Below are 1,134,496 nucleotides of genomic sequence, written 5' to 3' on the forward strand. Positions count from 1 at the left end.
CACTCTGAGTCTGCTCACTTTAAGTAACAGTTTAGATAGAAAACACTTTGCTATGAGTTAACTAAAATTTACAAATGATTTCAATCTACTTTAGAAGTAGAAAGTACATAGCTTAAACATACATACACTAAATTCTGAATGCATTAGAACATTTTTTTTCAAATTGTCCTTTTTTTCCCCCAAATCTCTGCTCTGGTTGACCATGTTTTCCTTCATGATCTTTAAATTTGAAGTTGTTAGGCTACAAAAGTTAAAGGTATTTTCTGTGGTTAATTTTGTTCCAAATTTTACCAATAATGTTCAAAACTTAGAATAACGTTAGAGACAACTATCCTCTGCCTCACTACAAGAGCTTTGAAATGATTTACAGGATTAAACAGGTCAGTGTTTTCTGTTTTACATGAGAAATCACAAAGGATTTAGAATTTCAGTAAGTGTCACAAGCTCATTATTTCCAGTGTTTGATCCAAACTCTATATATCAGGACAACCTGAGCTTTTGCAATGCTCCAGGGACAAAATCAGAAGTAATGTATCGTGAAATGGAAATTTGTTTGCATGATGTTTCAAGGTAGATATAAGAAATCTTTACCAAGCGTTAGTGTTGTAAAGTCCCAGAGATACAAGTTGCAATACATTCATGTTGCTTACACAGGAGCACAGTTTTATGCTCACCAGACAAAGGTTTACTATTATTTATTTCTGAGTAGAATAATGAAAAACTGTAGTGTAATTTATAGGAATATATTTTCAATATTTTTTTAAAATAAACATATTTATAATTCTTTCAATAAGGAAATACAGTTCATCACCTTTTTGAGCACAATAAGCAAAATTTGGTTCTATCGTTTTTTAAGATAAAATATATCGTTTCATCTGAAACAATGTATCGATTTTCTTTAAAATATATACAAGTTATATACAAATACAAAACTACACTACAAATCTTTTAATTGCGGTAAAAAAACATATAAATATTTTGCAGTAATAAACCCACACAGGTGTCCTGCTTCTAAAAGGACTGCAACAAAATCAAATTTAGTTTTTCAGATTCCTCAGGCTGAGGTAATGCCCACTTCTTCTTTACACATTGAACATCTATCTGTCCGGAGTCCTTGGCCAGCACAACTCCTAACAATCCATTTGTTTTTTCTGGTTCTCCAAGCAGAGCCATAGTTACAACTCTGAAATTAAAAGAAGGGAGGAGGGGAAGTGGGTTGAGACAAAATGAATAGAAAATGATCATTTCAAACGTGTTTTTAGCGAGTTACTTATTGTTAAATGATTCTTTCTTTTCTGCTTATCATCACAGTGTAATACTTTTCCCTTTCAAGTCCCAGCATTTAGCTTTTAACAAGTCACAACCATTTAATGTTTTAATAAGAGGAAGTTCTGCCCCTGTTCACAGATTCCATCATCGATTTCTTATCATGATTTAAAGTTATTTCAAGCTTGTAAAAATGAACTGGATACTTTTTATTGTATTTCCTAAACTGTACAGTATAACAACTTAAAAAAATGTATTACTTTCTCTCAAAACTAGCAGCACTTCGTTACAGCTTGGAAAACTACAAGGAAAATTTTTAGTTAGAAGGATCGTCACCAAGACTAACTTAACCCTAGGGAAGACAGATGCTCCTAGCAGGGCACCCAGCAGGGAGAAAGGAAAATCCTCAACTCAGAAAGGTTAAATTAAACTTCAATTCTGAGTCAATCTACAGGATACCCAGTTTTCTACACTGACTACAGGAACAGCATTGTGTGACTGCCCTGGTATTAGTTTTGGTGAATATATGCTAGCCAAAAATGTTGTTTACTTTGTGACAATAAACACGATATATTTATTTATATTGGTAAACATATGGTAACGTAGGCATTTTAAAATATTCTCCAACGTATCTTGCATATTTATGGGGTTGATCTTGATTCAGAAAAGTTATCTTTGAGTTTAAGCAGTCCAGTGATTTTAGTGGGAACAAAATTTTTCTCTGCATATAAACAGCAAGTCATCCACATATAGACATCCATCCATCCCGCTGATAACACCGTTTCTGAATTTGATTTATACTAACAGTATTTCTGTCAGATTATATAAATAATACATAAATATAATCTGAAATTACACTTGCTGTGTTGTCTCTTTCAAGCAGTTTAAAAAATACAGTTAGAAAAGCAAATTCTAAATAAGATTTTATGTTAAGCAAAAAAATCCTCACCCTAAATGCTAACCAAAATGTAGATGACAATATTATTAATATTTTGTTAAAAATACAGTAATGTAATGTTCTTACTTCTCTGATGGAATAGTTTGCTTTGCCACAGGCAACAGATCATTTTCCAGGAGATCCCAAATGTAAATATTAGACGATGCATCCAGGACAAAAAACACTGCAGGTCTTGTTAAAGCCCACTGCAGAGCAATAATTGGTTGGCCATTTGTGCTGTCATTCCACTCCATGAGGGGATACTCTGATGTCATTTGATGTAATCTAATGCTTCCATCTGAACAGCCAACCTGTATCATCGGCAAAAACAAAATCTTAGCTGGGAGGAAAACAAATTAAGCAGGATAGAAACTACAAATCAATTCTTGAAAACACCAGGCAGATAAATATAGTTAACTGACTTAAATGATACATATCTACCACATTTTACTGCAAAGATTATCCAGATTTTACCTTTTAATATGACCTTGAGTTCAAAATCATTAAGTCCCACTGAGTATACAGAGTAATTTAATACACTGATCTTGGGAAGAAGCCCCAAATTTCCCTTAAAAAAACAAACAAACAACAAAAAAAAAACTTCTCAAACTATCAACTTCACTAATACTGTGATCACCACAACACAACAGTAGTCTGACCTGGGGTGAGGTCAGAGCCTAGAGGCTAATTCAGAAGGCTACTTAATTAACACATGTAATCTGTAAAACCAAGAACAACTTTCAGTAGGACAGACTGTACTTAACAGTATGATGATATTAAACTGATTCATAGTGAACAGCTAGATCCAACGACAGGCAGATATCACTGCTTCCAGATATTCTGTTAAAACCTTTTGTCTTACCTAGTATAACGTTTGCAAGTTTGCTGCAATCTAGGTACAAAAGAAACTACTTCATGAAAACATAAAAGAACTTTTTCATATTACCCTGGGCCATCAACACATAAGGAGGACTTTCTAGGGTTTTCAAATTACAATGACTTTTAAAGATGACTCTGCAAATTGTACTTAGATTCAAAAGGATTCTGCAAATACAAACTTGTAGAAGTCAGTATCACTCTAAATAAATGCATTTGGGAAAAAGGAAAGAACTTCCACAGTGGTAAGTGAAAGTTCTGACTCGGCACATGGTGACACAAAATACATACACAGTAGCCAAACACATTCATTTTATACCTTAGGCAATCCCAATGTAAACCATAGCATATTTAGACATAATACATTATTTAAGAGAGAATCAAGTACAAGTTATATGCAGGTCTAGGTATTTAGGAAATCCTACCAGAGCTAGAGGCAATTTATATTGAATAAACTTTGAAAAGGCAGATAATTAAAGTATTGTGTGTCAGTTTGAACTGCAGGGGCCAGATTTGAAGATAACTGTCCACATGTAGGATGCATATGCTGCCAGGCATACCCCAAGAGCTTGTCAGCAGGCTAGCTGCAAAGCCATGAAGTGGAGAGGAAAGTATGACATGGAATACCCACAGCTGCTCCACAGAGTTTTCTTTCACAGATATCTTGTCTCCAAAATAATTACGTCACTAAGAGATATGTGATAACAGTGAGAAACAGCTGAAGTTTCACTCACAGCAGAAGACCTACTAGCCATGCTGAATTTCAGTAAATCAGAGTAAGTTACCAAGTTAATGGCTGCAGCGAGACTGACATTTGTTTCTATGACCCAGATCCTCCATCTTTCACATATCCAAAGTCACATCAGGACATCATATGTTTGTTACCCTTCATTTCAGGTTGGAATTAGTGAGGTAAATCAACGATCACATCTAGTTAAATACATCAAATTGGAAAACTTCCCTCCATAGGTAATTAAAAATGAAACTTGCATTAAATTATTTTCATACCAAAAAAAGTGACTTTCCAAAAGGGAAGAAATCAATTGCATTGACACGTGTTGATCTTATTCCACTCTCCTGCGGTCTGAATAGCTTTGGAAGAACTTTTAAATCATGTCTTGTACCATGGCCTATCAGACCCTACAAAAAAACACAAGGAAAAAGAATTAAAGCAAAAACAAACAAACAAAAAACTACATTATCAATATTAGAAGTTCATAATTCAAAACTTAAAACTTAAATATTTCATAGAGCAGCTACCTTAAAATGTCCTTAACAGCTAATAAAAGACTGTAGTAATATTCTCAAATTACAAATTTTACATACAGTCTTCTGGTAAAAACCCAAGTAAATGGGTCTCTATTCAAAAAAAAAAATAAAAAGATGAATTGTAGCACATTACTCACAATGTTTGTTCCAACAATGAAATGATTAGGATCAGAAGACAGAAATTTAATAGTCAGTGTTTGGGGTGTTCTCAGGCGCACGTCTTTTGGGAAAAGGCTATGAAAAACATACAGGTAAAAGAAGACAAAAATGTACAGGAATTTTCTCCTAAAGACATGCAAGTACATTACAGAAACTCTTGATCTAAGATTTTTATGAATAGCTCTAGGAAAAGTGTGCACTAAAAAAAAACAAAACATGAAAATATCGTTAAATAGATCAGATAACAGTAATTTAGCAAAATATAGGAAAAATTAGCTTTATGAGATACACATGTATCACATGTGTAAAATAAAAATTAGCTTCATGAGATACACAAGCCCAAAGGTTTGTTTTCTTACCTGCTAGTCAATTCCATAGTAGAACTATGTACTAACTTCACTTTCCCTCCAGGAATTAAACCTAAAATTATATAAAATAATTATTTAAACTGATTCAAGAACTTTACATTAAGAAAGTGCTATCAGCAAATTAAAACCTAAGCTAATAAATGTAAGGATACTTCATAGTAAATTTGTTTCTTGCAGAAATAGCTTTTGGTACTTAAGAATCCTAAATCATTTGAACTCTTTATTTCAGAATTCAAATCTAAAGACTTGAAATCTTTGACAGAAATCAAAGAAAGAGGACAGATAAAGTGAAATATGTGAACTCAATTATGTGTTTCAGTTCTACGGTATGCACATAAGATCATGCAATATCACTATATAAAACCTAACTCTATCAATGGTGAAAATGCGCATTTAATGTCACTTGGATCCTTACCATGAACTACGGTAATAAGAAATGGAACTAATGATTCCAAAAAGCTATTCCATACTACTTGTTAGTAGAGAATAGTGTAATGATTAAAATTATTCAGACCAAAGAACTTCTTGCAGATGAAAAGAAAATGAGTGCTGGCAGAAGCAAACTTGATAATCATCAGCACAGCCTAGCTTTAAAATACACCTCTCCACAGACATACATATCCAAATCTGGCAACTCAACATAGGCAGACAAGGCACAGGAGACTAAAAACTATAAAACTGATCAATATTTCTAGTTTGTTAGCATTGCTTCATTGTTTATATTTGCATTCAAAAATGGATCAGGATTTTATTGACAGCCTTTTCCAGCTAAGTAAGTCTAAGTTTGTTCCAAGAACAAAAAAGAACAAAAGTTATTCAGATGACTCAACAAGGACTGAGTGGACTTGCTTCTTACCATTTTTACAGAATCTTTTTTCTCACAATGAATTAAGTATCTTAATCAAAAGAGGATTTCCAGGATAATTATCAAAATGGAGATGCAGGCAACAACAAAAACATTATAAGAAATTTGGTTAAAACTAAAGAAAGGAGTACCAAGAAAGACATAAAATCTTATACTCCTTGGGAAAAAAAAAAAAAAAAGCTGTTGAGGACACAGGTATCTGCTTTGATGTTCTAAGAAGTGTGGTTGTCCGTGGTAGCAATTGCCAGTGCAGAATTAGCAGATGAGATTCAGATCGCAGTGAAGATAAGGCTCGGGATACCTAACCTACAACCCAAAATAGGAGATATATGTCCTATTCAGGATGGATCTTTTTCCCTCAACAATTTTTCCCTCTTCTAGACCGTTTGATGTCACCACTGATTCTTCTTCCTCCTTAGGAACTTCACCATCTCAAAACCCATGCACTTTATCCTACCTCTACTATACAGTACTTACCTAAATCAGTTTGTGAACCAGACAAATCCACTTTCTTTAATTCTACAACTACCTGAAAAGTCAATATTCAACATTAATAAAAAATAAGTATTTACCAGACTTTAAAGTTTTTTAATTATCTGTAATAACGTATGACATGCCCATCTAAACATTCCTTTAGAGTTAAGTCTAACGTTACAATGATTACAGGTAGATTATCCTCTGTCAATGTCTGCAATGCTAAAAACACCTGCATGTGCCTGCTGGAAATTCCCTACTGGAAGGCAGAAAATGGGAAGTCACTTCCTACACTTAATTGCTCGCTGGCATCATGTTGATTTGATTGGCAACCAAAAAAAAAAAACAGCGTAAATCCCCCAAGTAAGGAATTTAACACATTTCCTGTGTTTCTTACAACCTTTCCATGAACTCCAAAGGAAAGTCCATTTGGCTCAAACCCACTGCTACTGAAGTTACTTAGAGCTTTAAGGGACTTAACTAATGCTACAGAAGGGAAATACTTTTATCCCCTTATTATTCACATAGCTATTCAGTTCCTCAAGCAAGATAATTCATATGTGAACAACAGGTTCAGGGGTACCTGGGCCAAAGCTGCATCAGAAAAACAGAAGACTGAAAACATCTGATAGAAAGAAGAGCTGTCAGGACAGTATTTAAGAGCAACAGACCTGGTGTTTACCTGCCTCTCATATTTTAGGCAGGGTTATCTTATCCACAGATTTCCACATTTTGCCTCTTGAACATTTATTTAATATAATTACAAATATGACTTCTCACATACATTCAGTACAGTCTCTGAAACCACTGTGATTCAAATAAAACAAAGTAGATGGGTGAAAGAGGACCATAGTCCGTTATTCAATTATTAGAAATATTTGAACATATTCCTGTGAAGCTGAACTACCGTTTGCATGTTTTCATGAATTCATGCACCTGTTAACAGTTTCACCTAAAGATAACATCCTGGCATTAGGGAGTCAGGTCAAAGATTTTGAAGAGAATTCCAATAGCATGGCTAGTTTTGCTGTACTTTTCAGGGCGGAAATTCTAATCAGAAATCCAAGATTTGTGTTGCTGTATTTCAAGAAGTATTTTATTATTCCAACATGTAACACTCTGTTTTTTCCTACATATATTACTCACCCACATATTGAGGATTCCATTTTCATCCATTGAAGCTATCTGAAATGGAGGGCCTGACATTTCTATGGAAGGAACAGTAACAATTCATATTCATATATTGACCTTCATCCTGAATGTCAAAGGATTTTAAACATTTTCTAGATTAATATATTCTCTTAGCTACATAAAGCACCCTAATTCTACCAAATGAGAAAAAGGCATGAAACTAGTGTATTCAATTTCACCTACGGGAAAGGCAGATGATCTCTGTCCACATCTTTTAAAGTGTCTAGATTTTGCATGGACTTTGGAACAGAACCTAAACTGTTAATAGATGAAATCTAGTAAAACCTGCAATGTGTAGAACATTTCTTTGGACAATTATGGTTTTCAAAATGAAAATCTGTAATGGCATTAATGACCTCTCCTCTAGCACGCTGCCTAAGAATTTGGAGGCATGAGTATTAAAGTTTCTTTGCAAAGGTTGGTCATAAGAAAATTTAGGCAAAAGACACAGGAAGATGTCAGTCACACATTTTCAGTGCTGTCAGATACACATAAATTGCTGCACTGATATAGATAGGGATTTCTGGACATTACAGGAGGACTAGGAGCTTTCTAAAGGCAGTTTTTGGGTGGTAACTTGTTTTATCATGGAAGAAGAAAATATCTTAAAAAGAGACATTTTAACAGACAAGAACACTCATCGGATATGAAACTGCACTGAATGAACATTACATGAAAATGAGAACAGCAAGTAAATGTGAATGTTATTTGTAATTGATACTACATAGAACTTAGAAGCCAGAATGCAATTATAAACTGGAATTTGGCTATGACATATTTGTTTTAGTGGGTACCTAAAGACCAAGATTGAGACTGATCTCTCGCACAGCAGTTTACATACCCTCCTGATAAGAGAAGCTTGAGAGCCCATATTTCTGATCAGTGCAGAGAGAGGTTGAGACAGGTTCCACTGCTACTATAGGAGAGGTGTGGTTTACTGAGTTTAGAACACCATCTGTAATTAAGAATAATTAAAAGTAAACACTATACTATTTTCATCAAAAACAACAAAACCTTACTCACTTACTAGCTTATAGGAGAATGATGATTACAAAGCTATGTGCAAATAATGAACTTCATGAGTTTGTTTGTAAAAGTCTCAGGTACATATTGCAAACTCTTTCCTAAATTAATAAACCACTACTAGACAAATCAATGTTTCACCTTCTGTTTCTACTTTTTATTTTCCAAATTACTGCTGCATCATTTATGCCACTGTACAATGCATTTCATTAAAATTTGCCATTTCAGAGCTAGCATGAAGACAGCTATGTTAATTTCATGCTCCACCAGTAACAGAGGAAGAAATAAATCACTGCTTAATAAACAGGAAAGACAAAATTGAAGGAAAATGGCTTTTATAAAGTGTTGTTTAACAGACAGTAGTTATCCTGAAACAAACATTTCACCATGAAAAAGTATGCATTTACCCTTGAATAACATTTTAAAATAAATGTGTATTTAGAGCTATTTCAATATGTGTTCTTTGTCAGATACTCCTGATTTCTGGATTTGCACACTGAAGTTAATCTCATTTAAGACTAAAGGCATAACACTTCTTAAGAAAACAGCATTAAAATCTGCTTGCTCACTTAAGCAACTACATGAAATTGTAAACATGTATATGACAACTAGCCTGCTGTGCAACACAAGACCAAATGTCTTCAATCTACTAAAAGAAATTTAATGTCCGTCAACAACCAGCTAATGTTTGCTTTAACATGGCTACTACAATTAAATATGCTTGTGAACAAGTTTTGGGCATGTATGTGTTTGTGTCCCATGTGTATTCTTTTGTCTCCTGCACCAAAGAAAAGGAAAATTAAATAGAGGGTCTCATTTTGCAATAATAACATTATAAAAAGAAAAAAAAAAAGAAAGAAAAAGAGAGAAAAAACACACCTTTATTGTTATGTGTTATTCTTCATTCCAGGGCACAAGTAAAATGGCACCAATTTACAAATGAGACTGAGATGGATCAAGGGTCAAACTGCTGGAATGTACATCTCATTCCCAGTCTCTCAACATACAACTACGTATATTGAAAACTTCATTAAGATTAATGACTTGCTCCTCTATTTAAATTTGAACTGAAAAGCAATGATAATAGGCATAAAGACCCATTTATTTCCAACAGATTCATAAACTCTGAGGATCTCATACACCAATTCAAATGCAGAGTTAAGTATTTAGGATTGGGTCTAGTATGTCAGTCTGTACTGACTGTCTGACTGTCAGTATGTCAGTCACATGCTGTAAATAAAGTTCTGTAGCTTTTGAATTTGCCACCTATGGATTATAAAGAAAAAGTTTAGAAAAGATTTTGGATCATAGACCAAGGGACCAGAGGTGTAGAAAAAGAGAAATACAATGACAAGAAAATGTCAACGGATGAAAGGTCACCCACAAACACTTCTTGAAAATAAAACTTTTTGAAAATAAAAAATTTGAAAAATAAACTTTCTTCTGGCTTCCCAATATGTAAGTAACGCTAACTTAGGTTGTATCTAAATAATGGAACAAATGACTACCACATTATTTTTTCTTCCTGTGGTGGTATATTAGGAACCTTGAAGGAGCATGCCATGACTCTCAATTGGCACCAATGTTAGAGATTTTACTCATATGACAAGTCAGATGACAGAAAAGCATATGGCAAGGTTTTGGCCCAACGTGAGATTAATACCAGAGAGCTACTGGGCCACAAAGTTTAGTCACAGCTTCAGAATCCCTTCAACAGAAGACTGAAAGTAACGGACTTTTGGCTATAGAAGTTAGAATTCAACGTAGTCCATTCCATAAGTTACCTCTGACACTCAGCCTTCATGCACTACTTGTTTGCAATTACATGATTCCCCAAAATTACTCATATATCCTAAACAAATACTAGGTTATACATTGCTGCAATAATTGATAAATTGCCAATAAACAAGCATAAACCTGATTCAACATTTAGATTATCTACATTGAATTCAGAAGTGATAAAGTTACACAGGGGTAATTTTCAGAAATGCATAAGGGTGAGATTCAAAGCAAAGATTGAGATAACAGTATCTACGTACAAATCAGCTGTAGAAGATCTGTAAGTGAACTAAATCTAATCTATACAATCTATCCAGTTAACCATGCACAGATATCTAAATTAGGATGAGATGAATAGCTTTCTAGATCCTATGGAGTAGCATTGCACTGATTTTAACAGAAGTTATGCATGTATATGCTTTACATATCTCACATGAAGAAACATCAACATCAAGGTGACAATTTGCACAGATTGTGACCTTTAAGTGGTGTTTGAAAAAACTGTGTGCTTGTCTTACATTACTTTGATTTTTTTTAAATCAAAATTAATACGTAGGTTTAAATGTAGATAAAAAAAGAAACATATTAAGGCAGATAACGATGAAAATTGGTTAATCTAGTGGTTTCAGATAAGTTAGTAGATGAGTATTCCATTTTAACATTACAGCAATCCTTAGGTTCTATATCTGGTTCATCTCCCAATTCTCATTGCTTGATGCATAGTTTAACTGGCTTACATTTCTTTACAGCTATTATTGATTAGTATCTTTTACTAGACTAAATATCATCTCTGAACTGTCTAAACTAGATTACTGAGAATCAGTGTTAGTAGAATTTGTAGTGGAATTGTTTCACTGCCCACAAAGTGACTAATCAGAATACATTCAGTATCAGAATGATACTAACCAGTGGAAAAAGTCGGAAGTCTAAATGTCCAGTCAGTTTCACCGAATGTCATACGAGGGTGCATTCTTGAGTCTTCTCGAAGATCCCACACCAACAACGAACCATCTGTTGTTCCAGCAAAAACTAAGGTTGTTTTACTGGGACTAAAGCAGCAACATAACACCTGTTGAGTAGGAAAAATATACATAGTTGATATTATGAAATAGACTAATGTTTGATAAGCTTGAAATATGTTCTTACTAGGCATGCAAAACCAGAAGAAACAGATTACAGATGTTTGCTGCAGAAGGATGATTTACTTAAAAGAGTAGCAAGAAGTTCCGACAACATCTGATCAACGAAATGGAGTCAACATTAAAACAACAACAACAACAAAAGACTCTCTCTAAATTCTATTGTTAGAGAATAAAATGGAATGAGGTTAGTACTCTGCACACTAGGCTCAGATGTGTTTTTAGAAGATGACATATCTTGCAGCAAGACAAATACATATCCATGTATATATACATACATACACACACACATAATAAAGTCATTTACTCAATGGGTGACTATACAATGTTTTTAAAACATACCTCTGAGTCACACATTAAAACTTTCTGAGGACTGGATGGCTGCCAGACATTCCAAACACATATGATGCTCTTTCTTTCCAGTAAAGCAACACCTGCTTTTTCAGGTAATCCATGAACTGAAAGTAGTGCCTGCCTCTGAACGTTAGACACATATAGGCAGGATATTTTCCGGTCTAAACCATTGAAAAAAAAATCAAGAAAGCAAAGAAACAAATAAAAAGTAAATTAACTGCAGATGAAAAAGCATAATTAGCTGCTATAGCAACAACCAAAGAACCTAAGACATAATTATGTCTTATGAATAATTATGAATTCTGTTAACAGTAGATTGCTTTTGAAGCTATACAAGAAAAGAGGAAGGACTGGAGAATGAATCCAACAAAATTAGAAGTAAAGTAGAAAGCAAAAGGGAATAGATTCAGGAAGTTAATAGTATGATTATTCTGGGCATAAGCAAGCCAATAAAGGAGTCTGATCTGATATTAGTATATACACAGAAAATTAAGCTAAGTCTCCAACAGGAAACAGCACAGGCCAGGCTTCTGGTTCATCTCACGTGTTCATGTTAGGATATGTATGTTTTTGTATTACAATAGGTCTTCCTCACACAATTACAGATATTTTTCATTTCTCTTTTCATCTGAACTGTCACTGTTTATATGGGGAAGATACAGCTGCAGTTCAAATATATCAGGCTATATTATCCCCATTCAATGACTTTGCTTTATTTGTAACTTTGGCCCTACTTTCAGCCTAAGAAACCTAGGTGAAATGACACTTTGTGGGATGGCTTTTCAGCAACCGGGGCAAGAAAATATATGCAGGACACCCTGATATCATGCTAATGACTGGCTATACTTCTGGTTCCACAGCAGCTACGATGCTCTGATGTAACCCATTTGAAACCATTCTGTACCGAGTTACAGCAAGATTAGAACAATTAAAACAAAAGTGAGCTTTACATCATCTATATCCTGATATGTGCTGTTTGCAGTTCAGTTATGACAAAGAGCATGGTACTTAGTCTAAGGAAGAGTTCACACTATATACTAAAAGGTGTATAATAAAGTTCCCTTACCATGGAGGAATGGCTGGTTAGTATTTAACTGGAAACAGCTATCACTAATAGACAGACTGGTTTGTCGAGATCTTAGTTTCCACCTGGGCTGTGTTGCAACTTGATCTTCCTCTAGCAAAACAGCAATCACCTTTCAAACATAATTACATTTACAGAAGTAAAAGGGTCGTCTTATCTTTCAGCTTTGCTATTTCTAGCTTTCAAAAGTATGTGGATGAATTTAATAAACCTTTATCAACTTTTTTATTAATTTTATACTTTTGCAAATACAGCTTAACACAGACGTAAAAGATGCATAGCTCTGGTTCCATGCCTTTGAAGAGAGATGAATCTCACTGATAATGAGTATTATTTAAGTAATTTATTTAAATTAGTCATAACAAGTACTGTGAGTGATCTACCACATGGTATAGTATACTTGCACACAACTCACAAAAGATAGCAAGTACATAAGTGTACCTGGCCAGCAGACCGGAGGAAATTTGCTAATCTTTGTGAATCAATTTTAGGTGTTAGAGCTGCATTGGCTGACATCTCCTGGCTTTTTATGGGACCTATGAAAAAACCACAACAACAAAAAACAAACTTCAAGCTTGATTCAAAATGGAATCAATTAAGAAAACCATGAAAAAAATGTAATTCTTAAACAAGAGGAGAGCGGCAGGAATCAACCTCTCCTCAGCAATTACAGTACTGAATAACAAGTTCTGTTGGGGAATCATACCCACTGCCAATAGAAACAGCAATCCAGGAGGAAGAAACTATTTCTGCCACTTATTCCCCACCCTCTCCATCAGGGGATTCAGAGTGCCAACTGCAAGTTGCTACAACGCAGCCTGCCACGATACAAATTCTGACATTAGGAGGATTCAAAAGAGAAAGCTTATGTGCATACATCCCTAATTGACTAAGATTAAATCATTCTTTACCTCCAGATACAAGGGCACTTTCTCCTGGATGCTGTGTCCACTTCTCCAATGTCTCAACTTCCTCAGTCTGAACATCTCTCTCAAGATTGTCCTCATTACACTGAACATATGCCTAAAGTATAAAGACAAAGTGATATGGGTAAAGACAAAGTGATATAGGTAACATGGTGAAGAATGACAGCACGTAATTGAACAGAATTTAAATATTCATTTTAAAATTGATGTGCTCAACCTTTTCTATTTGTAAATTCAGACCTAAGCATCCTGACACAGACAGTGTAACCATTCTGTGAATGCACATTTAACCGCATTTTGCACAAGAGTACTAGCCCTACTGAAAAAATACACAACTTCTCCCATTACACGTAAAGACAAAACCTAGGATACCTGGGACAGTGAGCCACAAAACATACAGAAAGTTCTTTATAAAATGGGGAAGGAAAACAAGAAATTCCTTTTCTAACACAGAAAGGAAATGGTGTATCTGGCCAAAAAAACTTTGATATTATTGCTTTATTGAAATGATTTCACATGAAACATAACTATTTATTAATAAACTACCCTATTAGCGTTAGTAGCTTTGTTTTGCAAAGAAAACTGTTTTCCAAAACAATAAAAAGCACTTATAGGATTTAAATATTACTATTATGTTACTCACCTGTTTAGTGTTCATTTTACCATAATTTCTAATATACATGTCATACTCATTTACAGGAGGCAAATCCAATAATGAAAAAGTAACCGAGAAGTCCAGATCAATTAGTGGCAGAAGTTCTGCAATCCGTTTTCTTTAGAAAGCATTACAAGAAAGAAACACAAAAATAGTTAAGACCAAGTATGTTTTATTCCACAGGAAAAACAACTTGATTTTGTACAGTATTGCCTATTTAAAAATCCATTGATCTATCTGAAATCCTATTGTTCCACTTGTATGGATGTGTGGATAATGAAAAAACAATCAATCTCTGTCATTATGTTATGTTATTATTTTTAATTCTCCTTCACACCATTCATACACTTCATACACTACTTTTTCACAACCACTGTGGGAACAGATTGCTGAGATATAACTCAGACTCATGCAAGTTGCTTCCTAGTTACAAATCTTAACGACACATTCAGACAAATTCGTACATTAAAGGAATTAGCCTTATAATTATAGTTACGAGTACAGAGTGCCACAGTTCATTTAAGGGATCTTTTCAGTCTATTAATTGGCAGCAATGTATTAGCATGGTATTAAACTCCACAAACCCTTCACAAGCTGTTGTTAGCATGTACACAAAGTTATATACATAGTTACCTATATAGGTTCTATACAGTGGTGCTGTATACATTTGTGTGAAAGGCGTTTGAATCAGACTACGATGGATAGATTCACTCTACTGAACTTCAGTTGTCTGAAGTTATTTATCTGAACTGCTTGCCCCTATTCCCTCTATAATCAGGAGAGAGTGACAAATATTTCAGAAGGCAATTTTTCGAGAGAGCTCTTCCTGAATTTCCTAATCTTTCTCCACTACGGAGAGAGAAAGCCTAGGCAATGGACTCGTATAAAATCTGGACATATAAATTTAAGCAAGATGAGCTAGCCTAGACAATAACATTTCCCTTATGTGAAGATTAGCCACTGATGAGCAGCCAAAAAGCAATGGAATCTAGTATTAACAATAAAACTGAATGTTCTTGGTTTTATGCATCCAAGTGATTTAACTGAAAATCAGAGAGACATACAGAGCTTCATATAAATCAGGAACTCCTGGCAAGTTCCAGAAGAAACAGGCATCAATTTGTTTCTTTTATGTCTTAGAAGTCTCCAATCTAGATCAATTTTAAATCAGTAATAACATGTTTTTACACCAACTGGTGTTATCCCTAAAAGGGAATATGCTATTTTGGCAACAGCACGTACTGTATAGCATGTCGAATATTTCAAGAAATTATAGTTCTGCAGAGTCCTGAGAACAGCTAAAAGGCTTGCTCTTTAGGACTGCAAGTTGGTATCTAATTAAGTGACTGATGAAACATACAGAGAAACGACAATGCTGGTAACTCACTCTGTAATAAAATGCTACACAAACTGATATACAGATAAATTTCCATTGTAAAATGACATATAGCAAAGCCTACTAACTAATTACTTTTAGGTTGCAAAATTATATTTTGACTCTAAAACCCACAAGTTTGGAAACTTCATGTATTTCAAATATGAAAAAAATGGCATCTCACATATTGAGGTGACATTTTATATGGATTATTTAAAACACACTTACTTTTGCTTACTAGCCACACTTCTGCTACTTTGTCGCTGATTTGCCTTTTCAAAATCCATGAATATTCCACAAAACGAGTTTCTGGCAGGAGGATATTGCCCTTCTGTGATATTATAAAATGTTGTTAGTGTTATAATTCACACTTTACACTGCACTAAAATGTAAAGCAGCAAGTACAAAAAGCGACAGATTTATTACCACAAAGCTACCAAAAAATTTACTTTGCACATTACACAACCTCTAGCACACTATCAGTACAGTAAGCTTTTTAACTTTAGTGATGAGACAGTCTTTTTCCCTTATTTTGGTCCTTTATCAGCCAATCAAGATGACTGACCATTGTAATTTTCATTTTTAGAAGACTTTGATGCAGAAAGTGACTCTTCCTTTCTTCTGTCATTAGCAGGTCCCTTGTTACCTTGTATACAGTAAAATGCCCTATGACCAATTTAAAAATCGTATCAAATTCACACACACTACACCAGGTACATACTACAACTCTAAATATGAAGTCATCTCTACAGCTACCAGAGAACCTCATCAACAGAAACATAACCGATGCCCTTGGATGAATAAGCAAAACATTGAAAACTGTTGTTATAAAAGCAGCAGTTAACAGAGTAAGTAAAGTATCTGATGTCATCTTGATTTTACTCTCTTTCCTGGCTAGGCGGTAGCCAATTGACCTTAGTATCTAAATTCCAGCTAGGATTGATGATGTTTCACTACCTTTGAGGAAGATTGCTTTTACTAGGTAGTATTTTTAAAGTGCTCTAACCTTCAAAAAATTATTACTAAAATGATCAATAAACATTTTCACTAAAACAAATCAAAACTTTGTCAAAAAAAATTGTTGTGTAATTTACAATAGAGCAGTAAGGGCTATAGCTCAGAATTTATATTCTCTCTATATATTCTAATATATTATTTATTAAAATTCCATACTGTTTATTAGATCTAGAGTTTCAACTCTGTTATTGATTCCATATTCTTTATTAGAAAAATAATAAGAATAGCATAAATCTTCCGCAAGAAGAAATCCATATTGCAATATAATGTTTCTGACTTGCAATGACAACTTAACTGAATATGTATTAATGCTGTAAAGACTTAGAGAAACTCCATGCTATATTCTTCTGTGACTGTGTTAGTTCTGCTTTACTGCATGATAACTGGAGTACAAACCTGTCTAAGATTCTTTTGCACAATGATTCTGTACTGCCATTCACATGAGTAGACAGTGCAAAGGGGAACAATTCATTAAATAAGCAAATGGGATTAACGAATTGCATCCTTTGCAATTCGTTAAATAAGCAGATGGGCACTCAGAGGTATCAGATCAACTGAATGTAAAACTGCATCCACAGTCACTTTTCAGAGAAAAACCCTGCATCTTAGAAGTGACATAGAACTACACATTTAAGTAGTAGATGTATTTTTCTCACTTTCACAACCAGAGCAGTGGCTTCAACCTTGCTTAAAAGAAGGCCAATTAACATCACTAGAAGACCCAAACTGCCTGGCACTCCTCCAGTTTTCAAAATCTAAATTCTCTCGTTCTCCTTTTACCCAAAATAAGACATATGAAATGTTAGTCTGTAAATTTTTATACTTCACATTTTAAACGATTAGTAATGCCTCTGAATCATTCTTTAGCAATGTGAAAAGTTACAGCACTTACCCACAAACCCAAGTGACTCATCCAAAGGACCAGATTTCTGCCTTTAAGCAGACTTCCAGAAGAACTGGCGTGTTTACTCATAAGTTGTATGTGTTACTCATACATTTAGTAAAAAAAAAAGACTGGTGCCTAGTCACATACCCATGATTGGTTCCTCTTTTTCATTTTTGATTTTCTTTGGCAGTGAAATAGAAATTCTATCATTTTCTGCATTAATTGCTCTTTGAATTTCTTCAATTTCTGATGTTTTGGAAAAAGGAATCTCTCCTAGTTTTTCTTTTGCATCTCCTTCTTCACCACTTTTGCCTTCATCATCATCATCAAAATCATCTTCGTAATCCTTTAGAAGTAATAGTACTAATAAACATGGGTTGCAGATATTGTATTCTTCAGGATCTTTTTAACAAATTATGAAATGCGCTAGCAGTAAAACAAAAGTATCATACAGACGGCTACAAATCCTCTGACCAAAAGGCACTTAAAAATAACCATTTGATATAAAAACAATGACGTGTTGATTGCGTAGCAATTTTAACTGAGAGAAGAAAATACCCCAGTGTTGTCCTTCAGTGCCCAAGTGCCCAAAATAGACTTTTTTTTTTTAATATCCTAAAGTAGGAACTATATGTTCAGGTGAGTTATGTGTTCTTTAAAGAAAGAACATAATGATCAGCAGCATAAATGACTCATAGACATAGAAAGTTGTTTATTTGCTAGTTTAAATTCAAGCTGCCCTTCAATGGCACCCTCAAATTTACCTAACTTCCATTCTACCCGTTTGCAAGTGCATGCTTAGACACATGCTTTAATAATTCTTTGGAGCACAGCTAAAACAATCCCTCTCATGCTGAAGTAATCATCTAACAAATGATATGAAGAAGCCTAAAAGTGCTTTCTTCTCTCCACTGAATGCAAAGGGAATGCAATTAACGTCTCAATGGCAGACACCACACATAACCGAAGTGGAGATGAATTCTACCTTGGCTGAACAAAGAGGACAATGTTGTTGGTTCAGCTAGCAATGAAAGCCCACTCAGCAAACTCTTCTATCTTAACTTTAAAGTAAACAAAAGAGAGCTAAAAATGGGAATCCAATTAAACAAATTAGTGAAGGGATTGCCATGCATCAATACCTTTTCCAAAGTATTTTTTCAATGAAAAGTAATGAGGCCTTTTCTCTCTCATTAAATTGATAATTTGATGCCATTATTTAAAATATTCAGCATTTTTCACAGTAAACTATTTAAATAATTGAAATCCAGGAAGATAGAAAAAGAATTTTATGAAGACTTCAACAAAAGAGAAAGTTAGTTCCCAACCTTCAATGAAATCTAAGTATATAGCAGAGAGTTTCAACATAACAGTGTATTTACATATTATTTAGACAAGTTAAGGTCACTGTTACCCAGAAAGTATAAGTAAAAACCATGTAACAACCTACAGTTTTCATTTCTATTAATAAAATTAACCGTTATTTTGATACCTGAGAATTATTTCAAAAAGGACAATTGTATGTTTTACTTACTTCAAAATCATCTTCATAATTTTCTGAAAAGTTATCAAACCCTGTGTCTGAATTATAGATGTGTGGATCTTTAATTTCCTAAACAAAAGTAATAAATGAAACCGTTATATAATCTTATCAAGAATTAGTTTTTTAATCTGCTAAATCTTAGCATAAAGATAGACTAATAGTTGTTCTATTCAAGTATTTCTACATTTTCACAAAAATATGCAACAAATTCAGTTTAGAAATACAAAGAAAGGTGTATCAGTGATTATTACTGATGTAAAATAACAATTTAAGATGACAAAGGAGAACTCAGCTCTACATTGGGAGGAACACCTGATTTTCCCACCTGTAATTTTACCAGAAAAGACACAAAAACTGATGTGTTGCCTATAAATTCAATAGTATACAGTAGCTTTCATGATGGTGTAACAGCAAAATAAGACTGTTGAATTTTTTAGGGGATTACACCAAAATATCTCTATACCTAAATAATACTGAGGGACCCTATCTGATAATAAAAGAGTGCAGATGTTGGAACCAGGAAAACAGATACATGGATGCAATGAGAAAATAAGTTTTATACATAAATAAATTTGTTAACATTGAATTTTCTACTATATTTTCTTGTGGTAAGATTTATGGCATCCCTGAAATAACTTCAAAGAAGCTGTCTTTCACTAACTTATTGATTAAAATAACATCAAGTAATTACCCTAGCATGATCAAAAAATAAAGAGCTTAAACAATACACACCAATATATCAAATTCTTACTCAGCCTTTTCCTTCAATAGTCTCTTCCAAGTAATAAATTAAATTATCTACATGCAAGGGATTTCAACAGACTTCAAAACAGAAAGGTTTTGAAAGCTTTTATGAAAATTTTCCAGCAGCACCTATTATTTCCTACTTCATTTATAATCCAAGGATAGCAGTTAGTTGTCAAACACCGAGTTAGGCACACATTTGATACTTTCACGACTGTTCAAGAGCTTTCTGTCTCAGATAATATGCTTCAGTCTAAAAACCCATTATCTTTCCACTCCCTGCCAGGACCACAAATTGGAAACTCATGAAATTCATTGTGGGTATTTCAGCAATTTGACTAGCTCAACACCTGCAATCCCATCCTATCAACTGCAACTACAGCATGATCAGTAGCCATTTCACAGAATGTAGTGCCTTCCTCTCCTAAGTAGCAAAGACATTATGCAAGTGTAAGCAGCTTACACGGATACCTTGTTTTTCAGAGTCTAATATCAGACTCCTAGGACTACAGTACTTCATACAGTCATTCTGGCTGCCACTTTGAGTCATTTCCCAGATCAGTCTTGGGATCAAGAATAGATTGTATTAGTCAGGTTGGCCATCTGGGCAAAACTGGCCAAAATTGGGCAAGATTTCCGCAATTTGTTTTGCCTATAAGGTTGCAGGTACCCAGCAGTAACTAGATCATATGGAAATGTTTTTTTTCCTTATTCCTTTTAGTGAAAATAAATGTAGTAACGCACATATAAATATACTCTTTGTTACACTAACATGTCTGAATCTTTGTATACAGAACTTTCATTTTTATTAATGTGTACGTTTATAACATTGCACAGATGCACATGTAGTTTTTAAACAGCAAAAACCTCCAGCTGTCAGTAGTTGTCAAAATGCTACTGTCCTCCTAAGAGCCTCTTAAGTTCTCATAGGAAATCAGAATCACCCTACCACAGCTAGGTTCCTACTTTAAAAGGCCTCTGGAAAATATATTGTCAACAGAAAGCAAGATGAGGAAGACAAGCTGGATTACCTGAATGACTCTGGCATTTGCAGTAACAAATATATGACGAAATTAAACAGCATAAAGTGCAAACCCATAGAATTTGACAATTATTCCTTTTGAGTTAGCTCCTAAGTAAGGATCTCATCCTCCTAGTTTGCCTCCCATTGTCAGTGAAGAAAGAGAAGTTAATGGAAAAGAAATCCAAACTGCTTTTTTTCCCCACAAATTACAGAGGCAATTTAGGTTCTCACCAGCCAACTCATGCCTAAAGATGAGATGCCTCAGCAGTTGGAAGCAATAGAGGAAGAGAACAGTTTGAATGTATTAGTCACCACAGGGATAAGAGCCGAGCCATACAAATTAAGTCAAAGAATACATCGGAAGGCTTCTTTTAGGAAGTAGTACATGTAAGTATTTATGTCACGTACGGTATCATGCGAAGCACTGATGAAAAGTCAGAGTTCAAGTCTGGCCACCCATATTCAAGAAAAATCAATGCAAACTGAAATAAAGAGATACTAGGATGATGAGAGGAATGAAGAATTTGGCTTGTAAAGGTCAGCAAAATTAAGTCAGAGAAAGAAAAAACTTGCTTCGTATAAACTTGTTAGGGGAAGAAAACCCAAAAAAAGTATTTGAACTAAATGCTAACCCTAAGGCAATAATAATAGAAATGTATTGGAAATTAGAAGAAAAGAATAACAGATAACAGAGGTCTTAGAACAGCCTTGAAACAGACATATTCATGGCATGAAAACTAATAGTATGTTTTTGAAAGAGATACAGCTGAAGGATATATGAAAGATAAATATCTGCCCATAGCACAAGAATACAGAAAAGCATGTCTTCAGTCGGTACTAACACATTTTCTCAGATCAGGACCACAATCCTACAATATTCCAAAAGAGAATTTAGATTTTTGAGGATGGTTACAAACAGTTCAAAATATAGAATTTTTTTTTTTTTTTTTTTATGATAAAGTTAGGTTGTATCTGCACTGACTGGTCCAAATTAACCCAAATCTAACAGCTTGCATTCTACACTTGCCGAAAACCTATGTTAAGTAATGATTTTTAAAAACTGTCCATTTATAAAAATACTTTCCTCTCTCTTATGGCAACTGTTTTAAGTAACATATACAAATTACATTGCTAACTGCATTTTATTTGGCTTGCACTACATTTTATCTGCCTATGTCAGCTGTTTATAAAAAGAAATGATATAAGTATGTGTACATCTTTTATATTACTTATGTGTAAACTTTTCCCACCTACTGAGAATTACTTTTCATGTGTAGAAGATACTGAAATAAAGTTGAGTAGATGTCTACTTTTAATGCTTGGCAAATTTATACAGAATAAGTCTATTTTCTAATGCTGTATCCAAAAAGAGAGAGTAATAAATATCTGAAGATCAATCAACATACATAAACATTATTTTATCTTGGAATAGCATTGTATTGAAATTCTTATTGTAACTGTCATTAATCGCAAGAAAATCACAACATTCTAAGATCCAAAACTAAATAGTTTTACCTCTTGTCTTGTGTCCCTTCTCTCTTTTTCACTGATTTTTCCTTTATCTTTTGCAGTCCTATTGAAAAAGAGAATGACAATTTCATTTGTTAACTCAGAAGAAAGCACTGGGGTTATTTTGTTTGTTTGCTTTAAGAAAAAATTGCTCTTTCTTCCTGAAAATGAAAAAAATGAAACTTTCCAAAAAAAAAATTTCTACAAATACTTTTATAGATCTGTTTACGATATAAAATGATAATGAAAAAGCAAGTGATTAATTAGCCGAGAATTGAAAAAAAACTTGTTCAACACCTATAATTGCATCAATACAAAAGAAAAATTAAAGAGAAAAAAATATGAAACCTACACATCTTTGAGTTTTATTAATAGCTGCAGCCAACTGTAGATCAAGATCAGATTGGTGTAATGTGCTCTAAAGCTGTAAATCGGACTGACATTCAAACCTGGTGTTTCATTGAGGGGTTTTATTTATGAGGACAATGCAATCAGGGCCAGAGAGGAGGAGTAAATCAGCAACCACATCTGCCCTGTAGTGATTTGTTTGATTATTTCAGAAGCTGAGTATCAGACTTCAAGAAGGGAACGTTCTGAGTTCTTAAGAAGTGAGTGAGTGTTCATATATACTGGTGGTTGGACAGATGATTGTACTGATGAACATGAAAAGGCAACAACAAAAATTTGCTTGACACTGAACTGGGATTTAGGGACATTCCTATATGCTATAATGCTTTCCTTGCCATTCAGAAATAGCTAACTCCTTTTTACCAGCTATGCACAACCAATGTCTACCCCGCAACACCCCATCAGCAACAGCTGCAAAATCCAACCTTCTGTAGTCTGCGCTGCTTGACACAGCTGAGTACTGCTGCTAGGAACCATCCGAACATACAGGGCTTATTTTGGTTTTCTTTTTACAGGAATACACTTCCACAATGATAAACTGACTAATACGGAAGTGATTTGTCCCATTCTTAAGAAACTGTTATTATACTTAGCCAACAGCAGTAGGGACTTCAGTGTCTCTGTCGGTGTCCCTAGACACCAGCATGGCAGTCTTCTTTTGAGCTAGGAAGCTAAACTAGGATTCAGGAATGAGAATTGTGACATGACATCCACAGAGAGTTATACTCCAGAAAGCTGTATAGGAATTTCACAAGGCTGAAACATTAAAGAATGCAAAGAGAACTAGAATGTATAGAAAACTTCTAAAAGAGATTTTCCATTTGCTAATAAAAAAATTTGGAAATATTACCCTGAAATTTTACTCTTCCTAATCAGGACAACCTCGACCTTTCCCTTTTACAACAACAGTAGTACTGTAGATATCATCCAGTGGAGCAGCTAAGTAGAGATATTCAAATTGAAATAAACAGTTTAAGAAGGTTCTACATAGGTTGTCATGAACCATACGTTTGTCCACATGACTGCATAGTGAATTTCAGGTGGTAGAGCACAGCATTTCTATCTCCCAAACTAAGTGCCTACATCAACATACCTGTAGTTTGCAAGGACTGCAAAATGTCTAATATTACCCTGGTGTAGAAAAAGAATTAAATGGAATAAAAATATACACATTTTTAAATAAATCATCTTGGAGGAAAAGCCCTAGATATTATGAGAACAAGAGCTCATGCTTAATGTTTCGGTTGTGACTGTATCTTAGTAGATGCCATATAATATACATTTATTTTAAATCTCTGAACTTACCTTACATGCTGATGGCTCATTTTTTCTTCTTGTTGATTCTCCTCTTCTTTTTTGTAGTCACTGTTCTGTAAAAGAAGTCACACATTCACAATTTTTATAGGATATCTTCGTGTCACTATATTAGTAACAATGGCTAAAGAATGCTCTGGGCCCACTGTAAACTGCTTGTCTACACGTGAATTGTTAGCCCAGTTATTGGTCCTGTTTTGCCACAGGCCAAATTTCCTAAGCATTTTCCTAAATAATCCCCAGATATGGCTGAAAAACTGGTAGGGAAAAGGGCTATCCTCCTCCATAGGCATCTGAATGTGGCTATACTGCTTCAAAGAATGGTATTTTAACAGTAGAGACTGCAAAAATTCACATCTGTTGGATCCAAGGACAAAGAATAGTCTCATGCACTTCTAATTCCCAGTATACGACTTGCCTCTTAAACTCTATATTATGATGGCTTTGTCTGTGTTTGGAAATGCACTAAATAGGTGATTCAAGATAAAGTTGCTTTTATCAAAAAAGGAACTTTGAAAGAGAAACATCAGCATAGGCGACTATTATTTGTAACAGCTACTTTAGTAAATTTCCAAGGAAGTCAATCCCCAAGCAAGCTGCTGATAGACTTTTGAATTCTGGTGCAGAAAGTCAGTTACAGGAACTATTTGTGGTGGGTCCCTACATTGAAGATGCCTAGTATTTTCACTAGAACATGTTTCTGACCTTTTCTTTGAGAAGCATGTACATACTCACTCTTTAATAAGTAGAAGAAACTACCCTAGACTACCTGAGTGGTTCTTCGTGCCATAAAACTCATCTCAGATTTTAAGAGTTAAAAATTGCTACAGATTTCTTCTCTCATTCTAGTACAATGAGAACTTACAGAAAACAGTAACATTTCCAAGTTTCTGATTAAATCTCTATGATACATCATCATGCTCTGTATTTATATATAAAACATATTTAATGGCTTCAGAAGTAGAGACAACATAAAGGGATCTATACTCATATGCCTAATTGTGAGTTAGATGTACACGCTCCCTTTATAAGAAACATCAAAATAGCCTCTAAAAAAATCCTGATTTTTTTCAGGCATTCACTACACTTTAATGGACCTTTAGCCTAATCTCTACTTCACAGTGTTAATGAAAATTTTCAAAGTCATAGCAATCAAGAATTTTATGAAAAAAGAAATTTCTAACATACACAAGTTTCCCATTTAGATTTCATGGGTAGAATCGGCTCTGGTTTAGGACACTTAAATGCATATGTAGTATGTTAATCTACAACCTTAGCCTCAAAGTTCAGAAAATGTTGACATATGATCCTAGTATTTTCATTAAAAACAACATATCAACAATTAGAGTGATAAGTTAATGAATTTAAATGTTAAAAACTAACCCTAAGATCATGCTTCTTTCTTTCATTTTCTCCACTTTTTACTCTTTTATTAGCTTCTGTTGGATGTCGTCTGTCTCCATGGGAAGATGCCTCTTTATATCCCTTTGACTTGTGCTTTTCTTCCTCTTCCTTGTCATAAGGTTTATGACTTCTCTCTTTTGAAAGTCTCTCTTTTCCTGGCCTAAAAGAATGTTCTTGTTTTTCCCTGTATCTCCTCTTTTCTTCTTTATCCAGCTCTTGATATTTCTGTAACTTGTGTCCCCGTTCACTTTCTTCAACTTCGATTGCTAAAAATTTGTCTATGCTCTTTTTGGTATTGTTATCCTGCAATGAAAAAATAACATTTAAGAGTTAGAAAGTTCTACAAAACTGTTTTATTTTACAAATCCATCATTTTAATGGTCAAAAATAGACAGATTTGTTAAGTACCAAATCTCTTTCTTCCAGCGTGGATCTTCCAGCCAAATTTTTTATCAAATATGATGGCGAAGCAACTGACAAATTATCACATAACTTGAGATTCTGAATAGTTCTTCAGAAACATTGCGTACTTGGCTACAGAAACGTCTTTGGGTTAGGTAATCTTTACACAATAATTTAATTCTTTATTTACTAGGTGATCTATTGTAAAATAGGATGCCTACTTACCAATATGCTTGAAATAAAGGCATATATAGCAGACAGAAAAAAAATGATGAAGCTGTACAAAAATAAAGCTGTTTGCTATCCAAATTTCATTTTACTTTAAAAAAAAAAAAAGTGAAGTATTTCCTTAAAACAGAATGGTTCTGATATATTTTGTTATGTATTTCGTACGCCTGTGAGAACCTTACTATACATGGCACTCTTGAATTTCTAGAGAGCGGGGTCTGATTTCTTCATTATTTTGCAATTTTATCTTATTTCATTACAAAACACTTCATTCCTTTCTCTTTCTTTACCTTCTTTCCTGTATGTCTTCTTTCTCGCTCTTCATCTCTTGTTTTCTCCTCTTCTGAAAAATATATGTAAAAATTGATGAGCAGACTTTATTATACTCAAACTCTGTACGTAATTAACTCTAGACTAGAAGAAAGCATTTCAAGGATATTGATTTCTAAAACATAATAGCTTTCTATAATAACAGATCGTTCATTTGAAATTCTCCCTCCAAAGCTGGTTATTCCTGTTTCCTTCCTGATGAACCCGTCTGTTCTCAATTGTCTTTTGTAATGGTAAGAGAAATGACACATGCTACTAACTCCGGCAATAACCCTACAACTTCGGGATTCAAACTGATCACTCAGTACAGAGTGCCAGGGCAGGACTTCTTTCCAAGTCAACTGACCAACAAAAGCAATTAAATCTCTTCAGAGGAAAGGAAACCAGCATCAAAATTCAAAAAAGCACCAAAATAAAACTAAGTTATGACAGGATTCTGTAAAGATTTATATTTCAGTAGTTACTCCAACCTGCCTGTGTTCATCCTCTCTGTATGGCTGCACAGTACTTCTACCTAAATATCAAATATTTCAAAGTAAAAGAGCAACACAAAGTAACATACCCAAACGATGTCGGCTTTTTTCTCTTTTTCTATAATGTTCTTTCTCTCTTCCTTCAGATGGTTTCAGATTATTTTGCAGGTCTGTTTGCTTTATCTCATGTCTTTTATGCTTTTTATCACGTTCTCTATCACTCTCCCTGTCTTTATCTTTCGGTACACTGTATCTTTCCTTATCCAAACTCTGCTCTCGAAGCTTAACTTGGTGTCTCTCTCTGTCACGTTCTCTGTGATGTTCTTTTCCCCTTTCTCTCTCTCTCATTTTATCTCTGTCTCTTTCAACAGATTTAAATCTCTCTCTCTCTCTTGTTCTTTCCTTGCTCTTTCCTCTGTCTTTGCGTTCATCTTTATGAGTGCCTGCGTCATGAACAGCCTTCTCTTTCCGCAGTTTCTTTTCTCTGTGCTTTTTGTCTTCATTCTGACCCTCTGGTTGTGATGCCTGGAGCACAAATAATAATAGTAATATATTAATTAATTTAGCAATCTATTTAGATATAGTATATACACGTGAAAAAAAAATCAATTTCAGGATTGCTAACTGAATTTAATTTCCCTAGCTGTATTAAAATGCTGATATATCTCTAGGCTTACTTTGTATGTAAAATAGCTAACACCATGCATGTATTTATTGTAAAGAGAACTAGTTAAGTGAGATTCATAAGCTGCGTTTTCAATGTATGTGGAAAGAATTTGGTAGAACAAACAGTGTAGAACTGCGCATCCTGTTTAGAGTTAGGTCAAAAAATTATCAGAGCATCTTAAAGCTGTTAGCTCACGTAGACAGAAAATGTGCCATCTTGTAAAATACGTAACAGAATCAAAGAGCAATGATAGATAACTGGGGCATCCCGTAACTGCCTTTAGAATAGAAGATTTGCTTTTACTTGAAGAGAAAGCAAAATACAGCATATAAAAGTTGTGAAAGAAAATTTTTGGCCTAGATCCCATGATGATGCTACTATTCCTATCTTTATTTTTATTTTTAACATTATAACAGATTATATTTGAACCTTCTTGAATCAAGTATCAAAACTCCCACTAGTTTCACTACATCCACGATTTTAGCTATTTATTTAATGCAGAACAAACAGAACTTTCTTTGATTGCAGTCAATGAGTACACTGAATTAAACTTTATCCATCTGTTTCACAGAAATGAAAGCCCAACCACACTACTTCTGTTGGAACCAAAACATTTTGTCTCAAATTTGTTTGCTTTAGCCTATGTGGAAGTAGAGGAAATGTTACTGAGTATCTAAAAAGTACAAAGTACTTATACTGTAGCACTGGCATTGAAGCAATGGGGAGCTTTGAAATGTAATTGGCAGAAAGCTACGTGGACAAGATGAACAAGTAGGATACCTTTTATCAAAGAATTAATGAGGATCTGCACAAGACACAGAAAGAAATACACATATTGGAAAATACCTCTTAAAAAAATACAGCACAAGATGAATATAAATGGTGTTACTAACTGGAGACTGAATACACATTTGGCCAAATGCCTTTGGAGAAAGTAATTAACCAGCTTAAAAGCACATGACAAACATAATAGATAATGACAGCAATTACAATATATAATACGCATGTAGGAAACTGAGTAAGTATATATAAAGTAGAGCTGTAACTTGGATTTGGGCAGTAGGCAAATCAGATCCCATTGTTTTATGTGGCCACTCTTTCTGAGAAGAAATGTCTCCTCATTTCCAACCTGAACCTCCCCTGGCACAACTTGAGGCCATTCCCTCTAGTCCTATCACTGGTTACCTGTGAGAAGAGGCCGACCCCCAGCTCCCCACAGCTTTCTTTCAGGTAGCTGTAGAGAGCAATGAGGTCTCCCCTGAGCCTCCTCTTCCCCAGACTAAACAACCCCAGTTCCCTCAGCCGCTCCTCACAGGACTTGTGCTCCAGGCCCTTCACCAGCTTCGTAGCCCTTCTCTGGACACGCTCCAGGGCTTTGATGTCCTTGTAGTGAGGGACCCAAAGCTGAACACAGCACTTGAGGTGCGGCCTCACCAGACAGTGCAGAGTACAGGGGGACGATCACCTCCCTGGTCCTGCTGGCCACACTGTTCCTGATACCAGCCAGGATGCCGTTGGCCTTCTTGGCCTCCTGGGCACACTGCTGGGTCATGTTCAGGCGAGCATCAATCAGCACCCCGAGATCCTTTTCCTCTGCACAGCTCTCCAGCCACTCTGCCCCAAGCCTGTAGCGCTTCATGGGGTTGTTGTGGCCAAAGTGCAGGACGTGGCACTTAGCCATGTTGAACCTCAGCCCATTGGCCTCTGCCCACCAGCCCAACCCATCCAGGTCCCTCTGCGGGGCCTACCCTCCAGCAGATCGACACTTCCCCCCACCTTGGTGTCATCTGCAAACTTACTGAGGGTGCACTCAATTCCCTCATCCAAATCATCAATAAAGATATTAAAGAGGATGGACAAGGCATAGCGTCTAGTGGAACAAGCAGTCAATCTTCTCTGTTTAGACTGTCAATAAATGACAGTTGCACCAGGGGAGGTTTAGGTTGGAAATGAGGAGACATTTCTTCTCAGAAAGAGCAGTCAGGCACTGGGATGGGTTGCCCAGGGAGGTGGTGGCACTACTGTCCCTGGGGGTGTTCAAGGAAAGGTTGGGCGTGGTGCTTAGGGGCATGGTTTAGTGGGTGACATTGGTAGTAGGGTGATGGTTAGACCAGATGGTCTTGGAGGTCTTTTCCAGCCTTAATGATTCTGTGATTTCTGTAAGGTAACTTAGTATCAAAAATAATAAAAATAAAATAAAATTACCCTAAGATGTTTCTGAAGTTCTTCTGATTTCCAAGTATCTTCTTTGGTTCTTCTCTAGAACAGAAAAGACGGCAAAAGGCAGTAATAAATTTGCAGTAAGAAATCATTTAACAAAGAATATTTTTTCAAAGGAAAGGATCAAGCTATGTATGGCAAGTAGTACAGTATCCTATATAAAATCCCAAACATATAATACATGATTGTTAATTTTTTTTAAGAGAAAATTTAGGTACATATTAGAAAACAAAGTAAGAACATTAATGATGCTAATAGCCTAAAAAGAGCATAGTCAATAGGTATTAGATAATGTAGTTTGAGATTTATTTTAAAACAGACAAAAAAAAATGTAGCCAACATTTAGACTTGATTTTCCAGTGCCCAAAAAAGTACATCTGCCACTTTTCTGAGGTCAACAGTTTTCATCTCACCACCACCACCAGAATATGATGCCTTTTATATATGATGATTTCCCACTTCATTCTCTGCTATTGCAGGAGACTAACAAATAGAGAGGGACCCTTTTTAAAGCTTGATGAAATGTAATACCTTTGAGAGCACCGTCCCTCCATCAATGAGTACAAAAGTGTCAGAGGAATTGCTGTACACACAGAAATAAATGTTTAGGACAAACTTTAAAAGGATTTATCTAAGTTGCTCACCTGTCTACTAATTTAAAAGTCCTATACACTCATTTAAATCCAAATTAAGATTAGTTATTTAAGCCACACTCGGGTTTAACTCAATTCATGCACCTGACAACACAGGGTCAAAAGATCTGTCAAAAGATATTAAGTGCCACAATTTACTGAACTCAAGAAGTTCTGTGAAACAATTTGACTTTTAAGCATCTGTCCCCTAAACTAAAGGTCAAGTTTGTTGCCTTATGAAGTCCGCAAACTAAGTATCCTTGCTACCTCAGACAATTATTTAAGATACCAAGAGGGGGCTCTTCACTCATAACCTAGAAAGACTGGAGTTTTTCAGAACTTAATCTTAAATTCTGTTTAAAATGTTATTCTTAATGTTGTTAAGAATTTTATGATTCTCTTTAACTGTGATTCTAAAGAAAAAGAAACAAAAGCAGTATGATATATTTCTGCAGTCTTAAAGCCAGAGAAAAGTACTTTATTATTTACATGTAAATATTTCTCTCTCTCATTTCCAGTATCAGTTACCTATCTGAGAGCTCAAACAGCATGAGTGAGAGCCTTGATTTGACAGAAACAATAGAAGGAGGCTTTCTCAAACACTGTAGCTGTACAAATGCCTCTGGATCTTTGACAGCCTTAAAACATGCCAGCACACCTGAATAAAATTAGATCAAAGTTTAGCATTCCATCACAATTCACTCATCCATCTCTTTTCAATAAAGAGGTTTGTGATGCACTACAGGTAGGGAAACGGTGTCAAAATGAAAGCTTTTAGAGTGTATCTAATGTAATGAAGTATCACAAACCTTGCCACACTTTTTTTCACAGTACTTTGTTCTCTATATTCACTAATTAATTGTAAAATCCAGATTGAAAAAAATAGTAATAATAAGTGTTTTTCCTAAAATATTTTTTCTAAAACTTATAGTACGATTTATATATATATATATATTTTTTTTTTTACAAATTTTGGCAAAAAAAATCATTTTTCCAAAAAAGTGATATGATACCATTGCTTTTCCAAGTGAAGATGTAACATAACTGCACACTGATACGTTGCAGTATGTTTTTTGTTCCTTTATTTTGGAGCTCTAAGAACTTTTCATAACACAACAGCACCACGCAAAAGTTATGTGGGTCCCTAAAGCACTATAAGCCTCAGCCGTTACAGAAGTAGCAGCTATCCAAGACTTTTCATTTATGATCTGAATCAGGAACAGCTTTGGGTGTTTTCATCAACGACCAGGTCCCTTCAGCAGGGAGGTCTGCAGCTGATGCAGCCACACCAACGAGAAGAGTTACTCCTCTAGCGGAATAATCCTTATTCCTCTAGGGGATATAAGGAATAAGGGCTTCCTCATGCTACGTGGGTGAGGGTTTCATCGTTGCAGTGACAAAATCGTGAGACTTGAGCCCCAGGGCAGCAGCAGAAGCGCTGGGGCCGCCAGCTGGCTGCGCCCCTTCACGCCCAGGGCCGAGCCTGGCAAGGAGCGGCCTCGACCAGCAGCGGAGGAGCCCGGCTGCCGGCCCCGCCTCCTCCCCTCCGGCTGCGGGCCCTCCTGAGGGGCACGGGGGCGAGGCGGGCCGGCCCCACCGCGGTCCCCTCACGCCTCTCCCGCAGCCCCGCCCGCCGCTGGCCGGCCCCTCACCTTATCGCCCTCCATGGTCGGGGGCGGCGGGGAGCCGCCACCGGGAGGGCACGAAACGGCGGCGGGAGGGCGTCCGGGCTCGCCTAGCGACCGGCGGCGGTGGGCCGGGCGGGGAGAAAGCGGGGAGCCCGCCCCGGAGCGGGCGGTGCTGCGGCCGCACGGCGTGAAGGGAAGGGGAGGGCGGCGTGAAATGGCGGGCGGCTGCGCTCCCCTGCCTCCGGCGTCGGCGTGAGGAGAAACGGCGGCGCCTCAGCAACACGTGTAAAGAGCTGCAAATGTAAAATAATAATAATCTCATAAATAGCATCGGAGCTATTTTCTGCAGCAGGGAGCAAGGGACGGCCTGCGGGGAAGGCGGGCGCTGCTTGCACGGCGAATATTTGCACCCTGCTAACGTGCTGCGCGATTTAACAGGCTGACTGAGAACTCCCCTGGGCGCTTGAAGTTCGTTTTTTTGTGTTTTTTTTTCTTTTTATTGGGGAAAAAATAAAATTGTAACTACATGAAAGGGGGGAATGAGTTTACTGAAGTATTTGTTATTAACATTTGTAGAAAGCTGATTATCGAGGGGGGGCAAAAGGCGTTTGAGAAAGGCATGTGAGACACAATCCTGAAGTTCAACAGTTGTTGTCATTAGACTTCAGAGATAAAATTTAACCCTGAGTTCTCGGCCTTAAATAGTCAGTTGGCAAATATATACAAATACGTACATCCTTGATGCAGATTTCTCCTATCCATGTTTCCTTGCTTTGTAACATAAATTAAAAAGGCTGTAAAAGTTGTATCTCTGTCTGGAATATGAGTTATTTTCCTTTATCATGTATCACTAAAGCAAATAAAGCAATTAGGATAAAAACAATGATATTTAAAAAGAAAAAACATTATGGCTTTTAAGAGCTATATTGCACTAAGCATCTATGAATGCTAAACTATTTATAAACATATGAATAATTTAGCTATCTTTGGTAGAGCAATAATAATCCATAAGCATTTTTATATCATCTTCCCTGAAAAAGTAGAAATGCGTGTACAAACCATCCTGGATTAATTCCAAGAGCTTTTTAGCCAAGGTGGTGAGGTGTTATAAATACATGGAACTATGCATCTGCTTAGTAAAGGATATTCTGCACATGTGATGTCCTCCATACAGAAGCTGAAGGACAAAAACTACCTTTAAGTACTCTAATTCAACTTGTTTTTAATAACAATACAGTAAGCACATATTACTAAAACCAGTAAATGCGACAGCAATACCAAAGACTGGACAGAACAAAATATCTTTTTTTTTTTTTTTCAAATTCTGGATGTACTATCTACTTCTTTAGAGTGTGCATATGTATTAGTTACCAAAAACAAACAAAAAACCAAAACATTTCAGCTGCCAGTAGCTTTTTATTCCCCCTAGTAGAGTACACTAGTCAAGCAGCTTTATGACGAGAAAAATCACAGATGTGGGAAGGCACCACTAGAGGGATTGTACAGAATTTTGCAAAGCTTAAAGCCAGTGATCAAACAAGCTTAACTGCTGCATGAGAGCACAAGTTGGAGGAACACCTGTGGAATAACAGAGCTAAAATTTGTGCATGTCGTTGTTTTTCTACCATCTATCAAAATAAATGACAGTTTATCACCAATCTAGTGAGGAAAAAAAGAAAAAGAAAAAAAATGTCAGTAGTTCTACTGTTTTTTCTAAAAATGGATGTTAGAGTCATGCGGACACATGAAAAAAAAAAAGAAAAAAAAAAGACATGCATTTCTTCTATCACTATACAGCATAAAAAGAAGCCCTACCTTCTCTTGGAAATAAAAGTGTGTTGTAAGCTAGGCTTTTGGTAGCCCTGAGAATTTTAATAAGATTTTAGGTAGTACACGATTTTGTATTTTGTCACTTGTTTTTCACCTGCACTGCTATCTGAAAAACATGAATACACAATAACAGCTTTTTATACTTTATAGTAATGTGCTATTATTTCTCTTTGGATATTCTTCTAATCCTATGATGCAATATTGCTTTTTTCTCCATTTGTGTGTAGAGTGACATACCACAGAATTACAACAAAAAAAAATACCAAAAATATGTACTCTCACAGCAACAATGTGGCAACCCTACATCATGTTTAAAAATTATCATTAAAAACAACAAAAAATATAGGTTTTGTATGAAGGAAGAGACTTACCAAGATCTAGGTTTTGCAGTTCCCCCCCCCCCCCCCCCCCCCTTTTCTGCTGAATTCTGAATTTCTGGTGAATTCTGGTGAATTATAAAATTCACCAATTTCTGCTGAAGATGAGAAGAAAACTCAAATACTATTATCAGTGTAGGTGCACAAGTGACCTCTCACAAAGTGTTCAAAATGCTTTTGGTAGTCATTCCTCCAGACCCATAAACAGAAACAGCAAAAATGCGGATCTCTGAAGTGACCTATGTGCCTCTAGTTTTGAACCATAACTTGTAAGAGTACTGTTAGGGGGAAAACAACAACAACAACCACAAACAAACAAAAACCAGATGATGATCAAGGTGAAAACTGAAGAACATATTATAGTGGAAAGTATATATGTCTTCAGCAACAGTAAATATTTGAGCATCTTATCATGGGACTGCTATTTATGCATTCAGTGAAAATGAAGGCAGATTGGGTTATACCAGAGATCAGAGATACATGGGTTTGTTCCAAACAACAGAAGCTCTATATACTGATGGTAGAGTCTTCTAACTCTTTTTCTGCTACATATTAGATAATTTGAAGCAGGTAGAAAATATTTATGCTATATGCTAGATGATCTGAAGCAGGTTGAGACAGCAGGACAAAATCAAACCCAGAAGTACACTTAAAATATGTTTTCTATTAATAATGCCTTTTTTTTTTAGCTAAAAACTCCTATCTGTGTAAACATTCTCATATTTCTATTCATAGTTAAAGATTTCTATTCAGTAGTTAAAAATCTGTAGAGAAAAGTTACATATTGAAACAAAGGTGCTGACTAAAATAAGGTCAAATCAAATAAGTATCAAATACTGGTTTTCAGGAAGATTAACTGTTAATCTGGAAGCAACAATTAAAATTGTTTCCCAAACATATTTTCTTGAAGTTGGGGGAAACCTAGATTGTTCTTTTTCATCATATAAACTAAAATTAGCCAATTTTTCTCATCCTCCCCCCCCCAAAAAAAATATATAAATAAGATCTTTTTAGTAAGCTATTTGAAAATATATTACTATATATAAAATATAAAATATATTATTATATATGTTAAAAAATATTATTGGTACTTACTGGATAAAAGGCATCATAGCAAACTATTGTAATCCCAGGGTTTACTCCAATGGAAGCTAATGAGTTTTAAACAAATAAAAAAAGAATCCTATGAAAAGGGGGAACAAACAAAAATAACTAAGAATTTATATAAAGGAATATTGTAATAAAAAAGTATTAATTAAAATTCCAAGGAGGCAACGGGCCTACAAAGCAGGATAAGAAAAGAATAAATATTATCTGAGATAAATGTAATCAGCTCTGTAGCTGATATAATTCACTATAGGATACTTAAGGAAAAGCCAGAGTGATCTCTGTGGTATAAGTACCTTCAAGTGTTCTTGACATGTTCAAGAAGACAGCTATTGTAAGTATCAAAAAATAGGAGGATCAGGAAATAAGTGAATTAGCTTAACAAACCCAAGTTTCTGGAGCAAATTATTCAGCAATTTGCCAACACCAAAAAAAGATAAGAGTAAACAAATAACTTCTGTTTATCAGGAACATTGTATCAAGTGCTCTAAGAGAGTGACTTTAACTTAACCCTCAAGCAGCAGAGTTTGTATCTTAACAAGGCTCTTTTGTCTCTATTATAATAATGGTATGCTAATTTCATACCACCCAGTTTCTTCACCAAAATACCATGTGAGGCCAAGTTGGTTATCTACAGAAGTTCTAAGAAGTCAGCTGTAACCTCTTTATCAGAACTTTCTCTTGATGTTACAGATAAATGCTTTCAATTAAATATTACAAGATCTCGCTTTTGTTTTCCTATTTGATTGGCGCTGTATCACTCACCTTTAGTTCTAATTAATCAGACTTCTGTATCGACTAATTCATCATTCTGGCCAGGCTCAATGCTAGGTTGTCAGGCCTACAATTATGTGTTCGTCATGCCAAATGCTACTACAAGATTCATTTTTTTTATACTGTGCTTCTCTGAGGTATTATTGGCTGTACGGGGTACTCTGCCAGTTCTATAACCAGCTCATTTGCAGAACGCACAGAGACATAAAGGACAGCAGAATAAAATGTTGCATATGGTAAAGTGTTAGTTGGCATAACATCATGTTAATTCAATCACTTTTTTTTTTCTCCTGTTTTGAATTTCAATTTTGTTTTTTGATACAGTAATATTCTGGTTCTGATACTGTGAAGCTAAACAGGGAAGTAAAATGGAGCAATGGAGTCCAAGACCTATAACGAAGGACTTGAAAAAATGAGAAAATCATGACAGTATTTTCAGTAATTGAAGGAGCTGTCAAAGAATACAGCCACTTGTACTAGGTGTTACTCAACCTTAGGACTGAAGAATTCACAAGAAAGTTTATATAAGCAAACCAAGTATTTAGGAATATAGTAAATGCAAACAGACGGACAACACAAAACCACACAGACAAACAACCCCCCACCACATTTACTGTAGTTTGATATTATTGGTATCCAAATGGGTCACAGTCCCACTTGCTATCCCCAGTTTAAAAATTAAAAAAAAAAAAAAAAAAAAAAGCTTTTGTAGAGTATTATGCTGCCTTGCAGTTTCCCAACCATCTGGGAGGAGTGTTGCCAGCAGGTCAAGGGAGGTGATCTTCCCCCTCTACTCAGCCCTGGTGATGCCACACCTGGAGTACTGTGTCCAGTTCTGGGCTCCCCAGTAAAAGAGGGGCATAGGACTACTGGAGCGAGTCCAGAGGAGGGCTACAAAGATGATCAGAGGACTGGAGCACCTGTCATACAAGAACAGTCTGAGAGAGCTGGGCCTGTTTAGCCTGGAAAAGAGAAGACTGAGGGAAGACCTCATTGATGTATAAAAATATCTGAGGGAAGGGTGTCAAGAGGTTGGAGCCAGTCTCTTTTCAGTTGTACCCATGACAAACTGAAGCACAGGAGGTTCCAGCTCAATATGAGGGGGCACTTCTTTACTATGAGGGTGACAGAGCACTGGAACAGGTTGCCCAGAGAGGCTGTAGAGTCTCCTTCTCTGGAGATACTAAAAACCCGCCTGGATGCCATCCTGTGCAATGTGCTCTAGGTGATCCTGCTCGGCAGGGGGGTTGGACTAGATGATCTTCAGAGGTCCCTTCCAACCTCAGCCACTCTGTGATTCTGTGAATGTATGGCCATTTAGTTTTCTTTGAGTCATCCGTTGTGTCTGAGTGCAGGCATCGAGGGAATTTGGAAAGATGACGTAAGAAGAACACAAGTTCCAGTTTTGCTGTGCAATGCTAGTCAAACAGCTTTTTCTTTTGTACTATTTCCTTTCTGACTTTCCATTTCTCTGGATAATTGAGATGAGGTTGTTTTCATTTCTTAAGGATGTGAAGTTAATAGAGCTTCCCTTTTTGTCATTTGTATGTTTTTCATAACTTTTTAGCCTATGGGCTAAATTTGCTCACCCCTGCCTGCAAATGCTAGTCTCAGAGCCCTGAAACTTTTGTGAAAGTTGGCTGAAGAGAGGAGAAAGAGCCCTGACTGCCCCGCTGAGTGGAAGGTTGGGCACTTATATCCAGATGAATAACACTCCTCATAAATGCTGAGATTAATCAGCAAGGGTGTACCAGCAAACTGATAAGCAAGGACAAGCAATAGCTGCTCCTCCCAAAATTGGTGGGGTTATATTATTGACAAGATAAAGGAATGGTAGGAGGAAGACATGTGAAGAAAGCGTATCTATAAAGGGACATGGGATGCAAACCTGTAGAAAATCAGGATTTATTAGTTCTGCAGATCAGGACTTGTGTAATCCCAAGAGTCTGGATTGTGGGTGCCACCCCAGGTACTCCTATATATTAACAAGATGACAAAGGAGACAGCTTTATCTGAGGATGTGAGAGCAAAACTTCAGGCAGCACCTGTTGTAACCCAGGCGTGGAGTGACCAACCCCTGGCTCCTCTAAGCTGTGTATCAGTCCATCTTTTAATAACATCCCTCAACAGCAAACAGAAAAACGCGAAGCTTTCCATAGAAGGGCGTAACAGGTGGAAACCTTTCAACCACACGCGTGGCTACAGAGACTGGGGAGAAGCCGCGGCGTGCCTGTGAGGAGGCACGAAGCAGCACCGAGGTGCCCGCCATCGCGTGCCTCCTCACAGAGCTCCTCCACCGAGCGGGGAGAGCTCGGTCGGGAAGCGACGAGGGGGTCCCCTCACGGCTCGACTCTTCCTCGGGCAGGCCCCGAGCGGCGGGGAGGGAGCCCCGGGGCCGCCCGGGATTGCGGGAGGCGGCGGCGGCAGGAGGGAAGGGGGCGGCCGGCGCCTCCCCGCGGCTGGGGCCGGGCCGGGCCGAGCCGAACGCGGAAGCGGGCGGCGGCTGGTGTCGGTGCGCGGCCAGCGGGGCCGGGCGCAGGATGCGAGGAGGAGGAGGAGAAGGAGGAGCAGCGGGAGGAGCGGCAGCAGTCGGAGGAACCGCCGCTGCGGCAGCATGAGCGGGGCCGCGGCGAAGCAGCCCCCCGGAGCGGGGTCCGCGGACAAGGCGGCGGCGGCGGCCGCCGGGGACTCGGTGCCGGAGCCGCCGCCGCCGTCGCTGCTGAGCGTGGACGTGACGGGTTTGGTGTCGCAGTTCGCCAGGAGCTTCGTGCTCATCTTCCCCGTCTACGTGCTGGGCTACCTGGGGCTGAGCTTCAGCTGGGTGCTCATCGCCCTGTGCGGGCTCTTCTGGATCCGCAGGCACCGCGGCGGCAAAACCTCCCGCCTGGGCCGGGCTCTCGCCTTCCTGGAGGACGAGGAGGAGGCGGTGCGGCTCAGCGTCTCCTCGGCGGATCTGCCCGCCTGGGTGAGTGCCCAACAACGCCCTTCGGCGCTTCCGAGGGAGCAGCCGAGCCCCGCGGCCGGCCTCGGGCCCGGCACCTCCGTGGTGGCGGCCGCCTCCTCGTCCCCGGGCCGCGGGGCACGGGCCCGCTGCAGGCCCGTAGCTGGAAGGGAGAAGGCGAGGAGCTGCCGGCCTTGGGGTGCCCGGCCCCGCTCCGCCAGCCTCCCTCGGGACCCGGGACCGTCCCTCGGCCGCGGTGGCCTGGCCCCGCCGCCGCCTCCCGGCCCGTTAGCGCCTGAGGCGGCCGCCCTGCCGTGCCCTGACCGCCGCCGCGGACCGGGCTTCCCTCGCAGAAATAAACTTTACCTCAGGCTTTGGGTTACCTTTTTATTATTTTGTATCTTTTTTTCCTCCATCGGATGGCAGCGACTCCCGCGTTTGGGACGTCGCGAGGTCTCTGCGATATCTTGTGACTGGGGAAAAAGGTTTTTTTCTTGAAAAGTTGAGAGCAGAGGCTGACAAAATCAGCTTCTTAACGGTTTTAAATAAAGTGTTACTTAATAGGGAATGACAGAAAAATGAGGTGGTATTCTTGGCTGCTTTCAGGGCTGTGAGGGGAGGGCTAAGGTGAGGGCGCTCAGGTGGCTGTACTCAAGCATCGCCGTGGTTGGCTTTAAAAGGTTTTCTTCGAAAGTGGAACATTCCTTTGAAAGTTTGGGGCTTTCTGATAAATATTTACAGCTACCATTTTCAGCCGAAGCTCAGCTTCAGAGCTGACTACTAGCTCTTTGTAATTTTTACCTGTGGTGTTAAATTTCTTTAAACACAGCTAACAGCCAGCCACCCAGCAGCGCTCATCAAGGCCTCGGGTGTCCTGTTCTGCTAGGGTAATCCGCTGTGAGGAGCTTGATGCTATCTTGGTCTCCACATCAGAAGTCTTGGGGATTTCTGCTGAATCTTTCCATGTGATTTTGTTGCTGCCTGTTCTCTGCTGCTCAGTGATAGCCACCCACGTCTCTGCAGGGTGCTCTGTGCAGTGGCTAGGCACCTGGCAGGCTTGCAATGTTCAGTATCCAAGTTGTGGTCTCCTTGTCATCAAACTGTACCTGATGTTACCTGTTCCCAGCTCTAACAAGGAAGTTATGCGAGTTTCAGACATCCAGAGTGAATATAGGGTATAGGTGTGAAATTGGAGGCTTCTTACTTCTGTTTTCTTGTGTCTTTTACCCTAGTTCTTTTTACAAGATCGTGGTAAACACGGGAACTGTGTATAAAAGAGATGAGGTGGTTTTACTGCTTGAAGCTGAGATGTAAGTCTTAAATAAACTGGCCAATAGCTCTTACGTTAGCTCTATGATTGCTTTTTTTTTTCCCTGTTACCATGCAGTCATATAATGGAAATGTTCTGATTTGACGCATTTAAAATAAATTAATTGAACCTGGGTTTGTTGTGGAGGGTTGTGTAAGTAACTATGTGCCAGTAACTAGGCAGTGGATACTCAAGCTTAGTGCTGTGTGTAAACTCTAAATCATGATTAGTTACCTTTGATAAAATGGCAATTAATTCTTGCATGCAGTTGGCCAAATACCTAAAAATTGAGAAAGGGGCCTCTGGACTTTAGTGTACACTGTGGGTAGAAATTCATAGAGAGAAATGAGTGCTGGCTGCAAGCACCTGCATATCATAGTGCTGTCAGAAAGCAATTTATCAGTATGCAGTGTTTCCCTGAAGGTGTGACCGTCTGATACATCAGTTGGCAGTTGTATTGTAAATCACTCTTTTCTTTTTCTTTTTCTTCCTCTCTTTAATCATATTGTTAAATCTTAAAGGTCTCGTTTCTTTTCCTTCTGCTAACTGTATGCTATATTCTGGAAGTATGCATCCAAATAAACATAGCTTCCAGATTGAATGCAGCCTGGAAAACAGAAGTCTGTTGAGGACTGAGGGCCAATCAAAAGTGGTCTTTGTCTGCTCTCATAGTCATTAAGCTTCTAATGACTCTTTTTGCTATCTGTGTAACTTGTCTTGGACAATGGCTATTCTCTTTCCTTCTGTTTTCTATATGTTATCCTAGAGAATCACAAATTTCAATCATATTTTGAGTAAGAGACAGTGGACAGTATATGGAGCCTGATATCTCTTACTATTGATTGATTACTGTTCCAGTTTATCTCTCTCAATGTGAACTCCAAACTAATGTGTGCTCTTTTGGTTTCTGATCATGGAAATAAAGTTAAAATGCAGCATTGTCTTACCCAAGTAAGTTAAAATATAGGGCATTTTCTATTCTTCAGGGACTAAAACTGAGATGCAGTAAGCTGTTTTTCAATTAGCATTACCTAACATCCTAAACACTTATTTGCTTCGTGGTATCTTTTTTTTTTTTTTTTTTTACTATTCTTATTAGAAAAGAATTTCAGGTGAGCAGCATTGTATGTGAAGTGTGATTTTTATTATTTTTTCTTTTTATTTTTTACTCTTACCTGCATTACGATTGATTACTGCATAAGCCATTTATCTGAGGTATGCAGTAATACTTCACTGACTTACTTATTTTTAAGAAAGTGGTTATTGCAGGAGTAGTGTGTTAAGATTTGTCCTGTGACTATGCTTAGTTATGATTTGCAAGTAATACTATTGTGCTATCACACTACCGTTAGTAATGTTAATTATTAGTTTCCTAAAAAGATTTAATTTTTCCGTAACCAGATGGTTATATGATAAGAACGTTCTGTTCTGTGAAAGGAATGAATTCAACATGAATATTAAGTCATTTAAAATGTAAATACTCTGTTATTTAAAATATTATGCTTAAAGATCACACGCTAGAACATAAACTCTTCAGGAAGCAATTTTTCTTCTCTGTTCCTTGCGCTTTGTATTACTAATTCAAGTGGATGGGATCAAGAAATATTTTGTTCGCTGTCGTAATAAGATCTGTACTCATAGGCCTGCTAACATGTAGTTATAGCTCTGCTGCGTGTTTGGGAGCTGTCACTGGTTATGTGGGGTGGGAGGGAGGGGAGTTGGGCGCTTTTCCAAGTCATTTGAATTAGGCAGCAGAATTTACAATGCAAAATGACTGGAGATCAAAATGGTCTTTAAATAAAGTCAGTGTTTCCCCTGTCTTAGCAGCGTTTCATACGCTATATGTATTTTATACTGGAATAAATGTAATTAAGATGCAAACATATATAAGGAAAGCAGCAATTAAGAATCCTTACTTTGAATAGAGAAGGTAGGAAACCAGGACTGAAATTTTAAAGGCAAGGCATCATGTTGCTTTAGATGATGAAATTCCATCACTGTTTTAAAAATAGAAGTGGTGTAACCAATTTACTTCATTCTTTCTCAGAACAACCAAAAAGTTATCTAGTTTTTCCGTTTTAGGGGATTTGGGATTGTTTTATGTTACTTTCATGATGTATTTACAGTTACTGTTCAGCATTGTTTTGGATAAGTGAAATTTACTCCTCTTTTCTTCAAAGTATAGATAAAGGCCATGCTGACTTTTTTTCCCCTGGATTAATTGTAAATTTGGCCTGGTACCAGGGCCTGTATCTGTGCAGTCTGTCAGCAGTCAGCAGGAGACCAAAATAGGAACAAATCTTAGCGGTTTTAGATAATTGATTCTGAAAACATGTTTGGACAAATTTTTTTGTTTCTCTTTCCAAGTATTATATTATAATGAAACTAAAGTAGTATACATCTTTGAAGTAAAAGTAGTGTCATATTAATATATTAATTACAAATTTGTGATAGTATTTTGTGTCCTATAGACTTGAGTTTCTGCTGTAGTTTGGAGTGATTTTTATGGTGGTATTAATTGTTTTTCTCACCTACCTTAAGGTACGGGAAAAAGCCTGCCCAAACTGAGATAAACGTGTGACTAGTCACCTGTTCAAGTAAGCCGACTTAGAGTGGTAAAAAAATTTGCTAGGTACTCCTCTTGGGAAGTGGTATGAAATTCTTGTGCTCAGGTAGTATTTTGAATTGCTGTATCATTGCTGTACCTGTAGGGAAGATACTTGTGTGTACCATTTTTGGTAGATGCTGATGTACAGCTCCAGTAATCCATGAATTATCAACCCAGGATTAGATGAGTGTTTTTTCGCAGTGGTTCAGCAAAGTATGGCTTCTGTGGTAATTGCATACTTGTTAGCTGAGTGTTGGATTGAATGTTGAACAAACCCCTAGTGTTTAAAGGATCACAGACTGTTCTGGGTAAAAGTAGTCTTTGGAACATGTGTGAGAAAGGAAATTGTGATTTGTAACTATGAAATGATTTGTATTTAGTCATGTATATCCTTTTTTTTTTTTTTCAAACCCTTCTATGAGCTTCTTGTAAAATACTGTAGTTACGTGGTTAGGGGAATGAAGATTTCAGTATTTACTGATATTAGGAAGGCAGACCCAGTATGTTCGTGGAAGAAGATCAGTTAAGCAGGTCTAAGTGCAGAGTCATATCCTGTACTGAGTTGCATCTGCAGAGTACAGAGGATCGAGGTGGTGGTGCTCTTACTTGTATTTGATATGACAGCTTCTGGATGCTGTAAAATCAAACCTGTGAACTGGATCTTAGATTCAGGACAGGAAGCTCCAAAGACTCCGTACTGATGGCTATTGAATATGTACTCGGTAAACCTGATAAAGCAAAAGGACTTCTGCAATGCTAATTTGTTTTTTAATTCCCACAGAACAAAAAGAGCTTTCTCTCAACTTACAACTTCAGCTAACGCTGTTAGCTATGTGAATTATAGGTGAGTTTTTATGCAGCGTACTAAAACATAAAAAGGGGGATATGAGCCATTGTTACACATCCTCCTCATCCTTTCTCCAAATGTTAGTTGAGAATGTTAGATTCAATATAAAAATGACTTCCATGTATGTCTCCTTAATGCTAAGCTGCATCTAATCAGTTTAGATGGTGAGTGCTGCAGATGGCCATATCCTGTGGGCTGCCAGCCTGCATCTGGAAAGTATGAAACAGCGTGAGTGAGGATGGAGTAATAACTTGTGAGTACTGAACAACTGAAGTCCACATCCTTCTGCCTGATGCATTTTTTTCAAAACTGCCTTCTGTTCTAGATGCCTGATGGTGTATGTATACACACACATGTACTGGGTGGTTTAGTGGTTGTGGGTTTTTTATTTTTTTGGAAGAAGTTTAATTTGGTTCAGTATTACTTCTTGTACCTCAGAAGGTGACCTGGGTGGCTTTCTAAGAGTACGCCATAGGTAAGAATGATGGGTTCTAGGAATGGAGAACCAGGTGGAAAAAAATTAACTTTTATGTTTGACATTGATAATATCTTCTGTTTCTCAAATAAAGTTTTCAGATTTACTGTATTAAAACTATGCTGAGCTGACTTCTGTCTCATACTGCTTTCTGTCATGTAGTAATGGGGTAAGCATCACTGTATGATTCATACAGAAAGATCCTTTTTCAGAGTGTTTATGGTAGAAAACCGTGTGATGAGCTGATGTTTATCAACATGATATCAAATTACTGTAGAAAAATATTGACCTGAAAATATTAGTATGCTTTTGAACTGTTTTTAGGTACAACAGACATTCTAGCTATCTGTGTATAATGGATTTTTTTTTTCAATATAACAAACTGATGCTAACCAACAGTTATCAGTGACTTTTGTGATGTGCTGTTTGTCTGAGTAACTGAAGTTTTGTGCCTTTTTATTATGTTTAAATTTTACTTTCACTTTGGTCTGCCAGTGTTGTTTCCATGCCAGAATAGTCTTTGAATACAGGGGTGGGGCCACCTTGAGCCATATTTGAATAGGTAGGAGTCATAAAGATCTTGTCAGTAAAGACTGAAGCTTTGTGGAGGGGGGGAAGGAAGGCTAGAGTAACAGTCATCCTTTTCTGCCTCTTCCACGAGCTGCTTCTGGCTTTAGAGAAGGATTTACTGCTTCTTGAGACTGTTGGCACATCACAGAGTGTAGTTGGATATGCATTCTAAATTATATTTTTATTTTTATCTTTTTGCATGTGAGAGCCTGCTGGAAAATAGGGAGATGAATCAAGGTTATCATCAAAACATTTTCGTAGTAGTTTACAGTAATGACAGCCTGCTGTAGAAATTTTAAGCATTCAAAACAATTCTTTGGTGTCCCGTTCTTGTATTTTAAAATGAAAGAACAGGTAGCATTTTGTTTCTAGTAAGATAAAAATCTTTGTCTTAAATAATTTGATTTATATTGCAGTTTATTTTTCCTTTTATCCAGCTGTCACTAATTATAGCATAGAAAAAGTTTTCTAATTGCAGACATTGCCTCGAGTGTAACTTTTTGGAGCTTTGCAGCAATTTCTTGCTGACCATATGCCTGAATATGAGCTATGGGTTTACGGAAGCTGTTTTCAAAATGTGTTTTGAAATGAGGTTTTAAAAGAATGCAGTTTTTTTTAAATATCCCCTGTAGCATCTGAAAGAAGGTTTGGTAGAGCTTTATAGTGTATCAGTGTATCATAGTGTATAGTGTATCAGATTCTGAAAGCAATGGTTAATGATTATAAAGTGACCTATGTCACTGATTTGTTGTGTTTCAGCATGTAAATACAAAGGAATCAATAAAAAAAAAAGAGTATGGTCCTTCTGGAAGCATTGCATAAACAAGAGATTTTTGCATTAGGCACTGATAATGTAGGTAGAGAGTTGTTCCGAACATTTTCAGCCCATGAAGTCTCATCTTTCTCTTTGTTTTCCTTATTCTCAGACAATATAAATTAAATCTGATACTGTTCTTTCCTATGGAAGGTGGGAATGTTCACCCCAGCAGCCAAACTTAAATCCTTGTCTTTGGATGATGTGTGTGAGCACTTAACGAAACAAAATACGAGGTACTCAAGTGTGAGTAAGAACAGTGGGAAAGAGTATTTTGGTAAGAAAGGGGTGTGTCTTAGTTTGAAACAACTGTTTGAATTAAGTAGGTTATGAAACTGAACTGCTTAGGTCTAACATTTTATCATTTGTATAACTTTTGGATTGTATGGCACTTCGATATTTCTGATTAAGATTTCTATCAGGTGAATAAGGGAAGTATTCTTTAAAGTAACGAAAGAAGATGTTAGATGGGGAAGAATCAAATAAAGAACTTGCTAAAAGTGGCCACCTGTGCAATGGTTGAAGCTGGTTGCCAGCGTGGTGTGTTTGACAGTGTATGTGGTTCTCCAGGATGGCTTGAACTCACCCAGGACCCTTTTCAGTCCCCTCTGCCATACACTAAATGCTTTTCTTATTTTGCAGCAAAAAAGAGGATCTAGACAGCAGTTGCTTTTCTTACACAGTCTTAATACTTTTTCTGCGGAAGCTTTGACATCTCACTGGATGGGAGAAAAGTTCTGTTGGGGCGAGCAGGGAAGGATGACAGTGTAACCGAAGATGTATGTGACGTTTTGTTTTGGAAAATAAGGATCTAATTTAATTTTTTCTTTCTGGCACTTCCCAACTTTTCTGTGTTCTGATTCCATGAATGTCATTCCTTTTACTATGCTTTTCATGTAAATTTTGTGACTAAAATGACCATCAAATCACAAAATGGATCATTGTCATGCCTGGTTAGTGGGGCTGTTCAAACTTGCCACGTGAGCTAATGGAGTAATTGGTAGAACTAATAGATTCCTTCTCCGTTGACTTCAATTAGTCCAGATTAAACTTGCATTGTATGGAAGTTTCATTACAAAGGTGAGGTTCAAGAATCAGAATCATAGAATCACAGAATATTTTGGGTTGGAAGGGACCTGACAGATCACCCGGTTCCAACTCCCTGCCATGGGCAGGGACACCTCCCACCAGGTCAGGTTGCCCAAAGCCCACTGTGTCCTTTACTGTTTTTGAGGGCTTGTGTTCAGCATGTATGTCTTGTTAAATCCATTCCATTTGCCTCATCTCAAGATACTTTGCGTTGATCTTTCTCTTGTTCCCTAACATAGTTCCGTATTTCTCGGAAGCTCACAGTTCAGGTGAGCTGTGTTCTGTCTCTTCTTGAGTCCCCCTGGGGTGTTGTTTTAGGAGGGGAGATGCTCCTCAGACTTTCTGCAGAGCCATTTGATCCCCATGCCCAGCCCAACTCTAGTTTTTATTCCCACATAGCTTCTACCAAGCTCCATGTAGCAGTCTTTGTTGGACTTGCAGAGCTCTTGTTTTCTTTGCAGTTTAAATGGTGCAGCCTTTTGACCGTTCTGTTCCATTTTTGTGCTTCCTGTGATGTTCTTAAAAGAAGAAAGTGAGAATGTTCAAGCTTCTTCCTATTGAAGTTTTATATACATTCTTATGAGTAAGGAACCAGTTTTATTTGGAAAACTTTTATTTGTAAGTGAAGTCCTGCTTTCCTCTGTGTTTCAATAAGCTTACTGCAGAGAGAATCAGGGAGACCAGTAGTTAAAAAGAACGAATCTGGAGTTTCCAAACAAAGTAAAAGTGCACTCCTGCCAAAACAGCTGTCCTGCACCCAGGTGCAAAATTTCTCCCTGCCTTCCTGTGCCAGCATTAGCGTTTACCTGGCCAGTTAATCACAGGCTTTGTCAGGCTGGATGGGGCTTTGAGCAACCTGGGCTGGTGGGAGGTGCCCCTGCCCATGGCAGGGGGGTGGAACTGGATGGACTTTAAGGTCCCTTCCAACCCAGACCATCCACTGATTCTATGGCCAGTTCCTCTAGTTAGCTTACTGTGCAGCCACACGCGTGCTGGTGCCTACAGAAAGGAGGCTGGGGAAGCCAGTTTTGATATGAAATGAAGCGGTGCCTTTTGTGAGAGGACCCTCTTAGCAGGGAGTGGCAAGAAACGCTGCTGAGATACTTTTGATGGGAAGCACAGTGTGAACCTGAGCAGTTTATAATGCCGAGCTGCACATCCAGCTTCTCTGATAACATTGAAACAGGCCTGTTAACATACCTAATTATCAAACATATAAACCCTAAGTACTTTGAGCCAACTTCAAAGCCAGCCCCGTTTTTAGTGGGTGGTTGGATCAGATGAGCTCCAGAGGTCCTTTCCAACATGTTGTTCTCTGATTGTTTTTGTTTTAAGCTATCGTTTAATTAGCTTTCAGTCTCCAGCTGCGGCTTACAACTAGTAAGAAACCTTTTCTGCATAAAAAGCCAGTATTTACTTAACTATTAAGTGTACCAGCAACAAAAGTAGATGATGGCTATCTTTAGAGAGAGGTTCTGTGGGAGGTAGTGAGACTTCTGAAGTCATTCAGATGCCTGTCAGCTAAATAGCTAGTATTAAGGCTCTGTGCAGCAAATTGCTAAAACACAGCATTTTTCCGATGGAACTCCAGTTATATAAATAACCTTTCGGAGAGGAGCGTTCCTGCGTGAGTCACTGCACCAAGTTTTGTCTGCTACACCCTGACGTGACTACAGGACTCTCGACAGCACTTGGGAACCTGAACCAGGGCTAACGGTTTTCAGCCGAAGCAGCCCAGGATTCTGCCTCAGGAAGTTGTTACTAGAAATACGAAACTAGATTTACTTGGCTGAAAATAGCCATCACATGATGGACAGGCATTACATTGTCATTTGGCTGTCCTTATCGTATAGCAGCCTGGGTCAAGTTTACATTAGGTCAAAAGCAGGCTCTTTCCCCTGAGAGAGTTGTGATTGTGAGTTTAATTGCCCACCTTTTTACGTCTGTTTTAATGAAGACTTGAACTGAGAGAGTCTAGTTCAGGCTCTCGCCCTGTTGTTTTCATAACCTTTGTTTGCATTCCTTCCGATAGATACTGGCTCATGTGAATTATCCAAAGCGACTGAAATAGTTTCTTTGGGGAAGGTTTGGAAGATTAGCACCAAATACGAAATTCAAAATGTATTCCCAACCTGTTGTCTGTCGGTATCCCATCACTGTCTGTTTTAAAGGGCAGGTGGGAGGAAAGCAGGTGGATCTGCGTGGAAGCACAGTGTCTCCCTGCTTCATTTTTAAAAGTAACCGCGGGATATGCCGATGTGTGAAGGTGATCATAAATCCTGAAGTGTTCTGGTTTGAATTAACCCTGCAGTATTACCATCCACACTTCTGTTCTTAAAAGTTGTGCGTGTTCAGTTTGAAATAGCTTACTGGGGAAAAAAATGATCGTGGGAAGGAAGAAAATGCAGGTAGAGCTTAGCAGCTGAGGAAGCTCTTAGTTTGGTGTTTATGCACTATTACTTCTTCTTTGTAATACATGGTTCTTCAAGCCTTATTTCAGCTCCCCATACCTTGATATAAAACAGTATGTGTGCTTTCTCGGATGCCGTTCTTCACACAGCACACTCCGTAGGCTGCTAAGCTTTGAAATCCAACAGTGAGTAAGTTTACAACTTCACATCCAAAATCTTGACAAGAACTCGTGCGGCATTCCTCTGCAGGGAAGAGTTTTACGAGACAGGCTCTGAGGTGTTTGTGCAGCCTTACAGAGCGAGCCCTCGGGGCTTGTTGGTAGTTAGCATGTTTCACCCGTTTGCGTGTTTCCAAGCAGAGTGCCATTACTGCAGCGAATATATATTTCATTTGCAGAAATACCTTTCAATTTCTTTCCTTTCCCTCCACCCAGCCTATTGATTGATCAGGTTAGTTGTTGAACTAGGATGCTAACTGCTTTTGTATGCATGGCTAGGAAGTTGTCTTAGCCTAGTAATCAGGTTTATGGTGCTGACTAACTATATATATTTTAAACTACTGTGTTCCTCACCCAATTACTTTCCTCCTAAAATACTTGGAACTGGAAAGAGAACGCTTTTCCACCCACCCACCCTCTGCCAGTTAAATGTCAAATAGCAGCCAGGAAATAAGGGAATTTTTCCGTGCGGTAGGGAGGGGGGGAATCTGGGTGCTGGCTTTTGAGTTGTATGTGGTACAGGAATATCTGATAGCGATAAATTAGACAGTTGATTAGGTGTGACTGATAAATTAGATTAAAATGTAGTTGTTTCTCTGTCTCTATTTGCTCATGGTAGTCTTCATTTCGGTTTATCTTTTAGGGAAAATATTTGAGCTTTGGAATGTGTCTTTTTCCCCCTCCTCTTTGTAGGGTGTGTTAGGTATGAGCACCGTGGTGATGCGAATGTGCTTCAATTGTCCGTGCTCCTTTGATAACATCGTTTTTCTTACTTCTGTCTTGTTCATTTAAGTCTTTATTGTGATAATTAGCTCTCTGCTAGATTTGTCTGTGTATAAAGCATTTTAAAGAGCTGTGCATAGTAAGTGTTTGTGTTATTTTTGGTCTTACATAGACGTATGGTAATTGAAAACTTCTGCCAACAGTTGTGTTTTTCCAGTTCCTTTGTGTTAGGTTGAACTTGTCTGCGATTTTTTTCCAGTACTTGCCCTACCTTTTACGAGTTCTCTGAAGTGTATTTGTGAATAACAAAATGTTACCAAGCTGTTCACTTGGTTACTTTGATGTGCTGAAAACCTCCCTAATGAATTATTTTTCCTTTCTAGTTCGTTAGAGCAATCCATAGAACCATGGATTTGTTTTGGAAAATAGTGTTTTGTTTGTTTGCTTGTTTACAAATCACTTTCTCGTATAAGAATAAAAACCTTAATTAACAACCTTAATTTTACTGTATGAGATATGAAAAACTACAAAAACGTTACTTTAAAGCAGGGATTCAGGAATTCCCTTCCGGCACACGCGTGTTGTTTTTAGTGTACCTGCTTCCTATGTACTGAGCTTTCTGGTTTTCTGGCGCTGCTGGGAGGGAAGTCTGCTGTTCTAGTAACACCACAACAATGCTTCTGACAAAGCTGTCACTGGAAGTGGAGATACCTGAAAGTAGGTATCTTTTTTTATTTCCCACTTCTTCCTAGGGCTCTTTATGTTAAGTCTGGGGAGAGCCTGCACAGCATCGTTCTGGATGTTATGCAGAACTGGGGAGGGATTGTAGTGGGCAGTGAGTGCACATAGGACCTGCTGGAAAATTTTTAAAGATATTCAAGCATTTACCCGGGAAATGGGTAATAGGAAACCTATTATGGCATAGCAGGGAGCAGCGTGTGTTTGTTCTTGCTCAAGACATCCAGTCTTTCACCTTCATTTCAAGTGAGTCTGGTATTTGGGATGTAGAATACTTGGCAGTTTTTTTCTTCCGGTGAGAAGTGGAGACGTTTCTGCTTGAAGTGAAGCTCTCCTGAAGGGATGGAAATGATGGTAGCTTTTCCTTGAAGTTGCTTTAAAGCACTTAACCTTGACTGTAATAACATTGATTCACATCTGTATCCTCACAGTGCAAACAAGAAAACTGTAGAACATCATTTCAACTTTGACTCTTTGAAAAGCAATAGAAATATATCCACTTGCCAGAGAGAGATTATTCCTTATTCCTAAAATTAATGGGTTTTAAGCTCTTGACAAATCACTTTGGAATTTCTTCTCTGAAGTTCTCATTCTTGATTCCAATGGAGCACATGAGCTCCTAGATTAGATGTAACCCATGAGAAGTTGTAAGGTTGCTTGCTTCTTTGCTTGAGGCTTGCATTGCTTGGGGCAATGATTTTCCTTTTTTGTCAGTCTGTCGTTTTGTGGGTTTTGCTGTTCCAGTCTCTTCCAACAGTCAAAGTGATGAGCTCCAGCTCCACTTTCTGCTGCTGTGATTGTTTGCATTCCTGTCTGTCCTACTATAGTGAATGCAACATCTAAGTAAGACACTTATGCTGCAATGTCCCACTGAGTAAGAGAAAGGGAAAAAATCTCTGATTTGGGGTAGCTCATATTAGTTAATGACATAGGATTTGACATGTCACTATTTTAACAGAAAGTGACTATATTCAGCTTCTGAGGACAAAAAAGAACATTGAGGCATTGAAATACGTATCTCAAAGACAGTGTTAATTTTTTTCACTGTACTTTACAAGTCACTTGATTGAGGACTTCTACATAGGCAAACAAATCTTAACTATGTAGTTAAGAGGAAAAAAAAATTCAACTTAGTTGAAACAAAAATTATCTGTAGGTGAATGTTAAGCTGGCTGACTATTTATGTCCGAACAATTTTTCAAATACATTGACCAGAGTCTGGGCTGTATTGGATGCAACAAATCATACCTAGCAACTGGAATGGTGCATTTTGATTGAGCATCCCTTCTAGAGTGAAAAGAAATAAAATATTTGTCTTTTTTTTTGGCTACTTGGAAAAGTCTATCAAATTCTTCAAGATAACTTTTTCAAGCTGAAATGGTATAGCTGCAAATTAACTACTATTTATGCAGATATCTGAAAGTGACTGTGGTATTTTACTCAGGGGGTTTGATGCTGTTTTAACTGTCATCGCTGCATTCTAAATTCAAGTGATATCTTGTGCAAGAAAGCTATTACATGCGATTAAGGGCTGGATACAGCCCATAGACTGCTGAAAATATCTATTAATCATACGGGGCTGGGATTCAGGCCTCAAACAACACAATCAGCAGTAAAAGCTGTAAAAAAAATCAATTGCCAATTAGTACAAATAATGACATTTGCTATTGCAGACTGAAATGTAGGTTCATCCTGCTGAATTTGGGCACCTCATTCGAGAGGTGCAAGCCTTTTTCTGCCATCTGTCTTCAGTCAGTGGGAAGGAGTGAGCTGAATTTTTTGCACGAGGTCCCTTTTCTCTGTATAATAAGAATCTCTGTATAATAAGAATGTAGAGTAATGAGGTCAAAACTCCATTGCTGCTTTTTACCTGCCTAAAATTAACAAAGAATGCTGTGGGCCACGGCTGCTGGATTTTAATTAATGTATAAAGTAAATATTCTACAATAGGACTTAAAAAAAAAAAAAAAAAAGATTAGCATGGTACAGCAGCCTCTATTGTAAACCTGCTGAGACTTTAGGAGATAAGAGTGGCTGGGCTGCAGATACCACTCCCTGCACGTGCACAAACATAACCTCTATCAAGAAAAGTCCAGATTAAGGAATGTGCTGCTTAGGGGCAATCCAATTAAGTGCCATAGTTATTCAGTCACTGTTGTGTGCACAATTCTGTGAAGCTAGATTTTAGGGAACTGATGGACTCCATGGATGATTCTTGTCAGTTCAGACTGTTGCCTTCAACTGATGTAAACTTATTCCCACTCATAAAACTGATATTCACTTTGGTTTTAGGCATAAGACGTTTGGTTTCCATTCAGAACTAGAATTTGCTTAACCGAAATTTAGACATAAATCGGTATTCATTGGAGATTTTCTTTATGATCAATGCAGGCATCTCCAGAGGACTCAATCTGCCCCTGGGGGAAGTGTTTCAAGGTGCCAGGTGTGTATCTGCAGAGGTCCTTCTTTTCTCTGTTAATGATAAAGCAGGTGCAGGTTGACTAGATTACTGTTGGACGTGTAAAAGATGGAAATCTTAAATTAGCGCAGAACAAATCATCCTAATGATCACCAATATTTGAATCTTTAAAATTGGAAACCTTTGAAATTGCTGTGAAGCCGTATGTAGGAGAAAGGTTGCTGAGAGGTAAAAGGAGTCTTCCTGGTGTGGAGCTGCAACTGGGATCTAGTGGGCATGATCTGATTACCCCATTGGAGCCGCACAACGTGCAAACATCCAAGGTGGGACCACAGATAGAGATCAAAATGCAGAAATGGAGAGCTTAAGTGTCAGTTAGAAGTGACTCATTCCTTAAAAATCCCATTGTGTGCTTCATGTTATGATTCAATTGCAGGCGGCGTGCTTACAAAGTGACTTACTGCTGCTGTCACCAAGTAAAGCAGTAGTAGTTTATGTTGACCGTTTTTACTGCCACATTGCAAAGTGGAATATAGACTGTTTAAAGTGGTAGAGTTTAGGATAAAGAATATTCAAGAGATCCCAAATGCTTGGGTTATCTGCAGCATTGATGATAATCAGCAATATGAGGGAAGAGGTAACAGCCCTGTGCTGTGTTCAGATAAGGAAAAATGTGTCCAACTTCCCTCCACTCTGTTGCTCCCTCTCCCTCCTGTCTGAACACCCAACAATTCCAGCAGTCTAAAGCTGGAACATCCCCTCTCTGTGTCCAAGACAGTACTAAAACGTAGTCACTTCCCTGCTTGCTACTCAGGGTTTGTTTGGAGGGCAGGAACTGCCTTTACACCAGGGCTGGTTACCTGGTGTTTACCCACAGCTGTAAGCACTTGCTGCGCAGGAGCCATGGCTGTGTGTACAGAAACAACTTTCTATGGTTCATGTCACTGCTCATGCTTGATTGGGCTTGGTACCTGGAAGTAAACCAGTGTTGTTCTTGAAAATCTTGGCTATATACTCAAGAGGGCAGTTATTTCACAAAGTTCCACTGAAGGGCTGGTTCTGTAACTGCTTCAGTAAATCTACAGCATATTCTCTCCAAAAATCGACGTCTCCCTCTCTAAATACATGCAAATAAAATAAGCATCGTGAATTTATATTAAAACTAGAGAAATGAAAATGAAGTATCCTTCAAGAAATATATTGCTAAACGTTAAACTTCCTGAACCAGGAGGAGGCAGATTCTTTAGTTTTTGGTTTTTGTATTTCTTTTGTTTTTTAGTATTGCTTTAAAAATAGCCAGGCTTAGAAAGAACACTTGTATTATTATTTTGTGTTTTTTTTAGAGTTTTGTGATTACTTTCTTCCCCTGTTTTTATGATGGAGGAATTCATAACAGAGGCTGAAGAATGTTTTGTCAGAGCGTGTTGCAAGACAACTGTTTTGAAAGATGGCATCGCTGCTGGTTTGCAGCCATGAGAGAGAGCATCTGTGTCCACGGGAAGCTGGAATCTCAGGGGATGTTATCTGGAACCAGGGCCTGCAGGAATTTAGTACGGTGAAGCATTGCCAGCTGACAGCTGGGCTTTTTACTTTATTTAGTCATTTGTATTTTTGTGTTTTCTACCGATACCTTAAAAGATGTCGTCATCTTGAAATCTACTTGTGAATTAAAAACAAACAAAAAAAAAATCAGATGTTGATTTTTAAACTTCAAATTTCCTACCCATAGCAATATTTTATTCTCCTTGGTTTTGTTGACTTGTAAAGACTTGCAGGGAAGGTCAAGTGACTGGAGAGCTGCCGCTGCGTACGCAAGTCAAACGATCAACAGGACGTTCAAATATCTAGGAGGGTTTTAACTATAATATTGCAACACGCAGCAGTGTCTTGGAGAAAAGGTACTGCGTGCCCGTCGGTATCCATGGACTAGAAGAGCTTGGTCAGTCTTTCGGTAAGTGACAGACTGAAAGCAAGGTTTGCCCTCCTGCTTACTGTGTGTGGTCTAGAACAGCATCTCTTAGAAGGCTTAAATCCTGTTTATTTCAAATTTAACTTTTTCAATGAAAATTGAGTTAATCGGTGTCAAAGTTAACAAATTTAAGTCTCAGTGCTGGCTTTCAGTCTGGTTTTGTCAGGTTTTAATTTAATATTTGTCATAGACACAGTCTCCATGCTCCATGGCCAAGCTGCCCGTGCCTTGTTCCTACCTGCAGAAGGATTCTTCCTGCAGTAGTTCTTGCAGTGTGCAATTTGTGGGATTCCTAGAATTTGTACGAGTTTGGCGGCTTACTTCCTTTGGGCCAAGATTTTACGTATTTTCCTAAGGCCACAATAATGAAATTTAGTTGCATTTAGATCTGAAAACCCTACTGCTTCTGAGCTTCCCACAATATCTTTCTGTTGGAGGCTGTGTGACTGACAATGGGTCTTGTGGCAGATTTGCAACTTGGTGGGTGTAAATGTGCAGATGCCACATGAACCAGTTCAGTGTGCAAAACCGGCATGCTGCTTTTCAACAGTGGACGTGTTTTTCAGTGGTTTCTCTTCCTTCTGTGGGTCTGACTTAAGCATGCTCGCCGTACTTGCTATAAAATGCCTTCTTGACTAAGAAGTGTTAAGCTCAGTCATGGGACAGTTCGGCCAGGTGAAAGGCTATTGAAACGGACCCATGATTTGGATGAAGACAGGAATTGTGACCTGTAGGCACAGACTGAAAACATGCTCATAAAACCTCCCCAGTATATAATGAAAATAACTTGTTCTACTTCAAAACCAAAGGATATTCCTGCAGAAGTTCGGTGGGGTTTTTAACTGTGTTGAACATTATCTTCTGTCATTTGATGACATTTTTTTGTTGTTTTTTCCCCTCCAAAGCATCTTTTGTTGACAACACCTAGAGCCAAAACAGTAAGGCTGGTGTACGAGGATAACAGTTAATTTATTTGGGTGGCAGGCTGGGTTTTGGCTCCACTGGGCAGCTCACACATATGAAGTCACACACCTGAGCTTAGAAATTGGTCTGGCTGAGCATGCTTCAGTCTTTCCTTAGCAACCCGAGCTACCCAAACCACACCAAGGCTGTTGTTCCTCCTCTGTGCTGAGCAATGGCAGCAAACTCCGTGGTGTTGGGGTGGGGTTTATAACCAGAAATAGCACAGTGATGCCTGCGATTGCACTGAGTTGGAACTCAATGGTCAGAGCGTCTTCCAGTTGCGTATTTCATTGGTTTCCTGTTTTCAGCGTGGTCCTGCCACGAAGGTTACTCAGCCTCTGCAGAATCTGGGTATATTCAGGGAGGGATCACATCACAGTGCTGCTTTTGTGCTTTGCCCTTGAACATCAGTTGTGGTTCCTGGGTGAGCTGGGCCTTTGATCTCACCTAGCACAGGAGTCCTTATGTTAAGTGGTGCCAGGGAAGTGTGGGATGTGTTTTGGGTATCTTTTTCTAAGAAATAACAGCGTGTTGTGCTGAAATACAGTCTGCTGGGGCGGAGGGACGGGGACACAACACAAAATGCTCTTAGGGAGAACTGATGTTAGAAACCGTAGTGCATCTGCTTTTAGGTAATCTGATATGAAAACTATTGAGCTTTCTATAAGAAATATGCAAATAACACTTCCTGTCTGTGTCTGTGACTTTCTAAAGAACTTTGCTTGGACTTCCGAATGTTTTAGAACCTGTTTGGGCAAGCTTTTTGCCCTTTCTGGATCAAATGGTAGTGTTACCAGTGAGCGTGTTGTGACTGATTTGTGGAGTGGGTGGTGGACTTAAAGCAACGAAGAAAAGAAATGAATGCGGACAGCAAAGAGCCCGCTAGGTTTCAGAGGGCTCTGGTGGGTGGCTGATGAAGTGCTTGAACCCAAGAACACGAAAGATACACGTGTAAGCTGGCAATGCCATGGCTGGTGCTGTCAAGTTATCTCAGGTTTTCCTCCCCACCAATTTTTATCGCTATGTTAACTGAGACCCAAATAATGTGTTCATGTTGTTATAATGTTCTGCTTTCTGTCACTTCCTTAGCATAGCTTTAGAGTTTCGGAGAGAGTTTATCACAGAGTATTTGCAGGTTCAACAAAGCTGCCACACATCGTCTGTCCGTAAGCCTTACACTTTATGGATGTTATGTAGTAAATTTGTAGTGGCGCAGGTAGAAATGATACAGGAGGATTTCAAAATGTCCATTATACTTTGAATGACTTATGTTAAAAAAAATGCTTTAATACGAAGAATAAACTGGCTAGATGTACTGGATGAAGTTCAGTATGTAGGATGTTGCACACTTTTGCTTCTCTTATGAGTCAGTCAAAACATGTGTGCATATATACTTTTCTCAGTTTAAAAACTGAATAATGAGCATATTCTACAGACTTGTTTGACTTCTCAGGATGCAGGTTAACCCAGCTTTTGAATTTGCATGCTCTGATAGTCTGTTTTAGCTTCAATACTACACAAAAATGGAAGTTCTTCCTTTAGCTCGTTTGTTTGTTGCAAACACAGGTTTGCAGTTTGCTCATCCCCAAACCAGTAACGTTGAAGTGGTCGATATTTGTCTGAGTTCACTTAGATTTGTGCCGAATGTGTTGTGAATTATAGGTTTGGTTTTTTTAAAGGTTTCATTGCAAGATGTGCACATTGAGTCAAGAAGATAATTGTACTTTTCAGTAATTAGCTGCTGGTAAGCCAGTTAAATAACAGGAAAGGAAATTGAATTTCCCTGCTAAGGAGAGCACTGAGTCTTGCAGAAGATGGTCAGTAGTTCTTGAACACTTTTATCTTTTCTGAAAATTGATGTCCATATTAATCTGCACAGAAGGGCTCCGTGGTCTCATTAGAGATCAGCTGTATAATTTACCAAGTGTTAACGGGGTAAGTTCTCCCTTGTGAAGGAACCTTAAGTGTAATGAGTCAGAACTCCTGACTGCAGGGGTTAGTTAGGAAAGTGGGTGGTGTGTCAGTGAAGTAAGACAAAATTTTCACTGCTTTAGTCTAGTAAGAGTGGTTGGCAATTTGGTGCAGAGCCCAGCGCTTCTTTTCGTAGCTATAGGCAATTCAAAGGATATTAAGTTGTGCTGCCACACTGGTTGTATAAGTCAGTTTGAAAACTAACATTTAGCAATCCAGAGAGGAAATTTTTTCTTCTGTTGATCATCAAGGCAGCGAAACGCTCTGGTATGCAGCAGGGTCCTTGGGAACATGTCTGGATTCCCAAGGGAATTGAAAAGGCATTTGTCATGTAGGCTTAGAAGTACAAAAGATGTTTCTAAAATGTGACAAATTGAAAAGAAGGTGTTAATACCTTTATAAAACTTACAAAGCCTGAAAGCTAAAATTTCAAGGTAATTAAACTTGCTAGGGAAAGGAAGAAGAGGAGTGAAATGACATCTGAGTTTAACAGGATAAAGTAGGCAACATGTCAAGATGTAGTACTGTGCAGCGCTTCAGGTAGCGAAATTCAGCGAGAGCTGTTACAGCTGCTGTTCATGCTACACCTTTCACAGCCTCACCGTTTAAAACCTGGGTTTCTGCTGCCAGCAGTGATTGCAAAGCTTGTGGGAATCCAGAGACATGCGAACGGGGGCTGTCATGAAATGCCCTGCCCTGTAACTACTGCTTACACCAGATGTCTGTAAGCTGGTGTGACAACAAGGCTTGGAGTGTAAATCCAGTTCTTGGTTGTTTTGTTCGTGTGCAGTGTTGTGCTGTTCAGTTCTTTACTTAACTCTGCTTGTCCTGGACTGTCATTGGACATTGGCATTTAAAATATAACTTAGTGCAGTGAATGCTCCATGCAGGTGAGATGGGCAAAGGGCACTGAGCTTCTGACCACTTAAGTAGTGAAGGTCACAGCACTGCTGCAAATGTGGCTAGGAAGTGCTCAAAATGGCAAACCCAAGAGCTGGTGTCGCCTCCCGTTATTAAGAAGTGCTCGACATCACTTCTGTTCCAACTGGCAGTTTCCAGGAACGGTAAATCTTTTGTTTCAACCACTAGATGATGGATGCCTCGAACTGTTTTTGTTATGAATTTTCCACTCCCCCTAAACTTGGGGATTGATTTCAGTGAGTCCTTGTTCTTGATGGCTTCTGACTAACGGGTGTACACTGAGCCCATGTAATGGGAGGGTTGGCTCTTGGCAGGTCTGCAGGCAGCGGCCAGGTGTCAGGGGGGTGAACACAGGGGGCTGTTAGGTCTCTGTGCATACTGCACCTAACCAGGCTTCTAGTCCATGCTTTGCTGCTGTATCCAGTGATTTCCTAAGTGCTTTTAAATTGAAATCCCTTTACATGAAGTATAATGGAATTTTTGTTATTATATTAGATTTTTAAAATGAAAATAAAAAGCCTAGCCATCTAACTATGAGAAGCATAACTTAATTTTCCCAGTCTGTTTTCATGCTGATGGTTTTGTTGGTTTGGCTGGTTTTTGGCCTTCCTGGCCCAGTCCAAACAGATCACTGCAAACTTAGGATCCTTTTCCAGCTGAAAGTAGAACAGAAATTTGGATACAGAGATAGTGAAAAACGTTACAAGATCCTCTTAAACTACAGTGGGAATGAAGCAGTTAGTTAGTCGACTTCGTCTCAATATTGAAGCCTGAGTTCTGGTAAGTGGTACTATGTGCTGGCACTTGAAGATGCTTCTGAAATGAGGCTGCACTAGATCAGTCAGTGCTGGAGGACTGACGGCTTAAAGCTTTCTATTTATAAAGAGGTGCACTGCAGCTGGGGATGGAACGGGCGGAGGGAAGCTGCGTGGTTCCTCTGGCAGCAGCAGTCTGCCTTGTAGGTAGGGTGGATTTTGCACGTGGATATGACAGAAACCCATGCCAATATATTTCCAGATGTTTGAAAGGAAATTGTGTAACCAAGAGTGGCACCGCAAGGATATAGTATTTGGTTTGTGTGTTCTGGAAGCTACTGATGCTGAGTTTTCAGGCTGAACGGCGTTCCTCTACTTGGGCTTGCAAAGGCTGAGTGTCAGGCTAGAAGTAGGATTTCCCAGTTTCCTTGCTAGCAGACTACTGTTCTGTCATTTTTCCAGAGCAGCTGCTTAGAATGCTTATCCCGGAGGATTTTATTATGGCAAGCTGCTGCTGAATAGGAGGGCTCTGGGTAACTTTGTCTTGCAGCACGCTCGCTCCATCTCTCTTTGTACTCGAACGCAAAAATAGCAGCACTTAAGCAAATTTTATTTAGTTTTCGTGCTGGTGAGTCAAATTGATGAAAAGTAATGTAGTTCTCAACAAGCCTCGCTGCCAGTATGAGTGAAGCATATGTAATAGATGCTGAAGTGAGAGGTATGCGTGGTGAAAATTGAACTTGGGCTTTGTGCTGCCTCAGCATCCTTCAGTTCTGAATTGCAAGACCGGCTTCTGGACGACCATATCAGTCATATCAGGGCACTGGAGCTTTTCTTTGCAAACACCAGCATCATTTTGAGTTTTCAAAAGCAGCGTTTGTCATTGCAGCTAGGTGGAATATCCAGATAGCAAAGAACTGCAGGATTGTCAGCTTTCTAAATGTAATTCCCAGTGCCTTCTGCAATGAGAGGGGCTGGGCTGGGGAAACAGGATGGCTTTCTCAATTAGTCTGATGTTCATAATTGGTATTTTTTTTTAATATTGAAACAAACTGGAATCCTTGTATTACTTAAATGAGAAAATGGTGGACATTTATAATCACTGAGGAAAAACGGATATACAGTCTTCATGCATTTAAAAACATTATATATTTTCAATTTAATTTAATGTTTTAATTCTAGCACAGCAGAAGGTTTGGGTGTGTGACCCCTCTCTATAGTTTGGGCCTTAGTGAAATTCAGCAGTTTGTGTTTAGGCAGCAGTGACTCTCCTAACTGTGCTGCAGCCTCTTGCAGCATTTTAGGAAGACTTGTTTTATGCTAGCATAGCCTGACTTCACAAAAAAACAGCCTATACACTGCTAATCATTTTCTTTGTCTTACAGATATAATACACAGAAATACATGTCGGGAAGTTTCCGTTAGGAGCTATCAGGATATTTATCCCATCTCTGTGAGCTACTGTTCATATCAATTTTAAACGGGTCAACATATTGGACAATTTTAAATGGGTCAACATTAGGACTTTCTTTAGACATTAAGAAGAAGAGGAGAGGAGCAGAGGTGACAGAAGGCTGCAATGCAATACAACTTTCTTACACCATTTACGGAGTTTCAGTTCCAATACTTGAGGGATATCACTGTTGTTATAGTAGCTTTCCTGTGTTACTATTTAAATCCAAAGGTGTTGAAAATCTGTTTCAGCCTTTCTACTAGAGCCAACCTTTTTTGTGTGTAATCGCCACCTTGTTGAAAGAATTACTTCTTCACCTTGGTGCTCCCTCTGACTGGGAGGCAGACAGCCTGTGGGACAGGGAAGAACACGGCAGACATCGCGCTGGAAAGGTTGTGCTGAGCAGAGCTCTGTAGCTTGTCGTGGCAGCTCCTAGGACTTGCTGAACTGATAGCAGCAGCTCACATGGGATGACGATGTTTGTGCCGGTAGGACATCGTAGGAACATTTGATGTGATACCAAGTATGTGTGTCTAATACCGCTCTCATCTCATAGGTGCAGAGCTGACTCAAAGGGCATGTAATTCTTTTTTTTAAAGGTTTATTTTGTTTTCCGACGTGTTGTCCAAGCATTTCAATGGCTCACATTCCAGTTTATAAATAAATACAATCCTTAACCTTGCTTGGCATTGTGACCGCTTCTTCCATTTAGATAAGTTTCCATTTTTCTAATATTTCCACTTTACTTTCAGGTTTTATAGTGCTCAGAGAGCCCTAGCAATTGATCCTAGGGCCCTTCCCCCACTCCTTTACATTTTCAGATGTTTGAGTTTTGGTTAAAGGCAATTACTGCCAAAACCTGTGCTGCTTATTTTAGGTAGGTTTTAGTTCTAGGACATGGTTAGTCTTGCTGATTTACATAGGCCTTCGTAATTACAGTTTTGAGGAGTACCCTGTGGCTGTAATAGTGTATATGACAAAACTGATTTCCTATATTCAGCCTGCTTCTGGATCTCCCAGATGTTTCTGTTAAAAGCCTTTCCATATGCAACACACGCCCAACGGTTCTCAATAAAGTTGTTTCAAGGGTCCTTGCCTAATTCCCGTACTGACAGCTTACAGCATTTATAATACTGAATATGAATTTTGCTGTGCAAAGGCTAGTAATTTTGATATATTTAAGACTGCAAACACAGAATCCATGCCAAAGCATGCTAAACAGAAACAAACTGTGATTGCCAGAAAGTAATGGAAACAGCGGTTGTTTGTTAATTTAGTCAGCAAGTGCCTGTGGTTAATTGCAGTGCTTTGAAGAACCCTAATTATTAACTGTTTCAGCTTCTTTCAGGAATACTGAATCCAGCAGTTCTGCAACAGTGGATGTTTAGTGTTGTTTTTTTTCCTTGTAATTCAGATGATAAGGGAGCTGCAGCATTTCTGGGGTTGAAAAAGTTAGGAAAATTGCCAGAATGACAGTGGAGGTGAATTACTGGGAAGAGAAGATGGAGGTGGACAGTGTAACAGGAGACAGACTTGGCTGCTCTGCTTTCCCTTCCAGCTCACCCTCATTTTACTTTAAAATGACTCATTTTACTTAAAATTACTTTAATTCTCATTGGAGAAGAGTGGATGTCCCCAGCCTGGGTTTGAGGAGCAGCATTTTCATGTTGTGTGGAGCAGCAGAAGACTCGGAGCGTATTCCTCTGTGCAAAGGAAGATTCCTCTGCTGCTGCTCCTCGTTTCTTGAGAGAGGGAATTGCTGGCTGGGATATGCTGTCTGTTAGGCCACAGCTCTGTTCAGCTCTCTCTCGCCTAAAATGTTTTAGGTCTGCCTGCCTTGCTGAGTGGGACACATTAAAAAGGTGCTAAAATGAGCTTGAATGCTGCTATATTATACTTTTAATTCTCTCGATGCTGGGATTCCTTTTCTTGAATCTTCTACCAAATTTCTCCAGTCAATTTGACTTAAAAGTGCAATGACTTCAGACAAATTAATCTGACAGTTATAATTCAAAGATTCACGTAATTTTAGTATTTTTTCCATGCCATTTAGCTTTAGGCTAAGTTTAAATAACTGCTGCTGGTGTGCTTTCGGAAGGTGATTTAAAGCAGCTAGGTTGCACTTTTGTTCTGAGGATCCCGTAGGATGCTCTCCCTCCACTGATGATGCATGAAGAGAATATGGAGACTAGTTGGGATACCTTTTAGGTTTTGATGTTTAATCTGGACAGATGTGCTTTTGATACAGAAGGATTTTTTTTTTCAGTTTAGCATTCCAAAGTAAGCAGAAGGTATCTAATTTGAGAGACATTTGTGAAATAACTGGAAAGCTGTAGTATGTAGAACACGTAGTTATAACTATATCAAGGTTCTTGGTTATATCGTGTGACCAGATAATAAAACTGGAAGTGACTAGTCAAGTGTCTTTCGGATCTTCAGCTGGATGGAGCAACAAGTAATTAAGTGCAATACAAATGGAAGGAACCAGATATAAACTAAGTCACGTGGCCTCAGACAGGAATTTTTTAAACGTAGCTAATACAACACGTTATTTTTACTGGAGTCTAAATTTTTGCCTGTAATCCTTGAGGGAAATAGAAGAAAAAAAAAGCTACATTGTAGGGTAGCTTTTTTTTAAAAAAACAGTTTTGAATTGCTTTTATTGCTCTCTTTTCTACATTGTTGTAATATGCTGTTCATGAAAAAATGATTGGTTTGTAGCAAGAAAGTTTTTTCATTTAATTTTATGGAATGTTCTCATCAATAGCAGAAGTTTCCTACTTGCAGTGTAGGTACCTTTTGCGTTGTGTCAGTCACCCTAAGGACCTCTGTACCATACTGTATTTATATCGCAATCACTAAATACAAGTTAAATATAAGGGTTGGCTGATAGACAGCTTGGAGAATGGCAATGTCTGACTACCTAGCCAATGATTTTAAAAAGGAAAATGTTTTAGGGCGAGAGGACCAGTGGATAACAACTACTACTGTGTATATACGTAATATTTATTTTATAGTTGATTATTGATACTTGTGACTTACGCTGAGAGCAGTTCACGATTCTTTCCAGAAGAATGCTGGAACCTAATGGTATCTGACTTTCTTGTCAATGCTTGCCTTTAGTGACATCTATGTGGATATGTAGATATTATGTAGGTACTCTCTTGCACAGTACTAAGAATTAAATCTAAGGCATCAATATTATTCTTTGCACTTTACAACTCACAGTTTGTTACCCTTTAACATGTGCAACTGCAGGTGTAAACTGGGTTTATATAGTCCTAACCTAAGCAGTAGGAGCACAATGGGTGTGACACGCTAAAGGACAAGTAAATATTAATATGTCAAAAATTAAGAGTCGAGCCTTGTTAAGGTGTAACAAAGCCTGTAATGTAGATAAAAAAAATTCCAAAATAATAATTTTGTGTAAGTGGCCTCTTGGTTCTTTCCGAGCCTGTTATTTTCTGTAATTCAGGACAGAAAGCAAAGGGTGCTTGGTGGGTGCAAGAGGGAGATGCTGCTGCCTCTGTCAGTGCATTCAGGTGCATTGAGTGTCAGCTGTGTGCCTAGCATCCTTTGTGTGGCTTATGCTTTAACGAATTTATACCTTAAATCTGGGCAGCAAATCAGAATGAATTACATGTGGTGGTCCAACATCATGCTTCAGAGATGAGTAATTACTGCGAATTAGCACATTTTCTGTCTGCAGATTCAGCAGGCAAATGTTTTAGGAAAAAGACCAAAATGTTGCTTATTAGCACTAGGTCTGGCATAGTGCTGGTTCTTTTCCTTCCTTTGACTTTTTGGCCACTGGAAGCAACTTGAGAATCCTGGGAGATAAAAAATTGGGCATAAGCTTCATTCAGCTGTAATTTCATGTACATATGGTAACCAAGTCGTTGAAAATGTGAAAATGTAAAGTACTTTTCTAAGAAAGCAAAAAACACCCTCTAAATACAGACTTCTGACATCCTACTCACCATAATTTTCTAGGAAATTAATTCTAAATAAAAACTATGATAATATGGGTCTGAAACCACTCAATTTTTAATAATTAATTATTTTTGTCATTACTAAGTGATAGAATTTCTTATAAAAATAAATCCTGCTGAGGATTGTTGCAGTCAGAAGCAGATGCTGTTGATCATTCTTGTGCCACTTGTAGTGGGTTTGGTAGATCTGTGATACACTTGTAAAAAGTTGTTTAGAAAAATAACTGACAATATTGATTCAGGGTCTAGTCCTCCAGCGGAGCTAAAATGTGTGTGGTTAGTAGAAATTAAGGAGTGCTGTGAAGATAACTTGAGCATACTCAAGAATATGGTGATGCTCATCATTAATGCAAGAATTCAATAAAAATCTAACACAAATCATTAAGGGGGCTTGCTTTCAAATTCTGGTCGTTTAAAATACAGTTTTAGAAGTGTATATCTAATTCGCTGTTCTCATTTGAGATGTATATATAATAAAAATAACCAGTAGGCATTGCTGTTAAAACCAGTAGTACAGTCTGTTATGCTATGAAGAGATTAAGAGTTTGCAGATCAGCTGAGACATTGCTTCACAAAAGTTGGTAGATGTAGGTCACAGTTTTTTCATGTGTTCAGGGGCATTTTGTGCTTCAGAAGTGTGATCTGCATCCTGTCGTTGAAGCTGTTCACAGCTTAAAAAAAAAAAAAGCATAGGTCTGCTTCAGCTGAACTACTTCAATTTTTTACCTGTCTTTTGTATGTGGAGTATGTAAGGCTACTAACCATGCTTTCCTTCTGTGTCTGGAAAGCTGCAGCTATTTTTCCAGCTTTTAATTGGCATTTTCCTGTTGTATCGGGTACTTTCATCTACTAATATATCATCATATATATCATCATTCTCTTGTTTCTTGCTGACTTCTGCAGTTGCTTAAAAAAATAAGTTGTTGAAAATGTGTTTTGAAGGGCTATTGATGGAACTTAAATCCATATACCTGAGCTTCAGCTTCACTGAATAAATATTTCTGGTCATAATTTATTGATATTGCAAAAGATCTGGAACAAATGAAAGAAGTGCAGGCAAAATTCTTGCAGTCATGTATGTCATGTTAGAAACCCTTGAAACATGAGAGGTAAATTTTGTTGACATCTTGCACTAGCTGTGTCAGCTATGCTTATTTTTTTTTTTTAATTTGTAGTGTTAAAGCAATACTTTATTCCAGATGTCACTATTAAATACATTCTTGGACTTGCACTTCTGTAGTTTAGATATGAGTTCATATTTTATTTCATTGAATTCTAGTATTTTTGTCAAGAATGCTCAGTACGTAACGTGTTGTTTGCTTGTATATATTACTCATATGGAGATCACTAAGCTTTTCTGTATTATAAATGATTAACTAAAACATTTTTTATATTTGTATTAATTTTTCTTTTTTTTTTTTTTAGGTCCATTTTCCAGATACAGAGAGAGCAGAATGGCTCAACAAGGTAAGGGTAGTAATTAGCATTACTTAAAAAAACAACAACAACAAAAAACATAGTGGAGGAGATGGGAGGATTTGAGTTTAAAAAAAAAAAAAACACAACATGGAAGAATCGAAGAACAGGATGGTTTTTAACTTTTTATGCTCTTTGTGCATTTGAAGTTTGTAGTTGGTGATCCAGTCAGCCACAAGAAAGAATCATGATAGATTACGTCTATTTTCATGATGTTGAGATTACGTATGATTTTTGGACAATGACTTTAGATGACATTAAAATAATGACGGCTATAATTGCGTGGAAGTCATACCAGCTGTAAACACAGTTTTTTATATTCTCTTTGTCTGGGATGCTTTCCAGTTACTGTAGAATCCTGACCTACAATCTAAAAATAAACCAATTTTGCAGTTTTGATTTGTAACTGTAATAATAGAAGGTACAGATCTATGTACCTTGGGTATTTTAAAATATTTTTCATTCAAAGAGCAAAGAAGAACAAGTAAATTAGAAAATAGCAAATAATGCAAATAGACTTAACCCTCATCACCCTTCTCTCTAGTGTTCAGCATGTGCAGACTGCATTGAATTAATGTGATAAAAGACGAAATTTCTCAATATTACTTTCTTTCCTCCTCCTGTGGTTGATTTGTGCAGGTGTGTAAAATACACAATAATTGAGATGAGAAGTCCAGAAAGCTTTCTTGTCTGTTAAGTGTATGTAAATGTATGTAAAAAGTTACCACTTCTTATGTCTGTAATGAACCGTCTAGAGATCTGGTATGTTCAAAACTTTATACATTTCTTAACATATGCCTTTAAAATTATTTTTGATCATGTTGGAAGTTGTATTCAATGTAGTTTTTTCTTTTTTCTTTTTTTTATTTCTTAGACTGTAAAGCAGATGTGGCCTTTTATCTGCCAATTTATTGAGAAGCTCTTCCGGGAGACCATAGAACCAGCAGTAAGAGGAGCAAACAACCACCTCAGCACCTTTAGTTTTACAAAGATTGATATTGGTCATCAGGTCAGTTTCTGCTGAAGTTTTTTAAGAGGTTCTACTTAATGTACCATGTTCATGTATCTTGTTTAAATCTACAAAAAAACACTTCTCAAGGACACTGGGTGGTAAGCCTGATTCTGGTTTCTGTTGTAATGTTAAAATAAAAATGTGTTAGGCTTTTTTTAACACTGTTCAGGTTTTGGGGTTCTTTTCCTTGCTGTCTCTCCTGTAGAAATCTGCTGGAGGACAGGTGGGAAGACTCAATGTAAAGTAATTCCTAGTCATGTGGAGTACATAACAACGTGATTTTAATACTGTTCATGTAATGCTTTACATTAAGCGAGCAGGAAACACTATCCTTTTCTTATCAGATGATCCAAGTGCAGTTACCTTGTCTTTTAACAAATTCGTTTTTCAGCATGTGATGTATGGAGTCCAGTCACAAGGCTGCTGGCTCAGCTTTTCCCAGGGCTGCATAGAACAATTTCAGGGAACAGATAGGTGTGTTCACCTGCTGTTCGTTCCCATGAAAGAAAGGGTCATGGTGTATAACTCTCACATGCCTGCAGAAGAGCCTGTTTGACCAGTCCAAGCTAAGAATAAGTTAACGTTATTTGCAATAGGTTGGGCACTACTTATTCTTACCTGCGTGGACCAAAATTTTACTTTCTGAGATTATTTAAAAAAAAAAAAAGGCGCACAAAGTACTTTACATGCTATCTTTTTGTGGAGATTATGGACTATTTTCCATCCGTTCTGACCAGATTCCCCTAAGGAGTAGTTGTTTTAGTTGCACGGGGAGGTGACAAATTGCATTGTCTGAGAGTGTCAGATGTGCTCCAGTATAGAGAAATAAGATGTGTATTGACTTGGGGGGAGGGGAGGAGCATAGAAACTTGATATTAAATCTTTGGTAAATCTTGAAATCTAGCGGTCTAAACCTAGTCTAATTGCCAGAAGGGTTGTGATTGAGCGGATGCTTTTGATTGTTTTGAGCTGAACTAATAGAATTGCTTCTTTAATAATGCTTAATGCCTTTTAATAATGCTTGTAGTAAATGTCTAACTTGTTTACCTTTGGACATGAATATTTGTATATTCACCTTTATTTCTAATTTAAGAGTTTGATATGATGTATACAGCAGAAGCGTCCAACTTTGATTTGCTTCGTTGTTTCAGCCGCTGAGGATAAATGGTGTAAAAGTGTACACTGAAAATGTGGACAAAAGGCAGATCATTTTGGATCTTCAAATCAGGTAGCCTTTATTTTCATATTACAGCTGTGTCCATGCTTTAGAATATGTGCCTTGTTTGATTGGACAGTTATGCTGGGGTGAGAGGAAAATAATTGCTTTGGTGCACAAATATAGTTACCTCTAATTGATTGCATATGAATGGAGGAAGGAACTGCATGCTGTAAATAGAATTAATCTGAGGGAAGTAGTGTATCAACTCAGTGTGTGACTGCATCACTAAACTAACATTGTTTAATTAAAAACAAAACAAAACAAAACTTTCCAGAGCTAAAGCATGATCTTTTTTTTTTTTTAAATGCATTAAAACTTTGTCATCGGGTTTAGTCTAATCTAAAATTTCAGTTATAAGATGTTTAGGTATTTTTGTCTTTCCTCAGTTACTTAGATTCTTTATAAACACACTATCAGATAAACAGAATGATAGTAACTTGTGCTCATACCACCAACTGAAGTAAATCTATGTATTATATAATGCTCAGCAGCTTCAGGTTTCTTTGCCCTTTCCTCGTGACCCCTTTTATATAGGTTTATAAATAGATCTAGCCAATGCTTGCCAAAGTCTTTCTCAACACTGTATCTGCAGTTACAGAGTTTTTTCAGAGCATGCTCAGTGAATCCAGTAGCATTTGTGTATTTAGTAGTCATAGAAAAATCGTACAGTGACTACTTTTGCCTTTTTGTAGCACGTGGAAAGGCCAGGTTTGTCAGTCACTGATGATCCATCCAACAGAAGCCTTCTGCGTTTCTTGCTGCTTCCCTGGCAGTAACCAGCAGGACAATTGGGCCTCTCAGCCCGTTTTCCAAAATCAGTTCTGAACTTTGAACTTGGTTATTCTTAATTTTGAAATATTTATCTAAATCCCAACTATGTTGAAGATTCTAGGCTTCTTTATCTAAGATGGGCCTCAGAGTGTTAAGAGAAGATCTAAAGTGGCTGCTGCATACTTTCCTGGGTTTTAGAGTTGGGAGGCTGACGACCTCAGCAAGCAAGGGCCAATGTCTTTATTGAGTTGAATCACTTTGTATCTGTAGGAAGAAGAGAGCTATCCACATCAGGGCTAGGTGGTGTTGGACAAAATACAAGCAGGACTTTTTCTAGAGAGTCTTTCACTGGATGGATGCTGCTAGTACTAAAAGAGAAAATCTCTTCAGTTTCCTCTTTGCTAAATATTTGTAAAAATGAAATTTCAGGATCACATTTGCAAAGGAGCACTTTGCTCTTATCTTACTAACGTTCAAAATGTGTCAAAGCTCATGTTAAAATTTAAAAGTCTAGTTTCTGGTGACAACGATGTGTAAGGGGAAAAATCTTAACTACTTGAACAAAGATAAATTCTGAATAAATTGTTAATAAAATAGAATAAATAGAAATTTTACATTTGCTTACCTACATGAATGTAGTAAACACTTGGGGGAAGATAAAGGTTTCAAATCAATAAAAAATAAGATAAACTCTGTCCAATTAAATGTAAATAGTAGTAGAGAAGGCCAAAAACAATTGAGAGATTGAGGAAATTCTTAGTAATAGCATACAGGTGAGTTTTGTCACCTTCTTGTAGCACAAAAACTAGAGGTACCGAAAGAAAGTTTTAGGCTGCAGATTTAAACACACAATTATTATTTTTTTTCAATGACATTCTTGAATGGAGAAATTTGCTACCGTTGCATTGGCAGAAGACAAAAGTAAAAATGGGTTCAGTAGACTTTCTAAAAATAATGAAGATAGTCCAAAACACAGAATCACAGATCACTGTAATCTGGGAAACAGTCTTAGTGCTATTCTTAGTTGTCAGATTTTTTTTTTTTTTTTCCCTCTGGATATCTCCTGTTGACTACATTGACCACATAAAGTAGGCTTTGCTTCTGGTCTGATTGAGTACAGCTGTTCGTGTATTCATACACTACTGTCCTCATTAAATAGTAATCTATCTTTGTGATCTGTGCAGGGGTCACAAATATTTCTCAGATATTATGATCTGAATGTATAGAATTTGCTTACTAAATGAGTCTTCAACTTGCATGCTATGTTACAGTGGAATATTCTGTACTACGTTGACTGTTGATGGACCCAGCCAAGTATCTTAGCAGATAAAATCATATTTAACTTTATTACAGGGTTGAAAGTTGTTGACTTTGTATCCTCAACTGCAGTTTATTATTCTTTTACTTCAGTTAGTAGCCATGTTATTGTGGATTTTTCAAAGGAACATACTAATACCCAGTCTTCATTATACAAATAACTTGAGTTCACCTTTCTGCTCTCTCTAATGTGTTGTTACATAATTATATATAAATTGTTTAAAATGGTGAATTAAAAATTATAAACCTATTTTTAAACTGTACAGTCACACTACATTCTTTCTGTCATGATGTGGTCTATCAGTTCCCCAAACTCTGGACACTTAGAATAGTCTGAAATAAATTCCAATGTTGCACGTTACAAGAATTTTTTGGAACTATTGTTTATTTCTGTTTAAAGGCTTGATAAGATTGCATTTGTTTGAATTCACATAGACAGCATCATCTCACATGGAGTGCAGGAGACTGCAGATGCTTTTGAATAAAAGATGTCATGAATGCAGTAACTCTTCCCTTCATTTTCCTTTGATTGCACCTTGTGGCTATTGGTTGTCGGGGGAAAGGGGCAGGGGTCCTACCCTCCTGCTTATGCTGTGAGAGTAATTTGTTTTATCTTGAGTTGATCTTTAAGCCATGAAGAGAGCAACTCCATTTTCTTCATTATTTCCCAGACGTTTCCATAATGAGATTTCACCAGACTCCTAAAAACGTCTGAACGGTTTTTCACTGTACAAGTTAGGTCTTCTGGAAAATAAGAAGCCTTTTGAGAATTCAAAATTAATACAGTTCTGCAACTAGCATACCTTACATGACAATCCTGTATTGGTAGCCCCTTCTTGCTAATGGTTGATATTCCTGTGCACCATAGAAAGGAAGAGATTTCAAACTTGAAAATGTAGTTCAGTAGAGCTATTCAGCATATGAAGTCCCACCAGCATTAATTTGTAACCTCTGCAAATACTATTTTTTAAAAAAAAGTTTCCACGGTTAAGTTATAAAGCTAACCAATTCAGATTTCAGGACTGAAGTGTATCAGTTCTAGGATTTCTCAAGCAATTGATCTTGATGCAGCTTTTAATAATATGACACTGTTTTCCATGCTTTTGTTTATAGCTGTTTGGGCTTCTAAGGATAAGCTTGGAAGAACAGTAAACTACCTACCTGTTTTTATTAGCAGATATCAGATTAAAAAACATAATAATAAAAATCTATCCAATTACTACTCGAACAAATTGAGGAATAGTAGTGCTAGAAGATTGAATTAAAGCTCAAAAGGGAATAGGAAGTCTTGCAGTTGCTCCAAGAGACAAAAGTTTAACTTGCAGAAGCCTTGCTTCTACTGCAGGATCTGGAACAAGGTGCCCTGTAGAGGAAAAATCTCTTTTCAACAGTGTCTGCCCTTGCTTAAGCTGCTTTATCTCCTCTCTTAGTTCCTTATTTCATTTTCTTTAATTAGGCAGTCTATTCAGGAAGCTTTTCAGATTTCATTTATCCTTTCCTTATAACCCATATCTTCATAGGTAGCCTTCTTCTCCAGCCAGTAGGTATGACTCCTAGTTTGTTCTTATTGTCTCTCTGTAGAATCATTGACAATACTAATTTCCTTGTGAAATGCCACGAGCTATCATCCTAAATTCCTTGTTAAATCTCAGAACTAGTTTTGTTTTTAGACCCAATATGGCTCACTGTGGTGGTTTTACCTGGCTGGGCAGCTGAACTCTACCACAACCTTTCTCTCACTCCCCTTCCTTAAAGGGAAAGGGGGAGAAAATATTATTAAAAATGGGGTCAAGGGGTGAGATAAGGACAGGGAGATCACTCAGCAATTATTGTCACAGGGAAAACAGACTCATGTAGGGAAATTAATATAATGTATTGCCTGTAACTAGCAGACTAGAACAGTGAGAACCAAAAGAAAACCAGAAACACCTATCCCCATCCACCTTGTTCACCTTCCTCTCCCCTGGCTGGTGGCCCAGGGGTTGCGGTCAGTCCCTGAGGCTTCATCCCTGCTGCTCCCTCACGGTCCCTCTCTGCCCCTGCTCCACGCAGGGTCCCTCCCACGGGATGCCGTCCTTCCCCAACTGAGCCTGCGGGGGCTGCCCACAGGCAGCAGCTCTCCAAGACCTGCTCCCACACGGCTCCGTACCACGGGGTCCGTCCCCCAGGAGCAAACTGCTCCAGCACGGGTCCCCCACGGGCGGCAGCTCCCCCCAGACCCCCTGCTCCTGCGGGGGCTCCTCTCCACGGGCTGCAGCTCCGGCCCGGGGCCTGCTCCTGCGGGGGCTCTCCATGGGCCGCAGCCTCCTCCAGGCCACATCCACCTGCTCCACCGGGGGCTCCTCCACGGGCTGCAGCGTGGAGATCTGCTCCGTGTGGGACCCGTGGGCTGCAGGGGGACAGCCTGCTCCACCAGGGGCCTCTCCACAGGCCGCAGGGGAACTTGTGCTGCGTGCCTGGAGCACCTCCTGCCCTCCTGCTGCACTCACCTTGGGGGCTGGGTCTCACTCCTCTCTCCCAGCTGCTGTGGTACAGTTTTTTTTTCCCTTTCTTCAATCTGCTCTCACAGAGCTGCAAACAGTTTTGCTTACTGGCTCAGCTCTAGCCTAGCCACTGACAGGTCCCTTTGGAGCCGACTGGAGCTGGCTCTGATCTAATGTTGGGCAGCTGCTGGGCCCTACTCACAGAGGCCACCCCTGCAGCCCCATGCTACCAAACCCGTGCCATGTAAACCCAATACACTCACAGCATGTGCAGTTCTGGAGAAGATTCGCTCTTCTAGGAGAAGATTCACTCAGCTCTCTGCTGATACACGTTTGACCTGTATGGAGCTTCAGGGAATGCAGCAGCTAAAATCTGAGTCTGTGTTCTGTGCAGTTAATTTTTCAGCCTTATCACATGGGCAAAATAGATGGGGATTTTATGATCTTCTACAAATCTCTCTGATATATAGGCCAGCATGTACACAGTCTTAATCCTCTGACCCAGTAAGTGGTGCCCCCCAAAATGGGATGCAAAAACTCTTCAAGGGAAAATTTTCATTGTTTTCTTGTTTCCTTCCCTCTCCTTTCAGAAAGGGCTTGATTCTGTTTTGGCTTAAACCTTGCTCGGTGAATTCATCCAGCTCAGCATGCCCAGCTTATTGAATTTCTAAATATGACTGTTATAGCAAGTCTTTGAATAATTCAGACAACTTTTGATTTGTAGCAAAATAACAACCTCTGTATAGTGCTTCTCATGATTACACTGCATGAAAGTGGGTTTAGGAGCACATAGTGTCAATGAGCCTTTTATAATAGCTTTCCTAAAATGGAATATGAATTGTGCGTCTGTTATTTCCCCAAAATAAGGCTACACCTGTGTTTTGTCATGTGCATCCTTCTGGAGATGATAGCATACTTCTTTGTGTTAATTACTGAGTGTTTTGATGATAGCGGTGATGTTTTGAGGGGCATTTTTTTTTTTTTTTACTGTCTTTATGTTTTAATGTTTACACGTATTTTTTGTGTAGACAGATGCAAAGTATTGCTATATGCAGAGTAAAACTAACACTTGCAGTTTAGTCTATAAAAATGAAATGTTCTCCACGTTTTTTGTTTCTTTTTTTTTTTTAGTTTCGTTGGAAACTGTGAAATTGACTTGGAGATCAAGAGATACTTCTGCAGAGCTGGCGTGAAAAGTATACAGGTGAAGTTCAATATTTTTCTTTTTTATTTTGATAGCCAGTCATCACTGAATTGTCGTTTGCTGATGAAATCATTTACACATTGCCAAATTACACCACTAATTGTGTAATTTTGTTGCTTAATTTTTTTTTTCATGATTGCATAATATTGATATTATGTAAACTTCAGTAACATGACTTAGCTGAAAGGGTACATTCAGATATAGAGCTGTTTTAAATCAGTACCATTTTCTGCTGGAGAAGATAGACATAATTTCACATGAAGCCAGTGCAAGTGTACGTGTGAGATATAGGTTCATGAGGGGGGTTTGTGTACCTTAAAACTCTTTTTTATTTAATATCTCAGTGTTAGATGTGATTATTAGTTTTAGGTATGGGCGCTCCTACCTTTTGATAATGTTTCACAAGTTTCCTCAAATTTCTGGTGACAGATCTCTCTAACATGGAGGAAAAAAAAGTATGATTTTTTTTGTCTTGAGATACCTATAAGCATGTACCTACTTTTCTTCTAACACGTATGGATTCTACTGTTTTGTTTGGTACCATATTTGTTTATGTTGAACTATATAATTAATCTACTTCATACTTTTAGCAAAATTACTACTGACATGACATAGTATCATGTAGATGAATGAAACGATCTGTAAGTCCAACTCTTTAGTGCCTGTGTAAATTTTTTTTTTATTTGGATGACATGATGATACAAATACATATATACACAGATAGATAGATATCAAGAATTCTTCCATACTCAGGAACTTCATGAATTGGGAGTGTGAGCATTGCCAGTGAAAAGATTTTGTTTAAAGCTCAAACTAAAGTAAATTCTATTGCCTTTTTTTTCCTCCCATCCTCTAGATCCATGGTACTATGAGAGTTATCCTGGAACCACTAATTGGAGACATGCCCCTAATTGGAGCACTATCACTTTTTTTCCTTAGGAAACCTGTAAGTACTATTATCTCTGTTTCTAGTCTTTTTAGATTGTTGATGATAATAGTCAGTAAACGATGAAGAATTAAGCAGCAAAAGGAAACAACTTGGGAAATCACTATTATTTGGTTGAACTTAGTTTCTCAGAAAAATAGTGCAACACATTTTATGAATGCTAGAAGAAAAGGTGAATAATAATTACTTTGAAATTATGAAACGTGTTGTGTCAGAGCTGTCAAATTTTCCTTACAAGCCTTATGATTAAGAGGAGAGCAATGGATACTGTCTAGGTGATTTGTAAGAAAGCTTTTGATGCTGTTTCCCCTGGCAGTCTGCTAGAGAGCATGGTCTGTGTTAAAATTCCACAAGATTTGTGCAGTTGTTTGGAAAACTGTGGCAGTACTACTCACCCCAAATTAAAGTCAGAGTGGATGTATTGAGATTACCTACTCTGCTGATTAAAGTTTTTATGTTAGATAGCAGGTAAGTGATTTCCATTACATTTACCAGAGACCCAAGTATGAGAACAGGTGAAGCACAGAGATAGAATTGGCATCCAAGTCAATCATGACAGTAGCAGAATTTGGAGGGGGAGAATATGTCACATAATTCAGTTGGAAGAAGTGCTGGGCCAAAGTGCCTGTTGGAGCAGGAATAATAGCCAAAGCTGCGCCAGCGGTGTCTTGCTGGTATGAAGATGGCATAGCTAGACCAGGATGTGTAAACAAGAGGAGAGCCTGCAAGACATGTTCTGTTTCAGGTATGGCATTTCAACAAAGATATTAACCAACTGGAGAGTATCCAAAGTAGGGAGGTGAGAATTAAGTTGATTGTCAAGGACAGACCAAAAGAACGGGAATTATTTAGTTTAGAGAAGACTGAGGAGAACATATTCTTAAAAAATGTGAAGGGCTGTTATAATAAAGCAGCACACAATGCTTTCTGCATATCCATGGCAGATAGGATAACAAATAATTGCAGCAAGAAAGATTCAGAATGGACAAGTGGAATGAGAGAAAGTCTGAGTGGCTAGTGAGGGACTGCAGTAGGCTGCCTAGAGATATTTTGAATCTCTGATGTCTTTTAAGAACAGACTGGATATGCATCCATTAGGACTGACATAAGTATAGCTCTTAACCCTTCACAAGGTTCTGACAAGGATGTCCTCCTTCAGCCTTTTGGCAGTACTTTGCCTGATGCAGCCCAGAATACTGTTAGCTTTCTTTGTTGCAAGGGCATGTTGTTCAACTCTGTGTCCACCAGGAACCACAGGTCCTTTTCTGTCAGGCTGCTTTTACCTGGGTGGTCCCCAGCACGGTGCATAGGGCTGTTCTTCCCCAGGTTCAGAACTTTGTACTTTTCCTTGTTGAACTTCATGAGACTCCTGTCAGCCTATTTCTCCAGCCCATCGAGGACCCTCTGGGTAGTAGCACAACACTCTGGTGTGTCCGCCATCCTCCCCAGTTTTGTGCCATCTGCAAAACTTGCTGAGGATATGCCCTGCCCCATCGTCCAGATTGCTAATGACGATGTTAAACAGGACTAGACCCAGAATTGACCCCTCAGGTACATTGCTAGTTACTGGCCTCTGATTAGACTTTGAGTCACTGATCGCCACCCTCCAGACCTGGCTGTTCAGCCAGTTTTTATCCCACCTCGCTGTCTCCTCATACATCAACAGCTTGTCTATGAGGATGTTATGAGAGACAGTGTCAAAGGCCTTACAGAAGCCAAGATGGGCAATATCCACTGCTCTCTCCTCATCCATCCGGTTGGTCTGTTCATTGTAGAAGCTTATCAGGTTGGTCAAGCGTGACTTCCCCTCGGTGAATCCATGCTGACTGCTGATGATTTTCTTCTCTTTCACGTGCCTGGAAATGGCTTCTAGGTCTACCTGCTCCAGCCATACAACAACCTCGTTTCAGAAAAATGTAAAGGAGTGTATAATGCACATTGCACGTTTGCTGGGAGAAAATCCTTTGATATTGCATATATGTGTGTGTAAGGCAGTTTCAGTGATTTGAACTTTGATACTCCTTTTAATAGGTACCAGTAAGAGGGGTTAACAGCAAATAGGAACATAATGGAAATTCTTATTATATACAGACTTCTTTAAAGAAAATAATTGTTTCCATCTATGATTCAGAAGTATACATTCCATTGGAAGCTTTTGTGTCTCAGATATGTTCTAATTACACTGTAAAAGTCATGTCAACATTTAACAATTTCAGACTATGCCAGGTCATACGTTGCAAGTATATGGGTTTAGGCACTTTGAAACAGTCTCTGATCATCTTGGTTTTCTCATCAGTCTGCAACTCTGGAAAGTTGATTCAGTTTTCAAGGTGTCAAGGGATGTGTGTGTATTCTTTACTTGAATAGCATCAGAAAGCATGCTATTAGAGTCTTCAGTGAAATCCCATTCTTTTAACAATTATTTTGAGCAGATGTCCTATGGTAAATTTTTGCTGACTCAGTGGAAAGATGGGCTTCTGAGAGTGTTCATGTATGGTATAACGAGACCTTCTAGTGCTGGTTGCTTCTTTCATGTGGCTTGTTTCATCTCTGTAGCGAAACCATGTTTGCTTGGGTAGGGGGAATATAGACTTAAGTCTCAGTAAAACATGTACAATAGGAAATGGTTTGCAGATAATTTAGTGAGCTCTTTCGCAGAAGTGAAGTACTTCATGCCAAACTGATAAAAACATCATTGCTCTTATTTGGAGAGAATTGGGCACCAAATTTCAATTTCCACACATTTCTTTGAAGTGGGTCTAAACATTAGGGAGACGTCTGCTTAGTTTTGTCTCATTTTTATCCTCTGACATGAGTAGTATGGGTTTAGGGCATCTGTTAATGTTCATGTTTACATTGGCAAACTAAGCAGGGCCATGACAAGGATTTGAACGCTGCATTACAACAGTCTGCACTTTGTAATCCTTAGCATTTTATTCCCCTGCTCTTATTTTGCTGCTCCTTGCTTTTATTTTGCTGTTTAGTGCTCTCCCAAACAACTTCCAGACTCAGTACAGCGCACAGTTTGTTACAGGGACTTGCAGATAGGCAAGTTAAATGCAAACAGTCTTTTCTGGGGGAGCAGGGAGAAGAGTTTAGCTGTGTGGACACAGGCTTTATTTCTTATCTATGGGGTTAAGAATGGTCCATGACCTGTTCTTAATGTTGTCGATGTGGCTTGTGTCATCTCTCTGTTCTGTTTTGACTTCACCGAGACGGAAGCCAGCGTGCGCTCCTCCTGCAGACAGAAGCCTTTCTCCTGGCACACTCCGTGCCTGAGCCATGACAATATTATTACGTATTATGTCTGGACTACTTCCTTAGGGTATGCCCTGCAGCTATTGCTTCTTTCTTGCTTTCTAGGGGAGAGGTAGGAAAACTCGCGTAGTAGCATAGCCCTACTGGACAGGGAGGAAGAGATCGGCAACAGGTGTGCTTGTTGTCCCAGGCGGTTCCTAATATTTCCTCTGTTTCCCACTCTCAGCATCATCGTCCAATAGCTTTTGTCCTAACCTTTCATTCCTGCTACTTTCAGGACCTCTCCAGTTGCATTTTTAGCTGCAGTAAATGTTTCCATCCCTCATCCATTCTAAGGTCTACACAATTGCTAAGTGCTCATCTCAATCAACCTGCAACTAAGCCAGTAAACCGAAAATATAGCAAATGAAACACCTCTCATTTGTCGTCAGTAGCTTGCTGAACAAGTGACTTTAGGAAAAACTTTGTTAGAAGTAATTTTGTCTTTAGTCCTATCCCCATCCCACCTTAACAGGGGTCTGGTTGACTTAGTGGTACAAAAAAGGATGGGAAATAGACTAAACTATTAAAATTAAAAAGCACCTCACCCGCATCACTCCCCCCCTCCAAAAAAAAAAGTTACAAAATTATTGAAGTATTTTTCACCCTACTTCCATTTAAAAACTAAGCTTGGTGGTCAAGTTCCAAGCAAACCGAAAGTACAGAAAATGCATCTGGAAGCATGTTATTCCATAGTTTTAGGTTATACACAGCTCTTTAGTTTTTTTCCCAAGCAGACTTCTTTCCCCACTCCAGTGTACTTTCTTGGTATTTGTTTTTCTGACTTCTGTAGAAAAATGTAAAATAGTGCTTATTATAGCAGTACCCAAATTCTGTCACCTTACTAGAGAGCAAGTGGCTGCAGCCAAGAAAAGCTTTTCTTCAGTTTTCCTGTTAGGAGAGATGAGGAATTAGTTGGCAGCTAGCCGGAGATTTTGTTCTCATATTTTCCAGTCCAAAGTAACTGGCAACAATTCCACTTGCTCTGTATCATCTGTTTGCTGGCCTTAATGACTATATAAGGCAACACTGCCTAAATTAATAGTTCTGAACATGCTTGTTTAATGAGTTTGCCAGTCTCATATTTCCAAATAATTCACGGGGCTTTTGATGCTGCAAGAGTTATTTATTACTTTGCATAAACTTTTAAAATACTGTATTTTGCTCTTGTTTTTGCAAAGGTACTAAAAGTTTCATCAGCTTATAAAGCATTCCCAAATTTGTAAGACATCTCAAGAGAGAGAAATATGTGCATTCCTAATGTTTTGAAGTTTTCTTTTAAATCTGTGAGCTTCAGTGCTAGAGAAGTTAGCGCTGTGTAAATGGCTAAGGTCTTTCACAAGGTCTTTTTCATGGCTTCTCATTATGTTAGTACAATGTATACTTACCATATGTTCTGTTTCTCAAAGTGTAGTTATCGTTCAGCTTCAGAACAAATTATCACATAGTTAATTAATCTGAATTTTTTGTTCATTTATAGAAAAGTATATGGTTTTTACAGCTGTACTGTGAATTGGTAATTTTCAAAAGCTTGTTCAGTGACACACTTAATATTGAAAACCAGTCCAGAACCAGTCCTTTTCTCTTTAAAAAAAAAAAAAAAAACAAACCCACCTTCTAGCCACACCCCACCCTCTCCCTCCCCCAAAAAACCACTATGACCAACAACAACAAAAAAAAAAAGCACAGCAAATCATAATACTATTGTTCTAAATAAAGGATGGAAAGTAAGATGCCTTCCAGGAAAAGTGGGCAATTATTCCAAAGCACTTATTTTTATATTCACACTTTGCCCTTCACTTGCTGAATCAAGCTGTGCTCTACACTCTTTACAGATTCATTCTGTCCTTTAGTTGTGCTTTATTTAATATTGTTTTAGTTTCATTTATTATTGGCTGTCTTTGGAAAATTCAGTGCTGGATGTGAGTTTCAAAATCATCAGTAAAGATGAAAATTAGACTCTAAAGGAATCCTTGCATCAAAAATTACTCTCTAGTGAAATGCCTGGAGAAAAAAAATGAAGTGGTTATGTGGAATACAGAAGAATATTGTTTGGTTTGCTCTCAGTTGATCAAAAAACAAAAAAGCCTTCAGAATGTATAGGACTACGGATATCTTTGCTTTTTAACCTCTTTTAAAGGGCCTTGTGGAACACCTGGATAAATTCTGGAGTGTAGGTACTGCTACAATATATATATATGTTTTTTAATTACTCATGTTACTCTTGATTATAAAGTGAAAATCATTTGCTCTGTTACATTGAATGCTTATAATTTGCTATAACATTTTTTTTTTAATTTGAAAGGCTGTGGGATGGTTTCAGGACTGTTTTAAATAAACAAATGTTGCTGCTTCCACAATACCTTAGTCTCCTCTCCCTATGCCCTCCTTCCTTTCCGTGTTAGTGTCTTCCTTTTACCAGTGTTGAAACTTCTGATCCTGAAGGAAGCTGGCTCAGGGAGGTAAGCACGCAGAATATTAAGCACAGCAAGAAGTGACTAGTTTCTTTTCTGTGTCTTTTAGCATCTTGAGCTGGCTCACTAAGGAGTCAGTGTGCCCATACTGTGTGAGGGTATGAGCAGAAATGCAGGAGTGGTAGAAGGATAGAAAACCGTACAAAGGAGAGGCAATCAGCTTGAACTGTAACTTCAAGTAGATGACACTAAGAAGAATAGCAAGGTGTATAGGATTCTCGTGGGACCAACCATGAAGCTTCTTTTGGTTACTTTCATTCAAACTTACCTGCCGTCTTCCCCCCACTATACACCTTATCTGTGTAGTTATTCTCTTGCTTAAATCTTCAGGCAGTTGCAACTGAAAAACTACTGCTGGTAAACACGGTTCCTGTGCAAAGATACACATCTGTTTCTTAGAACAATGATGAAAACCAGTGTAATTTCCACTTCGTGACATTGTACGATCTAGCCATGCTTGAGAGACTGGGTTTATCATCTGTTTACTGTCTGCTGAGGAAATGCACTGGGGAATGTCATTTATTAAATTATTACAGTAATATTGCAGTTTTGCAGTATAGAAGTTGTGGGCTGTGTTCTGTTACAGCAGACAAATTTTACTGTATTCCTGCATGACCATTCGCAAATAATAGAAGAGGGCATGTTACTTCCCTTCTTATAATAAATTTCTGAGAAAAAATACAACTTAGCACTGGAGCTGTATCACTGGCAGGGCTGAAATTTGCTCTGTGGAAATCTTCCTCTTCCATAACTTGACTGGCAGGAAGTTTTCCATCAGCATTTTAAAATACTTTGTGGCTTTTCTTCTGAGAATTAGTAGTGCTTTTGGCAGCCAATAAAGCCACAACTCTGGCAGTGTTTAGAGGCTTCCTTTTGTACTGCAATGAGCTATTGCAATGGCACTGTATATTCTATATTCCAGTACGTTTGTTTCAATTTGTAAAGGCTGTTGGTCTTCACTTTGTTTTAGGAGGATTGTTCTATTACCATTTGTTTAAACGTCTATGAACATCAGAACTATTCTTGTCTGTTACTTACACACCCTGGCACTTGTTCTGTGTTGCATACAACTAATTTAGGGATTTATCAAACTTACTAATGTAGTAGCAGATTGGTGTAGGGCTTTATGTTTTTTTACTGTGACATCTGCATGTGTTTTTTTAAACATAATTTAAATTTGCATTGTTTTGCTTTATCAACCCTAAGGTATGCACCGTGCACATTAGATGCCCCTGAACTCCTTCACAGTCTCCTGAAATAGCAAAAGTAGCAAATTCTTTTGTTCCGTTTTTTCCAGTTCTTTTTACTGTCACTTTTCCAGATGATTAATAAGCATTACGTGTAACCAACTCATCCCATCTCTCACATATAGAGAATATCTGGGAACTTTCCATTTCTGTTTTCTGAAAGCTGTCTCTGGAATAGGCTTTGGAAGCTTTCCACTTTTCGTGGTGCTTCTGCCCCTGTGTGTTACGCAGGTGAATTCCCAAACTAGTCGGTTTGAGGGCTTCTTGCCCCCACACCAAGGATGCTTTAAAGACTCAAATACTGCAGATAGATGTCAGGAAGGAAAACAAAGGAAAATTCAGTAAATATTTGGAACTCATAGCTTATGATGGGATTTCTACTCTGTTATATGGTATATGACATGGTTATGCATGATGTCCAGTTTTGGTTGAATGTTTGATTAATAAATTCTAAAATTATATAACCAATTGATCAGACCTTAAGTCAGTCAGGGTTTTAAGGTGCACCAAAAACAGTTCTAACCATTGAGTTTTCTTAAAACACAAAATAGGTGGGGTACTTTTCAAATAGATCCCAGCTTTAATATTGAGTCAGTCAACTAGTAAAGTTTAAAAACTTGCTAGGAGCATTTTTCCATCTGGGGTCCTTGCCACCTTGCAAGAAGGGAGGAGAAGCTGTCAGAACACTGCCCTGTCCCCGCAGCATCTCACTCCCTCCTCAGGCCTCCCACCACTCCCTGTGCATCTCTGCTGAGCAGGGAGAGATGTCGTTTCTGACTACTGACAAGGTGCTGCCTCGATTGGACATCCAGGGCCCAGTATGGAGCACCTGGCAGCCTTTCTTTGCTTTGTCTCCTCTGCCCTCCTGGGCAGCTGCACTCTAAAATCATCACATAAATAGTCCTTCATTTGTGGTACGAAAATTTGGTTGGACCAAATCAGCATTTAAATGTAGACATGTTTTGTTAATGAAATACCAGTTGCAATAAAAAAGTCACCTAACCCTATGAGTACACGTACATCTAATCAGTTTGTTGGACAGACGTTGGACAATCACTGGTTCCCTACATAAGGATTTTATGTCCCTTTTCTTTTCCTCCAGCTTGTGTAATAAAACATTTACATGAATAAGAGGGATTTGTGTCTTGGTACGAGTGTACTTTCAGGTGTGTTGCATTAGTCTTCAGTATAGTCTAGATAAGACAAATTTCTGGGATTTCATGGAAGAAACATTTTTTCCCCACTGCTGTGAGCTGAGGAAGAATTGAAAGAAGTTTGAGTAACATGACAAATGTGCTCACTAATTGGAAACCTGAATGGCTGTCTGAAATCCTGCCCTAGGCCGGTTTGCTGTCTGGTAGCAGTCTGTCTGTTTGCAACGCATCTCACCTCTCTGTCGCAGCGAGTTATGGAAAGACACCACACTGTTTCTGGCTCCTGGCAGAGTTTCACCCGGTGACAAACTCTGCACGCAGTCTTTCCAGTGCCCTGCTCATTCTGCTGCAGCGAACCAGCTGGCATCCCTTGAATTTAGCTAAACCAAGAGAATTATGCGTTGCTTAAAGTACTGACAGAGAAGGAAATTATATTGCTCAGCTACTTTGGACACTTACAGGCCAGACGTTTTTCTGTTTAAGTATGGATTTTTCTGTATACAGTACTTCATAAGACGATTGATAACTAGCAGTCTTCCTTGCTCCCTTTTCTTCCACAGGGCACTTTAGGTTAGTGACGATCCTTTAACTTGCTACTAGAACCACAAGTTTTAAGGGTTCTTCTTCCTCTCCCACGAGTTACGGGATGGTACTGCTCAAAATGTAGAATGAAAAGCCTTGCTTGGCTGTGACTGGAAGGCCTTCATCATGCATACCAAGCACTGCAGTAAATTTGACTACTTCTTTCTCCACTGGGTATTTCTGTTGTCAGTGCTCATCTGTGTAGTACTGCAGATAACAGCTTCTTTGCTTGAATTTTGTGTTGCTTTTTGGAAAGCTCTTCTTTTTGTACATTACAAAATGTGTATCTTATGCTGGAGCCTGATTATGTTTGGAAGGCAAAAGTGTAAACCAAGGTTTTGAGAGGAATTAACATGAAGGAAAATCAAACAAACAAAATGCATCTGTCACTAATAGCTGTAGATTAAGACCAGAGAGCTTGTTTTACTACAGTGATGTCAGGTGTATTTCCAATTACTGCTGGTCTCTTCAGGTAGAACTGGAAAGGAAGCACAGCATTGGGAAATGTAGCAAGTCTTGTCCACAAGTGGAATTTACCTTCAAAGCCCAAATAGTTAAAGCTTGATTTATGCCAGGAGTTTGAAGGCTTATATCCCTTCCAAAACATTTCATGGCTTAAGATTTATTTGCAAAGCTCTTCTATTAATCCTATAAAGTGCTTAACCTTAGTAATGTTTTTGACTTTCTTAGCCCCAGCTTTGAGTGGAAAATGAATTGTCTTCAACATTTTGGAAACTGACCTGATTTTTGCTTTTTGTAGTTGTTCCTGTACAATGAAAGGATGAATAGAAGTTTCTGATTAACACTTACTGCTATTCTTCTCTAAATGCCCACTATTATTAGCAATAGTTTTTCAGTTTCTTTATGTGTTTAAATTTCACATGCTTCATGGCTTAATGGCAGCTAAGAACTAATGACATTGAACTGGTAGCAGTGCTTTTGAGAAGAGGTGTGTAATAATCAAACTATTGATAATGAGGTTGTACCGTAGGAATGATTATGTTTTATATGCTATGATGCAACCTTACAGAATGCTTTTTAGTCATACTAATTGAAAATCTTTCCATTCTCAGTGATATCTGTTAGGTTCTTTATTTTGTTCCGAGCAGTGGCTGTTAATACAGAGAGCACTGTTATACACGTTTCAGCCTAATGTAGGAGATGTTTCTCACTGCTGAATTTCAGCATGCATTATGTTGCTCAATTCAGTTAAGCTTCTTTAGGTGACAGTGAGGAGTTTTGCCTTGTTAACTGCTGTATGCAAATGCCAAATGAAGCATGAAAAAAATGAAAAGGAAATGCAAGGAATTTCTATTTATTCTGAAAATATCAGTATGTAAAGCTGTTAAATGTGTGATGCAGGTACAAGCATTTAAGAATAAAGGACTACTTTATGGTGTGTATTTTCCTTCTACTTTGCTTATGAATAATTAAAAAAAACAAAAGGAATGAATCTTGTAACAAAATGGATTCCTTGTCTTAAAACAGTATAACATCGTTTCTTCCAGAGTCTTGCTACACTGCATAAATCTTCTAAGTGAGACATAATGTAATGTTAAATAATTAAGGAGTAGCCATCTAACGTTAATTGTTTATACTGTGGAGATGAGCAAATAGATGATAACTGATTACCCTGTGTTAAGAGGTATTCCAACCTATAAGTAAAGACACTTGTAATTAAAATTTCTAGTGTCCAAAAATTATTTTATCACAGAACTTTTTTTGGAAAGCTACCTATTACCATCTGCTCATGCAATTTGGTCAGTAGTTTGTATTATGTTCAGACAATATCTTTCCTCATAATGTTATTTCATTTACCTCTACTGGTGTGTGCGTCTGCAAGCATGAACTTGGAAGTTCAGGTTTATATTAGATAATATCTGATATTATGTTTTTGCTTTGTCCTGCAAGATAATTACCATACACAGAAACAAGTAAATAAGTGAGAGGATGTCTTTGGAGCATACTAGTTATAAAGACAAAAATAACTTAATTATGAAATGTAATTACCACCAGGCAAATAAAATTTCTCAAATTCAATTTCTCCAATGGTGTATTTCTCTAGTGATGTAACAGCTAAAAAATAAGTGATACTGGCAAATAATGCATTTTTTTAATTTACTTTTTAGCACAATATCTTTTTGATGAAACTTGCAAAATGTGGCTTTAGAAATTTCTTAAAAATGGACCTAAGCTTTTATAGTAGCATTGATTCTGCAGTATCTTATTAGAAAGCTCCTGTTATTTCTAAAGCTACAGAACTCAAAGGAAGAATGTTACTCATAGTAGAGCAGTGTCTAACATTTCTGTTCTCTATACTGCTTCTATTTTACTGTGGATACTTTGGGAAAGTGTTTTTGGGGTTTGAAGCAGAACGATAAAAATGTGTTGTTTTTTTAATTGCTATCTCACTTTCATAATTTTTGTATCTGTTGAGATATTGAATATAGCTCCTGGGCAAAAATCACTATAGGAAATGGATGGGTAAAGGAAATACTTCATAATTGGGAAGGGAAAAAGGGAGGACAGAAAGGCCCATTTTGTTTCTCGTACCCCATAATTAAATACATACATCTGGCAGAAATTTCTTGTTTACTGCATTTTAACCCACACAATATAAAATTATGTGAAGAAAGAAAATGAATTGAATAGAACTTAATAATGAAATTTTGCTGTCATTTTGAGAGCTGTTCCCTTCTGTCTGATTATGTAATGACAGAATGAAAAATGGATTTGACATTCATTCTTTTGCAGTCTGGGAAACTTGAAGGGTTTAGAAAAATTGCATTTAACGGAAGCAGATAGATAAACTGCAATGATCTGGATAAACTTGTAGTTATTTAGTTCTAAGTGCCTTGGTTTCTAAATGTTAAACTAAGTCTCATTTTAGTTGATGGAGGAAGAGTAAAAGCTTCTTTGGATCATTCCCCAGAGGTTAAGGTAGATGTCTATATTAGAGAAGTCCTCTTTCTGTCTCTCTCTTGACTACACAGAGATGCGAGAGTGTAATATGGTAAAAGGAGGTTAAAACAAATTTGTAGGAATTTTCTGAATGGCTACCAGTAGAGCAAGTGCTAAATATTAAGCATGTGTTGGAACCTGTGGGTTTATTCACCCTTCTCAATGGCATAGTTTGGAAGGCACTAATCTTATAGCCTGGATGTTACCAGATGCATTTTTTCTCTTGTAGTAGATTTGTGGAATCACAGAATGTTTGAAGTTGGAAGGGACCTCTGGAGATCACCCTCTCCAACCCTCCTGCTTAAGCAAAGCCACCTAGAGCTGGTTGCCCAGGACCATGTCGAGATGGCTTTTGAAGCTGCCAAGGATGGAGACTTAACAACCTCTCTGGGCAACACTGTGCCAGTGCTCTCGTCAGCCAGTAAAAAAGTGCTTCCTGATGCTTAGAGGGAACCTCTTGTATTCCAGTTTGTGCCCATTGCCTCTTGTCCTGTCACTGGGCACCAATGGAAAGAACCTGGCTCTGTCCTCTCTGCACCCTTAAGGTGTTTATAGATAACGATAGCTGCCTCTACACTGAACAGTCCCAGCTGTCTCAGCTTTTCCTCATCTGAGTGGTGTTCCAGCTCCTTATCATCTTCATGGCCCTCTGTTGGACTCTTTCCATCATGTTCATAGAATCATAGAATCCTAGAATGGTTTGGGTTGGAAGGGACCTTTAAAACCATCTAATTCCAACCCCCCTACCATGGGTAGGGACACCTTCCACCAGACCAGTTTGCCCCATCCATCCTGGCCTTGAACACCTCCAGGGATGGGGCATCCACAGCTTCTCTGGGCAGCCTGTGCCAGTGCCTCACCACCCTCTGAGTGAAGAATTTCCTCCTAAGCTCTAGTCTAAATCTACTCTTCTTTAGCTTAAAACTGTTACTCCTTGTCTGTCCTATCAGTACACCCCCTGACAAAGAGTCCCTCCCCAACTTCCTTGTAGGCCTGTAGGCCCCCTTTAGGTATTGGAAGGCTGCTGTAAGGTCTCCCTGGAGCCTTCTACAGCCTGAATAACCCCAGCTCCCTCAGCCTGTCTTAGCAGGAGAGGTGCTCCAGCCCCTTGATCATCCTTGTGGCTGTCCTCTGGACTCACCTCACCAGATCCATGTCATTCATGTGCTGTGGCCCCAGAGCTGAATGCAGCACTCCCAATGGGGTCTCTTGAGAGCAGAGCAGAGGGGGACAATCCCCTCCCTCACCCTGCTGACCACGCTGCTTTTGATACAGCCCAGGACACGGTTGGCTCTTGGGGCTGCAGGCGCTCATTGCCAGCTCATGTTGAGCTTCTTATCCACCAACACCCCTAGGTCTTTCTCCTCAGGGCTGCTGTCAATCCATTCCCCACCCAGCCTGTATTTCTGTTTGGGATTACCCCAGTCCAGGTGTGAGACCTTGCACTTGGCCTTGTTGAATCTCCTGAGGTTCACACAGGCCCTCTTCTCAAGCTAGACAAGTTCCCTCTGGAAAATGCCTCTCACGTACTGGGGAACCCAGAACTGGGCACAGTGCTTGAGGTGTGGTGTGACCAGTGCTGAATAGAAGGCAGGGATCACCACCCTTGACCTGCTGGCAATACGTCATGTAATGTGGCCCAGGATAGCATTAGTCTTCGTTGCGGCAACGGCACATTGCTGGCTCATGTAGGTTCCTGCAGTACATCCCATGATATGTATTGTCTTTTACTGTGGAATATTCAGGCATTAAATCTTAATACTTTTCCATTAAAGAAAGGATAATGATTATGAGCAAATGTATTTTTTTTCTACCAAATTATCTGTTACAGGTAGGCTAAGTGCTTCATAGATAACATTGTTGAAATATTTGGCCACTATTACAAAAGTACATTAAGTAACAGTGCACCTTATGTAAGTAAGCGTATTATGTGTTATCTTTAGTCTAAGTATTCATAAACTATTAATAGATCTTTTATGAGAATGGTATGTGCTAGTTTTTAAGTAGAAGAAGAATGTAGGGAGATTCTTTTTGCTAGTTTGTAGAAAGATGCAGCATAGTTTCTTGCAGAAATCTTTGTTTCAGCATTTAACTGAACCACCATGATTACTTTCTCAGCTGAGGAATATCAAAATACTTTTAAATGTTTTTTTCACGCAACCTTTCATAGTTCTTCTGGGTTACCGAGATTTGGAAGCATGGTGTTAGTTGAATGGGTTTGGCTTTGTTGCATATATTCAATTAAATTCTATGTAATTAATATAAAGCTTTTAGTGAGAAAGAAAAGCAGCAAGCTTGGTTCTATTAGTTTTCTTATCTAGAGTGAGAAGATTATAGGACTGAAAAGGATATTAGAATTTAGTCAATGCCAAAAGCACTGTAACAGAGCAAGTCCCTTTACAGCATTTTTATGTCTAACATTTAGTAAAGATCTTCACTGAAGGAAGTGTACATGATGTAGAAATGAATTATCCCTAATAATTATTTTCTGAGAACTTTTCTCACTTCAGTATCTAGTCATACTGATACTTTTCTATACTGCACTAATGATAGAATGGATTTGTCTTTTTGTCATTGATAACAGCCTCCTTTGTGATTGCAAACTGTTGTCAGGTCCTTGTTCAGCCTTCTTAATCCCAGTCCTTCATTCTTTCTGTTGGTCATGTCTTCTAGATCTCTCTATGCTTCTTTCGATGCAGCCCAGGATATGGCTGGCTTTCTGGGCTGCAGGCACACATTGCTGGCTCATGTTCAGTTTCTTGTCCACCGGTACCCCAAATCCTTCTCCACGGGGTTGTTCTCAGTCCACTTACCACCTAGCCTGTATTCATGTTGGTAACTGCTCATCTATACCAGATCTGTGGTGAATACGCTCTGAGACAGAACCACGTTTCATCATTTGATGTTTGTAGGTAGTAGTTACTACATACTTATGTATGTTGGAGTGTGCATGTGTATAATTATTTACATTGAAGAACAAGGATTGATTAGAGGATGGTGGGTTGTTTTCCTTATCCTGTTTTAAAAATTATCACAAATTATTTGGAATGGAAGAGGTTTTGGTTTGCTGTTTAAAAAATTCTTCGAAACTGGTTATTAGCCTTCCACTGATAAGAATCTTTAGTTATCAGATTCATTTCCTCAGTGCTGTGAATTCTAAGTTGCTTTTCTGTTTCTTTTTCTTTTCTTTTTTTTTTTTTCTTCTCCTTCCTCTGTAATTCACAGCTTTTAGAAATTAACTGGACTGGACTGACCAATCTTCTGGATGTTCCAGGGCTAAAGTGAGTATATGTAAATCAGTATTTGATACTTCATTCCCCAAATCCCCAGCCCCCATAAAACCATAATAAAACCAAGCTAAATCATTTTAGGTTAAATGTCTCTGATCAGTTATTCTTTAATTTAGAATTAAGCAAAATTGCTCAATAGGGAAAAGGTAATGATTATGTCTGTAAGTAAATGTATGTCAAAAGTATATCTAGCAGATCTTGCTAAAAATATTTTGAAAAGATAATTTTTAATCTGCTTTTTTTAGTGTTCTCAGCCTTTGCAGATTTCCAGATTCTTGTGAATTTCCTATGTGCCATCTCCTAGGACAGCAAAAAGACAAAGAGCCTTATTTTTCAGGCTAGAGTGTTCGTAATATCTTGGCTTATGGCTTTGTATGCCAATAAATCTCTAGTTGCTTGTGTAAAGATAGTAAGAAATACCTTAAGAGTGTAATAAAGTTAAATAAACTTTATAATCTTTTTGTGTGCTTAAAGATTTCAATTTATTATGTGAGGATCAAATGGGGTAGCAAAAACATTGACCATATATAGTTGGAGAAAATGCTTGGCTTATTCAGAGCTTTTCAAAATACTAAATGGTAAAACCACAAAGAAAAAAGCAGAAGTAGAGGGGAAAACCATTTTTTTTTTTAATTATTTTTTATCATTGTAGTGCTGAAAAGATAAGATCCATGAATATCTAAATAATCATCAAAGTTGTAATAGTTACTCAGGGGCTTTTTAATATTGAGGCAGTGGCTAAAGGGATAATAAATGGATCTGATACACACTTGGGTTTTGCAACTAGCCCTTTTATTCGATCCCAGACTCTCAGGAGTTAGCAGATTCCAGATTTATTTTTATTGCCTCAAACCAAGAGATGGAATTTAGGTATGAAATTAATCCTTCAGTGCTCAGTTGCATGACTGAAGTGGTTTCTGCTTTGCTTAGACATGTGAGGCCGTTGCATGGAATCCCAGTTGAGCAGCTTGAAATTAGAACTTGTATGAAGTAGGTTAATGGCTGCAAGAATTGCTTGTTTCAAGCCTGCTTAACACTGCCTCTGAGGAAAGGGGTTTTCTTGACAAGTGAGAAAATGGCTTCCAAAATACAGCTCCTGAGTAATAATTTGCAATTTTGAGGTAACACTAATAAATTTACATTTAGTACTTAAGCTTACAAGGCTCTTGAGATTCATACCATGTCTGACAGGAAACACGAAAACCTCAAATGTAAACAAAGTCTCATTAAGTGTCTCAAGTTTACGGTTTCCACAGCAACTAAGCTTGGCCACATATGTGTATAATAGGGCTGTCTAGATGTGGTATGGTTCCTATAGTAACTGTAACTGGGGTGACTCATGCTCTGCCTTGCCAGTAGATTTCTTCAGTGCTGTATTTGTTTTTCTTATCTGTATGGATAGGTTGTATATTTTGGTATGACAGCTTGACATACTGTTGTTATAAACAGTGATGAACACGAGATGGCTGCTGCCACAGGTACCTTTCACGTCCTGTGGCTGCTGGCTACACATTACTTACTTGTACTTTGTAAACGTCTCCTACCAAATGAGTTTCTGCCTCTGCTGCTGGAAGCTTCCGGCTGTTAACAACTTCCATTGTTCTTTCTATACAACTCCATGAGAAAAAGGACACAAATATAATTCATATTCCATCATTAGTATAGCTCACAGAGGAGTGGCATTCAGATATCTGTATGAGGAGGATCCAGGTTGTGTGAATACTCAAGTCACATCAGGAGGGGATGTGGAGGACAGGAAGATGAATTCTGTTATGGCTAGTTGAGATATAGTAAAAAATACTCTGTGCAGTCAGATCTGTGCCATTTCTGCACTATGAGTAGAAGACAATACAGGAAGAAAATACACAGCTGCCTTTTCTGCCCCTAAAAGTTAGAGAGCACTAACTAGAGAGTAATATAACTGAGTAGGTAACTGCTTGTTATTTTTCTGCAATGAAACTGAGTGTTTTGAAGACACTGTAATGAACTGCCTCAAGCATTTCACTTCTCTCATTTTCATGAACTGAAAAAATAATTGTACTGAGAACCAGCGACTGAAACAGCTTAAGACTGCATAATTAACCAAGAACTTTTACATCAACATAAGGATTTAAATAGATACCACTGTCTCTATTGCTCGACCAGTTATTTGCCTCTCTTTTCCATAGGTCACACTTCTTAGTTTAAGTAATGAAATAATAAAAAAATGTTATTTTTACCTTGTATTTATAAAGAATAATTTTCAGCTGAGAGTATCCCACTTGGCTAATATTTGGTTAGATAAGTTTTAAACACCTGGAAGGTGTCATGTTATTTAAAATTCACTTAATTCCTAATTTACAAGCTTCAGTGTTCTTTTCCAGGATGTTCCGTGTTTTTAAAGAGTGAGTATCTACTACCTCGCATGAGTCCCATTTCTCTCTGTAAAATTCTGTGAAATTCCATGAATACCAGTTCATTTTTCATATTCATTTCTCTGATGTTTTAGCAAAATTCAAGTGTTCATGTTGGGACAACACTGTGAGACTGACCTTCAGAATCCCAGAGTGGGAGTTTGGTCCTAGCAGAAATGATTGTGAATCTTCCAAGTGGCTGGGTTGTGTTGTGCTTCAGGCTGTTTTTGTCTTATTTAGGGAGGCCTTCAGTAGCTCCTTTTGAACATGAATTAATCTTTGATCCTTTTGCTAGGCTGGGATAGGTACATTTATGTCTGTAGTTTATTTCGTAATGTATGTAATCATAACTATTTACAAGAGCACAATAACTTTTCTTTCAAGGTAGCTTTGGTACCATTGCCTGCCTGTTGTTCTCTGACCTGGGTCACGTAGAATGATTAATAGAAAAAACTGTCTTCGGGCATGCACTTTACTGAACGTAAAGGCAGAGCTTTCTCTTCTTATTGGGTAGGCAAACTGACAAAAGCAGGAACAAAATTTCTGATGTTTGATAGCTATCTGTTGGAGACTTGTCATCAGACTTGTATTTTGAAAAGTATGCTTGTTGCTAGTGTAGCTACCATCACCTCAGCTTTTTCTTTTTTTTGTCTTCTCTCGATGTTAAGGTTGTTTGAGATGTTTATCTTAAATTTTTGAGTCAACCCTAACAAAATAATGAGAGCTGTCTTCTCGGCTCGTGTCAGAGAATGTTTGGCATTCAAAAGTTGAAAACTAGACGTTTAGCAAAACTGAATTGAGGAAGTTTGAAAAGCGACATGTGTTACAATGATAACTAAAGGAAGCTATTTATTTTCAAAAACATGATTATCTTGTGGTAGTTGTTATTTTAAGAAGTACTGAAACTAGATATCTGTAGGGTTTAGCATTCCTGTTGAATGAAAATCTTTGTAAATATGACTGGATAAACTCTGCAAGAAGGGAAGGGGAACGAAGACTCCTATTTAGAACAGATACAAATTAACTCACAGGAGTTGAGAGGAAACTTTGCCTATGAGTAATGTATTAACATCATCCACTAACGCTTCTTTCAGAGAATAAACACGTATGGATAGCCCAGTACGTTGATCTTGATGCAACCTTTAGTTCCCTCTGTTCCTATTGTATTGGATGCCATTAAAAAGCTAGCTATGTTCTATCATGTGTCGTAGTTTAACTGGATTTACAGTAGATGTTTTTAAGAAAATTGGTGCCACAGATCTAATAGGTATAGTGACCAGTCTGTAAATGATTTTTATGGCAACTCTTGCCCCCCCCCCCCAAAAAACAAACAAACAAACAAACAAACAAAACAGCTTTTTATGCAACCTAAAGATTTGTAAGCAAATAAATGAAGTAGTACTGTTATAGCCAATTCATTGAATGTAGGGGGACTGTCTGTAGGAGTTGGCCAATTGAGATACTGTCTCTTCTAAAAGACCTTGATGCAACTGCCAGTACCAGTAGCATTGTTTTTTTTCCACAGTCAGCAGTAATGTTACATTTTGAGGTCAATAGGAAGTTTTCTTCCCTTCTGGCTGTACTTTTTTTGTACTTTTTTTGGAGTAATATTCCTAGCACATTTAGTCCTGTTACAGTTTAGCACTCAGAGCTAAGATGGTAAGTATTTGAGGTTAACTGGTAATACTCCACCCATTACAGTTCAGTCTGTAATCACAGGCTCCAGTTGTTGTCACACCATTATGCCTTTACTTTGCTATGTTTTATTTGAACACTGAAACCTCTCATTACGGGCAAAAATTGCTCAGGAATCTAGTTTTCATCCTTTTGTAGAAATTTTATGTAGCACATCTCAACTTTTGTTTAGCTGGTGACCAACCATCTAACACAGATAAATTTTAACTTAGGAGTTTGAACTGTTTCACTGCTGCAGAAATTTCAGGAAAGTATTTTAGTGAGAGTGGTGTCATGCAGACAGCTCCCTTACGTGTTTACCCTTATAAACTAGAAACCAGGCTGCTGTGTATGGTTTAAGGGAAAAGTGCAGCTTGACAGGCAGTAATCCTTAGTTGTCCTAGCCCGTCCTCATGGGTACGTTTGTGGTGAAGAAGGGCCACCAAGGGGAGGCAGGCTCTACAGGTTGCAAGTCTCTGACATGAAAGAAATATAAAATGGGCCAGATTGTATTTAATGTGCTAATTCTGTTACGCATCTCTACCATAACAGGTTTGTTTATTGCTAACTGGTAAATTTTCTCCCAAAATGAAAATGTAACATATATTATTTATAACATAATATACATTTATAATATATACTGTATAAATATGCTAGCTGCTTCAGTCAGAACTACTCTCAACTGCAGATTCAGTTATAGAAAAACTTCACAAGGTGATTACTTACAAGTGCTTAATCTGAAAAAATGCATGCAGTAATCAAACATATTATCTGCATCTTAATTTCATAAAGACTGTAAAAGGAGAATCTTAAAGGAAGTGTACTTAGGTGGAGAAACCATTTATCCCTGGAACATCTTCACCAGCTTTAGCAGGAGCACACTTGCAGTTCAAAATACCTCAAGTATTTTTCATCATTTTCTCTCTAAGCATTTTTAGATACTGTTAACCTCTCCCTGGATCCTCATCTTCACTGGTTTGTTCCACCGTATTGTCTTCTGCCAGTGCAGGCAGTGCAGCTAACCAGGGGTGCTTTTCTGACAGCATACTGATCTGTTCTCAGTTCAGACCCAAACCGGGTGAACCCTTAGCTTAGGAAATGTTTTCTGCGTTAGGAGGTTGGGTTATTTAGTGATTCATTACCCGTGTGTTTGTACCGCCACTCCCTTTTTACCAGCACAAAACCTGTTTTACTTCCCTAGGCTATATTTTACTCTTCCACAGAGCATGCTTTATTTGTGTTTCTGTTTAAATGACAGTCCTTCTAGCTCAAGAGTACAACTTGCTTCATAACAATACAACAGCAGTTAGCCAAACTTGCAGGGACAGTTAAGTCATTCCTGCAATATAAAAGTAGGTTAACAGTTAACATCTGCTTGGTTATATGCAATGCAGGCAAGAAGACTTATGCAATAGCCCTTTACCCTGGGTGGTTTTGAAAAGGCGAGGGGGAACTTTGGAGAACTTTCATATTCCTGTCCTTGGTTTGTGTTATTCACATATCAGCTGCTTCCACCTGGTGGCCATTTTGGCTAGAATCCTTTATTTTTTAAAAAAAAAAAAAAAGTTTTTAAAGAACAGATTTGGCTTTTGCACCCCTCAAAAAGGGGTGTCCATTTGATTGTCCATCCAAATGATTGTTCATTTAGGTTGTTAAGCAGCAAAAGATGTAAATGGTAGCTGTTAACAGACTGCTATCCTATGAGGATGTAGAGATTTGTTTTCTGTTCTACACTGATTTCCCTCAAGACATGTTTATCTTATTCTAAAAGTGGCAATAAATGCTCTTACTTAGTTTCCAGATGTGGCTGGAAAAACTGCATTAATACTTAAACTTATTTCAGTGTATATTTTATGTTAAAAAAACGGATCTCAAGTGTTGATATGATTTTCTATAAAGTTTCACTCTTGAGCTGCCTCAGTCTGTGTGACATAGCATGTTTAATTCCCAAGAAGTAACTGAGTATTGTTTTCTCTAACAGTGGCTTATCAGATACAATAATATTGGATATAATATCCAACTACCTGGTCCTTCCAAATAGAATTACTGTTCCCCTTGTCAGTGAAGTGCAGATTGCTCAGTTGCGATTTCCTATACCAAAAGTAAGTATATTTCTGTTAATAGTAATAATTTGGCATTTAATGATGTTGTTGTGTACATATGTATGAATTTCTAAATATAGTTATTGCAATAGTATAGGTTATGATGAATCTGTTCACTTTAAATGACCCCATTTATAAATAATTTTATGGAGTTTGATAATAACACTGAGAAGGACTTTTTTTTGTTTTGTTATAATCTTCCACATATTACCTATAAAGCATAGTACAACTGTGTGGATTAAAAATTATTGTAACTTGTAATTGTATTGTAATACTGTAAAATTATGTAACATGTTTTATATTATTACAGCAAAATATTCTTTACTTGAAAGTTGTTACTACTTAGTGCTACTCTGTTCCAGTAGCATGGCATTTCTTGATATAACTGGTATGTTTCTGATTACTGATGATAATTTCTTTTTTCTTTAAGAATCTTTCTGAGTCTTAGGTGTGCTGTGATATCTCTTGATCCACAGGGTGTCCAAACCAAGTTTCATGTTAAGGAAACTGCAGTGGAACTTATAAAGAATATATTGCATGAACTGTGATGGCATGGAAACTTTGAGATTACTATATAAACTCATCCTTTCTTTTTTTCAGGGTGTTCTAAGGATACACTTTATTGAAGCTCAGGACCTGGAGGGTAAAGATACTTACCTAAAAGGGATCGTCAAAGGAAAGTCAGATCCTTATGGAATCATCCGTGTAGGCAACCAGATTTTCCAAAGCAAGGTCATCAAAGAAAATCTCAATCCAAAATGGAATGAAGTTTATGAGGTATAACCAATAAAAATGTGTTTTGCATTTTGTAATGTGGTCTTCTAAAATTTCTTTTACTAAAGAAAATACTCAAGAAATAATTTTCTTGAGGAACTTTTTGATGTTTCCCTCCAGAAGTCCAAAGTTCTGTAACAAACAGCTATTCTCCATTGATGTATATATACTTTGTCTAGACTTAGCAACAGTAATTCTGAAAAGCACTCTAGTCTCTTAATACCAACATGAACAGAAAAAAAAATCTGAAAAGCTCTAATCACAGAACCACAGAATTGAAGGGGTTGGAAGGGACCTCGAAAGATCATGCTTGCTCAACTCATAAAATCACATATTTTTAAAGCTTTTGCCTGTTGATATGTGTTAATACACAAAGACACTGCTGTTTCACTGTTTTATTGTTACTGTGCCATTTGACAAAGCCAGTTAGTTTTACCATTGACAATGCTGTCTTACTGTACTTCCAGGCCTTAGTATATGAACATCCAGGACAGGAGCTAGAGATTGAGCTCTTTGATGAAGATCCAGACAAAGATGACTTCCTTGGAAGGTAAACGTTATGGAGAAAATGTGTGTAGATAGTGAAAGGAGATTAAGTATTTTGATGTAACTTTTTTTTTTTTCATTTTGTATTTTATTGCGCTTGTATTTCTGCTGTGTTACTGCATTTATAAATTACTTATCTTTTCAAATTTTGGTAGTAAGTAGTTTCCTAATTCCTTGGATACTACATGTATGGAAACAAATTTGTATTAAAATGTGCTTGTGTGTATATATACACATATGTATGTTTTCATAGTCATGAAAAAAATAAGGTAAGTGTTGTGGATTCCCAGAAAAGGGTGCTTTAATTTTTTTTTGAGTTGAACCATACCTGCTTTAATATTCTTAAGCTAGCATTAAATCTTAAAGATATATCAACTTCATCTGAAAAAATAATTATAATTGTGTATCTTCTTCATTAGAGTATTTTTTTAATTGGTTAGCTCAGTTTATTTTCCTCTACGAGGTGATCTCAGCAGTTTGATTAAAGAAAAAATATTGCTATAATGCTTTCGCAAATATTACTCACTCTTAGATTCCATAGGCCTACCCTTAGTGTTTACCCATAAACATTTCAGGGTTTTAGTCAGCTTCTTTCAACAGTAATTTGTCACCTTTATTTCTTGCAGAGTTTTGGAGCTTCCCATTGTTGCTTTCCATACAGAGTAGAACTCCCTTATCTTTCCAGCTCCTTCTCTCTTAACAGGAGCAACAGTACCTACTTCTCTTCTCATTTAAATAAAGAAGTAGGTAGTACTAAGGCTTCTTTTCTTTGCACTTCCCTAATCTTACATTGAAGTGGTGGGGGGGAAGAGTGGCAACTTGATCGTAATATGTATACCAGTACTAGTAAAACAAAAGGCAAGACAAATGTTCATACACCAGCATGCATTTGTCTGCCCTATTTAATTTTTAGCAGATTCCCTGGTACACTTTTGGCTTGTGCAAACTAGCGCTCTGTCAGACAATTCTAAAGCATGAATTTGGTCATAACATATGTCCAGGGGCTAATTCCAGTGGGTAGTTCGGATGTGGTCATGGTTTTGAGAACTTGTGTATGAGCCATATTTTGCCAGTTGCACCCATAGCTACAAAATGGGCTCTAGTACAGGCATATTTTCTATCATCCTGCATTCCATCCTGGCTCAGACATTTCATTCCCTACTTTTTTCTCTCTTAAGGGCTAAAAGAATAGTACTGTTTTGTTCTTTTGCTGTCAGTGGAAATCTGGAATCAGCAAGCACAGGGTGGGGTTTGAGCTCTGAGTTAGACTTTTTGCTTCTTGTCTAAAACACTTTTTTGTTTGTTGTTGTTGTTTGTTTTGTTTTCTTTTTTCCTAGTTTGATGATAGATTTAATTGAAGTTGAAAAGGAACGACTTCTAGATGAGGTAAGTGTTGGGTAAATTCTGGTTTAAAAAGCAAAACAAAACAAAAAGGAAACAAAAAATGCAACAAAACATGTTGTACATTTAGTTGTTCTCATATTTTTTCCTGAAGATAGTTCCTGAATAACCTTAATGCTAGAGAAATAGATTCCTTGATGAACAAAGCAGTGGTTTGAAGGATAGCTGAACTGTTGAATGATGCCATTCTTCTGCTGCTGTTGGGTTTTAAGCTTACTAGTATGTGAATGCAAAAAATGGTGTCATGTATTTGATAAGGGATTTTTCTTCCATGAGAATAGTTATTTGTCTGCATTTAACTACTTTTAGACTTTAATAAAACTAATGTAGAAGAAAATGGAAGTTTTATCCTACATATAACAGCAATTTTATTAGTGATGTTATGTATTAGTTTTTGATGTATTAGTGTGTATTTTTAGAACAGCTTTAAAGAACTCAGAGAATTCTCTTGATGTTTTAAAAATGCTTTTATAGGATAACATAGAGGTTTGCATGCGTGGTTTTGTATGACAGAACTGAATAGTAATACATTGTCATAAAATTTAGTGTGATACAGGACATTTTAAACAACAAATTAGATCTTTTTAGTTTATGCAGATTCCAGCTGTAATAGATTTCTAGTGTGTCTTAGCATTTCCTAAATTTCCTGAAGAGCCAATTGCAGTTATGTATTTCTCTGGTGTCAGATTATTTCACATTACTTTGCTTAACTTTTAGTGGTTTACTTTGGATGAAGTGTCCAAAGGAAAATTGCATTTAAAACTGGAGTGGCTCACATTGATGCCAACGGCAGAAAACCTAGACAAGGTATTGAAGGAACACGTTACTTTTCTCCTAATATTTTTTTCCTTTTCCTTTTTTTTTTTTTTGTGCACACATTTAAATATGTAAGTGATTTAATTCTTTAGCTGTAGTGAATTTGGATAAATCTGTAACTTTATTCCAAGCTGTCTGTCTTTAGAAATCTCAAATGAGTCATGCCTATCAGTGTACTTCTGTGGAATGGGATTTTTAAAATGCTTTTTCCTTCTTTATCTTTTCTCTTAATGTTATGGTTCGAGAATATCAGCCAACATTTCATTAGACTTGGAGATAAAACTGAGCATGATATATAGTCTATCCAATTAAAAAAAACAAAAACAAACAAAAAAAAAACTAGGAAGTGGGGTGGAATTCATGGAAATACCTACATCTCTATGGAGACTTAAAAAGCTACTGCTTGTATTTTATAGTGTGTATATGTGAATGTTTGGGTTTGGGAAGATATTTTTAAAATACTTTTCAGGAAAGGGACAGAAATAATGTCGTATTTAATTTGCATAAAGGCTCACAGTATGGTTTTCATTTAGGTGCTAACTAGCATTAGAGCTGATAAAGACCAAGCCAATGATGGACTTTCTTCGGCATTGCTTATTCTCTATTTGGACTCAGCAAGAAACCTGCCTGTAAGTTATATTCTCCTGGATGCCCTTTTCTTATAGGTATCTCTTGCTTACTTCCAGCATGTCTTGCTTGGTAGTATGGCACACTGCTTCACTAACACACCTTAAGCCATGTGTTCTATTCTTTCTCTTTTTTCAAAACGTGTAATGTAAGGTCCATATTTCTAGTAGTACGGTAATATATTTATATAATTAATAAAACATTACCCTTTAATCAGTGTGATTTTTTCTTTAAAGAATGCTCCTTTCCTGGACTTGAAAGGCTGCATGTTTTTATTATGCAGTGTTTTCCATAAATAGTATGGGATCAGCATGGGGAATTATAAGAACTAACTGGGAAAAGGCCTACTTCCTTGAATTCAGGTAAACTTGCTTGCTTTGGTTTAGGATATCTGTGGTAGATTTGAAGGAAATGAAGTCCTCAACATGAAATTTATGCTGTGCGGTTGATGTTACAGTGGCAGAATATTTGTATGAGATTTCTGTCAGGTTGGCGTTTGGAGTAATGTTTATTTGCCTGTGTAAAACGCACATAAAACATGTTTCTGTCGTTATATGGATTATACTATGGCAGTGTGAAGTAGTTTGTCTGTGGTGAGCACAAACTGTATTGTAGTTTATTTCAGGTTAGCAGTGTTCTGTTCATGGTTGGAAATTATGGCAGTAATAAAGTAAACCCCACCATAAATAGATATGGGAAGCACTGAATTTTTCCATTTTTCAGCATCGCTATTAGGTGAGAAATTCTGGGAGTGATGGCTAAAATACTAATCAAAGATCTAAATTTTCAAGCCTCAGATATTTTTTAATGTGTTTTGCAAATTTGTCCACTCACCTTAAATTTCAGTTAAAATAAAATACTGCATCAAAGTGTAACAAATGAAATCGCGGTAGCCTAAAGGATTTACATCACTGACTAGTGATTTCATTTAGCAAATAGTCTGTTCTAGCATGTATAGAGCAGTGCTTGAAAGCAGTATTATGGGTGATTTTAAAAGCTAAAGGGATGTACCTCATTCGGAATCGTCCTGCATTATCTTCTTAGAATCACTTTTTTGAATTTGGGGGAACTCTGTAAATTAGTAGAGAGAGTAAAATTACTCTGTATTAGAGTAAACATAAATAGAATAGAATTATGGCATGCTTAACATTAGTTTCAGAATACTGCAACACACAAAAATGTCTGTCTGCCTTCTGTTTTGTGTGCTAGATTAAATTGAACCCATGTCTTTATTTTTTTGTTAAAAATTACTACAAATGAAAAAAAATACTTAAAAATTTACTTTTTGTTAAAAAATTACTTAAATGAAACTCTAAAAGTTTAAAATACACTGAAGCCTCTTCATTAAAAAGGAATAATTTATAGTTCTCTCATCCACAATCTCATAACAATCCCCTAATTTTTTCCTTACCATCCTGCTTCTCTGTTTTAGAATAGTTTCTCTAGGAAATACGTAGAGGCTTTGTCGTAAGTTTTAATTTGTTCCCTTCCTATTTTAAATATTCTTTAGTGTTGTCTCCCTCCCTTACAGAGGTTAAGCTGCAAGCTTTGTGTTTTACCTACTTTTGGAGACAGTTTTTTTGTTACCGTGTTTTAGTCAGTACTTCTGATCGGTAGATCTCTAAACTCTAGGGCATGGAAAGCGGAAGGAAGTTCCTTGCCCAAAGCTGACTAGTTAGCTACAGAATCCCAAATTTCTTATTGCTGTGTCTGATGCTTTGTTTACAGTATAGCATTGTGTGGGTAATGTCAGGGAATGAGGATGGTCATAGCGTGGAACCTTTATTCCTTTGTTTTTATTGTTCTGCCAGCCCATAAGTGTAGTTGCTACAAATAACTCAGTATTTAATTGCAAGTCATTCTCTGTCCAGTAATGCGCTAGAATATGCTAGAAACTAGCATTGAATACTTGAAAATTCCATTTACAAGTTTACAACAATAATAAATACAATACTGTTTTAAATTCAAATTGTCCAGAAACAGATACAAAAAGGTATTAAAATTGGGTTGGAGGGAAAATATGGGAGGACAGTTTCTTGTGGCAAGACTTCTATAGATTCTGGATTTCTATAGATTCTGTAATGACAATAATTATATCTTGTAAGGGAATTCCTATACAAAATACAGCAAATTATAGTGAATACAGCTCTTTTTATGTCCATTTGATTGTGATATGGAACAACAGTTATAAGACTAAACATGAAAGTCTGCTAGCTTCTCATGATGTGTTCATATTCATTGATAGGGTTGCTGTAGTGTAATAGTAAAATTAATTGCTCTTTTGGATTGCTTATATTTATGAGGAACAAAAGGTTAAACGACAATGAAGTCTCACTTAAAATTATGCTACTTATTAATAGTTTTGAAAACTTGTCCACAGCTTTTATGTTGAAACTGAAATATTTTCTGGATGAATAAGAACTTTTTATTGCCTTCAATATGGATTTTTTTTTTAAAGTTATTGCTGATCACTGGTACATTTTAGATTTAGCATCAGACTTACTTTGCATGAGTTGCAGTGGATAACCAAATCAGGCGTTCTTTTGCACAAATTCATTGTAGTTGTGAGATTGTGAGCACTAGGATGATTTATCAGAAATATGTTTTATGTGAAACAGAAATGGTTTAGAAGTCAGGTCTCTAAACTTTCTTAGTTGGAACTGCCATATAAATCTGAACTACCAAGAATAAACCAGGAAAGTTGTGCTAATATATTTCAATAATTAATAAAAAAGCAAAAAAAATCAAGTTTCTGTGCTACAGAAAGTTTAACTGTTAAAACTATTCATAATGACAAATATTTTTGTTATCTGCTGTTTTCTCTGGAATCCTTTGACTGTCTTCTTTAACTTTCTTGTGTAGTAAAGCTGCTTATGCATTCATTCTGCCACAATCCCATCACTCTGCTTTCTCCTTCCATTTCCATCTTCCTAAGAGTATCTACGAGGGAAACTTTGGGTGTGGATACTTAAAAGAGAGGAGAGCATCGGGACTAGTCTTTTGTGAAAACACTACCTCACTCTATAGAGCACTATTTGTGAGTTCTCTGGTGTTATTTGTATTGTACCTTTTATCTGCCAGAGTGTGGATTAGTGCTACTAAAGCCACTCACTCTAGTGGATTGAGAGCATGCAATTTGTTTTGCTGCATGGTTTCAACAAGTGTGCATTGTTTTTTTGTGCTATTTTTCTTGCATTTTAAAGGCTATTTAAATTTCATTGATCAGCATATCATTGGGTAAGTAATTAACCTTTCATGATAAAAACCCAAGATAAGTTTGTTGTAAAAGCTCTTACATTTAGCTTAAATTGGTGATTCATTGAGAAATAAAATGCATACCATACTAGCACGCTGTGTGCTGGCAATTGTTGGCTTTTATTGCAAAGGAAAGAAAATGTAATAAATACTACAACCAACATCCCGGAATCTTTAATGGTGATGCACTCAACATTTCTAAGAACTTGCAACCTTTCCACACAGGTTCAAGTACTGAGCTAAAAATGGGTGTGATTCTTTGTGCATCCCAAACTATAAATTCCCTTGTAAATTCTGTTTCACTCCATGATGCTCCTTGTTTTGCAAATTCCCAAGCTCCTTTTTTTTCTTTTTTCTTTTTTTTTCTCCAAATTAGTCTGTAGTCAGGAAAATTCAGGCTAGAAAGAATAAAAAGTTAATATTTTTGCTTTAATTTAGTGATAGGAGATCATTGCAAACTAATGAGTCTCTGAATACTTACACCTAAGTCTGTAAACACAACCTTGGTATCCCCAGAAAGAATGGCAGTCTGTTCCTAATAAGAACTCTCTTGCCAGGGAGGTAGTTATGCCACTGTAGATTGTGCAGATTTAATTTGTAGCTGGCTGCTTTTGATTCGTATCATAAACCTTGATTTAAAAACACTCTTCCTTCTTTTCCCTCCAATAAACCAACAAAACAATCCTTTTCCTGGTCCTTTCAGTTGGTTTCTGTGTAGGAATTCATTTTCCAGTATCAAAAAATCTTTGCATCTACTAACCAAGTTGTATAAAATTTAATGAGCAAGATACACAGTTCATAATCATAGATACTTATATTTTTGGAGAAACATGTAATTTATAGGTATCACAAGGATTCAAACCATATATTCTGTGGTTCAGTTATCTTGGTGCTAAAACTGATAAGTAGTTGCTGTTTTAATTATAAAAACTATAGAGATATCGTTTTTAAAAAAAGTTTGATTAAAGCGTAGCCTTGATGTTTTTGTTAGAGTCATTGCATTAGAACATTGCATCTAGATATAACAGTACTTAAAGAGATACAGGACAAAACTTTCCAAATCCATGAAGCTATTTGCAAGTCAGAGTGGAACTGTTTTAAGATAGCCATGTTTGGGTTTCCTTCGACAGCACTGTCAGCTGGCTTGTTCTGCAGTTGCTGTTGGGTACCAGTCTTGCAGCAACCAAAGGGGCAAGATTTATGGCTGGAAGCTAGGAGAGAGGAGAGGAGAGGACTGTGATAGCCCAGAGATAACAGCTTCAGCAGTTGTAGAACTGCCCATTGTGTTCAGGAGATCTTTAAATGTCTTATGCAGACATTCACACCTCTAAGTTCAGGTATCTAAGTGACATGTCTGAGTTATTTTTGGTGTTTGTGGATGTGTTTGGTGGCTGTTAAAAAGGGATTTCACTTTATTTGGGGGAGAGGAACAAACAAAGCCCTGAATGCTCAGATTCTTTCTAATTGTTTTTATTGACTGCTGGAAACCTGGATTCATGGCACCTAATTCAGACATTTACCCATCTAAATCTGATTTATCTGAAGTTAAGGATTATGAACTATGCTCTTACTATAATTTCTAGAAGTACATAATACTAATTTTATGATATGTTGTCATATATATATATTTTGTATTTAGTGTATGTATATAACACTTAAATTATCTGTATTTTAAATCAGCTCTTCCAGATCAGTCACTGTCTTCTGGTCATCAGCTGAGAGATTTAGAAACTTCTAAAGCACCATCTGAACCCCAAGAAAAAATTAGTGAGTTAACATAAGTAATGAGTTGTACTCTACAGCGTATCAAATTAGCATTTGGCTTAATAATAAAACAGCTTGTTAGGTGCCATATAATTTATGGCCTTGCTATATTAGGATTTACTGCAAAAGTCATTAGCCATTAGAGAATACTAACCTGAAGTTGGATTTATTTCATTGTGTCAGATGTCAGCATAGTTCTTGGATAACCGTCCCCTTTTCATGTAACTCAGAGATGCTCAGAACCATAGCAAGACAACTTTGTAATCCAAGGCAAGACCTTTTCTTGGCTTTTTTTTATTGAATAGTCCCATTTCTTCTCCTAGTCTCCTCCCTCCCAGCCTTTCAGCCACCTTCCTCATGGACCTGCAGCTCTTTCCCTTGAAACCTGAAGTCTGGCTTAAACATATTTGCCCCAGCTGGTATCCCTGTTGGCCTTCCTTGCTATGATTCCAGAGGAATTGAGACTTGTGCAATAGCCAGGAATCATTGGTTGCCTACCTTTATAATTGATGACAGAGGTTTGTTTTGGGCTTTTAAAATTCCTTGAAACAATAACATAGGGGAAAAACTGTGTATTGAATTTGCAGGTAAAAATGCAAGGGAAGGATGGCCAGTAAGTTTGAGGGGCAGTTTATGTATCAAAATGATACTGATGAACTGCACATATGATCTGAAATTAGGTGCTTTTCAGAAGAGGACATGTACTGCTCTCATATTAATATGGGATAAGAAAAGCTGTCTGACAGGAGTAGATCTGTAGTCATGCTGTATCATGCTGTTACAAAACAAATACCATCTTGACTATAGAAAGGAGTGTAGCCTGTAAGATGTGTGGACTAATCCTTCTGTTCTGCTTGGACATTAGTAAGGCCCTTATTTTGGACACAGCTGTCTAGGATGGAGACCAGTTAAAATGAATCTGGAGGGCAGCAGTGATGATAATGAGAAAGCTAGAAAATGTGACTAGCAGAGAAAGAATAACTAGGATGCGTTTAGCTTTAGGAGATAAAAAATGAAGATGGAAAGGACACAAGGCTGCTGCAAACAAAGTTTTTCATGTTTGTCAGAGAACAAAAAGCAGTACTTAAATTCCAGCAAGGAATATACCAGTTGAGCTTTAAAAAGCCTTTGAATGATAAGGAGAATTAAACATTTTGATCAGTGTATCTGGGGATATTGTGCAGTCTCTATGTTTGAAGGTCTTAAGTCCAATAATCTTAGACCCTAACATATCTAAACAAGTACTTTTGGAAGACTGCTTAATTTTATTTTACAAAAAAAAATACATATTTTTTAAAAAGCCAAACTTCTGCCTCCCCCCCAGTTTCATTATATTGTATGTTCCTTCTGAAACAGAAATGTCAAAACTGAACGCTAGGAATCTTGTCACACAGACTGGCCAATATATGGATGTGACATCCCCAAAGAAAATGTAAAAAAAAAAAAAAAAAAAAGTATTTCTGCATGAAGCTTAAAATCTTTTTTCAAATTTTAGTCAATTCTAAGTTTGTATTTCATGAAACCGTTTCTTTTGGCAGAGCATTAATTATCTTGTTTTCTGTTCATCATCCAGCATGTTTACAAAAGCCACTATGCAATAATTTTTTTTTTTTGCCATATATTACAGCTTTTAAAGCACAATTCTCCCTTTAAATAGAAATATATGCTTGTAAAAAAGCCAGGCATAAGTATACTGCTTTGAAATAGGTTTTATGTCAAAAATATATTTGCTGAAATTACCTCTTATGCATTGAATGCCATCAAAATTTTTCCGTAATATTTTTGTAATTTACATGTATCACTTCAAGAACAATCTATTGTTAGTAAAATAAAATGCAAAACTTTGTTTAGTTAATGGAAAATAGTCAGGTGTTTTGTCCTGCTAAATCAGTTCAAACTCCTCCTGTTAGTTTATTTGTATGCCTTCAACTAAGTGAAATATATTTAATTCTAGTTAGCTTGCAGTCTTTATGTCATTCATCTGGTTAAGAGTCTCAAACAACTAAAATTTTTATAATGATCTATGTCTTGTCAATACTTTGAGCATAGTAATTTCTCCCACAAAAGGGCTCCTTCACATAACCATTTGATTTACCAGAGAACCTTCAACGTTGTGAAAATATATGTAGCCAGATATTAAAAAGGTTCATTTGGAAGGCAATGCTTAGGACAGCAAGCTCTCAATACAACCTGTTTTATGAAGTTTCTTTTATTATTATAAAAGAGCTGATAAGGGAAATGTAAGTGTATTGAAAGGGTGTACCTTAGTTTAAAAGCAGAATACAAACATTCAGAGAGGATATGGGGGAAAAAAAGCTTTGTCCATTTTTATTTCTTTATTTTTGTTTGTTTTTTTAGTGATCCCATCATTGTTTTGTTTGAAAGGTTTTTTTTTGTCCTATGTTTTCATGTAATAATTAATTAACCTAATGAAATTGCTTCATTGCATGACTTTACTAACCCTTCCTGTGTTCATTCTCTCCTGACTTAAAAGCATAATCCATTAGAATTTAACCCTGATGGCTTGAAGAAGGCTGCTGTTCAGAAAGCCCTAAAGGTAAAACTAATATAGTTGTCCATTTAAGGTCACAATAGTAATCAGAAGTGCACGAATGCCTGCAACACTTTCCTTGCAACAGTGAATGGAATTTCTTTTGCCAGATCTATATTTAGTATGATTCAGTTTTATTTACCATCTGATTTCAAGAAATGGTCAAGATGTTAGTAAAATTCTATGGTCTGTGGTAATCTGAATTTTAAATCAGTCAAGTGGAGCATAGGCTGCTTTAGAAGACTAAAATAAATTAATCCTGAGAACTAGCTTGAAGTAGTATTTAAAGAACAAAGCCGACATGAAAGCTAAGACATCTTTTACATACTGAGTGATACTTTACTGCTCAACTCTGAATGACTAGCCAACAAAATCAATGTGTTACGTATTTTTGAATTAATCATTTTTCTGCTAGATGTTTTTGGAAGGTTTTACATCTTTTATGTGAATGCTGAATAAATTCAGTCCAGCCTTTTGATACGGAAGACTTCATGTTGAGTGGCAAACTTGGAAGGCATGAACCAAGTTCTCAGGTGGAGGAACTTGGACAACAGGCAGGCTCTAATAGACTGAATATCCTGTCAACAGCAAATTTGTCAGTGGCAGATGTTAGAGGTGTGTTCCTATCTATTTAGCATGAATTAATATTATTTATATTTATGTATGAGAATAAGCAACAGGGTCTTTTTGCAAACTAATGGAGTTTCTTCATTTTATGAAAAAAGGGAGCTTTAGACACCTTTTTATGGGTGAAGAAAAAATGAAACAAATTTCTCTTACCATTTTTCCCACCATCAGCTGGAATGTAATCTGACTTTCTTTCTATTCCTTAGACCTTGTAGTCTGTTGTCTTTGATTAAGGCTATATACCTTTTATTAGAAATCACAAAAGAAAGGCGGCATTCATCCAAGAAAGGAGTGATTTCTACCAGCTTTTTTTCTAAAGGAAAGTATTTTTAATAAGCAGTGTGTCACGTTAAAATCAACCAATATTAGTGGAAGTTGCTGTCAAAAATGTAAGTTCAGATCCAAAATTACCTTAAAATACACTCATTCTTAATTTAAAAAAAATAAATTATTTGAATTGTTTGTGACCTTACATGCATAAAGTAGATTTTAACTAACTTTCTGTTTACAGTTTCCCACAGGTAGAACTCAAAGTATATTAACTATGCATACTGTATTGTCTAGGCCTCTTAAACTGCATTAACACCTACTTGAGATGATTAACTTTCATGTCTAACTTTTCCTTCTGACAAATTTTTAGTTAATTTAAAATTTTTGAAGAAACATGTAATTGGGAATGTTCCTTTGTGTATGTAATTTGATTCTAAACTGATGTTTATTTTCACAGTTTGATGTAATGCTATACAGCTGGTGAGCAAGGCTCAGATATGGCAGATGGTTGATTCTCTAGTAAAGAGTATTTGGTAAACTGTAGAAATATACATCAGGTACATTATAGTGAATCTTCCTTCTCCCCAGACTGAAAGTGGGGAATATCAATGTTCTGATATTACATCCAGCTTAATAATAATACTGCCATGTAAATAAAGTGAACTTTCTGAGTTTGGGTTTTTTCCATATCTTCCATCTGTATGCCATACTCATTTTGCAATTTTAACTATGCTTTGTGGGCTTTGGGGGTTGTTGTAATGCTCATTAAAGTATTTGCACCTTTTCAGTTTCATCCAAAGAAAACAGAAAGGAGTCTAAAATTCCAGTTTATTTCTAACGTTTTGTTTTAGTTTACTTAGGGAAGTTGGACACCTTCATATTAATGTGTTCACCAGGCTAGTAATCTGTTCACCAGTCACTAGCCAGTATGCCATTCCAGTCTGTTGAATAAAATGCTGAGAATAATAGATTGTCATACAGTAGAATGCAAATGAATCGTATTTTTAAGATGCAGACATGTAAGTTTCAGAGGAGACATTTAGGAAAACAGTTTAGTCTGAAGACAAAGTTTTTGCTTTTTCTTTACCAGTCAGGAAAGAAAATAAACAGCAATCCCAACCCACTTGTTTTGCTGTCAGTTGGACACAAGGCACAGGAAAGTAAGGTAAGTTCCTGCTCTCTGTACCTGTCTCTGTCTACAGACATTTGGTGGCTCTTTGTGATTGGTATTGGCTATCAAGCCATTGAGCACATGCACTGCTCTAAAAGTTATCACCAGAACTGAAATTTTCAACAAGGAGCCAAAGATCGAATGGGTACTTAATTCAAGCTGTCTGTGAGTAGAGACCAGATTTATAACTATTTGTAGACGTCCTCTCACAGTGGGTTCTGATCTGCAGCTGGGATTCTTGCCACAGTCGTTGTGTAAGTAACAATGTGAGCAAAACACGGGCTTCAAAACACTGGTCAGGATTTGAAAATGCATAGACAGAAATGTTTAGGTTGGAGGGGACCAAGAAGATCATCTGATTCAACCTTCAGTTTAAAGTGTAGGACTGTAGATTAGCCTAAGTGCTGTGTAACTGTCATGAGTATTTCCCCAGAGGAAATTCCACCACTTCTATGGGCAACCTATTTCAATGTTTTATTGTTTTCATGGTGAAGAATTTTTTCATGTACATGAAAAATATGAATTTTCCATGAAGCAGCTGGTGGCTGTTGTCTCTTGTCCTGCTGCTATGTATCCTTGTCAATGCGTACCTCCACCTGGTCTATAACTACTTTTTAGATATTGGATTAGATCCCCCTTCCACTGCCTTGTCTCTAAGTTGAACAAACTGAATGCCTTCAACCCTTTTTTATATGTCAAGTTCTCCATCATCCTGGTGGTCCTCCAGTTGACTCTCTCCAACTTCTTTATGCTTCTTGAATGGGGAAAGTCAACATACTGCAACTGGACACAGTATGCCAGGTCTGGCCTATCAAGTGCTGAGTGGACCGATGCTCATCTTTTGATCTCTTGATTATACTCTTACTGACTTAGTCTAGGACATAGTTTGCCTGCACTACTTGCAAGAGTGCACTGCTGACTTAGCTCCTTTGCCCTCTAAGGTAGACACCCATGGAGTACCTCTGAACAGATCCCAGAGCAAGTTGAATCTGGTTTTCTAAAGTCCAAGAATTTTATTCTGTTATTTTTCATCCTCATGCATCTTAGGATCGTATCACTATCACTGATAGTCACATACGCAAACCAGTCTTACTCATATGTAAGTAGTAGGTACGGAAGAGCTCCACTCCTAGTCAACACCCCAAATGACTGAGAACAACCCTAAGACAACAGCGTGTTGTATCCTAAAACAAACTCGTAATTGCTTAAGCAGCACTGTGCTGCTTTACTAGGAAATGGAGAGCTTCAACTGCTCTAAGGTAAGAACTTGGTTTGGCAGACCCGAGAGAGCTTTGTCAGAAGAAGACCTCATCCATCTCTTTACCTCATCCATCTCTTTTTCCTAATTGTGTGGTGTGTAGCCTGTGATGAGGCCAATGTTGATGGTGATCCCTCTGATACTGATGCAAGGCATTCAGCACACTTGTCTTGTTCATAACTAACCTCCATGTATTCAAGCTGCTCTTTAAAATAAAATGACAAAGGAACAGTGAAGTGATACCTAGAAAGGTAGATAACACACAGTATGGGTGGTTTTCTTTTTTGCATTGAGTTAGTTCAGCCCTTACAGAGAAGTATGACAGGAGAGGGAATGTGCCAGTCTAAATACCTTACGTTTGTTCATAGACTGATAGGAAGTAACAGTTCTTCAGCAGGAGTTGTACTCTATGTAAAGCAACTCATCTGTGTGCATGCAAAACACATTTTATTACGTTTCTTATGTATAATTTGATATGTGATATTACATACACCTTGAGTGGATCCCACCTGGTCTTTAGTTGTGTTAGGTTTTAAACAAATTTTGCAAAGACAAAATGAAAAATGTACTCAACTCTTAAAAAGAGCTTTATTAGAAACATACATAGAACAAACGTATTTTACAATTTGTCTGCTTCCTGTTCTTCCTGTTCTCTGACTTTAGATTCGATACAAGACCAATGAACCAGTATGGGAGGAAAACTTCACTTTCTTTGTACACAACCCCAAAAGACAAGATCTTGAAGTTGAGGTACATTGTCCCATTCTTTAGATACCTTTCTTTTTTAAGACATTTCAGTAGCAATATTTAGATGTTATAGGCTGTTATGACATCTATTATATTGTGAACACCATTACAGTTATGCTTAAATTGGTTTTTAATACTAGGCTATGAAATGTTATTTGCATTTACTATTAAAAAATATAACCAGTCTTTCAGTAGAACATTATGCTTGATGATTGCCACATTTAAATAAATAAAATACAAGGAAGAGAAGTACATTTTGATGTCTGTTTGGAATCTTTGGTCTTCTCAATTGCTAGCAGTAATACAGTTATGTATGGTTGATTTTGTTACCTTTCTCATGCTGAGGAAGTCTTTGCTTTATCCAAATACTGTATCCCCCTTACACTACTGAAATGTTACTCATGTAGTTGTAAATGAGGGCTGTCCTAGTTACTATTCCCCTAACAGTTGTGGGAACTCATTTTTGCACAGACCATTTGGAAACCACAGATATTTTGATCAGGGATCAACTAGATATATATTCTAGATGTAGATGCAGTTGGTTAGTTTTATGTCTTGCTGTAGAAGATAGGGATGAAGAAAATAGGTGTGGAGTATATTTGCTATTTTCTTCTTTGGTGTAAAGTAGTTTTAGGATCAGGGAAACTTGGTTGAAGAACTATGTTCCGTGTGCTTTTGTGCTTTTCTTTTTAAATAAAACTGTCATTTCCTTTTCTTTCTGTGAATTTTTACAAAGTAGATGATACAACATTGTTTATCTTATGTGTTCCTTCAGGTGAGGGATGAACAGCACCAGTGTTCTCTGGGGAACCTCAAACTGCCTCTAAGTCAGTTGCTGGAGAGTGAAGATTTAACTATGCATCAGCGGTTCCACCTGAGCAACTCTGGTCCAAACAGCACTATAAACATGAAGATTGCACTCAGGGTACTCTTAAAACTTTTCACATTGTAAACATATGAAAGCATATTTAAAACTATCATGACTTCTGGTCTTTTATCTTTATGAAGAAGATGGTATGTTTCCTTGAGTGTGTGTCACAATTCCTGGTGTCCTTAGGCCAGCAGCACTACCAAGTACACACAAAGATATTCTCTATTTTAAATACATTCTATTTCAAAACCAGAAATTCTTGGAACAAAACAGTAATCTGCTTTAATTAAGACTGAGGTTCCCCTTGTTTTTAGGCTTGGAAACTGTATGGAATCTGAATTCCTGCTAGTCTCTTACGACTTGATCTTACAGATCTTACAGTCACTGTAAGATCACTGAAATTAACTTTATCTTACAGAAATGGAACTGAGGTCATCATGGTCAAAAAAAAATAAAGTTTATGCAGAAAAGAAGTACCTTCACAGTACTAGAAAAGTTCAGACCAACTTTCAAGTACATTGGAGACTTCATGAAAAAGCTTGCATGCTTGAAAGTTGGTTTTTGTTTTCCTCCAGGTAAATTATTTGGCATAATAAGTAAGGGCACCTCTTTGGAAGTACTGGAACACTTCTGTTACCTTATGTTACTTGTTCTTTTCTAAAGCACTTTATGTAATGTATTTGTAACATGAAACTATTTCCTATTGTAAATGAATGTAACCAAAATTTTTGGTCCTGGTTTACTGTCTTAATTTAACAACTTGTCACTAAGTACTTCTTGTAGAAACAAATTTATTCCTCTTTTTTGTAGTATAGTAATATTGTATGTATTTTAACTGTATCTAGGTCCTTTCTCTTGAAAAGCAAGCAAGATCTCCAGATCATCAACACTCAGCCCAAGTAAAAAGGCCGTCTGTTTCCAAAGATGCAAGAAAATCATCTTTTAAGCCTCAGGTTCCTGTCTCGCCACCACTTGATTCAAACAAACCTGTTCCAGCCTCCCCAGTGACTGACAGTGATAAAAAGACAGAGGTAGCTGAAAAAAGTCAGCCTCCCAATGCCAGTCCTCAGTGGCCAACAGATCTCAGCCGAAGTTCTTCGAGTCTTCATGCCTCTAACTTCAATTATTCTCCCAGCCACCTCTCAGTCAAGGAACCAACTCCTAGCATAGCCTCAGACATATCTCTGCCCATTGCTACACAGGAACTACGGCAAAGACTGCGACAACTTGAAAAGTATGATGTTAATTACTTGTTTTGCAATACATCTAAGTTGCTTTATAAGAAAATGTTATGCAGCCAAAGAAATCGCTCAGTTTGCATTTCAGTAATATTTTTTCCTGTTGCAGATTGAGCCTGGAATTAGAAAATCAGCCTTTGAACTTTCTGCTTCCTCTTGGTACCTCAGTTAGACAGATTTTGCAATTAGAAGTTACTACACCATTGTTGTGATCTGCAAGATAAAGTCCACCTTGTTCTCATTACTGCACTGACTATGTAGTGCTGAAAAGAGTGGAATGGTGAGAAGGAAGAATATGTGTTGGTGGAATATTAGTCACACTCACACCAGTAGTTGCACCACTGAATCATATTAGCATTAAGCCAATTTAAGCTGAATATAGGTGGTCTTCTTCGTAAATTACACAGAGGGATAGTTGACTGTAAAGAATGCTAAGTGGCTGGTCAGTTATTATTCAATTACTGAGGACTGCTGCAACCATGATTTCTTAAATTCTCTATTTTTTTTTCTCTTACCTCAAAGGGCAGCTATACTTACCAGTAAAGGTAGCAGAGCAGCTATTCTACTCTGAATAGGAGAATGGAAGCCATTAGATCCCTATTCAAGTTGGAAGCTTCTCTGTGAATCTAAGTAGATTCATAGAGAAAGACATATGTATATATTTAATTTTTATATTAGTTTGTGAGCAAGGGATTGAACCAATTCCTCATTTTCTGTGTCAGAGTTCATAGAATCAGTAGAGTAATATAGTTTGGAAGAAACCTCTGGAGGAAAGTCAGCCCTCTGCTCAAAGCAAATCTTGCTTCAGTTAGATCAGTTTTCTTGGGCCTTGTCCAGACAAGTTTTTTGCATACGTCCAAGCATGGAGTTTCTACAAACTTTCTCAGCAGTTTCGATGCTTAACCATGCCACTGCAAAAACATTTTTCCTTATTTCCAGTTGGAATTTTTCTAGCCGTAACTTGACCTCTCACTGTGCATGTGTAAGAGGAGTATGACTCAGTCTTTTCTATGATGTTTAAGTAATGAAAGACCATGTTTGCATATGCTGTTGACCATCTCTTCAATCTGTACAAACCCAACTGCTTCTGTGCTCCAGTTCCCCATTTATCTTTAGGGTCCTTTGTTGGTTTGTCTTCAGTTTGTCAGTCTCTCTTTTATCCCGAAAGTGGGGTTAGACTTTATTAATTATGATAAATGTTGAAATACTACTCATTATTTAATCCACAAATTTCATACTTCATTATTTGGTAAGAGTGGTAAAGCTATGGCTAAGGAGGTTCTTTATTGCAAGCCCCATGTATCTAGGTACTCTGACCTTTATTTTTCTTATTTTTTTATTAAGAGAATACTGAACTGAAATATTTCATTCTAGCCTGGTTGTCAATGGCCTAGACTATGGGAAACTGATAAAGATATACTCACATGCTAACTTTTGTTTCCTCTCTTCTTTCACATTGGTGCAGTGACAGTTGAAATAGATAATACAATATTTCTGGAAATACTGTTCTGAAATACTTAATGTATTTCAGTTGGATCTTACTGAAAACACGCTTTTTAAAAACATACAATATTCTGCTCTTTCACCACAGTGGAACAACCCTGGGGCAATCTCCATTAGGACAGATACAGCTAACAATTCGTCATAGTTCACAAAGAAACAAACTGATTGTGGTAGTGCATTCCTGCAGGTGAGCATAAGACACCAAATTTTATTTTTAGTTCTGTGCGTATTTCTTGGTATATGACTTTGTCGTATCTTGACTTACCCTCTTAAGTTGTTCGATTGTGTGGACGGTCTTAATTACTTTTAAAATGACATGCTGACTGTAATTACTTGTAAATATGAAATCATACAGAGCTAGACTTACAACAGAATCAGTTAAAACTGAAGATTTTGCTGTGTTTTTTTTCTTTGCCTATATCAGATTTTAGATGGAAACGGTATGTAGATTTCTATCAGAAGTGTCTAAAATCTTTATCTAAGAGCCTGACTTTTTCGTGGAATGACAAAAACGCATGATTTTTGGAAAGCCACATGTAAGCATTGAATTGGAATTCAAGAAACCTTAAGTTTCCAGCTCTGCTGTCTACTTACCATTTATCTGATCTTGTACAAGTTACTGCTTAGCATTTTTTAGATTTTTTTCCACTTTTCTATGTATTAGAATGTAGCCAATATGTAGCCATACTTTGTGCAGGATATCCCACAGCTTATCTATGTAAGGATTCTAAAATACAATTGTCATAAAGATGCAGATGGTTCTCAAACAGGTGTAACATTTCTAGAAATATTTTTCAACAAGTTTGGTACTTCGTGCATGGGAAACATCAAAGATATGTATGTGGTGATGAAATGAACTTTATTTAAATATAGAGTGCTAAATTAAGGGATAGTAGCGTGGACACGTACTTAGCAATGTCTCATTTATTTTCTAAAGTGTTTTTCCTTGTTTTTCACTGGTCACAGAAATCTAATAGCGTTTTCTGAAGAAGGATCCGATCCATATGTTCGAATGTATTTATTGCCTGATAAGAGAAGATCAGGAAGAAGAAAAACACACGTATCAAAGAAGACATTAAACCCGGTGTTTGATCAAATGTATGTTCTAAACTGTCTGTAGTGGTTCTATATTATGTAATTATAAAGCTGCCAAACCAAGATTTCTCAGCTTACCTGAACCACCAGACTCGGTCATACCTTTCTCTTCCTGTATAATAGCTCTTTCCATCCTCCTCTTCCCTGTTTTCACTATAACCCTTCTTACACTGTTACCAGCCATTCCTCTCTTCTGCCTTATCCCATGTTACACTGTGTTTGCGTAAGTAGCTAAGAAGTGGCATGCGCTCTTTGGGCAGCTGGTTGGAACATGAGTGCCTTTTAGTTGGCTAGTGTGGCTAACTTGGCTTTCCTGACAAGAGGCATGAAGATGTAGATTCTGACTGGCCAGTTTTCTGGCTTGCCTCCTCTGTAGGACTGGCTAGCCAGTGTCTGTACATGATCAGATTGCTCAATCAATCTATGTCATGGTACTTCTCAGCATCCAGGGAGTCAGGAAATTTCCATGTGGATTAAATCCTGGCCGACAGGTTGGAACTAATGCAAGCTTGTGCAGTATTTCATTGCATACAGATCCTTATCTTTGTACTCAGCTTTTGATGATGGTTTCACTCAGATGCATACCTCTTCCTCCCTCACCCATCACTTCTTAATAACAAAGAGCATTCTCTGTAGATGGGAAATTAGTTTGGGGGAAAAAAACACGTCAGTATATTCTGTCCAAGGAAATCTGTAAATTGTTAGTTATAGGCTCTGGTAGATACACCTGGTAGTGCAGCTCGCTCCTGTTTATCCCAGGATTTGTTCTTCTGTGCCTTTCAAAGTAAAAGGTATTGAAAAGCAGTAAAGCTGCTTAAGAACTGTAGTGAAAAACAGATGTAGATTGTGGTGCAATCCTGCCCTTACTTTCTGTAAGTTTTGGATCTAGCAAACAACACGCATTCTTTCTTAAAAGTTGATAGTTTCCTTGGTGTGAAAATGAGCTCTGGTTCTAGAGGAATGAAGATCATGACTGATCAGTCTTTCCCTTCTGGAGAATAGTGGTGCTGAGCTGTCAAGATAGTAGGATTCCTCACTCTCCTCTGTAGTCAGTGATTGGCCTTTTCTTTGTTTTGTTTGTTTGTTGTTTTTAGCAATGGGACAGAAGTCTCAAACGTTTGATGTTGATTTGGTGTTAATATTGATCAAAGTATAGGAGAAAAATTTTAGACAAAAATTTGGGATTTTTTCTCTCATCATTTATCTCAAGGCTTTTTGGGGGGGATTTGTTCAGGGAGGGGCATAATTCGGTTTAGATTTGAATTGTTGTTTAGCTGTAGGAACTGAACGTGCACTTCAGGTACAAAATTCTCTCTAAAGCATCACTTTTTCTGTCAGATTTGATTTCAGTGTTTCCCTCCCTGAAGTACAGAGAAGAACACTAGATGTAGCAGTGAAGAACAGTGGTGGTTTCTTGTCCAAAGATAAAGGGCTGCTTGGCAAAGTAAGTTGAAAATAAGCAAATTCCTTTTGTACTGTATGTTGTTACATAAAGATTAAAATTCTCTTGTGATATGAGCTTGTTAGTGTTGACTGACATAACTGATTCAGGTAGGAAGCTTTTAAAAATTATAGATGGCTTAGATGTCAGGCTTCAGTAAAGGAAGGAATGAATTGCAAAGGATGAGAGGACATATATCAGACTGTGAGGTAGTAATCTCTTCTAGAGAATGGTAAGTTCTGAGACTGGCAGTAAAAAAAAATAAAAAAAATAACCCTGCATGTTTGATTTATTAATTATACAGTCAGAGAAACTAAATAACAGCCAGTAGAAAACTACTGATATCTCAGGAGATGGTCTGGCAAAATTGCTGGTCTTGAACACAGGTGGCTCAGACATCTTATCTGCAGCAGCAGTGAGAGGCTAGCTTTTGCATTATATCAAACCTAAAAGACAAGAAAAATTACATAGAGAACACAACAAATTTATGCTTAGTAATTAAAATTCCAGAAAAACCATGAAAAAAGAACTACTGGAGGCATTCCTAATGCCAGAAACAGCTACTGTGTTTATACCTTCACTGTTCTACAGGCACTCATTAAATCACTCTGTTTCCTACACATACGAACAGTATGTTCTTACACCTGTGTAGATTGCCATATTCAAACTCTGTAAAGAGGATGAGAGAGATCAGAATTATGGTCAGTTTATGGTGAATGGTGTTCTTAATTTTCCTGTTGACAAGGATGTCTGTTAGCATAAATACTTCATCTGACTGCCGTATCCTTTGTTCAGAAGTTATGCCTGTGAGGTGCTCTGGGACCAGTTTAAGGGTACAGATTTTTAGGCTAAAAATTTGAAACTTTACTACAAGGCTACAGGTGGAAGATAGTTATGATGGCATCATTGTAAAATATGTTGTTTATTAATGGCATTACTTATCCTGTAGTTGACAAGATTGTCAAATTTAGTCTTTAAAAGACACAGAATGAAAGACAGAATGCATTAATCACTAATGTCAACTTTCCAGTTATTGATACCTCTGGCATCTGAAGAACTTGCTAAAGGCTGGACCCAGTGGTAAGTATATTTCCTTTATTAATAATAATATTGCATACTAATAACTGGTATGTTAATAGTGTTAATAATACATGCTAAATGTAAAAACGTTTTCCTTTGTTCTCTTTGTTTTCAGGTATGACTTAACAGAAGATGGTACAAGACCACATGGTGCAAGCTAGGCCCATGGATACCGGGAGTTCCTGACACATACCTTTGCCAACCTTTATATATTTTTAAAGCATTGTTCTCACAGATGTACCAATATTATTTTTATAGCTTTACCAATTTAGTTGTTAGACACATCCCCAATAATTTTATAACACTTGGTCATTTTATGTAGACATACAGTTTCTCATTGTTAAATTTTGTATTTTAATTTGCTCAAAAATTTTACATGTTACTGTCATGTGCAATCATACAGTAAAGTAACCTTTTGTGTTTAAGTTCATCTTTATGGTGGTTATACCTATTAGAAAGTGAAAAGATGTTTCCTGCCTTGTTTTATATCTCACCAAGCTATACTGTACCATGTAAATATATACTATTTTTTTATAATTCTTTCATGCTGGTTTGAATTAAGAACAAAATTAGATAAAGGATATAGATATTTTCTTCTAAATGCATGTTAATTTCTTCAAATGAATCTCTTTTGTCTTTGCAGCACAATGGTCTTAATGTTAATCATTTTGTGATATTCTTCAAAAACAAACTGCAGAAAAATGTTTTTACTTTATTGTGCTTCTGGCCCAGTGTGGCAACTTTAAAATGTACAAAACATTAACATTTTAGTATTTATATATAAATGTATTATTGGAAAATCATGCTATAGAATATTATAAACAGAAATGAGAATTCTATAAATATTGTATAAAGAGAGGTCCATGAATCATGATTTATAAATTTGAGTTTTCATTTAATGGAGTAAACATTACAAGCAGTACAGTTTGTTATACAGGTTCACTTGGGTTTTGTTATTTATTCCTGTACTCTGCAGTACTAAACACGTGACCCTTTGAAGGCATGAGGACATGGATTTTACTGTATTATAAACAAATCTCTATTTAGAACTGTCCTGTCTGCCTTGTTTCACTGATAAGGTATACAAATCAGCTTGCAATGTAAGTTCATACAGTAGGCATACGTACAAAACATATGTTCTTTTTATTATAGAATACTGTGCTAAATAGTTTATTATTCTATACCTTCTGTAATACTACAATGGAACACCAATATGTAAGAAAGTGTGAAACTGAGTTGAAAGTGACTGTCTTTACAGTTGCCTCATTGCTACTTAGTGCGTTTGGTGCATGAAGAAAATGCACGTCAGTGGTCCACACAGCTTTCTTGAGAAATAATGGCATTCTACTGAAGCATTGCCATAGTCTGCTGCAAGATCAGTAGTGATACTCAAACTGATAAAAGTAGACAGTTGCAAGTTGAAGGGAGAGTATCAGCCTCAGCAGCTGAGCTCACAGCTCTAGTTTTATGAACTATGGGGTGTTTTTGTATCCTGAACTGATTTTTCTTTTGCTGGTAAGTTTTCTCAGACTGTTATTTAAAAAAAAAAAAAATGTGCATTATGAATCCAAGAGAACAGTTGAGCTCTTTCAGAGCCAACAGCCTCATTCTTGGATAAGTATGCAATTAGACAGAAGAAGTACATTATTTAGCTAAGATTCTAGAATGATCTCTCAGCCAAGAAAGAATTTTAAAGTATAACAATAAACTCCTGAAATTAGCTTTATTGTAAAATTACTGACGGAACCTTAATTCTAGATGTAGAATATGCCTACATTACTAGATGTACCAAAGTGCCTACCATAGATGTAGCTTTTTGTCTTTTTCAAGTTTAAGAATTGACTTATTTTAGTTTGTCAAAATTCAGTTTAACATGAACATTTCTCACACAGATGTGACACACACATACACCTCTATACAGTGATGGCCTTCTTATTGCCACATTTTGTATGAGACAATTTTTGCAAACAAACCTACATTGTAGATTTTGCTGCTGTTACTTTCTGAGGGACTGGGCAATAGAGGGAGGTTCTTTGTAAGAAACGTTTCTATTTGAAGGCTTCACTTTATATTGGATTGTATGAGTGTCTGTATGCATATACACTCATCTGCTCATACAAAATATATATTATGAAATATGGATTTTCTTTGCTAGATCTCTGTTAAAATGCTGGAAATGAAAAAACAGAATTATTGTTAATGCAATGGAAATTGAAAAAGCAAAAGGTGTTGTAAGAAAGAGGTGTGCATGCAGTAGTTCAGCACAATTGTCTTTTGCCTTGGTTCAGCCAGAGGTGGAAGAACTTTTGCACTACATCTTAGCCAGTGACTCAGCAGTGTTTGATCCCTAGCATACCGATAAGCAGTAAGACCGATACAGTGCTTCAAGTCTTAAGTGAGGTCTGGGGACAGATGTTGGAAGTCTGCACTTGAACAAAAAGAGCGCATATTTTGTCTTCTGAAGTCTCCAGGGGAAAAGATGCTGTGTTTGGGTAAACACATGATGATAGCACAAAGTGAGGAACTGAATAAATTGTATAGGACAGGTTTTCAAATAGCTCAGGACCCCACATTAAGGATAGGTTCTTAAGAAAAGTGCAGTTCCTATTTAGGAATCTGAAGTGATTGTAATTCCAATGCAAATTCCATAATTCTGATTGGCAGGTATCAGTCATGGATGCCACACTATTTAGAAATGTTCTGAGTGAATCTGGATTAGAATAAGAATGCCTGTTGTTGGTAGTGGAAGCAAACCTCTGTATTGTAGTTACCAGGTTCTGAGTGTTCTGTTTGTATGGAAGTAGCGAGGACAAACACCACTTCTCCTCTGGGCAAGAATTGCACTTCATTATCAAGTCAATGTATTCAGTATCAACTGATAGCTTTTAATGTAGTTCTTGTTTATCCTGTGCCTTAAAATATGAACATATGAAGATGTTTAAGAAATGGCTAAAATGAGCTTTGTTGCTTGTATGTATCAACCACAGTCTCTAGTATTGAAACTGTTTTTAGGATTACTCTGCTTCACTGACATGAAAACCAGCTCTCTTTTACCGCAGTGATCCAACCCAAACTCAAATCAGCATGCATATCACTCAAGTTTGGGTTAAAAGAATTTTAGTTTTGTCTTGAATCCTTTATCAGAGCTGCAGCTAATGGTGAGAGTTGAAATGAGAACAAAGGGTAATCAATTTTGTACAGATTGCCTTTTTTGCTCATGTAATTCTACATTATGATGCATGTATTCAATAAATGGTTCATATGGAAGTCAGTGTGTTGCTTCCCTCTACACACACACACTTTTCGTCTCTTTTGCATTTCCTGTCCTAATTTGTAATCTAAGAAATTTTTATGCTGTTAAAAAAGACAGATGTTCCAAATATTGCAACCTAGGTGGCCTTGCTACGAGGTGTCCAGGCAGATTTGGGGGTTTTATGTGAGAGAAAGTGGAGTGAGAAGTACAGGATGAATCCCTGAACTGGGGAATTCCATGCTTGTTGGTTTGGAACAGGTTCACACATAAATTGAACAAAGAGCGTATTAAATCTTTTTTTTTTTCTCTCTCGTAAAATAATCAATTGAACAAATTATCATTATTCTAGTACTTAGTAATTGTCATGAAATATGTTTTCAAATGCACCTGGAACCTAAATAATTATAATACCTCTTCCCTTAAACAACTGAAACGTGTCTGAATTCCTAATAATCAGTTTTCATCCTCCATAGATAAAAGCTGCAGATGTTCATAACCTGGGCACTATTGTATTTTGAAGGGACCCCACAAGATATACATTATTGGTGCTAACTACAGAATTACAAGGTTTGTGTTGTTGAGGGTTTTTTGGGGGGAGGTATGTTCCTCTTTAGCAGAATAAATGGCTTCTGCTGATCAATGGGAGGACAAATTGAGACCCAAATCAAACCTTCCCTTCAGACGGTAACTGGATCTGCACTTGCAAAGAGTGCTGCCTGTGTCTTCACGAGAACTTGTCAGAGTGTACAACAGTCCAGGTGGACTTGGTTACTGATTTGGTGGGCTCAGCCAAACCTAGACTTTTTCTTAATATCGGTTGCAATGTGTAAACCGTTTTGGACCATCGTTTAGTTTCCATCTTAGAGCGTATTTGTCAATAATGTTACCAATACAGTTATTTCAGCTAAGAGCTGAAAAAAAAAGTTGTTTCCTATGTGGTTTCTGCTTTAATTATTTTAATTATATTATTTTCCACCAGACAAACTCTGAATGTTGGATGCTACCTTGGACATTTGGTAGAAAGAACCAAAACTTCAGATGGTCCCCAGACCTATTTGTGGCTGTAGCTGGCTGCTGGAGGATTTGAGCTATTTAATGACAAATATTGTTTTTATGCACCTTAACAAAGTGTCTAACTTTATCACTGTGTGCTCTTCTGCTAATTTCTAAGGCTTATTGTCAGGCTCTCATCAATATTCTTTGCCATCTTCTGAAATACATTATTTGAAAATTGCAAAGCAGCTGAAGTAAGAAATCCACTTGTATTTCTGTAAGTGCTATGCCGTGAGCTTAGCTGCCAGATTAGATGACAGCTCTGGGAGCAAAGTTCTCTCATCTGTATTCATGTGATAGAGGTGATGCTCTCTGTTCCCACCATCTGCAGGGAATACTGCTTGCCAGTCACCTACAGTGGGATCCAATTTGAGCAGACTGCTGCATATCTGTTACCTCAGATGCAACTGAAGTGAAGCCAACCTGTCTCCTTTTGTTCCTGTGAGCCCTCAGTAGCCGTACACTTCACTGCAAAGGAGTTAAGGGCTAACAGGGACCATTCTTCCCTTTAACTTCCACACAGAAACAGGTATGAGGACACAAAGCCAGTCAAGATTCCATCCTTACACCGGGGTTGTACGTGCCCACATCCCAGGGGACCACAGCTGGGGTGGCTCTTGGTGTGGGGCAGTGGGACCATGGGACCTGTTCCTGACAGAACCCAATAACCCAACTGTCCCCACCGATGGCTGCGCAGCACTCTGCCTGAGAAGTAACGTACAGAAGAAAGTCACGAAGTCCCAGCATCCTGGCTGTCCTGTGACTTCATTTACCAGTGTGCAGTGAGAATCTGTCATGTGACTGTGGGGATCAACTTGTGGTTTTTTGATTTTGTTTTGTTTAATGGAATTGTTGTAAGCAGAAGTTTGAACTAGATGACCTGTGGAGGTCCCTTCCAACATGAATTATTCTGTGACTCTCGAGTATATTTTTTCATGTTAAAATAAGGTAAGTAAATGCATTTTTGGTCCTATGCAGCAGGTCTTCATGGGCATTTTGCTGCCTGACCCCAAGCTCTCAGAGGTGGGCTTGTAGCAACACTGGCTGAGCACAAAAACAGGGGAAAGCTGCAATATTTGATAAGTGAGTATGCAAAAATCTAGTAATTAAAAACATTATGCATAGAATTTGAGTTGTAACGTAGATAATGCTAGCAAAATGACAATTGTCTGTAGGTACTGAATGAAAATCATTGATTTTAGTGGTTAGCTGGGGAGAGATCCCTAAAATAAATAAATAAATAAATAAATAAAGTGCTCACATTTAATGGTCATTGCTTCCAATGCTGAATTTCAGATTTTTTTTTTTTTTTTTACGTGGATTTGCAAGCTAATGTGTTATTCGACAAACATTCAGAGACTGGTAACTGGAGCTTCATGCAGATTAATAGTTTAATAAATACTCTGCAAGTCAGTTCCATGCTGCCTTCAGCATGGGAGAAATACTTTCACCAATACTTTCACCAGTACTTCAGGTTATTTTGTGTGCTTTTCAGTTGCTATCTAGAAGTTTAGTTCAAGTTACCAGGTTTCAGTGTTTTCAACTTAGAATCGATAAGGCCCTTTACCTGGTTTGGCATGAATCGAGCTATTCTCTAAGCTAAAGTAAGCGTGATAACCACTGAACAGGTCCTCTGTTGTGACTTTCAGTTCAGAGCTTAGTTGGATAAATGTGACAGACTCTGACAGCAGCATCCAAATGAAGAACTGTTTTTTTTTAAGGCATGTCACTCATACAGGTGATGAAAAATGAAATGAAATGGAAATGAGTTCTTGGAAATGGTGTGACTCATAGAATGGTATTTGTGGCAATGCTAAATCTTCGTGTTTCATCAGGTAAATCATTAATATGCAGGTAAAGTGAGTTGGAATTGAAGCCTTAAGATACTAAGATGAGATTTCTGAAACGGTTGTAAATCTTGGAGTCTTATGTAACTTTGCTCTACATCGTAGCTTTCATTGTATTTAACATGCTCTTTCTAGTTCAGATTATTGGGAATGAAAATAATACTTACTTTTTAACATTGAATTTGCTTATAAAGCATTTTAGTTTTGCTTGTCTTTCACAATGAGACACTAAAATTTTGGGATTTATGCACGTTAGTGCTTTTTTTTTTTTTTTCTCCTGAAGACACCTTTATATTCCACTAGATGGTAGTGCAGATCCTATTCTGAAGTCTGCTGCCTGTTCACTTTGTTTCTTGAACAGCAATTAAGTGGTGTGGTTCCTAGGTGTCTTTGGGAGTGGAGCCTGAAGTCAACGCTGAAAAGCAGTGAAAAACGGGCATACTCCACAATGTGCTCTGCTCTCCTTCTTTACTCTGAGGCACAAAACTGAGCTTCGTAATGGGGTTAATAATATGGGGATTCGTTTTGCCAAAATGTTCGTATAAAGACATCTGCTCATCAGGCACTTGGAAATAAAAACTACTGGTCCATGATTTGAGAAAGCATGAAACTTCTCGAAGATTAAGGTTCTACATTCTCCAAAAATTTGGTATACATCTGTGTCAGCAACTCACACAGGCGTTTCATGCCCTGCAAATTTATCTGCCCTGTAAAATTAAGGTCTTGTGATGCTAGATCTGTTTGTTACATAGACCAGGAATAATTGACACGTATGTCTAAATGAGTGACTTTGTGAGCACTTCCAAGAGCCTGATTCCAAACATAACCCCAGATGATATTGCACGGAGCAAGTATTACACTCCCTTAATTCCCTCTTTATTTGTTTGTATATTATGTTTATTTGTTTCCCTCTTTATTGTTTGTATATTCCCTCTTTATTCCCTCTTTTATTTCATGGGCTAGGTTGCTAGAAGGCAAGAGTGCTTGTGAGAGCTGGGCTACATTTAAACAGCACTTCTTCCAAGCTCAGGATCGGTGCATCCCTAAGAGTAGGAAATCGGGGAAGGGGGGCAGGAAACCTGCGGGGATGAGCAAGGAGCTCATTGATAAGATCAAAAGGAAGAGGAAGGTCTATGAAACGTGGAAAAAGGGCCTGTCCTCTTGGGAGGAGTATAGAAGTGTTGTCAGGGCCTGCAGGGATGCAACAAGGAAGGCTAAAGCCCACCTAGAGATGAGGATTGCAAAAGAGATAAAAGATAATAAGAAGGGTTTTTTTAAGTATGTAGACAGTAAAAGGAAGACTAGGGATAATGTGGGTCCCTTACTGAACGAGAGGGGTGTCCTGGTAACGGGAGACGCTGAGAAGGCGGAGATACTGAATGCTTTCTTTGCTTCAGTCTTTGCTTCAAGGACTCCCCCCTGGGACTCCTCAACCCTGGTGGGAGGAGAAAGGGGCTGGGAAATGGAGGGCTCCCCGCTGGTTGACGAGAGAGTGGTTCAGGAGCGTCTGAGTGGGCTCAACGCACTCAAATCCGTGGGTCCTGATGGGATGCATCCACGTGTGCTAAGGGAGCTGGCAGAGGTGATCGCCAAACCGCGCTCTATTGTCTTTGAAAGGTCCTGGAGAACAGGAGAGATGCCTGAAGACTGGAGGATAGCCAATGTCACTCCGGTCTTCAAGAAGGGCAAGAAGGAGGATCTGGGAAACTACAGGCCAGTCAGTCTCACCTCTGTCCCTGGAAAGGTGTTGGAACAGCTTGTTCTGGATGCCATCTCCAAGCAACTGGAAGAGAAGAATGTTATGAGGAGTAGTCAGCATGGATTCACCAAGGGGAAGTCATGCTCGACCAACCTCTTTGCCTTCTATGATGGCACCACCAGCTGGGTAGATGGGGGGAGAGCAGTGGGTGTCATCTACCTTGACCTTAGCAAGGCTTTCAATACTGTCTCTCATGACATCCTGATAGCAAAGCTGAGAAAGTGTGGGATAGAGGAGTGCACAGTAAGGTGGGTTGAGAACTGGCTGACTGGCTGAGCTCAGAGGGTGGTGATCGGTGGCGCAGAGTCCAGCTGGAGACCTGTGACTAGCGGTGTTCCCCAGGGGTCGGTGCTGGGTCTGCTCTTGTTCAACATCTTCATCGACGACCTTGATGAGGGAATAGTGTCTGCCCTCAGCAAGTACGCCGATGACACAAAGCTGGGAGGAGTGGCCGACACCAGAAGGCTGTGCTGCCATTCAGCAAGACCTGGACCTGCTGGAGAGATGGGCAGGAAGAAACCAAATGAGGTTTAATAAGAGCAAGTGTAGAGTCCTGCACCTGGTAAGGGACAACCGGACATATCGGTACAGGCTGGGGGACGACCTGCTGGAGAGGAGCTCTGAGGAGAAGGACCTGGGGGTCCTGGTGGACGACAGGTTGGCCGTGAGCCAGCAGTGGGTCCTGATGGCCGAGAAGGCCAATGGGATCCTGGCATGCATTAAAAGGAGCGTGGCCTGCAGGTCAAGGGAGGTGATCCTCCCCCTCTACTCTGCCCTGGTCAGGCCTCACCTGGAGCACTGTGTCCAGTTCTGGGCTCCCTGGTACAAAAAAGACAGGGATCTCCTGGAAAGAGTCCAGCAGAGGGCCACAAAGATGATACGGGGCCTGGAGCATCTTCCTTATGAAGAAAGGCTGAGAGACCTGGGTCTGTTCAGCCCAGAGAAAAGAAGACTGAGAGGGGATTTATCAATGTGTATATATACCTAAGGTGTGGGAGACAGAGGGATTTGGCTAACCTCTTTTTAGTGGTTTGTGGGGACAGGACAAGGGGCAATGGCCACAAGATAGAGCACAGGAAGTTCTGCGCCAGCATGCGAAAGAACAACTTCATGGTGAGGGTGACGGAGCACTGGGACAGGCTGCCCAGGGAGGTTGTGGAGTCTCCTTCTCTGGAGATATTCAAGGCCCATCTGGACGCCCACCTGGGCAACCTGCTCTAAGGAACCTGCTTTGGCAGGGGGGTTGGACCCAATGATCTCTGGAGGTCCCTTCCAACCCCTACAACTCTGTGATTCTGTGATTGTGTTTGTGAATGAAAGAAACTGGGCATGCAGTCTGCAAGAAAAAAGTACAATGGGCTTTGGTTAGGTTCCTGATCTGGATCAGGAATACGGGGAACGCTCATGTCTCAGCCTTGACAAGGCCAACATTGATGTGAGAGACAAATTATGTTCTCCAACTAATGTAGTTTGCCACATACATATGTACACACACATATATGCACATATATATATAAAAGCAAATATAAACAAATCATGTCCATTCTGATATACAATGTATTCATGCTGTATACTAGACAGATGGAACAGAGAGAATCTCCTATCTCTGATGCCTCTCTACACAGTATTATTGTACTTCTGAAACAATTCTTCTCTTCACCCATAAAGCCTAAAATAGCTGAAAGGAGATGGAACCCTTAGAAGAGCTGTAGGTTTCTTATAATTCAGAATGTTGCATTTAATAGGGTTAAAGTAGTCTAGACATGGCAGATGTGACTGGAGTGTTTTACATTTGAAACAAGTGACTAAGTGTACTCATCGATACATAATATTCTGAAGATGCTCGGGATGTTATGCTGTAAAATGCTGTAGTTATGACTACTAATACTTCTTTTGTTTACAGCAGGATGGATTTATCCATGCAAATACTGACATGATGGTTTCTTTTTGTGGGCATTTAATAGCATTTCAGAAATCTCTTTTAATTTTGATGGTACTAATATTTAACGGAGTAAAATTATCGTGATTTATAACACTGCCTTTCATGAAAGGGGACTAAAAGTCAGAACATAATAATAACTGTTTTATAATAACGCATCTTAATAAAGCAAAATAAATAAAGTTGCACTGTTTTCACACCTGAAACTCATCTTGGTGTGAACATAGAAGGCACCCAGCAGTACCGGTAAGGTCCCACAGGGTGGCACTTCAGTACTTGAAGAGCGTCGAGAGCTACTCCAGGGAGTGGCTTTTTAGAAAAGCTTTTGCATTCCCTGGGCGCATTTTTTTTTCCTTATTTTTGTTCCAGTTAACAAGTACTTTTTTTTTTTTTCATCTGTAGTGAATGTTTTTTTTTATTTATTTTTTCTACTTAATCTCTTAAACTCCCAAAGTGTTCCATGTTAATATTAATAATTTAAGGAAAATAAGCAGTTTCATGGTCTAATCATGCCACCGTTGAAAACTGACAGTTGCCCCCAAATAAGGGCTAGGATGATTGGCAGTATTACCTTCAGGCAAGGGGAGATCTGGAGAAGTGGAATAGTGTGAAACTTCATCTCTCTCCCTTGCTGTTCAGATTATTTATCAAAGTATGTGAAGATCAAAAAAAAAAAAAAAAGGAAATGAATGCATGTAAATTATTAACAGCGTGCCTCAGAGGATAAGCAGATTCATGGATACTGTATTAACTATAACAAATTATACATTCAAATGGAAAGAAATAGGAGTAAATTGTAAAAGGTTACTAGATAATGTGTACAATAATCTCATCAGAAATTATTATCTAGAAAATAACGTTGTAAATAGGAAAAAAAAAAAATGCCAAGAAAGCATCTGACACTCAGGGCATTGCTTGTTTGTTTATTTTTACAAGTATTTATAGTGTTGACTCATACAGGTTAAAATGGAATATTTGATACAGTCCAACCTATGATATTCTTGTGAGAGACATTTGTAATTGAGATCTCTCATACAGGCTACCAACAAGAATAAAGACTAGTTTATGAAGTGGTAGCACAAAAGCAAATCTTTATTTGCTGTTGCTCAGCAACCATGTGTGGAAGGCCCATTTTTCATTTTTGCCTTAACTTGACTTGACAGGAAAATGATAATAAATACGAGATTATTATCAAAGGGTATAGATTATTTTGAACAGATGAACAGACATGTCAAAAAGAGACATGTAATTTGGTACTCGTGAACGGGGGAACATTAGAGAAACTGAAAATAGGGTTATAGCTTCATTACTAGCTTGCAGTTCATGCACGATTCTTGCAGGAAAAAAAAACCTACAAAACCCTATTCTGCCTCTCTTAGTTTCTCTACCTGGTTCTTTAAAATGAATCATACAGTGTTATTCAGTCTGTTGTTATCTATGTCAACTTTTAGTTTCAATACTATAAAAAAAATCCTTCTGTGGTTGCTATGCAACACAAATTATAAGCTAAAATATGTTTTAGTTCATTTGCTAAATGGATATGTGCCTGACTAAATAAACAGTAGCCAGGTGACTAACGTAGCATCTAATTAAAGGACTAATCAAGGTATTAATAAAATATTCAGACCACACAAGAAACATGATAAACAAATCCATCAGTTTGGATCTAAAATGTCAAAGATTCTTAATATATGCAAAAAGAGTAGACATTAGCACAATGTAGAAATGTCAGTTTTCATACTTTTCTATTTGCTTTTGCTATTCTCCAACTGTGATAATTGCTCATGCAACTTATTTCAAGCAAACCGCTTCACAAGCTTCTTGCAGTTAGCTGAATCTTAAGAAACAAAGTCAGGTCTTTGGAATCTGAAACAAACCTAATCCTTGACCCTTCTTTATAGCAGAGCAGCAAAATGCTTCCTTCTTTTAGTATTCTGTCCCTGGGAGGCAATGTTTTCACAGGGTGGGGATTAAGGTTGGGCAGGGATCTGTCTCTCCAGGGACCTTTCTCTGTGGCTGCCAGGAGGTTGGTTGATGTTGGTAATTTGCTGGATTGCCTCTTCCACACTTCAAAGGAGACAGGCCTTTGTACAGATGTGAAATGATGTGAAGAGGTATGTGCTTCTTCGGATTCAGGTAAAGACGAAGAGTGGCACAGAACTTCCTGTGTACAGAAGACAGGTTATTTTTGTTGCTCAAGAAAATGAGTTTCTTGACTTCTAACTCCTTCTGCCTTATTGTTCCTTGGGTACACGATCATCTTGGTTACCACTTGTAAGTAATGTAACCCATTCTCCAACTCCTAGAGCAATTTCTATCTGGCAAATATTTGTGTTAAAATCAAGTTATTCCAAAAGTTTCTCATATTAGTCATCTGTTAAATTTTTTGACCAATACAAAAATAGCATTAACTATGGGATAAGCCTATAATAAACTATTTTTTCATCCCATAGTCTTCAAACTATGTAAAAACGAACATATAGTTTACTTTAAAAATGTAACAGGAAAAGTCTGTAATTCAAATATATATGGCATAAAACGTTCCAGTCTTAATTTTGAATATAAACTAATACTGTGAGAGAGAGTAATATCAAAGAAAATTCCATGTTAAAAAATAAATATTAGCAGAATACATAAATACTACTTTTAAAAAGGGAATTTGTACATATAATATGAAATGGAATCAGAATTAGATCACATTTTAAAAAACATTGCAATCCAGGAAAGTCCAGTGAGATGTAAGAATTTATATGGAAATTGTTGGGGTTTTGTTTGTGAAGAAAAGCAGCATATGCTGTACTACTATCAGACAGAAAGTAAACAATTTCAGTCAAGCATCTCCTCTGAACAGCTAACAACACTGAAAAATATTGAGAAGTGTTATGCTACTGCAAATGCGAAACTGAAAGACAGAAGTTAAGCCCTTAACAAGACTTATTGACTCTTCTTGGTTTGTAGAGGAACTCAAACAAATGGAACAGGGAATTTTACAAAATTTGAAACCTGCTTATGTTTAATTCAAGAAATTGAGTCCAACTATTTCTGCTCGCTACAAAATAGGTTTGAGAAGAAACAGAAAGCAGCTATTTCCTGATTTAAAAAAAAAAAAAAAGTTATCAAAGTGTAAATATCATCTAGTCTACACAGTTTCCTGTGGCAAGCAGCTTGGTTAGATCTTCATCACTTTGGATGAAGAGTATGTAATGCGTGTATTGTTCACCGTGACTGAGATTAAATGTGTAGCTGTCAACACAAGCAACAGGAACGTTCTTGGGGGAAAAAGTCACCAAAGGAATCAGCTGGATGTTGCAGGCTTTGTGTGTTGACAGAAATTTTTTTGCAATTACACTATGTCTGTGTTACCAGAGATCTGTGGAAGAAGACATGCTGTTTCTTAGGCATGGTTCTTATTTAGGCTGCATTTTATATTTAGGCTGTTTCTTATACATGAACTTAACATGTCCTGTCCCTCTCTGAAGTCATCAAGACTTAAGAGCTACAGGAAGACAGCAGTGGAATCACAGATTGGCTCAGGTTGGAAGGGACCTTAAGGATCATCTAGTTTCAACCCCCTGCCACGGGCAGGGATGCCACCCATTAAATGCTCAGGGACCATCCAACCTGGTCTTGAACACCTCCGGGGATGGGGCATCCACAGCTTCTCTGGGCAACCTGTTCCTCACCACCCTCTGAGTGAAGAATTTCCTCCTAACCTCTGATCTAAATCTCCCCTCTTTTAGTTTAAATCTGTTCCCCCTTGTCCTGTCATTGTCTGATTGACCAAAAAGTTGTTCTCCATCTTTTTTATAACCCCCCTTTAGGTATTGAAAGGCTGCAATGAGGTCACCCCAGACCCTTCTCGAGGCTGAACATCCCCAGCTTTCTCAGCCTGTCTTTACAGAAGAGGTGCTCAAGCCCCTTGATCAACTTTATGGCCCTCCTCTGGACCCACTCTAACAGCCCCACATCCTTCTTGTGCTGGGGGCCCCAGACCTGGACGCAGGACTCTAAGTGGGGCCTCACAAGGGCAGAGCAGAGGGGGACAATCCCCTCCCTCCCCTGCTGGCCAACCCTCTTCTGATGCAGCCCAGGATGCAGTTGGCCTTCTGGGCTACAAGTGTGCACTGCTGGCTCATGTTGAGATTTTTGTCCACCAGAACCCCCAAGTCCTTCTCTGCAGGGCTGCTCACAATGAGTTCTCCCAGTCTGTACTCATGTCTGGGATTGCCCCTACCCAGGTGCAGCACCTTGCACTTGGACTCGTTGAACCTCATTAGGTTCACATGGGCACACTTTTCTGGCTTGTCCAGGTCCCTTTGGATGCCATCCCTTCCTTCTATTGTATCAACTGCACCACTCAGCCTGGTGTCATCTGCAAACTTGCTGAAGGTGCACTCGATCTATGTCATTGATAAAGATACTAAACAGCACCAGTCCCAGGACTAGTGAGCATTTATTGTAAGGTGAAAACAGTAGAGCACCATTTCTGTGTAGCCAAGTTCAACACGGAGCAGATCAGCCTACACTAGGCTGTCCAGCCACGTCCATTAGCAGGACTGTGTAACCTAGCACATCTCCTCCGCCCCTGCTCCCACCGTGACCCCAGCCCCACTGCCACGTTCCTCAGCCTCCTGCACCCCACACCCCCCAAAACCCCACCCAGGCACGAGAAAGAAAGCGAACACGCCATGTTTCGTTTGTCTTTTTGCTTTAATCTCCTGGATTTCACACACACAACCCCGCACCAGGGCGGGAGAACCAAACCCCGCTTCTACAAAGCGGACCCGCTGCCCGCCATAGCAGCTGGCCCGTCGGCCCAGCACCGTGCCCGCCCTGAGGTGACGGGGGGGGGGGAGGAAGGAGCGCGGCTCTCGCGAGACGTGAGCTCGGCGCCGCCCGCCCGCGCCCAACGGCCGCCGCGGGACGATTCGAACCCGGCAGCGGAGCGCGCGCGGCGGGGCCCGAACCGGCGTCACCTCAGCGTGTGTGGGGCCGTGCCCGGAGCCCCCCGTCCCCCCGTCCCCTGCCGCTCCGGCCCCCCGACCTGCCCTGCGTGGGACAGCGGTGCCGGTAAGGGGGGAGCGGGGCACTCACCCGGCCGGCAGGAGAGGGGGGGAGCGCGGGCGGGATGGAGGGAGCGCTGCGGTGAGGAGGTTAAGCTCCTGGTGCCGGCCCGTCTCCCGGGGTCGTCGCTTGACAGGGGGAAAGGGGAGAAAGTTGTGGTGTTTTGGGGCCCCTCAGAGCTTTTCAGGCGGTGAATGTTGCCGGCTGGAAGGACGGCCAGGTAGATGCCCTGTTCAGCAAGGCTCGCGCTGGGAACGCCGTCCTTGTTAAAAAGTGGAAGTATCAACCAAAACAGTCTTCTAAGTCTGCTTTTCACACTTTCTTAATTAATAAAAAGTGAGTTAATACGTACAAGTAGGGCAGCCTAGTACAGTTACAAATCTAAATGTTGATTCCGGTAACTGCAGTAAGCTGTGGGGACATGTTTTTTTCATAACCACGTAGATAAAGCTGTATATAAATATATGCTTATATACTATTCACTGAGACCATAAATGATTATGTTTTGAGACACAGTGCTTTTCTCTAACTTCATATATGTTTCTCTTTCTTTTTTTTTTTTCTTATAAAACAAGGTGAAAGAAGACCACAATGAAACGTGAAGCATTTTTGCAAGTTGTGTCTAAAGAGTCGATTGAAGACTTCTTGCGTTTTACTCAGATTCCTGTAAGTAAGCCACGGTACACATACATGACTAATGAGATCTAAGGTCTGCTGTCAGTGCTCAGATTTTTGTGGCATAGCGGCAGAAACTGTTTTTCTGGTATCTGCAAATGTGCGAGAATAATTGTCATAGGAAAGAACTTCCTATGGCACTTAATGGAACATATAAAGGTGTGGAACCTGAAATTTCGCTGTGTCACAGCCCAGCTGATATTCCTAACAGTTGCTTGTTCCATGTGCAGTTTGCATTTTTAAGATAATGATTTATACTATAGTAATACTAAAAAAAAAAAAGTTAATCTGTGAAAGTGTCATTGTCTTGCTGTGTAAGGAATATGAGCTCATACACAAACACAGCAGAGGTATGCTTCACCAGCGCTTAATCATTCATTTGATAACTTAAGTTGTATAAACGTTCTTGAGTCCATGTGTAATTGTACTTGGTACTTCTTTCTACCACTGAACATCTTAGAGATGTGAGCAATTGCTGGCTCTAAGTTCAGTGTGGAGAGAAGCGTGAGGAAGAAAAAGCAAATACACTGGAATTTACGAATTAAAAGTTCAGTGTCGCTTCTTGTATATGCTGTTTCCTTAAGAAAATTGCATTGTGGTGTTTGCTGCTATGTTTCGATCTGCTGTTAAGACATAAGCTATTTCTCCTAATCATCTTTTGCTAGCCGTAGTGAATGGTATTGTCAGGTTAGTTTCTTGAGCTTTCTCTGTAGCAGCCTCTCTATTCTTATATTATAAACCACATATTACAAAGAGGGGATCTTCAGGTTAGTTCTGCTTTGCTATATCGAAAGCTAGAGGTGTGGGATGTTTTTAAGAATTAGTTTTTTTTCATGCCTTCAAGGACCTTGTCAGATAATGTCTCTAACTTTTTTTTTAAGTGGGGAATCTTTTTCTTATTCTGTTTCTCTTGTCCTCATTTTCCCAGCATCAGCACCTATCTACCTACCTTTTATCATCTTAATTTAGATGTTTAAAAAGATCTGTGTGTTATTTTATTGATAAGACTATTCAGTTTCAACTGACGTCACTTGATTTGGGTTTTTGCTAATCTAATCGGTATTTTCTTAATGTTACCTGTATCAAGATAGAGTAAGTTGATAAGCTGACTTCTGTGTCCACAGAGATGCAAATGAATATACTAATGTAGCCTAGATAATAAATCTCTCGTTTCTACAGTAGAGGTCATGTACCATGTAATAAGCCTAGGCTTGTATGTCTCCCAAACGTCACTGAACCTCTTTTTCTAACTAATTTGCTGATTTTTCATTTGCACTCTTGTGTGTAATTATAGATGACAGCATTATTAACAGATTGCCATTGTTTGAAATCTCCTTCCCATTTTTTCCAAATCTAAACACTTTAATAAGAAACTGTTCCATTTAGGATAACACACAGTACTTTCAAGATTTTGTTTTTATTGACTTTGGTCATCTTGTTTCTGTCATCTTCATCTCACCCACTGATCTATCTTAATGTATCTTCATCTTTTTAGTTTTAAAATTTTGTTTTATCATCGTAATGTTTTTCATCACCAATGCATAAGCGTTATCTTGCAAGAGATTTCAGCTGTGTGTCTTTATTGCTTATGAAACTTAATGCCTTTACCAAAGGAGAGCCTACCTTTTATTATTTTACAGAAGTAACTAGTTGGCTTATCCATTCACCACAACTTACTAGTCTGTATCCTTTTTGTTTCTAGACTACAGTTCCACTCCCATCAGCCTAACTCTTGCCAATATTTCTGGAAACTGTGTATCAGCAGCTGTAATGAGTATATTGGTTAAAATTGTCTTATGATTTCATAGCGTAAGGAAATTTGACTTTCCAGATTACTTTCTGATTGTTAAAGAGATTTGAGTTACACTGTTCGTTTTCCTTCCAAACCTTTTTTGACGAAGGGTGTGTGTTTAACCACATCTTATCTTAGGATGAGGACCCTCACTTTAGGATCTTCCTTAAATAATTCTTGACTGATTTTCTGGAGGAGGCTGTGGTAGTGTATTCTGTCCTTTAGAAGTGTATGTGTATGGCATGAAGGGGAAAGACTAGTTAGAGCCTCACTGCTTTCCATAGTTTTCATGTTATAATTATCCTCTGCTTTTTCTACCTATTTAGTGCTATAGCCTCAGAATTTACTTTTTAAATTTTTTTTTAATGTTCTGTTCTTAGTGTTGCTACTACTTTAAATGTCTCTCATTTCTCCCCTCCTGCTTTAACTTTCCATTTCCATCTTCCCATTGCTTTGTTTCATTCGAAGCTTTTAAAATTCCAGGGTTTTGATACTTTTCCTTTGTGATTTGCTTTGAACTTTTCACACTTCTTTGTTTTTAGAAGATTGCTATTCTATATTATGGTGCTATTTATCAAAGTCGTTATCAGGCGCTGTTAAATTTCTCCACTAAGTCCTGTTCCAATTCAAGAAAGCACAGTATTTCTAAGAGAGGAGAGCATGAATCAGATATGACTAGCGTACAATGGCATCCTTTTCCCTCAAAGGTTTTGTAATAATTCTATCATATCATCCCAGAGAAAGATCAGAAAGCTCTAGTCTTATTATGGATCTGTTCTTTTTGTTCAAAACGCTACAATCTTAATATCCTGTCTTCTGGGTTTGTTTGAAGTGAAGGGCTGAAGAACTCCCTGTGCAGCCTTTGGTTTATTGTATTTGTTTCCAACTGTAGAATAGAATAGAAATTCTGCTATAAATATGTAAAAGGATCTTTCTTCTCATGGCCTTCTGGGAACCTTCTAACACTTACTGCTGCTTCTTTCATTATTTCCTATTTTTCTTTTTACCTTCAACATTTTTCTTTTTGAATCTTGTTTTTTAATGCATCTGCAAACTAAAAATATTTTTATTACTGGATCATGGACGTTTTGCCTCTTTTCTCCAAAGCATTCTTAATCCTATAAACCTTCACTTCAGTATTGCAAATTACATTTCAGAAATTACTAGTACTTCCTTTTGGCTGTGTCTGTTTATTTTTCTAGTCTGTTTTTCCTTCTTTCCTTTTCTTTGTGTGTTCCCTTTCCTAGCAGGCTGCCCACCCTTTCTTCATGGTTACAGGCTCTTTGCATCTCTAAGGTAAATTTTTCTAGTAAGTTTCTTCAAAATCATCCAGACCAGTCTCCTAGTAAAACGGATATTCCATGTAATTCATCCTTTAAGTAATTAAATGGGTCAAAGATGGTAACATTAGGAGATTGTGCTACCTTTCTTCTTGGAACTCTAGTTTCATTCACGTGTGACCATTTGAGGAGGATTGCCTATACATAGCGTTACAACTGAAAATGTGTTTGAAGATGCTGGCAGAAATTATACATATGATGGGGGGGGGGCTCTGTCCAAAGAGTCCTGTGTCTCAGCAAAAATCCCTTCCCTCCTCCGACTGGATCCACAAGGCTAAAGAAGAGGGTTTGATATGGTGACCACTGACTCAACTGACCAAATTCCAAACTGGTCTCTTATTAAGACTGGTCATGGCTTTCCGGTCAGAAGAGCTTAAGAGCCCAGGAAGCCTGGGGTTGATGTGCTCAGGAGTTACTTTTGATAGAGGGCCTTTAAAATAGTGCAGTATACACAGCGCTGCTTTATGCGGTTTGTGCTCCAACATCTGTAGTGCCGTCCTCCTGACTCTTACGTTTCAAGTCCTTGCATGAGGTTTTCCTTTCAGCAGCTGTCATCGGTCTATATTTAAGATAGCAGAGATATGATCAGTGAATGTAATTTTGTGTGGTTGTTAGCTTCTTAGCTAAGGATATGGAATTGTCTTCATTAGGAAAGAAGTGCTTGGAACACGAGAGACAGAATTTGATGTTGCAGAGAGATGATTTATGTTTAGTAATGTTGCTATGAAGAGCTAAAGACTGAAGTCTTTAGAAAGCCACCCTTGTATCATGATAAACTTAAGCAGCAGGAATTTCATGTGCTATTTTTAAAGAAATAAATCTTATGGAAGGCTTTTTGTCTCTGTAACTGCAAAGGAATGGAAAGTAATCCTTTATGTCAAGAAAGGTGTTAATTTTAGGAAATGAAATAATGAAAAATAAGCCTCAAAACTGATGTGGAGTTGTAATATCTTCTGACTGCTTCACAGAAAAATACATTTGATCCTTTTGACTTGAATGAACTACTTCAAGAATTGCCAAGAAAACAAAAAGAAATACTATGGGAGAAGCTGACACACCTGTTGAAGGAGACCTTGGTGGAGAAACCTGTGGAAACATGGCAGATGATTGAAGATGATGAAAATAATGATTGCATGGACGTTGACGTAGTTCCAGAAATGGTAACAATACTGTAAAATAGCAATATGATAGCTATTTCATATTCACTTGGGAAATAAAATGGAATATTTTCATAGCATCTCTAAACATGGAAGGGTTATCAAACAAGGTCGGTTTCAGACGTCTTCCTGCCACGTTCATAACTGACCTTTTAATTACCGTGCTTGGATTAAACTGAAGTTATGATTGGACTACACTATAGAAGATTATATCTGCTGATGATTTTGATTATCAAAGATGGGACTTGGTTTGGGCAAAACTTCAGTGGTTGTTTTGTATGTTTTATTTCAGTAAACAAACGCTGATCTCTGATGTGCCTTAAATATCTGGCGTATACTATAAAAAATCACTACCTGTTTTAGTATGTCAATTTATTGAATTAAGACTGTGAAATCTAGATTTCAGTGCTCCTCCCCCAGATTATATTTGGTTTATACAGAATTATCCTAACTCTGACCCTCGTTTACTGCTTCTGCACTGCAGTTCATGAACTCTCTAGAATACTGGAGGGAAAGGTTTATTTAATTTTAGAGGGAAAAAAAAGTTCAGAGTGGAAATCACCTGGGAGACCTAGAGGCTTGTAGGAAATCATCATATGTGCAGGGACTTCACATACAAGTAGACACATTTACCTGGATCTAAAGTCACTGGTCAAATCAGTCAGGAGATCTTGCATTTACACAAGACCCTTTCTAGCTCTGGAATGGGTGTCTGTCTGAGTTGTTTTGTTGCAGATGAAGTTTTTTTTTTTTTTAATGGAGGAGTGGATACATGTGTACAATCAGCAAGTTATCTCCTAGCTGGACCTGACAGTTTTTTCTCGATTTTTTTTTTGTAAAGGATGTACTTTAAAAACTATGCTTTCGCCTCTTCTTGATAGACTTTAGGTGCCAGTATACTCTTTGTTCAAAACAGAAACTTAATAGCAATTCAGCTTTGCTCTCTGTTGCTAAGGTTGATTTCTTGTCATAATTTTCTTCTGAATATAAATAAACTGCAGAATTGTTTCCTCGACATTGCTTTCTTTCAGAAACAAACTGTAGCTGTGATCCAAGGAGTGACAGCTGTCGTTACTGCTTCCATACCCGCAGTGGATGAAACTGTAAACTACAAAGTTCTTCTAGAATGTGCTTTCATATTGAATGGTGCGTACTTGTCTGTTATACCGTACATCGTTATAATGGCTTTTAGCAGATGGGTGTACTAGGCTTTTTGTTTGACCCGAGTGGTCTTTGGAAAAAAAAAATTCAAGGACAAAGTTGCTACTGATGTAAGTTCTAATTTATGAAACAAACTTAAGGGAGCATTAAAAATCAGTTACACAACCTAAAACTTGGAACTTAAATAGTTTTCTTTCCCCCCCATCTGTTCACCCAACTTTACTTATTCTGTGGCTTATAGCATTTTGAAGGCAAAACGAGATTCCACTGTTACTGATCCAAAAACTTGGCCAAAACCTTAAAATTAACCAAGCCGCCTAAATACCTACAGTAAGAATAAGCCGTTAAGATGTGTAACTGTGACAACAGCTGGTATATATTGTGAGGTATGCTTAGCGTACTAAGAGACTAGCGTTTTAAATGAATAATATCATTCATTGCAATAAATAATTACTTTATTCCTGTTGTAGGTATTCTTCCTGCGTTACCTGAATCTGAAAAAAGCCTACAGGGCGCCATCCAACGTATGTGTGAAATGTGGTGGGAGAAAGAACTGGAAGGGAAGGAGCAGCTAGGGAAAACTGTATTTATTATATTGCTAAGAAAAAGCCTGAATAAAGCTGCTACGGTATGTGAAGCTATATTGAACTTTAAATTATTAGTGAATATTCCAAGAAAGATCCTCTCCAAAATACATTTTTTTTCAAGTTAATTTGTTTTCCATGTCTTAGTGCTTCTCAGTTAATGAAACCTGTGATACCATATTTGTCACAAATTGTCTTTTTGGGGTTGCTTGCATAAACCACATACTAAAATGTTACCTTCCCTGGAATGAACTTTAAAGATTTTTTGGCATCAGTTTCTCAAGAGAACAGTTTGTTTTACAACCATTTTTTTTCTTCACTAATTTGTAAAGTCCAGTGACAAGGGTTTGAGTAGCAATTGGCTCTTTTTTAATTCAGGTTTTAAGTGGTACCCTCCGTGACTCATAAGAGACTTCTTAAATGGGAAGCTTCATTTTCTGTTACTCTTCATCTCTCTACAAATATTTTTTTCTAGCTTATTTCTCAATTGACAGACTGATTTTTTTTTTCCCCATGTATTAGTTACTTAGAGCAATGTGACATATCTTTTGCACTAACCCAATAAATATCTCTGTTACTTGTTCCTTCCTTTTATTTTTCCATGTTAACTGCTTTCATTGTTTAAAGATTTAGAAGTGGAATGATGCAGTTTGCATGAAATACCAGCTTTCTGTACTCGAGCATGTCTTCAGTTGCTGAAAGTCAGTATTACTGCAGTTACACATTTTTGAAATCTTTTCCCAATGATAGCAGTGAAAGTAAATTAATGTTCATAGTTTTGCAATCTGGAAACCTTCTGTCTTTAACAGTGCATTTTAAATTCTTTAAATAATTCTTCACGTTAAAGGTATACCTACGCCACTGTAATGTGGGCTTTTTTTCTCTGTCAGGGTGCAGATGTAATTCGTCTCTGGAATCTACATCAGACACTGTTGTGCTTTGATTATGATTCAGAGGACAGTAATGAAGTCAAGGACTTGTTGCTTCAGTGTTTTATGAGTGTAAGACACATTAAAAAAGAAGAGGTAAGCAAAATTTTATCCTGCTCTGCTTTTCTTCTGTCAGTGGTCTTTGGTTACTTTTAACAGTTTTGCATTAAGCCTTTTGACTGATAAGTTCTGACATAAAGTCAACGATGCTGGGGCTGTTATCAGACTTTTTGCTATTTTTTCTGTCTCCAAATAGGAATGCTCTGGTTTTTGATTTTGGGGTGGTTTATTTTGTTTTTCAAAAGTTTAATGCAGGAGGGAGGTGAAATAACATTTGCTCCTCCTAATTTTTCTTCTGATTATTCCTAAGTAAGTAATGTTGCTGAGCATTAATGACAGATTTACTGAGTTTGAGGTTGGACGGCACCCCTGGAGATCATCTTGTCTAACACTCCTGCTCAAAGCAGTCAGCTCGAGCAGGTTGCTTAGGGTCATATCCAGTTGCATTTCTGAACATCTGCAAGGATGGAGACCTTATAGTCTCTCTGGCAACATGTTACAATATTTGATCACCCTTACAGTTAAACAAACAAAAACCTATTTAAAATAATTTCCTGTATTTCATCTTGTGCCTTTTGCATCTTGCCCTGTCACTGAATACCACTGAGAGGAACACAGTCTGGTGTACCAGCTGCTCCTTCCAGTTTTGAATTACCTGCAAAATTGCTGAGCATGTACTTCTGTGTCACTAATGAACACGTTAAACAGTGTTAGTCCAGTATCACAGAATGGCTTGGGTTGGAAGGGACCTTAAAGATGATCTAATTCCACCCCCGTGCCACGGGCAGGGACACCTCCCACCAGACCAGGTTGCTCAAAGTCCATCCAGCCTGGCCTTGAACACCTCCAGGGAAGGGGCATCCACAGCTTCTCTGGGCAACCTGTGCCTGCACCTCACCAGCTTCTGAGTAAAGAGTTTCTTCTTTATATCTAATCTAAACCTACTCTCTTTGTCGACCGCACCACGCAACTTGGTGTCATCAGCAAACTTGCTGAGGGTGTGCTCAGCGCCCCTGTCCCTGTCACCAACAAAGATGTTAAACAGCGCCAGTCCCAATACTGACCCCTGAGGAATACCACTCGTTACTGATCTCCACCTGGACTTTGAGCTGTTGACCACAACTTTTTGAGTGTGACCATCCGGCCAATTGAGGCTCTGGGGTACACCACTAGTGGCTTGTTGCCCACTGGACTTCTTGTTCTGAGCTAATGTTCAAACATGTGCAGGGGAATGCATGTGTCATCTTCTGAAAATGCTACTGCAAGACAGGTTTGTTTGTTTGTTTCTGTCCTCGTCTTCCATTTGGAAAATATCTAGCAGCCTTAGTGCTGTGGTTAAGTGTTGCCACATTCAGGGAAGTTTTTTTTTTTATCATCTCAGGAAGCTTTTCCAGTCAGTGCTGTATTTTGCCATCACTTATTTCACCTTTGCAATTTCTTCAGTGATCTGTCTAATGGGAGTCTTATTTTAGTAGGAAATGAATTCTTACTCCTCTATTTATCTGGCAGGTCACTTTCCATGCTTGAGGAAACCACTTCCTAGCCCAAAATACAAGGGGAACCAAAACCTATCCTGGAAGACTCTGAGATAGAGTTCAGTTAAATTGTGTCTACAACCAATTTAGGTATCTATGTGGGAGCCAAATCACTTCAAGTCCTGGGAAGGATTTAATTGCTTAAGCATAAGTAAATGACCAATGCTACATTAAATGACCTAAGTTCTTTCAGACATCCATGTGGGACTGGCACATAAAATACAGGGTCTGTTGTAGATCTCTGCTTTCTGGAAAACCCCCTGAATGTTTAAAATTGTTTTGTGTTTAGGCGGCGGCAAAGTGCCCCAGTCAATGGAGTCAACAGAACATTTCATCTTCATAAAGCAGTTACTTGACAACCGATCACCTGAATCACTCTCCAGGCAATTAATATTCTGGAGACTTAAACATCCAAATTTAGATGTCTCAGTTTGTCAACCACAACTCAATTACAATATGTGAACTGCCCGTACAGTTTCGGAACGGTGACTGTCTGGGATTTCTCTAGCTCTGCAGACAGGTGATTTAGTGTCTTGCAATTCAAAGTATCAAAACCATTGTCATGTTGCTGTGAAACTACTGTGCTTCAGTTGCAAATCCTTCTGTTTGGGGGTCTTGCATCCTGAGTACGGTTTCAGTGCCACCCAGCTCATGCATATTCTCTAGTCTCCCTGTCTGGGTCATTTTGCTAATGATAGGTTTCTTGTAGCAACATGTCTAACACACCCTCAGCATCTCTGCTGTACCTTTGTCTTAACTTCTGTGTCTAAAATGCTAATAGTCGTAGCTAATATCAGCATGATGTCTGAATCGCCTATCAGGTCTTATATTCTCTTAAAGATTTATTGCTTGCAGGCTTGTTCTACAGTTCATAACAAAAGTATTCCTCGTTCTTTCTGGAGTGTGCATCCAGGGTATAACTCCATCACAGCTTAATGAGATGTAATTCCAGTTGCAATGATCCTGTGTTACCATGGGCTAGCATTCCTGTTTTCCCCTCTGCAGCATGAATGCTCATGCAGCTATGTGATGAGTTCATTCAAAGAGGTAGCTGATCAGTTTTCTTCCTAGGGAGATTGTCAGCTAGATAAATTGCTTTGAGTGGTTTATCGTATGCAAGGATGAAGAGAATGGGAGGGTCAGGAATATGGTATCCTGACTTTTAGACCAGACTAGACTGATACAGAATTGCACATTTATGCTTCATTGCAAGATCAGGGAGTTCAGTTTTTCTGCCTTCCATGACTGTGCTATTCAACACGAAGTAATATTTCTCACAGGCTTATTATAAGACTGCATTACTGGAGTGAGCCTCTGAATTTATCTGTGTGGAATTTATGAAGCCATTCTTGTTCAGGTGGGGTTTCCAATCAGCTGGAGAGCCCTGCAGAGCATCTATTACTGTGTTTTAGAGGTAGGCCTGTTCTCTCGTCTTCCTTGCTAACCTTGTGTGTGTAAATGCAAGTGCCAAAGTCACAAAGTATTATGGCCGCAAGCACAGCAGTATGAGGTGCTCTGCACCGTGTTGATGGGCTAACCCCAAAGATGGCAAGCTCACAGTCTTACTCACCTATCACCCTTTTACCTCTCAGGATACCGAGGATGCTGATGGCGATAATCAATTCAGGTCCATTGATCACAAGCGGCAGGTTTGATTAGAGTCATTCACTATTGTTCTCATGATCAGGGTCAGTCTGTTGAGATCACAGGAAAAAGGAATTGGACAGAGCTGAATACAAATTTCTGTTGGATGCTTTCGTCACTTCAGGGGGTTCAAAGCTACTTTGTGCCTTTTCTTTATCTTTCTGCCAAGATTGCAGAAGATGAGAAGAGTTTGAGTATGGCCTAACCTTTGCCTTGTTGAGGTAGGAGCAGTAGGTCAAGACTCCCTTAACTTTTCAGTTTGACAAGGATGTTGATGGGAGTGTACCACTGGGACTCCAATAAATGTATTAGACCACCAAAGTTGGAGATGAGTGGCTTTTTTTTTATTTTTATCCGGTGTTTTTCTTTCTTGGTAGAAGCATCTCTTGTTTGACAACAGAAAGGATTCTATCAGACTTGTTGACAAGAATCATGACGTTGTATTTAGCCTTTTAGGTCTTCATTTTAATGATCTTCTGCATGACTTCTTGACCTGCAGGCATTTAAGCCATCATTTCCACTAAAGAAGTTTCTGCCTGTATTCTTCCTTCCCTCTGTCCCTACTCGATAATGTTGTAGGTGCCTGGCGTTATCAGCCTTGTTTGAGCCTCTGTTTTCTCATGGGTCTTGACATACCTGTTGGTTATGCTCTGAATGGAAGAGTCTTTGAACTTTATTATTGCGTCTTATGAGTTTTCCTGCTTTATTTTGTCTAGAAAAGTACAAAGGACCTCTGCAATTGTCTGACTTGCTCTTATATATGATCAGACTTCTCAGAGTCTCAGAAGCTGGATACTTTCATTCTAGGATGACACAGAGCTTGGTTGCCTATACAGATATCATATGAGGTTCTAGTTCCATTGGCAGCTCTTGCTGAGTCCAGAAGAGCAAGGGTTTATTTCTACTCTCCACTGCCTTCCACTTCCTTTTCTTGCAAAAAGTTTTCTTGCTTATGAAAGTTGTCATTATGACTTCTAAGTTGCTAAAAGGAAAGAAAACCTAATTCAGAAAAAAACTTTTCTTCTGCTTTTATGAATTAAAGCATCACCAGGAGGCTGGTAATATTACCTTCTATGAGACAATATGAAAGGAATTGTCCTTGCTAATCACAGCACTTATTTTCCTCAGTGGCCCAGCTGTTCTGTGCTTTTGTTCAAAATTATTTCTGTATCTAATGCTGGAAGAGTTGTCATGTTATCTTATCTGTACCTTCGCCAGCATTACAGTGTCAGCCCAAAATGATGCTGCACTTGACAGAGCTCTGATGACTCTTGATGTGAGGTTCATGAGCTGCACAGTCCCTTATCATTATAGAATACTACCTGAAGTCAGTCTAGAACAGAGAACAGACTGGACATTGGAAAAGAAGACAGGCAGATACACAATCCACATAGGTATTTGTTTCACATTTCTCTTCAGTGGAGTAACAGCAATACTTGAACTAGGTTTAAAAATTAAGAATTGTTACTGTTGAAGTGGCTCTTAAACTCGGTGTTCCTCTAGGGTCTGACTTCCATTTTATATTCGTTTGTTTACTTTTATGTTTTTCCTCCCTTTTCCTTTACCAACAGGGAAGAAGATTCTTGAGCTTTTTGTTCAGCTGGAATGTCAACTTCATTAAAATGATACATGGAACTGTTAAAAACCAATTACAGTTTTTTCCAAGGTATGCATCACAGTTACAGTTCTTAATGATCTTTAGGAGCTTGGCTAAAATTTTGTTTGTCTCAAGCTGAAAAACCTAGTATGTTGATTAAAAAATATATCAGCATCCAGAGACCTTCAAATCTGCTGAATATAAGTACCATATTGTTTCAACAACTCCATTTAATTGTTGCTTTGTACATGCCTGTATATACAATTATAGGTGTAGTAAAGTGCTTTTTTAGCATTAGCTAAAGCAAATGATTTTTACTTAAAATGCGCTGCATTACTTGCAAAGTTGGTGTTAGAGAACTGCAGGTCTGTTCCTGCTTCTGCAAGGTGTTGTTATTTTTCCTGTTAACAACCTCTGGTTTAGTATGGTAAGATTCTAACAAGAGACAGTCTAAATAAGAAATAACTTGTAGGATCATAGCCTGAGAACTTGATTGATGGGTGAAAAGCATGGATTTTTTTCCTTTTGATTATTCAGAGAAATGTTATGTAGGTTATTCTTTGTATTAAAATTAGAGGCTTTCTAATGCTTTCAGTTAAAATAATTTGTGTATGCATTTGTAAACAAGTTAAGGCATTCATTAAGAGATTAAAATATCTGTGCTAAGTTTTGACTTTCCTACTGTAAGAGATTTCTTTTTTTAAGTGCTTGGGTTCATTAATTGACAATTAACTTTGTTTTTCTGTAATTATCAGTGTAGACTTTCAAGATATTTACTTCCTCTAAAACTAATGTTGATTCACGGAACTGAGAATAATAATGGTACTAAGCAAAAACTTCATGCTATTATTTTTATGAGTTGTACATAGGATGCTTTTTTGATAGTGTTTCCCATATGTTAATACAGATCGTTAATGGAATACATTTCAGAAGTTTACTTCAGAGCATGGAAGAAGGTGTCAGGAGAAGCTTTAGAGGTATTACTTTGCTTGAAATTTTGTTTGGATAACTCTGCATTTTAACATGGGGAGATTATATGAATTTTCAACCTAGGAAAGGTTCCTAAGCAAGCCTCAAGGAATCCTTTCCGTAAGGAAATGGCCTCTTCAGCATTGCCAAGGAATAAGGAAGTCATGCTGTGAATGTTTAGCCACTGTGATTGGCTTGGTTGTACTTAAGCACCTTTAATTCTGCTGCTGAAATTTTTTATACAATTATGCACGTTCATTTATTTTTTTTTTGTAAACACAGTAGTTAGCTGAGATACTGAAACACTTACTCAGTATGTGCTGGGCTACATATTTGATAGCTTAAATATTTACCAAGTTTTTGTAGATTTCCGTGGGAATGATCAAAAGTGTAATTACAGCATCACAGCAAAGCCCCAGTCAAATTTCCACTCCAGTGCTTATAATTGTTTTCTAGTGTGTTAACAGTAGCATGTATGTGTTTTTACTGTAGATACTTGAACATAATTGTATTCAGGATTTCATGCATCATGGAATTCATCTTCCCAGAAGCTCTTCTGTTCATTCTAAAGTTAGAGAGGTAAGATCCTATAAAGCATGACATGAACTAGTAGCATCAAACTCAGATCATAAGCATACAGTAGAAATTTTCCATTTCCAGCTGAAATACTGTTCTGGGTCTGGCTGGGATGGAAATAATTTTATTCATAGCAGCCCATATGGTGCTGTGGTTTGGTGTTTGTTGACTAAAACAGTGTTTTAGCTGTTGCTGAGCAGTGCTTGCGTGGTGTCCCGGCTATCATTTTCCTCAGTGCTGCCTCCCTAGCAAGTAGGCTCAGGGTGAGCAAGAAGTTGGAAGGGGACACAGCTGACCCAAACAGACCAAATGGATATTACATTCCCTGTAGTGCCATGCTCAACAATAAAAAATGAGGGAAAGGGGATTTTGAGAAGGCAGCCATTGCTTGGAGACTGGTAGGGCATTGGTCTGGTAGTGGAAAGTGAGCGATTGCATTTGCATCACTTTTTTTCTTTTTTAAACCTCTCTTTCATTCCCTTATTAAACTGTCTTTATCTTGACCCACCAGTTTTCTTGCTTCTGTTCTTTTCCTCATTCCACCAGGAGGGGAGTGAGTGAGCAGTTGTGTAGCGCTTAGCTGGAGACTGGTGTCAACCCACCATAAATACTTATCTGAAAAGTAGTATATTCTGAAAGACAGATCATTAGAACAAATTTTAAGAGGAATTTGCACCAGCAAATTAATGATCAGCACTAAGAGGAGTTTGGCACCAGATTTCCTTGCCAAAGTTGAATAAGAAGCTTTTTAAGACAAGGCACTCATATCTGATCTATACCTTCTCACTTCCCGTGCTTTCCCCCAAATATGTAGAAGCTAGAGTGCATAGTATGTGCAGTAAACAGCTTGATATACCAGTATATTTATCCTGTCTCATATCTAGTGGGTTCCCTTGTCCCCTAACCCAATGTATTTCAAGTAAATAGAGCAAACTAGTATAAGCATCCTATGTTTTATCAGTACAAGACATGTTCAGCCATTAAGGCATAGAAGTGTAGGTGTTAACTAACGTATCTGTTACCAGTGCTTGGTAGCACTGTGTCAAGAAAAAATAAGGGTCTGTGTGCCAGTTTTTTTCCCCCTACTGTTGGTTAGAGTTATCTGCCACTAGTGATGTTGTATAAAAAGGCAGAAAAGGACTAAGTACGTGGTCCAGCAAGTGTAACCAGTTTTGGTTGCCCCCAAGGAAATGAAATGCCTAATAATTTGAGAGCAACAACTGTTTTAAACTGTTTTACAGACTGTAGAAGGAAGGTCTCTCATTCACAGGAAGCTGTGGCTATCCCTTCCGTGAATTTGACTCGTTGATGCTCGTTTCAATATTATTTACAGAACTAGCTTTTTTTTTTTTTTTAACTTAATTCACGTTTTTATTATTAGCCAGTACTTGGAATACGGTGCTCAGAATTACTGTGGTTTTTTTTTGCTTTTGACCTAAAACATTACAGCAACAAGCAAAAAGAGAGACTATCTTATATGTATATGTAACATTATATATGTTATATATATAAATAACAGAGATTATTATAAATATATATATATATATATATATAAAACAACACAGAATGAGTACCCATTCAGCAACTTCATAGTCTGTTGGTGAGTAGGAGCTCAGTGAGTATTTTTCAGGAACTTAAGCCAGAATGCCTACTTTTATAAAAGGTTATCGATGTTCAGTGGTAATGCCAAATCCACATATGAGAAGGGGAAAGTCCTGTTCCCCTACTGTATATTCTGTTTATTCATGGCTGCACAGCTCTGCACAGAATTGCTTCTGTTGCAATGTTGATGCATTGAAAATAGTTTTTCATTTTCTAATATAAGTTTCAGATTTTTCCAAGAATATGAAAATAAAGTTATTTCAACAGCTATATTAAGAATGTACGGTATTAAACATACAGATTTTACAAAGTTCAAGTTTAGAATTTTGATGGAGTAGGATTTTGACAGGGCATTTCATTTTATTGAAAATCAGAGAAGCTTATGATCTTGAAAGAGGACAGTGTAAATAAATCTCTTGAATTGTGGGGGTGGGCAGGAGTCTTGGAATAAATTTGTAATGCTGCCCATTCTTTTTCAGTATGCAAGAATTTAATTTAAAATGATCCTTTAGAGTACAGTAGTTCCTGTAACAAATAAAAGTGCAAACAAAAAAACAGTTCACTTGAGCAATGTTTAGGCTACTTTATTGAAAGAACAGTAGATTTACAAAAAAAGAAGGGGGAAGGCAACAGGTAGAACCCTCCATCATGAATTCAAATTTCTGATTATATCTGTTTGTCAAATATCTGACACTCACTGTTCTCCTAATGAAATCTATTGCAACACAGTAGTGATTTGCCATTAATTCTGGCAAGATTAGATTAGACTTTCTTGAATACAAATAATAGTCACATAGCCTCTTATAAATAACATCATGTCTTAATTTAAATTCATCTGAAAGCCAGGAAAAAGTATTCTTCCACTATAGCATTGTTTCCGTAGATCTGATTCACAGACTTCCCAGTCTAGCTGTAGTTGGGATTACCTGAATTATTCAAGGTTGACACTGGAGGGGCCTTCTTTTCAAAACGCCCAGTGTATGCATATCATACAAACATACCAAGCTACATGATGTCCTTTCTCTTATTCTGCCCTGGTCTTCTACTTAACTTCTTTGCCTGCATAGTTCAGGTATAGTAGAGGCTTTAGGTGACTAAGCACTGTTCCAACTCACAAGGGGTGGTGCTTCTTGATTTTCATCAGTGTAATCATATGTATTACATCTGTAGATTTCTGTTTGGATAATTCTATTTAACAAATAGCATTCCTTTGTTCTTATCAGAGAAATGGGTTCATTTGTTTGTAGTTGATATTTACATTGTTGCAAAGTATTTCTGCCAATTAGTTTAAACAAATGACAAGTTTTTTACTTAAAAAAAAAAAAAGGCTCCTGCAAAGTTGACTCTCTAGCTATGCTTGTCATTCTTATGTGTAGATCTTTATATAAGTTTATTGAATATAATGAATAAATAATGGTGTTTACTAGATCTATTTTTTTATTATTTTTGTGTCTCTTTAATAAAATATAGTGTCAGTTGATGTGTCTAGTTATATCATGTCCCTTAGCATGGAAAACTCATTGGTCTTAAGTAAAGGATGAGGCAACTCCACCCCTGCACACTCCCATTCTTGAACGTATATAGCAGCGTATGAAATATTTGTGGTCTTTTTGTTTTTGTCAGATGCTGAGTTATTTTCATAAACAAAGTAAAGTTCGTCAAGGAGTTGAAGAAATGCTCTATCGATTGTACCAACCTATCCTTTGGAGAGCACTGAGGGTAATTATCCTTTTCAGAATATAAGGCTATCTTTCTCCAGCTATTAAATTTTGGATCCCTCCCATGTCTTGTTTTTAATAATATACGTGTGTGTATATATATAAAATACATGCATATATATTCATAATTTTCATATTACTAATGGATCCATCACTAGAACAAAGTTTTTTTAGTTTGCTTCTGTCATTTTTTGTTATTTTTTTCCTGTTGTGTTCTACATTGACAGCTTCTGTATAGGGAGCAAAGAACTTTTAGCTGAGAAGATAACAGACATATCAAGTAGGTCATAGAGAATTTGCTTTAATATAGCAAAATAGTCCAACTATTGTGAACATAGACTTCAAAAAGGTACAGGGAGGATATTCAAAAATTGAATACAGCAATTATATGAATCATGTAATGATTCAGTACAAGGAAGGATTGTGCATTCCAGATGATTCAATACCTTATTTGTGATAGGTGAAAGGAAATATGTGACTGAACATCAAAATTTGGGTGTTGATTTTTGGTTAGGCCACTGTCTTGCTTTTGTATAGTTAATTTTGCTCATAGTACTGCTGAAGTATTTACCATTTTTAGAGAACCATTGCTGTGACTCAGAAACACCAGTACTTTAAGATACAGAACTTAGCCTGGAAGCTTATAGTTGTTCCTAGTAGTGTGGATTCCTCTCCCAAGCTTGAAATGTCAGTTTAATTTTAGATAACCAGTTTGATGCTCCTATTTTAGCCAGTGTACAAACCCCTAATTTAATATAGTGAGGAACAAATCTTGTTCTGGAACACTGGTTATATAAAAGAAAGAACTCATAAAGGGGCCTCTTTACCCCTCCTTCCTTGCAGAAAGGAAAACTACTTCAGTTATAACAATAAGTATTCATGATGAAACTACTTGTATTCCTCTCTAAGTCTTTAAACTGAGAATGGATGTTTGTAATACATAGTTCTGTTTTCCCTAATTGTTTGTTTTGCAGATACTTAGCACAAGCTTGCTTTGTGGCTTTTATTTACACGCATTTATAGGCCTTTATGCAACCTTAAGTTTTTATGATATAAACCCTTATGTAACTTTATCTGTATTCACATGTTTATTATGAAAAGTAATCCTTACGTGCAAAGATAGCAGAAACAGTTGTGCAGTGGTTGATTATTCTTTAACCAAAAAGTGTATGTTTATTGTGAGATAAGTAGTGATTAAGCTATTTCGTAGCAAACTCAAAAAGTCAAGAACCATTCGTCTAGGAACTCAAGCTGTTCAAGAAAGTGATTTCTTTAAAGGGGTGTTTTTAAATTTTTTTTTTATATCATCATACACTTTAACTTTGACTGGTGAAAAATAGTGTTTTAAATAATGGGAAGTGAATTTTAGGACTTGTAAGATCCGATGAAACTTACAAGAAAGCTCTGAAAATAAACTGAACAAAAAAATTAAAATACTGCTTAAAAAGATTGTCAGTTCCTCAAAGTAGTACGAGCATAGAGGCAAAGAAACATTTTTTTAAAAAATCATTTGAATAACTGAAGGCTCCTCTTAAGTGGAAGAGTCACTGTGAAATAAAATAGTCCTAGGTTCTACCCAGGCATCTACTCTATTAAACTGAAGGCATTTATTCTATTAAAAACTTAAATATGCAAAGACATTAGGGATAAATTCCAATTAATTGAAGGAAGGAATTTAAAATGTGGGTACCCAGTTCAGAATTAAAATGAGCTTAATGGAATTCAGTGTGATGTAGTTTATCAAAATTGACTTTTTGGAATGGCCATGGTAGACAATATCTAGGATGCTGTACAAAAAGAGGGTTTAAGTTAATTTTCGTATGAAATATTAGTGTAGAAGAGCTATTTCACCCTTAATTCACATACTAACTTGTTCCTTAACAGAAATCCTCAATATAGACAAACTTGTAATTGAAAGATTTTCTGCATCTTTGTAGGACTTTATTAAGATTTATAATCTTTCCACTTTTAGCCTGTTTATATTATCCATGATAAAATCAAGTAAAGCACAAGTCCTTAACTAAAGAATGTATAGATGGGCTTTACTTACTTGGACGGTATTAAATTTAGAATTGCTATTAATTTTGTTGGCCTTCAAAAATTTTGTTGGCTTTTTTCTTTTTTTTTTTCTACCTGGTGATGAGACAACTCCCTCTCCACCCCCAATGAGGATCAATTCAGAAGGGAAATACAAAATAAATTGTAAATAAAGTAATTGTGATTTCCTGGTTTTACTTGGCATTAGTTTCTTTAGTTCTAAATATTACATGGTTATACACTTTTTTTTCTTATCCCTGCTTTTTGTCCGAATAATTCTTATGACAAGGGAAGAAGAAAATAGAATGGTTTTAGCAGGATGTTCCCTGAACTATCTCTTATCTTGTTCCAAAGATTAAGCCTACTTTGCTTGTTTCATTAGATTCTCTCTATGTATGCTTTATTTTTTTTTAATTGGACCCAAAATCTGAACAGAATTTTTCCTTCTCTCTTCCTTCCAAGAGAAGTGAGCACAGGCTTTTATCAAAGACTACTGTCTTTGATAAATAAAATATTCTCTGGTGGTTATATTTCAGGTTTCTTCCTGAGATGCATTAGGTTTCATCTTTTCTTCATTTCCTTGACTGCTCTGTGTTTACTATCATTTATGAGTCCACAGAGCCAATTATTTTTCACTGGTTGTCTAAACATACACTTATTTCATTTTTCTTTACATTTGGGGCTCTACAGCCAGCAAAATGTGTAGTGTAACGCCCTGAAAATGATTACAAATGATAAAATGTCTGAGAGTTATGAGGCTTGCTTTAGAATTTTGATGAGCTGACTGCAACTCAAAAAACACTACTTACTACTACTAGTAGTCCTACTACTTACGTGCACAGATGCAGAACTGAGTATGTTTATGTTGGATAAGTTATCCTCCAGGCTTGCTGGTACTTAGTTTCTAAATGCTGTTTTCTTGAAGAAATAGGCTTGAGCTTTTCAATTAAATTTCCTTTCTCTGTGTAAGCTTAATAGTAAAAGCTGTGCTTGAATTCAAGATTCCTGTATTCCGAAGAGCAGCTTTAAGCCCAAGTATGTATGTCAGGTGACCAAGAGAAATCCCAACTGCTTTTAATTTATTCAGCATTACAGAAAGCAGAAGGGCTCAGACTGTGACTCTTCAGGATCATTAAAGTTGATAATGCTTTGAGAGCTTATTGTACTACTAGCTTGGGATTTACTGAATGGGTAGAAATGTAAAGTGTAAAAAAAAAAATCCTGTTACTATAACTTCTTCCATATATTCAAAAGCTAATCTATCCCACCTACTCCATTAGAAATACGAGATTGCTAGAAGTGTTTAGAGAGCAGTATTTCGCAAGGGTATGCTTTTCAATACTAGGTCTGTACTTACCGAAAATATACTTTTTCCTTCATTCTAACAGGCTAGAAACTCAGAAGTTCGATCAAATGCAGCATTTTTGTTTATTGATGCTTTTCCTGTCCGTGATCCTAGTTTTAACGTTGAAGAGATGGACAACGAAATTCAGAAACAATTTGAAGAACTTTTTGTAAGTTTTAATGAAGCTGAAATGCTGAAAACTAACTAAAAATAACATTGGTATAATTAAAACACATGGAATTTTAGGATAGTATTCATAGGAAATACTGGAATGCAGAAAAAAAAGAAAAATAGGCTAATATTTCAACTGTCTGTAATATGTTGACAACAGACAACATTGATCCATTTTGACTCTGAAGAGGAAATATTTGGCATTATTTATTAGCCTGTGAATGAAGAATGCTCTTGAAAGACTAGATGCATGAGCAATGATCTTGATCCTTACTTAACCTAGGATTGGTGGAGAGAGCTTTATGTTTAATTAGTAAAGATTCAATGGAAGTTTAGTACTGTATTGCTAGCTATTTCTGAAATGAAGTACAACAGAAAAAAAACAAATCTGTCATACAGCAGTGGATTTGCAATAATGCATGTACTCACATTGTTCTTGTGTTTGTTATAGAATCTCTTAGAAGATCCTTATCCAGTTGTCCGTTCTACAGGGATACTTGGAGTTAGTCAGATAACATCCAAATATTGGGAGATGATTCCTCCAACAATTCTTGCTGATCTTTTAAAAAAACTAATTGTAGAGCTGGCATGTGATGTAACATCTGCTGATGTTCGATGCTCTGTTTTTAAAGTAAGTCTTTTTTCTAAATTTAAAATCGTGATTGTCATTTCTACATTTCACCTGAAGCAAAAGTTTCTAGGATAAGCCACTTTTAGGCGAGGATGCTACTTATTCTGCAAAATGACAGATGCAATAAAGTTCCTAGTACAAGCAAATTCTGCGCACACTTTGTAAGTCACATAATAAGAACGAACAAAATGTCTTCCAAAATGATGTCTGTCTGGCTTTGTGAATCCCAGTCACTTTGCATTTCTAGTCTGATATTCTTTGTACTTTGTTTGTACCTGGTAACTTAGTTGTTTTAGCTATTAGAAGTTATGCTTAGTATGCAGGCAGGTTCTGGTACGTTTCTGCGTCACTAGTTTTAACGTATCCCTAGAGAAATTCCCTAAGTTATATTTCCACTTAAAATTTTGTGCATGTGTCAATTAATTTTTAATTTGGAGCTATTTTTGTGTTAATCCACACTTGTTCCACTACAGTGGAGGTCCATACTGAATAAACAGAAAGTGCTGAGTCAAAAGGAGCTCAGCAAATAGAGACTAATTATTAATCTGAAATCAACAGAGTTTAGGGAGCTATTATTGCTGCCACAGAAAGTATTTGACATTGTGTCCTTAGAAGGCAAGACTATGGCCTCAGCATAGATCTAAAGCTGCTTCATCTGAAATGAGTTCATTGAACATGGTTCACTGGAAATTTGAAGTAACTTTTGCGAAAGAATGCTACAGGAAAAATATGCATGCACAGAATCTGCCCCTATTTAATTTAACCTTAGAAGTGTCATGGTCCAGTTCAACAATTTTTAGTTACATCTTTTTTGCAAATCTACTCCTTAAAATTTGTATTTAGCATAATGTTATTTTCTTGCAGTGCCTACCGATAACTTTGGACAACAAACTAAGTCACCCATTACTGGAGCAGCTCTTGCCAGCAGTTAAACACAGCCTTCATGACAATTCAGAAAAAGTGCGAGTGGCTTTTGTTGATATGCTGCTGAAAATTAAAGCTACTAAGGCGGCTAAGGTAGGATAAGTGATGCTTCATAGGTAGCAGACAGGAAATAAAATCAAAGTATTTATTTTAAGAATAATTGTACCTTTGAGACTACTGCAGTTAGCACTGAAAGAAAAAAATACATATTTAATGTAGTAACACTCTTAATTTCAGATTTTCCCTTCCTTATGTCATTAAGCATGTAACTGATAGTTTATTTCTAAGACTTGTGGATTCTGTTGCTGTTAATCTCTTTTAAAGCATCCATTTTAAAGATTTTGATCCAAATGTAGGTAGTAGTATGGAAGTACTTCTTATTAATGATTTTGTGAATTCTACTGAAATTATGGTGTCCATGAAGAATCCTTTAAAAATGATATATAGTTTGTTTGTTTGTTTGTTTGTTTTTTAAATTGTGACTGCTCCTGTCGAGCTTGCAAGCTTTCCACAGTTGTTCCTCAAGGATGAGGTAACCATAGGCAATAATGCTGTGTCTGGATATTGCTGTGGCAGAGATTTTGTAGACATGGTGGAAAAGTTGGCTTCTTGATTGAGCCAAGTACACTCTTGTTCTCTTCTCTCCAACATTTTTTTTTTTTTTAACTTGTTCTGGATTATTATTATTTGCAGTAGGTCCAGCAGACTTCTCTATACTTTTTACTCAGTGGTTGTTGGTATCACAATTCCACGTACCGTTTTCTCAGTGTGTTTCTGTCTTCCCTGCCCTCTCGTGGCCATGCCACGGTAGGACAGTCAGAACAGCCACAGCTGCTTAGCTCAAGTCAGGACTCTTTCACCTTCTAAAATGCTTAATGCCTTTACTGAATTGCTTTCTTACTTTTTATTTACCTATTTTTATAATTTTTATTTGCCCTTTGTGGGCAGGTACTCCAGCATTTTGTTATCTTTCACAGAGATTTTAAACAACGTTGTGTTCTGCCATGGACTCTTATAATACAGGGTGATACTCTCTGCTGTTAATGGTTTACTAATTTCAATTTTCTATTTTATTTTAATCGTGGTTTCGTCTCTTGCTGAGCCTAGTTATTAGGAAGTGCCTCTCTTGTTCTATGCAAATGCATGATGTAGTCATGTGTATGAATCCGCTGTTCGTGAGAGAATTAACCTTTGAATAAATGCTCCGTCTGTCAGAATTTTAAGGCTTCAATGCTCCAGAAACACATCCCTCCATAACACGAGAATTACCTACTTGCCAAATGTGTGCATTCCAGCTTTGATCACAGGACCTCAGAGACATAATACTAAGACTAGACCACCTCAGTAGCTTCCAAATTCCCCCAAATAGGCTCAGAACACAGGATAAACGGGAGGCCATTTCAGAATTGAGGGCTTTCAGCTTTGTATACTAGCTTAGGTTTACAATGAGGATGTAAATGTACAGTGGCAGAAGTTATCTCTGTGACATTGAACCTCACAGATTGTGCCTGGGAGTTAACTGGTAGGGGAAATGTCACTTGATTCATAGAATCAGCAGAAACAACTGATCACAGTACTGTAGTTCTGAAAGTTTTTTGAAATTTTAAGTATGATTTCTATAATGTTATTATTTATTCTCAAAGTACTCAACAAGCATATGTTCCCTTAATCTGATTACATGTCATTTTTATAATTGTCTTATATGTTTTTAATTATCCCTTTCAACATCACTCTGTAACCTCACAGGCACTTGGCACTTGTGCTGAGTTTTAAGTCTGCAGACTTTGCTTTTATAATGGCAGTTTGCTGATCCAAGTATGATTTAAAGGACTGACATCTACAGTCATGATTTGATCCATTAGTATGAGTTATCTGATAGTAAAATCAGATTTTATTTTTATAATAAAATAATATTTTTTACCTGTATGATAAAATATAAACAAGCTTAATTTTTTAAAAGTTTTATTCAATCTCAACAATGCCCTAAATAATATTTTAATGTTGTTGCTTTGTGTGTAGTCTTTTAAAAACACGGAAAGCAAGGTTTGTGCCTCTGTTAAATGTATGAGAAATTCTTGTTATGTCTTGTTATCAGTTATCTGTCATTCAGTGTGAAAGTTCAAGCAAACAGTCTTTTTGGCTTTCCTTATTTTGAATATGCCATAAAATACAGAGGGAAAAAGATAATTTGCAACTGCAGGTGTAAAGTTCTTAGGGACTTTTTTAGCCGTTATTTGTTCTTTAGGCATATTGGAAAACTTCCATCCACTCTGCTTTGTTTTTGCATAGTAAAAGATTCGTATCTTCTTAAAAAAAAAGGGGGGGGGGATTAGGTTTATGTGTTAAAAAAATACAGTGTTTGTTTTGTCACTAACTTGCTATTTATTTAAAACCTGTAATGTACATCTCTCTTAAGTCCTGAGGTTACTTCAGTGTGTATTCCAAGCACTTTCTTTTTATGGTAATTCTGGTAGAAATGCCCATAGTTAGGAATCCCAAGGGAATTAGCTGCTGCAGCTATTTTTACTCAAGAGTAAAATAATATTTTTCACTGCCAAGAAATCCTAAATTGTGGTTTTAGGGAGGTTTTTTTGGTCGTCTTTTTTTTATCTGGAAGTGCACAGCATAACTAATTCAAGATATTTTCACAAAAGTGGCAAATGTGAGTAGTGTTACTGCTCGCATAACAAGTTGTTTGTTCTTTCTGAATTTCATAGCCTTCAATTACTGCTTTACAAATAAGCTAGAACTCTGCTAATGGTGGGATGCAATGAACATCTGGGATACATTTGGAAAGGGTCTTGCTTTATACAGGTTTCTAGGGAGCATGACAAACTTTTAAGTCCTTTGGTCCTACTTTGTTCCATGCTGAGAATACAAAACATGGCGTATTAATGACAAATAATTGTCTTTTGTGGTGATATCCTTTTAGAGTAAATAATTCCTTCCTATATGTGTGGAACTCAATTAGCTTTTCAGTTGTGTTGAGCTGGAATTGCCTGAACTAGAATTTTACTGGTCTGTCAAAGGTACCAGGAGGTTTAGAGGAGCATCAGAACGATAAAGTAGCATTGTTAAAGCACTACACAACTTGAAGTACATCCTGGTATTTTGGTAAAAATGCTCATGCTTTTCTGGTAAATGCTATTCATATTTATTGAGACTTTTGATGTGGCCAACAGTAAATGTGATTTTTTTTTTCCTTTTTCCAGTTACTTTAATGTCTTTTCTCATTTTTTAAAGTTTTGGAAAATCTGTCCTATGGAGCATCTTCTGGCTCGCCTTGAAGTTGATTCACGGCCTGTGTCGCGACGCATAGTGAATCTCTTATTCAACTCTTTCTTCCCCGTTAACCAGCCTGAGGATGTGTGGTGTGAGCGCTGTGTTACTTTAATCCAGATGAATTCGGCAGCAGCTAGAAAGTTCTATCAATATGCTTATGAATATACTGCCCCCACCAATATAGGTAAGGCACAAGCCATTGTAAGTCTTTGGAAATACCAAAATCACACAATGTAATTGCTTTTTAAATTTTCTCTCTCACACTGGTGCATTGTTGGTAGATCTTTTCGGGTTTAGTATATTAGCTTGTGGGTCTTCTTGTTTTTGACACCAGCAATAAACTCTGATGACAACTGTCATAGCCTTTTCCAACAGTAATTTTTTTTGTTTTTGCTCTTCAGTGCTGTATTATACTCATAGCCAATATTGTTATTTGGTGTCTCTTTCCATTTCTCCTTCAACATACTGTAAAATTGTCTAAATCAATATTTATTTATCATGCAAAAATAGTGAAGTAAAATAGCTGGTTTCTGGAGGGATCTCTATGTGGAAGCTTCTATAGGAAGTGAGAAATATTTGTCTGATAATCTGGTAGTCTAAGGCTTTCAGCGACAAATATATGTACTGTAGAGAGTAAAGCTGCAGTTTATAAAAGTGTTATTGAACCAAGTGAGATTGGGGAAAAAAAATGTTTCAGATGAATTTTGATGCTATAAAAACAAAGTAGTCAGCATGGAGTGACTTGGGTAAAATGAAGAAGCCATTGCCCCTTGACTGATCATATTACCATAGTAAGGTACTTTTGAAATACTGTGTTAGGGTATTTCAGCTAGTCGTGCTTTCACCAGGGTGAGCATAACCCTTTCACTTAGATCTAAAGATGAGATCTGCATTAAGCAGTGCAATTGTTCGGCTACTGCGTCTTTTATAAGTAACTGGAATGTACATTGGAAGAAATGTGGTATTAGATGTCGTTCATTAAATTAATAGCTCTGCCAGATGAATGTAGGAGTTGTAGGAGCTTTCCCTGATCCTGATTTGACTTTTTTTTGAGTAGACATTTTTAACAATGAAATTGAAGAACCTCGTGATAATGTTGCCATTTCTTCATATTTGGCTATATAAAACATTTGTCCATTTTTCCATTTTCATTTACCAGGAAATTTGATATCTTTTTCCAGCTATTCCTGGTTCTGTTGTCTGCTTTTCAGAATCTAGCATTGTACTTAGAAGCATTTACTTACAACTTTCTTAAGAAATAGTAAAGGCCTCATTTATTCTACTTATACTTAAATGTAGCTAAACTGATGCTAACAATTCGGCGCTGCTTAAATGCCTGCATCCAGAAAGCAACGAAAGAGAGTCTTCATGATGATGATGATGAAGATGAAGAAACTGAGAAGGAGAACATAAGTGTAAGAAAGTCCATTTTATGATAAGTTCTGGTATCTTTTCTCTGTGGTGCTTAATTTCAGATACAGGCAGTTAATGATGTGACAGAAATCTGAAGGAAAGCAATTGAACATCTGTGGAATTAGAAGGGGAAAACCACTATCATGGCGTTTTCATGCCCCGCAAAAAGAGAAACTTGGTGACGTATGTAGAATAAGATAGAAGGAATGTGGAGCATACTTGAATATTTCTCTAATTCCACTATTTAAAATAAGTTTGCTAGATTTTGCAATTAAATATTTTCACAAAAAAATAATGTAGTAAGATGAATGGAGTTAGAGGTTATGAATGAATCACGGAGTTGATATTTTGTAATAAATGCCGCACCTTTGTGAAATGAATACAAGGATTTTCAATGGTTTTGAAACGTTATTTTAACAAATTTGTATTTTAGTATATAATAGGTAACATCATCTAAGTGTTTTTATTTCAGGTGTTGAATGATGTGTTATCAATAAATGATGTGGCCTGCATGGCCAGTTTATTGGAGATCACAGTGATTCTCTGGAGAAGTATTCGCAAAGCACTAGATCACAATGAAGATGCCAAAGATTATGCCATCAGAAAATTTGCTTCTGTACTTCCTGAGTATTTAAAAGTATTTAAGGTAAGTCTCCTTGATAGATTTAATTGTTCTTGTGTTATTCTTCAGGTTGGGATATTTTGACATTGGCCAATATCATCTTCTGCACCCTGTAGTGCATTTGGAAGCCTTGTCAAGTGGAAGTCTTTTTTTTTTTTTTTGCCTATGGCTTTTGCAGCGAAGTATACTGAGTAATGCTGGTTGTTATACTTAAAAACATTCAGTTTTAGATAATAGGGGAGTGGAATGCAGTTCATTTCTACGTAATATTCTGCAGTACAGATAGACCAAATATCTTTCTACCCTGAAAGCATTTGGAAGTTGTCAAAGACGTTACTAATCTTTTTTGGTGGAGGATGTAATATCCCTCTTGATAGGTTCTGATGAGCAGACAAGATATCCAGCTTTAGCAAGTGACCTCTTGACTTTGATGTTCTTACAGTGAGTAAGCAGCTTGGGTCCAAAAAGACTCATCGTCAGAGGCTTATTTTCTAAAAGACTACAGATTGAAGTGAAATGTCTCTCCTGAAAAGCTAGATATATTTTTTAACATATTATTTTTAAAAATCATCTTTAAAAGGTTTCAGCTCTTGAAATGTCTAAATAGGTAATAATTTCATTTGATAATATTCATAAAGCTTGGACAACAGATATATTATTTTTTAAAAGTTTCTCACATAGATTGGCTTTTATGTAATGTAATTGAGACTATGTAGTGGTCTATACTTTGTATTATGATGTGCTGTAACAACCTGTAGTGTATTTCTACATTACTATTACTATTTAAGCACCCTTTTTTTTTTTAAAAGCAGCCTTTAAAAAAATTCTGATTGGCACGAATACTTGTTTGAGGCACTAGTTACTTGAGAAGAGTTAGGTGGTGTCATAATTGTGAAATTAAATAACAGCTGCTTCTTGGAAAATGTAAGCTAGAGCTGTTATTTCTTTTGCAATGGAATATAATCTAATGGAGTCATAATTCTTGGTGGTTGTTTTAATAGTTTGTCGGAAAGCTAAATGATAAAATAGTTGGTAATTGACCTCCAACAATATGAATCAGAAGTTTCAGATTGTGAGCCATGTGTTGTTAGGATTTTTTTTTTTCCACTTCCATTTATAATGAAAAGAAGAAAATCTTCAGTTTGAGATAATTTAATCATAATGAGTACTCTCTTTATTTTTCCATGTGTGACAGTACACGTACATCATATCATACCCTTTTTTTTTTATTATAGGATGACCGTTGCATGACTCCATTGGTTATTCTGGCATCCTTTATGCCCCCTGCTGCTATTCCTACTTTCAGGTACTATCTTTACATCCAATATGTGATGACAAGAACTCTCTTGTTGACTGTTTTGTTAATTTTTCACAAGCTGACATGTGAAATGATTGTGTGGATAAATTAATCCACTAAATAAATCTGCAGAGTTAGTAAAATCTATGTGGTATGTCTTTGAGCTATTGTTGAATCTTTTTTTGGTATTATATTGGTTGATTATCTTTGAATTATTTCTGCACTAATGGATGTAAAGCTAACATCTTTTTCCTTTTTTTTTTCCCTTTCCTTCTTCTAAGCTGTGGTGTGATCTCCAAACTCAGAAATATTGACAGTGGAGCTGACCAAAGCAAATACTCTACCCTGATAGACTGCATGTGTCACTGGGGACAAGTGGGACATATAATGGAATTAGCCTGTGATTGGTTGTCAGACGTGCTAACCCCGAGAAAGGTGTGCATACATCAAGGAATTTTAAGAATACATAAATTCGCTGTGCATTTTTGTTTGTTTGTTTTGCTTCTTAAGAAAGAGCTTCTTCAATGCTATGTTTTCCTCCTTTGGAATTAGTTGTAAAGTAAAATACTAACGTTATTGTACCGGTTTTGTGCTTCATTCTCATTTAGAGCCTTAAAACATCTGAACGACGAGTACGTATCAATGTAACACAGGAATCAAAGCCAGAATTAGCTCTTGATTACATTGAATATTTACTGACTCATCCTGTTAATCGTGGTTGCCTACTCTCTGCACCTAAAAAGAAGCTGAGCCAGCTTTTCAAAATTTTGAGAGCTGCAAAGGTATTATCGTCCTTACCATAAAGAATGCTTATAAAAGGGTGCTTCATGTCATATCGTATATTGCCTTACTCAAGTTAGAGGTCTGCAAGAATAAATAAATAAGCTTCATTTTTACCACCTTCTGCTTTATAAAAAGGTTTTCCTTTTTATTTGTACTTCAGACAAATATTTGAAACTAGATGTATATTAGTTCAAAATTGTTTACCGGTGGCAGATTTTAACTGCCTTATCATTTTTAGGTGTCTCCAATTTTCAAGATCTAGTGTTGAACATTTTTAAGGGACCTGACTTTTGCAATGTATGGAGTAGTCTGAAAATCTGTTCTGATGTTGCAAAATGAAAGTAATTGAAATTATGCCTTTTCATTTTATTGTGTTTGTTTTTTTCTTATTTTTCTTATTTTAAAATATTTTGTTTAAAACTGTTGAGAAAAAGAGAAGAAACGTTTGAAAGGACTTTCTAGAAAATCTAATGTAAACTGTAATATTTCAGGAAGTTCTTGACTCAATTCTGAAAGCAACCAATACAAGTTCTGTTAGCTGCAATCAAGCAACTAGCTTAAGAGCCTTCAGCCTATGTTGCAGGTTGAGTATTCATCTTCAAAACAAGGTATGGTTATATCTTCTCAGAATAAGCTGGAGTTACAGCTGACAGGATAAGGAAATTCCAAAAGAATTGAACTTATACAAATGGTAAAATTCTATTGTGTTTTGTTTATTTTTTCCAGTTTTCTGAAGAAGGAAAAGATTACCTGTCAATTCTGAAGGAGGCAGGTGATTGGATAGAAAGTCAAGTTGTACCTTTTTTGCTAGCAACTGATCAAGAGGACGGCATTTCAAAACAGAGTAATGTTTCTCAATTAATTATCCAGGTTAGCGGTCTCTTACTGGATTGGCAACAGCTTGATTTATAAGTTGTATATGTGGCAATTTTATGTTTGCAAGCATAATACAGTGGAGTTTTTGGATCACAACAGAAGATGACTTAGAGGGTGGGGAAGGTGGTGTGATTGTGAGAGACAGGATTTAGATCGAATGATATTTGCTTGCTTGTTTCTTCCTTCCTAAATTTTGCATTTGCTGTCATGGGCAGGGACTGCGAATTTGTTGAGACTGTATTGTCTCATTCCAGCATGTCTCTTCATGTTGTGTGGGATTACCAAACCATTGTTACTCAGTTATTCTTGGTGCCAAGATTTTTCTTTTTCCTTTAGTACTGCTATCAGTGTTCCTTCAATTCCTAGGGACAAAGAAGGTGCTTTGGATCATCCCACAGGCTTATTGTCTCCTGAGAGTGTCCCGTATCCCTTATCTTCATTTACCCTTCACAGAAAGCATTTGATTAGATAATGCTTAAGCTAGTTTTGAATTGTCTTGTTATATTTCCCTGGTGTATCACTTAACCCAGTGTGGATTTTACCATTGAGCTATGGGTCTTTGCAGATTTTGATCAAGGGAAAGATTTGGACTAACTTTAATTGCAATCTGTGTCCTTGAATGACTCAACTAACCTAAACGTAGGCTGCTTAGAAATTCTCTGTGCTGTCTGCATTAGTATTCTAGTCTTAGTGTGTAACAGGTGTGTATCTATGCAGGAAAATGCTCTTTTACTATGCCCTTTTTAATTTTGCAATTCAAGATAGTTAGAGAGGTCATAATGTGCCTGGGTAAATGCTTCGTATCAGTGCCTCTGATCTAGAGCCTGAGTGAAAAAGACAGAGGATTTTACTGCCTTTTGAGAAACATTTTTCTTTGGAGGAAAGAGCAAAGTGTTTGGAACACTCTTTGGAACTCCTGCTTTTCAAAGGTTGAGAACATATCTGGTGCACCTACTCTGAATTACTTTCAAATTTATTTGGGAACATAGAATTGTGTTAAAAATGGAAACAAGAAACAAAGGGATGTATTCTTTAACTATAGCACTTGTCTGTTCTCGTACACTGAATTTGACCTTTTACATGTTACAGCTGGTGTCAAAGATGGAGATGATGCTACTTCTGTATTCCTATCCATACATAAGAGTGTCCCAGAACATAAAAATATATACCAGGATTTTTATACCTATATAATAACCTTGTGCAGTAGCGCATTTACCACTGGATCCCATCACTTGCATTTTTAAGTATATTTGTCCACTAAGTAGTATTTTTACCTTCAAGGAAGGGTAGACAGGTGCTTATTCTGCTGGACTGTGGAACTATGTACTCTGTTGAGGAAAAGCTGATGTCCTGTGAGGCAGGAATTCTTAATATATGTATTATTTTTTGTCTTCTGCAATGTGAAAGTGAAAATGGATAAACACCTACAAATTTATACATGTTAATCCAACATAACGTCTCAGAAAATTCTTAGTACTGTGAAGATTTTTTGAAGACTTACCCCAACCCATCCCTTATCTAACTTCAATATGTAAAAGATAATTAAACGATTCCTTTGATTTGATATTTTTACTACTTTTTACTGAACTGTTGCTTTAAATATGTATATATATTTTTTTTCTGATACATTTTTGCATCTATTTTGCAGGACTACCTGACAGTGTGTAAAGATCTAATAATGGTTGGCCTTGGAAATCTTAAATTTCAAGCATACCTTTTAGATATAGCACTTGCAGTTATACAAACAGGTACGATATTTTGTGCTAATGTCAACACCTCTACATGCTTAGATGACTTTTTTTATATTGACAGCACTGTTGCTATTTGGAGTCTGTTTCTCAAAACATGGTGTTTACAGATTATGCTAGCATCGATAATATGGTCAGAAGTAACAGCAGCTTTTCAGAAAACGGAATACAAGCAGAGAAGCAGTCCAGAGTCATGATATTGTTAATAACTAATGTTTCTTACTTGCTGTTACATTCCAGTTACTGTTATTTGAAATACAGATTATATACATATGCACATTATTGATATATATATAATGTTAAAAATAAAGGCCAGGCTGGATGGGGCTTTTGGTGTCCCACCTGGTCTGGTGGGACACGTCCCTGCCCATGGCAGGGGCGTTGGAATTAGATGATCTTTAATGTCCCTTCCAACCCAAACCATTCAGTGATTCTATGTGTATAACAAAATTTGTATCAGTGTGCCTTAGGAGACAACATTGTAACACTATTTAAATTTGGCTCACATTTGGAAAGTTATGTTGACAGTAAAGACAGAATTAAAGCTTAGCTCCTGAAGAAATCTACAATCTTTATGCTTCAAGAATTTTTGGAAGGGACACTGGATTTATACTTGAAATATTGATTGAACTGTGTGAAAATTTCAGCTAAAGGTGCTCAGAAACTAAATGTGTCGTCTAGGCTTGGAAACTATAGCTGTTTATGGTATGTAACAGTTTTCGTTCTGAGCTTGTACGTGGTATCTCATTACAATTTTCATATTGTGGATCTCTTTAGAGAGAGGTGGCTTTTGTACTCCAGTGTTACTCTGTGTTCTAAAAGAAATTACTGAAGCTTCTTTGACTCAAAACACTGAGACACATGAAGTGGAAAGTCTTCTCCATGCTGTACAGACTGTCTTCCAGAAAGTTTTAGAATGTGTCTCATGCAGACTCAAGAAACAGCCGGAAGAAGGGATTCAGGTATTATGCTTAAAATGTCTACCTACATGTAGACAAATTCATACTTTTTACTCAAATGTGAAGTGGTGTTACACTTAGTTACTTTGAGGTTATTGTCCCATTCAACATCTGAATACATTTTTTTCTAACATTATTCTTGGTTTCCTCATTTCCAGTGGATTTTTTTTTTAACTGTTGTTGGTCTTGTAGCAATGGAAAAACTAGTAAAATAAAGAACAAGGCATTCTGTTACAACTGATCTTGAACTACCCTAGTACTCATAGATTATTAACCTTATATGCAATGAAAATGATTTTTCTCAATCCGGAGCAAAGAATTCAATTATATATGTTATGATCTTGGAGGAGAGAAGAAATTATAGCTATTTTTTTATTTGTTTCAGCATACATCAGCTTCAATATATGGACCATGTCCCAGAGTTCTTCTGACTGTCCTATCTTCACAGAAACGTTAGCTTTTTATATTTTTTAAGAGACTAGATAGTAGTGAGACAGGTGGATAACTGGAAAATGCGATGATCTGCTCTCCAGGACTTCTGAAAAAAAGTTCTTTTTTGGTTCAACCATTGTTTTGTTCGTTTCTTCCAAACTGATGAGTAAACTTTCTACACGTTGCTGATTTCCTCTCTGATCCCTGGTGAATAAAATACCACAATAGCTTTCAAGGTGTGATCTGCACTTTGCAGAAAACAGTTTGCTGAAATATTTTAATTATACTCAAGCAATCTCAAACAGCAGTTTTTCTTCTGTTTTAGTTAATTCGCTCTATTCAAATGCCTCTTGGAGAATTCATATATGCAGTCCAGTACTGGCGTTCGTCTTGCCCAGAAGTTCACCAAGGTGTGCTCTCTACTCTCCTAGATGCAATAGTAGCAGAGATAAATTATGCGCTACAGAAGGTAAAGTTAATGCTGACTCTTTTTTACACTGACTCCTTCTTAAACTTAATGTTAGAATAATAGAGCTGCATTCAGAAAGTGTGATTTTTCTACTGCAGATGATGATTATGTGTGTTCTGGCATGGAACAAACAGGAAACTTTACCGTAGTCATGCTGTTCAGAACCTGATACCAAAAAGACCTAATACAGGGAATCAGAGAATTGCTGTCATCTAGGTTATATTTAGAAATGATGTATGCATACTTAAACTTGGAGACAAAAAAGATATTAATTTCTGTTTAGTGTGCTATGCCTTTACAAATAGTAACTAGTAATAAATATTTTCCTTGGTACAAATGCTGTTCATTTGTTTTAGTTTTAGCTGTTCTAATTTAAAATTGTTTTGTTAATTTGGACTGTACACATTTTTTGGTTTAAGGGTGTTCAAAGAATACATGTGAACATTAATTATTTAAGGATATGTCTTGGTTAGCATTATCACTGAAGTATAGATTTGCCAGGATATTTTCTGCACACATATACTTCTTAATTTACAGGTGTTGATGATTTTCATTTTTCAGGCTTCCACTGAAAGAGACTTAACTATACCAAAGACTGTTTCAGACCTTCCACCTCTTTCAAGCAGTTTAATGACCATAATTATGAAGACAGTTAATGTGGTCAGGTAAATGTTTCTCAATGAATTTGTCCAAGGTTGTTAATAATGTAGAATAGTTTATTTTTTGGGTAAAGTTTTAATTTCTAAATTCAAATAAATTTTGAGGAACTGGATGCTTATTAAGTTCATCTGCATGACTACAACCTCTTTCTCTTGACATAATGCTTGTAGATACTGACTGGGGGAGAGGGGATGTTTTGGTGTTTTGTGTGTTTTTTTGTTTGTTTGTTCTTGTTTTTTACTTCATAGAGTTATTTACGAGACTGTTCATATAATGGAGTTCTTTAATTTTACATCTTGGATTTCTCTTGTAAGATAAACGTTAGTCCCCTCAATATAGGAGTATTTAGAAGAGATAAAATATTTACCAAAAATAACATCAATCCTTTAACCCGAATGTCTGCAATAAGGTCACAAATGTACTAATGGCTGTATAAAAAAAAATAACAACATCCAAACCTGTTTAAAGTATCCAAGTCCTAAAAGCCCCCAAAAGTAGGGCTATCTGATATTTTTTAAGACTTAATTTTTTTTATTTGCTATATTTGTTGAATGTCTGCTAAAATTGTCACAACTGAATTTTATTATCCTTCCTTTGGTTAGTTTGTTCGTATTCAATTTTTATTTCAGTGACTGTACACATCAGAATATTTTGAATGATCAAGGGGCTAATGGGTATTCCTTAAAAGCCCTGTGATTCTCCATGACTTAGCACAACTATTCTTAACATCTTCACCTGACAGGCATAGAATATCTCCATATCTGCTGTCATGAGATTAAGATTTTTTTTCCCTTAATCCTAAAAAAAAAAAAAGGGGGGGGGGGACTCCAGAGAGTCTGGCAGTAGGTCTCCTATCTCCTAATACAAATTTTGCTCTTCTGAGAGGCAGCTGTCTGTTGAAGCATTCTGTTTCAGTGAAACACAATGACTTTACCCAGTTTTTCTCAAAAGAGGCACAGAAAGCCAACAAATTCCTCTCAAACTTTTTCTTCTAGTGATCAGATCTTGTCCATTCTTGAAGAAAACTTCTAGTTTGGACCAGCGCTTTGCTATCAGTATTTTGATAAGCATGTATCTATCTTCTGAAATTTATCTTCTTGGTGCAAAGAACATCTAAGTCAAGAGAATGATATATATCTGGTTCCGCTGGTCCTTCAGGACTGAGATCTGCTTTTTAGGCTTTTTTTTTTTTTTTAAATCTGTATTTATAGGTTGTAATGAAGGAGTCCAGTAGTAAATCATTCAAAATCTTGGAAATTATTACTTTTCTGTGCCAATGCAAAAGCCTTTGACATTACAGAATCTGATGCAAACTTGTAATTTGTGAACACACAATCATTTTGCACCATGTTCTGCAGTGTCTGTTATGTTTTCGGTTACTAATGAGTCAATCTCTTGTACTTTTAATTTCAGTTACTTTTAATTTTAATTTTTAATTTGAAACTTTTAATTTCAGTCCCCCTACCAGTGAAAATATTGTCACTTGGCAATATTTGACAATTAGGCGAATGTCCTTTTCTCTAGTAGGAAACCATGTAGGAACCAATTACTTATCTCCCTTATGTAAGTGTATTTGGAAATAGCTTCTTGTTCTGAAATATTTTCTCTCTGCTTGTAGGCTCTTGTGACTCCTGTGGTGGTGGTGGGGAGGCAGCTGTGCTGTCTCTGCAGTGAGTCTTATTACAGATTAATACTATTACAAAGTTCCTTCATGGAACGAAAGACTGTGCTTACTAAAGTAAACAATGTGGTAACAAAGTCAAAACTCTGGGCAGAATACTATCAGTCAGCAATTTAAGGGTGATATGAAATGGAATTGACACTTGGTCAGTTTATTCCACAAGGATACAATAAAGCTAATACAATACACGAGCAGCTTCATGAATACCGATTTCAGAGCTTAAAGTGGTGTCATCGTTTTCTGATCTTTGTAGAAGCTCAAACTTTGCTTCAAAGTTTTATTCACTGAATCATTAGTGGAGGTTGGTTCTTTTGTTAACGACATACTTCAGGGCTCTATTGTGCTGAAATACTAAAAGGAAGAGCCATTAAATTTGAAACTGTCTTGAAAATGTTCACCCTTGCATTTGACTAGAGAAACAGACCTCTATCTTGACTCCCTTCTTTCATTTTTCTTAATATATTCTCCCAAAATATTATTAAAGTTTCCTGGTAATACTATCATCTCTTGCTAAAAATGCGTATCTTAAGATGCTTTTTTGCATCTTAACATTTGATTGTATTGTTAGTATTTATCTCAGACTTCACAATGAAAAGTTGTTAGTGTGTCCATGCTTTTGATACCTAAAATGTAGTTGGAAAGTGTTTCAGGGCTATATTCAGCTATAAATGCTCTTCAGTGCTGCTTTTTGAATTGGAAACATTTCCATTTTGTTTTTATGACATACACATTTTAGACTAAAATATTAACTGAACTCCACGCTCTAATTAAGCTACAAATAGAAATAGATTTAAGGGTTTTGAGTTGTTACTAATAATACACTGGAGCCATATAAATATATTTTAAACTTCAGTAGAAATTGAAATTAGAAACTTCACTACAAATTGCATAAGTTAAATTCCAGTAAATCTAGTACCTTTTTCAGATTATCCTTCCTAAAGTACTCCACGAGCTCTTCATTTCTCATAAAAACTACTTATTCTGTGTACAAACTTTTTCTTCCCAAACAATTTACCATTCTGCTAACTCAAATATTCTCATAGTTTCAGAAGAAGCATATAATTTTCAGTCACCCAATAAATATCCTTTGTCCTGCATGGTATCTTTGAAACTATGGTGGCAGGGTAACGTAATCACAAGCTTGTTGTGTTCTGTTCTGTTTTGAAGGAAACATCATTTATAAAGTATATTTCCTTTATTATTTCCGTAGGTCATTCTTAAATGAATTAATGGAATGCATTCTCTCCAAAGAAATTGAAGAGATTTTTAGTCTTACAGCTATGGTCTGCATTGTGATTATAATTAAAGGTCAGTCGAACTGTTTTTGTACAATATTTTTTTTCTGCTATGCTACTTTTTAAAAGCCAAGTTCTTATAAAATTCAACAGGCACTTTTCCTCATCCTGTTAAGTTACCATTTTTCTAGAGAATTTAAGGACATATCACTTGTACATGATGTTGTTAAGCTTTGGACTTTCAATCTTTGCAGTGAATTTAAAAATACAACTATCTGCTAACTCATATGGTCCACCTCCATATTCTGGTTTGCTGAAAGACACAGTAATTAATCCAGAGCAGTGAAAATCTTATGTCATATCTAATCTTTAATTAAAGAATCTTTTGTGTTAAAAAGATAATCTATGAAAATACGCAAGTTTATTTTTTGATAAAGCATTATTTTTGTCCAACTTTTCAACATAATCATATTTCAAATAGGTAAGCACAGAGCTTCACTTCTAAAGGATATTGCACCTGTCATTCAAAGAAAGCTGATAACATACAAGGAAACTGCCACAGAAGAATCTGGCAATACAGAAAGGTAAATGTGCTATGGGAAATGAACACTAAACTCTCCTTTCTACAGTAAATGGCTGTATTCTATACTTAGGTAGTACAGTTGGAGCATTCTGAATGATTGCAAGGTTTAAAACAGTGGGTAAAAATCTTGAGATATTGAGCTCAGCACAGTATTAAATTTCCTGCCCATACATTTGCTGTGATTGTAATCTTTACATATTTTGGGGTGGATTTTTTTTTTTTTTTGCTTTTAATTTGAATGCATTATGACTTAATCCTGTTACACTGCAGTACTCAGAAATTCAGTTCTGTTTTCAGCAAGTGTAGGACAAACCAAGTATTTTCTTAAGTTTCTTACTATTAGAAGATTTTTCTCATGGATCTTGGTATTAGGTGTATCAATGAACATGTATGCAGATGTTAAAAATTTAAGTGAATATAACAGTGACTTTCAGAACTTTCCACAGTTGATTTTATTTTGGTCATTTTTAAGATTTCTGTTTCACGTGTGGTTGACTTTTAGATTTTTTTGGGATGAATTTTTTGGGCGGTTTCTTGAGCGTTATTGGCTAAATTGCATTTGCAAGCATTTATTGCAGACCTGACTAAGGCAGACAACTATGAATGACTTAGCCTCAAGTGTTTCAAAATTGCTCAAGTCTAAAATAAAATTTTAACATTTGATCTCTGCCTTGTTATTGAACTGCCTGTGGAAAGAGAAAACATGCAGAGTAGACATTAAGAAGCACAAACAGACTGTGACAAAAACAGACTACTGGAATTTAAATAACGTAACACGTTTTTAAGTACTTCAGAAACTAACTTGCAGTTCACTGTGTCCCCTGATTGGTAGGGTTAGTAACTAAGAAGGGTAGGCACGCTGTAGGAAGGATAACTGATTTCTTTACATAATGTTTTTTTCCATCTCTCCTACCCTTGAATAACAAAATAGGTAACTTATTTTGTGGCAAATAATTCTTCAAGATATTCAACAAGGTGATGTAGGGATAACTAGATAAAGAACCAAATTGGTTATGAACATTCATCCATACTGAAAGAAGCTATCAACGCACCAGATTGTTCTGAACATGAGGAGGTTGTTGAAATCAATCAATAAATAAGTAATTCTTTATTTTATTTAACCATTTCTTGCATGGCCCTTCAAACGCTTCCACACTTCCACATCACATTCTTCTGGTGGATCACTGGCCTGAGGCATGTGGCTTTGTGCAAGACAGAGACCTTCCTCAGCTCTGCTGTGACTGAATTTGTGTCCCTCATTTAAAGTCAATACTAAAGTTATGAGAAGCTACTGTATGAAAAAGCAGGTGATTTATCGAGGGGACCACGTAGGCCCTATTTCTTTCCTTTTATGATACTTTAAATCCTTAGAATTTGCACTTGAGTTCTGTCAAGAAGCTCAACAGCTACACTAACTTGTTCTGGCAGTGGTAGAACTTTTAAAGGGCTGTGCAGTAAATATACATTTAGATGTGATTCAGAAGTGCAGGAGATATAGCGGTAGCTTTTTTGCTAACAAAACGCTCATTTAAATCTATTATATCAGAGCCTAAGGGGTGTTATATAGCTCTTTAAATGACATATGTAATCTTAAGAAGTAGACCAGAAAGTTCTGTGATATGATCTACTTCAGTTATATGTGATTAAAATAACGAGATTTATTAAAAAATAAAAAAGTAAAAAAAAAAATAAAGAAAGATCAGCCCATTATTCCTTTTTCTGTCTGACCTAAGCAATCAGAACACAGAAATACTGCTATCCAGATTTTAAGAGTGGCCTCTGCAGAGGTCATTGTGCTCAGGTAACATAAAATTGATAAAAACAAAAATAAATAAGAAATCTAACCATGCAGTGACTATTTATCTACTAAAACTTCATCATAGTGACTCTGCTTCCTGGGTAGCTCATTTTAATTAGTTACTGAGCTGTGAACAAAGTTCCTTTGGTTGGGACCTAGCTTAGAAACAAAATCAAGCAAAAATAAACGATATTTTTTTCCATTGAGTCATTTAGTGCTGGGTTGCCAAGTGTTCTACCAGAATATTTTTAAAAATTATAATTATGATCTGGAAAAGAAAGGTGAGCAGCAGAGTATCATGATTCGGTTATGCAATTCTTTTAATCAAGACAGCGGCAGAGAATTTAAAGCAAATCTTAACATGATTAAATAAATAGGCACATTAAAATGAATAATTGCTACCACTTGAGTGCACTACTGCCTATAAATTCCGGTAAGAACACAGATAATTGCTTTGTGAATCTATATGAACATCTCTGCCCAGTGAACAGGGACAAATCATCCTACAAGTTGGGGCAGATGAAGAGCATAAGATACTACACAGTGCTTTAATTTTGTGATATATGAATGGCTACCTTTTATCATACAAAAACAAGAGAGAGTTGTAGATAAAGTTAAAAGCTTAGGAATATGAGCATGATGGTGGGAAGTATTTGTAACCAAAATCAGAATTACAGTATGATAACAAAAAACTCTGCAGAGCTGTGTGATCGTTTCTGATCTTGGGAGGATTATAGAATTCAAGAACTCCCATAAATATGTTGTGAAGTTGGTGGTTTTTGTTTTCCTCCCTTCTCTCCCCAAAAAGATAAAAAAAAAAAAAAAAAATGTAGGAAAAGGTTAAGAGGAAGTTCTTTAATGATTAGATTTTCCTTGATTAATTATTAGTGCATTTGTGTTAAAGTTGATTAATTATTGGGGCCTTTCTCAGATAGGTGTTCTGCTGGAACAGGCTGGGCTGCTAGTGTCTGAAGACACTTATTTTTAGTGCTCTAGTACCAGCCTGCTAATGTATAACTAAAAGGTGATTATATACAGTCTGAAATGTGCACTGTTGTTTGTAAACGATTTTATCATTGTCTTTTTCCACTCTACTTACCAAGCCCCTAAATGTTAATTATGGTGTGCAGCAAATTAGATGTCAGATAATTACTTTGACCATAATCTTAAAAGACGCGATGTTGCACTGATGCATGCTAAAACATATTACTGTGTTTTTAATTCATACTTCAAGGTATTACTGCTTCTTTCTTCTGAATACATTATCTCCTAACAACTCTGATGGATTATTTTTATTTAGTACCCAGGTATACCACGAAACAGTGATATTCTTTAATTTCCCAAGAGACTTGGCATTCTGTGCCAGCGTCTTAAATTTAACCTAGCAGTCATCTATTACATATTAGCAATGAAATAAATAAGTAAAACTCCTGTCCGGTGGAGTACATAAAATGCTGCCATTGAACAAGGAGTTGTTATACTAATTCAGAAGCAAAACTTTTCATTGTAATTTAGTCTTTCCTCTTCAGCTGAGCTAGCAGTTTAAGAAGGCCCTGTGGGTCTAAAATTGCTGTTCAGTGCACTTTAAAATTCTGGACAGCATATTGTATATTGAGAGAATTTCCTCAAGAGTAATGGCACGCACATTAATTTAGTTTATAAAATGCAAGTATTTATTTCTAGAAAAAAAAGGCCAATAAAGCTTCCAGTGCAGTGATTTGGAGGCTAGAGAAGTATTCCATGCTCTGTGAAACAAATGTGCTATAAAATAACACCTTTTTCTTGATATTCTGTATTTAATTAGCATCTTAGTATGTAGGCATTAGAATTTAAACTGAGCTAATGGATGTGCTGAAAGATATTTCTTTAATATTATCATTTAATAGCTTCCGGAACTCCTTATTGCACTCTCATTGTATCTATAAGTACCGACTCTTGCATTGTTTTGTGACATAACTTTGTGTATGACTTTTCTGCCTCCCATCAGCACGTTCACCGCAGTGGTACCTAGTAAAACTAACTTAAATTTGTTTGGGGAGGCTCACCGTTATCCTGAATCATAACTTATTGTCTGCAGCTTGACCAGTGTGGTGTTGACGGATGGACCAACTTTATAGAAGTATTTCTCTGTTAGCTGTAGATTGTAAAATAAATAAAAATAAATAAATTATACGAGGTATCATTGTGTATATCACCACAGTACTTAACTAATTATTAAAATGTGCCATAAAATTAGTACACTAGGTTATTTTGTCAGTTGAGATTGATTATGGCTTGAAGTCTGTTAGCATTATAAAGGAAGAGTATGTGATGGAACCAAGGCAGTCTGAATTCAGGAAGACCTGGCATCAAATACACTGTTAAGAAAATACAGTTTCTTGTTGTATTTATAGTCTTGGTGTCTCCTTGATGAATGCCCTAACTCAGCATGATTAATGTCTGACTTACCTTGCTTATTTCAGGCCATCAGTATAGGACTGTAATTAAAAAAAAAGAAAAAAAAAGAAAAAAAAAGAAAAAAGAAAGGATGAACAATATTTGAGAAATACAGGTGGCAGAATCTTTTACAAAGGTAACATGAAGAATATTATTTCATCGTTAACCACTATAAACTTTAAAATATTTTGGCAGAAGACCACAGTCTTTCTGTCTTTTGAGGATGTCTTAGAGCAGTATTAGAAGAAGTTGCATGAGAATGCACCTGCAAAGGCTAGGTGAGTGACAATTTCTGAGAGTGCAAGAAAATAAAAAGGGCCTTCCAAATGGGAATTTCAAAGCTGACCTTTGAGACCGTTTAGGGAGTAATGTGAAACAAAAGAGTAAGAAAGTGACTAAGATGGATGTATAAGCAGCTGAAGCATGTAGTTAATAAGGATAAGACAGAAAGCTCAGGCTTGGGAAAAAATTACTGAGTTGAGAAGAAAAATTATGAAGACTGAAGAATGAGGGTGAAAGGAAAAAAGTAGAAGACTGAAAAATAGCTTATTATAAACTAACAGTAAAGGATTGGACCAAGTTTTAAAAAAATGTAAAATACTGTGAATAAAAGTGAGTTGTGCTTTTAAATACACATGAAATACAGATGATTAAATATTTGAAAATGTGCTTGAATTCACATAGTAAATTAAAATGATTTTTTGTAGATTTCAGTATAGCTAGAGGTGGTCAGCAGAAAAATGGGTAAGTTGAAGAAAAACAACTGGTTTCAAAAGTAATTTAGTAATGGCATATATGGAATAACTTGTCAAGGAAACCTCTTAGATTTCTCTTAGAATTAAAAAATAAAACACTCTTAGAATCAAATAGCTGAGGATTGATCTTAGTATGAGCATGTCTAATCCTGTTTTGCATTCTTTTATGCAGTTTCAGAATCCTGTATGAATCATCTCTGAAAATTTTGGATGAACTTTTGAATCCTTGACCACATGGAAGCTTTTGTCATGAAAACTAAAGGAAGATGTACTGTGTTAAAAAGCATAATATTATCTTGTAAATTTATTAATAGTTTTATTTTCTGTTACTCTGTACATTTAAAGCAGACAAAATGTACAAAAGTGTGTATAGAAATCATGTAGTAGTAAAGATTCTCAAGACCTGTAAGGAGGTTGTTTTGTATCAAATTGTCATATATGGGGGGAAGTAAAAAAAAGAAAAAAAGCAGTATTTTTGTTTTTATAAAACAAATAATAATTGTATATTCTCATACTTTGAGGTAGCACGTAGCCTCAGACCTGGAGAAAATTATAGAGCCTATTCATGGACGTTATAGAAGTCATTCTGAGACACATGAAGGACAAAATAGTGATTGGGTATTGCCAGCATGAATTCACTAGGGGCAAATTCTTCCTGACCAACCTCATTCTCTTTCCTTTTGTGAACAGAGAGAGCAGAGGATGTCACCTTTCCTGTTCTTCGCAGGACTTTTTACCCAGGTTTATGTAGTATTTTTGTAGCCAGATTGGAGAGAGATGGGCTGTACGGATGAACTACAAGTAGGATGGAAAACTGCTTGGACAATCAGACTTGAAGAATAAGAGTGCTACAGTGTCATACTGATAATTAGCGGCATTCTTCAGGGCAGGTACTGTTGCCAGTACTGTTTAACGTCTTAATTAAATGCCTGGGCAATGGAATGAAATGCCGCCTCAGTTGGTTGGCGGATGACACCAGTGTGGGAGCAGTGGTTGATATTTTTGAGGGGAAGGGTTGTCTGATTCAGTGGAATCCTGATGAGCTGGACACAAGGAATGACAAATCTCAAAGTTCAACTCGGACACACACAAAGTCCTCCGCCTGAAGCAGACTAATTCTATATACCAGCATCAGCAAGTACAGAAGAGCAATCTTACTGCTGTTCTCTACATGAGGAGGATTAAGCAAAGACCACTCAGAGGTACACATCAAGAAAACATGAGGCAGTGGACACACACTGCAGCAAGAGAAATACTTCTTGGACATATGAAAGAAGAAAGGATGAAAGTGAACAGAAACTGAAAGTGGAACAGGAACGGGTTTACCAGAAAGACTGTGGAAGATCCATCCTTGGAGATGAGGAGAATTCGACTGACAAGGCCCTGACCAACGTGACAGAATTTTGAAGTTTGCCCTGCCTGATCTGGAGGTTGGACTATATTATCTTCTTAGCTATCCCAGTTTAAATAAGTTTCATTGCTGTACATTTGGCTATTTTTATAAATTAATACTGCAGGTAGGACAAACATGTAAGCCAGTTACCTAACTTTTTCATGTGAACAGATGCTCTCCTAAAGCTAGTCATACAATGCTGATTGCATGTTATTTTGCCTTAACTGAGGCATCTATAAATTAGATGTCTAAATTCATAATGCTTTTTTTAACCTATTTTAGAAGTATATCTAGTAGGTATCCCCAGAAAATGATTCAGCCAGAGACCATAAAGACAGTGTACAGGGACTAGCTTAGACTTGCATATCTAGCACTTAATTATCTTCAAAATGGGGCAGGATGCTTTGCATTTAGTATCTATATAAATGGCTCATTGAGATCTCCAATGTTGCAGAGTGGCACTGACACTGAAATTAGCAAATTTAGCTAAATTAAGACAGACTCTTTATTCTTGATTAGGATCTATGCATAGTGCTGTACCCCCATCTGTCAGGCACCTTTCTGTGGTAGGAGTCAGTAACTTTGTTAGTGCATAAAATTTCACTCCTAGACAGAATCTTATTTAGCTGAAATGATGATATTTTAAAATAATCAAATCCTTAATAAACAATTGTCAGGCTTTGCAACAGGCAAGTCAGTATGGATAGGTATGTGGCTATGTGAATTCCAGAAGATTTACTTTATCCACAATGGTAGCCTGAGCCAAAAAGTCTAATGCTGCCCCAGCAGGTAGCTGTAGATCTGCCAACTGTTTATCCATCAACATCTTTATAAAAACTGTGTTCTTTGGCCTTCAGTCTTCTACATCTGTTAACAGGCAGGTGTTCCAGTAATGACCTTTTAAATCTTCTGATGATACAAATTAGTTAATGAATATGTAAATCACCTTCCTTTTTTTCTGCTTTTCAATCTTTCATTATTTGCTCAGATTAGATTAGATTAGAAGAGAATCTAAGTTACTGCCTTTTTTCCCTCGGTCTATAGCGCTGCTTTTTCAGTTTCAATTTTTTATGGAATACCTGCTACAGACCCAATATCCCAGAGCCTGAAAGAAATAAAGGTAACTATCAACATCAGAAATAGGCTGATTTCTTCTGATGAACTTAAGGAGGAGATATTGTGAAGGAGGGTAAGAAAACTTAGAGGTGAACCTTTGTCCATATTCTATCGTGGCTGATGCTCAAGTGATTCTCAAGGGTGTTGAAATTGTTCTGTGGTGGCAGTGGAGCTGGTGTAGAGATCTCAGCCCGAGATCTGGTCCAGCTCTGTTATAATTCCTCTGATAGATGAAAAGCCGTGGGATTTCTGCAACACAATCAATGATGTTCTGTCTTTGAGTTCTGTGAGCCAAAGTCTGTCAAGTGCTTTCTCCTTGGGTCTTTGTGGTAAATCTCACAACAAGGTTTTACTTGGTGTTCTCACTGCAAACTAAGTCTTGCCAAAATGTTAAATCCTTATATTTATCTTTTTTTTTTTTCATTTCATATATAAATAAATAGTGTATTTCTTAAGCTGAATTATCTTTTGGAAACCTGTCAATCAGATTTGTTTTATCTTACTAATTAAAAGTGCCTTTGAAGTGCTGTTGGGGGAGAAGGATTGGTCTTTGCTTCTTGTTGTGGAACGACTGATAATCAGAGTAGATTTGGCTTGCTGTGCTATCCAACCCGTATGTCAGAGAAGTTCCCAGTTTTGGAACAGACCCACTGAGATCTGTTCAGCTTTCCCAAGTTGAACTTTAACTAGTAAAACTTTTTGAAATATGAACAAGATAACTCCTTTCTAAGACAACCTTTTAGCAATTTGCACTGGCAATCACTGTTAATGTATAACTGCCCGAAGAATAAATTTTCTAGTTGAAGTTGTACCTGTAAATGGCATGTCTGGAGCCCTCCCCTTCGTGCACATATATCCAGTTTAAATATTACTGAAGAAACCAATAGCTTTGAACTATTTCATTAATTGTGTCTGTTTTAACCTTATTCTTTTTTGTAAAGGGTCTGGTCCCTTTTTTGATGACAAGGTTCATTTGTTGGTTTCTGACTGGGAAACAAAGTCCAGTGGTCTTCCATCTATCCCAGCTTCAAATTGTGAGCTAAAGAAAATCCAGGAGAAGTCCTCACGCTTCTTCCTTAGCTGAGAAATGTCTTCAAGTTGGGATCCAACTACACAAACTTTGTGGCTTGCCAAGGAAAAGGAAAAAATTCTGCCTTGGCCTCTTGATGTTTACTCCAATGACAGCTGTACTTCACTGTGCATTCAGACTCACCTGTGCTGTTGCTACCACGTGCTACGTGATTTTAATTACGTTCTAATTGTAGCTTCAATTTACTTGGAAATCATTGGGATTTTTTTTACCAAGTTATGCTCTTCGGAATAGATGTGTCCTTAGTCCTCCTTTACCAGTGGGTCGTTTGTCCAGTTGCACATCGTGGTCCTAGAAAAGCTGCACAAATTACATCCATTAGCACTGAGGAAGCTTTAACGGTGGAAATTCACCTTCTGCTCTGTTAGTCAGCATTTTTTCAAAGCAGTATCACAGTGGTAGTTCTGCTACTTACTGCTTATGTCTGTAGGAAGTGGAAGCTGTTACTAACTTTTTTCTCCAGTATGATTTACAGAGGACCACTGTAGTCTGTTCTTTTTTTGGTACCTTTTCCCTCTTCTGTTCAATTAGTTTCTTCTTACTATTCCTTATAATAATCCTTGTCCTGGTTTTAATATTTTTTTTACATGCTGCAGTAACAGATGCTTTGCTGCAAAGCCTTACATTTTAAGTACGTATATTTTTGCTGGAAAGGTTCGTGAATCCTGTATGGCCACATGCCTACATCCAAGAACATATAGGACAGAGCCAGCCCAGCCTCCTTTTGGGTTCTTTGCCTATGTACTGCCATGTGCTTTTCTGCCTTTTGGGGCAATTATTAAACACCCAACTGTTTGTACTGTTCGTGTGAATAAAGAATATTGATTTGGCATTTTTTTCCCTTTGTTTCTTAATATAACAGTCTGTACTTACTAATTGCCTAAATTGGTACCTGAGTACCAGCTTAATATCAAGAAATGTCAGCTTCATGCGCTGACCTTTCGGCAATCTTGCCATGCTTATTTAAAGAGGCACGTATTAGCAACTTCATTTTCTCAGAATAGCAGCTGAAGTAAAAATGCAGCATCTGTAAGAGGGTACAAATCCAATTAGACCAATCTAAGAGAGTACTTTAAAAAAAAAAAAAAAAGGAAAAAAGAAGTGGCTGGTTCTAGTGCCAGGCTATTTAAGGCCAGCATGCCCCAAGTCACCCACTGACTGCTCCCTGGAGGGAAAAGCTCCTTTTGCTGCAGGGGCTCTTTTTGCTCCCCAAATGCCAAAAGCAGTGCCCTTTCTTACGCTGTTCTCTGAGATTGCATGCTTCTAGTACACAGTATACAGAAAACGATTTTGCTTGTGGTATTTCTTCACACCAAAAGAACTTCCAAGGGTTGTCGTTTGAATAAGTGACCATCCTTTGTAACAAAAATAGTTCCCTTTCTCTCTTCCTCTGTCCCCGGGTTCTTTTGGATGGACTGCTGCTCTTGACCTGCAGGATGGCTGTTTTCATGGGGCTGTTCATCACACAAAATTCTTCTTTTACAGGGAAAGCTGCTTCTATAAACTGCTTTTAGCCAGTCACCAGCCCTAGCAGTTGAATTTGGCCACGTACAAGAGCTATTAGAGGAACGTTCAGTTTGACAACCACAACAGCTGCATTCAGACATTTCAGTCCATCCACATGGGATCCTTGCAACAATATCCAAATTGAGGACAGTAGCAAGAATGTCTGAGACTTCAACTGTGTGGCAAACTATCCGTATTTGACCCAGTAATCTCATTTTTAAACAAAAAAAGTAAAAAAGTAACAACAAAAAACGGAAAGGTGGGGGTATTAACTTCTGGTGCTCACAGGTTTGGTTTGTTTGTTTGTTTACTTTTTCAGATGTCTGCTCTTGTCAGAATTTAGAAAGTTTACATTATGTTAAGACTGAAAAAGAAGAAACGTAAAACCAGTCAGTCCACAAGGAAATCAAGACCTGTTTGATGCAAGGAACTGAAAAAACTCATAGAAGGATCTGATTACAGCCCTCCCGGTTCCCTGATTTGATCTGCGCTGGCATAGACAGCAATGTTTGGCTCCCGAGCCATCCATCACAAATCAGCACGCCTTGGGGCAATTCTTACCTTCCCGGTTAAGATCACAGCCTTCAACTGCCCTGAGCGGCACGTTGAGAGCAGGGAACCCAGCTTACAGGATTTAATTTATCAGTGTATCACGATCCATTGATTGAATGCTTGAAAGCGAACTCGTTTCAACGGGATCAAATATTAGAAAGTGCTCTGCTCTACCTGATGGGGTTCTCCTATGCAATTAGCACAGCTGAACAGGTGTCATGCTTTTGGCTCCTGAAATGTGTTGAATTTGTGGAACTATATATGTATGGAAACAGTTTTATTTATTTTTTAACAGTGTTGAAGAGGAAGAGAATTCTTTCTTCACAAACCTACAGCAAAGACCGTCTTCTTCCCTTTACCTCTTACACTTCCTGTTGCAGTTCCAGTTTAGGATACCTCTTTTACTTCTAATTTTATTCAACTGCTAATGAAAATAGCAATTACAAGTTTATTTTTGTTTTAATATCCTTTCTAATCGTGTTTAACTCCTGCTAGTGGCATATTGCACCTCTGCCACCTTTTTGCTGTGATATTCCATTTTTCATCAGTAGTATAGGGGATTTTATGACAGAATTCTAAAATATCTGTTAGAAAACTCAAAGCGGGAACCTCTTTCATCTGCCTCATGAGTCACCTGGAGAAATTCCCCTGTCACGAAGGAAGTGGCATTCCCCTTTCCGCTCCTGGATTCTTTCCAGCACAGTGAGCCCAGGACAGGTCAGGACTCGAGGTGGTTGTTAGCGCAGTGCCCAGGGGCCCTCTGAGGGAAGAATTCACCCCAAAAATCCTACCTCTGAGCCTTCCCTGCCCCTCTGTATGGCTGCCGTTGCTCAGCCACCTTTCACCGGGTGGCCTCCGGGCACGGCGTCTCTGCTTCTCCCACTCCCCCCAGCCCTCGTTTTTTAATAAGCCATGAGCTGCCGACCCCTCCCATAAGTCTCTCACTGAATGTTAGGATGGCACAAGAAAACACAAAGTTTAAATATTATGATTTTTGCAATAGTGGCCTGCTTTTTCAAAGTTTATAGTGACTCCTTGTCTTTACTGCGAGCAACAGATCAGCGTTTATTAACATTGCATTAGAAAATAAATCTATATGATTCAACCGGCCCAGTCATACGCACTGGTAGCTCCATTATACGGAGCAGGAGAGTTCATGAGAAATGCTCAGCCTAGGAGGAAGATTCCCTTGAGAAGTCAAGTAAGTGTTTTTGTTTGGTCTGTGATGCTCCACCAGAACACTCTGAACCATAACAGAGACCAAAGGGAAGGCTTTTTAAAGCAGTGATTCAGAACAGGAAAAGAGCATCCTGTCTCTTCTATTATTCAACTTATAATAGTTTCACCAAAACCTATGAATATTCTTAACGTAATCTTGTGCTTGCAAAGACACAATGTAATTTCGGTGGAGTCCAAACAATGTTCCTTTATCCTGCTGCCATTACCATGAACTTTCCCTACATTTTTTTTTCTACTTTTTTTTTTTTTTCAGGTCACAGCAAATCCTCAGCAGCCTTCCTTTAAAAGAAACAGCTCATAGGCAATGGTCTTGTGCTTTCAGACACCAGAATGCCCTGAGCAAGAATTTCTAACATTTTTACACTGGAAACTATGCACTTTATTCATTTATTTATTTATGCTACTCAAAATAACCCATCTTAGTAAGAATTAAGCTATAAAACCAAATTTAAAATGAGCTGAGCTCAGTTCTTGCTCCATTCTGAGTTGCTATCAAACATACTCAATTCTAGATTTCCTCCCAGAATTTTTCTCATTAATAATCTATGTTTGTAGCCATACAACAGCTATAGCAAATATTTTGGTCTTTAGGTCACCACCAGGTTTTTCTTTGTGTCTATTACAGTACGCAGAGGAACGTTTTCCAGATAGGACACAGAGAGATGAGCTTAGCCCAATGAGTCTTCAGCAAAAAGCAGCCCAAGAGGGAGATGCTGAAGAAAGAAGTGGAGAGGAGCACAAGTGGCTGTTGTTTGCTGTCCCTCGCTTCCTCTCACCATCACAGCACGGGGCTGGAAAATGCAAGCACCACGCTGGGTGCTTTGTGAAACCGGATCCTGCTATCCAGTACCTGAAAGCACAGCGTGGAACTCTCCTACAACGGAAAAGTCGGGCACTCGAAAGCCAGGAAACACCAAAATGAAGATGTGCGTAGCTTTAACCTCACCTTTGAGTGAGTATATGTTGAAAGTCATTGCATTTTTAGCTACATTAAGACAAGCTACTTATTCTACACAAGCTTCCCTCCTCAGAGCTCATTCTGAGGATGATTCAAACCCCTTGCTGCTGACAACATGGTAAATGTGCAGGTCTTTCTCTCCCCTCATTGTTCAACACACAGCTCTACACCTAACCTGCTGCATGCCATCCGTACCAGCGCTGAGGACAAAGCTGTTAACTTCCACAGTGACGTTACTCTGGCACTTCGCACCGCATCCCCAGGATTTCACAATGATTCATATACTTGTCCAGCTCCCTGCAGGTTTTCTTGTTCATTTTACAATGTATATTGAGACTAAGTTATTTTTTTTCTGTGAAGTTTGGGAGCTCGGTATGAGATGTAACATTGTATAGCACTTTCTACCTCAAAGCACAGCTCTCACCTGTCTTCAGCAGCAGCTGAGCGCTAAGCACCCTCTGAATCAGGCCCCGGTCAGACAACGTGAGGTGCACGCAACCACAGATGCCCAGGGGGAGTACAGCAATTCCTTGGGGCACCAGACCCCCATGCCAATGATTCAGCCGCGCTTTTCTCCTCATGCACTCACTTTTCCCCTAACTATATGTCTATAATTTCAACTAATGTGGCAAAGACAGCCATCCTGTTTAGCGAACTACCCAAATTCACCAAAGCTGGAAGCTGGAGGAGTACCATGGCTAAAGAATATACGAACGAGTAGCTGAACAGGAGAGAAATTTATAGTTGTGGTTTATAGTTTATGGTTGTCCAAGATGTCCTGTTCTTCCGTACTCCGCTGATCTTCCTCTTGCTAAGGGTCCTGTACTGGTCATTAACTGAGGGAGGGTACGGGATGCACTCAAGGGGGAGGCACAGGTACAGACTCCAGAGACACTGTTGGCCAAAAGAAGCCTACGGGACATGGGTCCCCCATTTATCAAGTAAGTCATCTTGTCTTGCAACACAGGAATTAAGAGGTCTGAAAACAAAAATACTGTAAGAACAAGCCCTATGGATTACAGTACAGATACTGAACAAAACGACATTACACAGTCTGTATCTCTCCAGTTGTCGGAACCCTTTGGTTAATTTCCAAGTAATTTTTATTTTTCTTGCAGATGTTGACATCTTACAATAGGTTGCTATTTTCCTTCAGCTAAAATACCAATTGGTGCTATTCAGCTGATTTTTCAGCTACTGGAAACTTGTTTTTGCCCTTCAGAAATAGGATGCGTCTCTGTAAGAGTTACGCACATTTGGATTAATTTTGCCTAACACTGTCCAGTTATATGTGCACGTATCTTCATTCATAACATAAATCATTAAAAAAATCTAGCAGCTGCTAGAAAATGAGAGGCAGTCACATTTTCTCAAATTTGGAGGCTATTTCTGAATACATAGTTTGAACATATACCCTACTCAAGGACTATTTTTAGGTTGTGACTTCAACAGTCATATCTTTCTTACTTTTTTAATTTACATTTTTGATAATACACCGTTCTTAATCTACCTGGTGACTGATGAATCAGGAAAGCAAAACTTTAGGTAATCTTAACTATGCTAACAAAATCTCAGATCATTTCAAGATGAAAGTTCCTTATCCTTCCGTCCCTGCCCTGCTTTGAGAAGCATCTCAGTCCCATAGGCTTCTTTTATGACGTTTTTTACAAAGCTTTTAAATTTTATTTTATTATTATTATTATTTATAAAGTTCTCTCCTGTTCAGCTACCCATTCATGTATTTTTAGCCATGGTACTCCTCCAGCTTCCACCTGGATAGAGCTACGGGTCTATTCTTTCAGAATGACAAGGTGCATTAATCTCATTCATCCTTTAATTTAGTACCTGAGGAACAGATTTCTCAGGGGATTAGTTATAAGTAGTAAAATCCATTCACCAGATTTCATATCTTACTGATCACAGTGCAGAGGGGTAAAAACAGATTTTTTTAACTGTTTCTGACCTCCCTGTCATTAAGCATCTCAAAGCTCCTAATCCATTTAAAAATGTGGCTCCCTCTTGACATTTGAAATCTGTTTGGAGCAATGGCAACCAAATGTAACACACCTCGGGGTTTCAACCTGTTCTTCAAGGAACAAGAATCCGTTCACAGAGAAACGTCTAAAGTCTAATCATATAATCTGCATACACCGTCTTGATATGCTCAGATGGCAATTTTTTCAGATGTGCTAAGTGCTCTATGCACCCATGGAAATCATTAGGAATTCAGGTGGGTTTAACTGGAAATTTGTTTCCAGTGACTTCTGGACAGGCAAGCCACAGCGTTTAGCCTCTGTATTGATTTGAGCTGATGGTGGGCATTAGCAAGAGCCAAAGCCTTTCTGATTTAAGGAGTTCTGTCTGTGACCTGTGCTGGTGCTCACCGAGGCCGTCCCTCCCCCAGTGAAGCACAAGCTTCCCTTTCACGGCCTGACACTGGATACACAGATTTCAGAAGTGGCCTCAGAGTTTGGATCCATATTTTTGTAGCCCCACCTTGAGACACCGGAGAGCTGTTCTGCACAGGTTTGGAATACCCATACACTGCTGCTTGCAGGTGGCTTCATTCCACTTTTTCCTTCTTTCCTACCACATTTATATCAGACACAGCTGCAGCACCCCATTTGATGTAGATACTGCCAGAAGTGCTATTTGAACAAGTCAGCTAGAATTGTAAATGAAACTCAAATAAATTTGGGTTCAGTCCAGACCTACCTTTACAGAAACTGCTCTCCTGCATCCCTAGCAAACAACATTACGGAATTTTTTCAGACAGACCCAAAGTACCGTGCACACTGAAGTGGCTGGGCTGGTACCAAGAGTTCCTACAGTTTTAGAAATCAACTCAAAATGCACTAACCTAAGCAACCACTCACAAACAGAGATATTTAGGGCGTCAGTTAATGTAAGTCACATTTATAGTTTTCGGTTAATGTAAGTCACATCTCCTGCTATTCTTACAGGTAATTTTCTCTAGCTGCATTTCCTCTCTTGGGCCCTGAAGACTCCATTTTAGGCTCCTTTCCAGCTGCTCTTTCCAGCAGCACATAAAAACCATTATCATTCAGTTACAGCACAGGGAATAAAAGACCAGCTCACAGCTTCCCAGTCATAACTAAAATCAACCTACTTTTTTTTTTTTTTTTAATTCTGTCATACAGTTGCACAGTACCTTTTTTTCCTTCTGATTTTTCCTTCTGGCTCCGTACTGAACTCCTGTTTCTCAGTGATGCAGAAATACCTCAAGTAAAAATTCTAACGTGCTCCAGAGTAAAGCCATTTTCTAATACACTTTTAGAAGCAAAGAAAGCTTTAAAATAGCTGAAATCAACAGTACATTAAAACATTATTCCTAGATACAACTGAATTGCTGTGAAATTCATAAAATGAATCCCACCACACTCTTCTGTGAACAGAGGCTATTTTATCTAACTACATACAATATGCTGAAAGAGCATTCATTTAGTATTATTCATTGGGTGATACTATAGCAATTTTTTCTTTACTCTCTTTAAAAAAGGTTTCCATTCTTCCCAAACATGAGGGAAAATGTGGGTTGAGTTTATAATTATGTAACAAACACCTAGTCACCCTGTTCCAGACAGCACAGAGGTACCTTGGGGCCAAATGACCTGCAATAAGGTACAGCCTAAGTACAGAAACCACTGTGTACTCATCTGATGACAATATCTGACATCGTCCACACCCTGCAAATAATGGATTCAGTGAGAATTCATTTAAAAATCTCAAAGACTTTGCTAGTGTTATAGACATGAAATCAATTAATCTAACACTGAAAATCAGTAATCTCTATATTGGATGCTAAGATCCTTTCAAGTACTTTTAGTAATACTATGAAATATTCAATACCTGAGAAACAGAGACCACAATCACTGCTGGTAAGACCTGAGGCTGGAATTGCAGGATAAAGTTCTTTGTTCTTAACTGCTTTAAAATATTCAAAATAAATGCTATGTATTAAATATTAGCTTGCTTGAATCCAATGTTTTTAAAAATGTGTACATGAAACGATATGTGAGAAGTTTTCTCTTAAGGAAAGGGTTGAACACACACAGCTAGATAAACATGCAGAGACTTTTTCAACATCCCTGAGTAAAAGAAGCTACCTGTAAGTGCATGGTGCAACATTACTGGCAACGTTTTGGATACTTTCAGTCCAAAGAGCTATTACAGCCTCTACAGTACCGTTGCAATAAAATGAAAACACTATTCTTTTTTAAATCGTGTCTGTTTAAACAATCTTGTCTGTTTAAACAATCTTGTCTTTTTTTAATTTGAATAATTAAAATGTCAATTGCTATAATTTGAATGTATGACCAGTACCTCAGTCACTGTTCAAATACCGTCTTTGTCAGATTGTCCTGAACAGGGTCCAGAGCTCGTCAGCCTCCTAAAGCAGTTTATGGCTGTTCACACCCTTAATATGCGAAATGGCAATCGTACTATTCCTCTTGTATTCCTCATGGTCCTCCAAGTTGTGGTTCCATTGATGGTTTTTCTATTCTCATTTTTCACAGGCCTCTGAAAGAAGTTCTTAAGTCACAAAGAAGATGCAGGAGGATTACTGCAGCTCAACCAGCTCTCTGAGCCCTCAGACCAGTACAGAAGGTGCCACAGAATATGTATGCAGTGCCAAGCCTCTAAAGAACTCTATTTGGGTCCATACAGAAAATCTGCAATAAAATCTGTGCACAGACACCATTAAGATTCTTGTATGATAAAGGGTTAAGTAACTGTCTTTATAGAAGACGTTATTCAGCTAAATCATCTCACTGCACTTTTTTCTGACATTAATAGTATTTAACATTTTTCACGTAAAGTGAAATTTTTGTGAATATTTTACCTATGTCCTCAAGAGGCATAAAATATAAATAGTAAAATAGTCTAAATGCTGTCTTGTCTGGGCATGGATATAGCATAAGCCTCTCTATCTCCTTCTCTCCTCATTCCCCGCCAATACATCTTAAAGCTGTGCCAAGATATCTAGGTTACTGAATCTTAGATAAACTGCCTGATAGATATTGTTCCCTGTGGATTTTGGACCCATTAACAGGATAAATGATCTGCAATTAACCCACTCAGAGGCCTTGATGGGGCGGGGGGGGAAAGAGGTGAAGGGGTGGCAAGGGGAAGAAAAAATTAATAAGGTAATCTTAATGCTTTTTTTTTTTTTTTTTTTTTTTAAGGTTGTGTTTTTCTATGCAGGTAGAGTGTCTTTAGCATTGCTGGAACTGACCTTTTGTTCGGGCTCTTTATACTTGGATAAACTGACAAAGAGCTCTGTGATCCTGAGACATAGCATGCAGTTGTACCGTGCACAAATACACGTGTACTATTCCGATGATCCCGCAGGTGCACCTATGCTTGTGTATATTTAATTCCCAGTCGTAAATAAAAAACAGGTCTGCAAAAGTTCACAAACATGACCTCACTACCTGAGTACATGGAGAAATTCAGATGCTACCTTTGTGTTTTATATTCCTCATACTTAGCTTTTATTATTTTAATCCTGTTTAGTACATTTTACTCACACCACTTAATTGCTTATAAGCATGTAGAGAGGGTGCTCGGGCACTGGAACAGGCTCCCCAGGAAAGGGGTCACGGCACCAAGCTGTGGGAGTTAAGAAGCATTTGGACAATGTCTTCAGACACAGGGTCTGAGATCTGATTTTTTTTTTTTTGGGTGGTCCTTTGGGGACCCAGGAGTTGGACTCAGTGATCCTTGTGGGTCCCTTCCAACTCAGATATTCTATGAATCTATGTAACTATTATGTGTATTTTATCTTTGTGTATTTTTATGCCCAAATTATTCTCTGGCAGTGTTCTGCTTTAACTGAATCATATATTTATCTACATTTATTTACCACCATCCAGTTTTTCGTTCATGTAATCTTGGTACCTTTTCTTCTTACATTTCTAAAAACTCTATCATTAACTCAGCTTCTTCCATACTAAACTACTTCTGCTACCAACGTCCTTTCTATCCTGTTTGCTTTTAATAACAGTATTGAATGGCCCAGTGAAAGAGAGAGACGGAAAAAACAAGAGAGTGACCTTCTTAGTGTTAGGTCACCTCTTTGAATCAAACAGAGAAAACGTGAAGCTTTAAGATCTCATGCCGGGCAGGTGTCCTGGCTACCAGGCAATTTGCCATTCTGGGATCATTCTCAGAAAAAGCCCCTTCCTAGTGGAAGTTTGTTTAAACCACATATGTTTCTCATGGAAAGCCTTAGTCAGACAACACAGCATTTTCAACCAGCAAAGTGTTGAAAACCTTCTGTTCAGCTGTGGTTACCATGGATAAGGATGCAAATCTCTCATATGTAAAAAACCATATAGATTATCCAGCTCTCCTATCACTTTGCCTGCCACGTTTTTTACACCTGTAAGGGAATAATAAAGGCTCAGCTTCAGCAATTAAGGACATGATAAACTTTAATGTTATTCACTGTGCTGAAATTTTCAGAGCTGTAATTCCCAACGCCATCCTCCCGTATAGTCTCACATTCACCTCCAGACACATCGCCAATGCAGAGCTGATACTCTCACCTCTTAGTGACCATTCAGTATCTTTACTAGTTTAGAACCCCTTACCAAAACGATATAAATATGTCCTTACAGAAATAACTTACTAATGCACTCTTCTATTCTTTTTTCAAAACTGTCAAGTCCCAAAGTTTGTTAGAGCCCTGCAGCATCCCTGACTTCAAGAATGGAGTTTCATTTTTTTCTAGTCTTTCTAGTAATTTCCACAAATGACTTATACCCTTCAGGAGTTCTTTTCACACAGCTCTGAAATCCATGGAAAACACCAGAATAAAAACCACAATCAAAACAACCTCATAAGGCTGTTAGGCCTAAGCATGGATGCTTAATTTATTATACAGACTATTAAAAACCTTGGCACCGAGAAATGTCTTGAGAAAAAGATTGTGAACCAGCAAGTAACCTGCATGTGTCATAACATATTTACGCTGTAATTCTGTTATTCATCTAATTTACACACAGACTGAAGGCTTGCAGTTTTTACCCGTGTCATTAATCAAACTCATTTTATGTAATCCTACTGACTTCAATCTGTCTGTTCCCGGAGCTTTAAAACAGGTCTGTGTATCCTTCCTAGGTGCAGCCTACTATAAAACCATAAAATACAGCCAGGCAGGGAATACTTCAGACTTGCCAGTCCTGAGAACTGCTACTTGAGTTATTTCCAAATGCCCCATTCACCTACCGATTGACTCTTCACTCTTTTCTTGACACCTTACTCCCGCCTTTCCTAACCTTGTGTACTCAAGGATTTCTTCCTGGCTTTACTGAATGCTCTTTCTCTCTTGATTTTTCACATTGCTTCACATGCATTTGAACAAATATTATTATTTTGCTAATCCCCTGTACAAAGTGGCTATGAGAATTTTAATTTCCTTTTAAAATCTGCGTAGTATTTGACCATAAATTCACGGGGACTATGCAAATTGTTTGTTGCAGAGCTGCAAGGCCTTCCAATAATAATATCACTATTTTGTATTTTGACGAACAACTTGTTCTTTCGGTGTGCCTGCCATTTGCTCCTTTCTTACCTTCAGTTGTTTTGCAGTTCTCTGCTAATTCAAATGACCTTTTTCCTTGTTCCTACTACTAGCTTTTAAAGCCAGATGGTTTGCATAACCCATGAGAATATACTAATTTATGTTTCAGCGCTTTCATTTCTCATCTTGTCCTTTCCATATAATGCTTTTCCCCCCTTTTTTTGCCTCTACCCTTTCAGTGCTCAGATTTCTTTCTGAACCATTTAAATTGATTTCTTGGGGTAAAGAACATTTGGCTTAAAGGGACCTTTTGGGTTCATGAAACCACTCCCAGGCAAGACATAAGCAAGCATGTAATAGACCTCAAGGACAGAAATGCTTCAAAACACCACCCATCCCGTTTGCAAACCTTGGGCCAGCACCCAGCAACCAGTGTCCATATATTTTTTTGAAATTTCTGATTTCTGAACCAAATATTGCTCTTGTTTGCAGCCAAGATGCCAGCCTTAACCACTCAGCAAAGGAGGGGACTTTGCACTAAGCTCTAGAAACCATGAATCTTCCCTAGCGTAGAGGCTTACGCTTTTCCCTGAGTAAAACAGAATTACAGGAGTCTGCAACTGTTCATCCGGGCACCAGGAGCTGTAAGTGCCCCATTTGGGCCCTGCAGACCTCCACACAGCCCCATACCCAGAGCCTGGGGTAAGGCTCACCCCTGGGCCACCAGACTTGGCAGGTGCCAGCTGGTCCCAACGTGGTGGCAGGATGCTGTGTGTTGACCCTGGTCCAGCTGCCACTTTTGTCAGCAAGGAAGACGAGGTGGTGGGAAAGTGGCCGTGGGAAGCCCTTTAGCCATCTCATGCTTTTCCAGGATCAGTTTGTTCTGTGGGCTTCCTTAATTTAATTTTCTGGTCTATGGCAAAGTCACTTCACGTATTACAAATTTTAATCCTTTAAAGTACCTTTGAGTGTGTCTGTCATGACTCTGACTGAAGTCAGGGATGAAGTTTCTCAGGGAGTAGAGAACTGTTTACTTTAAGTATGAGGATGATTGGAAGAATCTGAACTTCCGCAGCAAAAGAGGAATTAAGCAGATAGATGTTGGGGTGACGGAGGGGGCTAGGACCCAGCCATCCCTCACAGCAGCACAGAGCTGGGTGTCCTGGCCAAACGTGGATCTCCTGCCAGCAAGCATGGCAGCTGCGCTATTTCAGCCTGTGGACTGCAAATTGCTGCGTTGAGGACTCAGTATATGACACTGAGAGTTTGTGAATGAAGAGGCAGTCAAACATAGAAAAATCATAGAATTAGTAAGGTTGGGAGAGACCTCCAAGACCACCTGGTCCAACCATCCCCCTACCACCAATGTCACCCACTAAACCATGTCCCTAAGCACCATGTCCAACCTTTCCTTGAACACCCCCAGTGACGGTGACTCCACCACCTCCCTGGGCAACCTGTCCCAATGCCTGACTGCTCTTTCTGAGAAGAAATGTCTCCTCATTTCCAACCTGAACCTCCTCTGGCACAACTTGAGGCCATTCCCTCTAATCCTTTCACTAGTTACCTGCGAGAAGAGGCCAACCCCCAGCTCCCCGCACCTTCCTTTCAGGTAATTGTAGAGAGCAATGAGGTCTCCCCTGAGCCTCCTCTTCTTCATACTAACTAACCCCAGATCCCTCAGTTCCAATGTGTTTGTGCCTGAGCCCGCTGCTCCCTCCCACAGCCAGACCCAGAGCTCCCAGTCCCAGAGTGAGCTGGGGATAGTGGTGAGTGGTGAGGATGAGGGGACCACAAGTGCCTCAGGTGCTGGAGGTGCTGGCCTGAGGCCTCACAAGGTCCTGCAGCACGGACTTTTCTGTGGAAAAACCCTATGGTAAATAAATGACTACTGAGGAGGCCACAAGGAGAATCCACCCACCTAGCGCATTTTCTAGGACAAAACTTTGACACTGGGTTTACACGCGTGAGGCATTCACACTGAATACATCCCCCTCCCCCCACACACACATCTCCAACGCCCTGTTCTCGGCCATCTCCGTGTGGGGGCTTCAAGCGGGAAGACTCCGGGGCCCCTAACCCGGGTCAGGCTCAGCCCCAAGCTCCGTCCCCGGTCCTCCCCGCGGGTCCGGGCGCCCCCGGGCAGGGAAGGAGGGAGCCGGGAGCGGGCAGCAGGCAGCGGGGAGGCGGCGCCGCCGAGCGGGAAGGGGCAGCCCCCGCCTCCGCCGGGCGGGCCGGGGCGGAGCGGAGCGGAGCCGGCTCGGCGGCGGTCGCTGTCCTGGGTGTTGAACCGGCTGCGGGAGAAGGCGAAAGGGAAAGCGGGCGGCATGGAGTGAGGGGGCCGGCGGCGGCGGGCAAGGGAGCGGGGGGGCGGCAGCCTGCGATGGGCCAGGCATGATGGGGGCGCTCGGCTCCGTCCTCCCTCTGCTGCTGCTGCTGCTGGCGGTGCTGCTGGTGGTGCTGCTGCAGGTCGTCGCCGCCGCCGCCCCGCGCAGCCAGCCGCCCTCCGCCGGCGAGGCGCGGATCGGTGAGTGGGGAGCGGGGCGGGGGGCGCGGGGGGCTGGCGGGCAGCGGGGCCGCGCCGTCCCCTCCTGCCCTCGGGAGCTGCCGGCCTCACACGGGCGGCCGCGCCCGTCCTCCGCTCACCTCGCGGCCACCGGCCCCTGCACCTCACCACCGGGCTCCCCGGCCCCCTCACGGCTCTCCCGCCCGTCCCAGGGGGCTGCCCCAGGGTGGGGGATGAGGCTCTTGGGGACGCCTCCGTGGAGCTGGGCTCCCCTCAGCGCTGCGAACTTCCACCGAGGCGAGCCCAAGGCCCCTGAAGTCGAGGTGGTGCAGTGGGGAGGCAGCCAGCCTCGAAGCGTTTGACCCTCGCCCCAGCTGAGGGGTTTCAGCCCTCATAATTGGAAAATGCAGGAGAGCCCCAGGCCACAGCCCCCCCCCGGCTTTTGGGGGTGACCACCCCTCAGTCGTTCTGCCGAAGGTGGGAATCAGCAGGGCTGAGGTGGTTAAGGCTGGTTCAGAGGTGTCTAAAAATACCCAGTCCAGCCCCACGAAGACCATTAAGCAGCCTCCTTCTGATGAGATGTGCCCAGACGAACCCCTTCCTCTTTTAGAGGACACCTTCTGGATTTAACATCTTGAGGAAAACTCCCCACCTGCTAAAATCCTCCTCATGAGCAAGGAGGGGTCCTGAAAACAAACTCTGTGCATCCAGGGTCGATGCTGTACTCCCCTGTGACCCTCCCAGGCAGTCAGTCCTCCCCTTGCACTGAGGCACTAGTAGCTGCTCACCAGAATTGTCTCCAACGATACGTGTTAATACAGTCAGTCTCACTTCACTTGTAGTATCTTCCCCAAACTCACCTTAAACCAAGAAGGTCGTAACTTGTTTTTTGTCCCAGTTTAAGAGCTAGAGTGGTTATGGAGATCAGAGAGTGAAAGCTAAACTAGCTGTCTCTAAGAAATCTTCAGAAGACAAAATATAAAATGACTTTCAGTAACAAAGCAAGCCTTTCGCAAAAGTATCCTCATGTATGCTCTGTTTATTAAGGAAGAAAAATCAGCTGACCTTTTTTTTTTATTTTTTTAAATGAGGCTTCAGTCAAGTGGCAATAAAAATGATCTATTAAATGCTTTCTCTAGTGAAGGTGGTGATGCGAGGTTTTAAGAAGAAACATTTTGGACTGGATATACCCCTCCCTTCCTTCTCTCTCTCCTGGTTGCTATAGATATAGACTGTTTCTCCTTTTCTTCTGGGGAGAAAGCTTGCATAAAAATACTGAAAGTAAGAGCTGCAATTTTTATGTTTAATAATAATGTGCTGGGTTCTGCATTGTACTTTCAAACTAGCTACATTTTGATTCACTCTCCCTAAACATGAACTGCCAATCAATCTGGGTCGCAAAATATTTTTCGGTGTGTTGTAGCTACAAAGCAATGTTTGTGTGTTTGTCACTTCCCTGTAGCTTCCCTGAGCTTCTGCCTCGGCAAGGATGCCTGCCAGCCTGTAAAGGCTGTCCTTGGTGGAAGGGAGTGGGGGCAGAGCAGGCTGTATTTACACAGTGAATCCGGTGGTCTAGGAGGTATGGTTCAGAGATCTGTCTGTAGCAGCGAAGCAAGTTCAACCTTTCTACTTCTGGCTGGGATGGGGAAATTGCTGATATCTTACAGCTCTGAAAGAGGGGGAAGGGTTTATTGCATTTGACAAGATGCAGGAAAATGTTTGCTTTGCTGAAACTGAAGCAGTTTTAGCTCTCTCTTCTTTTAGAGTTCCTTTCTTTCTTTTATCGAACAGTGTTACAAATCTTATTAATCTCGAGTTCAAACTATCTATTATGATAGATTCCGTACAATTTTAGTCTACATTTTTAGGCACAAACAGGAGATGCAAATGTAATTTTACAAGGTATCTGAGTCTGGGGATTATTTGTGGTTATAGGTGGAAGATACCCATTTCTTGGAAGATACCCAGTTACCCAGATACCCAGTTTCTTCTTGGACAGTCCCATTTTCTTTGACTGGAAATTGAACGCAGATGCATTATAAAACCTCTATAACACGTGCTGGAAACTGACTTAAAAGCCATGTAATTACAGAAACAGTTTTTATATTAATTTCTTTCTATTAAGTGTTTCAGAAAGTCCTCCTAAAAGCTGATTCTGAAGTAGAAGTTTATGACCTTTACTATTTTATGGGATGTTTTCATCTTATTTCATTCTTTTTGTCTTTTTTTTTCCTCAACTTTTCTCTGTGCTCCACAACACGGTAGTCATCTCCAAATGGTGATCTGTTTCTTTTGTCACATACTTACAAACTTGTTTAAGAAATTGGAAGTTTTAAGTCATAATTAAATAAAATAACGTATCTTTGCATTTGTGCTTCTACTGCCTGTATAATTCATGAGGCTTTGTAGATTGTTCCTGTGGGAAGGTATTTTTATAAGATGCAATTCTCAACAAGAGCACATATTGTCTTCTGCTTCTTCCATTTCTTGACATTTATAGTAGTTTTTAAAATGTGAACAAATAAGGAAAACTATGGCCCTTCTCTCTCTGTCTCTTGCCCAGGTTTAGCCTAGGAAAGATATTATCTTTCCACAACAAAAAATACACTGAGTACATTTTAGTGTTCATTAGTCTTTGGTGAAACAGCAGGATTGGGAATTTAATACTCTAAATTAATCTTTATTTGTTTATAAAACACAATCCATTTGAGATTGTGGAACTTTTTAAAAAGTGTTTTACAAAGTAATCTTCTATAAACAATCTATCCCAATTATGTTTGCTAAATTCTTCAGACTTGGGTTATTCTGCTCCTGTAATGATGGCTGTATAGATTTTTTTCTATAAGTAACTTTATTATTAGCAAATGATTACGCTGAGGAAGAAGTTAAACTTAAAATGTCTTCCAATAAACACTAGGCAGTTACTTTGGTAAAAAATGTGGCTCCACCGAATAAAGTATTTTCGTGCAAGTGTGGGCATGCTGCAGTGCCTTCGCATTGACCTCTACTGTGTAAAACAATGCGTATAACCTTCAGTGAATACGAGTATAATTTGGCAATAGAAATTAATCCTTTGTGCTGCTCATCATCCTGATTTTTTTTTTTTTTTAGTCTGAAGGTTCTTCTTAAATGAGTACTTTAACATGCTGCGGAAATTTCTAGAAGTAGTTGTTCCATACACCATGTAAGAAGTTCCTTCAAAGTTGTATTCAAATCATCGTTTGCAAATTTCTGCAAGTCGAATGCCTGTGATTTTAATTTTTAACCAACAAAAAGACAAGTTGGTCAAATTTCAGCTTATAAACATGTAAGATTCTTTTGAATCCGTAGCTGTGAGCGTTTCTTTTCATTAGCATTTAAATGTGGTTGACTTTACTCAAAGACTTTTATATAATGTTGCATGTAATTTATAGGACTTTCACAAAGTGTGGCGTGTATGTTTAACGGTGGAAAGAAATAACTTCAGCATAGGTTAGGAATTTCCTGTGATTGAAGTTGAACAGAAGTAAGAAATAAGAAGAACAGGGATTTCATTTACCATTGATAGAAAGAATTTCTTCAGTGTGGATTCTTACATTACAAGAGGATGAAGTAAATAGTAGGACAAATAACAAAATAGAAAACCCTTGGCTTTGAGTCAGTGCTTCAAATATGATGCAAAGGATGTCGTGAAAGAGAGCCTTTGCCTGTGGCTGTTTCATGGGGAGTGGCAAAAACATGGATCTTGGTTTAGTTCTTGTTGGGTGGATGTTACTATGACAAAATTAACGTAACTATTGTTCTCATTTCACATTGTCAACTATCTTGGAGAACCATGACAGAAACTAGACTTAAATTTTGCTTCCTGCAGCAAGTTTGAGCTGAGCTGAAGCTCACTGAAGTCAATATCAGCCTTCCCATTGACTTCCACAGCGTTTGCATCAAAATTCCAGTTGAGTCTTGCAGCCACTGGCTGAGAAAGTAGGGGAATTAGTTACCATCTGTTCAACAGATAGAATCACTTGACTTTGCCATGACAGTTAGAGTAATTTTGGACTTCTCATAGGCACGGAGTTATACTGATATCATATTGCTTTGATATAATTATTAATGATATGTAATTTATGATAATGATAGCAAACAAACATACCAAGACAATTTAACTAAGACAGTGCTATATACTCATAGTGTGAAGGATTCAATGTGTGAAGTTTCCCTTCATCAAAAGTATTTACTTGCTTTCTTGTATTCTAGAAATGTTTCTAAGTAAGCAGTCATGTCAAAAAGCAATACCAATGTCTAGCTTGATGTCAAGGTATGCGTACCTGCTAGTTCCATTGAAAAGGAGATAAGAATATGCATGGATGTTTTTGGCATCAGGTCATTACTGTTCTACACTATCCTTTTCAACTTGAAACATATTGTCCACACCTTCTTTTACTGTCATCTGACTTGTCTTGTATTTGCTGAGAGGTTCAAATAGACAGGAATTGAATTAATTCATTTATGGATAAAAGGAAGTCATCGATCGCAGGTTGTTCTGGAGGTTGTTCATAGGATGGGATTTCTAGAGAGGTTTTCTTCTTTTATCTGCTTACCCAATTGAGAGAAAACAGAGAGTTCTGGAAATACAAGCTCCTTTCTGCTTCACACCTGAGCGTACCTCAACATTTCTCTGTGTTGTTTGGTGAAGTAGAATAATATTTCTACTTGTCTTCTTTTTTCTGTTACCAAGGAAGAATACCAGTCCCCAAAACCTGATCATACTGCACCATCATCATGCCATGCCATCAGTCAGTCTGCCAAGAGGAAATGAGGTTACTCCTAGTTGTTAGATCCTGCAATACTCAGGCAGTTCTGCTAACAGCAAAGGGTACTTAATGTTGGCATGTTGATGATAAATAAGCAGTTGCCTGTGAACTTTGTCACGGTGAACAGCAATGTTTTTAAACATCAGTGTGGAGAGGCTGCCCTTAGTGAGAAAAGGGCAACTGCAGTCCCTGAAGGCAGTGGAGGCCACTGGTAAGTGGGGAGCTGAGGTTCATTGATCAGGTTTACATTGTCTGGAAAGAGAGCGTAAGAATATGAGCTCACATTTAGGTGATTACCATTGGTCATATATATTGAAATCCACAGGAAGGAAGCCAAAAAGTAGTATATATGCCAGCTTCCTCAAACCAATATATGTTTTGACCTCACTTTAAGCCTAAAATTTTGAAAAACCTCTGAAGCTACTCTTACAAGAACAGGATATTTAAGGTCTTGCTAAAATCCGTGTTAGTGTTTATAAGCAGATTTAGGAGTGCATCCAATGAAGACTGAAGGAAAGATCAACCTGGTCCTGGTGATAAAGCTGGCAAAAGATGGAAAGCATCCAAGAGGGAAAGTTCGCTGCTAATCTCCACTGAAGACAGGATGCTGAGCTGGATGTGTCTTTGGTCAGGCTCAGCATGGTCATTCTTGATAAATTTAGGAAGTTAAGTAATGTTGTTGCTGGTGAAATGGCTTTATGTTTGCAGATGAAGAATAAACAGGTGAAGATGCAGAAGAAGAAGAGACAAACAGCTTGTTTGCAGGGGAACAATCAGAACAGAGGCCAAGGAGTAGAGGCATTTGGGGAATGTGGATGTTTAAAAAGGGAAATGAGAAATGAGGTGTTAAAGTAAATGTATTGGAATTGGAGCTCATGAATGGAGATTAGTGTGTTGTATAGAATCTACAAATACATAAACTGATGACTCGATGGGGTTACTCATTCTCATAGAGGAGACAGTCAAATGCAGCAGCAAAATTGAGATGTTCAATGGGCCTGATGGAGGCATGAGAAAATGAGGCAAGGTGACAGGAAGGAAAAGCAGAAACATCAGTTCATTCATTTAGGCCAAAACCATGGCCACAGGGGAGTCGGGTAATGTGTGTAGACTATGTAAAGTTGTCTGGGGATAGCAAAAAAGGATGTATTTCTCCTAACATGAGAGCTGGGATTCATCTAACTAAACGTGATTATTGGAGCTAATCACTCTAGGTGCCTTTTAACCTAGATCTAGTTTATACATTTCAATTTTTCTTTCCCAAACGTACATAGCTAACACAGGTCAGATAAATATCTCCCAGAATGCAGCTATTCCTTTCCACTTGGTATTGTCTTGTGTAAGTTTCCCAGGACAGGGAGACTATCTCTCTGGCTATAAATATCTATGTGGTTGGTATTGCGTCGTAACAATGCAAAAATCAGATGCTTAGCTTACGCTTGGGGAAAGGCAAGCACATCTGGGGAGTCATTCACCTTCCCCCACTGAACAGAGCCTAATGACATAGCTTAAAGTGAAGGTAAGTTGGTTAAGGATCACCTCCTGTGTTACTTCAAAAACAGAGGCATGACTTTGAGACATGTAGGTCTCACCAGTAAGCTGGTTAGGAAGGTCCTGTGAATTGTCGGGCACGTTTGTCACGTAAGGGACTGAAATGAGTAATGCTGCTGAAGGACTTCACTAGTCCTGGAAAAACTTTTCCTTGAGACAGTCACCTCTGGTAATTGCAAACAGATAAAAGTGACCTCCGAATGAGATGGAAGAAATGAGCAGACTGGAGTGAGTGAGTAAAGGAAATAAAGCAGGTAAATAAGCAGGTAAATGGTCTGCGGGTAAGATGATAGACAAATGCTAGGGGAGTCTGGTGGTGGGAGAGCTGAAGGAAAGGACCGTGGGACTTTCTAGTTTTGGACAGTCAAGAGAGAGCATGAAGGGCACGGAGGCTAATGTGTCTGTAGGATTACTGAGTTTTCCTATGTGAGTTTTAGGGGCTTTGCTTTGAGGGGGGTTGGGAGGACTCTATTTTTATCTCAACAATTTCACAGTGTCAATAACACACTATAGCATTCCCAATAACAGTAGGGCGTTCAGAACAGCTGTGCTCATCAAAAACTTAGGGAACTGTTTTCTGAAAAGATTAGCGAGACTTAGCTTTATAGAATTTATTCCTTTTGAGAAGGAATTTTTGAGAAGTAAAGTAGCTTAGGAAATTACTGCATCCTATTTTTTTCTAGAGTTTCTTTCAGCGCAACATACTTGACAAGTACTAAACAGTCTGCTGATGCACAGCCTTTCTCAACTGATAGTTAGCACTTAACACTGCATACCTACTTTGCTTCAAACTAATAAGTTGATAAAACAAGCTATTTTAAGGTGTAAAAATCAGTAACTAGACGTTTTATGGGAAGTACAGCTGGTTGTAGTGGGTGTAAGGTCTTTTCTTTCAGTCGTAGCTTAACAGCATGCAATGATGGTTACATAAGCTTGAAATCAGAGCCAACAAGTACAAGGTAAAGCAGAAGGATGTACATGCCTCCCAAAATGTAATATGCTTCCAGATGCCCTCAGAGAAAATAATGCGAGTGAGACCGAGCACACATTACATAATGAACTTACAAAGTTCAACAAAAGGCAAGAACATCCACACACATAAAAAGCTTGTTTACCCTCCTCCCCATTCATCTTTGATCTCTCAGGCTTGCAGCTCAACACATTCTACAAAATACCTTACCAAAATCAATCTTCAGTGCTGAAAGACTGATAGATATTCGGGATTTCGGGCACATCAACATTTTCTGCTCTCATTATTCTGCAGGAGATAATTACCTGTCTGTCTCTTGCTGTCCTAAAAGGGCTAAAGATACTCTTCCTTATTAACATTCTGCTCTGCACCAAAGGGCTATCTTTCCCCTAAAACTTTCTAAAGGTGGTTAATACAATTCAGCTGAACTCAGAGCAGTTCTTTCTGACAATTGCTTTACTTGTAAGGCAAAGGTCTCATCCTCAGGCCCGATGATGAGTTTGTGTGTTAAGAAATGGTCTGTGTTTTTTCAACTATTACCAGGCAGCAGCTTTGCAATACAGAATGCTTGGCAGTAGCAACTGTTTATGGTATTCCCGCCAGGAAATGCTTGATCTTGCCTTTGGACAGGGTATTGTTTTTGCTGAAACAAACAAAAAATTAAAAAAAAATTAAAAAAAAGGAACCAAATCACAGCCTTGCTCACAAGTTATAGCAGGGCTGATGTTAGTGCTGGTATCCCTGAAATGCCAACAGGGAGATGTGTTTGGGGATAGAACTATGTCATGCTAATAGTGCCCCTGAATTCTCCACAGCATGAAACTCTGACTTGTGTTGTCCTTATAAAGAAAGGATAGTCTCATATTAACCTGAGCTCTCTGTCGGAAAGGATTTGGAAGTTAGATTTCATATTCTATTTACTCTTCAGATGTGAATTACAAACATGGTAGCAAAGATGATAATCTGTGATTAATGGAGATAAATCACCACCAAAGAATGTGAATGTTAATTCTATTTTTAAAGAATATGTACATCATGGTGTATTTATCTTGCAGAATGATTTGTTATAATTTTAATTTAGATTGTGGAATGCTTTATGTACTTTCTGTTTATATTTCAGCTTTATTTGATATCTAATGTGATAGATGTTAGGCTATCAAACATCTTCAGTGAGCTATTACTCGTATAATGCCCATTCCTTTTCTAGATTTGAGCACAGCTCAGTATTGCAGTATGGGGTTAATGCAATGCCTTGCTTACACTGGCAAAATATTGTGCCCAGCTTCTTCTGTGTCCTGCCCTCATGTCTTCTCAGCTAAGCACCGTTTCCCACTGTCACAGCACCTCCACATGGATTATAGCGACTGTTCCCATTTGTTGGAGGAGCAACCAGGCACTATCCTACTTCTTACTTATGTCCTAAAAGAAGAAAGAAAGGAGGAAGGAGGGGAAGCTGGGAATTAGGCATCTCTCATGGGTTTCTGGAAATAGACGAGTGTTAATGAAGACAAGATCCCAAAGTAAATACCAGGCAAATGAATGAAGGTGAACACATCTTGGAGTTGGTGACATGGCTGACAGCGATAAACCCCAACATTCTTCAGCAGAGTGTTTTCCTTTCAGATTTTTGATTTTGTTTGATCTATATTTAAGAAATGTCTTTTTATTTATTCATTTATTTATTTGTAACCCTTAAAATCTGGGGTCCAGTTCTTCAATGTTCCCTTTCCTTGGAACGAATGAAATTTCAGTATGAACTGAAATTGCAAAGATTTTAAAATACTCTTGTTAGCACTACCTATCTGAAGGTTTATTCTGGTTAACTAGGTCAGCTCATAGCTATGATTTACCAACATACATTACATTCAGGGGGTGATTTCCACGGGCAAATTGCAGCAATAAAAGTTGCTTATTCAAAATGAATGCAACAATAGTAAAAACAAACGTTGAAGGGAAGAACAAAGTTAACTATGATCTTCTGTGCTAGCTGTTATTTTCCATCTTCAGAGCTACAGAAAAATGAAACAATGTTCTTAGGAAGCAATTACACTTTTAGACAGGATAAAATTTATAATGCTATAATCAAACAGCATTTAAAAAGCAGAATGGGAAGGCTGTTTTAGTAGTCTGCGTGTTTGGTTTTATGCCACCCTACCAGACAAAGATCTACAGTTGAGGGCTTTTTTTTTTTCCCTGTCCATTTGCTTTTGTTTCTCTGAGTAACACCTGCTCTATAGAGTTGGTAATCTGAAAGTAAATAACTGGGAAGGGAGGAGGAAATGGACACAGCACACAGGCTTGAGAATAAACAGCTGTCAAATGGCTGACATTTTAGAAAGCAGAGCACAGCTTTTATGAAGGATCTGATCCAGCTTGAATGGAGGATCTGATCACACCCAGTTGTCAAATTTTCCTAATTAAATAATTACCTGAGAGGACTTTAGAACAATACTTTATCATCTTGAGGTTGTGGAACTGTTTTTCTAGTTCAGCAGATAGGGAAGAGCTCCGAAATTTTCAGCTCCCCCATGCCAGGCTGGCTGTGCAGGTGGCTACTAGGACCGTAGTCATGCTGCTTTCCCTGAGCTTGCAGATTAGGGAGGTTTATGTCATGCAATATGAGTTTTAGATATGGACAGAGAAACTAAATTAAATAGGAGTGTGTATAAACAGGCGGAGGGTCTCACTTAAGCCTCAGCACGGAGGTGCCAGAATGTGAAATGAGGTGTATGTGTGTTTGGCCACCTAACACTTGTTTAACAGGGTGGGCTTCTTTCCATTATCTTTCTTTTTACCCATCCTGTATTAGGGTAATGCTAACTGGCTTTCAGGTGAGGGTTCATCACAGCACAAGAAGACGCGGCTCCCAACAGAAGTGTAACATCCAGCCTTTCATGAAGAACCTCACCAGTTTTCCTGGAACTGTTCAGTGTTTGGTATAAATGAGAACTGTTGCAGGTTCAGTTCCTTCTGACGTTGCTGGTTTTAGTCCAGAGTTCCTGGATTTAAGGTGATTTAAGACATCAAATGTTTGAACAGGGCTTGCCTACAGCTGCTTTTATAGAATACGATTAGCTCTATTTAAGATAGAGTATTAGCAAATAAATATTTGAACATTGTCTTTCCAGCCAATTTTCCATCATCTCTTCCAGTCTGGAGGATAGCCTTCCTTCAGGGGCTCCCACATTTTCCAACAGGTGAAGAATCTATCTACCATGGTTTCTGTTGAGTGAAGACTCATTCTTACCCGTTTTTATTTATGTATTTTTTTCCCACCTTCCAGTCCCTTCAGCTCTTGTCAGCTGTGCTAACAGAACTCTGTTTGACCAGCTTCACCATTGCTGTGTTACCTTTGGAAAGTCCTTCCCGGTTTGTAAAAAAAAAAAAAAAGGAACCATTTGCTGTCTGCAAATGTGACACTTCCTGAATACACATTAGATAAAGTACATAACTTTCTTATTAAGTAGAGCTTCAGAAATTAATTGTACAAATGTGTATAAATTAAAGCAATGAATGCTGATAGAGACATGGTGGGAAACACAAAAACAGAAAAAAAGGGGAAGAGAAAATGTTAGGAATAAATAGCCTTTAAATGTGACAAAGTGGAAGTTGGCATAGTGTCATAATCTGTTCTGCTGGAGTCAGTACACAACATCTCTTCTTCCTAGTCTTTGAAAGTAAACAATCAGTAAACTAGCAGCTCTGTTGTAAAGCGATTAATTTCATTATGTACTTTCTCAACACTAGTTCATTCCACTGTATTTTACATGCTGTTTATGCATACCTATTTTTAGTCACATTTCATTTGTGAATAATGCATCAGGTATTCTGATGATAGTTTTTTCGTGTCATAAATCACTAGAGAGCTGTTTCTATAATAGTTTGTTACCTGAAAGCTATGATTAAGCCTGCCTGTTTAATTTTGGTTCTGATTGCCTATGCAAATAGTTAGGCATATGCTTAACTATAGGGAAGTGCTCTTGTCACTTAGGAAATGAGGCTGCTCCCTCCTTTTGCTTTCACCGTAGGTCACAAAGCAATTTTGATTATACCTCAAATTTGTATATAATCAGGACTTTTTTTTTCATTTGTATTTGAGAACTTTAACAACATCCACATTTCACACACTAGAAGAGTCTGTAATAACAAATTTCACACTGCTGTCACCCGTGTGCATCTTTAGGGTTACTTAAAGAATTTGTGGTATTTCCAAATACCATAATTAGAGCAGGGTTTTTAAACTGAGAATAGATATGAATTCCTGAAATTACTTTGAATCTGCTATTTGCAATGCCTTCTGCAATAACAATGCTTTGTCTGTCGTTTACTTTGTTCTTAATTGATATGGCACACCACTTTAGGATGAGTTAGAAGCTTTGGTTTTCATTCTCCTCTGATGGGTAGGTATCTGGTGACATCTGGGATGGGCTGTAAAAACCTACATTTGAGAAGATGCAAATTAACTGAACGTTTCTCTGAAAGAGGATTAGTGCCAAAAATCCACTAACTGATGCTTTACAACTGCAAGAAACATGAAGGAGTTTGTTTCTTCTCTTCCAAAGCTGATCACCAGTATACACATTGCCAACTCTCCCTCAAAAGAATAACTTTAACTGGACCTTAAAGATCAAGGAGAGAACACCAGGTATCTTGTAGTTAGAGAGCAAATAAATATAAATTCCTGTGATAATCTCCAGATGAATGAATTTTGTATTCACTCTGCAATTTCTCAGTTCATATATTATCTATGTGTAGTTATTCTCCATATGTGAGAAATTGGAAATAGCTTTTTATTCTTGGTCTCATCTCAGGAGGTGCAAAGTTAAATCTGCAAATACATCTTTTTGCAAATGTGAGCTTTTTTTTATGAAAATTGTATGTTTCTATAGAATTAAAAATTATTAGGAATTTTCCCTTTGAGGCAATTGAGAATTTTCTCCGCAGAAGAGAGACCGCTGGGTGGCTGTGGGGAAAGAAAGTAGGACAGAATGCAGCAAGTGAGAAGTCATTATGGAAATTGCTAAAAACTTCAGTCACCTTTTCCGCTGCATTCTTATCCATGCTGAATATAAACTTGATTCCTCCGAGGAGCTTCCCTGTGCTTTTAACTTGACCCAGAACTCTCTTAAGCCGGTGTTTAAGTTTGAAGACCTTGCTAGGAAGATGATACTGTAGCAACGAAAAAGTGATATTTTTTTAGAGTTGATAGAAAGCCTAAGTGTCCTTGCCTGAATCTTTTCCAGATTTCACAATAGGAATTTTGTCAATGTCACATGGTATTTGTGGGATGAATTATCAAAAAATAGTCAAGTAATGCAAAAAGGAAAGGGATGATTTCAGATAATAACTCTTGCTTAAAAGTCTTATCTACAGTAACATTTTGGCATTTTGACTAAAGGCAGAACAATCCTGAAGCAAGTAAATATTCTAGATGTGGCCATACACAAACTCTCCTCAAAAAAAAAACAACATTTAGTCCCAGAAACTGAATCAGAAATGATGCCAGAATTTGCTTATTAGCCCCTGAAACGCTAATATTTTACAAGAGATAAAATTAAGTCAGTTTTTACTAGTAACTGTTAACATAGTGCTAAGTATTTCTTGCCACTGTGGGCAGAAAATACACGAGGTTAAATGTTGTGTTTTCAGAACTGTTCCAGCCAGGAGTCTCTGTCTATATCAAAGTGCTCCCAGTGGCTTCCCATAGCCATGGGAAGGATATATATAACTTTGGCAGTATAAAAAAAAACCACATGCCTTTGTACTATGCTTTGGATTCCAGTACACATGAGGACATGTGAATGGAAAAGATATTACATTAAGACAGAAGACAGATTTCACATATTGAGCTGGATCTTTCTATTCACCTAAGCAATCCCATCACTTAAGCCTTCTGCTTGATGCAGAAGGAAGCAGTTTAAAACTCTGTAGCAGTTCTGTATAATAGCGTGTAAAAGCTATTGAAATGACTTTATGTGAACTTCTGAGTAAGCAAAATATAGGATTTGCATACACCCTTCAGCTAATTTCTTTGCTCTTAGAATTAGAAAGGAATAGGACAAGGATTTGTTTTATTTCCTGTTTTAAAGACTTTTTTTTTTTCCCAAAATCAGTTACCTTCTGTCTGATTTTGTAGCAATATTCCACTACTCTTCTACAAAGATGCATTCAATTTGTAAAATTATAGTTTCTGCTTCCTGCAATGCTTTAGTAATATGGAGATGTTGAGTGAACACCGGTGAGGTCCATCCCTGTTCAGTTTGTAAGAATTTGTCAGCTACTAGTCCAGGGTACTGGATTTTTCACATAGAAAAAAAATATATAATTAACAGCAGAATCTTTTTTTTCTTAATTCCATTAGCTTAATCTTTTTCCTCAACTTAGTGTGAAATAATAAAAATGAACCATCATGCATAAAATTTGTGTGCGAAGAAAGATTAAATGACAAGCAAACAGAGTTTAAAGAGAAAACAGCTCTGTAGTGCAGTGGAAATATGTAATAGCACAGTGGAGATATGTAATTGAATAAGGTAGAAATGAGGTGCAGTAGGTGTATATTTTACTGATTTACCATGATCTTACACCAGATTGGAGGATATTGTAACCTCGACTGAACCCGTTTTTCATTGCCTTGGTTTATTTTCACAGATGAACCGAGTCTGCAAAAATAGTCAGGTGTGGAAATAAGCAAGCAAAAGATGATAATATTAACAGAAAGTCAAGACAGCTTCCCGAAGATCCATTACTGTTTTGTAACCTCAAAGACAGTTTAAAAAAGCAGAACTTTTGAAGGCTTCTTTAAAGAATGAAGGTGTGAGATTTTTAACTAAACAAGAGCATCTTTGTTCTGTGTAATAGTGCTGTTAGTTATCTGAGTAGGCAATTTAAGACAGAACAATTCCTTGAATATTCTAGCTGTCAGAACAGGATTGTTCAGCTAAAACAAACCTGTAAATATATACTTATTGCTTTCTTTAGAATGAATATAATGCAACAGAATAAATACTTTTAAATCTTCACCCCAAATTACTAATATCAGAAAGTCTCTGTGTTTTTTCTCATCTTTGGCTGTTGTGTAGAGGTTATTTGAGCAATGACTATGAGTTTTTGCTTGAAGAGCAAGAGATTTCAAATTTCCCCGAGTGCAATGAGGCTATCACATACCGTAGTGCTGCCATTTTTAACTTTTTGAGCCATTAGATTTGTGTGATCCTTGGATTAAAAGTGCAGTGTAGGTACTGAAGTTGTGTTTTACAGGAGCAAACAGAACTAGGAAATAAATGTTATTTTGTGATGATTTTGACTCTCTCTCTCTCTGTTTGCTTTCACTCCTTAATTGCAGATGTGAGTGTTGCTTGGAGAGGTTTAAATTTTACATGTTCAACATGTGGAATTTTTTTTTCTTAATGGGACTTTCTCATGTCAACACTTTGGTTTGCTCCATATCAAGACAAAAATGTAAAATGAGGATGTTTTATTGGAATAAGACATTTAAAAATATTATTCTTGGAGAAAGCGAAGTACTGAAACATTAAAAAAATACATTTTTTAAGGTAACACTGAACCTTGCCAGCCTGAACCGCCAGGTTTGGCAGCCTGAGGGCAGAGAGAAAGTTTTGCTATTCCTGGTGCTAGAAGCTGTAGCAAGCTGTACCTGCAATTCCTCGTATGGTTGTGATGGGCAGGATGGAAATCGCTGAGCTACCGCTGTGCATCAGCCAGCCCCAGGCTTGACACGGGGCCAGGCTTCTGTGTTCAGCCCATCCATGGTGCACTGTCACACCTCAGGAGGGGGATTTCAAACACCTGAAATCGAAGTCTCACCAGTCATATCTGATTCAGATCACTGCAGTGTTAAATTAATCCACAAATCCCAAGTTAAATATTTTTATTTGATTAACTGAAAAAGTTTTTTTTTTTTTTCCAGTTTATGCAGTGAAAATTTTCACCAAAAGTATCTTGTATAACTTCAATTTTCTGGAAACCACATTGTTAATTGAAAGAGCTGGTGACAGTCTCCAAACAGCCTGTTTATATAAGGATCAGAATATTCAAAGAAGTTGGAAGGACTATTTTTTACAAAAACAAAACAATCTGATAATTTTGCTTGCCTAAGAGCAGAATGTGAGTGGAATTGTCTTAGGAAGTGATATTTCTAAGATATCACAACTCCTTCCTAAGCTATCAGCTGCCTGATCTATTTTTTAGGAGGAAAACAACCTAATGCCTTTTTTCCAGCTATATTCAAAGAATATGATTTCATTAAAATTGTGTTTTTGTATGGAATTTCAGAAGATCCAGCTTTTCTATGAAATGTGTAGATATTGCCTTGTATAGGGAATCAAAACAAAAATGGGTTCTGCTCAATGTTCTGCTTATTTACTAATAGACAGTCTGGAAATCATACTTATTGACAGACACGATGAGAAATAACAAATTTGTTTTCAGCTCCAGCAATTTAGTACTTTCTCAGATATTAGATTAGAAATTTAAACTTTTGTCAATTTTTTAAAAACTTCCTGTTGGTAAGAAACGCATCAGCCTTATTTTATTGAGAAAACTTCAGCAGGATGGTTGGTTATGGGTACGGGATTCATTTCAGGTAACGTCAGATGTCTGTAGTTGAGGCAGTCACTCTGTGGCCCACTTGTAGTCCTTGAAGAGAACAAGGCACTTAGAGGGCATAATTGATCTGACCTGTTTTACGTGTCTGCTTCAGGGTGAGGTGAATGCTACTCCAGAAACATTTGGCTAAAAACTCCCTAGCTTTCCATCACCTACTAAAGAAGCACAGGGTGAGTGGAGGCTGTATTAAAGACAAAGTGTAAACTCCCATCCAAACTTTCTAATATATCTCCATGATTTTTTTTAAACTTGAGACCCATATCTTGCCTTCAAAAGTGGGATGGTTTGCATCCTTCTTAATTCTATTATTATTAGCAGTGTCCTTGTTGCACCTAAAAATCATGTTACGTAAGAGATGAATGTATTCTCTTGCATAGTTTTAAAAATGTAGAGTTTTAAAAATGTAGAGAATGAGAGTAATAGGAACTCTGTAGACAGGTGGCATGATCTTCCCTCTCTTGAAGTACTTTACAGCAATGGAGTATATTAAAGTTTGGGATTAAGTAGTATTTTTGAAAAATCAATTCTTTTGAATTCTTTAAGCGATCTTTTTGATTTGTATATATATATATATATAATATGTATATATACATGTATATATATATATATAAAAATAAGCAATTAAAAAAATAGTTTCCCAAGAAAATTGTATTCATTAACTCTAAACTGAAAAGGTGCATGTGAATTCCAGCTTGTTTCTAATCTCAAAAAATCATATTGGCCATGAAAAAATGATCATGAAAATGTACCAGTGCAGACACGCTTCACTGAAAATACATTCCTTCCTTCTTGTTCTACTGTATAACAGACTTCATGATTTTTGATTATATTTGCTCCATGATGCATTGCTCATATTCAGTATGCTCTTTTATTTTCTCGGACTGATAACTTGTCTTCACAGAATCGCAGAATCACAGAATCGTCTAGGTTGGAAGAGACCTCCAAGATCATCTAATCCAACCTCTGACCTAACACTACAAGTCCTCCACTAAATCATATCACTAAGGGCTACATCTAAACGTCTTTTAAAGACCTCCAGGGATGGCGACTCAACCACCTCCCTGGGCAGTCCATTCCAATGCCTAACAACCCTTTCAGTAAAGAAGTTCTTCCTAACATCCAACCTAAACCTCCCCTGGCGTAACTTTAGCCCATTCCCCCTCATCCTGTCACCAGGCACGTGGGAGAATAGACCAACCCCCACCTCTCTACATCCTCCTTTAAGGTACCTATAGAGAGCGATGAGGTCTCCCCTTGTCTTGGCACTGTAAAAAGTGCAGGGAGACTTTTAAGGGATTTTTGTCTTACCTGTGTTCATTAGAAAACAAACCTTGTTTTCCATCCGATGTAGACTGCTTCAAATATAGAAATACTGCTATTTTTAAAAAAATTATTTAATGTAATATATAAAGCTTTTTGTTTTACATTGCCACTGAGTCTCAGGAATTTTAAAGACGTCTGGAAAGATGCACTTCCAGCCTGAAGGGGTTGACAGATTAGGTCAAAAATGTAATAAATGCAAAGATTTAGAAATTGCTTAAATGAATAGTGGTATAAAAATGGTTAACAACATGCTGTTTGCATAAATTTATTTTGAAGTCACGACAGTGAATGCTTTTCTGTAGTAAGAGGAGATTTTTTTTCAGCTCGTTGGAGAAAGGCGACTTGTTATTAAGTTGTGTGCTGGCAACACAACTGCACTAGGCCAGGTGGGCTGCAAAACTCTTTGTAGATAGGGGTAAGGACCGAGCATTGCTTACACACGGGCATCTTCTACGGTGGTCCATGACAGTCACGAAGGAGCGTGTTTTAAGCTAAGCATTAACATAGAAGAGAAGCCATGTCTTGTCGTAAAGAAGAAAGTCCAAATGTATTAGCTGCATGAAAGGAAACAGTGAACAGGGTGATAAGAGCAAAAATACCAGAAGTTGGAAGACTCAGGTTGGGTATTCAAGGAGGGGTTGAAAGGATAGGAGAGGAATATTAGGAAGCAGATAATGAAGAGCTTTGAATGTCAAGTGGTCATAGAACAGGATTTGATTTTTGTCTCCTGCTATGTGACATTAGGCAAATCATGAAGTTTCTTTATTTTTTAAGAGCAGAAAATGTGGATAATGCTTGCATACCAAGTAGAGGAGCTGTGGTGCCAACTCTGTTCTTGATGCAATGTAAATGAAATATTTATACTAATTTCAAAAATCCTTGAATGAACTTAGTAAATGAGTTAGATTTACAATTTCCTTGACCTTACGCTCTATTTTTCAGTAGACCAATTTACATATTATGCTATAATCAAGATTTCTGCAGAGCTTGACTTCCATATGTAAAGCTTTTTATTTATGGAAAGCAAGTTTCCACAAGGTGCATTTCTTTATAATCTGTAGTCATGTGGAATAGGTAATGAGAAAGACTGCATCTTTCTGGACTTCACAATCATAAGTTTTTTCTTGACATACATAGATATGAGATTATTACTAACTCGCAAATTTAGTGTCCCTATGCATTTCATTACATTAGAGAAACGTGCAAGATAGTATTGTCAGCTGATGGAAGCAACCCTTGCATCAGTTGATGTATTGATCTTTTTCCCAAATAAGAGCCAAACCTCAGTGTCTTGCCACTAAGATGAGCTTGTAGTGGCACATTTTGTAAAAGCAGAATAAAATATGGCAGAGAGAATGCATCATTCTAGTGGGAACTGCTAGTTTATGTAGACCATTCTTGTGACAAATGAGGAAGTTGTAATGATTCAGGTTTGCCAAAGACAGGAGAAAATCAACTGCTTTTTGATAAATTGCATAAAAGCAATAATTTACTTAAGGTTTCACTGTAGTGGGTTGAGCCCCGAATCTCCCGAATACAGCTTTGAAAGAGGAAAATATTCAAACAGTTCAGGAAAACAATGAATTCTACCAATGTCCTTCTTACCCGTTTCTCATGTGCCATTTTGCAGTGCTACTTGGTACCCTTTTCTAATTTATTTGGAACATATTCTTCCATAGTTGTATGAAATTCTAATCTGTACCACAGACAGAGCCCATAAATTGAAACTGCATGGGGAGTTTCAGCAAGAGACTGCAGTTCCTTTTGTTGAAGGCAGAAAATAGCAAAGAATTAAATCTGGTTGTGAGCAGTGTGTGAAGAATGGTTGTGAGCGAGGCCCCCGAGGATTTCACACAGCAGTGTCTCTAAGCACTGCTGTTTACTGTTTCCAGCTGGCTAACGTACAGCGTCTTGTGCTGGTAGATGATGATCAGACCTGGGTTTCATGCACTTTTTTGCCTCTCATCTGGATTACAGTGGGGTAATACACTTTGGTTTAAACTTACTGTTTCCTAATACAGAGCAGATAACACAGAACACGGTGTTGTATCAGAGCAGGTAACACAGAACATGGTGCTGTGTATATTCATCTACACAGTCAGGGGTAAGTATGTGCAGGTTGTTTTCTGCTCTGAACACTAGTCTCCTACAGTCCAAGCTCAAAGTCTGTATCCTTGTTTACCAGGCACTCACCAACCAGTTTCCTGATCCTCTAATAATCCAAGATATGTAATGGTTCCACCACAGATGTAGGATGAGGATCACTGATAAAAAACTCTGCTTCTCAAATACAAATCCTGTCTGTAGAGTGGAGAGAAACTTTGCGTAGTTTGAGACTTATGCAGGAAATGTGAAGGAAGACTGAGAACCGTCTGACAGCTGTCACATGCTCTCCTTACGTAGGTTGCACTCTTTTATTTTCTATCCATTAATACAGATACACAGCACAGTGTGCTCGTCATTTCTGAAAGACAAATAAGCAAAAATCCACCAAAACAAATACCTCAGGAAGTGAATGAGCAAGAGTTAGAGACATTTATGAAGAAAAAATGAGAGAGAAGCAGAGAGAAAACAATTTCCAGAAGTTATATGTTAGTCACATCACTTGACATGCACTGGAAAGCAATTGGACATGACAGCAAACCAGAACAGATAATGATATAGAGTTCTTCATAAAAACAGGATGGAGCTCATATCTGAAGATGATAATCACTCGAAAAAACTTACAATGTACTTTCTAAATGTAATATTTTATGCAAGATGAGTGCGAGATTTAGGGGAAACATATCTGAATGCATGAATATATGGGACTGTTGTTTGGCTTAGTAAATACAAACGAAAATGGTTATCCCTGGTTTTGTTTTGTTTTTCTCATCTATAATGAACAAGTTGCAATTAATATTCCTGGTATATTTATTACAATTATACTTACTAATGATCATGAACCAAAATGCATTTATAAGAGGCAGTGCAATAAAAATCCTCCCTATACTTGTGCAAAAAAGGCTTTTGAAACACAGAGGTTTGAGCTGAAGAGAGTTTGGAGGGTTTCCTTGTCTGCAGCTATGGAGTTCTGGTAAGAGGAGGAAGTTGTTAAATTTGTCAGGAAAAAGCCACAATGAGTTGTGGAAACTGAAGGTTGAAGCTAAAGAAATTCCTGCTAAAAGATGAGTATTTTTTAATCACTGGGGTGATAAACCATTGAACCGATTCAAATGGAGCATATGATGCAAGAGTTGTACTCAAACAGAAATTGTGGACTGATTGCGGAGAGCACCTGATGATACTTGATGACATTCTCTGGTGTTTTTGATGTGTTCACCATGGTCTTTTCTGACCTTGAAATCTCTAAATCACGCTTCTGTCTATCTCACGCATTAGGGAGCATTACATGTCACATATCACTGTGAAATGTATTCTGTATAGATTTTCCCCTTTCTGTATAGATTTTCCCCTCTTCGCTGTTCCTGTGCTGTTGGTACAATGTGAATGGTGGTACCTAATAATTCTTCCACAGCCAGGCGATTTCATGGCGGTTTTATGATTTAAGCAAAGCAATTTGTGCTTGTTCTAAATAATGGGTTCTAAGAAAATCTGGCCAACCTTACAAAAACAAAGGCAGGAATGCTGATCAGTTTCAGTCAAAGTCTTCTTTGGTTGCAAAGTGCTGTTTTGTTTTGATGTCTTCTGTAATGGGGTGATGTGTAGGAAGTTGGTACAGGTGAACTAGTTTGTATTCATAATTTTTGCATTGACTGCTTGCAGTTGTATAGCTAAATATTACTTTGTGTGCAAATTGCCAAAGAAAAGGATGGAGGTCCTCTTATTCTGCAATAGTGAGTGCTAACAAAAAGCATTTTTTAATTTTGTTCCCTTTGTGCTATTTTTAAATTGGTGTTTGAAGATTTGGTTCTGAAGCAGTCAAATCAATAGGAACTAGATAAATTCTGAAGGAATAAACCAGAAAGAATTCCTTAAATGAACACTCATCAGACTTCTTCCTAGTTCTTGCTTTTCACCTGGGCAAGCCGTGGAGAACAGTGAATTATTATAAGGACAGGTCTTGTCTGGAGGACAGTGCTTTTCATCTCCACTAGAACTTTATATGCCTTATTAAAATCTTTCTTTGATGCTCTGTCTTAAGCAACATGCAGCAGCCGCATGATGCACTGGAGTTTCAAGTAAGCAATATGTCACATCAGTCCAAACTGGTATGAGCTACATGTTGGAAAGACTGTGCTAAGATGAAAACATTTGGTAGTTTAATGTAGAAAAACAGAAACAATGAGGATTACCTTGTAGCGGTCTCTCACATGTCACTTGCAGTGCTCAGTCTAGGTTGCCACATTGTGGGATAGACAGTGAAATCCTCAACCTGTAAGGGTTTTCCATGTAGGTAGGTGTATATATATGCGTGTTACTGAAACCCCCTCCACGTTCTCATGCATTCATGCACTGGCTCAGTAGTGCTCGCAGCTACTCACTGTTCTCTTACACACCCTCTGTGTCACACACACATGCATGCTTATGTCTTCTTCAGTTTTCTGTTGAGATTCACCACCAGCATTACAAAGCATTACAGCCACCCCTGGATTCTTCTGCACTTGTCTATCGAGTTCCCTCTGCAGGGTTTGGGGTTGCATAATCCAAGTATCGCTGCCTGGTCTTACGGTAACTGGGATTGAAGTCACACAGAGAAAAATCGGACTTATCTGAATTTGAAATATCACAGTAATATCTTTTGACCCTAAAGCACTGAATGGATTTTGAGTTTTTTTTCAATAGGAGAGGGATCATTATTCTTTTTGGCCTGCTTTTTTTGCTGCAGTGCAGCTTTTTATGCCTTTTTCTGCAGCTTTCCCTGGTGCGTTGCTCACTGATGAAACCGAACGTATCCCGTGACATCCGATCAGTGCAGGATCAGGCCCCTCATCTTATGCTTAGAAAGGTCTCCTAGTGGCTCACTCTTGCTGTTTGAAGCCTCTTAGTCTCTTAGACTTGACATTGGCATTTCTAAGACTCTTAGAAATGACAGAGAAAATAACGGGTAGACAATGCAGTAATAATAACAACAATAGCCATGCCCTGAGAAATGTGAAAAGATGTCCCCTGCCCTTAGCTTGTTTGCATTAGAATGTTACGTGTAACAACAGCAACAATATATGTTTATTTATACATATATAAAGTATGCCTTTTAAGTCATTTTCTGTGAAAGTATCTGTGCTATCAAGACAAATGGGATACAAGTCATTAGGAGGAGTGGTCTAATTTACATGCAGCTCATGTCACGTTTTACAAGAATAGATTAAATGCTTTCCAGCAGCACTAAACTTTTCTTGTTGACAGCAGGAGCAATTGTGGTTCGCATAATAAAACTGGTTATATAAAATAGTTTAACCGTATCTTCCTTCCATTTTACAATGTGAGAGTTTGTGTAACTGAAAATGTCAATAAGGAGATAAATGACTGGCTTTCACAGTGAAAAAATCATAGTATAATTTTCTCGTGCCAAAAGACATAGCAGATATCTGTAAAAAAGTGAGATGAGAACAGCTATTTTTGGAGCAGCAGAGGTTTCTTTTAATCCGTATTCTTCGGCATTTTTTCCAGATATTAAAAACTTGTATTTTTTTTTCCAACTGTTGAAGTAATGAAACTACTGAAGACTTTCTATCCTTTCAAAATTATTAGGAGTTATCTGTGATAGTGAGGATGTACTTCAAAACGATGTGCTTACTTTCTAAAGAAAGGGATGTCTTTGTAGACAGAGAGTTTTAATGTATGGCCATCTTCAGCTTGTCTGAGCTCATGATGCGTAAGTGTCATGGCTGTTTTGCTAAATGACAAGAAATGTTGAAAGTGAGCCAGAAAATGTTTAGATAGTAAAAATAGGAAAGAAAGAATATATTCGATGATCATTAAAGAAGGCTGCTAGCTGATCTCTGTAAGTGCATGATAGAAGCCTTGGACAATGCGGCTGTGTGTCTGGACTTCTGATCAGTGTCGTCTCTTCAGGCAGTAAGGAACTGGGACGTGTGTGTGGCAGCCCAGGTAATCCAGTAGGTACCAACACAGCCTTAATCAGACCAGGGGGATGCTCAGCCTGCCCCAAATATGTTGTGTGACCAAGGGCCAGGAGGCACACTGGCACATTCCAGCGGAGTGGGGGCTTTTGTTTCTTCCATATAACTCCGCACTGTAAGTACCTGGGATAATAAGCGACACAAATGATAGCTAAAAAGGTTTGGAATTGTCACACACATTATGTACATAATCTACTTAAATTTGAGATACTGTTTTTAAACTGCTTTAATTGAACCATAATAAAAGGCAGTAGGGCTAGAGCAATGTAAATTATTAGTGAATGAGGCGTGATGAATTTATGTTGACCTGAAATTAAATTGGTTGATTTTGAAAGATTCTGTTAGGTTCATTTTTAAGAAAAAATACAAATATTTCATATGTAAAAAATAAAGAAAGCTGGAGATGAAGAGCTGGGGGTTTGGGTTGTCGAAGGCAATTGGCATACAGGTCTTTTCTCTTTTTCGTAAGGGTGTTTTTACCCAAATTCCTCACATAATCTTTGATAAGCCAGATTGCTAAAATGGAGCATAGCAGAAAGCACCAACCGCATTGTGCTTTCTCCATCAGGACTACAAGCAAAATTCAGCTCAAATTACTGAAGTAGAGTTGGATTTATGAAATCGAAGTTGCCTTGAAGTTGTACCTTTGGTGAATTAATGCCTCAGTGAACTCGTGATCTCATAACAACAAGCTTGTATTGTTTTATTTTGCCTTGTTTTTAATTTTAAATTCATAAGAAATCTGTGCTGTGTATGTGGATGATATTTGTGTCAGGCAGCGCCAAAATGAGATTCCAGGAGCACCGCTCGGAGTTCTACTCGGAGACGACAATCACATTTCATTCTGTCCAGGAGGGAGAATTACAAGCAGCTATCAGTACCGGAGGCAGATACATCCATTTGTCGTAGGAGTGGTAACTATTTTTAATTGCTGACAGTTAACAATTCCCTGGAAAGAAGAAACACCTATAACCAGTAATTACAGCCTCTTCTCACCCTGCACCCCTGGAGGATTCTAGCTCCCGCCAACAATTACGAAATCTGGCACTGCTGGACCACGCTGCATATTAGGTTAAACGTGAGTAGCTGTCAGGAAGGGGAGAGATCATGCCCAAGACAGACAACCAAAGTAGGGTTACCTTTCCAGAAAGTCTGAGAATTGCTGCTTTGCAGAATCCTAGAGGCACGGATTGGAATGAGCTGTCAAATCCAGTTTTTCACAGGCTATTGTTGAGTTTATAATAATGAGGTGAAGCCTACCTGCAAAACAGGGTGAAAAAAGAGAAGATTAAAAGAGACATTGAGCTCCACTGACTGAACTCAAGGGCTGCAAGAAAAAGGCTGAGTGAAGTTTTTATACACTTAGCTAAAAACTCTGTATCCAGCTATTATCCAGCTAATAGTAAGTGTTTGAGGTCGATTTTCTTCCTTTTTTTTTTTCTTTTTTTTTTTTTTTCCGTCTTTCCCCAGAGCCTTATAAGATAAAGGCAGAAACCCAATAATGAATTACTTGAGGTGGCCCTTACAGAACAAATTCCATCTTCTGTAGGTACAGTTCATTGATGGGCTGGTACTATGGACATATCAATTTGAGTGTGATGTCCAAGCTTGATGTTAAAATAGATTAGCTTTATAGTAAAGAGCAGGAAATTAATTGCATGAAAATAGCCTCAGCATTTTGCTTCCAGTAAGCATGGATGTTTCAGCTTCAGAGCAAATTTTTGGTACCGTTACAGATCTACACTCACGCTTAGTTGCAATGCAAATAGTGGTTCACCATGCCTGGAAAACAGATGTCAGTTTTCCAAGTGTAAACAGTGCAGAAAGAAATACAAATGAAGGAGGCACATGGATGTACAGTGCCTGGCTGGAGGAGTTATATCAGGTTGACTGGATCACGAACACAGACTGGAAGAATGTAATACGTGGCAGTCTGAATCAGTGATTTGGAAGAGATGGCAGATGTAGCCAGAGACACCTTGGTAGCTGAAGGACTGAACATAATGTTTCTGACCATCTGAAAGTGCTATCAGAAATGGTAACTACAAGCTATGTTTTCCTTCTGTTGCAGACAGTATGTACTTGTCTATTGTTCTACGTTGGATAAAATTGCAAGTGTCTATGTGCATTTTCTTCCTCTGCCTTCATCTTCCTACAGGAAACATACACTTAATTCAAACATTTCTGTCTGCTTGGAGTGAGGGACAGTGCTAAAATGCCGAAAGCCAGAAATAGCAGTTTATACTATCAGCTCTCTTTGTTTTGCTCAAGGAAGGACTTTATCAGATGGCTTTTGATACAGATTTAAGTGTTTTTTTTTTTTTTAAGAGAATAGAAAAAAATGCAAAATACAGTCTGTTGAGGTGTGAGACCTAATACAAAAGCAAAGTGAGACAGACGGTTTTGCATAGATTTTAGATTCTTACTTGACTGGCAAAAATCCCCCGAAAGTCTCCAGTGATTTAGTTCTAACTAGTTGACAGATGTTGAATGATCTCAGCAAGTGTCTTTGTTGCTGTTCCATAGTAAATATGTAGCAGACTGACTGTTTATAATCTCTGTAATAGGGGATTTGTCAGTCTTTCTTTATTACCTCTGAAATGGATTAGGAGAATAGTAAGATTGCACTGGTTCTTTTACAAACCTGAGAGAGTTAGATGCTCATTTTTACTGGGAATTTTCATGAATAAATATGTCTTCGGCGATTATGCTGAAAATAGGAAAACTACTGGCTGTGCTTCAGCCTTTTCTCTTTCTCCTCACCCTGCTAGATCACAGCACTCTCACAGTTTCCACTCTTTCTAGAATTACTGGGAATTACATTCATCCTTGGACAGAAAGTGCCAGCATCTTGGTAGAGCCAATTTACGATTTTAAGTCTGCTCTCAGTGAGGCAGTAGTAATGAAGGCACAGATCTGGCTGGCTGGATAGCAGAGGTCTATTGTTCCACAGATGTGTGTTTTTCTTTTATCTTTACATGTTTTTTTTCTTTTCATGCTTTTTTGGAAACGAGTTGAAAAGATCAACACGGACACACAATGTAACGCGATTCCAAACTGGAAACCCTTTCTAGCTTCCTTGCTGTAGAAGCACATTGTTGTTCAGCTGAAATAACTTCAACTAAGTCTAGTCAAATACAAAGCAGTGGCCTGAGAAAATGTACATTTTAAGAAATTGATTAGAAAGCATTACATAAGAACTGGGAAAAAATAAAAAATAACCCCCACAAAGAGCCATTAGGCATATCTGATCAGTTAGAAGGCAAACATGCTGTGTTTGACCTACACCGTAAACATGTAGGGTAACAATATACAACATGATAGACCAGCCTGGTTAAACCACAGTGAACTGTAAAAGGGATGCTCAAGATTCAAGTTTTTATTTGAAAGTGAACGAATGATCCTGTGGTTCTCCTATGGAATCCAAACCAGTTTGTCTTTCTTACCCACTACTGCTAATGGCAAAAAGTTTTGCAGGTTTGTTTTTGTGGTATGATGAGGAGCAGAAGGAGCAGAAGGCAGTCAAAATAATTTATTACAATGAGAATAGGGTGTTTCGCTCAGGAGATAGACAGCTCACAGTGAAACACAGAAGTGAAAGCAGTGTTAAGACCACCACAGGAGTAAGGTCGCCCTGATTCGCAGTCTCAGCTCTTCCAAAGTAGCAGCTAGAAGTTATTGCTGATGGATTGGTTCAGTGTTGTTTGGGAACATGGAAGATGGCTGAAAGCCAAAATGAAGCAGAAAGTAAAACTGTTTTATTTACTGAGGTATTAAGCGAACTTCAGCAACTGTTGTTAAAAGCTTTGGATGATATCCAAGGCTGAAGACAGGAGTGCTGTTGGCTCAGGAGAAAAAGGAAGCTTACTGGAAAATAGGAAGGTTAATGAAAAGACTACTTATCTTACACACCAGGTCCTGAGCAAAAGACTAGAACTTCAGATAGAAGTTCAGTGGCTTTTTACTGAGAGCTTCTTTTACTGACTTCTTTTGGAATAAGACAACATAGGACCAGGCCCATGTTTTCACACTTTACGTATTTAAATATGTAAATAGATGAGAACCTTTAACTGTGCTTGAATGGTTATATAAAAAATTTGAAATACATCTAAAAGGCGAATATGTCCTAGACATATCCTCAGTTTGATTGGCATTTTTGATTGACATTAAGATCACTGTGATTCTAATCAAGTTAGGGACCAAAACTCTTGTGAAAATGTTGGGAATCTCCTATCTTTTCTAGCAGCCTGGAATGCTGAGAGACTTTGAGGGAAAAGATAAGATTTATACCTTTATATGCCCTGAAGTTGCACAGGTCATTGAAATGATCTGTGCAAAATATTTGTGTGTGGATGCTGGATAGAAGGCAGCTCAGGAAAACAATCTTGTTGCTAGTTTTAAATGCTTCTCTAGCTGTTTCTGAAGTGCTTCTATACTGCAGGGAGGTCATATACCACTAGTTTAACTTATAGGTGGTTCATTAAAACTGGACTAGTTTAAAATTTCATTTGACTTTACCCAGTCACCACAAGAACACCTTTTATATTCTATTTAAATTACTTGTCATCCTCTCCAGTAAACAGACCTCTACAGAATTCCCTAGCTTACAGAGATTCAAAAACAATGAATACTACACAGTGAAACCTGAGATCTTAGCAAAGTAAATGTGTGTGAGGATTCTGCTAGTAAGAGCAGAGTAATGCCTGAACTACAAATCCCAAAGGAACTTTCATCATAGTCCTTTATTATTTCTGAGAACGTTTTTGCTTGCTTTCTAGATGTTGTCAGTATGTTGCTTTTATTGTATTACCTTTGTTTTTCTGTTCAGGATTTCCGTAATACTATCAGGTGCAGATTTACTTGAAGGCATCAAGGAGTCTGTACCCTCCTCTACTAAGTCAAGCCACTTCCATGTCACGTGGGGATACCCATGTGCTGCTAGGCAGCATCCTCGTTCAGATGGATTGCATTTGTTCCTGAAAGTGAAAGCGATATTGTTCCCATATGTTGCTCTATTTCCTTTAAAAGTTTAATCCGCACTAAAAGACTTCTTAGAAAAATTCTGTTTTATATCCATAGTTTTAAATTTGGATATTAGTTGTGATTTAAAGTATTCTTCATTTAAAAAATATTACAAGCTTAGCTGGCCACTTTCTGGTAACTTGCGTTATATAGCTATGTAGTATTATCAAGGTTGCTATAATCAATTTTAAGTAATGCAAGTTTTGTAAGGATTGGCCAAAAAATGAGGAGAGAGGGCAAGCTTAGAACGGCAACAGTACAACGAGGAGCATGTAGGTAGAGGGGCAACAGTATGATTGAAAAGAACATGATAAAACAAACCAATCAACCAAAGACTGCCATGATATTGGAAAACATATAGGAAAATCTATGAGTATTTAGGAAGATAAGAGAAATGTTGATGTATACTACCGCATCTCTTTTTTTTTTTTTTAACAGTAATTTTGTTGCTAACATATTTCCTTCAGCTGCATGCGATGACATTTATTCTTAGCTGGAGGGCATAGTCATTTATTTTTCTTTGACCGTACTGCTCCATAACAAGCTATCTCCTGAGTAAAATAAAAAATGCCCAATTCACTAAAAATTAGCAAGGTATTTAATATTAAAATATTTGTGGTAGTGAAGTAAGTGTCAAATTAAGTCTTTTATTTATTTATTTCTGCAGTAAGATCAGAAGTGCATTTTGACAGAAAATAAGGGTTAGCAGTAATTATCTGCTAATGATGAAAGTCTGTGCAAAACCTGCACCCAAATGGAGTCACAGAATCATCAATATATATGAAAGGTCTTCTGTAGCTTATTAAACAGAAAAAGAATAAAAACGCAATGAGATGCTGGTTCTCAAATATGCAGCAAAACATGATTAGTCTATGCTAATAAACCTAATGTCTGACCCAGTGTCTGACCCACAGTGACAGACCAGAGACAATTAAAACAGGGTTTATTAACTTCTGTAATTCACACAAACTGCCATTCACATTTTCAAAAGTAGCACAGATCGATCACTTCATTGTGGAAAAAATCCCATATCAAATCAAACTCTGAATAATTTATGACAGTGCCTATATTAAAAATATTCAAATATTTAAGTCCTCCAAAGGCCAGAGAAAAGTAATGAGTTTATATTTATCTTACTTCTTCAGTTTAGTCAAGGTCTTCAGTGTATATCCAAAGAATATTCAGTATCATTCTCTTTATTTTGCTGGTGTTAGCATGCGATGGTCTATCAAAATTACTTTCAGTTCCTTCTCTCCTTATTGTATTTTGGGAAAAAAATATTATTTCTCCTTGGAGTTGACAAAAAGGAGGAAACCCTTTGGTTGAGGATGTAAACACATCCCTATTTAATATGCAGAACCTGGTATAAAATGGAAATGTCAGAATGAAAATGAGGAAGAAGGGTAGAAGATGAAGATCCTGCGTTCTCTGTTACTTTTGCTCATCAATAAAACCTCTCATTTATCGCTAGGTTTATTCATTGCTTTGAAAAATAGATTAAGGCTTTCAGTTAACATCACCAAAGAATGTAATAATAATTCTGGTGTTAAAGATTAGATGTCTATAATTTCAAGACTGGCTTTTTTCTAAATTAGATCCCAACTGCCTTCAGAAAACTCAAGAAAACCTTAAACTTTTTGTGCCATGTGTCACCCAGTTGCTGAGTTTTTCTGGAATTCTGCTGCACTGCACACATATATTTAATATCTCTTTTATGATAATACATTTCATGAGCCAAAAAGTAATATACACTCCTTAAATCCATTATTCAAAACCTACATTTTTGTCACTGCAGTAGATTTGTGGTGAGTAATTCCAACATTTTGGAAAGTAGCCATCAGCTGAATGACTCACAGCAAAGGATTTTACACAAATGCAGATCATAACAGCATAAATTCTTTCATAAAAAGATTGAATCATTGACAGTAAATGTTCTCAATAAAGACATTTTCCAAGGGCACAATTAGTAGTTGGGTGTTTTTTTTTTTTCTTTTCCTCCAGCTTTTGTGCTGTGAAAGAAAGAACTTCTATTAAAAAATATAGTTACACACTTTCTAATTTAATCTCAGTTTTGAGTAGGTATTGTGCTTTCTCCATATTAAGCTTAGATGTGAAGAATAACGTCTTCTAGTACATGAAAGGATAGGATATGCTTTAGAGAATCCTTGAAGTTTCAGGTGAATAGAACAGTTAGATTCTTGATAATATTACACGGAAGTCCATTTTATTTGTAGTGTCTTTGATAAAAAAAAATTGATAAGAACTACAGAAGGGCATGGCAATGAAAGTTTTTGAAACAAAACAAATTGGTGGCTTCGGTCATTTGAAAGGGTGTTCCAAGGGAATAGGAGATGTTCAGGTAAAACTGTGATGGTGAAAATATGAAAAAAAAATAGAAAGCAAGAGTCAAAACCATGTTTCTAGAAGTGTTAAAAGACTGATCAGTAGGTAGAAAGATGATACAGTCCAGGTCTCCCAGTACAAATTGATGTTTGAACTATAAGGGTAGTGCAGGTGGATAGAAAGCGACTTGTAAGTAGTAGTAAAGAAAGGTAACAGCTGGGGAAGACTAGGATTTTCCTTGTTTATATTTCTGTTCAGTTATTTGTCTCTATGGAGTCAATAGAATTAAACTGAGAAGAAGCAGTAAAGATAATGGAGAAGTACTGGACAGGCACGTCTTCAAGAACAGAAACTGAAGGTTTGAAGAAGAAAGCCTTTTTAGAAAGGAATGTGAAAGAAAGCAATAGAAAGTGGTAAGGAGGAAATTATCAGACTCTTGGGAGATGCATATTAATAAAATAAAGAGATTATAATCCCCCAGTTTCCTGAAAGGTTGCTAAAATAGGAGAAAAAAATGATTTCACGATTACTAAATACAAACCTGCTTCTAGGATGAAAGGGAAGATTGCTACACGCCATCTAAATAAAGTAGTTAAGAACAATAATGAAAAAAGAGAGAGCTGTTTGGATGCGTTTGTCTCTCAGACGATAATAGCCAAGTGCTATTTCAGCAGAAGTAAATATCTGAATGGAAAATGGCTCAGAAGAAATCTGTGATGGAGCAGCAAAGGCAGGCTGCTCCCTGAGGGGAAGCCAGAAGCTGGGCACGGTAACTTGGCTGCCGGAGGAGGCCGTAGCCTCACCAAGGGCCCAGTCCCGCTGCACCTGAGCAAGGCAAGTGGGGAAGATCTGGTGACCCTGGCCAGGCCACCAAGCAACCCGTAGTGATGAGAAAGTCCTGAGGTCAGGCCAAGATATTAAGTCTGGAGGTCTGGGTCTGGATCAATAGGGTACCTGTCTAGGCATTGATATGGTAACAGCACAGCTGCAGTGCAGTTCAGGCTGGGCCCAAGGTCTCAATTTAACAGCAGCAGCTCCCAAAGGCAGAGTACGGAGCCCCCCGAGCCTTCCTCCAGGGATTTGGTTTCCATCAGCTCCTGTCGACAAGCTGGCCTCAAGCCGCCTTCCTGCAGTGCCCTGAGAGCATCACAGTAACCTGGTGGTTCGCATAAAGAAGAACTCACATGTAAAATACATAACTTGGGCATCCAGAAGAAGATTGGGTGAAGGTTAAATCAGAATAGAACTTTTTAAACTGTTTTGGATTTTCAAACATGTACTTTTTCAGACTATACCAAGGCAAGGATTTGGGTTATATTAAGGGCCAAAGACCTCTCCAAAGAGGCAGGTAGGATGCAGATGGTCTGGTTTGGAGGGCAGGGAGTTGGGAGTAGAGTGAGAGAAGTCAGCCAAATGGATGTGAGCCATGCTGTGCTAAACATTATTAGGGGCACAGAACTGTTGCTGGCCCATCTCATTTATTTTTAGAAGCAGCCTGGAAGAACAAGTAACAGCATCCCAGAGTTATTTGAAGTTATGTGTTTAAGGAACCCTAAGACAAGCTGTAAGTTTTGGTTGTGGTAAGGTAAGTAAGTATCTCCTTGACTAGAAACCAGCCATTCAAGCCATGCGTTTTGTCTGTAATTACACTCTGTCTGTATTGAGTAAGAGCTTCAGAATGTGAAAGCCTATAATGTGAATAAGATAAGGAGTTTCAAAAGAGTTAAAAGCCTAGTTCCTAGTGACTGGTAATGAGAGCTGAGAAGTCTAATCCTTTAGGTCTCAGAAAATCCTATCCAAAAATAAAAAGTGGATAAAGTGTGGGATTTATTGGCTCTGACTAAAAAAATGAATAGTAGCAGCAAGTCTTCAGACAAGCTGCAGACTAGAATAACAGAAGAGAAGTGATATGAATTTTCTAACAAGACTTGTCAGTTTTCCTGTCCTTATTAAGGAGAACAGAACATCTGCAAATGGGGCAGACATGATCTTGAAAAGAAGACCTGAATCAATCATTTCAGCAAAGAACAATCTGTACACATGATTTCGGTTTTGGCAAATCATCAAACAGCTATTAACTGGAAAGCTAAATGGGGTCAGCAATCAAAGCCTGGCTGGAAGATAATAAAATCATAAAAGTATTATAATATTCATTACTTAAATATAAATAGTCAAGGCATATTTGAATTACGTGTGGCAGGATTCAGCTACAGATTAAGACACCTGTGTTTAGATGTCTCAATTTAGGTATCCATACGTGAATTAGTTATCTAAGCTTCTCTTATAGTCAGTATAATCTGACAAGTCTGCAGAGCTTTTCAGTTGATCAAATATGGGTAATTACGTTAAAGGGAACTGAATAGTTATTGGCTTCTGTGTCTGCTGGTTACTTATTGCAGATACTTCATTCTTCAGGTACAATTTGCCTTTAGTCAGATTCATCACAAACTTCTGCAATGTTTAAATTTTAAACAAACCATTTACCATTATTTCCAAAATGCTTTGGTCACCCCATTGACTGTTTCTTCAAGTTCAAATTTGTTCCTTCACTGTAATATCTGTATCTAATTGAACACCCAGAAATGTATGTTACAGAGGAATAATACTTGGAATTGAATATCACCTGGGACTTCCATATCCTTCATCTATTTTTGGCTTCTATTTACTTTGGTGTAACCTTGGTCCTATTTTTAATCGGGGAACATTGCTACCTGCCAGTGAACCTGGTAAGAGCTGTTCTAGGTCACGCTCAGGATCCTTGCAGCCCCATACTCTCTCTTTGCCCGTTGTCTATAGTGTTTATCTAAAAGAGCACAAAAGAACAGGACAAGTATATAGTCACAGTTCTCTGGTGTGTGTTGCCAGCCTTCAGAAATTTTGAGCTCAAGGACTCCCAAATCAAAGGTCACATCACTATGTTTAGCTGCTTTTGACAGACTTCTGCTCCGTGAGTTCATCTCATTGGTTTTTGGACTCTTGTAAACTTGTGTCTGTCATAACATCCTTGGGCGCTGATTTCTAGTATTTTAAAATAATTTATTTGAAAAGTGTGCTCTTACTTTATTTGATGTCCTGTGATTATTGCATTAGAAGGTGCCATGTACTTAATACTTCCTATTTACTTTTTCATGCTACATATGAATTTGTAAGTCTTCTTTCATACCCACTCCCTCAGCTAGGGAACCAGCTGAACCCTTTTAGTGATTTTTCTGAATTTATTTATTCAGCCATAACTGCCTAAAGTGATGTTCTCATGGAGCCTTGTATTATAACTCTAAGATCTTGTTCCTTAGACATAATAGTGAGAAGGAGAAATGAGTTCCTGTTCATCTAACCTCTATGCTGGCAAGCACTGTTTACATCCTAAGTAAGTGTTGTTAGCCTAATCTGAGCTTGCACTGATGTCAAATACACTTCCTTCATAGGGAGCAGGTAAATAAAAGCAGTCATTCACAGTAATTGTGGTTTTACCTTTTGGACTTTGCTAAAATTGAGAAATATTTTATAATCATAGCTTTTCAAGGGGGAAGAAAATTAAGGTTAATCAAAGCTTTCTAAATCAATAAGAAACTGATTTGGTTCCCTGGCAAACTCTTGCATTCAAGCTTCTTTACTGTTATGTTCATAATATTAAAGTACCTCAGGTCAAAAATAAATAGTAACGTGCAGCAAAGGAACTACCTGAGTTTGGGGGGGTTGTTCTACTAAAAGTACAAAAAAATAAAAATAAAATAAAAATCTGAAATCATATCAGTACTCAGGCTGAAAACTGAATATCAACTTGTCTCAATAGAAGCAAGAAAACTGCAGTTTATTTGTCCTATAACAATATACACTCCGATAGGTATTTTACTATTAAAAATATTTATACAAATTGAGGATGTTATTCCATGGTTTAGTTTTGATTTTTTTTTCTTGCTTAACTTCTATATTAAAGCTCAACAAAAGAACAGTTGTTCATGACGTTGCATATAGGTACGCATTCTAACTAGAAAACCATAAATAGGATAGCCTTTGAAAAATTAAATTAGAAATTAATTAATTGCAATGATGCCGTTGCCTAAACTATTTAATACCTATTTCTAAATCTCCAAATTATGTTGAGAAGTGGAAAAATTAGGAAATAGTAAGTGTGTGGTATTTGAAGAGATTTATAGTAATTATAATAGCTTGGAATAGTCTAACACAGACAGATTGGTTGAGGTAAAAAGGATCCTATAATTTGTGAAGTGTTTGGATGGAAGTGAATGGTAATACGGTTCTGGTGAATTTTTGGTCATAAAAAAACTGGCTTTTTAAGTGCAAAGAAACAACATCAGTATGAAAGTTCTATTTTGCTTTGGAGATGATAATTTTCTTTTTTGCATGCTTATAATTGCTATTAATAATATCTGGTCAATAAAGTTAATTAAAATTTATTAACATTTTACATTTATATTACTTTTTAAATTATAGATAAAAAAACAAAAGAGTTTTAGAATGAAAATGTCAATAGTTTCCTGTTTGGATGGAATTGCCAGAATTTTTTACATCTCTTTGAACTATATGTTAAGCTTAATTCATCTTTTTTTTTTTCTTCTTCTTTTTTGCCTTAGTAGCTAATTTTGCACATAGCCTGGTGCAGAGCTGGCAGCTCTGAAAATGCAGGTTTTAGCTCTGATGATATATACCAGTTGCTTTTGAAGTGAGGTCAGCTGGGATTTTCTGCCTCTCACTTTGAGCCCTGGAACGAAGTTGGCTGGCTTCAGAGAGCGTCACTGGGGAAGGAGATGCCAGGTGCTGTCTGTCCTCCTCACCTGCCCCATCCCCAAAGCGTCAGCTGTCTGCCAGCTTACGTTTAACCATCGCAGGGCCTGAGTGACTGCTTTGGCCATCTTTCTGCATACAGTATATTGTGATAGAATTTGGCCAATGATATTTTTTTCCTCTGAGCTACTTTGCCGAGTAAATCTGCATCAAAGAGAAAACTACATTAAATATAAAGTACTATGAATTTTATATTTAGAGACTTTTTTTCGAAGTGGAGATGCATCACAGTGACAAGTAAGTGCAGCTAAGATGTAGCAGTGTGGAATACCAGATTATTTATTGGCAGGCAGAGCAGTGATTTACTTGTGAGAAAAAATTCTCCTCTGTTCTTCTGACAATCACCAATAAATTACTGTATCTTTTCCCTAACTGTGAATATTTACAAACAGGCCAGGAGAAAAAACTATTCTTCATTCTCCGTACATATTTTCTGTGTCTTATATTATGACTTATTAAAGGTATTATGACACTGTTATTTACTATCCCTTGGAATCCACAGCTTTAAGACTTCTCTCTCTGTCTTCTGTTTAGACATATAATAAGTGAAGTGACATGTTTCTGTCTCCCTTTAAATATGTCCTGTGGATGTGTTAAATTTAGTTGTTGAATTTAATGGAAGCCCCGAGATGAGTTAAAGTACTGACCTCCTGCAGCAAGCAGTTATCATTCATCTTGCAGGTTTGGGAATGTCACATTCACTTATTGAACTGCTCTTAAAGCAAACAGGTAACTGCTCTGGACTCTTCACTGATATAAATTAGAGCGGACGAAAGGTAATTATTTTGATCTATCCCCTAGATTTTTAGAGATTCTTCAATGTGTTAATATTTCTACTCTAACTTGATTACTCAGGTTTCTAGATTTGGAATAATGTTTAATTTTGCAAGAATCTATGTGAGTATTTTAAAATTTAATTTAGCATTTTAGTCAAATTTGAGGCCTAGGCTATAATTTGTGCTAATATTCCTTTTCATACTAAAGCTTGTTCTTCTTATTTTGGATTCTTTTGATGTTGCTGTAAATTTTCCACATCTGGCTGCTTTTGTTGTTGCTTGTACATCTTATAGTTTTTAAATTTTAAAAATTCCATTCAAATACATTTTTAAAGCATTATTTAATTTTCTGTGAAATAATTTTAATGATAGTTTCCAAATAAAAGTTGAGCTAGAGATAGCTGTGTTATCACGTGTTAGGAATTTAGAAATTTCATTCTAATAAGTACAAAAGTAGAAATGATGTAAGACTTTAAAAGATTTGAATAGTCAAAGCAATTCAGTATTGCAAAAATTGGAAAAATTATGAGATGCCTTCTGGAATCAGGATTTTTTTTTTTTTTTATGTCCTCTAGAAGATTTTTATCCCTCAAAAAGTCTTTAGTTGTGAAACTTGTGACAAGTTATGTTTGAGCCAGGGAACGTGCAGGAAGTCCTAGATAATTTTTTTTTTTTTTCAAGAAGCCAGATTTTTCCTCAGTTAATTGCAACAACAAAGTTAATATTACTTTACAGAGCATATGTACATTGACTTTGGTGTGAATGCTTATGTGCTTTATATATAGTAGCGAACTTGACAAAACTAAACAGAGTATTGAAAAAGCTTTACTGCCTCTGAAGAACTTTCTGGGATTGCTCATCCTCCTTGTGGATTGCCATTGTCATTCAGGGGTAGCGATGGCAGGTAGGCTTAGTCTAGACAAATATATCTGCTGCAAAAACAATGACCTTGATTCGGAAGTGGTAGTTCATTCAGCATTGCTTGCTAGCAATAATTAAGCATTAGAATAACGGAGCTTTCCATGGGAGCTAAGGTGAATTTGGGCAAGCAGCAGGAAGGCGTGGAGCTACGAGCAGAGAAAGGAAGTAGGCTGGAAGGAATACAAATGCTGAGCTGGGCTTCAGTTTAGGGTTGGCCACAACTGCGAGTGGAGGACTTGAAACAGTACTTCTGAATACTCTTTTAGTCTACAGAATACAGAAGGAAGTAGTTCTGGCAACAATGTAATAAATACTAACAGAGTAGTTCAACACACATTTTAAGCTAGCACTTAAGCTAGCAAGTTACCCTGCTGCCCTACAAGCTCTCCTGCTCGTCTGCCTTCTCCTGGGCTGGAAGTCATTTCCTTCAGCCCTCCCACTGCCCCTGTCCTCTGCTGGCTGGGAGAAGGGATCCCAGCGAGAACTAACTGGGGGTGAAAGAGGCAGGAATGAATAACCAGGGCTGTGGTCGTGCCGCCTTATGCTCATGGAGTTGTTATTTTCCAGAGCTTCTTTCCTTCCATCTCTCTCTGCAGATAATTATGTCCTCTCCTCCCTGAAGCAGAGCCACAGTAAAATCCTTGCTTATCATCAACCAGCTACTATATTCTGGTGTCATGGAAAGATTTGCTCCAGGACAGGTATTTTTTCTTAGCAAATGAAACTAGCTGCAGCTGGTAATGGGTTGCAAATGACTCAATTAACTTGTCAGATGTCAGAAGTTCAGGATGGTTGTCAGATGAAATTTCTACCAGCTATGAGGATTTTCTGCCAAGTGTGCTTTAAAAATCCTTAATGAAATATCCTGTTTGTCTAAACCTATCAGGATTATTTTTATTTTGCCCTCAGTTCCTTTTATCACTTTTTACTGCTTTATCCCAGTTAGGTTGCTGCAGTTACTCACAACTCCAGGGCTGTTTTCAGTTACTTGTCAGGTCAATAAGTCATCAGAATTTGCTAAAATACATTCATAAAGCTAAGACAAATACTCTTTTGAGTACAAGAATGCAGAATGAAGAGAACAATCTAGCAAGCAGCACCAGCAGTTTAGCAGAGGCTTATTTTCCTTTAGCCTAGTTCCTACACCTGGGGGAACTCAGCAACGTGCTACTTGACTTCAGAGGCAGGGATGCAGGAAATACAGCAACACAACCCTGGCATGAGAAAACTAAGAAACCCAGTGTTAAAACAGTCTCCTAGTGAGAAACAGCGAGTCAATGAACTTGGGTATCTTCTGAAAGCATTTTTGTTTTGAAAGTGGGGCTACATACTCCTGATGAATCATGCTGCATCTGTAGTATATCCACGTCCCGATGTGTCACTTCGATAGGGGATTCAAAGAGAATGACAAGTAAAAGCAAGGAGTAACAGTGTGATGGAATGTAAGTAACATTAGAGTGTCTCTTTTTTTTTTTTTTTTTTCCCAACATGCTATTTAAGAGGTCTGTGCTTTGATGTATAATACAAAAGGGCACTGGTGGAGTGAAATGTGAAGGATGGGTAGGCGTTAGTGATGTGCAAAATAGCAAGCTTGCTTTTAAACGCTTTGGCAAAGACCTAGCTGTGAAAAATAAGGCACTGTTGACAACTTGGAATCTCCCTAAGCGTGATGTCCCTTCTCCTTGAGTGGTCTTAATGTTAAAATAGTGATAGAGTTTTAGTTAGGAAAAATCTTATTAACTTGTATAAGGAAAAGCTCAAGGAATGCTTTCAACTTGAAAATGATGTTTCCATTTTTAAATAATAAAGGTATTTTTATTTACATGTATACCCATTTTAAATAAAAGAGGACAGCAAATGAAGAATATTTCATGCTATTTGCTGTTATTTTGTTTCATTCTTGTTGCAACATTTTGTGACAAACCAGGTTAATGTCTTTGTTGATGATCTTCACTTCCTGTCATTTGTCTTTCATGTTGCTTTTCCTTAAATTTTCATATTAGTTTATTACTTCAGATAGATTTTTTTTAAAGAAATACGTACAATCATGTGCTACTCTCCATTTTAAAAATAAAATTACTAAGCTGCTCTGCTACCTCAACTTGTGGAATAAATGTTTTTATGCAGTTAGAAATCTGATTAAACTTACAGCAGGAAATGCTTTGTTATGCTTTGATCTGAAAATGTTCTTTGCACTTTTATTGCCAAAATCAAATAACACAATGAACCACCCTGAGCAACAGCACACCGCCTTTGCAGAAATAACAGTCCTTGCAGAAGGAAAGCCTGAAATCTGCAAATATATGGGGAAAGAGTGGACTCCTGAAAATGAATTCTCAGATCAAGGTCAGCTTGATGCAGTGCCAGTCTCGCAATCTTCTTCTCCTTTTAGCAAAGGTATAGTCCTATGGGTTAGGTGGTAAAGACCTCTTCTACAGAGCAGACAGCTGCTGATGTGCAGGGTTTGTTGAAGTTGTATATAATTAGAATTGGTATTTTTCTTCCCATTAAAACAAAAAAGGAAAGAAAAAAATACGAAAAGATTGCTGCTTAGAGTTTTTCTGCATGTGCACACATAAACAAGATAACTTGAATTTATTAAATGTGTGAATTGCAAGGGGATTTGTTGTACTACATCTGTTACACGCCCACTCTGTGTGGGCGCTCAGAAGTAAAGTGCTTTAGCGCTTTTCTTTTGAGTTCAGCTTATCTGGTTAGCTAGCTTTTTCCACAGAATCACAGGATGACTGAGGTCGGAAGGGACCTCTGGAGGTCATCAGATCCAACCCCCTGCTCCAGCAGGGCCACCCTGAGCAAGGTCCCAGGCCCATGGCCAGGCGGGTTTTGAAGCTCCCCAAGGAGGAGACCCCAGAACCTGTCTGGGCAGCCTGGGCCAGGGCTCTGCCACCCACACAGTAAAGAAGTGCTGCCTGGTGCTCAGACAGAACCTCTCCTGGTTTAGTTTGTGCCCATTGCCTCTTGTCAGTTTACCAGGCACCACCATGAAGAGCCTGGCGCTATCTTTGCACCTTCCCTTCAGGTGTTTGTGCACATTAATAAGATCCCCGGAGTCTTCTCTTCCCCGGGCTGAACAGCCCCAGCTCTCTCAGCCTCTCCTCATAAGAGAGATGCTCCAGCCCCTTCACCACCTTCATGGCCCTTCGCTGGACTCTCTCCAGTGTTTCGATGTCTCTCTCGTACTGGGGAGCCCAGAACTGGACCCAGCACTCCAGCTGAGGCCTCACCAGGGCTGAGGAGAGGTGAGGGATCACCTCCCTCCACCTGCTGGCAGCACGCCTCAGCAGCCCAGGATACCATTGGCCCTCTTTTCAGCAAGGCTTTCTTCTTTGTGGCTGAGTCTTTGGCTCTAACATTTGGCACTTTAAGCTGGAAAACATCTGTTTTAAGTCTCTCCCTTTGCATGCATACACTATGAGGTTTTTTTTAGCATGTACTCAGAGATCGTTTTCCCACAGATCTCTCTCACAGTCAACCTCCATTCAGCAAATAAGTCTAGGTTTAAGGTTGCCTGGCCACACCTGCCATCCCTTAGTTTTCAGAAGTTTGATTTAATGAATACATAGAACTTAAATGTACACAAAAGCTAATGGATAATTAAGGTATATATTCTCAGAGGCATGCCTGGAAAAGGCTCACTGTTATTGGGAATTTTTAAATGTTACTTTAATGCTTATAATGATATGTTCTTCAAAAGGTTTCCTTTGCTCAAGTTCCACACCTCGTTCTTTTCTGGCTTTGGGATTAGCCATCTGGTCTTCAGTCAAGTGCTGACTTCAGCCAGGCTGTCGGAACAGTAGGAGAATATGCCATTCATGTCTGAATTGAAACAATTGCAAGATATTGCAAGGCATTGCTGATAGTTCAGTGCAATTTCCCTCACTGGCTAGCCCAGTTAGTAATTAGTAATTAGCAATATAAGTCAGAGGGGTGAGAGCGTAGGGCCCGTGATGACCCATGGGCTTCATTCTGAGAGGAAGCACCATTTCAGGTACTCCTGTTTATCCCCATAACCACAAATGTCTGAAGAGACTGTGCTTTTCCTCTACTGCAGAGCAGCCCATGGGATGAGCCTGAAGCATGTTTGTTGTTGTTGGGTCATAAAAACTGAGCTGTTGTTCATAAGGTCTTTATTATTTTAAGAAAATTGCCCCTGCCGCTGTCTGACCTGTATTTGTTTATAGAAATGTAGATGTTTTCTCTCTAGGGAGTGGATGGTGTTTGTTTGCAGAAGACCTTGGTATACAGTCTGCCATCATGTTTCTGTCCAAGAAATGTAAGTGTAGGAGTTGCATGTGATGGCTCTGGTTATTTTGAGCGGTGCCATGACAACTCTGGGGCTTGCTGGTAGACAAAATTTCCTCCCTAATCCAACCAGACTGTATAATGTATTTAGTCCATACCTACTCCGTTTCCTCTGTGCTCCATCTTTTTGGGAGTTAACCTTTGGCAATTTAAATATTTTGAATATTCTTCACTCTGAGTAAAGTGGGAACAGAAAATTCAGTTTAAGAATAGGGAGTCAGAGACTCAGAAAGCCTCTCAATCTCTTGGATGGCCTGTTATCTCTTTAAGCTGTCATCTTGACCCAATTTACCTATGGATAAAGACTGCTATACTCTAATGTTAGCACTGCATGCTAGCATGGTGCAGTGGCTGGGGTAATTTCTCAGGGTTCGGATACACAATCTAGCACCAAAGAAATTTTAAAATCATTCCCAGCAAAGTAAGATGCTGTAGTTAAATGACAGATGGCAAACATGCCCTCTGCATCCCAGTTCCTGGAGGAAAGGATGTATACAACCAGAGATATATTACCACCTGGCAATTTAAGAACTTAATAGGGTGGCTGGTGAATGTTTATTTAGGAAGTAAATATTTTAAATAGCCTTGGATTCATTAAGCATTTCTTTCTTTAGCAGTAGCAGAGATATTATCTCTTTATTTATTTATAGATTAATTTTTGCTGTTAGTGTGGAAAAGTAATTGAATCTATCATAGCTAACTTCTTGCACACTAGAAAACTATATGGATTAATTAAATCAGGGTAAGTTTTAAACATTTTGTTTACAAATAAATCAACAGTAGGAACTTTTTTTTTTCTTTCAGGTTGGTCTCCTTTCATGCTAAGATTACTAGAAAATGTACAGTGCAAATTCAGTTTAAATATAGAAGCCAACGATAATAACTGTCTGACTTGTGCTGAGTGTGTATTATTTATCATCCTCAGTGTTTTGTTTCTGCTATTCTTAGCATGTGGCTTTGTTTCATTCAAGCAGTATATTGTCTGGGAGGACTCTAGGAGCAAACCATACAAGGTTATGAAAACCTCTTTTAATTTTTATTTTAGAAATCAAACGGTGTATGTGAAATATTGATAAGTTTAAGGAACACCAAATACAAAATTGCTTGCATTTGGTTAGGTATTTCTGAAGAAAAGTATTACTAGAAATGTGAATTTAGGTAAAATATTCCATTTTTCTATTGTGTGTTTACCTCTGTAAAGGTGCAGATGCTGTGTGCCATGGAATGCAATCAGTGTGCCAGAAAGTCTGAACGTAATACATCTGTAGGATGGAGACTAGACCTTTGCTGAAGGCTTTTAACTGATATTGAACTGATTTTTTTTTTGTCTGTTTTGTTAGGGAGTAAAAGCAAATCCATTTTGTAAGCATTTCTTAAAAATCATAAATTGCTGTAGAACTTGGGCTTCTTAAATGTTGACAGATTCTTGGTTTCAAATTTCTGGGTGCTTATGCTTTCTTCCAAGACACTGAATATTACACTTGCTTTAATTTAGCGCTCCTCCAGACTCCATTTTTATTTGCTAATTCTGACTTTTGGACAATCTTTTCTACTTTGCCTTCTGATCACTTGGACACAATTGGTACAGGGAAGTTGACCATCACAAAATTTGTGTTCTGCTCTGCTTGTAAAGCAAGGTTCTCACATGGTCTGTTTTGTTTCCTCTGCTACAGCTGTCACCTTCAGTTTGCTCACACAGTATTTTCTGTTCCATTTCTTGTTTGTCAAGCGTCAGGAACCTGCTCTTGCTATCATAGTGCGGATCTGCGCTGCTGATTAATAGCACAAGCCGCTAAAAATAGGACTTCTAACAGGTCACATTTGCTAGTAGTAAATTGTTCTGCCTTTTATCCAGCGTTCTCAAATGTAATTTGGGTGATAAAATGACCTCTAATAATCACAAAATGAATGAAGCTTTATATTGTTTTCTTAAAGCCATCCTCTGAAAAATGAGAATTTCTTGTATACATAATGGAGAAGGCACCAACATATTAAGCAGCTTAAATGTTATGCGCTGTTATTTTTCTGCCATCAGTGAGGGAGGCTGTTGGGACTGTTGTGAAAGGCACCAGTTGCAAACATCTTCTTTAGTCCTTTTTCAAAGTTGGAGGCTTGCTTTCTTGTCTAATAAAATATAATGATTTGTTGTTTCATTTGCAATTCTGAATGCAGTTGAGCAAATGCATGTGTAAGACATACACGAGTCGTTTTGTTGCCTACCTGGGATTATACATTCTGATAATGATGTTTTTTCTAAATCTATATGTACAGTTTAATTATTCTTGCAGTGAAGTTTTACAGTTATGCTTGTCATTAACTGTCATGTGGAAAGCTGAATACAAACAACTGCAGGCAACTATCATACCCCCTGGCACTTTTCTAGAGTACTACTACACAGTTAGGTGCACTGAGCTGTTTTGTAGGGTAAATTTTGTTTCCAAAATGTGATAAGCCTGTACCAATTGTAAATATTATAATTATGTTTAGACCTAAACTGCCAGTATTGATTAATCCGCAGATGTATCAAAAAGATTCTACCTACATGAAATTTTTTGAGCAATGCAGAAGCAAATCGAGCACTGTTATAGTAGAACAGGTGACACAGTTTACACAGTGAGTATAAAAAGTTGCTGTTCTTGACCCTTTTTACCACATGTGGATACATTTCCAAAAGTTTCATCTTCAGGGCTTAAATTCTCAAAGTTTTGTTCTTCCCAAAGATTCATGTACTTAGGAAATCTGTGGCAAGTTTCAAATAGTTTAATTAGACGTATTTGCCCAGTGGAAAGAAAAAGTCAGAAATTTTACAGTAGCTGAAAGAGCTGTAAAACTCTAATATATGAACATTAGCATTTGTATTTTCCTTTGGATACACATTACTGCTTGGATAAATGAAATAAAATTCTTTTCTTAAAATACGCAGGTTGAAAATATTGCTCAGTGCATAAAAGAAGAACATTTCATTAGCATGAAAAATGCTGTTAGTTATATACAATCTGTGCATGTTTGCATAACTCTCCTTACAGGGACGCAAAATACCCTACCCTACCTAAATCTCCTTGGCATTTAGTTCCCAGAAGTCTACGCCTGACTTTGTTTAAAGTAAAAATTGCTACTTAGAGTAATGAAGTACATTAAAACCTTATTTCCAGTCTAGCCTCAATTCTAGTATTTGAATCTTTTACACCGTACAACTTATTTTAGGGCTGAAGAATAGGAAAATACTATTATCTTCACTTTACTGATGGTCCAATTGGACTGCAATGAACATGGTAATGTTTCTGGCCTGTAAAGCAGTCTGTCTTCTGATGGCTTAAAGTGTTCAAAATTAGTATGTGGGACAAGTAATGTACTGAGAAGGTAAGAGAAAAACAGGGAAACTTTTTGATCTAACAGTGTTGTATTAGATATTAGGAACCAGAAGTCTTAATGCACTGATATAGAAGAAAAAAACAAAACAAAACAAAAAAAACCACCAAAAAACAACAGTCATCGTCTCCTATATTTAAACATGATAATAATAACTTGACAAAGTGTCAGTCTAGAAACTTTTCCTTTTATACTGGACTATTTTATGCCATCTGTCTAGGCTGTAAGATCTTTAAGGCGAAAAGAGATGCACAAGTGGCACACAGACCACTGCTAGGACTGCTAATTGCTTACTTTTCACAACATCTGGCACACATGATTTAACACATTTTTTTTTTCTGCCTGCTAAAAGTAGATAATATCTGTTTACCTGCCTGTCACAAGGGCTTTGAAGAGTCTTATGGAAACCCAAGGAATAAACAAGACCTGAAGGAGAATTGGTGCTTCTCAAACAACACAGCCCAGGTACTGCTGCTAACTCGAAGTTTTTAAACCGTGCGTTGCCTCACACTGGAAAGATTTCCTGATACTTTCTCCCTGAACATCTGCCACTGGCCACTTTTGGAGCCAGGGTGCAGGTCTGGACACAGCTCCCCTGATGCAAATCAGGCCCTGATGTTCTGAAAATTTGCATGCTGCCGTGGGGAAGCATTAAGATTCAGGCTGGTGATTTTATTGTGCTATCAGTGCCACCTCAGTCGACCGAATGGCTGCTGTCATAAAAGGGGAAGCAAAACATTACATCTCCTGTAGCCTGGGTTTCCTTCTGCTGAGCCAAGGAGATATAAAAGAGCCCTTGGAGTATGGGAATTGAAAAGGTCTCTTCTGTAGATGGTCAGCAGTGCTGCCTTCTACCAAGTGGAAGAACAGAAACAAAATAGGAGCACAAAGCTCACTGTGCAGGAACAGCATACTTAAGTGAAGCTTGAACTGGGTCACATAGCAGGAATTTATTCTTTTTTCCTTTCTCATTATTTTTCCTGGCTTTGAATGATTTCCATTAAAAATGAAACCTCTTCAGTCAGTCATCATAAATTAGTCATCTGCTCATCTTTGAGGTATTGGCCCCAAGTGAACCAGCTTACTACAGTTAAATACAATTCAGAGCCTGCGTAGCCTTTCTTTGTGAACTGGGCAAATGAGCCTGAATGTGTTCGCTGTTTCTTTGTGCTTAGATTCCAGCTGCTGTAACTAGTTATGGAGGGCTCCTACGTTGCTCTTCTCCATATGGACTTGTACCTTCCTGCAGAAAATAACCTGCTGGTGCTGTTCCTTTCATCTTTTTGACTGCATGAAACATCCAGATTGCTTCTAGCCTTTTTTTATCTGCATGGAGCTGTAGAATCTATAGAGTTATCCCACAGCATTTTAGCATATGTTGAAAAACGAAATACTGTCAAACTCCTACAGTACTTGAAATAGACTTGAAATAGCCTTACATTTTTGCTCCTTCACACTTTTTCTGTCGGAATCATTCAGGGATTCAGATGCAGTGGGGTACAGAAATAGAGAATGAACCTCTCACTTGTCAGCTAAAAATTAACCTCTGAACTCAGGCAGCTTTGGATAACTAGAATCTCTCTTCATGCCCACTTTGTGTTACACAGTGTTAGAGCTGCTTGTTCGGTGCTGAACGCATAGTGCAATAAGTGATACCTAAGTTTGCAGGTATGAACGTAGCTTGATTTTTAGCAGCACAGATGATAGTCTAGAAATATGCCCTTTGTTATTCCATCGTACCTATCCACTGTGTCCAGAAATGAAATTTTATATCCTGATCAGTAATATAAATCTGGAGAGAAACATTCAGAGCCAGTTGTAACAAGTGGGAGTTTCCCAATCATTTTAAGGTGGCACGATTTCACCGTCTTCATGTGCAAATAGAACAACTTTAGAAATGGGAAAAAAACTGAATTTTAGTGCCTTATCATAAGCGTATGTGAAGGCTTGAGGAAGGTGGGTACTGTTCTGCTTGAATCTTGTAGTGTAATGATTTTATCTTTTTTCTTTACACACACAAACATACATATGTCTGTATGATGACAGCCTTTGGTTTATTACCCCACAGTTCTACCCTGATTAAATAGTGATGCAAGGAAGATTGAAGTATTCATTTCCTTTACCCTACTGTTTTTAAGTAAGCAGCCAGCATAAAGTAAGGTGGTGAAGCCCATTAACCAATTTCATCTCTAATGCTGACTGCAAAAGTACAGGATTCTACATTCCCATTGAGCTGAAAGGAGAAAAAGCTGAGCTGAAGCTTCTAAATCTTTGCCTTATGTCCACGGACAAACATTCCTAAGTTCACAGATGAACGTTTCTAGAATGAAAAATCTTTGTGCTTCCAGAGGTGTTGCTTTGTTAGCTTCCTGAACTGACTTTTAGATGGTGTTTAACACCATAAAAAATGGTGTTAAAAAATACATAACACATGCACACCAAATAAATAAATTTAAAAAAATCCCAAATATGTAGGCTAGAGACAGACCTGTGAGGAATATTCTGTATTTTTTCATTTCTGCAAAGATTATTTGAAAACATTCCTGGCTATGTTCAGTGGATGATTTTGGGCTGCAGCTGTCTTGCTGAATATTCATTATGAAATGAATGTATTTAAAAATAAACCCATTAGGTTTGTTTTAATCGCACAAACTTGTCTTTCACTATGTGCCAGTGACCTGGCATGGTGACTGAAACTCTTAGCCTTAGGTCTCCATGGAAAATCTTCATGTTTTATTCTTCATTTTCTAAGAATATTCAACAATATTTAGATAATATGAAATATTTTTAGGGACAGATGCTGAAAATACGCTCCATATTATTTAGCTGTTTACTACTTTCTGCTTTAAAAGCCAAAGTGGGCCTGCTTTTTCTTGTGCTAGCCCTACATCTTTACCATAATACTTCCAGGCAAAACTGTATGCTTTGCAGAGTGGAGTTATTTTGGATTAGTAAAGAGCTGCTTATAAATAACATAAGGCTTTCTGTGTGACTAAAGCAAAACAAAGGGAAGAAAAACCATATTTCTCCTTTGTTAAGTAGAAAGAAAGGTTAATTCGTTTTCTGTTTTTCCCAGTTTGGTTGAGGAATCTCTTCTGAAATGCAGCAAGGGCACTCCTCCAGCCTGCTTTAACTCTTATTCCTGTTCTGAACATCCAAGATCCTGACTTTGTCTGAAAAGTCAGTGGTTTGCCAGTGAACAGGAACAAGATTATTCCTTTGAGGACAGTGGCACTCTACTGGGGAAGTATGACCACCCGCAATGCCATAAGATGAGGCATGTAGAAGCAGGCAGGCCAAGGTGACAATGCCAACAGAGCTATTATCGACTGGAAACATTGAACAAACCTTAAAGCCTCATGAAAAAGGTAAATACGATGTACAGTGCCTCCTTTTTAGTTCTTCCTTCCTCTTGAGTCTTTGTATCACAAAATTTCATCCTCATTGTAGCATTCAAAGAATCGGAAAAAAAAATCCTACACATCTAACACACATATATTTAATATGCACATCTGTACATTTAAAATATAGATGTATTCCTGTAGTTTTCAAAGGCAGTCATTGATTCTGTTTTGTCAAAGTGGATGGCACTGGCTGAAAGTGGGAAAACTAACACATAGCAATTACTGAGATTAGCAGTCATGTTTGATCTGTAATTGCAACTGTGTGGTTAGTGCTTTTTATCTGCTGTGCCTCCTGCTGATACAGGTGGCTTGCAGTCAGGAGCTTCTCAAGTAAAGGCATAATGTACGTTATTATTCTTACAAGAAGGGAAGGTAGAAACGAAGCAGAAAATAACAAGAAACAAAAGCAGAGTAGTTTTAGTCTGCCTTCGTCATAAAGGAAGAAAACACATGGAGAAAATAGCTTCCATATTTTTAGGCATTTGTGAGTCACCTTAAATCTCTTAGAGTATTTTAGTAAAAATTATATAAAAACCTTCTACGAAGTAATGGACTAGTAAGTCACTCCTTTTGATTTATTTCCCTTCTTTTTAAAAAGAAAAAACTTCTTCAGCGTGTAGTCATTTTTCCATCTGGGAATGTAAATGTTGTGAAGTGAGCTATGTGGATTGGAAAAAGAAAGAAGCCTGGGATATGTTTCCTGAGGTTCTTTGTTAGCTTTCTGTAGTCATACGCTATGCTAGCATGAGCAACGAGAGTATTCACACAGCTGGAAAGGTAAGTAGCTGGGGGGAAGATCTGTGGCCTAAGCTTATTAGCCTGTCTGTAAGGTCCACATCAGTAAACTGTACAGGCTGTGATATCAGGCTGGCGATGGAGCTGTGGCAGAGAGGTGGTGAAGATCTCAGATGAGCTCAGATTAGTCAGAGAGCATTAACAAAGGAATCATGTCCCTAAAAATGGTTGTATCCATAGTGCAAACAAGTTTGGGACTTCTGGAGTGACAAAAGGCTCTAGCATCCAGTAGTTTCTTCTTTTTTTTTTTTTCCTATTTTATTCCCCCCAAAACTTATAATGTGCAAACACTTTCATACCTCTTTGTAAATAAAACATTACGACTAAAAACAAGAGTAAATGTGTAGTAGTTACATATTATATGTGTGCTCTACCTTTAACCCATAAATACATGAATTGGATGCCATTAAATCATCATACGTCAATGGGCAGCGCTGCCAAGGATGAGGAAAGCGAGGATTTTCTGGGAGTGAGGGGGCATGCAGGTACGTTCACGTATGGCCAGACAGGAGCTGCTCTCTGCCCGTCTGTCACAGCTGTGCCCTGTCCCCATGCCCTGTTTAACCTGGGAGGATGAAGAGCTGGGTTGCCCTGATGTAAGACTCCAGCAGACGTGGCCGCTCCAAGGGCTGTTGTTTTGTTTAACCTACGTGTCTTAACTTCACGTTTTTAGCTGTGTGAAATTGTTAAAACTGTGGTGATTACGCAGAAAGCAACACAAAGTATTTTTTGTTTTAGTTGCTTTGATACTCAATTAATAGCTAAAGGGAAGTTGAATTAATAGATAAAACCTCTTAGCAGTAAAAATCCTGATGCTACCCTGAACGAAATTTAAGCCAAGTCTGCCAAGGGCATGCTTTTCTACAGCAAAATCACAATACAGCTCATCTTCTGTGAACTCCATTTTATTCTTTTTCCATGCGCCCCTCAGTGAAACTGTTCCAGGAACTTGCACAAAAGCAGGAGAACTGTAGCTATGCTGGCTGTTGTTCTGGTCCTTGACCTGGTACTCTTCAGCTGTCTGCAGGAAACTGAAGCCAGTTTCTCCAAAAGGCTGGGACTTGATGTGAATGTGATAGCTAAGCTTTGTTCTCGGCAGAGCCAAACGAAGGGAAGAAGCAGCGTGTTTTGTCCTTGTACAGGCTAGCACATGATAACAGCCTGCTCTGCCATGCTTTGCATTTATTGACATAAATTCTATGAAACAATCCCACAGCTGACAACTTGCAGACATTTTCATTACAATTGCATGTTTGTTGAAAGAACACCTCAAATGAGGTGGAACTTAAAAAAAAAAAAAAAGTTATTTCTGCATTTGGGAATTTAAAAAAAAATCTTGTTCCTGTACTTCTGCTACATGATGTATGCTTTGTGGAACAGTGGATAAAGGTCACAAAGCTTTCCTTCCTTCATTCCTTTCTTCCTTCCCTCCCTTTCCCTCTCTCTCTCTCTCTCTCTCTTTTTTTTGAGTGTTATAATTAGGAATTTTTGTAAACACTACAGTGATGTACAGAGCACAGTACACATTGGTCTTTGCTGTCTGCAGAGTATTAAATTCAGAAACAGCACAAGATCATATTTGTAAGATATTCAACAAATAGAAAGTTTCCAAGTATGCTGTTAAAGACTCCGGTTTAGTGTTTTGGCTGAAGTTCAATTCCTGAAGGAAAAAAAGAATATTTTCTGAATAATACTGGTTCATTAAAATAATTTAAGAATTCTTAAGAAGGCTCACATATGAGGTGCCAGACTGACTCTAAACCTCACTGAATATCACGTCTCTCAGAATTATGCAAATGCCACTCAACTTACAGTCAACTGTGGACTGAAGACTCATGACTAGAACTTCATGAAATATTATCACTAAGAATTTTCAGAAAAAAATCCCAGTCTTGAATAAATGAAACTTTGGAATAGGTTTGCGAACTGTCCGTAGAATTATTGTGAAATACCTTCTGTTCTCAGCATGCCTGTGAGAACTGACAGAGCCCCTTTTGCCACGCTGCAGTCTGAAGGCAGCACGACTGTAAAGTCAGTGCAGCGTGCCATCAGGAGAGCTCAGGGCTGTTCTTAATCTCTGCTACTGGCTAATCTCTGCACTTCAGACTTTTTATCACTTTAGTCTCATTATGCTTTACACACATTTTTGCAAAGGTTATTTTCCTTCACTTCCTTTCTCAGACTGTTATTTTCCCATTTCCTCTTTTCTTGCACATTCCTCTTCCATAGCACAGTGAAGTGTGTGCCATCTCGTCTGTCAAACCATCATCTCTCTCCAGTGTTTTCTTTCAAATTTCTCATTTTTTCCCAAGTTTCTGAGTTTCCTCATCCATCTCCGTTCTCTGTATTTCCAAAAATAAAATTAAATGAAATAAAATAATCTGAAGTAAGTTTGGTAATCCCTCTCTGGAGATAATTTGCCCTGTTCTTTTTTGTTGCACAGACTTTGGGCTATCATTACCGGTGAGAGCTCAGATCCTGCAGGCACAGCCAGCTCTGGAGTTCAGAGCAGCTTCGTGGGGCAGTGGAGGAAGCTGGGAGGTAGTTTCCTGTTGGTAAATACTGCTACAAATATCCCTGTTCCCTTCTCTTTTCCACTATTTGCCTTCTGCCTGGTAACTCAAGAGAAGAAGGAACATTAATGATAACACAGGGAATGTGCACAGAGGAAGCTCTTATGATGGGAATAAAGATTGCTGCAAAAGTGCAAGAAGTACACGGTGTTTGGTATTTTATGCCGTACTGTCACGATGAGATGTGCAGAAGTTCAGTGAAGTAAGATTTTTGGGGGGATACGCTGCTTTTTGTATGGAATTTATCTTTAGCAAATATGCTTTGGAGACTTTGTGATTTCCTCAGCTTCAGTCTTCAGCTCAAGTTTAGGTGGGAATATGAAAGATATGCAAGACTAACATTCAGCTGTTCTCAGAAGTGAATTATGATCAAGTGGGTCATGGCCCTTGAGCACCAGTGAGCTGTATATAACATGCATTGTACAGTTGTTTTTTAATTGTAACCACATGCAATCATGATGATTGCCGTTCCTGATCTTTCAAAAGGAGTATGATAAAGGATGAACAGATAATTCACTCATGTATTTATGTATGCCGTATTTTCCCTTCCATTAAAATCAAACTTATAGATAAGTCAACCTTTGAGTATAAAGAAGTAATCCAGGCAGAGACTTGAAAACACTCTATCCCTTCATTAGAAGTATCTAATCAGTACATCAAGTCAACAAAGTATGACAGATAATGCTCCTGAAGCCGTACAGATGTGTGCAACTTGCCTCCTGAGGCATGGAGGTCTCCTTGGCTATCTGCTACCCAGCCCCTTCAGGGTAATAACGAGAATTCTTGTCCCAGAGATACTTTTCCTTCCCCTGCCATCCCCTTCCCTGGAAGGCTTCTCATGGAATAAAAATCAAAAGGTTATGTGCTCTAGAGTTCCCTGGCTGGCAAGGAGCCACTTCATATTTTCTGTTGAAATCCCAGCACTTTTTGAGAAGAGATGGAAGGCCTTGGCTTTACTTAAATCACCCTTAAAAAATACTCCTCAGGAGATGTTTGTTTGTGTTTTACCAAATGTTTCCTGCTACCTTTATGCAGCTGCTTATTTTTCTTTAAGGTTCAAAACGTTTCTGTGATGTGGAGAAGTACAATAAGAGTATACAAAGGTTATTATTTGTACTCTGATGATCAGTAGCACTCCAAACATGACCACGTCACCATTCTGTTAACCACTTACAAACAATTAATAAGCTTTAGTATTTAACTAGATAAGACTGGGTAAAATACAAGAGGGGAGTCGTGGTGAAATGATTTGCCCAGGGCAGCAGCAAAAAACAGGACCAAGACTGGGATTCCAGTCTGCTGGATCCTCCTCTGGCGACCTTGCTAGTAGGCCTGGCTTACAGGTAGCTCGATATCCCCTCTTCATGATATCTGGGGGACATGCAACATCAACTGTTTGTTAACATCTTTTTCTCATCTGTTCTGTCAAAGCTCTAAGCTTTTTCCTCCTGCTGCACAAGTTTCACACAAACACATTGGACGTTATTATGTACAGAGGGAAAAATAACAAAGAAAATAAACAACAACAAAAAAGAGAGAGGCATTTGGTCCCTGATTCACAAAGCTGCTCAAATGCATTAATTCTATCAGAATCAATACGTGTTAGATGCTAAGTTAATGAGAGTTGGGGACTATATTGTTATAATATAGTAATGACTTCTGGCTATGCTTAAAGTTGAAAGGCACCTACATAAACTCTTGAAAACATCCAGACTTCAGGGTTTTTCTTCCCATTTAAATGAATTTTCTCAAGGGCAGTGTTTTCTTGTTAAAAGGATTTTAATGGCTAGATAAACTTCAAAGTCTTCTAATTTATTTTATTCATTTATTTTTATTATTTTTTTTCCCCTAGAGAGAGAAAAACTGTGTTTTGTTTACTTTTTAGGAAGGAACCAGAGTATGAATTCTGGTGCTACTCAGCATACGTCAGATTTTTCAAGTTTCAGAATTATCTCTGATTTTCTTGTCTTCCTCCACGAATTGCTTTAATCAAATTGCTTTAAGCCTTTTTCTTAACTACTTCTCTGATATATGTCGTTATGGTGCCTGCCTCTCAACAGCTAGCCTAGAGAAAAAGACTTCTCACTGGTATTACAGTGGCAGAGCTACTTCACAGAGACACCAGCAGAATGTATGCTGGGACAGCTGCTTCTAATGCCAGCCTCATATACATCGGGGTGGTTCAGGAGTAATTAGTGCACAATTAGTGGTCAAAATCAGGACCATTCACTTGCAGGGCCAGATTTTCTTTGAAATTGGTGTAATCTCACAAAAAGTAAGTAGAAGTGAATCATTTTACCCTGTAATGAATTTAAACTACTGTCTGGAATGAGTTTTGAATCAATACAGGAGAGATTGTTATGCTATGTTATCAGCATAACAAAATTGTCCCAAGTCTGCCCTTTAACGTCAATCCCAGACAAGAATGCGGAGTGATGCCCAGATTCACAGTGCCATGCAAGGCCACCAGGACTTGAACAAAGCCACATGGTGCTGCACATTGATTATATGTCAAGGGATAATTTGTATTGATTGGAACAGCTTAGTTCTTAGAAACTTTGCAGAAATTTCTAGTACACAAACATTTATGAGATTCTTGCATTTTTCTATGGAAAAGGAAGAGTTTTAGGCATCTTCACTGAGTACTCAATCTTGGTGGGCTACCAGTATCCCTGTATGATTTATTTCCCATAACTGTCTCCTGATAGATAGTGCTGTAGCTTCATTCACAATTGAAATTCCCAGGGTAAACTATAGATAAATCTTGGTGCCACAGTCCATTGAATTTTACCTAATATTATTCTTTTTTTCCTTTGAGAACTTTAAGAGACTATGACTTTCTTCACTGACTTTCATTATTCTTCTCCAGCACATGAATATTTAATACGAATTACCCTGGGCTGTTTAAACTCTTTATTAAAGAAATTACCAAATGTATATAGCAGTGCCTCTTTCATGAGATGAACGTGGGTGTTTTCATCACTGTAAATAAACATTGTGATTCAAAATTGCATGATAAAGTTATGAGGCTGTTTTTTCAAACACTCCCAATAATACCAATTTAGAACGTTTTCAATATCTAGGAGACTTCAATATGGGTATGCAGAAATAAACAGATTTAGAGCCCTGCCTGGTTCTTGTGTCCCTGTTTGGAGCTCACCTGTAAAGTTTGACTCCCAAACCCAGTTGTGCTGTTTTCTCTATTTTGGAATTCTTTCCTGCAGTAAATGACTGTGGACTGTCCCCTTGCTCTTCGGGCTCAACTGAGTTATGAGATGCATTTCTTTTCTTCCCAAGTTGTTTTTACCACATCTGCATGATAATTTACCATGGTATAATTAGCTGTGCAACAAGGGTGGAACAAAAAGGTGAGTGATTTTCTAAGCAGGAAGAGAAAGGGAAAAAGAAAAAAATTACGTGTGACAGATATTGGTCGTACTGCTGCTGTCCACACAGGCATCATCAGCTAAAAGATGCTGTACTGTTTGCTAATTAGAACAGAAAAGCCAATCATTCCAGAGTGGTCCTCTGCAACAAATTGTTTCTACTTTTGAAGTCTGCTCAAGACAGCACTGGGAGAGGCGCATTAAACTTAAATATTGGGTAATTACTTTTGGAGGCGATATGACTGTATGAGAATTGTGAATTCTGGTTATCTTTTTTTTTTTTTTCCAAGCACCAAGCAGATACTCATTAAGATTCTCTGACACATAATGAAAACAAAATTTTGGTGCTTATTAGAGAAAAATGATAAACATACCTCTTTTCCTTCCTTTGATTATGTGAATACTGGAAGTTTTCCCAAAGCATGAGGAGCAACTTTAAAGAACTATTTAAAAAACAAAACAAAAACAAAAAAAAAAAACACAAAAAACTGTCGCTGAATGTGGAGGCTAATTAACTCCAGATGATAGGTCATAAGCTTCTTCCCCATGTAAGGGTCCTGGAAAATTTTATCTTAAGAACTATCTTCCAAAGCACATGACCCCCAGACAGACAGTTCCTAGTTCCTCTATCTAATAGTTCATTACTTCTTCAACCCAGCTCGTCTTAACCCAGAGAGTGGAAGAAGGCTAGAATTGAGTTATAATTAGGACTTAGAATTCATTCCATTCCGCTGTTTTGTAAAACAAGTATACAGGATGAGGCTGACAGTTACTGATGGGTAAAACAAGATTGACAGATATAATGATGGCAGGAGTTCTTTCACAGAATAAATATGACAGAGGCCACTGAACTGCAATGTTTGCTGGTCTACGTGCAATCATACCGAGGAAGGCTTTGCTGGGTAACATCATCCTCTGCTTTACGTAAGCCTCAGTTTTAAGTTTTCAATACCTTATGGCTATGAAAAATACTAGAAGGCCTTGCTGCACACAGATTTTAGGGGCAAGGATATCACGCAGGCACCAGCAGCTAAAAATTTCAGGCTGCTTTTAGATATATTTAAACAGCAACATGGAATTCTTCATTTAGATTCAATGATGTTCAGCCCTCAACTTCTCTGCTAAGTGCACAAAAAGCTTTTTGCTTGGGTCAGAGCTGTGATTTCAGTTGGTGATGGCAGTTTAGTGCCCAGTGAGGAAATTTCTTTTAGCAACTGGTAACAAGTAGAAAGTACTGAATCGCAGTTATTAAAGGACTGGTCTGGATTCTTTCTGAGATTTTGAATACAGCAGGTGAGCACTTCATTAAACATTTTCTAATTTTGAAAGAACAGATCATACACTGAGAGGTAGAGGTGCTAATTTCTTCCCAATATGGGCTAGCAGCATGATTTTTCATGGAGACAATGCAAGTTCTTTTAATATTTACTGTGAAAAACATGACACTAAATCATACATTGCCTGTATCAGCCCATGACATGCCATGTCCTTCTGAGCCCTGGGCAAAATGCAAATGCTATTCCAGAGCTTTTCTAGTGATGGCCTTTCCCTGTCTCCTCCCTTCATGAAGTGTTATTACTGATCACATCTTCAATTATTCTTAACAGTGACCTTTCCTCGGTGCTTTCCAGCAGAAAAGCACTACATCATTGCAATCACGGCATTAGTGATCAGATAAGTTAATAGTATTTTCAGCACAAAGCAATTCCCTTCTTTAGTGGTGGACAGGCTCAGGACTAATTACCTGCAAAAGAAAAGATGTAATTTTTTTTCCCTTCTAAACACAGAAAAGACACAATAGTCCCATTGCACGGTGAGAAATAGCATCATATATCACAGCATTTTTGTACTATTTTGCTTACATAGTGCATCAATCCGCACACGCTGAATAGCAGGTGATATAAAGGAGGCAATGAAGCACTAATATGACCTGTGATTGAGGCTTCAGGGGCAAGTCTTAGCTATAAGCTTAGTACTGACATTTTCCCTTTTTGAATGAGAACTCTTTATTCCGTGGTGAATTATTCTGGCTAGGATCATATTTCAATATACAGTGTACATGAAAAATGATTGAAAGAAGCAATAATTCAGAGTTAGGGAAGTGTTAACGCCATATGTTAACACTTATGGGAAATCTTTTCTTACTTTGGAAACTTTTCATATAAGAGACTACACTATCTTCCAGTTAACCACTGCAGGGATTTCATGTGTCATCTTTCTAATTGTTAATTTGGATTGCAGGAAGGCCTGGATTCTTTCACCAGGGATCAGTGCTTTGTTGTACTAGGCTTTGTACACATACACATGATTAAAAATAATAAAAATATCTCTACCCTCTAGAGTTTACAGTATTACGAAAAACATCAGGCACCTGTTACATTCAAAAAACATCAAAGATGGAGTAAGGGCAGAAGATCAAAACTCAGTACTTACCATGCTGTCACATATTTTTCTCATTTTCTCTCCTGGGAGAAAAGTTCATTTAGTATTCTGTGCTCCTTTAATATTATTTTGACCAAAAGGTAAACTGCTCTTTTAAGCAGTTGTTGATAAAATGTCAGAGGTTCTGACATCTTCATGAAATGTCTGTTTCAATGAGGACTGTTCTGGATATCCTGACAACACATGAAAAATAAAGGAGAATGCATCAAAACATATTCTGCTCCTGAGGAGCACTGAGCAGAGGGAGCAGGATGGAGCAAGTTCTGCCCCTCTCATCCGTTTCTTGGCCATTCTACTCAGCACATTCACCATCAGGGTGACAGATGAGGAATGCTTGAGTATGCTGGAAGAAGGGAAGTGCAGGGCACCTGAGTGAAGATCCAGTCATTCCCAGCAATTGAAACTGATGAAGAGGTGACAGGTGTGCTGTTTGTAGGGTGAGTGAAGAGAGGGGAAAGGGCAGGAAGGATAATGCCTGAGTACTCTGTGCCAGTGCTTGGGAGGGACAGAAAGAGTAGAACAAAGGTTTTTTTTGGAGAGTAGAAGAGAACAAGTAGGAGGCAGAAAATATACTTCTAGAAAAGAGAGTGGAAGAGTTAAAAGAGGGACAGGAAAAATAGGCAAAGAAAAATGGGATAAAAAGGAAAGTTGAAGAAATTGGGAACATCTACATTTATTATCAGAGTGAATGCCAAAATAAAGCTGAACAAAATGAGCAGTAGCTGATTTTCCACATGCAATTTTTGAGTAACAAATAATACATTATAACTATGGTGCCTATGTAACCACACAGAGTAGAGTTACCGTATACAGTAGAATAAGGAAAACAAGAGGAACCCGTGATCAGCTTAAAGTATATTCTTCCCTGCTATGCTTGCAATTTTGTGTAATTCTAGAGTTGTTAAGCATACGTGTGTAGAAGACAAATGAGGATGTGTTGGATAAATCACAGCTTCAGCAGGCTGGACAACATTTCTCTCACTTCTACCAGCGAGAAGAGCACGTCTCTCTCCGTCAGTCAACTTTTCTGTTCAATTTTCTGTAGAAAGTCATACTTGATACTTCCTTCCAATCAATTTGTTGCTCATTGTTGTTATACATTATCTTGTTTTTTGTTGGTTCAAAGTTATATAAGCACAATACTTATAAAATATAATTCTTAGGCCTTATTTCTTAATGCTGCTAAATGAAAATAAACACGAGCTCTATTTACAGCTGTTCACAGGTGGTGCTAATGAACCAGGGAGACCCCCCCCATCAGACATGCCCAGAGTTGATACAGCCAGGTGTTTCCTTTTTGGTTTCCATTACCAGTGCTTTGCAGAATTTACTCTTCAAGGTCTCCTTACCAGAAAGCAAGTAAACCTGAAAGAAGCAGATAAATGAGGAGTGAACTTTCATTTGAAATTATTAAAAAGATTAGAAAGATATTTTTTATTAAAGAAACCTCTATTGACTAAAATCTTGTGATGATATTAGACCGTTATGGTCTACAAATGTTAGGAGACATTAGGTGGTTATGTAGCCATTGAATGAAGATCACGAAAGGAAGAGACAGGAGAGTCCTAACAACGGTAAGGATTTTGGAGGTTTTTATTTTCCTAAATTGTGATTGACAAGTACGGGAGAAATTTAGCTTTTATTGTATATTGTTTGTTTTCTTATTTTGATGGTGTAAGATATCTTCTGATAAAGAGAGCCCAAGGCCTCTTTTTTGCTGTAGCTGGTAAAGCTGCTTACAAACTTTGAGCATTTTCATATGAGATGTGTTTAATGTAAAATCATCATAGGCTGGTTAATGGGAAAGGATAGAAAAATGAACGCAATACAATTATTTGATCAGTGGATTCAATAAAATAGTTTTCTCAATAAGTAAATTAATACAGCTTTTTTTCTAGAGCAAGCTCAGATGACTTCAGCTCATGCCTGACTATTACAATCTTCAGAGGTGTCTCCTGTAAATCCCAAAAAAACAACATGGTCTAATGGTTTAAACTCTTAAACAAGCCTAACTTGTCTTTGAATTGAGGAAAGCAGAACTGCTGTAAACCTGATAAAAAGAGGAGGGGAATAGTTTTGATAGTGTCTCATGATAAGAGTATCTTGACAAAGAAATTTAAACTTTTAGATCCTATGCTATAATATTTTGGGTTTGCAACAATGCTTTTTTTTTTTTTTCAATTATATTGTACTATTGATTGTCTGAAAAACTATTAGAGAAGGTGGAAGACTTTGATAAGCCCTATGAAATGTACTTTCTTGTCTAGTTAACAAAGACTATTCCGTGTAAGTGTAATATATAGCATAGCTACCCACCCTTATTTAGGCAGTCACAAAGCTTTAAAAAAAAAAATGAGAAAAGGTGTATATGTAAGTGGGTCTAACACAAATGGTCCTGCTACATGAAGCAGTCTAATAGTAAGCAACTGAGTTATGTCTCTAGAAATTAGTGGATGCATGACAAACCTTTGCAAACCTTTATGCTTAAGAATGTGTAAAGCACATATTTACCCAAGTATATGGGGTAAGTTCCTGCTTACCTGGAGTTTAAACAACTTCTGTATGTGTAAGGGAAAAGCTCTCCCTGTGTTATAAGTTGTGCAATGTAGGCTTGTGTGCCTTGGTTACATGGTGAGTTGATGATGAAGCTTACAATTGAACTTGTTTTTGTGGGTGCTGGTGCACCTATGTGCACTATGGCATTGTTCCAGCCACCTTTGTCACCACTGAGACATGGGATTTATCACTAGGGCCATATAAGTGTTAGTGAAAAGGTGAATTGTTAATGCAGGTCAAGTAACAAACCTGTGTTCTAGATTAAGCAAAGCAATAATAAACACAATGCTAAAATCAGTTCATTAGGTGACAAAATCTTGACTATCCCTGGATTTTGGTGTGTGCTAACTAATGCTAGAAAGATCTCTTCTTGAAAAGACACATGGGGCTAGCAGAATTGAGCTTGTAAAATAGTCTTGGTGCTGCAATGCCAAGTTCTTGTATTCACATTTTACTGCATAAATGACACATCTGAATCTACTGCTGTCTGCACTGAGTTCTTGGAAAACTTAATTTGGCATATTTAGGCATATAATCAAAGGAGTGCCTTTGTGTACCTTCAACTGGTTGAAGCTATACGGAGAATTTATTTAAGGGTTGCTGTATGAAGTAAATGTGTGAGGTGGGTTTTTTTTGGGGGGGGGGACAGGAGGGTGTTGAGGGGTATTGCATCAGGTTTATGTATTTTAGGAGAAGATCACTCGTAGAGGATTTGTTTTATAGAAAATGAAATTTAATTTTGATCCCCTGAGGCATGAACTGATTTAAGTGCCGACTGGAGACAATGCCTCTTCACTCTTCAGTGGTGACTTATTGCCATCATTACTATTAGTTGGTAGATGATATTTTAAATGAAATACGATGCTTCTTAATGTCACAGCAATAACAACAAAAGATAAATTAGTAGTTAAATTAGCACATTGACTGGGTGAAATATACATAATAATTAACACTAGTAATAACTTGAAATATAATATTTTCCAAGGAGTTTAGAGGTCCTTGTAGTCTATTTTAGGGTAATCGTAGATGGATATAGTTTTCTATGCGTTGACTTTATTAATTTGCTCTCCAAGGCATAAATTTTCAAGGCTAATGGCATCAAATGCCTAGTTGCAGTCAGCACCTGATAAGCAACTACTATCAAAAGAGGAACTAAAACATGGCAAAATCAGTTTTCTTTTGTGCTTTTCATGGAAATGTATTAGGTGATAATGCAAAGCGTATGTAGCAAAAGCAGAGTGCATTTGAGTCAGAGTTCTGTAGTCATGTAGCCTGGCTCTTTATGTCTTTGTATCTGAATGTAATCATGGTGTTCCTCTTTAATCTGAAAAGCAGAAAAATCCAGATTTTCAGTATACTGTGGGACAGCCTATCTCTAGCAGGTGGCTTTGGGCAGCAGGTGGCTGTGGCCCTCATTAGCAGCTTCCAGGTGTTTCGAAATCAGAAGGGGCTTGCATGAACCAGTCGCTGCTTTTACCTTGACTCCACTGGAAACACTTCTGGTTCAAACTCATCTGACACCCTTAGGATCTACAGCCCAGCCATGGTGGAGTGAGAAATCAACCACAAGACTCCTGTTCTTCCTTGGGCACAGGGCACCTCCTGTAGTGCTTTGGAGGAAAAGGCCATCTCAGGCTTCTGGTTTTAACTCCTTTGAGATCTAGTCAGAAAATCAAGGCAGACAGGTTTTGCTGGGGATTTTTTCCTAACCATAAGAACTTCTCTTTTAGAAGAAATGGCAACCTCAGATCTCTGAAAACAGAAATCTTGAAGTACACCTGTTGTTTATCTACTCTGTATTAGTACATAAAGTTTTTTTTCAAGATTTTAATTTTTGAAGTGATCATTACTGTGCTTTTAATTAGCGCTCCTTCTGTGCTGTGTAGCCTGTGCTGATGTGTTTTGGCCGCTGCCTGCCACTGTTCTTCTCTTAGGTTCTTTGAGTCAATACCCAGTCAAGGCATCCTTCTGCGCTGCTAGGTTGGCACCAAGGCTGCAATATCTTCAGGGGGTTTTCAGATGCTGTTTCAGGTCAAGCAGCTGCTACAGTAGACTTGTCTGGAACAAAACTATACATGTCTCCAAAATGTCACAAACTGGAATTTGTGGACTGTTTAGACACATGCCGTTCTGCTGTGCTCTGCTTGCAGAATCCTTTCTGAATCTGAAGCTTTCTCCACCTTTCACAAGCTGCCCAAGGAATACTCACAGTTTATCGGTGCATGGGTAAAAGGACAAGAGAGTGCTTTTATCAACGTGCATGTTGCAGGCTGTCATCTTTGTTAGGTTGCGTTTGTGGTCTTTGTGGGTAGGTGTGGGTGTAGATATAAGTGGTTCTGCCAGTGCACCAGCGTGACTTGAATTTGTGTAGATGCTTAGCTCAGACCTAGCGCTGTGCTAATAAATCCTGCTGAGAGACATAATTTATTAGTTCAGGCTTAATGATGTGCTAATACAGTTACCTGCTGAAAGGCTGTGCAGGCATACATAAGTCACTCCTCCTCCTGAACTTTTCTTTTAGCAGGGTTAAGACTTGTGTACTTCATAGACAGAGTCTTGAGCCTTTTGTTTTTTCTTGGTTAAATCAACCTACTTAATCAGTTTGACTCTGAATAGAGATCGTTGTACTCTGCTTCTGGGAAGAGAGGATGTGCTCTGGTGTTTAGGTGTGGTGAAGCAGTGTGGAACTGCTCAAGACCATTTGATTTCTATAACTGTGTTATTTATAAACTTAAGGTACTTCCCAGAGATGTTAAAAGGCTTAATTGTAGAAGTGTGTTCTCTAGGGCAGTGTCTGTATTCAAAATAAAGCCTCATTCCTTGGAGTTTATCCAGTCCTAGTTGTTTATCTTTGTGAGAAGACAAAGTAAAGAAACTAGTGGTTGGATTAATAGAGTGGATGCCCTTGCCAGTAGTGTGATACTTCACTTTGCTTCTGCTCTCGGTCCTTGTCCCTGTCCCCATGTGGAGTGACCAGAGCAGACAGCATCCTACCTGCCTTACTGCTCTCAGGAATACCAGCAGGAGCTCATTTCAGCTGCAGACAGAGGGGGTAATAACAAATGTCTCATTACCTGGCTTGGTGCTATCAGCCACAGGTGGACTGTGGCTGTCATCCATGAAGATGTGTCCAAGTGGATGAGCTGGGTTTGCCAACAGGGATGCAGTTTCTAGGGTGAGGGATGGGCTGGCATAGCAGGGAGCTGCAAAGGAGCCAGTTTGGAGACAAATTTCCTGCTTCAAATATGGGGGGAGACAATGCCAGGAACTGCACTGGTTTGTCAGCTGTCTGTGAAGTTATCATAGTCTTGTTATGGATGGCTTCATTTTTAAGCCTTTCTCCAAAGAGTAAGTGCTCTTGAGGATCTAGACATAGTGTATGGTTGCAGTTACTAAATCAAAGCCTGCAGCTTTTTAACCTATTTCAAGCATTTTATATCTATTTCCTAGTCTTGTCTCATTGCAGTGTAAATAGCTTGAGGAAACTCCTGATTTCTGGCAGTGTGTAGCAGCATTACTCTGCTGTTGTGTGTGTTGTGTTCAAAGTTGGGGAATGTAAAGTTCCTCAAATTACTAAATAAGAGGAGCACTGAGAAAACCTAATCCTCAGCAGAGGAATAATGGGAAGAAAAACAGCAAAGGTTATTCTGGATGTAACCAGTTAGAAAGTTGTACTGTCTAACCAGCTTTGTTACTGTGTTCTTAACTTTCTGTACTGCCCAATTTAGACTCCTAAGGGCAACCAAATGCCTGACACTTGCTGAGCATTTAATAGCCTGAGGGGACTTCAGTCTGTGCTAATTATCCACAGTTTGAAACCTGTATTAATTTTTACCTTTCTATTGTGTTTTTAGGTTGCCTGTTTGAAGATGACCTTTGCAAATCTTATGAAATCTGTGTAAATGGTAAGTCTTGAATGTTTTGTTTGCTGACTACTCTGTCCTCTGCAGTGTAATTGCTGTGTGGTCAATTTAATAAGCCAAATCTATATATGAATGGGGTGTAGGGGGGACATCAACACAGGACATGACTGTTCTGGTCAGCAGGTAGGGAAAATTTAATAGACTTAAAAAAAAAAAAAAAATCAACCTTGAACAACATCTCCTTTCATGAGAAATAGATAGTAATTAAATTAAACACACTGAAATATGCTAACGTTTAATTTGTCTTCATACAGGATGAAAATAACTTCAGGTTGTTCATCTTTTTAGAGGCTGATGTTGAGTAATTACCAGTCTCCTTTTATTCAAAAGGTTATTATTTATTATAATAAGAAAGAAGGTCTCAAAGAAAGACTACCATTGTTCTTGATTATACTGCTTCCTTTTTCTGTGATTTCACTTGAACTAGATTTGCAGAAGCAGATTTCTTCTGCTCTCTTTCAATTTCCTTTCAGTAAGTAAAAAACAAAAAGCCAACACAAACGTGTGAATGAGTCTAATGGAAGATTAGGAATGACTCTTTTGACAATACTCTAAAATCATTAATGTGCTATATGAAATCGTTTAAGTCTTGATGAAAAAACATGTTTAAAGAGATCTTTTGAAGCAATTACTGTCATAAAGTATGTAGATCTGTAATTATGGATTTTTAAAAATTATTAAATATAAAATTTCTGTTGGTGAGTGTCTGACATTAAGCAGATGTATTTATTTCCATCAAACACAGGAGCCAATAATGTGTCTACTTATAAATGAAATTTATTAAAATCCTAATTTAATGAATATCTAAGATGAATTTGATGTTAAACTCCTAGTATTGTTCATCGTCAGTTAAATACACACAAAGGAGGGAATGAAGGACAGAAATATTTTCTCCCAACTCCTCAACCATAAAATCATTAGACAGTTAGAAACAGTAGATTTATTAACATCTTCAAAGATAATTCTTGTGCAAAATTATAATTTGAGGTTGTTTCTATACCATGCTGAAACTCAGAGGATTTCTGTGCTTGACACAGAAAGGGTAGTGGCAGTTCTCTGCAGCGTTGTGTTTTGCTGATAGCAGTGATCTCGAGCACCTAGTTGAGGTCTTCCCAATGCAAGTATGGCTATTAGGGTCTTATTATAGGCAACAGCTATATCTGTCAGGCAGTATGTGATGGAGGATTTATGCAAGAGATGATGATAGTAAAAATACATATATATTTTTTTTGACAGCGGAAATCTTCAATAAAGATGTTCCTATGAAGGCCACTTAGTTTCTTGCTCTAAACCTGTTTTCTTAGTTATAAATATGGTTTCTAAAAACTCAGTGTGATTTTTTCATTAGAGTGCAAACTTTGATTGTGGAAATTGTCTCTGAATTCAGAGTGGACATCTTCTGTAGGTCCACTATTAGTTTGGTGTAACTGTAACTTAAAGAGAGGTCACTAATGAATAAGACAATCAATCAATGGTATGTTGTAATGTCTGAGCTTAATTAAAAAAAGGAAAATGTTCTGGGATTCTGTCACTGTGTTTATGGTTACAGCAAAATATTTGGTTCGTTCTTCCCTTCTCCTTCCCCAACTGGATGTGTGGTGTCCAGAGTAGATTTTAAATGCTGTCCTTGATGCAAATAAAAATATATCATTGTTGAGAAAATTAACAGAATATTTGGAAGATCATACTTTGGAGAACTAAAATACTTTCAGAACTTTTTATGTGTAAGATAAAACATGTTTGCTTCTGGATATTCCTTCCAATTTTTCCTGCCCAAACTCCTCCCGGTTCAAGTGAAATCCTAAAGTTCATCAGAAATCCTGATATATTGAAATGAGAATGCTTTGCTGACTTGAAAGCTCAGAAGCTTAAGATTGTGGAGGTCTCTATGCTTGGGAGCAGAGCTTGCTTTGTGTATTGCAAGGTCACAGAAAGGTTTGTCTCCTTCGTGGTTGCACAAGGGTATATTTCTGAAGTACTGTGCGAATGTGGGTAAGAAACAGGACCTACTTTTAGGTAACATCTTTAAAGGATCTGTGATCTGCAGGTCTGAGTCTGACTCCTGCAGGAAGGCTGGTAGTTTTGATCTTTCTCTTGGCCTCCAGCAAAGGTAGCTGAACTGAGTGCGCTTTCAAAAATGAAACTGGGTTTCCTTACTGAAAACATCAGTCACACTCTGTTGTTATCTCATACAATGTTATCAACTGGAGACCTCAAGTACTAGTCATGTGTCAGGCTTGTAAAAGAATAACCAAAACATCAGTAACTGAGCTGTTCCATGCTGTTATACAATTTCAAAAAAGTGATTTTTTTTTTTTTAAATTTGGAAAGCTTTTAATAAGTGAGATTTGTATGAATAAAAAAGGGGATGTTAAAAGAAGCTTATTTGACTGTCAAAAGCAATGTAATCCAGTTGTAAGATCTGGTATAAACAACAACTGTATCAGTTGCATCACTACATCTGTTTAGGTCATATGCCATTTTTGTAGGGCAAAGAACCTGCTGTAATAATGATTGACTTTTCTGCAATTTTCCCTTATCATATAAAGGTCTCTTGGCTTCAGTGATGGGTTCTCACTTATGTTTGTTTAATAGCTCCAGCAGTGTTCATGCAATATTAATTTATTTCCATAAACCTTTTATCAGTTTCCTGAGCTGCACTGACTCATCAAGTGGTTAAAAAGGAACATATTGTTTCATGTTTATTTTAATGGCATGATGATAAGCCAAGCAAAAAGACTGAGTTAGTTTTCCTGAATTTTTTTTTTGCCAAGCTAGAGCTTCTAGGGGTGAAATGGCTTAGGTGTCATTTATTTTATTTCTAGTAAATCATTACTTCTCATTTACAATGGGAGGCACTGATATTTTCACCTGTACGAAATGCTTGAAGGTTGAAAATGTGAGCCTAAAAAACTTGATATGAAAGGTGGATATGCTAATGAGCTGCAGACACTAATAGAAAATAATCTAGTGTCTGTAAGTTTGGAAATGCTTGCTCCCCAGTAAGTGCTGATAAGCTGCTACAGATGCCAATGACAGCAAGTAACAAAATGTCTTAATTAAACAAGATCTACAGAAGGGGAAAGAACAAGAGAGAAAGTGAGGGCAGGTGTAGCGACAGCTGTGGTTAAGGAGCATTATGGCACTCACATTCACACACTTCTCACTGCCTGTGTTAAAAGTTTAAGTAAATGAGCTAGCCCATGTGTTGCATGTGGCATTTTTTTTAACCATTATACCTAGAATGTGCTTGTATGGAAAGAAAAAGAAACATCAGGAAGGAATTTTTAGATGGTCTCTTGAAACAGAACTCCCTCATTTATCCTTGAACACTCCTTGTTCTTATATATATTAAATGTATATATTAACCCTAGTGCAGTTGGTGAAGCAGAAATATGTCATAGTCATGTTCCATTTTGCATTTTAAGTGACAAGTAAAGCAGTTCATGTAAAGTGTCAGCTTAAATAGCTTCCTAGCTGGAAGTCTTAAACAAACAGGCTGCTGAAAGCAGCACAGTGAAGACTAGTGCTTATCCTTTCTTATGAAACCACACTATTGAATTCTGGTAGTGCCACTGGGAAAGATGCCATGTGGTGTAGATAAAGGCGTTCATTTCAAAACAGCCATTCCTTATTGTCCTGGATCTTCCCTTTATTAAACTTTTGGAACTGTTCATTTAGAAGGATGGCATTTTCTCCTTTAGGCTTGCTCTCCAGATATTTTGCCTCAGAAAGAAGCTTTGTGCTGTGTTTTATCTGTGTGTGGATACCACAATATCTCTGCTTCTTATCAGCACAGCCTTTATAAATTGAGGTAGTTTTATTTATGAAAATGTTGCGGCTGCAAGTCTCCTTCCAGCACACAATCATAGCAGGGTTCATGCAGACAAGATCAGATTGTAGAAAACAGCTCTGTGAGGCCAACCAAGAAAGTTAATTAAATACAGTGGTTGGCGCAGTGTGCATCATTAAGTCAAGCCTCACTGACAGCCACTAAACCTCTCCTAGGAAGCCATGCTCTAATGTCTGCAGTAAAGCTTGAAGATGCCATGTCTCTGAAAGGCTTTATAAACAGTTATGCACAGCTGAATCAATATTGCTTTATGTATGCAAGCTGTACTTGTTAGGAAAGACTTAAGCTAGCGATGTGTGTCAAAGGCTTCCGAGCATGGCAGTACAAAGTCATGAGCCCTTCCAAGTTTGGATGGCTCCAAACAGTTCAGAATATTAATGGCCTTTCTTCCTAAACCATTGAGCTTCTTGAACATTTGGAATATGAGTGGTTGCATGTGCTGGTGATGAGCCATAAATGGTAAACATGTGCTACAGATGATAAGGGGGAAGAGTCAGGATCCCTGAAATGGCTTCTTGAACTTAATGTGTTCCGCTTTGGGGTTTTCCAGATCATTGCCTACTAGGACGGAATTACAGAGGGAGATGCACCTCAGCATTGTTTAGCTAACAGATGTCTCCAGCTACATCTGCATTTGCAAGGCACTGCTCTTACAAAAGCTATCAAAATTTTGTCAAATAACTCTACAAATCTGTGCCTAAGCTTTTCAGTAAGCAACAGTGCTTGTTATAACTAAATTCAGACTTCTGAGGAGTAATGCCAAGTGTTACCTCTACGTACTGCTGCTTTATTATGTATGGACAGAATGTCTGTGCTTTCCAAGGGTGCGAGCTCTTCACAAATAACATCTGAGGTAAATGGAAATATATGTATATTTGGAGTAAAAATCGGACTGATTAATTAAATACAAAGATTTGGTTTCAATGGTTCCTCTACACTGTTTTAAGGACACCATGGGATTTTTTTTGTCAGACACTTAGTTTTTGTTTTTTTTGTTTGTTTTTTTAAAATATGCTTTTAATAAGTATGTTGGAAGGATGTCAGAATCTGGTATGATACTCAAGGATAAAATTAAAAAATCTACCATTGTACCATGGTATTCTGAAAACTGAAAAACCCAAATCTTCAGGAATACTTACACAGTTCATTCAACTGAAATCAAGGGCGAATTAATACTTAAATATTCCTGAGAATGGTGCCTTAGTTGTTAATATAATTCACATTTCTTAGAGTTCAAATCTTTTGAAATAATTCTGTACTTGCAGCTGTGGAAATAAACACCAAGATCAAAATTTTCTCACTTTTTTCCCCATGCTTGTCCCTGTGACAGTCATGTAATAAGATAGATGAGGCCCTGAGCAACCTGATCTAGTGGGCGGCATCCCTGCCTATGGCATGGGGGTTGGAACTAGATGGTTTTTAAGGTCCCTTCCAACCCAAGCAATTCTGTGATGATTCTATGATGATGAAGAGCAAGGCCATGGCATGGACTTTGTTTGGGATGAAGACTTTTATTTCCCATCAGCCTAGGCACTCCCTCTCCCTTCATGTTAGCTCTCTCTTCCTCTTGTCTTATGAAGCTCTAAGGGCATCTGTATTAACGACGGTGTCAGAGCTACGCTGGGTTAATGACTGGAAGAGAAATTAAGTTTCAGCACCTAACGAGGAGCATGACTGGTGATAACCCAGCAGTCAGTGCCTGGAGGAGTTTGAGGCTTTCTCAGCTCTCCTCCACCCTGCCGTGCTGCTGCCTTGCAAATAAATTGTATCAGCTGAGTTCCTAAACTTGGAGTGTACGCAGCCCAGCTTTCACAAACAGGAACATTTTTAATGTTGCTGAAAATTTCTGAACTATCTGAGGTGAAATCGTGGGGCGGGGGGACAGAAATAACAATTTTACCATGAGGTTAAGAACGCCAGCGCAGGGATGACTTCTGCTACAGAGTACCTCTTTTTCTTCTCTTTAATGCTGAAGACAAGGTCCATCTATCTTCCAGTCAATCTGTTTGCCTTCTGTTTATCTCAGTGTGATGCTAAAATAGCTGCCTGTGTGATAGCGGGGTAGAAGTGTCAAGCACAACTGGCATTAAAACTGGAGTAGTGATGAAAGGTGAAGTTATGATCTTTTCCTTAGGAAAAGGAGCTTAGTATGATAATGCAGCTATGGTTGTCTGCGATCCCAGCTGTTGCTAAAGGCTCTGTTGTGGGTTTTTCTGAAGAATCTCGAGTTGGGGGTCCTGCAGGGCACAAAGCCATCATTCAGGCTTCCCTGATGGCCTGGTGTCCGGCAGCAAGAATGAGGTAAGTACGTACACCCATAAATCTGCCACGAGCCATCACAAATCCCTTAAATTCCTATGTCCTGTTAAGGCTTGGTGCTGCTGAGTATTGAGATAAAACTCTGTATAAATAGGCATTGTTTTTTTCTTTCAGCTCAGGAAAGGCCACTGGGGTGTTGTCATCTGGAAAGTTAGTGTTGTGACTTACACTAGTGTATTTTCTCTCTCCAAATATCAGTACTGAGCTTCACAGAACAAGGGCAAGCACTGCAAGTAAAATGGTTCAACCATTTTAAATGATTGTAGGGGATGGGGATGGAGTTTGGTGTTTAATTCACGGTGATTTGGTAAAAAGATTCTGCCTCGCCACCCATACAGGGTTTTTGAGGAGGGTGGGGAGGGCATAGATCACTCGAGAATAAATGTACTTACCTAATACCTCTTTCTTTTACCCATCTTTGTGTATTTGGAATGATAATTTGGATGGTTGTCCAAAGTTCTGGAATTCTTTGATTTGCTATTTCTTGAAAATATTTGGTATTTATTCACTGAATAATGTAGTTGATATGAAGTCTTCACTCTCACAAGATGTGTGTGTATTTTGTTACAACACACAAGAAACAAATCCTGTTTATTTGCTGCTTTTTGAAACTTTTTCTAGGATACATATAATCTATGGTAACTTATAAGGTAGTGGAACATACATTTTATTTTTTTTCATTAAATGGCTTTGAGATGCTGTTTGTACATGTATCTTTTATTAGTGTGTGGTAGACCCCTTCATTAACTCTTTTTGGTAAGCTGTGTAGCAGCTGGTGGCCCATTTACTGGAGATGTTCAGAGATGTTCTCTATTTCATTACTCTTTTTTTGTGTGTGCAATAAAATAATTGTAAATTGACATCTGGGAGACTACAGGAAAGTACAGCCAGTTTGATAAAGGCATTAGGGAGTCTCAATAAAATCTGTGCCTGATGAATCATGAAACACGAGAGCCTGAAAAGGACAGTGTGGTCTGTAGAGAAGAAGAGAACACCAAGGGATAATGTGCTGGCAATGAGGTGGAAAGAAAATGAATTCTGGTTTGGAGTGACACTGCAGCAGTGTGGCTCTGCTGAAAATCCATCATGCTTTCTCCCCTTCTGGTGTCAAGGGGGCATTTGGAACTGTTGTAGTTTACTTCTTGATTAAGGTGTTTGGATTGTGGCTCCTGAACAAAATAAAATAGGCATTTTTTTTCTTTGAACTGTTCACCTCTACTAAAACCCTGCATAAATATATTTATGTATAAAGAATAGTAATAAAAAGAAATTCAAAACAAAGTAGAGGTGGAGTTGGTGAGTTGGTAGTGATTGCTATGCAGTTACATTGCAATTATTAGGCGACTTCACATTTGAATGAGAGGGCTATTCTTTTTAATCCCAGGAAAAAAAAAAAAGTCTTCTAATTAGCATGTTGACTACTTAAAATGTATAATTACAAAAATGAAGTGCAAAACTTCAAATCTATTTGCTTATTTTGGTCGTCTTTGCCTAATCTCTGTTAGATGTGAATCTGTGGTCTTTCCCTTTATCCCTCTGAATGTCAATAAGTGAATACTGTCTCGATGCAATAGTGTTTAACTGGGTGAGTCAGACTAATTATTATCATTGATTATCAAGGTACTTGGATAATTAAGTGTCATTGACAAGAGTATCCAAACTAAGATGGACTAGAGAACATTGAACATGTTTTCTGCCTGAGAAAATATTTTTCATCATCATACTGCTTGTATCTTTTTGAAAACTTCTGTAAACCTGTCTAGTAGTACATATGTTTAAAATATGGGATAGTGAATCAGATAATATTTTCAAAAACATACCATTTTTGCAAGGCCATTAATGACTTATTGTTCACTCACTGTGTGTTGTTGTTGGGTGTGTAGGAGGCAAATCTGTAGACTTAAATGTCTCTTGAATAAGATTCTTTTGAATGTTTCTTGACAATTACAAGATTCTCCATGTTGAAGATGCCATAGCCATTATTCCTACTGCTGCGCCAAATAAATTTTTCTTCAGAAGTTCTGTCAAAAATCCTCGTTTCCTATCCAGACTGTGCATTGGCTGACTGCTGTTGCATTAATAATCACTTTTGGTTGCAGACTTCATAGCATTTGATAACCACTAATGGATTTTTGGCTCTTTGGTCTGAAGATAACTTGTATGTGAAAATACGTTCAATAATAAATAGCACTATGTCACATAATGAGCTATGGAGGAGGGGATTACTTTAATCTATAATAATCTAAATATGAGATGCAAGCTGATATGCATATGAAAAACAAATTTAATACATATGATAATCGCTTTCAATAAATGTGCTTGTCCTGAACAGATCAACTAAACAGATGCAAGATTCATTTTTATTTAAAAGAATGTAGGTTTGTCTTAAGTTGTGGGCCTATCACAGGAAGTCATTATTTTGAGTTCGATTGGGTCACAAGCAGATCATTCATCCAGAAAGAACTAGAAAATATATACCTTCTCTTTGTTGTAATGCTTAAAACTCTGTAATAAGTAAGTGGCAAGCTTTTATGGTATCTGTCCTCATTTAATAAATAGGAACATTCAGAAAGAGAACTAATTAGAGTACTGGTGATTAATAGGTAAAGACCTGTTAATGAAAAGTCTCACTCCATTGTAAGCCATTCAAAGACTTTACTTTAAACAGAATTTTCTTTAATGCCCTATAGCCACCATGGCAACAGCAACAGAAGTTGCTCTAGAGGTAGAAAGAATAATAAATATATTTTATGTTCCCAAACTATTTGTTGTATTGTAGTCCTTTACTTAAATAGCTTTGGCTGCTGCTGTGCATAAGTTGAGAAATACTTGGTTGCTTTAGCTGCTGCATCAGCACGTTCCTGTATTGGCTCTCAGGTAGGATCAACATGATTTAAGAAGGTTGGTAAAAGCAGTGGGTGTTAAGGGAGAGTTAGCACGGAATACAACGCTTAGCTGCAAAGAACTGCAGGTCATCGCCTACACTTTGGACTGTAAACACTTCAGAGGGAAGGTGTCTATCAAAATATTTTTTTTTAGTGTAATGCATCTAACACTTGTATAAATACCAAACTTGAAATATTTTTATAGTGAAATTAAAACTCTGAACCTAATCTATTTAATCTTAGTCCTTTAAAGACTTTTATTTAGCCCTCAAATGCATCATCTCACAGACTTGTTGAGAGATGATTAGACTGTACCATTACAGTTTTTTTCTGGAAGTAGCAGGATATGTATGATTGTGAGCAGTTGTGCGCACTACAATTTTCAATGGTAAGCATCTCTTTTTGTTAACTTTCGCTGTCTGTTACCTAGCTGTAATTGATTCTTTCTCTCTGAACTTTAGAATAGATGAGAGGTGAATTATCCATCCAAAAACTTTATTATGTGCTGATATGGGGCGGTGGTGGAATTGAGGGTGGAGTTGAAAACTGAGACCTTCAGATTTTTTCTGTCATCTAATCCTCTTTCTTAACTCTGTCTTGCTGCTGTATCTCTGATCCTCTGAAATTTGGATGAAAAAACTATTGGGGTACATTGACAGGTAGATAAATGGACATTTGGACAGCAGGCTTGCCAACAGTTTTGTATTTTGTTGGACGCTTAGAAATAATGAACTGCAATACACAATCACAGTGGAAGTAGCTTAAACGTCTTGCAGATTTGCAAAGTTAAATGAATTCACCTCCAAAAGAAGTTGATTTCTGCTTGTTTTGAATTTTAAATTTTCTCGCTTCAAGTAATAAGCTTAACTGTTTCTTATGTCTGTGATGACATTAGAGTTTGGAAAGCATTTGTTTTTTAATAGTCACCTAGTAGTCATATGATTTCCTCTCATCTTAGAATGTTCCCTTACCTTCACAGTTCCAGATGTAAAGATTTACTAGACTTATGCAATAAAGTTCCTATTTTTCTTTAATCAAAGCCTGCCTTCATTTTAATTAATTATTGCTCATGGCTAATGTTAGGTAACTTGTGGAGCAAACTGTTCTTTTACTGACATTAGCTATTTTGAAAGTTTCCTCTTGAATTTTGATTGTTTTTGTGTTTCATGGATGATTGTGTACTAAATATTTAATTCTTAGAGGAAGTAATCTCTTATTTGTTAACCCTTCCACTTTTTTTTTCCTATTTCAACAAATTCTATGAAAATTGTTTGGATAAAAGTGGTCAAGTAATGGGCAACTAATATAAGATAATATGATTCTGATAGACATTTAAAAAATATCAGTCCTCCTCTGTGTCCTGAATTCTTTTTTTTTCTTTTTCACTTCAGTTTCATTATGGCAAATTTAACTTTGGATGTCAAAGTTCCACTTAATGGTTTTATTAACATTTTTTGAAGTTGAGTCTAGCACTAAGGTTTCCTTTTCTATTAGTAAATCAGTCACTTGTCAGTACTGTCATCGCCTTTGCCTTGGAACCCCAACTGGTAATCTTTCTCCTCAGTTAGAGCTTACCCATACAAACACTCGACTCAGAAAGTTGTTATAACTGAAGAAATGAAAACCTCTGAAACATGTTTTGGTAGTAAAGAACGCCTGTTTCAGCACTGCGGTCACTGAAGGGTGGAGTGCTCAGTGGCCAAGTATTGATGGACCTGTCTAACATTGCACTACAAATTATAAATCCGTGCTCACTGAAAAGGTAATCAGCCAGTTAGGGCCCATTTCATGTCCCTAGATTTAATGCATTGTGAGTTAGAAGTCACTCCTTCTTGTTAGGCTTTATTTCAAATTATCTGAGAGAGATTTATAATAGCCCCCCAAAGTTTGTGTTCTTCCCTGCCCCGCCCCCCCCCCCCCCCCCCCAAGGTATTAGGTCATTGGGTAATGACGCTTGGCATGTCATTAAAAATTATCCTCTACAGACGATGCAAAAAAGATTTACAGGTTTCAATTTATAGTTTACCGTTGACGTGGTAATTGAAAATAAGTTATGACTGGAAGAGAGGTTAACATCATATTTTAGAATGCAAGGCGTCTGCAGCTTCAAACAATCTGTAGAAAGAATCTGAGAACCAAAAGAAAAAAAAATTTTTTTCTATCCCAGGACATGAATTGGCCAACATATTTTAACTAAGACTATAAGCTCTGGAGATGCCATACTTTCTCAGGGCTGCGATGGCTTGTGAAGTAATTCTAGTGGTTCCATCCCATGTTGCTTAAACAAGTATCCCATAAATGTAGATCAGCGTGCTCAAATAATACCTTATGATTTTTTTTCCAGTTATGTTTCATACACTTCTGGCTTTGTTCCATCATTCTTGCTTTTTTATTTTTTTGTTTATGGCTATTAGCTATTCCTGTGTAGTACTTGATGTTAGTTGTCCAAAAATTACAATTCTGTACCTGTTAGTCTGTTGAAGACCAGATCTTAGATCCTCCTGGATTTTCACTAATCAGGCAAGGTGGGAATTTGTTTATGTCAAGATTTTTATTTAAAAATTTATTTTAGTATTGATTTACAATATTGCATCACAGACCAAAGGAAATGGTAGTTCAGAGTTCCAGGGTAAAGTGTTTTTCGTCATACACTTCATCCGCATACAGTAGTACATGAGTAAATATTTCCCTTTTTAATTTGAAACTCTCTACATGAGATATAAACGGGAAATGGGCATTTGTTAATTAAGCTGCAGTAAGTGCAAATTTCAGTGCCATTACAAGCTGCCTTTTTAGAAACCATGACAATGACATTAAGAATTTGCTAAACAAAATCTGCTCCTGTATGTCATGCAGTTTACATCCTATTTACTATTAAAAAATTGTTGGCACAGACAGAAGACATTTTGTTAAAAACAGAATAAATAAACAGAATTTTCTTGGTCTGAAATCAGCTGCTTTCAGAAGTGTAGTTTTAGATGGAAAAAGAAGAGGAGTCATAAATTCTTTTTACTTTTTCATGCCTGTTTTTAATGAACTGGTGCTTGTAACATCAGGTGTTACAATTTCATGGAGCAGCAGCTCTTGTTATGTGAACATGCATCTTCATCAGAGAGCTACTTCCTAACCACATGAAAATACAGATCTGTTCATGAAGGAACACTCACAAGGAGCCATTTATAAAAGTCTCCTACAAAAGAATGGGGGATCTTGGTTTTGGGTCCCTGTCTGCCTCTCAGAGATGGAAACGTTAATTTTTGCTCCCCAGAAGAGTGACCTGGGGTAATCTCTGCCCGTGGTGTGGCAACTGGTCATCTTTCAGTAAATAACACGGTGAGGAAACATGCAGCCAGAAGAAGAGCAGGAGCTGTTTTGATCCTGTTGTATGGAGTCTGGGACACTTACTTGAATGGCAGTATGTATCCTACAGAAAAGGTGTTTGGATTAAAAAGTAAGAATAAAATAAAATCCAGAGACAATACCAAATCCCCGAAGGCTGAAAACTGCACGTTACTAATCAGCTATGAACAGCTTCTTGTTTTCAAGCTGATGTAAAACTTCCCATACTTAATCCATATCCTGTAGGCTGTTCGTTATGTTATTTCAGCTATGTGTTAGTTTTATACCAGGAATTCTTCTGCAGTCTTTCAACCCCAAGCTGACTTTTTTTTTTTCTTGCTGAAAAGACACACGTTACAGCTATCTAATAAATGACATAGTCTAAAACCACTCCATTAAGGGAGGAAAAAATGCAAACAATGTGAGAAATCTCATCTATCTCTTGTATAGAAAGATGATTATGATGATGTGTGAGGTTTTCTTGGTGGAAAATACAAATTAATGCAGGTCATTGATTTTAAAAACCACTATCCTTTGCTAGACAAGGAGATTTTGTAGGCAGTCTAACATATTCGCGGAGGAGCAGAGCCGTATGTCACTGCAGCAGGGTTGTCCTTTGGCTTGAATAAAGTGAGAATGTGAAAGATTTTATTGCTGGTCGTAATCAAGATGAAACAGAATCATCCACAATATCAGTGTGGGAGATGCTGCAGTTCAAGTGACAACAATTTTATGGGGGGAAAGATTGATTGATTTGTACTTGTTTACCGGCTGTACCCATGTGTGCGCTGGGTACAGGGCTGTACCCGTGCTCTGAAGGGGTGTCTGGGCGTTGGGAGCTGAACGGCACACTGAGAGGAGTCTTGGAAACGTCTTACACCATTGCACTTGAAGAAATGGTGAATAGTACTAATTAGCGGCCATTTTTATGGAAAGTGGAAGAGAATCAGAGCAGGGGTTTATCTACTCATGATTTCATGGTTTGCTTTTAATGTCTGTGCTAACCAAAGAAGTGGTCAACAAATGCAGCTGATTCTACAAGATCATTTAGATTGGATATTGTGATATATAAATGGGATATTGTGACCTGAACTACTCCTTGCAGCAGCTTTGGTGGGGGGGGACAGGGTCCCCCAAAGCCAGCAGCATGCTCTTCTTTCAGCTGGACTGCAGGAAACCATTCTGCAGGCCTCCTGGGCTCAGTGTTGTTCCTCCACATCTTGCCACTCTGTCCTCATGGTATCAGAGCAGAGTCTGACTGTGACCTGACACCTTTTCTCCTTGACGTAGCCTGAGATGTGCTGGAGTGTGAAGGGAATGCAATTATATGGTTCTAAACTAAAAGAGGGGAGATTTACATTAGAGGTTAGGAGGAAATTCTTCACTCAGAGGGTGGTGAGGCACTGGAAGAGGTTGCCCAGAGAAGTTGTGGATGCCCCAGCCCTGGAGGTGTTCAAGGCCAGGCTGGATGAGGTCTAGTGGGAGGTGTCCCTGCCCATGGCAGAGGGTTGGGACTAAATGGTCTTTAAGGTCCCTTCCAACCCAAGCCATTCTGTGATTCTTTTTTCAAATTGAGTATGGGAATACTGAAAGGATACTGCATGGGGAGATGCCTCAGGACTGCAGAATGAGGAGGGACCCAAATGAGTCTAAGAGAGGGAGAAGGAAGTGAGGGAAATCCCAAAGGTGGTAGCAGACTGTGGAAGGTGGGGGTTCACCTGACTGGGTAAAGAATTCATTTCTGTTGGCTCTTGGAATAGCTCGTATATCATCTTTTGCAGCAGCCAGTTGGGTCAAAAGCACAGAAATAGCTTAGCCTGCCAGGTACCTACACAGAAAACTTGGGCGTTGTTTCTATTGACACCCCTTATACTTCAACTTCCATCCCCCAAGCTGTGGCTAACCCAAATTAATATTCATCTCAAATTAATATTCATCTCAAATATTTGTTCTTTAGGTTCATAGGAGTCATCCACACGTCCTACAGTGCTATGTTTTCTAGCAGTCAGCTGTCTGAATATATTAGTAGTTCAGCAGTTTCTAAAAGTTTATGTATGACTAAGAGATGTGTAATGTTTTAGTAAAAGTACAATTCGCTAACAATTTAGAAGAGAAATCAGTAAAAGTTAATAGTTAATGAGACTAATGGAATTTACATGTTATTTCTAAATATATACCATTTGCTGTAGGCATTCTTTGCTTTCTATACTATTTTATATTTGAATCAATCTATAGTAGTTTAAAATATATAGAATATGACTTTATTTTTATATTTTCAAAGTAATACTTATTCTTAAAATGGGAAACTTGCCTTGGGGTGGGAGGTGGGGTGGGGAAAAGTGCAATCCTATTGGGAAAGAATAGAATTAGGGACATTCTCTGTAATTTATTCCATGAGTAACTATCTGCTTGCTTGCATCAAGGGTGCTTGTATAAGGAAGAGGCTAGAAGTCTTGATTTACTTGAGCAGTGAGTTAGCTTCAGTGCCAGAGCTCTCGAAGGTCATATCCAGGATGGAGAGACATAAGGGGATGAAAGTTTATTTTCCTGAATCTTTTTTTTTGATCTCTGATGATCTTAATCTCAGAGAATATCAAGCATGAAAAAATAGTAAACTAAATTCCGTTGGTCTAAAGTAAGAGTTTATGAAAGAATGTGTTAAAAAAGGCTGTAAGGTACAACACTTGCATGGACATCCTTTTTGGTCTGCAGGTGTCCCTTAATGGGATGATGTGTTTTTTTTATTTTAATAACCCTCGCCTGGTGTTTCTGAGTAGTTGATTTTGTCACCAGTGCCTGAATAAAGCAGGCATAGTGGGTTAAAATGCCTGCCTACTTCTGTTAATCACCGTGCCTGCTTAAGCAGGTTTAGTCTGTTGCCACCTTGCCCTAACCAGCAGTGGTTCAGCAGTAACTGGATGAATTAGCTAATCTCTAAATCCCATTAGTGTTTGTTTTGTTCTGTGCAGTTGCTGGGATGCTGAGGTGCTGGTGGTGCGGGGCTGTCAGCCGGACAGGCTCGCTTGACAGCCCCGTGATGTCGGGGCTGTGATAGAAGCTACTGCAAAGGGCAGCATGAGTGGAGCAATGGAATCGGTGATTCTGCAAAAAAATGTCATTACTTAAGCAGCAGCGTGCTCTGTCAGGGGTTGATGCCAATGTGATGTGTGGAGCTGTGGATGGATGCCATAATGGCAACTCTATCTATATTACAGGGTAATTCCTAATGAATAGATAAAGCCAGATGCCATGCTCTACTCCAGAACTATCTAATAGCCTTCTTCCTATTTCCATCATTATTTCAGTGGCAGACAATGTGAAGCTGGTAAGCAAGAACATTAGAGGTGAATTCAGTATGCTAAGTTTTAGTCTCTTAAATCCACCTGATTACTCTGAGGTGAGCCTGAGTAACAAAAACATGGCTTAGAAAGTAGCTTTTAGTAGTGGATTTCAAATACTTGATGTGTGTTCTTTTTGTGGTCCTGTGAGATAATTGAATTATCAGATACAGCAGCATTATGTATGACACAAAGGAAATCCAAAGAAATTGTCATGTCTGAGCTCAGTCTGGGGGAACTAGAAATACTAGTTAATTTGCCTTATATTCAACCATGTACACTTTCCTTCTGAAATTAGTTGTCAGAGAATGAAAGAGAATCATTGAAATCGGTGTGCAATAATACTATGGGGTGTGGAAGTCTAATGGATTCAGGACTGCTTTTGGAAACAGACAATAGAGGTGGCAAGGAAATTCATAGGTGCAGAAGATTCAGAGAATTTGATGGAGCTGGCAGATACCAAAGAGAAAAAAAGAAATATTAAGATTTATAGAAGTAATTCAGATGGCAAAGTTTTGCAATACTTACGCGAACACTTTGAACTTTGCAAATCTTTGCTGTTTAGAATGATTCATTGTCAGCTGCAAGTGGCAGCAGTGACTGATATTTTATCATTTATCATTACCATTTTATCATAGTAAGTGTTCTCTTAGTAAGACCACTGTTCTGTCAGGAAACTGTTTATTGGTTTTCTAATGTCTTATCAGTAAGATGTTGAAACGCAGTTCTTTTTTTTGTGACATGCCACCTGTCTTACAAAAACAGTTCACGTGTACCTACCTGTAAGCAACATAAACATGGTCAAATGTGATATGTAGTCTTAAACGAAATGTGTATTGAGATGCTGTCCTGCTATATGAAAGGAGTTTAAAATGATGTTTGTGTTTTGCATGTGTGTACATGTGACGTAACTTATATAAGTTTTGAAAACTCATATGCTGTTACCTTGAATGATAATAAAATATTGCCTCAGGCATGGCCTCAGCAGATGCAGCTTGTGCCAGTCAGTCTTTGTGCTGTTTTTGCCGGTATCTTCTTTCCCAATCATAAACCTCCTTTGAGACTCTTGGCTGTGCTCTCTGGCTTCCAGACACTCCCTCCCTACTATCTTTGGTGTCTTTATGAGCACAAGCAGACAGCCTGGCCATTTGGATGAATCTCTACCTTTTTCTCTTCCTTGCTCTGGTCAGAAGTATTGCTGATGTGCAAGTAGCACTTGTTGTTCTCTGAGCGATGTGGATGGATTGTCTGGGCTTGGTGTGTCGGGGCTGATGCCAAAAGGATAATGTGGGCTCACCTTTCTACCAAGACCCACTTGAGGGTTGTGTCCTGCATGGCTGGGGAAGCCTGGTGAGTGTTGGGATAGAGAGCTGGCAGGCTGCCTGTGAGGCTGTATTTGCTTTGCTTGTTTGTCAGACGCGATGGGCCTTCTGTGAAAAGAGGCTGCTGAAGCTGGTAGTGGAGCCCAGACTTTGTGGTCGTTAGGGATTTGCAGTGTTGCCAGAGATCTCTAGTGCCCTGATACTCTTCCTTTCCCTCAGTATGGAAAGGGCTGGCTGCTGAGCTAGGTGTTCCTTGTAGAAATGTCTTGTCCTTGGCATGTACCTCTGCTTTCATGCCAGGAATACCCTGGGTCCAGCTGAAGTAATCTTCTTGTTGGCATTGGGAAGACCTGGGTGTATTCCAGAACCAGTGTCTCCTCTGCCACTTAGAACTGCTGGCAGGGTGGCAGGAGGGAGGAAGATGTTCACCCAGGCTTTCAGCTCCTGGATTGAAAGGAGAGAAGGCGGAATAAGATTGATCTATTGCAATGCATTATGTCTTCTTCTTGGCCAGAGGCTTGTCAGTGTTGGCCAGACAGTTTGCATGTGACCTTTGTGCAAATGGAAAGTGGTGTGCCAGAGACCACGTTGTAAGCACGTCTCATATCCTAACCTCAACAATCTGTGAGCAAAGAGCTAAAATGATATTGGGATTTAAACCCAAATTAGAGTGTATCCTGTCCATCCCACAGTTCTCTACCCACTAAGGGTCTCCTCCAATGATCAGAAAATCCAGAAGCAGGAGCATGGTTGCCATCTTTCCTCCTACTCAGCAAAATAGCATCAGGGAAGGTTCTCATGAGACCCCACCTGGAGCCCTGCGTTCAGCTCTGCGGCCCCCAGCACCAGAAGGACAGGGATCTGTTGGAGTGGGTCCAGAGGAGAGCCATGAGGATCATCAGAGGGCTGGAGCATCTCTGTTATGAAGACATCCTGAGGGAGTTGGGGTTGTTCAGCCTGGAGAAGAGAAGGCTCTAGGGAGACCTTCCAGTGGCCTGACAATACCTAAAGGGGGCTGCAGGAGAGATGGGGAGGGACTCTTGGTCAGGGGGTGTGGTGCTAGGACCAGTGGGAATGGCTTTAAACTGGAAGAGGGTAGGTTTAGATTAGATGTTAGGAGGAAATTCTTCACTCAGAAGGTGGTGAGGCCCTGGCACATGTTGCCCAAAGAAGCTGCGTCTGCCCCATCCTTGGCAGGGCCCAAGGCCAGGCTGGATGGGGCTGGGGGCAGCCTGGGCTGGTGGGAGGGGTCCCTGCCCATGACAGGGGTTGGAATTAGACGGGCTTTAAAGTCCCTTCCAATCCAAACCATTTTACACTTCTCCTGACCCGGTAGAGGCCCAGGCTCAGAGCACACTTCTGGGTAAAATCTGACTGCCATGTAGGACAGGGTGCGTATTGGTTGTATAAGGTGGCTGGAAGCATGGATTTGGGCACTGGGGTTCCCCCATGCTGTGACTGTGCCGCTGGAGTGAGGCATCTTGCAACCATGGGTGATCCCTGCCAGGCTTTGTGAAATCCTCCTGTGACTGGGGGTGTGCCCACAGCACGAGGCCGATGCAGCCCTGTGGATATTTCCCCAGGCCCTTTCAGTTAAGAACAGAGCAGAAGTGCCATATATAAAAACAAGCTAAAACCCCCTTTAAATGACTTGCTGAATGTGATTTGGAGCGTAATTTGGACCAAAACTCTTAATTACTGATAGCGTCTGTGAATCATGATGTCACTTGGCCAGTTCTGATCCTTCTTCCCTTCTCCCATACACATACAGGTTTATTTTGCTGTGCTAATCACAGATGCGGAAATAAGGAAGGTTCCATTTTTAGACAGTCCAGGGGAATACAGCATTCACATCCAGGAGTATAGCTTGAACAGCCAAATTTTTTTTTAAAGGAGAAATTACAGCAGTGTGCGCTATCTGGAAAACGCACAATTAAAATGACTTATTCTGTAATAAACATGTATATAGCATAATAGTTATCTTGTGTGTGATGAGAGTATTGTCTGGGGAGTAGTTGCAGCGGCAGAACTACCCTGTTTGCTTTGCAGTTCTCTGCTGACCTGCTTATTAGGTGACATTCTCATTAAACAAGATGAATTTATATGCAAGGTGTTTAGGGGGAATATCGTTGTTGAGGGTCTGTCAGCACTTTTGTTTTAAATGTTTTATGAATATAGGCAAACTGTATTTTAAGCAAGTGCTCATCCTTAGTCAGTAATATGAACAACGTGGCGTGTTTTATTTGCAGTTTTATATGAGAAATTGTTACAGATAAAATCAGGAAAAACCCTAGAAGTGCTAGAATACATCAATTTTATCTATAATTAAAATATTTTACTTTTCAATTATGCATGACTTCAGTTTATAATATTTTCCTATGTAGTAGTAAGGGGAAATGAAATATTTCAGTACAATGCGATGTTTTGCATTATGACATAATGACTTGGTGTGTTTAATTTCAATTTTTTATTATAATACTACACTTGTTGAAAGGAAATCATTTTAGCAGTACTGTTGTATTGAAGAAATCTTTTAATGTGGAGAGAAAATTCTTAACTTCCTATGAAATTTAAATAGCTAAGTCAGTTCTCCCTCAGAATGAATTTCCCTCTCCTCCTGTTCCCTCTCTTAGTCCCTCCTTGAGTTCTCTGACCTTTTGTTTTCCTGCATTAATGCAGCTCTCTCTCTTGACTCCCCATCGGCCTCTTTCTCTTGTAACCTGTGGAGGCAGGCATCCTTTAGAAGCAAACACAAGAGCGGATCATACAGGAGCCACAGCTAGATATCCAAATACACCCTGTGAATGTCACCAAAGGGTGATGATAGGGCCAATCAGAAAGTAATATTAATAGTCTGGGACATTGTGGTAAATCTTAAAATTTTGCAAGGAAAGGGAATTTTAAAGCTTAAGTTTTATAAAACATTTTTTTTTTTTTCCCGATAGAATACCAGCCTGTCAGAAGGCTGTGGAGCTGAGCCCTTAAAGCCAGGATTGCTGTAGTATAACTGCAGTCCGTCTAGGCTTAAGTGTTATCATTCGGTGGTAGCTGGAGCAGTGGTAGGTTCTTGTATTACATGAGATGCTTGGTGGTTATGCATACAGTATAGCTAGGGAAGCCTGTCACTAAAATGCTTGCACACCTTAGGAAGCCTGTAGATGGTTTCATCGTAGTACTGATGTGTTATTTATCAGTAAGTCAACGTAAGTAGGTGTAAATTACTTTAATGTAACATTGTGCTGACCCTGCTTATATCATAGATGAGCAGATGGCATGGCAAACACTTTGTACATATGCCAGAGAAAGGCAGTGAGACCGAAAAGTAAACCTTAGGCTGAAAATCCTGGGTGTGATGAGCTCACTGCTACCATCTCTGGGCAAGCCGGCTGGAGAACAGCCCAGGTATTGTGACTGTGTGGTGCTTTTCCTTGGGGCTGGGGTGGGCATGGGAAATCCTGGAGAAGACACAGGCTTTCAGGCTCGCCAAAGGAGTTGGATTGCAAAGCTGATGTTGAGCCATGGCTGCTGTATACCGTGGAGAGGAGGATATTAATGACCTCCTCGTCACTGGGTTGCAAGTGCAACAGGAGGACTGGATTCCAGAGGGTTACAGGTTATTTCGGCTCTGCTCTCTTTTAGCACTCTTCCTTGTGTCTGCATTAAGTTGGATTTGGGAAAGCCAGGGAACGTGCTGCTGCATGGGGAAGGCTTGTTCATCTAGCTGCCATGTTGCAGCAACTGGCTGTTCAGGTTTCTGGGTAAGGATTCAAGCTGGTGCTTTTTGGTAGCAGTGTGCAGTACAAAATGTCAGAATGTAGTAGTTTGACGAGCAGTCACTTGCTACCAGAGCACAAATATAATACAGAAATAGGAAATTTAATTTGTAGTGACACATTTTGTAATGGAACAGGTTTCTGGAGTACCTCTGCATGGTTATAAAAAAAAAAAATAAATAAAATTGTTCAGGTATACGTCAGCATGAAGTTATAGCAGGTATGTGTTGTATAGTATAGTATGTGCCATAATCATCAGGGGCCCAATTCGATCACATACAGAACTGCAGGAGAATATTTCTGCGAAGGCTATGGGAGCTGTAATGACAGCTTATACATGCTCATTTGTGGCCGGGTCTAACTCCTATAGCTTACATACTATAGTGAAAACCCATAAGGAAATACTCTTAAATTCAGAGAAGTTTTGAGCATGAAATCAGTTTGCACCCTCTGCAGCCACAGACTGCGATGCCCAGTGGTGGACTTCAACTGCAGTCTGGATGTGAAAGTCTTCTATAGGGATAAGATAATCTTATCCATAGGAATAAGATGCTCTGTGCCATAACATAGAGGAACAAAGGACTGGTTTAAGGTGGTAACCTCTATAATTTTCATTCTTTTAGTGTTTGACTTTGCACGCAGAATTCTTAGGGGCAATGCTGTGTTTCTGCGAGATGCTTTGAAAAGCAACAGCAATCAAATTACCCTCTATATAATAAATGCTTTAATTTGAAGTGCTTGTTCTTTTGGCAAAATAACACTTTTGAACTACATGTAAATGCCTCCAAGGTGTTGTTTCTATCTTAGTTCCTGACTTGCTGCATAAATGTCCATGCCCCCAAGGGTTATAACTCAGTTAATCACCGAAGCACGTGGTTTCTGTTTGCTGGAAAGGGTGGGAAGAAGCACGCTGAGAAGCAAACACCTCTGTTTTGATTTATCAGAATTCCTTGGGCTGCAGCTGAAGACGCCTATTGGAACTGCAGTGCTTTCCATGCCATGACCCACGCATCAAATACAGATTCTAACACTGTGCTTGAAGTGCTTGTTTTTGTTTCCTTGCCTATGTTGCTAATACATTAATTAAAACAGATACACCTCAATGTGTAATAATTACTTAGTAAGACATCTTCTTTTGTGCCTTTTATCAATTCTCATGCAGGTATTTCCCTTTGAAGTCAAAGAATTTTCAATTGGGGAGACTATATTGTCAGTTAATCATTCAGCCAGCGACAGTTAACGCAGATGGTAAAATTAGATGTTGGTGAAAGTATTCATACTGTCACAGCTGCACAATACATGTAGAATTGGAGTTTTAAATACAATAATTTGATTAGTTCCTGTTACTGGTTCACAATAAAATAATAAAAAAAAGCAATACAATAGTTGTGGGAATATGCCTCTCATGTGTTGCGTGTTGTAGATTTGTACTACCCAATATCATCAGTTATGTAGTTTGAAAAACTTGTACTGAAATATCTTCCAGGTGGTTTCACATATGAAACAAAATGGATGCATACACACACAAATATGACATAGTCTGTGCTGCATTCAACAGACAGTAAGAGATGAGCGTAGATATATATTCACAGAATCAGAGAATGGTTGGGATTGGAAGGGACCTCTTGAGAACAACTTGTCCAAACCTGCTGCTCATGCAGGGCCACCTAGGAACGTGTCCAGGTGGCTTTTGAACATCTCCAAGGAGTTTCTTGCCCTCTCGGGGCAACCTGTGCCAGTGCTCAGTCACCTGCACAGTAAAGAACTGCTTCCTGGTGTTCAGATGGAGCCTCATTCCAGTTTGTGCCCATTGCCTCTTCTCCTGGCCCTGGCTGCCACTAAGGAGAGCCTGGCTCCATCCCCTCTGCACCCTCACTTCAGGTATTTATAGACTTTGATAAGATCTTTCCTAAGCCTCCTCTTGCCCAGGCTGAACAGTCCCAGCTCTCTCATCCTCTCCCCACAGGAGAGATGCTCCAGCCCCTGCATCAGCTTTGTGGCCTTTTGCTGGACTTTCTCCAGTGTGTCCATGCCTCACTTGTACTGGGGAGCCCAGAACTGGACACAATACTCCAGATGCAGTCTCACCAGGAAATCATTCATTAAATGATTTTCTTTAATTTTATCTCTTCTTCTTGGTACTCAGCTAGTGATATATAATTTCCTTTCTGTAACTTTAATGTCCTTGGTGCCTTAACAGCTGCTCTGATTTGGACCAAGTCTACAGTAGTAACTGTAAAAAAAAAAAAAAAAATTACTCTTCTGCAGTGGAGAGTGGCAATGTTTTTCTTCTCATTGATCTCCTACCATTTAGACCCTAATGAGACGTGTGGTACTAATGATTGTTGGATGCTTTTCTTAATTTTCAGAGGCTCATAGTTTGAAGCAAAAACACCTTATAAGAGAATGTGCTTTTTTTTTTTATTTTAAGATAAAAAGTGTATAATGTTTAGAAGTGGGTTTGACATGAGATTATTGCATTGTATATGAATGAGAAAACTGTAGAGTAGGAACGAGTTGCACTTTCACTGTGAATAATCTACCTTTGTGCAGTCTGGTAAATACCTTAACTGAAAAAGTCTATTGGACCAGTCCATCTGGGATCCATTTAGTTTAAGACGGAGAAAGACATTGTGCTAAGGATACAGCTACTTATATGACAAATGCAGATGTAATTTTTTTTTCCCTTTAAAGGGAAGTTAGAGTAATAATTTTCATAGAACCATATAAACAATTAATTCCCTGTCCATTTCATTTTTTAAGTGATATAATTTTGACCTGAGGAAATGATACACAGTGTATGTACGTGTAGGAAATTTCTCCTTTTTTGAAATAAGTTTTCAGCAAAGACTCAGATTAAGCAGTTTGCCAAAATTCTGGGAGTACTGGGAACACTAATTTCAGACTTTTCTTTAAATTTCACTCCCTATTTTCCTTTGCAAAATTAATGCCCTAAGTGAAGTTTGCAACATATGAAACATTATTTTAATTTGTTTTGTATAAGAATGAAGCTGACCATACAGGTCTTGAAATCAGAGTCTGTGCAGCTGCATAATGCTTGACCTAACTTGGTCTTCTCAGAGGTGAATTTTAGGGTGCAATTTGCTGTGGTTGAACCAACCACGTCTTGTCTCTTCTCCCTTCTCAACCACGAGTCCCTGCTGCTTTCCCTGTGTCAGATCTGGGGGTTTCTCTGGTTTCAGAGCCCTTGTTTCAGATCTGCTTGGGTATCAGGAAGTCTTCGTGGTGGGCTACTCCCTCCCAGACTGTTAGAGTGGGTGCTGGAGAAGACTGATGATGTTTCAGTTTGTCTGGCCCTCACTGAAGTGTCTCTGTGCCATAGTCTCTGCTTCTACAATTTTGCAACCTAATTTGCAATAATGAAGTTCAATAAATTTACCTGTCATGTGCATTGTGGTTCAGGTGTTGCCAGGGGAAAGGTGGACTTTTGAAGTGGTCTCTTTTCTCCCTTTAGAAACAAACTGGTGTACACAAATAGAAAGTCAAAATGGAATAATTCCATTTTATTCAGAGGTTGTAATTAAAAGAGACTCGAGCAATAAATCAATTGTCTACCCTCTTTTATTAAAGAGGTTTTGCACTGGGTTGCAGATTCTTCAGAGTAAATTAGTCTTTTTAGTGATAGCATTAAGGAATAATTAGCAGTGCTATTAAAAAAAAGTCTTTATTTTCTATAGCTAAAGATAAATTTTTCTAAATGAATTCATAAAATCAGTTTTACAAATGGAAGATATGTATAAAAATAGGCACTGTTATGAATAAGTTTTATTAAGAAATAGATTTTTTTTTTCTTTAGATTTGTGGTTAGGCACCCAAAAAGGAAGATATCAGAAATTCTTCAACTTATAAGGCCTCCCAGGACTAGAAAATGACTGTGCAATGTGTGCTAGCCATGTAATGGTTGCTGGACTTATGGCACTGCTTTGAAAGCTTCACAGGGCTTCCAATCTCCAAAAGCCCATCCTGATTTTAAAGATGTTATCCAAAGGTGTAATTAAATTGCATAACTGTGTTGGTGTGGTTGCCTCACTGTGAGGTATGCTGGGTAGGAGGTATGCAGCTATTTCGCAGAATACTTCAATTTTGCAATGAAAATTGCAAGTTTCAAGGGAAAGGGTTGCTTCCTGGTGGTGGAAGGAAGCACAGGTGCACAATATCATAATTAAATTTAGCAAGCTTTGCATATTGAATGACCAGGTGTGGGGAAAAAATGAACAAATATATAATCTCCATGTAGATACAAAATAATGTTATATGCATGTATATAAAAAGAAAGAAATTCTCATTAAGGTAAAAGCTTAAATTATAAAATCCTCTTTAATTTCTTGATTTGTCCTGCCTTTTCCAGTGAATTAGGCTCCCATATTGTGGCTTTTTTTCTTTCTGAACATAAAGCAAAAAGCTCAGTTTCATGAAGAACTCAAGAGGGCAGGAATGATGCTGAGCTAGAGCTTAGTTCTGCTTTACTGATAATAGAGCTGAGATTTAAAAACAAATCTACAAAATGTAATTGCAAAATCTTTAACCAAGCAGCATGCAGAACATCTGCAATGGAATTGGCACCTAAATTAAAGCTAAGCATTAGTTTAAGTTCTCAGGAAGCAAATTAGGAAGCTAACTAGTTCTGTAATTGCAAGAGGGATTGTAATGAACAGAAAGCTGGACATGGGAGGGCTTTTTCACGTTCTTTTCTTTTTTTTTTTTTATCAATAGTCAACAGTTGTAAATATGCTAACTTTCAAGAATGGTGTGTGTTTATGTAAATGAAGAATCAAAACATTTTGCACACTCATATGTTTTCACTATTCACACTGCAGCAAGGAGCTTCAGTCATGTAGTAGATGCAATCCAGGCAGAAAGAAATGGGCTTCCTTGTATGCTTTTAGTGGACACAGAAAACAGAAAGAGACAAAAAGGAGCTATGATGATGTGGAAAGTATAAACAAAACGAAACAGTAATAACATAATATCAGAAATATTGAATACATTGATGTGAATATACAACTATTATGTGGGTCTCTACAGCTTTCGCTGATTCTTTTAATGCTTCCTTAATATATTTATATTAAATTTTAATTAAATTAGCTTAAGTTAAAATACTAATTACATTATTTAAATGTATTAATAAAATTAAATATATTTTTCTAGTTGTGCTGAATGTGATTATCCATTCATGCTCTGCTTCCTTCCCAGATCACCTCTGAAGGGAAAAAAGCATCTGTAATGTCACCATTATTATTAAGGGAATAATAATTTCTTAAGAAATTAAAGGGCATGAATCTAGTATTACCATTGGAAAAAAATTTAGCCATGGTGTAGTTCATTAACAAATGGATAAGTACGTGCATTGTTTAAATAATAGCAGAAACAGAAGATTTTAAGTAAAGCTAGCAAAGCGAGTAGGAATATGGCTTGGTTTACTTAATCTTGATCTCAGTCAGAATTAATGCAGAGCTGGAGTAGGATACCCTTAAAAAAGGGTTTTAAAACATAATATGCTAAATGCTAGTTAATATAGCTATATGTGAAGAAGGTCTTTCATAACAACAAAGAAGTTAATCTTTGAAAGTAATTACATTTAGCTGATAAAGTTGAATTGCATGTGGAGGGTACTGAGTTTTGTAGAGACTTTGAGCTCTATAACACTTCGAACAAAAATTTAGTAGTAAACATGTTTATTGCACATTAACGGAATAAAAACTGGATTGTTGACCAACGTTAACCCTGACCAATGTTAGTCCTGGACTGGATTTTAAAGTAGGGTTCAGTTCTATTTGATTACAAATGATTGGAAAGAACTTATATAATTGCTTTCCTAAAAATAAATTATTGAAAATCCCATGAGGAGTGGGAGGAATGGTTTGTGACAAGGGCACGACTGCTTTTGTGCTTGCTAGCAAAAATAGTTCTGTTACATCCAAATGTAAACTTGCACTTCCAGAACAGAGGAAAAGGTGCCATGCAAAACAGGGAGGGACCGTCTCCCAAGCAGTAACTCAGTAGTGGATATGACTGAAAAACAACCTGACGTGGGTTTTCACTCTGTTATTATGGCAAAAGAAGGTTAATATAATTCCTGCTGTGAGAGCAAAGTGTAACTGGGGGCGTGTGTTTTTTCTCTTTTTCTATAACTTTCATCAAGTCTAATGATAAGGTCAGCATGAGAATACTGCATAAAACTGTCATGCCAGTGTACAAAATTATTGCCCAAAATTGAATGGGAAAATAAGAGAGGTACTGAAATGATTTTTAAGTTCGAGAAAATGTTAAGGCACACAGGGCTCAATTTGTTCAATTCTCAAAGATTATTGTGAGATTACATGACTACAATGTGATAGTATTTTAATGCTTGGCAAATACTGTGCACTAGGACCTCTTCAGACATGAAGACATTCTTAATTTAGTTGGTGGGCAAAATTAGACAGTGGGCATTAATGTTATTTGTCACTTGTCTTCAAATAAGTCTTTTTAAAATTACTTTTTTTTTAATATGCTTTTTTTAGTTGGATATGTTTTTCTGCAGCGTTGGATAGTTGTTATGAACAGAGGGTTGAAGTGGAAGACTGAGAGGTATGAAGAGTTCAATCAAATGCCCTGATGTGCTATCTTTTGGCCTCAACTCTAGTTATTCAACTTTTATAAAGCAATGGAACAGTTTGGATCACTTGGTAGATCAATGTATAGGACCACACAGAGCAATTCAGGGATGGAGGTTACTCTAAATGTACTAAGGGACACTTGGAATATAATTTGGGAACCAGAAAAATCATGCTTTGCACAGTTTTCTGGCCTGCAAACTACTGTGGGGATACAGCTTGTTATGATGACGGAGTTCCAGCAATTGCTAACATTTTTAACATGGCATTAAGCAGCTCCGACCAGCTCAGATCTAACCAACCTAGCTTCTAGGGTAGGGACTCTTATATTAATCAGAAGGTTGCTATTACTAGCAGTGCTGCACTTATTAATAATAACAGCAACAAAATTTTCATTAAAATGTCCCTCCCAAGCAGAGAAGGTTTGAGAGAGAGAATTTGATCCTGGATCACTTTCTAAATGAATCCTTAGTTCAGTGTTTGCTTTGTAGGGGACGTTTCTTTCATGGCCAAGAGTCTATTGCCTCACTTCTGGAGGCCTTCTAGTCAGGTTTCTTAATTAATCTTTTCTCATTTAATTTTGTCTCAGAATAATTTATTTCATTTTTTTTTAGACCTTTTACCATGTGTGTTTTATATGGTAACTATTCATTGTCTGGTCTATCCAATTGCACTTCTTTTTGAAAAGAAATTGGCCCTAAAGAGAAAGTTCTTCCAGAATACCTGTGTTATCAGCAAGGTGCAATCTGACATTCAAATGTGAAAAACATCTTTTCTACCAGTTAATGGTGGTGTCCCTATGCTTAATTCCACTGTAAAACTACTGACTGACTTGTTGGATTTTTTCCATTAGGTCCAATGGGTGAACTGTGCTCTTTTTTTCCCTTCGAGTACTGTACATGGACTTAAGTTTGTACTGCACGTTTGATGACAATTATGCCAATTTACTACTTAAATTAGTGATAGTTGAGGAGAGAGCGTGACACACAAAGAGAAGAAAGAGAACCTCTAAGTTGACGAGATCTGTCCCAGGCCTCACTCAAGTTGGAGCCTACCCAAAGCACTAAGAAAAGACCCAGTATATCTTTGGGATTGACTTGACTTCTTCGACCCAAAGGAGGATTGTGGTCAGTATCTTCACGTCAGTGTATGGAGTCCAAGGGATGAAGTCAGAGAAAGCTCTGCCTCAGAGAACTGCGGAGGGGGGTTCATCAGGCTTAGCCATCGATATGCCCAATTTGGGTGTCAGTCTCTGAGCTGGTTGCCCAAAGTTCCCCTTATACTTGAAAGTAAAATAGGCGTTTTTAGGTGGCAGCTAATTGGACACATTTTAGATCTTTGCTGTAGGTGAAGGTGAATCCTTGACTCCATCTCTACAAAAGGTGTGGATAAGATGTCTAGGTCAGCTCTGTATGTGAGACCTACTTTAACCACACAAATCCCATCCATGCTGTCTCAAACAATGGCCACTTTCTGGTACCAGCAGGCAAACCAAGAGAAGTGGCAGGGTACAAAGTAGCTAGTGCAGTCAGCGCTCCCCAGGATAACCATTATCCCCTTCCTTGGATTGTCTGAAAACGAAGTAAGTAGCTGTTGCCTTGCACCCTTCCATTCTTATCAAACTTCTACTGATGAAGGTCTTTAAAGAAAGTGTCAGCAGGAGCACCCACAAGTACAGCCTAGGATCTTATTAACTCCTTGGGGTGGCACGCTAATTACTGCACCGTGAAGACACGCTTTCCCTTTTTCTAATGACATTGTATAGGAAAGACAAGATTTACAGGGCTGGAAAAAGAGGACGAGGGAACAGAACTGTACCCTGGTGGATAAATTGTGATTGAGTCCTGTTCCCAAGATTATATCAAATTTTCACTGAATAGGTGCTTAAGGTACAATGTATTAACCTGTCTTGGGAGCAGAAGCTGGAATTGATAATTGTACTCTGCAACCTAATTGGACATTCGACTGGAAAGAGTCGTGCTTTTCCTTTTGTTCTCTTTCTGGCTTCATGCAGCTTTTCTATTCATTGGCATGGCTTCAACAAAAAGGAGAGGTGTCCCAGCCCCTCTCAAAGCCTAATAGATTGGGTCTCTCCTATGGCATAGCAGATACGGGACTGAGCCCTCTTCAGATTGAAGAACTTTTGATTTCTCACTGCCTGAGCAGAAGTGCTTCCCAGTAGGCTGTATATTTGTGTATTTGTATGTATCCACACATACCTGTAATTCCCTCAAATTTCCTACTAGCCAAGAGCTGCTTTTTAGAAAGATACCGAGTAGGGTATCTTCCATCTCACCTCACTTTGTGAGTATTTGGTCCAGTTGATGCTTTCAACACATGTAGTGGACTGGTCTCCTGGCTTGTTCCAAGATTGTTCCAGTTTGTTACCAAGATCAATAAGAGCGGGGATCATGTTTTTCAAACAGAAAAATACAGGGCTTTACTGGTATTTTTTGGATATTGGTTGGACTTTCATTTGTAGCCTGGCTCCTGGTGACTTAGTACTGAGGATTTATGCCAGCCTTCAGAAGCAGAGCTGCAATCACTTGTAGCCTTCAGGTCAATCAGGGAAACGCTTGTGCTGAGTCTACATAAGGATGTGTGTTGTGGTTTTGATTATTTGGTTTTTCATATTGGGGTATGCTGCAATCCTCAACCTGCCACGATACATAAAGTAAGTTTTGCATGATTTTTCCTAATGCATCCATGAGATGTGGATATTTAGTCTGAGCACTGCTGGTATGCAGCAAGTCACTGTTGTAGACTTCTGTAAGCATTCTGCAGTCTTTTGGAAGACTTATTTTCTTAAATCAGATTTAGACTGGGGCACATGATTTTGTAGCTATACCTAGAATATTGTAAATGGTGTTAGTCTGTGTAATATCGATTTCTGTGCTAATGAAAGTTTAGAGCAATTTAACAATTAAAATAGTCTCCATAAGGAGGAAGGGATCAGACTGTTTTTTATTCTCTTATTCCTGAGATTATTGATATCTTTTTGCAATACACTTTGCATTTTAACAGAAATACCATTGATTTTTTTTCCTGCTATGCTGTCATGCCTGACATGTAAATGCCAGTGCACCAAGCGATCATCTTTAATGAACTATGCATAGGTAGAAAATGGAATATATTTTTCCTTTTAGTAACAATACTCAATGCTTGTATGACATTTTCATTTGTCCCCATGTGACTGTTTTTGATCTGAGGTGGGTAAGTCAGAGGGCATCTGATGATGGAGGAAGGAGTCGTGTTCTATATACTATGCTAAAGTCATTTCTGAGCAAAGCAGTGTGTTATCTGGGGATTATGCAACAGGTTGATTTGATTATTGGTGAATGTACGTAGCTGATTCAGAAGGTTTCTCTTAGATTTAGTTTAAGGGCAGCAATTAAGACACCTAGTAGCACATATTTTTATGAATCATTGGGCTTTATCATCAGTGAATACACTGGCATCAGTATTATGGAAGTTGCAGCTATTTGTAGGTGGGTTTGTTGCAAAACTTGTGCAAATACAGAACTATTTTTTTGGAAAGCTATTTGATATTTCTGGCTAGCCCAAATCATTTTGTGTTTTGAAACTGGCTGGATTTAACCTTAAGTAGTGCAACAACTATTATCTGTAGAACTTGCTGTCATAACTCTCTGTAGCTATTTACTACAGCATTAACCAAAGCTTCTGTTTATTTTTCATGTATTTCTTCCCTCTACGGCACTCTCCCACCCTTTTTCAAAGCCTATAAAGTAGTATTCCTTGTACTGTTGCTGGGGTTCACAAAACGCTGCCTTATAAAACATTTCCCTTTGTTTTAGCAGCAGTAATTGATAGAAAGTCAGGCTCCATTATGCTCTGGGTTTATTGATTTAGATGAATGAGGTCTATTTCTTATTTTAAGGTGTGACTTCAGTTTGATTTTTCACAATACTTTGTGCATCAGTAATGCTCTTCCATCTGTTGCCTGAAAGCATCTGCGAAACTGTATTATGTGAAGGTTAAAATCATTGCTGGCCACTGTCCTAGAAGTCCAGCAAACATTCTCAGGTAAGTCCAAGCAGGAGAAAACTGAACTGTGCCTCTTGTTGTCTTCTACTGAGAATCTGCTTCTCTGCCACATAAACACAAAGATTTTCTTGCTTGTGAAATGGAGGAGTAAAGCAAAAATAACTCTCACAATGAGAAAAAACTTGTACTGAAACCATTCCATTAGTCAGAGCTTAATAAGCACTGTACTTGGATCTGTTCAGAAACCTGTGACAATTCCTGTTTTTTAAAAAAAAGTCACTTTCACTGTGTTTTTTAGGCATGGCATATCCTACTTTATTTGCTGTAGCTGATAGTACTTTGCTTGTAAACCACCTGAGGATGTGGCTGCTTTAAGCCACTGAACAAAACCCCACAGTCCTGCACTTGGAACTTGAGTGTAAGGCCAGGTGAAGCCACGAGAGCTGTAATCACACCAGGCTGAGACAGAGCCAGCTCCTGTAGCTCCGGGATTGCAGGTGACCACATCCCAGAGCCCCCTAGGGAGGCAGGATTAAGTAGTCCCAGGTTATGTTTACTCTTATGGGAGAGGAGGAAGGAAGCTCCACCGCAAGCAGTTTGGTGACAGTTGACATCCCAGCCAACATGAGAGCTGGGAGCTGGCTGTGGGACATCCCACAGCTGGGGCTGGCAAGCCCATGTGTATGGCTGGCAGTAACAGATGTGTATCTTTTTGAAGATGCTTTACATAAGAAACGAGGGGCATCCTTGCTTAATTTGCTAACCTGTAGAAGGGTATTGAAGTGTGTGCTCAGGAGCAGGTAACACAGATTTCTTTCGATATACCATGGGAATGTATCTCGGATCTTGAGCTATATTTCTATAGTAATTCAATTTGTGATCTTAAATTTTACATGAGCTTAATGTACTTACAAGTTAATAAAAAATGTATTGCAAAGTTATATTAAGTTACACTGGGGGCAGTTAAATTACAAGTTTAGTTCCTCTTGTTAAAAGTGATCAGAACACCTTTTCTGACAAAAACAAAAACCTACCACTAACAAAACAAAAACAGATTTACATCTAGGTTAATTACATTACAAAACTGTTTCTGTTTTTCTACTGAAAGATGTTCAATTCAAAATCAACTGAATGTCTAAAACTGGAATAGTTTAAAAAAAAGCCAGAAGTGGGATTTCAATTTATGATGCTGCTGTTGATTGATATGGTTGTGGTAGAAATACGATACACAGGAATATAACACTTCTGATGGAAAATCATGAAAGTGATTCAGTATGGCTTCTTAACATTTTTGAGCATTTTTATCCAGCCAGCTGAGAAAAATTAAGATCCATCAGGAAGTTAAACAAACAAACAACCACAACAAGAGAACAAAAAATGTTTAGGCCAACTGATATATTGTCACAGAAATGGGACATTTCTAGCAAAATTTAAACTTAGCATCATTTGAAGTCTTACAGTCACACTTGGCTAATCAGGTTTTTATCATAACTGTAACAGACCACTGCAATTTGGATGCTTTTTTCCACTGGGACGTGTTTCTCGTGCTCGGCACAGCCAGTGTTTCATGTGAGAGAGTCCCTTTCCTTGGGAATGGACACCATGGGCATTACTCAGTTATCAAATAACAGTAATTTGAACGTAGGTCTGTGTGTATGTCAGGTGTCTTTAAATTTCTGTTGGTGAAAAATTCTTTTATATATCGATGAACATTATGCACATATTCTATTGAATATTACATCTTGAGAATAAATGGTCGTAGATACTTCACAAGCAATATTTGATTGTTACTTCCCCGAGGAAAGGGCTGCTTGAACAGTTGAGTATGTGAAATATTATTAACAAAGATACAAATTATTTAGTAATTGCTATTGAAATTAATATCCTGGAAAGCATGCGTGTATGTTTTGTGATATTATCAACTTGTGAAATGTGCAGAGAATGCCTGATAAGATTACTGTTATTAATAAGACCATAAGTTAAATTGCATGGACAAACAAACAGAATTTCCAAAGGGGAACCATTTAAGTTGGTTCACCATCCGATACTTCAGCTACGTGACATCTTTGCTGATAGGTAGCTTTTACATATTGACATACATTTTTATTTCACTTTACCTGGAAATGTCAGAAGGAGAGTTCAGGGAAAACAGAACAGAGACTTTAATTAATATTGCTCACGGCGGGACGCAAGCATTGTTTCAGTTTGAAATTAGAGCAGTGCTCACTCAGGCGTGCACTGCTAATATGTTATAATTAAGAACTCATAGAGCAAAGAAAATTTAATGTACAGCATCTCTGATAATGATGCTGCACTTCATTCCTGAATTGCATTACAGCAGAGGGAATCAATGGGGCCTTGTGGTTCAGTTATCACTTCCTTTTGCTTCCAACTGCTGGACAGATGCACACGCCTGTGCAAAAATTATTTCTTCTATTTTATGGGTTGATTAGAAGTCATCAAAGGCCAGAAATTATAAAAGCTATAGAGAGATGATGTATATTCACAGCATCAAAAGCTGCTTTTGAAATTCTGTGTATATATTTGTATTTAATTTTTCGTGGTATTAGGAAATTTAGTGTGTTTCTAAAGCTTTTGTCATCTTGTATTCCCAGGTTTAATAATGGACTAAGACATTCCTCACAAAAGCCTTATGTAAAGAATCCTTTGTATTAAAATTTTGCAGGTGGACAACAGGAAGGAATATTGGCTGTAGGAATTGCTGATATGAGGAGGACTAGGCTAGTTTTACCACTTTTGCACTCCACTTGGTCTATTATGAGTCAAAACCAAAACCGTTGCTTCAAAGGTATATACAGAAAATTAGCTACTTTACAGAAATAATAATAAAAAATTACAGTTGAGAAAATAATGTAAGAGATGTTTCATGGAAGTCATGGCAATGACTTATAAAGTATGACAACTGAAACAACAAGAGGGGCCCATTTTGACTTTCTTGTCATGAGAAAGGTTATTTATATTTTTTATCTCATTTCTCTCTTTTTTTTTTTTTGGTTCAACATTTTAAAGATAGTAAGTAATGAGCTGGAACCATTTCTTCTCATTTAAAAAGATTGCCCCTAGAAATATGCTCCTGTTCTGTTTGTGTTATGGATCTGAGGATGGCATTGTTGCTATGAGGGTGGGAAAGTAAGGTTTGTATTTGCTTTGAATTATCAACTGAACATGTGAAATTGTTGCATCCAGATGGATGTATCTCCTTCTCCATCTACTTGTGAAAAGAGATCATCAGACCTTGTTTTGGTGATGATTCATTCCCAACTGATAGCTTTACATAATTATATGATTCTCTACCCAACATGAAACTCATATTTTGTGTAGTGGTACAAATTTCATTAAAATATTGTAATATAAACTTGTGGTTTTATTTCCACCCAAGGATTTCCAAGCATTTTACAAATTTAAATAAATTAGGACTTATAATGGTTTATCTTTTAAAGAAAATAGACATTCAGTAAGACACACAAGGCTGGAAAGAGTCTGTATCAACCATACAGACTGAATTTTGAAAATGTATTGCTTTCTGATACGTGCTTGTGAAGAACGCTTCACAGAAAACCTAAGTATTAGAAAAAAAAGTAGAAAACTAATGGGCAAAGTAAACTTTCAGTGAAGTGAGTTTATAGAACTTTTAATTCTAACAATCACTTTTACATATATACAAGAAGGTTAAATGGTTTGGCTGGCGTTAGAGACTATAAGGAGTAATAGATTCCTTCTCACAGTAGTGTAAAGCCTTAATCCTGTGAGTGGGACTATCAGAATATCAATGACTAGATTCTGCTAGCATGTCAGGCCTAAAAAGTATCAGTTGATAGCTCTGTTGAAATAATCAGAGAGATCCCAATTAAAGCCATGTCAAAGCAGGAAGAGGTTCTCACCATTGAGATTTCTCTAGACATTTTATATGATAGTGACATGCAGTGAAATGTGATTATGGGGAACTTTTCTGGAAATAATAAATGTGCATAAAGCTGTTTTCACTGCAAGATACCAAGTCCTCAGTTATTCTGAAAGAGTTGTTGCAGTGCAAACAGTCCAGGTATCTCTCCGCATTTACTGTTTCACTTCCATCCCCCCCTCCACAAAAGATGTGACATGATAAAGCTGCCTCTAAGAATATGAATTATATTAAAACTAGTATTTTGGGTGTGGCTGCCAAATCTTAAATGTAGCACAGCATTAAATGAAGAATGAAGTACTTTATTTGCTCAAATGCAACAAAAAGAGCTTGTACAATTCAGATCCCTGTTGTAGAAACTCAGTAGTCTCCTGCAGTTTCAATTGATCTGGTATTCAGTCCTGCTTTGATTTAGTTTCAATCCTGCCTTGTAAATGGAACAAATTATTTACTCTACCAATTCTGATTATCAATTTTTACCATGTTTATTTGTTTTATTGCCTGCATTGCCTGACATGACATGAGTCTCATAGGAGACTTTTTCTCTAAGGGTCTTGAGATAGTATAGTGCACCAGAGTTGCCTTTTGAAACTTCTTTGGTTGTACAAATACTTTTCTTTTTTTCTTTTTTTTTTGGTAAGTGAAGAAAATTCAGTAAGAAAATTCAAAACTGAACAACTTTAATGTCTGTCTTTTCACTGAAGACAAGGTTTGATTTTTGATTTATTAAAGTCACTCAAGTTTGAGGAAGCTTATCTATAATTGAGAACATTTCTGATGTGCCATCTTTGATAGCCATCTCTTATTCTAATAACATGTGATTGTGGTTCTTCAGGAATTTGATGCTAGCATCGGTGGAGCAGAAAGTTCAGACATTTTTGTTCTGCTGTTGAACTGGAATGTGAGCTTTTATTTGAACTCAATGGAGCCTTACAAACTGTATATATTATTTTCCAAAAACTCATGCTGTATAATGATATGCCAGTGCTGAATCATGTAGGTAACCCATTACAGTCCCCAGATTTCTCATCACAAAGTGTCATCCAAGCCACCTATTCCATATCTTGTACTGTACAGCTGATTATTTCTACCTAGGTATAGGTATAGCATCTCACATTTCTCCCTACTGAATCATGTCCTTTTTTTTTTTTAATGCCATTTTTGCAATTTGTCAAGATCATTTTGATTCCAATTTTGTTCTCTAGGGGCTTCAAAGAAGCTGCAGGTCTTGTATTGTGTGCACACAAATGTCACATCTAATAAGCATTCATTCCATTCCATCATCTGAATGATTAATGAAATTACTGAATGCTATTAGACCCAGGATAGACCCTTTGCAGAATCCTACTCGATGCATCCTTTTCTGATATCCTGTTTTGACAGTTATCCATTGATAAGTCTAAATAGGGTCTTCAAAATGTTTTTAGCCATTGTTAAGAGATTTCATCTAGACTTGAAATGAAAATAATGAAAATGTCATGTGGGACAGTACCAGAAGTCCCAGAAGTCCTGCTGAGGTTAACATAAGACATCTACTGACTTTTTTCCCCTCACACAAGTGTTTTTATCATGTCATGAAGAAAATCGACATGGTTTGTCTGTCTGTTCTTTAAAAATCCACATTGGCAAGACTTGTGTTACCTACCCTATCTTAGGTGTTTTTCATTGGCTCCAGGGTTTTTCTGGGACTTCAGTTTAGGCAGAGTAGTCCACATTTCCCAAATGCTTATATCTTCTCTCACTCCGATCTCAACTCTGAAGATAAGAATTCTGGTTTGCATTTTCCAGCCTTCTTGAACCACACATTTCTCTTGAGTTTTCTTATATAGCAAGGTACCAAGTGCTCTAAATATTCTTTAGTATGCTTTCTAAGAATGAGTTTCATCGGGACCGTGATTTGAAAGTGTAGAATTTGGTTAAATGCTCACTTACCTCATCCTTGCTTTCGTCTTCCATTTCCTCGCATATTGTGATTAATTGCCTGAAAATCGTTCTCTTTCTAATGAAAAATGATGCTGAAGTAATTTGAATATTTTCTCATGGTCATCTGTTCTCCTGAGTAACATGCAGTTGCTATTTTCAGTTATTTTTGTGGGGAATAAAAACATACAGATCCATGCATTGCCTAATTATTTTAAAACTACCTATTTTTTTATTTTTATTTTTTTTTGTACAATGCAGTTGCAAGGACTTTTATTTGTGAGCCAATTGCAGGATTTTATTACCTTTTCTTTCCTCCATATTTTCCATCTAAGTCCTGCAGAAAATTGAACAAATATCTTCAAAGTGTATGTGTGTCTTTTTCGTTACTTTTCTGTTATTATGTGAACCGTCATCTGATGGACCACAAGCCATCTACCGACCATAGATGAGTAAAACCATGAAGGATTAAATAACCTATTCTCTGACTGTTTTCACTATTCCTGTGTCCTCAGAAGATGTTCTTTTTACCTGTTCCTTTATGTTTGTATACTATACCTTCATCTTTCCAACTTCTGTCCCACTGTGCTCTTGGTATTTTTTTCATATGCTTACAAATTTGACTTCCAAAGTGATTTCTTTTGAAGAGTTTGCAATTTATCTGCTCATCAGATCTCTAGGCTCAGTGAATTTGCTCTTTCCAGAATCCAATTTCACTTCATTATTTTTTTTTCTTATGAAAACTTCATGACCTTTGCAATTTTGCCATCTTTTGCACCCCCAGTTCCTTTGAGGGGTCTTCAAAAGCCCTTCTGTTTTGCGAGAACAATCTGCTGTGCAGGTCTTTATCACTTTCACATGCTTTTATGTAAATAAATAGCACAGAGTGTCCTGCTGCATTCTGCTTCCAGCGAGCATTTGGTAGCTCTACTCTTCTACTTTACATTTAGTGTTCTCGTCTTTTTTCTTATGTAGTTGGTGAAAACATCAGAAACCTATAAACACTGTTCAGTAGCATACATAAATGTATAAGTTGATGCCTACAGAAATATGTATTTCTATACAAAGAGCAATCTGGAGTGAAAACGTTGCTGTTGATTTACTTTTGTAAAGGTTTTGCCAAAGTTTGGTTCGTACCTGCTTCCCAGTGCTAATGGTGTTACTTGGAGTCTGCATTTCATGATGTCTAGCCAAGCTTGATTGTTTATAATTAATATAAAACTTGATCTTTGTGAAGACTGCTCCAGCACCCACTCGGATCTGTGACACCATGTAAGTACCTCCATAGATCCAACATTAGAGTGGTCCTAAGATTATTCACTATTCTTGTGCTGTTTTGATTTTTCCACAGCCATTCTCTTACAGTTTCTTAGAAATATTTTATGTGACATGATCAGTATTTGTCACCTAAGATTCAGTCTTTTCAAAGATTTACTAGGGGAGAGACACTGCCTTCCTTTGTCCTTGGAAAACAGCTGACTCATCTGAACTGCTACTTCACCACTGGCTCAAAAAATATTTTTATTACAATGCCAAAATCTTAAGTGTAGAAACTCTGTAGCAGCACAATTCCTGTACGTGTGGGGATGGTACCACTGATGTACAGTTCCCAGTGCGGCTGCAGTTGGTACAAATCAACTTTTTCTAATTTTAAAACTTTTTTTTCTTTTTTTTTTTTTGTGTAAGAAGGTACATATTGTCACTTTGCCTTCCTGTGTGTTCTTTTGGTTTGAATTTTCATATAGTTTCTATACAGCTAAGTGAGATATAAACTCATCTTTGAAAATAAAAACTGAGATTCTCATTCTGAAATGTTACAGGGCCTTGCCTTTTTGAAAGCACCAAAATATTTGGGGACTTATGGTAAAAATTATAATTTACAAACAATTTCATAATATGGGGAAAATAACATAACAAATAATTGTTTTTCTTAAACTAGAACCACTAACTTGTCCAGGACGCATTATGCAGACAAATTTTGCTTCTGTCTCCAATAATCGCCCTGTGTTACTTCCTTGTTTCTGCCCCACCAGTTATAGCAGCGTCTCTTTATTTACACTGTGTGGACATTATCTGTTATTATTCTGTGGCAAAAATAATATAATTTCAGTTGTTGTCTAATGTACTGAAAATTTTTTAAGTCATTTGCGTTTCAAAAAGTATTAGTATAGGGGAAATTGGATAGTTAAATCTCTCTAAAGCTGCCATGAAGCCTCTAAGAACTGGAATATTGAATACCAGACAAAAATGATACTCTTGTAAATAAGATTCCTAGCTGTTTTTCAAAGCCATACCTTTCAGCTATATGATCAGTATTAGAAATAATAGAATATTTCTAAAAGTAGTGATCTTCAGGAAAGATTTGTTTCTCCAGAAATTACCTTCTACGTGCAGATTTTTTTTTCTATGCATCAGTGTGTATCCCAGCAAAGCTATCAGCATGGGCACATCAGCTGTGTGCCCATGTGGATTTTCATTAACATACAGAGGAGTTTAGCATTTACCAGACTGATGGGAAGCTTGGCCTTAAGTAATTTGCTCTTTTAGACACAGATTTTTGCCAGAAGGTCCAATGGCTTCATGCCAAACACAGCTTGGTGTTCTTACCCTATGCATTCTTCAGATGGCAAAGAGGAATTAAGTTCAGGAAGGTTTCAGGAAGTGATTAGACAGCTTCCCCCATTTGACTTCTTGCTGTGAGGGGATCAGCACCTTTCTGTACAGGTAAACGGGTTTATCTGTACCTGTCTTTAGGCCTATTTTGAAGTAGAGTGGGCAGAAGCTCCCTTTCTCCAGTACTGATGAGAGTTCTCCAGTTCTGATGAGAGCAAACGGGAGGTTCCACCTGGTATCTCTAGGTTTCTCCCAGGACCTCCAGCAAATGTTGCTGAGGATGCCAATGTCACTTCGTATTACTGCATTTCTTGTTTTTCTTCTCTAGGTGAAGGCAAGGACCTTAACTGTTCAGTTTTCTTCTTACTCTTCTAGTAAGATATAGAAGAGATAATTAGAAGAAGTGATGCAAATAAAGATGTTGAGGACAGAGGCTTTATTTCACTTCCATTGATACTGCTTACCTATGTTACTTCTGTTTGTTTAATCCCTGCGTATTAGCATTTGGATTTAGGTGTACATCCTCTGCATCAGCTGCTAGTTGCTCTCTTTGTATAGAATAAATGCATTTTTGCTGCAGCAAAGCCTCTTTTGGCCCCTTCATTTTATTTTCTCGCTGTTTTGAAGTTGAACATGTTTCTGAGGTACCAGATGGCCAGGTATTAAATGCATAAAGTGCATTATTTCCTCCTTCCTCCCTTGCAGCAGTCTGTTTCTGTTCAGCTCTGCAAACAGGAGTGGTTGAGATTAAAAAAAAAAAAAAAAAAGGCAGAAGCTGCAACTGATATAAAGCCCAATAAAATCAGGGGGCATCGAATATGTCTGAAAAGTGACCAACGTTTAGCAGTCTTAAACTGCTTAGAGTAGTGTTAAATAAACTTGTTGGCTGAAGAAACTTCATTTGCTGTGTGTTTCATGCTGAGTGCCGTAAGAGGGGAGTTTGAAGGAAGGGCTCTTCCTCGGATGTTAATAACATCTGCCATGGACACACTGGGGTCACACACTAGGATTCCTCAGTGCGAAAGTGGTAGGTTGTGTTAGTAGAAATAGTTTTCATCTGCCAATGAGCTGAGGTGATTTTTAGCACAAAAGTGAAGAGGTGCGTAGGGAGCTCATGTAGTTGACTCTGCCGTTGTGGACTTGAGGTGGTAATGCTACAGTAAGGTACTGTTGTTCTCCTGTGTTGATTTAAAAATCTTGTGAAATATGGGTAAGACCGCTAACTCTTCACTTTAACTCTTACTTAATATCCAGAATTAAGTCTTGTATAAATAGGGCATGTCTGAATGACAGGTCAGTATAGATAACATATGGATTTCTGGTGTTTCATAACACCAATTTCTCAAATAAGTAGTAGAGCATTTTTGTAGGCACTTTAATTGAGCTTGTTCCAGTAGACAGTGGAGGATAATTTTCCAGCCTTGCCAGCTGGTCTGTATATTCAGGCCCCTTTGCTTCACTGGGTTAAAGTTGTAGATTACTTTTCAGATCTTAAGATTTTGCAACTTACACAATATTCTATAGAGCCAAAAACTGTACCTTCAAGGTTTTTAAGATGTCTTCATCTTTCCTAAGAAAACACGGAGTACTATTTTCTAGGGTTTTGGATATCTGAATGTAATTGTTTGTCGCAGCTCCAGGTATGTTATTACTGTTTGCAAAATATTTTAGTTCATCTCACGGAAGTACTCCTGTAAAACATGGAGTTTTGTTTCCAGAGCTGTGGAGGCTGTAGTATGGAGGACTACCGAAATTACTTGTGACCTTGCCTGTCATTCATTAGTGAATGCAGCAGCAGCATTAATCAAAGTGTACTCATTGGAGAATTTTCATCTATAACATACTGCTCTCATAACTCTTCTGTGTTTTTCCTTGTGTCAGCAAGATCTGACGTTTTTAGAGCAGATGTGTAATTTCTGCAAATATGCGTAATTCACTTTACAGGGCATATATATCATATAGGAGGTGCTGTGATGTTCAGGCTTTAACATGTACAATGTTTTATGGTTCTTGTGGGCTCGACCTCAATTTATTTGTGTAACAATTTTTTTCAAATACTAGTGTGGAAGCTTCAGATAATACAAAGTATTCCTGTCTCCCATGCAAAGTTTGGCTGGTGATCTGTCCTAAAATACATTTTAATCCATGAGAATTAACCCATGGAAATGCTGCAGCACAGCACTTTGAATTAAAACCATGCATAAATTCTACTGACTTCAACAACATCAAAATTTCACCTGCTGTCTTTCTCACTCTAAAACCTGTCATGCTTGGCTGTGAGAACTCAAGCCTCATCGCCCTTCTGACGCCTGGTACAGACAATAATATGACCCGGTTGGTGGCTTATTGCTTCTCATCCTGTGTGCCTGTTCCATTACCTCTTCTCTGTACACTAAAGTATTGGACGTTTCGTTCTTACTCTTTGACAAAAGTAGGTCAAGAGGTAGGTACATCCCTATTGTCATCCACAGCTCACACTGATGGAAGGAAATCTGTTAACATCTCTCTGCTATCTTGTTATTCTCAGTCTTACCTCTTGCACTCTGTTCCTCTGACCCTGTTCTTTGCAAAGAAATGTCTGAAATTTATAATGTAGGGCTCTATTTAGGAGGAGAATTCAATTATTTGGGAATTTATCCAGGAAAATAGGTGTATTCGTTACTCTTCTAGTACTTCTTGTGAGGATAGCTGTGTGATAGAAAACGTGAATGGGAAGCCATCTGGTCCGTGTCGCTATCCTGAGGATGTGTCTGTGCAGATGGGAGCGACTGTTGTGGAAGCAGCGTACTTGTAACTGTCGCGCTGGGTTCCTCCTCTGTGTATCCTGCCCGTTCCTCGACTGCAAGCCTGGGGCACCCTGTGTGAAACAGGGCTGGCCACGTTATCTCTAAGTGGTCATGCTGCCACTTCAGTTCCTTTGAAACGTGAACAAACAGAAAATTACTGTGAAGTTGAGCTTATTGTTCTCGGTCCTGTATGTATGCACTGCATGTGTCTCGAATCATACATTGTGAAAAGGAGCATTAGGTTCAAATATTATTTTGTGCTGTCTCGTGTAGTCTCAGTCCTTCTTCTCCCACAAGAGGGAGACACAAAACATTAGAGTATTGAGGAAGGAAAGCATCTGGTACAAGAAGACCCTAATTAGCAAGTGACTTTACCATTCCTGAGGGAAAGAAACTCGCAGAACAAGTAAATATCAATAGTGTGGGAACATTTGGTATGACAGAATGTTTTCTTGTAAAAGAGAGAGAAAGAGACTGTGTAAATGTGATTATAGGTTTTGAAGGATGGCAAAATGTTTCTCAGCTAGATTCTGGCTGTGTTGATGTTAGCACATAATGTGGTACAATTGGAGCAGACCTACCAAGCAAAACACTCGATTTGCAAACCTGAAATCAAAGCCTGCACGGATTGCAGGAAGTGCTTTCCCCTGGAAGACCTCTAGTCTGGTCCCAGGTCTGGATGTGCTCGTTTGCATTGAAAGGATGAATGCGTGTGCTCTGGTATTGAAACCAAAGTGTGTTCAGTGAGGAGGATGCAGAGATTTGCTACAAAAACACATTACTCATGTGAAATAAAACACCACTGTAAATACACCCTCCTTCCATTTTTGTAAGCCTTCATGCCAAGGATTGTGTTTGATGTGCAAAATTTCATATGGAAACCCTGTCCAAACTCAGGTTTTGGCAGAAATGTGTTTTCTAGCATGAAATCAAAAGGAATAGTGTATTTCCCTAGAAAGAAAAGCAATGTAGCTGGAAGTGTTTTACCAACATCATTTTCCATTACCAAAATGCTTACCACTCTCTGAAAGATAGGAGTTAATGTAAGACTATTTTGTTGAAAAGGAGGACAGAAAAGATGAAGTCTATTTTTTTTTTTAAATGATGTTTACATAGGGACCAATGCTGACAGTCTCCCCTAAAACAGAACAATCCTATCCATCCATTCATCTACAGAGGTGCTCTCAAAACCAAGTTAGTATTGATGGTCACTGTTATGTTCCTCAGTTCATGTGTTTTTTTTTTTTTTTTTTTGTTGCTGATGTGGTTTTCAGCAGTTGTCCTCCTTCTCAGGAATATTGATTGGTTCCTGCAATCAGAGCCGCAGTGCTTTCTGAAATGTTATTCTTCAACTTTAGATTGTCTGTTTTTTCTTTCCTGTGTATTTGTACATGAACAGCCTCATTTAACTTTAACCTTTATCTTCCTTTGTGAACAGCATGTGCAGGCACTGCTCTAGATGGCACCAGAGATTCTCATGTATCATCCAGAGCCTTTTTGTTATTATTGTTTTTTATTTTTATTTAAACTTGTTTATGGGCACTCTGTCATTCTGAATAAAATCAGAACCAACCAAAAAAAAAACCAACCCTTTCCACTGCAATAAAATGTTGAATAAGAAAAAAAAGAGATGATGAGAATATTTATTTCCTCTTCATACTCCTTCCATTGCTGCCTGTGCTAATGACAAAGTTGTTTCATTACCAAATGGAAAGATAATAACAGAATATTATGGGAAAGACAAGTGTTTTGTCCTCCCTCCTTCAGTATTAAGTCTGCAAAAAAAAATGGTTAGCTCTGTATAGTTAACAAAAGCAGCAGAGTAGTAACAGCTCTACTGGAACAGGGAAGAAGCAAAAGTCAGAAACCACTTCAGTGAGATGATTCGAGATTACCTCACCCATTTTCCGGGTGCTGTGCAATGAAATTTATTCGGTCCAGTTTTACAGCAGTAATCCCGGAGAAGTCACAGAGAGGGTCTGGTGTTCTAGGAAAATAAAAGGTAATGTAGAGCTAACTTAAAGCAGGATGTGAGATGGGGAGGATATGTTTATCTTAAATTTATCTTATATAAGTTTATCTTAAATTTCTGGGAAAAGGTTGGAATATGTATACTTCACAACCTAATTTAATCCTGTGATGGCATAATAATCCACAGGGCTAAGCAAGCACAATAAACCTGACTAAATCTTAACTTCAGGGAGGTTTTTGACACTTGCTTTCTCACAAGCAAGTTGTACAAATATTGTCCAGGAGAAAGCCCTAACCCTGGTGCATGCCTCACTGATGGATTAAATCCCACTCCAGGATGGGACCTGGTACAGGTGGAGGCCTGGGGGCTGCAGCATCACTGGGATTTTAGCCTGTCCCCTGTGATTCTGGTGAACGCCTCCCTGGGAGGTGGTCACAGATCGGCTGGCTGCCTGTTCGGAGATGCTTATCTGGTAATTTGCAGTGTTTTCATAATGACTTGCATGATGCAGCTGAGAGCATGCTTATGAAATCTGCTGGTGATGTACAAGCCAGGAGGGCCTGTCAGCATATCCAATGACAGGCTTGAAATTCATAATGATTTAGGGAAAAAAATAAAAGGATAAATGGCCTGAAATAAATGCAGTGCAATCCTGTAAAGCATAAAGTGCTGCACTTTTCTGTAGTATAGCATGCATGGAGAAGGGACAGCTAGCTAAGAAGCAGAAAACACTGGGTTGTAATGCACATCGCAAGCTGTGCCTATTCAGTCCCATCATCGTATTACCAAATAATCAAGTGTCCTACTGGTATGTTTAAGCAGGAATGTTGTGTCAAACGTCTGGGATATAATCCTACTCCAGTCTGCACTGGTGAGGCTTATTCTGGAGAAAGGCCCAGTTCTGATGCTGGAAGGCATCCATTTGTCATGATGCAGAGATGATGTGAAGGAAGACTGATGAAAGGATTGGTGTTCTTTAGACTGAAAAAAAAAAAGTCTGGGAGGGGAGAAAATGTCTCCCTGTACCAAAAACAACTACAGAATGGGATATCAAGAGCAAACATGAGTTAAAATGTCCAGAACCTACAGATAAGAAGTACTGAAGTAGGTTCCTAGTGAGATGTAGTCTACAGGAGAGGTTTAGGGATTTTTGCTCCTGCTCAGGGGTGGGTGATGGGCTGTCTGATCTCACAAGGTCTGAACGCGCATCCTATTTTCCCTGTGATGCCAGCTTGCCTAGGTGGAGACCTCAGAGAATCAAGAGCCAGAGGAACTGTGTGGTACAGACAAAAAATGGAAGCAAAATATGTTCAGCTTCCCAGGACTTTAATCTTTGTGTAGAGAAAGACACAGGTGCAACCAAATGATAGGCAGTAACTGAAATGTGCCAGAATACAAGGGTGTGCTGTGCTCTACCATCTGTTATATTAGTTACGATTCTCATTGCAGCATCCTTCAGGCCTTGCTCTTGTAGAGGATTTTGCCTGCCTACACACTTGTCTTGTATGCCAGCCTCAAGCTTTAAATTGTCTTTAAACTTTGTGAGACATCAAAGTTTTTTGTCACTTTGCTTTTTTATTACAAATCATTTGAGGTATCATATGACTTGTGGGGAAGCATTTGGATGGTATAGAAACCTTACAGATAAAATGGTTATCATATGATGCGTATTGTTATTGAAGTGTCTCCGTTGTCTGTTCTTGAACTTACGTCCTAAGTAAGTAGTGTAAAACTAATTTTCCAGTCACAGACACTTTTATTCACTGGTGCCAATACAGGTCCTATTCATCTGGATGCTGCAGCTTTGAATATGGGATTAAATTTGCCTAATTTTAGCAATTTAGATGTTTAGATATTTAGTCTAAACAATCTAGGCTTTTTCTCTGGGCAATAGGTACACGGGTTTTTATGGGTAATGTTGAAGGAAAGGACATTGCGTCTGGAAGGAAGGGGAAGTGAAAGCTTTGATTACAAAAGGAATAGGAAACATGATTTATCTTTGATGTGGAAAGCATCTATTTTTTGTTAGCTAGCTGTTAGGTTAATATATTTTGGTGTAATGGCTTCTTAGCATATCTGCTTAAAAAGGTGAAGAACAGTAGAACTATTTTCAGATTATTTTGTTTGGATTTAGTCATGCATATATTTTAAAAGGTATTTTGACTTATTAAGACCTAATTAAATCATTATTATGACTGTGATGTGAATACAAATGTAATGGCATTGAATGGAACAGGCATTTTGTTGTGGGAGCATGTATGCAATCTGTGATAAAGTCATTGCTATACAAATAACTGGTTTGAAGGGGAAGGCAATGTCAAAAAATATCCTTTCAGGTTCTCTTTCCCCAGAGTTTCCTTGTGACATCTGTCATTATTTTTTTTTCTCTGCTATGTGAGAATCTGGAAGAATTTGTCTGGATTTTGTAGGTAGAAATTACATAAGATGAATCCCATCCATGAAGTTGTATGTCTATTTGCCTGCAAACAATTTGCATGTTATTTAAGGAGGAAAGTAAACTGCACTAGGTCTCTACTTTGCACGGTGCGTAGCATACTTAACACAGTCTCACGTAACCAGCAATGTCAGTGAAGCTTACTGAGGATTAATATGATCCGGTGTTTGTTACTGAAATCTGTCTTCTGGCTGCTCTCCTGTAAATCACAACATAGCCATGCACATAAAACATTTGGTCATTTATGGGAAGAAAGTTTCATTTCATTCATTTTTGCAAGGTAAAGATAAAACTAGTTCTTGGATGATCTTATATATTGTGCCCTTGTAAATTTTACTTACAAATCTTAGTTTTGGAATAGCAATCTGTCTTTTCATCTTTGGAAACAAAGCCTTTTGAGAAATCATGCAGGGAAATATGTTGAATATTTCCCACAAACTACTTTGAATATGCTTTTTTCCCTTAATGAAATACAAACCTAAGAAATACTTAAGGAGATGTAGTTCTTTTTTGGCTTCTATTCATGATTTCTGTGATTAATCCTTATGAAAAATGTGGTCAACCTTTTAAACACTTGCAGTTCAAACACGGTGTCATTATTAAAAGGTCTGTGAATACTGTTTGAAGTTCTTGGAAGCAATTTGGGACAAATTCCTATTCCCTTTTGGAGGCTGCCATCTTGTGTTCTGAAATCAAAATTTACATCACTGTTCTCTCACTGGCCACTGTAGTTATGAAAATGACTTTTAAATTGTGAACACAGTCTGGTATTTACCCAAATGTGCAGTCAGATAGAGTCATCCTCTTGTATTAAAACACTGTGCTCCTAATAATCTTTAAAAGATGCTTACTCGGAAACCCGCTGTTGGTCATTGAGAAGACAACTGTGATATGAAGAGCTTGGCAACCAACTGTTGGTTTTGACACTGAGAGATTATTTTCCTGCAGGTTTTATATATGATCACTTTATACGATATTTTTCTTGTAAAGTTCTTATTTGGAGATAATTTAAGTGTGAGGTATGGATGATTTGATATGAAAGTGCATTTTTGGGCTGCCTCTCCCAACCAAGTTCACAAAGGTTCTTCTGTTTTCTTCTGTTTTATAGTTCTAGATTTTCTTCTAGTTTTTGGCTAATTTTACCTTCTGCAGTATTTTCTTGTTGTCCAAAAAGGTGAATATATAAATAGTTGATGAGTAGATTACCAACTAAGGGTATTTCAAAGACTTGAGGGTTGAGGGGGAGCCATGAAAAGGCCCCCAGTGTAAGAATGCAGCAGACCTGTGCCTTTCAGCTGTAAAGGTGACGAGCAATCTTCTCTACTTTATAGCCTGAAGTGAGTTACATTCAGAACAAATCTAATGTGGGGAGAATGTTTAGCGTTTTAGGAATTTTGTGTCTCTTATACATAAAACTGAGAGCTGGAGCTGGACTTCTGAAAGTTGATGCAAATGGGAACTTTTTGCCTTTTTGCATACCTCAGGACTGACAGGTGTTGTACTTCTTTATAACATAGTATATTTTCCCAATCTCTTTATGGTGTGAGTTAAGCAGAACTTGCTAAAATATCTACTGTCTGTCTTTCTGAAATGAAATTCAGTGTTATTTGGAAATTCACTTCAAAGTGATAGTTTCTCCACCCGTCAAGATGTAAGTACCGCGAATTATTTTTTATTCGCGTACGAAGGAAAACGAATGTATATGTGATACACTTGACGAAGAGGTGCTGCAACTGCTCGTGGTTCATCCACGCTCATGATACAGTTATCATCTCCATCTGCTCTGGAGTATGACATACATACTCTTAATGACGTTTCGCTTGTTATGTAAAGCCTTCCATGTTTATTTTTAGCATGAATTTACAGTGGGCTGGACGTGAAAACATATTTAATATTATGGTATGTATTCTCAATCATCAAATAAATGCTTGAGAGAAATCAGTGGCAGGTAACAGAAAAGCAAGGCATTTCAACTGTAAAACCAAGTATTTCTTCACTGAAAGGGTTGTGAGGCATTGGACCAGGCTGCCCAGGGAAATGGTTGAGTCACCATCGCTGGAGGTCTTCCAAAGACGTGTAGATGTGGTGCGGTGCTAGGTTAACGGTGGGACTTGATGATCTTAGAGGTCTTTTCCAACCTAAGTGATTCTCTGATTCTATGTGAGATTGCTCAAATGCAAATGTAAAACATTCACTGAATTATGAAGAAAATACGACTGAAAAGCAGTTAGAAAATATACTGTTTCTAAACCTAATATATAGACTACACTTGCTTTTAGGGTAATCTGTGCAGTTGCTGAAGTTCACTAATGGAAACAAGGAGAAAAAGGTCACAGTGCCAATATGTGGATATCCATAATCCAGCAAAGCAAAACAGACTTTTTTTAAAATTTTATTTTTTTTTATCTTTTATTTTTTGAGAAAGATAAGTAAAATGCACTATCATTTATTTCCGAAACACTGAACAGGGACAGGCTGTATAATCTGGAGATGACTCTGTCATTGGAGGTCTGCAAGTTCCTTTGTGGCTGAAATCTCGGATGCATTTTTTTATCCACAAGCAGCAACTTTCAAGTATGGTTAGAGAAGAAAGCAAGGGCTCACCATGCTGAAAAATCGATAGCTTCTCAATGGTGCGTTGGGCTGTGTAAAATGAATAGACAGCTGTAGACACAAATGCAGAGCAGGTCAAAATCTGGCACTTTCCTGAACACCTTCAATACCGTTGTACGTGTTAAAGGTGCAAAGCTGTTATCATCAAAATACCAGCAACAACACAAAGTCCCCAGGCTTGCTGCTGTGCTGGCAGTCCTAGAAGATGAAGAAAATTGCAGCCATGTATCACTTCTAAAGACGATGCTAAAGGAGAAGCTGCTATGAGGTGCCATCTTCAGATGTCAGGGGAAGGGATGGATGACACTGTAATTAATTTAAGACTACTGTTGTGCTGCTTCAACTTGGTTAAGCTGGTGCCTTAATAAAGCAGAGAGCAGTGTGTGGTGCTTTCCAGGGAAGAAACAAGAGGAAACGGGTAGTAGTCTGGAAAAATAAAAGCTGCTCTCGAGGCTATTGGCTTCCATTAATTCCAGTTGGATAAACCCAGAAATCAGAAGATCCACAGGGAAAGAAGATTCTTACAGCTAGCAGAAAACATTTAGTGATGAGCCTGTTGCTAAAGGACTGGAAAGGTGTTACGTTATAAATCCTGTATGGAGGACTGGGCCAGGGACATGGTTAACATTTTTCTCAAATTTAGCAGTAAAGCAGAACATATGTTTCTTTGGATTAGCTAAAATATACAATTTGTTCAACTGACTAAATCCCTGTATCCTTATTTGTGTCCAAAACCTGGAAAAATCTTTTTTTTTTTGTTCTTACTATTCTGAAATTCTGAAGTTTTCTTTCCATGAGTATTTTTTTTTCACAGCTAAAGCAAAGAGGCCTTGCCAACAACGTCAGTTACTTTTTCATCTTTTTTTTTTTTCTTTCAGCAGGAAGGAGATACAGTAATTTTAATGTGGAAAGTCTTCATTTTCATAGGAAGAGAACAAGGGAAAAAGGTAGAAATTAAACCCAATTCAGGCTATTACTTGATGCAGCAAGAAAGAAAGGTGCATCTTAAATGGTGTTTCAACAGACACGCTAAAATTACCTAGCCTAATAAAAAGAGGAGGCTTCATATTTTCAGTGAGGATCAAAAGCATTGAAATGAAATCCTGTGATATTTCCATCCTGGGAGGAAAAATGTCTCTAAAATCTTTTGTGGATTCTGTGATCAAGACTTTCCTCAGCTTGATTGCTACACCAAACAGATTTAAATACAGTACAGTAAGCTTTAGTTAAAGGAGCAAAGTCTTGGTTGCTTTTTCTGAGCTTATAAAGTTCAGAAATTTCCCACAGATTTCCTTCCTAAATTTCCTACCCGTCGAACATCAGGTTGCTGTGGCAGGAAAGGAGAGCAGTGGGGAGGAACGGAGACATCGTCTGCAGCATCCTGGGGTCTCCCCGTGTCAGGGCTGTAGGCAGTACAAGTCACTGAGTCCAGGGTAAGCCATTTCTTGTCATTCCCTGGCTCCTGCTAATACTATGACTGCAGGAAGAAAATACACATGCAAGGCTGTTGGACCAAAGAAGTTGAGTGTCCATGTAGGCAAGCTCTTCTTTTGGGGTATGCTGTGCCTTAGTTCAGTTATTCATTAAGTGACAGTCTCCCAGTTACTCTGCGTCTCTCAGATGCTTGTTAGTGGTACTACACAGCTTGAAAAAGCAAAATAAAAATCTTTGGGGATGACTTCCTGCCAGAGGGCCTGACGTGCTCTGTGGTGCGAGTGTGCTGCCGGTTCGTTCTCTGTTTGTTCTGCTTGTCCTACGAGCTGTGCACAGACAACACATTCCTTGGACAGGAAGCCTGAAGGTTCGTCTGGCAGTGCTTTCCATCTGAGACTGCGTGCTCCGAGGCACATCACACGGAGCTTGTCATAAGCCTGGCACGAGGGGATGACCCACCTGCCGTGAACCGATTGTTTAAAAATTCAGCCGATGCTTATTTTTTCCAGCAAGGCATAAACTGCAACTATTTGTTGTAGCTGTTAGGAGATTATAACGTGGAAATGAGTAGCACTAAAAGGACTCAAATTTTTTTGTAGTGTTTATGGCTTCTCAGAGTGTTTTGTAAACTTCTTCATGTCCTTGGCACTTGTTCCGCAACTGCAACAGAGCGCAGGCAGCAGCAGAATTCATCTGGTTATGGCCTTTCCCTGGCATCTTGGGAATTTGTGAAGCCAGTGAAATTTTCAGGTGTTGTTTCTGCCATCCTGTGGCAGTCCTGATACACTGCAAAGGGCTGATCTTGGCAAGCTTTTCTGAAACGTGGACTGTACTGCGTGATGCTGGGGCTGTGATCAGTCGTGCCCTGATCCTTGTTCTGTTTGAATGGAGTTCTTGTTCCTCATCTGTATCCGTGTGCCACATGACTCAAAGGTATGACAGGAACAATTTGGATTTTCTTCCATATGTGCACTTGAGTATACCCTGCAGCAAGCTGCAATTGTTATTTGTTAGCAAACAATGAAGTTTATTTTTCTCGCAGGAAGCATAATACAGAGGGAGATTCTTTTGAATGCTGCTCTTCGGATAATTATATATTCTTGACATGTTTTTGAAATGAAAAGAAGCAATATCAACTAAGAATGTTCATTTAAAAAAAAAACAAAACACACAACTAGTTGTTAATACAGTAGAAGCAATTGATCTTTATTTTTACTTTAAAACGATATTTTTAATGGAATTCCTAGAAAGAAATTCTGTTTTTATATTCACGTATAAGTCAAGATTATTGTTATTACAGTGTTTTCATCTCTCTGGCATGGAATGGTTAGTTTCTGTATGTGATCTTCATGATAGCTAGATAAATTTTGAATTTTTACTGAAATTTAGTGAATAATGATAATAAACCTTAAATTAATCCTAAAACCTTATATTCTTAAAATCTCCATAGATTAAACCCAAAACATATATAATGAAAACATGACCTACAGATCAGTTTATTCCTCAGTTACTATTTTCTTAAATACATTTCCGTGAATTGAAATTGTACCAGTGGAAGAGCCTGGGGAGGGTGGGGAGGTACAAACAGAAGTAGATTGGGGAACTATCTGAATGCTCCCCCCCACCCTCCAATAATATTAATCTCCATCTTTAAAAACTAACTTATCTTCTAATTTTGCGGTTCTGCATGTCCTTTGGTGCATGCTCTACCTAGAAGTGTTCAGCTTTCTTGGGGTGAGAGGAGGCTGTGTGCTCTGGATGTTAAAACCAGATTTATGACATAAACTTGGAGAGTTCATTCCATATTCTTTGGAGCAGGGACTCTGTGACACGCGTGGCATGTGGATAGTACTCCAGGAGTTCATGTACTGCAAGTCTGTCTGGTTTTATGTGGGACAGCCTATTCATTCTGGTCTATTCAGCACAACCATTTCACTTTGTTCCAGACATGGTCTCCTGAATGGCTTTGGTTTTCTGAGTTTCTATATACAGCTGGGATTACGTCATTTCTAAATGGAAAATTTAGCTTGAAACATTTCTCCAGCCCATCAGAAAATTTAAGCTTTTCAGTCGTTACCCATCTTACTATTTCTCAGGTAGGCATGATGAAACTATATATAGAGAGAATATTTGAGTGAGGGCAAATTCTGGTTATGCAATAGTAGCAGTTAAACACAAAACAAAATTATGGCAAAATTCATTCCTTCATTCTATATTCCTTATATTAAGATATGTGTATTTTGACCTTTCTATCTAAACTGGGCATTTGAGTTCTTGTTTTCTAACACTCACTGCAAATTGAACTGAAACATTTAGGAACGTAATGGTCTTTGAGTTTGGGGCACCTGCTATATGTTTATACCTTAGGATAGTTACCCTGTTTGTTTGAACTAAGTCACAAATAACTTTATATTTGGTGCATACAAACAATACTTCTATTTTCAGAAAAAAATCTGGAAGATTGAGTTCTTTGTCTGCTTTATAAAACCTGTCTATACGCATGACCTTTTTATAGTTTAAATGTGTATCTGTGTGCACTGGGCTTTATGTAACGGTGTGTATTGTACAGCAGAGGGAGTATTTTGTCAGGAATCGAGAAGGCTATTTGTCACTGCATCACCGAGCGCTAAACACATCCCCAGCTTTAGCAAGATATACCATATCTGTTTATCAGAAACAATCAGGCATTAGCACATTAAACAGTATACAAGTGCAGAGGTTGGATGGGATAAGCTTTGAGTTACTAAAACGTTTCTTTTTGTCAGCTTGTACAGAATAGATAACGATATTTCTGAAAATGGAGTGGAAAATGGATATGCATGTTAAAGATGAAATGTTCAGTTGCTATCAGCATTTCTCTGTTCTACAGGCTGTTTTTTTTTTTTTTTTTTTTAAAGTGTCCTTTATGAATTACTTAGTTTTGAGCAAGATTTCCCCTCCTCCTCTTCCCTAAACCACTATTTCCTCTTGTCTAAGGTTTTATGCTCTTTATGCCCAGGTGTGTAAATCTGCAGTAGTCCAATACCTAGTGGGCTTCATAGCTTTTGCCTCTTGTTCTGGAGATAAAATGCAGTGTTTTGGGTGTTGGTATGGTGTCTGTGTGATGAGAGAATATGTGGGCTATGATCTGAATCTTCTTCCATTCATGGTAGCACACGAATATATATACATATATGATTTACAATGGACAGGTTGTGCAGCAGGAAGGAATAGGACCAAATAAATACAGAGATTCTTGTTACTTATTTTACTACCATATGGCCTAGGATTTCAGATTTTGGATTTGTACGTTTTGTATAAGGCAGGTATTAGGCAACCCCTTGCCAAGAAATCTCTGCTTATGCTATTACAGAAGAGGTGTTCATTTACAGCTTGGTAACCACAAAGGTAAATTGACTTTTAAATTGATGATGTCTTTCTGCCTTGTCCCTGTGCTCCCCTCATCAAAACTGATTGTTTAATTCTATTGGAATTACAAGGAACAAGCTGTCATTGAATCCCTCTTTCATTCTTTTTCTTTCTTTTTTTTTTCTTTCATTTTCATTAGAAACAATTATTTGTCCTTTCAAATCTTTACACTGCTAACAACTAGCCGTTACTTTTAGTAGTTAGAAAAACGAGAAGTGGTTACTATATGCTAATGGCTTAAAATGTTAGCGTCTATTTCTGTTGTTATTTCACATTTCCTGTTAGAGTTTGTTTTGAAAACTAGATTTATTATTACCTGGATCGCAACTAGACCTGGACAGAAACACTGTCCTGAATGGGAGGCTCTTGGCAATTCAGTCTCATTGCAGAAGCATGTCAGCAGCGCAGGGTTCAAACCCTAGCAGAGTGTGTTATGACTTCGTTCTTGTAGGCTGGGCTTCTTGGTAGAGATGTGAAGAAACAAGCTGCATTCAGTTCAGTGATGATGTTAAAGACCTCACCTTGCCATTTTGTTTTGAAGGCTGTTTTCATAAGAAGATAGCTGAATTAAAGGCACAAAGACAACTTCTCCGTTGAATAAACAGGAAGCTTCCTGTGACCTTCTTATGCAGTGCTCTTGGTAATTTTTGTCTTCTCCATCTGCAGAAGCCCTGCTTTATGTAAAAGCACTGTTTTCTTTTTATGTGGAATGTCAGACAGTTCCTCCTTCCCTATCTGGTGCAGATTACCCTGCTGCCTGCTTGAATCCACCCAGTGCAGGGGTCTGCAACTGCACCCAGACTTGGGACCTGGTGTGCTTCCAGGGCAGCTGGCTCTGGTCACAGCCCAGCTGCTGGTTCCAGCTTGGGCTCTGCAAGGTCACTCGTCAACACAGATGTGCTATTTCTTTTTGCATCTGAAACAACAAACTCTTCTAAGCCTTGAAACTTGTGGTAAGACATTGCAAGGTTTCTCTGTTAACTGTGCCCAATGCTTCAGCACAGAACGGGAACTCTGATTTACACTTTAATGCTTTTGAGACCTTCTTTGCCAACAGAATAAAAACCTTTGTTTTATACTAGCTCTGACTTAAAGCTTGTCTTTAAGAAAAACAGCAGTAGTCTTTAGCCTCTCTCTAGCCTCTACTTACCTTTTCTTTCTGAGAAACTACTGAGTGTGGCATGTGCCTGGTGAGATGCTCCAGTCCTGGGCAATTTGTTCCCTTCAGCCCAACTTTTCTCTGTAGCACAACTGTTGGTCTAGTGGTGGAATTTCTCATTTAAAAGACAATTTCAGTGCATAGGCATGTTAATCCTTCATTTTGATGTCGCTGACAGATGAAGCGAGACAGTACAGTGCATCATGCAGCTATCTCAGAATAATACTTCCATTTCTCACCATTTTGTTTACCATGTTGAATACAGTGTGGGGCAGAGATCCCTGAGCTACTGCTGAATAGTCTAGCTCCAGAACCCAGAAGCAGCAGAGAGATATCAGTCTGGTGCTGTACTGGGAATAATTAGCCTTGCTTGAGAGGCAGGCCTAATTAGCCCATGCACAATGTTGCCCTAACGATGTTATATTCTCTCTGAGACCTCAGCTAATATCCCTGCATGGTGCTGTATAAATGTGCTAGTTTGGCTAGCGCTGACCTGGCGTTCATTGCAAATGGGTAAATATACACTTCAAAGGGTAAATGGGCATCCAGAAAGAACTTTTCCTTTTTTTTTTTTTGGTTTGTTTTTTCTTGCTTGTTTATCATTTGCAAGGGTATGGCATGTATATTTGTAGGGTATCGCTCTGTAATCCTTGCCCACTTGGAGCATCCTATTGAAATCCATGGAGCCACTTGCATAAATTGGAACATAAGATTATAATTCACTCAGAAAAGAGCTATGTCATTCAAGAGCTTAGAGTTTTAGACTTATGAACATGTTACTTCTCATAGAAATACTTATAAAAATGACTGGTTTATAATCATGCAAATTACCAGATTTGTATCAACATGCCTCGGTGGCAGCAACAGACTTTACTTTTCATTGTTAATTCTGTCAAAATGTTAGACAGATGTGGTTTAGCCAATTAAGAAACTTCCATTACTTTTTCTTGTGCCAAGTTGAAGAGTATTGCTTATGACCTAGCCTCAGTGCAGTCTGTCTTTCATCATTGCTTTCAATTTTTAGTCCTGTGGAGTCCTCCTGTTCTCCATAACTTTCTGGCACAGGCTTGTGGAAAATTTGTCTGCTTAAGTGCCTATTGATTATGGGATTTAATCTTCCTTTCTTTTTCAGCAATGTCAAGGCTGATTCGGTTTTAGCTTTGAGTTGGTGATTTTTTTCCTCTGTTGCTAATACACGTCTAAAATATTTAAAGTAGAACATAAACACATGAAATGCAGTGTCCTGAAAGATGTGATGACCCAAGTAATCCCCAGATATTTACCTCGTGAATTTCTAAGGCTTTAATTGGGCAAAGTGAGACATTTGGTACTAGAACGCTGTTATGCCCCGAGGCTGAAAACTTCCCATGCAGCAAACAGCACAGGCATGGCACCAGCCTGCGTGCTGGGCACCTTCCAGGTGGTGGGTGCTCAGCTTCACACCAAGCCGTCCGGTGATTGCCGCTTGGATAATTGACTGTGAGAGCAGCACCAGCGAAATGATTTTGGATGGGTAAGGGGGAAGGTAATGCTTTTCCATACCTTTGTAGATCTCTGAATGCATTTAATGGACGTACTGTGAAAGTTGTGACTTCCACAGGTGTGCAGGTTGTGCTGAGCTGGTCACCTCGCCTCCTCTCACCAGTAAGGAACTGGTGGGAAACCAGTGGGAAACAGCAGTGGGCCCCGGGGCTTGGAGAACCACGTCTGTTTTTAAGGTCCTCGGGGCAGAATTGTATAAACTAAAGCTTTAGATAATACAACGGGAACACTCTGTGACTGTATGTTCCATGACTGAGATACAAATACAAATAGAAATATGCTGTGAGAATGGGCTTTAAAGAATATAGCACTGCAAATTAATGCTGAATGATGTGATCTCTTCGGTGATTTGTGTGTGAAAGTGTTTACTTACTATTAAGCTAACAGTAGGAAAAATTGATTCCATATTCTACATTGTAATTCTTGCTTTAACGTTGAAGGAATCTTATAAAATACCTATATGAAATGTTATAATCCTTTGTGTATAGATGCAATAGGAAGGTATGAGATACATTATCATATAATGGGCATAGGTGTGATCTTCAGGTTTCTCCTGTCACATTTATTGCATATTTTCAGTGTTGCTCTTCCAGTACTAATTTGTAAATTCTTACTGGTTTCACTGGGGATCACTGAAAGGAAGAAACATAGACTCTGAAGCACAAAAATATTGCTCCTGTTCAGTATCTTTCTCTGTTGTTATTCAACTGCATTTTTTTTTCTATATCCAAAGTTATTTTATGTCTTTTATCTCAAATACTTAAACCTTCTGAGATTTTCTTTTATTCTTTTCTTGGTCCATTTGATTATGTTTTATGTCTGTTTCCAATGATAATTTTCATCTGAAAAAAGCTATGATGTCTTAGTATGAAACATGATTTATTTTTTTTATTGTCGATGGTATCATTTGTGAATTCAGTCACACACTGAGTGCACCTTGCCAGAATATTAATTTCCTACAAACACAAGAGCAAATACTAGGATGTACTGTACATTTTGATCACGAGGTTAAGTGAACTCAGCTTACTACAGAACAGAATATTGCTCTGCAATTGTAATTTTAGTTCTTCTTGTTGATTATATGTTTAGATTTAGAAGCTTTTTGGGGAAAAAAGCTGGAGAAGCTATCAGAGAGTTTTCAGAGTTGGAGGAAAGAGGGGAATTGCGCAGTAATTTTCTTATATGGGAGCTAAGCATGGTAAATATTTCAATATTCACTTTTAAAGCAAATTAGATCAAACAAATCCCTCTACTTTTGATCTTTTTCAAAGGCTTCAGACATTTTTGTCATAACATTTTTGTCATTTCTGGTGTTGTTGATGCCTTGACTGTTAATAGAAACAAAACACAACCCCAAACAATTCTATTTCTAAGCAGGATACATAACTGAAAACTATGGCTCTACTGACACCTATGCTCTGAAACAAATATATTTACATTTTAAAGAAAAGCAACCTAATTTATCCACGGTATTACTGCAGTTTCACTACAAGGCTAATGTGGACTCTTATTCAATGTGTGCCCCAACATATTCATCATCTAGGTACTAATGCCTCTAAATTGGGCTTGAAGGCTTTTAGAAGTCAAAATTTAGTCTTGCTGGGGTGATACAGGCTGACTTCTGTGTGGTAGGTAAATGATGTAGGTTGCAGTATACAATATGTACTGAGTCTGCATATAACTGCATTACCTGAAAAGAAATGTCGTATTGCAAATTATTTTGATATGGAGTCAAGTGAAGGGTTGGATGCTGGTTTTCCACAAGAGCTCACTACGAATGGTAACTGGGAGTGTTGTACTGGTGAACTGGGAGAAGAAATTTACCCAGCAGAGCCTAGTGTAAAGAGCTGCCTTTACAAAAACAAGTTGCTGTTGGACTCTAGAAATCTGGGGTAGGTAAGTTCCAGGCAAAAAAAAAAAAGAAAAAAGTAGTAATAAATAGCAGATGACCTGATTGTGCTCATCCATAATTCTGCCACCAAGAAGCAGGCAGAGGCTCCTCATACAAACAGTCATAGGTCACTTCCCACATTCATAAGTTCTCATTTCAATGTAGTCATTGGGCAATAGTGGTCCTGCTCCAAAACTTCCAGGTTATCTGCGACTTTATTCTTCCACAGGTATTCTCTGTCAGGTCACTGTAGGGTATCCTTAGAATATGCTGTCCTATCCTCAGAGAGGAAATGAAGCTGTGCTATTGCCATGTGCTCCTTGTGTCCCCAGCCCTAGAGCAGCCTCCTCTTGAAGGGATACTTGTGCTACCATCATCTTATGGAAAAGATCATAATTCTTGGTGGAAAGCTAAAATCCAGCTCAGGGAAACACAGGCTACTGTGATTCTAGAGACTATTTCTAGGCCATTTTAAGGTGAAAGTTGTTAACTGAATTGGTGAAATAAAATTCTGAATGTAGCCAAGAGGATTAAAGGAGATTTCTAGTAGTACGCAGTATTTAATAGTTATGTAGTTGGTACCAGTAACCTCAGTATAATTCAAGGAAACCTTTGTGCATTGAACAGGTGGGTGTAGACCTGGAGTGCATATTAGTTGTCTCCAGCTGTGCTTTGTGGATACTTTCACCAGGTGAAGACTAAACTGGGTGACACTAAGCTTAGCCCTAGAATGAAGGCCCTACTTAAAAAATTGCATATGAGTTTGGTAATTGGAAAAGGGAGTCAACCTAGAATGTGCGATTCATGGAACTAAATTACGAAGCGTAACAATAAACTTTGAAACTCAACTAAACAGTTGTAGTTTGATTCCCCCTGCTTTCTCCTTTGTCTTTTCTCATTTTGCTTATGCTTTTTGTTTTTGGAGCAGGCTCAAAGAAAGCGTGTAAAATTCATGGCAGCACTGTTATAGAGTATTTCAGCCAGATGAAGGGAAGCAGATCCCCCAGACTTGCATCTTGCTAAACATTTTAAATTTCCTTTGTTCTGGACATGGTAATAAAACTGCAGAAAGCTAGAAAAAAAATACCAACAGTGTCTTTTGAATTTTGCCTTGCAGTTACCTGATGATTTTTGAACAGAGTTAATGATTTCTCCAATACATGTCATTTTTCTTTATTCATGGGAAACTTTTTTAAAAATAAGCAATAAATAGAGTAATTGTTTGGAGAATGCCTCTTCTTCATGACAGTCCATGTATGTTACAATTTATTTAATGATGAAATTCTAAATAGAAATCCTAATTCAGTCTTCCAAATGTTCTGTAGTTTTGGTATCTAGTCTTTAAGCTCAGCTAAAGAAATTGAAGGAAATTAACATAGATTCTATTCACAATACTTTTAGTATTACATGATCTTATTTTGAACTACAGGACTACTATTATAAATAATATATGTATTACAATGATATAAAAATAGATAATTTTATAAAGTATATAGCCAGAAGGGTGGTCTCATGGTGGGATGAAGGAATGTCTCATAATTCAGATCAAATTTGTGACCTGTCACATTACTTAATATCTTAAAAATTTAAGAAGTTCCACAGTCTGGTGTTCTCCATTTTTCAACCAGAGAATTAATTGAACTGACAAGGTATGAAGAAAGTACTATAAATCTTTTTCTAATGAACGTATACGTCTGAAGCTTAAACCAAAAGCTATACACAGTTTTAGTACAAGCTAGGTTTGTCTTAATCTTGGCAATGAAGTCACTAAGTATTCTCCTGCTGCCACTTTTTCAAGTTGATATTTTGAAAGTAGTATCTTTTATATGTATAGACCACAAGGACAACTATACCATGCCAATCATTTCACTCTATAGCGGGAGTACATATAAATCCAAGGCAGTAGAATAAAGCTTTTACAGAATTGTTGCCAAGTAGAATTCCAACAAGAATAAATTTGCTTTCTTCTACTAATGGCATTTTATGTATGCTCATAACAACTAATTTTTTATTTTTCTCTCAGAAAATAGTGGTCTTAGCATTTTTACTGATAAAATTTAGGCATGTTTTAAAATAAAGCATCCCAGGCTGACATGATCAGTGTTTTGTTCTTCTTTTCTGTGAATAGCAGATGTCATAAATTACTGGCTATACCCGGGTCAGTTATCGTCAGTTTGACTAGCACTATGTAGTTATCTGAAAACGTTTGCAGCTACTGAATGAAAACAGCTTATATTTTTATCGTATGGATTTTGAAGAAAATGGAGAAACATAACTGTATCAGTAGCGAGCTCTTGGCTTTGTATGGAATTAATTACTGTTTTTTAAATGTAATATATTGCATTTTTTTGCCAAAGTCCTCTTGATGCCAACAGTCAAAAAATTCCATTTACGATTTAAGAATTATGTTGTTTCACTGCTGATGCCTTCAAATCTACTCTAAGCTATATCCCTACTTGAATTTTAGTACTGAAATGGAAAATTTAATTTGTTCAAGAAAGAAAGTAGACATATTAGATTTTCCACCTGTGTCCTCAAAGTTTTTTATGGTATTATGTGAAATGAATAAAATTATGCTGAATGTAACATTTTTGGGGAGGATAGCGAAGTATGAAAAAAAAGGCAATGAAAAGCTGTTAAATATCCAGTAACACTACTTAAGTGCATGCTAAATTTTTGGTGAATTCTTTACCGTGGAATTCTATACCTTTTAAGCTGTATTTGATTTTAAAAAGTCAAGATTTTTCCTTAACATTTTATTAAGTGCCTATAAGAGGAATGAGTGATAACATCGTGATTTTCATCCTGAATCTTAATAGAGATTCAGAGAGTTTTGGGAGCTTATCCTGCGCTGTCCAGCCCACCTCTGTCTTACCTCTGTGGAAATCTTCTGCAAGTGAAAGACTGCATAGGGTTGTCCTCACCAGCTCCGAGCAGCTGAAGAAATGCAGACACTTTATCCCATATGCTTTGTGAAACCATTAATAGCTAAGAAGACCCCAACCTGAATATACTTTACAAAGAACAAATTAGAGAATAGTCAGAGAAGCAGGAGGATTAATTCAGGTGAACATACATAAGTGGGTTTGCAGAAAGAAGAGGTGGGGAAAATAATTTTTATATTTCCACACCAGTTTGCTATCAGTAAAGAAAAGTCAAAGGCAACCTGTAACTTCATGGGCCAGAAAAGTCATAGGCAAAATATAAAACTTATTCTCAGATCTTTCCTCTTCCAGATTTCTTTTCCTTTCACAACTTACAAGTTTTCAGGTTACTTAATCTATTTCTTCTGCCTTTTTCATGATTTCTGAGCTGGCTTTTCTCAAAGCAGTTGGGCCAGTGTTACGAGACTTCTTGTCTGGTATTGCTGCTTCTTGTTGGAAATGTTTCCTTTCTTTTGTGCATGTTAATCTCACAGTGCCTGTGCACGTTGTTTCTTACTCTTTTATTTCTTGTTCTATTTGTCTTCCCATTCCTTTTTCCTCACCCTCACTGGGAAAAACTAACTATAACAACCCTCTGTGCGCTTGTTTATTTTCTAGTTTATGAAATTACTTGCTCACTGGAAGTGGACAATTGCCCAACATTGTCTGTTGGAAAATGAAGATATTCATTCACTGACAATGAGTATGGTGAAGAGTATAGAGGAAAGAAGAGTCTCAGTAGCATTTGGACTCATTTCCATTGAGTTACAATACTGACACTTCTACCTACCAATAAGAGTGGTTGAAATTTAGGGGAATTGTTTTGATTGTCAGAGAGCTCTCCTAATTTACAGAGCTTAATTCTGATAATTAAGTTCAAACTCATTGAACAAAACAAACAAACAAAACAAAACAAAGAAAAAAAACAAACTAAAAAACAAATACGCAACTGAATACCCTGCTGCTTAAACTCTAAAATATAGAATTTTCAAAATTCTGCTTCATGCCCATATGCAATGTTATGAAAGTCGGTCACTTTTCTTCTGTGCTTTCTCCCTACTAATATAGCTTGGGCTGAACAGAACATTTTCCTTATGAAACTATTTAAAAAGCTAGTCTCTGTCAAAGTGATTTCGTATGCTGAGCTACTGTGACTGTTTGGTGTCAAGACCAAAACCCATAAGCATTTCAATACTTAGTATTGTTTGACTTTAACTCAGCTCCTGCATTCTCACTGAATGTGAACACCACTCTCCTGTGAATTTGGTTGGAGGGCTAGTTCTGTAACTTCTGGTTGTCAAGGTCTAAAATTTTCAGGAGAGGAAATTGCAATAAACAATGTAAAGTCAAATAGATGCCCTGGGTGCTTTGCTGTAATGAATATAGCGGAGAAACATAGTTAAATAGTTCTCAAATCCACTTTATGCACTGGTGACCTGCTTTTTTCCTCAGAGATGTTTACTTACTAAGCATACACCATGGTCTGAATCCGTTTATCTGCCAACATAAATAAAGCTGCAAAGCCCATTTAAATTAAAAGGTAATAGTAATGATATTTTTTGTTTCAAAACTGCAGAGTTTTAGAAATTGAATTTTTATATTGCTGACTTTCAAACCAGTTTAGTAATTTTATAATCTTATATTTAAAATATATACACATACATATATTGCTTTCAAATACGTTTATACTGTTGATGAAACCAAGGAATTTGCCCTTTTGAAAGATGATCAGGTGTGCAAATCGAGTTACCCAACACAAATGTTAGCAGATGTGTATGTTGATACCAGTTGGGCTTCAAGAAAATATCTTTCAGACAAATTTTCTGTTAATATTGGAGTTCTGGTTTTCACATGAAGACATTTAGCGTATTCCCATAGGTCATATTTGTCCTCTATGTCTATTCGTATAAATATAAATCGCTTCTTACCCTTTAGGATGATGTCACAAGTGATATTTATTATCTATTGTTCAGAAATGACTTATTTTGGGCATGAGTGGGATAGGGAACTGCCATTTGGTTTCATCACCTGGAAGAGGTTGTGGGTCAGTGGACCAGATTCACAAAAGCACTTACTCACGTAACAAGACCTGGACTTATGCAAGTCTGCATTTAAACAACTGTTTGAATGTGAGCATCTGAGAGGGTCTCTTTATGCTGAATGAATAGTACCTATTCCATATTTCTTTTTATTTCCATCAATTTGTGTATACAGTGCACTGTATCCACCCTGTATGCAGAATACATAATTATTAATTTATTCTTGAGTGTTTCAGTGTCAATCAGTACTGTACCATATAAATGTTTCAGAAAGATTAATGAGTTTGCTCAATGGGGAAAAATGATATTTCACCAATTGGGAAATTGGAAACCAGGGAGAGTAAGGCTGAAACTGTCAACACTGAGCATGTATAAACAGTGTTGTTTTTTTTTTTTACTCCCCGAGGCTTATAGGTACATTACATGTTAGTGGGTTTACACAAAACCAACTAATGGTATCTCTTGGAGTCAAGAATGATCATCTATTAAGTTCTAATCTCTCCCTAAAGTGTAGATATTTTTTGTGTGGGATGGGGGAAAGTATTTAACTGTGAAGATGCATATGGAACTGAACTGCCAAATCAGCTGCTTACAAGGCAGTCTCCCATGTAAGAGGCTGCCAATGGACCCAGAAGTACTGCTGAGGATGATATGGAACTGCACTGTCACCGCTGTGATGTGCCCCAGGGCATGTTCCCCAGCAGGTGCTGGACCAAATACCCTGGCATGTCACAGAGGAGCTCCAAATGGAGGCTGTGGCTGTCCAGGCCCAGGTTATAAGCAGTGCAGGGCAAATCCCAAACCCCACATTGCAGGGAAGGAGGGATGGCTAGACGCTGCACCTTAATGTGTGGAGGCTGGAGACTCCTAAGGTAAGGGTGGATGGGAAATCGTGATAGCCAGAAGAAGGAAGGCTCTGTATCTGCAGTGGTGCCCTTACAGAATAGATATAGGGCCATGGTTAACAGGTGAGGGGGAACCGGTTTCCTCTGGTGAGACATAATTGAACCTGAACCGCTCAGAAGCACCAATAAGAAATGAATCCCGTCTTGTTACTGCCAAGATCCTTAAAGTTGGTTGGATGTCTGTGGTGCTCAGACTCCTACACGAGCTGTGCACAAGGATGACAGTGTTTCTTCACGTGGTTTTGAAACCTCACCTTGCTTGCTTCTGCCTTGCTGGTGAGGACCATGCTATAGAGAAGAAAGCAAATGGAAAAGTTATGGTCAGAAATCATCATTGGACAGGTCACTTGACAGATCTGCTTTGTTCAGTGTCTCTGCTCACTCCGTCACTGAATACAACCTGAACATCTATATTATATCAGGATTTTGAAAGCAGACTTCTTTACTACTAAAGTCTTCTGTTTAAACTGTACACACTTTATGATGCAAAATATGTAACAGAATATTTAAAATGTATGTAGCTAAACTCTGACTGAGCTCCATAATTATGTTCAGGTCCTTCCTTCCTTCCTTCTTTTTTTTTTCCCCTGTTGAATGCCTTTTGAGCTATCCTTGAAGAATCAAGAGTTCATTTATCCATTTGCACTGAAGTAATTACGTCATCGTTCCTATCTTTCTTATCTTATTATTGATGCTTATTTGAGACGTTTTCAGGCAAAACAGCAGATTTGATGTCCTTTATCCTGAAAAATAAGCAATATTTTCTGCAAAGGTTGCACGTATTCGTAAGGTATACTAACACTGCAGGACCAAAGGGCATCCTCTTAGAAAGTCACCTGTGGCAAGTGAACGTTTTGTTTTTATTGCATATGCACACTATCTCCATTTTGTGAAGATTTTATTACACAAATCCAGGAAACATCAACTTGTTTGTTCTGTGTTGTCTTGTAGACTTGTGTTTTGCCTGTTCTTCTGACATCAGTGCCACTACAAGCATCCTTCCTCATTTATTTTGGTGTTGAATAAAATATCCTATGGCAGATCTATGCTTAATACATATTGTAACTAATGCATGACTCTAAAAGCTTTCTCATGGTGATATTCATTCTCACTGAGTTACTTTTGAGACTTAACAGTTATATGTTTAACTATAAATATTGCTGCAGTCTGGTTGAACTCAACCATTAAACTTTGGCTCATTTATCACATCTTCTGCCCTATGCCCAGCAAAAATAGATACAGTGATTATATAATCACCTATTGGTAACGTGTGTAGGGGAGTTAGCGTGACTTCCCTCGTAGCGGCGTGGCCTGGATAACCGCAGAGAGGAATGCGAGAATAAACTCTGTGTGAATAGAATATCCAAAACTGCCTGAGAGAACGTTTACCTCCAAAATGATTGCACTAAGGGAGAAATTAAAAAGAAAAAAGTTTGCTTAACAGGACTATCAACTGGATTGAATGGTATTCAGGGGATTACCTGGAGACATTCAGGAGCTAAAAACAAAAAATAAAAAATGACCAAAAAAAACCAACAAAAAAAATGAGATAGCTTGAAAAGAAGTATAATAGAGGCATGATAACTTGCAACAACGGGGAGAGAAAAACGAGAAGATAGAAGGAGTCAAAATGGACATCGCCACTGCTGTAGGTTGCCCCAGCAGCATCCCAGCCTGCAACCAGGAGGGACGGCACATCCCTGCTGAAGGCTGGGGTACCCAGCAGTGCTGGGACCCACCTCGGTGGCTTGTACCTGGATTTGTGAGGCCTTGTTCACTCCTGCAACTTGCTGGACTGAAGGAAGCAGGACAGGTAGGCAGAGCTGGAGGCCCCACATCTCCCAAAGGAGGTGCATGTGCCTGGAAGAGGGTTGTGTGCGTGCACATAACTGAACATCACTGTGGGGATTAGAGATTTTGGAGTTAGCAGTAAAGGGTGTTTAGAAAATTATAAGCATTTACTGTCATTTTGTAAGTGCCTCCTATTGTGGTTTGTCTGTTTTACTGATATTGATCCTGAATGTATAGTTCACTGATTGCCAGTTAATTACGTACCATTAATAAATCAATAAACCACTTCAATCTTGATTTCATTTGAGCCATGTGACTTTGCCATTTTTTTTTCCCCATGAAAACTTTGTATGTAAAATTGAGGAAAAGGAAGATTGAAAACTCCAGAAAACACATAGTGCATGCCTACTTTATTTAGCACCTCAATTGATGTCATGGTTATTGTTAGAATGGCAGCTTAGGAGATCCTGTTGTTTTGGTATGTGGCTCTGAGAGCTCCCTCAGTGTGGCTATTTTAATAAAAACCAATATAAAATAACTCTAATCTTTTATTCCAGTTAGAAGTTTTGATCTTTAATCAAAAGCATAATCTTTGGTAGCATTTTAGCATTTTTTGACTTGTGCTTCCACCAAATTTCCATTGAAACTTCTAGTGCCTCTTTGAATTGGAAAGCTTGGGAGCATGCCATTCAGATGGCCCTGTGTTCATAGGCACAATCACTTTCAGTGGCATCTCAGCCTGAGCCATCCTCTGGCAATCACTGTCTATGTTTTGTCTGAAAATGGCTGATTAAAAAAAAAAAAGGTAAAAAAATATATTGGTATTTCTAGTACCTTGTGATAGACATTACTTTTTTTTTTTTTTACAGATGAGTTAGAGTGTTCCACCCCCATTGTGTCTGTCTCTGTTTGTGCATCATATGTTAATAAAAATGAGAAGTGTGTTATCAGTCAAGGTTATATATAAAGGCCAAAGAACCAGGAAGGCATCCAAAATGTATTTATTCTCTGAGCATATATGCTGTTTTCAAATAGCCAGGGCCTGGAAGTTGAGAATTAATGGCCGATTTGAACTTTTACTGCTGTTAATGGCATTGTGTTTTGTGTTTCTGCTATGATACTCTTCATTCGTGCTATGAACTCTTTCTCCAGTGGGGCTCCAGTTCAGAGACCCCAGAACTGCATGGAAAACTGCTCCATTAAATTTGTCAGTTCTGGCTCTAAGTGAGCGTCTCGAAAATGAATTCTGCTCTAAGAGAAGTAAATGCTTTGAGATGTGTAGTTCATAAGGACTGTTTTTGCAGGTGAGCTAAGGAGGCATTGACACATGCATCTTTTGCTGTATCTGGCTAATAGCTTATAAAAGATGAGAAGTATATGGAATTCTAACATTCATTTCTAGCGATAAATTATGCCCACTAAATAATTTCAAGGAAGTGTTTCAACCTTAAGTAAAATTTCTAACAAAAAAATACCAGCATAATTTTTAGTTGATAAGAGGCTCGTGTTGCTCATCTGCAGGCTGTGACTTCCACCTAAACTAATGGATTAATTAGAGGCAAGGTCTAGAAGGAGAAACAGGTTTCAATACTTGTTAGAAGAATATATCCCCACCAAAATATATATATGCAGTCATGGGAATGGTTGTTGACACAGTTTTACAGAGCAAAACATTTAGAGCTAAAATATTATTTAGAGGTAAGCTGGAGCTGTACCAATACAGGTGCTGTCATTTTGCTTAACATTTGCGTCTTAGCCACTGGTAGCTATCTTTTTTTTTTTTTTTTTAAAAAAGAAGTGGCAGGTTATTTTGAAAATTGAGAACAATGCATGCAATTGAAATTTTTGTCAGCAGAATGTTTTTGCTACTGCAAACTTCCAGACTTGATTTAATAACAGTCTGCCCAGAAAGTCAGCATCGCTCTGGATGTTGGCTTGTACTGAGAAAAGGAAGTCTACCTTTTTAAATTTTATGACCATTAATAGGCTATTGCTTATACATTAATCTGTAATCAGGAGCACTTACAGGTTCTTTCCATTATCGGGTGTTTAGCAACCACAGTGGTGACCGCTGCATTCTTACATCCCACATCACAAATCCAGCACAACCTTTTACACTAATTGGCAGAAAGATCCAGAGCTTCACAGGTAATGGAAGCAGAACTGCCCTTCTGTGACACCGGGAATAAATTCAGGCTTGAGGCCAGCTGGCTGGATAGATGTACAAAGAGGAGTTTCTTTGGCTGCGTAGAAAACTGGAAGTTTGTAGCCAGATCTGTCCAGTAATTTCTGAAGCACTTAACAGAGCTGCAGCTTGTGCATCCTGCCATGCAGACGTGGATGATGGTTTCTGGGGAATGTATAGAGAACTGTGCATCAATAGGTGTGGTATTCATCTTGGCAGGAGCTATTAAAACTCAGCTGTCTGTATAAACTGTGGGCTCTTTCTATAAAGCTAATAAGTGGTTCTTGTGGCTCGCTATGGATGGCATCAGTACCTGGTTTTGGGCTTATGAAATGCATATATGTATTTCAATAGGTAACATTTCTCAGAGTTTAACAAACTATTAGAAAGAGCACTATGGAAGATTTGTATGCTGTGTACATATTTCTGAGACCTGAGTTCTGCCCTTGGGGAATTGACACTGCTACTGCTCAAAGGAGAAGCTATCAAGGGAAAAAATATTGAAAATCCGAACATGAGCAAATAAGAGATGTTTTATTTCCCCTTCCCCCTTTTCCATTTGCAAAAGATTGGAAAATAACTGATATTGCAACCGTAGTGGCAGAAGCCACTGAGAAGAAAAAAAGGATCTGAAAAAAAAAAAAAGGCAAATAATATTAGCGCTTTGCTTTATATTATATCTTCATCATAACCTGCTGGAATTACAGTTTCATCCTGGCTCTGACAATGGCAGGGTTGTTTTTTTCCCCCTAGATTAATGTTATTTTTCTTCCAGTTGTTGTTACAGGCTATAAATTGCATATGTTTGTAAATTTTCTGTAAGATACTGTCAGAGCAACTAGACATCTATTTTTATATCGCATGTAATTGCTGTTATTTTGAATTTCCTCAGCCTGTAGCCTGAGCAGATTCTAGATCCCATATATGAATATTTCTAATACTTAGAGATTCATTCTCACTATGTCCCTAGAAGATAGATGAAGACCATGCAAGGGAAGAATCATTTACAACATATCAAATTGGACGAGAACTTCCAATTTTCATGAGAATAATTCTCCCCAGTTCAAACATTATATCAAAAGGTCTCAGTCCTGCACTTTTGTCATTTGGTCAGTAGAGATTAGTTCCCATTCTGAATCTTTGTGTATTGAGAACTTGAATGTTTGTGTTATCAGATCCACAGATTGTTTTGATCATAGTTACTTGGTGCTTTGCAATATTAGTACATGGTCAACCTGTGTATTTCCCTGAGCAGGAGTGTTGCCAAAGGAGATGTACAATAAATGGATTTTGTGGCAGGACCTTGGCATTTCTTGTTGCACAGAGCAATATTTCTTATTGTCAGTCATAGTTTGCTTCTTGCTAGTTTGAAATTAGTCAGCCTCATCGAAGCCTTGATTCAGCAATCACCAGCATGAATCTGTGTGGCGCTTGGCTTTAAAGGACCTTTGTACAGATTCACAAGCTTATCAGGACAAACTGGTTAGGAGATTCCGGACATCAGAAATAAAGGTCAAATGTCTGATGTAGAAAGGAAATACCCAAGAAAAGAAACTGTGATTGGGGTAATTTTAAGCACATTTCTTATTAGTTACAGAAAAGAAAACTGTTTGCTGGCAGCCTTGTCAACTTCCATGCTAAGTAACCCTCCAGTGCTCTCTTCCCATTGCACCCTGTAGACTGAAACCTAGTGTGAACAAATAAATGGCAAGTCAGATGATATCTGGTTTAATCCAGGGCAGTAGAAATAGAGACATGACTTTTAATGCAGGGGCAGGCACAGCCCCTGGCCATAAAGCCTGTATCAACTCCTGCTGCTTCTTTTTTCCTCCTCCCTTATTTCCCATGAATATAGTCATGATGGAAATTGTGCCACAGCTACATCTGCACCTTGGTGATTTGTCCTCTTCTGGCTGCTACTGAGTAATTCCGGGGTGCAAGCAGAAAGCTCATCTCAAATGGCTGTTGCTGAAGTTACATGTTATGCCATGTGCTCAGAAAATGTGTGTTGCAAAATATGATTAGAGAATTTTTGTAGGCCTATTATTGGAAGTCTAATAGTCTTTAGGGACTATATTCTACACTCAAAGGCTCAGAATCATTAAAATCTTCAAAAGTGCCTCAAATCTGTGTTTAAAAATATTGCAACTTGAAGATCTGGTGTCTATCTTCTGTATAGGTCAGCATCTCTTCTTTTGGGTGGTGGGTATCTCCAGCATCCAGCTTAGCAGGTCCACCAAGAAGCTGATTTAAAAGCTTTTTATTTTTGCATGTAGACTACAGTTGCTGATGCTGGACTGATATTTCCAAAACTGCAGTCTTCTGAATGTTAGGTTTGCATTATGATAAATGTACACAGTATTTGTAGCTATTATATGCAATACATAATATATGTTTGTATAGACAGTATCATATCTTGTTAATACATACATAATATATTGTACGTGAACTTTGCTGCAGCAGGTGTATTGGGAAGGTTAAGCCTCCTCATAAAACTTACATGTACATATTTTGATTTTGAATATATCACAGTACTATAGAAAAGAGCATACAGGAATCCAGGATGCAATGAGTGTACGGAGCAAGGCAGTGTCCTTGGTAAAGTACAAAATTAGTTCTTGAGATTCCTGGAAGTGAACGACCCAGCCAGTATTTCTGAATGCCAGAACTACACAAGAATAACTACACAAGAAACACCCAGAAGGCCAGACATTAGAAAATCTCTTTTATCCAAGAAAGCAACCTTCAATTCTTATAAGTCTTAGCTCACCCATGTTAGTGTGAGCAGAAGCAGAGACAGAACTGGACCGCTGATGAAAAACAGATTTAAAGGACTCTAACAGGAGGCAAACAAAACACTTATCTTCCAGGGGGGGTGATGGATTTTGTTTTATTATTATTTCTTTTTCTGCTGTCCCTTTCCTTTGTAGGTATGGAAGTCATTCAGGAATAGGTCGTAGCTGAGGTGAGAGTGCGTTTATGTGCTGTCCTTTGCTGGGCTGTGCTCTGTCCTTGAGTTCCAGCCGCATTACCAGACCCTTCCTATCCAAGGACAGCCAAGTCCAAAGTCTCTGCAGCTCTGCTGATCAGCTTTGGCTCAGCAATGCTGTGCACGTAATGGATTTAGGGTCATCGGGAGCTCCTTATTAAACTAGACTACAGCAGCTGCATTGCTGTAAGTAGTTAGCTGGAGGAAAAAAGTTTTTATGAGCTCTTGCTTTAATATTTTCCTCTCTTGGTATGAGGTCCCAGTCCTCACCCTGGCTGTGCCTGTGTTTTCAAGTCCCAGACATTTTCAGCATTTTGGGCTCTAAATCTGAGGAGCACGCGGAGCAGCACATCCTGTGTATTCACATATGCGATGAAAATAGATTTTTAAGTTAATTAGCAGATGGCTTTTCAATTCCTCTCGAGTGCCTGATTTAGCAACTTTGTATTCGTGTGAGCGAACCTATTGACTGCAGTGGGAGGCTGCATGAAAGGCTGGGTGCTTACCAGCCCGCTGCCAGCAGCTGGCAGGGTTTAGAAGGGTATCTCCTCCAGTCCCTTCTGTGGATAGGAGAGTAAAAAGGTATCTGTATCCAAGAGGCAAGGCGCTAGAAATCTCTACACCTTCCTGAGCTCGGTGTTCCTGTCAGCCTATTATCTGCTGTTAAGAATGAGACTGCTGGCATTAGAGAAACACAAAAAAGCAGCATAACACTTGTGGGCTCTACCAGCGGTAGACCTGTGAATTAGGGCAGGATGTTGACTCCGGTTTCTTTTTCTTTTTCTTCTTCAGAAGCCTCAGGCCCCCTTTGGGAGTGCTGTCTATATGCTATTAAGCAGTAAAAGCATATGTTAATAGCATCTTACATTTTGATCCTCAGAGAGATTGACAAGTTCCATCTGGCGTACGCAGAAGTGCTGTAGTGTGGGAGAAACTGGAAATGGAAAGGCAAGGGAAAGGGGGAAGGGGATGGCTCCCTTAGACTCCTTGCATCCCAAGACCTGCCAGAGTGGCTGACTTCGTGGGCTCCAGCCTGAGAAGCATCTGCCTAAACTTGCAGAATCTCTCCTCTCCCTCAACATCACAGACACAATGCTGCCTGTGTCAGAGCTGGAGGCGAACTTAAATAGCTGTAGATACAGAGAGGAACAAAGTGAAGGAGTCTTTTGAAGCCCAGAAACCACTTTGAATAATTTAGGGATCTTCCTTATCATCTTACTGGTTTTGCTGGCAGTTTAGATGTACGGATTCAGTGGCTTAGTTTGTCAGAAGAAAGGCAGAGGTTGGGGGAGTGAAACATCTCACATTGGGTTTTGTCTGAACTTCACTGTGCACAGCCTTCTTCTCCCCCCTGTTAGCCTCTTTCTTCCCGTGTTGGAAATAACCAGCTTTTTCTGAAAATTTCATTTATTTATTTATTATAATTATAAAGAACATCTAACGGAAAGTTTTAATTTTTATTTATTTATTTATTTTCCCCATGAACATGTTTATTATAGTGGTGTTGAGCTCCCAGCAAGTTTATGCCTATAGATTTGCATTTTGCAATCTCATTCAAATGTCTTATTTCTTGCAAAAATACCTTTACTTAAAATTAGTAATCTGTCCTTTACCTATACAAAGTGAGAATGCTTTTGGAAAAAAAGGTGCACAGAGGCTTGAAATATTCATGAAGGTTTAAAAGTGACTACTGACTTTTGTTTACTATAGATTGTTTTGGCTTTCATGTAGAGGAGAATTGGCTTTTAAAAGAGAAACCCAAATCTCTTCGAATGCTTGGTTTTGGGAAGGAGGGGGAGAACCGACACTGTCTGATGATTTGTTTTCATGAGATGTCTGCATTAGCTCTGAAATTACAGAGCTGATTCGATGGCAAATTGCAAGAGGCTGCTCATTTGTGACTGACCCTGCCATCTAACAAGAAGATAGACCTTAGGCATAATTGGGTTGATGCTGATTTGATCGTGTACACACACACACACACACAAAAAAAAAGAAAAAGGAAAAAAAACCTTAAAATAAGTCTTAGATCTGCAGAAGCAAGGCAATGCTCCGTCCTTAAATTGCCCCTTTTGTTGGTTATCACAGGATTTTGCTACACTGGATGACTGCCTATTAGAAATCATATGCCTATTTCAATGGATTGAGAATAAAGTTATTTTTATTGCTTTTTTATGCAAGTACCTTTTTTTTATGTTTTTGTAGAAAGATATATTTGCCCAACATCCTACCCCAAGAAATACTGTGCATTTTACACTGTGTAATTTGGGTGGAAGCAAGAAATCTAGTGAGATTATACTTCCTAAAAGCTGGTCATGAGCACGGGTTTTAAATTGCCTTGGATTAAGAACAGGAAGAATACCAGATTTGGCTGAAGAAAGTGGGATGAGTCTTGACTAGTTTATGGAGAATTGTTATTATGGATTTGTTTCCATTTTCTTTGTAAATCCAAGAATACATGAGCCTGTGGACAGAGAGTTTGTCTGGAAAGAAGACACAGTGCTGCTTTCCCTGAGTGTCTGTGTGCGTCTTGGTAGACAAATCTGTATGTTCGATGCCACTGCACATATATGAAGCCGGCCAGCATAACCTCGGGTATCTGGAAGATGTCGGGGCAGGGCTGGTTTCATAAAGCAGGGAATGAGTGAGGGCTGGGAACCTGTGAGATGTGTTAATTCAGCACCTCTCCGAGCCGGTCTTCTCTGCTCCCCTGGGGTGCAGCCAGGCAATTACCCTGCCCCGCTCAGCCACTGGCTCCTGCTCGGACGCCCGTGCAGATGCAGAGGATTGCAATTTGCAGCTGCCTATACAGGTGAAAATTTTATCCAAACACCCTGCTGCTTAAGGACCTTGATTTTGTGCTTCCGAAAAGGTTCTTAATTATTTGGGAGGCTTACCACTTCTGCTAATAATGGGCTTGCTGAAAGACGTTTTGTGTGAGGTTGAGTATTTTGTTCAGGGATCTCATAAGAGATGTATACAAACAAAACATGCCCATAAATATAAACTGATATTTTAAACAGCTGTTCTGAGGCCATATTGCAATGAAGAAGTGTTTTTAGGCTTATTCTAACATCTTCAATGATGCTGCAAAGAGATTCCAACTATTTTTTAGCACGGTTGCAGCAAGTATTGCTGTGTTCATGACAGACTCCTCCCTTTGACAAGGGAGTAAATTTGCATGGCTGAGTTAAGCCCTCTGAAAATAAGGATTTACAATGAATAAAACACCAATGTACAGTACCCCTTTAATTACCATAGTTCTAAGACAGCATAGTTATAACATGTAATTAAATTTCATTGTATAAATGGAACATGGGCTGTAGTAGGCACATCTTTCATCTTTTGATGTATAATGACATTCAAAATATTCTCTAGTACTCAGCTGATAAACAACTTGAAGAGTCAGGGTCTACAGAGTTGCTTGTTTGATTTTAAATTTGTAAGATTGGCACGTGGTCCCTTTTGACGCTACTTCATTCTGATGTGATCCATTTATCTAATGTCATTAACAGTACAGGCTGAATGTACAATTAAGCTTGAAACTGTCACTGTCAGTGGCTGTTAAAAAGGGGTTGATAAAAATGAGAAGAGGAACCGCTGTTTTGTAATAAGCATCTGTGTTGCTTTTAAGTCAAGAAAAAAAATCAATGAATTTCAATATATGGCTGTCTTCATTGCCAATGTAATTCAATAAATATGTTAATTCACTGTTCTGAGCACTGAAGAGAGTTGAGAGCTTTTTGTGTCATTTATTTTTGTCAGTCCTGGTTTTCATGGTATTATTTTTTGTTTTAGTTAGACTTCCAGCTTAAGTCTAGTAATAAAAATTCTATTAGATTGAAATAGAGAGGAAATATTCTATATCTCAGATTTTTAACAAACTATGGCATTTTTTCTGTATTTTACTTTGTTATTTCTGAAATAATAAACCAGCAAAGAATGAACATACGCTTTTATCATTAAAAATTCTCTTGATGCAAGAACAGAAAAGGAACAATTTTAGGTTCAATAAAAGAATAGAGTTTTCAACCCCCATGCAAATTTCAGAGCAGGAACGTCTTCATGACTGTATTGCTAGTCTTTGCCATGAAACATGATAGATAGACTTCATATATTTTAATCCTATTTAGGAATTTGCATGTTGTGTTGCATGAATCAAATCTGAAACATTTCTTTAAAATCTCTTTGACATAATACCATTATTTGGTAGTGAATTATATAAACTGATATGAGAAACACCTGTATTAATATTTCTTTACAAGTGTTCTCTGATTTTGCAATAGCTACATTTGTTTTCTAAAGGAAGTATTAAAATATTGCCAAGTACAAGCATTTAGGAAAGTCATGCTAACTACTGTAATAACATTTGCTACTGTGGTTTCCAGCAAAACTAGTAGGTGTGAAGCTACTGGAAAGGAGATGCCTACTTATGAGTGTGCAGAACTGCAGGCTCCTGTGTGTCTTGCCATCACCTCAGGTGCTGTGTTTTGGAAAAGACTGAGAGGTGCTTGCTGAATGAATACAAAAGAGTGCCTGTGTCAGAGGCACTGAGTACTTTTGGGGGCATCTACTTATTAGACTTTTCGTTTAACGTGAAATCTGTCGAGAGACACCATTGTTATTGCCTCAGGCCTCTTCTGATACTTCTCCCTTAATGCTTTCCTGATTAATCTTCTAAATAAGAGCCAAGAAACTTAATCTAATTATCAGAATAGATATATATATAACTTTTTTTTTTTTTTGTCTAGTTAATGTCTTTGGCTGCTTGGACCACTTATTACCTAATGTATGTCTGGAAGTGGTTATTCTAAATGTGGCCTTGTAAATGGACAGTGGAAACACCAACAAACCTACAGTTCATAAAATTATCCTTTACCAGTTAATATTTAAGGTAATAATGTAGCAACAGATTTGACAGCTGAACTACTTTCATGCCAATGAAGGTTTTCAAAGGAGACAATCCTTTGTCTCTGTTAACACTTGGCCTCAATTTTTGTAAGATTGATGTTAACCAAGATGACTAATCATTAGCAGAAATGGAAATTACTGTAACTAAAGTAAAACCCATTTAAGGAACTTGATGCTGGAGCCTGTGGTGAACAGAATAACCTCCATCCCAGTTTTCTGGGGCACACAAAGCAGTAGGTCTGACGGCAAATATTGTAAATGCAGCAAGGGAGAGTGGAGAAAAGATCATTTTGCTTATGGTTAAGAAGGCAAGGAGTGTGAGGCAGGGAAATGAAAGCCTGTAAATCTGCTCTGTGTTGAATGGGAAGATGACAGTATAAATCTGGCCAAGATACATCATACCAGACTGACCTGAAAAGGTTTGCTTTGTTTTGTTCTGTTTCATTTTTGAAGGTGAACTAACTTTCTAGATGAAGGAAATGAAAGCAATGGCATCAAATGGACTTCAGTAAAGCTCTTAAGATTGTTCCAAATAAGAAACTTTTACTTAAATTTCAGAGTGTGCAGACTAAGAAAGGCATTGGAAAGTGCAAAAAATTGTTAGGATAGAACATGAAAATGGGTAGTATTGGTGAGAGAAGTACTTGGTCGGAGCTTGTTAAAAGAATTTCTGAAGAACTGATTTTGGAAAAGATCTCGCTTTATATTTTTAGTAGTTACTTTAGAAAAAAATACTAAGATAGTCCTAATGGAAGCTGGGATACTTTTTTGTTAAAAAGAGGTGAGGAATATTACACTGCAAAGAGCGTGTAGCTGTGAGAAGTAGAGTTACAGGGTCATGTGAATAGTACGAAGTGAAAGGCCATACAGTCGAGAACTAAAAGCTCAACTGTTGGAAAATTTTCAGTTGGAAATAGCAGAAGAGAAGGGCCTTGAATGTATTTGTAAACTGCAGGATGCAGTTGCCTTGATGCTATTCTGAAGAACCACAGACAATTTTAGTACGCATCTATCTATAGCATGGAGGCAGAGAGACACAAGTAGCAAGGGAAAGCCTCAAAAAGCCACCGCCTGCAATACTCATATGGACATTTCCTTTCAGCTGGGTTGAGGAAGGTTTAGTTGAAACTGGAAGTGCACACAGAAGGAAGGCTGGTAATAAGATTAGAGAATGAAGTCTCTATGAATCCTCTTCTCAGTGAGGATGCTAGAGGAGCGCATTTTATTTAGCCTTGCAGATTAAGCCAGATTAAACCTGACGTACACATGATACCTGATGATACAGCTGATCTCTCTGTTATCGATAAATACCAGGGAAAGAAATTGGCTATGTAAGTTAAAGGCCAGAATTAACATGAGAACGGATAGGTACTAATGATTCGTGGGTAAATTCAGATGCAGAGGATCTTTTCAAGCCTTTAGTCTCTGGAGCAGCCTTTCAAATAGGAACTTAGAAGGAAAAAATGAGAAATGTCTTGAAGATGAAGTTTGATATATTTTTATCAGACGTATTGTGATGTGCAACACACATTAGAGGAAGTTCCTTTCATTCTTCTCATCCTATCCTTGGCTTTAAACTCAGTTGCTCTTCTGTCCATTACACAAAATTGCACTTCTGTTAATGGTCTCAGATGCTCGTGAGATGCATAGGTGTTTCACAAGAAAAAAAAAAATCTTAAAAGAATCAATATCCACTGCTGTTTATGCTGCCTGCTTAAAAATACGTGGATATATGAGCTACAAACAGGACCAAGGCCCATTGTTTGTCCCTGCATCGGAATGATATGGGATGGTCCATCTCAGGTCAGCAGCCAGCAAAATACGCATTGTATTCAAGTGCCCTATGAAACGTTATAGCTCATGAGCTATGTGTGTGGTTATTGGGAAGAGTTTCAGCTGGGACAAAACCATGCCAAAGGCCATTCTGACTTTTAACAATACAGTGTTTAACAATACAGTTTCTAGTGCCCAGGGGCATACTGTAGCATGATTTCATTTACCTGTGCATACGTAGGCCTTGTGCTCTCCCTTGTAATTTGGCTTGATGTGCATATGAAATATAATTTTTATAACATTTTGTTATTTCTACTCTAAAACAATAGATCAAATATTGATATACTGTAGAATGAGATGAAAAAAATATGTATTTTAAAGTTTGTTAAGCTTCTGCTGATTAATGTTTTCTTAGAAACCATGGATTTCTGAAAAATTTTCCTTGCATGTGCTTTATTCCACTTTACTAAGAATAATAAATATACTGAACAGTAAGATTTTGTAACAGGTTGCTAATTTGATTTCTTTTTTTTTAATTTATATTCGGTAAAATACATAGGAAATTTAGAATCTGTGTGTGTAGATATCTGAGAATTTTTCTCATCCTGAATACAGGCTCAGAATGTATTAGGCTTATTTCTTATAAATAATACAGTTTTGAATTCTTTTTTTCTTTTTACCAGTTACATCAGGATTTATCTTCTGTGTATTCATTTTTAAATAAGCACCTTTGCCCTTCTTCCTTATAACCCCTATGTTTGACAGAAGCTGTTTGTAACCATTCATAAACCAACTTAAAGCTGTCCTTCAGATCCCTTCTTGAAATTCTCCTCTGTCAAGCATACAAAGTATGTTCAGGGAGCTGGACTGGTTTTAGTATTGGTTGTTATTCTGCCTGATATTGACAACCTCTTACTTGTGTACCCAAATCTGAATGACACAAATACTCATCTCTCAATCTCTTTGAGGGAGAGTTGCTTTATTTTTTATTTTATTTTATTTTATTTTATTTTAATAGGTATACATGCAATAATATATATATATAATATAAATAAATATATACATATATGGCTTTCTAGTTGTATGCTTTCATTTCAAATGTTTCCTGAACCATCGTTGAAGATGCTAGGTACTACTATGGTATCAATAATAACTCCTGCTGTAAAAGACATGTTGGAAAACTTGTGGAACTTATAGCCTGTGTTCCTTTCCTTTGGTGCTTGGTGCTATTTAATATATGCCAGCTACCTACGAGGACAGTACTGCATGCAAATGTTTGACTTTCCATATAGTATGATCTATCTGTGCCTTCTGCTTTGTTTTGATTTATTTCAATTCTGACTTTGTGCCATGTTATGACATTTGCCTCTTCCCTGAAATGGATGCACTGATGGCCATTATTAAGAGTTTCATGAAGCTCATATTTTTAGCTCTTATTTATTTTTTTTCTAAAAGAGATTATATATATTTTTTTTCCATTATTTGAAGGTGATCTGATTATTTGAAGGAATGTCCTTATGTTCTGTATTTCACATTCAATGTTAGTATTGAATGCTCAGACCATTGCATCCTATTAAATCAAGAATAAACACTTGATACGTAAGTATAGTGCATCCAACTGATTCAGCTGTAGCAGGTACTTCAATCTGAAGTGATTTAAAAATTAACTCTCAGAAATTGACTGTGATAGAAATCACAGAAAACCAGTTCTCTTTTTCTAAGAATAAAAATAAGACTTGAAAATGTATTTGAATACACTTAAATAACTATATTTAAGAACATCCAGCTTAATGCTAGGAAATTAACAGTCATTTTATTCATTTGGAGTAGAAATGCCTTCAACCTTTTAGGGAAAGCAAGAACAAATTACAGCCAAATTTTCATTTCACAAGTCATCTTCATCCAGGATAAGCCAGGGCCCCAAGGTCAATTCTTCAATTTGGTATCCTATTTCCATAATGTTATTCTGCAGTGTACTTTCATTATTACTGGAGCAGTGCTCGCTTTCCTATTAGTTTTATAAATGGCTATGTTAATGCCTTTTTGCAGACAAAACCACCTTTTGTTAATATCCCAGTGGATTTCTTAAGGATTAAAATATATTTTTAAGCAGTCATTGGTTCTATTTATATTTTTTCATTGATGATTAGCCCTTGTCACCTACCCAAAAGTGGCATTGTTCAGACAGATTGAAACAGTTTTTTAGAAGATCTGTTGAGTGATTGTATTGACTGAGGAAAAAAAAATAATTAGAAGTTGAAAATTTTAAGAATCTTTGTAAAATTTAGTAAGAGCCAAAGCTGTGCAACAGTAGGAAAAAAAAAAAAAAAGGCAGGATATTCTGGCCTGGGAGTAGTCTTTTGTTAAGGTAGACAAAACTGTTTTCTTTGTCTTTACTATGCTGTTAATGGTAAGAAGTTAGGCTCAACTGAGGTACAGTTATTACCTCTAAATTCTTGCAGTAGTGCCCTAGATAATTAGATATTTACTTCTGCAGTTGTAATGCATAGGTACAGTAGATAATTATCTAAGACAAAAATGGATGGAAGATGTCTGCAGTGTTCAGTAGCGTATATCCTTGCTAGTTAAAAGAATCACTTCTTTAGTGATGGCATTATTATGCCAAGTTTGGAGGAGCTATCCAAATGGCTATGTTTAATTTCTGAAATTAGACTGATAAATGATTGGTACCTGCTCCTGACCTGCTTGCAGCTGGAGCAAAACAAGTGTGTTTAGCACCATCAGGACAGAGTGGGCCTTTGCTTTTGTTCACCGTAGTTCTCTCTTGCTTCCATTTAATCAGGTCTGTCAAGGAATGGTTTTTTAAAACAGAGAAACCATTTTCAGTGACTTTTTTTATTTTTGGTACATCCTGACATATATGTAGGTCTGGAGCTGTATGGTTTAGCAATTTGTCATGGAGCTCAGGTATCTCTGACATACTGCCTTTGATGAATATACTTAGGTTGAAATTTTCAAACATGAATGTTTAAATATGAGTAGATCTGACAACTTAATAGCAATCTGCTGAGTACGGTTAGCTCTTGCATCAACAGAAACTTGGAGTAAGCAGTCACTCTTTAAAACAGGTATATGGGGGAGGAAGGGACATTTTTATTTGGAGAAGGGTGCAGAGGTCCTTGAATTGATGGATACTTGAACTAGTGGCCTGCACTGTACCGATGGAACCAGTCTAGATCCTAAACATATTTGCATGGTCTCATTAAAACATGCTTATTAATACATGTGAAGGAGAAAGGAGAGCTACTTTTTTTTTTCCTTTTTTCTTTTTTTTTTTTTTTTTCCCATTTAACAGTTTCTAGATGTCCTCTGCCTGTGTTTAGGTAACTCCAGTGCACCTGCTTTCTGGGCTTTCTCAAGAGAGTCTTGTTCCCAATGACGGTGCTGGCATGAGCAACTGCGGTTGGAGATATGTTTTCGGTTCACCTGACCTCAGTGTAGGCACTCTGCCAAATATGTTTAGAACAGAGTCTATCCAGAGTCAATGTAGAGAGGCACTTCTGGAGAGTGTAATTCATCCTACCTAAAATTAGAAGTATCTTCTAAATGTTCTCCCTTTCCTCTTGGAGAGTCTCTTCTTGTAGACTTTGTAGTGTTCTTCATTACTTCTAAAAATCTCCATAGGTCTTGTGACTTCCGGTGTATACATGCTGTCCATTAGTTAAGTTACTTTATATTAAAAACTGTCAAAGAAAGGAAAGCAATTTCATACGGTTCCCAAATTAATGACAGTCTGCTTGCACATTGGTTGCTTTCTATTGGCATCTGGGTCTTAGTACAGACTGCCATTCTTAATCATATTTTAATTTTCAAATAAATTGCTTTCATTATCCTTTCATTTACAATACCATGTGTGCATTACTGCTCATTAATGTTTGTCATCCACTTTGCTGAGGCTGGATTTTTAAATAGCCATGGTTGCAATGCAGTAATTAAAGATGATCCATGTTGGTTTTGTAGAAATTATTCTGAAGCCTTCTTACACACACACAAAAAAAAGGAAACCCAAACTCAGAATGTTGTTGAAAGCAATTCCTCAAATGTATGGGAGCAGCTTAGCAAAAGTGCTTTGACTGTAGGTAAAAGCAGGGCACTTCTAATTGTTCTACTAGAATACCTAAGCCTAATGATGGATCTGTATGGGAAATATATTCCTGTAATTATTGACAAGCCAGTTGTTTTTGAGCGTAAAGTCTTGTTTTGTATATAAAGGTAAAGTAAGTAAAGTAATATTTGTTCATATTTCTTCACAAAACTTTTCTTCCAACATCTGTTCAGTATTGTTGGCCGAACTGTGGATTTAATTAAGCCACTTTCTTTCCCCTTTCTTCCACTCCAGACACTAGAAACATGAAAGGACAGAAACAACATGACAGGGATTTTAAAATTACAGTTTTCAAACAGTATCCCCATGGAACAGAAGTCAATACAGTAACAGAAGACTTTGCTCTCATTTTGGCCTATCCATGTTCCCCAGATTGTACATCATAGGATGGAAATGCTTCCCATCTCGGTACTTGCAGTTAGTATTTGCTTCTCTATGACACAGTCTGTATGACTGATACAAAATATGTATCTCCATACTCGCGCCTATCTGGTATTTTTATTCCTTTGTTTCTTACGTGTACGTGCTCAGCTTTGAAAATCTGGCCCTTAGGAATCCTGATGTGAATGTTCGAAAGTAATGTCACTACTGCTATGGCACGGGAGTAAAGGAAAGTTGCACTTTACCAAGAGAGAAATTGAAATAGAATTTTTGAAATATGATATCCTTTATGAATGGCAAAAGAATTAGTTGTTAGAATTTTTGAAATATGATATCCTTTATGAATGGCAAAAGAATTAGTTGTTTTCTTGAACTAATATTTTAAGAAGCGCCTTCAGTGATGAACACAACCTAATGTAACAGGGCTTGGCCCCAAGATGTGGTGCAGTCTTATTGATGGGACTGGAAACTTTAGTCCTATGGTCACCTGCAGTGCTTGTGCATCACAGAAGGTGGTCATGGCTGAACAGGCCTCTCACTTATATCAGGCTGTATTTGCTTCTGAGATGAAAAGATGAAATACATTCTGCCTCTTTCAGTCTATGCTATCATTTCCTTTTAGTGGACCTTGTTACCTCTCCATGACTAAGATCCTACCATCCTGTCCCTGGCACAGAGCAAAAAGCAAAAGTCTTAAGAACCCAAATTACTGATGTTCATATTTTTATTTTTCCTACAAAATCGTTTAATTTATTTAATTATTTATTTTATTTTCAAAATTTCTTTTCTACAATTTCTACTTCATAGAAGTGTAGTGAAGGGAATATGTTTGGAAATATATATTTTTTGGTGTCATATTCAAGTTAAAATAATTCCATATTTTTTATTTATAATGATAAATTATTTGTAGTTATTTATTGTAATTTTTATTACAAAATTGATACATGGATATGAGTACTTAAAATGGACATGTCAGGTCTTTAGAAGCTTGACCCTTGGTCCTGTTTTTGTTTTCTTTTGGATTGTGTTGGGAGATTCAAATTAGTAGTAAGTTTATAAATTTACTTAATTGAGCAATAGAAGAAAACAACACTGCTCTTTTGAACCATCTCTTAATTAGCTTATTATTTTACTCAAGCAGTCTGAAATACATATAAGACCACCTAGTGTTTATTAGCCAAAAAATGAAGTTGACTGAAAACTGATAGTAGCACCTTCAGCTAAGGTTGAATTCACAGATTTTTTATAGTTTGTTCTTTCATTATGGCTATTCCGTTCATCAAAGCCTCGTGACTTTATTCATACCAAGACATGTATCTGTTCAATTTCATGATTACATTTTAGTTTAGCTGAATCACCTTCAGCATGTGCTCTCCGTTGGTTCTGGAGGAAACTTGTAGCAACTCCTAATTTACCTGTCCAGTCTCATATGTAGGGTTTGGTGGGCTGAATCAAATTTAAGGACATTTTTCCCTAAAGCTCTGGTCATTAAGTATGAAAAGAAACATTGCCTTTATTTATTTGTTGTTAGAAATAGTACTTTCTCTTATTTAAAATTTCCCTATTCTCATTAATCATGAAAAATGGAAGAATAGGAGTAGGTGAAGTTGGTAACATTGCCCCCAGTTGTCTATAAACAGATTGTCTAGATAAAACTGCAGCTTTACTAGTGAGAGTGTGGTGATTCTTGTATTATATCTTAGAAGTCCAATGTGTGAATTCAATGTGTGAAGTCCTTGTGAAATTACTTCATCAATCCTATTCTAAATCTAGAGAAAGCCAGTAGCCATATCACACTGTATCGTGATCATGTAGAACATTCCAATGAAAGCTCGATCAGTACTTGGAGGTCATATCTTTGTCATAAAGTTCAGCATCAAAGAAAGGTGTATTTATGTTTCTGTAGATCATATTCATCCTATGGGCTACATATTAGAGCAAAGTTTTAAAATTTCCCAAATACCTTATGCTCATTGGCTCAGCTGTAGCCAGTGGCAGGTCCCTTTTGGAGCTTGCTGGAACTGGCTCTGATCTGACATGAGGCACCCCTGCAGCCCCCTGCTACCAAAACCTTGTCCCAAACAGTATTATATGATATGTTCAGCATTTTGCAACTACTTTTTTCTGCTTTTCTAAAATTTTAGAAATGCACTACAGCCATAGATCACTGAGGCTGCATTAGAGACAATTGCTTAAGCGAATAGCTATCTTTGACCATGAAAATGTTCCCAGTGACATCTCAGATTTGCAATGAATTTAAACTTAGTCATGTGCTTAACAGTAGCTGAACGCATTGGAGTTTGTGGGAAGGAGAATGGGTTGCAAATTCACATACTTAAAAATATTTGCCTGAAATCCAAACCTCAACTTTGTACGAAAGACAGAGAATTCCATGAATGTAAAATTCATCGCAGGATATTCCTCCCATTTTCTGGGCTTATGTTAATATATGAAAGACAAAACTTGGAGGGGCCAGAGCTCTCTGCATATCGTGACTTTGGGATGATACAATGGCAAACAAATATATTTTCAAATTTATTTTATAATATCATTGCTTTGTGATACAGTGAATGCATTTAGGTACATTCTCTTACTTATTTACAACACTGCCTTTGGTGAGTAATAATAATATCCTGTACGTGTTGTTTAAATCATGCAAATACAACAACAGTTATAATTCATGATGATTCCAAATGGGCCCAGATTTAAGTTTTCATAAGCAGCTATTCAGTATGGTGTTTATACTAAAAATCAGAATCAGAAGAGATGCAATAAGGTTTTACTACTCCTGTGCATGAAGAATATGAATATTTGAACTGAAAATCAGAATGTGTGCAGGGATGAAGACAGGAGTGAGAAGTAGTAACACTGGTAAAGAAATGTGATATTGTCCGTTTTGCATAGATTGTCTTATTCTGGTCATGGTTATCATGGTTTGAGGAAGATCCCACCTACTGTGAGAAGACATCCCTCAACACATTGAAGCTGCTCGCAATAGCTTTAGAATAAGCAGTGAAGACTTGCTTTGCGGTAATGTAATAGGGATCTGTGCAACCCTGGTCTCTCTGTGTAAGAGGTATCAGTAATGTCAGGGAATTGCTGAGGACCTGCCAACACCATTAAAAAAAAATCTTGTTTATGTAGGTATATTTTTCTGTTTGTTTTGTGATATTAAAATAAGCAGAGCAGAAAATGATAAATGATTTTTTTTTTATTATTTTTTATTTTTTTTTTGGATTAACAGTCACTGTCCAGATAAGGTGAGGGCTAAAAGATTTCTCTTCTTCCTACCACATAATATGCCATTTTCATTTTGTGCTGCTCATAACCCTGAGTGTCACAGCTTTCTATTCTAGTCTGAATAGTCAATGAAACATTATGAAGCCGATAAGAAAAGCTGCTCCCCGTTCCTTGGCAACGGCTGTTAAGCAGAGCTGAGTGCTGTTGATTGAGGAGATTAGCTGCCAGAGATAAACCTCCTCTTTCTGCTGCCCTGCTGCTTATCTTTCCACCCATAACAAGTTGCACCGAATATGACAGCAGTCAGCGGCTGAGGCGGAATATGAACTTTGCAGCAAATGAAGTTTGTACAAAAGACTTAGGGTGCTGCCGTTAAAATCTGGAATTTATTAAAATGTGAGGGTTGTTTGCTGGGCTGCCCTTCCTTGGATTCGGGGTGAGCATTTTTATTTGAAAGGGTGATGCCCCAGATGTGACAGAAATGGGATGCTCTGTTCCTACCTTGTCTATTCATAAACACCGAAAATACGAACAAATATTTTAAACACTCTTCCACAGCTCCTGTTCTCAGTGACATGAAAGAAAGAACTGAAATATGCCATAAAACTACTGCAGGTGCTGAATATGCAGAAGTTGGATTAGAGGATTTTGGTTGATGCTTTTGAGAGAAAATGCTGTTGTAGATTAAACAAAGATGTCTGGGTACGTTGAAAATTGCTTATATTCATACATGGCATCTTTCTGGTTTTCGTACAGCATTTTGTTAACTGGAAAGTCAAGGCTAGGATATGGTGAGGAATAGAAGCTGGTAGGTTTTTTATCTTCTCAAGAATCTTATTTTTCCTCTATATTTTTAAAATGTCATTTAATCCCTTTGCTTTCATTAGTCAGTGTACAGTTCTGTTTACATGACGCTTGGAGAGGTCTCCAGTGAGGCCTGTATCATCACCCTCTAGTGGGTCCCTTGGCTGACCTTATTCTGGCCGGAATGGGAGGTAGGCTTGGCTGTGGTTGAATACCTGGAGGATGGAAAAACACGGGTAGAAGAGTGGAACTCCCAAGCAGTCTTTGTGCAGAGACCTGGGTGAATAGTCAATATGCATCATAAGTTCAGCAATATTCTTGAAATGTGTGTGACTAGTTTCTTATGTCCAGCAGAAACTTCAGAATACAATATTTTGGGCAGAGGCATCTTCCTTCATTTACGATTAAAATCCTTTTTGTGAGCTCTGTTGAAACAAGCTGAAAAAAGTGATGGTTTCTACCTAGAAGAGCACGCAGGTGAAGTCTTAGACGAGGCAAGAGGCAGAGTATTCTCTGCAGTTTTGTTGTCCCAAGCAAGAATCTGCTACTTGATAAGCAATATACTATGAGGGAGAAATTTAGATACAGTATGGCACTCATTAGTGATATACAGTTCCAGTGTTTTTTTTTTTTTTTTTTGCTGATCCTGTAGTCTGGGCTTCCAATTTTTTTGTTTTGCATCTTTGATGAACTGCTGCTTCCTCCTTCTGTAGCATAAATGCTTTGTACAAAACTACTCTTGTATATTCTGTCTTCTTTTAAGAAGTCTTTATACTGAATATACAATTCCTGCATTTAACCACTGAAATTCCAGGAAAATCTAAAGTTTAACTTGAAGCTTAAATTCTCCCCCTAAATTCCATTTTAATAATGGATTTTAGTTTTAAACACTATTTTTAAAAAGCACATTACTATTTATAAGTATCCTCAAAAGTTAGCAATTTCTTGTGAGTTGTATGTATTCTGTGAATAAAATAGGAAGCAATTTGGGGTCTTTGCATGCGCTGCAAAAGCAGAAAAATGTGTTTTTTCAGATGTGTTCTTACCATAATCCGAGACATTGCAAATCTTAGAAGAAGTTATGAGCAGCAATAAAGCTGAGGAGAATAAAATACTTCCCAGTCCTACTGCACATCTCCATTCCCATATCATTTCATCTGTCTGTGGCTTACTTAGAGATACAAAAGATCATCCTCTGTGCTGAAGGCAGACTTTTGCACTGGCAAAGGCTTTTCACTGTAGGGCTTCTTCCATCGCATAGATAATCTCTTTTGCTTCTCTCAATGTCCTTTCCAAAATTTATCACTCATTTTAAAACTTGGAGACCAGAACTCTGTATTCCCATACTGACCTCATCAATGCTGCATAGTGAATGACATCACCTCCTTATTCCAACTTATTGCTGTCATGTTCATCTGTCCACAAACCTTATGAATGTTTTTGTGCTGGAACTCTCTGACTGAACTCTGAGGTCTGAACCAAGCAAGGAGGACGGTGATTTTCTCATTCCTGTCACCTCTTGCTATTAGCAAAGCTGCTTCTGAAATAGCTTCTGGATGCAGCTTCCGATAGGTGGTCCTAGGTATGTAATATATTTAGCTGTTTTAAACATAGTTTGTTTGAAGACTGTCAGATTATTCATTCTGTCCAGTCAGTTCAGCAGAAGCAGTTAGCATTTCTCTGTCCAAGCTTGAGGTGAGGTTCCTGGCTGTCCCAGTACTTGTTTGTAGGCTTGCTTGGTGCTGTGGCTTCTATAGGCATGCTGATATTTCAAACTAAAGCAAGGTGTGGAGATTTCTGAGGTAGCTCCAAACAGTTTTAATCAGTCCACTGGGTGCATTCTGTGCAGTTACCCTACTTTTGAAGAGTTTCCCCTCCCCTTTGTAAAGGAATGCGTTTAGAATTTCTGCTGATGTGTTTAGGTGGGCATAACATAATTTTCCATAATTTTTGTAATACTTTGCAGCTAGGGAACAAGATGGAGATCTTTATTACTATAATTTCATGCATGTCTGAAGTCAATTACATTTAGGAACAAATTCAGTAGCTCAGATTACAAAAGTCATCTGCTGTCTCAATAAATATTGTTCTGCAAAGATCTAGGAAGCTTCAAGTTTGGTAAAGGTCAGAAAGGAAGTTTCACCTAACTAGTAGATGTTGTCGGTAATGAATATGAATGGAATGGTCAGTAGTCATGTTTTCATGAGAATACTGTCTCCTGCAACCCCATAATAACTAATTCTTCAAATACGAGCTCTTGGCACTTAGCTCTTGGACTCCAGTTAAAACTTCCACTACTTTGTTTTTAATACCAAATGAAAATTAATGCAGAAATCCATTCTGCTGAACATGTTTTCTTGCAGAGTTATTTTTGCCTTGGGAATACAGATGCAAGAGCAGCTCTAGTCTGATCACACATTGAAGACATTGCCAGCACCAAAGTGGTTCTTGGCACCAACCGAAAATGTAATGGGGATCCTTGAAGTGACTGAAGTACATCTCAGTGATACTTGGAAAATTAGTGCGCATAAATAAGCATTAGTATATTTGCATGTCATTGCTTCCATAAATAAATCCTTAGTCCCTGCAGTAACCTCTGTTCCTAATTGCATATTCAGTAATAAAAAGAATTGTTCCTGTTTCATCGTTCCCCACTGCGCTGGCTCAATAGTAAACAGTCCAAGCAAAGGGAGCCACATTGCTCTTCCAGGAAGCTGTTGAACAGCTTCAAAATACTTTCTCCCTGCTTGAAACTTGTTCTGATTCAGTTTTGTCTTTTCACTCCATTTCTCCAAAGAAAGTCATAAATAATTAATCAACCAGGTTGCATAGACTTCTAGTCTTTTTCCCATAAAGAATCACAGAATCAGAGAACGGTTTGGGTTGGAAGGGACCTTAAAGCCGATCCAGTTCCAACCCCCTGCCGTGGGCAGGGACCCCTCCCAGCAGCCCAGGCTGCCCCCAGCCCCATCCAGCCTGGCCTTGGGCACTGCCAGGGATGGGGCAGCCACAGCTCCTCTGGGCAGCCTGGGCAAGGGCCTCACCACCCTCAATCAGATAGCTTAATGTTTAAGGACCTATGTGGCTATCTCCTTTCTTTCCATTTTCTCTGTATCTATTCTGCAGTTTATCCATATTTTCACAGTAATGATCTGGTCAGAATTTAGTGCAGTATTCTCTCTGTACACTGGAAAAAGCTTTTTCTAGTTGGGGGGTGGTACATGGCTCAGATTTATCTCTAATGAGATAGCAATGTAAAGTAAAAACTTCCATGTTAATCCTGCAGTCCAGAGACTAAATATGCTAAAGAGATAGCTTTATTGTAAGTCTGCTAATACTAGACTTATACTTGAATTTAGTGTATCTTTCCAGTTGGAGAAGGATTTATATGTTTGAGTCTTTCCTCTCTTTTCTCTTTAGTACCATTACTGTCAAAAAAAAAAGAAGTTGCTATTCGGATAATTTGGATTGAAAGCTTTTTTTTTTTTTTTTCTTAAAAACATCATAGTTAATACTGAGCATGAAGTTTTGCTTAGAAATTCCTCTTAATATATTACAATTAGAGCTTGGGTATTTTCTCAAAGGTTGCCTCAAATATGGATTGGTCTCTGATGAAAAGTAGATGCAGAAGGATTTGTGGCTTGGAGGCTGCAGAGATCACCTGGATGTTGAAAATATCACAGAGCATGACAGTCAGAGCTTTGTCATGCTCTCTTATCCTAATCATGGGGACATAAACCACAGCTTTTATACCACATAGTTACCTAGACTGTGGAAAATTTGAGTTTGGATCTCTAAGAAATGCTAAGTTATTAACGCATTATTGCACTGGAACACTACCTCTAGCAGCAAAAAAAAAAATAAGACTTGCTCTCTTTTCACCTCTGCTTTTTCCTTTTCTTGAACTCCCTCCTGCCCTTTCCTGCCCAGGAATGGCCATTGTTGCTCTGGTTGGGAGGCCGATGGAGGACCCATTAAGACTGAGGTTTGCTTCTGTGCTGTGAATCACAGAAAGTAGACGTTGAAATCTGGACATCTCGTACTCTTGGCTGAATAATTTTTTTTTTTTTTTTGGGGGGGGGGAAGTAGGCAGCACTTATTTTCATAGCTAGACTGCTCTCTTCTTGCTTTGTTAAACTGTAGATAGCTTTGTCACAATCCTTTCCTTCCCTCTTTTTGCTGTACTCAACTGAGAGTAGGATTTTTTTTAGTTACTTTCTCTACCGTTTACACATTTTTGTTGTAACACAAAAAAATTCTCAAGGGAAAGTGTGCACTACATTTTGGGACCATGCAATCCACCACTTAAATTATAGGTTAGCACAGAAACACTTTGTGGAATGACATCTCCCTTCTGTTGAAGGTTACATCTTTTTCTGATGAAGGAAGAACAGAGTCCTCCAGAACTTGCTCTCCGAATTACTCCTGAAGACAAGGAGACTGCAGACCTCAGAGGAGCTTTCAGTTGTGCCTCAGGAGGATCTGGAGCTTTGCAAATCCCAGCCCTATCACAGCATTTGCACAAGAGTTAGCTAATACTGTTGTTATTGTGAAATTTTTATCATTTAATACGAGCACTTTCATAATCGCTAGCATGCCATCAAATTGTTTCCATAACCAGAAATATTCTGGATGTTCAGATTTGGGGTTTCTTGGTTGAAAACCAGCCATGCAGTTTTATCCCTAAACGTCTGTTTCCAAAGAGGTGAAGAAAGGTGTTAAATCTTGTTAGAGCTCTTTCACAGGAGTGTTAAGTGATCTGGCTTTCAGCAGAATTTATAAGTTACGTTTGACTTTCAGGCAGCAGTTTATGTAGTTGCTGATGAGGAATGTATTCACTGGACTACTGCTAATATCCACTACATGGTGTTTTTTTGTTGGATAATTTTTTTCTCAAGTTTAGAACTCCTAACTACTATTTTCCATTTCTTGTGGTGTCTCTATTAAATCTAAAACATAAATCTACAAAAATATACTTTGTGTTTTATTTACAATTGAGGATTTACTCTTATTATGTACTGTATTATGCCCTACACGCTAGCAAAAGCAGAATACCACCACCTATTCTTTTAAAAACAATATGCGAGCATTTTGCTTACTGTCTTAATAATGTGTTAATTCTAGAAATAATTAGCCATAAGTGTATTTTTAGGTATTGTATTCCTTAATTTTAACTAGCTGACCTAAAAACTTCCACACACCTATCAACCGTTAGAATAGGGAAGGCTGAGGGTGGCTGTAACTTCATAGCTGTTTAATCCAGATGAAGTCAAATGCATCTGAAAGCAATAAATTTAGCAGGTGAATAGCGATTGCTCCCGGACTGATCCCTGAGCACGAGACTGCCCACTAGATGCCACTCTTACTGCTCCGAAATGGAAATAACCAAGGACTACTGAGGCTGCGCGCAGATAAGCAAAATAAAATGGTAAAAAGGTTTTAAAAGTTTAACAGGGGGGAGATTGCCTCCTACGAAGGCAGCATTCTCCATGGAGCGCTGCAGATTTGCAATGCAGTTAACCATGCTTGCAGGCAGCAGCTTTGCTGAACTGCTGCAGTGAGACTTGTAAGCATTTGCTGTTTGAAAGCATTGAAGTAATATTTTCAAAACATTACATGAGAAATGACACTGTGGAAGCCACTGCTGCTCTTTGTGATCTCTACCTCGCTTGTGAAGAGAATTTTAAAGTAGAGATCTAACGTATGAACAATTATTTTTTTTTTTAATGGAATATTAAAAATATGTTGTTTGCTGAAGAGCTTATTTGTAAATGTTGAGTGTGGATTTGTGGGCTATGTCTTCTGAAATAAGCTTCCCAAAATGCAGCTTAGTGTGCTCTTCAAGGAATGGTATCTTTTTTTCTTTTTTGCAAAAGGATTTTAAAACAAACTCCTGACTGGACAGAAACAGCAGGGAGAGAAAAGTAAAATATTTCAACACTCTCCTTCATACTTCCTAGAACATTGAACGTCAGTAACCATGAAGTCCAGTGTCATGGAACTTTTGAGATGTAGATATTATGCTTCTCATTGGAATATGGTTTGTTCTTTCCAATCGGCAAATGGGGCTCTAACCTTGGGTTATAGGACACCAAGTATTGGCATTCTTATTAGTCCTGGACTACTCTTGGACCTTATAGCTCCGTAAACCCATAGCCAGGGGAAGGTGAGTGAAGTGAGAAGAAAGAATCCTTTTCTTCCAGAAGGTTTACTTGCTGAAGAGTGGTGCCCGCTGAAACTTGTGCAGAGATAGGGGAAGTCTTCCGATGATAACTTACATGAGCATAAATGAGACAGAGGTGGCAGCAGATGCAGTCTCATCTCCTGCTGGATCTGTGGGCTTTCTTGTTCACATTACAGTGCAGGAACAAAGCACAATGCCTACAATATGGGGCAAAACTTTTTAGACAAAGCTTTACTTCATAATTCTTCAACAATTGTCAGGTAATTAGGGTAAGGAAGCTGAAGCGTTAGTTGGCCTCTGTATGCAAATACTGTTGCTGTCTAGATTGCTTCTTCCTTCCCTGCTGCTACAGGAAACTTGGGCAGCAGCAAGACTGGATGCTCCAAATCAGCAGCTTGGAGGCTCCTCTGCAAAGGGCACTTGTCAGCACCATGCAAAAATTTCAGTGCATGTAGATCTAAATAATTAATTACTGCAGAACACAATCTTTTAATTTCCATCTATTAAGCTTTCATCTGCCTGCAGAGAAACTCCAGTGCCTCTACCAGTCCTCATAGCTTTGCTCAGCAGCAAAATTCATTCAACAAGTACTCAGCCTTTTTTTTTCTTTTCCTTTTTTTTTTTTTTTTTCCTGATGTTTAAAACTGGGCCAAATCTTGTATACATCTTTGGATTCTCAGATTAGTCATACACCAAGTATGGTTCCAGGATGGAATATGTTTCTGTAGCCACGGACAGCTTATTAGACTGTTTATTTTTTTTTGTTTGTTTTTCTTTTGTAGTAACCACTACAAATGAATGAATCAGCTGCCCACAAATAACCTTGCCTTCGAGGCAAAGCTGGTCACTCTAATTGTCTAAAGACTTTTGACCACCTGCTCAGCATGATGTCTGCTTACCTTACCAACTGAACACGTTGACATGATAAATTTCTAAAAGCTGTGTTTTAAACTATAGTTTTTTATGGCTTCCTTTTACATAATTCAGTACCTAGACGTCAGTCATGAATGTAGTGTGGTGCTTCCTTCCTTAGTAGGTAGCATAAATATTCACTAATTCATGTAAGTAATGTCCATGGTGTTGTCTCTAATAGAAGAGGTTCATTTGGTAGGTTCATTTGAGATATTCTTGGGCATCTGGGTTAGGTTAAATTTGTTTATTTTAATGTTAGCATCTAACTGTGTAATATGTCTTTGTGAAAATGCAAGCTTTTAAAAAGGAGCTCCTAAAAAATATGTTTGGATTATTTCTCAAATATTAAACAGAGTAACAAAGTAACTAAATACGTAAGGAAGTATATCACCATCTCCCTGGATATATTATTCCTGTGTTTTAGTCTCTTCTTTGGAAACAAATGTAGAAGATATGTAAAAGTCAACATTACAATGCTGCCAGCGCAGATGTTCCCAGATCTAAGTATAACTTACATGGTATTACTATGGAAATTTCAGATACTACTTTTTGCTAACTGTTAGCAAATGATAGCACTTTAATAGCAACCATATGTGTATATTGATTGGTTGTCTCAACCTTCCCTCATTCTGGGCATGTGTAAAGAGCAGATGTCTCTCGCATATTACTTTCTTTCTTGGAATACAATTTTAATCAAAGTTCAGTGCGAACACACTCTTAATGGCTGTAGGCCTACAGTGCTTTTCCTTGGATGGTGGTTATTAAAGCATCAGTCATGCTTTGAACTTCCTCCACCGTATGATATCTTCTGTAAAATCTGGAAGCTTTTCCAGTTTCCTTTTTTTTTTTGTTCTTTTTTTTTTTCTTAATGATAACTGGGCAGTTCACTGGGCTATGCTCATTGGAGGTGTTTTAATTTCCATTGAAACAGGCACACTGTGGGCTTCTGGGGTCCCATCCACTGCAGTGGCCCCGCACCGCCCTGCTCTGGAGGTGAGGGCTGCTAGTCTGGAAGGGTGCACCACGTAGTCACTCCCTGTAAAGACTGTAGTATTTTTAGATAGGTTGTGGCAGAGTAAGCTGGGTGGCCTTCTGTGTCCTGGGGTGCATCAAGCACAGCATGACTAGCCGGTCAAGGGAAGGGATTGTCTCACTCTGCTCGGTGCTGCTGTGGCTTCACTTCAAGTACTATGTGCAGTTTTGGGCACCACAGTATAAGAAGGACATAAAACTGTTAGGGAGCCTCCAGAGGAGGGCTGTGAAGATGGAGGAGGGTCTAGACGGGAAGATGTATGAGGAGCAGCTTTGTTCAGCCCAGAGCAGAGCAGGCCGAGGGGAGGCCTCATGGCGGCCTGCAGCTCCCTCACAAGGGGAGCAGAGGGGCAGGCGCTGAGCTCTGCTCTCTGGGGACAGCGACAGGACCCGAGGGGACGGCATGGAGCTGGGACAGGGGAGGGTCAGGCTGGGTGCTAGGGAAAGGTTCTGCACCCAGAGGTAGTTGGGCACTGGGACAGGCTGCCCAGGGCAGTGGTCACAGCACAGAGCCTGCTGGAGTTCAAGGAGCATTTGGACAGTGCTCTCAGATATAGGGGCTGAGTTTTGGTTGCCCTGTGTGGAGCAAGGAGTTAGACTTGATGATCCTTGAGGGTCCCCTCCAACCTGGGATATTCTGTGATTCTATTAAAACAAGCTTTGTGCTGTTGTGCTGGACCAAAGCCATTTATGACTTTGGGCCACATCTGCCAAATAGTGTTCTTCGAAAGAAAGAAGGGGGAACTTTTTTTTTTTTGGTAAAATGGCTGTCGCCTGCCTTTTTTTTTTTTTTTTTTCCTCTGCAATCTATGTAACTTTAAGGAGCTTTAATGGAGAGGTACCCTGAAAATTGAACGTTCAACCTCAAATTAATCATTTAGGCTTTAAATCTTGCCACAGAAACCTTGCAATCAAATAAAAATCAAACAGAACAATCTAGGAAGATTCCTGTTTATTTATTTTTATTTTTATTTTTACTGCACTGAACTATGAAATCCACTGTTTGCACAACTCCCGTCCAGCTGTAATCCACTGTATTCCCACTGTAAAGAACCTCCTATTTTACCAATGGTATTTACCAACTGCTCCATGGGGCATATTTCTCTTCCTCAACTCTCCTGGAACTGCGTTTAGCAAGAGCTGAGCATTATTTGGTGTGGCAGCTCTTCAAAGCTCGTTGTGCCCATATTTCAAGTACAAAAGCCAAAATAATTTGCAGTTTCTTCCTAAGAAGCCCTAGTGTGTTTGGGTTGCCCAGGCTCATATGATAATTTTTAATTTTAGAATTTAAATAGTTTTTGTTGTATTCAACAGCAGCAGGCTAAAGGTTTCTGAAAACTGGTTTTTGGCCTCTTTTAGATTTTGTGGATGAATTAGCTTTTGTATCCATTAAAATGTCTTTAAATGACACTAATATGAACATTTTTAGTCTATGTTTAAGAATGAATGCTTCTCTGGACTGAAAAATAAATTTGTAATTATGTTTATATTATTTTTTAAAAAATCAAATAATAAAAAAGTGTTTATTGTCCTAATTGTTTATATCCAGTAATGGTGGTATTTCAAAACAGCGCTGGCTATTTCAAATCCTGGTTCTTTAAGAACAATCCTGTCCTTAAAGGTTCTTTAAGAACAATCCTGTCCTTAAACACTGAAATGTTCTGTTCCTTTCTGAATCAAGACTTTATTTATTCCCATTATCCACCCACTTACGAGTGACTGATATTTATATACTTTGCTCATTTCCAACTGCAACAGGTTCTCAAGCCGAGGTGAATATTCCACCCATAATATTTTAATCTGCTGTTATGCTGCTTTATACATCATATGGCAGAAAAATAAACCAGATCTGTACATGTGGTTTCTAAACCTAGTTTCCCATTAAAAAAATAGACTGAGAAGTAAATTTTTAATTTGGATTAACTTAATTTAGCTGTTGTAACTGGCTGGAGGATTGGAAAGGTGAAGAAAGCAGAAGTTGGCTAATTTCAATGGGGTATTTGTATTTAACAGTGAAGGCTAATAATGCCTATTTTTTTTCTGCATCCTGGATTGGTTTATTTTCTTTTATGCCATTATTTGTGTTTAGTGAACAGCTGTGTCTGTAGTTTCCATTTGTAGTCTTTTAGCTCTGTGAAGTAGCAGAGAAAGTAATGGACATTTGCAAATTAATACTTACCGTTATTTTCTGCTAATCTGATGTAGCTCTCCTCTTTGAGCATAGATGTAATATCAGAGCAGAAGTAATTACTGTGTTAAAACTAGTACTGCAGCAGAATATTTTGCTAATTAAACCTGTTGCATTTAAATTGCTTCCTTTGGATCACTGTATGGAACTGAACTGTTTTGAACAATAAATGAACCCACTTTCTTTCTCAGAGGCCTAGGATTGCAGATGGTCAGATTGCATGTGAAGCACCTAGGCTCTGAATTAGTCTTTTGTGTGAAAGAGAGAAAGGTAATTTGAATGTTTGAACTCTCTGTTCCTCCTACACATACACAGGAAGCTTGTCTCAAAATGAACAATTCTCTAAATAAAGACTAATAAGAAGCTAAATTAATTAGAAGGTGTGATTTGAAAAGACATTGATGAGAAGAGTCTGTCATTTTAGACAAATGGAACGGAGCTAAATAAATTAGGCCACATTAATATCTCATTGTTCTGTGAGCAGCTTTCTTTTATTGCATTCATTAGAGGGTACTTCTTGAAATGAGCCTTTGCTAGCCATTATGGATTCAGTTCTCATTTACCAATGCCTAACACACAGCTCCTGCATTAAAAATGTTTCAGCAAATCCTCATAGTTTCTGCAAATTAATATTTATATTTCTGGATGCTGCGCTTTTCATCTGCAACATAGTAGGCTCTGAACACCAATTTTTTCCTACTGAATTGGCAGTAAAGAAGTCTTACATCAAAAGATTTGGGAGGCAGAAGTCTGAAATAACTTTATAAAATAAACTGCACTCATAACTTATACAGTAGACTCTTCCCCCAAATAATATTCTTTCCAGTATTTATTTATTTTGATAGAAAATACCCTGCCTCATGACTTCAGTAGTCCTTTGATAACTTTTTAAAGTGTCTTTTAAAAGGTCCCTTGAGTATATAATTAGGATACATTGGAAATGCGCATCTCATCACACATTTCTTACTCTCAGAAAATGAAATGTATGTTTTTCCTTTTCTTTTTCTCTCTCCTGCAGATGGAATATTTGGGAGATGTCAGCGAGTGCCAGTAATAGACATATACAAATACGACATTTCACCCCCTGTTCTTCAGCGCCTAAGGATCATCCTGGAGAAGCTCTCACACAGAGGTATAGTGAAAAACCAGGACTGAGAGTTAGTCGCACTGAGGGTTACAATTATTTTGTGCTCCCTCTGTGGGGTTGTCTTCAGAAGCTGTCAAGCGCAGTGTGTTCCAGGCCCGGTGGTGCAGACTTTATGAAAGTAAAAAGCCTTCTGACTCACTGAATCTGCAACGAGGGCTTGGCAAAGCAATTTCAGGAGAGGTGCTTCCTCCTTGCACAGTGCGTACCTGTGACTGACACTCTGTATACAATAAAATGTTGGCATCCATGAATGCCGGTGTCATATAAATAAATCAGCAGGAAGGAAAAAATAATTTGCTATGTATATTTGTGCACCACAGCATATTTCAGGGTGCATGTGTAGAAAACACAAAAGTTCTAGTTAGCTAGAAAAAGTTATTAACTTTCTGATGAATTCAGATGAGTCCAGCTTCTCTGATTTCACTACAAGCTGCATTTACTGTGTTCCTTTTAATTTTTGTCCACCTTTCTGAGGTTTATCTCTTTGCTCTTTCCAAAGATGAAAAGGATGTTCTAGCCTCTGAATGGCATTAACTTGAACTAACAAATGAAAACTTGGATAAAGTGAAAGATGATAAGGTCAACAAACATTTTAGGTACTAATACATGTGATATACCTCTGTTGGAGACAGCTGCAGAATCATGAAATCATTGTAATCTAAATTATTCCTAAAGCATTGTTGGAATGGTTAATTTTGCACTTGTATCATCTGTGTGGGTGTTTGTTCCTAAACAGATTCCAGTTACGATTGCATTTACAAACTAGTCATATTGTATTAATATACTATACTGCAAGTGTGATTACGAGAAAAAATGGATTTCTCAGAAGTTCATGACTATACTTGGGATTGGACTTCCAGGCTGGAAAACACTGGTCTAAGTGATTCAAAAATTTTCCAGGGATTTATTTCCTGTCCAGTGGCCCATCCAAATGAAGCAAACTCTTGATGAAACTTGATTGTAGTATCTCCTGGCTGATTAACAGTTATATGTGTATGGTACTTGAGGCATTTAGATATCTATTTGTCTAAAGGCTGACTTAAGCAAGCAAATTTATGAAAATACTATTTTGTCGGGGCAATATAGTATGGCTGGAAAATCTCTCTGAGTCTGAACATGGTGAAGAAGGGATTACAAACTTATCTCAGACAGCTAAACTGATGTCAGCACTCATTTATGTTGCCTGAATATTGTTGATGAATCACATGTAAAGCTTCCTCCACAGGGATGTCAGAGATGAGGAAAAACCTACAGGACCCCCACACCCTTCTTGAGGGCATATATAAGCCAATGGGATACCCCAGGCCATTTCAAATAATGCTCACCTGCCTCCATCTCCTTGCCTACCATAAGATTTTGGACAGTTCAACTGAACTGAGGTGGCCCCTGCTACTTTGTGCTTCTCTGATTAATAAAACCAGTTTAAGGAAATTTGGTGTTGAAATTTGGACTTGTCTCATATACATATATATATATATATTTTAATAGAAAGAGGATGACAACGAACACAGATTGAAACTGTGGTAGAGAATGAAAGCAGTTTTGCTTTTATCTTTCCTCATTCATGCCATTTAGAGGTGCATACACAAACACATATATGCTTTGAACTGATATAAAACTTTTTCAGGCTATTTTTGTGGCCTGTGGGTATCCTAATTATGAGAATCTTAAATATATCTGTAAAAGATAGTAGAATGTCCTTGTCCAAAGTGATTGACATGATAAAATCACATTTTTTTTTTAATTCACAGTATCCTTGGCAAATTCTGAAGTGTTTAGTAAGGGCAGAAATACGGAAGGAGCAGAATCAATACAGGCTATCACATTAATGGATTACTGACATCAGGTTGCTCAGGGAAGACTCTGCTGTTTGCTGGTACTATCAGATGTAATACATCTAGCCCTTAGGACATATATGCTGGCTGTGATGGTCACTTGCACAGTTAATGGTGTTCCCCTGCAAATAGTGTGCAAAACATCATGACCATTTCTGCAGTTTAGATGAGCAAGATGTCAAACCCATTTCAGTGTTTCAGCTAGCCTCCAGGAAGGGCTTCATTTTTTTTTCAAAAGTCTTATTTTCTTTATCAATGTAATACCCAGCTCTTCTTGTCCTTTCCGAAAGAGTGCTGCCTAGCGCCACTTAGTGATGCCCAGCTTCCCTGGAAGAGATAATAACAGCATCCGTTCTCTCCTTTTTGTGAAGAGTGGGACACATTTCTTTTGGAAGGCTATATTGTAGGTCCCAAGACAAGTAAAACTTTTAACAATGCCTGTATCAAACATTTTCTGGCTTTATTAGTCATATTTACAGTTAAGGACCAGATACTTTGGAGATGACTAAGTGGTTTTCTAGCTTTAAAATTTTATGTTTCTTTTTAATATGCCTTCCATTTTGTTTTGTTTGGTTTGTTGTTTCCTTCATAATGACTTCTTGCAACATTACTCTCTCTTTTTTCTTTTTCTTTTTTTTTTTTTCCTAGAAAAGGTTTGCTGGCATCTATTTCCATAGAGTTAAAAAAAAATCAATTGAAAATCTCATAGAATTTACATCCTCATATTTTCCTATTTGCACATCACTTCTAAATGTTTCCCATATTTGGATCAAAGTCCAAATAGAAGGTTGTGTGGCCAGGTGCTATAAACAAAAGACAACATGACAGGAATAGCAAATACTGTTTGTGATTCTGCCAGCTCAGAATGTTTACTACAATAAGGAACCATATGACAGAAATTTAGATGAGTGACACACTTGATGATAATCTCTTTAATAAAGGACTTTGACTAAGATTGAATTCAGGTTTCATAATGATATAGTTTTTATGTCTTCATTACACATTGAGTATATCTGTGTCTAAACTATCTACTAGTAGATTGATGATAGAAATTAATTCCTTGGAATATAATCCGTGGAATATTCCTGTGAAGGAATTGTCTGTTAGCATTCAAATATCCTTGTTCACAGCATTTTCATTCATACTGTCCTTGATTCTGTCAATTTTTTCAAAATACCCCTCAAGAATAAGAGTTTCTAAAGACACCATTTTTATAAATGTGAGTATCTGTATGGGAAAAGCCCTTCTCACAGTTGCTGAAACATCACGATTTTTGCAATCGGGGGTGCTATAGTTTATAATTTATGAGGAGCTGAAACATTTCTCATTGTCTGATAAGCAGAACAATCAAAAGAATGCTGTTTAGATAGGACTAAAACATTAGAAAAGGGAATCGAAAGAATTACCAGCACAGAGGTGTGATTGAGTAGTGCCTGAAGGAACTGGAAATGCTTATCCCTGTGGTTGGTCTTCTGCATCCTTCTTGTCCAATCTGGGAAATGATACTGCTTGGAATATGCCTGGATTGATAAATCATCCATATACTTTCCTGCTTGAGTTTAAATATGCAACATATCTTTTTACTGAAATGGATTAAATATGTTATAAAATGTTTTGTGTTCCTTTTGTCCCAACAATGCTACCATGAAGGCAAAGTGATCAAATTACTAAGATTCTTAGCAAGATTGTGGAAACATTTCATTTCATACTAATGGTTGATCTATAAGGCTAGAAGTAATGGAATGTGAGATAGGAGGTCTAATCATGGTACATTATAACTCAAGTGTCAGTGCATAAATAGTACTTGAAATCTCAGCAAAAGCAATAATAAAAGAGGATATTAGTTAGTATTGCTCAACTTGCTTATTCCAAGAGGGAATTACATTTGTTTCACAGAATGGTTTCTAACCAGTGATTCAGGAGACTAGCTAATAACATGGGACTAACTATGTGAAAGCGCAACTGCCGCAGCAATAGGCATTGCTAGAATAAGGAGTTCAGAGATGGAGCCTGGAAGACACACTTCCTTAAAGACATCAGAGCTCAGGGTCAGGTATTTGCTCAGGGGCATGAGAAGTGTCTATCTTAGGATTCTGCCTCTGGGAGTGGCCCCTGTGCCTGTTTAGGGGAAGAATGGAAGGCAAGTTCAAGCGTACAGAAGCATTTCACATGATAAACCCTCTGAGTACTATACGCTTGGTGGCGTTAGGTTCTTCTGAACCAGAAGTCTTATTTTTGTGTTGTTTGTGTGTCCTGTGGACACTGTTTCTAGCACAGTTCTACAGGACACTGTCTATTAGAAACAAAACATGTTACACTAAAAATCAGTCATTCAGCTTGTCTTCTGTTTTACTTAGATTTTAATTAAATTTAGAATCTATGATTCTAAATTACCAGAATCTATGATTCTAAATTACCAATGTTATGCCTTTACTGCAGGAGCCATGCAAGCATGACTATTTGAAAAAACAATCACATTAATGCTTTCGTTTTGCTTGTCTAAGCTGGAGCCATTACTAAATGTTCCCGACTATGCTTGTCACTACTTAACTTTTTTTGCTTTAACACCTTGTACACAACTTTACTTTCAAAGAAAGCAATTTCTTTTGCACCACTTGGAAGTGAGTCCTGCTTGAGGTATTTGACTATCAACAGTGCTAATACAAGAACCAAAAAGAGTAAGATACACTTTTAAATTCATTCATTGTCAGCAAGATACTCTTGAGAGGCTCTTGGGCTGTGGAAGTAGACAACAGATTTACAGAACATTTAAAAAAATACCACTTTTTTCCTCTTGTCGTCTTTGCAACCCAGGAAGCTCTTGATGGGGAGTAAAAAGTATTTGTGCTAAGTTTTTTAGACAGTTAAATGTAAGGTAATTAATATAACTTTGCTAGAAGTAATTTTATACTCTTATACCAAATTCATTTTGAAAACTGAAATGACGTATGATCAGTTAACTTGAAAATTGCAATGAATGTAGCTTGTCATATGAAGCTTGTGAATTACAAAATGGTTGCTAAATATTTCAGTCGGGACTATTTTTCAGGGAAAATTAGAAAAAAAGTATCATTTGTTACTGCAACAAAGGTGATGGACTTGAAAGTGAACTTTTTTATGTTCAGTTTTGAAACAAACTTAAAAGGTATAATGCAATTTTTGCACATATTTGCAAGGCAATTACCATGTCATTATGGAGGTATATAGAAAGCTGAATGAGGTAGGAGAAAGCAGGTTTTTCTTTAGATTCAAATATTGACGTAAAGGAATGCAAACTCTTCTGTTGGCCTTAGGGGAAAAGAAGAAGCTTTACTTGAATAGATCAGTGTGTTTACATGAAATTTTCTGGGCATCAGCTTGCTCCAGACATCAGTGTACTTAGCAAATTCTTTTCCTGTATGGTTGCTGAAACCAGGAATTGAAGCATAAACCCCCATGACATGCTACACTGGAGGAACGGTTCTGGGACTGGATGTACCTTCTCCTGGTATCACTGTCACACTGCCTTAACTTTTTGGCTCAGTGGACAATAACACTGAAAAAGTTGCGAAGAATTCCTGCCTTTAAGTGCTAAAGCACCACTGATATTTTTTAGGTCTTCAAAAGCGTAAGTAGAACTTCCAAAAATTTAGAATGAGTTTCTGCAAAAGCAGAAAGGTTTTTTTTTTTGATAAAGCAGCAAAAAGTAGACATTTTGAAAACCCTTTGTGAATGCCTGGTTTAGTTCATGTGTTTTGCGTAGCACAGAACTGAAAATGCAGACAACTTCCATTTGGTTTCCTGTATAGCTGCTCTGCTCACCTGACATAATCTGAAATGGCATTGACTTGCTCTTTACCATATAACACATTTGTGAAATACGTTATTCTCAGGAAATTGGTCTTTATGAAGAATGTGTTGGCATTACAGAAATTGATTATATGAGCAAAACAGATCCTATGTATTCCGGCAAAGATATTAGAAAGTACAGATGAAAACTTTGTATATACATAAATTTAATTTACAACATATACAACATTTACATATATATAAATTTAATATACAACGTTTTTTGATTTTGCATCGTTTGAATATTCCTCTTTGGAAGATATGTATGTCATATCTATAGCATTATATATTATTTTTTGTTTAAAATTATGATCAATCAGAGCTTTGACTTGTGTTTTTGATAAAATAATACATTAATATGTTTTATAGAAAGGAGAAAAGGTCTGCATGTCTCCTTTGTGTCATGTTTCTGTCAACCAGCAGTGGCAATTGCTGACTGGGATCAGAATGTATCAAATTCTTTGTGGCCCAGATAACTTTACAGCTCTTCTTCTGAAGGAAACATAGAAATTAGTGATAATATAATGCAAATATCAAAGACTGTCGATCAGTTCCTGTCTTGCCTCCTTTGTTTTGAAGATCTCTGCAGCACCTCTTGGATTTTCACCTCTGAATTAATGCTTGGTCTTTTCCATGAAGCTCTCTGTATTGCCTCTTATACAGTTTATTCTATTTCTGATCTTTGAAATTTGGAATCCATCTGTGTTTCCTCCTTCTGTGGAAGAAACTAAAGATGTCTTTTCTTGTTCCTGCCGGAATTCACTGGGCAAGCTCAACAGGCTTCTTTTGGATGGCCTTGTTCTCAACAGTGGACTGAACAACAGCTCAATAGCAGAAAGTCTTTGTATTCGGGTTATTCATTAACATGCTGCCCTGTTAATGATGTCACATGTGACTCTGAACTTCATTCTTACTCTCTTAGATCATTCTTTAAAAAAAATAATACCTTCCAGAGGACCTATGCATGCACTGGGCTTGAAGGTACATGATGTTTTAAAAACACCCTTAGAAACACAGTAATCAAATTGCAGTTCTTATCAGTTGTTCCCACACTTGGAATGTCAGCTAATACCAATTGAAGCATGAGATTACTTCTTTAGGTGCTTTATTCTCTAATAATACCACTTTTGGAAATTGTGAATAACAATCTAGCATATCCAAACTAATTATGTGATTTTGGACTGTTCATCTATAATTCTATACAGCACATTTACACATTCAATGTAAGACTGATTTTTATCATTGCACCACTACTGGTGATTTCTTCCTTGCTTTATATGTTTAATATTAAGGAATTTGTTTTCCTCATCTATTTCTAAATTCACAGCATTTCTTTTTTATCTACAGCTTTCATCCCTATCTACATGGCCTCACGTTCTTTTGTTATCAACTCTTAATGACACCCAGTGTTTGACATTTTTAGCTTTAAAATATGTTCTGAATTCTGAAACATTTAGGCTTACCTTTTCAAAATTGTTTTACTTTTTAAACTTACTCATACAAAACTTCAGTAGGTAGATCTTGTTCCCCGTGTTACACCATAGTATGATTTAAACTTTGGCTTGCTTTAGTCATCAGTACAAATTCCCACAAAAGATTTTTTTTCACTTTGCTATACAGAATGCATATATATATATATATATATACTTTTTTTCACTTCAGATATTTTTATTCGTTATCTTATGGCTTTTGCAGAATGCTTCTACCAAATGTAGCAGTTTCCTGCAAAGACTGGGTGATATTAAGTCTCCTTTTTTAATCTACTTCTGTTATCTTTCATGCCGATTCTTAGCACATACTTACTGTATTTCACACATTTCTCCTGTTTTGTTTTGCCTGTACATATGTGTATGGTCCTGGTTATACAGTGTAGCTCACAATAATGAAGTCATACTTTCTCTCCAACACTTGTCCATTGCTCAGTTTCTCTTTTGAAGCCTTGCACAGTCTTAAAATTGTGTAACAGACTTTCACCCCATTTTGAGTCTTTGATTCCTTTTGCTGTCTGCTGTCTGGTTTCTAATTAAGCATTGCACAGACCCGCATTACATGCTTAACTAAACTCTCTTCAGTCATTTAGGAATTCTTTGAATATTCTTCCTCTGGTTGACTTGCCATATTTCAAACATACAGTTATAAAACTACTTGGGTGCCCTGGTTTTGGTTTTGTTGTTGGGTATTTTATTTATTTATTTATTTATTTTTCATGCACTATTTTTCACATTCCTTTAGCATGGTTAGATAATAGATTTATTTTCCCTACAGGTTTCCTAACAATGATGAAACTCTTACTCACAATATGGGGGTGTTGACTCCTTAATGTTTTAGAAACTTACCTTTTGTTCCTTTTAGCTTCTATATCTCCACTTGCTTTGGTGAAGAAGTCAAATTCCTGCCTGAACAGCTGCTAACTGTTTGATCCTAGAAAGCTGTGTTGAGTCTTTAAATGCTCCTTCATATTCACTACTTTTTTATTTTGTTAAAAAAATTTCTGTCAGAGATGGAAGGACTCTCTGTCCATCTATCACTCCCTCTTCTAATATTTTTTCACCTGTTCCTAGCTTCAACATTATTGGACCAAACTTGAAGTTCTTATGTGTAATAAATACCATGAAATTATTTCCTTGAAAGTCTCTAACCAGATAGAGGAGCAAAAAGTGTCACTAGGGAAAAGTCAGCTGTTACCCATTTGTTTAGAAGCAGCTGGCTGTCACATACATATTTTACAGCCAATACATTTTTTGGGGGTATATTGTATTTCACCATCCCCGGCCTGTGTTTTACCCAGCTGACACACCAAAAAGGCCATATGGGACACATGGAGAGGAGCCACAAGCAGAGCAGAAAACTGTAGGGCGGCAAAGTCAGGCAGGGGACGGCACGTGGGAAACTGGAGTAAGGTAGAACTGAGCTGAGAGGATCATATCAGACTCATGAGTGGGAACCCATGGTGCTGACAAACCCTTTTTGTAATTTAAAAGCAGTTGACTAAAAAGGCTTTTGGGTGGAGGGAGAGGCCAGCTGACAACCAGCAAGCGATCTGAGTGTGTCCCGGGTCTGGCCCCTGAGAGAGTCACTTACCCTTGTAGACAGCATAACACTGCTTCATGTAATTGATGGTGCAAATAAAGTGTTAAAAATATAAAAAGATCTAAAAATGGTAAAGATATGTTAGTCTTTGCCAAGAATTCAATTCCATAATAATTCCATTTTACATAATCATGTTCCCCCCCCCCCCCCCTTTTTTTCCCCATGTTGTAAGTGCCTGATCAGTAACCCATTGGAATAACCTTGCTGTACTTGAATGTTAAGAAATGACCATGGTGAACAAAAGTCTGTTTAAGCAGGTGGATTAAATGAATAGGATGAAGGTCACCCACAGTGACAGATGGCACCTGTGCTTGTTTCTGTACAAACCCAATTGCACAACTTGAAACTGGCCCCACCTTTTTATGTCTTGACTACACAACTTTCTGAGTTTCTCTGAGTTTCCAGGTGGTTTGCAATTGCTGAGCTATTCCTCAGCTGAGACCAGTATAGATTTTGCAAAAGGTTTTTCTCCTCTGCCTTCAAGTAGCGGCTTCCATTTATTGCTGTATTTGCAAGGTGAGATCTTTTGACAGGGTATTTTTCACAGACTTTAAATTCCACATCAGTCCTTGTTGGGAGCTGCCAGTTTATGTCCTTCATGGTAAATGTCCAATACGCAGTATTACATATCTATGCATAGTGAAAAAGACCGTGTGAGAAATTACTAGGGTGTTTTACTGTATAATTTCCTCTAGTGTTATCCTTAGGTGAAATGTTTAACAACTGTAATTCAAATAATTAATGTTAAATAAAACACAAGTTAAATGTTAAAACACACACATCAGTGCTGGTTTGAGGGTCCTCTGGAGGTTGTCTAGTTCAGCCTCTGGCTAAAAGCAGGACAGCTAGCAACTACATCAGATGTCCTACTGAAGTCTTGAAAACCTCCAAGGATAGGGATTTAAAACCTCTTTGTGTGACCTTTTTGGCCAGTTCCAAACAGAAGAGGTCCTTCCCATATCCACTTTAAGTCTCCCAAACTTGTGACTTCTGCCCTTTGTTTTACTGTCAGCCAAAAGTAGGAAGAATTTGACATTGTTGTCTTTTTTAGCTACCCTCCATGATATGCCTCCTGGTACCTCCTCTGGTCTCTCTTCTAAAAAAGGCAACATTTTGAAGCTTTGGGCTTTTCCTTTTTAAAGAATAACACTTAGACACTTCACACAATACTTGATGTTCATCATTCATTAATTTCTATCCTGATACGCTTATTGTGTTTATCCTCGTTCCAGAAAAAACCCTACATATACTAACTTAAACGAGGTATCATCATGTACTTAAAATATTTGCTAAGGTCAATTCTATCTGACTAAAGCCAAGCACTCCCAATGGGAAAAGAAACAGAGATTAAAAAGTTCATTAAGTTTAAAATTGTTCACCTAAACACTTCATAAAATACATATGAATAATGAATACATTTTCAGAAGTAAGAAATGAATTGGAAACAATCTATAAATAGAAGAAGGGTTAAACTTACCATCTAATGAAATCCTAATGAATAAGTCAATCAGCCCCAAATAGGAAGGAAAATACATTATCATATGTTTTGAGTTTTATCTCTGTCATTACCCCCAGTCTTCAGTGGAAAATCTCTGCAAGAATGGGCACTGGCTTGTGTTTGCATCTATGTGGGAGAGATGGTGATAATGCATTCTTCCCTTTCCTTACATCAAAATGAACTTCGCTTGGACACTGCTTTCAGGCTTGAGCAGAGGGCAGAGATGTTCATAGAGTAATATATTGGTTTGAAATTTAGGAAAATGTTCATCAGAAGTGGAAAATGTTTAGTAGCAACTTATTAACCTGTGAGCTAATTCCACCAGTCAAATACAAATGGAATGTGGCCCTCAGTGTGCGTTTCTCACAATGGGAGATTTTTTATTTATTTATTTATTTAAAGCACAGAATAATATTAGAAAGGCTGGATACCAAATTCAATTCAGAAATGTGGAGAAAAAGCCTGAACCCATCTTAGTGGAACACAGCCTTTTCTCCCTTGTGGGCAATGCGAAACCTGTCTGCTTTTAAATTTTAATTAAAACTTAGATTAGTTATGATCATCTAATCTTTCCTTTGCACTGCAGTGTCTGATCACTATGTATAAGTATCCAAAGTTTAATCTACTTCTGGTCCTCCTAGATTTGACAGTCTAATTAAGTGCTCAACTTTAGCTCTTAGTATATAAGAAATCTCACTTCATGTTTCAGTAAGATTTTAGATAAAATTGGTCACTACCTATGCTGCTGAAATCTTTCAGAATAATTGGATTGTTTCATCTTCACTACTGCATTTGTCTGTTTTAGGAACCAACAGATTTCCTTCCTGCATTATGCTATAAAACTTATTTGAAGGCCAAATATTGATAGTAAAGCATTACTGACATGGTTCTGGTTGGACTTAAATACATACTTTCAGCATACAATTTAGTATGTAAAATATTATAAACATGCAAAGAGAGGTTCTGTAACTAGTAGCTTATTTTTAATAAAATCCACTCTAACAGCACCTGCAAGCATCTCTCCAGTATTTCTCACGCAAGGCCTTGCCCATCTCTCTGTTGGTCTGTTCTTCAGTTCTCTTGTGTTTGGGGCTTTGCCCTTCACCACATCCGATGTTCCTTGTGACGAATTCTTCTCCTTTGAACTTTGGGAAGAAATGTCATTAACATCTTATTGCTAGGCTGGCATTTTACAATCACAGAAAGCCCAGGCATGAGTCTGTCATCTCCCATTACACACATAGATCTATTTCCTTACGCCAGTTGCCTCAGTGAGTACAAAGGCAGGTGATCCAAGTTCTGGTAATGCCAGCATGTATTGTACAGATGGAGATGTTAAATCAATTGCTCTTAGCAGCTCTGTGGTTAGCAGGCTTACATTCACTCAACGGGAGTGCATCTCGGCAGTAAAAAAATTTTAAGGGGTTGGAAGTTTGCAGAACCATGACCCTTGCCTCCCTCACCTCCTTCTGGTCCCATCCATTCTCTGTGACAGCCAGTCCCCAGGCCGTGCTTCACCCGAAGCTTCTCCATCACTAGGCTGACTCGGCTGTTGCTGCACTGAAGGTGTGCGCTCGGCTTGTGGGGATGGCCTTCGTCTCACACAGCCATCATCTACGGTCTGCGTCTACTGGGGCTGTCCATAAACAGCACAGAAAAAAGGCGCTTTCAGGATGTGATTCATCTGTGTAATTTTAGATGACTGAAGGATGAAGTGAATCACATCCTAGATTTCACTGACCATATTGCTTATGTCTCTGTTGGCTAGGGAGTCCTCGGCTGATTACCTCTGCTGTTTTTTAGTTGCATGAATTTTGTCCTTTGTGTCTCACTGAATGTGATATTCAAGTTCTGCCATGTTTCAGGCCCTGTGGAGAGGTGTTTAGAGGAATTAAGTTGTACTTTAAGGATAAGCAGCTCTGGTGCAGCTTTAATGCAGTATTATACAGGCTGAACAGAACGTGAGAAACAATTTCAAATTCCCAGTGCCAGGGTCACTGAAAAAAATACAAAAAAACTTTGCTGTAGTTTGCCCTGGCCTGTACTCTTGCAACATTTTAATTATTTTGCTGAAATCCTCTGGGTACTCATCAGTTATCCGTGTAGCAGCATAAACTAATCAGTGCTCAAATTCTGACCTTTGTTGAATAGCAGGTGCTTAGGCCGTTTCTAATCCTGCTGTGCTATTTTGGCATAAACTTTTTTGTGCAACTCGTGCTAGAATACATCCTGGATTTATCTTGAACTTTAGTTTGACAGGTCATGGTGCAGAGCCTTTCCTGACAACTGATTCTATGAACTTTTCTCATTGGAAACAAGTTCAGTTCTTAGCTTTGAAAATATTTTATAGTCTTAATATTTCCTTTATATGTCACCAATTTTCTTTAAGCTAGGGATAAGATAAACCTGCTAATGTGTCTTTTATTTTCCAGTGACTCCACGTTACCTGGTATTATTTTCCATTATTTTCCTTAAAACAATGTTATAAATCATGCAGTAGGTTGAGATGATGAGTGGATTGACTTAAATTTTTCAGAACATTCAATGTCTCTTCTGAAAATAATAAAAAAAAAAAATAGACTATATAGTTTTCTCAAATGCTGTAGTAATGGATCAGTTGGAACAATCAAACTGCAATAAGAAGATTTTCCCTGTAACAAAGAAAGTAGGCCTGGAACTTCCTTATTTGAAAATGTTTCATTAATTTCAAAATACAGCACCAGTTTCTGTGTTTTTGTGTTAGTCACTCTTCACTTAAACTACTGAAAGCATCAATTTTTGTAATAAAACATTCCATTTTGGAGGCTTTCACCTCCCTGCTGTTTTACTGAGCAAGTTGCTGCTGAGGGTGGGTGTTGCTGAGAAGGAAATGGCATTGATTTTCTGCATTTTGTCATACAGGAGCATTTGGGGATGTTTCTATTTATTTTCCTTTTCCTTTTAAAAAAAGGTTCTATATAAAAAAAAAAAAGTGCTTTACGGTGTAATATCTTTTTATTTATTTTTGCTGATATTATTTTATCTACCTTTAAGATTCTTTTTTCAACTTGATTTCTCTTTTAAGTTTTCCACCTGCACTAATAATTTCACAAATATGTATCTGTATAAATGTCTGATTAGCTGACTGTATGTCTCTTGAAAAAGGTGAGTTAGTGAATTGCTGTTACAGATAACTCTAGATATGAAAGTCAGGCATAATGTCAGAAGCCAGCTGGAACCTTGTATAAGAGAGCCTTTCTAACCTTTTATAAGGGTTTCCAAAACATTCAACATCACCCTGTGTAGATGCTGCAACTTCAGTAGTGCAATAAAGAGTGAGCAGCAGGTGGAGCATGCATATTGATTTTAAAGACTTTTGCACTGCAGGACACTGAATCCCAGAAAGCTGGGTTTAAACAACATACGAGAACCCTGAGAGTAGCGCCACCAGTCCTGAGATGGAAGAAAATATCCTGAGGTTGTTATGCACCTTATAAATGGTAGTAAGACAGAATTTTCTTTATGGTGGTGCTTTCTGTATTGCTCAGTACTTTGAATAATGAATCTTATATTTTCAATGTGCTCATTCCAGTTCTGGAAGGTTCTTCAGGTATCTGTGTCTACTTGTGAAAGAAAAGTTGTTGATCAGGGGTTGAATGTATGGAGAATAATCAATGATCAGTCTCCTTACCTGCCCTGCTGTGACGCTGATTAATGGATTTAAGTTCAGTACTTCTAGGCTGAGCTCTCATGTTAAGTACAGTCCATTGTACAAGTGATGCTTACTTTCTTGAAGATTTGTGAAATACTTGCTACAACTCCTATAAATAAGAGATTTAAGGAACTTAAGATCAAAATAAAGTGGATCATTTGTCTCTGGACTGCAGAATTGCTTAGCTTGCTTTCCTCGAGTTGGGTAGGCAACAAGTCAGTCATTGCAGGCTGTGTGTATTTTTATAGGACACGGTGTTGGAAGGAAGCTAATTTTTATCAGTGGATTTATTGTAGTAGGACCAAGTACAGTAACATTGAATTCTGTGTATTCATTTCATCTGAGATGGTCTTATACATCACCATTTAAGGTTACATAGCTTTCTGTGCAAGTAATTGTTTTGTAACTCCTACATTTAGAATTGTGAAAATAACATTATCAACCCCAGTAATAATTTTCATTAACCTCTGTATCTATTTGCTTTGTTTACAAGTTAAAGATGAAGGGCCATTGAGACCTGGACTATTTGCTTCAGTTGTCACTGTTGCATCCAGTGTTTCTAATATTGAGCACTGTGAACTTGACCTGCAATGGGAGTATCCAAAGAGAGTCTCTGAGCTGCGCAAATTACTCATTTCTGTTTTGCTTCCTCACTTAACACAGAGGGGAAGCAGAACAGAGTCCAACATATTTTCGTGTATAGGCAAAGCAGGGTGAAAACTTTGTCCGAAGATACCTGGAAGACGCAAAAGTATTTAACTGCTGGAACGTGCAGTCCTGTCTTATAGCTGGATCTTATGGTTACATCCAAGCTTTGTCTGAAATAAGCTTTATTGTTATTACCCTGTGGCAGCAAACTGCTCTGTTGAATTTTTACTGTTGGTCCTGCTCTCTCCTTTAAGGCATTAGGTCTACTGACATATTTCTGCAGACTGAAAGAAAGAATCCAGAAGTGATCATTTGTTTTAATCATCTAGCAAGTCTGGATAGGCTTAAAAACCTATTGCTCTGGGCTGGTAAATGATAAAGAGGTGCAATATTAGCTCACTTCAATGATTCATCTAGCTGAATATCCTTTTCTGATAGTTACCAGTAGCAGATATTTGGGAAGGAGGGGAAGAGAGACAGTGAGTACAGAAGCTTTACAAAGCATACAAACTTTTCTCTTGTATGACTTTTGACATTCTGTGGCTTAAGGACTTCACAATTCTTGTATATTACTAAGGAAAACTATTTATGATACATAGAGGCAACTAAAATACTAATGCTAAAGCAAAAAAGTCATGACCTATGATGAAATAGGAGAAAAAATGAGCAATAATTGCAGCTAGTCAGAACAAATAGTGCTCCCTTAAATGTCCTATGTAGATCAGTGAGATTCATCCTCTCTCTCAAATTCAGTGTATAAATAATAGAAACATTTTTTGGAATATTGTCTTTCCCCAAGCAAAAAATCTTTATTATTCATAAGGACTTTTGAGTTCTCTGAAGAAAACCATATAGCATATCCTGGGATAGCTGTCCTGTTTTTCATTAAAGTAACTCCTACAGTACTTAATAGTTTCTTCTTTTATCCAGGACTTCCAAAGCCCTTTGTGAACAGAACACCTCTTGGCATTCCTCAAAACAACCTGAGTTATTCTGAAGTAGAGCCACAGTCAGAAAAAGTTCTGCATTTCCAAGGGCAAGCATTGCACTCGTGCCAGAGCCTGCGGAGAGCACACTGCTCCCCTGCCTGCTCCACCAGAGGACTCTTTCTCCTTGATTCTCATTACCGCAGAGTGGTGTAAATGAAGCCTGGGTGTAGTATTTTTATCCTAATGCTATTTAGCCTATCAGCAGTAAAGGTATTCCTTTATAAATGAAAATGACTGGTTTCTTGGAGTCCCATTTAGAAGTGAATATGCTTGCTAGTGATGCATTTCATAGGAGGCTTGTTTTCGATTTTCACAGGAACAGGCCATCGGGCCACTGTCACTTCCTCATTTTTCAGGGTATCACAGAGAGATTTCCATGGCGTCTTCTGTTTTCTTACTTTGGCCGTACCACCGCTGATTCTTATTATGAATTTTTCATACATCGTGTGTTTGTGCTTTTGATGGGAAAAGAAAACATCAGCACCTTCTGGTTTGGGCTGTGAAACAGATGGACAGATTTTGCTGAAAATGATGATGCTGTGGAAAAAGTACACAAAAGTTTAAAAGCAAAATGGAATCTGCCATGGATCCCTTTCAAAACTTATTTTGGCTTGAGATTAACTGTGATCCAGCTGTGGAAAGGAACCAGTTATATGCCCCTTAGTCTTCTGCAAGCTGAGCTCCTGGAAGCTGCATTCCATCTGCCTCAAAATCTGTGTGTTGGCTGATTTTTCACTAAGAAATGCCGCAGCCTCTGAAGATGGACAGCTTTGGGACTCAGAGTGACTGTGCCATATGATACATCATTTGACTGTTAGGCTGTTTCTTTATGGGCAGTATGCTTAGTAGATAATCTATTAGGTCCATTTGCCCTTTGATTTCTGATATTGCTCTTAATTAGTATGAATTCTGGCCCCATTGAGGCAATGTTGTATGCCACATCTCCCACTGCTGTCTCTGGGATCAAGTTTCATTTTTAAAGTTCTTTAGTGAATTTTCATTACTCAAACAGAAAACCCCAACAAACAAACGAACAAAAAACCACCTTTTTATTTTTCTCTCTCTCTTTTTTTTTTTTTTCTTTCTGTATGGAGTCAGTGTCAAGGCTGCTGCTTAGCGAGAATTTTGTTTGAAATTTAAGGTTCGCAGAAAAGCAGTGTTATGATCCTGCCAGAAAAAAAAGTGTCCCACTGTACTTTAGAAGCTGCCCCAGAGCAGTCTACCTGAATCTGGGGTTGCCGTGTCTTCCTTACCTGTATTCTGTTGCAGTCATTGCTATGGATTAGTATTTTGGACAAGATGTCTTTTTAAGTTCCTGTTGGGTTAGCCACTAACTCTGTAGAAGCTGGCTACATGCAGAGGTATGCAAACATAAATTTTAACAGGTGCTCTTCAGAAACTATGTTTATCAGTTTTTTGCCCTGTGAGTTCTTGAAGATGTTGAGCTCACTGGTGTCATACCAACTCTTCAAAGAGAATGTTGGAGGAAGTGACTTCAATTCACTAGACTGCTGTCCACAGGAGACCATAAACATCATAATGGAAGATGCCTGAGTATCTCTGGGCTCAGAAGGAGTGTTAAAACCATTCCCATGTTCTGATGGACCTCAAAAAATGTTCCAGCACCCCTAAAAACACTATGCCAGCATGCTGGACAAATAACTGGTTTGATTATTTTGTTTCTGTGTTCCTGCTGAAGAAGCAGGCATCCAAATGAGGCAGCATAAACATGAAACAGAGTGGTTGACTTAATGTTACAACTTGTGTAAAAATCATAACTGTCAAAGACTTAAAAGATTCATCATCTGCTGTATCATATACTGCCTGCCTCTGCGGCAGCATATCCAGAAAAGGCAGCAATCGGATAAAGGCAGTATTGAAGCTAGAATCTTTCCTTTGTGTCTCAGAAGGTTTACACTGGAGACTAATACATCACTGAGTCCATCTATGTTTCTCTGCCCTGCCAAAGTTTTAAAGCTTTATCCCATTTAACATTTATTTATTTATTTATCTATTTATTTATTTTTCTGTTACAGTGAAATCCAAGCACCTTTTAATTTTCAGTATTTCTGTTCTCACTCTGGCAGATGAAGAATTAACGTTATCCTAATTTAACAGGTGGGACAGGGGAGGACTAAAGGATCAGGTTCACAGAGATATGTAAATGTTTATATTTACATTGATTTCAGTGGCAAGTCTCCCACCTGTATAAGATGCTTAAATATGTTTTTTGGACATGGACCGTAGTGATTAGCTGAGATTATACAGGAAATCAGTAGTGGCACAGGGATCTAAACCCTTCAGTGTTCTTTGAGTTCATCTTTTTGTTTTGTGCTTGCTGGGATTATGTGAAGTCTAAGCCTTCCGTTCCCACCAAGCTGATTTTAACACAATGGGACAGAGGTGGGGAAAGCTGCTTTGACAGCTGTTTGCCTTGGGCATTATAAATGACTTTAAAAAGGCAGAAATGTCTTTAAAAAGGCATTTACAAGTGACATGGCACTTGCTGGGAGATGGGCACTGCTGTTGGATCAGAAGCTATAGGAGAGACAGAAGTAAAATCTCTCTGTATTGTTAAAAGGATCAATATCAGAAGAAGTGTGGGGTAGTAGGGGAAATGAAAACGCAGAGTAGGTAACTGTGATAGTTTCTGAATATTTATAGCCTCTTTTGTAATTTGACACAACTGAAAACAAAGGAGATGCAGCCTGTGTTCAGAATTAAACTCCAATTCTCCAGGTTAAAGGGTGAGATGACCTGTTTGTGCTATCTGCTTTTCAGGACAACATATGGTGTGGTTGATACAGGCTCTAAAGAGTGGTGCTCATACAGCTGTAATGATGGGTATGTGAATATGGTATCAGTTCTCTAGGGAAAGCTATAAATTCAACACAGGGGGATAAAATGAATGCAGTATCAATAAAAAGATATTGCTGCTATTTTTGTCACTTGTGCGCTGACACTCACAGTATTGGCAATAACATGCAGGTCAAAATATCTTCCAAAATGCGATGAAAAACAGTTACTCTGCTCTTCAGTTTCAGCAACTGGGGACACAGATCTGATTTTAAAATAAATAAATATGGTCTCTTGCTTCCACTTTGGTGTAAGGGCTGTTGCTACAGTAGCAAAGGTTACGGAAACTAATTCTGGAGAGGAATGTAAATATCAAAATGTAGGATAACAGGGTAATTATATTGATTGTTATAGTAAGGGCATTTTCTTTCCCTGCATGCAACAAAGTAGTCTTTTTCTGTGTTAAATATAAAAAGAAAGAATAAAGGAAAGGCTGTTTAAAAAAACAGTTTAGAAAAAAAGTGGAAAAATACTTAAAAATCTGCCTGCCTTCAAATATGTGGTCTCCGAGTTCAAGAAGGTAATAAATGATTTGATCTTACTGAATTAGGCTGAGGTTGGCTTGCTCCTAAGAACAGGATTTTTTTAGTCCCTTTGGTCATGAAGGATAAAATTAAGGATAATTGCTTATTCAGTATCTATATCTTTGTAGTACTTCCCTTTCTGTGGTGAACACAGTTGTGAAAAGTGAAGCAGTTACATGCAGGTTAGCCAGATCTCCCCCCCCCCCCCCCTTTTTTTTTTAAACTGTGAGCCCAAATTTAAATAAATAAATTCTGAAACATAGAATCGTGATTCATTTACCCACAATCTACAATATTATCATAGTGCTTAGATGCTCTTCTTATGGACTTTATTGGGGTTAATACAGTACAGAATACATACAGAGAGCTTCTGGAGAACCTGTAAGTTAAGAGACAGCCCATCAGCACTTGAAGACCACCGGCGCAGCTTAAGAAAGCTCTGAAACAATATTGGTCAGTATATAGGCAGTAATTTTGCTACAGCAAGAGCCCTGTGGAGTTGAGGAAAGGGTAATATGTCTTTGCACAAACAATTCACTCTATCAAGACTTGAACTTACAGCTTTAGGCAAGAATATTAGATACCTCAAGTCTGATACATACAAAGGGATTTTTTTTCCGGTTTGGTTGTTTCTGTACCTTCAAAATAATGGGTGAAATGAAATCAGGAGGTTATTCCTGTGTATTATGACATATTTTTCCTTCAGTTGAAAGTCTGGGAGAAAACTGAAAACCTAGCTGGGGATTTTAATAGTGAAAATTCAATACTGCAGCCTCATTACTGTTCTGTTATGGATTCTGTTCATTCGATATCTTGATATTAGCACTTATGACAGTAAAATTGTTTCACTTTATTAAACTAAGTGTCTAATAATATTTAGTTGTAGAAAATCAAAAGTGCATGCTAATGTCACTCTGTTGACAACCCTTCATCCTCGCAGCGGAGCTGCCTGTATTTATGCTACCGTTCAACAGGAGGTTCTCTAAATGTTTGAGGCTGAAGTGGCAGTGAAGACATTTCTTTCAGGTCACTGCTGCTTAATTAGGCAGTGTCGCTTTCAACACTTCTGCCCAATAGTTGTACTTTTAAAATAACAGGCTTTACCAGTCACTTGTGTATAAATATATATGATTTGCAGAACACGGTCTCCAGTCTGAGTATTCCTAAAAATTCATTATAGAGATATTCAGAATGATTTTAAAAGTCTCCTTTTGTAGTTAGAAAACTGGCACTATAAAGAACAGCTTTGGTTTGTCTAATTTCATAACATGCTTGTACATATTTTTAAAAATGAAGTTTATATGTTGCTAATTGGCTGAGGCTTGACTGACACACTAAAATATTTTTAACTGCAAAGCCTAGATCTAATCTAAATCTAATTTCATCTAGTCTAAAGAAGCTTGACTGATTAAAGGCATTTCATTTCATTGCCATGCAATAGATGTGATCTTAGTGCCACCTTTTTTTAGCTGGCTTTTCAAGGCCAGAAGTAGAACTGAAGCCTGTAGTCATGAAGAGAGACAGGGAGTTACGTTGTCTTCTAAAGAAAAAGCTTTAGTGTCTCATCCACAAATATCAAAGATAAAATATGAAGAGTAAGACAACTTAGTGCCCAGTCTTGTTTAAAATGTAACTTGAAACTAACTAAATGAAAGTTATTATCATCGTAAGGGTGAGCGTCAGGATAACATCTATCAGAAGAACAAATATTTGAGAGTGACGATGATAAAAATGCAAGTCTTTCTTCTCTGGACTAACCAGCTGAGCTTTACTGCAGGTGGTATGAAGTCACTTACTGTCATATGGTTTGGGCAATGTGAAAGAAGTTAAAGTTAACTTAATATCAGCTTGAGTGATGTGTACTTTGGAGGAAGAGGTAATATGATTTCTGTAATAGCTGATATTCTTGGGAAAAAAAAATGGTCAAGTTTCTGACCTGTCAGCCCTTTTCTAAAGTATAAAGGGCAGGCATTGAACAGGCATAGCAGCTGAACTGATGTACTCCTGGGTGGGGGCATGTTGTCAAGGCATTTAAAGAGTTATGCTTTGCCTTTTTCTGTGTCCTACTTGTTCTCTGGGTGAGAGATTTTAGCCTCTGATGTTGACAGTCTTTTACAAGTCACATAAAGCTTTCTAGGGGAGAAAGAATGGCTCTGTGTGTAAGTTTTTGGGAAAAAATAATCTGTACATGGAATAATGAAAATTGCAGATGGATCAGAGAAATGTACTGATCCAAGTAAATATGTGCATTTTGGTTGTCTAGGAAGGGGAAAAAATTCCTATTCCATATTGGTTTGTGTAAGTTAGTATCATATTGCTGTCTGTGCCAGAACAAGATATATGAAGAGATATTGGAGATTCTATGGCTCTGTAATTTGGACCCGTTTCCCTCCTGTGTTAACTAGCAGTGGAACTGTGCTGTGGGGTAGCTCTCTCCTGAATTTCAAAGGAAATTTATTTCTCCTGCCTGATGTGACTTTGTATATCTTTATATTTGCTCATACAAATGCCTAACTTTTGCTGTCCTACTAGGACCTCCACGATGTCACATATGACTCCCTCTCAATTATTTGCATGGCGTGATTTTGCTTTTTTAATCTCTTCCAAGGATGGGTACTGCCTGCCCATTGAATCAGTTCAGCTCAGTCCTTCCGTAATTTTTTTGTCCTTCAATAAGGTTTCGAATTTAACCAATTTGTCAGGAAGGCAAAATCTCAAATGTATTCAATGTCTGTGAGCTTTGTGGAAATTGGTGGCTGGATAATGGAGAGATTCCTAAATAAATACCTTTACTGTGGGAGAGGCTACAGGAGCTGTCAGTGATTTGGGTGATGTGTTTGGCTCGGTGATACACAGGTGTTTAAACCACCCACAAAAATCAGAGAGACACCTGGAAAAGAGCGAACATTTTAAAGTGGTGAGAGAAGTAAATAAAGGTGAGAAATAGAGATACTGGGATAGGAACTCTGCTGACATTGAGAAATAGAGATACTGGGATAGGAACTCTGCTGACATAAGGAGAATGGGGCAGAACTTCAGAAGGCAGCAGAGAAAACTGAAAGGTATTTCTGTGGAGGTGGGACGTGTCTGAAGGAATAAGTCTTTATTCTTACTTGAAAAATAACTTATTAAATATGCTGTTAAATGTATGATCATATTCTTGAATTCTGAGAGTTTGCTTCCCCTTTATAATTGGTACCCTTTTATAACATTTCCTTTTACTTCCCTTCTGTCCACCAAGCTAAGAAGAACCATTCCAATCTTCATCTCTAAACATGGATTCTATATTTTTTTAATCATTCTCACTGTCTGATTTTGAGCCATTTCTTCCTTTAAGATAAGCAGTACAAAATTGCTCAGAGTATTTTAGTGAGGGAAGGAATTCAGAAATTTTAATGTTTTAGTAATAGTAGCAGCCTTCCTGTGTTTCTCAGCATTTTTTCACTGTCCACAGTTGCACATGGAGAAGATTTTCATTTATTTTTCTGCCCTAGCAGAACAGAATTAAGTTGGTTCCCAGCAGCATATAGCCATAGATTATTCTGTCCCATGTATACAAATTTGCATTTTTCTGCAGTTAACTTTCTGTTTTCTCACATTCCCACACATTGTCAAGAACCTAATTCTTCACAGTGTTGTAGATTTTGCTTAATCTGAGGATATTTATTAGCCTGTGAATATGTTGGTACCACCTGTCACACCTCCTTCATACACCACTATTAAATAATCCAAGGATCCTAAGGGACCTTATATGTAAGCAAGAGCACTGAAACAGAATTGTTATTTATATCATTATAATTGCAGGAGGAAAAGAGAATTCTCCTTACTGGTATTTTTAGCTTAAATAGAAACATTTTGCATAACATGAGTGTTTACTGGTAGCAAGCAGAAAATGCATTGATGGAAATGTTTAAGATAAACAGTAGGGAGGAAATGCTTGCATGTGACTCAATGTAATTAGAGTATTTTTTTGGTTGATTCTCTCTTTTATTTGCTCTCTGAAAATCAAATTCAGGACTACATACAAGGAAATGGGTAGGTTGCAGGCATGTGGCAGTTATAACAGTGCTGGCAAGTGGTGGAGGACCATCTCCCTCTCCCCAAATTAGCCTTTTCTTGCATCTGCTAAAATTGTCCTGCACATTGGCAACCTCTTGGAAATGGGAATTGGTAGGAGCTTCCCGACCAGCAGAGATCCACTGTGCCAGCAGAAGAGCAGAATTTAACCCCTCTTCATATAGCTCCTTTCTTACCAAATGAAGATGTGCTTTGAGAAATAGAATACATTTGACACTGTATTTACCATTCATGTCTACTATGAACAGAATTATTTTATAGACAGACACATTGTTCTCTCACATATTAATTTTTTTAAATGCATTTCACTTCTGCTGACAAGCCATTAAAATTCAGCATTTAAATGTCACACTTTGGCATGTAATTTGCTGTCATGAAAACAACTATGGATTTATTTTCTGGTGAGATTCTTGTTAAGTATTGAGCAATATGTCAAAGCCAAAAAGTGTCATAATTTCTTAAAGGGGGGAAAAACAGAAATCCCCAAACAGTATGGATGTTAAAAATTACCTGCACCAGTAGGAAGAGATTCAACAGCATTGGGTTATATTTTCAATATGGAAAAGGCTATATATTTGTTTTTGTGGATTGCAGTTTTGATATAATTCAGACCTAATATATGTCGGACCGATAAAAATGTAAGAGTTAATTATTGAAGCTGAGTTCAGTCAGTTTTTGAATAGGAGACCACCAGTGCTAAACTGAAGATGCTGTACAAAGCAGTTGTTATGGTGTTGTTCCATTTAATCTTTTCTCTTCTTTCTGTATCTGCTTAAACATTAAACCAATAATGCAGCATGGCTGTAAAGAGAAGTGTAGATACCACTGAGGAATACAACGCCTTGATCCCCTCTGGATTTTAAAGATGATAGACACTTTTTGCAAGAAGAAGAATATAAATTTCAGTGACTGACACAAACTTAATTTGGACAATTTTCTTTCCTAAATTCCTCCCACACCCGTATAAAATCCATTATACTTATTTAATCGTTGTCCTCATCAGCTGTTCAGTTTTGCTTTATGCTATCAGACAGGCGCTGTATTCCAGCCCACATAGGGCAACATATTAATATCAGTTGGAAAAAAAAAAAGCTCTATTTTTCCAGTGCTTTCATGCTAAAAGTTGTTGGTAGCCATAATAAAAATTATTTTATTATTTGATTTGGCAATATTTTGAAAGTCCAGCTAACAGCTTATTTTTCATTCCCCCATTATCCTGTAGAAATTGCTTTATTCCCTTCATTTTCTTAACACTAAAATTTATATGAAATGAAACTAAGTAGCATATTTTTTATTTCAAAATATTTTCACTGCAAACTATTTTCCATGATGTGCAGTAACGCATTTATGCATTTAATAACAGAGTATGTGATTACTTTCTTAGATAAATGTTATATTATCTTTGGGGCTTCTGTAAACTTTCCCTCCCCAAGTGATTTCTCTCTCTCTCTCTTTTTTTTTTTTTTAATACCAGAAGCAGTAACAATATGCGTAGATTTAGTGTGACTACACAACAGATTTTCACATGGAAAGTACTTTGAAAGATTTTTACTAACATTTTCTTCCTGTCAGGTTACCCTTTCTTTCAAAGAGCCCTTTTAGAAATTCTGTTAAAATGTGTCTGGTGTCAAGAGCATCAGATACAGGCAGGGATGGGCAAGCGTTCAAAATGACCTGTCATTGTAAGAGGTGAATGGTAAAGAACATTATGCTACTTTGAAAAAAAAAATCTATCTGTGCTGAAAACTATAAGGGCTCCTGGACTGCCTGGAAAAGATTTGTACGTCTGGAAATTTTTTTAATATAATAATGAATTTTATTTTGGATATGGAGTTGTTATTTTTTTTTAGGAATAAAATTGACACAATGGCAATGGTTGCTAGAGGAAACTCCCAACCTGGATTTTGCTTTTAAAAGTTCTTCTGTACTCTGCTACAGAAATCAAATATTAAACAAAGAACAAAACCCTTCTCGTGTGTAAGGAAAGATGCCTGCGTTTTCCAGGCACGTCAGCTGTTGGTTGAGATGGGGCCCAGGGATTCGGCACCAAGGGCACTAACCTCGTTACTGCAGGCAAAGAGGTAATCATGTAGCTCTACAAAGTAGTTATAATTGCTACAGGAGTTAATGAACAAAGGCTCTTCCCAAGGCCTCATTGGCATCAGGTTGCTTTTACAACAAAATTGAGTTGCAATTCTAGCAAAGCTCATATGCTTCCAGAGCCAGGAATGGTGCTGGTTATATGGAGCCAGAGATAAATGAAAAAGAAAGTGTCATACTCTGCTGCTAACTAAGGAAGGGATGGGTGATTAACTGAAACTGAGAGCTGGAAGGCTCCTGGCCCCCTTTCTATCACACCTCAGGTCGAGGCAGGCTCAGCTGGAGCAGTGACTGGGAAGGTGAGAAGCAGACGGGCTGTATGAGATCTCCCTGTGACTGCAATGGGCAATGGGGCTATGATGTTTATGGGGTGAGTTCTGCGCTTACACTTACTCATGGTTATCCTGCTCAAAGCAGCTTAGGGTGCTGGCTTACACCTGGGGACTTGATGGAAAAGTGACCTGGATGATGGCCTCTATTTACAGTAGGTCAGAGATCAAACCATGCTTTCGCAAGTAGAAACAGCAGTGTAAGAAATAAAGTAATAGCATAAATAACAAATAAAATAACACAATTAGGTAAATAAAGTAAATGTCATTAAGAGTATTCTGATTTACTTTCCCTTTATTGTTGCTGCTACTGGAAAAAGGCATAGTTCGGATTTTTGTTCTATTTCTTTTCCCTTCTGGTTTTCCTCATTTTGGAAGAAGTGAGCTTAGTGTATGAATGAAAAAAATCCTGTGCCCTCTGATGATGCTTGCTCTAAACTGTAAATAACCTGTAAGCATAAACAGCACTCAGAACACTGAATCAAGTCTCTTTTCTTCTCTTACATCTGGTTCATGATTTTCCTTCACCATAATGCCCCAGAGATGAATACACAAATATTTTTATTAATAGGTCCCCAGGTTCAGCCTTTAGAATGCTCATCCACTTCCAGTGAGTGAAGCCAGGTAGAGATTGTAATGTTAAAATAATTAGTAAAAATTTCCAAGGTGTATTTGTCTTTGTTAGAGATGCAGATTATGCTTTTATGTCTTTGAATCCTGGTTAGCACTGAACAAGATAGCTTGGATAGCATTCAATATAACCGTGTCAGCACAGTGCTCTTCCTGGGTTAATTAGCCGTACTAAGCTGTACAGTGCTTTGTTTTGTACACATTATAGCTTTGTCAGTTCCAGCTAAGTAGCTCTTTATGTTCATCCATTTGCTGTGTAGATATACTCTTTATGGTCAGTTTTAGAATCTTACTCTTTTTACCATTACAAATACCCAAGCCTTATGTTAAGGTGGGTGTGTCAGATATTTCAGGTTTCAGCTTTGTGCTTACTCTATTTATTATATTTACTTAAGTTGTAGTTAATTTTAGTGATTTCATCACATTCATTATTACAAATAGAGTAGGTTGTGCATTATTGCTTAAGTAGATTTCTGGACAAGTCCTGTGTGGGTGGACCTCCTTCATTGAAATAGCTTACAAACTAGAAAGCTTCCCAAGTTTGATGCTTTTCTTCTTTCAGAAAGGAAAGATTTTGATTTTATAGATAACTTAGCACGTGAATCTTACCACTTGTGGTAACATTTAGTCTGTGTGCAGGGAACCTGCACAAGGCCAATATCTTCATATATTTATAATGCATAAGCATCATTTGTCTGGTCCTTCTCCCTGGGGGATTATCTTGTTTGGTGTGATAGTGAGTTTACATGTAAGAGCTTTCTTTTCCTTTTATTTGCTACAAGTTTTCTAGGCTTTAAGATTTGTGATCCAGTTACGTATGGACTGTCTAATTTACAAAAAAAATATGTCTATCAAAATTTCTGCCTTTACATCTGGTCTCAGTAGAGAAGCCAGAGCATGAACAGGCCCAAGACTAAATGATGAACGGTTGAATTCAATGTTCTCCAAATTAGTGAATCAATGCTTTTGTATTTTGGGTGAAGCACATAATCCTCCTCCTACATCTCTGGTTAGCAGATAATTCAAGGCTCCCCTACTTTGCCACCCCCATGTATTAATAAATAAGTACTGGCATTGAGCGCTTTCCCATGAATGCCCTTTAAATGGGAAATGAGTGATAAATTAGTTTTATATCACCCTGCGCACAAGGAGGATTTTCACCTAGTAGATTTGGGAGGAATTAAACTGTGAAGAAAAGATAAAGATTTTTTTTAATTTTTTTTAAAGAGTGATGAAAAAGAAGTTTTGCCACTCCTCTGTGTTCTTCTGCCCAGATCTCCGAGGAGTATAATGTTATTACTAGATAATTGGTCCAAGCCTTTGCACTGCCATAGTGGATCTGAAGTGCTCACCAGGGAGAGGCTGTGTTAGAGGCATAGCCCTTTTACTTTTCACAGAACGTTCTGCATCCCAAAACGCAACCTCTTTCTTCCCATTTACATGGCATAGACTGATAGTTAGTGCTTTCTGAATGCTGCAAATGAGCTTCTTGCTACACTAGCAGGTTCTAGGAGTCATAGATTATATTCCCAGGCCTAAAGCTGTTTACTACATCCATCATCAATACCATTAAATGGTAGTTCATCTAATCTGCCTTAAGGGACGCAAGTGAATTTTGTCAAGGTACTCTCAGACAAATGATTGTACAATATACAGCTATTTATAAATACATTTTAAGAAAAAAAAGTACTGTGTGAAAACCAATTGACTTCACAAGAAGTAACAAATGAACATCGCATTAGAGGCAAAACATTGCATTCATTCAACAGCTGTGCAAGTAATCTGGCAATGCCAATATGAATGTCAAGTTCAAATTTTACTTCTACAGCCACGTGTATCTAAATGCATGCATGATAGCATCTTTAACTGCATGAACACATAGAAAATTGCAGTATTTTACAGTCTTAATTCAAAAATAGACATCAATACTCATTTATTTCCTCTGCTGAGAAGTCATGGCCAATTCAGATGACTGGAATTGAGTAAGACCTTGGGTAACTCCAGCCAGAACAAAGAACGCCATCTTCCTTCAGAAGCAGCTTTTCATTTTGCAGCAGGGAGCCTCAATGCCTTGTACTGAATTATAGAAATCTGTGGCAGGAAAAAAGGCTCTCTTCTCCCATGGGCAGGGCAATAAAGTAAATATATCTAAACAAGTTCTTTGAAACATTCCACAGACTTTTCTGCAAGATCATACATTGTTAGATGAAAGAACTGCTCAGTGCCAGTTTTTTTCAAAGATTACTAGTAAGATCAAATCCAAAAACAAATCGCTTTCAATGCGAGATAGTGTGATGGACTATTTTATGGCTTACTTTCTGTTTTCAGACCTCAGTTTTTCAGCTTTAGTACTATTCCAAAGAGCTAAGTATACATATAAAAGGAAAGGTGGGATTTTGACTTTCACCTGAAATGCCAATTAAGGCACTAAAATCCCTTTTACAAAGGAAAATGAAAATAATTTTAGAGCCCCAAACCTAGAAAACATTATTCCAAAAGGAACTGAAGTCCTGTGAAATCGGATAGGGGAAAGGCCCAGAATAGAAATTATTATGTAATGGAAATGAATATGTGTGGTTCTGTTTCCTGCTGATTTTTTAAAAATTTATTTATATGTATATTTTTAGACAGTTTTTTGAGGGTTAGGCACATGGGAAGGAAAGGAAGAAATCCAGAGAAAGACAGTAAGAGTCTGACAGTGATTTAAGCTTCACTTTGGTCATTATTTAAAATTGAGTCTACTTTGAAAGTATTTTTCCTGAAATGGATTGTGCCACTGTCATATTGGAGTATCCTGTGCATTTGCATTGTCATTCACTGGAAAGGCTGTTACAATTCCATTAATATGTTTAGCTGCTTTCCTAAATTTTGAGCAATGTGGGCAAAATGAACCATAGTAACTTGGAATAAATGAATCAAGGAGTGTCATAATAGCAGTACTGAGACAGAACAAATTGCAGAACAACAGATGTAGAGTTAAACTGAAAAATAAAAGGAAAGGACAAAAAATAAATCAGTATTTCTCATCTGTAAGAAATTCTAACATTTGAAAGACAAGTTGTCTTGGGAGATATGGATTGATGTATGGAGGTAAATTTTGATAATTCCTAAACAAATTGTATATAACTAATTGTTTTAGAACTCCCAGAGGTTTGAGAAGCACTATCTACTTGAAGTTCTCAGAGTTTCAAGTCATGTGGATTGAAGAATTGCCAGGATTGCCTGGCTCTCTGCTGGCAGGTTGGAGCTCCCAGGGCTTTTTGTACAGCTTTTCTTTCTAGGCTAATGGGTAGGAAAGCAGATTTCTGTGAAATATTTTCCAGAATGTTTTCTAAACAGAGCCACTTCTTCTGAAAAGTTCTAAACTAATATAAGATTCAAATTATGCCTCCTTTTGAATCGTCACTGTTGTCTACTCAAAGCTAACAGCAGTACAACAAAGCCATAGGCTTTACTTTGGAAAAGATTTTTTTCTCAATATCTGAAATTGTCTCATTAGGCATCGTACAGGGCTAAAGCTGAAATATTCTCCAGTAGTGCTGAGGAGGTATAACCCCAGGTGTGTTATTCCTTCTTGATAGAAAATCACTGCTTCAAATGAGATGGAAAGAAGAGATTGTTGATTGTTGGAGTGGGGAGAGAAAGCATTTGTGTGAGGGAGCATTAAACTCTAAATTGCATTAATATTGGTTAAACTATTTTGTCTGGAAATTGTGCTAAACAGATAACGTCCTGTATGGCTTAGGGATGTCATTAGTATGGGCATTGATCACCTGGTGATTGCTCTTGTGATTTTCTGGTAAATTTGATGCAGCGCAATTAGATTTGCAGTGACCTGGGTGCGGGTCATGTCTCTGCCATTATTTGCATAGAGTTACTCTCACATGGCGGTATTTGACAACAGTTAAACTACTGCCGTGAACCACTATGATTGCTCTCTGCCTTTGATTAGCAGCAGGAAAGTCATCTTGTGACAACATTCAGATATCTGTCTGAAATACAGCATCTTATATTGGTATTTTTCACCAGTAAAAAGATTTCATAAACCCAATTGAAACAACACCAATTCCAAAGTAAATTTTTCATAATTTAAGGTATTGAAAATGAGAAAATGAAAAATCAACTGTCATTATTCAGTATGTAAAGTTTTCATGCAGCTACATGAATGAAAAATACGGTTGTGAATTTATTGTTTTTTGAAAGTCGAAAGAACAACCGGACTAAATAAGATTAAAATCCTACATTAATTTAGAATCATTCTTGCCAGTCTTATCTTTTTTTTTTTCTATTGAGATGACTAAGATAATGCTCGTAACTTTGCAAAGAGTAAAATGAAATAAACATACGAGCTGTTGAAGGAAGCTATATCTTCTTTTCTATCAGTGGTTTAGCTTCTACTATAAACTGTGTTATTTTTTACATGAAGTGAACCCCCCCACACACACTCCTCATGTTAAGCATTGTACAAACACATCATGAGAGATCGCTCCTCTACCATTGATTGAATTTAAGAAAGCAATATAACAAATAATGGCAAAAGTCATAACAGCGATGTTACGAAAGCCCCCAGATACTCAGTGGTGCTATCAGGCACACTGCCCAGGTCACTAACACCTGCTCAGTGCCCAGCAGTGTCCCTCCTGTTAGTCCTAGTTTGAGATCTCAATCAGCTGTGCCAGGGAAAAAAAAACACCACACCTGATGACAACCCTGGTTTTGTACTTCCTGCAAGGTGATGCTGCCAGCTAATAATAGGATGTTCTTTTGATTCCCTAAAGGATAATTGTCATGGAGTTCAAGTTGTCAAAACATATTATTAGGATTGTTGGAGGAAGAATGTAAAGCTTTGAATAATCATTAGGCGAAGCTGGCAAAGATAGATGCGTGAATGTACGTGGTTTAGTACAGAAGGTGAATGACAGTGAAGATGGGACCCTTGAGAATGACTGCTTGCTGGATAGCCCTTTGTAGGGATGCTGTGAGTCAACTTAACACGTGGCGAGCTCTGATCTTGTAACTTCTCTCAGCCATCACTGTGTGCTGTTGGCCACTTCAGGGAGCCAGGCAGGAATACTGTGACTGACGGAAATAAAGAAGGCACCACTCGGTTCAGTAAAAGCAGAAGGAAAAAGCTTCTTACCTGCAAATGGAAATTGGAGAAACACTGCTTTTGAATTGTTCAGTGGAAGGAATTAGGATTACAGTGGGCTGAATCACTGTGAGTTTTCCATTTACGTGGCTAAGGTGGCTTGCTTTGTACTGTCAATGTGCAGAAGATGTTGCTGAACCTGAGGCTAGCTAGCTGTTGTTTTGACAATTTGCCTTTTTGCAATCACTCTGGAATCAATGGACTTCTTCAAGTACCGCTACATGCTTGAGTTTCACTCAAACATTTGTAATTATTACAGCTCCTCTTCTGATTATCAGCAGTTTTCTTCTGTTGCCTGTTTCCTTTTTGAACGAACTTCTTTGTTGCCATTGAACCAATCAATACCATGGAGACTTAGAAAAAGAGAAGAGGAACTGAACATAATGCCAGTAATCAGAAGGGTTGTTGTATACAAAGAGGATGAAAAATAGGTCTTTCTCCATGATCCATCCGATAGAACCCTCCTTTGTGTTCCTCTGCTTTGATCTTACTGCGAAGTGGAGAGTTGGAGGGGAGAAGTTAGTGATGGGCATGCTGAGCTACCACACACTGTCCATTACCTCGGTGAAGGAAAAGAAAGCCAAAAAAGCTTTGACCCCAAACTGTAAGATACATTTTAAGACATACTGGGCTTTTCTGTTCTGTATTGTTGGGATCATTTCCTACTGAGGCAGATACAGCCAGAGAAAAGAACAAGTGTTTTCAAATATGTTACATGGCCTTTATTACAGCTTCTGTGCCTTGAGGTGACTGTTTGGAGGAAATTGTTGGTAAGTTGAGAAACTTTTACAGGTCTCTTGCTGGGATATGTAAGGTTCAGTTCCCCTGATCTCCCTGGTTCAAGGCAGCCAGGAAAACAATACAAAAAAATATAGGGTTATTCAAAGGCACAGAGGGGTGACAACTTCAGAAAAGTAATTGAAGCGAACAAGACTGTAGTCAGGATTTCATAGTGATATGTGCTTCTGGTATACAGCCTTCAGTGTGTGCAAACAAGGCAGTTACATAAAGGTCATTAAAATTTACTCTGCAGGATAAGCACTGTTTAGCAAGAGAAGATCTGAGCTGCTTAGCACAGAAAAGTCACTGACAATAAGGAAAATGGAGAAACAAAACAGGATCTAGAAGCTGTAACACTGAATCAGAGCAGGAGTGACTGCTCTTTTGAGCAGAGTCATGCCATGTGCAGAGAAGAAAGCAGGGTCTGAGGTCACACCTTGCAGATCTGTGGGAAGGAACCTGCAAGATGGGCTGAGGAGAAGACGATAAAACTTCCTGTGATGTGGGAACAGTGATAAGATTCTGGGCCTAAGGTGTCGGGGAGGAGAGGGAAGGTTGTTTCTTGGGAAATGCTCATTTAACTGGGATTCGAGTAAACTGTCAGGCCTGTGGTCACTCTTGAACCTCTTCCTATCAGCCTTAGACAGAACCGACATCCAACCAACCAAAGTAAAGGCAATCTGTACAGTAACAAAGTCAAGAATATAAATATTGGGGAGGGAGAGATAAGATATTTCAAACACTTTAACAATTACCCTGAAACTAGATTAGAGTGGAATCCAAAGAGAGATCTTTTATTCTCTGCGGAGTAGTATGAGTAATTCTTGTTTTCATTAAAAGTTATCTTTTTTTTTTAATGATGTTACATTTGCATTTTTTCCCTTAAAAGATAAGAGTTGATTAACAGTGCAGTGAGTTGTATTTCTGTCTTACAAAAGTTTGTTTTGGAAGTTTTGTGGAATTGCCTCTTCAAGCCACGTTTGACTGTTTCAAAGGCCAGGAGCTGTATTCAGGTTGAAAAACAGGGAGAAGAGTAAAGTGCTGAAGGTAATTTCATTTCCGGATGTTTATGCCAGCAGAGTATTTACGTCTTCCTTTGTCTATAGAGTAGTTCAGAGTAGCCTTAGATCCTAATTGTGGTCAGGTGATGACATTTCCCAAAGGACTGGGTGTTAGCTGAGTGCTGTCAGGGCATTTCCTACAGTGATTTTGCATCCTTTTTCCTTAACATGTGCTGTCTGGGAGGTTTCTGCCAACTGGAAGGAGTCAGAACCCAGAAGAGAATTTGTCAGAGAATCTTTGGTAGCTTTGCATCAGACTGGATGAACCATCCTGTTTGTTCTTTCGTCATCTTGCTAACCCACCATTAATTTACTCTCTAGAACATAAAAGCTAACACAAATTGGGAAATAAGAAGGAACCAAACAGTTTTGATCTTCAACTTGCTTCCTTTCAACCTTTTTGTCCCAATAGGTGCCATTTGAAGTTTGAGAACAGACTGGATAACCTTCCTTGCAGCATTAGCAAATATATCAGCAAGTTGTTGTGACATTATGTACTTTACTGTCCCTTCAGAAATTAAGTTCAAGTGAAACAAATGTTAGAAAAAGACATATGGCTTATGGGGACAGGTTTACCCTCTAGTGAAAAGTAAAGTTATTAAATGAGCAGTGTCTGCCAATTGCAGAAAAGTTGGCAGGGATATGTTGGCACTGTGTTTTTTTATTTATTATTTACAAGGCCTCTTGCAGGACTTCTGGATACAGCATTGAAAGTGGTAGGTAGTGTATGAATATGCAGAGTCAATGCCCAAATTATGTGTTGCGTTATGAGCAGGAAGAATATGATACTACAAAAACAATCTCAGAAGAATCAGTAGATGCAGGTAGGAAATATCTCACTAAAATAGGTTAGGAAACCCTTTTTTTAAAGATTAGAACTGCGTACAAGGAAAGAACTACTTGTCTAATCTTTTCTGAAGTCAAAGCACAGAGCATTCCTTATTTTTCACCACAGTGTTATTATATAAAGTTGGTTGATCAGCTAAAAAAAACCCAAGGCAATTGAGATTTTTTTTTTTCACAAGAACAGTTGTCCTAAAAATCCAGAATAATTAGGTTAATTTGGGAATGTTTTTATGGATCTTAGAACAGTAAAGAAATTCATCATGTTTGCAAAGTATGATCTAGCTGCTAGTGCAAAGTAATCCCAACATGCATGACAGCAGGCACTTCAGTATCAAATCCTGGCTTATTGTTACTAAGAGTGGGATGTAAATATTAATCCCAGGGAGCTCTTACTTACCAAGATACAGAAAGCTTTCAGACAAATGCACCTGAAGTAATGCTAAATCTGAATCTCAGAATATTCTAAGCCAACAGAACAAAAACAAAAAACATCTCCAAAAATTAAATGGTTCTATAGAAATATACTCTCTACTTTATTAAAGATATTTTATATATATATATATTTATTATAATAGTTCACTGAAACTACCTTGTCTCCTTCAAAAGCAATTTTCAAGCAGGCAATAGCCATAAGTAACAGCATGGGGAGGCAACTTAGCATAAGAAAGTGCAACTGGGATCACATGCAGAAACTGCCAAGGGTTCAGGTCTGTGAGGCTGCAGGGCACATTCAGTACCACTGAACAAGCAAAATCCCAGCCTGCAGTCACCTGCAGGGACAACCAGAATCACTTTCTTGGCATCAGGCGTGCACAGCTTAGGAGCTGAAGTGATTACTGAGATCTGCATATGGCCCTCATACTCTTTTTTTTTTTTTTTTTCCCAATCAGTTGCAAATACTAAACCCTGTAATTGTTTTCCTCATAATAATTTGAATTTATTTTAACCTCTGGAACACTATTCTCTCACATTTTTATATCTCACAAAATATTTATTTTATTTATGATGTTTCTATGCTGAAAAGTTTTTTTTGTTGTTGTTGTGTGTTTTTTTTTTTTAATGCTAGTGTTGAGCTGTGTAAAAATAATGTGATCATATGGTTCGTAGTTTACTTCTAACCGAGTTGGAAAGGGTTGCCTTTGTACAGGGGAAGCTTCAGCTCTTTTGCAAAGCTGGAGCCTTTACTTTCAGTGGAACGAAATGTATCAACATTGGAAGAAACCGAGTCCTATTTAAAGCTGAAAGCCTACTAGATGGGACAAAAACCCTGCATTTTTAAGGGGGAAGAAGGGGGGAGAAAGCCATTCATGAGAAGTATAAAATGTAATTTTGTTTTAAAGCTCACTAAAAGCTATATAGGTCATGAAGACAATCAGTCTTTTATTCTTTGAAATAATTCACATTACAGCCCTATGTATTACCACCCTTATCACAGAAAAGCCTTTAGATTTGTGTTGGCAGATAATTACAAATTGATTTCTGGACCCTCATTTTGACAATGGTTTTGAAAACCTTTTCTTTTTTTCCCTTTTTAAAAGCCTCTTATGATTTCTCCTGCATCATACTGAAGAAGTACTGTCATGATGAGCTGGCCAGGTGTACTAAACCATTTATACAAAAGAGCCATAGAGTACAAGACCCAAAATATTCTGGAAATGAACTGTGAAATGCTGTAGGTAACTGCAGTATACTGAATTTATGTCTATCTTCATCTTTCATATCATTCAAACTTGAAATAATTTTACAAATAGATGGTAATTTAACAAATGGGTAGTCTAAAATTTTACAACCTGCAGCTTGCTTCTTTCAGTGGCATACCAAATCCTGGTTTCCTTTCATTTTTTCAGCTTTTAACATTGTCAAAAAAGTCTTCAGGAGACAAAAGGCTTAACCCTTCATTGTTCATATTTACCTTCATGGGGTCAAGTCTGTCTCTGAAGATGGCGCTAAGTCATTGCCAAAGTTTGGAACTGAAAATTCTGTTCACAGTCTAAGGCCTGTCCTACAGGTAGTAGCCAAGTTTAGAATAATAATCCCTGCCTTTAGGAGTGTACAGTTTAAAACTCAGCATGTTGCAGCTGAAAAACCCATTTAGGTAAAGTTGATGAGTAGGAAGAGACGATGAGTAACAAAAATAACTGGATATCTTGGCATAGATTTGCTGTGTGCACAATCTGCAGTCAACTGGTGACAGCAATCGCGGTAATCACTGCTCACCACCTGCTTAACCAAGCTATTTTTAAAGTATAACTGAACGACAGCAGTAGTGTTTTGTTTTTTTAATTGTTTATTATTTCAGAGAATTAAATAACATTATCTCAGCATTTGGGATATATCTAAGGGATTCTCGGCACTAAGAATATTTTAGGCACGTAAGTACGTGTAGTAGCCTGTATGACATGCAGTATACACTGACATGGAGTAACTGGAGGCTAAATTGAAATTTTTGAGTATTACAGACTTTAATGATTTGTTTCTGAGTTGTTTTCCTTTATAACTGAGACTTTATGTATTATTAAAATATTTGCAGAACATCAAATATGATATAATTTTTCTTAGGGAAAAGAAAAATTTCTTTCTTTCAAGGAAAAAATAATCTGTCAGATATAGGGGAATTGTGGCCATTATCTTTAGCTAATAACCCACATGCATGCCTTTTAAAGTACATTTTTTTTCCTTCAACTCCCAGAAGGATGTAATTTGTAAACAGTATTAAGGAAAGCATATGAAGTGCCACTATCTTCAGTAATCTGTAACTCTCAGGGGAGGATGCATTTTGATCATGCTTTTTGTTGAGCTTGAACCTGAATCTGAATAGTGCAAAATTTACTTTTTTTCCTGTTCTTTTTTTTCTCTATGTATTTCTTCTAAGTAATTTCTTCCATTAACCATTTCACCTTTCTTTTGTATTCAACTTTCTTTTTCTCTAGCCTCCTTTAGATTAAGATATTCCAGTTTAAAACAAAACAAAAAATAATGAAATCTTTAAAATGGCCAATGGAATACATAAAATGGTATGAAATAATAACAAAAAAGACTAACTTTTTGTGTAATTAAAGTCGTTCAGGAAAACAGGATGTGAGCAGGTTGAGAGGCACTTTTCATTTCTCAGGGGCAGATCCTTAGCTGAAATTAATTATCAGAGTTCCATTTATTTCAATGGGCATTTAACAATTCACACAGCTTGGAATCTGCCTCCTCATTTCCTCCCTTTTTTTTTAAGAGTATCTCTCTCTCTCTCTCTCTTTTTTTTTTTTTTGTCCTTCTTTCTTTGCTGTGCCAGAATGTGTTTGTGTGCATGTTTATATATGTATGAATATATGAGTGCTATAGGCACTCTTTATTTTTTTCTAGACAAGACAGTTTAGTATTCTCCTGGAGAATCATCACTAATTTGTCTCTCTGAGGGTGTTGTCCCATTGCTGACATGAATTGTTTCTATAAACATGCCAGCCAAAGGCAGGAATTTATGCCTGCATTTAAAGTATTTAGAATGGGAGGAAAAAAATGAGAGAATGGTTGAGAATAGAGGAGAGAGCAGTTAGGAATGTGTTCTTCCCTTGAGCTCCAAATTGGATCAGAGAAGAGATGTCATAAGTGACATGGCTTTTTTTAATTAAGGAATATAACTTGAATAGGATTCCCATTTAATGAATTCAGGTTGTGTGTTCTGCTGTGGACACATATCAGTAGCAGAGGAATTGGATGAACCGCCTAATCCTGCTCAAGCCTCCCCGTCTCCCAGTCGGAGGGAAGCAAGCAGTGTAGCTCAGCTGTGCACAGCGATATTCTTTTGGACCAGTTTCTACGCTCTGGTGATGCAAATGCAAAGATTCATTTCTTCCCTGTAAAGCCAATGCTCAGACAATATTGCAGAACAAACCTTTCCTTACACAAAGGTTATTTTCTCTCTGGAGCATTCCCTTTTTTACCGAGAGGCATTGTAGACTAGAAATTCTCTGAGAGTTCATGACACCCTGAGAGCCTTCCTTTCAGAGACAACTGTATAATAATACCGCGTTGACAGAAAAATCGAGGAGAGGTGGCTTTCTCTGATAGAGAATTTGCCTTTAATTCTACCCTGAAGAGATTGCAATGGAGCACCAACCTTTGTTCTTACTGTAGTGCTTCGCGGCTGTACCAACCATTTGTTAAATGGGAAGTAATTGAGGTTGAAAAAGAATTGAATGAATAAAGCTTTTGGCAGGGAAGGGGAGGAGGCAAAGTATGGGTTAAAGGTTATTCCTTGCAGAAATTTCATAAAATGAGAGGTAATGCAGCTTTTGAGCTGGAATTGTTGGTGCCTCTGGAGGGGACTTGCAGAAGAAAAGGAGGAAAGCAGTTTGCAGGGGGAGACTGAACCTGCAGAAGCACAACGAGAATAATAAACTAGCATCAAATATTCAGCTGTGTGGCATCTTATTGATTATATTAGAAATTTCGCTCTGAGATTTGCAGCCTTGGCCATCTAACTGAGAGTAGAGAGCAAAGGAGGAGCGACTGAGGAGGAGCCAGGCATACAGGTGCCCTTTAGAAGCTTTCCTATTCATGAAATATTTTAGCGTGGCTGTCAGTTGTATTTGCTCCTTCCAGAGGAATGAATGTGCTGTGCATTTCAGTGCTTTCCTGGTTTCTGAGGTACAGGTAGTTTGAAAAATAATTAAAATTATTATTTTTTTTCTGTTTTGAACTTGTATCTGCTTTCAGACCCCCTCCTTCACATTAACGCGTTTTTTCCGTCTGCCTCCACAAACCTTCCCCAAAGGAAAAAAAGAAAAAAAAGGGGGGGGGGGGGGGATCTGTCAGGAAAGTTAATCTGGTCTTATTTGGGGCCTGAGGACTTGGGGTATAGGCAGAAAGATTTTTATATCCTTGACAGAGTCTGTGTTGACTAAAATACCAACATTATGGAAGCATTAATGTGCTTCCATCTAGCATGCTTTCTGTACTGCTTTGTAGCTATGTGATTTTTTTTGGTTAATTCTTGTTTTTGAGGTCCAAATCTGTATAAACATATACATTCTTTACTTTATTTCAGTATTATTTTGTGTTCTTCCAATGCACATTTATTGTGCAAAACACAAGGTTTAAGTATTATTGCCCCAAAGAAACAGATTTTTAAGGACCATTGTTTTTGCTACACGCTTATTATTTTCATATATGGCCTTTATGTTTCTACACAGTGAAGCCCATCATTTTCTATGCCTTTGGAAGTGGCTTTGAATATCTTTTCATAGATGAATACCATGCCTTATCTGGATAGAAGGATGCTTTCCACTCCCAAAATAATAATGAGATTTAAGTAAGATTGTTTTTAGTGAAATTCCATAGGGGTCGATGCTGGACCAGTTCTTGTCTACAGCCTTGTCAGTAAGGTGGAGATATACATGTACTGGCTGCCAGTGGGGAAAAAAACAAACACACACCTTCCAGATGATTTAAAGACTATTGGAATTGTGAAGAGTAATTAAGGCCTAACAAAAAATTTAGGATGCCTGCCAACATTGGCCATTCAAATAAAATGCATAAGGAGAGTGTGGGCTGGGGGTTGCAATGAGGTTATCCATATTGCTCAGAGATTGCGCTTCAAAACGGTCTTTGGGCCAGGGTGGACATGCAACTCCTCAGGGTTTTCTGTGAGAGCTCTTTGATGTACAAATTAGAATAGTGACTTATGGGGATGGAAGTGATTTATCTATCTATATTGCATTAGTCAGGCAGATACTGGAATATCGTGTTCAGTTTGGTGTCTGTGTTTGTTTAAATTATGTTGGCAAATTGAAGAAGGTACAGGAATGGGCCAAAAAAATAGTTTTGAGAGAATGTCTTACAGTGAGAAGCTTACAGCTCCATCTGTTCTGCTTTTTTCAAAGAAAGAGAGATGATTTGTTTACAGTGCAGAAGTGCCTTAATGTGTTGAAAATATTGGTTACCAGAAACCTCTATAATATAGCAGAGAAAGACAAGAATTGGCTGAGTAGGCTGGAAGCTGAATCCAGATGAATTCAAATGGGAAATTAGAAACAAATAAACAACAGAAGAAACAACCTTAATTATGCTTGATACTATATGAAAAATGAAAGTCTAGATACTAATTTCTTCCTTGAATAAGGCAGCCCTCTGCACAGTATTACTATTGCCAAGCTTGCTAAATAAATGGAGAAGAAAAGTTCAAAGGATTATTCTATGTTGTCAGAATATCATCACTGGTAAATTTTGAGAAGATCTAGATTCAAATTTTGAATTTTGCCATAATCAGTCATAACGTCAGACTAGTGGCCACTAGCACTGGTAAATACAATACTTCGTTGTTTCATACAAGCAGTATTATAGTAGCCAGAATGAACGGTTTACTTGATACTGTTGGAGCTTTGCTGTTGTCTTCAGCAGGAGATGGCCTTTTTATTTAACCACTTGGGACTGCTTGGGAAAAATTATATTGTCCAAGAAACATATATTGTCCAGGAATGGTGTCTGTGTTTGCCCAGAGAAGCTGTGGATGCCCCATCCCTGGAGATATTCAAGGCCAGGTTGGACAAGGCCCTGGGCAACCTGATGTAGTGGGCAGCATCCCTGCCCATGGCAGGGGGTTGGAACTGGATGGTCTTTAAGGTCCCTTCCAACCCAAGCCACTCTGTGATTCTTGCAATGAGGGTAGTGCTGCAGGTTGCATCCAGCACCGCGGTTTAATCAAGGTAAACAGGAAGTTAGAAATTCCTGTAATATCTGCAAGATACTGAGAGAAAAATTACCTTTTGCTTTTTTTAACTCCTTATTTTATTTTCTTTTTAATCTACAATGCAATCTATAATTTTTTTTTTTTTAACATTTTACACATGAATCCAGGCAGTTGGTTATGTTCCTTCTTGAAGATACCATAATTGCCTGTAATTGCTTCCTGCTACTTCTAGGAAGGCTGAATTCAGAGGAATTATTATTCAAAAAAAAAAGTTATGAATCATTTGTAGCTGAAATAACTTTTAAAATCAGGGTTAGTAGATAGTTATAAAACATGTTAATTCTGTAAGTAATGTGTTACAATTAGAAATCATCATTAATTAAACACATTTACAGAATGAGGTATTTCCTTTGTGGCATGTCTGGGTGTTCTCTTTACTTATATTTTTATTACTTGTAATTACAATTCATTACTTTCCATAAAAATGATCATTTTCAGGCATCCTAAGTTAAATGAATGATTCAATAATTAAAAACTAGTGAGTATTTGTTATCGTTGAGGGCGGCAAAAATGAATTGCACGTTCTTGAATTTGAAATGCCAGTTGTGTGGAGGAATCAGTCCCTCGGGAGCCTGTGAGCAGCACTGGCACACAAAAGGAAGGGGGGAGGTTGCAGGGTACAGATATTTACTTCTCCTGTATTTATGGCCTGGTAGTCAGGGAGGCTGAGCGTTTGAAGATGCAACTGAAGTGAATCGAGTTGAAGGTGCTTCCCCAAAATCAAATCTTCATATATGTTTGCAGTTGACTGGAGGGAAAGAAAAGTTCTCTGCCCATATTTCTCTGCTTTAAGAGACTCAGGCATGAGAGGGATCTGAGCAGTGTGAAGTTAAATGTGGGCTGCTCTTTCATACCTAGAGAGATCAGAGATTCCCTTTTTGACCGAGTGAAAAATGTCATGCATTTTTTTGGAGAGAAACCATCGGCTGTCCTGGTCCAGAGTCAGAGCTAGGGCCCCTGGACATGGGTCAAGCTTGGACCTCACCCTGCTTGGATGACTTCTGCTGCTCATACAAGAGGTACAGGTGTGTTAGCGTCCATGGGGTGGCCAGCACTATGTAAATGTAGGGTACTGAGTTTTTAGCAGCAGTATCACTTCAGCTAGTGATTTGAAGGGATTTGCCCTGCTGTTCCCGGCCATTTTTTTGATAATTTTAAGAGGTGGGTTAATTGGAGTGTATGTAGCACATGGGACAGTTTCACCAAATTCAGTGGAAACAGAATCAGTTCCAGCATAATTTCTGCAAATTCCTTTAGCTACTGCTTCTGTTTCTTCTCAAACCCTTGAACTGACCCAAAACATTCCAGATCAGATTCTTCATCATTGTGTTTCATGTAAAAATCAGCAATCATGTATCATATAGGCAATTGTGAAGATGTTTTAGCATGATGATACATGAGCTATTATTTTTTTGGTGATTTAAACACAGGTGCACACACACGTATTTAATCTCTGTCTTGCTTCTAAGTTCTGGAGCACATATTCTGGGTTTTTACTTTTATCTTCAAGAAAAGAGGAAAGCTGAGGCTTTTGGCAAGGGCTGTGAAGGTAGCAAAACTAATAATTGAGGGGCTCGAATATGAAAACTAGCCTTGTGTCTCCACCTTTGTCTGGAAGAGGAAGTAAGAAGATATTTATCATACATGGATACTGTCATCTGCTTTGTTGAAAAGAGAATAAATATCCTGCCTAAATTCTTAAAAAAAAAAAAAAAAAAAAGACTTCAGCTTTATCTGAAAAATAGACTTTATTCCTTTTTCAAATTAGTCATTGCTGCTATGCATGGCATCTCCTGCTTTTCAGTACATTAATTGAAACTGTAATAATTGATGCTGCCTTTACATATTTATTTCCTGTAGAAATAGTTTACACAGAGTCACAGATTCAGGAGATAAAAATAGCATTCTGGTCATGGGCTTCGCTCCTCGACTGGCTGCGATGATAAAAGTGATTTCCTGTTCAGCAGGCAGCCTGGGACTGCAGTCGTGCGTGCATGAAGCTGCTGATTTACAGGGGTGCTTAGCACCCTGAACTCCAGTTTAATTCAGTGGGAGCTTTAGCACCAATAAATTAAAGTCAAGTATGTGTTTGAACGTATTTTATGTACTGTGTGACAGGTTCTGATTACTTTCATTGTTGGATAAACTCAAGCCTGCTTTTCCCCCCCTTACTGAGTACTTTGTAGTGTTCCTTATGCTTACGTAAGGTATTAGAAAAAACAAACAAAACAATTAAAAATATTTCCCTTCCCCAAAGCTCCTGCCCTTATTCTATAGGTGCTTTAGCCTCTGTTCTAATGCAAACAGTAGCACAAGGTACAGAAAATTGTTGAAACAGGTTCAGCAGTGTTTATCAATGATGCATCAGGCTTAGCGAAGTGGCACAGGTTTACTGTATTGTGGCCGGGCTCAGAAATTGCTTAGAGACCTATGCCTATTTTCAAGACCACAGATTTTGGAGTCACAGAAAATTCTTGAGACATCAGTGTTTATGATAATTAGATTAAACAGTGTATGTGAGGCAATCAAGTGGTCATATGCTTGAGTGAACTCATATACAGAGGATATAATATCATTAACCACTGAAATACCCATGTCCCAGTAAGGAAAATACCGGGACAGTTAAGAAGCAGAATTTGCACATAAGAGGCTTCATTTTTATCCAGTACCGTATCATATTCTCTGTGTGTTGTACACAATAGTTAAGATTAATTTAAAAAAAAAAACAAAACAAAACAACACACAACAACCTTCTGAGGGCTGCCAATCAACCATTCCGAAGGTAGACAAATGTAATTCTGGCATTGCCTGTACTGCCTGAATTCAGCATCTTTGTGCTTTTGCATTACAGTGCAGTGTCTGATGACATGATCACATGCTATATTTTTCTCCATAATCCATGCATCGTTTAGTGCAGGAGGAGAACCTCTTCTTTGGATCACCTGGGATCTGAAATAGCTCCATTTGCAAGCTGATAGTTTAAATTCCTAGCAACCCAGACATGCCTATATAACCACTGAGCTTATCTAAGGTCTTCTTTCTCAGAAAATAAATTAACCATTCAATCCCAAGAGCTAACCATGAAAAAGAAGAAAAATCAAGTCATGCATGATTTTTTATTTAAAAGCATTGCAGTTATTTATTGTTTTTCTACAATTTGAAATCTCATTAATCTCTTATTATTTATTGACAGTATGGTATGAGCATGAGTGAATAGGATATTGTCATAAATACATTGCTGTCTATTTTGTTTCTTTTGAAAACTGCAGTTTTTATTTACTGTCATGAAAAAGAAACAATTTCATGTCCAACTTGGACTGCCGAATGGAATACAAGAGCACAACTGCCTCGCTGGGAACATGTTAAATCAAAGTGGAGTATATTCCTGAATCGAGATTTCTAATAGGAAATTTAAATTGTTTTGAAACCCTAGTTACTGTGGATGCTGGAGGGAAGGAATGTGTTACTGTATCTACTTCTGAGCTGTATTTTGAGAGAGTCTGCATGAGTCGTCAAAGGTGCCTGTGTGAGATGTGACCTTTTCAGTTCGTATTTATTATGTCTTCCCAAATACACACAGTAGCTGTACAGTGCCTGTCAACATTACGTTTGGTGAAACTGGTTCTCTGAAGGGACAAGTTCTCTTTCAATCCTTAAATACTCCCCTTCCAAAGCTGGTTCTGATAAAGGGGAAAAAAATGTGAAGAAAATTGTGAGAAGAGCAAGAAACTTAAACTTTTTCTCCTTTCTTTTCTAAAATCCTCCTATTATCCCATACATCTCCCTGTGATCTATTCTTTGTTATTTCACTTTGTTCTTCCGAGGGCTTTTGCTATTAGTGAAGTGCAATTATCCCATCTCCAATAACACACAGTGCCTTTATGCTATGTTGTACATACAATGTGTAGGGCACCACACTTTCCAGAAGTGGCTCAGCACCAGCACCTGGTTGTTGCTGCCAGTACTGATCATGGAAGAAGGCATCAAAACACTTTCAGCCTTTCCAACACTTCTACCTCCTCCTCCTGACCTCGAAGGCTCTAATTAACATCCCCTTCTTCCCCCTCAAGCTCTCACTGGGATTGGGTCTACAGCAGGGTGAACATAAGGGAGCAGGATTGGAGCCAATGACAAGAAACACTGAAATGTTTAGTAAACCCATTGAAAACAAGAAAATATTTTGTAGAATAGCCCTGTTACTGGACTAAGGAGGTCCTCTAAGTTGCTGGTCAGCAGTCCATTGCATTTCACCGTTGTTTGAAAACCCATGTGTCATACATGGGTTGGGTGAAGAATTGTCTCAAAACTGAGTTAAATAGTCTCTTCTAAACTAAGTGGGGCATTCCTGTGAATCTCTATGAACAATTCAAAAAAATAAAATTGTTAACTGTAAATATGGGATATGAGTAGTGAGTAGCTATGAATGGCTTGGTTTTGGTTGCAAACAGGAAGATTTTGGAAACTAGCTTTTAACAAATGGTGGTCAGTAGTGTGAAAGCTTAGTACGCTTACCCGAATGCCTGAAGGGAATCCTATTGGACTAGGTCTGGGCTGTGTCATTGCAACTTTTCAGATTTTTCAGTTACGTCAGGCTATCAAAATCTTCAGCAAGTGTGCAGTTGGTCTTAATAATAAGTCCTTCCTAAATCCCCGCTGAAAACATGGTTGCACTCACGTAGGCTGGATCTCATCTTGTCTAGCACAAGCTCATCTGTCTTACTGCTTTGCAGTGCTGCAGACAGGGGGAACAGCTCTGAGCACAAGTGGACTGTGATCCAGGCCTTTGGGCGATCCCATAATGTTTGCAATAAATCAAAATAAACTGGGCAGCTGCTCTGTTATGTCCTCCCATTGCCCTGTATGTCTTGTTTGAAATGGCAGAAAGTCTTCTATGGATTGAGTGTTTTGGTAGGGAAACAAAAACAGCTTTCAGACCCCTCAGGTAGCCAGTCTGTATGATGGGAAAGCAGCTGGCTGGGGCTTGTCGAAGGCTGGAGTAGCTACAGAAATGCTGAGGGAAGGAGGAAATATAGAGGAAGACAAATCCTTGATTTTGTGATTAGAGAGTGCAGCCTGTCCAGTGTGGTGCCAACAGGAGGGCCAGACCTACTTCTTTTAAAGTAACCCTTTCTGCTCTCCATGAACATCACAGGAGAATGGGGACAGTAATGTGCAGGCCAACATCGACAGCCCCATGACTTTCATCTTTTTATTTATCTTTTATTTATCCGTGAAAGAGTGACAATTGACCATCTGGGACATTCTTCATAGTCCTCATAGGGGTGGTTCAAATGGGATCTGCGTGCAGATAAGTAAGCATCATCATCTGCATGTTGAATGCTTCTGTGGGCCTCACTGGTCTTCACGTTGCAGGGGCTTCACACTATTGTGGCTATATGGGGTGGCAAAACCAGACTGCTCTTATTTTCTCATTTATGAATCAGCAGATAGCCCCATTTTCTCTCTTGTTGAGCAACTGGAAAAAATAAATAAGCTTGAAAGTAAACATTCCCGGACTTCTTTTTTGTGTTCTGACTTTCTGCAAAAATTTCTGCAGGTGTAACAGCTGTATAATGTATAAATCATTATAAACAAGGCTTGAAAGGAACTTCACTGTTTATACTATAGCTTCCCTGCCTTTTAGCAGTGATGAAAACTGAAAATACCAGTGCATCCTGAATTCAAAGGATAAAAAAAAAATAGATGAGAGATCATAAAGGGGTAACACGGTTCAGCTAGACTCAGCGTTTGGAATATTAAGCAGATTTGACCCATGCTGAGAAGAGTCTGAAGAGCAAATTCTTCTCAGCACCATCTCTTATGTCAGGACCCTGATTAACAAAGACATTTAAATAATGTCACTGCACTTCATACAATTTGAGCCTATTTTCTCTTTTGTATAGCTTGTGAATATAATTTTTTTTTTTACTTGCCATATTTGACCTCTGTCTCCCAATAGTGGCAGGGAATGATACTTTGAATTATTATGCTGAATATAAATGTAAGCTTCAAAAAGTAACAAAGCTTTTGTTCCTTTCCTGATGAAAGCACAATTTTGCAGTTGCTTTAAATATTACAGCTCTAAGTCTGCTGTTGCTACTTCTACTAAGGTTTTCTCAGTGAATTCATTAAAAATGTCTGTTTTCATAGCCTGGCTTGTACAAATAAGAAGCAGGGATTTGAAAGTTCAGGGTAGATCTTGCTGTGCTTAAGCTGCAGCATTGTTACATATGCTGAACCTGTTTTTATGTTACTGGTGGGTAATAATGCAAGCTGAACTCTGAATTCCCTCATTAGAGGTTTAAGTCTCTAAGGCTAAAACTGAGGCTAAGTTTTGATATTTGTTAAGAGAATCCTGGGTGAATTAATATTTTCCTGGGAGCACACAGAATTTTGAAAGAACAATTCTAGAAAGATAAAGGTAAGTAAAAGCCACATGTGTTTTCCAGGCATGTGAAAATAATTTCAAGGGTCACTGGCTTCACAGTTGGAATTAACTACAGGGTAACAGAAAGAGGAAGAGGAGAAGGTGCCTGCTCTTCCATTTTCTTGTGCGATGGGGAGAACAATGATGCTGGGAAAACGTTCCTAATGAAATGATGTTTCTGGAAATACTGCCTTTTTCTCTTCATCATGTGATTTTATTTTTTCTTTTTCTTTTTGGAAACCATCTTAATTAGATCTGTTTCTAGACAGAAAAGTTACAGAGGAGAAATGAATGGACTAAATCTCTCTGCTCATCACACTGAATTGAGGGATTCAGGGAACAAAAAATTTACCATGATTATAATTTCAGCTTTAAAGTGGTTTTCTTCCTTTTTGTTTTTGGAAAAATGGAGATAAAACCACTGTTCATTTGATTAGTATACCTGGAAATGGAAGTAATTTTAGTAAGAACCTGTTCTTTCCGTACTAAGTGTCTAAATCAGAGTTCACCAAAGTCTCTGTGCTATGTTTTGAGGTAGCCTGAGTTGTTGTGAGTGACTGCCAACTGTCCAGATGGAAACTGTAAATCAGGCAGCAGATGAATGTGGGATTGTCTCTGCAAAAAATAACATTTTTCAATTGTTTTGCAGATTAGGGACCTGTCATACTTCATCTCCATTATACAATCCTAAACATTTGTAGGGAGATACAGTGAGGAGAAGGAAGAATGAGATGACTAAACAGGAAATTGTATCTTATTTAGATTTCATTGAATTCCATACTATAAACAGGTCGCATTTCTTTCCTCAAGCCTTGTTCTAACCCTGATTAATTCATTGCACTTTGGGAACATTAAAAAGTCACCCAAATTATTCCAAATCATGGCCATCGGTTACAGTTGTATGGGATTAGAGCCACAAAGACTGAAAAGATAGTTACAGAGAATCATTTGTTGCTTCCAGCAGCTTCTCACTTCATTGTCAGAAAGCCAGAAGAATTGGCAAAAGGGCAGCTTTCCAGCACCTTCACACCTGGCTTTCAGCAAGTTTCAAACAAGAGGGCTGGAATCTTTCCTTCTATTAATTGAGATATCTTCAGGGTTGGTGTTTGAAGAGAGAGACTCTGCATTACAAGTTTGGAAGTGTTGTGTAATGTGTGATGCTTTTGCTGCTATTTAATGGCTGCCATGTAATCCATCTCTTCTGTAAAGCTCCAAAATATCCTGCTTTTGTTGCATTAAAATAACAATTTAACAAAGCGTACAGGAATTAGAGGAAAAAGAAGAGTGCATGCTTAAGCGTTTCTATAAGCTTTAGATATCAATGCATGTGGACATCAATTTAAATTATAAGAGAAGTGGCTTTGTTTTTTATTTATAATAAAAATATGCAGTAATGTAATAATCACATTTTCTAAATTCTCATAGAGCACAATAAACATCTTCCTACCAGCTACCACACACTGTCCCCAGGGATTTTACTAAATAGAGTAAAATTGCTGACTTAGGTTATTCATCTGACCTGTGTGTCTTTCAAATATAAGTATAAAGGATTAGAAGTAGATTTTTTTTTTTGGGGGGGGGGGTATTATTTTGTTTATTTATTTATTTTGGTGAATGTGCTTTGTTCAACAAGGGAATAAAAAGTAACAAAGTATCTCATAGTCCTTTTGTCTTCTGTTTTCCTGAATGTGTGCTTGAGCAGTCATTTTTTGCACACTGTCACAATCTAGGCTGTGTTTTCTTGTTTGCTTTTTAACTATTCCCATTTCAAAGCCAGTTTTCTATTCTAGGACAGTTAGTAGCCTGGCAGCTGTCAATAGGTGGAGACTAATTTATTTATTATTTTGACTGTGATGACTTTTTCTAACAATAAGCAGAAGATCATTATTTGAATCAATGTTTTTTTTCCATTTCACATTATATTTTATTAATGAATATCTCCCCAAGATTTCACCTACCATTAAAACATCATTTTTGTAGCAAGCTTTGCTGACTAATGTCTGTTTAATTAACATGTCCAGCAGCATTTGAGAGTAAAACAAGTGTAGGTTTTGCAAGAAAATGGCTGTTACAAAACCTGCTGGAAAATGAAGAAGCTGCAATGCTTTCCATGGAAAAACATTTCTCTAGGTTGTGCCATGTACCTAGGTGATAGGTACCTATTGAAAGGTACCTATTGATATACCTATTGATATTAGGTGCCTTTCAAGAGGTACCTAATGTGATCATAAAAACATGTCAAAAATAACTGCTTTTGGGTAGCACGTGGAAGACCACAGCAAAATATTTCAGTGCCAAAGGGAAATAAGCTAATGGCTCTTGTATGAAATGGCTATTTCATACAGATTATGCTGAAAAACTAGAATAATTTTCCTGTTTGGATTCATCTTAGTCATTTAGAGTAACTTTTCCTTTCTTTCTTCAACACCTCTTGTACATTGCATGCGTGTTTACACCACGTGTTTCTGAACAAGGATTTTAGAATTTGGACTGAGATCCAAACACACAAATTCTTCAAGGGCAAAGACTGCATCACTTGTCATCGATTCTGCCGAGCATTTAAGAAGAAGTGACATTTACTAGGGCTTGTTTTGAAGATTTATAAATGCGATATAGATTTGTCTAGAATAGCTGCTTCAATAAATGTTGTGCTGTAGCATGTAAGCATGGGCTTTACCACCAGCGGATTCACTAGCGGTTTGTCATCCAAGTAAAAATAAATATTCAATAAACAATTTATTAGGGATGTGAGTTCACTTCTGCTTCATTCCACTTGGAAGGACTTGACATCTGCTGCCTACATAGTGTTATTAAGGACACAAGGAAATGAAGACAAATTAAACATGGAATTGTCAAAACTATATTAGGGAAACTTTCCCTGGCTAACAAAACTAATGCAAAGAATAATAGGAGAAGGATGTATGCATGAGGATGTTTGAGTAGTAGCAAGGGACAACTGAATCATAATACTTCAATAGAAGTTATTCTTTCCTGAATCTAACTTTTGTTTTAACAAAAGTGCTTTGCAATGCTCCAGTGGCATTTGAAGAACTTACACTGTAAGGAAGTATAATTTACAACTATTAAGATGCTCATTTGCACTGCCACATTTGTGTAACTTGACTTTAATGCAAATGATGACAGGAGTAATAGAAACATTTCATATGGCTTCCCATTCCTATTAGCAACACAAGGCCAGTTAGTGTGGGGAGAGCTGGAAAGGGCCAAATTTGGCTTTGTCAGTGCAGTAGTTACGTGAGTTCCCTTCCATCCCCATCCTGCGAAGCTCCATGCCACCCAAGGCTGTGCAGTGGCTGAGTGGTGGACGTGCTGGGTCCATCTGGCTGAATGTCCCCAGTAGTGCTGGAGGAGAAGCTCCCGTGTCCATCCATTGCTCCATGGTGTAGAAGTGCCTTGGCAGTGGTGACATCTTCTGAGTGCTGCCTGCGCTGTAGCACTTCTGCTGGACCATCTGAGGGATGATCTTACATAGCCTCAGCTGTAAGGTGGGATCACAACAAATACAAAACATTGTGCGCACACATAAAGTATAGCAACTTTGCTGTCAACATGACAGCAGTTTTTAAATACAGAATGGGTGAGGAAAGAGAAACTTGATTGTTTTTGACTACATATCAATTCGGCATAAGAGTGTCTGTGCTGTAGTCTTTGAATTTTGACCAATTTTAATGTATGTTCAAATAAATAAGATGATCAAAAATTATCTTCTTGAGAAACACTGAATACATTTAGATCTATATGCATCTTTTACAAGTATAAAAGATTCAAGGGCATGCCCTTATACTGTGTATAGGAAAAAGAATCAAACCTGACAAACTGCTAAGTATAATGTAATGTGCAAAGGACAGTCTTATGTGGTTGCCAGGACAGAATTATTCTGTTTTTATGTTTGAACCTTTGGCATTTAGTTAAGAAATAATTGACAGAAGGAAATATTTTCTTTCCTATGTCATCTAACATTAGTGGAGTAAAATCTATAAATGTAGTTTATCATATATATAGAGAGAGAGAAGTCACTGGTGAGTAGGAATAGCATATTAACAATAGCTTGTTGAATTTGTGATGCCCCATGTTTATATCTTATTGGCTGTAGTAAGTAAAACAAATCAATCCCAGATTCCGGTTTACTCCTTGAAACAAGTAGTCATGAAGTGTAAAATAAAACAGTTGTTTCCCTAGGAAAAGAGAATATTCTTCTGTTTGCAGCTGCTAGCACAGTGTGAGGTGGTGAGAACGGAACACGAGTTGAAGGCTAGGTTTGTAGCAAGTAAATGAGTGAAACAGGACACTTTCAACTGTGTATTCACTCATTGCTCTTTCCTTTCCAACATTTGTTCCTTTGGGGGCAGTGATAGCAAACATTTTCTAGGCAGTTTTTCTGGGTTACAGATTTGGGGACCCAAACCACAAGCATTTTGGAATGAGAGAAGGGCAATTCTTTGTGTTTCCAGTCTTGTACTGGGAACAGCTAAGGAGGACTTCGTGGAGCTCTTGGACACCTTAACTCTCAAATACCTTTGCAGGGACATTTGTTCAGAATTTCATTACTAAGGAGCAGTTATCTGGTCAATGAAACACAGGTCTTATATTAAATAACAGTATGTTTTTAAAATATGTGCAATAGCTTGCTTTTTACTTTGCATCTTTTGTTGTGAATTAGCTTAAACTGCCATCACAGCAATCAGATTAATTGCTGCAGGTTTCATCTGTCATGACTGTTATAAACAGAGGGTAGCACTGCTGATAATTAAGGCTGCATTACATTTTCCAGTATTATTTATATGTGTTGGAGTAGTTTGTAGATGAATAGAATAATCAATATTCCCTTCTTATTACGTTTACACCTCTCTTAAGAAGAATTAATATGCAGGTTTTGTTTTCTTAACGTGGGAGAAAAATACATGTGACATTTAACCAGGATACCCTGAGGAAGTGGAAAACAAGGCACATGAATGTTCCACCACATCAAAAGTATGGTAATAGGTAGTACTCAATTATCTAGAAATATATCACTATTTCTTAATGCTAGCAGCCCCTGATCAGAAGACTTATCTTCTGTAACAATACTAAGTGAAAGATAAATATGAGCTACACCACCAATGTTTTTGAAATGCTTTAATGTTATTGCTGTTTCACTTCATTGTTTGCTCCAAAGGAGGTTTGCTGCTTTGTATGCCATTCAGAAGTGCTGATGGACAAATTTCTGGAATTAATGGTATTTTTGAAAATGCATTCACTTTCTTGATTGTAGTTGCTAGTCCTTAAATAGTGGAAACACACCGAAGTGAAGAAAAAAAGCAACTACCTGCTGCTCAGTTAATGACACATCGCCACAGCTCCTGGTGGACCCCATTTTTCACACCGCTTCTTGTTTACGCCAGTGCAGCTCTGTGGTACCTGAAAGAGCTCGCAACGTACAGTACAACGTTAACCCCTGAAATTGTGCTGTGGTATATTCGTTTTGCAGATAGAGAAGTGAGTCACAGAGTTGGTGTCACGTCAAAAGTTTAAGGGTGGATTGGGAAGAAGGCAAAGGCTGTCAGTCCCCTGATGTCCATGCTGTTGGTCTCTGGTGTGGGTACAAGCACCATGTGGCTCCCTGCTGCTCCAGGCTACGTCTCAAAGTTCAGTCCCTGCCCAGAGCAAGTTCCCTCTGGTTCTTATGGAGAGCAGTGCAGTTAATGATAGACCCTGGTGGTATAATAGTAGAGCTACTTCAGGATATCCAGGTTGAGCATAGAACACACAAAGGAAAACCTTAAAATCAATGGGGTAAAATGGCTCCCAAGAAAGTTAAGATTGTTATATTCCCTCTGTATGTTTCAAGTCAGGGTTATTTCATCATGGCATGTTTGAGGCATTTTTTTAATGTCAAAGTTTCCAGTAAATGCCATTTAAATTTAGATTTATATAGTTGTATAAGTTGTATATTAATATATACGATGGTTAGAAGAAAAAAATGATGAAGCTTTTTGTAGTGATGTATTGTGAACAGACATTAGCTAGAACTGTGTTCACAAAGATTGAAATTTTAGGGACTTTTAGTTCACATCTGATTGGTCTAGCTCTTCCACTGTAAATATTTTAGTTAATCCAAAAACTTATTCAAAAAATCACTTGGAGATTCGACAAAATTGCACTTATTAGTGGCATTGTGATAATATCAAATCACAGCTCATAAGCACTGCACATTTTAGGTATTCAGAGATCATCCCAAAAGGCAGGAAAGGAGCTAAAAGGAGCCAGAAATCAGAGTGCATGCATCTGACAGAGCACTGGTGTGAATCTGTGAATCAGCACTACATGAATTGTCCAAAAATGTTATTAAAGCTCAGTGAGGTATTAACTGTGGGAAACAAGGGAGAGAAAATGTACATCAGGTAGTAAACCATGTTGGTCAGAGCTTCTTATCCCAAACCTTTTTCATTGTTGGCTAAAGTAAGCTAAGTGATCTCATTTTTACCCATGGACATCAGCTAGATACATGGGCAGAGAATGCTCCTTAGCTGCCATGTGGTACAGTAATTTGTTAAAAGTAACTGGCTTGTAAATCAGAGGCCTAAGGTGCTCACGCCAAAAATGCCTAAATTAAAACATTTCTGACATCCAATGTGCAGTAAAGTGTATTGTATCCTCCGGTTCATTTGTTGGAAGGTCTAAACCCACAAAGCTTACGTGCACAAGAGAATAGAAAAGAAGATAATTCGAATAGTCTTCAGGCTGAAAATGCCACGTTGTCTTTCTGAGTTTCACAAACCCACATAGGGTTCATTTCTATACGTGGGGTGAATTCAAAATGAAACCTGAGGAACATTAATCAGCTTTTTTGGGGAGCAGTGTGACCTGCAGATTGCTTGTCTTTGCTTCAGGCAAGCCATCTTGGCTAACGCACTGTCCTGGAAACCCCCCGGCTTTCAGCCACCAAGGTCTTTGCAAGGTTCCTGAGGGAACCCTAACTTCCTCAACTGCCGTGTTTTTATTAATAACAATACCAACACTAACAATTATTGTTATTGCTGTTGTTATTGCTGTAGCAAGAGACTGTACAAATGCATGCAATATATGACCTCCTCCTGGAGGAATTTGGAGTCCAGGAGAAATGACTTAAAATTGAAAAATGGAGGATAAAGTTTCACACAAACTATATAGAGTTATGGAAGTTTCTTCTGCCTGTCATTTAAAATTATCAAAGATTTATCTTTTTCTCCTTTAATTTGCATTGGTCTTGATATAGGATAGTGTACAGTGAATAGGAGACTGAGGGCTCTTGCTAGAGAAAATGTTTCAAGTATGTCAGATTTTCCCGTTACACCCCATGAATATACTACAGAACCCTTTAGTCTGGTTCATACTAACATTCCCTCTATACTGTTGTACAAAGATATATACATTGGTCTTAAAGGCACATTAGAACCAAATGCCAAGATGCATTTGCAGCTGCAGATACTGCTGTAGTGCCCAATGTTGCACTCCCTTATATTGACTTCGCATGTGCAATTGCAAGCCCTCATCTGACAGCCAAAAATTGATTTTTCACAAACATCAGTGAGCGTTCAGCAGCTACATGAAATGGGGGTGAGAGCCACTATGTGGATCTGAAAGAACAGTTCTGCTCTGAGGCATTTAAAAATACATGAAGAACTGCAGATCTGAGATGAATTTGCTAATATATGTGTAACCTGTACAGCCACATAATTTTCTATACTTATTTAAGTGCCAGGACGCTTCTGACCAATTCTGCCTTGTTACAAGTGATGTTTTAATTCCCAGATTGAAGGCACTTCAAAAGTCCTTCCCCAGGAACTGTATTTTTCATGACAGTAAGGCTGTCATCCTACTGTTAGCATGAAATGAAATGGATAAAATGAAATGGGAAATAAGGCTGCTGATTTTATATGCATTGTTAACTACTATTTGGACAATATCTCCATTCTTTGCATTGTATGGTCTAGTATTACAACCAATTTCCACATATGAAAAAGATCTTGCATTATGAGATGGGTGAATGGAAGTTTAGAGTGGTGTAAGGCGTCTTGGAAAGGAATAATAATAAGAAAGAAAAAGGAAGGAGAAAGGAATAAAAAAAGCAAAACAGTATTTCAACAGAAAAAGGAAAGATAACTATTCTGTAATTTAATAGCAAACTGCAGAGGATGAATGTGGTAAAGGCAGCTGTTTCACAGTGTAGGACTAGAGTCAAGCTTTTGGGGGGTAAATCTGGAATACTCACGTGCTTTTTGATGTGCTTGTCAGCTAGCCCAGGTGGGTTCAAAGCTCACTGAAACAAGCAAAGCAGGCTCATGTTTATTTTAGTATCATGATTTTGGATGCATGTGAATGTTTCAAGGAGTTCATGGAAACTCCTTGAACTAACAGCATTGAGGAAATGTCGGCATAGTCCAGGGGCAGAAGGAAATGGTGGAATAGAAGATGCATCTTCACTCACCCTATATTAATTTGCTTATTTTTTGACAAGTATGTCACAGCCCGGCCATCACAGAGAGCCATTCAAGTTAAAGATATAGCTGACCATGAATTAATTCTAGGTTGAACATTAATATAAAATTGTAACCATGAAAGAAGTTCCCTTTTGCATATCTTCCTAAAATTCTTTTCTGTGAACAGAACCATCTGCTTTCAAAGTTGAGGGTCATCAGTTTGTGAAGAGGATTATATGACATAGTGGATAGCATGGGATTTATGTCAAGGATCGCAAAATCCTTTTCATGTATCCATTCTGTTCTAGTTTTTGGAAAGTAGTCTATTCTAGTTGGAAGTTAGATGACATATTTTACATTATCATATTATTCTTTTATTACTATCAGCTCTAGTGGCAGAAAAATCTTATGTAACACTTAGAAACTTTATCTTGTATAAACCAATTATTTGTAGCTGTCTACAAGAGATGAAATAAAGGTAAGGAAACATTGCATACTGAGTCCTGTGAGAGTATTTTATAATCTTCTTGGCAAATGAAGCACTCATTTGGCTTTTTCAAATAATAGAAATTCCAAAAAACTGAAGAGAAAAGCCTTCCCTCTACCTTCTGGGATAGTTACTTAGAGTAAATTAAAATCAGGGCTGTAAGAAGATCATGCTAGTAATTTAATTCTATGGAGATTATCACTTTTATGTATAATAAAGCAATATATGAAAATTTGAAACTGTAATCCTTAGGCAGCCCTTTCATCTGTTCTTTCAAGTGGAAGCTTTTTGCCTTGTGAGTGTGAGTGAACTGCTGCTGAATTCAGTGACTGAAATTCTTGCACATTATAGAGAAGCTCCCACTAGAAGCTCCAAAAGAGGGCAAAAAACTCACCAGTGCAAACCTGGTACTCAGCACTACTGCAAGGGAATGCAAGAGAAAAGGGAAGGAAACAACAACAACAAAAAATAGTTTATAGTGAAAGCTGGTAGTGACCTTTACTGCGCAGAAGTGGGTTCAACTTCTCTATTATTATTTTTGCCATTAACCTACTGTTGCAACTTGTATTGCAAAATTGCTTTCAGAAGTATTTCTATTTTTCATTTACTCTAACGACATACATCAAGATTTTATCTTTGGTCTGCATTCTTAATTAGAAAAAACTGTAATTGAAAGAATGAATTTTAATACACACACCAACCTCAGTATTAAAGCTGCAATTTTGTCTTAGCCCTGAAATGTGAACATTACTGGGCATGTCCTTGAGATCTGAAAATGGAGGTCTGGGATGAGAACAAGTGCAGATCCTCTAGAGGATGTGGAAAGACAGCCTGCAGAAAGCCACGTCTATACGTTGACCTGTCTGTTGTGAAAGCAGCGAAGAAAGCCAATCATTCCCAATTCTGCAGACATTCTGACAGCTCAAGTAGGCATTAACAATTTGCAACACATGGCATGGGGGGTGAAATTCTCTGAGCTCTACAACTGAGAGTTTCTTGGCTGAAATGAAGTAGCAGTTGAAGGTAGCTCAGAGAAAAACCTATTTTATCATATGCTGCACAAGGACAAAATGGATAATAAAACCAAAAAGTGGAAAAAATTAATGTCACAATTGAAAAATAATAATATGTTCTGGCTTCAAGTGTGAATACTTCTGAGGTTTTTTGGCCTTTTTATATGGGGATTTTCCTGACAAAGAAGGATCAGGTTTGAGTATATAGGTTTCTGCCAATATATAATAATCTCCTGTCACTTTGAATGGACTTGATATGTAAAAATCATTTTGTTGCCAAAATATTGATGCAGAACTAATCATTTTGGATTTGAAGTGGTACGAGAGCTGGAAGAGCCTCATCATGTTAGGCTGTCAGGCACAGGTCTCATTAAAAGTGCTCCCAGATCCCTGTGCAGCCTGAGCATCCTTACGCAGGTTGGCTGCTTGGGAGTACAAGCAGGAAGATTTGCACGGCCAAATCCTCAGGTGCTGAGAGCTGTTAGTGCTGCAAAGGAGTTAAACCAAATTCTACTGATGTACACCAGAATGCTTTTGCTAAGTTAAAAAACTGTCATTCTCTTGCCTAGGCATTGGAAGGAATGAAGATTTTTTGTATCAGTAATTTTGTTTGTATCAATAACTCTGAGTTAGATTAAGTTAAGAGGGAGAAGTAGCAGATGAGTGTTTTCAACAGTTGCTAATTAATTTGCAGGCACTAAAGATGTGGTCAGGTACATAAGGAGAGGCATCAAGTTGCTCTAAGATGAAAAACAGACTCAAAACCACAGGAAAGGATGCCGTTATGTAGAAAAATTCAACAGCCAAGAAAAGTAAAGACATGTTTGAATATTGATTATTTTTAGATATTTCTCTGTAATTGATATAGTGGCAAAGCCAGTGAAGCAAGGTAAAAATGAAATTATATGATACACGTGAAAAAAACTTTGACTTTACTTTTGGAGGCAGAAGCTACTATTATCTTTGCCAATGTGAATTTGTGAAAACTGTTTTCTTCACTATTTAACACTGCTTGCTTTCGATTTGATTTCAATTAATAAAATGATTATTAGACTCTCCGTTGACAAAGTGTTGAACATAATGGGGACCTAGACAATACTAATTTCATTATTATTTTTATACTTTTGGTAATTATAGTCATTGTGCAGTGGAAAGAAAAGATCCAGGAAGATCCCTGATGATAATATGGAAAGAGACCAGATCATATCTGGAGTAATTCCATTGGCTTTGATGTGCAGGTTGGGATTTATAAAAGTATTCATGTCTTGTATTTGCTGCCTCTACATGATCACAAATTTTTCACATACATTAAGGTTACAGAATTTCAATTTAGCAACCAAGAAAATAATTCGACTTTGGGCTCTGTCACCAAGAAGGGTTACTACTTGTGGGTAAGGTTTCTATCTATAGCTTTTTTTTTTTTCATGGGGACTCACAACCATCAGTGCTGTTGAGCTGAGAGCAATTTTGTACCTGCGTCATTTCAGTGGCCACCAGCCTCCTTCTCTTGCTCACGTCTCGGCATTGTCCGCTTGTGAGAACTCACCGGTAGGACGTGCAGGTGGGTAGCGATGCGGGGGTTCATAAGGCTGGGTGTCCCCCCGTACCACTCCCCGTTAGTGACGTGGAAGTAATGTGTGTACAAGAGCACCACTGTGATCCTGCTCAGCCAGTGGAGGCAAATTGTTATAATTGGGTGGTGAGCCGGGAGCTGGTGCTAGGTGTGATGCCAAAGACAAAGGGGACAGGAAATCACTGTATGGCGTCATGTGCTTCTTCTCAACCTTAATTTTGATTGCAGCTGTCAGCGTGGTATTAGAATTCTTGAATGTGCTATTCTATTGAGCTCAGTGTGTGGGAGAGATGTTTTTTTGTAACTGAAACAATGCTGGAAAATGATTGGCAGAAGGTTGGCTTTAGAAACATTGCAGTTCTGGAGATAGTTGCATAAGGAGCAGCAGTGCTCACCAATTGCAGAGGGGAGATTTCCTTGAACTAGATGATTTTGCATGCATTTTTCATCCACGTGTTGTTCTAAATCTTATCTGAGTTACAAGTGCTGGGAGATACAGTTGAGAAGGCACAATCCCTTAATTCTAGTTTCTTAAACTCTATAATAAATACTCTGTTTTTCTTTCCTCTGTTTGCTCTCTTTTAATGCCACAGTTATGTTCTTTTTCAGCTTTAAGTACTGTTTGCTTGTACTGGTTGGAAATGCATTTTGAGAAAATGTTAAAATTGTGCATCAGGAGAAAGAAAGTACACCCAAGTTAACAAAAGACACAGTTATGACTAGTGAGAATTGGGATTGCAATGCTTTGCTGTTCTTTTTTACCAAAAACATTATTTCATGGAGACATAAAGACCTACCTAACTATTGACGCCTCTGTCTGCTCCTGAATATATTGCTCAGGACTGAGAGAGATTAATTTCTTGTCTTTATGCAGATACTGCAGATGAACTCTTTCATGCTTTAATTTCAACAAAACTCTTGAGAGTGGCTCTGTGTGTTTTTCTTCAAACTTTTCAGTAATTACTGAATAATCTTTAGCATTTAATAGGGCTAGTATTGGCTTAGAGTTGCAAAGTGAAACTGTAGTGAATTCGGAAACAAAGAATAGTAGTTTTATAGCTATTCTAATTATATATGGAAGTTCTAATTATATATAAGAATTTCAGGTAAAGTACATATATATGTACTTTACCTGAACTTCTTTGTTGCACTTCTAAATCTGAATGTTATCACATTTCTTCTCCGGGATGAATTTTTAACATTAGTAGAAATGTGTAATGCTAGGCAACAGAGAAGTGAAGTGAAACATACATACATATAAATATATATATATCAACCTCCATGTAAAAATAATTTTAATAACACTACGCCAAAATAATCATAGGTGCGTGGTGACTCATTTTTGTGTATTCACATAAGAACTTGTTCTGAGCAGGCTTAGATTGAGATTTGTGAACTGATTTGAATCCATCTACTTACATGGCACATTTGAAAAGGTGAGATTTGCATTTGAAAAGGATGAATCAGATCTAAAAATATCTTGGAGATTCTTCCCCCTCCCAAGGGTCCGGAATCATCTACTGTAGCCATTAACATCTGACATGATTTCAGGTGAAGTGTTTCCTCAATAAACTTGAGTAATATTTTTATTTAAGAAAACAATAAAAAGGAACAAAAAGCAGGTGTCAAAGAACATTTCTGTTTGTTAAATCCCATGCATACCTACATTGGTTCTATCTTGTGTATTATTATTTTCATTACTGGAAAACAATGAAGTTTGTGTTGCAGTACATTTAAATCTTTCCAAAATCGGGACTTTTTTTTTTTCCCCTAAAACTTGTCTAAATCCCAGACAACTGCACAGTCTGAATACTTCTTTGGCCTGTTTAATGTTACACCCAACTTCATAGAATCATAGAATCATTAAGGTTGGAAAAGACCTTCACCGAGGCTGAAAATTTGATAAATTCTGAAGTTATTTTTACTTCTGCATGCTCACAACTTTCTCCTTTGGCAGAATGGACAAATTTCCTATTTAAGCTTCTTTTTTTAAATCCAGGCTTAAGTAAACAGAGAATGAACACCACCTTAATACCCTGGAAAAATCTGGAGAATATAACCCTTTTTTTTAATAGCCTGCTGGATAAAGCACTCATCCAAGAAGTGAAATGGCCAAGTTCTCGATTCTACTGAGACTGATGATGCTTTAGCTGCATCCTAAGAGAGTGCCTATACCAACACTTCTGTTGTTGACTGTGAATGGTGCTGAAGTTTATAGCATGTGCATGAAATAGTGACTGAGCCAGAAATTCCCCTTCTGAGGCTGGTTCTAACAACCAGATGCATCCCTTCCCATCTGCAGCTAGAGAGGATTTTTCTTTAGGCAGTTTCTTACAGGAAGATATTAGCAGGATCACCAAATCTGGAACTTTTATTAATATTCATTCAGGGTTTTTGTGGTGGTTTATTGCACGTGGCATAAAAGCATAAATTCTCTGCAATTATGTGATATTTAGTTATTAGATAATTACAGAGAATTGCATGGGCAAGTTCTATGAACTAAAGAGTTACTGCAACATCTAAAATCTACAAATCAGATAACAATTATGTTTGGAGTTATATCATTATTATAAGTATAATTACCATGAGATTGGCAGTGCATGTAATTAATAAGTAATCACTGGAATTTGCCTTCATAGTTGCACTTCCCCCTTGTTGTAAAGTTCTTTGTCACAACATTTAAGTATAAAGATAACATAAATTGACCCCCACATGGTTTAGATTAAAACACAAAGTACTTATTTCCTCTGCAATACCAGCTCCTTAATAGTGTAAAAGTGTAGTTTTATGGAGAGAGAGAAGAGAAGGGGCAATGTGGTGTAAATGGGGGAGAAGTGATGGAATCACCTGTGGGAAGCAACTATTAAATGAGTCCAGCATCCAGTTTTAAATCACTCTGTCTTTTAATAGCTAACTAGTGAGATAACTCTTCTCCATAGCTATTTCCAAAAAAAAATATATATTTTTAATTATTATTTTTTTATTATATATATATATATAAAAGTTTATTCGTAACTAGCTAAAATTCTGTTAGAAATCAGGTCTCTTTCAAAATCTCATCATGTCATCTATTGTTTTCCTTGCATTTTAGGAAAAGTTTGATTAATAAAATTTCTTACAGGAGAGAGGAACCTGTAGTTCACTGTTGGATTCACATTGAATAAAACTTTTTGTTTGGTTGTTTTTTTATATTGTTAATATAGGACATACTATTGCCAAACTTTAAAGTTACTAAGCAGTGTTTTGCTTCTTCGTTTATTTGTTTGTTTCTCTTTTTCATTATTTATCAGGTTTTACCTGGAAAGATGATTATACACAGCATGTTATTGGTCAGGAACTGTCAAACATTCACAAAATCCACAACAGACACCCTGATATATTTGTGTCTGAAGCATCTGACACAGGAAGGTAAGTCTTCAATGGTATTTCTGCTTGGTAGGTTTTGGGGAGCTTTTTCAAATGATGAGAAACGGATTGGTTCTGAAGCTGAATTAAATGCATCACTAAAACACTGTGTAGGTGACAAAAGGAAACCAGTTGTACAACAGCACTGGAAACATGGTTAGGAAAACAGCAGATAGAATGAATTAAAACCCCCAGTCCTGTTCTTATGATTATCTTATGATTATTAAAATCTTATGATTATTAAAAATGAGATTCTGGGCAACCATTAATATCTTCAAACTCTTATTCTTCCAATACACAGTTGTAACTGAAGGAAGATCCTTGCAGGATCTTATGGCAGAAAAGATTGGGACATTTCTGCCTGTACTTTACATTGTAGAAGCCATTTTTCTCGTGGCTTGATAGATACCAAGGGGCAGTTTAGCAGTTATTGAGGACAAGAAGACACAGCATCTGTAATTGTATAGAACAATATGGATGTTTTGCCTGTAAAGTCATCTTCCTACACAGACACATGTATAAATTTACTCTTTTACCTGTTATATTATGCCCCTACAGTCTTTAAGTGCAACCCAATCACACAGCCACCCAGAAGGAAATTTTAAAATGCATACAATTTTAGGAAATGTTAAAAATGGGGAATTTGGCTTTCTCCTACATGGTTTTATGAAAAACAATCTCAAAATCAGTGAAATTCATAGCAACTTCTTTTTGCTAGAAAACTTTCTTCATAGTGGAACAAAGCTCAAGATTCTAGCCTCAATGGCAATACATTGGTTGTTGGATCTTCGTATACTGAAAAGAAGATGAAAACATTTCTATGCTAGAATACTCTTTTTATGGAAAAAAAAAAAAAGCTCTGTAATTGAAAATGCCCAGCAGCTTCATCTGTGTTTACGTCAGTTTGTTTTGATTTAGTTTGTAGAATTTGACCCTGTATTTTGCATATATGCTGATTCTTTTAATGTAAAGGAAACAAAAGCATATCTTAAAGTTACAGTGCCATATACTTCAGGAGAGCAGTAAGGTATAAGTGTAACTTCTGAAAGAGACAGTAATCCATAATTTATCACAAAGCAGATAACAACACATGGTAGAATCCACAAATCTGTTCTCACTGCATAGAGGCACTAAATGCCATTATTGCGTGGATTACTCTCTATACATGGTATCAGAAATGATTTTGAATATCTTGGGGATTATTATTATTTTTTTATAATGGCTGTACCTATAACTTTTATTCATGAGACTAAGATAAAATAGGCCAGATTTCCACAAGCACAACAAAAAAATAAAATGTATAAGAAGATACAAAAAATAATTTAGGTTTGATACTGAGAACAGATGATCACTTTTAGGAGTTCCTGTTGAGATCAGGTTTGAACTGTTTTGCATTTTTAACTAGTACTATACTTTTAAAAAAACACATTTTGTGTATTGGCACTTTAGGAACATCAGACTTTCAAATGTGTTCCACTTATAGCTGTTCCCATTGTCGATAGATTTTCTGAAGTTACCAAGCTGTGCCTCTGAAAGCATTATCTTATGTGCCAACAGTTTAAAACATTAATTGATTTTTCTGGTTGTCCATTTGCAATGTATTCTGTAGGTCAGGGAACAGTAGGAACTTTTTTCGTGGCTTCTTATAGATTCTAATAAAAAGTGCTGTATGCTCAGCGTGCTCAATACACTTGCTAAAGTATTATCAGGCAATAATTAAATAATTAAAAAAGCAACTTAGTGTAGGTATCTCATTATCAAAGAAACATTATGGCAGGGAGACCTTTTATTAAGGATAAAGTGTGTAATAAGACAATATGAAGTCATATTAATGAGTCATTAATCCCCACAGAGTTAGTGAGAGCAAGAAAATAGACTCAGACACTTGAAAGGTAAATTGACTTAGGCTAAATTAGTGCGTATGAAATCTGATGGAACAGAAGACATGGATTTCATCTTAAAAAAAAAAAAAAAGAAAGAACGAAACTGGGAGCTTGATTTCAAGATGAAAGTTCTTTCTTTGGTGGCTAACTGGAGTGTACGTGGTATTTCCTGGGCCCTTATTAAATTTCAAAAAAAAAAAACCATTCTTGAAAGAGGATCCAAGATAAAGGGAAAAAAATCCATTCTGCACACAGGGAATAAATGTCAGTTGTGTTCATTGGTGCAATTAGGCAAAACCACAAACGTTTCCAGCAAGCTTCAATGTATAAAGTGGGGTATAGCATTATTTCTATAATAAAACCATCATTAAGTCAGTAATAAGATTCTCACAGTATTTAAAAGGGAGAAACTCTTTATTCTAAAAAGTGTGGTATCTATTAATAGAGAACATTCTAGAAAAGCATTATATCTGAGGTGCAGAGATTCAGATATTTCCATGTAAAAGCTTCCAGCGCGCTGTTTTTGGTAGCATAGTACAATTATTTCTATGGATAAATAAGTATGTACGTTATTGTCTTTATACACTGTAGTTCTTTGTATGCAAAGTCCTTTTTTCTGTATAAAATAAAACTGAAAATGCTTCCAAATAAGTGCACAACAAGAATTCAGATGACAGTCATTTCTTGTACTCACCAGGTGCTTTTACATAGTCCTCTTTCATCCATTTTCCACTATCACTTTGTCAAATTTAAAGGAAATATTTTAATTCAGTTACAATAATAGCTCATTTAATGCATTTTACTTTCCGTGTTAACAAGGTGAACAACAGTGATATATTGGTGAACTACAAAGATTTTAACAAATCTTTCAGAGCTATTTGAAGGATTTTATTAAAGTTGTCATCAATTAAATGTATGCTTTGTCAGTATTTTACATTTTAATTGTTATTTTTTCAGTTTATAGGATAAAATATTATATCTAATATGGAATTTAAACAAAATTTTGAGAGAAATTACTATCTCTGTAAGAAAAAATGAGAAATCATAGACCTCAGATTTTGCTTCTACCACCAGTGCAAGCGATTATACACTGTAAATAATGGCTTGAAAAGCTAACCTAAATACTATCTTTTATCTGTGCATTCAGTTCCCATTAGCTCCAGTGGAAATCCTCAGGGCAGAATTTGGTCTGGTATTTCTGTTTTTCCTTTCTTTTCAAAGTTAGTGAAGAAAGGCAAAGATAGATGTTGGAATTAGTTGATAAATGAAAGTTGAGTGCTTGAAACTGGGATGCCTTCTGTGATGAGAGCCTCTTTGGATTAGTTCATCTCTATTGAAGCAGAAAGCATACTGCCCGTCTCTTTCTAAAAGTGCAGAACAGTTTTAGCCTGGCTTTAAGTTGAAAAGGAGGTGGATAACGTTACGTGCACAGCCACCCTCCACAGAAGGGCAGAATTTAGAACTCTGAAATAAGAGAATAATATGAACAGCATGAGAAGGAAGCAAAGTTGTCAAGTTCTCTATAGTGTTCTGTGCAGTGAACTTTATTTTCTTAGAGTTTGTGTGCCCGTTGAGTAGCTGGTGGTTCTCCTGGAATTGCACATGATTGCTTTGGAGGCCCTCAGCATGGGAATGTAAGAAGAGCAGTCTGGGCTGTCCTTCCTTGCATTAAACTTAGGTATATTCTGGGCAGAGAAAGTGAGGCAGTAGTGTGTGATTGTTCACAGGCATTGGTTAAGTCCCATTTGTGTCAGTTGTTCTGTATGTGAGGAAAGAAGTCTGGACTGAGGAGATGGAAGGGTGTGGTGAAGCTTTCACAGCTTCCCTTCCCTGTGGGCTGCAAAGGCCGGGCCATGGCTCTACCCTGAGGTAGGCTGAGTTCTTAGCTTTCCCCTCCTGAGGAGACCAAGCTGCGCCAGCCAGGGCGGCAGGCCTGATCCAGGCCTCCTGCCCCACTGCCTTAGCTCCACGATGCATTTGTTTCCACATCCGAAGCCGTCAAGTTCCCTGCTAAAGCAGAAAAATGAAATTTTCCCCACTCACAAGCTGCCTCTTGGTGGGGGTGGATGCTTTTTTTCTGGTTCTTCAAAGTGAGCAACCCTGTGAGCACTATTGGTTGCGGTGCCACCACAGCAAATTAGATTATTAATTACATTTATCGCTATTAAATTAGTCAGGACACGCATTTGATACAGCTGTGAACATTGAAGGAAGTCTGCTACTTTGTGCATAAAGTAATATAATTAAACCCAAGATTTGGAAAATAAGATAAAGGTACTCTCTCGAGCTGTGCTCCCAAATGAGCACCATGACATGAGCTAGCGGAATAAAAGTTTGCTTACAGTAGTGTGGAGGTGTTGAAAGTGAAATGATCCCTTCTCTTCCCGAGCTGGAAAGCTCCTCCACCTGGAATTGTTCTTCACTGAAGTGTGTGGGCACATAGATAGGAAATGTGGCACCAAAAAGGTGACCCTTTTCTGCAACCCTCCATATGATGTGACACTCACAGGTAACGAAACAGACTGGGGACACTCCCTCTGCTGTCTTGCATGAGGAATGAAATAGCTGCTGGTGTTGACATTTGAATTATCATCATCATTGACATGTTGTTGAGATAGATGAGGAGAGATGGTAATAATTCAGATTCATTGCACACAACGTTCTGAATCCCATATAAAAGCTTCTACGCTGCTGTTGGTTAATCACCTTTTTAGCTTTTCTTTGTAAATGTCACTTAGACCTGTTTAAAATAGTCAAGAAACATTGCTATTTTGCGATTCCCAAGCACTTGAGAAGATCAGAAGAGATACTTTTCCCATCTCATTATTCCCTCATTAAGCTTTTTGCTGGAGCTGACTTGCTCAGTTATTTCACCATGTTCAGGAGTCTTACCATATTCTGTAAATTGCTGTGGGGCCCAAATGGTGTTGATTTTCATCATCATCCAGCAATTTTTTGAAGTCTCGGAGCCATCTTATATCTTTTCTGGGGTGTAATTTAATCATGCATAGTTTCTTTTTACAAATGTTTTCTTCTGAATATGACTTGGCCTCAAAGTAGGCATTTTATTTGATTTATTGTTGGATCATTAACTTTGATTCATGAAATAAATTGTTAACAGTGAATTATTTTTTTACGCTGTTTCTGCTGAAACATTGAATTCTCTGTACTTTTGTGGTTGATAAGCTTTTGAATGCCTTTTTTTGTTTTGTTTTGTTTTGTTAAGAACTGCCGAATAGAAGTAACTTCAGTGTTTTGCAGTGTAAAACAGTACCTTTTATGTCATGCACATTGTATGTTGTGCGGGCTGGTAATGTTCCTTCCTTTGCTTTTGCTGTACAGGATTTTGGAACAGAATGCAGATAATGAAAGAAATTCTGATCTGGAAAATGATGTGAACTTGGCCAAGTCACTTCAGCAATATCTTAAATATCTAAATATTCTCTCCCAGTCTGCAGCTACAAATTTATATCCAAGGAAGAAGAACGACAAAGCTTCTGTCAAGGTTGTATTTTTAATATAGTTCTTACTTTCTGTGATTTCTGGCTTTCTTTTCATGTGAACTTTCCTTATTTTTCAATTTTCCCTTCTGTCCCGACATCAGACATTGTTTCTTATTGCCTCCTCCAACTGATTATCATAACTGCACTAACCAAGTTCTCCTCAAATGAGTTGAGTCAGCTTCAACACTGTAAACCACAGATCTCTTCTAATCTGGAACATTTTACCTAAATTAGGGACTGATTCTATGTTAGGAAAGAGGGAGAGTGGGATAAAAGCTGTAGCATCTTCACTGGCTGATCTGAACCCCCCTGTTACAGCACCTGTAATGCTCCTCTCCAAAGAGCTGACAGAACTACTCTGTGAATTCTTGGTGTTTATGGTGCTTAGAGTACAAATAATAAAAATATTTGAACAGATTTTGACAATAGATCTGATGAGTTTTGCCTCAAAAATTCCTACTTATTGATCATGAAGGAAGCTTATCATGACCAATTAAGGTGTGGATTGTATACATAATAGATAAAGCTAGGAAGATAAATCACACCTAGTAAATCTTGGTATTGGCCATGTTTAAAAAAAAAAAAAAAGAAAAAAAATAGAATGCCTATTTGAGAACTAAAACGATGCTTTCCTTTCCTAGAGAAAATCTATCTGGTTCCAAATAGAGCTTGATAAATTTGTAAAATGATTAGATGATGTGGATGCATGACAGGCCCTCGTAGTCCTACATCTTTTGCTCAAAAAAGTATGTTTGTTCAAAATAAGCATTGGTTTAAAGAAATAAGCTGCTGTTATAGGGATTCTTTCAAAAAATTGGTATGTGCTGTTTGTATGAATACAGTTTAAATGCAACAACCTTATCTAAAAATGCACTTCAGATTTAGAAAAAAAAAAAAGAAAAAACAGGTGAAGAAAATATGTCCAAGCCAAACTGCTAGCTTTTTTTCCAAGAACTAACTCAGAAACATAGAACTTCTGCAGTGTTTCTGCATCAGCAACTCCCAACAGCAGTGTAAGTTGTATCAACGATTTAATCATGGCACATCTGAAGCGTTGTTCTGTCGAGAAGCTGCAAGTTTCCAGTTTCACTGGTTGGGATGTATAACTAAGCTACGATTCATAGCGTATGTCAATGGGTACTCAACTGGGGCAGAAGAAACCTGCAGGCAGTGGCAAGGCAGCTTTGGGGATGGATGGCTGACCACCTTTGTGGTGCTTTGCCTCAGCTCTTTACTCGTGGGCACTGACTGCAGTGAGGATGCCCTGCTTCGAATCGCTGGCTTTAAGAGAAGAGAAAACTTGCCCAAGAAGTATTTCAGTGGGTCTGGTGCTGTCATGCAAGTTCATAAATAATCCATATGGCTGAGACCTTCTGTGGGGAAGCCTGCTGTGATAACACCACCCACCAACCTTATCGAGTGTTGCCATGGAGATGGGTACTCTGAAGCCTGGGGGAGTGGGATAAAGACGAGGAAATCTGGAAATGAAGCACGTATAGAAGCAAACTGTACGCTTCTATTTACTAAGGAGCATTCTAAAGCAGCAGACATTGAGCCAGACATGTTACCTATAATTTAAATTTAAAAAAAGAAGAGAGAGAGAGACAAAGAGGGAGAGGAAAAATATCTTAAAAATCAGCAATAAATCATGAATTTTACATGATCCTGGAGATGTTTTCTTGTCCTTTGCAAATCAAATGTGACTGCTGTTCTTTAAAAAGAAACAAGAGGGACACTGTGTTTGTACCTTAATTCATTGGGTCATTAATGGAATAAGTTTAAACAAAATAGAAGACACAATGTGTGCTACTCCAGGAAGCAGAAAAAAAATGTAAAATTTAATGGCTAGAAAAGAGTATGAAGGAAAGTAACTGCAGGAGCTGTATTTGATATGGTCATAACACTTGAAGTCGTAAATGACTATCTTAAGCACGTTCAACAAAATCTTGATGTCTTGTTTTGTAGTTCACAGATGAACCTATGTTACACAGTTGTAGCAAGTTCTTATCTTTTTTAGCTTTCTTGCATTACTCTAATTAAAAACAAGGATAAGACAGAGGTACTTTACCCTACTTAGAATCGCAGCTTTTGGGCTGTTGCCCTTCTTATAAAATCATTTTCTTTCAAGTATATATTTACCTCTGTTACTTCAGCCTTGCTGTCGGGGAACAGGAGATGTAACGCTGCTCTGGTTGCTTTGATACCTTACCTTCTGTGAAGTATAGCTGAATCTTGCAGAAATTGAGTGCTTCTAGGCAGACTCCCTGAGTGGGTTCTGTTTTGTTCTGAAACTGTCATCAGAAGACTCTGGACAAGAGTAAAAGAAAGGAAGAGAAAAGACTAAGAGGGTTTAAAATAATCCAAAAGTTTTATTTAGTATCTTAACTTACATATTTTTAATCAGTCTTTATAAACTTTTGGTCTTTAGTTTTCCTACTGTGTTCCACATGCGTATTACCAGAATTAAAGTACAGAATTCACCATTTCCAAGCAGAGTACCCATACAGTTATGTACAAAGCTGTAAAATGAGCCAGAGCAAAACTTAAAACAGGAAACTCTCTTCATATTCCTGTTGTTCAAACAGCTGTCAGATAGAGGTTTGATACAACAGTGACAGAAATAACACTGTCAAGCTTAAATCATGTGGTGGAACAAAACCTGTAAGTTTGCCATTTATAGCAAGAGCTCCTTTGAGTGGATTTGGAAGCACTAACTTAGAATGTTTTTTCTCAGTATTTAGACAGTATCTACTGCAGGCTGTAATCTAGCCAGCTGATAATAACTCTGCCAGTGGATAAATAACAGTAAATTGGAAGATTTGGTGAGTTTGTTTCCTGAGGATTAGAGTTGTAAAGAACATTTCACTCCAGTTCAGCTGGAAAGAGTTGTTCAGAAAATGAGCACTTGGTGGCATTTGTTACTTAAGCATTAGCTAGTGGGAATTTGGGTTGTTGTTGTTTCTTTTTTTCTCTCCTTTTTTTTTTTTTCCCACTCCACTTAATGAAGGTTTTACCATTCACAAAACGCTGCATTATCAATCTTTGTGATTCCTTTCTGCTGAACCTGGACTTGGTATGAAAAATAGCATATAGCCAGGCACATGCACAGCATGAGAAAGCTTGGCTTCTCTTACCTACTGAGGCAAGAAATGCAAAGGCTTCAGGTGTGTGAATTCTCCTGCTCATCTCCCCTCCAGTTAGAGCAGACCTCTCTTCCATGGAAAACAAACAAATAAGCAAAATACACACAGACATACATACAGGCACTAACACACACAGACAAAACTGAAAAAAACAGTCCACGTTTATACATTTCTACTGAAACTGAGAAACAGTTTTGCTGGGCTGTAAGGGATAGCACACAGCTGATATCTCTAAAGCCATCCAGCTGTAAAACCAGAGCTCACTTGGGCTGCTGCTGCTGCTGGTAGCCCTGCTGCTGGGCTCTGCGTGAGCAGAACATAGCAGGGGGTGTGCGTGAAGCCTGGAGGAGAACTTAAGTAAAGGAGCTGGAAAAGGGAAAAAAGGGAAAAAAAAGTAGCCATGTCCACAGTGGACATTACAACAAAGCCGAAAGAGAGGCAACAAAAATGATCAGGATGGAAACAAATGCTGCTGTTGCCTACTTTTCAGCAAGCATTAGCCCAGGCAGTAGGCAGTGATCTCATATTATATATATTTTTTGAAAGTCCAAATGCCTGCAGTTGAATAATTGCATGTGATTTCAATTATGTTGCTTTCATCTGATTACGAATAATTTTTTAGTCATCATAGAAAGAGAAAAGATGTGAAATGTGATCCAAGTGTATTTAAAGGTCTCAAAACCAGAAAGAGAATAAAAATAACTCAGCTGGACTGGCTTCTTTTTTGTTGTTGTTTTTTGTTTGTTTGTTTGTTTTTCCCTTTTTTTCCTCGATCTACAGTTTGTACATATTCTCATGCTTTCTGATAGCCTGGCTTTTTAATTTTTTAATGCCTCAGGCTGATACAAGTGCACTGCTCTGGTGCCGTAGCACTGCACAGGCTCATTTCAGATGCAGCAGCCACGTCCACCACCTAAGGACTGTAGGACTAAGAGGGTTGTCTGCTACACTTCCCCTAATGCTGCATTTCTTGTTGCAGGGGTCTCTGTTTAATGGTTTAGGTTTTTAAGGATAGAAAAAACAAGTTACTGCTCTTGTTCCTTCAGTCTGACTTGGCCTCTGAGGCTTTCAGATGAGGGTCCCACCTGCAGTTAGGGTCTTCCTCAGGCTGGTGTGCTGCTTAGGCCCCAGGACGTAGTGTGGAGAGAAAATTGATTAACTTGGAGTCTTTGGGGAGTTTCATTCATTTTCTGGAGTTTCCTCTTTCTTTGTTTTTTAATTACATGCATTTATTTTCAAGGCATACTTTGTGTATAAATATTGTGTTTGCAGAAATTTCCGAGTCTCAGGTATTCTTCTAAGTTTTAAAGGACTGTTTGGAAAAAACAATCTTTATTTTCATCAAAGAAGGTCTTTGAAGAATCATGAAGGGCAAAATGAGAGGATAAAGAGACTGGTTAGTGGCAGTGAGCTATGGCTGGTTGTTAGATCAGCAGTTCAATGGTGCTGAAAGGAGAAAAGGCGCAAGTAAATACTCGAGGCAGTCAGCTTGCTGGAATCTTGAAGCTTATGAAGGTTAGGCAGGGCATTTGGTAAATCTTATATTTTGGTCCTTGGCACAAGGGGAAACTTTCGACTCTCCCCTTTCACATTCAGGGAAGCGTACTCATAGCTTTGCTGGGTTGAAAATCGATTGGAGCTTTGTAATTGATCTCCTGAAAGAACTAAGATGTGTAATAATTATTAAAAAGGATTATTATTTGTTTTAGAAAATCAGAGTGCACAAATGCTGCGAGATATACTCTGAACTTATCTGCAAACAGTGATTATGCTGATTAACTAGTCAGAAATTATGCAGTCATTGCTTATTTTAATCTGGAGCAGTAATTCAGAAAAGCAGGACCCTTATTTGTCTAACACTGATTAAAATACAGTGCTGAATGAAGATTGTCAGAAATTGATTTGATGGCTGACTGCTGAAAAGCAAAAAACCTTTCTGCAGTGTATACATTTAAATTCTGCTTGTATAAATAGTAAAATTAATATTTCATATACGTTGGATTCTGCAAGAAAAATGTAATTCACCCTGTGCATAAACAGTTTAGTAAAAATATCAGTAATAATTGATAGAGTACCTCCCTGAAGCTGCAGAATTGCCTGTCTATTGGCATATCTACACAACAGCCATTAGAGTAATATTTGAATGTCTCAAAACATTGATGTATTTATTTACTTAATGCCCTTACAAAGTAGGGAAGAACTAATATTCCTATTTCACACACAGATTAGATAGCTTTTCTGAGGTCATGCAGGAATATTTTGGTAGAGCGTAGCCTTAAAGTTAAGCCTCAAATCCCAGATGAGTACTTCATCTGTTGGATCATTTTCCTCTCCATGGCTCTTTTAAGTTAAATAGAAACATTAAGGTCCTCTAACAAACAAACAAAAAACCAAAACCCTAAAAGAACTGGAGAAGAATTCATTTAACCAAATACTAATGTTTGTGTAAGTGCAAGTCAGCCTAACTTCATTTTATGGTCAGTGAAGAGAAAAAGGAATTTCCAAGTTATGTATAACTTTGAATATATATATATATAATACACTATAATTATCTTGTATATTATAAATATACAAATATATAAATATATAAAATAAAACGTGGTAAATTCCACATCTACATGCATCTGTCAAGGATTTCATTTTTTTTTTTTTTCTGGAAGGACTGGTACCTGTACTTTCAAGGGTCTAACAGAATCATGGCTACAAAGCCTGGTAAAATTATATGAAAGCTGTTTGTGTCATAAATACAGACTTTAGAGATCTAATGTGACAAGTGACTTATTTTTTGAGCTTAATAATTTGGCAAGAGAAGATTCTAGTGCCAGTACCATGCCCTTTGAGTCACAGAGTTAACACCTGGCTTTACCTACAGTCTGTGGGTTTGTGTACAATGGGGTGACAGAATGTCCATGAAACACATAGAAATCCTAATCCCTTATCACACAGCTGTCTTATAAAGATTAATAGTTTGTTCAATGATTTGAAGGTGCAAGTGCAATAGAAATGGTATTATAAATGGTGTGTGTCAGGTCTGGGGGCTTATTTATAAAGCCAATTCATTACTTTCTAGTAACTAATGGGTGAAGCATTGATTGATAATTTTAAAATCTCAAATACTGACTGGACAATAAGATTTCCTTCTTTTTCAGACCCCTCCCCACCCTTTCAAAAATAACTTTTTATTTTGCCAAATGCCATGTGTTTAAAGTTTTTGCTTCTGTAATTTCTCCTGCAAGTCTGCTATTTGTTTTGCAAATATTACTTGGTGTACTTCAGTACACTGTGCTCAATAAATGGAAGATGGTGGAGCAAAGAAATTTTAAAGTGTATTCCATATTTATTTTTAGATCACAGTCATCAAATGGGAGAGTAGAGTCCACAAATATTTAAACCTTTTTTTATTTAACGTCTGTGTCAGTGTGTTTGTATATATATTTCAGGACAATGCAACAACCAATTTATGTTTTTTATGAGGCAGTTTTTATGAAGCAGTTGTCTAGAAAATGTTCGGTTGCTTGCAGTGGGGTTGTTATAGATATGGATCCTGCAGATCTCTATTCTGCATTTCTTTGGATAAAGGTAGTCTCTAGACTCATATGTTGAAGTTATAAATATGTTGAATTGGTGCTAACGTGCTCAACGTTTGGCAGATGAAGATCTTCATGTTTCTATGTAAATCATCTTTAGATAATGAGTTAGCTCAATATATCAGCATATGCCTAGAGAAAATGTGTTTAAACATCTTTCGCTGAAACCTTAAGTAACAGACTTATTGACATATGAGCAAACTGTTCTCATAGAAGGGAGGCTGATAAACCCTGGTATATCTATAGGCACTGATCACCACGCTGCACAATTTCTACCATCTAGGGGCTGTTTGTCACTTTATTGGTTCCTGTTCTAATGTTAGGGAACTCATGAATCTGGTAGCCTGCCTCTGAGGCTGGCACTCAAACCACCATGGCACACGGGCACACAGAATAGACAGCTCCTCACCCAGGAGAATAGTTAGAAGTTGAGTTTGTTGAGACGATAGGACAGACTGTCGTGGCATGGACGTGTGGGGCATGGTCAGACAAGTGCACCAGCCAGTATGCTTCCATGCTACTGGTCTGCCACTCCTTCCACAATTAAGGTAGTGCGTTAGAAACTTCATTGTATCCAATAGGATGCAGATTTGTCAGAAACAGAGACAACAACCAGCAGTTACTTATGAAGACTAAAGCCAACAAGTTCCTCAGCATCACAAGAAATGACAACTAATGATAAGAATTATTCATGCAGGAGAGTCTGCTGGAGAAAGCTGAAGGGTAGGCGTGCAGCTAAGAACATCCCAAAGGAGACCAAGAATGGCTGGGAACATTTGTGACTTAAAAGTGAATTTTTTAAATAGTTACTTATACATGAAAGAACGCAATGTAGTTATCCTATCTTTCCTCTTTTATTTTGGAGGTTGTTTTGTTTAAAAATGGTAGAATACACTGCTCACAATCAAGTCTCTGTCAACTGAAATTGCTGCAATGTAGATTATTGAACGCTGTACAGTCAGGCCCCAGACAATTCTGTTACACTGCGGTTTCACAACCAGAATTAGGAAGCAAAGTCATCACTTGTTTTGACCAAAGGAGATTCTGAGAAGCGCTTTTGCTTGATCAGGCTTTTGACACTGCAAACTACAGGATGTTAATTAACAGTCTTTGCCATCTTTACTTCTCTGACGTAGTCCTTAAATAGTTTCAAAGCTGTTGTAATTCTCAGGGAGAAAATACGAGATAGCTACAGAAAATTATTAGTGAAATAATAGGTCATATGAGATGACTGTAATGGCCCCTGTTGCCTTAAGCTTGTGAATCTGTCAGAAGACCATGGGCCTGGTACTGTACCATCGCTGCAGGAGGCACTGGTTGTTTGGCCTCTTTACTGGTATCCTGGTTATGTATTAATCTTCCTAGTTCTTTTTATTTCTCCCCCTCCCCCAGTGATTTCTTGCATGATATAATATCAATCTCTACTGTATGCAAAAAGGCCATTATCAGTTGGTAGAGAAGGCTTTTGTTCCACTATTTCTCAGAAAATTGAATTTTTTTCGTCAGGCTTACCTGTTATTTTCAGACAAACCTAACAACAAATTTGGTGCAGAGCGTGTAACATCATGTCTACAGCGCACAGAGGCTTGTAAAGCAGAGATTTCCCCTTCAGCTAGCTTGAAGCCTGCTAAGGTATCCTCCTGACAGTGCAGCACTGCCTGGGAACAGTGAAGAATTAAAGCTTTGTTAGTGTGGGGCTGTGCACGACTGGCTGCTTTAGCAGTGATGCTATAAGGACACAGCTGTACTGCTTACCCAGCTCCGTCCCAAGGACTTTTGCACTGTGATCCACTCCACAACACTGATACAGCCCTCATATTTTGTTGTTGGCTGAACTTCTCTCAAGGCAAAGGTAAATGGAGGTGTATGAACTCACAGCTCACACTTTGGTCTAGCAATCGGCTGGTTCTGCTGTGTTGTTGGTGAAATTGGGGTTCACATGAGTACCTGCAAGTTCCCATGTAGCAGGTTGAAATGAAGCAAGCGTGTGCGGTTTGCAAAGTACCTAGACTGCTTCTGACAGAAAAAGCTAAACTCCTTTCCCTCCACACAATGAGTTAAAGTATGAGATCATTTTATTTTTGGTAGCCCTTGGAAACTTTTATTTTAGCTCACAGTTGATGAGGGAAGGCCTGGTGCTAGTGTTTCTTGTGTTTTCTAATTTTAGGGAGCGTAATGTCACTATCTCACATAGACACAGTAAATAAAATAATGTAGGTGGAGTCACAGTCCAACAAATTTGGGTGGCAGCAAACATGAATTAATAACTGAAACAACAAACAACAAACAAACAACAACAACAACAAACAGAAAACAAAGAGAAAAGGCTAAATGAAATTGAGGGAGGGACATATTTTCCTTCTGCATTGCTAAATAATTTTTGTTAGCCTATTTCCCTATAACATTGAGCAAATGTATTCTCAAGAAATGAACTATTTTGTCATAAATTTAATTCCATTCCTTCTGCTCTTGGGCCAGACATTCAAATCTGTCTGCTCCTTGGTGGATAAATTGCATAAATATTTATCTATGCCTTGCGATGTATGTATCTCATCCTTCCCCTGTTTACTTTTTATTTTTTTTGTAAAACAAAAGTATAGTTTGTAGACTTCCAGAATGCATTTGCAAGGTGTAATTTAATGTGCCCTTCTGTGAACTTTCATACAGAAAATGTCGGTTACCTACATACCTAAACTATAGAAGACATTGCCCTAACAATTCTATGTTCAGAAGGGTTAGTGTGGGGTTTCTTTGATAATGTGTGAATTATTGAGATAACTTATTTGAAAGGTGGTGAACGAGAGGAAAGTCTTTTGCAGATGGAGAAATATTTTTTTTAAATGAGTGTTTTAGCAATTCAGAGTAATTTTTAAATATGTTATATCAATGACATGAGATAATTGAACAGTACCTTATCTGTTTAAAAATTTGTTCCTCATAATAATAGGGAATTATATACTAACCTTACTCAGTATAAACCAGTTTTATACTTAGTAGAGTATTTTTAGTAGTTCTGCAATCTCATAGTTCTACAATCTTGTAGTCTAGGGCTGCAGTTATCCGTTGCTGCATTTTTATATGTATCTTGCACATTTCTGTTGGCACGTACATTTTTGGTGCTGTTTTCTTTGAGATGGCAAGGAGCAAGGAAGGTGTTTGTTTTTTTTTTGTCATCCAAGTTGAGGATTGCCATACAGCTGTGAGAGACCCTTAATTAAGTCAGTCTAAGCTACATCGGATTGGCTGGTAACTGAGTGCACTGTGAAGACAGCTGAGCTGTCGATGCTAGGCTTTAATTAGAACTTCTAATATTTCATCCTTTGCTGCCCGAAGTGTGACCTGTCAAGCTGCCGAGAGGCTGCCCCTTCTTGACGGAGGTGCAGCTCTGAGCCCAGGACTGGCTCTTACTTATATGCAATTTGTATACAATCACTCGGTGTTGCATTTTCTTTCTAGATGCGCTTGTCTGCAAGAGCAGAAAATCATAGATCTGTTACTGTTAAAGGGTATTTAGACTTGTTAAATAGCTCATCAAAAGCCAGCCCAAATCACCTGACCCTAATCTTTCAAAAGTGGTTGAGAGTGTCTAGCAGTTATGCCCTCCCTAGGATTTGGTTTATTGTTAAATCTATAGATGCAAAAGAGGAGGCTGTATGTCAGAGAGATCCAAATTAGCGTATAATTACACGAGATGGATCAAACTGATTTAATGTCTTTCCCTGGCTGAATGGGGAGTATCCTCTCCCTCTGTCATGTTTCTCTCTTTCCCTGTTCTCCCTGCCCTTGTCCCCAAAAGGTCCTCCAAAAGAGGGCAAGGCAGGGAGCATGGAGGTAGGGAAGGGAGATGCGGTGCACATGTCTGCAGAGTGCTTGGTGTGTCTGGGTCTGCTTTGCATTGTCCTCTGCGCTTCCTCCTGGGCGGTGTCATTAAGAGTTAATTACCCCATGCAAAGACCCGTGGACACTGAGAGAGAAATACAGTTGACCAGTAGTTTTTCACGTCCACGATTTGCCATTAAGTATGTAGATAGCGTTCAACTTGTATTCTGACAACTGGCTCCCCCCTTGGTGTTGAGCAGAGCCATGCGTTGCCTGCAGCTGGGGCACTGAACCAGAGCCACAGTGCTGCTGTTTGATACAGGTCCCGGGGGACATCAAAATATTTCACACACGAGGCTGCTTGATCTCTAATGCTATATTCTTTGACACTGTCTTACTCTAGTCCAATTTCTTGGCATTAACAAAACATGCTATGCCACGTTAAAGCAGAAGTCAAAAGCCTTGTGTTGGTGGATCACAGGCCAAAGAAGCCAAATGCCTTTTTTTTTCCTTTTTTTTTTTTTTTTGGTAATAAAAGTTGCATGAGACATAAATCTACAAATTATGATACGGTATCATGGATTGAACCTCTTCAGTCACTTCTCAGGGGGAGGATAACCCTTGAGGGTGTTATAAAATCAACTGTCTGTTATCAGAAGAAATGCATTGTTCAGATGGAGAGAAAAATTACTGTCCATAAATAAAGAACTAGATAAAATATAAAAGTTTCTATTCATTTCTGGAATAGCTTCATGACCTTATATATTTTGCCTTTAAAAACTCTAATAGGAAATATATAAATGATGAATTTTCTATCTGAATTCTACTAATTTCTCTCATCTGGGGTGTGCAGTTTCTGCATTTCTGTGGATGTATTTTGCAGCTGTCTGTCCCAAACCATTCTGCTGTCAGTGCAGAGATCTGCTATAACTCACAGCACTGAGAGTTGAAATGATTACTATCTGAAGCTTCTCAAGTTGTAGTGTAGTTTGTATGACCATTTATACAAAAACAACAACAACAAAAACACGACAGAGATGGTAAAACTGGTTTGTTAAAAAGATAAAATCCTGCCTCCAGGTTGCGATCATTAAAAAAAAAAATGATTTTAGGATTAAATTATAGTATATGTAGTACTAATTATTATTATTATTATTATTTATTTTTTTTTAAGGTTTAAAGTAGTTAAGGGGCATTTAGAGTTAGTCCTCAAAACTAAATTTCTTCAACAAAAAGTGGTCCACGAAAACAATAGATGTTTAGATGCAATTTTGGATTTCCTGTTGGTGCATCTTTGAAAATCTGAAACTGAGAATAGAAAACTTTAGTGCCAGCCCACTCTTACCACTTTTTTTTTTTTTTTCAGCATGTATTCAAATTAAAATGTGGCTGTAGGATAATTGAACCATCTTACAAATTTTTGTTTAATTTGCTGAGTTGTTTTACTTAAATATAATCAAGGAGTTCAAAATCTATTTAATGGCTGCTTTTACGTTTCTTTATACTTTCAATGGACATCCTGATTACAAATTTAATTTAGTGAAAAACTGAACAATTTCATTTAAAATAGAACAAAGTATCTTTTATATACAACATTTTTTTTACATTTTCTCAGTGTTCTTTAAAACAAGTCATTTTCATTTTTGCTTGCTAGTTTTTGGCAAGTAATCTAAAAAAAAAGTTATTCTCAGAAGTCTAGTGAAATACAAAGGAAAATTGCTTTTACCGAATTGTCTTTGTCCAACAGAATACAAAAAGTGGATACATAGTTAACATCAAGTTTGAATATTATCTTTCTCTCTCTAATCTCTTTCTCTTACTTTTTAATAATCTAATAAATTGTTTTGCAAAGTTTTTACCAAAGTGATAATGCCTCTTTGCAAACTTAACGGTTTGAGTTGCAATCTATGTACACATTACAGATTCTAATTCTTGTTTTCCTAATTGGTAAAACACAAAGTGTTATGCCTGTGATTCCTGCATAACAATAACAGTTACGAAGCAATACTGACCCAGGCCTTTCTTTCTACCTTCTACTCTCTCCAGAGCTACATCTATAATGATCCTATTAGGTACTACATGATGCAAAAACCCAAAGAAAGAGAACCTCCTTTGGCCCACACATCAACATCCCATCAACAGTACGCTGAAAATCCCCGTGGGAGGACCTTCAACCAGCCTCAGCCAGACAAGTTCTCATCAGAGCCAGAATTGGGGCTTGACCAAAAAACTCTGATGGCTGCGCTGCATACGTACATCACTCAGAACTTGTCAGCACAAAGCAACGATAAAAGCTCTCACAGCAGGACTAAAGGGTCTCACATTTATGCTGATAGATTCTACTCTTCTCCAGTCAGCCCTTTTGATGGAACTTTTGCCAAAGGAAAAGCAGAAGATTTCAAAATGAAGAAACCGTTCCAGACAAAGCCTGCGTCTGGAGTGCTGGGGCCAACCTCTGAGAAGCTGAATCATAAATCTGCTTCCCAGGATGAACCAAAGGACCCTCTGAGTGTAGTGGATGGTAAAGTTGATATTTATCTATTTTAACTTACCTGACGTTTCCCTCATGTTCACTGAACATTTTTGAAACATATATATATAGTTATTCAGATACATCTCTTACTATTGACATATTTATATCTTTCTACCATAATACTGAGAATACTAATGTTCACCATCCTAACTACTCTTTTCCTGCAAACATCTACCCACATTCTTCAACCCACCTTCCATATGCATGCAGAAATACATGGCACTTGGTAAGCCGTAGCATTTATGTAACTCGTTATATTTTCAAAGCATTTTACAAACAACACATAATTATGGGTATATCTTTGCTGTCACATCTGTTCTTATGCATGCATCCCACACTATATAAAGGTAATATAGAAATGCCTAGTTTTGTTCAATTTCTCTGTGTCTAACTAGAAATTCAAGGACCATGGGTAAAATTCAAAGTTAGACACAGAAATTAACACTGACATAAATTTTGGCACAGAACATATAAAGGGGAGGAATCTCTCAGTTATGTGGCTGTGTGGAAAAGCAGTAATCCAAACAGGTGCATTTATAGCTAGATTTGGCTGGACAATCTATAATGACCAACCCATTTGCTGAATTTGCATCTTTTTTATTTTTTATTTTTTGCTAATGCTACTTAACTATGACAACATCCTGATTTCTTTTGTACGTGATAGTTTGACAGATATTTAAATGAACATGGAGTGTAACATCTCATAGGATGCCGTGAAGCATTTTAAGTGCTGCTTTGTAATGCAAGGTGGATTTTCATGTCATGGCTGGGGATCAAGAAGAGTTTAGAAAAAAACTCTCATTCACTTTATTGTTTCTCTAAACTAACCTAACTATTGATGTTATTCCAGTGGTCCAAAATGCCTGAAAAAATGAAAGAATTGATTCTCAGCCATTGCCAAGAAGTTACATCTGTTACACTGTAGTTAACACTATTCCAATAAATTTAGTGATATATAAGAGGGTTTTTTTGAGTCCCCTCAGTAGTTAATATCATCCATAAAGTTTAAGATTCTTTGATTTGTGGGTGTGGTTTTTTTGGTCATTTTTCTTTTATCTTTTCTTTCTTTTCATTCCTTTCTCTTCTGCCTTGTCTTCCCCTTCCCCTTCCCCTTTCCTTTCCCTTTCCATGTTTTTTTGTTTTTATTTTTATTTATTTTTATTTTTTAAATCAACAAAACCAAAACCAGAACACACAAAAACATCAAAGTTGCAGCAGAGGAAAGATAATGCTTGCAATCTAAAGGATGCTCAGAAGTGAAAGCATTCTTGGTATGGTGCCCAGAGATAATAGGTTTCAAAGAACGAACTATAATGTAAAATCAAATCCAGGTGGCACTGTAAGTCTCTTGCACAGGTTAGACAATTTTGTTGCTAGACTCAAAACAAACTAGGCACATGCTGGTTTCATTATCCTCCAGCTGTTCCACTTCACCTTTCCTGGTAGGAGCCAACTGGGAAAAAAATGCTTAACACTTAGAGGGAATAACATGTTTCACAATTCATTGGGTTGTGCTGCTTTGACTTCACATACATAATGTGCCCTGTAGGAACTTCTTCCGTTGCATTAGCTTTTAAATGTTGCATAGATATAAAATTATGATCATTTGAGTAGGAAATAATTTGGATTCCTTTGTATTTTTGAGCCACTTAATAGTCTCTTAAGGAAGTAGTGAGGACAGATAACGTTGTCTTCATGGTCTGAAGTGCTGTCTGTTGGAATGATGATGGTTTGGATTCAAATTTGCCAGGCTGACTTTAAGATCACTTTCTGCTTTTAGTCTTTCTCCAGTCCCTCTGGTGCTTCAGGATCTTTGTATATTTGTCAGTTGTTTCTCTCTTGCATTATCTAAACCACAGAACTGTTCAAAAACTGGAAAGTATGCAGGGCAGTCACATGAGCTCAGTTCTCTGCTGCATCTAATACAGGATTAGACAAAGTAAATTAACTGGCAGAACAATCCAGAAGGTACTGAGCAGATTAGCACTGAGAATCGTGGTGAAACAGTGGCAGGTAAATTAGCTAACAAGACACCCTGAGGAAGGAATACAAGAGAAGGAAATGTGGAGCTATTTTTTATCAGATTTGGAAACTATTACCTCTAGGAGTAGTGTGATATGTGTGGGTGCTGCCTTTGTAGTCACAGTGCAATAGGGGAATCATTAATCTGCTTTCTGCACCAGCAGTATTTAGAATTTCGCTCAGTTTTAAGGGATTTGTTCTAGTCTACTCATTTTCAGTGCATTAAATATTACAGAATATCTCTCTCTCCATCGCTTTGTTAAGGTCACAAAATTAGTAATTCAGATGTTTTATGGAGCACGAATATTTGTGTATGTTCTCTGTCTTGCAGATCTGTCTTGTCTGGGTGATTCCCAACTGCTGAGGACAGCTGATATGTGGCGTTATGATTGGTTAGAAAAGGACAGTCCACCATGTGGGACTGCTCATCCTGAGGAGGAAGGGATGCATTACGATTTCAGCAAAGTTACTGCCGCCACGCCACTTGTTGTTGAGCAAACTGGCTTTGGCAGTTGCATCAGTGGCGTATGGACCATAAGTGCTCTACAATAAAAAGCTGTTTTCCCTTGCTAAGCTGCTATTGTTACTTACTAGAGGGAATTCAACTGGTGAAACTGATATTAAAAATTATATCATTATGATATATGTGCTTTTAAGGTCATCACAGTTCCATAGTAACTACGAAACACAATGTGCCTCCTTCAATTCAGAAGCTGGAGCTAAAGCAGAAATCTGTATTGCAGTATAAGTCCTGTGAAACATGGCTGAGCATTGCTGATTCTTTTTCAAAGTGGTTTGAGGGAGAGTATAAAGGCTGTACACAGGCATACGTGTATTCAAGTACATGTGCTCTTTAACTGCTGTCCCATTGCAGTATCACACTGCTTTTTGACCTTTCTACAACAATATTTTCTGATTTTACGAAATTCATAATAATTCTTTTAAATTATCCAAAGGTGTTTTTAAATGGATGCATTTATATTTATTTGTGTATCAGCCTTGTCCAATCATTTGCAAATGATCTGCAAGAATAAACAAATGCCATAATAAGAATGGAAATGCCCATATTTAGCATGGACATATATTATCAGCATATCCATAATTTCATGAAGTTAGCAAGACTCTTTATGTAGACCTCCATTTCATCAGGCTGTTATAGGCATTGTGGTGACTCTTTATCCTATATACTGAACACATGATGCTACTCCCTCATATTTAGTACCTTTGGTTACTGCCTTCCTCCTTGGCATTTTTTCGTCCAACTTGTAGTTCAGCATGTGATGCCTAAGTTTTACTCACACCAGCAAAAATTCGCATTTAAGAGTTGTTCTTTTGACGAGCTGTGACCAGGTAGCATTGACCAGAGCAGGAACAGCAGCATCAGAGGAGCAGGAGGCTCATCTGTAACAGGTCTGTTTAATGAAATAGAAGGACCCGCAGCGAGCCTGATAGTAGTAACAGGAGTATGGCCTATGGCCATTCATTTTCTCGTGTGATTGCTCCCTGTTCTTCCATTTCCATTTTGTTTGAGGTTATTGAATATGAACCTGTGCAAGTGGGCTGGAGAGGTAAGACTTGGTGAAGGTAATAGATACAAAGAAAAGTAGATTTTGAAAAAATGAAATGGAATGGAAATGACAAGGCTATGTTGACTGTCTGTTGTTGAGTAGCTCAGTAGTTGGTCTTGCCAGCTGGTTGCAAAACAAATGAAACAAAAATCCATGTAGTCCCACCTTAAGAGAGCTATTTTGAATATATATTAACTGAACATAATTCTGTTTTAAGATTTGTCTTAAAATATTGATGTAATGGCCAGAACCTAGCTTAAATAAAACTTGACGGGCAAATGCAGGAGCAAATTATTTTTCTGAGGCTCAAAATTTTCTTTCTGTTTGGAAACCCCACATTGCTGATTTTTTAAATCAGAATTACAAGCTTCTTTAGACTTGAATCTCTTACAGAATTCCTGTACCTTGATCTGGCTTGTTTATCTTGAATGAATGAACATAGTTTATACAACTTTTACTCAATGACACAATTGCTTTCATTGTGTTCTATTTGCTCAAATTTGCTGGAAACGTCTCCCTATGTATTTTACTAAAAATTTTATAGTATTACTAAACACTGAAGTACTTCAAGTGTTTAAACACATGTAAATGTTTGTGAAACTTTTTCATAAATCTAATTTCAAGGTAAGATGTTTACTAATAGCTTGGAAGCCACAGAACCAGATTGACATTTTTCTCAATGTGTTATGGCTAGAAAACAGGGATTCTAATGCAAGGGGAAAGAAATGTAGTTTCTGTTCTGAAGCTGAACAAATCAAAAATGCTTGAAAAAGGTGAGGGACCCTAAAGCAGTCAGAATCATTCAACAGTTAGGAAATGCATCTGGCTTGTGGGAAACTCACGTTTGGAACTCTAATCAGCTGTTTTGGGTATGTTTGTGTATGAAGAAAATGACATTAATGAATGATGTGTTTCCTTAGAAGTCTCTCACTCTTGGCACACATTTTGCATGACCATACCACATTTTCAAAGGAGTTCAAAAATACAGAGGTAGATCCCTCATCTGCACTAAATATGGTCATTAACAATTCTAAATATTATTGCAGATGTTTGCAAAAACCTTCAAAATCTAATTCATAGATTTTTAACTGCTGTACATCATGGCTTATTCATATTAATGGATAAATGGATACAAGCTCTTGAAAAACATAGTCACTGAAATCATGGTGGTTTTCATTCTTTTGTAGATGCAGTGATGTCAGGTAATCAAACAGTATTCCAAGAATACTTTTTCCTACTGTGATGTGCCTTGCAATGTGTCTTTATACATTTAGTTGAAAAGTTTTAGTTTTGATTTTGAACCGACATGTATTCTGTCTTTTCTTTGCTGACTTTATTAGCTCTGCTTCAATAATTTAGGTTTTTCTGTCATGTTATTGGTCAATAGTTCTATAAAACATAAGAACACAAGTGATACCTAAGCAGAAACTTACTGCTTACTTCTGTAGTAATCTGGCAGTGCTGGTATACCCTACAGCTTAATTTCCTGCATTTCTGCTATGCACCCTTTCCTAATGACCATCTTCTAGACAGTCGGTGTGCTTCTTGAAAACGTTTCTTGAGTTCAGTTTGATCAGGTCTGGTGAAAACTTTTTTTTTGCAGTTTAGATCAATTTTATCTTGCAGATTATCTTTCTAAATTAAAGCATTTAGTCATTATGTATGTACTATATTTTGTTATATAGGGGGTGGATACAGTACAATAAAAAGTAGAAACGAAAATATTCAGCATTTGCTATTAGCTTCCACCAAATTTTAGTCCTAAACATCTTGGCCTGTAGAGTTTGACACAGATTGTGAGATTAAGTCTTTGACTCTCATTACTGAACACTTGTTTTCCTGTACAAAACAATCTACTATTTCAGTGGGGTATCATAATCTCCATTGGCTGTCACAGTCTGACACAGCTTTATTAACAGTCACACTTAGGTGTGTTTAAAACTAGATGATTCTATGATTCTAACACTGTGGGATCAAAACAAAACAAAAACAAACAAACAAACAAAACAGATGTGTCCAACATCTCAGCCTCTTTTTCCCAATGACAAATAATTAATCACAGATGTCCTGCTGCCTTTTCCTTGGAGCAGGAGAGCCTTTTGCTACTTCTTCTTTCCTAGTGCTATGAGAAGCAAAACCTTTTCTTTAACCCTTCTGATAATATTTTCCCCTTTATCAGGTTGGACTTTAGGAAAAAGTTCTTTGCTGTGAGGGCGGTCAGACACTGGAACAGCCTTCCTAGAGAGGTGGTTGATGCCCCAAGTTTGTCAGTGTTCAGGATGCATTTGGATAATGCCCGCAGTACTATGCTTTAACGTCTGGTTAACTTCGGTCAGGCAGTTGAGCCAGATGATCTTTGTAGGTCCCTTACAACTGAACTTTTGAAAAAAGACAGTCGTTGTTAAGGAGAAGATACCTTTCAGAAAAGAATGAAAGATACTGATACAAGCACATATGCTTCTTGTATGCAGCTAAATCTTGTGCTTATGTTGTTTTGTGATCCAGAAACACTAATTAAAGATGTATTGAAGGACCTAGAGAAACACCAGGTGAATGTGGAGAATCTCAGCTCAACGGAACTGGATGAGATTGCTGATACTATTGCCAATGCAATTCAGACTGCTGGCATTCAGGGAGAAACAGAAGAGAGTGCTGGAAAAAATGGAGAAGAAAAGATGGAAGCACAAATGAAGAAAGGAGATACTCAAGGAAGAACAGAAATCCATAATATATTAACGGAAAGCAATGTTAACATACCAGGTATTAATTCTAAGAATTAAGTGCAGCTAAAGATAGCTATCCTAATTTTCCTTTCGTTCATATTAGTGCTAGACTTTTTCTTAATTGTTTTTAAAGAAAACAGGAGGGAAAGTTTTTGTATTTTTCCCCAAAGGCTACAAAATGTTAGCTTTGTTGTTTTCTTTTTACAGCGTATACTTTATTTACCTAAAATACATCTGTTTGTGAACCCTTGGCCTTCAAGCTTCACAAACAAGATAAACCTACACACGCAATTATATTGAAAGACAAATTGCTTTATGCTGTGTGTTCTAATTTTCCATTCTTGAAAATGAGATGTTTAAGCAAAATGATAATGAAAAATGATTATATTCCAAGAATGTGTTTCAAAATATGTGGAAAAAAAATAATTGCATTTTACAGCTAATCATTCCTTGATATACTACAATTATTTTGCAGAAGAAAGTCTTAGACAGGTACAGATAGAAAACAACTTGTTCCTTTTCAAGCTTAGGAAACGAAAAGAATTATTATGGTTATTTGCTTCTGTCGGAACACATTTTCATGGTGATACAGATCCAGGAGCCACAGTATTTACCATCAATGAGCAGATTCCCCAATGGTCCTTAAGTTACCATTTATCCATTGTCTACTTTAGGAATGTTATGATATCTACGACACCTAAAAACATATGACATTAGTGACAGTGATTTTAAACTAGTCTTTTTTTCCAGTCAAAAGTAGGAGAATTATTACAGTGGTGATATATTTAAAGCCTTACTTGTGAGGTATACTCTGGGTATTTTAATTGCCAGTTCTGTTTGTAGATTAAAATGAGCAGTCTTGAGGGCTTGTCCTGACTCATGCTGGGAGAAATGAATAAGTCTTAGTTCATAAACTAAAGAGCCAGCATTATTTGAATGAGGTTAATGATGTGACTGCATATCATCACTGTAGTTAAACTGTAACATAGTTTTGGTAGAAAATAGGGCATAGAAATAGCTCTTTTTTTTTTCACCAAAATGTGTGTGAGGGGTGTATATGTTTCTTTTTTCTTTAATGTAAATGCCCATTCAGCCAGCTAAAATAATTCTTTTTCTTAGATATTGATAAACTGATATGAAGATCAGACACTTAATTAGCAAAATAACACCATTAGATTGGCTCTTGAAGTACCCCATCTATTGATCTTGCATTAATTGGCTATCGAAGTGGGGTTAGAATAACAATACTGAATTATACAGTGCTCTTTACTTTGCCCTTTCAGCTTTGATGTCTTAATGTTTAAATTGCATGAAAAGGCCACCACTACAAACAAAACAGCCTATAAGCAGTGTTTGTTTCACATATGATGTTTTCCCTTCATAACTATGTATTTGTGCTTTTCACATCTTACAGACAATGGAGTGCATGAAGCCAGTGCCAGAACTGATCAAGAGGTAGAGTACCAGTATTTTAAAACACAGGTATTCCATCTCAGAATATCAGGTCTATATACACTGAAGGTCAAAACCACACTTTTGAATCATAAGAATGGTTTTATGTCTTGTGCAGATATAATTCAGTATCACAGCATAAAGAGATTGTTGTTGATGCATTGAAATATTAGATGAACATTTATCTAAACCTTAACCAAGATGGGTGTTGCAGTTTTAAGACAAAATCAAGTCCTGTTTTGCCTTTCTTTCAGTTGTAAATACCCAGAGTTTATAAGAGATCCCAAAGTTCAGACAAGTTCAGACTTCTCCCATGGTTAGTAAATTTTGAGTATTGAGATGTTCTATTGAGAACACCCTACTTTCCCCTGTCATTTGGCCTCTGGTTCTGGGGAATGTAAGTGTCATTGCTCAGATAATATCTGGTTTTGAGAGGCAGATGAGTAAACATACTTGCTATGAAGGCACATGTATATGGCAGGGTTCAGAATTCCCTCCCCTTGCATGGCATCTATTATTCTTCAGTTTTTCACTTTATAATTAATTCTTCCAAATTGTTGAATATCAAAGATATTTACAAAGGTTACAAGGAAAAATCCTTGGCTCTGTGTGAGTGTTGCTCTGCAACAATTAAAGCGTTGGTGGGTTATCACCATTATTTTCATCAGAAGTCCAAAGCACAGCATCCTACAAACCTCTAAAAAGAAAATTAACTCTGTCCGAGCCAAAACCATGACAATCCCTCATGAGCTTTGAATCATACCCTATAGACTTAAGTCCTATATTCAGCCATTTTTAAGGTATATTTATCTTTCTTCTTCTGGGTTGCACAGAGCAGAAACATCTCAAAGAAACATTTTTAGAACCTGAAGTGAAGCCTTTCCTTTACTATATATTCCATCAAAAGCTAAAACTGCAATAGTCAAAATAGGTAAACCCTCGTCTGTTCACAGTAAAATCTCTTCAATAGCTGCCCATCTACCAAGCAAGGAAAACACACAGGTGGACAATTTGGCAGGAGATTTAACCACCCACATGAAATTCTTGCAGAGATGAAGTGCTGCATTCACAATTGATTTATAGAGGATCCTATGTGTAGATTTCTTAGTGACAGTTTGAACAGTGGATGTGGCAGAAAAGAATGTATTGTGACACAGAGCACAAAGTGCCCATAAGCCATCCTCTCATCCCAAATGTTTGGCTGCAACAAATTTTTGTGTAATTAAACTAGCTAATGAGTTGTTCCAGGCATGTGTTTTGACATTTACTCATTTGCTTATTGTTTAAGGTTATTAGACAGATTTTCTCAGGGATTATATTTGTAATTTAGTGGATCACTCACAAATAATTTCTCACAACAGTTTCTGGATATGAATAAGTGAAATATAATTTGCCACATAATTATATGTTTTCCTATATTTATATTTTTTATTATATTTGTGTTATGACTTCTGAGACCCAAAAGAGGTATGCATGTTTCCAGTTCCAACACTTAGGCAAATATTCATGGATATTTCTAGTATTTCTCCTTTTCATCAACCTATTTGATTACAAACTTCCACTCTTATCGACACTTAAACACACATGAAATGAAAATGAACACTATGAAAAATTTCATCAACATTTTCTTCTATGTGTTCAAGACAAAGAAAGGGCTATCAAGATTCTGTGATATTTGAAGAAGGAAATAACTACTAATAGAATTTCTTCACCTATTGAACAGTGGCATAATTTAATGTTCTTTTATTATTACTGAATAAATATTGTGTTAATGCATAGTCTTGCAGAATATAGAAATTAAGAAAATGACCATAAGACATCTGTAAGGATAGACTCTATCATATTAGTGTGAATTTGAAGGATTATATCCAGGTTTGGTTCGTTATAACGTGTTTAGTTTTACAAATAATAATATTCTTTTAATACAGGAGAACACTTCAAAACTAGCTAACTTATTGAAAGAGAATGCAGTACCTGAAAACATGCCTAAAGATGTAACACCTGAAGAATCTACCAAGTCAGAAACCAAGAAATCTGAAGACACTGACTCTTCCTCAGAAGAAATAAATGTGGGTGTGGAAAATGTAAAAAGCGAGACTTTCTCCAGGGAGCTGACAGCTGAAAACAGCACTGAATCTGACTCCAAAGACCCGAGTGAGACTCGCTACTGGATTAAGAATGCTTTGATGCAGGATGGAAACTCCTATGAACAGCCTCAGAAAAATGCAGGACAAGGTTTACAGCTTGAAGTGAAGTCTACCGAGGAGAAAGAATATGGCTATATTGTGACAGTGAAAGAGTAAGTATAGCAGCCAATTTGAATGGCATTTTTAGCTGGATAAAAGATAAAGTCATTGCACCTAATGAAATATGAATGCACAAGCAGAAAATGCCACAGGCTTGACTTTTAATACATCTGAAACTGTTTGCAACTGGTTCTGTACTTTGATGAAAATATAAGAAAACAGTTCTACTTTTTTACAGTTGCCTTTCTTCCAGTGAGGAAGATATTTAGTTTGTAGGTCTTTTGCTTAGACCTCACTCTATCTTCTCATGTTCCAGTGACCTTCCAATATGTCAGTACGTGTGCTTATGGTTAGGATGTGGGCTTTAAATATTTGACTTGAAAGTAGCCTAAATATCAAGGCCTGAGTCATTCTTTGAAAAAAAATGACACAATAATAAAGCACAATATTTTCTCTGTGGTTTCATTTTGATCTGAAAATAACACAAATAGGAATCCAAACATCACATATGCAGCTAGTTTAGAAAGAAAGACCTAATGATTTCAGGTCATGTCACTAATGAATTTGACATTTAACACCACACTTTCAAAAGGCATCTTTTTTTTCCCCTAGTGATACACAGTTTATTATAGGAGCATTTGAGAGTTTAGAACACTGTGAGCACTTTTACATCCTCATCCCCCTGTAAGAACAATGTTATATTTATTTGATTAGCCATCCTAAATCATCGTGTGTGAGAAATCACGAATTTCTAGGATGACTTTACAAATATTTTCCCAGCATTATTAAGAAACTGAAACGTTTGTAGCCTGGATAGATTCTTTTGGCTGACTAAAGCTGATTAATGGGATTGAAGGCAACAGGATTGTGGAAGATTCTTGTTTTGGCCACACTGTGTTGCTTTGAAATGCTTGTGGCTGGGTACCAGAGAGGGCAGCAGAGAGTACAGCTTCTTGTTTGCCTTTTCCCAGGGGCTACACTTCAGAAAGATGCGATTACAAAAAAAGGATGCCATTTTGGGGAAAGAGATTTTATGTAATGCATGGAGACAGACAGTACAGAGGAGAGTGAAAGCTGAGGCTCGGCAGCCTGCAAACATCAGACAGAGAGACAGAGATAGACAGAGGCTTCTCAAAAAAGTAGGGAACAAACACCTGCTCTCAGAGATAATGGAAGGAATATATTTCATAAGGACTCTGAGGTATCCCTGCAGAAAATAATTTATTTATCAGAATTTGAAATCCTGAAGGCAAGGGTTCAACTTGCGAGGACATAGAAGGAAGGAGAGTTATGTTAGCAGATGTTTGCATTGCTATCATATCTCATTCTGAGTTTTAGTTTTACCACTTTAGTGTGAAATTTAATTCAATTCCCCCTTTAAATAAACCCAGCTCTGGAAAGAATCTTTTGGGAATTTTAGAGTATGTGCTCTAAGGGAAGTCCCAAATGATTTGGTGTCCTCACACTTCTGTTAACTTTTCTGTGTGTCAATAGCCATTGTTAATCACTTAATCAACTGCTTTGGATTTAATTAACCAGTTTAAGCTGCTTTTGCAATTACCGTTTTCTGTTGTTTTCCTGTAATGTGTTCAGCCTCCTTGACTGGTTCCTGCTGGAACCCCTAACCCCTCTAATTATTCTTAAAAAACTCCTTCTGGAGAAAGCTAGATATTAATCATAGAATCATAGGTGATCCTGCTCAGCAGGTGGGTTGGACTAGATGATCTTCAGATGTCCCTTCCAACCTTGGGTATTCTGTGATTCTGTGAATCATAGAACGGCTTGGGTTAGAAGGGACCTTAAAGACCATCTAAATCCAACCCTCCTGTTATAGGCAGGGATGCCACCCACTCGATCAGGTTTACCAAGGCCTCATCCAGTCTGGCCTTGAACACCTACAGGAATGGGGCAGCCACAGCTTCTCTGGGCAACCTGTTCCAGTGCCTTACTACCCTTACAGTGAAGAATTCCCTCCTAATGTCTGATCTAAATCTATCCTCCTTTATTTTAAGACTGTCCCTCTTATCCTATTATTATCTACCCATACAAAGAGTCCTTCTCCATCTGTTTTATAAGACCCCTTTAATTATTGAAAGGCTGCTATGACGTTTCCGTGATATGACCCCTTTTAGGTCATATCTTGGTCCATCATGTAGGTTGCCAATGGGGCACTCCGGAGTCTCCTTCTGAGTTTTTGAGACCAGACTACCAGAAGTTGATGGGAGACCCTAGTTTAACCACATCTCTTGTGTCCTGCATATGAATGCTATGTGAAGCAGTAGAATCTCTTTTTTTTACCCCACCTCAGTGCTAATTTTCCCAAAGCCTTTACACTCACCTCAGTCTGGAAGTCAACTTTGTGTCCAATAGTATTCTGTTGACAACACCTCCTTTGACCATCCTGACTTACGTGGCTCATAAATAAGCTCTAAAAGCTTAGAGCCTTCACAACTCTCTGTAAGAGTGAAGCTCTGACTTCCAGTCTTCACAGCAGGCAGATTCTCCACTCGTCTTACCCGGTTTTCCTCCTAGCTAGCTGATTGTCTTCCCCCAGCTTGTATCTATTATTATTCAATTAAACTTGCTAAAGAGGTTCTTTTGTTCAAGGTTTCCTGGTCCTAGAGGACTCCAATACACAAATACAATTTAGTGTAGTTTTATTCATCTCCTTTACTAATTTTAATACAAGAAAGACAAAAAGACATTTCTTACATACTAGATTATTAGATTTTTTAGTAACTATCAGGCAAGATGCTTTTAGGTAAACATAGGGATGTGGTTAAAAATTCTCAGGTGCATTTTGTAATGTTAGATAAAGTTACTTCATATGTTTTGAACCCAAAAGTATATTTATCAAAACAATTTTTGTTTGTAATGTTAACCAGCTTGTTTCACAAAGCACATACGACCTGCATCCAGTTAAATTAACTGACAACTGCTCACTACATTCTTAGCACCGTGAGAACTACTAGATCTCATCTTCTCCAAAGTCACTGTAGAGAAAATGAAAATATATTTTCATGCTTTTTTCAGTTCCTAATCAAGAAAGTATAATTGTTAAGATGAACTAACGATTTTTTGTGTGTGTGTGTTTGTTTTTTTTTAACTGGGATGAAATCGCATTTCTACAGCAAACATTCTGTTGCAGGGTGCTTAGCCAGTGGCTTATAACTTTTCTGTGATTTGACTTTCCTCAGAGCTTCAGCTACCAACATACACTGTTTTGTTTTGTTTGGGGAGTGAGGTGGGAGGTTAAACTTACTTGTATTAAATAGGTTTCACTGAAATGTAAGAGTAAAATGAAAACCTCATACTTTTTCAAAAAAGATTTTTTTATATTCTGGAATTTTATGAGGATATATTTTTTTGAGGATAATGAAACCTGTTCAAGAGTTTCTACATGCTAAAAATGGACCTGTCCACCATGCAGGAACAGTGAAATATTTTCTGCAGTGGAAGATGGATCTATTACTTACTAATATTTCCCAGAACCATTTCTTTAGAACATAAAGTGGCCTTAGAGGGCAATTGGATCACTGTAGCTGAGAGTTTTAGTAAATAATTATTTTCACGAATGTTGCTGCAATTGTACTTTTTCTGGGGGAGAGAGGGTAGAGAAAGTGATAATGTATGTTAACTATTATTGCACAGAAGGGAAATGTTAATGTTCATTTAATGAACATTTCTTTAGTAAGTTTCCTGTATCAGTTTGTTTTTGTACTGAAAATCTTACTGGCTGTTTGCAGTAAATAAATAACAGTAGTAAATGGCTTTGCAATAAGTGTGTGCTACACATTTATAAACAACTGTACATCTATCCTCAGACAGTGAAGTAAAGGGACTGGACCTATTCCTAGTGAATTCTTTAATCTATGTCAGTCTGGAATAACTCCTGCTTGAGAGGTGATTGTAGTCTGTAAATACTCAGAAAATTGATTTCACAACTGATCTTTGATACTTTGTGTTTAGATCTTTACGCTTTTTTTTAAAGTGTTCTATTTTAAATATGAGGGAAAGCATAAGTTATATTTGTCTAACAGCCTGAGTTTTAGACAAATTCATATGTGAAGTATTTTTCTAGCAGTAATGAGCACATTTAAGATTATAGATTTAAAATTATGATTTGGGTGTGGTTTATTTCTTTTAGTTCAACCTTAACTTGTGCACATGAAATGAAATCCTGAAATATAACATCAGAGGTACTTATTTATTTTCCCGTAATAGTGTCTTTGTATGTTTCTTCTTCCTCCGTAAACCAATAGGTCATTGTTCCAATCCATCAATTTTATTGGCCATGATTTTTTGGAGCGGCGAAGCTTCTTTTTCATGACTGAAACAGTGGTCTTTTGGTGAGAAAGGAAGTAGTCCAGCATATTTGTACACTGGGGATAATAGCTTGAGTTCTTTTCACCTTGTGATCTAAAAATGGAACTGAAAAGATTATACTCGGTGGTATAGTTGACAGATGTCAGGGGTGATCCATTCACTATTAGATTCTCAGGCTTCCATGGCTTTGCAAGTGTGACCCAAGGAGATATTAAGACTGCTTCAGTGAACTCCTAAGATGCCCGCTTTTAATTGTGCCACAAAGCAAAGATAAACATTTCCATGTAATACTTGAAGAAAAGATTTGTGATAGTTTAAAGACTTGTCAAAATGGCAGTGTGATTGTCAGTGGCAAGAACAATAGGTCACTCCTGCTGTGTTTGTCTAGTGACCTTTCAGATGGTTGGAGCAGTGCAATCCATACCAATCCATAATATCCATCAACACTAAGCTTCGGAATGAATTGACAGTTTCAGTGTAGAAAATTGTCTAGCAAATCCTCCACCGTGCTGCTTCAGCACTTTATTATGCTGAGAAACCAATCAAATTGAGTGATTTACTTTGTTTAGTCTTTTCTCCTTCAGAAAATTGGTATTCTACCACTGTAGGATTTGTGTGAAAGAGGTGTGTTTCTTTCTCAGTGTAACTGCTTTGAACTGTTTCTACTAACTCTAACTCTGAAATTTTAAAGTAATCCTATAAAATACTGATATCTGTAGGATATTATTTTCACTTGCATGGTGCTTTGGCCACAATTATAAAATATCTGCATGTTAAAGTGGGAATATATAGTGGGAATAAATCAGAGAAATCTTGGCCCAAAGAACTCTTCCTGTTTTCCCAAATTCTAGTTCTTCATGTATGGAAAACTTTTTTTTTTTAGCTGGAAAAAAATGCCAGCACTTCCATTTTTCTGGCAAGATATGATCTAATCTGAGGGCCAGTATCCCATATTCAAAACATTTTAAACAGCGTTTAGGCTCCTGAGTCCCTCATGAGGCAATCCAAAGCCAGAACGTATAGTTCTTACCATCTCAAGAAAAACTAAACAGTAACTTCTGCTTGCTCAACAGTTTAAATAGTCAAGCTTGTGTGCAATTTGTTAAATATGAGATGGAATAGCTAGACTTAAATTCACTAAGGGAAATTCTAATTTGAGAGTAGAAAGCTCATCTGTTTTCACTGCTTAACAATCATAATCTTTTGGGCTTCAAAGCCAAGTCATACTTTTCTGAAGCCAAGATTGGACACCCAGTTCCTCCAGTGCAGAGGAAACTGTCCTATTTTGTGTTTTATCATAATATCATAGAATCATAGAATGGCTTGGGTTGGAAGGGACCTTAAAGACATCTAACTCCAACCCCCTTGCCATAGGCAGGGATGACACCCATTAAATTATAAATATAAATGCTTTAAGGCATGTACTGGAAGGCATGTTCTATGAGGATAGGCCGAAGACACTTGGTTTGTCTAGTTTGGAGAAAAGAAGGCTAAGAGGCAACCTCATTGCTCTCTACAACTTCCTGAGGAGGGGAAGTGGAGAGGAAGGTGCCGATTTCTTCTCCCTCATAACCAATGCTAAGATGCAAGGGCAAGTCACAAAGCTGTGCCAGGGGATTTTCGGAGTGGATGTTAGGAAAAAAAAATTACTGTGAGGGTGGTCCAACACTGGAACAGGCTTCCTAGAGAGGTGGTTGATGCCCCAAACCTGTCAGTGCTCAAGAAGCATTTGGATAATGCCCTCAGTAACAAGCTTTAACTTTTGGTTAGCCCTGAAGAGGTCAAGAAGTTAGGCTAGAGAATCTTTGAAGGACTCTTCTAACTGAACTATTCTAAATTCTAAGATTTTTCATCTAAATTCTAACGTTTTTGATGTAAGTTCAGGATTACAGACTGCTCATGTTGGCTTGTGAGCCAACTTCTAGCACAGTTGTATTAGTCAATTCCTAGATATTCCATGTTTTGTCATATGTTAACTCTCAATTCTGGGCTGTCTATGTAAAATTATATAGGTTGTAAATCTGTTCACAACATTGTAACTTGATTGGATCATACAATCATTTCTGTGCTTTTAATTTGAGGTAGCTGGAATTCTGTTCAGTTACTCTGAAAAAGCTGAAAATTGATCTACTGTTCATAGTATGAAACTGCTATGAAAGATGATTAGTCTGACCCATTTAATGTGCAAAGGGTTAGGTTAATTCTAAATGCTTTATACTATTTCTGCACCTTTACAAAGGTGCTAAATGATACTGCTTTGCATATAATGATTACTTTCCACAGGATGATGGTCAGGTTAGGACCCTGAAGCTGCATTGTACAGAACTCTTGGTTTATTCACCAAGTTTTCTGTTTTCCTAGGCAGGTCATTAAAGAATTGTATTTTATGGTCTTCATCATTTGTTATCTCAAACAGAGATATGTAGGGCATTTTAATTGCATTTAAAAATGAAATATGAAATAAAAATGAATCACAATATATACGGCAATGAAACAGGAATGATAGGTTTTATTCTTTGTTACTGGAAGGTCTTGATGTTTCTTAGAAGCTGAGTTTTTGTATTCCATGAGGCTTTTCAGGTCTCTTTAGAAAATAATAACAGAATGTTCTTGTCCTTTAATACAGATATACAAACAGAAACACTGATTTGACCTTCTCTGCATATCTCAATGTCTTCTTTGAAATTATTATTCCATATGCAAGTATACTTTATCAAGGGAAAAAGATTTGTGCACATTCTTCACTTCTACAACGAGTTTTAAAAACTACACGAAACTCTAAACATACATAACACAGAAAAGCTCTTGGTACTAAAGTCTGTTAAAATCAGCAACGGATAGCACTGCTCACAGGAAAGAAAAAAAGGAAAATTTTTTATCGCCTACTTTATCATTTTCACTAATAGACTCTGCCCTTGTGTAAACAAGTTCCGTAAGTGTCCATCTATGAATTTAAAGCCAAAAGTTTTGCTTCTGATAATGAAGTTTGACCCTCTACAAGTGGCATGATGATGTAAATGATACAAGTGGAAAATATTTGCCTATGGATTTATTGACAAGAAACAATTCTGTCATTTTCTCAGCATCATAACCAATAGATAAATGTTAATCTAGAATCTTCCTTGGTTAACTGTTCACATGTAACTATTCACAATCCCTAGTGGTTTTTAGACATATTTTTTTTTCAATTTTTTCTCTGTAATCCTCCAGTATTATTGTGATATTTAGTGGCAGAAATCACATCGCCCACATTGCCGCTTTAATGTAGTGTTTCACCTTAATTCTGATGATATATATTCCCACAGGAAAATTATATTTTATGCATTTGTGCACAAGAAAATAACAGAAAAACAGTAGTTATGTGTAACTGTGCCGTAGAGAGCAAAAAATAGAATCATAAAATCATAGAATGGTTTGGGTTGGAACGGACCTTAAGGATAATCTGATTTCACCCCACTCCCCCAGCTCCCCCTGCCATGGGCAAGGACCCCTCCCAGCAGCCCAGGCTGCCCCCAGCCCCATCCAGCCTGGCCTTGGGCACTGCCAGGGATGGGGCAGCCACAGCTCCTCTGGGCAGCCTGGGACAGGGCCTCACCGCCCTCTGAGTGAAGAATTTCCTCCTAACATCCAATCTAAATCTCTCCTTTTTTAGTTTAAAGCCACTCCCCCTTATCCTATCACCACAACCCCTGACAAAGAGTCCCTCCCCACCTTGCCTGTAGGCCCCTTTAGGCTCTGGCAGGCTGCTGCAAGGTCTCCTTTGAGCCTTCTCCTCTCCAGGCTGAACAACCCCAACCTGCTCAGCCTGTCTTCGTAAGAGGGGTGCTCCAGCCCTCTGATCATCCTCGTGGCCTCCTCTGGGCTCATTCTACTACATTCATGTCCTTCTAGTGCTGGGGGCCCCAGAGCTGAATGCAGCACTCCAGGTGGGGTCTTAAGAGAGCAGAGCAGAGAGGGAGCATCCCCTCCCTTGATCTGCTGGCCACACTTCCTTTTATAAAATCCAGGACAAAATGGGCTTGCTAGGCTGCAAGACCATATAGCCGCCTCATATACTTTTTATTTTTGTGCAGAGATAATATGATAGTCTGTTCTGTTTCCCTTAGTTTTTTTGCCTCCAAAATGTGAATCCTGGAATATGGTTCTCACCTGCTGAAGTAGATTGCTTTACAAGAGAAGAGTCCTTCCAGGGATCCATCTATCTCTCTTAGCTCTTCACCTCGCCAGATATTTTGCTCCACTTTCTATTGGGTCAAACTTTGTATTTTCACCTCTAGAGAAAGATCCAGAGCCAGATTTTGACTTGACGTAACTGGTGATGAACTGATCCATGACTCTGAGTAGTGGCACCAAGTCAGTCTGGTCCCTTAGGTTGATGAAATGCGATGGGTAAATTTCGGAGTGCAGCTGGAGTCCCCAGGAGTGCCACAATGACTAGCTCATGTTTGTATCTCTCTGCTTAGCTGAAAAGAGATAGCTGGAAGATGTTCCTAGTTCCACCCTTCTCTCTTTCCATGCCTTCTGTGCTGCATTAGCAACCCTTCTTTGTGTCTCATGCGCCTGCAGCCAGTGCAAGGATGCAACAAGCTCTCTGTGAGCAGGTTCAGGTCACTATCCTGTCTCCACACTACCAACCCTTAGGTGGTGAGGCTGCATGTTACATATCTCTGAGATAGGAATGGGGTGGTAAGCTGTGTTTTGTTTTTATCAACAGTGGTAGTCATTAAACCCCCGAGATGCTGCAGTGTCTCACAATACCATATGGTCAATACTTCTAGTGCATTACAGTGTTTTTCTGGTAATTACCATGTAGTTCATTATAAAAGAATGATGAATTTTAAGCTTTTAGAATGAGTGAGAAGGAGAAAGACAAAGACTGGGATTCCTGGGAATGCATCAAACTGAATTATAATGCAGTCTATTATCTACCACTACTTTTTCATCAGTGCTGTTCTGCCCAGATCTGGGAGGTTCAGCTATAAAAATGCAATAATTTAATTTTCATGCCTGATAAATTTTTGGAATTTCCTGACTCAGATAATGTGTATACAATGTAAACATCTGACCACTAAAAATTAGAATGAAGTCATTTATATCTCACTGTAAATCATTTTTATGACATGCAAACAAACAAAAAAACTTTTGAAGTAGGAGTTCAATGAAGACTAATTCAGAGCACCAAGAATAAATCAGAACAGAGAAAATAATTTAATTTACCTATTAAGTAGATATTTCCACTTGCACTTTTTTGAATAAGGTATGGCACAATCTAAGGACTGTGTGTATCTGCTGAAGAAATAACTTCGGAGTCAATTTCTTAATAGAATGGTGATTGATTTTAGAAAAAGTCCATTTAAAAAATTTTAAATAATTGGATCTGTTACAGAAATGTTTGTGTTTCTTTAATTTCATTATTTTAACATTATGCTGCTGGACATTCTTGGTCTTCTGTAATTTAAACCATCTGCATTGTGTTGGTCTGAGCTTTAAGTTGCCTTGAAGGAAGGGGTTTAAATTTCACTCATTTTTGTGATATTAAGAAAGGGAAGGTATGAAAAGTCAGAGGTGCATTAAAATGTGTATCACCAGTTGCCCTCAGTCTCATTTATTAATTACTTGTATGATGGAATAGTTTGATTTGAAAGAACAATTTTGTATTTTCAAGGCTTTTTTGTATCTGAGATTTAGGGCTTGTGACAAGTCAACTTCACCACTATTTCATGCATCCAGCTTAAAAAAAATCCATTAAGAAGTGCTTTGTTGGGGTCCAGACTCTGAAAGAAAGATATCATTATTATAGCAGAGATTATTGCCATTATTTCCATGTTTCTGCCAGTAACAAAGTGTCTGTATGAATTTGTCACTATTAACATAGCTGGGGGTAGTGCTTACTTGAAGCAATACAAGTACAAGCTGGCACAGGGTCACGCTTCAATTATAACTCTAGAGAGTTGATCCTTCTCGACTTCTCAATCACTCTTGTGTTTCCACGATGCCGTTATCTCTCTGACCTTCATAGCCTTACCACTGCCATCGATTTTTACCAGGTGTCATGTGTGTTACAAATTGGTCTGGACTTGAATCTGTCTATATTAGGGGTTTAAATTCACACTTATTGGTGGTGGGAAAAGAGGGGAAAATATGAAAAGTTGGAAATTGCTGATGTGCCAAAACAAAAGTAAGTTTAAAAGTGTTTAAAGGCTAATAAAGCCTCTGGGAAAACAAACAGAAAAAACAAACAAACTGCAGACTAATGCAATAAAACTGCAGTGTCCTTAAAATGATTATGATAACAGTGTCGTGATGTGAAGCAGCTCTCAAACAATCTGGTGACTAGCTCTGTGCTTAGAAGTTATTTGGTTACTTTCATGAATCTTGGATAAATGTGAACAATTTACAAAATTCATTATGATATAACTAAATTTAAGGCACAGACTGAGTTCAAACCAGATAAAATCCATTTAGTGCTGAAATACATTCCTTCTCTAAGTATTTACTGGGGATGAGTGCTTCAAGATGTGTGAAACTACACTGAAACATGGACAAAAGACACAAACTCAGACAGACGAGGCAGGCTGTTGTAACACCGTGGGCTTGATGAAGCACCAGTGCCCAGGACTTTCATTATAGATTGTCATGTGAGTTACTCTCAGGGGCATTGCCAGACAAGAGAAATAAATACAATTTTGGTGTCTAAATATCTTTTAAGCTTGGTGGGCTCAGGAAGAGTTTAATCGTAACACTATAAATTACTTTGATGTTAAAATGGTCCCAATAGTCCTTGCTGTACCACTTACTTCCTCTGTGACCTGAAATGAACCCCTCTAATATCTCAGTTTCTTCTCCTTTGTATGGGATCTGTCTTGGGGTGAGTGAGACTCCCTTTGTGTCTAGAAAATGAAAACTAAGAGTTGAAGAAGGCAGTTTATACTGGTTTTAGTTTATACTGGTTGTTGCAAACCCAATGAGAATGGGAGAGAGTCATCACCCCTGTGCTGCCATGTCTTCCTCTGACATGCCATGTCACCTAAGGGTGCATGAGCACTCTCTTCTTCCATGGAGCATGTGTAGCTGACACCATGCACCATTTACTCCCTCCTCTGGCAAACACGACGGCTTTCCTCTGGATCACAAAGCCTGTGTGGGTGGCTAGCAGCTAAATCAGCCAGTTTTTAAGTGTTCTCTGGAGTCAGAGAGTAGTTGTGGCATGAGGAAAAGAGTCATAAAGCCAGTTTCCTGGAGACAGGAGTGAATGGGAAGATGGGACTGAAGGTCTATTGAGGAACCTTGTTGAAACTGTGCCTGTTTATTGTGATGGTATAGCTCTTCCATAGTTCAGTTACTACTGAAATTTGCACGCAAAGAGAGGTTCACATCTTTCTATTTCATACTTCAGTAAGTGAATTTCCAATTATGTTGCATGTTAAAATATTTACTGGCCTTAGAGGAACAAAAGTGAAGAAAAAAGAGAAAAAATGAAAAATGAATAGAAAACGACGTGTCCTTAAAATAAAAGGTCTTCTAAGGTTTTCAGCTTCTCTGAGCTGGAGAAGTGCTGTGATCAGACTCTGAAACCACATCAGTGATAAGCCACTTTCACATCGTATGTCTTGGCTATTTATATCTGAAGACCTCTGTGCCTCAGCCTCCAGAAGACCATGCCAGGGACCCTCTCTTTTCCTCTGTGGCAGCACCAGGCCTGGGAGCCCCGTGGGAGCAAAGTGCCTTTTGATGGGATGCATCAGACTCTCCTGGCAGAAAAGCTGCTGCTGCAGCAAAACCGCAAGTTGTACCTGCCCTCCAAATCAACAGGAGATAAATGGGATGCTCTTCATACCGAGTTTAAGGAGTGTGACTCACAGAGCAAGGGCCAGGGTGTCACTGCAGATTAAGGACTGGTTATGAGATAGGAGAGAAAGATTCGTCATGAACTGCTGCTTCTCAGCATGTAAGAGGGATTAGTGGTACCCCATGGGCAAATTGTCTCTGTTAGGAAGAACTATGGAGGATTTAGAAAAATTCCAGATGGATTTAAATACATTGAGGGATTAAGGAGCACAATGGTAGATGAAATTCAGCTCGAATAAGTGTGACAGAATAATAGACATTAACAAAAATAGTCCTTTTGGGGAAAAAAAAAAAAAAGATATTCTTAAAACTCCTCGTAGTCTGTGCTCTGAGGCAGTGGAAAATTTTGAAGAGAAGATTTTCTGTGTTTAGATACATGAATCCATTGGCATTGTGGTACATGTTTCCAGACTTGAAAATTTAAGAGGAGGCATGCAAATCCTGAATTAAGTAGCCCATTTCTAAAACACAAACTTGTCCAATGTATCACTTTGGTCAAGAATTCAGCAAGAGATTTTAAAAAAGAGAAAGATTTTAGTAAGTAATGAGCACATACATAATCACAGTTATTTGTAGAATCCAGCAATAATCATACTTATTTTTAGAAGGAATACTTTTGGTGCAGGGTATAAGGCAAGAGGGACCAATTCCTGATCTCTCTCCAATCGTTTTCTAGGCTGCAGTGTAGTGGGTGTGCATGGCGACAGACTGCATGGCTGGGATTATCATCCCAGTCTGGAAACACGGGGTTTGTGCATTTCACAAGGTGCAAGTAGGGAAACGTTGTCACTGTTCTTGTGCCTCTGGAGTCAGATACTGGATCAGCTGGAATCTGTTTTTTTCTTGTGTAGCATTCTCATTTATTAGGTCAGGTGTCTCTTCTATTTCTGGGACAGGGTGTTTTGCTACTTTTTGAGTGAGTTCTGGAAAACTGCCAGACCACTGGCAATTTCATAGCAGGCCTCACACCTATAAGCTTTTCCTCGGGGAATTGAGGCCAATGTTGAATACTGTTACTGGACAACTACCTTAATGTCTTAATTCCTTGACTTTTAGCAGCATGAATGAAACAGTACTCAAGAGGAAAACAAATAAACAAACAAACAAAAAACCTAATGGTTTCTGTTTGTCACAGCATTATTTTTCCCAGGGTAGCTTGCTCCCTAGATAGTCCTTGCAAAGCTGTATCTAAAAAAACACTACTCTCACCCTTCTTCTTTAGAACTTTTCTAGCATTATCTCAGATTTCATTTTATTTCTTGGTTCTTATTTTTCTGTTTTTAGTACTGGATTAAGAAAATCAGGCAGTAGCATGTCCAAGGTGTTTTAAAATAATCTCCCATCTTGTGCTCCTTGCTACTGCTGAGAAGTGCCTCGAGGTCTGGGGTTAGTATGTACTGCTGGGGATGTGCTCCCTGCAGCAATTGATCCTGCCCCATCAATGTGGGTGGTTAAAAGGGCTGAAGCTACTGTCACTTTTCAAATAGCCCCCCTCTGCTGGAATTAAACTACTGCATTCATTAGAGAAAATAATAGTAAAACAAAGAGACAGTTCCTTGTGTATCTATAAGTTATTTTGAAGAAGCTCTGAAAGACATCCATACACTCAGAGTCTCATCCCTGTGACCAGAATGTACCCAACATACCTGCTGTTTCCCAGGGACTGAGGGAGGATGGCAGCTTGTGCTGGAGCTGGACAGGTTGCTCCTGCCAATTACCCATCACCATCAGCAGGGTGCTTGCTTGCAGCCTAATCAATGCTCTTGCTGCTGCCAAGTGGTTTTAGCAGCCGGAGCAAACTGGTCCTCAGCTTTATTCATTCTAAAGGTGGCCTCTTGAATATTGGACTCTCTAAAGCATTCCATATGATATTCCAGACTCATTTCTTAACTTTCCTTTTTTTTTTTTTTTTTTAAATTTACCTTGTACTAAGGAGACTCTGCTGCATATTAAGAAATTGATACCATTATAGAGCATTGCTCTGTCAATGAAGGGAAGCCTATTTGATATCAATGCATAGACAGCATTGAAAAATGACCAGGCAGAACTTTGTTAAGTAATTATTTTAAAATAAAGAATGTGTGTATCTTAAAATTCAGTTAAAAAAAATCAAAAAAAAATAATTATCTAAGATCAGAACAAAAACAAACAAAACAAAAAACAAACAAACAAAAAAAAACCTTCTACAAAGATGTTCCAGTGTGTTCCTGCTAAGTTGACAACTGCTTAAAAAAATCTTAGATACAAATGCTCTAATACAGAGGTATGCAGGACCAACAAAATTGTGTTTGTCAGCTCAAGTCTTCTCTTTTTCTAGAGAAAAGTACCACCACTAGAAGATGCTGACATTGGTAAACCCTCCTAGGCAATTGTCAGACAAGGTCTTTTGGTAGAATATTTTCTGCTTCACTGAGACATGCCAAAGCAGTTGGTTATTATGAGATCCACCATATCTAAAAGTCCTGTGCTGAAAGGCACCTTGTGTGAAGTGTATCCTGACTGCCTTCTGCTTATTACTGCAGGGTTAGAAAGTGAAGCAGGAGGTGGAAGAAATCTTACCAGACTTACTCTGAGCAGTTTTAACTCCTACATCATCAAGGGTGCTCTGGGTACCAGCCCTAAGAGAGAGCTCTGTCCATCATCCTCTTGATGGCATGGAGGTTAATCTGCAGGCATGGAAGTGACAGGGGAAGGTGGACAAAGTGCAATAGAGAACATAACTGTAACTCATATCACTCAGAAGGAAAAAAGCTGCTGTCCCAAACAGTTTTCAAGCATGTGTTTGTTTTGCATAAGTAAATATTAGAAAAGTTTTTGAAGTAAACATTGGACTAAATCAAAAATCTCTCCTCCCAAAAGTCCTAGGTGCTGTGTTCAGGTTCTGCTTTCCTCCAGCTGAGATGCAGATTCAACCTAACTGAACACAGGTGTAACCACAATTTTGAACCTTCTTCAGGGGAAATAGGTGGAGTGGAGCTGCCACTGTGCTTGACTTTGGATAGCAAAAGAGAGGCAGTGTGTGAGAGTGGCACTTACCTCCCTAGGAAATGCACTTTCTGATACTTCTTGGAGAGCTGTAGTTAAGCACTCAAGCAACTTTCAGTATGTAGTCATGCCTGGTAATTTTGGTGCAGTGCTCAGCACTCTTAAAAATGGGTGGACTTCATTGCTTATGTCCTGATTTAAACAAATTTTAGGTGGATTGAATCCTACCTTACTTAAGATTTCACTGGGGACTAGACTGACATTTGGGTTTAAGGAGTGCAATTCCCTATGTCAGGCCTATTTCTGTACTGTAGATTATTCTTCATTTTTGCAGAAAATGATTCAATTGAACTAATCTGACAGGGTTGACTGGATGTCCATTATAGTGCTGCATTACAATTGCTAAACAGAATATTGGAAGGGCACTAGGTACAGACTGGTAAAGACAATACATAATTTGAATGACGGCACTAAGGGAGAATTTTAGAGTCCAGTAAGTAGGTTTTCAAAGACACTTGGCAGTTGGGAGGAGGAAAAACAAATGAGAGCAACTGCTTGTGAGACTGACATAACCTCAGAGTAACTTTGAGCTACAAGTTGCTCTCCTTGCTGGGAGCAGGCTTGGCAAACGCTAGCAATCAAACCATCTGTATAACTGGATCAGATTTTTCGCAACCAAAATGGATCAATTTATGGGATTGTTTTGACAGGCATGTTGGGAAATACAGAACATATAGTTTTCATCATTGTTTGCTTCTGTTTTTCCTCTTGTTCCCTTTGACATTGCCCACTGGCTTTTATTAGAGTCTGAGCTCCATTTAACTCAGCATGCAGAGCTGGACATGCTGCCAGTGTCTGCTCCCTGCAGAACTCCTCCTGTTTCTTCATTTACATGTTACTTCCTTGTTCTTTAACCAGGAGGGGAAGCTTTGAGCCTTGAATGCATAAATCATTAGGTCCAGGTCAAAAATACACAATTCATTATTCAAAATGGTTGTTCTCACTCATCAGATTTCTAGTTTATCTTGGGAATTTATTGGAAATGTGGCATCCATCTGTAGCATTGTTTGGATAATTGTGGCATGAAGCTGACCAGGTCTTGAGATCAGCATCCAATATTCAGCCCTACTCTTTTTGGAATGGTCTAATCGGCCATTTGTGAGGCACATCTGGTCCGTAAAACTGTTGACTCCTACTCCATTTGCCCACAGCAGCCATTTAGCAAGGCTACCAATTCAGCAGCGAGAGAGAAGTTACCTTCCCCTGGATCCAGGTGCTCTAAATATGCTGTAAAATCAGTCAGATGTACTGTAAAGACAGTCAGATCCACTGTGCTGAAAAAGTTTAGAATATTTTTTTTGGTAGGAAAACGAGGGAAGTTTTTATTATAACTAAAAAATAATTTTCAGGTTACTTGGTCTTTGCTACTGTATCGTCTCCTTATTTGGTAGGGAGAAATATGTTTAACCTTTGGGGACTAATTGTCCCCAATAGTGCAACTCTTATTCTTGGATCCGGAAAGCACGCAAATCAAATGATAATAGTCTTTTATTTAACAATACTAGACATCTGACATAGAAAGTTGGTATCATTGCATTCATTTTACAGATGGCGAAATTGAGGGTCACAAGGATGTCTTGACCAGGGTCACCTGATAGGCCTTTTCCAGATGAAGACATTTTTTTCCTCATTCATCCTTTGTTCAACAGCAGATATTCTCACTAATGTATAAAGTGACTGAAGGCAATGGGATTGTTTACATGAGCAAAAAAATTGGCTAGCAAAATCCATATGTAGCAATGACTATGAAGGAAATCACTTAATATGATTGTCCTAGGTCGTGCCAAATTTCTGGAATGAGATTTTAGAAATGACTCCTCATCCCTGTATTTTTCTGGTAAATTGAGCAAATGAAAAGTGAAATATTTAATGGACAATAGCAGAGGAAGATTATAATCCAATGTTCTATTATTTGAATTACCTCTGTAAGTGGATTGTTCCTTAAAATATTTCTGTTTTCATCTCCTTCATTAGAAGGGATTTAGGCATTGGAAGATACGGAATATTATTTTCACCAGGCAATCTAATTTTCCTGTATTCAATGTCCAGTACGATTTGTGGACACATTTTAACAAACAATTAGATAAAGTTGGTCTCCCAAATCTTCTCTTGAGCATTTCAGTGGATTACTTAATTTTCAGAAGTGCTCAACAGTTCACATTGAGGTAAAGGGATATTTATTCCTGCACTTTCATTTAAGATCCATCCCTAAATAAAATAGCTATATAGCCTCGATCTGCTTTTCTTATTAGACAAAACTCCTGATGAAGTTAAAAGGATTCGACTGAATCATGAGTATCTTAGCACAGACAAGTAGCTGTGTATTGGGCTAGTTGTTTTTCACATGCTGAAAATGAATATGAGATTTTTCATAGCTATGTCATGATGTTAAATCATGACATCAGAATCTTGCAATGAGCTGAGGAGTCATTTCATCTGAAGACATGATGAAGTGCTACCATATAATGTTGGCTATGTTTAGCGGAAAGATAAGCCATATGCTCTAGCAGGTATAACTAGTTTAGTACAAGAGCTTTTTGCTGCAAAGTGAGATTAAACAAAAGCAGCAGTGAAATATTTTTCAGATGAGGCTGTTCCAGATTTTAAAACTTTGTATCTATATCAACCCCAAAGGAAATGTTTATACTTCATTCCCCCTTTATTTCTTCATTGTCATTAATCCGTCAAAGTATATTCTACAAATAATATGTGATAGAGATTGTCATCTGAGTGAAACAGAGTTCTGCTACTGGTTCAGTAGGATCTGAATTTGTCAGCTGAAAAATAGTATTTAGGCAAACACTTAAAGAGATGGCGTTGGAAGACAAAGCAGTAGAAGAAAGTTAGTTGTATGTGAGTTTTGTACACTTTCTGATTCTCCTTTTGTTTTCCAAGCTGTAGAGAACTGGAGCCAGAAAGCTGAAAAGACATATATATAAAACATACAAAAAACAAATATATATAAAGACATATATATATAAATGTAAAGATGTATGACATTTTGTCTTAGTTGCTGTTATTGTACTCAACTGAACACTGGCATAGGTTGCCCAGAGAGACTGTGGAGTCTCTTTCCTTGTAGATCTTCAAAAGCCTCGTGGACGTAATCCTGGGCAACCATCTCTAGGTGGCCCTGCTTGAGCAGGGGCTGGACCAGATGACCTCCAGAGGTCCTTTTCCAGACTCAGCCCTTCTGTGATTCTGTGATCTTAACACAGTTAACTTGAAAACCTAATATAAGCACTATCTTGAGATCTCTGCCAGCAACAGCCACATCATCATCCAACAGTTTATTATTTCTAAGGCCAAAATCTAGACTGGATGTGATCAGAAACTTCAAAGGCAATCCAAAAAAAAAAAAATTAAAAAAATGTAGTGGCAAAATCAAGGACTTTTAAAGACACAACAGGAGACATTATTTTTCTTTGACAAGAAAGGGTTAGACAGTCTCAAGAGAACTTGCAAAGCATAAATGGAACCTACAGGTAGGTCCTGCTACTTTTCTTTTTCTAGGGCCCTTGACCCTCCCTCGCTTTAAGGAACTGAAATCACAAGCTTAACAGTTCAAATAAAGTCATGGGAATCCTATCCCAATCTTTCTCCCAAGTCTTTGGTCTTGATAAAATAATTTTATCATCATGATTGAATCCAAAGAGTCTTTCTACTGTTACAATTTCTGTCTGTACTATTTGTTCCTTATCCAAACCACTTTTTTTTTTTTTTTGATCTTTGCTACTTGATTTATGTAACACTTTGCTTCTATTAATTCTGTAGTAGATGAACCCTTACGATCAATAGAGGAATCATATTCATGAAAAATGACACTGATATTTCTCAGTTTTTCTCGCCTTTGTAATACAGAAACTTCTTTCCATGTAGGGCTGAATCAAGCAAGCAGAAAACCAAGCACAGTACACGAAAGATCCCATCTAACAACTGCTCCATGTGTACTGTGTGCTTTCACCAGGGGGGTATGGGAGGACTGTGTGCTGGAGGACAGGTGATGTTTGCAAATTGTGTTCTGGTAACAGTCCTTGAATAAAGCTGGTCAGATGGGTGATGTGGATGTACAGAGCCGTCACAATGTAGGCTAGTCTTCTTTATGCTGTGCTGGTGGGAACGGTGTACTCGCTTGGCATAAGCCAATCTAGAAGCGATCACTGTACAAGCATACACTGTGTAACACTGAGCAAAATGCAACATGAATTAAAGCAGGAGGGAAATAAAGTGTGGATAATGATGTGGCATTTTTAGAGAAAGATTTTGAATATTCAGCTCATCTACAGCAAAAATATCAAAGAACTGTAATAAGCAGTAAAAGTATATGGCAGCATTTAGAAGTTGGAAAAATAATATTGGAAAGTACTCTGGCATGTTACTCATTCTTGATGTGAGTCCTCAAATGTGATAGTGTGATCAGTAATAGTACTGGTACCAAAGAGGATAATAGATAGCAGCATGCCTTTGTAAAATACACAGGTACCAGTTCTGAAGCTCTGCTGTGCTGTTATGAATGACGGGTTCTTAGCCTGACACACTCTATGTGAGCTTGTGAGCCTGTGTGCCTTAGTTTGCTATTGGATGAAAATTACTAAGACTGCTACTGGATGCCCAGGCTTGCAAAAGAATGGCTTTCCAGCACCATTTTCTTTCTCATTTTCTCTCCTGCATTCTTGCTGTGTTGTAGCATTCAAATGCTCTGATTGCATCCCACATTACTGTTACTACATCGGCTTGTAGCAGCATACCTTGTTTTTGAGGTTGGAGATAGCTTTTGCAGGGAAGGAGGGGGTAAGCGGGGAATGGGAGGTTGAGCTTTTACAAATAAGACTCCCTTGGTTAAAAATGACACCAATGTATGCAGCAGACTTTCCCTGCACCTCTGTGTATACTTGCTATTACAGTAAAAGCCCACTTGCTGACACCAATCATTTCTGTAAAATTTAAGCCAACATCTTTGGGAGAAAAGATTTAATTAACACATAAGCCCCTGAGTCACTATGACAATCTGCTTTCATAGTGATGGGAATAATCACATTTCTACCCACTGTCAGTCCTTGAAATATAGGGATTTTATGAATAATCTACAGTACATTTTTTTTCCTTACAGAAACAATCAGATTCTTTTGTTACTTTCAGACAAGAACATTTCTGTCTCAGACATCTAGAAAAACTCTAAATTTATCTGGTGCCTTGAGGGGCTACCTCTGCCTGTGTGACAGGAGGTCTCTTGAGCATTTTGGGTTAGTAACATGAAGGGAGGCTGAACAATTCCATCCTAACCAAGATCCATGAGACATCCCATTATTTAAATAGAGGTGCCCTTAGGGCAGTGTATGCAGAACCCAGTGCAAATAAATAAATAAATAAACAGTACTCATTGCAGACAATAAATAAATTTGTGGCCATGATTACAGTGCTATAAAATTGGATTCAAAAACTTTCAATGTGAAGCAGAAATAATAACCTAGGTACAGAGCTTTGAAAAATCTTTCCCCCCTTAGTCCAGTTGAAAAGATCATGTCTAACAGTACGTACTTTTTTGACAACTCCTTCTCCTACTTGTTATAAACCCTTGAAGGAAAAATACAGAACCTTGTTTCCCCTGGGTTAGCTTCATCTAAGTTGTTTCTGATTTAAAGTGGCATAAGTCAGATAAGTATCAGGCTTGTAAGGTTTAATTTTATGAGTGTTTGGGCTTGAGAATAATTCTATAATCATAATTTAGAGCATGTTGTATCTTTTTCTCACTAGAAACTGAGATATCATTTTCTTTTCTTTTTACTTTCTTAATACTTTTGTATTTGGCTTCACAGTACTGAACAACAGTTAAACAAGTTATGATCTGTCTATTAGGGACAACATTCATAACATTTGTAGAGTGGTAGCAACTCTAATAACCTGATTTTTTATAAATACGAATTTTGCATCTAGATAAGTGCTTTTTTAAATGATAGCAGTCCTCTTGTGTTATGCTTGATTGCAACCTGTTTTCTAAATTAAAAAATGTAAATGTGGCATTGACAAAGGTTAAAAAGATTTACAGTGGGTTCTGTCTGCAGTGCATACACACACCAAACCAAATCCTATGTATCTAATCAGTGTCCTCTGGACTGTGTGCCTTGCTCCATTGTTTACTCTCAAATCCATAATAATTTTGTATCCTTTCACTGGGCAAAGATTCATTTTAAAAACTAATGAATTTAAAAATATGCTTTTCCCTTGTCCATTTGATACTGAGCCGCAATTTGACTTTCATTGTTTGTTTCCCTCCTTGTCTCATCAATCCTTTTCTCTCTTTCTGTCCTTTTACTTTATTACATTTTTTATTGAGGACTGAGATGAACTGGTTGCTGCATCATGGGCCCATTACACTTCCTAACAATTCCATTTACACCTTATTGTTTGTCTTATTGCTGGAAAATTCAGGTGATTCATCATGCCTGAAGAAGCACCTGATCCCAATTCCCTTGATATCACGATCACTATGTGACAGGAATACAGTTAGTGGTGGCTTTCAGGCTCTAAGAGGCCAAGGTGATAACTCTTTTGGGACTTTTAGCCTCTCAAGTATTGATGAGTTCCATTTTCGTAACGGTCTGTTTTCTTGCTCCCTTTCAACAGCCCCCTGAGTGTGGAAAAGGGCTTGGAGTTAATAAAGGAAGTGGCAGATCTCCTGAAGCTGCAGATGAGTGCCTTCGATGATGTCAAGTATGTACATGGAATTTGGCCCTTTTTACTTATTGGATTTCTTATTATTTTTGAATGGTTTGTCTTACAAGGAAATAACTACTCTTTAATGTCGAAATTAATGACAGCATGTGAAAGAAAAAAAGAATATTGGGATGATTTTTGTAATGTCTCCTACATACAGTTAGGAACAAATTATTTATTAAACATTATAAAGACTGAAATAACCTTATGCTCCCACAGGGAAAAAACAGTCTATTCAAAGTGCTGTAAAAATATTACTATCTTATTTAACAGGATCTGGGTAAGGCAAGTATTGTAAAGGGTCATCATACCCAGTGTTGCTGAGGGGGAAACAACATGGGTTGTTCCCAACAGATGGAGAAGAACTTCAGTCCCTGGATTTCAATCTCGCATGTGGCACAACAGGTCATGACTCCTGGCCAGCTACTCATTTAACAAGTCACATGGAGTTCAGCTATGCTGAGAACCCGTTTTTCTTCGTATTATCTGTACTGATAAATGTTCTGCATGTTAATCACCTAAGCTACAAGCTTATGATTTACCATGTCTGGTAAAAAAAAATTAGATTGGGATTTTCTTCAAACACTTTGGTAGGGGCATTTACTTTGCAAAATTTTACTCCTTCCTTTGTAAAACGGAAAGTAAAAATAGTTTGATAGAGAAGAAACGGAAAAGAAGGGTCAGCTGTCGGTGGTTTGTTACAGCTTGCTAGAAAAGAAGTCATAACTTGGTTCACAGAAAATGACGAATTTTTGTGTAACATCCAGTTTCTGCCTATGTTTCAGAGTGTTTGGGGTTGCTTGCTTTTCCCCATGAGTCGTGTTGCTAAAGGGCATTGTCTTTCTCAGCCTTACTTGTGCTTTTGCTTAACCTTCATCTCCAGTGAATATAATTCATCATTTAATGCTATGTTTTAAGCAATAGTCTGAAGATGTTGCATCTTTGCAGGAAGAGTTTATTATTAATCAGGAAAAAAAAGATCTACCCCTTCTATATCTGAATATATGGTGGGAAATGGATTACTGGTGAGAGTCTTTTTAGAAATCTGACAAATACAAGGCATATAAAGTTTAGCTGTTTAGAAGGAAAATATTCACATATTTAGTTTTTTAGAGCTATTCTTTGCATTGCTGAATGACTTTTTACTTGTATTTTATGAAATGTACTTTTTATGAAAACTGAGTTTTGTAATTACAAAAAATGACAATATTTTATGGCTTTCCTTATAAAAAGAATTTGCAACCTTGAATTTGAATACTAGCAGATAAATCAATGTCTGCTGTACATTTAAAGGGATAATTCCATGGAACAAGTTCTCTGCTGGAATCAATGGGTTCTGCTTCATTAACTTCATTCATTTACAATACAAGAACACTTTCACCTACCTTTCTAATTGTTAGCATAAAGCCTTTTGGTTATTTTTTTATCATTTGATAAATCACAACAACATTGCAATTGGCAAGCTGTAGATTCATTCTCTAATGGAAAATATCCCTCCAGTGAAATAGCAAGCTATGAAAAACCTTTTTCTTTTCTTTAATATGTGACTTTAGGGAAGCTGCTTATTTTGCATCCATTAACATACAGTCATATGACAGTACCAAAATTACTGGTATAGTATGGTCAGTATTTTAAAATTGTGTTATGAATGGTGATAATTCCAAACAGGGCAGGAGTATTTTGTCTATCAGAACAACGCTTTCATCAGTTTTTATATCTCTGTAAAAGGTTATCCCAAATCCCAAGTTAGGGAAGAATTTGTCCAAAATAAATGGTATTTACTCAAGAAAATGAGGTGCTTTGACTCAGGTTAAATCCCTGAAGTGCTACAGAAATGTGGAGCTGGCCAGCAGATAGAGCAGAATTCAAAGTTTTAGAAAAAGGCTTCACCAAGAAAAGAATTAATGCTTTTTGGATTTGTTCTTTCATTATCACTATATATCCATTATTGGAAAACTGTATTTACTTGAAGGCTCTGGTTACCTTCTGAATGGCCTCATGAGGGAACCCCTCAGAAGGGTTTCAGGAAAGAGTTGATGTCATGGTTATTCCTTATCCATCTTTGATATATTGAAGGATGAGAATGAGACCTCTCAGGAAATATTTTATTAGCTTTCTTTTTCTCAGGGATTAATATAAAAAAAAAAAAAAAGTACCAATAAGCTCGAGATCAAAGATTTATAAAGGAAATGGGAAAATAAAAACTACTTTAGTTTGAACTCTGACCTGAGTATGAGCTTGGATTAAAATTCTCAACTCTCTTAGTCTTCCAGGAATTCTGAACAGGAAGAGACAATATAGGGCTGAAAATTTTAGACTATTGCAAAGATTTCAGATTAAAGTCATTTAAATGAGAACCAGAGAGTTAATTTCAGAGTACCAACAAAGCAATCATATTCAATAGTAATAGTGTAAGAACTGAGGACAGAGGACAAGTTATTTTAAAGTGTTAAGTTCTTTTAAAGTTCTTTATATTCTCAAATAAAATGTTCTTGTCCTTTTCTCTGAAAAAAAAAAAAAGTGATTTAAAAGATACTGCTTTGCAAATACATTACAGCATTTACTTAGTTTTGTCTGCAAATATCTTTCATTCTTCCTTATATATATATATTTTTTGTCTGTCTTGGAGTTTGGCTAAGTGAACAGTAGCTTTTGCCACGGGTTTTTACCGATTCCCGTGTTAGTTCTTGATTTTAGTTGATGCATGGTAGTAATCAGCTTATCTTATCTTCTCTTTCACAATCCTGCCAACTTTAACCGATGGCCTGCAATTCACAGCGTAGCCTCAGGCTTGGCTCCCAGAGTGTTCAGTCCACTTCTACAGTTGGTTTGTTGTCAAGTTTGCATTGACATAAACTTTGCTCACCCTGTGAAGCAGATGATTGGGAATAGATTTGGAGAATACATAATTAGAAATACTTCAACATTGAAGAAAAGATCCAACATGCTAGCTGTCACTTTTGGATACAGCCTGAATCTTTATGGAAGTAATAGTTATGCTTAATATGTTTTGTTAATGGTTATGTAGCTGTCAAATAAATTCCATTATTTCTTATTACATCATTAGAGACCATTAAAAGGATATTAGCATGCTGATGTAATTATGCAAGCAGACGTAAAATGACTATAGTTATGATTTTAAAATCTAATTATGGGTGTCCAATGCCTCTGGTGATTGATTGTTGGACTGGTATCATGGATTGAAGTCAGATGGGTGGTAGTGCTAGGAGAGTTTGTATTTATTTAAAAAATAATTTTACTACTGCAATCTGCAACATTGACCTTCTTCCTGTAATTACAGTTCTTCACACATTATAGAATAAACTTACAAACACAAGAGATTATCAACAGAAGTCCAAATATAATAAAACTACTGAAATCTGTTAGCTCAGCTGTGAAGGTAGAGGAAATCAGAATCTATAATCAAAGACACTGGGTTAGAACATACATGACTTTGGGTTCTCAGAGGAATACAAATCATTTTTATGCTCTTATGTAAAGTTTTCATACTTGGGATATTTACTGAGAACATTGCTAATGGAAGGGGTTCAGCTCAATTTAGCTGAATACCTTCACATAGAAAGCACATTGTTCTGATGTCATAGTATTTCAGACTGTATATCCTACCATTCTCAGCCTCCAGCTAAAAGTGAATTTTTCTGCTGAATATTTCATCCTTTGATGGATATTGCAGTAATACTGTTTTTTTTTTCTTCCTTATTATTTCTCCCTTTAGACTTATATGTTTTTCCCTATTGCCAGTGAAGATCTCTTACTGTCCGTGTCTCTATTTTCCAGTTTTGTTCTACTGCTTTGGCTTCCTCCACCTGTACATCTTAATGGACAGTACTCAAAGAACTGTCCTCCCAGGACAGGTGATAACTTGACAAAGAATGTGTGCCATAATTTTTCAACGGAAAACCTGTAGTAGAACACCCTGTATTCCTTCCATAAAAACATTAATGTTTATCTACTACCATTGTTTTGGAGCGTAACAGTAATTGTCTATATAAGCATATAATCTATATATGTAATTTTTGGGATGAACAGGATACTTATGCTAAATTTCAAGTGCTAACGTAAATAGATTTTGAAAGCTGATTCTAATTATCTAATATGAACTGGATTGCAAAGCCATAAAATTTAACCAATATATTCCTTATCATGTACAGTTTGCATGTGTGTCGTATATCCAAGGTGAAGTTAAGAAAACACATCACCAAGCTTTCAGTGTCTAAAGCTCAAACTCAGAATCCTTAAGTTGGTTGTTTGGCTTTCACCTGATTGTTTTCCCCATCCACACTGAGACTAGAGATGAACTCAGTGTTTTAGCTGAATAGTGTATTATATGAAAAATGAAAATTCAGGTTAACTGAAGCTACGTATGAAAAGTGTATGGAAGCTTCAGCTGGCAAACACCTTTCAAAATTTCTAGCAGCCACAGCAGTGTGGTTTGACATTTTGCAAGTAAAATGCTATAATTTTTCAATTCAAGGTAATGACTCATTTCAAAATTTAATTACGTTTGGGTTATAAGGCAAATGCAAAATAAACAAAAGCATTGATTTCGGACTGAACTCAAGTGATTGTGTTTTTGGGTTGGTTTGTTTTTCTTTTTAAATACAAGTCTTTCAATAATGACTAATTATGATATAGTCTTGAAATACTTGATTTTTTTTTTTTTTTTAGACCTCTGTCTTACTCCATATGAAGGAAATAAAATGCTCAGTTAATGAGCAGCTCTTCAATGTTCCATTTTATCCTCATTGTTCAATGTGTGGCTTCAGGCTTTATTTACTGCACATTATTCAAATCCTGCTCTGAGGTCAGAAAACCCATTTCTGCTTGTTGTTTTTTGTTCTGTTCTGTTTGTTTGTTTTGTTTGGTTTGGCTTCCTATAGTGCTTTTCACTAGGCTATCAAAACGTTTGACTAACATAAACTGATACATTTAGCTCACATGAGATATGGACCATACAGAGCTGGCATTTATGCATGAAAAGATTAATGTCATAGTATCTACTAATTCGAGGTGTCCAGTCTGATGGCTTTGAGTATAGCTTATACAGCCTCTTCTGTGAAGATCTTCACATGTTGAGACACAAGTCCTGTTGGCTTCAGTTACCATTCTAAGTGCTCAGCAGTCCCAGAAGTCAGCTGTCAATTTAGACAATGCTATCTGCTTCCATAAAAAAAAATATGCCTGAAATGACTTGGCTTCAAATGAACTGAGTCTGAATCTGAATCTGAGGCAGAACTGGATGGTACCAACAGAATTCAAGATAATGATAGACCTTTATGTCCTCATACCTGGTTTGCAAAATACTACCTGAGGTCTGCCAGCAATGACGCTGAGGCCCCTTGAAATATATATATATTTTTTTTTCTCTAGCACTTGATCACCATTCATTAGGAATATTATTGGAAAACAAAACAAAACAAAAAAAAAAACCACACCACTTTGAAGAGAAAAGCTGCATCTGTAGATACAAAATAAGTCAAGACTGATTTTTCCTTTTATACTGTGGCATGTCCTTAGCATCAGCTATGTTTTTAAGTAGTTCTATATAAACAGTAATCTAACAAAAGATTGAATTTGGGTGGTCATCATGAGAGCAGCTGTGAACACATTCTTGCTATACTTAAAATCTGTTTCCAAGTAGTGTGATTAGAGACACTTTCCACCTCCTCTTCGAAGAAAAGGTCTCACATAGCCAAACAGTACCTATCATTATCTTTGTTCATAGGAAGGGCTGGAACGGTTGGGCTGGAATAATACAATCTGAAAAGCCAGCGAACCATCCCTGTAAAAAGAACTTGGACTAAGGAAGGTGTTTGAAAATCAAACCAAGTGGTGAAAGTTTGGAAAAGCTTTAAATGTGTTCAAATCAGAAGTGTTGGGTAGGCACACTGATGAGTGGAGCTCCCAGCCTCACCTATTATGAACACATGCACGTGTCCTAATCGTGTTGTATAGGTTTTGTTCATTGTTTGTCATGTTTGTCATATTCTTCTAACACCTGAAAAACTCAATCAGCCAGTTAATCATATTCAGTCATCCAGAACCTAAACACTGGAACGGTACTTGGTATTTTCACTTCATCATGCTGATGGATTATGACATTTGGTATATGTACGCTCTAAATGTTTACATCTCATGAAATTGTTGGTAGCTTAAAAGGCAGGATAGTGTGATGGAGGCTTATTTAACCTGGTGAGCTGTAGTGGGACAGGCAGCACAGTGTCTTCTTAGGTTTCTTTCTCTTTTGGTTTCAGCCTGTAGCATGCAAACTTCACTCTGCTGTAGAAGCTTTCCGTGATTCATTTTTCCATGATTCAGTATGATTAATTTTTTCTTTATGTTGGACACCTGTGGGTGAATCTTCTTGCAAAGTTTTTTTTTTCTAGATTGGCAGATTTTGCCATCTATACCATTTAGATTTACTACAGAGAGGAATTTTCAAAATACTGTGCTTATAAAAAAAACATACAGTCCATCCTGTTCTCCTTATGGTGCTGTAGTATACAATAGCCTAGCAATAGGCTGAATTTTTATCTGCATTACATTGCATTTATTGTCCAGATATTAAGCAACATTTTTATTTCAGTTTGAACTCTACTATGCTTGGTTTCAATAAAAAAATACCTTTCAAAAAAATTGAAAAATATTTGTCATCTATTCCTTGATTTTAAATAGCAAACCAACAGACTAAGGCTATTTGGCATAATCTTGTTTAAAATGTTATAAAAGCATAACTCAGAAATAATGGTACCACTTTTATTCAAACTTGACTTCTTCTACAGATTTAATGAGTCTGGAAAACAAATTGTCTGAAAAATGTACTGCTGTAACTCATTGCATGCAGGCTTTTATAAGAAATTACATTGTGTTTTCTGGTACATATTGTCTTATTTGACAACTAATTTATAATATAAAGATGCATCAATTTTTAAAGAAATGAGGATAAGGAAACAAAAATAAGGTGGAAGTTTCAACTCTGCATTCCTTTACTTAAAAATGAGTGATTTCTCAGCCTTAGCAATATATCAGTCTTGTGGCTTTTTCCCCTGAGGTATAATATATTTTGTGTGCTTTTCTTTAATAAATGTGCATATAACCAAGATCATTTTGCCTTATCCACTGTAACTTTCCTGCTAGAAAAATATAAAAATATATTAAAATAACAAGAAGGATTTTGGCCTGCAGCATTTTATGAATTCTAGGTGACAAAATAGAAAGACCATAAAAATCTATAGAGACTCTTATAAACAAAAATATACTAAGTTTGGCTTTCCATTACAACATTTAATCTAATTAAATCAGAGGATTTGTACCTTTGTAATCAAAAGATACACAGTTATAGATACAGGTCCATGTACTCATGGGTCCCTACTCAAGAGCAGTTTTTTATGGATAAGTGAGCTTCTAAAGTTTATCAATTTTTAACCTCTTCTTTATCTGCTTTCTCTCTATATTACTTTCTGTACATCAAATCTTTTTTTTTTTTTTTAACAAAATTAAATTCCGTAATATGATATGCTAGGGCGGATGAACTGCTTTGTCTGAAGCAAGACACTGAATATGTGCCATTTCATTGAATTTATATAACATTTCACATATTAACACGTAATTATTTCCATTCTACAGATGGGTAAATTGAAACTCTAGACAGTTTTCTTGATTTTCCCCAAAATGGTACAGAACTTGGTGACAGATATGAGAATAGAAACATAGAACTGTGATTCTCACTCTTGAACTAAAACTTGCTTTACAAATAGCACAACTAATATTAGAAATGGAAAAAGATTATCATGTAGGGAAACTGGTTATATATATTTTTAAGAAAATATTCTTTGAAAGATTTGTATAAAAGAATAATCCATTAAAAGAAATATACAAAATGAAGAAGTATACAAATTATCTTTATGATTTTCTTGATCCTCTCTCCCTTGGCTTCTTGATCTCTTACCTACACACAAACACACTTTTTTCTCTCTCTGTTACCTGTATGGATGGGTAGATGGATGAAATAAATATTACAGACCTGCTGGCCATTCTGAACAGATAAATCATTCTTTTTCACATTTTCTGTTTAACACCTAGCCAGTAAATATTTCGTATCCAAACCCATGAGCTGTACCACAACTTACCTGAAAGATCTGACTTTTGTCGTGACTGAAAGATCACGATAAATTCCCCTTGAAGTGCCTCCTTTGTAAAGGAAGTAGGTTGATGCCAAATGTCTCTCTTTCACAGCTGGTGGAGGAATCCCAAGATCAAATCTTCTAAGTGGTCTTCTCAGAACTAAAGGAGAAGCCAACAGGTTCTTGAGAGGGCAAGCACTCTAGCTAAAAGTTTCAAAGCTTTTTGAATTGAGGCTGCAGCAAAGTTTGTTTTCTTTGGTCTTCAGTTGTGCTGTCTGATCCTCGTCAAAGAAATTTGTGTCCTGTCTGGCTCCTATTGAAGTTAAAAGGGTCTATTTCTTAAAAGGGTCTTATAAAAAGGATGGAGAAGGACTCTTTATGTGGGTAGATAATGACAGGACAAGGGGGAATGGTCTTAAACTAAAAGAGGATAGATTTAGATTAGACATTAGGAGGAAGTTTTTCACTGTAAGGGTAGTGAGGCACCAGCACAGGTTGCCCAGAGAAGCTGTGGATGCCCCATCCCTGGAGGTGTTCAAGGCCAGGCTGGATGGGGCCCTGGCCAACCTGATCTAGTGGGTGGCATCCTTGCCTATGGCAGGAGGGTCGGAGATAGATGACCTTTAAGGTCCCTTCTAACCCAAGCCATTTTATGATACTATGATTAAAAGTCACTTGTGCAAACTGCGGGCAGGGTGACTATCAGTACAGAAGACAGATTTTACATGTGAGTTCAACAGACACTGTTAACACAGGTGTGCTAAAGATAAGTAGGCCCAATGTCAGCAAAATACATTGAAAACCTAAGACTGCTGCATACTAGCCAGACCACCAAAAGGTATAAAGAAGAATGGAAGTATAAATAGAATACAATTATATATATATATTTTAATCACATAAATTTATTATTATTTAGCCTAATCAATGGAGGGTGAAAAAAAATCACTGTACATTCAAGCAGTATTTTGAGATCATTTTCCCACTCTCCAAGGGTCCAAACAGTCTTTTTCTTTAAAAAAAATATAGCACATGTATGTTTTGTTCCTTTAAATACTGTAATTAAGAACCTTATTTGCATTGCAGGCAAAGCTGGCAACTTTCATGTACTCAGCGTGGTGAAAGTGTCAAATTTCATGGTTTGTGACAGATTAATAGAAAAATCATTTTAAAACTCTGCAAATTATTCATAGATCTTGAGTAATCATCAGAGGTTGCATTTTGTGAAGAATAAAAATAGAAAAAACTGAGTATAGCTTCAATCTCTAAATTGAGCGTTGTCCATTTTTAAAATCATTTAAATTGTCAGCTTAGCAAAAAATCTTCACCTTAGATGAATTGAATTGTAAAATCTTTAAAATACCCCTTCATCATCTTTTGCATTGTAAATGCATCCGTATATTTAGAAAAAAAAATGTATATGCATCCGTATATTTAGAAAAAAAATGATTTGAAAAAATTGAAGTCAGGCAAAAATGTTAGGAGGTCTGCATGGAGGAGCAATGAGCTCCTAGACAAACTCAAACACAAGCAGGAAGCCTAAAGAGGGTGGAAGCAAGGAGAGTGTTGCGGTTTAACCCCGGCAGGCAGATGTGCACCACACAGCAGCTAGCTCACTCTCCCCAGGTGGGATGGGGGAGAGAATTGGAAAGGTGAAAGTGTGAGAACTCACGGGTTGAGATAAAGGCGTTTTACTAGGTAAAAGAAAAGCTGTGTGTTCAACCAAAGCAAAACAAGGAATGATCACCACTTCCCATCGGCAGGCAGGCATTCAGCCACCTCCAGGAAAGCAGGGCTCATCACACACAATGGTTTCTTGGGAAGACAAACATCATCACTCCAAATGTCCTCCCCCTTCCTCCTTTTTTCCCCCATCTTTTATTGCTGAGCATGATACCACATGGTATGGGACATCATCCCTTTGGCCAGTTTGGGTCAGCTGTCTTGGCTGTGTCCCCTCCCAATCTCTAGTGCACCTCCTTGCTGGCAGGGCAGCACGAGAAACTGATAAGTCCTTGGCTCTGTGTGAGCGCTGCTCTGCAAGAACTAAAAATATCAGTGAATTATCAGCACTGTTTTTATCAAAACTCCAAAACACAGCATGAGAACCAGTGAGATCAGTGCAGCAGAGTGACTTCATGGAGAATAATTTCAGGGGAAGAGAAGAAGAGGGCAGTACAAGGTGTCCAAATAATTACCTGATTTATGATAGCTGTATATGGAGCTTACAGAGGTAAATCTGAGCTGCAACCATCAAATCCAGCCCTAAGTTTTGTTTCCATGTAGTTACATTTGCAATATGTGATTGCTTGGAAACTGTCAATCTATCTAATCTTTCTAATCTATCTGCTGAATACACCACACCCAGCTGCATGGTGTAAACTATTCTACCGAAATGTAAATGATAATAGAAAATCATCCACTAATTGGTGAATTGGTAAGAACAGCAATTAGTATCTATCCTGTAGCAGAGATTTTGCTTTTTCTTCTACAGTACTTGGCCATTGTCAGGTGTTGGTACAACATAATCTTCTTTAACTTTCTCTCTCCATGCTAGCTGCAAGTTGAATACGAGAACATATTTCCATATTTCTGCAGACAATGTTGCAAATGCATACTTAGAATATGTAAGGGATATAAATATGAATAGTTAAGAAAATGTATTTGGGGCAGTAATGCAGCATGTTGTGGAACGCTGTGCAATTCTACACTTTAAGTTTGCATCTCCAAGAACTGGCAAGACACAAGAAGCTCAATTTGCTGTAATAGGAAAAAGATTTTTTTTAATTGTTCATTGTCTGTAATACATGTGCATAATATATACATGTAAGCAGAAATGTGAGGATAGATATGGCTGTATATTGACTTTTGATCCGTTCAGAAAGAAAATTAGGCAAATTTTTTAAAAGTAAAGGTATTAAAGATGTGTGGTTTTTTTTTTTTGTTATTGTTTTTTTAGTAATAAGTCTAGGTGATGATCAATATATGCTAGTCAACAGTTCAGGGAAGTTATTTTGTAGAATACATTCTTCACAGGTTTTAACAATACATTCTTCACAATACATTCTTCACAGGTTTCTGGAATGTTTGAGTTTTAGTCAGTACCTGCTTATATAATATAAATAGAATGTGAAGCAATGATCCACAAAATAAATGTTGGTCAAAAGTTCTGGTCAAAAATATTGGTGAGACCTGAATCAAGTGACTGATGGGTTTATAGCTACATTGAATAACATAAGAAGCCCAAAATAGCATGAGTACGCTTTTTAATCCGTCTATGTATTATATAAGGATGACCAGCTGCACTGTTCTGCCTTTGCCTTGCTCTGTAAATCATGTTATTCAAACATACTGTATTACGAAAGCGCCTCTGTTAATCATGAGCTTTTTTCTGTCAATCTGATTTGACATAAATATGTTTATAACCAATACATATAGTATGTAACCCATTTACACATGTGACCATTTTAAATTTTTCCAAAATTGAGAAGATGAAAAGGAGGTTTTAGTGCAATATAAACAATGGACATAAAACTTCAAATTCCTAAACACAGGAAGCACAGAAATGTGTACATATTGCAAGTCATTAGTTCAAGCCCACCAAACATTTCCTGAGACAATTACCTTAGCTGCTATAAAATTTACTTTGCACAATCCTCTGGAGCATTACTAATTGCTTTTCTTAACCCCCAGAGATTAAAGGATTTTGAAATGAACATATAGACAAGTGGTGACTCTAATTTCAAATCTAAGCTTTATTAAGGCAAGCTCTGTTTTACGAAATAGGGTCATTAAGAGAATGTTTAATGTTGGCAATATCCAATCCTGATCCCCTCATCTTCCTCCAATCTTGAGAAATAGCACTCTGCCTGTATTTTTTAAAAATCTGGTGCAATCTCAACTCATTTCCATCTGGCATCAGCTCTATGTCTCATCTTCAAGAATACACATAACCATGTTGGCACTTGTTTCTCAAATCCTTTTCCACTAGGGGGTATGATAGACTGTGACTGTATTTCACAGTAAACCTTCCGTATGATATTGTAGTACTAAAGTACACACACATGAGGGAGAAGAATGGGCATGCAAAGCGTGGTACATAATTTATGGAGATTCAAACCCTGTCATTCATAAATATAATTATAACCAAAGGCTTGAAAGTAATACGGACCTTGCCATATTGAACATGCTCCAGCTCTGTTTATTCAGATCATTCATTTCCTGACAGACAAAATAGAATAAGAACGTTGTTAGTCTGTAAAACAATTAAATAAAAGAAATACTTCTATTTTACACCAAGAATATTGTTTATTTCTGTACATGTTGTGCACCCTCCCACCTTCAGATGGGAAATATAAACCCAAGGGGAGGGAATATTATTAAATCAGCAATCAACCTTCAAATCATTTTGGTATAAACACTGTAATTATTTCATCTCTAGTAAACAGAATATAAGACAACAGCACATAAGGGTGACAATTTGCAATATGCTTTGAATGTCTTTGTTAAAAAAAAAAAAACTATTATGGCTGAAGGCGACATTATTGAAATTAAAAAAAAAAAAGCAGAAGTTGTGACAGCCAACAGAGGGGGTAATTAGTAAATTTCAAGTAATAAATTTAGCAGGTCATTGCAACAGACATTACGTTTTGCACAGGGAGAAGTCACCATTTATTGGCCTTGACAACAGAGTTGCTTACCTTTATTCAAAAATACATCATAAAAAGGTATTCTGAAAAAAAAATGGTAGGTGTGATTATAATAATATAGTCCAGATGCCTTCTAAACCCACAAACTTCTTTTATTTGGGTGGGTATCAGTTCATTTATGTCAGTGGAGTCAACTACACATTTACATAGGTGTAAATGTAGTAGCATATACTTTGTTGGGGAAAAAAATGTTAAACAAAAAATCTAATATAAAATATTGCCTTTCTAGATTAAAGGTGCTGCTACCTAACACTTTTAATCTCTTTTAGAGCAGAAGAAACACTACATTGCGTGTATTAGATTTAGTTTACATTTCAGGTGTGTTTTACATTTGCGGTTGCTTTCCTCAGCACGGCTGGCTGAGCACCGGCGTGATGTCGCCTGCCACCGAGCAGGGACACACCAGCCTTGATTTGTGGTCGTGGTTTGTTTGCAATTCATCTGGTCATAAACGCTAGTGTGCACTTCAGCAAGCCTCGGTATTTAGAGTGATGTAAAGACAATTGCCATTAATATTAGCTAGGCTGCGGAGGGTTTGACAGCTGCATGAGAAAGCGGTCTCGCCTAGCTAATGTAAAGTTCCTGGTTAGGAGGTACCAGGGGTGCATTTTGTACAGCTTTGAACCCTCTCTCAGGCTGGTTACCATCTTGTTAAAGAGTCTTTTTGAAAAAATATTTTTCAGTCAAATAATTACTGGTTTTGTTTAAATGTTCTCGTCCAACACATAATGAACAACGAGGAATTCCCCAGAGGGCATCTATTGTTATTGAAATGTTTATTTATTGAGTGCTTTTGCCAGAAGCCCCCCATGAGAAAAATCTCATTTTATGAGCTCCTCAAGCAGTCAGTTCCCAAAACATCTAGCAGAAATGTAATTTTGGCCAAACAATCTCAAGGTCTTTTGTTTGCTTTTAAATAATCATCAGAATACTAATATGCAAAAAGTTGTGACAGGAGGTGCTTTATTTTTTATATTTTGCAAATATTCTTAGTGAAGTTGGGCTTATGTTGTGCTCGAGTAATTCCTTATACTCAAACATTCAATGATTATAGTGGAGAAAAAACAGTATCCCTCTCAGGAATGTAAGAATAGGCATTTGGAATGATTCTGATTTCTTCTTTCCTGCAAAAAGGATGGTTATTAACTAATAACTTCCCTGTCCCATAAGGAATTTTCATCCCACCCTGTTTTTTCCTCTCTTTTCGTACGTTCTCTCATAAGCCATGAGGAGCATTGCCAGTGCCTGTGGCAGTGCTTACATGGGCACACCTCATCTGCACTGGGCCCTGGCTAACCCGGGTGGAGTTACTGGAGGATTGTAATGGTCCCTGGTGAGCTGCAGCATCAGGGCTTGCTTGTCCAAAATTACTGCTGGAGCTGGATATGTGAAAGGATCCAGTTTTAATCTGTATGATTTTAATGATCCTGCTAAGTGCATAGCTGCAGTGAGCTGCAGGGCACAGCTGAGGAATAAGTGAGGTCTGGACCAGAGACAGAAGCAAAAAACTCAGGCAATGGGAGGAGGGGAGGAAACTTTTTGGGTCTTTGCAGATAAAGCCAAAATGTAACTACATCGTGCTTGAAAGTTGGCATGAATTCCAGGCTCTTGACTATAATGGAATACATGGTGTAGATTTCACAGGTTCAGGTCTGGGGCCCTCAGCACTAGAAAGATGTGGACCTGTTTGAGTGGGTCCAGAAGAGCGCCATGAAGGTGATCAGAGGGCTGGAGCACCTCTCCTATGAAGACAGGCTGAGAGAGTTGGGGCTGTTTAGCCTGGAGAAGAGGACTCCAGGGAGACCTTATAGTGACCTTCCAGTACCTAAAGGGGGCTTATAAAAAAGATAGAGACTGTCTTTTTACATGGGCAGATAATGATAGGGCAGCGTGAATGGTTTTAAACTAAAAGAGAGGAGTTTTAGATTAGATGTTAAGGGGAAATTTTTCACTCAGAGAGTGCTGAGGCACTGGCACATGTTGCCCAGAGGAGCTGTGGCTGCCCCATCCCTGGCAGTGTTCAAGGCCAGGCTGGATGGGGCTTTGGGCAGCCTGGGCTGGTGGGACGGGTCCCTGCCCATGGCAGGGGGTCAGATTTAAGATGGTCTTTAAGGTCCCTTCCAACCCAAACCATTCTCTGATTTTGTGATTCTATGATGATTTGGAAGGAATATCTGAAGTTGTTTGTTTACACAGTCCTTGTCATGGGACAGCTGTGTACTGGGTTGTTGCCTGCTTTTATTTGAAGCAGATTGCTAATTACACTCTAAGTGTCTGAGCAGCCAGAGAGGAATCATCATTTCTCTTGGGCTGGGAATTCAGAAAGAAGGACAGTGCAAGACTGGTTATATTCAGTGCATAGTATCGTAAAACTCCCAGGTGTCTGGTGTGGTTGATTGTCTCTGTGTTAGTGATGGAATCAGGGAATGGCCTGAATTTTTGTAAAGAAGTTTATGTACCCTAAGTAAGATATACTTTGCAATTGTTGAGTATTATAGCTGAACATACTATTTAAATGATGCTGATAAATGCTTTATAATTACCTAACATTATTAAAATACATTTCTTGCACATTAATGACTTGACATCTGGAGTGTCCTTCAGCAATGGAATCTCTGCTTTATTTTTCTCCCACCCAGAAGAGTATTTAAAGAAAAGTAATTGATTAATGACAGTTCCTGTTAACTCTGGAAGGGAATGTGCACAGTACATGCTTTGCCAGTAAAAGATTCAAAGTATGTTCCTTAGTATTACTCTGAATCCCTTTGTGACCTCAAAGCAAAGTCTTACAATCAATAATAGTTTTCTTCTACCTAAAATGTAAAAAGTTTAAAGGTATTTCTGTCTAGGACATATGTGATGCAATTAAGTTCACTTCGTTAAGTGCTCTCAGTTGTATGAGTTCAAAATATGAATGCAGAATGGTAGTAAAAGAATAATTTAATACTTCATTTCAAGCCCTGCAGCAAAACTATTTTTCAACTTATTTTATGTAGCAATTTTTCAGATTTCATTCTCTCATAAGCCACAGCTATAGTAGGTCAAAGCATTTTACATGTATGGCTCCTGCCAACGTGCTTAACCACTGAAGCACATGAAGCAGGTATTATTCACAGTATAATTGTAATTCTTCACAGTATAAATGTAATAAAAACTTAGGTACTCACATGATACACAGTATGTAGTTTTCTTGTTTGTTCAGCCCTTGCACTCTGCTCCTCTGAATTTACATTATAATTTCTACTGTGGCTCATTAACTGGAAATGTTCTTTAAAATACTTTTACTATAGTTTTGTGTGTACATTTTTCTTATGATTGTCATATATATGTACTTAGCACAATATGACAACTGAAAGTTCTGTATTCTGCACATCAGATGTGCGTATAGGTTGGATATTATTGGGATGGGTGGAGAATGAATGCAACATTACATATATGGATTTATTTTTCTGCAAAAACACACAATGAACATTTTTTTTGAAACCCTGAATACCTTACTCTGACATTCTTCGTCTCGTTAATTAGTGCCGTGCTCTGTAAATGCCTCATAGGTTTTAAAGCCATAAAGGACCATCAGGCTACACCTAAAAAGTTCACCACAGGGTTCCATCACTTCTCTTTATAAGTTGTCCAAATAGATTATTATGTCTATTGTTAAAAGTTAAGTAATTTTTGCCATCTTTCAAAATCAGACATTTGGATCAGATACATCCAAAATCTTTTCCCCAAATATGTTCTTGTAGAGCATGATCATAAATATTCTGAGGCTCTTTATTGTCCCTCTGACTTAGATTCATAACAAGAGGACTAAGCTTGAGTGGATGTTAGGCAAATAAAATTTGAAGTTTTATGTAATCTTCTTGAGGTGTTGGATTCCAGTGATGTTCTATGGTGTTCTTGAGAGAATAACAATTTCTGTGCCTCCATTTTGCCATTTTCGTAATGGGAATAGTATTTACAGGAATGTTTTGAAGTTTAGTTAATGTCTCTGAAATTCTTTCAGACAGGCACAAGACAAGATACACACAAACTTCCACAAGAGGTATATAAATGTATGCAAATGTAGCTAATGAAGCAAAAGGAAGAGGGCTAAATGGTGCCTTAATAGTTTCTCCTTAAAAACCTATTTTGAAAAGGAATATTTTGCCATGTCTCTTGATTATGAGTCTTACATTTTTTAATAATCTCTTCTAGCGTGCTGGGACCAGCTGTGACCTTCAGAGTGCACTCAAACCTCCAAAACATTTCAACTGCAGATATTGCCAAAGCAGCAGGTAAGCTTATCCTCCATTCCCAAACTGGCATTCCACTCTTCAGTTTAGAGGACTGTAGACAGACAACATGGATGGAGACAGCACACTCTCCCAGGAAGATTGACGTTTAGGGAGGGAGACAGCTGAGGGGTGAGTGGCACATATGGGAAAACGAAGTGTAACGTCTCTGAGTCAATTAAAACTGCCTGAGACTTCATTGTTTGTAGAGGAAATGGATTAAATACAGACATGGAGACACAGCTTAGCATGGTGAAAAACTCTTCAGTGTTGTCATGACCTCAGAAAAACAGATTAGATATTTGCAAATGAGAATTTAATACCCTTGCTTTTCTGATACTTTGTTCCAGGAAACAAAAACGGTATTACATGTTAGCCTTAATTTCTGGATCAAAAGATGGTATAAACATACCTTTGTTGGTGTGCGGTTTAGGCAATTTCCATGACCCGTTAATCTTGAGAGTAAACATTGTATAGCTGGAGCTAAACTGCTTCTGAATAAATACCACTGTTCTATGTACTGCTCTTGGCTTCTTATCAACTTGGCTACTAACAGTATTATGGAGGAGCTGTTGACTGAAAGAAATCATTTCTGCAAAGTAACTGAATTGATAAATGATTTGCTTCCAAATTACCCAATTGATAGGTTTTAAAAATTATGAATAAACAAGTTGCAATGTTGCTTGCAAATAGGAATAAAAGAAGTTCATTTAAATAAACATTGGGAGCCCCTAACTGTCCATTAACAACTCCTTCTTCCTTACGGATGAATTCAGCTGTAGAAGGAACTGGGGCAGTTCCAATGCCAGAACCATTCTTTGTGGGGGAAAAAAAAAAAAAAAAAAGCGTACTATCAAAATTAGGAAATTACAATAAATTGTTGAATTATGGGACACCCAAATGTGTATGATTTATCTGGTAAAAATTAATATAGCAGTGTCCTACATTGTAAACCTGTTGAATCTCTCTGAAGAGATCAACAAACACGATGCAGCTGGTACAACCTGCCTGGGTTTCCAAAGACTTTTGACAAGGTCTTTCACTAAAAGTTTCTAAGGAAACTAATTAGAATACGGAAAAAGAAATACACGGATCAGTAACTGGTTAAGAGGGGAAAAAAAAATACAACAGAGAGTAAGAATAAATTATTAGTTTTCTCAAAAAAAAAAATAGATCTCTGCTGGGACTGTGTCATCCAACATACAAATGAGCTGAAAAAGAATGGTGAGCAGTGTGATGAGAAAGCCTGCTAAGAGTACTAAATTATTTACAGTATTAAAGGTGAAACTTGATCTTAGAAATGTATAAAAAAATACTAGACTGAGTGACTGGACTCAAAATGGCAGATGAGTTTCATTACAGATTAATGTAAAAAATTCATATGGAGAAAAAAATAAGCTTTAAATATGAAGTTGTGGGTCTGAATAGACCATTACTGCTCTGAAATAAGATCTTGGTGTAGTAATAGACTAATGAAAACAACAATTCAGTCATCATTATCAAACAAGGAGAGTGGTTGTTTGTTGTTTCTTCTTCTTTTTTTTTTTTTAAATTAGCCTTTTATCTAAATGAATAAATAAATAAATAAAATTAGATATACGCCCAGGAGTCAAACATTCTAAATTTAAAAAGTATCAATTTTCTCTTTTCAAACCAGTTAATAAAGTTGCAGTAGCCTGTCAATGTACTTGCTAATCAGTTCGTTTATTTTTAGCAAACATTTTCTTAACTTGCAGATATCTAAAGCCAAAAATAAAAATAGTAAAATGAGCAACAACAGTGCATACTTACATAAGATTTTTTTTTCAGGCTTTAGTTGCAATTATAAATGTTAAAAGTCAACAATGTCTTAAAGAAAATCATTCCAAAAACGTAATTTACCAAAGGAAACTGAAGCAGAATAAATTGGTGCATACTTCCAGGCATGGGTAAATGTATTACTCCATGGTGTCCTGCTATTAGGTAACAACATTCATCCAGGAAATCTGAAAGCAGATCTTGTTTATAGAAAATGAATAGACCTAACTGAGAGAAGAATTTCATCATTCAACACATCCTTAGAAACTCAAAGAACTTAGAAATTGAGCTAATCAGATGCCACAGTAATTATGAGAATGTGAATTATCCAGATTTCCAAATGAATCTATTTCTGCCTCTGTAATGTATGTCCATGTCTCATTATTATCTGTGGCAACAGGTTCTTTGCAGGAACTTGCTCTCATTATTTTTGTAGTATATATAGTTTTGTAACCAAAATGGATAATTTGCTCCTTTCTTTACATTATTTAAGTTTCCATGTAGGGAACTATATTTAAAGTTTTCCATCCTCCCCTGTGGAGTCTGACAAATGTGCAGAGTAGAGAAGGCATGGGACTCTGCAGCAGCTTTGCAAATAGATGTATGACTTAGAATATCTACTGAAAAAATAGATAGGGAAGTATAATAATAAAAATAGTTTACTGTATTGTCCTAGCGTTTGAGATCCATTCTTCTTGGTGTACACAACACCCACACTGAGGAGAGAAAAAGCTCTCTAAAATCCTTCAGCCATGTTCTTGCTGGTAAAACATTTTTTTCTAGTAATCCATAGTTCCTATTCTATGTAAATGTTTTGATTAATTTTCTTTTTGCATTTTCTGGGGCTACACAATTCTACAGGGAAACCTGACAACAGTATAATTTAAATTTTTGTACAGCCTGAGAAAGCAGGCTATACAAAATACCATTAACAATACCTTTATTTGCTCTTTCACTGCAGAGCAGAAATACTGCCAACGTTTTGCCTGCATTGCACACTTTGATGTTCATAATATAGAACATATCTTGCATGGTATAGCTGTCCTCTGGCCTATTTCTGTTTAATAAGTCAGGCTCAATGGTGCATCTCAACATTTTGATGAAATAAACCTTCTCTAGACATAGATGACCTGCTCTAGAAGTAATTACACTTGGCACATGACATCATTTAGACAAATGAGTATGGATTTAATTTCTCTTCAGTTTAAAGGTTAGGAGAAATCTAGCAGGGAACAACTATCAGTAAGATAACTCTATTTATCTAAAATTGCAATATAGTCACTACAGTAATAAGCAATGAATTTGAATTTGTACAACTTAATAGGTACTCCAGAATTACACAATTTATTCAAACACATGTAAAGTAACAATGGTAATTAGAAAATAAGAATCTTCTGAAGTTTCCAAATACAGAATTTTTGGCTAGGATGGCTACAACATATATACTGCTCACATGAAGAGGAGATGCAGGAGAGAAAATGAAATAAAAGCAATTGCTTATGTGTAGTTGCAGCCTTTAAAAAATAAGAATTGTGCTTGTATTTTATTTACTAATATATAAAAATGCAACAGTTTAGGTGTATTAAAAAAAAAGAGGACTGAAGAGCGAAACAATGTATTCATAACATAGGCATATTAGTAAGGGGGGACTAGTAACACAGTGGAAGGCAGTGCAAAACTAGATATTAGTGAATTAGCAGATCTTGTGTGCAGCTTCTTGTTTCTAAAAATGTGATATATATCATTATAGCAGTTCAAAAATCTTGATTTCATTGTTGTAAATAGGGGGTTTTGAACATATATTAGAATATCAAGATTTTTATTTTATTTATTATTTTTTTAAATTCCTTTAACTTTTAACTAGGCTATTGATTTATGTTTCTTTAATTTGCTCTTGTCTTGCTGGTGAAACACAGTTTTTCAAAAAGTGCATGGATTGATGGGACCATTAATCTTAAGGAGTGGGTTGCTGAATCATATAAACTTCTTGTCTAAAAATTTTTTATCTCCCAGCTTTCTAACTCTGCAAAAAAAATGCACTGGAGAATTAATTCCCCTTAGGGTGGGGGGAAGCAAAAATCATTATCATTAAAATTAAATTGTATAACAAGTTAATTTGAATAAAGATACTGAGATGCTGCCTGATAAGTATTAGAATGGATAATAACATGCATATAGAATTCCTTAGGAATTTTAAACAACTGCAGATGTTAAAAAAAAATAATTCAAATTCTGAAATATATGAATATGAAAATATTGATGAGGAACCTGCCTCATCAATATGATGAGCACACAACCACTGAAGAAACTCCAGTTTATTACTCCCATTTGTAAAGCACATTCAGCAGAATCACAGTTTTGTCACATCCAATATGAGCCCTGCTAAAAAGGGCTGAGACTCTGACATGAATGTATTTTCATTTCCTTATAAATTCGCTGGTACAAACATCCATTACAAATGTATTTAAAAGAATTAATTATAAAAGTACAAATGATTGGTTTAGATCAATGACGTATTTTAGCTGTTTGCAGCAATTGCAGCATAACCAAAAGATACATTTCAACTTTAGCAAATGTAAGTCTAAGATATTACAGATTATTTTATATGAATATTCTCTTGTATTCATTCTAGTCATGAAATGTAGTCCTCTTTGTATTGGTGGTGGTGGGGATTATCTTTTCAGTTTACTACATAATGTGAATAAACATAATGAACTTCATGGTCTTAAATTTAGCAAAATAAAGAACAGAGAGAAGAGAATTTACCCTACATCAGCGAATCAATTGACGAGGATCTGGTATACAGCTTAAATTGTTTAACTTTCATGTCTAGAAACACTCCAGAGGCTCACTCTGCTCTCTAGCCAATAAGCACTGACCATACCACTGTGGACAGAAAAATTATATATACCTTTATTTTATTATTCATTATTAACAACAACAACAACAAATTCTAGTAAGCTTTCAGGAAGGAAAAAGAGAGAGAACTCTCTTTAGATGTATTTTCAAATAATATAACATTGTATCTTCATATAATAACTCTACATACAATAAGTACGTGTAAAGAGTGCAGAAATGTAGAGGGAGAAATAGCGACAGCAGGTCAGTGAGGAATAAACCATCAACAAGAATAAGATTATGCAAAGTTTGTTGTAGGTATACATGTATTTAGTTAAAAGCATGTTTAGAATAATTGATATTACTAATTTATTTCTTCTAGTCATCAAATTCCAATGTCAAGGAATTTGAGCAAAACCTGGGGAATGTCAGTTAATACAAAGAGTTCATAATATTGTGACTTTCTCTCATTATTTTTGCTTGTGATTAAACACTGTTTGGCCTTTGTCTCTTATTAAACCATTTTTGGTTTAAAATGGTTAAACCATTTTTGGTTAATTGTTAGATGTTCTTTGCATAACATATTGCAATGGCAATATTTTTTCACCTTTTTTCATGGTGACCATCAATACAAGACATATGAATTTTTTATTGTCAGAAGCAGGAAACACATTTCTGTGCTAAAAGTCTTCCTCTTCTTGAAGAGGTCCTTCCTGAATTATTTTCTGGATTAAGACAATCCAGAAAATGTTGATTTTTAGCACAAGCTTTGCATATCTCATGAAAAATCTCAGAAAGATGAACTCTGTGGCTTTTGTCACAAAAATGTACATGCTAGCACACCGTCTTGGTTTCCTTTTTCTACCCTACAACAGTGAGCGTGATTATTTTGGAAATATTCATTGGCAAGTCGTTGTCAGACTCATAATTCAGCTGTGATGAAGTGAATGGAGCAAGATGAAAGTCTGCGGTTGAATCCCTTCCCTCTATCTAGATTTTTGTAGATCGTGCAATTAGATATCTTTTTCTCCGAGTTGGTAAGAAGTTGTTTGTCTATGAATAATTTGAAGTTGAAGTGAACTGACAGCTTCTGTGTCAGAAACTTTGAACACTGTAGCCAGAAGGCTGTGAGGTCCATCTGATTTCATTTGCTGTTGCCCTGGTTTAAGGAGGATAACGATCCTTTGGTCTTTAATGTGAAACGTAGAATTTTGACAGCTCTTTTTCTGTTTCTAGGTCTCTTAAGTCTTTTGGTGCAAGTCCTGATTTCTTCTACTCAAGCCTCCTTAGTTCAACTTGTCCTTTTTCACCTCTTGTCCCCTCTGTAGTGGATCAATTGCCTTTCACCTACTGTATTGTTAAATCTATCTGAAGTATTTTCCTCAAATCCTTCCAGTGCTGAACATAGGATGTCATTATATATTTGAAGTATTATTCAGAATCTGAACTGTCTCCTGCACTATCAAATATCTGATACAATTAACAATTTTTTAGGCGGCATTTCCTTCCCACCTTGTTCTTCTACTGAAAAACATTACAACTATGCCAGCCAATATCCTCTTTATCCTGGAATAACTTTTAGCAGTTGTGATGGGTGCTACCATTTGGTAAATGTGCCTCAGACCTTAACAGAGGAAATGTCTCTAGTTATGACTCTTCCCCAGTGACTTCCTTCTGACTGTGATATAGGCAGGCCTATAAAGACAGGTAAAAGTTGTGTCTTTGTTAAAGTAATTTATATCAGTTTAAAGGTTAATCATGATTACAAGGATGACTTTTTTTAAGAGCCCTCTGGTAATATAACTTAATGCATTGTACCGTAGAATTCATCTAACTCAGTTGCAGCTGCCTGAAAGTTAGACATTTATTCTAAACTAGTTGTGTGGATTGCTCTACATTCAAGGAAAAAAGATGTATTGTTTGGTGCATAGATGTTGATGATAGGACTGCCATATGTAAATACTGCAGATAAATCCAGGGTAATTGGTCGAAGTCCGGATTGTAGAATTTTTCAGGGTCTTTCTGTAGTCCCTGTATGGTAACATATTCAAAAATATTTTTTTTCTGTTTCTAGATCTCTTAAGTCTTCTAAAGCAAACCTTTTATTCTTCTGCTTAAGTCTCCTTCATTAACAATACCCTTGGGTAACATATTGAAAGCTCTTTAAGGAATCCAAATTAATTTAAGATTGGGAAAATTTACAAAGATTTTGATTTTGAGAAATATTGCCATCTATAATATTGTTAAACAAACGAATTCCTGCAGTCAGCTTGTTCACACCTACAGCTTGTAACATGAGATGAAACTGTCATGTTTAAGTGCAAAGTGGTTCTCTTTCAAGTTTGAGAAATCTCACAGTACATTTTTTACTATGGGAATGAAAAGTCTTCTTCCATATTAAACTTGCTACGTATTTCCTTTCACAGATATTTCAAACTGACCTGTAAATTTTAAAAGCACTGTTTTCAGCTGATATGAATCAACAAATAGATGCCCTGGAGCTCTTAGCACTGAGAATTGGTGATTGAAACATTTTTATTTTTTTTTGGTGTAGCAGCAGTAATTTGTGGTCCAACTGGGAAGACAGTATCAAAAAGTCCCTATACTAAAATATTTGAGAACTAAATTATAATTTACAGCAACGCAAGCAGAAATCCCCAAGTCCAAAACAACCTGCTTAATATCATATTTCGTCATATTATTTGGCAAAATTGCTGCTATTTTGTTTAACTTTTTTAGGATGAGCTACCATTTTTCCAGGAAAATAGAAATATATATACAATACGTCATAAACAAAACTAACACTTACAATTCCAGACATCTTTAAACATTATATTCCTTCAATAAAATGTTACGTATTTGCGTACACTTAAGAGACTATCTCTGTTCACAGCAGATCCCAAGCATATTTAAATAAATTATTTAGGAGTGATACAAGAAGAAGGAATCTGGTAAGGAAAAGACCTTTATCATTCTAGCTTTTCTGTAAAGAATAGGTAGGCTGATCTAGTATTTTTTTGCTAAATATGTACCTTGTTAAGTAAGGATAAACAAGGGAATTGAAGAAACTCTAAATCAGGTCAGATAGTATTGTAGCCTAGCCTTTATCTGGAAAAGAACGATCAGTAGATTTTCAACCACTAGTTAGGTTGGTTATAATTTTTCAAAACGTGGAAAAAAAGGTAAACCTAGTCATTTTAAACTATGCATGCAAATTAACAGTGGGCACTATGTGGAACAGAGGACAAAGTCATGGCAGCTACTTTAGTTGGTGCAAATAAGAAAATGTTCCTTATCTGATATAAATAAATATCCTACTTTTAATATATACAATTGGATGATTAGCAATCTTGTGATTGTAAGTGCTGGCTTTCCTATCAACAAAATAAAGACAAAATGGTTAGGCAGAGCAGTGCTACTTCAGGGATCTATGAAAAATAACTGTTATTTACAGCACAAGAAAAACAAACAAAAAAAAAAACCACCAAATCAGTTACACACAGAATAGAATCTTGCTTAGAATCAGACTGTCATCTGTTTTTGTTGGAAAAAAAGTAACAACATTGAAAAGCACTCCCCCAGAAGCACGGTGTTTTGGTAGCAGTGTGCAGGGGTGTCCGACCTGTATCTGTTTTCTTGGTAGAGCATGATTTATTTTTGGATGACATCTTGGGGAGGAGGCACAAATATGACCTGGGATGAAAGGGCAGGTGCAGGATTTTTGCCTGACAAATGCTTAGTTAGGAGGTCCAGAAGATTCATGTGTCATCTGTCTTGAAAGTAACCACTTGCATGACCTACTGCTGATAGCTCATGGGGGAATGTATCTGAGAGGGGAAATAATGAGCTCTTGACAGTGGGACAAGGAATTATTTGAGAGCTTTTGGAGAGTTTGCGAAGAGAAGTTTGTTGGGTGCACTCACAAGGGCACACCGGTCAGCAGAATGCAGTCCTTCATTTTAATACTGCCTTCATTTGGAGCAGTCTTTCTCCTGTGGATTGAAGGCAGCTCCAGCAGCTGCTGCTGCTGCCACCTAAGAGCCTGCAAAATTGTTAGATAGTGTCGTGACTACAAGGCAAGTGATCTGATGTTCATTAGATGTTTGTTTTCTGGACTTTCTGTAGTCAAATAAAGTTAGTTTCTTTGTTTTTTTCCTAAGATTTCTGAACCTCAGGTATCCATTCTGACATGTAAGATATGATAGAATCAGATTTATAGACTTTTGATCTTGATTTTATTTGGAGATGATGTTTCCTATTGTCTGACAAAAATTGTATGCAGGATTTAGAGATTATGTAATAATCTGCAAATACTTAATCTTTCTAGTATTATCTAGCCTTTAGGAAAACATGCTAAATCCCTTTGTTCTCTTTGGAAAATGTTTTCTATAAATTTGAATGTTCTAGATTAAGAGATTGTATAGCTTTATGTTGGCTAAAGTCAGAAGACATGCTAGATTTAATCTAGCAACAGATTTTCAAGAAGTATGTTTAAATTCTTTATGCCTCTATTTTCTTAATTCTAATTCTGAAACGTGTATAGGAAAAAGGCTTTTTTTATGAACAAAAAGACTATAACAATGATTTTTTAAAAGATAATTCAGAGAATTGTCAATATGTTCTTGTGTTGCATAATTATTGTCATTTGTTCCTGTGCTGGCTCTGCTGCTTTTCTGTATTTTTTCTCTGGTTGCATCAGTGTAACAAAATCAGGATGACAGCAATCATAAAATCATTTTGGTTGAAAGATCCATCTACTAGGTTATTTAGCCTATCCTTCAGAATTGCGATGGGATTGGCTGGCAGGAGATCATATAGCTAATATTTGATAGTCTATTAAATAAAATAAAAAAAAAAAAAAGAAAAGACAGATGAGAAAAAAAATGTGTGTGCCAAAATCCAGAGGGTGCCTCTTGGCAAAGTTTTATAGACATTTTAGATCAGTAACAAGAAAAGGTAGGTAGCTACACCCCATTACTCCTTCCTAAACAGCCAGGTAATTACTTTTGGCATTTTGACAAGTGTTTGCTGGAGTGAAGGTCAAAGCTGTCAGTGGAGAAGATCTATGCTAATCTGCTCAGCTGGAGAAGACTCAGGTAGCTAATGTTTTGTAATTAGAAGTTGTGGAAACCAGTTTTCACTGTAGTTAGGTACTGAGTAGAAGTGAACTAATAACACAGAGTAATTTCATTTATCATAGTTTAAAAAATTAGCTAAATTGGATGTCTAGGAGTAGGCAAACCACGTGAAATTGGAGAAATATGGGAAAATTGATATTGTGGTACAGATGAAATATATACTTATATGCATATTTATGTATGTATGGTGCTATATAGATGCGTATATATTTATATAGTATATATATACACATGTATGTGTATATTATATGTGTGTGTGTAGCTGGATATACATATAAACAGAGATGCGTAATGCTAACACTTTTGATTTAAATTGAAAAAAAAATGTTGGTCATAAAAGAAAGTCAAAGAAAACAAAAAGAAAAAATGTATTTGTAGAATTTGACTAGGCTGCAGAGTTTTGCTGAAAATTTCATATGCAAAAATTCAGTGCATGTGAAAAACTATTTTTCTTATGAGACATACCAATATCACTTAATGCAGCAATATACATGAACTCCTATAATGGATTTTAAACTGATAAAGTACGTTGGGGAAATATAAGAAAATAAGCACCTCCTCAAAACAAACAAACAAACAAAACAAAACAACAAAAATAAAGCAAACAAAAACAAATACATTAAAATAATTATTAAAATGATGATTTTTATAAAAAGTATAATTTTGTTAGAGTGTTGACTACCTCTTCAAGGCATTGTATTCCGGTTCTAATTGGGATTAAGTAAAAAAATAACTTTTTACCCCTTACTGTACTATTCTTTGTGCAACAATAAGTGTGCGTGTATGTGTGTGTGGGTATGACAGAAAGAGATAAATAGGGAGTTTTTCATAGGAGCTCAAGGTGTTCAGCTATGCTTCCAAAGCCCAGGTATGACCTCAAGCCTGCAGTGATTTCACACATACTTCATCCCCTCTAATTTTGCTTCTTTAAGTGAAATAGCTAATATGGTGACCTTGAAATTCTTAGCATGCATGGAGAAAAAATGCAAATCTTTAAAAAGTAATGTCTTTGGACAGACAGACGTACTGTTGGAATGCAGGTCATGATTGGATAACTTAATCATTGATCTAAACCTAGGAAGATAAAGGTGTAGTATGTTAGAGGCTGCAGTTGGACCTGGACAAGAACCTTGTAACAGATAAAAAGGACCATTTTTTTGCCAAGTTGTTTTTAACCTTGATCAGCTCTGCCAGACAAACTGTTGAACTGTCACCAACAAAGCCAAGTAACAGGGATGCAACACTCATGAAAATATTCCTGTACTACTTTTTGACTTTACATGTGATTCAAAGCATGTAGATAAAGAATAAAAATAAGAGCTAAAGCTTTACATATATGTCTGAAGAGCAGTAGATCCGTCTAAAACATAGACTTTAATTGAGAAAAAAAGATGCTTATTTCTTCTGGATTTCATGATAGGGCTTTTATAGGAGTCAGTTAAGTCTTTTTCAATTGTAAAATCATTGCAGGAAATCCAGAACATGACTGATTTTGGAAGGAGATCAGAGAATGCTTTTGCTTTTTTTTTTTCTTTTTTTTTTTCCTCTTGTCCTTCCTTCTCTGAATGGATTTGTGTATTATGTTACTCTTTGTGACATTTCTTTCCTTGGCATTTTTCCTCTTCAGAGGAATCACCACATATTCATTCTCTTCTTTCATTGCCATTTAACAACTTCAGGGTATATTCTCTGCCCATTGCAGCGATATAGCTGTGAAACTCACGTTAACATTAATGGGAAATGTGCAGCTCAAATCAACCACACTCAGTGTAGTTACTACCCTTGGCTGTAAAACGGATCGGCATGTTCAAACAAGAATTATTTCCACTTAAGAACTGAGAATTCGACTGGGTTATTGTATTATTTTATGTTAAATTAAAAGTATTTTAACATTTAATGCATTTCAAATTGGGAACTCTACCTGCTGTGAAACCTGTTATTTTATATTACAACATAATGTTTTCAAAGGTAGGTGACATTTTAGGCATTTCATTAACATGGCAGCTCCCAATACTCTGCCTTCTGTAAGCCTTAGGAAAATACATTAATGATTCCTATATGACAGCAAATTCATATTTTGTTATGTTACCTGGTAAAGAACATGTACGAATTCTAATGATTGTAATGGTTTTCTCAGTGTTCCTGTGATTCTGCTTTTCTTTTCTGGTCCCTTTTCCTCTCATATTCTATCCATTGCTCTTTTAGTGGTTTCTTGGTGTGTTGCTTGTAGGTAAAGACTAACAGAATTTAGGAACTCTCATTTGGTCCTTTAGATCTGTAATACTACAAGCAATCATAAGCATTAGAATTGACATATATTTATGTGTAAAAGCTTATGTATAAAAATGAATTATAACTTGTCCCGAAGAGTTTTAAACAAACTGAGTGGAGTATTGCCATACTGTTAAACAAACCTTTGCTTTAGAAAGAAGGCAATAGGTATGTAAGACTCCTCATTCCAAAAGATGTTTAGATCTCAGATTTCTCCATAAAGAAAATGAAAAAAATATTAGTGGAAAATATTAAGACAGAATGGTTGGTGACACAGACAGTCCAGGGCTTGCTTTCGCTAGTACACGTATACATTCAAGTCCAAATGCTGGTGCCCCTAGGTATGGCTTCTGTTTGGCCGTTAATATATATCTGGTAATGGGTATCAGCTTTTCACAGAATGTACTGCTACTGTTGCTGAGTATCCTCCCTACTTCCTCTTCTGTATAAACATATGCATTTTACATATGTACATTAAACTACTGTTAGTGGCTGTTATCACAAGAGGCAAATTTGAGTTTGTGTTAGAGATGTGCAAACTTCTGTTGTTGGTCAAACCCTAACCACACCCAGACAATTAAGTGGGAGAAGTTGTCTATGTTGATACTCAGACTTAGGTAGCACAGTTATACCTTTTATATTTATATATACTCTACACTCCTTGACACCTTATTTCATTAAAGAGATAATATGTGGAAAGTAACTTACATATACAGAACAAAAAAAAAAAAAAAGTGAAACCAGTTAGATCTGAATTTGCCTGGTATTTTTCTTTTGAACACTGTTGGAGATAAAACAGGCTAAAGGAACTAGATATGGCCATTCATACAGAAAACAACTCTAGCAACTCAATCAGTTTGCATTTTTAAGCGTAATATATCCTTCTCTGTATAATTCTCAACTTTTTTTTTTTTTTTTTCATGCCTGAACTTCATACAGCAAACAATACAAGGAATTCCATTAGATTGCCATTCTCCACTACTATTTTTAAAGAAACAGCTATTATATCTGGTAGAAATTCAAAAACGTTCATTGAAATTGAATGATCTTGAATTTGGTTACATATGTAACATTGAAAATACTTGGCCTTTTGTGCATTTTGTACTTTTAATGTTTCTTCTATTTATGGATCTAAAAGAGTTCTTGAATGTATTACAAAATACAAGGATAGGTTCTGCCCTTGCACTAAGAGTGATGGAAATCACAGGTCTCCTCTAGCATTACATTGAGCCTATGCTCTTGTATAGACTCAGTGTAAATTCAGCACAGTGTATATTGTGATGCTCTCTCAGGATCACTTCTCAGAGGATGGTATTTATTATGGTAAATCAAAATCTCTATGCTTTTTCTGAAATAGTTATTTTTAATTCTGAAAGATGTCCACATTGCTTAAACTATTGGAGTACAGAGTTTCTAACTTTAAATGTGGTAGCACACAGAGGTAGAACATGCCTGCTTAAAAAAATCTTACTTTTTATTTCCATGAAGGCTTAAACCAATAAAATTCCATATATCTCTAAAGCTGACAGTTATCTTTTATTTAGGATGATATCTGGGAAGATTAGATGGAGAAAAATTCACTTCAGTATTCTAGATTCCTGGTAAATCCTGAGTGAGAATTGCCAGATTTAGATATGACATTTATTGTGATTGTTAACTAAATTCTTATGACAGGATTTTGGTGTATAGAAATGAAAGAGTTTCTCTGCACTTGACATGTCATAAACCAATCAAACTTTGAGAAATATGCTTGGCTAGTTCATCTTTTATCCTAATCCTGGAATATTTCTTTTGAAAGCATCACAAGTAAAAACATGACATTCTAATTTCCCTTTTTATTAATGTTATTATTTTAGTTTATGAACATTCTTTGCTGCTTTCCAAGATCTGCTCCATTTTTAATTTTTTAGGGCATAATTTCCCACATTTTTAATAGAAGACATTTCTTTTTATCTGTAATTAAATCCGTAACTTGTTATTCTCAGAAGGTTATTATGGATTGTGACTTGACTGTTACAAAAAATTAATGACTTAAAGAGGCTCCTAATATCAATTTAGTGTAAGGATTTAATTTATTATTCATTAATTTTGTATTCATTGTAATAGCAGTAATCATTATGAACTCATTGGGTAGGTATGAGAATGTCATGCACGCTATATTTCCATAGGAATTCAGTTCGTTAGTCATCTCTAGCAAAACATAAAATGCCATTCATGCATTAATGCTGTCACTTGTTTCTCTTTATAATTCTGTGCCTGTATTTTACATAAAGATTTTAATATGTATAAGCTGTACTGGCGTTTAAAAGTTTCAATACATATATAAACTCTCTTGTCTCTCCTTATGGTAACAAAAATTTTACTGTTTAAAAACAGATATCTTTGCACAGCTTACAACAGCATGGAATCTAATTTCACATTTTATTTTAAAGAAAAAATTTCAAATATTATGGGTTTACAATGACAAAATGTGTCAATTTTTGAATTCATACAGTCCTGCTTTTCAAAAAACAAGTGTTCAGTTTGGCAATTACAAATTCTACTTTTTATTTCCAAACTAATTCATGTGTTCATCAGAAGATACGTAATTTCCCGTTTCAAATGCTTTTAATGAAATAGTACTTTGCTTGTATTTAATGATGTTTATATTTTATATTAAAAAGTGTCCAGAATGGAACTGCAATGTATTTTTCACATAAAACTCTCAGTTGCATCATCCTCAACTGTCCTATATTTCTGAGACTAGCATCACTTGACTGGTAAACAATTCTGCTTGTGTTAAAAATGAGTTGAGTGTATGCCTTAGGAAAAAAAAAAAAAAAAAGTTGTGTTTAACATCGTGTCAACTAATTACAGTGGCTGCCTTGCAGCTCTGCATTGAATTGGAGTTGTCCTTCTGTGCACGGACCCAATCAGTCATGGTCAGCATTGTGTCAGCTAACTCAATTCTTTGTAATCAAATTTAAACGTAAGAGTGGATTTCATCTTCTCTAACTCAGGTGTCTGTCTTTTAGGTACTTTAAGTGTAAGCTAGTCAACCTCAGCTCCCTTCACAATCAGTTGAATGTAATAAGTGCTTCCAGAGGGTAATTCATTTCATCCCATGAGAGGTGTCTGTTTCATCTGTATCTCCTATATCTCATCTATCTCATACATGTCTATTGCGCTTATGATTGGTGTCTAAGATAGGTCGAGTATATCATTCCCTTGAGGATCCTGTTATTCTCCATTAACTACAACGGGAGGCTTGCTTAAATTTAAGGCCAACCAAGATCTCCTAATGAAAGCAAATCCCTTAGATCTGTCTCAAGCACCTTTAGAGCACATTTCAGAATTAATATAGACAAAAATCTGTTGCTAAGGGATAGGCACCATTTTTATGGAGCAAGATATTTCTGCCTTCCTATGTGAAAAGAAGATGGGATGCAGTTTACAAAATAGTGCAGTCTGGAAGCAGTTTGGGCTCTGAGCAATATCCTGTGTGGCTGTCAAATGCTGCTTCTGAAAAGTGCTGGTTTCTCATGGCTTTGTGTTATCTCTGCCAGTCCCATGCCGATACCTGAGATGCTTGGGCCGTCTCAAAGGTCATGTGCCCTGTGTTTAGTCAACAGAATAGAAAAATGGGTGAAAAGGGTGTCATTTTGTTGATCATGGCATCTGCTTCACTTGTGCTTCTGTCTGTGCACATGAAGTAAGGTTTAGGATGAGTGTGAGGCAGTGAAAATGTTCTTCAATGTCTGTGTCGCCCTATTCATGATGACAAATTCTTTAGCATCTGAAAAGGTTTGTTCTAAGCCTGCTTGAGTCTTAGGAGATTTCCAGCCCTACATAGTTGAGCTATGGCTCTTTCAGTTAGAATGTTACTGAATTAGTATTGAAGTTTGTAATTGCAAATTCTCTGGAAGACCTTGACCTTTAAAGCCACCACCACTGGGACATATGTTTTGAATTTTAAACTTATCTTATTTATTTATGGAAGCCCATACTCTTAAATAAGGAGATGTGAGATACTTTCAATCCTCTTCAAATTAAAGAAAACAGTCTGAGGATAGAAATAACTAACATAAGTATGTAAGTGAAGATAAATGTTAGTGGCAAGGTAGGTCATAGTGTTCACCTGCATATATCTGCTTTTATGTTAGATCAGTACAGAATTATTTATTTTGGTTGGCTTTTTAATTCTGAGTATCCTGGGTGTTCAAAAGGAGTAGCAAGTCATTTTGTAATGGTTTCTTCTACTTCAGTGCACATCTGGCTTCTGCTGAGAACAAATTCCATCCACTTAAAAATAGTTAAGTAGTACACATTATTCCTTTCAAATTCTATGAAAAGCACAAACAAAACCTAAAATGTCCTTACAGAACTGCCTGTTGCAATTCTAGTGCTTCTATAGCAGTCATTGGCTCTACATTGACTCTACTCCAACAGAGCTGCCATTTTTTGGCTAGAGTTGGCAATATGTGATAAAAGTAAAGTCACCGGTTTGCACATCAATGAATGAGAACAGCAGGCATTTTTGAAAGATGTTTTCTGGTAGGTTGCAATTGATATTGAAATAGATTTCTTTTAAAGGCTAACTTGGTTCTAATATAAACTGATAAACTGTTACTTTTTTTTTTTCACTTTTTTTTTTCCCCTCTGTCTTCAAATCTGGAGCAACTCTTTGCATTGCTGTGGCCTGGATCATCTACAAGTGTTCTTTCAAATTCCATGGGTTTTATAAAATCTTCTAATATAAACAAGTAATGCAGTTTCCTACACCTAATGCACATATATAACTAAATCTCTGTCTCGTTTGTTGACAAGAGCAGCAGAACATCATTATTCCATTGAAATTCATTCATTCATTTCTTCCTTGGGAAGGGTGTATCCCTGTTCTGGTCATTTCTGCTAGACCAGCAAGTTTTAGCCTTGCCTTGTCTTTTGCTGAAACCATTACCTCACTGAAGTTTGGATTTGATAACAGAAGAAAAAAAGAAAAAAAAAAAGAAAGAAAAAAAAAAGAAAAAAATAGCATGATATTTGGGGGTTCTGCTTGGAAGAGGATGTTTCAGCATACATAATTCTATCAGCCATTAAATTCATGTTATTATCCTGCTTGAGCATGCAATGTTTTCTTCCTCTTATTTGTGCCACTTTCTACTCAAATAAGCTACTATGTTATTAAACAATCTTTTTATTATTCTGAGAGTAATTCAAATTTTACTTGAGTTATGAATAAAACCTTCATGAATTTCCATTTTGGTCATATTATCTTATTTAGCAGCTTAAAATGTCATTGCTCTTAAAAATAAGAAAAAAAACATATGCTCCTACATGACAGATGTCATTTTTATCACTTTCACTCACTGTGATTTTTGATTTTTCAGTATTTTCTTGTGATTTCTCTTAGCTTTAATAGGAATAATATTATGTGCATTGTTGGTTGAATTGTGATTTAATCATTTCCCTGTTGTAGACAAATATAATCTGAAAGTGACCATCTGCAAAATTTATACATTCTCTGAAAACTACAAGGTACAAATTTCATAGTACTGATTGTTAAGAGAAACAAATTACAGAGTTATTAACATTAAAAGATGTATTTCTCTAATGAAGCTTTTTTGTGGACATTCTCTTTTACATAGAGTAAGCTATGTCTTCATTGAAGATAAAGCTGAAATAATATATTTTTAAGCCACAGGATATGTAATTTCACACTGCTTTGAAGATAAATCCCCTCTGGAAAATCATATATATACTTCTTTTCACACAGCATACATACATATTCTTTTAGTCTGTATAATAGTGGATTTTTCTCTCAGTAATCCAAAGCAAAATCTTTTTTTTTTCTTTTTTTTTTCTCATGAAATGTAATTAAGGATATATTCCACCATTTTTACAATAGTTGATGACACAATCTAAAAGAAGATCAAATACTAACTTTCTTTCAAACAATTTTTGTGGGATAAATTATTTTCTCAGAAATTTCCAGGTTGGTGAATGCATCTTTAGTTTCTTGTGTGTGAACGGTCTCTGGAGCACAGTTTAGCTTATCAGTAGATGAAGAAAGTGCTTAGACATACCATTTTTTGTTATTTGTTTGATACAAACTGAATAAGTAGTGTTACTAAAAGGAACTACCAACCAAAATGGTAGTGATTTGAGCATGTTCTGTCTTTTAGTTTTCTGTCTCTTCTTTACATGGGCTTGATCCTGAAGTATCTTTTGGGAAGAAAGAAGGGGATGGGATTTTGAAGGGGTGTTTCAAATATTTGGCTTGCAAAGATACCTACTTAGAAGTGGATGTATACCTGTGTCCACATGTGACCTATATGTGTAAGCATTCATTATAGTGTCAGTGGGATTCATTTGCCACATGGAAACATCTGGGGCACCTTGAGGTGCTGTAGCTATCCAAGATACCTGCCAGGGGCTTCACCTTTGGGATGTTTGCATCTTTCTGGAGGCCAGGCAGGGTAACCAACAACACTTGAAAGAGAAGTAGACGTTTAGTTAGCTAAGTCCTACTCCAGATTTCTCATCAATCTGCAGTCAGTAAAGCAGAGAGCTATTCAGATGGACAAAAGTAGGTGTCTGATTCAGAGAGATCTGAATAGTCCTCATAACTCTATTAGCTTTGGCTTTTATTAACTACATCGGGAGCTTAGGCAGCCAGCTAGTATGTAGGCATATCTGCATAGGCACTTAGGTTTAGATGTCTTAATTCGAGGGCAAAGTTCCACTCATAGCTTCAACTGAGTTTAGTGTACTAGAGTTCTTAATGTTTTTACTTATTAAGCACTAAAAGAGTTGTCAATGCTTGTCGTGTGGAGCATGCCAAAATTTTCTATAGAAACCGTGTGAGACATCCTTCAGATTTCCAGTTAGTCATAAACAAAAGTTGGGGAAAGAAGATAATCTATTTTTATTAAAATAAGAGCTTGTCTGTTGCTTTCCATGAGTAATTAAAACATTGCTAGTTGCTTTGTGTTATTAGCGGTAACACACTAGTAACACAATGCAAGTGGTACGTGTTCATGAATGGATATGCTTCATTTTTAGGAGCAGAAAGAAATGAAAAGTTTCCTAAAGGTGATTTTTTTTTCTGCGATTGTCCAGTCACAATTCATTGTACTTTTATTGAGCATCTATACCTGGCTTCTAGGAAAGAGGAAAGATAAAATAAATGGGTAGGCAGTTGATTTGAATTCACTAAAATAACATTTTTCTGTAGCATTTGAAAATTCAACATCATTTATCACTGTCAGTATTATAACATCATCATTCCTTTGACAGAAATTAGAGCTATAACAATAAATTTCTGTTTTCAGTTTCTTTTAGAACATTCACAATTCAGGTTGCTATTAATATAGACTGAAGGTTATGATGTAGATTCAACCTTGTTAAAAACATTTCTTCACTTTTGGGATAAAAATTAAACTACATTTAATTCTGCCAATATTAAAACTGGCAAAGAAATATTCTAAATTACTGATTTTAGATACTGGAAAGTGCAGGAATCTGTTCTAAATTTTTGATATACCAAATGAAATAACAGAACCTATATCTGGATTTAATAACAACCATTGATGCATATCAGTTTTTTTAGATGAAATGGGATCAGGGCTTTTCATAATGTCAATAACAAGATGTCATTTAATTGTCCTGATATTTCTATTATTTCAACATGCTACATTTAATTTGAAATGCCCCTCAATCACATCTCTTAATTCATTCTCTTTCTTGAGTTATGTAATTCATCTTTCCATACTAGTGTGGAATCTTCCATAAAGAAGATTGAGGCACTACAATACGAATATGCATATACAATTAGATTCCTTCTCCCATAAGAGACATAGCATTGCTCTGCAGAAAATATCTCCATGCTGTGTATTTGTCTTCTCATTCCTTTTCTGGTTTGTGTGACATCAGAAGCAGATGATATAGGTCAAATTAATTCCATGTTCATTTACATGTGTGACATTATTAAAATCAAAGCTGTGAAGTGCTCTCTGGTTTTTCTGGCATGCTCAGTAATAGCCTAACCAAATTTCCACCGAAGTTATTGAAAAGAATTTTGACTTCACATGGGATGGTTTGCAGCTGTTTAACATATCTAGGCATTTACATTGTTTTTTGTCTTGTGCACTACAACTACTGACTGTTTTCCTGACATTCATTCCTTCTGGTCTGTACTAAAACACACAATGTAAATATGTATAATTGGACTTCCTGATTAATTTCTATAGATGAAAGTTCAGTCTCATCTCAGAAATGCTCTTGGCCATGATATAGGTACGGATTCACTGTTTTCCTCTGCCTTGGGAATCTGAAACTGTAGCCTCAGTCAACATGCTGGTAGAGTATTGGGAGGAGATTCTCAGCCTTTCCTCTAGAAGCTGTCCCACCTTGGATGGAGTAATTGAATGTTCACTAGCCTGGGGTTCATGAGAGCAAATAGAAGCAGTGCACTGTAGCCTGGTATGTAGGTGCTTCCCAGGAGTTTCATTACTCATTTCCAAGTCCTTTCTTCATTGCATATTTAATGTAAATTAGTGAACTATTCATTGGAGAAAGGACTGAAAGTAAGGTCTTCCTTTTGCTGCTTGAGAACTATAGTAATAACATCCATTTTGTGAATAGTCTTTTTTGACTGACCTCAATAATTTTTCCAATTTAGGGGGGATTAGTTTGATCTATCTGACAACGGTGTAATTTCTTCTCTGTTTCATAATGTGCTCTAGTATGAATGTGTATTTAGAGGTTTTGGTGTGAACCATATCATCCATGCTTCATAGGGGGTGCACTTCACTTGTTTGTTTTTCAGTTGCCAGGAAGGTCAAAAAGTAATGAATAAATGTCAAGAAAGATCACTTATGAGAAGTGGATGCTATGCATAATAAACATTAGCACATGTTTAACAAAAAATTTCCTCCAGTAGAAGTCATTCCCATATTAATTTAATCCTGCTGTCTAAGATAATACAATCTCTTTGAAACAGTCTCGATTCTTAGTGCATAGGGACCTTTTCTGGATCAGAGGCCAAATTTCCATTACCTGATGAGCTAATCTGACGTGACAGCCTCATATGCAGATGGGGAATCTCTTGTCAATAGTTTTCTTCAGAGACAAAGAGAGACAAATGTCTATATTCATTCTCTCACTTCATGCATGAGTAACATTACCTTTCAGTCTCCCTTTCACTCTATCTTTATTCAGGTAGTCATTGAGAATTTAAATATAAGCTTTTGTGCTTTTCAGTTAGCTTATGCATGCAAAGCTGTTTACAGAAGACTGGCATCCTTGTCTGTTTGTTTAAGTACAGTATGTATTTTGACATGTAAATTTACATGTGGCATATTTAATCAGTCACAATGATATGCTAATTGGATTCCTGTATGAACTGCATAAAAACAGCATTTGAAAAAAAAAATATGAAGGGAACTTATTACCAGCTGAGACACTTTCTAATCAGTATTATGCATCATGAAAAAACGCAAAGATAAAAGTGATCAATTTTCAGGACTTTTGTAACCAATAAAGAAAATATAAATGAAAAAAGAAAAAAAAGTCTTTCTACAAAGGAGCAGCCCGAAAGTTATAAAACAGCAAGTGAAAGCCATAAATTAGAATGCCAAAAATCTCTGAAATGCCTCTGCAGGTTTTGGATGTTGTTCACTGACATCATTTGTGTTCTGATAAGGTTATAGGTTGATCTTGTCTCCAAAAGAGCAATGACATTTAGACTTCAGCCCTGTCTGCCCTGGGGATTTGCTCAAGTATTTTTAATACATTTTTTAAAATATAGTTTTTATAGGCAAATCTCAAACTTTTTCATGTGCAATGGGTTTACTCTAAAGAGAAAACAAACTATGCTGGTATAAAGCCTCTACAATATATGTATAAGTATAAACCTACAACACTCTTGCATTCCTTTTCTGGTCATTTACCACTGATGCCTGAATTTTGCTGTTAAAGGCAGTTTTAAAGATGATACTCTCTATCTACTTTTTAAACATACTCTGGGATCTGTTCTTTTGTGGCCACTTCTGACTACCTCTTATTATTTTCTGTTCTATGGATGGCTATGCTTAATTGTCCGCTAATTTCTAAAATTTTACTTAGATTTCAAACACAAGAAAAAGACAACTACAAGTATAAATAAGGCCATAGGGTCTCTAAATCATTGGCTTTCCATTGAAGGGATGGGGAAAACTGGTGAAAACATGTGCCGATACAAGAGTAAATTTATTTATGTGTATGTTGTAATTGTTCATTGTGAAATTCTAACTTTCTTGTTGTTGCTTTATTTACTTTTTACCTGCACATGTTTTAGGGAAGGGGAAAAAAAAAAAAAAAAAAAAAAGCTACGTTTGAAACATAAAATAGGGAAGCAATTAGTTTAAATAGTTTAGATGAAATAGTTTTAAAGCTGCCTAGTTAAACTGATGTTTATTTCTTTGTAGACACTGTTATTTTGCTTACAGTAGCTGACTTTTTAGGTTTATTTTGGGGTAAGGCCAAATGAACTGAGAGGACAAGTGTGTGGTAGTCTCCTCACAATCTTCTGCGTATTAAACTCAATCAGTTTGAAACACACCTTTAATTTAACCAGTGCCATTTGTGTGACCCTGGTGAAGTCCCTTCGATCATTTTTTAAGTGGGAAAAATAACAGAAGGCCTAAGCCAGAAAGACAGGTTTCTGAGCTTTTATGAAGTTTGCAAAGAGCTGTGCAACTGTCAAAGGAGAAGTTCTAAAGAACAAATTGTGTAACACGTGGAGTGATGAAAAACACATCCCTGGTTGCACAGCTGCTGTATACCCAACAGTTATTGGCTTTTATTTTAGATTCCTCGCTGTCTGTGAACAGCAACAGTAAATAGTGAAATTTCTTTACTCAGAGTTGGCCGTATAGTGCTCCTGTGTATCATCCTGCTTAAGAGACACGAAAATACACACTTCCTCTGCATGCCACAGAGCATGGGGAAGATTTACAACTTAATCTTTGGTGGTGAAGATTCTGGATCTTCAGCATAGATGAAGGCAGAACATGTGTGCATTTTTTTTTCCCTTGAAATGGGAGGAGGCTTAAGGTATGGAAAATTGCATGTTGTGTGCATGTACAATGTATGGAAAATATATTTTACAACTTGGATCTTAGTGAGATTTTCAGAGTGGTAATATCACAAAATTGCTCGGGCTTCTGTGTATTCAACACATGAGCTTCAACTTCTGTGTATTTGTTGCCTACCTGCAATGTTATTAAAACCCGTGTGTGTGTATAATGCCATAGTTTTCTGAATTGTAAATAGTATTTTATGATGTTCCTGTCAGTGGATTGTGTCTAGATAAATGGCATTGATATGTAACATAACCTTTTAATTATGCTTGCTGTTCTTATTATTAAGTAAATCAATGAATATGTTATCCATAAATGTTCCTCTGTCTTGCCATTTTACCCTACTAAGAAAAAATGAAGCTTTGCAGTGTTCTGTTACCAAAGCTAATGATTCCCAATAGTTACATCTTCATGCAAGGTCATGGAGTACACATAGAATGCTTTGAATTGCAGGCTGCTCCAAAAATGCAGCACCAGTTCCTTTTCTTCTGCCTGTCCAAGGTCTAGACATGGCTTGCATTCAGACTCCTTGCACCTAGTCACCTAGTCTTAGCTCTCTGCAAGAACAATAGGGATAGAAGGAATCCCAAGATTCACCCTCAGTTGAAGTGCAAACTGAATACCTAACATTGACATGAGAAGTATATGACAAATTTGGAAGGAAGGCTGTGTTAGGGTACCAAATGTGCAAAGGACAGTATGGGTGTCTTGTTGAATTTGGTGGAGTTTCAATTTCAAGGCTTTTAATGTTGAAGCTGACAATCAGATTAGCATGACATGCAAAGCCATGTCAGCAAGTTTTGATTAATATTTCATGGTCGCACAGGAGAAAGAGAGTAAAAAAGAAAAAATAGATGCTATACACAAATAATAAAATATGTTGCGCAGTAGGGGAACTATGATGTTAGATTTACTGTGAATTAGTGGATACAGTGAGACTTGATGAGTGACCTTAGAAAGTCTTTGTCCTGTCTGGATGAATTTCCATAGATCATTTTGTTGACCCAATTAATGAATGGTTGATGGAACTGGGCAGGCAGGAAACCTGTGCGAAGTAGGAGCTTGTTCATGAACACTAGTGAAAGACTGAAAATGTTCCCGTCAGTGAACTGCTCTGTAACAGAAACCATGTTTTACTTAGTTTCAAATCCCAGCGAAGGCACAAAAATTCACTGTTCCCTCACTTAATTTTGAAGACAGAAAATGCATTAAGTGGGAAGAAATATGGTTAAAAATATACTAAGGAGTCAGTGAAAAATTCTATATATGTTCAAGTTATATGGAGATTATTTGAAGACATCATACTAGGAACTCAAACCAAACTCATACCATGTAGTAAAAAAAAAAAATGAGAAAGGCCAAAATTGAGCCAATACAGTAAAACAGAATGAGAATGGAAATTATGAGAAGATATGTCAAGAAACCAAAAGTACATTCAAATGAGAAAAATAGGAAGAATGGTAATGATAAGTTAAGTATAAAAACAGTAAAATAGACCAAAAAAATGGAAAATCAACTTTCAAAATTTATAAAACCTGATAATAAATCAATTTCAAATGAATCAGGTGCTGGAAGCCTTTCACAGAGTCCATAGGACTGAAGGTATTTAAGAATAGCCTAAAGAAAATGACACCATAAGTGGAAAAAAAAAAAAAGATGTTAACTTTATAAAGCTATGGTCACTATTCTAGCATTTAGCAAGATTTCTATGAAATATTTTTTCTTTATGGAGATGGTGTCTGAAATTGAATCTATGGAATAAATAGGCCAGATTCAGAAGGCTAGATGATACTTGTACAAAATAATTCAAAAAAATCTACAGACTGGAGTAGTTGAGGTACTAAGTGTGATGAGAAAGCCTCATCCTAACAGACCAGAAGATGGCAAATATAATACCAGTTTGTAGAAGAGACATCAGAGAAGATTCACAGGAACTACAAATTACTAAACACAATGTCTATATTGAATAAATTAGTATAAATTATTCCAAGTACAAGACTAGTGGACACATGGGTGTGTATGGTGTATTGGGGATGAGTCAGTTTTTGAAAAGGAAAGTCCTGCCTCCCAGCTTTGGGTTGTTGAATTCAATAATGAGCTTGTGGAGGAGGAAGATGCCATTGACGCGGTTCCCATGGAATTCCAAAGGGCTTTCGACAGTATCACTCACCAAAGAAACCAAGTTGCTCTGGGATAATAGAGAGCTCTTCACATGGACAAATAATCAGTAGAAAGAAAGGAAGCAGAGGGTAAGAATAAATGTTCCATTTTCACAATGCAGCGTTGTCACCAGCTGAATTCCACAGAGATTTGTCGTCTTCAGCAGACTCACAAATGGTCTGTAAAAGGGAGAGAATCATTTGCTGAGGATGTTGAAATATTCAGGATATTCAAGACTGTGTAATGTTTAAGAAGGACATATGAGTGACTGGACAATAAATTAGCAGATGAAATTCAATTTTTAAAAATGTTATGTGATACTTAGGGGTGAAAAAAACCTCAATCCTAGTGTTACATATACAGTGATGGACACTGAGCTCACTGTAAGTACTCAGGAGTGACATTTGAAGATATAATATACAGTTCTGTGAAAATGCCAGCTCAGTGCTCAACAGCAGCAGTGAAAGCAAATCAGGTGTTAGGGAAATGAAGAGAGGAAAAAAAGAGAAAACATTGTGTCATTTTAACATATCCACGTTGTGCCCACATAAGCGCATGGAGTTCTGCTCCTCTTCTCAGAAAGGTATATTATTATGGGCAAAGGTATAGAGAAGAGTGACAAGGAAGATCAAAGGTATGGAACATCTGGTGAACAGGGAATTATTAAATAGAATAGGAGCCTATTTAAAGCTATGTGACTGATAGAAAGATATGATAGAGTTCTATAAAATCATGACTGGCATGAAGAAGTTGTGTAGAATTTGAATATTTCTTTTCTTCCAAACAAGAACTAGGGGCCATCGGTTTTGTTATCGTTTGTATGACAAACAGTCCTTTAAACACTGCATACACAACATCCTCAGTGCTGACTATTGGGAAACAAGCTGACAACAAGCAAAAAAATGTGGGTTTTTATGTTGGTTTTTTTTTTTTTTTTCAAACAATGCCTAGTATCAAGCTGACAAAGTCCTTGCCAAAGTTTGTTGTGAATCTTAAACTTTATATGGATTAGAAAAATTGATGCTCAAATTACTGTAAGAATGGTCTATTGATGGGTAAAACAAACAAACAAAACAAACAAACAAAAAAACACTATCTCTGGCTCAGCTGCAGTTGATTGCAGCACTGTTCTGGACAATACATCTACAGGTCTCCCTTTATGCCCTTTTTGTCTAGGCTTCCCTAAATATTTAGGACTGTTTATCATTGGAGACAGGGTTTTAGTCTAAATGGAAATTCATTCCAACCCATTATGACTGCTTTAATATACTGCAAGGAGGGAAGGCAAGTTATTTGTGCCATCAACTGTGTCATCAAGTGACTTATGTATTCTGCCTTGTATTAGCTTTCTGCCACTTCTGTATTGCATTTTGGGCTCTGTATTTACATTTTTCAACTTGATAAACAAGATGTTCACATTTACAGCTTGGTATCATAATAACAATTTAGACTAATTACGAAATCTTTAAGTGCTCCTAACAGAATAATGCTATCTAGAATCCTGTTGGTCCAGATATATTTCTACTTGAATTTATCTGAAATCAATGAAGTAACAATGGTAATAAAGTCTGCTTTAGGACAACTTTTTTCCTCTATTGGTTTCAAAGACTAAGACATTATATAGATGTGGCTGGTAAAGCTATTTCAAATAGAAAAGCCACAAGGCAGTTATATACTTTCAAATCATCTGACAAGCACATGTGGCAAAAAGAGAGTATGTGCAGAGAACACATTGCAGAATAAACATCAATGAAAATTGGAGAGGAAAGAATTTTGAATCCTTTTGGTTTGTGCTGACAGATGGGGCAGAACATTTGCCTTAGGAGACTTAATACAAAAATAGACATTAAAATTATGCTTCTTTTCCTACTTAAGACAAATCATATGCTATCTTTTTTTCCAGGGAAAGTGTCATATGTTGAAGATAAAGTAGAAAAAAGCAGTATTTGGATATACTTTTGTTAATGTGTGTTTCCTGGGTGTGAAAATTTCATTTACCCTTCTTTAAAAGGATGATAAGGCTTCCTAGGTGTGAAAATTTCATTTACCCGTCTTTAAAAGGATGATAAGGATTCTTGAGTGCCCTAGCCCCCATCTCCTTAAATCAAAACTTCTTTTAGTGCATTTGAATTTTTTGGAGTAATTTGCCCCTCAGATAAGGTATTAAGAGAAAAGTGAGATGACAACTGAAATCAATTGGATACTAGTCAGAAGGTGTAACAGAAACAAAACTTTGAGGATTAATTGCTGCTATTTTATTTTAAAATGCTATTTTTATTTATAATAGATTTATAGAGTGTTTTTTTTTCCTGTTGCAGATTAGGTTTGTTAAGTATAACACGATCTAGTCTGCTGTAAAAGTCTCAAAATTCTTGTTTGATCCATATAGCAACTGTAAATGAAATAATACAGGTGAAAAACATGTTTCTAAGATCTTTCCCATTCAAAAAAACAAGCAAACAACAACAAAACCACCATAGAATGACCACCGAAGGCCCTTTCAGGCTGGAGACTGGTGGTTTGTCTGAAGTCGTTGCTAGAATACTCACTTCTTTTGGACTATGCTTCTCTCTTTCAGCAGTGGACGAAGAGATCACATCTCTCTTTGACACTAAGATTACAACTTACAAAAAGATTCTGTTCTTTGGCATTGACATAAGGGTGCAGAACACAGTTGCCACAGGCAGTGAAAAGGTTACCCTCAAGCTGCTGAAAAAAGCCACAAGAGGCTTCAAAGTAATGTGAAGTTACATGCTATTTTAACTTCCTGAAAGAAGTCACAAATATACAGAAAATCTTCCATAAAATCAGGAGTGCCAGAGCTCATGTCTTGGGACTTCTCCTAATGAAAACTGACTACCTCTTTGGACTCTAGAGATATGTGATTTGTGTTTGCATGAATCAGTGTACTAGCCATAATTATTAATAACATTTAGTATTCAAGCTTGAAGTGGATTATACATGGATGTAAGAGAGAGTTTAATTAAGTATAATAAATATTAATTTTGGGGAGAGAAGACAACAGTAAGCATTCTTGTATAGTAAATACTGTAAATCTGAGTTCAGGTTCTGTTTTTAGAAGTAGAATGTTTGGGTTTTATTAACTCCCAGATAAATGATTTTATTTTTGCTCATCTCAGATGAAATACATACAAAATACCCATTTCATGTTTTTGAGGCATGGACACTCAGAAAACATTGCTCTGGGAGAGAAAATAGGAACAAGGCATTGTCACATCACAGCCACATCCATACATGCAGCAGCAGCTTCTCCATGCTAACTATTGCAGAGGACCATGCCCAGGCTCCTTTATTTCACAGAATCACAGAATTGTACGGGTTGGAAGGGACCTCCAGAGATCATCGGGTCCAACCCCCCTGCCAAAGCAGGTTCACTAGAGCAGGTTGCCCAGGTAGGCATCCAGACAGGCCTTGAATATCTCCAGAGAAGGAGAATCAACAACCTCCCTGGGCAGCCTGTCCCAGTGCTCCGTCACCCTCACCGTGAAGAATTTTTTTCACATGTTGGTGCGGAACTTCCTGTGCTCCATTTTTTGACCATTGCCCCTTGTCCTGTCCCCACAAACCACTGAAAAGAGGTTGGCCAAATCCCACTGTCTCCCACACTTAAGATATTTGTAAACATTGATAAGATCCCCTCTCAGTCTTCTCTTCTCAAGGCTGAAGAAACCCATGTCTCTCAGCCTTTCCTCACAGGGGAGATGCTCCAGGCCCTGTATCATCTTTGTGGCCCTCCGCTGGACTCTTTCCAGGATATCCCTATCTTTTTTGTATTGGGGAGCCCAGAACTGGACACAGTAAGGTTCCTATTTTCTTATTTTAAAATTCTTATTTTCTCAGAATAAGGGCAAGCCAGGTCCTCCAGGTCTCATCCTGGGGCTTTCCATAAACAGAGGTGCCCTCTTTAACTTGTCCTTTATGGTTAATCCCATTTTGCATGGTTAATCTCATTTTTTATGTTCCTATCTATACACAGGTTATTGAGTTCTTGAGAAGCCCTTCCATGTCCCAGCCTTCAGACTACCTAATTTATATAACTAAATTAGGAGGACAGTCTTCTTTTGTAGACCTTGGACTATGGGAAGTTTCCCCAGAGGACAACTCAGAGCATCTAAATTAAGCTGCAACTCTGAATTGCCCTGTGTAGGAGGTTCTTTCTTTCCATTGGTTTATAGAAGTCTTTGGAAAATCAGACTCTTTATATAGGCACTGCAAGTTAGATGCCTAACATTAGTGAGATGCCCAGCGGTGGAATACAGGTTGGTGAGACAGTAACAGCAGTTGTTCTCTTCTTTTGGACCTGTTTTATGCTAATAGATATTCAAAATTGTTACCATCTGCTGGCTAATTTTATACAAGAAAATATGAGGTCTTACTGTTCTTTCCACATCCATCCAACCATTAGTCCAATCCTGGCACTGCCAACAAAGTTAAAGCACTTCACCTGCCAACAGGTCACTGTTTCCAGCCCATAACAATGGCTACAGGAACGTCTTGGCAGAGCAACACAGACTTTTGTGCTGCCCCTGCCTGGACTTCACCTCTTCTGCGGTATTTCATTCTTACGTCTTTGTAAAAGCAATCAATGAATATACTTGTAAAATTTTTTTTTTTCTTTCTTCTTTTTAACATAAAGCTACTCTGACTGCATTAAAGAAGTATTTCCCGAGCATTAAAACTGGAAGGCTGAACATTCCCAGCAGTATTGTGCTGTGGCTGGGAACCTGACTTTCCTTCCTTTCATTAAGGTTTAAATTAGAGGCAATGTGAGTCAGTTTATGTAAAAATGTTTTAATTAACAGGACCCAGTTGCAGCATCAGAAGTTCTAGTGGAAGTTAAAAAAAATATACCTAGGATTTAGTTCTCTACAAAATACAGCTATCTAAATTCCTCTAGTGTAATGCAAGCTAAGCCAGGAGTTGCTGCCTTGCTGCATTTTTTTTTTTTTTTTTTTTAAGTTATGCTGGGCCATGATAAAAGAATGCCAGGGTTTCGATTTGAAACCATGGCAACTAGAAGTGGTGATTTGCATGTTTGCATGACAAAGTGATGGTGTTATCTCTGGAGATAATGCACATAGGACACATAGTGGAACTGCTCTACCCAAATCTATAAAGTGGGCTGGAGGAAGAGGTGTAGGGAAATCAACTTTGTTGCTGAAGGGATCATGTATAAGAAATGAAGGCATTTTTTTCCCCTTGGGTGGATTGGAAGGTCAAGAAACCTGTAAGTGTGAATGAGTTCACCTTTTGATTCAATATATTCAAATACTGAACTCAACAACAGCTGCTAGGAACATCATCTGGAATAAAAAAAAACTCTTAAAACTTCCTTTTCCAGATCTCTGAATTCCTTGGTCCTCACACATGAAGAAGGTACTGCTAGACAATGTTGCCTACTGTTGACAAGACTTTCTGCTAAGTGATTGCCAGAGGAGACAAAATCAAATAATTGAATGTGAAGCTGAGATTTTTAGCTTCAGTTTTAAGAGCGTGTTTGAAACCAGCCTTGGCTCTAGTGTTGCTACCTCCTTAGTATTACTGAAACAGTACTAGGTGACTTCTTTGATTAATTTATGCAAAAATCTGGCATATATTTGGCACAACTGTCTACAGAGTAACTTTCAATAGATTAAATCAGCCTACCCAAATAGGAACCAGAAACTCTCACAGCAGCAGTGAATCTCTCTGCCATGAATTCTAAAGACGGATCGCAAGAGCAGGGTATGATTTTTTTTTTTTTCTCATTAATGGTGGTACAAACAGAAAAAGGTCCCTTGAAAGTTAAAGCTTAGCTACTGCAGAGTGTCCTCATGTATTATGAGTGAGAAACAAAGGAAACTGAGAAACTTCAAAGCTTCCTGTGGCATTCAGAGCTTTCCATCTTCAAAGCACCTCTCTCTTTTGTAGTTCTGCTCTGGGTTTAATTAATACATTTTAAATATTGTTACTGTAAACAGCGTCATCTTTGTGTTCTACCCAGTTCTGTTTCAGAGTAATTTAAATTATTTTATGAAGCTATCTGTCATCTTTATTTAGTGCCTCTTAACCTCTTTTCTTTTACAAATGAGTAGTCACCTCCAGTTGAGATTAAAACAACATTGGAAAGGGGTGTATGTGCATGTGAAGCAGTCCAGGAAAAAAAAAATGCTTTGCCTTCCTTTTATCTATGTTCTCTAAAGTAAAAATAGACATAACCCTCTCAGTTCATGTATTAGCAATATTTTAAGATTTTAAGATGGAAAAAGAGAGATTTAGAAGCTATAACGTATCTTTTTTTTTTGTTTTCCTTTGGAAAGCTAACTAAACAACTGCATGAGAAAAATATATAGATGTTAAATTATTCTTAGAGTCTCACTTTTTTATTCATGCTGTCATTAGATTTTTTTCAAATGTATTTTGGGGACTGGGGGTAGGGGAGAAATAAACGAGAGGTAGGCTAGAGAAAACAACATTTTGCATCTTATTAAGCCATTTTTGTCAGTAGAGACTTAAGAAGTATTACCTAATTAGAACACATATTTCCTCTTCTACAAAAAATTTTTAGTCTTTCTCTAAAATATTCATTGATGAGAAAAGGTAGAACTTAATATTGAAGAAATGTCATTTCACCAATTAGTCAAAATACCACCTTATAGTTAACATTACTTTTATATGAATCTGAAGGGGCCAATTTTTTTATAGAAATACCACAGAACTAGACATTTTAATATATATTTTTTTTCTGTATTATGTTCACTAACAATAAGAAGAAGAGGGATAAACAGCTGGTGATGTAACTTGAGAAAAAACATGAAAATACTGTCCAGCTTTGATAGGTTATTTGTATGCAGCTGTACTCTCATGGCCAGGGCTCAGTTTCTAGTCTGACTCCTGCCCCAGGACCACGACTGGGATGCTGTGCTGAAGGCAGAGAAGAAGTGTTTTTAAAGCCCATGTAGCAAGATTTCAACCTCTCTCAGCTTTCCAAAAACATGATCCTTCCTGTCCTCCGGGATGTAAAAGAACTTGAGTCAGAGGCCACAGTTGCTAATGAAAGCTTTCTGCCTGACATCCATAGCCCTCATCTCAGGCTTAACACACACGATGATTGCTGCTACCTTTAATTCCTTTTCAAGTCCTCTCTTCGAATCGTGACTCTCATGTCATGATTCAAATCATGACTCATCTCTTCCCTCTCCTATCTGAGTATCCACTGTTATGGCTTCATCTTGTCCCACCATAGGATGTTCCCCAGCGCCCGCTAAACAGGATCAAAGTTTAGTTGTGCTTTAAGTGTCAGTAGCAGTCCCTTTGCTGGTACAGGTTCACTGTTGTCTTTCTATTGCAATAATTTATACAATATCAATATGCGTAAAGTTATTTTTTTGATGTTTTGCAAAAAGAAGCAAACACATCTTCACTTTACGTTTATATGTGTGTGTAGATGGTGCATTTTGACTTTACATCAATGTTACTACAAAGAGTGGAAGAAACACGTACCAAAAATGCGATTTATAAATATGTAAATATCAATCATTGTTTACCAGACTTGTGTTAGACAATTAGTCCTACCTGTTCTTACAGTGTTTTAGGGAAAATATAAATGGATACTAGAAAACTCAACATATCTTTCTGTTACCAATGGAAAATAACACATGTATTCTTAGGTGGGCTAGCTTTGTGAATGTCATTTATTTTTCACCATTTGATTATTCTTTCTTTCTGGTTAGACAACATCTGTTTTGTATTCCTCTCTTACATTTCACTGCAAGTTTCATGCAGGACTTATTCTGTCCTTCCATTTTAATTCTTCTTATACTTCATTTTTAATTTTTTATTAAATTCTGTATTGCAATATCTGATTTTATTTTTCATTTCTCTTATTTAAAAATCTTCTTTCCTCTAAATCTTTTTCACCTCATTTCTATTTTTGCCTCATTTTCTGGTTCTGTAGCATATTTTTGCTGATGTTCTCTGATCCTTCCACTTTTGTAATCCATTTTTTCCTTAGCGTTCTTTCTACTTCCCTGTCTTTTTATGTCCCCTATCCCCAGTCATTCCTCTCTTTGGATCTTGTTCTTGTTGTTTTTTGCTGGCTGACTGTCATTCAAAATACTGCAGTAACATAACAAGAAGATCCCCTGAGACTTCATGAAAAATCCTGTGAAAGCAGCTGGTCTTGTGATGTTTTCAGCAGGAAAAGTGCACAGAAAAATCTAGCTGGACCCAGGCCCCAAATAATGATGCTGGTGAACTGCCGGTTTTGTTGTTTCTATAAGGTCTAAGAGTGGGAAGGGATATTCTTCCAGTCCTGACTTGCCCATCTCCCTAACTGTTATTTACAGCATGATGTTCAGGACTTTGGCTTGTTATCAGAAATGCTCTCCCAGTAAATTTTGCAAAAGACCTGATTTGGGGTATTTGTGTGTATGTGTGTGTTTTATTGTGTGTGGGGGTGTTATTTGGTATTTTTTCTTAGACAAAATGTGATTAAAATTCCATTTAAATAATAAAATATTGCTTCTTTCTAATTTTAAATGTCATTTTGAAATTTTGCTGGATATCAGTTCATTAATTTAGCTAAGGCCTTCAAGGGATTTATAAATTAGAAAATAGATAATAGAAAAGAAGCCACTGTAGCAATGTTTTTCACATGCAGTTCCACAACAAAATATATGCTTTCAGTCTATTTGCATGCTTCTATGTAAGGTTATAAATAATAACATTTCTAATAAAGATAGACTCCTAACTTAAAAGATACAAATTTAAATGTGCCCAGAAGGATTCCATGTTTATAAGGTATCATCAGCATTATAAAATGTAATGGCTGGTATTAATGGCTGTTGGAAACTTTTCTTTTTTGATTAAATTATGTTTCTCCTTATGCCATGCAAAATTGGAGTACTCTATCCACTCTTATTCTTATGATGGTTACAGGTAATTGTCAGTGTAAAAATCGCCTGTGGTTATAATTTATATTTTTGGTGGTATCACTATTGGGCTTCTTTTTTTTCTTAATGTTATACTAAATACATACATATATTTATATAACTTTGCATTATGGTATGAATTTATGTTATGCAGTTGGTGATGATGCTTTTGACAGTCATAGTTGATTTATTTTTGCTTGAAAAAAAATCTTACATGTCAGGTGAATCATAATCTAAATATTAAAGTTTACTGAATCCTTAGCTAATATTTTGGTTGAAAGATATAACAGGAGGCAGTTCATTTGTTTATTTTAAAACTACTCATCATTATTAGAGATTTTTATCTTTCACAGGCTAATATGCAAGATTCATCTGCTTGTGTGTGTTTGACTGGAAGTTGATGTTTCTGCACTACTAACTCAAATAAGTGTTTCCATGTGAATACATTTATTCACCAGTTTGTTATCAGAGATTGTGCAGTATTTCAGTCTGGTCTGCAAGTTCTTATTCAAGAAACAATCCTTTCAATAGTAATACTGTTATTTTAGACTTTTTCTAGACAAGTGGTTGGTAGATCAGGATCACATTGAACAGGTAAATATAAAAGTAGTGGCCATCTTTAGCTTTTGTCAATCATTCTAACATGGCCCTATAAAAATACATAAGTGTGCCAAGTGTTGCAAAATATGGTACTCTAAATATTAAGTGATATTCAAAATATCTTTCAGTGGCATCTAAGGGTCTCAGCTTTTTCTCATGTTAATTTCTGCTCACGTGAAGTCATAAAATATTGCATAAATTACTGTGATTTCATTTTCAGGTGCAAAATCTGGCCCAATAAAAATGTTATATGTATGAAGTAGGGCTGTATAGAGCAAGTATATTCATTTCAGTTAAGTTTTGACTCTTTGACTCTTTATCTCAGTAAAATACATGTTAGGAAAATTTGAAAATAGCAGTAAAAAAAAAATGAACTTTATTCCAAATAACTAATGCAAATATTATGATCCCTTGTGACCTTTCTATTCTTTCCTACCTTTATTAGCTGAATACATCTTCCTTGTGTGTTTTTTTTTTCTTTTGCCTCCCATTTTCTGTGAATTTTAGTATGTTTCAATCTTAGAGAAATTCCCAATTAGTTGTCTCAAATCAATCATCTGAGATTTCTAGGTGTTAGCATCAACGGAATTTAGATAGAGTTCTCCAGAGAACGTTTGTGAACCAAGCTGATAAGACTCTAGTTTTCTTTGTTTCTCACAATATGGTGAAACGCTTTTTCCAGGTATATTTTTCAAATAGAAACAAAAATAGATCATCACTAAAAGCCACTTTCTTGGTAGCCATAAGAACAAATAAGTCATATCGTCTGTATCTCTTTAGTTCTGAAGTAATTTGATGTACCTGTATTGAACGCGGTGATACCAATTCTATAATTTTATCTAAATAGGCACTAACTTCAGATGAAACTATGAAAGCTAAATAATGCATACACATCAGAAAGCACACTGTGCCCTTTCTATCTTCCCCAGCCCTCTGGTTTCTATCTAAATCAATATCTGTGTACTGCTGTGATGGCTCACAGCACGACGCGCATTTGGAATACTGAAACTGTTACATGCTTTAAAGCAACATAGGATCTTTTGGAAAGGTATTTTGTCCCTCAAAATGCTACTGCCAATGAAGCCCCATATAAATGGTCAATAACGACCAATTGCTTCCATTACAAAATTCAGTGAAATGGAAAAGTAACCCACACAACAGAAAATAAAATGAAGGGAAATTTTTGTTCTTGATTCATAGGAGGTTTTCTCATAGAATACAATATCCTTAGTTGGAAGAGACCCAGAAAGCTTAACTTTGGTAATATATACTTAAAAAAAAAATCTTTATTTGCATTTCTCTCTTGTCTTTATCTCTGTTACTATATGAATTTTTGAAAATGTACTGCCTTCCTTATAGACATAAATGAATTTGGCGTGCTGTGTGATTTTTGTCCTTGCTGGTTTTTTTTCCTTCTTTTTTTCCTTCTCTCTCTCTCTTTATTTACTTATTATTTTTTTGGTCTCTGTCTTTTTGTTAATGTAATGGAGAAATATTTGTATCCACAGCGGTAGTTTAATTTTGAGCTGTCATTAAAGTTATAGTTATAGGTCCATTCCTTTCCCCGTAGCAGTACTGGAAATAAGTGAGAATATTTGAATTATTATTTTGAGTACTAGGAATGAAAACAGTGAAATAAAATGTAATGACTGGTGACATGTCTTACAAGATCCTGCAACAGAAATATCAGCCAGTGTCTGAAATTCAGGGATTGATGAGGACTTCCTAACTGATATGTGGTTGTATTATTTCAGCCAGGGCTGAAAACGTATGGGAGACAAAACAAGCCTCTGGCAAAATATGATTGTTTTATCATATCACTGGGAAAGGAAATGCTTCCTGGGTAGCAGCTTTGTAAAAGGTGAAGTAGGTTTGTTTCCTCATTTTTAAGTCTTCCTGGGGTGGATTAACAGGGAGCTATTAAATCTCAGAGTATTTCTTAAATAATGACTCAACAGTTACAATATTTCTCTACTGTTAAAGGACATATTTTTTGCATATAACGTCAGCTTGTAGGTACAGGTGCAAACTTTGTGAACCAGAACAGCCTGTTTTCTGTGATGCAGATTTTGAATAACCTGTCCTGGCTTTTGAAAAGTAGCCTGTCCTGATGATATCTCAAAGAGAACAAAGAGTTTCATCTTTCAAATATGGCCACAGCTGATGTGCAGCCCCCTTGTACTGGGAACATCAGGTTTTCCTTTGCTCACATTCATTGCTGTAGAAAATTTAGAATTTAGAATAGTTCAGTTGGATGGGACCTACAAAGATGGCTGTGCTCCCCACTTCTGCCTGGGCTGGGACTCAGAGGAACATGTGGTGGTAACACATTTATCAGTAAGCTTTTCTTCCCAAATTTGGGGGTGCTCTAGGAAACATTAAACTTCATTCAATTTGTGTTTACACTGGGGCAGTGGAACTGTATTTTGGTCTTTACTGTAGTTTGAAAAAGAAACTGAAGTCTGTGAGTCCAAATGTAGAAATGTTGCCTTAATTTCTTTTTAAGATTTGTTCAAAAAGTAATGGTATTTTTCTGTCATACACAAAGGTCAATCAGTACAGTAAAAGTGCCATACATCTCTTTTGTTTTTAGTTTCAGAATCTCAGGACCATTATTAGAAAATACATTTGCAACTCTTGAGCAACCACTCTAGTAATCATGACTGTACAATGTGCTGTTACTTGAGAAGAAATCCTTAAAAAGAGTGAGAAAGATGAAAGAAAATGGTGCAAGGAAATTGTTTGTTCTTTAGGGTTTCTTTTTAGTTTTTAGTCTTTTTTTTTTCTACATCTGTTTTCAGTAGGCTGTTTAAACATTATATATTTCCATTCTTTCATTCCCATGAGATTAATAATCTTTCATTGATAGCTCTGAGGAGAATAGAATTTAAAAAGAAAATTGTTTTTATATTCAGCATAACAGATCGCTAACTGTGGTCATCCCAAATCTATACTGAGAATTCCCAGTACATACATCATACATATTTTGCACTTCTAAATCCATATGTTACATAAAACACGTGCAGATTCAGTAGCTCCAATTTTATTTAAGCAAGGTATTTTTACTGAATTTATTGCGAATTATATTGAAATATTTCAATACACCTTCTAAAATTAGGCCAAAGCATTTCTATTAACTTTCAGTACTAACACCTGAACATTTCCAACTTAACTATTGAGATTAGCTGTGGTCCCTCTTGCAAGGCCATGGGTTTTCTTGCCTTTGTTATCTTACCTGTTCGTTTCAGCCCAGTGAATCCATATGGTTGCACTGAATCCACACAACCAAATCACCAGCCTTGCCACCACTTGTGCTGGCAGACCCCTACAATGAGCCTCCAGTTGGACTTGGTGTGTCCTCTTCTGTCCAACAATGGTTTGCTGCTAGATCCCAGTGTTCACAGCGGTGTCTGAATTGCCTACATCTCTTCTCTCAATCATCCCATAACCGCAGGGCGACACTGCAGTTATGTATACAGCTTTATATACCTAGGATGGGAGATTAATGTTGCACTCTCCAAAAAATTTATGCCTTTCAGACTTTTGAAAATTGACATGGTCTTTATGTATTATGTGCATGTCAGTTTACTTTTGACTTGATAACCATACCACTTGGAGTAGTGAAAGGAATAATAGTAATAGAGGTCTAGGAACACAGATTAAGGGATGTTCTAGCATCACCTTTTTTTCATTTACTTTCAATCCACAAGTGAAAATGTTCTTTTTCCTATTATTTCTCAGAAAACTGAAGCTTTTCTATTCAGTAGGTGAATCTTCCAAACTCCACTTGTGGAAGCCTTGCAGGAATAAAACAGAATTTTATTTTCCTGTATTACCTCAAATCTGTACAGCAGATGATTTTGGAAATCTAATGAACACTTCACTGCTTTGTATTGTAAATTATACACTATTCAGACTTATCCTGGACTTTGATTGTTCCTCCTCTCTGTGGAGGTCTCAATGACCTGTAGAGAAAGAACAGTTCCTTTTCACTCTATTTTTACAGATACTAGTAGTACATACATATACACAATAACATGGGTCAGATTAAAAATCTAAATACTTCCTGGTTCAAAAAATATTTCTCAACATATACAGTCTTCAGGTATTCTTAACAATTTTATGTCCAGTAGGTTTTTACTGAAGCTACATAACTTATCAAATGAGTTACTCTGGTACATATTGTACCTAATCCTATAACTCAGAAAGCACAGATTTAACCCATGGAATTTGGGAGAAGCAGAGATAGCATGGAAATGGGATTCATCTTGGGCAAGAGCAAATTGTCTAGATATTTTACTTACTAGATTTATCATTAATATATTGTGCTATATTTTGTAATCTTAAGAAACTACAACCCCTACAGCCACTATAGTATCTGGTCTGAGTCAAGAGCAATTATATCAACTGTGTGTAGAAGTTTGTTCAAACTGTCTCAGTTAGTGGAAGGACAGGTATGATTCTACTGACTCATGCTGATGTGGTTCCATCTCTGTGATACTTGCATTTCAAATGCTTGTTGGCAAAATGACGGTGAGTTTTCTTTCCATATCATTTTCATCCAAATTTCAGTGATTTTATTGGCTGTGGCTTGCAGAATGCCACGTTCATATCTTCATTCATCTCTCTGTAGACAGTGCTTATTTTTAGTGCTGCAGTCGCCATGGTGCCTGGGAGGGAGAAAACATTTCTGTATAATAATAACTTGGAGAAGTTCCCTGTTAACATAGTAAAGATTGTCATCTGTGATATCACATCTTAAAAGTAGCAACACTGGGTAGAAAATAATAAAGAAGCAACAACCCAGATTTCCAGTATACTCAGAATGCATTTCTACTACCCGTTGTGTATAGATACATTATGCTGGGATTACAAACTCTGGAGCAGGATGAAGCATCTGGGTTCCAGCAATAGAAAACAATAATTTGATTTATCCATGTCCTAGATAGTATTCTAGTCACATCTTTCTCAGACTTCGTTAAAAGGATGGGGCAACTCTTCCTGAGCTAGATCACTTAAGGTGCATTATTTTCTGGTTTTGAATCCTTTCTTTGACACCTGTAAGAGCCGAGCTAACTGACATCAAGAACAAGGAGCAGTGTATTCCCAGACATGCATTCCCATCCATGCGCGTTCAAGGGTAATCAGCAGTGTCATGAAATCTTGACCAGTTATCATTTTAATGACTTTATATTTTTCTTCTTACCCTCTTCCTTCTTTCTTGTCTTTTTAGTATCAAACAAATTTCAAGGTAGGCATCATCCATCCTTCTGTGTGTTTGTTGGCCACAAGTATATTCTGAATGCAGTGGGATTTTTTTTTTATTTCTACATTATAAAGGGCTGGGTTTGTGTTGTTTTTAGGTTATATGCAAAACTGTATTTTCCTATTTGCAAAAGACAAACAACAACAACAAAGTGAAAAGCAACAGAAAACATCTCTGGGAAAAAAAAAAAAAAAAGAGAGAGAACTTTGAAAGATTGCAGTTTTAATCTTGGTGATCTTCTGGCCTAAAGTACTTCCTTGACTTTATTACCTGAGTATATGAGTGCTTCCCACCTGATCAATTAAGTGTTGGGAAATGTCCTGCAACTCACTTATTACAACCGCAAACCAATAGTTTGTAAAATTCACTTTATGTTCTAACTGTCCTGGTTGCTTTTTGTTGCCAAGTAATCCTATAGAAAAGGGGTGAGTTTCCTTATACGCAGATACTGGGTATGAAGTAATTTTTCATGAAATAATTTTAAAGTGAGATTCCTTTCTCAAAAATCAGATGATTTGTTGCTCATCTCTCTACAACTTCAGGGATACAAAGCAGATCATAATTTTGTCATTCATTGCAAAGCTATCCTTTCCTAATAGCCTCCACACTTCCAACAATTTCCAGCAATCTGATGGCTTGTTTGCAGAGATAATCAGTCAGATTTTTCAGTGCTTTATAATCCTTAGTAACAATTGTGTTTTGTTATCCATTGATCATTATCTTGATTACTTTAATTTTTCTCTTTCTCTTTTAGCCCAAGATCCAAGGTCTTCAAATTTATACACTGCAACAATAGAAATCAAAATGATTTCTGGCCACTTTTGAGTAGCTGCTAAGTTCTTGCAAAACAAATTTTACAAATCTGTATCTTTTAACATTAGGGACAATGGAAGTGAACAGACCTGCAGTAAATTCCTGATTAGAAGAAAACTCTGAACAGAATTCAAACCTTTAGCTATCAGAGGTGTATATGCCAGTGGTATTGGATGTCTTTAGTGTCCTATTAATCAACCCAGGAATATGAAAAGCTCAAGTAAATAAATACACAAAAGAACCAAGAGAAGCATGTCATTTAGAAGCAGTTCATTTCTGACATGACCCATCTGTCTCCCAAAGCACACAAAAACTAGTCCTTCCTAATAACCATTTTATCAAGTCTGACAGAGTTTCTCTTGCTGTCTTAATGCTGTACCGATCTGGGCTAAGCACATTCTGGCAGCAGTTGCGATTCAAATTTGTATTTTGTCTTTTGCTGGAAAATAGATGATTGATTGCCTGTGCAGTTCAGAAACACATGGGCCATTCATTCCTGGCTAGTTTTCTTCATGCACTTTCTACAATTGTCACTGTTTCCCTCAGTTCTTATTATAGAGCAAATCATTCCCTTGCCCCTCATCCTGCTGTGCATTCAAGGTTCCCAGCTGTCCTCATTTTCTCTATTCTTTTAGGAAAATCTCTTCAAGAATCTCCTCTTCAATGCCTTTTCCTAATTTTCTGTGGTTTTAGGATCTCTTGTAGTGCAAACCCACATGGGATATGGTCATTTGCATTATTCAACTCTATTATCTTGTTACTTTAAGCCATGCCACTTTCAATTGAAGTTGTCTAGTGTATTACTCCAGTTGTGGTTATTCTTTGCAGCATTTACTTTGATCCTCTTCTCTAAATGCAGCATTTGAAACCCCTCTCTGCCTGATGCTTTTCTTCTTTTACTAAGTGTCATGTATATGCGATTGCTGACCACAAAATACAGTAGCTTAACAAATATTTGTGCTCTCCAAATGTTTGTCGCGATGCGTGCATTGTCTTCTAAAACACAAAAGTACAGGCATAGGGACAATTTTTTGACAAACCAATTGATGACAGGAGATTTTGGATCTAATTCTATGTGACTGAGATAATTAGGGAAAGTGAGGTATGCAAATTATCTGCAGAACAGGCAAGATCTTACTACTTTTTCTCATGAAGTTTCAGCAAAGAAGAATTGGTTTAAGTTTCTTGATCGCTTTGGGACTCTGTGGTCTTTATCAGACCCGAAGACAACTAAAACTAATTACTCAAATATGCTTGGGCTCTGGTTTTGTTTTTCATCAGTTTAAGTTGTCACAGCAAACAATTAGCTACGTATCTGTAATGGACTTCATACATCCAAGTGGCTGAGATAGTGGTAGTGTTGGTGGCAGTGTGTGTGGTTTACTGGTAGAGTTAGGTGTAACAGATTGAGGTGTTCTTTCTGTCAAATTATTCAAGAGGTGCAATATCAGAAAAGAAATCTCATTGTTTTATCTAATGATTAAACTTTGATGTGTCACATACAGGAGAATAAGGTAGACAACAAATTTGCTTGGACATTTTCCATACCGAGAAATTTTTGAGGGAGAAATACAATTCAAGTAAAATTTCACTGTTTGTTTCTAAATACTGCTATACCATCAAAAACATTATTGAAGGATTTCATTTAACTGCTTTTTCAATATATTTCTTATGAATAGGTCCCCTAACTGAGGTGAGTTTTACCCTTGAAGATATCAGGTTTAACTTATGGGAAGGTCTAGTTAACAAATTCATTTGCCTGCCTTTCCTATACTGATTTATAATACTAGAAAAATAATAATATTTCATTATTTATTTTTTTTTTAAAAAAGATGCTATGTATTTGGACCAGTTAGACCTCTTCATTAGGCTCTCTTCAGGTATGCCTAAATCCTGTCATCAGCCTGGGGCTTTATATATTGGACCTGCTGTTTGTAAAGTGTCTAGTAAACTTCTCCATAAGTATACGTTATCTTATTTTCTGTAGGAGTTTTGATCCAAGCATCTTCCATCCTCATCCCCAATCTTCCTTAGAACTGATTCATCAAGGAAATTTCTTACTAATTGACATCTTTATCAGTCTCTTTTACCAGGAGGATTTTCATTTGATATTATACTTCTCTCTGTCTTGTAGCAAATGTGTATTTTCTTAAAAAAAAGAAAAAGTAACAGTTTGGCATTTATTAACAATAATTTGATTGCTTTCCCTTTTAGCTATATCTAATTTCCCTAGTTCCTTATGTCCCCCAAAATTCAGAAGGGTGTACTAAGGTCTGCGTTTTCCTTCGCTGTAAAAATTTATGGGCTATTTTAATACAGATTAGTGAAAGTGCAATACCAAAGCACTGTAGGTGGTAAAACCCAGTTATCATTTGTATGATTAGTTTCACCTTGTAGCCGTGTCTCTGAAAAATGCAATTAACAGTTTCATATTCAGCATAGCTGGCTTTTATTCCTGCTGCATGGTGTGCAACATTTGCATCATAAAAAAAACCCTAATTGGTAAACACAGCCTTGCCAGATTCTCTGCAATTCACCCAATTCTCGTAACGTTAATTGGCTCAGCTTCAACACACATTGGATGGGTTTTCAAAGACAGCCGCAGATTAGAGAGCTTGCAAGCACTTGTGTTTCACAGTACTGACTCCAAGGAGACTGAGGGAGGAAAAAAAAATATTTTAAATTAATGCTGAATGCAGGCGAGCTCTCTTGTCCAATGGTTGCCATGGAAACTGTTTTGTCTGCTAATCTGATAGCAGAGTGCATGTTTATTGGTACACATCTCTAATGACCTTCAGAGACTAAACTCAGCTGGAAAGTAGTATTCTACCACTGTGGTCAGAGACAGCAGCTAAGTGATTACATCCTAAACTCTATTATTGTAGCTTATGCTGTTGTGGTTTTCCTTCCTTCTTTGCTGTTGTTCCCTGCTATGCGTTGCCCCAAAAATGACAATTTGCAGTGCTTAGATGCATATCTTTGGTAACAGATACAGTGTGTCAGGTACAGTATGTAAAGTTTTTGTGGTCCTTAAACTGCAAATACTTGTATTGTTGAGCTGCAGGAATTTGTCACTATTTTGGCTGTAATAATGGGTTATTTGAATCTAAATCTGATTTAGAAAAAAAAAAAGAAAAGAAAGAAAGAAAATGAAAAATTAAAGAGAAATTGAATAAGATGTGTTATCCTGGAAAAATAGCGAGAAACCTGACTTTCCTCTTCTTGATGAACAAGCTCATTTAGACTCAGTCTTTTAAACCTGAAGAAGGTTGTTTCTGATACAATTAAAAAGATAATTCTCAAAATTCTTACATGCTTTTAAGTAAGAAAAAAATGTTGTAGCTGCTTTGCTGACAGTTTTGGATTTGGCAATAGTAATGCACAAATATTATTGGAACACTACAGAAGCATACAAAACCAAACTCTATCCCAATTAACCAAGCAATCTTTCTTTAAATCTGGGGGTGTATAACTGTTGACTCTGCCTTAATTACCAACATTGCATGCATGGATGCCACGATAGCCAATTAATATAGGAACTGTCAAACTCATACAGAGGATTGTGGGTTTGTTTTCAAATCCTACAGACCAAATGGCACCTCAGTGTTGGGCAGAATATTCGTGTTGACTTCCACCAGGTACAATTTTGGCCTTTATAAATTAATTGTTAACTAAGAAATATCCTTGGCTTTGAGGTATAGTCAAAGGGAAAAGCATCACCAAAGTGATGCATCTCCTGCCTTCAAGGTGCAAGGGCTGCACAGTGTGGAGTGGAAGGGAGAGGTGCAGGAGAGGGTCAGGCTTCTGCTTTGGACCATTACCACTTCCTGAGGTTTGCTGCTTTTTGCCTGGAAGAGAGAACTGGGAAAGCTGCTGCCATGCCTCTTGCCCTGCCCTGCAAGCAGTCCATGAGCAGGCACTTCTGAAAGAATCTCCCATGGGGGAGACAGAGGCTCTGAAGGTTGAGAGATCCAACAGAGAAACACCCGACAAAGGAAGACCGAATAAAGACTGGAAGCTGAGGAGCAGACCAGAAGATGAAAACAAGCAAGGAAAAGAAGCTGAACTCAGGAAAAAAAATAAATTACTCTGCAATAATTTAGAAATGACCTACCTTCCTATATCCACCTCCACCATTCGAGTGAGTGGGGATGGTGAAGATCATCGAGAAGAATGCAGGGAAGATCTTGAAACAGAGCAAGTATAGGACTATAAAAGGGGACAGCTTTTAATAGGGGAATTGTCTGAATTCTTTTGTCTACCGGGATGTTCAAACTTTTATTTCCTCACTTAAAAATCTTTGATTTGAAAGTTTTGATCCTTGCCATTAATAAGGAAATGAGATAATTAATATACAGGGGGCTATGTCCCTATTATAACGAGTTCCTTTGTTCTTTTATTATTATCACAGTGTAGGAGATATGTCAGAAATACCACAGATCTACAAGTCTGCCTGGTCTTCAAATCTTCAGCAAATCTTAGTGAATGGCACCAGTCTGTGTCTGTGGTCCTGCAGGCGCTCATCTCCTGCTGCACCTCTCCCACGGTGTTATGCCACCAGCTTTCCGGGGAAAGGGGACGAAACCTGTACTGAGATATCAGGTGTTTCCTTAGCTGAGCTGCAGACATGTTTACATCAGATCTTCAAACTGTGTTAGTGCAGAGAATTTATTTTAAACCTTTGCAGGAATGAGCTTTCAATCCCTCCTTGTCATTCCTTTCCAAGCCTCCCTTGACAAAATTTGGTCATTTGGTGCGGTATCAAATCACCTTGCATTCACAATGGATCATTTCTAGGCTTGACCCCCCTCCCCATTCCAAGCTTTGTTCTTTAAACTGAAACAAACTGGAGATTAATATAAACCCTTCTTTTATTTTCATCTGTATTAGCTGTTCTTTTCTTTTGAAAATACCAATCCCTGCATTTTATAAATTTGATTTAAATTGTTGGCTGCAGCTTCTTCAGCCTAACAGAGCGGTGTGATAACTTAGCAGTGGCTGCAATTCAAAGCTGTTTATTTGTGGAAGGGCTTCAGGAAGAGACCCTGCTATGTGTTATTGGAACAAAACAGGCATTTTCATGCAGGACTTTGATTCTTCTCTCAATGAGATAGAAAAATGCATAAAGTAAAGGCTAGACTGATTTATTTTTTTTTATCCTTTTGAAGTTCTGCTGACCTTCTTTACGAGAGTTGACTTATGTTCACAAAAACGAAAATCTCCTTCAAATCACTGTCAGGTGCTTCTCTTTCACCAATTAAGGCATTTATCTTCATATATATTTCAAAAAATAATGACAATGCCTTCTGTTCTCCTGTGTGAAGAGTATCTGAGACCCTCGGTTTATCTAGAAATTGATTTTTTTTATAGGAAGAAAGGCAGTTGCAGTTTTATTCTTTCCTTTCTATCATTATTCCTTGAATGCAGTGCTCCAGTCTAGTTCTGAAAAGTGCTTGAGAACCCTGATTTTTTTCCCCTAAATTACCAGCTTATTAATGATCAGCTTTGTATCTGGTCAAGGAGTACAGATAGGGCTACTTAGTAGGCTGTTCAAACCTAATTTCTACATCCTCTTTAAGGCACTAATCCCAATGCCAGTAAAGTCAATTGAAAATCTTCAGTGAGGGAGGACAAAGTTCTAAATTGTTCCATTTCTCTTAGTTATGGTTTTCTCTGAAAAAGCTCCTTTAAAAACAACAACAGCAACAAAACCCACAATCCATTGGCTGTTTTCTGCTTGAAAAGCATGGTTATAGGAAATGTATTATTTGCACTTTAAAAGAGATAAGGGAGCAGAAATGGAAAGCTGAATTTTGTCCCTCGAACTAGAAAAGGATTTATATGAATATCGCTGCTATTTACAGTTTTCTAACATGTATATTCTGTCTCAGTAAGACAATCTTTCGTTAGTATCTGACTCTAAAAGGTATGAATGTAGCATGTCTATATTGCTTTACATACTTAGACTAATGTTAATCAAACCAACAATAGTTTGACTTCTTTTTTTTTTTAATATATAAGGATTCTGGCATCAAAATACATTGAAAATTTATTGAAATTCCAACCTTACATTTTTATAGAAGGTAAATAAAATATATCAGAATGGAAACATAGTCTTTGGTCTGATACAAAATATTTTATTGAAGTTGCTTTTATAGAACATTCCAAACTTTTTAAGTTTCCATCCTAATTTAAAAAGAATATATATATTTCAAATTCACAAAATTCTTTTTTTTTCCTTGTTCACATCTGATATACTCACATAAAGAAACATTTCTGTGTAAGAATTTATGTCAAATTTGTTATTCTTGTGCATGTATATGTTGACATGTCCGTACAAACTGTTCCATTTTTTAAAGAATTCTATATTATTGTGGGAGGAAAAAAAAATCTGGACTGCCTGAATAATTTGTGCTTGATATGGCCTGTCATCTTAATGATATACGAAAAAATTGATCTATTTTTGTTTATGCTTGGTAGACTGATATCGTCATTGAAATTAAGTCATTCCATTTATTATTCACTTTGGTTATGATGATGGTAATTGTTTCTTGAAATATAATTAGAGCAACTTTTCTATACCTAACTTTCAACCCAGTTTATTTGTAGATGCAAACAATGTGTAAAAGGAGATTAGGTAATTTTTGCTATATTTTACACCTTTTTTTTTTTTTTCCAGCACATACGACACAAAATAATGTATCTTTTTTATTTTACCCATAGTGAGTGAAAAGGCATTATGACTGCTTTCTTACAGGAGTACTCAAGTAGTTTTTCATCCCTGGCTACCTTGATAACTTGTGGTGGTGAATCACTGTCGAGTCATTATCATCATCAGTTACAGAGTGCTTTACTGATTTTGTCCAGCTAATGCACGGGTTTTCTTCTGCCTTTCTGTCCAAGGGTGAGTTAGCCAATCATTACAACACCCTGAAAGCAGGTAAATAACACAGGTATCAACCTCGTAATTGTTCCAGAAAAAAAGAAAACTGATATGTCCCATAATAATTTGAGACAGATGCAGAAGTTAAACTGAAGGGAATCTTTTTGGAATGTGTCTGACCTTCAGTTTAGTTTTGTACTTATTCAATTTTATATTTTTTTTATAAATACCTTGCCAAATATAATAGCTTCTGAAGTAATAGGAAAATAAATAAATATTACACATTTCTTGGTTCCAATACTTAAAGGTACTATTTACTGATAAGGAGGGCTACATTTCCTAAATCGTCATTCTTCTGCATGTGGTTAACTTTAAACTATTGAAGTAATTAGCGCACTTCCACAGCTAAGTTTCCACAGAGACTTTGGAGGACCCTATTACTGAGGAAAAGGACAAATTATTTTATTTCACTTTTCTCCTTGTGTAAAACTGCTATGCTAAGTACCTTCTCCATTACTCTGTAACAGTTCATGTCAGACCGTGTCATGTTCTTCAGTTTGTGCTGATTCCTCTTTGCAGTACAAAGGAGTAGTTAAGGCTCTATCAGTGTAGAATACATTTTCCAACATTTAAACTATATTTTCAGGAATTGAATTGACCACTGTAGAGAATTTCAAAAGAAACTCATTTCCAAAACATGCCACCTACATTTTCCTGGCTTTACAAAAACTCTTAAGATAAAACAAAAATCTCTGTGTTTTCTTGACCTTTATCGAAACCAGGCAAAGCATTTGACATATATACTGAAATGAAAATTCAGATGAGACCTGAAATTCATTTGTTCTCAGTACACTTCATCTGTACATAACATCATGTGTGGTTTCAATACAAATTTTGCTTGAGAAGCAAATTCACTCTCAAGTCTTTGCCTATATAGACACACACACAAAAGAATAAGTGCAGCATGAGAAAATTGTCCTACCATTTAAAAATTCTATTTAAATATCCTTTTGTTAAACATGTCATTCTCTATAATAGAAAATGGATAAATTAGTGGTGCTTATTTCCAGTGCAACATGGCTAATTATGTTCCTTAATTCTGTAATCTCTATTTTTCAACATAATATGAACAAATGATCACATAAATCCTGCAACATCAGCCATTACATAGAAAACTTACATTGTTTTATGAGTTTTAGAATTTCTAAAATAGATTAACCCATCCTAAAACAGTCAAAGGGCTGCTTCATGAAAATACTTATATGTTCTCCATCATTAAAAACTTATTCTACCAAATGGCTCAATTCAACGATGTTACTGTTTGTGCAGTTATTTTCAAAGCTGATCCTCCATTCAAGCAAGAGAACTATTTTGAGTTTAAAGTATAAAATATTCCCATTAAAATTCATGCAATTTGCCTTATCTATACAGTCTGAACATTTGGCATTTTAAATAATATAGTAATGGCCACAGAAGACAAGATAGATGAAGAGTAATGCCAAAATGTCAAGATTATGCTGCTTATTCCACTCTGTCATTGACAGAACATATATGTAGGCAAGCTATTGCAAAGCTAAATGGCCACACAACTTGAGAATACAACAGAAGTATAAATATATGCAATAATTCAGAATCTATGCTGTGCATATTCTCACAGATTCTCACAGATTTCTCTAGGTTGGAAGAGACCTCAAGATCATCGAGTCCAACCTCCGACCTAACACTAAGTACTCCACTAAACCATATCCCTAAGCTCTACATCTAAACGTCTTTTAAAGACCTCCAGGGATGGTGACTCCACCACCTCCCTGGGCAGCCCGTTCCAATGCTTAATAACCCTTTCGGTAAAGAAGTACTTCCTAACATCCAACCTAAAACTCCCCTGTCGCAACTTTAGCCCATTCCCCCTCGTCCTGTCACCAGGCACGTGGGAGAATAGACCAACCCCCACCTCTCTACAGCCTCCTTTCAGGTAACTGTAGAGAGCGATGAGGTCTCCCCTGAGCCTCCTCTTCTCCAGGCTGAACAAGCCCAGCTCCCTCAGCCGCTCCTCGTAAGACTTGTTCTCCAGACCCCTCACAAGCTTGGTCGCCCTTCTCTGGACTCGCTCGAGCACGTCCATGTCCTTCCTGTAGCGAGGGGCCCAAAACTGAACACAGTACTCGAGGTGCGGCCTCACCAGAGCCGAGTACAGGGGCACAATCACTTCCCTCGACCTGCTGGCCACACTGCTTCTTATACAGGCCAGGATGCCGTTGGCCTTCTTGGCCACCTGAGCACACTGCTGGCTCATATTCAGCCGACTATCCACCAATACTCCCAGGTCCTTCTCGGCCAGGCAGCTTTCCAGCCACTCATCTCCCAGCCTGTAGCTCTGCTTGGGGTTGTTGCAGCCCAGGTGCAGGACCCGGCACTTGGCCTTGTTGAACTTCATGCAGTTGACCCCAGCCCATCGCTCCAGCCTATCCAGATCCTCCTGCAGAGCCTTCCTGCCCTCGAGCAGATCGACACACGCACTTAGCTTGGTGTCATCTGCAAACTTACTGAGGGTGCACTGGACGCCCTCATCCAGATCATCGATAAAGATATTAAAGAGGACCGGCCCCAGTACCGAGCCCTGGGGGACTCCACTAGTGACCGGCCTCCAACCAGATTTGACTCCATTCACCACAACTCTCTGGGCCCGGCCATCCAGCCAGTTTCTAACCCAGCGAAGCGTACGCCAGTCCAAGCCCCGAGCAGCCAGTTTCTTGAGGAGAATGTTGTGGGGAACGGTGTCAAAAGCCTTACTGAGGTCAAGGTAGACCACGTCCACAGCCTTTCCCTCATCCACCAAGCACGTCACTTGGTCATAGAAGGAGATCAGGTTCGTCAAGCAGGACCTGCCTTTCATAAACCCATGCTGACTGGGCCTGATCGCCTGCTTGCCCTGCAAGTGCCGCGTGATGACCCTCAAGATAATCTGTTCCATGAGCTTCCCCGGCACTGAGGTCAAACTGACAGGCCTATAGTTCCCCGGGTCTGCCCTCCGGCCCTTCTTATAGATAGGCGTCACATTGGCTAGCCGCCAGTCAACCGGGACCTCCCCCGATAGCCAGGACTGCCGATAAATGATGGAAAGCGGCTCAGCCAGCTCCTCCGCCAGTTCTCTCAGTACCCTTGGGTGGATCCCATCCGGCCCCATCGACTTGCGCACATCCAAATTCTGTTGACATATATATATACTATATATAGAAGCACAATTGGTCGCTTACTAATTTTGCATGGTTAAATTCTACCTTTTATTCACACTATTTCAGATAGCTCCTGAAGTGCACCTTACAGCTCCGAGATATCAACAGGGGCTTCTGCTGTCGATCTGACTTATTTGCAGGCCTTGATGTGTTCACTTTGAGACACTGGCAGGAACCAAATAACGACTTGAAGGCCATCCATCATTTATTTAGGAAAAAAGCATATCAGAGCAGAGAGACCTGTTTTTTAACCATCTAAGTTTTCTCCAACCTGGATGCAAAAATGAGCAGTGCCTTTAGACGTGCTTTGCAGAGTCCTGGTGCCTTTGTCCCTTTGCTAGCCTGCCAATCTAGACTGCCTTCAATTGGGTTTCTCCTTCTCTCATTTCAAAGTTCCTCTAATTGAAACCTTTTGATATTCAAGCTTGACAATGCAAGTTTACATCCTCCTTGGAGGCAGAGTGCAAAATCTCTCTATTGGCAATTTAGTGTGTAATGCTACAGTCTCTTCTTGCCATTACATTGTCACCTTCCAGTAGAGGCTGGGTCTATAAAACTCAATATACAGTAACTTCTTTCACTGATCTGGACAAGTACAGTTTTCAAAAAAATTGTTGCATCTAGCATGCATTATGGTATTAGATGTCAGCTCCACTGTCACAGATGTGTTTCTCAGTGACGTCTTATAGTACTCCAGCATTGTACTTTAAAAAGCCTTATTCGGTTTGTAAATATTTATTTAGTGATCAAAGTCTGAAAGTAGCTTTCCTTTCTGATTTTTGGGTTATTTTTTCTCTGTCTAAAGAAGGTTTCACAGTGAAATGCCACCTCTAATCTGATTTTCTGTGTCTACAATATATTTTATTAACCCTTTTTTATTTTCTTCAGTGATAGATTAGTAAATTCCAAAGTAGCTTAGAAACATTGCTTAGTGACCTTTTTGTTCTTTGCATTTTTTGAGGAGAAATCAACAAAAGACAACAATAGTAACCTTTCCATATTCATTACCATAAGCTGCACTGACCTTAAGAAACAGCCTTATGATTCCACACTTGTACACAGGGTAAGGCTGCTGTGCTGATTTCAAGAACTTGACAATTTTTCTGTTCTTAGGGCTGTGAGGGACAAAGAAATTAGAAGATATATTATAAAGTCTGTGTGTTCACGCAAGATGGAAAGGCAGATGAATCTCACAAACCTTGCATTGTAAAAGCAAACTTTTGTGGATATTTCCTCAAAAATAAACTTCTAAGTGTTACTAAATATAAAAGTTTAAAGGTGTCTTAGAAATCTGGTAAGAACAGGATCATTTTGATGATTATTTTTGATTTTACTTAAAAATAAGGTTGTTGTTGCTTGTATGCAATATTTGAGAGAATGAAAAAGAATGAAAAAAATGAAAAAATTTAAAAACTATATTTTCTTTCCTTTGTCAGAAAAAGAGGATAGGGGAGTTAGTGTTTAAAGGGCAAAGGAAAAATAGAAAGAATCCATAAGTTCAGCATTGATGAATCTACATTATTGGATTAAGCCTGGAGTTTCTGGAGTTTCTTGATATTTGATTTTGATATCTTAATTAGTGTTGTTGCTAAACTCTACATTGTTTTCTGGGAGATTTTCTGAAAGAAAAGAGGAGGAGAGAAAATAAAAAATACAACTAATATGTGTAACTTGTAGGCTTATCTGGTGAAATCAAAATATTTTCTAGTTCATAAAGAATTGTGTGATGATAAAATTATTGCATACTATATTGAGAAGACTGATGGTTTTAAGAATATATTAGTTACTGAAAACTTAATACGGAATTGTCAAAAAATAGTCAAACCTATATTATGTCAAAACTCTGAACTCCCTGTACTCTCTGTCCTGAATAACCTGAAAAATTACTATGTACCAGTTTTGCTGCCTACCTACAGACCATCCCTTTCTAAATTGTTAATGAATCTATTAAACAGCTAGGGACCTAGAAAGTAACTGTGAGATGCCCTGTCATTAACTTTTCACTATGATAAAAATGCACCATTTAATCTTATTCTTTGTTGTTTTTCTCTTCTGACCACTATTTAATTTTTACTTATTTTATTTTATTTTATTTTATTTATTTTATTTTTACTTTATTTTATTTTATTTTATTTTATTTTATTTTATTTTATTTTATTTTATTTTATTTTTGATCTGGGGCAGTTTTCTTCTTTACTTTATAACTCTTTACCTATACTTGTCTCTTATAAGGGACCTTAAAAATTATTTTGGCTATCTGAATAAAGTATGTCAGAAGGTTCTTTTTTTTCTCATTACTTTGTCAACATATCATAAAGTTTCTAAGACGTGCTTTTTTCAGCACAAAACCAAACTTAACATCTTGCTGGTTTTTTGTTTTATGCCACTATCACCAATTCCTCTGTAGTGAACACAACAGTTTGTGGAGCAGGGTTATATGAGGTGATTTTAAAATTTATTATACAATATCATGTTCAAATTTTCTTTGTGTGTGTGTGTGGGGGGGGTGGTGTCTTTTTGCTTCTGATCTAACTGACATACTAATTCTCCAACAGCTGTATTAGTGCAATGGTTGTAAGGGTATTACAAAATATGTCAAAAGAGTAGAAACCATGGGGGTGGGCTATTGAAGACAGCTTTACTAGAAAGTAAAACATAGAGCTATATTCTAGCAGACAAGACGTGGCGTTTCTTCATAGAAACGGTGCTGATTAACCCCTTTATTATCATCATCTTCCAAGTGTTTTGTTTTTTATTTGAACTGTCACTTACATCCACTGGTCAGTAATTGACTGGAGTGATTCTATAGCTCTGGATTGATTTTAAATATAGCTGTGGTGTGCTGCATGGATTAGAAGCAGCAGAGTGCATTTTATAAACATTTCAAATAACTTGAAGATGACCTTTTTCAGAAGCTTTGGATGCTTGCTATTTCTTCCAGAATGCCTGGCACCTCCATTTTGACAGTATTTCATCTTAACTGCTGGAAGGAGCACAAGTCTCCTCTTTCACTGAGGCAAAGGATCAGTTGACTTCTCAGGTGGACCTTTCCTTTGCTTCACTGCTACATTAACTTTTGGTAGTCTTGAGCAATATATATATATATATATATATATATATATATATATATAATCATTCTCCTCATTCTCATATCCTCCAAGTATCTTTTATTTGGCTTTCACTTCAAAATCATTTTAGGGTCTCAGATTTTCCTCTTTGTGGCTGTAGTTTATAGTTTCATTGTATCTCTACCAAACACTTTACTTCCAAATTTTAAATAATTTTCATCCAACTTAACTGACCTATTGGATCTTGCCATTAAAGATTTATTCTCATTTTATGCTTTCTCCATCAAGCCTTTTGATACCCTCCTAATTTTTTTTAAGCATCACTGGTACTTCCTAGGATTCCCATCTTTAATTTCTCAGACTTACAAGAAAGAATACACTCTCACTTGCTTTTTATGCCATTACAATGGGAGAAAAGGAAACAAAAATATGTGACAGAGAAGTAATTCCATTTTTACAAAATTATTTTCCATTAAGAACCAAAAGTATTTGATGTAGCAACAGCAGAAAAATAATGCTAACCCTTGGCTACTGTTTGATTGAGGAAGTCTTGTGTCCTTTATCAATTCCATTAAAATGCAAGCTCTCCTGCATACTAGAGCAATATAAACAGCCTCTGATCACCAGAAGGTATGATAATAGTGCCATCCCTTGAGGTGCAGGCCATCTGAGTTAACTCTAGTTAGTAACTAGTAGTCCCTCTGTAGTCAGTGCGTTGGAAGTACCTCCAAAGAACAATTCAGATATTCTGTTTTACAAGTCATATACTCTGGTTTAGACATTTATTTTAAACCCCACTTCTGGAGCTGTCTGCCTGCCTCCAGCAACTATAGACAGGGCATAAAAAACAGACACATAGGTGGCAAAATTGGGTGTAATCAGTCCTGCTGTTACTGGAATTTGGAGATTCAGTAAAACCTGCAACTCCCAATATCACCACAAGCCCCCTGAGCAGTTCTCTATGTCCCTGGCTTCTCTGGCAGAATGGAAGAGGGGCAGGATTTTCCCCTTAGATGTTTTGTGCTATATATCTAAAAAGGTCATGATGTTATATCTGCTTCTTAAATGTTTTTTGCTAGATATCTATAAAGGTCATGTTTCACCACAGCCTGAGGTGTCTGTCCTAAGCGGGGAACCGTGTTAGCCTGTTTCTATTCCCAATCTGTCATAAAATACATGCTAAAGCATGAGTTGTGTACTTAGTAATACAAATGTAAAGTCTGCCTTCCTGAAACTTAAACGCATCCAACTGTTTCCAAAACATTGAAAAATAGTCTACATTCATAAAGTACTGCTTTCACTGTCCTTAGTTTTCAAAGTCTTGTGATTATGTGATTTCTTTTCTTTACTTCTTATTCTTTCTTTCTTTTTCTTTCTTTCTTTCTCTTTTTCTTTTTCTTTCTTTCTTTCTTTCTTTCTTTCTTTCTTTCTTTCTTTTTCTTTCCTTCCTTCCTTCCTTCCTTCCTTCCTTCCTTCCTTCCTTCCTTCTTTTTTCTCTTTCTTTCTTTCTTTCTTTCTTTCTTTCTTTCTTTCTTTCTTTCTTTCTTTCTTTCTTCTTACTTTTTCTTTCTTTTGCTCACTCTTTCGCTGTTTCTTTCTCTCTTTCACTCTCTCTCTCTTTCTCTCTTTCTCTCTTTCTCTCTTTCTCTCTTTCTCTCTTTCTCTCTTTCAGGAAAAATGTCTTCAGTTATTGAGGCTACTTTCAACACTTGCAGTGTTTTGCATTTCACAGATGTTGAGACATCAGCTATACCAGGATTTTATCAAGATTCTGGGTCCAGAAAGGATAAAATCAAAATCTCTAGTTGGGGACAGGGTCTTATTTTCCCGTCCTTCACGGAAATATTTAATGAACCCATGTTAATGGCACTGTTAGAAAGGCATTGGTGAGGTCTCAAGCCTGCTTGCATTCCGAATCTTGAGAGGTTGCCCCATGAGGCATCTACAGGAAAAGTGAGAAAACTGCTATTTTCTTGTTATCATTGACAATCATGGAGGACATTATCTTTTGCAACACTGCATTTCTAATTTTCTTATTTGTTTGGGTTTATACACATGGCAGGAATGGGGATGGAACTATAATTTCTCAATTGTACAACCTAACTTCAACTTGAGAGGAAAAAAGCATTACAATTATCTCCTAGCAATAATTCTATCTGAGTTTACGGCATTGAGAATATACTTATAAAGCCAGATGAACTCTTACTTGCAAAGGGCCAGTTCTGTAGTTCACTAGCTGAATTTTATCACATGCAAGGAGGAGAAGCATCAAACTCTGAGCAAGTAATTGCAAACAGTAGATCTTCCCCTTGATTTGATAGTATGGATTGGATAATTTTCCAAATCACTAATTCCTCAGTACAGCGTACGGCACAGGTAGCTGCAGATAACTCAAGCCTGCAAGCAGTCACAAAGCTGACTTGTTCACGGCATTGCTGCCTCTGCATATGTTGGTATAAAATACACAACAATGCTCCTAAGGAGGAGAAAGAATGAGAAATGATAACATTAAATCAATAATCTTGATTTGACTCCTTTTATCTTTGTTCAGCTCAGTAGCACAAGAAAATGAAAGCAATGCTTTCTGTGAGAAATTTGGATAGCAGAGAGCGCTCAGCCACCATGAAAGTAATTTTGTATCTGGAGATGAGCTGTGAAAGCAGCTTTTCTGTTTATTTGAAGGATAGAGCAGAGGCCCAGTGTGGCCAGGAGTTGTTTGAAAACAGCCGAAAGGAGTAGCTGCACGTTTCTCTCTAAGTGTCTTAAATCTCTTTCAGATTAGGAAACCGATCTCATGAGGAGGCATTAAATATGGCACACATCTTCAACCTACTAAATGGTGGTAGCACTGCCATCATTAGCTATGAGTTTATTTTGGTAGCATGCAGAGATCAGATTGTATAATTACTGCACTGGCTCTTGCAATATGTTACTGGCTCAGACCTTGGCAGACTAGTAGCTGAGCAGACTGAGGAGGTTCAGCCCCAAATAGTCTGATTTTTCAGGATACACAAGCCATATGACACATGCACAAAAAAATGTTCTTAAAACTTTTTACAAATATTGGATGCAAAAGGAAAGATCTATTATTTATTTTTTTTGTCTCTCTCCCTTGCCATCGTGCCCTGCTCTCCTTGTTTATTTTAGACCCAGTACCTGAGTATTACCACCCCCAGAACAACCATATTTGTTAACAGAATTTGGAGCTCACAGTCCAGGCACGTAATTCGTATTATCTCTACAGTCATCATTAAATGGACGACAGCAGTTTATGGGCTAGATAGGGAAATATTTGCATGTGGATAAGGGCCGCCTGTTGTACTTTTTGACTACTACTTAAAATCTTCCTGCCACAATATGGTCATGTATTAGTCTAAAGGGAAGTGGAAAAGACCAAAGCAAAAACTCCTACCAGCTGAGACGATTTAACCTACCATCTGTTTCTGAACTGCCAACTAGCCGCTAGTTACTGAGAAAGCTGCCATCCAGTTAGCCTTACTGCACAGCATATTTCTGGTCTTCTGCTAATGGAGGCAGAATAGGAAGAAATGCATAGATTTTAACTTCTGTGCTTCCTTTCATTGAGATCTTGTAATCCCGCGTGCCCTTATGAAACTAAAATCACAGTTGCAGTCCTTCTGAGGTTTTCTTCTGGTGCTGTGTCTTGCAGATTTTCTACATTAAATGTGTTGTATTACTATGTCAAGCACATGGGAAGACTATACTTCCAAACCAGATTTGTTCTGAAGTCATAAGATTATTTCTTGTAGTATTAGCAATTTTTTAAAAACATTTCATTTCACAGCTTTTCTCTTATATTACTTTACTTTCCAGTTAATTTACTGGTTCTGAGAGCACTGCAGCTTGGATTTGATCTCACAGACAGTGCTAAATAAACATCGAAGTAGATGGTCTGCAAGTGGAAAGGGACCTAGTGTGTTGAAGGAAATGTTGCTAGTAATTCTGTAGGTGGCACTCTTTGCTCTGAATCAATCTAGCCCTTTGCACAGTGCTAGTTGTTTTCTATACAAGATACCAGTATAGGTATCTTTGTTTACATCCAATTTCAGTAGGCAGAGTTTATGCAAAAGGTACTCACAAAGTCAACTATATAGTCTCTACTTGCTGCCCTGAATTCTCATATAGCTGTGTGTTTCTAACTCTTAATGGCTGATGGTGGTGGTGGTGACATTCACTATTTCTTTTTGACAGTGGACACATTCACAGTTTTACTGACTGCAGAAACGGCTGGGTTAATTATTAACTGTTGTTACAATAATTAGCACAGCTCCGTGTTAAGTTCTGCTGTTTTGGCTCCCAGCAAGTTATACCCACAGCTGAAATAATCCCACTGATGTCAGTGAGGCAATGCAGAAAGGGAGGTTCAGCCTGGCAAGGAGTGAGGCTGGCTGACTCCGCTCCTGTGCTGGGAGGCTGTCAGCTCTGAGAAGTTAAATTTTGGATGGTTTTCACAGACTTGAGTGGTTTCCTGGGCTGAACATGGAGTGGATGTCTTTTCTCTCAACTGAGGATTGTCAGACCATACATGACCAAGTAACATCTGCATCATTCTTGATGTTTCAAAGAATAGACTTTAAAAGAACTTTTGTCTTTTCATCAACACCTTGCTTAGATTATAGGGGTAAGGAGGCTAGAGATGGCATTTGCTTTATAAAAAAATTATAGGTGAGTTGGGAATGAGACAATTTTCCCTACAGCTAACGGCTCAGTCCTCCTTGCAACACAAAACCCCCTTGTTTATGAAGTTCCCTGGGAGTGAATTCTGGCATTTCAGCCCACTTACTGTGTCTGAAATACAAGACCTTAACTATCTAGCCTTAGTTGAAGGGAATGCCTGAAAGGAGAAACCATGGGTGCATGCCTCCTTGAACTAGTAACAATATTATCAACTCACTGACATCAAGAGATGTGAGACACTGATGCCACCTCAAAGGCTTCCAGCTTGTTAGCCTTTCACACTCCTATTAGGATGCTCCTAGTCTAGCTCATTGGGTAAATTCAGTAATTGTCTTTAAAAGATTTATAGAAATCTAAAATGTGGCTGTCAGCAGAGTGTTAGAAGCTGCACGCTGGTTAGTAAAAGGAGCACAGGGAAAGTGAGCAAAGTGAAACCTTTACCTGCAGCCACAAAATTTTTAACTTCGACTCCCCACACACGCACCCCACACCCTGTTTTGGGCAGCTTTTAAAGTCTCTTGTTTTACATGCACGGTAATAATTATGTATACTTACTAATGCAAAAGAACTATCAGAACAACTATTTCAACAATAGATGCAACATAGATATTTAAATAAAGATATTTAAAGTTAGATTGTTTATTTCTAAAGAGAGAGATGGAAAAACATGGAAGGGCACGGTACTCTGGCCCAAATTATACCTTCATGGAATTTTATTGTGGATGGCCATATTGGGGATTGAAATATTCTTATCAAGGACCTCTCACTCCTGAGGTAATCAGATTAATAACAAAATAGAGAAAAAATATTTTATTATTATTATTATTAAGCATCCAAATGATTAACATTATAGACACTAAGAATGGAGATGTAGAGGATACTTGTACTGATCTAATTGGAAAAAATTCTCATTTTTAGAAGATTTTAGAAGGTATGAATTTCCTCTTTATGTTGATTGAGTAGTTTTCCTTCTTACGTTTTCTGCAGAGATTAAAATTAATGGGTCTTATTTATATTATATTCTCTAGTTTGCTGGCTTAAAAGTCTTCTGTAATTTGTACAAGCTTTTATTATATGCCATATATAATAAAAGCAGAGAGCTCAGATGAAAATTACCTAATTGATGTTCTCTTTCTTAAGTAAAGATATTAACAATACATAGAAAAGCTCTAAAGTAAAACACCTGTCATTTTGTAAGTTTTGCCTAATACTACCTATTGGACTGATTCAGCCAGTTTCTTCCACTCTTGTTCACATTATGTAGTATTTTGCTCCTTAAGAAGTCATATTGAAATAACTTCTTCTGGAACTATTCCTGGAAAGGTGGATTTTGGCCCCTGATATCAAGTCTCAGCTAACCAAGGTTGCAGGCAAGGAATACTGGCTATATAAGAACAATTATTTGATTGCTTATCATGAATCCACTTGTATAAGACAAATTCACCTTCTTAAATGACCTTGAATAACAACTACTGAATGTGGGCTCCTGAATACACTTAGATCATTGATTCTCCTCCTCCTCTCAAATATGTGTCCATTTTTTGCATGGCATGGTCTTGCCTTTAATGTAACAGGAGAGAGCTGGTTGTGCTCATGTTGCTGAGAAAATTCACAAGTATAATGCTCACTACCTCCACTGAGCACAGAGATCATTTTAGAAAATTCTTCCTAAGGTCCTGGAGTTCCTAGCCTATCTTCTAATCACAGGATTAAAGAACAAGATTAGAGTTAGACCAAATAAGAATTAATGCAAAAGATTTGGCTAGATATTGCCAGGTGGGCTGGGCTCCTGCAGGAAGAATTTCTAAATGGAGCATGGGTAACCTTGTTCTCATCCATCCCCAGACTCCTTTGTGCCAGGCTTTGGAGGTCAGGATGCTTTTCTTCCAGGTGATTTCTCCATATAGCCCATGAGGAGTCACTATCAGCCTTCACAGCCACATGAGTCACAGGCAACCATTTTTTTTTATTTTTATTTTTTTTTCCTCCAAGTGGCTCTGTTTTTCCCTCCTAAGAGCCCAATGGGAAGCCCAGCTGTGTGCCAGCCAAGACCCCTCTGTGGCATTTTGGCTTCACTGTTTGATCTGTGCTAAGCTGGTTAAAGGTAAAAGTCACTGCAAAACTTCCTGCAGTCATCTTCATGCTGAGTGTACCATGGCCAGGCAGAAAAACCGTTCCCTTGGGTCTGCAAGCTGATACTGGATGTTGCATAACCATCAGTCTTTGTCTCCTCAGTAAATCACAATGCAATTATAGAAGTATTTTGGGATGAGTTAAGAGGCAGAAGTTTTCTGGACTGTTTTGCCCTGGCCAAACAAGGAAAACCTGTAACACATGCAGTTTGTTTTCAGGAGTTTAAGAAACAGTTCATAACCAAAAGAAAGACCTATTAAATCTTGGCTGACAACACATACATCATTACTGTATTCCAGTCACTTTGCTCATCTGGAGAAAGACATCTGCTAGGACTTGTGCACTGTGAAAAACTGAGCTTATCAGGCATCAAAAATAGCATACAATTGGAAGGAGAACCAGAGTTGTGAAGTTGATAAGTTTTGTTTATCAAACTACCATGATATGTACAAAGATTTTTTTTTAACGTGGTTTTGCGTGCTGTGTAATATAACATGACTTTTCTGTATATGACAGCAGAAGGTTCAGCACTCAAACTTCTCACAGCATGACTCAACACCTCCTGACAACTCAGCAAATAACAACAGCAAAAAAATCTTTAATCAATTCCTTTACCCAGTAATCTCAATTGCAATCATATAGAATTGCCCATTAGTCTCAATTGGGATCACACAAAATCACTCCAAGTCTTTCATGACTTCATATCCAGCATCTTCCACCAGAAAAAAAAAAAAATTATATATATATATGTGCAGCTAATGAAAAGGTAAACTCCCTGTGTACACATTGACATAAATGTCAAATTTTAATGATTGCCCTCCTTGAACTTCAGACAACTTGTATATACTGTGGGATCCGGCATGAGAAACAGTAAATGTCATCAAGACGGTGCATGGGATGTAATATATTATAATAAAAGGCCAAATGACTTGAAAGTCAGGTTTTTGTGCATTTTTTATGAAAGAAAAATTGACCCATTTCTGTGAAAGATGTCGCTAAGTCATAGTATAATTTTTGTTCGAAAATTGAAGTCAGTGACCGAGACTTGTGTTCCTAGAGACAGCTAGACACTTTTGGAAACGCTTTTCCTAATTAAAAGATACTGGCTGATTCAACCAAAAATGCTTTCATCTTTCATCCTGTAGAAATTGGTACATGGCCATGAAAACTGATTTTTTTTTTCCCTCTTTCTCTCTGAGCTTTTGCAGACTTCAGCTGCAGTATGGAAACAGACTATATTTTTGGCTGAGCAGAGACCCTTCTGTTGAAAATAGCTTTGATGTCTAGGAAAGGATAGAAGATGAGTCTTTGCGTTTGACATTTTTCTTGAAATTAAATCAAAGAAAATCTTTATTTCACTGCTTCCAATTTTATATATATATACATATATATACACAACCATATGTATGCATTTAGCAATAAGGAACTAACAGACAAAGAGATCCTATTATTTTAACTTTTTCGTACCTTTATGATTAGCATTAATTCTCTCTTGTGAAGCACCTCACTGTATGAAAATACATTGTAATTCTTAGTGTAAGGCTAGCAGATAATTTAACGTTGCTTATTTTACATTACTAAAAAGATTCACAATTTCAAAATGAGAATTAAGCATTAATAAATCTAAATTCTGCATTGGATCACTCCCCAGGACATGACTAAATACATTAATTGGTGTTCCCTTTGTAGTAATATCAGTTACCCTCCTAAAATTGTATTTATTTTTTTTCTTAAAGTCAGCTGATCATTATAGCAGGATTAATTTAATTCATGTAAAAATGCGTAAGCAGTAACATTTTGGAACTTGAAGACCCCCCCTGTTTTGTTTCGCATATTGTGCAACACAAGCATTGATGGGTACAAGGGAAAAAGGAGGAGGGATCAAATGCAATATTAATACTTTCTGAATTCATTGTTGTGGAATTCACAGCAGAACACGGCAAATTGGCCATGAACATCGGAAAATTGTGTGTAGGATGCTCATTTTTGGAGTTTTCCCTTTGTTTTAGAATGTAATATATATGAAATTGCTGTGGAAGGAGAAGAAGAAAGAATGTGACATGGAACAGCAGGGAGCCTGTTTAAAAACACAGTTCAAGCCTCCCGCGGTGGTATGGTTTAGTTGTGCAGGGAGAGGAAGCAGTCCTACAGACTTTCCTTGTGAATCCAAGCAACAGAAAGGGCATGACAGAACCGCAGGCTTGATTTCAGTGCCAAGGGCTCGGCAGAAGCAAATCTCTTGGCTTGGCACCCGTCTCCTTGACAGGAGCAAATCGAGTTGTCCTGACTTCCCTGCGGGGCAGACAAGCTCCAGAACTGCACAGGCTGGTTGTGCAGCAGCAGCTGAGCATTTGGAGGAAATTAGGATGTAGAATCATACCACTGACTTCCCTTCATGCCACCAGCCCTTGTGGGGGGACGGAGCACCCAAAGGCCGGGTGCTAGCAGAGGGGAGGAGGAGACGGAGCTTTGTGGACCAAGAGAGCATGAAACCAAAGCACACAAACCAAGATCTCCTCAGGGATGTCTTGATGTGTGATGATCTTCTTCAGTCTCTTGCCCCATTCCCTAAACATAATTATTCTTCATCTGCCTCTCTTTGATTGTTATTTGCTGCTATTGGTAGCATATGGAGAACCGGCAGCATTTGTGGGACTGGACGCGCAGGCACACTGGAGATGGCTGTGCAGTGTATGCAATTCTCATAGGCATATACTGATACTCTGTATCATAGGCTCTACTAATGTGCAAGCCAAACTTCACACTAAATAATGGTAAACGATTTTGACAGGACTGGGAAAACAGATGTTGGTTTCAGAATCAACCCCTATGACTTGTTTCTTTATCATTTTGTATTGCTGATAACTTTGCTTTGGACTGAGTTCTTGTAGAAAGGAATGTTTGCAGAAGTAACAGAATTCTTCTCAATTTTTATTCATTAAAGTTTTCTGGTAATAATTGCCTGTCCATATTATCTGGAAGTAAATTAGCTACCATCAGGCTTGACAAAGTGCTGTGGATTATCTGTAGGTTCATTCTGTTCATGTTCCTGTTCAGGGCCAGTTCAGTTCAGATGGTCTATACAGATGGTACCGTTTACTTTTTTAAGAAACAGCTAACACAAAAGGAGAATGTTAAATAAATTCCAGAAATAAAAATCCCTGTGCACTTTTTTTTTTTCATGTAATACTATTCTGTCCATATTCAGTTTGATAGTCTCACGGTTCTTCTACCAAAATTAAAAACTTATGTTTGGAATGGCTTTATGTTCAAAACATTTCTTCCCCAAAATACAGGAAATATATGTAATCAAACACAGAAATATAGGCAGAGAATTTCAAAGATTCCTATGTTGAAGTGCAGTAGGTGTTTAGGAAGATACAGTTAGCACTCCACAGTAGTTAAGGAGTTTACGGGAGGAATTAGGTGTGCAGAATGCAATTAAACCAAATTGGTTCTGCAGAAATTCTGGGGCCAAAGTCTCCAGTATTAGCACAAGTTCCCCGGGGTCGGTCTCGACTAAACAGTCGGGAGCTCTCGCACTTCTATTGATGTACTCTTCATTAGTGTCTTCCTGAGGCATTGGCTTCAGGAACAGGTACCTGTAATTTTTGGTGAGTTTTCATGTTTTTCTTTAAGAAAACTTAAGTCCCACTTCAGCTCCTCCATAAATATCCAAAAAAATCTATTTTCAGTCTCTTTTATAGGGAAGTAAAATGCATACCTTGGTGTTAATTTCATAGCTCTAAAAGTTACTGTGCATTTAAGATAAATTGCGAATTAAATAATTCTGCAGTTATATTAAAGTTCCATAGTAGTAATTGCTATTTTTTCATAATATTTTACCACTTTAGTTGCAGGTAAATGTCTTGGACTAATGCATCTCAGTAAAGAATAGCCTTGTTTTCAAATAGTTTGTTTAAATATTAATGATGATAAGTACACAAAAGCTATTACAAAACATTGAATGAAAAATTCTTCCTTCAACTCCACTTGGTAGAAGCGAGCTTTTAAAAATATTTCAATACATATGCGCCATCCTCTATGCTAAGAATTGCTCCTTAATGTTCCTATGTAAACTTCACATGAAAGGGGAAATCTGCTGTCATTTTTCACTGAGTATCAGCTATAGTATTAAAAGATGTGAAGAGCTAAATTTTCTGATTGTCATGCAGGCTTAATTCATGCATGAAATGACTGTGCTTGCTCGTATTGTAGGAGTACATGCATAGTGAGATCCTCCTAATGCTGACTACACCCGCACTGTGATACACAGCCCTGCTGTTTGTATGCCAGTGGCCCCTCAGTGCTTCAACCGTGGTGGAGCAGAGTGGTGTAGGCACATGGGATAATGGTGGTCCTTCAGTTCAGGAGCTTCTGTGTCTAACTAGAAAAGAGAAACAAGAAGCAGGCAAAAACAAAACAAAAAAAATAAAAAATAAAACAAAATAAAGGCCTCGCTGTGCAGCTGGGAAGCAGAGTTATGTAGAGCCTGTTTCTAGACTTCAAAGTAGTACAGGTTGCTGCTCCCATCCACGTTTTTCATATTTGAGTCGTGGTTTGAATATGTGATAGCTCTTTGCTGCTCCAGTTTTGTGGGTTTCCTTCCCTTGCAAATGAATCAATCCTTTTGGATTGATGAACATCCATGGCTCATTTCATCAAATAAAATCAAATCTCCTTAGTGCAGTGTTTTCTTTTTACATGTATCTAAAATTATGCAATGACTTGTGTTAAGGAGCACTTGCACATCAGGACATTTTACATATCATGCCAGACATTTGTCAAATTGTACCACTATTCTAGGAAACATATCTTAAAATATTGCTTTAGTGCAAACAGAAATTAATTGCTTTCCTGAGATAGGTTGATGATTTCCTGTGTCTTTGAGTACCTCTGGCTGATTTCACAAGTCAAGAAGTTGCCTAAAGAAATGGTTCACATTGTGTCTTTCTTAAGAGTGATATCCATATGCTGGAATTGGATGTATTTTATATTTGCTCATTGCAAATACCACCTCATTCCTTGCTGACTGCAATGGACATTTCCCAAATGATCTTTCTCCTGCTCTTGATGAGATTGAAGTCAGAGGTAGGTGTGAGGGCCTTCAGCCTGCTTACCTGTGGGTTACCCCCCTTACACCAAGATTAAGTAGCTCTGGTTGAAAGCAATGGTGGCAGAAGCAGCAAGAGTTCCAGCTTTGCTGCTGCTATTTATTTTCATTGTGGTCATACGTGGTTGTCAGTGCTCTGCTGTGCTGTGCAGTGCATAAACTTGACAGAGCAATGGTTCTCTCAAGTTTTATGGAAATACTCTCTTTTATAAAACTAATTCAGTAAGGGGCTGTGGCTCTCCGTGCATTAAATAAATGCTACTCTTGGTCTCCAAAGTGTTCAGTGGTAGAAGACAATGTTTTTTCATGTTATTCTTACCTACTATATCTGTGATTGACCCATACAAAACCATTCAGCTCCATAAAGCTGTTCCTGCTGCATATTTACTAACATAAGAAATTAGACAGTTTTCTAGAGTTACTCTCTGCTTTTTCCTTTTCTCTTTTGCATTTTCCTAAAACCTTGTTGTGTCATGTATTTTGTAAGGTGTTTTATGAATCATCATCATCATCACCCCTCTTCTACTCTCGGAAGGTCCATAAGGAAGTATCTGGACAAAAAAAAAAAAAAAAAAAAAAAACTTTTTCTATATTCCTACAGCAATTGCCAAAACAGAAACATAATACTGGCTGTGCACTGTAGTCATTAAAATAATACAAAAAGTTAACAGAAAACAATGAAGGAAACAAGTAAAGTGAGTCTTTTTTGGTCTTATGAAAGAAAAAAGAAATGGTGTTAGAAAATTATGTCTTAATATATTAATACTCTGTCCAGCAATGTAAAACTGTTTTGTTATATAGCCAGACAAAAAATACTGGATGAAGGAAGCTTCCTGGTGGTTAGATCAAAAATAAAAAAAAATTATTTACCTGGATCTAACTTTGGCTGTTAAATAAATAGATTATTTAAATCCTTGAAGGAATTATACCTCTTCTCCATTCATTGCTTACAAGGTGATCAGCCAAATTAACAAAAATAGCAATGTACTTCTGTCTTCCTTATACTCAAACAGAAATGAAAGAGAAGACTCTTTAAAATGTCTATTTGTAATCAAAATATTACTGAATAGGTAGTTGGTTTAGGAATTAACCTGTTTTATATTTTGCTATCAGTTCCTTCCAGCTTGCTGGTGCTCTAAGATAGGAAGATGGTAGTCATCGTCTAGTTCTCTTATCATGTTTTGCTGTGCTTAAAATTGTGCATGCATGTGCATGTACATGAGAAGGAAGAGAAAGGCCATCTACTTTTAAATCTGGAATTGTATTTTTCTCCAGAGATGAATAAGATGCTAGGTGAGATACGTACCTGGCTGAAGGTTTTCAATTGAGTGCTAAACTATTTACCTCAGTTTGTTGTCCTACAACCTCAGTTCTGAAATGCTGTTTTGACTGAGGCATGAACATCAGATTACTTCATCAGTTTGAATACTCGTAGCAGAATACAGACAGGGTTGGTGTGATCCGAAATAAACATAAACTAATATATAGAGGGAAGTAACGCAGGGGTGATTCTTCACATAGTGTAAATAGCACAGCTCAAAGGACTTTGATGAGTCTGATGATTTCTGCTGGATGGAGTTCAGAATTAGCAACTTGTGCCACTGCTTGGTTCAAAGAACCAACTTACAATTTTTATTCTGCTCTGATATGGAAAGCTTAGAATGAAGATGTGAAAAATTAGGAATGTTTAATTTATTCAGCCTGTAGACTTAGGATTGGTAACTTTTATGAATAAATTTTTAAATATTTTTTCCTCTTCTGGCTAATCTTCTCTAGGCCAAATTTTGTAATTTATCAAGAGACCATAGTTTGAATCTCTTGTTTGCTTTTCCTTTCTTCTCATGCTCTAGGTAAAAGTTACTTTTATTTCCCATAGTGATTGAAATCATTTTCTTTGCTGTACTAACTTGGTTTTGTATTTCATAATTTTCATGCAAATCTAGTGAAAATACTTTGACAAAATATACACCTCATGAATGAAACTGCTTTAAGATTTAGAAAGCAGACATTTTCCTGAAACTTTGAAGTTACATATTTGCATTCTCATAGGTAATAAAATTTAAAATGTACCCGAAGGTGTATGTCCTCTCCCGACATAACACCTGAACTTAACATGCAAATGGAATGTTTTAGTTCATTATAGGAAATTGTTAATTTTAACTTGATTCCATTGTTTGCTTATATATGATCTGTATGGCCTCTGATATATTTTGGCAAAGTGAGAATCAGCTATAGGAGGTATCAGAAAATAGAAGGCTGCAAAGCATGGTAGAAAGTATAACAAGGCATTCAGCAGTAATCTTTCTCGTAACTTAATATGCAGGTTTTATAAGCAAAGTCATGACCCCGTCACAATATTCATTTCTTTCATGGCTTTCATATAACAGAAAAGTTAGTAACAAGATAGGACTTCCATGCATTGTGATTTTCTTATCATAACTCCAAGCTTTACTGAATTGCCAAAGTATCCTCGGTTACCTACTTCTTCCTCTTGAATCTTTTTCTATTAATAAGAAAGAGCAATTCTCCCTCGTTTATTTTTTCATCTGCACGAGTAAAAGTGGGAGGTCTCAGTGCAGGTACATTAATCGGACAGAAAATACTTTAGGTTTATGTGGTCACACTCCCTGTCCCAGATATGGCAAACATTATGGAAGAGTTGCCCAGCTCAGGCGTGCTGTGAAGTAAAAGATGAGCCCCATGGCAGATCGCAGCCTGCCTAGCCCATCTCATGGGCCAGCTCAGGTTTAACATCCTCTGAGCTCATGAAATAATGAGTGGATGTCTGATGGCAGTCTACGGTGTTTGGCTATCCATCCTTGCTCTACCTGAGGGAATGATGGAGAAAATGAGGTCCAGATACCAAGAGGGTATCTTTTCCCCATAGGATCCTCTAGTTTTCGTAGAGGAAGATGAGGCAGGCCTGTCCCTGAGGACAGGCTTAGATGCAACCTGTCAAGATGGCAAAGCCATGTCCATGCAAGAGGGTTTCTTTTCATTCCCAAGGCCAAGGGAACCTTCATCAGATTCTACCTCTTTCACACCTGTATGAAACATAGGTTTAGACTCCAACTCCATTTCCTCTTTGATCTAGTTTAGAAATGGGAGAAATCGTAGGTGCTTGGATTCTTCTCTTCTTCACAAAAATCCTACATTATTAATTTGATTGCTTCTTAGAAGCAGACAAGAACACTTGCCATCTGTGTGAATTGAAAAATCAAGCCCAGATGAAAACTACGTAACGTCAGAACCAAGGTTGCTTCTGCAAAAATTAATTTGGCCCCTTTGAGTGCAAACACCATGACAGTCTTTTAAAAATGAATACTGTTTTTTTCCACAGGACCCTGCTTTATGGGCAGTTAGCTTGTGTTTCTTTCCATCCTCTTCATGTAGTATGTGACCCCAGGGCTTTTCTGACCACACATCATTCAAAACCTGCAATGAATACAAAATTATTGCTTGCTTCATTGTTCTCACGGCTATCATACCTTAATACTTCACACAGAGTAATGGCATTACCTGCATAACTCCCTGTTCATTCATGGTTTTGTTATCCCGGTTTCACAGGTGATGGACAGATGCACTGACAGATGAAGAATAAAATAGTTGACAATGTACCAGCTAATTTCTAAATAATATTTCTTTTCATAATTGTAATCAATCTTTATGTGTATATAAGTATAGTTTTAATCTACATCAATTGCAGCTGTAAGTGTTCAATAGCTCAGCTCAATTGTCTTGTATAGAGGCCAGAAAATGAGGAACATCAAACTAATAGTCATCTATAGAAAATGTGATTTGTCCAACATCACATAGGAACTCTGTGGCAGATCCAGAAATGGAATTCAGGTCTTCAGTGGCAGCTGCCTTAACCATTAAATCTTATTTTCTCATTCTGTAGTCCCTTGCTGGTTCATTATATACCTTCCAGTTCCTGAAACAAATGAGGCAGAGAGAAATGAAAGCCTCATTCACTACATAAACCTGATTCATTCCCAGAATACCATTTCTCAGAATACTGTCCACAGTGCACACAAAAAGAGCCGCAGCTATGCCATGGAAAAATAGTCTGTGATCACATAATTGAAGATGGTTTCATAGTAGATATGTTGAAGAGGTCCAAATTGAGTTGCATAAGCAATTTTAATCTAGTATTTCCTACCTTTTGAATACTTGAATTTGAATGGCGTCCTTAGTAATTATTTCTGATACTTTGAAAAGAAATAGTGAAACAGAATTTCCCTTCTGTTGAACAATACTTTCCTTCAGCTTAGATAATCAGAATTTATATCTTCATTGTTATAGTGGAGATGACTAGCACCTGAGCTCTTAAAGTAAATGTTATTCATAGACGGCTACTTAACTTTTATAGGAATCAGTCACTAGAGTGAAAATGAAGTGCACATCTTTTTCAAAAAAAAAAATATCTCTGCCTTTGCATAGAAGTCTAGAAGGAACTTCAGTGTAGACAGGGACAACCTATCAGCTCTGTAGACTAGGTTACCTTTCTCTCCTTGTGTACCGTGTTTGTCCCTTCACTCTACACAAGTTCTGCCCCTTCTCCATTGACTTTTTGTCATCATAAAATTCAGAGCATAATATTTCTCTGTGACCAGGTATATTTGCTGATTAACAGGTTGCAGGAACTGATAAAGGGAAAAAAGGTGAAGGTGTGAGCTATCTAGATTCTACAAGTGATAACAATGTTTGGAGAATAAGAATAGCACGTAACTGAGCTGAAATGCTTTTACATTCTTGAGGACATCCAGAAAGCTGGAATGCAAAGGAGAGTGCCTGGAGTTGGGCAATCATGTGGGGTCCCACATTCTCCTTTCTGAAGGGCTTCAGGTTCTCTCTATCTCCCTCCATCAGAAATTCAGAGTTTCTCACTGGGTAGATGTCCCAGACTACATCAGTGTCCTTTGAAGATCAGCTCAGAGCAATGCCTCCATATGAAGCTGGCAGCAGCCCACCACCGAGCCCATACTCCCCATAGTGCAGAGCTTCCTGCCATGCTTAGACTCTTGGCTTATGGGGGTCACATGAAGATATAATGTCAATTTTTTATGTGTGGGATGAAGTATATTGGTGGGACAAATTTTTCTGAATTTCATGTTCTTAACCGACTCCTGGCTGTGTGATGAAGCATAACATTTTAGATCCAGATTTGTCTGCCATTTTCCATGGTGCTCTATGAACAGTTTTAATGCTGCAGTGCAGAGGCTAAAAGTCAATGAGTCAGGCTTGGGCACAGCTAAATCTATTACTTTCCTAAAGAATTCTGGCTTAGCTTTCTCACTTCGCTTGTTAGTATATTTTTCAGTTTCTGGTTTCTTGGTCAGGAGCCAAAATGTCCTCTCCTGTTACATGCTGCCTTAGGGAAAGGATAATCCCTGTGACTTTGGCAGGTGCCGATAACTTATGAAGGGAAGTAGCTTTTGCAAAGGAGAATTGTGACAGGGAATGTTGCTCTATAATTTATTCCTATCCCATTTGCCTATCATAATTCAGCTGTGCAGGACCAGCTCATTTGAAATAGCCTCTCGTTTGTTAGCTATTAGTGCATGTCAGATCGCAAAAGAAGCTATGGCTTGCTTGCATATTCTTTATTTTCCTTCAAAGTAACCCAGGTTTCTGTTCACCTACTGCAGCTGTGCCTCACATGAAAATAGGATTTCTTTTAAGTTTCCTGAGTTTCCTAGTAACTCTTAAGAACCTTATTGGCTTTTTTTTTTTTTTTATTAAGAAACGAATTATGCTCAAGAATTAAGATCACATTGGTTGTGATTTCTGCTATGACTTTTACATCTGTTTTGTTGGTTGAAATCCATCCCCATGAATTTCTAGAGAGGATTTTTTTTTATTTTTTTTAATTTTAAACTTCAGCTTAAAAAAAATATGTAATGTCAAGCATCTTTTTGGCCTTCATTCTGGCCTAATCAGATTTTTATTTTTTTTTTAATTTCTTTTTAGGATATGTGCTATGAAGTGTTTAGAAATTATGAGGAAAATTAACAGTTTGCATAGAAATTAGTTCTGTCCCCACCAAGATGTAAAAGGGATGTGAGAATAAGCCACTGGCACAACCCCCAGTGTTTGTGTCCACTAAAATTCTATTCTGAAGATGCTGTGAAAAAAAGTAGACGATGTTCTGCTGATTGTTCAGGAATAAAATTAACCTTATCTAGGAGTAGAGTTTATCAAACTGAGGTCCATAGATCTCTATTGATCTGTGGACAGATTGCAAAAAAAAAAAAAAAGAAAGCACACTTTTTCTCACAAGCAAGCAAATAAAAGTAAGAATAACTACAGATTCAAAGTTCAACCTAATTTTTTATATGTACGTAAATGAAAACTCCTGTGATGATTCTGTTCAGGGTGAAACAAGATTTTTTCTTTAGAAATTGTTTAAATCACTTCTAAAGATATTAAAATGCGTTTTAATTTCAAAGATTATGAACTACTAGCCTAGAGACAGCAGTTGGCCAGATAGGTCATGCAAGCATGTTATCATTAGATCTGTGTGAGCTCATGCAGCCGACAACAAAAGCTGTACAGTCAGCCTATTCCCTTGAGATCAGAATCTGGCCCTGAAAGGTCAACAACAGAAATTGCATTCATCAGCTCCAAAATAATGAGTCTTCCCCTGTTTTTATTATTCTACTTTTGTGTGGCTGGCACCCACGATAAAACCTTTCGGCCTTTATAGTAATGGTCACCTCAGAGCGTGGTTCTTGCACAAACTTTATGCTAGTTTACCATGTTATTATTTATAAAGCCTGTAATCCTTCCTGTTGGATTATTGCAGGTTCTAATCATTGGATCTCTTGAGGTTTGGTTAGTTTAGTCTGTCAGCATGTTCAAAACTGTGGGGAACACACTGTCGTGCAGAAGGTATATCGCTCAAGGCCAAATGCAAATGTTCTGGTTTGCGTACACTCCTGAAGGTTTTAATTGCTGGAGCAAGGCCTCGCATTTAATAAGCAAGTATTGGTAAGGCTCACATCTGGAATAGCTAGGTTTTTTGTTTCGTTTTGTTTTGTTTGAAAAAAAAAAAGTCTCTTTTTTTATTTTCAAACTGTGGACCAATTCCTTTGGTTCTTTGGAGCCAGATTTATATTTATTCGTTCCCCAAAGAAATCAAGGCTGTTCACTGCACATGCTGCACATCTTAAAAGATTTTATCAGATGTTTTATATACCATTAAAAAGCTGTGGGAAACATTTCTCATGGACTGTTTTTTGAAATAATTCAATATTCCTAATGAGGATGAGAATAAGAAACAGTTCAGCAAAATTAGTCATATGCTGGGCTGTCCAAGGCTGCATGCAAATCTGGGTTTGATGCCACCCCTACTTTTCTTGAGCTTGTGGTCTCAAGAGACGAGGATGGGAATGCTTATTATTCGTCATTGCAGAGAGAGAGTGAGCTGTTAGCTCAAGGTCATGTGGCTCAATCTGGGGCAGAGCAGGGAATGAGACTCCTGAGAGCTTCTGAATCCAGGTCCTCATTTTAACCGCCACAAATCCTTGATATGAAACCATGATTGTCTGATACATTTTGTCCTGCAATCAAAACAAAGGAATAATTGCTCATTTAGACATCATTTCCTACAATGAAGAAACAAGTGAAATCAAAGAGAAGACATGCAAAAATCCTTAATCCACATCTTGGATTTGAAGAACTCTTTATCCAAGCCATGATGAGTTACAAAAAATAATCAGAAAGCTAATGATAATTCTTATTTTTATTTGAGATGAAAAACTAGGAGTAAATTTTGTATGTCGCTTAGATGTGGTGTTCTGTTTATAGCCCTGGAAATTTCTTACCAATTAAAGGCTAGTCCAGAAGTGCACAGGGAAGCAAGACCTTCATTCTCAGCGTTCCATTAGGTTGTTAATTAGCCATAATGTTTATGACTTTCTAAAGCAAGTTGCTGAAACAGGCTTAAGGTAACATTCACGTTCTTTTGTGTTCTGGCAGTGTATAAATTGCCATTTACTGTAAGGTATAGTGTAAGGAAGAATGTAATGAATATACCATTTTGTACAAGAAAAAAAAAAAAAGGATTATAACATATGTATTTATTCTGATAAATATACGTGCCAAATTATTTTTTTCTGCTTACACTTGAGTGGGAAAGGACAGATTTCAGGTTAAATCTATGCAGGGACAGCTTCATCTTCTTGCTGATATTTATGAAATTGTTATTTCTTTTTGTCTCAGATAACTGCAAGTTGGACTATATCTTTTATTTCTCTTGTGGCTTCTCCATATTTCTTAAATTACCCCTTTTTATACTTAGAGAAACACATGTAAGGAGGAGGGGGAGTGTGTGATATTTTTTGTGAAGAGCAAAGCCATTCTTAGTCCTGATGGGTTACATTTTACATTTTTGAAAGTAAATTTATCTTGAAGAATAATGGAGTGAAATAGATTTTTTATTTGCACAGATATCTCACAAATTCTGATTTTTAAGCATTGTTAAAAATATCCCTTTTAGTTTTTTTGCAACGTAAGACTTAGAAAAAAACTTATAGAACAAGTTTTATTTAATAAATGAAGCGAGAGCTCCTAGAACAGCTAGGTAGCTATTTTTGGTGATGTTTAGTGAAAAGGTGACAGCACTGACCTTTAGAGTGTTTGTTGAGTACGAGCGAAATGCTTGAACCGTTCACTCTAGTGATGTAAAGCTGCCAAGAATATAACCTATGAGAGTAGGTGCAAGTGCAATAATAATTCTTTATAGACCTAGGGTTTTGTTCTAGCATTTTTAATACTGTGTGTGTTTATCCTTTCTTTTCATATCACATGTCTACTGATGGTGAAGTTCATGTGTGAGCTGCATTGTAGTATGCCAAAATAAAAGCCAGGCTGCATGGCAGAATACTAATCTGCAGCATGGAGTTAGGCTCATGCAATTTAAATTATGGCCAGAGGTAATAAAAATTCCTATTTCTAGTTTATAAGAGAACAACATGGACCCTAACAGCTGTAGAACAGTTCACAAGAGACAGTTTACCCACAGTTGCACTGAGGCTGGTTTATACTGTATGATGAGCCATCTCAGACTGGACTTCTTATTTTTAGATTGTACTATATTTTTGTTAGTGAAGTTAATAGCAGGACTGCCACTGATTTCAGATAGGACTAATAAATGTAGTAGGTACCAATCTGAAAATACACTGATAAAATATATACACCTTGAGAAAAAATTAGCCTATCAATATTATAGTTGAATGGAATGTAGATATTTTCATATTTTTCAGTACTGTTAACATTGGAACGAATTTTACTGAAAAGGAAAATTTCTAAAATATGAGAAGCTTAAGAAAAATTTTATTTAGATTTGACTGAAAATCAAATAGTGGCTTTCTGAAGGCAGTGATCAAAAATGTTGCCTTAGACTTCAGAAAGAGGAGGTTAACCATAAATACTTTTTTTTTTTTTTTTCAAGAAAACATGCAACTGGAACAGATGTCTGAATGGCAAAAAGAACTAAAATACTTTAAAGAGAAGATGAGGAAGCCAGGTTAAAAGAATTTGAGGCATGAAAGATGAAACTTTTAAAAGGGAGCTTTATATTTAAGTAATCAAGATGAAATTTTGTTGTTGTTGTTGTTTCCTGGTTGATCTCATGTGTTTTAAGCATTTCACAAAATTCTTCTAAGTTTCATCTTTCCTCTCCCAAATTGAGGTCAGTGTAAAAATTAATTATTTGCAGCAGCAAACCAGCTACAAAAGTCTGTAAAGAAAAGTCTTTCATCCTGTAGACTCCACAGATCTTTCACATAAAGATGTCCTTTGGCTGATATGCTCTCAGGTGAAAAAACAGTGTTAAAGTGCACAGTAACAACTATCCAGGCCAGAAATGGAAAGTAAATCCCCTTCCTTTTGCTTAGCAGTGAGAATTTTGGTAAGCAGAATGTAATTAGTGAAACTGGAATTTGGCCATAATGTTTGGGATAATGTCCAATACTTTTGCTCTTACTCTGGACACTGTTGCAAAAAGCATCTTGCTATCTTTGATAATGATAAATGGTGAGCACCTGGCTTTAAGGACCGTTTTTTTCGTTCAAGGTAAATCAGCTAAGGCTTAGCAACTGGTACTAAATCTCTTTGAAATTATCGTGCCTCAAGAGGTGTGTCCTGAAACTACTGAGGGACTTTGACTCTGTGGGGGTGCACAGCAGGAGAATATTTATGAAGAACATAAGTGGGACTAAGTCCCAAAGGCCATGTTGACCCAAATCTTTGGTTACCAAGGTGGAAAAAGCTAAAAATGGAAACTGACAGTTGGCTGGACAGTTTAATTCCTTCTGCTAGGTTCTTTGCAAACCATGCTTTGCTCCTGGCTAACAAGGTGCCAGCTTCTAAGTGACTGGTATCATTCCTTTCAGTTTATGGACTTAAAGATCAGGTGAAGTTTTGGTCTAGTTTAACCATAGCTTACAATTCTGAAGAATGAAGCCATGTCTAAAGTTAGTCAGTGACAATAAACACGAAAAAGCAGTTGTCCAAGTTGGCCTACTATAACTGCAGTAAATATCTTTACACAACGTGAGGCCTTCACTACCAAAAAATCAGCAATATTTTATACGACTTAGCTGGCCAGTGAACATCTGCCTATGAAATATTGTTCAAGAAAAGGTGTTGTCCCTTGTGAAGAAGAATTAACAACTAGAAAAAGAATAGAGCCATAAAGGCAGCAGTGACAGATCAGGGGGCGACTGAATCTCAAACACTATACGTATTTCTTTTCCACCAAGGGATTCTTATGGTGTAACAGTATTTTTCATCTCTAATCACTGGTGCTGCGTGTCAGTATCTCTTATTCCTTTCCCGATTTGAGTGACACAGTGTGATATGTCTAATGACAACTAGAACAAATTTCAGTAATGAGGTCACCTTGGGCCTGTATTACTGTCTGACTGCTGTTTTCCATAGAAATTATTTGTGAAAGCAGACCACATGCTCTGCATAACTTCCTCTGCTTTACTGAGAGTGACGAAAGAGAGATATGTTAAAACTTGCAAGGTGCAGATGGTTAGCATTGATCTATTCCTGATTTTGAGCTGTAAATTGATATGTAATGAGAAAACTGCTACTTTGGTCCTTAGAAAAAAGTTTATGTTTTTGGTTAAATTGCTTAACTTTTCTTTATAAATGTAAAATCATGCAGATTCTAACTGACGATGGGCAAACATATGCCAGCAAGAAAAATAATAAGTGCTTGAAAAATGAGCTTGAATGAAAATCTAAAGTCAAAAACCTAACTTTGCCTCCAGCTCAAGTTGAATTGAGATTTTGGAAAATAATGCAGGAAAGTAATGATCCTGAGAGGCTGAGAAATAATAAGGTTCAAGTTACAACTTTTGTAATGCTAGTAAAATTTTGCTGTTTGCTAGAATACAATATGAAGGATAGAAAAATAAATGTTTCTGCTTCTAGTATGTCAAAGAAAATTGGAAATTTTACTCCCAATGCAGACAAAAGAACTACTGACAAATCCCCTGAGGCTATGGTAGTCTCAGGGAAATCATTCTGTTCTCCGTGGTGCAGAAGGAAATCGGGAACCCTTGGAGAAGAATATCATTTAATTTAGACTAGATTAATTGCAAAGACTATAAAGGATTTGAATTACAGTGATGTGAGGTCCTAATGCATCTACTAGTTACGCACTAGTTTTTACACTGTAAGCATCAGCTTAGTAACAGTATTCACCTTAAGAACAGAATTTCTGTGGGAGTACTCAATAAGCGTGAGCAAGATAAGACTTTAATTATTTTTTTAAGTAGATTCACACAAATTTAGGGAGTTGTTACTGAATAGGAAAACCAATTCAGAACTTCAAAATAGAATGTTATTGAGGTCCAATGAAAACAGAGTATGTATTTGAAAAAAAAAAAATCATGCTAATGGAATATTTGGTGTGTACTTAGTGTCCAACATGAAAGAACAATTTCAACTCTACTTTTGGCTTCAGCAGGAAATTGCTGCAGCTGGATTTTCTTCTTGAGTTAATGATGAATAGCAAGCTCCTATCCTTTATAATAGTTCTCTCACTATTAAATAAGGTGATGCTGAACCAGTGGACTATGAAATGTTTGGGCAAGAATCCCCACCAGCAGACTAGCCATTTATCTTGAAAATCTGCACCATTCATCATGAATTGACTGATCATTGTTTTATTAGTTAATGGATTTCATTACATATTTGTGTGCATTTCAAATTCACAATACACTTACAGAGCTACATAAAGACAATCACCAGGCCAGGAATCAAATTATAACTAAATCAATACATCGATCAGAAAGAACATTTCTAAATTAACTCAATTAAGATGTTTTTTCTAGTACATGGTCTTATGAAAACCCATGCAAAACTAACACTGACTGCTTAGTGCCTTCCACAGAGAGCTGTAAAATATTGCCTAAATTGAAAGTTTTGTTGGCTCCTTGTGACACTCATGCTCATTGAGACTAATTGGTCCTGTTTGTGTTCTGACCTGGTTTCAGTTAGGACAGAGTTAATTTTCCTCCTAGTAGCTGGTAGGGTGCTATGTTTTGGATTAGGATGAGAAGAGCGCTGATAACATGCTGATGTTTTAATTGTTGCAGAGTAGTGCTTACACCAAGCCAAGGACTTTTCAGCTTCTCACTCTGTCCTGCCAGCGAGCAGGCTAGGGGTGCAGCAGGAGCTGGGAGGGGACAGACCCAGGACAGCTGACCCGAACTGGCCAAAGGGGTATTCCATACCATCTGACGTCATGCTAAACAATATATAGGGGTGGCTGGCCGGGGTGGGGGGGCCGGCTGCTCGGGAATAGGCTGGGCATCGGTCAGCGGGTGGTGAGCAATTGCATTGTGCATCACTTGTTTCTTACACATTGTTATTAGTAATTCTATTATCATTATTATTATTATTATTATTATTATTTTCCTGTCTTAATAAACTGTCTTTATCTCAACTCACAGGCTTCACTTTCCCCTTTCTCTCCCCCATCCCAGAGAGGAAGGGGGGAGGGTGAGCGAACGGCTGTGTGGTGTTTAGCTGCCGGCCGGGTTAAACCACAACACTTTATAGTTAGTCAGAAGGTTAAATTAATTGAAACCAATGGAACTATACCAGTATAAGATGTTCTGATCTCATATTAAATGCTATGAACGTAAAATCAAGTCCACTGTTTTCTCATCTGTAATTCCATTAATTCAGAAAATCAGCATTATTTGCAATTTGTTGCTGTTTTTACTAGTAATAAGACATTAAAAGGAAAAGCACTTTTTTTTTTTTAATGCCATATATTGTCACTATACTCATTTGTTGCCTGTTTATGATTCTTGTATTTTAATGTCAATCTCTGTCTTGGTTTGGAGAGATCAATCAGATCTATTCATTGAGAATGTTGCCTGGAGTAAACAGGCAGTGTTCTGCTGGCAGCTGGTATGGGCTTCACTTGAACTATTTTATCCGTTTTTTCCAAGGTATACCCCCTCAGTATTTTCTGGAAAATTTGTGACTGAACTGTAGTATTTAGCATAGGCAATCTGTATCCCAGAGCTAAGTTTAAAAAAAAAAAAAAAAGATAAATACATTGAACTTCTCTTCAATTTTGGCCTGTAACTTTTAGAAAGTAGACATATGTAGCTGCTGAAATAGACATACTGCTGATGACAATATCTTCCCCATCAACTTGGGAGTCATCTACAATTCTTTTCCCTTGTTCTTTTTTCATCTATAGGCTGCACATATGTATATATATAGATATATTGTCCTATATAGTAATGTTATGTTGCATTCCTTACAGCCTTCCTTATCTGGTTCTCCCTGGGCTGTATGCGTTGGTCATTCCTCAGTCATGCTTCTTAGTTCTTTATTTTAGTAATCTTCCAAGTAAGATTTCTAGTCTTCTTACTAAATGCTAAATGTCTAAGCTAAATGTCTAAAATTAAGCTTCCAAATCCACTTAATGTGGACCTTAATGGTCCACAACTAAAAAAAATCTTTTTCTTCTGAAGAGCTGTGCACTTGTAGTGCCCAAGGAAATCAGGACTGTAATTTTCTCTTGACTTTGTGATAATTGGAAATAAAATATTTCATTGCGGTAAAAATTTACTTACTTGAGAGGGAATTGTGGAGTGTAATATTGGATTAGGCATTATTGGCAATATGACTTTCAAACAGTGATTTGAATTCAGCGTTCTCAGAATCCCAAATATTATATGATGCATAATATGCATTATGATGGTGTAGTCGTTCTTTCCAAGGTCTGGTATGTATGAGAGATAATTGGTGCCAACTAAGGAATTTCAGCTAAAGCTCTGGCACTATTGAAATCATCATCAGAATGTCTTTAAATTCAGGGGCAATAGACTTGTTTTCAGACTGCATACTTTAGTTAAGACTTTTTCAGTTCTTTAATGATAATATATTCAGCTTATCTTTTGGAGGATCCTCCATCCCTTGCAGAAAGATATATGGAAAGGAGATAACAGAGGTAGTGTATGTTCTTCATACAGAGGTAGCTCTTCACTGGGACAAGGACTCATTGAGAGCAGCCCTGCAGAGAAGGACTTGGGGGTTCTGCTGGACAAAAAGCTTGACATGAGCCTGCAGTGCGTACATGCAGCCCAGAAGGCCAACTGCATCCTGGGCTGCATCAAAAGAGTGGCCAGCAGATCAAGGGAGATGATTGTCCCCCTCTACTCTGTCCTTCTGGGGCCCCACTTGGAGTACTGCATCCGGGTCTGGAGCCCCCAGCACAAGAAGGATGTTGAACTGTTAGAGCAAGTCCAGAGGAGGGCCACAAAGATGATCAAGGGGCTGGAGCACCTCTCCCATGAAGAAAGGCTGAGAGATCTGGGGCTGTTCAGCTTACAGAAAAGAAAGCTATAGGTGACCTCATTGCAACTTTTCAGTACTTTAAGGGGACTTATAAAAAAGATTTTATTATGTTAATAATTAACCATTAATAATTATGGTCACGGAGGGCCCAGAGGAGGTCCACGGCCAAGGGCCCTCAAGATGAGAGCTCAGTCACTGGGCATGTTTTATTTAGCTCCAGAGGACTAGCCATGGTTACACGAGCTGCAGTAATAGTAATGGTGTTATTGTTTGAAAAGAGATTTGATGGACAAGAGGCAGTAAACAGTAGGTTTGAGTCAAAAATAGAGCATAGATGTCAAAATTCTAGATGATACTGTGTGGGGAGTTGGTAAACCACAATGTGAAGATTGGATGAAAGTGTATGTTGCAGGACGAAATAAAAATATTTTGGCTATAGAGGATTGGTATAGAAAGTTTTACTTGTGGATAAAAAGGGGGAAAGTTATCAATGGCTTTCATGGTATAATGAGTGAGGCTGGAACAGTGGCAAATTTCAGCTGTTTTTACTGTTATAGTCTTGATGGAAGTGGAAGAGTTGGGGTCCCAGGAGGTCTGTGTTACTGCTGAATAGTCCTGGTAAAAATCAGAAGGCTAAAGAAGGTTGCTGATTCATTAAATCCCCAAAGCTGACTTCCCTTAGTAATATTATAGTGGCACAGCTGAAGTACGGAATGATTCTTATATTTTCCCCTGATCAGTGAATACAAGAAATGAACACCTTTGGGGCAAATATTTTTGATTTTTGTTCTAAGGCAGTAAAAAAAAAAAAAAAAAAAAAAAAAAGCTTAAGAAAAAGAGCTGACAAGCACAGATATTTCTATTGGAATACAGTTCTTATTTTGAAAAACTTATGAAAATTCAGCATCCTTAGACTATTCCTAGACTATAAAAGAAAATTATATAATACATCTGTTGAGAAATTTACTCAAAGATACCGAATCCATGAATGATTAAAACCATGGGGGAATGAACAAAAAAAATATTCTATTTTATTCTCATTTTATCCCTCAGTGACAAATCATGTTTTGGACAGTTTGAATAGCCATGGATGTTACGACATGATATGAATATCAATGGGAATTACAAACATTAACATATAATACTGTACTGTATTCCTAATGATCTTAAAAAATACTTACTGTTCTTAGGCTCAACAGAAACATGAGTTTTTCTTTCTGGTGTGTTCACAAGGGCCTATGTTGCTCTTAAATGATTCAATAATCTTCGGTTGAAATTCAGGGTTGTTTTTAACATTTTTTCAGTGCTGTACAAAGTATTTCTTGAGTTTCTGGCTGTTCTTTCTTGCAGGGAATAACTGAGACCACAATATCTGAAACAGCAGCACCCATAGTATATTTTTCAGTTGTTTTAAAATTCACTAATCAACAGTGAAAGTTTAAGCTCCTTAGCACGCTGATCTGGAGTGAGGACTGCATGACATGTCCACATCTCATATCCTTCAAACCTAAAAAGGAATGGCCAGAGAGATCTAATTATAAATGTGTCATTCTGTATTTACTTTAAAAGAAAAGCTCATTGAAGGACTCTTAATGTAGATGACAAGTGAACAAACTGAAATGTACCCCAAGCTGATTGCTACCAGAGAGATTACAGGATTAAAGGAGCTGTGTTGCTTTTCTCATTGTCTCTAAAAAAAAAATAATCTTAAAAAAAAATCTACCACATAATATATTTCTTTAGCCTTTCACGTTGTATATCTAATGATAGAAAGGTATTTAATATTTAAGGGAAGCATTATAGTTTGGGTTAATGAACACAGATAACGCAAGTCTTCGCCTTTTTCTGTATTGTCTTGCTATTGTTATATTGTTAGCATTATTCATTTTGAGGGAAGCCTAGCTAGGCACTAGCTGCAGGATACATGTTCCCATACATAGTGCATCTCTTCTGAATAGTTCAGGCTGGTGTGAGGAAGTCATTTTTGTCCAGTTATTCTGCAATGCAGCTCTCTATTTTCTTAACATAGGTCCTGCCTTTCTCCCAGGGGGAGAATTCTTATTTTTCTCCATCCTTGTTAAAGTTCTAAAAAATTACTCCTCATTTTCCCTATGACTTAACCCTTGCACAAAAATTGGTAAGGCTTAATCAAAAACACCATCTTCTTTTTAGCTACAGGCACTGACTTGGATTCTCTCTGGAGTCAGGATACACTATTTCTCAACTGGCTGAAAGAAGTGCTGCTGAGGGGCATGTGGCAATTGCCCCCTGCTCCAGGGCTTTGCTGCGGTTTCTGCATTGCACCTCTCCCAGAGGGTTAAACACCCTTGAGGGCTTGAGTCCCTTTGCCATGGTTTCCGTCTTTCCATATTGCCCCTCACTGCGTGCCTACCCCGTGGGAATACTCTAGCACTGTTTATTTGCATTTTCATGTCCTTGAATACCGGTCAGCAATGCTGTGTATCGCACACTGATTCTGGCTTTCATCTTTTCGAGAGTGGGTATTATTTGTTATATTTCAGGTGCCAGCATGAGTGATTGTCATCCACAGACAGATGTGCTTTTGAAGTAGCAGAAAAAAAAAAAAGATTGACATGACATTTGACATGATTTTAGTCAAGACTTTAGCATGCCATTTGCTGGAATACCTAGTCTAATGAATACCTTTTACTCCTCCGAGATGTGCAATCTAATGTTATGCTATCTTTTTTCCTCTTTGATATCTAAATGTCAATCATTGGTGGGAAAATTATGTTAGTGAATAGGTAGCATGCAATTTATCCCATAGAAATTAAATATCTATCTGGGTTAGTGAAAAGAGTCTTTCCATATCCAAATGAAATTTCTGCATATAATTTTGTGCTTGCCAAAATCCCATTTGCACATATGGAACATTGTTTTTATAAGTTACCTAGGAGTGAGTGCTTAATACATGTGATGTTATTGTAAAAATAATTTTATACATGTGCTGCTAACAAAGGGAAAGTTACTGCCAGCAGTAGAATTAAGGCTTTTTCCCCCAGGGAATGCTCTGACCATCATGTTAAACTAGTAGCTATTGTAGCCTCAGGCCAGAAAAACCACGCTATTTCACCACAGACTTCTTATAGCGACACAACAAATTTTTTTTTAAAATTTATTTATTTATTTAGGAGTTGTGTCTTAATGCAGATATTAAGTGCATCATCTCTCAGCTGATGGTAAACATTGCTGTGATACTTTACTCACTTAACGTTGAGTTACGGTGCAAATACGGTGGACGTATTCTAGAACTCCTAATTTACCATGAATAATTTCATCATGACTAATGCTATCATAAGAAATTCCAGAGAACTAATAATGATTTTTGTAGCTTCAAAGTGGTATAACAATATAAACAAACAAACAAACAAAAACTTTATTCTTTAATACATACAGCTTTAAATATCAACAACAATTTGTTTTATGTATTTTCTCTTTTGTGCAAAAGAAATGGTGAAACTTTTCAGACTTAATTTTGGCTCATTTTGGAGAGCATGCACGGCAACGAAATTTATCTGAGAAGTGTGAATAAAGATAAGCTTTAAATTCATGGCTAGACACATTTGGGGGCTAATTGATCATTGCTTTTTTTTTTTTTTTTAATTCCTAAGGATAAATGATATAGATTTTGGCTAAATAAAAGCAGAAAGAAAATTACCCACTGAAAGAGGGAAGGGTTTGACTTTATAGTGGTGGAGTTTTATGCTTCAAAGGCAAAGAAATGGAGGTGACAGAGCTGTTTGTTTTGTACCAACTGAGTCGGGAGACCTGGCCACAATATGGTCAGTAGGTGTCTGAACCTGTGCAAAAGTACATGTGAAATGTGTAGCTTTCTCCAAACATTATCACTGTTTGCTACCTAAGATAAATCAGCAGTCTGCTGAGGGATTTAGTATTTCCAGGCAAATGGTTAGGTTTCATCCATTCATCATCTTGCCTACTCGACAACTTTTCACCTCTTCTGACCAGGAGATCAATCATGTTATAATTAGGCTATTTGACACTGTTATTGCAATATAAGAAGTGCCTAAGACTACAATAAAATTGCATATTAATGCAGAAATCACAGGAGAGAAACTACCCTTGCGATTCAGAAAATGCAGCTGCTTTGGTTATAGCAGATCAATAATACAGGAATAAATTTGGCTTTATCTTCTAAAATATCACTTAGGTAGTCAAACTGGGAGGCTTCCCATAAGGGATTTACCTAAAGTATTCCTACGTCATCACAGCTCACAGCTCATTATATTGGATACAAAAGAGGGAGGGAAACATTTACTCAAGGAAGTAAATGTGTAGTCAAAACTTAACAGGGGATGGGAGTAAATCTTTATACAGGAATATACATGTAAATGCAAATATATGAGTTATAGATTTAAATGATTTACTTCAACCAGACACAAATAGCTTAGTTAAAAATGCCTTCTTTAAGCAACAAAGGTAATAATATTTATAGACTACAGGAAATCTATATGTGATTATGTGTATGTGGAAGCTTCCCATGTGTTTGTTTTATCATTGCAGAACATATTGAACTACCTGTACAAAGAGGGCAAAAAAAAGAAAAAGAAAAAAAAACCACTATATACAAAACTATCTACAATTATTTATGCAATTATTTATACAATTATTAGAAATTTCATCAAAAATAAAATTTCTCCTTTGGGAAAATACCAATGTTTTAACTTCGTCTCAATCTGCATTGAATTGAGAAGTCGCAACTTATGAAATTCCAGGAAGAAATTTTGGAATAGATGTATTTAAAAACACCTAGGTCACTCATACTAAAAATTTCAGCAACATCAAAACAGTTAAGACTGACAATCTTAGCACATTAGAATGTAATATTGAATTATAGGAAACAATATTGCATTATTTAGAAATTACATTTTAAAACAAGTGCAAATAGAAATGGAACAAGATTGTATTGACGGGACAAAATCAGGTAAGAAAGCCCAGTGTTCCATTTTTTATTTGAAGCATTTGAATTTTTCTGTCAAATACTATAAAAATCAACATGTTCACTTAAAACTTCCAATTTCAATGAAACAGCATTTTCTGTTGGGGGATGATTCTTTGGAAAAATGTTACCAGCACTATCAGATAAATGCTTTGTGATAGGCACTCCTCTGAAAAGGACCATTAATTTTGAAGGTGACAATTTCTGTGGTGAAGGAATAAGGTAGACAAGCACTGATGTTACTGCGTCAAAAGGAAATCCAGATAACTTCTTTCTTTTAAAAGAGAAAGGGCTTGTACATTTGTTTGTTTCAGTAAGTTTTATGTTAGCTGCAGCTTCATTTTGGACTGTAAAGAAGAGGAAATTGTATTGAGTGAATGAATGCATGGGAGAGATCAAATGTGTGTGTGCGCATGTGTCTCAGTGGCCATAATATCATTGGAGTGAGAGAGGGAGTGTGTGCTTTCTCACTATCATGTTATTTGTCGTAGTATTGCAGCAAAGCAGGGTAGGATGCTTTGAATGACTCGTGATCTCAGACAGAGCTGCCTGGCAAACCCAAAAAGCTAGTTCCAGGGTCCCTTTGTGGACTAATCTCTTAAATATGGATGTTCCATATCCTACCCCATTCTGATGAATTAATTTCTGTAACTTTTCACTAAACATAAAGAAAAGTGCTCAACGTTGTAGTTACAAGAGACATCACACCCCACCCCAACTCCTCCATTCATAAAAACCTGTACCCTTGTAGGTGGACATATCTTTTCATTCATGTACATGTGGAAGAAGGAAAGTACTTTGAAGAGAAAAGCTAATATACATAAAAGTGTTCTCCAGAGTATATTTTCGAGGAAGTGCTCAAATTCACGCACAACTTTGCTTAATGGAATTTCTGCACCTATCTCCCCTGGAGGGCTTTTGAAATGTACTCTGTTTATGAGCAGCTAATTAAATGTGCTTTCTGGTATGCAGGTAATTAGTTGTTTTTAACAATTATTCAGGTGCTGTAAGTAAAAGGTAACAATGAATTTTAATTTTAAAATGTTGTTTCTTTTTCCACACTGAAATATGTATGCTAAAAGGCAGCTGACAACATCTTTCCAATTTTGCAGCCAAATAACCAAAAAAGGAAAATGCGTTTATATTTTTTTAAAATGTCAGTCTTAAGGCTCTGATCCATAATCCAATGGATTTAGTAGACCTTGGTTTTGAATCAGAACTCTAGTTGTTATAATTGTAGGCACTCGTTTTAAAAATATCCATATATATATATGTATACACGCGCGCGTGCACACACACATGCTGAGCTTGAACTTAATCAAGAAAAATGTTCTTTGGTTTATGAGGTCAGATTAGATGATCGCAGTGGTCCCATCTGTCTCTACAATCCATGAGGTTAATTTATTGATACAACTGAAAAATAATGTATAACTGTGCAAAATTAAATTTGATATATGAAGACTGATAGCTGCTAAATAGAAAAGGTAAATGAAATTTCATTAATAGTGACAGGGAGTCAGAGTTATTTGTTCTTTTAAATTTTCCTTATCACCAGAAAGAACATATTCTCTTGGTGATGGTTTGACACCTTTTTTTCCCTTGTATTTGCTTCATTTTCATAACGTTGTAATTCTTGTTACTTCCATAAAGCAACTCTTCATTTTTTTCAGTCTTTACAAGGTCAGCATGTGGTCCAATAATTGTGAGGAAGTATGACAAATATAAAATTTGTTTTGCCTAATTTATGTTGCCTTCACATGTATATCTAAAAAAGAATGAATACCATCTATACTGCAGAAATTAACATTTATGTAAAATAAACATTTTTGTTTTTGTCAGGGTTGATGGACCATATTGTTCTGGTATTGGCAGGCAAAGGTGAACTACCCTGTGGCATAAATGGCACCAATGGATGCTTTGCTTCAGCCTCACAGTGCAAAGTAACTAGTGTTTTTTGATGATTCCATCCCGTTACTCTAATTAGTGCTTTCTGTCCCCTAATTACTCTCTATTTAAAATAGTATTATTTAAGCTGATCGGTGGTTGAATGTCTTTCTAATTCTGAAAGAGCAGTGTAGTATTTTCACATTCAGTTTCAGATATAGTAAATCAAAATAGTCCAGCCTAGAGGAAGTAACACAAATATCACATATATATGACTAATACTTTGTCTAGCATGAAGTGACAATCCTTGAAGGCTACAAACAATTTAAAAATATATGTTTAATTCAATCCAAAATTGCATTTTGGAAAGCGATAAAACCCAAAGGTTTGCACAGCCCTGGGAAATGGAAGGCCTTCCTTCAGCTGAGGGTAGAGTGAACACATCCCTACCTCTTCAGAGCTGCTCTTTATACATATGCTGATTTTTGATGTTGATTCTTGTTGGTATTCTAATGTTATTGTGGTGATGGTCAGTGAAGAACAAAGTTTACAGTTGAGTATTGTCAGCAACTTCTACTAGTTATTCAATGTATATCTTTCCTGGAGTGAGAAAGGAGGAGACAAAAGTATGGCTTTCCACAAATGATGATTTTATATCTTTTATTTTAATATTATTTCATATTTATATTTAATTTCATATTTATATCTTTTAAAAATATACATCTTTATCAATGATCTGGATGAGGGGATCAAGTGTACCCTCAGTAAACTTGCATGCAACACCAAGTTAGGCACGAGTGTTAATTTGCTCGAGGGTAGGAAGGCTCTGCAGAGGGATCTGGGTAGGCTGGACCAATGGGCTGAGGCCAGCTGTACGAGGTTCAACAAGGCTAAGTGCTGAGTTCTGCACTTGGGGCACAACAACCCCATGCAACTCTACAGGCTGGGGTAGAGTGGCTGGAAAGTTGCCCAGGAGAGAGGGACCTCAGTGTATTGGTCGATAGCCATCTGAACATGAACCAGCAGTGTGTCCAGGTGGCCAAGAAGGCCAAGAGCACCCTGGCTTGTATCAGAAATAGAGTGGGCAGCAGCTCTAGATAAGTGATTGTCCCCCTGTACTCAGCTCTGGTGAGGCCACACCTCAAATACTGTGTTCAGTTTTGGGCCCCTCACTGGAAGAAGGGCATTGAGGTGCTGGAGAATGTCCAGGGCAATGAAGCTGGTGAAGGGTCTAGAGAACAAATCCTGTGAACAGTGGTAGAGTGAACTGGGGTTGTTTAGCCTGGAGAAAATGATGCTCAGGGGAGATCTTATTGCTCTCTACAACTACCTGAAAGGAGGTTATAGCTGGGTGGGAGTCGCTGTCTTCCCCCAAGTTACAAGTGATAGGACAAGATGAAATGGCCTCAGGTTGCACCAAGGGAGGTTTGGGTTGGAAATTAGGAAAAAAGTCTTCACTGAAAGTGCTGTGAGTCGTTGGAACAGGCTATCCAGGGAAGTATTTGAGTCACTGTCCCTGGAGGAATTCAAAAGAACTGTAGATGTGATGCCTAGGGACATGGTTTAGTGGTAGACTTGGCAGTGCTAGGTTAACAGTTGGTCTTGATGATCTTAAAGGTTTTTTCCAACTTAAATGATGCTGTGATTCTGTGATTTTTGGTGAAGGAAGGAAGAGCAATCCTGGAGAGCTCTTTCAGGTTTGATAGAAAGAAGCTATTGGAGTCACTGCATTTTGGGTCCATCAAGTGCTATGTAAAGTAGTATTTTGGATCTCACCTCATCAAAGGCTTCTGAGGACTACTGGAGTCCTGCTTGGCCTCTGCCTGTCTCTAAGAAATTAAAGATGCTATTTAACCTCACAGGATCAGAGTTCTTCAGTAAAATGCTAATTAAAGGAAAAATAGAGATAGGATTTGGGTTTTCAGAATGAAATAAGCTTTACTGCAATAGCATCATAATTTGACATTCAAGTTTTTGATGTTTTCTGCCATGAAGTAAGGCTTCTTCCTGGTGTCTCAGATATGTTGAAATCTGAATATACATCATGACCTAGAACTGCAAGATACCTATTATTCCTAAGCATGTTCTCTTTACTGCTGAGAGTGCACTTAAAAGAGGGAAACATTTTTGCATGTGCACAAATCTATTTATTTTTTCAGAGACGGCAGTGAGGTTGATCAGGCATGTTTTATCTTTGGTGAATTCATCCTGACTGTTCTCAGTCACCTTCTCTTCCTTCATATGCCTAAAAATGTATTCCAGGAGGACTGTTAGCATTACTGTGTAATATTTGTTTAAATGGAAGAGTAACTTCTCTCTAGTTAATAGAAATATTTGGAGTATTTATAGCTTCGAAAGACAGCATAAACGTTTTAACATTGTACTTGCCTGTGAGAAATAATATCGTAAACTGTACCACATCTCACTCCCACACTGCTCATTCTGAACCTTTCTTTTCTCTGTTATCTTCACTGACCTCATTCTGTTAGGTCATGAATACATTTTTTAATTGATCTGACTGCATAAAATTAAAAAAATCCACTTCCCTAGTTCTGATTTCCAGATTTGGTTGTTTTCTTCTTTTGCATTGATGGATGTTACTGTAATGTTTGTTGCTTCCGTATCTGTGACATACTTCACAGTGTGACTGAGTCCTCTGATGATCAAATATTTTATAGAGCCACTTGCAAACAGATAGAAGTTCCTATTCACTGTTTAGTTAACTAAACCCAAGATTTATGGGATGCAGACAGCCCTGGGAAGGTTTCCCAAGTTATTGCAGAAATGACATATCATGTTTAATCTGTGAGGTCAGCTGAGCCTTGATGCCTCACACATTTTCAAATCGATCCTAAGCACCTGTAAGTAGATCTGTAAACCTATTCCTTTGAAGTATATTGCCATGAGAAAGAGCTATATTACTGTGACTTTGGGAGTGCCTTTACTCCCACTGCAGTGCAAAGGATATCCACATGAATACTTAAGTGGGAGGTTGAAATTGGAATTGTATGGTTCACAGCATTTCACTTTAGAGGGACTAAGAAACGTCCTTCTCTCTCTACAGTTTTTTTAATTTTCTTCTGCTGAGTATCACTTGGCCTTTAGTTAACTGAAGGCTTTTTAGGCTGCTGGAAATAAAATATCAAATTAGGTTCAAATAGCTGCCTTTTTATCCTGGCAGATGCAGCTGTCTTCCTCTCACCTGGAACCTTTTTTTAACTTGACACTAGAGGGAAAAAACCCTTCCCCCAAAGCTCATATAATAACTTTTTCCACATTTATCTGCTTTTCTGTTCTGTGGGGAATGTCATCAGTAGGATGTGAGGTCAGGGGATGAAGCATGAAAATGTATATCGCACTGGAGAGCACGGAAAGTACCATTCCTCAGAAACACTCAGTGCAAGTCACTGAAAAAGAGGAAGGTGGCGGCTGGGTTTTGGTGATGAGAACATCTCATGAGCCACCACAGGCCAACAAGTTAAACTCACCACTGCTACTCGCCCCTGAGAACTGTGACTGGGTACTGCACTTCCAGACTTTGCACACTGCCCAGGAAATGCTGAAGAACCTTTTTGATGTCCTCTCCATTTTCCACAAACATCTTTCTGTTCTCAAACAGAATTTACCCTTTGTCTTTTCTTCAGTTTTCTGTGGGGGAGACAAGAAAGCCCACAACCCAGTATCTTCCATTTCAAGCAGGTTCAGAGAATTTGTTCTGAATATCACTATTTTTGTTTTAGTGCTTCTGTTTTTGTTACATATTAGATTTCTCACCAAAGTCCCAGCTGTTTTCTCTTGTCCTTTCTCTATGGTTTTGCAATAAAGAAGCTGATGATGAAGCACGGTCCTATCAGATATGTGGCAATCAGCACAGAAGCATGGAAGTGCTGGTTTTCCAGTGCGCTTTACTGGCAAAGCCATTTCTTTCACTTTAATCAGTATTTTTATTGGCTTTTTCTTCTGCACTGAAGCTTATTGGACTCTGCAGTTCTAACAAATGCAGGTTGTTACAAGGGCATGCAGAAATTCATTGTTTTACGTGTCCGGTAGGAAGAAATACAGAAGGGATTGCTCAGTTGATTGCAGAGATAGGGAAGTGATGCATGACTATTCAGAGTGGATGTTATGATTTGTCCGTCTAACTCTGATGCCAGCTGAGATTGCCATGATGAGCAGAGGTGCAACTCCCAGAAGGTCAGCCTTCACTAGAGCTGTTCCTGTAATGGACTTACAATATATTTTTGTGTTAAGACTTGGCTCAGTTTGAACTCTGCACTGATTGAATTACTTCATGAGGACCAACAAATACAATAATTCCTCTTAGGAGTTTGTGTTTGATAGCACCCCAGTCTCTAATTTACTGTGTGCATGTGCTAGAATGCAAATCATTCTCACAGGGTTGTATAATCAGTGTTTATCCTGACCTGTTATTTGAATAAGTACATTATGTAATGACTCTGATTTTATAATTTTCTATTTTTTATGGAAATAATAACTCTTTCCTTTACCTAATTTGAGACTTGGAACTCCTAAACCTGACTTGATAGCCAGTATTTTCTTCTAATTACTTTTAAAAATATATCTTTACTGTCACTTATTTTCTTTGTATTGTAAAATTCTTACAGTACTGTTCCTTAAGGATGTGAGAAGAGGAAGAACTCTAATGGTGAAAATATTTTGGACCCACTGTTATAGCTGTAAAAAAAAAAAAAAAAAAAAACACAAGTAAACTGCATAATCCATTGAATAAAAGATGTTGCCTTCTTTTACAAATCTTGTCTCATAGTAAGTGTCAACATAAATCACTTAGTGGGCAGGTTGGGACAGATGAATATAGATGGTGTTTACAGTTCTTCTTTTATAATAATAAAAAATAATGATGCATATATTTGATTGTTCTCTGCTCCATCCTTCTAAGTCACTTTTTCTTTCACAGTATGGAGAGCATTTATCTGCTGTGATCTAAACATCAAAAGTTAGCCATGTAAGTCTGTGTTAGTCACTTTATATTCCCTTGTAGTCAGTAGAGAGAGGAAGGTACCTCTGTTTGCCTTATTTCAAGGTAGGTATCCAGGATATGACAGAGATTTTCCTTCTAGATCTGCCTGTGTCATTACACAGGTGATAAAGTGTGGACTTCAGCATCTCAGTTTTGAACAGTGAGCTATCACAAATCCATGATTCAGATTTTCTAGTTAGAGGTGTTCTCTTTGCATCACTTAGCACCACAGCAGTTGGATCTGAATGTACTATAAGTAGATGGTGGTGGCAGTATCTTTTCTTTAAGTGTGAAACAGAACAGTCAGTAGGAAACATTGAAGTTTAAAATGTCAACCAGCTAATTATTAGTGGTGGCCTGGCTTCAAATGTGGTCTCTTTAGCTTAATGTCCTACTCCTTCACATGAAAGTTGCAATCTGCACATCAGTGTCCTTGCCTTGATCACTGCAGACTTTCTCCTTCTGCCACTCCACATTTTGTTCAGTGCCAGCGTAGTGCCAACACACTCATAACTCATGCAAAAGCTTGGATTAAAGGTGATCCAGGGAAAGCAGAAACAGAGCCTTAGGCTCTGATGATTCAAAGTTTTCTTTGCATCTTGTTCTGAGCTTGAAAAACAACAATACTGTTACTAATAAGAGTGCATGTATATAAACACTAATAAGTAAAATCACACAAGCTTATCGCTTGAGATGTGAAGCTTGATCTTTGGAACAACATTTAGAAACCCATAGGATTTATATTATGATACCAGAATATTCTTTGAAGCAAAGAATTAAATACTGTGACTGATACAAATACTCATCCAATACTCATCAAATAAAAACTAAAAAAACTCATCAAATACTATTCCAAGCAGCATTGCACTTTGAGTTAAAGCAGTAGCAGTAAAATTACAAAAGCATTTAGGAAGTGTTAGATGACCTGTGATAAGTAGGTGTCATCCACATAAATGAAAAACATGGGCAAGTAAGCAGACTAGTGGGATTTCTAAAACCATGAATGAATACCAAAGTAACCAATATGAAATATGATCAAATTTGGTCATGCATTGAGTAACCTTGTTCTGACAAAGTTCTCAGCAACCTATTGTTTTGACTTTATGATTTTCTGTGACTGTGACAGTAGTTAACATTAATTTAGATCATAGAATCTTACAAGCTCCAACAGTTGTTAAATGAATAAATTTTCATTGTGGAAAATGCAGAAGGAAGCAATAATTCCTGGGCTAGTTAAACATAAGATCAGAACAGGACAACTTGAGCATTCAAGTCCATCTCAAATACTTTGTGTTTCTGCCCCAGCAGTATTAAACAGGATGCTTACATTTCAGATGTCTGAGATTATGTCCTTGAAACCTGTGCCTCCTGCTTTCTTCTGTATTAATAGAACTAGCAATAGGATTTACTTTATTAGATGTATTTTTTAAGTTTAGATTAGAACTATTCAGACTAGATACATCTTTTGTCATCTGTATGTTCTTTACGTCACTGTGACTTCAAAATATATTGCATCCAGCCTGTTCTACTATAACACAAAAAAAAACCACACTGCTAGAATGTGAAGTAACTGAAAGAGACTTGAGTTTTTTATTCCATTTTTGCAATATATTTCTCCATTTTCTGGCCAGTTTTCTTTGTAAATTTGAAAGCTGTATCACTGTAAGCCAAGAAAAATTAGCATTAGTACTCTGATCAGAGTCACATTCCAGAAAATATTCAACCTACAGGTATTTTAAAAACAGATCTAGTCATTTTCTGGGATAGATAATTTACATGCCCATGAAATGTGTTCATCAAGCTTGTTGCACTGCTTTGCCTTCATATAAGCCCAAGATTTGAAAATAGGTATGTCCAGTCAAGAGCTTTGTCCCAGTTATCTGTTTCAAAGATAATTATATTTTGGAGAGACTAAATGCAATAGAAAATGGGATTTTGACTTCTTTCTCCACATTCTGGTTAACTTGCTTCCTTCTGTGTTTTGATGTCTTGGGATACATCACTACTTAGTAGCCCACAGTTGCAACACCCTGAACAGATACCTAAGAGAGCATTTAGCAAGCCAACTCTGGTACAAAGAGCAGGTTGGTTACGTTATGGTGTTTTGAGCTGATTTACTCATCTTCTCTGCAGGACTAATTAACCCAGGCAAAGTGCCAGATTAAATGGTTTTGCTACCAAGTGTAACTTTTTAAAAGAGAATCTCCTATATCTGCTTGGTGTCAAATTTACTATGAGAAGTCATCTGGGCTACCAGCTATCATCAAAGCCCTGCTGGGGCCCTAGAACAGCCATGGAGAGCCAGGATTGCAGAGCTGTGCTGAGATGCTAAGCTATAGCACTCTTAGGGTTGACCAAAACCCTCTCAGCTGTCTGGGGTTTGTATAGAGGATAATGTTACATTCTCTGTTCAAACAGATATATACTGTAAAACACCTGCTGATTTTCAGCCCAGTTTTGTATGAAGTGTCCCTTTGTATTCTCATGCAGATTTTTTTTTTTTCCCATAGAATTTATGCTTCTTAAGTGTAGGCATTAGTAAGCAACAATGATAAGTCTCTGTGTTTCCATATATGAAATTTTATGCTAGTTAAAAATCATGTGTTTGTGATATTCTTATGGTTAGTGAAGTACATGAAGCGTTTGAAATACTGGTGTAACAAAATGGCCATATAAGGGCAAGACACAGCAGTTTGCTATGGCAGATGTGTAATTTCTGTTGTCAGTGGCGCTTACATATCTGCCTTAAGAAGAGAAAAGTTCTTTGGGAAATACATTTCTTGCAATGTAACTTTGCATATTCTGCACCAAATTACACTTCAACACTTCAGGTGTTCTTCCATTCAGAAAAAAAAAATCAAAATGCAGAAGACAATTTCATTCTGATCTTTACTCTCCAAAAGAAGAAAAAACTCAAAACTCTAACCCTCTATAATGTTATAAACACCATGTATTTTCCAATTCTTCTCTTTGACATCTGTATGAAAGAAAGCAATAAAACCATTCCCACTGGTAAGCAGAATAATAACAAGAAACATAGAATGGGTGATAAAGAGAATATTATCTTTTGCTTTTCTAAACATAGACTGTTTGACACATGTATAGCAGCTTTTTTTTTTTTAATGGAAATGCTTGGTGTTGACAGTGTAAATATACTTCCATGTGAAGCATTTCAATGATATAATAGCCCTTCTGACTATCCTTCAGCATTTTGTCCATTTCTATTTTAAATGACCCAAACTGTTCGCCTCTCACCACTTCCAGCAGGAGCCTTTTTCACAATCTAATAGATCTCACCTTTAGGAATTATTTTTTCCTGAACTTATATTAATGCATCTTATCTGAATTCCACTCCAGTCCTGTGCAAAAATCTCTGTGGGCTTTCTGAGAGAATTGCCCTCCTTAGTTATTTATATCCTTCAAATTACTAGCAAGGGTTCTCCTTTCCCAAGCCTACCTCATGTTACCCTCATCTGCTGCTTGAGGTAGGGCCTTTTGCCTCATCCCCCCCCGGCTCATCCATTCAAGCGCAGATTCAGCACTCAGAACTACAGGGTGGAGGCAAGGTCTGAAGGGGACTAGAGTTGGCAAAATGAAAACAAAGATCAACACGGAACAAATTCCCATTTGGTTTATAGGAAGGGCTCCATATCATTTCCTCTACTCGGAAAGCTTTGCATTCTTGAGATATACAGAATTCCAAACTGTTTATTTTATAGGCTTTTTGAATTTGGGGAGGAAAAAAAAAATGAGAACCACAAGAGCATCAGGAGTTCAGGAGTCACATGTTGATAATTTTAATATTCATTCCTCTGTAATGCCTTTTGGTAAATGTCAAGTAAAGAAAGACCAAAGGAGTAATAATTTTCCAGTTAGCTGGTGTCCATAGGAGAGAAAAAAATACTAGTTGTAATAAATAAATAATCACATAGAAAGAGTCATTTGAAATGGGAACCAGCTATCTGATTCTGACCCTGCATGTTCTAGTAACAAGGTCTGTCAGCAGAGAAGGAGTTACCAAATCTAAAGCCTTTAAGATTAAGGAAAGACTTAAAGAGTTGAGATCAAAAACCCTGGAGCTTTGGTTCCTGAAGGCAGAAAGTTTTTTTAGATGGGCTGAATACTTGTTTGAAGACTTTGAAATGCTGTGAGATGAGATAATGCTGTAAGACCACAAGAGCTCTGAGGCCTCAAATATTGTTGCCTTTGCATTTCGGGGTCACCTCTCTGAATTAATTTAGAGTATGCTGCACTTAAAAATTGTTAAAATCCTCAAAAAATGTATCTTTAAGTTCTCAAAAAAATGTATGTGTAAGTTAGGATGAATAAAGCCCATGATGCCTAAGATATGGTGGAATACAAATTCTTTAAACCTTTTCAAAAAGAGAGTGAAAAATGATGTGAAGCAGTAAAACTTAGGGTGCAGTTCTGGGTGCCCAGCCTCACCAGGACAAAACAGATTTTCCAAAATACAGACAACATCAGTCATGACAGCATTGCTTTTCCCTGATTTGATTCTTTCCTGCCTCACATCTAATTTATAGCTGTGCAGCTTGTCTGATTTAGAAGCAAATACCTTGCAGAAATTGTAAATGACAGCATATGGTGCCAAGGTATGGACTATTGCAATTTATGAGCCATAACATTGAACCAAAAGGGAATGCAGTCAGAGTGAAGGGTTATGGTCATAAGGAGGGTGTTTTTAAGGCACAAGAAGACTATCCCAAGCCAGTAACCTTGTACAATGTAGGTGAGTAGCAAGCCTGCTACTATACCGTGATGTTTGTTCCTAGGTTCTCTGAATGAAGAGTAAACACACTTTGAATCTTGTAGGAAAAGTGAAAATCCTGATAGAATGAGTCAATTTTCTGTACTCATATCAAAATATATAATTGTAGTAAATACATGCTAACTACTGACAATGCAATCAAGGAGTTCATGATTTAGAGGGGAATGGAGAAGACATGTAGTAGACCCTAGGCTTCAGGAGATAAGACTCTGACTTATCAGGAAACCACTAGGTAGGATTCTGTGGAAGAAAACTATAAAGACAAAACAGTTTAGGGGAGCTGACACGTCTCTAGGAACAACAAAGCAGGAGAATGCTCTGTCCTGTTACTCAGGAAAATGAGAGGTACCAGGAAACTGCCTTGGTCAGTCATGACTGAGTTCCAGTACAAACAGGGTATATACAGGAAGGGAAGGCTACAAACAATACAGAAAGAATATAGAACCTAGGATTGTGCTAGGAAAGCCAATCTGCACCAGAGTTCAAACTGGCAAGAGACATCAAGTGCAGCAGGAAGAGCTTCTACCACTGCATTAGAAAAAAAAAAAAGAAAAAAAAGAGGAAAATGAGGGCTCTCATGAGGGCTGAAGGAGACAGGTTATTTAGTGACGGCAAATGCAGATAGGCAGATGTACTCAGTACTGTCTTTGTGACCTCCACCAAAAAGGTCTGCCGGGACTTTACATGCAGAGACAGTTTTAAAGAGAATCTACAACAATAGAAGGTGACTGAGTCAAAGATCTCTTAAAAAATCTTAATACAGAAAAGTCCCTGGGACAAGATGGGATGCATACAAGGGTGCAGAGAAAGGTAGCTGAAATCAGCGGAAGGCCACTCTATCCTCTTAAAAAGTAGCAAGATGTGGGGACATGGCTGGAGAAATGCAAATATTTCACCCATCTTTGAAAAGAGCAAAAAGTATGACCCAGGAAACTAGAGGCCACTTTGGTCTAAAGAATATTATCAACTGTGTTCTCTTGGAAGTTATTTCTGGGCAAATGAAGGACAAGACGATGACTGGGACTAGCCAGCATGGATTAATCAAGGGCTAATCATGCCTGACCAACCTTACTGCCTTCTGCAATGAAATGACAGTCTCGGTGGATGAACACAGAACAGTGGATTTTATTTACTTTGACCTAAACAAGGCTATTGACATAGTCTCCTATGTCAGAATTCAAGTTCAGACATTTCAGTCTCAATGAGTGGATTAGTACAGGGGTAAAAAACTGCCTGAATTACTGGAATCAAAGGGAACTAATTAATGGTTTGTATGTTATGAGTGAAATAGCATTGTGCAACCAGCAATATTTTCTAGAAGCAGAAAAAATGTGACAGCCAGGAGAGAATAGTGGAAGTCATGACTGAGATGTACCCCAGTGTCAGTGCATTGCTTGGCTGTCTAGATGCTTGCTCATATTTAAGAAGAAATAGGAAATGAAGCTGAGAGACTTACATTTAATTGTTTGCAGCATGCAGGGAGAGATGTACAGGGGTCTTAAATCCACAGGTGTCTGTAGACTCTTGGAATAGTTACTCTGACAGAAGACTTCAAGCCTGTCTTGTGAGGATTCCTTAGGGAGCATATTAGGGTGAGGATAAGGGAGACAGGTATCAAGGAAAGAAAGAAAGTTATGTGGTGGAGTAGGGACTCCAGGTAGTGCCGCAATACAGACAGGAAAGGAACCTTGAAGAGGCTCTGAGGCATAGGAAAGCCCTCAGACTACTGCAAATTTTCCTAATATTTCATGGTTCCTAGAGAAGTTTAAAAAGACACAAAGCCAATACAACATCATCCTATTTTTTTCTTTTCTTTTTGGCAATGTACTAAGGCTCACTTTAGAATGAATCTTTTAAAGGTACGAATTTCCTCCCAGAAAAAATATTTTTTCCCCTCTCACTAAACTTCATCATAATGACCTGTGGTATATATGTGTTTATTACAATCTTATCATCTTTTCTTGCTCAACAGACCACAATTTGGAATTTGTTGTAATATGTCCTGCTTCAGATGATGATGGTCCACAGCATCCATCCAAAAATTATCACTACTTACAGGAAATACGATTCTGAGTCTACTCTTCCTACTATCCAAGGGCCAGAGGTCATGGTTTTAAGTCATATTCTCTGTCCTTAGCATGTCTTCCTCTAAAGTCAAATTAAATATATATTATATATATATGTTTAAGTTTTGATCTCAATTAAGTACACAGCAACATTTCTGCTCAACATAATGATGGTGGGATTTTACCTTCACATGAGGAAATAAAAGATCAGAAGTACACCAATGTTCCAAAGGTTTTAAACTACTGGGGGTGCTGCTGGCAGTTTAAAGGTGGCACCTTGGACCAGCACCTCACCTTGGCATTCATTCATACTGTTGTGATGACACAGCAGAGCTGCCAAAGCCCCAGGTTAAACCTGGCTTGGCTGCATTTGCATTACACTCCAGTTTTCACACTGTCTCTGAAAGGAATATAAATTTTGCATACGTAATAGAGTTTTGCTTTTGCGAAAGTGTATTAATTAGAAACTGGAAAGAAAATAAATAGAATTAACAAAATAGGCACAAAGAAAAAGTTGAAGAATGAGTATGAAGCTATTTCCCGTGCTACAAGGGCCTTACTTCTACCTTGTGTTAAGGCAGGACAAGTTGAGAACCTGTAATTGTGCTTGCTGACAGCCTGTCTCAAGAAACAAGCATTTGATTGTGATCATCCTTGACAAAGATATAGGGCACAAGCACCCATGGACGCCTAATTTATGGATTTTTATCTCGTTTTATAAACTGTCTGTAGGGTTAAATTGCTGAATAGGAAATGCAAAGTGAGCAGGAGACAAGGTATTTGAAAAGCAGAACTCGAGGAAGGCTAATAATGACAATAGACTGGGGAGATCAGAGAGCTAAAAGACTACTTCAGATAAATAAACAAGTAAGCCTCTGACCTCTCTGAAAATCAGTGTGCTGGTTATCAGTCTAAGAAATAGTGTTGCTTTATCAGCTCAGTTTTAAATGGGCCCAAAGTACCAAGTACAATGAATTGTTAGATGTATTTATAATAAAGAACCCTTCAGTTAATCTATGATTTTATTGTTGTGCATTGATTGCTGCTGTTCTGTCAAAGGTAGCTTCTCCCTTTTCCCAGAATAATTTTATTTATCTTTCTTCAGAAAAATGACAGTTAGCTGAGGGTAAATATGAGGTATTTAGTCCAGCTTTCTTTAGCTCTATAATTTTGCTTTACTTTTGCATATATATTTTTTCATTCTGAAACACTCCATGGTAGTGTTTGATTGCAAATTCCAGGCTGAGGTGAACATGTTAAACAATCAATATTTATAGACATTTTTCACTGCTGAACCAAGGGATGTAATGTAGTATCACTAAGTCTGGCTTCAGGACAGTGAGGAATTTCCAGTTCTGGTAGTAGGCTGCCGGGTGACTTGGGGCAAATCACTTTTATCTCATTCGTTCACAACCTTCCCATCTCATATCGAAGACGAAGGCTTTAGCTGACATGGGTATTATTGTATAAAGGATATATTTCCTTCCAAGTCACAAAACAGAAGCAGCTCTGTTTCCTTTTGTGTCCACCTGTAATCAATGCACAGAAGTTAAATTTCAAGTGAATTGAACTGAACCCCTATGAAAAAGTGACCCTGTAAAATCAAGAGGGTAAGTTTCCCATTTGACAGTGCCTCTATGGATCATGGCAGTGAATTCAGTGAGGCACAAAATAGTTATGACCTTACACCAAGATTCATTCCTGAATCAAATTGTGAGTTATGGCATAAAAATTATGCACAAAAAAGCTGTTTTTCAAATTAGATCTAACAAAGGCGTAATTCCAACCTGTTTGGAGAGAATTTACAAACATGTAAAAGAATTTTGTATAATAAATTCATATTTATATTTAAATGCTATCATTATAACTGCAAATTATTCAGTCACCTTTGGTCTTATCAGGCAGGTAACCAACACTGTGCTCAAATAAAATAGCAAAACAGAAAAAAAAAATGCAAGCTCAGTAGGGAAAATGTCCTTTTTTTTTTTTTTTTTTTCAGAGTTGAATTCGTAATAAAGTGAGATTAATTGGGCTGTGCAGAGATACACACAGGATTGTTTCAGCTACAGGACTCAGGCAGACATGCTCAGATAGCTTTAGCTGCAAAATGTGAAATGTTATGTATGGCTTCTATTCATTTATTCTGCCAAGGGCTATCGTTTCCATGGCAGATCAACAGACTGGGCCGTGTGTCCAGCCATCCCCAGTCTCGGGGAGGGCAGAGAATTCTGAGATGCAGCATTTCACCTTGGCAGCTTGGGCACAAACACATACTCTGCTCTACAATAGCAATTTGTATGAAAGGAGTACCAGATGCAATGATTATTTAGCAATGTCTTAGGTTCCCCCAAGTATGTGCTCCAGACTCTGCCAGGGAGCTTGCCTGTGTATGGATCAGATATGAATTATATGAAAAATGGCAAGAATTATATCCATTAAGAAAAGATATTTTAAAATACACTTAAAGCAAAGGCAATAAAGGAAGCTAAAGAGAGTTGTCTACTTGTTTTGTTCTCACATTTCATAAAATCGTTTTCTCTGGTTCTTCAAAAAAATTGTTGAACATATGTCAATGCTCTCTCCCATACTGGTGCATCTTCACTCCATGCAAAGGAAGACAATTTTTTATAATGTCTCAATTCCAGATAAAGACTGCTCCAAACTGATTCAGTGAAATAGGCAAATCAAATTATAGTCCCTTTATTATGATCTTAAACATGACTTGGAGATGTTAAAAGGGTTGTATGGAGAATGGATTATATGTTTCCTGCTAGCCAAAACAGCAAAAGATTGCCTTTAATTTGGTTTAGGTAACTACTTAAAGAACAATTGTGTCCTTTCCAACATCACCTTGCATGATTTCTATTAAAATTAAATACATGGTTTCAATTGTGCTTTAAGCTCTGCTCTGGCCTTTTAAGTGTTTAGTTCTAGAAAAATTCAAAACAAATGGTGAAGTAAAAAATAGTGTTTTTCAAGTCAGACATTGCATTTCTATTTTTCTTTATTTATTGTGTGTGTTTATTTCTATGTTTGTTTCTATAATTTCTTCCTTCTACAAGAAAGTCCCGATTTTACTACAAATGAAGTAATGAACATGGTCCTGTTGAAAGTCAAAATTTACTAATAAGTAAAATAAATAGTGAATAAAAGGAAAAGCTGCAATAAGTGTGAAAAAAAGACTCAATGCCAAAGTTCAATCCCCAAATTAATTTAATTGCTTTATGGTTTGTCTAATGCTGAAAACGTGATATATAATATCAACCATCGGGGGAAAAAAAAAAAGGTTAATTAAGAATTTTAACTATGATGATGTTAAAAAAAATAATCTCTGCCTACTCTATAAAAGATATTTCAAAATAGTTTATTTTTCATGGTCTAGTGAGGACTGTAAATGCGGGTAACATTTGTAGTTTTTGTAATGTCTGTAGTCCAAAAGTCCAAAGTGTCATGTATCTTTCTCTGAATTACTATCTTCATACTATTACAATTTCTGATAACAAGCATAATGATAGAATAACTTGTATGTTCTTCTCAAAGACTGCATTAGTTAAAGCAGGATTTAAACTTACTGGGGTCAGTTCAAACTTTCATTAGATCTGCTAAATATTGAAGGTAAAGGAAGCCTTCAGAATCTGAAATCAATACGTGTTTGGTGGCATCAGATGGTTGGTCTTCCTTTGATGCTGTTCTGCTTTTCTATCCCAAGTACTTCATGTTCCACACCAAAGGCGACACTTCACTTTGAACAGCTGGAGTTCAAACTGTGCATAAAAAACATATTTAGATACTCTGAGTGCTTTTCCCTTCAGATGTATTAGGTTTTATAAAAATGCTACTTTCCTTTAACACTACTGCTGCTGAAATAATCATTTTAAAATGTGGCATAGTGTATTTTAAGTCGATAGTAAAATTGTACAGGTAATAATAGTTTAACAGAATGGGGTACATGCAGTATTATGATTGATATGATAAAGGAAAATGTATTTATATTTTGTAATTGTCAGATAAGTGGTGGGTTTTGATTCCTTCTGATGAACTGTCGATAGTGCTTGCTGTTTGATTTAGATAAGTTTATGTTCTTAAGATATTTGAACTATAACTATTAATATAATTTCTGCAAAGTATTACAGTCCTATATTTAAAGCTTAATTTTATATTAATTATTATTTAAGTATTAATATGTTTGAATTTAATTTAAAGATTGTAATTGAATGCAATGTTATAATGCATTATTAATGTCTATTATTTAATGTTATTTATAATATCAAACATCTTGTTGATATTTTTAAATAAGAAAATAGATGGGTAGATCATTATACAGTGTGAAATTAGGAAAATGAAAGAGATGCATCTTCTCCTTGTTATCTCTGTTTCTATTCCTTCCTTTATTGCATTTTGTTTCACAAGATATTGAAGTTCTAATGAATATTCAAATATATGCAAATCATATTCCATCACCATACATCATACACACAAAACACATACACTTTACGTATAATTATATCCTACATATATCTCCATTTTACAAGACCTTGGCACTTTTATCCATTATAGATGAGGTTTTGTGGGAATTAAATTCCTAACTTGACCCAAGGAATTGTCCAGATACAAAATTACAGAACATCTAATTAAGTTGGCTATCAGAAACAAGAGATGCAGCAACCTGTTAATTATCTTGCATTCATCTTCTCACCCATCCTAAAAGTGACAAACAAGCCTCCTTTCTCCTTCATAGCTTCACTTGCAAGACAGCAGGAAGTTCAGATTCTCATTCAACATTTGGTAAAACTAATTGCTCAGAATTGCTCGTTTTTTATATGTGGCACAATGTTACCTGAAGGAGCATCAACTCTTCCTGCTATGTGACAATGTAATATAGAGAGCTGTGCTGTTTTGCTGGTGCCTTCATTTATATAAATTCCCAGAACATCCAAATCCTTTCAGGATAACCCTGCAGGCATTTGTTCCTTGTCATAATTTGTCAACTTTGTTTGTTCAGGAAACTTTTTGGGGGGAGGAAGCTTTTGTAGACCTTATCATGAATTAATCAAAATAGATTCCTACAATACACAAAATGCTGTGTTTTTCAAATCAAAATATAACAACTGTAACATTCCATTAGTTTGAAAATAGGGTGCTGAGTATTGACTGAAACAAGTCATCAAAGTATTTAATGCAGCATAATTGCAACACACACACACACACAAAAGATAATTTAATTATTTAGGAAAAAAAAAAGCATATAGACTGAGAAATAATACTGATATTTGAATCAATTCTGAGCTCAAAAGTATAGTCTCGGATTTATGAGAAAACAACGCCAGAGAATTGTACCCTTCGTGTTACAGTCTGGGTGACCAAGACTTTGGCTAGCAGACCTTGACATCCCCTTCTTTCCATCTTGTATTTTTTTACCCATTGGTTCAGTATCCATCTTCCTCATGAGATCACCTTATTTCCATATCACACATGTGAATGTGTTTCTGAGAGAGGATGAAGTGCTGTCTGGAAGAGCCTCTATCTCTCTGTAAGCTATAGGGAAAGTAGGTAAGAAGCTTTTACTAAATGCCTAATTTCTAGATGTTTAAAAGTGCATTGTGAGTCCATCTTTGGAATACAGAATACAAAATATAGCCAAAGTTAATCAGAAGTCCTGGGTAATTTTTCCATAATCTTCATCACTCTTTGTTTCCCTGAGTCTGTCTTCATTCCCCCTCTACCTTTGTGTCTATCTGCCTTATGCTTTGGCAGCAGTAAAACACAGTGGTTTCCTTTAATCATGTGCCATTTATGCAGAGAAATTATTCTGTTTTGGGAAGAAATTATGCTGTTTCTTCATTCTTGCTTGTTATTCCTTTTCTTCTATTTACTCCTTTCCTGTTTCCAATATTATTGCTTTCTTTAAAACACTTGGATAGAAACTTTCCTTCCGTTTTTTCCATATTCACATAATGTTCCATTTTCCAGTTTTCCCAAACTCTTCAGTTTTGCTGTCAAAACCTAGCAAACCCAGCACTGCTGTGAGGACCCCAAACATCAGTTTGGTTTGATTTTTTCCAAATTTCCTTGTTTCTCTTCTTCACTCCACTCTAGTGCTTTTGGACCATGACTCATCAGCTGAACATATCTTAAAGTGCTTTGCTGCATAAGAACAGACTGAACCAGAAATAAAAATGCTTTGCTGAACCAGAGTCTGAGCGGTGATGGCACTCTGGAGGACAGCAACCTTTCCTCATAAAAACAAGCAGTGCCCATTTCAAGTAAGGGATTATCAGTATTTCAAAAATGACAGGATGGAATTATAGTCTCTTGTGAAGAATCACTGCCTTTAAAGACGTTATATATATATATATTTATAGTCATAGAAAAATTTAAGTTGGAAAGGACCTCTGGAGGTCATTTGGTCCAACGTCCTGTGGAAAGCAGTGCCAAATCTGAAGTTAGACTTCTTAGGGCCCTGCTCCACCTGAATTTTGGAAATATCAAGAAATAAATATTCTACAGTCTCTCAGGACAATCTGCCCCACTGCTTAACCATCACTGCTTCACTAACGGAACAGTTTCTTCCTTTTGTCCAGTAAGATTTTCCCATATACCAGCTTGTGGCGTGACATTTGCCTCACATCCTTTTGGTATGATTCTCTGCAAAAGTCTGGCTCCGTCTTTTATAATCATGCCTAGGTGTCAGATGGCAGCAGTTAAATCACCATGTAGCTTCCTCTTCCCCAGGCTGAACAAACCCATCTGCCTCATCCTCTCCTCAAACTCATGTTCTAACCCCTTCAGTGGCCCTTCTCTGGTCTCTCTCCAGTTTGCTGATGTCTCTCTTTTTCAGGGGGGAAGAACTAGACGTTAAGGACCCCAAAATATTACATGAATTAGTCACTGAGTAAAAAAACAGTAGCTGCAAAACACTGGCTAAATAAAGCCGAATGCTGGTAAAATTCTGCAAAGACGAAGAGGAACAAAACAGAACTGCCCTCCATCCCCACAGTGTACAGCAAAGCAACAGAAGGGCACCGGGGAAATTCAAATTATGAAACATTCTTGATGAAATATTAATAAAACCATACTATGGTCTTAATTGCTATAATTTAACACCCTGTATGGTATAAATATTTTAGAAACATGGTAAAATGGAACATTAAGAAGGGGTCAAGGGATAATAATACACATTCATCTCGATTGGCGGAGATGTATACCTCATACTTAATTTATGTTTATATTGCTGTTCTGTACTTATTTCTGAAGGGTAGTGGGTGGAATAAGTAATATGTATATATCTTATGTTGAGACATACATGTTATGTATGTTACATGCATATGTTTGGATTGGTGTAGGACCCTGTTGTATTATATATGTAATATAATATATATTATATATATATAAGGAATGTAAAATTGCTTTCACAAGTGCATCCTTTCCTTTAGAAATCAGTCATGGATCCAGTAGGCTACAAAAGAGGAGTCAGGATATATGCAAACCATTTCCTCACAAAATTATTTCCTAAGGAAGTCGTTGTCTGTACTGGCCTTTTGATAGCTCCTTCTCTTCTCCAGTAACAAATACTTCTTGTAAGGCTGGTGCTTAGCAAAGATACATGCAGGAAAAGCTCTAGAAACCCACCTGTGCTGAGGGAGGGGAGGGTGCTGCACGGATGGCTTCGTGTGTAGCCCTAGGTGGCCTTAGAACCTGTCCTGGTGGGAGAAAGTCTGCCTGCCCAAATGGAACAAACATCTCACCAAGCTTTTAACTCTCCTATAGATTTTCACCCCATAAGGAAGCTATTGTGCTAATTTTTGTAGAAAATGGCATACAGAAATTGCTTGAAATTGCTGACACTCTAATAGTGACCTATGCCTGTGTATGCATAAAGTGGATAGTCATTTCATTTACATTTATCGTAAATTGTATGCAGTAATGATTTCTATGTGTTAAATTGCATAATCCATACAAGTCTGACAGTCTCATAAAGGCTGTGGGCCGATGTCCTCTTTTGAATGCATCAGTGCCAATGAAAGTGGTTTTCGTACCCTTGACAGAGGTTACCTCTGCCTCGTATCCGGTATCTGCTGGTGGAACTGCCTCTGCCATTGCTCTGTAAACCATGTCAGTCAAAGTTTACCAGGAAAGCTCAGAAAGTACGAATGGAAGATTTTTTGCTAAAGATGCACATTTTGTCAAAAGGATGAAGGGGTACTCATAGGAGTGCGTAGCTGGCATTTTAAGTGACAGTAAATGTTTTTACCTGCAGGGATACCTCTTGATAAAGAGCATTAGTCCACAATCTCCCACTCTCTCAATTAATCTTCTTCTGTTCTATTATTTCTGCAATTTCTTAATGATTTCTTTTTAAAAAACAATGCGACAGAAATGCTTTTCTTTCTGAACATAGGTTTCCCCCACAAAGTGATCAGAGCTCTGAAATACAGAATGGCATTTTGCCCAACAAGAGGTTTATAATCTGACCTATAATCCACTAGGGTTGAACTGAACCTACAGGGAGCGGGGAAGCCCAGGTATCCTTTTTAACACTTTGTAAAGAAGTCTGAAAAAATGTTTTCAGAGCATTGTTAGAGGAGAGACGATGCCAGCAGAGACTCATGCCAATAAGCACTGGGTTAAGCCTACTGCAAAGGAGAGATCTCCCCATCACTCCAATTACAGAAAAGGAAAGCTTTGCCTTTGCTTCCAGCTGTTCTGGGAGAGCTGATCATAGGGCCCTTTCCTGCCATTTCTCCCTATTTTAACCCCTGCCAATAAATCTCTTCTGCTCCTCTAAACAGTGAAGCGGGGAAAGTGCTGCAGCTTTTAAAGGATTTATAAGGCTTAGCTGATCACATCATTTCCTGTGCCAAAAAAAATAAGAGAAAGAATGCTGTGTGGATGGATGTTGCTTTGGTATGCTGCTATTTTGTTACGTAATGTTAATTCTTTGTCATTTTACTCCTGTCTGTAGCTATTCACTGTCTCCAGATGTTTGGTAGATTTAAGGTCGTTTGCATGGGAAACACCTGTTAGTTTTGTGTTGCACAGTGCTGTACTCTTGAGGTTCCTGGCTCTGAGAAGAATAGGTGATACATTAATAACAATTAATAATAACAATAACAACAACATCAATAATAATAATAAATAGTTATTAGTAATAATAATAGTGATAGTAATATTTTGAGTATGACTTCAGCAATCCTGTCTGCCTAAAGTAAGGATGGCTCTGAGAAAATGTGGAAAATGTGGAAATACTCACTGGATTTTTTGGTATACAGGACTTGTACTTCTGATAGCTACTCAGCAAACTCTGAAGAAAAGTCTTCTGAGACTGGCAATAAGGACTTTAACCTTTCCCTGTAAAGCTGTCTCATGGTCTGCAAAGCAACAATTCTTCATACACTTCTGTTAAAGTCACATCTTTTCTGTTAAATCCTTCTCATCATTCCTATCAAACGTGCATATATGTGCATCCATGCATATGCAAATTCTGTAAATGAATTTAGGACAGTCATTTCTGTAGGCAAGCATTCATCCTCTTTATTTTGTACTTCACCCATCCAACAGTAAACATGATGCTTTTTTATGACATGATTAAAGTGCTCTTAAAAAACATTGGGCCTGTATTTCGGAATTTACAATCAGGTTTTCCAGAATCTTCCACTCTTTGCTAATTTTTTTTTTGAAGTAACTCTTTTAAAGTTAACAAAATAGCCTTCCAGATTTTCATTGAAATAGTATTATGAAAAATCATTATGAGTAATGATAGGCAAGTTAACATCATCCCTGTTCACTCCCACCTGAAAGCTTTATTGTGACTCTTGTTACTAGTGGCATCCTTGGTAATAAATATTTTCATTTTATTCTGAGGGCACAGCAAATAGATTTTGTTAGTGAATGACCTTGTGCATTAGCTGTGTTATTCATGATTTAGTGAACCAGTCAGTTGAAATATTGCTAATGTTTTCCCAACTCAGTCTTGTTACATTTGTGCCATGAGGATGACATTAAGTGTAGTTGCAGATGAATAACAAATAGCATGGCTTGTAGTCGTGTTTTGGATCATTAAAGAAATGAACCTAGAGGGTACAGTTTTATTAACTGTGGAAGTTGAAGAAAAAACTGGGAAAAAAATGACAGTTCTTGCATGTATATTTATTAAAAATAGAGAGAGTTTGGCATGCTGAGAATTAGTGGTATTGCCCCTTAAATTTCTCATATACCAATGCAAACACACTACAGCATCTACAGGCTGTAGTGTGCTTTACACACTACATTTCAGGCTGTTTCCATGAGAAATCTCCAAGTGGTATAAATAGGAATGCTAAAAAAGTATAGCATAATGAAGATGAGGCTTAATAGCTAGAAGCCAATATGTGTATTTATAAATATTACGCATTGCAATATCAAAGAGGGTCAGTGTACTTTCCAGGAGAGTCTTCAGAGGAGTGGAACCCTGCTATAAATGAGCAACAATAGTTCTTAGTTCTCTTTTCCCGAGTCCTTTCATTTGTTTCATACTGAAAAAAAAAAAAAAAAAGAAAAAAAAAAAGGAAATGATAAAAAACGTAGCTGGTAGGCTCCTGGAAGGATGGTCTAATCCCTTCCCTTGCCTCAATGACATATCCATTTCAGAGAAACCACACAAGTGCAGTTAAAGTCCAGATAGCTGTAATTCTTTAATTTCTGTGAAGCTGCAACTATCATAAGTACCAACTTCTGAATCACTTTGCTGGTTCTTTCTGCTTAGAAAACACCACAATTAATATTGCTAGAAAAGAGAGAAGATGGGAGAAAATATATTTTAGATATTACTCTCCCCAGACACTAGGTAGTTAAATATTTTTGTTCCCATTAGATGGAGATGGCCATAGAAACTTATAATTTTTCCACTTTTCCTAAAATGCTAAAAGGACAAGGAACAGATCTTACATAGCAGTTTACATTTTTCAAGAGTACTGACAATGCCTATATGAAAACCATGTACAGAAAGAGATGCAGTAGATATCCTGAGGGACTAAGATGAGGTATACGGAAGGAGAAAATATTCAAATAGAAGCAAAAAGGAGATACACAACTCTAGAATATGTAGCTGCCCTTGAAAAGCCAACTGACTGTTATCTGTTTGATTTTTTGTAGTATTTTCATCACAAGAAAATTAAAACAATCTGTTAAATTCTTAACTATAAATAAAAGAAGGCAGCTAAACTGTTCTTCTATAATGCTATTCCAAAATCCTGTTCATTTAGAAGGAAAAAGAAGCAGCTTTGGCCTTAAGCTCATTTTATGGGGTGTTACTTTCCACAGTGTTGTGAAGGTGAGGAGGCAAAGCCTTCCCCACACTAGGAATGGCTGAGAGAGATCCAGATGGTCCTTCTTACCCTCCATCCCCTGGGACCACAAAGCTTGCCTTGTAATTTGTAAATGTTAAGGCTCAACATATGATGGTGAAGTTTAATGTTAAGCTGACTGGGACTTTAAAAAGTACAATTAAAATGTTGGTCTAGACATTAGCAATCAGCCCAGAAGGGAGATCGCTGAGAAAAACGGTCTGCACTTGCATCAGTGCTCATGCTGCATTGGTCTGCTTGAATATATTCTGCTCTGACTTCTGCTCAACATGCTGCAGTGTTTTATCTGAGTTTTCTGTATGGAGATAAAACTTGCCAGAGAATCTTTATTTGAACAAATTTTGATGTTTTGATTTCTGGAACAACACTTTGTTGTTGTTGTTTGTTTGTGCTTTTTTTTTTTTTTTTCATTTGTTGCTAACACGGGCTGAATTGGTACACCTTTAGCTATAAATATTGGATCAATATTTTAAGTATGCAAGCAAATTATTACGCATACATACACTGTATAAAGCATAAGGAAACATGCAGCATGTAATTATTACTGGTAAAGTGGTTAACAGTATTAAAAGTTGTCGTTGAAAGTTCATTGAAGTATGTTATCTATTGTAAAACATACCTAACTAAAGCATGGCTATTTTTATTCTTAGTACTCAATGCTCTTCTATTGATGGATATGGACTTATATGATTTAGGAGACTTTTTGAAAATAAGTTTCTGAAGCTCTGCAAGACAGTATCTACAACAGATAAAGGATATGCATTTCTACAACGCTAATTCATATAAACTGGTATTGTTTATACTTCAGGAACACAACCCTTGCATTGTATTGGGTGTTCTTGGCAAGGGTTTGATAGCAGGGGGGCTGCAGGGGTGGCCTCTGTGAGAAGAGTCCAGAAGCTGCCTCAAGTTGACACTGTGCCTTCAAAACTCCTCTCTGTAGCTGTTACATTGTCTGTAAGGCTGTTTTACTGCTGAAGTATTTTGGAGCTTGTCTGTATATGTTTCTTACAAGGGTTTGCCTATGAGAAAAAAAATGGATTGGTTGACCCAAAATATTTACATATGTATCCATATATATGATCATATATATTCATTATATATGTTTATATATGATGAGAAAATGATACCTATCTCAAGATGAGATAAGTCAACCTCCGGTGATACCTGTTTGCTCCTCTTGACTAGTGAGGGAACTTCAATTGACATTTTAATTGGGACAGATAGAGTTAGCAGAGAGGGAGCCCACTATTAACATAAATGCTCCAGAGAAATGCAAAAATATTATCTAATATATCCCAAACTCCTCTACTATAATTTAAATATCATATTTTAAAATAGCAGTGTGCTCATTTTAAAGAACAGTTACGGGAAAACATATAATTGAACAGCTATTTATTAAATCAGTAAAAATAAATCAATACAGGCAGTCAGGCAGAAAGAATATGCTTAAAATACATGCCTAATCTATGCAAACAGAGAGCTATGTGAGGTCCTGATATATTAGATCTTTGCTGCTCTAAGCTTCAATATTATCTGGCCATGGGATTTCGGGGACATGGGAGGCAAATGTTTTAGAGAAGAGAAAGTGAGGTCATTTTAGTGAAAGAGTTGAACAAAATCTACAGCTCTTGCTAGCTACTCAAGTATGGGCCAATTCTTCTCTTATGGGAATATGCAGTGCTATTTGCCTGATAAATTGAGTTTTTGTGTATTTTTAAACAGAATTAAAGACAAACAGAGATGGAAAATTCCTTGATTGTGCACATGTAGATTTGTCTATCTCGCACCAAAAACTGTGAGATTCCAAAGGTGCACAGGGAGTGGTGAACACTGCCTGAATTTCCATCTGTTAATTTTATTGGCTAGAGCAGGTTGTAAAGGATGTGTGCCTTGAAAATTGCTGGAGATGCAAACGATATTTTAAATTACTCCAGGCAGCAAGGTACTGCGTCTGAGCAGATTGAAAGCTGAAATGTTGATATCAGAAATTAAATTAATGCACGTGAGATTGAAACAATATCTAATTAAAATCATTTGAAAAATGACTTGAAAATTGAATATGACATAATATTTAGCAGGCTGTCGCTAGTGCAGATATGTGGCTTTGACTTCTCTGTAACCATTTTCATTCTAGGCCTGGCTGCCAGTTAACTAGAAATTACACATGAAGCTACAATCTCACTCCATCACCCAGTAATGAATGGAGGGCAAAATACCTTTTGCCCGCAGCCTGTAAACTTGCTTGTCCATCACTAACTGAATTGTAAAATTGAGTAAAGGGAACCTTCTTCTCCTTGTATCTACTTGAGTTAGTCGTTTTTGTTCCTGGCTGGAGCATTTTGGATTCTTGTGTTGTGTTTCATGACTTATTTACTTGCAGTCTGGTTCTACTCCTGCCCAGGGAGAAGAGTTCACAGGGTGCATCTCCTAGAAGGAGTGCCCAGGGAGGCGCATAGGTGTATGCTGTTCTTCTGAACATGGGGGTACCTAAGTATCTAATTCAAAGTTCATTAAAATGCGCTTTAATTACTTCCAACAATTACAAGTACAGCAGGTGGGAAAACCAATATAACATATCCAGATATCCGATATTCTAAAAAATTTAGAGAGTGCTGAACTGCCTGTGTCTTTTTTTAATCTGCTTCCTTTCATTTAGTGGTGTGAATGCCTCAGCAGTTTCAGGAGGTGCATCAACCATGCAAAAGCAGGCTTACTCTGGGACTTCTCAACAGAAAGGCCAAACATTATGGGAATCCATTTTCATTGAATCGCAAGAGACAAAGGTTTTTCTGTCTGCCATGTATGCAAGCCACCCATGTGCATGGGTCCACCAGGCATAAAGACAGACTTTCTTGTTCACTCTATAAAGAAACTTTCTATATAATCTGAAGGTAGGGCAGGAGGAAGCAAAAACTAACTAGGTGTAAATAAAGGTAACATCTGCTTGTGTTAGATTTGGGAAATGTGTTTAAAAATTAAAAGCTGTAGTAAATACCATCTCTCTGGATTTCCCTTCCTCCTTTTCCCTTTCCTTTCCTCAAAGACAGGAAAATAGATGAAATCATACTGAATGTATCTTTATGAAAGGGGCTTTGCAACAAATGTATGGAAAGAGGACGGTTGGTGTAGAATTCATCAGACAGTAAATCTGAATTAATTGCCCTCTATTGTTTTATTGACTGGAGGTCCAGTCAATATAGTTAGTGAGTCCAGGGCATGAATTGACTTATTCTAAAATGGGCATTTAACAGAGGTCAGGGGAATTGTATGGCTGTAAGTATTTTTGTTTTCTGTGTTTAATTAGTTAAAACACACCCTCAAAGTAAGATTCACAGCAGAAAAATAAAGTTTCCTTGTGAGTGACACCATCTTCATATCCTTTTCATACTTAGGATGGTTTCTTCCCTGGAGTGGGTAAATCTGCAAAAAAGCCTCCTGCAGAAATCCTTCCCTCGTCCCACTTGTGCCAGTGTGTGCATCGCTCCCACAAGTACGCTGAAGGGTGCAGTTGTGCTTGGCAACCCGCTTTATAGCAAAGCTTTTTTACTCATTTCTCAGTACTTTTTTCTTCCAGAAGTGCTGTAATGAGACTGGAGGTCTGCTCGAAGCCATCTATAACTTGCTTCTCCTAATAACCAATGGGCTCTGAGGTCAAACCTGCCAATGACAAAACTAGGCACTCAAATTCCTGACTATGCCACTGCCAGATAACTTTGCTGAAGGAAATAAATGTTAGCCCTCAGAAAACACATCAGACCTCCCTCCGGTTAGTGAAGACTATGAACAGTGACAATCGCTACCCTTAAACACTCAGTAACACCTTCATCGTGCTCTCTAATAGAGCAAAGCCATTAAGTTGTCCCCGTTGTAATTTAGATCACAGAAGAGACTTCCACAGATTTTTTTCAGGTTAAAATAACTGGTATACAGAGAGTAGGCAAAATTATTCCACTGTAGCTACGTGCTTAATTATATGGAATACTGCATAAATTGTCAAGTGCAAAGAATTATTCTGATAAATTAAAATACTAATTAAATAGGCTATTGCAGAATTTTGAGAATGTTATAGGGCTCCGCTTCTCCAGGTAATTTGCATATCCTTCATCTAGTGAATTTAATTTAAAGGCCTCCTTTTTTGTGTGTTTGGAAGCCCTTTTTGTTTCAGTGGAAGATTAAAAAAAAAGGGATTTAAATGTAGCTAACTGGGTTGGGATTTTTTTTTCTTCTTTATTTTATTTTATTTATTTATTTATTTATTTATTTATTTTTGAGTAGCTGTTTTTATTATTCCTCTTTGCTGATGAGTGTCAGTCCTGCATTAGTATTTCTGGACCATAAGCCATGGCCATAAAATATCAACTTTGGTGGAATGTGTAATATACCACGTTACCTAGGATTACTGTTTCTAGTTCATGACATTTGCAGCAGAAACATTATCTGCTGAGTATTTGTATTGGAGTAAAAACTTGTAGGTAGTACACTAAAATACCCTTTAAAATGTAGACCAGTTTTCAAAGGATTAGTAGCTTGTTCTAAATATCTGGATTTATTTTCCCACCACTCCTTCCTCATCTATTTATAGGCTATTGACTATGTTTTATCGTCTTAAATTCTCAACTACAGATAGCAAAAGTTAAGAAGTTCTATTCAATGTTCAGCAGCTTCAAGCAGCATCTTGATATGTGGTTGATGCTTTAGCCTTGGCACCGCTGTTTTTGACAGAATTTGTTGACCTTCCTGAACTGCTTGTGGAGTTCAAGGGTAGCTAAAACATGCTTCTGTACACAACTGTAGTGAAGATGCTGGAGACAGTTGGCTGTCTCCCCAGTCTGACAGTGCCTGAGCTTGACCATTTTCAGGTTCTGATTTAATCAGTAACACATCTTGACTTTATGCCTCTTAATTTCGGCAGGGTTTATGTTAGCATGGCTGTCAGAGCTGTCCTTTTTCTTTTAGCCAATATCAAGGGGGAAGGGAGTGTTAAATACACTTTATGTAGCAAAGCTTCAAAAAATAAAGTCTGCAGGAAACCTGTGAGAAGAAGGTTGGCCAAATATGTGATAGTAATTACAAAATCCAGTGATTCAGCAGACCTGGTATTTTCTGTTACCTATTCGTGCGGTAGAAAATTATACACTGGGATTTAAGCCGTTTTGTTTACTTGTACATCATTTATTTTGCAGCCACTCTGCTCCACAGTTTTATTTATCCCAAATTACCAAAGAATGATTTTTAAACTCCAGTTTCTTTGAAGGAGGACATAGAGCTTCCTGTTTTTATAAATCTTCTAAATTTTTGCATTTGTTCGAAATCTGCCATTAAAGTATATGTTGGGTGTGAGGCTGTTGGTGTGCTAGCTTGGCACATCTTTCGATGACATGGCACATCCAAACAGGTGAATGTCAGCATAGCACGTCATCAGCCATCCATGAAGCAACACAGTCCAGAGTCCGTCTCAAAGATGAAAATCAAGCTTGTTTGCAAAGATTTACTTACTCTTTGGAAATTCCTACTGCACAACATATATAACAAAGGAAATATAGCTTCAAATCATTTGATCCAGGCAGCTCTGCTTGTAGTGTAGTCCCAGTGACTCTGGGTAGAATAAATACGTTTGTGAATGTGTAAAGCGTGGTATGACTATTAAGTATGTGAGTATTGTGCCTATTTTTTAGGCTCAAATCCAGCAAGCCATGTGTTTGATCTAGGGACTCCATGCTCCTATCAGCTCAACAGCTGGGTCAAAAAGCTGGACAGAGCTTTCCTCTCCATTTAAATCATGTGCAAAATTCATCCCTTGATGGAGGAAGTCAGAAAAGTTTCTTGATATTACAGTTGCTTGAATTTTTACTTTTTGAGTCTTTGCACATACAAAGCCCATAAATCATTCCACATTTTGGATATATGAGGTGAAAATGAGCCCTGATGAAACGACTTGCCTCTGATATAAATTTGAGTCTTTTGGGTTGCACTTTGGACAAACTAAATAAAACATCAGCTCACAATATTGTTTCTAAGAACTGTCTGCTGCAATGTGAATTGTTCTGAATGTTTCAAGCAGCAGCAATTAAAGTGTATTTTTCCAAAATGAAAGCAACAAAATATTTATTTCTTTTCCGCAGTAATTTAACTGTTTATAATATATTCTGACACACTTCTTGTGCTTTCTGGTAGGAATATTTCCCTCAGCCAACATAAATTGAGAAGCTAAGTCTATCCCAATTGTCCCAGTAATCAATGGAAAGAGAAGGGTACCTCCTGATGTGTGTAAGATATGTGGGATGACTCACCATATTAAATGTCCATCTCTTTCCATTGACTGCAGAGAGAACCTAGATGACTCACTTGGATTAGATAGTCAATGACTAGATGGCTAAAGTGAGGAGAGTTTAATAAGGCTGTAAGGTTTCATTTTTATTAGTAAGTAAAACAGGCCAGGTGTCTGTTTTTTGGCCAGGCGTCCAACTGACACAGTGTGCATCTAGATGGTTAACATCGTCCTATCCAAAACAGGGTGACCTTACCCATACTCTCAGCTGGAAATAATCTCATACGTGTTTAGTATGGGCAACAGTGCTCAAGTCCATGCCCAGGACATTTTTAGGTTACAAGTATAGATGTAGTTTTAGTTATTACTATCTCTATTTTATATTTTTATGCTGTTTTATGCTTGATTATTTTTGGATGCTTTTGCTGATATGGAAGCTGATAAATAGGAAAAAATCTCAATTTTAGAAAGAAAAATATTGTGCATCGCATCCCAGTGTTGTCAGATAAACTATTTATCTTCCCTGCTAGGTGAGACTGTCATTTATTCTGAAATGTCTTACACAGTGACAGTTCCATTGCAGTGGTAAGATGCTGCCCTGCTCCTCGCTGCGAGAAAGACAGTGGGAAGATTCTACAAAAGAGAACTTCCCATATATATTGTGCATGTGTTAAATATGTGATGCTCTGTATACAAGGGAGCAAGAATTAATTTGGCTTGCTTTTTTATATAACAGTGAACAATTAATGGCACACTTATGTATTCAAAACACTGAATAGATGGAGTTGCTATCAGGCAAAAATATTCCATAGATGGTGTAGGTAGGGACTGTCGTGAATTTGATGATGGAGGATAGGAAGGAAGGTTGGTTATATTATAAGTGCTGCAAAATTGTGCATATTTCATCTTTCCCATAACTCTTTCAATCTTAATTTTCCTTGCAGCCCTGAACAAAGAGAAGCTTGAGAAAACAACTGGGCTGAAAATTTTGCAGACTGGCGTGGGGGAGGTAAGTGGCTTGGGGGCATTTTACACTCTCAAAAACATTTTAATTGTTGTGTTTTTTGTATGAAATCCTGGAGCTCATGAACGTTTGTGAACTACCAGTCTGATAGTGCTAAGGGCCTTTTTATGATACAGTTGCATCTGTCAAAATACAATCTGCTGCACAAATAGCACTGTATCCCACAGAGAAAAAAATACCATCCTTACGAGGAAAGTGCAGCCGGCTTTAAGAAATGCATTTTTTTGCTTTGTCGTATCACAGGAACAAAATCCCCAAAGATGAGCACAGCAACTGAAGTCGTTGTATTATTCCCCTTGGTTTAGTTGGAGTGGTAGCTCATCTAGATCAACAAAAGTTTAAATTTGGGGTAAAGGCTCTTCAGCTGTTAGAGAGAATCTGTCAGTGAATGATTTGGTTATTTTGGATGCAACTTGAAACATAAATAAAACGTGTCTGTTATTATGATGATATCACTAAGCAAAAACTCCACCAAGCAGTTCATCATTTATTAATAAAGATGATGCTATCTGCTAAGAACCTTGCATGAACTTCAGTTGATTGCTAATTCTCGTGCTAATTTTGTGTACACAGTTATCTTTTTTTTTTTTCCTTTTCATTTAAGTAATTTTTCTAGTGGTGAATGTTCGCAGGGCTAGACAAATGCCTTTTTCTTGTGATTACATTATTCTAAGTATTGAGAATAATGAATAACTAACTTGTAACGTGCTGAAGGAATTCAACTACTTTTTTTTTCCTGCTGATTTTCATTTTCACTATTTATGGTTTTTATCAGTTCATGCTTAAGAACTTACCTTGCCAGTATTTCTGAGATTCTTTGTATAACTTTACTGACATTTTGAAAAGACTTTGTCCTGAAGAGGTACCATCAGTAAGACATGCTGAGATTCTTGGTGTCAAAACTGTAGGAATTTGATCTTCGAAAGCAATGTAGGTAAAATCATTAGAAAATGAAAGCCAGTATCTCTCCTTAACTGAAGCTGATTTAACTAGTTGAGGGATTCAAGGGTGCCTGAACTCAAGAGCTGGGAGGTATATCCTGGATGCACACCTGAGGATGCCTTGACTTCAGGCCGGAGTGAAGCTTGTGTTTGTGCTGTCCCCAAGCCTTCTTTTCTGGTAAATAACAGGAGAACCAAGACTGTTGCTCATAACTATGGAAGCCACATTTTGTTACCCAGAATTCAGTGGAATTCTGCATGCTGATGAAATACCTCCACGTATTTCATCTAATTCCTGTCACTGAATGGATTCCAGCTGGCTTACCATTAAATGAACTGTTATCTTATACATATAAGATAAGTCAATGGAGAAAGAGAGCACTTTCACACATTTGAAATGCAAGAAATTGTCACCTGTTAAATGCATCATTAATCCGTTCTAATAATACGGTTGTTGTAACCATGGTAGTCTAAGCATGTACTGGCAACATAGCCTTGAGGAGTTCCTAGTTCTTTTAAGACCAGCTAGTAGGACTGGGAAAAATTGAAAGCTTTTAGGCTAGAGATCTCCTTACTCTGGTTCTTGTGCTTGGGCTAGTAAGAGTAATCACTTGTCACTGCAGAACTCACCTCTCATATATTTAGGTTATCATTTTTTATTTTTTTATTTTTGTATGGTGATACTACTTGATTTGACAGAAGCTTGTGTTTTACACTCTGCCAAATACGTATTTTTAGAAAGCAAAAATTGAAAATGAATTAACCAAAGGGAAGAAGACATTTGAGGCCTAATATATTACAGGTTACATTCAGAAAAATTAATGTGATGGAAGAGCATTTATTCAACTGTTTATATTTTTTTTTGTTAGATGTGAATTCTTCCAGCTGTGTATATTCCTGTTTCTAAGTCTTATCAGTTATGATTGCGTACATAATGAATACATTTCTGAAGTCTCACCTACATGAAAAATAATGGAGTGCTGTAACCAAGTTGTTTCTTTGTTGATAGAGTATCAGATTCAGTTTACTTCAGGTTAAATCAAACTACGTTAATCCATTTCTGCAGTTTGTTTTTGATTCAACCTGGTGTTTAACAACATCAAAATAGCAAAGTACATATTTTAACACAATGAAAAAAACTTTTATTTAATAAGGAGATTTTTAGCTTCACACTGTAAGAATAAACTTATATGTAATGCTAGCTGTAAATTTAAATCAAGATGCTCAGATCAGAAGTACTTAGAATAAACTTCAGTTTCAGAATGAGAAATGGCCTCTTTGTTTGGACAGTAGGTCAGATTCATGACAAAATTAATGGATATAAAATCTTCACTTGTGGGACTGTAAAATGAAAGGGATTATTTTGTATGGCAAGTTTCATATCTGAAATAGCTCAGAAGAAAAATACCTGAGATACTGGTGGCAAATGGAACAGCTATATAAACAAATACAGGAACCATTCTAAGCTCAGCAATAATTCATGTGTTGCTCTGGACAATGGAATCTGGTTTAGGTCTTGGTCTGTTTTTAACAGGATTTGTGCCTCAACAAGAAACGTTTAGATGCCAGGCTTTGGGTGAAGGAAATTCTCGCTCTTATAGCAAGGAGAAATGCTTTGGTAGAAGGAAACTCTCTCTCGTATGGAGAGGTGAAATGCTTCTCAGAGCTCCTCAGTCTCTCTCTCAAGAAAAGCATTTCAAAAGCAACAATACAATTCACGCCAAGTTTACTGAGCCATTCAGGCAACTCTGGGAAGGGCTGATGAATTCCTTTTATGCCACTGCATAAACATGTGCTGTACAGTCATTAACAATATGGGTCTGAAGTTTACCACAGTTACAACACACTTCATCATCCCTATGTCATACAAAAGATTTCCACAGCCTCAGTGAGTCTTTTGGATGCAGCTGAATTTAGCTGCACTGTGTAAGTTTAGAGTAGGTTCTGGCTCTACTTCAGGAGGATTAAAATTGAGTTCCTTATCTGCAAGAAAAGCAGCTCATGTGTCAGGACATTAGCTTAAAAACTCTATGCATTTCATGTTAAGGTTTGGGTGATATATATATTTCTCCCTCCTTGGGGATCTTCAAAAGCCACCTGGACATGAACCTGGGCACCCTGTTCTAGGTGGCCCTGCTGGAGGAAGGGATTTGGACCAGGTGACCTCCAGAAGTCTCTTCCAACATCGGCCATTCTGTGATGTAGTGCAGAGCATTGTCTGGTAACTAGTGCAGGTAAGCAGAGCTTTTAGGTCATTGCAGAACAACAGACCCTTACTGCTGCTTTCACAGCAAATTTACTTCAACATCTAACATTTGCTGTCAGAATATTCAGGGTTCTGGGAAGCCAGAGAGTTGGACTGGGATTTGAGGCACTGTGTATCACTCCTAAAGAGCTAATTGTTTTGGCACCTATCTCTTTTGTAAGATGGCTATTATACCAGAAAAACAGTAATAACTGCTGTAGAGAAAACCAGTGCTGATGTAAAAATCCTGAAGATGTGTGCATTGCTATACTACCGGTTACCTATGACATTGTATTTGCGAAGACATTTATCTTATACTCTGAGTTTTCTAGCACCTACAAGAACTCTGAAACTCCTAAATGGTAGCCATCCAAGGTTTGTTTGAGTCATTGTCAGACATTGGAACAGGTTGCCCAGGGAGGTGGTGGAGTCACTGTCCCTGGGGGTGTTCAAGGAAAGGCTGGACGTGGTGCTTAGGGACATGGTTTAGTGGGTGACATTGGTGGTAGGGGGATAGTTGGACTAGATGATCTTGAAGGTCTCTTCTAACCTTAATGATTCTATGATTGTCATGTATGATGTTTGTGCCTCACAAATTCATCATGAGCTTTTCACACTTTCCTGGTTATTCAGATAGGATGAAGCTGCCTTTGAGGTATTTTCTTTTGATCTCCCCCTCATGAAGCAAATCTCTGCAGTCCTAAGGTCACCTTTAGTAGTTCAAGAACCTCCTATAGTTGAGTGTATATGAAAGTGTGAGTGTAAATATTGTGGTACTGTGGTGCATATTTACAGAATGCTATAAGAGACATGGCACTGGTAAGAAGCCTGAAGAGCCAAACTGCAGGACTCCATTCTCCTGTCTCCCAAATTGATGGGGAGTGTTGCGTCCCACGTGGAGGGAGATCCTCCTTGCCACAGCATGGCTCCACCTGGATCCAGCTGAGTTCAGGGTTCGGCAGGGCTGGCAGCCCCATCGCATGGAGAGGTCATCCTGCTACCTGTACCCAGGAGCTTCAGCAGCCCTAGGGAGCTCGGCAGGCACCAAGATCCACAACCCCACACAGAGTCCACTGGGCAACCTGGAATTCCTTCCAAAACCCTTAGGAATTTAACCACTTTTTTTTTTTTTTCTCAGCCTTTAAGCACTTTGAAATTATTACAAAAGCACGGTATTTCTCAGTTCAGTGCCACTCTGAGCTTGGCTGTGATTAGCGTTTCTCTGGTTCAAGCCCAGTTCCAATTCAAGAAATTTTCAAATGGTGGTTCAAATACATGGAAAAATAACTGCTTACGCCAGCGTTTGGCTGAAATTTCCACAATTTCAAGTCAGGGTCTCCAATGGCTCAAGAAAGTGTAATGTTTCAAATCAGTTTTGGGGAGCTAAGAGTGTGATTTGAATAATAATGTATCTGAATTAAGGCCCAGAGCAAACCAAGGGAATGGCACTGTCTCTGACCTGGTAAAACAACACCCACCCTGGAATACATTATTTTAAATTAACACAAAATACACTTATCACTGGAACTGTAAATATGTTTGTAGAATATGAAACATTTTTCTAACATTATGACTGATATACAAATTACAATAGTTTTTTAAACAAAGTGGAAATAACCCAAAATATATGTGAAATGAACACTTCACTGTATCTATAGATGTTCTAAAATAGATCAGTGATATTTTGGTGTTTCGAGATATTCCCAATTATAGAAATTTTGATAGGCCTAGAATTATATTGATATTGCGTTAAGTGATGTTACTACAATAAATAAAAGAAATCTGCATTGAAAAAATTCTAGTAAAGCTAGAGGATGTGCAATAATAATGTGCAATCTTTGGGGAAGAGGTCAGATTTCTAAATTATCATCTTCCATTGTTTCCAGATTTTGTCATTAATGTCTGTGTGATCAAGAATGATATTGGAGTTGAGTTCCTTTAAAAAATTGGAATGAGTGCAGAACTTGACAAATCATTTGCTATTGCCAAAGAGTAAGGTATCATTTTTTTTCTGATCTTCTCTGACTGCTAAGTAACATTGCCAAGGGTTGGCTTTTGGCTTGCAAAGCCCAAATTATCCAGGGACATATTCTAGCTGACTTTCTTATAGTGCCATCTTTGCAATGCTCCTGCTCTGCAGCAGGTATGTTACCCAGAGGTGCACTGACATAAAAAGGGACGCTGGACCCAAAGTCATTTAGCTCTGATATGGACAGCAGTGTAGCCACAGCAGCTGTGCATGCATCAGTACTCAACTTTTAACCCAAACCACAGTACGTTTTTCAACTGATCTCTTAGCTAAGAGATCATAAAATCACATTATTTTTTTTTTTGTTACTTGCAATGTGTGATCACAGATCCTGCAGCCGGCTCTTACTGTTGGCTGTTGCTAAGTGGTGTGGCTGTGTTGTTTAAGAGTCGAACGAGGTTTTCCAGGAGGATGGTGTTTTGGACCAATAAACATTGCTATGGGCAAGGCATGCTTCAGGTCACAGATGGATTCTTTGCCTTATGGCATGGAACTGTAGGGCTATGGAGACAGATAGGAAAAATAATTAAATGAAAAACTTTAAGGAGTACAATCTTCAAAATATTCTTGGCAAAGACAAAATGAGGATGATTTACTTTATTCCCTCCACCCCCACCCACAAATTATAGATTCTAAAGCTGTGTAACCCTTAAAAACTCATAGATTATATATTAAGTAGAATGCTACTGGTAATATACATCTTTTATGGAGTCTTACTGACAGTGAATAATATCTCACTCTTACAGTTTTGTGAATATACATGTATTGTAGACTGATACTAATCAGAAGTTGGTCATAAAACAGCATTTAAAAGTAATGCTTCAAGGGCTTTAAGAAATAAAGCTAAACAGAACATTAAATTTCTCCAAAGAGAATGATGGAGCTCTATGGCTCATTTATTTAAGAACTTGTATGTTTTTGCAAAATGCATTTTAGCTAATATTTAGAGATAATGTTAATGCTATTTATTAACTATTCATTATGGTACACAGCCCACTAGAGGGCTGCTTTTCTAATAAATTGCATCCAGAGTGTTAATAAATGGCAAAATAAAAACAAAAAATATGCAGCATAATATATATATATATTGTTTTACTCCATTATTTTGTCATATACCTTATGTGATTGCATGTTGTATGCAGGACATTCTAAAACAATACAAATCATGGCCAAAACTCGGCAAATATTTCGAATGTGCTTAGCTCTAGGTGTATAGTTAGACTTCCCTTTTAAGCTACTGATAAGTTTAAAGAGATGCTACTGAGACTGTCTTCTGTCACATATCACACCATCTCTGGCTGTGGAGGGGCAAAATTCCAATGTTTATCCCCTGTATTTGATTTGAATATTGCATAGCAGAGGTATTTTGACATCTGAGTGACAGGTCACAGCTTCAGTTTGAAAATCAGGTGTCAGTAGTAATTTCTTTTCTTGTGCTCTGATTGTGACAACGCCCTCCACCTTCTTTACAAATTTGTAAGGAACACGACAAGAAAATGAGGAGATTATAATGTTAAGAAAAGTATAGCAAACCCGATTTTCAGAGACAACACTCACTGTATATTGATTTATGTTTTCCTCATGAAATATTGTAAAAAGCACAAGTATTCACGTGTCATGTTGGTTCATGAATTCCTTTACAGTAGCACTGTGTGATTTAAAGGAGCAGAAGTGCCAAGTGATGTGGCAGTTGCTATGGCAACTACAGCAATTCAATTTTTATTCAGTATCATGTAAAATGAAACAAGATACTGTTTTCCTTGTGGCTTCAGGAACTTATGCATCCTACCCATGTTGTTTCTTTTTGTCTTTTTTAACATTGTTCCTTTAAAAAATAGCATATGTTTGTTTTAAGGATTTCTTTTTTTTTTTCCTTTTTTTTTTTTTTTTAGGCCATGTCACACCGCTGTTTTTAAAGCAGAGCATTGCTTAAAAACCATTATAGATTTGCAGAGAAAAGGGATTTAGATACTAGCATTGACTACATAAGCAAACTGCAGGGTAATTCTGCTTAAAAATCAATGTTATTATCTACCCTATGATTTAGCAGCCTGCATTTGATATATTCATAGAGAAGATATGTAAGATCTTTACGTAGGAAGATGTGATTGTTTGTACTAGATATCTTACTGATTCATGAAATTCAGCATCCTCCCTCTACCAGCAGCCAGCTCATTGTGACTCAAAGGGAAACAAAATCTTCATTGTGATGGGATGGCTGGGGAAGCTGCACATGGAGATTAAATTCTGTTTGATTGTTTGGGTGACAGAGCTGGTCGGAAATTTTGGGAAGGGAGATTCTGCCGCCTCCAGAGGGTAGTGCTCGATCCTGGCAGGAACACGTAGATTTCAAGCAATCTCAAATACAGATTTGGTAATCTAGGGAGAGGAAGAGGTGGCGGTTCCCATTCACTCCCCATACCTGTAGCAATCTCCAGGCACCAAATGTTCCCTTGCAAGTCTAAGCCTAAGCAAAATCCAGGCCAGGGACCATCCGTGACAGGCAGCTTCACTGTGATTTGTTTTGAGCCATAAGCATTGAGGCATCTGTTTTCCTTAGAATTCAAATCTGAGTTGCAGGTAGTGAGTCAGACTTTTTTTTTTTTTTTTCAATCTAGCTACAAGAATTGTCGTGCCACTTTTTGTCTTTTCTTTTAGTACCAGGCTGTAAAGCTAAATATCTGATCTGTTCTCTGTGAAGACCAAAGGCTTGGTAGCACATTCTCATTCATCCTTCCCATCCTCCCTTTTGCACTTGTGCATTGCTAAGTTTCCATCCTTACAGGAAACATTGCTGTGGTGCTGCTGTATATGCATCACGTCAGCATCCTTCAAAATACAAGGCTTTATGTTTTGGGCATATAAAATCAGATTTTAATCAGAATATTTTTAATGACGTTCTGAATTTAAGTATGAGGCTTCCATTAATTTAGTTTTGTAGAGGCTAGGTTTTGTTTCTGTTTGTTTTTTGTTTGTTTGTTTGTTTGTTTTTTCTTGTATCAGCAAGGTTTTTACTGATGAAATAGTATAAAGATTTAGTTAGGCAGATGTTTGTGTTGCTTTCACTAAGCATAGTTTTAGTTTTGTTTGCATTTTAACTGATATCAAAGGGGAATGCTGCTTTTTAAATAGGACTGTGATTTAACTGAAATTGTAACTCAAAGCTTTTGTAGAAACATTAAGCAAAGTAATGGCTCATGAACTTCAGAATATCAGGTAGGGCTCTTTATTTTCACTTTGGCACGTGTAGGTGTCTCTGATTGGCATTGCTGGACATTAGGTAGAGGCACCGAGAAAAGAACTTACTTTATAGCTGTACACTGCTGCTTCAGCAAAATACCCATATCAGCGAAGAATTGTATGTGCCTACGTACTGCACACCGAGATCTGTACAGGTGGGGTGTGAGCACAGCATTTTGGCATGCAGGAAAACAGCTCCTGGGTCAGTATGACTGCTTTTAGCGCAATGAATGGATCCTATCATAAAGCGATTTTTCAATGTGAGCTGAGGATATCAAGTGTTTGAGTATCAGAACTTGTGACAAGGAAAAGGGAGGTGATTCTGTGCCATGGAAAAATGACCTGGTCCATTTATGCCTGAGGATCATTGTGGCTGACAACAGTTCAGTGTGCACTTTGCTCTTGCAAGAGGATGTCATTTTGTGAACAATTTCTCTCTCTGGCTCTTTACCTTTAGCAGGTGGAGTAATGACTTCATTTCACAAATGTCAGTGCTGTTTTTATGATACTGGTTTCACTTGGTTGTTAAACTGTTAATTTACAGATCTTTACTAAGTGAATGCAAACAAATCCTGGTCCTCAAAGCTCTGATAATGCACAATGTTTGAATTTTAATTTCCAGTCCATCTTAGATTATGGTGATGAAAAACAATATTTAATCCCTTGTTAACACATGAATAAGCGGAAACTGTCATTTCCCACCAAACAATAACGGGATTATCTCAAGAACTGTCAGTTTATGTGAAAACATTATGTTGCCCAAATTTTCATAAAAATTAGCAGTGGGTAATATTCAAGATCAGAGCAATGGAAAGAGGGAAATCTGCATTCATGGTAATAAATATTCATATTTGTCTGCTCAGGAGATGAAAATCTAATCAAGGGGCTATTGATGCGCTGGCTTTTTTTTTTTTTTTTTTTTTTTTTACCAAGATGTTTCATCTAAATTGGGTTTGATATGGAAATTAGTCTCACTCCAAGTCCTCCAGGCCATGAGCATGCTGGGATAACACTGGAGGTGTCCAGTACATCAGATGTTGCTGCTGGCATCTGCTTCTACAGACAACAAACACAATAAAATAAAATAAAAAATTGACAACATCTCAAGGGTCAACCTCCCAGTGGCTTAGGGTGTAGGGTTGTTCCCCCTACCCCTCCCCCAGACATTTTAATTTTATCCCAGTTAAATCCTCAGTACTGCAGGATTAAAATTGTCGGCATTTTTTGCTTTTGTTGACAATTACCATAAATCAGAAGACACTCTGCATGAAGCTTAATGAAATATGTATGATCTAAAAATGGGAAGAAGATAAGTGCAGTATGCTGCTTTAGGGTTTTGTGTGTGTATCTATGTAGCTGTGTGTTCATATGCACAACCTGAAGAGCTAACCTTTCTGAGTATTTTGAGTGTTGTGCACTGAATGGAAGAGTCGGGCAATTAGCAGCTGGCGAACAAAACAGGTTCTTTACAGTAAAAAATGTATCACATGAATAAAATGTATTGTCGTTTGTCCAAAAAGTGAGAGTAGTATGCTTTCTGTATCAGTTAATATATTCAATTAATACTGTTAAAATGTTCCATTAAAAAATACATCTTGACGCTGTATTTTTTGTCTCCAAACAGAAGTGTTTGCCTTGACATTTTTTTTTTCAATTATTTATTTATTTATTTATTTATTTCTACAACAAGTACACATGGTGTTTTCCAGTGGTCCAAACTGGGAAACCCAGTAGTTGTACATAATCTCTTGTCCTTCCTTGTACTTTCTGTGGTTTTTATGACCTAGTTTTTAAATTAGATATATCATTAAGTTCCTGATCTTCCAAATATTTACACCTCTATGAGAACATCCTTTCAAAGGAGGATGTTTTGTTTTCTTAGATCTACTTAGAGTTGTGAGTGCTACTGGCCACTTGGCAGTACCATCTGGCTACTGATCACTGTGCACACAAAAGTTATGGATGACCCAGTCCTTTTAAAATTCCAAACAACATCAGTAAGTTTATTTAATTCCTGGAGACATTGTCCTGAATAAGGCATGTTTTTTAGATTTGGGACTGGACAACAGTCATATCAGCAGCATTCAGTTGTATTGCCTGTAGCAGGAAAGAGCAGAAAGGAAAGATAAGCAGAGACTGCTCTGAAAGAAAGGGTATTCTTGCTGACCAAGGGAAGAGAATAGCTAGAATATAAATATCGCTTGTTGAGGAAGTTGCATCCTTTCATTATCAAACCTATACCAAATAGAAATACGGAGATATGGCTTGTACTATTTCAGTATTCCAGTAATTGTGCAATAAATCATTGATAGGCAAGTATAAGCAGCCTGCAGAGTGTGGTGTGCTTGTATTGGCAGACCTGATATCTTTTAATGTATAATCTATATTGACATCTTTGTCCAAAATGTTTTTCAGAGACTTTATCTTCCTAATCAACTGCTTTACCAAGCTTAAAAAAAAAAAAAAAAAAAAAAAAGAAATGCATGTGGCATATACAGCAGATGGGTATTCAGCAGCATACAGCTGTCTGGCACACAGGTGTCAGATACTGTAAGGCCGTTAGATATTTTATGGGAAATCCAATTATTTGTTCTTAAAATAAAGTCACCTATTCTTCCTGCACCTATTCTACTGGCACTAGAAAGACATGTGCCTGAGAGTATTAATGTTCTCTTCTATTACCCATTTGACCAGAGTGGTGCTTAGACCAGAGCTACCTTTTTAGGTTTCCACAAGACACTAAATTGGTTCTCTTAAGGTCATCGTCTTCTGCAATAGAAGAGCAGCAGATGTGGCTGTACAACTTAATTCAAGTTCTTCTTTCACTTCACCTTCTTACAGGTTTTGCTACTAATTTTAGTGTAAATAATACCTGTTTCATCACCGAGAGAATAGAGAATGCCTCATATGTAACTAAGTAACTTTAACTACAATAGATCAATATTTAAGGTGAAAGATCTAATCAGTTATCGTAGCTTCTACCGAAATGCTGATTTAAATTTAGCTCAAGTAGAGAGATGATGACGATACATTGTTTAGAGAATCATTAAGCTGCAATACATCTCAAGGAAGAGGAAAAGCAATACAGTTCTTCCTATAATTAATATATACAATACTGACTACTCACACTACTAACATCCATAACCTATTTTAACTGCTTAAGATACTTTGTAGTAAGTAATGTCTTTTGGTTCACCACAGGCAAGTGAGAGACATCAGGTGCTCCACAGCCCTCAGCTGGTGTCCCAGGTCCCTTTTCCAGTCGCCTTCTTGGTAGAGAGCTGCTACTCACACTGACTATTGAAGTAACACAGGCAGCTTATAGATGGGTGCTATGATTTTCCCCATAAAAGTACCATACATATGCATGCTCAACAGGATACAGTTCTGTGTGCTGCAGAGTTTTTTGATATTCTGGAGCATTCCTGGTTTCCAGTTAGGATGAAATCAAGCCTTTACCTAGTGGTTGTTCTTTTTGTGGTGTATTTTTTGTTTGTTTGTTTGTTTGTTTTTTATGTTTGTTTGGTGAAAGCACAATAGAAGAAAGCCAGACTAGAGTGGACTTCTAGGTCCTCGTGCAGAAGGAAGAAGACCCTGATCTTCTGCACTCTTCTTCCTCCATGTCTCAATTCAATGGAACAGCGCTCATTAACTGCACTGGGTAGTAGCCTCCTGTGATTGTTTCACTTTATGCAGATGTTTTAATATTCTGGACATTTTATGAGAACCTGGGACAAATGGGTGTTCAATATAGCTCCTTGTTCATACCAAGATGCTTATTCTGAGTCAAGCAGGTGAAGGCTTGAACTTTGATTTCCCACAGGAATGCTCTGACACTAAGCTGTAGATGTAGTAAAGCTGTAGTAAAGCTTTCTGTCACCCAACTTTTAACAAAAAGTCACATCTTTGTCATGAAAGAAATTCCCTGTTCGAAGTTGCCTTCAACCTGTGTGGATCCAAGAAAAATTTCATTCTGTACCAAACTGATATTTCCTTTCATAAGTCATTTAATTAAAAAATAGGCTGAGTAGATTTGAGTCACAGGGGCATTACAGTAATGCTTTCTAGACAGGATTGGGATCTCACTTGGTACATTCCCACACACAGAGTGGTAGAAAAACGCTGCCTTTGAGTGATCACAGATAATCACTCAAAAAGTCAATACTAGAAAAGAAAGGGGATAAAAATTGTCACTTTTCTTGTTTTAGAAATAAGGTTCTGAGTTATATTAAGTGAAATTGCCTGAACTTGAAAACAAGTCTGTGAGAAATACCAAAGCCCTATCCAGTGCCTGAACCAGATGCTCACCTTTCCTGTCCATTAGTATGCAATTCCAGGAACATCAGGAAGAAAGCTTATCTTCAGACTTGACTTAACAAAATGTTTTAATAATCCTAGCTGTGAAATGCTAGGAGCTGATCTTGGATTTTACAATAAGAGACAAAGTGGCTGCGATATGGTATGGTATGTAAATTATATGCAAAGTGTATTGGCATACAAATTTGAATGCTAAAAGGAAAATCATTCTTTTTTAAATCAGAGAAGAGTGTTTTTCACCTATAAAAGCCAGAATCTGCCAGCAAGTTTTTTAAAACAAATTGTCAGGATTTCATTACATTTTGAAACATATTTGTCTTTTAATGCAAAATAATTTCAGCTCTTTCCTAAACAAATTCAGTTTCTTTGCTGATACCAAGTGTTCCTGTTTGAGCATAAGGGTTGGTCTAGATGACTTCCAGAGGTTCCTTCCAACCTTTAACCATTCTGTGATTCCATGATTCTGTGAAGTAGACAAAAATGATAAAATTCTGTCGGATAAATTAAATCTTATGAAGGTGACAAAATATTAATAATAATAATAAAAAAAATGAATTGTTAATGTGTGAAATTTTGAACTGTCATTACACATATATAATACATATGTAGGTATTTTGGTTTCAGTTGTCAAGGCTTGGACCAGATCCAGGTGTGGTTTGTGCCCTCACTAGTCAGTAGCATCCACAGTGGTTAATGACATGTTGCTATTGCTGTTTTGTATCCAATAGACAACAAAATTTTCATTTGTCTATTGTTGTCATGAACTTTGGAAACATTAATGGGCTAATATAGAATATTTCAGGAATCAGTAATATTTTTAGGGCATGACAAGATACACCTGTCTCTTTGGCTCTCCAATAACACAATGGAGCACACCTGTCTCTTTGGCTCTCCAATAACACAATGGAGCTGCTAAGCATATTTTGTCAGCTGAGACAAGAGAAAGCCGAGCAACAGTAGCTGTGGCTGCTGTCTTTTCTGTTTTATCTTTTTCATTTTGAGCTTGAGTTTTGTGCCAGACTAATAGCCTATGGCAATGGGCTGGGGAAATGAAACTTTTGCTAAGATTAGGGAATGTGCAGAAAACAATGTGTGAAATCCTGATTTGACAAGGATGAACAGACTGGTGAGGGCACAGAGACATTTTGTGAAGAGAAACCGTATTTGTACCCAATGTGTCTAGAAAAAACCTGTAACAACATAGGTGGCAAAAGATCCCACCCAGGAGACAATAGGCTGATATCCTCATTATACCAGTCAGTGAATGAAGGAGGTGTGGAGTTTATTCTGCCTTTTTCAATTAATGGCAGCTTATATTAATTTATGGTAGTGGAGTGATGTGTGTGTTGTTGTGCTCTGGGGTGATTATTCTTGCGAGACTGTAAGTCCAACAGTTGTCATGCAATTTGGAGTTGCAGACTGGCAATTTTCGTAATTGAATCTCAGGAAATAAACAAAATATGGCAACTTGATACATTTCAAGCAATTAAATTTCCACTGAAATTTCTGCTTTATCTTGGGGACTCCCAGATTTGCTCAGCCAAATTTTCTCACTGATTCAGAATGTGAATAACCTCCAGCAGAGGAAGCAGAGGAAGGCAGCCACCTCTATGTATACAGTGGCACAATGATATATTGTATTGGCACCTGGCCTTGATTTAAAACATGATCTTAGAAACCTGCCATCACACACATCAGGAGAGCAGACTTAGAAAAATTGTATTAGCTATGGCTTTTCTGGCTCAGGAGATGTGGTGCAACAGAATTCCTCTGTTGTGAAAGTACTAATTTGTGGTGTAGGAACTTTTTTCTCCTACCCAGCTCATTCATGATGCATGGCCAATGGCCACTATCTTTCTTATTAATTACTATTATGTAGTACCTACAGGAAACTGCCAGACTGGATTCCCTCATACTAAATACCTGACAGATGAGTAAGTACTCGGGTTTGCTGGGTCATTTTCCTGAGAAGATGAATGATAAATGCAAGTTATTTCTTTGGTGCAATTCTGTTCATTTGCAGAAATTCCACTCCAACTCAGTTTCACAGGACACTGGAGGAGCAGGCAGTTGCAGGCACCCAGTTTCCAGGCTCCCAGTTTCCAGAGCATTGAAAATAATGTAAATATGAACCAAGACTGGTTCACAGTTTCCAAGCCTTCCCTCCATCCTTACCTGCTCCAGTAAGCTGTGAGACCACTGATTAGAAAGGTCTATTAGTAGCTACCCTTGTTCCCCCCAGCTTAGTTGTACAGACATTTAACTGAATCATCTATGATTGGAGTCAACTGAGCTTCATAATCTGCAGAGTCCAGCTATGATTGGAATTGCCTTCCATTTCCCACCACTGATTACAGGGAAAACCAAAGGTTTCGTTGCATAGTTAAATGGGATTTAGTTTCAAAGCTAAGATTTAATAGGTTGGATCTCCACTAGATCTGAGATGCCAAGATGAACCTGTCATACAAATAACTAGGTAAATCTGAGATATCAGAATCTGCCTGCAGTCAGTTGGTTGAAGATGTGAACGGTAGAAATCATGTTTGTCTCATTCCATATTGGTCTGCTTAGCTTGTCCTGAGGAATTCCAGGTGTGATCTTCAACCATTTGTGGGCATCCTTGATCATCTGAGCACTGAGGCTGTGTTTTTACTGGAGTGTGTGAGCACACTGAGCTGCAACTGTCAGATAATCAAAGCCCATTGGGTCTCCCAGATCCTGTACACCTCTGAAAGGCCTTAAGAGGCCATTTTCAGGCCTGTCCTAAGCTCCCTATCCCTAAGATTCGGTTGAGGTGATTTCTTGGAATGGGGCTGAAATGACCCCTGTTGTGGGAAGGATTTCCCTGGGGGGAGGAGGTGAGGCTCTGAATGTGAGGGAAGATGAAGACTGACGTCAGGCTGCACCATGCTATTTTGGATCAGGCTGCACCTTGATACCCCAGTGGTTAACTTACCTTCCATGTCAGCCCTATGACACTCTGGCCTTTGCAGCCACTATTCGATAATCTACATCAATTTCATAGCTGATCCCACTGGAGAAAGAGTCTCTTCTAGTAACCTGAAGCCCTCTCCTTACAGGCAACGAATTGCCAAATAGTAACTTCTGAAACACAAAGACAATAAAGATTTCATTTATTTTCAGTTGGTGTTGAAAAGTGGCTTGAGGGTGGCCATGCTGACAGGGCGCTTTGCGAGGAAAGAGGAAGGCGTCTGCTGTAACCAGGGGATACTTCCTTCTTTTCTTTTCCTTTTTCCTTTGTGTTAAAGATGTATGACTTCCCAGTCAGCACAGCTTGCAGCACGCCTTTGTTTTCCAAATTAGAAAAACAAAACAAGCTGTTTCTCAATATTGTTGTTGGGCAGTTTGTTGCATCAAGCTGTGAGCAATGTATGACATGGGAAGAGCCCTGGCAGATGCCAACAGAGGAGATGTGTGATTGGGATACAAAAATAGTCGTGCCACTTGTAGTGTATGCAAACAACTGTGTTTCTCTTCAGGTAGTGTAGAAGCCCCTAGTGTGTTCCCTAACCTTAAAGCTAAGTCACAAGAAAAATATAATGTTGTCATCTTTTACTTTGTTCTTCCTTTCATTGCTGCTCACCCCTTCCTCGGGGATGATGGGTAGTCTCATGGTAGAGGACAGAGTGCTATAACGCCATGAAGAAAATGTGCAGTTGCAAATCCGTACCTGTAGGTAGATACTGCAGTCTGCATAAAAACTCACAGAAATGGAGAAGCTGGGCCTGGGCTCTGCTCACACCAAATCTGTAGCCTTGCACATCTGAAGGGGAAGACTTGTAGGTCCCTTAGGGTGTCTGGATCAGCCAGAAGAGGGAGACAGCTCACACATGTTGTAAAAGTCATGAATTCAGAACAGTGAAACACATTTGAAGTTGCCTGAATGCCTTTTAAATATTTTGCTGGAGAAGGCCTGATTTTCCAGGGCAAGGAATAGTATTAAGATTCATTATTACTGACAGAACAAGTCTATTTGCTAAAAGTTTGTCGAGCATATGTACTATGCTGAATACTAGATGGGTAAAAAAAATCAGCCATATTATATTCTACAAGCCATTTCCATGCAGTTCTTCATATTGGGGACATCTTTTCCCTGTCTGTTTTATTTTTTGTTTGTTTGTTTATTCAGAACAGATGAGACAGTATAATATTCCCTCAAAAACTGTTTACTGAATTGGCTTAGCATTAATTTTCATTTAATGTTACCTTGGTAAGCCAAAATCAAGAAAAAGGTTGCTCAGATAGAATTAAATTTCAGGTTTCTATCAAACACATAATTGCAGTAGTGTGAAACAGAGAGTAAAAAGCATTTTAAAATTGTGAAAGGGCAATTTTACTCATATATGCCAGTTCCTCATTGATTTTCAGAGTCAGCTTCCAGCCATCTGATGCTTCACATCTTATGAAATATAACACAGTATATAAAAATAAATCAGTCAGAGATCTCAGGATTCCAGTATGCAACATGACAATGTCAGGGGTAAATGAACCCCTTGAAAAAGCAACAAATGTACTTCAGTGACTGCATTTGTTTAGGTTTTATCAACCAGTATGTAGATTTTGTCTGTCTCAGCACAATGCAGTCAGCATTTATCTCCTATAAAATCAGTCAAAACAGTAAATCCTGTGTAATCAGTTTTACTCAGAGATGGTTTTGACAGTGGTGGAGGGAATCGCTACTCTCTAGTACTTCTCAGGCAGCAATGCACGTCTGGTCGAGAGTCACCTAGCAACAGTTTGCTGTCATTAGTTGAAGTATAGTGATTAGTTAATAGACCATGACTTCACAGGTTACAGATTGTATAGTTATACCCAAGTCTTTAGCATTTGGTTTCTGAAAACCCCTCCTCATACAGAAATGAATAACAGGTCAGATCATGACTGTTGTTTATCTCTCCAGTATGTCGTTAGCAATAAGTGCTTCCTTTCCTTCACCCACCTTTCCTATCATATTTTATGTCTTCCAAGTGATTGCTACAACTTAAGCACATTACCGAAAGAAAATTATGAAGTCTCAAAAAGATATCAGTGTAATTTTCTGGAACTTTGTCCATATTTTAAATTTTACCTGGGAAGTGTTTAAAGAACTGACTGTCTGCATCTCCCATATCATACTAGGTCTGGACAAGAGGAGAGACCTTTCAGATTTAGCAGTCATGACCCACCCTTTGCAGGTTTTACAACATGGTATAAATGGGAGGTGACTGCCACTTGCTTGGCTCAAGTAAAAACATGTACTTTTTTTTGTCTGTAACTGCTTTTGTTTGCAAAAGATCCTTTAGCTTTGAGCATAAGGTTTTCACCTAATACCTAACAAATCCTCCCTCTTCTGTGTGATGGCTTTCTGAAGTTTGGAGGGATGCATTCCCTAGCCTGGCAGGAAAAGCAGACTTCTGTACTGCCTAGCTGAATCAGACATTCATCAGATGTGCAACATCTGGTTCTGTATGAAGCCTGTAGCCCACAAGAGGGACAGGAGCATCTCTAGTTCCCAGTGTACTGTCAGCTCTGCCTTATTATTGCTGTAGCCCAAATAACCATGACTGTAAGTCCCTTCCTTGGCCACCTGTGAGGATGTTTCAGAGAAGTATGGTCAAATTTTTCATATTGTCATATTTCACAGTTTTTTCACTCCAGAAAGCATCTAGATAATTGAACACAAAATTATGAAAACATTGGCTGACGGGACCTGGAATCACCTAGTCCCATCTCCTGCTCAAAACAGGGCAGTTGCCAACACTGTATCAAGCAGATTTTGTTCTTGTACAGGCAGTTTGAGGTTCAGTTGTTAGAAAATAAGGACTAATCATGAAGGCAGAAGGAAAAGGATGAACTACTACCTTGCCCGTAACAAAATGTCATCCTTTGGGTGCTCCTAGTACTAACTTCCTTGTGCAAACTGTCCTTATGCCTTTTCTGAAAACTTGTTTTCTAGGATCTTTGTTTTTTGCTGACTTCTGGTGACCTTGGTGTGTCCCTAGGACAATGACCTTGATCTTAGCATTGCTGTCATCTGACACACGATAAATAATACTGAGTTATCTTTGTCTTTCTTAACCTGCTCAAAATCCATACTCAAAGCTATACGTCAAAGGCTCTGCATGTCACAGATGTCTTTGGGGTGATGATCTCCAGTGAGCACACAGAGTATCCTTTCCATTCCTACCTGGCCAGGGTGGTGGAGGCCCAGTACTCCCACACAGCATGAGGAATGCACTCATGACTCTCTTGCTACCTTGTGGACTGGCTGGTGCAAGCTAGCCTTGACAAACAAATCTAAAGTTCCCTGCAGCTATTTTCCCTCTATCAATTACCAGGGGCTTTGGATGAGTGTGCCGCAGTCTTATTTTGCCCTAGTGAAACTTTTAGAATTGACTGGAATTGTTCTGGACACTGCCGCTATCAGAGCTCATTCCCCTGTGCCTGCTGCCAGCTCTGAAGAAGCTCAGTACCGTGAGCCTACAATAGATCTGATTTGAAATGCAGTGAAATCAGTGGAAGAATTGCTTTGAATTAGGTGCCACACAAATGCATCAGGGTCATTAGGATACAAGATAAAGCACAGATAGTAGAAAGTCTACTATATCTGTGTCTGTGTACAAGGGAAAGACAAGTAGAATGAGAAGCTTTCCCATATAACCCCACGCCCTTGGGTTCACTTTTCTGGCCTAATTCCCAGCCAAAAACACCACTGGACAAATTTGTTAAAAAAAACTATATATATATAGTACTATATATAGTACTATAGTACTCAGCAGAGCTGGCCCCATTGGAAGGTGGTGGTGTAGCTGCCTGTTGCATTGTCATGGTTTCTTCAGGGATCCTCCTGGGGTTTCCGGTGTGGACTCACTCCATACAACCTTAGTCTGACTTTTAAGTACCCACCACATAACCTTTGCAAGCCTTCAAAGTATGGATTATGTTTTGTATAACGTATTTCACATTAAAAACTTTTGAAAACTAGAACAAACTGTAATTTGTGTCTTACGTATCTTTGCAAGCTGTTCTTACAGACACAAGGAAGAGAAGACAGAGATTTGCTCTGCTTGTATTTTTTACTGGGACTTGCTCTAATACTAATGGTGATGAGGACTATAAATTGATAAAAAAATGAATATAAAATAATTATTTTTGTACTGTGAACTCAGGATAAAGATATATGACCCATTTTTATAAAATTTATGCTCCTACTTTAATTCCTAGACCATAACCCCTACCTATGCATCATGTAGGACCTGTTCCTACTGATACTTTTAAGTTAGTTAAAGAAGAATATATATATAGTTTAGCAAAATGTGAAGTGCTTTATGAATGCAAGGGTTGCATTTTGGCAATTAAAACAATAATTATCTTTGACTACTATCTAGTCATTTTAAGTTTTGCTCTCATTAATAGGGTCAGATTTTGTTACTGTTGGAAAGGACACTTAAAGACAGCTGCTGAGATTTCTGAACAGAGATCACAGAGGTTAGGTTCGATTGTCATAATGATTTATGTGACTTCTGAGATATTGTACAGCATTAAATATAAACTGCAGGTACAACATGGATATTGCCATTCAAACCATTTATGTTTCATTCTGTAATGATTGGTTATCACTGCACATGCACGAGATGTTTTTGTCTTGCAGAAGTTTTTCTATGAGATTGCAGCAGGATTTGTGCTCTCACTTATTAAACAGCAACCCCAGACCACTACGTGGTGCTACACCACGGCAGGTGCTGTTCTCCACAGAACAGTATTTTTCACGTTGCTGACTTTCTCTCAGTCAGCTGCACAGCAACTTTAAATCATTCATTTCTTTCTTTGTGTTTTGAGGGGGAAATGTAGCTGGAGATTTACTTAACTACCATTTTAGCATGCTTGGCTTTTTTTAAAAAAAACTACCATGTTCATTTTTAAAGTGGTCGATCTGCCTGGTGAAAGGAGCTGTTGCTACAGCCCTGCCTCATTAGCTTTTTAACTGACTGCATTGGATGCAAGCCCTGCCTGAAAGTACAGGGAGGTGGTTTGCTTCTGCTCTCATCAAAAGCAGTTTTCAAGCAGCAGCATGAAGTTATGGGAAGTTATTTGTTAAATTAAGCTGATAAAAATGAGATCAAAATTGGGACCAAAGACTCCTGTCCCTCATCCCCACGTTCAAATATCCTTTTTTATTCTTTCATAATAAGTGGTTTTCAAATCCTAGCAGACAGGTTTGGAGTTACTAATGACATTTTGAATGGAGCTTTCCTGTCATCCTCAGGGGAGTGTACACAACCCTGTGCCATGCACTGGAGAAGCACTGCCTTGTTATTTAAGTGACAGCTTCACATGCCAGGCTTTTTTGGCACTGGTCATATTTATTTTTCAATTTGACGTGAGTATATTGTTTAACAATGACTGCATTAAGGTTTTTTATCTCCCAGGTTAGTATTCTGCTATGTGTTTATTTCTGTTTTAATGCCATATTTCACAGTCAACAAAAGCATTGAATGTGGTAGCTTCTGCACTGGCTTTGGGTAACAAAAGTTTTCATTCCCTTTTTTTAGACACCTGTTTTACCAGCTTGTGCATATAAGTGATTAATATTGAAAGCAGAGCCTTCACATCCAAAATACTTGAAAAAGCAAGTCATCCTAGATACAAATGACAGATAAATAATAAGTGGTTTATCTGAAGTCTGTATCACGCACTCTGACACAAATGCTAGCTTGGCAGGTGTGAGCAGCATCTGCCCCTGACATCCACCTCTCACATTCACTGGTGAGCTCTTAGTGGTCTCTCTTTCAAAAATTGAGTTCCCTGTGAAAGGACTTGTCTCAAGTTAAATTATCTGTGAGACCACTAACCCTGTCTCCATCCTGGTGTTAAATTCCTAACAATTTCTTTCAACCCTTGGTATCCTGTTTAATGAATATCTTATAGTATCTAAACTACATAGGCTTGGCATGGGTGATGATGAGTCAGAAGAAAGCCCTAGACCATGCCATTAACTTATCAAGTAAAGAACTCCAACAGGAGACATCCGTTACTGTAGGTGTTATTTATTTATTTATTTATTGGTGGTGTTGGTGTTTTTTTGTTTGTTTGTTTTTGCTTCTTGCTTTCTCTTTATATTTAACCTAAAAGAGTAAACTTAGGTATTGGTCTGAAGTGGTATTCCTGTTAAAATAAAAACGAGTGATTTTACATCCAGGTTGGCAGTTCATTTCTCACAGGGTTGTTACAGGTCGTATGATAAGGCATTTCATACTAGGCTTAAGTAAATAGATAATCTTATTTTGCACTTCACAGTACAAATATTTTTCCTCTTGTGGCATTTCTTCTCTATGATAGTTTCGTTCTGTTGTCGTGTTACTAAATATGTCATTTACATCCATCCAATGTATCCATTTACATCAATCCAAAGAGACTTATCTGTAAAAACTGACAGTATTTTAACGGAGGTTTTGTTTCACTAGATGGAAAGTGAATGAATGCCTGAAGGTTCAAAAATATACACCAGGAAATCAGGAAGCTTCTATGAGTAAATGGTTGTTGTGATAAATTTATGTTCATAATTTATGAAGACATGACAGTAGATTCTATGTACCAGCTTTTAGGCATCTGTTTTCATCCTTGCTTTACAGTACGTAATTTCAATACTACATTTTCACTGCCAAAGTGCAAAAAACAGTGCAAAACTGATGCACAACCCAGCAAAAAACAAGGTCTCACTACTCTCAGCAATACGATGTAACCAGTGTAAGCTACTGACTTACAACAAAGCTATGCTGCAGAACCTAAGATTGAATTTTGGCTTATGGAGCAAGCAGGAGACAAATTTCTCAGTGTTTCTGCCTGGAAGGCATGCTAAGCAGCAGCCAAACTATGCACAGGAACTTTATGGTGCAGGTCTGTGAACACAAAAGATCAAAATAAAAACTTTAAATTATAATTGAGGAAATAAGAGTGAAATAAAGCTGTCTGCAGTCTCACCAGTGAGACTTCCTGACCTTTTAATGATGGGGGCACTTCAGTGTACACTGAATTCAGCTTAGCTTCTGTTTTCACCCAACCTGCTAATGGAAAGAGCATGTTTCATTATTGACTCAGGCAGTGGATATTTGCGCTGCTTCCTGCAGTTAGGTAGCTAATGTTTAAAAACACGCTATTTTAATAAAACCAAAAATAAAAAATAAAATAAAATAAAATAAAATAAAATAAAATAAAATAAAATAAAATAAAATAAAATAAAATAAAATAAAATAAAATAAAATAAAATAAAATTAAAATTAAATAAAATAAATAAAATAGTAAAATAAAGGGTATAAAGAGTATCCAATGGGAATAAACATTATCCCTTAATTTCTAAAAATAATTATAATATGCATCTTAAAATTCAGAAGAGTGTGGCTCATGAATAGGAATGTAATTTCATGATTTAAATGCTGATGGTACAGCTAGAAAGCAACTGAAGTACATTATACACCAACCTACCATTCTCATATTTTTCTGTAATATCAGTTCAGCATTAGCAACGCTAAGCCACCTGCTCTTTCCTTAATAGAGCATGAGTTATTAAGACCAATGTTTTAAATTATGTTTATGCTCTAATAGAAAGGATCTGGTTTCTTAATTTAAGTGGTGATTTAGTTTACCTGCTTTGCTTGGCATATTAATTATTAAGTCACTGTCTGAGTGTCATTTGAGATTAAGTCATGCTGAATTGCTTTGAAAAACACAAACAATCAGGAAAGATTGGTCTAAGGAACAACTCAACAACAGAAGACATTAGCATTCTCCAAAGCAGATCATGACTTAGAGGTGGCAAGAACAGTCCTGTGGCCATGGCTGAGCATTTGTAGCTGGGAGACTCAGAAATTCTTTTACACTGCTAAAAACTTTATTTTTCTTTCTTGCTGAGGCTCTTACAGATGGAGTTTCAAAAATACTTTTTGATTTTGAACTATTTAGATTTGGGGCTCAAGCACTTGTCACTGTGATTTGATTTTCAAAACTAGTGAGTACTCAAAGCTACAATTTGAATCAAGTGAGGCCTGGAATACGGGGCATTTTTGAAAATGAAACTTTGTTTTTGGAACTTTACAGCATAAATTACTGGCTCCTCGTCCTGGTCCACAGACTAAGGGAATGATATCAAAAGACAGGAAAGGTGGTGGTGATTAATTGGGATGCATCAGGAAGTGTGGGACTTGAGTATGATGTAGATGGTATAGAATAAGGGGTGGATATTGTCCTGATTTCAGCTGGGATAGAGTTATGGTGCTGTGTTTTGGATTTAGGATGAGATTAATGCTGATAACAAACTGATGTTTCAGTTGTTGCAGAGCAATGCTTACACTAAGTCAAGGACTTTTCAGCTTCTTTAGCTGCAATGACAGTGAGCAAGCTGCAGGTACAAAAGGAGCTGGGAGGGGACACAGGACAGCTGACCCAAACTGGCCAAAGGGATGTCCCATATCACATGGCATCATGGTGAGCAATAAAACTGGGGGGGAGTTCTCCAGGGGTGCTGCAGAGAGTCTGGCTGGACAGTGTTCAGAGGGTGGTGGTGAACAATTGCATTGTACATCACTTGCTTTTTATTTTCTTTTATCATTATTATTATTATCATTATTATCATCTCTTCCTTTTCTGTCCTATCAAACTGTCTTTATCTCAACCCATGATTTTTTTACCTTTTTTTCCCGATTCTCTCTCCCATCCCTCTGCTGAGACTAGGGAGGAGTGAATGAATGGCTATGTGGTGCTTAGATGCCGGCTGGGTTAAACCACAACACTCCTATTTTTAGAATTTCCTTATACAGTAAATGTGGTTTTAGAGTAGAAATTTGTGTAATTTCTAGTTTTCCATCTCATGCATTACCAAGTCCTAATAATTAAAACAGAATCACAGAATCATCTAGGTTGGAAGAGACCTCCAAGATCACCGAGTCCAACCTCTGACCTAACACTAACAAGTCCTCCACTAAACCATATCACTAAGCTCTAAATCTAAACGTCTTTTAAAGATCTCCAGGGATGGTGACTCAACCACTTCCCTGGGCAGCCTATTCCAATGCCTAACAACCCTTTCAAACATTTATTTCCACATTTAGTATTTAAGAGTGAATTCACTAAAACTAATTTGAATTTTGTTTTTAAAAGTTACATCAACTTGAAATGGTAACTTTTCAGATTATATGATATTAAAGTGGAAATTTTGAGCATTCAGTACTTGGAAAGGAAAACTGACCGACCTAGCTATTTTTGAGTGAACATGTTGTCAGCGGCTCTGGTGCCTAGAAAAGGCATGCTGAAAAATTTCCTGTTGGCTCCAGAAATAGAATTTTCTTGGTGTTGCATATTTGACAAGGCAGATTCATTAAGATGAAGGAGTTAATTTTTTGTTGGATTTATGGGTGGTCAGAGCAAAGCATAACTCTGTCAAATTTCTTGGATAACATTGCATCATTTTGCAGGATATGGTTAAGGAGACAACCACTACGGAACTGTAGGATCAGTTGCTTTGTTGGTTCAGACTTTCCTTACAGAACTTTCTCATCTCAAGGGAATGAGAAACTGCTGTGTTCGGGGATTAAATATTGAATTCAAGCTCCACTTGATAAAGCATAGCAATCAAATCTCCACCCATACTGTCATTAAAAAATCTGAGGTTGTTCTAACTAGGTGAGAGATTCGTGAGCTTCAGTATATGAAGGTCATATAAATGGGGTGCTCCTGCATTGTGAGGTGCAGTAATACACATCCCTCATCTGCTTAGAGGCATGAACAGATGTGAGCAGATCATGGGATGCCAGAGCATGTTTCATAATCAGGTGGTGTCCATATAAGAGCTCAAAATCCTTCAGCCTCCAGCCTAAATCCCACCATGTTATAGGATGGATAGTGGGAGAGATCACGGACAATGTGAGAAAGCATTGTGACTTTCCTCTCTATCTGTTCTTGTACTTCTATTCAGGTACCCCCTAACACTGCTGCCACAGGTGGTGTTTTGAACTATACGCATTTTTGCTCTACCTTAGTATGGCCACTTCTATGTTTTTAAAGACTGAGAAATCCACGTCTCAAGTTTCATTTAGTAATTAAGAAAAGATCAGATCCTGCTTTTGTAGATAGATGCTTATATATCATCCGTGCAAATGTAGGAAAAGATAACCCTCGTCCTGCAGCACGCAAAATAGAAAACTGCTGGAGAGAGAGGCAGAAACCAGTGAACTGTCTTTCCCACTGTAACACAGAATTTCAGAATTTCATTTTTGCACAAATCCCAGTAATAGGATTTCCAGAGATGTCTCCATGAAAACCAACTTACACATGATCCTTACCAAGCTGTTTATCATAGCCAGTGATAAGGATATCACAGCAGGAGTAACTGTGGTTTTGATAATCTTGGTGCATTACCCAGTAGTGCTCTATTCCTGGATTTCTTAAGGTTACGAGCAGATCTAAAAATTCTAAAATTTCTTCCTAATGATAATCTATGAGAGATACAAGGGTGGTCTTTCTGAATTCCCCCCTTTCCAGCCAACCTTCTCCTCCGGAATGAAGAAATCCCCAGCATTTACAGAACAGTGCCTCGCTTTTGAACTGCTGCTCTCATTCAGTTTGTTTTTTGCTTGTTTGTTTGTTGTTTTGTTTTTGTTTTTTTTGTTTTGTTTTGTTTTGTTTGGGGGGGGGGGGGGGGATAAAACTCAGACATGCTCTCTTCTAATGGCTAATCCCTCCAGAGCTATATAGTTATAGGTAGTTACTTACACTTATGCAAAGTGGAAATAGAGTGCTCCCAAATGTGGATAGTGATGTTGAACATTCATTCACTTTTTATAGCTACAAGCGATAGTAAATGGTGCAAGAAATCATACCTCTGTGCATGCTCCACCGCGTCAGTTTTTCATTTTTAAGACAGCTGATTTGGACCTGCATAGTCAAGTAGTTTCGTACCTTTTGTTGAACTTCATTCCTTTCTGCAAAGGTGGAGCTGGTTTTGATAGAAATTGGCGTGCCAACTTTGCTTATCCCACTTGTTAATACAGCATACAGACATTCTCCACTTCAAATAATGAACAACAATTTCCGTATTGAAACAACGAATTATGGAAATTCTATTTATAGTCTGTGCCAATCAGATGCTATATTGGGTTTAAATGGCAAAGTTTTGGTAGCAGGGATGCTGCAGGGGTGGCCTCTGTGAGCAGAGCCCAGCAACTGCCCCATGTCAGATCAGAGCCAGCTCCAGACGGCTCCAAAAGGGACCTGCCACTGGCCAGAGCTGAGCCATGTGTGACATCGGTTGGGCCTCTGGGAGAGCAGCGTTAAGAAAGGGAAAAAACTGCTGTGCTACAGCAGCTGGGAGAGCGAGGAGTGAGAGCCAGCCCTACAGCCCCCAAGGTGAGTGCAGCAGGAGGGCAGGAGGTGCTCCAGGCACGCAGCACAAGTTCCCCTGCGGCCTGTGGAGAGGCCCCTGGTGGAGCAGGCTGTCCCCCTGCAGCCTGTGGGTATCATGGCAGTACTTCCATCCTGAAAAATTATGTCTTTCTTGTCTGCAACTGTTACCTTTGTCCATGTCCAGCAGATTGATATCCAGAGTTAGAATGGATATTAGATTGGACATGAGGAATAATCTCTTCATGTAGAGGGTGGTGAAGCATTGGAACAGGCTGCCTAGGGAAGTGGTGGAGACCCAATCCCTGAGGTATTTGAGACATGTGGATGTGGCTCTAAGGGGCATGGTTTAGTGATGGGACTTGGTAGGTCAGTTTGATGCTTGGACTTGATATTAAGGGTCCTTTCCAACCTAAATGGTTCTATGGTTCTAACACTAAATCTTATTTATGTGACCAAAATTGTGATTTCAAAGGACTGCAGAAGCCCAGCTCTATGCAAAATCAAACAAGGTCATTTACTCTCAGTGGTGAAGTTTAGTGAAGTTGTTAGCATGCCAAATCAAAATATGACCGTACCCAGTTCTCCCAGCAGCCTTGTGCCTCTGACTTCACTGGGATGATCAGGCAGTCACTGTCTCACATGATGGGATACCCCAGCAACAGCAAAACAGAAGATAAGCTATCTAGAAATATTCAAATATCTGTAAGACTCTTTAACGTCCACAAAAACCAGTCCCAAACTCACTGAAGGAAGAAAATGTCCTGCCAAAAATCACAGCTCTTCATCTTTCTTTTGGATTCTCTCTGGGTCAAGTGGTAGCCTTTGGGACCTCAACCCCTGGGTGTGATGGTCCTGTTCTTTCTGGTGCCTCCGTCCTTCTACATGGAAAACAATGAGGCTGCAGCAACCAGTGGCTGAATCAGGTTTGATCTGGGGACTTAGGGCTTATCAGATATAAGTGGCTATTTGATATGAAGTGGCTATTGTTATCCAGCCTCGCACCAGTTCTTAGCATACAGATGTCTGCAAACACCATTTTCACGTGTGATACTAATTCTGCCTGCCTTAAAGCCCCTATTACTGCCACGGTGTGAGTGCTCCCAGACATTAATGAAGGGATGCTGGGAACCCCTCTGAGGTGCAGTCAAGTATTATAATCACTCTTACAGCTGGGAGCTGGAGCGTAGAAATGCACTGTGAGTGACTAAGCCCACATGGAAAGTCAGCACCAGACCTGAGAATTAGCTTCATTTCTTCTCAGTCTCATTTCTGTACCTTCTTTTCTGTTCTTTCTTGTTCTTTTTCCATACTGTGCTCCCTCCCCTGACTGAGAGCAATATCTGGGAGCTTAGGAAGGAGTTGCTCTGAGAGCTGAACTACATGAGCATCTCAAGGCCAAGAGCACCGTGGTTCATAGGTCTTGTGGGAACCATCCTCTGTCAAACTTCTCATAGAAATGGCTTGAAGTTTGACAGAGGACATTTTCTACCAATGGCACATTTCACAAGGACTCATCCATTTTTGAATTTAAAAAATCTCTAATTTGCTAGCCAAGCTATTTTATCAGCTTCTACCCATGCTACTCATCTGTGTGCTGTTACTATAGCATCCAGCTACCTCGCAGTGTTGAAAGTATTTGCTTTTTTGACTGTCCATCAAGGTAGGGAAGTATTGCGTATTCTTTACTTACAAATGGAGAAAGGAATGATAAAGAGGCTGTGCTAGCCCTAGTCCCAGAGGATGCATTTGCTAATCCAGGTCTTCCCAGTCCTAGACCAGCTCCCTCATCACTGGGCCATCCTCTCTCTGCCCTTCATTGAAGATTGTTGAATTATGGAATTATGGGACTCTACTCTCAATAAATAAAAAAAAAATATCCGTCATCCATCATCCGTCATGCATTGCTATCACATCGAGAAGCAGATGCACACATTTGAACCACATGAAAAATAAAAAGGAACAAAGACCAATGTTTACCATAGGATGGTTTGAAATCTTTGTAGTTGGCAACTAAATCAAAGGAATACTTATGTTTTGATGTACAGCAGTCTTAAATCATTTGTAATTTTCTATCACCTCCTTTTATCAACAAATTAACATCTTGATATATAAGATCATCAGTAAATTGGCAATCAGTACCAAAACACAAATTTATATTTTAATGTGTGTACAAAACAAAGGGCAATTGTTAATGTGTGGTGTAGCACTTTACATTTTTAAAGGGAAAATAGAAATATTTATGTATGTTAATATATTTGTTAATTTATTCCAGCACCTGCAATTGGTGAATTTCTCTGGGCTTTTTGTCATTTTGATGTATGTGCTGTCCAAACTCTTCCCCTTTCAAAGTGTCTCCTATTTTCATGAACAGGAGGGGAGGATGGGGAGCTATATGAAGGAGAAGGAAACACATCTGCGTCTCTCTCAATGCAAATTTGTAAATCTAATATTAAGAAAAACACTAATTTCAAAGATAAATTCTACATGTAAGGTGAGGGCATTTCCTGTAAACAAAGCAAAGTAATAGTGGATGGATTTAACGCTAACATATAAAATTGCAGATCAAATCCTCCTCCCCCAACAATCATTAATTCATTAATCCTTGAAACCATCACTGCATTGTTTTCTGGTAATTATACACACCTCATATGCTGGCTTTTTAAGACATTAATTGCATGATTAGTTTTATGATTTCTTCTGATTACCAATTAAGTTACCTTTTTCTCTCTTTTTTGTATTTCATACATACCATTAGACTTTATAGTGCTTCTTTTTTAATTTCTCACCTAGCAGGGGTTCTCACACATTCGAAGACTGCATTATCCACTCAATAAACAGAGAGAGAGTTTAATTTTCTGTGTAAAGTATTGGTGTGGACTTGGAAGGATGATGTTTCAGATATTATGCTATCAAGAGTGACATTTAATTTTACAGGGAAAAAAATCTTGTTTTTCCCTGTCATAACAATGTTCACAGAGCATGATTTTAAGGATGTGCAGAGACCAAATCAAGTAATTCTGACTGTTGGCTTAGCTGAAGTTGTCACATCTTCCTTTTTTACCCAACATGTATTGCCAGCTGGTCTTCAATTCTATTAGTGTAATTTCTTATATAGAGTTCTCAGGGCCTGTGCATACATATAAAAGTAGCATCCCATATATCATGCATCAGATGCTCATGCACAATGCTCTCAAAGACGCAGGGGGGGAAAAAAAGTAAAAAAAAAAGTAAAAAAAAGAAAAAAAAAGATCAATGGGACTACAAGTTTGAATAGAACTTAATTTCCAAATCCCCAGTATAACCCTGCATTCCAATTATCTTTTAGCCTGAGTCCTTCAGATGTGGAGAAATCTCAACTTTTTTCAAGCACGTTTGACTTTCAGCAAATGAGAATCGTATTAACTGCAGTAGCAATATGCTAATGCCTATACACATTAGGTGAGCACATGGTATTGTTTTTAGAAACTTATAGATGAAAACATTACACAAAACACAGAAATACAAAACTAGATGCAAATAAATGTTTTTTACTTTCTATACTTGGACAAAGGCTATGTATGTCAGTTTGTGTTTCTTTTTTTTTAAATATATTGGTGTGCTGGGTATAGCAAATATTTGTGTGGGATTCATATACATATTCTACATCATCTTTGTAGAGTGAAAGCATTACATTTAATAATTAGCACCAGATAAGAGGTCTAAATAGAAATCAATTGGGAAAAAAAAAAAAAAAAAAGACCTTACATAAAGGAAACATGGAACTGTCTTACAGACCTTCTCATACTGACTCATAGAGAATAACAGTCTAAAGCATACTGTATCTGTGTGTGTGTTTAAGACTATCTGGTATTGACTTAAATGAGTACATGCTTCCAATTTCCTGACATCTATGTCAGGTCAGAGAATGGAAAGACTCTGGGAGTTTCAGGGTAACTCTAATTGGACCAGCACAGAAAATAAACTCCCAAGTTTTCTGTTGATCCTTAAAATACTTGCTTGCTAGAGCTGTACTACGGTTCTCTAGTAAGAAAAAAAAATGTCCACAGTGTACCATATGCTGTTCTACAAGCACCCTGCGGACTGCAAGTCAGCATGGAGAAATGTGCAAAATTGAAGGTGTTCCTGTAATAACCAGTAAGGACACTTCCAACTCTATAAAAGCTGCAATTTTTTTATAAATTGTAGGAAAAAAAATATCAGGTTCTCTGATTAACCTTTATTTTTCTATCATGGTTTTCTTTTTTAAGAGATCTTTTAAGTCCATTTCATTCATTGTCCTGCTTGGTATTGAATAATACATGAGGCAGCATCAAAGTCTGTCAGTCCAGAAAATACGAGTAGGGGTGCTGGTTGTCACTGGCCTGACAAGGTCAGGAATGCATTTGGAGTGCCCAGAGCTTGCCATCACCTTTAGTTACAAAGCTTAAAAATGGACTAGCCAAGTGCATTTATCTGTGATTACTTTGGAATTACTTTGGAAGTATTTTTTAGACAAAATCTGCATATTTGGCTCAACTTTTATATTGAAAAAACTATGAATTATTTGAAATATTTTTCCAGCCCTCCCCCCAAATTAATGTGTATTTATACTACTTCTGTCTGCTTTTTTAAGCTATGTCAAACTGTATACTCTGATCAAAGCAAAAATATTTCCTTCTAATACCTGCATTTTTATTTTTTTATTTTTTTTTTTTTTTTGGTAATTACACTCCTCTGCTTTCAGCCATTCATAACAAGTTGTACTTACATGAAGTAATGAGGTAAAACCAAATGTAGCTAACTTGAAAAGGAAAAGAAGAAGAAGAAAAGAAGTAGCATAGATTTTCCCATTTCTTTCTCTGGCAAAAATTACTTGGATGCTGTTTTTAAAGAAAGATTTGTAAGAAATCTGGAGGAAAGGCAAAGGGAAAAAAGCCATAACTGTGGCTTGCTTTTATATGAGGCTTTTATCAGCAGAAAGGCAAATAGCATTCCTTTAAAGACACGGTCAACATTTTTCCCAAAAGATGTTTTTGATATATTTTTCTAATTCTGTTTCTTCTTTCCAGAAGCATCCAGATCATCATTTGTCTTTCATAAGGCTGAGGCCATGACAAATACCTGCTTTTGCCCTTCCCTTTGGACACTCTTTATGCCATTATTCCTAAATTAAGGCATTCAAAAGTCAATAGACCTACTTTCATTACAGCAACTCATGGTATGAATTAAATAATACTATAGGATCAAATCATGATCCCTCCTGCACCTTTACAGCACTGTTGGCAAATGTGTTCCTAGGCATAAAAGATCAACTGCAAATAAAATCTCTCTCTCTGTATAGGAATAAATTTATAAATGTTATAATATAGATTAATAACCAGTTTAGTTAATGTAGAGAAAAAGATATACATCCATTATTGTTACAGCCATTATCCCAAATGGTTTAGAAATCAACAGTCTGAAGAAAGAAATTTCGAAATCAACGTACTTCAGAAAGAATATATATTTTTTTAAGGGAGATGATTCTGCATGGCACTTGACAGGCATCAAGAAATGCCCAAAGATTTGAAATCTGTGAAGCATTTCTATCTGCATCCACGTATTTCCTATTCTTATCCTGAGTGCAATGAAGTTTTTGCAGCTTGGTTTCGACATGGAAGTGCCGCCCCGAGGCAAGTCTGGGATGCTTGACAATACAGGGGTTTGTGTTGTGCTGCCACAGTTCAGAGCCACCACAACCCCCTCAGCCCTTGCTTTCTTCCTCACTCATTCCATTGCCCAGCTTACATGTGCCTAAGTGGTTCCTGGGCAAACTCCTGGGTCTTTACCACTGACCTGATATGTGCCCTTGGACAGGTTGCATACCTCTTCTTCAGTAAACTGACTGTATGTGTGGACAGTATCAGCAGGATGATATTGGCTTGGCAGTAATAACAGCTGAATGTGTTTGTTGCTGAGAAAATGAGTTACTGGCCTGAGAGAATGCTAGGGGTTTTAGACATTTCATTGGTATTTCAGAGAAGATGCTTCCAGAGCAATATAACACATCCTGGAAACTAGAAAGTCGAAACAAGCAGCATGGAAATACTGTCAACACACTCCCTGATACCCTCCAGCCTTATTTTAATAGAAGTATGAATAAATGAACCAGATATTTCTTCATCTTCCAGACTGATGTAACCCAAACTTTTAACAGAAGTTTAACAATATTCAAGTAATTATTTGAGCAATACATTTTTATTCTCTTGCATTTCCTGTATCTGTGGGCTTAGTTTACATTGGATACATGAAATACTGAAAGTGTCATGAGAGGCTTTTCTCTTACTAAGACCACTTGCAGTTGCACTTTCTATAAGCCCAGGAAGTTTGGATAAGTAAACGTTTGTTGGTTGTGGGTTTTTGTTTGTGTTTTTTTTCAAACCAAACCACACCTCCAGAATTTCAGTTTCCCCATCACCAATGTTCATTCAAATCCATGTTTGAATTGGGGACAAAACTATCTTCAGTTTACAGAAATGTAGCCATCCATAGCAACCCAAAGGGATTAGAACTGCTACATCAGGAAAGTCCATTAGTGCAGTGTAAAGTGCAGTTACAGTATAAGCCATTTTGAAAAGTACAGCTCCCTCTGATCAACCCCCAAATCCTCTTATTTCTGAAAACACAGCATAAAAATGCACATAAGGCTACAGGCCAGATATGTCCAGTACATATTTTTTTAAATGTACATGATCAATAAGTGTCGTTGTTCACTATTTATTTTTTGTTATTCTGCTGTCCTTCATACCAGCCCGATTTAAATGGGCACTGAAGACCATCATGAGCCTCTCATCCACTTCTCTCTCTTGAAGCACCCGAGGAACTTCATGCATTTTCGCTGGCCTCATGTACCAGATAGTGTCCTCACATCAATGAATCGCATGCAAACATGGCATGTAGAAGGCAAAGTCCAGGTGACAAATGACAGGAACTAAAGACTATAGAAGATCCTGGAGTGTGTTATTCAATTCTGGCAATGGCGTATGTTAAAATTAGAATACTGGTATGAAATCCCTGATCACTTTGGTCATCACAACGGGCAAACTGGTGAGCCTGCTTACTCTTCCGACATACTCCTTTACTTTTTTTGCTGCAGAATTCTTAGTTTTGTTCCAAGGGACAGACCACTAAGGAAGCCAACCTAGCCTGTGCATTTTCTACTTGCATTAGCACCCAAACTTAAAACCCCTAGGCCATAACTAGGGGTTCAAGCATAAATAAAGATGGTTTTGGTATCAGTCAGAATAATTGTAGGGCATAAACCACTGTAGGATTATAGGGCATAAACCATTGTAGGATTATAGTTCCCACCATGTACTCAGGAGCTGAAAGCAAAGTGGTTGAGTTCTGGGGAATACAGGGGCAGCCTTCAAAGTGGTGGGGCTGAAGTGCTGCACTAAGCTGCTCTAGTTGGGCATTTCATTTGAGATCCTTTGTCACCTACCTCCATTTTCAATAACGTAATCTTGAAAACTTGTTTCTGAAGACAGAATCCTTATTTATAGGGAGAGTTGTTGCTTTTTTATATTTTGCAGTAATCTTTCATATTAAAATTTGTTTGATATGGAAATATTGTATACTTGCTGCTTTTAAACCCACCTACACACAAACCAAGTTTCTGAATTACCAATAAAAGTCTATAGGCTTTTGTGCACAAACAAAATCAGCTTTTTAGTATGCACCTGCTTAAGCAATTTCTTTGAAAACAGCATACTTGGATTTTTGTTTTTGCCTATAAATAGCCTTGCTTTGTAGAATGCGGCTTATTACAGACTCTTTTAAAAAACATTTCTAAGGAAAAATATGTAGTTGTCCTGATTAAAAATGAATTACATACATCAAAATTAAAGTTGTTTGCAATAACACAACATTCTTCTGCATCTTCTGCTAGCATCAGCACAATCACTGGAAAACATAAAGGGAGAAATCCCACCCCCATTTGAAATTACCATTGCAATGTTGGGGGAGGAGATCTTTTAAGAAAGATTATTTTTCCTGAGCACAAGGCTGATTTTCTTAAGGACCTGTGATTCCCACAGACACCTGGCTCCAGCACATACCTCTAAATCAACATTGGAGTAGGTGGCTCCAGGAGGAGGAAGCCCTGCCTCACACATAGGGAGATATCATGAGGCTGCTTAAAATAACAAGCTATACTACAAAGTATTAGAAAAAAAAATAGATAAGAAACAGTAATTATATCATTATCTTTGAATCACTTAGACACAAAATACCTTTTCCTACTGGCATTAGCTTTTACAAATAAAACTGACTCCTGGGACTATTAAAATAACTCCTTGTGAATGTAGCTTGTTTTTTGATGCAGTCAATCAGGAATTCATGTTCCAGGAGGCTTTGATAGATCCGTGCCATTCTTTGGAATTTCTCACAAAGATTATTTAAAGTTATGGATTGCTGCTTGGATAAGATCTGAAGAAGTTTAAAGTTGTGATAATTAGGTTGTATTTTCATAATCCAGTAATTTGGTAATTTTTGAGTGATGATAGAGAATTTTGGACTGTCATTCAATTCACATGGTATTCATGATGCAAATGGTAGTCAATAGTTGACAGACTACTTAGCAACAGTGATGTTTAAGGTTCATCTCTGTCTTTCAATGGGTGTTTGAGGTGTACATGGTTATCCTAGAAGAAGGCTTTTATGTAATGTTATCTTACTGGGACCGTACCTTTTTTCTTTCTTTCTTTCTTTCTTTTTTTTCCTTTAATGTTTTTCTCATTTCTAGACTGTCATTAAAATATTTCAGCTCCCCAGCCCAGCAGTACTGGATATGTAAGCCTATGATCTAGTGGTGATAGACACATCAAAGTTAATCATAGACTTAATTTAAATGAGGTAACCCAGAAAGCATAACCAATAAATAGAAAGGAAGGGTTTCACCCATTTTGAACCCTAAATCATAAATCCATTATGGTGTACATAATAAAGACCAGGCTGCTACCAGAGCCCCACAAAATTCTTGACCATTCCTTTTTTTATTTGTTTTGGGGACTGTCAGAAGTACTGGCTGATGCTTATTCTAATCTCCCTGTAAACTAGCTGTCTCTGCCATCCTTGAGAGCTTAACAGATAATTATGACAACTGCAGTTCCTAAATTAATTCACTTGAATGTGAAACAATGCAGCACAAGAGCTGAGCACTGTAGCTTGTGCACTTATACTGAGTATTTGCTCATTTTTTGAAGTTGTTCTTGTTTTTCTGCTTTGGAAGCAGTACAGAGGATACGTTTGTATGCTGTGTGTTTTCTCTTTGGAAGATAAAACACTTTTGATGGAAGTAGAGACTGTCTTCATTCATGGTAACATACAAAGTATGGTGAAAAGATGCCCCATCTAGACAAAATGAAATTTACTTCTTAGGTATTTTGTTTATAGCTTATACCTAGCGGCAGGTTGGACAGGATTACCAACCATTACAGTTTCTTGGTGCTTTCTGCTGCAAACTTTCATCATTTGGAAATTTCCAGAATCTACTCTCTGTCTATGGCTGAATTTTCTTAGGAAAATTTCCACACAAACAACCCAGTCATTTCAGAAATTGCACTAGGGAAAATTAACCTTAGCCAACTGTGAAAAAGTTATGGTATATTTTTCTTTCAGATATTCCAGTGGTCCATCCCTGTTACCTTATCTCAGAGCTGATTGGCCATGGGATCCATGTGATGAGAATTTGCCTTTTGCTCTTTCTTTATGGAAACCCAGATAATCTTTTCCAAATTAGTTTTAAATCTGTGCATATGTGTGGTTTGCACATGCCCTAAAGAAACTTGTGGTATTTTAGTGTCTGAATTCACCAGGGAATCCATCCCCATGGGTGGACGGATGGGGATGAACAAAAAGTTGGTTGTGAGTCATGAACTCGGGAGTTTGTTACAGACCACACAATCAGTTGAGTCTGCAGAGGAAGAGACCATGGAAGCTACAACCAAGGCTACTACAGAGACCCCCTAGCAGAAGGATCTGGGACTGGATAGGCAAGGAACAAGGGGCGAGTAAAAAGAAGGGTACAGATTTAGAAGGCAGTAGTCACAAAAGCTTTGCCTAGAGTACCTTCCTCCACATTCTGGTCTGAAGTCACAGGTTTTGCCTCAGAGTCCTACATCAGCACATGCACACATGGGGATACTGGTAACATTTCACCTCTTTCACTGCTCTTAGTGTATTCCAGTAACTCAAACGGTGGAGGTCTGGGTGATGGATATTAAGTTCTGTGATGATCTCGTACATTTATTCAAATTAGAGAGAGGGTATTTGTATCTGTTTTTGTTTATTGTTTGTTTGTTGTAATCAAAATTTGGTGGATGCCTTTGTTTTTTATTATTCTTAAAGAACATCATTGTGAAGTTAAGCCCTCAAAATTAGAAATCACCTGAATTATATTGTTTGTGCACTCTTAATTTGTCCCACTTTTCCATGTATATTAAGATGGAATCTTTAATTACAGACTCCAGCTTCATTTGTATGCAGAAAGCACCAGGTCTGGCAATGAACTAGGACTTGGCAGTAAAGCAAACGATTAAGAGGCCACTACCTCATTTGTTAAGTAAGTTGGAAAGCGCAGAGTGAATGAGATAGGATAGTCTCTTGGTTAAAACAGCAAAATTATTCTGTTTTTACAAGAGTCTTTATATGTACTTAGGTAATTCCCTTAGCCCAGTTTTGTTGGAAAGAAATATTTCTTTCTCATATTCTAGATATAGAACACACTCTGCATAGGGTCTGACTCATCAGGTTGGTGAGCACTTAACCAAAAAAGTATGAACTGGAGAGTGCGTGTGAATGTATGAAGTACTACAGAATACAGAGCCATCTCAAACTGAGTACCCAAAACTAATAAGTACTTTTTGACATAAATTTCTCTGTGCCTCAGATCCCCTTTTTGAAGAGGGAACGTTGCCCGCTCATGTCATAGGCAGGATATTAAAATTCTGGAGTGGGTGTATACTGGAATAATGAGTACCAAAGAAGGAAATGAAAATATTGAAAATTATTAATCTATCATTACAGCTGGCATCTGTCATCAGAGAAGGCTTTGTGTAATGTAAGGTAAATAAGGCCAAAGGATAAACACAAATATAGACATAAAAAGCACTGCACAGCTCTTCAGTAGTGGTGAACTACTAAGGGCCCCTGAATGCAGACAAGTCTTCGAGAAAAAACACAAATTCAAAATACAGGCACAAGACTGAGATGAATAGGTAACCTCAATCCTGGCTTTTCCTGCCATCTGAGTGCTTGTTTTTCTAACCTTAGCCCAGTAATTAAAAGGTTTCTCAGGAACAGTTTGTTCCGGCAGAGAGAAGCAGGTAAGTCCCACAGGACACTAACAAAACTCTTGTTTTGGGAAGTACCAGCTGACTTTTCCTGCACCCCAGATGCAGGATGAAAAGTCAAATCCCTCCACCTCACTGCAGTACTTCACCCACGCACTTTCCTCTGGGCTGTGCACTGAACTGAATGCTGTCGTCTCTTTGTTCCAGTAAATACTTCATAGAAAATACTTCAACATTCGTCAGAGCAGAGATGGGAATCTCTCCCTGGGGAACGTCACAGCTACTAAGCTACAGTGCGATGCTCACTCTCTGGCCCAATGAATATTTAATTGGGCCAAGCAAAGAGGAAGAGTTTCAGCAGAATGAGCTGAGAGAGGCCTCAGTTGGAAACCCCAGCTCTGGTGGCTTCAGCTGCCCAGCAGGAGGAACAAGTCCTGATCCCATAGGTAGAGGAGCTGTTTGATCAAGGTAGGGGCCCACACCAGGTAGACAGCTGCTCTAATTACTGAGCTGCTAGATGAAAAGGGGCACTATCGTCTTGTCCTTGGCCTTTGAAAAGACCAGACCTCCTTTGCTTCTCTAAACAAGGGGTGTAGCTATCTCATTTCAGAATAATGTTTATATGTGAACCCTAAGTGCAAATAAATGCCCCCATGCTAGTGACTCCCTGGGTGAGGCAGGGCTGAAGCCATACCTAAATATCTGACATCTTCTACTCAGTAGGCTGGGTAGTGAGGTGATCCAGTGAGGTGGTAGCTGTGAACCTTTCAGTCTGGCCTTTCTTGTACCCCCAAATATCTAAATCAGAGTTGGGAAATGCTCTCAGCAACAGGGTATCTGAGAGGTAGTTGGTGCAGTGAAACTGCCTAACTTTCTTGGGTTACTCTAGCTCAAGGATATATTAAAAAAAAAAAAAGGGGGGGTGGGTGGGATATTTAGGGATGAGCAAGATGTAGTCTGCATGTTGTTAGGTAGCATCTGCTGGGAAATCTGCATAATCTCAGAGGAAAGCTTTTCATTAATGTAAGATACAAGGTTGCTCCTGAGAAACCTTTTCTGAAGTGTGTTTAAACTATGCACTTCAAAGCACGCTGATGCTTCTGAGAGCCCTTGCTTCACAAGAAACTTTCCCATATATACAAAGGAGGAGAAAATCTCCAAAGTAATATATGGAAATCAGAGGAAAGGCTGTTTGCTCCTCTTGCATGAATGCACCTGACTTTGACACAAGAAAGAAAACAGTAGACAGAAGCTCAAAGCTCTCAGTTGCAGCCCTTTTATGGGAGTAATAACACATGGATTTTAGCCTAAACTAGAATTTTCCCATCAATTCAGTCTGCTGGTTTTTGTGGGGTTTTTGTGGGTTTTTTTTGTTTGTTTTGTTTGTTTGTTTGTATGTTTTTCTTCTTTTTTTCATGACCTGTCCAGCTTGTATCCTGGAGCATCACACGTGTTGGTACTTTAAGATGCTGCAGATGTACCCTTCTCAAGATAACAGAGTGCTAACAGTAGGTGGAGATACAATACAATTGTTGTGTAGCATTTCCAAACAATCTGTAGCCAGCCTGATTCTCTATTAATTTTAATTAAGCCTTGCAATAAAAACCAACAGCACAGTGAAAAGCGTGAGCAAAAACAAATGTATAGGTCATGCTTTTAGTTCCCTTTAAACAGTAATCTGAAATTTTGTATCAGTAATCTGAAAAGTTGTTTTAGCATTGCAGGTGGAACACACAAACCTAGCTTTAATCTCTGCTGTTTGTTTTTTCTCTCAAAAATTATGTCTTCTGCTTTTCATTTGCCTTAGTGAAAGAAAATTCAAATGGAAGGAAGATGGTTGTGAAACCAGTTCAAGCATCAGTCTACAAGCTGAATTTTAAAATGTATTGGTTTATTCAAGGTTCCTAGTTTATGTACCTTCTTTCTAAAGGAAAGGCAATCAGGAATGCTGACATTCTTTTAATTAAACTTTTGCCTAACCAGGTTTGAAACGACGTCTCTGATCTACTCTTTGTGGAAAATAAAGCCAAGCTGTGAGCATCTTTTTCTGTGGGGCTGAACTTTGGAGAAAAAAGGACACAACCAGTTTCTTGCTCTTGCAGCTACACCCACTTTGCTCCCCAGGCAGTAGGCAGTGGGTATTTATATCTGTCCATTTTGATTGTACCCACTGTTTTCCGATTTTTGCAAGCTTATTGTTTTAAAATTCACCATTAATTAACATCCTCTTTACTCACAATAAACTAATCCAGGTGGATACCAAGGAACTATAGTTTTCTTCTTTTAAAATCAGAATGATATTCTCTTTTTGCTATGGCCCTGCCTCTCCTTCTGAAAGCCTCCAGAAAACAGAAATACAAGACCTGGAAATCTGACCAGCACTAGACTGAGGGATGGCAGAAAGATTTGTGTGGATTAAGGTACAGTGAAGTGCTTTTCTAGGAACAATTCTGTTTTCTGAAGATAGCTGTTGTTTTGCTTTCTGCTTTTATGCAGATTGTTTTACACAGTATTGCTCCTGTCTGCTTTTTCATGCTTATCAAAAATCTGATGATAAATACAACTTGTTTTATCCCTAGATCTCCAGCAGAGTTACAAAGAACCTCTAACTAGAGGTAAAGATATAAGGGTAATAAAAATATGAAGTTACTAGGCACACAACAGACTGAGGAAGATCATATGGGGGTACCTACAGGCCTTGGAAATTACTTACTCCTCTCAGTAGCCTCCTTATTCATGATTCCTTATTCCTATGGCAAAACGGGCAGATATGTCACAAAAGATTATAGTAAGATGACAAAAATGAAAGTTAATAGAAAGCTATTTATAAAAGACTCTGTCTTTCATATTGTTACTTTGATGAACTCGATTTTCAAAAAACACCAGAAATTCAAAAGGAAATTTAGGGAATATGCAATTATCTATCACGTGAAAAGTAAGTCACATACATTTCACTGGTGTTTTTTAAATCTCACATCAGATAATTGCTACCTCTGGAAAATATCAGTCTTTTAGTGCTGCATATCATGTTCATCCTACCAATAAGACTTTTTTTCATTAATAATTGCATTAAAATATCACCCCACTCATGTTCTGAAGCAGCACTCAAAACTTAGCAATTACTGAATTTTTAATTACATGATTTTGTTATTTCTTCACTTTCTCTAAGTTTCTTGGTTATGCCCAGAAAGCTAAGAGATTTAAAAAATAAATAAATAAACATTGAATGAAAGAGCACATGCAGCTTGTGTGTAGGTATTTGCCTGTTTCATTGAACAAATTGAATGCTGCATGAACAAAAAGAAAGTATGAAGAGACAGACACATCCAGCCAACAGCAGGCTCCCAGAAATTTAATGACATGGTCTGCCACAACCCAAAATCCTAATATTGAGGAGGGTTACTTCCCACAACTGTGTATGGTGTATTGCATGATTTGGTAGTACATTCTGGCAGTAGAACTTACACAAACTATCATTGGAAAGCAAAAAGGAACCTGTTTTTGAATTGAATTGATCTTCGCTGTTTTACATGATTGTGCGTTTTCTAGCAACAAATTTGTATTTCTGTGGTATAGCAAAAAATGATAATTCATAATACTTCTCTCCTGTCAATACAAACTCATCCTGCCTTCTGCTTTGTCTCCATAGGAAAGTAAGTTTATAACCACATAGATATTTTATATCCATATGTTTAAAACAGCGTGAGCCATTTCAGGATCCTTTAGATCAATTTTATAGGGTCTCATATTTGTTTTAACTTGCATATGGGCAAATTCAGTTGAACCAAGAAGCATATGAAATAATGCACAGAATAACACACAAAATAACACACAGATTTCATTCGCTTAATTCTCTCAACTATTGGCCACAGATGCTCAGCTTTAGTTTGCAGACCATATCTTATAAAGCAGGATCTGTAGCTGCTGGGATCCGATCCCACAGTCCCAAAAAGTCTGGTACAGAGAGCAGTAAGCACCAAACCCATGTCTATTACTTTGGTGAGTCATTTTTGCTTCCTTCATTTACTGTGATGATAACCATCAGTAGCAGGTTTGGTGTATACTGTCTGTATATCTATCTGAGCCCCTAGCTGCAGATATATTTATAAATTGCAAGATTTCTGACATGATAGACAGTATTTTAACAGTAATTAAAGTGTATGATTATGTTGAATCTTAATAGAAACAACCCTACTGCATAGACTTCAGTCTGCCAGCAATGGGAATCTGACATTTATGCAGGCTTTGTGTTGTCTGAAGCTACTGGCCATTATAGCTGAATTGCTGTGCTGCCCTGCTCAGTTAGTCTGCTTCCCAGAGGTGTTTCAAGAGCGTGAAGCCATTTCTTTTCCTCTTTTTGTTTGTTTGTTTGTAAAAAGCCTAGTGAGTTATGTAGCTTTCCCTAGGAAATAAAGACTTTCAAACATAACATTTATTCCTCCCTGACATTTCAAATCTATCTGTTGGTGGTTAAACATTTAGTTACATGGCTATTTTTCTAATGAACTGCCTTACTTAAAAATGAACAATAAAATGCCAGCCTGCCTTAACAGCTGTATTATGGTCAAATTCCCTGGTGACGTATGTGTAACTCTTGCTGAATTCAGTGGGAGCAACGTACATCTGAGGGCAAATTTTGTCTCTTATGGATTGATTGTCAGATGTTTGCTTCTATGTGCCAGATATTCAAAGGCACTTAGCTCCCAGCAACTCTTGTAATGAGGCTTCTGGCTGAATTTTCACAGTCTTTTTGCGAATCTCACATACAATGTGTAAATAAAAATGGGCCTGAGTCCTCATGTTCAATGGGAAGTAATTTATTCTCAGGAGCAGTCCCAATGTGTATCTCGATCCTATTGAGATGATTAAGTACTTATTAACATGAGTAAGAGTTACAGATTACAGCATTCTGTTGACTGTTTAAAAAATCACGAGACACAATTTATATTAAAGTCAATGGGCAGAGATAGGAGGAGCAGGAAGCATTCATTAGAGAGGCAGACTGCACCAGGGTCTCTGGGAGCCTGTGTTGGTCAAGTTTGAGGTGTGATTTTTAAATTGTATCTTTGGTTTTGTGCGTACCACTTCACACTTGCAATGAATTGTGCCCGCAGTTTTGAACTAACAAGGTATCTCACTTTCTCTCAGCTTTTTATCATGGGCAGTAAATCTCACTTGCAGAATTAGAATCTATTTTTTAAATTAGTTTAAGAGAGGATATTGGCAGAGTGTTTTGTTCTATTGTCAAAACCAACTTTCTTTTTGGGCTTCACTGCTCATAGACAGCTATATACATTTTCCTTCCCCAGGTGTACAGCTTGAGGGAATGCTTGGTATTGGTTTCTAGCTGTTTTTTTGGTGACATGGTTTCTGCCACATTTCAGGAGGGACTCTGAGGAGAGTGTTCATGGCTGGAAAAAAATAGTGTAGTGTAGCATAGAATAGAATAGTTCAGCTGGAAGGGACCTACAAAGACCATCAAGTCCAACTGCCTGACCACTTCCAGGCTAACCAGAAGTTAAAGCACATTATTAAGGGCTTTATCCAAATGCCTCTTGAACAAGCTTGGGGCATCAACCAGTTCACTAGAAATCCTTTTCCAGTGTCTGACCACCCTCACAGTAAAAACATTTTTCCTAATAGGAAAATGGGTTTGTGATTCCATGCACCAAGTGCTGGCAATGCATTTGAAAATGAGACCCAAGCCTGAGCAGTCTGCTTCAGATTTAACCTAAGAACAATATTCAGGGTCTGTGGTATGAGCTGCATTTTGAAAACGTTTCCATATATATTTATGAGTTTAACAGTTGTTTAGAGTAGATCTTTTAAGTTAGAAACATGCATCTATCAGACCTACCACCCAAATTGAGTAGCAGGATCTTTTTAACATTTTTGGCTTGTAAATTAGTTTGCCTAGTGGATGGTGAACATTTATTGTGTTGTGTTGTTTGTTTGTTTGTTTTTATAGGAAACCAGCACGCATAATCATTAGTTTCATTTTGAGTCTAGTCATCATCCATTTATCAAATGAGGTGCTACTTGATGGGTCAATGGTTGACAGACCCATGCAGATTTGTGAGCCAGACAGACTTACACTAGAAACAGCTTACACAAGAGAGAGGGCTATTTCCACACTAGATGTCATTCATACATTCTCATGAAAGTCCCGCTGATAATCTAAGAAATACTATATGGTTCCTTATCTTGAACTAGAAATAATGTGATCAAAGCTTGTTGAACATGAGATCTTGGAGCTCAAAAGGTTTGGATTCATGTGAAGAATGTGTGTGTTTATGCACATGTACACAAGGTTGCATTATATCCCATGACTCAAAGCTAAATACCTTGAATTGAGAGGTCATCTAATATTTGTATTTTTTTTTATCATATCATGTATATACACTCTGTAAAGAACTACATAGACCTGCAAATCCTGTGTCACACAATCACAGAACATATTATATCAGTCCCATGTAAGTGCAGCTCAGTTATACCATACATAAAGACGATGGCCTTTGAAAAGCAAAACCATATCATGTGGTTGTTAGAAGACTTGAATGAGCCCATTCTAGACATACGGTCAGGGAGAAAGATGCACAGATCTGGGCAACAGCTGAACATATTATTTCAGAATATAAGCGTAACAAAAGAGGCCACAATGAAACCTTAGAGACCTAACTTCAAAACAAAATTATTAATAGCCAAGAGGGTAAAAGCTTTAGTGAAATTCGGAATCCAGTTCTAAATAGGATCTCCACTTCAAGAATGAATAATAGATGGAGTCCAACTGTTCTGTGGTTGAGCACAAATTAGTGATTCATTGATTGTAATCAAAAGCAGCTGCTTGTAATCAAAGCATAGGTTTTGATAGGTCATTATCAAATGATATGCTAATTTTCTATGTATATAAAGAGCAGAGATAGAGCTTGTCAAGAAAGGCCTTGATGATGCAAAATACTGTTTTTGTGAGTTTACATCAGTGCTTTCTTTCTTATCATATTTTTTTCCCCCACTCACTATTTTCTGTCCCCATAATTAGTTTGAGTTTTGTGGCAGCTTATTGAAAATGTCACCAGCACCTGAGTTAGGCAACACAGCACAATAGTTTAAGGAAGAAGAAAGGTCTTAGCTCTTCCTCTTCCTTGTAACCTTATCGACTCACAATGAATGCCCCTTTCTGGGGGCATAAATTTGTGAGTCTGAATTTTATGAATTGTTTATACAAGTCTTTTCAAATTCACCTGTCTGAAGTTAAAATATCAGCATTTAAATACTCTAATTTAAACACTCATATAGAAATACCTTGCCTATAGGTCTCATAATCTAGAAGTTACCTGAGCCAAAGCTCTATGGAAGATTAATTCCTGTACTGGTATCATAGATCTCATATTTAATTTCAATAACATCTTTATAGTTCAAAACCTTCCTGGTTCAAAACCCTTTGAGAAAAAGAGATTATTTTGCTTGTTAATTGCTAGAAAGTGGTTGTTAGTGTCATCTGCTGGTGGGAGATATCTGGTTATCTCCTTGCTTACTGTGAATCAGCCCAATGAGCCAGAAGGTCATTCATTAGGTTTGCTTGAGCTAGGGCTGTGGAACTGAAAGAGGGAAGGGGGGAAAGCCCACAAGGACAGTTGTGATCCAGCAGTCTGACTTCACAACACAGTAGCCATTCCAGTGGAAATTAGGCCAAGCTCAATGGATTTTTAAAGGGCAACGTAGCTATCCCCTTTTACCTTACCTTTCATTTGCTGTTGATCCTTGGGTTTGCAATCTATACTTACTGTTCATTCCCTACCTGCGTTTAGGTGCTCAAGAGGATATTTCCATATCATTATAATGAGGATTTTTTCCATATCAATGCAGCCAGGAGATAGGAGACTAACTCTTCCTAGCCTCCAGCCTTGCTTCCATAAACCATTCCTTATGTCATTGCTAGACCGTGGTTGCAATTTAAATTTAAAGTGCTCTGGCACAGAGAAAGTGGCCAGAGAAACCAAAGGACTTACATTGCCTCTAGCACTGACTTTGCCTATGTATAAAATAAAAATGTATAATCCAGTAAAGAATTAATAAGAAACATAAATTCAGCTTTAAAAAATCACATCACTTTTCTTTGTTACAAAGTTTTTTTTGAGAAAAAAAAAAAAAAAAAAGAGAGAGCGAGAAGGAGGAATGATACCATCTCTCTTATTTTTCCAGGCTCAGCTTTAAGCCATTAGAATTGTTTGAGTGATGGTGAGCTGCAAGCCAAGCCAAGCTGTGAGTTTGGCTTACTGTTCTGCTGACTGATGCATTGTTATTTGAAGTGTTGCATACCTCATTATGTGCAGTTAATAAAGTAGCATTGTGGGCAGATCTGTGGTGCACTCAGGTCTGTGGAGCAGGTTAAAAAGTGGACCAGTACTTAAAGGTTGTGAACAGAGGAAATGATCTGCATAAATTCACAGTGAATAACAATGCTGGCCTTGGAGCCTTGGACACTCTGTTGCTTTCCTGTTTTCTGCTCTAAACCACAGCCAAAACAGCTCATTCTCTCTCTCTCTTTTTTTTTTTTTTTTTTTTTTATATATATTTATATATTCACCTTGGCATGTTTCTTCATTTATTTATGAAACTGTATTCAAAAGTCCGCACTGGCACTGCAAGGCTAAAATGTCATTTTCATTTTCTAGGTGAAAATATCTTTGCAATAAACAAGGGAAGTTGAAATTTGCACCTAGCTTCATAGAAAGAGTAAAATATTTCTTATCAAACTGGAATTTCAAAAAAGTTTACTACATTTCTAGAACAGAGCATTTGTTTAATTGTTGGGGAGGCTGTTGGTGGACAGAGAAACAGAGAAATTTTAACAAATTTCACAGTTTTTCAAAGTCTTCAAATAAAGTGATGTCGCATAAAGGTTGTAACAGAAATTTCAGAGCTTTCTGCATCTTCAGAAAGAAACATCTTGAGAGTAGAACAAACAAATAAATCCAAGATAATTTTAGCTCATAGGATCAAATGCCTACTGCTGTTGTGGACATGCCAGTTCTCAGAAGATTAGGAGCATGATCTGGAGTGTTGGAAGATGTTAGTTTTCTTTCCTTGGCCACTTCAGTCAACTTTCCTCTTTGTATGTAATATGATTTAAACCTTCATGCCCCAAGATGCGGAAGGGGCCAGGGATGCGTCTGCAGCAGATCTCAGAAGCACTTGAGGTTTGATGCTTACAGCCCCTCTGTGTCCATGCACCACAGTGGCTCTCCCTGTGGGCTCTGAAGTCCTCTGCCAGCAGAAAGCAGAAACTCCCACCAATGCTACTGAGTATGGCAGGTGAGTTGGAACTTTGCCTCTGTTTTACTGCAGTCCATTTGAGGGAGCACATTTACTCCTGCTGCTCCTACTGGAACACTCACTGGACAGTAAGTTCCAGGTAATCCAGATGTTCCCTGACTTTGAACCACCAAGACATGTCTAAAAGAAACAAGTTCATACATGCTGTCAAAGGTGATATTATATACTTTACTCACAAGAGAGAAGAAGCAATATGTTTATTGATATAATGCAGTGATCTAACACAGCTTAATTTTAAATAAAACTGCCTCTTATCAAGATTCAAGATGGCAAGGTACACTTGATTATTTACTGCATAGAGGACAGGGTTAATCAGACATGTCAGGTAGACCCTCCTGTTGAGTTGCAAGGTTCAGTATGGACCCCCTTGCTTTCCAAACTCCTTGAGTTGAAGAGGTAAGGAGCCTAGGGACAGCTGAATCCACTCCTAGTCCAAAGGTTTGAGGATTGTATGTGCACAATCAGTCCAAGATATAATCGTAGCGAAGTTTACAAAGTTTAGCAAGCTATTAATTACTAACCAAGGATCTGTTGTGGCGAGGAATCTCTCAGGAGGAGTAAAGGATCTCTGCAGCAGGCGTGACCTTGAGAGGCGTCCATGCTCAGGGGGAGATCCTCTCATGTAGCCAGGGTCCATGCAGAGGAGCTCAAAGGGCCCTTGGCTTGCTCACTGTTTATGGGGTAGATGATGGACTAATAGTAGTACTGTTGCATTTTTTCTTTTTTGGTGCATGTTCCATTGGCCCTCAGCTGCTGAGCAAGACATCTGTCTGTCAGTTCCTCCAGCACACCATTTTGAGCTGATACTGTGGTCGCTATCTTCCTGAGCAAGGCCTTGGATGCAACAGCCCCTGTTTGAGCAAGGCAATGGCCAGACTGAAGGCAAGGAGTGAGGGCAGGGGGGCAACACACCATCACACGTGCTATGAGCAATACAAGACTTCAAAACTTCAACGGGTTTGTAGGTCAGTGAAAACATTTTAAGGATCCAGGTTGACTAGTTTGAAACCAGCAATTGGATCCATAAACTTGAAACAGGCAAAAGGCATACTGTAAGAAAAGAGAAGTGTTTGTGGAAGAAGCACATAAGCAAAAAGCTCTCAGCCATGATTTTATTTACAGGAAGATGAGCCTGATCTATTGTCTTTACTTCTTGTTTGTCCTACAGGGCTCCTCTATATAGCAAAAAATGAGTAAGGCATAGGCAATCAGTTAAACAGAACTAAATTAAAGTTGTTGACAAAAAATCATAATGTGCATTTGATTATTCAGCTTCAGTGGAACAAATATTTAGGGCAGCATTCAAGCTTTCATTGTTTTTATGACCAGTATGTTTGCTGCCATGAACTCAATCATGGCACAATAGGAGGTGAGACTAAATGGTTTGACACATAACAAGTAATCATGATAAAAGAATTGACACTACGCAGTGCAGAGGCTGTTACATTTTTAAATGCAAAATTAATTTCAAGATTGATTGAAGTCTTCTCCCTTTCTTCTAGCAATGGAATTAGCATATTATTGTGGGCCTTCTGCCTCTCTTTGTCTCGTGTATGGCATCTGCAGTGAGTTCAGCAGTGCTTAAAAATGCATTTAGATTTGAGCTTCACAATAACCTTTGTGAATATTTTTACCCCTTGAAACTTCACAATGAATTTGATACTGGAGATGGAGGAGGAAAAGGAGGAGGGGTTGGCATTAGAGGTTCAGAGGATACTGAAGGGCTCAGGTAAATTGCTGGAGATTTAGCACACAGCTCATGCCATTTGTCTGAACATGACCTTGAGAGGACACCCTACTCTGGTTTGAGCGGGGTAATTTTGTTTCATGCACTTGTCAATCTTGTGGCTGTTTCTCCAAAAGCAAGCAAGCGTGCTGAAGGAAATGTGTGATAGTGCTGAGAGGTGGCCCACAAAGGTGTAAGGGATGATTATTAATTAAATCTTCGATGCTACAGTGCAAGGTTTTTTTGTTTTTTTTTGGGGGGGGGGAGGGTATGTTTGCTGGGCTAGCACAGTTTGGATCTTACACATACAGCTATTCACGTACAAAAAAAATCATCTTTATATGGCAGTCCACACTGTTTTGTGAGTCTTCTTCCTGGAGGCGCTGATGAATATACACTTGCTGGAGGGCTGTTAGAACAGATCTGTGTTCGACAAGATGAGGTTTTTTGGGTCTTGGGTATTCCTGCAGTCTTAACTAAATCTGACTTGTAGGGCACTCCTAATTGCTTCACTAGCTTCAATATGCAGCCACAAATGAAAACGGTCTGCCCTAATTCCTATTCTGAATATCAACAAGTTGTGAAGTGTTTGTGTGGGAGAGAGCTGGCATTATCAGGACAGGGGGTGCATGCAGGAGATTAGCCTGAGGCTGCGGGGGCACAGCTACGAGGGAAGTTTCCTCATCGTCGTCTTTGGTATGCTAATGCTCTTGTTCATTACATTAACTCCAGCATTGCAATTAAAAATAATAATAAGAAAGAGAATAGCAATAAATAGTGCAATGCTTAAAGTACTGAGATAAAATGCATCTGAATCTGCTAACCCTTGTCAGGGAAAACTTAGATTAATCAAAATCTACTAATGTTTACTCATGCTGAGAGAACAGTTTCTCTGGATTTCAAAAATTTTCTTTCATTGGATATATTTCTTTGTACTTCAGTTTGTCTATAACAGAGCTACATGGAGAATAAAGGTCTTACCACCTCAATGATCTTTAAAAGTCCCTCCCAACCCAAACCATTTTATCATTCTATGAATGATATGACCAACAGTAGTTATTCTTTAAAATCAACCTGGTTTAATTTGGCAACAAGTCCTGAGCACTGGGAAGCCAAGCTCTAGGCAGCTTGGGAAACCACCAGGTCCCAGTTACCTCCTTCTGCTGAAGGCTACAACCTGCACAGAGGATCTGGGAGGAGGAGGTCCTCTCCCATCTCTTAGTGCAAATTTGGAGGGTTAATATGAACCCTTGCTCCTGGCCATTAAACCTTTGAATTTAGCACCGAGGTGCAGGCACATTCTTTCTGCCACTTCTGTCACAGTCAGGGAAGCTGGTAGGAGGCCAGAAGAGACCCCTGGAAATAGTTGCATTTTTGCCCCTTGAAGCAAATTTCCCGCGCCTTTCGGATCATTTAATTTAGTGGTGAAAAAATGACTGTCAGGAGCAATATCCTTATGGCAAGGAGCACTTTTTTTGATACTTAAGATTCTTGTAAAGGTGATGCACAGATAAGAGGGGCTCCTTCAGACGTCTTCCCTTTTGCTACGAGGCAGGACATGGACATAGATACTGCAGAACTGTTGCACAGTATTTTGTCACACTGGGAGATGAGACAAGGTCCCAGCCAGGCACTTCTGAATGTTTTGCCCAAAATAAATAATGCTAATAAAATAAAATGTTCTAAAACACTCAGAAATGTTCTTTCCAAGCTCAATAAAAAAAATAGAATTAACACCCAGTTTTAAGCACCACATGTGGTTCACTTTATGGGACTAGTCTGGAATTTTCCTCTTAAATGTTAATAGGAGAAACTACAGTTTTTAAAATTTTCATAGACAGTTTCAAGGAATTATATGACCTCAAAAATTGTTTTTAAAAATCAGTTTTGAAATGTTGAGGTACAGATTGGGAATGTTTTCATAACTGCAACCATTTTTTTCTGAAATTTTAGAAGCTATTTTAGAACTTTAAAATGACCAAAACAACAAAACATTGTATATTATTTAAAGTGTTTATGATGATCCAACTAATTTAGTAAAATTTGTTATGTGTCAAAATTGATCCAATTAGTACAATTCAGTTTTTGAAATCCCTTAATTTTCTGTGAGGCAAGAAAGACTGTTTCCAGCTCAGCTTGGCTGCTTTGTGTGTGATAGAAAAGGAGCGAGTTTTGAGAAGACTTGAAGCAATTTAGGGCACTATTTTCTTTCTTACTAGTAGCATCTTAACTGCAAATCGAGCCAACCGTCTGAGCTCCAATGGAGTCCCCTAGTCCTAAATATTTTTAGATATTCAGTAATGCTGAAGTGAAATCTGTACCTTTCTAACCACTTTGATGGGAGCAGTACTTTACTCTGACTAACAGATCCAATGAATCATTGGCATAATCAGTGGCTTATGCTTACTTCAGCAGTAATGATTTCAATAATACATGGATAATTCTTTTGCGTTCATAAAGACAGCTCTAAGCTTTCAAAATCAGGCAATCTGTATTTACTAGTTTGTAGCGATTTCCATTTTATATTTCAATTTTGAATTATTTTTATGTAATTATCTTTCCCCATGAAAATTCTCTGTGTTCACTGAACACTGAAGAGCAAAGTTTCCATTTGAAAAGTCTTAACATTCCAGATGAAAATAGATCCATTAATTACTGTTTTTTTCCTAAATTAATTTCATCTGACTGCCTCCACATAGGGCTTGGCCAGTATTGTACCAATTGGTTTTAATTGTACAGAATAAATAAAAACAAAAGCTTCAAGACATTTAATGCATAGGGAGAACTGGTGTCACCACCTACCATTATGATTGCCTAAAACTCTCCAGAATAAGATCATCCTTGCATTTTTTATAAATGAAGCAATCCTTACTTTGTTAAACCTGAACTTTTCCTTAGAAATGATTTTACAGGCTGAATTTCCTCAATAAGCAGTGTATACATTTGTGTGATACTTTCTAAGGATGCAATTAACTGGTTTGGCTACAGCAAAGTTACCACAACTGGGCAACCCAAAAGCATGTTCGGTTCTGTTTTGGCAGTTGTTCCCTTGAATACTTGGACTTCATGGATAATGAAGGTTTCCTTCTCTCACTTCTTCCCCAAGGCTCAGGACAAAAAGTAAATAGTGAAGATAAAATATTCAGAAGTTGCTTATTCAGGGAGTACCAGCTGAGGACTTTGTGAAAAAGTGGCTTGTGATTGTGTAATTAATGACAGCATCAAGATACATATTCATGAGCTAGACAAATTCTGGTATTTCCTAATTTTTGAGTGCTTATCTCTGTGATCTTAAGATTTAATATGTTTCTTCTGAGTGTGCAGTACAATAGTCAGGGTGGGCATCAGAAAGCACAGCTGAGTCCTCCTCTGAACCTGCTGAGACCAAAAGGCTTCCCTGCCTCCTCGGCACTGGATAGGAGCCCAAAGCACCTTGTTGTCTCTCCAACGGGGAAGTCAGTCCATGGGGGCTGACCCTCCTGGTGAAAGGCAAGGAGAAGAGAGTTTCTTTCCATGATCCAATTTTTCCCTTTCCAAGGAAGTTTTGAGTCTCTTTCCACTTGCATGCAAGTTATCTGTCAAATATAGGTGAGGTGAGGAAACCGGAGGGAAATCACAAGGAATATTTAGAGCATTTTGAAAACAAATGGGGATGTCTGTCAGCATATTTGCTTTAACTATCAAGCTGTATGGTTTAAATACCCAATAAAGGTGTTCTCAGGTCTTAATCACCCAAACCATCTTTATCCATGCTTATATATTCTCTCCACAGTGGTTAGCTCAGTTGGAGTAAAGACAGAGACAGAAAACATGCAAATAAAACTCTTGCATGTCCTTCAGAAGCTGCCTGTGCAGCCTGTAATTTCTATGGCAAAGGTTTGTTGTCTGATGCTGCCAGTGTGGTTTGAAACTGAAACAAAACCTGGCTCCTGTGGAGAAGAAAATATGTCTGAGTATGTCTGTCCTTTTTCATCAATGCATCTAAGAAAAAGTGTTAGATCTAAAATATATAGGTTTTGTCAGAACAGGCTTCTATAAAAATCCAAGCCATAGAAAGTTGCTGTGCCTTTTTAATAAGATTTAGATTTGAAAATAAGTTTTTATAGAACTCTATCTCAGTCCTGCCATGCTAGGCAGAACAGTCAAGGAACCAGGAAACCAAGATAATTTATTAAGTAAAGTATAATTTATTAAGTAAAAAATATGATAGATTAGCTTTTTAACTAATGATAAAAGAAATAGAGAAACCCAATATGTACCACAATAATTACTGAAGAAGTATTCTTATAAAATATTTTGTTATTAAAAAGTTTAATTACATTAGGAACAATTCCTGCCCTAGTTCTTGTGATTATGTACTAGCATGCTTTAGATATCTTCATCCCTCTACAAGAGTGTAGAGAAGAGGAAATATTTTCAAAAAATCCTAGAGGCAGGGCTCTGATCAGAGTACCTGCCATCAAGTTCCTGTTCTATCATTGGCTTGTTATGTTGAAAAACATACATGGGATGTCTTTATTATTATTATTTTTTTTTTTTCCACCAGTGGATTACATGTTTTGGAGCAAGGACTACTTCAAGGTAATATATCATAATATATATTGGAACTATCCCCCTCACACACACATGCATTTATGAGTGTATGTGTATATATACATACATAGAAAAAGTTTTCTGGGGAGAGAGCATTTCATTAATGCTCTTAAACCCTAGAGAGATGAGCACATGCTGCTTTTACACAAAATTTTAATCCAAAAGGAGAGAACCGACTTTACAATAAGGAGCTCTGCAAAGAAAGGGTTGCAGAGCAGAGCAGTAGCCCTGGAAGTAAAGGTGAACATTTCCCATCAGATTCACTACATGTCCACTCTGGCTGTCGCTTTAGCATATTATGCATTGATTCTATCATCTGTAAAACTTTGGAACGTGGATAACATTGTAGAGAAACATACAAAAAAAGAAATCTTGACTGTGTATGGATCTGTCTTTGAGCTTCCTTGAACTCATGGCTGCTAAGATTAGTAATTTTCTCAGCTGTTTCATTATTTGATGCCTAAAGGTAGGCAATTACAATTTGTATTTGAGTTTCAAATATCCTCTGAAAATCAAGTGACTTACTAAGTGCTTAGCTGTGAACTTAGCCCAATTTCTGTTACTCAGGCTTGAATATATTGGCTAGCATACTTTAAAAGATTGTCTCAAAATTAATAGGCATATGCAAACACAAATCTTGATCTGCTCAGTTTTTGTGTTCCTGCTCCTTTTAATAGGTACTCAAACATCACATATAACCTTTTGTCCATCTCCTTCTCCACAAGGCTATATTTATAAATGGTTTCACCTTTAATATGGCCCTGCTTTCCTATTTTAGAGAACAGAAATGACTTATCAGCTTGGTAGCAGATCCTTATTTTGTCTGCCTCCCACAATCCATCAGGAGAGGGTTAAGAAAAGGACCAGTTATCTCATAGCAGTCAAATTCTTTGTACATCATTGAGTTTTACATTGAACATCTCTGTGTGCTGTCAGCTGCAGAGAAAGAAGATTACACTGTCTGTCTGCTACATGAATACCCTGTAAATACTGCTTCAGTGCAAAAGGCAGATTTCTAATCAGCTATGAAATAAACAGAAACTGCTAGTTATTTTAGCATTCAAATAGTCAAATTTGGTTGCTTTCATGCACAACAGCAATTTACTTAATATATTAACAGGAGTCTAATAGAACAACAGCCAAGATTTCCAAAGTGGTAATATGAACCCCACAAATGAGACAGGTTATGACATTATTTAGAAAGAGCAAGAGGATGTGCAAGGTTATTTATGGATTTGTGTGTGTTTGTTTTCCAAGACAGTTTTAAAAACCATCTTTCCAGGCACCACTCAAAACAGTTGAAACAAAAGCTTTTGCCTGATTTGATAGGAAACAACTGCTTAAAGGGAGAATTGAAGACATAATTTGGATTTGAGCTTTTTAATACATCAGGTTGCATCTCTGTGGGCATGAATATGTTGCAGGTCAGCTGTTTATGGAAATGGCAATGTGGGGTGAAATCAGTAGCCAGTCTTGAACGGATCTGGTTACCTAAAGGATGTATCTGTATAAGACCACATAAAGCTCTGAAGAATTCCAGAGGAGAAAAAAATCTGAATTAGGGCAGTGTCAGTTTCTTGTAGGATAGCCTTGTATCTCTTGAGAAATGGCAGGGATCTTTATAAAGTGACACAGCACTTGCAGAACCAGAGCAAATGTGCAGATTGCTCATTCTACAGCTAGTGGGAATCATAACAGTACAGCCTGCATGGGGCTTTGTTTTTGCAGTTAGACACAGAGACAAATACAAACTTCATAATTAAGGCATCCCGGGCTTTTAAAAAACTCTAACTCTGCTGTTCATGATGTTTCCCTGAGGACTCAACACTGACCAATAGCTGAACTTTTAATGTTGGCCACAGGAGGCTCTTACAAATAATGGCTCTTGTAATGTCCATAGCACAATGAACAGCCTTGCTGCTAGAGATTTACTGCTTTAGAGATTCCTGCCTCTAGAAGCCCCTTTCCTGTGGCACTTGTAAATATGATTGTTCAAAAATTAGTGTAGACCTTTAATAAGGTGCTACAAAGCAGAAGTTTTAAACTCTTCAGAGAAAATAACAGCTTCTTTAAAAAATGATCATTTTTTTCAAGTGATATGACAGAGAATAGAGACACAGCCATCGTTGATGGTTTTCTGTCAACTCAGAAAGAAAATTCTGCACATCAGCCGCCATCCTTTGACACGTTTTTGTTATTTCCTTGTCTTTCTTCAAAGCTTCCATTTTAATTTCAATACTGAGAATCTTCAAACTTTTTGGATATTCTGGTTGCCTCCATTTCTTATGCAAAACTAGAAGCATTAAAATGGGGCTTACAAATTGGCGTGCTGTGATGCTTAATGAATACAATGCTCTGTTGGGGCACAAGGATTTAGGTTCCCATCCCAGTTCTGCTACTGGCCTGCTGATGACCAGAGGTGAGCTGCTCTGCTTGGTGACTGTGTCCTTGGTAAAAACAGGTGTCTTTAAATCAAATGGATGGGAAATGTAACTTGGTTATTGTGGTTTACTGCCTGAAGATCTTAAAAGCTCTTTAAAAGTTGCAAAAATGCCAGGGACACTGAAGAAACTGATATTTTTCTTACATATCCAGTTTCTCCTACTGTTACCAAATTCAATTCCAAATGTGGTTTAAAAATTGTGCTTCTTCAAATCTTGGGCGTGGTATTTTATTCCAGCCTAGCTTGTAAGGAAGAAAAAAAAAAAAAAATACTTTGAACTCTTACCTAGGACATTTTAAGAAGGAAAGATGGGGGGGGGAAATCTTTCACTCTTGAAATCTGGTATCCTTTATTTTTTTCTGAGCTTTGAATTACTAGTTTATTTATTTATTTATTATTTCTCTTTTAATGAAAGTGTTGTGGGGAATAAAAAGAGAATCCTTTCTTGTATGTGACATAAAAGAAATAATAAGTAAAACTGAAAATAGCTGGAAGAAATAAAAACTCTTTTAGTCCTTGCTTTCTCTTGCTTCAGCTTTATATCAGTGTGACTCTAGTCTGGCATGGGCAGTGGCAGTCACATCAGAATTAGTTTTTTTTTTTTTTAAATGCATTAGGAAAAATACTCATTGCTAAAACTAGTATAGAATTAAACTGCACTATTTTCTTCCAGACCTATTCATTTGTTTTCTTCGAGACCTAATTGTCAGAGGTTGAGGTCAGACACAGACATACATTGACTGGATCCAATAATGGCCAGGGTCTTCATGTGAAAATAATTTATAATTTAGGGTAATTTACAATTACATCCTATTTTCAGGGTAATAAAAACCATATATTTTAAATAACATGGAAGCTCTGATCATGCAATCGACTTTGCAATGTATGCTGGCTGCAGACTTGGAGTCAGTTGCAGACCTGGAGCTTTGTTTTGTGTTTACCAAACAGTAAACATCCCATTTCCCACAGTAGCATATAGGAACACTGGCTCCTCTGCTTTGGTGTGTTCAACCACAGATAAGCAAGTCATTCCAATTTTAAACTAAATAAAAACTTGAATTGTTGCAAAAAGATCTGTTAAAAGTACAATAGCAAGTCTAAAAATCAAAATACATCATTCATTCCCTCTGGAATGGATTCCTGATGCTCAAAGGCTTCATTTCAATCCCAAAGTAAATGCGAGCAACTTTGAATAGCTGTGAACCACCTTTTGAAGTTATTTTATATTAAAAAAAAAAAAAGATCTCGCAATGCTGTATCCTCAAATCTTATTAATCAATAAAGTCATAAAGTGGCAAGTCAGTCACATCCTCCTGCTAGGGTAAATGATGGTTTAGGCCCTTTCTAAAAATTGCTTCCTTTTTTCCTCTCTTCTCCATCATAGCATTTGTTTTGTTACAGGCTGCAAATGTGCTTTTCTGACTGCACTTTGTCACTCACGGATTCCACCGCACAGTGGGTGGAGAGCTGGGGATTTGTGTTCTGTTTTCATGCAGAGCTGTGCATTAAAAACTGTTCTGCTGCTGTTGTATTGTGAGCGGAACATCTTACCAAACCGGATTAATGACAGTCTTTCCACTCTAAATGAAACGAAGTAAACCAAGATGGTTATTCTGTATTCAGAAAATAAAAAATTTTTATTTAAGTGAGAGAGAGAGGGAAAGAAAGAGCTAAATGCTTAAATCTGTGGTGATTCCTATGCATGTATATTTTGTTGTGGTTCCATTTATAATAAACTGAAGTCTAGTCCTTTAATGAGGAGACAAGAAGCATCAATGGTGCCCCTTGTTATTAGTTCAACTTTTCATTATGAGTAATTCTGACCTGTATAATGAAATCGGATTATGCATGAAAAATGAAGCAATGCCATCCTGAAATGCAGTGTGAAGGTCAGCTGTGGATTTTGTAGCTGTGGGAGAGAAATAGACAACTCATTTTTGAATAGACCAAATAAAATATTTCTGATCCTGAAATACAGTTCAGGAGGGGGTTAAAAGGAATGGGAAAAGAGAGGTGTGGCTTGAACACCCAGAAAGAGAACAAGGAACTGGAATATATTGGCCACGATGGCTTCTGACACAGAGCTTGGTTCCCATCACTAAGTCTCCTTCCTCAGTTTTGCTTTGCTTACACAGGGAATCACATCAGGAGTCTGGGTCAGGCTTCCAGTGCTGGGGATGAAAGCATTTCCACTGTCTGTAGCAGTAGCTCACCTTTTAGTGCTTTCAGTTATTTGCACTTATTTATAAGCAGATTGCTCTTGAATTAATTTTTATTATTTAGAAGTGAAAAAAAAAAAACACATTGATGCTCAGGAAGTGAAATTATACAACAATATTGGCTCTGAATTTAAATCTTTAAATACTGTGTGGCATTCTTAAGGTGAAAAGTAGGCATTCTGAAAATAATTATGGCATCTAGTCAAACACCATCAGTGTGATTGGTGTGGATTTAATACATTTAAAGCACAGTTTTATGAGTTTCTTTTTTTTTTCCCACTTTTCCAAAATTTCAATTTCACAAAAGTGCAAGAAACAATGAAAACCTCAGATTTCGATATTCTTGAAGGTAGGTGACAATGATAAAGATGATAAGGAATGAAAACATACATTTCTAAATAACTATTTCATAATAGAAATGGTTGCAATACAAAAGTGTTACCACTAATTCACTGATTACCTAGCTTGCTGTAGAGAATACTCAACCTCTGTAAAACTGATGCTTGTACTCAAAAAATTAAAATAAAAAAGCGCTCATAATAAAGACTGCAAATCTGTTTAAATTTGGAGAAAAGAATGAAGTTCAGAAATAACTTCAAAAGGATGACATAAGCAAAATACAGACTGAAACACTGGTTCTGGGAACCTGCAACCTACAGACTGCAAGGAACAAGGTTTCAGATCCAAATCTACATCCAGGACCCCAGGAAAGGCCAATCCCCATTTTCATAGAATCATGGAATATCCCGAGTTGGAAGGGACCCGCAAGGATCATCGAGTCCAACTCCTGGCACCACACAGGTCTACCCAAAAATTCAGACCACATGACTAAGAGCACAGTCCAAACGCTTCTTAAACTCCGACAGGCTTGGTGCAGTGACTATGTCCCTGGGGAGCCTGTTCCAGTGTGCAACCACCCTCTCAGTGAAGAACCTCTTCCTGATATCCAGCCTGAACCTCCCCTGCCTCAGGTTGACACCATTCCTGCGGGTCCTATCACTGGTGATTAAGGAGAATAGATCGGCGCCTGCCCCTCCACTCCCTCTCATGAGGAAGCTGTAGGCTGCGATGAGGTCTCCCCTCAGCCTCCTCTTTTCCAGGCTGAACAGGCCAAGTGACCTCAGATACTCCTCATATGTCTTCCCCTCTAGGCCCTTCACCATCTTCATAGCCCTCAATTTGATCGTAGCCCTCATTTTGATTTTTGAAAGAGAAAAATGAACCATATCCTTCCACAGGCACAAACTTTGAAGGGCCTTGCTTTCTTTCACACTGTCAGGGTGAAAGCCGTCCTCATTTCAGAAAGGTCCGCAGGGCTGCCGCTCTTCTTCCAAGTGCTGCTCGTTACAGGCAAGTGTAAGCATATGCCAGACTCAGTGGGAGGACACAGCCTCCATATTCATCCCACAGCAGTGTGAAGTTTCTTCTATTTTCCATCTAGATCAAAAGAATGTGACTCTTGCAAGGGGACGTAAATTCTCTCAGGTCCAAACGGGTAAAACATCCATGATTGGATTATTTTCTTTTTGCTCGTATTGATGTCTTAATTTATTTCTTATTTTTCAACAGAATTTCATAGATGCTTGCCTTGTACTCTACCAAGCTCATCTTTTTCTGTTCATTAATGTCTCATTACCTCTTGTAGAAGTAGGTATGAGGAAACAAGATGATTTCATATTTGGTGTTGTTAAACAGAAGCTGACTTTCTGTGAGGAATTAATGTTTGTCTGTCTGTTTTTTATATTCAGGTTTGTGAAGGACTTTAAGATCTTTTAGATGACAGGAAATACATAAAAGTAAGTTTTATTACGCAGATGAGCAGAACCGATCCTAAAAATGCTTTCACACGATCCCACAGAATTTCATGTGTTAATATGAGGAACTTGGAAATTGTCAGCACTAACAATAATTTGCTGAGCTGCCTCTTTAGGACAGTTATGTATTTCTGAGATACTTGCTTTTGCTCTATAAATACTATGTAAAGAAACGTCTCTGTCACTAGATATCTCTGCAAAAGTGACATTTCTCTATTGAAATTCTCAGTTTAAAAAGGTGTTCCAGTTTTTAATCTTAAATAAGATCAAACTAAAGAACTCGATAGAGAAATGACTACTAGAGTTGATCATGTTACAGTCCCCAAAGTAAATCGAGATGCAGTTTACTAGGGAAAGATGAATATCATGGATTTGAGGGTATTGGGAGCTTTGCCAATTTTTTAATTAAAGTATGAGAAAACACATGTAAGGCTTCTAGAAACAGTGGGAGAAAGTGAGTGCAGGCTGCTCCGTTTTATGAGCTTATGCTCCTCCATGGGGGAATTCTGGTTTCTAGTGAAGACTTCACTTTTGCAAAGGCTTGACTTTCCTTGTAAGCTTGATCTGAAATGGAAGACTCTTTATTGTAACATCTGATATATACCATAATGTCTGATTTATCCATTGACTTTAGTTAGCTGTTACTTATCCAAGTTAAACCAAAACTGAGTAGAAAATTTTCATTTAAGTGATCCTTTATTATGTTAGCTCAAAACAAAATGCCGTGCTAAAGGAAGAATCTGAAATTAGTCTTAGTGTGGCGAAGGTATAATTAGCAAGTTTGTAGACTATACATGTTGTTGCTTTACAGAAAAGAGTTAGTTGGATTGGAAGCTGGAGGACTTCCTCTCGGCTTTGATTTCTCCAGAAAAGGAAGATGACTTCCCTTTCCCTGGGCAAGAAGGAGCACACCAAGCTTCAAAATGCCTTCTGGACTTTGGGGTTTTGCATGCAAGGCTCAGGGGCCCCTAAAAAGTTGCCTACACCAAGCTAGTTTGGGGCAACCTCATTCACATACTGTGTTATCGTCCCTGTGGTTTTAGGTAGCAGGTTCCAAGGCTAGAAACACACAAGGATGTCTCAGGGCTCAGAAGTCCTGGAATCTTGCTTAGGAACAGTAGTTACAGCAAGTTTGAGGTTGATGCCTTGTCTTGGAGATACAGGTGTTCCATATTGGAGCTTACTATGAATTGAACAAGTGTACACTAGGCTTCCTAAAGTGTGATTAGATGTTTATATGTTTAGTACTGGGTTTATTTCTTTTACAAGAACAGAATGAGAATCCCAAGACAACTGGTCCTGTTTGCCCTGGAAGTAGCCCAAACATCTCCATTTTATTGACTCATACTCAGCAATGCAAGGTCCATGTTTATGGAGTCTTGGCAGCGCTTGGAAAGGCTGACCTTTACTGTCATTTCCATAACATTAGCTATCCTAATTGGCAAGGTTTATACGGCATACCTAATCCTGCGTTTTTGAGATTACTTAACGTCAGAACCACAGCTCTATGAAAGCTTCTGAGACTGAAAATTGTTAATCTTGCATGACATGCTAGAATATCATAGTTCTTTGTGAAGTCCTAATCCAGTGCTTCTTGGATGGTGATCCTAACTGAGGAATAATGGAGGGGGAAAGGGGCTATAGAGTGAAGGCTCTTTTACTGAATGCAGAATCCTCTCTCAGAATTCATGTTTCCTAAATTCAGAACCATCAAAATGTTTCTTGGAAGTTTTGTTTTACTTTGTGTTTTTTTTTAATCAGGCATCAGTTGGTGTTTAAATGATTACAAGCATGTTATGAAAATTGATCTATGCTCGACTTGCTTTATAGTTAGAACTAAATCATTATTGATTTTGTATTTTTGTGTTAAATTATATATCATGGCTTTAAAGTGCCAAATGCATGAATAACAATGACCCATTTTTAAAGCAGATTGTTACATGTTATTCTCCCAGAAGGTGGCAGCTGGAAAGCCCATACTACTACATAGCATACATCTTACTACAGTGTGAACACTTTGTATAGGGGAAATAAGGTTATGACAGAGTAGAAAGGGGGAAGTAAACACTATTCCACACAACACCGTTCACATCATTAGGCTTCAACAGGGAGTCAGAATGTTATCCTGAATGTTTTTAATGGAATTAATCTCTTTTTTCCCCCCACAGGAAAAAAAAAAAAAAAAGATGAAGTCAGGTAGAATTTTGTAGATAGTCTTAACCTTTCATGTTCCAAAAAACTTCATAAAGCTGTTTTCTGATTTACAGGAAGAATTTACACAGTTCGTTACAAGAATAAATAAACTAACAACAAAGAGAAGAAAAATAGAATTTTCTATATATTCTATTTTTTCTATATAATTTTGATATATATATGTGTGTGCTTGTATGTATATTCGTATGTATGTAGGAAAGAAACAGAAGGTCTTTGCAAAGGGAAGAGATTGGAGCCAAGTCACAGTAGTGAGGGGTAGGTCCAAGTGGCAGAAGTCCAAGGAGGACACAAATGTGTCTGTTCAGTCTGGGCTGATAGACCCTAGTGGAAGATCATAAGACATTATGTCAGATGGAAAAATGATGCCTGGTGATCCAAAATGATCAGAACAAACTGGGAAATAAATACCAATACCAGTGGTGAGGAAGCCTGTGATGGTGATGGATGCAAATTCCTGCAGAATTTTTAGAACGATAGAATTTTTTGGACCGAGTCATGAGACTAAAGGAAAGATTGTTTGATGTGGTGATGTGGTACATGTGAGAAGGTGGGTGGCAGCTGCCAAAATCTGAAAAGCCAGGGCTTGCTCAGGTCAGAAGAAGAATTTTGCAGCTGCTGAGACTGCAAGCAGCTTGGTGATTATATAGCAGGAGTAGTCTGACTTGGCCTTGTGTGCCTTTTTTAATTCTGCAGTGAAACAGTTGCCGCTTTATGGGGATGGCTGTACAAATGTCCTTTGCTGAAGTAACACCTGATCTCATTTTCTTAAGTAAAAAAAATGCCTCTGAAAAAAATGGAAATGCAAATATTTTATGTTTTGTCAGAGGAATTTCTTAACACAGAATAAGGTGTTTTGTTGTTGTAGTTGTTTTTTTAATATATAATTAAAAATAGAAATAACAACTTTTTAGTTTTTAAAGCAGTGAGCTATGTATTTAGCAATTTAAGTTAAACTTTGTTAGCTTAGTTTCTTGAACACTTAAAACTGTGGGCAGTAGAAAGTGTACCTGCTTCAGAATGAATTCTGAAATATCCAGCAGAATGTTCTTTGCATCCAAATGGGGAAAATACATTTTAACAGACATTTCTAGCCCCTTAATGCATATCTTAGCTGCAGATATGAAACAGAAAGTTATGACAGAAATGTTGAAATTAAATTAAAATGTAATGCATTCTTGCAGACTGAAAATCAAAAAATTAGCTTGCCTGTGATGAGCAGTTTTGGTGTTGCTAGAATATTAGCTTGAGTTTTGAGAACAGTTTTCATACACGAAGCCTTATTAAAAGATCTGCTAAATCAGCAGCAATAGTTTCAAATTCTGGCTTCATTTTTGCTCCCTCTTTATTAAGAACAATTATAATTAACAGCTTCTGTTGGCGACACTCAATTTTAGCTTTAAACCTTCACAGGAATCTCCAGAACAGCACAACTGTTTTCTGTTCGATGAAATTTAATTGGCTTTAACACGGTTTCTGCTAATAAAATAGAAAAGTAATATATCAGTAGGTGTCCTCCCTTGTTGCTTTCTCCTGTTACAGCAAACCCACACTGGACCGCGAGCGCAATTTGATTCGCAAGTAAATCAGGAACAGTTTCTTAAAGGGCGATGTGTGAGGCACACCACTGCTGCAGAAAGTAGTTTTGATTAGCAAGCGGTTGACATCCTTTTGTGGAAAACCTTGTGTTACAGGGAGCATTTTGCAGCACTTCAGGTGGAGAAATTAAAAGACTATTGATCTCTTGTTCATTAACAATCTCACTGCACTTTTGCCAGACTAGCTGCCTAACGCCCTGTCAAAATTCACTCTTGGCTGCCTGTCATGCATCTGCATACTTTCCAGCATCAGCTCTGCTGGATAATATGACATTTTTTACTTTCTACCTTAAACTCTTCTGCAGTCTTGTTCTGTGATATTTACACTGATCTGGGAGCAGTTGCATATCAGCACTTAGTGAGAGAATCCCTAGGCACACTTGAGTTGTACAAATGTTAAGGCCCCACACTTACAATAAATATTCTAACACTCATACAGTATTAATAATACAAATTCATAATATTTAGAATACATCCCAGGGGAGAGCAAGGGAGATTCAGCTGAGTGTATTACACATCATTTCAAAAAGATTTGGAAACAGCTGCTTTCTTTCCTGGCTCCTGGCAGCTGATGGATGCTGCTGCCGTTGGAGACGGTGCTGTCTGACATCAGGTTATGTATGTGCTGCCGAGGAGCTAGAGCATCCCTCGGGATACAGGGAGCCTCGTGGTACAGTCGTTCAGTGTGATCCAGCACAAGTGGAAGTCATTAGTGCTGCTATAATAGCAGTTGTAGGAAAACCAGTGCATCCATTGCCAAATCTGATGATAATTTCGCCTCTAAAAGTTTGTTCAAGGAAAATGGTTAGTCACACCTGTTGAAAAACACTGTCATTTTTATTTCCCTTAGGAAGATAAATTGCACTTCAATCAATGACAAATCAGAAACATCAGTCACTTTTGAGAGCAAAATCTCTGTGACCAGATGCTGTATTTTTATTCTGGGTTGTTATGGATAGACCCAAACCTCAGGACCTCTGCCTTTGCATTTTAAAAATAGTAAAGATACAGCAGTCAGTGAAAGATCCCATTGAGCAATTGGGATTAGGGTTTAAGGAAAAGATGCTAAATGGAGTTAGGGCTTCAATCCTTTGAAAATCCTCTTCTAAGTCTACATAAAGCAGACATAAGGCCTATATAAGGCCTTATAGTGAAGGCCTTATATAGGCCTTATATGAAAGATGCTAAGGTGAAGACAGTGGTGTGTGTAAGCATAAGTACAGAACAAATTCATACACTTTATCATTTCAAAATACCTGCCCCTTTCCGTTTGTAGGAAGGGTTTGTAGTCAGGACAGTATACTTATTCTGACCTTCTCCAACTCTTGACTGAACAAATTACAATTAAAACTAATTATCAGATTCCCAAAGTATTTTAAATAAAAGGTATTCTGCTAACTACACTTGAATTAGTTGCATGCTATTTCTTCTTGGCCTTAGGTCAGGCCATAGTTCAAGGATGCCTTTTTCATCCACCTGCAGGTACTTTGAGACCTTTTAGCTCACTTGTGTTGGGACCTCCTGTTCCTCCTGATCCCTCTATTATGTAGGAAGATGCTGGGTTATTTTTAGCTAAGCTAACATGGCCCAGGTGTGGATTTTATTTGGTAACAATTGGGATGCAGCAGGTGAGTGACTTTGTCAAACAGGTGTTTTAAATACCATCAAAATGCAGTCTGTGATATTCAATTACTTGGAAAAAAGTCTATAGGACACCTGGCAAAAGTGTCTGTAGTTCCTGCGATATCAATGAAATTATAACCCAATTAATATATATTTGTATATAAACATAACAGGTAAAAACTAAACCAATGACTTTTTAATATCTTAAAAACCTTGCTCACATGAGTTACATCAGAGTTACAATGGCTTAGTCTTCTGTACTTAAAGTGTAGCTGCACATTGGTAGAGATTTATAAAATACGTTTCTATATAACTTGATTATGTGTAACTATTTGTCAGTAACAAGCAGAGGCAGCTAACTGAAGAAGCATAGATCAATTTGGCTGTTGCTATTGGGGAAAGCTGGATATTTCTGGGGGAGGCACAATATGCAGAGATCTTCCCAAAATATCAATGAATTTACAACCTACCAACTGAAGTGATTAAATTTAAGCAGAGGGGTAAAGTTGGCTTGACTTCGTAGCAAAGGTTCTGCAAAGTCCTCAATCTCAAAAAGACTTTGGACAGGGGGAGGGAAAGGGTGACAAATAGTCCACACTGGTAAAGAAGAAGATGTTGAAGTTTCTTTTGTTGCTTCTACTGTATTGCAGAGTGGGAAATCCTTACTTAGCTGGAAAGAACTAAGACACCAAATTGATATTCCTCCCCAGAAAAGCATTTAAAAAAAAAAAAAAAAAAAAAAACTATTTCTGCTGTGTTTGAAGGACACGTTTCAGAGGAAATGCTCCACCACTGTGGAGACTAGGAGCCTCCCATACAAATCCCAGAAGCAGGAGCGCAGCAGATGCTGTTCATGCAAACAGCAACTTGGATGTTCTCTTCTTGTCTGTGCTGGCTGGGGATGAGAGGATAACAATGATGAGATCATTCCATTTTTTTCTTTTTTTTTTCCAAACAGGAAAAAGTGTGGAAAGGTGATATTATTTGTAAGAATTACCATATACGTGTCTATGTATGTGTGCTGCCAGTGGTCACCAAAAAGATTACTTGATCGGACAGTTGAAAAGGGAAAACCCTGAACCTGGCTTTCATCGTGGTGGTGGTCCTGGAAATGCCTTTATAACTCCTCAGATTTATGGCTGGGGAAAGTCCCCTTGTGCTCATTTTGTGCTAGTCTCAGGGCTCAGATCTTAATGCAGTCCTATAAAAACACAAACCTGTAATACATGCCTGATTTCAGCTGTAAAAGGCTTTTGTTCCTACCGTGGCCTCCCTTTGCTGGAAATCTGCTCTGCGTGAGCTTTCTCAGTATGTAATTACTTGAGGATCTATAGGTAAGACTTTTCAGTACTTAAATAGCTGGTATATGAAAACTCCGTGGTGAGGCCTTTCATAAGTCAGAGGAAGCTTTGGTGCAATTGATTTGATGATGCAGTTCACTCTAGGGGCTGGGACTGGTGGTGTCTAATGAAGAATATTGAAAAGGTTACAGAACTTTCTCTTGCTTTTTGTGCTTTTCGTCTTGAATAGTAGAAACAGCCGAGTTCTTAAAACCCGCATTTTTCACTTCTATTTAAAATACAAATCTCTTCATTTTCTGTTTGTTTCAAAACACATGCTTGTCTGCTTTTTTATTTTCTTTTGGCAGTACAAAAATGACTGTTTGTGGTTAACAATTACTGGTACAATTCCCATGTAACTATTTTTTTTTGTTTTTTTGTTTCCTCATGTTCTTACTGCAAAAATATTCAAAAATCCAATTTAGGAAGGTGTTGTGCTAAAGGTGTTAGTAAGAGATCATACTCCTCAGGAAGACGTTGGTGGCTGTTTCTTATTTGTAATGTTTTCCTTCCATCTTCCCTCACTTGCAAGGAGTTATCACGGCTTGCAGGAGCACTGCATTGCATTGTAAGGGCAACGTCTAAGCCCTGTCAGGGATGCAAGCCAGAACAATGGCTAACGGTACACCACAATTTTCAATATGGCATTTTAGCATGAAATTCTCTGAAGGATGCTGTTCCCTGTGGTGAGAGAGCAAGCCCAGCATTACCCTAGGTCAGGCCACCATTCCCAATAGGTGTCAGTGAAGCCCTTTTTGTGGAGGACTCGGCGAGCAAGTGTTTTCAGTCTCTCTGGAACTATATATTTGAAATTAAGTAAAATATATAGTAATACTACAATTTTTTAAATTAGTCAAAAATAGTGATATCTCCTCCTGTCTTCTTTCCTTCGATTTCTATGTATTTATTTATTTATTTTAGGATAGTAGAAAAGGCTAAGGCTGTTTTATTCTGATTTGGTTCAAGAAATCTTTAGATAGAGGCCTTAATCTTATGGCACAAAGGCAAATGCCATTGCATTCGTACTGCTTTTATATTAGCAATCACATTATAACAGAAATAATAATCTCTTGCTAAGCTAATTTCAAAATGATGATAATGACATTGATCTCCTTTCTAAAGTGCTTTGAGATTTACTGATGAATGTCTAGATGCAGGAAATAGATATAAATTATCATCAAAAGTGTTCATGTACAGAAATTCCAAGGAAAATTATCAGAAAATTTAGGTTGCGGAGTTTAGTACTGAGATGGAAAGTCTCTGTTCTGCCATTACCAGCAGCAAAGAGTGAAAATGAACATGAAAATATACATGGCCAAAGAAGTAACCCTGTGTGTGAGCCCCCCCTGCTGCCTGTGACTGCTATTACCAACAGCAGCACTGAGCTCATGTATGAGGTTCAAGGAGAAGCAAAGAAGCTGTGAGAGATGCCAAACTAGGAAGGGATACTCTTCCCCAACGCCCGTTCTCCCCCCAAAAAATACCTCTAAGATGTGCTTTCTAAGAAAATAAGCGTTTTGCAAACTTTAATAAAGATAATAACACTGCTTACTTTCCAAGTCGTAACTATTATTTTCAAGATTTCAGGACAGATTAAAACAAATAGGGCCTTTGGGCAACAAATTAGGTTGCATTTCTGCAACTTGAGCAGAAAAAAATAATTTTGCTTTCTTTAAAAATATTCTCTTCTCTGCTAGGTTTTAAATGCTATGATTCCAATAGCAAAGATTTGGAGATGAAAGGGCAGGTGTAAGGATTTATACTCTGCAGCCTTGTAGCTTGTGTGCTCATTTTCACCTGCTCAGCAGGAGAGGAAGGCGGGAGTGAGTGCTGCCAGAAGAACTGCAGCAAGTAATGGATTTTGTGCAGAAGTGTAGATATCTAGGCAAGGCAGCGAAGGATCAGGTCCCTTGGGAGGTGTGCAGGAAAACAGGCGCACCAAAAGTGGGGTTCCTTCAGTTGAAGTCAATATTGGTAGCGGGAGGTTGGTTGCTCATGAAAATTATCTTTCAGACTAGATGCAAATTTAGCATCCATAGCTAGAAATGAGACCATGACACATTTCAGTGCTTGGATATGCTGTTCTGTAACTGGTGCTAATATGAGCCACAGTATGAATGTATGTTCTCTGTTTTGGTAATTCTGTAGAATTACTATCTGTTTTTATTTCTGCTTTCCAAGTTTAATTCCCAGTACATACTGTGGAAAAAAATAATTTCTTATTTTGACCTAGACGTGAAGGAAATGGGAAGGAATCCCAATTATAAGTACATCTGTGTGTCCGTCTATCTTCCCATATATCTAACATCTCTCCTCTGAGCTGGTATGAGTAAATTGCAGTAGAATTGCAAAGATATAGACATCACTGAAGACAGGAAAAAAATACATATTTGAACAATGGAAAACTGATGGAAGGAGGAAAATACAGAGCTAGGTTGCCCACTACTGCAACGAATCAGCTGCAGTGTTAACAACGCAGGAATACTGATGGCAGATCAGGGGTGGGAAGATGAAACTGGAAGGACCGCGGGGACTGAAGCAGACAAGGCAGCTGCACTCCAGCAGACTGCGGGTGCTGGCTTTCCTGGGAAGCCTGTCCTGACCTGCTGTGCCATTCTCTGAAGGCTAGAGACCTTACCTGGAGGTTAGGGACTTCGGGGTAGACTGAAAGAGCCATGGGAGAACAGGGTAAAGCTATAGGGATCGGCTTTAAAATAACAACAACAACAAAAAAAAAAACACTAGGTCAAATGAGGTTACATTCTCAGAGGGACTATCTAGAGATTCAAAGCAAAACGTGTGCTCCTAAAATATGTCAGTGGCTACATAGTACCTACCTAAGGAAAAAAAAAAAAAAAAAAAAAGAAACATTTTCTTCCAGGTAGTGTGGGTTTGCTCTACATTGTGAAATGGTTGCTTGCTCTGTATCAATATGAAAGCTGCAGAACTTCGGGAGTGTGTGAATGTGCGGAATGTGTACGTGTCCTTCAAGATGAAAAGGACACTGGGTTTTATCTGAAAGTCAATGGTAATATTTGCCAAGACTTCTGTGGGCTTTGGCTTAGAATAAACTGGTTTTTATAAGTAGTCAAAGCGAGGAAATGAGTGTCATTGCTTAGCAAAATTTAGCACTCCTGTATGTTTTGGAAACTTCTTCATGAACTAACTAACACAGGTACCAAACGTGAGGTCGAGGGGCTATAATCTCCTTCAGATGTATCTGCTCTTAGCTGAAAGCCTTGAAATTTTCATGCTGTGGAACTTGTGGCAACAAAGTGTCAAGCTGTCTTATGTAAAACTTTCAGCAAATTGTGAATCTGTCACAACTGCTTAAGAAAGCTCTTTCAAGGCAACTGTTGACCTTGGATTTATAACTGTCATGTTTTTGACATTCCCTTTCTTATTTAAGGTGTATATTCACTTTGCACTGTCTTCATCACAAATACAAGCTGAGATTGATGAGACTCATCCTTTAATTCTAGCTTTTTTTCATGACACATCTAACCCATCTCCTTTCCCATCCTCCAGCATGTGCTTTTCATGTTAAGTAACAGTCTAACTTTTGTAAAAGAAAAGGACTTGCAGAGATACAAGGAGAATTAGGTCTTTCTAGATAACGTAGCTTAATTGCTTGACTTATTTTTTTTTTTAATGTGATTCCTTTCAGGGATGCAAAATGATGATATTTCTATTTTATTTGGTGAAAGTCATGGGAACTCATGCTAAACTTAAAGCAGTGGCTAACCCCTTTGAAGGGGTGGGCTCAGTGTCCTCATTGCCTTGCCAAAGTCTCCAGTAATCTGTGACTTGGCTCCCGTCTTGTTTTGAACCTAGATAAAAGTATTGAATTCAGCATTGTTATTCTTCTGAACTTGTCTCAAACATCTGTCCTGAAGTCTCAGTAATTGGATAAGGTTATTGAGCTGCAGCAAGGGTCCTTCTTCTATCGTACCCACTGCGGGACACACCGCAGTGCATTCCCATAAAGAAGATCTGGTTACTCCTTAATCTGGAAACAACGTAAAAAAGGGGTGCAAAGCAAAAACCTTAAATAAAACAATACAGCAGTCAAAAAGACAAGGTATCTTCCTTATTTTAGACAAATCCTGATACTGAAAAAATAAAAAAAAACAAAAAACAAAAAAAAAAAAACACATATACTGACACCCTCATCTTAATCACACTGTAGAAACTGAAGGACACTTCTAGGACAGGTTTAGTAAAGGATTAGAGTTACAGTTGCTGTAGGTACACTGAATCTGCCATTTTTGCTCTCTGACCTGTCAATAAATTCTCTTTTACAAAAGCTGATGGGCAGCAACCACTGCGCTGTTATTGAGCTAGACGTGCTGATAGTGACACAACCTGTTAGCATGCTGGGCAAACAAAATGTGGGTTTAGAGACGCATTGCTCTCTTTTCTCTTATGTGAAATAAGGAAATCCTGGCTGACCAGAGCACAAAAAAGATGGGTGTAGGGAAATTGCTTTTATGTCATCTTGGTTGACCTGTTCGGTATTTTTCTGCAAAGAGTTAAACAAGGCCTTTGGAGGAGGGAAAGGGGGAGTGGGACAAGGGGAATGGAGCACATCCTAGGAAGGGTCACTTTATAACACCGGGGTTGCTGTTAATTGGGGAAACCCTCTAGCCTGGCTCCAGCTAGCCTGGCAAATTGTAATCTTACCAGGCCAAACCTCTAATCATATAAAATACTGACCCATGTAATTGTCTGGTAGTGGCAGGAGACTTATGTCTTAGTGGCTTATGGAGTTGCAGAAGTGGCCAGTCCTTAGCAAAAGGGATCCTGAGAGCAGGTTGCAGTGCTGTGTCTTGCAGATTAGAAAACTGTAGGGAGGGCTACGTGAGGAGAAACCTGCTTATACACCTTTATTGTTTGTTTTTTTTTTTACCCCCTTGACATGATGTGCACCATCAATGAGTAAATATTACTATGTTTACATAGATGTTTGGGTTTTGCTTTGTTGGGTTTTTTACTCATTAAAGAGGTTTTAGAAGTGGCAAATAATGGTGATCCATGCTAACGTAACATGGAGAGCCAGTGCTGGCTGTTCTGACACCCAGGCCAGCCACTGGCTGTGGAAACCAGGCTTGTAAATGGGGACAGGCAAAAGGCTAGTGTGGGCTCACTATGATATCACCACAATTTAGGGAGCTTTTTTTCTAAGCATGTTCCTATGGACGCTTGAGGTACATTTAATTTAAGGAATCTCACAATAATTTTATTTATTTATTTATGGCAAGGAAAAATGACTATTGTTCTGCCTCTGCTTCAGTTGCCACCTTAAAAAAAAAAAAAAAAAAAGGATGTTTTACTCAGCAAAGCTATGAAATAACCTTAATTTGCCATTAATTTTGCGTCTTAAAGTATATTTTTCAAAGCTTTTGGACATCTTTAAGTAGTTTAAAAGGAAGGAAAGGAGGCAGGTGGCAGGAAAGGGAGAATTAAGAGGAAAGTGTATATCCATTAAGTACGTAATACCGTAGCACTAATCCTGACATTAGGTATTTGCGCAGGACCCAAGGACTGTGGCTGATCAGAACCACAGGGTAAGAGTAAAAAAGTATTGTGTTTCATCATGTTTGCAGGCTGAACCTGACAGATTTTATTCAGATTTTATTTTATTTATTTTTTCCTCTAATTTGAACTTCTTATCTCAGGGCTGTTGGCTTTGGTGAGCCAGCCGAGCTGAATGCTGGGTGTTGCATGTGTGCATAAGCACGCAGCAAAAGCTTAGTTATTGTCTATATTATCTCTGTGCACTGGGCTGTGATTTTTCATTTCGTAGCTCTGTCACAAATTGGTGTGCTTGAACTGGTGACACAAAGGAAAGGATTTGGACACATACTGGCGTGGGTTTCATTAGCCACTGCACTGCCCTGGTCTGAGCTGCTTTTACAGATAAATCCTGTACTCTTACCCTAGAAGTAAGCAACAGAATAATTTTTTAGAGGTATAGTTTGTGTAATCTCCATATGGCAACACTCACATCTTATTTCATTTTACAACAGGCACTTTTTGTTCTGCTAAATGCTTCCCTTTCCTGGGAGGTGAGAGGGGAGACATAGCTTTTCTTTGTTTTTTTAACCTGTGCTATGCATCTATGTCTCATTACAGGATCACTAAATAGATTTGCAACCTGCAAGCAGATAAAATCCTGCTTTGGTTTAGCTGCAGCTTCACCAGCCACCATTTTGGTGCCCTTCAGCTTCCAAAATTTCAGTGAAGGAGAAGGCTCTTAATGCCTTGTACGATTTTTGGGGATGGGCTGAGTGTCATGAAAGGAGGCTTTCCAGTGTGGGGCAGGTCAGGGAATTTGCACATCCTGATAGAAGGAGAAGAACATAGGAAAAAGCATCATGAAATCATTGACATGCCTTCCCGGAATCTGAAGTGTTTGGATGTTCATCACATCTCATCTCTCAGCTATTTTTATCCTTTCTGGTCATTGTTATTATTATCATTTATTTTTAGCACAGAGGCCATATTTGCTATGTTTTCACAGATATTAACATGCTTCCAGAGACAGCACCCACCGGGAGTTCTGAGACTGCATTTCTGCAGACATCACTCTTGGCATCAAAGGCAGTATGAGCTGTTCCCACTCTCCTCCTTTTCATCCCCATCTGTTTATTCCATTCATCCCCAACTGTTCCCTCCAAGGGAGGCACTCCAGTTGTGCCGTGGCCACTTTTTGCAGGGCTGCAGCTGAACTGGGTGACCTCAGCTGAATTAAAAAGATTCTCAGTCCTTTTTTTTTTTTTTTTAATTCTTTAACAGGCTTAGTGGTGAGGTGAGTTTCTGATCTAGTTCACCACAAGACCCTACAGACAAATTGATCAGCAGTACGGAGGGACGTGGGCAGGGAGGAAGAACCATGCTGCCCTGTTTTGCCTCCTAGAAAAAAGTCCTTGAGACTATGACCTGAAGCACAGCTGAGGGTCAGAACCAGGACAGTCATTGTGAGCCTGGTGTCTGAGACCTCCACATCCCTTATCAGAATGATTAGAAACAAATATGGAAACAAACGGTGCTTTTTGATGCATTCTTAACAGAGAAGGTGAATGGGTATTTAAGGATGGAGCTTGGCGTATTGATAGATTTGGCTTTCCAACTGTCTTCTGTCCTTCGGTGGAACATATTCTAATGCTTCCTTAGCTATATCCAGTGCTCTGTGAGGTTGCCTTTATCATCCAATTGTTATCCCTTTCCCAGTCATGCAGGAAAAATTTTGGCTTTCTGTGCTGGCTCACCTTTTAACTTCTCTTGTTCCCGTGCTGTTTGTCTTCTTCACACTGAATGCTGATGAGATGTTATTGGGTCTGTCTTCGGCAGTCATTTTCTGGGTAATTTCTTTAAGCAGCAAACACTAATTCCTCCCACTCTTTAAAGTGCCATATGGGATCAGATTACCAGATTAAACATGAATCCATTTTTGGATGGTATTTCTGTCCCATGCTAATTCTATTAAAATTATTGGCTATCTGGCCAAAAATACTGCTTTCTAAAGACTGACATGTAGCTATTTTCAGGCCAGAACAAGAAGGGCAAAGGGCCATTTTCAAATGTTGTTTCTAACATCTTTATCACAAAGTTTGCACTTTATGTGAGCATATTGCCAACTGGATTGCATTTGTTCATGTTAATGGGCGCTGAGACAAATGCAAAAATATGCTTTTAGCAGTTATCCTGCTAAGAAGTATTTCCAATCCCAGCTGACACAAGCAGTAATTTTGGAAGATCTTGTGGGGGCCTCAGCAAGAAAATGTGGCCCTAGAGATTATTTTCATTGTTCAGACAGTAAAGTTGCATACATTTTAGGAGGAGATGATAGTTCACAGGCTGATATTTGATAGCCTTAATGGAGCTGGGTGTTTATTTGTTAAGGGAACTGGCATGAGGAACATGTTTAAATGAACAACACTCTTCTCCTGGATGAGTATTTCTGATGCATTAATACGTAGTGGGTGGACAGGGTTTAGTAGTCAGGTGGAGCCCAGTAGTAACTGTGTATATTGTGTTATTCGCTCTTGCCAATTTTATCTTTTTTTTGGTGAGGGTGAGTGGCTCAATGGCATAGCTCCTGCTCTGGAAAGGAAGAAGGATGTCCTATATTTAATCTGTGGGTGAAAAGTAGCCACATAGTTTCCGTACCCAACCCACTGGTTCTCCTCTCCCCATCCAAAGAGGTGTTATGGTGAAGTGTATGGGAATTCCTTCACACCAGAGGCGCCTGGGAGACGAGGGACTACTCCATCAGCCAAAAATGGTATAAATGAGATTTAAAATCATTAGCATGGCTTCTGCCATTACGCTCTCAGCAGATATTGTAAACTTGCAGGATTTGATTCATCATTTCTATTGGTGCAAAATTGGCCGTGACTGCCAAAAAACAATTGGCTGTTCCTTTGCAGCTGTTTTCTAATTACATTAGAATACTGCGGCATCTAATGCAGCCGCTCAGCCGTGGTGCAATCCGCCTTCTCCCAGAGGGACCTTTCCAGACCAGCAACACTTGCTTTCAGGCGAAATCAATAGCAGGGGTGCCTTATGCACCGGTAGCTGTGGCTCTTCCGTCGTGGCCAATTTGTTTCTTTCCCAGGAAGCCATCCCGCAGGATGGCCAACTGTAGAGAGGCCAAGGCTTAGAAAAATTACACTGAAAAATGTCAAGTCATCTCAAATCATGCTGGCATACAGCCCAGAAGCATGTAGAAATGCAACCTCATCAAATGAAAAGGGGCTACCGGAAAAGGAATAGTACAGAAAATGCCTTCTCGGCTCTAACGTGTGACGTGTGTCTGGTTTGTGTGCTGTGTGCGGCTCCTGTTAGCCTGTCTCCAGCAGGATGTGATGGAACTGGAAGGTGAAAGCCTGAGCAGAAGAATTAAGCTTCTCTGCAAGGCAAGGCTGCGCAAAATCTCTTCATTCTGGGGAAGAAGTCATCTCATGAAATGCACGATGCAGTGGACCACAATGATGTTTAAAGGTGTACAAAAGTATCAATGATCCAGAGGGTGCAGAGAGGAGAAGAACGTCCTCCATTACCACAGAACAAGAAGTAGGGACACCCTGAAATTGCCAGGCAGCAGAAAAGCACTTTTTCTTCATAGTGCAAGATAAATTGAGGATTTTGTTCCTATAAGATGTTTTCAATACTGCATGTTTAAAGGGGGTTTAGAAATTATTAGACAAATTCAAGACAGAAAGATGCATCAAAGGTTATTAAATGCAGTGTTCTGGATACAACTCCAGTTCAGGGAAAACTCGAAGTCTTTGACTGACAGAAGCTAGAAGATTACATTAGGGAAATACCATCTTACTACTTCCAGCTAAATGAAGATGGATTACTAAACAGATGAATTTTCAGCTTTCTTCAGTTCCTCTGGATATCTTACAAGCTTTCTTTCCTGAGAATGGACCGCTGAGAACCAAGCTTGGAAAACTGTATTTGTATACATTTTCCATGTCTCCGAAGGGAAGAGGTTCCCTTGTGGTAAACTACCCTGCACCCACGCCCCGCTTCGGTGTGTGCTGCTGGTTAACCTCAGGAAACACAAACTCATTTTCCCTCTCCCCATGCTTCCAGCTTCCCACAGATGCAGCCTTGGGTTTTCTTTCTACCGTGATTCCTTAGACTCTTTCTGTTAGCCTGAGACTTTTTGGAAGACAACTTGAGGCAGGGATAGGCAGATCCTTAGGCAAGAGCTAAAAATCAGTTGAACAGCTTGAGTAGCAAATAGTAAGGGTGCAGACTCCAAAGTTTCTTTGAAGGAAGACTTATTTTTTGCAGTAACCCAGGTACCTTTGCCTTAGGATGGATGAGAAATGTCCATATGTTGTGGTCTGCCCATTTGACAGAGAAATTTTTCATATTTTTTTTTTTAAGCAGAGAGAATTAACATGTCTTAAACCAGAGAGTTTTTTGTCTGCAGGGAATGTTTGGTTATGTCCTGAGTTTCTATTTAAGTAACAAAGAAGTCATCATGTTTTTATGGTTGAAAAGATAATGAAGAGGCAAATTAAGTGTAAACAGACAAGACTGAGTCAGAAGATGGTCTAAAACAAGAGAGAAGCAGGCTGCCTTCATCCCAGTGATGAATTACCTGACGTCCAGTTAGGATTATATTGTCTCTTTCACTGCTAAGGAGAACTTTCAAGGAGAAAGGTAGATAATATGTATTTAAAAATGTTATATATTAATAAAATAATACACTTGTGTTCAGTGCAAGTGCTTGCTACCATCCTGTTTCTGTTTTCACAGAGCTGGGAAAGAGCAAAGCACAAAGATTCATATCCTCCTTGACTTTTAATCACTGAAGTCCCCTTGGGATTATGAGCTGGGCACCTCCAAAAGAGCTATTTGTCTAAATCCCTTTGGGGCTCTGACCAAGAGCCCAGCAGGCTGTCCAAACCCCTGGCAGGACTTAATGTCTGGTCTGGATAAGCTTTTTTTTTTTTTTTTTTTTGCTTTTTTTTTTTTTCCCTGACCTTTTTGCAGTTCAAGCCTTTAAAATAAAGGCTGACTAATACATTCATTTTGGTGCTTCACAATAATCATTCCCTAGCATCACGAAAGCTGCTTTAAACACGTATATCTGTTGCATCTCTAGTTATTTATTGAATCATGTGAGATATGAAACAGGGAGCCTAAAGATTGCTTGTACGTGCACATATTTCTCCTTTTTACCTGTCTATAAATAATGTACTTCAGAAAAATCAGATCTCTTCTTATTTGAAGAACATGGTTAAGAAGCTTAATATCATTTTCCCCAAAAATATTTGACAGAGCATGATTTAAAGAACTCTTGACATGCTTAATGATGTGATAGAAACAGTAACCTGTGTTAGTTTTTCTAAAGGCTTTCAATATCCTCTGGGTTATGTTGACAAAGATGATTCATATGTCCTACTAAAAATAATTTGAAATGGAAGGTGGGTGTTTGTTTTTCTTCCTGTCCTACAGAGATTATTGTAGAGGATGGCACAGTACATATAATGTGAGAGAGAGAATTAAATACTAGGGGCAGGTAAAATGTCTTGACTTCATCCGTTATTTCAACTGAAGTGGGTTGCTCAGAATTAAGGAATTTTTCTCGCCTTCGCTTTATTTTTATATATAAATGGATATATATCCTTTTGGAAGGATTTATTTGTAATCTTTTAGTGTCCTGTGCCTAACATAATAGTGCTTCATGGGGATAGGTGTTTCCTTAACAGTTTTAGGAGAGACCTTTCCTGCTTTTTGTCATTTCTGTAGCTCCTTGGCTAAATGTGGCAGTCTTCTAAATTCGAGGCTGCAGGCTGGTGAGCTCACTAGGGTTTATAAGGCTGGAAATCTCATGCAAACCTCAGTTGTGGACCACACAAATATGGCACCTGCAGCTAGTGACACCCCAAAAAGTCCCTCAGAGTGAATACTGAGTATTGCCACAGGGGTGGGAAGAAGACTGCAGACACCCTTTCTAGAGAGAGATGCTGCTGTTTGGTATGAAAAGGTTTTAAAAGGGAAAAATGCTGTGCAGAAAGGCTTTGGATAATCCAAAACAATTTACATCTGGGCTTGTCAGTGCTGCATTTCCAACTCTGCAGAGGTTCTGGGCATCCACCTTAAGCTGTTATTGCCATTAATGATGATGATGACCCTATTTCTATCTAGCAATGGAAAGTGCTTGGGTGTTTCGCCTTCTTATTGTCTAAAAGCAAAGTGGGACTCTGGACTTTTGCCTGGTGAGGTAGAACATAGTAACAGACACTTAACACATGATGAGACCAGATCCGAAGAGGACACAGGATCCAGTGTGGTATAAATATCTATACTGATAGTTAAAACCAGTATCAGTTAGGCATATGAGCTAATAAAATGAGCTTAGCCCTTCAAAGAAATAAAATAGTAACTTACACATACAGAAAATGGGAAAGATTAGCAAGATCTGCCATTTTTATTCTACTCTTAAGTTTTGGGGTTTTCTTTTCAGACCAATTTTTTTTATCCACAGTACATTTGAATTACATCAAAATTTTCCAACCCAGACATTTTACTTACTTGAAATAAGACCTGAACCTGACTGGTTAATTCATACTACAGTTCTTGTTTATTTTTCTGTGTAAGAGAATTGCAAATGTAAGTAGGGTTATCCTACCTTCTGGAGGAATTACTTGGTGAAAACAGCAGGTGTACACCTAAAACTTTTCTAAATTATTTAAACTATCACGAGAGAAAAATATAATTCAGATATACTGATGTGTTTAGCTTTGCTTCATTTGGAATTTCATCAGGTTAAGGAAAAAGTTACAAGCATTCTTTGTTCTTTATTATTATTATTATATATTCTTATTTTTAGGGTTTCAAAGATATGTAATGTTTCTTATAAGATAGGAAAAAAAGCTAGTCTCTTGTCCAGGTAACTGCATTAGTTACAACAGAGAAACTAAGACTCACAGGAAGACATTGAAGGGGAGATTCCTAAGAAGGATATATCCAAATGACTTTGACAATTTTAAACATTTTTGTTTTCTTTTGCTTTTGCAGATGAGATAGTGTCATCTTTTTGAGAAAATTGCTACAATAAGGAAAGTGTCTGGGAATACAAGTAGGTAGGATGTTGTGCAGATGCTCTGGAGAGAACCTGTGAGAAAGCACAGTGAGGAAAAGAGGCTGCTTTTAGCTGTAGAGTAAAAAGTATGGGAGTAGCTACAGAGCAGTTACAGGTTCAAGACAGGAACAAGCACTGATTAAACTCATTTTGCTGTATCATGATTCACAGTCATCTTTCTCAGTGGTAAAAGTCTGGGAGGTAGGAGGAGGGAGGTAGTTCCCTGAATCTAGGAAGATTATTCACTGAAAATATCCTGTGTTTTTGAATTCTCACCATTATCCTGCACACACTTCATAATTTACAGACAGCATAAAATGTAGTAACAGCATGACCCCTGGGGTCTACTGAATAGCAAGAAATAAAAGTTGAGATATTAAACCTCATACAGTACTTTAAGGAAACCAAAGTAGAAGATTATAAAATCATAATTTATAAATAGCAGTAGTGATATCCTAAAAATGGAAGCAAGTTACAAAAAAAATATAAGGGTCTTTGTCATTTTTATATCTTAGATTCAAAATGTAGATGTTGAGTCTAAGAAGCAGTTATTTACAGAATTTATGGTTTAAGTTTTAAGTGAACGATGTGTGTTTTGTCCCCTCCCTATATTCTTTTGCATTAAAAGAAAGTCTATAGTTTTCACTGATTCCCAGAACTCTTATAGAGATACCTTCCTGACCTCTTATGTTTTGTTTGGGTGGTATTACCTGTTAAGCTATTTTTTAATAACTGTGAATAAGCTGTTCCAGGACTGTTTCAGTACATCTTTAGACTCCTGTTCATGACTAAGGATAGCTAAAAATGAAAAACAATGTCAGACATCATCACTTAAAGAGGCTCCTTGTTTTGGGGTACATCTGTCTTTGCATTCTCAAATGGCATGCCATCAAGGGCACTTACTTTTGGAATGTGCTTAGCCCCAATATATGAAAATCAGTCCCTTTTGTAGTATCATTTCTTTTTCTTTTTTTGTCTTTGAGCATACAGAAGTAATTATTCTTCAGAATAATTTTGAAGACTAGCCTAAAAGATTGTACTTTGAATGTTTTAGCAATTAAAACCCAAGAATATGTTCGCTTTTGTTTGCTATAGCAAGTTTTCAGCTAGCCAGTGAAACTGTATGAATACTGAGTGCTTCCATTTATGCTCATGACTGCTAAAGTATATATGGCTCTACAGAACAATGTTTGGTATCAATATTGTATGCCTTTTCACTTTCTGTTAAGGAGTGGATAATTTAGGTCTAACTTGAAAGAGCACTTGGCTCCAATGATTCTAATAATTGAAATGTATGAGAATTCTGTTTAAATACAAATCTAATCAGGATATCGCTGGTTGCCCAAGTGGAATTCAGAGCGCTCTAATACTTTGATCTATGAAGGTCTTTTCTAACAGGAAAGGGAATTAGTCTTGGTTGCTAAACAAACCAAGTTTGCTTTCTTTTATTTTCCTTTGCCTCTGACGTTTCTTTCTTTTTGAAAGTCTCTCCAATTTTATTCATTTTGTTTTTCTCTCTTTGTGTTTGCTTCAAACACCATCTCTTCTGTTTCTTTCATATGATTCCTCAGATTCCTTCATTCCATGGCAGTGACCTGCCACTGCTATCTCACTCTTGTTTTGGAGGAAAAAAAAAAAAACACTCAGACGAAACATTCTTTTAGAATAATATAAAGCAGTTGCTTTAGTACAGCTTAAAAAATGAACCAGTTCAATCTATGCAAGAAGTGAGGTCTCAATAGCTCTGGGTCTGGCCACTTGGTAGATCTCTGAGAAATTCCTTTTTGAGGGAGAGTGCCAGGATGCCACAACCACACCTAGCCATAGACGACGACCTCTACAAATTCACGACACCCGGAATGAAATCAGCTCAGATTTCTTTCCAGTCTGTTCTTTTGTTTGCATTGCTTCCGTGTAATTAATGTGTCCCCTGCCTTGTATTTTAGAAATCTTTGCTCATTATTGTGTTTCCTTTGTCATGGGGTCCATCACACCACATTTCACTAAAATATCTTACATTTGTTAATGACATCTCTTATTTGATCACTTTAGTGACAAAAGACAAAAAAAAAGCAAAAAAAAAAAAAAAACAAAAAAAAGCAAAAGCTTTGCATTTGTGCCATCAATTCCCATTTATAGGAAAAGAAGGATGACTCAATGGCAGTGATATTCTCCATTATTCAGAAAAACATTAGATTAGTCCTTTGCTATACTGCAGCTTTTCAATGTAACTTGCTCTCTTTGACCCAAATTTACAAAGCCTCAATTTTTCCAAAGTCCTTGTGTCTGCTACCTACTCCTGACTGACAACTTCTTATCAGCCTAGACCTCCTGATGGATATTCAATAAAAGGGGAACACCAATGACAGAGAATATTTCAATTCAAATATTACAACTGAGAGTGGATATTTGCTTGCCTTCTCTGTTGGGATGCATATTTATGGACAACCCACTCAAATAATACAGGGGCTTAAGTGGAATTCAAGTTGTTCAATTCCCATTTATAGTTGTATGCTTTTTTTTTTTTTCATCTTTCTTCCTTCACTTCCACCTGGTGTACTGATGTAGTTTGTGAAGTTTTCTAGTGAACCCAATATGGGAATTCAGCCTTATGTAGAAACAGCCATTCTATTTGAAAATCTTGAGATTTGAATATTTTAACAATTAAAGGGCTTGAGATCTTCTGTGTAGCTACACCACCTTAGTCTGGTGGCTCCAGAATACATTCTTGCCATATAGAACCATTGTAGGTTAGAATATGAGGGAATTATAACTCTTTAGTATGCAGTTTGAAATTTCCAATTCTGTGCATTACTTTTTTTTTGTCACTTTACACCAACACTTCCCAGTTCCTCAGCTAGCTAAGACAGATTAATATCAAGCAGGTGTGCCAACAGAGACAAGCAAGATCTTAAGCCAGGGGGTTTCTTCTCCTTTTCCTTGTTACCACTTGTGCCTCATAGTTATACGATCTTACTGTCATTGCCAGAAGACTTCTAGTTCAGGTTCCCTGAGCTGTTGTGGACAGGGAGTTTTTCTGTAAGGTTTATGGCATAGTTTGACTAGCGGCGTTTTAATGTCTGTGTCAACAGGGCCTTAATCACACTGCAATCTCTGGGTCTCTTAGATTTACCAGGAGTTCTCCAAGGAAATCAGAATTGCAAAGGCTGAAGAAAGCCCCAGAGGCCTTCCGACTTAATTAGGAGAGAACTCCTTCCCTGTAAATGAAGTGGTTCTTTAAAATGACTTGGATTCTCCATTGGCATCTCCTGACAGTGCTATGATGAAGTACAAAATATTATTAGAATGATGTTTCCCTCTTGTGACACTCTCTTTCTCATATATCTTATGGAAATAGCCATGTTTTGTGAGTACCCATAACATTATTTCTCTTGTGATAAAAAACAGGTAAGACAGGTTTAGAAACACTGTGAAATAACATCTCTGAAGCATTGCAGTCTGGTCTTTTCTATTTTTAAATACAATATTGTGAATGTGAAAATGATCATTGAAAGAACAGTTCTTGAATGAATGGATGAGATAAAATGATTTATAATAGACTTAATCCTATAAAGTGACATTGTCTTGCTATATTGCACATTTAAATTGACACTGCTGTAAAAAGCAAATGGTACATTCTAATATTTATTGTTTTATTAAACACCTTTATCTGCAAAGATGAAATGATTTTTCCACTCTGGTCCAGTATTCCCAGGTGCACACAAAATTCTTAAAAAGCTGTTTCCCTCAGGTTAACTGAACAGCAACTAACCAAATGTTAGTTAATGACAGACAAAGCTGGAGACAAGAACCAGACAAGCAGTTCACATTCTTCAAAATTTGCTCAAAAGGCTTTCATTTATGGCTGATTTATCTATCATTCTTCCTTCTGTGTCATTTAACAAGCAAAATACCGCCTAACCTCCTATTTATATATCATAAATTACACATAGTGGCACTAAAACACAGATTTTCTGCTTAATTCAAAATTGGCTAGAGTCTGCTTATGGCTCACCAGAGTAAATATGAAATAGTTCTATGAGGGTTGCCTGAAATACTTAGGATTTACAGAGATGTTGGGGCCCTTGTTTGTAATCTGTGACTATCTGTTTGGTTAAACATTAACAAGTAAAAGGTTTTATACATTGATCAAGTCATTTCAGGGTAGTTAGGTAAATATTTTAAACAGAGGTTCTGCTCTGAGGAAGAAAATAGACAATGAAAATATATTTGAAGGAACTCATAACACAGCCTATGGATGTGCAGAAAGATGGATATGGGGCCTGGTTCTTTTTATTTTCCTGGTTACTCATGATTTTTGTGCTGGTATGAATGAGAAGAATCAGTCCTGAAGATTTTTTCTAGACTTTTCTTCATCTATTTCAACAATAGGAGAAAAGCTCAGGGAAACAGAGAATGTTCAAGTTACTGCTGTTAGGTGATAGTGACGGAGGGCACCGCTCATTTCACAGGGTAGATTGTTACCCAGTTTTACAACTAGCTCCTTTTGCAGTAAAACCCTTTCTGAATATACTAGGTTTTCTTCACTGGGCTGTCATAGATACCTTCATGTTCTGCATAATTCACTGATGACCAGTTGCAAAAATCAAGGAGGTCTCCGTCCCAAATTTGGCCCATGGTGACGTCACCGTGGATGCTCTGCAGTCAAGCTAGTGATCCCCTAATGAGTCGTCCTAGTGATTCTTCCAGCTATTGATTCACTTATTGAATCAAAGCTGCTTAGAAACTAACATTAAACAGGGTTTTAAGTGCAAAATATAAAGTAATCTTATGGTCTCCTTTTGGAGTAACACCAAATCGTACATCAGACTTGTCTGTTCTCTCAGTGCAGTTGTGCGGAGAGGGAGAAATTACTTGCTTATTTCAGGGCAGGGGTGGTTTAATAAAAAGAGAAGAATGAAACAGGGTGAGTTTAGCCATTATTGCTTTGATTGCTGCTGGCTCATTAGCATTGGCCACGCTCCTTCAGATTAGCAGTAATTAAACTGTGAAATCAGACCGATTGCCTTAAGCTGAGACACCATACCAGGCTGTCAAGAGAAATCACAGGGGATAAATCAAGGGCCCTGTGCATCTCGGATCACCCTTGGCATGGGTGAGAGTGTGAGAAGCGGAATAATGAGGACATTCAGTTTTTTGTATCTGCTGGACTCTCGGCAGACAAGCTTTGGAAGCGTTGTCATGACGATGACAACAGCAAGGATAAACTCTTACTCCCACTAGCTGTGGTTAATGAAGATGATAATGAAAAATTATGCCAACATTACTGCAATTTTTTTATTCCAACTGGCACTTGTAACCTTACGCCTAATGACACAACACAATAGTGACAGTAATTGTGCATTGATAAATGGGGTAAAGATGCTGAAAAAATGTCTGACTCAAAGATATACAAGTTTAGTTAGCTGAGTAATTTCTTCCAATAAGCATTTGCTTTGTTCTTTGAACTCTCACTAGGTGGTTTTGGACTGTGCATGCCAAAAAACATCTCTAATCACTTTTCATTGTTTACTAAAGAATAGGCCCAGCAATTAAAGCAAAGAGTGCCTGTGTTTTATTTCTTCTAAGCAGAACAAACGCGATCAAGATAAATAACTGTAATAAAACAACAATACTTTTTACAAATTCTGAATGGGTTTTACAAATTTGGTGTTTGTTTAACTGCTGGTTTCTAGGACATCCAGTTTGTCCCACTCAAGATGTAAATCTTCGGTGGATAAATCTCCAATTATATTATGTAATGGCTGTCTCCCCTCCCCAATGCCCCTGCCTAAATGCCACCATTTATTCAGATTGCATTAGCACTTACGTAAGTGTCTTTTACTACCACAGCTCCTAAAGCATTGTGCATGGGAAAGGACCTTTACTCCTATTTACTGATGGATAAACTGAGGATGTGGTTTAACAATATAATTAAACTGGTGTGAAAACTCTCTTCTGTCCTACCCCAGACACGTGCTACCACTTCCTTCCTTGCACTAAGCCGGTGGTCACCCATGGTGAGCCAGCTTGGATTGCTAAATGGGTGAAAATTTGTTAATTTCATATTTTTATAGTCTTTTACCAGCTCAGCTCCCTGATCCAGTGCTGGGTCAGAAGTAACAGAAGCACGTAGGTAGGAACGGCAGTGAAAGTTAGTCTGACCAAAAACTCAAGCCCCACCTTGAGGCATGAAGGGTGTGCTTGACTTTGGGAAGGGATCTGCACTTGAAACTCAAACTGCCTTCCAGTTAAGCACTACAGGACCGTAATCCCGAAGAGGCTTATGGAGGCTGTTCAAAAAGTGCTCACAGCAAGAACAGTGGCGGCCACCAGTGCTTTTGCAAACACATCTCTCAGTGATTCCCAAGGAGTCACGCAGCATGTCAGGAATCCCTCCTGCTCCCCAGGGCCACCCAATTCCCACTGCTGAAAGGTTGTTGTTGTTTCAACAAGCAAGCATGATACGGACAATACAGAACAGCAAACTCTTTAATTTATGTAGTGGATTCCAACTCTGCTGAAATCCAGCATCCACGCTCCCACTTAAGAAGCCACAGCACTTGGCTTTAAAGAATAGCCTGATTGAATGTGTGAGTATGCTGCAGCACAATAACCTCTCTGGGATTAGACAAATAAATGCAAATGAATCATTTAATGCAAACAAATCACTTAAAGGAGTAAGTGTTGTTTTATTTACTCCAAAACTAACTAAAATAATAGCTCTTTTGATAGCCTTCGTAAAGTGTTTGGATTTTTTTCTGTGTAACGTTGTACTGTTGCTTACCAATGGCCTCATTCCATCAAAGCTTTAGAAACCTAGCTTGTTGGATGTGGGGTTTTTTTTGTTCAACCAGTGTTTGTTTTGTTTTGTTTGTTTTTAAGAAAAAAGATTAATCACAGAGCATTTGGAGGTGTATCAGATATATGAGGGTTTCTCCTTGTCTAAGTGGTATTTGTCTCTTCAGTTCTTGAAAGGCAGTATTAAGACAGCACGGTAGTGTTTGTGATTCATGGTTGCAATTCCCTTTTTATTGCTGAACACCAGCAGTGAATAGGAGCTGCAGAAGGACACATTTCCAATTACTCTATCTCAGAGTTCTCCATCGCTTCTTAACAGAGATTTCTCTATCTCTGAAAGTGAGTGCAATGCAAAAGTTTATTTAAAATATATTTTCTTACATATATAACAGAAGTTTATATATATATAAACAGAAGTTGCAATTCAGCCCGAGAAAGATTTACTTACTCCTTTGGCTCTGTTCCGTTTTAGAGTTGGCTCAGTCTCTTCAACCTTGTTGTCACTCTTCTAACTAAATGAATAAAGACAATTTAGCCATTAGAGGAAGGTATTACATGAAGAATGTTGTTTACAAACAGCTGAGAAGACTCCTGAATCCTGAGTGGCGGTCTCTTTGCAGAACATGACACAAATGGCTTATGGTGAGATCGTAATTCCCTTGCCTTGTAATATGACGGACAGGGGATTTCCAAGTGGGAAACTAAGAGAATGATTTATGCTTCTTGAGGAGGAACGACATCCATATTTCTTGACTACATTCTTCAGACCTTGATGAGTTTGGGCCCTTATTCTATAGTAGAATGGACCAAAGCCTGGTTCCTATCTATGTAGGTGCAGAGATTGATAAGCTCAAATGCAGTTTCTGGTCCATTTGCAGTAGCTTGGCTGGTCCTTCGAGCAACAGTGGGGATGGGGAGGCTGAACAAAAACCTCAATTACATTATCCTTGAGCTTCTTTAACCTTTATCAGCACTAATATTAAAAGAGAATTTAAAAAAAAATATAGAAAGGAAAAACATCAAAATATGCTATCTAAACATTAACACAGAGCACAGCTCCCAAATTGACAGAGAAAATCAGTGCTGGGAAGAAGTCTGGAATAAAGGATCAAAAGCAGACACACTCTCTGAAGAAAGGAGGATAACAGTACAGAGCACCATGCACTGAGTGATTTTGATTTAAAGAAAGCCTTTTAAAAGAAAACTCCGTTTACTTTGGAGACTGACAAAAGTTTATACATTCATGAATGAGTTCTTTATGTATTTAAGAGGGATGACAACAGACAAAGGGAATATTTGATGAATGTTCAGGCAAGATTCTGAAAGTCAGAGATCATTGAGAGAGGACAGAAGGTTTTGGCTTTTTCTTACAAATAGCTGAATCTGTTTGGCACTTTGTATTTCCATTCTGTGTGCTGGAATTTTGATAGAACCAGAAAATACATTTGGAAGCTGACTGGGACTTAAAAAATATGAAAGGTTTAGGAAAGTTATGGATCCCATACTTACAAAGCTTCCTTTTCATCATGCTCTGTAATGGAGGACCCTGGATAAAATTAGCAGCTGGCAGAGACAGGACAGCTGTAGAGAGTAGGGCTATAACTTGAATTCGTTGGGAGAACAAGTGGGACAGAAAACAGAGGTAGTTCTGAGACATTTCTGTTTTACCAGCTTCTGTTTTTAAGGCTTTTACTGAAGGTATTTCTTTTAACTCTGCCCTGTAGAAGGGTGAACAAAAAGGACTGGACTCTTGTACTTCAAGGGCATCACTTTGCAGAATGATATCCCAGCGGTTTGAAGGGTCTGTGCAATACAAGCCCACATTTTGGTTTGCTCTTCTGTCCAGGGATGGTAACGTTGGCAGAAGGCTGGAAAAAATAACTGAGAGCAGTAATACCTAAACCACTTCAGCAAAATTTGCTGGAGTTCATCTGTTACAGCACATCTCTTCTGATAAATCAGCATATCTTGACGTTTCAGAGAAAGTTCTTAATTATTTGTGATGCAGTTTAGCTTGCAGAAGAATAGGAGACCATACGTTCAAATACTGCAGATAGTTTTTTAATATGAAGACTAATATTCTAAGGTGGTCAGGTGCCTTCTTGGTGGGCAAAGTTATTATTTCTCATTTCAGAACTTTGGTTGTGACTTCAAATATATAGAAGGCAGAACTGCTGATGAATGAATTATGCTAATGAAACATCATGCCACTGATAGGATCGGGTTACCAAACTTTAGCTGAAATTTTTCAAGATCACTAAAGTAGCTTGAGAACTGACGGCTGTAGCTGGACAGTAGGCAAAAGGGCTTTTGGTGTTCTGCTGCAGGAAAAAAAATAATAATAATAATTAAAATAAAATAAAATAAACATGATACAAATCAGTAATTACTCTTAACCACAATGCACCAGTTCAGAATTGCTAACATGGAAACAGATCATGTTGCTGGCTGAGCTGATGCCAGCAGACCTTATGCCAGATTAAGTAACATTTGCCTGTGCCCATTTACTTCATCTCCTGCAGTTTCCATACAGGCCTTTTCTTTTCCACTCTCACAACTTAATCACTAGAGTCCCTGCACAAAGATTTTCATGTCCCTCTTTCAATGCATGTTCAATGTGTGGCATTCCATGTGGTGCTGTAGCATCCCCTGGTTAGCTTTTTCGCCAAAGTGTTTTCTCTACCTTGTGAAACAAAATACCAATCTTCCTTTGGCTTTTTCTGTGTTGGGCTGTCAAGAGTAGTTGCAAATCAATGCATGGGATACCTCTGAAACAAGGAAGATATGATTATCAAGGCATTTTACTTCTTGTGCTTCTACTTTGAGTGGTGTGGACTCGCAGCTGGTAATAGGGTAGGTTGTCCCAGTGTCCCATCAAGAGCCAGGACAGTGAAGGGTAGGCAGAAGTCATGGAGCAGGAATTGCCTTGAGAGGCTTCATACAAGCTGCACGTGGAGGAGGTGCCACATCAGTAGCCAAACTGGAAATCTGAAGTACACCAACATCCTCTACCTTAGGCCTCAGTAGGGAGCACAATGTAGCCCTAATACCTTCTCTGCATGTCTGTGGTATGTCAAGGGGGAGAGATGGCAGCAGAGGAGGCTGTGTGTCCTGTGGGTGCTGTTCTATGGCTTGTAAAAAACACAGCTTTTCATTATCAGTCAGAGATCGCAGCGGTGAGGAACCACTGTAACCTCCCCAACTATCTAGAGTGACCTTTGCTTTGGCAGACGAAGCCCTGTGCTCCCGCTGCTGCAAACGAGGCAGTTCAGGGCTGTTCTCATGGTGCTTCGATGCCGTTGCCAACGTGGCAGCACCTCGTTTCAGACACAGCAGGCAGAAATTGCTGGGATCTACTCAAAACTGCTCACGGCTGGCACCAGGTGATCCGCAGGGAAGGCGAGTGGTGGCCAAGCTGGCAAGCAGGCACAGATGTCAGCACCATGCCCGAGGCTCATGGCACTGTGTAAAACTTTCAAGCAGATCTACACATTTGGCAGTGGCCATTCAGAGTGTGATTGTGCTAGCAGAGCCACGAGCTGTCTCTGGCCTCATCCTGCATCAGGCTGCTTGCCTGCTGTCAGCTCTGTCTTTGGACTTAGGGGACCAAACAAAACAGTACCTTTCAGTGAGACTTAATCCTTGCTTACATTTCAAAATTCTTCATCTTAAAGTAAAAAAGGCAGCTCTTTAGGGCTTGGATGCATCTGTTTTAGTAGGAAAGTTTGGACAGCAATTGCTTACACCTTCCCTTGTGATCCAGGCTGTTTACCCTCCATTTCTTTCATTTCTATCACTCACTCCATTTTATACCTAGTATTTGAAAAATGATTTTCTGATTGTATAGTCATTCTTAATTTAAGATGTATTTCATTTTGAAGTGATTTTATTGATTTAACTTCCCCTCACTCGTGGTTTCTCCATCGCATGTCTTACATGATCCTTATGGACTTACATGTCAAAACTTCTGTAACAGTGGATATGCCCAAACGAACCTTGCAAGTCCTTGTCACCACATAGAAATTGCTCAATTGTGTTACACATCTGAACAGTAACCTTGAAGATGTACAGCAAATCACAATTAAAATTATAGGCTATCATTTTTATATTCATTGACCCCAATAATAATATATTTACAGAACTGATTTCCGTTTTTCTCCTATCTCAAATCTCTCCCTTTTTCTATCAGAAGCAGTTGTTCAGAGCCATTACAATAACGTGTTGTTATTTCATATTCTGGAACCCCCCATAGATTTTCAGTTGTTATAAATGCTGAAGGATTGGAGTAATGAATCAATTTAAGTCAGCAATAGCTTAGCTGTTAACTTCATGCATATCAGGACTTTGCCTATCTGTTCCAATTCATTTGGGCCTGGATCTTCTGTATTATTTATGCTGTTATATATTTAGGAATACCACAAAAGAAGATAATTTGTACATAAAGGCAAGTAATAACTGGTCCTTATGTCATTTGAACATGTATCAGATGTTCCATTCAAGTTTGCCTCAAGTATCTGAATTCCCAGAGAAAAAAAAAAAAAAAAGAAAAAACATTTCAAGGTTTCTCTAAAGTGACTCATGTCGATATCAGCAGCTCACCTACTGCGGAGCACCAAAAAGGAGGTGTATCAATATTGGTACCAACACAAAAAGCTTGTGATGCCCTCTCTGTTTTTTTTACCACTATCGAAACTGCCCTGTCCTTCTGGTAGAACTGAACTATTTTAGCGGAGGTTTCCAGCCAGTCCCTTGTACTACAGCATGCAGACCCTTGCCCACAGGTAACCAACAACTTCTTTAAAAAGGTGTCTGGATCTGCCCTATGGGCAATTTTATGCAAGAATTAAGCAGAAGTACAAATGTATGTAAGGTTAGGTCCTTCAGAACAGTTTTACTCAGTTTTAGCTGTTCTGATTGTTGTAATGCCTTCCAAGAGGAGTTGGAGTTTCTTTTGGCAAGGATTTCATTGATTTCTGAGGTGGCCAGCATGTTGCATATAGAAGCCACTTTCTAGTACTAATAGTAACTAACTATCAGGTGTAAGTGGATAAATGTATATATATATATAAAATTGTATCATTGCTTAGTTGATGTTATTGGCAGAAAAAGATCAAAACTACACATTGCATTGTAGCTTTCTGCCTCTGAATTAGTCACTTCTGGCTTCCTTTACAGTCAGTGGAGGAAAATAGGCATTTTTCAGATGTGATTCTTCTGGTCTATTTTAGTTATCTAGTTTAGGACAAGATGAACTGCAGCCTAGAAGTGTCTATTTCTCATAGCTGATTATAAAAGGAGTCTAGACATCTCCCAGAAAAGTAGTCAGCCAGATTGCAGATGTTTTTATTTGGCATTGTGTGTCTTCATGTGGTATGGGTAACTAAAAAGGCTTCTGAGCTCTATTTTGTTAGAATTATTCCAGCACAGTAAATTTAAGCCTCACAACTGAAAATGAGAGATCTTTTTATAGGTTATTATTTTGTAGATAGCAATTAACCACTCAGAAGAGCTGCTAGTTTTGCCACGCACACACTCAGCCACTTCATGCTTTAATGTTAAATTATATTTGACATTTAATTTAAGCTCATATTGCCTTCATTCAAAAATAAACCCTACTGCATTAGTAGTGAGAAGGTGGAAGCATAATTTTTCTCCCCAAATTCACACTCAGTGAAATTTAAACTGATTCTTCATGCTTAGTTTTTCAAGTATATTATGTGCATTCTTCTGAATATAAGTCTGTGCAATTACTTCTCAGATGTGGGGGAAAGAAATCAATGCATCTATCTTAGTAAGAAATTACAACATAAAAATGTATTTTTAATAGGCAGTTTGAAGGCTGCACATACTGTGAGGTGTGTTGCCTCCTTGAACCGATTGTAATCAGAAGCGACATAGACCACTATTTATTGGGTATTTTGCAGTTTATTATTGCTGATTTTGCAGTTGCACCCGTGTGATCCCTTTAGCTCCTACAAACTAAGCAGGATAAAGACATAGCTGATGGACACGTGTAATAGCAAGGCACAGGAGGAGGTTCTGCTTGGTATCCTGTCCGTGATACTTACCCTACCTGAGTGAGAACAGAGATCCATCCCACCAAGTCCCTACTGCAACGCTAGACCTGGAAGGAGGCTGAGGAGAGATTGCTTCTCCCTCAGTTCAGTCTTGTGGGTGCGAGCCATAACTCAGTCCTTCACTTCGCAGACTCTGTTTCAGTCCTTGGGTTCATCCTTCTTGCTCTTAAAAGAGCTAGGCCACTCTTTACATCTACCTTTTACTTCATAGCTATGTGCATCACATATCTTAGTGATATGGTTTAGTGGAGGACTTGTTAGTGTTAGGGCAGAGGTTGGACTAGATGATCTTGGAGGTCTCTTCCAACCTAGACGATTCTGTGATTCTGTGAAAAACATACCGTGGTTCCAGGCAAAGAAACAGAATCTCTTCCCTCTGAAATTCTGCAGTACAACTAAGTGGAGTTTGAAGTTGGTATCCTGAACACTGGTTCCTATGAAAGACCACGCAGAACACTTAATAAAAGTAGTTTATTGAGACAGATTAGAAATAGGCCATGTACATTCTCCTCATTGTTTGGCTCTTCAGCCCATCTTGGCTGCTTCTGGCTCTCCATGCACATCACAACCAAGACCTGCTGGGAAACAGAAGTATTTGGCAGTGGATGAACTATTTACAAGGTTTGTAGTCATGGGAAGTGGGTGGTGACTTTCTAAGGAGCTGGCCATCCCTACATATGGCTATCCTCAAACCTTTTCAATGATCAAGAGTCTCAGGGTCTTCTAGATACAAACAATCACCCCCCTCCCCCCCAGAACACAAAGTTACAACCCCCCAATGTCAAATAAGCCAGTGTAACTACAGCTCCTCTGTACATTCGTCTTTGCTGTTAAATTGAGCGATTTATCCACCTTGCAAAAGACATTAGCATTAAGGGACATAGTCTTTCTCAGATGTAATTCATTATTAATCTTAATGGGATTATGCTTCAAAGACCACTAAATGCACATCTTCAAAGTACTTAAATTACTCCCTATTATTACTTCTGACAATAAAATAAATAAAGCTTAGTTAAATTCTACATGCTAAACCCAAATTAGTTTTTTCTTTTCACAGTGCCAACCAAAGCAAAACAGACCATTCAAAATTAAAAATTAAAAAAAAAAAAAAAATCCAAAACCTCCACTCAAAACCTGAAGGTTTTTAATGAATTGTGATTAACAAATAATCATAAAACCAGGTTGCTGATATTTGAAAATGCATTTTTTCATTGTAAATGTATGCAGCATCAAAAGTATGACTACAGTGAGAGAAGAATAAATATTTAACATCAAACAAATTTCTTTATTAATATAATTACATAGTGCAAAATGCATTTCCTAATATTGCTTAAAAATATTTTTTTAAAATTCATATTGCGAAGCTAACATTATCAACAACAGAATCTAGAAAATAGGTAAATAGCTCTTTAGGTGACATTTGCTTTTAAAACAGCAGCGAAAGCCAAAATTTCCACTTGTCTCTGTTTTCTAATGCAAATTCTTCGTAAGCTTCACACAGAATAAACACATCTAAGCTGTGCTCTGGCTGTAAGGAGTTGTGTGACAGGGATATATTTTCCGATGTTTGTGTTAATTGCATTGGATCTGGGCTCTTCCTAGGGGTCCACTAGGTCGCTGCACAGAGTTCTGAGAAGGGAGAAATGAGAATATCTTGGACAAATGGTGTAGAACAAAGCTGCAAATAGACTTGCCAGCTGTTGGGGCTATCCCCAGGCAGCCCCGGGCTGGGGCACATGTCAGTCCGTGCGGTGGTGCAGCCCAACTGCCGTGTGCCTCTCCAGCAGCCAGTGCTCTCCACCTGTAGGTCTTGGTCTGCTGTCATGCTCCCTTCTTTGATCTTTGTTACTCTTTTAGCAAGGCTCCAAAATGTGTTATTTAATTCTGCATCCCCCTGTTAGGGAGGCTTCAAGATACACCATATAACAGGAGGGTTGCTTGTGTTGGGGATTCTGTCATCCAAGCTTATTGCCCAGCTCAGGGATTGTACTTTCAGGTCTCCTTTGCTTATGGAGGCCATAAAACCAGCTTTCTCCCTATGCCTGGGGCACTGCTTGCTCTGTATTTCCTCTAACCCATGCAAAAGACTGGCTAAGGTGAGGGAATTGTTGCAATCTGCCTGTCCCCTTTCCTTCCCCCTTCAGTTCCCTTGCTGAGCTTTGCAGGTCCTCTGTTGCCTTCCCTCTCACAGACTGCTTGGGCATAAGTCCCTCTGCCGACCACCATCATCTTTTTCTGACTAGGAGGCAGGTCACTTGGAAAGTCACTGCCTTAAACTTTATGGGGAGATGTTCGTTTAGGGATACTGTTGTTTTGGAAGATGTCCGTTGGTACCATCAGTCAGTTCTTTGGCATTCAGGCAATTGCAGAGGTACCTGAGGCAGTGACTGTACTAAGCGGATGGTAGGAGCCACACCTTCAATTTTCTGGGTTCCCCCCGGTAAACACAATTGATTATAAATATTGGTGATAATTTTCCCCTGGTTACCTGAGAACAGAAGAGCATCTTGGGCTGTGTAAGTCTGTGTCCAACTGCAGGCAACCTCAGGATAGAGTAGGGACAGTGTGTAGTGATGCTTCGTTGATATATTTCTCAGCTGTAGGTGATTTGCAGTCAAGGGACTTCCTGAACCACAGATGGTATCTTTGTGTTTAATAGCCTTTGATACATTTTTCTTTCTTCAACTTGCCTCGAACTTTCCCCTTGAAATGGTGGAGGAGAGCAGATGTGCCGTTCCCTAAATTTATCATGTTACATTCAACAGAAAATATTACACTGAGCAGAGTGTAGAGTCTCCCAATCCCCACAAGTTGTTTTTATTATATATTTATGGTAGTCAGGGCTCTCAGACTTGGTAGAAGCATGTGTAGCAAGAAGTACTCTTTGATTCAGTTTGTCACAACTACAAGTGACAAACTACTATTTGTGTTCCTACCTGTTGGTTAACCTCAGTTGAATCAGAGTGAAAGAAGAAGTCGGGATAAATCTTGACAAACAAAACCAAGAATTTGAGAGGTCATGAAAGAGTCAAACCACGGGGAAAGGAAGGAGCCTTTTTTGAAGTGAGGATTTCAGATACCAGCAAGCTAGGATGAGGCCTCTCTACAAAATTTGGTAGAAAGCAACTGGCTGCTTGGAAAGAGCTGTTGGCCGCAGCTGGGCAATAGCTTGTTGCACGCCATCCATAGTAGGGGGGCTGGAATTAAATGATCTTTCAGGTCCCTTCCAACCCAACCATTCTATGATTCTATGATCGGAGTGCAGTGTTATCTTTAGGGCTCTGGCTTCACCAGGCCTGGGCAATAGAGATTCCAGCATTTGTAACTGTGGCAGTCAAGTTAGGCAGCAAGCCTCGTTTTAGACATTAAAATAGGTGTAATTCTCAAAGTGCTCATTACCTCAAGCCTCAAATTAGAATGACTTGTAAGTGTCAGCAGGATATTCAGAATAAATCAGGATATTCAGAAATGTTTGTGTATTTTGTTGCTGAGCTAAAACTGTTCAGAATTAATATTTTATGTATGGTACATGAGACTTGTTTGTGTTTACATAGATTTTATCTGAACCAAGTGACTTACGATGTTTAGTAAATGTATTAAACTATCCAATGCATCTTTTAATAGTTGCTGTGTCAAGGTTCAACAGAAGTATTTTTAAATTTCGTGAATGCCTGGGGAGACTTACGAACACGGTTTCAGTGTAACAGTGAAACAGAGTTTGTCAAACTGTACCAATATAGGGTACATGATTTTGAAAAAAAACACTTTGCAATTCTACTTCATTAACTTAAAAAAAAATCTATTTTTATTGTACATTTATTTTTTTATTTTGCAATATTTAATCATTTTAGTCTGCTGTACAAGCTTTGGCTTTATGACATGAAAAGAGGCTCCTGGGAAAGAAGCGAGTCCCATACAAACATCAAAACTGGATTATTTAGTGCCAAAATATCTAAGAATTTTCATTTTACAGCACAGAGAAAGTATAACTTAGGTGTCAAAATCACAGAGAAAAAAATTGCTCTTATAAAGCTTCAGTGAAATGCTTGCATTTATTTTAGGCAAATGGAAACATACACAATGACTGCATAGAGTGGAACAGCTCTTTGACACAGGATTGTTAACAAGTTTGAAAAAAACCTGCATCATTAGGAAGAGAAGAACGAGGAAAGCAAGATCTAGCTTTCTTACTTCTTGATATTTATGACTTGTATAAATGTCAGAGGCCAGATAACTGACTTTTATTCGTAATGGCCTTAACTGTATTACAATGCATATACGTAGTTATTACTTACAGCGATATATCAGCAAGCTGCCACACCAGGACAGACCTGGTTATATAATATCATGGGGTAATATGCAGACTCGGGAGTTCTCTCCTGACAGGACCTTTGTGTCCTTCTCTTATAAAACATTTAGATATATATAGTCTACTGCTGTAACAAGGAAGCATAAAACATCTAATCCAGCAAGGCATTTATCATCTTCAGTGTCCATGCAATCACTATTTAACAAACAGAAATTAGAAAAGAGACTTAAAGAGACTTTCTTTTAACATTTTTTTTCTTTTCTGATACATGTCTCATCTAGAGTAAGTAAAGGTGAGCCAACAATGCAAGAATTTTATACAGCTTAGTTAAAATCATGCCATATTGTTGTCTACACTATAGATTTTCCAGTACTGTGAGGGACAGGGCAATTAAGATTGCTCACCTCTGTCAAAAGACTACTCCACTCCATTGTTAAAGACAGCATACTCCAGTAAAGCCCGCCATACTCCGAGTTGTTTTTTTTCTGTATCAATTCCTTCCACATTAATATTTTCAGTGTTCACTTGAATATTTCTGATGAGACAATGCACATATATTTCTTAGTGCTTCAAGACCTATGGTTCTGGTGCCATTATTAGTATTTTAGCACTGCATCACTTCTTTGATTTGTTACTTCTAAGATCTTCCACTGCATAATGCCAGGGAGCCTTACCCACTGGAGCTTGCGGCCTTTTCTTAGAAATGTTTTCTCAAGCACAGATTCTCTTTGTATATTAGTATTTCATGCTTTGGGGGTATAGGAGATGAATACTTCCATTTTTAAAAATCCTTGGTCTACGTCAGCATGCTTTCATACCAAATCAGTGTAGAAACCTGTATGATCAGACACATACAGTTTCTACAGAATGGAAAGGAAATTCCACAGGTGCATGGGAAGAGCAGGACTTCCAGTGCATTGTACCAGTGGGTAAATTCATGAGAGGCTGATGTAGTCTTTGTGCTTAGAGTTTAATACCAGGGCCCATGCAATGGGAAATGTTGAGAGAAAAGAATAGAGGATGTGATAGGAAGAGAATTCCTCTATTTCTATTTGCCTTGATACCTTTGGAATTGAGGTTAGATCTGGCAGACCCAGCTGATGGATGATTGTGCCTGAAGAAAAAAAAAAAAAAAAGAGAGAGAGAAGCAAACCATTTTATTACAAAGAAATACTTCCTCTCTGGTCTTAAGCTGCACTCAGTGCAACTGTCAGTCCTGGGAAAAAAAAAATCAGCTCCTGATCTAGAGCAATCTAGACTTCTCATTTCTAATTATGTATGTTCTAAGTACGCTGTATCTATACAGTTTAAAGCTAAGATGTATTTTAAATCTAAAAATAAAGATGAGGTCTTGAGTAGTCTCAGAAAAGAACAAGTTATTTCCAGGGCTCATTCAACTTTTATGATCACTTCCATGTAATAAATGAAAGTTCTCCTAAAAATACTGATGTACCATTACCTAATTAAACTATTCCATGCAGTACTACCTCAGAAGCCTGGATGCTTCTAGATTCAATCTCTAGTAAAATGTCCTTCCTACAGATAGGGCAGGAAGTTAGGAAAACACTTGATTTTAATAAGAACTGCACCTGAAATTATGCTGTTTCTCATGCTAATGCAGATCAGTCAGTATGGATGAAAATATAAAAGGTCAACTCGAAAAAAGAGGGAATTCATCTTCTTGCCAAAGGCCTTCATTTGCATCCCATTGAACCTATTTTGAAGATTTTTTTGTGGATCTAATGAACTCGTGTATGGACCTGTGTACAAGTTTGAATTTTAGCAATGTACCCAAAGGTGTCAGTGAAGGAACTGTGGAATAACGAGAACATCTTTCCTGGGGACAGAATTCAACTTTTCTGGAGGACTAGGCAGAGGAGAGAGACTGTGTCTAATTGTGTGGCATAAATCCCTATGCCCCGCTGCATTTTGGGTCAGGTTCCTCTGTGATCCTTTCGGCTGTTTGCAGAAAGGCCAAGTATGGGCCCAAATTCTCCCAGGACAGAAAATGAGCTACAACTTGATGAAAGGGTTTTCATCAAGTGAAAACCCTTGACTGGTTTCTGCTAAACTTTGCCCTCATAATCACAACCTGCAAGAACACTACTACAGTTATTTTAATTTTAATTTATATTTTGTTTATAAATAGTCAATGGAAGGCAAAGATTAATGCTCAAAACAGCATATTCTGGTTGATTGTTAGAAGTAACACTATTAAAAAGTGATAGTGCTCAAGCTATAAATGGATGCAATTTAATGGACAGTATTAACAGCAGAGCTGTTCAGTTGAAGCCAAGGCTAAAGGGACTCAGGTTTAATAACTTTCTAATTACATCTGTATAAGCTGGGTCACTTAGCAATAAACTGACAGATTTACATTTCCTTGTATAGTAGGTATTGCTCTGTGTATTAGCCCTACACTAGCATTGCAAATAGAAAACAATTGGGTTGCTTTTTAGTCTCCCCAAATGGTTTAAATTAATGGCAGTGCAGATCAACAAAACGCCTTCACGTGTGTGATTTTAACCTTCATTGATTTTCTTCGTTTCAGGGCAGCATGACATTGGCTAGAAAACCATGCTGATGTGATGATACCTGTAAAGCTGAGCAGAGAAAGGAGGTTTGCACGATGTTAAATTAGTTCCTGGTATTCAGGAGCACATGTTACAGAAAACTGAAGGCTCCGTTCTCCAAATTATAAGTGTTGGTATTATTCCTTAGGGCTAAGAAATTTAACATTATTCTGTTTATGCAATCTGGCATTGGGTTTGCACAAAGGTTTGAAATGTCCTGAGAAAATCTGATGCCCAGCTGAGATGCATCAGGCGAGTTTTCACATAGGGAAAGGTGGGAGTGGCTTTAAACAAACAGGCTGATGGAGATTTCTTCTGAACCTCTTCCACATCTCCAAAGATAGCACACTTTAAATTTTATTAATTGCTGTAGCGCCTGTTACCATGACAGCTAGGTGCTGCAATTACCTCACACCTTGGGGAATTTTATGCTTAGTGCAGCATTCGAAGTCTCCTTCCTTACATTTTGTTTTTATTTTGCTACTTTTTTTTTTTTACTTCAGGGGAAGTATTGTAGGAAGCATAGATGCACTGTGAAATAAAAAAGTATCTTTATAGTCCCAAGGCACCACAAGCCATATTTAACTGTGGCCTGAGGAAACAGTAAAATCTAATGATCAATGTGGGGATCAAATACAGTGGCTGTGGTTGATTTTTTTTTATTTTTTATTTTTTTTGCAACTGCCCAGGATGGCCAGGATGCACTGAGAAGAGCTCCTAGATAAAACGAACATGCTGCACTGCAAAATGACGTTGACAATGAGCTTTAGTGAGTGAGAGCCACAACACCCTCATCCAGAGGGATTAGCCTGAAGTCTAGCCGTGAGCTTCCGCGTAATCCTGGCATTCCAGCTTTGGGGAAAGGCCACAGAGCAAAAACTGCATTTAGGAAGGATGTCCTTTTCCATCGGGATGCCTTTGAACTGGAGATCTCATTGCTGTAAGCAGGCATGTGGAGTGTCAGAGCAGGGCAGAGGCCACATTGCTGTCAGTCCTGAGACAGAGGTGGAGGAGAAAGAAGGAAGGAGCAGGCTCACACACAGTACTTGAGAAAATACATCTGTTAATCCCTTCTTTAAGGTGTTAAGCAGGCTCAGCTGTCATGCAAGCCTTGTGCTGATGATCCACTACAGCATACTTTTTCTAGAAGTAGCTGATTTGAAGCTCACCTAAGGTACGATATTACTTTGAAGAGTATTTGAAAATTAATGCCCCCTGTGCAAACCTGAACCCTTTGGATTGAAACTATGGATAGTTATTTAGACATTTACACCCAACCAATAACAGTTCATGGATCAAGTTACCCACCTGATGTAGCAGCAGTGCCATTTTATTTGATTTTGTCAGCGTTTTCACATCATAAACCTCAATGCTGCAGTATATCTCAGCTGTTTCTAATCCCTGAGAGCTGAGACTTGGCATATAAATTGCTAACCTATATATTAATTTCAATAGCAGAAGATAAAGCTATGTCTAAGTTATGCAACAAATTATATTGATTTTTATTTTGGTTACAGAAACACTCGCTGCTAAACTCCAGTAAAATATGGCTTTCACCACAAGGAATGGCATGTTCATTATGTTTTACATGAACCGGTATCTTTTATATTTTTTAAAATATTTTTGAAATAGACATTATGTTTACACCAAATAAACTTTGGTTAATATTCTTTTTTTTGTATATCTTAACTCCCTAATATTAGAATGTCATCTGTGAACCAAATGTAGGTCCCTTGGCTTTGGTCTTGTCCTTAATTTATGTAAAGGTATGCTACAAGGTTTTTTTATTTAGGTTTGGTTTTAAGGTGTTTTTTGTTTTGTTTTGTTTTGTTTTTTCTTTTGAATAGTAAAGCCATATATTACAGTATTTGCTGACAAAAATGCACGTCTCACTGAGAGGTAGAAAGATTATTATTGTTCAAATGTCACAGCATTCAAATGTTGAAGAGATTTCAAACAGCATTAATAGAAATACGTTTATTTTAATCTTGTGTATTTACAGGAGAATGTTGGTTATGTTTTTGACCTTAATCCTATTGCTGGTACAAAGGTATTTACCTGTGTGCTGGGAGAAGAGGGAACTTGATTGATTCTGTCTTAAAAAAGGGGAAAAAAAATCCCTGGCAGCTAGAAAATAGCCTCCAGCAAACAGAAATGATGTACCTAGGATATGCAAAACATAAGTGCACTTCATTCTCTGTGTAATACTGCACTCACATGATAGCTTGACAAAATCAGATTTACTTCAGCTGCCTTCTAATGAATTTTGAACATTCTAAAGAGATAGTGCTATTGTAGCTGGAGTGAATAATGTTTGGCATACTAGTATATACCAGTCTAGAAGTCAATGAGTTTTCTCATAACTAGGGAGTTTTTACTGAGATGTTAATTCAAACTTCAAAATTGTGAGAGAAAGTCGTATTCTCTGCTGATGTAAATTAAGCTGGTGCTTTCTCCCTCTCCCTCAACCCCTACTGCCCAAACAGACTATGAGGAAATAGTGATGTTCAGCCAATAAAACACAAGCCATTTGGAGATGCGTTGTCCAGCGATTAGTGATCCTGAGCTCAGGGTGCTGTTTCTTAGCAAATTTTGAGAATGGATTAACCTTCTGTGCGCATCCCTTGCACTGCATGTACAACGAGACTGCTTCTTATGCTCATTCAAATAGTCAGGTATGTGTCATACAGATCTATCAGAGTTCCCTGAAAGAAATATGTGTTGCATTGCATGTGCTGTGAGCTGGGTGCATTTGGAATACACCAAACAGCAGTATCAGCACTGTATTATTGATCTGTCCATGTGCAATAATGCAAATGGGCCTCAAACACCTTTCTTGTGGATAGATCAACTCTACAGTGCATAATCCAGGGTTTCACTATTATAATAATTTGTAGCTCGATGTGTTTTAATGTACGTGATAATACTATCTAATACAGTATATAAAACAGAATAGACTGCCACACATTCAGTGACGTTTTCTGTAAGATTTCCAGGCAAAGCTTTGGTCAATATCACAGCTGTTTAAAAGTTGTCAACAATAAGACAAATTACCCTTTCTTCTGCACAAAAGACAGTAAACTTTGGAAAGTCAAAATACTTGGGAAACTTTGTTAGACAGTAGAGTGCAGTGTGGAGACTGCTTTTGAAATGACACTCATCTGTAGGTGAGTGTTGTCTACTATTTTGTGATCTGTTCTTCTGATGTAAATAGAAAATCCTTATGAATATTAATAGTAGATTCCTGTGAATTGTCTAAACAGGAAAGAACAGACAGTATTAAAACCAATTCATTTGACATGACTGGTTAAAAAGCCTTATACCATAGTAAATTGTCAGCACTATTCTTTATACCTCTGAACTAAGTTAATGCTTTCACAATTGCTATTCTTTTTATTATCTTTTGTGTAAATAGCTATATTTCCCAAGTTAACTTTTCTACTTAGCATTATATAAAATCACAGAAATGGTGATTGGAAAGGACATGAGCAGGTCTAGGCCAACTTCCAGCTCAAACTGCAGATATCGCCAGCATGCTTTCAAGTCAGTCATGGTATGGTCCTCCTGAGTCTTCAAAACCACAAAGAGTGGAGATTCCACAGCCTCTGTGGGCTTCTGTCTTCATCTAGTCACCACCTTCATCACCTCAGCTGCTGATCATTGTCCTCAGTATGTGGTCTAGCACTGCCACAAAGAGTTTGGCTCGTCCATCTTTGTAACTAACCCTTTCAACTCCCCTTCTCCCCCTGCACAATTAACTTAGAATATGTGCGTTTGCCTAATGTGCTTTCTGTTTGTGTGTTATTTCTAGCCTGTCCTGTTGCTGTGTATGCTTTACCCAAAACACTAAGGGTGAATTTTCTTTTAATACATCTTGTTCCCACAGTATCCTGTACTACATCTTTTCAAGTCCACTAGGGTAGGATAAATCTAAAAGCATCTGTATTATGAAAAGGTTCCTCTGTCTTCTGATGACTGATTTCAGCAGGTGGAGATAAAGATTTCAGTGGTAGCGAGGAGCGAAAAGTAGGACCAGGTTGTAAATGATCTGCAAGTTAGGAAGATAACCACAGTAAGATTTTGCTCATCTGTGTTGGCACAGAAACAGTCAAGAAAGATGAGGCTCAAAGGCTTTGTGCACTTATTTTTTTCCCCCACTTTCATTAACCTGGGATGTCCAGCAGGTGATAGCAATTTATGCAAATCCTTCTCTCTATAAGACATTTTACCTTTTGACAATAGGCAACCAAGCAGATGACACAGCTACAGACAAGAGGGTTTTGAAGACCCAATTTAAAATCTGAGCTAACATATTTTTTTCAAAAGCTTTTCTAAGGATAAGATAAGAGTGTAATCCCTTAGTTTGGTGCAAGTGTTTTAAGACTGTGTTTCCAAAATCCACTTTGAATTAGCCTTGAACTTTAAAGCTGTTTATGTCTACTGAACCAGAAGATACCATGTGATGCATATAATAGAAAGTATTGTACAGTTGCTCTTTTTCTCCTCCCCGTCTGACACTCATCTATAGTATTTGCCAAGAAAATCATCCAAAGGCAAAATGTCATAGCTTCAGAAAAAGAAAATGCTAGTCCCTTTGCAGCAAAGGACTTACTAAGCTTCCTTTTCCTTATACTTCTCTAGCCTTACAATTTGTTAGGAACTCATGCCACCAAATATGCTTAGGGTGAACTTGATGTTGTGTGTGAAATCATTTCCAATAGCATGTTGTATAAAATGTTTCTTGATACTTAAAAAGGCTTGGACAAAAGGTTTGCTGCATCTTTGTGAATCGGTACTTTGGGAATCTACATGCTGATGTAACTTCTGAGAGAAAGGTACATCAGGTGATGAGATGTTGGCTTGCTCTCATTTGTAATCATAAATTATTTCTGAAATTAGAGGAAGATGTTGGTCAAACTCTAGTGAATTCCTTTGCTCCTCCTGACATAAGCCTGCCTAGATCTGTTCTATCTTGCTTTCACCTGAAATAGGCATCTTTATCAACTTTTGCATACTTTCAGAATTTATCAATTCTTTTCAAGTGTGAAGTTATCATACTTTGGTCCTTGGAGTAGGTTACCAATTGTGACTTAGATTACTCCTTTATATGCAATGTGGATTTAATTAGGTGTATCCTGTTTTAGCCTTACCTCATCAGTGTGGTTACAATAATGGGGATGTGATACACAAGCACTCTTTGAAAATAACTTTCTCTATTTAGTGGTTAAAAATCTCATGATTATGCCAACTAGTTTATTTAACAAGCCTGAATGTGTTGGTAGGAAGCTTCTAAAGGACAAGGGATAATAGTCCTTTGCTTATGGCAGTAGCACGGTACTCACAAGGTTGATTCAAAGTGTTGCTCTGACTCAGGGAAGTCAGTTAAAGCTAATCCCACAGAAGGGCATAAGCCTCCCATTCTGACAGTTTTAGCACCTGCGCTTCTTAGTGTCCAATGCCTCAGAAGAATTCAGAGTCCAGGTTACCCATTCAGTGAGTAAGAGGGCTTACTGTACAACAGACCCTCCATAAATTTGGCTTGCTGATCAGGGAGCTGCTTAAGGGGGGCAAAAAAGGATTAAGCCACATATCTCTCAGGAAACAGAGAAAATCAGGAGATCTGGATGGGAATTAAAAACCTGAACTTTCTTCTACTAGTAGATTTTTACCCGTCAGACTATTTTCAAGGAAAAAGATAGCAGCAGCAGTTGGAGTCAACAGCCAATGCTTTATCTTCTGTCCTGTAGGTCACCAGTTTCCACTCATTCTCAATTTTCATGCTTTGAGAATTATACTGACATGCCCTATCTCCTGGAGATGTTTTAACTTACCAGAGCATTCTCAGACCTATTCTTTGAAGCTGTCCTATTCAAGTTGCATTGTACATGGAATAATTAAATATTTGTTGGGCTAGAAAGACATCATCATAGTTAGGATGCTCTCTTCAGTGAAGCATGGAGACCTTCTGCCTATGAAAGTCCATTTCATTTTAAGTATTTGTGAAAGCAGGGACCTACCAAACAGGCAGAGGGATTGCTGGTTTGCAGATTCCAGTAGATTTCATCATCCCCCTTCCCAGCACCGCTAGGATTAGACCAGACCCAATAGCAGCCCTTTACATGGTTATGAAAAGAGTGGTTCTCTTCTCTGATAACCTGACAGCTTATGGTTCTTTGAGACCTCTAGAGACAGGCAGCAGATAAAAAGAAATCTTTGAAAACCATATGTATACTCTAAATGACTAGAGAATAAGTTACGCAGAACTTAGATCTCTGATCTTCAAGGGGACACATGCCACCAGAGCTGTAGGCAACCACTGTAGAGCTTTCCTTCTTCTTCTTTACTTCTTTTATTCTCTTCTCAGACCAAGAGAATCAAACCTGTATGTGTCCATTGGTAAACAGGCATACAAATGCCTAGACCACTGTAAGGTAACTGGCAGTAGCGCCTTTGGCAGCTTTAATAGTGGGATTGCTCTTAGTATTTAGGTTGTTCCAAAGCCAATTTAATTTATTCTGTCATTAATAACAATGAAGGCCCTACCCTAGGTTGCACCAAATCCCTTTCAAAAGGTGCAAAGACCCTCACAGCAGAGTACAATGAACACACCTGCCATCTGCTTTCTACATCTGTAGGTGATGCTTATATTCAAGGGCTAGTACCTGTTACAGCTATTTTGGATTAAACTGCAGAGATGACCTAAATATGGTGTTTTAACAAAAGAGACATTTAAAGCAAATGGATAATCGACAAAGCTTTATTTACAGTGTGTCAGGCCATTATACTAATGTTTTAAATATCTTGCTTTTTGTCTCATTCATCTGTGCCTGAGTGGAAGAAAATCCATAACAAGTGTAGCTTCCTAATGAAAGTAATATGCGCAAGAAAAATCTTCTTAGCTTTAAAAGTAAATGTCACGTTCTATGTAAAAGTTAGTCTTTTGATACTGTTTGTGAGACCAACATCTTATTGAATTACCTTTGTGCTACTTTTCCACTCTCTAAACCCCACTCTTCAAAGCTTTATGGCTGCACATTGGTGTGTGAATAGGCTTATGGATGCTATGAACTCTTAACAAAAAAAAATCCATTATAATGATACTTTACTGTTTCAGGGATATTCACTGTATAACAATCCTAATGGTTCTGGTGAAGTAATAGGTATGGAAATACTGGGTAGGAAAGAGCCTCTCCCCACTTGAGTTTCTGTATGAAAGGTTCTGGCTCTAGTTATCAAGGATCTAACCACCTGCAGCACTTAAACTTGCATTTTATTTTTGTCCCCAGCAGTAGTCCCACTGCATTGAGTAGGACTGCGTGCATGATTAATGTGAACGAGGTCTAATTAGTGAATGAAGTACAGCCATCAGTGCTGCAGACAGAAGGCTATGCCCTGAGCCTGCCCTCCAGTGCCATTTTTAACTCCTGTACCCTTACCCATGCATCTGCACAAGCAGGAGCTTGGATCTGTCTGCATACATAATGTTGTTCTGAACAAATATTTCAATCCAGATGTAATCTACTTTCATATTTTGAGTCCTCTAGAGAATCAGACTAAAATTATTCTTTTTGATTCTAGACTATATCAGAAGTATTTTGGGAACACTTGGTGAATGCAGTGATCCCTTTTAAGGGGAAAAGTAGCAAGTGAATATTTATCTGTCCTAGTTTTGAAAGAACAGGAACATGTCCAGTGGCAGTTAAGGGCTCAGTTTCCCCGTCACGAAGCATAGCTGCTCTGTCCCTCTGAAGTCACTGGAGGAAGAATGAGGTGTGCCTCTACAAAATGTTTCATCCCACAGCCAGAACTGCCTTGTAGAGCAGACTTGCTTCTTTCTGTGGCCCCCATAGCCTACAGAAACTAATTACCCAGTTTAACTGGCCAAGGAAGGTGCCTCAGGTTGTATAATCCGAATCTTTAAGGTCTTTTGCTGCTAAGCTCCATTATGAATGCACACTGATGGCAATGGTTATCTGCAGTGTTTAGCAATGCATATTTTACAGAACAAAAAGCAGTTATTGATTTTGGGGGTCTTTTGTGTGTGTGAAGACAGCCAACACCTGATGTGTCAAAGATGGCTTTATTGCATTTCCTAATGTGGCAGGTTTATGATTGGCATTTAAGGTCTTAGGGAATGATGGAATGAATATGATAAAGGTATATTTTTTCTGTAAATGATGGTATTGTTTAAATAAAATAAATAAATAAACTTTTTTATCATCAAATCCCAAATCATCATGCAGGTATTAATTAACAGAAGTAGGGAAAGCACTGGAAGTAAACTGAAGATAATGGAAAAATAAACTGGATAATGGAAAAACTGAGAGGTAGGCAAGTTGGTGGGTGAAGTCAAATTGTACCAGTGCATGTGCACTGACTCCACAAATCATGTTGTTTGTGAAAATACTAGTGAATCTGCAGAGCACTGTGAGTTTTTGTGGGCGCCAAAAAGTCACAAAGTGAATATTCATGGTTTGCTGTTGACAGTGACTTTTTTTTCTAACATTCAAAAAATTTCATTCATTGATTCAGGATAAAGGAAATAATGCCATGTTAATTAGATGACAAACTAAATGACACAAATAGTGAATATGTAATAATTAAAAGAAACGGTTCGTATAATAGTTCAGATAAAAATTTTCAGATTGTGAATATTTGGCAAATATTTATGAATTATAAATGAACAGCTAGAAAATTAATTATTGACTTGTGAATTATTTACTAACCAGAACAGATGTTAAACTTGTGCATTATTTAATATGATGCATTTATTTCAGTGCTGAATATAATCTATGAAGATAATAGTGATATTATAACTGTACTACTTAAACAGGTTGATCGGTTGTAATTATTAGTCTTACTTAACAGGGGAGTCAACTATAAAACACAGGATGGGAGATTTTTGAAGGACCCAAAGGGTGGAGTTGCACAAATCTATTGAAAATTAATGAGACATGTTTCTGAATCCCTCCGGTGTTTATGAAAAATCTTTCATAGGGAGGTTAAATTGCATGCCCAGGAGATGTCAAGAGCTAGCAATAGAGCCTGGGAGTTCTGGCCTCAAAATAAATTTGCTACTGATTGTATGCAGCATTTCCTCTGTTTTGGGGTGGGTGGTTGGTTGGTTGGTTGATTGTTGTTATTTTTTCATATTACTAGAATGTGAGAATCTTGTTACATACCAGGCTTTCCTAGGTACAGCAAGCAGTCCATTCCTCTGGCCAGCCCGCATTAACAAATTCTTTATCCAGATATTCGTATATTTAGGTTTTGCCATATCTCTTTATTATTTCCTATCTCTTTATTTTTTCCTCTTTTACTGCAAGACTACATTGAAACAACAGGTTTTTCTTGTTGTTGCTGAATGAAACCATCTATCATTTAGCAAACACCTCATTAACTTGAGGATATGTTGTATCTTATATTTTATGGGTGGAGGTGAGATAGGTTGTCTGACTTCTCGTATCCACAGCATATTATAAGATACCAACAAGATCATGAAATTGCAGTGTTGGCACTATAGTGATATGAGTGAACTTTGAATCATTCTGAAGTTCAGTTATACTTTTTTAAATAAAAAAAAAAGTAAAATAAAATAAAAGTAAAAGTAAATAAAATAAAATAAAATAATAAAAGGATTCCTCTTTGTCCCTTGTCATTCTGTTCTTGGCATTTCTCACAAAGCCGCCTTTGTTTATTCCTGCTTTATGGCACTTGTTACAGGAATCTGTCTGAACATCTGTCTATCAGCTGTGATACTTAAATTAACTGCAAGGTGTCCATCTTGCTTATTTTTTAAGCCAGGATAAAAATACTTGGACATCTTGTTTAATTGTATTTTTTTCAGTGCCCAGTCTTATACTCAATTTCTTGTTAGCGGTATTGTGTCAAAGTTTTGCAGCAAGCTCAGAGATCTGACCCCATAGACAGTGAGTTCATGATTCTTGTTTGCTAGAAATCCACACAATCTAGAGGCAGGTCTCTTTTGGTGGTTCTAAAGGAGAGTCACATCTTGTTCAAGAAGAATGTGCCACTTGTGAATACCTATAACTTTTCAGCTTGGGCAACAGAGAAACAGATAGAAGATGGTTGTAATAGTACAAGAAAACCTGTGCGCACATTTTTTTTCTTCTAGTTTATATTCTGCTGTGTAGGGAAACAGATGTTTCAAGATTTGATGGTGAGGCTTTGCAATTTACACAGCAACTTTTGGCAAAAAACTTGAATGTATCTTATAAATTTTAATGAATTGAACTCTACAACAGCCTTGTGAGGGACAGAAGTCCTTCTGTGTCCATTTTACAAATAAGAAAACTCAGGAGCTGAGAAATGTAATGACTTGCAAAAGGTTATACCATGTGTCATGGACAGACATGGGAATCAAACTAGAAACTCTATGACCACTTACCACTTCACCGTCCCAGGTTCCAGAAAAGTATGGAAATCTGTAGAACAAAATACTTTCCTGTCATTGTTAGCTCTGGAGGTCTTTGTATGCTGCCCTGATGAGATCTGGCATCAGTCTGAAGATGGAGATCACCGTAATATCTGCCCCCCGAATTACTTTAGTTTGAAAAGGAGATTATTATTTCCAAAAATGCATTGTTTAATTTGGGGATGGGCACTTTGGAGGATTCAGAGCAAGCTGATAAGCCCTGCAAGTAACATTAGGAATTTGCTGTTATGGAAGTTTTCAGTTCTGCCCCTCACTTGGAGTAGGTGCACTAATACCAATCCCCACTGAGGATTTATTGTTCCACCTTGTGAGATGGTTTTATGTTGATGCTGATTTTTCTTGAGTGCGCAGGCCAAGAGAGGTTGAACAGGGCTCTCCATAAAGGTATCTTCACCTCTCCCCAGACAAGCATCTTAATTTCTCCTCCAAGTGGCCCCATCAGCTCATAATATCTGCAGTACCCCTCCCATCTGCCCAAATCCGCCCTAGCCATTCTAGCCTACCTACCATTAAAAGCCTACAATACCAACTGTGTTAAAAAAATCCTCCAGGCCTCCAATTTGTTGTTGTTGTTGTGCTGACAATCTTATTAGGCAAATGTAAGGAAATAAATAAAATGTTTTCATCTCTTATTTTAATCCTCTTTTACTTCAGTTGTTTAAAAAAAAATAATAATAATAAATCCTGCCTTTCCTTTAAAATCAAATTGAGTCCTATTCTTATTGAAATGAGATGCATAAATCATTCTGCCAGGACAAGTTGTTCAGATATGATCATTGCAAAAATAATAATAATAAGCTGGTACATAGAAATTAGTGTGAGAACACGTTTTCTACTAGAAGGGGCAAAAAGTGATCTGTAGCAAGAAAAAGTACTCTACTGGGATCCTTTTTAATAAAGAAAAGCAGCAAGCCACTGGAAAGGTGTTAGAGTCAAAGCACATCTTAGTCACGGAGTTTATAGCTGAATTCCAACAAAAGAGATGTTAAAGTATGCTTTGGTGTTCCTGTAAGTAAAAACTGCTGCACCACACATACTTTATTACCATTTAGAGTTTTGCTGACAAATAGATTCATATTAATATTTTAAATTAATGTATCAGTAAGAGTGCTTGATTTGCCTCAATGATAAATAATCCAGCAGTTCTGTAGATGATGAATACGTTCTCCCTGCTCTTAGACGCTTGAGAGCTGACACTCTAAGGGAAAATATGTAATGCCAGCAGCTAGTGTCCCTGAAATTGTGGCTAAATTCACTACAGGATTTAGGAGCCTGAAGTGAGAAGTGCCAACATCCAAAGTGGCAGTCCAGCTGCCCCCACTTCACTTTACTCCAGTTATTGCCTGTCATTATACACAAGGCACACGCTCTGAATCTGTGCGTTTGTAAGAGAGTATGAACTTTTATAATTCAGCTAGCTGCAATGTCCATGCTGGTTTGTATCATCCACACCAGATCTCTCTGTGAGTAAACCTGGCTGGCCTACTTTCCCCATGATGGCCATGCGATGTTCCTGAGACGAGGTGGTGAAAGTCTCTGGTGCCCAGGCACGGCCACTTCTGTGTGTCAGAGCTTGTCGATGTACTGAGGGCCACAAAAAATAAGATAAAATAAAATAAAATAAAATCAATTCTAGATCTGAGCATGGGCCGAGAGTTTCTTTTAGAGGCGTGAGGGATGGTGTGGAGGTGATCCTTTGCTTCTCTGCTCCAAGTGCCGTGTGTGCTGGGGAGAAGAAGCAGGCCCTGAGCTGTGGACCTGCCTTCTGACCTGCTGTCTCCCATGTTCAGTGCCACGTTTATCTCAGGTGTGTGAGTTCCTGGAAGCTGTGACCCTCCTCCCTCCAAGTACCATCACATCTACTTCCAGCAGTATTCTCTCTCTTCTGCAAAAAGGCATGGCTCAAATATATAAGAAGCCTTCCCTCAGCCAAATACTGCAAGGGAAAGGGGAAAGGAACAAGTGCCCAGCTCTGAGCACACCAGAGAGCAGACACTGCATTTCTCTAAACACCTGCAGCTAGCAGTGACCTGCTGATGCAGGGGAGCAACGGCAGCTGCTGTGTCAATGCTGTCAGTCCAGGCACGATTCCTCAGCGTGCAGCTGAGGAACATGGTCACTCAGCCTGTTTTCTCCATTCAGGTAGCTCACCCTTGAAAATGATGATCTGTAATTGTAGCCCTAAACCATACACTGTAACTGTGAAATAGTACAGTTGCCTGATTTCTTCTCCTGTAAAAAGGACTTGAATTTATTTCCTTTCCCAGTGACTGGAAAGCAATTTATGGCATGGTTGTTCTCTAGCTCTTGATAACAATGAGGTCCAGCTTTCTGGCCAAATGTAGAGTTTATTTTGTTTAACATCTATTTTGTTAAACATGTTAATGTGTTAACGAAATTGCAATCAAAAACATATTTTGTTAGTACTTGCACTCTTAAGAATGTCTCTTATCCCCCTTACCACATGTCAGCAACAAGGCTTACACAGCCAGGACTAAAGCCAAACTTTAGGATCTCTTCATGCAGTATTGTAGTGGGATGTAAAGCAACAGAACCTTCTTAATTTTAGATCCTTGGTCTTCTCCTTCTGTTGTTTTTTGTTTGTTTGTTTGTTTCTGTTTTTTTTGTTTTTGTTTTTTAGCAACAGGGAGCAAAAGTTAGAACTTGGTGGGAACCCCACAGAAAGGAAGCAAATAACAATCTTGAAGGTTTTGTTGTTGTTGTTGTTTTCGTTTGGTTTGTTTTTTGTTCTTTTTGTTTTGTTTTGCTTTCTTTCCTGATCATTAGCCTTCGGGAAGATGAATCACCTTTTATTATCCAAAGTGGCATGGAGAGATTGTTTCATAGATGGTATAAATGGTGAGATAGAATAGGCACTGCAGAGAGAAATCCAAAGTTGGTCAGATATTGGGAGATAAGGTATAGCTTGTTCCTAAGCTTATCCCCTGTATTGCTTCATCAGCTGAAGGAATGAAAGTGCTATCAAGGCACCTGGATAATCTGCTGTATTTTAGCCCCACCATGCATTTATTGCAGGCAACCTACTGCACAGGGGAACTTTCCTGTAAAATAGTTCCATTTCAGCTAGGAGTCTCACTGAAAAAAGTGCCAAATACAATGGCAAGGATGACAAGTAATTTGGGGCCTTCCTTTGTCTCTTATTTCCATGTGCATGAATGCTCGAGCTTGTGAAGAGCATGCTGGATTTATCATCCCACACGGATCAGACAGAAGGAGAGTTTGGTCATCTTTCTGAGACACTTCCCCTTTCAAGGGACCAGTCACCCAGCATCACCCTAATTACAAGTGAAAGGGGGCTCTCTAAAAAAACAAAGAAGCATGATGTTTTTAACGTGTCTTAATGCACCCATGCTGTATTCCTACCCTGAAGGAGTGCCCTTTCTATAGTGGCTGGAAGGAATCGATACACAGCCACTCTTCTGCCTCTTTCATTCAGGAGGGTGCTCAGGGACCTGCCTAAGCCAGCCCTGCAGTTGCTTTAGAAATGCAGAGTATCACAAAGCGATTCGAGTGGGCCAAGATCCAGCCCTCATCCAAGCACAAGAGAAACTGATGCAGAAAGATATCATTTTTCTTTGTCATACATATGATAGTCATGTTTCCAAACCCTGCAATTTCAAAATTGTTTAATTTTCATATAATGTTAATCATAGTTATTACGCTACTCTATGTTATGTCTAGGGGGGGAAATGAGTGGGAAATTTGTTCTGCATGAAACTAACAAATTGAGGTATACAGCAGTCACATGAGCTTGTGTCTACAGTAATTTACCCATTGACTGCATCTTAAATTTCATATTTATTCTATCATACTCTTAATTAAGCTCTAAGCAGTTTAAAGCTTTGAGGTGGACTACTGCTTTATTTCTATCTGTGGTGTATGGAAGTGTGATTCATCCATGTGAATAAAAATAGATGAGGACAGATCTTCCCTAGTGTAAACTGTCGCAGCTCCAGCAACTTGTGTTTTGGAGAGAAGACCAGAGAAGTGGCACAGAGAATTTTGTCAAGCTGTGTTACTCATGGCAAAGCTACAGGAAAACTCAGGGTTTCGGGGCTGAACCTCAGGCCTTTGTGTTGGTCCCTATTTGCATTTTTTCTCCTGTATAAAGGCAGATGAATAAAGAGGTGAACATGGAGAAACTCTCCCAAACAAAGAGAAGTTAATACCTCCTGCTGAAGAAACAAGGTGAGGAGGTCTGCTGAAGAAACCAGCACCTCCCTTTAGCAGGTCTCACACTTCACCTAAAAATAGTCCGTGCTCACATATGTGGTCAGCAGGGAGCTCTCTGTCAGGGTGATTTCAACACGTTAATCACCTAACTTTGATATCGAAATTCAAGATCTGGCTCTCACGAGGACCACGTGATTTTATGGCACTGAGTCCCTGAACCAGTAACTGTATTTTGCTGATCCAGACAAAGTTGAACACCTGTGTTTTAAAGCAAAGTAATCTATTTCTATGTGAAACTTCTTGTATAGCACTGAATATAAACATAATTACTAAAGATTTAAAATTGGCTTCCAACTGAAAACTTGCCAAGATATGCCTGTGTAACATATCTCAACCTTTCCTCGCTGGGAGCTGTACCCTTCTGCCTCTTGCGAGACGCCTATGGAGCAAAGCCTTGGATCTGTGCGGCTGAGGCACAATCTGGGCTAAATGTGGGAATGCAACTCTTCATGACAGCAGTGATGTGAAGTGCTAGTGAAAAAATGATACCTAAATATTGCCCAAATGTGGTCTTTCCTTTTAGAAATGGTAAAAATTAGATCAATATCAAAGATCACTCAGCTACAGCTGTACTGTGCATGGCCCTTCCTGGTTTGAGGAGGAAGAACGCTACAAATGCTTATCTTTCTGATTGGCAGAATATATAATCAAAGAAATATATAATCAAAATCTAAAACTTAATTTAAAATGTGTTGCCACTTCCAAAACATGTTTTTTTCTGTTGGTATCTTCAGCGTTACATATACCTTTCCTGATACCACACCTCTCCTTATCTGCACTCAATGTCAGATTCATTCCTTGGGTTTATTCTTCTTTGTCCATGTCCTACAGTTGAGGTGGGAACAAAAAAGACAATTCTGAGAGCAAAGAACAAAAGGTATATTGTAACTATAATAGTATGATGATTATGTAACTTAAAAATTAGCTTAAATTGTAATAAAATACTTCATTTCAGATTTCTCTTTAATGTGGGAAAAGGTTAAAGTACCTTTGAAAATTCAAATAGCTATTTGGACTGGATTATTGGAAGAAAAACAAATAATTTTGCTTGCCATTTTTTAAAGTGCCTGGCCTTCAGAGTTTACTTCTCTCTCTGAGCAAACAATAAATAGGAGGGAAAGTGGGGGAAACAGGAAAAAAAAAGGGGGGGGGGGGGAAGGAATAGGACAAAGAAGGAATGGGAAGACTACTACTACTAAAAATTCAGAAGCAAACTTCTGAAGAATTCTTGCATTAAGAAAATGAAAGAAATAAAACATTTCTATAAGAGCCTGCAGAACAAAAATTAGTTCAATTTTGTTGTTTTTTCTCATTTTCAGGTTGGCTCTACTACAAAGAAAATGAGAAAACTATCTTTATTATCATTAATCTGGTTCCATTCAGCCATGCTATTTATCTACAGCAGAGCCAGTAATGCAAAGGAAAGATACAATGCCTTATATTATTATCTTCTCTAAATATGCAAGAGTTTATGAATAAAATATTTATCAGCTTTCTTTGTGACCAATTCTGAATTTTCTTTACATTTGCATTATTATTACCTGTGGAGCACCTTACACTTTGGCACATTTTCTTCCACTTCCATATGATCAGTGTCTTATGTAGATGGACCTTCTTCTACTTCATCAAAATCTGTGAGAGTTTATAGTGATCCCACAATCGAAGGATGGAGTAGAAAATATGTAAGATTAATGTTATACTACAGATTGGCACAAAGAAATTGAAATTATCTGCTATAGGACAGAAAATGAGTATCATGGCCACGATTAGCTTAAATTAGGAAATTTTTCAATTTAAAAATTTCTTTTGAGACACCACATTGAAATTCTCTCTGTTTGTGGAGATTGTCTGCACTGTCTCGTTTCAGACATTTTTCTTTCCGTTCATCTTGTTGACTTCTGTGTACATATCTATTCGAAATTATTCTTTCTCTCTGACTAGCTTTTGCTGGTGTTTCTCATATTCTGTGCATTTTGTCATTCTTGATTTTTGTCCTCTCCTTCCTCAATCAGGTGTCTGAATGAGGGATGACAGTGTTCAAGTTTTCTCTAGGGATGCAAAATGGAACAAGATAAAATCAAAAGTTGGGTCATGTAATACATATTTACTGAGACAAAAGTGTCTCTATCTATAAAAGAGTGTGTATTTATGTATATATTTTTAAACTAATGACTCACTGGATATGTTGCAGTTTTTAATGGTGCATGAGTAATGCCTGAGAGTTCATATTTAAATGTGAGGGAAATCTTGACATTTTTAAAGGGAATTCTCTGGTATTGTTTCTATGGTAACTTTTCTAAAAAGACGATATTTGTTTCATTTGATTTTTAATTGCGATCAACAGTAGAGTAATTACTATACATAATGTAAATGAGAAGAAATTTTATTTGTTATGAGCCCCTTTGGACCACCAGGATGCCAAGGGACTGGCTGCTCCTCACTTAAGCCCTTAACTACGGGTCTAAAGGGCTTTCTGTGGTTCTTGGACTTGACTTGGGTGTTGGAAAGCAAGAAAACATGGTGAAAGGCACAGGCAGACAATGGGGAACATGGTTAGCAGGCATGGATATACAAGGACATGGGCATACAAGTGTCCCCAGCAATGCAGGGTCAAATATTTGGCTTAGTGAAATAAAAGACAGGTTAATCATTCTCATGACTTAACTTAGCTAAAGGAACATTATTAAACATAGTAAATTAAAGAGAATGACTTAGGAAAATTAAGACCCTAAAGAATGCCTTTGCCTGTCCTTTTCTCTACAGCATCTTCTCCATTTGCTCAAAGAGCCGAACTGCAGAATGCTTCTATTAACCATGTGGTTATAATATTAAAAACTTTCAGTAAATTTACATTTTAAGCCATGGAACACTTTAAGATTCAATTTCCTTTCTACCGTGAAGTCAAGCCCTAATGTGCTTTTGTCCCATAAGCAGTGCTAAGTAACATGAGAAGGTCTAAGCTTCAGTTGTGGCCCGTGTTTCCAGGGTCTGTGGTGCTTGGTGGAGACTTATGTTTTCATTCACAGAATGTTTGATCCAGGCACCAAACCTGCAGCTCTTTCCAGGGTGTGCTTAAAGTCCACCCTGAGATCTCCACAGGAGCACAGAGAAGTGGATCAAGGAGACTGGAAGGACATCCAGAGGAAGGTTTTCCATACGTACTCTTTCATTAATTCCTTTGAATTCTCACAGAAATGTAATACATAAAGCTTAGGAGCAGCTATGTTGGAGAATACGTAATTCATTGTGGAAACTAAATTCTGTATGTAGTTTGAGATCATGCAAGAACCCCTACATTTTCCTGAGCTCTGCATTTGAAAGGGTTGTAACATTAGTATCACTGAAAATTTAGAATTTTATATTGATTTAAGAGGAATCTTTGAGATCTGTTAGAAAGCTTTTTGAACAAAGTTATCACATATAGAATGGGTAACTAAAAGGAGGACTAGGGAAAGATGATCTTTTCTTTCAAAAGCCTGAGAAATCCATCACCCAGTGCATGTCGTTCCCAGTGAAGTCAGCTGGAGTTTCATCAACCACCCAGCTATAAGCCTACAGCAAGACCGTAAATGAGAAAATTTCTTATATTCCTGTCATACAACCTTATAGTAGTAAATAGGAGACCTACAGCTGATTCTATTTCAAATATTAAGTTTAAAAACAAAGTTTGTGCTCAGCCTTTAATTTCTTCAATTATTATTGTATATGCCTTATCTATTAGGGCAGGTATTGTGCAGGAAAGTGATAAACAGAAGATCTTTTCAGAAGCTCTGACTTTCCCTCTGTAATTAGCTTTGCATGAGAGGCTTGTCAGCGCATGTCTTACCAAGCTCTGGCATGATCCTTGTGTTCTTTGCCCTTTGGAAACTCCTGATGAAGTTATGGGAATCCAGTGACAGGCATGTGGACGTAGCTCTCAGTGCCTCTTCTAAAACCACTGTTTAAGGGTAAAAGCTCCTGGTAAATCAGCACTGTTGCCCTTCTTCCATTTAATACAAGAAGCCTTCAGTGCTAATCACTTCAAACACCAAGTGACTGAGTGTAGGTGAAAGCCTGGGGAGCACAGATGCATTTAGTTTACATTGACACGCCTGAATCAGTAAAGCAGTGACTCTAAAGTCTTACTGGTTTAAGTAGGATTTTAAAGCTATAGAACTTTGTTTTGAAATTAATAGAAAAAAATCTAATAAATGTGTATGTGTATGCCTCATTACATGCAAAATGCAAAACGCAAAACATAGGATAAGTACTTTTTTAACCATCTTCATGACTCCATATGTAATCTGAAGGCATATATTTAAAGCACATATTTTTTAAGTGACTGTGCGATGTATTTATTTTAGCGTGCTGCCACACGTGATTATTTATCTAGGTTTATAGTTTGTAGTTGCATAAACCGATGTAGTCATTTTTCCATTCCTATAGCCAGAAAGGGTGAAAATGTTTCAAAGCTCCTCAATGCTTGTGTGACTCAGAGAAGAAAAGGGCCTTTCTGAAAGTTATCCAGCCTGTCTCCCTTCCTACATGTGTCAGGATCTTTCTCTTTTTGGTAAGTTTTTGTACTTTCAGGAGCCTACTTATATGAAAAATGGCACAGAGCATGTGCCTGCTTGCTGTACTGCCCAAGGGCCAGTACACCAATTGAAATCAAGGGGCATTTTGTCATTTGCTTCAGCAGGAGGAGAAAAGAAAGAAAAAATAAAGGAAAAAAAAAAAAAAGAAAAAAAGTTGGAAATAAGCTGGCTTCCAAATTATGGAGCTGGGGGGTGTGGGGTGGGGAACGACATGATGACTTCATTAGAAGTAGTGCAAGTATATGAAGGATTTTACTGGGTCTCTGGCACCTTTGTCAAATTACCAGTTAAAGCCCAGGACCAGTATGACAGAAAGACCCTGTTAAAGGACCCTAAAACAATGGTAACACCAAGCAAAAATCTTAAATTCAGTGGAGTACCGACTGGTGCATAAACTAGAGTTGGTCTAACAATGCTCATTAAATCTGACAATCATTAAAACAACTTCATATACCAATTAAAATGCTGTCTGAATGCATTGTCATGAAAGGCATTGCTGTGTTTTCTACAAGTATGGTCTTTTTCTGCATGCAGAAAGGGAAGGTCAGTGCAAAAAGAAACTCAGTGGGAGTATATTAAACACATAAAAACTTCGAAAAACATCTGCTTTAGAACTTTAAACTATTTATAAGAGCATTTAATTATTTTAAATTTATAATGCAAACAATTTAAAACTAATAAAAATGTTCTAACATCAGATTCAGGCAGGTTGGAGGTGATTTTCGATCAATATAATGAAGAACAATTTTCTAACATAATCTGTGTTTGTCCTGAGGCCATCAGTATTAGAAGATAAGATAGAGCAATATTTGTGTCAAAGGCAGAAAAAAACACGTCTTGATTTCAGCTCTCATATGGATTTGCAGCACTGGCTACTATTCTGAAAATACTTTTTCTCATGTAAAAGGTGCTAGTTTGTTTTCATCTCAGGAAAGAGAAAATAAATATCCTTTTGACTACAATATTAAAATAGCACTTTAACAAAACTAATCTGCTTATGTTACAGCAGAAAAAACTGATACCTCACAGTTCTCTAAATTCTTGGCATGTACAGTGTTGATGAGTAAAGTTCAGCATTTCAATGACTGCCACGTTTAGTTACAACAAGATCCCTGTATAAAATCATGCATTTCTCGTAATGTTTTACCATTAAACAGGTTTTGAGTTGGCAATTTTATAGAAGCTTCTTAATCAGGCTTTCATAATGACAGTATTTAATCTCTCATGTTAAAACTTCAATTAATATTTTTATATTCTCTGAATATAAACCTAATCGTAATGCAATTAGGGTTTCAGTATTGCAAGCATTTTGGTGAAATATCGATTTACACAAAGCCTGACCCAAAAAACATTTACTATTATGTTCCAGTTGCTATTCTGATTAGTACTGTTGCTTTACAAAGAAGCTCTCAGACTAGGTTTGGCAGGATTGGGCCCTGAATTACAAAGGGACACAGACTGTTCTGAAATAGATAAAGGACATGTTTCAAAACACCTGCTGCAACTCCCCAGGTATTTTGAAACTTTTTCTCCAATATTTAGTTTTCCTTCAGCTGCTGCTGCTGTTCAAATATTTGAAGGATAGAATTATTACTGAATTATGTAGAATGACACTTCTTTTTTTGATGTAGCTACTAACAAGACCGCCTCCATCTTGTCCTGTGGTTTATCTTGAGAAAGAGGTTCACCTGCAAATCTAAAACATGCCAACTTTAATTTAATTTAAAATTCAAAATTCAGTTCATCTACTTGCTTTATGATGTTTTGTCTGTGGATCACTATCTGTAGCAGACAAATGGATCACAAGGATCTATTTTTTTCTTAACTTGGAAAAGTGTAATAAAAGAAAATCTTAGTCTGTTTAAAAATGTATATAAAGGAATCCGTTTTTTTTAATCACTGATTATCTCTACAAGCAATACCTTATTAGAGTGACACTTTTATAGGGTTGTATAAACCAGCTAAAGGTCTCAGCTGACCTTCTTAGAAAGCTGGACCTCATTTCACTAACAGAAACCCCAAAACATTTCTGCATCTCTTTTCTGTTTAAAAATAAAAGTCAAAAGGGCCAGTGTAAATAGAGAAATGATCAATAGAAAAATTTACATTCAAGTTTGTTTGATTTGATGAAGCATAGAACTATTTTATTTATTGAAACTGTATTAATGTAATTAAAATAAATGGAAAATGCACTCTTTATGTAATTAATATTTTAAGCTGTCTCTGAAGAATAGTATGCAGCTTAAATTTAGTTGATCATTTTAAAAATGCAAGACATTAATTAGATTCAAATCTTAGCCAGAATGAAATCATTTTCTTAATAAAGCTAAGAGCTCTAGAATTTGCTTGGAAGTAGAAAGTGTCTGGTGTTGATCTTCATAGATGAGCATGAGAAGATAAGACAGAAAACTCAGTGAAGTTTAGAGGTTAGAATACTACTAAGTCCATTTTCAAATTGTGGTCCTAGATAGTGGTTTTGTTTATAAGAAAGGTGTGGTGTTTCCTTGGCACAGGAGCTCTCTCTCTTCCTTAATACATGTGTTCCCAAAGTTAAGGTAATTTAAAAGTGGTATAGAGGAAGTGAATATTTGGAAAATATTTTTCTTCATAACAGTGAAGGAAATTCAACTTCGATTTGAAGATCCTCATGGACAGAAAAACCTGTGGAAAATCCTCTGCAATATTCTTGGATTTGTATTTAAATAGCAAGGCTGCAAGGGACGTTAGATAAAAATTTTCAACAAGAAAATAACAAAACAACAAATCTGATTAAATAGCATTTTAGCTTTATCATACATCCTTTACAAGTGAAAATCTGTTTCATGCTGTACATTGTGTATGCATTTGCAGAAAGAAATAAAAGAAAATAAAGAATTGCAGGCAGATTTCTGAGAAAAATTAGTGAGAAATCAAGGCAAAAAGGTCAGAGTGGTTTTTAGTATCCAATTATGAAGGACAGATTTTTAGGAAGTCCAAACAGACATTGCTGGTTCTCAGACAAGGGGTTTGTTCTGTTCGAAGTGGAATTATGTTGCCAAATCATTCCCATTCAAATAGTAAGAGCTAGAAAAAAAATGAGTTTAGGCGTAGTTCAAATGCAGCTCTTTATTTTGGATGAATATTGCTGTGAATCTTCAAAATACCAGTAATTTAGATGTGCTGAAAACAGACAAAGTGTCTCAACGTCGTTTTTAGTTTTGATTTCAAGTATTTTCCAAAGGGGAAAAAAAAAAAAAAAAAGGCATGAAAATTTCTAGAAATTTTTTACTGAAACAGTGATGATATCAAGGTTTTTGTTTTCCCATTTACAAATGCATTAAATCATATGAAAAGATGTACTTAGATTGCCTAAATGTATGTTATTCAATGGAAAATGAGTTATCAAGTACCAGTAAGATGATTCACAAATGAGGGCTGTGAGTAGCAATTCTATGAGGACTTTAAAAACATTTTAGAAGTTTTAAATTAGTAAAATATTCAAAATTATTTCTAACTGGCAACACATCCTAGTGAATGAATAGCACATTAACTAATCTGTTAAAATAATTTCTTCCCTGTGATTTAACTCTCAAATATATTTGCCATCCTTTCAAATGTTGTATTTAGCAAGTGATGACAGTAATGAAAAGTACATGAAAATGAAAAGTATTTTAAATTTCATTTGAAATTCCTCAAAATTTCACTGCTTAAAAAAAAAAATAGTGCATTTTAAGTAGTATTTTGCTGTCTCTTGAGTCTTTTGGCCAGCCTATTTCCTGTGCAAGCAGTTTGTCCCCAGACAGTTCTGAGAAGATGCAATATTTGCCCAGGAAATGATAATTGCAATATTTGTAAATAAGAAATAAAAACTACAAAGCTAATGGAAGTATTTATCAGTTTTAGACAGTTCATTAAAAGGATCAATATGCAAACACACGTGTCCTTTTAATGAAATGTCTTGGCAGGTTCATTTGTCTTTCAACTTAAGTAATACAGGTTAGTAAGCAAATTATGTATGCTGCATCTCTTCCCGGGGCAGGATGATGTTGGAAGAAGAGGAGTGCTATCAGGCTGACAGACTGACAAAGTAATAAGTTGGTACCGTGCACTGAAAATGGAGGTGATTAAATGTTTGGAGAAGCCAAGTTTGCATTAATCTGAGGGAAGGCTGAAGGATTTTTGTGAGCAGAAGCTGGGTAGGAATGCCAGGAGTACCTGTTCTCCCCCAAACCTTGTTGTCAAAACTCGTGTTTTGCTGATGTGAACAGAATCAGCCTAAATCTGAAACGGGAAGGGTCCGAGCGCGGTTCTCAGGGGTGAGCCTATGGCACAACAACTCTACACTCTTGGAGTGTGGTAGAACAACCCCATAAAGCCGATGGTGATGCCATTTTCCGTGCTGCCCTGTAGATTTAAGTGTCACTCCGGGGCAGGGGGGATGCTTTGGGGCTGCCTCACCGTGGCTTTCAGGACAGGCCCCTTGCCCTCACAGGGGCGCTGGGGGGAGGATCACTGGTGGGAAGGGGTAAAAAATGGAAAAGAGAGAAAAGCTACGCACAGGGCTGCTGCAGTGTCACTGGGGAAGCTGCAAAAAGGCCGCTGAGAAGGCACAAAGCCCTCCCGGCCATGCCCCGATGGGAAGTGGGGACCTCGGGGCGGGGGGTGGCAGCTCCCCCCCCAAATCCATCGGTGATTTGGGGCTCTCTCAGCTCAGGATGGTTTTGCCTGGGTGAGGAGTGCAGGGGCTGCTGACCCCCGATCCGGGTGTTTGGGGGGAAAAAGGGAAGGGGAAGGGGAAGGGGAAGGGGAAGGGGAAGGGGAAGGGGAAGGGGAAGGGGAAGGGGAAGGGGAAGGGGAACCCCCACCCGCGGATAGCGGAGGGCCGGCTGTGCCCTGCCTGCCACCTCCAGCTGTCGTGGCAAGGGGAAACAATGGGGAGAGGGAAGCAGGAGGGGGTTCACGGGACGGGGAGGGACCCTCCCAAGGACTTGTCCCCTGCACCCAGCAGCCCCCAACTCCTTCTCCCTCGTCCCGCTCCCGCAGCCGGGGATGCTTCGGGGGCGCCCCCGCAGCGTGTTTGGAGGCGTCGTGCTACAACCTGGGGGGGACGGGAAGAACCGGAGTGTGTGTGTGGGGGGGTCGGTTTCCTTCTGGGGGTGGTGCTGCCCTGGCACCTGCGCGGAAAGCGCCGTGAGCGCGGCCCCGCGTGTGCAGCGCCGGGCACAGCGCGGCCCCGCTCGGCCGGTCCCTGCCGCGATTTCTCCCCGCTCCTTCTGCGGGCTCTTTGGGGAACCAGGGCGGGAGGGGGGAAAAGTTTGCACCTCCTTTGCTCGCTACTGTGATTTTTTTAATTATTTTATTTATTATTTTTTTTTAATGGAGGAAGGTCTTTGCAGGAAGAAACGTTGCGAGATTTTTTTTTTTTGCTGTATTGTCATGCAAATGATCTTTGGGTTTTCCTTGCTGTCCTGCTTTGATTCTTCGATTTTATTTATTTATTTATTTATTTATTTATTTATTTATTGGCTCCTCCGTCATTGTTCTAGCCCCGCTTCCATCTTGCAAGAGTGACACCCAAAAAAAAAAAAAAAAAAAAAAGATGGGAGGGGGGGGGCAACACGTAGGGGAAAAAAAAAAAAAAAATCCCGCATCCACAACAGAAACCCCAACCAGCTTTTCCAAATGAGTGACACAGCCCGTGTCCATTCATCGCCTCACTCCGGCGAAGGCTTTCTGAACAGCCCAGACCTCCTTAGCCAATTGCTGCCAGCAACATGTGGAGGGGAGGCATCGCTATAGCAACCGGTGGATGGGCCATGTGCGGCAGCCGGCAGGGGCTGCGAGCCGCCCGATATAAGGAGGGCAGAGCCGGGGCGCGCCGGCATCCTCCGCCCGCGCCCCCCGGGGCCGCCCGGGACCACCGGTTCCCCCCGGCCGGCCCCCGCCACCGCCCGGGGAGCGCCTGTGCCTGCCGCCGCCTTTGTCTCCGCCGAGGAGGGGAACGGGGAAAGGGGGGTGGGGGGGGAAAGGGGGAACTTTTGGCACCGGTGGAGGATTGCTGGAGCCCGCTGAGGTGCGCCGAGCCCTCCGAGGGAGGAGCCGTGGGTCGCAGCGCCATGGCAGCAAGGTAAATGTGGTGCTGGGGTGGGGGGTGGGGGGGGCGGAGGGGTGAGCCCGGAGAGGGGGAGCGGTGAGGGGGAGAGAGGTTTGGGAGCGGGTGGGGACGTGGAGGAGGGGGAAGGATGGGGGGGGCGCAAGGGGAACGGCCGTCCGCCCCGTCGGGTCGGGTCGCATCGGGTCGGGGGCCCGCGGTGCGGAGCCCGCTCAGCGCCCGCCCCCCCCCCCCCCCCCCCGCAGCCTCCTCCCGGACCCCAAAGCCCCGGACGCCCCCGGCCGAGCGGTGCCCGGGGCGGGCGGGGGGGAACCCGGCGGGGCTGGGACGCTGCCTTCCCCCCTAGATGCTCCCTAGGCCCGGGGGGGTTGACGCGGAGGCCGCCTCCGGAGCCCCAGCCCGGTCCCGGTGAGACGGGGCGGCCGCGGGGGGGCCTCTCGCTCTCCCGCCCTGGTTCCGAGGGCCGGCTCGCCCGCTGGCACTGGGCTTTGAGGGCGCTTTATCTAATCCCGAAATTCTGGATGTGCCTTCAGCATCAGCATGAGGTCAGCGCTGGCACAGCGGCTTGGGTTGCTCTTGCTGAAGACGCTTGGTTACGCTCAGCTCTCGCTGGCCGTCCTCTTGGCGCTCGGGCTCTGACGCTTTGTGGCTTGGACCTGCTCTGTCCCTTTATTTATGTTTTACTCGGGGCCAAGGAGGAAATCTGCTTCCCGGTGCTCCCCATCCTTTGCTTTCCCGTAACCGCTGCTGAGCCCCTAGGGCTGGGAATGGAAGTTTCTCCACCGTGGTGTCTTCTCTTCTTGCTGCCACCCCAGAGGCGCTGAGCGGCCTCGGGCAGGACGGGCCATGCTCCGGCATCTCCGTCTCACCTACCTCCTCCGCGGGCATGGATGCGGCCGTCCGGTTCCCCGAGCCGTGCGTTATCCCCAGTTCCTCAGTGATGCCGTAGGCTCTCGTGCGGTGCTTTGCCTAAATCCCGACTCGATCCTCAGGAAAGTCTTGAAGCTCTCTAATTTTCCTCTTTCGCAACCGTATGCCTTCCACGCCACAAACTTCTTTGGGGCTCTCGGATATTTTGGCATTTCAGCATCACCTTGTAGTGGGATTCAGGACAATGACTATCGTTTCTTGTAACTCTAACCAGAAACTTCACTTCTGTTTGCCTTTAGGAAGCCAGAGGGAAAATATCTACCATTGAGCAATGGATCTTTGAACTCACTGAATTCTTGATTGTATTCAGTCATTGTTCGTGGTATTAATCCTACTAAAAGGTATAGAGATGCTCCAGAGTGCTTTGTGGTGTTGAAGGTTGCAGAAAGATCATTGTACCCCTACAGATGAATAGATCTGTGGCTCTTGCAGTGACCTTTCTCAGTGATTTGAATAAGCTGCAGTTCCCAGAAACCCATCTGCCTTTTGTGTTGGTCAATTTGTCTAATCTTCCCGACCCCTGGAAGACGCAAAAAGTACCTTCCCGTCCGATTTCACCCTCCCGAGTAAAAGCCTTAAATTGACCTCATTTCAGGTGACGAGCTGACATCTGCTGAAAGTGATCCTGGCATCAGGCGAGTTTTCCGGGGAGGGGTGAAGAGGGAGGCAGAGGACAGCAGCCCCAGAAACCCCATACTAACTCTAAAGATAATGCCTTAAAACACCAACAAGTAGCCTGGACCGTGCAGCTCGGGTTAACGGTGCTGACCCTAAAAATCCCGGCGTGCTCTCGAGGTGAGCACCCCCAGGCCCTGCTGCCCCACGCTGACCCGAGGGGGAGTGCGAGGCAGGCGAGGAGAAGCAGGGACCGAGACCGAGGGAGGTGCTGATTTCCTTTCCCTTCTTTTTGCGTTCCTATTTTACTGAAGGAAAATCCTGCCTGTAGGCTTCCTGAGGACAGATGGGGGTAGCCAGGTTTGTCCTGATGTAAAGTGTTTCTCGGGTTTTCCAGTAACCTATCAAAACTTAGGCAGCACGGTGCATCCCAACCTTGATCCCCAGTAACCTCGTAGTGGGAATTTGCTAGAAGTGAATTTAAGTTTAGATTTATTTCAGCAAGCAGCCAAAACGGGTATATATGAATACATGTTGTATGTACATCCATACACACCCACACACATCCCTTTCTTCATGTTTTCTGTATTAAGGAAATAACACACACATCCTTTTAGTACCAGTGGCCGAGACTTGGCAAAGGGTCCTTTTAGAAAAAAAAAACTGGTGAACTAAAACTTATTTTACTAAAGTTTATTTTCAAGAAAAACGATTTTCTTGTAGAATTCTTTTCTTCTGCCTAGGCACTTTTTTCCCTCCTTGAATGGCAGATTTGCAAGTACAATTTCATCTGCACAGAGGAACAATAGCTTTCAGTTGCACAAAGGATTTCTCCCACCCTGAATCCAAACCACAATGCCTCTTGCTCTGATAATAGCTTCTGAAAAGATTTTGTAATGCACAGAATTAATACATGATTATTTCCGCCTCACTTCTCTCATTTATTAGATTCTATAGTGAATTCCAAATTAAAAATAGCACCTCTTGAGTTTTTTAACGTTCTAATATTTTGAAACAAATCATATTCTAAAGTTCCCCTTTTTGCCCATGTTTACTAAGAAATCCGTGTTTTTTTTATTATTGCTCAGAAACTAAACTGTCTAATATCAATGTAAAAATCAAGCTATGCAAAAATTGCTAAAAATATAACAGCGAGTTATTTCTAAATGAATCATAGTGATTTTTCCTTTACAACTGGAAGAAAGGTTGGGCGCAGTAACTGGCAAGCTGGCCTTTGACTCAGAAATACCCTTTTAAATTTACGAAGCGGAATAAAACCTCAACTTCAGTTAGAGTTTTGTTTCGGCAAGGACCAGAATCAGGCCCTGTGTCCTAGAGGAGATAATGAAGTGTAATTCTGCTGAGGCATCTGGAAGGTGAGCTTCCACATCACTGCATGGGAGCTCCTCTCTGTTCTTACAAAGTGTGTTTCCCCCACACTTTCCAACATAGGTGTGAGAACTTATTTACATGAAAGCGTGCATTAAATATTTACTGACATTTGCCTGGAATTTGTTTGAAATGTCGGCTGTTGTGCTGCATCACGGGATGACACCACGGATCGGGACGCTGCTCTTTGATTAGAGCAGTGATTTGTGACTCCGGCGGCACGGCTGCTTCTATTTACTGATGCACTTTTTGGTGTGCATCAAGCGCGTTCTGTCAAGGGACCGGGAAAGCCTCCGTGAGATCAGATCCCATGCATTTTTTTCCCCTCTTGAACAACAGCAACAACAGAACAACCTCAGAGGAGCGGTGTAGCTCAAGCAAGCACTGTTGGGTGGAAGTGGTAGGTGTGATGTTGGGCTGAGGCAGGGTGAAGCTTTGCCTTCGAGCATTTAAGCATGGACCGGGCTGTTTGAAAGGAAGCAAAGCCGTGCTGAATCTCCAAAGCCTGAATATTCAGAGTCACTTCCTAAGCCATCCGATTAGGAATTAGCTGTTTTCCCTTCCCGGGACTCTGTGGTGCTACCCGTTTTTCCAAAAAGGCAATCTTTCAGGGGGATGTCAATATATGCTGTTACATAAAGTTGAGAAAACGCATAGCTACATGGAGCTGGATTTAATATTTAATTACGTGTAATTTATGTGGTCTATTTATTTGTTAAGCCTTAGGGGGGGGAAAAAAAAGGTGATTTGTTTTTCTTGTTATGCAACAGCTATTGTTCCCCTTCCACCCCAGGCACACACACCATGGCAGCCTGGACGAGCGCAGGGAGAGGTGTTCTGCCTTAAACGACATCCGACTGTAAATGTCAAATTCATAAATATTTAAACATTTTTCTTTCAATTTCGAGTCAAGTCTGACAGGACGCCTCTAATTAACCCTGGGCTCCGTTTCAGGCTGGGGCCTTATAGCAGGGAGGAATCCGAGGTTCAGGCGAGGTGGGGAAATCTCTGCTCCTGCCTGGGAGGGGGGGGGAGGGAGGGACGGAGGGAGGGAGCTTGCGTCGAGCTGCCTCGGTTCATTTTTACCCCGTTCCGAGTTTGAGGCTTGGTCGGACACAAACCGGGTGAGGGGGCAACGGGTTTATCGGGCTGACCTGGGAGCAGTGGGGGCCGTTTCTACTGTCGGGACCCGTCGCGGGGGGGGGGGGCGGGGGGCGGGAGTCGCTGCAGCTCCACGCCCGGTGCCGGAGCGGAACCCGACGGCGGAGCGGGATCGGGGAGCAGGGCTGCCCCGATCCCCGTGTGTGGGGGGGACCCTAAGCACCGACCCCCGGCGGCAGGGAGGGGAGAGGGCGAACCTCCGCGCCCCGACGGCGGCGGGGAGCAGGGCGGGCGGCCCCACGGCCGAGCCCCCGACGGGGCGGGGATGCGGGCGCTGCTCCTCCGGGTCCCTCCCGGGGGGGTCAATCCCCCAAACGTGTTTTTTTTATATAGTATCATTATTAATTTTTATTTTTGCAAGCCCTCGCCTGCCTCGGCACTAGGGACACGGCTACGTGGGCTCCCCGTGCAAAATGCCTCCCGACGTTGTGTGAACGAGGCTAAAGACCCCCCTGCAGGCCCCCCCCCCCCCTCCCGCGGGCAGGTTTCGAGCTCTTCCCCCAGTTTCTGGCTCTCAGCGGGGCGCTGGGGCCGTGCGGGTCCCTACCAGCGCCTTTGTCCCGGGGCCAGCCGCCTCCCGCAGCCCGGCTCTGCGGGGAAAAAGTGCGTGGCCGAGCTGGCGAGCAGCATCCCGGATCACTATCATCCCGGATCACTATAACTACGGCAGGAGAAGGCGAAGCACGCTCTTTCTCTCCGCCGTGTTTACCCAGGGCGCTTGACAGCACTCCGCTCCCGTCCTTCGCATTGTTTCCCTCGCGCAGCCCTTTCCCCCCTCGGCGGTTGCGAGGCTGTTTCACACGGCGACGGGGGAAGGAGAAGCGTTAAAATGCGCCCGGGGGGGGGGGGGGGGAGCAGAGGAAGGGGGGAGACGGGAGCGGTGCCCCACAGCCTCCTCCTCGCCCCCCCCCCCCCCCTGCGCCGGGGGAGCGGGGATGGAGCGGCCCGGGGGGGGGGGGGGGGGGTTGCCCCCGGGGCTGGGGGCGTAGGGGAGGGTAAAGGGGGAGTCCGGGGGGGGTCGTCGGCACCGCGGGGGGCCCGGGCTGGGGTTTAGCAACCCCCCCGCCTCGCTGATGGGAGGCCAAACACAGCGCCGCGGCGGATTAACGTCCCGGGGCGCAGCCGTCGAGGCGGGGGGGGGGGGGGGCTCCGGCACTTTTTTTTTTTTTTTTTTTGCGGGGGCTGTCTATTGAGATGCAGATCGCGACCCCTGGCCCCGAGGGGACGGCGGCCTTTCACCGAAATGCTAATGGCAAAGCGCGGCGGCCCTTCACCTCCCCGGGCCCCCGGGGCCGAAAGCGGCGGCTGCTGCCGTCGGTGGTGCCCCCCCCCACGCCCCCTCCCGGCTGTTTGCGAGCCCCCTTTCCCCCCACCCAGGGCCGGGGGGCCGGGGCAGGTGCCGGTGATGGTTGAAGGGACACACACACACAAGGAGGTGCCCCCACACCCCGGAGCCCCCCGGGACGGGAACGACGGTGGATGGGGAAGGGCCGGGGGGGGGGGGGGGGACAACCCCATCCTCCTGGAGGCTGTTGGGATTTGGAGGAGGGGCCGTTACGGGGTGGGGAGGGGGGCGGAGAGCCGGCGGATCCGGGATTGGGGAGGGGGGGGGGTGGCTGCGCAAACCCTCGCCTCGCCCCGTCGAGCCCCGCTCCCGCCCCCCGCCGCCCGGGGGCTGCCGAAGGCGGCCGCCCTCCTGCGCTGGGCTCGGGCAGCGAGGGAAGCCGGGAGGGCTGCCTGAACCCCGCGTTGCCATTAACTCAGCCTCAGCCCCGGCTAATCCGCGGCACTGAAGGCAAGGAGGCTAATTAATGACAAGCTTTTACAGTCAAGACCGGCGATAATTGCTTTGGTGGCCTTTATGATTACAAGATAAAAATGGACCGGGCCTGACATAAGAGCCACTGTGTACACTGCAAGACAGGAGGAAATTAAGAGCTGGCTAGCTGAATGCGGAGCAGAAAATTACTAATAGAGGAGAGATAATGAATAGGCCGGCTAGGCATTCATGGGGAAAAATCCATTTTGTTACCACGCGAAATGAGGTGGTGGAAAGGAGTTTGCTAATTGTTCTCATCTTGTAGCAACCAGGACTGAGGCAGGGGCGTGCTTTTCAATTCATTTCCCCGGTAATTGTGAGAGGGGGAACGCGGGCCAAATGAGTCTTGCTGCAATTTGCGCGCCTGGTCTTTTCATTTTCATGTTGCGTTTTTAATTGTTGCTAATATAGCTTATAATGAAGCTAATGAGGGGAAATTATCGTACAACTTTTTAGCGCATGGAGACAAGTGAAATGCACGAGAAGGATCCTCTCCTATTGCTGCAAAAAAAATAATAGTAATCCAGAGGAGTTTGGAACTATCGGGCTTTTTTTTTGTTTTTATTATGCTTTTCCTTCTACACCAGACAAAAGGAAGGACCGCCACCTACTTCTTTTATTGTGTGTGTTTTCGTGTTTTATTTTTCACTGTAGGAAAAAAAAAAAATACGTGATTTTCCTTCGTTGCCCCCTGTCAGCCTGCGGGGCTGGTGGGGGGGGGGGGACCCGGGGCTGGGGGCATTGCGCGCATCCAACCCCCCCCCCCCCCCCCCCCCCCCGCCTGTCGCTGCTTAAATACCGCGGGAGGGGACGGGAGGGGACAAGGCGGGGGGGAAGGACAAGCGATGCTGTCCCTGCCCGTCCCCTCGGCTCCATCCCCGGCGGAAAGTTGGCGCTGCCGGGGGCTTCCCCCGACGGCCCCCCCCCCTCCCCTCCTCGCCACTCAGGCGCTGCCTCTCTCTCCTCCCCTGCAGAAGAGCCACGTCCCGCCGCTCCCGCGGCGCGGGGAAGAGGCAGAGTCCGGCAAGTTCTTCCTCCTCACCCTCCTCTCCCTCGCCTGCATCGCCGGGGTCCTGGCGGCGTCGGGGGTCGTCTACTGCCTCCGGCACCGCGCCCACCACCGCCTCAAGGAGAAGCTCTCGGCCCTGGGGGCAGACGCCGGCTCCGACGCCACCGCTGCTTATCAGGTAAGCAGCAGCCTTCCTCCTCTTCTTCTTCCTCCTCCTCCTCCCCGGACCCCTCTCTCGGTCGGGCTTGTTTTGTTTTCCACGCTGCGTTCCCCCCCCCCCAGCCTCCCCTTTCTCCCGTGAATATCCCTGCAGATTCACTGGACCGGCTTCTTACTGCCGGGGATTAATCTCGGCTGTTCTGGTGGTTGCTGTAAATTTGTGGCTAATTAGAAACATTAAAAGGAGAAAAAAAAAAAAGAAAAAGCTCTCGCCACTGGAATTCTCTGAAAAAATAACACTAATATCCATAATCTGTCACCCCTGCCACTATTAATAACGAAAAATCTTTACCGTTTATGAGGAATGGATTGCACGGTTATCTGAAGATGTCTCTCTTTTTGAGTAATCGACTTCTTCGGGGTCTGATATGAAAAGAGCCTTTGACCCGATCTGTTGCCACCTTCTGCCATTATTCAGATAAAATGAAACCTAACGCTGATAGATGGGGAGGTAAAGCAGGGCCGTTTCCAGGAGAACAATGGTAGCAGCTGTGTCCCCAGTAGTGCGGGAGCGCTGCGCTGAGGTCTGCTGAAATAAATCAGGAACCTCAGGGTTTCTCTTTCGGTTTCAAAAGTATGGGGTGGAGAGAGAGGCTGCGGCTTCCTGAAGTTTGCTTTAGGTACCGGTCTGGGATGCGCGGTGGTGAGGCGGTGCATGTGTTGTGGTCCTGTGCCACGCAGCCCTGCTCAGCTTTCCCAAAATATTTGGAGTGTGGCTAGAAAAAGAATTTGAGAATGTGTAAACCTCGTTGCTGGAGTATCCGTGTCTGCGCTGCACCGATAGGGTCCCGCTAATGGCACTTTTCTGTCAAGTTTTGTTCTACCTTCTTGCCCTGCTCAGCATCAGACCTTACGGCCTTTCGGTATTCTGGGGCTCAGATGGATTCAAATCGGCAGCAGGGAGTCGTATGGGAAGAAACTCGTATTTCCTTGCAAAGTTTGTGTCTGTCTGGACCTCTCCTGGGTCAAAATTGAGCGTGTTCAGTGCCTCTCCGTAGTTCGGGGAGGTTTTAGTAACGAATGGTAAATACAAATGTTTCCATAACAATTAGCATCCTCAGGGATGGTTTTGCTTTTCAGTTTAAATGGAATTCTTGCTGTAAAAAATAAAAATAAAAATCTTTGAATTACTTTAAATCTTCAAATCTACTTTAATCTTCAAATCTCCTTTAAATCTTTCAATTTAATAAATTCCAAAGCAAGAAAGTGAGATCAGAGTCGTTTCCAGGGGAAAAAAGGAGTGTCCTACAGGACAAAGTGTGAATAAACCAGCATTTTGTCAGGTTAGTTTTGTTGGCCAAGTAGACCATCACCATAAATATTTTTGTTTTTAATAGGGAACTTGCTGTTGACTTATTCAAACTGCACAAGTAATAGGTAGTCTTTTTTTTTTTTCATTAAACATGAATACAAGAATTCTTAATTTCAAAAAAAAAAAAAGCCCTCCAGGTTCCAAAATCACACTTGAAAGTGAATTTGTGATAATTAACAGGACAATCTTCCTAGTGACAGCTCTAATTAATAGTATCTGTAATTAAAATCGTGCCCTTCCAGCAGGAAAATTGTTTGAATTTCTTGGAGTGACCTTTTTTGCCGTTTCTCTGGGGAGTATGGTGGTTAAGTTGATATTGATTTTATAATGAGCTCTGGTTTGTTTAATAAGAATCTGTAATCCAGACACTAAATGAAATGTGTGCTTCATTTCTTCTTCCCGGATTTATATATATTTTAAAATCTCCCTCCTTAGATCTAAGAGTGTAATTTTCTGTTTGAAAACCAAAACAGGCGATGTTTTGAGGATGCTCAGTGTTCCCAGAGCAGGACTGCTGTAATATTCTTTGTTCCTGATCTTTGGGCCCAGTCCTAACCACCTGACTTCTTAAACATTTCCATTGGTTTTTCAGGAGAACTGTGGTCATGAGGAGGAGGAAAAATGTTTTTCCTTAAATACAAAGGTTTCTAAGGGCCTGGCTCTCCTCCCGTGGAAGTAGATGGGAATTTTGCCATTTGTTTCAATGGCAGCAGTAGGAGGCCCCAGTACGGGCAGACAAAATCCTTGAGCAGTTTCGATGCTGCTAAGTAGCGTTTTATCAAAATGAATCACTGGGCCTCATTTTGTATATAATAAACTATTCACGTGGATTTGAAGAGAAATTAGGACTGAGCCCTGTTCACATAGTCAACATCACCGTATGCTGAGCTGTGATTTAAATGTAATGGGTATCTGGTGTGGTGCATGTTTTGGATAACATCAATTAGGTCTCAGAAAAGCATCAATTATCCTTTTCCTCATCTTCTCTGATATTCATAGGGCTATAATGTGACCTGTGTTCATATGGGGAAACAAAAAAAAACAGATAGCTTTGGAAATTACACCTACTTGGTTCTCTTCTGTATCAGTTAAAGGCTTTGCAAGTATCTACTCAGTGAACTCGGTATATTTTAAAAATATGAAATATTTCAGCAGCTGCTGACACTAGACTTTAAAACGTGATACTCCAATATATTGCTGGTTACAGCTTAAGTGACAATTCAGATTTATTTTTTTTTTAATTTGAAGTGGGGGGGGGTAGAAATTGGTTGGTATAAAAGGGCCTAGTGGCCCAGTGTGATTCAGAGAGAGCACTGAAACATCACGTTGGTTCACGTGCTTCTCAAAATGTCAGTGGTTTACATCTTCACATAAACATGACTGACCTAAATTTTCAAGATTTAGCCGAGACATTTTTCATCCTAACCCAGTTCAGCCAGGAGAGTTCACTTGGGGTTTTACTCATTCCTTCCTCACCCTGTGAACTTGGAGGAGGTTTTTCCCACAGCTGTTTAGCTGTGTTTGTTTTTTTTTTGGTTGTTTTTGTTGTTGTTGTTGTTTTGTTTGTTTGTTTTTGTTTTTTTTTTTTCCTTGCAGTTTACACAGTGAAAGACCAGATTGAAAAGGGGAAAACAGACAAATTGTATTGTCAGGGAAATAGCAGGTTGGCTGCTAAGTCTCCTAAGATGCTACTGGTGAGAGTTGGGAGCCAGCCCAAACTGCTGCTCCGCACCGGTTCCCCGCCAGTTCCTGCACCAGGGACCCTGCGCCTGCGCCGCGGAGATGTCCAGCGTCACCCCACGTCACTGCCCAAGCGTTTCTTGTGCGAGAGCACCTACCTACCAGCACAAGGGTTTTTGGTGTAGAGGCAGACCAGGCTTAGGCGGAATGGCCAACACCACTTAAAAGTTGAAGCGGGCAAATGAAATGCTGGGGTGCCTTCGCTAACCGGGCAGGTGGAGCGAGACTGATGGAAGTGGTTGAGTTGAGGTCTGGAGGTTTCTTTGGAGGCTTTCCCGAGGCAAGCAGCTGGCTTTGAAAGCATTAAAATAAGGTCTGCGAGACTAACCCTATTTGAAGAATAACATTAGGAAGGATAGATACACAACTGCAACTTCATTTATCTTTGAATCGCTAAGCAAATGGCAAATTATAGCCTGGTTTAATTAGACTGTGGCTAAGGAGCTTTTCAGAATGAATGGCAGCGGTGTATCTTGTAAAACACTACGTGTGCATGAAACACAGCTTAAACAAAGGCGGACACTTTTTGTGTACCTTTTAAACACGTCTCCCGTCCTTTCAAATCACATGTGTAACGATTAGATAAGTCAGCGTCAGTGTTTGTGGATGACTAAAAAGAGGATCGAGCCACCCTGTCTGCGCCTGTGCACATGCGCACACCTACGCTCGTGTTTTTAATTGTTGCTCGTGTCACTTTGATCTTCTCTGAAAAGCAAGTTTAGTATGCTACTAGTCCCCTCTCTGGTCCAGGAGATTAGGGCAGAAGCGTTTTAAGAATTTTCAGCAGAGCCTCTTTGATTTATTTCACAGCGCCGAGCAGATTTTCCTCCCGCACTTTGAAGCCTTTCGAACACCACCCAGAGAAAAACGGGCATTCAGACATGGGGGGCAGGCTGCGAGCGGGGCCACTAAGTGCACATCTTACTTGTCACCGCTCCCATTAGCGAGCAATTTATTAACGTAATGAGTGTATATTAGCGGCTGCAGCTATTTAGAGATGCTCCGTTGGATTCAGGGTGATGTATTTGTGAGTCCAGCTGAACCCTGGCTTTTGACCCCTGTGTGGAGAGTGCTGGGTTGTGCAAGATGTTAAATCATCAGCATATTTTATACGTCGAGTTGCAGAACTTTCCTGTGAGCATAATCTTCTGCATCACTGCTAATGCTCTGCAAAATGTTGGCCATAATGGAATTTAAAGGCAAAAGTTGAAATGCATTGAAGCTGGCTTCAGAGAGCCTCCCTGTTAATATTTTATGTCAATAATGTGCTTTTTAATTTTCCTTGATCTCAGCCAAAAGAACTTCCCTTAGAAAGCGAGGGGGCAAAGACCAAACAGTTTACAATGAAGTCCTTCTGCAGCTGCCTGAGGTATTCAAGGTTACATGAGCCGTGCACCGTCAATGCAGCTGGGTTACATCATCCGCTGTTTTAAAACTTGTTCAAATAACTTGATTTGGCAAGCATATAATTGTAAATTATATGTTAAATTCTATATTATTACATGTATGCATTATATATAAATTACATACTCCTTTGTCAAATTCGGTCTTATTAATTACATGATCCTGCTGGATTCAAAGCCACTAAAAACTTCTCTGTGCTTTTAAAGATTTGATCCTGCTGGTATTTTTGGTTAGACAGAGACTTTAAGAAAACAGTATTCACAACAGTTACAATAGGGATTTTGCTACAAATATTTTTAAAGGCTCCAGCAGAAAGAATCTGTACTTAGCCATCATGCCTTTTTGGTGTATTTAAATACAGATAATTCATTGCATCTAATATGGCTTCAGGTTTTAGACTCTAGACTGACTTTCATAAGCAAGCATGTTATTATCGTATTAGATCTTAACATTAGAGCAATATTATATATCAACTCCTTGGAAAATTGAATTTTGTGAACTAAGTGAAATGAAAAAAAAAAAAGGAAAAATGAGCTGCTATTTCTCAAGTTCTTGGTAATATTCAAATTAACATCAGGACCGAGAGCAAAGTAAGCTGGCAAACTGGGGATGGTCAGTGCCCTAAAGCAGAACCTCATGTCTATGTAAAACTGCTTCCTTTTCAAGGATCCTCACTACACTTCAGCAAAAAAAAAGCTATCACTGAGGATTGAAGCATTCAATACATGAGTATTTAGTAAACATGTCAGTAAGGAATACATTTAGTAAGGATTTTGGTTAGATGAAAATTTTGCCCTAAGGCTGAATGCTGCGAAGGGCTTGTTTGTGTTTTCTTCTGGGAAAACAAGGGGCATAAAACATTTTTAATCCTTTCCTGTCCTTATTAAAAGAGAAAAAAAAAAAAGTCATCTCACGTGACTGTGTAGTGACAGGACTAACACTAATTGTCTGCAATAAAACATGGGAGGTATATGTATCAGAAGAGCTGTTCTTGTCCATTTAAGGCTGCTTACTGTGTATTATGTGAACAATTTTCTTTAATTAGAATTTGGTCTTAAAATAAATTCCCAATAACCTGCAAATGTATTACATGTAATGTTGTTACATAAAGCACTGGACTTTAAGGTGAGACAGTTTTTACAATCTCCCAAATACTTTACACAGAAGCCATACGTAGCAGTAATGGGCGAGAAAAAAGAGTTGGGAAGTGTTTAAAGGTGGCAAGAAGAGAGTTTACCTTTTGTTTAAATATTTTATTGGTGTCAGATGGTGGACAGCCAAAGCACAAAGAGGCAAAATGAGAGGTGTACGAATGCGGATCTAGCTTCCTTACTAACTTTTTTAAGGATGTTAAGCTCCCAGCAGCAGGGAGATGCAAGGAATCCCTTCCTCTGTGTGGAAGATGTTTCTTGTGCTCATTACAAATAGCTGTCTTCCAAGAAGAAGAAGAATATAACCAAAGAATATATTGAGGAATACAACTTTTGTCAGCAGCTGCATGCCAGAGAGGGGGGCTTGTCCCAGCCAGGTGCTGCAGCAGGGGCAGTGCAGCAACACTTTTTTTGCTAAAATACTCTTTTCCTTAGACTGGGCAGGTGGAGAGAGAGGGGTTTTTTTTTGAAAGGAAAATGGGTACACACACAACTCCTGGAAGCGCATGGGTGAGGAGGTGCCATGTGGGTTTAGGTCTGAAGGATGCAATCCATCTTTATCAAGCAGTCAGCTGTTGGTTTGCACAGAGAGAGCATGAAGTAGCTGAGAGCAGGTGATGGTCGGCCTCTCCCCTTGCCACACTTGCTTCATTTTTCCCTGTCTAAAGGAAAAAAGGGCTTGGTGTTTTGTGGAGCAAGAAAAGAAAGGCTCCATGCATCTCACGGTATAGTTTTGGGGTATTTTGGATGTAGGAAAGTGCAAAGAAAAATGAATAGTCAGAGGGGAAATGAAGTTAGTGACTCATTTTTAATTACTGGGAAATTCAGAGTCCTTACCCAAGCAGGCCTTTCTTAGAAAATGTGCTGGAGGTGCTCTGGCCTGGCAGGCTGCATCTCGCCTGGTAAATTAAACCGGTAAATTGCTCAAACTGCCCTGGCATGGCTTCAGGCCAAGCCACCCAGCTTTCTCCCAAACAATCTCTTGCACACAGTTAGCACAGGCCAAGAAAAAGACGTATATCCATTTGCTGGGCAGTCTTCTGAATAGTTTGGCTGTGGCCAGCCCGTTTAGAGGGTGAGTTTTATTACTGCTTTACCAGCCATGAGCCCCGAGCACCCAGCCCCTGCTGCAGAGCCCCTGCACTGCTCCTGGCCACGCCACGGGGCTGGGTTTGCACAATGGATCGTCTCCCTCCCGTAAATCGATTATGTCCCAGGGCCTGGACCTTTGAGAGAAGCCAAAGATAACCACAGCCTTGCCTAATGGGCTGGAGAGTATTTGATCTGCAGTCCCAGGCAGTACATCATCTCAAGTGTCCTGATATCTTTCCGCAATAACTGTAGTGTCTTCAGTGGCATTTTTTCTGATGTTATGCAGAGGATAATCAGGCCTGTCTTTCCAACATACTCCTGCCCTTTTTTCTGTTTTCAGATTTATTTATTTTTTTGAGCAGCTATGTTAACATGTTTCATATTTGACACATTTGTCTATTGTGTACTCTCTCAACACTCAGCAGCTAACACTGTGATCTGGCTTTCTGAGCCTTTCCTATTATTCCCTCCAAGTGCTATGCTGGAAGGAAAAAAAAGGTTTAAAAAAAAAAAAGGTATTTTTTAAAGTTTTTAACTGGGAAGGTTTTTATTTTGCAGAATAAATCTTGTACTGGGGTCATGTTCCCTGGAAGAGAGCAGAGGTTAATTTTGCCTGCATAAGCAACAGTTGCAGGTGATGTTTGTCAGGTCTTGTAGGATCCCCCTGCCTGGGAGCAGGAGCAGGTTGCAATGTGTTCTCTGAAGCCTGAGGGTGCAAAAAAAGGCGTTCTCCTTACTGCTTCTGTTCATTCTGCACATCGATCTCACACAGGGAAGTGGGGAATCTTTTGTCCTCTCTGCTCCATGTGTTTGTACTCAGCCTTTGTGAAGGATTCGAAGCTGACCATGGCCACCTGAGTTTTTTCCTTGGTAAGCAATGCAGACTTGGCTGCTGGATGAGACAGAGGGGCAGAAGTAGGGGTCGCATCCTCAGCTTTCCTCTCGGCCTGTAGCCCGCTTGTGCAGCTCTTGGAGGGAAGCGAGTGTTGCCAAGCCAAATATTCTGGGTGGGCTGTGACGTTTTTGCTGGTTTTGTTGTGATGTGAACCGTAAGAGAAGGAGTTGGGGTAGAGTAGGCTGGAGCTCTCCTGGGGTCATGCAATTGTCCCGGTCTTCCCAAAGAGGCCGGGTGAGGTGGTGACCTCGTGGGATGTGTGGGAGCAGAGGCACCCCATGGGTGGGCGTTGTGCAGAGCTGCCAGGAGCTGGAGGTGCAAGGAGGATGTGGTCCGTGCTGGCTGGACAGGAAGCCTCATCTCGTTCCTCTCAGCAGGGGCAAAGCTCGGGGGATGAGGACCTCCTACCCCAGATGCTTTCCCTACATTTACAGGCACAACTGAGCTCTAAATGCTTCCTAGTTTAAGGGACGGAGACAACTCGTCTGACTTCTTTGTGCTGTGATTTTTGCTATTACAGGTCCTGAACTCTCACAGCAGCAGTGAATGCCACTGCTTGGGTATTCCTACAGTTGTGCATAATCCAGTTCAAGTTCTCAGCCTGCAGCGTGTAGAGCCTGCGTTCATCACCTGCATTTTTAGAAAATAACTAAGCCAAGATTAAAGAAGAGAGGCTGTAAGAGAGTGTGTCTAGAAGTGAAATCTTTCAAAGAAACAAAATTAATTTTGGGGGAGGATGGGAGGGAACAGCTTTCGAATCAGAGAAAATCAAATTTAGTGTAGGTGGCTTGACCAAAGGGGAAAATGCATTAGGTTTTCTCTAAGCCTTCCTGTCCAGTTTCTAGATTTTCTGCAGGACACATCAGTGATGTTTTATTGATGTTTGCTTGGGATGCCAGCATTCTGAACAAGAAGAGATTTTGATAAGGGAAATGGTTTGTTAAATTTTTAATATTTCAGATGGATAAAATCCTATTCATGTTCTGCGCAGTTTTTATTTTTCTGTCTTCACACCTAGCTAACTCAGTTGCAGGCTTCTTGATGATTCCTGCTTTTTCATTCTCCATAGGAGTGTTGCTGCTTCGCAGAACTGTGTGCAGCAGCATGTAGATCTCAGAAGTGGCTGCTCTTGTCCTGCAAAGCATGGACAGCTCATCATTACCATGATAAAACTCACTTTCAGTATTGGGTTCGCATGCTTACCTTGGCTGGTTAAACATCGAATGTCACCTAACTTGGAGATTTATTCATTTCATGCAGGCAGGAAAGCTCATCCTTGGTCAGGCTGTCTGACAACAGCTGAAATACTTGGTTTGAAGTGGGCAGCAGCAGAGCCGTAACTACCAACCCTACCTATTTTCTACTAGGCTGGTTTGAACATCCTACTAATCTTCCAAAATGTATCAGGGAGAATATTCACATGTCAGAGAAATATTGATCTTTTCTACTAACTATGAATAGAAGAGGGAGGGAAAGATGAGAAGGAAAAAATCAGTATGCCGCTGCTTTTTTGACCACGTGGGTAACCAAAACTTGGATTTTGCCTTTTTCCAGCTTCTCAGCTGGACTTCATCCTGGCTCACTGTGAAGGGAAAATGCCTGATTCTGAGTGAAAAGGGGGGATCTGCTGGGGGAGGTTTCATTGCAGTGGAACATAGCAGAAGGTGCCAGTGGCTGGCCATCCACAAAGGGTAGGAGGACTGATGTGTTGAAGCTGAATATAGTTTCGGGATCAAGAGCAATCTACAAATGTCATTTCATGTGATATAGTGAAATTATGTCACATAGCATCTCTCCTGTACTCTGGGGAAATAATATATATAGTAAAATGGGAATAGGAGCGTGTGAAGTCCATATACTGTCACCCACTAGAGTGAAATAAAGAACTGTAATTCCTAATTAACCTCACTGGAAAGCTCTTGTGTGTGGAATTAAAATATGTAGGAGGGTTGCCTACCAACCTGTTCCAAATTTGAACTTGTTTTTGAAGGTTTGGATCAACCCAGTGGCTTTCCCAGCATTGTTGACTAATAATTTTGTTTGCTTGTTTGAAGACCTTAGAAGTTAATTAAGTGAAAATCAATGATTGAGGCTTCTGCAGGTGCTGGTCACTCCATCTCAGAAGGAACGCTGCAGAAATAGAGGGAGAGAGGAAAAGGTGACAAGAATGATTAATGGTGGGGAAAACTCATATAAAGAGAGACTGAAAAGACAGGTTATTTCTTATAAAACACTAACAAAGTGGCACAGTAGAAAAGTAAAATGTGTATAAGATGAGGAGCTGAAGAAAAAGTGAAACTTACTCTCAGTTCTGCATAACACTAGGGCAAAGACTAGTGATTTAGTGATGCTAAATGCATAAAACCTCTTGGTGCTATTGCTGCTTTCTCTGAATGGGAGGTCTCCCTGTATCTCTGAACATCAGTACTAAGATCTGAGTACAAAATCCCTCTCACTTTTTCCAGTATCTCCTGTAATGCTAATAAAGTGGATGTGTAGAAATATTGACCAACATTTTTAATCCTTGAAGGCTTTTGCTGTGTGTGATAGAAAGAATGTCTGTGCTCAGAGATATGATAGAGCTCATACATTTATTTTTTTATTTTTATTTTTTTAGAATTTAGGAGGGTTTCAACGTACTACCAAGTTTTTAGCTCCTAATAACCTCTCTAACTTACTAGCAATGCTGTGCTTTATATATTCCTTTCTTCCCTGCTGTTTCCTTGTTCACAAAATTTGCATTTGTTATTCCTAGCAGAGCTAAACCGTGATTTCACTTTTGTTTTCAGTGGGGAATGGGTGGAAAGCAATGACGTTAGTTTTCATGTCAGGAGAGGGTAATGACTGGCACCTTCAACTGTCATGACAGATGATGTTATGAAAAACAAATGTCGCTGATGGCCATCTTTGATAAATACTTCCTCATCCCAGCATCATGTCTGCTGTGTATAGCCTCCTTCCATGAAAAAAAGGATTTGAGCTTTTTAGAAGCTTTTAGGGCTTTTTGTATTTCTCTTCTTGGTTTTAGTGCCTCTGTTACCAGGAATGCAGTTACACAGACTTTAGGAGAAGCAATAATAATCCTTGGAATGGGGTAAAACAGCATTTTTAGACATAAAGTTGTGGCTGTATGTTTGTTTCTTTCCGAGCTGGACGTGGATGCTGAGTTCTGCCGGCGAGCTGGGAATTCTCACTTCTGCCAGAAATGGTCTCCCATTTTCAGTCCTGCAAGACAATAAAATAGTGGACTTCACAGCCTTAATGTATATTTTTCTTGAGAAACTACAGCTGGCTGGGGACTGCGTTTTTTGCCTGCTTTGGGCCCCAGGCAACTATAAACGCTGGGAGTGGAAAAGGAAACATTCGTGGCGGTTCTCTTTTAGAGCAGGGGCATCTGCTGGAGGCTGGTCCAGCTTCGGGGGTGTGAGGCAAAGTCAAAATATGTGAGAAATTTGCACGTGGTTGTGCATGGCCTTGCAGGTTAATTCAGTCATTAATACTGTTTATTTGTGAACCATACTGTGCTGTATGGCTCTCCCTGTGCTAGCAATGAATTTACTGTCCAAATTCATATTACGCAGCAGCTGGGGCCACGTCAGCAGGCATTGGAGTTAGTTAAGATGAACAAAGCATGGCAAAGGTGATGTGTGTTTTACACATAAAGGGGCGGTTGTGCTGGTTGTAGGGCCAGTTTTGCAGATTACTGTGGGTACAGGACTGCTGCAGTGGGGATGCTCCTATCTGGACCCTACATTCAAGTTTCTTAGCAGAACTGAGGGCTGAACTCTGATTTCTCAATGTCCTAGTTACTCCTTAACATGTCTTTCCTCTCCTCGCTTCACACTTACCATTTACTTTTGATACACTATATGCAACCCCACTTGCAAGGTGGGAAATGCAATTCAGGCACCAGCTTTGGTTGAAACCACCAAAAAATATATTCCTTTTTTTTTTTTTCTTTTTATCTTCTGTCTGTGAAGTCCTTTACACTACCTCACGTTAAGCCAGGCATGTTTGATGAAACTCTTCCCTCTTTCAGAAACCAAAGGTGGAAGCTGTCTTGCTCACGCAGGCCCACTTAGAGTGCTCTCTTCTAATGTTGTATAGGATGAAAATCCCCAGCACAGCCACCCAAACGCGGTCTTGAAATTGTCCTGATCCCCTGGCAAGCAGTATTGTCTGCAAAGAAGTTTGTGCTTTCCTGGTGTGTGCAGCAGAGAAAACACTACCTCTATTTCAGGGCAATATCATCCAACCTATGCTGCCATGTCCTCCTTACTGAGTAACCAGCTGGCTGTTTAGATGTCCACCTCATTGATGAGAGTCACTGAAAGAATTAAAATAAGAATATTTTCCTTAAACTGTATCACTTAATCAGTGTCTCTGGTTGTGTGCAAATCAGAAATGTTCACATCTGCTGGACCTCTAGAGCTGTGCTCAAGACCGGGATGGAATACGGCTGTTTGTTTTGATTCGGTGGGATAAGACAGTGCAAATGCTTGAATTTAAAAAGAGGAAATAAATATACAAAAATGAAGGAAGAGTCATTTTCCATCTGAGGATAACCATGTTTTCTTTGCCTTTCCCCTCCCACATGACCTTTACTTTCTTTTTCTTTTCTTTTTTTTGTGATGAAAGGAGAATGATAATTACGTGAGTTCCCACCAGGAAACACTTGGAATGCTAAAAAAAAAAAAATTGCAACTTTTTAATTTCAGAAGTCATAATCAAAATTGGGGTTTTGTTAGGAAAATGGGTGTTTGACTGCAGTGCTTTCAAAGAGAAACACCATCCCTGCGTTTTAGGTCTCTTAAAATCAAAACAAAGCAAAAGTCCTACTCTGGGGCTCAAGATGTATGGTTAGTGGTGCGGTACAAGAGTATGGATAGTAAATTGAACAGTGCAGAGCAAGTCTTTACTGACAATCAAATATATACATTCTGTGGTCTAATTATTTCTGCCCCCACCCTCCGGGATCTATCACATACATGTCTGCATAAATAAATACGAAGTGAATGGAGTGTGGCTATGGAATGCTACGTTTGATGCTGTGGCAGAGGTGTGATCTCTCAAAATATGACTTAGAAACATTTTTCCACTATGCCCCTCTGTTCCTTTCTTGAAGGCGAGCTGATCTCAGTAGTTGCCTTTTCTGGCAGTGACAGCAAATGCGTGTAAATATTCCACACATATAAATAGCTCCTTTACTGCTGGACAAAAAGCATGTTAAAATGAAACTAAAGCTTGAAAGTATGTTTCAATAACTCAAAAATAAATGGTAATAAAGCTGTAATTATCCCCAAAGTTACAAACACAGTAAATAAGTTAAAGTTAAATTTATAACACCTGCAAGCATATTAAGTATGCAAAAGCAAAACAAAGGCAGCCAAATGACTTTAGCTTCACCCTGTAGTAACACTAAGCAAATTTGGTTAGAGAATAATGATGTTTGTAGTCCTAGATTCATTTGTTTAAAAAAAAATGAGCTTACTTTATTTTTTCATTTTTTAAATCTCACTGCATTATGACTGCATCTATCGCAAAATGTGTAACTCCATGCTGTAAGTGCAGACTTCACCTCATCCAGTGAATGATACATCCTTAATTTAAAGGAAGGGAAAGATTAATATTCACTTAAACGTATTAAAAGCGAGAAGAATTGAATTCTTAAAGATCTTTTTTTTTTCCACTCCTAGCTTATAAAAGGTTATGTATATTCTTAGTTCTCTTTATTTTATTACAAAGTATAGCCTAGGATCTTTTAGAATTAATACTTAGCATTTTTAATTTAAAACTTCTGCAAAACAATTTTGTTTCACATGTAAATTAAATACAGGGTTTCTGTACATTTGTTACTTGTTTCTGCTAGAACATTAGGCAGGTCAAGTTGAAAGGGCTTTGTGTACGCTCATCTACCAGTTTTAATAAACAGCATTTTTCTTGGTTTAATGTCTCTGCATTTTTTTAATAACTATACTATGGAAGTGTTTATTCTTTCTTACATTTTTTAAAAATGTAAGGAAATAATTGTGCCACTGTTGTTTCTGGACTAGGTCAGGTGATTTCCATTTGAATTTGTTAAGCAAAAGATTTTGAAAAGACTGGAAATGTCAGGCCTATTTCTTCAACTTTATTTTTGGAATTATGTAAGTCTGGGACTCGGTTTAAAAAAAAAAAAAGACTCATGAATATAGAGTAATGAAATTGTGTGTGTATATATATATATATATAAATAAACTAGAAAGTTGAAATTTCCCTCAGATCCCAGGTTCTTGTTGAGCAAATCTGAGGTGACTGTAACTGGGGAAGGACAACTGTATTTTAGGTAGGAAGCTACTTTCATTTACTTTGGACTGAAAATTTTCATTTATAGTACACCTGGTACCAGCTGGATGTGAACAGTGCACGTGTCACGGTTAGTGGCTGGACTAGGGCTACCTGAAGATTATTGCATGAAATAGGTATTTTAATGAACAGCAGCATCCTAATTCCAGGCAGCTTTGGGATGGAGTGGCTCATCTTTACGAGGAATGAACATAACACAGAGGTGCACGTTGGCTGTCCCTTAACTGGGATGCCCAGTGTATGTCCTTTGCCTGTGATGTGCTGCTTTGAGGTGGCTGCTTTTTGCCTTAAATTCCACTTTTGCAAATAGTAGCAAGAGATGGTGGATATAATGCTTTTATTTTTCCTGGGTGAGATAATGATGGTGTCGTGCAGTTGTGTAGGGTTTTATCGGTGTGGGAGACATTTTTGCCCTGCGCACCATCAACAGAGCCACTCATGGGAGGCTTTGTCCCCAGCCAACAGGAGCGAGTCCTTCACCAGTCTGTGCTGGCCTGACAGCAGCCACCTCTCATGCATGGGGACTCCTTTCCTGAGGCCTTCTGTGGTGTCTTCTCTAGCAGGGTTCAAAGCTCTGCTCCTGTAGAAACTGAATATGGGGGAAATGATTCAATACTGACCATCATTCAGACTGGTTTTAGTGTCAGACACTCCTATCCTCTTACTCCCTACCGGGGTTTATACAGGGTTTTCTCTACCAAAACAAATATTTCAGTAAACCATAGTGAGGTGACTGTGGGGTTCATTTCTGAAGAGGCACAAGGCCTCCTTGGCTGAGAGGAGAGTTTCTTACTCTTCTCTTCAGGTTCAGAGACCCCATCTAACAAAGCAGCATGGTAAGACTGGCTCTCTGTCCATGAGTTGTTGTCCATTAAGCACAACAACTCTATTGATGCCCTTCATTCGATTTGGGTAAACTACATTTATGGCATGATGTGGTTCATTCACAAGTGGACTGTATGGATCTGAAAATCCATTTCTTGTACCTTAGGAAATAATTGCTGCTTTGTGCTTCTCTGTATCTCTGTGAGGACAACCAAGTATTAGAAACACTTTAAAACCTCGTTGGAAGAGGTCCAGGGTTTTTCTGAGAATACTGTTTATGGTTTGTTTAAGGTTATCAATTATGTTTCAAATAAAAAGCTCTCTACAGATGATCATTGTGCTGTACTTTGAACTCATTTAACTGGACATTATTTACAGAATATTTATCTTGGTTATGGCAGTTTTTGTCACACAGCGATATTACTTTTCCATTATATATTGCATGTGACCGCCACATAAGTTTGATAATAAATGTTGGGAAATAAAAAACAGAGTAAGTGCCTCAGTATGATAGCAATTCCCATGTGATGGGAAATAATGTCATAAACTTCAAATTACCTTTTAAATAAATGTTTACGTCCAACCCATCCATTAGATCATAGCCTGAAGGGTCAGGAGGATCATTTCTTCATATTTCACTGTATGCATTATGATTGCTTTTTTAGGTGTAAATGATGTTTTTAAATGAAGAATGGCACCCGAACTATATACAAACAAAGGCTAGACATTACAGAGTTGCTATATGGCAGAAATAGCCTCAGCCACTCTGCTAAATATAGAAGTGCAGCAGTAAACTGAATTCTTTCTTAGAAAATATTTTTAATGGTGCATGTGCTGAGACAATACAGAAATACGCCTGTTTGTGTCATTCATGCAGTTTGCAGCTTTGACATTTTAGTCAAGTCTGAACTCTAACTGTGGTTTGGTAGATGGCTGTTTTGCTAAATGCTTATGAGAGTAAAGATTTTGGAGAAAACAAAGAGCATACCTGAGCGTGCAGAGAGGTGAATAGATAACAGGTAGTACTGAGGGTTTTAACCACTCAGGGCTTTGCATGCCTGTGAAATGGTCCCACCTCAGTAAGTGCCCAGGGATAGTGTTTCCTGAGAGCACCAGTTGAGAAACATCCCATGTGTTGAGACCCCACTACTCCCAATACCTTTCACAGGAGAGGGCCAGAGCAGCCTGCCTTAGGGATGAAACAAACCCAAATCCCACATTTAGGTACGTACCTGCCCTGAGTTGGACATCCCTAGTCCATGTGTCCTGAAGGAATCCATTTGGACCCTCAAAACAAAACGCGTTGAAGCTTTTGTAGATGGCGGTGTAGATGAAGCTACATGAAAAACCCCAAGAGGGGGCAAGATGGTCAGGCTTAGCGGAGGGGTGGCTTTGATAAAGCTGTAGGTGTCCCTAGCACGTGGGGATAGGCAGGTTCCTCAGCCTGGGCTGGCTGGGACTGGGGGAAGGAAGAGTTGCCAAGGGCCATTAGACCAATCTAGAGATTAATTAAACAAAAAAATCTGTTTACAGGCAGGGAAAAACCCATTGTCTTGGTGATTTAAAACACCAATCAAGAAACTCCGTGGTGTTTTTGCTGCAACTCTGATTTGACCTTCCTGTTTACATTAAACATTTTTCTGGCGGTGTACAGTGACGTGCTTGCTTTGTTTAAGGTATTTGACAGTTACAACAGTTCTGGGAATAATTGTTCTGGTTGTATATATGTCAGGAAAGAAATCCTTTGGTATCTGAGATAAAGTTAATTTTTTCTTTAAACTTATATATGCCATGTTTCTCAACCTTACCATCCTTCATGAGGACCATTAATGTTAAACTGTGGCTTGAAAACAGATTTTCTTAGTAGCATATTAAATAATTTGTCCAAAGCATTTTTAGGGAGGTTAATCTAATCTAGAACCAGTTGGTTATAATATTACTTCTTTTACAACTTACATTTGCTAATATTAATTTCTTAGAGTTCACTTGTTCCTGATTCTTTTTTGTTAGCAGAGGTCTGTAATCCTTTCCACAGCAACCACTTGTAAAAGCAGAGGATTATGACTTGGGGCAGGATATGAGCAGCAGGAACAGATCAACTTAAAAACAAAGATCCTGTCTGAGTACAAATGCTATTGTTAGTAGAGAGTTGGGGTGAGTCAAGTGGCAGGATGTCTATTAGAATAAGACAAATTCATATTTACGCCACATGGCATGCTAGCCAGAAGACACATCCTTTCAGCAGTTGTGTGATAGACTACATATTTTTATACCTTTTACTTTTTGTAGTTTTGTCTAGTCCAGTAAACTATTACCTCTGAGAATGGCTGGTATCTAAACATCTGAACAGCTTTTTGGTTTTCTGCAGATTTATTTTTCTGTCTAAAAAGCTTCCGCACTGTTATGCTTTTCCCAAAATCTGCTAAAAGTAGGGATTTGAAATTACACTACCGCAAGGTCATTCCAAGGTTAGCAATAGCCATTCTGTACTATTGCTGTCTTTTCTGATGACGTGTGTGATCCTTCATAAAAAAGGAGAGTTTTTTTTCCTTTGGCCCTATATTCAAGGTTTGTTGTTGCTGTTTTTGTTTTCTAATATTTGGCCTAAAATAAATAAAGTTGATACGTAACTAAGAAACTAAGGTACCAAGTGACAGAAAACATTCAAGTGGAAGTGAGGAAAAAACCCTACATTTTATAAATACAGAAAACTTCTACATAAGCACCTCTAATGGCAAATCAAACAAAAGCTCTGGTAAAAGGCAGACAGATGGAAAATGTTTGGATGGGTCTTTAATCATTGCCACATTGAGGCAAGAGAAGTCTCAATGCTTGCTACTGAATGAATTAGGATCCCTCTTCAGTGTCCTAAAGTTTGCAAGGTCAAAAAAAAAATACATACTCCTCAAGTTACATTTCTAACTCCCATATGAAAAAAAGATTTTATTGCAGTTGATATATGGAGTTTTTTAGATCATCCTACTGATGGCACTTGGGCTGTAACTGTATTATCAGTCAATAAGAAAACAAAGGCCCCAGCATTTCAACAGTATGAATTCTTCAGACTGTATTATTTTGTTAGCCTGAGGCAAGAGGCTGCGCTCTTAGGACTCGTCTGTGCAGAATGAGTAATCCGAGACAAATGTGCAGCCACACCGCGTGTGCAATATGTCCAGATCCCATGGACTAGCCTCTCTTGCTGTGCAACACAGGCAGCCAAGTGTCTCTCATGGACAATAGACATATGTTAAAAATGATAATTTTATTATAGTCTCTGAGATTTTACCACACATAAGTGATTCTAAGAGCATTATAACAATCACAGCATAACTGTGGGTCTGTTTATCCCATTAGTCAGAATTTTGTACTGTAGGGAGTTGCTTTTACCAGTAGGATTTTGCGTTATGTAACCAGAATTCTGTATTTTTACATGAATTCTATGCACAGGCACAAGTGAAAATATATATTCACAGTGCAATCCATTTTGGTGTTTTTACATGGCTTGCATTAGTGTGTGATAGCTTGAATTTTCTCTGTTTGCCAAAGCTGCTTAAACAATACAATGACAGATTTCTGTTTTTATTCTTCATTAATGTCATTCTTCATCCTCTCTGCCCCACATCAGGGAGGAAGCGTTGTGAGTTTGCTATTTTAATGAAGAGAAATGATGCATCTATCAACTAGAATTTATAGTGGAGGGCACATCAATTCAGTTGCCTTGAGCTTGCTGAGTTTGCATATTCCGGGCCAAGCAGTGCTCTCGATTACTCCTGTGCAACCCCATTAACTTCAGTAGGTTGCACAGTTCAAAAGTTGCTGCGCTGATCGCAGGGCGGTGGTAGGGGAAAAAAGGGAGATCTGTTGGGAAAGTCAAGCTCCAGAATATTATTTTTTGTTATCATGAAAGGCAATAGGCACACAGTCGTAATTAAACTTTTGAAAGGTTAGGAGAGCCAGCATGTAGTAATTTCATTGAGTATTTAATCTTTGTAGATGTGCAGAACAGAACAGACAGCCTCCCAAAAATCACTGTGGTGAGGGGGAAAACACTTCTAGCCCTGGAAACATATTGTAAATCATATGTCTTCAGTAGAGTGTATCCTGTAATTACTCTTAACCGTAGGTTGTTTCTTCCTTTCTCTCTCTAGGAGCTATGCCGTCAGCGCATGGCAGTGAAGACATCTGATCGCCCGGAGCCGCTGCACGCCTCTCGAATCAATAGCGTTTCTTCACAATTCAGCGATGGGCCCGTTCCCAGCCCCTCGGCCCGCAGCAGCACCTCGTCCTGGTGCGAGGAGCCTGTCCAGTCCAACATGGACATCTCCACCGGCCACATGATCTTGGTAAGGTGGTTTTTCTTCACGGCACGTGCAATGTTGTCAGAATGCGAGATGCCTGCTCAGCTTTTGGCAAGAGTTAACTTTTAAAGGAACGGAAGCTGTCTGTTCACACATCAAAAGTGTTCCTGAGCTTCACTGGTAAGCTTAGCCTTGTATAATTAAAACTAAGAGGATTTTTATTTCCATTTCTTTCTCATTGTATTGTTTATTTTTCTCTCTGGGGAATATTCTTTTATCTCGGACATACAAATTTTTTGTGTGCTTGCTTTAAAAAAGATAAGTCACTCTTTGTCCTTTTGTGCTATTAATTTATGTTTAACTCAGCTTGGACAACTGAAGAAAACTGCTGAATTTCTGATCAGCTTCCCTCTTTTTCTTGTGTGTTGTTATTGTGTAGAGGTATCTGAGCTGAGAATGCAACAGAATATTAGCAATACGGAACATTTTTTTTCATTACTGTTTGAACGGAGAGGGACCTGAATTTTGAGACTAGCCTGAATTTAGTTATCCTTATCAGGATTTCTTCTAAGCTGTATCTCTTTTATGTTTGAAATGATACAAATATCTTCTGTTAATGGGATCTGCATGGGAAAACTTGGGTTACTTCCAAACATGACTTGCAATTGGTATCAGTGTAGAAGATGGACACGTGAAGATCTGACTGTATGTATGCAACAGTGTTAGCAGCCCAGGACAGAGTCTAGTGGTTGGGACTTGCTGTTTGATTCTGTCTCTCTGTCACTGGTAGCGTCCTGCTGGGAGTGCTGGGGAGCAACCCCCTGGGTTTTGTGCCTTATTTTCCTCCTCCTTTAATTATTTGGTGTCTTTGTAGAGTACATTGAAATTGGCTGAGAAGAAGCTAGGTGATGGTGAAGATAATAAGTCAGGTGTTATTTTGCTTCCTATATTTGATTTCTGCTATTTATTAGTAGTACTGACCTCATGTAAGCACCCATTCCAGTTGGTAGCATTGCCATGCTTTTGGAAACTTCCCTGTTGTATTTATGCAATTCTGAAGATTTACAAGTGCTATTTCTGAGAAGGAAGGTTCTCTCCGCGATGCCATACTTTTGGGTCATAGTTTTTCAACTTCTTTCTCTTTTTCTGGATTTATTTTTGGGAGTACAGTTTTCTCAGATACTCTGAGGTCTTTTAAGCCACCTCACCTAATGGAAAATGGAATGAAGGTAGGTAAAACCCAAAGAGCTAATTTGACTCCAGCCACATTACTGACCTTCTTCAGCCTTGGTCAGGTCAGCTATAAAACTGAGCAAAAGCAGGACAGGTTTGAAAACCAGACTCTTCATACCAGTGTGTCATCCTGAGTAAATACTTCTTCCCTTGCCCAGTCTTTTCCCCCCAAAGACTTAATTAAATATTGTGTTAAACACTGATACGCAAGTGTGGTTTGGAAGGGGAGCAGCAATGGCAGAAAATCATGTCACAGTTTCTACTGTCCCACTTTTGCCTAACTAGTATAAAATTAACTTGATTTTCACTTCATAGTTAACTGAAATGCTTGAGAAAAAAAGTACTCTAATTGTCCAACCTGAAAATAAATACAAATTCCTGTGGTAAGGTTCTAAGGCAGTATATTTCTATGGAAATAAAAGCAAAATTTCCTATATAGATGGAAATACACATCTGATATTTCCAAACAATTCCTACTACTTTAAATTGAGCAAATTTATTTTTGATTATATTATTAAGAAAAATCTTTAAATAAAAAAAAAATCCCAATATCAAGTTTAAAGGAGAGAAATTTGCATATGGGAACCACGTATTCTAGATATGTAAATTTCTGCAAAATTGCAAGAAATAATTTTTTCTTATGTCTGCGAATGAACTTTAGAAAAGGATGAGGTTGGACAAGATCACTCTTACGGTGTTCAGTGTCCATAATTCAGTCAATCCTATTTAACCCTGAATGAACTCATACATATGTTAGCGATCTAACAGCATATGTTATATCTTAGGTGGTGGGGGTTCAGTGAAGGGTAAAAGAAACACTGTAGTGTCTTGAGAGTACAAACCACACAGAGAGAATAAAAATAGTTAATTTGTTTAGTCTAAAGTGAACAAACAAAAATCAGTGATTCAGGGGAGTCTGCGTATTGTGCTTTGAAATATGGGATGGGGAAAAATTGTTCTTAATGGACACAGATGATACAATTAGGAAGAAAATATGGGTTAGAGTCGAAAGGATGCATTTAGCTTGGATATCAGGGCAAGCCTAATAGGAGGGTCAGGCAGGCAGTGGGGTTGTTTACTTAAGGGAAGTAGTTAAACCATAAAATCAAGATTTGATGAAGGCGAAGCTAGGCTAGGTTTACATGGGAAGATCAGCATCATGCAGCTACAGCACTAGGGCAGATGATTGGACTTGATCAGAATTGCTCATGTTTTGTGTCACTGTGGGTCACACTGAAACTGGAGAGCTGACCCAATTTATGTTTTCCTCAAAAATAAATGCATGTATCTGTAATATTTATTTGCCTGAATTTCTCTCCCTCTGGAGACACAGTAGCTTGTTGAACTTCACCAATAAAAAAGGCTCAGAGATGAGTTTTTCCTCCCTTTGTCCTGCATCTACAAGTCAAGGGGAGTGAGGAGTCCCGCTTTGAAACTTTTAGATCATTCAGTGCAAGAAATTTTCCAGTTCTTCCTATTTCCTTGTGCCAAAATCCTCTTACCTTTTGAATTTTTATGGATATTTTTCATGAAAGATATCTCAATACCTAAAAAAGCAACAAGAAATATTAGCAAGGGGCCCAGTAAGAATGGCAAATGCCATCTGCTTTGCAGGGTAAATGCACTTATAGCTCTGTAAATGTGTTTTTCAGCTCCACAGTGTGCAGCGAATCAGCAGTTAGTGGAGTTAGAGTTCCTCAGTCTTTATTGTTCATAGGTGCCAAGGCCTCCCCAGAGAACGTGAAACAATGGATTACTGTATAAAGTGGCAGCAGGAAATATTTTATTTTGATATATAAACAGAATAAGCCTTTAATGGAAATAACTTGGAAGAAATCTATCTGCAACTGCTGAATGACTCCATGTAGTCCCTTTGTTGCTCACAGGTACTGTTGGTCAGAAATGCTTCTGTAAAGCTGATTTAGTTTGCTGGAAAGGAACAGCAGGTTGTACCTGAAATGTTGTCCAAAACGCCCGAAACTTGAGTTTGTTGGAGTTGGTGGTTGGCCACAGGTACTCCTTTTTTAGAGGACTGCCTACTTTAGGTTAGCCAATCATTTATAGTACTCAAGGTCTGGAGAAACCAGGAATCTTCCAAGCCGTGTGCTGGTGGGGCAGTCTCCTCACTTAGACTCAAGTCAGTCTTTCAAAGAAAAAATCTGCATTTCTGTCAGTTTCCTGTACAGCAAAGGCAATATCTCTGTACTGCTGACAGTAGCATGAGGTAGTTTATACTATTGGCAGTAGAAAGTAGGGAGGACTCGGGAGGCCCAGAAGGACGGTGATAACAACATTCGGAGCTTTTTTTCCTTTTTCACATTCTTTTTCCTCATACTTGCAGCAGGAGGATGGCCCATATGGCACTTACTGATTCCATCATCTTTCTGAAAGATCCAAGCACTTTGGAAAGTGTAATTAGAGGAGCATGTTTTATGCAGTCGTGTTTGTGGCGCTGACTGGCTGGTTTCAGCATCAACAACAGCAAAGATGTGCCCTCATTTCAGTCACCGTTGGTTTTGCATGAAAACAATTATTTTTCAGAAGGTCAGAGCAAGGGAAAGAATAGAAACTCGGAATTGGACATCCATCCACTTTATTCTCATATGTACATCTATATTTCAAGTGCCAAGAGAAGTCCTAATAACATGCCACACTTCCACTGTAGTCCAGCAAAAGGACCAGGGGGTTTTGAAGGTGTCCAGGAGAGATTTAGTCTACTTGACTTGGGCTCCTAATTGATACTTACAGTTTAGGCACTTGATGAAGTGTTGTTTCTGACTTGATTCCATAAATTCACTTTCTAGTTGGTGAAGAGAGTGGGTGGCTATGAAAGTCTCCAGAGAATTAGGCAGACAGAGGTCTTCTTTTTGGAGGCCTCTTGTTCTGCTTGCACTATCCCATTGACATACACAACTTCACAGAATCACAGAGTGTTTGAGGTTGAAAGGGAACTCTGGAGGTCACTCTGTCCAACCCCTCTGCTCAAGCAGGGGCACGTAGAGCCAGTTGCCCAAGACCATGTCCAGATGGCTTTTCAATGTCTCCAAGTATCTCCAGCTTAGATCGAGGAGTCTCTTTTTTCATGCTCAAGCACAAGTTCAGCACAAGTTAGGGAGGTTGTATCCCACATCTGCTTCATATATTTCCATGCTTGTTTGCTTAAAATAATTATAACCTTAATTTTTTATTTTTTATTTATTTTTTAATGAAGAACTGTGCTGCAAAAAGGGAATGTATGCATTTGGTAACATTTTGAGTTAATTATCTGAATACCATGTATGAGAGGGAATTTGCAGAAGCATAACTTATTTTCTGTGTTTTTTCTTTTATTACTTTTCCCTTGTAAAGAAAGACATGCAACATTTGAAGCATTATACATAAACTAGAGTTTATTTATTTATTATTTTATTTATTTAAAGTGTGAATTTCCAAAAGACCCTTTTTGGTAGTTGTTTAAGCTGGAAGTCTGAGGAGTCTTCTCTCTGAGGGTATAAAGCTGGTGAACTATCTGTGATAGTTCTTTCATACTCTACTTTTCAGAAGGAGAAGAAAGTATTGTAATGGGGCTGAACGAGGTAGTGGGAGCAAATGAACTAAAGACTGAAATCAAGGGCCTTGTGTGGAGGAGGTGTAACGCCACTTGATCCTCTTGGCAATATGCTTACAAAACCAAAAGGACCTTCCCCATAGAGAAGGAAAGGATGGCCTCATATAAGAACTTCTTGTCAAAGGAGAGTCATCTTTTGGCCTTTGAGCACCTCCTGGGACACAACCCCATCCAGGGGGACATGGGACAGAGACCTGCTGCTGGGAAACCAATCATACCCAAGATGTAGAATTTTGCATCCAGTTTCATTGTTATGCTTAATCAATGGAAGACTTGCTGTGGGACTGAGAAGGGTGACAAAGAGGGAATAGTTTCCAAGGTTGCACCTGGGGCTTTTTGATGACATTGGTATCTTATAGTCTCTGCATGATAACTTTTAGATGGTTAAAAGCAATTTTCCCCTCACTCTTGTTTTTTAAAATAAACCTTGTTTGAAAATGAACTCTGTGGGTTATAGATTTTCTTTTAATTGAATGTGGAAGAGTGTGGAGTTGTGTGATACAAGATGCATTCTAACAAGAAAGAAGTGCATGTTAAATCCTCCACTACATTTTGTTGAAATTCCTAGATTTTACTCTTAAAGATGTAATAAAAGCACGAGCAAAAGGCATCTAAATGCACTTCTCTAAATAAAGAGACAAATTTCAGGATGTGAGCGCTGTGCTAGATGCAGGTGTACTTTCCACCTTCAATTTAATCCCTATGCACACAAAACATTTCCTGAATGAAGGAGCATGATGAACAGTATGTGAGCATACTGCACTGCCTGGGGACACATGCTGCAGGCGTGATTAATGCTAGCAGAGACAAAGGTGAGGAGTACAGGTAGGGAAAACAAGGTCTTTGTCACAATTATGGCATACTTGATTATTTAGTGTTTTTGTTTGATTGTTTTCTATTTTGTTTTTTTTTCCTTCTACCACCATTATTTTCGCTGTAATTCTTCATGAATTCAAAGACTATAAATACCCTGTTTAAAAAAGCTTCTGACTGAGAAAACAAACAAATAAAAATCCTCCCTCACATGGGAAAAGAGAAAAGTCAGTGGCAAAGTTTAGTTAAAAGCATGAACTCCTTACACATGTACTAAGTGGATCTGAATCCCAGTTTATTTTTCAATTCCACCAGTATAAATAGTTGTAGTAGTCTCACAAAATGCAAGTCCCAAGAAGGCTTTGGACCTAAAAGCCATTTCATCATGGACAGTCAGACTAGAGAAGCCATGTGGGAAAAAGCTGCTGTGCATATAGCATTACTCAGTGACAAGATAGCCAATATCCCCCAAAGACATAAATACTGTGGATGGGAAAATCTTTACCCCTCTCCCTGAGTTGTCACGTTTTTAGGAACAAGCAGAGCTGGTTGCCTCCTGAAAGATTTTCTGCTGATGAAATGGCATTTATCCTTTCATTTCCATTTTTTTGCCTCCCGCATTTTTTAAATCATTTGGAGACATTTGCTTCTGTTTGTTTAAAGCCAGGACTTGATATACAGGAGCAAAGAAAAGCTACAAAGAAAAGTACAAAAAGTCTTCTTGCATAGAAAAACAGTTCAACTAATAGAACCATAAATCTAATAAATGGATGTATGTTGTACATAGATTTCTCCAATAAAACTCAGAAAACATATTCATGAACATGTTACCCTTTGATTCTTCCATTTTTATTTCTGTTTCATGTTCAGTTGCCTCCCTTTTTCTATATTAATCCTGTTGAATGGTCCTTAGGAAATAACGACAATTACAGAGTCAGTGTTAAGTCAAGAAAAATGTTCATCTTGAATATTGTACAAAATTAATTTCAAAATCTCTTTTTTCCCTAAATTTTTCCCTGTTGGTTATTTTTCCCAAATGTATTCATGATTAGCAATAACTTGCCAAATTTCTGTGACTACATCCTCGTCTGGTGCTTGACAGTGAGGTGTTTATTTCAGCTTTGTACAAGCTGCTTTGGTTGAACACTTTTAGCTATCGTGTACCTTCCCGTTCCTTAAAAAAAGAAAAAAAAAGAAAAAAAAGGCTTTTAGTAGAAAGATGAAGAAAGCATCTCTATTAACATTCTAGAGTGCTAATTTTAAAAGTGTGACATTGGGAGAAATATTTGTTATTGAACTAGCTTGTGCAGCTATATGCACAAGTAAAAGAAGGGATCATTGCCACAGCTGACACAAAACCTGGTGGCTATCTGATTTTTCTGATTCTCTCAGGTTCTCTCCATTTCTAGTGAAGGTCCAATTGGTGTCAAGACAAGACTAGTACCAGTTGTAGCAAGTAGCAAAAGAGGTGATAGGAGGTTGTTTAATGAAAATAATTTGCTTTTTGATTCTTCAGATTGAAAACAAGGGATGTTCCTTGGTCCACAGCTGCTTTTAAAGTCTCACTAGTGATAGAAACCAGAGATGAACACTCATCAAGGAGGCTACTGGTCTTTTCTTTTGTCTCCAGACTTATCCTAAGTAACAAACTATTTTTCTCTGTATTTGTCCTATTGTATCAAGTCATTGATAACACAGTGTAGCAGATGTAGCAGTTGATCATTTTTGGATCTAACAGGTGAAAATGCCTATTTATAAGGAGAAGGGCACTAAAAAGAAGGTGGTTCAGAAGGATTTCTCAGGCAGGAGTCCTGGGATGATAATACGAGTTATATATTTCTGAGCTGCTAGCAGAGTTCAGGCATTGAAAGGGAGTGAATTTTGACTCATTGTGGGATAATGAAAGGGCTCGTGCAGGTTGCATACATGGTGCACCATTAAGATCAAATAATGTGTAGTAATGGGACTAAACTTCAGAGCTTCTGAAAATACATGAGTTTGGGATGAAACTGCAGTTAGCTTAGTGGTACTTATAAAGAAGGGATATCACTTGGGGGAATGGTTTTAAACTGAAGGAGGGGAGATTTAGATTAGAAGTTAGGAAGAAATTCTTCACTCAGAGGGTGGTGAGGCACTGGAACAGGTTACTCGGAAAAGCTGTGGATGCCCTATCCCTGGAGGTGTTCAAGGCCAGGATGGATGAGGCCCTGGGCAACCTGATCTAGTGGGTGGCATCCCTGCCCATGGCAGAAGGTTGGAACTAGATGGTCTTTAAGGTCCCTTCCAACCCAAACTGTTCTATGATTCTATGATATCGTATTGGCACTGTGTTTTTGTACTAACATACCAGTTGCAGTTTAAGCTACCCAGGAAGTCTCCAGTGGTATTTTGGAGATCTTCTTCTCTTCTTGTGGGCTATACCAGCAGAAGTTATTGGAAATGCTCTGGTTAAGATGCCACTGAAGACACCTTAATCCATTGATTCAAGAGTCTGTTTATGCTCATCTTCAGGGCAAGATTAAAAAATATATACATACATACTTCACTTTCTGAAATTCTTTCTGGGATAAAGCCTTCATTTGGCAGTGTTTTGTAAGTGAGGTATCTGAATTTGGGTGATATTTTGAAAATTTAATGTGTAGGACACAGGCAAACTGCTCTTGTGATGATCAAATTTTACATATGCACCCACGACACAGCTGTGGGAAATTTTCTAAATAAGGAGATAAACATTAAAATAATCTGTGAAGTATGGTTGTGGATGACATAGTATTTGTGCTTTATAAGAGAGGACTGTGTTATTTTTTTGGTCAAAACCAGATAAAGTGGAAAGCTATTACCCTCAAATATTCCATCATCCCTAGCATGTCTTTATAAAACACACACTTTTGCTATGAATTTCTCTCTTTTATGTAAGTCTTTTTTTTGTTTCAAGTTGGGTTAATATCTCCTCATTTTTTCTAGTTGATAGCTCTCCCTCTATGGTGTTTTATCTCTCTCATCCTCTTGTCCTAAAACTGTGTGCTGGTGCTTCATGAGGTTGCCCAGCTGGCCAAAAGAAAACAAATCAAAGGTGGGGAGAACTAAGAGTTGCCCCTTGTTTCTGGCTGCTTGCTGTACCATTTCATTGAACTAAGAATAGAAAGGAGGGGTGACAAAGCTCTCACAAGCATCACCTCCTTCAAGTGTGACTTGTTAGTGCTCTGGGAATTATTCCCTGCCCTTTTCTTACTGGAATAGCTACGAGGGCTGGCACCAAGGTCCTAAAATGTTTCTGTCCTCAGTCTGGTTAGTAGTAAATCCACTAATGTCTGTTGAAGATGGTTGGTTTCTAGATTCGGCATGTCTTTAAAAAACATTTCTCTGACCATGTATCACAACCGTATTACTTTAAAGATTAATTATGTAAAGGTTTTCCTACTTTTGACCTGGCTGTTTGTACTATCTAAAGCATTCCCATGAATATCAGTAACCCTAATGTGCAGAGCAACTAAGCTCCTATAGCTGTCACAGTGCAGTGAATTGAAGTATGCACCTGTACTTATTTGATTAAATACATGCATATGCAACTCATTCCTTTAAAGAATAAAATAAAATAAAATGAAATAAAATAAAATGAAATAAAATAAAATGAAATGAAATAAAATAAAATAAAATAAAATAAAATAAAATAAAATAAAATAAAATAAAATAAAATAAAATAAAATAAAATAAAATAAAATAAAAAACAGTGTCTCCTTACTGGATGCATTATAGTTAGACTCTGAGATTGAAGAGAATCTGATCATTACAAAGGCATTTAAGCATTTTTGCTTTAAAATTAAAAAGATTCTGAACGTGAGAATACAAATAGTCAGTTAATTAGTACTGACTAGTTCTTACATTCTTTTCTTATTTAATTTCAGTGGATCTTAGCTAGTTTTTTTAAAAAAAAATTAAGGAGCAACAAGACATACCATGAGTTGTGTTGTTGCTGTCATCCAAATTCACAGAAAGAAGAAAACATATTGAAGAAATTTGATAAGACCAGGTGGTCTGAGTGAATAATTTTCCTTTCATTAACATATTCCCCTTATTAACTCTGTAATTAATTGTACATAGCTAAGGAAAGCTATGGAAATTGCATTTTGAGATGTATCAAAGCTGACTTTATGCTTCAGACTTCCATGCAATTTACTATTAATGAAGCAAGAGATGGAGGCCCCAAATCTATAATTATTACTTACTATTTGAATGACAAGCAAAGAATTTTATCAGCACAGTTTCAAATGAAAGGGGATTAACAGCTAATGTTGAAATTGTTAATCTTTCTTATTAAAATAATTTTGACGAGAGTGTTTAGCCTGAAAGAGGTTTCTGGAACATCATTTACCATTAAAACAGCTATTTTCTGAAGCTCAGTATGAATTTGTCTAAGTTTGACAGCAGGGTGCAAATATTTTTTAAATGAATGAATATTTTATGGGAGCTAAGGCTGTTCATGTGTGAGCTGATGCCGAGCTGCTTGCTGTGTGCATATTCCTGGAATGTGTAGCAGGGTGGTAGTACAATATCCATCTTACAAAAGTAAAGATGTTGACTGAGATAACAATGGAAAAAAGCCACAGCACAGCATCTGAGAACTGAAATTGTGCCCCAGGCTGCATCTGCACAGTGCTGATTAGCAGGTGGGAGCTGTGTCAGAATTGGGCCCCAGATCTTGGTGATATTTTAATGTGACAAAGCCTATAATTATGTCTGGTAACATAGTTATTTCATGTTTAGATAGGCCTTCTTACTCCTTTACGTTGTGGTATATTTTCAGTTTTCGTATATTTTTACCATTGTCATGTATCTTATGATGAAGATATGTAGTAGTATCAGTATCAGTAGTGGGCACTTGCAACCTACATATATGCTTGTGTACCAATATCATATACGGTAATGATATCCTCATAAAAATATATATATTTGTGAGCTGAGACATATATAATGTATATATCTTTCAAATGTTAATGAAAACTACTTGACATTTCAAAAATTAAAACTTTTCCGTGAAGTCTCCAGTTTTCATCTCTTACAGAAGCACACAATTGAAGCTGACAAGGTTGTTGTCATTGCTCAGGATGAGGAAATTGCAAATATATAGTGACGTAAATGGTGAAAAGCAAAGGAGTGATAAGTTACAAAGTGTAATTTGCGGTGGTCTAAGCCACATAAGGACTGAAGGAGATACATGTTAACACTATTCATGTGCTTGCATCTCATTAAAGAAGAACACTAATGTAAGAGATGTCACATGCCTTTATCAGTGACAAATCTTACCAGCAGAATATATAGAGATCACTTAAATGCTTTGATTAAGACACTATATGTGCAAGTAGATGGACGTTGTATAAAGATACCATCAACACAACAACCCCCATATACCTGCTCTACCAGGAGGCTGCTCTGAGCTGTACCTCTCTGGGGACTTGTGGGGACTTCTCTGGGCTCACTCAGAAAATGAAAGGTTACAGAGTGAACCTAGTGTTTGTAGTCCTATACTGTTCCTTTGCAACATTCTTGCAGGGATATGGTAGCAGGAAGCACCATAGACTGTATGTATGCTTCATTCATCAGGCAAAATCAAAGGGTTTTTAGCTTAAACATAGCAGTTGGTAAACAGCACGCAGTAACAATACCGGAATAAACACTTTTATTTTAAGAGCATGTTTTGTATGTATTATAATTACATGTTGGGTCAAGGACATAAAGATTTCTTCTTAATCTGTAAAAATCCTAACACTCCGTGTAGACCACAACAGTACAGCAGTCACCAGGCCAGCTTGGTAGGCTGTAGTTAAGAGGCAAAATTTGTCAAGGATGAAATTATTGACAAATCCTAAATCAAAACCTTCCTGTACACAGAAATGTTTCTAGTGCAGGTATTTATCTACTGCTTTCCTTTAGCAGAAAGGCACCCAGAAGAACTGATTTGTTTAACCACAACTGCCACACAGAAGCAGCAACATATAACCGCTGGGCAGTGCTGGCTGATGGCCGTTGACTTAGTACATGTGTATCTTAAATGAATTTTGGGAAACTTTGTCCTTCAGGTAGGATTTGGGAGCCTGAAATGAGAAGTTTTGATTAAAGCCACTGGGAGCCTTTCAACTAACTTCAGTAACCAAAATAATAATAAGCTGACTCTTACATAGCACTTTTGATCAGTAGGTTCAAAGCTCTTTTTAAAGGTCAGTATCATTATCCTGTCTCTTTATTCTAGGAAGCTCAGGCACGGATAAGGAACTGTCTGACCACGACTAACCTTAAGGTCAGAAGCAGAGCCAGGAGTAGACCACCATTCTCTGGTGTTCCAATGCTCTGTTCTCACAGCTAATCATATTGGCTCTAATAAACAAGGGATCATATTGAAGGGTAATATTTTTGCCCTTTTTTGTCCCTCATTAGTCTTTTTTAAGAACATGAAAGCATGACATGAAAGAATATGGGAGTTCTGCACCTGGGTTTGTCATATTTGATTCTGCAAGTTTAGTTTTGGCCTCATTATCTAAGAGCAAACTATTCCGTATTTGGAGAGCTGGCTGAAAGATATTAAACACACAGTGGAAACATTATGAAAACCAAACCAATGATGTGCAGTCTATGGTTAGTTATCCCTGTGATGTAAAAGGATGCCATGTACTCATTTTTGGGTCTCTTCTAAATTCATGTTTTCTAAGTTTTCTTGAAGAATATATTTTCAATCTGCTAGATCTTAGCCATTGCACACATGCACACACATACCACAATTTTTTGGTTCTTTAATTTTTCTCCTTCTGTTTAGCAGTAAGTAGTACTTGTGCTGTCTGCTCAAAACTACTGCTGTCAGTGTTTTCTCCTTGGTTCAGCAAGCAAAGAGAAATGTTCCAATGAAAAGGCACAGAACACAGGGAAATGTGAACAGTTACTGGTTATAAGCCAAATAAGCTTCTTTCCATAGCATTGTTTGTTTGGTTTATGTTTGTTTTGTTTTTCTGATTTTCTTTCTTATCAGTACAATGCCTTCTTTCTTCTTTTTACATCTTTGTTGGCCTCTACAGCCATCTCTTGGCTTCTTTTTCTGTCCTCTTTCACATTGCATTACCTTTATTATTTTCTTTTTGCCACTTAAAATATTCTCATCTGTAGATTAGACCAGTGTTCCTCAAACTTCTTTACAGTTTGATCTTTTACTGGCTCACATGCTGTCAAGTAAACCCAAGAGTCCAAGGAATAGGTAAGATGTCTTCAGTTTACTTCTAAAGCTTTTCTACCACTACTTCACAATCCCTTTTGAATGCTGTCATGAAAAAAATAGTTGAGAATCACTGAGCTAGGCCAACCTCGCCTGAAAATCGTGTGGAGCATAGATTAAAGGTAACCTAAAAATGGGATATTTTCTGTACATTTGAGAGCTGAGTAGATACCAGCGACATCTTTCTCGTGAGCAGCATTGCTTAGCCTCCTACTGCGTGGTGGTTCAGCCATAGCCGTGAGTGTGACATGGAAAGGGGAGGGCCTGGTGTGTCTTCTCCCACAGCTGTCCCTGAAAGTACTGAAAGTACTTCTGAAGAAAAGAGAGTTTCTTCGGTGCTTATTGTCCTCACTGTCAGTTACTCTAGTTGGGTTGCTTCTCTGCAGGTAGAAACTTTCCCTACACCACAAGAGGAGAGTTTGGGTTGCTGGCTGGTGAATGGCTGAGACTTCATCTCCCAAGATAGCTACATGGGCTGAGAAAGCTGTGGGTGGGAAAGCTTTCTCCTATGAAAAAAGGCTGAGAGAGCTGGGGATATTTACCTAGAGTAGAGAAGGCTCCAGGGAGACCTTCTTGTGGCCTTTCAGTGTTTAAAGGGGTCTTGTAAAAAGGATGGAGAGGTGCTCTTTTACTCAGGTAGATAATGATAGGACAAGGAGGAATGGTCTTAAACTAAAAGAAGATAGATTTAGATTAGACATTAGAAAGAAATTCTTCACTGTAAGGGTAGTGAGGCGCTGACACAGGTTGCCAGAGAAACTGTGGATGTCCCATCCCTGGAGGTGTTGAAGGCCACAATGGATGGGGCCCTGGGCAACCTGATCTAGTGGGTGGCATCCCTGTCCATGGCAGAGGGATTGGAACTAGGTGATTTTTAAGGTCGCTTCCAACCCAAGCCATTCTATGATTCTATGACAGCAATTTGCAAACATAGATCTTCCTAGGTCTGGGATGTAGTTCCAAACTGGTCTTTGAGTGCTAAGATTTGACTATTTGTGGAATTCGAAGTTTCCTGGCTCCGGCTGTTATGCGAGTTTTCTAAGAAAAAAGCTGATTATCCAGTCTGTTCTTCCCATGCTTTTTCTCACAGGTGACCATATGTTCACTTGCATTTGTGTGTATTCTGCAGCTAGGCTGTGGATATAGTCTGGGTTGCAAGACTTCTTAGATGTCATATTACAAATTCTCAATTTTCACACAAACCTGTGTGCGTTTGTATATACAAACTCACACTATCAATTTTTATACCTTAAAAAAAAAGAAAAAAGTAGAGGGGTTTTCCTTTGTGAGTCATGATTTGGTCCTGGAGGAATACTGTTTCACTTTTATTCACACATTTAAGAAGGGTAGTAAGAGTATTGCTCCTTATCCCTTTGCTCTAAAGGGGATGTTATATCCACAGAAATAATATTTTCCTTCCACCCTCAAGATGGCCACTGTCTAGCAGAGCTGTAATTTGCCCAGCTATCTATAAATCACATCATGTGCTGTATCACTTTGATGTACTTGGTCATGGTTGCATGGGTTTTCCTAGTCTCATTATCTCTGAAGAACTTGACCATGCTTGAAGAAAAGATTATTTTTAAACATGACGTTTTCAGAATTCTATATTTATCTCCTGGTAATTTTTATATATAGTAAATGAAGATGACTGTACTAGTGCTCTGAAAAGAAACACAGACTTTAATTCATTAAAATCTAAATTTGCAAATACAGTATCCAACCGGGAACCCAAATTTAGATGCTTAATTGAGTTAGCAGAGCTTGTAGAGGAAGAAGGCAGGGAATTTGGTTTTGTGTTTTCAGCTAGGTAATTAGTATGTAGTAATATATTTTTAAAATTTTCTTTTCAGAAAACAACATCATTAGCAGGCATATAAATAAATCAGATATGTCTTGGATTGTGATATGATGTTCAAACCATTTGTAAAAATATATACTGAAGAGATAATCTGAAAAGTAGGTTTAATGTCTAAGAAGAAAATTAAAATTTCCTGTGAGATTGGAATTGGATATCCAATATTTACTGTAGAGTTCAAGGACTTGACTTTTGTTGGTGGTGGTGGTAGTTTTGTTTGTTTGTTTGTTTGTTGCAGTTTTTCTACTACTTTTTATTCAACTGTATAGCTTGTGCTTTTGCTGTTTAACAAAACTACCAAAAGCTCTTCCCAAGACACCCCATTTGAAGAATTCAGCTAACACTGTCCTTAGTGTCAGTTCGTACAGTGCAGAATTGTCTTTAATAGAGAGGTTTGGGTGTTTGTTTTGAATTTATTTTTGGTTTTAAGAAATGTTATATCACATGCTGTGAAAGAGCAGTATTTGACTATGGTCTAGCCCCCCATTTTTCAAAATAATATTCTTTTATTTAAAGCCTATTAATTATTTAAGAGTTTTATTGTGAAATCTACTCCAAGAAGTACAGAAAGACTGGCAACTGATTTTGGCTAATTCATCTTTTACATTTTTATTACTTAGTTTGGCATATCTTGTACAAATAGAATCTAATGTGCATAAATTATATTCCTGAATTTGTCGACCACTTAAACCTTCTGCTTCTAAACAAAACAAAATAAAAGAAAAAAAAAGAGAACAAACAACAAAAAAAGTCATAATTCCATTAGAATTAGAACATTTGGTATGTTCTAATTACCAAAATATTATCAGATATGTATTCATGAAGGCTGCATAATCCTTAGTTCTTTCTATAAACACGATCACGAGAAAAGTAAAAAACAGTGGTCAAGAAGACTGAGCTCTAAATTTCCCTGCAAAGTAGCTGTGTTAGAGGCATATTCTCTGACCCTGGGAAATTCGCTTCGATGTTTCTGCCCTTTCATTTTCGCATCTGTGAAGCAGCGATGATACTTGCCTCCCCTGCAGAAGAAATGTGAGTACTTTCAGACAGCTGGACAGAAGGAGCTATAGAAATACGGAGACTGTAAGGGAGCAAATTATATTCCTTTTATGGTAATCATCTTCTCCTTTTTGTTGAGGTTTATTTAAAGCAAAGTAATTGCAGGGGTGAAACTTCATAGGCATAATTTAGATTTCAAGAAAGGGGGTAAGGAGGAGGAGATGGAGGTGGTAGTATTTTAAGACCCAAAAGACACCATTAAGTAGATGATAATCCTTGAGAAGAGTTTCTTTGTAGAGTGAATTTCTTTCCCTTCTGCTATATTTAGGAAAAGCTTGGTAGAGTATTTCATAATTAAGCTATTTTTTTTAATGTTTAATTTCTTAGTTATGTTTCATTTCAAAAGTATACATGCTTCCGTTATTCCCATCCTGAGCAATGTTTACATCACGTGTATTTTCCAAGATTTCCTCCAGAGCTGAACGCCTGCAGCAGTCCGCACCAGGTTGTATCCATGCATTTCATTGGGATTTCATTGAGCACCTTTGGCAGCTGGGAGCTGTAAGAAAAGGGATTAGCAAGTGTTTGTCTGACACACAGTGATCCCAGCACCTGCTGATTGGATTGAAGTAATCCTTTTACAAGTTACAAAACTCTATTATCAGAGCATTAACAGAGGGGGAGGCAGTGATATATGCTACATCAAGGGTATATTAATTTAGGTAAACAGAACATAGGTTGCCATTTAATGTACTTGTGAATTACAGTTATTCTCACAAAAGTTGCACAGTAGTCATTTGGTGCATAATGTCATATGCTGCTAATGCAAGGATGATATTTCTCTAGAAACCCAAGGGCAATTGTTTTGAATTATTTTAGATGGCATGCCTGAAGCATGACTGTGCCCTCCGTGTACATGCTTAGTTGTTTACAACAATCTTTACATCTAAAAATACAAAGTTGAAACTTTGTAATGTCATTTTTTATTGTTGGCTGACATCACCATTGAAGGTTATTTATTTCCTAATAATACACCTGATTTGAAACATAGTGAAATTATTCTCAGCCAGACTGAGTAGTTGCCTTGTCAGACAATTGCCTCCCTCTATGTTTTTAGTTTTCCTTCATCACCTACCTTATAATATGTGATATTAGTAGTGGTTAATGCCAAGCTACAAGTAAAGCTGCATAGTAGCTTTCAATACTTAATTTAAAAGGCTTCAAAATTACTCTTTTCACTGTTGTATTCAGATACTGAGAAATATGAGAAAAATTAGATCAAAAGGTGTTACTTTAGTAATGTCTCCAAGCACTGAAGAATTAAAATATTTTCTCAGCATATTTTATAAAGACAAAAAGCACGCCTCAGGTTTTTGTTTCCTAGATTTTTTTTATTTGTGGTTACCTTAGACAGTTCTCAATTATAACATCAGGAGATCCAGAATAACATGGTACAAGTGAGAAGAGAAAAAAGGGCCTCCATTATGAAAAGAGTTGACAAATCAGATGATGAAATCCTGGCTCCAGTGAAAACAGGATTATTGCCATTGACATAAGTGGGTGCAAAATGTTCCCCAGGATTGAACGTATGTGAGAACGTATAGCCAGATGTTAATTTACTGAAATTTCTTCCAGATATGAGTTCTGTGAGCTACTGACAATGAGTTCCCACAACAGAATTTTGATTTTATTTCATTGATACTTATTGTGTAAAGTCACAGTTCTCTACAGTTAAAATTGAAAACTGGATTTGCCATGTTAGAAGTAAAGTTCGTGCTTTTAACAACAGTTACAGAGTGAAATCTGATATGGATCATCTCTTGGGAGCAGGTATATGCTCTGCATTATTGCAGGTTGGTTGGATCAGATCGTCAAGAACATCCATGTTGTTTTAACAGAAGTGCAACTATAGGAGAAAACTGGGATTTTCTTACTGTGTTGGTTGATTGAAGGAACTATATTGATTGAGGTAGTGCTTCTTGTCTTTAAGGTCTGCTTTGTTAAGCAGGAAATGTAGGTAAGAAATGGGCATTGTATGGTCTGGTTCCATGCTTTCTTTCATGGGCCACCACTGTGAGTATTCTTCGTGGAAGCACGCGTGGTGAGCTTGCAGACATCAGTCTCTGCAGGAGCATCACAGCAGCTCAGAAGACTTGACCTTCTGTATACAAGGAAGAGCCCAAAGTAACTTCAGTAGTTCTGTGAAACTGTGTTAGGAGATAGAGGAAATGCTTATACAGTGTAAAAAAATGTCTGTGTGGTCTGAATATGGTTCTTTCAGGATTCTAATAGTGACACATCTTAGGGAGCTTTATTCGAACAGTACTGGACAAGTGTGGGTGCATGAGAATAGAAGAATAACGTAATCATAATTTTAAAACAGAGGAATGGGGAGAAGGAAAGAGAAGAGAAATGTTCCTTTCTATTGCTATTGCATGAGAGCAGACTCCAGCCCTTGAATATAATGGAACACATATTAAAAAAGAAATTGCTGATTATCTAGGGAGAGATTTTTCAAGGGCACAAAAGAGAGGTAAGTGTGAGGGTCTCATTTAAGATGATGGGGAAGACTGGAGTCTTTCCTTTGTGTGTTTGCTAATCTCCTCCATCCTTTCCATTGAATAACTGCACAATGAGTAAGAATGTGCATAATTTTATAAAGACTAAATCTTGCCTGGACAAACTTGATTACATTTTATTTAACTAAAATTACAAAACCAGTAGATGAAGTGAAAACAACAGATGTAATATACCTAAATTTTAATAAAGCCTTGAAATTGTCTCATGAATAGTTAATTGAAAAATTAATGTCAGGTTTTTTTAGAAGACAATTATATGGATTGAAATGTGGCTAAAGGATGATGCACAAAGAGTAATGATTAAAAGCTATATGGTAGTGTCTGGCAAAGTACAGGAATTGGTGTTAGATACAGTTGTATTTAGCTTTTTAAATAGTGATCTGGAAGTGGATGGAAGTGACTGAATGACTTTTACGAATGGTATCGCACTGCAAGGTGGTGCACAGAAGTGATGACAGAGGGATAGTCCAGAAGCTTGGAAAACATACACCTGAAAACATGAAAGCAAGGCCTTGATATGGGTAATCAGATAGGGCTCTTAAGTCTCTAACTTCTGTAGTAGGGCAGGGAGATGCTATGAGTGGAAAAAAAGTGTGAAGCCACTAGTGGTAAGGTATTAAAAGGAAGGAATCATGTGCTGTGTTGAAGGCAAATTGGATTTACATAGAAAAGTGTAATACACTTTACATACGGTGAATAAATATAGTGAATGAAAAACGCACCGAAGATGGCAAAGGTTTAAGCAGAATAACAAAACTGCAGAGAGCAATGTAGCCTACAAATTAGCAAGAAACAAAGCCAAAAAAATCAAAAAAAAAAAACCTTTATGTAAGTCAGTAGGAGAGAATAATAAAATTGTTTCAAATATGGTCTTTCAGTGTTTATTGCATTTTTGCAGTTGCTATGTAATAGCTAAGGCCAGTTATCTCCCATCTACATCCCTTCTGAGGAAGCTGGTGAAGCACCATGGCATTGCCTGGCCCCCGTAGTCTTCTCTGTCCCCACCACCTCCACGTGGCAAGACAGGACCAGCTACTGCTGTTGAAAGATTTCATTTCTCTAGAACCTGCAGCATGTGCTGTGCTGTTCTGGGGATCCAGTGAAAAAATGAGGAGAGGAAGGGCAGAGGGTCTCACAGCTTTTGCTGAGGATGCCTGTTTTGGAGGAACTGATCCCTCTGGAAATTATACGTGCTAGGGGTGTGTGAAACTGCTCTTCCTCTCACCCTATTTTGGGCAGTTCACTTTTTTTAATATTGTCCAGGGAGCATATAGCAGGATGAGCAGATGCTCAGCATGAAAAGTATCCCAGGCCAACTGGGATTTATGATGTAGACTTATTTTTCTTAGTTGGAGAAATAGTACATTATGTACCTGGCAGCAATGCTGTGCTCACCCATGTGCCTGTTCCCTGCTGAAGTAGCGAGGCACAGAGCAACAACAGCTTAGATGCTGTCACATCCAATTCTTGCTTTGATTTCCTCTCTCTACCTTCAGAAAAAGCAATAACAGTTTCAGAGCAGTGGTTCTCATGTTCTTAGGTGAAGGGTGTGAATTTGAGTGGTCACTGTTCACAAGGATTAGGATAATGTCCCATCCACTTCTTCAGCTGACATTTGAGATTGAATTAGACCTGCCAAGGTCTGTCAATTTAAGAGTTCCCTATCTTTTCATTAAAGGAGACATCCTCAGTCAGGAAAAGGGTGTCTAATCAAGTACCGTACTGGAATATGTTGTCAAAAACAATTGCTTTTTGAAATAGCTGAACATCAGCTAATAAAATAGGCATTTTAAAAACTTGACAAATACAAACCATAGCATCTCTGAAGAAGGTGTTTGGAGATAGAATTTAACTGTGATATTTGTTAACCTTAATTTAGCCACAGAGCAAGCATTGGATGCCACTCCTTGAGTAAAGAAAAAAGTAAAGGAAAACAAAGTGGTTTGACACAATATTACAATATCAACTGACAACTCAGGAAGTTTTACCAAATCCAAGCCAGGCCATTGTACTCTTTGTGCCCATAGACTCATAGAATCATCTAGGTTGGAAAAGACCTTCAAGATCACCAAGTTGAACCATCATCCTGACCCACCGATTGCCATCAGGCATGTGGAGTCTGTCTTAGCATTTGCCACAGGTACTGGTTCTCTTGGCCAGAGATTCATTGTCCCTGGGATGTTTCTTCATCTTCTGGCTGAAAGCTAATCTGTTGTCTTACGACTGGCATGTCTTACACAACATATATAGCTTTTACAGCATGTCCCCTCTCCACGTACATTGCTGGGAGAGGGGGGTGACTTTGCATCCTCCTTAACCCCATGAAATGTTTGGTAGTGAGAGTATCTCATCTGTGCATAGAAGAGAGAGTATAAACTGGGCTGTCAGTTGTCCTTGCAGGTGAGGCCTTGTGGAAGGAAAATTAAGACTCAATGAAAATTAAGAGATGTCAGGAGATCTAGCCAAGCAGGCAGTTGTGTTTAAATATTAGCATGTGCTTGGGATTACAGGACATGTCTTGATGTGGGCATCTTGGTGAGACCAGACCTCCGCCCTTTGCTTTGAGGAGCTTTGCGGAGCATTACAGTAATAGTGGTGACAACTCCTATTTATTTTGCCTGCTGCTGTGGGACAGGGAAAATCATGCACATGTTTGACATGTTGGTAATGAATTTCTTTTGTACCAGCCAAACGCTGCAGAATGTCTCGTGAAAACATCCTAATTAAGGAGTGGATCTGAGTAGACACACAATCTCTAAAATATCAGAAGTTCCACTCAATTTAATGTACATCCAGCAGCTCCCACGAGAGCATTTCAAAATCACTAAGCTTCTGTTTAGCAAAATGGGGATGAGAGCAGGGGCTCGGAAGGACTGTAAATGAAAGATTACTTAACTCTGAGGGAATTGTCTGACTTCTGAATGTTTTCGAGCAGTCTTCTTTCTCAGTAGCTATTTAAACATGTGCATAAAGCAGATGTTCATACTGAGCTGAGCCTTCCACAGGTCCGTTCAAATAGTCAAATGCTTTTCAAGATCTGTCAGGAAGTGTCCTGTGAATCTGATCCACGCAATGCAGGTGTCGAGACTACATGAAAAGTGGCTGTCTGGTGAAAGTAAAGATTTCAGTGTGTTCTCATTTATACTTTCATTTTTAAAACACTCAGGATTCCCTTAAAAAGGAAGGTAAAAGTAAAAAGTTTTCCTTTTAAAGAAGAGGTGAGTTGTTTAAAAAATCATATCCACTAAAAGCAATCAAAATACCTTAACTATGTCATATTTAGCAATTTTATTTTATTTTTAAAACTCAATCCTTGAACTTATGAAACAGACAACTAAGAACCACCAGGAAGCTGCTTGCTATGTGCAGCCCTGCCATAGGAATCAAACATTCCTGAACCTTTTCCTACAGTTTCATGGACCTCACAGTATTTTGGAAAGGTTTGGTGTTGGCAGACCCATGTATCTTCATAAAATGTCCCTGAAGTCTGTGAGACATTGGTGATGGGCATGTCAAAGTGAATCAGATTACAAAACTGTGGTTTAAAATGGGGAAGATCTGGTATCTGGTCCTTGGCTGCCTGATCTCTGCCTGCCACATGCAGAACTGCTTTCCTGAGGCAAGAGTCCTGGCCCCATGGTACTCTAAGATTTCACCATTTTTCCCCCTTTTCCTCATAAAAAATTCTTATATGCCTATATCTCTGTGTAGGAGGGATTATCTTTTTCTGATTTCGTTCAGTGTACAGGTCCAGGCACAGATTTACCAGGAGAAAAGAGCAGGATCTCTCCCTTTCCCTAGCAGCAACAGCCATTTGGCAAGGACAAGCAAGCTGTCAGAGGATGGGATCCTCCCAGCAGCCTGCAGCTTAGGGCTGGGCTCACATTTTCTGACTCCCTCCCCTAACACGAGATGGGACCACGCAGCTCCCTCGGCTCCCCATCAGTCAGGTCAAGGCTCTGTCCCCTGCCATGCTTTTTGCTTCGTTTGAACAAGGAAGCAATCACACAGTAGGTGTTTTGATTGTATCTAGGCCACCACTATTTTCTACCTCCTTCAGAAACCCTTCTTCCAACGCAATATGTTTCTGTGTCCTTAAAGAAGCATTCAGGTAGTCTTTCTGGAAGCATCACTTCTTTAATTGCTTTTCAGAAATGGGCACGATTTACAAATCTCGTATAAAGATGCACACCTGTGACAAACCTTGCACAAGACCAAGCTGTGTCAGAAGGTCTTTTGTAACCAAAAAAAAATCATTCCAGCTGCCTGCTTCACCTCTTTGGTGGGGAGTGCAGTGAGTGACAGCTTTAGCAAAGCTCACGTTTGGCAGATGAGTTTGGAGCTTTTTGCACCTTCTGTTAAACATGCCAAGAGGGCAGGATAGCCTTCTTTCTTTAAAGTGTGTCTGGGAAGGACTCTTCGACATAGCAAAGGTGCTCTATGGTTTTCTAAGCAGTTAAATGGCTTTTTATACTTTTTGGTGATTTTTTTACAAGGATATTTTCAAGACAGCGTCAGTATATGCTCCAGCAGGAACCCCTTGGACTAACATGGGGCCCTGAGGCACCCACAGCTCTGTTCCTGACTCCCCTCCAGACCCTCAGCTTGCCCCCTAAACAGCCTGTCCTTTTTTGAGTCTGTTTAAGGATGTTAACTCCAGCTTACCTTGTAAAAGTAGTTTGGAGTTTACTTTACAAATATGAACTGGGTGTAATCTGTAGTTTTTCTGCTGCTCTGAAAGGTAATTTGGCTGCATAAATAGACTTGCAAGTACCAGGTGATACTTTTCTTTATCTGATTGTTAAGGGGAGAAAAGATTTATGTTCTTCCCCACCATTCCTTCTTACTACTCTCATCCCCTCACCTGTTTGGAACAATTTTCAGGACCATGAGATGAAGGAGCAGGTTTTTATTTCACTACTGGCAAACCACCGGACCTGAATTCCTGATCTGGTTCTGTACCAAGCCTCCAGCCTTGTGAGATCTGCAGAAACCTACACCGATACACTCTGAGGGGCCGTCATTCCTAGGACAGCCAGTTAAATTTTCTGTGGAGAAGCTTCTCCTAACACTGTTGCCTTTGCTGAATGCCAGGTACAAGGCACAGACTTTGACAACATATATTAATTAACACCACCTTTTCAGTTCAAGACCTGCTCCATGGCTGTCCCTGTGCAGTATGAGCTCCTCGTGACCCAGGACTTGAGCTATGACACTTTAGCCTGGCAATTTTTTAATTCTTCTCAGCAGATGTATTGTTGATGATTCAGGTTTCATGTAACTTGCATATGTGCTTGAACTTTAGTTTTAAAAGGCTCTGGTTTGTCTTGAGCTGTTGCTGTTTTAAGTCATTTTTATCCATGGACTCTTGTTTCTTTTCCATTGCCCGATGAAATAGACGGTTGTGCTCACATTTTCTGTGTACTGAAGAAGAAATAGCTTGCTCCCAAAGCTCCACGTCTGGGGGTTTCAAGCATTTCTTCTCAGTTAGTGCTGGTGCATTTTAGTGTTCATATTTTGAATAGCACAAATGAGCTTGACATAATCTCTCTTCAGTAAATGAATTAGTAATAAGGCTGAATGTACTGTGTCCCCAAAGCTCAGGACTCCTGTGCTCTGATTTTTGACTCCTGACCATTCTTCCCTCCCTTTAGGATAAAGTCCAAGTTTCTGAACTTTCAACAGTTTTGAAATCTGGAAACAAACTCTGAGCAAGTACTTACTTGGAGAAGCTCTGAATTGTACCTTAAGTCTACCCATTCTGCTTTCTATCCTGAGATACATCCTTTTAGCTTAGCTTTGAGACTGGATAAGCCAATGCTTAATACAGCATTCTTTTAATTCCAGTCCTACATGGAAGATCATCTGAAAAATAAGAATCGTCTGGAGAAAGAGTGGGAAGCTCTTTGTGCTTACCAGGCTGAACCCAACGCCACCACCACTGCACTGCAGGAGGAAAATATCCAGAAGAATCGCTCACGGGCTGTAGTACCATGTATGTATGCTTTAGTTTGCATGGTTACGTTTTAAGTTCTTGGTACGGTTCTCAATACCCTTTGCACAGTGGTTTGAGAGCTACAGATGACAGGCAAACAGAATACAGAGTAGTGTATATGTGTACTAGAAAATCATAGCTATAAATATTGGGTGGCTACACGTCCTGTTGTCATTTCAGATACTGTTTATCTTCTTACAAGTTGCATATATGTTACAAAAATGCACGAGTATGTCACCCAGCACTGCTGCTGCAGCTGTGCTGTCTCATGAAATTCAATAGCCAGAGCGCTTTTCAATGCTGGAATATACTTTCTGTGCAAGAGTGGCATCTGTAGCCATTCAACAGAAAGAAGTTTGGCTTGTGTTTAGACAAGTTGGTATCATGTCCATCCAACAGTAATACCAGCAGTCTATAATCAGAGCTAGATGATCTGTTTATCAGATACTCAGCTGTACTGAATGAGCCCCTTTAGGTTTCAGTGGATAAGCTTGCAAACTGGCTTCTCTCTCTTGTAGGCTTACGATGAAAAGAAAAAAAAAAGAAGGAAAAAAAAACAGACAGTGTTTATATTCCTAGAATTTGCTTTTTCCTGTAAGCAGCCACTTTTTTTGAGCTTGAAATAAAAGCAACATATTTTTCTTATGCAAATATATATCTCGTAGATTACATTGGTAATCCATGGCCACACATTTTATTAAGCAACCAATGAAACAAAACTGAAACTGAGAATATATGCAGAGTCCACAGCAACAAAAATGCTCTCAATCAGTGTGCCCACAATCCAGCTGGGTAGCTTGGCAAACACATATAGCTATTTTAATTTTTAAAGTGCCCTGAAAACATTAATTTTCCCCATGAGAGCCTGGAGAAAGTACTATTCCTGCTTTAGAAATGGGGAAATGACAGGTAACACATTAAGTAAATGTCAGAGCCAGATTTGGAGTGAAGATTGTTTGGAGCTACATAATTTCACTGAGCCCATCAGTGCCTGCATATTTGTTTCAGCGGGATTTGGCTCTCCTCTTAGTGTAGAGGTTCCTTCTGCTGTACTGTGCTGCTTGGGAGAGGAGTGCAGTAGTTGGACAATATAAATTCTCCTGAGCAATATGGAGCTGGTCAAAAGTCTGCAAGCAACACCTGACTGACTTCATTTGTTTGAGGCTCAGATCAATTGGAAAGTTCTAAAAATGTAAGCAAGAAAGTTAAAGGAGTGCAAGACTTCTGTGCTCGTTGTGTCCTGAAAAAAAAAAAACAGCATTTAATAGACATAGTATGAAGTGAAAATTGCTCCATGATAACGTGTATTGATCCAAATTGATCTTCTTGCTTAAGTTGTTCTTGTCAATGTGAACTTACAGTGTGGACCGTCTTAAGCTGTTCCAAGACCCTGTTCCAAAGTTAAGCCAAATTGTTTTTGTTTGCTGCCTTGGAGACAGCATGGGAGTTGCAGGTGTTGCCAGAAATTGATGCTGGTTATTCAGCTGATGCAGTAAATATGTCTGCATGATGCAATGAGCAGTGAGATAGGGACCTTCAGACTAGAACAGTCTAATCATGAGTCCAGAAGCATTATTAGCTGTAGCAGGGCTAAAGAGCAGAAAATTTGAGTTTGGGTGTCATACCACACTAGAGAGCTGAGCTATTTTCAGAACTGAGCTGATAGCCTCTTTTCATCATATTGTGCCACATGGATGAATCAGCCTACAGTGATCAGCCATCAGTTTACAAGTCCCTGCCCCTTGCTTCTTGCATGGTGCATTGTATCCCTGTTCTTCTCAGCACTGAGTCCAGACTGAATCAATACTACCCATGAAGGTATTTGGACACCAACGGGGTGTCTGCAGTTTATTTAAAGCTTTAATTAGAAGTGTTTTAGTGCATTTAAAGTCTCTTAGTACTTCTACAAGAGGAAAATGCTATTTCTTGGCTTTGTTACAGTATGGAAACTTCTGTTCTGGCTATTAGCATACTTGGAACTTTCCTTTTTGACTGAGTTGCACAAAATTACCTGCCCTTACTTCCCAAAGTTGCTGTGCACTGGTAAACAGCTGTCATGTTATACCCCTCAAACTACTTTGATGATGGGTGAAAAGCATGGCATATAGCTTAAACAAGATTAAATTTTGATAAGATGGTGGTTATTGTACACTCTGGGATTAGACCAAGTTGAGAAAGAGCCCAGTTTGCGCAGGTTTTGACTGACATGCAAACTATAGCAAAAAGTCAAAGATTTGCTTTGGAATAAATTAAGAAGCAAAGTTGATATTCTTTTGATATGCTACGAAGTTGTTATGATACATTCAAAGTATTTGCAGAGTAATGCCTTGTTAGCATTTCCTTACCCTTTTCATACTCATAATCACCTTGACAAGGTAAAACAAGATTGCCAATTCATGCAAAAGATTTCATCTTAGGAAGGCTCCAAAGAAGCTTTAATATCACGTTGTGTTTACTTCACTTTTTCCTTTCTCAACCGCTCTTAAAATATTAGGATATTAAAATATTACTGATTACATAACTGATGTCATTTCTAGATAAACAAGATCTTCAAGCTCACAATTCTATCCTATCTTATTGTTTTACCTGTCTTCTCTCTTTACAAACATATTCTAAAATATTTGGTGGCAGAAGCATCTCAACACTGCACTTAATTAATTACTAGTTTAAAATATTTGGAGTAAAGTAACTCAGACCTTCTAAATTAATAAAATTTCATCCTTTTATCCAACCAACAGGAAGGTTGCCATAATTTAGGGTGATGCAGTGCCTCCTTTTCTGTGTGAACACATGAACAGCTCCATTTGTTGATGTCAAAAAAAATGGTTTTCGCACTTAATTTTCTCGTCTTGCATCTCTGCAAAACACATCAATAGGATCAATACTGCATGTTGTTATATATGAGTGTACGTGTGTATACCATAGATATATACATATATTTTAAACATTTGGGAAATATTTTTTGCAGTGAACATCTTGTCTATCATCACTCTGTCCGCGGGCCATGGTATATATTAGAGCAAGCTGCTTACAGTACATCATGATTCTTCACAGTCTTCAGACTGCTCCACTTTTGCTCCTCAACAGTTGTTCACTTTCTTACTTCAGTGTAGTTCCGTAGAGTGCTTTTATATATGCGTGTATGTGGAGGGGGAAATACCAGTCTAAATCTGTATGGAGGAAAACAGTGGTCCAGGCAAAAGGTGCCATCTTGGTTGTTGGGAGTGACACCCTGCTATGCGATGCCAGATTTCAGACAACCTGAAGTCTCCCATATGCACTGAAGCATCTAATTAATGATTCACTGTGAGCATGATTCTGTGAAATTATAGATTAAGATGCATAAATTTAAGTGGCTCCATGTAGTTGGCTTCATGTGAGCCAAATGTCAAAGCTTCCATTACCACTGTTGAAGTTCTCAGTCAGTGCACTGGTACTGAAAGAGCTATGCAATGCCCAGAAGTAGGTTTCTGGTTTACAGTGAAATTAATAGCTCTAGGGTGACCTTCAGATAGCCTGTGTGAGTTTCAGATGCTGGTCCAATAGGAAAGAAGCCGTTAGGTTTTGTGTCATATCTGTTAACCTTGTGCAATCATCTACTCTACAGTTTCTCATATGTTATGGAGTTGATGTTTAGCCAACTAAATCAAGTCCCATTAACTGTGACCTAGTACACATAAAGATACCTCTATGTAAACAACTAAATTTAGGTGTCTCAGTTTATAAGCTGAGTTTTTATATATTGCAAACTTGTGTTTGCTTTATATTTTATCATTTATCTTCTATTCTCTACACTTTATTGTTTATACGTATATAAAATACAACATTGTGTTGTATTTCTCCTCAGCTATATGTTAGTAGTAGTCTTCTTGTTTAGGAAGCCTCTCTCTGCCACACACGTCTATCTATACATTTTATTTTTCTCTCAGCTGTGCTTTGGCTCAAGTGATAACAAATGCAAAGTAGTGCAGCATTTGTCTGTAGCTATTGTAGATATTTGAAATGATGGCTAGTTGTAGCTTGCCCAGATTGCAATAGCTAGTAACAACATTTGTCTTTTCTCTCACTTCCTTATTATCTTCTCTCTCCCCTCCTATTTCTTCATTCATCTTTCTTGCTTGCTTTTTAGATTGATCTTATATTTCTTACTGTTCTCTCATCCTCTTCCTTTCTCTTTGTATTTTCCTCATTTTCCAGCTCCTTTTTCCTTGCCTTTAACATAATCAATGTGTAGTTTACAAAACAAAAACAAAAAACCTTGTACATTTGGCATTTCCCCATAGTTGCTTATTGCTAATGTTAACATTGCTAATTGTTAATGTAATTCTTAGCAAACTGGTGTCTGCAGTATTTTTTTTTTTCCTTTTCTGCCTGTTTCTGGAGAGCTATTATGCTAGTTCCTAGAAGCTTTGAGGTGATAACAGGCATAGACAAGCACAATCTGTTCATTGTCAATATGAACACTTAATGCTGCAACTGAACCACACATGGGTGAAAACTCTTGCTATATGCAGAAAACAAATGTCCAACCTTTTTTGCACCTGTTTTTTTTTCTTTTTTTTTTTTTTCCTGAAAGCAAGTACAATGTCTCACTACTATGAAAGCATTAACTTGTGTCACCCTCTGATAAACCCTACAAGACTGCAAGATAATGATAAGGTACACTAAGGGGAGGATCTAGATAAAATATTATGTTTAAGAAAAGAAAAGATTTCCAAAATTACAGATCTGACACTTGACTTTTATTGGAGAACCACGCTGACATCTGTTTGCTAAATACCAATGAGTCATTGTCCCTGATGTCTCCCACATCCATTACTTGAAAACACCTCACACAGTTTCTTTGGTGATTAGTTCAAACATTTTTGCTATATTATGAATGCGCTTGTTCGTAAGAGCTTACTTAGCCTAAGATATGTGAGAGGTGAGATTTTGTGCATTTAACTTGTGTATCTCCAATAGCCATTTTTTGTTATACATTTTGAAACTTGTTTCAGATCTGTAGATCTTCCTCAAGCACTCTGTGAAAATGCTTACTGTAAAGCATCCTGTAAAAAATCTTGGGTAGTCCCAAGATCTCAGATGTTCATTTTTCTGTTTCTTTTTTTTTTGTGCAGTGGTGCCAAAGTAAAGGTGAACGATATCCATGACCATGCTCCCCTTCTCATCTTCTTGATCTTCATATTCTGTTTAAACCTCACCAGAGAAAATAATGTTATGTGAATAGTAATGAATGGTTCTTCATTTATTTGTCATGCTTTATTTGTCACACTTCTAGTCTTATTCCAGGAGAAGGTTGTTCACATTGGTCATTTAAATTTTCGTGACAAGATTGAGTGACTGTAAACAACACTTTATAAAAGTCATACAAGCACACCTTCTTCTTATTCACATATTGAACTGCCATGAGGTAAATGGTGAATAAATATAAGCAGTACCCAAACCCTCTGTCTTTACTTTCCTGTGTACTACTTACGATGTTTGATACCCCATTTATTGTTACTTATTATTAACATAAGAGTGAGTACTTAATTTCAAAAGCCAACTTGTAATTCTGCTATTAAGAATGGTATCATGGGCCACTAGACAAGATATAAAGGGGTCAAGGTGTGTTTATGTACCTTCAGTTTGGCTTTTTGAGTAACTGGTGGAAAGATCCTCTTAAAACATCAGTTTACATGTTCAGCTTGGAAACGCCCAAAGTAGACGGTTACTGGAAGGGCAGCTCCACAACTTCTCTCCACACTGTACTGTGCAGGGTAGGTTTGCTGAGATGTGTGAACCATGCTGATTATGTATCATACACAAGTTGTTTGGGATTCATATTTAAAGATTTAGACATTTCTTGCATAACTTATCTGCATGTGATCTGGTCTTCTCTCTGTAGTCAACAGAAAGAAAAAGGCACTTCTGGTGTGTAATTTGTCTGGCCTGAGACAGCTAAATCAAGATGAGATGATTCATCACCTAGAAATATTTTTTTCTCTTAACAAAAAGTGAATCTAGATGACTGGAACAGATGCAGACATCTGCATTATCACTGTATACATACAGACAAATAAACCCCATCCATTATATATATCCTGAAATTTTAAAAAAGGGCTAGAGTTTGAAGGTTAAAGAATTTAAAGGACAAGGATATCTGCTCTAAGCATAATTGAACTAGCACCAGTAAAAATACCAGTTAAAACACAGTAAAAGAATCGTGATGATGGACAAACAACATGAGTAAATCTTTTACGTCCAGAGTTGCTGTTTTCTTTACTAGTGGTGCCTGACCTGGCTACATTACTAACAGCACAGGAACATCTGTGTGTGCTCCCGTCGTACTTTTATTTGTAGCTGTTATCTGATTTTGTCTCTCCTGTGAGCACCGCCAAGTCATATTGTCTCATCACATCACGCGTAGCACCACACAGCAATGGTGTTTGATCAGGTCATATTAACTTTCTGTCCAGCTCTAAATTGTACTTCGATGTTCTGGCTGTTCATTTTATAGAGAAACCAGATGGACCACATCTATCAGCTTACTTCTTCCATGACCCTGCAAACACAGGAGTGTTTTCTGTAATACTGTTTTTTTCCTAGTAATTTTCCTAGTTTAAATCTTAAACTCCCTGAGCAACACCATATTATGGTGCATCTCATAGAATCACAGAATCATCTAGGTTGGAAGAGACCTCCAAGATCACCTAGTCCAACCTCTGACCTAACACTAACAAGTCCTCCACTAATGAAGACATGCTTTCTTTTACTCAGCCTCCGAAATATCTTAGAGCTTCGTTCCTGAGTCAGGCTGTGACTCTGTGGTTCCATCAAGACTATGCTAGGTTAGGAATCAGAAGGAAATATCCTGTCTGCGATTTACACTGTTTAGCTGTCTTGAAATAACACATTAATCTGACTTTGCATTGTTTAACTTAAAATGAGTAGAATATTTGTATAGCAACTTTCATCTCTTTATTTTTGCCTTTGCAGATGATCATTCCAGGATATGTCTGAAAGCTGAAAATAGCCACGACAATTCAGACTACATTAATGCTAGCCCAATTGTAAGTACAGCAACCTAAGAGAAAGAATCAAAATAATCAGTCCCTGTCTTTCCCTGTTGTTAAAATATGCTAACTTGAGGTACCTCACTGCCACACAACACTGATATCAGTCTCAGGCTGTCCTTTCAAATTGAAGAGAAAGAAATATCCTACAAGTGCATTCAATACTCTTAAGGATTATGTACTAAGAAAATAGTAGATGGTCGTTCTTCTACCTCGTAATAATGTCAGGTTTTCTGTACTTGATGTTAGTAATTTACTGATCATAAAATTCAGCAATATACCCTTAGCATGGCTTTCCTTTTCTGAGGAGGTAAAGCTTGCTTGTTTTTCACTCATTTTTTACCTAGTCCTACTGCTGTCACAGGAGGAATGGTTTCTGTAGGTGCAGACAACTGAGTTCCATGAGCTTCTGAACTTCTGGACATTTCCTCTTAGCTTTCTTCATCTGTTGCCTTCCCGATGTGTAGCTCTAGGTTTCTGTGGCTCTCCTGGTTCTTCTCTGAGCTTGCTGTTTTGAAAGCAAGAACAAGTTCCCTCACCACTCGTGTGTCCATTCAAACTGCAAAATAGGTCTACCCACTTTTTGCCTCTGAATACCCCAGCCTGGCCCAGCTCCCCTTTCTCACCCTATGCAAACTGAATATGGATCCTTACTTGTCAGTGAAAAGTGACAAGGAGAAGAGGTCTCCGTTATTAGAAACAAAACAGCTATGATGGAGCCAGTAGCATCGCCCCGTCCGAGCTTCTCAATGGAAATGTCAGGATACCATTTAAGGGGGAAAAAGTACGGGAGTCACTTTGCACATGGATCTTATTCACATTACTTAAGTATCTAAGTTATTATAGGGAAACTATGAGAAAGAATTTAGGATGGAGAATTAGCTTCCACTGTAGTGGGCTGTGTATGCCATTACTTTCTCATTTTCCTGGGGAGCATCACTCCCCCAGTTAAATCAGTTCATGTGGGCAAGGCAGCTGACAATTTGCAACAGCATGAAATTACAGGCTGCTTCCTTCTTTCTAATGTTGTTGACAATGCTTCTTCCAAAACAGGAAAAAAAAAAAACATATAAATTGTTCTCTGAGCTTCATAGTCTTTACTTTCAGTTGAGTTCAAAAGCCTAATTTCCTTGAATATGTAAAAATGTTTTATTCAGAGAGTTTAAAAACACATAGAACCCAACAGGCATCTTCAGGATGCTTTTGTCTTTGGCTTATGGTAGAGGGTAGACCACAGCACCCACATGTTTCAGGGATTGCCAGCTACCATTTTAGAGAACAAGGATAGATGCACACAGATTATTGCAGTTTTTGGACTACTTTTAAGTATGTCTCTGCCTAGACCAAGCTCTATCTGGCCCTAGGATTAGAAGATCATCAAAGTAACTTGGAGCTCCAAGGAATATTGGGTGAGTTCAAGCCTTAATTTGACAGTAAAAGCTGAGAGGTTTCATAGCAAGTGCAGGAGTGCAAGGTGTTAACGGTAAGTAAGATACCATATACTTTTAAGAGCTCGGTTGTAATTCACATGACTACAGGAAGTGGCTTCACAGCATCTGTAGACATGGGGCTAAGCCGGGTTCAGCACTGGCAGCAGCACGGATGGCAGGCGTTTTTACCAAACACACCAGGATGGGCTTCTGTAGCTTGCCCAGAAGTTGTTGTGGAGGCATCCTGGTTTTAGTACACAGATTAGCATGGGTGAGGGGTGAAAACTTGCATGTGTGTATATACCTGTTGCAGTTATATTTCTAGATTATAGTGTAGTTATTCCCTTAATTACACTGATGAGAAAATTTGAGATCAGGTAGTGTTGGGGGTGGAGAAGCAGGACCAAGATATTCCATTGACATAACTGAGAAGTAATTTGCTTTGTCTGGATGCCCCAAGGTAGTGCAGGGAGAGGGTCTCAGCTTCTATGGCTTTAACTCCTGTTATAACAGGGGGCTGTAGTATTGCCTCTCCATCCAGCACTCAAGGGTATTTTCTTCTGCAAGACTAGAAGATGTTTCTTTTTTATAGCTTTCTCAGACTCAAGAGTTTTGTACAATAAAATAAGTAACAGTGATGAAGCAAAGTTCTTCTGGTTGTCTCCCTATCTCTTATGGCAGTATTTGTATGATTAGAGATAAGTGGGCGCACAAATGTTTCACTGGGTTAAGATGAACACTTAGGATCGGGCATAGCCATAGAAAACTGCCAAGAGAAACTTATGATCTCCTCCACCTCTTGGTAGGATAGGGATCCTGCTGTGTGGGAAGGAGTGCCGCAGCCCACATTTACGTAGACAACCTGTTATTCCAAGGAAAGAGATGCTCCAGATGGTTTTGTGCTAACTCAATAGTCATTTCGCTATTTTGAAAGCAATAGATAAAATGTGTGTTTCCTGAAGGTGATGCAGTGGGAGGTTGGTAGGAGGAAATCACTACTTTGCAAGCCCATAGTTTGGAAAGACTCCATGCAAACTGTTTCATTTCAAGACAAATGAGATATCTTAAAGTTAGTGTTAGTGTAATTGTATTTGTTAATCTGGAATTGTTTGTGTACAGTGAGGTAGAATATAGGAGTGATAGAGACTTTACAAGCTGCTTACAACCTCAGATACCTACTGAAATATTATATTGGGCACTTGATTCTGCAGTATTTTCTGCAGCCTGAGCTGGACATACTTACTGTTACTATTGCTGTTTGTTTGAGACATTTTCTGTTAGCAGACACACATTTGATCCACTTTTTTTGTGAGCAAGTCTGCCTTTATTCACTCTTGCAAAAATCCTGTCATTTCTTTCTTTAAGAATGCTGCCTTTCAACTTAAATAACCTCAGTAATTATCGTGTCAATACAGTGATGTTGCTGCTGTTTTTGGGTTGGGAGTGAGCGTTGTAGTGGGCTGCAAGATGGGCATTAAAAGCAGCGGACGAGTACAGCCTGAACTGACGAGAAGAGGATTTCTCCTCCCTGCACGTGTGAGCTGTCTGGCAAGGGAAGAGTGTAAAATAAAGTAATTATATTTGAGCTTCGGGTAGGAAGGCTTCCAGTCACGTACAAGTTGCAGGGTATCTCCAGCTTCTGGGTCAGTGGTCCAGCCTCCAGCTGGGGCTCACTCAACCTTAACTTAAGTCTAAATGAGTGCAGCAGAACACAGTAAAAAAAATCCCCTTGCTAGACAATGGGCTGGCCACCTGCCCACATGTTCCTGCCTTTTAAAAAATGCTACCCCCTCAAGACCTCCTTTCCCTCCAATATGTTGTGAAAACTGGGGTTAGATTGATGGCCTCACCACAGCTGGAAGTGGGTGAGGAGAATCAGCAGAGATTTAGTCCAAGTTCTTCCTGTAGCCATTTAATTTCAATGTAGCATCAGGCCAGGCAAAATGAGTCCTTGGGAGAATTTGCAGGGTAAAAGTGGGGTAGAAATCTGTTTCCCTCCTCTTTGAAATAACATAAAGTACTATGATAATAACTCTGCTATCGGCAGCTGAATGAAAAGCTTGCAATTACAACACAAGGAGACCCTGACTGTGCAGAATAAAACTGTGATAATTACATCTGTCATATTTGTACTTAGTCCTCATTAAATTTCGGGAAAATCATCCAGTAGTAAATAATGTGCAATCTTTGCTTTTAAATCAGAGGTCATGAAAGTAAATGGGAATTCTGTTTTTCCTCATAGGGTGTCTGAGAGAGAAAAAAAATCCCATCAACTACATTTAAAAACTCAGTTTGCTTATTATTGAAGACACCAGACTGAGGAATGTCATTAACGTGACAGTTTGTTCAAACACAGCATACAAATTTCATCACCAAGAATAGACTCCGAAATTCATAATGGCATTCACAGCCAGATTTACTTCTTTCATTCCATTAAGGGTTTTAAAAGAAGGATTTAAAAATTGTTTTAAATTTTAATTCAAACATGAAAATGAGGACTGATCTACCTTTTTAGTTCTAATGCTGAAATGTAAGTGATTACAAAGTTCACCAGCATTTGCTGGATACACTTTCTTTTACAAAATTTTTTTTTTTTTTTTACTTTTATCGATTATCCTTGCTCTATAGAGTGCATTAAATAGATGCATGAAAGTAGATTTTATTGGCATGATAAACACATTGAATCTGGAAACTACCCAGTACCTTGAATCCATACAAATTCTTAAGGCATTAATTAATCAGAGTTCAACTTTCTTTCCATCATGTTTAGTCTCCACTGGATCTCATTCTCCTCTCATATGATTTAGGAATATTTCAGCCAGATACAGAAGATTTAGATCAAGGTATATATGGTGTGACTGGGAGCACATCTCACCCAGCATTTTTCTCTGTGACAAGTAAGGATCAGACAAGCTGATGGGGAAGGTAAAGGGCAGGAATGAATCGATGTATTCATTATGTGAGAGTTCAAAATAGTCATTGATACTCAATGCTTACAATGACACAAAACTGCTTAACAAGAATCTATATGTACAAGGATTTTCTCCCAGTATGTATTGATATTGCTGTATTTCATCAGTATTATCAGAGAAACCATGCAGCGCTAGGATCTCTATATAAAAACTCACAAAAATTCAGGAGTCTTCAGGGAAAACATGCAAAAATAGAGCAACTGGATATTAGAGCTCTTGTAAGAAAAAATAGAGTAGTTTTGGTCTGTGGTCTGGTATTAATTTAACAAAGTTGCAACTAATCATGATAGTGTTCTTCCCATATTTTCCTACCTTAAGATACTGTAAATCAGCTTTAATTACAAGGAAAAAAATCACTGTAGAAAAACACAAGTCGTGCTACTAACATATCTAATAGTTAGGGACTGCTTTCTGTGGTATTTCTTTTCCAACAATAAACATGAATGTTCATCCTGTTTGTTTCCATTTGTCTTTGATGGTGGCAAAATGACCAAAAAATGACCGCTAAAATGGCCATAGTTAATTGCATGGTCAGTTATAGTAATCCTTGATCCCTTTTTTCCCTTAATACAATATTATGGAAACCTAGATTGAAACATTATCACCAGACTTGCTTTTGTTGTATAACATCAGAAAATGAGAATTCAACCATAATAAAACTGAAGTAATAATTGCACCTTTTTTCTTTCCAAAAATGTCTGTTTCACCCAGTTCTAATGTTAGTCATGTGAATTTTATTCTTTGATAAAAAGCACATAATAAAACATAAAGGGAAAAATCTTGTTATTTTTAAGCAATTGCTAGTGGGGTGATTTCTGAAGAATTTTCCTAAGTAAAATATTGACAAACAGTTGATTTTTGTTTTAATAATACTTGATGGTATGGAGCCTGGTGTTCTCTATTTGTCTTGGAGAATACATTTTTTTGCTTTACTTTGATGAAGTGAGAAATCTCAGGGATTCTTGAAAGAAGATAATGACTACTGACATAAAAAAGCTTTTTACTTGATCCTTGATTAGTTAGTTTAAAACCCATTACTGACTTTATTTCTTTATTCAAACTTATGTTAACTTTGATAGATTAAGATGCCCTTGGTGTTCTCGGTGACCTTGAGAGAATAGAAAAGGACATAACAAAAACATTGAAGAACTGTCCTTCGCAGTCGCCTGCTCATGTTGATTTGAATGTGACCAGAGTGGTGATTTTTTACATTTTTCTCAAAATACGCGGCCTTAAAACAGTACATATAACAGAAAATAGATGAAACCAGTAATTTCATTTAATTAGTTTAATCTTTGCTCTTACTTTTGTTCAGTTAAAGATCATTTAATAGCGTGATAGGGCTTTCTGCTGCCTTCTATTTGCTCTGAGCAAGAAGAGTTTCTGCTCATAATTGTTTTCTGCACAACACAATGTGCTTGGAATGTAATAATTGTAATTGTCTTTTGAATTATTGTTAAACTGCTGAAACACTTCACTACTCTGTGCTTATTGTAATGTTTGCCACGTTCCAACAGCACCTTTGTGACAGAGGTTGATTAATGCTGAAATGCCAAGATTGTCCTATTCCTGATTTATCAGCTGAATGTTGAGAAGTATTTCCTCCATGACAGCGCTATTTGCATCATCCTTGTTTCCTTCTGCCTTTGTTTTCTGGCATGTCTATATACAAAAGAATTTATTTTTAGGAGGAATTCAAAGTAAACTATTATTTTTATAAAGTTGGGTGTTTTCACTGTTGGTTATGTTTCCAAGTCAGGCTCTTGAGCTCACAAGTGGAGAGGTGATGTCATTTTCAAGTACATACATGCAGCTTACAACAGTTTCTACAGGGAGTTAGTTTGTAAGTCCTCCTCAGTGCAGATCACTTTTTCTAAGCTAAGATTTCTAGTTACAGTGCAGGAAAACATTTAAGCAGATGATTAAATCCTATGGATCTCTGTGGGATTCAAAACAAAACAACAGAAATTATTTCATCCATCATAGAGCAAAATAAATGTTAAGCCTGACTTTGCTTAATTGCATTTATTGTTGCTTTCAGTGTTTAGTTTGGTGCCTCAGTTCTAACAGAAAACAAGCAAAACAAAAAACATTGCCCATTTTGAAATGGTTCCTAAGTTTTTTCTGCTAATACTGCTTTCTGAAGAAAGTTACTTTTTCCCCAGTCTCAAAATACCCACAGTAGTAAATGTCCTGCTATCAAATTGCTTTTGTCAAAAGGCAAGGTTGAAATTTGTTTTGAGCAATTGCTTGTTGTGAAGAGTTGTTTGCTGATCAGAGAAGCATCCTAATGAAGCTCGGAATGAAATAATGGTATTATAGACACTCTGGTCAAGGTTTCTGATAACCATGGTGAATTAGAATTAAGCTTTTATTCCAAATGGATTCAAGTGACTTCATGTTACCTGTGTTGTGTTGTCATGGAGAATTTTAATATTAAGTCTGGTTTAATTATACATCAGAAAATTATAATCATAAAAGGGTTTTCTTCCTTTTTGCAACATTCATCATATTGTTGTTCTGTTAGAATAACTTACATCTGTTCTTTATGGTTCTTCCCTCTTTTATGTTGCACATAATTATAAGGTGCCTTCTTTTACACTGACATGTACCATCACTGAAAATTTTGATAGGCTATGAATAAATTCAGTAGATTCCTGTTAATGCAAATGTGACTCACATTCATTCTTATTCAGACCTTTACTTATAGAAGAAATTCATGTATTGAGACAAATTTTGCCTTCAGCTACATGGGTATAAGTTAACTCTCACTGTTTTCAATGTCACTGAGTCACACCCGCACATTTGGGAGCTGAACCGGGTCTTTTTTCTTTATGTTCAAAGTTTTGTATTTCCCAGTTCAGGTTTAGAATGAGTTTGTTTGTTTTTTAATCCCATCAGCAGATCTTCTTTTTCAGCAGAATGGTTCCTATGATTTAGAACCAAGAAAGCCACCCATCACTTCAAAAACATTCATTGTAACACACTAATCCTATTTACTCTTGATGGCTTTGTTTCTTAGATTCTTTATTTTTTCTGCTCAGTGAATTTTCTGCTCCTTGAATTAAATGCTATAATTAAGGCCTTTAAGCAGAACTTCCTCTGTTGAGGCCAAATCCATGCATTTAGACAACTCAGCTAACCAGAAAAAGCCAGAAACTGAATTTGTTCCCCATTTTTGCTTTTTTTGAGTTACATGTGCCCTTGACTGGCACGGTGGAAATGGAGGACATATTTAGTTGTGTGGAGCATTCTTAACAGTCAGTGTAGAAAAATGTTTCAGATGGCTCCTAGGTTGCTATGAAACCACGAGTACTGATCTCAAATAAATGCCTTTGTCAGCCACCATGAATGATCTTACGCTGCACACTGAAGACATAGGCTGTTGCTCATCGTGTGTGCTGATATTCATCTGGTAGCATCAGTCTTTTGTGGAAAAAGGTCTACTCTGAGTTTATAAATAGAAATAAAATTCTTTGCTTGCCAATGAAGGATGGAGGGGCAAAACAGTCCTTCAGGAAGTCACTTGTTAGTGCCCTGGCTTACTTTCTAACACAGCAAGGGATTTTCCTTCAAACAAATCCAGTCTGTATTCTCTTTCCTTATTCCAGATGGACCATGACCCCCGAAACCCAGCATATATTGCCACCCAGGGCCCTCTCCCTGCTACTGTTGCTGACTTCTGGCAGGTAAGTTAAACATCTCCTTGAAAACTGAGATAAGGTTATAAGCCAAATGTTTTTCTGTGCTTCTAGAAACTTAAATGGATGTAAAATCTGTTGTGCTTGAGTCTCAATATTTGCAAAAACCTTTGCGGAAATGTTTTCCTAAAATTTAGTATTTGGATACTATAGTTTATGTATGTGACAAGCCCTGTCAAAGAAGAGTTCATCTGGAAATTATATAGAAAATACTCAGGGTAAAGTATTCATATTTTAGTGCCAAACTTAAGGCCAGAGTCCATAATTAAACTGTTGCCAAGGACTGGATGATTTTAGAGGGCCTGACCTTCTTAAGGACATAGTCAGAATTCATTGTCATTCTCCAGCTCAAAAAGGACCCAGCACAGTTTGCTGTGAATTTTTGCATGAAAATTTACTTCTCACATGCTCCAGTTCCCCAAAATGCTTAAATTCTTACGCATTTTCCCTACCACAGGTAGTTGAGATAAGTGCTGAGTTAAGATCCTGCTGCATAAAGTTAAATAGATCCACAAATTTTTGCACACTTATTACCAATGCACAAATACGGGTTTACTTTGCTCGCAGTCTTTTTATGTGCTCGTACAGCTCTCAGACTTGGACATACACACAGGACCAGGCTAAGTGTGTGCCTGCATAACATGCTGTCTGTTTGTGTGATGGGTATCTGCATTCAGTATTCCTTTGTAAGTGTAAAAGTGTAAAAGTCTGCCTGGAAGCTTATGAAAGCTGTTCATGGAGGAAGTGTTGCAGCTAACTAGGGCTTATTAACAACACAAGCATATGTTTTTATTTTCTGTTTTGCATTATGAATTTAGAAACTTTTGTTCTGAAGATAGAGAATATCTAAGTAAAAATTTCAGGAAAGCTGTTGTGTTTTAGGAGCTTGCATTCAGTTGAAATCGTTGTATTTTGTCATCTGCATCACTTGGTCTGTGATTTTAAACTATCACCTGAGCCCTGTTAAAGACAATTTTATATGCTCTTCATAGCACAATTTCCTACCATTTCTCTGATAAATTTTCAAAAAGTTTGTTTGATTTTGGGTGTCTGGGTATTTAAATGCTCGATCTGAGATATTTTGGGCCTTGTTTTTAGAAGTGCAGTGCAAATGCATTCTGCTTGAAGTAAGTTGAACAGTTGTTCCAGCCTATATTTTCAAGTAACTTGTGATTTTTGTCTTAAAAATTTGGCAATTAGACACAGTTGAGAAGACTGATTTCTTATTCCCTTGCTGAGTGCATTCCTTATATCAGGCATGCTACCTTAAAATATATTTTTAAGTTAAACGTGCAAAATCAAATACCATGTTAGCTATTCTGTAATAGCAGATTTTTAATTGTATATCTTTTCATATTTCTATATTTTTACCTGTAGCTGCATCTTTATATGTTGAAAAAATGTACATTCTCACTTTTAAAGGAGGCATTTAAGAACTTTCATAAGCATTGCTGCCAACACAGAAATCAGAATTAATCATACCACCATAGTATGAAGGAAATATTTTGTTCTTCCATTCTAATTTGAAGTTAGGCAACCTATTTGCACAGAGAATGACTACAACTGAAAAGTTATTTCTTTGTTCTGTGATCCAAGCTGCTTCCATCCAACTCCATTGTCAAAAGTCTATCTCGACTTCTGTTCTTCATGCCATTTGTGACTTGAATTTCTTCATTTTCTTTTACTTTCCTTTTGCTCTTCTTAGCTATTTCTCCTCCCAGTAAAAATCACTCCTTCGGCACCAGGTCTGCTGCTTCATGGACGCTATTTGGCAATATCAGCTGCTTCCCAAGTGTGGCTATGTGTCCACTCTTAATGTGATACACTTGATATGTGTTATTTTACTGGTTCTATTGGTTTCCATTCAAGCATATTTCTTACATTTATTTTGATGATGTCTGTCGCTTCGACATAACAAGCTACCTATGTCAGATTCGACCATGACCCACTTTTCTGTGTTTTTTTTTAAACTTCCTGCAGATCACATGTCAATATGCTGGTTCAGTTGTTGTGGTTACTGTCCAGATGCAGGAGCAAAGTTTGTATCCATTTTTCACCAAACAGTAGCTATTTAAGATAAAGCAAGGGAAACCTGAACTTGCTAAGGAGAATAGAGTATTAACTTCTTTCAGGGCAGAATTCTTTGATGTTCACTTGAATACAGTTTTCTGTAGTTTATACACATTGTGGTGCTGCCACCAGGGATTGTATGAATTCAATTATTCATTCCTGAAACATCTTCTCAGTGGTTCTCCTCCCTCTCCCTCCTCCACTCAGAACCAGCTGATACTGAGCTGTGCTTCTTTTTTCCCCTTCTGTATGCTCAGTGAAGTAGTTTTCCTACTGATAGTAACAACAGTGACCGATTCCAGAGCAGAGAGTTGGGATTAATCTGCTGCTCCTTGTGTAAAGGCACAATGTCATGCTTAGCAATTCCAGCAGAGACTCTTGGAGTGTGGCGTACCCTTCTTTGCCAATATTTACTAGATCTATTGCTTCCTCTTTTTGTAGACAGAGCCTTAGATCCTAATTGCATGGTGGGCACCATCCACTCAATTTTAACTTGTCTATAAGGCTACCCCAGCAAGAAACAGGTTTAATCGTTTCCACTCCTGTAAACAATTCAAGCTGTTTTCTGGAAAACACTTGTCTAGAAAGTATTTCTTTAGCATGAAAGTGTAAAACAACTTTCCTGGCATTTACAGCACAGCTGATATCCATCATGAAATCCAAACTGCTCCTGATCTGTCCTGACTATCTACTTTTCATGCTAAATTCCAGACACACAGTTTCTAAATGTAGTTTGCCTTAAATTTGCATTGGATTCCTCCACCCATCAGTCATACTATATTATACTTATTTTGTGGGTTTTACTTTAGACCAAATTTTTGTTGGTCTGATGGACCAAAGGCATGTTGGCAGGGGGATAAGGCTGTGGATACTTCTGGATCTCTTTTTCCAATTTATTTGCATGCAAAAGCAACCCAGTTCCTGAGCTCCAACACTGTTCTGCAGTGCCTGCTCTTCTTGTCTATGTTTTCTGCATGATCATGTGGTCACATTCATTATCTCTATTTAAGACCGAACGGATTATTTAGTTTTGGATAGTCTTTTTTCCTGTTTTTATTGGCAGGCCCATCTACAACCAGTTATGTTGATCCAGTGCCCAGTATCTTTGTGCAAGTGCTGTTAGATACTCAGTAATCAAACTCCCATTTACTACTTTCACGTTGCTGGGATCTGAATGAAGATAGTGTCTTCTCTTTCTTTGTCTTCCGGGCAAAGATCTTTCCTAAATCATTGCTGATGCTTTACCCAAGCTCATCCTGTTTAGCATTCTTACTCCTGATGAACAGATCCGTACCTAGTACCCCTGTGGGACAGGAGAGGGACCAGTTTCAATCTTCTCACTAGTGATCACTTCTTGGAAGATTATGTCCTTTTTGGTAATGTGAGGAAGAACAGTAGGTATTGTTCCTCAGTCCCATTTCACTTAGGCCACTAGAGCTGGTGATTAGATTCAACATTTTCTGTACATTTCTGTTCATTTGGGTTTTAATATTAGTCTGAGAAGAATTAGCTTGCTGAAATTTTTTCTTTCAAAGATGCAGTCTGAGCTGGAGATAGTCCAAATTCTTGTATATGGATCATTTTCAAATGGTTTTCAAATGAACTTTATTTATGTTTTAAAAATAATAGTGCTAAAGAAAAAAACATGGGTCTTACTGTGGCTTTTACAATGCTATAAGGCCATTTCCAGGCATCAGACTTGCACAGTTGTCTGCCCCTCTGTTCCAGTTTTCTTCTCCAGCCCCTTATATCTTTGCCATAGCTTTTATCAGCCAGCAAGCCCCAAGTTAGTTCCAACTTTTCTGGCTTACCTTTTTCTTTGAAAACTTTCTTGCCTGCAGCAGATGTGTTGTCAGTCACCTCATTGATCTGTTTTGCCACAGGGCTTCCTAATCTGTCTGGTTACTCGGTGTTTGCGGCTCAAGCAGAGATTTCATCTCTGACTGCATATCATCTCTTAGACTGCTCTGGAAATTTTCCAGCCACTACTTTAATTAATTTTGAAAAGCCTCCAGCTGATTTAGGTCTTCTTTTAATTTCATCTGGTCTTGTTTTCATCTCTTTTTACCAATTACTATTTGTGAGAGATACTTCCTTCATTGATTCTATTTTGGTTCAGTGGGAATTCCACCTCACAGTTCCCTTTCTTGAAAACTGGATGCCTCTTCTCACATGGTATTAATCCATTTTTACCTGAGTGGTTATACAATTTGCCAGGTCTGTGTGTTGTTTTCTTCTCAGCTGGAAAGAGAATTCATCATCAGGACAGGGTTTTGCTTTGATATAGTTCCATTTTATTTACAAAGAAAGTACAGAGTTTTATTTCCTTGAACAGAGACAGAATCAAATAACAGGCGATGAATTCTTTTTTTTTTTCACAAACCTCATTCACCCAGTGTTTTACCCCCAACCTCTCTTTCAGCTTTTTTTTCTACCAGGATCACAATGCTAGTTTGTCGAGCTGTGCTGGTGATTTCTTTATTCCTTTTACATGTTTTTTTTTTCTGCTTGATTAATTATCTTGCCTTGATTAATGCCTCTCTCTCTGCATTAAGCATATCAGTTTCTAGAAAAACTCATGGGTCCACATGCTTCACATTTCTCTTGTTTTTGATGATAACTTCTGTAATTTCAGTTATCAAGCTCCATAAAAGAGCTTGCTTGTTTCTTGCATTTATCTTGAATGAAAGGTGATGATTTTGTCCAGCAGCTTCAGCGAGATTTCACTGAGCTCTTTCACATAACACTATTAAAATTCAACATCTCTTTGAACATAATTCAAAAGAAAGAGGATGTAGAACATTTCTGATCTATAACAAGTTTTCGCAGCAGGAGTTCCATGTTGTGGATAATTCTGGAGGCATAAAATTTTATTATTTTCCATATGTGCTGGGTTATAATTCCATGAAGTATTTGACATGAAGTACATGCCTTAACTTTTAAAGCATTCTAAGAAGACTAGGAATGATAATATACAAGAAACTGTTCCTTGGAGTTAGGATATTTAAAGCCAACTATCCTTACACAAAAGAAATGTTCTTAATTATGTCGGTTTTATAAATTGCGTATCTGTTAAAGTTCATTGTCTCAAAATGGAGGTTTCCGTAGGAGTCCATAAGCTTTTCCCTCTGGAAAATACAGTCTTATTCTCCTTTTAGAACTGCTAGTGCCCACATTATGCTTTGCTTTTATTAATCTACCAACATTTGCCCTTCCTCTTCTTGGAGGGAAGTGCACTTTCACTACTTTCTTTTTTTTATTATTTTATTTTTTATTTTACCATAGTAGGTGAAATAGAGGGAGAGATGAAGCAGTTCCTGCCAAGTGGCCTCTTAGTTTCCCTGGAAAATCAAATCAAATATGATACATATTTACATAAGTATTTGTTATCTTTCTGTGATTTCCTGTGTTCATTACCAACATAATTAACAAAGTATGTGAACATCATATGACTTCTGTGGAAGGAACAGAGAAATACAATTCTCCTTATTTGGCAGAGAAACAATAGGGTTCAAAGGACCTACAACAGTAAGCCATCGGATTAAATACAGTCAACAATTGTAGTTTGGACTTGAAAATTCCCAGCCTTTTTACCTGAAAAGATCTGTTGCTCAGGCTAGATAGTTCTCCCAATGCCTTAATCCCCCTGGAGGGTCCCAGTCTGACTGGGGTCTTGGAGCAGGTTCCGCACGTGAACAGCACTGGATCCATCACAGCACCAGGAGGACAGACTGCAGGTATTGACCCTTTGAAGGTAGGATGCTCTTCCAGGATACAAAAAAGAGCTTCATCCAACATGTTTTGAATCAAACACATGATTTTCATTACCCCATCTTTCCTTCACTACTCACCAATACATGAAATATTCTTGAAATTGAGAATACTCTTCGCTCTTCTTGTTAAAGACACACTATTGCCAACTGCAGCAGAGGTTTACGCTGTTGTGACTAAGGCCTCCAGCTGGGCATGGTGAGACCTCATCTCTGCTCCTTTGATTATTTTCTATTTTTATTGCAAGACTATTAAATGTAAATTGCAGAAAGAGTCCCAGGAGTAAAAACCAAAGCCCTGATCTGAGCCTCGGAATTTAGTTGCCATTTAATTTTCATTGCCCCCAATTCTGCTTTTCTAAATCTAAAACTATTTTATAATATTTTTTTCTACCCATATTCAATATATTCAATATATTGTCAGAGTCAGTTCAAAATTTGTCTGTCGTTTTACTCCCAGATCACACCAGCATGTAAAGAACTCAATTCTTGAATTTCAGACTTGAGGACTTGATAAATCTTTGCATGTCTGTTTGGCACCATTTGCTTTTCTTTTCCAATTCTGCAATTCAGAAAAACAAATACAAAATACTGACAGTTGATTGTTTCCCGTGTTAAAAAAGATTAGTCATCAGTGATCTCCAAGGGCAAATACCCATGGACAAGAGACCATGTCCCTGTAGCTGAATGAGTCTCCTTGCAAAATCGGTGTTCCAAGCCCATGGGTTGAGTAAGAGCAACTGTACCAAACCCTCCTGTGCTCTGATTGCTGGTGTCTGTGCTCCCAGTCCACCATGTTTTGTGAATGCTGAAATTAATTTACTGACTAAATTATTTTTCTGCATTTTGTTCATCTGTGCAGAACACAGCGCTTTCAAGCAGTCTTGATTCCCAAGTTTTATTTTCCTTGCCTGGAACAGGACTTCCTGCATGTCTAATCAGTTTTCACCTTCAGAAAGAAAAGCAGATGAAAAGAGAAACAGAGCAATTCAATGTGTAAAATATGCATATTTTAATTTAATAAAAGAAAAACAGCAAGGGAGAGAGAGGCACAGAACAGTAGCCCCTAGAGCTCTAGTAACTTATCAAGCCATGTGAAATAAATATTGCATTAGGAATTCCATAGGCATTCTGTGTACGAGTGTGCGTTTACCATGCTCACTTCTAATTACGGCTCAGGTCAGAGATGGTACTTAAAAGTGGGCCTTTTAAAAATATTGTCCCTCTAATTTTTAAGTTCCACCTCTCCAATACTAAAGTGAAAAGCTAATTTATGAAAGTTTTGGTGAGACTGCCCCCCTTTAACGTGGTTTTGTCAGCACTCCAATACTAAACAGAGTATTTAAATTATTTAATAATAAGGCTTGAGTTATCAGTCTACTGAGAAGAATAAGAGCAGTTCACGTCTCTCAGAGACAGCAGAAGGTACAGCAACACATGCAGTCATCTTGAGTCTGCCTTCCTAATTGACTTCCAAACAAGGGTTGTTGCAACAGCAGGAGCATAATGCATGAAGCCAGCCTGACTGCCACCTGCTTATATACGATCTTCTCTGAAGTCATCACTGCTGCAGTGTGGCTGCTCCTGGCCAGGGTGAGGAAAGCTCTGAGTCATAGCTCCTGAATTCAACTGTGTGTAACTTCAACATGGAGTACTGTTTTCATGTGGTGCATGGAATGATTTCCATTCGCTTCATGTTTTAAAATGTCCTTTTAACTGTAATTTCTAATTAAACATACATTGCTGATAGATAAGTTTTAAAACTACAGATTTTCTTAGTCCTCTGGCACACCTGTGACTTTGCAAACGGACACTGACTTTGTCAGATTTGACCCATTTCACATCAAAATGCGAAGCTATTGTCAGCCAAAATATTTTGCAAAAAGCTTGCTTTGGAATGGCAAGGAATCCAAATTCTAAATCCCCCAAAATATTTTTTTTTAATTAAAAGCTCCCCTCTTTTCTTTAAAACCAATTAAAACATTGAGGGTTATTGTTAAAATAGTCTAGAAAATAACATTTTCTGACTGTCTCAATTCAACATTTTCTATTTCCAGTGGAGAACTTGAAATAAAATACAGTTGAGGTGTGTAATAGGATGTACATAATCTAATCCTGTAAGCGATAATACCTTACTTGTTGTAGTTTTAGGAATTGTGTTTATTCGTGTTGATTTTTTATCATCATTAGAAATTATTTGGGTTTTGTTTGTTTGTTTTCTGCTCTTCCAAACAGTTGCATTTACCAACTATTTGGGAAGCTTAAAAGGCAGAGAAGGTAGATTCTTCAGTTTACTGGAGATCTCTTTCAGAATGCAGCTGGTGTGATTAGCCTGTTATTTTTAGTGAACAGGCTGGATTTAACCGATTATCCTTGTTATTTTCTACTTTTAAATCATCGCATTTTAGAAACTTCTCCACCAGCCCCTGTCAAAAGAACAGCATCTGATTGGAACACATATCTTATCATTTCCCTATCACTAAAACAAAGAAGCAAATGGCTGAAAAGGGGTTTTGGGGTGGATCCATAATTACAAAAAGAAGCTTCAAAATGATCAAGTGTCTGACAAAAATAAGAGGATTCGTATCAACTATTTTATTTACAAGCTAGTAAACAACAGAATTTGTAAATACAAGCTTTCAAAAACATTTGTTTTACAGGATTTGTGGCAGTTGTAGCGCTGATTCTATTTGTGACTTGATTTTTCTCCTTATTTGAAAAAAACAGTTCTGTGCTCCTTTACAAGCAATTCATACTAAATTTAATTCTTCCCAATGCAGAAGTCCTTTGTATGGGACTGGCATGCTCGATAGCCACAGCATGAGGTCTCTCCATGTGGTGGGTTTCATCAACAGGGAATCCTGCGGATGTCAAATGCACTGCTCATCTTTGGGTTGCAGAATTCAGCCTTTAATTTGCAATAAATGGAAAGGGATGGTGTTATTCTTCTCTAAGGAATGTTTTGAGAATGATGCATACAGCAGAACCTCATTAAAGATAATTAACGTGGCATATAGGCTGAAGGTAGACATGTCACACAATTATACAGTCTTCCTTTTTCCACAAAGCATGCACTGCAGAGCTCTGTAGTTAGCTCGTATGCATAACTCGTAGTTAGCTCGTATGCATAACTCAGACTTTATCACTTTCATTCAGAAGACTCCATTCAACGTTCTTTTCCTCCAAGTATTGCCATAAATTACAAACATGAAGCTGCCTATGCAAAGTGATCTAGAAAAGTTTAGTTTTATATGGTTATTTGCCTAACAGTAGTTAACGCTTAGATCCTAAGGCTTAATTTTGATGGGCTCCACAACAAATACCTAAAAAGAAAAGCCTCTGCCCAGAGGACCTTACTTTCTCTTTATTTTTATATCATATACAGTAGCTTACTTTCAATTGTGAAGGCATACAAAATCCAGAATTATGTGAATTATTGTGAATTTGTGTCTGAAACTCCTCCTTTCTCCTCTGAGCGCAGCTGAAATGTCACTTTGGTAAGCAAAGGCACTTCCCAAAAGCTGTACTGGTGCTGTGCAGACTGAGGCTCTGCTACCTGCTCCTCCAGTACGGAGACACACTGGCTGGGGCCACCTCCTGAGCACACAGCCCTGTCTGCATACTGGGCACAGAGAAGTGTTGGGTGTTAGGAGCTGTAGTTCCTCAGCCCATCACCAAGTTAAAGATGGGGCGATGAACTGGCCACAGTATAAAACTGTGAACTGCCTCTGACTCATCCCTCTTCTGCTTTATTTGGATAGAAATAAAGATAACATCCCAACGGTCTAATACTTAAATTATTAAGGAAACAAAGAAAAAGTGGTAGTCCTCAAGTCGCAGCCTGTGAGTCTTGGTAAAGATCCCATCTCAATGGTAAGCACGGGAGATGTGGTGACAATTGCTTGTAACAGGGATGATGCCACTACATTGTATTGCCTTCTTGATTTAGTAGGTTTGACTTCTACATTTTCGCGCTATGACCTAAAAGAAATATTATACCCTGGAGTAACTTTGAAATTGTTTGTTTAAATTAACTTTCATTTGGATTTATGCTTAATGAAATCTTCAGAGATGCAGACAGCCCCTCTCTAATGAAATGCTGTATCTCTGAACCAATGAACAGGGCTGCCAAACTGTAAGGATTCCTCTCTAAACGAGTGGGCTTTTATAATGTTACACTTGGGTGGCACAAGCAGAGTGCTAGATGATTAGTTTATGGTCTAGATCATTGTATTTTTATTACACTCATAAAAACTGTGTTTCTCCTCATTTTCGTAATGGCTTCAATGAGCTTCTATACCTTCTAGAGGCACATTAAATCGTTATGTGATGAAAGTACTGATTTAGTGGGGCTAGTTTTAAAGTAAGATACATGTTTTGAATTCTGATCTTAGTCTGATTGCTAACTAAAAAAGGTGAAACTATGATAGAATGAATGAAGACCAATTCATCTTCCTTACATACAAAGAAGGTTGCCAGCTGCGGTCTAAAACAAATGCAAAGACAAAAAAAGATACAAATGATAAATCTACATCTGTCTGAAAAAATAAATTATCTATCAATTTATAGCATTTTTTGGTGTTTTTGCAGTATTGTCAGTTTTTAACAGGAGGATGGGCAGATTACAGATAGTTTTATTTGAAAAATCTTTTCAAGAGAAAAAAAGAAAAGAAGAGATGCTTTTCTATTCCTTATATCCAACTACAATTTCTTTCCCCAGTTCTATCTATATAAATTATAAATAGCCCTATTCTGTGCAAACCCTAGATTAATTTCTCTAAATAATTCTAAGCTGTTTTTAAAAGTTGTTTCAATTATGTTACAAAATGGAAAAAGAAAAAAAGAAAAAGAAAAAGAAAAATGCTATTTGTTTCTATATATGCAAGCTATTCTTAAAAGAGAAGACAACATCATTATCCATGAATAGGAAACCTTTTATTTGATATGTAATTAAAAAAAATAATCCTGAATTGAATGTATCATCTCATCTTTGCACAGTTTAGACAAAGGCCTTTTTTGTTTACAAAATTTACATGTCAATACAGTTGCTTATAAATATTTCTGTGAAATAAACATAACCCTTCACAAAAAGAGTAGTTTACTCTTCATTCAGTAATTTTATATGCTAGCAAAAAGACAATGAAAGTTGTATGCAAATATAACATCAATGTACAGCATAATAATAACAGTTTTTAGTCATTATGCTGTTTGGTATTAATTCATAGGAGCCTTTTTGTTCAGCCATGGGCTGTGTTTGGAAGGGAGATGCAGCAGACCAGAGCATCTCTGCTTGTTTTGCTGTTTGTGTGAGGCATCCACAGATCTTTTAGCTGAGGATGCATTGGATTCCTGTATCCTGTGCCATGGCTAGTCTAAATTGGTAGGAGATTGTGCTGATAGTGAAGATACAGAGTTTCCCTCTGTTTCTGCTGTACCTGTTCTATGACAGTGCACGGTCTGCAGCATGGGTTGGACTTCCCTTCTAGCTCCAGGAAAAGAGAAAAAAATAAAATAAAAGGAAAAATAAAAAGAGGGAAGAGGAGTGAGGGAGAGAGAGAGAATGAAAAAAAAAGAAAAAAGGAAGGAAGGAAGGAAGGAAGGAAGGAAGGAAGGAAGGAAGGAAGGAAGGAAGGAAGGAAGGAAGGAAAGAAGGAAGGAAAGAAGGAAGGAAAGAAGGAAGGAAGGAAAGAAGGAAAGAGAAAGAGACAGAAGGAAGGAAAGGAGAATAAAGAGAAAGTAAGAAAGTAATGCACATTTGCAACAAATCTTTTGTAATTGTGTCTTTGTTGTTCAGGTGCAACTTTTATGATTCTTTCAGCAACGCAGCAGTTTTGTAGCTTTTGCTTTGTGGCACACTGTAAAGAGAAACAGGACTGAAGATACAAACGGGTTTCGGCAAATGCAACTTTAGCAGGTCAATATGCTCTTAGTGGTGTGTCTGTGCTCCTTTGGTGTTTACTATCAAACACCACATAGCCGTGTGTTTTGCAAGCATTGTTCAGTATTTCCTTTGTGGATCTGAAAGTTTGACAGAAAAGCAGCTGAACACAGTACCGAGAAAGAGGAGAGATTTTGTAGAAGACACAAATTGAAATTGCTGGAAATTCTTTAATATTTCATGGACGCCTGCAAAATATGGTGCCAGTTTATTCAGGGATTTGAAAGCAGCTGCAGAGTAAAAGTGTCTAATGAAAATGAAATAAATTTCCTGTGAATGGAATAAATTTTGATTGTGTGTCTGAGTGCAGTAATTATACATGTCACGCAGTAATTAGGCAGTCACAATGTGGCCACGGTGTCTTTCTTTGTCTGCAGATGGTCTGGGAGAACGGCTGTGTCGTTATTGTCATGCTGACACCCCTCGCGGAAAACGGAGTCAAGCAGTGCTACCACTATTGGCCAGACGAAGGGTCAAACCTCTACCACATCTACGAGGTACCTAAACAAAACGCCGGGTTGTAAACGTGACAGGAAGGGTATGGCTCGATTTCATACGGGGCGAAATGCTGTTTCAGCTGATCTGAGCTGTACGTGGAGTTGAGGTCTCTTATATCCCCTCGGTGTGTCTTTGAGTAGTTTTAGATTTGTGGGAAATTTGGGCGTCGTTTTCATTGCCAGGTAGTTTGCGCTGGGTAAAATCTAGTAAATAATAAGCCAAGTGGTGCAGGGGAAAAAAAAAAAAGGACAATGATTTTGTCTTTAAAATGGTTTTGCAAGTGGTTGAAATATAAAAGCACGTATTTGTATTTTATAGGAAATTAGTATTTTTAGAACTAGTGAATTTTGCCCTAGGAAAGCCATATGCATATGTTTGTGGAAAAGCCTCTGTATAGCTTTAGTAATTGCTGCTATCTATTTTTACCTCTTGCCTCAGTCACAACAATAAATACACATTTTTATTTTCTGCTTTGCATTGCTACCCCAAAATACCATATCACCCGTTTTCTGGAAGTGTAACCCAGAGAATGGCTGTCGTGTTTTTCCAGTTGTCCAACAGACCAGAGGAAGAAAATAACAACATAATGCCAAATATGAGTAGGAAAATGAGAAGAAATATTGTCATTTAAACCAACATGTGAAAAAAAAAAAAACTTTCTAAAAAGACTAACTCTGAAAATAAGCTGTATTTTTATGCTTATTTTTCTACGTGGGTGAAATATTTGACTTCTAACTTCTCATGTGAATTCCTGTGAGATTTTTAAGATCACTCAGAGTGGCCTGAGCAATGCTTTGTGGGCATCTTCGTGTGGAAAGCACCCAGCAGTCTGATGTATTTCCAGGGAGTGCCTTTTGTATTCATATAACAGCATCAGGTTTCAATTTAGGGACTTTTTTTCTTTTACATTAAAACTGACAGTAATTTTTTAATGTTTTCAATGAAATAGGAGTGGCAGCGAACCCCTTCCTGACAACAACATTAATTGCTAAAAAAAAAAAAAATATTTTCACCTCATTGGCCAATTTGCTAATAAAATTTGGTGCATTTCCTTCATCCAAGGCATCTCAAACCTGCAATTCTGAAGATGCGGTTTGCAAGCAAAATCCCTGATCCCCGTTTGTTCTTTGTGGTGTAGGTAAACCTTGTTTCTGAGCACATCTGGTGCGAGGATTTCCTAGTGAGGAGCTTCTACTTGAAGAACCTGCAGACGAACGAGACCCGCACGGTGACACAGTTCCATTTCCTCAGCTGGAACGATCAGAGAGTTCCTGCTTCCACGAGATCACTTCTGGATTTCCGCAGGTAAAGCACAAAGTATGGCAGTTTATTTAAGACGATCCAAATCTGAGGAACTAAACTTGAACTGTCTGTACTCCTAGTTGTGCTTTAAGTAATGCTGTTTTGAAAGAGTGCCCTCAGCCTGTGATGCTGCAATGATAAACTAACATAAAAATCTGCAATAGATTGATTTTTGGTGTTGCCTCACAAATAGACATACTCACTTCCTATTTAGAGATTGATGCCCTCTTCCCTTTGTACAGCTCTTCAGTGCTTCTGTATTTCTTTGTTTTCCAAGTATTTAGCCATCTGCAACTTCCAAGCCTTTTATGTGGCTCCCCTATGATCCTTATCGCAGGAATCTCACAAATAAAATATGTAGCATGAGCACACTTCAAAAAAAAGTCACAATGGAGTCATATGGCAATAATGGCATTCCCATGGTAGCGTTTGATTGTGAGGATCACACAGTGAAGCTTCTAGACTTTTTTTGGCTGAAGACAGGTGGAGATTTGAGAAAGCAGAGGGAAATGTTGACAAAGCATGCCCTCTGGCATTTTAAAGGAAGTCAGCATGGCTCTAAAATAGAAACACGCAAAGGCAAAAACTGTGAAAGTCCTTGTCACCTTCTCTAATGTTTGCTGTGTCTATCTAAATTTTAATTTGAAAATTAAAGCCATGCATGATAAATACTGGAGTGAAATAATCTTTTCTTGATTGCAAACCATGCCCAGTGCATCGCGTGTAGGTGTTAGCATGTACCAGCTAATCCACAGCGATGCGCTTATGACTAATGAAAAGAATCTCCAGGAGGTTTGGGGAGTTGGTTCTCAATCCACAAGCGGCCTCGGGGATCTCCTGTTTTCCTCTCCGTGCTACAATATTATCCACAGCCCCCTGAAGTGATTATACAGGGCTCAGTGCTCAAAAGGTCCAAACTTGTTTCTTTCAGTAAGCGCTTGGAGCTCTGGCTGATGCTGGTAGGAGTTACGCATCGACACCCGAGGGGAGAAGCTGGCTTATGTCCAACGGGAGCTGGCTGCACAGTTGTCTGTTGGCAACGTTACCCTTAAAAACTGAGGGCTAAACGCCACTCTTTATCCATCAGTATTCTTGTGTGTATGGCAAGGATTTTTTAGAGCAGAGAGTCATCTCACACATTACAGGTCAAGTGAAGGAGTGCAGCAGTCGCTGTGAACTGGGGCTAGGTAAGAACATCCGGACGTGCTCCAGGGTCACACCACAAAAGCAATAGAGGAGGAAGGAAGCAGGGCCATAGGATGGAGTTGACACTGAAACTGAATGTACAAGGTTTTCTTCTCTGGGTTCAAATACAGATTTTGATGTGGTTTTTATATGTTGACTTTCCTGTGCTTTTGGCATTGTGGGAGTTGCCTGTAGTGAATTGTTGTGGTGAAAATGCCGAATGGGTTCCACTAAGCCATGCAAGGCTGCAGCAGTGGTGCAACCCGGCATCCAATTCTGCCCCTTTTTTAATTTAGTGGGACATTTGCTATCAGTTCTAGCTAGACTACAAATCAGCTAGGACATCTGAAACTTGGAGCACCGCAGCTCCCATTTGGTTCGGTAAGAATTGCGGTCAGTGCATGAACTGCAGGATTAGGTCTAGAGTAAATCATAGTTCACGTCACAAGGAAAGTGCTGTTTAGTGACACTGTGTGAGGGTGAAATAGCTGTGTAGAAGAAGTGTTGTGCGATACTTTGAAAAAGCAAAATTATAACTAGATGAGAAAAGTAGCTGAGCTGCCATTCTTTCCATTTAAAGCAAGTATGGGAATGAACCTGTTAAGATGTAATTGAATTCCGAGTGTTCATTTAATATGTATTCACAGTCCAGCGTAGGGTACCGTAATCATTTGCTGCGTGCAGATTTTGTATGATGAACTCATAATACTGAATGCATAGTAAAATTCCTTCTGAAAAGGAATTTTGGCATGCACTATGGCTGGTCTATGAATCTCAGTTTTCTTGGTCATCTAATGTTGCTGGTTTTTTAAGGACAAAAAAAAAAAAAGGAATGTATTTGGAATTCATTTATACAATACATGTTTTGCACCTGAAGCTTCCTATTTAAAGTATGAGCTCTGCTGGATTATGACAGCTGAGTCATAAAGTCCCCTGAATAAATGTCTGACAGCGCTGCCATACTTGTAGTAAGGTGGTGCTAGGAAGGGGCTGCTCTCATTTCTTTTAATCTATCTATGTTTTTATGTGCATTCAGTGTGTTTGTATATATATATGGATATGTGTGTATATTTATATATTCACATACATATATGAAATTAAGCATATACATAACCAACCCTCTATTTTTTATAATTCATCACCAAGAAAAATTGGATTCCCAAAATTACCTTGCCCAGAGTCTGTGGGAATATGGACCTTATAATTTTTATTCAAGTAAATTTTGCAAGTCTCTTTGAAAACTGAAAGCTTACATTTCTCTTACTTTGTATCAGACAGGATTTTAGTATTTAGCAGATGCATTAAACCTTGAGGAATAATCTATCATACTTTCATAATGTAGGTATAAATTGCCAAAAAGAGATTAATCTACCTATTTCAAAAATATGTGCCAAAGCCAGTCCCTGAGAGGTGAGGCTACTACAGAAATCACTGGTCAGTTTTAAATGCTTCTGGAGTCCTAATTTCATTTTGAACAATAGACCAATCATTATTGCTCTGGACTAGCTTGTTAGTCATGCACTGATATGTGTAATTAAATATTTCTTGAGCCCAGAGGGAGCACATTTACACTTTAAAGAGGGACTGCTAAGCTAAAAGATAATTAGCATCACATGTGAGGGCTTTGCTTAAAATATATATCTATTATGCTATCACTTCTTGCTGTGTGCAATGGCATTTACTAACACTGCTCACTTTAAAAATGGACAAATTCTTATTTTGCCAGCTAATTAGCGGTTGCCAGTGTCATTTTTGTGATGTTGCAGCTAGTAATATGAGCCCAGTTGCATAGTCACAAAAGTGATCATTGGAAACTGTGACTCTGCTGCAGGGACAATGTGGGAAACCCCTTTTCTGAGCCTCTAACGACCTCTGACCTTTGCTTGCTGATGGTTTGCATGATGATTTCTTTTTCACTCAATGAGCCAAGGGTTGGTTTGTATTACTAATCATTCTTTCTAAGTTAATTCTTCCTGTATATGTTTATATATATATTATATATATTTTCTTCAACATTCAAGAACTTTGCTTACTGATGAATTTTCAGCTCACTCTCATTAGCCAGAACTAAGAATGACATGAGACGTTGCTGCAGTTCTAAATATTTTCATAAACTATATGTAGACAAAACTATGAACCAGCTGGATTGAAACCCTTTGTTTTACTGTGTTTTCTGAAATGTGTGATAATGAAAATGTTTGAAACTTTTTAATAAAACTGGTAAACATAAGGTGTCTTTCCCTAACATGCGTCTCTGGCTGTCTGATTTTCTGATAGGTTGAGTTCAAGTTTGTCACTGAAAGTACATTAGGACTTTGGTAGGTGGCTAGTCACAACATGCAAGTATAGTAGTGCCATACAGGGAACAAAGGAACCACATAAGCAGAAAAAGAAATGGTAAATACCCCTCTGTAATTATTAGCTTTTATGTAATACCTTAAGTGCAGAAACTGCTCTTTTCTAGTGCACATGGTGGGAGGCTGAAAGATGACCATGGGGGAATACAGACCCGTTGTATCAAATGTTGTCATAGACATTTCAAATACAGTTTACGGTATGAGGTAAAAAAGAAATACCAGGCTTTATATTGTATATAAGGAGTTGATCCTCAGATATGATCATCAAGAATTGAATGACTCATTCATGCAAAAATTCTACTGCAGCTTAAGTCACTGAAATTATAGAAGAGTTTTGCCTGGTAGTGCCTGTGTATGTGTGCGTTTATGGACAAATAATTGTCCCATTTAATTTCCAAAGTCAGGTGCTTCTCAATGGCTTGCCATTTATTTCATAGAAAGGAGAAAGTTATTCTATTGCATTACTTACATACAAGGAATATAAAAAGAGACAGAATGTCTCTGTGGATATGAATTTACATAAATGAGCAGAAGAGAGTAAGGATTGTGAAAAATCCTAAATCCTAATGTATAAAGGGAATCATTAAGAGAACTTAATATTGTTATCAAGTTTGGTTAGAATCTTCAACAGTAAAAGGCAGAATGTGAAAACCCAGTTTCATGGGACATCATCAGCATCTCCATAGCCTCCTTGCGTTGACTTCCAAATACCCAGACTCCCTGTCAGATTTAGAAGTTTAGGAATCTTCAGGCTATACTGTAAGCAATGTTTAAAGATATATGCATGCTTTAACAGCACAGATGTTAGTGAATAGATGAAGAGCCAAGAACTAAATGATTCAGGAGGTTAGTTATGCTTTCAACTTCATAATAACATTGTAGCACAGTTGCCAAATTCCGGCAGTTCACTTCATCAGTTTAGCAGTTAGGATCCTCTGCAACACTTGGCAAAGCTGGGGACCATTGGATTGACTGGCCATCTCATGGAGCTGCCCTAAGAAATGGTTATATAGGAGACCTTCTAGCTCTAGTTAAGTCAAGCATCTCATCAAGGAAAGTGCAAGGTTTTGATTTCCTGAGGAAATGCTTTCCCAGTTAATCCTTTATTCAGTTTGCCTTGTTAACATATGCACGTATATTTGGTGGTTTTTTGGTGTGTAACAAACTTCATATGCAAAATACATTCTAGAGCAGAAGAGATGGTTTGGGATTTTGGTTTTTGTAGGGCAGTTTAAATAGTTTTAAAACAATTTTGCAAGCTTTATTCTTAGACTGAGCACCTTGGTTTGCTTCAGCACTAGCTAATTCCTTCGTTGAACTTACGTATTGGCAGACCTGTTCTATAGCTTTGTTTTTATTGTTGCTTCATGAGTAAATTCATGAACTCGTAGTTGGCTTTAAAATTAAAGCATCTTGTGATAATCTTAGTTTGGAGCTAACACATGAGACATTTGAGAAAAGAGATCATTTCATTTGCCTAACCAACATTGGTAATGGGATGTTATCAAAGATTTCTACAGCAGCAAAGCAGAAGCAAACTTTAAACAAGGTTATGTATGTAACAACTGCTTGTTATATCAGGAAATTATCAACTGGACTGTTTTTTTAAGGACTGCAATATTTGCTTTTTCTTATTGCTTATTTTTGACAGTTGGCTAAAGAAACAGTGTGTAATATGCTTAATTAATTTTTTGTGTCTGTTTTATTTCAGAAAAGTAAACAAGTGCTACAGGGGTCGCTCTTGTCCAGTAGTTGTTCATTGCAGGCAAGTACAATTTCTAAAAATAGCTTCAGAGAGATTTTTGTGCAAGAATTTCATGTAGGTAAAAACAAAATGGGTAAAAAAAAAACTTTAAATGAATCACTAACCAGAGAGTAAGGTAGGCTGAAGGTAGGAAATATAAATCATCTTTTTTTTAATGCTAAATAATGTTTAGGGTCTGTTTTCCTAATAAAATTATCCTTTCCTGTGATTTTGTAGATGTTGTGTCTTGAACTAAGAATGCATGGCCACCCTTTCAAATATAAGAAGTACTTTGATTCCTTCAATCATCTCCTTCAAAATGGTAGTGGTTCCATGCATTCCCTGCCAATTTAGTCTTTACTTTATTAGCACTCAGTTAAGTTTTTTTCTTCTTCATTTGCTTTCAGTGATCATGGTTAGGAGAGGGCAGTGTTGGGGAGTGGAGACCAACCCACAGATTGAGTAATCCTTTAAGCAGAGATTATTTTTAGGCCTCATACTCTGCTAGATGCAAACGAAACCTATTGGGTAGGTCAATGGAAAACTTTGCCATAGTAACGTTAATGTTTGGTTTTGGACGTTCTGAGTTTTAAGGAGAACATTGTACGTAATTATTCAAAATACTCTTGTAGACAAGGAAGATAGAAACAAAAAAGCCCTGCTAAGAGGCAGGTTGTTTGACATGACATTCCACTTTTTGTGGGAGAGAGGAGAGGGAGCGTGTTGTGTCACCAGTGGCTCAGTAGTCACCTTCCCCCAGATGCCAGGAGGCCTTCTGCAGATGAGAACAGCCTGGAGCAGGCTCCTTTACTTTGCTTTTAGGAATCCTAAGAAAAGAAACATTTGACACAGAATGAAGACCCTTAAAGTTTCCTGCTCCTCCCTTATGATGATGGATGAAAATGTCTACAATTCGCTCAGTAGTTTTCTGTTGTTGTTTTTTTTTATTTTTTTTTATTGAGCTTGATCACTGCTTTGTCTCTCACCATTCAGCTTAACTAATGAGATTGTGCCTTTGTTCCTTTCACAGCCATAGGAAAAAATATATTGCCATTACCTCCTTCTCTAAGAAGTCATCTAGTAACTGAAAGAGAAAAAAAAAAAAAAAGCCTGTCTACAAAGACTTAATAAAAATGAAGTTTCATAGCCTGTCTGCCTGTAAACAGAATGAAATAATGTGCTTCACACTGTTCTATTATTTTTCCTTTCATTTATTCTTGTACACAAATTGAGCTATCAATAAAAATAAGGGCTTAATTAATAAAACTATATACAGCCTAATTGGTCACACATGCACCTTTTAAAAATTTGGGGGAAGGGAAAGAAAAAAGCTTTTACTTAAGTCTTAATTATGTTTGCTAACAGCAGCTCTAAAAGAACATCACACTGGCAATTATATGTTGATGTCTGAAAGGGACACAAGCTGAACTCCCATTAGGGAGCTTTTCCACTTCCAAGGCTTGGTCTCTCATCTCTGAGGCAAGATTGATGGCACACAAAAGTTAAAGCTGTTTCTCAGGAACTGCATAATATTTTTTTCTGATTGTTGCAACTAAGGAAGAGTTGAAGCAAATGGTGAAAAAGAAGAATCACATGTGATATATAGTGAAGAAAGACTGCAGTCCATCAGTAATCAGATATTTCAGTTCTTAGACCGGTGTCTGCATGTATTCACTCTGGCCGCTGTGTTCAAATGCAATCCACAACATTTTGGGACAGTGCTGGATAATATGCTGGTCTAGCTTATTCTGCAGTTCTTGAACTCAAGTGCAAGTGACTATAAGCACATTATATGTACACTTTAAGAATAAAAATTAGATCCTTTTAGGGTTTTCATGTTACTGACTTTTCCAATGTTGCTTAAAATGTTTTTATTGCATAAACACAACTTGGCTTAAAAAATCAAAACAAAGCCCTTGTATTCATGCAGGCTAATCTTCCTTGAACAGCTTGTGTTAATTCAGGGCAAGCTCTCTCTCCCCTTCTCAGTACCCTACATTTCCCTTCATTCAGTCCTCTCCCTCCTTGTGTAACAGTGTAACATAATGGCAGGTACCTTTATGTTGAGTCTAGATGCACATTGATAGGCCTTATTTTTTCTTTTTCCCTTTCTGTTGGCAGTGATGGTGCAGGAAGAAGTGGAACCTACATTCTAATTGACATGGTTCTCAATAAAATGGCTAAAGGTGAGAATCGAAAGGCTTGTTACTTCGTTGGTACTGAAAGATGTGCTTGTGTTGCCATGACAACGTGGGGAGCAATATTCACAGAAAACCTGAGAATAAATTAGAGGCAAATTGTACTTTTTCCTGAATGTTCTTAAGTTTCATTTTCATAGTGATTTCAAACAACAAACCCAAATGCAAATGCTTTGTGAATGAGCAGATGTTCTTGTGCTGTTGAGAACTATTTGCATTTTCTAACTTTACCATTTAAATAGTTAGTACAGTTTTTAGAAGAAGATACTTTGAGGCTGTACAATCCTTGTTTAGTGGTTTCATGATTTAGGTCCTGGGCTGCTTCATGACTATTGCCCAGAGCATTGTCACCTACTCAGCCACAATGGTCAAGCACAATTGCTTTTTCTTGTAGCTGGCCATTGGCACCATAGTGCCTAGAAGATCTGGTACCAGATAGGTCCCCATGCAGAAGGTGCACAAATTTGCACAAAATTGTCTCTTAGGAAAATAAGTGAACAATGCAGCGGACTGAAAATAAGTGCTCTGTTCAATAAGTGAAAATCTAGTGCTCTGTTCACAGTTCTGCCCCTCTATGTTCAATGTTGAACAACTTATTTAACTTTTCTGTACCTTGGTTTCCTTGTCAGTGAAATGTATTTCATGAAGTAGGAAATGATCTGTCTTAATGTAGGTGTTAAAAGTAGAAGTCTATAGATCCTCTAGAGATTGGAATCATTATTTTTATTGATCGTTAAATGGTTCACAATGAGAAGTGCTTAAGATGGGTATCTTTGTTTTTTGAATCTTTTCAACGATGGGTATCTTCGTTTTTTGTATTTTTGAAATAATCTTTGTATGATACAATTAAACCAAATTTTTAATACTGATGCTGTCTTCAAAAGGAAGAAGGGTAAAAGTGGGCAAGTAAACCTGACTGTATATTAAAAAGACATAATTGTCAACTTGATATATCATACCCCTTCCCCACACTGTTTATATTACACTGTCATAGAACTGCATTTTAAGAGGAAGAGTAATTTCTGAGGTTGAAAATAAAAAATTGTCATTAGCCTTTCTAATTCTTGTGCTAAGTTCTTAAGCTACCTTGATCTGCCATTGTGTGCAATGTGTTTGTGTTTAAAGAAAAAGGATTAACTGTAATAACATAAATTAATTTATATGAAATAATAGTCCTTTGATTTCTAATCACTTTATGGTTGTTTTAAACCTTCTAAAGTAGTCATATTTTTAGATGTATTTTAAAAATATACTCCACGCTTTGCAGTCATATATTGCATCCACATATCCCAGTCCTGTGGGACGTAATGACCTGGTGCCCCTTCAGAAAGAAGAATTTAGCATTTTTTCCTCTGTATTCTGAATGTTAATGTGTCTGGTCACACATACACGTAAAGGGGTATGTTTTGTGTCCACGAGCATCATAGGGAACTTGCTCCTGATGTTAAAAGAAGTTGGCCTTCTCTTCTCCTGTGTCTGCCTTCTCCTTAGCCCTGTCCTGGAGATTTTCCAGTGGGATGAGATCAGTTTTTCATGCTTACTGGAAAATAGGTTTTCCCTCAGTGAGGGAATATGGAGATATTTGCAGCACTTGTCCACGTGACAACCTAGTCTTTGAAAACAGAAGCAATGGTATGTAGTAAAATTAATGTACACCTTTGTTACGTGTTTCTTCAGCTCACTTCAGTCGTCAGCAACAAGAAGCTCTAATGAAAACTAAATTTAAAGTATACGCAATTTACTTGCATAAAGAAGTAAATGAGAAGTATTTTCTAGCTTCAGGCTTTCAGCCACTTAAGGGAGGGTTGACTTTGTTGTAAAAGCACTGAAGAATGCCATTTATTGACTCCATTGTAGCATGTAATGTCAAATTCCATTTTAAGTGCGGGCTTAGTGTTTCACAATACGAGACAAGTCATGTGAAACTGGCCAGAGAAAGGCGTCACAGGGCTTTTTGGAGATCGGTCACCCCCATTTTGTTCTTGACCTGCTCCCCTCTGCCGATGGGGGTGTGCAGCGCGAAATCCCCTGACCTGGTGCTTTGGCTGGGGTTTAAATGAAAGATCAAAGGGCAGAGCGGGCATCTCAGCCCTGCTGAGGTGGGCCTTTCCCAGGCTGTCACACTGTGCGGCCGCCAAAGGTTTTGTTCGGGCGGGAATCGCGGCCCAGCCTGTGCGGCCGGGGCCCTCTTTGTCTGGCCTGAGAAGCTGGAGGCCCAGGTTGAGGATCCAATGTTCGTCAAATGATCAAAGGCCTGAAGCCCTGGACATGAAATCTTTCTTTCCATTTCCTTTTCTTAGAGAATGAATTGCACGAGTGGCAAAGAATGCCGTTTCCAAAGCTTTTATGTGGAGTGCGAGGGCTAACTTCAGAGTCCTTCAGTGCTAAACATAAAAATGTAAGTGCACTTTCAATCTGGGCCCAGCTGCAAGGCCAGCATCTAGTAACATTTCTTTCAAAAAGGCTTTTAAGGATTAAGGCCTTCAGTCTTTCAAAAAAAAAAAAAAAAAAAAGACTTTTAAGAATAAACTTAGAATAATTTGAGTTTCTTGTTCCACTGTCTGGTTTATTAGAAAGTAGACAATAATGCATTTTTAAATCAAAGTAAATAGAGGAGTACTTAGTTTCGGCAGTGGGAAAGTAGAAAGCAATCAATAAATGCCTTGGCTCTTTAGTGGGGTTTTTAATGGGGTAGATGGAGAAAAGGAGCTCCTTTTTTCATGTAATGATTTACTTCCCTACATTCTCTTGGACAGTTAACTGTAAATGCTTTTGTCATTAACAATTTTTTCCACTACCGCTCATTGAATTAGTGCTAATACTTAGTCTATTAAGCATGTTATAAATTGGTATCTTCTACTATCTCGCCTGTTGCCATGTCTCGTGTTATTTTGTACGCTGAAAACCACTGGGAAGCAACCTGCTCCTAAAGTAGGGAGAAAAAAATCGAGGGCTTTTGTGCTCGACATCTGCCACACCAGTCTGACGGCCCCAAAACACAGCAATGGAACTTAAAAAAAAAAAAAAAAAAAAAGCACCCTATTTTAGTGCACGGTAAAGGTTGGGAGGGTGGCAATATCTCCTCAGGGTCCTTGTGTCCCCTGGGCAGGGGTTTCTGTGGCAGGAGGGTGCTCAGAGTCCCATACGGAGCCCCACGCCCAGCAAGCCCAGCCTAGCCCCAGCTGCCTCGCCAGCCCTTGGGCCTCCCTCGGGCTCTGCACAGCAGCACGAAGGGTTTCCTGTTGGGTGGGGGTTTTAATGAATTTCTCTGTCCTCTCCACAATAAATATAATGGCTGCATCTGTGTATTCACTCCAAATAGCTACATTAAATAATCTTATTAGGTAACTGGAACAGTTCGAGAACAACCATGTCTATTCAGTCCTGTCATTCCTGTGTCGTGTCAGTGGAAAGTTTTAAATGCAAGTGTGTCCTTGTGTTTAGTTGTTCCAGTAACCCAGCACTGCTATTTATCATGTAGTTTATTACCATAATTATTTTTATTGCTAGATTCATAAGCAGAGCGGTTACCAGGCCCTAATCCTGTCCTCGTCAAAGTAATAACAAAACTGTATGGTAGAGAGATGGGCCTTCCAGTAGCATACCATTGTTACATGAATATGAAAATTTTAAGAGTTATCAAAGTTACCTCCAATTTCCCTGGCAGACAGCTTAGGGCAAGTTTTATTTTTGAGTGAAAAGTTCAGAAATGATGTATTTCAACTGTATGTGCACTTTCATGATTTAAATAAGTACAGAGAATGATAATTGATTGTTTTTGTAGATAACAATGCTTGCTGGATTTTTGACAGGGACTTTTCTAAGGATGATTTCTGCAGAGAATTTTAACATTCTTAATGTACTTACAAATTTTATCTTCTGTTACTAGGGAGGACAAACTGTTTTAGTTGAGTCTACTTGATATTCCTTCCTCACCCCAAACTCAAAGTAACTCTGAGCTGATCAGTTTGGGGGATTTTTTTGGATGTGATTTAGAGAAAAAGTGGGAATTTTCTCATTTCTTGTCTTTCCTGCAGGCATATATTAGTAACTAAAAGTTTGATATATTTCAAAATACTTTTATTAAGTGTTTCTGGCATGAAAAAGAAAAGAGCAAGATTATGGGTATTCCTACTTTCATTCTTCTGAACTGAAAGGCTTGGATAGTATAGATAAAAGTTTGATTTTTAGATATTAATCCAGCTAGCAGCTGTTTGGGGTTTCCTGACCATCCATTTTCTTGTGTTTGAACTAGATGGAATGAGATGAGTGAAAGGGAAGGTAAATATGAATTTTAAAATCCTTTTAAAGTATTGATTTCAGAATTCTAAAACCCAGCAAAAAGATTTGATTTAATGAAGCTGAACCAATGGTTTCTTCTCTCCCATTCAAAACCTTGGATTATAATTGATGAGCGCATACACTCTGGCCTGGGCTGGCTGTGGAGGTTATCTCTGCAAGTCCTTTCCTTGCCCCCACTACACTATTGTCTGAGGGTCTTGTGAGTCAGCTCCTGAGCAGATGCAGTTTCTACCATGACATTTTAAGGCAAAACAAAAGATTCCCTAATTCGCCTTCTGACTCATCATGATCAAATGATTTTGGCTAATCTGAACCCTTGCTGAGGTTTCGCTTATCTGCTGTGTGGATTTAACAATCATAATGAAGTTGTAGGGTTGGATCCTCTCTGAAATGATTTTATGAAAGAAAATACTTGCCCATATTCATGATAAAATGGATACAATCTGCTTATTTTTCAGTCTTTATGCAAAGTCTGAGAATATTCTAGTCTTTAGTTGTACAGACACAAGTCAAGAGCAGTCTATTTCTGACATACTCTTGGTGAATGAGAAAGTATTTCTTCAGCCCATGATACAGTTTCTCCTGTGAATTTAAAGCTTAATATACTACAAGTGTCACACAGTGGTTGAGAGAATAGGTAGTGTAAAGGAGAAATTAGTTTTTAAAAAATGGTATTTAATGTTAAGAGAGCAAGAAGTGGAATTAGAAATAATTGAAATTCTTGAGAAGAATCTACAGCAGAAAAATTCAGGACTTTAGAATGTAATTATTTTCATGTTCTAAGTTTGAATCTATTCCATCACTGCTCTTTGAGGTTTGTGGGAGTTAGATGATTATCTCTAGGAAAAAATGCAGGCCGGTAAAGCCAAAAAATTAGCTTTTGATTTGTGTGCTATTGTACTACCCACAGGACTGCCTCAGTTCTTAGCAGTGATTTTAACCATAGAATTCTGAAACGTGGCTATTTCAATTTCTGAAGGAAGTTCTTAGTGTCCTTGTAAACATATCATGTGTTATAAGGCCTGTTTTTCAAATAAGCTGCATTTATGTATTGTAACTTTTATGTAATGAGTTACCCTGGAAACACAATTAGGCAAATAGTGCTCATTCTTGCAGCATTTCACAGCAGATAATTAATCACAATGAGAGCTGGGCCCCCAGCTACATGCAAAAGTGTATAGGGAATGTATAGGGCAGCTTTTTACAGTCCAGCCTGTGATGCTAAGGGAAACCTCACTATTTAGAAAAAAAAAAAAAAAAACTGTTAAAAATAGTATTTGTTTCCTCTGCAAAATACATGTTGACGCATAAATTTTTAAGGTTTTCCCACATTATTGACACTATACTCATTGATTAATAGTTCATAAAATTAAGATAAAACGTAGCACATTCTACAAACTCTGGTTATAAAATGAATAAATGACAATGAGGAAGGTGGTGTTGGTTGATGTTTCTTGGTGTACGTTGTGTGGACTGTGTTTTTAGATGGATTCCCAGATGGAATATAGAGATTTCAAACAAAAAGCAAAGACATTATTGATGTAATTTCTTTGTAGGTTGCTTTGTTTTTGTTTTTGTTTTTTCCTTTTATATAGTTCAGTGGTCAGGCATTACCCTAAAAGAGCCATATTTCTGACTTTTATTTCAAGATTTTATTGAAAAAGAAGTGGGACCAGAAAAGTGTGGTAGAAAGCAAACCTAATTATTCAAGGTTTGGGGCAAATGAATTGTGAAGAAAGACTGATCAGACATGGACTATTCCTTGGGAAAGGGAGCACGAAGGGGGGTCCCCATAGAGCGTTAGAAGACCCTGAAAGGAATGTATTGATGTCAGTAAGCAGCTTGAGATAGTGACTAATTTGAAAACAAGAGGTCATTGACTGAAACTAAGGAGGAGACAAGCAGATAAGGAATTTGGGCAGCATTTTTTTCACACAAAGTGTAGATTAGAATATGGAAAAGTGGAAAAGCTGGTCATAGAAGTACAGTACTATCACTTTGAGAACCAGCTTGTCAAGTGTTTGGAAAAGGAGAGTTACACACAGAGTGTAGAACTACTTTTTTGTAGTTAATCTCATGCAAGTAGTCTGTAGATGATTTGAAGAGAAGTGTTTAATTGACCAAGATGGTAGTCTTCTGACTTTAAAGGGTAAAATGTATATTACCAAACTAAAGTGTAATTATTCCACAACTTCTAAAACTGGACCAGTTTAGTCACTTTTAAGAATAAACTCCGTTAAAGGACAAATCCATAGTAGTTGCATCTTTTATACTCAATCCATGTACTGTCGTGAAAGCATTACCACCTACGTGCAACATGAAATGAAAGTAATGTGAAATGTAGTCCTTACAATTTAATAGATTGGCGTGGGCGAGCTGCCTCTGAGTGCCCTGTAAAGTAAATTCTCATTTTCCAAAGGGGACTCCAAGATTTCTTAGGGCAAACTGAGGCGCGTTTTCAGAAATGTGATTTTTGCAGTCAGCATCTTAACTTAGTTCGTGTTTGACTCAGCACATGGAGATGAACTGCTTCTGAGGTAATTAGCTGACATTTTGTAGAAGAGGTGCTGAAGGAAGCAGATTGTTTAGAGCTCTATAGGAGCTGACACGGGGGAACACCTATACACAGGCAGTAGCAGCACATCCACCATCCTTGCTGACTCATCATCCCCTTTGTGTGTGTGGGTGCACGCGTGCGTGCATAAATTAAATTTAGGTGCATGCCATAGTATTTTCTAGAGTGATCATGGGTGATTATAGGATATCTTCCCATATATAGAATACAGCTCATTAACTTCTGTTTCACACATTTAGTAATTTAGATATTTTCCTTTTGCTTTTAACTCTTGGAGAAAATCTAGGTGTAACAGAGAAACAATTCCTATATGGTATAAACTGTGATTTGACTTAGTCTCATGCACAGTGGAAGTGAGGATTGGGTCTCACATTAGAACCCATTTGCATGCAGTTACAGTGAGTGGTTTCTGCATGTTTTTTCTGCGTTGACAAAGGATATTAGCTTAAAAACTGTCATGTCAGTAGCGAATTTCTATCCTTGTAAATCAGTGAAAGCTCAGAAGAATTAGTGTCCTGTAGCAGTTTTTAAAATACCAGGCTGCTCCTTTTTCATTTTCGCCTTCCTTTGGATTGCATAGTGATAAAGCCACATAACTTACATTTATACATCCAGGTTACGTGCAAATGCAGTTTTAAAATATTAATATAAAATATGTAAACAATAAGACATTATGCAATGTATACTCTATGTGCATGTGCATGACTGTCATAATATTTTTCATTTTCTCACTTTTATTACTTTAAGTACTCCCTTCTCCATTTGTATGCTTCCTTTGCCAATTGGGTTTTTGGGTGGTGTTTTTTCTTGTTGTTTTGGTCTGTTTTATGGTTTTGTTTGGTTTTGTATTAATAATGGTAGTGAAATTTTAATTTGGGTCTTTTTTTGGGTGTATAATAGCACTTATGTATTTAGACTGAGAGTAAAGACTGTTCACAGATTCAGGTATGGGTTGGGTCCATCCCTAACTACATACAGACATGCACAGAGATTTTGTTCATATCAGAGAGAATAAGTGTTTAATGAAAATTCCAGCCTGAATACATTTATCTTTTTTGTTATCTTTAAAAGTGAGTCCCTCACTAGTTCTTTTGCTAATGCTTTTCTCTTCCCATGAAAAGCATCAAAAGATCCTCCTGGCCGATAGCAGAACTTCAGCAGCTACAGCAGTAGATGTCTGGATAAGTACAAATGAAAATTGTTTTTGTTTTTGTAGTTTGTAGCTGTTGTTCAGCTCCCGTTTTCAACTCTAATATTTACAGGTGTTTTTATTTAAAAGGCACTCAGACAATGCAAGTTGAAGCAAGAAAATACTCTTGTGGGTTTTTTTTTTGGTTTTTTTTGGTTGGTTGGTTGGTTTTTGTTTTATATTGCAGCAGTTACAAACCAAGAGTTACAACCAGCAGTTACTCTTACAAAACATTTTTCACTCCTATGGTACTCCCTACACTATACTGCAGATGGTTTATCTTTTGGTTGTGGCTCCTTGGTGCTTTTTCCTTTGCCATTTCTGTTAAGGTTTCCAAACTGGGGGGTGAGTGAAGAAGGGGAGGGCAGTAGCCACAGAGCACAGATCTCAAACACCATTAGATTTGACAGATCCCAGCATTCATGAGCCTGAAACCACAGTGCAAAAACTCATCTCTTTTCAACACGGGTTCATTAGACCTAACTTTAGCCATATAAACCATTTAATGTTAAGCGTCTCCCCTAACCTAGTTGTCTAGGTCTCCTCAGTTGCCGATGGAGAATGATAAACACCTCTGGAGAATAATTCTCAGGCAAATGAATTGCCCACCAGGGCTCTCCCTCTCTCTCTTAGCTGTTGGGAGAGGAGATGACTAACTCCGATTCGAACTTCAAGGATGGCTGGAGTAGATAAGATGAGGCTGGGCCTTTGAGACTAAGCTAGTTAGTAAATACTACCAGTGTGCCATTAAAACTAATGGTCAGTGAAGAAGTGGTGTTACACTCCCCCTAGTTATGACCCTTTCTTCTTTAATCAGATTGAGTTTGCCCCTCATATGGTGTGATTAAATGTTTTGCAGCAACATTAGGTACTCAATGGGGCAAACGCTGGCTGGAGCAGCTATGCAAGCCGTCCTTTACAAGCTGTCAGTGGGAAGCTGGAGGCATCTAGGGCTTTGGGGGCATTGCAAATCTACAGCATAGCCATGCTACGTCCAGCTGGCATGGGCGCTGGAAACACCATAGCTGTGACAGTGTAATAGGCCGTGAGCGCTGATTTACGTTGCTAACTCCCCAGAGAGCCCACTGCTGTTTCCATATATACTGTACCACAGCAAGCAGTATAGATAGGCTCTTTTTGTGCATTAGGCTTGTGGCAGACCTGGCTCTAGGTAGCGTCTGTCCTTCTTCAGGAGGGGTCTGTCCTTGGTTCTCCACAGTTCACTGTCTGCCTCCTTGCTAAGGCAAAGCCGAGTGCAGAAAAGGGACAGAAAGTGTTGTGCTAAACCCAAGAAAGCCAATTTGTCAGAGTGATGATGTGGGGAGGGAAGAAAGGCAGCACAAAGCAGAACTTGGTTTGGCCATGAAGCATCGCTTTCAGGTGTGAGTCTTGCAGTCATCACCCAAACACAAAAAACACTTGTATTCTTCCTAAATGCAGACACACAGTGATGAGACCGCTGCTTGTCCTTGCTGACACCGTATTTTTGCCCTTATTTTTTCTCTCACTTGTATTCTCACTCTTTCTTAATGTTAGATGCGATTCTTCCCCAGCATTCCCGACTGCGTGACTCTGAGGCTAAAAGGCTGCCGATCAGCAGCCTCTTGCAAATACTAATTGGATCTTTTTCAGCTTCTAGCAACATCAGTGGAAAGAACGGTATTAGGGACCCTTCCTTCAAGATTTTAACAAGCTGCTTTTTAATCTAACCTAACAAGTCTCTTCGCCCTTTTAGGCCCAATTCAAAATCTGTGAAATGTAATAAATATCAAAAGATGCATTAAGAAGGTAATATCTTTCTAGAATGAAACCAAATACTTACTGCTGCATAAATAAAGGCACTTGACTGGTCATTTCTGTACTCCTCTTACTACCCTTTTTTTTCTTTAATGTTGGGATAAATGCTTCTTCCCACACAGATCATCATCATCACCGTAAGGAGAAATGGTAACAGTACTAATAAACCCATATTTACAACTGCTTGCCGTGACTCCTACATCATGTATTCAGCTTTGGAATCACGTTACGATCAAGGGGAACAGAAAGAGGGCTGAGAAAGGTGCAGAGGGTATTGAAAAAACAACAACAAAAAGAGTATTTATCTCAGTCCTCACCTCTCTACTATCCGAGTAGCTTGTAAATGGATTTACCTTTATAACAATTAATTAGGAAAAAAAATGGATCATTTTATAAATGATGGTGTGAAACATAGGGCGAATCTAATGATTTAACTAAAGTGATGCGGGAAGTCAGAGTCTCAGGCTGGGAGAGAAGTCAAATGCGTCTAAACATAGCACCCTAATGACCAAGCTATCCTGTAGGATTCACAGTAGCAGATTTATAGCCATTCTGCAGACTTATAATTGTATCTTTTTGAGGATATGTGCCTGTAGATCTGAAAGTTTTTCCCAGCTAGAAAAATCCTTTTTAATGTAATATTTATGAGTGATACATATTTGTGAAACATTCACAAAGGAAACTCCTCAGTTTGGGTAATTTAAAAAGAAACCCCCCACAAATAACTACTTTGATGAAGTATTTAAGGATCATTTTATTTTTATAAATATACAGAAAATTCAGAGCATCTAGAATCTAAAATATTCCTTTTAATATAGTGCTTTAATATAAAATTCTATCAGTTTCACAGAATCTGTGCTGCACTTTTTATCAGTAATGAATAAAATAGGATTTTTGACTTTGCTTTCAGTGCAAGTATGTTCAAGCTTATTACTTAAAATCTCAAAGCTTGCTTCAATTAAGCCAAAATTTTCAAACTTACATTTAACAAACATTGAATGTTATTTTAACTGGAAAAAAAAATCATTGTGCTTTCAGGTACATGATCTCTGTAGTCTGTTGAACCTAATAACACTTTTTAATGATACACCATCATCGTTTCTTCCCACCTGCTATATTAAAACTCATTGCACCTCTCTACAAACTTTGTCACATTCCCATACCATCACGGTGGCCTCAGTGCTGCTGCAATGTGGAAGGGATTATCCTCCACCGAGTGCTTCTCATGTGTCTTGTGCCTTTCAAAATTGGTCCCCTGCCATGTTTAGGGGGAGGAGACGAGAGGAAAGATTTCATTGTAATAGTAATAAGGCTAACATTAGGTAATTCGTAATAATTTTAAATATTGTGAGCTGCTGCTGATCACCTCATGGAGTTTATTGCAGCAGTATTTGGCTAGCTTGTTATTTATTGCATGAGGAACAGGGAATTCAGCTTTTACCCATGCTTTCATGGCATGCTGGATACTCCACTCGTGCAACTGTCTAAGGGCAAACACTTTAACCCCTTGAGGTCTGCTAATCGGGAGCACCAGCTGTTAAGTGCCAGTGTGCTTCCTGCATTGGTGCCTGCGGGGAGAGAACGGGTTGAAAAGGATATGACCCTAAACGTCAGAAACCGCTGCTCTCCTTGGGGGCAAAATATAATTCAGCTTGCATCTTCTCTTGCTTTCTCTCCGTGTATCCATGTGGTCCTGATGCAGATCGTTGTGCACTCACTGTGAATGCTTAAAGCCCTTAGAAAGATGGTAGTTAATTGCTGAAGTTAAAATCCGCCTTGCAGTGGTATGGAAGTGCTTTCGGAGGTATTTGCTCAGCTAGCCCACTGAGCTGCTGAGGATGGGGGGAAGGCTACGAGTATCTTGCTCACAGTGAATTATTGCAAATGCATGTTCTGTGTGTTTCTGGCTTTTTGTTTTGTTTTATTTTAAAAAAAAAAAAAAAGGATTGCATGGATGATTTTTTACATTACTACCAGTACAATGTTAGTTCAGCCTCACTCTAAGTTAAATCCCTCCATTCATTAGAAGCAAGAAATGAAACTCCATGTGAAAAAGGAACCCATCACAAACAGAACTCAAATTTATTCCTATAGCATAAAATACAGTCTGAGGTGAAAAGGCAGCTATTATTCTTTAAATGCTCCCTCTTTTATCCCTCTATTATTTTCTGAAACCAGTAGCATCGTTAAACAGACAGATACATATTGGAGGGGTGAAAAGATAAAAAATCTTCTGGTTTTGTCACATTTTGTGTTCTCTTTTACAATTACCTTCAATGCTGGCCAGCCTAGTATTTTTAACCCTTCCTCTAGATTATTTGCTGGATGATAATAAATTAATGTCTATTAATGAAAGTCTGTTACTAGACTTCACAGTTCAGTAGCCTGAGGAAAACATTTCCAATAGTGGGATATCCTTGGAATCCCTGGGACAAATTCTTCCAGCTCTTACTCTAAAACATGATATCAAGTTTAGTTTGTGTGTAGGGTTTCCAGATAAGAAATGTTTAAAATACCTTTGTAGCGTCTGAATATTTTGGGGCCATCTCTGTAAGAGCATGATTTGACCCTAATGTCCTTAGATGCAGTTTCCCTCCCTCAAGTGTCGTGTAATACATGCTGCATTCTGTCACCTGAACTGGCTTAAAAGAATCAAGTATTATTAGGTACTATAGAATGAAAACGTTGTTATACTGTGCTCTTATACTCCCAAATTAAAAAGAAAGCCTCAGCGTGACAAAGATGTTGAATTTGTTGCATATTTCAACAAAACAATTCAAAAGAGGGTTGAAAGCTCCTACTGCAGTCAAACACTGAGCTCCCATCACCTGTGAATGCAGGTTGGGCTCAGGCCTCTCTTTATGCCTTGAAAATATCTTCTTTGTCTGCCTCTTATCACCAGAGAACTTTCTACAGACTACTGCACACATCAGTGGAAGGGAGCTGAATTTACATAATATAGCAGCAATCTAGAGTAAGTTTGAATAGAAAAAAAAAAAGCCGTCATCACAAAATGAGGTTTAATAGTGGACTTGGAATACATATATTTAAACTCATTTGTTTTAGGCGCAATAAGGGAATAGATGGAGAACATGTAGTGGTGGATGCAGGGGAGGAAAAGAGGTTTGCTCATGTGGAGGGAAAGCAAGTCAGGCTGGCTTCATCCTATGCTGTTGATTTCATCCTTTTTCCTGTGAAGTTTCTTGTTCCAAGACATTTTTCTTCCAAAACAGCTGCCCATCTTTGCAGCACTAGGTTTTCGTGATCAGCTTCTCTAGAGACTCATGTAGTTCCCATCACCAGAGTATCAGAGGCATGCAGAAATTAAAAAAACTGACCTTGGCCTTTGCTTTGCTTTGCCTTTTTGGGCAAAACCTTGCTTTGCTCACTTTTATTTTTTCTATTACCTGTGGCTGGGAACATCAGAAGGTCTTGAGGGTGCAACCCGTGGGTTTGGGGACAATGATCAGTAAAAAATGTTGATTCAGGCTTGTACTGGCAAAACACTTCAAAGCAAACTTCCCAGTGAGCACCAGGACTATTCTCATGTTCCAGTGCAAAAGCGTATTGCTTTGGTGTTTTGCTAAATCAGGGTTTTATGATCAGGCATTGTTCATACTATTAGGCGTGTCATTCTGTTAACGATGATAAAAAAGTAAGCATCAGTTCACTAGTAAATGCCTGCAATCTGCATCACAGAGATGGAGGAATTAACGCTATCAAAGGTAGGCTCAGGAGCCTGTCTGGCCAATAAAGAGTGTTAGTAGGTCTTGTCGTGAACCTTTTCCCCGTTCCTAATGTGTTAATGTGTTGTCCTCAGGCTAGAGTAGTTTCAAATAAAAAGCATCCCTCACTGGAGGGGGAACACACATGTCTGCAGCCACAGGGAAGCCCAGGTGACACTCAGCATGCCAGCTCCATTGGGACGATCTTCTCCAGGTTCATCCTTGCAGCACACCATGGAGGCTCGTACAGGACCACGATTAACCTTGTCCATGGATGTCAGTGTCTCATATCTTAATTTCTGAGAAAGAGAATTCCTTTTATGTTGAGCCAAGATGATTTTAATTCCTGGGAATTTAACGAGGCCACAAGTAAGGCTGTAAACCACGTGCAGTACTCACATAGCTCTGCTCCCATGGAAGGCAGTGGTGGAACAGGAAATTCCTACCTAATTTGTGTGTGTGAGACCGAACACTGAAATGAGCTACTGTGTTACACCAGTGCTAGGGTTTACAAAGGTTGTAACCTGTACTGATCGTTTCTAGATGAATTGCAACTGTAAAACCTACAACACACTTAAGGTATAATTATTGCTACTGTCACTGTTTTCAGACTTCATATGTTGGTATGTATTGTTCTGGTCCATTGTAAGGATGTGGTTTTATGTTTTGTTTTGTTTTTACTTTAAAAAAAAAAAAAAAGTTTTCTACTTTGTCCAGCACACTCTCCCATAAATTCCTGTACAATGTATGGGGGGAATGGGGCGTGGGTAATGTCTGATGCCTCAAACCGTGGTAGTTAGCAAAAATATCTATGTCAGGTACCTTTTCTAAGTTGTCACTGTTACATTTAATGAATTAATTCATTCAATTTCTGATGCAGCTGAAGAACATATTTTCAAGGAGGCCCTTGCAATCAGTGATCCTTCTAGAGCTGCCCTGGAAGAATGCACAAACAACAGGGGCAGTATGGGTTGGGGAGTGGATATGGGGCAGTCACACCGTGGTCAGGCTGACCCTCTGCCCACCTGCCCAATGCTTTGGCAATGCGAAATGTCCTTGAAAGGTGCAGGAGGGGACAGACACAAGAGAGCCAAACTCCAGCTGAACTTCTCAGCAGTGAGGGTTTGCAGCCCTGCTTCTACTCTTGCAGTTCATACAGGGACTGACAGGAGGAACCCAAATTCTGATTTCCTCTCAGTCCCCTCCAATAACACGTATCTGGTTAGGCACTCAAGGAAAATGAGGAGCAAGCGTCTCAAAGTGAAGAGGAAATTGAGGAATAAAACAGCATCGCACTGTCCCCTTTGTTTCTCTGGGTTATGATAAGGAAGACGAGGACTCGCTTTTCTCTCCACAGATGATGTTTTAGAAGAAAGTTCCTCCGTTTGCACCGAGGGAGGGAGCCAGTCCCCACAGCAGTTAGGCTCTGCCTGCCTGTTTCCTGCATGCTGGCCTTGCTGTTCAGCACTGTCCAGACGCTTAAAGTAAAACCTAAAGAAAATGCTGTGGGTTTGCCATCTCAAACAGCACTCATGCAGCAAGAGGCTGCCAGGTCCTGGGCTAGAAAGCCATTGGCAGGCTCTTGGATCTCAGCTGCAGGTGCCAAAAGTTCACCTAAACCTTGTTTTAACAGCATGAATATTTGTGTGGGTCGGGCCTACTCTTAGAAGTGGCAAAGGGGCACTCGGTGGCATGGCCCCAGCGGACCCTGAGGTTCTGCTAAATATATTCTGCTCTAGGTACAGGGGCGTTCTTAAGAATTTGTTTTTCTCTGGCTTTTCTTGAATTAATGTTAATAAAAACTGCCCCGACGTCTTATTTTTCTATATGAACACAAAAATTGCAGCTGCCTGCCAAGTCTGTTGAGAGATGGATGTAATAATTTTCAGTCGGACTGTTAGCCCAAAGGGAACCTGATAGCAAGAGATTGACAGATGCGGCATGGATTATCTTGTGCTCTGAACTCAGCCCAATTTGTGGTTTGTTGCAGGTGCTAAAGAGATTGATATTGCTGCTACCCTGGAGCACTTGAGGGACCAGAGACCAGGCATGGTCCAGACAAAGGTACTGTCAATAAATCCACCGGGATTTTAAATACATTAAAGGTCTTTCACAGTAGTTGTTTTCATGACAGAAGAGAGAGGGTATGACCTAATTTAACACAGGTCGCATGCTGATTACTCTGTTTGGCTTCCTACCAACTGAGGTTTATTTATGCTGAAGATTTATCTAGGCTACTTTCTTTGGTGTTTACTGCTCTTTCTTGTAACATCTCCGACATCTATCTTGATTACCATATATGAAGGGCAATCAAGACAGCACTCTATAGTCTACTAAAGAAAATGTGTACGTGAAAAAATGTTCTTGCTTAAATCCTGAATATGGATTGTTTTCTTAGTGTATCTCTGCCTAACTGTGCATGTAATATTTTAAAAGGCTTCAACTCGTTAAAGAAAGTGTAACTGCTGATGGTTTTTTTTTCTGAAAAGAAAGTTTTGAATTAAAGAAAATACAGTTTTTAGGGAAATAAAGTCATTTTTAGTATCACTGAAGGAAAAGCTTATGCCATGCCTAAGGCAATGTCCTTTATGGATGTAGCATGGTGACTGCATTTGTACCCCGTGGTGAGTTGAATATCTTACTCCATAATGACTGTCAGTTGTAATAGTCTCGAAGTTTTATGTAATTTGTAACTTTTAAAGATAGCTGATACTGTGATGGTAGTTCCTTACATCAGGAATGAAACTTTCTATTGTGATTTTCAGTGATGTGTGGAATATTTGGGGGTATTTGCTGCAAGTTAAGAGCTTCAAATATGACAATAAAGTAACCTATTCGTGACATGGAGGCCAAATAAATCTGAATATGACACTGTAAAATACTGAATGAAAGTTATAACCCCAAACTGAGTATCCAGAGCGATGTGACAGCACTCTGTCTTGGTCAGGCAGGAACTGATCGGAACATCTGCAGCATGTAGGGGGTTGCAATTGCTGAGGGAGAAAGGTGAAATAAATCTGTTTTGCAGGAATCATTGGTTCATATCTTTTTCTGAATCTCTTCTTAATCATTTTATCTTCCCACTAATATTAGAAGTGATGCTGGAGAACAGGGGAGAGGTGGGGAAGGGAGGATTAATTATTACTTACCAGTTAAGTAAGTGCATGAAAAATTAAGATGAGCCAGCCAAAGCTAGCTAAGCTTTATCAGCAAGCAAGACACAAAATTGCACAAATTTTTCTTCTGCTTTGATTATTCAGACTGAGAAAAAAAAATGGATATAGCATACAGAATCCAATGTCACATATATTTATTCTGAGGGAAGATGCAAGTCCTGAGCTACTCTGTAAATGCATCCAATTTATATGGCAGCTCTGTAGAAATACAGAGCTCTGATTCTGATCTGTCTCTCAGTTCAGAGAAATTACAGCTTGTTGCCTTCAACAAAAGAAAAAACATAGCTCTGGAACCAAAGAATGAGGTTATGTGAACAACTTCTCTTAGTTAGCTCAGAAATAGTTACCCGAGTCCCATGAAAAGCTCACTAAAGACATGTTTCTCCCCTCCAAACATTTATCTGGAAGAGCTCCAGAAAGGCAAATGTATCCAGTGTTTTCACCAGGATGAAAAATTTTCTCAGGATATTGCTTATCTCTCCTCTTGCTCCTTCTTCCATCATTGTCATTTTCTCAAAACCACCCAAATCACTTATTCAAGCTAATGTCTTGCAAATTATAAATATCTGGTTACATGCTAGCAAGGCACTATCCCCAGAGAATTTTTCTGACGGATTTAAACAAACCCCTGTGCTTTCCCAGCTGAATACAAATGAGGAATATTAGACTCCTGGAGTAATTTAAAACAATGGATTAAAAGTCAGGTTAGAAATGCCAATTACAGAATATCCCTAGGCAAAATAAACACCAACTTACTTTAGCAATGTTATTGTGTTTCCAGCAGGCAGCGCTCCACATTTTCAATAAGCATGTGAAAGATTTGTTTGCAACATTTTGTCTTCTGGTAGGGATCTTTAATTCAAAAGCACTGTATATAATAAATGGTAATGAAATTATCATAATGACATTCTGCATTTCTGAGAAGCATAATAGAAGGTTTGTGGTTTTGTTATTTTTTTTGCAGGGGAATCGTAAAATAGAATTGATATGCCACATGTGAGAGGAAAAAATAATGAAGGAGGAAGTGTATTCTCTGTGATGAGAAAAATATTCTTCGTTTTCTTTTTCTCTCTCCTGTATCTTTCCATGTGCAATCTGTAATGTTTAGCTTCTTTATTTTGGCATATATGCTGCATGCACCTAGTATGTTTTCCAGGGAATTTTTATTTGAAGTCTTAATGAAATGTAGCTTTTTTTCTTTTTATCTAAATATATTATTTCTAAATATATTCATGTTGCTTCTGCGTTATAGCTGGACTGACAACACAATGTGCCTGCCCAGCTCTGTCTTCTAAGCAAAGCCTAGAAATATCTAGATATTTCTATCTGTTTCTGATAGCCTAGATATCTAAGTCAACCTTGTATATGTAAATAGTGCATGTGAATGAGCCGTACAAAATATCAAACTGAGCCTCTTCAAAATTGCTGAAATTACTTCTATCTATCTGTGGTTGTTCTCCTGCAACGGTGTGGGAGGGGTGTGAAGGCTTTTCTTTGGATGGTGGGGGCACACGTCAATGGAAGCTGCACAATCTGCACTTTGCCTGTGTGTATTATGCAGAAGGAAGGACGGGGAAGAGCGCAGCTGCACCATCCCAGGAAGACCAAGTCCTCACATATCTCGTGCATCTTCTTTGCTGTCCCCTTTATGGCAGTGTTTCACAGTCAGTTTTGAGCTCTGGCTGTAAAGATGCTCTGATCAGCCTCACTGATTTAGGGTCACGCCTAATGGAAGGTGGTGGTCTCCACTGAGCTTGTCTCCAAAATCAACGGCTGAGGTTGGAAGTTTCTGTTAATCAGTCCAAGTCCTCATGTGAGATAGCAGCTTCTCCGTGGATGGTGCAGTGGTGCCCCGTGGGGTACCCATCAGTGAGAGGCAGAGGCGCCCCAGGTCTCCAGGCTGGCAGCTCTTCACAATGAGGTGGACGTGTGTTGGACCAACAGGGCTTAAGGGCAGATTTCCTGAGTGAAAGACTTCAAGAGTTATTTTCAGCAATGGGACTATTATTAAAGGATTGTAGTCCCTATATTACAAGCTTTTCCTCACAGTAAAATACTCAGATGAAGAGCACGTTAGGTAGCCTCACTACCGTGGCACCAGTTTGGTTCCGGCATGGCACGTCCAGATGAATGCCTCCTCTGCCTCCTCTGCCCTCCAGCTACTCTCACACATTCGGTGCGCTCTTGCTCAGAATATAACTGCGGCTCCTGGGTGGCCACGAGCATTTCCAGCGTCTCCTCTAATTGCAGAGACCTTGAGGCAGGCACGGGCAAGCGTATACACCATTTTCTGTGCCTAATGAGGGTGAGTCCTACTCTTTAGGGTGAATTGATGTCTGATTAAAAACTGCTGGATGCAGTCCAGCAAATGCGCAAGGATGCCACTTTGACAGCACCAGGCAGAGAGCAAAATCCGTGAACATTGGTTTCTCTGAGAAATTATTCTGTTTTAAACTTCTTTTTCCTCTCTGGAACTGTGCTTAACATCGCTTCTCTCTGAGGCATCTCCACACGGGAGATTATTCTGCAGTGGGGTAAGGCAGGGCAGAGAAGAGTGATGATGAAATGCAGGAATTAGAAGGCAGCCATTTATGAACTATGAGTTGTTTACTTGTAGTTTGTTCTCTCATCCTTGCTGCAGATTTCCACTGTTGCAAGTGACTGCTGTTAATCCAGTAATCACCTCTGGGGCTGGCTGCGTCCTGCAGCCATGTGCCACTGCCGTGTCCATACCTGCATCCTTCCCGCACGGCCCTGGCAGCTCCTGCTGGAGGCACCTGCCGGACCATCCATTTCCTAGTTGGAGGCACAGACGCCATCCCGGCAGTGATCTTTGCAGGGTGCATCTCATACCTCGATTCTCAGAGTTGGTTCTTTGAAAGCTCCTAGCCCCGTTTGGTTTAAGCTGCTGCAGTACTTCTGGAAAATCACAATACTTTTGCACAGTCCATGAGTGGTATCCTGGATTTGCTTATGCTCCAAATAAACTGTGCACATTTCTGATAAGAAATAACCAGAAAATCATCGTGTCAGATATTTCAGTAAGCCACATTTCTGAGAAGGATTACTTGCTTAGAAAATATCACACCTGTTAACCTTGAGGAAGTAAAGCTCCTTTGTCCTTCTGTAGGACTAGAGAGTTCAGGAGCACGTTAGGGACACACTTAGATGTGGCCATCCCTGCCTGTGTCCTTCACACCTCTGCTAACCCGGCACAGAAATCTGTTAGTAATTTTGGTTTTATGCTTACAGTGAATTAGCAGCAGAAATGTTCCTAAGTCTTTCCTAAGCAGGAATAAAGTGGAATAAACATTGCTAGGTAATTTGTGGGCGCAGAAGAGTAGTTAAAAAAGGAAGGAGAAAAAGGAAAATAACAGGCAAAGGAAAAAGCAGATATTGTTTTATATGGTAGATATAATGTGAGGAAATAGTTATTTAGCTGATTTCTGCTAGAAACAGTCCTGAGAGAAGCCAAAGGCTCTCCTTTGCAGCATCTCACCTGTTTCATATCTCAACTACGTTAACAAGTTTCCATCTTTGTGTCAGAAGGAAATGGCTGGTGATCAACTACTCCCAAACGCTTCTGACCAAGCAATCGCAATACATCATTGTGTCCCAGTAGCTTAGTTTGTGCTACCAACATTTTTCTCCATTAAAATGACTCTGGTTTCAAGATGCTGTCAAACGTGTTACATAGCGTCAATAATCCCCAAACACTTTACTCCTTTCCGTTGCAGTGTACAGTTCATCCTGCATATTCATATTTTCAGCAATGTCTTGAGGATGCTTGGCTGCAGAACAGTGCGCCAGGCTGTCTGAATTTTTTTTGTGTTATTATTCATCATGTGCGTTTGCTCTCTCCGCAGGAGCAGTTTGAGTTTGCTTTGACAGCAGTTGCAGAAGAAGTGAATGCAATACTCAAGGCACTTCCACAGTGAGCGGCTCGTTCTCCCGGAGGTTCCCGCAGGATCCATTCCTCGTTTCCTCATCCTCAGTCCCTGTGAATGTTCTTGGACACCACAACCTGACCTTAACTGTGTATCTTCTGTTGTAACCACATAGTGATAGGGTCCTTACAAACTCCTTTAGCTGGTAAAAGTTCAACAGTTAGAATGTGTATTCTGGTTTTTTGGGTTTTAAAATAAATTTTAAAAAGTACATTGAAGCCTCGGATTAAGTGACAGAATAGACCATCTAATTCCTTTCACATCCTGGAAGCCCTGAACGTCACTCTTTGAAAGCACACATTCATGTTCTTAATAGCAAATATACAGTATTGTGGGTAATTAGTGCAGTCAATATAGTCTCAGAAAACAGTGTTTTGTTATATTTTGGAACTCCTCAAAGGCTGAACAAGAGTGGGGGGCCTGAAGGGGATGGTGATTGTTCCTACACAATGCCGAGCGAGGGCACGAAGCAGTGCTGAGGGTGTGAGTAAACACAGGTCCAGGCTCTGGCAAAGGGAGCTTGCACCTTCTCATGCTGGGCTTTGGCAAGCAAACATTTTCTTAACTGTTGTTTACTTTTCAGCTTTGTGCTGTGAATGGAGGAAAATCTGAGTTATAAGTAAATAGGCCTTCACAGTTGTTGCAACTGGGGAGAACAAGCTGGTCACGTTAATGGGAACCTGGGGGACAGTGAGCATGGCAGCTCTGGACAGGTACCTACAGAGCGGAGCAGGCGAGCTTAGACGCACCTCCAGCCATCAGGTACATGCCCAGAGCTGGTATGGACACAGATTCTTGACTTTAAGGGATTACTGAGGAAGCAAATGGGACTCTCCTCTTTATATTTTTGCATTTCCCTCTGTAAAGCTGTGCTGTGCCATCCTTTTCAGCCAGGGAAGTATATTTCTGTAAAAGCCTGGCTGAAGGAAGAATCACAGGTCTGCATTGTATGATTCTCATCAAGTTTGTCTGAGCCAGACATTTGTTGCACCTTTCAGCTCTTTCCTTGTTCTGAATGATGCCTATTTTAACCATTAAGGGATAAAGAAGCACACAGGTTGAATTTCAGAGATTCTTGTGTTCTCAAAATCCTAATGCCTACTGTTGTGAAGTAATGCTAAAATATGTCTGTAAATGGCTTGGTTATGCAATTCTGCTTATATGAATTCACAGTTTTAGTTGTGGCACTCTGCTAAAGGGATTGAAACTACTGATGGCAAGTACTCTGATTTGTTTGAACGTAGGGCCTGAGAGTAACATTATCAAATGTTCTGAGGTGATATAGGCTCTGAATTTCATTTTCAAAAGTGAACATTTGGACACTTTTTCATACGTTATCCTACATTTCTGTGATTTAAGAATTTCTTTTTTTTCCAAAGTTTTAACAGTGTAGTATGCTTGAAACTATATTAGGCTAACTGATTTACCTCAGCACTGGAAAATACAGAATTGAATTTAATTTGGGAAGGGGGAAGCCTTTATAAACTTCTAATCAGTGAAATGTTAAAAATGCAATATTGGAGAGTTTTGATGGCACAGAGGTAACAGGCATCTATCGGAATCAACCACGTTGCAATTTTGTGTTGTAGGTGTGAATATTGGTGATTTCTTCTTTTTAGCAATTAAAGAGTTATTTAAAAAAAACAAGCAGAAAACTTGTTACTTTTCTCCATACTTTTCTGTATGCTTTTCTTGGTATGTGCTGTTGCTTAATTTGTGCATCCCATTACTATGGCAGTACAGAGCAGTTACTGCAGATGCCATCATCCTCTTAAGTACACATACTGTACATTAAGCCACATGTTTATTTTATGGCCTAAGCATTTTAGAGCTTTCCTAGCAATAACTAAAAAAACTAATGGAGTATGAATGAGAAAATTGCCTTTTTCATTTGATAATTTAGGTTTAACAGGATTCTTTTATTACTTTAGCTAACACAAAATTGCAGATCAGGGCAGATGAGATCAGTTTGAGCAGTATCAGCAAGTGTTTGAAGTAGATTTACTGTGAGCCATGTACTGCATCTTTCTGAAAATACAGGTAGTTATATCCATACAAACAGTCCAAGGACTCAGAATTAGGGCATCCTAAGCCAAGCCCTCCCATTGTCAGATAAAATTATTTCCCAGTGCAAGATGCTGTACCATTACCTACTGCCAATGGGATAATGGGTTTTTAGCACAAATTTCTGCCCTGGGATTCATTAGTGTTCGCCTTCTGACCGTCCCTGTGCATACCACAAACATGGCTGACGAGCCGTTCGTTTGCACTTCAGGAATATTTTTTAATTGTTCTTTTGCAAATATTTGCATTTCATAATAGCAATTTCAGGGTGATCCCTATTAATTCACAAGCAGCTGAGTGTGGGACTAAAATATTGGTCTTCATGCTTTGGAGTTTATCTAGCGTAAATTAGAGGGCATTAATCTTCCCCAAGGCTAATGGGGCAGGGATGTATTGTTTTATTCATACTGGTAGCCTGGTTTACACAACAGAAGGATGCAGTGTTACTTAGAGGGTTGGGATATCTCCCACTGAATGTCATTGACAATCCTGTTATTTCAGCCATGCTTTGCACAGTTCTTCCACAAAAAAAAAAAAAAAAAAAAAAAAAGGTGACAGGCTTATTCTGTTGAATGTAAATTACCTCACAGATTATTTCATCTGTGCAGGTACGATATTGTTGATACCTCTCAATAAATGCCCTGCTTCTGGGGGTGAGACTTTGCTGCAGAGCCTACAAGTGAAATGTAGTTTCCGTCGCACCAGGGTGATCCAGAGGGGTTTGACAATCCATTTTCTGGGAGATGCCAAAGCCATGGAAGTACAAACCTGATGAAGCCCCAGAGGTAGATTTCTCATGCAGGGCAGGTATTTCTTTACCCTTCTCACTGCAAATGGGCAAAGGATGTTGTTCAGGCTGCCCAAGGCCAATTACACTGGAGGTGGGACCTGCCCCATGTTCCCTCACAGGTGGAGTTGAGCAGAAGAGCTTCTTCTTGGAAGCCAAGATGATACAAGAGCCCAAGGTCAAATGAGACCCACACTTCTTCCCTGTTCAATATTCTGCTTGATCTTTAGTAAACGAATTGTGATTGAGGCTTGGGCTGGTGCCTGACGTGCAGCCATAAACAGCATGTGTTTAATATTGACCGTCCTCGTGTTCTTGATGAAGATGAATCTACAGGTGCTGTTTATGCGGTTGCACTTTTTAATGACATTTAAGGGGGGAGCTGCAGGAGGATGATTTAACCCCAGTGCTCAGATTCCTTCTTCACTATTCAAAGCAGAGGGAAAATAACTTTTCCCCCAAGCATGGCATTGAGCATGGCTGGTTGGCACCAAGGAAGGTGGCAGTGACTGGACCATAAATGCATGCTTATGTAGTCCGAGAAGGTGTCAACATGGGATGGGGAGGTGGTTGTCATCAGTTGTTGGCAGTTTGTAGGAGAAACAAAGAGCACATCTGTCCTCTCCAGTCTTCACCCTTCCCACAACACGACCAGGATTTGGAGGGACAGAGGGAAGGGACAGCGCAGTTCCCCAAAGCCCAGATCTTTGGGGTTTGGCACTTGCTGGGGGAAAGCAGCGTGGGTTTTGCTGTCAACTTCGCTTGTTTCAGGCATGAATTCTAACCATTGCCCTTGACCATCATCTGTGGGGGGACCTGGTGCAGCCTGGGTAACATCCAGTGGAAGTCCTGGGCAATCCTGAGGGCCAAGAATGAATTGAAAATCCCAGAAAATCCCATAACCATATTAATTCAGTAGCAAAACATGCAAGATTATTTTTATAGATGCTACTAAACGTTTAAAACACTTTAAAATATTTTTTAAAATCTACACCAATGCCTAAATCTTGTTCCTGTCTCTAGCATGCATGCAGAACCAATCTCCATCCATCCCCAGGGGAATGACAGTTATAGTACCTGTAAGGAGTTCATGCTTTATTAGTCAAGTGGAACATTAATAAAATCCAGCCCACTCCATAATTTCCAGAATAGTCATTAATTAAAAAAAATGTTTATTGGAATAGAAAACAAGTATTTGATTAGCTTTGTTACAGAACAATAGCTCTCCTAATTTTTATTCTGCATATTTTATTCTTTGTTTAGAAAATTCTCTTAAGAAGCAGTTGAGATAATTCGCTTTTTAAAACTGTACAGTTTCTATGGTTTTGCTTTTTAAATGAGAGTACACTTTGTAGATCTGATTATTATATTTTTCTGTTAAGATTACATTGGACATTACAAAAGCATTCCCCACCACAGTGAAAAGAAAGCTATCCTGTTGGTTTATTGTAAAAGAAAAAAAAAAAATAATTAAAACAAAATTGCAGAGCTGTGGCATACTCAATCCAATTAGAGCATGACTCTTTACTACTCTTCATTTACCACATTAGAAATAAATTTACACCAGCAAGATTTCATTTGAAGCTGTCCTTGCATGCTGTTTGTACTGTATTTGATGGCATAATATTGTTTCATTTACAACCTTTTCCTTCTTGTCATTCTATTATATTCTTTCTGTATATAGTTAAAAAAGAGTAAAATAAAAGGAAAAAGATTATACAAAGTATTTTGTTCTACCTCTGTAAAAATCATATTTGTGAATAAAGTCATATTGTCTGTGGAGTACAGTATCGTGAATGCAGCATTAGTAGCTGGTGCTTTGCTTTTATTTGGGGGTGGGTGGGCTTCTCCCTCCGTGGCTGGATTCTGAATCCCCAAGGTGTCCAGGTGGAGCTGACAAAGAGGGGCTCAGGTGTCCTGCCGACCCCATAGAGGTCCATGCTTCATCTGCTGTGAGAAGAAAAAGAGGTTGCAGCCACCTCTGGCTGCGGTGTGTGGCCTCTTCCAGTGCAGCTTCCAACACTGATGGAGGTGGGGGGGGGGGGTCACACTGCTCCAGACAGATCCCCATGTTCAGGCCAGAAGATGAAACGGGAAAAAAAAAAAAAAGACTAAATTACAGAGATCCTGCTTGTCCAACAGGGAGGGGAAAGAATTTGGACTCTACTTCAGTAATCCATGAGTGTGCATCACAGAGCGTGCAAGGTAACAAGTGGAGTAAATGGTCCCTCTTTCTGTAACATTGAAGGCAGGGAGATGTTTGTGGGGAGGGCAGGCTGATGGGTCAGAGCATCACAAAATGGGTGGTGTGAGCTCTCCAAGGTTTCAGATTTAAAATAGCTGCAGGATTCACTGAAGGATTAGAACGGGTGTTGGAAAATACTCACTGTTACTAAGGTTCCTGCACCGCATAAAATAACCAGTCTTTTCCCTGGGGATAGGAAGTGATTTTCCCATAAACACAGTCCATTATATGAAGGTCTGTATCTTTGCATGAAGTGTCTATTGTTAGCTGTTACCAGAGGCCATCTTTAGGATTAGGCAGCCCTGCTATGGCAATTTGCATGGTGCTGTATCGTGTGCTAAAACTTCGCTTGTGTTTTGAAGAAGACTCCAGACAGTCTGCCACTTACCTGAAAATAACTTGAAAAATATAAATAAACAGCAAGATAGAAGCCATCCTGGTCCAATTCACTCCCTTACCTTCAGAAGAATCATATTTTACATTCTTTAACCTTGTTTATGTAGTTGCATGTTTTAATATCTGTGGCTTTCTCAGTGTAAGAAGGTGACTTTCATCTTGGAAGCAAAATATATGCACCATCATAGCTATTTTCCTGGTGGTGTAATTTAGGAGGCCTTTCATCTGCAAGATAGCCTTCTGAAGCCTCTGGTAACATCAGATGGAGGACTAAATGAGAAATACATTTAACTATGTAACTACTGGAGCATTATGCATCTTCTAGGCAAACACTAAAGCCATCAGTTGTGCATACATCAATTTGTGCGGCCAACACTTACTTTTGCTTCGTGCTACACAGATAAACATACTCTCACTTTCTACAGTGCTCTCAGATGGTAGGTTAGTGTCTCAGCTGCTGTCAAGGGGCATTGCTTTGTTGCTTTTATGCTTGTTTTTGTATTTATGGCTCTACCTCAGGCAGACTGAGCATTGGCTGTTCGGGCTCTGAAAAGAGCTGGGTTTGAGTTCCAGCTAACACTAGTGAGTGTGAATCCCATCAGCAAGGGGTGTGCTGTGTGAATCCCAGCACACCCGGAGCTGTGGCATGCCCCTGCTCCTGATGCCAGCCCATCTTCCCCTCAGCAACCTGGGGGCAGCAGGAAAGAACTGCCCCATCCGCTGCCCTACCAGCACAGTTATTGCTGCACCTATACAGTAGCTGCAGCTATCTTGAGCTACTGCCATCCCCTATACAGTATGAAAAACAGAGACTTCTCAAGCTATGCAAAGAACCTTGGGGGTTTTGTTTTTAGAACTTGCTGTAAAATTTGAGCGCTGATGGGGTTGGTATTTGTGTTTTGCATGCTGAACAAATATAAAGAGCTATGCATCTACAGGGAGGGGTAACCGGTAGGCTGTGTTTATTCTTGGTTTAGTGCTAGTACCAGTACATTGTGTGCTTCAAACAGCTGAATCCTTTGGGAAATTCTTCTTATTGCAGTGAAGTTAAGCCAAAAATTAACTTCTTCCCTTGAGAAAGCACCGGCTATCCCCCACACATGGGTAAATAAATCAGCAATACAGCAAAGAGGCTCTGTGTGGAATACCATCCCAGGAGATACAGACTTAAACTAAGTTTTGGGATGTATAGCCGATGTCTTTGCCCTGTACCAGATTTTTCTCTGCAGCAGCTTTGACCATAGTTCTCAAAGATACATGACTATGGTAATCCATCATTTCCAGCAGAGGTTAGAGGTGAGCTTCATCTTAACAAACTTTTGTGTACGTTTAGCAGAGACTTCTACAAACTCATCATAACCATCCTTTGTAGTCAATGGAGGAAAATAACCATTTCTAAGGTGTAATTTATCTAATCTGGTTTGAATGTCTACTTTACCTTAAGGTGAATCCTGCTATTCACTCCGTACCCTGAGACAGGGAGTTCCAAAGCTTTCTGACGGTTAGGTAGAAAAGCATTTTTTTCTGATACTGTAAACCTGTTTCCTTACACATACATCAGATCACTTGTGAGAAAAAGGGAAGTCATTTCTGATTTTGTACACCAGTCATGATTTTATAGACACCCTTAGTTTATTCTTTCTCAGCTTTTCCTGTTCTATACCAAAGACGTTTCCTCTTACAGAGCTTGTCCCATGCCTAATCAACTTTGCTACCCCTAACCTTACCTTTTCCATTCACAATATAAGAAGGACATAAAACTATTAGGGATTGTCCAAAGGAAGGTTATGAAGATGGTGAAGGGTCTAGAAGGGATGACACATGAGGAGCAGCTGAGGTCCCTTGGTTTGTTCAGCCCAGAGCAGAGCAGGCCGAGGGGAGGCCTCATGGCGGCCTGCAGCTCCCTCACGAGGGGAGCGGAGGGGCAGGCGCTGAGCTCTGCTCTCTGGGGACAGCGACAGGGCCCGAGGGAACGGCATGGAGCTGGGACAGGGGAGGGTCAGGCTGGGGGTTAGGGAAAGGTTCTGCACCCAGAGGTGGTCGGGCACTGGGACAGGCTGCCCAGGGCTGTGGGCATGGCACCGAGCTGCAGGAGTTCAAGAAGCACTCGAACAACGCTCTCAGACACAGGGGCTGAGTTTTGGGTGGTCCTGTGTGGAGCCAGGAGTTGGACTAGATGATCCTAGTGGGTCCCTTCCAACTCAGATTATTCTATTCTTCCATGAATCTATGATTTCTATTTCTATTATGCTTGCTCTGAGGTGCACAGGGCCCAGGCTGCAGTGCACTGTCGTGTAGTGATGTTTTTCTTTATCTTTTCTTTGGAATTTCATTCATAGCAATAGCATAGCAATACCAAGCTTCCTTGTCTCCCTGGCAATAGCTCGCCCAGAGGTCATCATCGTGTCTTTATTGTTAGGGATGTCTTTCACAATGCACATTTCTTTATGTTTATCAACAGCGACTTCATCTGCCATCTTCACACAGTCATGCATTATCACAAGATCTCTCTATGACACTTCACACTTACTTTTGTTTTTGTGATTCTAGATAATGTGTCATCCACACTCTGTCACCTCACTATCACCTCCTCCTTTTTCACGTTGTTTATACTGGGGAATCACCACCACTTCAAAAACTGCCCATTTCTTCCCAACCTGCTTCTTGTCTTTTAACCACTCATTAATCGACAAAACAACTTCCCGGTAATCCCATGGCAGCTCAGTTTCTGTAAGAACCTTTCATGTGACAGCCTTTGCTAAACACTTTTAGGAAAACCAAATACACAAAATCAACTAAATTACCCATATCAGAGCACTTACTGGTTCCTTCAAAGCCTCTTAGCAGGCTTTTGAGACATGACTTCCCTCTGCAAATGCTGTGCTGCTTCTACATCCCCTTTATGCCATCAGTTACGTAGGATCTAGACACAAGGGGTTGGATGTTGCTTATTGAATAAGACACTTAAATTAAAATGACTTCGGTATTCTCTTGGAGTTAGTGGAGTGTTGCTGAATGGACTTGAAAAGTCTTAGGAAGCTTGGCAGTTCAGCTAGTCCAACCTCCCATCCAAAGCAGTGGCAGCACTTAGAGCGAGTTGCTCAGGATTATTTCCCATTGACTGTTGAATATGTCCAGAGATACAGATTCTCCTGGGTGCTTTTTGTGAAAAATATCTTTTGAAGACCAACTAGAAATTTACCTTGATGCAAACTGGTAGCTATGCAGCTCCCCAAAAGGAGACACCTATATTTGGCCAGCTCCCTTTCAGCTCCACCAGCAAGGTTGTCATTCACTGTAGCGGGCACTCAGACATGTAATACACATGGAACCATTTATATGTAAGCATCTTAATCCATGAATTAAATCCCACCCTCTGGGCAGGATTCAGTGCTTGTTTGTAAGTGTTCAAAGGCATTGCGGATGCTGTGGGTGTCTTGCTCGGCCTCCAGCACTCATGCCAAACAGCTGAAGGTCTGAAGCCTTGGAGTCTGTTTGCAAACTGTGCTGATGGCTTAAATCTCTGGGGGTGCCTCAAATGACACTGGGTGCATCTATTTAGGGAACTGAATCCCACGTCATGTGTCTTCCTGTTGTACTCTGTATCTTCTACTGAAATTGAAGGTATGGGAGGGAATTTCACAGAACAGCAGCTTCCCAAATAAAACCCACCATCCCCAACTGGCAACACCCTTTAAAAACCCTCATTATGCCTGTTTGAACACCTATCAGTACTGGATTAGAGGGAGAGCTATGAATTCTGCAGCAGAGAGTACCATCTGAGTGTATGCCAAGCCCAGGTACGAGGTGCTGCAGTGACAGCAGCAGGGCACAACTGGAGAGTAGCCTTTATGCTGGGTGGCACTGGATGGCTTTGTGTACCTCACAGCTGGTGACAGCCCTGTGTGGGAGCATAAGCAATGTTCCTTTCCAGAACAAGAGGGGAAAAAAGGGAAAAGTGGCCAAAACCAGGGTATTTAGACTTCTGAGTTCATGTAAAAAAAATAGTGAACAGCAATGTTCTAGTAGTACTTGTTTCTAAATGTGGCATCCATTTCCTTCATGCAGGAAATCTACTCCATTTTCCAGCAGATTTCATTTGTGTTGTCCAAGTTAGAAATGTTTGTTCCTGCTCACGGATATTACCATAACGCATGAGCATGAGCAAGACCGGTTCTTGCAGCATTACTGATGTTACACCTAATCTGTTGGGCAGAAGCCAAAGCGGATCCAAATCTTTGCAATCCTGATAAAAGCATTGCCAAGGCTGAAAGGAAACCAGTGCTCTCATGAGTGGCCAAAGGGGGAAAGCAAACCAACACTTTTTTCCAGAATTGCTTTTTCATTATTATAGATTGTTTCCATGAACAGTAATACACTTCTCTTTTTGAAAAGGGAAGCTAACAACATCTGGTGTGTTTAGCCGTAGTTGAAGGAGATGGGCAAGTTACCTGACTCAGTGAGACATTCCTTGCAGAACAGGTGGGCTTCAACATTGACTCCCTATTTTATCTGTTCTGCTCTTCATTTTAAGTAGAGCCCATGATTTTTTTATTTTTTTTTTAGTAAGGTATTATAAAAGCTCAAGTAACACATTGGGAGCTACTAGGATTCCTTTGAAATGAATGACTGTTCTGCCCATCCCATATACCTCCATTGCAAAGACCAACAAGAAAGACAACCAAACCAAACTGTTCCCAAACAATTAGATGGAACTTGGCCTTCATTACAGTTTTAATACTAAATGTTGAGCATTTTAGAGAAACCCTTACATTATGTCTGTTATGTTAAATCAACTTCTTTAAAAGCATAAAGAAGGGGTCTGATGTTGAAGGAGCAAAGGCCTTATAAATCAACCTGATAAGATACTAAGATGACTCTGGAAGGAAAACATTTTTGATGCACTGCTGGTGTGTGTACTTACAGGTATTTCACTCTGAAATACTTTGTTACAGTTGTGTTTGCAATCCCAGAGTTTACATCATGTCTTGCTGCACTTTCTTATGTCACCACATCTCACCACTAATTCCCCAGAGTGTTTTCGCCTTTCCTATCTCATGAGTTCTGCACTCAAAATCCCTGAGACCTTCAGAGGGCAGGGTTTCTTTTCTTGCCACTTCTTTTTTACCTGTGGGGAAAGCCAACCTGAAGGCTTCTAAGCTCACAAATAAAATAAATTTAAAAATAAAATAAACATAAAAAACTCCCTAAATTTTCCTTGCAAAGCTCTTCAGTGAGAAAAGCACTTGGAATCTCAGTCATGCCAAGTTTCTGCCCTGCTGTCCTCTCCTTCTGCTTGACTTCCACTTGCGAGATGCCAAGTGGAGTTGAACATGCCTTGGGTCCCCCTGTCATGAGGGTTTAAGGCATAAGGATAGAAACCTTGAAGATAAGAATGCTGTTAATGTGATCTCTGCAGGAAAAATGTGGGTCCTTGCTCTACAGCAGAGGTTACATCAGCAACCCCATATCTGCCAAGGAATGGGATGGAAACCTCTGTTGTGATCTGCCACTGTTGTCTTCTCACCATCTGGGCATGTCCCAGTCTCTAATAATCTTGTTCTTCTCAGTAAAAAGAAGAACACGTTTTGTCAGTGCTGTTTGTATTTACCCTGGGACACCTTCACATTTCTGCACCCACCCAAACTTGCTTTTCTGCAAGTAGGTAACACAACACCTAAAGTGCACAAAACCAGCGTCCACAAAGCTCCTTTTAGTCCCTGTGAAAGCAGGTCTTGTGAAAATGGCAGGCACCAACAGCCCTGTCACACATAACCGATACTATTCCCCCCATCCTAAAGCAGACTCCTGCAGCTATGTATACAAGTCTGGCTGGGTCTGACCAGCACGAGTCACTAAGACCATCACATTTTAGAGATTTGCTCTGAATAGATGGCTGATGCTTTTTGTTATACTATTTCTAATGTATGTCGATTAATTAACAATTTAATGCTAGCTGAAAATGCTATTATAGCTTTTACTTTTGGCATCTGTGAAAGCTCATTTAATATTATTAAGGTGTTTTTTTGTTGTTTTTTGGTTTGGTTTGGTTTTTAATCAGGGAAAATTAATTGAATTAGTTTTCTGTGTTTCCCTTTAATGTACAGTGAGATGTGGAGGGATGAGCAGGAGGGAAAGGAAGCACCAGGATCTTGATAAACTTCTCCTGCCTGTACCTGGGATCGGGGAATGCCTGGTGCCTCTGTGCAGGTCAGACATTCCAGCAGATGATAGATAACAGCACAGAAGTGTACGACAGATAGATATTTTTGGAAACACATCAATACGTATTTGCTGAATGTCTCTCTTGGGTTGTGTTTCTGTGAATCACTGCACCAAGCTCCTCAGCCATTACCTGTCTGAAGCACTTGGTGTTTAGGCATTGCCCACAGCTGCGTTGTTTGCTGCATCTCTTATCCACCTTCATTCAGAAACATTAAAAAAAGCATAGTTATGCTCTGTCAGGTCATGCACAAAGGACAATTAATGCACCAGTTGTTTGTATTCACTCCCCAAACACCACCGTCCAGCTGTGCAAGTGTAGCACACGTACACATGCACACACACACTCTTTACTCTCCCCATCCCATCTGCTCCCAAACACTTCAGCCTACAATGTAGGCATGGTGGGTGGGATTTGCTTCCCCTAATCCAGCCAGCTAAAAATTAAGTGATAGTCTTACCTAATCTTTTCGGCTCGCTCCCAAATCAGCAGACAGATAAGCACTGTTATTTAGCCCAGAATTGTTTGGGGGCTGAAAGTGGAAAAATACTGTTCCCAGTGGAAAACACAGGCTGGGCGTTAGGTAGGCAGGACTTTACTGAAATAGCCCCTCCTGCAGAAGGAAAGCATCACAAGATGTGGAAAGACATCTCCCTGAAAGCTGCGTCTTTACATCTCCCCAGAAAGTTGCTGTTCTCCAGCATGGCCGGGGCTCTGGTCAGCAAAAGATCATCTCTGATGGGAGCATCATGGTGTGGGTTTGTGCTTCTGGCATCCTCGAACTTAAGTTTGCCAGATGTTCATGATAGGAGTGCAGCTGGTAGGCAGTACCTCCAGGACCGTGAACCCCAGCTGAGAAGTTGCCCTGGCGTGGTGTGAAATGGCTAAGTGGGAATGGAAGACAAACTGTTCTTAATTAAGTTAGGAACCAGATAAAGCCACCTGAGTGACACTGTGGCCGTGTGTCCACACCAGAGACACAGGGTCACCTCCCAGCCCAACTGAGACAACATTTCAGCCAATATTTCACCCATGGTTCAACATTTATGTACACAATGGGGTGTGTTAGGCCAAGGGGGAGGCTATTTCACTTGGTTTTTACCCAAGTTGGATCAATGAAGCTTTTTGCACCGTATCAGGGTAAGATCTCAGAAAGGTGGTGGGTTATTTTTCATAGCTTGCAGTGGTCCCTCCTGACCTCAAAGGCTCTGAGATGGGGCAGCAGCCTTTGAGGAGAGCAGCCTCAGAGCCAAGTGAGAACCTTCCCCCTTACAACCCAGCACAGGAGGAAAAAGGAGAGACCCACACAAATGAAGCTACACAGGGGATTTCTTTCCCTGCCTCCCTTCAGCATCTGATATGCTGATAATGGCACCATTTCATGAATGACAAGAGCTTCTGCCCCTGGAGAGAGGGACATAAATTCATTAGCCAAATGAAGGGTTCGGAGGTGAGTCATGACAGGCCTGGTAATCTGATAAAAAGGAATGTTTCCTCATTAAAATACAAATGGAAAGCTTTATTACTGTTATTTATAAAAATCTATCTTCCCCACTGAAAGGCCAGCAGATAAAGAATATTTTTGTTGTCTCTGGGAAAAAAACAAGGTATGGAAAGGAGGGGACAGGACAGGTTTGCACTTTTCACCTGGCTGGTCTGGAGATTTTATTGCTCCTATTCCTTATGTCCTTCCTCTTTCCTGTCTGCCGGTCTACTATAATCTGGTCTACTTTCCTTCCGTATTTGACTTAGCATAAATGGCTCTACTGTCTCTAAACACCTCCAGGCACTTAAAGGGCAGCAAAATGAGTTTGTAAGGCCTAGCTCACTTTTTTTTCCTGATATTATCTTCTTTTTTTATGCTTTGTTTACATTTGAAAATGCATTTTGTTGGGCAATTGCAACTAATGGGACTGCAAATGTTGTTAACTCTTCTGCTAACACAGTGGTTTTGTGCCACTGCAGACCATACCTTGCATACAGATGTTTGTCTCCACAAACATCTCTGGAGCTGATATATATATAACAGATCTATATACACAACAACAACAGAAATATATATATATATATATATATATATATATATCAAGAGCACAGCTATGTGGATAGCCAACAGATGGATACATGCACCTCCAGACATTTGTGCTGGATAAAATAGCGTCACAGCACTCCTACCAAGCACATGTTCACTTACTCATGATCGGGCATCTATAGCTTTTTGGTGTAGGAGATGTCCACCCCTTCGCTACCATCCTGGCTCTGCTAGGAGCTGGGAGTAATTTTGCCTGTACCAGTTGATGTCTCTGTGCCCGGCTGGCAGCAGTCCCTCTCGCACCAGCTCCCTGTGCTGACTCCACCAACACAAGGTGGTCCTGACTGGTAGGAAACTGCAAACCCAATAGCCTCCCAGTAACTTCTCTCATCGTAGCTGTAGTTTTGATGTGTTTAAATTAATAAAAAGCAAGACAGTTACTTCTAAAGTGAAAGCCAGTTTCCTAATGGATCTTCAAGGATGAATAAACACTCGCATTCCTCCAGGTATAAAAATAGGGATGGTGAGGCTCATCTTTGCTAACTACTCTGAGGTTTGTATATATAGTGACAGGATCTGCAGTTAATTCTTCTCTCTCCCTTGTGTGGGTCAGGATGCAAAATACAAAGTTAAGATACCTTAATTGCTGCAACTATTCCTGGAGCTAATTTAAAAAACAATTGGAAAATTTTTAATTGGAACATTTTTTAAAAAAATCGATGCCTGGTTTCCATGTATCTTGAGAGTTAGTTGCAAAACTGACCAATTTCTACTGAACAATACAATATTTGGTGACAAATCAATGGAAAAACAATAACTGAATATTTGCTCTTCAAGATGCTGAACCTCTTCAAGGTTCAAAGGACCCTTACCTGTGGCTTGGCTATCCCATACTGAGACTTTAGCCCAGTCCCCACAGCTACTGGTCTGCATAAGAAACTCTTCATTTTTATTTTCAGTTGCGTAAAAATTCTGGCTAGATTCTGCACCTGCTGTAGATGGAAGACTGTAGTAGAATGCCATAAAGTTCTGGGGGAAAAAATTGCCACCTACCATGGCCAGATATGTTTCATCACAAAAATCATTCCAGCTATGGGGAGCTTTGTCTTCATGGCTGCATGAATTGTCACAAATAGCGTTCCTACTATTAGCCTTAAAGACAAAAACTAGAAGATAATTTTGAACCCAAATTAACATTCAGAAGGTTGTGGTAGATGTAACTTTAAGCATCCTCACCCTTGGAGCTTCAGTCCTTAATGGTTCCATGCCTAAGACTGACATATGTGCCCTGGCTTCTTGTCCTACCATCCGAGAAGCTTGTGTCATTTGCCACATCCCAGCAGAACCTGCCAGCAGTGGGCATTATACACACTGAGGAGTTACTCACATTCCTAGGTGGCTGCTGGGAGGACCACAGACCAAACAGGGCTTGCATACATGCACAATCAAGGGTTTTTCTCATTGCATCCTCCACAGGTATGTCCTGGGGACATTGGCCTTGCCATGAGCACGTTGAAGCCAGTATCTCCTTTCAGATGTCCTCTCTGAAGGTGCTGGTGCACCCCAGTGCTGCTGGTGTGCTTTCACCATGAACACAAGAGGTGGTCGGGGATACTCTTTGCTTCCTTCTTTTCCTCTAAGGGAAGGTTTAGGATTCATTGCGGTACTTGCTGCCTTTGGAGCAGGCAGGAACAAAGAGTTTTATTAATCCCAACCCAATACTGGGACCGTCCAGTCTTTCAGAAGGGAGGCAAGTGTCCTATACGTCAGGAGGGCTGGCCTCTCCTCCCACACAGGCTGGAATATTGGACTCTTCATCTTGTCAGCCTCTGCCTGACCCAGCCACCTGCCGAAAGCCCACATGCTACAGCCCCTTGTGTGTGTATGTAGGGTAATCCTTCCCCTCACTCATCTGGACAGCATGTGTTTGCACATGCCAACTCCTTGGTGGGTCCGTGCCAGCCCTCTGGCCAGGTAAGGGCAGCTTCAGCTGCCTGAGGCCCTCCCAGGGGCTGCAGGCTCCCATTCTGGCAAACCTGGCCTCACCAGGGCAAGGCAGGCTGCACTGCTGGGTCATTGGACTGGGAGAATGAATAATTTTCACAGATCCAGTTAGAGGCTTTCAGATAAATTGCTAAGACATACCAAGTGTACGTGACAGAGGGCTAAAAGGTAAAGCTCTGACAACAAAAAAAATTATTCTTGTTCTTCGCTCCCCTGGGCCTTATCCAGCAAATGCTTGGCTTGACTCTTCCATACAGTGCTCTTGGTTTCGGAAGGAATGTTCACAGCGTACTGTATGGAACTGGGTCCTTATTTTATCCATCTGCATTTCTCCTCTAATTTATTGACTTCTCCAGTTCTGATGATTAGGTCAGGTGGTGTCACATGCTTCAAGTACCAAGGCCAATTAACACCCTTTCTGGGTGACCAGGATTGCTGATCGATTAAGCTGCTCTGTCCCACTGAGATTCCTCGCTGTTGCAAAGGCAGATGCGTGGTCATATAAAACACATTGAAATAGAATTAATGAAAAGCCGGGCCTGAATGACAGCCGAAATGTTTTTTGTTTCTGGAAGCAACCCAAGAAAGGGCTTATTGCGCTCCTCTTCTCAGCACTTGGAAAGAAATAACTACTGTTATTAAAAAGAAAACCTTTTTTTTTTTGGGGGGGGGGGGGGGGAATTCAGTTCAGCAAATTACATAGAACCTGCTAAAATGACTTCTGAACCAAACATCCCTCTCCCTTCCAGGAAAGGCTGGAAGTGTAAAATAATTGAAATAATAAAACTGAGGCTTCTTCAAAAGGTCTCCAAATTGTGCATATTTCCTTCGGCCTTGGAAAGATGTGTTTTTAAACAATATTCCTAAGCTGTTTGGCTCACTCTCCTCAGTTTTTCAACACCTAAGTTGAAATGGAATTAACTGAATGTAAGTGCCTACATAACCCTGAGGAGCTGTGCTTGCGGTATTTCTTCCTGGAAACCCAACCCACATCCCAGCTTGCTTCATGCTACAAGGGCCAAGAGCCTGCAGGTGCTGGTTGCCCTCATAATGGGTAAAGGGGATGGTGGAGATAGGAAGAGGGGTTTTGCCTGCTGGAGAAGGTGACTCTTGGCACCATGCAGTGCTGTCCTTTCCAAGACGGGATCAGACTGGCACGAACCAGCACCAGAGCCATCCCTTCAGCATCGATCCAGGTTTTCTCGCTCCTAGTTGGGATAGCTAAAAAGCAATCTATAAGCAAACTCACATAATTTTCTTGGCTATATACATCTTCAAAAGAACATTGGGCAGTTGAAAAGCCAACAAACACTTCTACACAAGAGAAAGTTGGGTGAATATCCCTGCTAGCTTCTACTCTGAATCAAAACCAGAGTTCATGCATGTTGTAAGATGCCCACGCAAGGCAGGTCCAGAGCCGTGGCAGAGAGGCGAGCTGAATCACCGGATGACAGCAGCTTTTACCAGCTTTTTCAGGTAGCTGGAGCCTCAGGCCTCTTAGGGAAGCTCAGCATAGGCACAGTACCGCATTTCACATTAAATAATGCTCAACTTTCCACTTTCTCTTTTGTAAACTGCCAAGAGATATTTCTCTGACACTAATGCAAGCTGAGCTGGCACTGAGGTTTACAGTCTCTGAAAAAAATAATTGGTGAGAGTGCAAGTCAGAAACGGGGCTTGGGAAAGGCAGAGCAAAGCCGGAACGAAAGGAGGCAGAGGGTCCTGTCCCCCGAGCAGGGGTCTGGGAGCATCAGGGTGGGAGGACAAGACAGAAGACATTTGCATTCTCCTTTCAGATGAAAATTATGATTTACCCAAGGGCAGCCATTATGTCCCCGGCTCAGATTTGCACACTCTCTACCAGGCACAAACCCACCACAGGAGTCTGCTCCAAAGAGGATGAAGCCTAACCAGACAAGAGAAATTAAAGTTAAGGATGGCAGCAACCGAATGATTGATTTAGCTGAATATAATGTAGAAAACCTGAATAGGTTCCCAGCTTGACACCCTGGGCTTGCTTGGCAGAAGAGCTTTCTGTGGGACAAAGTCCTGTTCCTAATTTTGAATCCTCATCCTGTGATTTGCTCTCATGGCAAATTCAGCCCCAGCCTGAAGAGCTGGCAGGGCTCTGCCTGTGCAAAGCACCCTGTTAGCAGCACTAAAGGTCTGGATATCACAGCTCCACGCAGGACATAGGGAAAATGGAATTGCATTGTCCCAAAACTTTCTCTCGGGTATGCAGCTGATTTCCCCTGCGATCTGTAGCTTCTGATGCCTTGGTTTGGATGGTCTCTAATGCCAGTCAACTCATCAGTTTTCTGCAAAAAGAGAGTAATTTTGGAAAGCTGAAACATGGTCTTAATTAACATGCTATTGTGGTTAATCTGTTTTACCAATCCCTTAATAAAGAGAATCAATAGTTACAGACATCAAAGTTGATGAGTTCCCTCACAGGAAAAGAAAAATCTATAAAACATAGATGGCTACACTTCTCAAAGCTGCAAATTAAAACCAATGAGCTCCACTAAACCTTACCCCAAGGTGAACATTACTGGTGTTTTGACACAGTGCACAGCTGGCTCCTGGGCCAAAATTGTTACACAGACCCCACTACAAGCAGGGGTCTTGTGACTACTGCCATCATAACCATGCTAGCCTGCATTGCACCAGTGCATAACCTGGTGGATTTGCAAAACTAGTAAGATTTTTCTTAGTACAGACCATCCCATTGTAGGTGGTTGTGGCAGTTATCTACAATAGTAGAAACATTTGGTCTTGCAGACTGGTTGAGAAAATTTACCAGGCGCAGTATTAACTTGCCTTACCTGACTTTTACTGTGATTGACAAAAGTAAAATGTGAATCATGAGGTACTTAGCTGTCAAAAAATTCTTTTCCATGAAGTATAATATTTTTCAATTTCAAAGTATGTGAGAAAGATTTATCCCTGCAATAATTTGGTGACTTCATTAAAACTCTACAGACTAAAAAAACACCGGAGACCTGGACAACTTCTGCTTGCTTTTGTAGAGCGGAAACGCAGCCACTGCGGGTTAGAGCTTCATTCATCTTTGCAGTTGGTCTAAACCAAGTAGTTCTTGAGTTGGTCGTCTGCATAGGGGTTGCTCCTTTCCCTCTTTTATAGGTATGAGAGACCAGTCACATCACCTAGTGAAATGCTCTTAAATATTGTCTTTAGGACATATGTCAATAAGACACTCAGCTGGTCGCAGCCAACAGGACAATTTTAGGGTGGAAGGGAGGGAAAGAACTTCTTCTCCCAGCCTGCAGGGACTATTTCAATATTAAGGAATTGAGGTGTATTGCTAGTATTCTGATTGTCTTTGTATGTGTCTCATCACACTTAATGTTAGTTATGCTTACACTTGGTTTTATGATTTTTTTTTCTATAGTTCTGCTTAAAAATGGTTAACAAAATACTCATACTTCTAAGACAATCTGAATATTGGAACATGTACTGTAGGAGAGAATCTCTAGCACTGGGAAGACAAACAGCTATGGACCAGCAGCTTTTGCACTTTCCATGCCAAAGTCTTACTTCATTCCCTGTTCCCTCCCTGCACTGAAAACCATTTCCATAGAGCACTTGCAGCTCCCATGAAAGCTTGATCAAGCAAGTTCATCTGTGGGCCATCCAACAGGACATAAGATGTCTGATAGTCCCTTTCCTTGGATGTTGGCATTAGCATGACCCCTTTGGGCATGAAATGGCTGGATCAGAGCACAATTTGCTACGAAGGCCTAGGCTGTAGCAAGTACACGTTCTCCCTTATGCTTGGTACTTCTCATATAGGAATATTGCAATTTTCTAGACTTTAAGTTTTTGATATTTTTCTTGGAGAACAAATTTTACAGAGGTGCCCAAAAGCCAATCAAGAGTAGCCTAAGGAATATTGGTTCAGTGTAGTAGTCAAATACCATTGTTTAAGCCTTTATTTATAGCTAGAGCTATAGCAAAATTTTCAGCTGGGAAGCTGAGCAAACAGGTACCTCCTTGGTGAAGGAAAAGCAGTCTATGGGATCTCAGGGCCTCTGAGCAAATAGCTGAGTTCATGGTCAGAATTCTTGTTGCTGCTCCCAAGGTGTCCGAGTGACATGGCTGTTCCTGCACATCTCACTGCCTGCCTCAGGGGGACACACGGGGTGGGTAAGGTGCACCACCGTGAATCCAGTTATCAAAGCAGACCCTTCGCTGTACATTTCCTCTTATCACTACTTCTGTGTCAGAAATGTTCTCTTCCAATTTTCTGATAAATCCTGACTGCTGCCAGCCTGAAGTACTGATGTGACGTTTTACCTCTTGAGTAGGTCCTTCCCAAAGTGGTCTTTTTTTACTGTATTTGTATAAAGATCCCGCTTTTGTGTTTTGTTTTGTGTTTTGTTTTGTTTTGTGAAGCTTCAGTACTTTGTGCCTTCATCCACAATGTTATTTCCTGTGTTCTTACATAGACTGATGTCATCTTGACTGTGTCTGAACAAACAATGGGCTAGCTTGCAGGGCTGTGTTGTCACTGGGGAAATCATAGATGTCCAAATTGAAAAAAAGAAAAGGAAAAAAAAAAAAGAGTTAGGCACCATTCCTCCTGACACCAGGCAACCAAATTCCCATAGGGTTTTTGTAAAACATCCCCCATAATATCTATTTCTCTATCTGATTAATATCTCTTCTTTGTTTAAAAATAAATCTCCCATTCTTTCCATGTTTCTAAAAATATTCACACTTCTAGCTGAGATGCTGCTAATTGGTGACATCTTTGTATTCCGAGTCTTACTCATTCCTCATCAAATAGAAGAGTCAGGCTTCAATGATTCTTTGTGTTGGTGTTAAAAGCTTCATACACTGGATGTCATTCCCCATCCTATGCAAAACAGAGATTGTGGGTTTTTCTTTAAGGTGTATGAGATTTTGAAGGTCATTTTCTTGCTATGGCCCTTGCCCTGCCTTATTACCATTCTCATATCTTCCTATATTCTTCTTATGGCTTCCTCTGAGAGAAAAAACTGCGTATTTTAAAGGCTTGTTGGTGAAACAAAACCACATCTGTGAATAATTGTCCTAATCCAGTGCTGTAATCTATGTGGGCAGGATGCAGATCCACTAATTCCATTAGGATTCAGTGTGGAGGACATTCCTGTGAATAAACACAGGGAAATCAATGACTTCTGGAGGGTTAAAAATATTGACAAGAACAAGACTTGCATGTAGGATGGGAGTGACAGCACATACAGGATGAAATCCTGGCCCTGCCCGTGTCAGGGATGGGAGTTTGGAGTTGGTAGTTTAGATTCTACTCATGGTTCATTGTTTTCTTCCCTGCAAGTTTTAAAGACGTAATTATTTGCACAAAAAGAACAGGACTGGCAAATTCAATAAGGCAAGTTTTTGATAAAGGTCTTTTGTTAACTTAGTACCAGACTTGGAAAAATATATATAGCCTTAGGTTGTTGAGATTAATGAAGCACATTTTGGAGGTGTCCGGAACTGGATGCATTAGCAAATGCATCTAAGCCAAGAAAGCATCAGCTAAGAGCAGTGCAAGGTGCTTGACATGGGAACTCCACAGCAACTTAAGAGCACACAGAGGAGCCAGAAGTAAATAAAGCCACAGTGCAACGGGGATGCAATGGGCTGTTCATTGTTGCGGGTTGAGCAGATACAGATCACCCTACATGGAAAGAGAAAGAAAATGGTAAATCTCTCTCTAGAAGTTGCCTGGCTGACATTGCCTCCGTACAGTAGAGCATGGATGAGCAAGCCACCTCTCATTATCACTTCCATCTCTCATGCTGGGTTCTGTAGTGTGATAAAGAATTAGGTTTAGCAAATTAGGTAAGGGAAAGGGAATTTGGAAATGACACCCCTGATGATTGATGATACTAATAAGTATTGTGCCAAGGAAATCCCCTTCCTCCATCAAGCAGGGCACATGCACACACAGCCCTTGCACACCAAATATAAACATCACTGTATGCAATATATATTGAGGTATTTAGAGAAGGGGAAATAAAAAATGTACATGGCAAACTTTATTCATACGATATCTGCACAATGCTGCTAAATATACATACACTATCCATAGAAGCAGAAGTATGCAGAGAAGCACACAATTTATATGCACAGATATATGTATATTTAAAAAATTCTACTGCGCACATATCTCCTTTTGCAAAATAGATAGCAGGACAAAACCATGACAGATGATTGTTAATCTTGTGCTGCAGGAAACTCTAGTTCAGCTCCCTGTTTTTGCTTCATTTGAGGCAAGATTTGAACCTTTCCCCTGGGGGAAAGGAGTTCTGCAGAGGAATTCTTTTTGCTTCAGCCTGTTCATTCAAACAGGGAGAACTGGAAGTAGGTTTATGGTAGGATGTGGGAGGAGGAGGTGTACTTTTCTGCTTCAAATGATTCAGAGTAAATTTTGAACCTGCCTTCACACATCAATGCTTTAACCACCAAGCTGCACTGGGCTAGGATGTATACAGACTGGCATATATAGAAATGAATACATGGACATACTTGTCCTTATGCTGTCTGCTGGGTGAGCCACATCCCATTTAACCGTCTTCCCAAGGTGTTTTCAAGGCACTGGAGATTCAACCGGAGAAATTCTCACTTTGAGGATCTGTCTTCAGGTCCTGTTTTGGCTCAAGCTGAAGCCCTTAGGTGCTTCTTAGCTATAGGCAGCATATTTACTCGGGTACCTTTAGCACACACAGAAGTGTGTGGGAGCTTAACACAATTTTAGTGACTACAATAGCATCTATCTGGTAGATTTGGGTGCTGAAGGATACCTAAATACCCTTTGAAGAGCTGGACCTCTGTTGCTATGGTGATAAAAACTGTATAAAAAGCTACATGGAATGGAATAAAATATTGTGTTTAAATAGGTCCGCGGAGATCTACAAGTTTATTTCTTTTTTAGGTTTCATATCCATGCCCACTGATGTGTGCCTACCGTAGCTTCAATCTGCTTCTTTGGGTTGATACATGGGATTAGGTGAAATGGCAGCGCATTCTCTGCTCTCTGTGCAGCAGGCAGCCCATACAGTCAAAGACTTGTCGTGCAGTGAAACCTGGAAATGCTACTTTTGCCCACTCATGGAGAATGTGTTAATCACATAGGAAGCAACTGGTGAGCAGTGCTAGTAGGTATTTGAAAGGTGGTGTAGACGTGTGTGTGTGTGTTGACTGCAGACTTCTTTGCTGCAGACTAAATTGGGGGCTATTGCTACATGGATGACTGCAAGTGTGAGACTTCGATATTACTCACTCCCAAACCCAGTAACAGTAAAATGAATGCAGACTTCTTTCCTTAGGGTATTTCCTTCTCTCTTCCTAACATTTTAATCCAGAGCACCACTACTGTCGAGAGTCGGATGGGGCTCCCCTACACAGCAGCTCCTCAGTCTCTGTAAGAATCATTTCGGAGCATAAAAAGACTTTGTTCTGCTGACAGCTGAGAGGCAGCTTTTCTCCACTGCAGCATGCAGCATCTCCTTCCAGCAGATTTCCTTCTGAAATTATCCCCAGCTCTTTGTACCATGACGGGAACCTCACAGTCATTCCATTCATATGTAATGGTGAACATTCAGCCCTTCATCTTATACCAGTTTATGGATAAAATTCTTCCAGTCTTCTGCTACATTGATTTTTAGAGAAAACTTTTGCTCTTGGATTTTTTTTTCTTTTTGTTCTAGTCTCCTGGTCTGACTCACTGTCATTTCAGAAGCCCGGAATTGCATTTGTGCTAGAGATAACAGCTACAAAAATTACCAAAATTTTCTAAATCACAGAATCAGAAAAGGTGATTGGAATGGATCTCTGGATATCTCCATTCTCCATCTTCCTACTCAGCTGGACTATCGCCCCCACACAAACAGATCTGTGGCTTTTGTGTAGCTGAGACTCGCAAACGTCAAATCCTGGAGGTTGCACAACCTTGCCACTGAGTTCTGCTGCTGCTGCTGCTGTGCCCTCCTGCTGAAATACGTTTTCTTAATGTCCAAACTCAAATCCCAAATCACAGTGTGTGGTCTTTGTCCTGGCACTACCAAGAAGGATTTGCATTTTCCATCCTTGTAGCTGCCCAACAAGCCATTTTAGTCATTAGTCTGTCTGCAAGTCTCTTCTCTGCAAAGGCCAAACAAGCCCAGGTCCCTCAGCTTCTCCTTGCGAGCCAGGTGCTCGCAGCCTCAGGCCATTTTGGCAGCCCTCCATCAGCCCCTCTGCTTCTCTTCTCTCTGTCCCTCTCCAGCTGGGGACCCAAACCAGGCTCAGAATCCCTGATGGGACCTCACCAGAGCCCAGTACAGAGGCTACCTGCTTCCTTCCTTCTTCAATCTGCTGACCACGCTCCTCTTAATGTAGCCCAGTAGACTATATTAATACTCCTTATTTGCAGTGAGAGCTCAGCGCTGGGATGTATTCTGTCAACATCATCTCCCTCCAGGACCTCTCCAGCAGGGTTGTGGCTCAGCCACTCTCTTCCCAGCCTGCACCCGTGCAAGGCTTCATTCTGCCCAGGTGTAGGACTTCACTCTTCTAAGTAAAGCTCCCAAGCTTTCTGATGGCTCCTGATCTCAAGCTGACCACCATCCTTCTGTCTTGAGACTCCTATTGCTTTGTCTTGAGACTCTAATATCTATTGTATCACACTCCCATTTCACTTTTTCTCCTCTGCAAATCTGCTGTGCAAAAATGTGTCACTGCCTAGGCTGTTGTTGAAGATGCTGAACAACCTGAAATCATGTGGTATTGCTTCCCAGGTGCAAAAAAAAAGAAAATCTGCTGGAGAGGAGCTCTGAGGAGAAGGACCTGGGGGTCCTGGTGGACGACAGGTTGACCATGAGCCTGGTGGCCAAGAAGGCCAATGGGATCCTGGCGTGCGTTAAAAGGAGTGTGGCCAGCAGGTCAAGGGAGCTGATCCTCCCCCTCTACTCTGCCCTGGTCAGGCCTCACCTGGAGTACTGTGTCCAGTTCTGGGCTCCCCGGTACAAAAAAGTGATCTTCTGGAAAGAGTCCAGTGGAGGGCCACAAAGATGATATGGAGCATCTTCCCTATGAGGAGAGGCCAAGAGACCTGGGTCTGTTCAGCCTTGAGAAGAGAAGACCGAGAGGGGATCTTATCAATGTTTACAAATATCTTAAGTGTGGGAGACAGTGGGATTTGGCCAACCTCTTCAGTGGTTTGTGGGGACAGGACAAAGGGCAATGGCCACAAAATGGAGCACAGGAAGCTCTGCACCAATTCTGATTTAAAAAAAAAAGAATCTTGAGCCCTAGTATTTACCCTGAAGGACTCTGCTCAATGCTGGCCACCAACCAGACATCAAGCCATCAATGACTCATCTTTGAGAAGTGACAAGAAATTTGTTTCCTTGAACTATGGTAAGGATCCTGTGAAACTCTGCCACTGTCATAGCTGAGTACTCCTCTCACTGGGGAGAGCTTCAGGACGGAGGGCATCAACACTGTGGGCACCTTTACCATTGAAGAACATGAGGGCAAAGGACATCAGGGTGGGATTACGAAAGATTTTGTAAACTACCACTGGACAATTGATGAGTGTATAGGCTGCTGTGGCCACGTTGGAATCACTTCTGTGTTGACCAAGTGGTAATATATTTCTGCTTTCCTTCACTGAAAGGGGGTAAAAGGGCTTGCCTCGATTCATAAATTGACTTACAAGCTCATACCACTACTAAACCTCTTTGAAGCTTAAGTTCCCAAGATGTAGCACCCCCTAAACCACTGCTTTATGAAACTGGGTAGCACCTAAAAGCCTGTGGGCATCACAACCTCAAACATCAGTTTTCCTGAGGCAACTAATGTTGTATTTTTGGACATTCCCAGAAGTTTCTCAGTTTTAACAAGTCTGAGCAGTTCAGCATCTATTTCAGACATGACTCCTGTTGGTATCCACAAATTAGGCATCTGTCTTGCATGCAGGGGAGCCTAAGCTAGTAATTCAGGAGCAAAAGAGCAGATGATACACAGAGAGAAAGACAGCAAATAACCAAAGAAGTCTACTGTGACAACTCACTGCCAGTCCCCTGTCAGTGTCCCTGCAGACCGTCCCTTTTTCAGGATATTGGCTGCCTGTGACATTTTTTCTTCATCCAGCATTCAAATTAGAGTGATCAGAGGCTGACCCGCAGAGTCTAGTTCATCATGAATTTTTTCCTACTGATTACATAAATAATCACAGGAAGGAAAGTGCCTTTTACATTAATACACAATTGCACAAGCTTCTGCAAGAACATAAGGAGAAATATGTTCAGTAGTCATGCCATGCTTGAATTGTCTTATTAATTTTGTGAGTCTAAAGGCTTGTCATCCACAAAGTGACAAAGTTGTCTGTTTAACTTAAACTCGTCTTGATTTTGTAACCTATCAATTCATTTGGAGTGCATGGGGGTAAACATCAGCTTTTAGCATTGATGTTCCTCAGGATTCTCATTTCATGAGGTTCTGGAAGAGTCTATGAATTTTGTGCCTTTTTTATTTTTCACTTTTTTGAAGGATTAATGGCAGAGCCATGAGTAAATTCAAGGGATTATGATAGAAATTTTTGCTAAAAAAAATGTGCAAAAACAAAGAAATAGGCAACCTGACATGCCAATCAAAGCTATGGCATCAAGTAGAAAATGAAAGTGGAATTGCCCAGAGGAATGTGATGAAGAGAGACACAGATTTGTGAAAACATGACAAGGGTTAGGTTCTCAGCTGGTCGTGTTCAAGAAAATATGGAGACTGTAGTGTAAGGTCAGATTGATCTAAGACTAAAAAGTCTGCCATTTGGGTTATTTGCCTCATGTTTGGTCTCACAGGACAGATGGGAAAATGTAGCACAGAAGTTTTTTTATCTCAGTTAGCAAAATTTCTGAAATAAACCATCCCAATTTAATCTTAAAATGGGCTTCCCAACAGATGATTGAAGGTCATATGAAAGAAGATTGGAGCCTTTGTATGGTCGTCCAGTTGGGGCAGCAAACAGAAAAAATGGGTCAAAATCTCTAACATTCACCATAGATGTCTTTACATTTCCCAGAAATTAGCCTCTACACCTAGGCTCTGCAACCACTCAGCCAGCTGGCACGAGAGCCCGAGACACCTTTTGAGCACTCTTTCATGTCACTGTGGTAGAAGTTTCCTCTGTTCCCTTCTCTCTGGCATGGTCATGCAGCCTGCTTACGGCTGGCCAGAGTCTCTTCGAGCTTCAGATCTGTGTTCAGCATCACAGCTGGGCCCTGCTGCTACCACAGCTAATTAGAGTCCTGCAGGTCACTGCCTTCATGAAGATGTTTTTGTTGTTCTGGTGCTGAGTACCCTTTTCCTTTGCTACTGGGACTTACCCTGCTTTCAGCACAGAGCCTTAAAGCTCTAAGACACCAGTGGAGACAGACTCTCAGTACAACAATTAGGCTCAAACACAGAGGGAAAGCAGTCCATGTTCTCCTGACACAGCCAACACCACTTGTTAGGTCTTCTCTCTCCCATCTCAGATTGCTTTGTGGTACGTGCAACAGTAGCGTGCTGTAATTAAAGCATTTGGGTCTAGTTTGTTGTACCCCTGCTGGACAGGGAGCTCTGCTGGAAGCAGGTCACATGGAGCAATGTCATTTATTCACCTCTAAGGTGAAGTTTCACAGGCAGGTGGGGCAACCACCCAACTCCCTGCTCTGGGGGTCAGCCCCCATCCCTGCACATCCCCCTGCTGTGTCCGTTGCAATGGCTCAGCACTACAGTTGCTAAAATAGCAACTGCTATTTTACTTATGTTACTATTAACCAGACTAGTACATTAATCTAAACTTTCATTTCTTCTTTTCTTTCTCTTTCAGTCTTTTGCCTCTTTAACGATACAGACTGGTAGCCAAGGGGTCCCAAGAGCCAGTGAATGCAAGGAGAACAGTTAGACCACAGCACCCATAGTGAGGAGGCCACACTTTTGCAGACTGAGAGCTACAAGGCTGAGCTGTCCCATGAAACCTTATCTGAAGAAGCACCTGGGTTGTCACTCACTGGAGACTCATAAAGGAAAATGAACTCTGGCCACTGTGATCTTAACATCTTTGTCAGGACATCTAACATCAAAAGCCCGACAGGTAAATGTTGTACCCTCCCAGAGAGTATTTGAGGTATTCTGTTAAGGATGTTGGACTTATCTGCTGTATTTTACCTCATGAAAATGGACGCTGACTGTTGCATCGTGAGCACAGGTGAAATCAGCTAAAGACTAGCAAGGAAAGAGAAATTCTCTATTTTCTGAGGTGCCTTTAGAAACGTAGCGAACATACAAAGAGGAATCGTTACAGCAACTGTAAAACAAGAGACTTTCTTCTGTCAGCATATGGATTAGTCTGATGACAACACTGTTATCTGGGTAGGTAAGGAACAAATCCCCTTCTCAAAGAAACGCTGTTTTGCTGATCGACCAGTGATACTTATCAAGAGTTATATCATTCAAGCATCTAGAATTGGATGCTTTGTGCTTAATTTTCAGGGGAGATAAGAATCTTTCTGAATAATCAAACTGTGTGAATATGGATTGCACATAGTGCCAGAGCCTCTGGAACTAGATATACCAGGGTGTTGGAGGTGTCCAACTGCTATTTTGTGTGTTAACTTCCAGACCAGCTATCCTCCCAACCTCCTCAGTACCTAAATTACATAGATGCCTGGGCTCTCCCTTCCCCTACAGGAGTCCTTATGGCACCTGAATTTCTGCTGCTGCTGCTCCCTATCTCCGGCTCACAAATCAAACATTCCCCTGCTTGCTGTGCTCATGGGACCTGAGCTATTCCACGCTGCAATAAAGACATAAATATTCATTAAGTCACAGGGAACAAGAAGCTGTAAGGAGTCGATTCTGCAGCCTTGGGGGCTGGATCCCTTCAACGGGGAGAGGCAGGGCTGGGGCCTTCATTCTCTGAACGCTGAATTACATATGCAAAGGTATGGGTCCTATGAAGTGGGAAATAACTGTTAGGGGATTGATTGAGACTGCTCCATCCTGCCACACTCAATACCCCACCGGGTAGAAAGTCTCCAGAAAGAAGGGAGATCCGGCTGTGAGTTTCTGTCCCAGACCAGGCAGAGCAGGGATTTGACTCAAGGTGTTCTCCTCCCCATTGAAAGAAGAACTGGAGGAAGGCTGTGAGTTTGGAAGGGTGTGTCACCATGTTTTGTAAGAAGATGCAGGGAGGCAGGGGAAAGCAGCTCCAAGTATGGCTGCACGGTCCCCTTGTCTAGGTAAGGAAAAATACATCACTGAAATGGATGTCAAGCGACTCAGTCATCAGATTGCAGGGGAAGATCTATCTATACAAGCCCAAACGGCAAACTTTACCAATGAAAAGTTTGTCTTTTAGGCAATTCAGTGCTTTCTGTGAAGAGAGAAGAGGAGAGAAATAGAGGATTTACATTTGTACTTAGAACATAAAACGACTGTGAGTATCCTAAGCTGTCCTTGTAAATCCAGCCCCAGGTCTGTTGCTTGTTCGTGATTCCAAGTTAATGTTTTTAACCACTTGCTCCTTCTCTCTAGGATTTGCTAATAATAATAAAAGAATAATAGCGCAGGAAAAACGTAAGATCCAAGCACCCTGTGGGGCAGTGTCAGCAGCACACAAATGATCGCTCCCTCCCCTGACTGTACTGCAGGCAGTTATCGGTGTCAGCCGAATCTTCCATCTCCCTCAGTGTGGTAGCAGCTAAATAAAAGAGACCAAGCAGATCCCTGGTGTCACCCCAAGTAGGCTGCTCGAGCTACTTCAGGCATGGACTTGCCCCATACATTTACCAGTGCAGGAAGCGCTGCTGCGCCTGCATCTCCCCGGGTGAACCTGCAGCTGGTCTGCAGTCCACACCAAGTGTCTGTCTGTCACTGCCTCTCTCTGCTTCTCTTCTGGACTCATAGGAAATATATTCCTGCCTCTTTTGTCTAACCTTTGTCTTCCAGTTTTTTGTCTGCCTTGTGAATTCTGCCTAATTAGGAACCTTTCAAATTCCCTTGTGGCCTCGAGTTTTCTCATGCAGAATTTGGAATTAGAGCATTTTATGGTTGGTTTTCAGGGCCAGGGCCATGCTTTTAAAGCGATATAATAACAATTAATAATATTTTGCACTTCCATACAGTTTTCTGGTTTTTTTTGTTGTTTGTTTGTTTGTTTGTTGGTGTGTTTTTTCTTTTCCTCTGGGGATCTCAAAGCACTTTCTAAGTGGCAATTAATTAAGATTCAACGTTGTGAGGAGAGGAATGTGTAGGGACACATTTCTTTTCCACTGTAGGAATGCAGCCATCTCCATGGTAGACAGCAATAACTGGTTTAAGACAATTAGTGCAATATATTGAATACCAGACAGCAGTTTCTAGGATAGAAAGTAAAACAATACAATACAAAAGGGATTTATACAATCAGACTGAAATGACACATTAATTTTAACCACAATGCCAAGGGTAGTCCTCCTCCCACCCAAGGCCAGAAATGCAGCTTTGCATCTTGTAGAGAAAGAAGCAGCCCTGCTAACGGACTGAAGCAGGGCACTTTCAGCCTTCCAGCCTCCACGCAGACCGTGCTGGGACTCGGGCTTGGTCCTAAATCAAGAGCAAATAGTGCCACCTACTGCACCCTCAGCTCCACCAGCTCAGGGGTGACTGCCCAGCAGATGCATCACCCACGCCTCGCATGTGAAAACCAGCGTGTTTTCTAAGCGATGTATACACAGCACATATATACACAGAGAGAGACAGACAACAGAAGAGTTGCTATGCCAGAAAAGAAGCAAACTTCGGCTTGTTTACTGATAGCACTTTTTTATTACGGTGACGAGAAAAGACATGAACATGGACCGAAGCACCAGCTGGAAGCTGTGTATTTTGAGGCCCCACGGTAGCTAGCAGTCATGTCTTGCCTCTGCTGCCTTAGTCTTCAGAATATTAATGAAGGAAAGAGTGTTTGTTATTTCCAACACTCCTTCTCCTTACAAGGGTAGTATTAATGATATAAGGAAGTAAACAATTCACTGAACCACAGAGCTCTAACAGTTATTAATTTCTGAGGAACTATCCTCACACCAATCTAGGAGCTGGAACATTGGAGAATGGTGCGAATAAATATAACACATACACATTCTGCCTTACAAACATCAGGCACTGGTCCAGTTTGTTAAAACTGTTCCTTTGCAACAATCACAAATTCAGGCATTTGACATCTAAAACCAGCCTTGGCAAAAACCATCTAAAACCCTTGGCAAAACCCAGCACTGCTCTTGTATGCCTGATGAGTGCCTAACCTGGCTGCTGCCTTGTTTTGCTTGCACGGCTTGGCTTGCAAAGAAGAGGTGGTGAATGCTCTCGTCCATGATACGGGGTGGTCTGCTGGTCAGGGCACTCTGGAGGTCCTGGAAATGGGAGAACATTTCCACCTCAGGCTGAGGAAAGCAGAGAGCTGGATATTCCCCCTCCTAGTTCAGTGCTCTACTGCCACATCGTTCAAAACATGAGAAGTGGCACCATCAGTACTAGACCCATGTCTTTAGGAAAGGGTGATGGAGCAGATTTCAAAGGCATGAAGACAACTAACATTTCCAGTGGCTCTCTCTACTTTCCTTATACCTCACAAGTCAGGCAGACAGAAGCAACCTCTGCAGGTCTTTACAGTTGCTTATGCCTTTGCATTGCCTGGAAAAGAGATTTAGGTGGATGTTTCCCTCCCTTTTTCATCTCAGGCTCCTAAATTTCAGCCATGTGTGCAAATTAAACCAGTTGGGTTCTGGCTGCTGGCAGTAGTCCTCACTACCCCTTTGAGATTATCCCAGCAGGTCTTTCTGTGCAGTGCCGGGGGAACCAGACCTTAGAAAGCTCTGCAAAATCCAGGCGGAAAAAGTGCATTTGGGGATCAGCTCTCAGCAGACCTGACGAGTGCAGAGCCAGCTCAAGGCTGATCCTTACTGCAGGTAAAATTTGGTTCTGCAAAAGGCAGGAGAAAAAAAAAATGCAGGAGATTTCAAGGAGGTTTATAGGAAGGAAAAGTTGGGATTCGCCATCCTGGGGAAAGACCACTTTTCTAAGTTCTCTTTGGGCTACTGGACCATCTGCCCAAATGCTGTGTGAATGGAGAACTGGAGATGCTGGACCAGGTGAGAAGGGAGACAGGCCTGGGAAGGAGAGCAGGACTTTCTACTTCGGTTGTTGCTGAGGAGGAGGAAAAGGGGGAGCTGACCTCTAAAGTAGTAATCGTTGGCTCCTACAGTCTCTGTAGCTGTGCAGATAGTGACTGGCCAGACTGGGACCAGGGCAGCGCTATGCCACGTGCCTCACTCTGGTCAGCAGAGCGAGGCAGCCTGCCAGCCCCTGCTGCTGCAGGCACCCATCAGCTGTGCCTGTCCGTAAAGGTGGCCCTGCAGGAATGAAGACTGAGGGGTAAGCTTCTATCTTGGAGCATAATTTTTCCCAAAAGCTCTGTCCAGAAGCCAAGATTCATCTCGCTGGAGCCCTGCGGAGGTAAGGGACCTTCCCAAGGAAGCTCCCCAGCACATCGTGGCTTCAACCACCGCCACCTGAGCTTGCATTATCAACCTGTGGGGAAAGGAATTCATTTTTTTCTGAAAGGCAATGGCTGGTTTAATTTTCTTATATATGAATCCACATTTGATTGCAAGATTTGTACACGGTACTGAGCACAGAGGCCCTAATCCTCACCAAAGCCCCTGGGTGTGCCTTCACTACAGGACCAAATAAAAATAGTGATTGCATTAGGTATCCATTCATCAAAACGGGGTACTGGCTAAGGATGCTTCCTCTTACTGTCCCTCTGTAGTGCGTTATCTTCCAAAACAAAAATAATTTCAAATAATAATTTAAGTTTCAGGTTGCTCAAAGCCAGATACTCATAAGGGCAGGCTGTCAACTTCCTAGCACCAATTAATGTATTGATAAAGCTGCTGGAGTAGTGACATTAACAGCATCTTCTTACAAAGATACCTGCAGGTAATATCAACCCAATTACTATTGAATCTGAGGTGGAGGAACTGGCAAGCCTGCCTTAACAGAATTACCAAGATACATTGAATTATTTCTACCAATATGGAAACTAATACAAGAGCGAAGCACTGAGACATATTTGTCTTTGTTGAGCAAAGCTGAAGCACAGATGTTCCCCAGGCCATTCTGGCCCATGTTGGTGATATATTCAGAACTCTGGATGTTTCAAGAAAATACACCCTTAGCCACACTCCCTCTGCTGTCCTTACTGATATTCATTAAAGAAACAGACCCTTAAAGCAAAGGCAGACCCACCAACAGAAAGGTGATTTATAACTGAAACACCACAGCCAGAGAAGAGACTTAGCACCAGGGTGGGACATCGAAAGAAAACGTTTTTACGGAAGTATGGGTTGACGTAAACCATTCATCCATTTTTCACTCCTGCAGCAAAACCCACGTGGCCAAACCAGTGTTTAACATCCTTTGGACTTACTCCAGTCAATTCACAGATTCAGCTTCAGGGTGAGGGATTGGGGAATGTGATCAGACAGGAACAGTCACAGGGCATTGTAGTCTGAACAAAAGGAAGGGATGCTGGACGAGAGAAATGGGGACGTGTCCATCTTACGTGGCAAATGGTTCTACTGTCTCAAAATATTAGTGTCCTATTTAAAGAAAGCTTTTAAAGCCCTAATGTGCCCCAACCATGCTAGTCACTTTTTCATTTAATACATAAATATACGTACACATATATGTGCATGTATGTATGTATATATAAATATGTAATTTTTATTATTAAGTGACCCATTAAAGAAACCAAGGAGCAAACAACACACAGGGTGAACAATCCTACTCAGAGATGTTGCTTTCACTCTTTCTCTTGCTTTGGTAGATTATTATATTGTGCAATGATGTCTTCTCACTGTCTTCTCTTAATTATCCCTAATTCTATTAAACAGACAAACATCAACTGCAAATAATTCATGCTTAATTATGCAGTGTTGGTGGTTGATACAGTATTAGCATCAGCTTTTCTTTTAATATTTTGGCAGCACACAAATGAAACTGTTACAATATGTTTAAATAGCCGCTCTCACAGTAATGGTCATGAATCCATCGCGTGCACAGTAGCCTCACCTCCAGCCATGAAAGGCCAGCAGGGACGGTGAAAGGGAGCAGCTCCCATCCCAAATGAGCTTCCAGATGCCCTTGCTTGATATGGATCTGATGGCAGGAGGCTAGCAAATGGTTGCCAGGTGACCCTGGAGATACACAGGAGGCGCCGTCATGTAACACAAAACAATCACTTGCAAAATAAAGCAAAAATTCTCTGGGTTTTGTCATCATTATTATTTGTAATCGCTTCTGAGGATGGAGAAGCCTTGTCAGACCAGATGGGGCCAGCATATATAATGAATGACACACTACACTGCACAGGAACCAGAAGTAGTTGAGAGCAATAGGGTCCCTGGACTGCCAGTATTGCATTAGGGGAAACAGATCCAATTGGAAGATGGTAAAAGACGTGGCCCTTTTCCTGAAGACACTGCAAAGGTGCCAGACAATGGGCAGCATTTTTTGCTTGAGAATACAAAAAAATCTGGCATAATCTCGTATATCAACCACTGGAGCCACAGGGAGCAGCTCTTTACTTGTGCCACGGTAACTTGTACTGGTCCTCCAGGAATCTAAGATCTTCTAGAGTCTGGCTTTGTGTAGCATATGTGCCACAGAGCCTGTGATTAAAACCAGAATAATTTGTTCTGTGCTTCCCAGGTGTAAAAAAACTTTGTGAGATGGGATTTATTTTGCTAGGTGCTTTGCTTTGCTTTGCTTTACTATATTTTTTGCCTGTGCAGAAGTAGCACATTTTCCTGCCCTGTTACACAGCAGCTAAAACAGATCCACGAGCCATGTCCCCATTTCAGAGGCTAAAGTATACCTCAGGGTGGCCCTAGGCTTCATTCTTTCCCTTGGCAACCTCCCATCATTTACCAATGTCCAGGCAATAAGAGGCACTGAACCGATTCCTAGGCTGGATGACAGTGGGCCCAGAGGATGGTTTGGAAGTAATGAGATAGGACAGGCCTTTTTCAGGGAGCTGGTCAAGCTGTTCCAAGCAGATTCATACTTGCGTTAATTTCCAGGAGTAAATACTGCTTGAAGGCATTGCATTTGCTCAGAATAGGACTATGAAGAGGATTTGGTTCTTAACCCATTTGGTTCTTAACCCGTACATTGTACCAAACATAACATGCCAGATACAGTTCTCCTTCCAGGCCCATCGAAAATACTTTAAATGGGTGGGACAAAATAAGTCTGGAGCCAGTGCTGGCCCTGCTTGGAGTGGAAGCTGGGCTAGGTGGTCTCCCATGGCCCACGTCTGTGTGAATGACTCTGGGACCGTGTCGTGAGGGGAAGAGGCCTGGGCCCAGAGAGGCCTCTTCAGAGGTTTTGAAGCATCCAAAAGCTCATATGGCTAAAAGTGCCGGGAGTACAGAGACCCTTCTTCGCTGGCTTCACACAGTGGCCAACAACTGAATCAGTGAAGAGCTTAAAACAACTCCATGGTGCAGAAGCAGCTCCCTGCGTTAACATGGCTGAGTCATAAAGGCCAGAGGCAGCCTTCCGCTAACGCGGGGCTGGCACAAAAGCTGAATAATGAAGGGAAGCTTACACTGCTGCTGCTGCTGCCTTTACTCTGGGACTTGTTTTATTCTTGCAAGCTCTCAGCCAGTCACTATTCATGCACAGGTGCAACTATAAAGGGGCCAAATGTGGAAGGCAGGGTGTGACTAAGCCCAAAAATGAGCGACACGAATGCATTATTCATGCAGACAGCTTACAATGTTCTGCAATTCCTTTCTTCAGAGCAGATCACTCCGCTATCAACATCAGCTACAAGATTCTTTGTTTCTGACACCTGCCTTTGTGTCTTTTTTACCTCAGAAGCGAGGTGACTGTGTGTTTGCATGAAATGGCTGCTTGGGCCAAATTTCCCAGCAATGCCGGGTGACTCCCTGGGGCTATAAGGGAGCAGCACGGGCACAAGTGGCAATGGGGTCCAGAAATCTTATGCCATCGGTCCCTCTGAGGACAGGAAGGGGTGTGCTGTCATGAACTTTGTTTGAAATACGTATTAGAGTTACTGGTTAAAAGGGCGGAAATATATTTAGAGGGTAGAACAAGGAGAGAGGAAGAGGGGACTAGAGAAAGCAAAAAGGAAAGGTTAGGAATGGGGGAGAGAGGAACTTCCAATCAAGACAAAAAGAGAGCTTGAAACTTGACTTCGTTGTTGAAAATAATAGGGTTTTTAACAGTTAAAAGGTTTTAAAAGGTCATTATGCATTTAGCAGCAAAAGAGCAATATGAATTTCTAAGCAGCAACATCTGGAAGATCAAAAGAAATCATACTTCAATCAACATGAAAATCTCTGCTCATTACACGCAATCATATTTAGTTATTAATAGACACCGGCTAGACATTGACATTTTACACATTTCATCCTATGATGCGCCAGGGACACTTCTGGCATTTAGTTTATCATTTTCATCAGTGTCATGGAAAGAGTGACCGATATGACCCCAAAAAATCTCACACTGTCAGTCATCGTAAGTGAATTTATCAACACATACGAAATCGGAATCCACATGAGAGTTTTAACTGTTTGCATACTAAATTACTTCATTCTTCACGCTTCAAAAAAAATTCCTTTTTGCATAATAAATAATGATAAGGGGCAGCGGACAATTATATAGGTGGAAACAATATGCAAAATACTTAGAATTCAAATTTGTTGTGTGAATATATCCAGAAGTTGCTTAAGTAATCAGCTCAGCGGCTGTATTATCCATTGTTAGAGGTTAATACAAAAGCTCTTCAGCTTATATTAAAGCAGACCAACTTAAACTGTAATTGGCACATGTCCTGTTAGTATTTTCTTTATGTTATACATCTTCCAAATGGTTCAGAAACGCAATTGGGTCAATATTAAAATTAGCTAGTCTGTTGTTTTGATTCAGAAAATGAAGAAGTCTTTGGGAGGAAGGAGTCGGTCCCAAAATAGCATTCACATCAACACGAGCACAAAAGGAGAGCGTTGTAAGCCAGCAGCTCTCGCCTAAACCTCTGCCTTGTGGTGTGAGAGGGAAGGCTCGTAACTGGGAATGGCTTGCTAGACTGGCATATTCGATTTCATGACTGATTTTTGTGTGTAATAATTGCATTAAAAAAATAATGAGAGTGGGTTTCTTTCTAGTTTTACCAATCACTATGGCAAACATGCTGAGACGCTTCAGACAGAAATGTGATTTTACTTCTAATGACAATTATTTTTGGACTGAATTGTAATTTAGTTCGTTAATTAGATCTGTCACTGCATTTTCTAACTCAGTTATTGCATCCTTTGATGATTTTACCAGAATTATACTTCTATTTCTGCCACTTGCATTCTATGCTTTAATAATTCTTCAGACAAATATGCTAGGCGGTTGATTACATTTTGTGGCAGCAGTAATGTAAACCCTCTCCTGTGTTACATTGATTCAAAAATCATGCTGATCACTGAACCAACAAGCCAGGCCAATACTACTCTGAACAAGTGAAGTATTCAGAGGAATTCAGCCAGGAGCAGATTGTGGACATGCTTTTTTAGTTATTAAATTGATATAAACATATACAAGCAATCATAGATGAAAACAAGGTTTTTTAAAAAAAAAAAAAACAGCACCTTGAGTGTTCTAAAATTCATTTGGTTATCAGCTAAATGAGATCTCATCTACTGAATTATTTCAAAGCAAGTTGACATGGGATTACTATTTATTAATGATCTGGGATTTTTTAAGATCTTTCCATTTCTATAGCTTTAAAAATGAGATTGTTTTTATGTGAATTATAGCTTATTGCTGACCCAGACCTGTGGGTGTAGTTAGAAATTCACTTTTGGAATAAAGACAATGTGATCAAAACAGTCACTTTAAAAAAATCTTCAGCATTTTCAAGCTACCAGTTCCTCAGAGCTTCTCTGTGTATCCAGACATCTGCCAGTCAGGTGCTGTGTGACGCGGACTACAACACAAAGTCCTGATTCTGAAAATACCCACCACTAAACATAGCTGTTACGGCAGCAAGCAACCCCACGAGACTATGCTAGGCTGTAATTTCACTGCCTGCCCTGAACATGGGACAGCCTGTAGCTGCTCTGGAGCAGGGGCAGAACAGGGAATGTTCACTATTTCCCTCTCTTTTTGCTTGCTCGAGGAAGAAATATCTGCTGTACTTCTCTTTGTGGAATTAAAGTACTTTTTTCACTCTTCTCTAAGAGAGAGATCACCAAGCCAGAACTCAGCTTACCTAGTTTGCCTTCTATCTTCTTATCCAGTTAAGCCTCAGGCCTAAGAAAATGTATTCGAAACAAGTTTTTTTGGTTTTGTTTGTTTGTTTTTATTAACCATATTCTGTGAGATTTTAAAGGTAATTCTCGTGTTTATTGTTGTATTGGATTTTTTTTTCAAAATAACTGTAGTGTCCTATGAAGACATCCTCTGATATAGCATTCGGCCATTTGGCTCCAGGGGTGCTGTGAATTTCCTTGTAGTGCACTGCAGGACTTCCAGGACACAGGGACCAGCTCATCACTTCCCAATACTCTTCCTTCTTCATTTCTTTTAATTCTTCCAGGGTGCCCAATTTTCAAACCACTAACTACCAGCACAGGGTAAAAATATTTGTAATTATAACAGTTCTGCACAGACTTGTAATTATGTCTCTTAAGCTCCATGGACTTCCTTTCTGTAAGTGGATCATTTCTGGAAATGTTGGGCTGTGAAACAGAAATGGTTATTGCTTGAAAAGGCTTTAAAAGACCCAAAAAATGGAGCAGACCCAGAAAATAGAGCAATGCTCATGTACCAGACCACTGCTCAGAAAGACCTTGCTGGAGCAGGAAGGAAACACTGAATGAACACAGCCCTGAGAGGAGGCTGTGCATTATTCTAAAGTCCAGGCACTAAAGCTGAGCACAAACTCTCCTAAAATCCTCTTTCATATGTTTCTCAATGATAAAAGCACACTTCAAAAATAAATAGACTTAATAATAACAGATAGGAATCTGAATTATTAAAAATCCCAAGGATCTGATTAAAAATAGCCAAGAATTCCTGATAGTGGTGCTTCCCAGACTGAGGCACGCAGCCCAAGCAGGAAATGCTGGTGGGGATGAGCTCATGAGCTTGGAAGTGGAGCCCCAAGAGAAGACGTCTGGGAATTTCTGTCTTATCGTCCCTGTGGATTTTTGTAATGCCATCGTGGTTTAATCTTGGCAATTAACCTCCTCTACTATAAATGTAGTTAACAAATTAAGACAGTGTTCACTTGTGTTTTCATAGACTAAAGTAGGGTTTTCCAGGGTATAAACCCACCTGAGTAAACATGCCATGAAAAATATTGGTACTTAATGCCTGTTGTATGGAGGGAGGGAAGAAGGTAACAGTGGCTAAACAGGCACAACAGAGAACGTTAAAGCACGCAGACATGTGGAAAAGGTGTGCCATTTGGCCAATTATTGCAGAATTAGACACTCTGAAGAAAACAAAGCTGTTAAAAGCATGAAGCTGTAGGAGCACCATATGAGCAGGGCAGGCTGGGGGCGGCTTTGAAGGGAAACATCAAAAAGAGAAATGCTGATCTTATAACTACTACTATTTATACCTACTTGTAACTTTGCAGAAAACAGGTGCAGAACTTTAGGTTTAGGACAGTAAGAGAGCTCTTGGCTTCTAGTGATGCCTGCATGTTCCTTGGATGTAGTGGCATGCTGGCCCTTGTCCCCACGGTTGCTTTTCTCCTGCATGCTTTACCCCAGCTACTGGTTGGTGACAGCACCACGTTGACCACAATCCAGTAAGAACTGGATGTGGTCTTCTCTGGGAGAGAAAAAGGTTCTGGGAGATCCTGGGGTCTGGCATCACACTGGGTCGGTAATTGAGTGGATGAGGGGAGGAGGGGGGCAGGAGCAAGAGGGGTGTCAGGCAAGCAGGAAAGCAAAATGTTTGAAATCGCCCTGTGACATCGGTCAGGATGCTTGTGGAGCAGTGGGGTTCACGCAGGTAAGAACAAAAACCCAGGCTAATGGAGGCCTGAAGCAAGGCAAGGTGGGCTAGCTGTGGGAGGACTGTCAGGAGGGATGCAGTCACTCTGAAATAGAGATGCCTCCGCACAAAACTTGGAGCAGCGCAACTCATTCCAAAACAGAGTCATGCTGCTTCCAAAGTGGTTTAATTAAAGCAGAATCAAAATGTCAGCATAAAAAAAAAAAAAAAAAAAAAAAAAAAGAGAGAGAGAGAGAGAAAAAAAAAAAGAAAAGAAAAGAAAAGAAAAGAAAAGAACTTTTGTATGAGGACACAAGGCAGCTGATGCCAAAAAACAAAAGTTACAGGGGAGGGAAAAAAAAAAATTTCCATGTTGCCAAAGCCCTTTTCTCACTGGAGGGAATTTCAGCTGAATGGCTGCCACTGCCGGCAGCTGGAGTCGCAAAGCGAGCAGGGGAGCAGCGGGGTTCTCATTCTCTCGCCTTGCTGGCCGAGGGCTGGGACAATCCAGCTCATTATTTTCAAAGGCACAGCTCAAAGCAGTAGGTCCGGCGCTTGCTGGGCCCACATTAGTCCATTTACAGCATTTGTCCTAGCCTGTTACCAGGCTTCTGGCAGGGACAGGGATAAAAACAGTCTCTGAAAGGAGGCTGGGCAAATGGCAGTGCTGAAAAGCACTTCTGTTTTCACCATTCGGGGGGAATTTGCCGAGAAATCCAGCACAAGGCAGCATCCAGCTGCAGTGGGGAGCGAGCAGCTCTTCGCCATGTCCCACACCAGGAGGGCTGCAGGGCACGAGCTGCAGAAAATCTGCTGTTGCTTCGACCCAACAAGCTGTCGGTGCCCTTCTGCCACTGAACGTTAAGGGCGGGTCTATGGGCATCCACGTGCATTTGTGAAGTCAGAGGAGGATTGAGGAAAATGAACTTGTGGTTGCTGTTTTCACCTTATACTTGCGTGGTGATCCGAGTAGCTCCTGAGCTGCAAAGTAGCATCAGCCTTTACTTCCCTCCATTCGTGCGACAACCAAATTCTTGGTAGCAGCTCAGGAGCTGGTTTTAGAAATTGCACCTCAATGATAGACTTGATGATAGACAGCTGATGGCAAGAAGAATCTCAGAAAACCTTCAACGAAGACGGTTACTTTTGTTAGCCATTGGTACAGCATTCCTAGTCCACAAACAACAGTGAACAAAATCTAGCAAAACGGTCTTTAACTGAGAAATTTCACCAAGGGGCAAATGTTCATGGCTAAGTTATAAACCCAGTGAATTAACAATGCTACACGGGAAATGATAGAAAAGCTGTAATACAACAGTGCTAATGGGAATCCCTAATTCTGGTAGATGATTTTCCCTTTGTCCTGTTGTGGCTCCTTTCTTCCCAAGCTAGAAATAAATATATAAGTTAAATGCAATAAAAATGCCCACCTAATTGTGCAGATGCATAGTTAATTAATCACTTAATTTAACCCACTTAGCTTCAATGGGAAAGAAATGTAATCTGACAGTCAAGGCAGCAATATTTTTTCTATTTACTCTAGTGTTTGAAAACATCTACATGTTAAAAACAGTGCCTACACACAAAGGATTGATGCTAATCTTTTTGCTTAATTTGGTTTTAAAAAGATTTTATAGCATTTAATAGGTAAAGTATGCACCCTGGGTAAAAATAACAGTCCCATTAAGCGTCTGGTAAATATTAACAAATTTTATTAAAAACAAATACATATATTTGTGGATAGACAGATTAGAGAGCTACTTAGCTGTGAAAATTTGCTTTGGGCTGAAACTTGATCAAAAAATTGTGTGCTTATGGCTCCAGAGTACACACTGCTCCAAAACATTGAACTGTGTGCTTCATTATACTTTAAATCTAAGCTTCCCCATGTTAATGGCTCTCCGGTACGCATTACCATAATGCAGCATTAAACAAGCCACGCTACGCTGCCTCCACAACGCTTTTCTGTCCAGCAGTGGGGAGCCAGGCCCTGGGGACTGCTTTGGGGTCCCCTAAGGAACAAGGTGGCACCTGAGCCTCGGCAGAGCCCCGACGTCGAGCACGGCCCAGCAGGTTGTGCTCACATGGCTGTGCCTCCTCTTCAACGTGAGCTTTATAGAAATGGAGGCCAAAAGGCTGCCCTGTCTGTCTCAGGCAGGAAGGTAAAACTGAGATTTTTGCCTTGAGGATGAAGGATCGGGGCCAGGTTGCTGGGTCCGTGTGCACCGGAGGGGATTTGGGGCTGGAATTACTGATGCTGATCCTGCCGGGGGTGGCAGCGAGCACTCCTCCAGGAGGTGTGCTCCTCTCACCCCAAATAGGAGCTGGGACCCTCAGTGCTGTGTCTCACCCCAACCAGTAGCCCTGCTGGTTTTGTCTGCTCTTACAAGTGGTCCTGCTGGAGGGAACCGCGGAGGAAAGCTGGGATGCACTCAGCACACACAGCTCTACACTGCACACACCCCACCCTGGCAGGGCCGGGGTGGTTTCCAAAACAGAGGAAAGGGAAGGATATCGGGGACTGTTAGGAGGGTTAGCAACAAAACCCTGTGCTCTATATTCGTGAAAGACTTTTCTAAAAGACTTAAGGAAAACTTCCAAGCAAAGCTCTGTGAGATTACCGATGCACTCAGACATAAGTATGGGCTTAAATCTTGGACTGGGTCCAAAGCTGTAAAGAAATTATATCCTTAACAATGTAGACTGCGTGCCCCTCCACAAGCTATACTGAGCTACTATTTTTGAGGACAAAACTGCCACGGCAAAATCTATTTTTGTTTACAGATGTACACTCACTCATATATGTATATGTATATATAAACATGTGTATTTATATATGATATATATAAATACATATATGTGTGTGTGCACAGCATCTACCACCTAAAGACCCTAGGATGCTTTCAGCACAACCTTCATGACTGAGACCATCTACTCGGAGCTTTATAGGTAATGGATTTCTATCTCACTGGTAGCTCTGGAAAAATGTCACTGAAGTTACTGGGTCTCATTCCAAATCAGCTTGCCAGTTATCAGCAAACAGGGAGATATTTTTAGAATCATTGCAGCAGGTAAAACAAAGTGCTTCATTTGCCAAAATAAAGCATTTTAAACTTTTTGATATTAATTTTCAAGCCATTTCTAGCTGAAATGTATTTTCTGAAAAAAAAAAAAAAAAAAAAAAAAAAAAAAAAACAAGGAATATACCACCCTGGCACTGTTAAAAAGAAGCATACTATCTATGAAATTATGACAAATATCTCAGTGAAATAAAGTGTATTCTGAAGACTTAATATCACAAAATCTTCCTGGTTCATCAGAAATTTTAACTAAAAAGGTTCACACGGCTCTGTATTTTGGGCCCAGGATCTGGTTCCTATCATAGTTTTGAAGTTGTAGACAGACTGGAGGAAGTTTAAGATATGTCCGTAGTCCTCCAAGTTTTGCGCACAATTTCCTCACCAGGCATGCTGTTGGGGTAGGAGACCATAGGGGAGGGACCACATAAGTAAGAAATGGTATTTAGGCTAGAGTAGTCTGGGAGATGAAATATTTACTTTGGCAATGAATGGGAAAACCAACCCAAATTAACCAGGGGGAAAAAAAAAAAAAGTGGAAGGGGAGCTGCTACTTGTCTGCAGTGGAGCAAAGTACGTTGCTGAACGTGCTTCTGACATATCTCACGGCCAAGAAATGCCTGGAGGTGTGCTTCATCCGGAAGACAGCTCAGCAAACACAGCAGGTGAACAAGTCCTCCTGCCCATCCGCTGTCCCGGCGAAGAGGCTGGTACCTGTGTGCTGCCTGGGAGCGATACCCGGCTTGTGGGATCCGGAGACAGGTGGAGCAAATCAAAGAAAGCCTACAAATTGCTAGAGCCTAAACGTGTAGCAAGAGAATTTAATGAACATTGAGCTGAGAAGACAAGCACGAGCATGTAGAAGAAACCCTGGGCAGCAAATAACATGAGCATACAGACCAGGCCGTGCTATGGTTTGTTTAATGGGAAATACAATGGGTGACGGTGGAGGAAAAGGTCTTGATCCTCGGTGAGGCGTGAGCTTTACACTCCGAAAGTCTTTCTTGAGAAATAAATTCATACTGGCTCGAATATGGGCATTGTCACACAGAGTGACAAGCGGCTGAGTGGCTGTAAACAAAAGGTAATGATAAATGACACTGCATCAGGCCGCCGTGTCTGCGTGGCAGTGACGGCCAACGAGATACCGTCGCAAAGAGGCTGGAGCTGTCACCGCGACAGCCCGGCTTTATTTTAACATCTCTGCTAATGATCTGGAAAAGGCAGGAGAAACGCACGGCGTTTCCTTCGTTTGATTTTCAAGGAAAGAGGCAAGCCTCTCACCTGCTCCTGGGAGACCCCTGGTATCAAAGCACCGTTCCCCCCCCACACCCTGTCTGCAGCGAGACGGATCGCGGCAAGGCTGCGCAGGCGGTTGTTTGAGAAAGCGCCCGATGGTGGAGGTGGTGGCAGCGATACAAAAGAATACGTAGCAATTATCTGCCCGGCGAAGAGGCTGTCCGGGAGCAAACCAGCTCTTGACGTAAGCAGAAAGCAGGAGAGCAGATAGATAAACCTGTGTGTGTCGGGGAAGGGGGTGTTTTCGACAAACCTGCAGGGATTTTTGATCCAAATTGTTTTAAGTATCCATGATATTTCTTCGGGGGATTTCTGATCACCTCCTTTCTGTTGTCAGCGGGTTCGTTCACCCCGCAGAAATGTGCGTAGAAAGAGGTGAGACGGCATTCGTTACCTGAACGTCAAGGTTTTCAGGGACAAGGGGGGGAACAGAAGCAGGAGGAAGGTCTGAATGGGCAGAGCAAAGGAGGAGCAGAGGCGGAGAAAGGCAGCGGTGTGGTTCAGGCAGAGATCCCACCAAATATGCTGAAGCCAAAGGGAAAAGGACCATTTCCATTTTGCCTTTTTGATGGAGGCAGGAGTGGCTCTGCCATGTCCTGTGCACCTTGTGGCCAAAACTGCAGCAAGGTGGTGTAAATGCGAGAGCGAAAACCTCCAAACGGGGAAAATGGAGGAGATGGCAGACAAAAGAAGCCACAAATAACCCTTCATGCTGGGGGAAGGGATAATCCCTTCACGCCACAACAGGCCCAGGGGGATTGGGATTGCTTTGGTCCACTCCTGTGGCTAATAGAAAGAGGGGGGGGAAAGCAAGCAAACTCTGCTGGGTTTCACCTACACTGTTTCTGACTCCTCTCATTCATAGAGAAGATGGCTTTTAGCAGGCTGCTGAAGAAGCGGATCCTCTAACCACTCCCCTTATTTCTTGATCATTGCTGCTGTATCGCGTAGGTGGTGCTATTGTCAGACGCTGAAAGCCATCAGGATTCAAGGAAGAAAGAGACAGAGCGTGGCAAGGAGAATGAAAACAAATGATTAGTAATTTCTTCAGGAATTCAGGAAATTGTGCAGGTCTGCACTTCTGCCCAGGTTTTGGCAAAGTGAGCACACTGCTGCCCTTTCTCAATTTTGTCTTATTTTCTTAAAGGTGTTTTGAAAAGCGTTTTTTTTTTTTTTCCTTTATTGCTGTGCAGTAAGTCAAAGAATAATATCCCCGTACACAGGGGAGTCCTGCCATTTCGTTGTGATGTGCACAGGGAGGAATGTCGTTGCTGAACATCAGCTGGATGGTGAAGCTGAGAGGTGGGGGGATGTTCCCAACAGCCTGAGTCACATCCTCAGCTTGTCACTGCTGAGCAAACGAAGAGGTGAACTGGCACTGTTTCATGGCACTCAGACTAGTTATTCTCACATCTGCCCCAAAACCTGGAAAGTAAAGGCACTTTACATGTTTGGATGAGATACCTGAATTTGTGGGTGATGTTGGAGTACAAATAATTAGTAAAGATGACCAAGAGAATGTCTAGTAACTGCTTCAGCCTTGGAATATCAAGCATCAGTATGCAAAGGCCTTTTAAACAAATCCTTTCTCATTGCCATCATAAAATAAAATTGGCCCTTGACTCTTTAAAAGGTTGTTTCCCTCAGCTCCGAGTGGTATAAATACAATATGATTTCATGACCGTAGACATGCGGTGCTGTCCAGAGCAGGCTGTTCTGTATCACTGAGACGCCAAAATTTGGCTAGCAAAAGTGGAAACACAGCAGGTAAGAACCCAGCAGAGGCAGGCGGATGAAACTGCTTTATTCTGTTCTGTGCCATGACCCATGTTACAGCAGAAAAAATATATCAGATTGCCGTTCTCTCCCTACGAGCCAAAAAGAAGGGAGAGTTGTGCCTCCCTGAGACACAGTCGTGACCCCAGGTCAAGAATTACTGACACTGTGGCCTAATAAAACTCTTCTCTTTGACTATGGCAATCAGATCACGCTGGGAAACTTCCACCTCTCTTGTCATAAGAGATTCAACAGTCAAAATTCAATCCCATTCCTATTCAAGGGCAAAGATGCCACTGGCATCAATAGGAGCAGCACGGGTATGAAAGAGTTCAGATGTCAAGTGTGTATTTGCAGAAACTGATTCTGCTGAAGACTATGCAGATATTGTTATGCTGCTCTCTTCCCCATTGCTCTCCTTTTATATTATCTGAGGCAGAGTGCCCGCAGAGGACACAGATGCACTCTATTAGATGTAGAGTGAGTATTGTTAAAAATATCCTCTCTAATACCAACTACATATTTACTCCTTTGTAACCTCATCAACTGTGACACTATATAATTACAGATTGTTCAAGAGTCTTGCCTGCCCACTCAGTGCCAAAATGAAAAACAACTAAAGAAAACATAAAAAGCAAACCAGACAACTGAGCACGAGCCCTCCACCATGTTCCCAAGAGGCTCAGGAACCAAATAAGCACTCAACATCTTAAGGGAGATAATGCCACCCTACAGCATTCTCCTCCTCGGCAACTCTTTCACTAAAGTTGTTAACAGAGGAAAACAGCAACACGTGGGAAAGCAAAGGTTAAACAGAGTCAGCACGGATGAGTCACTTTTAATGGTAATTCTTATTTCAGTTGCACAAGTTTTCAAAATAGGCTGTTTTATCTGTGTGTGTGTGTGCGATGATCTCTTCTCTCATGTTGTGCTGGCGCAGTGTTATGCCAGGACCATGCCTAATGTGCAGTGAAGTGCATGTGTCCGTGATGTCCCTGATGATGTCCCTGAGTGTCCCAGACCTCAGACACTGTCCCAATATCAGACCCACCTGGGCAGACCATCACACATGCAGAGCTCTGCTGAGCTTTGGGAGCTCTGCGTGGATGAGGCAATCTTCCTACGCAGATCAAGGGGGGGCTTGAGAGACAAAATAACAAACAAAAGAATAAAATGCACTGTGAAATACTGGGTAATTTTTTAAAATGTAATTTAGCAGGTGTTTAGTTATTACCCTGAAAATAAGGCACAAACGTTTTCGTGACTCATATTTGCGCTTTAGTTAAATTCTCCCTCCATAGCTGTAATTTAAAACATTTGCTTCTTCCTGGAAGAAAAAAAAAAATAAAAAATGAAGATGTTTGAAATAAATCACGGCTACAAAATGTACCCCTGTAGGGTACACACAGAAACTACAACACCAGCAAATGTTGAATCCTGATCATGGCTCCTCCTTGGGGAACAGCTGTATTCACCTTCTTATTTTGGCTCCCGTGTTCCTTCTACACTAAACACTTTGATCTGGTCAGCTATAAATAGTTTATGTCACAGCCCCACAAGCTTGCTAGGATAGGACAGTGATACATTTCTGTCCTAATCTAGTGATGTCTTAGATTGGCAGCTCTATCTTGATATTTTCATAATATAAAAGTTAAGCACTAATTAAATACATGAATAACTGGATGGGTAGGGTGGGAAAAAAACTTATGAACAGAAGATTGACGGTGAAACGTTTATTATTCCTTTATGTTTGATATGGAGTTGCTAAATTATTTGGTTGGGGTTTTCTGTGATTTTGCTGTGAACCCATTCATGGTCATTTGGCCCCTTTATTTTTTTTGAAGGTAGGAGAGTTAAGGACACCTAACTCCATACAGAATGCTACAGGTTTTCACTGCTTCAACCAACGCTCATTATCAACCACACGCCTCTTTAAAAAGCACTTTCTACATCTGCAAATGATATAAAGTGTGAGATCTCCACTGGCAGGAAATGACCTCACTGGAGCTTGGCTGATTTATGGCAGATGTGGTCTAGGACAGGGGACTGCATTGCAAGCGTTACCTCCCACAATTGTAGAAATGAGCTGACAGACTGTTTGGGTGTAGGAGAGAGTGTCCAGCAGAGATTTGCTTTGCAAGAGAAAATGTCTCTTTAAAATACACGAAGAGTGATCAGTCACCAGACAATTCCTTTCTTCTTTCTTTCCTAGATAATTTCTTTCCTTTTCCCCATCACTTGCTAGAAGACAGTGTTAGTTTCCAACCATGCAGCATGTAGAAGAAAGGAAGCTCTGTCAGGGAGATGTGGGGAGAGCAAGGGTTAGGAAGTGCTTTTTCAGAAGCAGAACCTCAGGTAAGTTATAGAATTACTCTATCAATTTATATAGGTATCTACTTGTGGAAAAGATACCTAATAATGGGCTTTCAATCTTGTTGACAAAAGCTTGAACAAGATTGAATGGCTGGAAGTTGAAGTTAGACAAATTCAGCCTTGAAACAAGATGTAATTTTCTGGTAGACAGGGTAATTAAACACTAAAAGATTATCAGTGAAGGTGGGGATCTCACTGCTGGCTGGAGGCTTTAAGGTGCTAACAGCCACCTTCCTAAAAGATGTGGTTCAATTCAACCTCCATGGGGGAAAAGGATTCCCTTTTTCTCTCGTGCACAATTGGCCAGGTGTATATGATTGGGGGGTTAGAGATATTTTATTTTATTTTATTTTATTTTATTTTACAATTTTATTTTATTTTATAATTTTGTTTTATTTTATTTTATATTTTATTTTATTTTTTCACAATTACAGACTGGCCATCACAGACAAGAAGGCACCAAACAAACTAGATCTGTATTCCAAACAGACAGAAAAAGATGTTCCTAGATACCTGATAAGTATTTCTGGCTTACATGCAGAGAATCATACTGATTGGCAGATTTAAGATTGGAAAGAATTTTTTCGGGTCAAATTGGAAAGAAATTAGTTAAAAGATGGGAGAAGGTATTACTTTCACTAATTGTGATCAATTAGGCATGTCCCATTTAATAAACTCTCTCTCATTGCTGTGGCCTCGCACATACTTGGCAGTACAGCTTGCTCTTTCTGCTCCATGCCTGTAGCACACGACTGTTATCCCTGAAGACATTAGGGCTTTAATCTAAAATCATCATGCTGCACTGAATAGATTACATTGTGCAGGAGATCAAGCTAGATGATCTGATAGTTCTTTCTTATCCTAGAGGAAATTACTCTGAGAAATTAAGGCTCAATGCTGTTTCCATTGATCACAATATGAGTTTTGACACCAGAGTCAACAAAATTCCTATAAATTCAAAGCTAACGTAGGCATGATGCAAACACGCCAACTTACTTTGCTAGTGGCTGTGAGTTCAAGACCTTCCTGAGAAGCTCAAACAATACACCATGCAGCAGCCCACTGGGTCACACGGGATTTGCTGAAGGGGAACTGGGGCTCTCGCGCGCAAATAGCATTAACTATTACACATTAATTATCTGTGCTACTTCTATTCACACAACCTGTATCAATGTTTCTGCAACGTAGGCACTTGCTCCTTATGAAACACCCAGAATTCTGCTGTTGTGGCCTTGTCTACAGAGGAATCCTACACACTGTGGAACTTTTTTTCCCCAGGCCATTGTGAGATACATAATGGCAGCTATTTGAAATCGGGCGGAATTACGGGATATGGGGACCATATCCAAAGTCCCATTATCCCTCTTATGTCATTGTTTTATCTCAGTTTGGGATAAATGGCAACATTTTGACCTATTCTATTTGATCATCATTCTGTTTGATCATGGACAAAACAGTGTGCTGTGTCACTATGGCAATCGTTGCAAATATGCCGTGGTTTCTGGAGATGCATTAGACATCTCTCTACCGGCTGGCTTCATCTTTCCAAGTCACCTACCAGTCCACCGAGCTGCTTTTAAAGCAGTTTCTGTGGCTATGTTTGCAGTGATCCTACGACCAGCTGCTGCAGGAGTGGGAAGGGAAGGCCAGTAATCAGTTGCTTCGGAGTAATTTTTCTGTCTCGTTCAGAAAAAGGCTCTTTCCAGGCTCAGTAAAGAGTGGTTGTGCATGGAAGAGGGTTGTGCAGCAGACAGCAAAGATAAGCATGGCCAAGAAGTTTTGAGATGACACACAGCTCTTTTGAAGAAGACAAATGTAAAGACAAGAAAAGAAGACATTTACACTGAAGACAATGTAAACATTGATAAGATCCCCTCTCAGACTTCTATTCTTGAGAAGACTGAGAGGGGATCTTATCAATGTTTACAAATATCTTAAGTGTGGGAGACAGTGGGATTTGGCCAACCTCTTTTCAGTGGTTTGTGGAGACAGGACAAGGGGCAATGGTCAAAAAATGGAGCACAGGAAGTTCCGCACCAACATGTGAAAGAAATTCTTCACGGTGAGGGTGACGGAGCACAGGAACAGGCTGCCCAGGGAGGTTGTGGAGTCTCCTTCTCTGGAGATATTCAAGGCCCATCTGGACGCCTACCTGGGCAACCTGCTCTAGGGAACCTGCTTTGGCAGGGGGTTGGACCTGATGATCTCTGGAGGTCCCTTCCAACCCCTACAATTCTGTGATTCTGTGATTCTGTGAAAGTGAGTTTTCTGAAGAGCTTTAATGGTTGCAGCCCATCATGACAGCATGTTATTTTGGGTCTAGTGATCCCAATGCGCAGCCTCCCAGGACATGGGCTCATCTCAACCTGAGGAAGACAGAACTAAATATAGCAAGTGAATTACGCACAAAAAGAGCCTGCTTATCTCCATTGTCTGGGCTCACTAGATCTGCTGTAGATGTCTTATGTGTAAATGTCTAACCTAAGATGAGATAAATCCCATCACCATGAAGGGGAAGGACTGGGTCCCTATTAGATCACACTGTAGTTAGTGGCTGCACTTCCTTCATTCCTCTGCCAACACGCACAAGGATGAAACAGGACCAAATGTGAAACATTGCATTGCTCTAAGAAACCAAACCAAAGCTCTGTGGCACCAGCAGGGTCTGAGCCACTCAGCTCTCTCTTTCCAGTCTGTATCTCCCAATATCCTCCCATCCAAACAGTAAAAATGTTACAGCACATTTGCATATTATGACAACCAGTCATAATAACCAGTCTGGCTGAGCTTCTGGACTTTATACTAGAAGTTTGTTTCCTAGAGCTGTATCACAGAAATGTGTGAGCCATGTCCCATCGCATGTAAGTGGCATGCACGTTAAGAAGTACAGTGCACAGTGCTATATCCATGTTATATCTGCATTTTTCCTTCATTACAAAACACAGCGTTCAAGGACTAAATATGCATTTAGGGGAGCCCTGAGAACGCAAAGAGATAGTATAAACATCAGTAACGGAAAGAATCAAACCATGCCATTAAGCTGTAAAACACTGAACAATCGTTGCAAAATTCCTTGTATTTCACAGCACACTTGGTGCACATCTACAGGCCATACCTGGGAAATTAAGGTACAGAAAGTGCCATGGCTCTGAAGTCAAGGGGCCAAGTTGCTTTGCCGTCATTCCAGGGAGGATATCAATGTTCCTCTAATTTTGCAGCACTTCACTGGGGACGTCATCTCAAACCGTATCCACGCATATGGTGTTGGTTCTCTTTAACCAGATCCTCGGCCTCCTAGTCACAGGAAATAGTGTCCCTTCTGCCATGAAAGGGCTGCCTATGGAAAGGTTTGTGAAGTCGTTAACCTGCCCACATTGTAGTGGTATTTCTTCAGAAGTTTTGTCTGTCAATTTAGCCTTGTAGTAAGAGGCTGAACTCCCTTAAGCAGTGGTAAACAAAGCACACACACCACCCACCATCTAAAAGCTCCAGCAAGTGCTCCAAGGCAAAGGTGTGCAAGATGGAAATGGGCTTGACACAGGTGCTATTAAATGCTGTTGCAGAAAAATAAGGGGTGAAGAAAGATCCTTGCTATCCTCAAAACTTAAAAACGAGCAATTGCCCACTATTTTCTACACCTTCGATGGTCGTGGCACGGAGCCTATGAGCAGGATTTTCACTGAAATGCCAGTCTTTAGCAAACCTGAAGGGGAACTTTAGAAAGAGCAAAGACGGTATGTTTGGGAAAACTCCCAGCAGCCTCAAAGAGGTGAGCCCAGATGGGACGGGTTTGTGTCTGGGAACCTAGACAGATGCCCAGGGATAGATTAAAAAAGGACTCACCATATCCCTGTTCATACTAATAACAAGAGCTGCCTGTCTTAGGGTTTGCTGACAGAGTGTTCCCAGTGCCCTTGACCTGAAACTCACTTTGCTTTTGACATTTCCTGAGCAGCTGGCATTAAACAGTGGGTTTCTTTATCTGGGCTGCGGTACTCTACTTTATCCTTTGTTGATTCTCATCAGCTCCATCACACCATACAATGTTTGTGGATTAATGTAAACTCGATGAAGATTATTGACAGTATAAACCAGTTGAAATAACAGAAAATGCTTTAAAAATATAGAAGCACCTTTGTGAAGAATATGTTTGTGCTAAAGCACTATTTTAGAATTGTTCTAGTTAAAAATGCAAAGCGTTTGTGTTTACAAAGTCCTTAATAGAAAAGGATCCTTAGAAAGTTTTTATTTTTTTTAAGTAAATTGAACAAAAAAAAAAAAGCCCCGTGGTTTTAAAAGTAAGAAACTTCTGCTGAAATAACAACATTGAAAATTTTCAAAGAGAAAAATATAACTTTGATATTTTCACTGGACATAGATTTGATTTTCTTTTTCAATTAGATGCTACAGATATAAAGAAAAAAAAAATACAATTCACTTCCTCACCTTCCTTTGTCATAACCACTCCTTCTTTCTGAAGACTGCCTCATGGCCATGGCCGCACACCAACCTCCCACTCATCATGCACCAAAAAGTTCCCTTCCCTCATTCAGCTCCTTCCCTAAGAGCTGCTGCTTTTGTCAAAGCTTCCTGCATCACTTTGCTCCCTGTCGATGGCTCCGGACCTTCTCACACTTGAACTATTGTTGCTATTGTCTGGTATGTATTGTATCCATTTGAGTCAGATTGTTAGCTCCATACCATAAAGGCCTCCAGACCCTCCTGCACCCCTCAGCAAACAAACACAGCCAGGGAACTATGAAATCTTAACCAGGAAAACTCAACCAGGTTACTCTTGAGGAGCTGCTTACAAAATGTCCTGGGGGAGTTGCAGGGCTTGCTGGAGTTGGGGTCTCTCTGCTCAGCAGGTTCAGGCACTCCTTTAGTGGCATTATTTTCATGCATTTTCAGTGCATGAAAGCAGAAGATAGACTGCAGACATAATTATGATGCTTGTTTTTTTCTAAGAATTTTCCACAATCTGGCAGCACAGCCTCCAAAAGAGCTAGGCCACATCTGTTTGAATTTCTTGTGCTTCCTCAGTAGAAGTCATGGAGAGATACTAGCGCCATTTATAGCACTGGAAGTATGTATGTGCTTAAATTGCATATGTGCTTAAGTCATTTGCTGCCTCTTTGCTGACTGTTTAAGCTATTCCAATCTCATGGTGCATGCTCCATTTATAAAGGTGCGGGAATAATCATCTTCCAGTGGGTTAGGAATAGAATATTACATATAAAAATAAAGATCTCTAAATGAAAACTTTAAAACACAATTATTTGGTTCACAAAAACATGACCTACATTTCCTGCAAATACAAACTGTTAATGTAGTCTTCATATTAATGTATGTTGCACAGAACCACTGTCTCTCACACACACGCAAAATCAAATTTAATACATCCATATACACAAATGTTAATACTCTGTTTTCAGCAAACTGCATCTCTCAGACATTTCTGAGCTTTAAGCACCATTGGGTCTCTAATGGCACATCTATAGCTTGGATTTTTTTTTTTTTAATGGATTTTGATGAATGCCCTGTCAGGAATGGGTGGGATAGGCAATGCAGTTTCTCCTTAAGCATTTTCTTCAATATAAAACATTTTAATAACAGAAAATAATAAAAGGTAAGGGGCATCACAACTGAAGCTTTTAGGCCAGCTGATGGCTAGAGTTAAATGTGTTTTCTACATCTGTACACGGTGTTTCACAGACTTTCTTCATTTATTATTTTTTCAGTGCTCATTGGTTTTTACACAACAGAACATTTTGTTTAATAATCCTAGAAATAAGGTATCATTCTACTCTGAATCACAGGAGGATCGGATATATTTCATTTTTGTCTCAGAACTCTCACTTAAGTCATTTACTTCTCCCTGAGGAAGAACCATGAACCAGTCAGGATCTGAGGTGTAAAAAGCATAAATTCTATGATACAAAAACTGTAGAATTTCATCTAATTGCCTAGTCATTTCCTTTCTGAGTAAATTGCTTAGTGTGTGGTCACCTTAAAAGCACGGCTTTTACGGGTCTGGGGCTAACTCGTCCCTCACATCGGTCATGAACCTTCAAGGTACCAAGAGCTCCTGATGTGGTCAATATTTGGACAGCTGAGGATGCCCACACTTGGCTGAGTCTGGCCCGTGTGCTAATGTGTGCCAGAATTACACATGCTTACATCTAACACAAAATAAGGATCGGGCTCATTATTTTCTCTAAACCAGACAAATAATTTTTCAGTTCATGTTTGTCCACAGAGGCTTGACACAGAGAGGATTGAAGTCATTTGTCATGAGTAAGGAAAAAAATTCTAAACTTTGCATAGGCTACCAGAGAGGTGTCTACTTTGATATCAGAATTCATTAGGTATAGGAAAATATAATAATTTCTGTAGCGTAACATGCCCCATACTTCGTAATAGATGAAGATTGGTGAAATTAAATGGACGGTAGCAACCTGTTTATTCAGGTGTAAAGTGTGAGATGCTTTGTTTGCACAGGGGGTCCAGCTGGGGAGTCATCTGCGGGCAATAACACTGGCTTTGCAGTGGTGAGGAGCTGCCATGTGGGAGACGGGGCAGTCACAGAGCGCCCCTCTCCAGCCAAGGCTGCTGAAACCATTACTGGCGGCCTGAACTAAGCAGGCAGGAGGTTCTTAAGTTATATTTGGGTAAAGGCATCGTTCACGAGGCAAGAAAATGCAGGGCACTGGCCGGCCTGGCTGCTCAACTCCTCTGACACCATCGTGCTCCGAGGGGACAGTTTCCTCTCCAACTGCTAGAAAATACCACTTCTGCTGTTTGTATCCTATTTGGTCTCTGAACCAAAGGAGGGGGAAAAATAATACCCCAACGGGTCACAGAGTTCAGTGAAAATCCTCCAAGCTTTTCCTGAACAAATAACAGACAGTGACCTCTGGCCCCGTCTTTGCATAAGAATTAACATCAGTATTCAGGAGTCACCGCTGCGACTGGGGACTACGCAAATGCCAGATTCTGACTTAAAACTCTGAATTTTTTTTTTTGATTTTATTATATTTTTTTTAAGAACCCAGAAGAAAAAAAAAAGGGGGGGGGGGGGGGAAGGCCTTGCAGCTCATCTGCATTACAGATCAGGCCTCTTTGAGCAAATCAAGCATCCATAATTCATTACATGTTTCCTGCAGGGCCTGGAGACGGCCCAGGCCCTAGCAACAAGAGTCATAGCAACGGCAGCCGGCCCCAGCCAATCGGCGGGCACCTTTCAGGCGCCGCCTAGCCAATCCGGCGAGGCAACAGAGAAGAAGGGCCCGCGCGGCCGGGCGGGAGTTTGCGCGAGGCGGGGCAGTTAACGGCTCGCCCAGCGCCTGACAGGACCGGGCTGGGCTGGGCGGGGGAGCGTTTATTTTGGGGAAAATTGGGTGGTTTTTCAGAGTCTGTCCAACCAAACTTTAACAGTATAGTTAGAGTGTGCGTCAAGTGTGTTGACGCTAAAAAGTGCGGTGGCTTTTGATCAGTGGGGCGCGGAATAATGATTGGCTGTCTTTAATTGTAGGCAGGAGCACATATTCTAAAGCATTTTAACCTCGAGGATGACTTCTCTGAGGAAAAAAGTTGTGTATATACCTAACACAAACCTATTCAAAGCTCTTCCCTAATAAACATTATTAACTGCAAATACTTGTGTAATTTAAAAAACGTGATTTCATGCTCTTGAAACTGTTGGTTTCTTTGAAGCAGAAATAACCTGCTACTACTAATACTCCACCACTGCGAAATCTGCTTTTGAAAGGCTCAGCTTAAAAAACAGATATTTTTTCCCCGAGTTGCACCCTCCGACAAGAATTACCGCGCAGCAACTTTGCCCTTCTGCGCTAATAGCTCCTCTTGCCTCGTGTGACACAACCATTGTTCTGCGCTGACATACGGGAGAACAAAGCAAAAATGCAGGAAGTGGGGACGCAGAAGAGTTGCAAAAACAACCAAAAAATAACGGTGTAGTAGAAGCCGTGCTTGGAAACAAAAGTGCAGAAAGCATTTTGAGCCTTCCAACATGCCTTCCCTTCATGAAGTTTTGTTAAGTGCTGTAAAGTCACAGTACTGCTACATGCGTAAAAATGTGTGATTTCCTTTCTTTGAGGGGGAGGAAAGGTACTGAGCTTTGTGTAGATTAAATAAGAATACCAGAAAAACCTCCTTGATCACTAAAGGCACAGGAGGGTGGCTTATTGCAGCCATCGTGTTCTGTAAAATAATTCCATTTTTTCTCAGAATGACATAGGTAATACTTTTTTGCAATATTTGTATTTATCGGAAATTTTAAAATACTGCATATCCATGTATACTCAGGTACAGAGGTCTATAAATCCTAGTATAAAACTATATCTGTTATCGTTTATCTTTGGGGAAAATGAAAAGCAATCATTCATCCAAACCTGAACATGGCACTTGAAGCCACAATACCACAGGTTATCTAGGCAAGCGTTTCACCCTCAACCTAAAAGCCGATCCCAAATTCCACTCTAATGCATATGTTGCTCAGATAGTGAAAGCTGAGATTAGAAGATTTGCTATGGATGCTTCAAAGCACATTTTGGGACCCAGTGCCCTGCATTGAACTTTAACAGATGATGCATAAATTGACTAAAGCCATGAAGGCTGCCAAGGGAAGATTGAAAAATACATTTCAATCTACCCTCATGTATTTTATAAAATGTTGCAAATGACCTGCTTTGTCAAGGCCATGCCTTCTGAGATTGCACAGTTGAAAAAAATACCTTATCACTAACTTTTTGGGTCTAGCAAATGGCTGAGATCTCTACTTTATCATTCATTTCTTTCAACAAATTAGTAGGACTAATTACCATGCTTTCTGTTTAAAAGTGGCTGGTTTTCCTTTGTTTGAAGAGAAGACATTGAAGATTTTTGCAGCAGTGTCTTGCAGCATTTGAACCTGAAATCAAAATGTTTATTTTACCTCAAGAAAAAACAACAACAACAATTAGACACAATGAGTCTGAAAAATAATTACTGGCTGAACATTAAAAATTATATTTTTTTTTCCCTTGCAGGAACGATCAATTTAGCAATTTCATATTTTACTTGCAATTAGACACAAATGAAGACTTGAACATCAGGCCTATGACTGTTCATTAAAATCATTTAATGAACCCTGTGGTCTGCATGGTTAAAAATAAGAAATCATCTTCCAGGATGGTTAAGTTGTCCCATACCTTTATCCTTAACTTTGACAGATTCAGTGCAGGGCTGGAGGCTTGCTCCCTCTGAAAGGCAGTGTGCTCTAATGAGCTGTTACAATCACACAACTTAAGCTAATGAATTTCTTATCCTCTTATGCGGATAAAAGTTTCTGGTAGAAGTCAAAAGATCTCAGCTTTTTAAGTGGATTTGTACTTTGTGTTTGGGGAGGGAGGGGAGGAAAGGATACCGCGAAGACTGAAATTCGCTGTGTTACTCTTAGCAAGCAGCACTATGTGGCAATGACTTCCTCAATGAAACCATCACAATTAATAAAGGATCCTGGCATCCTCAATTTGAAGCATGGGACACTCCAAGACAGAGCCGCAGATCCACGGACACGGGTGGGAACAGGAGCTCCTGCTCAAATGAATCTGGCAAGTCTGTTCAGGAGGGTGGATCCTGTTCCACTGACATCCACAAATGGCTCTGGGAGTGGACGGGAAAGCTCAGTGCTGTGCAGAGAACCAGCACCCCGCTTAGATGCAACAAAGTATGTAGAATAATGCTTCACTTCTATTTGCAAAGGCTAAGTCCTTCGTTTGTAAGGGGTTTCATCTAAAGCACTGATGACTGGCATCAGCTCTCAGCTCCACAGTGGTGAGGTGCTGTAGAATAATAATACCGCACACTTCCACAGAGATCCTAAAGCATTTTGCAGCCATTTACTGCCCAAGCTTCACGGTGTCACGCAGATACATTTCACCTAGGGGATAAAACTACGTTGTTCCACATTTAAGTGCTACTTCCTCTATGGAGACAATGCATTATCTCAGGAGCTGGATGGGAATGTCCTGAATGATTTCAGTGCACTGACATGAGCAAACTGCAATCACACTACCAGGGGTCAACGTCCGCCTTAAAAGAATCCATTTGGACGCCGCAGAAGAAGTATGAAGGAGAAGAGGGAGGGAGAGGGGGAGAGGGAGAGGAGAGGGAGAGGGAGAGGGAGAGGGAGAGGGAGAGGGAGAGGGAGAGGGAGAGGGAGAGGGAGAGGGAGAGGGAGAGGGAGAGGGAGAGGGAGAGGGAGAGGGAGAGGGAGAGGGAGAGGGAGAGGGAGAGGGAGGAAGGAAGAAAGAGAAAGAGGAAGAAAGAAGGAGTTAAAAAAAAGTGGAAGAAAGGAAGGAAGGAAAGGAAGGAAGGAAGGAAGGAAAAGAAAAGAAAGAAAGAAAGAAAAAGAAAGAAAGAAAGAAAGAAAGAAAGAAAGAAAGAAAGAAAGAAAGAAAGAAAGAAAGAAAGAAAGAGAAAGAAAGAAAGAATAAAGAAAAAGAGAAAAAGGGAAAGAAAGAAAGAAAAAGAAAGAAAGAAAGAAAGAAAGAAAGAAAGAAAGAAAGAAAGAAAGAAAGAAAGAAAGAAAGAGAAAGAAAGAGAAAGAGAAAGAGAAAGAGAAAGAGAAAGAGAAAGAGAAAGAGAAAGAGAAAGAGAAAGAGAAAGAAAGAAAGAGAAAAAGAAAAATGAAAGAACGCCTTGACTACAATTTATTCTCCTGTAAATGGTCTTGGACTTCTTCAACGGGATCTTTGAATCTTGCTAAGCAATCCACATGCAGGATCTGAGTACAAGTTAATTTACACCGACGAATTGGTTTCTCTGCTCAGCCAGTCTTGCAAGCATGTAGAAAGTCTGTGCGTCTTCTGTGAGCAGCTTGCTGTTCCTGTCATTTGAAATAGTGAAGGCTGAAATTTTAGAATGCCTCTATGGTGTGGAAGTGCACTTTCTACTTTAATCTTAGGGCTAAATTCTTGTTCCAAGGTAAGCAGTCACACAGTGCTTATTTCCCATGGCTCTGCTTTAGAGGTGGCAAAGACCAGCTTGTGGACTTCAGCGGGAACCACAAACCCAAATTCTGATTAATTTGGCCCTAGGATGTGAAAGAATCAGATCGTCTGCGAAAACATAGCTCTTGACGAGGGATCGTAATTCCAGATTAGCTCCTTAAAGATATTCCCAGACACTAATTCAAAGATGGAAGCCTGCTCATGGCACGAACCAAAACGTGTGAAATTCAGCCATAACACTTGCACTGATTTCAAAAGATTTGGGTCAGGCTGTAAAGGGTCTCCTGCAGCAGCTCAAACCCCAGACATCAGGCAGGACAGCCATTTTTTATTTACTGTTTCCTAGTTCTGGTGTGCACACAGAGGTCAGTAGAAATTTCGCTGTGGATTTGCAGCTGCTCTGGGCAGTGCCACTACGCCCCCCAAACGACACCAAACCTCCACTGCAGCGTTTCCCTTTCATTTGGATTTTAAAGCTTCGCCCGACCAATGCTACCGTGCCCCGGCAGCCTCCCTGACGATTCTTCAGAAAAGAAAACTGGGAACGGCCCTTTTGTTATTGTTTCTTTCCAAAAGGGGCCCAGGTAGTGACTTGTGAGCTGCCTCTATACAAAGCAGAAAGAGGGGAAAAAAAAAAAAAAGAAGTAATCCCTCCCGCCCCCCGTGCGCGAGAGAAAGCCGGCGTGGCGGAGAGGGTGTGCGTCCACAGCGAGAGCACGGCTGGGGCAGGGGCTGACCTCCGGCTGCCTACCCGCCACAAAAGGGACCATGGCATTGACACAGCCCGACTGCTCTCCTTCGGAGGGGACAGATTGAGAGGAAGTGACCCTTACTGCCCCGCTCCTGCGGGGGACCTTGTGAAATAACTGTTGCTCTTCTCTTCCTTCCTTTCTTCCTCCGGCGGGTCAGGGAAATTAAGGCTGAGAAATCCCTCTCTTTTATTTTGTCATTAGAGCCAGAGGAAAAAAAAAAAAAAAAAGGCGGCTTTTTCCTTGAAATGGATGAGCAAGAAGTTTAGAGATGCTAAGTTTTCACTGTTCACTTCTGCCTTGGAAAACACAAGGTGGGTCCAAAATCAGACCACAATGTTCACAGGTGACGGGGGGGGGGGCAGCAGCACTGGCTCCGAGTGCGGCTGTGTGAGTCCCCCTGGCTTTGTTTTCCGAGGAGACCCATTAAATGATCCCTGCAGCTCCGTTCCTAAGATCCAGGAGCAGGCTGCATTCATCGGGAGGTTCAGAGCTGTTCAGCCCCACCACCTCATGGCATCTGGTCAGTTCCTTGAGAAGCCCGGGCCCGGGAGTAGAAAAAGGAGGATCCTGAGGATGGAGAAGGCTGATTTGGGGAATGGAGAGGAAGCAGGAGCAGTTAGGCCCTCTTCTCAGCCATGTCAGCAACCTCAGCCCATCCCTGCTGAAGTTCAAAGAGTGCCAAACCCCGCAGGCCTAAATAAGTCAGAGCTCTGAGGTGACCATCTCATGCCCGGCCCTGCCTCACATCTCTGTGCCACTGAGGGGCCGTAGGTAAAGCATATGGACCCGCTTGTGCCGCTCCCTCTTCAAAGGAGTTTGAAATGTCTCTCAGCTGCACTTGGGGTGAGTCGGGGAGGGAGGGAATGACCTTTGGATTCTGCCTCCAGAGGGAACCTGAGAAAATGACCTTTTGGCCCTTAGCTCCGCAGGGGCTCGGGAGAGGTCGGGAGGAATGACTCTTGGTCCAATCTCACTCTCCACAGGGGCTAAGGGGAAAAAAGAGCGAGAGAATGAACTCCGGGAATACGGGATCACGGGAATTTTTGTCTCCTTCTGAAAAGAGGGGGCATGTTTACTTCATAGCCCCTGTAAGAAAAATAACCTGCCACTGAGAAACAAGCGAAGCCATTTAAAGCAAGAATGAGCCTCAACTCGGTGACCTAGAAATCAAGGCAGAAAGTAAAAGCCATTAAATAAATAAATAAGTAAATAAAATAATCAGGGATGTCGTGCAAAATCAAGGGGTGCCCTCTGAAGAGGTGTAATCAAGGCTCTGAGCCATCAGTTATAATGGTTTTGATTAAAGAAAGCTGTGCAGAAGTAATCTATTTTATTTTTAAATGGCCTGATTTTCCCTACTCTCTTGGAGGCTGAACCTAGAACAACTTGAAGGAGGACATGAAATGTTGAGTGAAAAAAAAAAGAAAGAGGCAGGTGAAAAGGCATGTGTTTAATAAAACAGAAAACTGGCATCTATTTAAGTTACTCTGAGTTTTAATGGCACACATTAAAATTGGCTGAAAATAGCACTGCTTCGGTAAAATAAAAACATGAAAGACCTTCCAAATCCTGGCTGATAAAGCCCCACCGTTCTGCATTCTTCCGCAAAACCTGCGGTGTAATTACAGGAGCACTTGTCACGCTGAGCCGGGGATGGGGCTCAGCACACGCTGCGTACCTAGAAGCACAGGGGTGTGTATTTGTTCTGTGTATTCTTCACAATGTAAAAATTGAAAATAAATTTAAAAAAAAATCCTTCCTGCAAACTTCATATCTGTTAACAATTTTGAACTTCTTGTTTCCATTACAGCTGAAAGCTTCTTTAAGTCTGGAAGCCTTATATAGGGTCAAACACATTGCCTTTGCTTGATAAATAAAGACAAATAGCAGAAAAGGACCTCAAAAGGATCACAGCTGGGGTGGGAGGGGAGGGAGGTTTACATTTTCTTCCTCAAGAAGGTCAGATGTTTATTCAAGCCTATCCAAGCCTTTTGAACAGAGCATGGGCTGTGCTGGAAATCTCATGAGAACAGCAATTCCTGGAGAGCGGAGGGGATAGCTGCCTCCGGAACAGCCAGCCGCAGCGTGCCGCCTGCGTTTACAGGCTGGTGGTGCACAAGGTGTACCGAAATACAACGTGCAGAAATGCAGCCTGTTTCCAACAACAAAAAAAAAAAAGGTTATTGGAATGAAGTGAGATGAGTTCTTGTGATAACCTACGTTGTGGCAGCAGGAATAAAGCAGGCGTAATTTCCTACCAGTTGTTGTCTGCCCGGAGCCATGAGTGCCTCCCATATAATGTATGTGTTGGAAATGGGGGCGCTGTGTTTACCAATAGGGTTTGGTGGGTCAACATGCATTTCTTCATTCTCAGTGTTCTTTAGGAGAACTTCAAAGCGTTGTTATCAGTGCTTGACTCTTTCTCATTTTTTTTCACGTTAGTTAAAACAACCTGCATAAAATATTGGAGCATGGAGAAGCAAGGGGAGGCCAAAATGTCTACAAAATGAGCAACTTCGATTTGTAAGGTGTGTGTTTCAGTGGATCAGGTCACTACTTGAAACCAGTTCCTTGTCTTGTCTTAGACAAGAGATGCCTGTTTGCCCTTGCTTTCATTTTGAAGCTTCTTGGTGCTTCAGGTTCACGACTGCTTTATTTCCTCATTCCAAGCTGGACACACAAACTAATATTCACAGAAATGATTACTTTTTTTAATGAAAAACCCATTGTGTAATGTAGCTCTGTGAAAGTGCCGATTGCTCATTTGCAACGTAGCGGAGCTGCTCAAAAGCTGCATTACTTAGCACTCGCTTGGTGAAGATGTTTGTGTGCATGAGCACAGGCAAGGTGCAGATGTCCTCTTCACCAAGGTAAGCAGCAATGTTAGAAAACGCCCGCAGCCACAGCTCCCTGTGCAAGGACTGGGGGCTGGAAATACTGCTCTCCCCGTAGAATACCTGAATTCAGACAAATCTGCAAAGTGTAAATCTTGCTTGGAAATTATCTGTGGCCGCAATGAATGGGCAAAAGCTTACTGCATCCTCCAATCCCAGCTCATAATTAACATTTGATTTCCAAAAGCATGGCAATCTTGTATGTTCTTTTCAGTAACAGTATGTGTTCTATATTCATAGGAAATCAAAGTTGTATGATGTTTACATTTCCGCAGCACGCTTCGGAGAACAAATTCAGCTATTCAAGGCAGAGCTACTTTTAAATAATATTAAGAAAACAAGAAAGTCATGGAACAGGGGACAAAATGAAGATACAGCCCTCACCTGTTAAAATTACTTTCCCAGTGTGCCATCTGTTGCCTTAGCTTGTAAGGTCCAGAAATAAAATAAGCAATGGTCTGAAATAAAACTGCTTAACCCTTGCCTGTATCTGGACCCTCCCTTCCCCAAAGTGGGACCACTCTCCCCCGCTATCCAGGAGCACCCTTACCAGCACCCTGGGCTTCCTTTGCTTCACCATGAATATGGATATTCTTAGGGGGAAAAAAAAAAAGGAAAAAAAAAAAGAAGGAAAAAAAAAACTGTTTCCCAGTTAAGGCCTGGTATATATGAATGTATGCAAGTAGGAAGCAGAGCAGAGCAAGCACATTTGAATCTAAAAGTGTCCGTGAGAAGACAACATGCATGCATTTAACATCAGAACTACATCCCACTACATCCCTTTGGCATAAACTATGTGTTCCCACCTCCCAACTTCTAGGGAGCGTGGAAAGGACACCGGAGAGATTTTCTGAGGATCCAGAGCACGGAGCGGATGTCTCCTGTCCTGTGGAGGGCTGGGCTCCTCATTTGAATCTGCCTCAGTTTCCAGGTCAGGAGAGTTTAGATCTTTTCAGAAACTTTTTTTACAAGACATGTAGGCATTGACACGCTGCTGTTCTGAGCAACAGTTTAGGGTGAAATGCCCCAGTCGTCATTTATAAGGTCTGTGGTACCCTAAGGTACTTTGGCTGCTGAATCATTGTCCTCCAGAAGAAAACCTGCTACTTGAACCATGCAGAGAAAGCTGGACCAAAGTGGATTTGTCCAGAAAAAAATAGATCTTCTATGTCATTTCAGGTAGGAGTTGTTTAGGTAGTGGCTAGAGATCTCCTTTGCAAGATGTGCAAAGCAGAAATAAAAATAATCAGCTCTAAAGGTACAGAGACACGAAACAAACTGGAACTCCTCACCTAATTTCTCACACTGGCAGTACAAATGCACTGACCAAATCCCACATTTATTAAGGACAGAAGGAGAGCCGGGTGTGTCAGGTGCAAAGCTAGGACCTGGGCTCAGCAGACCGTTCTCCTCCTGTTTTGTGAAGTGCCCTTGGTCCGTTCATGTGAACTCTTCACAGGTTGCTCAGGGCTCCCTGGAGCTCACGTTCCGTGTAGGAGAATTGCCGTGAATCAACTGAATTTTTACCACTGAGGAATGAAAAATGCATTAAGTCCACGAAGAATGTATTTAGTCCATTATTATTAAGTGAAAGAGGGCAATGCATGGCTGAAATCCATGCCTTTGAAACCAGTGAAGTCCTTTCTGCTAATTTCGGTGAGTTTTGGTAGTAAATATATGTACATTTGTGTGAAGGGTATGGAAAATAACCAGAAAGATGGCTGGAATCACGGGGGTTATGGTTGTATTTTTATCCCTATCCTGCTGTGATACAACTACAACCAATAGTTGTGGTTGTATTTTTATCCCCACAGGGACTGGTTGCCATGCCTTTAGAACGTATTTTTTTGTCAAAATACCACGAAGCAATGCACGTGTGCTGAAACTCCAACGTCTTGGGTATGTATTATGGCACATATTAGCAGAAAAGAGGAGGGGGATTCACTGACATGTTCTGATTAATTGGTTAACAGGAGCTCCCTCGTCCTCATTACAGCTATTCAGCCATATCACTTTCTAAATCTGAAGACACAATTTTATCTGAGAGTCCATATGGCTTATCAGGAAGCTGTGCATATAGAAAACTACCACAATCCCAAACCAAGATAATATTTATCTAATAGACCATAACAGCTTGGAAAGAGTCAATATGGTCTCTCATTTGAGCATGCATTTTGCTCTGCATTCTACCTATCCAAACACAAGGCATTTACACTGCGAGCTATCTGCCTAGTAAATCCGTTTTCAGGTAATTCTTGTAACAGTGGATTTTTCTTCTTTTTTATAAGAGAGATTATAAAGATCACTTGAACGTATTGTAGCCCGGGTACTAATTTGGAAATTGCTGAGTATTTGCCTGATAGATTGTAATGGACTCTGATGGAGCTGTTGGCTTTTATCAGCTAACCCCACGTTTTGATAGGTAAGCAAATTTGAAAAAAAGCAAAATATTTGCCAAACAATCAGCCAGGCTGCTGGGTGTGACGTGCAGCATCCTGCCTGCTTTGAGTCACCTGGTTGATGAAAGGAGCAGCCTGCCTGCTGCCAGGGCCCAGGGCTGGCAGGAACGAGCCATTACTGCAAATTCTCTCTTATCCTTTCTACTCCGAAATCCAGGAGTACGAAGAGCACCTTGCTGGGGGTTAATGGCTGAGTCGGAAGTGAAGAGGTAACCTTGTCACCTCATCCCGTACAACTCCGCAGAGAATATCCTACGGCGAAGTCAGGCTCACCCTGAAAGTCCGGGGTGCGTCCCTGGCTTTGTGTTCAGAGATCCTTTAACACTGAAGTTAAATAGGCTTCATCTTCCTCTCCCTCCATGTTTTATGTTCTGATTTCTCTCTACTGGAAAAGCAAAGGAAAATAAGGAGAAAAATGGAGAGAAAGGAGGGAGCTTTTGAATATGCAAAAATAAAATTAGCAATAAGACATTGCTTAGGTTTTATTTCAGTGTTTTAATACTGTTCAAAGTGGAGGATCACAACCTTTTCAAAGAACACACAGGTTTTCATGAAAAAGGCATTTAAAGAGAAACTTTTTGACAATTTATTTTTTTCTTTTTCCTTTGGAAGGCCACAATTTGGACAACCAGAGGACAGAAGAGGAGAAGTAGATCTTCCTGAGGATGGACTGCCCAAAATCAAGGAGTGGATCCTTGACATAACCATCTCTGGGAGCCCACACAAAGAGGGATGAAGGTGTCTGTCGCTTTCACTGAATGTAGAGGGACCCCAAGTGGCTGGTGTAGACTATGTGCCTAATTCCTAAATGCTTCAAGTTACAGGAGATGAAACCAGCTTTTTCCACCAAATCCTCTCACTGAAGAGAAATGGAAAAGCAGCCAGGCAGTACCAGCCTTTCCAGTAATTTTCCATAGGTTATCAAGGCAAATCTCCCCACACATCAAGGTTTGCGGCCTTTTAAGTAAATTGATTTCCATGTCGTGTTTCTGCCATCTCCAAGTCATTTGGTGGCATTTCCAGAAGAGGCAGGAGGTGTGGACACTGAGTGGAACAGGAGAAACTCACTCTGTTGGAACCACACAGAGAGCAAGGACCTTGTACACTAGAGTTTTGGTAGGTCCTAATGCAACTGTGCTTAAATGGAGTTATTGCAGTTCTTACAGTCATGGTACATTTATGAAGTCAGCCACAGAGTGATAACATAAAAATTCGGATAAATAATGTAACCTGAAATGAAAATTTCTATCAGATTTCACTTTTCTGGAGGAGTATCAGTAAAATGGCAGCTGACATAGTGCCAATAGGATGGTGTAATGGAAGGTAATACTTAATTTCCTTGAAAATGCATTTAAATTTGATTGTTGAGGGCTTGTCATCAGCTGTTAAGCAGATAGAACAGACATCAAGATCCAAGTCCTTCCTACTAGCTAAATAAATAAACACAATCTGGATCCCATTGAAACTACTGAAGAAACAAGTTACTGTGTGCTAGAAATGACAGTGGCAGATTCTGGCAGTAGATATTTCAATAATGACTGCAGCTTTGCCTAAATTTTTAAGAGGACTGGGGAGGAACCTACAGAAGAATAATGGACCTATTTCTGCCTTGCTATGTTTTGCAGATCTTGGAAAGTGAATGAGGGGAGAAAGTGGGCTTTTCCCCCCATATCCTCTGCTTTTGTTGATGTAGGATGAGGGTACCTAGGAAGCCCCAAGCCTGTTAGTGTGTATTTTGCATGGTGAGTAAGTGTGCTACATTTAATTTCCATTGAAATAGTAACACGGGGTCAACAGTGCATCTCTCTGAGGCTTCCTACATACCAGTATGTATTGTCCATGCCAGCCTCACTCTTTGCTGTTCCTTGCTTCCTGCTCTCATCACATCACTGACAGTTATGTCTCACCAGTACTCCTATCTCAAGCCTATCTCCCACTTTCTCCCGTTGTGGTCTTCAGCCCTGTGTGTAGCTTTTGTCTCAGTAAAGCACTTTTTAATCATAAAATAAATCTAAGTGTAGCCACCACATTATCCCTGGTTTAAAGAGGAGACATTTCAGGCCAACAGCTATGAAGTTCAGGAAAGTGGTGCTTGGCATCAGGGAGACCATTCCACATTTGAAGCATGTATTGAAGTGCTTTGCAGAACCAGAGCCCCAGTAGTTTCTGTGCCTCAGTTTCCCCTTTATAGCTGAGGGACATGCCGTCTATCCACATCACAGTGGCACGGTGAGCTCCCATTGATCAGATGCCCATAACGTGCTTGGAAAAATGCCATTAACTTCTCCAAAGGTCTGAATTGCCTCACTTTAATTTTAATTGGTTTTGTTTGTAACCTCCAACGTGTCGGGTTTTTTCCTTACAGAGTGTGTCTGTGCTTGATTTCTTTATGGGTAAAGTCAAAATGCATCAGGAAAGTTCCCGAATAACAAAATGCAGCACTCCAGCCTCCTGGCGTTTAATTATACTTGTGTGCCCACTCCTGCTTCAGTGACTCTTTCAGAGGTTCCCACTCACATCTGCAGCTAAGTGGGCATGTCTTAAGGTGACAGCTTGAGAATGTATATTCAAGTACGTATATAAGTGTATATACTTTTCCATTTCTCCTTTGTTTCTGCCACCTGCTCGGTGATGTTAAAATCACACGCTTGCAATTTAAACCCCAACATGCATTGTTAGGATGTTTCACAATAAAAGCATCGCTCACCTGCCTCCCTCACCTCTCACAGAATTTCACACACCACTTCCCTGCTTGCTCCCCCTCATTCCTGATTTGACAAAGGGCTCTCCTAAAGCCGGAGATCCTCTTCTTTGGCCATCTCCTTGTCATCCCGGCAGAAGCATTGCTCCTGCCACAGCGTTACGACCTAGCTCTAAGCTGACAGTTGACTACGAAAGCTTTAGATCCAAATCAAAATCTGTGACAAAAACTTTCCTTGTAAGATTCCGTGGAGTCTTATGGCTCGTAGCATTCTTGTATTTACCTGAAAAATTCTGAGTCCCCTCAATACCGTCAAGCTCCCAAAGTTTAGGGCACTGACTCAAGCAGGGCGGGGGGAAGCCCGTGTTTCTTGGTGTACATTTTTAAATCTGCTTGCTTCAGCCACAGTTGTGCTTCTTTTGTGTTCACTTTCTCTGAATATTCATGTGATTGAATTCTGTTTTCATTAACATTCACAGAAAGTGAACCTCAGAGCTGCACATATATTTGCAGAAGTGGCGCTTTACATTTGCACACTTAGGTATTCATAGCTAAAAGCGCTCACTCAAGGAACAAAATCACTACCATTTCGCCAGCCAGTCCCATGCAAAACTGTTTATTACCCACAAAGAACTGATTTTTGATCCAGCTATAGAGATTTTTTTGCTTGCTCACAAAAAAAAATCATGTGTTTAAGTAATCCAAGAAAATCACTACTTTCTGTAGATTTGTGCAAGTCAAAGAAAAGCTTAGACAGATTATGTGCTATGAAGTATTTGCTCAGAATTTGGATCCTCCTGCCACAAAAGTGCGACCTCTTGTAGACGTTAGCAGTATAGAAACTCTGACACACAGCTGAGCAGAGACAGGCTTTTCAGCAGATACGTTACACATCCACCTGACACAGTTAATTAAAATGTCACTTCTATAGGAGGAAAGGGAGATGAATGTGAGCCAAACAGCTGAGCAGAGAATTTTGTTTTGCCTTTGAGCAATTCACTGTAATTTTGTTTAAACACAGGGTGTGGGTTTTGTTTTTTTTCCTCTTCCCATTGTATCGATCAATATAAAACTACAAAATTTACCCTTAAAAAAATAAAAAAGCTGGCATATTCAAACCTGTTCCTTAACAGCTTCCCACTTATTGATCTTAAACTTTTCCATCTATTCAGTGCTGTGGCCTGGCACCCTATCAGCAGTGGAAGACCCCTTTTGATTTCAGTGGGATTTACAGCAATCTTGCCAGGAGGGTGTTCAGCATCTAGTGCTGTACTAAGTGACGACGCAGGGTTAAGTCATCCTTCGTCAGGGCGTATGAAGTAGCATGTGGTTTGTTGAAAACATAGCCTAAATGCAAATGCTACATTGGCACAAACGTCAGGAGCACGTTGCTGATGTGTGTTGATGGCGCAGAGCTGGGAGGTGATCCCGAAACAGAGAAGATTTGGTACAGAATGAATTTCACCACACTTTGGACTGGAATAACAGAAGAAGAAGATGAAATTCATTCAAAGTGCAAAATACTGATTGATGTGCCCAGATCACCTACTGCAAGGTAGGAGCTCATCGTTGGGAAAGGACTCGGAGGTCACGAGCTGCTGGTGGGGCAGATGTGAGCCGCCAGCCTGGGGCAGTTGTGAGAAGGCTGTCTTCAGCTATGTTAGGGGTAATATTTCCAGGAGAGCTACGGGTGGATAACCTTGATATCATGATCTAGTGCACTGACCCAATGGCTCAGTGCTGCCTTAAAAGTAGAGACATTAGTCTGGTATCTTTTCCCTGGGCACCATTTCTAGTTTTCCTCAGCGCTTTCTCATAGTCTTCTGCCTGTCAATCCAGTCTCCAAAAAAAAAAGAAAAAAATGTTTTTTGCTGCTTTAAAGGGCTGAATCCAACCATAGAGAAATCCAGAGAGACCCATATGGTAAATGACAGGAGTGTGTAGCAAGGAGCAAAGCCTGGGGAAGGGGAAAGGAGTAGGTCCTTCTACTGGAAAGTGCCTGTTAGGTCGGTGCATCCCATCTGGGGACAGCTGCTGACATAGTGTCTTTGAGTAAAGCTTTGTCTGAGCAGGAGCTCATCTGGAACACTGCATGCATGGTGATGATCACACAGGGATGATATCTTTTGGTGGTATCTTTGCAGAGCATCCAGAGAAGGGACTGCAGGGTGTTCAGACCTCCTCACTTTGTAGACACACTTGGGGAAGTCAGAGGTTGGGACTTCCTGGCCCGTTGAAAAATATATATTGCCAGGTGAGAGCCTTTGTGAGAGACTGATTCCTAGAAAGCATAAACTAGATCTCTAGTCTGTGATAGCAACTCCTCAACAAGAAGCCCTACCTTCAGGGATGTCTCAAGAGTCCCCAGAGTCTGGCATGACAGCACACAAGTGCTACAAACACCGTTATACAGTCCTTTTTGTAAACCTATTACGCTGGGTTTGTTTCCCTCTACTGAAAAGCTGGTCCAGAATCTGATTCCTCCACTGGGTAAAAAATCTTCCAATTTCCAGCTAAATGTATTTAAGACCAGTGTACACAGGGGAACAAGTAAACTCAATGGTAAAACAAGAGAAGAGGCAATTTGCAAGATGTATGGCCAGGCTCTTAGTTACAATGTTGAAAGCAAATGCTCACAAGGAAATGAATAAAAAAAAAGGCACAAAAGGCAGATCTACTCAGAGATGGCAACCAACCTCCAGCACCTCGACTCCCCAGGAGCCTTTTCAGCTGCCAGGCCTGGGAATCAAAAGCCCCAGAGGGACCCTGCCTTCAAAACAACTTCTCAGTTTCCATTTCTACTCCTACATGGATGTGGTACCAGCTTGAGGAGCTGCTGACCTGGGTTTCATCCTGTCACCCTCCCTGGGCATCCCTTCAGCATCTCTCACCCTACAGCCACTTGCCCATCTTCATCACAGGGGCTTTGGAGTGTTACAGAAATGGAAATTACCCTGATGACTCTCTCAGGACCCAAACCTGGAGCCTTTCATCCTTTCCCATGCAATCACGCTGCAGCAGCCATGCCACGCAGCGCTACCCCCCTGCAGATACTCCTACTGCTGTGCCGAAATCTGGGGTCCTCAGCATCCATTAACCCATTACGGCACGGTGGTGAGGAGAGCAGGAGCACGGGGAGGCTGGGCAAAACACGAAGGACGAGCAGTTTTCTGCCTTCCAGAAAGAGAACGAGGAAATAGGTCTGGGAAACAGAGCTGGAGGTGGAAGAGGAGGGGTGTGAGAACCAGATGATTTATGTGCATGTGCACATGAGAGAATGAGAAGCAACGACTCAAACTGGTAATTGGTTTGGGTTTTTTATTGATTATAAATTGAAATTCCAAGCTGTAATTAATATCCTGAGCCTGAACTATACCTGTTGTACAGAGCTGCGAACACATCTCTATAAAATGTCATGCGAGGCAGTAGCTAGACATAAATTCCGTGGTGCTCATGATTTCCAGCATGTTGCTTTCTGTAAAGATCCTCCATCGGTATTAAACATGGCCACAGATACAGCCACGAAATGCTGCTTGGAGACATGTTTCCCAGCACTTTTTTCCTGTGGCCCATTTTCCCCACCTTCCCCTTGGATCTTGAATAAAATAAGTGGAACAATCATATGCGAAAGTAGGTTCAAGACCACTGATGCTATTTTAATTTCTTTGGTTTTGTCATGATTCAATGTTTTTGCTTCGGTGATAGTGATTTACACCCACAGCTGTGAGTTCAGATCTGGGCTTGGGACTGGGCAATTTGGGCTGAGTCGGCAATGCGGTGTTTTGAGCTTTTTTTATAGAAAATTCTTCTGACTTGGCAGGCCTGAAAAGGGGGCAAAAGCACCCAAATGCTTTTATCTGTTCTCTTGCACATGACTTCAACAATAATATAATAATTTTCATTTTAAAGTGCACTAATGCCATTTTAATCATTTATTGGGCAACTACCATAATACAAAGGAGGGGATGAAATGGAATATTTGTGGCTGCAGAGACAGATATCATTATTCAAGGGTGGAAGCATGTGAAAGGGTAAAGGGGGTTTAAAGAGATACTCTTTTGTTGTACTTAACACTGATAAATGACATACAAGTCAGGATAACAGGGCAGAGCTCCTGTCAGGGAGACAATGATAAATGTGGAGGCTGGGACAGAAAGGTCCACTAAACAGAAATCTGTATATGACATGTTGTACGTTTGATAGACTCGTCGGCATGGTCTGACTAATCCACAAAGCGCACCTCTCTGCTCAAATTGTGGCCCTCCAGCACATCTTATACAATCACTGAGCTCGGGTTTGTTTTCCCATTTTCATACGGCAGCAAAGATCAATCCCCCTTAATCAGTGCAACACGCAGGGCTAAAAACGGTGAGGAAAAATGTTCTTATACAAATATTATCGATATTTATTTCAAGCTAATGTTTGTATAATACGAAACAAAAAGCAGTCAGACCTTATTTATTATTACTGCTGTCTCAAAAAAATCTTCCTTTTAAAAGGATGCCCGGCATCAGCCAGTTAAGAAAAAGACCCATTTAAGAGAAAACAAAATCCCTAACTATTACTTCTTTATGAACAAAGCAGGATGTCTGTGCTTCATGCGTTAAGCTTCGCACATCCCCTGCTCCCATGCACCATGACCCGTCCTTCTCACATGTCGTCGGCATCAAAGAGGAAGACGGAGGAGAGGAGGCAGCCGCAAAAGGCATTCACGTCCTCAAGAAGCAATTTTAGCAGTTCACAAAGCCTTAATTCCGAGAACACGCTCATGTAACATTCACTGCACCCTCTTAACCGATGAGTAAGCCTCGCCCTTTCAATAGGGGGAACGTGCATGAAGGGATAAGTGTGGTATCAGGTAGGAACACAAAGGAAGATTGAATGAAAGTAATTCAGCAAGATTGGTGAGAGATTGGAGGCTGATGGTCAGTCCCCTTTGGATTCCTTTGAGCAGACAGACGTTTTTACTGGCATGTGCTGGCTCTGACTGCACGCTGTGAGTCTGACAGGCGCGGTGTACAAGTGCCGAGCTCCAGGTGGGAACACTTTCTCCTTTACAGCAGGTTATGAACGTAGCAAGTATCATCCCGCACCTTAGCTGCAGCTACTGTGCAGACCCACGAGTCCCAGAATGTGCTGGCACAGACGAATAAAACGTGAGGCACAGGTGGAGCATGGAAACCCGGGCTTCAAAACTTTCCTGCTCTAAGTCCACGAGTGCAGGGGCCTGAGCCACCTGCAGCACGGTGCTGTTCCTTTCCATCTCATGTACAGACAGGAGTGATGGACACAGCTACTCCCCAGCCCACAACAGCCTCCTGCTTGGTGAATTTAGGACTGGGAAAGAGGTTGGGATGAACCTCACCTCCCTTCTCTGGCACTGTGCAAAGCAGAAAAAGAGAGGCAGTAACACACGAATATATGTTCACCCTTCTGCTGAAAACACCCTTCTTCCAAAGTCTACTGGGATTGTGGCAGGGACCAGAGATGGTGCTGTTTAAAATATTTTATAGGGAAAAAATGCTGGAGGCTCTCCATCTAGGGAGATGTTGGGCTTCCCCTTCCAACCACTCGCTAAGTTCAGGAAGGCGTCCTCCGACCTCTTCAGCAGAGGAAAGAGGGCAGAGAGCAGCTCTGCAACCCCGCAGCGCTGCAGAAATCCCAGGGAAGGATCACTGGATGGGGATGGCCAGCCCCAGGCCCCTGCTGTCAGCTCCCAGCATGGCAAGTGCACTCCCATGGACTTCAGCCCAGCGAAAGCCCTGTCCCATGGGTGCTGGCGCAGCGAGGTCGGGGGGAGCTGGGTGCCTGCAGAAAAGCTGCGGATCTGGGGGAGACGCCTCCTTTTAATCCCGAGAAGAAACGAGCTCCTTAAATGGTGGCTTCTTTGGGACCACTGCTTTATAAAATCTACATTTAACATTAATACAACAGGACCTCGGTGCCACAATGACGCACTGGCTGGGAGGAAGGAGTGCGCTGGGTTTTAGTGCAGCTTTTCTCCTCGCTGCTGCCCAGTAGAGCTGGCCCTTGCAGGGATAAAGGTTGTTTACCCGCCTGGGTTTGCACATTTACCCAGGCTGTTCTGCATCGTGTCAGCAAGCTGCCAGGGCCCATACTTCCATGAAATGGTCAGCAAAATACCCCAGCAGGTGTATGGGGTCCCCTCTGAAGCATCTGTTTCCGTAAGGTGTTGCCTTGGCGCTGTGGCTAAAACTGGTTCAGTCTAAACAGATTGATCTGGGGAGGAAAGAGGGAGAAAGGAGAAATGTAGCGTGCTGCTTTTGGTCTTAACTCGGTGCTTTTTGTAATGCAAGTATCCGCATCTTGATGCGGAAATCTACTGCCAGCCCCTGGAATCAAACAGTGCACTGAAATAACAGACCTCACAGTCATGACTTTAAAACTATGTTTATTACAAGAGTTTCTCAATTAAATTCAATTTCTACTGCTGAGCCTGAATATTGATTTCAGGGTAGAAAAGTTGGCCCTTCAGGACAGAATGCATGAAAAATACGCTGCATTTTCCTTTCCTTCACTATTACGTTACTGTTCTTGGTGTTAAAACAGGAAAAGGGAAGTTTTTATTAAATGTATACCTTGTTTTTTTCCATTTTATTCCTATAATTTTTGATAAGGAAAGGAAGAACTGCAATAAACTCCAGAGGGATTTTTTAAAGAAGAAAAGTCTATTCAATAGTAATGTAAAATGCAAATTAAATATTTGTTCAGTGTTTAGTTATTCCTCAGAGACCAAAGGAAATTCTCTGTCATGACCTCTGTGCTGACCTTCACATCAAATTAGAAATTTTTGGTGTTTGTGTGGTATCGTGTACATTGTCCCTATAAGCAATTGTAAAGAAGAAATGAATATTTTATGGCGACTGCAATTTGTTTCAAGGATCTGTATTCATTTTGTGCGATAACTGTTCACCGAAGACTACAATTTACCTTTTTACAATTTCATTTAATGATCTGACATTTGAGACACTTCCTAATTAATTCTGTCTCTGCCTAAGCCAGCTGTGATAAATATAACCTGTGCATACAGGATTATGTTGTTGCCTTTAGAAAATACATCCCGTAAGAAAGGCGACGCTTCCATGATAGGACATTCATATCAGCCATATCATAAACTATGAAACTCTTATTGGTAATCTGAAATGGCTAAATAGCTAGTGTGAAATGCTGCACCAGATGAAGGTGGAAATATAGCCTGTTTACTTCTTCACCAAACATTTTTAATGGTAGAAGTTGTTTTTTAGCGCACAGAAATGGTTATTTCTGAGCTTGGCATTTGCAGGATGCTTGTTTACAGAGAGCTCGCCGCCCGAAGTAGTTCCCGTATCGAACACATTCACACAGGAGCGGTCAAGGTGAGGAAATTTGGCAGGAGAGTGGCGAGTGTAATCCCTTGCATTACCCAGAGTTAACATCTTGGGCAAGGACAGAGCAAGGGCTGTGTCACACTGCTGGGCTATCCGGGGCACGCCGTGGTTAAAAAAGTCACCATACGGAGCTGGTTGGCTGTAAATCAGCGATGGGTAATTCTTACAGGGGCTTTAAAAGCAGCCGGGGTGAAAACCATTGATAGCCACAGGGCTACCAAGAAGAGCTTAGTTAACTGTGCCCTCTTAGCTGTGGAGCTCACTTACTAACCAGATAAAGAAGCATCTTTAAACCTGGTAAACACTTCTGGATACTGCCCTAAAATTATGCAGTGCAACTTCGAACTTTTTCCTCCCCTCTTTACTTCCGTGTAAATATTGCGCATTTGTTCTCTTTTTGTTCAGAAAAATTAAAAAAGGAAGGTGAAAGGGCAGCTTTACATGCCACAGATATGTGGGTTTTATTGTTGTTTTTGTTTTTATCAATGAGCAAAAATCTCCAGAATAAGATTATAACAGATCTCGAGCTGTCCATTATTTGCTATTATATGCTATAGGTCATGCTGTAGAGGAAATAGCAATTTAAAAATAAATAAATAAATAAATAAATATAAAAAGGAATAAGTCTAATAGTTTTAAATTGCTGTTTCTATAGTGACTTTAATAAACACTCTTTAGAAGATGAATTTAGGTATTGAGGAACATAAATGTTTCCCACTTTCTATTTCAGACAAAAATTGAATTATATTTGCAGAGATATGCTTTAGACACATTTGGCATGTCATCCCCAGCTTGCCACTTTTTCTGGATGATTTTTATTTTTACAGAGAAATAGTGGATGGGCTGTAAATATTAGTTTGCTCAGCCTGGAAGAAATCATAATTTGGCAAGAGTTGGCTCATAATAACAGGAGCAGACTTGATATGGAAAAGGGAAATTCTGCAGCTGCAAATTGGACTCTGCAGGAACTTCATGAAGTCCACTGTATGAAGTTTTGAGCTTTAATGCTAGTCCGAAGTGATACAAACAGCATTTTTCTTTTCTTTCTTTTCCTCCCGTGTCTGTAGAACTAATAACTTTAGGTGAAGTTAGATTTTTCGTTTTTAAACAGAAATCCTTTTGAACCAGCAGAATAACGCCTCCGGTTGGAGTTCTCCATTTGAGAGGGAGCAGCAGTGAACGGGCGCTGGAAGCTTTCACGCAGGTTACGGCTGGTTTTAGTTTTGTAGTGGAGGTGTCCCTCCAGTGGCTCCTCAAAAAAATGCAGCGATAGGGAAGCTGGTGTTTTATTCTGTGGAAAAAAAAGGTGTTCTCACGTCTCCCAAAGTTAACGACACTCCTTACTACCTCAGGAAAAATGTCAATATCAGCCGGAGAATTAGGCAAAGATGTCAACACTCACATCTCCTAATGGAGTTCAGAATATCCGAATGACAAGAAATGTAGGCATGTTCTCTTTAATGAAAAAGCATTACGAGCCTTCTTTATTTATCCTATTATGTATTTACATCTCAGTTCTCGGAGTCTTAATAACAAGCCCCTGAATACACGTCTTACCCCGAAGAGTTTATAATCAAAGTGTAAGAAAAAAATAGACAGGAAATATGGGGAATCATGAAAAATATATATTATTTAGCATAATATACTCGTGTAGTCTGTGTAATATCAAAGGTGGCTTTTTTCTTAAGCCTTATGGCAAAGGAGAATTTAAATAAGAGCTTTGAAGGCAGGTAATGATGTAGCTTTGCGGCTGTTTGCAGCCTGTCTCTCCCAGGCCCAAGGGCCTGATGGAAGAAAGTATAAGGGTGCTCGTTGGAAAATTTAACGAGTGGATGATGGCAGCTTGGCAGGGAGTAACCGCCTGGACAGGCACTGCAAGCTGAGGCATTAGGTAGGGAGCCAGCCAAGTTGGGCCCTGAGATGTAAGGCAGGAAGCCTATGTTCAATGTTGTTGAGAAAAAGGTCAGTGATGGCCTGGAAAAACAAAGGCAAGAGGTGATCCAGGCTTGAGACTGACCTGTAGCAGCCCTTAGGCAGAGTAGGGTTGAGTTTCTCCAGGATAAAGGAAAGGGACCTGCAATGATCCAGGTCTGAAACGTTGGTGTCTGGAGGAGAGCTGTGTGCACTGCTAGGACGGGTTGCCTGTTAGAGAAGTCAGCAGGCAAGAACCACGGAGATTTCAAGAATCACAGCTCAGCTAAATGCCAGCTAATGTGATGGTCAAGCTGGGAGCCTGAGTGACGGGCAGGTGGTAGGGTTATCGCCTACCATGGTTAGCAAAGGAAGCAGAAAGAAGTGGTCACTGGGAGGAAAGATTAAAAACTGCACCAAAAGCAATGGCTGGATACCCAAGACTGGATACGCAAGAAGACAAGCCGGGGTTTTAGTCTGGACACCAAAGATAGGGTTCAGCATTGTCTAGGTTAGTCTTAGGTTTGGTTAGCCTAGGTTAGTGCTTAGTCCAGGTTTCTGCCAGGGTGGCTGGTGTTTCACGCCTATTTAAATGAGGCACCAGTCTGACGACAGGAGCCTGGAGGGCAAATCGGCTGCCAAGGTAGGTCAGTACCATTGGATGAGCTCAGACATTCCTGAGATTCAACAGACTACATTGACTAAAGCTCCACTGGCTTCAAGAGGTGCAAAGACATCAGGTTCCCACGGGGACACCTCCCTGCAGGTGCTTGCCACCCAAGGAATTCAGAGAGGCGTCAGCATTAATACCTGATTTTTCAGAAATATGGGGATCAAGACCAATGATGCCCCTGAGGGGGCTGGAAAGAGAGCTGAGGAGAGAGCAAATGGATATATAGGAGGGAATCAGTAGAGGACAATGCCTTGCATGGAGCGGGACCAAATTCAGATTTGAACATTTGGTTCTAGTTCAGCAGAATATTGGCTACCAGAGGCATTGAATATTTTTTTATTTTATAATTTTATGTAGCCTGAGTGAAGTTTTTTGGAGCTCTAGGTAGACTTCCCTGAAAGGTAGTTTCTTTTTCTTTTTTATTTCATCGGTGGATTAGATCTAAAACAGACAATGTAAACCAGAAACACTGTGTTCTCATTCTAGAGTGGCCCGTCACTGACCAGGGGAGAGAAATTTCATCCACAGTTTAGCAAAGCACATTGTGAGTAACTTAAAGATTAGTCCCTCCTAAAGCCAGGAAACAATTCCCATGCTTAAATTCATGTAAACAATTCGTTTTCAGCTGGAATCACAGAAAATTACTCATTTAAGTACAACCAGGAATCAGAGCAAAAGTCTCTTCCCTAGCCTCACTGACTTTTACAGCACTTAAATTTTTACCATTTAACATTAAAATATAAGTGCCGTGATCTTTATTTTTGGATGTGGTTTACTTTGCTATAGAGCTGCTTAATTCTCTGCCATATCTGGAATGACATTTGCCATGGATGTCAGCCAGTAAGTTTGTGAAAGTTTTTCTGGTTCCCTGGAAACCTTCCCTAACATCCCACCCGGCCTAGAGTTTAGACAATGACACATCTCAGCGTTACATACTTCCCATGCTTCAGTTCTGAAAGGATTTTTCCCCTTTGCATATGAAGAAGATGTGACATATCCTAGATCGGCTTTTGAGACATTCTTGAGATGCTCGAGATGCTCCGTGTTTAAGAGAAATATTTATTTTACAGATCGCAGCCAAGGGCAGCTGGCCTGGCTCAGAACCCACTGATTCCATCGGGAATTGGCTCCGGCTGATATGAGCTGCTCGGAGCCCGCCAACACATTCATGAGTGACCAAAAGGGTAAACCTGAAAACTGAAGGAATTGTTCTACCGGCTAATAACAAAATGAGCTTGTATAGATAACACAGAGAAAAAATGATGTTTGGCCTGCAATTTTAAGAGGATTTACCTTCGCTCAAGCCTTAAACGGTTTAGAGCAGTGCTGAAATGCAGATCTGGGCCCCAGTCCAGTATTCCCTGGGAAGAGAAGAGGAGACACATACCAGTATCACTGGGGACCAGGCTCCAACCTAAGCGACCCAACCAAAGGCTAAGCAGCCCCGTGGCAATGCTTCTCAAGGGAGAACACTTGAAACAAAAGGCCAGTCCAACAATTAAAATGGGAACACAAGTTGTTCTACCGAAAGAAAAAAAAAAGTGCAATAACTAATAATAACATAATAACATTCTTCAGGGTCTCTCTCCATGTAGACAAGTCTTCCAGTAGTTTCCTCAGGCTATCAGAGAGACCTCCAGCAGATTTCCAGATTTTTTGCACTGCCTCCTATTTGCAGAGCAGCTGTTTCTTCCAAAATAAGTGGGCCTTGCTCCTGCTGGCATTATCCCTTTTACACATAAAATAACATGGGTAGAACAATAACAAACAGATGTGATATATGATATATCATAAAATATAACAGCAACATCTCTCTCCAGCCCAGGAGGGTTATTTAATTTATCAGTTTTAACGAGTGTTCAAGCAGTTTATGACACATACTGATTCGTGCAACCTAAATGCAGCTATGTCATTAATATCATATAAATCTTTTTAAGCAAGAATCTATGCTTTCACACACACAAAAAAATGGTATCTGTGCTATACCAAAGGCTCATGTTTCATCAAATAAATTCAACTGGGATTAGGCTAGTGGTTTTAAATACCATTATCCTATAGTAAAAGCAAGTTTGATGCTTTCTAATATTAGTTCTGCTCCTATGCTCTGTCAGTAGGGAGGTGCTGAGATCATGCGGAGAGTGGGTAGCTCCCATGAGAAACCTAGCTGACAGATTGGTATTTGGGGGTGTCGTGGTAGCTGTGTGATTTTACTCCCCTTTTGCAAAATCTGCAACCAGTTCTTAGTAATAAAGGCTACACATAACACATATTACAAGTAAAGAGAAGAGATGACATGGGACTTGAATAACTCAGAGGGGTTTCCAGCCAAGGGTCAAGGTCAAAGAGCATTTTGATAGCAAAATCAGCAGCTGTTATTTTGATGTACCTATGTCTTGTCCCCAGCCATACGTTACGCTGAAATAGCCATGTACACATCACTAATGGCTATTTCAGAACCTATGAGAGCTTCTGGCAATGCTCCAAACGTAAGATATAAAGAGCAACCCACAGCTGGGAAATGGCAAATTTCTGTTTTTCTCTTAAGTTTTTTAAATATGGATGGATTTTCCAGGGGCAAGAGAGATACCAGTAAAATATTTCCCAGGCATCAGAACTATTCAGCAGAAATAAATCAAGTAAAGTTTTACTGGTCTACAAAATCGCAGTCAAGAATTTTTTAAACAGGAAAACTAGGCAAGGTGGGAATTAGGGCCACTTGACTGAAGTGTGGATATGGCCTGAAGGAGGTTGTATTCCCTGGAGGAGCCCCCGGTGGAGCAGGTGGCTGTGGCGTGGAGGAGGCTGCGGCCCACGGAGAGCCCCCGCAGGAGCAGGCCCCGGGCCGGAGCTGCAGCCCGTGGAGAGGAGCCCCCGCAGGAGCAGGGGGTCTGGGGGGAGCTGCCGCCCGTGGGGGACCCGTGCTGGAGCAGTTTGCTCCTGGGGGATGGACCCCGTGGGACGGAGCCGTGTGCGAGCAGTTCTTGAAGGATCAGTTCGGGAAGGACGGCATCCCGTGGGAGGGACCCCGCGTGGAGCAGGGGCAGAGAGGGACCGTGAGGGAGCGGCGGGGACAAAGCGTCAGGCACTGACCGCAGCTCCCAGTCCCCATTCCCCCATGCCACTTGGTGGGAAGATGTAGAAGAAGGTGGAAGGGGGAAAGGTGTTTTTTGTTTGTTTTTGGTTCTCGCTGCTCTCGTCTGTTATTAATTGGCAGTAAATTACATCAATCTCCATATGCTGAGTCTGTTTTGCCTGTGACAGTAATTGGTGAATGATCTCCCTGTCCTCATCTCAACCCATGATTTTTTATTTCATCACATTTTCTCCCCCTTTTCCTTTGAGGAGGGGGAGTGAGAGAGCAGCGTGCTGGTGCTGAGCTGCTGTGAAAACACCACAGATGTTGAGCGAAATCTCCAAGGAGAAAAAGAGGAGGCTATGGGTTTAGGACACTGTCAAGTTTAGTCAAGGAACGGTGGTGGCTGAAGGCTGGGCAGGTGGACTTTGAGCTTTGGCATTGGAATTGCTTTTTTTATCTCTTCATGCCCTGCCCGTAGAAAGGAGATAACACTTTTCCTCCAGCTGATGATAGAGTGGCAAGGAAAAAATTGTCTAGAAAATGAAAGGGAGACACTTAGGGTTTTGTAACTAAAAGTAAGGCAAAGACACATTACCTCAACAGTTCCAGAATTTGAGTCTGAAAAAGAGAAGCAAAATTGTGTCTGTCCTGGAATGAATGACTTTGAGAAGAGTGAATAGAAACCCTAGAAGCAGACACCAAATTAAAACCGTGGTTTTTTTTCTCTTTCTTTAGGGGAAAACTGGTTAAAGACATAAAGCAGAGAGTAGGAGCTGAGCTGACTCACGGTGTGACAATGAAGGACCAGGCACCAAACGCACAGTGCACCGGCAGGTCTGAAGACAGCCAGGTGAAGGTGCCTAGTTATCCTGCCCTGGCTTAGTTTACTATAAAATGACAGCAGAAGCCTCGTAATAGGTAAAGCAAGGGATGAACCAAACGGAGGCGAGGCTCTGAAAGCTGTCACCAGCCCAAGCTGAAAAACTGAAGGAATAAAGAAGAGGGCTGGATGATGGAGCCTAGAGGAGATGGTGCCTGAAAGGACCTTGCCATAGGAGAAGAGGAGCGGAGCAACAAGGTGACTTGTGACAGAGCTGAGGGCCGTACAGCAGCGGTACAATTAATCCACTCCTCATGATGCTTAGAGCCACCTACACGCTTCAGGAAAGACCCAGTTTGAAAAGCTGAAGGTTCACTGAGAAAAAAAAAATGGAGTTTTAATAAGGAATCATTTATTCATAGTTTGTTAACAATTTCCCCAATTTCTGGTACATGTAAACAGAGCGGCCTTGTCCTACAGCGGCAGGCAGGCGTCTCGGTGCCGCGCTCTCCCGGCGGAGGCTGTGCTAATGTGAGTGCTCTCAGAGCATGCCTGGTATTTTTGGAAGCCTAAGCAGATTCAAAATAGCTGAGCGGTGATGTGTCTGGAATCAGAAGCCCAGGTCAGAGGGGATTAGGAGGCTGGACTCGTGGTAGCAGGCCGCACAGTCCCAAGTAGTTGCTCTGGGTGTTTTACCCATGCCCCACCATCACCCTGGATAATCTGCTTGGTAGCCCCGGAAACTGAGCCGGAGGCAAAATACAGGCTCTGTGAGGCAAAACAGCCAGGCTTAAGTTTCTGTGGGAGGCCTGGTCATTCCAGCTCAGTTTTCCATTTTGCTAAGAGTGGTCCTTCTGAGGTCCTTCATAGCAGCCCCTTCATCACCAGCTACATCCTTCCCTTCTTCCAGCCATGCCAGCTCATTTCCAAATTCAGCAGCATGGCACATGGTTCACAGGTTTAACCAAACTTCACAGGTTTAACCAAAGGAGGAAGTGTTTCACACTGCCTTCAGGGTCACTGCGCGAAGAAGACCAGATTTATAATTGTTAAAGCTGATGGACCTAGAAGGAGGACAAGGTCCCATTGAAAAGACATTACTTTATGGTCTGTACTGAATATATTTTTTCTTCCAATATTTTCCACAGCTGGAAATGAAAAAGAAAAGAAAAAAAAGAAAAGAAAAGAAAAGAAAAGAAAAGAAAAGAAAAGAAAAGAAAAGAAAAGAAAAGAAAAGAAAAGAAAAGAAAAGAAAAGAAAAGAAAAGAAAAGAAAAGAAAAGAAAAGAAAAGAAAAGAAAAGAAAAGAAAAGAAAAGAAAAGAAAAGAAAAGAAAAGAAAAGAAAAGAAAAGAAAAGAAAAGAAAAGAAAAGAAAAGAAAAGAAAAGAAAAGAAAAGAAAAAAAAGAAAAAGAGAAAAGAATAAAAAAACACTTTCTGTTTAAGTTGCTGTAAAAATCCAGTCCATGCATGCTTTGATAGGAGACAGCCTAATCCTCTTCTTGCTTGAGTGGTCTCTCCAATTTCTGCTGTGGAGCTGACAAGTCCCCTTGGGTTTATGGTGAGGGATTTTTTTTAGACGACGACTTTTTTTTGCTCTACTGATTTTACCTCAGGGGAAATCACTGAGATTTTTTTCCACAAGAAATAGCTGCTCCTTATTTATTTAGATAAGCTATCTAATTCCATTAAAGGTAGCTGTTTTGGGGGCCTTTTTAAACATTCTTCCTTTTGCTCCGGATTCTTGAGATCTTACAACATCTTTTTACACAACTAGTTGGCTTTGACAGTCAGGGTTACATTAGGCTTGTCTAACAAGTGGGAAAATATACTTAAGGCCTCACAGAGGACAGTCACCGGTCTGTTGCAGTCCAGTGGGACTCACATACAGCATGCTGGGGGCAGAGCTGAAGGAAAGCCAGGACAAAATGGGATGCATTGCTTCTGCATCAACCCACGCCCCAAAAATGTGAGTACCTCCAAAAGGACAGGTTAAAAATGCAGGAGATAAATAATGGAAGGAGTAGAATAACGTTTCTGTGATGGATGTGCTGAAATTTTTCTCTAAATCAGGAAGATTTCTTCCTATAGCCCTGTTCTGTGTCACAGCCAGGAGTGGCGGACATAGCACAGGAACAGCTGGATAAAGACTTAAAGGCTGAATTGTGCCAAAGGGCAGAAGTGTTGCCATAGCAGTTCTTCCAAATACCATTTAAACTATTCAGTTTTGTTTTCTCTTGACAAACACGGGATAAACTAATTACATTATTTTGCAGATAGGAAGTGAAATAAAACACCTTATCTCTGGGAAAGCCCTCAGCTATGGCTGTCACTGTACAAATACTTGCACTGCAAATACCATTAGGCAGACTGGGAGGGCAAGCAACGAGAGCCAGCTGCAGAAGGGTGGAGCACAGCACTCTGCTGATCTCCCCACCTCCATTTCTGGTGCCCCCAGATTTCAGGGAGAGGGAGAAATGCATTGTCTTGGTATTGGGAGTAAGGTGGAGTGTAGGTTGAATTCCATTTTTATAAGCTGCAGGATTGTTTAATCTGCACTGCCCCACATTATTACTCTGTGTGCTCATCTTATGAAATGGCATGACTGAGGTGTTGCTCTGAAGAATTAACGAGCTAAATGGTCTGAATGAAGTGAAAGAGAAAGGGATTAAATTACCTTATTTTATATGCAGGGATCAGAGAGAGGCTGGCTGGTAACCATTGTAAGATTGACTCAGGAAGGTAGGTACAGAGTCAAGAACTGCATGCAGATTCCCTAAGTCCCAGGCTACTCTTGTAACCATGAAAGCCTTCTTCTGAAGTACAGAGCTAGGCTTGTAATATGGCCATGTATCATACATCAAACCACCTTCTGCCTCCAGCCTACCCTCACTCCAGCAAATTTCCACCTTTGAACTTCATATCTGCAAGGGCTGATTCCTCCAGTAAAACCTGTGCTTCCAGATTAATACAGTTTGCAGCCCCAGATGCCCAGGAATTGCAGAAGACCAGAAGGACTCTAAAGAAGAAATTGTGACAGACTTTTTACAAAGCTGGTAAATATTAGGCTAATGTGCTGGGAAGTTCAGGTGTATCAAAAATGGGGATGATGTAGCTTACAACATAGAAAGCTCTTGGCTGATACCAAAAAAAGTGTTTTAGTAACAGCTTCAACTTGACCTAAAGAGTCAGGAACATGCCACCCTCTTCCTAAGGGAAAAGCTTTATTGATGAAGTTGGGAACCTGACGGGAGTACATTAAGCTCAGTGGAGCTAAGCACCTTCTAGGCTCATAAATGATAGCAGGATTGGAAGGTTTACTATGTAAGTATCCGAATTAACTAATCACAGTAAAGTGTGCCACATTTCCAGTAGTACAAATTAGTTGGCTAAGGCTGCTTTAAGGTAATGTGGGTTGATGGAATTTCTTAACTATTGCACTTGGAAGGATACGCCATGGTTTAATTCACTGAATATCTATACATTCCAGTGCAAATAACACAGTAACTGCTAGGGCTAAATTAAGGGTTGGTTTCCATTCAGAAAAGTACTTTGCACCCCACAAGGTATAATTCAAATAGGAAAACCATTTCAGGATACATCCTGATAAAGATATCAAATAATTTTGGCTGGATTCTGAGGCAGCAACATGTTACTTTTCTTACTTAGCTATTCTGTTTCCTGATCACTATGATATGTCCTTTAAAAGTTGATTCAGTGTGGTGACATACATAATACTAGCTTATTTATGTTGTATATGAAGCTTTAAATAGTTCCAGAATTTTAGCTCAGACTGCCTCTGTTGGTATGACCGATGTATAATCCCAGTAATGGTACTTGTCACTAGAAATACAGCACTAAAGCATCTAGTGCTGAATCCTGCACCAAGAGCCAGGTGAGCACACACAAACACACCAGTGACAGCTCTGAAGTGGGACAGCAGGAAAAGCTACACCTGCAATAAGTACATCCACAAAAATCCTAGACAGAAGGGAAGAGCCTGATATAAAACATATCATATCTGTTTTAAATTAATCTTCGGAGTACAAGAATACAGCTGTGTCCTGGGGCTCTAATTTCAGATAAGGAAACACAGCTGTGAACTGACTTTGACAGCTCTCTTTCTATATGCTGCCTCTTGCAAGTCTAAGAAATAAGCCACACCAGCTCAAGACCATTTGGCAATAGTCCATAGTTTAATATTTATCAATGTGTGTATAATTATAGCTACCCTGGCAGTTGCACTTAGGGTACTTTTCCTGCTGAAGCCCATTACTTACAGCTAACTCATCACAAATCCTATGCTTAGTCCTGGCCAGAGATGGTCCTACCTGCTTCTGTCTCCCTGAATGGGAGCCTGATGTAAGGACATTGCAGACAGACAGGCAGGCAGGCAATCACCTGGACTAGGCTGCTGCTGGAGGAGCTGAGTGAATGGGAGCACATTCTGTAAGAGGTGATGCCTAAGCCAGATAACCATCCCCGTTGTGGCTGGGTGTTTCTCTGTGAGATACGCTGTGGGTTTGCCATGAGATCATAACCTCCATGCAAGCATTATTAAATGAAATTATGTGGCCCCACATAATGCAGCAGATCAGATTTTCATAATATTTCCCCCTCGCCCATAAAACAAAGGACCTCTATTAAGGAGGCACGAATCAGGGTTAGCTCACCCCAGTGTTTGGCGCTACCTGAGCGTAAACTCAAAGGCCTAAAAAAATAAAGGCTTTGCACTGAAGTGTTCAGCAAACTGCTGATTCCAGTGTTTTAAGTCTATCTGATGAAGGTGGATGCTGTTTGTTCCATCCTCTGAGCTGCTAGGACAGAATCCATCCTCTTGGCCTAAGAAAAGTAGTTGAAAATATTCAGAAGGATGTTTAAGGCACATATAGATATGTATATGGAGGCACGTATACTTATTTCTGTGGAGAACAAAGCAACTTTCAGCTTGACCAGAAATCAGCCCCAAAGCAGAGCAAGAAGGCTAGTAGGAACGGACAGTAAAACATCTCCAAAATGAAACTTGACTTGACAGAAAATTGACTTCTTAAAATTAATGATCGCCCTCTTTCCATTTGATGTACCTGCTTTCTCTGGGAACATTCATCTCTGCCAAAATACCTCAATGAAAATCTCTCTGTTTTCCTGAAAAGGTCAGTTCTACACAGGGAAATAACTCAGAGGTGGGTCTCCTGTGTCTTTGGTCCTTTGTGCACCAGCAATAGGTCAGAGAATCGCAGCCGGGTTGGGTTGGCAGCACCTCGGGCCCTGCCCCAGCAGGGCCACCCCGAGCAGGGTGCCCAGGCCCACGTCCAGGCGGCTTTTGGAGCTCTCCAAGGAGGAGACCCCACAGCCTCTGGGCAGCCTGGGCCAGGGCTCTGCCACCCGCCTGGCACAGCCTGGGGGTCAGGGGAACCTCCAGGTCTGTGAGTGGATCCCCAGGGGCTGAAAGCTTCCACCTCAGGCCTGGGATCACTTGGGCTGCTCCAGCGTCACAGGGCTTGGGCATTGCAGCTCTCCCAGGGTGTCTTCCAGTAGGGGCCTGGGATCCCCGTGCCCAGCTGAGACCTCAGCCCTGATGCCGTGGCCCCTTCCTTGGCTCAGGAAGCCCAGTTATGGGGAAAAGCTCAGGGCTGAGCTTAAAATGTAGTTGCTTGCAGGCAGTGCTGATATATGTACTCAGCCACACAACCCCCTCTGTATAAACACACCTGAACTGTAGTTTAAATGACCACTAATCCAGTGCTACCTGGAGTAAACCAAGAGCTGAGGGGACATGGAGACCACATCTATTTAAAAGTAAATAAATAAGATGAGAAGCTCCCTGTGTCCCTTTGCCTAAGAGAGCCACAAAAGAAGAGAGGACCAACCAGGTAGGTAAGCTGTTTATTTACCAGTTCTTCAAGAAACACAAGACACCTTCAGCACAGGCAGCAGAGGAAGAGGACCCACATTTGTGAGGTCTGGGAGCAGAGGTCGCCCACATAGATAAAAATAATAATAATAATAAAAAAAAGCAAGAATGAGCAGAAAAAAAAATAGGAACAGCCTCACAGACCTCCCCAGACATCTCTAGGTAGAGTCTCGCACAGCTGTCGGGCAAAGCAGCTCTGCTTCCCTGCAGTTATATTGGTCTGTTTTTTGCCATCAGCATTGTGGAGCTTTAATACCAAACCCTCAGTGCTGACCCCCATTTCTCCAGCGAGCGAAGGGAGGCGACGGCAGGTGCTCGATGGCTGGCCTTCCTCTTCCTTCTCCTCCTCCTCCTCCTCCCTCCAGCATCTCAGAGCTCCGCGCCGTGTCCTGCCCTGCCAGCACGCTCAGCTTCACACCCGCTCAGCTGCTTTCCAAACAGGCCTCACACCTTTAAAAAGATAATAGATGTTTTCTTTATCATCACCTCTGGAAAAATTCTTAATAAAAGCTGAGATTAATACATATATATTATAAATAGCTCAGCAGCACCAGACAAACAGCTTTCACACTCCAAAGCCTTATTTCAGGAAAGCGAGCACTCTGACTGCAAGACGCAGACCACTATTGATTGCTGCTGCCATAAATCACATTTATTTTCCAAATAATAGGAAGATTCATTGTTTTCTGCCAAGCATTGTCACCTCGTAATAGAAGCCAGTCAAAGCAACAGTAATTTTCACACCATAAAAACAGTATCAAGTCTGTTCACCGAGCAGGATGAGCGCTATCGATTGGGGAGGGAGGGGAAAGAAAAACAGGAGACAAAAGCGAAGAAATTAAGTAATGATGTATAGGGCCTGTAATGAAAGGTCTGTTAACATTTCCATTATTCAGCATCCCTCCCCAGAGGCCTCCTGTGAAACATCTATAGCCCTGTTAGCAAACCCTCTCCTCAAAGCAGGGCTGCAAGGGGTTCATGGTGGGACACTGAGGTGTCAGCGAAGGGGAGGCCAAACCCTCGCATGGTCAGTTTATTGACACCCAACAAAAAAGCCCCATTTGACTAAAATGAGTTTTTCTGCTGCAGAGAGACATAGGGCTAAGGAAATGGGGGCTGCAGAAGGGTCACCATCAGGGGAGGTCACAGAGTGGTGACAGAGGGTACAGATCTGCCTCTACCAGCCCCATGTCTGTCCCCGCTGTCAGGGCTGGGTGCCACAGCCCACCTGCTGAGGTTGCCCGTATTAAAATTAAATAGCACTGCAGGAGAAGTTGGACGTACAAATCCTTATTATTAAAATTCACCAAAGCATTAAAAAAAAAAAAACACAACACCATCTCCATTTCTCCAGAGCAGCTCACATAGATCACATACTTGCAAACTGGCCAGCTAGGAGGTTTGCTTGCACCGCCCCGGCAAAGCCATGAGTATTTCAGCAGGAGGTGGCTGAAGGTCTCAGCAGAGGTGGAGGAGACCGAGACCCATGTCCCGAGGAGCTTGGCCTCCACCAGCACCAGTTCCATCACCCACTGTGACCCATCACCCACTACATCCCATAGACACAGATCCGTACCCCGTGTTAGGGCAGCATCCTGAAGGATCCTGTCTGCTGCTGCTTAGTGGCTGTGTGGAGGGTTAGCACCCTGCCAGCAGTGCAGCCAGCAGTAAAGGGAACGAAAAGCTGACCTAGAGTGCCCTGTGAGCTTTTCTGCCTGTCACTGGGCATCTGTCACTCAGGATTAAATCAAAAAGCATAGGGCCAGTCTCTAACCTCCTGAATTTCCAAATCAAGCCTTCATACTCTTAGTTCTACAGCAACGACAGGTGATGGTATCATCACCCTTTTCTAGTCAATGTCAACAGAAAGTAGCCCTAAAATAAAGGCAAACCATCCTCTCTGCTTGGAGAGGCAGTCTCTTCCTGACGACTCCAGTTTCTGAGCAAGGTTAACCCACGGTAACAAGAGGCTGATGACTTTTCTGGGTGGAAAATAGACTCTGAGGCAACTCCTTGTTAGCAACTTTAACAAAACATTGCTAAACCACAGACCTGAACTTATCAGCTAACTAGCCTAGGAAAAACTTAGTAATCTCTGCATGAACCAGCAGTTGTTTCATAATCGTGCTGGTAGAAACACCTAAAGCTCTCCAGCTCTCTCAGCTGACACATCACAATAAAACATGATAGGAGGTGACTCATTACCATCGTGTTCTATCACATCCCAGCTCCTAATGCAACCTGGGACCTGCATTGCAAGTTAGCTGAATAATATTTTCCTAAGCAGTCATGACAGAAAAATCTGTGCTTCCGAGGGAAGTCATGTTGTTGATTAACCACCACCACCAAACCTGAATCCTGCTGAGAAAGAGGAGGCCCTGGGCTCAGGTGCACACAAAAATCTCCCTGCAAACCGCAGCAGGGCTACCTCAGGAGCACAGCAAGCAGAGATTACCTAGTGTTTGCACTGGGATGGAGACCCAGTTGGGTGAAATCGTCTTTAAAGTGGAGATGGATCTGAATCAGAACTACAGATCCAGACACAACATCCTGGGGGTTGGACCCAGCTAGGCAATGGGCCAATATTGACTTTGCACTTTAAGAATCATGGTTTGATGACCTGCGCCCTCTCACCTCTGCAGATCCTCCCTCCCTATCGCTGATACCTCCCCATGACTAAAACCCCAGCTGTTTATGATTTCCCAGATGAAGTCAGTGACCCTGGAACGTGGTAAGTGAACTCTTATTTTGCCCTGCATGTGCAAAATGGAAGGAATTTTGCCTTCCGTGTGCAAAATGTGCTGAAGGGCATTGGGAAAGCCACAGCCCCAATTTCTACAACTGGGAAAAACCCTTTGCACATTGGACAAAATGGGTCAGGAAGTGGAAAAGCAGTAGCAGTGCCACATGCAATGCTGCAGAAATCGGGGACGTGTGGATTCGCACAGGCTGTGCCTCCAGGCGGTGCCTACAGGGACATGTCACACCAAGAGCAAGGCAGCTTCCCAAGTGGACCCAACCCATCTCTCTGCTTGGCAGTGGTCGTACAGCCAGCACCGGGCTTCCATAGGAGGTGGAAAACTGGTGGTGGCACCACCACAGGCTTGTGGAGTTGGGGATAGCCAACACCTGCAGCCCAAGGAGGAACAAGTGGCTGCAGGAGTTGTGCGGGGTCAGGAGCGGTGTGTCCCATCTGCTGCCAGTGCCCCGTGACACATCTTCATCTGAGGCAGGGTGAAGGAAGGTGAAGGCGTGTTGGACTTCTGCAAACACCAACCCTGCAATGAGCTCAAGCATCCTCGTTGCGGAGCCCGGGAGTCTGGAGGCATCGGAGGAGGCTCTCAGGGGTCGGTCTCCTCTTCCCGCATCCCAGGCTTTACTCAGTGGCATTTCTCTGTCTGTCAGCCCGACACAGGGTGTTAGCGAGTTGCTAAAATGCTAGTCATGCTCGTCTGGGCGGTCATCACAATTTATAGAGCTGAGTTTAACGAGCTTTCCTAACCTGAGAGGGCGATCAAAGGTAGCGAATGGCTTTCCTGCGAGGAGTGATTAAGCACGCTGGACCTCTTGGGTCATAAAAGAGTTAACCAAAGCCTGACAGGAGTGAAACCTGGAAGTCATGGAAGAGGTGAATGAGGATGTGATGTTCCCAGTGTCTTACAATGTAAGGGTGGAGGAAACCAATGTGGAATGGTTGAAAACGAAGGGGATATCACCTCACCCAACAGATTCCTTGCTGTAGGACTTTGTGGATATTATGCAGATTCCCAAGTTAAGAGGCAACTGAGCAAATCAATGGAAGCAAAAATCAGGCAACAGAAAACTCCATTTTTGGATCCAGGAGCCTCTGACCCAGAGAATGCCAAAGCTGGGAAAACAGTAGGGTGAAGCATAATTACACACTCAGCTTGTTCTTGTGCTCTCCCCTAGGCATCCACCATTAGTCACTATCAAAGACAGGCCAGTGGGACAGAGCTGACAAATCACTTTTCTGAGTATAAAACATGACTCACAGCAGCGGGAAGGATCTGGTGCTGGTTACCTCCTTGCCTTGCATCCCGAAACGTTAAGCCCAGGTCGTCACATCACCACCGGCACGGCAGGTTGTGGCTTGCCTCTGCTGCCAGGAGCACGTCGTGCACCTCTGTGCGTGTCCCCTCCAGGTACCGTGGGAAGAGTCTGCCTGGTGCTCCTTAATGACTTCTTAAAGCTCAGTCATGCTCTGAGTGCTCGGGGTATTAAAGGAGCTTATATTATCCCTTGGTCTCACGTAGCAATATGCAGCCAGCGGTGCTCCACTGAGAACATTCAAACACCCAAAGCTGTCACACGGCACACCTCCAGAATTCAGACAGAAACACGAGTTTCATGAATTTTAGCTTAATACATTTCCGAGATGTGTTTGCCTGTTGGGTTTGGAGCAATCTACTGTGTTCTACTGTTACCTTTCATCTTAAAATCCTAGAACCAAATTTTGCTGTTAAAGTAAGGAAATTCTCCCGAGCCTAACTCTTTAGTATTGAGATAATGTAAAAATAACACTTCCCAAACCACAAGACTTCATTATATTGCAACCACTGGCAGCCTAACGAACAAGCGAGCCATTCCGCATTAACCGAAGGATGAGCACTTCCCAAACAAGGGATGGAAAAAATGATGTGTGCTATGTAAGTAGAAAGGTGTATGTGCATGCCAACGGCAACAGGCATTGAAGAGAAGCAATCGAACACCCAGGCAGTGCAGTGAGGCCTTGTTCCATCCTTGGGGACGTTCTAAAAAATCGGTGACCACTTCCAGGCAGACATGGAGGCGTTTTCCTGAAACCAAAGCATTCAGACTCGTTATGAGAGCAGGTGTTCTGGTTTTCCTCTCACGTTCACTTCTTGCTTTTTGGGGTTGCTTTTGCCAACATGGTGCTTCCTGGAAGAAGGAAGTAAGAAAGTTTGGGATGCTTGATGCTGCAGTTCAAGGTATGTAGAATGAGGTGAGCAGTCTCTACCTGAGGAGAGCAGCGAGGTAACCTAACCCCACACACTTGGAAATGGCAGCTCGGAGCAGCTCAGCCTCTTTGGCCATGCTTCTTCTGCTGTCCAGAATTAACAGCCGGTGTCAGAAGGCACCAGCAAGCTCCTTAACGCACCTGACACTTCCCAACACCCCACCTGAACCCTTTCTGCTAGAAAAACCTGTGAGAAGTCCAAGTGTGCTGACACAAGGCAGCTGAATCTATTACAGTTTCAGATATGAACATTTATTAAATCTGAGCATCTGTGGATCTCTTTAAGTGCCCTGTTTTAATTTTAATCAGCGGAGAAGAAAAAATCCTTGCCCTGCTTTCAATTTTCAGCGCTACAGGTAGCAATGAGCAGAGTTTTGCAACTAATGATAATAAATCTCTTCAGACCAGATTCCAACCTATTCACTGGGAAAAGGAGAATTAAATATAGCTAATCACGGGTGATTGTACCATTCCCCCTGTCAACATGGAAGGAAGGGAGTAAGATGCTTCCTAGGAAAGCTAAAGTGAGAAGGAGACAGAGCACTAAAATATTAGCTAAGTTTGGATGTAAGGAAGCAAGACTGCACAACTGAGGTATGAAATGCAGCAAGGACTAACCTGAGCATCCCAAGAATGAATGGTCCTGTGCAACTGGCAAATACAAAAGAAAAGGGAGGAGGAAGGGAAATTAGTGCATTTCTAAGTATATAGAATAAAACAATGAAATTCAGTACAGTTACAAGCTGATCTCACCACTTGATAGGCATCGCTTTGGTGGCGCATGGCTGGAAATGTTCACAAAGATGCGGGCACGTGTCACACGTTTCAGGCATCGTTGGAGAAATGGGCAGTTTCATGCTTTCCTAACAATTATTACACATCTTTTGGGTATCCGACTCATTTCAGAAGGAGCACCTTTGGGATGTGTTATTTCAAAGAATGCACACAAAGGATCATGAGATCGTTCTGAAATGTGGGAGGAAAGCAGCCAAGCTAAGAAAGAAAAACAGAGCTTTGTCTTACCTTTTAGGAGTGGTGCTTACAGGTCGGGAAGCTGCCCAGAGAGGTGGGCACCAGCACTAATCAGAGACTGGGCAGAAACTTGAAAAATACATTGTTATCACTTTGACACCAACACTCTCTGAGATCATTTATTTAACATCAAAGTCTTGCCAAACCTCAGTTCAAAGAGCAGGCTGCACATCTCTAAAAGGTGTGAAAAAAAAACCTGAATTCAAACCATTTTCACAGTGGCATCTTCCAAGTGAGGAGCAGGAGCCCTTATCTCTCCCCGTTTCGCTTGTTTGCGATTGTGTCCTCCTATCTGAAGATAAAACTGTTTTGTTTTCAGTGTAACATTTTAATTATGCTGTTTCTCAACTCGCTGCGTGTTCTTTACCCTAATAATTCAACTTTCTCGTGGGATTCTAAAAGGGATTGAAAACTCTTCAGATCTGTGAGCCCAGGTGGCTGCTCTGTAACAAATCGTTTTGCAACACATTTTATACATGACGCCAGGTCTGTATTTAGACTAGCTCTGTTTCCGTCCTCAGCTCTTCCATACACGTGTTGTAGGATGGTCAGAAACCTTTTTCTACCTTTCATAATACATTTGTTCACAGCCACTCATGGGCCAGCGCTATCTTTTATCAGTTGTGGCGTCTCACGCCCACCTGCATTTTTCCTGCCCCATATCATCGCACAGCCTTCCCCCTTGGCAGATGGATGCAGATGGATGCAGAAACCTCGTGAGATGTGTGCCTGCTCATACACACGTGGCAGACACGGCACAGGCTGTCCTGCATCACCCAGCATGTCGCGATACCCCAGCTGACAGCCCTGCTCCATGGTACTCCTTGAAGCAGTTGCCTTTCAGTTAATGCCCAGAAATAACCGGGCTGAAGGAAGGAATCGTGCTCGATGGCCATGGGCCCACATTGCTTAATTTCTGGGCAAGCTTGGGCAGATTCTAGGTAGTTACAGGAAAGATGATGCCCGTGATTCCTTCCTCTGAGGACTCTGCGTTTCCCAGGATCTTCTCCCAAGGTAGCACAGCTGCAAGCAGGAGCCCACATTTCTGGGGGGTGCCCTCAGTGAGATGGGCATCTCGAGGGGCTGGGCAGCCATTAAGGGGCAAAGCTGCAGTTTTCTGCAGTTTTGTACTCTGGTGCAGGGGTACATACAGTTCACCTAGGTTCTTCTTGGGTATGGCCCCCAACAAAGGCATGCCCAGATCCCAGATGATGTGGCAGTGCCTACACGCAGGCTTCATGAAGTGCTCAGGCTTCCTAACCAACCACGAGCCCACCTGCAGGCCTCCTAATTAAGGCTCTGTCCTCCTTCTTCAGGCCTAATGCAGGGATGGGACTCGGGAATATATTTACGTACCCAAATGACGGTCTGCTCTAACTCTTCAAGGCACATTCCTGATCTGCAGCCACGCTGTCCTGTGACGTGAGGCTGCTCACAGCACAGGGACAGCCCAGGGAGACCAGCCCTAGGCTGGCGTCACCTCTCCCTTCCTCCACCTCTCCTGCTTCTCCAAGGAAGGCACCATTTTCCCCACAACAAGGAGCTTAATAGCTTAAAATTAGCACACATATTAATGGGGACTTCTCCCCAAAGGGGGAAGGGCTTTAAATGGGATGCAATTCAAAGAGCTGTGCATTTCTCTGTATGATCCTTGCATGTAATGTGCAGGCTCCGTTTGATGTGTATGCTCCTGTGGTGATGTTTCCAGCCAGAAGGAACCCTGGCTTTCCAGTATCAGCCATTTGGCATGGGGACCCTATCGACTTGCTCATGGATGTAGCAGAAGGCATCGCGTGGTGAGCTTGTGGGTGTTCGGTGACCGTGGGCTCTCCTCTTGTGCTTACAGCCTCAGCTCTAACACAAATCAAACAGGAACAGCTGGTGCCAGCTCTAGTCTACAGGACAGTGCGAGAGGACAAAGTATAAAGGAGAATTTTCTTTATTTTTAAATATTAGTAACACTGCACAAAAATGAAAAAGTGGTACTTAAGTGACAGAAAAAATGGTATTCAGGCTTATTTCATATTAACCTTAATTTAAATACCCTAACAGAGTTCATGTATGGTTATATGTTTGCGTAAGATTACGTTCTGTAATGTAAGCATTAGAAGCTAAACCATTCAGATACCACAGACACCAGAATTTGTTATATCAAACCATGCTAAAATGCAGACTTGATTTTTTCTGTTTAGCTTCTTCCTTACACCATTATGTGTATCGCTTCATACACGAGGGAGTGAGTTTCTCCAGGAACTGTGGACTTTCAGTATTGCTAGGTTTAAGTCTGTTACATCAACGACATATTGGCAAGAGGAAGACACGAGAAACAAAACAAAACCATGAGCTGTTAACTCCTACTTGAAGGTTAAAAAGAGGAGGCAACGTACTGACAAGAAACATGCAGGTAAATGCTTAAGGCAACAGAAGGGCTCTGGACAAACTAAAAGGTTAAGAGAAGCAATGGATCATGCACATGAGACGATTACGGGAAGCGAGGAAGTAATCTAGCCAGAAAAAGTAGATTTCTTTTAAACTGAAGACATGTTTTCAAAAAAAAAAAATTAGTCCTGCAATAAAACGGATGCAAAATGGTTTCATACATAAAGATGCAAGTTCTTTGCAGAAAAAAAAAAAGACAAAATCTTACGTAGATCCTGAAATATTTTCATTATCTAAAAGCTACTCAACAGAAACAAAGAGCAGTTTTAAAGTAGCACTTCAATCATTTGTCTCTAGCTTCTGAAAACAAAATTTTAAAATAAGGAATGGTTTCACTAAATGATTCACCGGGAGTCAACTACGCTTAAAGGAATCAGCAGAAGTGTTACAGAAGACCGTCATTACACTAAGTTTCTTAAAACCAGAGGATATAACTTCATGATACACTTTAAAAAGAAGGAACATTTTAATAGTAGGGACAAACCTTTGCTGCCCAGCTTGGGAGAAAAAAAAACATAGAAGTCATTTATTAAGTCTGCATAAATTACCACATGAGAGCATGTCTCAGTCCGACTCCCAGTGACATGAAGGAACGGGATTGATGTTTAACTCTTTCAACAAGCCTGATGTTGATGCTAGAGTGACTGGACAAGCAGGCATTTGCACAACTGTCTATAACCTACAAAACAAAAATGCTAGACTAGAGTAGTTTTAGTCCCAGGGAAGGAAGAGGTAAGAGATTCTGTAATGTTTTCCAATCGTCAAACATAACACACTTCTAACCAAGTTCAGCCTCGTCCAAATTCCTTAACCTGACTGGCAAGAAAGCCACTCTGTGAAACTAAAAAGAATAATATAGTGCAATTTTAGTACAGTTTTAAACATGAGTCACTTCCTTACTAGCAGTGTGAACAATCAAAAAATATATATATATATATATTCAGAAGAGTTGTGCTCAAATGTAACGTAAGTTGCTGTTATTGTAAAGGTATTGGCACAGCAGAGAAGTCCGTTTTAGTAACTCCCTTTGGTTGACTTCTTCTTCTTCTGTTCCTCTCTCTGCTTCTGCTTCCTCCTCTTGCTGCCTTCTTTGTATCCTGAGGAAACACGGCTTGTGAAACACTATTCACAGTATTCATGGACTTTTCCCCTCTATCAAATGCACGCGTTCTCTGAATGGTTTAAGGAGTCTTAAAGAAAAGATCTGGCTTTCCAATTTTTTATTTTTTTTTATTATCATTTTAAATAATCAGTTCTAATATATCCCTTACATAGGACAGAAAGAAAACACTGTATCTATCTTTGAAGTCTGAAAAGATCTAAGAACTTTCAGAAGACTTCAAAGCCATTCAGGAAAAGCTTCAAAATTAGAGCACATGCAAAACCGGAATAATTTTCAAAATGGAAGCAATAAGACTTACACAGCAGGAGCTATTTAAGTACTGGCATTTCCTGCCCACAGTATTTAGAGTTACCACGATATTTGCATTTCCATTTTAAAAACAGGGAATGCTGAGAATCCTGAGTAAATAAGAAGGTGCTCGGTGTTTACCAATATGCGCTTTATATGCAGGTCGGTCTGCTCATGCTTAACAATGCACCATAGGCTACATGCTACTGCAGCTCCTATGGTACATGGAAGCATTAAGTTCAAGCAACAACCACTTGCTGCTGGTTCAACAGGCACAAGCTTTCAGCCACGTGATCGTCATCCCAGTATGTTCTTTTTCCCCACAGAGATGCACGAAAACCAGTTCCTGCTCTGCGTCACCTCCTCTCCTCCAGGCTTGCAGCACCACACAACATGCCAGCGGACTTGCCTGTACAGCGCAGAACCAGCACCACATCTACCCAGTGCACTTACAAACCTAAACTCAAAGGTAGCACGCGCTTCCCTCAAATAACCAAAAGCAAACCACGCCGTGAGGTGGCAGGAGGGATCCCGTAGCTCAGCGATGCTCTGCCACTGGGAACCAGCGTGGTCCAGGGAACGGGGCCGCACCGAGAGGACAAGCCCCTCGGCGAGACACCTCGGACCCAGTCTGCGAGTCAGAGGAGCAGCCAGGAAGGGCTCAGCTCTGCCTGTCTGGAAATATTTCTGTTCTCCATTTGGTCTGCAGGCAGTAGGACATGACCCTGAAGGAAGCCACCTCACTGCAGCGCCCGGTGCTCCAGCCATTTAGCACCGACAGCAAAATTAGGATGGGAAAAGGAAACAGCGTGAGGTCAGAGGGTTACGGTAACCAGAAAGCTTTGAAGTCAGGCCGTGGCTTCAGGTGCCTCGAGTCAGAGCTCCTCCCAAGTGCAATTACGGCTGTGCCACAGCAGAGCCGCAGTTCTGCAATTTAAGACTTTGGGAGAGCCACACTTGTTTGGGCTAAAATCACTTCAGACACTAGCAAAAGCTTGAGCATTAGAGGAAATACACTCCCTTGCAGCAAAGGAAAACTGCTCCTAGGTTATCACTCCCGCTCCTACGCTGTACCAACAGCATTACTTCACCTTCTGCAATCGTCTGAGTCAAGAGCCAGGATATTTGTTTAGAAATTCTGCCATGAGTGATTAGCCTGTGCAAAGTTAGAGTGGAAACCAGTTTTATTGTTTAAGGAAGAGAAAAGCTGCCAGTGCTTTGTGGAATTGCAAATGACACGGTGTTTTCCCTGTGCTCTGCCACCCTCCTGAGATACAGCCCCATCCCGGGGGACACCGCCTGAACATCTCAATAAAAACCCCACCCACGAAGGTCACTTCGATGTCAGCCCTTCGGTCACCTACACGCTGCCAAATCTGGGATCCCCTGGCTTTTGATTTGCTGCATTAAAAAGATGCAGTAAGAGACACGTCCCAGAAGGGCTCAAGCATCTCTCGGCTTTCCCACAGAGGCCAACGGAGGCGGAAGGGACGTGCTGACTCCCGAGGATCACTCATCCAAAGGGTGTTATTCAAAGGGATCTTCCCTTCACTGGAAGGGAAAAACAGCATCATATCGGCTGATCAGAACTAGTTCACGTCATAACGATGAAACATTAGCACAGATATTTGGGAAAGGACCATTGAAACCTAACAGGATATTAGCTTCATTATTTTCTCATTTTTCATTCTCAAAACACTGTCAGCATTTCCAAAAGGTTTCCACATAGAGGCATGGTTGCTTTTGATGCTATTTAATATCATAACTCCTTTTTTTTATGTTTTGAAAGTCAACTTTCTTCAAACGGTTGAGCTTTTGAAAGCAATTCTAGCAACTTTTCCCTAAGAATGCTGTGAGTCAAATGTAAATTAGGTCTTGAAATGAATGCCACATAATTCATTGTCTTCTAAATGAAACAATTCAAATGTTAAAATAATGCGGTATGAAGATATTTAGGTATTTGACAACATGGTCTCCTACCAGCTCTCGAACGATAAGGGTAAAAAGTGGAAATCTTTCAAGTGTTATCACTGACACACAGATACAGATTGGCCAGAGTAGGAGATAATGCACAAATACAGAGTATTCCTCAGGAGAAAACTGCCAGGTCCTTTCTGTTTCTAGCCTGCTGTGATAAATAATTTCACTTCCAGTCATTTCCCTTGCTACCCCCACCTAAGAAGAAAGGATAGGTCAAACTTTGTCACTCCGTTAGCTCCAGTGATGCTACGCTGGGTGATAACAGCCAAAAACCTGATCCAAACAATTGGAGCAGCTCCTAACAAAAATAAAAATCGCACACGGAAGATTTAAGCAACCCTTCAGTGCTCATTTCACTGGAATACTTCAACAGGCACTAATTAAAAGCATATTTAGCTGCCTTGGTTAGAAGGCTAGTCCCAAAGTCATGAGAGAATAAAATCTGATTTGGAAAAGCAGCAGCCCCAGTGCTATTTGATTAATTTGTAGTAAATGTGTCCTGGTGGGTTGCCAGCATCACAAAGTGGTCGTGGAAAGCTGCCACAGACAGTGCCCGGCTGAGCCGGTTTCAGCTGAGCGGTTCTGGTCTTGGAGAGGGGCTTTGCAAATTCCCACCCTTGGAAGTAATTGTTAGCCATCTAAACTCTAGAAATGCATGACGTGAAGAGTCTCAGAGAAGGGTGGAGGGAGAACTAGGTTTCTGAGAGCTTCACGAGGCTTTGATATTTGGAAACAGATTCGCTCAAATGCAGATAGACATCAGCCTAGCTTGGTATGCTCTCGCTTTTGTCAGCTGCCAGGAGCAGGGATGGATGAAGCAAGAATCCACACCATTTGGAATTACACCTGTTTTACAACCTGCACAATCCTTGTCTACAATAAACAGCATCTGCTGGCCCCACTCTCCATTTCATCCCCCTCTCTTCTACTTCCAAAAGAACCACAGAGAGCACAGAAGCTATTCCAGCTTTCAGAAAGCTGCTTCCAATGCTTAGTAGCAAATCCCTCAACCACGCAGCAAGGACCAAAACAAACTGGGAAGCCTCTCTGATGGGTCCCACACTGACTTTTCTCCTGATTTTCCACTTCTCTGCCATCCGCAGCTCCCAAAGGCACAATTTTGTTCAGTCACCGACTTCGAAACTCATCACGTTCTTGGGAGGCAACAGCAAGGGAGGTGCACACATTGAGCGACGCGTCCAAAGGGACAAGCGTCCCAGGGAAAACACTCCTACCCACCCCGTTTGTAGTATCCTACTTTTTCCTGCTCTGCTCGACATCTGCCTGCTCTGCCAGGAACGGCCACGGGTCTGCTCCACCTTCCTTCTGCTGACACAGGAGAACACAGGAGTCAGCAGAAGGAACCAAGGACTTCAGTATGACCAATGATTAACACATCATCTCCACCTCCTCCACTTCTTGACTCACATGGGTCAACAACAAAGGCCATGGCCTGATTTTTATGGAAGATCCACAAAGGTGCAGGCAGAAATGGAGCCTCCTTCCACTTTCAGGCTCTGAAGCCCTGAGGCTGGGGATGGGAGGGACTCACATCTTCTGCTCAAGTCCCAGTAACAAAAATTGTTTTCAATATTTACTAATTCTTTGCTAAGCTTGTGGCAATTCTTTCAACCTCTTTCAAACCAGAAGGCTCCAACAAGCACACAGAGCTTTAATTGGCCAACAGATTACACGCAAGTTGGGTTCCGCAGAGCATGCTACTTAATTTTCTGCTCTTAGAGGTATTTCTCTAGTCATAAAATAAATTGGGATTTCAAAGTTAGCTAGCTTACCTGAGTTGGAGCCACCATCTATTATTTTAGCCTGGCCAGATTTGCATATGCCATTACAAAAATTCGCCCCAAATCACAGCTTCAGTATAATTTCACGCATGTGACTCAATTTACAATTACAGCCCTACACCACACTTTCACACTGCCTCCTTTCAGCCCAAGCCACGGCCCAACAACCACCACAACTTGACCTACTAATCCTCTCCCCGCATCCACGGTTTCTGCCCGTGCCACAGAGCATCGTGGAAGGAGAACCTGCCTTTACGTACAGGGCAGCAGTGACAAAACATCCCACCCCGTCTAGGTATGCTGCTCCACTGTTTAATTATCTTTGCTGTTAAATCCAAGGGGCGAGTTCTCCAGTTTCACTGTCCAACCCTGTGATGTAATTCCACCTTTGATCTTTTAGGGGACTAAAAAGCCATAGCAACTTACTGGGGCCTTCCTTCACGCTTGCTCACCGTACTATTTTCATTACCAATTCTGCCTAAAATTGCTACAAGAACATACCAAGCCAGATACGACCTGCTTGCCTGCTCGTAATTAAGGTAACACTACTGCTGAACGGAGTCCAAGGTTTTACTCCCACATGGCAAGCAAAAGCTTGCAAGGCTCTGCAGCCCTGGAAGCCCTTCCATCCATGTGCAACCCAGCCACTTTTTATGGGAAGCAAACGGGTAATGGGGTGATCTCCCACCAGCAGCCAAAAAAACGCACATGAAGGCAGCTCTGGTTAAGCCGAGGGGTCAACAAGCCGGTCCCCAAATCCAGCTGGCATCTTTCCACCCCGCGCCCATGGAAGAAGGGGGCTGCTGCCACATCCCACTCGCACAGCTGCAGGATGTGGAGCAAGGGAGAGTTCATTCCCATCCCGCCCCGTGCTTCCAACATTCCTCGCGTATTAGGTTTCCGCAGAAAACAAAGCAGCTTTGCTTTCCATTACATACCCAAACAAAAGTATGCGAGGGAATTATAAGGCAATTAGTCTGGATAACCAGCACGTTGATTTTACTAGTCAGTACTGCGTAATTCAGGAAATCGTGTGTTGATGAGAAGAATGGAGACTGCACTAAAGATGTAATGAAGTTTGAATAGCTCAACTTTCCAGCAGACAAACCCATGCCAGAAAAGGATCAGAATTAGTTAAGCTAGTTCTTTTAAAGTGGTTTCCTCTTCAGTGATGCCAGCAGATGAAAATGAATCAAAAATGAATTATTAATGCTGTAAGTTCTAGGTTAATGCAAGCAATTTCATTCAAAAGGAAGAGCAAACTTTGCAATATTACCTTGCAAATAATGATCTTTAGCATCAAATATTTGTCAATACTTTTACAATTAAACATTTGAACCATTCTTGCTAGATAAAGGTCAAAACTCTCAAATCCGGAGTAGTTTCATTAACAGCTGCAGCCCCCAGGCCTGCGCTGGCATGAACACCACTTTGGTACAGCTTGGATATCTCGAGTCAGCCAGACACCATGCTGTCTGAGAGTGCATTACTAGCAGTATCTGAATTTTTACCAAAATATATATATATATATTTGTTTGGAGCTAGGCACCTGTTTGAGATACACAGTGACTTCAGAACACAAGGTTAAGTTTTATTCTAAAAGGCCATTCTGAAACCAGTAACACCACGAAACCCAGAGCAATTTCTACTAAAATAAAGTCTCAAAGATAGGTGGAGAACCAGATTTAACTCCATCTGTTTTATATTCAAAACCCACTGCAACAACTGGAAGTCCTGTTTATGGAGAGGATTCATCTCACCCCTGAGTACTGTTCACTAGTCGGCACTGGAGAGAGAGGGGCTTTATCGTATAGCCAAGATGAAACCTACCCCACGTTCCTCCACTTAAATTTCCTAAGGACTTACAAATTAAAACTCAAGCATTCCCACTCCTCAAACAGGGAAAAGAAAACCACCGCAGGTGATTCAGTAACAACTGAGAGTTTGCTTTAGGTGCTAAAGCTGGGACAACATCTAAAAACAATCGCTGCCAAGGGCCGCGTGCCAACGGTGGCAGAAACGATCCCATCCGAGGTGGAGCCGCGCCAGGGCTGAGGCCGTTGAGCTTCGCTATTTTCCACTGCAGCGAGCGGGCTTGGGGTCAAGGCAGAAAAAGATGCTGCTTTCCCCAGGCCGGCCAGCGAGCGCACGGCAGCTGTCGCGGTGATAAATGAGAAGCCAAGCGGGAGCAAGCGAGTGGTCTACGTAATTACAGAGCTGGTGGAGCCGGCTGGCGGAGCGAGGCAGCCGACGGAGGTGAACACCCATGGAGAACGGCATTGCTGGCCAGGGCTCGCGCACAAACTTCCCAGGGAGGGATTAAGACACTCACGTAGGGCTTTATGACTAACTCGACCAGTCCTTCAGCAGCCACTGTCTATCTATCGGAGGAACAGCAGGCAAAATATTTAAAGCAACAATACAAAAAAAAAATCATAGTCTTGACTGCAATCAAGTTTTCAGCCCTGAATCTTGTATACCTGTTTTATGGCAACTGACAATCTACCGGTAGAATAGAAGATTTGGGGATTGTGCAAATAGTTCTGGAAATTCGTTTTAACTGAAAACTTGTGCGCCTCAGAGCATCAATAGATTCACAGCTGGAAGTCCTAAGCAACGTTAAAATGGCTCTAAAAATTGCAAGGTGCATGTCAAACTCAGATGCTCTTTGGAAACCATTACAAAATGTTGTTATGGTCACAGAGAACCTGAAGTCTCCAAATGCAGAGCCAAGGTTTTGTTTTGCTAGCTACAGACACAGAAAACAAATCCTGTAACGCCTGTGCAGGAGCTTTCAGTACATCAGCCCAGGTGTTAGATTCAGGCTTCTGTAAAGAATTTAGTTATTTATTTTAAGAAGATTTAATTTAGCCATGCCTTAAGAGTCTAACCTTCCAGCAACTGATCAGGAAGACATTTATTTGAATTTCTCTGATTATTCTTGCAAGTTGGCACCCCATGCAATAAATTTAGGTCTTTTGTACAGAATTCAGTGTTAGATTCAAAGGCTCAAACACAGCAGAAGCTGGTATAGCATTGGGAGTGTGTGTGCCTGTGCTTTGGGGGACAGTTGTTTTTTTCCTTCATTTTTTCCAGCACATTTCCCATCCCATGTGCTGTGTTTGCCCTGAGGAGCCCGATACGTTCGTACTTCCCAGCAGACCAGCTAATTCAACACTGCTGAGAATGGCCCTGAGTGCGGGCATCCACGTGGAAAGGCACCTTCATGTTTCGGAAGCACGGCCTGGGTTGGGTTGGCAGCACCTCGGGGTCCCTCGGGCCCAGCCCCTGCCCCAGCAGGGCCACGCAGAGCAGGGTGCCCAGGCCCACGGCCAGGCAGCTTTAGGAGCTCTCCAAGGAGGAGACTCCACAGCCTCTGGGCAGCCTGGGCCAGGGCTTTGTCACCCGCACAGTAACCTGTCCTGGCAGTCCTGGCTGACCACGCGTTCAAATTAAATCAAGTGGTTACGAGGGTTCTGCTGTCCAAGATAGCCTCTGGACTACACTGCCAAAAATTACAGACTGGAAACACATCAAAGGACTAATTACTTCCAAAAATAACCAGGACTATTGCTGTGCTTCCTTGTTTGCCTGAACAGTCTCAACCCTCTCCTATTAAGATTTAGATGCCCAAAATTGCAGCTTCCAGAATTAATACGTGAAGTTGCTGAACTTCTCCTTCGGCAAGGAAGCTAAGCACAATTTAAATAAATGAATGTGCAAAGTACTGCCATTAGTTATTCTCTAAAAGGCCTTCACTTTTAAGAACAAAGAGCGTGGGCACCTCAGCAGCATAACAAAACAATATTTTCCCTGGATCAGGCCCTGAATATCCCAGGGCATTTGTGAATCTAGGCTACGTTGAAGAGCAGAGCTAATGCAGATGAAGGCACACAAGCGGCAGTTTATTATCTACCAGGGTGCTGGCATTAGGTCAGCACACAGCACCATCTCCTTGCTTGGCTTTTGTTTTTTTCCTTTTGACTAGCTGCTGGATCCTTTTCTGCGCATTTCTCATCAACATGTTTTTGCACACCTGATAAATAAAAAGGGGTCTCCAAGCTGCTTGTAACTCGGCTTCTATCTTGCTCTTCCACCTCATCGCTATTATAATGATAGGCATATTTGGGGGAGCTGGCAGGCTTGTGAGGCTTCAGCAGGCGAGTGTTGGTGGGCTGGAAAGGCAGGGCGTGCTGTCCCCTCCGTCTGCACTCCTCGGCAAAGGCTTCTTCGTCTGCCTCACCTGAAAAAGCAAAGAAGGCGAGAAAAAGTGAGCTGCGTCTAACATGCCACAGGTTAGCATGAAACGACAGAAATTTGGGCTGGAAACGGGGCATCGCTGAACTCCTGCCTTGGCTGTCTGCTCACACAAACAGAGGGATTCAGCTGCACATCCCTGGCTATCCCGTGCCTGCTCCTATCTCCTGGTCCACCTGGAGCTGGGGGAGTGCCCGGAGCAGAAGGCTCCATCAGCTGCCTCACACCACACTGGGGTCAAAAACCAAGTCAGATGGATAGGACAGCACTGGGGCTGCTGTTCCCATTTTCCCAAAGGAAGGGTGAGCAAGCTGAGCACGTTGCCCAGGATGATACTCCCACCTGGTCAGAGAGTGGCAGCTCGTCCCACCTCTCCTAGACCACCCGTGTAGGAAGGGTTGGCCCTGCTCAAGGCAAAGAGGTAGGGAATGGAGGGAGAACTACCCATGCTAAGCTGGCTACAGGGACAGGGAGGAGAAAACAAAGCAAACATGGGCTCAGGGTGGCTGGATGTTGGACATCTGTAACTGGAAGGGTGGTAAAGAAGCGTGGAAGATCAAATGAAGATGGGAAACCAGTCTGAAGGTGCCAAAGGTTAGCACAGTCCAGGCTGCAAGACAGACACACACAGCAAAGGAGAATGGACACAATGCAAATAAAAACCCAATGCCTGGAAAAAAATTAAGAAAGATGAGGTACTCTGCAAAACAGCATGAGTATGAAGACACTTTCCTTTGCTGCAGAAACTGTAACAGTACCGATGCTGCAAAGTAAGGAAATAAGATACCAAAACACAAAAACCAAACCAAGCAAAACCACATGTCGAGAAGCAAATGGTAAGATCACAAATAAAAAAGCTGACCAATGACATTCAATGGGCAAAATAAGAAAAAAAACAGAAAAAAAAGTGTGCCAGATTTGTCTCTTGTAGGCTTTTCAAAGTTTCATTAATACAATTACTTAAGTACTTTTAATAGAGCTGATGAAATACGGCGTCATTTTGTTTGCATCAAAAGTGGTGTGTCACATTCAGGAAGTTTTTCCTGGGATGTGCCGGGCATCAGCCGCTTCGGCAGGGGCGTGTGCTCTGGGTGAATGCATGTGCTCTTAGTTCATGGCTGGAAAACGCTTTGAAGATGGAAAAAGCACCACGTAACGCAGTAAGTAACGAGCAGGAATACCGTCCTCACGGCACGCACCGAACCACCGACGCTTCCAAAGAAAACAGGTCGCATCGCCTTTACCTTGCAAGCGTACCCTGGGAGATGCTTCTGAGGGCGTGAGGAAGAAGAGGGAAAGTATTTTTAAAAAAGTCGTTTCACAGCACAACGTGAGGCCTCGGGGAAGAGGCCAGAGACTGGCTGGCTGCGTTTTTTTTGCCTCGCACGGGGCACAGAGCTCCAGCTAGGAAAGGCAGCAAGTAGGAAAAAGCTCAGGGGATGCCAGGTGCCGAATTCGCAGCCATTTCCAGTCTCGCTTAAGAGGTTATAGGGTTTCCCACCAGCACGCTACACAAACAGCACTGAAGCACGTATCAGTCTGATGCTACCGATGAAGATGAAGCCTATAAAGTGCCAGGAATATAAAAAAAAAAGAATTGGACAACCACATACAGCTGTTGTGCATACAGAACCCAGGCAGCAGCGTTCACGTCCTAACAAACTGCAGCGCACGAGAGACCTCTCCCCTCCCATGGAAACCCAAACTTCATTGCTTTCCTGCTGATGTACAAAGTCTTGCCCAACACATGCCTGAAGTTTGGTACAGGTGAGCAGGTGCAGGAATGAGAAACTTCGCAGGCCTTGGAGCTCTGCGTGCACATCCCAAAGCCACTCCGATTAAACCCACAAATACTTAACACAACTATTAAACCAGATGCTCTGCACACACCCCGATAAATTACTCCTAACTGTGTTAAAGATCAATCTCAACAGCTTTGGTCTCATCCAGACGGCGTGAAAGGAACAGTTCAAAATGGAATAATCCAAACAATCTCATCCCTCGCCCCGGTGCCGGGCTGAGAGCATCGCTGCGTGCCGTGCCCCTTGCAGCCCCGCGCCGCCTCCATCGGGTGCTCCCACAGAGCCCAGCTGCTCCCCGAGCTGAGCTGTGTTACCACAGCGCCTGTGGAAGTGGTGGAAAGATCTTCCAGCAAGCATTCAATGCTGGGGTCCGAGTTACAATGAAGTATATAGAAGTGGAAGATGCTCGGTGCTCCCAACTCCCCAGTTAATTCAACTGCTGCTGAGCGAAGAGCCAGGAGAGCTTGCCTGGCTCCTGTCTTGTCCCACAAGAGCTGATCCCCACATCACTCCATGGACTGGGGAGGAACCAGTGTTTGTCTTGAACCTTTCCTCGTAAGCTCCCTAACCTTCTGTCACCAGCAATTTGCAATTAGCATTTTCCTAAGATGAGCCGACCCGTGTAACACCAACCAGCGTTACACCAAACAGCTGCCCTCAGCATTATCCTCATCAGTAGCACATGCCACGAAACCTGCTGCAGCATCCACAGCAGACAAATACTTCATGAACCTGGGTGAGACTACAATGTGACCCAGTTTTCCCCTACAAGAGCAATTCATGCTCCTGGTCTGCCTGCGCCTGTCCCCATCACCCACAGCGCAGCCCCCATGGCTCAATCCCCCTCAGTCCCACCACGCAGCCATTTCCCATCTCCCCCTGAAGCTGGGACAAGCTTCAGCTCGACAGACAGACCCCCCCCCAAAAAAAAAAGTCACCCGAAGTTTCTCCCTGTTCTTGGTGCAGGAGAGCAGGACGGCACCACAGCGTAGCCACGTGCGGTAACATCACACTGGCCATGGCCCAGGAGCTGGATCAGGCCGGGTGCTGTGCACAGCACCAGCCCCCACCTCCCTCTCATTGTGCCAGGTAAGCTGTAATTTGCATTAACTATTTTCTCCTGTTTTGCATATCTAAATATTCATGCTTAAAGGACTCAGAGCAGACCGGGGATAAAGCCAGCTGTATGAACTGGTGCTGAGCCTTACTTGAAAGGCATTAACCCTGGGAAAGCTCCGCCGTACAGGACATCACCCCCAGAGGTGCAGGACCATCGCTAGGGCTTTGCCAGAGCTGATGTTTGTACTGGGAAAGGCTCTGAGGAGGACAGGTCATGTCGTGTCGTGTTGTGATCCCCACAGCTGAGCTCAGAAGCAGAATACCTGCTTGACAAGCAAATCTAGGGGATGGGGCTGCTCCAAACAGCCCTCACATCCTGTCCCCCCGCCCAGCTCACCCTCACGTGCAGCCCTGCGGCTGGGACCGACCCGAGTTAAAAATAATGCTCTTTCCACAGCTTATTTTTAACCCGGCCCAGCCCCTGCAGCCAGCTCCTGTGTGCCACACGAACCAGGACAGGGCAGGGGGCAGCTCCTTACGGCCGCAAGCAGAAGGCCTGATTCACTGCTGCCGATATTAATTAAAAGCCTTGCAGTTACTTCACTTGCTAAACTGGCTCAGGGAAGTTGTACTTCTCAGGGTTAATTCTGAAAAGGAGGGTTTCTGAATTACTGCTCTTAACCCAGCAATTAAAGTTTGGTTTTCAGGTGCGCCAGGTGCTCCCAAATGAAAAGGAGCTTCTGGGGAAAAAGAAATCAAAGGCAAGCTGTGATGCTCTCCACAACTGTAGGACATCAAGTAAGACCCCGAGGGTGAAAAATTGCTTGTCACGGCAAAATGCTGCTGCTGGAGAGGGGAAGGCAGGGATCCTTTAACCTGTCATTAACCAGCAGAGGGCAACATTGCCTATCACGAGGGGAAACGTTATCAGAAAAGTCACTGCCAACTCCTACTTATTCAGCAACGTGTGGATTTCGTGTTTCAAGCGAAGTGAGAGCACGATTCCTGGATCGGGTGGACACTTTCGGGGAGCCACCAGACACAGCCGAGGGACCCGTATTCACTCCTGGAACACGGAAATAACACACAGGAGTAGCACAGGAGTGAGAAGGGCAAGGCAGATGACGGTCTGGCTGAGGTGGGACAGGTAAGACACCGAGCACTTGGTAAAAAAGCAGCCCTGCACAGGTGGGAGCATGCTTCTACACCCATTTGCTTGGACACCTGAGCCCCAGAGGTTTATAGCATGGTCTGATTTTGAGTGCTTTAAAAAATGGGTTATAACTAACAATTTGGGGTGGGTTTTGTCAGCTCAACCCCAGGATTTGCATGTCCTTCAAAGCACATGATGGAGCACTTGGTGTTTTCATCTGTGAAATGGGAACAGCTGGTGCCCTCAGCTGTGGGGTACCACAGCAATTAGAAGCTTTTTTATTGATGATGTTACCTTTTAAACACATCTAATGACCTATGCTAAAAAGTCTGACGATGCCAAAACCTGTGTAAAAGGTTCTAAAATGGGTCAGCTCTACCCACCAAATAGGTAATGTCTGTACTAAACCCACTTTTTACAATGACAGCATCCTCACACAGTGTTAATTAATATTAGTGCATATCCTGGCTATCTGGAATCGAACTGAATTGTACCAGGAATCAGCAGTAATTAATGGCAAGATAGTAATTAACAGAAACATGCAGAACGAATCAGGGTAAACATCCTGAGGATCCTGAACCACATATTAAAATTTACCATCACTTCCTGTGCAAAAGGAAGCCGGGCCTTAGTGGTTCCTGTACAGGAGGCCTACTATTTGCATGGTATTTTCTTACATGCCTAATGAAGAGAGAAAAAAAAAAAAAAGCATTTTTTCCTGCGTTAGGAAACAAAAAGCAAACAAACTGGTTCACATCTTTTCTGAAGGAAAGCTCCAGCCAGTATTGTGACTTATAAGAAGCTTCCTCTGTTCAAATCTTTCTTGAATGATGGCCTTCAAAGTGTCTGAGTGCCTTTCTAGCACCTCCAGACACGAGGTGATTCACGTACACTTCATTCTTGAGGGCTGCTGATGTGAAGCCACGTGCTCGCAGGGCATGACACCGTAACTCTGCTTCCAGAGAGGGCTCAACATTTACCAAAAGTGTTTGGGATGGTTTTAAGTGTGTGCTGCTACTGCTTCTGACTAACAGCAAGAAAGGAGGGCGAATGAAAAGAGCCGGGCTTGCCTGGTCTTCCCTCCTGGGACAAGGCCCTGGAACCTGCCCCTCACCTGCGGAGGGCACCGGAGCTGCTCCTGACTCAGCTCCAGGACTCCAGGAGCCACCCAAAGAACAAAAAGTCACCACTTACATACCTTTATCTGTCGCTAGCGCTACAACCTGCGGATAAGATCTTTGTCCCGATAACTTTTTCCACTGTTACAACAGTTCCGGTGTTAATATTTACCTCAGCGGATGATAGCAGGCTTCCTCTGAGACTGAGGTCAGACACTTGCTGGGAAACCTGGTGCTTCGGAGGAACCTGAAGTCCTCCTGGGGATTACCTGCTTCTTTCGTTCCTTCTCTTAGAAGCACCACATCAAGTATCATACAGCACAGACAAAACACCAGGAGAACAAGCAACTGCAGCAAAACAAGCGGTCCAATTCGGGGGACCAGACATGCAGCTTACTTTCAGTTTCTTTCATTTCTGTTGGGAGCGGGGGATGCTCACTATTAGAAGGCAAGTATTTTCCAACGCCGCGTGTGCACACCCGCACACACACCCACACACCCCCTCCCGAAATCCTGGGCAACGCTCTCAGCCATGAAAACGCTCCCTCCGCGGTACCGGAGGCTATGTTGGGCAAGTTCTTTTGATTCATTGTTCTTGAACTTGTTGCTAAATGCCAGGAAACACTAATATTGCAGCGCTTAACAGCACGGGTTATAAAATCCACCTCAGCACACGCTTCGTCAGGTTTGTCAGACTCGAGAGAAACTGAAATTTTCACCAAGTTGTCTCCGGCAAATGTCGCTGCCTCAGTTTGACAGCGAAAGCCTTTAAAGATCTCCCTCCTGCAACTTCATACGGTGCTTATGAGGAAAAGCAGCCATTTTAAAATCTACTGATTAAAAAAAATGCAATTAGTCTGTGAAGCCAAAAGAGCCTGAAATCATTCCAAAACTATCTGGGGAATGCCGCAACAGCTGCAGAATCTGCACCACCACTGCTGGGGCAGAGTTTCTAAAAACCATAAAGGCAGCTTACTTCAACCCTGGAGTTTATCAGCTGAAGTACCGGATGGAGGACAACATTTTGAGTCATCTCGCACAAACTGGTGGCTTTCCCCAGTTACCGATAACCATTTTTTCCTCCAGAGCGACTGGCCCACCTCTCAGTGCCGCTGTTATATTCAAAGAGAGCACCCAGAGGTTGATGGTTTGCTGTGGTGACAGACATCCTCCATGCAAAGCGCTGGGAAATATTTAGCTGAAGCGGTGCCAGAGTGCTCAGCCGGTTAAGAACTAAACATGTGGGCTCTCCATCAATGCCCTCTCCAGACACTGGCTGGGATGTCCCACCTCGTCCTTCTCCCATCTCGCAGCCTGTGCCAGGCTAACAGCTGCAAAGCCTTGCCTGCAGCATCACCGGGCTCAAGCACATACCTGCTCCTACACCTGCCCGTGCTCACTCTGTAACTTCGGGGATTTTGCGCAGGGTTTCCCAGGCTGTTGCTGTTTCCTCTGCTGTGGGAGCCAGGCTCATGCCCATTTCCCGAGAGAGGTTAAAAAAAAAAAAAAGTTCGCAGTGAGAGGAGAAAGCATGGGGAGGTGGTGGTGAAGTCACTGGGAAGTGATGGAAAAAAAGGGGATGGGAGATGGGGAGAAGGACAGACTGATGAAGCCAACATTGCGCTTCTATTTCTGTCCCGGCAGAGCCATGCCTGCAGCACGCCTAGGATCTGGGAAAGGGCAGGGCTCCATGCTTTCTGCTTAACGCACGCTGCAATCCTCTGCCCTTCTGGCTTTAAAAGCTGGCAGTGGACTTGCTGCTTGTGTTTCTGCTCCTCCCGCGCCAGCTCAGCCTGTTCCTGCACCACCTGCGCTCCCGGTACAGGCGAGGGCAGGGGAATCCCCGCTGCGGCTCCTCGCCCGTGGCACCCCGCTGCCCCTTTCCTGCTGCTGACACCAGCAACCGGAGGCAATGGGAGGACTTCTCGCACCCGTGAGCGCTCGGACAAGCTGCTGTCGGTATTTTACACCCCCCCCTCGCCCAGCTACGTCCCGTACCTCAGCCCTGCCCGAACACGAATCCTGCGCTCCCAGCACATCAAGCTATTTCAGAAGGGATGATTCACCACAACAATACATCAATCTGCAACAAATTGGGAAAATTAAGTAAGTGTATGCCATATGCTAATTGCGGCAGCATTGCAAAGGAGGTATTTTGAAAGGAAACGTCGTCTGACAGACTGGGGTGCCATTCATTGCTACAGCCACTCCTGTTTGACTGCACCAAATGCTGCAGCCTGACAGACACACAAGAGCCTGGATTTACCTCCTCACTGCCAAAACGTACCCCCTCAGACATCTTTGAAAGCCCAGTGGTCCTACCTGAAGTTTGAGGACAGAGAAAACTGTGGCCATAGCATGCCCAGGCCTCTGCAGAGCCATTTTGCTCTCTGCCCGTATGCCTTATACAACTGCTCTCATCTTAAAATTCTGGATGTGGGAAAGGCAAACAGCAGCGGGTGACACGAATCCTCACGCTTCCAGTAGGCAGAAAGATGAACCCATTTGTATGCTGCTGCTCAAAGTGAATTTTATTAAAGGTAAGAGACTTCATCACAAAGAAACCTTATTCATCGTGGCACGAATTTTGAAAGGAGGCAGAGTGAGGAATGAGCTTCTCAGCTTGACATGTGTAAACACAAATTAAGATTCCAACCTCAGAGTTTGAACAAAGGGACTTGATTTAAAGAAAACTGAGATTATTGAAAAGATGATGCTGCTTTCTATACTTCTCAGGCCAAATAAACCCAGAGACAACATAGGTGACTTCAAGGACTCAATCTATTCCCACTTTGCTGCTGGGTCACCTCATATCTCCACCGCATTTTCCTTCAAATCATACTGCATTTTTATTAAGTTCCAGTGTTTTCTTCAGAAGTGGCACTAGGGGCTGCTGCTCCCAGGGCAGCTCTCCCCAGCACGGTCCCTACACAACACAAAGATGAGATGCGGACCATAGCGACCATCTCCCTCTCTCACACAGCCCCTCAGAATTCAGCCTCAGGCAAAAACCCTGGCAGGCTTCACCTCCACAACTCAGGTTTCACTTTGAAACTGGATTTTGAAGCGCAACACAAAAACAAACAGCCAGCCCTCAGCGATGCAAGGCAACGTTCGCTGCTGGAGGCAACGCAGCACAAACAGAGCAGCACAGCCACACAGCCGCCGGCCTGGCCTGCTCCCCAGGGTCACCTCACCAGGCACACGGGGCCTCCCACCGGCATGGCAGAAACACGAGGCCTGCGCCGTTCTCCGGAGCCCATGCCACACGGCCCAGTGTCTGCAGCCACCATCCTGCCACAGGTCCGGTGTCCCCCTCGGTGCCCTGACGGAGGGCACAGGCTTCAGGACACAGCGCTCGCACCTCTCGCTTGGGCTGAAAACCCTCCCGGGTGGAAAGGCCCCTTCGCTCCCCTGAGGACAACCTTGCCTTCAGCCCTCCTAGGAGCGACCGCTGCTAGGTGAGTCCTAACATCGGCTTCTAGCCGATTACACAGCTCTTCAGACAGCAAACAGAGAAAAACTGCTCTTCTATTTTTGCAACAGACCGATCTTTAACTCGTTTGGTTTTAATAAAGCCTCAAGATGAGGTCCTTTATCTCTGCTAGCAGCCTTCACTACGAGGAGCATCTCCGGGGCAGTTCAGAACAAGCCAGTTTGTAAATCAGTTTTGTTACTTTTTTTTTTCCTACTGATTACCAGGTTTAAATCAATCTTCAGAGACCGAATGCACAGCAAACCCAGACTGCTGTAAGAGATAGATGTTATACAAAAAGCAAACCCATGCAATTAAACGAAAAAAAAAGAATCTTGCAAGTGACTTCACAAAAATGTGATGAATGACTTCCACGGCTGTTTTGTCAACACTTCCATAGTAATTTGGCAAGCGCACAAGACCGCCAAGTTTGTATTCTGATCAAGTGGCTATTAGAGCTGTTGAAGTCTTGCAGACGTGAGGCAGCTTCCCTGTCTTATATTGCATTGCCCTTGTTCAGTTTATAAACTCTCATCTTTTCAGGTTAATCATTTGAAAAATATTCTCCCTCACACCTTGCGCCTTAACTATGACACCAAGGGTTTCACATACAATTATAAAAAAACCACGTTATATCCCTCAAAGTGCAATTCATTTCTCATCCATTACTAGGACAGGGGCAAGGAAATTCCAGCTCCCAGTTCCTGCACACATCCCTGATTTAACAGAGGCACACATACAAAAAATACCAGAACCTTTTAATTGACACTGAAAATGTCACATGCTCCGGGCAACAGGAAGTCTGACAGCTCAATAGGTTTCAGAAGCATTTTATGAACCTTCACCACAAAACCCAATCCTATTTTTGACATCTTCCTGACAACAAAGAACACCGAGCAATTAGCTGGCATTCCTGCTCGATAATGACACACTAATGAGAGGTCTGAATTTGTAAAAAAGCATCTTGCTGCAAGTTGACTTTCAATACTAATTTTAGCTAAATATTTAACTAGGAAGCAGCACCCAGACCTCACAGGTGCCTTCACTCCCAAGCTGCACCACTTTTTGCTGTTCGGCATCTCCAGTTCATCAAGGAAATCTCTCAGTTTCCAAACAATCTTCTTCTAACCCCAACGTTAAGCTGTTCAACCTGTGCCTTAAAACCACCATAGTTTAAGGAATACAAGATTTTATTCAAAGGCCTATCAATAATAAACACTGATACACATCAACTTACACACGTAAACAAATATACACAAAAATAGAAGCAATTATTTATATACACAGAAAGGAGGAACTGCTCCGTGCATACTGCTCGAACTGAAGCCCTGACCAAATCAACCCTTAAGTGGAAAGCACAAAAATTAAAACTTTCAGCTAAAAGTAACAAACACCAAACCAGAAACACCACTATAATCCAACAATAACAATACTTACAATTATCTTTTGTGCCTGGAAACGGTATCATCAGTCATTTTAGATGCTGCTTCTGAAGAGATCCAGTGGGAAGAGAAGATGCTTTACCAAGAGGGCCTTGTGAGCTTTTGAAGCAGAAGTAGAGTTCAAACACTGATGTTGGCATCTGCTCAGCACATGCAACACAGCCATGCAACTCCTGGCAAGGCCACCCGAGTGGAGAGGTAGAGGTGCCACAGCAACCCCAGCAGGGAGCGATGGCTGTTCATGGTCCAACGCCATCCCACCTGCCTTTTCTCTACCATCTCGCTTTATCAAACCTTTGGGATCCATGGGATGAAGCACAAAGCGCAATGACAACCATTTCTGACCACAATCCCTGAGGCCAAAGCAAAAAAAAAAAAAAAAGGGCAGGGCTGTGCTGAGGAAGCACCATAAAGGCAGGGACACTGGAGAACGCCAAGTTCCAGAGGGGAACACACAGGACGGCCGATCGCCCACGAGCTCTCGGTGCAGAGGTGGGTGTTCCCGTGGAAGCCACGTACCCACGCTGAGGCCACACGCCAGGAGAACAGCTCACCACCTTCAGCTGTCGGAACTAGCTGCTGCTCAGCATCACCTAGCTTACGGACGTACGCGCACCTCCTGCGATTCTGCAATGGCAACGAAAGCTTTTCCAAATATTTAAGTCACTTCGACAGCTGACTCACTATATACCAGTGGAATAAATATTTAAGAAGAAAAAAAAACGTCATCGAAACTGTTTCAATTACAAAGGCACTTCAGTAGAGCTAGCAAACCAAAGCACAGCATCCAGCAAACTTAATCCCCTTCCCTCTTGAACACCAGCAAACTCAAAACCTTCTCAGAAACACTTGCCAAGTTTGACTAAGTTTTAAGATGTCAAACTTCATTTATGCTACAGCATTTCTCCTCGGCTCTGTAGTCACTGTTGTTCACTTTGCAGAGCTGCAAGCATACTGCAGTCACACTGTTGTATCAAAAGGAAACCCAAAACAGATGCACAACAGAAAACTGACATTTACACAGATTTACATGCATGCAAGTTGGCAACTGACAGAAAAAGCCCCAGATTTTGCACTTTTGAGAACATTTCATCACTTTCAGATTAAAATTCTGACCTTGCCTGAACTATGGGCATTGGACACAGTGTAGTAATTCTACAGAAACAAATTTCCTTTTACAGTAATTTTTTAAAATACTAAATAAAAGAATTAATGACTGTTTTTCCAAAGAAAAAGCTGCCAACTCAAGAATACTGGGCTGAAAAACCCCCTACGACGCACAATGCTGTAACTTCACCGAGAGAGCCAGCACCTGCTGGGAGACAGATCTGTTAAGGGAAGTCTTCAGACACTGAATTTCCAGTGAGATGAACTGAGAAATAAACCCCCGCCTGTACCACACAGACACTTGACAAGTCCCTGATTACAGTTTAAAAGAAAGCACTGCCTGACCTCAGTGTCCATGTGCACCACAATCTCAAGTGAAAATCTGTATGCTTTAAGGAAAGATATCACCCAAAAAAAAAAACCATAAAACTGGAGAGGCTCTGACCTCTATTAGTAATATATCATCTAATCTACATTAAAGCTGCACTTCAAGTGCTGACTTGGCTATACACCATTTACAGGCCCATACGCAGCACCTGAGACGCCCATAATTTGGGGAATTTTACCACCACACCCAGAAAACACAGGAGTTAGCTGAATCTGGAGCAGACGTGAATGAATGGCTAGTTGTTGTTACAGAAGAGGCTGGGAGGCGTAAGGCAGAAATGCACCCACCCCTACCTCCTGTTTCAAAAAAGAAAAAGAAAGGCTTTCTGCAGTTGGAAACTATTCTGTCCAGGGCAAGAGGAACCTCCTCTGCAACAGAATACATAGCATATTTAGGCACTCAGCTTCGTGATTTATTCTATGAAAACAGTTACCAGGGATCTAGTCATCTTTTTATACAAACATTTCAAGGAGCAAAGCACACACATGATCTCAGAGCAACTGGTAAAAGGAGAGGGAAGAGTGGAAACTACAGCTGAATACTCAAAGAATCTTTTGTTCATCAGGAGTAGGAAGGCTCAAACACCCGTGTCTCCTCTAAGAAATGTTTTATTTCCCTCAATTTAGCTTCTTGTAATCATTCCTTAATGTAAGAATTATCTTCTGGATTATTCGCTGCATGAGAAAGCACTTAGATTTACCTCCTATTGTATGACACTTATAACTCTGTCTTGCAACCATTGAATTTGAGTAGTTAAAATTACAAAACACTACAAAAATACTAAGAGTAGGACTCAAGACAAATTACTCAACTTTCTTTTAACCTTTCAAACAGAGCTATCTTCCAGTTCTTCTGGGATAATACTTTCAGAATAGATCAAAAAATCAGTCATTACCAGTGTTTTAGAAATACTTGGAAATGACTTACATTTCTTTTTATTGTCCTCCTTGCAATAGATATTCTAAGTTATATACCCTGTAGTATTAGCTGGCATTGATATCACACCTGAAACATGTAAGAAAGAACATGCATTGTAAAGTATACCTAAATTTCTTTTTCCTTAGCAGTGGTAAATAAACTATAATCCACTTTGTCATGTTCAACCCGATTACCTGGATGAATTGTTGTTTTGCCTAAGAGCACCTGAACACCCAACTCGAGTCCCCTTGAGCTGCACAGAGAACAGAATTGCATTTCCTAACTTTGAAATAGGTTTTCTACGGGATATAACTCAATTTTTGAAGTTACTTGGAAAATACGGATACAATTACTTTGCTTTAACAAATTACAGCTTGACACTTTTAAAAAGTAAGTGGTTTTGAAGTGGCTTTCTGCTAACAAATAGTCCACAAACCCAAGGTGCACACTGGCTATATACCTCAAGGACAGAAAGGTTTCTTTCCAGGTCTACTCTTAAGCCAGGAAAGGGCTGAGCAGTATGGCACGTACAATTATTTGCTTTACCATTAACGAGTTTCCAGGTTACTAAAGCTTTGCTTTTCAGTTAACAAGTTTCCAGGCTACTACAGCTATGTCTACATTGGTGAAGCTGCAATGCTCTGAGTCTGGTTTTTAATCAGCAAGGGGAAACCCTTACAGTTTTCACAGTTTATACAGAAAGGAGGCTTCACAAAAGCTATCTTAAGTACTGAATATTTAAATCTCAAAATAAGGTTAATTTGACTGTAGAAGAACTAAGATTTAGTTCAAGAGTTACAGCGCTCCCCAAGCAGGGTACCTTCCCAAGAAAATTAGGAAGGACCTACAGAAACCATATGATTTTGCCATACAAGAGCGTAAGTTTTAAGATTTTGTTCCAAGATGTGTTTTATGACCCAAATGCTGCTGAGTTAGAATTCCAGGAGCTTGCCTGTCCACACGCATCTCTCAGAAATAAATTTGATTAAAAATGAGTATTAACAAATGCAGTATATTCAAAACCCAAGTGTCTACAGACAGGTTTTTTTCATGTATATAAGCCCCGCAGGAGACACTTCTCTGGCAGTTTCCTGTAGAAGTATTTTTTTTCTAACATAATGTACCCTTAGGTATTTAGCACGCTACCAAAACCAACGCAATTAACCAAAAGCCAGCTCTTTTTCATCGTAGTAACTCGAACTTCAAAACACACATATTGCTGTCCACTTCAGATTTAACACGCACTAAAAATAAAAGCTTGGAATTGTAAATACTTTGCCCACATTTTTCAAACGAACAACCCAGTCTGCCAAACGAATCTTTGTCATAACATGACGTTAACCTCTTAGCTTTCATCTCAGGATCCAAAATGAGGCGCTCTGAAGCTCTGCAGTCTGTTTTCAGTGAGAAGAGAGAGGAGACATGCAAGGGCTCGTGGCAATTCCAAAGCCAATTCCCTGGGACAGTCATCAAGGCCCTTGCCCTGGTTTCCTCTTTGTCACCGGACACCCAATTTGTCCACTACAATAAAGCAACTACTTACCTTAATAAGTTCAGAACATCTTCTCCCACTTGAATTCCTCTCTTGTCACCTACACATCCCAAAGCGGATGCTTTAGGTCAACAGTCATCACACACTATCTGTGCCCTGGATGCACGTGTTGCCTCCTGTCTTCCCAGCTCCCTGGCTCTACAGCAACTCCCGACAAGGAAGGGATCTCCACACACAGCCCCAGCCCTCCCTTGAACTCCATCACTAAAGCATCCCCTGGTCTCAAAACCACAATAAAGATGTTATAAGCATTAACGTTAACCCATAGGGAGGGAGGGAAAAAGACAATCATGCAAAGTCAGACCCTATGAAAGAAAGGCCTGAAGGACATTGCACCTTTCCATCTCAATCTGCAGCCCAGCCACCTGAGTTTTCTGTTACTTCTATGTAGACCCCAAACACTTGCTTCTTACTAAATCATATTTTTCAGAAAGATTGTCTTTAAGACACCAAAAGCTGGAGAAACCACTCCTCTTGGCAGGTTCTTTCAACAGTTAATCATTCGTGTTAAAAAATGTACGTTTATCTTCTCATTTGAATTTGTCTAGCCTTACACAAATGTTTATACTCTTCTTCCAAACAAGGCAAACTTTAATAGCAGTTTATTCTTACTGTTGTACTTTTTTTTTTAAAAGCAAACTAGGGTTTGGCACATCATCCTTGGGCTGCAGAAGCACCTCCTCTTCCTGCCCTGGCAGGGGAACCAGCCTGTGCAGCAGCACCCAGCATTAGCCAGCAGAGAAGGGGTCAGGTGAACAGGAGATGTGGACAAATTGCCCACTGCTTCTGGATCGACTGCGGTAAGTTGTGATCAGGTTTTCTTAAGAGGAAAGGCAACAGCCAAATGAAGGAAAAAGTCCCTGGAATTTACACCAACAGCACAGAACAGGCTGGGTTGGTTTCCTGCTTCTCCCTTACTGGTTTCACGCCCTGCAATCTGCATTATGAAGCAGCATTGTCCATAACAAGCATGTTTCTTCTTGGAGCTAAACCATACAAGCCAAGCAAAGATGGAAGTAGCACTCAAGGTATTTAATGAAAGGAAGACTTTGATGGCTGCTCTGTTTTCAAAATCTGAAGATGAATCTTCCTGAGAGAAAAATCTTCTACATTTTTAGTCCCACTCTGTAGCTACATCTAAGACTGAAGCCCAGAAGTTCATGAACACTACGCAAGCTTGCAAGCAATACCAGATGAAAGCAAAACAACTTCAAGTGAATTTCCAGCTCTCAGCTACTCTCCTGAACATGCCAAATGCTGAGCTTTGGCATGTGGTTTTTCTCCATTTTCCTCCTATGAAATGGTTTCATAGATAAGTCCAAAACAATTGTTAAACATCCATAGCCTAGCTTGCTTTGGCCAGAAACTTGCTGCAGAATATGTACTCTCACACAGGCAAGCAGCAGAACTCTCCTGCTGAGTAAGACAACTATCACAACTGCATGACAAATGCATCTGGTTTCTGCACTGGTTTTTGTTCAGAGTAAAGGGCAGCATCTACCTACATGAAAAAAGTTTGCCAGAGGTGGCTGCGGTGAGTTAAACAAATGCCTGATAAATAAGCAAGTTAACCTTACTCCATGCATCAGTTACAATGATCACCACAGACACCGCATATATTTCTGGAAAAAAATCCTGAAAGACCACTGATCTGCTCAGCTTCTCTACCAGATCTGTTAAAGCTTCTGCAGGATTTTTTTTTCTCCAGGTAAACTCCCCTCAAATTTCAATCAAGCTCGTGACTACAGCTGAGACAGAAGAACCTCACTCCAAATCTGCTGCTTTGCATCTTTAGCTATTTTGGTAACAGCTTCAGGCGACGAGGTTACAGACAGAACCAAAATAACTCTATAACTCTTCTGGCCATCAGGAACATGCGTTTCAAAATTTGAACTTTCTGACCAGTCACACAAGCTGCATTCCTCACCCATACTATTAACTCATTCAATTTTTTTTTTTTTTTTTTTTTTTTTTTACAAACGGGAAACAATGCAGATTTCACATTTGATGTTCAACATTCAATAAAAGGAGGAACTGAAGCCATCTGAACGTACCACGCCATTTGTTATTACCAGATAAAAGACAAGCATCCTTACTGTAATCTTCCCAATCTAAGCGTTAATATTTAACCTGTCAGAATTAAGATTCAAGTTTTACGAAAGCATTCATCTTTATTCTCAGTGCCTGTGAGCCTGCAGCTACAGTTGTGTTTTTTTCCCCTTTTTCTATGACGTTTCATTCAAAGTTGGCTGCACTGAAAGGAATAGCTGAAAGAGCTCTCATCTGTGATTCAGTAGAAAGGATAAGCTACAGAGCAAACTAAAGTATTAAGAGTTATTACTGTAAGCCTCCAAAATACATTCTCCTATTGTCAATTTTAAGTAAACCTCAAAAGTTATTTCTGATTTTCAAAATGAACCCATAATACTGCAAATGCCAGCATTATTTCAAATGCCAGAAAAATGAAGAGACAGTTCCACTAAATGACATCCTTTTAATAAAACTTTTTATTTACCTTCTGAATTAAATGTAGTTTAATCCTCGCCATTACATTTTGAAGCTGACATCTGCTCAAGCAGAAGACTTCAGCTCCCTTTGTGCAGAAGGTAATTAGCACTTGGGCCAGCAGTGCAATCTGCCTCACCCCAAGACATCCTATTTGGATACTTCAGATTTGGATACTACCACATCCAGACTACCGCATGTATTTTAGACACAGTAAGCATGACAGGGGATATAGTACTCGTGGGGGTTTTCAATTAACTTCCTACCAGCTGCTGTAGGTAAGATAATACCTAATCCAGCAGGAAGCCTGCCAGAGCAAGGTTAGTTTTCAGAGAAGTTTCAGTGAGTTTGAATCAGCAGTCAGCTCACGTGGGTTCAGAGTTATAGGTCACGTGGTCACAGCATTTTTTTTTCTTGTTTTCATTTTCTTTTTCCTGACAGTAACATCTCAAAATCAGAGCTTATGGTATAAAACAACCATGTTCTGCTCTAACTTTTTAGTAGCGCCCTTCACTGAACGATGAAGTCTGATCAAGCAGTAGATCCACTACAATTAAGAATTCCAAAGGTACAGTTTGCAACATAAAGTAAACTTGCTTGGTTCCAACATTAATGCAGCATAAGGACCATTTCAGCATTTTGGGTGAAAGATAAAAAGCTTTTTACTTAACCACCACTTGAAGACAAGCAATAACAAGAAGAAAACCCAAACTATCTATGTTTAGTACTATGTAAAACAAGTTTGAAGTCACAATTCAGTCCCAAAGTAAACAAGACCAGAGAGAACAGACAGTATAAAAAAAGCTTTCTTATGTCAAAAAAAGCAGTTTCCAAGTCCAGGTTACAGTTCACTAGCAGGTCACTGATGTCTGTATTGCAATCACCCTGTGAGATCACTGACCTAAAATAAGCCTAAGTTCTAAGACATCAGGACCGAAGAGAAAGGTTTTCCAAAAGCACTTTTGAAATGCTTCCCCCAAAAGGCTAACGAGAATTCTAATACTACGTTAAAGTAAGGGATTGCATTCCTATAGAGTGCTTTTGAAAAGTTCCCTGGTCATAAGCAGCATACAACTGTAACACCATGTGAAATGCCAACAACCAACTTCGAGGTAGACAAAATCTTTTTTACAAGCACAGATGAAACTAAGGCAAAGTAGGAAGCAAGCTCACTTTCCAAATAGAACAGAAGCAGATTCAGGAACAGAGCTTGGGTTTCAAAAAAAAAAATCTAACTTCCCTTATCACTGGGCAATCCCACACCTAAATGCAACACAGACAAGCCTCCACTTACACCTAGAGCTAAAACACTTAGAGGCAAGCAAACAAAACGGCCAGACACGAATACTGACAGAGAAGTATAAAATCATTGGACTTGTTTAGAGGCTATTTTGGTTTTTAAAGTCTTTTCCAAGTCTTGTCTTCAGCATTTGAAGACACAGTCCATTAATCACAAGCTGATACAGGATGTCTTTACGAATGCTAGGTACACTTAGCAGAGCTTTCTTTCTTATACCACAAAACATCTGTGATTCAACACAGAAAGTCTTTTAAGAACTAAGAACTACAATAGCTGCAACAATTTTAAAATGTGAAGCATTCTAAGGCAAAAAACTAAATTTCTTCCGTAAAGCAAAGTAAAAGGGTAGCTGCCATGCAAAGAGAATCTTATGTTAGTGTATTGCATTGAAATTACTGCCATGCACAGAGACATAAAAGAGGTTGCACCAAGGAAAAGCATTACGAAGTTATTGTATTCTACCAATGAACTTTGAAGCAGAGCAGGAAAGAGTAAGTGACACAGCAGGTTCAAGAACTCCATCTTAGTTTTTTCAAACCACTGGAGGTGGTTCGTTTTAAACTGGGTGGTGTCCCCAAACACTCAAAATCAATCCCTCATTTGTGAAGAAATTGTACTTTTAATCATACAGTACCCACTTTTGACAGCTCTCTCATCCCACTGCATGTTCGATGTTGTAAATCCTTTAGTAAAATTAGGAACCTTTGTTGTTATTAAGTATTTTGTGCTACTTTGGCCAAAACTGAAGTTTAAGGAAATTTGTTGCCCTGGGTGAATCATTACCAAGTGAGTCAGTTTTGTACATACATGCAAAGTACATATTAGTAAGAAATTATACAAAAGTTTTCAAAGCAACCTAATGTGTTTTTACAGAGAAAGGAAACTCATTTCAGCAGCAAAAATACAAAGAAAGTTTGTATATATAATACATAATAGGAAGAATTTAAAATGGATCCACAGAAAACACAGGATGAGGATTCATTTCATGTATTACAAATTAAGCTGGATGCAAGAAAAAGGAGCTGTGCTATTTCAATTAATTCTACATATTGAAACAGGTGGAGACTATCACACTTTGGTCAAGTATGAGGATGTGCCAGTTTTTACCTCCGGACCTGGAACTGCCAATAGTATATTTGGACCAAGTATCCACCCAGTTCAATTGTCAGCCTGCTCAGATGCTAGTGTATGGGTATCTGCTCACTACCGTAGAGATTTTTACTCATGGATTTACTGATGGAACTTGTTTCTTGTCTGTTTTTGTGCTTTGCCAGCTTCTCTTTCTGCCAAGAAAGTGCAGTGCTACCATTTAAGACTGCATCTTCCTCTAGCTCTGACAATAACCAGCTTCAGGGATCTCAAGGCAGAAGAGAAACCATCCAAAACACCATATCTTCATCAAATTTACACTGTTAAGGGATTTCATTAGGGAACCTTTGAGTGAATGGTCTATACCTCTATAATACCACACTTTTCTGGTTAAGATCTAACACAAGCATGTGGGTAGAGAATTGCCACTAGCAGCTATGCTATCATAATTACCTTCTTAACTTGAACTAGTTAACTTAAATGTTAACCTAAAAGAGATAAAAACTGGGATTAAAATAGAAGGTAAAGATTGGAAGCTTAACATGAAAAGCTATGGGTAACCACAGGAAGGAATTCAAACTCAACTCCGGATTGTCCTAATTTTATTTGAGTTGGTTAACCAATTTTGAAGCACTTTTTACAGTTTACATAACTGAAAGGAACACTGTGTGTCCTAGAAATGTAAATTAACATTTTTCATAACTCAAGACATCACAACAAAGCCAGATTTTGAAATAAATTGATTGTTTAGTTGTCACCTGGATCAGGAGGGAACATACAAGGGGAAGGAAAAACAGCATCGATAAGAAAACGCTTAAGTTCTAGACTGAGTTTGTGCTTCTACACTAAAAACGTAACACTGAAGTAACAACTCTGCAAAGAACTTGAAAAGGGATGTAACATCTTTGGTCCCAAAACCAAAGTATATATTAACATCTTCTAACTCTTACTTTATTTGGTTGTATTAAATTAACATTGAAGAAGAGGGACAAAGTTAAGAGATGCTAACTTTGCTGTAAATTTGAATCCTATTCTAGCAGTTTTTTAGATTGCTGGTTTCGTGCTAAATTGAATCAGTTATCCTGCATGATAAACACGAGCAAATCTTTTCAATATATTTAATAATCAATGCGTTTGTTAGTACAAAGCAGATGGTGTTCAGTAAAAAGACATTAAGTGATCATTTAAAAACACCATGCTATATTTTTTAAAAACACTAGGCAAGACTAAAGAAATTGGTGAAGGCCAGATGTTCAAAGCTGGTGCACAGACAAAATTGTACAAGTGTAATTTATTTATGAAATTACCCAGAGGCTGGCAGGTGTTAACAAATGCCAATACTTATTTGCATGCTTCCCCTATGACATCAAGTCATCTTTCACTAAATTTTGAAAATCTGGTCTTAACTACAAATTAACACTTTGCTTCACTCCATTAATTAAAAAAGGCATCCATCTTCTTATTTTTGGTTGATGAGTAAAGTGAGATATTTTAATCAGTCAAGCTATTTTAACCATATTTAGCTTTCATTTGTCCCTAGTAAATTTGTGCAAATTTGCTCCAAAGTCACCATGTTTGTTCTCAAAATGAGAGAAAATTTTTCAGAAAGCTTTTTTTTTTTAAAAAAGATACTGATTGTTTTCCTGTATATTTGTGTTCACTACAGATTATTTTTTGAAGCAGTCTCACAGTCTCAGAACTTAAAGCCTTTGTTTGTTTTTTTAACCAGTGATTTATTTTCCGCTCGGATCAAAAAAAAATTAGGGCAAAAGATGGAGTTAGAGAGTCAGCCTCTGAACGCTTCTTAAAAATAGGTGCTTCAAATACAGGTTTAGAAAAGAAATTAAATATGTTTTCAGTCACACTGAAGAAAACATCTGTAAAGAAAAAAGGCCCTCATCCTTCAGATGGAAGAAGAAGGTGGTGGGAAAAAAAGCACCAGTTTCCCAAGTTGCCCAAATCACACACAGACACAAGAAGGTTACAAATGCCATTCATGAAAGAATGCACCACAAACATCAGCATTTATTCATTTTGAATTTTTTTTTTTTAGCAAATGACAAAAGACCCAGCTTACTGGCTTCACTTTTGTTTACCTTTTGCTTACATTACACATTTAAACATTTGTCAAAACTTACTAAGTTGTCTGCATTCATGCACAACTAGAAAACATCCTTAATTTATTTAAACCAGAAATGCATTACCAGAAATGTATTAACATCATTCACTAGTAAATATTAAAAAAAAGTTGAAATTATTAAAAAGTTTATCCTGGAAATGTTAACTTCACAGCAGACTTAAACTACTAGTTGGCTCACATTTCAAACAAATTGGAAAAAGCAAGATTCATGCTAGTGTTAGTGTACATCTTGCCCTAGCACTACTGAAGGATCATGGTTCACCTTGGATCATAGATAATAAAAAGAAAAGTGCATACAGAAATTTACAACAATTTTAAGGACAAAAAAATGGTCCTATCGATGTGGTCCCAACAATAAACTCAAAAGTCTATGACAAATACAAGCTCCCGTGAGCTATTTATACTACTTAATCTTAAGTACGGATATACAGAAAGTTGAGTTCATTTGAAATCTTCAAAAAATGTTCCTGTCAATCCTCAAATGGTGGCTGTTATAGCTTAAAATTTCTGTTAAATGCGTGCGTTGAATTACTTGTTATCCAAGCGTAGCAGCTGCTCCTTACCATTTATTGTTAGCGACCTTAACTGGCCATCTTCTTCAACTTCTACTCTCTCTTGTCCGTTCTCAAAAATTCTGTAGGACAAATAACACAATTCGTCATTTTAGAGCACTGCAAGCAGTTTGAAAACATACACCAGACCTAGGCTTTTAGATAACAAAGTACAACGGAGCACTGCCTGCTTAATACAACTGTAATTGGCAAGCTTTCACATTTAACAGTGCAGGAGCTGTAACTAGCGACCATCTGCATTCCCCCACTGATATTGCTTATTTATAGCAGGAAAATTGCTTTGTGGAAGTTTGAATCCTACCGTTTGTACAGTTCACGGTTAGAGCTGTCACCTCAAATCGTCACAGCTGTACTGACACTACTTACAATTATCTAGGACTAAATGTCTTTTTCACAGATAAAGCTGTGCTGTCTTGATGTTGCATTTAGTATCATTTGTTACATGCATAATGTTCTAGATCCAATCACAATTTTGCTTAACACAAGACATGCAAGACAGTCTTCAATCCACCTTTAACTTGATCAAAGCAATTAAATTGGAGACCTACTGTATGATGAGTTTAGGACTAGCATGTACTGGGCAGAATTTAAGTATCCTTGACTAGAATAGGATATTATCAAAAAGCTATGTGGTTTTAGGTTCTTTGTTTGTTTGTTTTAAAAACAGGAAGATGAGCAATGTTTCAATTATTTTCAAAAAAATTTAATTCATGCCAGAATTTTAACTATCTTGGCATTCTCCCCTCATGACTAAAATGAAGAAACCACATGGATGGATACAAACTTCTCTGATAATCAGACAGTGAAGAGAACACACCCTTATCAAAAACAGGGAGAAAGGCTTCCTGTCCAAAGCAAAGTGTTACTCAAAGTTACTCCATAAATTCCCAAATGCATTGGTTTTCTCCATCACATATGGGTAGGCTACGTGCAGTACCTGAAAATTCCCTTTCCAATAAATAGGAAAAAGTTTCCTCCGAAGTGAGTTTCAGTTGCTTAGTTCACTTAGCAGATGAAACAAAATTAACTTTTACACAGAAGTTTAACTTCAAACACTTGTCTGGGAAAGCACACTAGAGCAGATGTTAGGGAAAGTTATTTCGTGTATCTCAAGTTTCCCAATTCCCAGTCAATAGCTTCAAGACCAACAGAAGCCAAGCACACTTTTCTCTTCGAGAAGCCCAAGCTGACTTGGTAGCCAGTAGTCAAAGACCATGATAAAAGATGCAAGGTTCTAAAAGCCCATGAAGACCGCCGCTGCTAAGTCCCTTTCAAACAGCAAACAAGTTGCTGCCATCATTTTTCATCAGGGCAGTTCTCACCACTGGCTTTACACAGTTAAACCCTCCCGGACTATTAGGAGTTTAGACAAAAACACTATCTTCTCTATTTTCCCATGCTACAGCTGCAAGTAACTCAGCAATGCCAAGAAGAATTACAAAGCCCAAAGCAACTTTTCTGCCTTAAAAAAACTCACATAAATCCAAAATTTTTTATGACCACATCATTAAAAAGTAAAAACACATACATGTATAATTTATCTATATATATATTTATATGCATGTATGTTCAGCTATGTATTTCTATATAGTTTCATAGAAACGTATCCTTCTTACCTCTTTGTAGTAATTTTTCTGCCGTTGACTATTTTAGTTGAGGTTGATACTGACTTGAAGTTACCCATCCCACTGCCACCAAACGATGCGGAGGAGAACGAAGTGAGACCTCCATGTCCCAGTGAACCAAACGAAGTAAAACCTATTGTGGAAAAAGTTAACATGAAAAGTATTCGACCAAAACCGTGTTTCTGCATGACTGTGAGCTTCAAATTTATCAGCCACCGGGACTAGATCCTAGCTTCACAACACCCTTTGATGGCTGCATCAACACAACATCAGTGACCGATGGCATTAAACACTGGTATGAAAATAAAAACGTGACTCTAGCGCTATCACCTTTTCCCATATGTACCCACAGTTCCAAATACTGAGCACTGCTCAAAAACTGTTTGTCCCTTCCTTTAAAGAAAAGCCATTCAAGCCTGTCAGCTGAACTCAACCATTATACCATTCTTCCCGCTCAAGGTAGAGCTAATAACTTTAGATCCTGATTTTTCATATTATCATAGAAGACCAGATGCCTTGGGTTAGCAGACAAAACAAGTTTTGTATCACTAATGTGCCAACTAGTACTGAAGATCTTTTAACACTTACAGAATGCTGAGTAGCAGCAAGTCTCAGCAACCTCTGAGACACAGCCTTCAACATTCAAGTTAAGTACCCCTAACTCATACTTAGTACTACCGTGGGTTTAAAGCACAGGTTTTCCCCAGTGACTTTTCAGGACCTTACCTAAAAGGTAAGGTCACCATCACACCAACACTCAAACACAGTTCAAAAACAATTCTAAAGCCATAAAGAAACTGTAGCACAAGAATTAAGAACGCAAACAATTCTACCTCTTTGAGGTCTGTTTACTTTTCATGAGCTTTCCAGGTAGACCTAAGGTTTTACTTACTTTTCAGAGAGCATCCTAAATTCAAAAAAATGGCCTCACAGTTGATTACATGAAGGAAACTTTACATCAAGAAGGCTTATTACATCAAGATGCTTTGTGAACCAAAACGGAAATTCCCTGTTAAGTATTGTGATATTTACCAGTGTCAAATGAAGGAAAAGCACTTCCAAAACCAGGGAATCCACCAAAAGCAGAGAAAAACGATCCACCACCTCTGCTTCTGCTTCCCCTTGGACCCCGCCTGCTCCCGAAAAAGTCTTCAAAAGGATCTTCTACAAAACACAAGACATTTAAGAGGTTAATCTCATTGAGTGATTCCATATTAAAACATTCGAGTTTCTTCAATTAAAAAAAAAATCCTGTTATAGTTGAGATTCTTCCTTTGAAATATTTGATTCTACTGAGCTGAACAATCCTCTAAAAAGGCTCCTTTGGGACTAAATTCTAACTCATGTTTACGCTTACAAATAATCATAAAAAGTGGTTAATCATTTTAACTATTTAGAATCAAAATCTGGTAAACCTAATGTAAATGCTCTTTCATTTTCAGCACAGTACAATTGGTAAGAGTTAAGACAATAGTATACTTACTTCAGATGCTCACATAGCATAACAAAGTATGACAGAAGAAATCAAATCAGCATTTATTTGAAGATAAATACGTCCACTGAGTTAGCATTTGACAGATTTAGAACTTTTCAGATGCAGAATCATGACCCCTACACAGCAAAATTTAAATTTAACAATTCCTAGAATATTGCACACATTTATAAGCACTTTCTAGTTTATTGCCCTACGAGATTTACTGCAGACCACCCCAATGGTGTCTCTAAAAAGTAACTTCCAGATAGGTTCTATCAATAAGTGAAATATAAAAAGAACAGCCAGGGACTGACTGATGACTCATAATCTTTAACTATTCTACGTGTTTATTTTAGCACTTGCCACATTAGGCACTTCAAGCACTTATTCTGAGACACATTTAGGTAGTAAGTTACAGGACACCGTTCATAAACCTACAAAGAACCATTCAGGCCCTACCAAGCTGTATCTCTGAATCTTTATTTATATATACTTACACACACACACACATATGTATATAGACAGACACCTATACAAGAACTTCCCTATTTACTTAAGAGTAATCAAATTTTCCTAAAAAAATAGATATTACTAGGATTGTCTGAAAAATGCTTTTTTCCTAATGCTCTTAAAAAATAGAGCAACATACAATTTCAATCATATAATTATTACTTTTTATAAAGTACCTGTTATGTTAAATTCAGAAGAGTTCAACTACTACAACCACTCTCTCAATCAGAATCAGAGCTCTACCAGGATGAGTATTGTACAGTACCAACAATTTTACCAAGTTTTTCAAGTGGGCGCTCAATACTGGAAGGTAAAAGTTTTAAATACTGCTCAGACTAAGCTCTTACTGGGAAACGCAGAAACTGGTGACAGCAGCAATAGAAGTATGAATGCAACACAAGATTCTTGTAACTGTCTGACTGTTCTGATATTTTCAAATTGAGAAAGAAGAGTTCAGAAACTCAATACTTAATCCAGCTCTGGTATCACTTCAAAAATCTAAGCTCATTTATGCTGTCATCCAGTCAATGCAGCAGTGACATTACCAAAACAATCAATCTGATAATAAAAAGATATCAGTTACCATCTGGTTTAAACATGATTACTTAACAGAAACGAAGTGTCACGATGTATTCATGCTGAACAAATACAGCCCCTGAAGTCCAAACACAAACTCCCACCAGCAAAAGATACAAAATGCCAGGAACAACCAAAATAACCCTATCTTTCCCCTAGCTTCCACCGTTATTTACAAGGCAGGACCAAATTTTTATCTTTCATAGAGCAGACAAGCAAGTGGTCTTTTTTTTTGTTGTTGTTGTTCCTCAGGCTGTTATGCTATTTTTTATTTTAGAACAAGTTTTCTTTAATACAAAGATGACCCGTTATGATATTTAAAAGATTAGAAATAAAACAAGACTCCTGGGCATAGAAATAAGGGAACCTATAACCAAAATCAGCATTTTCTTTTAATTGTCACAGTACTTGTTTGGGAAAAAATTGTGGTATTTTTCAGACTAGCTTATCAGTTAGCAAGTGAAAACACTGCAGTTAATTGTTTTGTAGTCCAATTTATTTTCGCCAGAGTGACTCAGAAGCTAGTTATGAAGGTCATTCACTCACGTGTACAAATGATCTATATTATATTACTCCCACTGTTAGGCTTTCTAATTATAGTCCAATTTTTCTTGTTACCTGGAGTTTGAATAAAAACAAAACAACCTACCATGTGAACTTGTAGTTTCTTACCTCCCACAGCATAGCAGCCTGTTCTGCATGTGAAACTCTCCTCTTCTGCACAACAGCAGCAAAAATGCAGGTTTTTATGGGAGATCACAGAACCCCCGACATCCCTGCTGTCAGCCCAGCTCTAAACTGATTATTGCCTACTCCTAGCTACATGAAAACCTAACCTAGACTTGGGCATGCCATATTAGCCTTTGGCAACCCTACGTACCAAGGAAAGAAATCGGTACTCTACTTCTAGCCTCGGGTGATTTCTGTTTGCAGTCTGGATCATGATCCTCCAATGCTCTTCCAGTAGTTCTCCCCAGTAAATAAGATAGTTAAACCACTCCCCTGCAACTGACTGCTGAATCCTCAGCAAGATAGATTATTTGGAGGCAAGAAGATTGCTTTCCTGGGGGAATATTCCCTCCCCTCATGACTATGTTACCAGACATTCAGGTAAAGCATGAAGAAAAAAATACTAAAAACACTGTGGAGAGAGGACAGCAGGAGGCTTCTCCATTCAAAATGCAGCATCATTTGTTGTATCCACTACCAAACGCATGTAAATATAGTGCCTGCATGATTGAAGCCGCTGTTTATGCTTTTAGACAATAAATCAAGATGACAAATAGTACCACTCAGGAAAATAACATTTCAGACTGCTAGGTCTATTTTTGTGGTTTAGCAGAACCTTTCTACGCACGACCACCTTTGTGCATAGCTAGCTTTTCTAACATGGTTCAAATGAAGTGAATACCACAATATTGCCCCCTTTTTTTAAATGACTTCTCTTACACTAGTCATTTTGGTGCAATTTACAATCCATACAATTTTCTTATTGGATGTTATATGCATATAAAATCAACAAAACTAAGCAGAAAAAATAAGGCCTTTCTTAAAATGGAAACTACTATATAAATACTACACAACAGAAAAGCACCATAAAACCAAAATACTGTGCCAGTGTCACCTTAGAGTCTAACTGAATACTGTCTGGAGATAATCCACAGTTTATTTTAATCTGGGTATTACCAGAAGCTTATGAGAGGACAGAACATCAGATTCCATTTCAAAAGAAATGTTGCAGCACACTTCTGACATGAAACTTGCGGCACCATCAAGTTGATGCCACAGCAAGGATCAAGAGAGACCAGAAGGTGAGATTTTGAGGAAGCCAGCAAGACAGGCTTGTACTGGATCAACAACATGAGATGACATGGAGATTTTTTGGGAGAGAAACGCAAATGCTTAAGCAAAGAACTCACAAAAACTTATTACTTCTGAAAAAACGAGACACAATGAAGGACTTCAGGACTCTTGTTATTTGGTAGGAAGACCTACCAGTTGACAGTTGCTGAAGCCAAATTAACATGAAGCTAGGAACACAAAAACCCCAGCAACACAAGACTGTATATTAGTGTCAGAACTTTCAGGCGGTTTTCTTAGAGTTAACATGTCCCCAAAAGAATCTACTTACATCAGAAAAATTTTTGTGCTAATTCAAACCCATCAACTGCCCTATTCCTCTTGGTAGAACGTTACACCAACTCACTGTGTACAACAGAATCCTACCTTAATTTTCTGTAGTCATGGGAAAGAATTTACCCTCAAAACAAATCAAATACAACCACCACCACTAAATATCTCGCTGCAGTTCAAAATGAAGTAGGTCATGATCCTCCCACCCTCAGTTCTCATCTGTAACAGAAACAGGATTTTCTCACTTTCAGCAGCATGATCCACTCGCAGAATACTAACACAAGATTTGGTCCTATTTGTCTTTCTTTCCTGCCTTGTGATCACAGAACCACATGACAAGTTGCATTAATTCATTGATGCTAAAGAAAACACTACACGTTTGTATCGCTAGCTTTCTGTTGCATCCATGAGCTAATCTGACTCAGTACTGGTGAGACTGCTGTATTTGAAAGAAAGCGGCCAGGAAAAGCACCATAGGGTGGAAGAAGGGACTAAAGAAGGCAAAACCTGAGAATCTGCATCTGAGGCAGCCCACAATTCAGTTTGATTTAACCAATTTCATTAAATCAATCTAAGGCATTAGCTCAAATCACCAAAAGTCACTATAAACTAAACACACCACACTTCCTATGACGGTCACTTCTACCATGACACTTACCTCTTCTACCATGGCAGCTGCCTGGGCAACCAGAGGGGTTCCTACCAGCTGAACAGAGCACTGCCCGATCAAAGGACGTTCAGCCAAAGCACTTCTCTGCGATGGTTTCCAGTGCCACTGTAAAAGCAACTGCACTGGTACAGGGCAAACAGCAGGAACAAGTGCCCAAGGGTTGAAAGGAGCACAGGGACATGCTTTCAGCGCTACTGCTACCATGCTGCCCCTCATGAAAGGGTTAAGCACATCCCAGTGGAGTGCCATCGTTCACCTCCAGAAGACTCAAGAGTCGAGATAAATTGTGCACTGTCAGCAAGAGTTCTCACACGTACAAACTGCTGCAGCCAGAGACGTCGATAATCTCACAGGTACAGTATGCAAACGAACACTGCCCTGTAAAGACAGGCTCACTGCTCAGTCACCACTCGCAGGACGACTTGCCCAACCAAACCCTCCTTCCTTTATTCTCTGCAATAAAAGCCATGCTATTGCCTCCACCGAAGCGTGACACTGAGGAAAAGCTTGTATTGCAGATGCGGGAGGAGGACACCGTAACTGTAGCACGCTGAACAGAGTCACGTTGAAAGGCTGCTCGGCCCCACATAAGGGAGCAGTCAAACTGAACTGCATTCGCTATTACAGCCTGCAGTGTTTCAGCAAGCAAGACAGAACAGGCTGCCTGCCTGCCACGAATTCCTTCTCTCAAAGGCACACTGTAACTGACTTTATGGACCATAACAGAACTGAGCATAATAAATGCGGGTCTGAATAACACCCTTATGCAAAGGGCTACAGTTACATGATGTGCTGAAGAAAATCCTTGGAGTAGGTGTTTCTATCTTGTCTCCTATTTGATAAAAGTTTCAAGGATACAGATTTGCAGAATACACACAGGACCTGGCGCTACAGCTCTGAATTATACCCAAGACACAGTGAAGTACATCACCAGAGCTGCACAAGCAGCAGAAACCCAGAGGCGCTTTGCATGGAAATATTTTCTTCCTTAACTACAAAGGATGCTATAGCTGCTGTGTTGATGCCACTTACTCTGAAGAGACACTGAGATGTTGCAAACACTGTTGATTCATCTGTATAGTGTTTAAATACAGACTTTTATAATTGCTCACTTCCATAAATTAGATGTCAAACAGATGGTTGCCCCAGTTATTTAGGAAACTTTACTTAGTAGAAATGTCATAGCATTTCAAAGTCTTTCTAATGATATATACCAGAGATCCTGGATTAGTAATTCCCTAGAAAAAAGAAGATTCAAAACATTACCACCTTTTAATTCCATCTATACCATAATTAAATAGATGTTAGAGAATGGCAAGTTCAACTCTACACAGCATTTCATTTATCAGGCCACTGCCCAAATGTTCAGACACACCTTAAAAGTGGGGAAATCTTCCACTACCACTGTATGACCTGCTCACCTTGTGCCACGTCCAGCATTTGTCCTCCCAAGATGAATTTACACTGCTAGCCATCCAAAAAGAAAATAAATCAATCTTGGGGACTACCAGGTTGAACTGGCTCAGAGATGCACACAACAAATGCAATCAACAAAAGGCAGAGGAAAGAAGGCATGCCTGGGACAAACCTCGTGTTTGGCCAGCAAGCTATCAACCAGCTCCTCAATGCATCTACTGGGACATTAGTCAAAGATTCAAGTTTTAAGATGCATGGAAGAATTTGGAGCAAGGCCTCCTTCTCTGCAGCAGAAGCAGCTGTATGGTAGCTTCACTACTCATGGAGCCACTGCACTGGTTCCATCTATCCTGTTTGAGATGACTCCTGCAATGTAAGCATTTCCTTTGAAGCTATCGAGTTATTTCAGAAAAATTAATGGTTGTAAGATCTGGACCATTCAAGTGAATAACTATGATCTAAGACTGGTGCTTAACTACAATTGTGCACTTTCATACCAAAGCAATGAATGCACATGCAAATCTTTGAGAATCTCTAAATACCAAAAGTTGCACATTTCTGTCAATTATAAAGAGGAAAACATTGTGCAAGATAGCTTTAGTTTGAAGCCTCCTCCTTGTTCAGTTTTAGGAATCAATTTGACTAACAAATGTATTTTGCATTAGAACATCTAATCATCATAATTATCACAAAATGGGATTACGTATGGATTAAAACCACAACGTGACTGTTAAATACAACCCTTGCCCTAGCAAGATTGTATCTAAATGTCAAAAACAGGCTTTCACATTCGTCATTTGAACATGTCATTTGGAGATAACTGAAGCTGAAATGTCTACCCTCCCTTGGCTCTGACTACTTAACAGTCACTTTCAGTCCTTGCGATGAAAAGGTTGATGAAGCTACCCTATCCTGCTTCTGAAACAATGTCCTGAAACACAGATCACATAAAATAATTTTACAATGATTACTGCACACAGATTTTCCTGTCAGGTGAAGTCTTTAGCCTATATACTTAAGGTAACTCTATACTTTTCCAGAACTCGTGTACTGCTTTCTGTAGTCAGTATTACAGTAGCTACTCTGCAGTAATTCTGTTGTTTGATGGAACCAAACCACATTCCATATAGCTAGCTCCTTGAGTTCCTCTGTGAAAAACATAAATATCTAGTTAACCATATATAGAAGTTTAACTCTACCAATGGTTTCCAACATTATTCCCCAGGCTCCCCAGGGCAGTGGTCATGACACTGAGCCTGCCGGAGTTCAAAAAGCATTTGGAAAACACTCTCAGACAAAGGGTCTGATTTTTGGGTGTTGCTGTGTGGAACCAAAAGTTCGACTGGGTGACAACATCCTTGTGGGTCCCTTCCAACTCAGAATATTCTACGATTCTACAATTATAGAATTTTGAATATCACTTTACCAGGTAAGTGTAACACCCAACATAAAATTCCACAGATGACATATAGGTTTATATGCATCATTTGGTAATAAATTTATATTAAAATACATCATGAATTCTAGTTACCAGACAACAAATGCAGAACATTTATTAAATACAATTCTAGAAGGTATACTGAGAAAACTAGAGTGTGTTTAAGCACATTACAGCTGTTAAGATTATTATCTATGTCAAAAGAGACAGACTTCTCTAAGCCATCAAAGTCCAGACTGGACATCCACCTGGAGCAGCTTAACACATTTGACCATGGAGAAAAATAAAAACAAAACATGGTTCCTTGTTGAATTCAGTTGATTAGACACACAGGCATCTAATGCCATTTGACATGCCCTAAAATATCCTGCCTAGTTACTGCTCGCTGAAGGACAGTGACGTGCTGTAGGTCCTGGGCTGTATTTTCCAGACCATACGGAAGTTACTCAGGCATCTCAGATACTCTAGACCATCTCAAGTGTTACCGCATGCCCATATGAAGCTCACTGTATACAAAAGGTGACTTTACTTCAGGAGTTGTTTGAACCACTATATAGGTTCTTAGGTCACTTCTGTGCTCCTAGGATGCCATTCTTCCTTTCAGTGCAATTCCTCACTGAAAATCCCTTCCAATACATAATCTGTTCTTCAACTGAGAATCTGAGAAGCCTCTAAATCCAAACTAAATCAGTTCTTTAATAGCCCAGAATCCCAGTCAAATGTTTTTGCCTACACCCAAACACATTCATTATTGTTCTTCACAAAGCTTGGAGGAGCCATCTTTAAATTAATGAATACACCTCCACCGTCAGCGGTAACATTGGGAACCTTGCCTCACTGTGAACTGTAAAGATAAAGCAGAAGAATCTCCTTGAAAAGTTTACGACCAAAATACAAATTAAACACTACGTGGAACACAAATAAAACAAATCAAAGCAAGCACCATATGCAAATTGAATAGGGTACAGTTTAAGTACAAAACTTACTAAAATGAGAAATCAATCCCTATAATCAGGGGTCAACAGTTCTAATGTCAAAGGACAGTTCAAGAACAGAACAGCTATATGGCATGGAAGACTGAACACCAATTAACCAGACATTCATGTTCCAAGGCAGTACTATGCCATACAAAAAGTAGTACCACAGAGGGAACAGCACCTTTTCCCTTCTTCCAATGACAAGGATTACAACACATCCATTCGTCAAAGAGACTGAAAACTATCACTGAAATTGCTCAGTAGGAAAAGGCAGACTCTGCTGTAACAGTGTCACAGAAAACAAGCCCACATGCCTGAGCTGAGAGCTGACCTGCTGTTAAATTATCAGCTCAGGTTCAGAAGAGCACTCGCCTTCAGGCACACTTACTTTTACAAAGTATTCGCCTGCAAAGCAAGGAAGAGAAACTTTGGCTGAGCTAATTCCAGAGCAACACATAGCAAAGGCGTAACTTAACTTTACTCCATTTGGAAGCGTTTCGAGCTGCCTTCAGAGTATTACATATTTACATTTGAAGAAAGTCTGAAGGGACCTTTCAGTTAACAGTATTAGTCAAAAGTTAGAATGTCTGACAGAAGGTCATCTCCAAGCAGGGCCACCCACAGCAGGGTACCCAGGACCACAACCAGGTACCTTCTGAAGATCTCCAAGGAGGAGACTCCACCACCTCCCAGAGCAACCCGTGCTGGTGCTCCAGCACACTGACGATCACACTCATTTCCTCATGTTCCCAGGGAACCTCCTGCAGCTGTGCCCCTTGGCTTGTCAGTGGGCACCAATCTGGCTCCACCTTCTTTATACACTTTCTACAGACATTTAGAAACTGACGAGACCCAACTCCAAGCCTTTTTATGATAAACAATGCCAGCTCTCTCAGACTTTTCCTCATATAAGTGATGCTCCAGTCCCTTCATCACCTTCATGGCCTTTCACTGGACTCCTTCCAGTATCCCTCCTATATTGGGGAGCCCAGAACTGGACACAGTACTTCAAGAGTGGGCTAACCAGCACTGAGATCACTCATTTCAACTTAAATGGAAATCCTCTTTTACTATTCTTCTACTGTGGGAACAGTGAAGGAGTTTTATCTTCCCAGTCCAAGCCCCCACCTCACTCATCAGTATTTTTTTACTAGATGCTCCTTCCAATCCATCCTTTACTTCTGCTCATTCCCCACTGGATTCTTCCTCTAATCACTTCAGATCTGCTGCTTATCCCCAGTCAGACTGTTCTTCTAGCTAGCCATCTAACTCACCAACTAACCTTCTACTGGATTAAACCTCTAGCCTCTCAAACCCTTTTCTAATCTTTCCTTATAGTCATCAAACAACCAAATGACGATCACTGAGGAGTAACCTAAAGAAATATATAATTAAAATTGGAGCTGAATTAGCCAATTTAGTTTTTAAGTAAATACTGAACACAGGATGTATTCCTCTTTTGCTGCATAAAATGCTGACCTATAAACATGCACTGAGATATTGAAAGAGAACTCTACCACATGTGAAAAAGCCCTCACACACTTGAACAAGCAAAATCACAAAGCCAAAAGAGCGTCAGCAACATGGTAAAAAGGTCACTGACAACTTCATCACATATTGCTTCCTTTAACTACATGAAGCATGCAGACTTCAAGAGCTATTTAAGTTATCCGTACTTTTAGGTGCTCCGTCCCCCAAGCAGACATGTGACATAAAATTTGGAAGACTATCTAGAGTACGTATGCAGCTGTTTTTATTTTGATACCAGAAAACGATTCGTGGTATACCATTTCACATTAACTGTTACAACATAGCTCTCAATGTTAACCTACCCAGTCCAGCAGCTCTCAGAACTACATTAAATATTTACAGACCAAAAGAGGTCAAATTCAGCAGATTAAGTCAGAGAGAATTCCAGTGTATACTTTTTCTGCCCAATGTTATTTCCTTCCAACCTATAGAGACAGATGCCACAGTTTCATTGTTTTTTTTTTTAAACCACACCTTCTGACAAAACATGAATTGGCAAGCCAAACCTGTTCTGTACTACCAAACCAACTAGGAATAAAGTGAACGGTAACAAACATTTCATTATTATATAAAATAGCAATTGTTTACCACCAATTTGCAGAGCTACTTCTCATAAAGCCATATTAGCTATGTTTGTTTTCTAAGAGCGAAGTTTTAGCCACACTTCAGACAAACATAAAACTAAAACCAGTAAACCACTTACCGAAGAAGTCAAACGAAAACGGGTCCCTTCCACCAAAAAACTCCCTGAAGACATCCTCTGGGTTACGGAATGTAAATCCAAATTCAAATGGATTATCATGATGACTTCCGCCTGCAAAAAAAAAAAATCAATTACCCTCACAAATTTGTGTTGTTAAGAAAGTTCAGGCTGATATGGTTTTTGAATTATTTAAAAAATAAATACACATTAAACTTTCTAAAATTCCTCTATAAGGTATCCCTCAAGTTAATTACGCAATACTTTTTAATAATTACTTCTATCTTCTGTTTCCAGATATCAGCAATATCTTTTATAACTAGAAAAACTGTAAAACAATTCTAAATTCAGTTTTTAAAATATTACACTTTAGGCCTTAGTGATCTGGCATTTCCAGACTCCTATCTTAGAAAGCTGCAGAAAATGGCTTTCCATGAGAACAGAGAAAACAAAGACTGGCAGTTATCAACATACCTCCACCTCCATTTATTAAGCCTTCTTTTCCATATCTGTCATAGATGTCACGTTTTTTAGCTACAAGGAGAAGTTGTACATTTTATCAGTAAATGAGCAGATTGAATTTGGAAAAAAAAACACTTAAATGTTATTCCCAGCTAAACATCTCAAAGCTAGCTTACTTAAAGTTCGAAAATGAAACTAATAAGAATTTTTGTTAAAGACTACCAAAGCAATTTAGGTTCAAAAAAAGTAGACATTAACCTTTAGACTTACCACTATTTAGTTGTAGAAGCTTAGGTTCCCTTGTATCAGGAAAAAAATATGGAAAGTTCCAGCATTCCACAAGGAGTTTTGTCATTAAAAAAAGACTACTGCAGTCTTCATCATCTTTACACAACTACCATTCAGAGCTTTAGGTTGTAAAGCTCTGAAGTACTCTCCTCCATGTAAGTGTAATCTCAAAAGTTGGTCAAAACTCGACTAGATAAAGCCCTGATCATCAGTCTCCAAAAAGGAAGATTCCAGTCTCTCTGGCAAATCGTCCATTCCAGTGCTTAAGCATTCCCATTGTAAGCATTTTCTTCCTTCTATTCAACTGGAATATCCCTTGTTGCAGATTTACCTTGGCATTGCCTCTTTTCCTTTTATTGTACAAGACCAAATTAATCATGACCAAGTTATAAGTAAGGAAGGACACTGTTTTGTATGACACACTACAAATTCAAGTTAATTATAACCACTTCTAGTTAAACATGGGGACCAAAGAGATGTTAAAAAAAAATGCCATGGAAGCATTTATCTCAAACTGCTTGTTCTCTATTATTTTAGAAGACATGCAAAGGCTCTTAATTCCACTGCAGATCAGCATTCCAGTGTCCATGATAAAGGGGGAGAAAACAAGTTAATTCCATGTCACTGCATAAGAACAGACTGCACTGCTGGTACTGGAGAGGAACCCGAGAGTACCATGCAGACAGGCAACTTATTCTGCTTGCACTTCTGTGGAAACATGAGCCAAGATTCAGTCAGGACATCTGGCTTTAGATAATATTAAATAACATGCTATTCCCACAGGAATCTTTTCAGGGAAAGACATTTTTGAAATTTAAATAGTATCACTGAAAGAACACAGTTACCTCAAGCAGCTGCTGAAGAGTAAAATACTTCCTTCTGACCAACAAGAAATTAAGTTTTATATACTGGCTATCACTCACAAACAATGGAAACTTGCAACAAATACACACACACAGAGCAAAGCCAGGTACGTTAGCCATAACGTCTTTCTAGAACATAATTTTTAAATAAAGGAGGTTAACCTGCCCACCAGTGAGAAACAGCCAAAGCAGCAAGGTGAACAAACTGTCAGAAGGGGCAGGAAACAGCAAGGAGGACTTGAGGGCTCAAAAAGCCCAACGTTCGTCTTGAAAAACATGTTCTTGAAACCTCAAGGGAAGCGTGTCCTATGATCACCCAATTTCAATATTTGCATACGTAACCCCTTACATAACTATTCTTCTTGCAGAAGTCTGTCTACATTCAAACCAATAATGGTGTCAGGAAACTTTATTAAGTCTGCAGGACTGCTGATTGCCTCTGAACTACTGGGCTCAGGATTCAGTTACCCTTATGCGTAAGTGATTGGTAAGACATCAATAACTTTGGATTTGGTCTACATCCAAAAAACAAGCAGCATTTCCATACGATATTCTGAAATTCTAGCAACATACTGCTTCTGAAGAATTCAAAGCTCTGCACACCAACCAGTTCTTTCTCCCATGCCAATTAAGAATCAAAACCAAAGAAACAGGGTGTACGAGACAGCAGCTTGATAAACCAGGCCAAATTCTGAAGGGCAATCTAGATGTTGCTGCTACTACTTTAAATATAGCTTTCCCAAGCTCATTGGTCTCAGGTGAAATCAAGGACACTTCAGAAATAGCATACAGACAGCTGCAGTCAATTACAGAGGAAAATAATCAAAGTTCTTAAAACACTTTGTTATGATTCAGACTGCTTTTGCCAGAACACTCACCAAAATTAATGCTGCTTTTCAAGCAGAAAGATACGGGTGAACTAAAAGCTGAATTCCTGCACTGCATGGGTCAGGCTGAGCAACTGTTTTGTAACAATTCAAAACATACACGCTCTCCTCAGTATCACAGTAGACTGAATTTATGGAATTCACCCAAACACAAGCCAAGTTTTCAAGCAAGTATTAAAAAAAAATCTCAGGCTTTGTCAAAACTAGTTTACTATTAAAAGAACTAGCAACAGTAGATACTTCAGAGGTTGTCTAGACTCTTTTGTAATGGTAGATCTCAAAACACAAGCTAAAAATCTTTTCACTTCCCCCACAATAAGTCTCATTAAAACAACAGAATCTGTAAGACGTTATTGGCATTACTAAATTAAATTCCCTAAAAAACAGTATCACACATCCGCACGCACCATAAACTTGAGGCATTTCACTTAACACTTCCCCCGTATTTACACTAACATTGGCTCGACCTCCTTAGGTATGGTGAATTCTCAGTAGTCACTGATACCTCTTCAGAAATTTATGTAGAGGGCCTAGCACACGTGGGATTTTGATTTCAAGAAGGAAATTGGCTTAGTTACTCATCTAGTGAGATCCTGAATTTTCAGTTTCAAAATTTCTGCTTATTCTGTCTTATCTGGAAGCTTCTGTTTCTTTGCAAAGAAAGTAGTTGAGTTAGATGATGAATCATGGTTAAAATAACCCTTTAAAACATCATGAATTTTCTCCTCAGCATTTTTGGTCTCTCACCCAGTACCTAGAGACCTGCAGTTCAGAAGCTCTTCTAAAATACCTACCGTCTGACAAAACTTCATACGCCTCAGCCACTTGTTTAAATTGCCGCTCTGCCTCTTCTTTGTTGTCCGGATTTTTGTCAGGGTGCCATTTTAATGCCAATTTACGGTACCTAAGTGGAAAAAAGTTAGAGGTTATTTGAAATGAAGAAATATGATATACTGATACAGACAAAAATGTTTCAAACAAGATGCCAGGACTAAAATATTTAGAATTTCCCCAATGATTTATATCTTGCGTCTAGACTGATAACAACAGATTTTGCAGGTAAACAAAGAATTGTCTAGCCAGATTTGCTTTATATATACACATATCTATACACACACACACATATATATATAAACTAGAGTTCTTTAGCTATTTTGAGATGAATTATTCCTGTGCGTTTCTGAAAATATAGCAGGTGTGTCAAAACATCCCCTAACTTTTCTGCTCCATGATTCTCCTTAGAAGCTCCGTACTACAATCAACTATGGCAAGCATCAAGGTTACTCTGCTGATAGAGATGATAAAGCTCCAGGAGTACCCTGATACCAAACCGTCACAGCATCTAACATCAGTGGCTTGACTGCTATACCTGTATACAGTCCCTATCCTCAAAAGAAGTATTTGAGGCAAAGTGTTCATAACCACTTAGAGGAACAAAACTAAACTTTGGCTTATGTTGATTTGGACTGTTTTACACGGTCATAAAAGATTACAGTTCAAACAGTTCAGTTTGAACTGTTTTTACATAAACGTATATGCAGGAATTTGCACAAGAACAAGGGAAAAAAACACCTACCCTGCACTAGCACAATTTGATTAATTTTAAACTCAAGTACCCAGGAGAAGGCAAGACAAACTTTTCTCTGTCACTTGAAACTGCAACTTAATGTCAGATGTTTCTGGTTTACTAAAAATGCATGCTACCAGAACATTTCTTTCCAACAGTTCCCTGAAAAGTAAACAGTATTTTTTAAAATGTTACAAACACCCAACCTAAAACAATACAAAGACAGTAAGTCCAAACAAAGAACTGTATTTAGTTCCTTTCAGTATTCCTAATTTAAAGTGTTTCATTTTTTTATATAGTAACAGATGTTCTGTCCATCAAAATCTAAGCACAGGAACCAGACTTCACATTAAGTACTAATACCAAACAACAACCAAAGAACAGTGTGCCAAATATTTGTTAATAATTTAGAAAAAGCACCTCTGCAAATGAGAGGAAGATTAGTTGCAGTTCAGCCACAGAAGGGGCTGTCACTGCCTGTACAGTATCAAGCTTAGAGATAAACTTGTACGGAAATGCATTTAACAGCAATCACAAACCAGTGGCAGACAGCATTTTCACTTCAGCAGTACCCAGGATTATTTCCCCAATTTCATAAAAACAAGCGAATGCTTTTCTTCAGATCACTGCATATTTCTCAGTTAGTAGACGTATTACCTCAAATTACTACTCATCCAAGTATTGAAAACACAGTGAGGAACTGGAAACCATGTGATTATATTTGATCCGAAAACATCTCATGTATACCAAAGTGACACTTACGCTTTTTTAATATCTTCTGGTGAGGCATGCTTCTGCACTCCCAGGACTTCATAGTAATCCACCATGTTTCAGCAGTTGTCTTGTTCACAATAGACGGGTCTTTCAAATCCTGCAACAAGAAGAACTTGTAAATGAAGTTTGTACAGTCACACTACTTCATAAAAAAAAAAGGGAGGAATTTAGTATCTTCTACTACCCAACCCAACAGAGTTGCTTGTTTTTAGAAATTCAAATGTTCCAAACACACACACGCTAATTTTAGGTTGACACCAACAGTCACTTTGATTCTAGTTTGGATTTATGTTCTTTAATTTCACTGAAAGTGTAAAGAAATTTAAGGAAATGCAGGTCCTGAAATAAACGTGACTGGTAGTTTTAATCACAACATTAAGAAGAATTTGTATAGTATATCATCATTTTGATATACAAATTAATAACCTCTGAATGCAAAAGCCACCATGAATCATGTCCACATGATCATCTAGGTTGGAAGAGACCTCCAAGATCACTTTGTCATCTCTGGCACCTATGTCACATCTTAAGCACACATGAGCACAAAGTGCCACATTCTTTCACATCCACTTTTCAGAATACTACTTCCACTTTGTTCCTGTCAAAAAAAGCAGCGTGCAGGTCTCAGAAATTTAAAATTCCTCCTATTGTTTCCGATAAGCCTTTCCTGTACTCAGATCTTGACAGCATAATCACTTAAAAGCTAGTAAATGCCATTTACTTCTTCTATGCTTGCCAATAGCAAGTACACACCCAGGCAACATCACTCAAACTAAGGTTAGCCAACGAAGTCCAGTAAGGGAGCACTTTGTGTGTCTTAGAATGAGAGAATAAAGTTTTCACAGGAGTCCTAAAAAATCTACAAGTTAAAAGAAAAAACACTGGCCATAGTTTAAATAAAGTTTTTTGTCAATATCGGAGAATAGTTACAGGGAAGACAATAATCATTAATCCAGATTGCCACAAAGATTAAAGAACAGAACCTTCCTAAAAACACAAAGAGCATTTCCTCTCTTCCTGCAATGACCTCCTCTCAGTGCAACAAGTCTCTGTCCTGCCACAAATTGCAACCACCTTTCCATCTTACCTCCTCTTCTGGTTAGTTGCACGAACAAAGCAACAGTGACCTTTTCAATCACTTATTGACTCGTTGCATGACCCAAATATACTCAGAGCATAACAACACAGCAATTATTCACATTTTCTTATCCATGCAACAGGAAAAAAATTAGTTGAAACCAGTTTTTCTTCCTTCAAGTCATTCAGTTTTTCATTTCAGTCCAGGCAAAGCCTCATTTTCACATTCTTTCGCATAAATGCTGAAAGAATCAAGCATGATACAGCCCACTAGAATATTCTGAAATTAATTCACTCTACTGATATTACATGCATCTTTCAACATCCTGGGCCACAAACATTAAAGGGAGACTTCCTTTTAAAATAAATTGGTACATCTTCAAAATGCATTGCTGTTGTAGCTTAAAGCCTCATTAGATTTAATTGGGGATGTGGTTACACAGACATTTCCTCAACTGGCAAAGCCAATTTAAGAGATAGCCTGCCATCCTGCCACCCCCCTGCCCCACCACTTACAGAAACAAACGTCTAGGAGTAGCTACGTGCTTTTAGCAATGTAGTTAACCCTACAGTCCCACAAGCATTTAGAAATGCAGCAGGTAGGGAGACCTCTAATTGACTCTGCCTTTTGATGAAACAAACAGTAAGGGTATGGTTAATATTGTAAGCAACGCCAAGAAGGGAAGTTGAAAGACATACATTAAAACGAACATCAAGAATGCCAATACCCACAGAGTAACAGCAGGCTCCAAAATGTAAACATACAGGTTACCAAAAATATCCCAGAATATTTCCTATCAAGTGGCCTAGCAAGATTTTTTGTTTCCCAAAAGAGTGATTAGAACAGGTAAGGACACAGCTAGCAGGGGTTAAGCATGTTATCAGCCCTGCAGCCGATGGTTATGGGTCACAGCACGCGCAGAAGAGACCGGTTACAGAACAGAACCAGAAAAAAGAACCCAGGACGAGCCAAGCCCAGGCCTGGATGTCAGAGCCCCACCTACCACGAGGTACTAGCCTACAACCAGAGCGTTAACAGCAGGAAGCCACATAAGAACACACACCACACTGCTAAGGGGATCTTCCATACTCTTTTTTTTTTTCTCCCCTTACAGTCAAAACTTATATTAGCACTCCTCTCAATTTTGCTAGGTATCTTAGAGATAAAATACAAAACTCAATTGTCTCGCTGGAGTAAGCAAGGGGGGACAGACCCAACACACCAGTCTATACATAGACACCAGGATCCTAAATAACAGAAGCCTAACATTGGGACCAAATAGGAGCACTGAGGCAGCACGACTCATTCTCACTAGAGCACTTACTCTGGTGCAGATTACTGCAACTCTAAAAAGCAGCCGCCCTAAGAAAGACAGAATTATTTGTTTCAAACAATAGTCTAGGGTTTGCTTATTCTTCTGTGGGTGTGGTATTGCTCAGATTTTACTTGTCACCAATATGATGCGTGGAATTAAGACCAGCAGCTCTCTATAGAGAACGAACTGCCTGTATTCTCCTACTCTTACTCAACCATTCAGGCAACAGAAAGAGTCCATCTACAAGTAATCATCACTTCTATCGGTTGTTACGATAAAGAATAAACCAAACTGCTACGATTTCAGGCATCATAAGAACATCATCTTGTTCCCAAGAGTTTTAACAACATTTACACAAAGAAAATTTATCTGAAGCTCCCCCTCTTCCTCCCCGCTGTCCAGCTTAGGCAAAACATACAAAACCACAAAACAGACAAACAGATAGCATCACCTAATGTTTAGTCCCTTAAATACCTGGATTTTTGCTCAGCATCCAGTAAGGAGGGGAAAGAAAAAAAATCACACATACTAAAAAAGACACCTGCATACAATGTTTCTAGGAAAAAATAAATAAAATATTCACTGTGGAAAACAACCTCCACAAACTTGCAACAAAACAGAAAACAGCTAAGATCAACAGCTTTAAGGGTAGCAGTGACATGCACGGTAAAGACACCCAGATGACTCCACGAAACAAACCAGACACCTTCCTGCAAAGCAGAAACCAAAAATACTCAACTGCCCTAACCAAAATGACATGAAGAAAATCCCTACCCCAGCCCGTCAAACGATTTGTCTCCAAACACACAAAGGAGGCTCATTAACGAGGCACTCGAGCCTTTTTGCCAAGCTGTGAGGAACCCAGCCCACATCAGCAAAGCTCCTCCAACCACAGAAAATCTTCAAGGCCTCGGAAGAAAAATCAAACAAACTCCAGATGAAAGAAACTGCTTCATGGCCTTGGTTTTTGTTTGCAAGAATCTATGGTTACTATGTTTATAGGATGCTATCAGCTATTCTCACTCCTCCTTTTGAGCCTGGACAATTCAAACAGCCAAACATTCACGTAAATTGCAAGTTTTCATATATTATAGACTTTGCAGTCCTCACAGGAGAAGTCAGCTCTGTTCTGCCTTACCAAGCAGGAGCCTTGAATGCTCATATTCTCACAGGACAACCAACAGGAGTACCTAGCAAGGCCTGAGACCTTCCACTTAGGGTAAAGTCCAAAGCTAGACCAGCTGGAAGCTACCTTGAAACACGTCTCATAGTCTATCTTTACTGTGAAGTCCTCAGATTTACAGAAGACAGCTATAAACTTTTATAAGACCACATGACAGAGAAAAGAGATAATTTATCAGATGCACAACCTCCTGGTATGGCAAAGCAGCAGCTCAAGCTAAATATGAAGAAGAGCAAGATAAATAAGTGTGAAGGTCTTAATCAGTCAGGAGTGAATTAGGACACCAAGGGGGTGTGACCCGTGCTGTCAGCCTAGTCAGAAAGGTAGCTATTTCTGGCCACAAGGCAGTGGGGCTGCAAGGAGAGGCCTGAAAGATGCCCCAACAGCTCAAGCTCAGCCACCTGGGCAGAGGGAGATCCCAATTCCATGATTCATGCAACTCACAGAAGTCAGCAACACCGCGTACACAGCCTTCCAGTCCCTGCCACTTGCCTGCTTTCTCTGAATGCAGCCGAAGGATCACGCCCCGCTGGCACTGCAGGAAGCCAGCCCTGCTCCGAATGCCAGCTCAGCCCCAGCCCATCTCTCACCAATCCAGCAGCCACCGAGCAACTGAGAGATGCCTCTGCTGTGTTCACAGGTGAGGCACACGCGTGAGGCTCTTGGAGAATTACACCCTATGATTCAAAAAATACTGTTTTTCACATTCCAAGAGTTTTTATTAGAAAGCAGTAGGTCAGTCAGACCTGATGGGATTTTGTGCTCCTTCAGAGAATAAACAAGACTACTACGAGTAGTACTGATGCAGATCCAGGACCATAAAAAGAAAGGCATGCAACACGCACTCCCAAAGTTTTCTACTATTTCTTCATCTGATTTTTATGTAGCTAGGATACTTTTGCTATGCTTTTTATTACTTACAATCCAGGAAATTCAGAGACATACCTTAATATTTTCAGTCTTTAACAAACAAACCTCACATGGAATTCAGCCACTTGATTTGCTCACAGGCTACAGCTTTCAAATGGGATCCCTGAATTGTACGGACTTGCCCACCACGACTCGCCAAGCAACCCTTCTAGAAGAAGAGTACAGAGAGGTCAACCCAAACGTCCCGTTTGCCACAGAAAACATTGCACCTCAACCCTTCATCAGAGAGCACCACACATACAACAACCAGATAAATTTTACCCAGTCCAACTCAACAACACAGAAAGCTATACCCGTCCTAAATCCTTGGCCCAATCCCTAATAAAATCAAAAAAGATCTTTGTTGGCTCCAGCAACAATGTCTGGATGTGCCAGATGGAACTCAACTGAGACCAGCAGCAGTCCCTGGGCCCTTGTGGCACGCTGTGCTATAGCTGTACAGGTACAAACATAAAAAAGCCCTGCACCCCACCCCACAAAATCTTTGTAAAATGAGATTTACGATCACTACTGAACCACAGGTTACCTTGATTCTGATGGCTGCAGTAATGCAAAGCAAGATCTGTATGAAGTCTGTGGTTAATACAACTGATCTGACAAATGTAAGCATTAACAGAGTTTTCTTCCCAGTGTGGTACAAGACTAAGATACACAAAAATCCTCAGTATTTTTAACTTCCACTTACTCGAGCACAGGAAAGTTATCAAAAAGTTTAATTTCACAGGCTCCTGAAACATGTTTCATGAAAAATGTAAATTTACAATAATTAAAGTTAACAAAATGTACTTAAATAGCAATGTTTAAACTCATTACATTAATACTACCACAGCATCCCCAAGAGATGAATCTAATAAAAAAATCAGCATTCCAGAAGGCTGAGTTTATTCATCTCATGTTTACAGCAAACATCCTGTCCTGATGTTAGAGGGCAGAGTAGATTTGAGTACAGTGAGTATTGGAGCAGAGGATGCCATTCATACAGGAGAAAAAGCAGCCAGGCCCACTGCTTTACCTTGCAGTTCAGTTTCTTAACAAAAAAAAAAAAAAGGAAAACAAAGCAGAGCCACCTGTACAGGGCTCGCTCCCTCAAGGCAAGAAGTCTGAGACAATTCTGTCTGTTCTTCCCTCCCCAAGGAGGGCAAGATGCAGCTGGCAAGAACTACAGGGCTTTTGCGTTCACGTTACTGGCAGGTACACGGAAAGCCTGCAGAGGGCAACAAGTAAGAAACCGTGAAAAAACACTGACCTACCAAAAATGGAAACGGAAGAAATCAAAAGTGTTCATCTGTGAAAGAAACGTAAGCTAGCTAACCAAAACTGGGAAGGGAAGGAGATGGATGAAGGCTGCCCTCACGCTCCTGGCCAATACATGCTGCTTCTCCGCCTGATCTGCCATCACACCTCCTGTCACCGTCACCGGGGGAATTACTCAGGAGCACTCCTTAAAGCAAAAGGGCATTGTTCCAGAGCACAACTCAAGCGTCCAAATCAGGAATCGTGTAGTATAAATATTAGAACTCTGGCTCCTTCCTAAAACTAACCCTAAAAAGCTATTTTATATGAAACAAAAATACTCCCAATTCATTTTTTAAAGTGTCTGAGCAGCGTTTGATGAAGCTTTTAAAAACACTGAAAGCCTGATCTGGCAAAGATCGGGTCCAGAAAGTTTCAGCCAAAGAATCACATGCAACCAGATGATCCTTCAGGGAAAAGAAAATAGCTGAAAGTTTCTACACGCATCCCTAAAGTAGTTCTTTGAGTCATGGTAAATTCTACTTAAGTCAACCAGAGAAACAATTTTAAGTTAAAGTAAACACCAATTTCTTTTTCAGAACGACAAAGACAGACTTTCATAGATTCAGATTTTAAAACAGAAAACAATTTCAAAATCAAAAGAACTTTTTTACATGCAAGATTTAATAAAGGCTGTTCTGCGACATGTCTACGAATGGCTTCAGCCTTATTATTTGAACTGCAAAAGCCTTTAGTTTAAGGCTATCTACAGCTGAAAAGGCAAAGAAGAGTAGGCCTATAGGTTGGTACAAAGCTAAACAAAATATTAAAATTAAACTGATATGCAGAAAAAGATTTTCTATCAAAATCAAGTCTAATTTCTTGGTAAGATTAGCCTGAATTTAAAATTTCACAGTAACAGGAGTTCCATGTAATTAATATATCCAATTTAAAATATTAACAATTCAAAAATTAAAACTAAAAATATTAAACAAAGTTTGACATACAGGAAAATATTTTCTACTAAAAACAAGCCTTTTCTTTTTTAAAAGACTAGTCAAAATTTCAAAATTCATAGTAAATACAGACTTCCATATGATTAATAAGCCTAATTTAAATTAAAAAAAAAAAATCTACAGTGCAGAAAAACTGTAGGAACAATTTGAATTCGTAAGTGTTAAGTTTGTAAGAGTTCAAAACCGAGAGACCAAAAAAAGAACTGACCTATTTAAAACCGAGTCTGTCAATGAAGAAATAGCCTGGAAAGCCACCAAAAAGAGCCTTTGTTTTGGATATTCCTATGTCCAACCTGAAGACTGGGTCTTCCCCACTATCAGCGGGATTTCAGTACTTGTTCAGAAGACACTGAAAACAAAAATGAAAACTACGACTAATTTCAGGAATGAAATTCATACATGTGACTTCTCCCCTCCCCAGTGAAACAGAAGCAGAACACTGCTTTCCTTAAGCCTAAACTTCAGAGAAATCTGACCTCCGTTCAAATGCAGTGTTTCTTTCAAACGGCAGCAGAACTTGAGCCTCCCAATATCATCAACTACAGTGGTTTCAACATAAACCTACGTTAAAATAATCATATGTAAGATCCAAGAATTTTTGACAAAGGTAAGTGACTTCTCCCTAATCCTTCCACTCCATGAGGAGATCAAGTAACATTGTAGTTACAGGTAGAACTGGTGACAATGTTTTCAGGACACAGCTGACCAGGCTCTCCATAAATGCTATCAGAGAAACGGAGCAATTCCTATATGAAGAGCAACTATAAGAATATTAAACGCAACTCAGCCACTGCCGAAAATTAAGGGAAGCCGTTCAATTCAGAACATCGCCACTTCTAAGGTGAGGAGCAGAGCACTGACGTGATCGAGCCGCAGCAGCCACCTCCTCCAGCAGCAGCACAACGCACGGGCGGCTGCACCCAACACGGTGTGACATTTCGGTCGATGCCAGGCTCCAACTTCAGTGCCCCTGGACCCGCAGGCGGACACAGACACAGTCACCCTCCCCCAGCACAACCCCACCTCCAGCGCGTCAAACACAGACAGAGCAGTCCCAAAAGTTTTACAGGGAACAAAACCCAACGCTATTTCTTTCCTCAGTACAGCCCAAACACTATTAGGAACTTCCTTCATATTGAAATGAGTATTTAAGTTATTTCCTAATTCCCTGCCAACTAAAAGTTGTGTGCTTCACAGAAGTGGAGCCTTAGAAGCTTTCTCACAAAGTGCAGCCAAGTTTTATTAGCAAACCACGTAAATCTAGGAGAGACAGAAGAAAACAGCAGATAAAGAGCTGTTTTGGTAAGAATGTGGTATAGCTGGAAAGCACGAGGGAAGACAACCAATCTGACAGAGAACAAGGAGAACTGCACACTTTCCTAATACAGAAAGTATTATTAGCTTTGCGGTTTAAATAGTATTACCAGTAGAAGCAGCAATTTAAATTTCTACTCCAACATCTAATAATAAAATTTAGTCCTAAATTCACTTGCATTTCAAATAGTCTCTTCTTGTCCACTGAAAACAAGCATGAGAGCCGAGAGTGGGAAACCAAGCCGGACCAGCACCGGGCACTAGGTAGCAGCTGGGTTGTTTAAAAAAAAAAAACATGCTAAGAAGTACTGAGAGACAAGATTTGTAAATACATTTCCTCACTCGTTCAAACAAATCTCCTTTGACAGCATAATCCAGCACGCTAAATGGTAACCACCAGGCTCTTGATCGTCAGCTGAACATAAAACCCTTCCTAACTAGAGCACAAGGCTCTCCAAAGGGTAAATGAAAATTAAGGCCAGCCAGCAGCTGTAACTGCAACTTCAGAGGGCCACGGAGACTTCGCCTGGTGTGAACAGCTGGACTGAAACCATGTCAACACCTTGTTCCCAGCACTTTTTGACTCCTGACATCAGAAAAATCCTCAGGGCCTGACCACCGATACAACATCGTCAGCTTTACCATTTACACGTTATTATAAATTTAATTTTAGTGATGTTATCTCGCTCATGTTGAAACCAAACAAGTCCAATCTATCCTCAACGAAATTCAAAAGAAAATTGCGCAATATTTTGGAGAATCTTTTCTAATGTCTTCTACCGACCCAAGTACGCAGCACGGGTTTTCAGCAGCCCCTAAGAGCTCTGATAAACTGTAACAACAGATCAAATCTTGCTGCAAACAGAAATAGTTACTGGCCATCAGTAACTTCACACCTCGCTGCCCTACCAGAAGACCAGCAAACGCTGACACAAACTGCTTTAACTTTCAAGGAGTTTTCGGCTCACTTTAGAACTTAGCAACACCCAGCTCCAAAACACTGCTGCCCTCACCCACAACAAAATTTAGCCACGACTCTACTCTGAGTTACTAAAACCAAAATGGAACTCAACTTCTACTGAAAAAAAAAAATAGAAAAAAGGGCAAATTTAACATAGACAAATATAAATATGCCAAAAACCGCTCCGTGAGGGGCTTTAAGCGACAGGACTGCTCAGCGCGCCCAAGCCACGTGCGAACAGCGGCTCCCCTCACCTTTCTGTACCCGACACCACCACCGGCACCAACACAACGGCGGATTTCTTCCCCCGCCGCCGCCGAGGAGGTAAAGCCGAGCCAGGATCGCGCCGCCCGGCGACCTCAACCCGTGCCGAGCTCCGGGACGAGCCCGGGGCAGCCCCTGCTGCCGGGGAACGGCCGCGGAGCTCCCCCCGGCGCTCAGTGACCTCCCGGGAGCCGCTCCAGAGGAAGCGCCGAGACCGGCGACCCCGCGGCTCGGCCCCCGCTAGCGCCGCGCTGCTGCTAAGAGCCGCGGGCGGGCCCAGGCAGCGGCTCCCGGTGCCGTTCAGCTCCCCGGCTCCCCAGGCAGGCCGCCCCGCCGCGGCCCGACCCCCGCGACTCACCGGGCCCGAGGCCTCCTCGCAGCGCGGCCGCGACCTCCCCCGCCGGCAGCCCGCGACGGCGGTTGCTCCCCTCAGCCGCAAACACAGGAAGTGGCGTCACGCCGCGCCGTCACTTCCGCCCCCGGGCCCGTTTCCGGAAGTTTCTCGAACGGCGCCGCCAGCTCTCGCGGGACGGCCCGCGGGGGGGGAGCGCGCGCGCGCTCAGCGCGGGCTCAGCCCGCCCCCTGCCGGCCGGCGGCGGCGCGGCGGGGAGGGGGCGTGGCCTCGGCCTGGGGGCGTGGCCCTCTGAGGGGGCGTGGCCTCTGAGGGGCGGGGGCTCTGGGGGGGTGCGGGAGGGGGCGCGGGCGGCTTCCAACGGTCGTAACGGTCGCGCCCCTCCGCGCCCTCCCCTCACGGCAGGCGGGCGGGGTCCCTCCGTTCGTCTGAGAAGAAAAAACAAATAAATAAGTAAATAAATAAACAAAATGAATCAATAAATCAATTAACAGTTTTCCAGGTGTGCTTCTGGGACAAAACGAGGTGAAAACCTGTCGTTTTACCAACACTCTTTGGAAGAACAAACTCAGACGTTGAGGTGCTGAATTAAAGCCTTCTTTCCCCTCACACACCTTCTTATAAACTCAGAAATCGTTGCCCTCACGCCATCAGTTTTTTTAGGGCCGGTTTTGTCATTTTGTGCCTGGTCACGTTCCTTTGCGGGCCGTGTGGATCATCCTTCAGCGGGTGGTTTGCTGGTGTCACAGCTGAGAGCAAGGCAGCCAGATTATTCTCCTCTTTTTTTAAAAAATAGACTTTATCTGTGCTTTAAATTGCTGTAATTTTCTTGGCCCTTACGTAAAAAGCAGGAGGAGGCATTGATTTAGAGATCACCAAGGAGAAATTAAGGAGTTTCCAAACCAAAAACGTGTGCTCCCAAATGAAAGTCGATCGGAAGGCTGCTCGTGAATTTGGGGTGTCTGTGTGGGAGCGGGGTGAGTTCAAAAAGAAAAAAGCAAAGTTTCAAGTAAGACAGAGGAAAGCTACATCAATTGAGCAAGGCTCAGGACAGCCCTGAGCAAATTACAGGCTTGGTGCTCTGGGGTAAACGCTGCCTTCGAAAGAAATTCCGTTCCGTGAGATTTGGTGCTAAATTGTGGTCATGGAAACAAGCTTCTAAAATTAGATCAGAGAGACAGCTAGCATCTTTATTAGTTTCTCATCAGCAATTAGCTGTGAAGTACGAGAAGTTTTTTTGTCCACTTAAAAAATAGAAAGAATAGTAGGTTAGACCAGATCTTTCTGAAGGTCCTGTTGCAAACCTCCGAAGATTCACATTCCAGCAAAGTGCAAAAGCAAGAAGCAGGTCAGCACTGTGTAGTTTGGGAGAAAATGATATTTTGATCTAGGCTTTCAAATATTACACTATGTGGAAAAAAAGTGTTTTTCCCTCAACCTTTCATGACCAATGACAGGTGAGAAAAAAGTTCGAATTTTGTTCAGCCTTTTAAAAATCCGTCCTGTGGTAATGGCTCTAGAGGTAGCACACAAAGCGCTACCTTTAACTCTTTACAGAGTCATTTTTGTATGAAAGTTATGTCACGATGGATCCAGACTGTAAAACCTTCTGTTTATCAGGTTGAACAACAATGGCAAGGAAGCACGCTTCTGGATGGAACCACCGGGTTGAGATCACGACACTACATCAATCCGATTGGGACCATTGCTGCTTTACTACATTTGTCATAAGCACGATAGAATTAGATGTGTTTGTCCGTAGGTTTTTGGAACACTGTTGTCCTAACTCTAGACTGCATAGGCCTCCAGTAACACTGTTCAGATATAGAAATAACGTTTGGGAAGGCTTAGAGACCAACTTTGCTGCTGAAGAAAGTAAGGGATGAGAAGGTACAATGCCTTGTTCACAGCTGAGGGCAGGGCTAGCTGTATGAGATCCAGTTTGGCATTTTATGCAGCAAAACACAGAAAACGCAAACATATTTGCAAACAAGGACGAAGAAACAAAAGATTAAGTAATTAGAAAAAATACATTTTAGTTGGTTAACAAAATATATTTTAGTTGGTTAACAGTTCTCTTTGTCTCAGAAGTAGGATGTGAATATGTTTCCTGAGACTTTGCAGCAGGGGTAATTTATACAGCCACCAATTAAAAATATAATTTATTGGGGCAACTTTTTAACTCATTATCATTATCTGTGATAGCTCGGATTGTCTAATACTAGAAGTATTGCACTTCTTCTAACACAAGAAGTAATTGTGTGTGTGTATATATATTTAGTTTGTTTATATTGTGTGTCTGACATTTAATTTTCCATTCTCTAGGTTACCGGGAAATGCAGGGGCTTGCCATAAATACAGAGCATGACAAAGCCAGCTGGAAGGGGTACTGCGGGGCATACTGCAGAGGTCTGGGTGAGTGTGCAGAGTCAGTGTCCTCAGCTGAACTATTCTAAATTCTAAAACTGCAGTCATAAAACAAAGTGACCCCACCCAGCCTGTCCCCACCAGACCTGAGCCCCTTGTGTGACTGTCCCCAGCTGACGGATCTCTGCCTTGTTCCTTGTAAGCACCAGGTGTGGTCAGCTCTGGCACTGCACCCAGACTGGAACCCAGAGCGGGAACATCTAAACAGTTCTGCAGGACGCAGCTCAAAGTCTGGGGGGCTGGCACCGAGTGCTACTGAACCTCGATGGACTTGGGAAAATTTGGAATCGTGACAGAGGCACCAGTTAACAGATTTCTATTTGTATCCCAGGGGCCTATGAGCACAAAGAAATAACACCAGAGGCTCCAGGCTGATGTTGCCTCTAATGCAGCATCTATCAGCCTGCTCAGCCTCTGCCGAGGTGTCAAGCTCCCCCTGTTGGTAAATAACCAATCATTCCATCTGAAGCCATCTTTACAAGGCGTACAGAGACATTCTTTTGTAAACAGAAGTGGGTTACACGTTAACAGTAACTTTGTACGCGCAAGACTAACAGGACAAAATGATAAAAAATGAAGTGACAGCTCTCTCCCATTTGACCAGCTTCCTGTAGAGGTTAACAGAGAAATATACATTCAAGAGTGGTCTCAAAAACATACACATTCATGGCCTCATTTTCCTAGCTCCTGTTTGTTGTCTGATCAGAACAACATTGTTCATTGGTAAGCAGTGATGGAAATTCTGTTTTCATACCACCCCACCCAGTGCCCTGGTTGCCTTAGCCTGGTGTGGCAGTGTCCACCTGTTGGGTCTTCAGCTGGGCAGCTCAGCCTCCACGACTTTCCAGGCTAACGGGATCTGCCATCTATCATAATCTACCCATTATGTGTCCAGGCAAAGTCTGCTTCTCCCAGATCACCCAAAGTTCAAAAGAGATATCGTGGCTATGATTACCTTGCTTTGAAGAGTAGCACTCTGATAAAACAATGCCCTATGATACGATTCCATGAGTCTTAACTGGAGTCAGCTAGTGCTGAACCACCTTTTAACCCCAAGCTGCATAGTTCAGGTACCGCAGGGCAGGGCCGACTAGTTCTCGAAGAATTCATTAAAATTCTTCTGCCCCACGGTTTGATTTAATATTCAGTCACACTCGTTTCAGTTAAGGTTTCTCAGAAGTATGTTTAAGCTTTAAGATTAATCATATTTGTGTCTTACAATAGGATGAAAGTGCTCAAAAGAGAACTGGCCACGTCAGTGCTTTCCACACAATAGAAGGGCCCGTTGCAATCTCTGCATAACAAGTTAACGTGCATGAAGAAAAGAAGGAGGAACTACATCAGGTAAAGAGCCAAAAGCACCTTCCCTCTCATTTGAGGTAACAGTAGATTTTAGAAGCAGGACTTGTAGGTAGAGGAAACGTTTAATTAGATCTACAGATAGGCATAATAAAACAGAAAAGCTTTTTGATTCAGAAAACCACCTGCAACTTTACAGGTTTATTTGCAAAAGTTTAAAGCAAAAGTCTTCGGTGTTCCTATGGCTTGCTGCTTGCAGCAAAAGCCTTGAATATTGTGCTAAAGAGCAATAAATCTGATGTTCCTGACAGAGGGGAGCGCTGGGATCAACATCCCAATAGCAAAATCAGACGAAGCGTGGTGGGTCTGTAGAAGGTGGTAGCAAACACTCAGGCAGATCTGGGCTGGCGTCCAAGTGCTGAGCCGTAAATCGGAATAAACTGTTACCAACGGATCTTCGTTGCTCAAGGATTTTCCTCTCTCACCTGGGAACAAGAGGCAAAGATCAGGTTTCACTTTCATGTAACTTGAGCTGCCAGAAGTTAAGCATCCACTTTAAGCCCTCTGACCACAAGAAAAAGAGAAGGAGGGGGCACCTCCAGGGCATGATTTATTCTACTCACTTTGGAGACGTATATATTAGTAAAGAAAGAACCACCCTGTAGAGCTCTGCGTTGCCTCTCTCCTTGGAAGTGCCCAGACAGCCACCTTACAGATGGCTGAAGGTAAGTGAGATGAATTCAGGCCTAGCTGGTAGCTATAACCTAATGATGGAAATCATGTGGCCTCGTTCCAGGAGGTATTAGCAATTCACAGAGTTCCCAGATTCTTTTTTTTAATCATTTTTTATGACTTATGGAGGTCAATTATGAAAAGCCCATCAGAACACAAGAAATGCTTGAAAATGCTGCATTAGAGAGAGATTAATATTAGTTTCTTTCATGGGGTAATGGCCGTAGTCTTCCTGGCCTGCTGCTCTTGTCTGCTGCTTAATGCATCCAGTTTTTCTATTTACAGATTTACAGAATCTATTTTTGGTATTAGCAAAGAATATGAGCATATTTATCAAGGACTGTTCTCACATCATTTAATTATAGTAGTACTGGCAAAGTAATTCTGGAAAGTGCCACTTAATTAAATATAAGCATTAACTTTTTGCTGATAGCTTATCAGAAACAATTAGACTTGAAATATGGGCAATACACCTAATGTTTAAAACTTTAAGTAGGAGCATTAAAAGCACAAAATAACCAATTTTCATTAGAATTCTCCAGAGTTTTTCTGCTGAGCACAACCTCCGTTTTCATTGGCATGGAGCTAGGTAATCAAGAGGTTACAAGTTTATCTGGACTCCTCTTTGTAACCAAAAGCTTGAGCTGAGTGGATGCTTTTGATAAGAGCTTGAAACACTTCAGGATAGCTGAAGTTTTTCCTGATTCCTCATAAAGTATCAGATGCATTCTAGTGATTATTTGGGATGCACAGACAACACTCTAAGAACAGCTGTGGGCAGCCAGAGGATCTCACAGCTTATGGCAAGTGTTTATTCCTCACAAGGAGAGCTTGATCAGCATTTCTGTTCATTAATTTGATCAGGGATATGCTTTCTTATCCATATAACAAAGACAAATATTAGTTAACTCCATGTCATTTTTCATTAATAGCTGGATAGTTCTAATAGATAAGGAGGTCTCAAACATCCGTACAGAACTTTGAGCTCTGCTGCTCTTTGTCTGAAAGCACAGAGGAGAAAAAGAAAAACATTACAGCAGTAATGAAAAAAAATTTATTCTTAATTAAAGATATGAAGGCTAGACGGAATTCATTTCTTCAGAAGGTGTGTTTGACAACATAGAGCAAAACTACATAGCAGCTGATGAGAGATGTTTTTCCTAGATGTAACATTTGGGTAGGCAGAAGTAGCAAGATGATCTGCAATAACACCATCTGGCGAACGCTTGTTTCCTTCTTCAGCAGCCGAGAGCTATGTGTAACTATAAACACAGAATAAGACAGAAATAATGCAAAACCTCTTTCCAGTCAAATGTTACACAGAATGAACTAACAGTTGCTCAGGGAATGCAGAAAAGAATAATCTTGAAAATAGTAGGATATTTGAGCAAACTGTTTCTATGAACACATGAACAAATCCTGCAAACAGAATGCAGAGCAGGTAAGCTTAGTCCCAGACTGGAGAGCAACAATTCTGGCAATGCTGAGTGGCAATGATTTAACCATTACACAACAAAAGATCATCCCTTGGCAGCATGAAATCGAGCCAGCAGGACATCTCTACATGTTATGTTTAAGCAATCTCACTGGTGCCAGTGAGAACTCACACATTTCTGCACTGACTGCCTGACGCGCTTTGCGGGGTTGCACCTAGAACTGCGCTACTCAGCTTTTGTTGAGGTCAGCAAAATTACAGAAGTCCGTCCAAGAAAGTGCAGCTTCAAACTAGATGCTTGATAGTGTTCGTGGAGGAAGAAATGAGTAAGCATTCAGGTGATTTAACATTAGTCCTACAGTTTGATGTTTAGCATCATAATAAAACTGAAAATAACAGACCTCCATTTGTTACTGAATCTTTCTGTTACTTTGAAGTTAATAAAAGATTTCCAAAATGCTTGAAAAGACAAAGCAGCACTGGCAATGAAAAAGCAAAGCCACAAAAATCTTAAATCCAGCCTTTGCGGGATAAGTGTAATCTTTTAACAACTACAGACATCTACAGGCAAGGAAGAGAAGTAGCGTTTGCCTAGTCTCCAGTCACATAGATCTGGAAGAGTCCACGAAAAGTATTTTGAAGATGCTACTCTGTTCACTGAACAAGTCAGAGAGAAATGAATTTTGCATGAGTTTACATCCAATAGGAGCCAAAGGTAAACTAACACTACAAGTCAGTATCCAAGAGGGAAAAAAAAAAAAAAAGAAAAAAAAAAACATCATTTTGAGTCTGCAGATACTTAAGTCAAATTACTTTATTTTCAGAACATCTTCAAAATGTACTTTTACCAAATTAAAATTAGATGCCTTCCTAAGAGCTAGGTGTTTTTGTGCTGTCTAGAAACACACCTGCACATTTTTCTCTGCATACCTGTACGTATTTTATTTCCAGTATTTTCCCTACTCATGCTATAATAGTCATCATCCTCCTGTATTATAGAACATGCTTACAAGGCACATCAAACTTCACTGTAGGCAGCAAATTCTAGCTATGATCTGTACAGGAAAAAAGATCGCACTTGATAACTGAAAGAAATACAGGAAAAAAACATGTAGAAACTATTTTAGGTTCTGTGAATTCTTTAGTTGGGTCTTACCAAGCTTCCTATTGTGAGGTAGCAAAGCTTCGTCCACACAGAGTTGAATGTTTTCTATTTTTTTCTTAGGGAAACTCACTACTTTTATTCTTTATTCCAAAGACGTGACAGAAGTGCCTGTATTTCAAAATCCACACCTCTTGCAAGACACAAAGCTCTTTTGAGTGAATCACTGGCCCTGATTGTGACACAGAGCAGGGCTGAGCTGAGAGCTTTGTTTGCAAAAAAATCCTGACTCAACATGGCAAAAATGGAAGGTCAAATGTCTTTTACAGCCTAGTAAAGAAGAGAGCCTTGAAACTAAGAAATACCTTGGGACTTCGGTACTCACTCAATTCTGTCCGAAGTCCTGTGCCGGCTGAGGAGTAAACCCATGCACCGTTACAGCCTGCGGGCCAACTGACTGAAAGCAGCAGCAGAAAGAAAATGACCTGGGATTCCTGGTAGGCAAGTTGAACACGAGCCAGCAACATGCCCGTACAGCAAAGAACGCCAACAGCATCCTGGGCTGCACGAGGTGGAGTATTGCCAGGGATGCTGCTCCCTTTTTGCTCAGCACTGCCAAGGTGTGTTGGAGTGCTGGGGTCCAGTTCTGGGCTCTCCGGTAGAGGAGAGAAACGGACCTGCTGGAGTGAGTCCAGTGCAGGGTCACAATGACTAAGGTTTTGGGGCGTCCATAGTGTGAGGAGAGGCTGAGAGAGCTGGGGTTGTTCAGCCTGGAGAGGGTTTAGACTCTTTGTAGTGCACAGTGACAGAAGGGAGCGCTTAAAAGAGGTGCCCTGGGCATGGTCCTGGGCAATCTGCTCTGGGTGGCCCAGCTTGAGCAGGGGGGTTGGAGCAGATGACCTCCAGAGATCCCCTTTCAACCTCAATCACCCTACAGTTCTGTAACTACAGGCAATGGGCACACATTGAAATACAGGAAACCACGTTTAAACCTAACTGAAAACATTTCATTGTCAAGGTGACTGACCACTGGAGCAGGTTGCCCAGAGTCATGGAGTCTCCACCCACAGAGATACTCAAAACCCGACAAGGCGAGGTCCTGAGCAACCCGCTCCAGGTGACCCTACTCTGAGCAGGGGGCGGGAAGAGCCGATTCCCAGACGCTCCTGCCAACCTCAACCATTCTGCATTCTCCGAAATGCGTTCAACTGGTGGAATTTCACAACCACTCTTTGCCTTGTGCTGTTTCTCCACATACATCAGAAGCTGTATAGAGTAACAGACACAGAAAAACAGGCAAGGTATCTGGGCAGTTGTTTTATTCGTGCTTTTACCTAAATGATGAAGTAGCCTACAGGGTCATTTTTTAAATCATTTTCTGTTGATCAAACTTTCAGTACCAGGTAAGCTGAAGAATATGTGATGCTGTTTGAAAGTATTCCAAGATAAACATGCACAACATTAACTTCGTAAGCATCATTATGGAACTAGAGGTGTATTGAGCAATGAGAAAACTAGAAAAGCAAAGGGAAATAATCCTAATTATCAAAGAAAAAAGAAATTAACATCTTCAGGGGGTCCCATGTATGTGCTGAAAAAGAAATTGCAGAGGATTCTACAAGAGATGTTTTCATGCACACTTGTTGACAGAGGAGAATTCATCACTGTGAATCATAGCTTCTCTTATTTCCAACCACGGAGCAAGTTTTGTTCTTCCCAAAGGTTCTGAAGAAGGATTTCAGAGCGTGTAAGTGTTCTTCAGTACCTTGTTTGAAAGACGCACTGAACCAGAGCTAAACCTCGTAGCTGCAGCTGGGCTGACAGGGGGAACTTCAGAGCTCGAAAACCGAAGCTACAAATTGCCACATAGCAGTGGTAGCTTCAAGACCACTGAAGAGTTTACATTAGCTTCCCTTTTAAAACCAGTTCAATACTATCAAAACTTTAGCCAGAGAGTGCCAAATTTACTGCAAAATGAAAGAAAAGAGCATTTCTGCAAAGTTTCAAGAAAACTCAAATTATTTTATTCACAAAAGCATAAGTCAATAAAAATATAGATATCCTGATCAGTTTTACAGACCATGTTCATTTCTTCTCTCCTTTACTGACAGGCAAAGCAACGTGGAAAAAAAATAGTAACAAGCATTTACATCACAAACCATTATTAACACAGATTCATGTATATGAGCAAATGTTTTAAATTTTTGCATATAATTATAAATACAAAAAAAATTTACAGATCCAACAAAACAATCCAAGAAAAACAGCTCTCTTTCTTTCCTTTGTTTCTGTGCTGTACTGTTTTCAGTGGCAGAAAGAGTATGTGCTGTCTCATTAGCATTTAACAAATAGCTTTTGGTTTTAACTCTAATTTAGCATGAGGTCGTTGCACTGCTTAAAGTTGTTTTTTTTTTTTTTTTTTTTTTGAATTCCAAACCCCTTTGTAGATCAAAGTAGGATGTTTCTGCTAGATTACTCAAGTGATACCAAACACTACTACCAATAGCATCAGGAAGCTCATTTTCTTTTAATTACGGAGCACCCCACATAAAAACAAACTGAAGATAATTCTTGTTCAAATCAACCTTTACCCAGCTCAGTGTTCACTCGGGAAGCTGGAGCCAAATCTCTCCTCTTTTGTTGATGTAAGTTCTCCCTAGAAATAAAAAGCAAGCTTTGTGAAATGTATACAGGCATGGCTCCTAGGGCCACAATGGAAAATGAGATTGACTAACAAGGGAAACTATTTCTGTGGGGGATATTTTTGTTTTTTAATATCCAGCTAGCAGGACTAAATACGCATCCAGAAAAATTCTTGATGAGATGAACAAAGCAAATGCTAAACTTATTCTTTTATTCCTTCTATGCCTTTTAACTGTGGAGAGACGAAGAACGTGTACTCTTCCATTATAAAGATAAACCTTGACAACAAAAAGTTTTTAGAAGTTTGCAAATTTCCTTTTCTTTGAAAAACTAAACAAAAAATGCTGTCTTTTTTCAAAAAGCGAGTACTGATCTAGGAGGAAAAGCAGTGACGCATAGAAATTGCCCATAAGGAAGGGTTGTCTTGCACAGAAAGTAACTCCAAGACCATATTGAGTACTGCCATAATTCTGATGATCAAAATCAACAGTAATGTTTCAGGTTAGTTGCAAGCAAAGTGCTTCCTGTCTCTGCCCACCTAAACTCTGTGAGCATCACAACCGGGAAGGAGTTTGCTCATTTTTAAAAAACAGAAAAATCAGTTTCCGTATATAAACAATTCCTGCTATGTGAGAGCTACAAGAGACCGTTTAGACCACTTAGCTCCTCAGGACACAACTATCTACACCTGTATTATTTCTCATACTTCAATCTCTTGCCCCTTCAAATATCGAGCAATAAATCATTGGAAAGCAGGGACCCACGCTTCATCCTGACAATGCAAAAACAGCTGACAGGCAGAACTGAAAACACTTGTTTTTTGCCAAAGGTAAGTCCTACCCTCTTCTCCTTGCAATCTGAATACTGAAAGTGATATACATTGTCGCAGCACAGATTTTCAACTGACTAAATGCAGAACGAAATCTACAGGCTACATGACCTGTGTCAGAATTTCGTACTTAATGTACAGAATATACAAAACAAGATCAATGAGTAGCAGTTACTGAAGAAATAAAGAGTATTTTCAGTGAACTCAAATTCTCTAATGAAGTTTTCTACCACTGTGTGCGCGATTCTTGCCATTACATGACTACTCCTACCTGCAAACCATTCTTCCTCCAGCCTACCCTCTCTCTGGAGCTTGTATTCACAGTAACAGACAGGAATAGTGTGCACTGTCTCCTTTTACAAAAGCAGAAAGCATACTTTACCAGTCATGTTTATGTGGCATGACCCCAGCACAATTTCTGAATATGAGTATTTAATAAATTTTAATTTAATTATATAAAATACAAATACAACACTTCCAATATAGCAAAGAATGAAATTGAAAAATAATTTCAAAATATTTAAACCATTAGGTTATAAAATAAATAATGCTTTCTAAGAGAAGTGTTCAGGTTTTCTAATTAAGAGGAGGCAGTTCCACTATTACTGGTCTCATTTTCAACTTCAAGTTCCATAATTTATGTAGAAAAATATACAAGAAAAGAATTCTGGGATAAAGAATAGGTTGGGTATGTAATACTTAACATAAATAAAAAGCCTAAAGCAAAACCCAAAAGAAAACCAATTATTTTATTTCTGTACATCAAGACTACAAATAGCATTTTAACACTTCATTTATTACCCAAATTAAGAAATTATACATTTATATGGTTACTAGTAAACATCTGAAAATCACTCCGTTTCCCCACATTTAAAGGATATTGCTGGTTACTGCTTCTTAAATACGAAATCCAACAGTTTTCAGTAACAGCATTTTTTTTTTTTTGCATAAGTGATGAATACAAATCTGATTGTAAATGTTGATGATTTAAAATATAAACCTAAAGTTCAGAGGGATGCAGTTATGAACCTCATAGTTTGAACTACAATTCAGTTTTTGAATTGACTGCAGTTTGCGCATGAATACCCAGCAATGTGCCTACTACTAGAGGATCATTTCCTTCCATATGAAACCACTTTTTTCCCCAGATATCCGATCGTCCAATTACATTAAGCAGCATATTCCCACCTACCTGTCTTAGCAGAAATTCTGCAGGCAGGTGGATATAAAGGCTGTTTAATCGCAAAAAATAATGAATTCGACTAGTGTCTACAACACAGGTATGGTATTTAGGATGGAAAGAAATGATAGGGAAAAGGAATGTGAATACCACAGGCTTCAAATATAAAAGATAAAGCCTGATAACTTTGGTTCAAATAATTTTAATCGTTGTTACATGTTCCAAAAGTGATGACTTTTGCATGTGCTATCTATGCAACAGGAGTCCAATACATTAAAAAAACTCTGTACAGGCACAAAAGACAGAAATGGAGCAGACAAAACATGGATGGTCATATCCATTTACGACAGTGTTCAAGTGATAATGACGCAGCCAAAGGTTGAACTTAAAATAAGCGTGTGCATCTGATTTCTCCAGAAAGCACAAAAAATATCCTAAGAGTTTATCTCAGTGCCTACCATCTTGAGGGAGGGTAGTATAGAACAAAATCAGTCATATCTTAATTGCAACAACTACGGTTTGTAAACAATTCTATAACGTAAGTAAAGATGTTAGGTTACCAGTAATGAGCATTTTTATCCTCTCAGTTGTGGGATATCTGCAAACATCTGCTTTGCTTTCATCTAAAAGATTAATTACAGGATGTCAGCCCTGTCTCATCCCAATGTGCTGCACGGTACACAACTTTATTGCCAGTTTGGGAAATTATTTATACTTGAACAGCACAAAGCCAAAGCTTCATCTTTGGTTAATTTCACTGAGATGTCACTGTTTTTTCAACGTGCTCCTTCCTTGCATAAACACAGAAAACAACCACACTGCAAACAGCATTCAGTATTTTGAATCATAAAGCAGTGTCAATGTAATATTAATGAAACCTAACTAACAAATTGTGTTTAAAAATGAAACCTATTTGAGGGCATTTGATAAGACATAAGAGCTGCAGAAATTCGGACAGAATTCCCTTAAAACTGCGTGGGTATGGGTGCTGCTTATCGAGTAGGCACTGGTTCGTTCCTCTGCAGACCATCCAAGTAAGCATCAGTTTGACTCAGCTTAGTTCAAATCCAGCAGCACATTCAATGGCATAGAGGAGCTTGCTTCGCATAAGATTTTCATCGTAAAACTCAGGAAGTTTCAGCAAGTTCATGCAGGTACTGGCAGTCGGTAGCCTGTCTAGATCAGATCCTCCATTGTGAATGCAAAACGCAGGATATAACTCCTGAAAAATGCAAGAGGAAAAAACACGTCAAAAAAAGAAATACAGGCCCAAATCTAACCCCTAACAGCTGACCGTTTTTTTTTTTCCCCCTTTTCATTTCATTCCTGGTAATTTGTTATTGTTTGTGCACTCTCTCCTGCAAATATACGATGCTACAAGAAAGTGAAATATTAAATGCAAAGAGTAGAACTGCAACACACAGAAAATCCTAGTTGTATGTGGGAGAAAGAAACAAAGGATTCCCAACTGTAGGCTGTTCTTCCAAAGCCTCCCAAATGCACATGGATCCCGTTTCTTCTGTAGGAACAGGGAAACAATGAGTTCCTGTTACACTGAAGTTTCCTAACAGTGAAGTAGATGCTGAACACAGGGAACTAAGACCACTAGCAGTAACAGAAGAGGATGTTCTGTCCCGTTTGAATAACATATAACGTTTGTTATTGTGGAACGACATGGTTTCTTCTGAGAATAATACCTCCCCCCCAGCAGGGAAGACACTATTTCCGTACACTCAAAAATCCCAACAAACCAATTTTTGCTCTAGCTAATGAAGTGACGTGATATGCCAATTACAACATTCTTCTCGTGAAGTTTAAAAGTATTCCAATTTTATGAACAAATACTACGTGAGCATTTACTTGTCCTGTTAGAGGGGAGATTCTGAGGAGAAAGAGGATGAATGACTGACCAGACTGTAAGCAGAAATTTGATGCAGTTACATATTACCATGTAAGTTCCTTTCTCTGACATCCAAAAAAAAAAAAATCCAAAACAAACCATTATCAAACACACCCTTTCAGTGTTATCCTTCTAGAGCTTTAGGTTGTTGGCATTCCCCAGATGTATAAATTCTTCATGCAGGTAAGTATCAGGCCTTCACTTTACTTCACACCTCACTACACACCACAATATATAATCATTTTCTTTGTTAAATTCAATTGCCTGATACTATCCATGACTCCAGTTAAAAGCTCTTCTTGCCCTAAAGAGATTTCTGTCTAAACTAATCTTTCAAGAAGCCTAAAATTTATAAATTTTAAGGCAAGCAGTACTAATGATGTCAATAGATTTGTTCATGTGTAAGATTATTCAAGTATTTACACTAGGGTGGTCTAGAACTCTCAATAAAGTGGTACTTTATGCTCTCCAAATAAAGAGCCACCTTTATTTAAAGCAATTCTATTGTTTCTTCATAATTGTAAAACCATCCAGCTGTCACTGGGGTGATTCAGATGTGCACGACTCTAATAACAGAAACTTGTCAAACCCTGATTATTCTTATGACGCGATAACCACGGATCTGAGGAACAGGTTTTTGTCTGTTGTATGTAATTTCGTATGTAACATTTTGTTTCAATACATGTGATTTTTTTTCTGGAAAAGTCCATAGCAAAAAAAAAAAATACTTGTCACTTCTAAGCACCGTTTCTGCTGGCAACGAAGTATTCGTTTTATCAAAGGCTTGCCTGAGGTAAAGCAGTTCTGATTTCAGAAACTGGAAAAAAAATCCCAGCTCCAAAGGCAGAAGGTCAATGAGATTCTAAGCTAAATTATTGTTCAAATGGAGGCTTTAAAAAGTATTTCATGGCTAAAATGCTGCATTTTTAGTATACCTTTCAAAATGATAATTGAATTCCTCTACTTTAGCTTTAAAAATGGAAAAATTAAGTTCTGAATTGAAATGTCATGCCAAGGGCACCAGTTGTTGCATAATTAAACACCATACAGTGGGAAACTGCAATAGTTTGGAAGTGGAAAGTATCATCCATTTATTATGTGACCTGATTGGAGCTTAACAATTTTCAACCGTGCTTTAATGATTTTTTTTTCTGTAACAATCACATTCATGAAACTTATTAAACTTTAATTAGCTTTAGCAAATGTTATTTTGAGTCTGAATCTGGCAGTGAGAGTTCCAAATTTTTAAAGGATGTAAAGCTAGACTGTGCTGCCTGTAAGGTAGGAATGTCAAGACATTCCCTCCTCTGGGTTGTCCAGTCTGGAGAAAAGGAGTCCCAGAGTCCTCCAGGCTTCCTAGAGAGGTGGTTGGTGCCCCAAGCCAGTCAGTATTCAAGAGACACCTGGATAACAGCCTTAGTAAATCTTCGTTAAGCTTTACCTTTTGCTTAGCCCTGGAGAGGCCAGGCAGTTGGACGTGAAGATCTCTGAAGGTCCCTTCCAACTGAGCCATTCTATTCTGTCTTAAATTCACACACACTAACTTTAAGAAAAGGTGAAGGTTCTACAATATATAGCACGCAAAGCTCTCAACATCACATTGTCATAGGCTACCGAAAGATTATTCCTCATGACAATACCAATTACCCATTTCCTTTTCTGGCAAATATTGGCCAGCATTTCCCGGCAACCCCCTGGTTTGTTGGTAAACCCATTTTAACAAAACACTTTGATATTTCATGTTCACAAATTACAAGACAACCTGCATGGCAAATTGTGGAAGTAACTGACCTAACTCCTGCTCAGAGCTGCCCAGCAAAGCAGCAGTAATGCCTCTTCACTCTGTTTTCTGTTGCCAAGACTGCAGCATGTGGCTAAGCTTGCAAGCCTCTTCTACAGATTTTTTTTTGTTTGTTTCGTTTTTAAACTTACCAGTTTTTCAGCATTATAGCAGTAACTATTTCACTTCCATTTTTTCCTAGCCAAGTATGTTGAAGCCAGTTTGTCGCCTCTCTCCCAAGTACACAAACTTACAACTTTCCACACTTGGTTTTGTTCCATCCTGTTTTCAATGTGTCACTGTCAGTCTTAATATTTTTCTTCCTACATCTCTTCAAATGTCACATTCACCACCTCAGAGCTGGGTAGCTACATCTGCATCTCCTGCTCTTCCCTTCCAAGTAGGGTGACAACATTTGTAGACTTGTCTTTAATTTGTTCCCACACAACTGTTTCCAGTTCTCCCTTCATTACATGACTGACGTGCTCTGTTCTATCTATCCTGGTCCCATCCTACAGTTTTCTAATTGTCCTTCCCACTGCCCTCTAGAATCCTGTCCGTTGCTAGAGTAAGGAGACCATGCAGTGATAAACTCTCCAGGCCCATGTGAGGAGGAGAAATACTTGTAGGATTCTAAATAACCAGTCACACAAATCAACCAACGAATAACCTAGATCCACTGCTTCTGACAGATCACCATCTGAAAGCACTCGCTCCTCTCCTAGGTGCCTGTGAAAGGAGCTGGAGAGCACAGACGCTGAAGCTGCGGGGTACGCTGCCTATCCACGTGCTGACAGCAACGCACAGAACTCACTGCAGCAGCCAAAGGCATTAGGCAGAGGGTGAGACTGCACCGAGGGTTACAGAAGGACTGTACCCAAACAAGGCTGAAATGACCACACGACAGTGCCGCACACCTGTACCAGCTCGTAAAGACACAGCAAAACAAATGAAAGGCCTGAAGAAGGAGGAGAATGTCAAGTGCAATGCACAAGGGGACAAAGGGAAGCCAAGGGCAAAGGGCCCTGCCTCCTTGCAGAATGTGGCACTGAAAACAACGCCTCCTCTTTGAAATCACCCTGCAGCTTAAAAAACGCTGTTTAAGGCACCGGGAATACTCTTTGGTCACCCCTAGCAACCGCTCCACATGCTCCTGTACGATAACACACCTATGTTTTTATCTATTTCAAATCATTCAAGCGGCAGAGGTCTGCGATGGAGACCACTGACCTTCAATATTGGAACGTCTTCTTGTCTGCTTTCCAGAGGAAAACTTGATGATTTATCTTTTTTCATCAGTACAGAGTTTAAAAACTCTAGAATGAATTTTGTTGAATTCAGTAAGAGAAAAATAGTGGTAAGTACTACAAACATGGCAGATACATGTGTGTTTTGTTTTTCACACCTGACATTTTATCACATCACCTCCAGCATAGGAAAGGGCCTGATTCATAGATAAGAAAAGAACTCTTCTAGCAGTTGCCTTTCAAGTATTTTTAAAATGCTAATTTTAAGAGAAAAAAATCACAATGAACTTTCAGAGCATGATTCAACAAATGGTGCGAAATTCCAAATATATTGTTTCCACCTCTAGACTATCATGCACACCTGAAACCCTTGGTCCTATATAAAATGTTAGTATCTATCTTCCCGAGAAAATGTTCATCCACACCATTAGATAACAAAATAAGTGTAGTATTATTTTACAGAACAGCTAATGAACCTTTAACACCTATACAAAACTTCCATTGGTTTCTTATGGGTTCATCTACTTATTTCACCTAATAAATGTAAACAAGTAGCCACTACCCACTGGTAATTAAATATCACATCACGGTACCTTATCATGTGAGAAATTACTAAGTACATGTACTCCAACTTTGTTTAGCAACTGTAAGATAGGAGCAAAACAGAACGGCTCTGTTCTTACCTTGAAACAACCGTGTAAAGCAGTATCTGTATTTATGTTCTGGATAAACCCAGCTTTATATTCTATTTATTAAATAGTACAACAGTAAATATGCTGTTGACCACTGCACCAAAGGTGGTGGTGTTGTTACTAAGCAATTTATCCTTTCATTTTTACACTTATTTTCTTTTACCTGTTTTCTTTACTTATTTATTTTCTTATCCTTTTATCTTTCTATTTACAGAAAAGCACTAAATATTCCCATATTTTAGAGGAAATGAAGTCCGTGGTCATATCTTAGAACATAATTTTGCAGCGCATCTGAAACTCATGGACAGAGTATCTCTAAAATTTAATTTCAAAATGTCTTCAACGTGCCTCGCCCTCTCTTCAGTTTCATCAACAATGTACAGAAGTTTTCTTCACACTTAAGCTTCACTGTAAATAAAAATCTAAGGATAGCAGCAAAATATTGAAATAGAAAAGGTAATGAGCCACGATCTTATAAGCAGGTAAATGGAACTTAAAAGGATGCAAAATATATCTCCAGCTTCAAATGCTTAGTTTCAGTGGTTTGAATTTAGTATCTGTTTTAAGCCAAATAGTCTTTTTCTTGATTTTGAAGACAATATTCTTAACTCAACTTGTTCCTTGAAACTGGTGGCAATACTGCTTCTGTACAGTAACATGAAATGACAGAGAGGACCTTCCACAAAAAAAAAAACAAAAAAGAAAAGAAAAGGAGCTTAAACCATTGCTTTTTTAGGCCCACCAAATTTTGCAGCTAGAACATCATTTACTCATTATATCCAAGTGCAAGCATTTAAACTGTATCTGTCTGTAGTCACAGAGGGACATTATTCTCAATTTTTCAATTCCCACAGAAAAAAGGGCTTGTATCATAAGCTGTAACATAGACAGAAATTTGCCAAGAAGTCAGGAAGACATACCTTAAACCCCAGCAGAGGTGGCCGAGAGCAGCTTGTCACGAACTTGAGAAGTTTGCGTTTCTCTTCGTCAGTGAAGCTTTCTACAACTCTCCAAAATATTTTAATTACAGGATGGTCTGCTGTGTAGCCACCTGTAAGATTTGAATGATTTATAGACAGAACAGTTTTATGCAAGAAATAAACTCTTCAGAAAACCTAGCATACAATCTTGAAAAGCTTGGGGAAAATATTAAAGCCAACTGGTTTACACTGCTAACCTCTCTCATTTATAGATCTCTTTGATCACTGCACTTTGAGTTTCTCATTTGTTGTTTACCCATGGCTATTACATCTCTCAGCTTCTTAACTGCAGCTTTTTTTACTGAATCCTACTTATTTTTAATTAATTTTATTTAGTTAACATTTAACTAGTAAGTTTGGATTGCTGTCTTTTACTTCAAGAATGTGCAAAATTTGCAAGATTCAGGATATTATTTAATGCATCAACTTACCCATCTTACCTTGAAGTAAGCTAGGATGTGAACTTAGGGTAATAGTAGTTACTTATTAGTATTTTTTAAATTTAGCATTTTATGATAAATGCAAAGAAAAATGAAGATACATCACATTTCTCACAAGGAGAAAGTATGAGTTCTCTCTTCAGGCTGTCTGAGAAATGGTCTGAATGTGTTAATAGAGGCAACCATCCCAAACGCATTTGCAGGCTTATAGACAGGGCAACTAGACACAAATCACTGACTAACATCCATTTTCCACCACGATGATCAAGGGGCTGGAGCACCTCTGCTACCAAGACAGTCTGAGGGAGTTGGGGTTGTTCAACCTGGAGAGGAGAAGGCTCCAGGGAGACCTCACAGCGGCCTGCCAGGGCCTAAAGGGGGCTGCAGGAGAGCTGGGGAGGGACTCTTAGTCAGGGGGTGTAGTGATAGGACAAGGGAGAATGGCTTTAAACTGAAAGAGGGTAGGGTTAGATTAGACACTGTGGAGAAATCCTTCACCCAGAGGGTGGTGAGGCCCTGTCCCAGGCTGCCCAGAGGAGCTGTGGCTGCCCCATCCCTGGCAGTGCCCAAGGCCAGGCTGGATGGGGCTGGGGGCAGCCTGGGCTGCTGGGCAGGGTCCCTGCCCATGGCAGGGGATGGCACTGGATGGGCTTTAAGGTCCCTTCCAACTGAAACCGTTCTGTGATTCTGTGATTTAGAAAAGGAATTATACACCATCTAATTGTCTGGCTAGAAACGTAGATGCAAACTTGCAAATAAAATAAACTACATACCCATGGATCCAAGTATTCATAAAAACAGACCCTACTACTTTTACTTTAAAAAGCTAGGATAAGAAGCAAATTTATTTATTCCCAAATCAGTCATAATAAACTTATTTAATTTATTTTATTTAATTTATTTTTATTTAATTACAATATACTCACCTGAATAGTTTGTGAAAGATTTAAGGTCATCCAAACTAATAGGAACCTGGGCACCAGAAATCAGAACCTAACAGTGAAGGAAATTAAACAATTGTATTAGAGGGGGAAAAAATGCCGCTTAAAGCATATGTTTTCTGCAGTTTTAAGCAGAAGTACCTGTATTTCCTGTTGATCGAACATTCGAAGCCATTCAAGATTCACAACGTTGGCCAGTCCCTGACGGAAAGCGAGGCAATGCTGTCGGATTTGTTTGTTCAGCCTGTAGTCTGCCACCAGGTGGATGTACGCTATTCGGTTAGCGCTGGTAACGGGAATATCTTTTCCACCCGGCTTCAGCTCAACCACCTGTAAAGATAACAAGGTTTTATCTTCCTGGAAAACTTCAATTCTGTTTAACCGGAAAAACTGCACTGCAAAACATTCTAGGAAGTTATTTATATAACTGAAGTTTGCTGTAATATACTCCAGAATATTCACCTGAAACGAAACATTATTACAAGTTACAAAGGCAGTTATTTTCTGTTTACTTATGAGAGTACATTGTGTGGCGTTCAGTTGTCAGACCTAGGTCTGCAGCTGCAATCCAGCTGACCACCAGCTGCACTGATGCTACCAACGGCCCTGAGCAAGCACAGCACCCGTACACGGCAGTCTCCTTCCACCCGAGTTCGCAAAGCTCTACTCCACGGGCTGTGATTTTCCATTTAACTCCTGGTGGTAGTGAATTCTGCAGAACCACGTTATGGCAAAAGCAATGTCTGCTGAGCCAAAATTAGGGTTTGATACAAGCCTAATTTACTGAACAGATAAGAATTCACAGTTCCTACTGTTGAAGAGCCAAGTTGTACACATTCAGTACTTCCAGCAAAAACCAACCAACCCCAGACCTTGCTTTTCTGCTGAGAGATTTGAAGATACCTTAGCATGGAAGAATTTTTAATGAAAAAAGCATAACAAACATACTGTAATTGCATTAAGATATAAACCAGAATCGATGGTAAATTTTATTAAAATACTAATGACCTCTACATATTCTGCTCTTTACTACAGGAGGATAATTTTGCCGAACAGTAGCCCAATCTAAACAGATTGGTGTAGTACTAAAAAGAAGATTAAAAAAATGAAAAGCCAAGATGTGGCCACCTTCTGAACCCTTCAGAAAAAAAAAAGTTTAGTTCTCTACCCTCTAGACACTGGGATTTTTATTTATTTTTACAACTGAGCACTTCAGTCTGGGGTAATAATCCTGTCTTTAGAACACAGTTAAGCACATGAATAGCTTCTTTTGCAACAGGCTACCCAACAACATGAGCTTTTTCAGTAGTATGAAACATACAAAGTGTTAAGATGATAAAAAATTGCTACACTTTTGAGCATTCGAACATTTACTGACTCATAGGTTTCTAAGGCCAAAAGAAAACATTAAGATCTGTGAATATGACCTCCCAGCTAACACAGGCCAGTGAATTCTATCCAGAGATTCCTGTATTTAACTTAATAAATCCAGAGATGAGTTGCAGCACATTTTTTAGAGAGACAGGCAACCCTGGTGTAAAAACCCCATGTGATGAAGTATTTACCACTTTCCTTGGTAAGCTAGAACAACCTGAATTACAGTAGGTGTTAAAAAATATCCTACTTCCCACCTTAATTTTTCAACTGTAAGCTCTGTGATTTTGTTAAGCCTACAATAAAAAAAGCCCTCAACTACACCACACCATCTCTGTGCATGGGTAGTACCGACCTTGTTTATGTCCTATTCCCTGAAGGACCAAGTATAACGAAGGTGGCACTTTGGGTGACAGTTTCATGCCCTGGCACCCCACAAGGCACACATTACTTTGCTCCCCTTTGAGCGAGGTCCTTCAACAAGGACCACGGCCACCCTAGGGAGTACAGGGCAGCACCCAGAGCCCCTGGCTGACCTGAGGGTATGTTTTTCCTGGTAAAGTCCACAAGGAGTATTAATAAATCACGGGAAGTGTTCCTTACTGCAACTGAAGTTGTCTGATGAGATGGGACTTCTGTGTTACTATGCTTTCTCCTCCTCTGTTACTGCAGGTAGCCACCCCGTCTAGATATCTGCCACGTCTCACCCTGCTACAGCAGCTTTACTGTCATGGTTTTACTACTGTCACTGCAAAATTAGTCAAGATTTCATTCATCTAATCATTAGAGACTTTCTCATTTCCATTTTGAGTCCAGCAGGTAAAGCTTGCTCACACCCACTGTTCTTATTTCAGTATTGCCCTGTAGCTCATGCAGCTTTTCACCTTCCTCAGCCACACCCAGGACATGTTACTTAAGGGCAGGAACTTCATTAATCTTCCAAGAGTCTTCTTTGCTGAACTGAAGTCAGCCAGGGTCCTGTAACGTCTTATAAAATACTTTTACATACCCTAAATAAGATCGGAAAGTTTTCTCTTACTGCTTAAATTCCTCTCCTCTTCAGTGTTACAGGATCAGCGCTACCGATGCTATGACAAAGTGATCACTGCTGACAGTTCAACGCTACTACTGCTTTGCTGCTTTGCCTGTCCACCTGCAAATCTCCCCTTTTGTTCTTCCAAACTGCAATAGTACCTGTTCTTTTGGCACTGTTTCACCAAATACAATTCCCCTCCTCAAAGTAGGGAGGCGCTGAATTTGGCCATATTAAACCATATTTGTATCACCGAACTCATCAAGCTTAAGAATATAGACACCGCCACCACCAAACTAATAGATACTATCCCATTTGCATGCAATCATTTCTGTGAGCTTTTTCTCGGTACTTACGCAAAGTGATGCTTAAACTGACTTTCTTTGTTAAAGAGCAAAAGGGAACAACGGTGTCCTCGAAAACGCTGTGTTTTGAGATTCATCCCAGCAGTTGGTGAACTATAACATGCAACCTTCCTTGCAGCTCAGCAAATAGAGAGCAGTACCACAGATAAACCTATGCTTGTGTTACAATAGCAGTATTTTCACAATGGATTAAGGAAAAGCTGTATTCAATGTCTAAGAAAAGCTGCTTTCTCTCTCTACAATGTTCGTGCTGGATATCTGAGAGAAAGAAGCATTGTACTATTTTTGACCGCTATTTTTAGAAAGCAGGATAAAATGTAAACATAGAAAAAAAACTTATTTTAAGTAGCAAACAAACCTTGGTTTCTGATCCAGCAACACTTCTGTAGCTTTCCCATCCTACCCTCAACCCTGTACTGCCACAAGTAAGACCACAGGATTCAGTTAACCACATTTCCTGGGGTTTGCCTGGGATCTAATCATCCATTTCCGGAGTTTATCAATATTAGGTTTATTCTACCACCACTGTTTTGTCAAAGTAGCATCACAGTCAAAGACAAAAAGGATTTGTGTAGCTGCAATAACTACTGTACTATGCCACTAAGCTCAGAAGGATATTATACAGCAGACAGAAAGTGGCAAAGCTTGGGTTAGCAATAAAACTACAGCAAACGCAGGTGCAATTCACTTTTCACTCACTCACTATATCCATAGTGCTTTAGAGAGTCTGTGGTAGAATTACCACTCAATTTTAAAGTCAGGCACATCTGTCATAAGATTTCTTGTTCAAAAAGGGCACAACACAACCTACTGCATCTTAGATTAGCTTTTAAGACCAGCTTGCATTTTGCTTTTACACATCCAACTTCTGCCACTAGATGGTGCAAAACAGTAACACAGATGGTCCAGGATGGGAGAGAAACTTCCCAAAGCGGGAACACTTGTGTCGTCACCTCATTTTCTGTTGTGTAGAGCTAAGTTTAAAAAAAAAAAAAGCAAATTTCATTTTAATTTGGTTCACTAAAAAATCGTGTATTTTAAAAGGAATTGAATGATACGTGTTATTTAGCTAAGTGTTCAGATCATTCAGACAATACCACAGATGACTGAATTCTATTCCAAACTCACGCAGGATGTCTTAGAATGAAGGAAAAGTATCAAAATAAGACAGAACAGTACCATTAAAAAAAAAAGTCTGCAAGAAAAGGTGCTTTACATATCTCCATATCTTCTTTTTTTTTTTTTTTAAAAACATGGTGAGAGGAATTGCATCAGACCTCTGACTGAAGCATTGATACACCCTTAAGTACTGTTGCACAAAATTCTTAAGCACTTAAAATTTTCTTGGGTATAAATTCAGTTACATGTTCCTGCAAGCACATACTCCTAGAAACTGCACACAGCTTCTATAAAGATAATAAAATATATCTCTGGTTTCTGCATGGTGGCAGTTCACATGAATAGTTCAGACAAGTTACATCCACTACTTTGAGCATTAGAATAATACAGAAATAAATAAAAAAAGACAAAACAGTAGAAAAATGTTATTGAAGATGACTGAATTCAGGAGATTTATCTTCTGGCTTATTGATAATTATCCGTCACACAAAATTGCTTTGTAATGTGATCAGAGGCAGAAAATAGCAACTCTATTGGCAGACAAACTTAACACTTACACAGATCTGGCGGCGACTGGCTTCCCAAGCTAATGAAGAAAAAGAGAACACTTTAAGAGGGTGAAGTGGGAAATACTTCAGGAAAGAATAAGGGACCTGTCAGCCAGGCATTCTGAAGTATGAAGATTTTTTTTTTGTATCTGAATATTAAGACAAATACGCCATGCAATTTCAAAGAGTATTCTTTTAGGTAAAGTTAACTCTTATAAGCTTGTCTTTAGGACAATGAAAATATTTCTCTTTTCTTTTTGACTCCAATCTTTTTTTTTTTTTAGTATCTCCCCTGTAAAGAAAGTATCTTTCTTTCTTTCTGTCATCTGCCTTCCAGATGTTCAGGCAGGAGTTCCAGGTAGGAGATTGCGTTTGAATGCCCACAAATGCATTTGCCATAAGTGTTATAAATCTGCCTGAGAAGGATCAGCTTCAACGTAAATATTTTCTTTTTGAAAGACCTCCAAAATCATTCACCTAAGCCACCGTATCTGAGTAATGAAGCTGCCAAGACAGAAACTTTCAGAATTATTTCAAAGACTTCAAAATTTTATCTCAAGGAAATGAAAAGCCAAAGAGCTCTCCTTTAGCTAGTCTATGTATCTTCAGTAACAGAAATAGAATTTGCATCTGTTTAAAAAAAAAAAAAAAAAAGATGTCCTGATACCTAGTTCTGTATTATTTGGATTTTAAAGAAACTGCTGCTTTGTATATTAAAAAGCGTTGTTCTGTGCCTTTTTATTTCAATCCTTTATGTATGGGGTCTCCTGGTCATATCAAGACTGTTTTGATCCATGCAACCTCTAGAATCAGCATCTGAGAAATTCCTGAAGCACAGAATCTAACATTTTTGAAGGAAGAGTAACAGAGATTTGAAACTTCCTCTCTTCCCTTGGACCAGCACCCAACTCACCTTCCTCATTTTAAAAAATGAACAGGCAGGGGTAGAGGCAGGCCTGAAAAAGAGGAGGTGTTTTCTGGAACTTCTTAACCTTACACTTACTATAAGCATTTTATAACCATTTTATCATTATCTAATCTACAAAATAGAAAGAAAAATTAAAATCAATATACACAGCTATTTGAAGGCAACTCTAACCATCGGCTGAAATTCTTTTGAGACTTTTTACTAGCTGCCATTTTATGCAGTAGATCTAACAGCTGTAATCTAGGCTGGTATCATGGCATTAGATGGTTCTTCATCAAAAGCTAAAGCTATTTGGGTTTGGAAGGTAAGGTTGATGGCAGAGCTCCCCTAATTAGCAGGTCTAATGTGCAAATTATTAAGTACCTTTTTCAACTTCTGGTGAATGCACTTTGACAATAGTTTAATGGGATCTAAAAGCACATTACAGGATTGGAATCAATACGCCGATAATAGAATTTCTACCTTCTACTACTGACAGAGGCAATAGAGCCCCTTCTGAATGTGTCTTTCATTGCAGATAATGCTTCTGTGCCACAATTGCTCGATGGACACTGTCATGAGAATAGCTATTTACAATGATAGATTTATGATGCATTTATTGGGCACTAATTTATTAGACACTAAAGTGGTTGTTTAGCTGAAAACTAGATATAATGTACATTCCCCATAAGGAGTGCAAATTAAGCTCTTTTCCCGAAGTGAATTAGCCTTACCTTGACACAATTAATTAGTATGCAATGGTTACAGGAGTCAAATACCAGATTAAGTGTATTTATCCGTGTGAGGCTTATTAACATATTTAAATTAAATATGTTACTTGTTGCATCAACACACGGAAGACAGTGAAAAGAACCAATTAGTTGCACTGAACTACACTAAAATGCAGTCTCATTAAAAGACAGTTTAATGTTCTCTCTCAAAGTATAAACATCAGCATCACATCAGAATATTTAATTTAACCCACATTTCATTTAGTTACTCAGAAGTTCACAATTGTATTTAACCTTCCTTTTAAAGTTAAGCCAAATAATTAAAAATCAAGTCTTCGTAATACTAGCCATAGCCCTCAGAGAATTTTAACGAACACATCAGACCTCTTGGCACGAATGCACTTACAAGTCTTTGTAGCAGTAGGTAGCGCTGGCAACATCTGTCTTGGATCTCTTTGCGTGTTATTTCTCACATATATTTCTCTCTTCTGTGTGCTTCTACCTTACTTGCTGAGGTTGGTTCTAACTTGTTTGCATGGTTCATTTTTTGAGGACATATGTAGAAGACACATGCAGCATGGAAACTACAACCTCTCCAGAAAATATTAACTAATTCTCATTTTTAATTAGAAACTAAGTTGTATTTGTGTTAACTTTTCCCTGCCCCAGCAAGTCCTAATTTATATGGGAAACTGCCATCCTGTGTACTTTGCAACCCAGTAACCAAATGCACCTATAGCACAGAAATCAATTCCACAATCAGTCACTTAGAGCACATGCTATGATAAAGCACTGGCTCTGTAACTAAGAACATACTTAGTCTGAGCTTCATGCGGTGAAACTAAGTCTTGGACAGCAAACTCGCTCTGATTTAAGCAGCAGTAGAAGAACCCCGGGTAACAATTTCCAGGGCTGGCTGCCGCATCTCGGTGGTGCTGCTGCTTCTGCGCAGGTGTGCCTAGGCCAAGCCTTCCCTGGCCACCACACAACCTGACCAGGACTGGATACCCACTGTTAGTCTTGATTTCTTTCACGAGAAATAAGGCCTGAATCAGGATGCTGCTGCATGTCACAGTGTGGTCAGGTGTACTTTTTGACCCAACTATTAATTAAATACCATTAGCAAGTACAAGCAGGTCATGAGTACACAATTTTAACTTACCAAAAATGAAAGAGGAAGCCTGACAAAAGACTGAAGACGTTAACTCTATTACCACATAAAGGCATATCTTTCAAGCACTTGTGACATTAAGTTTTTACTATGAGCATAAGTGAGCTTTAGCTTTCACAACGGAGCAAATAAAAGCATTAATCAAACTGCACAATGCAACTGTGCTAAAAACTCATACTTAAGGACCTAAATAACCCATCTTTACAATTACTGAACACCCATTTTTCCTATCTGACTCACCACGTGGTTCAGCCCCTCAGAAAGATAAAAAATGGGATTATTATTATTTTTTATATCGTGGTATAATTTCAGGCCCTCTTTTGAAAATTCTGAGCATCAGTGACAGCTGAAGGTAACAGCCCTTATCTCACAACAAAGGGTCACTATTATTTAAAACCATTCAGATTTCTGACTCCAAACCCAGGCAGTTTTTATAATTTACGTACCATCTAACTTCTGCAATTATTTGAAATGGAATCAAAGAAATAATACGAAATACTTTATTCAAGAAGTAATCTCAGTCAACAGAAATTTTCATGTATGAATGTTAGAAAATCATCACAACAATCTATTAGTTAAATTACCAGGCCTTTATAACATCTTCAAAAGTAGAGTTTTTAAGTACAAGATTAGTTATTTTCTACTTCAAATACTGAATCAGATTCCCCATCATGCCTCAAAGCACACAGCGCTTACAGCAGTTGTTCCTTATCACTTTCAAATTCAAAGAAACTAGTAGGGATATCAATGATTCATCAGCCATACATAAAAGAAAAAAAGCTAGAGCTATTCGTACCTGTGCTTCCCCGAGATCGTTGTTTACCACAGTGAAATTTAATCCAAGTTCTTCCACATCCCCTTCATAGCTCTTGAGAAAAAGCAAGTTCTTGTACATTTCTGGATCTAACGAAGCTAAATGATGAATGTCAACATCAGCACTTGTCCCCAGTAATTTTGAGAGGAAAAAACTAGCAAACGGCAGTTCCACCAGCATATTCTCATAAAGAGCCTGAAAAACAAAATAATTAAAAGCACATTAGATTTTACTGTGGTACTTGCAAGAACTCTGGAAGTTATTGTCTATTTCCCCATTTTTTTTATAACCACTTCTTTATTTGGTGCCTGAACAGGATCTTCTGGTATGGCAACAGCCCAGATATTGCATTCAAAAAAGCTTCAGCTGAATTTTGGAGTTTGGATACTTTCATGAAATACCAAGCTCCAAAATTTTACAAATGAATTATGTGGTGATTTAAAAGGTAAGGTCACAGCCTGTTGTGTCATTAATCTTCTCGTCCGAAGTATCACACCAAACAGGAAGAACATCAAGTATATAGATCATTCACAAGAAAACCAAAGTTTCAAAAAAAATAAAAAATAAAAACCAATGCATCAAGAATGTCTTAAAAAAACTTATCCCCATTACATTCAATCATTTGGTTCTTCACAAGCAATATTTTTTGATTTATATCAATTGCTACATGTAAAACAAATACAGTCGAACCCTGAACTATGTAAAACCAGTACATTTTACATTAATCCAAACTATTTGCCTTGCATGTTATACAGAATCACTGCCGTGTATTTTGGTGCATGGTACATTACTCGTTTACTTCTAAAATTAATCAAAGCTAATTAACTAACTGAAAAAGACAGCTACATTCTTCTTAGTGGCATCATCAAAAGAACATCCTGATTTCCAAGCCGAGCGCTTATCACTTAGGGCTGCATCATACGTCCAATCCATCATACGTCCAATCCTTCCTATGCCTGTCAAATGACTGCTGAATCAAAAATGAGCCTGATCTGAATTTCCAGTATTCATAAAAGAAAAACGTATATTTTTACTATAAACTTAAAACTTCCTCAAGAGTTGTCAAAAATGCACAAAACCCCAGAAATATCACTCTCAGTTGATTTAATGTATACAATGCATTACATTTCAATGTAACACAAACAACTTGGTGTATTTTTCACACAATCATTAACAACTTCTTGTTGATTGGAAGAAAAAGATATTTATGAAAGCTCTCAAAGTAGAAGAGATGGAAACTTTAAAGCTAGAGAGAGGAAGCATGACAACACTTACAGAAAGTTAATGTGAATAAAGGAAAAATAACAGACCTTCCCCTTCAAAAAAATCCCTGAAATATGCTGTCTACTCACAGCCTTTGCTATTGTCCAATCTGTTTGCTGCATCAGCACCTCTGACAATGACAATCAAATCTCCACAGTATCATTAATATCACTGCCAGGCTAATCACAAAAAGCATCATCAACATAACGTTGCTGTTTGTTCTCTTTATGAGCTGTTTTGGCATTACTTAATTCCTCCATAATCTGCTGCAAACTCAAAAAGTGCAACACAATGACCAAAAAAGAAAAAAAAAGAATAAACGTAGCTGTAATCACTCAATGATATTCCAACAAAGGCTTCAAGAAAAATATACACAATTCCTTAAACTTCTAAAAGAACATTTCTATGAGGTGAGTTAGACCTTGCAGAAAGAATTGAGAATAACGAGTTCAAAGCCAAAGGGTGCATTATATTTAGAGCTATATGATTTATTCAAGGTGTAGAAGTCGAAATCCTCATTTGTATAGTTGACTTTAAAAGCAAACTAGAGGGATAAATCATTAATTTGCAATGTATAAGGTCAGTGTTTGCTGTTCCTGCATTAGTAACAATGAAGCTATTGTAATTCCTTAAATATATCAAAGCTACCCGAATTTAAAATGGAATTCCATCTATGACTCATAAAATGTAAATGCAGAGGTGTAATTTTTTACACAAGGCAGGTTTAAGCCTTTAGAGCATTTAATATACAAGGACTAATAAATGATAGCACTAAAAACTATGATCGCATCAGCTAAATGGATTATAAATTAAATTTCCATAATGTATGCAACTCAAATACAAATGTAGACATAAATCAAGGTATTTTCTAAACACAGGTTAATTACACAAATTCAAAACCTGTCTATTTTTTATGCAAAATAATCCACTTAGCATTTTTCAAACTGGTCTTAAGTCTTAGCCACTTGCAACACTTGATCCTAGAAGCCTATCAATAATCCCTTGTCAGGAAAAAACAGCAATAGGTATATTGAAGAAACTTGTATGTTATTTTTCAAGTGTCTGTCTTTTATGAGTGTTTATTGCTAGAAATTGTGCCAAAATGATTTGAAATAAAAAGGATTAATTATAGTAGAAGCTTTTTAATATAAGTGAGTGCAGCTGCAATGCAATTAATGCAAATTGTGACGCTATCAGGAAAATAAATGCGAACAACATCACTGGCTATTTCTGTTTGCTGCCAAATAACTTCAGTAATTTACTACATTAAGAATCAATAAAAAAATAATGCTTTTCAAATGCATCACTATTAATCTTCAGGTAGTTCCAAAGAGAACATTTATAACTTCATCTAAAAACTATATAAAGCATTTTTAAATAAACTAAATTGTGCAACTTGAAAATATCTTTAATTACTACCACTCCTCTTAGCTAAGCGAGTGCAATATTGGAAATAAATGATTTTTGGAAACAGGACAAAGAGCAGTGTTTTAATTACTATAAAAGTCAGGCTAATCTAATAAAGTTTAATAAAAAAAACCACTGAAACTGTGGTAAATAAAATTATGATAAACTCTTTTTTTCCTCTCCCCAAAGAGGTAACTTACACCATCACAGCTCCAGCACTGCGCAGAGATGCCAAGACATGCCCTGTACAACTGAGTGACTGAATGAACTGCAACATTATCTGTCAGTTTGAAACTAGCTTCCCAGTCAGCATGAACTGATCTACCTACTTGCTGCTGCCACAAGATGCGATTCCACACGTTCCTGCCACTGGGATGGAACAAATCAGCTGGATTTGACTGCACCTTTCCTGGTCTTTTTGCAAGTGGGCATTGCTTCCTGTCAAATCAGAGCTAGATTCAGCTCACAGCAATGGGTGAAACTGGATCAGAACAGCAGAGTATTTGTTTTGATGGCAGCACAACCGTAGGGCAGCCAGTTGCATACGGACTCCATCCTGCCAGGTATATTTTTCACTGCAGCTAGCCCAATGCCCCTAAGGGGAGACTGATCCCTTCCCACTTTTCCTTTAGTGACCTGTCCTGGGGAGCTCTAAGTTACCTTATTTTGCGTTTCCAACCCATTTAGCTCTCTGAACTGGCCCTTCTGCAACATCACCATCCCAGAAGCACGAGCCCAGAGCGAACAGCAGGCACGGAAGCACGACCCCCTCTTACAGAGGTACGCAGCTGTCGGGCTGACTTAGCTCCAGTATGAAGTACTTACCCAGTACTTCTCTCCCCACAGAAGCAGTCCTTTTTTCCCCCAGCAGCCAACAAACAACACAGCTGATGGAAGAAACTGGCTTACTCGAGGAGGGAGGCGACTTTGTTTGACTCTAAGCTCCTGTTCGCACACTGCTTTAAGAGATCAAAGCCAGCAAGTTTAACCAATATATATTTTTAAGCTGATCCTTTAGCAAATTTCAAGTGCTCTCACCCCCTGGACAGGTTTCCTTTAACTCTTATGGTCATCACTTATGGGACCAGTGCCATTTTATGATGGATTCTGAGTTCGTGTCCCCAGCTTTCCTATCTAACTAGCTCTTTTTTTGACTTTCTCTATCTTGCCATCCTATGAACTGCAGCTGACTTACATAAAGGGAAAAATCCAGACAAGAAGTCATGAAAGGAACAACTGGTGGTCAAATATGACAGCAGATCTTGTTTGTAAGGGTTTGGAATGTTCGCATTCCACTTTCATAAAGGTGGAACTTGCACATGGGAGCTTGTGGTAAGAAGCAGAGACAAGGATGTATTCTGGACCGCATCAAAAGCAGCACAGCTATCAGGGCGAGGGAGGGGATTGTCCCCCTCTGCTCTGCTCTCGTGAGACCCCACCTGGAGCCTGCGCTCAGCTCTGGGCCCCCAGCACCAGAAGGACAGGGACCTGGTGGAGTGGGTCCAGAGGAAGCCACGAGGATGATCAAAGGGCTGGAGCATCTCTCATACCAAGACAGGCTGAGGGAGTTGGGGTTGTTCAGCCTGGAGAGGAGAAGGCCCCAGGGAGACCTCACAGCGGCCTGCCAGGGCCTAATGGGGGCTGCAGGAGAGCTGGGGAGGGACTCTTGGTCAGGGGTGTGGTGATAAGACAAGGGGAAATGGCTTTAAACTAAAGTGGGTTAGATTTAGATTAGATATTAGGAAGAGAATCTTCACTAGATTGAAGTGAGGCCCTGTCCCAGGCTGCCCAGAGGAGCTGTGGCTGCCCCATCCCTGGCAGTGCCCAAGGCCAGGCTGGATGGGGCTGGGGGCAGCCTGGGCTGCTGGGAGGGGTCCCTGCCCATGGCAGGGGGTGGGATTATATGGGCTTTAAGGTCCCAGCCAACCCACAACACACTATACGATTCTATGTCTGTATTAATAGCAATTACGCAAGCAATGCAGTGCTCCTAGGTGACACATTCCCTGCTGCTAAAAGGCTGTGTCTGCTGAAAGGGCCAACCTGGATTTCCCAGCACTCATTTGTATTCATGTCGGCTAGGGACGCTCTTTATGCAAAATTATGACATCTCTAGATAACCATTAAAATAACTTAAAAGCCTCTGAAACAAAACAAAAAAGACCTACCTGATTTTTAGTAACAATTATTTTCTAATACTTTTCACCCGATGTCTTCCCTATTTTCTCAAGACGCCTCACTAGTCGTTGATTTTTTTTTTTAACTAAACAGTTTACAGAAGGTTTTTCCTAGTTACATGGAAGAAGTTGTTTTTAGTTAAAGAAACTGCACGCACTTTCCTTCCTGTCTGGGTGTGAAGTCCCGTACAACACACCAGATTAAAAAATAGACAAAATAACGAAGCCTACTGTGGTCAGTAAGTTTTGACTTCATAAAGAAACCACACATTCTGAAGGCTGTTGTTTCTTTTTAAAATAACATTAGCTAGTTACAATAAAGCGTCTAAATAGTGCCTCGTTCAATTAAAATTGATTGCAACATGGGCCCATGGGCCAGCTACAAAACCCTTGACGCCGTGCAGCAACACAGATCACGATTTGGTAACCTAAACTGAAATATACTATGTGCAGATACCTAAACATACCCTGAATGCGTTCATTAACCATCTGTGGTGTGGGGGAACAAGGATGGTTAAGGAAAGCAGCTTTCAGAACATAGGCGTGCAGTTAGCAGCTTTACGTTACAGAAGAAAGATCTCAGCTGGAAGGACAGCTGCACGCAGTACCTGGTAAGACAGGAAGAAAAATGAAACGTGCAGTCCTTGGGGCAAGTAGGACTTCGCCTTGTTTTCAACACAAAAGAAATAACATCTGACTGGGACGGTGGCAGCTCCCACAGTTATTATCTAAGCACTACATGGTCACGAGGTACTGTTCAGGTATGCCTCAAAGGTTTAAGAAGTGGCTCTTCAGAAGGAAAAGAATTTGCCTCTTGTTTTAGAAGTGGACAAATTTCAACTAGACATTTCAGACAAATGTAAAGACAAATTAGCATTATATAGCAGAGGTTACACAAGCATTACAAGACGCTTAATAATGTTCTTATTGTGTAAACAACTTCATAGATGAACCAACTAAATCTTCCCACGTGAGAGGCAGCTTTATTGCCTTTACTTACACTTTCAGATCTATAGTTCTCTCATTTATTATTTCAACTAAATTCTTTCTTAAGAAAACTAATTAGTCATTGTTCCTACCTTCCATTAATCTTTCACAGCTCAGAACCGTATATTAAAACCTAAACAACGCTAAAGTCATACCGTTAGAAAGATATAGGGGTAACAGACTGAGGCAGTAAATGACTGGGCTTAAATTCAGTTATTTCCCTAATCAGCTCCCAAGACCGTAACCCCTTCTGTTTCAGTCATTTTAAACAGTTACTATTAAATAATACTTAGCACTTACTGAGTGCAATAGATCTTCAAAGCTATACAGAACCATTAATAAAAATGATAGAAAAATAGCAAAACCATTAGAACTTCCTTCTACCACATTATTTATATTCTAGATATATTTCACCTTGCTCACAAACCCTTTGAGGCCACCAAGGCCTTTTCCACCCTAATGAGAAAGATAAAACTAAAAATATGTTACATGAAAATTAACATATACCTGCAGTTTAGAAGCACTTTCAAATCTAGCATATAGTAGTTTCAAGATAAAATAATTTCTTATGGATAAGGTGCTTTAAATTGAGCAAAATCCAACTGGTATTGTTCCTAATAGCAATATGGGAAATAAAATTAATTATATCTAATGCATGTCACAGAGCAGTATGGCTACTACACGGTAGCTTTAAGTCACTTTCTCTGTTCTCTGAGCTCTACAACTGAACCATTTGTATCCTATTAGCAATGGATAGTCTGGTACAGTATCTTCCCTATATGTCTCTGAAAACACATATTGCATTTTTTTTTATTTAAATACAGGATGCCTTTTCTGTTTTTTGAAAAGGTAGGAGACCAAAATGCTACAGCTAGACGCATATAGTTAGGCTTCTGAGAGAGCTCTGTTCACATCTCTTGCAGCAGTGCTAGTGCCCTCACCTTTTAAAACATTTTTTCAGAAACAACTAAAGCCACATATGAATTGGTATTACTTCGGGTTTCTCACTCACTGGGAATCTGAAGTTGGGTAAGTACAAGTTCATAGAAGCTCCTGAGATTTGGGGTAGCAAAGACTGAGATGCGAATCAGCCTGTCAAATTTGCTGTAGTCAGTGTAAATACTCAAAATTGATTACAGGCATGTGATAAGCAGACAGCAAACTCATGACTGACTCATGGACACATTATCATAAAAAAGTAGGGATACGTTTCCAGAAACACTACTGAAGCATATCAAGTATGCTCCAATATATACATTTAAAAGTATCAAGCACCCAAAACAGGGTGCTTCAGAAACGCTGGTACTTGCACAAAACCATCATTTCATCAGCCTGTTTCTATAGGAACAGTTAGTTACCTCTGTAACTTACACCATGTACATGGTATCAACTACCATCAATATCATTTGGGAGCTTCTGAGGAATATGAGAAGGAAGGGTTACGGTTATAGGTGCCTGGGGATGCAGTGGGTAACTGACAGTTATCACACACTACTGAAGTTCCAGGAAATACTCAATATATTTGTGTATCTCAATTTTAAACACAATTTACTAATAATTGAATGTAAGAGGAAGCCAACTCCTCCATATTTAAGTTCTAATCTTCTGAAACACTACTATGCAACTAACCTCTGAATATGCCTCTAGGATAAATCTGTACTGTAACAGCAGTGAAACTAATCATTTTCAAAGAAAGCTCAAATACCATAAAGAATTTCAGTAAGTATTCCAAACTTAATTGATTTAAATGGACATAGGTGTTCACAACTGTGAAAAAAGATCAGGATACCATTACCACACACTCTGTTTATTTATTCCCTGTCTAGGAACCTGATTTAGAGGCAATAAAATGCAATCAGTACACAAACCAGAAGCAGGAATCATCTGCTAATGGAACTTTTAATTGAGGAGTGACCACTGACATGAGGTAATTCTTTCCATGCAGAACTCCTTGCAGAGACCTCTATGCACTTTATCACAGTAAACAATCACTAACATATGCATTAAAGAAAATTTAAATACATTATGACCCAATAAATATCACAATCAATCAATACACACTTTTCCTTCCTAAAGATTTAGAGTTAAATACTGCATTTCAGTAGTCTTTTAGTGTTAGACATATATTTACAAGGTTCGTACTAACATAGCTATCTGTAATCAAAAGATAATTGTTATGTTAAATTAACAAGTACACAAAGGAATTGTCAGGCTGACAACTGTGCAGAAAACAGAATAGCTTAAATGTACATTTGTAAGGAAAAAAACGTCCATAATGTATCGATTTTACTCCCGCAATTTTATTTCTGCACTATAAATGCAGACTTAAAAGAGCATGCAGCTTTTCATGGTAAATTCCTGTTTTGACCAGTTCAGATGATTCAGGATTTTTGGAGACTAACGATCAGCTAGCTTGCTTTTAAGCAAAATGCTGAGTCTACAAAATCATTTGGAGGGTGACTGAAATGAATCAAACAAAAAGTTTGTACAAATTGCTTCTTTCTTCATATCATTATCACTAATTCCATACCTACCTTCCTAGGAACCAGTAGTATAAATTGTGGCTGCAGCACAAATCAATTAGAGTGTACTGATTTAAGCCAAGCCAAAGCAGATCTTAATTATATGGACAATAAGCAAAGGGAAGGGGTATACTAAAAATCAGAAGAAAAAAAAAAAGAACAAGCAAACAAAAACAAACCAAACACCTTCAACAGCAAGAGAAACAGAAGAAGAGTAACAGTGCAATGCCTGATGCACTATCCTACCAAGTATTTAAATATCTGAAACCCAGTTCTTCTAACTGTAGTTTTCTTGCTTTTGTTTCTCTATATACTTTTAGTTCAAAAAGGACACAAGTATGTTATTGGAAACATTTGCTTGAAGGTTTCAATTCTGTACATAGATTTAAGAGTTTAGGATCTGATCTAGATCTGGCAGTGAGAAGGCTCCCATTGATTCAATCTATTTCAGACAAGGGCTCAGGGTGATTAAGAACTACTTTAGTTTTTCTGCAAAATGGATACTGTAGACACTGGTAATCTTCAAATTGTACATTCTAGCCAGGAAGAATATTTTGCACAACAAATGAATTAATCTATCACAGCTCTATTCGAAGTTGAGAACTGTAATCCCAGCACACACTCCAAGATACAGAAAAATAATCTAATAAATTATTAACATTCCACATGCATTTAAATAAATAAATAAATAAATGTCATTAAATAATTTAATTTGTTTGAACTAATTTTACCCTAAGGTTTTAAGTAATTAATTTTACCAAGATACATTTTATAGCATTTTCAATTATGTGTTTATAACAACACATAGGTATGTGCACAGAACAGTCCACAGTATCTTAAATCAGTACAACAAGCTACAACAAGTCAAAACTAAACAACTTTACCATTTATCAATGTAATATCCATCAGGCCACACAACCTACTGGCCTTCTATATAACATGCTAAAACTTAAAAACATTGATTTTTTTTTTAGTCCCTCATGCTTCCTGTACTATCACAGTTCTTTATTTGGTTCCACAAAGTAAGGACTGTGTTCAAAACAACAACAACAACCTACCACCACACTTTGTTCTCTATACTACCTTCCCAAACATGTAAGGCAAAAGCTAACTTTCGACAAAACAGTTCTAAACCTTTTCAGAAGTCCAGTGTCTTTCAAGGACTACAGGTTGTATTGCTTTGGAAAAGAGATTTAATATTCTATTTCAAAGGTAGTGCATATATTCTTCAGCAACATGAACACGTGACTCGTTAGCGCTCTTCAATATGCTGGAACAAGAGAACCTGAGAGCGCTAGATTCTCATAACCAGTGGCGTTGAGTGTATTAGACAAAAATCTCTACTGTCAGAAAGAGTTGCCTTATTAAAGGTGCAAAGACGTTCCTTGGAAACCATAAACCTTCTGGTTCTTGCATCCATTATGTCCAAAAGGAAGAAGAAGAAACCATGAAAGTGATCGTTCTAATCTTTCTACGGACGTCCTGACATATTCTTATGTAATCCTAACACATCATGAAACACAGATAATTCTTACGATATAAAATGTAAGCTGGAACAGGAGAAAGACAATACAGTATACAAGACTGAGCTTAGGTCTGAACACATTGAAGTTCAGACTGTAATTCTGCATCTGCCACTGTTTTACTGATCACTGTTTCCTGAAATGCTATTGAAATGGTTGACCAGTGCTTCCCTCTTTCTGGATTTGCAGCAGATATTCAAAAATCAGCCAGGAGAAAATCCTTACTTCAGATTCTCAGGTGTTGTTTCCAGACTTCCCTTCTCTGGCTGTGGTGTTACAAGCTTGGGCTGTCTGCCAACAAAACTTTAGCCTTCTAGTGAGCCAAGTCCACTGCGCTGCCAGAACTGCAAAGTCTGCACAAGGAAAGGTTTTTGGTGCTGACATAACTACTGCCTGTGGAAAGGCAGCAAGCCAGACCAGGTGCTGACCACAGCCCAGTGCTACCTACTGTGCAAACAAAAGAATCGTGATGTCCCATCCATGCCCCTGGGACTCTACATGGGACAAGTCCTCACTTTCCAGAAAGGACAAGCAGAATTCGGGCCTAGAACACCTCTGTCTGAACATCCCTGACTGCCCATGTCACCTCTTAGGGTTCATAAAGTCACTTCTGTCCTTTCAGCAAGAGAAACTAAAGTTTCAAACCCCTTCGGTGGTGGAGGACTGCTACATGAGGTGTGCATGGTAAGCTGAGCTTTTACATTTAAGAAATAGGAAATTGCTTAAAAGGCACCGATGTTAAAATAATATTTACATTACGGGGCAAAGTCATTCAAAGTTGAGAAATGTAAACTTTGCAAGTGTTTGAGTAGCTGTTGTTTGAGCAAACTCATTTCTTTTGATTTTTTAAGAATAGCTTCAGACAACATAGGTGATTACACGATCACGTGGCATTATTTTTACAAGACCTTTTGCTCATTCAGTGATCAGTAAAAGTTGCATGGACAGCCAGGCACTTTGTATAGTATTCAGTTCAATTTCTTCACTAACTACAAAAATACGACCTAAGCAGTTAGTAATTCATCAAGGGATAAATTAATTTTTAGATGCACAATTTTCATACGCACAATTTTTAAATATTCCGATGTTTCTACATCTTAACTGGTCAACTCACGTACAAGATGCCAAGCTGTTAGAAACTTCCCGATGAGAAGAAAAGCCGAATTACCTGCAAGTCTATAGTACTGAAAGTTAAATGCACTTGAATATTAGTATGAAGTGGTTACCAGGAGACAGAGAAATTATTGTATTTTAATGTATTTGTTTTCTGGTAACATTTAAACTTCTTGAGTTTTTGGTGGCAGCACTCTTTACGCACTGGTTTCCACAAATAAGAAATTGCTGTGGATGCCTGATTGCTTCCTTTGCATTTTATCTAGTTTGTTTACAAAGGGGCTTTTAATAACCTACTATTGCTCTCAAATAACCCTGTGCAAAGCACAAAATGGACACATTTTTGAAAACGGGTGAGTGAGTATTCAAAAACCTAACCGAGACCACTATACTGACAGGTTTTGAATCGTATGGTCGTGCCTTATCTTTCTGTTTAATTCATCAAGCTTCTACATACACAACTAAAAAGGTGTCTGTGCACCTGGGCAAGGGTAATTATTAAATAACGCTGTCAGTTCTTACCTTATATAAACATTCTGCAAATACAAAAACAATTTACGCCTTCAAAATGTTAAATAATAGATTCTCTGATTGTAAAAAGACAAACCCAAAACTGTACTTGAAGCACTCTAAAGGAGATAAAATGCATTTTGCAACTTCTGTCTTGATGCTAACATTTGAAAATCAATTACAGAAGGAAACCATTGTTTTGGCAGAGGAAACTGAAGACTCAGAACTAGAACTCAGCCCTCCGCTGTTCCTAAATAAACCCCAAACACTTTTGGAGTGATGCAACTTCTCTAGCATACCACAGCAGCAGTCACTCCCCTACTCCAAAAATCTGTAAATATAGAAAGTGAAATCTTGAGTATGTAAAATCAATCATCATCACAAACTTCTATTATATTAGTACTGAGTTCATTTTCCATTAAGAGCAGAACATTCTTCAAAGATAAATTTGTTGAAATGACCAATTTGAAATTTTCATTATTTTACAAGACCGGCTGTTGCAACAGGATGCATTAACAAAGAATTTGCCTACAAAGTGGCAGTTCAATCTCAATCTGGCAGCCATAAAAAACAGTGATCTGTCTCAGCAACTCACATTTGTCAACATCCTCTTAAACTGCTTCCAGCTAGTTTAAAATAAGGACATCCGACTGTATGTTAAATCTCTCAGCAAGTCAACAAAATGTTATGTTCCAGAATACTTCATGCAGCTAAATAAGCTAATAATAATTTATGTTTTAAATACGTTCCATTTTAGATAGCTGAATAGCAATCAGTACTTATTTTCTGAAATGGAATTTGTATTCCAAACTGCTTCATAATTATTAGGTTTAAAAAATGGTTTCAAGGACTTGAGAAGAAATATCCTTAATACTAAATCTGACCATAAACAAACAAAAAAAAGAATGTAATAAATGTTTAATGGTTTATTAAAAAAAATAATCTAATTCAAGAGGGGGCTATTAGTAATTGAATGTCCACAACAGCAAAACAGTAAGCACTAAAATTTAAGAAAGATGCAAAATGTATGGAAAAAAAAAGCAAAATTAGTGGAACAATTTTTAAATGGCTCATAAATATTGTAAATGCTCATAGCAAATTTTAAATGCTGCAAGAACTGTACCTCACGCAACAAGAAACTGTTTGGTTCTGTAAACAATTTCAGAGATTGCAAATTACGAAAATCTAACTCTAGTCAAACTCCTGAAAGTCCCATATTAAGAACACCATAAACAGAGCAGTTCCATAGGCTTCGAGGAACTTAACTTTAAGTAAGAGGATAAACACAGAGACAGACATACACACACTTCCCTCAACTGGTAGTTAGGGTATGTCAATTCCTCTATACTCCAAACTTATTGAAACGAATGAGAAGTTTGGGTAAGATCTAGAAATAATTCAGATCCAGTATCAGATGGTTATTTCTCCTCAGGTCTAGAAAAATCACTATGTTTGCCATCTACCCCCATCTAAAAATATTTACTGAATAATTTCAGTACTATGATAGCTTTATATTATACAACACTTTTTTTTTTTACCTTTCCAAGCATTCTTCCAAGAAAGTAGTAATGTCGGGCGTAAGAGTCTCCAACAAGCATCTGTGCAGCAGGGTTGGGGTAAAGAAGTCCCTCATTGGTGGTTTTAAAAAATCCCTGGTTGGGGTTAAATCCCGATTTAAGTAGTTCATTCAAAAATTCTCTGAAAATTCCACCACCATCAATACCAGCTTCATCAAGACCATGTGCATTAAGCAAGTGAACACGAATGCGCTTTTTTAGGTCAGGTTCTGCAGAGGAAGGAGAAAGAGAGACTCAAATATAACTGTCTACTTGAATTTAACTTGGATAAAAGCATATGTAACTATGGATTCAAACATACCTACATTAATTGTATATAAAAAAACTGAACTAGTAAATAGCACTGTTGGAAAAATCTATTACTGGCTTGAATTTTAGGATATTCGGTATGTAAAGCTCATTTTGCACAAAGGTCCTGTTGTAAGAGACCTCAAAGGATACGAATGGAAAGACACTAGTGGGTGAAGAAAAAAATCTTACAAAATAAATTAATAAGCCCAAAATTCAGTTGAAAATTCTATTTATAAAACATTATGAATGCAAGGTTCACCTTTCTCCTGTCTGAAGGAACCATCAGTAAGCACTGCATTCTCTTAAAGGGGCTGACTGTTAAGCAACACCTTAAATAATTCTCTTTGAAATTCAGATAAATATTTTTGCTAGTTTGGACTCCATGCTATGTAATCTAATTCCACTGAGGAGCAAGGTGTGGTACAGATTGACATGTTCTGGAGATAAGTGTTCTGCTCATTTCACAGAAGACTGCTACTTGAGAGAGATTCTCGAAGCTGTAATGTTAGCAACCATCCTAGAGAGGACCTTAAAAGACAGCATTTTTAATGTATTTGTTGACTGTGTGCTGTACACATCTGCTTGTATCACAAAGATACACCCTGCAATCCATGGGTGATATCCATTGTTCACATTCCTTTGAATGCCCTTTTCTACCTTCCCTGTGCACAAAGGATGAAGAGTCATGAAATAGCTAAAACAAGTTCTCACCCTGTTACCATCAGCTCAAGTGCTCCCACACTCCTTTTACCCACGGCCATTGCTCTTCCCTTCCACCAGTCTACTCATCTTATCCCTGAAGTGAGCCATTTCAGCTCACTGGTTCAGCATTCAGCCCTGTCTTCGGATTACTTCCCTGCCTGCTCTCTGAAATAACTGCTTGCCCCTGGAAGGAGCAAGGTCAGCACCAAGGGCACAGCTGGGGAGCTCATGGTCCTTACCCAGCATCAAGATGTTAGCTCAACTCACTTCTCTTATAAAAATCGCATCTTAAATTCCAGCTGCCATCTATCATTTCTCTGCTGGAAACGCGAACAGCTATTTGAGGATGGGGAGGTGTCAGCAAGACAGGCAAAAGATGCGTTCTGAATGTTTTGTATTTTTATTTCTCCTAAGTCACTGAAAACTTTCTCGGAATTATTCTCATTTAAGTCCCAGAGCAAGCAATGTTCAGTCCTTGAATTGTATGCAAACCTTGGGAAACAGGCCTTTTTTTTTTTTCAATTCACTGAAGGCTTCCAAAGATCTAACCAAATACACAGCTTTGCTCTCAAACCTTCCATTGACTACACTTGCTTGCTGCCAAAGCAACCGATAATAAACGAGGAACAATAAAACCTCCTGCTGCTTGACTCCATGTGTGCAACAAATGCACACACACTGGATGGACAGCTCATGTCCACGAAAATCTGCAGCACCTTGTAGCAACAGCATCTCCCCAGAACCATCTTGTGTCCTTGCTTGCCCTCTCCCATTAGTGAATGCCTCTAGATCTACCAGGAATTTTCCAGTGTTTCCACAGGTTACAAACTGAACTTATTTTTTTTTAAATTACCTATCAGTTTTTTGCACAAGTGAAATGCTCTACTGCACAAATTCTGCTGGCTGGAAATACAGGATAGCCATTTTTAGTTATAGGTATTGCAAAAGGTCTGGAATCTCATCACCATTCACAGCAAGACAACAGAATACGACTGCACTGGCAAGACAGTGTGTCAAGCAAACAGGCATTCCCTACCTGGAGACCTATGAGATTACCCACTGATGTTAAAACTCTCTTATATTAAGGGTTTTATACATTTAAATGTTGTGCTTTTTGGAGCGTGATGAAGGAAATCAGTTGTCTGCTCCTCCATGTACTGAGGGCCAGATTTACACCAAGAAAATTAGCCCTAAAACAAATTCACATGCCAAAACAGGTGACGAGCTAGAGAAAGACCCCCCCAAGTTAGTGCAATCTCAGAAAAACAGATTTTAGTTTTATAACCCATACAGCCACAATGCAACTGAACTGTTAACTGAAAATTCCAGTAAAGAAAAAAAAAAACAAAGAAAGGAAAAAAGAAGTGCTTGCACATTATTAAGCATATGACAACCAAACAAGAATAAAATCCCACAAGAAACAGACCAGTGTATTTCTGCTATCAAAAAATAGTTTTCCTCATGATCTCAGTTAAAGTATTATAGAGGAACAAACTTTGAACAGCTCCCTTCTCAGTGCCAACAGACAAACTGGATGCCTCTTCAAACAGTGTCCTGTGCTCCCTCCTAATCCATTCTAGAACCTCATCTATTGTGTGTTCAATCTCCCAGATCCATATTAATCAACTCAGTCTATATAGTCTTAAAATTGTATCCCTTGCAATCTTCAAGAATTTCTTTTCTGTCTCCCACATGGTGCCTGACCTATTCCAGAACTAATATTATTTGAAAAAATTATAGTCCCAGAATGCCAGCTTTTTAAAAGAAGCCTAACCTTCTAATTAAGTCTTGATTGATACTAAACAGCACTAGGGCCACAGCAGCACAGCACTAGAGAACACTATACACAAATATGCATGTGCATACATACACATGTGCACACATACACGGTGCATCATGCACACGTGCACTAACACAGATCTTCAGACTTCAGTGGCAAGCTACCACTATGGCTTCTCTGTACCTGTAAACAGTCAAAATACATCCCAGGTACTGGATTCTGGTTTTGTCTTTCCTAAACTTCATGAGGTTTCTATAAGTAATTTTTTTCGTCTCTTTTTTTCAGTCTCTCGAGGGCTGTCTGACCTTCCAGAATTTTGACTATTCTCCCTGACCTGTATTACCTGTGACCATGAAATACATCCAAGCATCCAGGCTGTCTAAATGCAGATTAAGTTGAGGAAACATGCATTCTAAAACTGCTTTCATAGTTTAGTAAGACCACACTAAATATGATGACTACTTCATAGAAAACACTTTTCTCATTTAAAGCTATCTTCTTACAAAACAATAGCTTGGCTTGCCTGTTACTAGACATAGTACCACTCAAAGGCTTAGACTGCAGCTTCTGAACTGTATTTTTATACACTTACTAGGTGGATGAGGGTATGGTGTGGGACAACATAGCAAAGCAGACTCGATTTCTTCTGTTTCTAATTACAATTAATCTCTCTGTTTTGAAGAGACCATTTATTGAATCATCCTAAAGTCATTATGATGAAACTTTTCAGAACCAATAAAGAGACTGAACAGTCAATTGCACATGTAATTTCCATATGATTATCTAGTGCCATCTTCTTGATTAGCCTTGAAAATTTTCCAAAAACAGAAGAATTCAATTTAAATTTAATTTAAATCTTTGATAAATTAGTTTAAGAAAATCTCTTCTGTGTAGTTATAGTTTTAAACTGAGGTATTTAAATACAAAATTCTATTTAGAAATAGTCTCTTAGTCTCTTGAACTCTACAGCAGTAAAAGAAATTAAGAAAAAACACAATTTTTTACAACCCAGAATACCAATTCCTCTTCTTCCTCCTCTCTAAACTATGCAGTTCTTGAGGAGAGAACTTACGTGGCACAGCAGGTGAGATTCAGACAGTAAACCTCAAGTATTTGACAAATAATCTTTTCACATGCAAAAATACCATATAATTAACAACGACTTTATTTTGGAAGGCTCAATATATGTTGGAATTTTGGCTTCCAATGCAACCGTTCTCACACAAATTCACACCAAGGTATGATTTAAATCAGCGTGGTAGAATATATACTGCTACATACTACTGCTACTAAGTGGGCTGCATAATCCTTATCAGCCACAGTGTACCTAGCAAATCCTGTGCAGCCTAGACATTTTGCTGACACTAATAAAGCAGGTAATACCTAATTAACTATATAGACGAATATACAATTTACAGCTGAAGATAAGTGAATGTGAAGAAAAGCCCTGCAGAAGTAGGCTTGAACTAAAGAAAGGCGTCTTTAATAAAGATAACAGGACTGCAATACTCAAAAAGAACGTGGATTAGAATCACTTTACATGAAAACAAGGAGGTGTTTCTTTTTTTTTTTTTTTATTTGTTTTAACTTCATAAAGACTTCCATACCTCAGAGCTGGCATGCTTCTTACATATTTGCTTACTTTCATTGGATGTTAATATATGGTGAGAATGATTAAATGTGTTAAAAGTTATGATAACTTCATTGTGAACCTACCATTTTCAGGAGAAAGTTTATCATAAGCATCTTCATAAATATAATTTCTCCTGATAGTGACATTAATTCCATCCAAAAATGGCCCATCTCCTTGAACCTCTTGTTTGTCAGCATAGATCAGTCTTTGAAAAATCTGTTAGAAAGAGCGAAGAGAGAAATCAAGTCACTGTACAGATGTAAATAATCAATAAAACACGGTTATTGACTACTATTAGTGTCCTTTAAGTTGCTTTTGGGCACTCACTTTAAAGTGATTTGTATGCTCTGTCATTGAGCTCCAGAAGCATAACACAGAGCCACGTCCCAGCGGAGGGAAGGAGAAGGGACAGACATGCAAAAACTCTTTTGTTCTAGGATACCATTCTTAATTCTTTCTACATAAAGAGGCCCATCTACAGACATTGTGTCATTCGTTTCCTCTCCCTAACTTTCAGAGTTCTGAAACGCAAAGTATTCAAAAACAGCAAAGTATTCAAAAACAAAGGGAAAAAGTCACAAGAGTATTTTGAACACAAAGAGGCAATTCTCACTACTAGCAAGCAATTGTTCATTTTGTATTGCTCAGGAACATTCCCAGTGGTAAGACAGGTATCAGTATAAAGTAATATAGCAGGTAGCGTTGCCTGAGCATCACACCAACTAAAGAAAAATAATGCCAGCTGAAGTACAAATTGAATTTCACATTGCCCCTTTGCAAGTCTTCACAACAGTAACCTCTTAAGAGCTCACCTGAAGAGTAACTATAACTGTGTTTATATACCAAGATGTAGCATGGCTTTCTTCCCCTCTAACGAAAAAATAATGTTCAACACGCCCCCATTACAGTGAGTGTCTGTTTACTACGTCTTCTCTTGCATCTTTCCCATATTCAATAAATACTTCAGTATATTTTCTAAGAGATGTAATTTCCCAATAACATAAGAATCTTCCTTTTTAAGAAACTATTAAGATTCTCCACAGATGTTTCTATACATACATACACACAAATCGTGCAAGAGGAAAATCTGACAACAGCAGACAAAGCTAGCATAGAGCCTTCAATCTATTATTTACATGGACAACTGTAGCTAGTGAAAAACTCCAACCAGAAGGATTAGTGTAGACAATGCCAGACTTCCCTAAGGTGTACAGCAAAAAGCCAAGTGAAAACAGCCATAAGCTGCAGGAAGAGAAATGCTGAACAGATGTAAAGGAAAAAATAAAATCAGAATGAGAGTGGTTAAGCACCAGAAAGGTTACACAGAATATGAAATCACAATCTTTGATTTTGAGTGTCCTGATCTAACTTTGATGTTATTCCTGTCTGAGGAGGGAGCTGGACTGGAGTACCTCCAGAGATCTTGACATATTTTTTTCTAGTTGTATCACATCAGGACACATAACCACAGACACAGTCCTTTTACAAACAAGGCATGAAAATATGCTCAGCACCATTCTCTTTCCTGAAGTATGGCTGGATATGGTTTATTAACTATTGCTACAGAATACTAGATGGAAAGTGTTTGGGGGATCTCAGAGCAAGATTTGTCTTGACACAGTCTGGACTCCTAAATGATCCAGTGTTCATGCATATGCAAATCCTGAAAATAAGAACCCCAATGCATAACTGAAGCATTCACAATGCCTTAAGTGTAACAGATGGGAAAGTAAGCAGTGCTGACTTAAGTATACACCATATCATCATCATTTTCAAGCTGACAACAGTGTGGGTTATGGAAACTGACAGTGAAGTACACTGAAAACTGTCTGAACAACTGCACCTAAAGGGTTATAATCAGCGGCACAAAGTCCAGTTGGAGGCAAATCCCTAGGTGGTATATCCTCTAAGTGGTGTAACCCATGATAAAATTCAAGTTATTGCTTCCCACACAGAATCAAGATATTTGATGTAGACTGTATTCATCACTTTATACAGGTAAGGATCAAACCAAGAGCTGCACACCAACGGGCTGTAAGGCCAAAGGGAAAAACATCACCTGGGGCGAATAGGTTGGAGAGCCTACCATGACACTGGACCAAGTAATTGCCTTTGAGAGTATCTAATATCTGGTAATTTGAAGTAAAAATCCCACAAAGAAGTTAAAAAATGAAAGGTCACATGGAGCAACTGACACTGAAACAGCACTGAGCTGCATCACCAGCCCTGCTAGAACTGATGACAACTGGAGAGACAGGAACTATCTCCTTCCCTTACTGCAAGTTGTTTTTAAGAGCAGCGGGAGACTCCAAAACCGTGTTGTCTCCCACTACTACACAAGAAGAACTACACTTGTTCCAAAAAGCAGTTTAAGATGATCTCGTCTTTGACCTAGACCAGAAATATAAAAGCTCAGTCTGCAGCTTTGTTCTTCCCTGCAAACTGTCATCCAGTTTTTATGATTAAAAGGACGTTAACCTTCAAAATGAAAAGCCAAGTTTCAGTTTTCGTGATAAAGCAAAACAGGTTTTATGAATTCCAACAATTTAAAATATGTACATTTTAACACAGCTTTAAGATGTCCAGAGGTTGTGGTCAGTTGACATACAGGCCCCTGCTGCAGGTCACTTCCAATTGTTTCGCTGTAATCCTTGTGCAGTGTTGCCATATGTTGTTAAGATTTTTGTTGGAACAACTGTTTCATAGTAACCTGAAAAAAAGTCCTTTTCTATCAAACCTACCATTGTCTTTTTGACAGATACTGATGTACTTGCCCTACGGAACTGTTCTTCATTCCCTTGATGGTGTCTTGTAATTTAATGTTTCCAAGACAGTTCACTGAGTAGTTTTTAAGTAATACTTTTAACAACAAAAACAGTTCAAAAATGCTATAAGGTAACAACTAAAGGTGTTAAAAAATATATAATGCAAACTGAAACAGCTGATAGAACTAGCAATTACATATTCAAAAGCTAGAAAATATCCAAAACCAAGTAGATACAGTACATGAATCTCGCAAGTTTTAAACTACATACCCCCTTAAGTTCAGCTAGTCAGCTATGAACACAAAAATTTCATCTCTAGGCATTATTTTCCTAAAATGGACATCCATCACCTCATTCTGAGGTAAATTCACCCACTACACTAAAGTCTCCAGTCTTGACCTTGCAATCTGTTTACTACAGATAAACTAGTTAGAGCTCTGCTTACCACAAGAGGGTGCAGTCACGTAGATCAGTCAGGACTGAAGTTTATAATAAATACAGTACTGCTCTCCTTCCTTGGAATTTGTGTTGCTAATTTTAATGCAATTTTTATAAAGGGAAATATAAGTAGTAAAAAACAGAGAAGTAATCTAACTTCACATATTCAGTCGCCATACAAATACTGGAGGAAAACACTATGGCCTGTCATATCCTTCTGTAGGGAAACGATCCAGTTTCTACTTAGCTAAGTGCTTTTTTTTTTTTTACACTTATTGGGGAGAAAATAAAATAAAATAATAAAAAACAACAGCACATTAAATTAGAAATTAGGTACCTTTACTCTTTCTTCAAAAGGAACTACAAAAGGTAGCTCTGTCAGAATTGCAAGTTGTCGTTCTTCAGATACAGAAAGAGGTGCCGGTTCCAAACCCACTTAAAATAGAAATAATAATTTTAAAAATTTTGGAAACAACATTTTAAACATTTTTTTTAAAATCAAGTGACTCAACTTATTTTGCATAAAAATAGAGACATTAAAATAGTTTATTTACTAAACAGTAACACAAAGCCTTACCTTTCTTTAAATGTTAGTTTCTACTGGCAACCTGAAATAAGCAGTCTAGACACACTGAAAACAAGATGTGTTTAAAAATAAGTACTCCTGCATTTTTACATTTCTTCAAGAAGAAAAAAGTTATTTTCTTATTACTGACATTTTAATTTTTCAATTAAGAAAAAATACATCACAGAAGACAATTAAGAAGTTGTAAGTAATTACGATTTTCATCACAGGAATACGTAATATTCCCATCTAAATGATCAAAAAAGTTTAAAAGTACAGCGCTTTCAACTACAGCATCTACTTTCAATCAAACCCTTTTAGGCATAAAAACTAAGAATTGAACCAAATCTAATGGAACCAACAGAAAAGCAGTATTTCAATAGGTTTTCTCTCCTAACAGTAGCGCTACAGTAATAACATTAAATCCTAGTGACTACTGAAATACTGAAGAGGACATCAAGAAATTCTATAATTTGCTCAAGAGAAGATTAGAAAAGAATTCAAGAAGTCCCAGCTACAAAGGAACACAATCGCATGCAGTTCCCATGCCAGCACGCAGCTACTCTGAACCTCCTTATACACTTGTACATCTTAGGGTGACACACAGTAGAGGTGACAATCCTGCTCTAACCTCAGGGGAATAACTTCAGCTGCTGAGCACTTATGACTGTGAATTAATTAATTGCAGCCAAAAGAAAAAATGGTATTGCTTACCAACTAGATATTGTGATTGAAGTCTACCTAACTTCAGTCCTACGGGGGGACAGGGGGAGATAACTCTAGTTTGTTTCATTTTCATCTTTAGTAACCACCTCTTTTAAAATTAAAAAAAAAAAAAGCTCTCAGAGCCTAGACTATTTACAGACAATATTACGAAACTGAGGTAACTGCTTCATGTTACTACTCATTCATAAGGATTATACTCAAAGTTTCAGTTTTTCCTTTGGCTCCTATACCTGTGGTGCCCAGCCTCTTGCTGCCCTTCTGCTACTGGGCACTTCAGTATTCATTAATTGTATGTTTTGTTAGGGTTTTTGTTTGTTGTTTTATTCTGCTTGTTTTCTTTTTTCTCTTTTTTTAATTCTCAAAGCACTTTAAGTAGGGATATTTTAAGCACCAATTTAACATGACATGACCCAAACACACCACTATACTTGATGTATATTCATTTGGGGCAGGTTCCAACATTGCAAGCCTTCGGAATCTCTGATAAAATGCTTATCTGTGATTACCCTGAGTTTACTTAGTAAACATTTTTAATTAAAGTCAATGTATTCTGCCTATTAAGCTAAGGGTTAAAAGCATTTTAAATAAAAAGCGCATGTACAGCAAAGGTAAACTACTACATGACTTTGACAGTTCAATTATTCCAGTCAATTAGTCAATTTTATCTGCATTTCTCCATCACAGCCTCTTTCTTTAAAAAGAAATATGGGATGGAGCCATCAACAGAGGGCATTTAGAACTCACGAGACTGCCATTTAAGTAAATGAAAAAGCACAAATAAACATGGCCATATGTGATTCAGCAGTACTTTCACGCTAATTGGCTTTAACCCAGATGGAGTCAAGAGGGCTCACACAAGTCACTTGCATGTTGTTACCTGCTTGTTTTCACACATTCATGTTGGCTCCACTTTTTTTAGCCTGATTTCTTATCAAAGAAGGTTTATATGAACATGGTGTCATCTTTTCTCACCGTCTTCCTTCCAGCACACCTTCTGAACTAACCAGCTGAATTTTTAATTTGACATAGGAATAGAGGATTCAAAAATATTCACTTTTGCAGTAGTTTGCAACTGCGTGGAGAACAGAAATTCCTTTAGTGACCAGATTACAGAAACAGTAAGGAGAGATCAGTTTTTAATCATCTCTGCTCAGTACATCAATTTGTCTGTTTGACAGCCAGCAAAATTAGCACACGTAGCTCCACACAAGGCCACAGCATACGTGCTCCTCATCCACCAATTGCCCAAACCAATAATGGAATGGAGGGAACTGATGCTATTATGGGAAGGGAGATCAGGGAGAGGCTTGGGGTACTTTATGTATGAAGGGAAGGAGACGAGCAGACTAATAGCATAGACAGACTCTGGGAGTAATAAATGTGGAACGGGTCTGACACTGGGGAGCTGCAGACAGAGGATGCCAAGAGTAGAGCTGTTCAGAGGCATGTAGGTCAATGGAAGAAGCTCGTGTTACTGTTATAGGGTCTGCATGAGATAGAGGATACAAGCCTATAGAAGCCAGGCAATACGTAAAAAAAGTACAGGTTTCCTGCGTTTCTTTCTAAAACACTTGCTTTTAAGACTTCAGATTTTCAATCGTTTACAATAGGACACTTCCAAAGAGAGAAACTGAGATGAAAAATCTTGACAAACCCGTTGCTACTGTATTAGTTTAGGTATCGGGTAATCAAAGTAAACTTATACCATTACAGCTATTCAAATAAAATTTATCATTAACAAAAGTCACTAGGTTTCAGCCTTGGACAAAGCTGTTAACAAGCCTACAGAGCTCTACAGCAGCACTCAAAGGCTACGGTCTTCTGTAAATGATCTACAGTATCTAGCTGTATCTATCTAGATACTCAGGCAGATGACATCATCTTGAAGCACAGTATGGACTCTCAGAGATGAACCATTTTGCTGCTTAAAGGCCCCATTTTTAATTCTTTATTAAAATCTTCACAAGCATTAGTGATTTAATGGTTATTTTACCTGAGCACAGCAAGGTAAAATTCTAAAATAGTGAAGATACAATGGTCTGAAAAGCAGAAACAGACCATCTGCATGAGAAAGCACATTGGTGCAACTACACTACTCTGTTTTCCATGATAGTTAACTAGGTCCAATTCTCTCGTGTTTCTTTAGAAGTTCCATAAAGTCTAGAGATTTTAAGTGATTCAAGGGAAAAAAATTCTGCCTTATCCAATTAGAGGCAACACTTATAAACGATAATTAATACTTATGGTACCAACAGCCTTTTTGTTATAGCTCAATAAGTAAGTTTCTTCATAGTTTACTGTAAAAACAAACATTTTATGTATTACACAACCTTATGCATTTTATGTTATGCAACTGCCCTTTATACTTATTCATACATATATTTTTAATCACCTATCATTTGTACACCTCATCATTTCACCTCATAAATGCAAGCAAAAACCAGTGGAAACTTGAGGAAAGCTGTTATACAATAAATATTCTAAAGACAAACATATATACAAGCAAAATTATGAAAGATTGCTTTGCTTCTGGCTATTATTAACACTTGAATACAGAATGTTCAGCTGAACTCTATCACAAGTATGTTTTCTTTGCATAAGGCAAGCTTATTTTAACTTAGTAGAGGAAACAGACTGACAGTATCTTACCATCCAAAGTAGATTGCAATGGTCCTATTCTTCCCATTCTTCTGACTCTCCATACATGTCTAGCAGATGGCACATACAGCTGTGTAACCTAAGAGTAACAGTATTTTACAGTTAAACATTATCTAATTACATATTAAGTATATACATGAATTGTCACGTCCAAGAGTGTATCTGAATCCTTAAGTATCTTCAATTCTAATCCTTCCTCCTTATACACGTGCCTTAAAGCTGAGCTGTAAAATTAATGACAATCTAATGTAACATCCATGTATCATTTAAAAATACCATGAAATGTCACTTTAAATTCTGATAGTTAAGATACTACAGAAGCCAAGTTTCACATCTTGAGATGTGAAATAAATTCTCTTTACTTTAAACCAAGAACCAGAATAGCATTGCTGTTTCCTCAGCCTAAGACCTACAAAGAATTGTCACATAGAGAAATGGCAATCTTGAACACCAGGCAAGAAAATGAGCTGTCTTCAAAACAAAACAGAAGAGTCTACTGCTAACTGTTCCTGTGCAAAACTTCTAACAGTTAAGACATTTAATATTTCATGGAAGTTTACCTGATGTATAACTATCTTAAGATACAAGTTTTCAATGATTCAAAGCGGGTACTTGCACATTCACATAAGCATTTTCTTTCACATGCATATAAACACTTTTTTTTTTAAGCTCAAACAATGCCATTTTGTTCAAAAACTTTTAGGAAAATAAAGTAATTTCTATGTGAATTAAGTATAACAATGCTATTGAATTTTATTTTAGAAGACAATTTTAAGGTATGTTTTCCTCTAGAGAATAATTATTCTATTTCTACTTTGAGAAACGCTTAAAATAACTGGAAAATAAAATGAATCATAATTACATTATTTTCTATTCTCCTTTGTTATAAATGGAGATTAATTACAATGATGCACTGTAGAGCAGGTTCTATTTCATGGAATAACAGCATGATTTAATGTAGAAGTTTCTTAACAGATTTGAGACTTCTGCATTCCATACAAATGCAGCACTAGTCCGTGTTTGAAACCACATGAAATCTGTGCAACTTCAATGCCACTGATATTGTTAGGAATCAAGAACTTCACCATTTAAACTTCAGCACCAGTAAGGCTATGTGAAAAAGAATTTTAATACACTTACCTTATCTGCTTTAATGTTTTCTTGCTCTGAGAGCCAGTGATTTGGTGGACAGAAATTTCGCCTTGTATCTCTAGCTTTCAACATTTTCACCAAGTTTGTGATGACCTAGGTGTAAGAAACACATACATTCAATATACATTTAATACTGTGAATGAAATTCTATAAATCAGAAACTAACTGAAAATCTTTCAGTAATGTATGAAATCAATACTTATTATTCAATACATTATAAGAGCTTGCTTTTATACTTAAATACTTTAGAATACCTTAGAAAGAGTAAGTAAATGTGCTTCACTAGTAAGTCATCCAAAAAACTGGCTCATTAAAGTCTCATTACAAATTTTAAGAGCTAGGACTTGGTAATCCTAGGACTACCCTTCAAAATTATATGCCATTTTAGGGAAGTTTAACATATCATTATCAACGTTAAATTCCATCTTTAGACAAAGTAACACCAAACTGGGTCATTTAACATTTTTTTTTCTTTGCTTAAATAGATTTTCGTTTCGGAAACTTAAACATGTGAATAAATGTATGTTTAGAGGAGACAGACATGCACCTATTCTTTACTACATCTCATTCCAAAGCATATTCTGAAAAATACGGCCGATTTATAAGTTTTCTTTGTCCACAAGGAAAAGGATTCTTGTATTTCTGTGCAACATTTTTCAAGGAAAATGATCCACAGAATGGAACTTCTGCTTACCATCTCAATACAATGAAGATCATATACCACAAAACAACAAAGGTCACAAACCACACCACACTAGACAAGTCTTATGGATCAACTAACAAACAACAGTAGGTAACCTTTAGACATGTGAGGTATTTCTGCCTACAGTTATTAAACTTAAATAACGAGCCAGCAAAAGATTGCATAAAGTGCTCCTTAACGGCCAAACTACAAAAGTCAACATCAACTTCAGAAAGTACAGAAAGAGAGGGCAGAAGCATTAAACTGGCAGTACAGCCTTACAGCAACAAGTTACATCTCTAAAGTACAGGAAAGATTGACTACTTCTAGTTACTGCATTAACATACTAAAGCATTTCTAGCTAGACGTGCCTCAGAGAAGTCATAACCATCTGCTGATTATGTCACCTCACTAGACGCCAAGGTGACTATCCCTGTGGAAAAACAAACGCTGATGGGTTTAACGGCAAGGCTCTACACTGTTGGCTCCTTCGTATTGTCAGTTTTTTCAAAGCTAGGTAGAAGATCATCTCATCTTGAAGGAGCTACCAATTTATCAAGTGAAACATCCCTTCACAGATCGTCTCTATTAGAACAGCTCCTAGAGTGACTAGCTCAGCTGTTTATACCATACAGATCTGTATTCAGCTAAACTCTACCCTAAGATTCTTAAGGGATCCAATGTGGCAGATTCATACTTAAAGATGCTCCTGAGAAGCACCTAGCCCAAGCCTACTAGAGAAGAGATTACGAAACGACCACTTCCAGAAATAACACAGTGAATATTCTTCTAGTGGTCAGCATAAGAAGCCTAAAAAGCACCTACAGTGTTAAAAATACACAGTGTGGCTGCTTGTAATTTTCATTTAATATGTACGTATATACTGTGTTATGTTTTAAGTAAAGCCCTTTAGGGTGTTAAAGTCAGTGTAAGCCCCTTTCGAACAGGAAGTATAAGCATTTACCGAACAGCCATCTACTGAAGAGGTTTAACAAATTTTTGCTTATTAGCATAGTATATTTTTGCCTATCAGCATAGTACGTGATGTTTACACCCCTGTACCACCCAACCACAAACACATTAGCTATTAAATTAATACCAAATTTAAAGTTAATTTATATTTAATTTAATTAATTTTGATTTAAATTAACACTAGTAAACCACTACGTTTAAGTCATATTTTATTCACAAGGAGCTCTAATGATGAAAGGTAATTGTCATTATTATAATCACACAGTCAGAAAATGTGTATAAGCTAATTTTCTATTGTTTTCTCATCTCCATAACAAAATTAAGCTACTGGGAAAGCGCTTATCATGGTCACTGGGGTGACTTTGCAATTTTAGTATTTTTCTTGGCAACCACCTCCAATCCAGAAAAAAAAAAAAAAAACATAGAACTATCAAACTAACAACTACTCCATCACAAACACAACCGTCACACTTGGTTGCGTGCCTTCTCCCCAGAACTGGTTCAATACATATGCAAGACAGAATCAACTTAGTCCAACAGTAAATAAAACAAAATTAAGTGGGATCAATGTAACTTCAAGTCAACAGCCTTAAAGAAATTATCTCTGCTACGAAGAACAGCAATCTGTTTATCAACTTGGAACCAGAGCACTTGAAAACTGAAGAGAAGCAAAACCTACACAAAGCTCTTCTGAAGTAACCTTGCATAAAGACAGTCTTAATAGACAGGTGTCAAGAGTAACAGAGTTTAATGGCTTTCTGAAGGAATCTGTGTCTAGGTACTATACAAAAGACCTTTTAAGATCCAGTTAGTCTTGAATAAAAGAACACAGAAGAATGCTATTTAGAGAACTGTCTGATTACACAGGAATTTTCATCACCTTACCCTTATAAAATTCAGTGCAGGTGAGATGAGTCACTGAAACTCTGTGGTCCCATTACCACTATGCTTATGAAAAAAAAAGAGGGGGGAATATCCGCATGAAGAGCATGCTAGTAAAGTGTTTTACACGCAGAGAAAGAATCCTTAACGAAGCTGAATCAAATTAGGTGAGATTGCTAGTGTTCTGAATACCCGTTTCTTCTGCAGAAGGAACTCCAATATAAACTCAGGATTTGTTTGCAAAATTTTAAAAGTGTGTATTTTACTGGAAGGAAAAGAACACTTCAATAAGTAACATTACGATGGTAATTTCTTTCAAATTACCAAATTTCTTTCAAATTACCCCAAGTGCAGTTAGCCCTCAAAATTGTAATTCAGGAAAAAATGACAACTTAATTTAATAGGATTAATACAAGATTCTGATGTAAATCTTCTTTGACAAAACCTGTTTTCATGTCCTCAGAAATTGAGTCCTTCTGAAGAATTTGTGACAGTTGACTACAAGTCATATTACACCAGCCATTCTGCTGAACACTCTTCACATGTAAATCCTACCATTTCAAAGACAGCCAAGCTGCAAGCAAACAGCATGTTACTGTCAGCAGTCACTGTTCTCAGCTTTGCCCTTACCTTGCAGCAGGAATGCATTTCATTAGACTCAGTGGCATGGAAAACATGCAAAACAAGTGTGAGAAATTAAAGCACGGATGATAGGGAAGGAATGCGTCTTTTTCCTCCGTAGGCATCTTGCAAAAGCTTTGGAAAGGACATGTCTCATATACTTGATGTAGTGTAAGAAAAAATATTTTCTACTTCAACACTTGAAATTTACGATGAACTATTCCAGTTTTGTTTTTATTATTTTTATTATTTTTTAGAAGATATTGCTGCCTGCTCCCTGGCAAGAAGCTACTCGGAAGTTGCCCTCCAGAGCAGAAGTCTTCTTGATGAAATGAACTTTAGTTGTATTGAACTTCTATATGAAACGATATGTTTTTGAAGAAGTAAACAAGGGAAAATTTATTAACTACATTTCTGGGTAGAACCAGAGCCTTCAAGATACTCTCAAGATTTACATTTATATTTCAGCTAACGAAAGACAATCCTGCCTCCTGAAAACAGTAGGACTACACCAAGTTCAGACAAATTTAATACCTGCCTGCCAAAGTAGGACAGAATACCTTGGGATTTTACAGCTTGCTGAACTAAAGGGCAATATGATCAAATTCACTGGAAATGTAAGAAGCTAACAAAAGGATTAAATAAGACAAACTAAGGAGAATAAATAGAGGATGGCATGTTATAAATTGAATACATAGAAACACCCCTATTATGCTGTTCTTCCCACAGAAATAGACATATTGGGGTTTTCACTTGTGACCTTTAAATTGAAAGTTTATTTGGCAATTTAAAGACAAGTAATTAAATTAAATCGTGCAAACATATATTAGATCAATCTGTGCAAATTACACATTCAGTGGTGCATTAGGACTGTATTCAATGCAATCAAAACATTATCAGTTACTCTCACTGCTATTAATGCTTATGCTCATAAGTGAAATGTGTTGTAAAATCAGACAGAATAGGCTGGATAGAGGCTATCTTAGACTTGTAGAATGAATAAGCATTCCTTAATTAGCCCATCAGGTTAAGTGCAAGCCTTAATGGGCCTTTCCTAAAGTCTAGCATGACATCTTTCTCCAAACATGGCCAAGAAGAAAGTTCCATTAGCAATATTAATACAAGCTTAGTTGATCATTTTCATTCAATTAACTTCTTTCAATTAAATAGATAGCTTGACAAAAGCAGTGATAAAAGACCTGAAGGGACAGCTGATGACTCGAACTGAACATTAGTGTGCGAGAGGTCGCCAGTATTAAACGGACTGTAAATCTACCATTCAATTTGGAAAATGCATTTCTTCTGCTCCCACTTCTTTAATGAGCAATTTTAGCTGACTAGATATGTTTGCTGCAGAATTTTCATGACAAGTCAAGCACTCCTTTTTTTTCAGCAACAGTTATATTAGGTCTTTTTCCTGCCAACATTTTCAGCTTCTCTTAACTCATGTCTTAGGATGCCACGGACAAACTAGCAGAAATACATTGGTAGATATCCAGAAATGATGTACATTAAGTTTCAATTTGCTAAGCCAAATTCAGTGTCTCCGTAGTATTCCAGCAAGCCCAAAAGGAGTACCACCACCATATTCTACTAAAACACCAACAAAACTAGTGCAGGCTAGTAACAATTTCATGAAGCCTCTAACATTGAAATACCAGAGTCATCATATGATTCAATTAGAATTGCACACCTATGTAGTGTTTTATAAGCACATATTGAAGTATCTTGCTGAACAGGATTTGAAGTTTAAATGTATTCTACACAGTAACTTCTTTTTTAATAAACATATTGAACAGGAAAATTAAATTAAGACAAAAAATTAAGTAAAATTGTTACAGTTATCAGAATTACTCAAAGTTTAGCATATATGCTCAAGATCAACCTCCCCAAATCCACATTCCTGATAACAACTGTAATAATAGTATAATCAGGAAAACTAAACTGTACCCAGTCTCATATATGCAGTGTAAGTCTGAAAATTTTAATGTTTTGAAAAGTCAACACAACTTACCTTGAATAACTGAATCCACCTTTTTTGTTCTGTCTGTATACATTGCTGCATTTCTGTATTTTTTGTTACTCCAACACTTCTAAATGCTGCAATATATTCCTCGCGAACTTCTGGTTTTGTTTCTGGATAAGCCAACTTTATGATTCCTAAGCACGCATCTCGAAGGCAGCGTGATAATATTACAAGCTCTTCTAGTGTAAAAGGCATCATTGATGATTGTCTTTGACCTACAACTACATAAAGCACAAGTTTAAGTCTCTTTCAATAACCATTTCTTAATTTTGTTACCAAAAAAACACTGATTTCACTGGAACTCTAATATTCACACAAAATCTAAAGCAGAGAAAAAACATCACACAGAGAACAAGTACACATTTGTAAAGGCAATCAAGCCTTGTAACCGTTTACAGACAGTGATTTTTTTTACAATATTTTCATATTCTCTTCTGTGACGCCTGCTATGTTAAGCGTTGGAATTAGTCTACACATTCAGTCCACAAGATCTTCATTCTTCACTATCTCATTAAAAATTATCATGATTAAGAACTTCCATATCAGATCCTGTAAAGCTATGGTTCCCATGGTGCAGACCATTTTTTCACTGTTCTTCCCTAAATGCAATCATCATGAAAGAACCAGATGACAGCTGAGTGCTCAGGGGACTATCAGCAAGTCAGCCCAGAAAAGCCTTCCCCACAGATGTCAGCAAATCACTGCCCAGGGAACCCTAAAGCTGTAAATTCCAGATGCTAAGCAGTACCCAGCAAATTGATATGGCAGCAGCACATTTGTTCTAGAATTGCCACGTTACCAGTACATGGTGAATCTCCATCTTGTATGAAAAGCAGAAGGGGACTAACAGCCTCGCTTCTTAGCAGAGGATCACCCAGAACAAACTGAATTGCATGGATTTAGTTCTCCAAGTCTGATAGTTCCTCATTTTAAGTAGCTTTACACAAAAAAAAAAAACGTTTCACAAAGCATTGCTATATAGTATGCTTGAAACTCTTACCTTCTATAGGATCACCAAAGAATTCGTTATCGTGAATAGAAATAAGTGAATGACTAAATAAAGAACTAAAAAGGTAGAAGAGAGGGATAATTCGACTAGAGTCTTCTAAAGACATTGGAGAGCCTCTTGAAATCACTTGAAGGAGTGGCACCATAGACCTTAAAATATAAAATGCAGAATTAAGAGACTGTTAATTAAATACTCAAACATATATATTAGCTTCAGCATTCTAGTAAAAATACCCAGTAGCAGTTCCTAAAACAAAATAAGGGCTGCTGTCTCAGTTTAATAATTACTATGGACCATTTCTGCAAAATAAGGTTACTCCTTTTAAGTTCTTGTCACTACAGTATTTCAGTGTCTTGAAATACACCAAGTTCGGCGTTAACATAGACTGCAGATACTTTCTGGTTTAGAATAGAAACAAAGCAAAACCAGGTTAAGTAACCTGCATCTTCACACAGAACAAATCTGTAGGTTCAATGCCTCACCTCACGGGAACATGCTTCTGCCACCATCACTTTCTGGACTAGTTAAGTATATGTGATAAAACTGACATACTTGGGAAGAAGTACTTGGGAGTTAAGCATTTATTATACTGATGCTACTAAGCACTCCAAAATCTACAAAATATCTGTCTTATTTTATATCGAGATTTATTTACCTATAATTTTTTACAACGGTCCAATTCCTAAGATTTTGCTTAGTTTTACAAAATCATAGAACCACCGAGGTCAACGAAGTAGGAGCTAAGTAAACATTACAGCTTTGTTTTCCATCACTTTGCACGAGTGCCATCACACCACAAGTCGTTTCATTCTCTTTCTACTATATACTCTGTTTTAACAAACACTCAGTTTCAGAAGTGGTATCATACATACCCTGTAATCATTCGTGTAGTCATTGAAGATATCAAATACCAAAGATGCCTCAGGAATCTGGCATTAAAGGCTAAACTATAAAGAAGCCTGAAAGAGGAAGTTCAAATAAATCTTATCTGCCAAAATGTATTCACAAAACACAATACTTCTATATAAGAACTTTTCTGTCAAGCATTTCTCAAACATTAACAACTCAATTTTTTTTAAGATGGGGTTCTTACTCAAATCAAATCTGACGAAAGCCCCAAAGCTGAAAAACAAGCATATAATCCTTGTACCTAACACACAGTTTTCATTAACTCAGCAACAAACCACATGATACAGACCCAAATTTGCAGTGTACCACAGAATTAAACACGCATTAAATAAATGTGATATACCACTTATTTTTCTGGGAATTTTTGAAATTCTGCTATGGAAAACTACATTAACCAGTAAAGAGGTCAGTTCTGTGGTTCATCTGACATTAATATGCACAGAAAACTTGCTAAAAGTAGATTAAAACACCTTAAAATTGATACTAGAAGCAACTATACAATTAACTATGTAAAAATAAATGTACATGTTCACAAATCAGTTCATACAGGACTGACTTTAACCATCCTATTTCAGACATGATTTGGGATGAAAAAACTTTTTATAGAAATGGGAAATAAAGAGCTTCCTAGAATTAAAATATCTGCTTTATTCCCTGTCGATAACTGATAAACATCATTTAAAACATTTACTGTATTCTAGAAAACCAAACAGGACTTGACCTATTAAGCTATAATTTCCCTGATATTGAAGAACTATATTCAGTTATCTATCCTAAGTGCTACTTTCCAAGGTCTCCTAATCACTATTAGACTAAATAGATACTCAGGTCCACACTGTCTCTCAGAGGTCAATAGCTCTGTAATATCAAAATTTCTAGTGACCTGGCACACAGGAGGTAGAAGGCTGGGAAATGGGAGCAGGGAGGATGGACAAGAAGGGTTGTCTGAGAAAACATGATTTATTACAGACCACATGGATAAATTAACTATCACCAGATGGCAAAAGGGAAGGATTTTTCATTAAAATTCACATTTCATTATGGAAAAAGGTAAAATACTCAGCAAACACTTAAACATTTGAAAACTGTTTAAGCAACAATTCATTAAAGACATTAAAACAAAAAACCCTACACACCCACACACAAATATTGCATAGTGTCATATGCCTCTGGGTCCTCACTTACTGGCCATTTAAGCCCTGTGGGCTCTTTTTGCTGCCTTCTCTAAAGTACAGCCTCTCTCATGCATCCACACAGCTACTCCCTTCTTCAGGCTCTCATTCCATATGCATCCACCAAGCCAGTTGTGCTAGCATAAAGGAGCACTGGTAAAAGGCAGAACTCTTCACCCAAACGAAAGGTACAGGGAGTCTAACAGAACAGGAGCATGCAGAAGAAGGAAAAATGAAAGACAAGGAACAAGCTTTGCAGTGCATTTTTGCTGACATATCACTCCTCGTTTCAAAACTTTCTGATTTTTATTCCTTGCATGTAATACATAGAACAGTACCTTTAAAGGGAATTGGGAGCCTCACATGCTACAGAAGTTGCATGCCAATGAACGCCACTAAACTTGAGTCTAATTTTAAACAACTGCAGCTAACATTAATTTTACAATAAAACACTACCTTTAATTAAGTCATACTTTAAGTATGCGGAATTTAAAAAAAAAATCAACTGAATTTGACCAGTGAGAATTTAACTTCCTTCTAGATTCACATTATTTTGACATTTGGGTAGAAATTGTGCATTATCATGTACGGAAGGGCTGGTTATATCAAGATAATTTGGAAAAGAACAGATTTATATCCTAATGTTTAAATATCTGAATAGCAGCTTAGATATCTTGGTTTCTAAGATGAAAAATTTCTTCACTGACCTTCAGTTTTCAGCCTCATATTTGAAATAAAAAGTAATTTGGCACAGTGCCGTTAAGTCTCAGGGGGCTTCCAAGTAAAAACTTGTTAATTTTATAATCATCCCTGGAAATTATGTAATAGCTTTAGCAGAAATGAACAAACATTATGGACACTGAACCTATAATAATGTAATTCATTTTTTCATTCTAGCAATATTCAGCAATAATGAAGGGAAAAAAGGACAAACCTTAAGAGCTTATAATAATAACCTTTGACTAAGTTTTACCCATTTTTATTCTGTACTGGTGATTCAGGCAGCCAACTGTAGCAGCTGCTACATTTCATGGCACGATTCCAGAAATACTGACTGCATTCAACTTCCCTGTTTCCCTTCCCTGAATATCAGGTTAAATACACCATGCAAAGATGGTAGGTTGTATGAGAACATCTTCTATTTAGTCAGCACAAAATACCTAAGAAACATGAAGCAGATGAATTCATCAATTCTAAAGTTTCCATACTGTTACCAGAAAATAAACGTGAAACTGCAAACTATTAAAAAAAATCATTAAAAAAATCATAACAATCACCTGAAATATTATCCACTGTCAAAGGACTGACAGCAAGAGCAATCTCCTACCTTCCTGCCCCAAGCATAGAAATTGGCTTTCAAAGTCAAAGGTAACAATTGTATGAAACTAAATAAACAAACAGTGCAAGGATGGCCCTGAGAAGTCATATCTTTGCAAAGGTTGGAGAAATCCCAGCTGTGCTTTAGAAAGTTTCAATATTTTTTAAATCAGGTGAAAAAAATTAATCCACAAATTTTAGAGATCAACTGAACTTAAAGTAAAGCTTGAGTGTCCATGCAATCTTGATCACTTTTTTCTTTAAAAGAACAAAAAAAATACTATCACTAGAAATGAAAAAATATAAATTATTTCTCTTTTTATTTACATTTTTATACTCTTAACTCAGGGGTTCATTTTCACTAATTTGTGCTATCCTAAAAACAAACCAAGCAGCTAAAGTTTAAATCCTGAGTTTTTACTCCTCCCATCTTCTTGTTCTGCATTTTCTTGAAAATCCTGCTTATCACTGTAGTTTGGAAGAATAATAATTTTTCAACTGAAAAAAAAAAAGGATAAGTTCTTCTCATGGAAGTGGAGAAATGAACATTATCAGCTCAGGCTATGAGACAGTTAAATTCACTGCAGAGATTTCTGTTAGATATCTGCTTTGAACATACTAAATTAAATTACATGCTCCCAAAAGTATGAACGGCCATTTACTTAGAACCTTGTTTCTCTCCATAGGTATCTGTTCACAAAGGCCACATGATTTATGTGTACTTGCCAGAAAGGTATTTTGGGCACCTCTGGTTTTAAAAAAAAAATGTCAAATTCCTCCTGTGCAATGGGACAGATTAAATGACCCATTAAGCTTAATTTAGCTGAGACACCACTACAAGTTAATTAGTTAAAGGCAAGATTTCAGTGGAGGCCATAAATTGGGCCCAGTTTCCCACTGAGACCATTTAAGTTAATGAAGAGGATACAACAGATCGCGAGGAGCTCGGGGGGCTGATAAAGGTCACTGTTGCAGGGGCAGGGGCTTTTGACACCTCGGGCTGCAAGGTGTCGCAGGTGAGGGACTGCACGCACAGCCACCCTTCGGTGAGCTGCACCTACAACGCTCTGCAAGCTGTTTTATGCCTCTCTGTGTCAGGCCAAGAACACAGAAGAAAGCTTAGAAAATGTAAAAGCTTCATATGCAATGATTATAGTTTAAGAAAAATGCAAGTGTAAGAAAATTCCCTACAGAATTACTGCAATAGCCTTATAAACAGCCCAAGTATCTTCAGCACGCACACATGAAGACAGGCTGCTCGTGTTACACTAGAATGGCAGTTTGCTAAATAATTGTCAACCACAGGTTAGACCACAGGTTAAGATTAGCAGTGTTACGTAAATTAAACCGTGTTAATGTACAGTCACTATTAAACAGCTAAACTAAGATTAACGATCACCGTGGGCCACCAAGCAGATGGCCGATAACCACCAAGTGCCAATGAAGCACAGTTCACGTTGCTGTTTAATATTAAGCCCTACTGATGACCTGAAGTCTATGGGATTAAATTATCTTCCCTAAATATTTTGCAGAATCAGAATTTACTAGTTATTTAAAAGGATAGCTTTGATGAATGAAAGTCTTGCAAATCTCTTCAAAATGGTAATGAGAGCTGTACTCTAAAATTCAAGAGTTTTTAAGAAAATACTTTATTCAATAATATGTATCAGCTTTAAGCTTTATAGAGATGAAAGCCCTGCCCCTCTGAAGAAGAGTACAGTTCCCAGTGACTACATTACAAACAAAATTTTATCCTACACCTCCAATCTGGCTTCCTGAACAGCAGCTGCTGCTTGGTTTTTCTAGCTTTGTGGCCTTATTTTTTTATTGAGCTCGCTTGCTTCTTTCCAGAACACATTCAGAATTTACTGATAATCTCCTAAGGAGGAGTAACTCAAAGCAATGCTTTTCTCATAATCCACCTTTGTTGATGCATATCAACTTAAAAATGCTAAATTAAAAGTTTTTAGTAACACTATTTTAATACACCACTAGCTTATGGAAAAAAATAATAATTTCAGTCTAAAATAAATATTGTACTTATCATCAGTCCCACTGGAACAGGTATAAAGGTAGCAGGTTAAACACAAAACTTGCTAACTCTTGTAAGTTTGAACACACTCTTGCATCTACATAACATTCAGAAGGAAAACAAGAGCAATAAATACTATTTATTTTTGAGGTGGCTGTAGTATAAATTTCAGTTCAGTTTGGTGACACTTTTTCACAAAAAAAAAAAAAAGAGTAAAGCCACAGACAAAAATGCTTAGATGAGGCTCACGAGACACCTGCACAGAGAATACACTGAAAAAGACAAAAAAGCACTGTTTAAAGAAGTCTTAAACTACAGGGCACAGAGCACAGCACAGACGAAACACCACCAAAAAAAGAAAAACCAACAGACAGAAAAGCTTTATTTACCATTTCTACAAGATAAACCAAACAGAATGCTCAGAGTTACTGAAAAACCTAAGATCAAGGAACTATTTTGCCTTACCTAAAGCAACATAACTAACACAACCCACTACCATTTAGGCAAAGAATACCAAAAGAGCAGAGTAGATGTTCTCTGATAAACTCAAAACACAGGATAATTTCAGAGTGGGGATGAAGAAAGGACTACAGTCCGACACGAACACACACACCCACAGTCTCCAGAGTAAGGAACTTTAGAGACTTGCTCTTTCTATTCAAACTATACTGTACTCTTGGATATCTTGTGTCTGTCTTGGTGTCTGTTCTAAAACCCAAGAAACTACTGAGCTACTGCAGTGACACCGATGTTCCTGACAGCAATTAACATCAGCATCATCCCACAAATCGCCCAGATGTACTGAGGAGCCACAAAAAGAAAAAGCATTCAGCCTTAATGGGGAAACTCTGAGTTTCTCATCTTTTTTTCAAGGTAAAAATTCTCAAAACTACTAAAAAAAAGATTTGTTGGTTGTTTCTTCCCTTCCAAAGTCTGTCAACCTTAACACCATTTTCTTTTCAGTTACTGAGAAGTTATTTTCAGTGATTATTCTTTTTATTTAGCATTTCACTTCACAAATTTGCAGTCTTTATATTTTTTTAATTACCAGCTTTTTATTAAAGATGTAAATGCTGCTAAGGAAACAAAGCTTTTATAACAACCTTTTCTCTCTTTTAAATCATTTGACCCAGTATGTTTTAAAACAGAAAGTAAGAATTTGAATTTTTGAGCTCTTAGAATACTTAGAATACAGTAACTTTAAATAAATCATTTTGCTTAACTAAACATTCCTACATGGTTTTATTAGACTGATATACTTTATTCTGAATATTGTCATTTAAAAGTTAATCTCAAAAAAAGGTGAAGGATCTTTCAAAACACTATCACTAAATTGGACAAAATCATTTGGGCAATAAAAAATTAATCAGGAAAAAAAAGCGTGGAAATCAATGAAGAAAAGCCTTTTAATTGTCTTTTGAAATGGCAGTGTTTATTACCTTTACAAGAAGCATCATCAAATACCCTTTGAAAAACACTGAAAAAGAACATTTAGAATAGCTACTTGGAAAATTCCACCAGGTCTAAAAACGCACTGAACAGGACAAAAGATTGAAAGATTGACATCTACTGACATGGTTATGCCTGACAAAACCAACATCTGTGATTGGCTTGGAAGTCAGAACTATTAAATAAATGTCTACTTTAATTTACCAAATATTTGTATGGATTAATTTAATTTTTACCACGAAAATAATTCCATTGGTATTACTGATAAAAATTTCCATATTTCTTAGTTACTTGTAAAATTGGTAAATTCAACTATTTTGGAGCTACTCAAAAGCTATAATGGAAAGCAGTTTACATATTTTAAGATGTTGACTAGAGTTTCCATAATTTCTGAGTTTATCCAGCGTGTAACTAGCTTGTTATGTCAAATAATTGTAAAGACCTAATATGGCTTTTCAGAGGAAATAGATGCCATGCTCATACAAGTAAAGTTCTGGGTGACTTCTTTATTCATTGAGGATCCTTTCCACACAGTTCACCAGCAAACCTCGAGTCAAAGCAGCAATGCATTTAAACGCAGTAATTACTATCCAAGGCAATGTACTACTTGCAACAATAAAGCGGCCATACTAATTCAACTACTGCTATGATCTTCAGGTCTCACATCCTGCTCTAACGCAATTAGTCTACAAAGAACTAATTACCCTAATCGAGCAATCACAGTTTCACTGACATCTTACTTCCTCTAACAGCTATAAACACCACTGGGCGAAGATAGCACCAAATTAGTTTTCTGTATCACTGTTTACAATGCAGTTTGAATTGATTATGTTTACAACATTCCCTAAATACTTAGTTTACTACCAGCAACTACATACTTACTCAGAACTACTTGTACCACAATAGTTTTAATACTCATGGGTCTTTGATGATAAAAGGGTCAAAAATCTTCCACTGTTAGTGACAGCTGTGTTTTGTAGTCATTGTAAAAGAACAAGCTGTTTAGTTCCACTTCAGGTTCCAGAGTCCTTCCCAACAACAAGGATTTTCAATAGGTAGGAATTGTTTTAATTTGTAGCAAGGGACATGCTGGTTATATATTGAAGGGGGTAGAGAATAAAGCAGTTTTCATGCTCAGCTAGCTAGACTGGACTGTGTAATCCATATCACTGAAAGTTTTAAAACAAGCTAGACAAACTTCTGCTATACTGACACTTAACACTGCCTCTGCGCAAGAAGATGGAAAAACTACTGCTCAAGAATCTTTCCAATCCTATTTGAGTGTGATTTTCTGATCACAAACACTATCTATTCAGTAGTATTTTATCATCGTGTTGGGGACTAACTTATTTGCAACTCGGCAAGCAAACCAAGGGTTTACGTTTTTGGATTCAGTGATCAGTCCATAAGGAATACAATGAACAGGAAGAAAAATAAATCAAGAGTGATTCCAGGAATGAATTCACTCTTTGGTTTGTCTGGAATTCTTATCTAAATTCTGAAATTCTTCTTTATTTCAGCTGATCATGAAAGAACTCAGAAAAAAAATACAGTGATTTAAATGATACAGTCATTTAAATGAGTCAAGTTTATCCAGTACAAACAATTTTACATCTGTACTACAGTTCAACATCATTATTATTTATACTTGCCTGACTTTTGGCACCATCATTCGGTGTTGTACCATTAGCGTATGGCAGATTGATGCCATCAAGGTAAAGACCTCTTCACTAGCTGAATCTCTCCAAACCATATTCAACAGGGTGTTTGTCTGCTGCTTTGTGTCCAATTTCTTTAGACATTCCTCAGTTATGTACTGTATTGATATTCTCCCATCACCCTACAAACATATCAGAGAAAAATGTGAAGTATTTTTAAAGATAAAGTATCCCCCTTTAAAATATGTACTTCAGAAATTTGCTAGAACATGAAGATTTATTGTATGATAATACAACATGAGCATATCTGTATATCCTAGTAGCATTCTTGAAAGTATCACACCTAAGAGCCAATTTAAATCCCTAGGAGGCAAGTGTTGGATTGGAGTATTGATCTTTTCACTTAAACCAGTGCAAAGATTCCCTTTAATGTAAGCATGCTCTTCAACACTCAGATAGAATAAAGCAAGATCCTTTACTGGCATAAAATGTTCAAATAGTCATCTCTACTCCACTGACATCAGCCAGCATTGGACATGAAATACAGAAAAGGATGGCTACAGTAAGTTCCTTTACAAACAGTATTTTCACAAAATCCATGGGTTAACGAACAAACTTCTGGCTGACTAATACACACGTTAAGCTAGTATAAGAAGTGTATGAAGAGAAATCCTTTCTCCTTTTCTTTTTCTTTTTTGTGTGTTTGTTTTGTTTTTTAACTTCCTCTCTCTATCCAGTCCAACATAGCAAACCACACTCTGGCTCAATGAAGCATAAAAGTTATCCAAGTTCCTTTGTTGTTGTTTCTGGTTTTTGTTTGGTTCTTTGTTTGTTTTAAGTAAGATGGGCATGCGTGAAAATATGGCAAAAATTAAAAACCCGCAAGAGAAACACAGGAAAGAGAAAAATATACTACAAGAAATAATATTACATATTTAAGTCTCCTCAGAGCAGATCTTTTCTAATTTACAAAGTACTGTAAGTTAACAGCAAACAGAAATTTATGCTTTGTTTCTAACCTAATCACATCTTAAATGTCACCAGTATCTTTAAGGCACAAGTAGAGTCTGCCAGCATTTACAATACATACAGTGTGTGTGGGCAGTGAATTAAATATTGGAATACTGACATCTAGATTTTAGATAGAAAAGATTGAAAATGCTTTATAGTTCAGGCAATGCAGTATTTACTGGACAGTAAAAAAGAAAAAAAGCAGTTTATTAACCCTATCCTGATACAGATTTCCGGATAACAATAACACACTATATCTAAAAATGCAGAAATAAAATGCTGCACGTATCTACCAAGAGTATAGCACACTCAAATCTCCCTCTTAAAAACAGTGCATCTTTCAGAGGGAGTGAGAAATGTGGGTAGGCAGTAGGAACAGTATCTTTTAGAAGAGCTGGTATGCTTTTTGCTTTTGATTTCAACACTTAACCAACAAAATGACAAAAATGCTTGAATGCCTGAGAGAGAAATCCAGAAATCCCAGCTCAGCGTGGGGAAACAAAGTCATCCACACAGCTGTTTGTTCTTCCTTGTTTTGTTTTGATGAACCCCAAATATGGTGTATTTCACACACTCCACAAGAAAAGACTTCACACTGCATTCATCCTCTGAATGGCAATATATATTGAGAGATTGTATAAAGGCCATCAGCTGGTGAATTTAGCTCTCTCCAACTCTGATTGTTCAAAGCCTTGATCTGAGCATTAGGAAATCAGAGTTAGCGTGGGTTCGTTTTATTAATGAACATTTAACAATATTTTTAAACTACAGTGAAGAGTCATATTTATGCTACTCTCTAAACATTATTATAGAAACTAGGTGTTTGGCCTTTGAAAGAAGTGCATATATTTGAAAGCAGAGCTGATTCTACAGGGTAAAGACCATGGTTGAACATAATTTTCTCATTTCCGTAAGAAAAAAATGAGAATACAAAAGTTGAAAGGTCAGGTTGGCGTGTTTCATGATATCCCAGTGTCACCACTAGGATAAAGAATGAGGAGAGAAATAGTCTCTGTAAAACACAAAATTAAGACAGGGAAGCTGAAACTTCTATTTCAAAAAAAAGCACCACAAAAACCCTTATTAATTATTATTAATTTTATTTGATTACTAGGAGAAACCATCTACTTTTAAGAAATAAGCATGCTTTCTGCTACAGGTAACTAGAAGAATACTGGACTTACAGTGATCATGTTTTTGCCTATAGTTACTGCTACTATAAATCAATCTCATTCAAGGAAATTTGGTACTGCTTACCGGTGTAGTTGTCATTTTACTGATCTCTTCATCCTCATCTTCAGAATCACTGGTTGCATCCTGGCAATTTGTACCAGCACTAGACACAGGCAGCTGAGAGAGAAAAGTCTGGAGTACCCTCAAATATACGAGTAGTCCTTCCTCTGAAAGGGATCCTATACCAAATACATTGAAATAAAAGATAATTAGCCAGACCATAATTTATTATAATTTACTAGCAATATCTGACCAAAACCACATTATGCTAAAACCTCCCAATTAAGGGTATATTTTGCTGAGAAGGGTGAAAATGGCTAATAAATAAAACAGATGTCTCGAACACTTGTATCCACAAACTGTCTTTTTTTTTGCTAGGCAACCAACTATGTTATGGAAATACGTAACAAACTAACTCAAATATGAAAAAACAACGAATAGGTGATGTAGCTTTCTCACCCAAATACGTTTCTCCGACTGTTAACACAAAGTAAAAAAGCCATGGGGCTCGATCACTTTTTCTCAAGCATCCATTTTCTGCTAATAATAGTGCATTCAGAAAGAGTTCGTAAGGGAAAACGGTCTGCACATCAGCAAGCGCTGGAATGATGAAGTGGAATATCTGATCTGTAAAAGGTGCTGCCACAAACTCCTCTGTGAAGGCTGCAAAAATCTGTTGCCTAAAATGAAGAAAACATGTCTTTATAGAAAACACAGGCAATATGTCTTACAAGTACGTCCATGGGATGACTGATCAATTTTGCAAGTTTGAACACATTCATCAAGAAGACTGCAAAGAGACATTCCGTTAATTCTGTGCCAATAAACTGAATTTCTCAGATTTTTCAAAAAGGCACTTCCTATTACATCCGTTCCTGATGATCTTATATGTAATTCTAGCCTTTAAACTTTTGATGAACTCATGGAAAACTACTCTGAAGTTAAATTTGTTGCTTATAATCTTGAAATAAAAAAATAACTAAAATAATCCCAATTGGTCTTTTCCCCCTCCCAAAAAAATAAAAAAAAATAAAAAATACTGTAACAAAAAATATCACATGCAATACAGCCAGAGTTTCATTTTAGTTCTGTCTTTCAATATACCTGACTCTTTCTCCTTGTGAGCTATGACTTAGTTATCTCTCTTCACAAGACTTAGTTCTTTTGTCACAAAACTCTTGTTAATTCCAAAGGTTTTTTTTTTTCCCCATTTGCCCTTAGCTGTATCTTTATTCTCAAGTACGTTTTTCCACACTTATCTTCCTATATAAATCATTAGTAGTGCAAATAAATCAAATTGCACTCCAAAAATAGCTGGACACTTACCAATAATAAACCGTGAACCTCTGACAATAATAAGTATACAAATAGCTGGTATTATTCTTACTTACCTTGCACCTTCTGGACAGGAGCTGTATGTAAAGTGCAATGGTTTCAGAACATTCTCCAGAAGTATTTTTGCAATAGGGACTCGAGAAACATCCGAATACTCAATACTCGATGGAAGCTTATTGTTAATTAACAAATAAAGCGACCTGTAGTAGCCTGCAAAAAAAGCAGTATTTTTAAAATATCGTATTACTTTTCTTCTTTTCTTTATAAAATAACATATACTTAGCATTTGTTACTTTAAAAAAGTATAATTCATTGCATGAAGCTTTATTTAGGAAAACATTTTTCAACAGTCCAAGTCACATTAATGTAATTAACAGGAGATATCCGCAATATCTTTGGAAACATCTCAATAAAATCATAGATAACCACATTTAGAGTCAGTTCGACTTTCAAAAACCAACCAATTCTGCCAATAAAGTGAAGAATTCAATTTATTTTTTATTTTAAAACAATGACCAAACCATGGCATCTTACTGCTAAGAGTGCTGTTGCCAGAGTATCTCAATTCTACAAACACCTTGCTTTAGGAGACTGAAGGAAACAATTACTGTTCCAAAACAGGAATCTCTCAGACAGTAATAAAATGTATTACCATCCAAGCCATAAAGATTTATACAGAGGGTAGTCTGTCTCGCTGTCAGAAACCTGTTTTTGTCTCACTACAGTACAAATGGAATCACATGATTTCATTCTTCTTAATCCAACTTCCTCCTGTTCAATGAACTCCTAAATTAAGACAAGTTCCACTACTACAGAAACCACTGTAAATGCATAGATAACATTTCTCTTTCTCATTCAGAGGCTGAGTCCCTTTGTCAGGGACCGTCTACCTTGACATATAATGCAACAAATGGAAGTCACCGTGAGGAATGACTTAGCAATGCTGGCAAGATGCATATGGAAGACAAATTATATGCAAAACCATATAATCATAAAAGCTGACTACAGATTCTTTACAATTTAACCATCATAAATAATTACGAGACTGTACACTGGCAGTTGCACACAAATGTTTGTTTTTGTTTTAGTCGAGAACGATTAGAAAACTGATTTTTTTGGACTAAAATTTATGATTTAACATGTTGGTAAACCCTCGTATCAGTTTTAACAACTGAATATTATACTAAAAGAACAAATACAAAAGTACTTGGGAAGATACTATGTAGTAAACAATGAGATAAACACAAATACTTCACAGAATCGTAGGGGTTGGAAGGGACCTCGAGAGATCATCAGGTCCAACCCCAAAAACTACTTCTGCAGTTTTAATTATGCCTATGGAAGTAAAATAAAAATGCTACAGTAAAAGTCACTTTTTGTCCATAGTAACTTCAATATGTAATAGTTGCACACATCCTTAGTAACAGGATAAGATAGCCTTGTCCTACTGAATATATTTTTAAACCTACAAATACAGAATTATTACAAAAATTAACTAACAAATTGGAAAGTGCACTTTTTATATTTTATACCAATGAAGATGCTTATTTTATACTGGTTTTGTCATTTCTACCAGTCTTGCAAATGCAAACAACATCAGAAAAGCAAATAACTTTTTTCACACATCCCCAGAGTAATAAAGTTTTTTCAAGACAAAAAATAATTTAGGTGATAATGACACAATTCATTAACTTCCAGTATGTTTGCACAGGTGTAACTGATTGCCGCTCAGCAAACAGTTTTGCAGATGATGCCACAAAGGAAATAAAAGCTGGGTCATCACCTCTTTGCTAAAGTGTCTCTATCTAGTGTTAGCAGGATGAAAAATCAATGCCAGTGTACAATAATAATTATCATTAGCAGTTACAGAGAACACTACTGTAAAAGAATACACAAGGTTTACATAACTAAAACTCAGAACTGGTAGGAAGCATCTGCATGTGTGAAAGCCAAACACGCATGCGTGCAAGCAGCTACCAGAATAAACTTTTGTTAGGTAATATCCATCCTCAAACTCAAACAATAGAATATTGAATTTATAAACAAAATGTCCAAAGAAATCAGCCAGTAATTTCTCAAGCAGCGATCTCATTACAAGCAATATATCCACTTAATGTATGGGTTAGTGTATGCAGAGCTTAATTTATTGTTTAATTACATTTTGCCTTTACCACAACATGGTCTCCAGGTATTACACACTCTGTTTAATTTCGGATTATTTCTGAGAACTTCTAGTTCCTAGCTACTCACCTTTTTGAATCATGTAGTGCAAAATTTGTTCAATTAGTGATGTCACATAGCTGACATCTTGTAAAGCAGGCAAATACGTATTCTCAGATGAAAATACCTCAAGCATTCTCATAGGAAGTGCAACATTCAGACTGTCATCATTGCAATTTTGCAATAGCCTATAAATGAAATGAAATTGAAATTATTTACCAACAGATTTCTCTTATTTCACCACAGAGACATGCACACTGATTTACAAATGAAGCTACAGAAACTTTTCTAATTTATCTTATTTCGACTGGGTTTCCAAGTTTTTCAATAACTGCATTTTTTGCTTGCATCATTACAATAATAATTCCTGATTTTACAGTTTCTATGCATATTGCACTCTCTTTAAATCCAATAAAATTCTTTATTTCAGTGACTTGAAAGTTTGAAAGTCTGCTACACTGACTGGAAGCAAAGATGTTGGAACATATCCAACAAAACATGTTGGAAAAACATGTGTTACTACCCATATTAAAAATGAAGTCAGGAAAGCCCCAGAGCAGTATGGGCTGGGAAACAACACAAGGGAACATCATATGTTTAACTGAAGCAGCATGCCTTTGATTACAGACTTAAATATTAAAAAATACAACCATCCCCAGCCTTTTAGCAAATTGCTCATGGAACAACTACCAGTAACCACAGAAATGGTAACGATTCAGAGCCTGTTTAGAATTAAAACAATTTGTTACAATGAGGCATGTACAGGCACGATTGCCCTAACAATGCCCTTCCTTTCCTAGCCATCTACAAACACAGGACACAGCAGTAAAAATGATTTTGATACCACAGTCAAGACATTTCACTAAATGGAATAAAGATACTCTGACCAGAAGACCTTTTTGGCAGATGTAACTGCCATCAAGTTACTTTTTTTTTTTTTTGCTAAGGTGTTAAATACTTTCACTTTTTTTTCATTAACATATCATCAGAAGTTACAACTTCTCATGAATGTTAAAAATAAAATAAATATTTTTTAAAATAAAGGCATTCTAAAGATTACTAGCCTCAAAATAGAACATCCAAAGCATATCCTCAAACAATAATCTAACTTGTATGGTAACTTCTTAACACCATCAGTCCCCAAGAAAACCTTCTGGTCCCAACAAATACTTACAATGATATTGCTACACGCAACACTTAAGAACACACCTAAGTCTATCCATAGGCAGAGCATCACTTAAACAGGTCGCATATGAACTTGAGAGTCAATGGACTTCAAGAACATTGTTTTTAAACAGGAAAAAGTACCGTTTTCATGGCCTGAATGTATGGTTAACATAAACAGTCTTCTCATTAAACTAATATACACATAATAATTCACTTGCTGCAAAAAGAAACAAACAAGTGTTCAGTGTAATTCCTGAACACTTTTTAGACAGTAGCATACAGAAAAAAAGAATTTACCTGCAACACAGCCCCAACAGTCTTTTTATTTGGAATAAGCACGTAAGTCTGTCTGGACCATCCAATTGCTTAACAAACTGAGAACTCTGTTTAATTAAATTCTGACACATCCATATCTGGGAAAAGATACACACAAGTTTACTGTTTATTACAACTGTGTTTTTTATTGCAACATATACGTGTATTTCAGTCCTGTTGTATCAAGCATAGGAACAGTAGTTATATGTAGCACATATATATATATATATGCTACATATAAATCTACATTCTTTATAATTACAAAACTTCTATTAAATTGTTCATAAATGTCTGCAATAATGCCCTTGGAGAACTTACAAAACACAAAAGAAAACACCCATTTTCAGTTACAGAAAAAAATAGTGATTTGTTAAAGATCGTAAAACACACGACTTAATACTAAACTCCCAGGATTAACACTGAAATAAATTTACAAGTTTCTCTGTTAAGAAAAACACCTTAGAAATCACCAGAGAGCTGGAGGAAAATGTTGTTAAAAAGTGTAACAAATATATTGGATTGTGGATTACACAGAAAGGATTTTTCATGACTCAGACTGTGTGCGCGTGTGTACACATAAAATCTAATTTTAAGTTATTCTGTCTAAACAAAGATCAAAGGAGTACAGGCCAACAAAATACAGAACTTCTGAATGAATTTACTAAAGTGGTCAAAGCTGTTTCTGCATCCCTTCTAAACCTTCCAAGTGAAAGAATACTTTAAAAGTACACGAAAAAATCTACTTCCAATCAAAATCTTTAACAGTACTCACCAGACGCTTAGAATCCTCATTCTGTCTATAGAAAAAGAGTAGCTGACGAACTAAAAGGGTCAGATCAGCTCCATTAGCGGTGGAAAAGGTTCCTCCAGACTGGGCCAAGTTAGCACAGCGATCAAATTCACTTCTTTGGATAGAGTACTTAAAAATAAAATAAGCATTAATATATCAGTAATGGTTATGAAGTTATATAGGGATGCAAAACTTTAAAAAACTGATTTCAGTTTCCCATCCTGAGGTAGCAAAGTAATAAAATGCATGCAGCACATATTCATTAACAGATCAAAGCATCTACAGAGAAGCACAGTCAAAGCCATGTTTGCATTCTGTAATTCAAAGGTACACCTGGCAACAAATTTTTACTTTTCAAGTAAAGACCATTACATCAAATATTTTCAACTAGTTTACTCAATAAATATTAGCAAATTTAAACAGAATAATCAACCCAACAAAAAGAATCTTTTGACTCCGACTACCACCTTAGCCTCACACACATGCATACACACAAAGCTTCACTGGCATCTGAAAGCTGCAAGTGCGTGTTTTCATACACACTGTAAACACAAAAAAAATTATGTAATCCCACTAAAGTCAGCTGTCATAAAGGTGCCCTGCATTCATCTGCTAAAAAGATGAGGTTCAACTGAAGCTATGAAGAGAAAAACTTGTGTTCTGTTAGCACACAAAATACTCAAAAAACAAAGATTTCTCAATGGATTTTTTTTTACTAGAAAGTCTCTTTTACAGCAAAACTGTTTCACATCTTTCTCAATAAATAAATGAGTACTTACTTGATGTTTTCTGTCTCTGTACCCCCTTACAAATGACTGGATTATTATTGCATTTTTCAGCCTCCGCCTTTCTTCCTGAAAAAAAGGAAGAGAAAAAAATGAATAAATAAATCAAAAATCAACACTAGAACCAACTCCACTTTCTACAATTTTACCAGATATATTTGTATTCAAAATGAAATTTGTTTAATGAAAATTAAGCACTGAAGTTCAGCATCCAACACACAAACTGGGGAGAAAGTTTTGTCTGGCTTTAAGTTTGCCACTATGTCATGCAAAATAATTTTTAATATTCAGTAAGTACATAATACCATTGAAAAAACACATTTGAATTTTATTAGACAAGGTCTTTACACTACAATTTTGAAGCAGTGACCAAATTCAGTAACACTATTCATCTTTCTGCACAGAGCAGCTGACCTTGAAGTCCCACTTATTCATTTCCATTCAAGTAATATACCTGTATTAAGAGCCTGGTATAGTTTGGATGTAGGGAAAAAAAAAATAACAAAAGAAAAAAACAACAGTTATTTGGAAAGAATACTGCTGTCAAAAGGAAAATTAAGCTTAATGCTTCAAGCCTAGCAGCACTGTATGGTATGAATAAAAATTCCTGCTCACTCCTTCAAACAAGTCACATGAAGTGCGTAATTTTATGAAGTCTTCCTCATTAGCTAGAAAGAGTAGTTAAAATCCACCCTTTAAGATGACTCACTTTCTGAGGAACTGAAAGCCAGTTTGCTTCACGTACTATTGAAAGAGCACACCACGTATCTCCTGACAACACCCCCAGCGTATCCGATCACAATAAAAATCTAAGGGAAGTGGCTACTGTAATTAGGTTTCTAACAATGTCCATTTAGTTTCTTAGAAGATGAAAAGGGAAGTGAATAAAATAGTTGCTCATCAAACCTAACACTACAAAGCAGTTTGTGAACTTTCCAAAACACTTTAATTAAACTTATAAACTCAAAACCTTTGACTTCTTATTTTATTGTAAAGAAAAAAAAAAAAAGACGTCCAAATTTTATGGACAAGAACTTGCACAGAACCTGCCAGAGAAACAGCAAATCCACTTCTGAATTACCATTCAACGCCTATTTTGTTTTTCCTGGAAACCTCAGTTCCCCAATCAACTAATCTCAATAAGCTTGAAAGAGTCCATTACCTCCAGAGCCTGAACCAAAAATTAAAATTTGATATGCCAAAGATTTGATATTCTTCCTCTCTGAAGTATCTAACAAAGAAAGTACAAAGTACGGGGGCAACAGGAGAGAGTTTCAATTACAGACAGGCACTGTCTCTTCGTAATCATAATGACTAAAGGTAGATAATTGACTAAATAATAATAATTGACTAAAGGTAGATACCTTCTCATTTTCTCTAGACATAGGCTTTATCCTAGCACATATAACTGTCATTTAGCGACCCATAACTGGCAAATATTTTAAGGTCAATGCTAAGGTTCTGCTACAGGCGTTTCTTTAAAGCCACAACTGGTTTTATTCTCAGAAGTCATCCTTTAATAATAATAATAATAATAGTAATCTCTTCTCTGCAAGAACTCTTCATTCGTTTTGTGAGTGACTGATATATGCCACAGACGACTGTATGTCTACGTGCATGTGTGTACACATACAGATACATGGCACTGCATCACCTCTGCACCAGACAGAATGGAACGACTGAATGGGTTATTTTGATAGCTGGCAAAATGGTTTTGAAGCACAAGTCTTTTTGCACATGTTGATAAGGTCTCAGTGATCACAAATTTGATTCATAACACAGCATTCTCAAATAACTGGAGAAATCCTAGGAATTTCGTACTTAAACTTGGTCCGTATTTATACATCTAAGGTTGGAGAGAAAAAAGCACTGTCTGCAGAAAAGGATGAACCCCTGCAGAACCTGTCTTTAATCTAGCAAGGGTCAAACACATCTTGAAAGGGGTAAACATTCTGTTTTCCTGATTAGCATGAAAACTAGACAGTTAGATTTTAAAAATTTCTCAAGACCAGAAATGATTTCTCCTCATATCAGAAAAGGAAAGAAAGAAAATGAACGTATTCGCTTCCATGCAATACTACTAAATTGTTTTTAGATTGCCACTTGTCACTGAATCACAGAACAGCCCAGGTTGGAAGGGGCAAATTCACTAAGATGTTATATTTCAAAACTGGTATTTTTCCTTTCAGTGTGTATTTCCTCCTTTGCTTTGTTCCAGACTGAATTATCTATGGCAGTAACATACATCACAAGCCAGTATTAAGAATTCCTAGGCTTGCACATCAGCCTCACAATAGCTTCTCAATTATTAGGTGATTTCAAAGCACTTTACGATGCATTCGAGCATCACTGTTCTGACTGTACCTTTACAGATCTTAGACACAAACTGGGCATGTGGCTTGCGGAAGGTCATCCTGGAAATCACAACCAAAACAGGTGTAGAAGGCGGTCTGCCAAGACCAAGTCATACTAACAGATTATGGGCAAGGCAAAGAAAAACAATTTACTAACCAAATAGCTAGCTTTTCTCAACGAAGATTAGATAAAATGAGCCATCATCATAAAAGGAAAAATTCCCTTCGCACCCAATGCATACTTAATTACCTTCTTTTGAGATGAAAATCACTCCTGGGAAGAACCATAAAAGCAGCCAGTTTTGTCACTTCTAGTATACTGGAAGGCTACATAGTACTCACAAACTGAAACAAAGCATTCCTGAACTAAGTACAACTGCATTGGAATAAAGAACTTTGGGCTGCAAATGTTATCACATCAAAGAAAAATCCTGTGTGCATGCAAGTGCTTACAGTCTACCTTACCTCTCGTTTTCGCCTTTCTTCCTGAGTGCGATGCAGGAGAGAAGCCTTTTCCTCCTAGAAGGCAAAAATAAAGACACCATTACACCTTCATCCAAACACGATTTAAAAGCGTTCATAGTATTTAATCTAGACATTTTGGAGACTGTTCATAATACACAGAGCACTCAACAAAAGTTAAGTGCTCACCATTTTCTGCACTTAGAAATGTACGTAACACAGCCGTCCCAGAAGCCTAGTGACAGAGACTATGTAAAAAGAAAAGGGACAGGCAGACAACAGCCAAACGTACTGCTCCCTGTTCAGGTTTGCGTTCTCAGCATCCCAATAACCTAGGCAAACAAAATTCATTTACAAATGGGGAAACTGAAGCATCCTAGGGTCCCAATCCCACCAGGTACTTCCAAATGTTTAGCATTTTCCCTGCTCAGAGTGTAAGCTATTGGCCAGGGTATGCACAGCAAGTTGTGGCACGCTCAAGGCAATCCCGCACTGTTCCAAAGCTCCATGCTTTGTCTAACCTGCAAAAAGCATTGAACACGTATTTACTTCTCCTTTTCTCACAACTTGTCCAGAAAGGTTGTCAAAATAGACTTACATAATAAATGGATTTTTTTTTTCTTTAAAAATGTTTAACTCTAAACAAAGTTAGAGCTACAAGCTGAAACTTTCAGGAGAACGTTCTCTCCAACAAAGGAAAAGACTACTGAAGTATTCACGAGGCCTCTGAAGGACACCACCATTACAAGAGCAAACCTGTGCATTAGTTTTAAGCCACAACCTTAAATTTGTGCACATAAATTACAAATTATAAACAATGCTTTATTTGCAAGAATCTCTTATGGGATGGATCCATGTTGTTTCCCAGGAAATACACAAAATAATTCTTATTGGATGCAGGGTTTTCAGCTCCCACTATAGACAATAACAGTTGAAAGTACCCTGGCACCTTCCTAAATGCAGTCTAAGACCATATATTTTAGAAAACTACTTTCATTTTTTGCTTCTACTACACAAATAGTAACTTGCATTTTCTTCTTATGGCATTCTTGGTCTAGAGAAGTTAAGAAATAATATACACTCAAGCTGAAGATGTATTGCATCTAAATACATAAAGTTGAATTTGGCAAACAAGCACTTTAAAAATATTTAACCACTTCTAGAACAACTGCACTGCAATATTTCCTGTGTCTATAGGCAGACAGAAGAACCGAAGGCAAAGTTCTGCACTGCTTTTCTCAAGACACAAAGGAAGTAAGGAGGTCACAATTCTCCAAATTTCTTAGGACAGAAAATACTTTAGCACAGAGCACCAAGGAGAAGAAAAAACATAGATGCAACAAAAGAATTTCAAACTGGATTTGTATTTCACATCGTTTACTGGAGCAAGCACAAAGGAAAAAATCCCACAAGAAGGTTAACCATCTTTTCCTCTAAAAACAGTATTTTACAGCCAAAGAGACCACTAAACACAGCTACTGCCCTCTAAATACAGGTTTTTTTCCAGGCGTTAAACACAGTGAAAACAAATTGTACCAAAGTCCATATATAAGACAACACATCTCAAGCAACAGGAAAGGGGTTGGATCTGCCTGGAAACAAAAAAGATTCTGCCATCACATACACACAAAAAAAAGACTAAATAATGTTCTAAACTAAGAAATACCTAACAGACAACCTAAAATGTCAAGGTTTTTTTTATATAGATTACTTCTTTTCCAACAGATGATGCCCAGTACATTATACAAGTTAGTAAAACATTGCTAGAAATGTTTAGAAATTATCTCAGTGACACTTCAGCGTTCTTGAAGCCCTTCATCCTGCAGGCAGAGGCAGTTGAGAGCATTTCTGATTAGAAGCAATGATGCTAAATTTCTCTTCCCAATTCAGAGCTCATTAACAACAACAAAAAGCAACAAAACACAAAGAAAATAAAAGACAAATTACAACATGTGAGTGGAGAAGGGAATGATATGAAAACGAGACAAACACAATAAATGCAAGGGATTGGTAGATAAAGGTAAATAAATGGCCAGTGGGCTCACCACAATCAAATAACCTGATGGATTTGGGCACAGAGAGAGATATGAGAGGGCAGCTTCTCCCCACTTAGTGTATCACCAGCTGTGCACTGGGGCCTCACTGAAGTGAGCACTTCTTAAATTAATCCACTTTAAAAAAAACACTAGAATTTGTAGTCGATGTCGCAAACTTGCTTTGAGTATTTGAAAGATAAAACACCATCTTGTTAAATTAGTTATAACAGAGGAACTGCCTTAAGACAAAAAACAAAATATTCTAGTATCACCCAACGTAAAAGAAATGATTACAGGTCAAATAATTCTGATCTTCTCCAGGTGACACACACACAGATCACAAACAAAGAAATGGCATCATAAATATGGCCAAAGACTGTATTTAAATTAAATGCAAGAAATGCATTTTAAAAAATGGTATCTCCTTGAGAGTTACTTGTGTATTCAACACAACTTGAATACCTCATTTCAGAAACTGAGAAAAAACAGTATAAATATGCAATCGAGAAGAAACCTGCTGGGGGATAGAGATGACAAGAACTATGAAATTATCTTCTTCACCTACAAATGGGACTCCAGCAAACTCACTTCTTAAAGACAGCTTAGCGCAGAGTCATCTCCGAAATCCTCCCTGTCTAGACTCTCAATAAACAGACTGGTGAAAAAGAGCTGAACTCAGTAGCTCTGCATAACCCAAAAGACGCCCAGTCTCTGTGACTGGTTGTCAACACCACAGATATGCAGCGCCGCTACTGGAAGTGCTGCACATCTGACAGCTCCCACCTACACGGTGACACGACCGCTGCCAACCGTGGGACAGTGTTACACCACCTCTTGTCCTAGCCCCTGCCCCAGCTACCAACAGCATGAGACCATGTTAAAGTAGCTTCCACAGATTACACCCAGCTCGCTCCTACTCCCGCCCCTCCTTGCCTCACCTCTGTGCTGATCGAGCCATCCACTTTCCAGCTAGAGGGGCTGATGATCCTCCTTTTGGTTACAGAAGAAGGCAGGTGTCGAGCCTACCTATCAAGGTAGGCAGCACGTGAAAGAAGCATCAGCTTGTCTTCCTACCTTCAACCCTAGCTCAAAAGGAGGGGAAAGCCGTTCACCCGTAACTCCTGACACCACCTACTATTTGGTCTTCCTTCCTCCAGAAGCTTGGCCTCCAAAGTGCAGAACACGCTGTCTGCTTGTCTCACGCAACATTTTCTGTATTAACAGACCCTTTTCTGTCTGCTCCTTCCTCCTCTGGTCTTTCTGCAGTAAAGGCAACCAACCTCAGGCCCAAGGACACAACCTGCACTTTGAGCAGTTTTCTACAGCAGGTATGTGAGGCACGACACAAACAAGAAAGCAAAGAAACAGCAAAACGCACCGTGACATTATGGATGATGACTCAACGAGTACAAGAGAAAGGGAAAGAGGTGAAAAGAAGGAAGCAGATGGAGGACAGCAAACAGAAAGGAAAGTTTGTGACTGTCAGAGAAATATAAAGGAATACTTAAAATGTTAAATTATATATCAGGATAAAGCTGGTATGTAGTGCAAAGTTCAAAGCTGTACCACTGCTGTTGATGATGAGTTGAGGAGAAGAGCAGCATCCAACACTCTAACAACGTAGATATCAATACTTCAACTCAAAATAAATACATAAGAAAAATAAATTCAGAAATTAGGACTGCCTTCTTGCCCTTTATTTTTTTTTTTTTTGAAATATACTGTTTTCCTGCAAAAGCATGCTTACACAACTCCCAGTGTTTAAATACCTAGAAAAAGGTATTTTGGCCTACATTTTCACATCTCGCATTGCAAGTGTCTCTAAACTTTCAGCACTCTTAGCTCAAAAATCATGTCAGGAAAAAAAAAAAGGAAACTTCCCCTCCCTCCCCCAAACATTCCTAGGATTTCTCGAGTCTTAAAAACTGGAATTGAACACTCCTGGACAGCCATGTTAATCAAAGCATCTTAAATTCACACTAGTAAATTTAAAAAATTGTGAAGTGCAAACGTGAAACTGAGTAATTATTTTCAGGTTCTGTTTAATCATTGAGCCCATTATTTAAAAACAAAAACAACACATTGAAAGCAGAAAGAAAAATGTTAACAATTGAAATACTGTTAATAAACAGTTGAGATTTCTTTGTAAAATGTAGGTAGTTATTTATATAGTTAAAAATGCTATGCTATTTACCATTAAAATAGACCATACAAGGCAAGACTTTTAAGAAATTTTCATGGGGGAAAAAAAGCATTTCATCTTTTCATCTACAAAACACAGGCACTTTCTTCCTTTCTTTCCTTAAAATAAGGGTCATGACTTCTCAGTCAAATTTAGTTTGAACCACATAACCATCAACAGTTACTCCCGAAGTAAATAAGGTGACCTAAGCAATTTAGAGAAGAAAATTCCTTTCAACACAAGTGCTTGGTAAATTGATAAGTCCAGCTAATAAAAGGAAGATTTTGTAGCATCTATTTATAGAGAATAAATGTGGACACTGGGCAGACATCCCTCTCCAAAGTGGTTCTCAGCAGCTTTTCTAATTCCCAGTACTATTTTAGACAAGATAAACTCCACATCAATTGGCTTTTCTGAGCATTAAAAGAAGCTAGCATTTTAAAGACACGCGGTGTCTTGAACTGACCCTCGACAATTTGAATTCTATCAAAAATACTAGCAAACTACTGGCCTGAGTAAAACATGACCAGGAGCTTGAAAAAATTTGCTTTAAAACAGTTTGTGACTCTTTACATCTCTGAATATTTAAATCGTGATTAAGGAAGATGGTACAGAAAGCCCTCTTCCAGAAGGAGATACTTTAAAATGCTTAAAATATGCCCCTGAAGTGGCATTTGTCCAGGGAAAGCCTGGGCTCACTGAAATCAATGAGAGAGTGCTTACAAGAAAACATCTCTGTGTTTTGGCTCAAATTTTACCTTAGGACTCAGAGAGCACCTGGAACTACCTCCATCACAGCAGCCACAAAGCCACACACAGTGGAACCAGGATTGAGTGGAGGCTCGAGAGACCAAACGAAACGCAAATAGGTTGCTTTTTAAATTTACACCCACTTTGTCTGTAGGATGGTTGTTAAGATGTGTACTGTATATGACACTGCAGTTTTGAGTGACTTTTAAATCTTCTCAGAAACAAGCAGAAAAAAAAGAGGCCTGTAAATTCAAAACAAATTTCTGCTTTTGAGGTAACACTGCGTAACTGAAAAAAAAAGAGTAATCACTGCTGTCAACTAGCTACAACTCTATCATGTGTAGCTTCCTCTCAAATGAGGATGCTAAGTATTACTGAGAGGAAAAAAAAGGATCTAGAATGCATACATTATACAGTTTCCTACGGACACTTCAGCTGAAAGTGGGGGAAGGAACATTCAGGAATGTAATGCTTAATGTTATGCTATTAATTAAAGAAAGTGCATCAGTAACTACTGAAATCAAATACAAACACACTCTGTAAATTGAAGTTCTTTCATTACTGAAGACATCCACATTAAAGTAAATTAAGGGGACTTAATCTACAGAGTCATCATTACTTGCTCATCAGTAATTTTCCATGTGTTCCCACAAGATAAAACAAAAGAAACAAGGAGACACTCACTGATACTGGTTTCACTTTCTCTTTAATCAGTGTTAACTCATCTGTGTTAAAAAGTCTTCCTCTTCAGGAATTTCTAAAGCCATCTCATTTTGCACTGTAATTAAAAAATACTTGATTTTAAACTGCCTTGGGATTTATAAAAGCATGTTTTTACAGATTTCAGATGGCACAGTAAATTTGACTAAATATTATTTTAGCCATTTTTCCTGTTAAAGGCTTACAAGAAGTCATTAATTCATTTAATAACCTAAATGAATGCTGCAGCACTACAGAGGCCCTTGTACACCCCAGCACAGCCATGGAGATACCCGCTACACATTATGCACTAAAGGACTGGTGCCTCGTATTTTTCTTCGTCGGCAAAATTAACAAAGGACTAGGTCTGACCTGACCAAATCAGGCTGAAGGGCTAATGATATTTTGCACTATGTCACCAGGAGCCCACCTTCATGACAGAATGAGTAAGACCTGCAAGCTGCCACCAGAAGGGATGGGACGGTGACACGATGCCAGGGCTGCACCACGCTCACCCCTCCCCTGCCTCAGCCTGAAGGCTGAATCACATCAGCTCTCTGCTCCAACACAAAGCTCACCCTATACCACCCCAAAAAAGCCTAGCTTTGTATTAGATCAGTGAGCTAACATCAGTCACTGCTTGCAATACAGGCAACAAATGATGAGCTGGGAACTACCACCCAGGTGCAGGACCATCAGTTTCAGTCCGCTCTACAGTGAGAGAATTGGGCTAGCTCAGTCTGAACTACACCCAAACCAGCTCCTCAATTCCACTTTTTTCTTGCCCGACACACCGCAGGAATTCTGCGACCACAGCCCCTTGGCCAACAATAAATGTTCTGTACAAAACGTCCACCAATAATCAAGATGTTTGCATATGGAACCCCAATATGAGGCAAGTGTTTTGGAGGCTACCTTACCTAAAAAAAAGTTTTACCAGTTGTAATTAAAACTTAATCTGAAAATAACTTTCAAAAAGTCTCATAAAGCAAGGAATCGTGTTTTGAAGGTGACAATAGTCACTCCCCAAAGTTAAAAATAGTAACTTCAACAACAGCTTAACCACTTTGTAAATAAATAAAACACAGAAATGGTACCTATACCATCACACACACAACTAATGCAAATAATCCAAATGAATCAGCAGATTTGTGAAAGTACAGAGAGGAAGCAGTCCAAATGCTGACATTACCGTCTATCTTTAATACTTATTTAAAATGTAGTATTGAAATGCTACAATATTTTGGAAGGAATAGTCCACGGAACAGTCATTTTGATAAAATTTATTCTGAAATCCAGGACTTAGTAAGTTAGACAAAGACTTTTTTTTTTCTCCAAAAAGTTCAGCTGGATTTAAGTGCTACACCATCCACTATTCAGACCACCACAGTGAACATTAGATGCCCACAGTGTAAACACAAACCTGAAGCTGTCTGCTCTTATCATTTAAAGATACCATAAAACTTAGTGGTGAGAAAGTACGTCAGATTCAGTACCTTCGGTTAGGAAAGCTACTGGTAATTAAAATAAACATTTCATATTACATCTCATCATCCTTTTTTAAAGGCCTGCTTTTTTACACATTTGACATAGTCAAAGGGGTTCTCTTTTGAGTTTGAGTACCTAAACAAATTGATCTTTTCAAACTCATACATCTATCAACTCTAATCTGCCTTAAGTCCTCATAAATTTATAACCATGTCACTTTGGTTTGTAAGTTTTCTAACTGCAACAATTAATGCCACATCAAGTCCTGTTTTAGACACAACAGTATTTCTGTTGTTTCTATCCCGACAGGACTTACTAAAGTTAACTGTCAGAAGGCCCAAGGAAATCTAGGTACGTCTCCACTACAAACGTAAACAACGTCATTTGGGGTAGCAGTATGTGTGACCCATGACCGACAGGGTTCTTCTTTGTGGCTGTGGCCACACTGGCAAAACCACTCTTGTACTGGTCACGTTTGCAGAAGGCTTATGGTGTGGTCATAGCCACGTCAGGATGACCCAGCTAGCACGGTGTGCACGGACTGGCTGCTTAAATTGGAGTCCCCACTTTTACACCAGGAAGGTTTTGCTTACATAGCTATACAGGTGCAACAAAATTTGGGAAACTTCCCCACATCAGGCAGAAAACAATTCCTGGCATTAAGCAGCCTGCAAACAGATTCCAACGGTATTTCTGAGCTGTGTTTTATTCCACCAAAGGAATCAAAACAGGCAGTACTGAGCATCCAGCTAACTAATGGAGTGTCACAGAAGAGTGGAGCTTCAACCATGTAGCTTTGTAAAAAGATACTACCTTGAGAGGTGAGAGGTGAAGGGGGAGGTTTAAAAAATAATTCTCTTAATCCATGCATACAAAAACATGAAAAGGAACATTTTACAATTCAGCCCTCAGTAAAACTGAAGCCTAATAAGTACAAAACACAATCACAAGACACCTGTGACAGGAGATAGTGAGAAGTCCCAGAACCCACGCAAACACCTGCCACACCAATCTCTGAGGTAGCGAGTTTATTATATAGAAGCTGAGCTAAATTGCACTTTTAAATCACAAGTATTGCAGATTTTCTGAGAATTAGCAACTATTCCAAGGGCTTTCTATCATGTCCATAATCAGAATGGCCAAAACTGCGACTAACTTACTTGCATTGATACAGCACAAGCGCTTCAGTAGAGCAATGTCAAATCCTGAAATCTGTGGGCCAGTCAGTACAAATCTGGTTGTGAAATATTATCTTTGAATTGGATAGAATGAAGACCTGTACATCAGTTTCAACTTCGTTTACCTTACAATATTTGTGCTGCTAAATTTATACCTGTATAAGGTTAATAAATTTGTCCCGTATGATTAAAAATGTATAACAACAGAAAATTCTGCTGAATTTTCATTAAGAACTCAGAAAGCGTAACAGAAGATTTGTGTCAGTTGTTTATTTCTAGAGAAGGAAACATGTTCTGTAAGTCCCACTATTAGCAAGTTGATGCCAAAAGTTGCAAAGTACCTAAAGCATATTGTCAAGGACCAGGACGTGTTCTGCCAATTCCTACTTCAACTGCACAATATTTATATTTTTGATCCATGTAATGCCACTGTATGAAGTCTTATGAACAGAAGTGTCTTAGTATAAGCATATGATTCAGATGAAAAGCTATGTGGTTCAAATGCAGTCCTGTTACACCCTCTATTTAATAAAATATGTAAAAGAGGCCAAAAAGAAAAGTTTACTGTGATTTTAACATCAAACACTTAAGTATTTTGGCTACCTTCCAAACTTACTGCCAAACCTTAAAAGTTTCGGAGAACTGAACTTGCTTACAGTGTACAATAACAAAAACTTGAGATGTATTTTTACTCCTGTTAAGATTCAAAAATAAGAATGAAAACAGCAAATGGCTTTACACACAATAGTGTTCAATAACATGAGGAAGCAGTGTTTTAGCAGTGCATTAAAGCGTCCCTTACAAAACAGGCCACTTCTGAAAACACTCTGTCCTTTCTCTTGCTCCTCATGCTCTTCTGTGCTTGGCTAAGCATCTGACTACCCCGTCCAATCAGCAAGACCTAAATAAACCATTTCACTCCAGCAAGATCTAAATGAACCACTTCCATCAATAAACGCCAGGAGATTCAACAGCCTGCTAGAGCGAGCAATTAACCGCTGCTCCCAGCCTGCCTGAATGTAGACTTGGAGGAGGAAAACTAGAGCTGCGTGTGCCCTGCCAACCTCCCCTCGGGGATCTGAAGCCCCCCAACAACACGCGTTGCTGTAGGGCCGGGTAAGGCCGCTCCCCACCAGCTCCCTGGGGGTCGGCCCCGGGAAATTCCCCTCGCAGGGATGCTCCAGGGGTCTCTGGGTCCTTCCCCTGCTCACCTCAGGAGCCCTCCGGCGAGGGGAGCTGGAGGTGCCCCCCAGCCGCAGCGGGGGGTGGCTCGGAGACATTTCCTCGCCCCCCCAGGTTCCAGCCTGTGTGGGGCCTGATTTCGGCAAGAACGGTGACAGATAAATAGAGCCGAGACAGATCAACGCATCATGGGGAGAGGAGGATTTCTCCTCCCTGGGAAGCCTTAGTCATAGCTGCTCCCATTTTTTGAAGGCCCAGCGGTAGAAAAAAAAAAAAAATCCCGGTAACGCCGAAAGGGGGGCGAGAAAAAACGGAGGCACAGACATAAACACGGAGAGAGACAGGCGGCGTCTCTTACCTTCCTACTCGCTCCTCCGAGGGACACCTTGGGCCTTGTTTTGAAATCCCCTTCAAAGCTGAACATGTTTACAGCTTATCCCATCGAGAGCGCAGCCCGGCCCCCCCCCGAGCTGACACCGCCAAGGGGGCACCGGGGGCGAGCGGACGGGCTGCTGGCCCCGGGGAGGGACAAGTCCCCAAAAAGGGACAACCCCCCGGGCTGGCACAAGCCCCCAGGCAGGGGCAGGCCCCCCAAAAAGGGACGAGCCCCCGGGGCTGGCACCCCGCAGCCCGCCCGCCCCCCCCACACACGGCTCCCCGGTTCCCCCCCCTCCCTCCCTTCCCTTCCCCGCCCCGCGGCCTTCGTTTCCCCGCTCGCCCCCCTTTCTGACCGGCGGCTACGGCTGAGCGGAGTGGGAGGGAGGAGGAGGAGGAGGAGGGAGCGGAGGAGGAGAAGGAGGAGGGGGCTGGCGGGGCTGCTTCACTTGCACTGGGGGAGCAGCCGGCTGTGGAGACAAGATGGCGGCCGCCCGCAGCCTCCCAGGCGCGCTCCCGCCGCGGGGCCGCGCGCGCAGCTTCTCAGCCCCGCCGCGGCCGCGCCTCAGCCGGCTGCCCGAGGCCTGCGCCCTGGGTAAAGGCTGCCCTGGGGTGGGGTGGGAGCCGCGAGGTCGGTGTCTAGTTCGCAGCGTGAATGTTTATTTGTTTCTGTGGGGGTATGGTAGTCGTTACCCTGTGAGGTGGGACGGTGAACGGTGTACCGGCGCTCAAACGCACCTGAGGAGCAGCCCTGTGTGAGCGGGGCTGGGGTCACGCTGCAAGGAATGGGAAGAGAAAACGGCTATAAAGTGTTATCAGCAGACCTGAAGGGTGAAACAGCACCTGAGGCTCCGTAATCTTACATTTCTTAGCCCGATCGCTGTTTTTCAGCACTCCGACTGCGTCGTTTCAGCCACAGAGGTGACACGGATGAAAGCAGTAACAAAAAGCGTTTATTCACGCTGCGGCTATGAGGTGCTAAATAAATATATGTGCTCAAATAAATATATGTGCTCAAATCCAGCTTTCATTTCCTTTGGTGGAGATGTGGTTAGGGCCATACTCATGAGTTCTCGCACCACTGTATCACAACAAACGAGTGGCAAAAGACTGGGTGCAGCTGGGAGCTAGTTGGTGCCGAAAATGCAGTGCAGTATCTCTGTTCCCAAGCTGAGTGACAAGTGGAATGTTTGTTGAGATTCCTTTGAAGTTGGATGATTCAGAAGCATCTAGATTTTAATATTTCAGATTTTTTTTATAAGGGAAAAGTGCTTGGCAAGGCTGACTGTTAGCCCTGCATCTCCTGATATAACATAGTTTCAGTATGAGCAAGCCTGGCCTCCTATAAATACTGTTTATGGATGCAGCTGAGGTTCAGGACATTGTGAAATACCATGTCCAGTGTTGGTTCACAGTTTCAACACGTTGCATTTCTGATGTAATATCACACCATTGGTGTACAGTTTGGCTCCGAGAAAATGGAGTGCTCTACATTGGAGGGAGAGCAAGATTTTTTCCACGGCTGACAGCATTCTTTTTAAGTGCACTTCAGCCCCAGTAAACTTGGTAAGTCTCATACAGAAAACCAGAGAAATAATCTAGGTGTCTGTAGCAGTTAATTCATTGATTTTCATTAGTGCAGATGCAAACTGGAAAGTCATAAGTTCATGCCAAAGTATTATCCGTAGCAAAGCCAATTTAGGGATTACCTCCTTCTGTCAGAAGCCAAACAAATGTGAAACCGCGCACGCAAAGCAGGTTTTATATAAAGCACGTCTTCATACAGGACCAATACACATTTGGCAGGAGTCAGTCTCAGTGTCAGAAAGACACAAGATCCTCTCCTGACCTAGGCTGTTCCCTGCTAAAGAGGTGATTGGTGAATGACATGGGCCTGACTGATGAATCTTTGAGAAATCTTAGTGATTTGCATGTGCCCCTAGAGGCCACTGTAGGTATAATTTTATTAAACAACGATAACTTACATAACAGAATAAACTGAGCATTTGTATTTTGAATACAGTGAATTTATGTAAGCATTGAGGAAACTGTAAATGTGTTTTCTCTTTATTTTTAGTACAAAATATGCATTTGTATCATAGGGGAGAAGACATACAAGATTCAGAAAACTCACTGCCATGTAGTCAAAAAGTCAGAGTGGTGGCTGGTTTGATATTCTCAGGGAGCACCAAGAGCAGAGTTTCTCCATGAAGGAAGACAAGTGGGCACAGGGGGTGACCCAAGGATGGGCTATGCCCTCCCCAACCAGGACACAACTCCACAAGATTCAAACACGGTGGGCAGAGCCCAGCAATGGTTACAGAGCTCCAGACATGGTGAGGGATGAGCCCAGAGTGTCCAGCCACAAGCAGCAGGAGACAGGGGGTAGGTCCAAGGTTCATCCAAGAGACAGGAATGGAAACAGCTCTTCTGAGCTGTCCCTGAATTGAACGGTGAGTGGGGGTTCCTCCTGATGCTGGTCGGGACAATTAAGTCCAATTAGTGCATTCAGAGCCCTGACAGACATATGCCTAAGGATCAAGGAATACTGCTCTTGTATGGATGCCTGTGTTAACACCCACCTGCCTCCCCTGCTGCAATGAAGTTAGCTCCATATGCAGTTTCCCATCTTTCTCATCTCCTTTCATATTGCACATTCCACGAGGCTTTTTGTTTTCTCCTAATCACAGTTCTTTGCCCTTTGATGGTTCCTTTTTCCCTTTGCCATCATATACTCACATTGCTGCCTGGTACAACTGGACTGCAGAAATCCAGTTGTTCACCAGACTGCAAACTGTTAAAAAGATTCAGTTTTTAACTTCAACTTTTTAACTTTCAGTTCAACACTCAACATTTTCTTCACTCCCCTAAGCCAACATTGATCTTTTCTACCCTTTATTTGATATCAGGTATGTAAGGCCATTCTATCTGGATATGTGAGAATCACAGATGACAAGTGTTCAATTCCCAAGAAAATTCCTTTTTTTTTTCAGTGTTGTAGGACTTACCTTCCTCCCCATTCTCTAAGAAAACAATCAATATCTCTAAGTACATACGTACATACAAAATTTCTCTAAATACATATATGTCTGTATATTGCTCTAGAACACCTTTGACACATCTCTATTGAATATCATTTGGGTAAACCACTGCAACCTGGGAAGTTCAACAACATGCCTAGCTTCTTACAACAGTCATGTATTTTCTTTTAGCATCCAATTTATGTATGTGTTGCTGCCTGCTAAATGATTTTTTCTATCCTGCCTGCATTGAACACACGTAACATCTGATGCTGTTCATTTTTATGGCAGCTATATATACATATACATATTTATGCATATACATATGTATAGCATATATATTCATATATATATGAAGATTATTAGTTATTCCCCCACAGTCTTTTTTTTCTTGACTAAAAAAATCACTTTCCATTTTTTACCATTTGTCCATATTTCCAATATACCGACTAGTTTTGATACTGTTGCTACGATTCCATTCAGACTGATATTTTTCTTCAGGAGTAGTGCCCAAAACAGGACCCCTCTTTTCCCCATTGCTTTCTTTTTTCTTTTTTCTTTTTTCTACCAAAGAGTTTTACCAAAGCTATTAGTAAGTTTGCAACACATATGACAAAAATATAGTTTTGACAAGAAGCCATATGAATTGTGAATCCCACACTTGGACATCTAAGTACTACTTTTGATCTTACAGCTGTGTTGGAGCTGGAATGCCAAAGGACGATACCAAAAGTGAAACATTTTTGTTTGCTTTCACTATCAGCTTGAAGCAAAGTGTAGGTTAATAACAGCAAAAACATTCATTACCTTTATTTCCACAGAGGCATATAGCAGCACAGATAAGGACGCCGCTTATCGCACACAGTCCAGCTGATGAGGCTTTTAATTAAGGTTACCCAGCATTCTTGTGTGATGTCTGAACTGCATGGCATTTTTCTAAACTTGCGCCACTGAGCTTATTGCAGTGATAAAAACAGGATTGCGCCATGTGCTACCATCCTTGCTGTGGCTGAAGGTAGCCCTCACTAACAACTGAATGAACAGGAGCATTTCCATAGCACCCATATCCTGTATGTCCCTGGTGGGTGGATGTTCTCTGGACAGAAATCTTCTGTGGTTTTGCAATTAAAATCCAAATCATAATATTGTATTGCTTTTTGTTTGCAAATGGGGGATGGAGAGCGAGACATTGAAGGACTCTATGCCTGAGCAAAAGTAAGATTAGTTCTGTCATTGGCACGGAGTGAGGGTAAGTTTTCAGAGACTATGAAAATAATTTATTTTTCTTGTAAGTGCGTGGCATAGAAATGAAAACAGCAACACACACAAGATAGTCACATTTGTAGACAATAAGGGCAAAGTGTAATTGAGTCCACATCAGAGTGAAATTTGTCTATAGATTCTCCCATGGGCTGGAGAGAATCGTGGGCCTGCAAATAGCAAAGGACAGGAAAAGTTTCATGCTACATATCTAACTATTCTAAGATCATAGCCTCTTGTGCTCTCTGGTCTTCTTTTTCTTTCTTCACTGTGCATGACTTGGAGCAAAGCCATCTTTTAAAAGTAGTTTGTTGACACCTTGGTACTGAGCAGAAGAAAACCAGGAATTAAGATTTAATGGGCAGCAATAATGAAAAGAAAAGAGAACTCCTTCCCAACAGCTATGAAGATCTTCAGTTTATGGTGTGCTGGGTGCTAAGGATAGCATTACTGAGGTGACATGAACTTCTAAAATTACGGAGCTACTGGTAATTTACTGTAAGTAGAGGCACATTCTGTCTCTGTCAGGGAGAGATTTTATAGTTTTTATAAACTCTTCACTTATTAAAAAAAAAGTAGCATTAAAAACCAAATGTTACACACACTGTTTTTACCTTTTGAATGAGCACCATTTTTCATCTACAATATTTTTTTATGGTCAGACTAATCCCCAAACAATTTAACTTCTGATGCTTTGTCCTTCTGGCCCCATTCTGTGTACTTATTCCTGTTGGTATAATCCTTATTTAGACAGGGTAAGCAATCAAGAGTGTATTTGGCAGTTGCTCAGCATTGTGGGATATGATGGCCAAATTGTCACCATCTTACCATTACTTTCCATTCCCTGGGCAATTATAATAAAGTGTCCTAAACTTTTATGCTGACTTGCTGAACTCAGATGAAAATCTAAGATGCACTGACAGCACCTCATTATGTGCTATATTTCTTTCCAAGATGCAGAAACATTCCAAAATGCAGAAACATTTTTTACAAGAGTGCATAATAAATGAAGAGTAAATAAGTTAAAAATTCTTTAATTTACAGGAGATGAGTCTTGAGATTAGTCCAAATGTTGTGATAGGCCAATATCTGATTTCTAGAAATACTTTAATAAGGTTTGCTTCTTATAAGAACTGATGGTGGGATGTAATTTTATTTTTTTTTAATTTATTTACTCTGGGTAAAACACTGAAAATTAAATCTATTCTATCAGAGAAGATACTGGCAAGACTGTAAGGTAAAAAGCACTTCACTTAAGCACTTCCTTTAGTTAAACCTGAGTGCCAACAGACACTGCCAAGGAATGAAGACATTTTATTTAAAATTACACTGGCAAGAGACCATCAAATTATCCTTAACATTTTCATTAAATTGAGATACAGATATAGTTAGGGTAGTAAATCTTTTCGATACAAGGAGTTTATTCCTGAGCCAAGGCCAGATTCAGCAGTAATTGTAGGAACTATTAAGACCTAAAACCTCATCTACATTACCAAACAATTGTTCAAGGCTTTAGCCCAGTTTTGAAAAATGGACCGGATCCATCCTGTACTACAAAACTAATCAGACCAGTGAACTACAATGATACGTTTGGATTGCAGTCCGGGGTGAGCATTTCATGTCTTGTTGGCTTGAATCAAGATTTGGGGGTTTCCATTAGAAATCTCTGAATATCTCTAGGTTGTCTGCAGTTCATGCTCCCAAGGCTCTAAAACAATCAAAGCATTGGTATCTTTCGTAACACTGACACCTTATTCCTCTACAGGAATGTCTAGCTGAAGATACTAAGGAACCTTACATCCGTAGTTTCTAAAATGAAAAAAAGAAAAAAAGAAAAAAAAGTTATTACCCTATGGTCTCAGCTCTGTTACAAGATATACATAACAAGATTTCCCCCCAGAGCTTCCTACATTTGATTCACAGCCTTTGATTGAACAAGATAATTTATTTTAGGTATCCAGGCTTCTAAGGAGTGTAGGGATAAGGGCTTATTATAGTTTTATAGCTATAATTGAGAGCTGTTATTATGTTACTTGGCAAGTGTTAGTTAACCATAAATCCTAGTTTGTTTTCTGAATTTAAAAATTGTAAACATACTTAATTCCAATACTAGCACTGCAAAGATATTCAGCTAAATAATAAAGTAAAGATTAGGATGGTCTTTCCCAAGTCTACCTAAAAGCTTAAGTATCAATTTATTTTAATAGGAATGGAGTGTCTGTGATCCTTAAATGTCTTTGAAAGCCCAATTACCAAGAATAATTACCATCAAGTGAGCAGAAATATAACTTCATACTTACCTTTGTTATCTTTGGCTCACCTTTAATGTACCTGGAAGCTTTCCCTATATATAAGCATTATAAAAATTGCCATTCTAAGCAAATTCCAACACGCTGATTTTATGCTGACAGAAACATGTGTGCTATGGGCCAGTACATATCTAACTGTTGTTAAAACATGTTCCACTTCATTTCCTATTTAAATTGGTTGGAGTATTTTTACCCTCCCTTGGTGCCCATGTAAACAAGAGCCTTATCAAAGTCAAATCTTTCATGTGGTTTGAGGAAAACCAGACCAGATTATTTCTTTGGTTTAGGTTACCTGAACTTCTTTGTGATCCACATATATATGTGTACATATATATGGATATTTGTATGTATATGTATATATGGAAGCACTTTCTTGCAAAGTTTCCCAGAAGAATTTCAAGAGGTTCTTCATAACAAATAAACCATCAATGGTTTTTTTATGGTTTTGTGTGTCTGAAAAAGAAGATCTCAGTACATCCCAACCTATGTTCATTAAGTATGAACGAGCACTCGGGTTGTTCAGCGTGCAGGTTCTTGTAACAGTGAAAATAAGTAAGAAAACGTAAGCCAACATCATGCTAAGTCAGAAGATAATTATGAGATGGAAGTGAACTTCAAAACATACTAGAAACATGGAAATGGAAGGCAGCTGATAAGGTCATACTGTGAAGACTCATCCAAAAATTATTCAAAGGGCATAATTTAAAATCTTTTGGAAAATAATTAGGAGAAAACAAGGGAGAAAAAAAAAAAGAAAAAGGAAAAAAAAGAAACCAATTAAGATAACTAAGAGGAAACAGTAGTGTTCTGATATTTTAAATGATTCTGAACAATTTAGTACAGCTGCCCTCTGCAGTTCTAGAATATTCTTCTGACTTAGCTTTGTGCATCATTCAAGTTATTCAGATTAATTTTCTGCTTGGGTATATTAGCTCAGTCATAAACGAGGTGTATAGGTTCCTTTATAAACTTAGATTTTGCACCATTGAGATCCATAAATTTAGCTTACCAGAGGTTGAGTTTATGCTGCCTTAGAATGAAGTTCCTGGCTTTTACTCCTACCTACACGACTATTTCATTATGAGTGAGATCAGTGCGATCGATTTTTTTCTGTCTGAATATTAGGCTTCTAGTCTAACCTCTTCATCTCAACCTCTCAACAGAGAGAGGCACTCCTGTCCTCTTCTAACCTCCTTCCTTAGACTGGGTTCAGCTGATCCCTCGCTGGGTAGGAGCGGTCGTTGACTGCCCGGTCGAGATGGGAGTAGGTGCTTACCATGTGCGGGGTTGATGTTAGCCAGGATGAACTCACCCTCCTCGTGACTAAAGACACGCCACACAATACTCACCCAAGAAGGAGGAGCCATGACGCTTAGGCACTTCTAAGCAGACTTTGAGACCTAACTGACAAATGAGCAATAAAATTGTTTGGGATTATTCTCAGCTTCATGCAAGCATGTTGAGAAAAGAGCCAGAGGCTGCTGAGTAATTCCCGTTTTATTTAGGGCTCCTCAATGCAAGAAAGACATTGAAATACAGGAGCAAATGTGTCAGAGGAGCAACAAGATGATGAGGGGCTGGGCCATATGATACAATGAGAGATGGAAAGAATTGGGTTGGTTCAGACTTGAGCTGAAGGAAAGACCTAACTGCTAGTTATAACTAAATATATTAACTGTAACTCATGGCAGGGTATAGAGAAGGTGGATCCAGACTCCTCAGGGAGTCTTGAACAGCTTGAGAGGAAGAGGCATTGGTGTTGCAAGGAGAGAAATTCTCACTAGCTATTAGGAAGTAATTTTTCTGGTAGAGGTGGTCAAACACTGGAACGGGACACAGATACCTCGTGACCCCTCCCTCCTTGGTGACATCCAAACCTTCACTGCCCAAGGTGTTGAGCAATCCGTTGCCCCTGCTTTGAGGAGGGGGGTTGGACTAAGCCCACAGGTACCTTCCAACCTCATTTTTTTTCTGGGTCTGTGGTTCAGTTCACCTCACTAGATAGAGACAGCATGTCCATTGACATCTGAGCCGGTTGTCCCGGGTTCCCTTTGCCATCACTGTTGTGACTCATCCAATATTGACTTTAAGATGAGATGCACCAGTCCACGCTCAGTATTATTGCTCAAGTGCTGAGATCTTTTTGATGACAAAAGGAGTCTCTTCTAAGCCACAAGGACTTAGTCATATCAGTCCTTCACTCTTTGCCTCACTTTGCCATTTGTAAAGCAGAGATACTCCCACCTCAGTATTTTTTTTTTCTGTAGTAACACATTCATTAATATTTGAGTATTGCTCAGAGACCATGATGTTGGCTGCTATATATGGAAATAGAAAAAAGAAATAAAGTTTCCAGATGATGACAGTGCTGTGGCTGCCTCTTCCCCTAAGCAATGCCAACAATAATTTTAAAAAAGCCTTTTATCTTCAAATGTATTTCAGAGCCAGTCCGCAGTGAGAAGAGCTTCTTAACATATGAACTTTCAGATGGCTGGGTTGAAGAAAATATGGAGCTTTCCTTTAAACAATTAGAGCCCATTTTGCTAATCAATTTTTGTCAGGCTCCTGGAAACATTTTTCATGATCAGATTCCAAACTGTCTTGAACAGCATGAACTAGCGACCTTTTATCAGTCCAGTTTGGGGCACTCTGATACATCCCTGTTCAAATTAAATAAATCACAAACCTTAATTAACAAAGACTGGCATGACTGCAAAAGCAATGAATTTGTGCGCTATCTAAGAGATCACAAGCGTGCAGTAGTTACAATTAATGGATTTAATTTTAAACGCTGGGGCTCCTGCATGAAAGTGCCTGAGAAGTCCATCCTGGCATTCTTATTGCTCTTTAATTATAATTGATGTACCTGGGAAAGATGTCAGCAGTGTACATTTTAATACAGGTGATAGTCTCCCTTAAGAGCTCATAGTCCTTGCTTGAAACAGTCAATGATATGCAACAAGGTTTTGATGAAATCCAAATTTATTAGGGTTATTAAAAGTCATTAATTATTTGGCACTGTAGAGATGTAATCTGGTACTATTTTTTTAATGGACAGCTTTATATATTTAAGTTTGAGAAGTGAGGTTTATTTTTAGTTTAAAATATTTCTGTCCCTCTTGGCCCCCTTCTGCCATTCCTGTTTCTTGCAGATTTCTCTCTCCTTTTTATTTTTCCTCCTTAGGCTGAATTCTTATCTTTCAGATATTTCCAGCTATTTTCCATGCTTTTTCCAACATCAAGAAAGGTCTCCACTGCTCCACTATCACTGTTCTTGTAAGAAGCAGCTCCCAGGAGGTTCAACCAGCAATGAACAGTCAAGCCTAAAAATTCAAGCCAGCTAACATCAGCAAAAGATAAATCCGTCTTCTGTTAAATGGCATCGAGTCCACTGGCATCGTTTGAGGTGTCAAGCTTGATCTGGATGTCAGTGGCCTGAGAATTAAATATTTTCTTTGTCCCTCCATCCCAGAGGCAGCCCAGCAAGCAGGGCTGACAGCAGGGACAGGCAGTCATGAGCTGCCCAGGGCAGGACACCAGCTCTGCTCTTGCTGCCCACTTGCCTGTGCCATCTGGAGAGCGATGGCAGCAGCTCCTTCCTCTGCAGGAGGGCACGGGGCATAAAAAGTGGCAGCAACAAAGAAGGAGTTGGACAGCGCCCAAAGTAGACGGCATTTCCCCAACCTGTGTGGGGAAGAGGAGCGTGGCGAGGTCAGGTCTTCTGGGATCTGCAACCTTCTTCTCCTTCCCTTCTCAGAGCTGGCTGGACCATGCTGCCCTTATCCCGAGGGCATCAGATCTCCCTGCAGGACGAGATTAAAAGAGGTATTTGCACTCTAGCTGACTCTCATAATTACAGCACAAACCTAATGATGACTAGTGATTCTCTTAATGCCTCAACTTCTGCCGTTATTAAACTGGAGGAAAACTCCAGCAATCAGTTAAAGAGGAAAATTAATTTTCTAGTTATAGAGACTGGGAATGGGACATAGGTGAGTCCTGAAGGCTCATAAAAAACAAAAGGCAATTAAAAAGAATCTCATATGGATTTTGTCATTTACTTTATGAAAGGTTTGTCATTGACTTTAATGCAGTCAGAATTTTCTTGATTCCTTTTACAAAAGTGTATTTCTTAAGGATGCATCATGATTACTGGGGCCTGATTCATCATTTTTAAATATTTAGGGTTGGCAATGCAGTATTTTATGGAACTATGTAACTCACTGATATTACTATTTGGTAATTTTTGTTATTGTGCATCCCTGGAACACAAACCTATCTTTTAAAAATTAGACAATGAAAATTGAAGAACTGAAATAATGTACAAACTGTGTTTAGTATTAATTATACCTATCATCAGTTCCATTTTCTATGCTTACCAGCTACACCTACTGAAGCCAGTATCAATGGTTAATGGTGAAGAATCGACTACAAATAATTTTCAGCTGAGACATAGAAACTTGCCAACAAGTTTTACTTGCTTTGCATTATCTGGTACCATTGTCTTAAGCAAATAAATGTTGTGAGAGATAAGAACACTGGTTTGGCCTCTTGTGTAATGCAGGACATGGAATTTGATCCAGTTCTCCTGCAGTGATCCATACACTCTCAATGTATGACTTGAAGAGGCACCCTGTATCATGCACGCAAGTTCCCTGCTAGCACAGGCTCCATACGTATAATCCTTTGCACAAATTTATAGAGCCACAGCCTAACAAAACTTGGGCTTTGTGAAATAGAAACTGACGGGTTTATCCTTCAGGAATTTGGCCAATCCCTCTTTAAGTCCGTTTATCCCTTTGGCCTCTGCAACGTTGTCCAAGAGCAGAATCCTAGTGCTGCATGCCTGTAAAAAATGCTGCCTTCTGTTTGCTTTAAATTTTTTACTTCAGTATTTATTGGTTGTTCCTCAGCACTCAGGACTTTCCCGTTTTCCTGACTATTCCCTTTAGAAGCTGTTGCAGAATCTAACTGATACAGAGACTAAAACCCCTTTTTCTAATTTCTAGCCTAACTCACGGCCAGTTTATATCCATTTGCTCTTGCACCAGCGTTGGCCTCTTTCTTATCCGGTGGAGTGCATATATACAAACAAAATCTTCTTTCTGCCCAGTCCAGTTTCGCTAGGCTGAGCAAGCCTTGCTTTGCTGGGTTAGGTGATTTTTCCAGAAACCGGCTGAGTCAATTCAGCTGCCTCGTGCCATCGAAGGGGTGAGCCCTGATTTCTGTCTCCTCCTCCCTCTCCTGGCCACGTGTTTGTTTCCCGTGCAGCCTTGTCTTCTCTTCTTTGAAGGCATAATTTGCATTTTCTTTTCTCATATCTCCATAACGTTGTGGTCTCATAATAATGCCGATCTTCCTTTTCCTCAGACATTTTTAGTTGATGAGTTCCACTCACAGCAGAAGTTTCTCTTAGTTTTGGATCCCATTACTTTCAGTTATTGGATACTTTCTGAAGGATATTCAGGCTCATTTCCATATTGACAGTGCCTTTCAACTTCTTACTATCAGCAAATTACCATGTGTGTCCAAGTCATTAACAGAAATATTATACAGGACAGATCCGAGGCTGGACAAGCCCTAGAGAACGTCTCTGGTGACCCTTCAGCTTAGATGGTTTCTGCTTGACAGAAGTATCTCTTTATCAGCTAAACTAGGATTAAAGTCACTTTATGGAAAATGGGATGCAAAGCAGCCAGCTTATGCCAGACGGTTTGACTTGGATTTTTTTCCTCACCGTCCAAAGTAACTTAAACCTAAAAGAGAGGAAAACTGAAAAAGAGAAAAAAGTAAAAGATATACAAGCTAAATATTATCAATTTCTATGATCCTCTTGTTATTTTTGTTTGCTCGTGTTAAGATTTTTAAATGGGATTTCTTTCTAATGTGGATTATATTTGGAAGTCTTCCTGGAAACTGTATATTTTAAAGCTAACTTTAAGTGTTTCAGATATTGACTAATGCATCCAATGCCTTTAGTGTTTGCTGCTGGTGATAACGTTTTTCTGGTGACTATACCAGAGGATTTTAGGAAGTTTCTTATTATCCCTTCCCTCCACTTTAATTAGTTTTAAATTATGAAGTTGTGGCATGTTTAGCATGTCTGGGAGTCACCAGATAGTATACCACAGATTATCTTTGAATATTTATTTATCTGACTTTAGAGATAGAACAACAAGATCTTGAATATTTGCTTCTTGTTAGTTGCAGTGAAGGGTATTTTTAGAAACTGCAGTGATAAAGTTCAGTTTTTCGTCCTGACTGCACTGAGCTGACTTATTTCTTAGATAAAGCTCCTGTCCTAGGGAGCCACACAAGCAAACAAAACACCATCTTATGCAAAAAAATATACAGCCCACGAAATGTGTTTGTTGGCCTTGCACTGTCCGCTATCTGGGACACGAGACTGAAAGGAGAACTAAATTTTACAGATATGTTTAACTTTTGAACTCAAGAAAAACTGTTTTCTTAGTTTCAGTCTGTTGCTGCTAGAATGACAGTTTTACAGGGCAATCTCATGCTGTACTTAATAAGCTTGCAATATGTCACCACTGATCATTAATTTACTAAATAAAGTATCTCTGGTAACAATTTCCCAAGACATGACATCTTTTGTAGATTATATTTTGGTTTTAAGAATGTTAACCTCAAGAAGTCCAATAACAAGGCCTGATTTTCCGTAGCACAACCTTGGTATCTAGAAAATATATATATATATATATATATAGCTGAGTGAACACAGTGAAAATATAATTGTATTCAAAGAGCAATTATTGCTGTACTTGCATTAACCTTGCAAGTCTTATGCTTAAAATGTCTATGTAATGTATTTAACCTTGCATTTGTTAATGAAATATGATGAGAAAATCTCCGGACAAAGCGTGGGAGACAATCAGGGAATCTTCACCACCCAGTGCTCCTATAGCGCTTGTCATCAGGTGCTGCAACATGAAAACAAGAAAGATGGCTGCAAAAACATACAGGGTAGCAGGTAAGGAAAAACAAAGCCAAAGAGACAGGAAAATGTCAAGAACTGAAGTTATTTCTATCATGGTAGTTTATCCGGAGTCTTCCCAAAATTGGACCTACATTGTTTTTAAAGCAGTAATACCAAGTTAACCATTCTTTTCATAGTTTGGGTCTAATAGATAAAAGAGAGGATGACAACTTAAAGTATTTCTTACCTTGAAGAGATAAGGTAGAGAGACTGCATGGGTTGCCCAAGATCACACAGGAAAGCACTAGCAGAGATAGCAGACTTCAGTGTGAATCATTTTTAATGGTTGTACCTGATGACGTTGAAGGTCTTTTCCAACCTAAATGATTCTATGATTCTATGACTTTTGTCCTCTTTCCTATGAATGGGTTGGGATGCAAAGGTTTCCTTTTGCATGGACATTTGACCTGTATGACAGAAAATGCTATCGTCATTTTGTGGTAGGTTTATCATTATTTTGTGGTAGCTTTATCTTTTGTTCACATTCCAACATTCAGTAGCATGACTTACCGAATGCCACATTGATTCTATTTGTCAACATTTTCCTTTCATTGTTAACCCACGATCCCCCCAGATTGCTCAGATTACTGATGTTCAGGTGACCAGGTGACAAATAATTCTGGAATTAGAAGGAAATAGACAGTTGATGTTATCACTGAAATGTAATTTCTAGTCACGGTCCAGTCCACACAGAGAAACTTTTAACCTGATAATGCATTGAACTCAAGTTGAATAATTCACCCAGAGACAAAGATGCTGATTAAGCCTGGTCCATGCTCATTTCTTAACACAGCATCTAGGTAATATGAACCAAGACTAGCTCTATTCAAGGAGGGCCTTCTCACACTTTCTTTGTGAGCCCGAAAATAAATGTTCTCCCATGTTCACAAGGAATGAAGTTGCTGAGCAGGTCAACTTTTACCAGTGCTGTGAATTATAAACATTGGCCTTGAAAAGCTTTGTCAGACAAATTAATAAATGTGGAACAATAAGGACACAATTGGAATGTTATTTCATAGAGTAATTCAATTCAAGTGAAGCTAGCTCTACATAAGAAACATAAAGGAAGATAAATTGTGTTACCTCTGTAGTGATGACACTGCTAAAGCTAGATTAATTCATAGGAGTTAATGGACATCGACCTTTCCTAATATCAGACTGTAATTGGCAAAATGTGATATTTTCCAGCATCTAGAAAGTTCATGTTTAATATCTGAGCATTAAAACCACATGAGCTTATTTGGCTATTTAAATTTTGCATCATTGCTGGACAGTTAATAGCCATCCTGCACTGGAAAAAGAAAATCCAAGACTTGTCATGTGGATTTAGTTTCTATGACAAGAAGACAAACAGTTTTGGAGGCAGACTTTAACATGAAACCATCCAAATGTCTCCATTGAATATTTCATTGGGATATGCCCCTGAAGCAGGAATTTAGGTATTTTTGTACTACAAAAATGTTGACTACAGTAGGTTTTCTGAAAATTTACAAATGCGTTTTTTGAATAGCTTATACAATATAAGAAAATAAGTATGAATCTTTTGGGGGGGTTCACTTTTTTTTTTTTTTTTTGTTAGTAAAATGCGGGGTTCTTTTGTCACATTTGTCCCATACTGAAACCTCCATATAAAACGCAGTATTGAAAAATGTAAAAAATACAAAATTTTGGAAGCTTACTGATGTGAAATATGACTAGGAGACTGTAGCAAAACAAAGACAGAAAGTACATTCCAATTGTATGAATCTGCTATTGTAACATCTCTTATTCCTTGGATTTGTTGTTCATTTTTCTTTTAAATTATGTTTGTAGCAATAGCAGTATACTATTTTTATATCTTGGCAGTATAAAAATCTTTTAAATTTGGGAAAAAAATGAAGGTTGATTCAGTAATATATTTTTTTTGCTTCGCCGCTGCAGTCTTCAAGTCATCGTGAATGCTTTCACTTAATGTTCCACTGATGATTATTTTAAAAGAAACATTGTCTAATGTGACAAATGGATCCAATCACAAATGGACTTAAAATTTGGATGACTAGTGGATCTGATGACAAATACTTAAAAGGCAGCCCAGCACTTTGAGTTTCACTGACATTTGCATTTAAAATAGGAATGAAATTATTTTCTAATATTTGAATAATAAGATGTCTCTGTCCCAAACTCTTACTCATAGGAAACCAAATCCATTAGCTGAAAATGTTAGATAATGTCATTACATTATGTTCTAACCATTTTTAAAGCAGTTCCTTTGGAAAAATATATTGGCAAATAAAGTCCTTATTTGGATCTGTCTAACAACAGAGTTTCTAAAGTCTGTAGGTTGAAAAATGAGCCATTTGTAGATTATTCTAAAATCTAAGACATGGACTATTTTAAGGTTTACTAATGTGTAAATGTTGGCTTTAGTAGAGTCACCACAATTTTATATTGTGGAGCTTGCTATATAACACTCTTCCCAAAATATATCTGATGTAAATTACTTTTCAAATTAGTTTGTCATAAAGTGTTTTTCGCAGCAAATATTGCATCATATAATTGATTTTGTATTAATTACTTCTGATGAAGCATAAGCTATGCACTGTATTTCTCCAGGACAAGTCACGCAGAGATAACATTTTATCAGGGGAGTAACTTCAGCTTTGCCAGTTGAGTGATTCAGCATTTCTCAGACTGAGTTATAAACTTATCTCCTGCGGGGTGAGAGCCTCTTGGCTGAAGAAGCCTCTTGCTAAGGCTCCATCACCGCAGCCTGAGCCCCCACCACCACAGCCTGAGCCCCCACCTTGCCTTTTGTCCTCTCCCTCTGCCTTTCTGCTGGCAACTAGAGCAAATGTTTCTGTGGGAATCTCAGCCTTCAGTTACAGCTCAACCAGCTCTAGAGAAAAGCCTGAAATGTATATCAACAAGAACATCTGTAAGCTAGCAATCAGAAGCGCTCAATTACTTATGGATTTCGTTATCATTTTTAAGTCATACGAGGTCTTGCAAGAGATTTTGCAGGGTCATCCATCATCAGGGTAGGTGTCCCTGCCCATGGCAGGGGGTTGGAATTAGATGATCTTTAAGGTCCTTTCCAACCCAAACCATTCTGTGATTCTATGATTTCAATGTCTTTGTCCATTCCCATGCGCAGGCTATTTTCCTATGGCACTTAAGCCCCATCATTTCTGATTCAGTGCACTGACCTGGTAGAGCAGCGCTGGGGCCGTGGTAAAGACACTCAGCCCCAGGTATGAAGGTCAGAACACCAGGAGAAATGGATTTGACCCCACATAATGAAAGCCAAGGAAATCCATCAGCAATCCCACAGCAATTCCACACCTTCCTGTGAATGATCCCAGGCTCTATGGTACTGGGAGGCTGGTGCCAAAAGTTCACAAAGGCCTACCATGGCTGCTCCCATTTAAGCCATTTTAGATGTATGCAATTTCTTGCTATTGTATGAATCATTCTATGGATACAAGCGTTGCAAATATCATACGTGCATATACAGAATAAAGGAAGAAATATGAAAAGGCAGTCTGGTTACGGTCCAGGAATTACCCCTTTACAGAACAAAAATGACTTGAAAATTTTTCTTTTAAACTGGGCTTGTATCATTTTTAAAATTTTTTATGATATTCAAGAAAGGCCTAAAATCTGTTGTATTTATGCATTTTGGTCTTCATGACAATTTTCTTTTTTTTTAGAGTATGCTTTTATTTCTTTTTTTTAGACTTAGCTAGCTCCTGCCTGGACCAGAAATCCATGGTGCCTTGCAGGAAGTGAATGAAGACAACACAAGAGACAGGAGACTGACAGCTGTGAATTGGGATTATCAATCAGATGGCTTCCACGGGACTTCAGGGTGGTTTTAGTTCTGACAACCATTTCATTTCAGTCAATGACATTTGGGATGGTGGATGTCAGCTCTCTCCTTTGGAGGCACAGTACTCCCATCCCTACAGCTGCGATCAGAGAAATCACAGCACACACCTTCCAAGTAATCCAGCCCCATCTAGGAAAAATAAAAATGACCCAGGCACAAAATCTCTGTTAATTTTAAGGTAATAATTAAGTAGAAGAAGTCCTTTGTTTAAGAAACAAGACAAAGTCTTCAGGTGTTCCTTATAAAGGCCTGTAGTAAAAGACACAAGAGTCATTTCATGTTGCTTTTAGAGCACAAGATGGAGCACCTGAGTGTTCTGAAAGCAGAAGAAACCCCAACAAAATTACAGAGGTCAATTTAACAACCAAGTCAGTTGTGATTAATACTCCATACTGTTAGACTTTCTAATCCTCATAGAGGAAACTTCATGTGACACAAATGTCTGATGAAAGATGGCCATCAGATGGAGTTTCCTCCTCCTCACCTATAGGTTTTACATGGAGAAGATTAAATTGGCTAGCTTCACAGCCTTATTTCCTCTTAAGCTCATTGTTCCGATCACTCAGTCACTGCCCCCATTTGCTAGTATTATAGCGAGGAAATTCCCCACAAAAGCAAACAAGAATGACATGAGAAATCTCACAAAGCTCTTTCCTCCAAATCAAACAAACAAACAAATAAAAAAAACCTTAAGTAAAATATTTTTTTAAAGTATTCAATGTATTCCTCACCAATTCAAAGACACAGAAGAACAAGAGTGTAGTACCAATACTCATCCATTGCCTTCTGCCACCATAGTGCTCACCTGCAGGAGTAGGTTTACACCTTTCCAACGCACTTGCTTTCCAGTCAATGCCTGCACTTGTACACCACAAAGGAACAAAATGTGGGGCTTTTCCTAGCATGGGAAGGAGGCGTTCTGGCCCTCCAGCCCCTTGGGTGTCCATGGGATGAGAAACCCTCTGTCCTTCAAGGAGCATTTCTGTCCGCAACACTTGCATTCTCACTCCCCGGGATGGCAACACATATTGAAAAATACATACAGCTAAATCCACACCCACAGGCATTTTGCCTTGTATTTACTGAGAAAAGCCTGTGCTAAGAGCTGTGCCCTTCCGCTGATTTCCTTCTGCCTTGCCAGTGCTTCCCTCCAAAATCCTGAAGAACTCAACTGCTCCAAGTGTTGTCCCTGGGGCCATGGCAATATGCAAGGAGGCAAAAGGAGTGATGTTGCTCATGCTGTTTCCAATACTCCCGATGTCTTTCTAGATGTCTTGGATACCTTTACTCAATTTTTGTGTTAAAACACAAGCTTTTGGCTTTGCAAACTCTTACTTTCAGGCAATAGAACCACTTACTATGTAATACTGTCAAATGCAATAATGCTTACAGGTTAAGGTTTACGATATCTAAAATTGTGGCTTCAGTGACCTGGTGGTCTGGATTTATTTTTTTCTCAGTTTCTTCCAGATCACATCTGGTACAGTTTCAACATTTTTTCATCTGCAAACTACATGTGGAATGAGAATGATAATAAAGTTGCAGCTACAAAACTTGGGTTGATAATGAATAAAACAGAACAGAATCCAAGGATCCGGGATGGAAAGCATTGTGACTTTGTTAGCTGAGTTTTTATACTGACTTAGTTCCCAAAAGTTTAGAAGTTGGGCCTCAGCTTAATCCAGCAGGATTTAGGTCTTTTATTATTTTTACTTCATTTTTGTAGGATTTTACAACATGAAGCTGCCACTCAAGTTTCTCAGCAGTTTGGATAACTCACACAGGAAGGGTGAGCTGTATTTTGTCTGCCAGAAAACATCCCCAATTCCCCTGACTTCAAAGAAGGCAGGGCTGGCTCCTGATGGTCTGTTTTGCTTCTCTGTCAGAAAACTCTGTTTTTCACAAGGTTAAAATACTGCTTTACAAATTCTGTTTGCACATGATGATAGTATAAAAGGGTTGGGATCTCCAGTCAGGCTGAGCTGTGTTCAGCCTAGAGAAGACATGAGGACACTGCCATCCTAATCCTGGGACCATGAGGCTGTTCTTCATTAGTCCCATCTGCCTGTGGCCCCCAGGATTTATGGTTCACCATAAGGGTGCGATTTGGGCTATATCCCTTTCCTTACAAATGGGTACAAGGGTCAGGGAAAAGCTCAATTCCAGGATCCTTGCAATGCTGAATTACTAGAAAATAATTACATAAAGTATAAATTTAAATGTCCCCTCTCCTCAAAACTCCCATTTGTTTTGATGCCTTATGAAAAATTGTCAATAGTTCAAACTGCATTCCTGGAACTGATGACTATTGTGCTGTTTCCTTGGGGCTCTTTTTTTACTGTCCTTTCCAACCTGTCCCTATTCTCCTTCACCTCTCAGACTTAGAACTGCTTTGTCTTGGGTTTGTATAACTCCTAGCACATTGGGACCCAACACAGGCAATAAATAGTATTGCAACAATAACTAAAATTAGAGGCCAGTGTCCAGTACTGCCAGGGAAAAACAGCAGGTTTTTCCATTCAAGGCATTCCTGAGAGAAACCAAAATCAAGATGCCTTTCCTTTCTTGGCAATGAGTCAGTGATGTGACTATCAAACAGAGATTCTAGGAGCAACAAAGATTATGATATGAATGCAGTTTAATCAGTCATTTTACAACAGAAACAGTGGCAATTAGAAGTGTTTTAGTACTTTCAGGTCAAGCTTAAAAATGAAAGAATTTATTGCTGCTGATTTAGAGATTAACATTGTGCCAATTAATCAATTACTCAGTATAAAGAATTGACAATTCATTGACATTCTTCTTCCAGGCTGGCAAACTACTATTTAATAGTTGAGGATTTAAATAAATATGTATATGTGTATGTATATGTACATGTACTTGTATATGTATATATGAAACTAGAGCAACAACTGTTTCAGAAGAAAAGCAGCTGAGAGGGTATAGGGAAAACAAAAATTACATTGAGAACCCTGGCGGTTTTCATCAACCTCTATAGCGACAGGGTTATTTCAAAATGAAAAATTAGATAGAGCATTTGATTATTGCATAAAAAATACTCTGAAGCAAGCACCCTGGTCTGCTGTATAAAGGCAGCCTAGGAATCACATCATTTCAGTCCTGCTTCCGCTACTGCGTTTGTTAATGAGTTGTCTGTAGGCGTTTGGGGAGAGCGGAATGAATGAGTAAAATAACAGGGCAATTTACCTTTAACTTTCCCCTTGGGCTTGGCCATACTACATTTCTTGTCTCAAATAAAACCAACCTGCATGTTAAGTCTAGGCTCCAAAAATAGCCATTTGCACCTGATGCCCTATTTGGATGCTGGAGATCAAAATCATCTGGAGAACTCTTTCTAGCTTATATGAAAGCAGAGCCAAGCTTTGAAGAGTGCCTCCAGACCAGTGTTTGCACAACTTCTGGAAGAACTAGCACCAAAGGAGTTCCACAGCCATGAAACCTGTGTGAGCTGCGAATCTGTACTGAGCCTCTGGTGTGATTCCCACCTAACCCAGAAGGGAGAGAGATTATCGTTTCCAAGGTGCTGAGAAACCTTTGTGTTGCGGGCTGGTGGACTCACTCTGGCTTCTGTACTCAGAATATATTGGTTCAGGAGATAAATCATCTACATCAAAGTGATGTGGTTACTATGGCTGCTTAGTACTGTGCTACTCAACCAGAAGAGTATACATCAGATATATTTGCATCTGTGCATATTTGCAGGGAGGAAAAAATAAAAAGAAGAAAGTCAAAGGCTCAAATCCCCTTTGATATCAGTATTCACACACCCACTGGAATTGCATAAATGCAGTATACCCATTTTTTGTTATTTGAATCAAATCTACGAGTAGGAAATGGAAGCGCAAAAGAGGGCTTTTGCATTTAAATAACTTGTTAATGTCTGGAAACCAAAACAGTCACAGAACAGCAATAAAGTAGCTTTTCAAATGTTGCTGGAGGATGTCCATAAAGAGGATATAATGAAAAGGACTGTCCAAATGTGCACGGATAATATAGTTAATGTATTACTTCTTTTATTATTTTATCATCTTTCATTAATTGCTGGCAACTCTCCTACAGGAGTTGGTTCCATGAGAAGGGCTTTTAGTCAAATGTCCTAAATGAAACGACTACTTAGAAACCAAGAACAAGGTTGAAACAAGGTTCACCTGGCTTCTCTAAATCACACTGGAAGAGGGAGAGCAAAATACTACAGTGGTTTCATTTTGGGGCATCCTAATGTTAGGATTGAACCAGACTCCACTGAACGATGCCCCCCGAGTATAGCTGTGTCTGTATTGTGGACCAGGCCTGAGAGCGTTAAAAAGTATTTCTATTCAGCTTGCTGACTGTTAGTTCAGCTGGGCTTGGGCTTTGACCATCTTCACTTAATTCAGAAAAAAAAGAGCCTGCAATATATGCTGGCCAAGCAGACTGCAACATTTTTCACTCTTGCTAGCCAACAGCCTGGCCAACACTTAGGCACCAAGCAGGCTTGGACTTGCACCTCCAGGGAGTCCTGGGCTCCATTTTGAACAAGCAAGAACAAGGCCTGGCCAGTGCAAATATTTCTCCTCAGCATTGGCTAATGAATGTCAGATGGCTCTTGCAGACACCCTGTGAGCACTTTAGCAGGAGAGGAGAAGCACTACAGAGGCAACGTCTTAGTGTAGAGACTGCTGTAACAACAGGCCAAATGGGTCCCCAGGTGAAGCAATAAGCAACAAAGAGTGGGACCTACAACAGCAAATGTTCATCGAGGTCACTTTTCTTCATCTCCTGCTTGCACACCTAAGCCAGCAGAAGTCTTCTGTACAGAAATGCCCATTAGGAGCCAACTCCAAGGGGTGGGAGGGATGGATAGCATTTGGAAAGGCCTAGTAAAGGCCTAGTGCCGTGAAGTTCCCACATATGGGCACTTCAGAAATGTAATCCAAGGAAGGGGACATATCCCCCTGCTCTAAGCTCTGGTCCAAGTCCAGTGAAGTCTACAGAAATGCGCCTACTCCATCTCAAAGGGTGTTGAATCAAATCCGTCATGCAGAAGGGCCAGTAAAACTGGTTATGCTCTCCAGTCAGGGCCTCCTGAATGCTTCCTAATTTATGTTACATGTTCTGGGAGAGTAGGGCAACGTACACTTTTCCTTTCTGAAGCTGCAGTGACCACAGTTACATACCACCCTACCACCCACTTGAGAATATTTGTCTCTTCTCCTGTAACCTTTGATCCACAATTATGCTCCCAAGCCCAATAGTCACCCCATCTGCTTTGCTAGAGAAAAGTGATGAACTTGAACGTGTCAGGGATATGGAAGTCAATAATCACATGCAGATGTCATCACTTTTGATTGACTCATTTTTATTAAAACTCAGAGTCGGATATGATATTTCCCAGAATTCAACACAGCTACTTCCTTAATCGTGAGGTATCAATTTTATGTTCCCATTGCAATCCTTTGCCATTTTTCTGAAGCAAAAACTTGCAGTTGTCTCTCTTCCAGCTACCAAACATTCAGCTCACATTAAAAAAAAATAAAACAGAAAGGATATTCTGAAATTTATGGAGAAAACATCTAGAGAGAAACCCATTTGTTGATACTGAAGTAGGCACCACAGAGACAACTGAGCACATGAGAAGAAGCCAGAAACAAAAGCAGATTTTTTTTTTGCAAGAACAAATTTTCCAAAAATCCTGTGCTTTTGACCTTTAGACCGCAACAACTGATTTTAATGAAATTGCTCCCAGGTTGCTTAACTATAGTTGGGAGAAGAATGAACCCATATGTCTTCACTTTATATTAATTTCTAACACTGTGAGTGAGCCTAAAGGGCTGCTTTACTCCAGGCAGCGTGTACTGAAGGAAAGGGTAATCCCTGCCTCTAACACAGTGTATGTTGCTGCATCTGCTTAATCACCCTAATTAAACTATACTTAGTTAACAGGATTTAACTATACCTAGTTAAACTGATACAAACATATGGAAGACTTGATTATACTGGTTGGGTCTGCACCAGTTTGTAACCTTCTGTTTTGGGTCTGTTTGCATCCCACCATGCTTGGTGAGTTTGGTGAGAGGTTGGCATGCGCCAAAGCTGAGCAGAAGCTTTTCAACAATTTTTTTTTTTTTCAACTAACAAAGTATTTGCCAGAAATACATTGGTTTAAAAGAAAAATGTTTCAACTAGGAGTGAGTTTTAGATGGAATTTCTGGCCAGAGGAACAAAAAATATATCATTTCAGGACTCATCTGCCTCATGAGGAAAGGGACTAGGCATCTTACACCACACACAAATGTCCAAATTGTGTAGCACTCTGGTTTTGTGTCTGGACAAGTTTAAGTATGGAACTTTGTGCACATGGGTTCCTGTATGGGATTGTTTGTTTGCTTGGATCTCTTCTTCATCCTGCTTGAGAAGCGTCAAGTAACGATGAACAGAACTGTTAGTTTTGGCAAATGTTAACAGCTCCCAGCTTTGATATTGGGTCTGTGGGGAAGACTCAGTGCTTTCCCCTGCTCTCTTCTGTTTATGCTCACATGAGTACTTTCTGACAGTTCCTTAAGCCCTGCCCAGCCCTGGTACATTCATTCCCTGTCTTGTTTTGGGAAGGCTTTTGTGCCATGAACCTAGATCCCAAGGACCCAGACCTGTGAATGTAGGAAAGCATCATTACATGTGCCCTCAAACATCATTTTCCTACTTGTCCTGCCTCAAAACACACTTGGGCTTTCTGATGTCTTATGTCAGAGGCAATTGCTGCTCATAAATAGCTGCAAAGGCAATTGCAGAGTCACCTGAGGTAGAATTAGGACCATTAGGTGAGTTAATTTCATCAGATCCAACCCAAACCCATAGAAACATAAGAATATTTAACTGAAATACTTCAAAGCATGAAGTTACCATTAATCCACAGATAGGAAAAACAAGATATGGAGCAGCCATGACATTTGCCTGCTACAGAACCAGTCACAGATAGCTTTCACGTTGCTTACCTGCAGGCAGGAAATAAGAGTTTGAAGGCAGTTTCTTTCTAAACAAATGTAGCTCTTTTTTTTTTTTTTTTTTTAATTCTTGTGCAAGATCATTCACAAATGACCTGTATGAGCAGTAAGCGGTCACCAAGTAGTTGGGTGAGCAAGATCCAGAACATACTCAAATTATTTTTCAGGGAGTATTTGCCCTTCTCACCATGGTGATCTTCCTGCCGATTGACTGGCAGGCAGAAAGCTGAGCCTAAGGAACATGATGATTCCCAGTGAAGGTCTTTCCCAGGTACAAAAATGAGGTCTCCCATTGGCAAAGATTCACTGTCATGTGGCAACTCAGAACAAGGGCAGAGAACACACTCCACAGACACAAACCATACACTGACCTGGCCCGCAAATGAAAATTTAAGGAGACAGGGACACGCCTGGATCAAACAGCTTCTGGGAGTCTTCATGATGGTTCCCGTATATTGGGGTATTCCCATATATTGGGCACTGGATCACACATTCTCCTTTTAGTATCTGTCTTCTGTTAGGTGCTCATCAGGCACTTTGTTATGTGTTACTTGCTTAATCCATAACCTAGCTGCATGCTTGTGATCAATTTTATTTTTGTTTTCATCACAGATGCACTCCCGATCAGCTCCTCACGTCCATTGCACAAAGTTGCTGGCAGGTTGCTAGTGCAGCATTAGTGGCCTAGTAAACTCTCGGCCAGCTCTGGGTTGACTGCAGATTACAGAAAATAGGGTGGTTGAGAGGCTCCGATCTGAGCCCGGGACAGGCTGAACACACTTAAGCAATCTCTGGATGCTGTGTTTCTAGCCCTGACTGTTTTCAGACTTCCATAGCATTCATTTAACCTATATCCATTCTACAAAACTACTTTCCATTAAGAAAAACAGGAGTTTTTTGTTTGTTTACATGCCATTTGTTTGCTGGGAGATGAGTTAGGGATGTGGCTATGAAAAGAAAGGATTTTCTAAACACATAAGGAATAAAATTTTTCCATCCAGTGAAAAGAAGATTCCTTAGGTTATTGAGGTCAGCAACACACTCCAGTTCCCCTTCCTCATCCACAGCAGCACCTTCCACTATTAATCAGACAGAACTGGAGATTTTCCACTTCTTCCTTTCAACTTGATGAGTAGGGGTGTGCAAACATCCTTCTCTAGGGATTTGATTTCAAAGCTCTTGCAAATTTTTCTTTCATGCATACTTTCACTCATTGCCAACTATTTTCTCCTTTTCTCAGCCATTCCCAGTTCAAAGTTCCCACCTTCAGCTTCTGCCTTTTTCCAGTGATCCCTGTGGTCCCAGAGTCAGTTCAGCGATCCTCCTGCCACGGCTTTTCCCCAGTAAGAGAGGTTCCTTCCCACTGCAAATTTTTGCTGACTTTATTGCTTTCTTTCCGAGGAGTTTAATAGTTTTGGGGTTTGATGATTTTTTGCCCTTCTTGCCAAAATCAAAACCATTTAACTGCTTGCCTTGCCTCTCACAGTGGAAAGAAAGAACCTAGCATGTTAAAAAGTGGGTTTGGGAGTTCAAAACCCAGGCAGTAGGAAGTTGCCAAGGCTTTAAAGTCATTCATCTCCAAAACGGAGGGAAAAGCAATTCTGTCATGACCTGTATTTTATTATCCATCTCATATTTGCACGCCAGGAAGACAGAAGGGACGTTTTCTCTCTCTTGGATTGGCCAGAATAACTCACAGCACTTTTTAAAATCAATTATATTATTTAGCAGGTTTTCAGCAGTTCAGCCTGGAACTGCTGTCAGATCATAGGCAGCTGAGATTTCAGAGACCTTGAGAAGCCCTTGGGTCCAGCCCAAGTGCAATCAAAAATACCTGTTTAATCTCTGATTGATCTTTCGCTAGCCTAATCTACTAAAAATGATTTTGCTGTATTAGACTTCAGGCCCCTCCTGCTTCTGTAGGCATTCCTTCGTGCTTTGCAGGCTGCTCAGGCAGGAGCAATGACCTGCATTGGTAAAACCTAATCTGTGATCTGATTTCCATTCTGTTCACCACTTTCCAAAATTCTGACTTTACTGTAAACCTGGAGTAGGAGGTCTATTGTTAACACTTTGGTTTCCTTCTGCGAAAATAAAATACACAAATATATATATATATTTAATGCTACATAATCATGTTCCTCCTATGGTCGTGTTTCAGTACCGGAGGGTTCTGAATGGATAAGGACTAGGGCTACTCTTAATTTTTTTTTTTTTTAATCAGAGCAGACAATTTTGCAGAATCTGAAAGACTGCACAGGCGTGGAATTTATAAAATCTGAAAGACAAGCTTTCCGAACTGCTCAGAAATCCTCTGCATCACTGCAAAACCGCAGGTTGAACGTGGGGTTTGCTTTGCTCCTGCACAGGATGCCTCTGAGCAGATCCCCTTCATACGGGGCAGCTACAAAAGCTGACCACGGGTTTGAGAAAAGGGCTGACCTTAGCGATCTCTTGACCCCTTTTTCTTGTGAGTGGGAAGGAAGGAGATAGGTAACATACCGGAGAGTGAAGATACCTTACCTAGGAGGGCTGTCAGTCCCAGCTAAACGAGGGAATTGCATTAGAGTGAATGATTCAGCCCTAGAAAGTGAGCCTAAAAACACCTATTTATAAAGGAGGCAGCCTTTGTGACGGAGTGGGGCAGGTGAGCTGTAGTGGCGGCTAACTGCCAGCTCCCCTAAACAACGCTGCATCAGAGGCTTTGGATGGCCATTCATTTTTACTGCTCTTTGTGCCAGGTTTCAAAGTCCTGTGTTTAGTGCAATAGGTTGACCTAATTCCACTGCTGAATGGCAGCAAAGGTGAAAATCTCAGCAGTGCCATGAAGGGAAACTGTCCAGCTCCAGCACAGCCGTCCCCTTCAGCAGCCCCATCTCTCTCCATCCTACAGAGGTGGCTGCTGACGATGTGATGGGGCATTTAGCAGAAGGTGACTGTTCCACCTTACCCACCTGCACGATGGAGGATTTGCTTGGGAGTTGACTTAGTTAGCAAGGCCAAAATACCTCCAGATAGCCACCAGCGCCTATTTGTATACAAAATCGTCATTGTGTTAGAGCCAGCGGTTCTGATAAAGGTTAATTACTTAGATAAATTGAAAAATCTATGTTCATTTACAAATGGACATAAAATGAAGTCTCAATTATTATAATTTATTTACACTGTCAACTTAGATGAAAGCATATTCAAAAATATTGCTGAAAGCTGGGGCCCTGGGGCCTGATCCTTCAAAGCCTTAACTGTGACAGTAGCTCTTGCCCCCATGGGGCAGCATTTCGGTCAAACAAATAATGACAGATAACAACTTTTGTTTGGTGGAGAAACAAAACCAATGTTATTTAAGAATAGCGTGCGCAAAGAGTTCCTTCCTTGCCCAAAAGTCATGCATATTTGATTGGGAAAGTCAGGAGCATTTTTGTGCTACAGTAAATTCATAGCAAATATAAATAGACACTTCCATATATTTATTGCTCTACAGAGACTTGTAGATGGATTTCACCTCACTTACCATACCACAAGCAAATTATGTTGAAATCCTTCCAAGATCTGAGATGATATGTTTATAAATTCTCCTTGTTGAACTCTTGGCCCCAAGTAACTTTATTATAATAAAACATTTGGGTGTTTATTTTATTTTTTTAATGCATTCTGTTTACCATGAGAGAAATGGCAGCGGTTTGTAATTTCACATTCATCGGCTGAATTTTATGCTGCAAAACAAGCATAAAGCATAAATGCATCAAATAATAAAATAACACCCCAGTGTATCAGATATGTAATGAATTTCTGCATGTGCTGTTGTTTTCATTATGCTGATTTACAGCCGTTTTAATGTACACAGTCTTCTTAAACAACTTAGAGTTGATTGTTCTGGAACTAGACTGCGATTCAAGACAAAATACTGGACGTTTGCCATCTTTTAGGGAGGTTATCAAAAACCCTCCGGAGGCAAACAATCATGGATTAAAGAGCTTAGGTTATTCAGCATAACAATGATGCTCTGTCCACTGAACCTGATTGCAAAATATGCTGGAAGCAAAACCAACACCGCTGGAGCTGGAGACAGGCAAGCAGCGAGGGACTGCGATGTCCATGTGTGTATCACTGTTTTGCAAATCACACATCAACCCTGAAATCTTAATTCAAGAACTCCTGGTGTGTTCCAGGTTACTTTGCCTGAGCATATACTTCTAAGTTCATGGTGCAATTCTAGCGGTTCTGTACATTATTTATATTCACGTGAAATACTGGCAGAGTCTCTTCTGACAGCGGCAGTCCCATTGGTACGTGCAGGTGGAAGGACTCCCCACGGACTGCCATGGCACGTCTGTCTGAGAGTTGTGCCAGCTCTGTACTCCCAGACCTGCCCATGCTCAGCACCTCGGGAACATCTGTGTGCCAGTTTCCAAGAGGTGGGTGCCAGTTTCCGAGTCATGCTTCTTAACATGTTATTCAGGGATTCCTCTCCCTGATCTCAGCCAATTTGTCGTAACTGTGAATAAAGCAGATTTACCATCTTAGTGGCAATGCCTGGGAAGCCAGAAATAAAACAACTGGAAAACAGCCCGGGGCAAAGCCCACAAAAACTTGTGAACCTCACAACCACCACGGATCGCTCCAGGAAGGAGCTCTGCCTTCTCTTCCCTGCACCACTGTCACAGACACGCCGTCATGTAGTTCCTCTCCATCTCCTCCTGCTTTGTCAGGATGTCTCTGAACAACAGCCACCAAAACTGCCTGGAAAAGAGCAACGACACCTCTGGTTGATGCTTAGATCTGTCTGTTCCTGCTTAGCTCCCTCTACTGCTTTGTACCGCGGGGTGCTCGGCGTCCCCTGCGCTCACCAGAGCAGCCCCAGGAGCTGCGAAAGGATAAATGCCTGTGGTGACTGTACCAGGAGGTAAAGCAGTTCCTGCACCCGGCTTTGCTGCCAGAAATGTGACTGGAATTACTGCAGCTGTTATCTCCTTTAATCTTATCTCTCTTACAGGCTCTCTCACCAGCTTCCCAGTGAGTAGTAAGGACTGTAGTAACATCAATTACACATCCATTAGCATTACCAATATCACTTTTCATGCAGCATTATCGAGATACGGATGTAGAAAACGCCAATATTTTCTTTCCCCGCACTACGTTAATCAAGCTGCATGTCGCCACATGCCCGCTCGTGGCAGAGGCTGTGGTATTTGTGCTGATTTAACATTTACAAGCCGCCAGCCTGCCCAGGCTCTGTGCTCCTCACAAACACGTGTGAAAGGCTAATGGGCTCAACTGAAAAATGTGTCTGACTCCAGTAATCTTACAAACACTTGAAACACATTAGGATACTCACACCGCTTTGCGGACACGGGGCCTGATCCCATTCACCATAAAACCGGTGGTAAAATTCCCGCGGCCTTCCCTGAGGCCTGACTCTGCTGGGTGGGCTGAAGGCCTGCCTTGTTGAGGAGGTGTTTCCAGAACAGCAGCACTTGGAGCAGGGTTTATTCCACCCCTTCTTGTTGGGCAGGAGCTTGGGGTACACGCAAGCTGCCTCGTAGATACTTAAAATTGGGTAAGACTCATCCTTCTTTCCTTTTTTTTACATAGCATGATGCCCTTCTAGCCTCAAGCTGGACGCAATGGGCATCTGACAGTGCTACTCAGCCATGTTGCATGTACAGAGCTGGGCACGCAGGTGGACTGGGGGCACGGTCAAGAGCATTTTGTGAGCTTCACACTGCAAGGAGATACGAGGATGGGGCATATTGACTCAGACTCCTCAAGTAAATGCATTGCCTTCTTAAATAAGGGTTTGGTTGGGAGAGGTGTTGAGTGACTTCACCATCAGCTTCTCCTTCCCGCCAGCATCACCTTGCCCACTCCCACCCCCAGCTCTCCACTCACTACAAGCAACAGCCATCCCCTTCAGCTCCATGTCCCCACACTGTCCCCAGAGTGCCACCCTCTTCTTTCTTCACCTCTCCATGTCACACACAGACGGCTCAGAAAAGCAGAGGCTGCATGCTGTCCTTCTATCTCTTCATATGCTGCTGTGTCCCCTTTACAGACTTCTCCTCTTGCCCATCCTTGGCAGCTTTCAGGCCAGGACTATGGCGTAGGTACGTATTTGCTCAGCACCAAACGCTGCAGGGTCCTGATCCACGGCCCTGACCCATCGGCTACCCCAGTAGCTGCTACTGCTGCTGACAGAGGTTGTAACTGAGCTGTGCCATTAGCCTTTTGTTTTCCCTTAATGAGAGAGTAATTTCTGTTGACATTGCTTGGTTTAAGTGTTGGTATCCCAGTATCGTCCTCATTTCGCACTTATTTCACACAGTCCTGACACGATAACAATGTCCACTTAATCTTGCATGGAAATTCCCTTTCAGTGTCCACTGGTCTCCCCTGATTTATGCGGACACTGCTTTCTTGTGTCACTATGAACTGCTCTCCATAGATTTTCTGTGTCATTGATTTGCCATCACCTCCACAATCCAATACAATTTTCCTCCACTTGCATTTGATATTCTCATGTTGACACCGAAGACCTGCATCACTAATATTGTATTAACATCGTTCTGACATGGGAACAAATCCTCGCGCTAATAACATTTACTGATAATAACATCACCATAATGCAGTTACCAGTAATTTGTTTCCGTAGGATTCAGTCTTTGGACTTGACATCCAGACATCCTCTCCGAAGCATTTGTGTTGAGCACCCCCTGCAATGCAATGCTTTATCTGAACGAGTAGCAAAAACTGCAATACCAATAAATACCAATAATTCGATAGATTAGATCTTCAAAGACCTTTACAAGCAAATATTTCGTACTCTCAATAACCTACACAAAAAATAAACTTCCCATTCCATACCAGAATAGGCCTGGAGGGTTTCTCAAGACTGCTTTATGAAAAACTAGCAGAGGATCCTTGTAGTAAGCAATAGCCCAAGGGCTATGTCAGTTATATGAGAGACCCAAAGTCCGTCCTCTCCTCTACCTGACCCAGACAGGCTCCAGATGGCTGCCCTGACCTGCTGGTCATTCCCCATGAAAGGACCTCATTTTTGTTACAGCCAGAAATTCTGGCTCAGACCTTAGCAATCTCTCTCAACAAAATTTAATCAGTACTGATATGTTCCCATGAAAAGTTTCAGTTTCAATAAATCAGCATTTTCCAAGAAACAAAAAAAAAAAAAAAAAAAAAAAGCATCTAGCTGGAAAACTCCCAGCCCACTCAGATCTCTGCTATCAGCTACAGAAAGTCAATATTATTCTCCATCATCAGGACTGCCTCTACACTCCAATTTTTTAAGAAAGAGAAATTAAAATACCAATAAAGGGTACGCTTTTTTTTCCCAGTATTTCCTAAGTGATTAAAGACCCCGGGAATTTCGTAGGACCTGTGCTCCGAAGTCACTTGTAAGCTTTCAAAAATGCCGCCCCAAATCCATCATTCTGAGAACTGATTTTTAAAGCCTGAGGTTAAAAACACAGTAAAAGCTAAACAAAACCTGGTCGAGGACCACACAACAAGAACATACTGTCCAAACAATAATGAGAAAAGAAAGCTTTGAGCCCTTCTAGCCAAGGTGTGGGTCGGGAAGTAAATCCAGGCCCTTTTGCAAGCCACGCTGGCGGAGGCAGCTCTTTTTCACCAGCCATAGAGTATCTCATTTGCCAAACCCGTATGAACTGCCTGAAGCCACAGCTGGGACCAGCACCTGGTGCCACAGGTGCCTTGCAGCAAATTCTGCCCCGAGAAGGCTCCTTCAGGCTCTGCTGGTGGCAGCTAAGCATGAAACTGCTCCTCTGCGTATTTCCAATTAACAGAAGACCCAAAGTATCTTTTTTTTTTTTTTTTTTTGCTACTTCCAGTAGCAAACCTTACATATTTGTAGCCGACGCAGAAATCTGGGGGAAAACGAAAGGATTTACTGAGTTATCCACAGCCCCTGTTCTGCTCACAAAGGCAAACAAAGTATTCACCAGAGAGCTTCAGAAAAACTCAGTATTAAATTGTCATTTTGTCAATAAAATGTCATTTCATCAATAGAATATCCAGGTGGCCCAAATGTTTCTGCATAATTAATTCTCCTGGTGCATTAAGGAATGTTATACACAATATTAATCAAAAAGCACTGTCAATATAAGGACCATATATAAACCCAGCTAAATAAAAAACCACAAACTTGTTTGAAAGCTAAGCTCTTTTTTTTCTTTCTTTTTTTTTTTTTTCCCAAGATGACCCTTCAGTCTAAGGGAGATGTGGATGCTGCTATCAAAAATGCAATTAAGAAAATAGCACCCCTGGAACCAACCGGGCAACTGAAATTTTTGCAAGCATTTTGTTTAGTTCCCCAACCCTTTTCCTTATCAACAGGGCTTTGCTGGGACCTGGACTTAAACTGTAGCTTCTGATACATTAGAATCACTGAGAGCAGAGCCTTGGAGAAAGCAGAATTTGTGGTCCTTGGAAAATTCAATGATTTGGGCATTTGTGTTTGTTCTGAATAAAAGAATAAAAATAAAAAGCAAAACGTCACACAACTTTCTGAGAAACTCCGGATTTGAAAACATCTCACCAAGGCAAACAAAAGCGTTTTCTCTTGGTTTGGATTGAAATCTTTGACCAAGGTGATTTTTTTTTCTAAAGTCACTTGCAGTGAAAAGAGAGCATCGCAGCCCAGGGCTGTCAGAAATTCCCCTCCGAGCCCCGGTGGGCGCAGCCACCCTCGCAGGGCTCTGCCGCCGCTGCCCGCTCCCTGCTGAAAAAGCCCCTCGCCCCCGTGTCCCCTTCCCAACCTGCCCCCTGCCCTTCCTCACCCTCATCCTCCCCAGCCCTAGCCCCAGCCCCTGTGGCTGTAGCATCTCCCTGCTCTCCGCAGGGGAGGCACAAAGAGCAGCCGCAGGGAGGGAAGGAGCATCCTTGGATCCTGAGCAAAGGCGGCCGCAGGGAAACGGAGCCGGGGATGCCGCGGAGCTCACGGGGGAGCCGCTTTGGAAAGTTTTATGATTTGGCTAGAGGCTGGGTTTGTGGGATCGATGACAGGAGGTGTGCCCCCGTGCCAGGGGGACCTGATCCAGCCCCAGCTGCGGCTGTAAATCAGGCTCAGTGGGTGTGCGAACACCCTCCCTGGGAAGGCTTCGAGGCAGGCGAGACGGTGCCGCTGGTTAGCTCTTAACCTCTTGCTTGGAAGTGGCTCAGCCCTTTGGGGAAAAAAAATAAAATAAAAAGAATCAGGCAGATATTTTAGCTCAGGAATTTCAGCCCCCATTCACATTCGGTGGAATCCGAAGCAAGGAAAACCAGCAGGGATATTTTAGGCAGATTTGTTTGCAAGCAGAGGGGGCAGCCCTGCCAGCAGCGGGTATTCAGGCAGGGCGATGCAGCCTTCCTCTCCCTCCTCAGAGAGACGCCGTGGCACAAGGCTCAAGGGAACGACGCAGCAGGATCTACCGGAAATATTTTGATTTTTGTCCTAATGTACCAGAGGAACGTCACAAAACTTGCAATCGTTTCATTTGCTTGAATCGTTCTAGCAGTCGGCAGATCTGCACGACCAAAGCAAATCGGTTCTGAGCCTACGACGAAGCAATCAGTTCTGAAGTTAACAATATGAACTTCCAATGATTTTCTAGCCTTCTATAAACAAGATCGCATTCTACAAAATTTTCATCAGAGATGTTATTAAATTCCATTACCTTCTCGTAATTATCTCCTATCTTTAACAGGAAAATTGATGCTACAATGCTTTCTCTCCCCAGAAAATCAGAGGTGCCACAACAAGTTGCCAGATTCTGCACAAATAATCCAGTAAAGCAAAGAATCCACTCAGACTTATCTATTTTATTTGTATTTTATATTTTCAGTGTGTCTGCATTTTAAATGTATTTTAATGTAAAGGTTAATGGAGTTTTAATAAAGGGCAGATGGCTACTGTAATTGCAGAACACCCAGCATACTCTTTTAAAAACCTCTTTAGCTGGCTAGACAGATATTAATAATTCTGAATGCCATTAGAAAAAGCAGAGGTTTGAAACAAATGATTCTTCAAAGTTAAATTTATTATTAAACCAAAACTGCAATCGTTGCATGCATTTTGCAAAGAAAAATTGTATTATCAATATATTTCCCATCAAGTGATCCCGTGAACTCTTTATCTATTATCTATAGCTAAATTATATATACTAAAGCACCAAACGTTGAACTTCCCATTATATATTGTTTCGTACCCAGATGTCAACTTTCAGCCTGTTTTTATTTTAATTTCCTAAACACTTCACCAGTCGTGCAGCCTCCTCCCTGCTTGGATCTTCTTTCGCAAGAGCGCGGCTCCTGGCCCACATAGCATTATGCATGCACATCACAATCCCTGGTATGTGTCTTAAAAAAAAAAAAAGAAGAAAAAGGAAATAAAAAGCATGAGCTATTTTGCACTGGGCCCTGCGCCAAGCAGAGCCTCCTTGCCTCCAGAAAAATACAGTGAAAGCAAACCGTGTCCACGAATGCCTCCCGAGCAGCCAGCTCGCTGGGCGTGGAAGGTGGCCAAATGCTGGGTGGGGATGAAGAGCCCCAGGTACCAATCCCGCGGGCTTTATGACCAAAATAATAGGATTTTTTAAGCCTTCAGAGCCTGCTGTTTCAAAGTCCCTGGGTCAGGTTAAACCCTCAGTGAGGGGCAGAGTCCCCGTGCTGGAAGTGCAGGAGGCACAGAATCACTCCAGGATTGCTGCAGGGCCCCATGGGGCTCGCAGCCCCCTGCTCTGATGCTTTTGGTGATGCTTTTGGGGTTTCCTGCACCTCCGACAGCAGAGCTCGTCCCAGCACGCCTCTCCTCGCGGACAAAGAAAGGAAGGAGGGAGGCACGGACTAACCCCGTAACACCTGAAATAATTTAAACCGGACAGCAATTTTCTGCTTTGGAAATAATTTCTGTAACCTCTTCCTGCCCCCGCCGCAGACCCCTCCGCACAAACCCGTGTATGCCATAATCATCACCATCGCCCTCTGAAATTAGCAGTTACATTAACAAGGTTTTGAAATATGGGCTGGAATGCGGTTTGGGGCTCTGCAATGGAATAGAAGTAAGTTTTATATCATTTTATGGACGGACATTAATCAATGCTAAATCACAATGAGAGTCTTATGGAATCACATCGTGCAATCTCCTAAATCGCGAGCAGCTTGCCGTGATTGATGTCCCTCCGACGACATTTGATAGGATTAATAGTGGGAGCGGTCCACATTTAAGATTTTACCACGGTAGGTGCTTTCTCTGAGCCAGCCTTGGATGGGAGGGACCTTTGGAGCCCGGGCCAGGAAGCAGTAGTATTTGTCACATTATTAATCTGCCCTTATGATTCATCTTTTATCCTTCCTGACATTTATGTCGTTCCTCTGACACGCACGTTGGAGGCCCAAACGCTCCCAGAACTGAGTGACATGGAGGCAAGGGGAGTCTTCATCTGCCTCCTGAAGCGGTGGCAGGTATCGCACCCTCCAGCCACATGGACCTGTTGTTTCTCCAAAATTTCCCTTGAAAACCAAGAGCAAGAAGCCTTTGCTGGGGGTAGAGGAGGTTGCAGGGCTCCGTGGAGCCTCCACAGGGCTGGAGTCTGGGGCCACCTCAATCTCCAAGAGCTACAGCCCCAGCATCCCACTGGGATGCTCCTGTCAAGTGACATGGGGTGGGTTGGGGACGGCGAAGCACAAATGCACCCAGCTTTCCTTCAGCCATGGGGTAAGGTTCAGCATCACCCCAGCATCACCTGGCTGGGAGGTGACTTCTCCGCCCCAGGTGTTTAAGCACAAGCTGTGATGGGCCACCAGGACAGCCCAGTGGGACGAGGGACATCCCAGGTACCTGCCACAACCACGCAGGCCTCGGGGACGGGGCAAGCCCTGCTCACAGGACCCCAAAATTGGGACTGGCAGACCGTGAGGCTGCTCAGCACTGGGGGCCGGATGGCCCAGGTGTGTGGGGGGCAGCAAGGAGACCCCACGTCCTTTAGGGCAGCCCTCGGGGGCCTCCCCGTGGAGGGGACGCGTCCCCGGCCCCATCCACCTGGGGGGCGCACGGAGCACCCGCGGGTGCTGGCGCAGAGCGGGAGCGAGCTTTTCGCCGAGCGGCGCTGCTCCTCCTCAAAACCAGCCGGATTTGGTGTTTTATTTTATTTATTTTTCTGGCGGGGGCCGCGCGGAAATTCGGCGCGGCGCCGGCGCACGGGGCGGTGCGAGCCATTTTCAGACGGCGCCCCGGTGCGAGCCATTTTCAGAAGGGCTCCCGGCTTGCGCGGGCCGCGCAAACTCCCCGCGGTGCTCGGGGCTGAGGCTTAAGACGTATGGAGAGAGGAGTAGTTAAAACCCGCATTATACAGTTCCGCCGCGTCGAAAATCGCGTGCGCTGACCCATATATTTTAAGCCCGTAAACGGACTCCGGTCGTTTAAAATATTGCAACGTCGATAGGACTAATTAATAGGGAATAAGGAACGCGCGGGATACAATTAAACGAGGAGAGAATCATTTTCTAATTTAATAGCGGGGCATTTATAAAGAGCGCGAGCTCAGAAAGGCACCGAGCGATCCCATCGGCGCGGCGTTAAATCAGCGCGGGCCGGGGGGGGGGCGGGGGGGGGCCGTGCGCCCCCGCGCAGAGCCGCGGAGCTGCGGCTGCCCCCGTCCGCAAACACCGCGCGGTTTTATTAGCCCCCATTTCCCCCGGGGTAATTTATTGCGATAAAACAGACACCCGGGGTCCCCTTAAATTGTCTTTTCATAATGAATAAATTTAAGCCGGCTAATTAATATATAAACTAAGGCGATTTGTCAGGTTGATTTGTATTTTAGTTAATTGTGAAAGTAATTACCACACGGGCAAATTAACAGCTTTCTGGAAATGACCAAGGCTGGGGTTTTATTTCCTTCCTGGGTGAAGAAAATTCATTTTTCCCAGCTCTTGATGTGATGAATAAAAGCCATAAATCTGGGTGATTGGTGCAGGCAGAGTCTAAATGGCTTCATATTTCATTTTAGGTTTAATAGAAATATTCATGCTCTGTTTTAATGAAATTAAATTGGAGGGGGGTGGACTGCGAGGCTGGCGGTCGGGGCTTAAAGGGGCAGCGCAGATGCGGTGGGCTTTTTGTTGGCTTTTCGCGGATGGGGCGCTCACTGCTCCAGGCAAACCTGATGCGGGCAGCCCAAATAAATGTAAAATTGTCGCTCGAAGTTATCGGAAGAGAAGGTCCAACGAGAGCCGGGCAAAACTTTGGAATTCAGCTTGCAGAAATTAAATATATATATATATATATATATATATATATATAATTTTAAAAAGCGGCATAAAGAAAGCAGCCTGGCTGCTCAGTGCAGGGACGGCTTTTCCCCAAAAAAGTGAACGGGTGAGGTGCAAAGAGGATGGGAAAGGGGATTCTGGCAGGGTGCTGGCCGAGCATCCCTTCTTTTTAGGGTCGCCACCCCGGAGGATGCTCGGTGCCCTGCTGCCGCTCGGGGCCCTGCTGCCGGGGGGTGACACGGCCGAGCCCGAGCACGGGGGGCCCCCCCGGCCCTGCGAGCACCCCGGGGCTGTCCCGGGCTCCTTTCGTCCCTTTTGGGGCTGATGCCGAAGTTCGCGGGCATCCCGGCGGGGGCCCTATGCCGGGAAGGGGATCCTAATGGATCCGCCGCGCGACTTGTTGATTTCCCCCGAGCAAATACGGCTTTGATGCAGTCCCAGCGAGAGCGGTTAGCTGATGAATTGACAAAAACTAATCAGCTTTATTGGGAAACGGGTTAAGGGCAGCGGAGTGTCAATAATTCTCCGCCTGACCCCCTCATCCATTAAGGGAGGCAGGCTGATTAGAGCGAGGAGCCCCCGTGCTTTTTGCGCCGAAATTGCTTTCATAAACTCACCATTATTAGCAGTCAACGCGAGCAGCTAATTTAGAGGAAGACATCCCGAGGATGTCACATCTCGCAGGGAGGTTTATGTATCATTAGCTCATTTACACAATGTCGCGGCGTTAGATGGGCTTCTGGCAATAAGGCTGGCCCCGCGCCCGCGGGTCGCGTCGGCTTTGTAGGGACCGGCCGGGGGGGCACGGGGGGACGCAGCCCCGAGTCGACCCCCCCCCCGTGCAGCCGCCCGGCTGTTTCAAAAGGCGAGATAGGGATCTGTTTGCCGGGGGGGGCTGCTGAAAGGAGACCACCCGGAGGTGTCCGGGCAGCGCGCTATCTGCGCCGAGATAACCGCGCATTGTTGGGGCTGGATCAACACAGGTGCGGGAGAGCGGCCCTCCCCGGGCTGCGGGAGCGGCGGTGGGAGAGCACAGGGGAGAGGGGGAAAAGGGGGGAAAGGGGGGCAAAGGGGGAAGAAAGGGAAAAGGGGGGGAAAATAAGGAAGAAAGGAAAAAGGGAAAAGCAAGGAGAAAAAGGAAAAGAGGAAAAAAAAAGAAGGAAAAAAAAGAAGGAAAAAAGGAAAAAAAGGAAAAAAAGAAGGAAAAAAGGAAAAAGGGAAAAAAGGGAAAAGGAAAAATATAAAGGAAAAGGAAAAAAAGGAAAAGGGAAAAGGAAGAAGAAAAAGGAAAAAAGAAGAAAGGGAAAGAATAAAAGAAGAAAAAGAGAAAACGGGTAAAGGGAAAAAAAGAAAAAAGGAAAACGGAAAAAATGAAAAAAAGGAAAAAAAAGGAAAAATGAAAAAGAAGGGAAAAGGGGAAAAGTGAAAGAAGGAAAAAAGGAAAATGTAACAATGAAAGAAGGGAAAAAGAAAAAAGGAAAGGTGAAAAAGAAAAAAGGAAAGAGGGGAAAAAAAGGAGAAAAGGAAAATGTGAAAAGGAAAAACGGAAAAAGAAAAATGGAAGAAATGAAAAAAGGGAAAAAAGAAAAAAGGAAAATTGAAAAAGGGGGAAAAGGAGAAAAGGAAAAAAGGAAAAAGAGGAAAAGGGAAAAAAGAAGGATGAAAAGGAAAAAAGAAAAAGATGAAAAAAGGAAAGAAGGAAAAAAGGAAAAAGGAAAAAAGGGAAAAGATGAGAAAGGAAGAAATGAAAAAAAGAAAAAAAAACACGAAAAATTGGGAAAACAAAAGAAAAAACGAAAAGTGTTCGATTTGGAAAAAAAAAAAAAAAGGTGCAAATCGAAATTCCTCTCTGAGCACGAGATGTGCCCCCCCCGGGCGGGAGGGCAGGGGGGCAGCGGCCGGCAGGCCCCGGCGCGGGGAGAGCGGCCGAGGGGCGGCGGGGCCCGGCCGGGGCTGGGCCGGGGGCTGCGGGGGCCGGGGCCGCCCCCCCCGCCCGGGCACCGCAGCGCTGCCGGCCCTTGTCCTGCGGCTCCGTTCCCTGTTCCCCCCCGCAAACTGCACCCCTATTATTATTATTATTATTGTTATTATTATTCTTCATTATTATTACTACCACGCAGCCCCCCCGCACCCCCATGCGCGGCCCCCCCGCTGCCACCCGCCGCGGGGTCCCGGGAGGTGACGGGGGGGGTCCCAGCACCCCCTGGCTCGGGACCCCCCGGGCCTTCTGCCGACGGAGCGGTCTTGAGAAGGGGAGCAGGAAAAAAAAGCCGTGGGATATTTCGTTGCCGTTTTCGGGTTTTTTTCTCGCTTCCCCCTTTTTTTTCCCCTTTTTCCTTCCCGGTTTTTGTCGTCGTCCTCCCCCCCCCCAAAAAAAAAGGCAGGCGGGGGCCGGGGGTCGCTCCCTGCTGCCGGGGGCAGCCCCACCGCCCCTGGACGGTCCCGGGGGAGGGGGGTGACAGGGCTGGGGGTGTCGCATGGGGCCGGGGATGTCACACGGGCACTTCCCCGGGGCTCTCGAAGGTTTTCGGGGCGAGAGGGCGCCTGGTTTGTCACCTCCCCTGGCACCGGGGGTCCCCGCGGCCGCTCCCCCGGGGGAAACGGGACCCAGGCGGGATGGGGGGAGACCCCCTGGCCCCTCTCTTTCCCTTTTCCCGTGCCTGTTTGTGCTAGATAAGCGGCTCCCCCCCCGCACACACACTCTTTACCAAGGCGCATTCTGGTGGCAGGCATGACTCCCTGACCTACAGGTGTTTATTCTTTCCAAACTCCTCAAAAAGCGCTTGGCGGCGCGTTTAGGGCAAATATTTACCGTGTGCGAGAAGGGGGGGAATAAACTCCTCAACACCTCGCTGGGACCCCCGGTGAGGGCAAAAATCACGGGGCGAGCCCCCCCCCCCCCCCCCCGGAGCCTCCCCCGTCCCCTCGGACGGCGCTTTCCCGGGGACCGGGGGGGGGGGGGCTGCGGGGCCGTGCCGTCGGGGGGGGCTCGGGAAGGGGGGGGGGGGGGGGGGGGCTCCGTGACAGGTGCTCGGCGGGGCCAATAGCGGGCTCGGCCTCCCGCCGCCGCCAATGGAGGCTGCAGAGCCTCCGGCCCAATGGGAGCCTCCTGAAGGCCCTTGTAGGGTCGCACCGCCCAGCGCGGCCCCACAGCCGCCCGCTGCCCGCCGCCGCCGGGAGACGCGGGCCCGGCCCGGGGCCGCCCGCCCGCTGCCGTCCCAGTTTCCCCCCCGCCCCCCCCCCCCCCCCAACCCCCCCTTTAAAATTCCTCCCCCCCGGCCCCTCTCGCCGCCAGCTGCCGGTGCTCCCATGGAAAAATCCAAAAATTTCCGCATCGACGCGCTGCTGGCTGTCGACCCCCCCAAGGCGGCGGCGGTGGCGGCGCAGAGCGCTCCGCTCGCCCTCGTCGCCTCCTCGCTGGGTGGCAGCGCGGCGCGCGGCTCCAGCAGCTCCAGCAGCTCCAGCGGCAGCCCCCCGGCTTCCTCCTCGTCCTCCTCTTCCTCCTCCTCCTCCTCCTCCTCCTCTTCCTCCGAGCAGCAGCAGCAGCCCGCCGCCGGCCCCGCCGACCGCCTCCGCGCCGACAGCCCCTCGCCGCCGCCGCCGCCGCCGCGCATCCTGGCCGCCCACTGCGCCCTGGTGCCCAAGGGGGGGTTTTTGGCCTCCACCAGCGGCCACCCCCCGCACCACGCCGGGATGGCCCTGGGACTGCACCCCGCGGCCCCCGGGGGGCCCGGCATGCCCCCGCAGGCGGCCCTATACGGGCACCCCGTGTACGGGTACTCGGCGCTGGGCGGGCAGCACCCGGCTCTGTCCTACTCCTACTCGCAAGTGCAAGGGGCGCATCCTTCCCACCCCGCCGCCGACCCCATCAAGCTGAGCGCGGGCACCTTCCAGCTGGACCAGTGGCTGCGGGCATCCACGGCCGGCATGATCCTGCCCAAAATGCCCGATTTTAACTGTGAGTATCGCCTTCCGCAGCCCTAACCCCTCCGCAACCCTAATAGCCACCCCCACCCCCGCCAGCTCCCGGCTCCTAGGGTTTCAACCGCGTTATGTTGTTTTAATTTTTATTAAAAGGAAGAAACAGCCATCCGCAAGGGACGCCCGTGTCGCCCCCTTTATCCCCTGTCGCCCTCCGGCTCGGTTTTTTTAGGGCGGCTCAAACGTGACGGCTGCCAGCCCGTCCCCGTTGAGCAGCCCATCCCCGGGTTCCCCCAAAACTCAGGTCCTGGCCCCCAGCCGCTCTTTATTTTATTTTCCTTTTCCCGGCAGCGGGCTGAAAATAACTGCGGCGCTCTCCCCTTGGGCAAGCGGGCGTAGGGTTAGGGGTCAGCGGGAGCTTGGGGTCCCCGGGAGGACGAAGCGACGGGGAATAACGGGGTCGGAGCGGTTCGGGGCGGGGGGCTGGGGGCTCTGGAAATGCTGCACGAAATCCCCCCAGCCCCAAATCGCAGCCTCAGCAGCAGAACAGCTAGGCCTCACGGCGACGGGGACCTTTTCGTGCATCTGTTTCAGGCACAGATCATTTCCTTAGGTGTGAGCTCTCGGTGGGGACGGCCGGGTTAACAATACCGGAGGTGTAGTTTTACGAAAATCGTGCCAGGAAAAAAAAAAAAAAGAATTGGGATTTTTTTTAATTTTTTTTTTTCGTACTCTGCACACGTTCGCAGACAAAAAAGTCCATTGTTTTCTTTCGGATGGAGGTTGTTTGGGCTGGAACATTCAGGGAGAAAAAAAAATAATTAGGGGAGCTGTCAGAGCCCTGCCTCTCAAACAAGGCGAAAGGGGGAAGAAATAAGCGGGGAAAATCGCACGGCGGTGACAAAATCCCATCCTCGCTCCCGTCTGCGAGCCGGACACTGCCCTTTTCTCTTCGTGCCCTTTTCGGCAGCCTGGCCCCAAAAGCGGCCGGGAATCCAGAGCATTTTCTTCGGTCCCAAACCAAATCAAACGAAACCCCAAAACGCGCCGGGAAGCGCGGGCACGGCCGGGGCGCGCCGCCGGGTGTCGGAGCCCCTTGTCCATCCATCCACCCCCCTTTTTTTTTGGATAAAATCCCTTATTTGATTTTTTTAATGCGGAAAACACACCGATATATATATATGTGTGTGTATATATATGTATATATATGTATATATATAGTATGTATATATATAACGGATCTATATATTTTAATTTATATATTGTATAATAATTTATATATTATATATGTTAATTCATATACTATTTTTAATTATTTATATTTATTAAAAAACCCGCATTTTTCGTTCAAAGGCAGTTTCCCACCCCTCGCCGCTCCCTTACCCGCTGCAATCCCGTTAATTACAGCCGGGGGGGCCCGGGGGGGGGGCCGCGAGCGCGGCGGGTTTAAGCGGAGCTGAGCATCCCACGGGGCGAGCCGCCACCCCCGGCTCCCTTTTATTGCCTCGCACTTGGGCTCTGGGGAAATCAAGGGGCAGATTTTTATTTCTTTCTTTTTTCTTTCTGGCTTTTTATCTTTGATTTCATTCATTCCATTTCAGGGACCCCCCTGACACCCCCCGTGGCACGTCGGGTCCCCTCTCCCCTCTCCGTGCGCTCCCCCCTGGTGCCCCCCGGCATCCCCCCGACGGCTCCCCCATTTCTCTGCCCCCCCCCACCCCAGCTCTGTTCTCACCCCCGCGGTTCCCCCCGCAGCCCAGGCTCAGTCCAACCTGCTGGGGAAGTGCCGCCGGCCCCGCACGGCTTTCACCAGCCAGCAGCTGCTGGAGCTGGAGCACCAGTTCAAGCTGAACAAATACCTCTCCCGGCCCAAGCGCTTCGAGGTGGCCACGTCGCTGATGCTCACCGAGACGCAGGTGGGACCCCGGGGTGTGGGGAGGGGGGGGGGGGGCGGTGGGAAATAGGGGCGCCGTCGGGGCGCCGTCGAGGGGCCGGGGCTGAAGCCGTGCCCCAAATTTCTCTTCGCCCCCCCTCCCCCCCCCCCCCCCAGGTGAAGATTTGGTTCCAGAACCGGCGCATGAAGTGGAAGCGGAGCAAGAAGGCGAAGGAGCAGGCGGCGCAGGAAGCCGAGAAGCAGAAGGGGGGAGGCGAGGACAAGGCGGACGAGGAGCTGCTGCTGCCCGCCCCCGACAAGAGCGGCGGGCGGCGGCTGCGGGAGCTGCCCGACAGCGAGCCCGACGACGACGAGGAGGAAGAGGAGGAGGAAGAAGCCGGCAGGTGCTGCCCCTACCACTCCTCCGACTGCTCCGAGGCGGACGAGGAGGACTCGCAGCCCCGGGGCCGGCACGGAGCCCCCCCGCTGGCCCCCACCCAGCCCCAGTGAGCCCCCGGCCCCAGCTCCCCGCCCGCCCCGTCGGGGCCGCCCCCCCCCCAACTCCCCCCCTTTATTCCGTTTTCTCCCCGCTTGGAGGGGGATGGAGAAGAGGATCCCCCCGTGTGCCGGGAGGGGGACGGAAGATTTGCGGTGACCACAGTGTTATTACTGACTGAAAAGCAGACAAAACTTGACACCCCCCCCGCCCCCCCGTCCCAACCCTCCGTTCGCTGAGTCTTGGAAATGGTTTTGTTCCGACTATATAGCGGGAAAACTGGTTATGTCCTGAACGTTAAAACTGCTGGAAATCTCGATACCGTCTTTATTTTTGTATATCGTATTTATAAAAAATAATAATAAGAAGAATTGCCTCTACTTATGCATGCTAAATTATTACCCAGCTCCCCCACCCCACCCGTGTGGTGGGGTGGAAAATAAACGGCGTTTTGTACTTGAGACGTGTCAGGGGTCTTGGGGGGGGGCGGGAGGGGGGTAGGGAAGGAGCGGGGCCGCGGTTTCCCACCCGAGCTTTCCCCCCGAGTGGCATGGACGGGGGGGACCCGGCGCAATGTGCCCCCGCCGTTTCCCCCTGGGGTCGTGGCATCCTATAACGGGGGGGGGGGGCAGAGGGCTCAGTGCCGCCGGGGAAGGGGCTCCAGCTTCTTCCTTCGGCCGCCGTGACCTCCCCGTCCCTCCCGTCCGGATGGGGGGGGGCGAAGCGGCCGCGCCCCCCCCCCTTTTTGCACCCCTTTGCCCACCCCTCCCCGCCGTCCGGGCTCCTCTTTCCCCCTCCTGCAGCACCCGGAGACCCCAAACCGGGGCACCCCCCAGCGGGGAGCAGCTCCGCCTTGCAGGAACGGCCTTAATTAAGGTCTTACAAACGAGCTGCAGGGGGCGAGAACCAACCCCCCCCCCCCCCCCCCCCCCGTGCTCTCCCCGACGCCGAGGAAGGGGCCCCCCCGGACGGCCGCAGCCGCCGCCCCGGGCTTTAGCTCGCCAATAAATCGGCGGATCGATCCGTCCTCGTCACGGCGGCTCTCCCCCAAATCAATGACGGGGAATTTGACCATCATCACCGGCTCAGCCCCGCCGGCTCGGGGCCACGTCCCGCAATTCATCCCCGCTAACTGAAGGGCGGCGCAAGATGCGCGCAGCCAGGGCGCAGCCGCTTGTACGGGGGACTAAAAAGCTCCGAAACGAGGCCTGTTCCCGCCCCCCCGCTTTTTAAAATTACCGTTATTTAACTTTTATTATTTAATTATTATTACTTAATTATTCTTTTTTTAATTTCTTTTAAGGCAGCGCTTTGCAAACCCGCGCCAACCTTTCCAAGGAGAGCCGCGCGGCCCCAGCTTCTCTAAAAATCCCGCCTTGAAACCCAGCCTGGAGCACGCAGGGGGGCTTCGAGCTGGAGACAGCACGAAGGAAAGCACCTCCCCATCCCGGAGAGCTTCAGGTGCTGCCTCTCGGAGCTGGGCTTTAGGCACGACCCGGTTATTTATGGGTTTACCGGCCCGGCACACCCAGTGCGCCGCGGGACTACGCCGTAAATCACAGCCGCGCACAGGGGAACCGTAAATCTGGCCGGATCCCGTGTGTCGGAAACCTGATCGGGGTAAACCCGATTTAGGCTTGATCGATGCCCCCCCCCCCCCCCCCCCCCATCTTGCAGGGAAACAATCGTGTTGCGGGCTCGGGTTTAAATCGGTAACGCGGTGTCCTTTCGTTCACAGGCCGCGGGGTTTGGAGAACTTAAAGAGAGAAGGGAAAAAAAGAAGGGGAAAAAAGGATGGGAAGGGGGCTTGTGAACTTCCACGCTGGTGGCTGCGGCTGCATCTGCCCTGGGGGGGGGACGGCTGCGGCTCCCCCGCCCCTAAAGCCGCCGGCGCGTCCCGCTGTCACCTCTCTCTGCCCCTGAAAAGAGCCGAAACAAGGCAATCCCCGTCGTTATCCCCAAAATAATCCCCATAAGAATAATTAAGGGCGAGCTGAGGTCACCTTCCCAAAAAAAAAAAAAGCTCTCCTTAGCCATTAATTTCCGATTAAATCCCGCTAATTAAAGTGGCCGGCATGCGCCGTCGGGCCAGGATGCGCGGAGGTGTGTGTTCAGACGTGAGAAATCGCCTTGCAGGGCGCAGGCAGCCGGTCCTGGGCTCCGTATCAAAGCCCTACCGGTGTTTTGTGTCTGTCTCAATAAAATTAATCTCTTTAAAGCCCGGCCTCTCACAAGAATACCTTCAGTGTTCCAGACTACAAGGGCAAATATGTTTTTCAGATTCTGTTTTTATGGACGGATTAAAGTTTATTTTCCATAATAGGGCACCTAATAAAACTCATAAAGCTCTGTCAGTCTTACAGCTGGTGGCCTCATTTAACACTTTCACTTCGTAAATCATTTTACAGCTTACCAGGTGTTTCCAAAACCGAGAGGAGAGGGGGGGCCGGGAAGAGAGCAAGGAGGGGGGAAGGAGAAATTAAGCTCGCTGAAAATACAGCTCAGGTCCCTTCACGGTGGGTGCGTTTGTGCTGTCGTTTGGAAGGGCTTCAAAGAAGGTGTCGATCCCAACAGGGGAGAAAATCCCTTTAATCAGGCTTTCCCACGGTCTTTTGAAGTGTCGAGGTTCACGTGCGGCACGGGGAAGGTTCACAGCGATGGATAGAGCCCGGTAATGGGTGCTGTGCTCTGGCAACTGGACCCAATGTGTGCCCAGATGGGCTCGGCAGCATTGCTGCTGGTGGTGTTGGTGCTGGTGGTGCTGGTGCTGGTGGTGGTGGTGCTGGTGGTACTGGTAGTGATGATGGTAGTGGTAGTGCTGGTGGTGATGATGGTTGTGGTGGTGCTGGTAGTGGTGGTGGCAGTGATGATGGTGCTGCTGGTGGTGATGGTGGTAGTGCTGGTGCTAGTGGTGATGATGGTGGTGGTGGTGCTAGTGATGGTGGTGCTGGTGGTGGTGATGATGGTGGTGCTGGTGGTGGTGATGATGGTGGTGGTAGTGATGGTGGTGATGATGGTTGTGGTGGTGGTGGTAGTGATGGTGCTGCTGGTGCTGGTGGTGGCAGTGCTGATGCTGCTGATGGTGGTGGTGGTGGTAGCGATGGTGGTGGTAGTGCTGGTGCTGATGGTGCTGATGGTGGTGGTGGTGGTGCTGGTCCTGATGGTGGCAGCAGTGGTGGTGGTTGAGATGGTCATGGTAGTGGTGGTGGTGATGGTGATGTTGGTGCTGGTGTCCTCAGCACTGTCAGGGCCAGCGTGGCTTTAATCCATCCCCCGGCTGGAACTGCAGCAGGCAGTCTGTGCACAAGGAGGCCTTTGGCGTTTTGTTGCCACACTTGAGGAGAGGTAAGCACCACCTTGGGTGGACATTTTCCTTGGAAAAACAACGTGGTTTCAGCATGGATGTCATTAACCAGCAATTCCAAGAGCATTAAGTGGGAAAACAAAAGAACCAAAATCGGAGCCATATGCTTGAGGTAAACCTGTGAAAAGTCTTTCAAATGGGAACCCATAAAAATATAATCCCCCTCAAACTCTCCACGAAACTTTTGGGGATGAAATACTTCACTAGCAGAGAGCCTGTGGATTATTTCTGAAGTCCAAACTCTCACATGCACCCACAGCTAATGGATTAAGTCAAATTTTCCTCCAGGGCTCAGGAGGGCCCTGTCCCCCAGCCCGGCCTCCTGCCGAGCCCCTTCCCCTTTACGCCAGTAGGGCCACAATGAGGGGGCTGTGCCCCAGGTCAGAGGATCCCAGCCTGGAGCCTCTTCTTTTTTCATTTGGCTTTCCCTTCGTGTGCTGTGGGTGCCGGGATAGCTCCACAGTGCTTCAAATGTGAGAGCAGAAATATTAATTTTTAGATCCTGAGGTGTACCTCGCTCCTGTGCCATGTGAGGTGCTTTGTGGTCAGAGGTCTGGGTCCCCAACAGGGAACGGGTGGTGGAGGAGACAAGGCTGTGGTGTGGAATGACCAAATTACAGTCCTTCTGCCCCAAAATGCCAGGTTACAGTCCTCCAGCCCCCAAATGCCAAACTACAGGCCTTCTGCCCCAAAATGCCTGTTCAAGGCTGGCCACTGAACGTTGCTCTGAGAGCTCCTTGGTGCCCATGGTACAGCAGTCTGACTTTTGCTTATTTTTTTTTACCAGTGTTCAGGTGATCAGGATCAGAGCTAAGGTGTATTGGGGTTGTCCTGGACTCGATTGGGTGTTTTTGCCTTTTCTGGGACTTTTTGATTTCCCTTTTTTTCCAAGAGAAGCAGGGGGCTGTGTATGCATGGTGCTTCCAAAAGAGCTCAGGCCCAGGGGGTGTTCACTACCCCCTGCCCTGAGCACTGGAGAGCTTTTGGCTGAAGTCCCGGGGCCTCCTTGCATGGAAATGGAATCACCATTTAGGATTTAGGAGGCCAGAGTGGTCTTGTAGTGATTTTCCTCTGATCGCAAACTGTTATCAAGATTTGGCTTTCAGCTTCCTTTCGGAAAATAAACTGCTGGAACTGAACTAAAAAACAGGTTTTGCTGAACTAAATCTACCTGAGAGTGGTCTCTGAAATCAGCAGCTAACAGGAGCGATGACCCTTCTGCACTGCAAAGCCCAGCAGAGCCAGTGGCTTGCCACAAATTGTGTAGCTGGGAGGCTCAGCCTCATTTTACTGCTTGCAGGACATGTGCAAGCCAATCACATTTTCCTCTATCTAATTCATTATTTAAAATTATTGTCCTCAAGACCTGTGTTAATGTCCTTGGCCAGCTTTTGGCAGGGTGGAAGCCCCTGGTGGAGATGGAGAAGCCCCGTCCCTACCCAGCCCCGCGGCTGCCACTTCCCTAAATACAAATTAAGGCAGCCAGCACAGATTTTAATCTGGTGCTGGGGCACAGGGATGATCCCAATGTGGAACAACATCTCAGGGTATAGGGTGGGATGTCCATCTCTGGGTATCCCTGGCTGCCCTCTCTGGGGAAACCATCCCTGGGGACCCGTTTCCGCCGGGTGATCGCGGCTGGCGGAGCACGGAGGGCTGCACAGGCCATCTACTGACTCGTTCCGGACTTAAACATGATGAATCTATAAAGCACGCATTGCTCTAGCAGCTAGGTGCAATTTTAGAAATGTTAATGAGTAATTACATAAAGGTTGTCCACAGTCAGTGATGTTAATCACTGTTCTTTTGCCAGGGATAATTAAGATGGCAATCCAGCAGCGTAAGCCAGCGCTTCCTGCTGTCTCTGTTGCCTCTTTCTCTCTTCCCAGCTCCCTGCTCCTGCAGGGATTTTCTTGCCTTCCCTCCCTCCTCCCATGCTGTCAGCCCCCATCTTCTCCTAAGGGCCTGCTTGATGGAGGCCAGGGCATTTTTAAGGCACGTCTGAGCATCCCACATGTTCTTGTCAGGGTGAGCTGAGGGTGTGGGGAGAGGCCGATTTGGGTGATGGGAGGCATGGAGCTGCTGCCTCCATGGTCCTGCCCAGAGCATCACGGCACTGAGCTCCATTTATACGGTTTGTTATAATAAAACCTATGAATTTATCCACATTTTTTCACTCTTCAGCCCATGTTCAGGTGCTGTTCAGTGTACGGCAGGTTCTACGTGATGGAAAGCCCATGGCAGGGGGTTTTAGAGGAGGAGGGAGCGGGGATCACAGAGACATGTTAGATGGAAAGGCCAGCCTGGGTGTGCAGAGCTGGGGCTGGACCATGCAGCAGCTGCAGGCAGTGAGCTGGTAGCACCCTGAAAAAGGTTTTCTCTTCCGTTGACTTCTGAGCTGTCCAGAGAGAATATCTGTCATGCTACAGATCCTCATGGGTACAGTTTGCTTGGGATAGGAGGGAGGAAGCTCTTTTCTCAGCTAGAAAATGACAAACCGCTTGAAATAGCCACTTCTTGACTCTTCCAGAAATTCCTCTTTATACATCGAGAGCTTACGTCTGAGCATCAATTTTAGCAGCTGAGGAATAGGGGATAACATTGAAAAAGCTTGCTGTGCCTCAGAGGGCTCTCCATCAGCCTGCGGGCAATGCTTCACATTCACATCTGCTTTTTATGCCCTTGTGTGCTAATTTGTGCTGCACAGTACCTGTGTAGTCTTTGGTGTAACAAAAATTGGTGACAGACCAGCAGGTTTAGCTACATCTTCATCTGAACAAAGCATTTCTGTAGGGAAGTTTGAAA

The 1,134,496-nt window shown here is 39.0% G+C and overlaps 7 protein-coding genes and 4 long non-coding RNA genes across 33 annotated transcripts; 5 read left to right on the forward strand and 6 right to left on the reverse strand.

Moving 5' to 3' along the window:
* Positions 1 to 662: 662 nt before the first annotated feature.
* DYNC2I1 (dynein 2 intermediate chain 1) lies at positions 663 to 35,497 on the reverse strand. Of its 3 annotated transcripts, none has more exons than XM_083824635.1 (25): positions 35,469 to 35,497; positions 30,438 to 30,489; positions 29,892 to 29,945; positions 27,109 to 27,544; positions 26,507 to 26,559; positions 25,566 to 25,889; positions 24,174 to 24,238; positions 22,467 to 22,524; positions 19,175 to 19,252; positions 17,791 to 17,989; positions 15,969 to 16,071; positions 14,354 to 14,483; positions 13,696 to 13,807; positions 13,226 to 13,320; positions 12,767 to 12,896; positions 11,689 to 11,861; positions 11,114 to 11,276; positions 8,247 to 8,360; positions 7,361 to 7,422; positions 6,218 to 6,269; positions 4,867 to 4,927; positions 4,486 to 4,582; positions 4,088 to 4,219; positions 2,291 to 2,514; positions 663 to 1,183 (listed from the first exon to the last, which is right to left on the reverse strand). In XM_083824635.1, exons 1-25 carry the CDS (start codon positions 35,483 to 35,485, stop codon positions 1,012 to 1,014), a joined length of 3,156 nt encoding a protein of 1,051 aa, XP_083680761.1. In that variant the 5' UTR covers positions 35,486 to 35,497; the 3' UTR covers positions 663 to 1,011. The 3 variants fall into 3 exon arrangements, with proteins under 3 accessions (XP_083680761.1, XP_083680760.1, XP_083680762.1); XM_083824634.1 differs by lacking the exon at positions 35,469 to 35,497 and adding an exon at positions 31,552 to 32,164; XM_083824636.1 differs by lacking the exons at positions 30,438 to 30,489; positions 35,469 to 35,497 and adding an exon at positions 32,191 to 34,189.
* A 3,222-nt stretch (positions 35,498 to 38,719) lies between these two features.
* ESYT2 (extended synaptotagmin 2) lies at positions 38,720 to 123,344 on the forward strand. 3 transcript variants are annotated; one of them, XM_083823696.1, is made up of 23 exons: positions 38,720 to 39,219; positions 66,866 to 66,907; positions 67,791 to 67,925; positions 69,080 to 69,156; positions 74,850 to 74,922; positions 75,779 to 75,868; positions 90,809 to 90,864; positions 96,922 to 97,042; positions 97,643 to 97,819; positions 98,284 to 98,366; positions 99,700 to 99,748; positions 100,481 to 100,570; positions 101,113 to 101,208; positions 108,720 to 108,782; positions 110,764 to 110,838; positions 112,766 to 112,852; positions 113,625 to 113,774; positions 114,566 to 114,954; positions 116,550 to 116,648; positions 117,428 to 117,559; positions 118,895 to 119,000; positions 120,028 to 120,077; positions 120,193 to 123,344. In XM_083823696.1, exons 1-23 carry the CDS (start codon positions 38,869 to 38,871, stop codon positions 120,236 to 120,238), a joined length of 2,637 nt encoding a protein of 878 aa, XP_083679822.1. In that variant the 5' UTR covers positions 38,720 to 38,868; the 3' UTR covers positions 120,239 to 123,344. The 3 variants fall into 3 exon arrangements, with proteins under 3 accessions (XP_083679822.1, XP_083679823.1, XP_083679824.1); XM_083823698.1 differs by lacking the exon at positions 38,720 to 39,219 and adding an exon at positions 55,179 to 55,367; XM_083823697.1 differs by lacking the exon at positions 108,720 to 108,782.
* Positions 123,345 to 134,608: 11,264 nt separating this feature from the next.
* NCAPG2 (non-SMC condensin II complex subunit G2) lies at positions 134,609 to 180,441 on the forward strand. 2 transcript variants are annotated; one of them, XM_083823700.1, is made up of 29 exons: positions 134,609 to 134,998; positions 135,568 to 135,658; positions 139,768 to 139,959; positions 140,988 to 141,102; positions 141,588 to 141,745; positions 142,592 to 142,726; positions 147,441 to 147,535; positions 148,374 to 148,443; positions 148,928 to 149,014; positions 152,237 to 152,332; positions 155,757 to 155,882; positions 156,336 to 156,515; positions 157,380 to 157,532; positions 160,683 to 160,905; positions 162,021 to 162,136; positions 162,607 to 162,780; positions 163,992 to 164,062; positions 164,335 to 164,488; positions 164,662 to 164,835; positions 165,328 to 165,444; positions 165,563 to 165,706; positions 167,361 to 167,460; positions 168,238 to 168,422; positions 169,177 to 169,320; positions 169,882 to 169,985; positions 172,872 to 172,969; positions 173,378 to 173,480; positions 178,641 to 178,736; positions 179,159 to 180,441. In XM_083823700.1, exons 2-28 carry the CDS (start codon positions 135,584 to 135,586, stop codon positions 178,696 to 178,698), a joined length of 3,447 nt encoding a protein of 1,148 aa, XP_083679826.1. In that variant the 5' UTR covers positions 134,609 to 134,998; positions 135,568 to 135,583; the 3' UTR covers positions 178,699 to 178,736; positions 179,159 to 180,441. The 2 variants fall into 2 exon arrangements, with proteins under 2 accessions (XP_083679826.1, XP_083679825.1); XM_083823699.1 differs by having other exon boundaries at positions 178,641 to 180,441.
* Positions 180,442 to 196,094: 15,653 nt separating this feature from the next.
* On the forward strand, positions 196,095 to 844,107 carry PTPRN2 (protein tyrosine phosphatase receptor type N2). Of its 4 annotated transcripts, none has more exons than XM_083823703.1 (23): positions 196,095 to 196,398; positions 260,290 to 260,340; positions 358,927 to 359,040; positions 420,975 to 421,092; positions 426,315 to 426,477; positions 439,071 to 439,545; positions 445,653 to 445,907; positions 447,285 to 447,352; positions 449,251 to 449,621; positions 471,412 to 471,498; positions 488,546 to 488,625; positions 606,789 to 606,853; positions 738,886 to 739,098; positions 758,052 to 758,246; positions 782,396 to 782,543; positions 789,522 to 789,595; positions 797,612 to 797,689; positions 809,857 to 809,976; positions 811,116 to 811,282; positions 816,533 to 816,586; positions 818,687 to 818,751; positions 834,342 to 834,415; positions 839,394 to 844,107. In XM_083823703.1, the coding sequence occupies exons 1-23, from the start codon at positions 196,266 to 196,268 to the stop codon at positions 839,463 to 839,465; spliced, it is 3,240 nt and encodes a 1,079-aa protein (XP_083679829.1). In that variant the 5' UTR covers positions 196,095 to 196,265; the 3' UTR covers positions 839,466 to 844,107. The 4 variants fall into 4 exon arrangements, with proteins under 4 accessions (XP_083679829.1, XP_083679830.1, XP_083679831.1 ...); XM_083823704.1 differs by having other exon boundaries at positions 196,101 to 196,398; positions 447,285 to 447,325; XM_083823705.1 differs by lacking the exon at positions 196,095 to 196,398 and adding an exon at positions 255,205 to 255,453.
* LOC310894028 lies at positions 706,634 to 730,659 on the reverse strand. The gene is made up of 4 exons (XR_014579500.1): positions 725,159 to 730,659; positions 722,874 to 722,964; positions 722,079 to 722,157; positions 706,634 to 719,954 (listed from the first exon to the last, which is right to left on the reverse strand). It is a non-coding gene; the product is annotated as an uncharacterized lncRNA (long non-coding RNA).
* Positions 844,108 to 886,206: 42,099 nt separating the features above from the next.
* LOC310894029 lies at positions 886,207 to 894,896 on the reverse strand. Of its 4 annotated transcripts, none has more exons than XR_014579502.1 (4): positions 890,965 to 894,896; positions 887,541 to 887,769; positions 886,711 to 886,803; positions 886,208 to 886,616 (listed from the first exon to the last, which is right to left on the reverse strand). It is a non-coding gene; the product is annotated as an uncharacterized lncRNA (long non-coding RNA). The 4 variants fall into 4 exon arrangements; XR_014579503.1 differs by having other exon boundaries at positions 886,211 to 886,803; positions 890,965 to 891,186; positions 891,780 to 894,896; XR_014579504.1 differs by having other exon boundaries at positions 886,213 to 886,803; positions 890,965 to 891,186; positions 892,296 to 894,896.
* Positions 894,897 to 935,404: 40,508 nt separating this feature from the next.
* DNAJB6 (DnaJ heat shock protein family (Hsp40) member B6) lies at positions 935,405 to 995,328 on the reverse strand. Of its 9 annotated transcripts, none has more exons than XM_083823709.1 (11): positions 995,141 to 995,328; positions 994,533 to 994,954; positions 984,869 to 984,977; positions 983,334 to 983,443; positions 980,514 to 980,573; positions 980,043 to 980,153; positions 969,648 to 969,779; positions 968,607 to 968,748; positions 966,982 to 967,052; positions 945,150 to 945,356; positions 935,405 to 937,017 (listed from the first exon to the last, which is right to left on the reverse strand). In XM_083823709.1, exons 3-11 carry the CDS (start codon positions 984,931 to 984,933, stop codon positions 936,935 to 936,937), a joined length of 981 nt encoding a protein of 326 aa, XP_083679835.1. In that variant the 5' UTR covers positions 984,934 to 984,977; positions 994,533 to 994,954; positions 995,141 to 995,328; the 3' UTR covers positions 935,405 to 936,934. The 9 variants fall into 9 exon arrangements, with proteins under 9 accessions (XP_083679835.1, XP_083679836.1, XP_083679837.1 ...); XM_083823710.1 differs by lacking the exon at positions 995,141 to 995,328 and adding an exon at positions 991,844 to 991,984 and having other exon boundaries at positions 994,533 to 994,668; XM_083823711.1 differs by lacking the exon at positions 995,141 to 995,328 and having other exon boundaries at positions 994,165 to 994,589.
* LOC310894030 lies at positions 945,363 to 965,896 on the forward strand. 2 transcript variants are annotated; one of them, XR_014579505.1, is made up of 2 exons: positions 945,363 to 953,963; positions 960,020 to 965,896. It is a non-coding gene; the product is annotated as an uncharacterized lncRNA (long non-coding RNA). The 2 variants fall into 2 exon arrangements; XR_014579506.1 differs by having other exon boundaries at positions 945,363 to 949,378.
* An 8,594-nt stretch (positions 995,329 to 1,003,922) lies between the features above and the next one.
* Positions 1,003,923 to 1,084,582, reverse strand: UBE3C (ubiquitin protein ligase E3C). 2 transcript variants are annotated; one of them, XM_083823702.1, is made up of 23 exons: positions 1,084,279 to 1,084,582; positions 1,074,409 to 1,074,462; positions 1,071,584 to 1,071,658; positions 1,070,787 to 1,070,933; positions 1,069,997 to 1,070,112; positions 1,068,563 to 1,068,720; positions 1,066,369 to 1,066,522; positions 1,065,437 to 1,065,657; positions 1,065,002 to 1,065,156; positions 1,062,728 to 1,062,915; positions 1,055,069 to 1,055,155; positions 1,054,188 to 1,054,345; positions 1,053,176 to 1,053,408; positions 1,047,993 to 1,048,097; positions 1,046,844 to 1,046,931; positions 1,043,241 to 1,043,338; positions 1,039,784 to 1,039,916; positions 1,035,256 to 1,035,503; positions 1,022,198 to 1,022,410; positions 1,014,295 to 1,014,483; positions 1,014,139 to 1,014,205; positions 1,012,713 to 1,012,843; positions 1,003,923 to 1,007,395 (listed from the first exon to the last, which is right to left on the reverse strand). In XM_083823702.1, exons 1-23 carry the CDS (start codon positions 1,084,342 to 1,084,344, stop codon positions 1,007,225 to 1,007,227), a joined length of 3,255 nt encoding a protein of 1,084 aa, XP_083679828.1. In that variant the 5' UTR covers positions 1,084,345 to 1,084,582; the 3' UTR covers positions 1,003,923 to 1,007,224. The 2 variants fall into 2 exon arrangements, with proteins under 2 accessions (XP_083679828.1, XP_083679827.1); XM_083823701.1 differs by lacking the exon at positions 1,084,279 to 1,084,582 and adding an exon at positions 1,083,950 to 1,084,222.
* A 27,314-nt stretch (positions 1,084,583 to 1,111,896) lies between these two features.
* On the reverse strand, positions 1,111,897 to 1,116,392 carry LOC310894031. 2 transcript variants are annotated; one of them, XR_014579507.1, is made up of 3 exons: positions 1,116,282 to 1,116,392; positions 1,114,086 to 1,115,460; positions 1,111,897 to 1,113,490 (listed from the first exon to the last, which is right to left on the reverse strand). It is a non-coding gene; the product is annotated as an uncharacterized lncRNA (long non-coding RNA). The 2 variants fall into 2 exon arrangements; XR_014579508.1 differs by having other exon boundaries at positions 1,116,141 to 1,116,387.
* Positions 1,116,393 to 1,125,318: 8,926 nt separating this feature from the next.
* Positions 1,125,319 to 1,128,714, forward strand: MNX1 (motor neuron and pancreas homeobox 1). Its single transcript, XM_083822228.1, has 3 exons — positions 1,125,319 to 1,125,995; positions 1,127,714 to 1,127,874; positions 1,128,009 to 1,128,714. Exons 1-3 carry the CDS (start codon positions 1,125,347 to 1,125,349, stop codon positions 1,128,339 to 1,128,341), a joined length of 1,143 nt encoding a protein of 380 aa, XP_083678354.1. The 5' UTR covers positions 1,125,319 to 1,125,346; the 3' UTR covers positions 1,128,342 to 1,128,714.
* The last annotated feature ends 5,782 nt before the right edge of the window (positions 1,128,715 to 1,134,496 follow it).

Source organism: Anser anser (genome assembly GCF_964211835.1).
Source record: "Anser anser genome assembly, chromosome: 2".
Taxonomy (NCBI): domain Eukaryota; kingdom Metazoa; phylum Chordata; class Aves; order Anseriformes; family Anatidae; genus Anser; species Anser anser.

Coding starts and splice junctions, on each gene's coding strand:
- NCAPG2 (XM_083823699.1), top strand. CDS start 135,584: ATGAAACGTGAAGCATTTTTGCAAGTTGTGTCTAAAGAGTCGATTGAA. Junction 165,707..167,360: donor TTTCTCAATTAATTATCCAG/GTTAGCGGTCTC, acceptor TCTATTTTGCAG/GACTACCTGACAGTGTGTAA. Junction 167,461..168,237: donor ACTTGCAGTTATACAAACAG/GTACGATATTTT, acceptor GGATCTCTTTAG/AGAGAGGTGGCTTTTGTACT.
- UBE3C (XM_083823701.1), bottom strand. CDS start 1,084,018: ATGTCTCCGAGCCACCCCCCGCTGCGGCTGGGGGGCACCTCCAGCTCC. Junction 1,039,917..1,043,240: donor CTTTTGAAGAAAGAGTAAAG/GTACCTAATTTC, acceptor TCTTTCTAACAG/ATTTTTCAAAGACTGATCTA. Junction 1,012,844..1,014,138: donor ATCTTTCACAAACTATTCAG/GTGAGTATATTG, acceptor CAAATCTTACAG/GTGGCTACACAGCAGACCAT.
- PTPRN2 (XM_083823703.1), top strand. CDS start 196,266: ATGATGGGGGCGCTCGGCTCCGTCCTCCCTCTGCTGCTGCTGCTGCTG. Junction 445,908..447,284: donor AAGCAATGTTAACATACCAG/GTATTAATTCTA, acceptor CACATCTTACAG/ACAATGGAGTGCATGAAGCC. Junction 758,247..782,395: donor CCACCGGCCACATGATCTTG/GTAAGGTGGTTT, acceptor TTTTAATTCCAG/TCCTACATGGAAGATCATCT.
- DYNC2I1 (XM_083824634.1), bottom strand. CDS start 31,580: ATGTTACATCTTCACTTGGAAAAGCAATG. Junction 29,946..30,437: donor GAGGGACGGTGCTCTCAAAG/GTATTACATTTC, acceptor TTTCTGTTCTAG/AGAAGAACCAAAGAAGATAC. Junction 14,484..15,968: donor AGTGTGGCTAGTAAGCAAAA/GTAAGTGTGTTT, acceptor TGCTTTCTAAAG/AAAACGGATTGCAGAACTTC.
- ESYT2 (XM_083823696.1), top strand. CDS start 38,869: ATGAGCGGGGCCGCGGCGAAGCAGCCCCCCGGAGCGGGGTCCGCGGAC. Junction 90,865..96,921: donor CTGGATGTTCCAGGGCTAAA/GTGAGTATATGT, acceptor TTTCTCTAACAG/TGGCTTATCAGATACAATAA. Junction 116,649..117,427: donor GTGGTAGTGCATTCCTGCAG/GTGAGCATAAGA, acceptor CACTGGTCACAG/AAATCTAATAGCGTTTTCTG.
- DNAJB6 (XM_083823707.1), bottom strand. CDS start 984,933: ATGGTGGATTACTATGAAGTCCTGGGAGTGCAGAAGCATGCCTCACCA. Junction 980,574..983,333: donor GTATGAAGTTTTGTCAGACG/GTAGGTATTTTA, acceptor TTCTCCTTGTAG/CTAAAAAACGTGACATCTAT. Junction 968,749..969,647: donor TTTTCCTTCATTTGACACTG/GTAAATATCACA, acceptor TTTCCACAATAG/GTTTTACTTCGTTTGGTTCA.
- MNX1 (XM_083822228.1), top strand. CDS start 1,125,347: ATGGAAAAATCCAAAAATTTCCGCATCGACGCGCTGCTGGCTGTCGAC. Junction 1,125,996..1,127,713: donor CAAAATGCCCGATTTTAACT/GTGAGTATCGCC, acceptor TTCCCCCCGCAG/CCCAGGCTCAGTCCAACCTG. Junction 1,127,875..1,128,008: donor TGATGCTCACCGAGACGCAG/GTGGGACCCCGG, acceptor CCCCCCCCCCAG/GTGAAGATTTGGTTCCAGAA.